This window comes from Pleurodeles waltl, chromosome 10, assembly GCF_031143425.1.
Source record: "Pleurodeles waltl isolate 20211129_DDA chromosome 10, aPleWal1.hap1.20221129, whole genome shotgun sequence".
In the NCBI taxonomy this organism is placed as follows: domain Eukaryota; kingdom Metazoa; phylum Chordata; class Amphibia; order Caudata; family Salamandridae; genus Pleurodeles; species Pleurodeles waltl.
This window is the reverse complement of record NC_090449.1, coordinates 78714756-79569312: the sequence shown is the minus strand read 5'-3', so window position 1 is coordinate 79569312 and position 854557 is coordinate 78714756. Positions and strand designations below refer to the sequence as shown.

The 854557-nt window shown below is 46.6% G+C and overlaps 1 protein-coding gene across 1 annotated transcript; it reads right to left on the bottom strand.

The window, feature by feature from the left end:
- Positions 1–82254: 82254 nt before the first annotated feature.
- On the bottom strand, positions 82255–646546 carry MEIOB (meiosis specific with OB-fold). The gene is made up of 12 exons (XM_069212275.1): positions 646372–646546; positions 645735–645866; positions 628515–628587; positions 466031–466226; positions 440378–440478; positions 396125–396177; positions 395939–396034; positions 308389–308493; positions 228504–228657; positions 141366–141555; positions 103447–103533; positions 82255–82365 (listed from the first exon to the last, which is right to left on the bottom strand). Exons 1-12 carry the CDS (start codon positions 646544–646546, stop codon positions 82255–82257), a joined length of 1473 nt encoding a protein of 490 aa, XP_069068376.1.
- Positions 646547–854557: the final 208011 nt, after the last annotated feature.

Here is an 854557-nt window from a genome sequence, read left to right as displayed (position 1 = left end):
GATGTTGTTTAACCTTTTGCATTGCAGAGTGTAATCTTGAAGACTTATGTTCGGCATGCATATAAATACTGTTCACATGTAATGTACTGCTGCAGGCTTTCAGACTGTCAGGGTGTGGTCCCCTTCCAGGGCCTTCTAGAAGCTTTCCCTGCAGCATGCCTGGGTGTGGTTTGTGGGCTGGGCCAAGACTCTATATAAGGGAGTCAGCCCAGCTCCACGTGCTCACTATTCAGAGGTCCCGATGTAGAGCAGCAGCAACTTTCTGAGCTCCTGTTCCGGTGGCCTACTTTGATCTTCCAGGCCTCTGCCCTTCATACTACATTGGTGATTCTTAAGCAGGGCGGTAAGACGGAGGTTAGGCTGGGCCCCCGACCCCGTTATCGAGTACATTCGAATTCTTGGGCCTTATTCTTACATGACAAACAATTACTCTTGCGCGTGTGAATGTGCGCTTGGATGTTTCGTGGCATTTGCATGCTGTTACTAGAATCCGCAAGACGCGCAATTCTTTTTCAGTGTTTAATTCATGTTATTCATTTTGCGCTACCATTCCTTGGCATTTACATGGTGGCATTCGAATCGGCAAAACGCGCGATTCGCTTTCTTGTGATTTAACACTTGATATTCATTGTGTGCTAGCATTCCTTGGCAGTTACATGGTGACATTCGAATCAGCAAGACGTGCAATTCGCTTTCTAGTGATTTAACCCTTGATATTCATTGTGCGCTACCATTCCATTGGCGGTACACAACGCTGCGCTCAAAATACACACAGATACACAAAACACTGCCACATTGGAGAATTCGAAACACACACACACCTGATACACATACACACCCCACTCCCACACACCCATTACAATATAAAACACACACCCACATCACCCACAAACCCCTACGACCACTATTACCGAAAGAAGGCCAGAGAGAGACACCACAAACAACTACCAAGCATCCACAGGCACACAATACCATCACCCACAGAACTTCCACGCACCTCACACAACACACCACTACATATCACCCCAATTATCACTACATACACCACCCCATGGCACGGCAAAGACACCCCAGGTTCTCTGAGAAGGAGCTCAGGGTCATGGTGGAGGAAATCGTCTAGATAGAGCCACAGCTATTCGGATCACAGGTGCAGCACACCTCCATAGCTAGGAAGATGGAGCTATGGTGAAGAATAGTGGACAGGGTTTACGCAGTGGGAAAGGACCCAAGAAATAGGGATGACATCAGGAAGAGGTGGAACGACCTACGGGGAAAGGTGCGTTCCGTGGTCTCAAGACACCACCTTGCCGTTCAGCGGACTGGCGGCGGACCCCCACCTCCTCCCCCACAACTATCAACATGGGAGGAGCAGGTCTTGGTGATTCTGCATCCTGAGGGCCTCGCAGGAGTAGATGGAGGAATGGACTCGGGTAAGTCAAAGCTTTACTATTACATCCCCCACCCTACTTGCATGCCATCACATACCCCCACCCTCACCCCCATCACTCCTACTCCTCACAAATGTCCCACTATCACAACCCACCCATCCCAACACCAAGCCCTGCATGCAACAACAAAGCATGGACACCCATCACCAAAGCATAGCCACTGCACATACCCATACACACCCCTAAATCACCATCACACAAGGTCACACACAGAAATGCAAGCCCTGGGTCACCCACCTATTGCACACCATGGCACACACAGATGTAATAAACATCCTTTTATACCCCTGCAGGACCCCTACCCAACGTCAGCGGACAGGAGGGTCCACACATGTCCACACCACCAACAGAAGAGGCCCACAGTGATGACAGCAGCTCTGTCCAACTGCATCTAGATGACCAACCCGGCCCATCGGGGACCTCGGGACAGTCAGTTCCCCTGACACAATCACAGGCCACTAAAGAGCTTCCCCCCTCTGGAAACACCAGCACAGCACCCACCCAGCGGGCCCATACCTCTGTCCTGAAGACACATCAAGCAGCAGTGTGTCCACCACTACAGGGAACCCAGGCTAACCCACCACCCCAACAACAACAGGGACCTGGGGACAGTGGTAGTGGGCACACTGTCCAGGGGACGGAGGCCCAGGAACACAGGGGAACTGGGAGGGCTGCTGTGCGACAGGGGGAGGACAGGCCAATGGAACCCACATCATGGGAGCCTACCACCACTCCCAGGAGACAATGGCAACGGTACTGGCCAAGTTTCAGGAGAGCCAGCGCCTGCAGGAGGAACAGTATTTGGGCTTCAAGGAGGAACTCGGAGCCATCAATTCCACCCGGGACACCTTCGTAGGGGTGCTGAAGGAAGTACTCAACACCAGGAGGGACACTGTGGCACAACAAGGGGCCCCTGACACTAGCCTGGAGGATGAACTGCCCACCACCTCCGCCGGCGCTAGTGGACAGGAGGCACCGCCACTCCCTGCAGAGGGAGAACCACCCCGAAAACGGTCCCTGAGATCCAGGACAAAGACAGAGAACGATGCCAAGACCCCGGCCAAGAAATGAGACCACTCTGAATGTCATCTTTCTGTCCCACTTTGTCACCCTGTCCATCCTCAAACTGCCCCAGCTCCACTTCCTATGCCCATTTGGGCAATGCACCTGTGAGACTAATAGACTGGACTCTGCCTTGGACATTCCTCCACCATCCCCCCTCACCATTTTACAACCCCCTCCAATATTGAGCACTTAAATAAACACCCTTGAAGCACAAAACAATCTGGAGTCAGTCTGTGATTTCGAAATAGTGTATTGGCAATTACAGTGGAAAAATGCTCTTTCAATTGTAATGTCAACATACCTATGTCAAACAGCTCTAGTCCATGAGGAAACAAAGCAGATGTCACACTGTGGGACACACATCTGTGAAATCGTAAGGGAAAGTGACAACTCAGTGATTATACACTGGGTAAAAACGACAGACAGTAGAGAGGTAGTAGTGTTATAGTACCTGTAGTAGGCAGGTTTGTATTCTTACCTGTGTCTCACTGGAAATATTGCAGGATCACTGAGTTCCTGTTGTCCATGTCCTCTTCTTCTGCTTCCTGTTCTTCACTGTCCACAGGCTCCACAGCTGCAACAACACAGCCATCTGGACCATCCTCCTGCAGAAAAGGCACCTGTCGTCGCAAAGCTAAGTTGTGAAGCATACAGCAGGCCACGATGATATGGCACACCTTTTTTGGTGAGTAGAATAGGGATCCACCTGTCATATGGAGGCACCTGAACCTGGCCTTCAGGAGGCCGAAGGTCCACTCTATTATCCACCGAGTTCGCCCATGTGCCTCATTGTAGTGTTCCTCTGCCCTTGTGCTGGGATTCCTCACTGGGGTCAGTAGCCATGACAGGTTGGGGTAACCAGAGTCACCTGAAAATGGCGAGGGACAACTGTTAGACACACACTAACCTGTAGGGATATCCCCAGACCCAGAAAACCATTCCCACGTACTTGCTTCCAGGTACTCACCTAATAGCCACACACGGTACCTCTGGAGTTGACCCATCACATAAGGGATGCTGCTATTCCGCAGGATGTAAGCGTCATGCACTGAGCCAGGGAACTTGGCATTAACATGGGAGATGTACTGGTCTGCCAAACACACCATCCGCACATTCATGGAATGATAACTCTTCCGGTTTCTGTACACCTGTTCACTCCTGCGGGGGGACCAAAACCACATGGGTCCCATCAATGGCACCTATGATGTTGGGGATATGTCCCAGGGCATAGAAGTCTCCTTTCACTGTAGGCAAATCCTCCACCTGAGGGAAAACAATGTAGCTCCGCATGTGTTTCAGCAGGGCAGACAACACTCTGGACAACACGTTGGAAAACATAGGCTGGGACATCCCTGATGCTATGGCCACTGTTGTTTGAAATGACCCACTTGCAAGGAAATGGAGTACTGACAGCACCTGCACTTGAGGGGGGATTCCTGTGGGATGGCGGATAGCTGACATCAGGTCTGGCTCCAGCTGGGCACACAGTTCCTGGATTGTGGCACGGTCAAGCCTGTAGGTGATGATCACATGTCTTTCCTCCATTGTCGACAGGTCCACCAGCGGTCTGTTCACCGGAGAATGCCGCCATCTCCTCTCATGGCCCAGCGGACGGTGCCTATGAAGGACAACAGCGAACACAGAGTCAACCAACTCAGAGGTAGGTACCCACAGCTTACACCGAACACTAATCATAATCCGAAAATTGGCCTGTATGAGTGTTGAGGCAAGGCCTATGTATGTGTGACGCAGTTAAAAATTAAGCCATGTGGGCCCCTGAAATGGCGGCTGCCTGACCTGTGAAGTGGGACAATGGGATGTGAGGTAACTGCGCTGGCGTTGTACAGCGTCACGGTAGGCGGTCAAAGACCGCGGCACAATGCTGCATTGGTTAACATTGGACCCTATGGGTCCCAGGAGCCAATGACGATGTACGCTGGCGGTGACGGTACGCACCGCCACGGACGTGACCGCCATTTTCTATCTGTTCCATCACTCGATACCTGATCTTCGACAGGAGAGGACCTACACTGCAAGTGCTGCTGTGACCTCGGTCTGGAAGAGACAATGGCTCGTGCGTCTGGGGAAAGGGCCCCTGCCTTCACATCGGAGGAGTTGGAGAAACTCGTGGATGGGGTCCTCCCCAGTATACGCTACTCTACGGTCCTCCAGACAAACAGGTAAATACACTGGCAGCATGCTGTATGGGCTATGCCTGTGTGGAGTGGGGTGGATGAAGCGTGGGGGTGGGGGGGGAGATTGAGGTGTGCATGAAACGACGGTGAGTGCATGTGCATCATGTCAAGGGTAGGGATGGGGGCCAACAACTGTGATGGTGCATTTGGTAATAACTTTTCTTTTCCCCTGTACAATTCATGTAGGTCAGAGTCCACCAGAAAAAATATATTTGGCGTGCCATCGCCAAGGATGTTCGGACCCTGGGGGTCTACCACAGACGGAGCACCCACTGCCGTAAGAGATGGGAGGACATTCGCCACTGGAGCAAGAAGACGGCGGAGGCCCAGCTGGGGATGGCCTCCCAACGTGGGAGGGGTGCCCGTCGCACCATGACCCCCCTGATGTTCAGGATCCTGGGGGTGGCATACCCGGAGTTGGATGGGCGCTTGGGGGCATCACAGCAGCCACAAGGGGGTGAGTACACTCTCATTCTGCTGATTTTGCGCGCAGTGGAGGTGTCTGGCTTGGGGGAGGTGGGCTGTGGGTTTCCCTAGGCCAGGGCGAGTGTGCTAGTTAGGTCCCCTTGTTGTGGCACCCCACCTCACCTGTGTACAGTGCCAAGTACACCTAGTCATGCTCCTGTATCATCCATGTGTGCAGATGTCGTCCATAGCCTTGTAGGCCATGTCCCAGGGATTGAACAGTGGAGCCCAAGTGCGCGGCATAGTGCAGGGGCTTCTGTGTCTGTCGTGTCCGCCAACGGTAGCGGTAATGCATGCCCTCAACATGTCTTTCTTCTGTCGTCGTCCCCCTTTTTGTGGTCTTCCTGTTCTTGTGTGCATTAGCATCATCAGGCGGAGGAGCAGTGGCACCGGAGCAGGAGGGAGCTGCATCCCACAGGGCCCTGGAGGGCGACACTGTGGACTCGGAGTTCACCAGTGGGACGGAGGGCGAGGGGAGCTCCACGGCGGGGAAAGGAGCTGACACCAGTGAAACAGACTCGTCCTCTGATGGGAGCTCCCTTGTGGTGGCGGCAACATCTATGCCCCCCGCATCTACAGGTACAGCCACCACCTCCCATACCAGCACCGCCCTCCCAGCAGCCCCTCTGCCTTTGCCCCGTGCCCCTCACCCAGGAGGGTGGGCATCACCTTCGCGCCAGTCACCTCAGGCCCTGCCCCAGTCACCCCTGCTGCCCTCAGTGAGGAGGCCATTGACCTCCTCAGGTCCCTCACTGTTGGGCAGTCTACCATTTTGAATGCATCCAGAGTGGAGAAAGGCAGTTGCAACAAACAAATGCATTCCTGGAGGGCATTCATTCTGGTTAGGCGGCCCTTCAGCGAGCTTTTCAGACTCTGGCCTCAGCACTGATGGCAGCCATTGTCCCTGGCTCTAGCCTCCCCCCTCCAACTTCCTCCACCCAGACCCAATCCCCTCTACCTCAGCCTATCCCAAGCACACCTTCAGACCAGCATGCACACACGTCATCACACAAGGGAAGCTCAGGCAAACTTAAGCACCACACATCCCACAGGCACTCACGCAAGCCTTACACACATGCAAACATACCAACATCCACTGCCTCCACTGTGTCCCCCTCCTCCTCGTCTCCCTCCTCCCTCCCAGTCTCGTCTCCACTCACACCTGCATGCACTACATCTACAGCCACTACTGCCATCACCAGCACACACACCACCACACCCGCTCACGTGCAGTCCCCACTGCCATTCACACGTCCCCTGTGTCCTCTTCCAGTGTGTCTGTGACGCCACCTCCCAAGATACACAAAGGCAGGCACACAGCCATCCACCTCACAACAGCCTCCAGCGCATGCACCTTCACCCAAAGTCACCAAACGAACACATCCTACAACCACAACCTCTTCCTCCACTCCCAAACCCCCTCTAGCTACCGTCCCAGTGTTTCCCAAAAACTTTTCCTGTCCAACCTTGACCTCTTTCCCACACCTCCCCCACCCCGTCCGTCTCCTAGGGCCCGACTCTCCAAGTCCCAACCTAGCACCTCAGCCACAACATCTCCGGGACCAGTGGTGCCTGTAGTCACCAGAATCTGGAGTGCACCGGCCACCAGGGCAGCCAGTGTGGCACGGAGCCACAGCACGGACAGTCCCCCACCTGTGAAGCATCAAAAGTTGGCCAGTGCCCGGCGGGAGAGGGGGAAGACTCCAGCCACCAAAGCAGCTCCCAGGGGTACAGGTGGGAGTGTGGAGTCAGCTGCGACACCTTCCAAGGTGCAGAAGGCCCACAAGAACGTCAGCAAGTCTGGGAAGAGCAGCACGGCAGAGAAGACCGCCACCAGCTCTGCTGCCCAGGAGGCCACCGCCATCATCCCTGCTGCCCAGGAGGCCACCGCCAGCACCTGCCCTGCTGCCCAGGAGGCCACCGCCAGCACCAGCCCTGCTGCCCAGGAGGCCACCACCATCATCCCCGCTGCCCAGGAGGCCACCACCAGCACCTGCCCTGCTGCCCAGGAGGCCACCCCCATCATCCCCGCTGCCCAGGAGGCCACCGCCACAAGCCCCGCTGGGCCAGACACGACCGCCAGCACCAGCCCCGCTGGGCCAGACACGACCGCCAGCACCAGCCCCGCTGGACCATGAAGGACCGCCAGCACCAGCCCCGCTGGACCATGAAGGACCGCCAGCACCAGCCCCGCTGGACCATGAAGGACCACCAGCACCAGCCCCGCTGGGCCATGAAGGACCGCCAGCACCAGCCCCGCTGGGCCATGAAGGACCGCCAGCACCAGCCCCGCTGGGCCATGAAGGACCGCCAGCACCAGCCCCGCTGGGCCATGAGGACCACCAGCCCCGCTGGGCCATGAAGGACCGCCAGCAGCTGAGTCACTGCAAAGGACCCTGCCGCAACAAGCACCGCTGAACAGGGCACCGCTGCTACAACCGCCGCCACAAGCACTGCTGAACAGGGCACCGCCACAACAAGCACCGCTGAACAGGGCACCGCTGCCACAATACCGCTGAACAGGGCACTGCCGCCACAAGCACCGCTGGCCCATGAGCGCTAAGGGCACTGACGCTACTGAGTCCGTTAGGAGCAGGATGAAGCACTCTGGGCACCAAGCCCCCTCCAGAACCAGTGGAGTATCACATCCACTACTTCTGTCCTTGACAGGATGAAGCACTCTGGGCACCAAGCCCCCTCCAGAACCAGTGGAGTATCACATCCACTACCTCTGTCCTTGGCAGGATGAAGCACTCTGGGCACCAAGCCCCCTCCAGAACCAGTGGAGAAAGGCATCCACTACCTCTCTCCTTGGCAGGATGAAGCACTCTGGGCACCAAGCCCCCTCCAGAACCAGTGGAGAAAGGCATCCACTACCTCTCTCCTTGGCAGGATGAAGCACTCTGGGCACCAAGCCCCCTCCAGAACCAGTGGAGAAAGGCATCCACTACCTCTGTCCTTGGCAGGATGAAGCACTCTGGGCACCAAGCCCCCTCCAGACCCAGTGGAGAAAGGCATCCACTACCTCTGTCCTTGGCAGGATGAAGCACTCTGGGCACCAAGCCCCCTCCAGAACCAGTATAGAAAGGCATCCACTACCTCTGTCCTTGGCAGGATGAAGCACTCTGGGCACCAAGCCCCCTCCAGAACCAGTGGATAAAGCGATCCACTTGAGAGACTGTGGCTTTGCACTCCCCAGGATGGAACAGTGGGCAGCGCACCCACTGTAGAGACTTGCAAGACTGTGGCTTTGCACTCCCCAGGATAAAGCAGTGGGCAAACCACCCACTGTAGAGACTTGAGAGACTGTGGCTTTGCACTCCACAGGATAAAGCAGTGGGCAAACCACCCACTGTAGATACTTGAGAGACTGTGGCTTTGCACTCCCCAGGATAAAGCAGTGGGCAAACCACCCACTGTAGAGACTTGAGAGACTGTGGCTTTGCACTCCCCAGGATTGAACAGTGGGCATGTGGCCCCCTCGTGGATTTGGCGTTGTGCACTCAACCGGCTGAGGTGCCCCCCCTTTCCCTCCCCCTGAGGTGCCTGTTTTATTTCTATCTAATGCCCCTGCAGTGTTCTCTCCGTCATGGTCGGGGATCTTGTGTGGGCCTCGCCCCTACCGTGTGGGCCCAGTGTTCCACGGACTTCAATGGAGCACTACCTGGACTATTATTCTTGGTGTGCATTTTGTTTATAGTGTATATATGTATATTTTTGCGTACTGGATTTTAATATATTACAATGGTTACACTCATTTCCTTTTGTCTTTGCATTCTTCCGGGGGGGTTGGGAGGTGTAACTGTAATGTATCATGCTGTATTAGTGTGTGTGTTGTCATGGGTGAGGGTGGGGGTCTTGCGTGTGTGTCACTGTATTTTCCCTCCCCCCTCTCCTGTGTCGTAGGTGCAGTACTCACCGTGGTCTTCGCCGCCGGCGTTCGTGCTCCTGGTAGAGGAGCAAGAAGATAAGGGCTGGCAGGATATGCAGCTCTGGTTCCATGGCGTCTTGGTTCCTCGTGGGGTGTGTAGAGGTGAGCGTTTTCCCTTCGAAGTCCTGTTTCCGCTGTGTTTTTGTCCGCGGTGAATCCGCCCCAGAAAAGATGGCGGATTGGTAGGTCGTGATACTGTGGGCGGTACTTTGTCCTCCACCTGTCTGTTGGCGGTGACCGCCAAGCTGTTTGTTTGTACCGCTGTGGCAGTCGGAGTGTTAAAGTGGCTGTCTTTGTTGGCGGTTTCTGCCACAGTCGTGATTCCAATTTTGTGACCGCCGGCCTGTTGGCGGTCTTACCGCCGCTTTAACACCGTCCGCCAGGGTTGTAATGACCACCTTAGAGTCATATTTAGCCAACTTTAATCGGCTGGTCGCTGAGACATCCTGGCCTGAAGAAAAAAAAGCGGCCTTGTTCTACAAGGGACTCAAAGAGGAGCTAAAAGATATCCTAGCGAAAATTGACCTGCAACCTACAGACTGTCAAGAATTGATAAACCTTGTCTTGAGGCTTGATCAGCGTTTAACAGAACGAAAAGGAACACGAAAAAGACTGAAAAATATTCCTGGTGTGTTCACAATAATAGAGACTCAAGAACTCCGAAAGAAAGAACGCCGGAACCAATGGAAATTGGAACCATCAGGAAACCTTTGACCAAAGATGAAAAGGACCTACGTAGAAAGAATGGACAATGTCTCTATTGTGGGCGCAAGGGTAATTTTGCCAAAGATTGTCCAATCAAACCAAAGAGCAAACGAGGTCCAGTTCAGAAGGTTGCAGCCAATGCACAAGTCGAGTCGGAAAACTAAAGCACCCAAGATGCAGAGAAGGGTTGCTCTTGGGTGTCACTGTGGACCCTTCACAATCTAGGCATCTCATACTGGGAATAAGAGATCAGGTTAAGAAAAATACCTATTTCAAGAAGGCTTTAGTCGATTCTGGGGCTACTGGGAACTTTGTTGATGCCCAATTGGTTTGTGCATGGGGGATCCCTTGTATTGAAAAGAAGACCCCAGAAATCATCCAGGCAGTCGATGGAAAACTCTTGACTGGAGGTCCGGTAACTCTTCAGACTGTCCCCTTGTCGGTGATTTGTAAGGATAAAAATCAAAGAAAGAAACATAAAGAGAAACTCATCCTTGACATGATCCATGCTCCCCAGTATGGGATTATCCTTGGTTTACCATGGTTAACTCATCACAATCCAGAGATTAATTGGGCAGAACGAAAGGTTGTGTTCTCATCTGCGCTCTGTAAAGAACAATGCCTCCAAAAGATTCAACTATCAAAAGTTTGCAACTCTTACATAGCTACTGCCACAGAGAAAGAAGTTCAATTGCCCAAACAGTAAACAGAAATGTGCCCACACTATCACAACACACGAATCCATGCGTCGGTCTTTCAATCGCGGTATTCCATTGGCGTTACACACCGCTGCGCTCAAAATACACACAGATATACAAAACACTGCCACATTGGACAATTCGAAACACAAACACCTGATACACATACACACCCCACTCCCACACACCCATTACAATATAAAACACAAACCCACATCACCCACAAACCCCTACGACCACAATTACAGAGAGAAGGCCAGAGAGAGACACCACAAACAACTACCAAGCATCCACAGGCACACAATACCATCACCCACAGAACTTCCACGCACCTCATACAACACACCACTACATATCACCCCAATTATCACTACACACACCACCCCACACATCACCCACACCACCCCATGGCACGGCAAAGACACCCCAGGTTCTCTGAGGAGGAGCTCAGGGTCATGGTGGAGGAAATCGTCTGGGTAGAGCCACAGCTATTCGGATCACAGGTGCAGAACACCTCCATAGCTAGGAAGATGGAGCTATGGCGAAGAATAGTGGACAGGGTTAACGCAGTGGGACAGCACCCAAGAAATAGGGATTACATCAGGAAGAGGTGGAACGACCTACGGGAAAAGGTGCGTTCCGTGGTCTCAAGACACCACCTTGCCGTTCAGCAGACTGGCGGCGGACCCCCACCTCCTCCCCCACAACTATCAACATGGGAGGAGCAGGTCTTGGTGATTCTGCATCCTGAGGGCCTCACAGGAGTAGATGGAGGAATGGACTCGGGTAAGTCAAAGCTTTACTATTACATCCCCCACCCTACCTGCATGCCATCACATACCCCCACCCCCATCACGCCTACTCCTCACAAATGTCCTACTATCACAACCCACCCATCCCAACACCAAGCCCTGCATGCAACAACAAAGCATGGACACCCATCACCAAAGTATTGGCCACTGCACATACCCATACACACACCCCTAAACCACCATCACACAAGGTCACACACAGAAATGCAGGCACTGGGGTACACGGTCACCCACCTATTGCACATCATGGCACCTACAGATGTAATAAACATCCTTTTATACCCCTGCAGGACCCCTACCCAACGTCAGCGGACAGGAGGGTCCACACATGTCCACACCACCAACAGAAGAGGCCCACAGTGATGACAGCAGCTCTGTCCAACTGGATCTAGATGACCAGCCCTGCCCATTGGGGACCTCGGGACAGTCGGTTCTCCTGACAGTCACAGGCCACTACAGAGCTTCCCCCCTCTGGAAACACCAGCACAGCACCCACCCAGCGGGCCTATACCTCTGTCCCCAGGACACGTCAAGCAGCAGTGTGTCCACCACTACAGGGAACCCAGGCTAACCCACCACCCCAACAGCAACAGGGACCTGGGGGCAGTGGTAGTGGGCACACGGTCCAGGGGACGGAGGCCCAGGAACACGGGAACTGGGAGGGCTGCTGTGCGACAGGGGGAGGACAGGCCAAGGGAACCCACTCTCCACGAGGCCCTCTCCTCCATCATGGGAGCCTACCACCACTCCCAGGAGACAATGGCAACGGTACTGGCCAAGTTTCAGGAGACCCAGCGCCTGCAGGAGGAACAGTATTTTGGCTTCAGGGAGGAACTCAGAGCCATCAATTCCACCCTGGACACCATCGTAGGGGTGCTGAAGGAAGTACTCAACACCAGGAGGGACACTGTGGCACAACAAGGGGCCCCTGACACTAGCATGGAGGATGAACTGCCCACCACCTCCGCCGGCGCTAGTAGACAGGAGGTACCGCCACAGGACCACAAGACCAGCACCCCACTCCCTGCAGAGGGAGAACCACCCCGAAAACGGTCCCTGAGATCCAGGACAAAGACAGAGAACGATGCCAAGACCCCCGCCAAGAAATGAGACCACCCTCAATGTCATCTTTCTGTCCCACTTTGTCACCCTGTCCATCCTCAAACTGCCCCAGCTCCACTTCCTATGCCCATTTGGGCAATGCACCTGTGAGACTAATAGACTGGACTCTGCCTTGGACATTCCCCCACCATCACCCCTCACCATTTTACAACCCCCTCCAATATTGAGCACTTAAATAAACACCCTTGAAGCACAAAACAATCTGGAGTCAGTCTGTGATTTCGAAATAGTGTATTAGCAATTACAGTGGCAAAATGCTCTTTCAGTTGTAATGTCAACATACCTATGTCAAACAGCTCTAGTCCATGAGGAACCAAAGTAGATGTCACACTGTGGGACACACATCTGTGAAATCGTAAGGGAAAGTGACAACTCAGTGACCATACACTGGGTGAAAACGACAGACAGTAGAGAGGTAGTAGTGTTAAAGTACATGTAGTAGGCAGGTTTGTATTCTTACCTGTGTCTCACTGGAAATATTGCAGGATCACCGAGTTCCTGTTGTCCATGTCCTCTTCTTCTGCTTCCTCGTCTTCACTGTCCACAGGCTCCACAGCTGCAACAACACCACCATCGGGATCATCCTCCTGCAGAAAAGGCACCTGTCATCGCAAAGCTAAGTTGTGAAGCATACAACAGGCCACGATGATCTGGCATACCTTCTTTGGTGAGTAGAATAGGGATCCACCTGTCATATGGAGGCACCTGAACCTGGCCTTCAGGAGGCCGAACGTCCGCTCTATTATCCGCCGAGTTCGCCCATTTGCCTCATTGTAGCATTCCTCTGCCCTTGTCCTGGGATTCCTCACTGGGGTCAGTAGCCATGACAGGTTGGGGTAACCAGAGTCACCTGAAAATGGCGAAGGACAACTGTTAGACACACACTAACCTGTAGGGATATCCCCAGACCCAGACAACCATTTTCACTGACTTGCTTCCAGGTGCTCACCTAATAGCCACACACGGTGCCTCTGGAGTTGACCCATTACATAAGGGATGCTGCTATTCCGCAGGATGTAAGCGTCATGCACTGAGCCAGGGAACTTGGCATTAACATGGGAGATGTAGTGGTCTGCCAAACACACCCTCTGCACATTCATGGAATGATAACTCTTCCGGTTTCTGTACACCTGTTCACTCCTGCGGGGGGACCAAACCCACATGGGTCCCATCAATGGCACCTATGATGTTGGGGATATGTCCCAAGGCATAGAAGTCTCCTTTCACTGTAGGCAAATCCTCCACCTGAGGGAAAACAATGTAGCTTCGCATGTGTTTCAGCAGGGCAGACAACACTCTGGACAACAAGTTGGAAAACATAGGCTGGGACATCCCTGATGCTATGGCCACTGTTGTTTGAAATGATCCACTTGCAAGGAAATGGAGTACTGACAGCACCTGCACTTGAGGGGGGATTCCTGTGGGATGGCGGATAGCTGACATCAGGTCTGGCTCCAGCTGGGCACACAGTTCCTGGATTGTGGCACGGTCAAGCTTGTAGGTGATGATCACATGTCTTTCCTCCATTGTCGACAGGTCCACCAGCGGTCTGTTCACTGGAGGATGCTGCCATCTCCTCACATGTCCCAGCGGACGGTGCCTATGAAGGACAACAGCGAGCACAGAGTCAACCAACTCAGAGGTACGTACCCACAGCTTACACCGAACACTAATCATAATCCGAAAATTGGCCTGTATGAGTGTTGAAGCAAGGCCTATGTATGTGTGACGCAGTTAAAAATTAAGCCATGTGGGCCCCTGAAATGGCGGCTGCCTGACCTGTAAAGTGTGACAATGGGATGTGAGGTAACTGCGCTGGCGTTGTACACCGTCGCGGTAGGCGGTCGAAGTCCGCGGCGCAATGCTGCATTGGTTAACATTGGATCCTATGGGTCCCAGGAGCCAATTACGATGTACACTGGCGGTGACGGTACGCACCGCCACGGACGTGACCGCCATTTTCTATCTGTTCATTCACTCGATACCTGATCTTCGACTGGAGAGGACTTACACTGCAAGTGCTGCTGTGACCTCGGTCTGGAAGAAACAATGGCTCGTGCGTCTGGGGAAAGGGCCCCTGCCTTCACATCGGAGGAGTTGGAGAAACTCGTGGATGGGGTCCTCCCCCAGTACACCCTACTCTACGGTCCTCCAGACAAACAGGTAAATACACTGGGAGCATGCTGTATGGGCTATGCCTGTGTGGAGTGGGGTGGATGAAGCGTGGGGGGGGGGAGATTGAGGCGTGCATGAAACGACGGTGAGTGCATGTGCATCATGGCAAGGGTAGGGATGGCGGCCAACGACTGTGACGGTGCATTTGGTAATAACTTTTCTTTTCCCCTGTACAATTCATGTAGGTCAGCGCCCACCAGAAAAAAGATATTTGGCGTGCCATCGCCAAGGATGTCCGGACCCTGGGGGTCTACCACAGACGGAGCACCCACTGCCGTAAGAGATGGGAGGACATTCGCCGCTGGAGCAAGAAGACGGCGGAGGCCCAGCTGGGGATGGCCTCCCAACATGGGAGGGGTGCCCGTCGCACCCTGACCCCCCTGATGTTCAGGATCCTGGCCGTGGCATACCCGGAGTTGGATGGGCGCTTGGGGGCATCACAGCAGCCACAAGGGGGTGAGTACACTTTCATTCTGCTGATTTTGCGCGCAGTGGAGGTGTCTGTGTGGGGGAGGTGGGCTGTGGGTTTCCCTAGGCCAGGGCGAGTGTGCCAGTTAGGTCCCCTTGTTCTGGCAGACCCTGTGGCACCCCACCTCACTTGTGTACTGTGCCAAGTACACCTAGTCATGTTCCTGTGTCATCCATGTGTGCATATGTCGTCCATAGCCTTGTAGGCCATGTCCCAGGGATTGAACAGTGGTGACACCAGTGACACGGACTCGTCCTCTGATGGGAGCTTCCTTGCGGTGGCGGCAAAATCTATGCCCCCGCATCTACAGGTACAGACTCCCCTACCAGCACCGCCCTCCCAGCAGCCCCTCAGCCTTTGCCCCCTGCCCACTCACCCAGTAGGGTGGGCATCACCTTCGCCCCAGGCACCTCAGGCCCTGCCCCAGTCACCCCTGCTGCCCTCAGTGAGGAGGCTATTGACCTCCTCAGGTCCCTCACTGTTGGGCAGTCTACCATTTTGAATGCCATCCAGGGTGTAGAAAGGCAGTTGCAACAAACAAATGCATTCCTGGAGGGCATTCATTCTGGTCAGGCAGCCCTTCAGCGAGCTTTTCAGACTCTGGCCTCAGCACTGATGGCAGCCATTGCCCCTGTCTCTAGCCTCCCCCCTCCAACTTCCTCCACCCAGACCCAATCCCCTCTACCTCAGCCTACCCCAAGCACACCTTCAGACCAGCATGCACACACATCAACACACAAGAGAAGCTTAGGCAAACATAAGCACCACACATCCCACAGGCACTCATGCAAGCATTACACACATGCAAACACACCAACATCCACTGCCTCCACTGTGTCCCCCTCCTCCTTGTCTCCCTCCTCCCTCCCAGTCTTGTCTCCACTCACACCTGAATGCACTACATCTACAGCCACTACTGCCATCACCAGCACACACACCACCACACCCCGCTCACGTGCAGTCACCACCCCCACTGCCATTCACACATCCCCTGTGTCCTCTTCCAGTGTGTCTGTGACGCCACCTCCCAAGATACACAAAGGCAGGCACACAGCCATCCCCCTCACGACAGCCTCCAGCGCATTCATCTTCACCCAAAGTCACCAAACGAACACATCCTACAACCACAACCTCTTCCTCCACTCCCAAACCCCCTCCAGCTACCGTCCCAGTGTTTCCCAAAAACTTTTCCTGTCCAACCTTGACCTCTTTCCCACACCTCCCCCACCCCGTCCGTCTCCTAGGGCCCGACTCTCCAGGTCCCAACCTAGCACCTCAGCCACAACATCTCCGGGACCAGTGGTGCCTGTAGTCACCGGAATCTGGAGTGCACCGGCCAATAGGGCAGCCAGTGTGGCACAGAGCCACAGCACGGACAGTCCCCCACCTGTGAAGCATCAAAAGTTGGCCAGTGCCCGGCGGGAGAGGGGGAAGACTCCAGCCACCAAAGCCGCTCCCAGGGGTACAGGTGGGAGTGTGGAGTCAGCTGCGACACCTTCCAAGGTGCGGAAGGCCCACAAGAACGTCAGCAATTCTGGGAAGAGCAGCACAGCGGAGAAGACCGCCACCAGCTCTGCTGCCCAGGAGGCCACCGCCATCATCCCTGCTGCCCAGGAGGCCACCGCCATCATCACTGCTGCCCAGGAGGCCACCGCCAGCACCTACCCTGCTGCCCAGAAGGCCACCGCCAGCACCAGCCCTGCTGCCCAGGAGGCCACCACCATCATCCCCGCTGCCCAGGAGGCCACCACCAGCACCTGCCCTGCTGCCCAGGAGGCCACCGCCATCATCCCCGCTGCCCAGGAGGCCACCGCTATCATCCCCACTGCCCAGGAAGCCACCGCCACCAGCCCCGCTGGACCAGACACGGCCGCCAGCACCAGCCCCGCTGGACCAGACACGGCCGCCAGCCCCGCTGGGCCAGACACGACCGCCAGCCCCAGCCCCGCTGGGCCAGACATGACCGCCAGCCCCAGCACCCCTGGGCCATGAAGGACCGCCAGCCCCAGCCCCGCTGGGCCATGAAGGACCGCCAGCACCAGCCCTGCTGGGTCATGAAGGACCGCCAGCATCAGCCCCGCTTGGCCAGCCAGGACCGCCAGCACCAGCCCCGCTAGGCCATGAAGGACCGCCAGCACCAGCCCCGCTGGGCCATGAAGGACCGCCAGCACCAGCCCCGCTGGGCCATGAAGGACCGCCAGCACCAGCCCCGCTGGGCCATGAAGGACCGCCAGCAGCTGAGTCACTGCAAAGGACCCCGCCGCAACAAGCACCACTGAACAGGGCACCGCCGCAACAAGCACCGCTGAACAGGGCACCGCTGCAACAACCGGCGCCACAAGCACCGCTGAACAGGGCACCGCCGCCACAAGCACCACTGAACAGGGCACCGCCGCCACAAGCACTGCTGAACAGGGCACCGCCGCAACAAGCACCGCTGAACAGGGCTCCGCCGCCACAATACCACTGAACAGGGCACCGCCGCCACAAGCACCCCTGGCCCATGAGCGCCAAGGGCACTGACACTACTGAGTCCGTCACAAGCAGGATGAAGCACTCTGGGCACCAAGCCCCCTCCAGAACCAGTGGAGTATCACATCCACTACCTCTGTCCTTGGCAGGATGAAGCACTCTGGGCACCAAGCCCCGTCCAGAACAAGTGGAGTATCACATCCACTACCTCTGTCCTTGGCAAGATGAAGCACTCTGGGCACCAAGCCCCCTCCGGAACCAGTGGAGTATCACATCCACTATCTCTGTCCTTGACAGGATGAAGCACTCTGGGCACCAAGGCCCCTCCAGAACCAGTGGAGTATCACATCCACTACCTCTGTCCTTGGCAGGATAAAGCACTCTCGGCACCAAGCCCCCTCCAGAACCAGTGGAGAAAGGCATCCACTACCTCTGTCCTTGGCAGGATGAAGCACTCTGGGCACCAAGCCCCCTCCAGAACCAGTGGAGTATCACATCCACTACCTCTGTCCTTGGCAAGATGAAGCACTCTGGGCACCAAGCCCCCTCCAGAACCAGTGGAGTATCACATCCACTATCTCTGTCCTTGACAGGATGAAGCACTCTGGGCACCAAGGCCCCTCCAGAACCAGTGGAGTATCACATCCACTACCTCTGTCCTTGGCAGGATAAAGCACTCTGGGCACCAAGCCCCCTCCAGAACCAGTGGAGAAAGGCATCCACTACCTCGCTCCTTGGCAGGATGAAGCACTCTGGGCACCAAGCCCCCTCCAGAACCAGTGGAGTATCACATCCACTACCTCTGTCTTTGGCAGGATGAAGCACTCTGGGCACCAAGCCTCCTCCAGAACCAGTGGAGAAAGGCATCCACTACCTCTGTCCTTGGCAGGATGAAGCACTCTGGGCACCAATCCCCCTCCAGAACCAGTGGAGTATCACATCCACTACCTCTGTCCTTGGCAGGATGAAGCACTCTGGGTACCAATCCCCCTCCAGAACCAGTGGAGAAAGGCATCCACTACCTCTGTCCTTGGCAGGATGAAGCACTCTGGGCACCAAGCCCCCTCCAGAACCAGTGGAGTATCACATCCTCTACCTCTGTCCTTGGCAGGATGAAGCACTCTGGGCACCAAGCCCCCTCCAGAACCAGTGGAGAAAGGCATCCACTTGAGAGACTGTGGCTTTGCACTCCCCAGGATGGAACAGTGGGCAAACCACCCACTTGAGAGACTGTGGCTTTGCTCTCCCCAGGATGGAACAGTGGGGCAGCCCACCCACTGTATAGACTTGCGAGACTGTGGCTTTGCACTCCCCAGGATAAAGCAGTGGGCAAACCACCCACTGTAGAGACTTGAGAGACTGTGGCTTTGCACTCCGCAGGATTGAACAGTGGGCATGTGGCCCCCTCGTGGATTTGGCGTTGTGCACTCAACCGGCTGAGGTGCCCCCCCTTTCCCTCCCCCTGAGGTGCCTGTTTTATTTCTATCTGATGCCCCTGCAGTGTTCTCTCCGTCATGGTCGGGGATCTTGTGTGGGCCTCGCCCATACCGTGTGGGCCCAGTGTTCCACGGACTTCAATGGAGCACTACCTGGACTATTATTCTTGGTGTGCATTTTTTTTATAGTGTATATATGTATATTTTTACGTACTGGATTTTAATATATTACAATGGTTACACTCATTTCCTTTTGTCTTTGCATTCTTCCGGGGGAGGGGGTTTGGGAGGTGTAACTGTAATGTATCATGCTGTATTAGTGTGTGTGTTGTCGTGGGTGAGGGTGGAGGTGTTGCGTGTGTGTGTCACTGTTTTTCCCTCCCCCCTCCCCTGTGTTGTAGGTGCAGTACTCACTGTGGTCTTCGCCGCCGGCGTTCGTGCTCCTGGTAGGGGAGCAAGAAGATAAGGGCTGGCAGGATCTGCAGCTCTGGTTCCATGGCGTCCTGGTTCCTCATGGGGTGTGTAGAGGTGAGCGTTTTCCCTTCAAAGTCCTGTTTCCGCTGTGTTTTTGTCTGCGGTGAATCCGCCCCAGAAAAGGTGGCGGATTGGTGGGTTGTGATACTGTGGGCGGTACTTTGTCCTCCGCCTGTCTGTTGGCGGTGACCGCCAAGCTGTTTGTTTGTACCGCTGTGGCGGTCGGAGTGTTAAAGTGGCTGTCTTTGTTGACGGTTTCTGCCACAGTCGTGATTCCAATTTTTTGACTGTCGGCCTGTTGGCGGTCTTACCGCCGCTTTAACACTGTCCGCCAGGGTTGAAATGACCACCTTAGAGTCATATTTAGCCAACTTTAATCGGCTGGTCGATGAGACATCCTGGCCTGAAGAAAAACAAGCGGCCTTGTTCTACAAGGGACTCAAAGAGGAGCTAAAAGATATCCTAGCTCAAATCGACCTGCAACGTACAGACTGTCAAGAATTGATAAACCTTGTCTTGAGGCTTGATCATCGTTTAACAGAAAGAAAAGGAACACGCAAAGAGACTGAAAAATATTCCTGGTGTGTTCACGATAATAGAGACTCAAGAACTCCGAAAGAAAGAACGCCGGAACCGATGGAAATTGGAACCATCAGGAGACCTTTGACCAAAGATGAAAAGGACCTACGTAGAAAGAATGGACAATGTCTCTATTTTGGGCGCAAGGGTCATTTTGCCATAGATTGTCCATTCAAACCAAAGAGCAAACGAGGTCCAGTTCAGAAGGTTGCAGCCAATGCACAAGTCGGGTCGGAAAACTAAAGCACCCAAGATGCAGAGAAGGGTTGCTCTTGGGTGTCACTGTGGACCCTTCACAATCTAGACATCTCATACTGGGAATAAGAGATCAGGTTAAGAAAAAGACCTATTTCAAGAAGGCTCTAGTCGATTCTGGGGCTACTGGGATCTTTGTTGATGCCCAATTGGTTTGTGCATGGGGGATCCCTTGTATTGAAAAGAAGACCCCAGAAATCATCCAGGCAGTCGATGGAAAACTCTTGACTGGAGGTCCGGTAACTCTTCAGACTGTCCCCTTGTTGGTGATTTGTAAGGATAAAAATCAAAGAAAGAAACATAAAGAGAAACTCATCCTTGACGTGATCCATGCTCCCCAGTATGGGATTATCCTTGGTTTACCATGGTTAACTCATCACAATCCAGAGATTAATTGGGCAGAACGAAAGTTTGTGTTCTCATCTGCGCTTTGTAAAGAACAATGCCTCCAAAAGATTCAAGTATCAAAGGTTTGCCACGCTTACATAGCTACTGCCGCAGAGAAAGAAGTTCAATTGCCCAAACAGTATTCATCTTACGAAGATGTATTTGATGAGAAAGAAGCAGAGAACTTACCTCCTCATAGATCTTATGACTGTCAAATTTATCTAGTCCCAGGTGCGATACTTCCCAACTGTTGTGTATATGCCCTGTCAGAACATGAAAATCAACATTTAAGAAAATATCTAGATCAATTCTTGGAGAATGGTTTCATTCGCCCTTCTAAGTCTCCTGCAGCTTCTCCTTTGTTTTTTTGTTTCAAAGGCGAATGGAAAACTTCAAACTTGTATCTACTATAGGGGTTTGAACAAAGTCACCATCAAGAATAAATATCCTTTGACCCTAATTCCGGTCTTGCTGGAGCAAGTAAAGAAAGCAAAAATCTACACAAAGCTTGATCTTCGAGGTGCTTATCATTTGGTCAGAAGGAGAGAGGGTGATGAATGGAAAACAGCGTTCAAGACAAGATATGGCCTTTTTGAATACACCGTCATGCCTTTTGGTCTGTGTAATGCTCCGGCAGCATTTACATTTTTGTTGAATGACGTTCTTAGAGAATACCTCAACATATTTGACATAGTCTACATCGATGACATTTTGATCTACTCAGACAATGAAAATAAACATGTCCAACATGTCAAGAAAATTCTTGCAGCCATTTGAAAGCACCATTTATATTGCAAACTAACCAAGTGTGAGTTTCATGTTACCACAGTTGAGTTTTTGGGGGTTATCTTTACCCCTCAAGGTATGGTGATGGCAGAAAAGAAAGTAAAGGGCGTATCGATTGGCCCACCCGAAAGACTGTTCGTGATGTACAATGTTTCCTGGGGTTCGCAAATTTTACCGGAGGTTCATAAATCATTTCTCACAGACAGTGTCTCCAATCACTAAGTTATTAGGAAAGAAGGAGAATTTTGTATGTCCCCAGAAGCTGACCAAGCCTTTTCAACTTTGAAAGAAGCTTTCTCCACTGCCCAAGTCTTGACTCATCCTGACGCGGATCGACCCTTCATAGTTGAAGCTGATGCTTCAGATGTGGCAATAGGAGCAGTCTTGTCGTAACGAGACAAGGACACTGGTCAACTTCATCCTGTAGCTTACATGTCTCGGAAGTTGAATGAAGCCGAACAGAACTATGTCATTGCTGAAAAAGAGCTTCTGGCGATTCGTGACGCCCTTAAAGAATGGAGACATCATTTATTGGGTGCCAAATATATTGTCACGGTATATACTGATCATCGCAATCTTCAGTTCATGAGTTCCGCCAGACTTTTGACTCCTCTGTAATTACGCTGGATGCTGTTTTTTGCCGAATTTGATTTTGTGGTAACCTTCCGGCCTGGTAAAGACAATCGCAAAGCTGACGCCTTGTCTCGCCAAGAGTCTACCACGTTGCCTGCAGTTCAAACCTCCAGAGCTATCATTGCTCCCGACAAAGTCCTATGTATCATAAAAACTGAAGATTTCTTTGAAGACATCCGCAATTCTTTCACTGTGGAGAAATAGCAGACATGGGCCCAAACAGATCCAAAAAGGTCAATCAAGCAAGGATTACCTTTTCATGACTCTCGTTTGTTCGTGCCCACTACCAAACTTCGCAAGATAGTGTTTCATCGGTTACATGTTATACCTAGGGCAGGTCATCCAGGTACTCCTAAAACTCTTGAATTAATCCAACGCTATTTTTGGTGGCCTACCATAACAAAAGATGCAAAAGCGATGGTAAACAACTGCGAAGCCTGTGCTCACACTAAAACAAGTCATTCAAAACCGAAAGGGTTGTTGCATCTACTCCCAACCGCAAGTCGTCCGTGGGAGCACATTTCTTTAGACTTTATCACCGGTCTACCAGTGGTTCAACAACATTCAGTAATTCTGGTGGTAGTAGATAGTCTCACGAAATATGGCCATTTCATTGCCTGTAAGAAATTGCCCACCTCCAGTGAACTGGCAACTATTTAACTGAATAGAGTGGTTCGTTATCATGGATTGCCAAAAAGGATCCTCTCCGATCGGGGGTCGCAATTTGCCTCCAATTTCTGGAAGACATGGTGTAAAACACTCCAGGTGACATCTACACTATCTGCTAGCCACCATCCTCAAACAGATGGTCAAACGGAGAGGCTAAATCAGACCTTGAAGCAATACCTACATGCTTACGCTTAAAAAGCACTTCATTCTTGGACATCAATGTTCTGGTTAGCTGAGTTAGCCTACAATTACTCATTCCACAATTCAACTGGCATTACACCTTTTTTTGGCTTGTTTGGCTATCATCCTGACACCTTGCCCATCACAATCCCTCAAGAAAGTTATCTTATTCCAGTTGTGTCAAAAACCATTCAACATTTGCATCAAACCCAGAAATTGATTCAACAGCATTTAGAAAAGGCCAAACAAAAATACAAAAAGCATTATGACAAACATTGTGAGGGACCGCAGTATCAACCAGGTGACAAAGTGTGGCTTTCCACAAAACATATTGACTTCAAGAAGAAGCACATGTTCAACCCCAAATTCATAGGTCCTTACACTGTCCTTCAGCAAATCAATCCTGTGAACTATAAACTGAAATTGGCAAGATCATTACGGATTCATCCAGTGTTCCACACTTCCCTCTTGAAAAAAAGCAGTCCAGAAGGTCCGCCCTCATCCAGCTGCAGTTCTAGTACAGGGAGAAGAAGAATACGAAGTCAAGAAAGTGTTAGATTCTAAACTGAGAGGGCGTAACCTATGGTACTTAATCTCATGGAAAGGTTATGGCCCTGAAAGTAACTCATGGGTTTCTGCATCTGATATCCATGCTCCAGTACTTGTGAGGCGTTTTTATCGTCTCAATCCAGACAAACCAGGCCCTAGAGCGCGTCTGGGAGAGGGGAGTACTGTCAACATCAGGGCAGTGCGCGCTCTACGGTTGACTAGAATGCAAAAACCTAACAATTTCAAGCTAACATAATTTATGCATTGTGCTGATATGATGTTGTTTAACCTTTTGCATTGCAGAGTTTAATCTTGAAGACTTATGGTCAGCATGCATATAAATACTGTTCACATGTAATGTACTGCTGCAAGCTTTCAGACTGTGTCAGGGTGTGGTCCCCTCCAGGGCCTTCTAAAAGCTTTCCCTGCAGCATGCCTGGGTGTTGTTTGTAGGCTGGCCCAAGACTCTATATAAGGGAGTCAGCCCAGGTCCACGAGCTCACTATTCAGAGGTCCCGGTGCAGAGCAGCAGCAACTTTCTGAGCTCCTGTTCCGGTGGCCTACTTTGATTGTCCAGGCCTTGCCCTTTTCACTTTAATTGGTGATCCTTGATCAGGGCGGTAAGACGGAGGTCGGGCTGGGCCCCCGATCCGTTATCGAAGACTCTCGAGTTCTTGGGCCTAATCTTTGCCTGATAAACAATTTTACTCTTGTGTGTATGAATGTGCGCTTTGTCGTTTCGTAGCATTTGCATGCTGATACTCAAATCGGCAAGACGCGCAATTCTTTGATTGTGTGTTAACTCTTGATATTCATTGTGCGCTACCGTTTTATGGCATTTACATGGTGGCATTTGAATCGGCAAGACGCGCGATTCGTTTTCTTATGCTTTAACCCTTGATATTCATTGTGCACTACCATTCCTTGGCAGTTACACGGTGGCATTCGAATCGGCAAGACGCACGATTTGTTTTCTTGTGCTTTATTCATGTTATTCGTTGTGCGCTACCATTCCTTGGCAGTTACATGGTGGCATTCGAATCGCAAGACGCGCAATTCGTTTTCTTGTGCTTTAACTCTTGATATTCATTGTGCGCTACCATTCCTTGGTAGTTACATGGTGGCATTCGAATCGGCAAGACCCGCAATTCTTTTCTTGTGCTTAATTCATGTTATTCATTGTGCGCTACCATTCCTTGGCAGTTACATGGTGGCCTTCGAATCGGCAAGACGTGCGATTCGTTTTCTTGTGCTTTAACCTTTGAAATTCATTGTGCGCTAACATTCTTTGGCAGTTACATGGTGGTACTCGAATCTGCAAGACGCGCAATTCATTTCCTGTGTAAAATTCATGTTACTCATTGTACGCTACCATTTCCTGACATTTATTTGGTGACATTCGAATCGGCAAGCCGCGCGATTCCTTTTCTGTGTTTAAAATCACAGTGTTCATTATGCGCTACCATTTTAAGGTATTTACTTGGTGGCTTTCGAGTTGGCAAGTCGCGTGATTTATTTCTCGAGTCTAATCTGTGTTATTCATGGTGCACAATCCTTCTATGGTATTTGCTACTCATGTAAAAATCTGCAATGTGCGCAATTCATGTTCCGGAAATTTGAGAGAACAAAAAAGCCAGAGTTCTAGATGTAATGTTGTGTGTTCCTAATATGTTTCTCAAACACGATTCATATGATGGTTTAGAAATCATTCAGATTGTTTCCTGATCCTCATGCAAAGGATAGTACTTGAATTTGAAAGTTGCATTTAACTTTTCTTGATTTCCTCACAGGTATCCAGTAATCTTGAAACCTAGTCATTTTAAGTCTATCCTTAGGTTGTCCATGTTTTCAGAATGACAATGCTTAGAGTCATAGCCTAGTATTGATTCATATGATGTAATATTGATATTGTGTGTTTTAACTCTTTTGCTTCCTACAGGTCTCCTTCCCAGCTGTTCCCTTCCTAATCCCCTTTTCCCCGCTTGGACTCTCTTAGACTCTGTGACAATTCAAATCAGAGTATTGGAGCTGTCTTGTGGTGGAAGTGTTGGGAACGTGCACAGACCCCGAGGATCTGGTGACTCTGACAGATATTTGTTGTGAATAAGTAATGTCATCAATGATGTCACTAACCAGGTCATAAGTGATGTAATATGTGCGGTCATAAGCAGTGCATTATGGGGGACGCAAGATATAGTTAGCTCAGTAACTGTAACTGCTGAATTTGACTGCTTTTATTCGAGTGAAATGTGAGCCTATCTATAACGTCCCTGTAATCTTTGTTTTTTTATATATATATATATTATATATTTTATATATTCTCTGTAGGAAGGTCACAGTGTCTTTCGACACCCTCACCAGGCTCCGGCCCCCGCCCGATGGTGATCCACTTACTTCATTATCGAGAAGGAGATGCCATCCTCCACAAAACTCAGAAACTTACTGTGCTCTAAGTGGACAACGCCGGCATCATGTCTTAAATGGATTAAACAACTGCAGTACAGCACCAACAGAACTCCTAGCTTGCAGTAAAACATTGCCTCTGCAAATTCAATTTGCATTTCTCCCTCCTCTTCCCAGCATGACTGTGAGTAGTTGCGAACAGAACCACACATTTCTTTGATTTCCCCAGAAGCTGCTTGGGGATGGTTGGTGGTATCTGGCACCTGTGGGCCCTGGAGGTCGCCAGAGACACTGGAACGAATCACACCTCATCTAGGGGACACCTTCGCAGGTGTAAAAATAAGTTGTAGTGCTCTGACCCACAAGGCTGCCACTGACCTGGAGCAGATGATCGTGAAATGCTGTCAGGCCGCTGCAATCCCTGAAGGTGCGCAACAGTCAAGTCCTGATGAAGAATCACCCCAGTCTTCAAGTGATGAAAGTTCTAAGGCCACTTGACCTTCTCAGCTCGAGTCACAGACCCTACCAGAAGTAACCCAACAAACAGCAGACATTCTTGTGTGATCCACATTGCATTGCTTCTACTGGTCCGGAGTGTCTGTGCTGCTGTACCCTGCTTGTGATTATTTTACCATATCCCCTTGCTTTACAGGGTATTTTGAGTATGCATCCACACAATGTCCCAGCTGCAAATGTGGGCTCTGAATGTACACTGTGGGGGTCATTATGTCCCTGGCGGTCTTCTGACATAGTACCGCCCATGGCATTATGAGCCGCTGACCACCATGGTTTTCGTGGCATTAGGAATGCCACAAAAACCATGGCATTAGGCTCTACCGGTGACAAGGAATTCCTTCCCTGTCACCGGTAGGCGGCTCCCCCACCCCCCCAACACTCACCTGACACCTCCATGCCCCTCCATCCAAGTTCACCCCCCACCCACCCGATACACATACTAACCCCCGCCCCCTCCAATCCATTCACTCATCCCCTATACATGCACACACCACACAACTGACTCCACCACCCACAGCCACACATGCACACATCACCCCGAGCCCCTCTACAGTCACAGCAACCCCCTCACCCCATCACGCATACACGAACAGACACCCACACTCACAAGCATATACCCATTCACTTACACTGACATACACGCATTCATTCATGCATACTTCCAGACATACTCACACACATTCTTACACACAATCACACTGACATGCAGATGCACTCATTTCACCATTTTTACACACATTCACTCACAAACATACACCCACGCAAACAACAAAACACACACAGGCGCATTTACACACACACTCACACATTTATGCACACACTCAGGCACACACAGACAACACCCCCCACCCTCCCACCCCTCCTGTGTTGGAAGCCCGACTTAACTTGGGTGAGGAGGTCTTCTGGAAGGGAACGGGAAGGGGCACTGCTACCGCCAGCAGAACACCGCCAGGTCGTATTGCTCGTCATAATACGGCTGGCGGCATTCTGCTGGCGTGGCAGTGCTGGTGGTAGCAGCGCCAGCTTACCACCATGAGAACTGCTGGATTTCCACCCCTATTGTGGCGGAAGTCAGGCAGTGCTCATAATATGGGAGACAGATGGTAGCCTCGGTGGCGGTATGTTGGTGGCCATCACTGCGGTGGTAGGCGGTACGTACTGCTGGTGTTTTATTGAGGGCCTGTATATTTAATACTGACTGTTATCATTGTACATGGAGGATCTCTCATCTGACATCTACTGTCTTTTCAACTGGGATTCCTTTAGCTTTAACTGTTATGCCTTCTCCCTCCCTACACAGACACCTCTGCTGTTTACTAGACATACACTGTTCCTTGGTTTCGGGTCGTCACTAATTTGTGTACTGCTTTTGTTGTATTTAATGTTCTTCCTTTTATTTGACATGCCTTCACCCTTACCATTACTGCAAGATATGTGGCCCAAATGTAACCCCTGTACTAATGACACACTATACCTATGTCCATGCAGAGACTTAGCTCTGTTGCACACAGTTAATCACTGTTACTCCAGTTACAGGCAACATGACACATTGTCTTATCCAGGTGACTGGTTGACACCTGTTCGGGAAAAGTCAATAAGGACTCTCAATGAAGGACCATACGCCAATTATGAATACAATTTAGCTTTACTAGAATTTCAGTAGAATAAGAATAGCAATGAAAAGCATCTATTTAAATATGAGTACACTACAAAGAGCATCTATGCCTATATATAAGCAAAGCAAAGAGTTCATTGACAGATATAAGCTTTGATTAACTGTATACCAAAATGAATCACACTATGATGTTCAGAAAGCAAAATATAAACGAGCTGAATACTTCAGATAAGCTTTGATTTACTGAACACCAAAATGCATGTTTCAATTACTGCAGCAAGCTCACACTACGATGTTCAGAAAGCAAAATATAAACGAGCTGAATACTTCAGGTTAGCTTTGATTAACTGCATACCAAAATGCATGTTTCAATTACTGCAGCAAGCTCACACTATGATGTTCAGAAAGCGAAATATAAACGAGCTGAATACTTCAGATTATAAACACAGTTCAAGCATAGTAATCAAGCATAATAATAGAGCAGAGAAACAAAGGCCTTTCATCCCAGTTTCATCAGTGTGGAACTTAACTTAGTCCACGAAATGCTGGGAAGCCCTCTACCACCCGCTTGGACCTCTCCCCCTCTCAAGCATCACGGTCCCTGCACAGCAAAGAGGGAGGCAGCACTGGGTCTGGAGATGGCAGCTTTCACAACCTCATCTGCGAGCTTCAAATCCCTCACCCGCACTTCAGTGCTTAAATAACTCGAAGCTTGGATTCTATCTCTGTCTGGCATTTTCTAGCTATGTTATCAGCACTTGCCTTTGTTTTCATTCCATCTTCTCCCTGCACTCTCGTTCTCAAGGTTGAGACGGAGTTTCCTACACAAACAAGCTTGAAAATAACATAATGAACTTTTCCACGTTGTTCGGAGGTTTCAGCAGGCATCACGCTCATCTACACTGTTCAAGCTAATTAACCCTTCGCGTCACAATGTCTTCCACACCTTTCCCTATACTGATCACACATACTAAAGTGATAACCGGGAATGTGCACCGTATTCATACCCCCGAACGTCACTATGCTATCTATTATTTTAAGTGACATTCTGTGCATTTCGTGTTGCCAAAGGAATCTCATTTGATGTTTCCAGAGGCAACTAGACTGCAGCGCTGCTGGCGTGGACAGAACTTTACTATTGACTACTCCTCCTACACTGTGATCTGTTTATTAGGATTAGACTGGGTGTTCCCTTTGTAACAGATGAGGTGGTGATGGATCCAGAGCTCGATACATCTTTATCAAGGGCTAGCTTGACGGCCGCCGTACACTCCTAGGTAACATATGCCCCTAATACTGATCAACTATCTTTCCTGCGCCCGCTATTGGGAGTATTGTCCTGCTTGGATCAGACTCCTGTGGTTATTGGGAGGTGATTTTAATAGTGTACTAGACATTGACCTGGACCGGTCATGTCACCCCTTCCCGCACAGCTTTATCCTCTAACTCGCAAACACATGGCGACTGGCTGCAGAATTGGCACCTCACGACATATGGCAACTTCGCAATGCCACCGCCAAGGTGTATTACTTTTACTCAGTGCCACATGACCTACATGTTAAGATAGATAGGTTGGTTGGCACACCGTATCTCACCCCATCTATCACCCACGTTGAATACCTGGGCCACACCCATTTACTTATAATCCCCAATACTTCCAGCTTGCCTGGGACATGGGGTCTCCCACATTCCTAGTATCTAAAACCTGCAGCATTGGAGGACCCATTGTTGCGTTCCTCTGTTGCCTCAGCCATTGACAACTATTTTGATCTCAATGGCAGCACTGTAGATACAAGGTCGTCTGAATGGGATGTATTCAAGGTATCATTATGTGGTCACTGTTTAGGACTCACAAAAAAAGGGAGCACACTGCCTCACACTCCAGCATAAAATAGCCCCTATGCATCATGGTAAATGCAGTCATTTGATTTAAAGATAGAGAAATTTTTCAAAAAGTCTTTCACCTTAAGTAGGTGCAGCAAGTGCTGTATCTCTGGACACGTGTTTCTGGCTTTCGGCCGTCATCAGCAGAGAGAAAATATATCTGAAGGGGTTGCTTGAAGTGCCGCCGAATGTCTTCACAGGTTTTTGTACCACTCAGTAGGCGAACAGGTGCATCACCAGAGCTCGTCAGCTCGTAGGCTCACGGGAGCCGTCAATTAGACACACAAAAAAAGGGAGCACACTGCCTCACACTCCAGCATAAAATAGCCCCTATGCATCATGGTAAATGCAGTCATTTGATTTAAAGATAGAGAAATTTTTCAAAAAGTCTTTCACCTTAAGTAGGTGCAGCAAGTGCTGTATCTCTGGACACGTGTTTCTGGCTTTCGGCCGTCATCAGCAGAGAGAAAATATATCTGAAGGGGTTGCTTGAAGTGCCGCCGAATGTCTTCACAGGTTTTTGTACCACTCAGTAGGCGAACAGGTGCATCACCAGAGCTCGTCAGCTCGTAGGCTCACGGGAGCCGTCAATTAGACACACAAAAAAAGGGAGCACACTGCCTCACACTCCAGCATAAAATAGCCCCTATGCATCATGGTAAATGCAGTCATTTGATTTAAAGATAGAGAAATTTTTCAAAAAGTCTTTCACCTTAAGTAGGTGCAGCAAGTGCTGTATCTCTGGACACGTGTTTCTGGCTTTCGGCCGTCATCAGCAGAGAGAAAATATATCTGAAGGGGTTGCTTGAAGTGCCGCCGAATGTCTTCACAGGTTTTTGTACCACTCAGTAGGCGAACAGGTGCAACACCAGAGCTCGTCAGCTCGTAGGCTCACGGGAGCCGTCAATTAGACACACAAAAAAAGGGAGCACACTGCCTCACACTCCAGCATAAAATAGCCCCTATGCATCATGGTAAATGCAGTCATTTGATTTAAAGATAGAGAAATTTTTCAAAAAGTCTTTCACCTTAAGTAGGTGCAGCAAGTGCTGTATCTCTGGACACGTGTTTCTGGCTTTCGGCCGTCATCAGCAGAGAGAAAATATATCTGAAGGGGTTGCTTGAAGTGCCGCCGAATGTCTTCACAGGTTTTTGTACCACTCAGTAGGCGAACAGGTGCATCACCAGAGCTCGTCAGCTCGTAGGCTCACGGGAGCCGTCAATTAGACACACAAAAAAAGGGAGCACACTGCCTCACACTCCAGCATAAAATAGCCCCTATGCATCATGGTAAATGCAGTCATTTGATTTAAAGATAGAGAAATTTTTCAAAAAGTCTTTCACCTTAAGTAGGTGCAGCAAGTGCTGTATCTCTGGACACGTGTTTCTGGCTTTCGGCCGTCATCAGCAGAGAGAAAATATATCTGAAGGGGTTGCTTGAAGTGCCGCCGAATGTCTTCACAGGTTTTTGTACCACTCAGTAGGCGAACAGGTGCATCACCAGAGCTCGTCAGCTCGTAGGCTCACGGGAGCCGTCAATTAGACACACAAAAAAAGGGAGCACACTGCCTCACACTCCAGCATAAAATAGCCCCTATGCATCATGGTAAATGCAGTCATTTGATTTAAAGATAGAGAAATTTTTCAAAAAGTCTTTCACCTTAAGTAGGTGCAGCAAGTGCTGTATCTCTGGACACGTGTTTCTGGCTTTCGGCCGTCATCAGCAGAGAGAAAATATATCTGAAGGGGTTGCTTGAAGTGCCGCCGAATGTCTTCACAGGTTTTTGTACCACTCAGTAGGCGAACAGGTGCATCACCAGAGCTCGTCAGCTCGTAGGCTCACGGGAGCCGTCAATTAGACACACAAAAAAAGGGAGCACACTGCCTCACACTCCAGCATAAAATAGCCCCTATGCATCATGGTAAATGCAGTCATTTGATTTAAAGATAGAGAAATTTTTCAAAAAGTCTTTCACCTTAAGTAGGTGCAGCAAGTGCTGTATCTCTGGACACGTGTTTCTGGCTTTCGGCCGTCATCAGCAGAGAGAAAATATATCTGAAGGGGTTGCTTGAAGTGCCGCCGAATGTCTTCACAGGTTTTTGTACCACTCAGTAGGCGAACAGGTGCATCACCAGAGCTCGTCAGCTCGTAGGCTCACGGGAGCCGTCAATTAGACACACAAAAAAAGGGAGCACACTGCCTCACACTCCAGCATAAAATAGCCCCTATGCATCATGGTAAATGCAGTCATTTGATTTAAAGATAGAGAAATTTTTCAAAAAGTCTTTCACCTTAAGTAGGTGCAGCAAGTGCTGTATCTCTGGACACGTGTTTCTGGCTTTCGGCCGTCATCAGCAGAGAGAAAATATATCTGAAGGGGTTGCTTGAAGTGCCGCCGAATGTCTTCACAGGTTTTTGTACCACTCAGTAGGCGAACAGGTGCATCACCAGAGCTCGTCAGCTCGTAGGCTCACGGGAGCCGTCAATTAGACACACAAAAAAAGGGAGCACACTGCCTCACACTCCAGCATAAAATAGCCCCTATGCATCATGGTAAATGCAGTCATTTGATTTAAAGATAGAGAAATTTTTCAAAAAGTCTTTCACCTTAAGTAGGTGCAGCAAGTGCTGTATCTCTGGACACGTGTTTCTGGCTTTCGGCCGTCATCAGCAGAGAGAAAATATATCTGAAGGGGTTGCTTGAAGTGCCGCCGAATGTCTTCACAGGTTTTTGTACCACTCAGTAGGCGAACAGGTGCATCACCAGAGCTCGTCAGCTCGTAGGCTCACGGGAGCCGTCAATTAGACACACAAAAAAAGGGAGCACACTGCCTCACACTCCAGCATAAAATAGCCCCTATGCATCATGGTAAATGCAGTCATTTGATTTAAAGATAGAGAAATTTTTCAAAAAGTCTTTCACCTTAAGTAGGTGCAGCAAGTGCTGTATCTCTGGACACGTGTTTCTGGCTTTCGGCCGTCATCAGCAGAGAGAAAATATATCTGAAGGGGTTGCTTGAAGTGCCGCCGAATGTCTTCACAGGTTTTTGTACCACTCAGTAGGCGAACAGGTGCATCACCAGAGCTCGTCAGCTCGTAGGCTCACGGGAGCCGTCAATTAGACACACAAAAAAAGGGAGCACACTGCCTCACACTCCAGCATAAAATAGCCCCTATGCATCATGGTAAATGCAGTCATTTGATTTAAAGATAGAGACATTTTTCAAAAAGTCTTTCACCTTAAGTAGGTGCAGCAAGTGCTGTATCTCTGGACACGTGTTTCTGGCTTTCGGCCGTCATCAGCAGAGAGAAAATATATCTGAAGGGGTTGCTTGAAGTGCCGCCGAATGTCTTCACAGGTTTTTGTACCACTCAGTAGGCGAACAGGTGCATCACCAGAGCTCGTCAGCTCGTAGGCTCACGGGAGCCGTCAATTAGACACACAAAAAAAGGGAGCACACTGCCTCACACTCCAGCATAAAATAGCCCCTATGCATCATGGTAAATGCAGTCATTTGATTTAAAGATAGAGAAATTTTTCAAAAAGTCTTTCACCTTAAGTAGGTGCAGCAAGTGCTGTATCTCTGGACACGTGTTTCTGGCTTTCGGCCGTCATCAGCAGAGAGAAAATATATCTGAAGGGGTTGCTTGAAGTGCCGCCGAATGTCTTCACAGGTTTTTGTACCACTCAGTAGGCGAACAGGTGCATCACCAGAGCTCGTCAGCTCGTGGGCTCACGTGTACAGGGATAAACAGCACTTGCTGCGCCTACAGAGGTGAAAGACTTTATTACTTTCGGAATGGACTACGAATTCGACTGCATTTACCATGATGCATTGGGGTTGGACTTTGTTGCTGGAGTGTAGGCAGTGTGCTCCCTTTCTTTGTAATTTTGTCTTTGGACGGCTCCCTTGAGCCACGGCTGACGAGCCTTGGGAGGCACCTGTGCGCCATGAGAGGTACATAAACCTGAGAAAACATTTGGCGGCATTTCAAGCAAGCCCCTATACCATGCTGCTCCCTGCTGATGATGGGCTAGACCCAGAAACACGTGTACAGGGATAAACAGCACTTGCTGCGCCTACAGAGGTGAAAGACTTTATTACTTTCGGAATGGACTACGAATTCGACTGCATTTACCATGATGCATTGGGGTTGGACTTTGTTGCTGGAGTGTAGGCAGTGTGCTCCCTTTCTTTGTAATTTTGTCTTTGGACGGCTCCCTTGAGCCACGGCTGACGAGCCTTGGGAGGCACCTGTGCGCCATGAGAGGTACATAAACCTGAGAAAACATTTGGCGGCATTTCAAGCAAGCCCCTATACCATGCTGCTCCCTGCTGATGATGGGCTAGACCCAGAAACACGTGTACAGGGATAAACAGCACTTGCTGCGCCTACAGAGGTGAAAGACTTTATTACTTTCGGAATGGACTACGAATTCGACTGCATTTACCATGATGCATTGGGGTTGGACTTTGTTGCTGGAGGAGTGTAGGCAGTGTGCTCCCTTTCTTTGTAATTTTGTCTTTGGACGGCTCCCTTGAGCCACGGCTGACGAGCCTTGGGAGGCACCTGTGCGCCATGAGAGGTACATAAACCTGAGAAAACATTTGGCGGCATTTCAAGCAAGCCCCTATACCATGCTGCTCCCTGCTGATGATGGGCTAGACCCAGAAACACGTGTACAGGGATAAACAGCACTTGCTGCGCCTACAGAGGTGAAAGACTTTATTACTTTCGGAATGGACTACGAATTCGACTGCATTTACCATGATGCATTGGGGTTGGACTTTGTTGCTGGAGTGTAGGCAGTGTGCTCCCTTTCTTTGTAATTTTGTCTTTGGACGGCTCCCTTGAGCCACGGCTGACGAGCCTTGGGAGGCACCTGTGCGCCATGAGAGGTACATAAACCTGAGAAAACATTTGGCGGCATTTCAAGCAAGCCCCTATACCATGCTGCTCCCTGCTGATGATGGGCTAGACCCAGAAACACGTGTACAGGGATAAACAGCACTTGCTGCGCCTACAGAGGTGAAAGACTTTATTACTTTCGGAATGGACTACGAATTCGACTGCATTTACCATGATGCATTGGGGTTGGACTTTGTTGCTGGAGTGTAGGCAGTGTGCTCCCTTTCTTTGTAATTTTGTCTTTGGACGGCTCCCTTGAGCCACGGCTGACGAGCCTTGGGAGGCACCTGTGCGCCATGAGAGGTACATAAACCTGAGAAAACATTTGGCGGCATTTCAAGCAAGCCCCTATACCATGCTGCTCCCTGCTGATGATGGGCTAGACCCAGAAACACGTGTACAGGGATAAACAGCACTTGCTGCGCCTACAGAGGTGAAAGACTTTATTACTTTCGGAATGGACTACGAATTCGACTGCATTTACCATGATGCATTGGGGTTGGACTTTGTTGCTGGAGTGTAGGCAGTGTGCTCCCTTTCTTTGTAATTTTCTGTTTAGGACTCAACTGGAACATTTGTCAACATCTAAATAAAGACATAACACGCATCAAGGCAAAGCTTTTACATTTAGAAACCAAGGAGGTGTGTGACCCACATAGGAGACCTCTTTTGGCTCCCTCCTTGCATAGTTAATATGGCAAGACCTGCTCAATCGTCCTATTACGGCACTGCAATCTGCTGCTGGTACCCTTTACACACAGCACAATAACCATGGTGACCTAGTCTGTCATTACACTTCATTGTATCAGTCAACATCTACTGGTACTCTGGAGGAAGTTGCCTCCTTTCTGAGTACTGTGACCCTTCCTAGCATTAGGCAGAATCAGCTGATGGAGCTTGACAGACCTATCACGCCTTTTGAGATACAGGAGGCCGTGCGTGCCCTGGCCCTGATGGCTTGCCTACAGAATTTTATAGCATTTATGTAAACACTTCTGGTGCCCCACCTGTACGCTATATATATATAAGGACTCCCTGCTGACTTCACACCTTTCTGATTCCCTCTGCAAAGCACTCCTTATATCGCTACCCAAGCTAGACAAAGATCCAGAGGCCCTAGGGTTGTACAGGCCGCTAGCATTACTTGATTCTGATTATAAAATCCTGGCAAAAATTCTGGCAGATCGACTGGCGCCTCTATTCCCTACCCTGGTGCATCCAGACCAGAATAGGTTTATTCCAGCATGTACTACCTCCCTTAACTTAAGGCGTTTTTTTATGACCTGGAACACACCTCATCTCCATGGCCCTTCTTGGGCTGCTTGGATCTAGACTTGGAGAAGGCTTTTGATTTTCTGGCGTGGCCCTTCTTATTTATGGAGCTCACAAGGTGTGGTCTTGGTGACCGCTTCCTGAAACTGGTGAGGCTGCTGTACACCCTCTCATTGGCCAGGGTTAAGATGGGTTCCCTCATATCTGACCCAATTAACATAAACAGAGGCACTTCTCAGTGCTCCCCCCCTCCCCATTGTTTTCTCCTTAGCCATCAAGCCACTTGCAACTGCCCTGTGCACACTTGGAGGTTAGTGGGGTGTACCATTGGGGGAGGGTTTCTACTGTTTCCCTCTAAGCAGATTATCTATTCATCTACCTTCAAGACATCTCTTCAGTTCCTGCCATGATTGCCCACTCCCTCAAAAGATATGCTGCTCTTTCTGGACAGGGAGTCAACTGGGCCACATCTTGCCTCTTTCCGCTGAATCCTGCAATGCCTATTCCTGCCCTCACCGTATCTGGGCATCCAACTATTCCATGCACCCACTGACCTGTTTGATGGCAGTTTAACATGTGTCTTCACCTTGTTGCAAGCCCAGATGACATTTAGAAAGACATTGCCCTTGTTAGTGGCGGGATGTGTAGCACTACTTAAAATGGTTGCACTCCCCTGCCTTCTGTATTATTTTGCCAATCTTCCATTATATATCCCCATCCCATTTATCCGATTCCTTGAACGGACAGTGAGAGACTTCATCTGGAACTCCTCCTGCTGCCGTGTTGCGCTAACAAAACGTTACCAACCAACAGATTGAGGTGGCCTCACGGTGCCCAACTTTAAGCTCTTATTACTTGACATCCCAGCTGCAGTGGGTGTCGCAATGGTTGCCCGCCCTTCACTTGTCTGACACCACCACGACACTGCCCGCCTAGAATCTCACTACTATTCTAAAACTGTTTCATCCTCACACCAGCACACCAGTACCCAAGCCTACAGATATGCAGGTAGCATATCGCTGCCTGTGTTGCATACCTCTGTCACAATGGCAACCACTCCTTACGTTCCTGGGTTGACACTATTGGGCACACCATGAGGGCAACAAACTACATCAATGGTGGCGTTATCTACATGGCAAGAGGTGGGACTCCACACTGTGGGAGATCTTTACAGAGATGGGGTACTTCTCTCATATGAGGCCTTGATGGAGGAGGAGGGCCTCTGCCTGGACACTCACTCCTGCACTAGTCTCTCATTGGAGCACTGGGTCAAGTGTGGGGGTGTGATGGCGGTGGAGGCCCAAACACACCTTATCATACAATATCTCCATGAGATGAGTCAGGGCAGACATCTGGTGCACTGGCTAGCTGACTCACTGCACATGGACACTGCACCACCATTCACATCTCTCTATGCTCGCTGGGAAAATTATCTGACTTGTCCTTTCATTGATAAAGAGTGGTCTGCTCTGCTAGAAAGCCCCTTTCAAATTCCCCGAAATGCATTGAACCTACCTTACTCCTGCTAAAATAAATAGATACTGACACTGCACAGATGCTGCTTGCCCCCGATGCTGACTGATAGATGCACATCTTCATATGCCCTGTCTTGTCCCCACTTGCATCAGTATTGGCGGAGAGTGGTGGGTTGCCTGTCCCACTGCACTGGTAGGGATCTGTTAGCCACATGGGAGGCATGTATATTGGGATTAAACCGCAGGAGTAAAAAAATGCAGTGTTCCAGACCGATTTATTGACCTTGGCCTTTTGTTGACCTAGAGACTCATTATATGCATGTGGAAATCACCTGACCCTCCTCCCTTCTCAACCTGGATACAGTCATTGACAGCTTGGGAACAAGTAGAGAGTGTTGCCCTACACAGGGAAGATAACCTAGGGCTACGCAAATATCCCGTAGCTCAGGGGTCTTCAAACTGGGGAGGGGGTGGGTGGGCCCCCACCTAAGGGGGGCCTCAAGTGATCCCAGGGGACGCTAGGTTCTGGCCAGAGGAAGCATTATACTGATAGCCATGTTTTGTTTTAGTGAGAGGCAGAAAGCCGCTCTATATTGGGCAATCAATAACATATTTTGTCATTTTTATTCTAGCTGGGAGGATGTGTCAAAAGGGAAAGGATTTCAAAAATTCTTTAGCCCCCCACTTCTAAAATGACACTGTGGAAACTTTTACACGTTATCAAAGCCTACATGACTAGGATAATATGTTTGGCAATTGTGTATTTGATTGCAATTTTCAGTCAGTATCAGAACCCAACTGCAATGTTTAAATAAGTGTAGACCTACTTGAACATTGGTAGTTTAATAAAATAATTGTGAAAAATGTTGAGAGGGGCCCGATGTTTTTTTTTTTTTTCCAACGGGGGACGCAGTATTAAATAGTTTGAAGACCACTGCCATCATGGCTGACTTGCACACCACCACACAATACCACTGTGTCATTGCATGCACTTCCACCTGAGAGAGGCACATTGGGGAAGGTGGAGCCACCAGTGCCCTTCCCTGCTGGAGGAGCCATACAGAGCAGCTCATACTGACACTGTGCATTAAATTCCAGTATCCACTTACATAATGGAGACCACTACACTAGCCCTATACAGTTGTCCTTCGCATTGTCTGCACTGTGAATGATCGACGGTCTGGGGATGTGGTACAAACAAACTTCCAGCCTGACCAATTATTAATTATGTTATCATTGTTACACTGCTACTACATAGTTTTTTCTGTTTTTTTTCTTGCATACTGTTTATTTCTGACATTTTGAGTTTTGTCCTCCTGTGACTCGAGTTCCCCTGTAACCGGCTTGTGTTCCTCAGACACAGCGTCATAATTACTTCAAAGGTTCGACATACATATTTTAACTGCTGATCTCTCTGAGCCATATTCGGCTATGTGTCCTATCTCTACTACCAATGCATTATATCTCTAGTTATGAAGCCAAAATTTAATTGCCGTCACTGTAATATTGAAACTTATGTCTACAAAATGTAAAAATGAAAAATGCAAAAAAAATGTTTTAAAGAAAACAAAGAAACATGACCTTGTGGACCATTTACTGTCAAATTTGGAACATGTCTTACAGGAAGATCTACTGGACATCAGAGAAAATTTCTGGATGTACTGCTTAAAATCACTGCATCCAGATGGACTGCACACACTGAAAATACCACTTGATTACTGCACATCTCAAGAGGTCTCAGCACTGCATTGATTCCACAATCCAAATGCAATCTTCACCCATGATGCTTTTTAATAATCCAACAGTGTCAGCTGTACAGCCACTGAACAAACTATCTTGTACTACCTGACGAAGGTGGAAGCTGAAACTTTGTAGTGGAAATATAATTTTGTTCTTTCGTGAGTCCATCTATTTGAGTAACTTATTTCTTATATCTTACTGGCGGTTGCCAGTGCGTAGTTATATTTAGGACACAGTTTCCATAAGAAAAAATCTTTTTTGTTTTACCTATAACTTTGGCGCCGCTTGACAAATCTTTTCAAAACTAGTTTGCCACTCACTCCAGCTGTTGTCTTGAAAGTTTTGGGGTGATTCGTCAAGTGGGAGCCAAGAAGAAAGGGGGATGGGGAATGCCCAAAAATCTTTTTCCCCCTTCAACTTTGGTAGGGACTTTTATATACGACTACAGCCCGAACCACTGTATGGAGTTACACCAAATTTGCCACAAAGGTAGCTTTTGGTTGAGAAAGCGTGCTTTTTATTACTTGGTGAAAAACTGTTCAGCAGTTTTTGCGATATTAAAGGAAAAATAAATTTGTATATCTGGGCGGCGCCTCAGCACAGATCTCATGGTGAGAACTGATTGGCTGTCAGCACTTCAACCAGGAAGGGCTGGCAGCCATCTTGGAACCAGTATACATGATAAAACCCTGTTAAAATGCATTGTAGTGAATGGCAGGTGGTGAGGGTCACAAAAAGCAGAACGTTTAAAGGGTGATAACAGATTTTACTTACAATATAAATCATTTTTTGATGTACCATACTGATTTTAGGAATTGTGGTGTGTTATAAGGTGAAAAAGCCTTCTTCTGGGATTTCATGAATCATATTTGGGAGAAAAATGTTTTCTTATGATTTTCCCATAGAGGTTATAGAAGGCGCTCCAGAAGCTAAAATGAGAGCATATTTTCTGTATATTCACGCTATATTTCTCAGCCATATGAGAATGAAGTCTGACATTCTATGTCAGGACCAGAGGCTCAGGTTATGCTTCACTCTTTCTTTACTACTCTTCAACAGCAGCCAATCAACTTATTAATAACAACGTACATTAACATGAAACCATAGAGCATGTATCCCACTATGCCTTGTGTGCATCCACCAATCCCCTGAGGCTATCCCTTTAAAGTCTGCTACGCTTGCATAACTTCCTCTTTCTTTGCTGCTCAGCGAGGCAAGATAAGTGTATTTCACTTCCCTTGTTATCTCTCGTTGTGAGGTTTAATGACTATGACTTTGTTTCTGTTTTCAGCCTAGTTCCTCCCCATTGCGGTGACCGCTTCCCTCGCGGTCGGCAGAGTGTTTGTTTTATAGTCCGGCTGCCTCCTCAGCCAAGCTCTGTTGTGTTCTGGTGGGGTAGTGCAGCGCGTTGCATCCGGTATTCTTTGTGTATCTTTCCCCCCTTTTTTCAGGTTGCTCACTTACTCTTTGGTTGTGCCGATTCCTCATGGCATGGAAGCTCGGTGCCTCCCCTTTTGGCGCAAGGACGAGCCTTCGGCAGTTCCACGTAGCCCTTGGGCTATAACTAGTAGATTGGGCTCTACTAGAGTCCAACTTTGGTTTTGCTTAGCAACACGCGTGCTTCAACTGCCAAAGCGTGAGGGCGATTCAATTGGAATTTATTGATTTTTGAGCGGAGTGCACGCTCGGCTGAATATTTGGCTCGATATTGACGCCCACATTCCCATAGTCGGTGTGGGCTGTAATAATCCGATCACAGGCTTGCCTGAGGAGCACAGTGAGTCTTGCTGCAGCAGAATTTTGTTTAATTTGAATCCCTGCACTTTGGGGTTGCTCCCCCCTGATGCCAGGTTTCATGGGACTGTGGATTCCGGTCAAATTATGGCAGACAAGCATTTACTTGACGGGCGGCCTATTTTCAGGAGGATAACGAGGAGGTTGGGGAATATAACGATGAGGTGGACCCTCTGCAGGCTTTGGACACGTCTGTTCAACATTCCATTCATAAGGCTATGACGGCACCTTTGTGGCCCATCACAGCCCAACTGCAATTATTGGCTAACTCCCAGGCCCAGAAGACCCCGGCCTCCTCGAATTCCACAGGGGAGTCTTTGGACGTTCCTCGGAAATGTAAGAAGAAGGTTAAACATTGGCCCCATGAGGAGGTTATGTCTTCTTTGGAGCACAAACCAGTGCAGGATCATGGTTATTTGAGCTTCCGACTCCAAGCGCACTCATTTGCCTTCCAGTTCTGATCCTGAGTCTCGCTCTGGTGAGTCAACCAGCTCAGGAGATAAGTCGCACCGCTGTAAAATCAGGAAACGATCTCATTTGCCTTCCAGTTCTGATCCTGAGTCTCGCTCTGGTGAGTCAACCAGCTCAGGAGATAAGTCGCACCGCTGTAAAATCAGGAAACGATCTCCTTCTTCAAAACAACCATCGCCTTCTACCCCCTTTAATTTCGATCCAGAGAGTATCATCAATCCTCGGTCTTCGGACTGGGCTCCGGAACGGGCGGCGTCCGATTATTTGCTTAATACTTTGCGCAAACCTTTTAATAAAGATGTGCGCAATCGCCTCAGGACAGAATGCCCCAGACCGGACCTTCCGGATAAGGTGGCTCTTACGCTGGAGGTGGACCTCAGCATTATTGCCTTCCTGAAAAAATACTCCAGGGATCTCAAGAACGAAATTGATAGGGTATGGAAGGCAGGCCAAGATAAGATGCTGGACATTGTGGGGCCCCTTGCGAAAATCCTGGAGATGACGCTACAAGCTAAAAAGAAGGGTGACTCCATCGATCCCGATTTTCTTGCTGGTTGGACTCAGCGCGCCATCTGCCTCCTTGGTGACGCCAATTGTGCGATATCTACGGAGCACCGTAAGTCTATTCTCATGAGAATAGACCCCAAACTTTAATATTTGGCACCAGGGAAAGCGGGCCCCTTGGCTGACAGAGTCCTCTTTGGGGGAAAATGTGTTAAGGATATCGGGAAATACGTCAGTATCTTTACCGCCCTTGACAAGGCGCAGACGTCTTTGAAGAAGGTTTTCCATCCCAACCTTTTCATCAGGGCTGGGCGACTGGATGGTCCGGCCAGACTTGAAAGAAGCGTACCTGACCATTCCCATATTTCCCCCTCACAGGCGTTTCTTACAGTTCCGATGGAAAGATCAGCGGTACGAGTAGCTGGTGCTACCGTTCGGGCGGGCTTCAGCCCCGTGGTGTTTCACCAAAGTCATGAGGCCGGTGATAGCATGTATGAGAGAGAAGGGAAGTTGCCTGATTGTGTATTTGGACGACACATTGATCCTGGCGTAATCGCATGAGAGGTTGATCGAGCATCCTCTGGTGACACGCAATCTTCTCCAAGATTTAGGTTTTGGGATCAAGAGAGATAAATCCAGCTTAGTCCCAACTTAGTCTATAGAATTTCTAGGATTCCTAGTGTATTCTGTCACTGTAACGCTGTTGTTACCCAAAGCAAAGCTCAGCGACATCAAGAAGGAATTGAGAATGGCCCTTTCCAGATCGACTGTGTCTCTACGGCGGATGGCAAGACTGATGGGCCTATTAGCGTAATCCATTCAAGTTATTTTTCCGGGCCTGCTGCATTATCGGGCTTTGCAGAGGTTGAAGATTCAACAGCTTTGGAAAGGCTTAGGTTATTCGGAGCAGGTCCCACTTACTGCGGAGGTCAGAGTAGAACTGCGGTGGTGATGGAATGGCAGGGCAGTATTCGGTGCACAGCCAGACGTCATCATAGAATCTGACGCCAGCCTATAGGGCTGGGGCGCGCGTTGTGGAGAGGTGTCCCCAGGAGGCAGATGGGCCTGACGAATTGGGGATGCACATCAATTGTCTGGAACTGTTGACAGTATCATTTACTATTCAGGCTCTATCCCCAAAGCAGGCATCATGTTGCCTCCTTTTGAGGATGGACAATATATCTGCGGTCAGATATATCAACAAGTTGGAGGGAAACAGGCCCAGACTCCTGGCAGAGATGGGCAAGGACTTTTGGCACTTGTGTCTGGGTTGCAAGATCATTGTGATAGCGGGGTACATTTCAGGGCAGTCCAACACCATAGCGGACTGGACACCATAGCAGGCTAGAATTCAAAATTTCTGAGAGATGCCGGCGATTGGAAGCTGCATCCGTAGTAATTTGCTCTGATTCAGGACACATTGGGGCATTGTTTCATAGATCTGTTTACATCCTGACTGAATCATCAACTGGAGAGGTTCTTCAGTTAGAGACCGGATCCAGAAGCATTGGCAACAGATGCTTTTCTTCAGGACTGATCGGGTAATCTGAATTTCGCCTTTCCCCATTCAGCATAATATCGAGAGTGGCCGCTTAGGTGAAGCGTGAGAAGGCTGAAGTGGTTCTGATCACTCCAGTGTGGGAAGCACTTCCATGGTTTCCACTCCTGTTAGTGTTGGCATGCGTTTATCCATTGCTTCTTCTGTGGAGACCGGACATTCTCCCGGTGCCACTGGGAGAAGTTCATCTGTTAGTGATGTCGGAGCGACTCTCCCTGATGGCCTGGAGGCTGTCAGGCAACTTTGGTATTTGCCAGGCCTTTCAGAATCCGCTTCAGAATTCCTCAAGAAGGCGTGGGCCCCGTCCACTAGGAGACGGTAAGTATCAGCTTGAAAATGCTGATGGGTTGGTGCCTGGAACGACAAGTGGATCCCGTGGAAGCAGACATAGGTTGTAAACTTTCTTTCTATGAAGGCTTCTGAAGGTTTGTGAATACCTTTCGGTCAGCCATTCCAGCAGGACATGTGCAGGTAGGTAACTTGTCTATGGGTATGCATCTGGTGGTTTGCAAATTAATGAAGAGTATCAGGATGTTGAATCCTCCGAAACCTAAATACTCTTTTTTGTGGGATGTAAATAAGGTTTTAATCCTTTTTGAGAACTGGCCTCAGAATAGTTTGTTGACTAGGCTGCAGCTTTCTGCCAAGTTGGCTATGTTACTATGTCTGGTTTCCTGCAGGAGAACAGCGGATGTGAGATTGTTAGATCTTGAAGGTATCCAGCTTTTCCTTTTAATGAGCAGGTGTGTGTTGTGAAATGTTTAAAGGCTTATGAACTCAGTACCCAACTGATTAGAAGTGATCAGCATGGGCGGGTATTGATTGCAGTGCAAAGACCTTTCAAACCGGTGTCATCCACTACTATAGCGAGATGGGTCAGAGATGTCATGAAGGAGGCTGGTATTGACATTAGTATCTTCGGAGCACACTCCGTTAGGGATGCTATGGCTTCGAAATCGGTAAGTCTGGGTACTTCTCTGCAAGATATTATGAAACAGCAGACTGGTCATCAGATTCAGTTTTTAAACGGTTTTATTATAAACCTTGGTAGATGCTGCTTCAGTGGTAGTTACTCGCGGAGGCAAGGATTATCCCACCCTAGTTCTGGGTTTTTAGAGATATGTTGATACTGTTCTTGATTTATCTGTTGTGCGCAACTTGTTGTTAATTAAGAAAATTGCATGAGTTTAGTTCTGTATATACCGCCCATGATTGCAGCTAATGAGACTTTTAGGTTTCTAATGTTATGTATTGTTTTAGTTACAGAGCACAAGACGGATGGGGACTGATTTGCAGATGCTTGGGTGGAGATTCAGTTCGAACATCGGAAGAGAAACGTTCTCCATTGGTCATTGGAGGCAGCAGTTACGATCTCAAGTCTGGTTTCCATCTAGTGGACCTGCTGGAGAATTGCTGTTGATTTCATTATTAGGTGGTTATTTTGGACCGTTTATGTACTTTTTTTCTGCAAAGAAAGATGATGATGTGTGAGCATAGCAGACTTTAAAGGGATAACCCTCAGGGGATTGGTGGATGCACACAAGGCATGGCGGGATACATGCTCTATGGTTTTATGTTAATGTACGTTGTTATTAATAAGTTGATTGGCTGCTGTTGAAGAGTAGTAAATAAACAGTGAAGCATAATCCTTGCCTCCGTGTCCTTAATAGAATTGAAAATTCCTGGGGCGAATGCTAGCAATTTTTTTATTCTCAGTAAAAACGTACTTTCAAAAGGAGCAGCCTGTCATTTGATTCCCTTGTGTTCTAATGCAGCCTCCCACAGTGTTCTAAAGAACAACTAGAGCACTAACAGTCTTACTTATGACAAAAGTATGGCAAGCCTGAAGCCATCTTGATTGAATCAAACTGGTAAAACTTAAAACAGTTAATTTAGAAAGGAACCAAATGAGGGAGTTAGTTGTGTCCTAGAAATGAGGGTTAGTGCTGTAGAAAGAAATGAAGGCGTGTTACGTGAGTTCTCAAATTTCTTCTTCTTCTATTTCATTAAAACATTGTTAACATGCAGACAGAAACATGCATGTTCAGCATCAGCAGCAGACTGCCATTTAATTCCCTGGTGATAGCAATTTTTTTTAAAAATTTTTTTTTTATAACTTTATTTCGGCTATAAGCCATAAAAGTTGACAATACAAGACATAGCATGATTAGGAAACATGACACTTTAAAAATTATAAGAATATAAACAGCATTGTTTTTAAACATTTTTGTTTTCACAAAATCTCACGGCGTATAGAAATATTAGATCGTTAAAATTTGGCTTCAATCAATTAAAATTTATCAAACTAAATAAATATAATCTTAAAACCAAGTTATTAAGAACAGGCGATTATAAGAATTCTAGTTCATGTCTCCTATTTTTTTTTTTTTTTTTAAAGAACCTCACCACTGGGGAACCAATTTTGTCATTTATCTCAGTTATCTGGTATAAAAAAAGAGAAAATTACATAATTTACTTTTTGAGAACCCTAGATAAATAGTGCGGTCACAGGGTTATAAAAACATACAGTTCTTCATTATTCTTTAAATCTACAAATCCAGACCCTTGAGGCTTTAACTTCATCCGGTTAAAAACTGATATATTAAATGAATATAGTCTAAAAACAATGTGTTGGGATTACACGTTTATGATGATTCTTTTCTTCTTATTGTCCATGCACTTTGCAGGTATCCCACAACAGAAAAAACTATTTTATCATTTGTGTCAGTTGTTAAAAGTCGTAATGCCATATTCCATTCCCTTATCCCGATTGCCCTACATAATGGAGCAATCCACTTTTTCCTAGGTACCAGATATCTAGGGCAGAAAAACATAAAGTGCGCGAGTGACTCTTTTGTCTTTTGACAATGATGGCAGTATGTTGAATTACAGTCCTCCGATCTCCATTGTGCTGTAAATGTCTTGAGCGGAAGGGTCCCTAGTCTGAACTTAATAAATAGTGTTTTAATGTAGGGAGGATTTACATTATCCATGTAGGTCTCAAACTTGGGGCTACATTTGTGGTCTAAGAACTGCAAAGTCAGACTACCATGATTTTTTAATCAAATTTGAGTCAGAATGATCTCCCAGTAGCGCCTTTTTACACGTTCCTTTATTTCCTTTCCCAAATTATGGGGAGCACTCCACACCTCCTCCATTTTGAGAAGTTTGCACGTGTCTCTGATGTGTCTGAACCAAGGGATCTTTAGTACGCTATCATTTGCGAGAAATTCATCTAGTGCTGTATGAAGAGTGGACCGGCCCTCTGAGGTCCAAAGACGAATCCAATACATTTTAGGTCTTAATGCAATTTCATTGTGTATTTCGTTTAGGGCTAAGTCAAATCTGAGCGGAGTGAGAGGGGTGCTCATCGGCAACTTCAGGAAGTTCCGAATAAACCGGTTTTCTACCGTAGTCAGACACCTAGAGTTGGTGTGTCCCCAAAGCTCAGCACCATAAATTGAGGCCGTTACTGCCACTGCTTTGTAGACGGTGATTGCAGCTGTTATCTCCCCTTCACAAGTATTAGCTATTTTTCTAGCTATCACTATAGACCTGTACCAGCGTTGGTCGTCACTTAGCCTAATCCCCAAATAATCAAATTGTCTGACTCTCTCCACTGGTTGGCCTGCTATCGTCATTTTTCCCCTGAATAGTTTATGTGGGTTAAAAGCCATGAACTTAGATTTTGTTGGATTAATTTCAAGGCCTCTGTTGGAGCAGAAATTATAAAAAGTGTCCAATTCATTTTGCAAGCCCATAGGTGTTCTTGAGATTAGTAAAGTGTCATCGGCAAACATTAAAATAGGGATCGGGGTTCCAGCTAATCTTGGGGCATCATGATTACAGTGTAACAATTGGTCCGCAGCACCGTTTATGTAGAGATTAAACAATGTTGGTGCCAAGATGCAACCCTGCCTAACCCCTCTATTGACGGGTATGGCTTCCGTTAGGTCGCCACTATCTGACCAACGTACGTGAGCATAAGTCCCTTCATGTAGATATCTAATCAGTCTTAGTAGTTCGCTATTGGGATGATAACTCTCCATAACTTCCCATAATGTGTCCCGAGGTACCATGTCAAAGGCAGCTTTTAAATCGATAAAAGCTACATACAGTTGGTTTTTATTGAGTGACAGGTATTTCCAACAAAGGAGGTTAAATCTAAATGCCTGGTCTATTGTGCTCATTCCTCTTCTAAAGCCTCCCTGAAATTCGGAGAGAATTTGGGAATCCTCTATCCATGTCTGTAGTCTGTTCAGCACTTGCTCAGTAAAGATCTTTTGGCTAACATCAATAAGACTGATAGGCCTATAGTTGTTGGGTTGTTCCCTTCGCCCTTTCTTGTAGATAGGGACTATGACTGCTCCTTGCCATGTAGTAGGGAGTCCTCCCCCCCTCAGTATCTCATTACTAAGTGCATTTAGGTACAATGACTACGTTGTTGGACGGGAGAGATATAGATCTCCTGGGATGCCATCAAGACCAGGGGCCTTTCCCTTGCGTGTAGATTGGAGAGCCTCTGTTGTTTCTTTTAGGGAAAAGAGGTCCAGATCAAATTTGGGTGGTGTTATGGTCTCCCACGTTAAGGTATTGCCAACTGGATCGTTAGGTTTTAGTAGGGGTGTACTAGTACTATTGGTATGTGGTTTTCTATATATATTTGAAAAGTGCGTCATCCACGTTTCTGGTTGGATAACAGGGTAGCTTTCCATTTCTTGGGGGCTACTTTTGTCTGACACTAATTTCCAGAATAGATTAAAATCCTTCTCCTGGAGCGCCACAACCATCCTATTCCAATTCCTTTTCGACCATTCTTTTTTTGCGTTTTTAAGTACATCTTTATATACAGTCCTGGTCTTCCTTATCTCTCTATAATTCCCTTCTTTAAGTGCTCCCAGTAACTGTACCTTAGCTTGACGGCAGGGGTTGGAGAACCACCTTGGGGTTTTAATCACAGTCTCTAACCGCTTCCTTGTCGTCTGGAAATGAGGTTTTAATCGGGTGATCAAGGTATTGTGGAGATAGACCAAGTCTACCGATTTGATATTTATGTGTTTCAGGGGAGAAAGCAATTTTACTACAGTGTTCTAAGGAGCAACTAGATTGCTAACATTCTGAATTTATGCCAAAAGTGTGGCACATCTGAATGCCAATTAGATGGAATCGAAGTGGAAAACTGAAAGCCTTCTCTACTAACGATAGTGCAGTAAATGAGGATACTAGGAAGCTCCATAACAATTAAATCTCCCAAGATGGCCCCTAGAGGAAAAAAAGAGCCCAAGTGTAGCACAAATAGCACCCAAATTTATCCCAAGTATAGCCCAATGACAGAAGTGTGTCAAACACTTATTTGTTTTTGCCGTTGTATATAGCGCAGACTTGACCCAAAGGTATTTGAGCTCTTTACATAAGCATCAATTACATTACACAAGGATCACATTTATTTTGGTTTTAGGAATGGTGAGATTAAGTGATTTGCCCAGAATTACAGGATATCGATCTGATTCTGAAAATCAAACCTGGTTCCTCAGTTGCAAAGTCTGCAGCTCTGGCCGTAAGAAAATAAGTTATTTACCTGTAAGGATAAGTTACTTACCTGTAAATCCCAGTTCTCTTCCAGGGGTATCCTCATCAAAGTCATAAACATTGAATATTCCCGCCCTTGTGCAGGGGACCCAGGAGCATATATAAAATACACACATATTATACATGTGTAGAAAACAGTCATGCAGGCTATAATGTTAAAAACAGGCTAAAATGCTTTATTTCTATGAACTTTTTTTTTTTTTTTTTTATATTATAAAACGACAATAGAGCATAAATATCTACCCAAGCTCCTACAACTAGGCTTAGGGAAGTAAGCAGCAGCAAACTCTAGAGAAAAAATAGAAAAAACTGCATTGAAAACAATGAAGCATTCTTAGCCAATAGGCTGCATGCAGGTTAACACAGGAGAACCATAAAAACGTTGGCACCGTGCCTTTAAGACCCTGAGCACCTCCAGTATCCCACCATGCCTCAGGGGTGAAGGAAAGGTGACAGTTGGTTCACAGTTAGGTCAGTTCTTTTTACGGTGACAATTTGTATAACTGATTCAAAATACAGTCTGCCCTGCACTTCTAGGAGACGTGCGTCCGGGGAGGAGGGTGGGTTGTTTATGACTTTGATGAGGATACCCCTGGAAGAGAACTAGGATTTACAGGTAAGTAACTTATCCTTCTCTTCCAGGGGATCCTCATCAATAGTCATAAACATTGAATAGATTAGCAAGCCCATCCCTAAATCCAGCGGACTGTCCGATAGAAGTGCAGGAATAGATAGATATTACGCAAATAGATTTCTTAGAGAGGCCTGCCCCACTTGGGCATCCGCTCTTGCATCTGAGTCTAAACAGTAATGTCTAGTAAACGTATGGACAGACTTCCATGTAGCAGCCTTACAAATCTCAGATATAGGAACATTGTTAAGGAGGGCAGTAGTAGCCGCTTTTCCCCTTGTGGAATGCGCTCTAGGCCGCGCTAGTAATGGTTTATTAGCTAGCTGGTAAGTATTCACAATACAAGAAACTATCCATCTTGATATTGTTCGCTTAGATGCTGCCTCTCCTGTCCTCTAATGACCATAGTTTACAAACAAACGGTTAGAGTGTCTAATCGATTTTGTCTTATCCAGATAAAATTTCAGCACTCTTCAAGTCTAAGGAGTGTAATGCTTTCTCTGCCGGAGTCTCCGGATTGGGAAAGAAAGTCAGTAAAGATATGGTCTGATTGATATGGAATTCTGACACCACCTTCGGAAGGAAAGATGGGTGAGTTCGTAGAACCACTCTATTGTCATGAAAAACCGTGTACGGTTCTTTGGAAGACAAGGCCTGGATTTCACTGACCCTCCTCGCTGAAGTAATGGCCACTAGAAAAGCCGTCTTCCATGTAAGGTGTTGTAAAGAGGCCTTATGTATAGGCTCAAAAGGAGGGCCCATAAGTTTTGCCAAGACTATGTTCAGTTCCCATGGAGGAGAAGGTCTCCGAATGGGCGGAAAAACTTTCTTCAAACCTTCTAAGAAATCCTTGACTACAGGTTTCGTAAAGAAGGATTCCTGAGAAGGTGACTTGCGATAGGCTGTAATAGCAGACAAATGTACCTCAATAGATGATACCTGCAGACCGGACTTCGCTAGATGAAGCAAATAGGACAGTATGACATCCTCCTGAGCACGTATGGGATTATGACCTTGTTGACAGCACCATATGTAGAATCTCTTCCACTTAAAAGCGTAAGAACGCCGCGTGGAAGGCCGTTTGGACTCTTTCAAGATGTTCATGCACTCCTGTGAGAGCCCTAGGTGCCCATACTGTAGGAATTCAGGAGCCATGCTGTTAAGCTCAGAGAGGGTAGGTTGGGATGTAGAATTCTGAACTCCATTCTGCTCAGAAGATCGGGTCTGCACGGCAGCCTCCTGTGAGGTTTTTCCGACAGGTTGAGGAGATCTGTGTACCAGAATTGACGGGGCCATTGTGGCGCTATAAGAATCATTCTGTAAAGTTTGCTGATCACTACCGGAATGAGGGGAATCGGCGGAAAAGCGTAGAGAAATATCCCTGACCAGTCGATCAACAGGGCATTCCCTCGAGATCCCGGACGGTAAAACCTGGATGCGAAGTCTGGGCATTTCTTGTTTACTTCGTCTGCGAAGAGATCCAGTTGAGGCCGACCCCATTGCGCGAAGATGTATTCTGCGACTTCGCCGTGTACGACCAAATCGTGAGCGTCCTCTAGGTGTCTGCTCAGAAAATCTGCTTACACGTTCTGCTGACCTGGCAGGTGCACCGCTGTAATTGATATTCCTCTGGCCAGGAGCCAATGCCATATCACTTGGGACTCTCGCGATAGGGGTAGGGATCTCGTTCCCCCTTGTTTGTTCAAGTAATACATCGTGGTTGTATTGTGCGTCTGTATTAAGAACGTTTTCCCCTGAATTAGTGGTATGAAAGACTTGAGAGCCAGATGGACCGCTCTGAGTTCCAGCAGATTGATGTGGTACTGCTTTTCCTTGTCTGACCACAGACCCTGCGCTTAAAAGGGACCCAGATGAGCCCCCCATCCCTGAAGAGACGCATCCGTTACTAGGGTGTCGGATGGAAACACCTGGTGAAACGGAGCACCCACTGACCGGTGAGGACTGTGTATCCACCATCTCAATGACTGAAGTGCTACCGCCGGTAACTGCACCGTGTCCTCCCAGCGACCTGTCCTTTGGCTCCAGTTGGTCTCCAATGCCTCTTGGAGGGGTCTCATGTGGAGTCTGGCATTTGGGACAATAAAAATGCATGATGCCATGGAGCCCAGTAGCGATGTCACCTGACGTGCCGTAGGTGCGTTGGCTCTCAACAGGTCCTGACACTTCCTGCCTATTGAGGATAGTCGTTCCTCCGAAGGATACACTTTTTGGAGTTCTGTGTTTATGATAGCTCCCAGGTAGTGAAGATTCTGTGTTGGAATCAAGGTTGACTTTTGGTAATTGACCTGAAGACCTAGAGCTTCGCAAACTCCGGGTACAATGTCCTGATGGCTTCTCGCCTGCTCCGGAGAAGAAGCCTTCAGTAGCCAGTCGTCTAGGTATGGATATATGTATATCCTTTGTTTTCGAAGATGCGCCGCCACCACTGCCATACATTTCGAGAAAACTCTTGGGGCAGATTTCAGACCAAAGGGTAGAACTCTGAACTGGTAATGCTGTAACGCTACTCGGAAGCGCAAGAATTTTCGATGTTTGGGAGCTATTGGGATGTGAAAGTACGCATCCTGCAGGTCGATGGAGCACATCCAGTGTCCCTGATGTAGTTGAGGGAAAATCTGGTGAAGCGCTAGCATCCTGAACTTCTGTTTCCTTATGTATTTGTTCAGCAGCCGTAGGTCCAGAATTGGCCTGAAAACGCCCTCTCGACCCTTCTTCGCCACCAGAAAGTAACAGGAGTAGACTCCCTGTCCTCTGTGTGCAGGTGGAACCTTTTCTATGGCATTCTTTTTTAGGAGGGAGAGAGCCTCCTTGCGTAGCAAGCTGAGATGAGATGGATTGTCTTTGGTTGGTGGCAAGTGTGGTGGAGGCTGTTTGAAAAGAAGAGAATAGCCATGTTCGACAATATTGAGCACCCATTTGTCTCTTGTGATAGAGTGCCACTCGTGAAGATAAGCTGTAATACTTCCCCCCACCGGAGTGGTGTACAGTGTCGAGGGAAGCGAGATTTCATTGCTTGGTGGGTGCTTTCGGAGTGGACTGTTGAGGTCTACTTGACCCTCGCTCCCTTGTGTTTCTCCGTTGAAAAAGAGGGCGTCCCTGTCGTTGCTGTGACCTTTGAGACCAATGAGGGGTTTGAACCCTCTGCTGGAAAGGGCGCCTGTCATACGGCCTGTACCTCCGCCTGAAATCTTTCTTTCTTTCCAGGCCCACTGCCCTCATGGTATCCACCTCGGTCTTCATGCGGGCCATTTCTTCGTCTGCATGGGCACCGAATAGAGAGTTCCCGGCGAATGGGAGATTCAGGATGCGTTGCTGTGCTTCCTGTTTCAAACCAGTGAGTCTCAGCCAGGAAGATCTCCTTGCACAGGTTCCATGTGCGTACCCATGAGCAGCTAAATCCGCCCCATCGGCTGCCGCGCTGATAACCTGGTTGGATACCAGGCATCCTTCTTGCAGTATCTCCTGGAAATCTTGTCTGTCCTCTCTGGGCAATTTTTCTGTGAATCTACTGAGAGAGTCCCACAGAGAACGATCATACCTGCCCAGGAGCGCAGAAGCACTGGAGACTTTCATTGCCGAAGCCGCCGTCCCGCATATCTTTCTCCCCAGAGAGTCTAGATGCCTGCTCTCTTTATCCGGGGGTACCGTGGATGAAGATGCCACCGAGTGGGTCTTTCGGGCGGCAGCTATTATAACCGAGTCCGGCGGCGGATCCTTCCTGAGGAACAAAGGGTCCTGTTCGGGAGCCTTGTATTTTTTGAGAATCCTAGCCGAGGCAGATTTAAGCGAGGCTGGGGCCAGAAAAGTGTCCATGGTTGGCTGCAACAAACCAGGCACTAGAGGCAGCAGCTTTTTTGATGCTGATCTCTGTTGTAGAGTCTCAAAGATGACCGATGAGGAGGTAGATGGCTCTGGAACCTCTATGTTGAGTTTCTGCGCTCCTCTTAGCAGCACCTCGTTAAACGTGGTAATGTCATCCACCGGTGAGACTCTAGCAGGTGGTGAATCTGTTAGGGTGGGTGAGTAACGCCCCACAGATGAACCTGATGAAGACCAAGAGGGTGATCTTCTTCTTGAACGAGACCTGGATCTTCGTTGAGAACGAGACCTGCTGCGAGACGCTGTAGCAGAGCGCCTAGGCCTTGCGGCCGGTTGGCGAGGAGCAGAACGAGCCCGTCCTGCCCTGGCTGTCGGTGATGGCGTTCTTGGCAGGGAGGCAGTAGGTGAATACATTCGCGAATATTGCAAATCTGGGGAGGCCGCTGGTCTGTTAAGGCTCTCCAGCCATCTCGGAGATAGATTGATGGGCGAGACATGCCCAGATGATGCCGCTCTTGACCGAGAAGAGTCGCTCGGTATGGAGACCACTGGAGATGGCGCGGCCTTGTCTGGCGTGGGGCGAAGTTCTACTCCCTGTGGGACAGGTAAAACCTGTGTCGACGTCGATGGCTGTGTCGACGTTGAAGGGCGCCCAGCCGGTTGCTCTTGCCTCGACGTTGAGTGCCTTGACGTCGAACGGCGATCCTTAGACCTCGACCTGCTCGCCGTCGTTTGCCCCGACGTGGGGCGGTGGGAGGTCGACGGCGGATGCCTCTCATGCCGTCGTGGTGTTTTCGACGTCGTATGTCCTGACGTCGGGGGGCGCACAGCCTTTGGCGGCGACCGGGCACGCCGGCGATGGCTCGACGTCGATCGGCGGGCTGCCGTCGACGGAGACCTGCCCCTGCGATGATGTTCCCTCGACGCCGTTTCCTTCGTCGGGTGTGTCGCCGTCGATGGCGATCTATGCCGGTGAGACGGTGGTAACGACGACGTCGACGGTGAACAAACAGGTACTTTCCTACCTGCTGACGTCGACCGAGCCATTCTCTCCTGAGAATGGCCTGCTGGTTGTCTGGGAAGTGAGGAGGACGATGTTCTTTGCCTCTCCTGAAGCCCATGTAGCCGGATCTTCTCTCTGTCTTTCAGAGTCCTCTTAGACATATTCTTGCAGTACTTACAAGTGTCAGGGCAGTGACTCTGAGGCAGGCACACTATACACAGAGAGTGGGGATCTGACTGGGCCTTCTTCTTCCCACAAGCAGGGCATTTGACAAAAAGTGAAGGCATTTTTCTGTCAGGAAAAAACTGCCTAGCTCAGACAAAGATGTTATTTGTCGAGTGAAAAGTGAAAAAACGCTTTTTTAAAGAATTTTTCTGAGAAAAACTCAGAAAAACTGAGAGCTCAATGCTCCAGGATCCTCTCAGAAGAAGCCGGAAAAAAGAACTGACCTAACTGTGAACCAACTGTCACCTTTCCTTCACCCCTGAGGCATGGTGGGATACTGGAGGTGCTCAGGGTCTTAAAGGCACGGTGCCAACGTTTTTATGGTTCTCCTGTGTTAACCTGCATGCAGCCTATTGGCTAAGAATGCTTCATTGTTTTCAATGCAGTTTTTTCTATTTTTTCTCTAGAGTTTGCTGCTGCTTACTTCCCTAAGCCTAGTTTTAGGAGCTTGGGTAGATATTTATGCTCTATTGTAGTTTTATAATATATAAAAAAAAAAAAAAAAACTTCATAGAAATAAAGCATTTTAGCCTGTTTTTAACATTATAGCCTGCATGACTGTTTTCTACACATGTATAATATGTGTGTATTTTATATATGCTCCGGGGTCCCTGCACAAGGGCGGGAATATTCAATGTTTATGACTATTGATGAGGATCCCGTGGAAGAGAACTGTGGTTCTCCAGTTTTGGTATCTTTTATAGATTTACTTGCTTCAATCATTCCCCATCATCGAAGTGGGAGTCCCACGCTACATAGAAAGCAGTAAATTAAAATTTAACATTGAAGATAATGGAAAAATACATTCATTTTAACAGCTTATCAGTGTTATTAGAAATTACACAAAGTCTAGCCAATCAGGCGAGAGCACTCTTTAGAACTCTCACCACAGAGGCTCCAGTCTCAGATTTTCTAGCACAAGTGATGTATAAAGGAACAAGACATGAGGTGAGCCTCTATGGGGAAGAGGGTGGGTTGCATGTGAATCTATGAAAGATACCAATACTAGAGAACCACAGTTACAGGTAACATATTTTCTTCTCCAGTATTGGGATATCTTTCATAGATTCACATGCTTGAATCAGAATAATTATCAGTAAACATAAGATATATATATATATATATAAGTGGACGGTGGGCAAAGGATTATTGTCTCACCTTATGCAAATGAATGTCGTAGAACTGCTTGTCCTACTGCTGCCTCCATCCTGTCTGAGGCATCTAGGCAGTAGTGCTGAGTGAAGGTGTGGCTGCTAGACCACGTTGCTGCTCTGCATATTTGCTGTAAAGGCACCCCTGTGAAGAGAGCTGCGGATGTGGAGACAGCTCTGGTGGAGTGGGCTGTGACATTGGCTGTCAGTGGTTTTCCTTCTAACTGGTGACAAAATTGTTTGGTGGTGGAAATCCACTGAGCTATAGTCTGTTTGGTAACAGGATACCCCTTTCTTAGTTGTCCATAGCCTTTCTTAGTTGACAATTGATCAGCTTTGCAAAAGCTGCTAGTCTTTTGGATGTAGAATTTGAGACATCTCTTGATATCTAAGGAGTGTATTGCTCTTTCTGCTGGAGTTTGGGGATTTGGGGAGAAAGTCTTCAATACCACTGGTTCATTCAGATGAAAGTTTGAGGGAACTATGGGGATATATTTACGATTAGTTTCAAGGATTACAGTGTCAGACTTAAATTGAAGAAAGGTTGAGAGATTGTAAAAGCCTGAATGTCACTGAACCTCTTTGCTGAAGTAAGCGCTAGGAGAAGTGCTGTCTTCCAGGAAATGTATTTCAATTCTGTTCCGTGTATAGGATCAAATGGATGCTTCATCATTTGCGAAAGAACAATATTTAGGTGCCAGGCAGGAGGAGGGATTTTAATTGGAGGAAACAATCGGGATAGTACCTTTAGGAATTGCTTTACTATTCTGGAGTACCATAACGATGGTGAACTAGTAGTACAGTGAAATCTAGAAATTACTGCCAGGTGAACCTTGATGGATGAGTGAGAGAGACCTGATTTTGCCAAGTGAAGAAGATACAGAAGTATCTGTTTTGGAGAAGATGTCAGACGGTGGACATCGGAATCCTTCCACCATATACAGAAACCTTTGAGGTACTGGGTTTTTCAGAACCGGTACTGATCCGGTAACCCAGCGGTGCCAGGGTACACCCAAAGACCTCGGGTACTTTTCTGATTCAGACCACAGAAACTCAGAGTCTTCTAGGTGAAGTCAAAGATCGAATTTATTGGCTGCAGCCAAGTAACACGCGTCCTAGAAGTACAACAGCACAGTTTGTATGTTCTCAGGAGACTGTGTTTCAATGCAAAGTCAGGTTTCCTGATATACAGTTTTTAAGCTTCAGGCAAACATTCTTGACATTTTGGTTGGTCATTCACATGTTTTCACTACAAAGGAAAAAACAGTGTCATGATGAAACCTCATATTTGATGTCATCCAACCCATAATAAATTACCCGGCAAGGCCTAGTATTTTACATCAGATAAGTGTGGACCCCCAATAAAAACGGGCACCTCCCCCTCGTAAAGAAAGAAGAAGAAAAGAGCAGGTGCAGGTGTGAGCAAGATTAGGCAGGGTGTGTGAGCGATAATAAGGGTTTTATGGCATGGTGTGCCTTGATGCTATCTTATTCGGCCACTGGGAGAGGGACTGACCAAACAGGTTTGGCCTGAGGCAATGGTTCCAGCTTGCCCAGGCCAGAGAAAAGTCAATCAAGGTGTACGTGTCCTTGGAATCAAATCTGACTGTATTATAAGCCTATGTGAGGGCAACTTTTAAAATGGCTGCCGTGTGTAAAATGGGAGCCACGAGTGCAGGACGAAAATGGCGATTTCGAAGTGAAAACGCTGCTGGAATTGAGCGAAAATGCTCATGCTTAGTGTACTAGTCATTATCGGTCTTTTGATACTAAAATCGTACTGCTGTGGCAAAGTAAATTACATGGGTCCAGAAATTTTAGAACCACAAACCCTCCTTTTGCCCTTACATAGGCAATAAACCTATTCTCATGCTAATCTGAGTCCAGGTCTATGTTTATAAGGCCATGGAGATGTTGCTGGAGCAAAATTCTAGTACTTGGTAATTCTCTCTGGACAGGTCTCCTCGAACATGAAGTAGCACAAAAGGCCACATATGGCAGGACAAAATAAGGAATACCTCTATCTGCAGTAGGTGGCATAAGATCACACACCCAACAATTAGTGATGTACACTACTAACTAGTGTTGATGCAGAAGCTGTACAAAAGAATCGCTTACGAATTCTGATCTTCTAACCTGCTCATGTTCAGGAAAAGGGTGAAAAGAGTGCAAAGAAACAATAGTAGGAAAAGACATAGGTTGGGAAGTGGGTGCAGAAGTCAATTGAGTAGAGAAAAAGGATAAGTTACTTACCTGTAAATCCTAGTTCTCTTCCAGGGGTATCCTCATCAAAGTCATAAACATTGAATATTCCCGCCCTTGTGCGGGGACCCCGGAGCATATATAAAATATACACATGTTATACATGTGTAACAAACAGTCATGCAGGCTATCATGTTAAAAACAGGCTAAAATGCTTTATTTCTATGAAGTTTTATTTTATTTTTTTTTATATTAAATACTACAATAGAGCATAAATATGTACCCAAGCTCCTAAAACTAGGCTTAGGGAAGTAAGCAGTAGCAAACTCTAGAGAAAAAATAGAAAAAACTGCATTGAAAAACAATGAAGCATTCTTAGCCAATAGGCTGCATGCAGGTTAACACAGGAGAACCATAAAAACTTTGGCACCGTGCCTTTAAGACCCTGAGCACCTCCAGTATCCCACCATGCCTCAGGGGTGAAGGAAAGGTGACAGTTGGTTCACAGTTAGGTCAGTTCTTTTTACGGTGACAATTTGTTTAACTGATTCCAGACACAGTCTGTCCTGCACTTCTAGGAGACGTGCGTCCGGGGAGGAAGGTGGGTTGTTTATGACTTTGATGAGGATACCCCTGGAATAGAACTAGGATTTACAGGTAAGTAACTTATCCTTCTCTTCCAGGGGATCCTCATCAATAGTCATAAACATTGAATAGATTAGCAAGCCCATCCCTAAACCCAGCGGACTGTCCGATAGAAGTGCAGGAATAGATATGTCTTACGCAAATAGATTTCTTAGAGAGGCCTGCCCCACTTGGGCATCCACTCTTGCATCTGAGTCTAAACAATAATGTCTTGTAAACGTATGGACAGACTTCCATGTAGCAGCCTTACAAATCTCAGATATCGGAACATTGTTAAGGAGAGCGGCAGTAGCCGCTTTACCCCTTGTGGAATGCGCTCTAGGCCGCGCTAGTAATTGTTTATTAGCTAGCTGGTAAGTATTAACAATACAAGAAACTATCCATCTTGATATTGTTCGCTTAGATGCTGCCTCTCCTGTCCTTAAATGACCATAGTTTACAAACAAGCGGTTAGAGTGTCTAATCGATTTTGTCTTGTCCAGATAAAATTTCAGCACTCTTCAAGTCTAATGACTGCAATGCTTTCTCTGCCGGAGTCTCCGGATTGGGAAAGAACGTCGGTAAAGATATGGTCTGATTAATATGGAATTCTGACACCACCTTCGGAAGGAAAGATGGGTGAGTTCGAAGAACCACTCTATTGTCATGAAAAACCGTGTACGGTTCTTTTGAAGACAAGGCCTGGATTTCACTGACCCTCCTCGCTGAAGTAATGGCCACTAGAAAAGCCGTCTTCCACGTAAGGTGTTGTAAAGAGGCCTTATGTATAGGCTCGAAAGGAGGGCCCATAAGTTTTGCCAGGACTATGTTCAGTTCCCATGGAGGAGAAGGCCTCCGAATTGGCGGAAAAACTTTCTTCAAACCCTCTAAGAAATCCTTGACTACAGGTTTTGTAAAGAAGGATTCCTGAGAAGGTGACTTGCGATAGGCTGTAATAGCAGACAAATGTACCTCAATAGATGATACCTGCAGACCGGACTTCGCTAGATGAAGCAAATAGGACAGTATGACATCCTCCTGCGCCCGTATGGGATTATGACCTTTCTGACAGCACCATATGTAGAATCTCTTCCACTTAAAAGCGTAAGAACGCCGCGTGGAAGGCCGTTTGGACTCTTTCAAGATGTTCATGCACTCCTGCGAGAGCCCTAGGTGCCCATACTGCAGGAATTCAGGAGCCATGCTGTTAAGCTCAGAGAGGGTAGGTTGGGATGTAGAATCCTGCCCTCCATTCTGCTCAGAAGATCCAGTCTGCACGGCAGCCTCCTGTGAGGTTTTTCCGACAGGTTGAGGAGATCCGTGTACCAGAACTGTCGGGGCCATTGTGGCGCTATAAGAATCATTCTGGTCCTGGATCTGTAAAGTTTGCTGATCACTGCCGGAATGAGGGGAATCGGCGGAAAAGCGTAAAGAAATATCCCTGACCAGTCGATCAACGGGGCATTCCCTCGAGATCCCGGACGGTAGAACCTGGATGCGAAGTCTGGGCATTTCTTGTTTACTTCGTCTGCGAATAGATCCAGTTGAGGCCGACCCCATTGCACGAAGATGTATTCTGCGACTTCGCCGTGTAGGACCCAATCGTGAACGTCCTCCAGGTGTCTGCTTAGAAAGTCTGCTTCCATGTTCTGCTGACCTGGCAGGTGAACTGCTGTAATTGACATTCCTCTGGCCAGGATCCAATGCCATATCGCTTGGGACTCTCGCGATAGGGGTAGGGACCTCGTTCCCCCTTGTTTGTTCAAGTAATACATCGTGGTTGTATTGTCCGTCTGTATCAAGAGAGTTTTCCCCTGAATTAGCGGTATGAAAGACTTGAGAGCCAGATGGACCGCTCTGACTTCTAGCAGATTGATGTGGTACTGCTTTTCCTTGTCTGACCACAGACCCTGCGCTTGAAAAGGACCCAAATGAGCCCCCCATCCCTGAAGAGATGCATCCGTTACTAGGGTGTCGGATGGAAGCACCTGGTGAAACGGAGCACCCACTGACAGGTGAGGTCTGTGCATCCACCATCTCAATGACTGAAGTGCTACCGCCGGTAGCCGCACCGTGTCCTCCCAGCGACCTGTTCTTTGGCTCCAGGTGGTCTCCAATGCCTCTTGGAGGGGTCTCATGTGGAGTCTGGCATTTGGGACAATAAAAATGCACGATGCCATGGAGCCCAGCAGTGATGTCACCTGACGTGCCGTAGGTGCGCTGGCTCTCAACAGGTCCTGGCACTTCCTGTCTATTGAGGATAGTCGTTCCTCCGAAGGATACACTTTTTGGAGTTCTGTGTTTGTGATAGCTCCTAGGTAGTGAAGATTCTGCGTTGGAATCAAGGTTGACTTCTGGTAATTGACCTGAAGACCTAGAGCTTCGCAAACTCCTAGTACAATGTCCTGATGGCTTCTCGCCTGCTCCGTAGAAGAAGCCTTTAGTAGCCAGTCGTCTAGGTATGGATATATGTATATCCTTTGTCTTCGGAGATGTGCCGCCACCACTGCCATACATTTCGAGAAAACTCTTGGGGCAGATTTCAGGCCAAAGGGTAGAACTCTGAACTGGTAATGCTGTAACGCTACTCGGAAGCGCAGGAATTTTCGATGTTTGGGAGCTATCGGGATGTGAAAGTACACATCCTGTAGGTCGATGGAGCACATCCAGTCTCCCTGATGCAGTTGAGGGAAAATCTGGTGAAGCGCTAGCATTCTGAACTTCTGCTTCCTTATGTATTTGTTCAGCAGCCGTAGGTCCAGAATTGGCCTGAAAACGCCCTCTCGACCCTTCTTTGCCACTAGAAAGTAACGGGAGTAGACCCCCTGTCCTCTGTGTGCAGGTGGAACCTTTTCTATGGCATTCTTTTTTAGGAGGGCGAGAGCCTCCTTGCGTAGCAAGCTGAGATGAGATGGATTGTCTTTGGTTGGTGGCAAGCGTGGTGGAGGCTGTTTGAAAAGAAGAGAATAGCCATGTTCAACAATATTGAGCACCCATTTGTCTCTTGTGATAGAGTGCCACTCGTGAAGATAAGCTGTAATACTTCCCCCCACCGGAGTGGTGTACAGTGTCGAGGGAAGCGAGATTTCATTGCTTTGTGGGTGCTTTCGGAGTGGACTGTTGAGGTCTACTTGACCCTCGCTCCCTTGTGTTTCTCCTTTGAAAAAGAGGGCATCCCTGTCGTTGCTGTGACCTTTGCGACCAATGAGGGGTTTGAACCCTCTGCTGGAAAGGGCGCCTGTCATACGGCCTGTACCTCCGCCTGAAATCTTTCTTTCTTCGAGGCCCACCGCCTTCATGGTATCCACCTCGGTCTTCATGCGGGCCATCTCTTCGTCTGCATGGGCACCGAATAGAGAGTTCCCAGCAAATGGGAGATTCAGGATGCGTTGTTGTGCTTCCTGTTTCAAGCCAGTGAGCCTCAGCCAGGAAGATCTCCTCGCACAGATACCATGTGCGTATCCATGAGCAGCCAAATCCGCCCATCTGCTGCCGCGCTGATAACCTGGTTGGATACCAGGCCTCCTTCTTGTAGTATCTCCTGGAAATCTTGTCTGTCTTCTCTGGGCAATTTTTCTGTAAATCTACTGAGGGAGTCCCATAGAGAACAATCATACCTGCCCAGGAGCGCAGACGCACTGGAGACCTTCATTGCTGAAGCCGCTGTCCCGCATATCTTTCTCCCCAGAGAGTCTAGATACCTGCTCTCTTTATCCGGGGGTACCGTGGATGAAGATGCCACCGAGTGGGTCTTTCGGGCGGCAGCTATGATAACCGAGTCCGGTGGCGGATCCTTTCTAAGGAATAAAGGGTCCTGTTCTGGAGCCTTGTATTTTTTGAGAATTCTAGCCGGGGCAGACTTAAGCGAGGCTGGGGCCAGAAAAGTGTCCATGGTTGGCTGCAACAAGCCAGGCACTAGAGGCATCAACTTTTTTGACGCTGATCTCTGTTGTAGAGTCTCAAAGATGACCGATGAGGAGGTAGAGGGTTCTGGAACCTCTATGTTGAGTTTCTGCGCTCCTCTTAGCAACACCTCGTTGAATGTGGTAATGTCATCCACCGGTGAGACTCTAGCAGGTGGTGAATATGTTAGGGTGGGTGAGTAACGCCCGATAGATGAACCTGATGAAGACCAAGAGGGTGATCTTCTTCTTGACCGCGACCTGGATCTTCGTTGAGAGCGAGACCTGCTGCGAGACGCTGTAGCTGAGCGTCTAGGCCTCGCGGTCGGTTGGCGAGGAGCTGAACGAGCCCGTTCTGCCCTGGCTGTCGGTGATGGCGTTCTTGGCAGGGAGGCAGTAGGTGAATACATTCGCGAATATTGCGAATCTGGGGAGGCCGCTGGTCTGTTGAGGCTCTCCAGCCATCTCGGAGATAGGTTGATGGGCGAGACATGCCCAGAAGATGCCGCTCTTGACCGAGAAGAGTCGCTCGGTATGGAGACCACTGGAGATGGCGCCTTGTCCGGCGTGGGGCGATGTTCTGCTCCCTGTGGGACAGGTAAAACCTGTGTCGATGTCGATGGCTGTTTCGACGTCGAAGGACGCCCACCCGGTTGCTCATGCCTCGACGTTGAGTGCCTCGACGTTGAGTGCCTTGACGGCGAACGGCGATCCTTGGACCTCGACCTGCTCACCGTCGTGTGCCTCGACGTGGAGCGATGGGAGGTCGACGGCGGATGTCTCTCGTGCCGTCGTGGCGATTTCGACGTCGTGTGTCCTGACGTCGGGGGGCGCACAGCCTTTGGCGGCGACCGGGCACGCCGGCGATGGCTCGACGTCGATCGGCGGGCTGCCGTCGACGGAGACCTGCCCCTGCTCTGATGTCCCTCCGACGCCGTTCCCTTCGACGTCGGGCGTGTCGCCGGCGATCTATGCCGGTGAGAAGGTGGTAGCGACGACGTCGACGGTGAACAAACAGGTACTTTCCTACCTGTCGACGTCGACCGGGCCATTCTCTCCTGAGAATGGCCTTCTGGCTGTCTGGGAAGTGAGGAGGACGATGTTCTTTTCCTCTCCTGAAGCCCATGTAGCCGGATCTTCTCTCTGTCTTTCAGAGTCCTCCTAGACATGTTCTTGCAGTACTAACAAGTGTCAGGGCAGTGACTCTGAGGCAGGCACACTATGCACAGAGAGTGGGGATCTGACTGGGCCTTCTTCTTCCCACAAGCAGGGCATTTGACAAAAAGTGAAGGCATTTTTCTGTCAGAAAAAACCTGCCTAGCTCAGACAAAGGTGTTATTTGTCGAGTGAAAAGTGAAAAAACGCTTTTTTAAAGAATTTTTCTGAGAAAAACTTAGAAAAACTGAGAGCTCAATGCTCCAGGATCCTCTCAGAAGAAGCCGGAAAAAAGAACTGACCTAACTGTGAACCAACTGTCACCTTTCCTTCACCCCTGAGGCATGGTGGGATACTGGAGGTGCTCAGGGTCTTAAAGGCACGGTGCCAAACTTTTTATGGTTCTCCTGTGTTAACCTGCATGCAGCCTATTGGCTAAGAATGCTTCATTGTTTTTCAATGCAGTTTTTTCAATTTTTTCTCTAGAGTTTGCTACTGCTTACTTCCCTAAGCCTAGTTTTAGGAGCTTGGGTACATATTTATGCTCTATTGTAGTATTTAATATATAAAACTTTTTTTAAAAAAAATTCATAGAAATAAAGCATTTTAGCCTGTTTTTAACATGATAGCCTGCATGACTGTTTGTTACACATGTATAATATGTGTATATTTTATATATGCTCCGGGGTCCCCGCACAAGGGCGGGAATATTCAATGTTTATGACTATTGATGAGGATCCCCTGGAAGAGAACAATCCCACCCATAAATGACAACGTCATGTTTAAAAGACACTAGAAAACACGTTATTAAGAACATATAGACAACGGGAGAAAGTAGTGACCACTATTACAAATGAAATAATAATTTTTCACAACCCTAACCAAAAAGCAAATCCTAAAATTATCTAGTAACATTTTTAGGGCTCCTCTGCATTTCAGTAATTTTTGTATGTTCAGGTGGAACAGTGGTGACTCTCATCAATGCTCTAAGGTGAAAAGGGGGTACTCTTTCCACAGAAAATGGACTTTATTCTGCTTTTACTAAACAGAATAGTACTTTAAAACAATGCCAGCAAAACAATCAGTCTCCTAACACCTAGTCTATACAATCACACGGAAACCTCTTGTGAAACCAACTATGCCCAGAGTCCGTTCAAAAAGCCTCTCTGGCAGGCTTCTATTGTCCATCAAATTTTCTTTTGTTGTTTTCTTTCGCATGGGCCTCTCAATTCAGGCCTCTTCGTGAGAAAAGTACTGCTTAGTTGGAGTGCCCTCCTGGTAAACACCCACAGCTCACTCGAAAGTCTCAATGTCTTAAAGCAATGCACCAGTGTCTCTCCTCTGTGGCAGACACTACAAACAATGTGCTCTTCATTGATCAAGGGCACAAATCATCTCGTGCAGACCCAAGCACCATTAATTGGGAAATAGCTCAAGCTCAGCAGCACTTTCAGACTCCAACACTCATTATTTAGTGTCAGAGGACGCTCAAGCTGCTCTTTCATGGGCACCACAATATAGTGCCTTTTTCCAAACTTGAAATCTCCGGTGCACTGCCCTTCTTCCGTTGGAGCAAAGAAAAGGGGGTGTGTGGCCAAAACTCAGGCCAAGGGGCTCAAGGGATTGCACACTGTCAGAGGTTACCAGCACATGACAGGTAGAGAAATGAAACCTCAAAACAGCTCTGCCATTAACAACAGGAATCCTTCTCTTTAGCTCCTTTACACTGAAACTTTGGCTCTGCGATGTCCAACGCCGTCTGATGGAGCAAGTACGATACCATGCGCTGGCAATCGCTGTCCAGCTTTGCTACTCTCTGGGTGCTGAGACTGTAGGGCCAAGATGTCCGTCTTTCATCTGTAGCTGTCACTGATGGGAATTAGGCTTAAATTAATGTCCTGCAGGTTATTATGACTTGATACCCGCAGAATCTAGTAACGTAGGAAATGTGCCACAGTTGTTAGTTTCCTTCAATTTAGTAAAAAAAAACAGTTCATGGTTTTTAACAAGGGGACTGCAAGCAGGTGGTCTGCAATCTTCAAAGGAGTAGCCATACACCATGGGCATAAAATACAAAGACAAAGGCAGAAGGGCAAAACAGGGTCTCTAGCATCTTTAATTGGGTTCTCTCCATTATTCTCTGCCATCTATAGCTACATGAGAATTCTATCTGAATGGATTTCCTCACACAGTGGCATTGTCTAATGGGGTAAACACATATTTTCCTCAATGATTAAGTCTAGGTGTTCCTCCTTACCTTAGAACATCTCAATAGAGAAATCACATGATACCGATTATCAGGGACATGTAGAAACCTTCCTTTAAAAACTGTGCATCAGGTGCACTATGCAATACACAGGCTAATAGTCAAATGTGCAAACAAAAAGACAAGAACTAGAGGGTCCTGATATTTGCATGATTAGGACACATCTGATCCCACCAAAAATTAAAGTAGCAGGAACAGAAGGGAACCGAAAACCAAATTAAAATAGACATTGAAAATTTGTCATGTTCAAAAAGGTAAACATAAGATATCTCCTATTGAAATGGAAAACTTGTCTTACTATAATATTGAGTCAGTTAACCAGTCTATCGCTACCCTGACAGTCAGGCTGGAAAACATTGAAGCAGGCCTAAGGCAAATTCTTGAAAACCAGTCTGGTCATATCAAAGGGAATTATACATAACATGGGGGTCCCTGGTACATCACTGCAGTCTGGAAATGTGAACCTGAACAATACATCAATAATAATAAAAGGGCTGACTGGTGAAAGGAATTCGAAAAAGAGAAATGGGACTAGGACATAGCTAAAATCTCAATAACTAAGCATGATGCGACATTGGTCAGGGGAAGTAACAAAAGAAAAAATCTATAGGAAGAACAAAAAAAATTATTTGGGTGATAGTCAGGCATGTGATACAACACCGAGAGTACGGGTGATACACAAAGGCCAAAGTTACACAAATTTTAACTCTACCGTTGGCGACTACACCATAAACGGTACTCCTAGCTAATGTTTCAGTTCCTTCTTCAGGAAAAAATGAAAACCTGGTTTTCTTTTAAGGAACGAAAGCCATATGCTACGTAGGAAACAGAACATCATTAACTAATGTAATATAGAAATTAGGCCACCTTGAGTCACAGATCTATAATTTCATCCTTAGGTCCAATCAAGGCTACATAAATGTAGGGCTGCCTGTTCCTTTAAGGGAAGGGGCAGTAACGTGACTAACTGCAGGTGACACACTTTGATCCTGTATATCTCTTTTTATTTTCCTTCAATACCATTATAGCCAAATAGACATGCACTGGTGAAGTGTTGTCTCTTATGTTCACAGCATGAAATATCATTATCTGTGGAATTTAGTAACCAGAACAAGTTCAACCAACTGTTGCGTAGCGATGGGCATCATCATGACCATCCCCTCACAACACAGGGGAGCTTGTAATAGTATCAAAAGCAGCAACAAACATGCAAAAAACAAATAAAAAATAATAAAAACGCACAAAACGTCAAGCCATCAGATATACTTGCTGTGTATCAAGCACAAAAAGCATAGACAAAACAATAGCATGTGTGAATAAGCGGTGACACACAACACCATGTCATGTACTTTATGCACTGTAAACCTGCAGCCCAAAACCCAATATTTGGGCCTGTTTAATTTGTCAGGTTTAAAATCCTTACCCTCCTTTTGACAGTAGATCACCAGGCAATGGAAATCTGCTGTCAAATATAACTTTACTGTTTCTCTTCTAACATACAGGACCAGCAAGAACAATTCATGATAGGACCAAATACATGAAAATAAATTTCCATTACTTAACTGTTACCCTCTTGTCAGTTACTTCGCAACATCAAGCCACCTTAGTTTTACCTTTCTAAAAGTAAAAATTGTTACACTGACACTCCATATTAATTTGGCACCTACAATTTCCACTGTGAAAAATAAGTCTTAATTGGCAAATCGTTCTCATTAAGGCATGTAGCCTTCAAAATTTTAGAAAAGGGCTGCATCTTATTTTCTGTTTAAGACTTAATGCAACACTTCGTTTTCTGTCAAATAAAAGCAACTAGCAGGTATCATTTTATTTTTTTAGAGCGGAGACACAAATGTATCAGTTCTGCAGAGCATTTAACATGATGTTGGGACTTTCGAAGAAACCCCTTTTTTTTATATTTTCCCTTTGGAATTAAGTTCTTTAATTGTATTGATGTTCTTCTGGAGAAACCAGAAATCCCACTTTTAGAGGCCCGTAGGGTCATTCTGCATTTCACAGAGACAAGGCCCTAATTTAAAAGGTCACAAGTGTCAACATGACAGCCTCCTCCATTGTTTATGGGAAAACTAAAGATAGCATCTCAGCAGCGTGACTTGAGCCAGCCTCTGTAGCTCTCCTAGCTTCTGCCACTCTGAATCTGTCAAAGACAGTAGGCCTTCCTATTTTCCTTCTAACCTGCAATAATTCACTCTATTTAAAAAAAATGTTTTTTTCCTTTTTAGGCGCTAAAAAAAATTATCTCTATTTCCAGATTATTAAACTACATTTACTGTGAATAATTCACAAACCTTAATAACACACATACCAGTTGTTAGAATAAATGCTTGTTGCAATCCCATGCAATGGTACATATTTCATCAACCTCGAATGAATGAACGTCTCAGTAGGCCCAGCTGAAGTTAGAACCTTCAACCTTGATATTAAAACAAGCCTTTGTACTGGCACATTGACTCATTGAATCATGAGAAGGCACAACCTGCAAATATATATCAAACCTAAATGTATGCATTTACTGAAGCCTGAGACACTTTAAAAAGTACTCTGAATGAAAGAAAATGCAGTTTAAACAGTGCTTTTGCCCAAAAATCGACTTTGATATTTTAGGCATTAAAAAATCAATATCCTACAATTTTCTTGCATATTATGCATTACCAGAATGTCTATTACACAATCCATGAGTCAGCCATTGAAAATATTAACTTATACTTTATAGAAATGAGCTTGTTTGCTCCTGCGCCAAGGGAAAATTGCACATACAAATGTCATTTTAGCGGTGCAACATAACTTAAATTAAATTTTAATGTTAGGAGGTCATAGTATAGGTATTAAGCTTTATAAATATTAAAAAACGATTTTGAAAGGCACTTATTTTTTAAATAATTTTTCCATAATTAATAATTTTCTTTTTAAAAAAAATAAAAACCCAATTATTCTTTTTTTTGGTGATAATTCCACATATAAAAGCAAGCTGCATCCCTTGCCTATTATTTGGGATACATTAACTCACAAGCCTAAGCGCATAAGCCTAACCTGAAATGCGTCACATTTTTGCGCCACTTTCATTTAAAAGGAAGGTTATGCAAAATTCCACCCATGTTTAACTGGGAAAGTGCTGGCTGAATTGAACATTCCTATCAAATATACTGCAGCTGAAAAGTTTGCCTGTGAACATCTAATACAATGCATCTAAGAACAATGCTGTAAATGTATTTTTTTTTTTTTGTTGCAAAAATAGATAATTTCGTTTTTTTGGGGCCCTATTTATATCTATTGAATGTGTTTTCTAATTTATTAAGCATTTAACTGCAGTTTTGTATATGTGCACAATTGCTCATTCTAAAAATTAAAGAGCAACATATAGCTATGTTAGCACATTGCATGGTTCATTTCTGGATTTTTTCTAAGTTTCTACTTAATATTAAATAACCAACATTTTACTTAACAAACTGTAAACATCAAGAAGACCCACAAACACACATTGAGCTCATTTCAGATATAAACAGAAAACACTCAGTACACACAATACAGCGCGCTTTAGCCATTTTTCATAAATAGCGCCGTCGCAATTTACTTACAGAACCGTTTGCAGATCCTAGTTGTAAGTCATATTTACAAGAAAAAAAGAAAACTTTTCTCAATTATTTCCAAGAATAGCGGACCCATACTTTATTAAACGTGATGGGGCCTACTCCGTGCTTCACATATAGTTCATAGGTTGGAGTTCCAATCGGAGGAACCGGACATGAGTCCTCCAACCGGGAGTCCCTTTTACAACCAAGACAAAACAAATTTCCAAGTCTGCTAAGACCAGGCATCTTCGCTCACTAGTCTAGCTTCAAACTTCAAAGGATTATCGTTTACGATAGTCTCGTGAATACACGAGTCCTTCGGCTTTGGTACTTGCAAGTTCCAAATCAAAGTGATCCCGAAGGGATACCAAACCAAATGTCCAACTAAGGACCAAACCAAGTGTCCAACTAAGGACTGGGAGACGCTCCACTTATACTTAACTGAAAATATCGATGACGTCACCAGAAGACTCGTCTTATCGTTTCACTCTACCAAACATCAAGGGTCCAAATCAGGGCGATAGCCAGGGCAGCAGTCCTTCGTAGCCGCCGGGAAGCGGGGAACCTCGCAGCAAAGACTTTCGGACCACGTCGACATGCAGGGGTCGATGAAGTGGCGGCCTTCCTCCAGAATTTTCACACGAAGCTCCCCACGGACCTCAGGCTTGGACCGGTACCGCTGGTATCGCCCCACGTTGGGAGCCAACTGAGGTACTGGGTTTTTCAGAACCGGTACTGATCCGGTAACCCAGCGGTGCCAGGGTACACCCAAAGACCTCGGGTACTTTCCTGATTCAGACCACAGAAACTCAGAGTCTTCTAGGTGAAGTCAAAGATCGAATTTATTGGCTGCAGCCAAGTAACAAGCGTCCTAGAAGTACAACAGCACGGTTTGTATGTTCTCAGGAGACTGTGTTTCAATGCAAAGTCAGGTTTCCTTATATACAGTTTTTTAAGCTTCAGGCAAACATTCTTGACATTTTGGTTGGTCATTCACATGTTTTCACTACAAAGGAAAAAACAGTGTCATGATGAAACCTCATATTTCATGTCATCCAACCCATAATAAATTACCCGGCAAGGCCTAGTATTTTACATCAGATAAGTGTGGACCCCCAATAAAAACGGGCACCTCCCCCTCGTGAAGTAAGAAGAAGAAAAGAGCAGGTGCAGGTGTGAGCAAGATTAGGCAGGGTGTGTGAGCGATAATAAGGGTTTTATGGCATGGTGTGCCTTGATGCTATCTGATTCGGCCACTGGGAGAGGGACTGACCAAACAGGTTTGGCCTGAGACAATGGTTCCAGCTTGCCCAGGTCAGAGAAAAGTCAATCAAGGTGTACGTGTCCTTGGAATCAAATCTGACTGTATTATAAGCCTATGTGAGGGCAACTTTTAAAATGGCTGCCGTGTATAAAATGGGAGCCATGAGTGCAGGACGAAAATGGCGATTTCGAGGTGAAAACGCTGCTGCAATTGAGCAAAAATGCTCATGCTTAGTGTACTAGTCATTATCGGTCTTTTGATACTAAAATCGTACTGCTGTGGCAAAGTAAATTACATGGGTCCAGAATTTTTAGAACCACACCTTTCCATTTGAGTTTGTATGTTTTATTTGTAGCCTGGGCTCTAACATTAGTGAGCACCTCACGACAATCTGTTGGAATGTTTGGGTCAGCAAATTCATTGAATTCAGGAACCAAGCCGGTACACGAAGAGAAGTCGGTCCTGATTCATCGTTAGCAAGTTTGGTATTGGTTGCAACAGAATTTGAGGTTGTTCCGAGAGGAGCAGGAGCTCCATGAACCAAAACTGGCGTTGCCATCTGAGTAATCAGTAATTGCCAGCAAGGCTGTCTCTTCATCTTCTTTAGAATTCTCGGGATAAGCGAACGCGAGGGACAAGTGTAAGCATAGATTCCTGACCAATTGATCAAAAATGCATTCCCCGTCGACCCTCTCTGCGGTTGCCAGCTTGCTCAGTACTGGCATTTCTTGTTTTCCTTTGTCGCAAAGAGTTCCAAACTGGGCGTGCCCCATTGAACAAAAAGATGATTGAGAGTTGCCTGGTTGAGCTCCCACTTGTGGCAGGTTGTTGAAGTCCTTCCTAATGAGTCCTTCAGAGTGTTTGATACTACAGGAACATGTTCTGCTCTGAGAGTTGTGTGATGTCGAAGTGCCCAACTCCATATCTCTTACGCCTGAAGAGACTGCGCTGGCGATATTGTACTTGTTGCTGCTTGTTGAGATAATGCATGCTTGTGGTGTTGTCAGTTCGGACCAAAACTGATGAGCCCCTGATCTTGGTCAGGATGGACTTGAGCGCTAGGAAGATTCCTTTTAATTCTAACAAGTTGATATGGAGCATAGCTTCCTGGGTGGTTCATTTCCCTCTCACTGTCAGGTGTTCAAGGTGCGTGCCCCATCCCTCTAGAGACGCATCTGTGGTCAGAACATGTTCCGGGCTTTGATTCAGAACTGAGAGACCTTCGGAGATGTGGGGGGTCTTTGACCACTATTCCATTGCCAGTTTCATTGGTGGGGTTATTTGCACGATATCGTCGAAAGATCCGTTTATTTGTTTCCACTGGCTGTCTAACTGTTGCTGAAGTGGTCTCATGTGGAGACGGCGGTTTGGTGTCAACGGAATGCAAGAGGAGAGCATTCCCAGAAAAGATTTATAAATCCGGACAGAAGTGGACTTTCTTTTGCTGAGGCGAAGCGCAAGACTTCGAATCTTCTTCTGCCTTTCTTGAGAGGCGAACGCTTTTGCATGTTCCGTATCCGAAAGGTGATGTTGGTTGACGGCCTAGTCTCTGGAAGAGGAACAGGCATGTTGCTGTGTCTCTGGCTGCCTTGGAAGCTGTTTTGCTTTTATCAGCCAATCGTCAAAGTATGGAAGCACTTGAACTCCTTTTTGTCTGAGGTACACTGCCACTGGAGCTAAAACCTTGGTGAACACTCGAGGAGCCGATCTTGGACCGAATGGTAACACTCGGAATTGGTAGTGGGTGTCTGCTACCTGGAAGCGTAAGAATTCCTTGTGGCTGGGGTGAACAGAGATATGGAAATCGGCGTCTTGGAGATCTAAGGCCGTCATGTGATCCCTCTGGTTGAGCAATTGTAATACATCTTGAAGAGTGACCATCCAAAATAATTGTTTTTTCAGGAATTTGTTTAAACATCGAAGATCTAAGATGGGGCACCAGTCTCCTGTGATTTTCCGGATGACGAAGAAGCGAGAGTAGAAGCCAGTACCCCTCTGAGACTTCAGTACGATGTCTATTGCTCCCTTGTCTATCATTGTGGAAATTTGAAAAAGGAGCTCTTTTAAGTGGGCAGGTGGGGGTCCTTGTGATGGTACTCTGGAGGATGTTGCTGAAATTCCAGGGTATGCTCTCTGGTGCTAATATTGAGAACCCATCATCCTGAGGTGATCTGGGACCACTGGCGGGAGAAGCTGGAAATTCTGCCACCTATCTGAGAGTTGGAATTGGGGTTGGAGGCAGGTACCTGGTGGAGGTCAGTGTTTTCTGGCTGTGTCCTTGCCTCTATAAGTAGACTTTCCTCTTGTGATATGTCTGTAGGCTGCAGATGGTGGTTGCCTATAGGATTGTTGCTGTTGTTGATTGGTGGCTTAACAAAACTCGCCTTGGTACGGTTGGTACTGTCTATACTGGTGCAGGCCACCCCTGTAGGAATAATGTCCTCTGCCTCTTGCCCCTCGAAAGGGCTGCCTTTTGAACTGTAGAGTACCTAACGATCTAGCTGTGTCCGTGTCTGTTTTTATTGATTGTAGCGCGCCATCAACATGCTTGCCAAACAGTAGTTCCCCATCATACAGCATGTCCAGAACTTTCATCTGAACCTCTGGGCGGGAGGAAGTGGCCTTTAGCCAACCCTGTTGTCTTAGTATTGCCGCTCCAGCTAGCTAGCGAAAACCTGTGGATGACACACCTATTGCACAGTCTATGATCTCGGCAGAGATCTCTTCTCCCTCTTGCAATATCTTTTGTGCTTCAGCTCTAGCATCCTCGGGAAGGAGATCGATGTATTGGGAGATGTCCGACCACATCTGGCGGTCATATTTGCCTAGAATCGCCAAGAAGTTTGCTGCCCTGACCGTTGTATCCACCATTGTGGAGAACTTCTTTCCTATTCTATCTAAGCACTGTCCTTCCTTATCAGGTGGCGCGGAAAGCGGAGAGGATGGATTTCTGGAGCTGCACTGGGCCGTTTGAGTAATTACGGAGTCAGGTTTGGGTTGACCAATCAAACAAGCTGTTGAATTTTCTGGCGCTTTGTATTTTTTGTCCAGCCTAGGAAGTACCGCTGATATGGAGGATGGGGTCTGCATTACTTTAAGGCCCTCTTCCCGGATGAAGTCTACAATCGGGATCACACAAACTGACTTTCTGGTGTCTTCCTTAAAGTCATAAAGGAAACAATCTGACTGTTTTGTTAGAATGGGAAGCTGGAATCTCTTGGCTGCTCTTTCCATTACACTATGGAACCCTCCAATAACTTGTGGTGGAGAATCTACTGGTGGTAGAGTACAGGGGGATGGCGTTTGCATCTGGTAGTCATCCCATTCATTGGACAGTGAGGCAGTGTCCTGCATCTCCCCTTCTTTTTGATCTTCTTCTGAGGAAGGTGGATCATTTTCGGGAGGTGAAGATGGAGATGATAACAGTACTGTAGGTACTTGAAACTCTGAGTATCGGTATCTGAAAGGACTTAACAGTAGTTGCGAATGCTGCCGCTGAGTTGTTGATCCCGGTGGTGGGAATCTACTGTGATAATCTCGCATCATATGCTGCAAATTGGCAGTTAGTGACACTGGCATCTGCACTGTTGGTTCTCGCTGTTTTTGCGAATGTGTGTGTTTTTGATCTTGAAAAGATTGCTGTTATATAACCCTTCATACTCTTCCTCATCCTCTTCCTGACATTTAATTTGTAGGCCTGAAGGACTACGTGCCACCGGAAACAGACCATCATCGGAGTACTCATCTCCATATTCCTCTTCATCCTCATCAAGGAGATATTCTGGAGGTACAAGTGACACCTTACTGGGTGAGGTATATGAAGGTAGCAATGTCTCTTGAGTGGATTTACATTTTATTGTTATCACTCTTACGGGCAAAAATGAAGATTTTTCTGAATCCACCGTCGTTGATGCTATAGGTGTCGTCCGTGCGTCTGCAGGCAAGAAATGGGCCGTCAATTATGTTGTTGATGGTTCTGTCATGGACGGTGCCTTCGTTGATGGTGCCCCCGTCGTCGGTGCCGTCATCAACAGTGTTGTCGTTCTTGAAGTTGCCGTCGACGAAGCTGTCGTTGACGGAGCTGGTGTCGACGGGGTTGTCATCGACAGAGCCATTATTTCTGGTTCATATGTCGGTATCTTCGTCGACGATGTAGTAGTTTTAGATTTCTTCCCCGTCAACGATGGAGCTGATGTTGAGGAGTGAAACCTCTTCGACAATGGTTCTCCAGAGATTGATTTCTTCAACATTTTCTTACCCTGGGTCAACGGTAAAGAAGGCCCATACTTAATGCTCACCAATGTTATTCTCATTGATGATAACAGCAACAACGTTATTATCATGGGTGACGGCAGAGCTGTAAACGTTGCTGTCGCTGTTTTAGCAGAAGTTATCAAACCTGTCGTCGACGATGCGTTCGACGAGACTGACATTTTTTATGTAGATGGTGGAGAACTGGGTGATTTTTTTATTTTTATTGAAGTGACGGCTTGAGTGGAAGGTTCGGAATGTCCTTTCTCACTATGTTTCCTTGAAGTGAAGGAACTTCCTGAGTTTTTTCCTTCAGAAACAGCATTTTCTTGGCTGCCTTCTTTTTGGAGAGAAACTCTCCACAGATCTTTTCCTCTTTCTCGATGCCACTGAGATGTTGCTGTCATCATCATCAGAGAGGTTTTCCCTGGATTTAAGCTTTTGAAGCCAAAGCAGGAGCCTGGCCTCTCTGTCTCTCAACGTTTTGTGCGGAAAGGGTCTACAAATTTTATAATCTTTCACCTTGTGTTCTGGGTGAAGACAGTTAATGCAATCCTTGTGAGGGTCCTCACAGTGAAGCCTTAGCTTCCCACAGGTGCTGCAGGGTCAAAATAGACCTTTCTTACCTGTAAACATGTTGTAGAAGTCACAGCTGTAGAAGTACAAAAAGAGTATTCAAAAGAATTCCAGTCAGGAAAAGGTAAACTCAGCAGAGTTCAGGGAGACTCTCTTCACACGACGTGCAGTAGAAAATCTGAGAGACTGGAGCCTCTGTGGTGAGGGTACTAAAGAATGCTCTTGCCTGATTGGCTGGACTTTGGGTAATTTCTAATAACACTAATAAGCTATTAAAGTGAATGTATTTTTCCATTAACTTCAATGTTAAATTTTAATTTACTGCTTTCTAAGTACCGTGGGACACCCACTTCGACGACGGGGAATGATTCAAGCATGTGAATCTATGAAAGATACCCCAATACTGGAGAATGCCACATCCTCTCCCCTAAGTGTAACATATAATCAAGTGATTAACTGGATAAAAAAACATAAATATAGCAAATAATTTAAAAGTGCTTTGCTGCTGTTTGAGAACTCAGAAAATATGTCCTTATTTTAGTTTTTTAGAGCACTAACCATAATTTCTCTGGGAATAAGATCCTCTCATTTTTTTTTTTTTTAAATTAAATGCTTTAGGTATCACAGTTTTGATTATATCAAGATGACGTCTGGCATGCCACACTTTTATAATAAATATAGAAGGTTAGCTATCTAGTTGTTCATTAGAATACTATGGGGAGGCAGAGGTTAGAGGTATGGACTTGGATAATTGAGGGCAGGGAGGAGGGTGCAGAGGCAACAAGTCGACCATGCTGGGCTAGCGGGAGGGACAGTGGCAGCACAACAGACCTCAGAGGGCATGGAAAAGAGGGGCAGGGGCAACAAACGAACCATGCAAGGCATGCAAGAGAGACTGTGGCAATATAACAGACCACTGAGGGCAGAAAGAAGAGGTAGTGGCAGTGAACCGATTCAGGCACTGCCACCAGACCGATTCAGGCAAGAGACACCTGGTGTTTTTAAGCCCTAAAAGACTTTACTTTATCGGCTCCAGTCTAAAATGTCCTCCTTTTCAATGTAAGTCATGGGAAAATCAATTCCCCAGGTTTATTTTCAAAATCTCCTTCTTACCAAGTTCAACATATTGGCAAGTATAGTACATTAGATCACAGAGGGCAGGAAGAATGGGGTAGGGACATGGACTTGGATAATAAAGGGCAGGAGGGAGATGGGCAGGGGCACCAAACGGATCTTACAAGGCAGGCATCAGAGTTGCAGCAGCACAATACACTGCACAGGAAAAGCAGGACAGCAGTGCAACACAATGGACCAAAGAAAGCAATAGGGAGGGGACAGGGCCATGGACATGGACAACAGAGAGCAGAGGGGAAAGAGGCAGGGGCAGCAAGCTAATCACACTGAACAGACTGGAAAGACAGTTTCTGCATAACAGACCATGAAGGGCAGGAGAGAGGGGCACAGCAACAGACCAGACAAGGCAGGAGGGTGGGGATAGGGGCTTCTACATGGAAAACAGAGTGCAGGGGTCAGGGCAGGAGCAGCAAGCTGACCATGGAGGGCAGGTGAGAGGGGCTGTGGCAGCACAAAATACCATGCATGGCAAGCGGGAAGGTTAGTGGCAGCACAACAGCCATGTTGTGCAGGAAGGAGGGGGCATGGGCATGCACAAAGGACCATGGAGGGCAGAATGGCGCGGTAAGGGCTGAACACAGACAAGAGAGGACTGTAAAAGGGGCTTCGTAACAGAACACACAGGGCAGGCGGGAGAAGCAGTTGCGGCACAAAAGAGCATGGAGGGTAGAAGGCAGTGGCAGCAAAATGGACCACGGAGGACAGGAAGGAGGGGATAGGGGCATGGAACTCTGACAGGCAGTCATCTGACCATACTTAGCCAGTGAGGGCGGCAGTGGCATCTCATCAGAACACTCCGAGTAGCTCGAAGGGGCAGTGGCAGGTCCATGGAACATGGTGGGCAAAAAGGAGGGAGCAGGGGTATGCACACAGACATTGGAGCTTAGGGGCAGCAAGCTAAGCACTGAGGCTAAGCAGCAGGGCAATGATGGGATATAGAATTTGGCAACAGAGAGCAGGAGGAGTGGCCAGGGACATCAAGCTAAGTGGATGGCATTGGCACCACATCGGACCATGCAGGGCAGGAGGGAGGTGACTGGTGCATGGACTCAGACAACAGAGGGTAGGGTGGATGGGTCATCAAGCTAATATTCAGGGCAGGTGGGAAGGGCAGTAGCAGAACAATGGCCACATGGGGCTGTGATGAGGGAGCAGGGAATGGACTTGAACAATGGATGGCAAGGAGGTGGGGGGCAGGAGCAGCAAGCTTGGGTGGGGGCACCACATTGCTAGGCCAGGCCCTGCATCCAACCGCCACTCCTCACCGTGCAATGCGATGGGCATATTACTTAACATTAAAAAAGTTCCTGGATATTCACTGAAAAAAACAAAGGTTACAGGGACGTTATAGTTAGGTTTAGATTTTTCACGCAGAAAACCATCGAAATATAGCTGTTTTGAGTTATTTCAACTATAACTTGTGCAGTAAGGTAACTAACTATAACTCGCGCCATCACCATGTTCTGCTATTACCCCAGATATTACATCACTCATGACATCATTGATAATATCACTGTAACATCTGCAGTAAAATTATTGATGAGAAAACGGTGCATGGTGATGGTACAAGTTATAGTTACTTAAGGGCACGAGATATAGTTACTTGAAATAACTCTACCTATAACAGCTACATTTCTATGGGTTTGTGCGTGTAGGATCTGAACCTAGCTCTAATGTCCCTGTAACCTTTGTTTTTTTGGTGAAAAGAACATGTATATAATATAAATTCATAATACATTTGTAGCAGACAGTACCCATTTATAAAAAAACAGCACAATCTCACCTCATTGAAACAAATTCTGAAGAACTGCTTGATCCACCGCTGCATCCTTATTGTTTATTACATCTAGACAGCAATGCCTGGTAATAGTATACGTTTGTCCATTTGGCTGCTCTGTGTATGCCTGGCAAAGATACTCCTGCAAATAGAGCTGCAGAGGTTGCTACGCTCCTCGTGGAGTGGGACCGCACTTGGATTTAAGAAGACTTACCGCTCTGTCATGACAGAGAGCTATGGTTACAGACACCCCATCTTGCTATAACCCCTCTTGACACTGCCTGACCTTTTAGTGGAGGTGCAAATGCAACCAAGAGCTGATCAGATCTTCTGAAAGTTTTGTTTTTTATATATACAACTTTAAGCATCTTTTACTGTCTAAAGTATGAAGTACCCTTTCTGCTTCATTCGAGGGGTTCTAAAAGAATGACTTTAAAACAGTGGGTTCATTGAGGTGAAATTCTGTAGGCCCTTTAGGTATGAAGCAAGAGTTAGTTAGTATGTAGGATAACTCTGTCCCTCTTGAATTGCAAGTGTGGATCCTGCACTACGAAGGCTTGTATTTCACTAATTCGTCTTGCAGATGTAAGGGCTAAGATACAGATGTTTGATGTCAGCTTTATGTATAGGCTCAAAAGGCCTCGTCTTCAGTGAGCTAAAACTGTATTCACGTGCCAAGTAATTGATAGTTTCCTTACTGGTGGATAAACCCTAAATAGTCCTTTTAGGAATTCTTTTATCAGCCACACGGAAATTTGGTTTCTAGACCGTCTCAATACTTAAATTGCCAGCAGGTGTACTCTAATCGAGGTATTAGATAGCCAGGACTGAGCTAAACATAGTAGGGACAGCAACACTTCTGCAGGTGTCAAAGAGAAAGGGTGACACTCATTCAGTAAACACCAATTACAAAATATTAGCTATTTTGCTTTGTATGACTTATTCGTGGTCTCTGCTTTCCCTTTTACCAGAATGTCTCTGCATTGCTGAGAAATATTCTAGACAGCTAAGCTGAGAGATTTTAGGTTCAGATTCATGACCTGCCCACTGTTTCTGTAGAGCAATCCTGGGACTGGTTTGAGTGGAAATTGACACTGTTCTGACATTTGAGGAAGCCTGTGTACCAAAATCGTCTTGGACACACAGTCTTGCACAGTTCTCTTTTCATTTTGTTCAGCAGTCTTGGGATGGCCGTTAAAACATACATGCGTACTTAGGTTTCTCCAGCCCGACTGAGTACACAGCTGAACTGGAGAACCTGCACAGGCTCCAGGGTTGTGTCTGAACGGCAGCCATTGCCGCTCAGACCAAACTGGATGCTGCTTACATGCTATGTTTAGCATGTAAGCAGCACCAAGATTGCCAGAGAGCCTCTTCTGGTGTCCCAGCGAATGCTGGGACAGCAGAACAGGAAAGAAGGATGAGCGAGGCTGCTGGGGAGAACGGCTGCGGTGCTGACCAGTACGTTTTTTTTCACATTGAATTTATTCCCCCGTCCCTGTTGTCCCCCCCTACCCTTCCCTTTGATATCTGCAGCAGCCGCTGCAGTGTTTGGCATAATAACAGCTTACAATGAGTATTGCACTGCCTTTTGTTATGGCTCTTTCCTGCTACTTCACCCATAATTTCTACAATTGCTGGTTGTGTGTGTTTTTGTTGGGGAGGGAATGGCTAGAAACAAGTAAAAGCAACAGTTACTCGCTGGGTGTGGGCAACAGCATGTAATTGTGAGCGTCGCTGGCTACTACAATCTGTGTAGCTGATATCATGGAATACATCTGAAGTTTTTATATTTGTCATGTTTCATTGTTTATAAACGACTGAGGCCCTCATTACAACCTTGGCGGGCGGCTGAAGCCGGCCGCCTATGATGGACCACCGGGCGGCCGCCAATGCACCCGCCGCAGCCATTATGAGATCCCCGCTGGGCTGGTGGGCGGAAACCTGGTTTCCGCCCACTGGCCGAGCGGGGATCTCGGCCGCAACACAGGAGCCGGCTCCAAATGGAGCCGGCGGTGTTGCGGCTGTGCGACGTCGCTCTTTTCACTGTTTGCTGTGCAGACAGTGGAAAGCTGCACGGGCCGTGGCAGGGGGCCCCTGCACTGCCCATGCCAGTGGGTGTGCTTCCTCCACAACAGCCCTGGCGGTCAAAGACCGCCAGGGTTGTAATGACCCCCTGAATGTTTCATTGTGACAAATCAGATTTTCGTCTCACAGATGTAAACAAAACAGGAGAGCTCTGTAAGTTGCAAACATTGTTTGCACATTTTTATTACAACTGGAAATATTGGCAATAAATTATTCTCCAATTAAGTTTCAAGTTTGAAGATATATATTTTCCCACAGTATTTTAAAAGAAAGTAAAACAAGTGAAGTTTTTTTTCTTATAATACTATGGAAAGCAGGCAATGCAGAAAGAAAAACTGTATTTGGAGCCATTACAAATAATTGAAACTAAGAAATATCTACTGCGTTTTCTCCAGAATATCTTTTGAAGGATAGTTCACTTCAAACATAGCAATCAGCCTGAACGAATGAAAACACAGTAAGTAAGCTGAGTCTTGGAGTGAGAAAAATGTGACCCAATCAGAGCCTGCACTGCGATTTCGTTCCTACATAAGTAAACAATAAATGCCTTACTATTAGAGGCCAAATTTCAGGAGGTATGCTACTTGTCATACAACCTAAATGTCTCCATTTTACATTTAAGCCTCTTAAACACCTGTAATATCTCGACCTATTACATCTGTGCTAAATCATTCTCTCCCCTTCCAAAGAGATGACAATATGTCCACAGTACTCTCTATTAATTGCATCGGAACCAACGACCCAGTTTCAACTGTAATGTGTTTTTTACCATGACAAGATGAGAAATTAAACTATAACCTTGAACATGGCTTCATGGGTTTTAACCAATGGCCATCCAACGCTATAAGCAGGAGCCAGAGTAAAAAAGACTAAATCAATTGAGTTGTTCAATGCATTAAATGGTGCATTCATATGTGCATGGCATAATGCATGAAAATGTACAAGTTAATTAAAAGCATGAAATTCCAGAAGCGACTTATATGAATGCTTCACGCAGGAAGCATATCTCTTCCCAAACCCAGATAAGTTAAGGAGTTTCAAATCTGAGCACATATATATCACTCTCTGCTAACTAGATATTTCAGATGCTTGCTTTATGCACAATGGAACAATCTTCAGAGAAGTCAAAGGCCACTAGGTGAAACATACACCAAGCAGCCCAAAGAAAGACGGTTTGCGCCAGATAAATTTCTTGTACACTGAATTCATCACTTGGCGTGTCTACCTACAACTATTACAGATGAGTGAGAGACTTTGTGACCACAAGCTATAAAAACACTACAATATGATTTCGAAGTAGTCCAACCTAACCTCTTCAGGAAGGTGAACGTGAAACCCCTTTACACTTTTACATTTCCAGACAAGTTTCGGCTGGCTTCGAAAGGGTCTGCTATTTTGCATGAAAGCAAATTTATTCTTATCCCAGTTCTGGAGCTGGAGGAGGCAAACATCTGTGAAAATAAATGAAATGCATTACTAAAGTCAATTTATATTTGAGAGAATGTATAGAGATTTAATTTTTCGAAGTTAAATGATGTTGCATGAAACTTGTTGCACCACACAGGTGGTATGTTCATCTCATATTAACTTTGAGCATTCAAAATGACTGCCTTCTCCCTTCCATTAATATACCCACAACGCATTACTAGGGCAATCGATAACAGCACCCATTTTAGGGTAATGAATAGGTCTGAAACATGCCGATCTTCTTAGTAAGGATCAAATTTTTCCCCTTATTATTTTACTCATACCACCTGGGGACCATAAGAAATAAGTTACTTACCTGTAACTGTAGTTCTCCAATATTGGACACTTTCATAGATTCACATGCTTGAATACTTCCCCGTCGTCGCGATGGGAGTCCCCAGTGGAATACAAAACCAGGCCTGAAGATGTATGCACACAATACATGAACTAGGCCTCAATACAATAACCCATCATAGTCGTTTTGTAAAATAGACCCAAACTCAAACATGAACCAATCAGATTGCCTCACCCCTCTAGAACCTCCTGTAAGGAGCTGTCTTCCCCCAGATTTTCCAAGCACAAGTGCTGAAATAACCCAGCACACTGATAAGACAGAAGGTAAGCTCCTCCGGGGAGGTGGGCGGGCCACGTATGAATCTATGAAAGTGTCCAATACTGGAGAACTACAGTTACAGGTAAGTAACTTATTTCTTACTCCAGTATTGGAACTTTCATAGATTCACATGCTTGAATAAGATTAGCAAGCAGTAAGCAACACATTTTCTGAAATACTGTCTATCTCAATCATTATAAAACAGTGTCATTAGACAGTTACATGCAAAGCAATGAAAAAATGCCTTAAAACATATATGAATATGCAAGAAAGGTACGTTAATAATAACCAGAAAATGTGATGAATTTAGAAGCGGATGGAGGGAAACAAACAGCTCACCTTATCTGAACAAATGTCTAAGAACTGCTTGACCCACTGCGGCATCATCGAGCGTCTCAGCATCCCGGCAGTAATGCTTTGTGATGGTGTGTGTTGTCCTCCACATGGCTGCACAACACATGTCTGGAAGGGATACCCCAGAGAAGACTGCACAAGTAGTAGACACTGCTCAGGTAGAATGTGCACAAACTTTAGTGTCTAGCGGTCGACCAGCTTTCTGGTGGCAAAAGGCTATGGCACTGGAAATCCATCTAGAGATGTTTTTTTTAGAAACAGAAAGCCCTCTCCTGGACGCACTAAATGCCACAACCAGATGACTGGACTTTCTGATTGAGGATGTCCGCTGCAAATAAAATGTAAGGCATCGTTTGACGTCCAAGGAATGCAGCGATCCTTCTGCCCCAGACTGGGACCGTGGAAAGAAAGTCTTAAGGACTACTGGCTCGTTAATGTGGAAATCAGTTGGCACTTTTGGGATAAATTTCGGGTTTGTCCGTAGGATGACTGTGTTGTCTGTAAATCTCATAAAAGGCTCTTGGATGGTAAAGGCTTGAATCTTGCTTACTCTGCGAGCAGATGTTAGCGCTAATAGGAGCACTACCTTCTAGGTAAGATACTTAATGTCTGATTTATGAATAGGTTCGACTGACTCCTTCATCAACTGACTCAGGACTGTATTCAGTTGCCAAGATGGAGGAGGTTGTTTGGCTGAAGGAAAGGATCGGAATAACCCCTTCATAAACTGCTTTATAAGTCGATGAGACCAGAGGGACGGTCCTTTGGATAGTCGTCTATATCTGGAGATAGCAGCTAAGTGGACCTTAATGGATACATGGGCGAGACCAGACTTCGCCAGGTGGAGAAGGTGCGGTAAAACCTGTTCTGGAGCAGATGTAAGCAGATGAATGTTGTTCGCAGTACACCATAAACAAAACCGCTTCCATTTTAAGGTATACGTCTTATTGGTGCAATCTGCACGTGCTATAGCTAAAACTGTTTGACAGTCCATGGGAATATTTAGATGGCCGAATTCATTGAACTCAGGAGCGATGCTTGGGATCCGGATGCCTCACTTGGCCCTGGCTGATGGTGAGCAGGTACGGTATGGGAGCTAACCTAATGGGAGGACACGAGGACAGCAACAGAAGCTTTGTGTACCACAGTTGACGTGGCCAAGCTGGAGCAATTAGAATTATCTGGCAGGGCTCTGATTTTATCTTGCTGATGACCCGTGGAAGAAGGGGTATCGGAGGAAAGGCGTAAGCATAAATCCCTGACCGTGCTATTGAAAGGGCATTTCCCCACGACCCTGATTGGGGATGCCAGCTTGCATAAAACCGGCATTTTGCGTTCTGAGACGTCACAAAGAGTTCCAGGTTCGTTGTCCCCCACCTGCGGAAGACTGCATCCAGCATTGTCTGGTTCAGCTCCCTCTTGTGTGAAGATGTGCTTAGCCTGCTTAGTGAGTCTGTTGTGGTGTTGCTGACTCCCGGGAGATGTTCCGCCCATATGTGCACTGAATTCTGAATGCAGCAGGTCCAGATGAGTTGAGCTTCTGTGGAAAGTAAGTGAGACCAAGTTCCGCCTTGCTTGTTTATGTAGTGCATGGTGGTCGTATTGTCCGTCCGGACCAGCACCGATGAACCTCGGATTCACGGTAGAAAAGCTTGTAGTGCAAGGTACACAGCTCTGAGTTCAAGGAGGTTGATGTGTAGCGTCGCATGAGAATTGGGCCATCTGCCACTGACTTGCAGATCTTGGAGACATGCTACCCACCCTCCCATCGAAGCATCCGTTGTGATCGTAAACGGAGGGATTTGATTCAGGAACTCCAGACCTACTGAAATGTTTGCAGGCGTTGACCACCACTGGAGGGAGTGGACCATCCTTGGTGTTATGTGAATGATGTCCCCGAAGGACTCTTGCGCCTGCTTCCACAGTTTGTCGAGATCTTCCTGAAAAGGCCGCATCTGAAGACAACAGTGCGGAACTAGGCTGATACAGGAGGACATCATCCCCAGTAATGATTTGAACCTCTGAACGGAAAGAGAAGTTTTTTCTTCGAACTGAGTCTGCCAGGGTCAAAAGCCTGAGTTGACGTTCTTCTGCAGGAAAGGCTTTTACAAGAGTTGTGTCCAATATAGCACCCAGAAACACTATCCATCTGGTAGGTTGAAGCTGTGACTTGTCTCTGTTGAGAGTGAGACCTAGTTGCTGGAATAGACATAACTTGGTTGTGAGGAAGTGACGTAGGGCAGAGATGTTCGGAGCCTTTAGTAACCAATCGTCCAGATATGGGAATACCTGGTGCTTGAGACGTCTCAGATATGCAGCCACTGGGGCTAAGCACTTTGTGAAAATCCGGGGGACAGACTTGAGTCAGAAGGGTAGCACTCTGAATTGAAAGTGCTAGCCGGCTACCATGAATCTCAGAATTTTTCTGTGTTTGGGGTGAATGGGAACATGGAAGTACGCATCCTGCAGATCTAGGGAAGCCATTAAATCACCTCTGTTGAGAAGCTGTAATACATCCTTCAAAGTTATCATACCAAAGGATTGCTTTTTGAGATATTTGTTGAGCTGGCTCAGATCCAGGATGGGCCTCCACAAACGGGACTTCTTTCTGATGAGGAAGAATCGAGAATAAAAACCTCTTCCTCGCTCGAAGAGGGTAATACCTCTATTGCCCCTTTGGACAACATGCCCTGTATCTCTAGGAGGAGAAGATGTAGATGTTGTTGACGCTCCCGGGAAGGTGGAGTTTCGGGAGGCCTGGAAGTGAATTCTAGCAGATTGCCATGAGTAATGATATCCAGAACCCACTTGTCGCTTGTGATCTGCCTCCAACATCGTAGGTGACGAGTCAAGGATGGAGGGGTCGCCGGCCCCTGGAGGCTGTCATTGCCTATGCGAGGCGTCCTTGGACTGTCATCCCGATCTTCCTCTAGGAGGAGGTCTGCTGAATGCTGCTGCCAGAGGCTGCCTTTGATGGTACTGGGGTCTGGATGACTGATACTGGGAGGAATAGGCTGGATAACAAAAAGACTGGTAGCCACCTCGAAAGGAGGAGTGGCCTCTACCCCTGGCTCCCCGAAAGGGAGTGCGCTTGTACTGTAGGGATCCCAACGACCTGGCAGTATCAGCCTTAATCGCCTGAATAGCATCATCGACATGCTTGCCGAACAGGTCTTACCCATCGTACGGGAGATCCAGGATCTTTGTTTGGACATCCGGCCTGAAATTAGTGGCTTTGAGCCATCCCTGGCGCCTAAGACGGCTGAACCAGCCAGAAGCCTAAATCCCATGGCCGCAATGTCCAGGGCGCAGTCAATCACCTCTGCAGATGTTTGTTGACCCTCCATAATGATCTTTTTATGTTCTGACTTGGAATTTGCTGCACAGACCACAATTGCCGACATAGAAGAGAACCTCTTCCTGATATTGTTCAGATGCGTTCCGTCCTTATCAGGAGGAGCCGATAAAGGCGCTGAAGGGTTCTTGGAGCGTCTCTGAGCAGCCTGGGAAACCACAGAGTCTGGTTTTGGGTGACCCACCAGGCACGTAGGAGCGTCCTCTGTTGCCTTATACTTCTTGTCCAGCTTTGGTAACACCACTGGCACTGCCGCCGGGTTTTTCATTATCTCCAGCACTTGATTCCAGACATAGTCAATGATCGGGATAGCCCTAACTGATTTTCTGTGCGGCTCTTTAAAATCACACAGAAAACAGTCCTGCTGCGTAGATGGCAACTGCAGCTCAAACCACATTGCAGCTTTCTCTAAGAGGTTATGGAAAGAGACAATATCCTCAGGAGGAGATTCAACTGCTAACGGCTCCGGTGAAGGGGGTGCCAGGAGTACATACTTATCCCATTCGTCCTGGGGGGAGAGAACCTCCCCTTCCTCTGCCGCTTCATCAGAAGAGGCCTGGACCTGAGGACTCTGCGGAGCCTGAGGAGGAACTTGTGGCGTTGTAAGAAAGACTGGCAGAGGTGCCGGAGTAGCTGGAGCAGAAACTGCTGGTGTGGAATCTTTCTCCGGCTGAGGGTAGAAGCCTTCTCTGTAGTCTGCCAGCATAGCCTGGAGTTTGGACACTAGACCGGAGGGCAGAGATACTGTTCCCTGCTGTTGTGGTACTGGGTCATAGTACTGTTGGCCATAATCTGAATTGTCGTCCGAGTACTCCTGGCATTTTACGTATAGCTGTGAAGGACTTCTAGCTACTCCAAACATTGTATCTTGATCTGAGTCCTCATCATCATCGTCACCATCTAAAAACCTGGATGGCAAGAGTCTTGAAACTTTGCTTGGTGACGTAACAGAACAAGCTTTAGAGAGCCTTTTAAACGGAGTATGTTGTGCAGGTTGACCCAAAAGTAACGTAGATGGTCTTTGCCTTTTGGTTGGAAGCAATCTTGGCGTTCAAGACAAGAAACCAGTTGTCGTCGATGGGGCGTAGACGATACCGTTGTCGAAAATATTGTAGCCGACGCGTCAACGGAGGCGTCGTCGGAATCATCGTCGACGGGAGTGTCGTCAACGGCAGTGTAGTCAGCGAGAGAAGCGTCGACGAGATGGGACGCCCCGTCGACGAGGATGATAATGTCGTTGACGAAGATCCTGCAGCCGCTGCCGTCGACATGGAGATGGTTACCACCACCTGTGTCACAGATGAAACAGTTGTCAACAAGGGTATCGACGACAGTGGCATCGTCGACGGTGCTGAGCTAGGCTTCTTAAATCTGTGAAGCACTTTAGGAGGAGGAGTGGCTGGCTCTGAAGCAGTTTTCTTTGCTTTTTTGAGGGATTCTGTACTCAGTTTCTTCTTCTGTGGAGAGCCATGACCCTTTGGTGTCTTTTGCGCTATTTTCCTAGGTGGCTGTGTAGTATCTTCTTTAAGAGATGAAAGAAGATGAAGGCTGAATTGTTGTAGAACAGTCTTCTTTATTTTGATGAGATGAAGGTTACAGAAACTCCAGCCACACCTGCACACAGCTCCTCCAGCTCCAACTGCACCAGAATCCAAAACATTCCAGACAGTACAAAAGCTGGAGCAGGGGCAGCCAGAACATACCAACTATTACATTAAAAGAGAAAGAATAGATGACCTGAGAACAAAATAAGATTTACAACAAAATAAGGATTGCAATAAAATATAACCTAAAGAGACACATAAAATACTACACCAACTTTCCCCCTTTAAAAACAAAAAAAAATAAAAATAAAAATAAAAACATTAATAACAATATGAGGGAGAAAGGACCAGAAAACATATTTTTTTAGCTGAACAACTCTATTGAGATTCCTAATACGTCCGTCATCCACCTTAACAGCCCCTTTAAACACCTTGATAACTTTAAAACTTTACTGTAGTGAGACTGTCCACTGCTCGTTTCACCTGGCAACTTGACTTTGACAGAATCACCCACATTAACATGTATTTCTTTCACAGACTTGCTTACATCATATACAAGTTTCCTTTTCTTTTGACAACTCAAATTTCTGCTCACAGCAATATTTTTTTGCTTCTCATAGTCAAATTGTTCCTTAGTATAATTTTTAATCAATGGCGGATCTATCTTTGTGTGAGGAACACATTTTCTGAAGATGACAAAAGGAGTCTGACCAGTGCTTGAGTGAGGTGTAAATATGTAATCCTCAACTTTACGCTTAACCAAGCTCTCCCAATCACCCCCTAACTGATTTGCCAACTGCATGGTTTCTTTCAACGTCCTGTTAAAACGTTCCAGCATCCCATTGGTTTCTGGATGGTATAAAGCACATTTTTTGTGAACGATGCCCCTTTCCTTCAAAAACTCACACATTAACTTAGACGTGAATTGTACACCATTATCTGACAAAATGTATCTTGGATTGCCCTGCCTTCCGAACACTTCCGCCAAAAACCTTACTACCTTCAAAGAAGTGACTTCAGAAGAAATCATTATTTCAGGCCACTGTGACAACTCATCCATGAGGACTACTACATACTTGGAGAGTGTTCCAACACTTATAGGACCCAAAATATCAATCGATACTTCCTCCCACACCTCCTTGGGGACTTCCTTCAACACCATGGGTTGTGTCCTAAGCTTTAACGTCTTATCCGCCATTTTGCATTCTACACAATCAAGAACTTTTCTTTCAGCCGCTAGATCCATATCCAGCCACCAGTACACACCCCTCATTCTTTCTTTATTTTTACATATGCCATGATGGCCACTATGTGACAGATCTAATATACGCACACGTAATTTACATGGTGGAATCAACCTACACCCTCTTACAACCACTCCATTTTGTATAGAAAGCTCATGCCAAATTTTACTAAATTGCTCACTAAATCCCCCAGCATGACCAGGTGGTAATCCAGCAGACAGCAAGTCCTTGATCTTTAACAATTCTTCATCATCATTCAACTCTTGTTTCCACTCTTCCTCAGAAATACATCCACCTGTGATACTACAATCCTTTACTTCCTCGTCCACCCACCACGACTTATCATTTTCACACTCATCCAATTCTTTCTTCTTCAAACTGGATAAACAATCCGCAGTCCTGTTCTCACATCCAGGAACATACTTCACACTAAAATGATAATCTTGAAGGCCAACAATCCATTTACATATATACGACCTGAGACATTGTCCAAGCCTTTCTTCTCAAATATTTCACGAAGAGGTTTATGATCAGTATGTACCTCAAAGCTAGTACCCCAAAGAAATTGCTGAAACCTTTTGACAGCCCAGAATATGGCTAAGGCTTCCTTTTCAATCGTTGAGTACTTACATTCCGCTCCTCGTAAATCTTGTGAAGCAAAAGCAATAACATTCACCTTGCCATAATTGAATTGTTTCAAAACACAACCTAAGCCTTTCTCTGAGCCATCTGTAGTAATTGAGCAGGAAAGACCAGGTTGGAAACTGCTAAGCAATTGCGCTGAAGACAAACCAAACTTTAAGTCCTCAAACTCCTTTTGGCATTCTGAATCCCAAATAAAATCAGTACTAACTTGAGCAGACTCCTGATAGAACAACTCCTTTTAGCCAAATCAGGTATAAACCTAGCGTAAAATTCTACCATCCCAAAGAAAACGTGAACTTCACCCTTATTTTCAGGAGCAGAAAAATCAGGAATAGACCTCACCAGCTCCTCCTTAGGTCTGACTCCTTTGCCTGTTATTATATTACCTAAATACGAAATTTCCGATTTGAAGAACTTGCAATTGACACCTTTCAATGTAATTCCTTTCAAATTAAATGTATCGAGCACCTTCCTGACCAATTCTTTATGTCGTTCTATGGTATTTGTGAAAATAAGAACATCTTGAAAATATTTCACACTAACAATATCACCTAGTATTTCATTCATTAGTCTATGAAAAACTGATGCTGCTGAACAGAGTCCGAAAGGCATTCTATTGAACTTGAACACCCCAAAAGTTGTAATAAAAGATGTGAGCAACTTGGACTCTTCGCACAATTGCACTTGATGGTATGCTGAACTCAGATCTAAGGTGGTGAAGAACTTGGGATCCCCCAGAGAACTAACCATCTCGGTTATATTAGGTAGAGGAAACCTATCCTCAATGACTACCTTGTTTAAATTGCGTAAGTCAACACACAGTCTAATGTCTCCATTACTTTTAGTTGCAACCACAATCGGAGCGATCCATTCAGCCGCCTCTACTTTCTCAATTATGCCATCAGGCATAAGCCACTGAAGTTCCATCTTTACTTTGCCTCGCATACTGAAGGGAATGTTTCTGACCTTACACGCGACTGGAGAAGCATTGTTTTTTAGTACAATGCGATGCTTATACCCTTTGACGCAGCCCACCTTACTATCGAAAACATCCGGAAATTACTTCATCAATTCTTCACCCCAACTACAAACCTTCTGCACTTGTACTTGGGGTACAGAGTTGGGATTTAATATAGTTCTCAACAATTTTTGATGCAGCCAACTCAATATGGTATCACCTACAACAGGAACATACACCTTCTCTTCAATCGTGTTCCCTTTTAATACAATTCTAGCATCGAAGTAACCCTTTAACTCTACAGGTTTCCCATCATAACTGAAAGGTGTAACATCAGGTGATTGAAGAGTCACTTTGTTCAGAAAATATTTAGTATAATCAGTATCTGAAACTAAAGTAAACTTTGCCCCTGAGCCCATCATCATTGGTATTTTAGCACCATCAACCTCCACAATATCTGTAGGATACTCACATCGAACATTGGTGATACAATTCACATCATTAACTATTTGTAAAATAAAACTTTTCCCATCATCATCCTCTTTGTCACACTCAACCTCATTCACTTTCATAATTTTCTTTTCTAAAGACTTGCAACATCTGGCAAAATGACCTTTCTTGCCACACTTTTAACACACCATATTAAAAGCAGGACAATTTCTGCTAATGGCTAAATGTGATGGAGAATTGCATCTGAAACACAATAGTTTTGTTGTTGCACTGAAATTCCCCCTAGGTTTAGACTTGGCATCTACGGATTGAATAGCATTAGATACACATTTTGATTTTCTTAGATCCTCAATACAAGATTCAGAATGCTCTATCTGTTTGACCACAACCAACACCTTCTCCAGGGTAGGATCTCCTTTTGACCACAAGGTTTCTCTTACTTTATCACTTCTGCACTCTAACATGAATTGATCTCGGTTAAGTTCATCTAAAGTATCTCCAAACTTGCATTGAGCTGCTAATATACGTAGATTTGTTACGAAGTCCTCGATAGTTTCAATATCGTTCTGTTTACATTTTCCAAATTAATATATTTGAAGAATAGTTGACACTTTAGGTAAGTAATGTCTGTCCAATTTAAGCAACGTTAGCTCAAATTCATTTAAAATAGTGTCTCCATCTGCACCATCTGGAGTATTGATCGAAGGTAATTTCTCCAAAATGTCCTGACCTTCCGCTCTAAGACAGTGTTGAAGAACAGAGGTCTTCCTGTCTGCCGATAAATTGCTGCCACAAACACGACTATAGGTAAGAAATACTTTTTTCCATTTGCTCCACGGAATAGGTGGATCTCCTTGTAATGACAAAAAGAAGGGCGGCGGAGTAATATTCTGCATAATTCCAAAAACAGATGTGGAAGAAGAGCCAAGGAAAAAGAAAAGAAAAATGAAAACAAACAAAAAGGTATACTCAGACCTTAGATGGTGGTAATAAAAATAAATGTAAATGAACTGGAGTCTCGTAATATAGATTGTAAAGTCCAGAGGAGCTGGAGGAAACCTCATATTTATTTGACAATATTTGAAGCCAGCAGGTAGTTTTAAAGTAAGCATGAAGCCAAAAATAAAAAAATATTCAAATGCTTAAAGCATGCCCATACATAGTGCTGAAAACGTGACTTAGAATTCCCAAACTACGTGCAAGTGAGAAATAAGAGAGCGATTAGTACTCAGTTAATGGCACTGGAAGCAGCGAATCCTCATGAGATTAGTCTTCAATTTGCTAAGAAAGCTCCATCATAAAGTCTCTAGCGGCATGCGCTGAATGAAACAAAGCTGCGTGAAGAGATACAAGTCATGCGCTTGTAAAGATAACAAGGCCGCTAAACAAACTCAGGTAGGGAAGCTTCATCTCGATATCTCTAGCAGCGCTGAAGCAGTTTTCTTTGCTTTTTTGAGGGATTCTGTATCCAGTTTCTTCTTCTGTGGAGAGCCATGACCCTTTGGTGTCTTTTGCGCTATTTTCCTAGGTGGCTGTGTAGTATCTTCTTTAAGAGATGAAAGAAGATGAAGGCTGAATTGTTGTAGAACAGTCTTCTTTATTTTGATTAGATGAAGGTTACAGAAACTCCAGCCACACCTGCATACAGCTCTTCCAGCTCCAACTGCACCACAATACAAAACATTCCGGACAGTACAAAAGCTGGAGCAGGGGCAGCCAGAACATACCAACTATTACATTAAAAGAGAAAGAATAGATGTCCTGAGAATAAAATAAGATTTACAACAAAATAAGGATTACAATAAAATATAACCGAAAGAGACACAGAAAATACTACAGGCTCTTGTCCCTCATAACTTTATTGTTTTCTTTTCAGAGGTGTTTTAGGGGCAGAAATAGAAGAAGAGGCACTGTCCTCATCAGAGGCAGAGTTTCCAGTCTTACCTCTTTGTACCACAACAGAAGGCGACCCTCCCTGTCCTTCAGGATCTTAGTAGAAAACGTCCTGCAGATTTTCCAGTCCTTAGTCTTGTGGCTGGGGTACATGCAGTAAATACACTCCTCATGTGGATCCTCCACATATAATCTCTTCTTTAAACATGAGGCACAGGATCTGAAAAGGCCTTTCTTTGGTGTCTCTGACGTGGCAGCCAGTTTGAATCACCAGAGTAGATAGAAATATCCAAAAGCTGTAGAAACAGGCCTTCTGACAGAAAATTTTGAGCAGAGCAGAGCTCAAAGGAGACTCCTCAGCACAACGTGCGGTGGTAAATCTGAGGGAAGGCAGCTCCTCACAGGAGGTTCTAGGCGGGTGAGGCAATCTGATTGGTTCATGTTTCAGTTTGGGTCTATTTTACAAAATGACTATGATGGGTTATTGTATTTAGGCCTAGTTCATGTATTGTGTGCATACATCTTCAGGCCTGGTTTTGTATCCCACCCGGGACACCCATCTCGACGACGGGGAAGTATTCAAGCATGTCAATCTATGAAAGTTCCAATACTGGAGTAATAAAAGTTTTAGTTTTAACAGTTCCCCTCGCTACTACATTTACATATCACACCCACACCAGTTTATAAAGTCCCTCTCATTCACAGGAAGCGTTCTCCTGCTTTCCATTCTCAAAAGCTCCTCTGTTCTCTCAGGTTAGAGACCACATTGGTGGTTTCACAATAATGCAAGGAGGGGCCCCATGCGGAAGCATGACTTTTATGGAAGCGTGAGGGGTCTTAGGCCTTAAATATTGACTTTCATCATTATGTTCTCAAGCTAAGGCCTTATTTGTCTTTGTGATTTAAGTGATGTAGAAGGATATGCCCTGACAGCAACTCTCTACCCTGCTTTGGTTATCAGATAAGTACAAAAATATCTCATCAGTGAAGTAAATAATGGTGATCAGTTTTCACTAGGGCTATAGCCCATTTTAATAGTGCCTTCACTTTTCCAGAAAAAATAAGTAACCTTCTGTTCTTGTTTCCTGATCTTATATTTGCAGGCATTTGTGCATGCAAATAAGAGCTGATTTCTGACACTGACCTGCAGAAAGAACATCCTATTGCATTTTTATTCGCAACTGGTGCAGAGATCTGCACACTTATGTGGGACCTCTGTCCTTTTTGCAACTAAAATAAATGTTGCGGTTTAGTGATCTATGTACCTTGAGACCTTGTAATCCCAAGGGATCCCAGATTTCTATTTTTCTAAAGTAAAAAAAAAAGTTATAGCTGGGACATTGAATTAAACCCCACCACTGGTAATTACTCAGAACACATTGCAATCCACGTTTTTTTGCCCACTATGCCACCTCAGATTAGACTTGATCCAATAGGAACAATACAACCTGAACTGCCAAGCCAGGTCCTCTTGGAACCAGAACTCAAGCTACTCAAGACCAGTATTGCCCTAGCTGGGGTTCCTCAGTCGGGTGCAGCTTACTTCCAATGACAAAGTGAGCATGAGACACCTGTTGGGGCTTACCGACTGCTCTTGGGGCTTCACACTGAAGTAAACAAAAAAAAGTGATGAGTTTATCTCAGCCGCTTGAAATTACTCGACCCACATTCCAGTCAATACTTTTTTTACCCACAGTGCCTCCTCAGATTTGTCCCAGCCATATGCAAATCATCCTTGAGCCTGACTATGTAGGAATAGTCCACTATGAACTGCCCAGCTAGATCCTATATTTCTAGTCAGCGGGCTATGGCATATGCCCTAAAGATGATGTGGTGTTCCACTAGCTTTCTTGATAATCCTGGTGTCATGCATTGGTTACTGGGCCCAACCGTGGTAGTTGAGGCCTTTTACTCCTAATGTCCCAGGGCCCAACCTACTATGACTCCTGAACAACTGGGATAAGTACCCATCCTGCACTTGACTCTCAGTGGTAGCTGTGGAAGAGCAGTCAAAGGCTCCCTAGAGGTGGGGAAGGTGTCAATCCAGATTAACAAACATGACTCATAACTCAAACAGAGAGCAGCACTATCAATAAATCAAGGTCCAGTCAAATACTTTTTTATGCTAAAAAATAAGTATTTTATTTCTAATTCCACACATTCAAAGGCAGGTTTTGACATTTACAGACAACTACATATTTTCCCCTTGAGGGTGGGGCACTAATGGTTCACTGGCAAATCCCTGTCCCACCCTCTCCTTGCAATGTGGACCGGATTATTCCCCATTTACTGGTGACCGCGTCCATGGAATGCTCCATAGTAGGCCTTAACTCGCCTCCACTCTATCTCTTATGAAATAGTCAAGTGTCTTGCCGCCACAGTGCTCTTAGCAGCAAGCCCCCTGGGGCCGTTAGGCCCATTACCAGCCTTACCCGCTCCTGCAGAATGGAACTGTTCAGCCTTTCAGTGGGTGCCCCTTCTGCAGGCACTCACAACGCCACAGTCCTGCTCAGTGAGTCTGCTGGGGGTAGGGCAGCACTCAACAAATGCATGATCATATCTGAACCTACGCGGTCGGTCCTGGCAGTGATCGGCGGTGTTCCTGCACAGGATGCTCTGTGCTCCCTAAGTGAGGGGCGGTAGGGTCTGATTCCAATGGTCCTGATCTGGGTGCCAGTGATGAGACAATGTGTCCACAGTGTCCTCGCTCAGTCCATGGGATCTGGTCAGATGCAGTCCTTGATGCTCTATGACTGACGGGTCATCGTGGCTTCACAGTCTCGGGTTTTGGCCTGATCCGCACAGCACAATAATTTCTGGCAGCCAGTCCTGGCAAATGGGTTTGCTGTACCACTTCCACCCGGCCCTCTCTGCATGGCAGTCAATACTATTGGGTCCGCTTCCTGATACCAGATACCCTGCTATGATCCAGAGACCCTGCTACGATCCAGCACACTCTCCTTCCTGAGATGTGTCCAGGACCCTACCTAGTGATTTGTCACTGAATCAAAAAGCAACATTTGAAGTGTATAGGGGGAGTCTCCCTCTCTCCCTTCTCCAGTTTCTCCCACCCAGCTCACAGGAATGCAACAATACACAAATGGTGTCTGGGGAGATTCCGCTACCTCGTCTTATCTTCATCAGGCGAGCCTAGGCTTTTCAAAATGGAACTCAGGGTCCTCCATCTAATGTACAATTACAGACACACCTGCACTCAGTGTATGTACAAGGACACACACAGTCCAGGACTGTTACCACCATGTATTGTGTCACCACAGACACACATATACTCGGCACACACATTCACTCTGTGCGCACTGCTCAGTACTGTAGCCTTTCTTTATTGTTAGCTGCAGGTGCACACACACAGCAAGCGACACATTCACTATACATATTCTGCTCAGCACTCCGCCCTTCATGTATTGTACTACTCACAGGTATACATAAACCCAGTACATGCATTCACCATGCGTGCTCTGCACAGTACTCCTCCTACCACGTACTGTACACTACCCAGGCACACATACAGCCAGTGCAGAGACACCACTCCTGCACTGTGCATCACTTCACATCTATCTGATGTAGGCCAAAAGTTAAACATTCAGCAACTAAACTTTAAAAAGGAGAGTGAGCCTGTAGGCCTCACATAAGTGACACAGGTAAAAAAGGACCTTTTCACTCCTACTGATCAGTACAAGGTATGCTGCCACCACCACGCTCGTGCTGCTTAACTCCTGGTGAAAGAAGCAGCATTCCACCACTTTGAGGTAACGGACTGGCCTCCCCACACCCAAGTCCAACAAGACCGCAATCTGTAAGACAGTCCTATGTCATGGCATGCACGCATAATCCACGATTGCCTATGACAACAAAAATCAGCATTAGGGATCCAGACAATAGTACAGTTGAACGCTCAGGGCAGAGTCCCAACACCTGATATTTCATAGTCTCATCTTGGGATCATGCCTATGCCACATTTCATTAACAGAAATTTAGGATCATCAGCTGTGGATGGAAAAGGGGTACTGGTCTGACGTTTAAACAATACCTTACTGTGTTTTATTTGAAAATGGAACATAGATATAGGCCCCTAGCAGTGCTCATCTGGTCTTCAATTACATCATCCTACCGGATGCTACAAGGTATTATTTCTATTTGGTCAGTAATGCGAACCTACATGTGCTTGCCACCAGCTTTCTAAACAGCTCTTGACTCTTAGATAGGTGGCACCCATTAGAGAGGATAGGCTTTTGTTACTATTGGTTTCACTTCCGCCTCAAAGCTAGAGCTTTTCCAATCTTTTACTGACCCAATGTGCTGCAGGGCCTAGACAGTGATGGCTACACTTTGAGTACAGGTTTGGAAGGATGACCACAAAAGTCCATCCTATTGCTGAATGAACAGCAGGCTTAAACATAGTAAAATCACTGTGCCTTTGCTAAACCAAGTACCTTTGTGTGAACGTTCCAACAAGTGGTGCATAAACATCTCCAACATATTTCAGTAGGTTTTCAAAGCAGTTCAGAAGGGACAGAAATGAAAAAGGTATATACTTTAGAATCTTACTAGATACCATGACACTTCCCATAGTCGGCGGGGTAAGAGAATGGCCTATTTGCTTAATGTGGCAACAATTGAGGTAAACTGTCCATTTTCAGTACAATTACCTAGCAATGTTTTTTTTAAAGCGGAGTTTTAGTAATAGGCCACATGGGTAACTCTGGAAAAATACCCAGTGTCAACTAGAGTTCACTTGCATACTTTCTACATAGCCAGAAATCATGTATGTGCCTATCAGAATGTAGCACACTTGACAAAACCTCTCTATGCACAGCAGACATGTGCTGCATTTATTGTGCTACTGCAATACCAAAATGTAATTCAAATATTGATAAAAATAACACAATTGTCTATTTAACTCCACGTCAGAGAAAAACAGACTTTCAGCTATTATGCTGGAGTATTTCTGATATAAACATAGTTTAAGGAAGCCAATAATATTAGAATGGTATTTAAATATTCTACAACACTGCTGTCACATCGTCAAAAAAGGAGACATGACACATAGAGGGTGACTTAACTGCTCTATTTCACCTGGCTTGGCATGAGGTTCTGCACACACTATCCCTCACCCAAGCTTTCTCCTTTTCTGTGTCCCATTCCGGTTCTGGGGGCCTCTTATCTCCTCCTCCTCCTCCTCACCTCCAGCTGAGGCACTGGCAACACAGCCGGCCGGAGGCAGAGTCAGGGTCCTAAACACCAGATTCCACAACTCCCCCTTTGCAAACACAAACCCACCAATGTTATGAGTTAGATGTCTTCAATCAGTCTGCGAGGTCTGGTTAGCACTCTGCCAGACCGAGTGATCGTTGGAGGGAGCATCATTTTCAGGAAGCATCAGTTCGGCCCTCCTGATCAGGCAGTCCAGGAGTTGCTGCATCACGCCTTGCTGCCAAGGTTGAGGATTCATCAGAGTCCAGGCTGTTTTCAGTGGTACGGAAGTGTGGTGCGTTTCTGATTACTGACTTTCCAGTTCGAGATGCTGTGACCATGCTCCCTTTGACTGCAGTGACTTGTAGTGGTTGAATGTTGTCTTGGGTGTACGCTTTATTTTGCTGTTTTGTCTCCTGTGCCCGTCCCTGATATCTGCATGAGCTTTCATCTTCTTTTTTCTCTCAGTTTGTAGTGTTAACCACGTCCAGGCTTACAAGGTATTCAGACGTCCACTGTGGTAACTTGGCACGCCGAGATCGCCCAAACATGAGTGTGGCGGGACATTCCCTGTTATTGAGTGTTCGGTGATCCAGTATGCCCACAAGACTTGACAGAACGCGTCTTCCAGTAGAAGTCCTTCTTCACTAGCTCTTTGTACAGTTTGTTTGAGTGTTGCCATGAAAAGCTCTACGATTCCATTGGCCTGAGGCCAGAGCGGGGTGATGCGTTGGTGTTTGATGTCAAGACCTCTTAAGAAACTTTTGAAATCACCACTGGTGAAAGGTGGCCCATTGTCAGACTTCAGAGTTATGGGAGATCCCCAGGTTGCAAAAGAAATCCTTCAGGACCCTGAGGACCTTGGTTGCACTGGTGGAGGAGATCAACTTGACCAGCGGGAACCTGGAGTATTCATTTATTATTACGGGAAGGTATTTGCCAGACAAGCCCAGATAGGCTCAAAACATGAGAACATCGTTAGGTGGGCTTGGAGCATCAGAACATCATTAGGTGGGTCAGCGGACATAAGGGCAGTGTGTCCAAGTTGGGTGTCATACTCTCTTCTGAGGAGAGGTGTCAAAAGAACTTCAGTTTGGTCTTATGGAACTCACACTAACTTGAGTTGAGGTATGCTTCACAGAGAAGATGATAGACCTTATCTAGCACACCATCATGCACCTCACAGTTGGCCCCAAAGATGCAGATGTCAACACTGTAGTTGTGTGCAGTGGAGACAGGCTGGTTGAGTTTTTGGATTACTTCTTGGAAGATCTTAGCCGCAGACGAAATGTTTAAATTCATTCTTGTATATCGATACAAACTCAAGTGAGTGGTAAATGTTGTGCTATTTCAGCACTGTTCCTCCAGCTCAATCTGATGGTAGCCCTTATCGAGATTGAATTTGGAAAATAGTTTGGAGTCTTTGAGTTGGGTAATCATGTCCGCAATGTGTGAGCCGGGGTGGCATTCTCTTTGTATTGCTTTGTTTGGCTGTTGTATGTAAACAAATATGCAGACAGCCCGTGGATTGTCCTTTTTTGGGACAAACACAATGGGAGACACCCACGGTGTGTGGCCTTCAGATGGCTCAATGATGTGTAGGCTGAGGATGTTGTTAATTTCCTTTTCCTCTGCCTCCTGCAGATGAAATGCAACTCTTCTATGTTGTTGCGCTACTGGGCAGACACCCATCTATCTGAAGGCAGACACAGGAGCCCTACAATATACCAAGGCCAGTAAAGAGGGCTGGAAAATGGTGAGTGAGGTCAGGGATCGTTTGAAGATGGAAATTGCTTGAGATGAGTCCTATTTCTGCTGCAGTGGCAAAGCTGAGGAGGCATGCTCCAGAGGTCTTGCCCTGTAATACATGGATGAGAACTGAGAGGGACTTCATACCATGTTACAAGGATGCAGTGAAGGTACCTTGACTGGAATGGTTTGGTCGTGACCCAAGTGTAAACTTGTACAGATGAGTGTTCAAGAAGCAGAATTGGGTCAAGGGTGTTGAATTGATCCCAGGACATGACACTGATTGGAACCCCACCATCACTGATGAAAGGGATGGACTGGTTGTTCAGGAGCAGGTGAACATCTGGGCACGTACTCGAGGTGTTTGGCAGATGAAAATGGTGAAAGACCTTGCTTCCTGCATGTACTTGTATGAGTCCAAGGCTAGTGACAGTTTCAAGACATAGGGCCCAGGGGATGGGTACCTGACAAACTGGACTCACACTGCGCAGTTTGTCATACCGTCTGCTATGGTCAGTAAAGTTGATGCTTTGACTGTGCATGGCAGACAGATGCAAAATTATTTTCTTTGCCATAGCCTTTGCACTCTTGACCTAGGGCTGGTTGTTTCCTTCATAGGGGCATTAGGCCATACCTGTAGCAGAATTTTTGGACCTCTGACTGCCTGTTCTTGGGTTTGTCTTTGCGTACTTGTTGATGACTGCTGATGGCCAGTAAAGGGTTTTACAGTATTTGCATCCACTCCCATGTCTGCCCCACCTGTTTTTCTGTGCGCTCTTCTGCGTGGGCTGTGGCAAGCATTTTGATTACAGAGTGTGTTTCATGAAGCATGCGACTCCAATAGGCTTCTGAATGGCAGCCATCAATAATCCTCAGGTGCATGGCCTCTTCAGGGTTGAGGGTTTCTAGGTGCTCAACGAAATCATACATCAACTCCTTTTGCTGCTGCTGAGATTTTCCAAACTTGTATGGTTCATAGTCTTCATTTGTGGTAGGTCTGAACTTCTTTGCGAGTTCATCTTTGAGTTTGCAATAAGTTTTGGCTTCTTCCTTTGGAATTTTCCTTACCGCTTCCTTGACGCAATCTCCTGCATGGTTTTTGAGATAGCAATTTTTTTGGGGTGTTATCAAGACTCCTCTAACGCCTCTATGAAATCATCAAATTTCTTGATGCAATTGGCTCACTGCGCCCCTATGTTGTGATTTTTGGATGCTTCATATGGGGTGGGTGGCTTCAGGAATGAAGCAAAGTTATAAACAGGTCGACAGTCGGTAGACATGATGCCATTGAGGAACAGGAGGCAGGCAGTGGATGTACCCCAGCAGGAGCTTTGGAAAATGGGAAATCACAGGAGTCAGACAGCCGGACAGAGAAGGCTGGTGTAAAGTTGAAAAGGGTCCTCCTAGTCATAGGTGTCTGCACTTAGTAGCAGGGAGGACACTCACGATGAATCAGCCCAAACCAAAAAGGTCACTGGATTGATGATGCAGCTGGGCAGAGTCCCGTTGTGTGTAGCAGTCATCGTATAGTGTGAGGGGTCTCTCACTGCCTTGTCGTCAGTTGTTGCATAGTAAAACAAGCATTTGCAATGCAAAGGTCTTGCGTTTGCTTGAGATAGAGCTATTAGCGTTGTAAATTCCTAACTGGACTTTTCTTGCCACACAAACTGAAAATATAAAGTAAAACAGTTGACATAAGTGAGCCGATTTAAGTTGTCACCGCCACTATGAGTATAAGCACAAAGGAGAGACACAAAAGGAAAAAGAAGTTCGATGTCAGTCAAAGTTATCAGCAAATGTGAAATTATCCATGTAACAGGGTAAATTGCCAAGGCAATAACAAAACCGCCCCAAGAAGGGGCAAAAGTAAAGCATTTACCAACGAAAACAAAGGATTTTGGAAAGGCAAGCCCAAGAGCGAATGAGAGTGACGGGCGTGCGGTGGGCGTAGTTAAAAGCCCGGATACATACCAACACGTCGGAAAAGCAGCGTTTGTGCGCTGCGATGCTCGACCTAAAAAGGCGGTGCGACACAAAGTGGGTAACTTAACTCCTTTATTTTACCTTGCTCGACATGAGATAGCACACACCATCCTTCACCCGAGTTTTTACTCTACTGCCCCCCCTCTGGTTCTGGGGGCCTCTTAGCTCGTTCTCCCCACTTCCAGCTAAGACTGTGGCGCCACTGCTGGCCGGAGGCAGAGTCAGGATCCTAAAGACCCGACTCTACAACTGCTAATATGTAACATGTTTTTTGTTCAGACTTGTCAAGGGTGTTGCTCAATTATACTTGCGGGCTTTGGAAATAAGCTGCTGTCTGTTCGGTGTGCAGGTCTGTTAGTGTCTAAATTGCAATGACGATTTCATGTTACACATCAATGATTATTTCCAAATTTTACCAGAAACGTTCCATGCCAGTTTCACAAATTTCCCAAGTGATCACATATTGTGATTGCATATTTCAATTTCTACTCTGCCCCCCCTAAAAGTCCATAACAGATGGCCGACTTTAATTCCGGTTGTACATTCCACACTTAACGCACACCCCGACATGCCAGTGACTATATTGCCTTAGGAAATTCCCTTGACAGTTTCTACATTGCTATGACAGTTTCCTTACTGTCACATCAAATTTACACCTATTCAGTTAAACATCTTTGCAATGGCTGGTACTATATTGCTACAGGAAAACTGTCATGCCAGTTTCACATTGCCCATCAGTCCGTACTGCACCCATGAAATTGCCATAATAATTGTTCATTGCTCCAGTTAAGCACACAGCCCCACGCCAGTTTTCACCCCCCCGCCGTAAAGGAGCCACCTTATTCTTGACGGTGAGCAACCAGATGTACTTCTTGTGGTTTCGTTTTAAAAATTGACTAACCTAGTAGAACTTTTCAAAGTTGCTGTGTCCAGGTTTTATTTTGTACCCAACTGTCATTTTCACCACCACTCATAAATATATACCCTCATCCTTGTAAACACCGACATAAAATATATCTTTCACATAATTAATTTTACAGTAGTGTTAAAATGTTAGCACACTCACTTTAAAATATATTTTGCTGCGTTCTAGAAGAAGGTTCCATTTTAATGATGTTTTCTGGTCTTCAGTGAGAGCGAGAAATTCCTTAACCTAATAAAAAGTGCATCCATTTACACATAGACAAAATAAAAAGATAAGAATCACGATGAGGACTTCTGCAATTTACATCTAAGATAGTTAACGAATACTACTAAATGACAGGTTTTAGTGCTTTGAAATTAAAAGGAAATATAGTTAAATCTGTGAGCTTTACATCCTTTGACCACACAGCCCTTTTTTTGTTAACTAATTAGCACAATTACGGTATTTTCTCTGGTTACCGATCGTGCTTATATTTCAAGAATGGCTAACACGAGATAGGACCTCTGTAATGAACCGATTAATGGCAAACTCCAAAGTACAAACCTTTGCTCTGCCCACTCTACTGGAAGCTAACACACTGGACAAACACTACTGTTTCTCTGCTTTATTGTCTTAATACATTTGTGGTAAGTGTTTCAGTAGTTTTCAATCCCCAGTGTACTGTAATGTCCTGAGAGTCACAGAGGAAACGATAGCTACTAAAACAAGAGTTGATTGATTGTACATCTCAGTTGTGATAGCTTATATTGGTACAACAGAAGTTCAGATTTACTATATGTTTGCATGTGTACTAATGCGACACAAGGCAGTGCATTTCAGGGCAAAAGACAGTACTGATTTTGCTCAGAACAAGTTATTTACCTTCCATAGCTCTCTTTTTGGTTTATATTCTATCTAACTGAAGATTACTCACCTTTTGTATATTGTCCAGGAGTACTGGATCCATAAATCTCAAGCAGCACCCCTGTGCACTCGTTGGTGGGGTCATGTAGCTCAGCACCGACGAAGTGATGTCCATAGCCACATACAGGCACCAACCATGCGCCTGAAGTCAGTTGCTTTTTAGGCTAGCCCTGCCACAGACGCATAGCCCATTAGCCAATTGACTGTGACTAGTGTGCAGATCTCTATACTTGGGACCTTTTTAGATGGTGAAAGGAGCACAGTTCACAGAATGGGGAGATTGGGAGGTCTGGTGAGGAATCTGTGGTTAGAGTATTCACCAGAAACAGTGCTACTGAAAGTAACAACCTTGTTTTTCTGATGGAAATTTCTAACCGCAGATTCTTCACCTTCTCTTTTTGAATAGATACCGAAGCAGTACCTGACTGAAAGGGAGGCTGTGAACGGGTTTACACAAAAAGCCTGGAAAGATGAGCAGACAAAGAGGGTCATTCTGACCCTGGCGGCCGGTGGCCGCCAGGGCCACCGACCACGGGAGCACCGCCGACAGGCTGGCGGTGCTCCAATGAGCATTCTGACCGCGGCGGTTCAGCCGCGGTCAGAAGCGGAAAGTCAGCGGTCTCCCGCTGACTTTCCGCTGCTCATTGGAATCCTCCATGGCTGCGGAGCGCGCTCCGCAGCCATGAGGATTCTGACCCCCCCTACCGCCATCCAGTTCATGGCGGGAAAGCCGCCATGAACAGGATGGCGGTAGGGGGGGTCGCGGGGCCCCTGGGGGCCCCTGCCGTGCCCATGCCAATGGCATGGGCACGGCAGGGGCCCCCGTAAGAGGGCCCCAAAATGTATTTCACTGTCTGCCTTGCAGACAGTGAAATACGCGACGGGTGCAGTAGCACCCGTCGCACCTTCCCACTCCGCCGGCTCGATTACGAGCCGGCATCCTCGTGGGAAGGTCGTTTTCCCCTGGGCTGGCGGGCGGTTTAACTGGAACCGCCCGCCAGCCCAGGGGAAAACTCGTAATACCCGCCGCGGTCTTTTGACCGCGGCGCGGTAATTTGGAGGGCGGGATCCTGGCGGGCGGCCTCCGCCGCCCGCCAGGGTCATAATGAGGCCCAAAGTGTCCTTCTCGAAGTACCTGTTGGTCCAGGCAGTAGTGTTTCATGAATGTATGAAGCTAAGCCCATGTAGCAGCCTGGCAAATATTGCTGCTTTTTGGACCAGTGCATAGCAAATTGTGATACAGAGCACAATCCAAAGAGTCAGTTCTCTTTTGCATTGGCAGGAATGCATGTTGCAGCCCTTTAAAAAAACACATCACAACAGGTCATTTAAATAAAGTTGGATGACCTGGAACTGCAAATAGGCTGAAGAAAAATACAAGCAACCTTTAACTGTGCTCAAGGCAAGTCCTTGATGGGCTAGGGACAACACAAAAAGAAACACTTTGGAAAGTTCTGCCTGAAGTGGGTAAATTAGCCAAATATCGTACTAAGCCACAAATTATTCCCACCTGCAGGTGTATAGGTGTATGCCTGTCTGCCAAGATGACATCAACAACCATGGGAGGGAGTTTGAATACAATCAACTGCTGCTGCTCAAACTCCAAGCATTAAGGAGAAGATTTTGCAGGCCCCGGTGCAAGACCCTGCAATGCTGTTACACAGAAGATCTTCCCGAAGTGGCAGCCTGATCAGAGGAGAGATGCTCATGACTGAGTTCTGGCTACCACAATCTCCTGGCCCATGGCACTAGGATGATGTGGGTCCAGTTGTTCCTGATCTTCAGAACTTGGGGCTGGCGAGGTAGCAACTGAATGACGCATAGACGTCTTAAGCGCTACTGAAGTCTGAATGCGCTCTGACAGAGAGCCGCCTGGGAAACTCCAGTGTGCAAAAGTGCTGAATTTGAGCATTCGCTGTGGTGGCAAAAAGGAAGATCCAAGGTTCTTCCTATTCGTAGAAGATAACTTGTGCCACCTCCCGTGTAACAGCCATTTGTGATCCTCCAAGCATCAGTGTGTGGGTTTGCCAAGAGATTCAGCTAGGTGGTTACTTTGAAAATCCCTTGGTGTTGAGACATGCAAAGCTTATGCAATATCAATATAGTCACACAGCACTATCACACATGAAAGAGCCACACAGTGTTACAAAAATAAAGGTACTTTATTATAGTAATACAAATACTAGAAAACTGTATAGGCAATCCCCCAACTGGAGGTAAAGAAACACCCTACTATATACACATTAGCAATCAGTTAAGAGCATAGAAAGCAATAGGCATTGGTAAAAGCAACAGCAAATAGTGAGAGCCCTAGGGGAGGGACAAAGCAGATAATAAAAAAGTGGAATGTGAAAGGAATGTCGCCCACCCAAGGAAGAGGAACCAGTAGAACGGAGCTAGAGGAGCTAGGAACCCCAATATATGAGTACCAGACTGATCCCCAGTGACCAGAAGAGTAGAGGTAAGTACCTGGTTTCCCCCAAAACCATCAGGAGGACTTTGGACATGGATTATGCAAGACACAACCAACCGAAATGTGGATCCTGACAGAGGAGGACCTTCAAAGAAAGGGGACCAAGTCCATTTCATGATGGAGTGTTCGGTTGTGGCAGGACCCACCCTTCTGTGGATGCAGGATCAAGTCGACCGTGGACGAAGAAGGTCTGCAGTGGAGCACCGGTAATGAAGAGGAGTCCCAGGAGTGATGCAAGTGATGTCCTACGTTGGAAGTTTAGATGCAGACTGTCAGTGGTGCTGGGAACCTACCATCAAGCCTTGTCAAATGCAAGAGACAGAGCAGAAAGTTTGCAAGGCTGAAGAGGACCAGCAAGGTCCAGGAGACTCGACCCAAGGAGGGGAGTCTGGGGTGACCTTCAGCAGTTGGGAGAGTCACAAGAAGAGGAGTCGCGGTGAGGTTCACTCAGCATATCTGGAGAGGAGTCCTGCATCGTTGGAGCTGCAGGCAGGAGACTGTGCTTTGAAGGGAAGAGTGCCGGAGTTTGGGGCTACATGGAGCCTGAAGATCCCCTGGAGGAGGAAGAAAAAAGCATTGGTTGCTGCAGAGTCGCAGTGCACGGGAGTACTGTCCTGCAAGGAGAGACAAGGGCTTACCGTCTCCAAAGTTGGAAAGCTGGTAGAGGACTAAGCAGACCACTCCAGACTACCATCCGTGATACAGGATCCAAGCAGTTCCAGAGGAGAGCAGATCCATGCAGCAGGTCGTTGTTGCAGTTGATGCCTGCAGATGCAGGACAGTGACTCCTCCCCTCCAAGGGAGATTCCTTCTTACTTCCTGTGCAGGCTGAAGCCTCGCTGCCCTCAGAGGATGCACAGCCGAGGAAATGTTGCAGTGCTTGGAAGGAGCCGGAGAAACAATGTTGCAGAGCTGAGACGTTCCTGAAGTTGCAGATTGTTGTTTCCTGGAGAGTCCATTTGCAGTCCCAGTGGCCAGAAGATGAAGTAAACCATGCAGAGGAGTCCTGCTGGCATTGTGCACATCGAGTCTGAGGACTCACCCACAAGTGAGACCCTAAATAGCCCTAAAAGGGGCTTTGGTCACCTGCAAGGTTACCACCTATCAGGAAGGGGCTCTGATGTCAGTTACCTCACCTGGCCTCTCAGATGCTCACAGGGGCCTCAGCACATCTTGGGTTCAAGATGGCAGAACCAAGTGGCCACCTGGAGGAGCTCTGGACACCATCCATGGGTCCAGATTCGTGCCAGAGCAGGGACCCGGGGTCCCTGGACTGATGCAAACTGGTTTATGAAAGGAGTGCACCAAATGTGCCCTTCAAAGCATACAGTGGCTTGGGGAGGCTACTTCTTCCAAGCCATGTCAAACCTGTGTCCAGTATATGGGTAAAATGGCTTCCCCGCACTTACGCAGTCCAGTGCAATGGAGCTGGAGTTCGTAGGGACACCTTTGCTCATGCAAAGGTGCCCTCACACACAGGTGCCTGCACCCTGCCCTCTGGGCTAGGATGGCAAACCATAGGGGTGACTTGCAGTGACCTGTAGTGAAAGGGTGCATGCACCTTTTCACACAGGCTACAATGATAGGCCTGTAGACACATTTTGTATGGGCTCCCAAGGGTGGCACAATACATTCTGCATCCCATGGAGGACTCCTGATGCACCAATATCCTGGGTACCTAGTACCATATACTAGGAACTTATAGGGAGGCACAAGTATGCCAATTGTGAGGTGTGCAAAGTCCTAGGTAACAAGATTTAGAGGGAGAGAGCACAATCACTGGGTCCTGATTAGAGTCCCAGGAGCCTCAGAGTCATTCTCAATTAAATTTGCAATGGAGGCTAAAACATTGGGATTACAGTACAAATTTATTGGGCTCTCTACTCCATGCGAAGACCCAAAACTGAACCTCATCCAGAAAACTCAGATGAAAGGAAGCTTCTGTGGAGTCAGGTGTGATGAACGGCAGGTAGCTCCTGTGGCCTACGAGATGAGGGTGTCTAAATAGGCCCCCTGCATAACCAATGCTATCATTGAGTCTACAGGGTCGAGGGCAGACGACCAAAGCTATAGTGAGCATCTTGAACTCATCCTTCCACAGGAAGGCATTGAGAGGGTGTATATTAATGTAACATGAAGGCCTCTGTCCTTCTTCAGCACAAGCTCGTCTTGCATCCGAGGCTGGAACCCTCTATATGGCCTCTTTGGCTATTGGAGCCTGCACTTCCTGCTCCAAGAAGGAGAAGTAGTCCACCATCAGCAACTGTGAGCATGGTGGAAGGTGCAGCTCGATGAAAAGAAATAGAAGGGTATAACCATGCTGGACAACTTGTAGGCCACACAGTGGCCGAAACCGCTGGTGGAATGGATGCTTTGGGGCAGACAGGCACAAGAAGCGCACTGTGGCACTGCTTTCTTGAAAGTGCTTGAGAGCCAAGTGTACCTTTTCACCTAAGAGAAAAACACCACCAAAGGGCATGTCTATTTGAGAAGACTGGACATCCCCGGTGAAACCCGTGGACCTCATCCAGGCATTCCCCACCATGGCAATCTGTAGTATACTACCCACAACAAATTGTGAATTTTAATGCAATTTATTTGGCAATGATACAGCCACTGAGAGACTATCTCTATTTGTCGACCTGCATTTCCAGCCCATTGTCCACAAACTTCTTTCATTTGTTAAGTACACCAGTCACTTCCTTCAGATTATTGAAAAATTAAACCAAACCTACACATTTGATGATAACATTATTCTGGCTACATTAGATGTTACATCATTATACACCAATTTACCATTTGATGATGGGGTTATGGAATTATCTGAAGCTCTTTATAAAAGAATTGTGAAAAAAAAATCCATCAACAAATGTGCTTACCAACTTTGCAAGAATTGCCCTTAAATCCAACAATTTTACCTTCAATGGTAAACACTATCTGCAGATATGAGAAACTTTCATGACCGCTCAGATGGCTCCTTCCCAATGCAAATATCTTCATGAGCAAACTGGAGGACTATATACTTGAACGTTCTAGCATCAAACCACTGATGTGGCTACATACTGTTAAGGACCCCCTATCTGTCACCCATAACTTCGAAAGGTGACAAAAAAGTAACCAGGATGCAGATAAAGAAGTATCCTTAGTGGAGACAGCGTCGTCCAGGCTGGAGGTAGATCTGTCAAGTCGTGTTGCACCTTTTACAGAATGGAGGTCGAGAACAGGAATCCAAGATGTCCGCCATTCAGGCAGACAGTGAAGTTGCCGCTCAAGTGTTGCCTTAGCCCAGTTGCTAGGATACGTGCGCGAAGCCTGAGCACTTCGCACTTCAACTGCGCTTTGACAGGAGTCAGGTGTTTGGAGAATGAGCGCGTCTGTGAAGAAACATTCTGTGAGGAAAACTTGTCTTTGCCTGTACCGTGATTAAGAAAGAAAACTCAAGTGTCGCAGCAAACGAAAACCTAAGAAGCAAATTCTGAAAACAAACTTATTTGAAGTTTTTTTTAAATATCTGTGGTAAGGAAGAAATACAACAATTAAAAGAGCTTTTAGAGAAAATATCTGAAAAAGAAATATTAACGACTCACATTATATAGCATGCTTGACATAACCAACTAAGGTGGCAGTGCGCGCCTTGATGAAGCATCATCTCTGAGGCAGTCTCTCTAAATCCCATTCCCAATTCCCCTTCCAGGGTGCTCAATACGGAGATTAGTTTTGTTGCAAGTAGAGTGGGTTAGGATAGAGGACCAATCTTCTGCTCCTGAGGAAGTCAACTCCAGGTATCTGACACATACATTGATGACATATTTATAATATGGAATGCAGGATGCAGAACATTGGAGCAATTTACAGCTTTTATCAACAGTATCCGTCCTACCATCAAGTTCACTGGCAGAAATACTAAACAGAAGAGTCATCTCCCTTTTCTGGATGTGCTCCTCACCATTCATGAAAAATGTTTTATAACTGTTCTGTACCACAAGCTTAAAGATGCTCATTTGTATCTAAACCTGACTTAATGTCACCCACGGCACACTAAACTCAGCATCATCTACAACCAAGCACTCAGAATAAGACAAATCTGCAGCAATGAAGACACCTGTAAAGACCGTCTACAGGAGCTTGTTATATTATTTAAAAAGGGAGGCTATCCTTTGCATATCATTCTGCAACAAATAGACAAGTCTTTGCAGTTACCCAGGGAAGCACTTATTTGGAATACCAAGAGAAAAAACAAATGTGACAGAATCCCATTTGTGGTTGACTATCATCCATCAGCTCCAAACTACAGAAATATAATACAAACAACTTTTCCCTTACTATCCACTTTTGAAAAATTGCAAAAGCTTTTTCTAAAACTGCCAGTCATTGCTTACCGCAGAGCTCCCAATTTACGATCGCTTATTGTGGGAGCTGAACGTAAGCAAGCTGTAGCGAATGCAGGATTTCATTGCTGTGATTCTAAAAGATGCATCACATGTGATTACCTTTTGCAAACATCATCAGTAACTAGCTCTGTTCGAAGAAGGACCTATGGAACAAGACAGTATCTTACATGTCGCTCAGCATGTATTATTTATGTTATTCAGTGCCAACACCAAAGCTGTAAAAAACAATATGTAGGCAAGACAGTGAATGACCTCCATACACCATTCAGGATCTACAAATCAACAATAATTAACAAGAAACTTGACCAGCCTGTATCCAATCATTTTGACCTTGTGGACCATTTACTAGCAGATTTGGAGATTTTCCTGGTGGAACATGTCTTAAAGGAAGAACTATTGGACATCAGAGAAAACTTCTGGATGTACTGTTTAAAATTACTGCTTCGAAATGGACTGAACATCACTGACAGTGCCACGTGATTTCTGCATATCTGAGTTCTCAGGACTGCATTGATTCCACACTCTAATTGGAATCTTCACTCATTATGCTTTTTGAAAATCCAGCAGTGTCAGATGTGTAGCCACTAAGCAAACCATCTTGTACGACCTGAGGAAGGCGGAAGCTGAAACATTGTAGTGGAAATATATTTTTGTTCTTTGGTGAGACCATCTGTTTGAGTCACTTCTTTCTTGGATATTACATTTTCTTGTGACTCATTGTATCCTTTGGGTTCCAGATTTTTGCCCTGGCTGTCTTTTGTTTTCTTGTGATCCTTCATCTTCTATTATGTGTGTGTGTGTATACATATATATATATATATATATATATAGCTATATATAATTCACTGAAAGACTCAAAGGTTACAGGAATGCTATAGTTAGGATCAGAATTTACACACACAAAACCATAAAAATTCAACTGTTATACTTAAGAGTTATTTCAAGTAACTATAACTAGTGCCCCCGCCATGCACAGCTTTCAGATCAATAATTATTGGCAAATGTTGCAATGATATTATTAATGATGTCATAGAAGATGCATTTAATGATGTAATACGTGGGGTAATTAGCAGTACATGGCGGGCGGAAGTTAAAGTTGCCTTAGGGCACGAGTTATAGTTACTTGAAATAACTCTTACTATAACAGTTGAATTTTATTGGTTTGTGCATGTAAATTCCGATCCTAACTATACCGTCCCTATAACCATTGCTTTTTTTAGCAAATTTCTATGGTTTATTTAAATGCTGATTCCTAACTATAATGTTCCTGTATCCTTTGACTTTTTCAGTGAATTTCTATGTTTTTTTTAACAATGAGAGGGTCACCCCTCTAGCAGGCCTTACAGCCCTAAGGCATGGTGCACTATACCACAGCACGAGCATGAGCACTATGCCCCTACAGTGTCTAAGCAAAACCTTAGGCATTGTATGTGCAGGGAACCATAAAGAGTATATGGTCTGGGAGTTTGTCAAACATAAACTCCACAGTTCCATAATGGCTACACTGAAATCTTGGAAGTTTGGTATCAAACTTCTCAGCACAATAAATGCACACCAATGCCAGTGTGGAATTTATTGTAAAATGCACCCAGAGGGCATCTTAGAGATGCCCCCTGAGTACCAGTCAGACTCCTAGTGCTAGGCTGACCAGTTTCTGCTAGCCTGCCACAACCAGACGAGTTTCTGACCACATGGGGAGAGTGCCTTTGTCATTCTGTGGCCAGGAACAAAGCCTGTACTGGGTGGAGGTGCTTCTCACCTCCTCCTGCAGGAAGAAAATTAGTTACTAACCTGTAACTGCAGTTCTCCAGTATTGGTATCTTTGATAGATTCACATGCTTGAATCATCCCCGTCGTCGAGGTGGGAGCCTCACGGTAAGTTTAAATACATAAAGCAGTAAGTCAGTAAAAGTAAAACCAGTAGGCCTAGTAGGCCTCATAAGGTATTTTACAGTCTATCCACTTTGTTTTGTAAAAAGACCCAAACTTCAGTCTCAACCAATCAGGATTCAGCCCCTCCCAAACAGTCCCAACAGAGGCTGAATTCCCTCAGATTTTCTAGAAGGAGTGTGAAGATTAATATCTGTATAATAGGGGAGCCTCTGAGGGGAGGAGGGTGGGTCGCATGTGAATCTATGAAAGATACCAATACTGGAGAACTGCAGTTACAGGTTAGTAACTAATTTTCTTCTCCAGTATTGGATCTTTCATAGATTCACATGCTTGAATCAGAATAACGAGCAGTAATGTTTTCTTAATTAGTGAATTACATTGACTGTAATTCTATCGTAATTTTATAAATGATATGAATCACATTAGTTCAGCTTTAAAAAACCACATACATATCAATATATGTACATTAATAGACATTCGAATAGAAGAGCAATAACAGGTGTGTGGTGGAAAAAACCTGTACTCCTTTCATTACTCTGAAGAGCACGACAAGCAAAGACATTATAATGAGGTGAACAAGCTGAAGCAGAAATGTAAAGTAAAACACACTGTAGCTATTAAGTAGACTAAGAACCAATAATGAACATACCTTGAGTGTGGTGGTGGGATGTGTTAGAGGCTCACCTTATCGAAATAAATGCCTCAGCACTGCCTGCCCCACTGCTGTATCGATGTTGTTCGTTTCCTCGAGACAGTAATGCCTCGTAAATGTGTGTTGGCTGGACCATGTTGCTGCTCTACAGATGCTATGTAGTGGTACTCCTGCAAACAATGCAGCAGAAGTGGCTACCGACCTTGTAGAGTGGGCTCTCACCTTGGTGTGGAGCGGTTTTCCTGCTTTTGAATGGCAGAATTGAATTGCCAGGCCAATCCATCTTGCTATAGTCTGTTTGGACACCGCGTGTCCCTTTCTTGTTCCTCCGAAAGCTACAAACAATTGATCCGACTGGCGGATAGTTTGAGTTTTCTGTAGATAAAACTTTAAACATCTTTTAATATCAAGGGAATGTAATGTTTTTTCCGCTACTGTTTGCGGATTTGGAAAAAAGGTTTTTAAGATGACTGGTTCATTTAGGTGAAACGCTGAAGGAACTTTAGGGATGTATTTTGGATTTGTCCGCAAGATGACACCTGAGTTTGTGAATTGGAGAAAAGGCTGTTTGATAGTGAAAGCCTGAATGTCACTGACTCTCTTTGCTGAAGTAAGAGCTAGCAGTAACGCTGTTTTCCATGAAATACATTTTTGATCAGCCTTGTGGATCGGTTCAAAAGGAGCTTTCATAAGCTGCATCAATACCACATTCAATTACCATAATGGTGGAGGTCTTCTAACTGGCGGGAAAACCCGAAAAAGGCCCTTCATAAATTGCTTGATGATTCTTGTGGAACACAAAGAAACTGTGTCTGGAGATCTGCGATATCTGGAGATTGCAGCCAGATGTACCCGAATAGAAGAATATGCAAGCCCTGATTTTGCGAGGAGCAGGAGATATGGAAGTATCTGTTCCGGAGTAGAGGACAAAGGATGTATATCTTGTGTTGCACACCATATACAGAAACGTTTCCATTTAAGTTTATAGGTTTTGTTAGTAGTGTCCGCTCTAGCTTTCGCCAGGATGTCTCTACACTCTGGGGAAATGTTGAGATTCAAGTATTCATTGTGTTCAGGAGCCAAGCTGACAAATGAAGAGATGACGGATCTGGGTGTCTGACTTGTCCCTGGTGCATCGTTAAAAGAGTCGGGCTCTGTCTGAGTCGTAGATGTGGTCGTTCGGAGAGCATGAGGAGCTCCGTATACCAGACTTGTCTTGGCCATTTGGGAGCTATGAGCAGAAGGCGACACCCCTCCGCCTTCAGTTTGTTGATGACTCTCGGAATGAGCGGGATTGGAGGAAAAGCGTAGGCATAAACTCCGGACCATCTCATCGAAAACGCATTCCCCCAGGAATCTTTTTGGGGAAGCCAACTTGCGTAGAACTGGCATTTCTTGTTCTCGAGAGTGGCAAATAGATCTAAGTTCGGTTTGCCCCATAATAGAAAAAGGCTGTCGAGAGTTTTGTGGTCTAGTTCCCACTCGTGATAAGGAATCACTGTCCTGCTCAAGGTGTCTGCTAGAATATTGGTTTGTCCTGGCACATGCTCCGCCTTGAGTAAAATATTGTGCTTTATGGCCCATGTCCAAATTTGTTGGGCTAGCTGCGAAAGTTGTAGGGATCTTGTGCCTCCTTGCTTGTTTAGATAAAACATGCTGGTTGTATTGTCTGTCCTGATTAAGACGCTTGAACTCTGTATCCTTGGTAAGAAAGCTTTCAGAGCTAAGTGTATTGCCTTGAGTTCCAGATAATTGATGTGGAGCTGACGTTCTTTCTGATTCCAGATTCCGCTGATCTGCAGGTCCTGGCAATGTGCCCCCCATCCTGCGAAAGAGGCATCCGTTGTTACTATGTAACTTGGTGTTTGAAGAAGAAAAGACAGTCCGTTTGACAAATTGGTTAGATTCGCCCACCACCTCATGATGTTCTTCATTGGAGGCGTTATGCGAATCTTGTCTTCGAAGGAACCGTTGACCTGGGTCCATTGTATGTCTAATTGTTCTTGCAGGGGTCGCATATGGAGCCTGCAATCTGGGACTAGTGGAATGCATGAAGATATCATTCTGAGCAATGATTTGTAGATGCGGACTGAAACGAACCTTCTTGTGGAGAGTCTTTCTGCCAAGGAGGTTAACTTCTGTTTCCGCTCGTGAGATGGGTAGGCTTTGTTGCGGACTGTGTCCAGGATTGCCCCCAAGAAATTCAATTCCTGTTTGGGATAGAGTTGAGATTTCTGATAATTGACTACGAACCCTAGGTTGTGTAGCAATTGAAGGCAATGGGAAATATGATTTGTCACTTGCGATCTTGAAGGTGCCTTTATAAGCCAGTCGTCCAGGTAAGGAAAGACCTGGATCTGTGACTGGCGGAGATGTGCTGCTACCGGGGCTAACATTTTTGTGAAGATTCTGGGGGCTGATTTGAGGCCGAATGGCAGAACTCGGAATTGAAGGTGCATACTTCCCACTCTGAACCGTAGGAATTTGCGATGGTTGCGATATATGGGGATATGAAAATAAGCATCCTGGAGGTCTAGGGATGCCATCCAATCTCCGGGATTTAACAGACGCAGGACATCCTGTAGAGTTACCATCCTGAACGATTGCTTCTTCAGAAACTTGTTCAGGGCTCTCAAGTCCAGAATGGGGCGCCAGTCTCCTGAGGGTTTCTTTACAAGGAAAAAACGGGAGTAGAATCCTCTGTTCTTTTGAAATAAAGGGACTGGTTCCACTGCTCCTTTTCTCAGCATTATTCTTACTTCCCTGAGGAGTTGGTTCAACCTCGGAGGCGGTGGGCCCGATGGAGGAAGAGTTGGTGGTGTTTGAGTGAATTCCAGAGTGTGACCTCTGGCCACTACATCGAGTACCTATCTGTCCGAAGTTATAGCCTTCCAGTTGGGGAAATAGGAAGTGATGCGACCTCCGACCCTCGATGTTGGTTGGTGGGGAAGCGTTGAGATGATCAGCGGGTCATTGTTTCCTGCCTGTATCTCTTCCTCGGGCAGCTCCTCTTCCTCTAGCTGGGTGTTTGTAAGCTGCGGCCGGAGGCAATCGATAATGCTGCTGTTGCTGATGGTACTACTGTCGTGATCCTGTGGAGGAAGATGGATATTGTGACCTGTATTGCTGGTATCCACCTCGAAAGGAGTAATTACCTCTACCCCTTGCTCCACGAAAAGGTTGTTTCTTATATTGAAGGGTACCTAGGGACTTTGCTGTATCGGTATCCGCTTTGATAGCCTGCAACATGTCGTCCACGTGTTTGCCAAACAGACTCTCTCCATCGAAAGGCATGTCAAGAACACGAGTCTGGACTTCTGGCCTGAAAGAAGTGGCCTTTAGCCATTCTTGTCTGCGCAGGACTGCTGCACCAGCTAATTGTCTAAAGCCAGTGAGAGAAATGTCTATTGCGCTGTCTATTATTTCTGCGGAGACCCTTTCTCCCTCCTGCAAGACCTTTTTTGCTTCCACCTTGACGTCTTCTGGCAGTAAATCTAAAAAAGCAGACATGTCTGCCCACATCTGGCGATCGTACCTTCCCAAGATGGCGAGGGAATTAGCCGCCTTAACGGTGACTGCGGCCACAGAGGAGAATTTCTTGCCAATATTGTCTAATCTCCTTCCTTCTTTATCTGGGGGAGACGCAATAGGTGTGGAGGGGTTTTTGGAACGCCGCTGAGCCGCCTGTGATATCACAGAGTCAGGTTTCGGCTGTGAGACTAGACAGGCCGGAGAATCCTCTGGGGCCTTATATTTTTTCTCTAGTCTTGGCATTTGTGAAGGCACTGTTGCTGGGTTTTTCATTGCCTTCAAACCCTCCTGCCATAGGAAATCGACAATGGGTATGGCTCTTACAGATCTTTTTGATGGCTCTTTAAAGTCGTACAGAAAGCATTCGGTTTCATGAGAAACTATTGCAAGGCCAAAACGTTTCGCCGCTCGCTCTATCAGATTATGGAAACCTCCTATGTCCTCTGGAGGAGAATCTACTGGACCAGCTGGCGGTGGAGATGGTGTGGGGACGAGGTAATCATCCCATTCACTAGTCGCCGAATCTCTTAGCTCACCCTTTTCCCTTTCGTCGTCCGATGAGGGGCAAGTTTCCTGTGTTTGGCTAATTACCGGTATAGTAGGCTGTGGCGTTACGGAAAGGCTAGTAGTATGAGCTTGCCGAGGTGTCTGGTAGCTCTCAGGTCTAGGTGGCGTGGACTGAGTTGACGGTGGCAACCTTTTATAGTAATCTTTCAACATAAATTGAAGATCTGTCACTAATGTGCTAGGCATAGCGAGGGGCGATGGTTGTTGTGTCTGTGGATAAGATGTTGAGGCATAACTAGGCTGATACTGTTGATCCTCTTCTTCGTCAAACTCTTGGCATTTTACATTGAGTTGTGACGGGCTACTAGCTGCCCCAAACATTCCGTCGTTCTGTGAGTATGTGTCGTCGTCCTCATCCTCTAAAAGATGTTGTGGTGGGTATGGCAACACTTTACTTGGTGAGGTATGCATTGGGAGAATATCAGACGCCTTGTCCCCTATATTGATAATTGAAAGGGGTAAGAATCTGGAGGAGTCGTCTTGATGGTACGAAGAATGGTGAGGCGAAGTATCCAGGTAGGTGGATGGTTTGTGTACTGTTAATGCTGTAGATGATATGATCGTCGACGGTTCACTCGTCGACGGCTCCCTCGTCGACGGTTCTCTTGTGGCCCGTTCTCTCGTCGACGGTACTCTCATTGACGGTTCCTTCGTCGACGGTTCTGACGTTGACGGTTCTGACGTCGACGGGTCTCTCGTCGACGGCTCACCCATCGACGGTACTCTCGTCGACGGCTCTGTCGTCGGCGGCGTCTTTACTAACGGGTCCTTTGCCAACGAATGCTCCGTCGATGGTCTCTTCGTCGACGGGTACTTTATCGACGACGGTCGTGCAGATGCCGTCGTCGGTCGTGCCTTCTTGAACCTCATTGAGAGGTGCTTCGTAGATGGGAGTGCCCTGGTTGAATGGTGAACCCAGGAGGCCTCCGCTGTCGACGATGTGGTTGCCGACTAAGCTTTCTTAAAAAGTTTTGCCGTAATTATAGTCGTCGATGACAACGGCGACGACGTCATAATCATGGGTAAGGCTGGCGTTGTAAACGTCGACGATACCGTAGTCGCTGTTACCGTCGACACAGTCGTCGACGGGGTGGTCGTCGACGGATGTTTTTTCACCGAAAATAGTTTTTATGGTTCCTTTTGTGGTGACAGAGACAGAGATGGCTTTTTTGAGGTACTTTTCTGGTGTAAAGGCGTAGTAGGTTCTGAATGAACCTTTTTTGGCCCATGTTTAAATGCCTCTGAATGAAAAACATCCTTTTTCGTCCCAGTAGAGACTTGTCTTGTCTTCTTGAGCACCTTCTTTGGTGGTTCATCCGACCCTCTACTTCTCTCACCTGTTCTTTTCTGAGGGCGAGAAGTCTGTGATGATGCCTCGCTGTCATCTGAGGAAGGATGCTCCAAGGCTTTCTGTTTTTGTAGCCATAAGAGAAGTCTACCCTCCCGGTCTTTGAGGGTTTTTTGACTAAAGGTGCGACAGATTTTGCAGTCTCTCACCTTGTGGTCTGGATGAAGGCAATAAATACACTTCTTGTGGGGGTCATCAACATGCAGTCTCTTCTTCCCACAGGTGTCACAATCTCTGAACAGACCCTTTTTTGCCTTTTCAGACATAGTAGAGCTGTAGCAAGTTTTCCTGAGAGAAAGAAGTAATCTTCAGTCAGAAAATAGGAAAAAACTGAGCAGAGCTCAGGGAGATTCCCTTCACACGACATGCGGTAGAAAATCTGAGGGAATTCAGCCTCTGTTGGGACTGTTTGGGAGGGGCTGAATCCTGATTGGTTGAGACTGAAGTTTGGGTCTTTTTACAAAACAAAGTGGATAGACTGTAAAATACCTTATGAGGCCTACTAGGCCTACTGGTTTTACTTTTACTGACTTACTGCTTTATGTATTTAAACTTACCGTGAGGCTCCCACCTCGACGACGGGGATGATTCAAGCATGTGAATCTATGAAAGATCCAATACTGGAGAACTGTAACATCTGGTGGTGAGCCTCAAAGGCTCATGCCTTTTGTTACAGCACCCCAGGGCATCCCATCTAGTGGAGATGCCTGCCCCTCCGGCCACTTCCCCCACTTTTGGCAGTGAGGCTGAAGGAGATAATGAGAAAAACAAGGAGGAGTCACTCACAAGTCAGGACTGCCCCTAAGGTGTCCTGAGTTGAGGTGACCCCCTGCCTTTAGAAATCCTCCATCTTGAGATTGGAGGATTCCCTCAAAAGGATTAGGGATGTGCCCCCCTCCCTTCAGGGAGGAGGCACAAAGAGGGTGTAGCCACCCTCCAGGACAGTAGCCATTAGCTGCAGCCCTCCTGACCTAAACACACCCCTAAATCTAGTATCTAGGGGCGACCCAGAACCCAGGAAATCAGATTCCTGCAATCTACACAAAGAAGAAGGACTGCTGACCTGAAAGCCCTGCAGAGACGACAGAGACGACAACTGACTTGGCCCCAGCCCTACCGGCCTGTCTCCAGACTTAAAGAACCTGCACAGCGACGCATCCGACAGGGACCAGCGACCTCTGAAGCCTCAGAGGACCGCCCTGAACCCGAAGGACCAAGAAACTCTAGAGAACAGCAGCACTGTTAAAAAATAGCAACAACTTTGCAACTTTTTAGCAACTTCCAAAGAACTCACTCTTCCCGCCGGAAGTGTGAGATTTCACACTCTGCACCCGACGCCCCAGCTCGAGCTCCAGAGAACCAACACTGCAGAGAGGACTCCCAGGCGACTGCGATCTCGTGAGTAACCTGAGACGACCCCCCTGCACCCCATAGTCACGCATGCAGAGAGGATCCAGAGGCTCCCCCTGACCACAACTGCCTGGAGCAAAGAACCCGACGCCTGGACAAAGTACTGCTCCCGCAGCCCCCAGCACCAAAAGGAACCAAACTCCAGTGCAGGTGTGAACATCAGGCGACTCTCTGCCTAGCCCAGTCAGTGGCTGGCCCGAGAAGCCCCCCTGTGCCCTGCCTGCACTGCTAGAATGACCCCGGGGTCCCTCCATTGATTTCTACAGGAAACCTGACGCCTGCTAAGCACACTGGACCCGGCCACCCCTGTGCCACTGAGGGTGTGTTTTGTGTGCCTGTTTGTGTGTCCCCCAGTGCTCTACAAAACCCCCCTGGTCTGCCCTTCGAAGACACAGGTACTTACCTGTTGGCAGAGCGGAACCGGAGCACCTGTGTTCTCCATATGCACCTATGTGTTTTGGGCCCTCCTTCGACCTCTGCACCTGTAGGTGCTCCTTGAACCCCCAATGGTGGGCTGCCTGTGCCCAGGAACTTGAACTTGTAAGTGCCTTACTTACCTGAAAAACTAACCAATAATTACCTCCCCCAGGAACTGTTGATTTTTGCACTGTGTCCACTTTTAAAACAGCTTATTGCCATTTTAGCTAAAACTGTGTATGTTACTGCTCTAATTCAAAGTTCCTTACTTACCTGTGTGGAGTAGCTTGCATTTTATGTATTTACGTCCAATCTTGAATCTTGTGGTTCTAAAATAAATTAAGAAAATACATTTTCCTATTTAAAAACTATTGGCCTGGAGTTAAGTCTTTGAGTGTGTGTTCCTCATTTATTGCCTGTGTGTGTACAACAAATGCTTAACACTACCCTCTGATAAGCCTACTGCTTGACCACACTACCACAAAATAGAGCATTAGAATTATCTAATTTTGCCACTATCTTACCTCTAAGGGGAACCCTTGGACTCTGTGCACAATATCTAATTTGAGATAGTATATACAGAGCCAACTTCCTACAGATGGCACACAAAAAACAGGGAGTTAAGCAAGGAGAAAGCAGTGAAAACTAGGGAAAAGCAAGGAGAAGGCGCACTAAAAATGGGGGAAAAGCAAGGAGAAGCAATGAGAATGAGGAAAAAGCAAGGGGAAGGCACACAAAAAACAAGGGCAAAGGCAAGGAGAAAGCAGTGAAAACAAAGGAAAAGCAAGGAGAAGGCGTACAAAAAATGGGGGAAAAGCATGGGGAAAGCTGTGAAAACAAGGGAAAATCAAGGAGAAGGCACTCAAAAAACAGTGGGAAAGCATGGATCAAGCAGTGAAAAGGAGGGGAAAGCAAGAAGAGGGCACACAAAATACGGGGGAGAAAGCAAGGAGAAAGCAGTGAAAACAAGGGAAAAGCAAGGGGGGCACAAAAAACAGGTGAAAAAGCAAGGTGAAAGCAATGAAAACGAGGGAAAAGCAAGGAGAAGGCACACAAAAAACAGGTGAGAAAGCAAGGAAAAAGCAGTGAAAAGAGGAAAAAGCAACGAGAAAGCACTAAAAAACAGAGGTGAAAGCAGTGTGAACAAGGGAAAAGAATGAGAAGACACAAAATATGGGGGGAAAGCAAGGAGGAGGCAGTGAGAACGAGGCAAAAGCAAGGAGAAGAAACAAAAAATAGGGGGAAAGCAAGGAGAAAGCAGTGAAAATGAGGCAAAAGCAAGGAAAAGGTACACAAAGTATGTGTCAAAAAAGCAAGGAGCAAGCAGTGAATACAAGGAAAAAGCAAAGAGCGGACACACAAAAAATGGGTGAAAAAGAAAGCAGTGGCTTTCCTCCCTCAGCCGATTTTGGCACCAGGGACTCCATCCCCCGGGGCCTGTCCTTTTCATGTTAATTTTTATTTTTTAGGTGAGGGGCCATGCGCCCCCTCCCTCCCCTGGCCTATTTCGGCCCCTGAGCCCCAATCCCCCAGGGCCCGGCCATCAATCCTGTAGAGGTGGGCAGAGGTCGCAGAGTTCAACTCTGCAGAATTCTGCAGTTAGGTAAAAACTCTGTGGAATTCAGCAGAGTTCTGTGTGCTACGGAGTGCCGCCTGCCCTACTGTGGCACCCTGGCCAGAATGCGCACGATCTCGGAAGCTTAGCACTTCTGAGATCGGGCACATTCACGTCAGCCATTCCCAAGGCTTCACAGTAGGCACAACTATTTACTTAGCATGTAGTTAGCTAACAAAGAATACCCAAAAAAGGTATTTCAGATTGAAGTCCTCAGTTTGTGACACAGTTTTCATGAAAAGGCTGGGGATAGACTCTGGGTTTTCTACCAGTTATCACCCAGAAAATGATGGTCAAACTGAGGCCATAACCCAAAAGTTAGAACAATATTTGCACATCTATTTATTAGATCAAACTGGAATGTCCAGAATTATTCTGGACAGCAAACATTGTATATAATAATGCTATCCATGCTCCCACACAGTATACACCCTTCTATTTAAATTATGGAAGGTATCCTAGTTGATTTGTTGGCAAGAATGTATCAGATGTAACATTAGATAAAGAATTATAGGACACATATCAGACTCGAAGAAGTTATTGAAAGCGAAGGCTTAATAAAAGATTCAGGTAGACAAAAATAGAAGTTCAGATCTTAGTTATGAAACGGGGATAGGGTGTGGTTGTCCACTCATCATGTGCACTTAAAAGTAAGCATGAAGTTTCAATCAAGGTATTTAGGTCAAGGTAGAAAAATGGTTCTTCCAGTGGCAGTTAAGGTCAAACTCCCTCCACAACTGAAAATTGATCCCGTTTTCCATGTCTCCCTTCTTTAAAAGAATCCTCCTGATCTTAGAGTTCGATCTCCACAAATGCTGATCAAGGTACATTCAGAAGATGCGTTCAACGTAAGCAGGATCCTGGATTCTTAGATAGTTAGAGGACATTTTTAATCTAGTTGATTGGAAGGGTGTGGGTTCTCAAGAGAGGTCATGTGGCCCAGATCCCGTATGCATGACCCAAAGTTAATCTGAAATTCCATGGGATCGTTCCAGTCAAGCCTAGGCTGGTGAATAGTTTCTTGGAAGGACGTACTGAGAGGAATGCCAAAGTTGTGGTCAAGTCAAAACAGATAAAGCAGATTCTCCTTGTTATTCCTCAAGCTTTTTTTCATTGTGCTTGCAACATCAGTGTATCAGAAGTCTACATTTAAAGTTTCAGTGGTTCCAGTATTGCACCTGCTCAAGAGATATATTTGCTCTCAGGCTTCAACTAACCTCTTTACTTGAGCACTCTAAGAGGGTGTGAAAATTAGTTACTTACCTGTAACTTTAGTTCTACAGTATTGGAATATTTCATAGATTCACATGCTTGACTCATTCCCAGTCATCGTGATGGGAGTCCCAGCTTCTTTTAATTAAGTAGTACTAACATAGATTAAACATAGAGGCCCTTAGGCCTCTCAGTTTAGCACTCTATCAGAGTAATTTTTAAGAAAAAAGGAGCAAAATTAAGAGCCCACCAATCAGGCGACACCACCCTTTAGGACCTTCCTGAGAAAAGCTCCAGTTCCTCAGATTTTCTGAGCACAAGTGCATAGAGGATATAACAGAGATCAGAAAGGTGAAGGTGAGCTTCTCTGGGGAGGCAGGCGGGTAGCATGTGAATCTATGAAAGATTCCAGTACTGGAGAACTAAAGTTGCAGGTAAGTAACTAATGTTCTTACTCCAGTATTGGAACTTTCATAGATTCACATGCCCTGAATCAGAGTAGTAAGCGGTATTAATGAACATTGTAGAACACGTATCTCTGTTCCATACTTAAATGTATGGCAGCTTTTCCAAGTTGCTGCCCTACAAATGTCATGGAGCGGTACACCTACAAACAGTGCTGCAGATTAGGATACTGCACGTGTTGAACAGAGGTTGCAGTGGCTTGCCCGCTGCTTGATGGCAAAACTGGATTGCTGAAGAAATCCATCTTGCGATGCTCTGTTTGAAGAGCTGTTGACCTCATCTGGGTGCGCTCAAAGCCATGAATAGTTGGCTGGTTTTGCAAAATGCTTTGGTCCTGTCCAGATAGAATTTAATGCATCTATTAATGTCTAAAGAGTGTAGAGCCTTCTCCGCTAAAGTTGTAGGATTTGGAAAGAATGTTTTCAAAACTAAGGTTTCATTTAAATGGAAATCCGAGGGGACCTTTGGTATGAAACAAGGGTTGGTTCGTAAGATTATTTTATATTGTTTAATCCATAAAAAGGGATGTTCTATAGACAGTGCTTGTATCTCACTGACTCGCCTGAATGTTAGAGCAACAGGGAGAGTAGGGAATTTCATAGAAGCTCTATGGATTTCATGATGGTTAAGAACCTGAACGTCTGTAAGACGCAATCACCGCCAGGTGAACCTTTATGTAGGAATGGGCAAGACCTGAGTGCGCCAAATGCAGCAAATAAGGCAATATTTGTTCTGGTGGTGAGGAAATAGGATCGATCTGCTGCTGTTGGCACCACAAACAGAATCTCTTCCATTTACATGAATACTTTTTTTGGTGGTAATTTTCTGGTCCCTTGGCAGTATATCTCTGCACTCCTGCGGAATGTTTAGCTATGCAAACTCAAGGTGCCAAAGCCATGCTGATAGCTGTATTGATTGAGGATTAGGATGCAAGAATTGTCTGTTGTTCATTGTCAGCAGATCCAGAGATATTTTCAGTGGGATGCAAGGCATCACTGATAGAAGAAGAAGCTCTGTGAACCAATGCTGGCCAGGCCAGTATGGGGCTATTAGTATCAGTATCAGTCTGCATGGTTCCCTCTTCATTTTGGTTAGGGCCCTCAGGATCAAGGTAAGGGCGGAAAAAGTGTAGGCAAAGATTCCGGACCATGTTATGGAAAACACATTCCCGCATGATCCCCGTGGTGATGCCAGCTTGCTTAGTATTGGCATTTGGCATTTGACTGGCTGGCGAAGAGATCGAGGTTGGGTGTTCCCCACTGAGAAAATATGTGGTTGACCATGGACTTGTTCAGTTCCCATTCGTGACAGACTGATTTTAGTCTGCTGAGCGAGTCTGTTATCTTGTTCTGAATGCCTGGAAGATGAACTGCTGTTAGGAGTATTCCATGCTGTATGGCCCAGTCCCATATCTCCTGAGCTTCCTTGGAGAGAGGAAGGGATCTTGTGCCCCCATGTTTGATTATGTAATGCATCGTAGTGGTATTGTCTGTTCTTATTACCACCTATGAATTGGCTATCTTTGGAAGGAACTCCTGCAAGGCTAGGTGGACTGCTGTTAGCTCTAGACGATTGATGTCCATTGTTTGAAACAATGGTGGTCATTTGGCACTTATTTGCAGGTCCTGCAAAAACGCTCCCCAGTCCTCTAATGAGGCATCTGTGGAGATAACCCATGGGGCTGGGTGATGAAGAAATGATAGGCCGATGGAAAGATTATGTTAATGAGGCCACCATACCAGAGCCTTGGTGATGGCCAGAGAGATCTTGATGTGATCTTCAAAGCTTCCTGAGACCTGGACCCATTGCAGACTGAGCTGTTCTTGGAGGGGGCACATTTTGAGCCTGCAGAATGGAACTGGGGGATACATGAAGACATCATCCCCAATAACGATTTGTAAAAGCTTACTGAAATGGATTCTCTTCTTTGCATTGACTTTGCCAGAGATAGCAGTCTTTGTTGTCTTTCTACAGTGGAGCAGGCAATGCTGGATGGAGTATTGAGGTTCGCCCCTAGAAAGGTTATCGTGTGTGATGGTTGTAGTTTGGACTTCTCCCAATTTATAGTTAGACCTAGGCTTTCTTGTAGCCCGGCCTGCTGCTGAGAAGGTGTTTGCTTATATCAGCCAGTCGTCCAAGTATGGGAATACTTGATGTTTTCTTTTCCTGAGAAAGGCTGAAATTGGAGCTAGGCACTTTGTGAATATCCTGGGAGCTAATTTTAGACCAAATGTAAGAACTCAAAATTGAAAATGGCTTCCGGCTACGATGAATCTTAGGTACTGTCTGTGGGATGGATGAATTGGGATGTGGAAATATGCATCCTTCAGGTCTACGGTAGACATAGAGTCTCCCTGGTTCAAACAGAGAAGGACGTCCTGTAGAGTTATCATGGAGAACTATTGTTTTTTCAAATAGGTGTTTAATTCTGAGGTCGAGGATTGGTCTCCAGGCCTTCATTTCTTGCGAATGAGGAAGAATCTGGATTACAATCCTTTCCCTCCCTGGGAGGGTGGCACCTTTTCCATTGCGCCCCTGAGGAGCATTTTGTTGATCTCAATCCTGAGTTGCTGCAGATACTTTGGCGAGGTTTTGTGAGGAGGATTAGGAGGAGGTATTTGGACAAACTCCAGTGTCTGTCCACACTTTACCAGTTGTAAGACCCACTGGTCCGATGTTATGGTTTGCCATTGCTGGAGAAATAATGAGATTTTTCTGCCTAAATGTAGCGGTAGGTGTAAGAAAATGCCTCCTTGGCATGGTTACCCCCTGACGTTTTGCCTTTTGCTGATGCCAAGTTATGATTGAAAGTGTGCCAGGACCCTGCTAACCATGCCCCAGCACCAGTGTTCTTTCCCTAAACTGTACCTTTCCTTCCACAATTGGCACAGCCCTGGCACTCGTATAAGTCCCTTGTAAATGGTACCCCTGGTACCAAGGGCCCTGATGCCAGGGAAGGGCTCTAAGGGCTGCAGTATGACTTATGCCACCCTGGGGACCCCACACTCAGCACATGCACACTGCCTCACAGCTTGTGTGTGCTGGTGGGGAGAAAATGACTAAGTCGACATGGCACTCCCCTCAGAGTGCCATGCCAACCTCACACTGCCTGTGGCATAGGTAAGTCACCCCTCTAGCAGGCCTCACAGACCTAAAGCAGGGTGCACTATACCACAGGTGAGGGCTTATGTGCATGAGCACTATGCCCCTACAGTCTCTAAACAAAACCTGAGACATTGTAAGAGCAGGGTAGCCATAAGAGTATATGGTCTAGGAGTCTGTCAAACACGAACTCCACAGTTCCATAATGGCTAAGCTGAAATCTGGGAAGTTTGGTATCAAACTTCTCAACACGATAAATGCACACTGATGCCAGTGAGGAATTTATTGTAAAATGCACCCAGAGGGCATCTTAGAGATGTCCTCTGAATACCAATCTGACTTCTAGTGTGGGTCTGACCAGTTTCTGCCAGCCTGCCACAACCAGACGAGTTGCTGGCCACATTGGGAGAGTGCCTTTGTCACTCTGTGGCCAGGAAAAAAGCCTGTACTGGGTGGAGGTGCTTCTCACCTCCCTCTGCAGGAACTGTAACACCTGGCGGTGAGCCTCAAAGGCTCACCCCTTTTGTTTCAGTGCCACAGGGCATCCCAGCTAGTGGAGATGTCCGCCCCTCCGGCCACTGCCCCCACTTTCGGCGGCAAGGCTGGAGGAGATAATGAGAACAACAAGGAGGAGTCACCCATCAGTCAGGACAGCCCCTAAGGTGCCCTGAGCTGAGGTGACCCCTGCCTTTAGAAATCCTCCATCTTAGTTTTGGAGGAATCCCCCAATAGGATTAGGGATGTGCCCGCCTCCCCTCAGGAGGACACACAAAGAGGGTGTAGCCACCCTCCAGGACAGTAGCCATTAGCTACTGCCCCCCAAACATAAAACACACCCCTAAATTTAGTATTTAGACGCACCCCAGAACCCATGAAATCAGATTCCTGTCCCTGAACTAAGAAGAAGGACTGCTGACCTGAAAGCCCTGCAGAGACGACGGAGACGACAACTGCTTTGGCCCCAGCCCTACCTGCCTGTCTCCTGTCTCGAAAACCTGCAACAGCGACGCATCCAACCGGCCCTGAGCTGCTAGTGTGGTAACTTTGGGGTTGCCTTGAACCCCCAACAGTGGGCTGCCTATGCCCAGGAACTGAGACTTGTAAGTGCTTTACCTACCTGACAAACTAACCATTACTTACCTCCCCCAGGAACTGTTGATTTTTGCACTGTGTCCACTTTTAAAATAGCTTATTGCCATTTTAACAAAAACTGTATATGTTATTGCTCTAATTCAAAGTTCCTAACTTACCTGTGTGGAGTAGGATAAGTTACTTACCTGTAAATCCTAGTTCTCTTCCAGGGGTATCCTCATCAAAGTCATAAACATTGAATATTCCCGCCCTTGTGCGGGGACCCCGGAGCATATATATATAAAATACATACATATTATCATGTGTAAAACAGCAATGCAGGCTATAATCATAAATAGGCTAAAATGCTTTATTTCTATGCAAGTTTTTTTTTTTTTTTCATATTATAAAATCACAATAGATCATAAATATCTACCTAAGCCCCAAAAACTGGACTTAGGGAAGTAAACAGCAGTAAATAGCAGAGAAAAATAGAAAAAACCACATTGAAAAACAATGAAGCATTCTTAGCCAATAGGCTGCATGCAGGTTAACACAGGAGAACCATAAAAACTTTGGCACCGTGCCTTTAAGACCCTGAGCACCTCCAGTATCCCACCATGCTTCAGGGGTGAAGGGAAGGTGACAGTTGGTTCACAGTTAGGTCAGTACTTTTTTACGGTGACAATCTGTGTAACTGATCAGAAAGATAATCTGTCCTGCACTTCTAGGAGACTTGAGTCCGGGGAGGAGGGTGGGTTGTTTATGACTTTGATGAGGATACCCCTGGAAGAGAACTAGGATTTACAGGTAAGTAACTTATCCTTCTCTTCCAGGGGATCCTCATCAATAGTCATAAACATTGAATAGATTAGCAAGCCCATCCCTAGACTCTGCGGACTGTCTGAAAGAAGTGCAGGAAAGAATACATATTCATGCAAATAGATTTCTAAGAGAGGCCTGCCCCACCTGGGCATCCGCTCTTGCATCCGAGTCTAAACAGTAATGCTTAGTAAAGGTATGCACAGACTTCCATGTAGCAGCCTTACAAATCTCGGAAATTGGTACATTGTTAAGGAGGGCAGCAGTAGCCGCTTTTCCCCTTGTGGAATGCGCTTTTGGCCTAGCCAGTAATTGTTTATTAGCCAGCTGGTAAGTGTTAACAATACAAGACACAATCCATCTTGATATCGTTCGTTTAGACGCTGCCTCTCCTGTTCTTAAATGACCATAATTCAGAAACAAATGGTTAGAATGTCTAATCGGTTTTGTTTTGTCCAAATAGAATTTCAGCACTCTTTTCAAGTCTAAAGAATGCAATGCTTTCTCCGCCGGAGTCTCCGGATTGGGAAAGAAAGTCGGTAAAGATATAGGCCCTCATTCCGACATTGGCCGGCGGCGGTCGCCGCCGGCCTGTCGGGGGCCGCCAGAATACCGTTCCGCGGTCGAAAGACCGCGGCAGTGATTCTGACTTTCCCGCTGGGCTGGCGGGCGGCCGCCTTCAGGCCGCCCGCCAGCCCAGCGGGAAAGAGGCTTCCACGATGAAGCCGGCTCAGAATCGAGCCGGCGGAGTGGAAGCTGTGCGACGGTTGCAGTTGCACCCGTCGCGTATTTCACTGTCTGCGAAGCAGACAGTGAAATACATTTAGGGGCCCTCTTACGGGGGCCCCTGCAGTGCCCATGCCAGTGGCATGGGCACTGCAGGGGCCCCCAGGGGCCCCGCGACCCCCCCTACCACCATCCGGTTCCCGGCGGGCGGACCGCCGGGAACTGGATGGCGGTAGGGGGGGTCGGAATCCCCTCGGCGGCGCAGCAAGCTGCGCCGCCTTGGAGGATTCCAACGGGCAGCGGAAAACCGGCGGGAGACCGCCGGTTTTCCTGCACTGACCGCGGCCAAAGCGCCGCGGTCAGAATGCCCTGCGGGGCACCGCCGGGCTGTCGGCGGTGCTCCCGCCAACCGCGAGCCTGGCGGTCACAGACCGCCAGGCTCGTAATGAGGGCCATAATCTGATTGATATGGAATTCTGACACCACCTTCGGAAGGAAAGATGGGTGAGTTCGCAGAACCACTCTATTATCGTGAAAAACCGTGTACGGTTCTCTGCAAGACAGAGCCTGAATTTCGCTGACCCTCCTCGCTGAAGTAATGGCCACCAAGAAAGCCGTCTTCCATGTAAGGTGCTGTAAAGAGGCCTTGTGGATAGGTTCAAAGGGAGGGCCCATAAGTTTTGACAGGACTACATTCAGTTCCCATGGAGGAGAAGGTCTCCGAATGGGAGGAAAAACCTTTTTCAAGCCTTCTAAGAAATCCTTGACTACAGGTATTGTAAAGAAGGATTCCTGAGAAGGCGACTTACGATAAGCTGTAATTGCCGACAAATGTACCTTAATAGATGATACCTGCAGACCAGACTTCGCCAGATGAAGCAAATAGGACAGTATGACATCCTCCTGAGCTCGTATGGGGTTTAAACCTTGTTGAGAGCACCAGATGTAAAATCTCTTCCACTTAAAAGCGTAAGAACGCCGCGTGGAAGGTCGTTTTGACTCTTTCAAGATGTTCATGCACTCCTGTGAGAGCCCTAGGTGCCCATACTGCAGGAATTCAGGAGCCATGCTGTCAAGCTCAGAGAGGGAAGGTTGGGATGTAGGATTCTGCCTTCCATTCTGCTCAGGAGATCCGGTCTGCACGGCAACCTCCTGTGAGGTTCTTCCGATAAGTTGAGTAGATCCGTGTACCAGAATTGGCGGGGCCATTGTGGCGCTATCAGAATCATTCTGGTTCTGGAGTTGTAAAGTTTGTTGATTACTGCCGGTATGAGGGGAATCGGTGGAAAGGCATAGAGAAATATCCCTGACCAGTTGATCAACAGGGCATTCCCTTGAGATCCCGGATGGCAGAACCTGGATGCGAAGTCTGGGCATTTTTTGTTTACTTCGTCTGCAAAGAGATCCAACTGGGGACGACCCCATTGACCGAAGATGTCCTCGGCGACTTCGTCGTGTAGGACCCAGTTGTGCGCGTCTTCTAGATGTCTGCTCAGGAAATCTGCCTCTACGTTTTGCTGACCTGGCAGGTGTACCGCTGTGATAGACATTCCCCTGGCCAGGAGCCAATGCCATATCGTTTGGGACTCTCGAGATAGAGGTAGTGATCTTGTTCCCCCCTGTTTGTTCAGATAATACATTGTGGTTGTATTGTCTGTCTGAATTAGGAGAGATTTCCCCTGAACCAATGGAGAGAAAGATTTGAGAGCCAGATGGACCGCTCTGAGCTCCAGTAGATTTATGTGATAGTTCTTTTCCTTGTCGGACCACAGACCCTGAGCTTGGAAGGAACCCAGATGAGCACCCCAACCCTGAAGAGACGCATCCGTTACCAGAGTGTCGGCTGGAATTGTCTGGTGAAACGGAGAACCTATCGACAGGTGAGGTCTGTGCATCCACCATTGTAGTGATTGAAAAGCCGCTGCTGGTAGTCGTACTCTGTCGTCCCAGCGACCAGTCTTTTGGCTCCAGTTGTTCTCTAATGCCTCCTGAAGGGGCCTCATGTGTAGCCTGGCGTTCGGGACAATGAAGATGCATGAAGCCATGGAGCCCAGAAGCGATGTCACCTGACGAGCAGTAGGTGCATCGGCTTTTAATAGTTGTTGACACTTCCTGTGGATCGATAAAAGTCGTTCCTCCGAAGGATACACTCTTTGGAGCTCTGTGTTTAGTATAGCTCCCAGGTAGTGGAGGTTTTGTGTTGGAATCAAGGTTGACTTGTTGTGGTTGATTTGAAGACCTAGAGACTCGAAAGTTCTTAGTACAATGTCTCGATGTTTTCTCGCCTGATCCGGAGAGGAAGCCTTCAATAACCAGTCGTCCAGGTAGGGGTAGACGAATATTTTTTGTCTTCGAAGATGTGCCGCTACCACTGCTACACATTTTGAAAAGACTCGGGGTGCAGACTTCAGGCCGAATGGTAGGACTCTGAATTGGTAGTGCTGTGACGCTATTTGGAAACGTAAGAATTTCCGATGTTTGGATGCTATTGGGATGTGAAAATATGCATCCTGTAGGTCGATGGAGCACATCCAGTCTCCCTGATGCAGTTGCGGAACAATCTGGTGAAGGGCTAGCATCCTGAACTTCTGTTTTCTTATGTACTTGTTCAGGAGCCGTAAGTCCAGAATTGGCCTGAAGATGCCCTGTTGACCCTTTTTCGCCACCAGAAAGTAACGGGAGTACACCCCTTTTCCTCTTTGTGCCGGTGGAACCTTTTCTACAGCTTTCTTTTGTAGGAGTGCAAGAACTTCCTTGCGTAGCAGGCTGAGATGAGAAGGAAAACATCTTGCTGGTGGCAAGTGTGGAGGAGGTTTTTTGAAAAGAAGAGAATAGCCATGTTCGACAATATTGAGCACCCATTTGTCTTTTGTGATGGAGTGCCACTCGTGAAGATGATGCGTAATACTTCCCCCCACCGGAGTGGTGCACAGTGCTGAGGGAAGCAATGCTTCATTGCTTTGTTGGTGTCTTTGCTGTAGACTGTTGAGGTCTACTTGCCCCTCGGTCTCTTGTGGGTCTACGCGCCTGAAACAGGGGACGCCCCTGTCGTTGCTGTGGCCTCTGAGACCAGTGAGGGGTTTGAACCCTCTGCTGGAATGGGCGTCTGTCGTACGGCCTGTACCTCCGCCTGAAGTCTTTCTTACGTTCCAGGCCCACTGCCCTCATAGTGTCCACCTCTGTTTTCATTCGGGCCATCTCTTCATCCGCGTGGGTACCGAACAACGAATTCCCGCTGAATGGGAGGTTTAAAATACGTTGTTGTGCTTCCTGTTTCAGACCAGTGAGCCGTAGCCAGGAAGACCTCCTAGCGCAGATTCCGTGCGCATACCCATGCGCAGCCAAATCCGCCCCGTCCGCCGCCGCGCTGATGACCTGGTTAGATACTAGGCCCCCTTCCTGCAAGATTTCCTGGAAGTCCTGTCTATCTTCCCTGGGCAACTTCTCTGTAAATCTGTGGAGTGAGTCCCACAGAGAGCGGTCATATCTGCCCAGAAGTGCTGAGGCGCTGGAGACCTTCATAGCAGATGCCGCCGTACCGCACATCTTTCTCCCCAGGGAGTCTAGGTGTCTGCTCTCCTTATCCGGGGGGACTGTGGAAGATGATGCCACAGAGTGTGTTTTTCTGGCTGCGGCTAAGATAACAGAGTCCGGTGGCGGATCCTTCCGCAGGAATAAAGGATCTTGCTCCGGAGCTTTGTACTTCTTTTGAATCCTAGCCGGGGCAGACTTGAGAGTGGCTGGAGTCAGAAAGGTGTCCATAGTAGGTTGCAGCAAACCCAGTACTAGTGGCAGCAGTTTTCTCGAGACTGATCTGTGTTGTAGAGTCTCAAAGATAACTGAGGATGAGGTGGCCGGCTCCGGTACCTCAATATTTAGTTTCTGCGCTCCCCTTAAAAGAACCTCATTAAAAGTGGTGATATCATCCACCGGTGAGATCCTAGCAGGTGGAGAATCTGTCAGTGTGGGGGAGTAGCGCCCAACAGACGATCCTGAAGAAGACCAAGAGGGTGATCTTCTGTGTGGTGTTCGCGACCTGGTTCTCCTTCGGGAACGAGACCTGCTACGAGAAGCTGTAGCAGAGTGTGCAGGTCTTGTGGTCGGCTGACGAGGAGCAGAACGAGCCCGTCCTGCTCTAGCTGTAGGCGATGGCGTTCTAGGTAATGAGGCAGTAGGAGAATACATCCTAGAGTATTGGGAATACGGGGATGCTGCCGGTCTATTCAGGCTCTCTAACCATCTAGGTGATAGAGTGATGGGAGAAACATGCCCCGATGAGCCCGCTCTGGAATGGGATGATGCACTCCGTATAGAGACCACCGGTGAGGGAGCTTTATCCGCTGGCTCTACTGCCTGTGACACAGCTGAAGGTTGTGTCGACGTCGATTGCATCCTCGACGTCGAAAGATGCGATGGGTCGGCTGTTCTCGACGTCGAAGGTCTTGACGTTGAATGTCTCGACGCCGAGCGTCGATCGCGGGATCTGGACCTACTCGCCGTCGTGTGTCTCGACGTTGAGTGGCGAGTGGTCGACGGCGGATGTTCATGCCGTCGTGGCGATTTTGACGTCTTGTCCTTCGACGCCAAGGGGTGAGACGTTCTCGACGGCGAACGGGAGCGCCGGAGATGGCTCGACGCCGAACGGCGGCCTGCCGTCGACGGAGATGTACCCCTGTGCTGTCCATGCTTCGACGATTTGTCCCTCGACGTCGGTCTGGACACCGTCGACGGCGATCTATGCCGGTAAGACGGTGGCAACGATGACGTCGATGGAGAACAAACAGGCACAATCCTACCTGTCGACGTCGATCTGGCCATTCCTTCTGTTGGAGGCCTGGGAAGTGAAGAGGATGTTGACTTTTTCCTCTCCTGAAGCCCATGCAGCCTGATTTTCTCTCTGTCTTTGAGAGTCCTCCTTGACATCTTCTTACAATACTTGCAGGTGTCAGGACAGTGACTCTGTGGCAGGCAGACAATACACAGAGAGTGTGGGTCTGACTGGGCTTTCTTCTTCCCACAAGAAGGACATTTTACAAAAAGAGATGGCATTTTCTGTCAGAAAAGACTGCCAAACTCAGACAAAAGATGTTATCTGTCGAGTAAACAGGAAAAACACTATTTTTAGGGATTTTTCTGAAGAAAAACTCAGAAAAACTGAGAGCTCAATGCTCCAGGATCCTCTCAGAAGAAGCCGGAAAAAAGAACTGACCTAACTGTGAACCAACTGTCACCTTCCCTTCACCCCTGAGGCATGGTGGGATACTGGAGGTGCTCAGGGTCTTAAAGGCACGGTGCCAAAGTTTTTATGGTTCTCCTGTGTTAACCTGCATGCAGCCTATTGGCTAAGAATGCTTCATTGTTTTTCAATGTGGTTTTTTCTATTTTTCTCTGCTATTTACTGCTGTTTACTTCCCTAAGTCCAGTTTTTGGGGCTTAGGTAGATATTTATGATCTATTGTGATTTTATAATATGAAAAAAAAAAAAAAAAACTTGCATAGAAATAAAGCATTTTAGCCTATTTATGATTATAGCCTGCATTGCTGTTTTACACATGATAATATGTATGTATTTTATATATATATGCTCCGGGGTCCCCGCACAAGGGCGGGAATATTCAATGTTTATGACTATTGATGAGGATCCCCTGGAAGAGAACCTTGCATTTTATGTATTTACTTCAGATCTTGAACTTGTGGTTCTAAAAATATACTAAGAAAATATATTTTTCCATATAAAAAGTATTGGCCTGGAGTTAAGTCTTTGAGTGTGTTTTCCTCATTCATTGCATGTGTGTATGTACAACAAATGCTTAACACTACCCTCTGATAAGCCTACTGCTCGACCACACTACCACAAAATAGAGCATTAGAATGATCTAATTTTGCCACTATTTTACCTCTTAGGGGAACCCTTGGACTCTGTGTACACTATCTCTTACTTTGAGATAGTATATACAGAGCCAGCTTCCTACAGTAGGTGTTTGGGAGTAGCCGGAGTCCTGGATACATGGTGCTCTGGGAGATAAGTCTTTAGTTGGACGAGCTAAACGTCCTCTGGTCGTAGACCTATTGTAAGCTGCTTGCGAAGGTTGTCTTTGGGAGTATTGCTGGGGAAATTTTTGGTAGGTGGATGCGAATGACAGATATCTAAACTGCTGATAGCCTCCCCTATCTGAAGACATTCCATGCCCTATCGTGACACGAACTGAAGACTTTTGAAACTACAGTGTTCCCAAAGATTTTGTCGCCTCTGTGTCGGATTTTATTGACTGCAATGCCTCGTCAATATGTTTCCCAAAAAGCGCTTGACCATCAAATGGAAGGTCTAGTATTTTATTCTGTACTTCAGCCAACCTTGCCTTCTGAGGACTGCAGCCCCTGTATGCTGATGAAATGAAGTTGTGGCTATGCCCATCACACAATCAATTATTTCTGCTGATGTGCATTCTCCCTCATGTAATATCTTTTCAGCTTCCGCTTTAATGTCCTCCGGCAGTTGATCAACATATGGGGTGATGTCGGCACATAATTGCCTCTGTTTGATCACTAGCATAGTATTGTGGGTCATAAGGTTCGCCATACTCATCGTGGTCCTCCTGGTACTTTACATCCAACTGTGAGGGACTGTGTGCTGTTCCAAATGGACCCTCATCATCCGATTCGTCGTCACCGTCCAAGAGATGGACTGGTATTAAAGGGGTTATTTTACTAGGAGAAGTTTGCGCCGGTGTAATTTTTGTAGTTGTCTGCTTTTTGTGTATTTTTTTCTCTCTTCAACGATGTCGTTGACGAGCTTGTTGACGGTGTCGTAGACGCCTTCGTTGACGGCGTGAAAGGGGCACTCGTCGATGTTGCCTTCGTTGTTGCAGATTTTGAAGATATTTTAACCGTTGACGGTTTCGTGGTGGAAGCTATCGTTGACGGGGTCATCTTCGGTGATGATGGTAATGATGAAACCATGGTTACCATTATGGATGATGAAGAAGTATAGGTCTTCGCCAATGACAATGTTGTTGACATTGTCCTCGTGGACGATGGGTGACTCGTCGTCGACTTTGTCATCGTCATCAGAGCCATCGTCAGGATTATTACGGAAACCGTCATTGACTGTGGAACAGATCTCGTTGTTGCTGTGGTCGACGAGGTTGTCGACAGTGGGGATTTGACAAGTGGCCTGTCCACTGTAGGAGCAGAGGAAGGTCTCTTAAACGACTCAGCTGACTTAGAAGGAGGCACAGAAGATGAATTTTTAGCCCTTTCTGAACTGGTGAAATGTACTCTTTCCCCTTTTGCAGAGAAATTGTGAGGAGATGAAGAAGGGCTGAGGCCTTTGTTCGACCCTGAGGCGACTTTTTTTAGGTCTTTCTTGGCTGTTCTAAGGGGGACCTTGAGTGAGGAGATCTTGCTCTTTCATGTGATCTCCTGGAAGATGTGGAGGAATCATCACTATCAGAATAAGAGACTGGGTTATCTTTAGATTGAAGTTTTTGCAGCCATATCAACAATCTGCCTTCTCTATCCTTCAGGGTTTTAGAGAAGAAGGTGCAACATACCTTGAAGTCCTTGACAGAGTGGTCTGGGTAAAGGTAGTATATGCAATTCTGGTGAGGGGGTCAGAGTGTAACCTTTTTTTTCCACAGGTTTTGCAGGATCTGAAGAAGCCCTTCTTCTCCTTGTCAGGCATGGTGGGGGCCTTACCTGCTATCAGTCAGAATTAGTTGTGAAGAGTATAACCTTTAGGGTATTCCACAATAGAGAAAAGGAGAGCAGAGCTCTGAGGAGACTCCCTAGCACAACATGCACTAGAAAATCTGAGGAACTGGAACTTCCCTCAGGAAGGTTCTAAAGGGTGGTGTCGCCTGATTTATGGGCTCTTAAGTTTGGTCCTTTTTTCTTAAAATGACTCTGATAGAGTGCTAAACTGAGAAGTGTATGGGCCTTTAGGTTTAACCTATATTAGTACTACTTAATTAAAGGTACCCGGGACTCCCATCTTGACGACGGGGAATGATTCAAGCCTGTGAATCTATGAAAGTTCCAATACTGGAGTAAACTTAATTTTTAGTCATCAAGTGGAGAATCCATGTGGTAGTCTAGCACAAAATGAACAAATAAAAATAAGAAGCATAACAGACAAAAACATATCAGTAAGCAGACCGCCGTAGACCCCTTTCTCTCATATATATATAGATGCACCAGTGTTTTAGATTTTGGATTGTATAACAGAAATCAGTCAATGCAATATAGACAGCAGTGCAACAGATGTAGTACAGGACTCTACGATAAATAGGTTTAAAATATTTTAACTTCTTCATATCAGACAGAGATGTAAAAGAGATCTTTAAATAAATATAAGCGAAAAGCTTGAGCTCAGAGAGGATTAGGTATGGCCTTGGAGACTAATATAGGTTAATAGTGAGAGAATAACTTGAAGTAATTAACATATGTATTTAAAATACACATGTAAAATTGTTATCTGTGCTTAGTTGTAAGAGCAAATCAAATGTGCCTCCTTAAATCTTACAGAAGACCTAGCAGAGAGGGAGTCGAGAAACTACAATATCTGAAGGGGCACCAACAACCTTTGAGGTGGTCTCTCTTTTCTCCCCCTTTCTCCCCTGCAGCTGCATAGTTGCATAATTCAGTGAAGGTTCTGGCTGGATTAGTAGCAAAGGGATATTAGGAGATAAGCTTCAGCTCCTGTGGACGTCGCTGGCACCATGTTAGTCCTGACCCATGCTATCTATTTTGACTCAGCCAATAGTAAACAATGGGGAATTGTAACCCATCTCGATCTTGAGGGGTTTTAGCTGAAAAAGCTAATTAACAAATTACAAATGTACTTGACATTATTTTTGTGTTGCTACCTGTAGGCTTTTAAAACATGCATACCAAATAAATGTGCACAATTTTCTTTCTTTGTAAAGCAAAAAAATATTGTTAATTAATTTTCCACAAATGGGTTTTGCTAGTCTCTGTATCTTTCCATTGCTAGCAAGATGTAACTTTTCAAGGGTGACGTCTGTAACTTTTTGGCAAGATTGAATGCTTTTATTTTTGGCAAGATTGAATGCTTTTATTGCTTATTATGTGAAGCTTCTGTGTCCCTGATCGTGCAGAAAGAAAGAAGTGCAAAAGCACACATTTATACGATATATTTTACTTTTTTTTTTTTACTTCTAATGCAAAAATTTCATGAATTATGAATGCTTATAGAATATTTTACTATTTGTATTTTAGGGATATAAGTGTCTGAATGAAAAGCAAAAGAAGTGTTTTTTTTATTTTTGTGTAATATATTGTTTCCTAAATCAGTGCTGAAAGAATGTAATGTATTTAAAAATGTCTCAATTTGTTCTCTATAAGCTATTGTACAAAACAGAATAAATTGACTTTTTATTTTAAGTTAGAGTCTTACAGACTTACATACTCTTACACACTCGCTGCTCTCTACTTTTTAGAGTTTTTTTGATACAACACTTTATTCAGGGCTCTTTACAGATCATTTTGTGCATTTACTCTTTTATTACTAGAGCTTATTTTTAATCATATTATTGCTCTAGAATTCTGTTGTCGCCAGGCTCATGTTAACTCACTTGGCACAGCTGCCATGTTGGCTTATTAGGGTCGAGCCTGTATCGCATGCGCTTGCACATGCGTTTCGCTTGCAAGACGCTTTAGGAGTTAGAAAAGGGCTCGGAGCCCTGGTCACGTCATGTCCCTTGTCTTTTATTGGTTCGTGGGCTTGCCTGTTAAAATCTGCTTGCTTTCATTAGTGAAAGGCACGCATACGTCATGCCTTTTTCAGTGGTTAGCCCTCCTCAAGCGCAGCGACCAAGTATTGAAAACATGCGAGGCTCGCTCTTTCCCGTCATGTTTGTGAACTACTTTTTATCTTTTGTTCACAGCGCGATCTCGCTTGGCAGAAGTCAAGCACTTTGCATAACATCGACCCTGTTACATAGTTAATTGCACTTTTGCCAGTTACCTAGATAATTACAATTTTGCCGATAGGTTTCAATACGAGTGAACTGTAGCAGCGCGATTGCGCTGTTTTTTTCATTCAATGTGGAAAGAAAAATCCGGTTGGGAGTTTACAACTGGTAATAGCATTGCGGTCGCGCTGTTTTTTTCTTTCAATGTGGAAGGAAAAATCCGGTTGGGAGTTTACAACTGCTAATAGCTGTATCTCGGAGAAATGCGAGACCCTAGTGCATTGCAAATGCTTGTTTTTAATTATTCTCGGACTAGGTCGACATGCATATTTTTATGGGTTTTGTTCTGATCGGGATCATTTTGTTATTCATTCTGAGTGACTCAGCTATTTAAATATATGTCTTTTAAATCTGGCATCTCTATTGTTTCTCTAGATAATTTATATGCCGAATTCACACAACTTATTTTCTGTTTTGTATGTTTTGTTGAATACATTGCTGCTGTGTTTTTAATTATATTTAGAAAATCAATCTAATGTTAAAAAGATCAAGTGAGATCCTTCTGGTAAATTATTTTGGCACAGTTTTGAATCCACTTTGCCTCCCACTGAGCCTGACAATTAACCCTTTTTGATAAAAGAAACGTGTAGACATAGCACAATGTGTCAGACGAAGGCTGCCATTCACTTAGATTTAAAAGATTCAGCCTTGCAATTCATGAGACCTGCCAAAGTAAATTAGCTCTGAATATTTATTACGCAAAATAATCCCACTCTCTTATTATGAGATCTCCAATTTCTAGTTTAGAATAAATATCTCTTTACTTTGAATGCTTGCTGCTGAAATATTGCGAATTCATACTGCTGAATTTAACAGATGTCATATACTACCCAACTTGTGTACAATTTCTTCAGTATTCTGGGACCCAAACCGCCAATACACAACTCACAGAAATAATTCAGTATTAGGATTTATTTGGCTATCCTAGACATTCAGAAAATTGAAAATTCATTTAGAGCTGAATTGAGGAGAAAAATTGTATGTCGCATAGTTAGGCCGTTCTGAAAAAAAAAAATTTTTTCGAAAGTAACTTTAGCGGTTTTCCTGTGCGTCCATTTATATTTTTTCAAGTTTCATTAAGTCTGGGCTTTGATTTGAATGTTCCCCTTTTCCTTTCTTTTTTTTCTAGATGGTCCTGCCTTACAGATGTATCTGAAAGATGGACAACTATGTATATTGCCTGTGGAATTGACTATAAAAGTGTGTTTGCGTGTGTGTTTGTATCGATTTCATGTGAGCGCATGTGTGTCTATATTGTTTGGACATTTGCGTATATGCATTTACTATATGTGTGCCTGTACTATGGATTGTTCGTGTATGCCCTGTAACATATAGGCTTTGAGAATGTCCTGAAATTCATACTAGTTCATAACCGAGTTTGATGCAATTTGGCTATTAAGCCATGTTTGAAGGTCAAGCTGTCAATAATGAAAATAAAGTAAATTAGTGAACAGTTTAATTATGTACCGTGCATGCCAATGCTTCCTCCGCCACGGTGCTGGACAGGTTACAACACTGAAGTGTGCCCGTATGGTCGGTAAGGTCCACTAGCAATTCAAAACTAGTAACCACATATTTCGCCTCTGAAGAGATGTCATTGCAGAAACTATATGTGCATGTGTTTGAATCATCATTAATGATATACCGGCATCTTGAACTGAAAACAGAATGACAAATGAAATAATTATGAAGAAGCGATTTTCAGTGTTTTCACAGCACATATGCTATAAAATTACATCATCATGGTTCTCACTATAGATAGTACAGTTCAAGTATGCGATGGGAGAAGTACCTACTAACAAGTTCACCATTTACGTATACAAGGGGTAGAATGTATTACTATCATTTTAACCATCTAGTTGAAGCTATCGTATGGCATTTCAATTCCGGAAAACTTCCAGGAGATCAATTATGAGAGCACCATCAAACTTCGGTGCCAAATGCAACAAATTAGCAATGAAAATTGAAGGCAAGATGGTCAGAAGCTAGAAGTGTAGTCACAACTGTCCGGCTTGACTGATCTTATCCACGCAGTGCACCCAGAATTATTTGTTTTTTTCAGAGAAGCTATTAAAAGTTTGCATTTTTTGCTAAGCTGTCTTGATCCAGATCTTCACCTTCTGCCATGGGCTCCACTTAGGTCAGCTTTAAATTGCACTTCTATGGTGAAAGATTGCCTTTGTACAAATATTACATAAATAAATAAATATATGGAGGACTAAATCAGTCTTGAAGTGCAATGCATCATAGATGTTCTTGATGCAGACACCAAGCCATTGGGACTCAGCTCTATGGCATCCATTTTAGGACATCCTCATTCCTCACTGATCATCCCTACTTCTCGTTCCTGCTTCTCATCCCTGCTTCTCATCCATCATCCCTACTTCTCATCCATCATACATCATCCCTACTTCTCATCCATCATCCCTACTTCTCATCCTACATCCCTACTTCTCATCCATCATCAATCATCCCTACTTCTCGTCCATCATCCCTACTTCTTATCCCTCATCCCTATTTCTCTTCCATCATCCTTACTTCTCATCTCTGCATCTAATCCCTGCTTCTCATACATCATCCCTACTTCTCATCCATCATCCCTACTTTTCATCCGTCATCCCTGCTTCTCATCCATCATACACCATCCCTACTTCTCATCCGTCATCCCTACTTCTCATCCATCATCCCTGCTTCTCATCCATCATCCCTACTTCTCATCCATCATACATCATCCCTACTTCTCTTCTGTCATCCCTGCTTCTCATCCATCATACATCATCCCTACTTCTCATCCGTCATCCCTGCTTCTCATCCATCATCCCTACTTCTCATCCATTATACATCATCCCTACATCTCATCCGTCATCCCTGCTTCTCATCCATCATCCCTGCTTCTCATCCATCATCCCTACTTCTCATCCATCATACATCATCACTGCTTCTCATCCATCATCCCTGCTTTTCATCCATCATCCCTGCTTCTCATCCATCATCCCTACTTCTCATCCATCATACATCATCCCTACTTCTCATCCATCATTTCTACTTCTAATCCCTGCGTCTCATCCATTATCCTTACTTCTCATCCATCATACATCATCCCTTCTTCTCTTCCATCATCCCTGCTTCTCATCCATCATCCCTACTTCTCTTCCATTATCCCTACTTTTGATCCCTGTGTCTCATTCCTACTTCTCATCCATCATCCCTATTTCTCATCCCTGCTTCTCATCCCTGCTTCTCATCCATTATCCTTACTTCTCATCCATCATCCATCATCCCTGCTTCTCTTCCATCATCCCTGTTTCTCATCCATCATCCCTACTTCTCATCCATCATACATCATCTCTACTTCTCCTCCATCATTCCAGCTTCTCATCCATCATACATCATCCCTACTTCTCATCCATCATCCCTAATTCTCTTCCATCATCCCTGCTTCTCATCCATCATACATCATCCCTAATTCTCATCCATCATCTCTGCTTCTCTTCCATCCTCCCTACTTCTCATCCCTCATCCCCGCTTCTCATCCATCATACATCATCCCTTCTTTTTACCCATCATCCCTGCTTTTCTTTCATCATCCCTGCTTCTCATCCCTCATTTCTGCTTCACATCTCTACTTCTCTTCCATCATTTCTACTTCTCATCCCTCATCCCTGCTTCTCATCCCTACGTATCATCCATATTCTCATCATTCCTACTTCTCATGCCTCAACCATCATCCCTACTCCTCATTCCTAATCCCTCAGTCATACCAACACATTTTCAGTTTTATGAAACACACCTTCACACTGATACATATGAAACTGAACCCAGAAAGGTTTTTGGTTGAACTGTAGATGACCTCTAAAACCCTTTCTCCATGAGCTGATTTATGGCCCAAACTGGGGCTCCTTGTATTTCTCAAACCGGCAGAGCTTTCTGCAGAGGCCTGTGAATACAGAAAAACACTTATTTAAATAAAATGAAATATTGTGCAGCCTTGAATTCACTGGAAACAAACACACAGTTGCATTTCCTCTCCTCTGTCTTCTCCCAACACATGCAATGAGAAGGAATAGTTTCTTACCTGTAACTCCAGTTCTCCCGTAGGGGTATTTCTATGATAGTCACAAACTGTGAATTTTTACCCGCCCATCTGCGGGAACCCCTGAGCACTTTTTCCAATATAACTTCTTAAGTGTCAATGTTCGCCTTACTTCAGAAAGGCCTGCCAAGTCACTTAAGAATGTTCATATGCAGCCTAGGGGAAAGGCTACAGTGTCCAAAATACTTTATCCAGTCTATCTTTAAAAGGGACAAATTTGAGATGTCTGCATTTAAATGCCTGAATGAATGGCAAATGTTGCAGAAAAATTCCTTCACAACCCTTTTCTATATTGTAAAACACTGATGAAGAAGTGCAGGGCAATGTAGCCCATAGGCTGCCATAGTAATGAAGAAAAACATGACTGTGCCTTTAAGAGCAGCCAGTCCTCCAGTATCCCATCATGCCTAGAGAGAGGCAGTTACCTCAGTTCATTTTGTAGGAAGTCCTAGCTGAGGATTTATGAGTAAATTGAGTTAGTAATCTGTCTACTCCACCGGGGAGGCGGGAAGGTCGCTTATGACTATCATGGTAATACCCCTACGAGAGAACTGGAGTTACAGGTAAGAAACTATTCCTTCTCTCGTAGGGGATTTCCATGTATAGTCATAAACTGTGAATAGAATAGCAAGCTCATCCCAAAAACCGCAAAGGAGTAGACAGGACACTCATGAACTATATTTTCAAGCAAAGAGGTTCCTGAGAGAAGCCTGTCCTACTTGAGCATCTGCCGTGGCATCGGAGTCAAGACAATAATGCTTTGTAAAGGTGTGAACAGACCTCCAATTCGCAGCTCTACAAATGTCTGCTAAGGGAACATTTCTCAATAAAGCAGTCGTTGCTGACTTGCCTCTGGTAGAATGCGTTTTTGGTCTGCCAGCTAGTGTCGTGTTAGCTAGTTGGTAGCAAAATAGAATACAGGAGACAATCCATCTCGATATTGTCTGCTTGGAGGAGGCCAGACCGGTACTAAGTGGACCATAATTAACAAACAATTGTGAAGATCTTCGAAGAGACTTGGTCTTATCTAGGTAAAATCTTAACACCCTCTTTACATCTAGAGAATGGAGAGCTCTCTCTGCTGGAGTAGATGGGTTCTGAAAGAAAGTTGGTAAGGAAATTGATTGGTTGGTTGACGTGAAAACCAGATATAACCTTGGGTAGGAATTTAGGATGTGTATGAAATACTACCTTGGAGGAGTGACATACTGGGTAAGGTTCGTGGGTACAGTGGGCCTGAATCTCGCTAACCCTTCGTGTTGATATGATTGCCACAAGGAAAGCAGTTTTCCAAGTTTTCCAAGTTAGATGTTGGAGAGATGCCTTGTGTATGGGCTCAAATGGAGTTTGCATGAGTCTCGAAAAGGACCACATTAAGTTTCCATGGTGGAGAAGGACGCCTAACTGGAGGAAAGACCTTCTTTAACCCTTCTAGGAAATCTTTGATGACTGGCATCCTAAAGAAAGAGGTTTGCAAAGGACTTTTTCTGTATGCAGTCAAAGTTGCCAAATGGACCTTTATGGAAGAGAGTTGCAGACCAGACTGAGCCAAATGTAGCAAGTATGGTAGATTGACATCTTCCTGGCAAGATGTAGGGTCTATCCCCTTAGAAGAACACCAGATGCAGAATCTCTTCCATTTGAAGGAATATGCTGTACGGGTAGATGGCCGCTTTGCATACTTTAGGATTTCCATACAATCCTGTGAAAGATTTAGGTGTCCGTACTGGACTAACTCAGGAGCCATGCTGCCAAATTCAAGGAGGAAAGATTGGAGTGTTTCATCTGCCCTCCGTCAGGAGGTCCGGTCTGCATGGTAGCCTGAGATGTGGACGGAGTGACGGGTGAAAAAGGTCTGGGAACCACCACTGTCTCGGCCACTCTGGTGCAATGAGGATCAATGTGGCTGAAGTCATTGAGAGTTTGATCAGCGCAATCGGTGGAAAGGCGTAGAGAAATTTGTTGGACCAGTCTATCCACAGAGCATTCCCCAGCGATTCTGGGTGGTAAAACCTGGCGGCGAAGGCGCAGCATTTATTGTTTTCCTCTGTGGCGAAGAGGTCGATAGAAGGTGTGCCAGACCAATGGAAGATATCTTGGACGACATCTTCGTTGAGCACCCACTCATGGTTCTCTTCACGAAGTCTGCTGAGGGCATCCACCTGTACATTCTGAGCCCCTGGAAGGTGGGTTGCCACTATGTTCAACTTCCTGGCTAGGAGCCAGTGCCATATTGTCTGGGACTCTTGAGACAAGACTCTGGATCTGGTGCCCCCCTGCTTGTTCAGATAGTACATGGTGGTAGTGTTGTCTGTCTGTACAAGCAAGTTGTCGGTGGTGAATGACTGGAGAAGGGCCTTCAGAGCTAGGTGCACCGCATGGAGCTCGAGGAGATTGATGTGGTATGACGACTCCTTGGAAGACCAGAGACCTTGTGCTTGTAGGTGACCCATATGAGCTCCCCATCCGAGGAGAGAGGCATCTGTCACAATAGTCTGTGCTGCAGACTGTGGACGAAAAGGTATCCCCTTTAGGAGATTGTGTGGAGAACACCACCAAGCAAGAGATCTGATTGGATGGGTGGACAGACAAATCTGATTTTCCCAGTTCCCCGACGGTTGACTCCATTGGTCCTCCAGACACTCCTGAAGAGGTCACATGTGGAGGCGAGCGTTGGGTGTCAGAAAGATGCAGGAGGTCATGGAGCTGAGAAAGGAAGAGACTGTGCGCACTGTTGGGTGACGCATAGTTTGATGTGCCCGACACTTCTGGAGAATGGATACGCGTCGTTCCTCCGAAGGACACACTTTTGCCTGTAGTGTGTCTATGGTAGTTCCTAAGTAGTGTAACTTCTGGACAGGAACTGTCATCGACTTTTGAAAATTGACATGAAGGCCTAGCCGATAAAGGAGGTCGCAGGTCCACTGGAAATGGAGTTGGGCTTCTGCACGGGTGGATGCTTTGATTAGACAGTCGTCCAGGTATGGATAGATGTAGATCCAATGTCTTCGTAGATGTGCTGCCACCACAGCCATGCATTTGGAAAAGGCTCTGGGTGCTGACTTGAGACCGAATGGTAGGACGGTGTTTCGGAAGTAATCTTGTCCCACCACAAACCTCAGGAACTTCCAATGCTTTTTCGCGATGGGGATGTGAAAGTAAGCATTGTGAAGGTCTACCGAACAAAGCCAGTCCTCTTGTTGAATCTGAGGGTATATCTGGTGTAAGGATAGCCTCCTGAACTTTTCCTTTCAAACCCATTTGTTGGCAATTTTAAGATCTAGAATGTGTCTGAACTCTCTCTTGTCCTTCTTTGGGATGAGAAAATACTTGGAGTAAATGCCCTTCCCCCGCTAGTTGAGGGGAACGGTTTCCACTGCTTTCTTTTCTAGGAGGATGGAAACCTCTGCCTTTAGAAGGCCGAGATGAGAACTGGTGGATTTTGGCAGAATGTTTGCGGGCGGAGTGGAAAACCTTAGACAATAGCCATTCTGTACAATGTTTAAGACCCAAGCGTCCATTGTAATTTTTTGCCACTTTGCCAAACAATTGGTGATGCTTCCCCCCCACCGGAGTGGGTAACGGAGTTGAGGGAAGGAGATTTTCAGGGTTTTGAAGCTGAAGGTTGTCGAGAACCCTGATTGGACTGCTGGGTTAAACGGCCTCTCAGTGTATTTCGCTGAGGTTGATAAGATCGTTGGTATTGTTGGTGTGATATTGCAGGGACCCATTGAGGGGTTTGAACCCTCTGAGTGGGATAGTGACGCTGGAAAGGTCGGAAGGGCCTTCTTTGCTCTTTGGGTTTCTCAAGACCCACTGCCTTTAAAGTGTCCACCTCAGCCTTCATCCTTGCCATTTCATCATCTGCATGGGAGCCGAATAGAGGGGAGCCTGAGAACGGCAGATTCAGAATACGCTGCTGAACATCCGGTTTCAGTGAAGTAAGCCTCAGCCATAAATGTCTCCGAAGTGTCACTCCGTGGCAATATGTATGTGCGGAGAGCAATGAAGAATCCGCTGCTGCACTGATGATCTGATTCAAGAACATAGCACCCTCTTGGACTATCTCCATAAAATCCTCCCTATGATCTCGGAAGATGCTCTGCAAACTTGGAGAAGGGAATCTCACAATCCCTGTCATATCTGCCTAAAAGGGCAGTTGCAGTTGCCGTCTTCATGGAGGTTGCGGCTGAACTACAGACTTTGCGGCCTGTTGATTCTACCTCCTAACTCTCTTTGTCCAGAGGCGAGGTGGAAGACGGAGATGTTGCGTGGGATTTGCGAGCAGCCAGTATGACCACCAAATCAGGTGGAGGGTCAGAACGTAGAAACAAAGGGTCTTGCTCTGGAGGATGATACCTTTTCTGTATTCTGGTGGGAGCAGGTTTGGTTGTGGCCGGCGTAAGGAAGACTTCCATAGCAGGCTCTAAAAGGCCAGGTACCAGAGGTAGCAAAGGTCTGGCGGCTACACGCTGTTGGAGTCTCAAATATAATTGAAGTAGTAGGTGTAGGGGTAGCCATCGGAATGTTAAGTTTTGTCGCAGAAGTCAGAAGAGGCAATACCCTTAACAATATTTTAAGTCCTAGTTATTTATTAGATAAAACTAAATCAGACTGGCTTAGTAAGCGGAATTTGGGTTTCTATAAATGTGGGTCATGCGCAGTATGTAAATGGGCGTGGCAGCCTAAAAAGGAACTGTATGATATGAGAGGTAACAAAGTGCTCATAAAATCACATATAGATTGTAATACTAAATTTGTGATTTATATGCTTATTTGTAAATGTGATAAAATATATGTAGGCAGTACGATACGCCCGTTGAAAGTAAGGATTTCCGAACATTGGAGGGCGATTAATCAAGAAGATTAACGTTATCCCATAGCATCCCATATGAGAGTATGTAGAGCACAGGGCACTCATAAGGTATTTAAATTTGTTGCTTTTGATTATTGTGAAGTGAATCAACGAGGGGGCAACAGAGAATTAGCTCTACGGAGAAGAGAATCCAGATGGATTTTGAGATTAGGAGCTGTGGAGCGGGGTTTTAACACTGATTATGAAATGGAATACTTCTTGGGGGATAAATAGCCTAGCAATTAAGATTGTATGTTTAGGGATATAGTATTGACGTGAGCAATAGGGTCTTTTTGACATGAATAGTATGTAGAGACTAATAGGTATATAAGATGTGTAAGAATTGACTATAGAGTGCTCAGGTGAGATAATTCTTTACAGGTTACATTGTGTTGTGGTTTAGAGGTCAGGGTAATATCTTATAATAGATGCATTTAGTGTTAGGGAGGAGTCGCCTAGCCAGTACAGATATAATAGGGTATATAATGCATTTTGACAATTTAACTGAGAAGGCACGTATATCATGTCCTTTATTAGTTTAATATTATGGTATGACATACGAGGGACAGATAAGATGGGTTCTTACATACTGTATTTATGAAAGATACATATTTAGTTAAGTGGTATTTGCTCATTTATGAGAATCCTGGCCAGGAATTATAAATGCAGATATAAACTTGCAGCCCCGACGGTGAATAACATAGTCCGCTTTAGATTTTTATTATTTCGGAAGTAGACACGCAAGTCTGTTTAGTCCGTTCTCTCTTTTTATTATAAAGAGGGACGCTTAAATAGATCGAGGACACAGAGCCTCGGCTTTAATATACGAGAGTGCACTCGCTCGGCTTATTCGACTTTTATCAGCTGGTAAATCAGTACTCTGTTGGGGAATCTTTAATTTCGCGTGCATAATATTGTGTTGCAGTTTGAGGGCTATATTGAAGGATTTTTTAATGTGATATTTTTGAATGTTTCTCATAGGAATAGAGAGGTCACTAATACTTACCTGAATGCAAGTTGAGGATACTGATAATTTGGTGAGTTAATAGATGTAGATGTAATAGCAGTGATACTTTGTAAGAGTTCCTGGAGGGGAAATTTAATATTTAATATTTATGAATACTTACCTGTGTTTCAGCTGGATATATTAAAGGCTTTGGAATTACAGGGAGCATTAATAAGCATATTAACAACTTGATTATATATTTTGAAGGTATGATTTATTTGAGACATTTTATTATATATTCGGGTTTATAATGGAGATTGTTTGGGTGTTTGGGACTGCATCACAGTTATGGTGATTTGTTCTTGGAATGTGCATGTCTATACACATAGATTGAATAACTACACAGTATTTATTGTCTTGTCTCTTGCTAATATGGGTTTGTTTCACGAGCAATGGTGACACATAATTATTCTGAGAATGTGGTTCCCACTGTCTAATAGTCTATCATATCACAATATAATTAGTAATGTAATCAGGAATGTTACTTATTAGTTGTATACTGTAACATTATTCATGGAAATAGTATTATAGGAGGTCCTGATGAAATCCAGGGGCACTCCCCGGATGAAACACGTGTCGACAACGATGGATGAACTTGAAGTGGTAACTTTTGGGATGAACCAATTTTGAAAGGACTATACTGGACTGATGGAATACATTTTGGATCATTTAGTGGAACTTATAGTGGACTTTAGTTACGTTGGGAAATGGACTATACAACTTGGAACTTTAACATTAGGAGGATATTAATTTCATATCCCTGTTTGTTGGTTTATTATATTATTGTAATGTTTGGATTTAATAATTGTTAATATTTTGAAGACAAATATGAGATTTGAGTCACTCAATGTCATTACACTTTTTTGAATTAAATTTGTTCACGTGTGCAAATACATATTGTATAAGTTTTGCCGCACCTCTGACCAGAATTTCATGAAATGTGTTGATATCATCCACCAGTGAAGACCGAGGTGGAGGTGTATCCGATAAAGTAGGGGAGTAATCTCTGGTAGAGGAAGAAGAATCTCTCTGATGGTCTTGTGATCTTGATCAATGGCTAGCTCTACGGTGAGAGTGTCGTGACCTTGAACAGCCTGATGACTGATGGCCATGTTGAGGCCGATGGCGCGATGTAGAGCGCTGTCTAGGAGCTGGGTCACTGATAGGCTCTTGAGGCACTGGAAGTGGTGCCGGAAGAATCGGATCAGACAGCTGCAATGGTGTTGCTGGAGGAGAGGCCTGAGGAGAAGGCGATGAAGGAATAGGCTCTATAGAAGGAGAATGATGCGATTCTGATGATGAATAAGTCCTTCACCTTTTCTGGATCCCCGACGTCGATCTTCTCCGACGTCTTGACAGCGACGTTGAGCGGGACCTCGAGGTCGAAACACGCAGTCTGCGTTTTCGTCTCAACATCGATTCCAATTATGCTGATCTGCTTCTCGACGTCGTGGGACGTGGAGTCTTGGACATCGGGCGGTGTCTTGACGTCGAACGCCGACGCTTATGCAACGTCGAGCCAGACTTTGACGGCGAGCATGTAGGCGCCGTACCTCCTCTTGACGTCGATCTCCTCGACGTCGACCTCCTGACGGCGATCTCCTCGACGTCGACCGGGACCGAAAGCGTTTTCTGGTAGAAGAACGCCTCTCAGACCTCCCACGACCACTGGAGGCTGAGGTAAGAGCCCTGGTGGATGACTGACCTTCCCCTCGCTCAGAGGTCCCACTGGTTTCCTGGCGTCGTCTCTCCTCTTTCCCTTGAAGGCGAATCTTCTGCCTGTCACGCAGGGTACACCTGGAAAATGTCTTACAAATGCTACAGGAGGCAGGTATATGAGAAGACGGCAGACAGATGATGCATACCTCGTGGGGGTCTGTTTTGGCCTTTTCCCTGCTACATTTTGGACATTTGTCAAATAGAGAAGGCATTTTTTAGGTAAAAAGCCTTAAGTCCAGTCAGAAAATGGCAAAAATGTAGAGAGAAAGTCGAAAGACGTTGAATGAAGCGGTTATTTTAGAAATTTAAGCTGTATTTTTGAAGAAAAAACCTAAATAGGTCGAGCTCAATGCTCCAGGTTCCTGTCAGCAGGAGCCGGAAAAAAGAACTGAGGTAACAGCCTCTCTCTAGGCATGATGGGATACTGGAGGACTGGCTGCTCTTAAAGGCACAGTCACCTTTTTCTTCATTACTATGGCAGCCTATGGGCGACATTGCCCTGCACTTCTTCATCAGTGTTTTACAATATATAAAAGGTTTGTGAAGGAATTTTTCTGCAAAATTTGCCATTTATTCAGGCATTTAAATGCAGGTATCTAAAATTTGCCCCTTTCAAAGATACACTGGATATAGAATTTTGGACAGTGTAGCCTTTCCCCTAGGCTGCATATGAACATTCTTAAGTGACTTGGCAGGCCTTTCTGAAGTAAGGCGAACATTGGCACTTAAGCAGTTATATTGGAAAAAGTGTTCCGGGGTCCCCGCACACGGGCGGGGAAAAATTCACAGCTTATGACTATCATGGAAATTCCCCTACGAGAGAAGGCTGTTTTTCAGTGAAATAGAATGCAACTCTTTCTGATAACTCTGATTGGCTGTTCCCAACCAATCAGCGTGAAGGTGTTTTTCACAAAACTGAAAATGTGTTGGTATGACTGAAGGTTGAGGAATGGGGAGTGGGGATGATGGATGAGGAGTAGGGATGATGGCTGAGGCAGTAGGAATGATGGATGAAAAGTAGGGATGAGAAGCAGGGATGATGGAAGTGAAGCAGGGATGATGGATGAGAAGTAGGGATGATGTATGATGGATGAGAAGCAGGGATGATGGAAGAGAAGGAGGGATAATGGAAGAGAAGCAGGGATTATGGAGGAGAAGTAGGGATGATGTATGCTGGATGAGAAGTAGGGATGATGGATGAGAAGCAGGGATGATGGAAGAGAAGCAGGGATGATGGATGGGAAGTAGGGATGATGTATGATGGATGAGAAGCAGGGATGATGGATGAGAACTAGGGATGAGGGAAGAGAAGGATAAGTTACTTACCTGTAAATCCTAGTTCTCTTCCAGGGGTATCCTCATCAAAGTCATAAACATTGAATATTCCCGCCCTTGTGCGGGGACCCCGGAGCATATACATAAAATACATACATATTATCATGTGTAAAACAGCAATGCAGGCTATAATCATAAATAGGCTAAAATGCTTTATTTCTATGCAAGTTTTTTTTTTTTTTTTTTTTTTATATTATAAAATCACAATAGATCATAAATATCTACCTAAGCCCCCAAAAACTGGACTTAGGGAAGTAAACAGCAGTAAATAGCAGAGAAAAATAGAAAAAACTACATTGAAAAACAATGAAGCATTCTTAGCCAATAGGCTGAATGCAGGTTAACACAGGAGAACCATAAAAACTTTGGCACCGTGCCTTTAAGACCCTGAGCACCTCCAGTATCCCACCATGCCTCAGGGGTGAAGGGAAGGTGACAGTTGGTTCACAGTTAGGTCAGTACTTTTTTACGGTGACAATCTGTGTAACTGATCAGAAAGATAATCTGTCCTGCACTTCCAGGAGACTTGAGTCCGGGGAGGAGGGTGGGTTGTTTATGACTTTGATGAGGATACCCCTGGAAGAGAACTAGGATTTACAGGTAAGTAACTTATCCTTCTCTTCCAGGGGATCCTCATCAATAGTCATAAACATTGAATAGATTAGCAAGCCCATCCCTAAACTCTGCGGACTGTCTGAAAGAAGTGCAGGAAAAGATATATATTCATGCAAATAGATTTCTAAGAGAGGCCTGCCCCACCTGGGCATCCGCTCTTGCATCCGAGTCTAAACAGTAATGCTTAGTAAAGGTATGCACAGACTTCCATGTAGCAGCCTTACAAATCTCGGAAATTGGTACATTGTTAAGGAGGGCAGCAGTAGCCGCTTTTCCCCTTGTGGAATGCGCTTTTGGCCTAGCCAGTAATCTCTTATTAGCCAGTTGGTAAGAGTTAACAATACAAAACACAATCCATCTTGATATCGTTCGTTTAGACGCTGCCTCTCCTGTTCTTAAATGACCATAATTTAGAAACAAATGGTTAGAATGTCTAATCGGTTTTGTTTTGTCCAAATAGAATTTCAGCACTCTTTTCAAGTCTAAAGAGTGCAATGCTTTCTCAGCCGGAGTCTCCGGCTTGGGAAAGAAAGTCGGTAAAGATATAGTCTGATTGATATGGAATTCTGACACCACCTTCGGAAGGAAAGATGGGTGAGTTCGCAGAACCACTCTATTATCGTGAAAAACCGTGTACGGTTCTCTGCAAGACAGAGCCTGAATTTCGCTGACCCTCCTCGCTGAAGTAATGGCCACCAAAAAAGCCGTCTTCCACGTAAGGTGCTGTAAAGAGGCCTTGTGGATAGGTTCAAAAGGAGGGCCCATAAGTTTTGACAGGACTACATTCAGTTCCCATGGAGGAGAAGGTCTCCGAATGGGAGGAAAAACCTTTTTCAAGCCTTCTAAAAAATCCTTGACTACAGGTATCGTAAAGAAGGATTCCTGAGAAGGCGACTTACGATACGCTGTAATTGCAGACAAATGAACCTTAATAGAAGATACCTGCAGACCAGACTTCGCCAGATGAAGTAAATAGGACAGTATGACGTCCTCCTGAGCTCGTATGGGATTTATACCTTGTTGAGAGCACCAGATGTAAAATCTCTTCCACTTAAAAGCGTAAGAACGCCGCGTGGAAGGTCGTTTTGACTCTTTCAAGATGCTCATGCACTCCTGTGAGAGCCCTAGGTGCCCATACTGTAGGAATTCAGGAGCCATGCTGTCAAGCTCAGAGAGGGAAGGTTGGGATGTAGGATTCTGCCTTCCATTCTGCTCAGGAGATCCGGTCTGCACGGCAACCTCCTGTGAGGTCTTTCCGATAAGTTGAGTAGGTCCGTGTACCAGAATTGGCGGGGCCATTGTGGCGCTATCAGAATCATTCTGGTTCTGGAGTTGTAAAATTTGTTGATTACTGCCGGTATGAGGGGAATCGGTGGAAAGGCGTAGAGAAATGTCCCTGACCAGTTGATCAACAGGGCATTCCCTTGAGATCCCGGACGGCAGAACCTGGATGCGAAGTCTGGGCATTTCTTGTTTGTTTCGTCTGCAAAGAGATCCAACTGGGGTCGACCCCATTGACCGAAGATGTCCTCGACGACTTCGTCGTGTAGGACCCAGTCGTGCGCGTCTTCCAGATGTCTGCTCAGGAAATCTGCCTCTACGTTTTGCTGACCTGGCAGGTGTACCGCTGTGATAGACATTCCCCTGGCCAGGAGCCAATGCCATATCGTTTGGGATTCTCGAGACAGAGGTAGTGATCTTGTTCCCCCCTGTTTGTTCAGGTAATACATTGTGGTTGTATTGTCTGTCTGAATTAGGATAGATTTCCCCTGAACCAATGGAGAGAAAGATTTGAGAGCCAGATGGACTGCTCTGAGTTCCAGTAGATTTATGTGATAGTTCTTTTCCTTGTCGGACCACAGACCCTGAGCTTGGAAGGAACCCAGATGAGCACCCCAACCCTGAAGAGACGCATCCGTTACCAGAGTGTCGACTGGAATTGTCTGGTGAAACGGAGAACCTATCGACAGGTGAGGTCTGTGCATCCACCATTGTAGTGATTGAAAAGCCACTGCTGGTAGTCGAACTCTGTCCTCCCAGTGACCAGTCTTTTGGCTCCAATTGTTCTCTAATGCCTCCTGAAGGGGCCTCATGCGTAGCCTGGCATTCGGGACAATGAAGATGCATGAAGCCATGGAGCCCAGAAGCGATGTCACCTGACGAGCTGTAGGTGCATCGGCTGTTAATAGTTGTTGACACTTCCTGTGGATTGATAAAAGTGGTTCCTCCGAAGGATACACTCTTTGGAGCTCTGTGTTTAGTATCGCTCCCAGGTAGTGGAGGTTTTGTGTTGGAATCAAGGTTGACTTGTCGTGGTTGATTTGAAGACCTAGAGACTCGAAAGTTCTTAGAACGATATCTCGATGTTTTCTCGCCTGATCCGGAGATGAGGCCTTCACTAGCCAGTCGTCCAGGTAGGGGTAGACGAATATTTTTTGTCTTCGAAGGTGTGCCGCTACCACTGCTACACATTTTGAAAAGACTCGGGGTGCAGACTTCAGGCCGAATGGAAGGACTCTGAATTGGTACTGCTGTGACGCTATCTGGAAACGTAAAAATTTCCGATGTTTGGTTGCTATTGGGATGTGAAAATATGCATCCTGTAGGTCGATGGAGCACATCCAGTCTCCCTGATGCAGTTGCGGGACAATCTGGTGAAGGGCTAGCATCCTGAACTTTTGTTTTCTTATGTACTTGTTCAGGAGCCGTAAGTCCAGAATTGGCCTGAAGAGGCCCTGTTGACCTTTTTTCGCCACCAGAAAGTAACGGGAGTACACCCCTTTTCCTTTTTGTGCCGGAGGAACCTTTTCTACAGCTTTCTTTTGTAGGAGTGCGAGAACTTCCTTGCGTAGCAGGCTGAGATGAGAAGGAAAACACCTTGCTGGCGGCAAGTGTGGAGGAGGTTTTTTGAAAAGGAGAGAATAGCCATGTTCGACAATATTGAGCACCCATTTGTCTTTTGTGATGGAGTGCCACTCGCGAAGATGATGCGTAACACTTCCCCCCACCGGAGTGGTGCACAGTGCTGAGGGAAGCAATGCCTCATTGCTTTGATGGTGTCTTTGCTGTAGACTGTTGAGGTCTACTTGACCCTCGGTCTCTTGTGGGTCTACGTGCCTGAAACAGGGGACGTCCCTGTCGTTGTTGTGGCCTCTGAGACCAGTGAGGGGTTTGAACCCTCTGCTGGAATGGTCGTCTGTCATACGGCCTGTACCTCCGCCTGAAGTCTTTTTTACGTTCCAGGCCCACTGCCCTCATCGTGTCGACTTCCGTTTTCATTCGGGCCATCTCTTCATCCGCGTGGGTACCGAACAACGAACTCCCGCTGAATGGGAGGTTCAAAATGCGCTGCTGTGCTTCCTGTTTCAGACCCGTGAGCCGTAGCCAGGAAGACCTCCTAGCGCAGATTCCGTGCGCATACCCATGCGCAGCCAAATCCGCCCCGTCCGCCGCCGCGCTGATGACCTGGTTAGATACTAGGCCCCCTTCCTGCAAGATTTCCTGGAAGTCCTGTCTATCTTCCCTGGGCAACTTTTCTGTAAATCTGTGGAGTGAGTCCCACAGAGAGCGGTCATATCTGCCCAGAAGTGCTGAGGCGCTGGAGACCTTCATAGCAGATGCCGCCGTACCGCACATCTTTCTCCCCAGAGAGTCTAGGTGTCTGCTCTCCTTATCCGTGGGGACTGTGGAAGATGATGCCACAGAGTGTGTTTTTCTGGCTGCGGCTAAGATCACAGAGTCCGGTGGCGGATCCTTCCGCAGGAATAAAGGATCTTGTTCCGGAGCTTTGTATTTCTTTTGAATCCTAGCCGGGGCAGACTTGAGAGTGGCTGGAGACAGAAAAGTGTCCATAGTCGGTTGCAGCAAACCCGGTACTAGTGGCAGCAGTTTTCTCGAGACTGATCTGTGTTGTAGGGTCTCAAAGATAACTGAGGATGAGGTGGCCGGCTCCGGTACCTCAATATTTAGCTTCTGCGCTCCCCTTAGAAGAACCTCATTAAAAGTGGTGATATCATCCACCGGGGAAATCCTAGCAGGTGGAGAATCTGTGAGTGTGGGGGAGTAGCGCCCAACAGACGATCCTGAAGAAGACCAAGAAGGTGATCTTCTGCGTGGTGTTCGTGACCTGGTTCTCCTTCGGGAACGGGACCTGCTCCGAGAGGCTGTAGCAGAGTGTGCAGGTCTTGTGGTCGGCTGACGAGAAGCAGAACGAGCCCGTCCTGCTCTAGCTGTAGGCGATGGCGTTCTCGGTAATGAGGCAGTAGGAGAATACATCCTAGAGTATTGTGAATCCGGGGATGCTGCCGGTCTATTCAGGCTCTCTAACCATCTGGGTGATAGAGTGATGGGAGAAACATGCCCCGATGCTCTGGAATGGGATGATGCACTCCTTATAGAGACCACCGGTGAGGGAGCTTTGTCCGCTGGCTCTACTGCCTGTGACACAGCTGAAGGTTGTGTCGACGTCGATTGCATCCTCGACGTCGAAGGTTGCGATGGCTGATCTGTTCTCGACGTCGAAGGTCTTGACGTCGAAGGTCTTGCCGTCGAGTGTCTTGACGCCGATCGCCTATCGCGGGACCTGGACCTACTCGCCGTCGTGTGTCTCGACGTTGAGTGGCGAGTGGTCGACGGCGGATGTTCATGCCGTCGAGGTGTTTTTGGTGTCGTGTCCTTCGATGCCAAGGGGTGAGACGTTCTCGACGGCGAACGGGAGCGCCGGAGATGGCTCGACGCCGAACGGCGGCCTGCCGTCGAGGGAGATGTACCCCTGTGTCCATGCTTCGACGTTTTGTCCCTCGACGTCGGTCTGGTCGCCGTCGACGGCGATCTATGCCGGTGAGACGGTGGTGCCGATGACGTCGATGGAGAACAAACAGGCACAATCCTACCTGTCGACGTCGATCGGGCCATTCCTTCTGCTGTAGGTCTGGGAAGTGAAGAGGATGTTGACTTTTTCCTCTCCTGAAGCCCATGTAGCCTGATCTTCTCTCTGTCTTTGAGAGTCCTCCTTGACATGTTCTTACAATACTTGCAGGTGTCAGGACAGTGACTCTGTGGCAGGCAGACAATACACAGAGAGTGTGGGTCTGACTGGGCTTTCTTCTTCCCACAAGAAGGACATTTTACAAAAAGAGATGGCATTTTCTGTCAAAAAAGACTTCCAAACTCAGACAAAAGATGTTATCTGTCGAGTAAACAGGAAAAACACAATTTTTAAGGATTTTTCTGAAGAAAAACTCAGAAAAACTGAGAGCTCAATGCTCCAGGATCCTCTCAGAAGAAGCCGGAAAAAAGAACTGACCTAACTGTGAACCAACTGTCACCTTCCCTTCACCCCTGAGGCATGGTGGGATACTGGAGGTGCTCTGGGTCTTAAAGGCACGGTGCCAAAGTTTTTATGGTTCTCCTGTGTTAACCTGCATGCAGCCTATTGGCTAAGAATGCTTCATTGTTTTTCAATGTAGTTTTTTCTATTTTTCTCTGCTATTTACTGCTGTTTACTTCCCTAAGTCCAGTTTTTGGGGGCTTAGGTAGATATTTATGATCTATTGTGATTTTATAATATAAAAAAAAAAAAAAAAAAAACTTGCATAGAAATAAAGCATTTTAGCCTATTTATGATTATAGCCTGCATTGCTGTTTTACACATGATAATATGTATGTATTTTATATATATGCTCCGGGGTCCCCGCACAAGGGCGGGAATATTCAATGTTTATGACTATTGATGAGGATCCCCTGGAAGAGAAGCAGGGTTGATGGATGAGGGGTAGGGATGATGGAAGAGAAGCAGGGATAACGTATGATGGATGAGAAGCAGGGATGATGGATGAGAAGTAGGGATGAGGGAAGAGAAGCAGGGTTGATGGATGAAGAGTAGGGATGATGGATGAGAAGTAGGGATAATGTATGATGGATGAGAAGCAGGGATGATGGATGAGAAGTAGGGACGATGGATGAAAAGTAGGGATGATGGAGGAGAAGCAGGGATGATGGATGAGAAGTAGGGATGATGTATGAAGGATGAGAAGCAGGGATGAGAAATGAGAAGTAGGGATAATGTATGATGGATGAGAAGCAGGGGTTGTAGGAAGTTGGCTCTGTATATACTATTTCAAAGTAAGAAATAGTGTGCACAGAGTCCAAGGGTTCCCCTTAGAGGTAAGATAGTGGCAAAAAAAGATAAATCTAATGCTCTATTTTGTGGTAGTGTGGTCGAGCAGTAGGCTTATCAGAGGGTAGTGTTAAGCATTTGTTGTACACACACAGGCAATAAATGAGGAACACACACTCAAAGACAAATTCTAGGCCAATAGGTTTTTATATAGAAAAATATATTTTCTTAGTTTATTTTAAGAACCACAGGTTCAAGATTTACAAACAATACTTTAAATGAAAGGTATTTCACTCAGGTATTCTAGGAACTTTGAATAATCACAATAGCATGTAGAGTTTTGGCAAACATGGCAATAAGCTATTTTAAAAGTGGACACTGCAAAAATCAACAGTTCCTGGGGGAGGTAAGTAAATGTTAAGTTCACAGGTAAGTAAAACACTTACAGGGTTCAAAGTTGGGTCCAAGGTAGCCCATCGTTGGGGGTTCAAGGCAACCCCAAAGTTACCACCCCATCAGCTCAGGGCCGGTCAGGTGCAGAGGTCAAAGTGGTGCCCAAAACACATAGGCTTCAATGGAAATAGGGGTGCCCCGGTTCCAGTCTGTCAGCAGGTAAGTACCCGCGTCTTCGGAAGGCAGACCAGGGGGGTTTTGAAGGGCACCGGGGGACACACAAGCAGGCACAGAAAGCACACCCGCAGCGGCACAGCGGCGGCCGGGTGCAGAGTGCAAACAGGCGTCGGGTTTTCAATAGGAATCAAAGGGGAGACCCGGGGGTCTCTTCAACGATGCAGGCAGGCACAGGGGGGGCTCCTTGGGGTAGCCACCACCTGGGCTAGGCAGAGGGTCGCATGGGGCTCACTCTTGCACTGGAGTTCGGTTCCTTCAGGTCCTGGGGGCTGAGGGTGCAGTGTGGTTTCCAGGCGTCAGGTTCCTTGAAGCAGGCAGTCGCGGTCAGGGGGAGCCTCTGGATTTCCTCTGCAGGCGTCGTTGTGGGAGTTCAGGGGGGTCAACTCGAGCTACTCACGGGCTCGCAGTCGCCGGGGAGTCCTCCCTGTAGTGTTAGTTTTCCGCAGGTCGAGCCGGGGGTGTCGGGTGCAGAGTGGAAAGTCTCACGCTTCTGGCGGGAAACGTGTGGTCTTTAAAAGTTGCTTCTTTGTTTCCAAAATTTGCAGTTTCTTGAACAGGGATGCTGTTCTCGGGAGCTTCTTGGTCCTTTAGATGCAGGGTAGTCCTCTGAGGCTTCAGAGGTCGCTGGACCCTGTTGGATGCGTCGCAGTTGCAGTTTTCTTCTAAGTAGGGAGACAGGCCGGTGGGGCTGGGGCCAAATCAGTTGTCGTCTCCGTCTTCACTGCAGGGCTTCAGGTCAGCAGTCGTTCTTCTTCTTTAGGTTGCAGGAATCTATCTTCCTCGGTTCTGGGAGCCCCTAAATACTCAATTTAGGGATGTGTTTAGGTCTGGGAGGGCAGTAGCCAATGGCTACTGGCCCTGAGGGTGGCTACACTCTCTTTGTGCCTCCTCCCTGTGGGGAGGGGGTCACATCCCTAATCCTATTGGGGGAATCCTCCATCTGCAAGATGGAGGATTTCTAAAAGTCAGAGTCACCTCAGCTCAGGACACCTTAGGGGCTGTCCTGATTGGGGAGTGACTCCTCCTTGTTTTCCTCATTATCTTCTCCAGCCTTGCCGCCAAAAGTGGGGGCAGTGGCAGGAGGGGTGGGCATCTCCACTAGCTGGGATGCCCCGTGGTGCTGTAACAAAGGGGGTGAGCCTTTGAGGCTCACCGCCAGGTGTTACAGTTCCTGCAGGGGGAGGTGAGAAGCACCTCCACCCAGTACAGGCTTTGTTCCTGGCCACAGAGTGACCAATGCACTCTCCCCATGTGGCCAGCAACATGTCTGGTGTGTGGCAGGCTGGCAAAAACTAGTCAGCCCACACTGGAAGTCGGGTATGTTTTCAGGGGGCATCTCTAAGATGCCCTCTGGGTGTATTTTTACAATAAAGTGCACACTGGCATCAGTGTGCATTTATTGGGCTGAGACGTTTGATACCAAACTTCATAGTTTTTAGTGTAGTCATTATGGTGCTGTGGAGTTCGTGTTTGACAGACTCCCAGACCATATACTCTTATGGCTACCCTGCACTTACAATATCTAAGGTTTTGCTTAGATACTGTAGGGGCATAGTGCTCATGCACATATGCCCTGACCTGTGGTATAGTGCACCCTGCCTTAGGGCTGTAAGGCCTGCTAGAGGGGTGACTTATCTATGCTGCAGGCAGTGTGAGGTTGGCATGGCACTCTGAGGGGAGTGCCATGTCGACTTAGTCATTTTCTCCCCATCAGCAAACACAAGCTGGCAAGCAGTGTGTATGTGCTGAGTGAGGGGTCCCTGGGGTGGCATAAGACATGCTGCAGCCCTTAGAGACCTTTCCTGGCATCAGGGCCCTTGGTACTAGGGGTACCAGTTACAAGGGACTTACCTGGGTGCCAGGGTTGTGCCAATTGTGGAGACACAGGTACAGTTTAGGGAAAGAACACTGGTGCTGGGGCCTGGCTAGCAGGGTCCCAGCACACTTTCAAATCATAACTTGGCATCAGCAAAGGCAAAAATCAGGGGGTAACCATCTCAAGGAGGCATTTCCTTACAGGGGTGATGGATAAGAAGTAGGGATGATGGATGAGAAGTAGGGATGATGGATGATGGATGAGAAGCAGGGATGATGGAGGAAAAGTAGGGATGATGTATGATGGATGATAAGTAGGGATGATGAATGAGATGCAGGGATGAGAAGTAGGGATGATGGATGAGAAGTAGGGATGATGGATGAAAAGTAGGGATGATGGATGAGAAGTAGGGTTGATGGATGAGAAGTAGGGATGATATATGATGAATGAGAAGTAGGGATGATGGAAGAGAAGTAGGGATGATGGATGAGAAGTAGGGATGATAGAAGAGAAGCAGGGATGATGGATGAGAAGCCGGGATGAGAAGTAGGGATGAGAAGTAGGAATGAGGAGTGAGGAATGAGGATGTCCTAAAATGGTTGCTGTACAGGGCAGCTACTACTGCTAGCAACAAACATCTCCAAAATCTACCTTTGGAACACATGGACAAACTTTTCCTGCTTTGAGGTGCAAACATACGCTGTGCCTAAACTGGGAGGGTCAAAACCAATCTATAGTTAGCTCTGAATTTGGCAGGTTTCATTTTGAAGGAAAACGTTGTTACCTGTAAATGTAGTAATCTATTTTGTGTATCTCCATTAACAATGATTCTTAGCATATTTCCTGTGTCTCCAGTGGAATCCCAGCAGGTTTAAAACAAATATTTTGAAACAATTCATTAAAAAAAAATAATAACAAACTAAAATGTTTTTTTCTATAAACAGCTTCAGTCCCCTTTCCTATTTGATTGAATTGAGAGACACAAACCTCTACTAAAGAGGAGAACTTGGGTGGACTGGTCGACACTGAGATACTCATAATGTAGAACAACAAGTGTGTTCGCCATCATGGACTCTCGGTTTTTCAGGGCTGTCAGTGACGATGTAAATAGGTTCGAATTAGATTAATTATGTGTAAATGCTATGTTTTGTGGATATCCCAAAATTTCAAGCATTGAACCAGCTTCCTGGGGCAACATTTGCCAACACAGAGCTAGAAGAAAAAGTAGTACTAGCATCACTAAGCAGAGAAAGATGGGAAAATAAATTACACTAATCCATTGAACATTTCTTTAAAGGCAACTTGCCTACCCAAAATCTTTGACGTGAAGTCAAATACTCTGTAGTCACAATCATCACAACGTAGCAGCATGACAAATTTCAGAAGCTCTTCTTTTACCTTAAACAACTTTTGTTGCTCCCTTTTCTCTGGGGGGACTGTCCTCTAGGACTCCCAGGCAACTGACTATTAGACTGTTAATACCCAGAAATAAATGTGAAAACTAGCCATAAAACTCTTTTCCACGTGTGCAGAAGAGCAAGGGAGTCAAAATGTCCTTTAATTGTTTAAGAGGGTATCTGGTGGGTGACCAACTAGGTCAGCACCACCGAACTAAGCTCTACTCTTTCTTTCCCAACCTTCAAATGGGGATGGGGAATTGCAGAGCTCATGAACAGGGTATCTGCCATGCAGCCACCTATCACAGAAGACCCCTTACATATTTATTGTTTTCAAAAATAAATTAAAATGTGATTACCATGGAATGTATATATAGGCGTTTTCTGCTGGAGTAAGCAAGAACATTTTGTACAGTAAGTGTTGGCGTGAATGAAATCTGAGATTACTTTAAATAAATCTGAGACTACTTTAAATAAATCTAATCTGAAATTAGTTTAAGGATAATAGAAGAGTGAGCATAAAGTACAATCTTCTACATATGAAAGTAGTATAAGGTTCTTCTATAGAAATGATTCTGTATTTAACAAACCGTTCTTGTTGAATGGAAGGTTAATAAAATACCTATTTGGATAATATATATTTCACATGCGAATCTGCAAAGGACATGTCAATTTTGTAAGCACAAAATTAAAATGTAAACCGGGATCAAACTTCTTGAAGATGCACTAAAACTATTTTCGACATTTAAACAGATAATTCAGGTAAATATTCTTAATACAGTCAGTAATTGCAGCAAAAGTACATGGGAAAATAATATTTGCGGTCTGACTTTGCACATTTTAGTAGATATGATAGAACTGGTTCTTGATCTCATCTTAATAGGTCATGTCTCTTCTTCGTCTACGAAATGAGATGACACTGTCATGTATGACTTATTTGCTGGAGTCAAGCAGTTTACATAGAATCTAGAGGCATATCTAGGTGTCCTTACTAGACTACCTCATGTGCCAGATGTAAAGCTCATGGATGGCCTACTATGGTGGGATATCTTTCCCTGCAACCTGGAAAGCTTGTTCTGTCTGTGACACCATAAAGTGTAGATAATTGATGAAGGTCCAGTTACCACCACTGGGAAGGGAGGATGGTTAAAGGGAAATCTCTAGACATCGGCTACATATGAATTCAACTTGTTTGGGAACCGCTTGGGAGATATGTTTTGACAGGAGTGAAAGGAAGTGGGTTAATCAGGTTAACTAACGTGGCCACAACCTCTAGTTCAGCTCACAACAGATGAACCAAAGAAAATTGGCAGACACACAAACGAAACCTGGTGCTGGTAGTGACTTTGTGATTACTGCTTCGGTGGAAGGAGGTGAGGATCAAGTGTTTTGCTGGCTGTCGACCATTAACCTATGGATCACAAAGAGCAGGGAATCGACAAAGAATTCTTCAGAGACAGCATTCCTGAAAACCTGGTCCTCAAGTTTTGTTGTCTTTGTTTCTCCACTATATGGAAATGTAGAGTTCTGGGGAAAAAAAAATACTTCAAAGCTGGTGATATCTGACTTTTGAATTCCCTCATATTCTTCCTACAGCACGCTGATCAAAAAGTCTGCACTGGTGTCCAATTAACTGGACAGACAAACCACGGCCAGGGGCAATATTTTATTCACATCCAAAGAAACTAAAAGTCCAAGAAGGGGGAACACAATAGAGTTTCCCCCCCATTTTCTTTTTTTTTTTATTTCATTTTTAACAATTGAAAAACGGAGGTACATCGCAAACTACTGCATACATCAGCAGTAGCTGGTCCAATACTTAAAACAAAATACATGTACAATTACACACGATGTAGGACAAAGCTCATCACTAGTACAAACAGATTGGGAAGAATGCTAACCCAGCTCCATCTCCCAGTGTCTTCAGGAGTCTACGCCAGAATTTGTCTTTCTTGTTCCCATTATATTTTATCACACTGTGTCCACTTCCTCAACACCTATACCCAAAGCATTAGCCTGGTAATTCAAGTACCCACTGAACAGACCCTATATGTCCTTTGGGCAAGATGTTGAATGCAACCCCTCAGCATCCTTCCTAGTTCCTGATATAAGATACTATAGTTGAATTGTTAATCTAAGTCAAACACATTTCTGCTAGTTCAGATGTAATAAGGTCTTAAGAGGTAGGTGAACTGCTCTAAGATTCATCATGTGTATACAGAGAGCCTTCTCTGCTTGTGACTAGAACCCTAGTACTTTCATCTCAACGAAATAACCCACCATGATGATTACTTTTGTTTAGTGCTCCTGAAACGGCACTTCCTTTATGAAGTTAATCCTGACAAGACATCGGCATAAGGAAAAGCTGTTTTTCGGTATGTTGGTAATGTTGTTATTTCAGCGACACCACAAAACTGGGGTGGTGGCGCAAGCAACATAACAATGGATTAAACACATATTTGTGACTGGGATTGAGGGAGCATCTGACCTTATTTGTAGTTTAATATTTATTTTATAAGGAGATGCGTTTAAGGGTCGATGGACCTTTTTATACTCATTTAAGATGTTCACACCCTAAGTCCATACATGTCATAAATATCATCAAACAATTCATTAAAAATTCTTTAGAGTCAGTAACTTTCACACACCATGACCTATTTGGCCACAAATAACCACACCTTTAGTATCAGTTAGAAAATGTATTTCCCTAGATTAACAAAGCGTAAATTAGTCTCAAAACCACATGATATGTTTATAAAAACAACACTGGTTTACCAAATCTTCTAAAGATTCTCAGCTTAACTAATGAGTTAATAACTAATCCTTCTAAAGCCAAAGTATAAATCAATAATAAGAGTAATTGTGCAATGGAAATAACATACATTTGAATTCAGCAAATGAATAACATCAAGTAGCAAGTTAGTTGGATGGAGGAAACCTCACTGACTCCAGATCAGCATCAGCATGTTTGGGATTTACGCAAAAAGATTTAGTCAACATAAATTTGGAAAACATCTATGGCTCTATCAAAAGCAGCAGTTGGTACCTAGAAACAAAAGACAAATCAGCAATAAAGACATTAGCAATTTTGTATACCTTTGCTTTATGGATCAGCAAGCTGTGACAGTCTTCGTCAGGCGGACATCAGTTCTATCAGCAACGGCAACTGGACATGTAAAGGGGGTTCAGAATCGGGGGCTCTCTGAACCAGTAGAAAGAAATATCTAAAGTAGCCAGCAAAGGCATGAGAAACCTAAGCAAAATTAAAGTTAAAGATCAGAATTCTCCAAGTGAGAGAATCATCTGAGGCGCATACACCTCATTAGGTCTGAATATCAGCAGTAGAGCGCAATAATGGGCTCACGCCTCCCGGTGCAGTCCGGTTAAATTAAAGTTGTTCCACGTTGTCATTGGTCAAAGAATCATGGCATAGCCATCAGTCCAATAAAATGTATATTTGAAATCTATGATATAGCTAGTCGTTCACACGTTGACGATTGGCTCCTCTCCTTTTGCGCACATTGTTCGGCTCGTCAAGAATCAATTTTATTTCCTTCCATCAGTACATCCATTGTTAGTTCCTGGGAACATCACTTCCTCATATGCTTCGAGTTAACATTTGTAACAGTTTGGGAACATTCAGGCTTCCACACATTTCTTCATAAGAAAACATTTTACTTCTACTACGATTTAGTCAACCTTCAGTTAGTACAATACATCTTTACTATTCAGCAAGCATGAGATCATATTTTATTCTGGCATTGCATTTTTCAATATGAGCCAGTGCATTATTAAGGCCTAGACCACGCTAACTTGCAGCCTACAGTTAATTTAAGCAAATACATAGCATTTAACTATATGCATAACATATTACTGCAGATTTCATATTCATATAAGTTCTGAATAAATATTAATACTTTTTTTTGTAGTACATTACATAGTACGTGGCGGCCATTCAAGTGGGCACGTTTTCGAGTTGCATGTTATTTTCTATGTTAATTCTTTTTCTATTCAGATTCAAAATACAAAATACATGAAATATTTATTAGTGATAATTTCAGCACTCACAGGGTGAGTGAGAAGTTTCAACACTTTGTCAATCATTTTATTTTAGTTTTGCTATGTGCGTCCTAAGGGCAATTGTATGCCCAGATGTGGGTCCCTTGCGCCACTGGATTCAAGCTAGCCAGGCTGATGAGGAGCAATACCCCGAAACCCGTCCCAGAATGCTTACTTCTGGTCCAGGGAGGACCTGGCTTGGCAGCTCAGGCTGGACTGTTCCATGGGGAGCAGGGTCAAGGCTGATTTGCATATGGCTGGGTCCAATCTGGGTATGACGTGGTCGGCAAAATAACAATGGATTAAACCCAGATCTGTGACTGGGGGTGAGTGTTTGAAAAGTTTCAATATGCCGTCCATCATTTTATTTTTTCAAAATGTTGATGCCACGGTGTAATGATATGACACTGTCTTAGTCTCCAACACAAAATGTTTATTTCTCATATATGCCTAATGCACAAATGCCTGTCCAATTTCTTTTCTTCCCTGCAGCAACTACTGATCCCAGAACATTCAGCATTCTGGAACCAGAAGCAGTGACTCACAGTTTACAATTGAAGCAACAAGCACATAACACAACACATCTTCCTCTGTTAAAATGCTTGTTAAAATAAAAAACAACTATTACTGGAACATTAAAACAAATAATACCTAAGATTACACTTTTAATAATAAAATAATATTATCCTAATGTAATAACCCTTTTTTAGGATTTTCAAAATTCCAAATATTCCTTCTGCTTAGACATCTACACCATTATCTTCTTCCTAACACACAAAATCTGACATTCATTTTGGTTTTACTCTCCTCATTGCTATTCAATTAAAAAAAATTAGCACCCAATTTATCTTCCACACAATCTTGAACCCAAAACATTGGATCTGCCATCTGAATTATACCCTGTCAAGTGGTGCCACCTCAATCCTGGACCCTTGGACATGGGCCTGAAGGTGCTCTGCCAGCCATCTCTGGATCCAGTAGGACTGCTGCATCCTCTCTGCTGCACGAAACAATCCAGAGCAGAACCGACGCACCACTTCTGCTGTGAGAGTTCTCCAAGCGCAAGGACTCCTCAGCCTGCACCGGAACTGTCCCTTTGAGTGAAGTTTCACCAGCGCAAACCCTTGCAACGCAAATCTCTAATCGACGGCAGCCTCAACGACAACACAGATTCTTGAATCACAGCCTTGTAGCTCTTCAGAAGCGATGCATCGCCTCAGTTGAACAACACATCCTCAACGCCAAACTACGCATCACAAGCCCTCATTGATAGGACCATCAACAATTACATAGAAACTTGCATCATAGTGCTGTAGCCCCTCTGAACTGAGCATCGCCTTGACTGTGCGGCGCATCCCAGAGCGGGACTTTGCAACGCTCCGCAAAAAGGATTTAACAGCCGTCACTTCATCGTGGTTGGCCTGAATTTGTGACTTTGTCAGTGTCCAGCATGACCAAATATCCAGAGTTGGCAGGTTGTGCGTTTTGGCACTATTTTCTCTGAAATGTTTAAAACTGAATACAGTTCTGATTGGATTTTTGTTGTTTTGATCTTTTGTTTATTAGAAATTATGCAATTTTTACCTAGATTGGTGCGGGATGTTTTTTTGTGTTGTCTTTTCATTGTATTACTGTTTGAAGTGCTGCATAAATACTTTACACTTTGCTGCCAAGTTACGCCTGACTGCCCTGTGCCAAGCTACCAAAGTGTTGAGCACCGGTTAATTTGGGGATTGCTTATGCGTCACCCTGACAAGGATTGTGGTTGCTGCTTGAATAGGGTTTCACCCCTTGAAATGTTACCCAGTTTCTTACAGAATCTGTCTCACAGGCTTACTTTTTTTGCAATTATTTTAGAATCTCTTGGAGTTCATTTCCCATCTCAAGTCCTCAATAGGTGGAAGACACGAATTCCCAAAAATATTGCCAGCCTCAGAAAAGGACTACTGTTACCAAGGAAATATTGTAGTTTGGGTGCTTCCCAGATATAATGTAGGTTAATTTACAACATGTTTAAGTAAAGTTATAAAGCCAGAGTTAGATGTCTAGTGATGGTGTGTACACCTCAGTCAATTGTCCACCTTATTAGGAGTCCTGTCAAGGTGTTTTTTTGTAGCACTCTGTTTTTTGTGAAAATGCCTTTTTCCAAGCACCTACTGTTCCTTTAATATTTTCACATAATGGAAAAGAGCCAGAAGTACCTTGTGAGACCTTTAAGTACTTTCTGGGGCAGTCGGCAGTGACAGGACATTATCCAAGGTAGATACTGATATTTACTAATGGAGTTTCAGATCTTAAGACAATGTCATTTCATCTTGATGACGGAGTACTTAATGTTATTCATTTTGTGAACTTGTTTATCTAAAGATAACAAAAACGGGGAATTAAGGCTTACTCCACAAGATGGTAAAGGTTTTGCAACTCAACTACTGTATGACACAGTATCATACTTGATACGCTCAGCTTACAGCTGAGTAATGTATTTTGAATGGCCTGATTTAGAGGAGAAGGGTATGGAATTAAACATAAAAAATTAGCCTTGAGACTCATGGTCCACAAATGCCATCTTCTGATGTGTCTGTGCATGCAAAGTGTATCCACACGTGCAAAGAGTCTATTCTCATGCAGAATTTAAATGTGCAGTGTCCTGCATAATGGTAATAGAAAGTAGGTCACCAGATGCTCATGATCCCTCCTAACGGCTGTGCATTGCGGTCAAAGGTTATCATTTCAAGAAGGCATAGGATCTCTAGAGACAGTGATGAACATTGCGGTGGTGTTCACATCAATACCGTATAAAATAATACAACTATTTGTGAGGTGCTCAAGTCATCCTCTGTGTGCCTTGACTATGGCTCATGCCTGTACATCTCACTAAATACTACAACCATCCATGAGGTGCTCTAGTCACCCGTTGTGTGCCTTGACAATGTCCTGTGGATACTGAGGCCAGTCGGCTGCCTGTGTGGTCTTCATTGAGATCTGGGCTCCAAAGTGCAAATGTGATGCAAATGCAGTACTGTGTGTCAAATTTCAAATTTTATTTTAAAACAAATCACTTGTTTTGTATTTTGAATGTGGTGTACTTGTGTATGAAAACTATGCTTTTTCTTGAAAAAGTAGCACATGAAAAATATCCTTAACGTCTTCTTCAAGAAAGCATTTCTATACCACACTGACTGTTTTCTGTCAGTGGTAAGCCATGCCTGAAATATGGCTTTTTCATTCACTATGTTGTTGAAATAGTCACACCTCCATGGAACCACAAGTACTCCATAACAGATGAAATGATACACAAACAGCCAATGGCTAGAGGTGAGAGGGTTATACTCCTTTGGGCTGGAGATATATCCCTCTCTTGTGCCTGTTAAAGTATTGATACCACTATGATTTGCAGACAGTTGTACTTTGAAACCAGACCTTAGAAGGGCATGGACATTGTAGAAGTGCTTAACTGCCCTTGAGATGTCTCTGTATCTCAAGGAACGGATCTCTGGGTGTTTCAATAGATAGCATCTCTTTGCAAGGACTTGCTTGTTGTTTAAACTATGTTCTATTATAAGAAGCCAATTGTTATTCAGGAGCCTCAGATTTAGGGTCTGTGGACCTCAAATGAGCAGGACAGGCATGTACCTTCCCAGCACTTGCCAGTCAAAATAGGGTATCCTCCCTAAGATTCTAAAGTACTTAAACATGGGAGTCATCATCCTATAGACAGATCGTGCTCCAGGTGAGGGAGCCGAACACACGAGGCCTATTGTGACACAGATCTTTCTGCAGGCTTGGAGACAAAAACAATTGCTGTCATTGACCAAGGGGAGTCCTTTCCCTTCTTCTACTGCACATTGAAGAGCATCTCAAAGAAAACACCCACGTACTCACAGGACATTAAGGTAAATGCTCTCTAGTATCTCTGGACTCTAGCTCTTCAGGTCTATGTCCGAAGGATGACATTGCTACCTTTAATGCAGCCTCCAGTAAAGCTGTGAGAATTCTTTTTTTAACGTTGATTATTTTGAGAATGTAACCTTGTGTCCTGCTTGACTAATGTTTGATTCCATTTGTTCCTGGTATTTTGAAACCTAGCGATGAAAGGTTGCTGACATCTATCTGTGTATAGTGCTGCACAGAAAAGAATATATAGATCTAGGTCAGCCCTTCCTTGGTTTCTGAGAAGTAACCCTCCATTAAATTCTATGAATTTCTTGGATTTCCGCAAGAAGTATCCACCCTTGCCCACCTGTACTGTACTTTCTGGTAAGAAAGGTAAACATATAGATTAAATTGAAACTGCAGAACTGCAATTCCTTACTCACTTTCTTGGCCAAGATAGTAGAACGTATTGGTAATCAACTTTATACCTTTGTTGAAAAATATAACATTTTTTACTTAGTCCAGCTTACTTCTGAGACCAATACTTTATTTTTCTGCACCCTCAACAACCTTTGTCTTCTTTTAGATGATGGCATGGAGGCTGTATTGGTCTTTGTGGATCTCTATGTGTCCTTCGACGAGGTCTGTCACCACATTCTTGTAAAATGTTTGGAAGAGGTGAGGATGAAAGACCAGGCCTTGAGTTGGCTGACATCTGTCAAGTACTGAACACTTGCAAGTGTGTTGCGGCCCCTTCTAGATTGCCATAAGAAAAGGCAACTTCTTCAGTACCCAGTGTGCTTCAGTGTATAGACTAGTATACATGAAATGCTTACAAGTATGTCCTTTAGAAGAAAAAACTCTCAAAGGAAAAAAACCTCTCTGCCAAATTTTTGAATCTTGACTGCAGCTGAAGATTAAAAATGAAGAGAACAGCAAGGCCTCAAACTCCTCCCGAGAAACAGGAAAGAGGAAAAGCCCAGACGTAGAATTCTGCAAAAAGTTCTTGCTGCAAGGAGCAAAAATCAGGGACAAACATAGATGTATACGAATAAAGAACCCAGCAACAAATTAGTTAATAAATGGTTTGCGATGCTTCCTTCACTTAGAATTACCTCCTCCTACATATTTCTAACAGCAACTCACTTTATATTGAAAAAAATAAAACGTCAACTTTGGTAGACACCCAACAAATTGACGCTGGCCATACACCCATTTTACTACATTAAAAAGTGCCATGATGGCAGTTCCTTTCAGTATACAGAGATGACTGCTGGGCAGAGGTCAGCTCTAGATTTGACAGGCACACTATCCTCAGACAGCTGACATAATGTCCTCCCCCATCCTGATGGACTCTACTCTGTTCGACGAATTGTAGATAATGCCTTTAGTGTCACATAACCTATAGTTAATAATGTTAATAATGTCTTTAAAGAATCAATATTGATGCATCACGGTAGAAGTCAAAACACTGCCATTGTTCCCAAAGTCTTAGGCTTTAATGTCTAAATAAAACAGTTCTGGAGTTCACGTCTGTGGACAAGCTTAGGTCAAAGTACGTTTTCCATAACACGTTGTCTTCCAGACAATAGCTCTGTAATATGGTTGCTGTCAGCAAATTCTGAAGAAGATGAGCGCCACAAAAAACAATCACAAATCCATTTAGCAAGCATCTTGGCTACAGTAATACAGCTACTTCATTGCCTAGGAAGGATGCAATGAAACACAGGTAAAGGTGGACCCACTCATCCAAGGTGACTGCTGACAACTACAAACAATGTGATCAGGAATTCTGGAACTTCTAGTTCTCTCATAGGGGATCTCCATTAAAGTCAATAGTATTTAAATAGTGCAGCCCATGTGCGGTGTCCCGGAGCACTTCTTTATATAATAACTTCTTAAGTGTAGATGTTTGCCTTACTTTAGGAAGGCATGTAGAAACACTTAAGAAAGAACATAATATGCAGCCTAGTCAAAAAGGCTACAGTGGCGCAGTTCTTAGAAAAGGGTCAAAACACCCATGTAAATGGCTAGTGTGAGGTAAATCCTTTACAAAACATTAAAATCTCCTTCCCAAACCCTTTTCTGGAAAAGTAAAAGATGAAGAAAAAAAGGACAGTGTAGTCCCATAGGCTTCTATTAAGTGAGCATAAAACAGTTACTGTATCTTTAAGGCTGCAGAGACCACCAGTATCCCATCATGCTCAGCAGGTGGCAGTTGCTTCTGTTCTCTTTTTTCCCCAGATACTGGTGACAGGATCCTGGAACACTGAACTTGACCTTTAAGACTTTTTTTCTTCAAAATTGACCTGTGAATTTTGGTTTAAACTGTTTCACTCGACGCCTGTCATCATTCTCTCACTTTTTAATTTTTTTTCTGACAGAAAATTTAGTTTTTTTTGTGTCCATTTATCATGCCTTCCCTGTTAAACAAGTGCCCTGCCGGTGGGAGAAAGAAGATTAAAATAGACTCTCACAATGTCTGTATTCTCTGCCCACCCTCAAGTCATCATCCACAGCAGTGTCCTCACTGCAGGAAGTTTTCACTTCGCACTCGGAGGGAGAGAGAAAAGATTTGCCTTCATGGCACGGAAGAGCAGCGCAGGCAGCAAGTCCAGTCTTTAGGTGAGACCTCAGAGCGGGGAGAGGGTCAGTACTCTACCAGGGCTCTTACATTTGCCACTGATGGACGTGGAAGGTCCACAAAGAGAGTGCCATCTACAAAACAACATCTTTCCTGGTCAGCGTTGAGGAGGTTGACATCGAGACCAGGTACAGCACTGACTTGTTTGCCATTAAGGACTCTTTGGCCATCAAAGAAAAGGTACAGATCGATGACAAGACAAAGTAGAACTCAAACACCATCATCACAAACTTTGAGATTCACGTTGAGAAGTCTGTTGACGTCAAGGCAGCCTGAGCTCTCACCATCAAGGAGCAGCTCAACGTTGAGACAGAGCAGGAGAAGGTCAACGTCGAGTAGTCGCCAGAGGTCACCGTAGAGACGTCGTTTGAGGATGACGTCAAAGTCCATCTTGACATCGAGGACCGAAAGGACGAAAAAAAGGAGGCACATCTATTCTTCTTCAGATTCGGAGTACGTCAGGCTTTGTTCCCCTTCTTTACCGATAGTACTACCGGACACATCTCCACCTCCTCTTCCTTCTTCGCCTCCTCCTCCACCACCTCCTCCAACTCCACCACTAGTACCACCTTTTCCGACTCCTCCTGCACCAACACCAACACCACCACCAGCAAGACCTAGATCGCGTTCCAGAATGCGTCATCGGTCACGCCATCACAGGCATTGTTCTAGGTGCTCACTGTCTTCCAGATACTCTTGTCATCATAGCCGCTAATCTCAAACTAGTACCACATAAAGACATGGGAACAGACACACAACGTCCCCATCTTCATCATCAACAGGACGATACTCACCAACACTAATGGATTCTCTTCACATCTCTCCGGTGGATGACATCACCCCCTTTCAGAAGGTTCTAGCGAAGGGTGCTGCAAAATATAACATACAGTCGGCGATCCCTACACCTAACACATGTCATTTTTGAGACGCTTCACCAGCGATCAGCATCAAGGCCTCTGCTGCCATTGGTGCCAGGACTATTAGAGCCACAATGGAACTGTTTCTGACCCCAGGCTCAACCAAAACAGCCCTTTTGCAGCTGCAGAAAAAAATATAGGCCACCAGAACAAGATCCTCTACTCCTTATAACAGATCCACCTCCTGATTCAGTAGTGATTTTGGTAGCAAAGAAACATCATACCACAACTCCGGCATCTTCTGTTCCTCCTGATAAGGAAAGTAAAAAACTAGACTCGGAGGTTTGCAAGGTTTGCAACACAGCTGTAATCTCCATGAAGGCAGCGAGTACCACTGCCTTCCAGGGTATATATGATTGAGTTCTCTGGGACTCTATCCAACAATTTGCTGACATTCTTCCTAATGACAGGAAAGAGGACTTCCTAGAGGTCGGTAATGAAGGATTTAAGGTGTCCAACCAAGTCATCAGTGCTGCAGCGGACTCCTTGTTAGCGGCACATGAGTATTTTCACGGGATTGCCTTAAGACTGCATTCTTGGCTACGCCTTTCATCGCTAAAATCAGAGTCGCAGCGATCTACTCTCTTCGGAACCCAAACAGATGAGGAGATGGCTTGGATGAAGTCCAAAATGGAGACACTAAAGGCTGTCGGCCAACAAAGACCAAAAGACCAGAGGAGTCCCTTCAGGCCGTACCAAGGCTAATTTTACAGTCAAAGAAATCAAACCCCTCATTGGTACCAAAGTCACCCACAACCACAACAGCAACCTTACTAACAGCAGCAGCGGAGGCAATCTAGAGGGCGATCTTCCCAACAAAAATCCCAAAGGGTAAACCCACAGCAGGTGCAAAACAGTGCTCTTCCCTTCCCTTTCTTCTGTTACCCACTCTGCTAGGGGAAACATCTCTCACTTTCTGACAGAGTGGCGAAAAATGGGTGCTGAACATTGTTCAAAATGGATATTATTTCATGTTTACCAGTCTTCCCCCAACTATACCACCAAATCCATCCAACCATTGTCAAGAAGAACGGTAAGAGCAATTCCAATAATTGACCATATATGGGAAGACGGTGTGAAGGTCATGAATGCTCCAGCTACGGTCATCGCAATCCTTCCTTAAATCGACAAAAATTACAAGGCCACAGAAGATGCCCCAGCATGTCTGGTTGGACATCCGAAGCCAGACTCTGTGATCACCCAAGCTGCACAGAAGAGAACAAAGTATCCTTCCATGCCTATCACTTCACCTCCTGACAAGGAAAGGTAGAAGACTTGATAACACAGGCTAAAGATTCATGACAATCTCCGGAACTACGGCGGGCAGCCAACACCTTACCAATATTGGGGAGATACGATGCCAGATGTGGTCAGATATCACACTATAGGGGTCATTACAACATTGGCGGTAAAAGCTGCTTACCGCCGTGCAGAAGACCGCCAACACACCACAGCGGCCGCGGAATTCCGCCGTGGTAATTATGACCCACAGCCCGGAATCCTCCAAAATCCAGACACCCACACAAGTCCGCCACACCAAAGGTCAGTGATAAACTGGCAATAACAAAACCTCCACCGTCACGCCAACAGGAATACGCCCACACTATCACGACCCACGAATCCATGCGGCGGTCTTTCAACTGCGGTATTCCATTGGCGGTACACACCGCCGCGCTCAAAATACACACACATTTACAAAACACATCCACATTGGACAATTCCAAATACACACACCTGATACACACACACACACACACACCACTCCCACACATCCAATACAATATAAAACACACACCTACATCACCCAAAAACCCTTACGACCACAATTGCGACTGAAGGCCAGAGAGAGACACCACCAGAAACAACACTAGCATTCACAGGCACTCAACACCATCATGCACACAACATCCAAGCACCTCACACAACACACCTCTAAATATCACCCCACACATCACAACACACACCACCTCACACATCACCCACACCACCCCATGGCCCCTCAAAGACACCCCAGGTTCTCTGAGGAGGAGCTCAGGGTCATGGTGGAGGAAATCATCCGGGTAGAGCCACAGCTATACGGATCACAGGTGCAGCACACCAGCATAGCTAGGAAGATGGAGCTATGGCGAAGAATCGTGGACAGGGTCAACGCAGTGGGACAGCACCCAAGAACTAGGGATGACATCAGGAAGAGGTGGAACGACCTACTGGGGAAGGTGCGTTCCGTGGTCTCAAGACACCACATCGCGGTTCAGAGGACTGGAGGCGGACCCCCACCTCCTCCCCCACAACTAACAACATGGGAGGATCAGGTCTTGGCTATACTGCATCCTAAGGGCCTTGCAGGAGTAGCTGGAGGAATGTACTCTGGTAAGTAACTCTTCACTACTTTCACCCCCCTACCTGCATGCCATCACATACCCCCACCGTCACCCTCACCCCCATAACTCCAACTCCTCACAGATGTCCCAATATCACAAACCACACATCCCAAACCCAAGCCCTGCATGCAACAACAAAGCATGGACACCCATCACCAAAGCATGGCCACTGCACATAGCCATACACCCCCTAAACCATCATCACACAAGGTCCTACACAGGAATGCAAGCACTGGGGTACACAGTCACCCACCCATTGCACACCATGGCAGACAGATGCAATAATCATGCCTTTACACCCCTGCAGGACCCCTACCCAACGTCACCGGACAGGAGGGTCCAGATATGTCCACTCCACCCACAGAAGAGACCCACAGTGATGACAGCAGCTCTGCACAACTGGATCAAGATGACCAGCCCGGCCCATCTGGGACCTCAGGACAGTCGGTTTCCCTGACACTGGCACAAGCCACCACAGAGCCTCCCCCCTCAGGAAACACCAGCACAGCACCCACCCAGCAGGCCCATACCTCTGTCCCCAGGACACGTCAATAAGCAGTGTGTCCACCACTACAGGGAACCCAGGCTAACCCACCACCCCAACAACACCAGGGACCTGGGGGCAGTGGTAGTGGGCACACGGTTCAGGGGACAGAGGCACAGGAACACAGGGGAACTGGGAGGGCTGCTGTGCGACAGGGGGAGGACAGGCCCAGGGAACCCACTTTCCACGAGGCCCTCTCCAACATCATGGGAGCGGTACTGGCCAAGTTTCAGGAGACCAAGTGGCTGCAGGAGGAACAGTATTTGGGGTTCAGGGAGGAACTCAAAGCCATCAATTCCACCCTGGGCACCATTGTAGGGGTGCTGAAGGAACTTGTGAACACCAGGAGGGACACTGTGGCACAACAAGTGGCCCCTGACACTAGCCTGGACGATGAACTGCCCACCACCTCTGCCGTCGCTAGTGGACAGGAGGCACCGCCACAGGACCACCACACCAACACCCCACCCCCTGCAGATGGAGAACCACCCCACAAGCGGTCCCTGAGATCCAGGACAAAGACAGAGGACAATGCCAAAACCCCCGCCAAGAAATGAGACCAAAACTGAATGTCATCCTCCTGTCCCACTTTGTCACCCTGTCCATCCTTAAACTGCCCCAGCTCCACTTCCTATGTCCCTTTGGACAATGCACCTGTGAGACTGATAGACTAGACTCTGCCATGGACATTCCTCCACCATCACCCCTGACCATTTTACAACCCCCTCCACTATTGAGCACTTAAATAAACACCCTTAAATCCAAAAACAAATCTGGAGTCAGTCTGTGCTTTCGAAAATGTGTATTTGCAATAACAGCTCTAGTCCATGGGGAAACAAAGCAGATGTCAAACAGTGGGACCCACATCGGTGAAATCGTAAGGGAAAGTGACAACTCATTGACCAAACACTGGGTGAAAATGACAGGCAGATGAGAGGTAGTAGAATTAAATCAGATGTAGCAGGCTGTGTTGTCTTCTTACCTGTGTCTCACTGGAAGTATTGCAGGATCACTGTGTTCCTGTTGTCTATGTCCTCTTCTTCTGCTTCCTCGTCTTCACTGTCCACAGGCTCCACAGCTGCCACAACACCTCCATCTGGACCATCCTTCTGCAGAAAATGCACCTGTCATCGCAAAGCCAAGTTGTGAAGCATACAGCAGGTCACGATGATCTGGCACACCTTCTTTGGTGAGTAGAATAGGGAACCACCTGTCATATGGAGGCACCGGAACCTGGCCTTCAGGAGACCGAAGGTCCTCTCTATAGCCCTCCTAGTTCGCCCATGGGCCTCATTGTAGCTTTCCTCTGCCCTTGTCCTGGGATTCCTCACTGGGGTCAGTAGCCATGACAGGTTGGGGTAACCAGAGTCACCTGCAAATGTCGAGGGACAACTGTTAGACACACACTAACTCATAGGGACATCCCCAGACCCCGACAACTATTCACACTGTATTGGGTCCATGTCCTCACCTATTAGCCACACACGGTGCCTATAGAGTTGCCCCATCACATAAGGGATGCTGCTATTTCTCAAAATGTAAGCGTCATGCACTGAGCCAGGGAATTTGGCATTCACATGGGAGATGTACTGGTCTGCCAAACACACCATCTGCACATTCATCGAATGGTAACTCTTACGGTTTCTGTACACCTGTTCACTCCTGCGGGGGGGTACCAAGGCCACATGTGTCCCATCAATAGCACCTATGATGTTGGGGATATGTCCCAGGGCATAGAAATCACCTTTCACTGTAGGCAAATCCTCCACCTGAGGGAACACGATGTAGCTCCGCATGTGTTTCAGCAGGGCAGACAACACTCTGGACAACACGTTGGAAAACATAGGCTGGGACATCCCTGATGCTATGGCCACTGTAGTTTGCAATGACTCACTTGCTAGGAAATGGAGTACTGACAGCACCTGCACATGAGGGGGGATTCCTGTGGGATGGCGGATAGCTGACATCAGGTCTGGCTCCAACTGGGCACACAGTTCATGGATTATGGCACGATCAAGTCTGTAGATGATGATCACATGTCGCTCCTCCATTGTCGACAGGTCCACCAGCGGTCTGTACACTGGAGGATGCCGCCATCTCCTCACATGGCCCAGCGGACGGTGCCTAAGGAGGAGAACTGCGAGCAGAGAGTCAACCAACTCTGAGGCACGTAAACACAGCTTACTCTAAAATATTAGCTAATCGGCATATGCCTGTATAAGTATTTAGGCAAGGCCTAGATATGTGTGATGCAGTCCAAAAAAATGCCATGTGGGCCCATGAAATGGCGGCTGCCTGACCTGTAAAGTGGGACAATGGGATATGAGGTAACTGCGCTGGCATTGTACACCGTCGCTGTATGGGGTCGAAGACCGTGGCGCAATCCTGCATTGGTTATCATTGGACCCTATGGGTCCCAGGAGCCAATGACGATGCACGGCGGCGGTGACGGTGCGTACCGCCGCGGACGTGACCGACATTTTCTCTCTGTTCAATCACTTGATATCTGATCTTCGACAGGAGAGGACCTACACTGCAAGTGCTGCTGTAACCTCAGTCTGGAAGAGACAATGGCTCGTGTGTCTGGGGAAAGGGCCCCTGCCTTCAGCACGGAGGACTTGGAGAAACTCGTGGATGGGGTCCTCCCCCAGTACACGCTACTCTACGGTCCTCCAGACAAACAGGTAAGTACACTGTGAGCATGCTGTATGGGAAATTCCTGTGTGGAGTGTTGTGGATGAAAGATAGGGGGGGGTGAGAATGAGGTGTGCATGAAACGACGGTGAGTGCATGTGCGTCATGGCAAGGGTAGGGATGCGGGCCAATTACTGTGACAGTGCGGACGGGAATAACTTCTCTTTTTCCCCTGTACTATTCCTGCAGGTCAGCGCCCACCCGAAGAAGGACAATTGGCGTGCCATCGCCAAGGAAGTCCGGACCCTGGGGGTCTACCACAGACGGAGCAACCACTGCTGGAAAAGATGGGAGGACATTCGCCGCTGGAGCAAGAAGACGGCAGAGGCCCAGCTGGGGATGGCCTCCCAACGTGGGAGGGGTGCCCGTCGCACCATGACCCCCCTGATGTTCAGGATCCTGGCGGTGGCGTACCCGGAGTTGGATGGGCGCTTGAGGGCATCACAGCAGCCACAAGGGGGTGAGTACACTCTCATTCTGCTGATTCAGCGCGCATTGGAGGTGTCTGGGTGGGGGAGGTGGGCTGTGGGTTCCCCTAGGCCAGGGCGAGTTTATTAGGAAAGGACCCTTCTCAAGGCAGGCCCTGTGGCACCCCACCGCACCTGTGTACAGTGCCAACTACACCTAGTCAGGCTCCTGTGACATCCATGTGTGCAGCAATCGGGCATAGCCTTGTAACCCATGTCCCTGGGATTGAATAGGGAACTCCAAGTGCGCTGCGTAGTGCAGGGGGCTTCTGTGTCTGTAGTGTCCACCAACGGTAGCGGTATTGCATGCACTCAACATATCTTTCTTCTGTCTTCGCCTCCCTTTTTCTGGTCTCCTTGTTCTTGTGTGCATTAGCTTCATCAGGCGGAGGAACAGTGGCACCGGAGCAGGAGGGAGCTGCATCCCACATGGCCCTGGAGGGCGACACTACGGAGTCTGAATTTACCAGTGGGACGGAGGGCGAGGGGAGCTCCACGGGGGGACAGGAGCTGAGACCAGCGACATGGACTCCTCCTCTGATGGGAGCTCCCTTGCGGTGGCGGGCCCATCTATGCCCCCTGCATCTATAGGTACAGCCGCCACCCCCACTATCAGCACCGCTCTCCCAGAAGCCCCCGCCCCAGTCACCCCTGCTGCCCTCAGTGAGTAGGCCTTTGACCTCCTCAGGTCCCTCACTGTTGGGCAGTCTACCATTTTGAATGCCATCCGGGGTGTATAGAGGCAGTTGCAACAAACCAATGCATACCTGGAGGGCATTCACTCTGGTCAGGCAGCCCATCAGCGAGCTTTTCAGACTCTGGCCTCAGCACTGATGGCAGCCATTGTCCCTGTCTCTAGCTGCCCCCCTCCAACTTTCTCCACCCAGACCCAAACCCCTGTACCTCAGCCTATCCCAGGCACACCATCAGACCAGCATGCACACACCTCAACACACAAGGGAAGCTCTGGCAAACATAAGCACCACACATCCCACAGGCACTCACGCAAGCATCACACACATGCAGACACACCAACATCCAATGCCTCCACTGTGTCCTCCCTCCCTGTCTCGTCTCCACTCACACCTGCATGCACTACATCCTCATCCACTACCTCCATCACCAGCACACCCACCACCACACCCCGCTCACGTGCAGTCACCACCCCCACTACCATTCACATGTCCCCTGTGTCCTGTCCCAGTGTATCTGTGAGGCCACCTCCCAAGTACACAAACGCAGCCACACACCCCCCCAACAGCCATCCACCTCACAACAGCCTCCAGCCCATACACCTTCACCCAAAGTCACCAAACGTACACCTCCTACAACCACTACCTCTTCCTCCACTCCCAAACCCCCTCCATCTACCCGTCCCAGTGTTCCTAAGAAACTTTTCCTGTCCAACCTTGACCTCTTTCCCTCACCTCCCCCACCCCTTCAGTCTCCTAGGGCCCGACTCTCCAGGTCCCAACCCAGCACCTCAGCCACAACATCTGCGGGAACAGTGGTGCCAATAGTAACCGGCTTCTGGAGTGCACCAGGCAGCAGGGCAGACAGTGTGGCAAGGAGCCAGAGCACGGACAGTCCCCCACCTGTGAAGCATAAAAAGTTGGCCAGTGCCCGGAGGGAGAGGGGAAAGAAATCAGCCACCAAAGCTGCTCCCAGGGGTACAGTTGGGGGTGTGGAGACAGCTGCGCCACCATCCAAGGTGGGGAAGGGGGACAGTAAAACCGGCAAGTCTGGGAAGATGTGCACGGTGGACAAGACCACCACCAGCCCCGCTGCCCAGCACACTGCCGCCAGCAGAACCGCTGCCCAGGACACCGCCGCCACCAGCCCCGCTGCCCAGGACACCGCCGCCAGCAGAACCGCTGCCCAGGACACCGCCTCCACCAGCACCGCTGCCCAGAACACTGCCGCCAGCAGCACCCGTGCCCAGGACACCGCCGCCAGCAGAACTGCTGCCCAGGACACCGGCGCCACCAGCCCCGCTGGCCAGGACACCGCCGCCAGCAGAACCGCTGCCCAGGACACCGCTGCCAGGACACCGCCGCCACCAGCCCCGCTGCCCAGAACACCGCCGCCACCAGCCCCGCTGCCCAGGACACCGCCGCCAGCAGAACCGCTGCCCAGGACACTGCCGCCACCAGCCACGCTGCCAGGACACCGCTGCCACCAGCCCCGCTGCCCAGGACACCGCCGCCACCAGCCCCGCTGCCCAGGACACCGCCGCCAGCAGAACCGCTGCCCAGGACACCGCCGGCAGCAGCACCACTGCCCAGGACACCGCCGCCACCAGCCCCGCTGGCCAGGTAACCGCCGCCAGCAGCACCACTGCCCAGGACACCGCCGCCAGCAGCACCCCAGGCCAGTGAGCGCCAATGATTCCGATGCTACTGAGGCCGCCATGGGCAGGATGAAGGACTCTGGGCACAAAGCTCCCTCCAGAACCAGTGGAGAAAGGCATCCACTACCTCTGTCCTTGGCAGGATGAAGCACTTTGGGCACAAAGCCCCCTCCCGAACCAGTGGAGAATGTTATCCACTTGAGAGACTGTGGCTTTGCACTCCCCAGGATTGAACAGTGGGCAAACCACCCACTGTAGAGACTTATGAAACTGTGGCTTTGTACTCCCCAGGATTGAACAGTGGGCAAACCACCCACTGTAGAGACTTGTGAGACTGTGGCTTTGCACTCCCCAGGATTGAACCGTGGGCAAATCACCCACTGTAGAGACTTGTGATACTGTGGCATTGCACTCCCCAGGATTGAACAGTGGGCAAACCACCCACTGTAGAGACTTGAGAGACTGTGGCTTTGCACTCCCCAGGATTGAACAGTGGGCATGGAGCCCCCTCGTGGATCTGGCGTCTTGCACTCATCCGGCTGAGGTGCCCCCGCATTCCCTTCCCCCTGAGGTGCCTGTTTTATTTCTATCTGATGCCCCAGCAGTGTTCTCTCCGTTTTGTTCGGGTATTGAGTGTGGCCCTCGCCCATGCCTTTTGGGCCCAGTGGTCCACGGACTATGATAGTGGAATACCTTGGACTTGCATTCTTCGTGTATATATTTGTTTATAGTGTGAATATCTTAATATATGTAAATATTTTTGATTACTGTCTTCGTATATATTATAATCATTCGACTCATTTCCTTTTGTCCTTGCATTCTTCCAGGGGGAGGTTGGGGGGTGTAACTGTGATGTATCATGATGTATTAGTGTGTGTGTGTTGTCGTGGGTGAGGGTGGGGGTGGGAGTGTTGCGTGTGTGTCTGTCACAGTTTTTTCCCTCCCCCCTCGCCTGTGTTGTAGGTGCAGTACTCACCGTGGTCTTCACCGCCGGCGTTCGTGCTCCTGGTAGAGGAGCAGGAAGATAAAGGCTGGTAGAATCTGAAGTTCCGGTTCCATGGCATCCTGGTTCCTCGTGGGATGTGTAGAAGTGAGCGTTTTCCCTTCCAAGTCCTGTTTCCGCCGTGTTTTTGTTCGCTGTGTATCTGCCCCGGAAAAGGTGGCGGATTGGTGGCTTGTAATACAGTGGGCGGTACATTGTCTTCCGCCTGTCTGTTGGCGGTTACCGCCACAGTGTTTGTTTGTACCGCCTTGGCGGTCGGAGTGTTAAAGTGGCTGTCTATGTTGGCGGTTTCTGCCACGGTCGTAATTCCATTTTTTTTTCCGCCGGCCTGTTGGAGGTTTTACCGCCTCTTTAACACCCACCGCCAGGGTTGTAATGACCACCATGGTCTCTTTGAATACACCGTCATGCCCATTGGACTGTGCAATGCTCCAGCAGCATTTCAATTTTTCCTGAATGACGTCCTTAGAGAGTATCTAGACATATTTGCAATAGTCTATATCGATGATATTTTGAGCTACTCTGACAATGAAACAGAACATGTACAACATGTCAAGAAGATTCTCATAGCTCTTCAAAAGCATCATTTATATTGCAAACTAACTAAGTGTGAATTTCATGTTACCACAGTTGAGTTTTTAGGGGTTATCCTTACCCCTCAAGGTATGGTCATGGCAGAAAAGAAAGTACAAGCTGTATCCGATTGGCCCACTCCAAAGACTATTCTAGATGTACAGTGCTTCCTGGGTTTTGCAAACTTTTATTGCAGGTTTATAAACCGTTTCTCTCAGACAGTGGTGCCAATTACCAAGTTATTGAGAAAGAAAGAACAATTTGTGTGGTCTCCAGAAGCTGACAGAGCCTTTTCAACTTTGAAAGAAGCTTTTTTCACTGCCCCAGTCTTGACTCACCCTGATGTGGATCGTCCATTCATAGTTGAAGCAGATGCCTCAGATGTGGCAATTGGTGCAGTCTTGTCACAACGAAGTAAAGACACTGGCCAACTTCATCCTGTAGCTTACATGTCTTGAAAACTGAACGAAGCCGAACAGAACTATGTCATTGCTGAGAAAGAGCTTCTGGCGACCCGTGATGCCTTTAAAGAGTGGAGACATCATTTGTTAGGTGCCAAGTACACTATCACAGTATATACTGGTCATCACAATCTCCAGTTCATGAGTTCAGCTAGACTTTTGACTCCTCTGCAATTACGCTGGATGCTGTTTTTTGCTGAGTTCAATTTTGTGGTAACTTTTCATCCTGGTAAAGATAATCGCAAAGCAACCGCCTTGTCCCACCAAGAGTCTACCACGTTACCTACAATCCAGCCTTCCAGAGCTATCATTGCGCCAGACAAGGTCCTCTGCATCATAAAGACCAAAGACTTCTTTGAAGACATCCGTAATTCCTTCACCATTGAGAAATGGCAGGCATGGGCTCAAGCAGATCCCAAAAGATCAATCAAGCAAGGACTACCTTTCCACAACGCACATTTGTTCGTGCCCACTACCAAGCTTCGCAAGTTAGTATTTCATTGGTTGCATGTTATTCCTACGGCAGGTCACCCAGGCACTCTTAAAACTCTTGAAATAATCCAACGCTACTTTTGGTGGCCTACTCTGACAAAAGACGTTAAAACAATGGTGACTAACTGCGAAGTCTGTGCTCGCACCAAGACAAGTAATTCAAAACTGAAAGGTTTGTTGCATCCGCTCCCAAATCCACCTCGACCTTGGGAACACATCTCGTTAGACTTCATTACAGTTGTTCAACAGCACTCAGTAATCCTTGTGGTGGTAGATAGTCTCACGAAATATGGAAATTTCATTGCCTGTAAGAAACTGCCCACCTCCAGTGAACTGGCGACCATTCTACTGAATAGAGTGGTCCGTTATCACAGGCTGCCGAGAATGATTCTCTCCGAACGAGGATCGCAATTTGCCTCCAACTAATGTAAAACGTGGTGCAAAACGCTTCAAGTTACATCCACACTATCTACTAGCCATCATCCTCAAACAGATGGCCAAACTGAGAGACTGAATCAGACACTGAAAGAATACCTGCATGCTTACGCTGAGAAAGCACTTCATTCCTGGACATCAATGCTCTGGTTAGCTGAACTAGCCTACAATAACTCGTTTCACACCTTCACTGGTGTCACTCCCTTTTTTGGCTTGGTTGGCTACCATCCTGATACCTTGCCCATCACGATTCCTCAAGAAAATTCTCTTGTACCAGCTGTATCGGAAACCATTCAACAACTCCACCAAACCCAGAAACTGATTCAACAGCATCTAGAAAAAGCTAAACAAAAATACAAAAAGCACTACGACAAGAAACATTGTGAAGGACCTCAGTATCAACCAGGTGATAAAGTGTGGCTTTCTACAAGACAAATTGACTTCAAGAAAAAGCACATGTTTAATCCCAAATTCATAGGTCCTTACACTGTCCTCCAGCAAATTAATCCAGTGACCTGTAAACTGCAGTTGCCCCAGTCACTATGTATTCATCCGGTGTTCCATACTTCCCTCCTGAAAAAAGCAGTCCAGAAGGTACGCTCCCAACCAGCTCCAGTTCTAGTACAGGGGGAATTGGAATACGAAGTTAAACAGGTGTTGGATTCCAAACTTAGAGGTCGTAACCTGTGGTATCTGATCTCTTGGAAAGGTTATGGTCCTGAAAGTAACTCATGGGTCTCCGCATCTGACATTCATGCTCCACGACTAGTGAGACGTTTTCATCGTCTTAACCCAGGCAAACCAGGCCCTAAAGCACGTTTGGGAGAGGGGAGTACTGTCAACATCAGGACACTGCGTGCTCTACGGGCGACGAAAATGCAAAAACCCAGCCTTTATGCAAGAGCATAATTCCTGCATTGTGTTTATATACAGTATGTTAACCTTTTGCATTGCAGACTTTAACCTTGAAAAGCACTATTAATGATGTTTGCAATAACTGTTCATTTGCAAGGTATTGCTGCAGGGTTACTGAGTGTGTTAGGGTGTGGTCCCTTTCTAGGACCTTCTAGAAGCTTTCCCTGGAGCATGACTGGGTGTGGTTTGTGGGCTGGGCCAGACTCTATATAAGGGAGCCAGCCCAGCTCCACGTGCTCACTATTCAGAGGTCCCGGTGCAGAGCAGCAGCAACTTCCTGAGCTCCTGTTCCAGAGGCCTACTTTGATGTTCCAGGCCTGCCCGCATTATATTGGTGATCCTTGAGCAGGGCGGTAAGGCTGAGGTCGGGCTGGGCCCCCGACTCCGTTCTCAAAGACTCTCGAGTTTTGGGCCTAGTTGTGAAACTTTCAGAGTGCGTGATTCATTGCTCATGTAAACCTTGGCATTCAGATCGGCAACAGCTTGCGTGATCATTTCATGGCATTTGCATATTCTTGTTCGAATTGGCAGTGTGCGCGATTCATTTCCAGCATGTAAAACTTGACGTTCAGATCGGCAACAGCTTGCGCGATCATTTCATGGCATTTGCATATTCTTGTTTGAATCAGCAGTGTGCGCGATTCCTTTCCAGCAGGTAAAACTTGATGTTCAGATCGGCAACAGCTTGCGCAATCGTTTCATGGCATTTGCATACTCTTGTTCGAATCGGCAGTGTGCGCGATTCATTTCCAGTATGTAAAACTTGATGTTCAGATCGGCAACAGCTTGTGCGATCATTTCATGGCATTTGCATACTCTTGTTCGAATCGGCAGTGTGCGCGATTCATTTCCAGCATGTAAAACTTGATGTTCAGATCGGCAACACTGTGCGCGATCATTTCATGGCATTTGCATATTCTTGTTCGAATCAACAGTGTGCGCGATTCATTTCCAGCATGTAAAAATGGTGTTCAGATCGGCAGCAGTGTGCGTGATCATTTCATGGCAATTAAAACTTTGGTGTGTTGTGTTTGTTGAGGTGCACACATTTATCCAGAGCTTTTGGATTTTCTGTGAAGATGCTAAATTAAAAATGTGACATTCTTTGTGCATATTATGTCCCTAGTACAATTCCTATTGTTTTCCAGGGAATGTTTCAGATAGCCTTTTGTCCTCATGTAAAAATGCAATGTTTGTTCTGAAACATTATTCTAGAAGGTTCTTGTATTTCTAGACAGTATGTGATATTTCATGAAAAGCTCATATGAAACATTGTATTAACCCATTCTTGATTTTTTTCCAGGTACCTAGATTTCTTGATGTCTAGTTATAGGCACTTCTTAGGATATCCATGGTTACAGTATAAGAACTCTTAGAACCATGGTCTATTGAAAGTCAATGTGATGATATCTTGATATTGGGGGTCATTCTGACCCCGGCGGTCTCAGACCGCCGGGGCCAGGGTCGGCGGGAGCACCGCCGACAGACCGGCGGTGCCCCGCAGGGCATTCTGACCGCGGCGGTTCGGCCGCGGTCAGACAAGGAAAACCGGCGGTCTCCCGCCGGTTTTCCGCTGCCCTACAGAATCCTCCATGGCTGCGGAGCACGCTCCGCAGCCATGGGGATTCTGACACCCCCTACCGCCATCCTGTTCCTGGCGGGAGGATGGCGGTAGGGGGTGCCGCGGGGCCCCTGGGGGCCCCTGCAGTGCCCATGCCCATGGCATGGGCACTGCAGGGGCCCCCGTAAGAGGGCCGCACAAAGTATTTCAGTGTCTGCTATGCAGACACTGAAATACGCGACGGGTGCCACTGCACCCGTCGCACCTTCCCACTACGCCGGCTCAATTCTGAGCCGGCGTCCTCGTGGGAAGGTTGATTTGCCCTGGGCTGGCGGGCGGCCTTTTGGCGGCCGCCCGCCAGCCCAGGGCAAATCCCAAAATACCCTCAGCGGTCTTTAGACCGCGGAGCGGTATTTTGGTGGGGGAACTTCGGCGGGCGGCCTCCGCCGCCCGCCGAAATTAGAATCAGGGCCATTGTGTTGTTTAACCTTTTGCTTCCTACAGGTCTCCTTCCCAGTTGTTCCCTACCTAATCCCCTTTTCCCCCACTTGGACTCTCTCAGGCTCTGTGATATTTCTATCGGAGCTTTGGATCTGTCTAGTGGTGGACATGTTGGGAACGTGCGCAGGCCCGGGGATCTGGTCTCCCTGACACTTTTTCAGTGGTATTAGAATTAGTTTTCTCTCCATTTCCTCTTTTTGTTCTGCACAGTAGTTTGGCTTAGTGACCCCATTGTGGGTCCTATCAGACATTGCAGAACCAGTCTGGCGTTGAGCAAGCCCAATGATGAGACGTGAGAGCTTTTGCTTCTGCGGGAACCATACTTAAATAACACCTAAGAGGTTGCAGTTGGTGTCATTTTTATGGAACAAACACCTCCAACAACCACTCCCTCATCCTCCACTCCCATTAATCCTCCATCTTCCCGCCCCAATGTCCCTAAAAAGCTTTTCCTTTCACCAGATTGACCTCTTCCCAACCCCCACTCCCGTCCTGCATGTATGGGCAGAGTAGCAAAGACCCAGCCAAGCACCTCAGCCGAACAGTCCACGGGCCAAGTGGTAGCAGCACCTACTCGTGGTGGAAAGGATTCCAAGCCAACAGTACTAAAGGGGAAGGAGCCTGCACCAGCCCAAAGAAGGGAAAGGAGCCTGCACCAGCCACAAGAAACAATTTACTTACCTGTACATGTAGTTCTCCAGTATTGGAAACTTTCATAGATTCACATGCTTGAATTTTTCCCCGTCATCGAGATGGGAGCCTCCGGTGTAATACAAAATCACATTCACTTGTATATGAAGCTCAGAGGCACTAGGCCTCTTAATTTAGTAACATCTCACAGTCATTTTGTTAAAAAAGTACCAAACTTAAGAGACAACCAATCAGCTCTCACCACCCCTTAGAGCCCTCCTGTGAGGAGCTGATTTCCCTCAGATTTTTCCAGCACAAGTGCAACAATAATCTAAGGCTGAGAAAATGAAAGTGAGCTCCCCAGGGGAGGAAAGGTGGGTTTGCATGTGAATCTATAAAAGTTTCCAATACTGGAGAACTAAAGTTACAAGTAAGTAACTTGTTTCTTACTCCAGTATTGGACCTTTCATAGATTCACATGCTCGAATCAGAATAGTAAGCAGTGAATAACACATTTTTGTTCTACAAACAATAGCATAGCATTCTGAAATGCAAACTGGTCTGACAATCTGTACATACACTTCTTACTGTGATCTACAACATTATATCAACGAAAATGTGATATATTAAAAAGTAAGCGGACGGAGGGAAATAAATATTTTAGGTCACCGTCATTGGAACGGGTTTCAAAGGACAGCTTGACCAATGGCTGCATCCCGAAGTGACTCCGTGTCCAGGAAGTAATGCTGCGTGAATGCGTGAGTTGTTCTCCATGTCGCAGCATGACAGATGTCTTTAATTGAGACACCAGCAAACAGCGCACAGGATGCAGAGATAGCTCTAGTAGAATGCGCTCTTACGGTTGTGTTCAATGGCCTTCCTGCTTTCAGGTGACAAAATATAATCGCGTCCTTAATCCATCGGGATATAGTCTGTTTGGTCACCGAGTGACCATTCCTAGTAGCACTGAGCGCTACAAACAACTGAGTGGATTGTCTGAACGACTTTGTCCTGTCGAGATAGAATTTTATGCATTGTTTTAAGTCGAGTGAATGCAGAGTTCTTTCTGCAGCAGTTTGCGGGTTCTGAAAGAAAGTCTTGAGCACCACCAGCTCATTGATATGGAACTCGGAAGGTACTTTGGGCACGAACTTAGGATTGGTGCAGGATGACTCTGTCCTGTCTGAACTGCAGAAAATCTTCTTGTATAGTGAAAGCTTGAATTTCACTAACTGCGCGCTGAAGTAAGGGCAAGAAGGAGAGCCACCTTCCAAGTGTGGTACTTAATGTCTGCTCTGTGGATCGGCTCAAAAGGCTCCTTCATAAGCTGGCCAAGAACAGTGTTAAGTTGCCATGCCGATGGCGGAGGTTTCACTGGAGGAAATGATCTGAAGAGACCTTTGAGAAATTGTTTTACCAATCTGAGAGAGTATAAGGATGGTTTGCCTGGCACTCTTCTATATCCGGAGATGGCAGCTAGATGGACTCTAATTGAGGAATGGGCTAGCCCTGAACGTGCCAGCTGTAATAAATACGGCAACACTGCCTCCGGTGCGGAGGAGAGAGGATGTACATTTTGGGTTTCACACCAAATACAAAATCTCTTCCATTTTAGTCGGTAAGACTTGCTTGTACTAGCTGCACGTGCATTAGCTAGCACTTCTGTGCACTCAGACTGTACGTCTAAATGTCCAAACTCATTGTAGTCAGGAGCCATGCGTGCAAACTGAGTAATTTGGGGTCCGGATGCCTCACCTGCCCCTGATTGATGGTAAGCAGGTCTGGGATTGGTCTGAGCCTGATGGATGGAGAGGCTGACAGGAGGAGCAACTCCGTGTACCACGGTTGACGCGGCCACGCTGGAGCTATGAGAATCAGTTGGCCAGGATCTGACTTTATCTTCCTGATCACCCTTGCGAGGAGAGGAATCGGAGGAAAAGCGTACGCATAGATCCCTGACCATGCGATCGAAAAAGCATCCCCCCATGACCCTGTTGGGTGATGCCAACTTGCATAATGTCGGCATTTGGCGTTCTGGGAGGATGCAAATAGGTACAGATTTGTTTTTCCCCACTGGTCAAATATCCGATCTAGCGTCTTCTGGTGTAACTCCCACTCATGGTATGGTGTTCTGAAGGCCTGGGACATGCTCCGCAGTGATGTGGATGGAGTGGTGAATGCACCATTTCCAGATGGTCTGTGCCTCTTGGGAGAGTATGCAAGACAGTGTTCCTCCCTGCTTGTTCAGGTAGTGCATTGTGGTGGTATTATCTGTCCTGACAAGCACAGCTGACCCTCTTATCCTTGGAAGGAAGGCTTGCAAGGCCTAATGGGCCGCTCTCAGCTCGAGAAGATTTATGTGGAACGAGCGATGAGAGGGTGGCCACTTGCCGCTCACCCGAAGGTCCTGCAAGCATGTGCCCCATCTTATGAGTGATGCATCCGTTGTGACAGTCATTGGAGGAACTTGTGCCAAGAAAATGAGACCTTTGGAAATGTTCTCGGGAACTGTCCACCAATTCAGAGAAGGAACCAAACGCGGCGTGACAAGGATGGTATCCTCGAAGAAATCTCCCACTTGAATCCACTGCTTGTCCAGTTCTTCTTGAATCGGATGCATTTGAAGGCGGCAGAATGGACTGAGGCTGATACATGATGACATCATGCCCAGCAAGGACTTGTACTGCCGCGCTGAAAGACACCTTTTTCTTTGGACGCGCCTTGCCAGCTGTGTTAGCTTTGTTTGTCTGTCCGGCGCTGGATAGGCTTTGGCTCGTTGAATGACTAAGATAGCCCCTCGGAAGGCTAGATGAGTGGATGGCTGCAGAGACGATTTTTCCTTGTTGAGTGTAAGGCCTAATTCCTCGAAAAGGCGCAGATTCGCCCTGACTGAACTTCTTGCTGTCTGGATATCTGGAGCTTTTACCAGCTAGTTGTCGAGGTAGGGAAGGGCTTGATGTTTGCTTCTCCTCAAGTAGGCCGCCACTGGTGCTAGACATTTGGTAAAGATTCGTGGTGGGAAGGACCTTGAACTGGAAGTGTTTGCCATTGACCGCAAACCTCAGGTACTTTCTGTTGAGCGGATGAACGGAAATGTGAAAGTACACTTTGTGAAGGTCCAGAGAGGCCATGTAGTCTGCTTTGTTTAGAAGCTGGAGGACGTCTTGGAGGGTGACCATCCAAAATGTCTGCTTCTCGAGGTAATTGTTTAACTCCCGTAAGTCCAGAATTGGCCGCCAGAGGTGAGACTTTTTTCAGATGAGAAAGAATCGGGAGTAAAACCCCTTTCCATTCTGGGAATGCGGAACAGACTCTATAGCCCCTTTCCTCAACATGGTGGCTACCTCCAGGCAAAGTAAACAAAGGTGTTTTTCATGAACTTGCGATTGAGGCATTGAAGGTGGTATTTGGGTAAATTCTATTAAGTGTCCAAAACGTATCACATCCAGCACTCACTTGTCTTTGGTTATTTGTTGCCAGCTATGTAGATGATGTTTGAGTGTTCCATGATCAGTTGCAGGAGGATGAATAGGTGTGTCGGTAGACAGTCATTTTCTACGTGTTGACTCTTCAGATTGATGCCCCTGTTTGGACTTGTGGTAGGGCCTGGTGTATGCTGCTGGAGGTGGCTGCCTCGGCTGATACTGTCCTCTAGCAGGCTGAGATGTGGATGAGTAGGCTGAGTACCTATATTGTTGATATCCACCATGAAAGGATGCCCATCCTCTGCCTCTAGCACCCCGAAAGGGCACTTTTCTGTATTGTAGAGTGTCTAGGGATTTGGCCGTTTCTGTATCTGCCTTGATGGCTTGAAGGGCGTTGTCGACATGTTTGCCAAACAGAGCCTCTCCGTCATATGGAAGGTCTAGGATTTTCGTCTGTATTTCTGGCCGAACGTTGGTGGCTTTAAGCCATCCTTGCCACCTCAACACCTCTGAACCAGCGAGTAGTCTAAAACCCATTGCACCTATGTCTAGCGCACAATCAATTATTTCCGCTGAAGATCGCTGGCCTTCCATAAGTGTTTTTCTAGCTTCTGCTTTGTAGGCATCTGGGAGCTCTTCTAGCGATTGGGGTACATCTGACCAGAGCTGTGCCAGTCGTATCTGCCTAGCAGAGCAAGGGAGTTGGCCGCCCTTACCACAATAGCGGACATGGAAGAAAAGCGCTTGCCAATATTATTTATCTGGTGGTGATGTCAGTGGTGCAGAGGGATTCCTAGAGTGATGTTGGGCGGCCTGTGATATGACGGAGTCCGGTTTCGGATGTCCTGAAAGGCAGGCCGGGGCATCCTCTGTTGGCTTATCTGTTTTATCTAGTCTCGGCAGAACCGCAGGGACCGTAGCTGGATTCTGCATAATCTTCAGGCCCTGACTCCACACATAGTCTATGATGGAAATTGCTCTGACCATTTTTCTGTGAGGTTCTCTGAAGTCATATAGGAAGCAATCCTGCTGGGTGGCGGGCATTGGGAGATGGAACCGTGTGGCGACACGCTCAAGCAGGTTTTGGAAGCCACCTATATCCTCAGGCGGAGACTCAACTATGGGCGCTGTAGGCGAGGCAAGAGCCAGAATTATATATTCATCCCACTCATCAGTGGTAGGCTGTATCTCACCTTCCTCCGCATTATCATCGGAGGATACCTGATGTCTTGGTGTGGAAAGAAGAGACTGCTGTGACCTTCGTTGAGGAGCATGATGCGGCTGTGGCAAGAGAGGAGTTGCTGACGGGGGCGGAAGCAACAGCTGCTGTGCAGATGAAGGTTTAGGTGGGAAACATTCCTGATAATCTGCCAACATTGCCTGTAAGTCAGACACTAACCCAGGAGGAAGACCGACAAATGGCGGTTGCTCATAATAGCCCTGGGTGTAGTATGAAGCCTCATCATCGTCGGAGTACTCTTGGCACTTGACCCTTAGTTGTGAAGGGCTGCTGGCGACTCCAAAAATACCCTCCTCATCTGAGTCATCTTCATCCAAAAGATGCGAGGGTAGAAGGCTGGAAACCTTGCTAGGCGATGTAAAAGAGGGCGTTAGATGATATTTTTTCACCCTCCTGTTAGTACCCGGGTCCCCTGACGACATAAGAGGCAACGAATCTGATCTGTGTGCCTTTACGGCAGTCCTCGTCATCGGGAGCATCCCTGTCTCGAACGCCGTCGACGGTGGGAACATCGACAGTAGAATCGTCGTCGACGGTAGGAGCGTCGCCGACGGTAAGAGCATCATCGATGGTAGGAGTGTCGTCGACAGTAGAAGTGTCCTCGACGGTTGTTGTGTCATCGGCGATGCCGCCGACGGCTGGTGTTCTATCATTGAAGCCGTCGTCGGTAAAAACAGTGTAGACGAGGACATTGGCAAGTGGAATAGCGCCAAAGAGGCCGTCATCGGAGGGGTCGTCGATGAGAGTGTCAACAGTGTGATGCTGATGGTAAAGCTATAGGGCGTGCCGTTGACGAGGAGGAACATATCGTCGACGAGGAGCCAGATCTCGCCAAAGAGGCAGACAGTGTAGCGACGGTAGAAGTCATCGTCAATACCTGAGCCGTTGTCGGCGCCGTCGTCGACGATGAACCTGTCGACGGCGCAGAAGTTGGTTTTTTGAAGGTATGTTTTACCTTAAGTGGTGGGTTCGACGGCTGAGAAACAGGCTTTCTTTTAGACTTAAAGTCAGAAGCTTTCATCTTCATCTTTGAAAGGCTACCAGACTTTAAGGGTGCCTCAGTAGATTTTTTAGCCACTTTCCTTGGTGTTTCTTCTGAAGAGACTTCAGATTTTCGCTTGACAGGTGTCTTTGCCATAGAAACAGATGAAGAGGCACTATCCTCATCAGAGACAGGGTTGTCCCTGGATTTTAATTTCTGGAGGCAGATGAGAAGACGACCCTCTCTATCCTTAAGGGTCTTGGTAGAAACGGTTCTACATACCTTGCAGTCTCTAGGTTTGTGGCTCGGATAGAGACAGTAAATACAGTCTTTATGCTGGTCATCAACATGCAGCCTTTTCTTCATGCATGTGGCACAAGCTCTGAAGAGCCCTTTCTTAGGTGTCTCTGACATAGTAGTCAGTTTGAATCACCTTGAAGTAATCCTGAAGAGAGAAAAATCCAAATTCACCTCAAAAAGTGTTTGTGAGAGAAAAACTGAGCAGAGCTCAGAGGAGACTCCTTAGCACAACGTGCGATGGAAAATCTGAGGGAAATCAGCTCCTCACAGGAGGGATTTAAGGGGTGGTGAGAGCTGATTGGTTGTCTCTTAAGTTTGGTCCTTTTTTATTAAATGACTGTGAGATGTTACTAAATTAAGAGGCCTAGTGCCTCTGAGCTTTATATACAAGTGAATGTGATTTTGTATTACACCGGAGGCTCCCATCTCGACGATGGGGAATGATTCAAGCATGTGAATCTATGGAAGTTCCAATACTGGAGTAAAGGAGGGGAAGGAGCCTGCACCAGCCACAACGAAGGGGAAGGAGCCCTCACCAGCCACAAGGAAGGGGAAGGAACATGCACCAGCTGCAGAGAAGGGGAAGGAGCCTCCACCAGCAGCTGTCACAGAGCCCCCACAGCCAGCCGTGGTTTTGCAGCCATCAGAGAGTGCAGGGGCTGAGCAGGAGCCTCCCACATCCACCACCACAGTCAAGCCATCAGAGGGTGCAGGGGCTGAGCAGGAGCCTCCTACAACCACCTCCCTCCTTTTACATCAGATCCCATGAACATCAAATGCGGAGTCCCACAGGGCTCCTACCTCAGCCCCACCCTGTTCAACACCTATGTGACACCACTGGCAGAGATAATGTGCTCCTACAGACTCAAGATCATCTCATATGCCAACGACACGCAGCTCGTCCTCTCCCTCGCCAAAAGACACGTCTCTCCCGGATACCATCCTCCCCAGTGAAAACTTCAGCAAAGTCATGAGCCACATAGCCGAGTGGATTAAAAACAACTGCCTCAAACTCAATACAGAAAAAACAGAAGTGATCATCTTTGATAACAAGCCCCCCCCTGGGATGACTTATGGTGGCTCTCCGCTCTCAGACAACCCCCGAACCCAACAGAACTCACCCAAAATCTTGGCTTCACCATGGACAACAAGCTCACTTTCAGAAGACAAGTAAACACTGAGGTATCATCACCCTTTCACCTACTCTTCATGCTACGCAAGATCTTCAAATGGATACCTGTCGAAACCAGAAAAGTAGTAACCCAAGCCACCGTCACCAGTAGACTGGACTACTGAAACACCCTATACTTGAGACCCCAACACAACTCTTCTGCAAACTCCAGACCTCCCAGAATGCAGCAGCAAGACTCGTCCTGGATCTACACCGAAGAACCCAAATCACACCCCACCTCAATGACCTACACTGGCTGAATTCGGGAGAAAACTCAAGACATGGATCTTTGAGGAATAACCATACCATCTTGCAGCCATGACTGCCAGTGCCTGGTTAGCCCCCCCCCAGAGTGATAAGCCGCGCTCTATAGATCGATTTTGAAATTTTGTAAACTCTGTGACAATTATAAACAGATGTTTTATACTGTGAACGTTTAACATTTAGAGACCTCCTTACATTGATCTCTAGTTCAGGATGAACATAAGAGGTCTGCTTTCCTTTTTATTATGTGCATTTGCAATTTTGTATTTAGTATATAGCTGTCTCTGAATTAAAGTACTTCTCCTTTCTAAATATAAATCCACTGGCTTGAGTTTTGAAAAGTTGACAATTGTAAAATTTTCTGAAGCTGCAATGTTAACCTATGGATGAAAAACATATATGACAAACGCTGAAGTTAATGGGGATCGGTCCAGTTAGAAAGGCGCTCCAATTAGGAACGTGGGGGCCAGTCCGGATGAAGCAACAAGAGGGTTCAGAACTTGCAATGCTCAGGGACGTGAGGACACCTTTGGTCCTTTTCTCCTGGGGCCAGGGTGGCCGGGTGCATGGGTGTCCTTAGCCATAGGGTTTCTGTCACCGGAGCCAGTTGTGGTAGAGGAGGCCTGCATAAAGAAGCTGCAAGCATGGACTGGGACCCAGTCCGACCAAACCTTCAAGTGGGCTCAGGTCTCATGTGGCTGGGGAAGTAGAGACACCCTTGGTCCTCTTCTTCTCGGTCCGAGGCAGCCTTGTGCAGAGGTATCCTGAGGCATCGGGTCTTTTCTCCAGGTCACTAACGGTAAAGTCGAGCTTGTACAAAGAGGCTGTAGGCATCTCGATAAGGTCACAGTGGGGAAACCCAAGATGGACTTTGTCTCTGGAGGGCCTGAGAACCATGCTGGCACCGGTAGCACACTTAGACTCAGGCTAGGGGGCACAGGTGCAGTGGTGCTTTCTTGTGTCTGGTTTTGGTGGTCAGAAGTCCTCACAGTTCTTCTTAGGTGCCTACAAGATGCAAGCAGAGCAACTCTGGTACTCCACAGGAGTTCCTGGTTCTTGGGTGAAGGCTGACAGTCCTCCTGGGCTTTTAGGGGCACAAGCAGCTGCAGGATGAGGCGTCTTTGTTGCAATTGTCTAGGTCAGCAGGCAGCCTGGCAGAGTTGGTGCTGAGTCAGTCACTGGTCTTCAGTTCTTGCTTTTGCATCTTTGGAGTCTACTTCTTCTTCTTTTAGGTCAGTAGGATCAGATTTGAATTTCTAGTGCCAGGGGTTCCCCTAAATACTGAATTTAGGGGCATAAGGGGAGTGTAGTGCAGTAGTGTTAGACCTGACAGCCTTAGGGTAGTCACCCCTAACTTTTTTCCTGCCTCCCTCCGCTTTTTGGACACTGTTTTTGCTGGTTTATAGACTCTGCGCACTTTACCTCTGCTAACCAGGGCTAAAGTGCATATGCTCTCTCCCCTAAAACATGGTAACCTGGAATCATACCTGATTGGACTATTAATTTACTTATAAGTCCCTAGTAAGGTGCACTCTATGTGCATAGGGCTGGTAAATTAAATGCTACCAGTGGGCCAGCAACACTGGTTGTGCCACCCACTTAAGTAGCCCCTTCTCCTTGTCTCAGGCTTGCCATTGCAAGGCCTGTGTGTGCAGTTTCACTGCCACATCGACTTGGCATTTTGGCATTTTGCCAAGCCTAGAACTCCCCTTTTTCTACATATAAGTCACCCTTAATGTGTGCCCTAGGTAACCCCTAGGGCAGGGTGCTGTGTAGGTAAAAGGCAGGACATGTACCTGTGTAGTTATATGTCCTGGTAGTGTAAAACTCCTAAATTCGTTTTCACACTACTTTGAGGCCTGCTCCCTTTATAGGCTAACATTGGGGCTGCCCTCATACACTGTTGAAGTGGCAGCTGCTGATCTGAAAGGAGCAGGAAGGTCATATTTAGTATGGCCAGAATGGTAATACAAAGCCCTACTGACTGGTGAAGTCGGATTTAATATTACTATTCTAGAAATGCCACTTTTAGAAAGTGAGCATTTCTTTGCACTTAAATCCTTCTGTGCCTTACAATCCACGTCTGGCTGGGCTTGGTTGACAGCTCCTTGTGCATTCACTCAGACACACCCCAAACACAGGGTACTCAGCCTCACTTGCATACATCTGCATTTTGAATGGGTCTTCCTGGGCTGGGAGGGTGGAGGGCCTGCTCTCACACAAAGGACTGCCACACCCCCTACTGGGACCCTGGCAGACAGGATTGAACTGAAAGGGGACCTGGTGCACTTCTTAGCCACTCTTTGAAGTCTCCCCCACTTCAAAGGCACATTTGGGTATAAAACAGGGCCTCTGCCCTACCTCATCAGACACTTGCTGGAGAAGAAACCTGAACCAGAAACTACATCCTGCCAAGAAGAACTGCCTGGCTGCTCAAAGGACTCACCTGTCTGCTTTCTACAAAGGACTGCTGCCTTGCTGTTGCCCTGCTGCCTTGCTGAACTCTTGTCTGGCTGTGAAAGTGCTCTCCAAGGGCTTGGATAGAGCTTTCCTCCTGTTCCTTGAAGTCTCAGGACCAAAAAGACTTCTCTCTTTTACTTGGATGCTCCGTGCGCCGAAAATTTTGACGCACAGCTTATTTCGGGGCGAGAAAAACCCCGCACTCCGATGCTGACCGACGCGACGCTCTGGGGACGATCGAAAATCCGACGCACGGCTTCGCAAGGATAACGCCGCCCGACCTCTAGAGGAGAAATCGACGCGACGCCTGCCGTGAGATCGTAATTTCAACACGCAGCCCCGCAGACCGACGTCTAGAGGAGAAATCGACGAGACGCCTGCCGTGAGATCGTAATTTCGACGCGCAGACCGACGCGCAGGCGGAGAACAAGCAGGAAAGTCCACGCACAGACCCGGGACATCTGGTAATCCCCGCGATCCACAGAAAGAGACTGTCCGCGCGCCGGAAAACGACGCACGACTTCCCCGCGTGTAAAATAACGACGCGAGTCCGTGTGTGCTGGGGAGAAATCGACGCACACACCCTTTTTCCACGCACCTCTTCCTTTGTGGCCCTCTGAGGAGATTTTTCCACGCTAAACCAGGTACTTGTGCTTGAAAGAGACTTTGTTTATATCCTAAAGACTTTAAGACACTTCATATCACTTTTCTGTGATATTTCTACAATTTTTCCATTGCAACTTTATACTTTTTGACCTACAATTATCCTGATAAATATTATATATTTTTCTAAACACTGTGTGGTGTATTTTTGTGGTGCTATATGGTGGTATTGTATGATTTATTGCACAAATACTTTACACATTGCCTTCTAAGTTAAGCCTGACTGCTCGTGCCAAGCTACCAGAGGGTGGGCACAGGATAATCTTGGAGTGTGTGTGACTTACCCTGACTAGAGTGAGGGCTTTTGCTTGGACAGGGGGTAACCTGACTGCCAACCAAAAACCCCATTTCTAACATTGGTGATCAGCGGTGAGGATAGGACTTGTATTTGTGCAGTGACATACAGTAGCTAAGTATTTCACTACCTACCCACAGTTGAAGGTCAACTTGGTTTTTATCTCTTTTTGAAAACCCGATTTTTTTCCTGACAATTTTCAAAAACTAAATCCTCACTCAACATGTCTCTGACTGGGTCTCAGACAGGGGAATTTGACCTAGTCCAGTTGGATGAATATACGGTCAAACAACTAAGAGGATTCTGCAGGGCATTGAGGGTACCCACCCAAGGGGCCTCCAGAAGGAGGACTTTCAAGTGGCGCTGAGGGCCTGGGCAGAAGCCCATTTAGAGGATGATGAGGAAGAGGAGCCAGAACATGGCCCCTCAGAGGAATTTTCACTATCTGTGGATGGTGTTACCACTGCAATTGTGCCCCCTTCCAGACCAGGGAGCAGTGTCTCTATGCAAAGCCTGACCGCAGAGGAAAGGAGAGAGGAAAGGGAGTTCCAATTGCAAATGGCAAAACTGAAAATTGAGGCTCAACAGGAGGAGAGGAGGGCAGAGAGAGAAGCCAAACAAAGTGAAGCTGAAAGAACAGCCAAACAGATTCAAGCAGAAGCTGAAAGGGCAGCCAAACAAGCGGAAGCTGAAAGAGCAGCCAAACAAGTGGAAGCTGAAAGAGCTTTGGCTGAAAAGAAACTATTGTTGGCTCATGAACTGAGTCTCAAGGAGCTGGAGATCAAGGCGAGGCAGTCTGAATCCAGCAATAATGGTGGCAGCATACAGACAGGACCTGCTGGAGAAAAGAAGGTTCGTATACCCAAAAATGTGGTGCCCAGTTTTGTGGTGGGAGATGACATAGATAAATGGTTAGCTGCTTATGAAGTTGCACTAAGGGCTCATGAGGTTCCTGAAGGGCAATGGGAGGTAGCTATGTGGGGTTATGTGCCGCCATTGGGGAGGGACACACTTCTCACATTGGATCAACCTGATCAAAACACATACCCACTTCAGAAAGCCACTTTACTTGCCAAGTTTGGGCTGACCCCTGAGGGATACCGTCAGAGGTTCAGGGACAGCACCAAACAAACCACACAAACATGGGTAGATTTCTTTGATTTCTCCAGTAAGGCACTGAATGGATGGGTGCGGGGCAACAAAGTAGCAGATTATAAAGGTTTATATGACTTGATTCTGAGAGAGCATATGCTTAATACTACTTATACAGAGTTGCGCCAGCACCTAGTGGATAGTAAGCTGACTGATCCCAGGAAGCTTGCTGAGGAGGCGGACCTCTGGGTTAGCACCAGAGTGTCCAAGAAGGTACCTGGGGGGGACTCCCACAAAGGTGGTCAGGGTTCCCAACAGAAGAAAGAGGGGGGAGATAAACTTGCGGATAAGGAACTTTCCAAAGGCCCCCAAAAGAATTCCCAGGGAGGGGGTGGCAACCCTTCCTTTTCCAAATTTGGGAAAAAGCCAGGGACATATGACAAGTCAGGGAAATCTAGCCCCAAATGCATGGAGTGTTACCAGTATGGTCACTACAAAGGCGATCCACAGTGCCCTAAGAGGGCACCGTCCACTACCGGACAGGCACCTGGGTTGACTAGTGTAGCGCTCGGGGGGAGATGGACCCAAGTAGCTTTGGGGAGCAGGTAGAGATTTCCCTAGTGTCCCTGGGAGAAGGAGAAATGGTGCCCAAGACCCACATGCCCAAAAATACTTCCAAGTACCGGCAGTGGGTCACCATTGATGGGCAGAAGGTGGAGGCTCTGCGTGACACAGGAGCCAGTATGACTACTATCAAGAGTCAGCTGGTGTCAACAGAGCAGATAGTACCTAATACATTCCACCAGGTCAGAGTCGCTGACAATCGCGAGAGTCACCTACCGGTGGCTCTGGTTCCCTTTGAGTGGGGGGGGGGGTCTCTGGTACTCTGAAAGTAGCTGTGAGTCCTGCCATGCCTGTAGATTGTCTGTTAGGCAATGATCTTGAGCACACTGCTTGGAAAGAAGTGGAGCTCAGGTCTCACCTGGAGATGTTAGGGTTACCTGAGTGGGTCTGCATGACCACACGGTCCATGGCTGACCGAGAGGGAAGTCAAGGGCATCTGGAGCCTGGAACGATGGCCCAGAGAGCTGCCAGGAGGAGGGACCAGGGGCACGGGAAACCGGCCCCAGAAGTTCCCACAGTGGCTGACGGGGCTCCTGAGGAGGAGGCTCCCGAGCCAACTGGGGAAGACATTGCCGCCCTAGGTGACTTACCTGAGCTTGCTGGCTGGCAAGTGGAGGGTGGACCCACCAGGGAGGAATTCTGCAAGGCGCAGAAAGAATGTCCCACTCTGGAAGGTTTGAGGAAACAAGCCTCAAACCAGGCAGCAGGCGACGCCTCTGGCGCTCACCACCTATATTGGGAGAATGATCTCCTCTACAGTGAGCCTAAGGTTCCGGCCTTTGGGGCAGCACGTATGCTGGTGGTCCCCCAATGTTACAGAACCTTCCTACTGGGTCTGGCTCACGACATTCCCCTGGCAGGACATTTGGGGCAGGACAAGACCTTTAACAGGCTTGTCACCCACTTTTATTGGCCCAAAATGAGGACACACTCAGATAAGTTCTGCAGATCTTGTCCTACCTGCCAGGCCAGTGGTAAAGCAGGCAAAAGGGTTAAAACCCCCCTGATTCCACTTCCTGTCGTTGGCACCCCCTTTGAAAGGGTGGGCATCGACATTGTTGGACCCTTGGACCCCAAAACTGCCTTAGGCAACAGGTTCATCCTGGTTTTGGTGGACCATGCCACCCGTTACCCAGAGGCAATCCCTCTGAGGATCGTTACTGCACCGGTGGTGGCCAGAACCCTGATGGGGATATTTACCCGTGTGGGATTCCCCAAGGAAATAGTGTCTGACAGAGGCACTAACTTCATGTCTGCATACATGAAGTCTCTGTGGGATGCGTGTGGTGTAACTTACAAGTTCACCACCCCCTATCACCCCCAGTCTAATGGTCTTGTGGAGAGATTCAACAAGACCCTGAAGGGCATGATTGGTGGCCTCCCTGAGACCATGAGGCGTAAGTGGGACGTCCTCTTACCATGCCTTCTCTTTGCTTACAGAGAGGTCCCCCAGAAGGGGGTAGGGTTCAGTCCCTTTGAGCTTCTCTACGGGTACCCTGTCAGGGGACCCTTAAGCATTGTCCAGGAGGGATTGGAGAAAGCTCCAAAGACTCCCCCTCAGGATGTGGTCAGCTATATGTTGGCCCTCCGCAACCAGATGACCCGCTTCTGGAAAGAGGCCCAAAGTAACCTTGAGGCCAGTCAAGAGGTAATGAAACACTGGTATGACCAGAAGGCCACCCTGGTAGAGTTTCAACCTGGAGACAAAGTGTGGGTAATGGAGCCAGTAGAGCCCAGAGCTCTCCAGGACCGCTGGTCTGGCCCATTTGAAATAAAGGAGCGGAAAGGGGAGGCCACTTACCTAGTGGACCTCCAAACCCCTAGGAATCCCCTAAGGGTGCTCCATGTGAACCGACTAAAAGCTCATTTTGAGAGGTCGGAGATCAACATGCTTCAGGTCACAGATGAAGGAACGGAAGAGGAGAGTGAACCTCTCCCCGACCTCCTCTCTGCCCAAGAAGGTGATGGGTCAGTAAGCAGGGTCATTCTGTCTGACTCCCTGACTCTAAACCAGAAAGGAGACTGCTATGAGCTGTTGGAGCAGTTCTCCCCCCTGTTCTCCCTTACTCCTGGACTGACCTACCTCTGTGTTCATGATATTGACACTGGTGACAGTCTCCCTGTGAAGAACAAAATTTACAGGTTGTCGGATAAGGTGAAGGCCAGCATCAAGGAGGAGGTCTCCAAGATGTTGACTCTAGGGGTTATCGAGAAATCCAGTAGTCCCTGGGCCAGCCCAGTGGTGTTGGTCCCTAAGGCTACTGCCCCAGGTGCGAAGCCAGAACTCCGGTTCTGTGTGGACTACCGGGGTCTCAACTCAGTCACACGGACTGATGCTCACCCCATCCCCCGAGCTGATGAGCTCGTGGACAGGCTAGGCGCTGGCAAGTTCCCGAGTACGTTTGATCTTACTTCAGGGTACTGGCAGATCGCCCTGACTGAGGGGGCCAAGGAAAGATCCGCATTCTCAACCCCTGATGGCCATTACCAGTTCCGGGTTATGCCATTTGGGTTGAAAAATGCCCCCGCTACCTTCCAACGGTTGGTTAACGGGGTCCTAGCTGGCAAGGATGCCTTCTGTGTAGCCTACCTGGATGACATAGCTGTCTACAGTTCCAGCTGGGAGGAACACCTGCTTCACCTCAAGGAGGTGCTTCAGGCCCTGCAACAGGCAGGCCTGACCATCAAGGCCAGTAAGTGCCAGATTGGGCAGGGTTCCGTCGTGTACTTGGGACACCTAGTGGGTGGTGGCAAGGTGCAGCCACTCCAGGCCAAGATTGAAACTATCAAGGCCTGGCAACCACCGCGAACGCAGACTGAGGTGAGAGCCTTTCTAGGCCTCACAGGATACTACCGCAGATTTGTCAAGGGCTATGGTACCATTGTAACACCCTTGACAGAACTCACTTCCAAGAAACAACCTAGGTTGGTGAATTGGACAGAGGCTTGTCAGAAAGCCTTTGACACCCTGAAGGAAGCCATGTGCACGGCCCCCGTACTCATGGCCCCTGACTACTCCCAGGAATTTATCGTGCAGACAGACGCTTCAGAGCATGGCATAGGGGCAGTCCTAGTACGGCTGAATGAGGAGGGCAGAGATAAACCGGTAGTCTTTATTAGCAGAAGGCTATTACCACGGGAACAGAGGTGGAGTGCTATTGAGAGAGAAGCTTTTGCTGTGGTCTGGGCACTGAAGAAGCTAAGACCCTACCTGTTTGGGACTCACTTCCGGGTTCAGACAGACCACAGGACCCTCAGATGGCTCATGCAGATGAGGGGTGAGAATCCAAAACTCTTGAGGTGGTCCATTTCCCTACAGGGGATGGACTTTACGGTGGAACATCGCCCAGGGGTTGACCACGCCAATGCTGATGGCCTCTCCAGGTACTTCCGCCTTAGCGATGAGAGCTCCCAGGAGGTCGGGTAGCTCTCCCCACTTTCAGCTGGGGGGGACACATGTTAGACCTGACAGCCTTAGGGTAGTCACCCCTAACTTTTTGCCTGCCTCCCTCCGCTTTTTGGACACTGTTTTTGCTGGTTTATAGACTCTGCACACTTTACCTCTGCTAACCAGGGCTAAAGTGCATATGCTCTCTCCCCTAAAACATGGTAACCTGGAATCATACCTGATTGGACTATTAATTTACTTATAAGTCCCTAGTAAGGTGCACTCTATGTGCATAGGGCTGGTAAATTAAATGCTACTAGTGGGCCAGCAGCACTGGTTGTGCCACCCACTTAAGTAGCCCCTTCTCCTTGTCTCAGGCTTGCCATTGCAAGGCCTGTGTGTGCAGTTTCACTGCCACATCGACTTGGCATTTAAAAGTTCTTGCCAAGCCTAGAACTCCCCTTTTTCTACATATAAGTCACCCTTAATGTGTGCCCTAGGTAACCCCTAGGGCAGGGTGCTGTGTAGGTAAAAGGCAGGACATGTACCTGTGTAGTTATATGTCCTGGTAGTGTAAAACTCCTAAATTTGTTTTCACACTACTGTGAGGCCTGCTCCCTTCATAGGCTAACATTGGGGCTGCCCTCATACACTGTTGAAGTGGCAGCTGCTGATCTGAAAGGAGCAGGAAGGTCATATTTAGTATGGCCAGAATGGTAATACAAAGTCCTACTGACTGGTGAAGTCGGATTTAATATTACTATTCTAGAAATGCCACTCAAGGATAATGCCGCCCGACCTCTAGAGGAGAAATCGACGCGACGCCTGCCGTGAGATCGTAATTTCAACACGCAGCCCCGCAGACCGACGTCTAGAGGAGAAATCGACGCGACGCCTGCCATGAGATCGTAATTTCGACGCGCAGACCGACGCGCAGGCGGAGAACAAGCAGGAAAGTCCACGCACAGACCCGGGACATCTGGTAATCCCCGCGATCCACAGAAAGAGACTGTCCGCGCGCCGGAAAACGACGCACGACTTCCCCGCGTGTAAAATAACGACGCAAGTCCGTGTGTGCTGGGGAGAAATCAACGCACACACCCTTTTTCCACGCACCTCTTCCTTTGTGGCCCTCTGAGGAGATTTTTCCACGCTAAACCAGGTACTTGTGCTTGAAAGAGACTTTGTTTATATTCTAAAGACTTTAAGACACTTCATATCACTTTTCTGTGATATTTCTAGAATTTTTCCATTGCAACTTTATACTTTTTGACCTACAATTATCCTGATAAATATTATATATTTTTCTAAACACTGTGTGGTGTATTTCTGTGGTGCTATATGGTGGTATTGTATGATTTATTGCACAAATACTTTACACATTGCCTTCTAAGTTAAGCCTGACTGCTCGTGCCAAGCTACCAGAGGGTGGGCACAGGATAATCTTGGAGTGTGTGTGACTTACCCTGACTAAAGTGAGGGCTTTTGCTTGGACAGGGGGTAACCTGACTGCCAACCAAAAACCCCATTTCTAACAAGTAGCCAATGGGCTACTTAATCCTGGGGTCAGTACGCCCCCATATGACCATTTCCTGTAGGAAGTGGGCATAACCCTGTCCCAGAGTTCCTAGTTCTGCCATCACCAAAATGGAAATTTCGTGTCCACATCAGGCAGTTCACCGCAGGGTAGAACTAACCTGAGAGTCGACATGCCTTCCTTACCACTCATTTTCCTGCCTGTCCTGGTGCCAAATGGGCTCTGGGGCAGTGGAGTTGTTGGCAACTCCCTTCTGAGGGAAGCCAGATCTGCATACCAAGGACAGTGGGCTCTTTCAAGCCCCTGCCTTGAAAGCAGATTTGCAGGCCATTCTGTTGGGAGGGGTGTGTTAACACCCCTACCAGAGCAGGCTTTGTTCCAGACCGCTCAAGAGCAGAGGCTCTCCCCCTTGGGGGTCAGAAACCTGTCTGTTTGTGGCAGGCTAATTTAAAACTAGTCAGACAGCAGACAGGTAGATGGTAGGATTTTCAGGGGGCACCTCAAAGGTGCCCTCTGTCTGCATGTATTATTAAATTCTTCACTGGAATCAGTGAGGATTTATCAATACAAGATGTTTGATACCAAACATCCCTATTTTCAGTGAAGCCGTCATGTAGAGGGAGAACTCGTATTGGCCAGTGTCCAGCACATGCACTTCAAATGGCTTCCCTGACCAGTTACCATGTCTAAGAATCAACGAAGACATGGCAGGGGCATATCTGCTCATGCAGATATCTCCACACATGTAAGAAAATTAGTTACTTACCTGTAACTGTAGTTCTCCAGTATTGGTATCTTTCATAGTTTCACATGCTTGAATATCCCCTGTTGTCGAAGTGGGAGTGACACGGTAACCTATAAAGTAGTACATGTTAGTATCATAGGCTATAATGGCAATGCACATTCTGTTTAATAGCCTATCCACTTCCTTTTTTAAAAAGGACTAAACTTGTACCTATGACTAATCAGACGCCAGCGGCCTCTAGAATACTCCCAATAGAGGCTGTTTCCCTCAGTTTTTCTAGTACGAGTGTGAGGTATATTGTCTTATAACTGAGGGGAGCCTCTCAGGGAAGGAGGGAGGGTTGCATGTGATTTTATGAAAGATACCAATACTGGAGAACTACAGTTACAGGTAAGTAACTAATTTTCTTCTCTAGTATTGGATCTTTCATAGATTCACATGCTTGAATGAGAATAACAAGCAATATAGTAAAATTAAAGATACAATAGCTCTTGAGAAACACAATTAGCGGATGATGGGACGAGATGAAAGAGGCTCACCTTAATGAAAAAGATGTCGTAGCACTGCCTGTCCCACAGCCGTATCTGTGTTATGGCTCTCGTCCAGACAGTAATGTCTTGTAAATGTGTGCGTGATGGACCAAATCACTGCCCTGCAGATGTGTTGAATTGGCGCTCCTGCAAAGAGAGCCGTGGACGTGGCCATGGCTCTAGTAGAATGGGCTGTTACTCTGCCTTGTACCTGTTTTACCAGCTTGTGCATGACAATATTGAATAGTGGCAGCTATCCATCTCGCTTTAGTTTGCTTTGTCACTGAGAGACCGTTCCTGATATCTCCGTATGCTAGGAACAGCTGGTCTGATCTCCTTATGCGATGAGTCCTGTGTAAACAGAACTTGAGACATCTTTTGACATCTAGTGAGTGGAGAGACTTTTCTGCTGGTGTCTGTGGATTTGGTAAAAAAGTTCTGAGAAGAAATGATTCATTTAAATAGAAATCCGATGGAACTTTCCGAATGAACTTAGGGTTTGTCCTGAGGATAACACTGTCTGCGTGAACTGTAGGAAAGGTTGCTTGATGGTGAAAGTCTATATATTGCTCACCCTTTTCGCTGAAGTAAGAGCCAAAAGTATTGCTGTTCTCCAGGTAAGATACTTTAGTCCTGACTGTGTATCGGTTCAAATCGTGGCTTCATTAGATGCTCTAAGACTACGTACAGATACCACACTAGTGGGTGGAAAGGCCCTGAAGAGTCCCTTGATGAATTGTTTAATTATTCGAGAAGAGCTCAAGGATGGCATGTTATTGGTGCGTCTAAAGCATGCAATTGCAGCCAGGTGTACTTTTATCAAAGAATGAGATAGTTTGAATTTTTCTAGGTGGAGTAAGTACGGAAGAATATGCTCTGGCAGTGCTTGGAGTGGGTGGATGTTTGAGGACTTGCACCAAAGACAGAAGCGCTTCCACTTGAGATTATAGGTTTCATTTGTTGCCTCGGATCTTGCTTTTGCCAGTATTTCTCTGCAGTCTGCTGGAATGACTACAGATGCAAACTCATTGTATTCAGGATCCAGGCTGATTAGTGAAGCGATGCTGGGTTCTGAGGCTGTATCTGGCCCTTGTTCATTGTCAACAGATGTGCTGTTACCTTGAGTTACCAGAGAAGCTGCTCTGAGAGGAGGAGTTTGGTGAACCAGTACTGCCTGGGCCACCTGGGGGCTATCAGAAGGAGTCTTTAGGGTTCTATTTGAATTTTGTTTATACCCTGACCATTGCATCAAAAAAGCATTCCCCCATGATCTATATTGAGGATTCCAGCTTGCAAAGTACAGTCATTTCTTGTTCTCCCTCGTTGCAAACAGGTCGAGCTTTGGCCTCCCCCAGCATTGGTACAGCCCTTTTGTCCTGTGCTGTTTTAGTTTCCATTTGTGGTATGGAATGGTGGTCCTTGCTTAACGAATCAGCAAGGAGATTGTGCACTCCTGGTACATGTTCTGATTTTATGAATATGCGATGTTGAAGAGCCCTGTTCTAGATGTCTTGAGCTTGAGCAGGGAGCGTCTGAGAATGTGTTTCTCATTGTTTGTTCAGATAGAACATACTGGTTGTATTGTCTGTTCGAATGAGGGCCGACGAGCGTGTGATGTTAGGAAGAAAGGCTTTCAATGCTAGAGCAATAGCCCTGAGTTCCAACTTGTTGATATGGAGTTTTCTCTTCTCTTCTCTGCAGACCACTTTTCACTTATCCTCAAGTCCTGAAGTGTGCTCCCCAACCTTTTAGGATGCATTTGTTGTTATGATGAAATCTGGTAGCACTTGCAAGTATCCAAGCCCTGTCGTTAGGTTGAGGGGTTGTGCCCACCATGATATCTCCAATTTCATTGTTGGGGTAGTGTGAATAGGATCGATGAATGTGCCTTGTGTCTGGATCCACTGCTCATCGAGTTGTTGCTGAAGGGGCCTCATGCGTAAGCGACAGTTTGGGACTAAGGGAATGCACAAGGAACTCATTCCCATGAATGACTTGTATATCCGGACAGAAACTGACTTTCTTTTGGAAAGTCTGATTGCAAGTTGGTGAATCTTTGCCTGTCTTTTCTTGGAGGGAAAGGCCTTGCTCTTCCCTGTGTCCAAAATGACTCACAAGAAAGTCAACCTTGTTGCTTGTTTCAGCTGTGACTTTTGATCATTTGTTGTGAGACCTAGTCTGCTTAGTAATGAAAGCAGGTGGCTATTGCCTCTGCTGTTTGTTTTGAAGTAGGGGCTTTTATTAGCCAATCGTCCAAGTATGGGAATACATGGATCCCCTGCTGCCTGAGATGAGCGGCCCCAGGGGCCAACATCTTCATGAAAATTCTGGGGGCAGATTTTAGCCCGAATAGCAACACTCTGAACTGAAAGTGGATCCGCACTATCTTGAAATGTAGGAATCTGCGATGAGTCAGGTGTATTGGTATATGGAAATACACGCCCTGAAGATCTAATGACACCATATAATCTTTGTTGTTCAGGAGCTGTAATATGTCCTGTAGCGTAACCATACAAAACGTTTGCTTCTTTAGAAAACTGTTTAACTTGAAGGTCGAGTACTGGGCACCATTCTCCCGAGGCCTTTTTGACAAGAAAGAAGCGTGAGTAGAATCCTATTGCTCTCTGATGTTTTGGAACGGTCTCTGTTGCTCCTTTCTTTATCATGCTGGATAATTCTTTTAAAAGTTACTTCAATCAAGGCATGGTGGGCCTGAAAGTGGGGATCTGGGGGGCTTTGGAGAAATTCTAGTGAGTGTCCTCTCAAAATGACATCCATAACCCACTTGTCAAAAGTTATACTGGACCATTGTTGGAAATGATGTACTATGCGTCCTCCGATCCAAAATTGTGAGGAGGCAGTATACATCGGAGGTCATAATTTTCTACTGTCTCTGCCCCTTGCAGGCAACTTTCCTCTGGGAGGCTGTTTATATGCCACAGCTGGAGGTTGTCTATACTGCTGCTGTTGTCCGTATTGTTGACGGTACTGTGGAGACTGGAACTGCCTATATTGTTGGTAGGCTGCTCGAAATGAGTAATTTCCCCTTCCTGTGGCTCCTCGAAAAGACTGTTTATGGAACTGAAGGGTGCCTAATGGTCTGGCCATGTCAGTGTCTGTTTTTATTGATTGTAGAGCATCATCTATATGTTTGCCAAACAATGATTTTCCATCAAATGGCATACCCAGGATTTTTCTGGGGACTTCCGGGTAGAAGGAGGTGGTTTTTTAACCATCCCTGCTTACGCAACGCTGCAGATCCAGCTAATTATCTGAAACCTGAAGTGGAGATGTCTATGGCGCAGTTGATCATCTCTGCTGACACTCACTCACCTGCCTGTAAGATCTTACGTGCTTTCGCGTTAGCACCTTCAGGCAGTAAGTCGATGTACAGTGCTGTATCCGACCACATTTGGGGGTCATAGTGGGCTAGAATAGCCAGCAAATTTGCTGCTTTAGCTGTCATTGTGGAAAATCTCTTTCCAGTTCTATCCAGCCTACGCCCATCTTTGTCCGGAGGAGATGAAACTGGCAAGGAGGGTTTTTTTAAGTGTTGCTTGCAGCTTGCGTGACTGCTGAGTCTGGTTTTGGCTGACCTATGAGGCAAGAGGGTGAGTTGTCTGAGGCCTTATATTTTTTCTCCAGTTGTGAAATGAGCAGAGACAGAGCTGCTGGGTTCTTTATGGCTTTTAGACACTCCTGCCAAATAAAGTCCTCTACAGGTATGGCCCTAACAGATTTCCTTGTGTGTTCTTCAAAGTCAAAACAATCTTTCTTTAGTTAACAATGGCAGTTCAAATCTTTTAGCTGCACGGTTCATTAAATTGTGGAAGCCCCCAATAACTCTGGGTGGAGAATCCACTGCTGCTGCCTGTGGTGGAGAGGGAGTGGGAACAAGGTAGTCACCCCACTCATCTTGATCAGATATTTTGTCTCTGATTTCGCCGTCTTCTCTGTCGTCATCTGACAAGGGTACATCTTCTACTATGGGTTGCGTCAAGTTAGAAGGAATGGTTTCTTACCTGTAACTCCAGTTCTCTCGTAGGGGTATTTCCATGATAGTCATAAGCACTGAATAGTTCCGCGCGCCTGCGGGGACCCCGGAGCACTGTTCTGTAATGTATTCTTAAGTGTAGATGTTAGCCTTTCTTGAAAAAAGGCCTGTTAAACCACTTAAGAATATCAATGTGCAGCCTAGGTGAAAAGCTACACAGGCCAAATTGTTTATTCTTGAGGTTGGAAAGAAAGACAGCTGTAGTATAGATACACCTTTAAACATATATTTATTCTAGAAATATAATAAAAAATATATTCTCAAACTTTATTTACACCTCCAAATGAGAATAAAACAATGCAGGGCAGTGTAGCCCATAAGCTGCCATTATACAGGATGTAAATAGAGCTGTGCCTTTAAGAAAGGAAAGTCTTCCTGTATCCCATCATGCACAGCAAAAGGCAGTTGCCTCAGTTCTTTTTGTAGGCTTGCAACATGACATGAAGAAAACATGAACATTCTTTGTAATATCAACATTGTTACCATTATAGCAACATGTTCTATGTCAAGTACACCGGGAAGGAGGGAGGGTTGCTTATGACTATCATGGAAATACCCCTACGAGAGAACTGGAGTTACAGATAAGAAACCATTCCTTCTCTCGTAGGGGATTTCCATGTATAGTCATAAGCACTGAATAGATTAGCAAGCCCATCCCCATAACCGCGGTGGAGTAGACAGAAAATACTGAAACCACAAATTATGCAAATACATTCTTGAGAGAGGCCTGTCCGACCTGCGCATCTGCCCTAGCATCTGAATCAAGGCAGTAATGCTTAGTAAAGGTATGGGCCGATTTCCAAGTGGCCGCTTTGCATATTTCTGACAAAGGAATATTTCTCATCAAGGCAGCAGTCGCTGCCTTCCCTCTAGTAGAATGGGCTTTTGGTTTACCATCAAGCGATTTATTTGCTAACTGATAACAAAAAACAATACATGAGACAATCCACCTGGATAAGGATTGTTTGGAAGTGGCCAACCCTGTTCTAACCGGGCCATAGTTAATAAACAGTTGCTGTGATTTACGCAAGCATTTTGTCCTGTCCAAGTAAAATTTTAAAACCCTCTTTACGTCAAGAGAATGTAGCGTTCTCTCGGCAGGGGTAGAAGGATTTTGGAAGAAAGTTGGTAATTAAATGGTTTGGTTCACATGGAAGTCTGAAACGACTTTAGGTAAAACATTTGGATGTGTTCTCATAACTACTTTCGAAGAATGAAAAAACGTATAAGGTTCTTAAGCGCAAAGGGCCTGGATCTCACTGACCCTTCGAGCTGATGTGATTGCAACCAAAAAAGCAGTTTTCCACGTAAGATGTTGAAGTGATGCTTTATGTATTGGTTCAAACGGAGGTAGCATCAGGCGCGAGAGGACAATATTCAGTTCCCATGGAGGAGATGGTCTTCTTATGGGAGTAAAGACCTTTTTCAAACCCTCCAGGAAGTCTTTTACGATTGGAATCCTAAAGAACGAGGTTTGGGAAGGGCTCTTTCTATATGCCGTTAGAGCCGCCAGGTGCACTTTTATTGATGACAATTACAATCCAGACTTTGCCAAACCTAACAAGTATGGCAGAATAGTCTCCTCTCCACAGGATATTGGGTCAACATTATTGTCCAAGCACCACACGCAGAACCTTTTCCATTTGCATGCATAAGCTGTTCTCGTGGAGGGGCGCTTCGCTTCCTTCAGAATCTCCATGCAGTCCTGAGGTAGGTTCAGGTGACCATATTGTACTAACTCAGGAGCCATGCTGCCAAATTCAACGATGAGAGGTTGGGATGAGATATCTGGCCTCGGAACTTCGTGAGAAGGTCTGGGCGACAATGCAGCCTGATGTGTGGTTTGAGAGACCGGTGAAGTAGGTCTGGAAACCACCACTGGCGTGGCCATTCCGGGGCAATGAGAATCATCCTGGAGTGAGCATTGGATAGCCTCAGGAGGACTGCCGGTATCAGGGGAAGCGGTGGAAAGGCGTAAAGAAATGCTTCTGACCAGCTTATCCACAGGGCATTCCCCAGCGTTCCTGGATGGTAGTATCTGGAGGCGAAGCTTTGGTATTTTTTGTTTTCTGGGGTTGCGAATAGGTCTATAGAGGGGGTACCCCACATTTCAAAAATGGAACGGATGACGTCGTCGTGCAAAACCCATTCGTGGTTTTTGTCCATTGCGCGGCTGATGGCATCCGCTTGAACATTCTGTATGCCCTGAAGGTGAGTTGCCACTAGTGAGAGGTTCCTGGCTAGGAGCCAATGCCAGATTGTTTGAACCTCTGCCTCCTTGTTTGTTTAAATAATACATGGTGGCCACGTTGTCCGTCTAGAGAAGCAGAGTTTTCGTCTTCAGAGATGGGAGGAAGGCTTTGAGCGCAAAATGGACTGCGCGAAGCTCCAACAGGTTGATGTGATACAGTCGCTCTCTCTGTGACCACTTGCCTTGGACTCGAAGGCGATCCATATGCGCTCCCCATCCAAGCAGCGATGCGTCTGTGACAATGGTTTGGGTTGGCGGCTGTTGTTGGAATGGAATCCCCTCCAGAAGATTGTTGGGTGAACACCACCACTTGAGGGATTGTAAGGCGTGGGGAGAAAGAAGGACACTGTTCTCCCAATCGTCCACTAGTTGACACCATTGATCCTCCAGACATTCCTGTAAGGGTCTCATATGGAGGCGAGCATTGGGAATGAGATGGATGCAAGATGCCATCGAGCCCAGGAGAGACGATATCACTCTTGCAGTGGTCTGAGGTGTTTTCTGGAGCTGCTGGCACTTTTGGAGGATTGACAATCGTCGTTCCTCCGAAGTAAACACCTTTCCTTGTATGATATCTCTGATGGCACCTAAGTAATGCAGCCTCTGAACAGGTGTTGCTGTAGATTTGGGAAGATTGACTTGAAGGCCCAGGCTCTGGAGGAGCTGATGAGACCAGTTGAAATGCTGTTGAGCCTCTAGATACATGGAAGCTTTTATGAGCCAATTGTCTAGATAGGGGTAGACGAATATTCGATGTTTCCTCAAATGGGCTGCCACCACGCCATGCATTTGGAAAAAGTTCTCGGTGCTGATTTGAGGCTGAAGGGTAGTACAGTAAATTGGTAATTACTTTTTCAGACGATGAACCTTAGAAACTTTCGATGTTTCTCGATCACCGGAATGTGAAAGTAAGTGTCGCGGAGGTCTATCGCGCAGAGCCAGTCGCCCTGACGAAGTTGAGGGTAAATTTGGTGCAAGGATAGCATCCTGAATTTTTCTCTGCGAATCCACTAGTTTGCTACCCTTAGGTCTAGAATGGGACGAAACTCTTGTTTGTCTTTCTTTGGTACCAAAAAATACCTCGAGTAGATTCCCTTTCCATGCTGATTGATCGGGACGGGTTCTACTGCTCTCTTTTGTAATAGGGTTGCTACTTCTAATTGAAGAGCGTCGAGGTGGTGACTCACTGGTTTGGGTGGAATAGACGGCGGAGGGCTGATGAACCTGAGAGAGTAGCCATTCCGCACAATATTCAACACCCAGGCGTCTGATGTGATGCGTTGCCACTCGTCCAGATGATTTGAGATACTCCCCCCTTCCGGAGTGGGTAACGGAGGAGGGGAAGCGAGGAATCAGGGCTTAGACGCTGGTGCCTGACGAGTTGTCTGGGTTTGCGGTGTAGTGCGACCCCTTGCCGACTTTCGTTGTGTCCAGAAGGTTCTTTGATGTTGTTGTTGTTGCTGGGGTCTTGAAGACATCCACTGTGACGTTTGATACCTGCGCGTAAAGAGCCTTCGTTGGTTAGGACGGAATGTTTTCCGTTGCTCTCTCGGTTTCTCGATGCCCACCGCTTTCAGAGTGTCTAGTTCAGTTTTCATTCTCAAACCACACGCAGTGTCTAGTTCAGTTTTCATTCTCGACATCTCGTCGTCAGCATGAGAGCCAAACAAAGTGGAGCCTGAGAAGGGCAAATTTTGAATTCTCTGTTGTGCCTCTGGTTTAAGAGACGTCAGGCGTAGCCAAGCGTGTCTTCTTAAGGCCACTCCATGAGTGTAATTATGTGCGGATAGCACCGAAGAGTCGGCAGCGGCGCTTATCACTTGATTGGAGACCATGGCACCTTCACTTACGATCTCCAAAAAATCTTCTCTTTTCTCTTTAGGGAGATGTTCCGCAAACTGCAGCACAGAGTCCCAAAGGGCACGATCATACCTGCCTAACAGCGCAGTAGCGCTGGCTGCTTTCATCGTGATGGCTGAGGTAGAGCATACCTTGCGACCTGCGGCATCAATCTTTCTACTCTCCTTGTCCGGTGGTGAGGAGGAAGACGGAGATGTAGAATGCAACTTTTTTGCAGCCACTATGACCACCGAGTCAGGCACCGCATCCGACCTTAGGAATAGAGGGCCTGCTCCGGGGGGCGATATTTCTTTATAAGCCTGGAAGGAGCAGTTTTAGTTGTGGCCGGTGTTTAAAATATATCCATTACCGGTTCAAGAAGCCCTGGGACCAGTGGTAGTAATGGTCTTGAAGATGCCCGCTGGTGTAATGTCTCGAAAATCACAGATGTTGTTGGAGCGGGCACCGCCAGCGGGATGTTTAATTTGGTAGCACCGTGCACCAAGACCTCTTGGAAGGTGTTCACGTCGTCTATGGGAGAAACTCTCGGGACGGAGAGTCAGATAGGGTTGGAGAGTAATCCCTTGTGGACGAAGAGGAATGTCTATGGTGGGAACGAGGAGATCTTTGAACCGATTCACGTTGACGATGGTGTCGAGAGGAAGAAGAGCGTCTCGAAGAATGTCGGGAATATCTTGTGGATTCTGCTGGAGTCACTGGGACGGACTCTGAAGGAGGAGCCGGCGGAGGAGCTGTAGGTGCCAGAGGTGTCTGTGGCAGAGGTGACGGCTGAGGAGGCGGCTGAGGTGAAGTCGGTAGAAGAATGAGAGAAGCCGAGGATTCTGAAGTGGTATAAACCCTCCTAGGCCTCTTGGAATGTCTCCTCGACGTCGACACACTTCTCAACGTCGAAGTACGATGGCGGCGAGTACCTCTTGGCGTTGACTCCTCTCGGCGCTGAGATCCTCTCGACGGTGATCTTCCTTGACGACGATATTATGGCGGCGAGTGTCTTCGACGACGAGTACTGTCCACTGACGTCGATTGTCCCCGTCTGGACCAAGACCTTCTTGACGGCGAGTGTCTACGCCGTCTCGACGGTGATACGGCTGTCGACGTCGAGCGATGTCTCTTCCTCGACGGCGAGCCGGTCTTCGACGGCGAACATGTTGGTGCCGTTCCCGGTCTCGACGTCGATGCTCTCGACGTCGTCGGAGACCTATGGCGTTTGTGAGCAGGTGTGGCAACTGCTCCAGAGGACACAGGGAGAGCCCTGGTAGAAGACTGACCTTCTCCTCGCTCCGTGGCAGATTGCCCTCTTCTTCTCCTGTCCTCTCTTGCCTGAAGCCGAATTTTCTCCCTGTCGCGAAGAGTTCTTCTGGAGAAAGTCTTGCAAATGTCACAGGCATCAGGTTTGTGACTTGATGGTAGGCAAATAATGCAGACCTGGTGTGGGTCTGTTTTGGCCTTTTTCCTGCCACAACTAGGGCACTTGTCAAAAAGTGAAGGCATTCTAAAGACAGAAAAAGTTTAGATTTCTGTCAGAATTTGACAGTAAAGGTTAGCAAAAGCTCACTCTAGATGAAAAATGTCGAGTGAACTTGAAAACCAAAGAATTTTAATTGAATTTTCTGTCAAAAAAGCTTTGTAAGGTAGAGCTCAATGCTTCAGGGTCCTGTCAGAAGGAGCCGGAAAAAAGAACTGAGGCAACTGCCTTTTTTCTGTGCATGATGGGATACAGGAAGACTTTCCTTTCTTAAAGGCACAGCTCTATTTATATCCTGTATAATGGCAGCCTATGGGCTACACTGCTCTGCATAGTTTTTTTCTCATTTGGAGGTGTAAATAAAGTTTGAGAATATATTTTTTATTATATTTCTAGAATAAATATATGTTTAAAGGTGTATCTATACTACAGCTGTCTTTCTTTCCAACCTCAAGAATAAACAATTTGGCCAGTGTAACTTTTCACCTAGGCTGCACATTGATATTCTTAAGTGGTTTAACAGGCCTTTTTTCAAGAAAGGCTAACATCTACACTTAAGAATACATTACAGAACAGTGCTCCGGGGTCCCCGCAGGCGCGCTGAACTATTCAGTGCTTATGACTATGCATGGAAATCCCCTACGAGAGAAACAACCTTTTGTGCCAAGCTAATCTGTGTGGAAACCAATGGAGTGGACCTTAGCAACGGAACAAGTGTTTGAAAAATTTGCGTCAGTAGTGGAACTTGCTTTATTGGTGTCGCAGGAAGTGAAAACGGAAACCTACGGTAATAGTCTTGAAGCATACTATGAAGATTTGTTATTATAAATGCTGGCATAAGAAGAGATTGTTCCTGGTGAAATTCTTTACGCTCCCGCTGCTTCTGTTGTGTTTGGTCAGCTGAACTTTAATACTCATGGTACTGTTCATTGTCGTCATCATCAAAGTCTTGGCATTTCACTCTTAGTTGTGATGGGCTACTAACTGCCCCAAAAGGTCTTTCATTATCAGAGTCCCCATCATCATAGAGGAGGTGAATAGGCGGGTAAGCCAGGACTTTACTTGGTGACCAAGGCATAGGTAGATTTATGGACTCTGATGATCTGTTTTTTGTGGTAAAAGGGATAGTGGTGCAAATGATCTTTCATATTGCGAAATGGTAGAATGATGTAGTCTCATTGACGATTTCGCTAGTGAATGCTCTTCTGGTGACGGTAAAGCTATTGTCAACAATGGCATCGTCGTAAGTCCTGGATCTGGAATAGTCATCGACAAGCCTGTTGACGGAGTCTGTGAGAAGGTAGCCTCTTTCTAGCATTGTTACCCACACTTTTAGCCTGTTTGTGAGTATATGTCAGTGTGTTTTGCCTGTCTCACTGGGATCCTGCTAACCAGGACCCCAATGCTCATAGTTTGTGGCCTAAGTGTGTATGCCTGTGTAGTGACTAACTGTGCCACTGAGGCTCTGCTAACCAGAACCTCAGTGCTTATGTTCTCTCTGCCTTTACAATTGTCACCTGGGGCAGATAGGCTAGTGACCGTTTTTACCAATTCTAATTGGCACACTGGAACACCCTTATAATTCCCTAGTATATGGTACCAAGGTACCCAGGGTATTGGGGTTCCAGGAGATCCCTATGGGCTGCAGCATTTCTTTTGCCACCCATAGGGAGCTCAGGCAAACCTTACACAGGACTGCCACTGCAGCCTGAGTGAAATAACGCACACATTATTTCACAGCCATTTTACACTGTACTTAAGTAACTTATAAGTCACCTATATGTCTAGCCTTCACTTGCTGAAGGTTAGGTGCAAAGTTACTAAGTGTGAGGGCACCCTTGCACTAGCAAAGGTGCCCCCACATAGTTCAGGGCCATTTCCCCGGACTTTGTGAGTGCGGAGACGCCATTACACGCATGCACTACATATAGGTCAATACCTATGTAGCTTCACAATGGTAACTCCAAATATGGCCATGTAACATGTCTAACATCATAGAATTGTCCGCCCATACCAAATCTCGTATTGGGGTGCCAATCCCATGCATCCCCGGGGCTTCACTATGGACCCCGGGTACTGCCAAACCAGCTCTCTGGGGTTTTCTCTGCAGCTACCGCTGCTGCCACTGCTGCTGCCACCCCACAGAGAGGGTTCTCCCCTCCTGGGGTCTGGGCAGCCCAGTCCCAGGAAGGCAGAACAAAGAATTTCCTCTGAGAGAGGGTGTTACACCCTCTCCCTTTGTGTTAGAAATGGGGTCTTTGGTTGGCAGTCTGGTTACCCCCTGTCCAAGCAAGGACCCTCACTCTAGTCAGGGTAAGTCACACACAATCCAAATTATCCTGTGCCCACCCTCTGGTAGCTTGGCACTGAGCAGTCAGGCTTAACTTAGAAGGCAATGTGTAAAGTATTTCTGCAATAAATCATACAATAACACCATATAGCACCACAAACATACACCACACAGTGTTTAGAAAAATATATAATATTTATCTGGATATTTGCAGGTCAAAACGATCAAAGATGCAATAAGTAAATGTAGAGATATCACTGAAAAGTGATATAAAGTGTCTTAAGTCTTTTAAAAGCAAACAAAGTCTCTTTCAAGCAGAAAGTACCTGGTTTGTGTGAAAAATCTCCGCAAAGGGCCGCAGAGGAGGAGAAGCGTGGAAACAAAGGGGTGTGTGTCGATTTCTCGGGCCGCACACGGTCGATGCGTTTTTAGTTTCCACGCAGGAACGGCTGTGCGTCGATTTCCGGTGCTCGGTCGTGGGTCCTCTTCAAGTTGCGGGGTTTTCAGGCGCCTGGGGTCTGTGCGTGGAATCCTGGGCTTGTGACAAGCTCTGCGTCGTTCCGGTGGGCGTTGCAGGGAAATTTCTCCCGCACTGCAGGTGCTGTGTCGATTTCCCCTCTGGAAGTCGGGCTGCGTCGTCCAGGTTGGCTGTGCGTCGATCCAGTGGGCCGTGCGTCAAAGTTCCAGTCGCAACGCAGGCACCACGGCGATCTTTTCCTTGCGAAGTCGAGCTGCGTCATTCCGGTTCGGCATGCTGTGAATTTCTCAACACAGGACAGGCTGTGCGTCGGTTTTAGCAAGCTGTGCGTTGAATTTTCACCGCACAAGGTGTCCAGTTGTAAGAGAGAAGTCTTTTTGGTCCTGAGACTTCAGGGAACAGGAGGCAAGCTCTATCCAAGTCCTTGGAGAGCACTTCTTCACCACAGCCAGGGAGCAGCAAGGCAGAAGGGCAACAGCAAGGCAACAATCCTTCATAGAAAGCAGTCAGGTGAGTCCTTTGGGCAGCCAGCCAGTTCTTCTTGGCAAGATGCAGGTTCTGGTTACAAGTTTCTTCTCCAGGAAGTGGATGAGGTGGTAGGGCAGAGGCCCTGTTTTTATACCCAAATGTGCCTTTGAAGTTGGGGAGACTTCAAAGAGTGGCTTAGAAGTGCACCAGGTCCCCTTTCAGTTCAATCCTGTCTGCCAGGGTCCCAGTAGGGGGTGTGGCAGTCTTTTAAGTGAGAGCATGCCCTCCACGCTCCCAGCCCAGGAAGACCCATTCAAAATGCAGATGTATGTAAGTGAGGCTGAGTATCCTGTGTTTGGGGTGTGTCTGAGTTAATGTACAAGGAGCTGTCAACTAAACCCAGCCAGACATGGATTGTAAGGCACAGAAAGATTTAAGTGCAGAGAAATGCTCACTTTCTAAAAGTGGCATTTCTAAAATAGTAATATTAAATCCAACTTCACCAGTCAGCAGGATTTTGTATTACCATTCTGGCCATACTAAATATGACCTTCCTACTCCCTTCAGATCAGCAGCTACCACTCCAACAATGTATGAGGGCAGCCCCAAGGCTAGCCTATGAAGGGAGCAGGCCTCACAGTAGTGTAAAAACGAATTTAGGAGTTTTACACTACCAGGACATGTAGACTACACAGGTACATGTCCTACCTTTTACCCACACAGCACCCTGCTCTAGGGTTTACCTAGGGCACACCTTAGGGGGGGACTTATATGTAGATAAAGGGGAGTTTTCAGCTTGGCAAGTACTTTTAAATGCCAAGTCGAATCTTCAGTGAAACTGCACACACAGGCCTTGCAATGGCATGCCTGAGACAAGGTTAAAGGGCTGCTTAAGTGGGTGGCATAATCAGTGCTGCAGGCCCACTAGTAGCATTTAATCTAAAAGCCCTGGGCACATATAGTGCCTTCTACTAGGGACTTATAAGTAAATTAAATAGTCCAATTGGGTATGGTCCAATGTTACCATGTTTAAAGGGAGAGAGCATATGCACTTTAGCACTGGTTAGCAGTGGTAAAGTGCGCAGAGTCTAAAAACCAGCAAAAACAGTGTCCAAAAAGTGGAGGGAGGCAGGCAAAAAGTTAGTGGTGACCACCCTAAGGCTGTCCGGTCTAACACTTTGGAAATAGGTGTTAAAGGCTGGGGAGGGGTAGCCTCTCCCAGCCTCTGGAAATGCTTTGAAGGGCACAGATGGTGGACCCAAGTGACCCAGACTGTCCAGTGGTCCAACTGTTCTTGCCTCCCCTCTCCAGACAGTAATCCTGTGCACCACATGAACTGCAGCTTCTAGGGCTTCTGTGCTAATTTCCATGGAATCCTTCATGTACAGCCAAGCCCAGGTCCCTAGCACTCCGTCCTGCATTGCCCAACTCCCTGAGTTGACCTCTGCCTTCATGGGACCCTCTTTTACAGTGTTGAGATGACCGCTGTGTTCAGTCCTCTTGAACCCGTGTTCAAGGACTTCTGCAGGTGCTACCTTCTTGTACATGGGCTCTCTACGTTGCTGAGGGCCCCCTCTGTCTCCTCTCTCAAGTGGCGACATCCTGGTTCTTCCTGAGCCTGGGCAGCACCCTTTTTCTTCAACTGCAACTCTTGCAGCTAGCAAGGCTTGTTTGCAGTCTTTTGCCAAAGAAACAAATGCTGCATCCTCCAGCACTCCGTGTGACATCTTCTGCACGATGGAGAAGTTCCTAGCACCTTTCCTTGTTGCAGAATCTTAAGCGTCTTCCATCCAGAGGCAGCCGTTTTGCACCTTCATCCGGGGTTTAGTAGCCTCCTGCCCCCCTAGACACTTTCACGACTCTTGGACTTGGTCCCCTTCCTTTGCAGGTCCTCAGGTGCAGGAATCCGTCTTCAGTGCTTTGCAGCCTGTTGTGGTCTTTGCAAAATCCTCTATCACAAGTTTAGTGTGTTTCTGGGGAAATAGTAGTACTTTACTCCTACCTTCCAGGGTCTTGGGGTAGGGTATCTTGGACACCCTTAGGGCCAGATATAGCAAAAGACAATTTTGCGAGTTGCAAATTGCGATTCATACCGACTCGCAATTTGCAACTCGCAAAATTGTATGCAGAAAGGTGTCTCAGACACCTTCTGCGACTCGCTATGGGGTCGCAAAGACCCACCTCATGAATATTAATGAGGTGGGTCGCAAATTGCGACCCCCATAGCGAGTCCCTGCACTCACAGGGATGGTGGCCTGCTGGAGACAGCAGACCTCCATGTCTGTGACTGCTTTTTTAATAAAGCAGTTTATTTTTTTTGACTTGCAGCCCGTTTTCTCTAAAGGAAAACGAGTTGCAATTCAAAAAAATAATGAAACCATTTGGTTTCATTTTTTCAGCCTGCTCTGAAAAAATATTTTCAGCGACATTCACAAAGGGGAAGGGGTCCCATGGGAACCCCTTCCTGTTTGCGAATGAGTTACCACCCACTTCAAGTGGGTGTTAACTGCGAGTTGGTTTGCGACCGCTTACGCGGTCACAAACCAACTCAGCATCGCGGTGCGAGTCGCAAATAGGAAGGGAACACCCCTTCCTATTTGCGAGTCGGATTCACATTTTGCGAGTCGGTACCGACTCGCAAAATGTGAATCAGCATCGCGATGTCCGTTTTGCATGTCGCGAACTGCGTTTTTCGCAGTTTGCGACATGCAAACCAGTTGCTACATCTGGCCCTTAGTGTTTTCGTACACTCCTAGCGACCCTCTACACACTACACTAGCCTAGGGGTCCATTCGTGGTTCGCATTCCACTTTCTTAGTATATGGTTTTTGTTACCCCTACGCCTATAACATCCTATTGTATTCTACAGTGTTTGCACTACTTTCTGACTGTTCTAACCCTGAATATTGTGTTTTTTATGATATAGTACCAATATGATATAAGTGGTAGAGTAGGAGCTTTGCATGTCTCATAGTTCAGCCTAAGCTGCTCTGCTATAGCTACCTCTATCAGCCTAAGCTGCTAGAACACTACTAATCTACTAATAAGGGATAACTGAACATGGCACAAGGTGTAAGTACCATCAGGTACCCACTATAAGCCAGGCCAGCCTACTACAGAGTCATCGTCGGCGAGACAGCCACCGTCGACGGTATGGCCGTTGACAGAAGCTTAGATGACGAGGTCTTCTTCGGCGACGTTGCCCTTGTCGACGAGCTCTTCGTCGATGAAGTTGTTGACGAGGTTAAAGCATATTGTTCTTGGGCCATCGACGGTGTATGTGGCGATGAGGAACTGGAGTAGGTTGTCGATGGGGCATCCAACGAATGGTGTTTAATAGCCTTCACCGTTACGATTGTCATTGACAGCGGAGACAATGCCATAATCATGGGAGAACTTGGTGAAGTAAAGGTAGGAGTTATGGTCATTGTTGTTACCGTCAACGAACGTGTCCACGGTGGTTTATTAATCGACGTTTTTGTCGACACTGAATCTGATTTTTTTTACTCTCAACCTTGACAGAGCAGATTGTGAGGCATCTTTAAGGACAGTTTCCTTCAGTGAAGGAGTAGTGGGCAGAGACTTAGGTAAGAGTTGTTTGGAGGTTGAAGGTTGATCTTTGTACATCCTCTCCTGGCCACTGTCGGTATAATTGGATTTTTTACTGACTTTTGCCTTTGGCTCTGAATAACGTTTTTCTTCAATTCTCTGCCTCTTACTTGAAGTTGTAGCCTGTGATTAATTATCACTGTCCTCCTCAGATAGAGGAGGACTGGTCTTAAGTTTCTTAAGCCACAATAAAAGTCTACCTTCTCTGTCCTTAAAAGTTTTTTGAGAGAAATTTAGTCAGCTTTTACAGTCATTTACCTTATGACCTGGATATAAACAATAAATATATTGCTTGTGAGGATCCTCTGAGTGAGGTCTGAAAAGGCTTTTCTTTAAAATCTGGGACTTATCCAGTCCAGTTGTACTAATAATTGCTAAAGAATGAAGTTCTTTTTATAATTTTGTGAGGAAAAAACAGGTAGTTGAGCAGAGCTCGAGGAGACTCCCTTCACGTGACATGCGGTAGAAAATCTGAGGGAAACAGCCTCTGTTGGGAGTGTTCTAGAGGGTGCTGGTGTCTGATTGGTTATAGGTCAAGTTTAGTCCTTTTTAAAAAAGGAAGTAGATAGCCTATTAAACAGAATGTGCATTGCCATTATAGCCTATGAAACTAACATGTACTGCTTTATAAGGTTACTGCGGGACTCCCACTTCGACAACAGGGAATATTCAAGCATGTGAATCTATGAAAGATCCAATATTCGAGAATATATTGTACCCTGCCTTAGGGCTGTAAGGCCTTCTGTAGGGAAGACTTACATATACTGCATGCAGTGTTAGGGGACATGGCACACAGGCTGTGTGCCATGTCATGTTTTCATTTTTAGCTGCACAAAGAGACGCAGTCTGCAATGGCAGCCTGAAGGTGAGGGGTCCCTGAGGGTAGCACAATACATGCTGCAGCCCTTGGGGACCCTTTTTGACACCCATACCCTAAGTACCAGGGGTACCAATTGCTGGGGACTTACAATGGTGCCAAAGGTATTGCCAATTGAGGAACAATTGTACAGTTTTAGGGAAAGAGATCTGGCACTGGAGACCTGGATAGCAGGAATCTAGTACACTTTCATTCAAAACTGCATCATGTAGCAGGCAAAAAGTAGGGGGTGACCATGTCGAAAAGGGGCACTTTCCTACACTTTGGGGCTACGGCAGCCAGGGGGCAGGGAACTGGACAAGCAGTTCGTCTTTTTTGGGATCTGTTACCCCATCCACAAAATGGCTAGGTAGCCTGCTGGGCTGGGGGTTTGGCTGAAACTGCAGATGCCCCACGACCATGGAAGGAGAAAAAGGACTGCAGCTATGTTCGGGAACCAAGAGAAAGGCTCAGGGACCTGGCAGTGGCTTAACTTTCCTAAAAATGCTCAAGCATTAAATCAGCTTTGTCGCGAAACAAGAGGGAGCGATCAAATGGCTTGTTAACAAGGGATGAATGCATTTCCCTGGAAAGCCCAGAGGATCCAACTAGGCCGGGTGATGGAGGGCCACTGTGAAGGACCTGGCCCTGCTTAGAGAGTCTCTGGTGTCTAGCCCACTCTTGATAGGGAACTTTGCTGCATGCTCGTCGTCCTTCAAGGATTGGTCGCACGAGGGCGTGGCTGTCTTCAGGAAACATGGGGAGCAGCTGCCCAACCAAGTTCCGTAATGCATGGGAGTATCGGTCGAAGAGACATGCAGTTTTCACTAACTGCAAAGTCAAAATGGCCGAAGAGAAAATGTGCTTCTCAAAAGTATCCAGCCTCTTGGATTCCCTATCTAGTGGGGTGGAAAGGAAAGTGTTAGGTTTAACTTTGGCTGCAAAGGCCTATATCACAAGGCTCTCAGGGGAGGGATGCTGGGAGAGGAAAGCCGAGTCTCCTGGGGCAGGACGATGACAACGGACAGTCATGTGGTGCACAGGAGCCCCCATGCAAGGTTTAGCTTAGGCTCCCAGGCGAACATTGGTGAGGGCCTCACTAAAGGGGAGCATAGGTTAAATAGAGTTCTACTCTGGGGGAAGCACCTCTGTTAAGACGTTGGTCTTGACCTCGACAGCAGGAAGTAGTCGGTCAAGGACCTCTGCTGCACTGTGCATCACAATAATGAAGGATGCACCTTCCTCCGAAACCGGGCCCAGAGAAGAAGGCATGCCAGAATCTGGGGAGGTGTCTAGACTGCTGGCATAACCAGTTCTCTTCCTGGTCAGGATCATCTCCCAAAGAGGCATACTCTTCATCCTCATCATCCACCTCAGTCAGGAAGGGCCTGTCAACAAGCGGCAAATCCAGGGGTGGATATGGTCTGGATGACGTTTGTGTAAGAATTGAGTCGAGGCAGAGGGGCCAATTCCGACTCAGATATGTGGATGGGTTCCTTGTTCAGTTGTGCCAGCAGTATCGAGGTTGACGCCAGAGGGACTGAAGTCGGGGTGGGTGTTGTCGGCATCAGAATAGACCGCAGGCGTGGATCCATTTGGACCAGGTGGCATTGGAGGCAAACTCACTGGTGGTAACTCAGCCGGGTCCCCTCACGGCCCCTGGGTATCAAAGGCTCGCCACAGAGAGCCAACGGCCAAAAAATGATGTGCTTGGAGTCTTAAAGTTCCTTTAGCAGGGCAGGAGGTCACTACACTTTCAGGAAAGACTTGGGTAGGGCGGAGTGGACCCTGACGCTGGCTCCACAGGTGGAGAGCAGAAATAGGGCCTAAATGCACCATTTTGGACCAGTGAGTCGAAGAAAGTTTCAGCTTCTTCTTCTTGTGCTTCATGCTGGTACCCGACTTGGAGGAACCAGTCTTGGAGTGGGAGAACCTCGGGAACAACTCCAAGACAGACTCAAGACCTTCTTTGGAAGTGGGACTGGGAGTGACGTGGGGGGCTTCTTCTGCAGTGCCACAGGAGCTTTATTGTCTGTTGGTAAAGCACCTAGGGGTACATTGACATGCACTCACCACAGGCCTTGGGGTAGTGGCCAGGCCCAAGTACCAAAGACAAACCAAATGGGGATCATACACAGACATCAGTCTGTGTCAATTCCCGCAAAGCTTAAACTCTGTAGGATTATATATATATATATACATATATATATATATATGTGTGTGTGTGTTTGTATGTGTGTATTTTTTCCTGCTCTCAGTTTGGCTCCATACTTTCCAACTGTGCGTTTTTTGTCAGAAGAATATTTACACCACCGTGTTTTCACAAGAGGCTCTTGACAAGTCCAGTAACTGTGTCGTGTCGCAAGGCAGTTGTTTAACTGTCAGTTACTTATTTCATTTGATTTCTACAGCCTCAAATGCCATCTCAAGATTAAACACAAAGCTGTATTAATAAAAAATTGCCGATAACTTACCATCGATTACGTATGATCTTGCCAACATCAGTATCGATATTCAGCATGGAAATATAGGCGTACACAATTCCATAGACGGTGTCCGTTTTGTCTATGCACTGCAAGGCTTTTGCCTTCAACTGCTTCACTGTGTACACGTCAAAAATTGACTGCACTAGGAATAAAGTCGAAATTTCGATAAATTAATTATTTTTTTCCATTGAGAGGTCTGCATATAGATGTGAATGGACAGCGTTCAGCTTTTATTCAGTGACAGTCCAATTTCTCATTGACAGGACATTTTCAAATATTTTGTGCAAGGATCTGAGGTGGTCGTATGTTAGTGTATGCATGTGATGTGTCAAAGCTGCGAAAGCATGATGCTGGGTTCTGTGAGCTAGGTGAGTCTAGCGGTTAATTACAGGTAGGCACATGATGGAAGGGGTGCGCCCTGTCTAGAACTATGATGCTATGTTTGCTAGGGCAGTGGTTCCCAACCTGTGGGCCGGGGACCCCTGGGGGTCCGCAAAGCCTCCTCAGGGGGTCCGCGACTGCTTAAAAAATTTAATAATATTAGGTCCCAGCTATCAGTAATGACTTAGTGGGGGTCCCCGGGTTCCAATAATGATTCAGTGGGGGTCCCTGGGCTCCAGGATTGATAAAATGGGGGTCCACAGAATTCAAAAGGTTGGGAACCACTGTGCTAGGGCCTAATAGGAATAAAGAACGAACCTCCTAAGTGACTTCACACTAGTCTACCTTCCAATTAAAACAAAATCAGGAAATCACAAAACATTCTACTACATACACTGCACAAATTGAAATGACTAGCTGTGGGGCAAAGTCTACGATTGCATTTCTATGCCTAATTCACAAAGCACTTGTGGACAAGATCTCCATGTTGGGCAGTCTACTGCAGCATATTTCATCTCTCTTTGTCAGTCACTTGGGTCTGCAGGAAAAACAGAGCTGATTTTCTATTCTTGTCCCCAGTAGACGTAAACATCTAGCTTATTCTAATTATTGCCAACAGGGCAACTGTAGCACTTAGACAAGGGCCACTCGCTTCTGTGAGCTTGGCGTGTCGATCCAAAATGACCGGAGTTGTCATGTGCCGCAGTCCTCGAAAGTTCAGCTCATCATGGCTGTGCAGTGGCAGTTCTATATACAGGCATATGTTCAGCCAAAAACTGCAGCCTGGTCTTTTTTGAGCCACAGAAGCAGTGGGCTTAGCAGGGACCCACCCACAATCCCCAGAATCATTTTATAATAGCCAGCAAATAGTTGTTCTAACCAGTAGTACCTGTTGCGTCACCAAGTAGCTCCAACATCAAAATATACTCAATATCAGGCATTGATAGAGTCCTATATGGGGCCTATTACTTGGAGATTAAGGGCCGTATTTATACTCTGGTTGCGCCGAATTTGCGTCGTTTTTTTCGACGCAAATTCGACGCTAAACTAACGCCAACAAATGCCATATTTATACTATGGCGTTAGACGCTTCGGGCGCCAAAGTGCCCGGAGTGAGCGTCATTTTTTAGCGTGAACCCCTTCCTTGCGTTAATGAGATGCAAGGGAGGCGTTCCCGTCTTAAAAAATGACTCCCAGGCCTTTACGTGGTATTTATACTCCCGGGCAAAAATGACGCCCGGGAGTGGGCGTGGCCAAAAACGGCGCATTTGCGCCGCTTTTTAACGCCTGGGTCAGGGATGGCGTTAAGGGACAAGTGGGCTCAAAATGAGCCCACAGTGCCCTCCCCTGCCCCCAGGGACCCCCCCTGCCACCCCTGCCCACCCCAGGAGGACACCCAAGGATGGAGGGACCCATCCCAGTGAAGTACAGGTAAGTTCAGGTAAGTATAATTTTTGTTATTTTTCAATTTTTTTTGGGTGGCATAGGGGGGCCTTATTTGTCCCCCCCTACATGCCACTATGCCCAATGACCATGCCCAGGGGACATAAGTCCCCTGGGCATGGCCATTGGGCAAGGGGGCATGACTCCTATCTTTACAATGATAGGAGTCATGTTGATGGGGGATGGGCGTCGAAAAAAAATGGCGCAAGTCGAGTTACGACGATTTTTTCGACGTAACCTGACTTGCCCCATTTTAAGACGCCCATACGCCATTTTCCCCCTACGCCGGCGCTGTCTGGTGTACGTGGTTTTTTTCCACGCAAACCAGGCAGCGCCGGTCTGCTTGCGCCGGCTAACGCCATTCCATAATTACGGCGCCCGCATGGCGCTTCAGAATGGCGTTAGACGGCGCAAAAATTTTTGACGCTAAACTGCGTTAGCGCAGTTTAGCGTCAAAAAGTATAAATATGGGCCTAAGAGTTTATTCCCACAGCAGTTCCTGGCTTTATGAAGTTGAGTGCATTCTAATTTTAAGAACTGCTGGTCGTAGGGCATGGGCTTACTTTGCCCTCCTATATATGATTTATATGCAATATAGCGATTTCTGGTTGTCCTCTCCCAGTTCTGTTTACATTTCTCAGGTAACTGGGTATTGTGGTGGTTCAGCGTGAAAACGTTTTCAGTTAGAATGCCTGAAACGAATTAATTCAAATGTCCTCGAATTATATCACTTCTATCCTTTCACCACACCAGAATTAGCCTGAATTGATGAGAAAGTAAGTCTGCCTCTGGCTGAATGAGACTTAATTAAGCAGTCTGTGCTTCATTAGCCTTCAGTCAAGTTATTTCTTGTGTCAGCGATTGTAGGAAAGTACCATCTTGCCTGGCATGTTACCCCCATTTTTCACTGTATATATGTTGTTTTAGTTGTATGTGTCACTGGGACCCTGGTAACCCAGGGCCCCAGTGCTCATAAGTGTGCCTGTATGTGTTACCTGTGTAGTGACTAACTGTCTCACTGAGGCTCTGCTAATCAGAACCTCAGTGGTTATGCTCTCTCATTTCTTTCCAAATTGTCACTGACAGGCTAGTGACCATTTTTACGAATTTACATTGGCTTACTGGAACACCCTTATAATCCCCTAGTATATGGTACTGAGGTACCCAGGGTATTGGGGTTCCAGGAGATCCCTATGGGCTGCAGCATTTCTTTTGCCACCCATAGGGAGCTCTGACAATTCTTACACAGGCCTGCCACTGCAGCCTGAGTGAAATAACGTCCACGTTATTTCACAGCCATTTTACACTGCACTTAAGTAACTTATAAGTCACCTATATGTCTAACCTTTACCTGGTAAAGGTTAGGTGCAAAGTTACTTAGTGTGAGGGCACCCTGGCACTAGCCAAGGTGCCCCCACATTGTTCAGAGCCAATTCCCTGAACTTTGTGAGTGCGGGGACACCATTACACGCGTGCACTACATATAGGTCACTACCTATATGTAGCTTCACCATGGTAACTCCGAATATGGCCATGTAACATGTCTATGATCATGGAATTGCCCCCTCTATGCCATCCTGGCATTGTTGGTACAATTCCATGATCCCAGTGGTCTGTAGCACAGACCCTGGTACTGCCAGACTGCCCTTCCTGGGGTTTCTCTGCAGCTGCTGCTGCTGCCAACCCCTCAGACAGGCATCTGCCCTCCTGGGGTCCAGCCAGGCCTGGCCCAGGATGGCAGAACAAAGAACTTCCTCTGAGAGAGGGTGTGACACCCTCTCCCTTTGGAAAATGGTGTGAAGGCAGGGGAGGAGTAGCCTCCCCCAGCCTCTGGAAATGCTTTGTTGGGCACAGAGGTGCCCAATTCTACATAAGCCAGTCTACACCGGTTCAGGGACCCCTTAGCCCCTGCTCTGGCGCGAAACTGGACAAAGGAAAGGGGAGTGACCACTCCCCTGACCTGCACCTCCCCTGGGAGGTGTCCAGAGCTCCTCCAGTGTGCTCCAGACCTCTGCCATCTTGGAAACAGAGGTGCTGCTGGCACACTGGACTGCTCTGAGTGGCCAGTGCCACCAGGTGACGTCAGAGACTCCTTGTGATAGGCTCCTTCAGGTGTTAGTAGCCTTTCCTCTCTCCTAGGTAGCCAAACCCTCTTTTTTGGCTATTTAGGGTCTCTGTCTCTGGGGAAACTTTAGATAACGAATGCATGAGCTCAGCCGAGTTCCTCTGCATCTCCCTCTTCACCTTCTGATAAGGAATCGACCGCTGACCGCGCTGGAAGCCTGCAAACCTGCAACATAGTAGCAAAGACGACTACTGCAACTCTGTAATGCTGATCCTGCCGCCTTCTCGACTGTTTTCCTGCTTGTGCATGCTGTGGGGGTAGTCTGCCTCCTCTCTGCACCAGAAGCTCCGAAGAAATCTCCCGTGGGTCGACGGAATCTTCCCCCTGCAACCGCAGGCACCAAAAAGCTGCATCTCCGGTCCCTTGGGTCTCCTCTCAGCACAACGAGCGAGGTCCCTCGAATCCAGCGACACCGTCCAAGTGACCCCCACAGTCCAGTGACTCTTCAGCCCAAGTTTGGTGGAGGTAAGTCCTTGCCTCACCTCGCTGGGCTGCATTGCTGGGAACCGCGACTTTGCAAGCTTCTCCGGCCCCTGTGCACTTCCGGCGGAAATCCTGTGTGCACAGCCAAGCCTGGGTCCACGGCACTCTAACCTGCATTGCACGACTTTCTAAGTTGGTCTCCGGCGACGTGGGACTCCTTTGTGCAACTTTGGCGAGCACCGTTTCACGCATCCTCGTAGTGCCTGTTTCTGGCACTTCTCCGGGTGCTACCTGCTTCAGTGAGGGCTCTTTGTCTTGCTCGACGTCCCCTCTCTCTGCAGGTCCAATTTGCGACCTCCTGGTCCCTCCTGGGCCCCAGCAGCGTCCAAAAACGCCAAACGCACGATTTGCGTGTAGCAAGGCTTGTTGGCGTCCATCCGGCGGGAAAACACTTCTGCACGACTCTCCAAGGCGTGGGGGATCCATCCTCCAAAGGGGAAGGCTCTAGCCCTTGTCGTTCCTGCAGTATTCACAGTTCTTCAGCCTAGTAAGATCTTCTTTGCACCAACCGCTGGCATTTCTTGGGCATCTGCCCATCTCCGAGCTGCTTGTGACTTTTGGACTTGGTCCCCTCGTTCCACAGGTACCTTCAGACAGGAATCCATCGTTGTTGCATTGCTGATTTGTGTTTTCCTTGCATTCTCCCTCTAACACGACTATTTTGTCCTTAGGGGAACTTTGGTGCACTTTGCACTCACTTTTCAGGGTCTTGGGGTGGGTTATTTTGCTAACTCTCACTATTTTCTAATAGTCCCAGCGACCCTCTACAAGGTCACATAGGTTTGGGGTCCATTCGTGGTTCGCATTCCACTTCTGGAGTATATGGTTTGTGTTGCCCCTATCCCTATGTTTCCCCATTGCATCCTATTGTAACTATACATTGTTTGCACTGTTTTCTAAGACTATACTGCATATTTTTGCTATTGTGTATATATATCTTGTGTATATTTCCTATCCTCTCACTGAGGGTACACTCTAAGATACTTTGGCATATTGTCATAAAAATAAAGTACCTTTATTTTTAGTATAACTGTGTATTGTGTTTTCTTATGATATTGTGCATATGACACTAAGTGGTACTGTAGTAGCTTCACACGTCTCCTAGTTCAGCCTAAGCTGCTCTGCTAAGCTACCATTATCTATCAGCCTAAGCTGCTAGACACCCTATACACTAATAAGGGATAACTGGGCCTGGTGCAAGGTGCAAGTACCCCTTGGTACTCACTACAAGCCAGTCCAGCCTCCTACATTGGTTGTGCAGTGGTGGGATAAGTGCTTTGAGACTACTTACCACTCTTGTCATTGTACTTTTCATAAGAGAAAAATATACAAAACAAGGTCAGTGTATATACACATAGCCAAAAAGTTTTGCATTTCCTCTTTTCACTCTTTTCTAAGTGCTGAAAAGTACTTCTAAACTTTCAAAAAGTTCTTAAAAGTTTAAAAAGTTTTTTTCTGTCTTTCCAAAAAGTTCTGAAAACTTTTTTCTCTTTTGCTATCACTTTAACTCTCTCTAAAAAATGTCTGGCACAGGCCAAAAAGTTGAACTGTCCAAACTTGCATATGATCACCTTAGCTGGAAAGGAGCAAGGAGTCTCTGCATAGAGAGAGGTTTGAGTGTAGGGAAGAATCCTTCCTTAGAACTGTTAATTAATATGCTTAGAGTACAGGATAAGGCCATAAGTGCCCAATCTGTAGAAAAAGTAGCTAATGGTTCTCAATCTGATCCAGGGACTCCCCCAGGAAAAGGTTCAGGAAAGAAACTTCTCAGCCTGCCCATTACTAGACAGTCTAGCATAGTTGGTACAGAGGTTGAATCACATCATACTGATGATGTGCTCTCACATTATACTGGTAGCCAAGCTGTTAGGGTGCCCTCTGTAAGGGACAGGTCTCCTTCTGTTCATTCCCATCATACCTCTGTATCTAGAAATGTCCCTCCCACCCACCCTGATGACAGATTGTTGGAAAGGGAGCTCAATAGATTGAGAGTGGAGCAAACCAGACTGAAGCTCAAGAAGCAACAGCTGGATTTGGATAGACAGTCTTTAGAAATAGAGAGGGAAAGACAGAAAATGGGTTTAGATACCCATGGTGGCAGCAGCAGTATTCCCCATAGTCATCCTGCAAAAGAGCATGATTCCAGGAATCTGCATAAGATAGTTCCCCCTTACAAGGAGGGGGATGACATTAACAAGTGGTTTGCTGCACTTGAGAGGGCCTGTGCTGTACAGGATGTCCCTCAAAAGCAGTGGGCTGCTATCCTATGGCTATCATTTACTGGAAAAGGTAGGGATAGGCTCCTTACTGTAAAAGAAAATGATGCTAACAATTTCCAAGTTCTTAAGAATGCACTCCTGGATGGTTATGGCTTAACCACTGAACAGTACAGGATAAAGTTCAGAGATACCAAAAAGGAGTCTTCACAAGACTGGGTTGATTTCATTGACCAGGCAGTGAAGGCCTTGGAGGGGTGGTTACATGGCAGTAAAGTTACTGATTATGACAGCCTGTATAACTTGATCCTGAGAGAGCATATTCTTAATAATTGTGTGTCTGATTTGTTGCACCAGTACTTGGTGGACTCTGATCTGACCTCTCCCCAAGAATTGGGAAAGAAGGCAGACAAATGGGTCAGAACAAGAGTGAACAGAAAAGTTCATACAGGGGGTGACAAAGATGGCAACAAAAAGAAGGATGGTAAGTCTTCTGACAAGGGTGGGGACAAATCTAAAAATGAGTCTTCATCAGGCCCACAAAAACACTCTGGTGGGGGTGGTGGGCCCAAATCCTCCTTTAATCAGAACAAGGAAAAGAAACCATGGTGCTATTTATGTAAGATAAAAGGCCATTGGACAACAGATCCCAGTTGTCCAAAGAAAGGCACCACAGCTCCTACCACTACAACCCCTACTGCTACACCTAGTGTCCCTACTAATAGCAGTGGTGGTGGGAGCAAACCTACTAATAGCCAATCCAAGGGAGTAGCTGGGCTCACTTTTGGTAATTTAGTTGGGGTTGGTCTGATTAGGGAGACCACAGAGGCTACTTTAGTCTCTGAAGGGGCTATTGACTTAGCCACTTTGGTTGCTTGCCCCCATAACTTGGAGAAGTACAAGCAACTAACCCTAATAAATGGTGTTGAGGTCCAGGCCTACAGGGACACAGGTGCCAGTGTCACAATGGTGATTGAGAAACTGGTGCACCCTGAACAACACATACTTGGACACCAGTACCAAGTAACCGATGCTCACAACATAACACAAAGCCACCCCATGGCTGTTGTAAATCTCAACTGGGGGGGGGTATCTGGTCCAAAGAAAGTTGTGGTAGCTTCAGATTTACCTGTAGACTGTCTATTAGGGAACGATTTGGAGACATCAGCTTGGTCAGATGTGGAGTTGGAGGCCCATGCAGCAATGCTGGGCATCCCAGGGCATATTTTTGCTTTGACAAGGGCTCAGGCCAAAAAGCAAAAAGGACAGGGAAGCTTGGATCCTGGAACAATGGACCAAGTGCTCCCTAAAGCTAGGGCTAGTAGAAGCAAACCACTTCCTACTATCCCTCCCTCTACAGTGGATTCTACTTCTGAGGAAGAAGAATTCCCTCCCTGTGCAGAACCTACACCAGAGGAGCTGGAAGCAGACACTGCTGAGCTTTTGGGTGAAGGGGGGCCTGCCAGAGAGGAGCTGAGTGTGGCACAGCAAACCTGTCCCACATTAGAGGGTCTCAGACAGCAAGCTGTCAAACAGGCTAATGGGGATGTCAGTGACTCACACAGAGTTTACTGGGAGGACAACCTCTTGTACACTGAGCAAAGGGATCCTAAACCTGGAGCTGCCAGGAGATTAGTGATTCCTCAGGAGTACAGAAAGTTCCTCCTAACACTGGCACATGACATTCCCTTAGCTGGGCACCTGGGTCAAATGAAAACTTGGGACAGATTGGTACCACTGTTTCATTGGCCTAGGATGTCTGAGGACACAAAACAATTTTGTAAGTCCTGTGAAACCTGTCAAGCCAGTGGCAAGACAGGTGGCACTCCAAAGGCACCCCTTATCCCACTGCCTGTGGTTGGGGTTCCCTTTGAAAGGGTAGGGGTTGACATAGTTGGCCCCCTTGACCCTCCTACTGCTTCAGGCAATAGGTTTATCTTGGTGGTAGTGGACCATGCCACAAGATATCCTGAAGCTATTCCTTTAAGGACCACTACAGCTCCTGCAGTGGCAAAGGCCCTCCTGGGAATATTTTCCAGGGTGGGCTTCCCAAAGGAAGTAGTATCAGACAGAGGAAGCAATTTCATGTCTGCATACTTAAAGGCCATGTGGAAGGAGTGTGGTGTAACTTACAAGTTCACAACACCCTATCATCCACAAACAAATGGACTGGTGGAGAGATTTAATAAAACTCTCAAAGGCATGATTATGGGACTCCCTGAAAAACTCCGCAGGAGATGGGATATCCTTCTACCATGCCTCCTTTTTGCCTACAGGGAGGTACCCCAGAAAGGAGTGGGCTTCAGCCCCTTTGAACTTCTTTTTGGACACCCTGTTAGGGGTCCAATCACACTTGTAAAGGAGGGTTGGGAACAACCTTTAAAAGCTCCTAAGCAGGATATTGTGGATTATGTACTTGGCCTCAGATCAAGGATGGCTGAGTACATGAAAAAGGCCAGTAAAAACCTTCAGGCCAGCCAAGAGCTCCAGAAGCAGCAATGGCATGATCAGAAGGCTGTTTTGGTTCAGTACCAACCAGGGCAGAAAGTGTGGGTCTTGGAGCCTGTGGCCCCAAGAGCACTCCAAGATAAATGGAGTGGACCCCACACAATTGTTGAAAAGAAGGGTGAAGTCACCTACTTGGTTGACTTAGGCACTGCCAGGAGTCCCCTTAGGGTGCTCCATGTCAACCGCCTGAAACCCTACTATGACAGGGCTGATCTCACCCTGCTCATGGCAACAGATGAGGGACAGGAAGAAGACAGTGATCCTCTACCTGATCTCTTCTCTTCCACAGAACAAGATGCTCTTGTGGAAGGTGTAGTTTTGGCTGATTGTCTTACTGCTGAGCAGAAAGATAATTGCATAAATCTCCTAGGACAATTTTCAGAACTCTTCTCCATTGTGCCAGGCACCACTTCTTGGTGTGAGCACACTATAGATACTGGAGACAGTTTACCTGTCAAAAGTAAGATCTATAGGCAGCCTGACCATGTCAGGGACTGCATAAAGCAAGAAGTTCAGAAAATGTTGGAACTAGGAGTGGTTGAGCACTCTGACAGTCCATGGGCTTCTCCTGTGGTACTGGTACCAAAACCCAATTCTAAAGATGGAAAGAAAGAAATGCGGTTTTGTGTAGACTATAGAGGTCTCAACTTGGTAACCAAAACTGATGCTCACCCTATACCCAGGGCAGATGAGCTCATAGATACACTGGCATCTGCCAAGTATCTAAGCACTTTTGATTTGACTGCAGGGTATTGGCAGATCAAATTGTCAGAAGATGCTAAATCTAAGACTGCATTTTCTACCATTGGAGGACATTACCAGTTTACTGTAATGCCTTTTGGTTTGAAAAATGCACCTGCCACTTTTCAGAGGTTGGTGAACACAGTCCTGCAAGGGCTGGAAGCTTTCAGTGCAGCATATTTGGATGATATAGCTGTATTTAGCTCCAGCTGGGATGATCACCTGGTCCACCTATGGAAAGTTTTGGAGGCCCTGCAAAAGGCAGGCCTCACTATCAAGGCTTCAAAGTGCCAGATAGGGCAGGGTAAGGTGGTTTATCTGGGACACCTTGTTGGTGGGGAACAGATTGCACCACTTCAGGGGAAAATCCAAACTATTATTGATTGGGTTCCCCCTACCACTCAGACTCAGGTGAGAGCCTTCCTAGGCCTCACTGGGTATTACAGGAGGTTCATTAAGAACTATGGCTCCATTGCAGCCCCTCTTAATGACCTCACATCCAAGAAAATGCCTAAAAAGGTATTATGGACAGCAAACTGTCAGAAAGCTTTTGAGGAGCTGAAGCAGGCCATGTGCTCTGCACCTGTCCTGAAAAGCCCTTGTTACTCTAAAAAATTCTATGTCCAAACTGATGCATCTGAATTAGGAGTAGGGGCAGTCCTATCACAACTTAATTCTGAGGGCCAGGATCAACCTGTTGCTTTTATTAGTAGAAGGTTGACCCCTAGAGAAAAGCGTTGGTCTGCCATTGAGAGGGAGGCCTTTGCTGTGGTCTGGGCTCTGAAGAAGTTGAGGCCATACCTGTTTGGCACTCACTTCATTGTTCAGACAGACCACAAACCTCTACTTTGGCTAAAACAAATGAAAGGTGAAAATCCTAAATTGTTGAGGTGGTCCATATCCCTACAGGGAATGGACTATACAGTGGAACATAGACCTGGGAGTAGCCACTCCAATGCAGATGGACTCTCCAGATATTTCCACTTAGACAATGAAGACTCATCAGGTAATGGCTAGTCTTATTGTCCTTCGTTTGGGGGGGGTTGTGTAGGAAAGTACCATCTTGCCTGGCATGTTACCCCCATTTTTCACTGTATATATGTTGTTTTAGTTGTATGTGTCACTGGGACCCTGGTAACCCAGGGCCCCAGTGCTCATAAGTGTGCCTGTATGTGTTACCTGTGTAGTGACTAACTGTCTCACTGAGGCTCTGCTAATCAGAACCTCAGTGGTTATGCTCTCTCATTTCTTTCCAAATTGTCACTGACAGGCTAGTGACCATTTTTACCAATTTACATTGGCTTACTGGAACACCCTTATAATCCCCTAGTATATGGTACTGAGGTACCCAGGGTATTGGGGTTCCAGGAGATCCCTATGGGCTGCAGCATTTCTTTTGCCACCCATAGGGAGCTCTGACAATTCTTACACAGGCCTGCCACTGCAGCCTGAGTGAAATAACGTCCACGTTATTTCACAGCCATTTTACACTGCACTTAAGTAACTTATAAGTCACCTATATGTCTAACCTTTACCTGGTAAAGGTTAGGTGCAAAGTTACTTAGTGTGAGGGCACCCTGGCACTAGCCAAGGTGCCCCCACATTGTTCAGAGCCAATTCCCTGAACTTTGTGAGTGCGGGGACACCATTACACGCGTGCACTACATATAGGTCACTACCTATATGTAGCTTCACCATGGTAACTCCGAATATGGCCATGTAACATGTCTATGATCATGGAATTGCCCCCTCTATGCCATCCTGGCATTGTTGGTACAATTCCATGATCCCAGTGGTCTGTAGCACAGACCCTGGTACTGCCAGACTGCCCTTCCTGGGGTTTCTCTGCAGCTGCTGCTGCTGCCAACCCCTCAGACAGGCAACTGCCCTCCTGGGGTCCAGCCAGGCCTGGCCCAGGATGGCAGAACAAAGAACTTCCTCTGAGAGAGGGTGTGACACCCTCTCCCTTTGGAAAATGGTGTGAAGGCAGGGGAGGAGTAGCCTCCCCCAGCCTCTGGAAATGCTTTGTTGGGCACAGAGGTGCCCAATTCTGCATAAGCCAGTCTACACCGGTTCAGGGACCCCTTAGCCCCTGCTCTGGCGCGAAACTGGACAAAGGAAAGGGGAGTGACCACTCCCCTGACCTGCACCTCCCCTGGGAGGTGTCCAGAGCTCCTCCAGTGTGCTCCAGACCTCTGCCATCTTGGAAACAGAGGTGCTGCTGGCACACTGGACTGCTCTGAGTGGCCAGTGCCACCAGGTGACGTCAGAGACTCCTTGTGATAGGCTCCTTCAGGTGTTAGTAGCCTTTCCTCTCTCCTAGGTAGCCAAACCCTCTTTTTTGGCTATTTAGGGTCTCTGTCTCTGGGGAAACTTTAGATAACGAATGCATGAGCTCAGCCGAGTTCCTCTGCATCTCCCTCTTCACCTTCTGATAAGGAATCGACCGCTGACCGCGCTGGAAGCCTGCAAACCTGCAACATAGTAGCAAAGACGACTACTGCAACTCTGTAACGCTGATCCTGCCGCCTTCTCGACTGTTTTCCTGCTTGTGCATGCTGTGGGGGTAGTCTGCCTCCTCTCTGCACCAGAAGCTCCGAAGAAATCTCCCGTGGGTCGACGGAATCTTCCCCCTGCAACCGCAGGCACCAAAAAGCTGCATCTCCGGTCCCTTGGGTCTCCTCTCAGCACGACGAGCGAGGTCCCTCGAATCCAGCGACACCGTCCAAGTGACCCCCACAGTCCAGTGACTCTTCAGCCCAAGTTTGGTGGAGGTAAGTCCTTGCCTCACCTCGCTGGGCTGCATTGCTGGGAACCGCGACTTTGCAAGCTTCTCCGGCCCCTGTGCACTTCCGGCGGAAATCCTGTGTGCACAGCCAAGCCTGGGTCCACGGCACTCTAACCTGCATTGCACGACTTTCTAAGTTGGTCTCCGGCGACGTGGGACTCGTTTGTGCAACTTCGGCGAGCACCGTTTCACGCATCCTTGTAGTGCCTGTTTCTGGCACTTCTCCGGGTGCTACCTGCTTCAGTGAGGGCTCTTTGTCTTGCTCGACGTCCCCTCTCTCTGCAGGTCCAATTTGCGACCTCCTGGTCCCTCCTGGGCCCCAGCAGCGTCCAAAAACGCCAAACGCACGATTTGCGTGTAGCAAGGCTTGTTGGCGTCCATCCGGCGGGAAAACACTTCTGCACGACTCTCCAAGGCGTGGGGGATCCATCCTCCAAAGGGGAAGGCTCTAGCCCTTGTCGTTCCTGCAGTATTCACAGTTCTTCAGCCTAGTAAGATCTTCTTTGCACCAACCGCTGGCATTTCTTGGGCATCTGCCCATCTCCGAGCTGCTTGTGACTTTTGGACTTGGTCCCCTCGTTCCACAGGTACCTTCAGACAGGAATCCATCGTTGTTGCATTGCTGATTTGTGTTTTCCTTGCATTCTCCCTCTAACACGACTATTTTGTCCTTAGGGGAACTTTGGTGCACTTTGCACTCACTTTTCAGGGTCTTGGGGTGGGTTATTTTGCTAACTCTCACTATTTTCTAATAGTCCCAGCGACCCTCTACAAGGTCACATAGGTTTGGGGTCCATTTGTGGTTCGCATTCCACTTCTGGAGTATATGGTTTGTGTTGCCCCTATCCCTATGTTTCCCCATTGCATCCTATTGTAACTATACATTGTTTGCACTGTTTTCTAAGACTATACTGCATATTTTTGCTATTGTGTATATATATCTTGTGTATATTTCCTATCCTCTCACTGAGGGTACACTCTAAGATACTTTGGCATATTGTCATAAAAATAAAGTACCTTTATTTTTAGTATAACTGTGTATTGTGTTTTCTTATGATATTGTGCATATGACACTAAGTGGTACTGTAGTAGCTTCACACGTCTCCTAGTTCAGCCTAAGCTGCTCTGCTAAGCTACCATTATCTATCAGCCTAAGCTGCTAGACACCCTATACACTAATAAGGGATAACTGGGCCTGGTGCAAGGTGCAAGTACCCCTTGGTACTCACTACAAGCCAGTCCAGCCTCCTACAGCGATGGGATGTTTGAGCGTGCTGTTACAGGTTCTGCTGTGGTGGAATGGGGTGGTCCAACCACACGCCATGTCGTTATACAATCACAACAATACAAAAACTCTCCAATTTGATTTTATTTAATTTTACTTAGAAGTACATGGAAAATCATTAGTCAGTGAAGTACAGTTTGAGGAGGCGTGTTTTTACTCATTTTAGGAATGCCAGTAGCTTTGGGTTTAGTTTGTGGTGGTCAGGGATCGAGTTCACAGTCTTGAGGCAAGAGACTCTAAAGGTTGAAGTTTTTTTTCTTTTCAGTAGTTCAAGGGGCAGTCTGTCCATCTTCCTATTATTTAGTTTTCCTCTTGGCGAGTTGCAGTTATACCATCAACTTGGAGGGCGAACTATTGGGGATGGTTTTGTGAGATACACATGCGATTATTATTTACATTTTTGCTTTGAGGGGAAGCCAATGGGAGTAGGATATGTTTTTGGCATGGTGACAAGCATTGCAGCATCATGGGGTATGCTTTTTAGAGAAGCAGCAGAGGTTTTAGGTAAATGGTTGATTTCTGAAATCTTACTGAGAGACTGAAAGCTTAAAAGATTCTTTAAAATATGTAGTTTATGGGCGACAGATTTAGTTAGTCTGACAATATGGTAAGTCAGTTTTACAGTTTCATGTATGGGCCTAAGGGATGGAAAATGCCTGGTGAATGCGTCCATCTAGCCATTTTTGTACAGGAGGTAGAAAGTCTTTCGAGAAGAGCCATTTTTTGTACAGGAGGCAGAGAGTCTTTTGAGAAGAGTTAATTCACTTTTGGTCAGATTCATTCTATAGAGAGAATATACACTCAGTGAGTTTCTCTAAAAAGATGTTCATGTTACTGAAGCACGAGGGTTCCAAGATACAAAAAAACAGACGGTGATCACTGGAGCACTGATGTAGGTGGATGGAGCTGTCTTGAAGTACTTAAGTAAGTGCTTCTATGTAAAAGCTGAAGAAAAATGACAAAATATGGAACATTGTGGAATTCAAATGGTTCGAGTTTTACGAATTGAGATTTTGGGGAAAGGAATGAGTTAAACAACTTTAGAACATTTTCTTTTACTCCCTTTTTGACATTATGATCTAGGACAGCGGTTCTTAACCTTTTGAAGTCTGTCGACCCCCACTTAATTATTACTAACATCAGCTGGGGATCCACTGCCTAAGCAATTTTTATGATCGAACCTCAAAAAAATGCACAAAAATACAAAAACAAGTATACAACATAAACATGCTCAACAATTGATTTTTTTTTAATTTCATAATCAAAAGTAGAGAAAGTACTCTGTTTTTAATTTTCATTTTTTGTTTGTATATACTTATTTATAATTAATTTTAATATTATTTAATTTTATAAAATAGTCACGGACCACCTTAATAGGCCTCACGGGTTTCGTCCGGTCTATTGACCACAGGTTAAGAACCACCTATCTAGGGTATCAAACGCTGCTGAGTGATCGAAAAGCACCAAAAGGCAGGCATCAGCATTGACTAGTATGCTTAAGGCATCATCTATTGCTTGGATTATGACAGTTTCGAAACTGTATTTGGAAGTGAATCCAGATTTATAAAATGTATTAGGATATGGGTGATTTAGTAGATGAATGGAAACAGCTTTCGCTATGATTTTGCCGAATGGAGCGGAATTTTGAGACTGGGATCTAAGTTTGGATTCTCAAAAAAAGAGGCTTCTTGAGAAATGGGGCCAATTGGCCCTTTTATTCTGAACAATACTGACTGTCATTAGCACAAGAAGAGAAGTTTTTTGGGGTAGTTTTTTAAGGGAGTAGCAGAAATTGGATTCCTAGCATAAAAAGAGGGGGTTATAGAGGAGCTGATAATCAGGAAATCTTGCCTGTCAGTTTTGTTCAAGGAGGTCCATGAGGTAGTGTGTGTTTTGTGGCTAACTGACGACACTGGTGTTCTACCTTTTTTTGAGAGTTCTTCACCATATGACTCCATTTTAGGTACCAAAAAATGTTGTTAACATTGGTCTGCAAGCTTGGTATTTTTAGGGCTGGAAAGAAAATAAGGGCCAGATGCAGGAAACGATTAGCGTATCGCAAACGGCAAAAATTGCCGTTTGCGACTCGCTAATCGCATGTTCCTATGCAGAAATGCATATTGCGAGTCGGGACCGACTCGCAATATGCATTTCAGAATCGCAAATAGGAAGGGGTGTTCCCTTCCTATTTGCGATTCGGAGAGGCATGCAATACCATTTGCGACTGCATATGCGGACGCAAATGGTATCGCAGTTACCATCCACTTCAAGTGGATGGTAACCCACTCGCAAATTGGAAGGGGTCCCCAGTGCTGGATGCATTAAATATACGTCCCACAAGTTCACCGAAGTGAGTCGGAAAGTTAGTATTCAAAAGGGACTGTATCTCCGCCGATGACCTTGCCACCTGAAGTGCGTAGGTCTCGCTAGCAGATGTAAGGGCCACATGCTTTTGGAACAATAAAGCTTTTAGCCGACTCAACTTGTCGAAATCAACCTTGGAAGTAGCAATATGAGGCCAGATGTCCGCTACCTCCCTAATTTGAGTGGGGGGAAACAACACATTCCCGCAGCACGTAACGGTCTTGTTGACAACGACGATGTAAACTCTTCCGGCACGCATGCCACAGCAGCGTTCGCTGTTAAGAACAATGTAACTGCCGTTAGAAAGCACCTGGAAAGTGTTTTTAATAACCGGGACTGGAACTCCCTTCAGATAACAAGCTAAGTTAGCAATCGAAGCATTACACGCCCCGTGCAATGACAGCTGTTTACAAACCATTGAATGGCTGACAGAAGCTTCGCATTCGCTGCCGCTAAGAAAAACCTCCTTCAAACCATTAACACATCTGTACTGAAAGGGAAGGTCCCACACCTCGTGTATGTAACTGTCTCCCAATAGTTCATATCTACCCACCGGAATATGCTTCAAACACGAAGTAAATTGCTGCAGCCTCTTGTTGTGAAAGCTTCCAAATCTCATTATAAACCTCGTATAAGAACCTTTTCTTCCGTGGTACTCTGGGACCTGACAAAAAATCTTGTAAATCAGTATTATTAGACAGTAACATGAGATGTGACTTAACTGCATCCAGCGTGGAGGACTTCAACCATTGCTGACAAAGCTTCCCCACACTGTCTGTAGTTATAATATCAGCATGTTCTGGTGAAACGTAACGAGGGTCTGCCCTACTAGTCCTGAACCCCCCTGAAGAGGTGACAAAACGTTGATGACACATATTAGTGTCTACAGGCCATAATAACCACCCGCCTGGATGTAACGATGAAGTGTTAAGTGTACCATTATGGACCCAATGTGTAAAGTCACCGAAAGTAGCATTCATATAGTGCTTCCAATTTTGTAATTTAGAAGGGACAGGTATACTAGGCAAAGTTAACTCCTTAATTGTCGCTAAGCCCAAACAGCTAGTCTGTTGTACTGTGTCATTGAGGAAAATCATCTGCACAGGGATAATACATGCTCTAAATAACGTGTCCCTGCCTCGCATTTGCCAATTTTTCGTACCCCAAACACTTTTCAAGTCAACAGTTTTCAACCAGTATTCATATCCTTCGACCGACAGTTTAGATACAAACTAATTAGAATACAGTAATTTAGTATCGGTCAATAACATTTGCTTATTAGAATACGGTGTAACTTTAAAATAGTAGGACCTAGCATTACGCGGATCATGCCCAGTAAAATATGCAAATTTGTCATAATACGTTTTTGAACTCCCTTGTGGAGGAGTCGAGCAATGTTCCCATTGCACATAATTAAACATGGACTTAGGGCTACTAGCTTTATGAATAAAGTGGTGTCCATAATAGTTGTAACAAAACATGTCACCATGATTATCTCTAAACTGGTAAGCATCTTCATTGTCATAGACAGTATAATATTGCAAATCCGTTAGCATAGAATCTACTGTCTTCACATCCCAATCATCAGAAACAATGCCAGGTATAACAATATCATTCATTGATAATTTGAGGACATACGGTATTTGAATCAATTCAGTGGGACCATATATATCAAACATTACTTTATCCCACACAATTCCATCCGGAACTGGTATAGCAGAAATGTTCACTGTGGACAAGTCTCTTCGAACCATATGAGACGATAAATGTGGTTTCAACACAGTCTCCACATGCTCAATGTCTGATCGATCTGGAAGAAAATGACCATGTATTATCAGAAAAAAAGTAACCACAAATCCCAACCATAATAATATAGTCATCACGACCAAAAATAGCCAAAAATAGTTCCAAGGAAAAACAAAATATGTTCGTTTAAGCCATCCCAGCAGCCGTCGTGGACCGTGGACAGAAGACATCGAAGACGAGGAGCCGGACCCATCATTATCAGCGTCGTTGAAGCAGCCAGAAGCAGTTCTAGCAAAAGGTGCAACTCTGAACGAAGAAGCAGACGGAGGCTCCCGCCGTGGCACGCTATAAACCACATGTTCAGAAACATCAGTAGAACGTACAGCAATTTGATCACAAGATTCCATATTAATCGCCGTCGGTGGAACGGTTGCAAGATCATCATCCACCCTCCCCAAGCTCGGAGAGGAAACAGTGTCGGTGAAAATCACCTGCAGCGGGACCTCATCCCCAGTAGTGAGAGGGATTCCGGAACTACTGGGGGTCCCCCTTGGTTTGCTGTGCAGAATCGGCCACATGTTGTAACTTGACATTATCAATGGAAACAAAGCGATTTCCTTTGGCCCCTCGCAGCGGCGGTAAAATCACAGTTCTCGTGCCGCTCACCCCTAACACAGGGACAGGTTCTCGATAAGAAGGACCAAATTCTTTTTTAACTGCGACCTTTTCACGCACCAGATCCCCAATCCTGGGTATCCAACCAGTAGGTGTTACTGGCTCATCCTTAATTCCTCAGGAGGCAGCATTGGCAGAAGAGTTATCTTCACGGAATTGTTGTAACTCCTGCAAAACAGTGACACGATCATTTATGTCAAAGGGCGTATCTGCCGCCTCCACACCAGGACCATCTAGATCAGGAACATACATTCGTGTTCCGAACAGGCACTCATATGAAGTACGACCCCCCAGCGACCTTCTAGGCAAGTTATTAAGTGCTCTCTGTACTCCATATAGGTGGGCTAGCCAACCACGACCCATACCTATAACTTTGGCCGTTAAGGACTGCTTTAAATCACGATTTAAACGCTCCACGACAGAATTTCCCTCGGGATGAAATGGAGACGAGAATTGTAGTTGGACCCCCAACGAAGCCATGGTGTCCCTGAATGCCTTAGAGGCAAAAGCAGGGCCCTGGTCCGAATGAAAAGCCGCAACTGCAAATATATCGACAAAGATGCGCAAATCTTTAATAACAGTGCGAGCGTCAGCCGAGCGTTGTGGCCATACCCATACAAATCTGGAGCACGAATCTACAGCAACCAATATATATTTGTATGCACTATCTGGTGTCAGCTGACCACAATGATCCAAGTACACACACTGTAATGGTTTGTTTGAAATCAGAAGGGGCGTCTGCTGCGGGCGTTTAGCCGACGATGTCTTAATTTGTTGACAAATGTCACAACAAAGGACATACTGTTTCGTCTCCTTATAGAGACCAGGCCACCAGTAACGAGCCTGTAAAAGTGAAATTGTGGCAGCCACCCCAGCATGTGCAGAAGCCACCCCCTCATGTGCTGCAGAAATTAATCGAGGTCTCTCAATTTTATTGGGAATTTCACGTACACCAATGCCTGGAATTGTAACAGTAGCATTTAGTGCACCATTCAAGCAGTAACTATATTTTGAAGGAAATCCTTTAGGAAAGGACGTGCCATCAGCAGTAGCTTGTATGGCAGCTGAAATTTCTGTGTCTGGTTTTGAACTCGAACGAGTCACTGCGGCCACAGTGGCGACAGCCACTGCCGACTTCGCGGCTTCATCAGCCAAAGTATTCCCAGCAACGTGTATTCCAACGCGCTGGTGTCCAAGTGTATGCACAACATGGACTTTAGGAAGCGTTTCCTTTAGATCCGCAACCTTACCCCACAACATTTTATGCTTAATGGTGTTGCCTTTAGAATCTCTGAACCCATTCATCTTCCAATAGTGTAAATATTCGTTGAAAGACTGCACACAGTAGTAGGAGTCACAGACCAGCAAGGTTAAAAGTGCCGGATCCGCGTGCTCCAATGCTAACAATAGAGCTTTGAGCTCAGCCAGCTGTGCCGTGCAATCTCCCAAGGTTTTAGTATAAGTATGTCGGGGGCAGAACACTTCCCCCTCCATAGTGCCGCTCACCACCGCACATGCAGCAGAATATTGTTGTTTAGTCCCAACCGCCGGTTGCGCAGAGCCATCAGTATACATGACCACTTCATATTGGTCAATAGGCAATGTACCAGCAGGAACAGGGTATTCTATTTCGTATTGAAGAAATTCTTGAGTCTGCAGTTTAGGGTCAAATACATAATCTACATCAGTGGCTGTCAAAGACGTAGCCCATTGTATCCATCGCGGGTGTAGAGCCTTCGAATTAGGAACACTCGCTTTAGTAACAGCCTCTAAGGCCGGAACCGGGGAAACGACAACAATGCGTTGACCCTGGGCCAGCGGTCTTTCTTTAATAACAGCCATCTGTACTGCAGTGAGAATTTTCTCAGTTTGTGCAAAACGTTGCTCTGCAGCAGAATACAAGTGAGATTTGTATGCAATCGGGACAGTCTCCCCTTCATTAAAGGTGACATAAGTAAACCCAACAGCCCCAGGTATTACCCTGATCACTAAATGTGTCTTATTGTCCCGAGTGTGTAAGTGTTTAACTGCTAAAAGATCACTCTGTAATTCTCGCAGTATGTGTGTATGTTCAATCGTCCAAAGTTTACTCGAAAAATTAGGGCGAATCAACTCGTATAATGGTTTTATACGCGTTGCATAGTCAGGAATGTAAGTTCTGCCAAAATTCAGAAACCCCAACAATGACTGGAGCTTCCGAACCGTATTAGGAGGCTGCAATAAAGCACATTTCTCCCAAAAATGTGGCGCTAAGCTCTTGCCCTCACTCGACAACTCATATCCCAGGAAAATGACGCTGAGGAAAGCAATCTTTGATTTCTTAAAATTGAACTTATAGCCAATATCAGCAAATCCCACAACAATGCGCGATACACGCCTTAGATGTTGCAGAATCTCATCATCTGTCAGATATATGTCATCAACATATGATAATGCTTCAGGGTCGAACTCATGCAGCATTTCAGTTACACGAGCCGAAAACAGTCCTGGGCTATTCTTATACCCCTGAGGCAAACAACAAAAAATTTTCTGAGAGCCAAACGCACTGAAACAGGTATAGTCCCGACTCTCGGGCGCTATATTCTGGCAGAAAAATCCATTCGAGATATCCAACGTTGTTTTGTATTTTTTACGCACTATATTATTCATAAGCGCTGCGCTATGTGAATTCTGTATTGCATATGTGCGTGTAGGATAAGTTACTTACCTGTAAATCCTAGTTCTCTTCCAGGGGTATCCTCATCAAAGTCATAAACATTGAATATTCCCGCCCTTGTGCGGGGACCCCGGAGCATATATATAAAATACATACATATTATCATGTGTAAAACAGCAATGCAGGCTATAATCATAAATAGGCTAAAATGCTTTATTTCTATGCAAGTTTTTTTTTTTTTTTTTTTTTATATTATAAAATCACAATAGATCATAAATATCTACCTAAGCCCCCAAAAACTGGACTTAGGGAAGTAAACAGCAGTAAATAGCAGAGAAAAATAGAAAAAACTACATTGAAAAACAATGAAGCATTCTTAGCCAATAGGCTGCATGCAGGTTAACACAGGAGAACCATAAAAACTTTGGCACCGTGCCTTTAAGACCCTGAGCACCTCCAGTATCCCACCATGCCTCAGGGGTGAAGGGAAGGTGACAGTTGGTTCACAGTTAGGTCAGTACTTTTTTACGGTGACAATCTGTGTAACTGATCAGAAAGATAATCTGTCCTGCACTTCCAGGAGACTTGAGTCCGGGGAGGAGGGTGGGTTGTTTATGACTTTGATGAGGATACCCCTGGAAGAGAACTAGGATTTACAGGTAAGTAACTTATCCTTCTCTTCCAGGGGATCCTCATCAATAGTCATAAACATTGAATAGATTAGCAAGCCCATCCCTAAACTCTGTGGACTGTCTGAAAGAAGTGCAGGAAAAGATATATATTCATGCAAATAGATTTCTAAGAGAGGCCTGCCCCACCTGGGCATCCGCTCTTGCATCCGAGTCTAAACAGTAATGCTTAGTAAAGGTATGCACAGACTTCCATGTAGCAGCCTTACAAATCTCGGAAATTGGTACATTGTTAAGGAGGGCAGCAGTAGCCACTTTTCCCCTTGTGGAATGCGCTTTTGGCCTAGCCAGTAATCTCTTATTAGCCAGTTGGTAAGAGTTAACAATACAAGACACAATCCATCTTGATATCGTTCGTTTAGACGCTGCCTCTCCTGTTCTTAAATGACCATAATTTAGAAACAAATGGTTAGAATGTCTAATCGGTTTTGTTTTGTCCAAATAGAATTTCAGCACTCTTTTCAAGTCTAAAGAGTGCAATGCTTTCTCAGCCGGAGTCTCCGGCTTGGGAAAGAAAGTCGGTAAAGATATAGTCTGATTGATATGGAATTCTGACACCACCTTCGGAAGGAAAGATGGGTGAGTTCGCAGAACCACTCTATTATCGTGAAAAACCGTGTACGGTTCTCTGCAAGACAGAGCCTGAATTTCGCTGACCCTCCTCGCTGAAGTAATGGCCACCAAAAAAGCCGTCTTCCACGTAAGGTGCTGTAAAGAGGCCTTGTGGATAGGTTCAAAAGGAGGGCCCATAAGTTTTGACAGGACTACATTCAGTTCCCATGGAGGAGAAGGTCTCCGAATGGGAGGAAAAACCTTTTTCAAGCCTTCTAAAAAATCCTTGACTACAGGTATCGTAAAGAAGGATTCCTGAGAAGGCGACTTACGATACGCTGTAATTGCAGACAAATGAACCTTAATAGAAGATACCTGCAGACCAGACTTCGCCAGATGAAGTAAATAGGACAGTATGACGTCCTCCTGAGCTCGTATGGGATTTATACCTTGTTGAGAGCACCAGATGTAAAATCTCTTCCACTTAAAAGCGTAAGAACGCCGCGTGGAAGGTCGTTTTGACTCTTTCAAGATGCTCATGCACTCCTGTGAGAGCCCTAGGTGCCCATACTGTAGGAATTCAGGAGCCATGCTGTCAAGCTCAGAGAGGGAAGGTTGGGATGTAGGATTCTGCCTTCCATTCTGCTCAGGAGATCCGGTCTGCACGGCAACCTCCTGTGAGGTCTTTCCGATAAGTTGAGTAGGTCCGTGTACCAGAATTGGCGGGGCCATTGTGGCGCTATCAGAATCATTCTGGTTCTGGAGTTGTAAAATTTGTTGATTACTGCCGGTATGAGGGGAATCGGTGGAAAGGCGTAGAGAAATGTCCCTGACCAGTTGATCAACAGGGCATTCCCTTGAGATCCCGGACGGCAGAACCTGGATGCGAAGTCTGGGCATTTCTTGTTTGTTTCGTCTGCAAAGAGATCCAACTGGGGTCGACCCCATTGACCGAAGATGTCCTCGACGACTTCGTTGTGTAGGACCCAGTCGTGCGCGTCTTCCAGATGTCTGCTCAGGAAATCTGCCTCTACGTTTTGCTGACCTGGCAGGTGTACCGCTGTGATAGACATTCCCCTGGCCAGGAGCCAATGCCATATCGTTTGGGATTCTCGAGACAGAGGTAGTGATCTTGTTCCCCCCTGTTTGTTCAGGTAATACATTGTGGTTGTATTGTCTGTCTGAATTAGGATAGATTTCCCCTGAACCAATGGAGAGAAAGATTTGAGAGCCAGATGGACTGCTCTGAGTTCCAGTAGATTTATGTGATAGTTCTTTTCCTTGTCGGACCACAGACCCTGAGCTTGGAAGGAACCCAGATGAGCACCCCAACCCTGAAGAGACGCATCCGTTACCAGAGTGTCGACTGGAATTGTCTGGTGAAACGGAGAACCTATCGACAGGTGAGGTCTGTGCATCCACCATTGTAGTGATTGAAAAGCCACTGCTGGTAGTCGAACTCTGTCCTCCCAGTGACCAGTCTTTTGGCTCCAATTGTTCTCTAATGCCTCCTGAAGGGGCCTCATGCGTAGCCTGGCATTCGGGACAATGAAGATGCATGAAGCCATGGAGCCCAGAAGCGATGTCACCTGACGAGCTGTAGGTGCATCGGCTGTTAATAGTTGTTGACACTTCCTGTGGATTGATAAAAGTGGTTCCTCCGAAGGATACACTCTTTGGAGCTCTGTGTTTAGTATCGCTCCCAGGTAGTGGAGGTTTTGTGTTGGAATCAAGGTTGACTTGTCGTGGTTGATTTGAAGACCTAGAGACTCGAAAGTTCTTAGAACGATATCTCGATGTTTTCTCGCCTGATCCGGAGATGAGGCCTTCACTAGCCAGTCGTCCAGGTAGGGGTAGACGAATATTTTTTGTCTTCGAAGGTGTGCCGCTACCACTGCTACACATTTTGAAAAGACTCGGGGTGCAGACTTCAGGCCGAATGGAAGGACTCTGAATTGGTAGTGCTGTGACGCTATCTGGAAACGTAAAAATTTCCGATGTTTGGTTGCTATTGGGATGTGAAAATATGCATCCTGTAGGTCGATGGAGCACATCCAGTCTCCCTGATGCAGTTGCGGGACAATCTGGTGAAGGGCTAGCATCCTGAACTTTTGTTTTCTTATGTACTTGTTCAGGAGCCGTAAGTCCAGAATTGGCCTGAAGAGGCCCTGTTGACCTTTTTTCGCCACCAGAAAGTAACGGGAGTACACCCCTTTTCCTTTTTGTGCCGGAGGAACCTTTTCTACAGCTTTCTTTTGTAGGAGTGCGAGAACTTCCTTGCGTAGCAGGCTGAGATGAGAAGGAAAACACCTTGCTGGCGGCAAGTGTGGAGGAGGTTTTTTGAAAAGGAGAGAATAGCCATGTTCGACAATATTGAGCACCCATTTGTCTTTTGTGATGGAGTGCCACTCGCGAAGATGATGCGTAACACTTCCCCCCACCGGAGTGGTGCACAGTGCTGAGGGAAGCAATGCCTCATTGCTTTGATGGTGTCTTTGCTGTAGACTGTTGAGGTCTACTTGACCCTCGGTCTCTTGTGGGTCTACGTGCCTGAAACAGGGGACGTCCCTGTCGTTGTTGTGGCCTCTGAGACCAGTGAGGGGTTTGAACCCTCTGCTGGAATGGTCGTCTGTCATACGGCCTGTACCTCCGCCTGAAGTCTTTTTTACGTTCCAGGCCCACTGCCCTCATCGTGTCGACTTCCGTTTTCATTCGGGCCATCTCTTCATCCGCGTGGGTACCGAACAACGAACTCCCGCTGAATGGGAGGTTCAAAATGCGCTGCTGTGCTTCCTGTTTCAGACCCGTGAGCCGTAGCCAGGAAGACCTCCTAGCGCAGATTCCGTGCGCATACCCATGCGCAGCCAAATCCGCCCCGTCCGCCGCCGCGCTGATGACCTGGTTAGATACTAGGCCCCCTTCCTGCAAGATTTCCTGGAAGTCCTGTCTATCTTCCCTGGGCAACTTTTCTGTAAATCTGTGGAGTGAGTCCCACAGAGAGCGGTCATATCTGCCCAGAAGTGCTGAGGCGCTGGAGACCTTCATAGCAGATGCCGCCGTACCGCACATCTTTCTCCCCAGAGAGTCTAGGTGTCTGCTCTCCTTATCCGTGGGGACTGTGGAAGATGATGCCACAGAGTGTGTTTTTCTGGCTGCGGCTAAGATCACAGAGTCCGGTGGCGGATCCTTCCGCAGGAATAAAGGATCTTGTTCCGGAGCTTTGTATTTCTTTTGAATCCTAGCCGGGGCAGACTTGAGAGTGGCTGGAGACAGAAAAGTGTCCATAGTCGGTTGCAGCAAACCCGGTACTAGTGGCAGCAGTTTTCTCGAGACTGATCTGTGTTGTAGGGTCTCAAAGATAACTGAGGATGAGGTGGCCGGCTCCGGTACCTCAATATTTAGCTTCTGCGCTCCCCTTAGAAGAACCTCATTAAAAGTGGTGATATCATCCACCGGGGAAATCCTAGCAGGTGGAGAATCTGTGAGTGTGGGGGAGTAGCGCCCAACAGACGATCCTGAAGAAGACCAAGAAGGTGATCTTCTGCGTGGTGTTCGTGACCTGGTTCTCCTTCGGGAACGGGACCTGCTCCGAGAGGCTGTAGCAGAGTGTGCAGGTCTTGTGGTCGGCTGACGAGAAGCAGAACGAGCCCGTCCTGCTCTAGTTGTAGGCGATGGCGTTCTCGGTAATGAGGCAGTAGGAGAATACATCCTAGAGTATTGTGAATCCGGGGATGCTGCCGGTCTATTCAGGCTCTCTAACCATCTGGGTGATAGAGTGATGGGAGAAACATGCCCCGATGCTCTGGAATGGGATGATGCACTCCTTATAGAGACCACCGGTGAGGGAGCTTTGTCCGCTGGCTCTACTGCCTGTGACACAGCTGAAGGTTGTGTCGACGTCGATTGCATCCTCGACGTCGAAGGTTGCGATGGCTGATCTGTTCTCGACGTCGAAGGTCTTGACGTCGGAGGTCTTGCCATCGAGTGTCTTGACGCCGATCGCCTATCGCGGGACCTGGACCTACTCGCCGTCGTGTGTCTCGACGTTGAGTGGCGAGTGGTCGACGGCGGATGTTCATGCCGTCGAGGTGATTTTGGTGTCGTGTCCTTCGACGCCAAGGGGTGAGACGTTCTCGACGGCGAACGGGAGCGCCGGAGATGGCTCGACGCCGAACGGCGGCCTGCCGTCGACGGAGATGTACCCCTGTGTCCATGCTTCGACGTTTTGTCCCTCGACGTCGGTCTGGTCGCCGTCGACGGCGATCTATGCCGGTGAGACGGTGGTGCCGATGACGTCGATGGAGAACAAACAGGCACAATCCTACCTGTCGACGTCGATCGGGCCATTCCTTCTGCTGTAGGTCTGGGAAGTGAAGAGGATGTTGACTTTTTCCTCTCCTGAAGCCCATGTAGCCTGATCTTCTCTCTGTCTTTGAGAGTCCTCCTTGACATGTTCTTACAATACTTGCAGGTGTCAGGACAGTGACTCTGTGGCAGGCAGACAATACACAGAGAGTGTGGGTCTGACTGGGCTTTCTTCTTCCCACAAGAAGGACATTTTACAAAAAGAGATGGCATTTTCTGTCAAAAAAGACTTCCAAACTCAGACAAAAGATGTTATCTGTCAAGTAAACAGGAAAAACACTATTTTTAAGGATTTTTCTGAAGAAAAACTCAGAAAAACTGAGAGCTCAATGCTCCAGGATCCTCTCAGAAGAAGCCGGAAAAAAGAACTGACCTAACTGTGAACCAACTGTCACCTTCCCTTCACCCCTGAGGCATGGTGGGATACTGGAGGTGCTCAGGGTCTTAAAGGCACGGTGCCAAAGTTTTTATGGTTCTCCTGTGTTAACCTGCATGCAGCCTATTGGCTAAGAATGCTTCATTGTTTTTCAATGTAGTTTTTTCTATTTTTCTCTGCTATTTACTGCTGTTTACTTCCCTAAGTCCAGTTTTTGGGGGATTAGGTAGATATTTATGATCTATTGTGATTTTATAATATAAAAAATAAAAAAAAAAAAAAAAAAAAACTTGCATAGAAATAAAGCATTTTAGCCTATTTATGATTATAGCCTGCATTGCTGTTTTACACATGATAATATGTATGTATTTTATATATATGCTCCGGGGTCCCCACACAAGGGCGGGAATATTCAATGTTTATGACTATTGATGAGGATCCCCTGGAAGAGAATGACTATTCAAATGTCGGTAATCCACCACTATCCTATATGAATGGTCCGGTTTAGCAACCGGAAACAAGGGATTATTCATCGGCGAGACACAGGGCTCAATAACACCCTGATACTCCAATTCAGTAAGAATTTTCCTAACCGATGCCCTAGCCTCAAATTTAATAGGATATTGCGGTTGTGGCTGAGGTTCGCCCTTTATCGGTATTACATGATAAGGTGATTGTCTGTCCCACCCCACGTTATTTCTATACAAGGCGGGAGCCTGTGCCAGAGCCCATGATTTACTATAGGACTCCGCGAGTTCTCTCGGAACAAGTGGTGAGAAGGAAGGTGCAATAACCTCCTCCCCAACTGGACAGTCGCGAACAAAGTCAGGTGGCCAATCTTGTTCGGCCAACAGAACATCATATGATTTTACCACATGGTCCCAAAAAATGGCGTTTATAACACGGTCAATGTCCCCTTCCAATCGCAGAGTTACTTCATATACTCTATCAGGATCAGAGACTCGCATATCCGCCGTCTCGACTTGTATGAACTCATCAGTTGCTTTCACCTCCAGATGCTCTAGAAGACTCCGGCGAACTATTGTGACCTCTGCCGCGCTGTCTAACAGTGCTAACGCCCATGTCTTGTTCGTCAAGAGAACTCTCTTCTTGAGCGGCATGTCTAACTGAGACAGCTGCCACTTTCTTCTTTTTGAATTGCTGTTTCTGTTGCAGCGGTTTCTCTTCTTGTTTAATAGAAACCTCCGCTGAGCGTTGTGAATCCTGTCTCGGTTTCACGTACTCCGTCCTCCGCTCTGACCGCCCACCTCTCTCACTTCTCTTTTCCGAGGAGTCCTGAAAGGAACGAGATTGGCGTGTATCAGTATATTGATATCTATCAGGTGTCTTCAAAGTATCCCTATTCCTGAGATTATACTTATTCTGTGGGGTCTCCGGTTGCGGAGACTGCCCATCATCCTTCTTAGGTGTTTGCTGTTTCTTTTCCCAGCGCTTTTTCGAACCCTCAGGTTGTTGCTGTTTAGCATGATCTTTATTATTTTTACCCTGTAACTGGGGTTTTTGTGGTCTAGCCCCTAGGCTATCACGACCAATACTAGAATATGTTTCCGCTATTATTCTCGGAAGCTCCCGCTCCTGTTGAAGCAGCGGAACATCCCGAAGACGCATACGCACAGCTAGTGCTACTGCCTCTCCTTTGAGATTACTCAAAATAATAGAAGAAACTGTGGCAAAATTACCCAGCAGCTGCATGCCCAAATCCAAGGCAGGGGCAGCCCCATATTCTTCCTGTATCTGCTTAAGTACGTCCGGTAAATTAGCTAATGTCGGTGTACCGTGTGCCGTAGTGTAGAGCGCGGCAAACACCGTGCCCCAGGTATTACAAAGGTCCACCGGAGGAACCATCCCGTACGGCAAACACATCGTCAAAATTCTATGTTTATCCTGAGGTCCCGTATGGGGAAATACTGCTTCCAGCGTATTAATTTTTTGCGCCAGCCAAAACGGAGTCTCCTCTCGTTTAGCCGGTGCTTTACCCATAACTGAGTGTACAGTGGCCGGATTAAGACCCGGAACCACCGCCTGTGGGTGCGCTGGAGCAGCACGCGCTGCATTCGTATTTAATGTCTGCATCACAAACTGAACTAATCGTCTATATGTAGCCGTTAATTCTGTATATAAACGACGAACTTCAACCACTGCCAATTGAGCAACCGCAGGATGTGGTGTATATGTGGCCAATAAAGGCCAGGTAGGACCATCATTACTCAGTGGACCTAACCGTACTTGTGCTATTGTGTGTGGGAGGGCGCCATCAAGCCAATTATGGTGTTCTTGATAAGATAGAGGTATTTCTAAATAAGCGTAAGCCCTGTATTGTCCAGGGGCATTCGCAACTGTGTATTCGTGAAAAGTATTTGTTCCCCCATCCACTGCTGGAAAAGTGACCCAAGAATAAAAAAGTTCCGTTCTAAAGGCTGCATGGGCGTCCACCACAAAAGTGACTGGACCCCCCTGGACTGTCAGTCCATGTGTCAATAGATGTCCCGTGAGCGGATGTCGCATATTAATTGCTATGTTCACTACATTAGGATTCGCCATTTCATAAAAAAACGGCTGCAGGTCAGAGAAGGCACACCAATATCGGGGTTTTTTCCTTTCAAAGTTCAAGCTTGAACAACCAACCACTAAGTAATAGGATGTACCCAACCTGTGGTGGCGGAAACCCTCAGCCCCACGGACGTCTCCGCATACGGAACCGAGGAGTCAAAATATATACGAGACCGAGAGAGTCAGTCGGACCCAAACATTAGAGCCAGACCAAACGTTGGCGGCGCCATGTCGCGTGGGCTCTCATTATTCTAAATGAGACTACTGGATTTCTAGGTAGCAGGATCGATAACGGTGTGGGGGACTGAGTCTGACCCACGTCTAAGGAACTCTGTCACCCTAAATCCGGTTGTTGCTCCGGCTAACTAGCAGTGCCTCATTTCTCCTGCGGGGAAGAAATGATTGGGCAGCCGAGCGCATGACATCTTTGGAACTTCTCAGGGAAGTCGTGGTCACTCAGATCCAAACCAACTCTCTCATTCACAATATGGTCTCATATACAAATGACAAAGACAGTATAAGTTTTATATAATGTTTTAATAAAACGACTGTATTTTAGATATTAAGGCGTGAGCCGCAATAACCAGAACAATACAAAATAGTAGAATGGATATAGTAACCAGGAGAGTAAAACATAGAAATAAAGCCATCATAATTCCTAACCGTTTCTACTCTCCCTCTGCTTGTTCTATTTAGAGCACAGCATGTTAAGCTTTCAGCTTGCCTATTAGAATCACTGTGGGGATATCAGCCCTCATACCTGAGCAAAGACCTGTGATCTTGGTTCAGCATCTGCAACGAGGCAGTCAGCGTCAAGTTGTGGTTCCCTGGTCGGAATCTCCCTCTTGCGTGTACTGGGACAAGGAAGTAATTTTATAACTAACATGTCAGCGTGATCACAAAATGTCCCTACGCAGGAATGCCCAGTCTAAACTCATACCACGTCTATCGGCAATGTACCAGACTGTATCCTTGACTGAAGCACAGAGTAAACATGTTATGGAGAACTCCAGTGCTGAAGTAAGCAAAACAGTGTGATATGAATAAAAAACAACACCGTAGAACTGGCTATTTGAAAAATAACAGTACGAAGCCTAATAAAAAACATGTAGAGCAAAGTGCACAGAGGCTCTAAGCTATTAGCAAATGAATAAAATATATTCAGGGCAAAATGCACAAAGGCCTAAAGCCTGAAGCTAAAGCGCAATGAATACGTAAAACTAACCACACTACACCTGGAAATTCTGCCCCCTATTAGAGTGTTGATATAGGGGCTGGGTGCAAGCATCCGATAAAGGTCAGTGCTTTCTTGCCGTCTCCTTGGTCTTGTAAGTCGACTTTCCTCTCGCTTGTTGCCTGAAATGCGTGGATGACTGTTGTCGAAAGGAATGTGGTTGTTGCTGGCCAAAGGTGGAACGAAACTGTCCCTTGTAAGAGGAGTATTGGCGATACTGTTGTGCGCCTCCTCTATAAGAAAAGGTTCCTCTCCCTCTCGCTCCCCGAAAGGGCTGCAATGTTGCCAGAGATCTGGCTGTCTCAGTGTCTGCTTTAATGGATTGTAACGCATCATCCACATGCTTGCCAAACAAGAGCTCGCCATCATACGGCATGTCTAGGACCTTTAATTGTACTTCTGGCCTAAAAGAAGTAGCTTTCAGCCACCCTTGACGCCTGAGTACGGCTGGTCCGGCTAACTGGCGAAAACCTGTAGACGAGACGTCTATGGCGCAGTCTATGATCTCAGCCGAGATCTTTTCACCCTCCTGCAGAATCTTGCGCGCTTCTGCTCTACTATCTTCAGGTAACATGTCTATAAACTGCGACATATCAGACCACATCTGGCGGTCGTACCTTCCTAGGATTGCTAGGGAATTTGCTGCTCTAACTGTAGTGGCCGCCATCGTTGAGAACTTTTTCCCAATCAAATCCAATCGATGTCCTTCCTTGTCTGGGGGGGCAGTCAGAGATGCCGATGGATTTCTGGACCTTCTCTGAGCTGCCTGCGATATGACCGAGTCTGGTTTAGGGTGACTAACCAGACATGCTGGAGAATTGTCCGGTGCTTTATATTTCTTCTCAAGTCTCGGTAAGACTGCGGGAATGGAGGATGGAGTCTGCATGACCTTAAGGCCCTCCTCCCAAATGAAGTCAACAATGGGGATAGCCCTTACAGACTTCCTAGTATCCTCTTTGAAGTCATAAAGAAAACAGTCTGACTGCTTTGATGTTATTGGCAGTTGGAATCTTTTAGCAGCTCTTTCCATCACACTATGAAAACCACCAATATCCTGCGGTGGAGAGTCTACTGGCGGTGGCGTAGAAGGAGATGGTGTTTGAATTTGATATTCATCCCATTCTGGAATGAGTGAGTCAGTGTCCTGAATTTCACCTTCTTCCTGCTCGTCCTCAGATGAAGGTGGAGCCATATCCTGTCCAGATGAAGGAGCTGTGGTAGGATGAGGAAATTCAGATGGTCTGGCAGGGGTGGACACTGGTGTATGCGGAGGTTGCACCGAGGTAGAAGAGCCTGGTGGAGGAAATCTAGAATAATAATCCTGCATCATCTGTTGTAGGTTAGCTATCAACGAGACAGGCATCTGAACTGTCTGCTCCTGTTGCTCTTGAAGTTGCAGGTGACTCTGATTCTGCTGATCCGAATAAGGCTGATCATCTTCTTCTTCATCTTCCTCCTGACACTTAGGGGGTCATTCTGACCCTGGCGGTAATTACCGCCATGGCGGAGGTTGGCGGTAGCACCGCCAACAGGCTGGCAGTGCTCCGCCGGGCATTCTGACCGCGGCGGTACAGCCGCGGCCAGTAGCGGAAAGCCGGCGGTGTACCGCCGACTTTCCGCTGCCCATGGGAATCCGCAATGCCCATGGGATTCTGACAGCCCATACCGCCATCCTGTTCCTGGCGGTTCACCTGCCAGGAACAGGATGGCGGTATGGGGTGTCGTGGGGCCCCTGGGGGCCCCTGCAGTGCCCATGCCAATGGCATGGGCACTGCAGGGGCCCCCGTAAGAGGGCCCCACAAGTATTTCAGTGTCTGCTTTGCAGACACTGAAATTCGCGACGGGTGCAACTGCACCCGTCGCACCTTCCCACTCCGCCGGCTCCATTCTGAGCCGGCTTCCTCGTGGGAAGGGTGTTTCCCGCTGGGCTGGTGGGCGGACTTTCGGCGGTCGCCCGCCAGCCCAGTGGGAAAGCCAGAATGACCGCCGCGGTCTTTTAACCGCGGAGCGGTCTTTCGGCGGGAACCGCTTGGCGGGCGGCGACCGCCGTCCGCCGCGGTCAGGATCACCCCCTTAATCCGTAGTTCAGATGGGCTACGTGCCACTGGGAAGAAACGATCATCAGAATATACATCATCTTCATCCTCCTCGTCAGCAAAGAGATGTTGCGGAGGTACTGGTGTTACTTTACTGGGTGATGTATGTGATGGAAGTAGGAGAGAATACTTGCTCTTTATTGGAAGAATTCTCTGTGGTAGGTAAGGAGATGCTCCAAAAGGTTTTGGTATCTGATCAGGGTATTGAGCCGTCGGCGGAGCCTTCGTCGACGGAGCGTCCGTCGATGGTGTTCTCGCCGACGGTGTAGGCGTCGACGGAGCCGTCGTCATTGGAGCCGTTATGGGTGCTGTGAGCGTTGACGGAGTTGCCGTAGACGATGCCACCGTCGACAAGGTTTCCGTCGACGGGGCTGCCGCCGACGGGGTTGCCGTCGCCAGGTGTGTCGCCGTCGCTGCTTTCGTCGGTGAGATCGTCGACGAAGAACTTCTGAATTTACTCGTCGATGAGAGTGTCGACGGAAGAGATTTAATCTTCTTACCCGTCAACGGTTTCTTTGTAATCTTCAAGGTGTGAGCAGACGATGGACCGTATTTCAAGCTCACCGACGTTATAGTCGTAGAAGACAGTGGAGAAGAGGTGACGATCATTGGCGACGATGGAGCCGTAAACGTGGCCGTCGCTGTTGTCGTCGATGAAGGAAGGCCTGCTGTCGACGATGCGCTCGTCGACGGTGTCGTCAATGGTGTGGATCTCCTGGACGCCGACGGTGGCAGGGAACTTGAAGGTTTTTTGAGCTTCTTTGAGGAGGAAGCAGGTGTAGATGGCTCTGAGCCAACCTTACCACCCATTTCTCTGGATGTTGAAGCTTGTTCCTCCGGCTTGTCCTTAAATGCATGCAGCTTCTTGGCTGACTTACTGCTCTTGGGGGAGAAGCTCTCCACAGACCTATTCCTCTTCTTTGAGGCCACTGATGTGTCGCTGTCCTCCTCCTCAGAAAGAGCTTCTCTGGCCTTTCTTTTCTGAAGCCAAAGTAAGAGCCTGGCTTCTCTGTCTCTCAGAGTCTTGTTGGGAAAGGTCCTGCAGATCTTACAGTCTTTGACCTTATGCTCTGGATGGAGACAGTATATGCATTCCTTGTGAGGGTCCTCACAGTGAAGTCTTAATTTTCCACAGGTCCCACAAGGTCTGAGCAAACCTTTTCTTGCTGTAGACATGATGGAATAATACTACAGTAAGAACAAAAGTGAAAATTGAAGATTATCTCTTGAAGAGAAAGAAAACTGAGCAGAGCTCAGGGAGACTCCCTTACACACGACGTGCGGTAGAAAATCTGAGAGACTGAGCCTCTGTGCAGAGGATTCTAAAGGGGTGGTCTCGCCTGATTGGGTGAAGTTTGGGCCTTTTCTAATGAGGCTGATAGTTGTACAATAGAATATGTTTTTTCCTATTGACTTCAATGAAAAAAAAAAAAAAAAGAGAATTTCTATTTATTGCTTTCTATGTACCGTGGGACTCCCACTTCGACGACGGGGAATGATTCAAGCATGTGAATCTATGAAAGATACCCCAATACTGGAGAATGGAATTCACACAGACCATAGCTTTGCTAGAGTTGGTGGCTTCCTTTATTTTTTCCACAAAGTATTTGGTTTTTGTTGCTTGTACTGGGCTTTTAAGGGTGATCCATTTTTCTTAGAGGGCTGATAAAGCTTCTGCTGTTTTTTTTTCTTCCAGATTTTTTTCAGTTTCCTCATGTTTCGTCTGCTATTCTTGAGATCTTTGGAGTACCATGGTGCACAGGGCTCTTCTGTAATGAGGTTTAATTTTAACGGAGCAAGGCTGTTCAGAATGTGATTCAGAGCTTCATTGTAGTTGTTATTGAGGGAGTTAACAGTGGTTGGAAGGTTAAGAGAGGTAGTGATCATTTTAAGATGATCTGGTAGTCCTGGATGGTTATTTATGTTAAGCCTTCTTTCTAGATTCTGAGGGATTTGATTATTGCCCTTTTGAATGGAAAGAGATGGGAAGGTGGCCAGACCAATCTAGCTCCAAAAGACTTTAAGTTGTTATCATAAGCAATGAACAGGCCTGCTTTTCTTGTGTGTTGGTGATGGATAAAATGCTCAACTGCATTCCTAGTTCTCTCTCAGGGGAATCCTCATCATAGTCATAAGCAATGAACAGTCCTGCTCACAGACGGGGATAAGCAGAGCACATATTAAAAAAAAAAGTGTTTAAAAAAAAAAATATATATATATATATATATATATATATATATATATATATATATATATATATATATATGATTGTCCCTGTTTTGGCATGTACTAGCGCACTTAATTCAGCGGTGGTGCTGGTGACAACTGGCAGGTGATTGTTGAGCTGTAAACGAAGTTAACGGAGCCTGAATAAATGAATTTTGTGAAATAAGAGATCCCGGAGTGCGGTCGTTCGTGAAGTATTTCATGAATGTTGTTGATATATATACATACATATATATATATATAACAATTAGTAGCTTTATCTCTCTCTCTCTCTCTCTCTCTCTCACTCTCTCTCTCTCTCTATCTCCATATATATATATATATATATATATATATATATCCCAAAGGAACTTCCAGCACTCAACGGGTTTCCAAATTACAATTTATTCATTCCCAGGCAGATGCGTTTCGTCAGGAACTGCCTTTCTCAATGCTGGTTTTCAAATAAAAAGAATCTTCCTTCATGATCTCATTTAAAATGGCTTTCATTTCCAAACCAAAGTTTACGGGGATGTGATAGTTGGGCTCACATTTTAAATGTACCAGACTATAGAAATTCACCTGGTAGAGTTAGAGTTATCTCAAGTAACTATAACTCACGCCCTAAGTTAACTATAACTCATGACCTCGCCATGCCCAGTTTTCTCATCAATAATTTTATTGTAAATGCTGCAGTTATAATATGAAAGATGGGATAGAATATGTAATCAATGATATAATATGTGGAGTATTTAGCTGTGCATGGCAAAGGCCAACTTATAGTTACCTTAGGGCGCGAGTTATAGTTACTTGAAAGAACTTTAACTATGACGGCAGTGTTTCTATGGTTTTGTACAAGTAAATTCAGAACTTAACTATAACTCCCTGTAACCTTTGTTTTTTCTGTGATTTTTTTAACGTATAGTAATTTTCATTACTATTGCACCCGCATGGCCTCCACCCGTGCTCAGTAGGAGTTGCCCACAAGGACTGACCTGCAGCCAGTCCCTGCAGCCAACCCTCATAGCCACCCAACCCCATGTTGCGCATGGCCCTTTGGCCGTGCACAGCAGAAGTTGGGAGCGGCCTCTCTGGGTGTGAGAATAGGTGTGTGGGGGAGTATCTGGGGGTGAGAGTGGCTGTCAATCTGAAGGAGTCAGCCTCTCTTGGGAGTGTTCTAGAGGGTGCTGTTGCCTGATTGATCATAGTCCAAGTTTGGTCCTTTTTAAAAAAGGACATTGATATGTTACTAAAGAAACTGTTTATTGCCATTGAGGCCTATGGTAATGATGCATACTGCTTTGTTATGGTACTGTGGGACTCCCACTTCGATGATGGCGAACGATTCAAGAATGTGAATCTATGAAAGATCCAATATTGGATAAAATCTCAAATTCAGAATAGGTCTGAATTCATGTTTAGTACCCTTTTTCCTCACCAGGAAACAGCAAGAGTATATTGCTAATCCCCTTTGTGAACAAGGGACTTTCTCTATGGCCTCTTTTTGTAGCAGTCTGGTGACTTCTTTTTGTAAGAGGCCTCACTGATGATAAGCTATTTTTATAGGTGGAACAGCAGGAGGAGGGGATTTGGAACAAAGTGAGTAACCACACCATCTCGTGTGATTGTGTGCCACTCCTCCAGGTGTTTGGTGATATAACCCCCCACCAGAACGGGTAACGTAGAAGTGAGGATTCAATGCTTGATAGGTGATGTGGTAGAGGATGCAGGTTGGCATTGAGATCCTCTTCCTCTGGCTGGTCTGCAAGATAGTTTCTGATGTTTACATAAACCAAACTGTTTCTCTTCCACTTTCTTTCCTAACACTTCCACCCCAGCAGCGAGGGCTTTGCATTCTTTAAATATTAAAAGAATAGTAAAGTTTTACTTAGATAAAGCAAAAGACATCAGACAATCGGACCACCTCATGGTCAATTGTGGTCCAATGAGAACAGGTATGGCTTCCTCCAAGCAAACAATCTCTAGGTGGATAGTTTCCTGTATAGTGTTTTCCAGGTAGCCAAAAAACACTTACCTGTCAGACCTAAGCCTCACTCTTCCAGGGGTAAATCGCAACCTGCTCCTCTATTGAGAAAGGTAGCCATTACTGAAATATGTAAAGCTGCAGCATAGAGATCAGTACACACGTTTGCCAGGCATTACTGTCTAGACTCAGACAGATACTCAAGTAGGAGAAGCTTCTTTAAGAAATCTTTTTGAATGATTGTGACAGCTGCTACTGATTTTTTTCATCTACAGGTGTGTGGGAGGATGAGCTAGCTATTCTATCCAATTCTTATGACTACTGATGAGGATCCCCTAGTACAGAAGGATAAGTTGTTTATCTGTGATCCTAGTTCTCTTCCAGGGGAATCCTCATCGTAGTCATAAGCAACCCTCCCAACTCCCAGGATGAATTTTAATGCAGCATCTTACATATTCGTTGTGCTCTGGATTCCATATCACCTTAAAAACATTTGACCTAACTGTCACCTGTGAAGCATGATGAGATACAGGGGGTCCTGTGAGGTCTTAAAGGCACGGTGCCAGTTTTTCTCTGTTATGTTTTGAATGCAGCCTAATGGCTAAGAATGTCTTACATTCCCTTGCTTTTTCCTTTTCAAATAAAGGTTGTGAAATCACTTTACTGTTTGTTTTCTACCTTCACAGAAATATCATGGTAATTATTAGGTGTTTAGAAATGAAATCTCAGTGTAAACTGGATATTTGTAGACTTTTTCATAGGCTGCAGAATGTGTGTTTGTGTGTGTGTGTGTGTGTGTGTGTGTGTATATATATATATATATATATATATATAAATATATACATATATTGACTTAAAAAACAAAAGGTTATAGGGACATCCGAAGGCTGTGCATGGCATGGTAGTGGTTGGATTAATGTATAGTAATGAAAATTACTTTACGTTAAATAAAACTGTGGAAATTCACTGTAAAAAACAAAGATTACAGGGACTTTAAAGTTAGGGAATATAATTTAAAAACCTTAGAAATTCACCTAAAAAGCTAAAGTTTACAGGGACATAATAGTTAGACTCACATTTTAAACATACCAAACCATAGAAATTCAACTCTTTCAGTTAGAGTTATCTCAAGTAACTGTAACTCGTGCCCTAAGGTAACTATAACTCCCGCCCCCATCATGCACGTACTATATGGGGTAATTAGCAGTGCATTGCAAGGGTGCGAGTTATAGTTACCTTAGGTCACAAGTTAAGTTACTTGTAATAACTCTAACTATAACAGGTACATTTCTATGGTTTGGTACGTTTAAAATGTGAGCCTAACTATGACATACCTGTTACCTTTTGTTTTTGAGGTGAATTTCTTAAGGTTTTTTTAATTCTATTTCCTAACTATAACGTCCCTGTAACTTTTGTTTTTTTCAGTGAATTTCTACAGTTTTTGTAATGTAAAGTAATTTTCATAACTATATGTTAATACAACCACTATCGCGCACAGCCTTCGTCCATGCATGGTTGGTGGTTGGCCACAGGGCTTGGCCTTCGGCTGTGTCCTGCAGCCAACCCCTATAACCTCTCAACTCTGTGCTATGCATAGCCTTTGGCCATGCAGAGCGGTAATTAGCAGTAGGTCCGCATGCTACCCTCTCCGGGCCAATTTTGGCCCCGGGAACCACAACCCCTGGGACCCAGGCTTCTAAATTTGTTTTTTTTGGGCCCCTTCCCCCCGAGCCCAGCCTAGATATATATTGTTTTCTGACTTGCCTATATCTTTGGCACCATTGACAGTTCTTTACAAAATTTTCCATAAAGAGTGTTGCAGTGATTCATGTTGCACACAGAAAGTTTCGGTGTGATCCATCAAGTAGTGGTAGAGAAACAAGGGGGTCAAAAAGCATTGCATTTCTCATGTTAACTTCCATAGGACTTTTAGACATGTCTATAGCCCCAACCATTGGATGGAATTACAGCAAATTTGGCAGAAAGCTAGCTTTTGGTACGCATATTAGGCTTTCCCTCCCTTGGTGTAAATCCGTTCAGTAGTTTTTGAGAAATCTAGGGAAATTTAACTTTGTATATCTCTGACTGCGAAGTATTCGCGAACAAAGACAAGCTTGTGCAGGGAAATTCAAGAGCTTCAAACCAGGAAGAGTTGGCAGCCATCTTGGGACTCGGCTTCAGAGGTAGGGGGTAGAGACACCCTAACCCCTTAGCTCCGGAGCAAAAAAGCATTATTTTTATTATTTTTTGCTGTGATATTTGCTAAATCGCAGCAAACTATTTTTGAAAAAAACAAGCGTGTGCTCCAGCGTTTGTATTTTTATAGCCCCTGGGTTGGGCCAGGTCCTGCGGGCATTAACAATTTTGAGTCGGGGCGGGGTCTCTGCCCCCACCCTCCCACAGCCCTTGGGCCCACCACCTCCCCGGGGCGACTTTCACAATATATGTGGGAGACCTGTGGCCCCCCGTGCCCTGGGGACCACCCCCTCCCCGGGGCCTGAATCTAATATATGCAGGGGTGTGCGGCCCACCGCTCCCCAGGGACCACCACCTCCCCAGGTCTTTGATTATTATATACACTGGGGGCCCACGGCCCCCATGCCCTGGAGCCCACCACCTCCCTAGGGCTTTGATTAAAATATATGCGGGGGAACGCAGCCCCCCTGTGCCCCAGGGACCATAACCTCCACAGGGCAAAGAGTAAAAGCAGACCCTAACTAGCCCCGGGGACCACCACCTCCCCGGGGCTATCTTAACGTTGGAGTGGGGCCGCACGTTCCCCCTCATGGAGCCACAGAGGGCCCTGGGGACCGCCACCCCCCAGGGCCAGCTCCTTCTATGTCACAGGGTGCCCGTCCCTGGGACATAGGTGTTTGCTGTGGTTTGGCTGCAGCTCTGCTGTCAGCCAAACCACAGCAAACAACTATGTCCGGGGTGTGGGGACCCAGTGACAATAAATAAAATAAATAAATGTGTGGGGACCGCGGGGAAACCTTGAGGGCTTCCTCGCGGTCCCAGAAAGCCCCTAAAGGACTAAAAACAAAAAGAAAAGAAAAAAAAAGTCAATAGCTCATTGTGAAGGCCGCAGACATTCACACTGAGCATTGAGCGTTTGAGACCAGCTGGACTACAAATCTTTAAGGCTCATACTGAAAGGTAATCTTATTCTTTTTAAATAACAAATAGATTTTCTTTTAAATTTGTCCAGAAATATCTCATTCTAAATATGTCATATATCAAAGCCTAAACAACTATCTCTCTCCCTCTCCCTCTCCCTCTCCCTCTCCCTCTCCCTCTCCCTCTCTTTCTCTCTTTCTCTCTCTCTCTCTCTCTCTCTCTCACATCCACTCAGATGCTTACGCACCACTCACAGACCCACTCAGACTCTCATGCACTCACTCACAGCCCGGTCAGACCCTCATGCACCCACTCACAGACTCCCAAACCCACTGACACCCTCATGCAATCACTCACTGACCCATGCACATGGTGACACACCCACTAAAACAATGATGTACGCATTCTCACACTCAGACACCCTCTGGTCTGCAAGTATGGTATTGGGACAAGGCCTATTGTTGTTATTGAGCCCAGTGAGGATTTTGAATCCTCGGTTAATAGTAATGCCTACCTTAGGGTTTGTACCTCTTCCAGAACTCTTTTCTTTTCTCGAGACCTACAGTTTTAAGAATGTCCAGCTTTTATTTTGGACATTTCATGATCTGCATGAGAACCAAACAATGAATTTCCTGTAAGTGGTAAATTTATGATTCTGTATTGGGCTTCTGGCTTAAGGCCTGTGAGATGAAGTCAGGAAGATCTTATGGCACAGATTCCATGAGAATATTCATGTGTGACAAAATTTGAAGAATCTGCGGCTGCATTTATTATTTGATTGGATACTAATCCACCTTCATGTAGGACTTCTTGGAAGTCTTCTCTGATTTTGTTTGACATCTTCTCTGTGAATCTACTGAGCGATTCTCATATCGCTCTATCATACTTCCCAGTAAGGCAGAAGCACTAGCCACTTCCATGAATGAAGAGAATGTTCTGTACATCTTCTTTCCTATGGCATCTATTTGTTTGCTGTCCTTTTCTAGAGGGACTGATGATGACAAGGCCACAGAATGTGTTTGGCGAGCAGTGGCTATTATGACTGAGTCTGGTAGGGTGTCAGCCCTGAGGAACAAGAGGTCCTTGTTTGGAGCATTATAATTCTTAAGGATCCGTCATGAAGAGTAGCACTGCTGGCTCGAAAAGATCTGGGATTAGAGGTATTAGTGGCCTAGAAACTGCTCTTAGATTTATAGCTTCAAAAATGACGGCCAATAATGTTGTAGGCATAGGAATATTTCTATTCAGTTTTGATGCGCCTGTGATCAACACGTTGATGAATGTTGTAATGTCATCTATAGGAAAAACTCTTGCAGGCGGTATATATCGGGGAATATTCTCTCACTGAAGAGTGAGAGGTGGTGGACCAGCTGGGTGATCTGTGTCTTTGCCTTGATCCAAAATGATGAGATCTCCGAGATCTTAAAGTAGACCTAGTTCTGACATTTGGCCTTGATCTATGCCTTAGAGGAGACCTAGGTTTTCGCAGGGACCTAGGCGCAGCTACATGTCTCTCCTGAAGTATTGATGGAGAGTCCGGTGAGAAAGCAGGCAGAGGAGTACATTTAGGTGATGGTGTACGCGGAGTAACCCTGGATAGGGAGTACATCTGTGAATAATCTAAGTCTAGACTATGAGGCACAGATTTATTGTGCAGACTTTCAAACCAATGCGGAGAAATGTTAATTGTGTCAGGAGGTGGTGTAGCTGGTGAACCAGATCTTTGTTCCACTGATTCAGATGCTAAAAGTTGTGCCCCTTGTGACATTGAATGACCTCTTGATGTTGATGGCACTTGAGATGTAGAATGTGCTTTCAGGGTCTTCGGTGACTGTGAGCTTTCTGGTTGTTTTGACATCGACCAATGCATTCTTGACGCCAATGAATGCCCAGTATCCTTTGACGACATAACATTCCTCGACATGGGCAGGTGTCTCGATGGCGATGGCTGATGTCTCTTGGGTGTCGATGGCGATGCTGATGTGCGCCTCAACAGTGATCTTGCAGCCGACAAGCATTTCGATGACGATGTAGTCTCATCCTCGAGTGATGATGTGGTTTGGATGTCGATGGAATCCTTGAGGGCGAGGTGTGTTTCGATGTTGAGGGGCGAGTGTGTTCCAACACTACTTTTGACGTCAGCCTCAATGCCAACGGGGAACAAACAGGTATTTTTTTAAATTTCAACATCCTCATCTAAATGTTGATCGGGGTCGCCACTTCTGATATCCCTCATGAGATCATCCTCTGTTGGCAGTTTTATGATGAGTTGAGGGCTCTTTGGGGTTTAGACTGAGACTCCCCAAGACCTCTTGAAGATTGTGTCTTTCCTCTCTGCTTAAACCCCAGCAGCTTTATATTCTGTCTCTCCTTACATTATGTGGTATGAAAATAGGAATATTAATATTTATTACACTATGTGGTATGAAAACAGGAATATTTATTATGTGTTGTATCAAGATTGACAGTAGTTTAAAGGAGGAGAGTGGAGGAGGTTCTAATGTGAAGCATTTCCACCAGTTCTTGTGGCTTTGTTTTTGAAAATAAAAATAAGTTTTGAACCTTTACTGTTCATCTTGGTCATGTTTGGCGGAGCCGTGTGGCCTAGTTTCAATACAGCCACAAGAAAGGCCTGGAAGGCAGTTAATTCGAATAGTAGAAATGTCCATCGGACTGACAGACATTTCTAAATTTGTTTGGCGGATACTCCATCAGGGTGATGGAGTACAATATGTTAGCAAAATTATAAATCAGCCTAGAAGTCTTTCCCACTGCTGCAATCATAGAGGTGCCCACCACCTCCCATTTGTAGCACCATGGGACCTATGATAGTCTGCTAGGGATTGGTGACGTGACATAAACATTTTGTGTGTGAAAAGAAAATTCCCAAGGTACGCTTCTAAGTCTTTGAAAAGTGGGCTCCATCAGAGTTGTCTTCCTATCTTGACAATGAGTTACAGAGCTTCATCATGAAGTTTTAGTTGGAATGGATAAGTTACTTACCTGTAAATCCTGTTCTCTTCCAGGGGTATCCTCATTAAAGTCATAAAAACTGAATATTCCCGCCCACATGCGGGGACGCCGGAGCATATACAAACACACATGTATATGTATGAAATATCTATGAAAAACAACACCTTAGTGGAGAATTTCAATACCAATATAATATATACATGTGCAAACAGCCAATGCAGCCTATGTTGAGAAACAGGCTAAAAATGCTTTATTTTTTTGAGTTTTTTTTTTAACCATAAATTGAAATCTTCAATTAAAGGTAAAACATTTCTGTAGTTAAAGTAGCAGGCATAAAAAGTGTAAGCAATCCACTTTAAAAGAGAAAAAACGACATTGAAAATAAAGGAGCATTATTAGCCAATAGGATGCATGCAGGTTAACACAGCAGAACCAAAACAATTGGCACCGTGCCTTGAAGACCCTGAGCACCTCCTGTATCCCACCATGCCACAGGGGTGAGAGTGAGGTGACAGTTGGTTCACAGTTAGGTCAGTACTTTTTTTTTTTTCGGTGGTAAGGAGAAATAGAATAGACAAATGAGTAGTGCGGCACTTCTAAAAATCACATCCGGGGAGGAGGGTGGGTTGTTTATGACTTTGATGAGGATACCCCTGGAAGAGAACTAGGATTTACAGGTAAGTAACTTATCCTTCTCTTCCAGGGGATCCTCATCAATAGTCATAAACATTGAATAGATTAGCCAGCCCATCCCTAAACTCTGCGGACCGTCTAATAGAAGTGCAGGAAATATATACATATGTATCATGCAAATAAATTTCTCAAAGAGGCCTGCCCTACTTGGGCATCTGCTCTTGCATCTGAGTCCAAACAGTAATGTCTAGTAAATGTATGTACAGACTTCCATGTAGCAGCCTTACAAATCTCAGATATTGGAACATTGTTAAGGAGGGCAGCAGTAGCTGCTTTTCCTCTTGTGGAATGCGCTTTAGGCCTAGCTAGTAGTTGTTTGTTAGCCAACTGGTAAGCATTAACAGTACAAGAAACTATCCATCTTGATATCGTTCGTTTAGATGCTGCCTCTCCTGTCCTCAAATGACCATAATTTACAAACAAGTGGTTGGAATGTCTAATCGATTTTGTTTTATCCAAATAAAATTTCAGCACTCTTTTCAAATCTAAGGAGTGCAATGCTTTCTCCGCCGGAGTCTCCGGATTGGGAAAGAAAGTCAGTAAAGAGATAGTCTGATTGATGTGGAATTCTGACACCACCTTCGGTAGAAATGATGGGTGAGTCCGCAGAACCACTCTATTGTCGTGAAAAAACGTGTATGGTTCTTTGGAAGACAAAGCCTGAATTTCACTGACCCTCCTCGCGGAAGTAATGGCCACCAAAAAAGCCGTCTTCCACGTAAGGTGTTGTAAAGAGGCTTTGTGTATAGGCTCGAAAGGAGGGCCCATAAGTTTTGACAATACTATGTTCAGTTCCCATGGAGGAGAGGGTCTCCGAATGGGCGGAAAAACTTTTTTCAAACCTTCTAAGAAATCCTTGACTACTGGTTTCGTAAAGAAGGATTCCTGAGAAGGTGACTTACGATAGGCTGTAATGGCAGACAAATGTACCTTAATAGATGATACCTGCAGACCGGACTTTGCCAGATGAAGTAAGTAAGCCAGTATGACATCCTCCTGAGCCGTATGGGATTCTGGCCTTGTTGACAGCACCATATGTAGAATCTCTTCCACTTAAAAGCGTAAGAACGCTGCGTGGAAGGTCGTTTGGACTCTTTCAAGATGTTTATACACTCCTGCGAGAGCCCTAGGTGCCTATACTGCATGAATTCAGGAGCCATGCTGTTAAGCTCAGAGAGGGTAGGTTGGGATGCAGAATCCTGCCCTCCATCCTGTTCAGAAGATCCGGTCTGCACGGCAGCCTCCTGTGAGGTTTTTCCGATAGGTTGAGGAGATCCGTGTACCAGAATTGACGGGGCCATTGTGGCGCTATGAGAATCATTCTGGTGCTGGATCTGTAAAGTTTGCTGATCACTGCCGGTATGAGGGGAATCGGTGGAAAGGCGTAGAGAAATATCCCTGACCAGTCGATCAACAGGGCATTCCCTCGAGATCCCGGACGGTAGAACCTGGATGCGAAGTCTGGGCATTTCTTGTTTACTTCGTCCGCGAAGAGATCCAATTGAGGCCGACCCCATAGAGCAAAGATGTCTTCGACGACTTCGTCGTGTAGGACCCAATCGTGGGCGTCCTCTAGGTGTCTGCTCAGAAAATCTGCTTCTGCATTTTGTTGACCTGGCAGGTGAATCGCTGTAAGTGACATTCCTCTGGCTAGGAGCCAATGCCATATCGTTTGGGACTCTCGAGATAGGGGTAGGGATCTTGTTCCCCCCTGTCTGTTTAAATAATACATTGTGGTTGTATTGTCCATTTGTATTAGGAGAGATTTCCCCTGAATCGATGGAGCAAACGACTTGAGAGCCAGATGGACCACTCTGAGTTCCAGCAGATTGATGTGGTACTTCTTTTCCTTGTCGGACCACAGGCCCTGAGCTTGAAGGGGACCCAGATGAGCTCCCCATCCCTGAAGAGACGCATCCGTTACCAGAATGTCGGATGGAATTACCTGGTGAAACGGAGCACCTACTGACAGGTGAGGTCTGTGCATCCACCATCGCAATGACTGAAGTGCCGCTATCGGCAGCCGCACTCTGTCCTCCCAGCGACCTGTCCGTTGGCTCCAGTTGTTCTCCAAAGCCTCTTGGAGGGGCCTCATGTGCAGCCTGGCATTTGGGACAATGAAAATATATGATGCCATGGAGCCCAGCAGCGATGTCACCTGACGGGCCGTAGGTGCGTCGGATTTTAACAGGTCGTGACACTTCCTGTGTATTGATAATAGTTGTTCCTCCGAAGGATACACTCTTTGGAGCTCTGTGTCTAGTATAGCTCCCAGGTAGTGAAGGTTCTGTGTTGGAACCAGGGTGGACTGTTGGTAATTGACTTGAAGACCTAGAGACTCGAAAACCTTGAGCACAACGTCCCGATGGCTTCTCGCCTGATCCGGAGAGGCAGCTTTCAGTAACCAGTCGTCTAGGTATGGGTAGATGAAGATCTTTAGTTTTCGAAGATGTGCCGCTACCACTGCCACACATTTCGAGAAGACGCGGGGGCAGATTTCAGGCCGAATGTTAGTACTCTGAACTGATAGTGCTGTGAGGCTATTTGGAAGCGCAAGAATTTCCGATGCTTGGGAGCTATTGGGATGTGAAAATATGCATCCTGCAGGTCGATGGAGCACATCCAGTCTCCCTGATGTAGCTGAGGGAAAATCTGGTGAAGAGCTAGCATCCTGAACTTCTGTTTTCTTATGTACTTGTTCAGCAGCCGTAAGTCCAGAATTGGTCTGAAAACACCCTCTCGGCCCTTTTTCGCCACCAGAAAATAACGGGAGTAAACCCCCTTTCCTCTGTGCGCAGGTGGAACCCTTTCTATTGCTTTCTTTTGTAAGAGGGCGAGAGCCTCTTTGCGCAGCAGGCTGAGATGAGATGGATTGCATTTGGCTGGGGGCAAGCGTGGTGGAGGCTGTCTGAAAAGAAGAGAGTAGCCATTTTCGACAATGTTGAGCACCCATTTGTCTTTTGTGATAGAGTGCCACTCGTGAAGATAACCTGTGATACTTCCCCCCACCGGAGTGGTGTACAGTGTCGAGGGAAGCGAGATCTCATTGTTTGGCCGGCGCTTTCGGTGTGGACTGCTACCTGACCCTCGCTCCCTTGTGGTCTTACGAGCCTGAAAAAGAGGGCGTCCCTGCCGTTGTTGTGGCCTTTGGGACCAGTGAGGGGTTTGAACCCTCTGTTGGAAAGGGCGCCTGTCATAAGGCCTATACCTCCGCCTGAAATCTTTCTTCCTTTCCAGGCCTACTGCCCTCATGGTGTCAACCTCGGTCTTCATGCGGGCCATTTCTTCATCTGCATGGGTACCGAACAGTGAGTTCCCGCTGAATGGGAGATTAAGGATGCGCTATTGAGCTTCCTGCTTTAAACCAGTCAGTCTCAGCCAGGAAGACCTTCTTGCACAGATTCCATGTGCATACCCATGTGCAGCTAAATCCGCCCCATCTGCCGCCGCGCTGATGACCTGGTTGAATACCAGGCATCCCTCTTGCAGGATCTCTTGAAAATCCTGTCTGTCTTCTCTGGGCAATTTTTCTGTGAATCTGTTGAGGGAGTCCCACAGAGAACGGTCATACCTGCCCAGGAGTGCAGAAGCGCTGGAGACTTTCATTACAGATGCCGCCGTACCGCACATCTTTCTCCCCAGAGAGTCTAGATGCCTGCTCTCTTTATCCGGGGGGACCGTGGAGGATGATGCCACCGAGTGGGTTTTTTGGGCTGCGGCCAATATTACAGAGTCCGGTGGCGGATCCTTTCTTAGGAATAAAGGGTCCTGTTCGGGAGCCTTATATTTTTTCAGAATCCTTGCCGGGGCAGATTTGAGTGTGGCTGGGGCTAGAAAAGTGTCCATGGTTGGCTGCAACAAACCAGGCACTAGAGGCAGTAGCTTTTTCAACACTGATCTATGCTGCAGAGTCTCAAAGATGACTGACGAGGAGGTAGATGGCTCTGGAACCTCTATATTTAATTTCTGCGCTCCCCTTAACAGCACCTCGTTAAAAGTGGTAATGTCATCCACCGGTGAGACCCTAGCAGGTGGAGAATCTGTTAGGGTGGGGGAGTAACGCCCGACAGATGATCCTGACGACGACCAAGAGGGTGATCTTCTGTGTCGTGATCGTGACCTGGATTGCCGTTGGGAACGAGACCTGCTGCGAGACGCTGTAACAGAGCGACAAGGCCTCGCGGTCAGTTGGCGAGGAGCAGAACGAGCCCGTTCTGCCCGCGCTGTCGGTGATGGTGTTCTCGGGAGAGAGGCAGTAGGAGAGTACATTCAAGAGTACTGTGAATCTGGGGAGGCCGCTGGTCTATAAAGGCTCTCCAACCATCTTGGTGATAAGTTGATGGGTGAAACATGCCCCGATGATGCCGCTCTCGAACGAGATGAGTCGCTCCGAATGGAGACCACTGGAGATGGTGCGGCCTTATCTGCTGGAGGACGATGCTCTACCCCCTGCGAGACAGGTAAAACCTGTGTCGACGTCGACTGCTGTGCTGACGTCGAAGGGCACACCGGTTGTTCCGGTCTCAACGTTGAATGTCTCAATGTTGAGTGCCTCGACGTAGAGTGTCTGGACGTCGAGCGGCGATCTCTGGACCTTGATCTACTCGCCGTCGTGTGCCTCGACGTGGAGCGGTGGGTGGCCGACGGCGGATGTCGCTCATGCCGTCGTGGCGATTTCGACGTCGTGTCTCTTGACGTCGGGGGCGTACGGTCTTTGGCGGCGAACGGGCACGCCGGTGATGGCTCGACGTCGATCGGTGAGCTGCCGTCGACGGAGATATGCCCCTGCGATGGCCATGTTCCCTCGACGCAGTATCCTTCGACGTCGGGCGGGTCGCCGTCGACGGCGATCTATGGCGGTGCGACGGTGGCAGCGTCGACGTCGACGGAGAACAAACAGGTACTTTCCTACCTGCTGACGTCGACCTAGCCATTCTCTCCTGAGAATGGCCTGTTGGTTGCCTGGGAAGTGAAGAGGACGATGTTTTCTGCCTCTCATGAAGCCCATGGAGTCTGATCTTTTCTCTGTCCTTCAGAGTCCTCTTCGACATATTCTTGCAGTGTTTGCAAGTGTCAGGGCAGTGCCTTTGAGGAAGGCACACAATACAAAGAGAGTGTGGGTCTGACTGGGCCTTCTTCTTCCCATAAGAAGGGCATTTGACAAAAAGTGATGGCATTTTTCTGTCTGGAAAAAACTGCCAAACTCAGACAAAGATGTTATCTGTCGAGTGAAACAGGAAAAAACGCTGTTTTAAAGGATTTTTCTGAGAAAAAACTCAGAAAAACTGAGAGCTCAATGCTCCAGGATCCTCTCAGAAGAAGCCGGAAAAAAGAACTGACCTAACTGTGAACCAACTGTCACCTTTCCTTCACCCCTGAGGCATGGTGGAATACTGGAGGTGCTCAGGGTCTTAAAGGCACGGTGCCAAAGTTTTTATGGTTCTCCTGTGTTAACCTGCATGCAGCCTATTGGCTAAGAATGCTCCATTGTTTTTCAATGTAGTTTTTTCTCTTTTTTGTCTCTAGATATTGCTGCTGCTTATTTCCCTAAGCCCAGTTTTGGGGGCTTGGGTAGATATTTATTCTCTATAGTAATTTTTATTTAAAAAAAAAAAAAAAAAAAAACTTCATAGAAATAAAGCATTTTAGCTTGTTTATGATTATAGCCTGCATTGACGTTTTTACACATTTATATATGAGTTTAGTATGAAAGATATGTCTACTAAAAATGCTATATATATTTTTTTCTTGCATATTTCATACTTTATATGTATATATTTTATATATGCTCCGGGGTCCCCGCACAAGGGCGGGAATATTCAATGTTTATGACTATTGATGAGGATCCCCTGGAAGAGAACTAGGATTTACAGGTAAGTAACTTATCCTTCTCTTCCAGGGGATAAACATTGAATAGATTAGCAAGCCCATCCCACACCCCTGCGGACGGAATGATAGAAGTGCAGGAAAGGTACTCATCTTATGCATATACATTTCTTAGAGAAGCCTGACCCACTTGAGTGTCTCTTTTGGCATCTGAATCTAGACAGTAATGCCTGGTAAAAGTATGTACAGATCTCCATGTGGCAGCTTTGCAAATCTCGGAGAGTGGTACGTTCTTAAGAAGGGCTGCAGTCACCGCTTTCCCTCTCGTGGAGTGAGCTTTAGGTTTAGTTGATAATTGCTTGTTAGCCAATTAGTATGCAGTCAGAATACACAAAACTATCCATCTAGAAATAGTGTGATTTGAAGAAGCCTCCCCTGTCCTCATATGTCCATAATTAACAAACAAGCGATCAGATTGTCTGATTGACTTAGTCTTATCAAGGTAAAATTTGAACACCCTCTTAAGATCCAGGGAGTGCAAGGCTTTCTCCGCAGGAGTAAAAGGTTTAGGGAAGAACGTTGGAAGTGATATTGTTTGGTTAATGTGGAAGTCCGACACCACCTTAGGCAAAAACAATGGGTGGGTTCTTAGAACTACTCTGTGATCATGGAAAACCATGAAGGGTTCCCTCAAACATAGAGCCTGAATCTCACTGACCCTTCTAGTTGAGGTAATGGCTACCAGAAAAGCTTTCTTCCACGTAAGGTGTTGTAAAGAAGCTTTGTGGATGGGCTCTAAAGGAGCGGTCATAAGCCTAGGCAAGACCACATTCAATTCCCATGGAGGTGAGGGTTTCCGAATCAGTGGAAATACTTTTTTCAAGCCCTCTAAGAAATCCTTAACCACTGGCATAATGAAGAAAGACTTCTAAGAGGGTGACTTAGAATAAGGTGTAATGGCAGATAAATGTACCTTAATGGAGGAAAACTGCAGCCCTGACTTCGCAAGATGTAACAGGTAAGGTAAGATAACCTCCTCCTGAGCCAAAATAGTATGTATGCTGCCGGCACCACATGTAAAACCTTTTCCATTTGAACGCATAGGAGCTTCTTGTAGATGGTCTTTTAGACTCCTTTAAAATATCCATGCATTCCTGCGAGAGTCCTAGATGTCCTTATTGCAGGAATTCAGGAGCCATGCTGTCAAGGTCAGGGAGGGAAAGTTGGAATGGAGAATTTTCCCCACTAATCTGGTGAGAAGATCCGGTCTGCACGGCAGCCTCTTGTGAGGTTGTTCTGACAACTGGATGAGGTCTGTGTACCAGTATTGCCGAGGCCATAGTAGGGCTATGAGTATCATCCTCGTTTTGGACCTGTAGAACTTGTTGATCACCGCAGGTATCAGGGGGATTGGTGGAAAAGCGTAGAGAAATATCCCTGACCAGTATATCAACAGGGCATTCCCCTTCATCCGTGGACGGTAGAACCTGGATGCGAAGTCTGGGCATTTTTTGTTGACGTTCTCTGCAAACAGGTCTATTTGAGGCTGACCCCACCGTTGGAAGATGTCTGCTAAGACATCGTCGTGAAATACCCAGTCGTGGGAGTCTCTTAGACTTCGACTTAGGAAATCTGCTTTTGAGTTTTGTTCTCCCGGAAGGTGGACCGCTGTGAGAGACATCCACCTCGCAATTAGCCAGTGCCAGATGGTCTCAGACTCTCGGGACAGAGAACGAGATCTCGTCCCCCCTTATCTGTTCAGATAATACATTGAGGTTGTATTGTCCGTTTGGACCAGAATGGACTTTCCCTTGAGCGTTGGAGCAAACGACTTGAGAGCTAGATGGACCGCTCTCAGTGCCAGCAGATTGATGTGGTAACTCTGTTCCTTGTTGGATCATAGGCCCTGTGCTTGGAGGGGCCCCAGGTGAGCTCCCCAGCCTTGTAATGATGCATCCGTTACAAGGGTCTCGGAAGGAGTGGTCTGGTGAAAAAGGAACCCCCACCAACAGGTGTTGTCGGCGCATCCACCACTGTAATGATGCCTAAGCCCTGATTGAAAGAGTTATGCTGTCTTCCCATTTGTCTGTGTGTTTACTCCACTGATCCTCTAGATTTTCTTGAAGAGGTCTCATGTGCAATCTGGCGTTCGGGACAATGAAAATGCAGAAGGCCATGGAGCCCAACAGAGATGCTATTTGATGGACTGTAGGCCTCAGAGTGTGGAGAAGTGTGTGGCACTTCTGCGCTATTGATGATAGTCGTTCCTCCGAAGGATACACTCTTTCTAGATTGGTGTCTAGCATTGTCCCCAGATAATGGAGCATCTCAGTTGCTGTGAGAGTGTGTAAGGAAATGCCTTCCTTGGCATGGTTACCTCCTAACGTTTTGCCTTTTATTGATGCCAGTTATGAGTGAAAGTGTGCTGGGATCCTGCTAACCAGGCCCCAGCACCAGTATTCTTTCCCTAAACTGTACCTTTGTTCCCACAATTGCCACAGCCCTGGCACACAGATAAGTCCCTTGTAAATGGTACCCCTGGTTCTAAGGGCCCTGTTGGCAGTGAAGGTCTCTAAGGGCTGCAGCATGTCTTATGCCACCCTGGGGACCTCTCACTCAGCACATGCACACTGCCTCACAGCTTGTGTGTGCTGGTGGGGTGAAAATGACTAAGTCGACATGGCATTCCCCCAGGGTGCCATGCCAACCTCACACTGCCTGTGGCATAGGTAGGTCACCCCTCTAGAAGGCCTTATAGCCCTAAGGTAGGGTGCACTATACCACAGGTGAGGGCATATGTGCATGAGCACTATGCCCCTACAGTGTCTAAGCAAAACCTTAGACATTGTAAGTGGAGGGTAACCATAAAACGTATATATCTTAGAGATGCCCCCTGAATACCAGTCCGACTCCTAGTGCTAGGCTGACCAGTTTCTGCCAGCCTGCCACAACCAGACGAGTTGCTGGCCACATGGGGAGAGTGCCTTTGTCACTCTGTGGCCAGGAACAAAGCCTGTACTGAGTGGAGGTGTTTCTCACCACCCCCTGCAGGAACTGTAACACCTGGTGGTGAGCCTCAAAGGCTCATGACTTTTGTTACAGCACCCCAGGGCATCCCAGCTAGTGGAGGTGCCCGCCTCTCCGGCCACTACCCCCACTTTTGGCGGCAAGGCTGGAGGAGATAATGAGAAAAACAAGGAGGAGTCATCCACCAGTCAGGACAGCCCCTAAGGTGTCCTTAGCTGAGGTGACCCCTGCCTTTAGAAATCCTCCATCTTGAGATTGGAGGATTCCCCTAATAGGATTAGGGATGTGCCCTTCCCCTCATGGAGGAGGCACAAAGAGGGTGTAGCCACCCTCCAGGACAGTAGCCATTGGCTTCTGCCCTCCTGACCTAAACACACCCCTAAATTCAGTATTTAGGGGCACTCCAGAACCCAGGAAATCAGATTCCTGCAACCTATACAAAGAAAAAGGACTGCTGACCTGAAAGCCCCGCAGAGACGACGGAGACGACAACTGAATTGGTCCCAGCCCTACCGGCCTGTCTCCAGACTCAAAGAACCTGCACAGCGACACATCCGACAGGGACCAGCAACCTCTGAAGCCTCAGAGGACTGCCCTGAACCGGAAGGACCAAGAAACTCCTGAGAACAGCGGCACTGTTCAAAACCTGCAACAACTTTCAAACAAAGAAACAACTTTCAAAGAACTCTCTCTTCCCGCCGGAAGCGTGAGACTTCACACTTTGCACCTGATGCCCCCGGCTCGAGCTCCAGAGAAGCAACACTACAGGGAGGACTCCCCCAGGTGACTGCGACCTCGTGAGTAACCTGAGACAACCCCCCTGGATCCCCACAGCGACGCATGCAGAGAGAATCCAGATGCTCCCCCTGACCGCGACTGCCTGTAACAAGGAATTCGATGCCTGGCCAAAGCACTGCACCCACAGCCCCCAGGACCAGAAGGAACCAAACTCCAATGCAGGAGTGTCCCTCAGGCAACCCTCTGTCTAGCCCAGTCGGTGGCTGGCCCGAGAAGCCCCCCTGTGCCCTGCCTGCATCGCTAGAGTGACCCCCCGGGTCCCTCCATTGATTTCTATTACAAACCTGATGCCTGCTTTGCACACTGCACCCGTCTGCCACTGTGCCGCTGAGGGTGTGTTTTGTGTGCCTACTTGTGTCTCCCCCAGTGCTCTACAAAACCCCCTGGTCTGCCCTCCGAAGACGCAGGTACTTACCTGCTGGCAGACTGGAACCGGAGCACCCCTGTTCTTCATAGGCACCTATGTGTTTTGGGCCCTTCTTTGACCTCTGCACCTGACCGGCCCTGTGTTGCTGGTGCGGTACTTTGGGGTTGCCTTGAACCCCCAACGGTGGGCTGCCTATGCCCAGGGACTTGAACTTGTAAGTGCTTTACTTACCTGAAAAACTAACCATTACTTACCCCCCCTCCCCCGGAACTGTTGATTTGTGCACTGTGTCCACTTTTAAAATAGTTTATTGCCATTTTAACTAAAACTGTGTATGTTACTGCTCTCATTCAAAGTTCCTAACTTACCTGTATGGAGTACCTTGCATTTTATGTATTTACTTCAAATCTTGAATCTTGTGGTTCTAAAATAAATTAAGAAAATATATTTTTCTATATAAAAACTATTGGCCTGGAGTTAAGTCTTTGAGTGTGTGTTCCTCATTTATTGCCTGTATGTGTACAGCAAATGCTTAACACTACCCTCTGATAAGCCTACTGCTCGACCACACTACCACAAAATAGAGCATTAGAATTATCTAATTTGGCCACTATCTTATCTCTAAGGGGAGCCCTTGGACTCTGTGCACACTATCTCTTACTTTGAGATAGTATATACAGAGCCAACCTCCTACATTGGTAGATCAGCGGTGGGGTCTAAGACTTTGCATTTGCTGGACTACTCAGCCAATACCTGATCACACGACTAAATTCAAAAAATTATCATTAGAAACTGATTTTTTAAATTTGAGCTATTTTTCTAAATTGTTAAAAGTCCTGCTAGTGTTGCGCCGCGTGGTGCGGCGCGAGCCGAGCATTCGGCTCACGCCGCGCAGCGCGTTCTCAGGACGCGGCGCGCCCCGAGTTCTCTTTGTACAGCGCGAGGCCCCAGATATTATTTTGGGCCTCGCTCTGCATTCTGTGGTGTCCCTGTTCTCCCCTGACCCCTCCTTACCTGTTTCTTTTTCTTTCTTATTCTTCTTTTTCTTCTTTACTTTTTCGAGGCATTTTTTGTCCTTTCTTTATGTCTTTCCCCCTTCCCATGTTACCTTTTTCTTCCCAGCATTCCTTGGTCCCTATTTTCTATGGTTCCTGTTCTATTCTATCCTATGTACTTTGTCCCTATCTAAAATGGTGTCTTTTTACTTCCTGTTGGTCACTTCCTGTTTCTTGGTATATAAGGGCTCTGTTTTCTCCCTTTCCTTGCGCTGCATCACTTTCTGCTCAGATTGTGTCTTCGCTCCTGATTCTTAGCCTTCGGTTCTGAATCTTTTCAATTTTGCATTTACCTGCATTTTGGTTCCTGTTTGATTCCTGGTTTTGTTTTCGTTTCAGGAATCCATTTTTTGGAGGTTTTTTCCCCTTTATTTGGGTTTTTTTCCCTCTGGCACTAATTCTAAAGGGCACGGTCTGTTCTTGGCGTTTCCACTGCCTGCAGCACCGTGGCTACTAGAAAGAGTCGCCCCTTTCTGGGCCAAAGCTGAACCCTCAAGACCTACGCCACTAGATCTGCGGTTTCCAGGCGCCAGCAGCACGTGAGTCGTGACAGAATGCAGCGCCAAACCATTCCGACATCTTCTGATACTATGGATGACACAGTGGCGGCGGCTGCAGATCCTGATTCATCTTTTTTGACTACTATTCAACAACAAGCTCAGGAATTGCAACAATTGCGCAACGAGAATGCGGTCTTACGACAGGCTTTGGCCCTCCGCAGTGGCGATGTTCCGACTATCTCCGCCTCAACGCCTCGCTTCTCTGGTGAACCAACTAAACTGCGTGAATTCCTGGATGCATTAACGGTTTACTTCGCCTTCCGACCTAGCCAATTCTCTCATGACAGGACAAAGGTGGGATATCTTATTAGTGCATTATCCGGTCCTGCCTTGGCCTGGGCAACCCCGATGGTGTCATCCAACGATCCAGTATTGTCGGACTATTCTGCCTTCGTGACCCGCTTCAAACAAATGTTTAGTCGCCCAGGATTGGAAGCCTCGGCAGAGGAAGCATTATGTGATATCCAGCAAGGTTCCCAGGATGTCCTCCGATATATTACACGTTTCCGTCAATTAGCGGCAGAGACCACTTGGGTGGAGCGTACCCTGGTAACTTTGTTTCGCAGAGGACTTAAGGAAGAAATTAAGGATGAATTAGTACATTCCACCAGAGTTGAAGATCTTCGTGGCCTCATGGATCAAGCACTTTCCATCGAGTATCGTCTTCAAGAACGACGAATGGAGAAGAGAAGGAGTAGAGGAGCGTCTCAGCCAAGCTCTTCACGGATGTATCCACCTCATCCTGAGGAATCTCGTCCTCCTGCTAAAGATATAGAAGGGGAACCCATGCAAGTGGATACTGCTCGAGGGCCACTCTCTGCTAGTGAGAAGGAAGACAGACGGAAGAAGGGATTGTGCCTCTACTGTGGTTCTGCTGGTCACCTGCTTCGTACATGTCCTGTACGTCCACCTAGACCCTTGGGAAACGCCACCTCCCGTCCTCTGTAAGAAGGGAGGGGACGGGATCATCGGCTATACCTTCTATCAGCTCATTCAACGACAATACGACTTACTTGTTTGTGTTACCAGTCATATTACAACTACCTGATGGCCGCCAAGAAAGAACTATGGCATTATTGGATTGTGGTGCTAGTGGTATATACATGGATAAGACATGGGCCACTAATCTGCAAATTCCCACTCAACCCAAAGACATTCCTGAACAAGTACACACCGTGGATGGATCTTTAATATCCTCAGGTCCAGTCGATACTACGACCTTGATGTTAAATTTACAGTTTGGTAATCATCAAGAACACCTCTCTTTTGATCTCATTTCATCTCCCAACCATACCATTATTCTCGGAATTCCATGGTTTACTAGACATAACCCATATGTGAACTGGGTAACCCGGACAATTTCTTTATCCTCACAGTTTTGTCAAGAAAATTGCTTTGCTTCCGATAAATATTGGTCACCAAACAGATTAACACCTATGAAGAGTACTACGGAGTATTCCATCAACACTGTCCAAGGGGTTCCTGAACATTATTTAGAGTTCCAAGACGTGTTTAAAAAACCATCCAGACCTGTATTACCTCCACATCGAGAGTACGATTGTGCTATTCCTTTGGAACCTGGAACAGTCGTTCCCTTTGGGAGGATGTATTCTCTCACGGAACCTGAAAAGGAAGTTCTTAAGGAGTATCTGGAGGAAAATGTACAGGGTGGTCTCATTGTTCCATCATCTTCTCCAGCAGGGGCTCCTCTCTTTTTTGTACCTAAGAAGACCAAAGATCTTCGTCCTTGCATAGACTTTCGAGGCCTAAACAAGATAACTATAAAGGATCGTTATCCTTTGCCCCTCATTAAGGATATTTTAGAGGCAGTCAGAGGGGCTCAACGTTTTACCAAGTTGGATCTTCGGGGAGCTTACCACCTTTTACGTATAAAAGAAGGAGACGAGTGGAAAACAGCATTCAGGACACCGTTCGGTCATTTTGAATATAAAGTCATGCCCTTTGGTCTTACGAACGCTCCTGCTATATTTCAAAGGTTTATGGACTCAATATTTTCCGATCTCTTGAACCAGACACTCGTAATCTACTTGGACGACATCCTTATTTTTTCCAGACACCCCGAACTCCATTCTTCTCATGTGAAACAAGTCCTTCACAGACTCCGAGCACATCAACTATTCTGTAAACCCGAAAAGTGTGAGTTCGATAAGACGGAAGTCAAATATCTGGGTTATCATTTAAGTTCCACCGGCATAGCTATGGACCTAGAAAAGGTACAAGCAATTCTAGAGTGGCCTTCTCCCTCTTCTATCAAAGAAACACAATGTTTCCTAGGATTAGCAAATTTTTACCGACAGTTCATTCAAGACTTTGCTAAACAGACCAGCCATATAACCCATACCTTAAAGAAGGAAAATCTAAAACAGGGGTTTGTCTGGACCAAGGCGGCTGAAACAGCTTTTCAAGAATTAAAGAAGGCATTCACTCAAGCTCCCATCTTGAGACATCCAGATACCAATAAACAGTTTATCGTAGTTACCGATGCTTCCGAAAAAGCTATTGGAGCAGTCTTGCTTCAACTTCAAGAAGATGATGGTCTTGAACATCCTGTTTTCTATTTGTCCCATATTCTCTCTTCAGCTGAACAACATTACTCTGTACTAGAAAGAGAGTTGTTAGCTCTGAAGACAGCCTGCATCGAATGGAGACAGTTTCTGATGGGATCCAAGGAGCCTTTCGAGGCGAGAACAGATCACCGTAATCTGCAATGTCTACGTAATTTTGTATGCCAAAATAGTCGCCAGGCGCGTTGGGCCTTTTTCTTTAGTCAGTATGACTTTTACATCACCTATATTCCTGGATCTCAAAACATTCTGGCTGATGCTCTGTCTCGACGCTATCCAGATTGTACTCCTTCCCCATCTCAGTTTCTACTGGAGCCTAGTAAGATCATTGGAGTTGCTCAATCTTTTCTGGATGAGGTACAACTGGAGTATTCCAGCCTGTCTAATAGCGAAATAGAGAAATTAAGAACCTTTTTATGCAAGAAAGAAGGATTATTTTTTCATCAGAAGCTGTTATTCCTCCCTACTAACAGAGTGCGAGTCAAAGCATTACAGATGTGCCATGATTCACCGGTTGCTGGACATAGAGGTATTAAGGCCACACAAGAACTTCTTTCGCGATCTTTCTGGTGGCCTACCTGGAAATCAGATGTCGAAAGATATGTTCAGGCTTGTCCCATATGTGCCCAAGTCAAGATTCCCCGTAGCAGACCTGCAGGATTACTACGGCCTTTGCCAGTTCCACCAACGCCATGGCATACTATTTCCACTGACTTTATGTGTTCACTTCCGCCATCAGCTGGAAACCAGGTTATCATGGTCACTGTTGATTCTTTCACTAAGATGGCCCACTTTACTGCTCTAAAGAAATTACCAACATCCAAAGAATTGAGCCAGATATTTATCGACCATATTTTCCGTCTCCATGGACTTCCACATACCATTGTGTCTGACAGGGGTCCCCAGTATATTTCCCGGTTTTGGAAACATTTTTGCAAGACACTGAATATCAATATAGCACTATCATCCGGTTTCCATCCTCAGACCAATGGACAAACTGAGCGTTTGAATCAAGGACTAGAACAATACCTTCGTTGTTTTTGTAATTCCACCCAAAGCAACTGGAACACTTATCTTCCTATTGCTGAATATTCCTACAACAATTCTGTCCATAGTGCCTCCAAGGTCACTCCCTTTTTCTGTTCCTATGGCTATCATCCGACCTCTTTTCCTACTGCTCCTCAATCTACCTCTCCTCTGCCTGCCATTACATCTTTTTCCAAACGTCTCCTGCAACTCCATAAGCTCATTAGATCTAATTTATTGCACACTAAGAGGTATATGAAGAAGATCGCTGATAAGAAACGTGGACCCACTCCTGATTATCACCCTCAGGATAAAGTCTGGCTTTCTTCCAAATTCTTGCCCTCTCGTCTTTCTCTGAATAAGTTCACGCCTCGCTATTATGGGCCTTTTCGTATTCTTCAGTTGCTCAATCCTGTCACTGTTCGTCTTCGCCTGCCTCATACTTGGAAAATTCATCCGGTCTTTCATGTATCCCAACTCAAACCTTATGTCCCTGATCCTTTCTCTCGTCAGTTTCCTTGTCCTCCTCCTGTGTTGGTGAATGATGTCCCTGAATATGAGGTTCAAGAAATTTGTGACTCTCGCCTTTTTCACCGGCGTCTTCAGTATTTGATTCACTGGAAGGGTTATCCTCTTAGTGAATGCTCTTGGGAAGATGCTTCTTCTGTTCACGCCCCTCTTTTGATTTCTCGTTTTCATCGTTTGTTTCCCTTCAAACCTGGACCTTCGGGGGGGGGACCTACTGTTGCGCCGCGTGGTGCGGCGCGAGCCGAGCATTCGGCTCACGCCGCGCAGCGCGTTCTCAGGACGCGGCGCGCCCCGAGTCTTCTTTGTACAGCGCGAGGCCCCAGATATTATTTTGGGCCTCGCTCTGCATTCTGTGGTGTCCCTGTTCTCCCCTGACCCCTCCTTACCTGTTTCTTTTTCTTTCTTCTTCTTCTTTTTCTTCTTTACTTTTTCGAGGCATTTTTTGTCCTTTCTTTATGTCTTTCCCCCTTCCCATGTTACCTTTTTCTTCCCAGCATTCCTTGGTCCCTATTTTCTATGGTTCCTGTTCTATTCTATCCTATGTACTTTTTCCCTATCTAAAATGGTGTCTTTTTACTTCCTGTTGGTCACTTCCTGTTTCTTGGTATATAAGGGCTCTGTTTTCTCCCTTTCCTTGCGCTGCATCACTTTCTGCTCAGATTGTGTCTTCGCTCCTGATTCTTAGCCTTCGGTTCTGAATCTTTTCAATTGTGCATTTACCTGCATTTTGGTTCCTGTTTGATTCCTGGTTTTGTTTTCGTTTCAGGAATCCATTTTTTGGAGGTTTTTTCCCCTTTATTTGGGTTTTTTTCCCTCTGGCACTAATTCTAAAGGGCACGGTCTGTTCTTGGCGTTTCCACTGCCTGCAGCACCGTGGCTACTAGAAAGAGTCGCCCCTTTCTGGGCCAAAGCTGAACCCTCAAGACCTACGCCACTAGATCTGCGGTTTCCAGGCGCCAGCAGCACGTGAGTCGTGACAGCTAGGGTCTTGTGTAAGTCCCTGTTAGCATTTCTTTTAGAGTTTAAAAGTTTGGATTTAAGTTCTAGAAGTAGTTTTTAGATTTTTAAAAAGTTATCCCAACTTTTAGAGAAATAATGTCTAGCACAGATGAGATGGTGGTGGAACTCAACCTCACCCCTCACCTGCATCTAGGGATGTCAGAGCTAAGGACTCTCTGTAAGCTAAAACATATAAAGACTGGGTCCAACCCTACCAAAGTAAGGCACCAGGAGCTAATCTTGACCCAATGGCTGCCTGCTTGCCCAATTCTTGGGGGAAAATTTGACCTAGGTCTACGAGATGTTGATGCAGTTTGTCATTGAAACAATTACTTAACAGATGTTCCTTCATAAATAAGTTATACAGCCCATCATAATCATTTACACCACTGCCAGTTATCCAACCATCTAGTGTTTTGACTGAGAAGTCAACAAAATCAACCCAGGTCTGGCTCGAGGATTTTTGAGCCCCCCTGAACCTAATCCTGTACTCCTCAGAGGAGAATCCAAAGCCCTCAATCAGGGTAGCCTTCATGAGGTCATAGGATTCTGCATCTTTACTAGAGAGTGTGAGGAGTCTATCCCCACTCTTTCCAGTGAACATTTCCCAAAGGAGAGCACCCCAGTGAGATCTGTTTACTTTTCTGGTTGCACAAGCCCTCTCAAAAGCTGTGAACCATTTGGTAATATCATCACCATCTTCATATTTTGTTACAATCCCTTTGGTGATTTCTAGGATGTCAGTATTTTCTATGCCCCTATTTATATTGCTGCCACCATAGATGGGAGCTAAACCCATCTCTTGTCTTTCCCTCTCTATGTCTAGGAGCTGTCTCTCCAAAGCCAATCTTTTGGCCATCCTGGCTATCATGAGGTCATCTTCATTGAGGCTGCCCTCAATGCTTCCAGAGTCTTGGGTCTCCTCTGTTGAGGAACCAGTCTCTCTGACTATTACTTGTGGAGTCAGGGTTTGAGAGACCCCGTTCTCCCTAATTAGGACAGGAGGGTGGGAATCAACCTCCTGGTCACCAATTTCCCCATCTAAAGGATTATCCTAAGAGGGGTGGTCCTTTGCAAACTCTGCCAAAAGCTCCTGGTGCCTTACTTTGGTAGGGTTGGACCCAGGCTTCCACAGGGGGTGACCAAAAGAAAGGGGTCACAAAGCCTCCTCAGGGGAAGAGTGTTGAGACATCCAAGGGAAAAAGTAAAAAGTATTCTACAGGGCCCGAAAAACCCACTAATTAGGGTGGGCCCAGAGCCTCTTCACAGTCCTCAAATGGGTATAAGGGTAAAAACTTTGATCCCAAGAAGGCCTGGTGTCGCATCTGTACTCAGTATGGACACCAAACTGGAGACAAGGCCTGTCCAAAGAAAAGTCCCACAACAAGTACTACTCCAGTTAGCACTGGAATAGCCAGTCTCCAGGTGGGATCAACAGTGTGCCCAGAGCAAATCAGGGTTCACACTGAAGCTACATTAGTCTCTGAGGGTGGGGTGGACCTAGCCACACTTGCTGCCTGGCCGCCTAACATGCAAAAATACAGGCAGCAGCTCTTAATCAATGGGACTAGAGTAGAAGCCCTGAGGGATACAGGTGCCAGTGTCACTATGGTGAAAGACAAACTGGTTTCCCCAGGATAGTACCTGGCTGGCCAGACATATCCAGTCACTAATTGTAGGAAAATGGCTCCCTGTTGCAGTTACCCCCCACTTTTTGCCTGATATTGATGCTGACTTGACTAAGAAGTGTGCTGGGACCCTGCTAACCAGGCCCCAGCACCAGTGTTCTTTCACTTATAATGTACCATTGTTTCCACAATTGGCACACCCCTGGCACACAGATAAGTCCCTTGTAAAAGGTACCAGTGGTACCAAGGGCCCTGTGACCAGGGAAGGTCCCTAAGGGCTGCAGAATATGTTGTGCCACCCTAAGGGACCCCTCACCTATCACATGCACACTGCCATTGTAGATTGTGTGTGTTGGTGAGGAGAAAAAGGCAAAGTCGACATGGCATCCCCCTCAGGATGCCATGCCCACAAAATACTGCCTGTGGCATAGGTAAGTCACCCCTCTAGCAGGCCTTAGAGCCCTAAGGTAGGGTGCACTATACCACAGGTGAGGGCATAGCTGCATGAGCAATATGCCCCTACAGTGTCAGAGTCTATTCTTAGACATTGTAAGTACAGTGTGGCCATATTAAGTATATGGTCTGGGAGTTTGCCAAAAACAAACTCCACAGCTCCATAATGGTTACACTGAATACTGGGAAGTTTGGTATCAAAGTTCTCAGAACAATAAACCCACACTGCTGCCAGTGTTGGATTTAATAACAAATGCACACAGAGGGCATCTTAGAGATGCCCCCTGTATTTTACCCAATCCTTCAGTGCAGGACTGACTGGTCTGTGCCAGACTGCTGCTGAGAAACGAGTTTCTGACCCCCTGGGGTGAACGCCTTTTTGAAACAAAGCCTGCACTGGGTGGAGATGCTTAACACCTCCCCCCTGCAGGAACTGTAACACCTAGCAAAGAGCCTCAAAGGCTCAAGCTTCGTGTTACAATGCCCCAGGGCTCTCCAGCTAGTGGAGATGCCCGCCCCCTGGACACAGCCCCCACTTTTGGTGGCAAGTCCAGGGGAGATAATGAGAAAAACAAGGCGGAGTCACCCACCAGTCAGGACAGCCCCTAATGTGTCCTGAGCTGAGGTGACCCCTGCCTTTAGAAACCCTCCATCCTGATTTTGGAGGATTCCCCCAATAGGAATAGGGATGTGCCCCCCTCCTCTCTGGGAGGAGGCACAAGGAGGGTGTAGCCCCCGTCAAGGACAGTAGCCATTGGCTACTGCCCTCCCAGACCTAAACACACACCTAAATTCAGTATTTAGGGGCACCCCAGAACCTAGGAAACTAGATTCCTGCAACCTGAAGAAACAAGAAGGACTGTTGACCTACAAGCCTGCAGAGAAGGAGGAAGACAACAACTGCTTTGGGCCCAGCCCTACCGGCCTGTCTCCAACTTCGCAAATCTGCAACCAGTGATGCCTCCAACAGGGACCAGCGACCTCTGAAGTCTCTGAGGACTGCCCTGGACTAAAGGACCAAGAAACTCCAGTGAGCAGCGGCCCTGCTCAAAACCAGCTACTTCTTTGCAACAAAGAATCAACCTCCAAAGACTGCACGTTTCCCGCCCGAATCGTGAGACTTCTCACTGTGCACCCAACGCCCCCGGCTCGAGATTCATGGAACCAACACCTCAGGGAGGACTCCCCGGCGACTGCGAGCCCGTGAGTAACCACAGACGACCCCCCTGAGCCCACACAGCGACGCCTGTAGAGAGAATCCATAGGCTCCCCCTGACCGCGACTGCCTGTAGCAAGGGACCCGACGCCTGGAACCAACACTGCACCCGTAGCCCCCAGGACCTGAAGGAACCGAACTTCGACGCAGGAGTGAGCCCCAGGCAACCCTCTGCCTAGCCCAGGTGGTGGCTGTCCCGAGAAGCCCCCGTGCCTGCTTGCACCACTAGAGTGACCCTCGGGTCCCTCCATTGTTTCCTACCTAAAACCCGACACCTGCTTTGCACACTGCACCCAGCCACCCCTGTACCGCTGAGGGTGTGTTTTTTGTGCCTACTTGTGTCCCCCCCCAGTGATCTACAAAACCCCCCTGACTCGCCCTGAGGACGCAGGTACTTACCTACTGGCAGACTGGAACCGGAGCACCCTTGTTCTTCATAGGCACCTATGTGTTTTGGACCCTCTTTTGACCTCTGCTCCTGTGGCCCTGTGTTGCTCACGCAGTAACTTTGGGGTTGCCTTGAACCCCCAACGGTGGGCTGCCTATGCCCAGGAACTTGAACTTGTAAGTGCCTGACTTACCTGAAAAACTAACCATTACTTACCTCCCCCATGAATTGTTGATTTTTGCACTGTGTCCACTTTGAGCTTATTGCCATTTTAACTAAAACTGTGCATGTTACAGCTCTAAATCAAAGTTCCTAACTTAACTGTGTAGAGTACCTTGCATTTTATATATTTACTTCAAATCTTGAAACGTGTGGTTCTAAAATAAATGAAGAAAAGATACATTTCTATATAAAAACTATTGGTCTGGAGTTAAGTCTTTGAGTGTGTGTTCCTCATTTATTGCCTGTGTGTGTACAACAGATGCTTAACACTACCCTCTGATAAGCCTACTGCTCGACCACACTACCACAAAATAGAGCATTAGAATTATCTAATTTTGCCACTGTCTTAGCTCTAAGGGGAACCCTTGGACTCTGTGCACACTATCTCTTACTTTGAGATAGTATATACAGAGGCAAATTCCTAAAGGGGTGAGTGCATTGGGCTGGGGTGAAGATGGAGGAAAGGCCAAGTTAGAGTCCAGTCTATTTGTCTCACAGGTGCAGTGTCCAAGGGGGCATAGGAAGAAAATAAGTTACTTACCTGTAACTGTAGTTCTCCAGTATTGGAATCTTTCATAGATTCACATGCTTGAATCATTCCCCGTCGTCGAGATGGGAGTCCCAGTACAATTTTCACAAGTAATGTTAAGACATATTAACAGAGCAAAAAAGGCCTTAGGCCTCTTCAATTTCACAGTCAATCAGAGTCATTTTGTGAAAAGGACCAAACCTGAGCCTCCACCAATCAGGCGATAGCACCGTTCCGAACCTCCTGAGAGAAGCTCCAGCACCTCAGATTTTCCAAGCACAAGTGCGTACAATATGTTAAACAGAGAAAGCAAGAAAGAGGTGAAGTGAGCTTCTCCGGGGAGGCGGGTGGGTCGCATGTGAATCTATGAAAGATTCCAATACTGGAGAACTACAGTTACAGGTAAGTAACTTATTTTCATAGATTCACATGCTTGAATCAGAGTAGAGAGCAATAACTATGCACATTGTAATATGACAACACCTCTAATACAAAAAACTCTTTGACCCTCAAAACCTTATTATCATCTTGCATATAATATGCATCTATATAAGTATACACACATATATATATATATATATATATCCATACGCATACACATATATATATATATCACATACATACATATATATAGATATACATGTACAAATACATGACGAAATACCAAGAGACACAGTAAAAAGAGATTATAATAAGACACTACTGTAACATGACCTTTGTCTTCAAACCCATTTACTTATGTGTTTGTCATAACATTCTTTTATCTTTGTATACATTTCTGTTTTTCTTTTTTTTTTTTGAAATATAAACAATGTGCATACCTGTTCTAGGATGGAGGGATGTAGGAGAAATGGCTCAACATCAGCTGAAGAGATTCCTGAGAACCGCTTGGCCTACTGCTACCTCTCCCTGAGATAGAGAGTCCAAACAATAGTGCTTCGTGAAAGTATGACAGCTCTTCCATGTTGCTGCCCTACAAATGTCTTGTATTGGCACTCCGGCAAACAGTGCCGCTGACTATGAAACTTTTCTCATAGAATGAGCATGCACAGATGATTGCAAAGGTTTGCCCGCTGCTTGATGGCAAAAGCGAATGGCTGAGGCGATCCATCTGGAAATACTCTCCTTGGATAGTGGGTACCCCTTCCTAGGAGCACTGTACGCTACAAATAACTGATTAGAGCGTCGAAAAGATTTAAGTCCTGTCCAAATAAAATGTAACACATCTTTTAACGTCTAAGGAGTGTAATGCCCTCCCCGCCGGAGTTGATGGATGAGGAAAAAAAGATTTGAAGACTAGAGGTTCGTTTATGTGAAAGTGTGACGGAACCTTTGGAATAAAATGTGGGTTAGAGCGCATTAGCAGTCTGCCGTGTTTAAGCTGCAGGAATGGCTCTTGGATGGAAATCGTTTGCACCCGCCTAGCTGATGTAAGAGCTACCAATAAGGCAACCTTCCACGACAAGAACTTGAGGGAAGCACGATGGATCGGCTCAGACGGATGCTTCATCAGTTGTGCCAAGACAATATTCAGATTCCACGAAGGAGGCGGTGGTCTGAAAGGAGGATAAACATTGAAAAGCCCCTTCAGAAATCTCTTAATCAGCCGAGAAGAGAAGAGTGAGGGTGTGTCATCTGAACGTCTGTATGCAGCTATAGCTGCTAAGTGAACTTTAATGGACGAGTGTGCTAGGCCAGATTGAGCTAGCTGTAAGAGATACAGCAATATTTCCTCTGGTGGTGAGACTAGAGCGTCAATCTGACGCTGATGACACAAGGCACAGAATCTTTTCCATTTACACTGATACGTCTTGTTAGTGCTATCCGCTCTGGCTTTTGACAAAATATCCCTGCAGTCCTCTGGGATATTCAATTGCGCGAACTCTCTTTGGTGAGGAGCCAGGCTGATAACCGCATTGACTGCGGATCGGGGTGCCGAACATGGCCGTTGTTCATTGTCAGTAATTGAGGTGATGGCTCCAGTGGAATATGAGGTTGATTGACAGAAGAAGTTCTGCGAACCAATGTTGACGCGGCCAGTACGGAGCTGTCAGTATCAGAGTGCACAGTTCTGATTTCATCTTCGTGAGGACCCTTGGGATCAACGGAATGGGAGGGAAGGCATAAGCAAAGATGTCTGACCAGACTATCGAAAACGCATTCCCCCAAGATCCCTTCTGGTGATGCCAACTTGCGAAGAACTGGCATTTGGCGTTGTCTTTGTTCGCAAACAGGTTCCACAGGGAAAAAATACGGTTCAGTACTGTCTGGTCTAGCTCCCACTCGTGGCAGTCCGATTTCTGCCTGCTGAGTGCATCTGCTGTCTTGTTGTTTATTCCAGGCAAGTGTACCGCTGATAGTGTGATGCCTTGCTGCGAGGCCCAGTTCCAGATCGCTTGGGCTTCCCTGGAGAGAGTGAGAGATCTTGTGCCTTCTTGTTTGTTGAGATAGTGCATCGTAGTGCTGTTGTCCGTTCTTATTACCACTTGCGATCCCGAGGTCCTGGGGAGAAACGCTTGTAAGGCCAGGTGCACTGCCCTGAGTTCTAGCCAATTGATATGCATTGATGCCAGATGCAGTGGCCATTTTCCACTTATCTGCAGATCCCGTAACACCGCTCCCCAGCCTTCCAGTGAGGCATCCATTGTTATGGTCCACGGGGCTGGTTGTTGTAGAAATTAAAGGCTGATTGATAGATGATGCCTTTGAGACCACCATCTCAGAGTTCTGATCATTATCGGAGTTATTTGTATCCGGTCTTCGAAGGTGCCTGATACTTGGAGCCATTGACGATTAAGTTGCTCTTGTAAGGGGCGCATCTTCAACCGACACAGATGGACCAGAGGTATGCATGAAGATATCATGCCCAACAGCGATTTGAACAGACGGACAGTAACCATTCCTCTTCTCTGTATGGAACTTACTAGAGTCAGTAATCTTTGTTGCCTCTCTAACGTGGGACATGCCATGGCGGATTCTGTGTCCAGTCTTGCTCCTAGAAAGGTGATATTGCGTACTGGTAGAGGGTTGGACTTCTCCCAGTTGATTGTGAATCCGAGATTGGTTAGTAATGAAACACACTTTTTTGTGAACTTGTGCGCTCCTGCGTAAGTCTTTGCCTTTATCAACCAATCGTCTAAGTATGGAAAAACCTGGTGCTTTCTCCTTCTGAGAAAGGCTGCGACTGGCGCTAGACATTTGGTAAATATTCTTGGGGCTGATTTCAGTCCGAAAGGGAGGACACGGTATTGATAAGGGCTCCCGGCTATGGTGAATCTTAAGTATTTTCTGTGGGCAGGGTGGATGGGTATGTGGAAGTATGCGTCTGTCAGGTCTAGTGAAGACATAAAATCTCCCTGATTGAGACGCAGAAGGACGTCTTGCAGGCTGATCATTCGGAAAGATTGCTTTTTCAGGTATACATTTAGTTCCCTTAAATCGAGGATCGGCCTCCAATCCTTCCACTTTTTCCGAATGAGGAAGAACCTGGAATAAAATCCTGTTCCTCGTTGGGCCCGAGGCACCTTCTCTAAAGCTCCCTTGAGAAGCATCTTGTCGATCTCCTTTTTGAGTTGTTGAGGGTATCTTGAAGGAGTCCTGCGGGGAGGGTTGGAGGGAGGTATCTGGATAAATTCTAAAGTATGGCCCCGTTTCACTAATTGTAGGACCCACTTGTCTGATGTAATGGTTTGCCATTGACTGAGGAATAAAGATATCCTCCCGCCCAGAGTGACAGGAGGCGGACTGGACGTAGCCAGAGCCTTTAAAGCATCAGGTTCTACGAGCCGAATCGTTGGCTGGACGGGTTGAACGTGCACGGCCGGCAGGTCTACTATAGGCTGGTTGTGGCGGCTGCCTTTGCGAGTAGTATGGACGATATTGCAATGAAGATGATGGATAGGTGGAATATCTGTGTTGTTGATATCCCCCTCTGTATGAGGGTTGGCCACGCCCTCTAGGACGAAAGGACGATCTTCGATATTGCAGGGTCCCTAATGACCTTGCAGTGTCCGTGTCCATTTTGATTGATTGTAGGGCTTCATCGACATGTTTTCCAAATAGCAACTGGCCATCACAGGGTAAGTCCAGGATTTTATTTTGAACTTCTGGGTGAAACGAGGTGGCTTTAAGCCAGCCCTGTCTTCTTAGTACAGCTGCACCTGAGAGTTGTCTAAAAGCAGTGGTCGCTATATTCATTGCACAGTCTATAAGCTATGCAGGCGTGCGTTGACCTTCTTGTACCGTTTTATTTGCCTCCGATCTCGCATCCTCCGGCAGCTGGTTAATAAAAGGTGCAATGTCTGCCCAAAGCTGTCTGTCGAACCTAGCCAGAATAGCCAAAGAGTTGGCAGCTCTAACTACTAGGCTAGCCATAGAAGAAAACCTTTTCCCTATGTTATCTAGCCGCCTACCCTCCTTGTCTGGTGGTGCGGAAATCGGGGCAGAAGGATTCTTCGATCTTCTTTGAGCTGCCTGAGCTACTACTGAATCCGGAGGAGGATGTCCCGTTAAGCATGTTGGTGCATCATCAGGAGCTTTGTATTTTTTATCCAGACGTGGCAGTACTGCCGTGACTGTAGCCGGATTATTCATGACTTTAAGGCCCTCTTCCCACAGGTAGTTCACCATCGGGATAGATCGCACAGACTTCTGAAAGGGCTCTTTAAAATCGTACAGGAAACAGTCTGTTTGTTTAGTAGGTAACGGTAAGGCAAAACGCTTGGCTGCTCTCTCTAAAAGATTGTGAAATCCTCCAATGTCTTCTGGTGGGGATTCCACCTTCGATTGAGAAGGCGAAGAAGGAGCAGGGATAAGATATTCGTCCCACTCTGAGTGAGTGTCCATGAGCTCTCCTTCTTCCTGATCCCCTTCTGAGATGTCGGTGTCCTGAGGAATTGTCATGTCCGGAGTGGCCACATTTGTGAGATGTAAGGACGTTGGCCTCTGATGTGGAGTAGAAACACCATAAATAGGCAATGGAGGAGGTTGTTCTCCTTGAGGAGGAAACTTTCTGTTGTAATCCACTAACATCGCTCTAAGATCAGTAAGCAGGGAGGAAGGAATAAACGCTCCCTGTTGATATTGCTGTTGATCTGAGTAAAGCTGGGGATCATAAGCTTCTTCATATTCCTCTTCTTCCTGGTACTTTACATTCAATTCAGATGGACTGTGGGCTGTTCCAAAAGGCCCCTCGTCATCTGAGTCTTCGTCTCCCTCCAAAAGATGTACTGGCACAAGGGAGGACACCTTACAAGGTGATGTGTGGGTTGGCGTCAGCTTTTCTACACTTTTTAGATGTTTTTCCCTCGTCGACGGTGTCATTGACGACGTGTAAACAGAGTTCGTCATGGACGGTGCCGTCGACGCACGATTATTTTTATAGCAGAAAGTCTTGCCGACGAGTCTACCGTCGACGAAGTCGTTGACGACGGTAGGGCTGACACTGACATCAACGCCGTCGACGATGACTGGGTGTAGACGGTCGTCGACGCTGAAGTCGTCGCTGCAGTTCTCGTCAACGGTGGGGTACTTGTTCTCGTCGACGATGTCGCCGGCGGAGCCGTTGACGGTGTAAATCCAGAAGTAGAGGTTGTCGTCGGAAAGACACTCACCAACGGTACCGTCCACGGTGAATCCGTCGACTAAGCCTTTTTTCCAGTCACAGAGGATGGTTTCTTGAAAGGCACAGATGGTGAAACAGATGAAGACTTTCTGTGCCTCTCAGCACTGGAAGAATGTCTTTTCCCCTCTTTACTGGAAAGCTTCTTTGGGGAAGAAGATGGGCTGCGACCCTTATAAGACCCTGGAGTAGTCTTTTTGAGGGCCTTTCTTGAGAGTTGTGAGGGAGATCTAGAGCGTGATCTCGCCCTTTTAGATGATCTCTTAGATGTTGATGATTCCTCACTCTCGAAATCAGAAACTGGATCCTTCCTATGTTTTAGTTTCTGCAGCCATATTAATACTCTGCCTTCCCTGTCTTTTAGGTTTTAGAAGAAAAAGTACGGCAAAACTTACAGTCTTTGGCTGAATGATCTGGGTACAGGCAGTAAATGAAGTCTTGGTGAGGGTCTTCAGAATGAAGCCTTTCCTTCCCACAAGTCTTGCAGTCTCTGAAGAGACCCTTCTTCTCCTTGTCAGACATAGTTGAAGGTAGCTGACAAATCCAATTAAATAAGTTTCTCTGAGAGAAAATAGTTGAAAAAAAGGTGTGAAGAAAGAGCAGAGCTCTGAGGAGACTCCCTAGCACGATGTGCGGTAGAAAATCTGAGGGTAAGGGGAGCAATGGCAGTTCAAGGTGGACAGGGTGACAGAGTAGGACACAAGGGTGACATTCAGGAGTGTTGTATTTCCTGGAGGGGTCTTGACAATAGTCTCTGGCTTCTGCCTGGATCGTAGAGAACGTTTGTGGGGTGGTTCTCCTTCTGCAGGGAGAGGGGTGCTGCTGGCCTGTTGGTCCTGTGGTGAGGCCTCCTGTCCACTAGCAACAGCGGAGGTGGAAGGCTGTTCAGTGGTTTGGCTATTGTCAGGGGCCCGGTGGTGTGCCACTGCCTCCTCCATAGTGTTGGCCATGTCTGCCAGCACCCCTGCAATGGAGTCCAGGGTGCTGTTGATGTCCTTCAATTCCTCCATGATCCCCAGGTACTGTCCCTCCTGCAGCCGCATGTTCTCCTGTAACTTGTCCAGTATCTGGCCCAGCGTATCCTGGGAATGTTGGTATGCTCCCAGGATTGCGGTGAGTGGCTGCTGGAGGATTGGTTCCCTGGGCCTGTCCTCCCCCTGTCGCACAGCAGTCCTCCCAGCTTTCCTGTTGTCCTGTGCCTCTGTCCCCTGAACCGTGGGCCCACTGCCACTGACCATAGGTCCCTGATCGTCCTGTGTTTGTGGGGTACCCTGGTGTCCCTGTAGTGGTGGGCACACTGATGACTGATGTGTCCTGGGGACTGAGGTATGGGCCCGCTGGGTGGGTGGTGTGCTGGTGTTTTCTGAGGGGGGCGGCTCTGTGGTGGTGTGTGACTGTGCCTGGGTAACCGACTGTCCGGAGGTCCCGATGGGCCAGGTTGGTCATCCAGATCCAGGTGAGCTGAGCTGCTGTCATCACTGTGGGGCTCTTCTGGGGGGGACTGGATGTTGCTGGCACCTCTTCGCCTGTGACATAGGCTACGTTACCTGTGGGGATGTAAACACAGTGTTATTCTTTCTGTGTGTGACATCATGTGCATGGGTGTGTTGCCCTCCATGGTTGTTATTGCCCTGGCAGCTTAGCCTTGTGTGAGCTGTTATTTGGTGTGCTAGGTGATTCTCCATAGTGTGCATGCTGTGGTGATAGGTGTTCCTGCAGGTCTGTGATGAGTGTCCATGCATTGGTGTTACATGCAGGGCTTGGTATTGGGATGAGTGGGTCGTGATGGTGGGGTATGTGGGAGGTGGTGGAGTGATGGGAGTGATGGTAAAGGTGGGGGTATGTGATGGCATGCAGGCAGGGGGGTGATAGTAATAGAGAGTTGACTTACCAGAGTCCAGTCCTCCTCCTACTTCTGCCATGCCCTCAGGAGGCATGATTGCCAAGACTTACTCCTCCCATGTTGTTAGTTGTGGGGGAGGAGGTGAGGGTCCACCGCCAGTCCTCTGTACAGGCAGTTGGTGTCTTGCCGCTATGGAACGCACCTTCTTCTGTAGGCCGTTCCACCTCTTTCTGATGTCATCCCTTGTTCTGGGGTGCTGTCCCACACCGTTGACCCTGTCCACGATTCTCTGCCATAGCTCCATCTTCTTAGCAATTGATATCTGCTGCACCTGTGATCCAAATAGCTGTGGCTCTACCCGCAGGATTTCCTCCACTATGACCCTTAGCTCCTCCTCAGAGAACCTGGGGTTTCGTTGTGGTACCATGGGTGTGGTGTGAGTGGTGAGGGTGTGTAGGGGTATGTGTTTGGGTGTGTGATGTGGGGTGCGTGGATGGTGTATAGGTGATGGTAGTATGTGGCTCTGGTCTTGTCTGTGGTCATTGTGTCTGTCTCGTGCCAATGGTTTGTAATGGTAAAGGGTTGTGGGTAGTGTGGATGTGTGTTTTATAGTGGTGTGTGTATGTGTGTCAGGTGTGTGTAGTTTGAATTGTCCAATGTGGTGTTGTATTGTTTGGGTGTGTGTATTTTGAGCGCAGAGGTATGTACCACCAATGGTTTAGCGCCATTGAATGTCTGCCATGGTGATTCGTGGGTCATAATGTTGTGGGTGTAGTTCTGTTGGCGTAACGGTGCAAGTTTTGCTACTGCCAGTTTATCACTGACCTTTGCGCTGGCGGACTCCTGTGTGTGACTGTATAGTGACAGATTGGTATGTGTGTGTCATAATGTGGTTGGCGGTTATCCGCCGTGGCGGCGTTATGTTGGTGTCAGTTGGCATGGCGGTAAGAAGGATTTACCGCCAATGTCATAATGAGGGCCTAAGATTTTATGCTGTGTGTGTGTCACAAAACTGACACAAATCAACACAAGATCTTTATTTTACCTATTTACTTTCCAGCCTAAAACCTGTTTTGCGCTGTACATTATCCTAAAAGTAATGCAAAGCAGTGCAAAGCATTGCTTTGCGTAACTTAGCCCCAAAGGGGTGTTACATGGATGGATGGTACATGAGCATTCCCACTCAACCACCCATGTCCTTTGTCGCAAAACCCTATCTAAAAACAATAGCAGACAGAGTTTTGCACCAAAAGTTAACACCATGTGAAAGCAGGTGTTGAAAGGAGAAATGTTCTCATTTATCCTTTCTTTTCCAACTTAGCATGTGTGCTGCACTGTGCAGCACACATACAACGTAGGTAAAGTTTTAAAGTGTGTCTACTCGTAGTATTTTGTACTGGAAGGGTGCCCTCCCTGTATATAACCTATGCTAGACTCATGCACACACATTTGCACTACGGTGCAAAGGTGTGTTCGTGGTGTACGGCAGCAGAGTTCTGTGCTGGCGCTAGGGAGAGGGGAAGAAAGTGCCATATTTCTGTAATATGACAGTCTCTTGCTCTCTCCTCATGCTGCACAGCGCAGATTTTTTGCCTGCAGTGCTGCCTGAGAATCTAGTAAATATGGCCTGAGAGTCAAACCGCCGACCTCCATGAAGCCAAGCAAAGCTGCAGAAGACTTGAATGAAAGTGGCGCCAAGATCAGACTCTGGACAACCTCACAGCCTTCAAAAACGCCATCTGCAGACACCAATAACTCATCCGAGCCGCCAAGAGAACTGCCTTCAAAGACCGAATCAACAACAACGCACACAGCCACAAGGAGCTCTTCAACGCCGAGAAGGAACTCTCCAACCCCAGCTCCAACGCCAACGACATCCCGCCATCCCAAGACCTCTGCGACTCCCTAGCCTCCTACTTCCACCGCAAGATTGCAGACATCCAGGACAGCTTCAGCAACCAGACCCTCCCCGGCAATTACCAACACCACAGATTCACCGCCGCCCAACCTCCTGCTCTCCTGGACCCCAGACAATGACAACAACACCATCAGAATCATGACCACCTTCCACTCCGGCTCCCCATCTGACCCCTGCCCTCAGCATATCCTCAACAAAGCAAGCTCTGTCATCGCACCCCAACTACGAAAGATCATCAACAGCTCCTTCGAATCCGCCACCTTCCCGGAGTGCTGGAAACACACCAAGATCAACGCCCTCCTCAAAAAAAAACAAGGCAGACCCAAAGGACCTCAAGAATGTCTGGCTATTCTCCCTGCTCCCCTTCCCGGCAAAAGTAATCGAGAAAAGCTGTCAACAGACAACTAATCCCGCTTCCTCGAGGAGAACCGCACCCTGGACCCTTCCTAATCCGGATTCTGCAGCAACCACAGCACCGAAACCGTCCTCATCGCCGCCACCAATGACATCAGAACCATACTGGACAGCGGCAAACCGTGGCCCTCATACTCCTGGACCTCTCGGCCACGTTCAACACCGTCTGCCACTACACCCTACGCTCACACCTCAGCAATGTTGGAATCCGCAAAAGAGCCCTGGACTGGGTCATCTCCTTTCTCACCGGCAGAACCCAGAGAGTCCGCCTCCCCCCATTCCACTCAGACGGCACTGAAATCATCTGCGGCATACCCCAGGGTTCATCCCTCAGCCCGACCCTCTTCAACGTCTACATGACCTCGCCTGCAAACATCGCCCGATCCCACAACCTCAACATCATCTCATACGCTGACGACACCCAGCTGATCCTTTCCCTCACCAAGGACTCCACCAAGACCTACCTCCACGAAGGAATGAAGGCCATCGCCGAATGGATGAAGAGCAGCTGCCTCAAACTCAATTCCGACAAGATGGAAGTCCTCATCTTCGGCTCCACCCCTTCCGCATGGGATGACTCCTGGTGGCCTGCCACTCTCTGAGCCGCTCCAACTCCCACCGACCATGCACGAAACATAGAATTCATCTTGGACCCCTCACTATCCATGATCCAGCAAGTCAACCCCATCTCCTGCTACTGCTTCAACACCCTCCGCATGCGCCGAAAGATCTACAAATGGATACCCACTGAAACTAGAACAGTCACTCAAGCCCTCGTAAGCAGCAAGGTGGACTATGGGAATGCACTCTACGCAGGAACCACGGGCAAACTCCAGAAGAGGCTGCAACGCATCCAGAACGCCTCCTCACGCCTCATCCTGGACATTCCCCGCCACTGCCACATAACAGACCACCTGAAAAACCTTCACTGGCTCCCAGTCAACAAGAGAATCATCTTCAAACTTCTCACCCACACTCACAAAGCACTGCACAACACCGGACCAGAATACCTCAACAGATGACTCTCCTTCTACACCCAACACAGCATCTCCGTTCTGCCGAATTCGCCCTCGCAACCATCCCACGCGTACGCAGATTACCAACCGGTGGATGATCATTCTCGCACCTCGCCGCCAAAATGTGGAACACTCTTCCCACCTACCTGTGCCAGACCAGAGACCTCCTTACCTTCAGGAAACTTCTCAAGACCTGGCTGTTCGAGCAGTAGCAACACATCTCCCCCCGTTCTACCCCCCTCCCATCCTCAGCACCTTGAGACCTTCACAGGTGAGTAGTGTGCTTTACAATTTCCGGATTGATTGATTGATTGAAAACATTGACAATATCATGTTACTGGGTTGGCAAAATAAACGTTTTAATAGCATTACAGTTGTAAAGTTCTGACAGTAAAGTGTTATGATGATAATATGTAAACCAACTTATCTGCTGCACCAATATATATATATATATATATTTATTTAAGTGCGATGTTCACTGAGGACTGAGCTACTCAACCAATTATTACACTACACATGGCTATTAAAAGATGTTTTGGAATAAGGGAAATCAAGAGGAAAACAGAAGTGACCTGCTGCATTGGCAGAGACCCTGATATAAAACACAATCACTGCTTGCCATTACTAGCGTCACTAGTAAGCGCATTAAAGTATAAGCATGTACTTACTCTTTTGTGTTTCCACTTACACAGTGCTAAAATGTACATATATTTTTAAATGTTTCTGCAGTTCTTTCCTGCTAATATAACTATTTAAGCACCAGAGACTGTAGTCCACTAGACAAATGTAAATTTTAAAGCAACTGTTTAGTCCAGGCTTTCAGGCAGGAATGTAAGGCCAGTGATTTAAAATCCTGCTTAATGGGAAGAATGCTATCTCACAACCTCCCATCTCCTCGGATAAAGTTTAGAGAATAAAAGAGATGTAGAGTTAATGGTTGGACAATTAGTCAAGTAGTCTACTGTTAGTTCCAGTTTTAATGGACAGTTATATGAAACTGACATAACTAATTTGATGTTCTACCTGCATGTTGAGAATTATCCATAGTGATGAATTGTGTTTTCTAATTCTTTAGCATTTCCTAATCAACAAATTAATTCTTCTTATGATTATTAGTATTATTGTTAATAAGAAGTTTTATACAGTACGCAGCTACCCACTTGGGGTTTCTGGCGCTTAAATGACAGGTCTGGTCTATCCAGGTCTCTCTAACTCAAAACAACCAGCCGTAATCCAATCTTGACATAATGAGTGCCTGAATAACTGTCCTTTAAGCTGAGAATCGGAGTAGCCAGATGCCTTTCCGCAGCCATTTCAGGACAGCAAAACAGGTGTCGGACACCTTCGCCACCAGGGGCTTCAAGGTCAGCTAGTCGTTCAACAGGAAACCAAGGTTCTTGACCTTAGGGTCTGCCTCCAGAAGAGGACCTAGGATTTCCGGCAAATGTGGGGGGCCCAAAAGTGATGGGTTCTTACCCAGCACCAGTACCTCAGTCTTGTCTGTGTTAAGTTTAACTGAATGGTTGTTCATCCACGTCGTGACCAAGCCCAAGCAGGAGTTTAAGGCCTCCGAGTTGCAGTTCTGAGCAGATGACAGGAAAAATGTTAGCTGTGTGCCATCTGCTTATGAAATAAAGTAAGGCCACAAATTTCTACCAAGTCAGCCAATTGGTGCACATAGATGTTAAATAGTGCCGGACTTAGAGCTAATCCTTCGGGAACTCCTGAAGTAAGGGTATGCCATTCGGAGGAGGCACTGACTGAGATCTCCTGATAACAATAATCCTTTAAGAAGGATGTCATCCAGGAAAGGGCTGCACCCTGCAGAACTAGATTGGCCTTCCTCTCTAAGAGAGTGACATGAAACACAGCGTCAAAGGCTGCTCTGCGAGCAAGTAGGATCAGCACGGACGTCTTGCCCACATCCAAGAGCCATCTAAGATGTTCTGTGGCTGCTAGAAGGGCAGATTCGGTGCTGTGTCCCATCCTAAACCCAGACTGGAAAGAGTGTAGGACAGTGGTTCCCAACCTTTTCACCTCTGTGGACCCCCACTTTATCATTAGTGGAGCCCGGGGACCCCCACTGCTTCATTTGTGGAATCTGGGGACCCCCCACTGAGTCATTACTGAAAGCTGGGCACCTAAAATGTCAATGTTATTTAATTTTCTAGGCAATCGCGGACCCCCTGAGGAGGCTTTGCGGACCCCCAGGGGTCCCCGGACCACAGGTTGGGAACCACTGGTGTAGGACATTCTGGTACACAATGAATGGAAAGACTTGTGTAGTATGTTCCTGTGAATTGAATCAATTTAAGGCATTTCCCCATGAAATACTTGGTATTGAACCAAGGACTGAATGTCATTTACAGAATGGATTGTAAAGATGCACGTCAGTTGTACCAGGTATCACAAGAGATGTGCTCGACATTGCCACCTGGTTGACATGACACTGATTCCTGACAATCTATTGCCTATTGCAGTTGTTTGGTGCGAGGCAACCTCTGCTGGGGGGCAAAGAGGGTCTTAATAACTCTGTTGTTATTTGTATTTGTAAAGCGCACTATCACTGGCACAGATAAGTGTGTGTGCCTAGCCTTACCTATGGTAGGTTGGTTAACTGAAAAGCCAAGACTTCAGCTTCTTGCAGGATTCAGGAAGAAATTGGGAGGCTCTGATGTGGAGTGAGAGGTTGTTCCAAGCTTTAGGATTGATGCAAGAAAATGCTGGTCCTCCTGATCTGGTTCTGTGTATGGGTGGGCTGTTGGCAAGTAGGAGTCTTGCTGAGCGAAGGTGTCTGGATGGATGGTGGAAAAAGATGTGACTGTTCATGTAGATGGGGCCTGGGCTGTGGAGTGCCTTGAATGTGTGTGAGGAGTTTGAATTCAGCACATTTGTGTATTGGTAGCCAGAGTAGCTCCCTGAGGTGTGGTGTGAGTTCTGTATGGGCGGTTGAGCCTGTTGGGTTCTGTATTGTCTGTAGTCTTCTAGTGAATTGCTTGGTGATCCCTTGGTGCAGAGGATGTACCCAGTCAAAATTGTTGGTGACGCTCCTTACGACTGGAGCTGTTCATGCAGTTCTTTAACCTCACTGAATTCTCAAATGCCTTGCCACACTCTGAAGAGACTTGACTTCCAACGCACATTCATGGGTCTTGGTAGATGCACATTTCAGTTGGCAAATTTGTAGGATTTACATTGCCACCTATACTCTGAGATGTAAGACTCACAGCTCTGCTGAACACCTGATACTGCATTTCAAGAGGGATCTGTTGCTTTCTTCATAGGACAACCATGCTGATAATTTATAGGAATTTGTTAGGAATCATCTGTCCTGGTGCTAATGCTTGTCCTTGTGAAATTACACTTACCTTGTAATTAGGGACGCTGGAAAGCATTTCCTTCTACAGGTAATACATGTGTTTGAAAATCTATATCTAGTAAAGCTATTTCATACTCTGAGATAAAAAATATGGATCTATCCATTCTTGCACATTTTTGCAGAACATGTAACAACTATTCTTCATTGATTTGTAAACACACACACCATTTTAACCAGATGTTTTAATAATAAAAAATGATTAAAACTTACAATTTACAGCTGATTCTTTTAATTGTTCATCATTGTCTTCATTGAAGGCTCCTGTGAATGCACATTCCCTTGAAAAGTTTAACAGCATTTTTGCTTCTTGTGTTTCTAGTGCAAACAAAAGGGAACATAAAAATTAAAAGGGAACTGAGATGGTAGAAATGCGCATCTTGTTTGAGATTTTATACAAATAAAAATAGCGATGCGTACAGGAATATATTAGCTCGCCTTTGTTATAGATGCAGTGTATGATAAGTCAAATGCTTCCATACATTCATCCTTCAACATTTTTTGTTCCCTGTTAACAACACAAACATACTAAAAAGCACTCTTAAAATGAAGTTATGTTTAGGAAAAAAAATGAAAATCATTCAGATTTGTCAGTTATGAAAAACATAACTTACAACCCTGCCATTCACTGTCATGACACCCCCCCAGGACACTTCAAATGAAATCAGCAGTGCTCAGCGGGGGCTGGCCACAGGCAGCATGCACAAGCTTCTACTTGCACAATCATCGCTGTACTGCATAACAGACGTACATGAATTTAGCCAAGCTCTTTGGGATCTGGGTGTAAGCCCTACATTAACCCTTTTGCCACTGAACCAGTTACATACGACTTTCACCAGGGTACGTATATTGTGAGTGTAGGTCCTGCTCGTGTCCAGGCCCTGCGATTGCATTTGTGCCACTGAACCAGCTGTGCATGGCGTTCGGATGTGTATAGTGTGCTTCGAGGCCAGGTCCTGATCCTGTCTGCATGCCACCAAACCTTTTGGCAGAGTACAACATGTCAGGCACTGAGCTAGCTTGGCACCTGAGTGCTCATTGAGCATGGTCCCTGTCATGCATAGTTGCATTTTATTGTGCACACTTACTGGTGAATAGGGAGGTGACCTAGCTGAAGGTTAAGTTTCAGGATCGTTGAGGATACTCTTTTGACATTTGCAGAAATATATACTGTACCTCTACACAAAAGATAAAGACACTTTACCTTCGTTAACAATCTTTTTGGTGGATATTCTACCTACCTGCAGATCCTTTAACTGTAGAATAATCCCAATTGTTGGACTTGCCTGTCTCTGCAGAGCCACCCTAAAACATTTTGCCTTCATTCCTTATGTTTTAGCAGAATTCTTTTTTGTTGGCTTTAGCACTCTACACACTTTACCACTGCAAATCAGTGCTAAAGTGCTTGTGCTCGCACCTTTAAACATGATAAAATTATCTTACACCCAACTGCCACATATAATTGACTTGTCAGTGGCATAACAAAATTTGAGGCCCACCCCCTGCAGAGTACATGGAGGGCCCCCCTCTGTACTCACTCAGGAGCTCCTCGGTCCGAGTATTGTGCTGAGGGGATCCCCTGGAGCTCGGGCCCCCCGCTCCGCAGTGGCTGCTAGGGCCTTGGTTAAGCCATTGTTACTTGGACTATCCTGGGTCAGACAACACCAATGCTGATGGTCTATCCAGGTTCTTCTGCCTTAGTGAAGAGAGCTCCAAAGGGGTTGGGTAGTTCACCCCACTTTCAGCCTGGGAGGAGGGACAGGTATTAGACCTGTCAGCCTTAGGGTGGTCTTCCCCCCAACCTTTTGCCTTCCTCGTCCTCCATTTTTTCATGATTTCATTTTTGCTGGCCTAAGGACTCTGAGCCCTTTACCACTGCTAACTGGTGCTAAAGTGCATGTGCCCTGTCCCCTAAACATGTTAATATTGTCTTATACACAATTGCCATATCTAATGTACTTATAAGACCCAAGTAAAGTGCTAGTACATGTACCTAGGGCTTATAAATTAAAAGCTACAAGTGTGGCTGCAACACATATTGTGCCACCCACTTAAGTAGCCTTTTTAAACGTATCTCAGGACTGCCACAAAAAAAGGCAAACCTTTTTCCAGGCCTAAACCTTCCTATTTAATACATATAAGTCACCCCAGGGTAGGCCCTAACCAGCCCTTAGGGTAAGGTGTACTGTATTTAAAAACCTGAAGACGTACTTTTAAGTTTTATATGTCTGGGTAGTATAAAATGCTATTTTTCACCATTGCAAGATCTCCCTCTTCCTTAGGATAACATTGGGTTACCTTATTATAGAACTGCCCCTTTGAACTAAAGACACTGAGTGAGCTCCAGTGGAGATTTGGGCCTGCGACTAAAAATCCCAAGTCAAACTGTAGTCATAACATCCATGCTTCGATTCTCTTAGAATCCCGGTCCGAGAGAACTGAGGGAAAGGTACCTGCCACTTAGGAACACAAACGTCTATAACCAAGCTCTAGGCGATGGGTGCGTAGCATCACAGTCCAAGCTATAATGTTTACTGAATGTGTGAACAGATCTCCATGTGGCTGCTTTGCAAATTTCAGCTATAGGGACATTTATCATTACCAAAGCTGTAGTTTCTTTCCCCTGGTAGAATGTGCTTTAGGTCTAGCTGGTAAGGTCTTGTTGGCTTTCTGGTAGCATAAAAGGATGTAGGATGCTATCCATCGGGAGATGGATTGTTTGGACGTAGCTAGGCCTGTGCGGACTGGACCGTCATTTACAAACAATTGGCCTGATCTGCATAAGTCTTGTATTTTGTCTAGATAAAACTTTAAGACTAGCTTTATGTCAAGGAAATGGAGCACTCTTTCTGCCAGTGTGGAAGGATGCGGAAAGAAGGTTGGTAAGGTAATTGTCTGATTGACATTAAAATTGGAAATCACTTTTGCAAGGAACTTGGCATGACTCCTCATTACTACCTTATTGGAATGGAAGATGGTGTAAGGTTCATGAACACACAACGCCTGGATTTTGCTAACCCTACTTGCTGATTTGATCACTACGAGGTGTGATGATACTTATGTTGTGACCACTGACTCCGTGTTGCACTTAGCCTAGCAGCACACAGTCACATTAGTGACAACCAGATTCATTTTGCCTATTGACTTTATTTTAGCATTACCCACCACCACATTAAAAGCTGCAAGTAGTTTTCCACGTTGTACAATGTGCTCATGTTTTTATTTTTTGGGTTCTTTCCCACCAAGGGCTTAGGCTGATAAGAATGTACTAAGACAGCAGGGAACGGTCTAGTTTTGAAGTAGCACCTTGGGATTGTGGCCAAGTCCCGACGTGTTATTTTCAAAGCTGGCCTAAAGCAATCAGCATTTCTTTATTAAATAAATTCTGCAGTGAGAGGGCGGTTCTAGAATTTTCCTCTTTTGTTTGTTCAAAATACAAGAGGCCGAAACCAGATGGACCATGGACAGAGAGTGATTCAGATCTCAGACATGCCCAGGACACTGAGGTGTGTCATCCTTCCCGTGAGGATAGTTAATCTCTCTCTCTCCTCGAATGATTCTGGGATCTGGTGATCTGATACTAAATAGGATGGAGGTGAAGCAGACATGCCCTTGCCCTTGCCCTTGCCTCATGGTGATGCATATTTTTTCATTCATTATTTGCTTTCCATTATAATATAGATACTTATATTCGCTATATATATTGCAGCGGAGAATCATTTATACATGTTTTCATTTCATTGCTGTGACCATTTTTAAACGGGTGCTTTCAGCATGCTGACCTTCCTTTACAAACCTTGCGAAGTGAAATAATAAATGTCTTCTTTAGACTAAGAAGGGCATTCCAGAATTTTTTGTCAGTGCATGAGTGTTTCAGCTCTGTCATTAGTGAAGCAAAACATTTTGCCGTAGTCGGACAGTCTAAAGGGAGGTTAGAAGTTGAAAGTGTACGATTTAAAAGTGAAAATATGTTTTTATTTAGAGAGTTAAAGGAAGCACTGCAAACCTTTTCTGAAAATGCATGTGAAATTAAAATGCCTTTTGATGTTTTGGCAAATGTGTTTTCTTGTTTGTCAGGACTTTCTAGATTTTGGGGTGGGTCCTTGGATAAAACAGAATTAATAACTATACTTATATGTTTAAAAAGGTGCTTTTTGAACTGAATGATGACCCTTTTGGAGACAGCATGACCCTCATCTGAGTAAAATATTAACCCTTTGGTACAAAGTGGCAAGAAAAAAACATGAGTTTGAATGGGGTGAAGAGCAGCAGTGTGCTTTTGATTTAGCAAAATAAATAATTCAACAGGCTTTAGACTCGTGGACATGCAGGAAGGAGACACTGTGTTGCATGTAACTATCCAGGGACAATATGTAGATTGGAGCAGGTGGCAAAAGCAGAGAACAGGAGTATCCCTGGGTTCTGGACTAAAAAACTATCTGATGGGACTTTGAAAACCTGGAGAGAGCATTTAACTGAAGCCCTCCAGATTCTGAATAACAGACCATTACAAAATGCTGAAACTGCCCTGATGAAAATGTTAACTCAGATACAACCACATGTGGCCACCAACACCATTGTGTACTGTGAAATAAAACCTAGAGCTTCAGCTCCTTAAAGAGCCACACCAGAATCTGCAGGTCTTGACCTACATGCTTACAAAATTGCCCAACGTGTCATAAGTCCAGTGTATGGAGGACTGGTGAGGAAGGAGGCTACCCCAGCCCTTCTGACAGTACAAGGAAAGGGAGGTTTTGGTTCAACTGACAAAAAGCGTGGTGCTAAGGTGTGGTTGGAATCCCCAAATGGCCCTCCAGAACCTGCAGAAATTATAGCCAAGGGCCCTAATAATTTTCTGCTGATCATAAAACAAGGAAAGGAAAAGGGGAGCAAATTTCAGCTGACAAATGTTATGTGCAAGAAAGATCATATTTGTTTCTTTTACAGATCATGCTACGACTTGCCTCTGACCATGGGTGTGCTGTGTGTTCTCCCTTTGGGGGGGAGTGCATGTGCGGTCGGGAGGGACAGCACCCCCAACCTGAACCTGATTGATCAACCACGTTGCGCAACACCCCTGCTGCTTTTGAAGGGCAATACCGATGGATTCATTTGGCGCCAATTGTCCTTCACAGATCAAAGTCCTGCATGGGAATAATGCAGAGTACCATGGATGTCCTATTAACCTGTCTGATTACAATTCTAAAGGAACAAACAACATGGCTTGTTATCACCAGATGACTGCTGCCAGTCACATTAAGCATGTTTAAGTTGCCAGCTGGCTGACTATTCTCGTATCGGAACCTCGCTTTTACTTACATTCCAGCAAACATTACAGGTGGACCTTGTACCTTTACATGATTAGGACTCATGATGTTTCCATCTAACTCCATACCAACTCGTTATCCTACAGGCACTATTCAATTATGTGTAGACTGTGATTCAGTTACTATCCCAATCAGAATATATAAACTTCAGTCTTTTTATTGTAGGTGCGCCTTGTTTAACTGTTTATAATATCGATAAGTTAATCCCACTTCCATTGCTTTATAGTGGTTGCTCTTGTCATTTCATTATGTTGCTGTGTACAATGCATACCTAATTTGCTTGTAATGTTTAAAAAAAAAAAAGAAGTTGATTTTAGGTCTATAGGGTATATGAGTCATTGGTCAAAAGGGTGGAGTGTAATGATATTTATGTTTTGACCACCGACTCCATGTTGCAATTAGCCTAGCAGCACACCGTCACATTACTGACCACCAGATTCATTTTGCCTAATGACTTTATTTGAGCATTAGCCACCGCCACGTTAGAAGCTGCAAGTAGTTTTCCACGTTGTACAATGTGCTAATGTTTTTATTTTTCGTGTTCTTTCCCACCAAGGGCTTAGGCTGATAAGAATGTACTAAGACGGCAGGGAACGGATTTGATTTGAAGTGGCACCTTGGGATTGTGGCCAAGTCCCGATGTGTTATTTTCAAAGCTGGCTTAAAGCAATCAGCATTTTTTGAATAAATAAACTTTTGCAGTGAGAGAGGGGTTCTAGAATTTTCCTCTCTTGTTTGTTCAAAGTATAAGAGGCCGAGACCAGATGGACCAGGGACGGAAAGTGATTCAGATCTCAGACAAGCTCCGGACGTGGCAGCTTGAGATGTGGATGCTTTGACCAGTAAGGAACGTCAGTGAACCACCATTGATGTGGCCACTCAAGCAATCAAGATCATCCTGGCTCTCGAGAAGGACAGCTTGATGAGTACTGACAGGATCAGGGGATCGGAGGAAAGGTGCAAAGAAATTTGCCGGACAGGTCAATCCACAGGGCATTTCCCAGTGTCCCTGATTGGCAGAACCTTGAGGCGAAGCCTAGGGATTTTTTGTTTTGTATGGTGGTAAACAAATCAATGTGCCGAGTGCCCCAGAACTTGAAGATGTATTGCACGACGTCATTGTGAAGGACCCATTCATGATTTTTCTGCAGGACTCTGCTCAGGGAATCTGCTTGAACATTTTGGACACCTGGGAGATTAGTTGCTGTGATCCTCATGTTTCTGGCTATGAGCCACTTTCAGATTGTTTGGGCCTCATGGGATACAGGCCTGGATATCGGTCCCCCTTGCTTGTTGAGGTAGTACATCATTGTTGCTTTGTCCATTTGAACAAGCAGGGATCTGGTTGTGAATGACAGAAGAAAAGCTTTCAACGCCAGGTGACCAGCGCGGAGGTCAAGGAGACTGATATGATACTTCATTTGTTACTGAGACCATTTTCCTTGGATCTGAAGATGATACATGTGCGCTCCCCATCCTAGGCACAAGGTGTCTGTTACTATTGTCTGGGAGAGAACATCCTGATGAAAGTGCATCCCTTGAAGCAGAGTCTGTGAGAGCACCACCATTTCAGAGACTGTGTTGCATGGGGGGGAAGTGTGATCCTGTCTTCCCAAATGCCTGTGAGCTGGTTCCATTGATCCTCAAGACATTCCTGAAGAGGATGCATATGGAAATGGACGGGCATTTGGAGTTAGGAAGATGCATGACGCCATTGAGCCGAGAAGATATGACACTGCTTTCACCGTGGGATGAGAAGCTTTCATGACAGAGTGACACTTCTGATGTATTGATAACAGTCTTTCCTCCAAAGGACACAGTCTTGCTCGACTGATGTCGATGGAGGCCCCCAAATAACGCTGGTTCTGAGCAGGAGTATGTTGACTTGGCGTGGGAGATATAGAACACTAATAATGGAAGGGAAGCGCTTGTCCACTAGTAATGAAGAAGGGCTTCTTGAGTAGTTGACACATTGATGAACCAATTGTCTAAACAGGGGTAGACAAATATTTGATGTTTCCTTAGATGGGCAGCTACCACTGTCATGCACTTTGAGAAAGTTTTGGGTGCTGACTTGATGCCAGATGGAAACACTTTGGCCCTCATTATAACATTGGCGGTAAAAATGGCCTACCGCTGTGGGGACTACTGCCAAAAGACTGTTGCGTGGCTACCAGCTGTCCACCATAATATGACCACAGCCGCCTGGCTGTGGCCATACTGGCAGATGGCGGTAAGGTGGCGCTGCTACCACCAGCAGCGCCACACCAGTAGACCGCCGCCAGCTGTATTATGGCAAATAATACAGCCTGGCAGTGTTCTAATGGCGGCCGCTGTTGGCGGTAGCAGCTCCCCGTCCCGTCTCCTACCAGAGGACACCCTAGATCCAGGTAAGTCGGTTCTCTGACAGGGGATGTGGATGGGGGGGTGTTGTGTGTATGTGAATGTTTGTGTGTGCGTGAATGCGGGTGTATGTTGAGTGCTGAATGCGTGTGTGCATGTACGGATGTGTGCGTGCGTGTATGTTGTGAAATGTGAATGCGTGCCTGCATGCTTGGAAGTGTGTGCGAATGTGTCTGTGATTGGATGTATGCATGCGTGTATGTATGTGTGAATGAGTGTGTGTATGCATTTGTGGGTGTGTGAAGGGGGGGTGTGGATGTGGGGGTGGGGGAGTATGGAGAGGTAGGGGGTGGGGAGGTTACTGAAGAGGTGGGGAAGAACCCTATCAGTGACAGGAAAGAATTCCCTGTCACTGATATGACCTATCCCGCAGGTGGCACAATGGCGGCTGCCGGGCTGGAGATGGGATATCTCCAGCCCTTCAGCTGTTACTGCCATGGCGGTCGGAATGGTACAGCCAATGTCATAATGTGGTGGTAAGTACCACCGCCACATTATTGCCAATCGCCATGGTCGTAATGACCCCCTTTGTTTTGATAATGGTCTTGACCCACCATAAACCTCAAGAACTTGCAATACTTCTTGGCTATTGGTATAAGAAAGTAAGCATCTTTAAGGTCTATCAAGCAGATTGAGGATTGATCTGGTGCAGTGCCAGCATTCAAAACTTCTTTCACGAAAGCTACTTGTTGGCCAATTGCAATTCGAGAATGGGTCTGAACTTGTTCTTGGGGCCTTTTCTTATTTACCACAAAGTATGGAGAGTACATGCCTGTTCCTTGTTGTTTGAGAGAAACAGTCGCCACTGCCTGCTTTTGGAGAAGAATGTTGACTTCCATTTGTAGCATCTGCATATGTTGATTGGATGGCTTTGGTGGCATATTCAGTGGAGGGCTTGTAAATCAATACCAATTCTGAACAATATTCAGTGCCCAGGTGTCTTTTGTGATGTTTTGCCACTCTGCCAGAAAATGTTAAAATTGCTTTCCCCTACCGAAGAGGGTAACGGAGGAGGGGAAAGGAAAGATTCATGGTTTTGAGGCTGCTGTGGGCAGGCTGTTGGGTGTTTCTCCCCCTAGGTTGTTTTCATTGCTGCTGCTGGAAAGGCCTCTGCTGACGAGATTGCTGGCGACCTTGATACCAGTGAGGAGTTTGAACCCTCTGGGAATAAAAGCACCGCTGATAAGGTGTGTAAGGCTTTTGTGTTCATTTTGCCTTTCCTTGTCAACGGTTTTGAGGATTTCCATTTCAGATTTAATCCGAGCCATCTCATCATTTGTGTGGCTGCCAAAAAGTGTGGATCCTGAGAATGGCAGATTCAGGATTCTTTATTGCGACTTATGTTTGAGGGCCGTGAGTCGAAGACAGAAGTGCCTGTGAAATGCCACTCCATGACAGTATTTGTGTGACGCTATCAAGGAGGAATCAGATGCAGCACTGATGGTCTGATTGGAGACCATCATCCCTCATTGACGACCTCTAGGAAATCCTCCTGTTTTTTCTCCGGGACAATCATCAGCAACCTTCTGTATCGAATCCTATTGTATCTTCCCAACAAAGCCAATGCACTTGCTGCCTTCATAGTGGTTGCAACTGTACTGCATACTTTGTGGCCCACTGAGTCCAGCTTCTTGCTCTCCTTGGCAGTTGGTACAGATGAAGGAGTGGTAGCATGATGTTTCTTGGCTGCTAAAATGACCCCAGAGTCTGGAGGTGTTTTGGAACGGAGAAAGAGAGGATCCTGCTTGGGAGGTCTACATTTTTTCTGTAGTCTGGATGGAGCAGACTTAGCTGAAGCTGGACTCAAAAATAGTTAAATTGCTGGTTCTAAAAGACCCAGCACCAATGGAAGAAGAGGCCTTGATGCAGACTTATGGCAAAGCGTCTCAAATATAACTGACATGGAAGGTGTTGGAATGAACATTGGTATGTTGGGCTTTGCACCCCCTCTCACCAGGACCTCTTGGAAAGTTGTGATGTCATCCACCGGAGAGATTCACGGTGGCAGCAAGTCTGATAGAGTTGGTGAATATCTTCCTGTAGAGGTGAAAGTGGAATAATGAGAATGATGTATAGATCTTGTGCATGATCTTGATCTAGAATAGTGATGATGATGATGAAAGAGCCTTGAAGTAAGCCAGTATCTGTGGCTTCTGGAATGGCACGAATGATGGCGCTTTCCTGAACGCAATCTGCATGGAGAAATTCTAGACCTTGGAAGAGGGGCCCCCACAGGTGGAAGTGGAATTTGTGCTAGTGAAAGACGTGCCGGAAGTGGAGGCTATGGTGGAGGAGTAGGTGGTGGCTGAGGAATAGGAGGGTCTGGCAACAGTATTGGTGAAGAAGGGGAGTCTGGAGTATTCGGAGTCAAGATATGTATAAATGTGTCTCTGCTTTCTTCTTTCCTCATGTTGTAATGTCCTTAACTTCGATATTCTCCTCGATGTTGACCTCCTCTAATGCCTAAGCATCAACAGACTTCTCCTCAGATCTTTCTGCCTTGCCATCAACACACTCCTTGATGTCGACCTTCTTCTCGAAGGTGTGTCTTTGAATTCGACCTAAACTTTCTCGACATTGACACTTGCCTCTTCTCTGACTTCAACCCAGCCCTCGACAGTAAGGTAGAAGGTGCTGTACCTTTTCTTGACACCAATCCTCTGGAGGTTGACCTGGAACAATGTTGTTTTTGGGCTGAACTCCTCTTTTTGGACCTTTTCACGTCTGGGGTCCTTAGAGGCAAATAGAAGAGCCCTGGTAGAGGACTGACCCTCTCCTCTGATGTCCCACCTTCAGACTGCCCCTGCTGCCTACATCACTCTTCTGTGGCATGGAGGCAAATCTTTCTCTCCCTCAGGGTTCCCCTTGAAAACTTCCTGCAGTGCTGGTATTTGTCAGGAACATGGCTTTATGAACAGCAACTGATACAGGCTTTGTGAGGGTTTACTTTCTCCCAGAGGCAGGGCACTTGTCAAATAAAGAAGGCATTTTATATGACAAAATACTATAATTTTCTTTAAAAAAAAGACAGAAAATGAAAGGAAGAGATTAAAAACGTTGAAGGAAGTTGCTGCCACAAAAAAACATTGGTGATTTTTTAAGAGAAAAAGCCAAAAGAGGCCGAGCACAGTGCTCCAAGATTCTGTCACCAGGAGCTGGAAAAAAGAACTGCAGCAACTGCCACATGCTAGGCTTGATGGGATACAGGGGATCCCTGGGTCCCTAAGGCACTGGTGCAGTTTTAAACTCACATAATGACCACCTATAGGGCGACACTGTCCTGCTATCCTTCATCCCTCTACTCTTACAAAAAATGGTTTGTGAAAAGAATCAAGCGTTTTCATATACATATCTACCTCAAAATGGGCTTATTGCTCCTTTTTAAGTAACTTTGGTTATTGTAGCCTATTCCTATAGGCCGCGTAATGTTTTTCTTAAGTGATTGTGCAGGCCTTCCCGAAGAAAGGCAAACATAAACACTTAAGAAGATATACCATGCAAAAGTGCTTCGGGATGCCCGCACGTGGCTGAAGGATTCAGTGCTTATGGCTATCAAGGGAGATCCCCTAAGAGAGAAAGACTTCTGTATTACTCAGCTCCTGGCATCCATTGACATTTGGGCTTTGTCCGATCAAAGCTGGAAATGGTGCTCGAAGAGTAGCACTTTACATTTTTTTATGTAGTTATATAAGGGGTTGTTTGAAATGGGGTCTTTGGTTGGCAGTGAGATTGCCCCCTGTCCAAGCAAAGACCCTCACTCTAGTCAGGGTGAAGGAGAATCAAACCCAGTTAACCCCCACTCACCACCTCGGCAGCTTGGCACAAGCAGAAAGGCTTAACATAGAGGCAATGTTTAAAGTATTTGTACCAACACACAGTAATACAGTGAAAACACTACAAAATGGACACCAGTTTAGAAAAATAGCCAATATTTATCTAAATCAAACAAGACCAAAATGACAAAAATCCAACAGACACAAGCAAAGTTATGAATTTTTAAAGATTACATTTCAGTGTAGTTCTTAGAAACACAAGTGCTTCGATTTGGCGATATCACGGCTTCGTGGCGGAGTCCTTCCCAACAACCTGATGCTAATGGCGCCAGTCACGGAGTCACACAGACCCCCAAGTACAGTACCTTATGTAAATGAGGAAGCAAGCCGGTACACGGTGTCAGAGATCAAGGCGTCGCTGGATCTGGGGATATGGAGCAAAGGAGCGGAGGTGTTGGTGCGAGGCGTTGGGTCCTTGCTGCGGAGTCGTGCGAATCGCTGGATCCGCGCACCCCCGGCGGGGTTAATATCTGGTGGTCACAGTGTGGTGCGGCGAAGTCGGGTGTCATGGACATTGGTGAGGCAGCACTTTGGGACTCACGGAGTGGCGGTCTTCAGCAAGGCTGCAAACGCGTCGGTCTGCGTGGTTGTCACACTCCAGCGAGGAATACAGCTTTAGTTGCAGGCGGCATCACAAAATCCGGCAGCGGTGTCAGTCGGGTGTCAGTGCGGAGTCGTCCGAAGTTGGTACACTTGGTTCTTCTTGGTTTTTCACCAGCTTCTCCTTTCAAGGGCCCAGGGACTGGATAGGGCACCACTTGGCAGGGCAGGAGTCTCAGCAGAGACTCCAGGACCTGGCAGAGGAAGTCTTTGTTGGCCCTGAGACTTCAGAACAGGCAGCATGCTCTGTCCAAGCTCTTGGAGATACCTCTCAAGCAGGAATAGACCACAAAGTCAAGTCTTTGTCTCCTTTCTCAGGCAGAAGCAGCAACTGCAAGGCCCAGTCCTGGCTCTAGACACAAACACCAGGGAGTTAGAGACCGCTTTGCGTGAGGGCAGGCACAGCCCTTTCAGGTGTAAGTGACCACTCCTCCTTCCCGCCTAGCCCAGGTGTTCTATCAGGAAATGCAGGTTACACCCCAGCACCCTTTGTGTCACTGTCTAGTGGAGATGCACAAACAGCCCAACTGTCAGTCTGACCCAGACAAGGAATTCACAAACAGGTAAAGTCACAGAATGGTTTAAGCAAGAAAATGCCTACTTTCTAAAAGTGGCATTTTCAAACTAACAATCCAAAAACCAACCTGACTAAAAGATGTATTTGTAAATTTTTAGTTCAGCGACCCCAAACGTCTCATTTCTATCTGCTATCAAATGGAAACTGCACTTTAAGGATATTTAAAGGCAGCCCCCATGTTAACCTACGAGAGATAGGCCTTGCAACAGTGAAAAGCTAATTTGGCAGTATTTCACTGTTAGGACATGTAAAAATACACTAGTTTATGTCCTACCTCTAGCATACCATGCCCATGGGGATACCTAAGGCCTACCTTGGGGTGCCTTATCTGTATAAAAAGGGAAGGTTTGGTCCTGGCAAGTGGGTATGCTTGCCAGTACGAATTGGCAGTTTAAGCCTTCCCACACAGACACTGCAGTGGCAGGTCTGAGCCATGTTCACAGGGCTACTCATGCGGGTGACACATTCAGTGCTGCAGGCCCACTAGTAGCATTTGATTTACAGGCCCTGGGCACCTCTAGTGCACTTTACTAGGGAAGTACTAGTAAATCAAAGTTGCCAATTATGGAAAAAACAATTACACATACAATTTCACATAGGGAGCACTTGCACTTTAGCACTGGTCAGCAGTGGTAAAGTACCCAGAGTAACAAAAACAGCAAAAACAGAGTCCAGCACACAGCGACAACCTGAGAAATAGAGGCAAAAAGTTAGGGGAGACCATGCCAAGGATGCCAGGTCTAACAGGGGTTCAAATTTATAGATGGTGGTGGGTATAGAGATCCAGACTCCGGAAGTACTCCCTTAGAAGGCTTATTTCAGAGAGCTCACTTTTCAGGTTGAAGCCTACTGATTTGCTAACAACTCACAACGTCTTGGAAAACTTCCCTGGAAATGCGTTCCGCCCATTGTTTACCATTGGCTTTGTGGTCTGTAATTCACATTCGCTTGCTTTCTATTTGCTGGCTCTCTTTGTTTTAGGATGTCCAGTTTAGGCTCATCCCAACCCTGCCCCAACACTATTAACAGTATTCGTCCACCAGTGCTCAAATTCGACAACCTGTCCTTTAAATCTCGTTCTTATCTTGTCACATTTTCTGTGCATTAAAAGACAGAAGTCAAATGTCAGGCTCTGTCTTCCAGCAAACTTGGTGTTTACTTTTCTTTCTCTAACTTCACAGTGAGGGAATTTATGAGACAATCATGCTTGCTCCAGAGGAGTGATAAAGGAAGGCACATAACACAAATGTGTCTGATATTCCAGAATTAGAAAAGCCTAAATGAAGTACATCTTTGGTAATTCTGAAGTGCAGGGTGAACAAATATTTAAAATGATCAAAACAAATCAATACACTACGTGATGACACATATAATTGTTTCTGCGTGGCATACTTTTATCAGTTAAACTGTATGTCTGTGTAAATGTAATTGTGATTTCAGTTGAAGACATATTGGCCCTCATTATGATATTGGCGGTCAGCTGACCGCCACACCGACGATGGTGGTAGTACCGTCTCCAGTCTGGCAGTGAAGACCGCCAAATTATGACCATGGCGGTGATCCCTCCAATAGGCAGGCAAAGTAACATCTGAACCGCCAGTGCAGTCCTCCCACCCACCACGGCGGTTGACATCTTCAGGCTGGCGGAACACCATTCCCCACCCACCATATAATGACATAGCAGACTGCCAGGATTTCTGTGGCGGGACCACCGCCACAATAAGTCTGGCGGAAATGAATCATGTAAAAGGAGACACTCACCTCCAGGGACACAGAGGAGTCTGCGTCCGCCATGGAACCCGAACTAGAAGCCCTGCCGATGCTGTACTATGCAATGGCAGTCCAGGAGCAGCAACGCTGGCAATGATGGTGAGTACAGCCACCTAGCACACAAGGGATGGAGGGGAGAGTGACACACCCTCACGCACAACACACACCATATACACATACCACACACTGAGAACAATCTGCTGAGAAATCCAACAACAACATAAGCCAGAAGTAAAGAAAGCCAGGACACGTACCTTTGATCCAACCACTGTATTCCAGTGGACTTGCGCTTACAACAATTGAGGCAACCATATACAAAGGGCCATTGGCCAGTCCAATGTTCAGAAAAACTCACAGGGCAATGTACAAGGCCCAACTTGATTCCTGACAGCCCAAGTCACTGCACTGGGCAGGTACATCATGATGGAAAGCAGGCACCTCAGTGGGCAGAGGTTTCTTGGGTTGGGTCCTTGGATTTGGGAGGGGGCGGGCCTTTGCTCTTTTGTTTAGGGGCGGAGGAGTGGGCTTGGAGCAAGGAGACAGAATGCCAGTCTTGTGCCTTTTAGTGGGAGATTTTGCTGCAGGGGGAGGGACATGAGAGGACTAGGAGTTGGAGGTACTGGACTGGGGAGCGGGACCTTCCTTTTCCAGACAGGACGGGGTGTGCAGGAGGAGGGAAGAGGTCAAGGCAGGCAAGGATCCGTTTTTTTGGGTACAATGGGATGGGCTGTGGGAGTGGAGGTAGAGGGAGTGGTTGTAGGAGGAGTAGGTGTGCTGGACTGGGTTGCAGGTGCATGTACAATGTGCATGTGTGAGGTGGATGGCTGTTAAGTGTCTTAGTTGGAGCATTCATGTGTTTTGAGAGGGGGCTGGGCAGACAGGGTGGGAGAGGACAAACAGGTTGTGCGAATGTATGTTGTGGTGGTGTCTGAAAGTGAGGTTGGTTTGCTGCATGTGCTTGTGATGGTGGTGACTACACATGTGGTGAATGGGGTGCTATTCTACATGTCTGCTGTTGTGACTGTGGGTAAGGCGGTACAGGTGGCAGGATCTGGGACTGATGATGCAGTGCTTGCAGGTGTGAGTGCTGATGTGACTGTGAGGGTGGAGGCTGTTGTTGTGTGTGCTTCTGTGTGTTGACTGTGTGTATGCTTGTGGTGTGACCTGTGGTGCCTGTGCTTGTCTGTGCAAGTCCTGTCTGTTGACTTGTATACATGCTGGTCTGATTGTGTGCTTGGGATGGGTGTGGGGGAGAGGGCTTTGGGACTGAGAACAGGTAGTTAGAGGTGGGTGGAAGAACCAGGGACACTGGCTGCCGTCAAAGAGGAGGCCAGAGCCTCCTTGATCTCTGTAGGGCAGCCAATCCACTGTGAATGCCCTCCAGGTAGGCACTGCAATGCTGCATCTTGGATGCCAGTCCCTGGATGGCATCCAATATGGTTGACTGCCCTACAGAGATAGATCTCAGGAGGTCAATAGCCTCCTCAGTGAGGGCAGCAGGGCTGACTGGGGCAGGGCCTGGGGGGAAGGAGACTCCCACCCTCCTGGGTGAGTGAGCACGGGCAACGGGGTGGGGGTACTGGGAGGCTATGGGGGTGGCGGAAGGTGATATAGCTGGTGTGGTCCCAGAGGGGTCCGCAACCGGCAGGGAGCTTCCATCGGAGGAGGTATCAGCGTCAGTAGTATCAGTTCCTGTCTCCTCCATGGTGCTCCCCTTGCCCTCCAACCGACTGGTCCCCTCGGCGTCTGTACTCTCTGCCTCCTGGGTCCCGTGGGCTGAAGCTCCCCCACTCGCCTGTGCCCCTGCTCCTTCGCAAGATGATGCTGATGCACCCAAGGACAGGATGACAAAAGGAGAGTGGGTGGGAGAGAGAGAAAGGGAGCATGGGGTCAATTTCAGCAACAACACCACATATGGCATACACATCACAAGGACTCACTGGGACTAACAGTGTGCGGTATTAACCACAATACCAAACCATTGGCTGGAACTACAGCAGAAATGAACACAGACACTGCCATCTGCACATCTATTGGGCGTCACTTAGACATGTCTGCCATGGTATGTCAGCTACTTACCAATACCAAATGTACATACCACTCTTAATTGGTAAGCAGGACTCTACAACATTAGCTAATCGGGCATATTGGACCATCCACTGACTAGAACCTTGCACCCATACAACATGGCGGGCATCAAGACAGAATTCTACAAAGTGTGTATTCACCCCCTTGTGGCTGCTGTGCTGCCCTCAAGCGCCCATCCAACTCCAGATTGGCCACAGCCAGTATGCAGGCCATTAGGGGGGTCAGGGTCCGACGGGCACTCCTCCCTCGTTGGGTGGCTGTCCCCAGCTGGGCCACCGCGGTCCTCTGAGCCCAGCATCACAGGTCCTCCCACCTCTTTCTGCAGTGGGTGCTCTGCCGGATATGTATCGCCAGGGTCTGCACGTCCTTGGCAATGGCCCGCCATAACCCTTTTTTCTGATGGGCGCTGACCTGCATAGGGAACACAGGCGACAGGACACTATGAACTCAACACTACATTCTGTTACAGCAATGGTTACATACTACATAGATCCCGCATTGACCTCACATATTACTCTTACCTCTCCGTACACATTGCATGCAGCAAAACTACACTACACAAATGACACACTGCCAGCACACACATACTTCTACATACAGCCATGTCGCATCCAAAGTACCCAAAAGGGGATCACCTGTTGATCCGGAGGCTCATACAACTGTCTGTACAAAGGTAGGACCCCATCCACCAGCTTCTCCAGTTCCTCCAATGTGAAAGCTGGGGCCTTATCCGGTGTAGCAAGGGCCATCGTGTCTTCCAGACACAGGACACAGCAGCACATGCAGTGAAGGTGTTGATGTGTTAAGAGTCAGGAATCAAGTTGTAGGAAGTTGGCTCTGTATATACTATCTCAAAGTGAGAGATAGTGTGCACAGAGTCCAAGGGTTCCCCTTAGAGGTTGATAGTGGCAAAGTTAGATAATACTAATGCTCTATTTTGTGGTAGTATGGTCGAGCAGTAGGCTTATCAGAGGGTAGTGTTAAACATTTGTAGTACACACACACACACAGGCAATAAATGAGGAACACACACTCAAAGACTTAACTCCAGGCCAATAGGTTTTATATAGAAAAATATTTTTTCTTAATTCATTTTAGAACCACAAGATTCAAGATTTGAAGTAAATACATAAAATGCAAGATACTCCACATAGGTAAGTAAAGAACGTTGAATTAGAGCAGTAACATACACAGTATAGGTTAAAATGGCAATAAGCTATTTTAAAAGTGGACACAGTGCAAAAACCAACAGTTCCTGGGGGAGGTATGTAAGGTTAAGTTTCTGAGGTAAGCAAAGCACTTACAAGTTCAGTTTCCTGGGCATAGGCAGCCCACCGTTGGGGGTTCAAGGCAATCCCAGAGTCACCGCACCAGCAACACAGGGCCGGTCAGGTGCAGAGGTCGAAGGAGGGCCTAAAACACATAGGTGCTCCGGTTCTAGTCTGCCAACAGGTAAGTACCTGCGTCTTCGGAAGGCAAACTAGGGGGGTTTTGTAGAGCACTGGGGGGGACACAAAAAGGCACACAAAACACACCCTCAGTGGCACAGGGGTCGCCGGGTGCAGTGTGCTTAGCAGGTATGGGGTTTTCTGTAGAAATCAATGGAGGGACCCGAGGGTCACTATAGTGATATGTAGGCAGGGCACAGGAGGGCTTCTCGGGCCAGCCACTGCCTGGGCTAGGCAGAGTACCGTCTGATGATCACTCTTACACTGGAGGTCGGTTCCTTTCGGGCCTGGGGGCTGCGGGTGCAGTGCTTGGTCCAGACGTCGAGTTCTTTGTGCCAGGCAGTCACGGTCAGGGAGAGCCTCTGGATCCTCTCTGCAGGCGTAGCTGTAGTGGTGCAGGGGGGTCATCTCAGGTTACTCACGAGGATGCAGTCGCCTTGTAGTCCTCTCTGCAGTGTTGGTTCTCTGGAGCTCGAGCCCGGGCGTTAGGTGCAGAGTGTGAGGTCTCACGTTTCCGGCAGGAAGAGTGAGTTCTTTAAAAGTTGCTTCTTTGTTGCAAAAATGTTGCTGTTGGTGAACAGTGCAGCTGTTCTCTGGAGTTGTTTGGTCCTTCAGTTCAGAGCAGTCCTCTGAGGCTTCAGAGGTCACTGGTCCCTGTCGGATGCGTCGCTGTGCAAGTTCTTTGACTCTGGAGGCAGGCCGGTAGGGCTGGGGCCAAGTCAGTTGTTGTCTCAGTTGTCTCTGCAGTTCTTTCAGGTCAGCAGTCCTTCTTCTTTGTGTAGGTTGCAGCAATCTGATTTCCTGGGTTCTGGGGTGCCCCTAAATACTAAATTTAGGGGTGTGTTTAGGTCTGGGGGGCAGGAGCCAATGGCTACTGTCCTTGAGGGTGGCTACATCCTCCTTGTGTCTCCTCCCTGAGGGGAGGGATGCACATTCCAATTCATTTTGAGGGAATCCTCTAAAACCAAGATGGAGGATTTCTAAAGGCAGGAGTCACCTCAGCTCGGGGCACCTTAGGGGCTGTTCTGACTGGTGGCACCTCCTTGTTTTCCTCATTATCTCCTCCAGCCTTTCCCCCAAAAGTGGGGGCAGTGGCCGGAGGGGCAGGCATCTCCACTAGCTGGGATGCCCTGGGGTGCTGTAACAAAAGGCCTGAGCCTTTGAGGCTCACCGCCAGGTGTTACAGTACCTGCAGGGGGAGGTGAGAAACACCTCCACCCAGTGCAGGCTTTGTTTCTGTCCTCAGAAAGCACAAAGGCTCTCACCCCAAGGGGGCAGAAACTCGTCTCAATGGCAGGCTGGCACAGACCAGTCAGTCCTGCACTGATGGATTGGGTAAAATACAGGGAGCATCTTCTAAGATGCCCTATGTGTGCATTTTATAATGAATCCAACATTGGCATCAATGTGGGTTTATTATTCTGAGAAGTTTGATACCAAACTTCCCAGTATTCAGTGTAGCCATTATGGAGCTGTAGAGTTCGTTTTTGACAAACTCCCAGACCATATTCTTAATATTGCCACACTGTACTTACAATGTCTAAGAATGGACTTAGACACTATAGGGGCATATTGATCATGCAGCTATGCCCTCACCTGTGGTATAGTGCACCCTGCCTTAGGGCTCTAAGGCCTGCTAGAGGGGTGACTTACCTATGCCACAGGCAGTATTTTGTGTGCATGGCATCCTGAGGGGGATGCCATGTCACCTTTGCCTTTTTCTCCCCACCAACACACACAATTTGTAATGGCAGTGTGCATGTGTTAGGTGAGGGGTCCCTTAGGGTGGCACAACACATGCTGCAGTCCTTAGGGACCTTCCCTGGTCACAGGGCCCTTGATACCACTGGTACCTTTTACAAGGGACTTATCTGTATGCCAGAGGTATGCCAATTGTGGAAACAATGGTACATTTTTAGTGAAAGAACACTGGTGCTGGGGCCTGGCTAGCAGGGTCCCAGCACACTTCTCAGTCAAGTCAGCATCAATATCACGCAAAAAGTGGGGGGTAACTGCAACAGGGAGCCATTTTCCTACACAAGTGAAGTGGGATAGAGAAAATGACTGTGACGTCTGCGCCGGTGAACACCGTCACGGCTCGGCAGTGATCATCATTGGTTCCTGTGCTCCATAGACTTCCATGTTAACCAATGAGGAGTTGCACAAATTGCAGACCGCCTTCCACCATGATGCCAAATACTGGCAGAGTGGGGTCACTTCCACCTGTCCCTGCATACAGGATAGGAGGTTGCCAATTCCTAATGCTGGTATCATGACGGTCAATTTAATGTGTGTCATAGGTAGACACCAACGCAATTCCAGTCAGCTACATACTTTGGTTTGCTTGTAGACTCTGGCACTCAAATTAGATCACTGCATGAAGATAAGTAGTTGACAGTACATTTCAAATGGGATGCTACTAATCACGACACACGACTCCGACTACATCTGTGTGACACAATGGCTAATGAACAGTATGGATTAGTTACTTACCTGTAAATCCTAGTTCTCTTCCAGGGGTATCCTCATCAAAGTCATAAACATTGAATATTCCCGCCCTTGTGCGGGGACCCCGGAGCATGTATAAAATACACACATATAAAGTATGAAATATGCACAAAACAATATATATATAGCATTTTTAGTAGACATATCTTTCATACTAAATTCATGTATACATGTGTAAAACAGCAATGCAGACTATAATCATAAACAAGCTAAAATGCTTTAGATCTATGGAGTTTTTTTTTTTTTTTTTTTTTTTAACATTATAAAATTCCAAAACTGGGCTTAGGGAAATAAGCAGCAGCAATATCTAGAGAAAAAAGAGAAAAACTACATTGAAAAACAATGGAGCATTCTTAGCCAATAGGCTGCATGCAGGTTAACACATGAGAACCATAAAAACTTTGGCACCGTGCCTTTAGGACCCTGAGCACCTCCAGTATCCCACCATGCCTCAGGGGTGAAGGAAAGGTGACAGTTGGTTCACAGTTAGGTCAGTACTTTTTTACGGTGACAATCTGTGAAACTGATTCGAAAGACAGTCTGTCCTGCACTTCTAGGAGATGTGCGTCCGGGGAGAAGGGTGGGTTTTTTATGACTTTGATGAGGATACCCCTGGAAGAGAACTAGGATTTACAGGTAAGTAACTAATCCTTCTCTTCCAGGGGATCCTCATCAATAGTCATAAACATTGAATAGATTAGCAAGCCCATCCCTAAACTCTGCGGACTGTCTAATAGAAGTGCAGGAATAGATACGTATTATGCGAATAAATTTCTCAGAGAGGCCTGCCCAACCTGGGCGTCTGCTTTTGCATCTGACTCTAAACAGTAATGCCTAGTAAAAGTATGTACAGAGTTCCATGTAGCAGCCTTACAAATCTCAGAGATTGGGACATTGTTAAGGAGGGCAGTAGTAGCCGATTTCCCCTTGTGGAATGCGCTTTAGGCCTAGCTAGTAATTGTTTATTAGCCAGCTGGTAAGTATTAACAATACAAGAAACTATCCATCTTGATATCGTTCGTTTAGATGCTGCCTCTGCTGTCCTCAAATGACCATAATTTACAAACAAGTGGTTGGAATGTCTAATCGATTTTGTCTTATCCAAATAAAATTTCAGCACTCTTTTCAAGTCTAAGGAGTGCAATGCTTTCTCCGCCGGAGTCTCCGGATTGGGAAAGAAAGTCGGTAAAGATATAGTTTGATTGATGTGGAATTCTGACACCACCTTCGGAAGGAAAGATGGGTGAGTTCGCAGAACCACTCTATTGTCGTGAAAAACTGTGTACGGTTCTTTGGAAGACAAAGCCTGGATCTCACTGACCCTCCTCGCGGAAGTAATGGCTACCAAAAAAGCCGTCTTCCACGTAAGGTGTTGTAAAGAGGCCTTGTGTATAGGTTCGAAAGGAGGGCCCATAAGTTTTGACAGTACTATGTTCAGTTCCCATGGAGGAGAGGGTCTCCGAATGGGAGGAAAAACTTTCTTCAAACCTTCTAAGAAATCCTTGACTACTGGTTTCGTAAAGAAGGATTCCTGAGAAGGTGACTTACGATAGGCTGTAATGGCAGACAAATGTACCTTAATAGATGATACCTGCAGACCGGACTTTGCCAGATGAAGTAAATAAGACAGTATGACATTCTCCTGAGCCCGTATGGGATTGTGCCCTTGTTGACAGCACCATATGTAGAATCTCTTCCACTTAAAAGTGTAAGAACGCCGCGTGGAAGGCCGTTTGGACTCTTTCAAGATGTTCATACACTCCTGCGAGAGCCCTAGGTGTCCATACTGCAGGAATTCAGGAGCCATGCTGTTAAGCTCAGAGAGGGTAGGTTGGGATGTAGAATCCTGCCCTCCATCCTGCTCAGAAGATCCGGTCTGCACAGCAGCCTCCTGTGAGGTTTTTCCGAAAGGTTGAGGAGATCTGTGTACCAGAATTGACGGGGCCATTGTGGCGCTATGAGAATCATTCTGGTTCTGGATTTGTAAAGTTTGTTGATCACAGCCGGTATGAGGGGAATCGGTGGAAAGGCGTAGAGAAATATCCCTGACCAGTCGATCAACAGGGCATTCCCTCGAGATCCCGGATGGTAGAACCTGGATGCGAAGTCTGGGCATTTCTTGTTTACTTCGTCTGCGAAGAGATCCAATTGAGGTCGACCCCATTGAGCGAAGATGTCCTCGACGACTTCGCCGTGTAGGACCCAATCGTGTGCGTCCTCTAGGTGTCTGCTCAGGAAATCTGCTTCCACGTTTTGTTGACCTGGCAGGTGAACCGCTGTAATTGACATTCCCTTGGCCAGGAGCCAATGCCATATCGTTTGGGACTCTCGAGATAGGGGTAGGGATCTCGTTCCCCCCTGTCTGTTCAAATAATACATTGTGGTTGTATTGTCCGTTTGTATTAGGAGAGATTTCCCCTGAACCAATGGAGAGAAAGACTTGAGAGCCAGATGGACCGCTCTGAGTTCCAGCAGATTGATGTGGTAGTTCCTTTCTTTGTCGGACCACAGGCCCTGAGCTTGGAGGGGACCCAGATGAGCCCCCCATCCCTGAAGAGACGTATCCGTTACCAGAGTGTCGGATGGAACTACCTAGTGAAACGGAGAACCTACTGACAGGTGAGGTCTGTGCATCCTCCATTGCAATGACTGAAGTGCCGCTGTCGGTAGCCGCACTCTGCCCTCCCAGCGACCTGTCCTTTGGCTCCAGTTGCTCTCCAATGCTTCTTGAAGGGGCCTCATGTGCAGCCTGGCATTTGGGACAATGAAAATGCATGAAGCCATGGAGCCCAGTAGCGATGTCACCTGACGGGCAGTAGGTGCGTCGGCTTTCAACAGGTCTTGACACTTCCTGTGTATCGATAAAAGTCGTTCCTCCGAAGGATACACTCTTTGGAGCTCTGTGTTTAGTATAGCTCCCAGGTAGTGAAGGTTCTGTGTTGGAATCAAGGTTGACTTTTGGTAGTTGATTTGAAGACCTAGAGACTCGAAAACCCTGAGCACAATGTCCCGATGGCTTCTCGCCTGATCCGGAGAGGAAGCCTTCAGTAACCAGTCGTCTAGGTATGGGTAGACGAAGATCTTTTGTTTTCGAAGATGTGCCGCTACCACTGCCACACATTTCGAGAAGACGCGGGGGGCAGATTTCAGGCCGAATGGTAGAACTCTGAACTGATAGTGCTGTGAAGCTATTTGGAAACGCAAGAATTTCCGATGCTTGGGAGCTATTGGGATGTGAAAATATGCATCCTGCAGGTCGATGGAGCACATCCAGTCTCCCTGATGTAGTTGCGGGAAAATCTGGTGAAGGGCTAGCATCCTGAACTTCTGTTTTCTTATGTACTTGTTCAGCAGCCGTAAGACCAGAATTGGTCTGAAAATGCCCTCTCGGCTCTTTTTCGCCACCAGAAAATAATGGGAGTAAACCCCCTTTCCTCTGTGCGCAGGTGGAACCTTTTCTATTGCTTTCTTTTGTAAGAGGGCGAGAGCCTCTTTGCGCAGCAGGCTGAGATGAGATGGAATGCATCTGGCTGGTGGCAAGTGTGGTGGAGGCTGTCTGAAAAGAAGAGAGTAGCCATTTTCGACAATGTTGAGCACCCATTTGTCTTTTGTGATCGAGTGCCACTCGTGAAGATAACCCGTGATACTTCCCCCCACCGGAGTGGTGTACAGTGTTGAGGGAAGCGAGATCTCATTGTTTGGCCGGCGCTTTCGGTGTGGACTGTTGAGGTCTACTTGACCCTCGCTACCTTGTGGGCTTACGAGCCTGAAAAAGGGGGCGTCCTTGCCGTTGTGGCCTTTGGGACCAGTGAGGGGTTTGAACCCTCTGCTGGAACGGGCGCCTGTCATAAGGCCTGTACCTCCGCCTGAAATCTTTCTTTCTTTCCAGGCCTACTGCCCTCATGGTGTCCACCTCTGTCTTCAAGCGGGCCATCTCTTCATCTGCATGGGTACCGAACAGCGAGTTCCCGCTGAATGGGAGGTTTAGGATGCGCTGCTGTGCTTCCTGTTTTAAACCAGTCAGTCTCAGCCAGGAAGACCTTCTAGCACAGATTCCATGCGCGTACCCATGCGCAGCTAAGTCCGCCCCATCCGCCGCCGCGCTGATGACCTGGTTGGATACCAGGCATCCTTCTTGCAGGATTTCTTGAAAGTCCTGTCTGTCTTCTCTGGGCAATTTTTCTGTGAATCTGTGGAGGGAGTCCCACAGAGAACGGTCATAACAGCCCAGGAGTGCAGAAGCGCTGGAGACTTTCATTGCAGATGCCGCCGTACCGCACATCTTTCTCCCCAGAGAGTCTAGATGCCTGCTCTCTTTATCCGGGGGGACCGTGGAGGATGATGCCACCGAGTGGGTTTTTCGGGCTGCGGCCAATATAACAGAATCCGGTGGCGGATCCTTTCTTAGGAATAAAGGATCCTGTTCGGGAGCCTTGTATTTTTTTTTTAATCCTAGCCGGGCAGACTTGAGTGTGGCTGGGGTCAGAAAAGTGTCCATGGTTGGCTGCAATAAGCCAGGCACTAGTGGTAGTAGCTTTTTCGACACTGATCTGTGCTGCAGAGTCTCAAAGATGACTGACAAGGAGGTAGTTGACTCCGGAACCTCTATACTCAATTTCTGCGCTCCCCTTAACAGCACCTCGTTAAAAGTGGTAATGTCATCCACCGGTGAGATCCTAGCAGGTGGAGAATCTGTTAGGGTGGGGGAGTAACGCCCAACAGATGATCCTGACGACGACCAAGAGGGTGATCTTCTGTGTCGTGATCGTGACCTGGATCTCCGTTGGGAACGAGACCTGCTGCGAGAGGCTGTAACAGAACGCCCAGGCCTCGCGGTCGGTTGACGAGGAGCAGAACGAGCCCGTCCTGCCCGCGCTGTCGGCGATGGTGTTCTCGGGAGAGAGGCAGTAGGAGAGTACATTCGAGAGTATTGTGAATCCGGGAAGGACGCTGGTCTATTCAGGCTCTCCAACCATCTAGGTGATAAGTTGATGGGAGAAACATGCCCCGATGATGCCGCTCTCGAATGAGATGAGTCGCTCCGTATGGAGACCACTGGAGATGGTGCCTTATCTGCTGGAGGACGATGCTGTACTCCCTGCGAGACAGGTAAAACCTGTGTCGACGTCGACTGCTGTGCCGACGTCGAAGGGCACACTGGTTGGTCCGGTCTCGACGTGAAATGCCTCGACGTTTAGTGCCTCGACGTAGAGTGTCTCAACGTCGAGCGGCAATCTCTGGACCTTGACCTGCTCGCCGTCGTGTGCCTCGACGTGGAGCGGCGAGTGGCCGACGGCGGATGTCGCTCATGCCGTCGTGGCGATTTCGACGTCGTGTCTCTTGACGTCAAGGGGCGTGAAGTCTTCGGCGGCGAACGGGCGTGCCGGTGATGGCTCGACGTCGATCGGCGGGCTGCCGTCGACGGAGATATGCCCCTGCGATGACCATGTTCCCTCGACGCCACATCTTTCGACGTCGGGCGGGTCGCCGTCGACGGCGATCTGTGCCGGTGAGACAGTGGCAGCGACGACGTCGACGGGGAACAAACAGGTACTTTCCTACCTGTTGACGTCGACCTGGCCATTCTCTCCTGAGAATGGCCTGCTGGTTGCCTGGGAAGTGAAGAGGACGATGTCTTTTGCCTCTCATGAAGCCCATGTAGCCTGATCTTCTCTCTGTCCTTCAGAGTCCTCTTTGACATATTCTTGCAGTGCTTGCAAGTGTCAGGGCAGTGACTCTGAGGCAGGCACACAATACAAAGAGAGTGTGGGTCTGACTGGGCTTTCTTCTTCCCACAAGAAGGGCATTTGACAAAAAGTGAAGGCATTTTTCTGTCAGGAAAAAACTGCCAAACTCAGACAAAGATGTTATCTGTCGAGTGAAACAGGAAAAAACGCTGTTTTAAAGGATTTTTCGGAGAAAAACTCAGAAAAACAGAGACCTCAATGCTCCAGCATCCTCTCAGAAGAAGCCGGAAAAAAGAACTGACCTAACTGTGAACCAACTGTCACCTTTCCTTCACCCCTGAGGCATGGTGGGATACTGGAGGTGCTCAGGGTCTTAAAGACACGGTGCCAAAGTTTTTATGGTTCTCCTGTGTTAACCTGCATGGAGCCTATTGGCTAAGAATGCTCCATTGTTTTTCAATGTAGTTTTTCTCTTTTTTCTCTAGATATTGCTGCTGCTTATTTCCCTAAGCCCAGTTTTGGGGGCTTGGGTAGATATATATTCTCTTTTGTAATTTTATAATGTTTAAAAAAAAAAAAAAAAAACTCCATAGAAATAAAGCATTTTAGCTTGTTTATGATTATAGTCTGCATTGCTGTTTTACACATGTATATATGAATTTAGTATGAAAGATATGTCTACTAAAAATGCTATATATATATTTTTTCGTGCATATTTCATACTTTATATGTGTGTATTTTATACATGCTCCGGGGTCCCAGCACAAGGGCGGGAATATTCAACGTTTATGACTATTGATGAGGATCCCCTGGAAGAGAATGGTATTTTTGACAAAGTCCGTTTGCATGTAGAGGACACCAGTGCAAATTACAATCATTGTTGGAGGATTTTGGTTGTGACTGCTCTGTGTACTGTGATATTGTGTGTCCAACCTTCCAGTAGTCACACACTTCTGATGTTTGGTTTACTTAGATACCAACCATTGCAGAGAAGGAGGAGGAGGAGGCAAGCACCCGTCTACAGACCCCTAGTCAACTTGGCTACACTGAAGGCACAGCACATTATAATGACCTATCGTCTGGACAGGCCACAATCACTGGACTACTGAAAGCCATGTTCCGGGGCCTCCATGTAACTGGTGGATCTCAATGCCCCTGGTAAGGTATGCTCGATAGTGGTGGCTTGCTGCATGCTTCACCATTTTGCCCTCAGACACCAAGTGCCATTCCTGCAGTAGGAGGGGGAAGACAATGCAACCGTGGCAGCAAAGGACACTGAAGACAGTGATGAGGATGAGGAGGAGGAGGATGTGCACAACAGGACACATCTGATAAGGCAGTACTTCTAATGACACTCAAGTAAGACTGATCTTCTGTTCATACCTCCATTACAGTTAAGTGTTGTGTGGTTGCTGTGTTGTGCCAAGCAAAAATGTGTGCATTCTGTGAGCTGCTACTGTTCCATCTGTGGTCAGTCATGCCAGTGTGATGGTGATGTTGTACAAGCTTGTTCTGCCCATGCAATGTGTCAGTAGTTTGGCTTTCTCAAATACATGGTCACTGCAAACTGTGTCCTCATCCCATACAGTAGTTAGCACATGTTGCTAGTAATGTCATGTGACTTACAGTGTGCTTACACAACCGATCTGTGACTTCTATTTCCCTGACAGTGTTGTCCAGACTAGGTGATCCTGAGGAGGGATTGGGATGCTGATAACATGGCATAGCTAATACTGTGGCATCTTGTATGAGGGCCTGAAATAGGTTGTTTATTCTCACTGAAGGTGTTTGGAGTCAATTGCTGTGCAAATTACTGTGTAGAAGTGACCAGCTGAATGTAGGCTGTTATGTTACAGGGGCCCATGTTGCTCTAATACCTTTACTTCCCACTTGACTGGCAATAATGCTTTCTCTTTTTGCAGATGTTGGTGTGGTCACAACTGAGAAGAAAATTGGTTACTTACCTGTAATTATGGTTCTCCAGTATTGGTATCTTTCATAGAGTCACATGTTTGAATCATCCCCGTCATCGAGGTGGGAGTCCCACGGCAACCCAAATATACATAGCGGTAAGTGTACTACACTAGGCCTCAATGGTATAGACAGGCACTTTTATAGCCTAACCATGTTCTTTTATAAAAAAAAGAACTAAATCTGAACTACAACCAATCAGGCAACAGCACCCTCAAGAACACTCCCAACAGAGGCTGTTTCCCTGGGATGGATGTTGTCCTTTCACCTTTGGTTAGTGTATGGTAATGAATTGTGGGATTGGCAGTGCTACATGCTTCCCCTGTGTTGCTGTTTTGTGTGCATGCTGAGCTGGGAGAGGTATGCTTGCAGTGGGTAGGGCATGCAGGGGTACACATTTGGGGGTGTAATGGGGGTGGTTCTCTGTATGGGATGGAGTGGGTTGAAGGGAGCCAGGGTGAGGGGGTGACATGCCATGCAGCTTTCGGTGGTGGTGGGTAGTAGTGGTGACTTTACAGTGTCCAGCCCTCCAGGGATTCCAGTGAGGCCCTCTGGATGCAGGATAGCCAAGACCTTCTCCTCCCATGCTGTCAACTTTGGGGGAGGAGGTGGGGATCCATCGCCAGTCTTCATGATGGCAACATGGTGCCTGGAGGCCACTGCACGCACCTTCCCCTGAAGGTCGTTCCACCTTTTGCGAATGTCCTCCCTTGTGCGTGAATGGGTTCTCACGGAGTTCACCTTTCCCACGATCCTCCTCCATACCTCCATTTTCCTGGCAATGGATATCTGCTGGACCTGTGTACTGAACATCTGTGGCTCTTCTCTGACGATTTCTTCCACCATCACTCACAACTCCTCATCAGTGAAACAGGGGTTCTTTTGTGGGGACATGCCTATTGTGTAGTGTGTGTGTTTTGCAAAGGGTGTTAGGTGTTGAGGTATGGTGTGTGGTGTGTGATGCGTGACGGGTGTATAGGTGGCTGTGGTTTGTGTGTGCAGTTCTAGGGATTTGTGGGATGGCAACGGGTAGCACTCTTTTCAAGTTTGCAAATAATTGTGGTTTGTGTGGGGGTGTTTTAAAGTGCTGTTGGTGGGTGTGTATGGTGTGTGTTTACATGTGTCAGGTGTGGGTTTTTCAATCTGGCCAATGTTGCCTTCTGTTGGTGTGGAGTGGCCAATTTGACCGCAGCGGTCCGCACCACCAATGGCTGACCGCCGTTGTGTGTCTGCTGTGGTGATTCATGGTTCATAATTTGGAGGGAGGTTTGTTGCAGGCATAGAGGGAAGGGTGGTGGGTCCGACAGTTTTTCACCTCCGTTGGGCCTGGCGGAATTGGTGTTGTGGCTGCTTTTTTGCTCGTGTGTCATAATGTGGCGGGCGGATTGCAGTCTCCACGGTGGTCTGTTGGTGGCCGTCACCACGGCGGTCTTCGGAAAAGACAGCCAATGTCATAATGAGGGCTCTTGTCTGCAATGGAAGAGTGATAGAACATCATCCATATTGCACTTTACACCACTCCACTCTACTCTGCACCATTTCACACTGTGCCACTCCACTCCGCTGTCAAGCGCTAGCCCGTTTATCCCACGGGGACACAATGTTGACCAGGCTGCTTGTTCTCAATGCCACCTAAACATTGCATGCCTTTCACTTAAATAAACATGATCAGCACTGCGATGCCCCGGGGGTAAGGGGATGGATGAGAGAAGAAGAGAGACACTGGAGTCACTGGTCTGGATCCAGACGCCTAGTGATGGTTCTTGAAGTCTTTCCTATGATAAATGACACATCAGTTAAATACCTAATATCTCATAAGGTTGCTGGAGACGTTTACCCCGTGGCCCATCACGTACCCTTAGTGTACAATATAAACGGGGCGTATAAAACATGCTAGGTTACGCTTACTGACATACTCGTAGAAAATACTCCGGTTGGGTAGGCCACGATGCTCATTTTACAGAAACTAAACCTCAAAGGAAGCACTTACAAATATAATCGTAGCAGGTGCCGCAGTTGAAGCTCAGCTTCTGGAAACTCTTGGGCTTGGCAAAGATAAAGCAAGGCTGTGCGCTCAGAGATCCCATAGCAGAAAAAGATCTAGAATCCATCCTGGAGGTGAACTGATGATGTACTGGAGCGTAATCTGTATCTGACTGTGACGCACGGGTTCTATCATCCTCTGCTGGAGACACAGAGTAGAAGGTTCTCCCTTTATAAAGCACCTGTAAGCTCCGCCCGCTGAGCCACGCCCCGTCCACCCTCGAAGTAGGTAAAGGAATTCCCGCCTTTTACCACGATGATGGACAGCTTTCCAAAACGACCCCACTGCGTTTACCGCCAATTCAGGTGGTGCGTTGTTGATGCGCAGAAGCACGAGGACATCTCCACAAAGACGCACTAGTAACAATCACATTGCCAAGGCCACACAAGGTTGCTGGAGACGTTTTACCCCGTGGCCCATCACGTACCCTTAGTGTACAATATAAACGGGGCGTATAAAACATGCTAGGTAACGCCTACTGACATACTCGTAGAAAATACTCCGGTTGGGTAGACCACGATGCTCACTTTACAGAAACTAAACCTCAAAGGAAGCACTTAGAAATATAAACGTAGCAGGTGCCGCAGTTGAAGCTCAGCTTCTGGAAAGGACAAGCCACCCTAACTCTTGGGCTTGGCAAAGATAAAGCAAGCCTGTGCGCTCAGAGATCCCATAGCAGAAAAAGATCTAGAATCCTTCCTGGAGGTGAACTGATTATGTACTGGAGCGTAATCTGTATCTGACTGTGACGCGCGGGTTCTATCTTCCTCTGCTGGAGACACAGAGTAGAAGGTTCTCCCTTTATAAAGCACCTGTAAGCTCCGCCCGCTGAGCCACGCCCCGTCCACCCTCGAAGTAGGTAAAGGAATTCCCGCCTTTTACCAGGATGATGGACAGCTTTCCAAAACGACCCCAATGCGTTTACCGCCAATTCAGGTGGTGCGTTGTTGATGCGCAGAAGCACGAGGACATCACCACAAAGACGCACTAGTAACAATCACATTGCCAAAGGCACACAAGGTTGCTGGAGACGTTTTACCCAGTGGCCCATCACGTACCCTTAGTGTACAATATAAACGGGGCGTATAAAACATGCTAGGTAACGCCTACTGACATACTCGTAGAAAATACTCCGGTTGGGTAGACCACGATGCTCACTTTACAGAAACTAAACCTCAAAGGAAGCACTTAGAAATATAAACGTAGCAGGTGCCGCAGTTGAAGCTCAGCTTCTGGAAAGGACAAGCCACCCTAACTCTTGGGCTTGGCAAAGATAAAGCAAGCCTGTGCGCTCAGAGATCCCATAGCAGAAAAAGATCTAGAATCCTTCCTGGAGGTGAACTGATTATGTACTGGAGCGTAATCTGTATCTGACTGTGACGCGTGGGTTCTATCTTCCTCTGCTGGAGACACAGAGTAGAAGGTTCTCCCTTTATAAAGCACCTGTAAGCTCCGCCCGCTGAGCCACGCCCCGTCCACCCTCGAAGTAGGTAAAGGAATTCCCGCCTTTTACCAGGATGATGGACAGCTTTCCAAAACGACCCCAATGCGTTTACCGCCGATTCTGGTGGTGCGTTGTTGATGCTCAGAAGCACAAGGACATCTCCACAAAGACGCACTAGTAACAATCACATTGCCAAAGGCACACAAGGTTGCTGGAGACGTTTTACCCCGTGGCCCATCACGTACCCTTAGTGTACAATATAAACGGGGCGTATAAAACATGCTAGGTTACGCTTACTGACATACTCGTAGAAAATACTCCGGTTGGGTAGACCACGATGCTCATTTTACAGAAACTAAACCTCAAAGGAAGCACTTACAAATATAATCGTAGCAGGTGCCGCAGTTGAAGCTCAGCTTCTGGAAAGGACAAGCCACCCTAACTCTTGGGCTTGGCAAAGATAAAGCAAGGCTGTGCGCTCAGAGATCCCATAGCAGAAAAAGATCTAGAATCCATCCTGGAGGTGAACTGATGATGTACTGGAGCGTAATCTGTATCTGACTGAGACGCGCGGTTTCTATATTCCCCTGCTGGAGACACAGAGTAGAAGGTTCTCCCTTTATAAAGCACCTGTAAGCTCCACCCGCTGAGCCACGCCCCGTCCACCCTCGAAGTAGGTAAAGGAATTCCCGCCTTTTACCAGAATGATGGACAGCTTTCCAAAACGACCCCAATGCGTTTACCGCCGATTCCGGTGGTGCGTTGTTGATGCTCAGAAGCACAAGGACATCTCCACAAAGACGCACTAGTAACAATCACATTGCCAAAGGCACACAAGGTTGCTGGAGACGTTTACCCCGTGGCCCATCACGTACCCTTAGTGTACAATATAAACGGGGCGTATAAAACCTGCTAGGTAACGCTTACTGACATACTCGTAGAAAATACTCCGGTTGGGTAGGCCACGATGCTCATTTTACAGAAACTAAACCAATAACAATAAAATACACACACACTCTTTTAAACCTGTCTGACTAAGTATTTTTTACCCATGATTCTAATTATGTATTGTATGTGCATATGTGTGTGTATTCATGTGTGTGTGTGTATAAATATATATATATATGTGTATGTATGTGTATATGTTGTTTCTGTGCCCGGCATGTTTGTGGATCATTGCATGGCTCCTGGTTTTTTTTGGGTTGTTATACTAGATATCTATGAATTTCTGCTCTCTTTTTATCACACTTATCTACTCATCACTCTTATGTCATGTCTCTATCAAACTATCCTCCATTCTCACTCGGACTCATCCCAAATCCCTTCGACCACTTTCATCTCCTAAATATCTCTGCCTAAGCTCTTCCCTCCACCTCCACATCTAACTCACCAAACCTCACTCTACCTCTGTGACCTCCCACACAACCCTACTAAATTTTCCTGCATTCATCTCACCCTGCTACTATGCTCTCCCTAACCCTTCCACATCCTCTTTCCCCTCCGCTCCCCTTTTATTCATCTCAAGCCTTTGGATTAAGTAAATGTAGGATAAACTCCCAATTAACACTTCTGGATTTCTTTCCTCCTCCACCCCTCCATTACTCCAGTCAATCTAACTAACAAACTCTCATATCCGCAACTCAAATTAACTCATAATAATACTAAAACTGTACTCCTTATTAAATTATACTAATCCATCACTAATTCTTGTTGGGTACCGGAGTAGCGTGCTACTCATCGAAAAGCGCTTCGACGCCTCGTCAGGGGTAGTAAGCGCTATATAAATACGATTACAATTACAATAACCCATGCATTCTTTACTGTTAAACTATGATGTGCAAGCTCAATGTACCTGTTGGGGTCCCCTTTCCCACTTATGATAGCTCACCCTCTCTCTAGGAATTTTCGGAAATGATGTGGATAAGAAAATGAGTTACTTACCTGTAACTGTGGTTCTCCAGTATTGGTATCTTTCATAGATTCACATGCTTGAATCATTCCCCGTCGTTGAAGTGGGAGTCCCATGGTACATAGAAAGCAATAAATAGAGATTATTTTTTTTTTTCCATTGAAATCAATAGGAAAAAACACATTCAATTGTAGAACTATCAGCCTCTTTAGAAAGAGCCCAAACTTCAACCAATCAGGCGTGACCACCCCTTTAGAAGCCTCAGCACAGAGGCTCAGTCTGTCAGATTTCTCCGCACTAGAGATTACAGGAAAAAAACAAAAAAGGTGAGCCTCTCTGGGGAGGAGGGTGGGTCGCACGTGAATCTATGAAAGAGACCAATACTGGAGAACCACAGTTACAGGTAAGTAACTCATTTTCTTCTCCAGTATTGGGGTATCTTTCATAGATTCACATGCTTGAATCAGAATAGCCAGCAGTAAGAACAAAAGTTTGCTTCCTGTAGCACCAATAGTATGCATATTTATAATGGATGCTATCTGAATCTATATAAGCAATTAACATTTGCAAATTAAGTGCTAACCATATTAACTATATAAACTATCTATATGTGTATATATATATATACATATATATATATATAAAAACACATGTACCTATAGTCACACACATGAAACTATATACTTTAAATTATTCTTCAAACAATACACAGAGGACGGAGCGTAAGAGATTATTGGCTCACCTTATGCAAACAAATTACGCAATACCGCTTGTCCTACCGCAGCATCCACCTTGTCAGAAGCTTCTAGGCAGTAATGCTGGGTGAAAGTATGAGCACGTGTCCATGTTGCCGCCCTGCAGATCTGGTTCAGAGGGACTCCAGCGAACAGAGCTGTTGAAGTGGATACCGCTCTAGTGGAATGCGCTCGGACACTGGATGATAATGGCTTCCCTGCCAACTGGTGGCACAACTCTATGGCGGAAGAGATCCAGCGCGCTATAGTCTGTTTAGTAACTGCTTTACCCTTATTGATCTTTCCATAGCTGATAAATAATTGTTCAGATTTACGTAAGCCACTTGTTATTTCAATATAAAACTTTAAACAGCGTTTAACATCTAAAGAATGTAGAGCTCGTTCCACTGCCGTTTGTGGATTTGGAAAAAAATTTCTGAGAACCACTGGTTCATTTAAGTGAAAAGATGATGGAACTTTAGGTATAAACTTTGGATTTGTTCTCAAAATAACCTCCTCTGTCTTGAATTGAAGGAAAGGTGGAGAAATTGTGAAGGCCTGGATATCGCTGACTCTCTTTGCCGATGTCAAGGCTAGAAGAAGGGCCGTTTTAAAAGAAATGAACTTGAGATCCACTCTATGAATAGGTTGGAACGGATGTTTCATTAATTGGGAGAGCACAATGTTCAAATGCCATTGCGGTGCAGGACGATGAATTGGTGGAAACATCCTAAATAAACCTTTAAGAAATTGTTTTATTATTCTGGAGGACCACAGTGAAGGTGACTGAGACGTCCGTCGGAAACGGGATATGGCAGCCAGATGCACCCTAATAGATGAATGTGAAAGACCGGATTTAGCCAAATGCAATAAATATGGCAAAATTTGTTCAGGAGATGACCTTAGAGGATGAATGTTGGAAGCTGAGCACCATAAGCAAAACCTCTTCCACTTGAACTTGTATGTTCGATTTGTAGACTGAGCTCTGGCACAGGCAAGCACCTCCCTGCAATCCGGAGGAATATTTAATCCATCAAATTCATAGAATTCAGGAGCCAGGCTGATAAACGAAGAGATGTTGGGTTGGGATGACGAACCTGACCCTAGCTCATTGTCAACAAACCCGGTATTGCCTTCAGCCGAATGTGAGGTTGTTCCGGAAGTAATAGAAGTTCTGTGAACCAGAACTGGCGTGGCCATCTGGGAGCGATTAGTAGAATCCTGCATTGTTCCCTCTTCATCTTTTGCAGAAGTCTCGAGATGAGTGGAAGCGGGGGAAAAGCGTATGCATAAATCCCTGACCATTTGATCAAAAACGCATTCCCCTTTGATCCCCTCTGAGGTCGCCAACTTGCGAAGTGTTGGCATTTCTTGTTGTCTCTGGTCGCGAACAGATCTAGACTGGGTTTGCCCCAACGACGAAAGAGACTGTCGAGAACTGACTGATTGAGTTCCCACTCGTGGCAGCTGGATCGACTCCTGCTCAGGGCATCTGCCCAGGTGTTGGTGATCCCTGGGAGATGTTCTGCTCTGATGGAGATTCGATGCTGAATTACCCAATGCCACAGCTTCTGCGCCTCCAGTGATAATGCCCGAGATCTTGTCCCTCCCTGCTTGTTGATGTAATGCATGACTGTGGTGTTGTCTGTCCTTATCAAAACTGAAGAATCTCTGATGTTCGTGAGGAAGGATTTGAGTGCCAAGGCAACCGCTCTTAACTCTAATACATTTATGTGGAGAGTTAGTTCTTGAGTGGACCATTTTCCCCTCACGGAAAGATCCTGCAAATGAGCACCCCATCCCTCTAGGGATGCATCTGTTGTTACTACGTGCATGGTCCTGTCCTTCAGAAATGACAGTCCGTCTGAGATGAGGGGAGTTTCCTTCCACCACCTGAAAGCCTGCTTCGCTGAAGGGGTTATTCGAATTACCTCGTCGAAAGAGCCTTCTATCTGTTTCCATTGATTGTCCAATTGTTGTTGAAGAGTCCTCATATGCAGACGACAGTTCCTTATCAACGGAATGCAAGACGATAGCATCCCTAGAAAAGACTTGTAAGTCCGCACTGAAGCGGACTTTCTTTTGCTGAGACGTGTTGCTAAGTCTCAAAGTTTCTTTCGTCTGTCCTGCGAAGCAAAGGCTTTCACTTGTAGAGTGTCCAAGATGGCTCCTAGAAATGTGATGTTCTGAGTGGGCTCTAGGTGAGACTTGGGATAATTGACTGTCAAGCCCAAAGTTCCGAAAAGGGAGAGATATGTCTCCGTGTCTCTGGCAGCCTTCGATGCTGTACGTGCCTTTATCAGCCAGTCGTCTAAGTACGGGAACACCTGTACCCCTAATTGTCTGAGGTTGGCCTCCACTGGCGCCAAAACCTTGGTGAACACTCTTGGAGCCGACCTGAGGCCAAAAGGCAGCACTCTGAACTGGTAATGAATGCCTGCAACCCTGAACCGCAAGAATTGCCGATGATTGGGGTGAATGGGAATGTGGAAATATGCGTCCTGAAGATCTAACGATGTCATAAAATCCCCTCGGTTGAGCAGGTGCAGGACGTCTTTAAGAGAGATCATGCGAAAAGATTGTTTCTTGAGGTATTTGTTGAGCGAACGAAGATCTAGAATAGGCCTCCAGTCTCCGGTCTTCTTCCGGATAAGGAAAAAACGGGAGTAAAAACCTTTTCCCCTCTGGCTTCTTGGTACGACCTCTATTGCTCCCTTCCTCATTAAGATAGCAATCTGTTCCATAAGCTCGTTGAGATGGGCTGGCGGGGAACCTCTTGGTGGTACTTGAGGGGGAGGTTGGTTGAATTCTAGTGTATGCCCCCGATTGATAATATCCAATACCCATTTGTCTGTAGTTATTCTGGACCACTGGTGTAGAAATTTGGAAATTCTGCCCCCTATAAGAGTGTTGATATAGGGGCTGGGTGCAGACACTTGATGAGGGTCACTGCTTTCTTGCTGTTTCTTTGGCCCTGAAAGCAGACTTTCCTCTTGTTTGTTGCCTGAAGCGAGCTGATGATTACTGACGAAAGGAATGCGGTTGTTGCTGGCCGAAGGTTGAACAAAATTGACCTTGGTAAGAGGAGTAATGACGATACTGTTGAGAGCCTCCTCTATATGAAAAGGTTCCTCTCCCTCTCGCTCCCCGAAAGGGTTGTCTTTTGTACTGTAGCGTTGCCAGTGATCTTGCTGTCTCAGTGTCTGCCCTAATAGACTGCAATGCATCATCAACATGTTTGCCAAACAAAAGCTCGCCATCATACGGCATGTCCAGAACCTTCAATTGAACTTCAGGCCTAAAAGAGGTAACCTTAAGCCACCCCTGGCGTCTGAGCACAGCCGCTCCGGCCAACTGTCGAAATCCTGTAGAGGAAACATCAATGGCAGAATCTATGATTTCAGCCGAAATCTTTTCTCCTTCTTGCAGAATTCTACGTGCTTCCACTCTACTGCTCTCAGGTAACATATCTATGAATTGCGACATGTCAGACCACATCTGGCGATCGTATCTCCCCGGTATTGCTAGAGAGTTAGCTGCTCTAACAGTGGTGGCAGCCATAGTTGAAATTATTTTGCCTATGGAGTCCAAACGACGTCCTTCCTTGTCTGGGGGGGCAGTCAGAGATGCCGATGGATTCCTGGACCTCCTCTGAGCTGCCTGCGAAATAACCGAATCCGGTTTAGGATGGCTGATCAAACATGCTGGGGAGTTGTCTGGTGCCTTATACTTTTTCTCTAGGCTCGGTAAGACTGCAGGAATGGAGGACGGAGTCTGCCTGACTTTCAGGCCTTCTTCCCAAATGAAATCGACAATGGGTATGGCCCTTACCAATTTCCTAGTGTCTTCTTTAAAGTCATAAAGAAAGCAGTCTGATTGTTTCGAAGTAATAGGCAGCTGGAATCTTTTCGCAGCTCTTTCCATGACACTATGGAAACCCCCAATGTCCTGCGGTGGAGAGTCCACTGGCGGTGGTGTAGACGGAGATGGAGTTTGGATTTGATACTCATCCCACTCCGGAATGAGAGAATCCGAGTCCTGTATCTCCCCTTCTTCCTGCTCCTCCTCGGATGAAGGTGAAGCAATACCGTGAACCGATGAAGGTGCTGTGGTAGGGTCCGGAAATTCTGAAGGTCTAGCAGGAGTGGACACCGGTGTCTGTGAAGGTTGTACCGGTGTAGAAGAACCAGCTGGAGGAAATCTCGAATAATAGTCTTGCATCATCTATTGAAGGTTGTTTATTAATGAGACCGGCATCTGTACTGTCTGCTCTTGTTGTTGTAAATGACCTTGATCCTGCTGGTCCGAATAAGGCTGCAGATCCTCCTCTTCATCCTCCTCTTGGCACTTAATACGTAGTTCGGATGGATTACGTCCCACCGGAAAAAAGCCGTCATCAGAATAACCATCACCGTCATCATCATCATCAGCAAATAGATGCTGCGGAGGAATTGGTGCAACCTTGCTGGGCGATGTATGTGATGGCAGCAATAAAGAAGACTTGCTCTTCACAGGTAAAATTCTTTGCGGTAGGTAAGGAGATGTTCCAGAGTGAGGATAATGAGTCGTCGACGGAGCTGCCGTCGACGGAGCACTCGTCGGTGTAGTTGCTATCGGTGCTGCCAGTGTCGACGAAGGTCTCGTCGACGAAGTCAATATTGCTACACCATCCGTCGACGGGGTTGCCGTCGACGGGGTTGTCGTCGACAGGTGCATCGTCGGTATTTTCGTCGGTGAAACCGACGGTGATCTTCTGAATTTTCTCATCGATGAATGCGTCTACGGCAAAGATTTCAGCTTCTTACCCATCGACGGCTTCTTTGTGATCTTCAAAGTGTGCGACGACGACGGACCATACTTCAGACTCATCGACGTTATTGTCGTAGATGACAGCGGAGATGAAGTTACTATCATCGGTGATGGAGGAGCCGTAAACGTGGCCGTCACTGTAGTCGTCGTCAAAGTAAGGCTGTCGTCGACGGAGCGCTCGTCGACGGTGTCGATTTTTTGGACGTCGACGGAGGCAGTGAACTTGAAGGCTTTTTAAGCTTCTTTGATGAAGAAGCAGGTGTGGATGGCTCTGAGTGAACCTTGCCACATGCTACCTTGGATGTTGAAGGTAGATCCCCCGGCTTGTCCTTAAATGCATGCAGCTTCTTAGCTGACTTACTGCTTGTAGGGGATAGGCTCTCCACAGACCTCCTCCTTTTCTTTGAGGTCACTGAAGTGTCACTCTCCTCTTCAGAAAGAGCTTCCCTTGCCTTCCTTTTCTGGAGCCAAAGTAGGAGCCTGGCTTCTCTGTCCCTCAGAGTCTTGTTGGGAAAGGTCCTGCAGATCTTACAGTCCTTGACCTTATGCTCTGGATGTAAGCAATAGATACATTCCTTGTGAGGATCCTCACAGTGAAGTCTCAATTTGCCACAGGTCCCACAAGGCCTAAACAGACCTTTTCTTGTAGACATGATGGAAAAAACTTCTGTAGAAAAAGTCAAGTGAAAAATTTCCAAAGATTTCTCTTGAAGAGATAGAAAACTGAGCAGAGCTCAGGGAGACTCCCTTACACACGACGTGCGGTAGAAAATCTGACAGACTGAGCCTATGTGCTGAGGGTTCTAAAGGGGTGGTCACGCCTGATTGGTTGAAGTTTGGGCTCTTTCTAAAGAGGCTGATAGTTCTACAATTGAATGTGTTTTTTCCTATTGATTTCAATGAAAAAATAAATAAATCTCTATTTATTGCTTTCTATGTACCGTGGGACTCCCACTTCGACGACGGGGAATGATTCAAGCATGTGAATCTATGAAAGATACCCCAATACTGGAGAACCTGTACTTAAATAAGAGCTTTGAACCTCCTATACTGTCTATAACTACTCCCACTGTGATCCTAGATTAGTCCTTCGTCACCTCAATTAAGCCTACCTAGGTGTTCCTTGACATCAAGTGGATATCTTGCTTGTTTCGCCTTGCTGAGATTTCCTAAGATGCCGACTCACTTGACTCATGGACATTTACATAGGCAACAAAAATAAGAACATACTCTCAGGGAATTAGATTCTCTAGATATTCCTGGGTTAATCATTGTACTGTGCTAGTATTGCGAGGAACGCAAGTCAGTGTTTAAATCATACTGAAAACATGGGGTTATTATCAAGGATTACGGTTTACATTGTATTACAATGAAAACATAGGGTTAATCAATATTGTTCAACTTCATGAACAACCGGCTTATCACTGTTACATCACTGCGTAATTTTGAGCATGGCAAAGATAAGCTTCAACTTCATCGAAGCACCAAACATAAAATGTTCTGCATCACCAACAACGATTTAAAATAATGCAAATGCCACTTTGAACTCAGCGATAATAAACGTATTCACAGTATATCGTTTTCTTAATAATTATTGAATAGAAGGAATAGTGTCTTACCTGTAACTCCAGTTCTCTCATAGGGGTATTTCCATGATAGTCATAAGCACGGAATAGTTATGCCCGCCTGCAGGGACCCTGGGAGCACTTTTCTGGAAATATCTTCTTAAGTGTTGATGTTCACCTTTCTTCTGGAAGGCCTGGAAAGTCACTTAAGAATGGCAATATGTAGCCTAAAGGAGAGGCTACAAAGGCCAAAATTCTTCATCCTGTTTGGTTGAAAAAGGTCCTGTAAGGCAGATATGCATTCAAGTGCATGAATATTTGAAAAATTCACAGAAACAAATCTTTCACAAACCTTTTTGCAATATAACATAAAGATGAAGGATTGCAGGGCAGTATAGCCCATAGGCTGCCATTATACAAACTAAAAAGTAAAGCTGTGCCTTTAAGAGAGGGAGGTCCTCCCATATCCCATCATGCTCAGCAAGCGGCAGTTACCTCAGTTCTTTTTGTAGGATTTACTAGCTGAGATGAAAATGTCTTTGAATTTTTATTTTGTCTATTCCACCGGGGAGGAGGGAGGGTCGTTTATGACTATCATGGAAATACCCCTACGAGAGAACTGGAGTTGCAGGTGAGGAACTATTCCTTCTCTTGTAGGGGATTTCCATGCATAGTCATAAGCGCTGAATAGAGTAGCAAGTCCATCCCCCCTGAGAGCCGTGGAGTAGACAGAACAATAGAGTGATATTTATTTATGCAAAGAGATTTTTAAGAGAAGCCTGTCCTACTTAAGCATCTGTCCTAGCATCAGAATCAAAACAGTAGTGCTTAGTACAGGTGTGGACAGACCTCTATGTAGCAGTTTTGCAAATATCTGCTAAGGGAATGTTTGTCATCAAAGTAGTCCTGGCTGCTTTGTCCCTGGTAGAATGTGCTTTAGGTCTGCCATCAAGGAACTTATTTATTGGCTAGTTGGTAACAGAGTAAAATGCACGAAACAATCCACCTGGAAAAAGATTGTTTGGAGGTGGCAAGGCCTATTCGAACTGGTCCACAGTTAATGAACAGTTGCTGTGACTTGCGAAAGGATTTAGGGCCTCATTACGACCCTGGCGGACGGGGGAGAAGTGGGGGTAATACCACCAACAGGCCGTCGGAAACAAAAATGCAATTATGACCATGGCGGTTTCCGTCATGGTCATCTGCCACTTCTTCACTCCGACTGCCAGGGCAGTGAGGACCGCTGGGCTGGTGACTTCGGTCTCCAGCCCGGCGGCTATCACCAGACCACCTGCGGTATCAGGACCTTGCATACCGCCATGGATTTTGGGTGGTTTTGAACCGCCACAAAATCCATGGCGGTAGGCACTATCAGTGCCAGGGAAGGAATTCCCTGGCACTGATAGGGGTCTCCAACCCCGAGTCCTCCCCCAACACCCCCCACCCCCCTGCCACCCCTCAAAAGTGGCAGGACCCCCCTCACCACACCCACCCCCAACATGCACATACACACACCCCCTCCCCACCCCCACCCCCAATATGCACATACACACACCCCTACACGCACACATACACTACAACAACACATACCCGCACACACACAGACATGCACACAGACCGACCTGCACACATTTCCCATACACACAACACAACACCCGCATGCATACACGCAATCACACACCTCCTCTACTTACTCACACGCACACCCCCCCTGCACGCACACAACACACAACATCCCCCACCCCCTCCCCTAACGGACGATCAACTTACCTTGTCCGTTGATCCTCCGGGAGGGGACGGGATCCATGGGGGCTGCTCCGCCACCAGAACCCCGTCATCAGAACACCACCACACTGAATCATGGGACATGTTTCGATGGACGGTGTTCTGATGACGGGGCGGTTGAAGGTCAAGCAGCCGCCACTTCCCCGCCGATCGCCAGTATGGCTGCTGGCGGCTCTCCATCCGAAAAAGGACAGAGGGCTTGCAGCAGCCATAATACGCTGCGCGAAAAACCGCCTGCACTGGCAGTCTTCAGCACGGCGGTACCTCGGCGGTCTTTAAAAAAGACCGCCGAGGTCGAAATGAGGGCCTTAGTTTTGTCTAAGTAAAATTTTAAAACCCTCTTCACATCTAGAGAGTGAAGTGTTCTTTCTGCAGGAGTGGATGGTTTTAAAAGAAAGTTGGCAAATAAATAGTCTGGTTTACATGAAAGTCAGAAATAGCGTTTGGTAGGAATTTTGGATGTGTTCTCATTACAACCTTGGAAGAATGAAAAACAGTGTATGGTTTCTGAGTGCAAAGGGCCTGAATCTCACTAACCCTGGGTGCTGATGTAATTGCTACAAGGAAGGCAGTTTTCCAAGTGGGATGTTGGAGAGATGACTTGTGTATGGGCTCACAAGAATGCTGCATTAGACGTGAAAGAACTACATTAAGCTCCCATGGCAGAGATGGACACCTAGAAGGAAGACAATCCTTCTTTAACCCTTCTAGGAAGTCTTTAATGACTGGAATTTTACAGAAAGAAGTTTGTGAAGGACTTTTCCTGTATGCAGTGAGAGCTGCCAGGTGTAATTTGATGGATGAAAATTGCAAGCCAGATTTTGCTAGCTGCAATAGGTATGGAAGGATAACATCTTCTCCGCATGCCGTGGGATCTATTTTCTTGTCCAAACACCAAATGCAAATCCTTTTCCATTTTAAGGAATATGCGGATCTGGTAGATGGTCGTTTTGCCTCTCTTAGAACGTCCATGCAGTCTTGTGGCAGGTTAAGGTGACCACACTGCACTAGCTCAGGAGCCATGCTGCCAAATTTCAATGATGAGAGGTTGGGATGTTTCATCTCACCTCTGAAGTTTGTCAGATGGGCTGGCCTGCATGGCAGCCTGAGATGTGGACGGAGTGACTGGTGAAGAAGGTCTGGAAACCACCACTGCTGTGGCCATTCCGGACCGATGAGGATCATCCTCGTTTGGGAGCTGGACAGTTTGATCAGGACTGCCGGGATCTGGGGAAGTGGCGGAAAGCAATTTGTATGACCAGTCTATCCATAGGGCATTCCACAATGTCCCTGATTGGTAGTATCTGGAGGTGAAGTTTAGGCATTTTTTGTTGTCTGCTGTTGAAAACTATTCTATAGAAGGGGTGCCCCACATGGAGAAGATGTATTGTACGATGTCGTCATGTGGCACCCACTCATGGTTTTTGTCCAGCACTCTGCTGAGAGCGTCTGCCTGAACATTCTCTACGCCAGGAAGGTGAGTCACTGTTATTGTTAGGTTCCTGGCCAGAAGCCAGTTCCATATTGTCTGTGCCTCCAGCAATAGAGTTCTGGATCTGGTGCCCCCTGCTTGTTTAGATAATACATGGTGGCTGTATTGTCTGTCTGAACAAGTAGAGTGTTCGTGGCGAGTACCGGGAAAAAGGCTTTGAGTGCCAGATGAACTGCACATAGCTCCAGGAGACTGATGTGAAACGACCCCTCCTTCTGAGACCAAGAGCCTTGAATCTGGAGATCCATATGGGCACCCGATCCTAGCAACAATGCGTCCGTAAATATTGTCTGCTTCGCGACTTGCTGGTGGAAGGGCATCCCTTTCAAAAGAATTTTCGGAAAACACCACCACTTGAGGGACCATGTTGCATGTGGGGAGAGAGTAATCCTGTCCTCCCAATTGTTTATCAGCTGATTCCATTGAATTTCTAGACCCTCATGTAAGGGTCTCATGTGGAGGTGAGCACTGGGATTGAGGTGAATGCAAGAAGCCATTGATTTTAGGAGAGATTAGATTATTCTTGCTGTTGAATGAGGCGCTTTTTCGAGAGCTTGACATTTCAGAAGGGTTGATAAACATCGCTCCTCTGAAGGAAACACCTTTGCTTGAATGGTTATGGTGTTTGTAGGAAGCTGGCCTGGTGTGTGGTGGGTACTTACACTTTATACCAGGTTCCAGGTATCCCTTCTCAGTGAGGTGTAGGCAGTTTCTAGAAGCCAGGCTCTCAAGAGGTAGCTGTGGATGAGCTGCCAAAGGCTTGTCTAGGAGATATGCAAATGTCATGCAATACCACTGTAGCCACACAGCACTTACACACATGAAAGAAAAGAAATGGTTTCTTACCTGTAACTCCAGTTCTCTCGTAGGGGTATTTCCATGATAGTCATAAGCACTGAATAGTTCCGCGCGCCTGCGGGGACCCCGGAGCACTGTTGTGTAGTATATTCTTAAGTGCAATCATCAGCTCCTTGACAAAAAGGTCTGTGAAAAACACTTAAGAATAACAATGTGCAGCCTATGTGAACAGCTACACAGGCCAAATTGTTAGAAGAAAAAAAACAGTTGTAGTGTAAATTTCACGTTTAAACCTCTATTTATTCTATAAATACATAAATAAATACATTCTCATATTTTATTTACACCTCTCATGAGAATAAAACAATGTAGGGCAGTGTAGCCCATAGGCTGCCATTATACAGAATGAAAATAGAGCTGTGCCTTTAAGAAAGTAAAGTCTTCCTGTTTCCCATCATGCACAGCAAAAGGCAGTTGCCTCAGTTCTTTTTTGGAGGCTATTAACCTGACATGAAGAAAAAACAAAACATTTGTTGGAGTACCAACCTCCATAATATTCATGTTCTATGTCAACTCCACCGGGGAGGAGGGAGGGTTGCTTATGACTATCATGGAAATACCCCTACGAGAGAACTGGAGTTACAGGTAAGAAACCATTTCTTCTCTCGTAGGGGATTTCCATGTATAGTCATAAGCACTGAATAGAGTAGCAAGCCCATCCCCATAACCGCGGTGGAGTAGATATAAGAATACTGAGAAAAACATGAATCATGCAAACAAATTCTTGAGCAAAGCCTGCCCAACCTGAGCATCTGCCCTAGCGTCTGTATCAAGGCAGTAATGCTTAGTAAAGGTATGGACCGACCTCCAAGTGGCAGCCTTGCATATTTCTGCCAAAGGGACATTTCTCATCAAGGCTACAGTAGCTGCTTTCCCTCTGGTAGAGTGGGCTTTTGGCCTACCACCAAGGGATTTGTTTGCTAACTGATAACATAACATTATACATGAAACAATCCACCTGGATAAAGATTGTTTAGATGTACCCAAACCTGTTCTGATTGGGCCATAGTTAATAAAAAGCTGTTGTGATTTTCGTAAGCTTTTTGTCCTGTCCAAGTAAAATTTCAATACTCTCTTTACATCCAGAGAGTGCAGAGTTCTCTCAGCAGGAGTAGCTGGATTCTGAAAGAAAGTCGGTAATGAAATTGTTTGGTTCACATGGAAGTCGGAGACTACCTTAGGTAAAAATTTTGGATGAGTTCTCATTACCACTTTTGCAGAATGAAAAACCGTGTAGGGTTCCTGAGCGCAAAGGGCCTGGATTTCGCTGACCCTACGCGCTGAAGTGATTGCCACCAGAAAAGCAGCTTTCCATGTGAGATGTTGCAGCGATGCCTTATGTATTGGCTCGAATGGCGGCAGCATCAGACGTGATAAGACAACGTTCAGTTCCCATGGAGGAGAAGGCTTTCTAATGGGGGGAAAAACCTTCTTTAAACCTTCTAGGAAATCCTTAATAATCGGAATCCGAAAAAAGGAAGTTTGTGAAGGACTCTTTCTGTATGCTGTGACAGCCGCCAAGTGAACTTTTATTGACGACAGTTGTAAGCCCGATTTTGCCAAACTTAACAAGTATGGCAGGATAGATTGTTCTCCACAGGAAACCGGGTCAATGTTGTTGTGTAAACACCAAATGCAGAATCTCTTCCACTTGCTTGCATAGGCTGATCGTGTGGAAGGGCGCTTTGCTTCCTTCAGAATTTCCATACAATCCTGAGGTAGGTTCAAGTGTCCATATTGCACTAGCTCAGGAGCCATGCTGCCAAACTCAACGATGAGGGGTTGGGATGAGATATCTGCCCTCTGAACTTCGTGAGAAGGTCCGGACGATATGGTAGCCTGATGTGTGGTTTGAGTGACCGGTGAAGAAGGTCTGGGAACCACCACTGGCGTGGCCACTCCGGAGCAATTAGGATCATTTTGGTCTGAACATTGGACAGCTTCTGGAGGACCGCCGGAATCAGGGGAAGCGGTGGAAAGGCGTAAAGAAATGCTCCTGACCAGCTTATCCACAGGGCATTCCCCAGTGTCCCTGGATGGTAATATCTGGAGGCGAAGTTTTGGCATTTTTTGTTTTCTGGGGTTGCGAATAGGTCTGTAGAGGGGGTACCCCAGAGTGCGAAAATGGAATGAACGACGTCGTCGTGTAGTACCCATTCGTGGTTCTCGTCCATTACCCGACTGAGGGCATCCGCTTGAACATTCTGGATGCCGGGCAGGTGAGTTGCCACTAGTGACAGGTTCCTGGCTAGAAGCCAATGCCAGATTGTCTGAGCCTCTCTGGATAAAATTCTGGACCTGGTGCCTCCTTGTTTGTTCACGTAGTACATAGTGGCCACGTTGTCTGTCTGGAGAAGGAGAGTTTCCGTTCTCAGAGAGGGAAGGAAGGCTTTGAGCGCAAGGTGGACTGCGCGAAGTTCCAGCAGGTTGATGTGATAGAGACTCTCTCTCTGTGACCACTCGCCTTGGACTCGAAGATGTTCCATGTGCGCCCCCCATCCGATCAGTGACGCATCTGTTACGATGGTTTGAGATGGGGGCCGTTGTTGGAACGGAATCCCCACCAAGAGATTGCTGGGTAAACACCACCACTTGAGGGATTGTAGGGTGTGAGGAGAAAGAAGGACTTTGTTCTCCCAATCGTCCCTCAGTTGACACCACTGATCCTCCAGGTTTTCCTGCAATGGTCTCATATGGAGGCGAGCATTGGGAACCAGATGGATACAAGACGCCATCGAGCCCAGTAGAGAAGCTATTATTCTTGCAGTGGCTTGAGGTCTTTCCTGCAGTTGTTTGCACTTCTGGAGAATCGATAACCGTCGTTCCTCCGAAGGAAACACCTTTCCTAGCCTGGTATCTACAATGGCCCCTAAGTAATGCAACCTCTGAACAGGTGTTGCTGTAGATTTCAGGAGATTGACTTGAAGACCAAGTTTTTGCAGCAGTTGTAGAGTCCATTCGAAATGTTGCTGTGTCTCGAGACAACTGGAGGCCTTTATGAGCCAATCGTCTAGATAGGGGTAGACGAATATTCGCTGTTTCCTCAAGTGGGCGGCTACTACCGCCATGCATTTGGAAAAAGTTCTTGGCGCTGATTTTAGGCCGAAAGGTAGAACTGCAAATTGGTAATGGCGTTTTCCGACAGTGAACCTTAGGAATTTTCGATGTTTCTTGGTTACTGGGATGTGAAAGTAAGCGTCGCAAAGATCTATCGCACATAGCCAGTCGCCCTGACGTAGATGTGGATAAATTTGGTGTAAGGCTAACATCCTGAATTTTTCTTTGCGAATCCATTTGTTTGCTGTCCTCAGATCTAAGATGGGACGAAACTCTTGTTTGTCTTTTTTCGGTACAAGGAAATATCTCGAATAAATCCCCTTCCCTTGCTGGCTGATGGGAACGGGTTCTATGGCTCTTTTTTGCAATAGGATATTGACCTCTAACTGTAGAGCTTCGAGATGGCGGTTGGCTGTTTTGGGTGGAACAGATGGTGGAGGACTGGTGAATCTGAGAGCGTAACCATGTCTCACAATATTCAATACCCAGGCGTCTGTTGTGATGCGTAGCCACTCGTCCAGATGATTTGAGATACTTCCCCCTACCGGAGTGGATAACGGAGGAGGGGGAAGCAAAGATTCAGGGCTTAGACGTGGGAGCCTGTCGAGTTGCCTGAGTTTGAGGTGTTGAACGACCCCTTGTCGACCTTCGCTGAGTAGAGAAACCCCTTTGATACTGCTGTTGTTGCTGTTGCTGGGGGCGCGAAGACATCCAGTGTGGCGACTGATACCGGTGGGTGAAAAGTCGTCGTTGATATGGCCGGAAAACCTTTCTTTGTTCTTTCGGTCTTTCCATCCCTACCGCTTTCAAGGTATCTAGTTCAGCTTTCATTCTAGCCATCTCGTCATCGGCATGAGAACCGAACAAGGTGGAGCCCGAGAAAGGCAGGTTTTGTATTCTCTGCTGCGCTTCAGGTTTGAGTGATGTAAGTCTCAACCATGCATGCCTTCTGAGCGCTATCCCGTGTGCATAATTGTGTGCGGATAGCACCGAAGAGTCAGCTGCAGCACTTATAATTTGGTTAGACACCATGGATCCCTCACCCACGACCTCCAGGAAATCTTCCCTTTTATCCTTAGGAAGATGTTCCGCAAACTGTATTAAAGAGTCCCAGAGGGCACGATCGTACCGCCCTAATAACGCAGTAGCGCTGGCTGCCTTCATCGTGACGGCTGCAGTAGAGCATACTTTTCGTCCTGCAGCATCTATCTTTCTGCTCTCTTTATCTGGAGGTGAAGAAGAAGATGGTGAGGTTGAATGCAGTTTCTTTGCCGCTACTATGACCACCGAATCAGGAACTGGGTCCGACCTCAAGAATAGAGGATCTTGTTCTGGTGGACGATATTTTTTAATAAGTCTGGAAGGAGCAGACTTTGTTGCGGCCGGTGCAAGGAAAATATCCATTGCTGGTTCAAGGAGACCTGGAACCAGTGGAAGCAAAGGTCTGGAAGATGTCCTGTGATGCAAGGTCTCGAAGATCACTGACGTCGATGGGGCAGGTACCGCCAGCGGGATGTTCAGCTTGGTTGCCCCTCGTACTAAGACCTCCTGGAACGTATTCACATCATCTATGGGGGACACTCTCGGGGACGGTGAGTCCGATAGGGTTGGAGAGTAGTCCCGTGTAGACGAAGAAGAACGCCTGTGATGTGAATGCTGAGATCTCTGTGGGTCATGACGGTGTCGAGAGGAAGAAGAGCGTCTAGAGGAATGTCCCGAACGTCTTACAGACCGCGTTGGAGTCCTCAAAACAGACTCTACAGGCGGAGCCGGAAGAGGCGCCGTAGGTGTTACCGGCGTCTGTGGCAATGGTGATTGTCGAGGAGAGAGTTGTGGAGACGCTGGAAGGAGGATGATTGAAGCCGAGGATTCTGAGGTTGTATAAACCCTCCTAGGTCTTTTTGATTGTCTCGACGTCGACACACTCCTCGACGTCGAAGTACGGTGACGGCGAGTGTCCTTCGCCGTCGATTCTTCTCGCCGTTGAGAATCTCTCGACGACGACCCTCGACGTCGCCGTGATGACGGTGAACGTCTACGACGTCGAGCACCCCTCGACGTTGATCGATCTCGCCGTTTCGACGGCGAACCGGATTCAGATCTCCTCGACGTGGAACGTCCTCGCCGTGTCGACGGTGACCCAGATCTCGACGGCGAAAGTCCACGCCGTCTCGACGGCGAAATCGTCGTCGACGGCGAGCGATGTCTCTTTCTCGCCGGCGAACCACTCCTCGACGGCGAGCATGTTGGCGCCGTTCCTTGCCTCGACGTCGACGCCCTCGACGTCGTCGGAGACCTGTGCCGTTTTTGAGCCGGTCTGGTCGGAGTTATAGAGGAACCAGTGTGAGCCCTGGTAGAAGACTGACCTTCTCCTCGCTCTGTGGTAGAATGACCACTTTTCCTCCTGTCCTCTTTCGCCTGGAGTCGGATCTTCTCCCTGTCACGAAGGGTCCTTCTGGAGAAGGTTTTGCAGATGTCACACGACTCCGGTTTGTGGCTGGATGGAAGGCAAATTATGCAGACCCGATGTGGATCTGTTTTGGCCTTTTTTCTGCCACAAGAAGGACATTTGTCAAACAGTGAAGGCATTTCTGAAGTAGAAAAACCTCAAAATTCTGTCAGAATCTAACAGAAAAAAGCAGAAAATTATCACTCAATGTTAAAAACGTCGAGTGAAAATGAAATTCAAAAGATTTTAAATGAATTTCTGTCACAAAAGGATTTTGTGAGGTAGAGCTCAATGCTTCAGGGTCCTGTCAGAAAGGAGCCGGAAAAAAGAACTGAGGCAACTGCCTTTTGCTGTGCATGATGGGAAACAGGAAGACTTTACTTTCTTAAAGGCACAGCTCTATTTTCATTCTGTATAATGGCAGCCTATGGGCTACACTGCCCTACATTGTTTTATTCTCATGAGAGGTGTAAATAAAATATGAGAATGTATTTATTTATGTATTTATAGAATAAATAGAGGTTTAAACGTGAAATTTACACTACAACTGTTTTTTTTCTTCTAACAATTTGGCCTGTGTAGCTGTTCACATAGGCTGCACATTGTTATTCTTAAGTGTTTTTCACAGACCTTTTTGTCAAGGAGCTGATGATTGCACTTAAGAATATACTACACAACAGTGCTCCGGGGTCCCCGCAGGCGCGCGGAACTATTCAGTGCTTATGACTATCATGGAAATCCCCTACGAGAGAACACTGAGTTGCACAAAAAATAAAGGTACTTTCTTTTTGGCACATATTATCATAAATCACTAGATAGGTGACCCAGCCTTAGAAGGTAAGTAATACACTAAATATATACACCAGCAAATAGGCATAGAAAAGGTTAGAAAACAGTGCAAACAATAATAGCCAATAGTGACCCTAGGGAGAGGACCAACCATACACTAAAAAAATTTAATGCGAACAAGGTAACCCCACCTAGGTAAGTAAAATGTGTAGAGGGGAGCTGGGGGTATTAGAAAACCACAAAGGTAAGTATCACAGTACCCCACAGCGACCAGGAATGCAGGAGTAAATCACTGGATTTTCCCCAACCACCCAAAAGAAGGAAAAGGAAAAGAAGACACGAAGAGAAGACTGCAAGAAAACCAGCAGTGAATTCCTGAAGAAAGAAGACCTGTGGAGAGAGGGGACCAAGTCCAAGAGTCACAGTGGAGTCCAGGAGGAGTACGAGATAATACCCACCCCACTGTGGATGCAGGAGTTGGTCGACGTTTCTGAAGAACAGGTCAGCACTGCAGCCCAGGAGCCGGTGAAGAGTTCCAGATGGACGCAGAATATGTCACACGGCGGAGGGAAGATTGCAGATGGGTGTTGGTGCAGGATTTCCACCAACAAGCCTTGGCAAAGGCAAACTTGCGGTTAGTGGAAAAGAGGTGCTGCCGGGAACCAGCAAGGCACAGGAGGACTCAACCCAGGAGGGGAAGTGACAGGGGACCCTCAGCATCACAGAGAGTCCACAGGTGCAGAGGCAGCACCCAGAAGAGTCACACAGGAGGGGGATACAGAAGTCACAGGAGGAGCTCACACAGTACTACAAAAGTGGTTCCCACGCCGCAGGGGAACCATGCATGAGGCTGGGATTTGCAGAAAGGGGTGCTGGGGACTGGAGCTGCACGTCACCTGAAGATCCCTTGGAGGAGATGAAAACAAGCCTTGGCAGTTGCAAGAGAGGTGGTGCATGGGGTGCCGTCCTGTGTGGGAAGGCAAAGGCTTACCGCCACCAAAGTTGGACAGCTGGCAGAGAGGACCAAGAGGACTACTCCGGACCGCCACCTGTGATGCAGGATCCATGCAGCTCAGCAGGAGAGTGTAACCACGCAGCCAGACGTCGCTTTTTGTATGTGTCTGCGGTTGCAGGGAAGTGACTCCAAAGGAGATTCCTTCTTCTTCTTGTGCAGGATGAAGAGTTGCAGTCTTCTGAGGATGTGCGGTAAGCAAACTACTGCAAAGCTGGCATGAACTCTAGATACATTGTTGCAGAAGAGCCTTCCTCATGGATCTGCAGCTTGTAGGTTCCTGGAGGGTCCAGTCGCGGTTCCGGAGGCCAAAAGTCTAAGTAAAGGTTGCAGAGGAGTCCTGCTGGAATCTTGCAAGCGGAACCTGAGGACCTACCCTAGATATAGACCCTAAATAGCCCTGAAAGGAAGATTGGCCACCTAACCAGGTAAGCACCTATCAGGCGGGAGCTCTGACGTCACCTGCCTGGCCAATCAGATGCTCCCAGAGTTCCCTGCCAACCTTGGAAACAAGATGACAGAACCCAGGGACCCTCTGGAGGAGCTCTGGGCACCACCCCCGGCGTGCTGATGGACAGGGCAGTGGTCACTCCCCTTTCCATTTCCAGTTTCGCGCAAGAGCAGGGATTGGGGGTCCCTCAACCTGTGTGGACTGGTTTATGCACAGAGAGCACCAAATGTGCCCTTCAAGGCAAACCAGTGGCTTGGGGAGGCTACCCCTCCCAAGCCAGTCACACCTATTTCCAAAGAGAGAGGGTGTTACCTCCCTCTCCCAAAGGAAATCCTTTTTTCTGCCTTCCTGGGCTTGATCGGATCAAGCACCAGGAGGGCAGAAACCTGGCTGAGGGGTGGCAGCAACTGAGCTGCCTCAGAAACCCTGTAAGACTAGTGGTAGCAATGCTGGAGGTCCACTAAGGATCCCCCAGGGTGCATGGAAGGATAAGTTACTTACCTGTAAATCCTAGTTCTCTTCCAGGGGTATCCTCATCAAAGTCATAAACATTGAATATTCCCGCCCTTGTGCGGGGACCACGGAGCATATATAAAATACACACATATTATACATGTGTAAAACAGCAATGCAGGCTATAATCATAAACAGGCTAAAATGCTTTATTTCTATGAAGTTTTTTTTTTCTTATATTATTAAATTACAATAGAGAATAAATATCTACCCAAGCCCCCAAAACTGGGCTTAGGGAAGTAAGCAGCAGTAAACACTAGAGAAAAAGAGAAAAGACTACATTGAAAAACAATGGAGCATTCTTAGCCAATAGGCTGCATGCAGGTTGACACAGGAGAAGAAAACAAGTTACTTACCTGTAACTACAGTTATCCAGTGTTGGTATCTTTCATAAATTCACATGCTTGAATCATCCCCGTCGTCGAAGTGGGAGTCCCACGGTACATAAAATAGCAATAAATAATAAATAATTTTTTTTTGCCATAGGCTATAATGGAGTCAGAGCTTGCTCATATAGCCTATCCATGTCCTTTTGTGAAAGGACCCAAACCTGCCTGCTGTCCAATCAGGCACCAGCATCCTCTAGAACCTTCTCCAGAGAAGCTCTCTTCCTCAGATTTTCCAGCACGAGAGTGAAAAATTAAAAAACCTGAGAGGAATGCGAGCATCAAAGGGGAGGAGGGTGGGTCGCATGTGAATTTATGAAAGATACCAATACTGGATAACTGTAGTTACAGGTAAGTAACTTGTTTTCTTATCCAGTATTGGATCTTTCATAAATTCACATGCTTGAATCTGAATAGACAGCAGTATGGTTGATAAACATTGTATCCAGCGTGGGTGGAGGGTGCGAGCATGAAGACCCTCTATCTAAATTATAGTTAATAATAATCATAATAGTAATAATAATAACATTTATAGAAAACTCATACATTTCTGAGCGTGAGTTACGAAGGAATACCGATACTCTAAGTACGTGCATATATACATATATATAATATAAATAAAATGAATCTATCTGCATACACATTAACAAGTACATACATACGTACACTTTAGATATTTCACCAGGAAACACAATAGAAACATGGTTATCTGCATCTTAAACCATATGACTATAACTAAGGAAAGATCTCACCTTAATGAAAGAGATGGCGTAGCACAGCTTGTCCTACTAGAGAGTCTGTTCTTTGTGATGACTCCAAACAATAGTGCTGCGTAAAGGAGTGTGTGGTTTTCCATTTCGGAGCCTGGCAAATTTTTTCAAGGGCAATACCTTGAAACAAACAGCCGATGGGGAGACTGCTCTTGTAGAGTGGACCCTCGGGCGCCTAGTCAAGGGTTTTCCTGCCTTGGTGTGACAAAATTGGATTGTGGAAGAAATCCATTGGGCTATAGTGGCCTTGGTTACTCCTGTTCCCTGACGTCCCAGAGAATAAGATACTAGGAGTTGGTCTGATTTCCTGATGTTCTTGGTACTTTGCAGGTAAAATTTTAGGCATTGTTTAATGTCCAAAGAATGGAGAGTTCTCTCTGCTATCGTAGTAGGGTTTGGAAAGAAGGTTCGTAGAATAACTGGTTCATTGAGGTGGAATGAAGATGGAACTTTGGGAATATATCTGGGATTGGTTCGGAGCAAAACGAAATCCTCAGAAAAAACTAAAAAGGGTTCTTTAGTAGTGAACGCTTGTATATCACTGACTCTTCTGGTAGAGGTGAGAGCGAGCAAGGTTGACACTTTCCAGGTGATGTACTTGAGTTCAGCTCTATGGATGGGTTCAAAAGGGGCTTTCATGAGCTGGGAGAGAACAATATTAAGGTGCCACTCTGGCGGAGGTAAGCGAACTGGAGGAAAGGTGCGGAACAGTCCTTTCATAAACTGTTTGATGACTCTGGTTGAACCAATAGACGGCATGTTAGCCGATCGTCTGTAAGAGGCTATAGCTGCTAGGTGAATCTTGACTGATGCATAGGAAAGACCAGCCTTGGAAAGGGAGAGCAGGTAAGGAAGAATTTACTCAGGATTGATTTGAAATTGGTGAAAATTGTTCTGAGAACACCAAACACAGAATCTCTTCCATTTTAATTTGTATGTTTTATTCGTGCTCTCCGCTCGCGCTTTAGATAATATGAGCCTACATTCTTGGTCGATGTTCATATCTTGGAACTCTCTGAACTCAGGAGCCAAGCATGCAAGTGCAGTGAAGTTGGGTCGGGATGTAAGATGAGACCCTGATTCTTCGATAGAAGATTGTGGTTGCAAGGGAGACGGACTGGATTGGCTATTGACCGGAGGAGGAGCTCCGTGTACCAGTACTGCCTCGGCCACTTGGGGGCTATGAGAATGATCTTGCAGCCTTCGGTCTTCATTTTCCTGAGGAGTCTGGGAATCAGTGGAATGGGGGGAAAAGCGTATGCAAAGATCCCGGACCATCTTATCAAAAGAGCATTTCCCCACGACCCCGGGAGTGGGTATCGACTGGCGTAAAACTGGCATTTGGCGTTCAGGTTGGTGGCGAACAGGTCTAGGATCGGCCGACCCCATCGTTGAAAAATGCTCTCGAGTATGTTCTGGTTGAATTCCCACTCGTGACAGTTGTCGTCTGTCCTGCTGAGAGAGTCCGCTAGAGCATTGTTGACCCCAGCCAGGTGCTCTGCCCTGAGGCGGACGTTGTTCCGAGTGAGCCAGTTCCAGAGAGACTGAGCTTCCCTTGAGAGGGAGAGGGATCTTGTTCCTCCCTGCTTGTTGATGTAGAACATGCTTGTTGTGTTGTCTGTTCTGACTAACACAGATGATCCTGCAATGCGTGGCAGAAAAGCTTTGAGCGTAAGATGAATCGCCTTCAGTTCTAACAGATTTATGAGCATCTCCTTTTGGAGCTTGGACCATCTGCCTTGAATGCGCACGTCCTGTAAGTGGCCTCCCCATCCTTCCAGGGAGGCGTCCGTGGTGATAACAAAATCTGCTATTGGTGCCAGAAAGGTTAGACCGTGGGAGAGGTGGTTGATGTGGGACCACCATTCTAACGTCTGCCGAATCCTTGGTGTGATGATTATTAAATCGTCGAAGGATCCTTGTGACTGGGTCCATTGGAGTTGTAGTTCTTCTTGTAGAGGTCTCATCTTGAGTCTTGCCAGCGGTACTAGGACTATGGCTGAGGAAATCATGCCCAGAAGCGATTTGAATAGTCGTACTGAAACAAACTTTCTTGCGGAGATTGTGACAGACAATTGGATCAGCTTCTGCTGCCTTGCTAGGGTAAGATATGCCTTGTTTTGGATCGTGTCCAATTCTGCTCCCAGGAAAACTCTCCTGCGTGCGGGGAACACGACTGTCTTTTGTAGGTTCACTGTTAGACCCAAACTGTTGAATAGTCTTAGGCAGGCATCTGTGGCTTTTGAGGCTAGTAGAGATGACAGAGCTTTTATGAGCCAGTCGTCCAGGTAAGGGAACACTTGGAAACCCTTGCTTCTGAGGGAGGCTGCGACTGGGGCAAGGCATTTCGTGAAGATTCTCGGAGCTGATCTGAGGCCAAATGGCAGGACTCTGAATTGATAATGGGCACCGGCTACTGTAAAACGAAGATATTTGCGATGTTTTTGGTGTATTGGAATGTGGAAGTAGGCGTCCTGGAGATCTAAGGTTGTCATAAAATCTCCAGGATTCAAGAGGTGCAAGATATCTGATAATGTGATCATCCTGAAGGATTGTTTCCGAAGGAACTTGTTGAGCTTCCTGAGGTCTAATATAGGACGCCACTCTCCCGACTTCTTCCTTACGAGGAAAAAACGGGAGTAGAATCCGAGACCTCGTTGCTGCAGAGGAACTGCCTCTATAGCCCCTTTGGCCAGAAGGCTGAGGACTTCCGCTTGAAGCAGACTAAGGTGGAGAGAGCTGCCTGATGTTGGTGGGTGAAGCGGAGGCTTTTCTGTGAACTCCAGGGTATGACCTCTTGTCACTATATCTAGCACCCACTTGTCCGATGTTATCTTCTTCCACTCTTGGATGAAGTTGGAAATGTTTGCTCCTATTTGTTGATGTTGCGGGCATTGAGGGAGCATAGCCGGTGCCTGTGGAAGATCATTGCTTTCTGGGTTGATCTCTGGATTGTGACCCCTGTCTTCGTTTCCCTCCCTGTCTGGTATAGGAGGCAGTCGATGATTGCCTGTACTGCTGATGGTATGAGGGCCTGTACTGCGATTGCTGGTACTGTCTATGAAAGGAACCCCGAAATGAGGTGAAACCTCTCCCTCTAGCCCCTCGAAAGGGCTGCTTCCTGTACTGCAGGGTACTCAGGGACTTGGCCGTGTCTGTGTCCGTCTTAATGGTTTGAAGTGCGTCATCCACATGTTTGCCAAACAAAGATTCCCCATCGTAAGGCATGTCGAGAATTCGGGACTGCACTTCTGGTCTGAAGGATGTGGCCTTGAGCCAACCTTGTCGTCGTAAGACAGCGGCGCCCGCTAGTTGGCGGAAACCAGTAGAGGCTATGTCCAGAGCGCAGTCAATAATTTCTTCCGACACACGCTCACCTTCCTGTAGGATCTTTCGTGCCTCTTCTTGCTTATTTTCTGGGATGAGGTCCAGGAAAGGTTGCATGTCGGACCACATCTGACGATCATATCGGCCTAAAATTGCTAATGAATTCGCTGCCCTGACAGTGATTGCAGACATTGAGGAGAATCTTTTGCCTATATTATCCAGTCTGGACCTTCCTTGTCTGGAGGAGTGGAGATAGGCGTTGATGGATTTTTGGAACGCCTTTGAGCAGCCTGTGAGATGACCGAATCAGGCTTTGGATGGCCAGTAAGGCATTCCGGAGAATCTTGGGTCGCCTTATATTTTTTATCCAGTTTTTGTGGAACTGGAGGAACAGTAGCCGGATTCCGCATAATCTTTGTGCCCTCGCTCCAAATGTAATCAATAATCGGAATGGACCGTACCGACTTCCGTGATTGTTTTTTGAAATCATGCAGGAAACATTCCGATTGGGAGACAGATGTTGGTAGGTGGAAACATACTGCGGCTCTGTCCATAAGATTATGGAAACCACCTATGTCCTCGGGCGGAGAATCAGAGGGGCGAGGAGGTGGTGGAGAAGGAGTGGGGGCCAAGTAATCATCCCATTCCTCTGTAGGATGTTGTGGAGTAGAAATTTCTCCTTCTTCTTGTTCTTCTTCCCCTGAAGTGGAACCTTCATCTCTAGGGGGTGCAGCTAACACCGAGTGTGATGTTGATCTTGGAGTAGCTGGAGGAGGAGGAGCATTACCTGGCGTCACCGTAGAGACCGGCGCCGGTGGTTGACCTTCCGCTGGAAACCTTCTCCTATAATCCTGAAGCATGGATTGTAAATCCTGGATTAAGGAGGAAGGCATTTCTACGGTGTCTCTGTGTTGAGGCTCCTGTGTTTCATAGTATTGGTCCTGATGAGAGTAGTATGGTTGATACTGTTCATACTCATTCTCTTCATCGTCATCTTGATATTTGACATGGAGTTGCGAAGGGCTATGTGCATCTCCAAAAGGACCTTCGTCCGATTCCTCCCAGTCAAGAAGATGACTGGGTAGTAAAGCCGACACCTTGTTTGGAGATGTGTCGGTAGGATAAACGTCCTGTGCAGGTAGACTTCTGATGCTGACCATGGCTCGGAGAGCTGGAGACCTCGAAGAGGTAGGAATGGCCTCAACGTGTCCGCTAGGCATCACTGCTGTCGATGGCGTGAAAGTTGATGCAGCCGTGGATGGTGCAGATTTTTCCGTTGACGGTGGTCTCGTCGACAGTGGTCTCGTCGACGGTGGAGTCGCCGACGAAGGTTTCGCCGACGATGGTTTCGCCGATGATGGTCTCGCCGACGATGGTTTAGTCGACGGTAGTGTCATCGACGGTAGTGTCGTCGACGGTAGTTTCCTTGACCCCGTCGATGGCGATAGCGCCGATGAGAATGACGTTGGTGAGGTTATAGTCGACGGGGCAGTAGTCGACGGTGCCGATGGAGTCTGGAGAGAAGGGATCAGACCCCTTACCGTCGATGTTAAGGTCGTCGACGTGGACGACGGTCTCGTCGACGATGAAGTGGAGACGGTAGATGTAGGTGTCGTCGTCGTTGTTCTAATTTTCAGAGTCATCTTTCCAGAAGTAGAAGGCTCTGAAGAAGGAGACAGATGGTAAGACTCCTTCTTTTGAAGAGGAGAGGAAGGCTCAGAGGAGACTGAAGTCTGTCAGCCCTTCCCATGATGAGATTTCTGCCTCTTTCTGGATTTCTCTATGTGGCCTAGGTCCTCAGATCTGGACCTTTTATGTGGCCTCTCTGACCTCACCTGAAGTACAGGATTTGGCCTGTAACCATGTCAGGAGACTGCCCTCCCGGTCTCTGAGGGTCTTTGTGGAGAAGGTGCGACATATTTTGCAGTCCTTAACCTGATGTTGTGGGTAGAGACAGTACAAACATTCTTTATGTGGGTCATCCACATGGAGCCTTTTCTTCCCACAGGTCTTGCAAGGGCGGAAAAGGCCTTTTCTAGAAGAATCTGACATATTTGAAGCTTTCTTGAGAGAAAATCTCTGAAGTAGAAGAAAAAACTGAGCAGAGCTCAGGGAGACTCCCTTCACACGACGTGCGGTAGAATATCTGAGGAAGAGAGCTTCTCTGGAGAAGGTTCTAGAGGGTGCTGGTGCCTGATTGGACAGCAGGCAGGTTTGGGTCCTTTCACAAAAGGACATGGATAGGCTATATGAGCAAGCTCTGACTCCATTATAGCCTATGGCAAAACATTTTTATTTATTATTTATTGCTATTTTATGTACCGTGGGACTCCCACTTCGACGACGGGGATGATTCAAGCATGTGAATTTATGAAAGATCCAATACTGGATAACCATAAAAACTTTGGCACCGTGCCTTTAAGACCCTGAGCACCTCCAGTATCCCACCATGCCTCAGGGGTGAAGGAAAGGTGACAGTTGGTTCACAGTTAGGTCAGTACTTTTTTACGGTGACAATCTGTGTAACTGATTCGAAAGACAGTCTGTCCTGCACTTCTAGGAGACGTGAGTCCGGGGAGGAGGGTGGGTTGTTTATGACTTTGATGAGGATACCCCTGGAAGAGAACTAGGATTTACAGGTAAGTAACTTATCCTTCTCTTCCAGGGGATCCTCATCAATAGTCATAAACATTGAATATATTAGCAAGCCCATCCCTAAACTCTGCGGACTGTCTAATAGAAGTGCAGGAATAGATACGTATTATGCAAATAAATTTCTCAGAGAGGCCTGCCCCACTTGGGCATCCGCTCTTGCATCTGAGTCCAAAACAGTAATGTCTAGTAAACGTATGTACAGACTTACATGTAGCAGCCTTACAAATCTCAGATATTGGAACATTGTTAAGGAGGGCAGCAGTAGCCTCTTTTCCCCTTGTGGAATGCGCTTTAGGCCTAGCTAGTAATTGTTTGTTAGCCAGCTGGTAAGTATTAACAATACAAGAAACTATCCATCTTGATATAGTTCGTTTAGATGCTGCCTCTCCTGTCCTCAAATGACCATAATTTACAAACAAGCGGTTGGAATGTCTAATCGATTTTGTTTTATCCAAATAAAATTTCAGCACTCTTTTCAAGTCTAAGGAGTGCAATGCTTTCTCTGCCGGAGTCTCCGGATTGGGAAAGAAAGTCGGTAAAGATATAGTCTGATTGATATGGAATTCTGACACCACTTTCGGAAGGAAAGATGGGTGAGTTCGCAGAACCACTCTATTGTCGTGAAAAACCAGTTACGGTTCTTTGGAAGCTAAAGCCTGAATTTCGCTGACCCTCCTCGCCGAAGTAATGGCCACCAAAAAAGCCGTCTTCCACGTAAGGTGTTGTAAAGTGGCCTTCAAAGGGAGGGCCCATAAGTTTTGACAATACTATGTTCAGTTCCCATGGAGGAGATGGTCTCCGAATGGGCGGAAAAACTTTTTTCAAACCTTCTAAGAAATCCTTGACTACAGGTTTCGTAAAGAAGGATTCCTGAGAAGGTGACTTACGATAGGCTGTAATGGCAGACAAATGTACCTTAATAGATGATACCTGCAGACCGGACTTTGCCAGATGAAGTAAATAGGACAGTATGACATCCTCCTGAGCCCGTATGGGATTCTGGCCTTGTTGACAGCACCATATGTAGAATCTCTTCCACTTAAAAGCGTAAGAACGCCGCGTGGAAGGTCGTTTGGACTCTTTCAAGATGTTCATGCACTCCTGTGAGAGCCCCAGGTGCCCATACTGCAGGAATTCAGGAGCCATGCTGTTAAGCTCAGAGAGGGTAGGTTGGGATGTAGAATCCTGCCCTCCATTCTGCTCAGAAGATCCGGTCTGCATGGCAGCCTCCTATGAGGTTTTTCCGATAGGTTGAGGAGATCTGTGTACCAGAATTGATGGGGCCATTGTGGCGCTATGAGAATCATTCTGGTTCTGGATCTGTAAAGTTTGTTGATCACTGCCGGTATGAGGGGAATCGGTGGAAAGGCGTAGAGAAATATCCCTGACCAGTCGATCAACAGGGCATTCCCTCGAGATCCCGGACGGTAGAACCTGGATGTGAAGTCTGGGCATTTCTTGTTTACTTTGTCTGCGAAGAGATCCAATTGAGGTCGACCCCATTGAGCGAAGATGTATTCGATGACTTTGCCGTGTAGGACCCAATCGTATGCGTCCTCTAGGTGTCTGCTCAGGAAATCTGCTTCCACGTTTTGTTGCCCTGGCAGGTGAACCGCTGTAAGTGACATTCCTCTGGCCAGGAGCCAATGCCATATCGTTTGGGACTCTCGAGATAGGGGTAGGGATCTCGTTCCCCCCTGTTTGTTCAAATAATACATCATGGTTGTATTGTCCGTTTGTATTAGGAGAGTTTTCCCCTGAATTAATGGTGTGAAAGACTTGAGAGCCAGATGGACCGCTCTGAGTTCCAGCAGATTGATGTGGTACTGCTTTTTTCTTGTCTGACCACAGGCCCTGAGCTTGAAGGGGACCCAGATGAGCCCCCCCATCCCTGAAGAGACACATCCGTTACCATAGTGTCGGATGGAACTACCTGGTGAAATGGAGCACCTACTGACAGGTGAGGTCTGTGCATCCACCATTTCAATGACTGAAGTGCCGCTGCCGGTAGTTGCACTCTGTCCTCCCAGCGACCTGTCCTTTGGCTCCAGTTGCTCTCCAATGCCTCTTGGAGGGGCCTAATGTGCAGTCTGGCATTTGGGACAATGAAAATGCATGATGCCATGGAGCCCAGCAGCGATGTCACCTGACATGCCGTAGGTGCGGTGGCTTTCAACAGGTCCTGACACTTCCTGTCTATTGAGGATAGTCGTTCCTCCGAAGGATACACTCTTTGGAGTTCTGTGTTTATTATAGCTCCCAGGTAGTGAAGGTTCTGTGTTGGAATCAAGGTTGACTTTTGGCAATTGACCTGAAGCCCTAGAGACTCGCAAACCCTGAGCACAATGTCCCGATGGCTTCTCGCCTGCTCCGGAGAAGAAGCCTTCAGTAACCAGTCGTCTAGGTATGGGTAGATGAATATCTTTTGTTTTCGAAGATGTGCCGCTACCACTGCCATACATTTCGAGAAGACGCGTGGGGCAGATTTCAGGCCAAATGGTAGAACTCTGAACTGATAGTGCTGTGACGCTACTTGGAAGCGCAAGAATTTCCGATGCTTGGGAGCTATTGGGATGTGAAAATATGCATCCTGCAGGTCGATGGAGCACATCCAGTCTCCCTGATGTAGCTGAGGGAAAATCTGGTGAAGCGCTAGCATCCTGAACTTCTGTTTTCTTATGTATTTGTTCAGCAGCCGTAAGTCCAAAATTGTTCTGAAAACGCCCTCTCGGCCCTTTTTCGCCACCAGAAAATAACGGGAGTAAACCCCCTTTCCTCTGTGCGCAGATGGAACCCTTTCTATGGCATTCTTTTGTAAGAGGGTGAGAGCCTCTTTGCGCAGCAGGCTGAGATGAGATGGATTGCATTTGGCTGGTGGCAAGTGTGGTGGAGGCTGTTTGAAAAGAAGAGAGTAGCCATTTTTGACAATATTGAGCACCTATTTGTCTCTTGTGATAGAGTGCCACTTGTGAAGATAACCTGCAATACTTCCCCCCACCGGAGTGGTGTACAGTGTTGAGGGAAGCGAGATCTCATTGTTTGGCCGGCGCTTTCGGTGTGGACTGCTGAGGTCTACTTGACCCTCGCTCCCTTGTGTTCCTTCGCTGAAAGAGAGGACGTCCCTGCCGTTGTTGTGGCCTTTGGGACCAGTGAGGGGTTTGAACCCTCTGCTGGAAAGGGCGCCTGTCATAAGGCCTGTACCTTCTCCTGAAATCTTTCTTCCTTTCCAGGCCTACTGCCCTCATGGTGTCCACCTCGGTCTTCATGGGGGCCATTTCCTCGTCTGCATGGGTACCGAACAGCGAGTTCCCGGCGAATGGGAGATTCAGGATGCGCTGTTGTGCTTCTTGCTTTAAACCAGTCAGTCTCAGCCAGGAAGACCTTCTTGCACAGATTCCATGTGCGTACCCATGTGCAGCTAAATCCGCCCCATCTGCCGCCGCGCTGATAACCTGGTTGGATACCAGGCATCCCTCCTGCAGGATCTCTTGAAAATCTTGTCTGTCTTCTCTGGGCAATTTCTCTGTGAATCTATTGAGGGAGTCCCACAGAGAACGGTCATACCTGCCCAGGAGTGCAGAAGCACTGGAGACTTTCATTGCCGAAGCCGCCGTACCGCACATCTTTTCCCCAGAGAGTCTAGATGCCTGCTCTCTTTATCCGGAGGGACTGTGGAGGATGATGCCACCGAGTGGGTTTTTCGGGCTGCGGCCAATATTACAGAGTCCGGTGGCAGATCCTTTTTTAGGAACAAAGGGTCCTGTTCGGGAGCCTTATATTTTTTCAGAATCCTAGCCGGGGCAGATTTGAGCGTAGCTGGGGCCAGAAAAGTGTCCATGGTTGGCTGCAACAAACCAGGCACTAGAGGCAGTAGCTTTTTTAACGCTGATCTATGCTGCAGAGTCTCAAAGATGACTGACGAGGAGGTAAATGGCTCTGGAACCTCTATGTTTAATTTCTGGGCTCCCCTTAACAGCACCTCGTTAAACGTGGTAATGTCATCCACCGGTGAGACCCTAGCAGGTGGAGAATCTGTTAGGGTGGGGGAGTAACGCCCGACAGATGATCCTGACGACGACCAAGAGGGTGATCTTCTTCCTGAATGAGACCTGGATCGCCGTTGAGAACGAGACCTGCTGCGAGACGCTGTAGTAGAGCGCCCAGGCCTCGCGGTCGGTTGACGAGGAACAGAACGAGCCCGTCCTGCCCTTGCTGTCGGTGATGGCGTTCTTGGAAGGGAGGCAGTAGGCGAGTACATTCGCGAATACTGCGAATCCGGGGAGGCCGCTGGTCTGTTAAGGCTCTCTAGCCATCTTGGAGATAGGTTGATGGGCGAAACATGCCCAGATGATGCCGCTCTTGAATGAGATGAGTCGCTCGGTATGGAGACCACGGGAGATGGTGCGGCCTTGTCTGCTGGCGGGGAGGGATGTTCTACTCCCTGCGGGACAGGTAAAACCTGTGTCGACATTGACGGCTGTGTCGACGTCGAAGGGCGCCCCATCGTTTGCTATTGCCACGATGTTGAGTGTCTCGACGTTGAGTGTCTCGACGTAGAGTGTCTCGACGTCGAACGGCGATCTTTGGACCTCGACCTACTCGCCGTCGTGTGCCTTGACGTGGAGCGGTGGGAGGTCGACGGCGGATGTGTCTCATGCCGTCGTGGCGATTTCGACGTCACGTCTCTTGACGTCGGGTGGCGTACGGCCTTTGGCGGCGACCGGGCACGCTGGCGATGGCTCGACGTCGATCGGCGGGCTGCCGTCGACGGAGATCTGCCCCTGCGATGGTGTTCCCTCGACGCCATCTCCTTCGACGCCGGGTGGGTCGCCGTCGACAGCGATCTATGCCGGTGAGACGGTGGCAGCGACGATGTCGACGGGGAACAAACAGGTAATTTCCTACCTGCTGACGTCGACCTAGCCATTCTCTCCTGAGAATGGCCTGCTGGTTGCCTGGGAAGTGAAGAGGATGATGTTTTCTGCCTCTCATGAAGCCCATGTAGCCTGATCTTCTCTCTGTCCTTCAGAGTCCTCTTTGACATATTCTTGCAGTGCTTGCAAGTGTCAGGGCAGTGACTCTGAGGCAGGCACACAATACAAAGAGAGTGTGGGTCTGACTGGGCCTTCTTCTTCCCACAAGAAGGGCATTTGACAAAAAGTGAAGGCATTTTTCTGTCAGGAAAAAACTGCCAAACACAGACAAAGATGTTATCTGTCGAATGAAACAGGAAAAAATGCTTTTTAAAGGATTTTTCTGAGAAAAACTCAGAAAAAACTGAGAGCTCAATGCTCCAGGATCCTCTCAGAAGAAGGCGGAAAAAGGAACTGACCTAACTGTGAACCAACTGTCACCTTTCCTTCACCCCTGAGGCATGGTGGGATACTGGAGGTGCTCAGGGTCTTAAAGCACGGTGCCAAAGTTTTTATGGTTCTCCTGTGTTAACCTGCATGCAGCCTATTGGCTAAGAATGCTCCATTGTTTTTCAATGTAGTTTTTTCTCTTTTTCTCTAGTGTTTACTGCTGCTTACTTCCCTAAGCCCAGTTTTGGGGGCTTGGGTAGATATTTATTCTCTATTGTAATTTTATAATATAAAAAATAAAAAATAAAAAAACTTCATAGAAATAAAGCATTTTAGCCTGTTTATGATTATAGCCTGCATTGCTGTTTTACACATGTATAATATGTGTGTATTTTATATATGCTCCGGGGTCCCCGCACAAGGGCGGGAATATTCAATGTTTATGACTATTGATGAGGATCCCCTGGAAGAGAAGGATAAGTTACTTACCTGTAAATCCTAGTTCTCTTCCAGGGGTATCCTCATCAAAATCATAAACATTGAATATTCCCGCCCTTGTGCGGGGACCCCGGAGCATATATATAATACACACATATTATACATGTGTAAAACAGCAATGCAGGCTATAATGTTAAAACAGGCTAAAATGCTTTATTTCTATGAAGTTTTTTTTTTTTTTTTTTTTTATATTATAAAATTACAATAGAGAATAAATATCTACCCAAGCCCCCAAAACTGGGCTTAGGGAAGTAAGCAGCAGTAAACTCTAGAGAAAAAGAGAAAAAACTGCATTGAAAAACAATGGAGCATTCTTAGCCAATAGGCTGCATGCAGGTTAACACAGGAGAACCATAAAAACTTTGGCACCGTGCCTTTAAGACCCTGAGCACCTCCAGTATCCCACCATGCCTCAGGGGTGAAGGAAAGGTGACAGTTGGTTCACAGTTAGGTCAGTTCTTTTTTACGGTGACAATCTGTGTAACTGATTCAAAATACAGTCTGTCCTGCACTTCTAGGAGACGTGCGTCCGGGGAGGAGGGTGGGTTGTTTATTACTTTGATGAGGATACCCCTGGAAGAGAACTAGGATTTACAGGTAAGTAACTTATCCTTCTCTTCCAGGGGATCCTCATCAATAGTCATAAACATTGAATAGATTAGCAAGCCCATCCCTAAACTCTGCGGACTGTCCGATAGAAGTGCAGGAATAGATACGTATTATGCAAATAAATTTATCAGAGAGGCCTGCCCCACTTGTGCATCCGCTCTTGCATCTGAGTCTAAACAGTAATGTCTAGTAAACGTATACACAGACTTCCATGTAGCAGCCTTACAAATCTCAGATATTGGAACATTGTTAAGGAGGGCAGCAGTAGCCGCTTTTCCCCTTGTGGAATGCGCTTTAGGCCTCACTAGTAATTGCTTATTAGCCAGCTGGTAAGTATTAACAATACAAGAAACTATCCATCTTGATATCGTTCGTTTAGATGCTGCCTCTCCTGTCCTCAAATGACCATAATTTACAAACAAGCGGTTTGAGTGTCTAATCGATTTTGTCTTATCCAGATAGAATTTCAGCACTCTTTTCAAGTCTAAGGAGTGCAATGCTTTCTCTGCCGGAGTCTCCGGATTGGGAAAGAAAGTCGGTAAAGATATAGTCTGATTGATATGGAATTCTGACACCACCTTCGGAAGGAAAGATGGGTGAGTTCGCAGAACCACTCTATTGTCATGAAAAAACGTGTACGGTTCTTTGGAAGACAAAGCCTGGATTTCGCTGACCCTCCTCGCTGAAGTAATGGCCACTAAAAAAGCCGTCTTCCACGTAAGGTGTTGTAAAGAGGCCTTATGTATAGGTTCAAAAGGAGGGCCCATAAGTTTTGCCAATACTATGTTCAGTTCCCATGGAGGAGAAGGTCTCCGAATGGGCGGAAAAACTTTTTTCAAACCTTCTAAGAAATCCTTGACTACAGGTTTCGTAAAGAAGGATTCCTGAGAAGGTGACTTGCGATAGGCTGTAATAGCAGACAAATGTAACTTAATAGATGATACCTGCAGACCGGAATTTGCCAGATGAAGCAAATAGCACAGTATGACATCCTCCTGAGCCCGTATGGGATTCTGACCTTGTTGACAGCACCATATGTAGAATCTCTTCCACTTAAAAGCGTAAGAACGCCGTGTGGAAGGCCGTTTGGACTCTTTCAAGATGTTCATGCACTCCTGTGAGAGCCCTAGGTGCCCATACTGCAGGAATTCAGGAGCCATGCTGTTAAGCTCAGAGAGGGTAGGTTGGGATGTAGAATCCTGCCCTCCATTCTGCTCAGAAGATCCGGTCTGCACGGCAGCCTCCTGTGAGGTTTTTCCGACAGGTTGAGGAGATCTGTGTACCAGAATTGACGGGGCCATTGTGGCGCTATGAGAATCATTCTGGTTCTGGATCTGTAAAGTTTGTTGATCACTGCCGGTATGAGGGGAATCGGTGGAAAAGCGTAGAGAAATATCCCTGACCAGTCGATCAACAGGGCATTCCCTCAAGACCCCGGACGGTAGAACCTGGATGCGAAGTCTGGGCATTTCTTGATTACTTCGTCTGCGAAGAGATCCAGTTGAGGCCGACCCCATTGAGCGAAGATGTATTCTGCGACTTCGCCGTGTAGGACCCAATCGTGAGCGTCCTCTACGTGTCTGCTCAGAAAATCTGCTTCCACGTTTTGTTGACCTGGCAGGTGAACCGCTGTAAGTGACATTCCTCTGGCCAGGAGCCAATGCCATATCGCTTGGGACTCTCGAGATAGGGGTAGGGATCTCGTTCCCCCCTGTTTGTTCAAATAATACATCGTGGTTGTATTGTCCGTTTGTATTAGGAGAGTTTTCCCCTGAATTAGTGGTATGAAAGACTTGAGAGCCAGATGGACCGCTCTGAGTTCCAGCAGATTGATGTGGTACTGCTTTTCCTTGTCTGACCAAAGGCCCTGAGCTTGAAGGGGACCCAGATGAGCCCCCCATCCCTGAAGAGACGCATCCGTTACCAGAGTGTCGGATGGAACTACCTGGTGAAACGGAGCACCCACTGACAGGTGAGGTCTGTGCATCCACCATCTCAATGACTGAAGTGCTACTGCCGGTAGTCGCACTCTGTCCTCCCAGCGACCTGTCCTTTGGCTCCAGTTGCTCTCCAATGCCTCTTGGAGGGGCCTCATGTGGAGTCTGGCATTTGGGACAATAAAAATGCATGATGCCATGGAGCCCAGCAGCGATGTCACCTGACGTGCCGTAGGTGCTTTGGCTCTCAACAGGTCCTGACACTTCCTGTCTATTGAGGATAGTCGTTCCTCCGAAGGATACACTCTTTGGAGTTCTGTGTCTATGATAGCTCACAGGTAGTGAAGGTTCTGTGTTGGAATCAAGGTTGACTTTTGGTAATTGACCTGAAGACCTAGAGACTCGCAAACTCCGAGCACAATGTCCCGATGGCTTCTCGCCTGCTCCGGAGAAGAAGCCTTCAGTAACCAGTCGTCTAGGTATGGATATATGAATATCTTTTGTTTTCGAAGATGCGCTGCTACCACTGCCATACATTTCGAGAAGACGCGTGGGGCAGATTTCAGGCCAAATGGTAGAACTCTGAACTGGTAATGCTGTAACGTTACTTGGAAGCGCAGGAATTTTCGATGTTTGGGAGCTATTGGGATGTGAAAATATGCATCCTGCAGGTCGATGGAGCACATCCAGTCTTTCCTGATGTAGCTGAGGGAAAATCTGGTGAAGCGTTAGCATCCTGAACTTCTGTTTCCTTATGTATTTGTTCAGCAGCCGTAGGTCCAGAATTGGCCTGAAAACGCCCTCTCGACCCTTCTTCGCCACCAGAAAGTAACAGGAGTAAACCCCCTTTCCTCTGTGCGCAGGTGGAACCTTTTCTATGGCATTCTTTTGTAGGAGGGCGAGAGCCTCTTTGCGCAGCAGGCTGAGATGAGATGGATTGCCTTTGGTTGGTGGCAAGTGTGGTGGAGGCTGTTTGAAAAGAAGAGAGTAGCCATGTTCGACAATATTGAGCACCCATTTGTCTCTTGTGATAGAGTGCCACTCGTGAAGATAAGCTGTAATACTTCCCCCCACCGGAGTGGTGTACAGTGTCGAGGGAAGCGAGATCTCATTGTTTGGTCGGCGCTTTCGGAGTGGACTGTTGAGGTCTACTTGACCCTCGCTCCCTTGTGTTCCTTCGCTGAAAAAGAGGGCGTCCCTGCCGTTGCTGTGACCTTTGGGAACAGTGAGGGGTTTGAACCCTCTGCTGGCAAGGGCGCCTGTCATAAGGCCTATACCTCCGCCTGAAATCTTTCTTTCTTTCCAGGCCCACTGCCCTCATGGTATCCACCTCGGTCTTCATGCGGGCCATTTCCTCGTCTGCATGGGCACCAAATAGAGAGTTCCCGGCGAATGGGAGATTCAGAATGCGTTGCTGTGCTTCCTGCTTTAAACCAGTGAGCCTCAGCCAGGAAGACCTCCTTGCACAGATTCCATGCGCGTACCCATGTGCAGCTAAATTCGCCCCATCTGCTGCCGCGCTGATAACCTGGTTGGATACCAGGCATCCTTCTTGCAGGATCTCTTGAAAATCTTGTCTGTCCTCTCTGGGCAATTTCTCTGTGAATCTATTGAGAGAGTCCCACAGAGAACGATCGTACCTGCCCAGGAGTGCAGAAGCACTGGAGACTTTCATTGCCGAAGCCGCCGTCCCGCACATCTTTCTCCCCAGAGAGTCTAGATGCCTGCTCTCTTTATCCGGGGGGACCGTGGATGATGATGCCACCGAGTGGGTCTTTCGGCCTGCGGCTAATATTACCGAGTCCGGTGGCGGATCCTTCCTGAGGAATAAAGGGTCCTGTTCGGGAGCCTTGTATTTCTTGAGAATTCTAGCCGGGGCAGATTTGAGCGAGGCTGGGGCCAGAAAAGTGTCCATGGTTGGTTGCAACAAACCAGGCACTAGAGGCAGCAGCTTTTTTGATGCTGATCTCTGATGTAGAGTCTCAAAGATGATTGACGAGGAGGTAGATGGCTCTGGGACCTCTATGTTTAGTTTCTGTGCTCCTCTTAACAGCACCTCGTTAAACGTGGTAATGTCATCCACCGGTGAGACCCTAACAGGTGGAGAATCTGTTAGGGTGGGGGAGTAACGCCCGACAGATGATCCTGACGACGACCAAGAGGGTGATCTTCTTCGTGAACGAGACCTGGATCGTCGTTGAGAACGAGACCTGCTGCGAGACGCTGTAGCAGAGCGCCCAGGCCTCGCGCCGGTTGACGAGGAGCAGAACAAGCCCGTCCTGCCCTTGCTGTCGGTGATGGCGTTCTTGGCAGGGAGGCAGTAGGCGAGTACATTCGCGAATATCCGGGGAGGCCGCTGGTCTGTTAAGGCTCTCTATCCATCTTGGAGAGAGATTGATGGGCGAGACATGCCCAGATGATGCCGCTCTTGAATGAGATGAGTCGCTCGGTATGGAGATCACTGGAGATGGTGCGGCCTTGTCTGGCGTGGGGCGACGTTCTACTCTCTGCGGGACAGGTAAAACCTGTGTCGACGTCGACGGCTGTGTCGACGTCGAAGGGCGCCCCACCGGTTGCTCTTGCCTCGACGTTGAGTGTCTCGACGTTGAGTGTCTCGACGTAGAGTGTCTCGACGTCGAACGGCGATCTTTGGACCTCGACCTACTCGCCGTCGTGTGCCTCGACGTGGAGCGGTGGGAAGCCGACGGCGGATGTCTCTCATGCCATTGTGGCGATTTCGACGTCGTGTCTCTTGACGTCGGGGGGCGCACAGCCTTTGGCGGCGACCGGGCACGCCGGCGATGGCTTGACGTCGATCGGCGGGCTGCCGTCGACGGAGACCTGCCCCTGCGATGGTGTTCCCTCGACGCCGTCTCCTTCGACTTCGGGTGTGTCGCCGTCGACGGCGATCTATGCCGGTGAGACGGTGGTAGCGATGACGTCGATGGGGAACAAACAGGTACTTTCCTACCTGCTGACGTCGGCCTAGCCATCCTCTCCTGAGAATGGCCTGCTGGTTGTCTGGGAAGTGAAGAGGACGATGTTTTCTGCCTCTCCTGAAGCCCATGTAGCCTTATCTTTTCTCTGTCCTTCAGAGTCCTCTTTGACATATTCTTGCAGTGCTTACAAGTGTCAGGGCAGTGACTCTGAGGCAGGCACACTATACACAGAGAGTGTGGGTCTGACTGGGCCTTCTTCTTCCCACAAGCAGGGCATTTGACAAAAAGAGAAGGCATTTTTCTGTCAGGAAAAAACTGCCAAGCTCAGACAAAGATGTTATCTGTCGAATGAAAAAGGAAAAAAACGCTTTTTTAAAGGATTTTTCTGAGAAAAACTCAGAAAAAACTGAGAGCTCAATGCTCCAGGATCCTCTCAGAAGAAGGCGGAAAAAAGAACTGACCTAACTGTGAACCAACTGTCACCTTTCCTTCACCCCTGAGGCATGGTGGGATACTGAAGGTGCTCAGGGTCTTAAAGGCACGGTGCCAAAGTTTTTATGGTTCTCCTGTGTTAACCTGCATGCAGCCTATTGGCTAAGAATGCTCCATTGTTTTTCAATGCAGTTTTTTCTCTAGAGTTTACTGCTGCTTACTTCCCTAAGCCCAGTTTTGGGGGCTTGAGTAGATATGTATTCTCTATTGTAATTTTATAATATCAAAAAAAAAAACAAAAAAAAAAACTTCATAGAAATAAAGCATTTTAGCCTGTTTTAACATTATAGCCTGCATTACTGTTTTACACATGTATAATATGTGTGTATTATATATATGCTCCGGGGTCCCCGCACAAGGGCGGGAATATTCAATGTTTATGACTATTGATGAGGATCCCCTGGAAGAGAATCATACTTCCAATACTTGCAATAGTATTGGGGTATGATTCCGACATGTCCAGTAAAATGGTGCTGGAGTTCGTACGGGCACCTCTGCTAGTGCAGGGGGGCCCTCACACACAGGTACCTGTACCCTGCCTTCTCGGCTGACAGGGCCTACCATAGGGGTGACATAAAGTGACCTGGTGCAGTGACCTGTGGTGAAACCGGGTGTGTGCATCTGGTTCACACAGACTGCAATGGCAGGCCTGCTGAACCCTTTGCATGGGCTCCCTATGGGTGGCAGACTAACTGCTGCAGCCCATAGGGATCCCCTGGAGCCCCAATGCCCTGGGTACCTAGGTACCATGTACTAGGGACTTACTTGGGGGAACCAGTATGCCAACTGTGGGAAGAAAAGGTTAGTAGCAACCAAATTTAGAGGCGACAGCAAAATTACTGGGGTCTTGGTTAGCAGGATCCCAATGAACACAGTCAAACATACTGACAAACAGGCAAAAGTGGGGGTAACCAAACTAGAAAAAGGCTACTTTCCTAAAGTATCGATTGTGGCGTCTAAGTAGTGCAACCTCTGGACAGGTGATGACGTTGACTTGACGAAGTTGACTTGGAGGCCTAACTGTTGAAGAAGTTGGTAAGTCCAATTGAAATATAGTTGGGCCCCTTGAGATGTGGATGTCTTTATGAGCCAATTGTCTAGATAGAGAGAGACAAAAATTCTATGCTGTCTTGGATGGACGGCCACCACAGCCATGCATTTGGAGAGCGTTCTGGGCGTTGACATGAGGCCGAATAGGAGAATGGTCTTGTCCCACAAGAAACCTTAGGAACCTCTGATGCTTCCTGGCAATGGTAATGTGGAAGGATGTATTGTGAAGATCAATGGAACAGAGCCAATTTCCCTGATGAAGCTGGGGATATATCTGATGTAAAGCCAACGTTCTGAACTTCCACTTTCGATTCCATTTGTTGGCTATTCTTAGATCGAGAATAGGTCTGAATTTGTGCTTGTCCTTCTTTGGTACCAAGAAACACTCTGAGTAAATCCCTTTTCCACATTGATTGGTGTGAACTGGTTCTATCGCCTTCTTTTGTAATAGGATGTTGACCTCTGGCCTGAGAGAATCGAGTGGGACTTGGAGGGCTTCGGTGGAATAGAATGTTAAGGGTTGGTAAACCTGAGACAATAACCATTTTGCACAATATTCAAACCCAGGCCTCTGATGTGATGCGTTGCCACTCTGTCAGGTAATGAATGCAAGATACTTCCCCCTACCAGAGTCAGTAGTGGAAGAGGGGGGATGGAAAGGTTCAGGGCTTAGATGCAGATGGCTGACGTCCTCCTTGGGAGGTTTGTTGAGTGAAACTGCCTCACATTTGCTTGCACTGAGTTTGGTATGATCTCTGGTGGAGATCTAAGTGGCACCCATTGCGGGGTTTGGAATCTCTGAGAAAAACCTGAGGTGGTAAGGACGGAATGACTTATGCTGCTCTCTAAGTTTTTCAATGCCTACAGCTTTAAGAGTGCCTACTTCTGATTTCATTCTAGACATCTCATCATCAGTGTGAGAACTAAACAGAGTAGAACCTGCAAATGGAAGGTTCTGTATTCTTTGCTGTGCTTCTGGCTTCAGAGAAGTAAGAAGGAGCCATGAGTGTCTTCTCAGGGGTATTCCATCACAATATCCATGCACCGCTAATATAGAAGAATCCGCAGCTGCGCTTATGATCTGGTTAGAAACCATAGCACCTTTGTTGATGATTTCAAGGAAATCTTCTTTTCTATCTTTTGGTCGATGATCAGCAAATTGTAGAATGGAATCCCAAAGAGCACCTTCATATCTGCCCAACCGGGCTATGGCACTGGCTGTCTTCATGGGAGTGGCAGATGTTGAGCAAACTGCGCGACCTGCTGTATCTAGCTTTTTGCTCTCCTTGTCTGGTGGAGAGGAGGATGAAGGAGAAGTAGAATGCAACTTCTTAGCGGCTACAATAACCACAGAATCTGGTGCTGGGTCTGCCCTTAGAAATAAAGGATCGTGCTCTGCAGGATGATAATTCTTTTGGAGCCTAGAAGGCACAGGCTTGGCTGTGGCTGGTGTCAGGAATAAGTCCATCGCTGGTTGTAGGAGACCTTGGACCAGCAGAAGCAAGGGTTTTGCAGAAGAACATTGGTGTAAAGTCTTGAAGATTACAGATGTTGTCGGCGCAGGTGCCGCCATGGGGATATTATGTTTTGCAGCACTATGGAAAAGGACTTCCTGAAAGGTGTTTACGTCATCAATCGGAGAGACTCGAGGTGTTGGGAGATTCAAACAGATTTGGAGAATAGTCTCTGGTAAAAGATGAGGAATGACGCTGGTGGGATCGAGATCTTGATCTATTGTTAGAGTGATGACGGTGATGATGTCTGGATTTAGAAGAGCATCTAGATGATTGATAGCGTGAATGTCCTGAGCAGCCTACAGGAGTCGTAGTAGCCGGTTCAGAAGGTGGTACCGGAGGAGGAGCAAAAGGAGCAAAAGGAGCTGGTGGAGGCAGTGAAACCGGTGAAGGCATTGTCAGATGTGGAGGAGGAGATGGTTGAGGAGAGGTTTATGGTAATATCTTGAGAGAAGGAGAAGATTCAGATGTGGAATAAATCCTCCTCCTCTTCCTTGGCGACCTCCTCAACGTCAACAAGCTCCTGGACGTCGATGTACAACGTCAATGTGTTCCTCCCAACGGTAACCCTTCATGACGTCGGGTGTCCCTCGACATCTGTCTTGCATGCTGTGCCGAAGGCAACCTCGACAGAGAGGTACTTCTTGACGTCGGATGTCCATGACGCCTCGACGGCGTGTAAACTCTTGACGTTAATGAGTGTTGAGACACCCAGCAGTGTTGCTTCCTCGCCGTCTAACTTGTTCTTCTCGCCGAACATGTTGACGCTGTTGCTTGCCTCGATGTCGATGTCCCCGAGGTCGACCGGGACCTGCATCGTTTCTGGCCAGAACTGCGCTTTTGGGATGTTCCGCATCCACTGGCTGATGAAGGGAGAACCCCGGTAGAAGACTGACATTGCACTCGCTGTAAGGTCCTACCAGGCTGCTTTCTTTTTCTGCTGTCCTCTCTGGCCTGCAGACAAATTTTCTCTCTATCACGCAGAGTGCACCTGGACAAAATTGTTTCATATGTCACAGGCATCAGATACATGTGAAGACAGAAGGCAGATAATACAGTCCTTGTGTCGGTCTGTTTTGGCCTTCTTCCTGCCCCAGCGAGGACACTTGTCAAAAACTGAAAGAATTTCGATGGAAAAATACCTCAAATTTCTGTCAGATTTTTACAAAAAATGACAGAAAGTAGTCAGGCAGGATGAAAAACATCGAGTGAAAGTATAATCAAAAGTATTTGACCAGAAATGTTTGTGAAAAAAAACGCTAAATAGGTAGAGCTCAAGGCTTCAGGGTCCTGTCAGCAGGAGCCGGAAAAAAGAACTGAGGTAATTGCCTCTTGCTGAGCATGCTGGGATATGGGAGGACCACCTGCTCTTAAAGGCACAGCTTTACTTTTTAGTCTGTATAATGGCAGCCTATGGGCTACACTGCCGTGCACTCCTTCGTCCTTATGTAATATTGCAAAAAGGTTTGTGAAAGATTTTTTCTGTGGAATCTTCAAAATATTCATGCATTTGAATGCATATCTGCCTTACAGGACCTTTTTCAACCAAACAGGATGAAGAATTTTGGCCGTTGTAGCCTCTCTTTCAGGCTGAATAATGACATTCTTAAGTGACTTTGCAGGCCTTCCTGAAGAAAGGTTAACATCAATACTTTAAAAGAAATTTTCAGAAAAGTGCTCCGGGGTCCCTGCAGGCGGGCGGAGCTATTCTGTGCTTATGACTATACATATAAATCCCCCTACGAGAAAAACTCATTTCTGTGGTGTAATGCAAGCAACTACAATAAGCGTTCTAGTATGACAAGCGGTGAACATCCCAATGACCTTAAAATCTAAAGATGTGCCCTTTTCGGCGCTTCGCATCCTGGTACATTTGCTTATCAAGTTTCAAGTCAGCAAGTATCAACTTTTAGAAATACATGTTCCTAAATCGTGTGCAGGGCGTTACCAGCTTTTTAAGGGTTAATTCCCTCGGTCTCTTCTTCTTCCAGAAGTGGCCTCCAAGGTGCTAGACATAACAGAAGGTGAAGATGAAAAGAGGAGGAGCAGAGATTCCTTCTCTACAGCCGGTGAGCTTTACAACAAGCAATTCACTCAGGCCGGGTGTGGTTTAAATACCTGCTGCATACAGCCACACCCAGTCTGAGCCATAGGGATGCTGGAGGCTTGTGCAACATGTGTTCCCAAACAAGCATTGGTCTCGAACAAGCATTGGTTTTTTTTTTGCAACAAGTATTGGTCTTGGTAAACAAGCATTGGTTCCTGAAAAGGCAAATGATTAACTAAAACATTTTTTTATTAGGGCATATCTGGGTTTGCAGGCCCAACATCCACACTGCGACACTGCACTCTACCCTGCACTACTCCATTCTACACCACTTCACTTTACGTCTCTTTTCTCTACACCACTTTACTTTACCCATAACTCTACTATGCACCACTGCACCCTACACTCTGCACTACTCCACTCTATGCCACTCTACTCTGCATCACTGCACCCTATGCCACAGCACTGTACGACAATTCACTCTACTCTGTATCACTCTATGCAAGTGCACTCTATGCCAATCCACTCAACGCCAATGTACTCTGCACTGTACGCCACTGTACTCTACTGTGCACCACTCTACTCTGAAACAATCTACTCTGCACAACCGGACTCAACTCCACTCCATTCTATGCCACTTCACTCTGCTTAGAGCCACTCTACTTTGCACTGAGCCACTCTGCTCTGAGCTACTCTGCACCACTGCACTCTACTCTTCATCACTGCACTCTACACCAATGCACATTACAGCCCTTCACTCACTCTACATCCCTCTATACCATCCACTCCACACCAATGCACCCTATGCTACTACACTCTTTGCTACTGCACTGTACCCTGCACACCTCCACTCTACTCTGCACCACTCCACTCTACGTCACTTCACACTACGCAACTCTAATTTGCACTCTCTACCACTGAACTCTGTGCCACTCTTATCTACATCACTGCACTCACCTCTGCACAACTCTGCACCACTCTACTCTGCACCACTGCACTCTACACCTGTGCACTCTTCTCTGAAACAATCTACTATATGCCACTGTACTCTATGACACTCTATTCAACTCTGTGCCATTCCACTCTACGCCACTGCAATTTACCCTTTGCCACTCCATATCACTCTATTCTATGCAGCTGCACTTTATGCCACAGCACTCCACGCTAATGCATTCAACACCACTTTACTCAAAACCAATACACTCTACGCCACTGCATTCTACAGTAATCTACTTTGCACCACCGCACTGTACACCACTATACCCTACTCTGCAACACTCAACTTTACACTGCTGCACTCTAAGCCACTCTACTCTATACCATTGCACTTTACAACACTTTACTGTGTCCTACTCTACTCCACTGCACTCTACACCAATGCACTCTACGGGAATCTACTCTACACAACTGCACTCTACAAAATTCTACTCTGCAACACTGCACTCACAACCACTGCATTTTATGCCACTCTACTCTGCAAAACTGCACCACTCTACTCCAGTGCACTCTCTGCCAATGCACTCCAGGCCACTACATGCCACTACACTACACACAACTCCAATTTACTGTGCACCAGTGCACTCTATGACACTGCATTCTACACCACTCCACTCTACACCTCTATACTCTGCAACACTCTACTCTATGCTGGTGCACTCTACTCCACTCTATTATGCACCCCTGCACTCTTTGGCACTGCACTGCAAACCACTCCAGTTTAGGGCCCTCCACTCTACTTTGCACCACTCCACTCTACTCCACTCTACAACACTGCTCTGTATAACACTGCCCTCCATGCCAATTGGCCCCATGCCATTGCTCTATGCTACTGCACTACACCTTGCACCACTCCACTCTATGCCACTTTACCCTAGTCTGAAACAATATACTCTATGTTAATCTACTCTATACCACTGCACTCTATGCCCTTCTACTCCACTCTACGTCACTGCACACTACTTGGCACCACTTTATACCTCTGCGCTCTGCAGCCACTAGCCTATGCCACTGCACTGTACCCTAAAACCATTCCACTCTATGCCACTTCAATCTACTCTATGCCGCTGCACTCCATGCCAATGTAGTCTATGCCACTGCACTCTACGAAAACTACTTTGCACCACTGCACTGTATGCCACTATACAACGCTATGCCACTGCATGCAATGCTATGCTGCACCACTCTATGCCACTCTACTCTGTACTACTCTACTCTACACCACTATGCTCGAAGCCACACAACTCTAATCCACTGCACTCTACTCCAATGTACTCAACACCACTTTACTCAAAACTAAGGCTTCCAGTTTTTAGTTTTTACTGATTTTACAGTTAAATACAGACAGAAAACTATTTTACTGTCAGTATTTATTTTTAAATATAGATAAAAACTGAAATTTATTTGTTATTTGAGTGATTGTAAATGCTAACAGTCATGTTTTCCAGGCCAATGTTTGTGCAGATTGAAAGGTTAGGGAGTCAAAAAAGACAGAAAGGATAAGTTACTTACCTGTAAATCCTAGTTCTCTTCCAGGGGTATCCTCATCAAAGTCATAAACATTGAATATTCCCGCCCTTGTGCGGGGACCCCGGAGCATATATAAAATATATACACATTATACATGTGTAACAAACAGTCATGCAGGCTATCATGTTAAAAACAGGCTAAAATGCTTTATTTCTATGAAGTTTTTTTTTTTTTTTTTTTTTAAATACTACAATAGAGCATAAATAAGTACCCAAGCTCCTAAAACTAGGCTTGGGGAAGTAAGCAGTAGCAAACTCTAGTGAAAAAATAGAGAAAACTGCATTGAAAAACAATGAAGCATTCTTAGCCAATAGGCTGCATGTAGGTTAACACAGGAGAACCATAAAAACTTTGGCACTGTGCCTTTAAGACCCTGAGCACCTCCAGTATCCCACCATGCCTCAGGGGTGAAGGAAAGGTGACAGTTGGTTCACAGTTAGGTCAGTTCTTTTTACGGTGACAATTTGTATAATTGAATCAAAATACTGTCTGTCCTGCACTTCCAGTAGACGTGTGTCCGGGGAGGAGGGTGGGTTGTTTATGACTTTGATGAGGATACCCCTGGAAGAGAACTAGGATTTACAGGTAAGTAACTTATCCTTCTCTTCCAGGGGATCCTCATCAATAGTCATAAACATTGAATAGATTAGCAAGCCCATCCCTAAACCCAGCGGACTGTCCGATAGAAGTGCAGGAATAGACATGTCTTACGCAAATAAATCCCTTAGAGAGGCCTGCCCCACTTGGGCATCCGCTCTTGCATCTGAGTCTAAACAATAATGCCTTGTAAAAGTATGTACAGACTTCCATGTAGCAGCCTTACAAATCTCAGATATAGGAACATTGTTAAGGAGAGCAGCTGTAGCCGCTTTTCCCCTTGTGGAATGCGCTCTAGGCCGCGCTAGCAATTGTCTATTAGCTAGCTGGTAAGTATTAACAATACAAGAGACTATCCATCTTGATATTGTTCGCTTAGATGCTGCTTCTCCTGTCCTTAAATGACCATAGTTCACAAACAAGCGGTTAGAGTTTCTAATCGATTTTGTCTTGTCCAGATAAAATTTCAGCACTCTTTTCAAGTCTAATGAGTGCAATGCTTTCTCAGCCGGAGTTTCCGGATTGGGAAAGAACGTCGGTAAAGTTATGGTCTGATTAATATGGAATTCTGACACCACCTTCGGAAGGAAAGATGGGTGAGTTCGCAGAACTACTCTATTGTCATGAAAAACCGTGTACGGTTCTTTTGCAGACAAGGCCTGGATCTCACTGACCCTCCTCGCTGAAGTAATGGCCACCAGAAAAGCCGTTTTCCACGTAAGGTGTTGTAAGGAAGCCTTATGGATAGGCTCGAAAGGAGGGCCCATAAGTTTTGCTAGGACTATGTTCAGTTCCCACGGAGGAGAAGGCCTCCGAATTGGCGGAAAAACTTTCTTCAAACCTTCTAAGAAATCCTTGACTACAGGTTTCGTAAAGAAGGATTCCTGAGAAGGTGACTTGCGATAGGCAGTAATAGCAGACAAATGTACCTTAATAGATGATACCTGCAGACCGGATTTCGCTAGGTGAAGCAAATAGGACAGTATGACGTCCTCCTGCGCCCGTATGGGATTATGGCCTTGCTGACAGCACCATATGTAGAATCTCTTCCACTTAAAAGCGTAGGAACGCCGCGTGGAAGGCCGTTTGGACTCTTTCAAGATGTTCATGCACTCCTGCGAGAGTCCTAGGTGCCCATACTGCAGGAATTCAGGAGCCATGCTGTTAAGCTCAGAGAGGGTAGGTTGGGATGCAGAATCCTGCCCTCCATTCTGCTCAGAAGATCCGGTCTGCACGGCAGCCTCCTGTGAGGTTTTTCCGACAGGTTGAGGAGATCCGTGTACCAGAATTGTCGAGGCCATTGTGGCGCTATAAGAATCATTCTGGTCCTGGATCCGTAAAGTTTGCTGATCACTGCCGGAATGAGGGGAATCGGAGGAAAAGCGTAAAGAAATGTCCCTGACCAGTCGATCAACAGGGCATTCCCTCGAGATCCTGGACGGTAGAACCTGGATGCGAAGTCTGGGCATTTCCTGTTTACATCGTCTGCGAAGAGGTCCAGTTGAGGCCGACCCCATTGCGCGAAGATGTATTCTGCGACTTCGTCGGGCAGGACCCAATCGTGAACGTCCTCCAGGTGTCTGCTTAGAAAGTCTGCTTCTACGTTCTGCTGACCTGGCAGGTGAACTGCTGTGATTGACATTCCTCTGGCCAGGAGCCAATGCCATATCGCTTGGGACTCTCGTGAAAGGGGTAGGGATCTCGTTCCCCCTTGTTTGTTCAAGTAATACATCGTGGTTGTATTGTCCGTCTGTATCAATAGAGTTTTCCCCTGAATTAGCGGTGTGAAAGACTTGAGAGCCAGATGGACCGCTCTGAGTTCTAGCAGATTGATGTGGTACTGCTTCTCCTTGTCTGACCACAGACCCTGCGCTTGAAAAGGACCCAGATGAGCCCCCCATCCCTGAAGAGACGCATCCGTTACCAGAGTGTCGGATGGAAGTACCTGGTGAAACGGAGCGCCCACTGACAGGTGAGGTCTGTGCATCCACCATCTCAATGACTGCAGCGCTACCTCCGGTAGCCGCATTGTGTCTTCCCAGCGACCTGTTCTTTGGCTCCAATTGGTCTCCAATGCCTCTTGGAGGGGTCTCATGTGGAGTCTGGCATTTGGGACAATAAAGATGCACGATGCCATGGAGCCCAGTAGTGATGTCACCTGACGTGCCGTAGGTGCGCTGGCTCTCAACAGGTCCTGGCACTTCATGTTTATTGAGGACAGTCGTTCCTCCGAAGGATACACTTTTTGTAGTTCTGTGTTTATGATAGCTCCTAGGTAGTGAAGACTCTGCGTTGGAGTCAAGGTTGACTTCTGGTAATTGACCTGAAGACCTAGAGCTTCGCAAACTCCTAGTACAATGTCCCGATGGCTTCTCGCCTGCTCCGGAGAAGAAGCCTTTAGTAGCCAGTCGTCTAGGTATGGATATATGTATATCCTTTGTCTTCGTAGATGCGCCGCCACCACTGCCATACATTTCGAGAAAACTCTTGGAGCAGATTTCAGGCCAAAGGGTAGAACCCTGAACTGGTAATGCTGTAACGCTACTCGAAAGCGCAGGAATTTTCGATGCTTTGGAGCTATTGGGATGTGGAAATACGCATCCTGCAGGTCGATGGAGCACATCCAGTCTCCCTGATGCAGTTGAGGGAAAATTTGGTGAAGCGCTAGCATTCTGAACTTCTGCTTTCTTATGTATTTGTTCAGCAGTCTTAGATCCAGGATTGGCCTGAAAACGCCCTCTTGACCCTTCTTTGCTACTAGAAAGTAACGGGAGTAGACCCCCTTTCCTCTGTGGGCAGGTGGAACCCTTTCGATGGCATTCTTTCTTAGGAGGGCGAGAGACTCCTTGCGTAGCAAGGTGAGATGAGCCGGATTGTGTTTGGTTGGTGGCAAGTGTGGTGGAGGCTGCTTGAAAAGGAGAGAATAGCCATGTTCGACAATATTGAGCACCCATTTGTCTCTTGTGATAGAGTGCCACTCGTGAAGATGAGCAATAATACTTCCCCCCACCGGAGTGGTGTACAGTGTCGAGGGAAGCGAGACTTCATTGCTTAGTGGGTGCTTTTGGAGTGGACTGTTGAGGTCTACTTGACCCTCGCTCCCTTGTGTTTCTTCGCTGAAACAGAGGGCGTCCCTGTCGTTGCTGAGACCTTTGCGACCAATGAGGGGTTTGAACCCTCTGTTGGAAAGGGCGTCTATCATACGGTCTGTACCTCCGCCTGAAATCTTTCCTTCTTTCGAGGCCTACCGCCTTCATGGTATCCACCTCGGTCTTCATGCGGGCCATCTCTTCGTCTGCATGGGCACCGAATAGAGAATTCCCGGCAAATGGGAGATTCAGGATACGTTGTTGTGCCTCCTGTTTCAAGCCAGTGAGCCTCAGCCAGGAAGATCTCCTCGCACAGATACCATGTGCGTACCCATGAGCCGCCAAATCCGCCCCATCCGCTGCCGCGCTGATAACTTGGTTAGATACCAGGCATCCTTCCTGTAGAATCTCTTGGAAATCTTGCCTGTCTTCTCTGGGCAGTTTTTCCGTAAATCTACTGAGGGAATCCCACAGAGAACGATCGTACCTGCCCAGGAGCGCAGACGCACTAGAGACCTTCATTGCTGAAGCCGCTGTCCCGCACATCTTTCTTCCCAGAGAGTCTAAATGCCTGCTCTCTTTATCCGGGGGTACTGTGGATGAAGATGCCACCGAGTGGGTCTTTCGGGCGGCAGCTATGATCACTGAGTCTGGTGGCGGATCCTTCCTAAGGAATAAAGGGTCTTGCTCTGGAGCCTTGTACTTTTTAAGAATTCGAGCCGGGGCAGACTTAAGCGAGGCTGGGGCCAGAAAAGTGTCCATGGTCGGCTGCAACAAACCAGGCACTAGAGGCAGCAACTTTTTCGACGCTGATCTCTGTTGTAGTGTCTCAAATATGATTGATGAGGAGGTAGATGGTTCTGGAACCTCTATATTGAGTTTCTGTGCTCCTCTTAGTAACACCTCGTTGAAAGTGGTTATGTCATCCACTGGTGAGACTCTAGCAGGTGGTGAATCTGTAAGAGTAGGTGAGTAACGCCTGACAGAAGAACCTGATGAAGACCAAGAGGGTGATCTTCTTGAGCGCGACCTGGATCTCCGTTGAGAGCGAGATCTGCTGCGGGACGCTGTAGCCGAGCGCCTAGTCCTCGCGGTCGGCTGTCGAGGAGCTGAACGAGCCCGTTCTGCCCCGGCTGTCGGCGATGGCGTTCTTGGCGGGGAGGCAGTGGGTGAATACGTTCGCGAATATTGCGAATCTGGGGAGGCCGCTGGTCTGTTGAGGCTCTCCAGCCATCTCGGAGATAGGTTGATGGGCGAGACATGCCCAGGAGATGCTCTTGACCGAGAAGAGTCGCTCGGTATGGAGACCACTGGAGACTGAGCCTTGTCTGGCGAGGGGCGATGTTCTGCTCCCTGTTGGACAGGTAAGACCTGCGTCGACGTCGATGGCTGTTTCGACGTCGAAGGACGCCCAGTCGGTTGGTCCTGCCTCGACGTTGATTGCCTCGACGTTGAGTGCCTTGACGTCGAACGGCGTTCCTTGGACCTCGACCTGCTCGCCGTCGTGTGCCTCGACGTGGAGCGATGGGAGGTTGACGGCGGATGTTTTCCGTGCCGTCGTGGAGATCTCGACGTCGTGTGTCCTGGCGTCGGGGGGCGCACAGCCTTTGGCGGCGACCGGGCATGCCGGCGGTGGCTCGACGTCGATCGGCGGGCTGCCGTCGACGGAGACCTGCCCCTGCTCTGATGTTCCCTCGACGCCGTTCCCTTCGACGTCGGGTGTGTCGCCGTCGACGGCGATCTATGCCGGTGAGGCGGTGGTAGCGACGACGTCGACGGTGAACAAACAGGTATTTTCCTACCTGTTGACGTCGACCGGGCCATTCTCTCCTGAGAATGGCCTTCTGGATGCCTGGGGAGCGAGGAGGACGATGTTCTTTTCCTCTCCTGAAGCCCATGAAGTCGGATCTTCTCTCTGTCTTTCAGAGTCCTCCTAGACATGTTCTTACAGTACTGACAAGTGTCAGGGCAGTGACTCTGAGGCAGGCACACTATGCACAGAGAGTGGGGATCTGACTGGGCCTTCTTCTTCCCACAAGCAGGGCATTTGACAAAAAGAGAAGGCATTTTTCTGTCAGAAAAAACCTTCCCAGCTCAGACAAAGATGTTATTTGTCGAGTGAAAAGTGAAAAAACGCTTTTTTAAAGAATTTTTCTGAGGAAAACTCAGAAAAACTGAGAGCTCAATGCTCCAGGATCCTCTCAGAAGGAGCCGGAAAAAAGAACTGACCTAACTGTGAACCAACTGTCACCTTTCCTTCACCCCTGAGGCATGGTGGGATACTGGAGGTGCTCAGGGTCTTAAAGGCACAGTGCCAAAGTTTTTATGGTTCTCCTGTGTTAACCTACATGCAGCCTATTGGCTAAGAATGCTTCATTGTTTTTCAATGCAGTTTTCTCTATTTTTTCACTAGAGTTTGCTACTGCTTACTTCCCCAAGCCTAGTTTTAGGAGCTTGGGTACTTATTTATGCTCTATTGTAGTATTTAAAAAAAAAAAAAAAAAAAAACTTCATAGAAATAAAGCATTTTAGCCTGTTTTTAACATGATAGCCTGCATGACTGTTTGTTACACATGTATAATGTGTATATATTTTATATATGCTCCGGGGTCCCCGCACAAGGGCGGGAATATTCAATGTTTATGACTATTGATGAGGATCCCCTGGAAGAGAAGTTACTTATTGAGGATTAAGCAGCTGTAGTTGTGTACAAGGTTGATACGGAAATGTACGTTTTCTTACCAGTGTATTGATTTATCATTAACAGGTATTTATGTCAAGGAAACCTGTCCGGCTTTCAAGAATCAGTGGACATTTATTGATTAAATAAATGTGGACATGTACTAGGCTAAGCTTAATTTTTTCACAAAAACGCAACATAAAGATATATACAGATAAAATAATCAAAAAATAAATATGGATAGCTACAGATGGAATTTTTTTTAAAAATGCCATCAAACCGGGAGCCCTACTCAGAACCAATGCACTCTAAACCACTGCACTCTATGCAACTTCACTGCACTCAACGCCACTACACTCTGTCCTACAGCACTCAATGCCACTGCATGTTACGCCACTCTACACCATTGCACTCTATATCATTACACTCTACGCCAATCTGTGCTACTCTGCACCCCTCTACTCTGCTTGCGGCACCATACTCTGCACCACTCAACTCTATGCCACTGCACTCTACCACGCTCTGCCAGACTGCTCTCTCCGCCATTGCTCGCTACGCTTCACGCTACTGTGCACCACTCAGATCTACACCACTCTGCACCAATGCACTCTACGTCACTAAACTCTATGTCACTCCCCGCCATTGTAATCTATTCTGCACCACTGGACTCCACAACACTTCACTCTGTACTACTCTACTCTATGCCACTGCACTCTACCCTGCACCACTCCACTCTATGCCACTTCACTCTACTCTGAAACAATCCATTGGACACCACTGCACTCTGTGCCATTGCAATCTACTCTGCACCACTGTTCTCTATGCCAAAGTACTCCAGGCCACTCTATGCCACTGCACTCTACACCAGTTTCCTCCTCAAACCAATTAGTTTTATGCCACAGCACTCTACGGCAATCTACTTTGCACCACTGTACTTTACGCCACTTCACTCCAGGCCACTCTTCTCCACTCTATGACACTCCAATCCATTAAACTCTACTCCACTCGATGACACTTTACTCCATTCTGTGACGCTCCACTGTGCCATGCTCTATGCCACTCTACAACACTACTTACCTCTACAACGCTCTACGTAACCCCCTCTATGCCATTTTAACACAGTCTATTTTACAACACTCTACTCCACTCTATTCCATTCCACTACACCACACTATTCCACTCCACTCTGACACTCTATGCCACTCCACTCTGCTCTACGCCTCTCAACTCTACAACACTCTATTCTACTCCACTCTATGCCATTTCACTTTCTTACACTACTCCAGTCTACGACAATCTACTCCACTCTACTATACTCCACTCAAAGCAACACCCTCTACACCACTCCACTCTGCTCTACACAATTCCACAACACTCTGCTCTGACACTCTCCTCCACTCTAAGCCCTTCCACTCTCTGACACTATACTTCCTCCCCAACACTCCACCACACTTTATACCACTCCATGCCACTCAAGTTCACTCCACTCCAGGACAAGCAACTGTACTCCATGTCAAACTACAACACTCTAATTTAATCCAGTTATGACATTTCACTCCATGTAACTCTCATTTAGCCCACTAACATTTAGCCATGCTGAACAGCAGCGATGCTGGTGTACAACATAGCTAAAAAAAATTGGCAAAGCCATAGCCTTTGCATAGGTGAGACCTATTGCCTTTGCCAATGCTTGTTTGAAGGATGGAGTTTCCACATGGTGACAGTCTGTTCTTCCTAGTGAGTTGGACCATCATGAGATGATTATTCTGTGTGCCATGCAGTTTCCTGTTTTCCCACGTAACGGCTGTAATTAAAGGGGCCACATGTATCTACGGAATGCCAGGCAGTAGGGTGTTGCTTTAGGTCAGCCTCAAAAGGATCAGAGATCTCACTCTTGATCTGAGGTCTTCAAATGGGATAACGTCTTTGAGTCCTTCGGAATCTTAATTGGTGTTGATCTCCTCTCACTCTCTTCTAGTTACTTAGGATACATTCTAAAGATTCATCCAGACAACAAATCTTATTTCTGCCTGTTGTGTCTGCCTAGGCACTATCTCTCAATCAATGATAGCTGGAGTCACAAAAAATTCCACATCAGTTGCCTAGCTGATACACGAAAACTTCCAGAATCCTGTGCAGGACAGGAAAGTAGCAAAGAGATGTTTATGTGAACAACCGGATCTGTAATTCTGCAGTTTAAAAAGCATACATAAATGTTTACCTGGATTGGTTGTGATTAGGGTTTTCGACATTATAGTGGCAACCATGCAGTTCCGAAAGTTGTCCCAATTTATTCTTACATCGGCCGCAAATATTACTGCACAAAAAGAAAACATGGCTCTTTATTACTGATACAGTAAAGGAAAACTCTATTGCCGTTTACAGATAAAAAACTTAACTGATGTACCTGTCTGGCGAGGCATCCAACTCTGCGCCAAATGAATGGATTCATTATCCCAACTAAATGGAAAAGAAAAAGATTTAATATAATTGTAAAGAGTTGTAATTGTGCATTCTTGGGGAACCAGGAAATAATAATAAAACGATGAAACTTGCATTAAAGGTCAAAACTATGTAATGCTGCTGTGATATATGCCAGAAGCCTTCAAAATATGTTATTGTATTTCATTTTTACCCTGTTTTACCCACAGATGCGTCATCTTAAACCCCAAACTCTAGCTTAAACATCAGACTCAGAACGTAATGCCCTGACCCAACAGAGGTCAATCTTTACCAAGTGACTATAAAAAGTCATGGCCTGTTCCTAAATCAGTGAAGAGTCATCTGACCTGACTGGATAAGTAAATAAAAAACGTCATGAGGGAGCCAGTGAGTGGGCTAAGAAAATGAGTAACATTTGAAAGTGGGCTTAGCCTAGAGTCACTAGAGGCATTTTGTGTTTCAATAGCTCTGTACTGTGCCTTGTAACTAAAGGATCTTCTCCAAGGGAATGACGAGTATTACAATATGCCATAACTGCCTTTTCTTTGCAAAGAGCAGATTATAAATAGCTGCAAATGATCACCTAAGATCCCTCTATAAGTTCCATGGCCCCAGAGACCTGGACATTAAAGCCCTCATTATGAATTCGGCTGTCTTTTCCTAAGACCGCCAAAGCCACGGGCACCAGAAGACTGCCATATTACGAGCACTGAATGATTTCTGCCACAATTTGGGCGGAAATCCTCCAGTAGTCGTGCTGGCGGTCGAGGCGCAGTGACGCTTCCATCGCTGCCACACCAAAAGGACTCCGCCTCCCGTATTACGAGCAGTAATACGCCATGGAGGTGTCCTAATGGCGGGGTGCTGCCGTGGTGGAAGCGCGTGTTCCCGTTCCCTGGCGGATGACCTCCTCGCCGGACAAGGTAAGTCCGACAGGGGAGGGGGGTGTTGTGTGAGCGTGTGAGTGAGTGTTGTCTGCGTGTGTGAATGTGTGTATGCGTTTGTGTATGGTGTTTGAATGCATGTTTGAATGCGCGTATGATTGTAGATGTGAGTGCGTGTTGGAATGCTTGTGAATGCGTGCTGGTTGGTGCGGGTTAATGAGTGTATGTATGCGTGTTGGTGAATGCTTGTATGTAAGTGTTGGTGAATGAGTGTGTGTGGGGTGCATGTGTGTGCGTGTATGCGGGGAGGGTGGTGCTGTCATGGAAGGGGGCGGTGGGGTTAGGGGGTGCTGTCATGCAAGGGGGCGTAGTGGGAGGGGGTGCTGTCATGGAAGGGGGTTGGGGGAACTGTAATTTCAGGGAGGACCTGGGGGAGTTGTCTGCCAGCGACAGGAAAGAAATTTCCTCCTGTCACCGGTAGCCTTTCTGCCAGGTTTTAGATGGTGGTGTTACCGCCATGGAAACCGTGGTGGAAAAGAGACTAGTGACACCGCCAGCGGTCTTCAGTGGGCCACAGGGTCGGAGATGCTGATCTCCCCCCCGGCTGTCCTACCACCCTGGCGGTACCAGCGGGGATGTGGTAGTTTGATAAATGCCAAACCGCCACACTCATAATGTGGCGGTCTTCACTGCCGGCCCGTCAGCGCAGAGACCCCCACTGCGGCTCTAGTGGTCTTTGGACCGCCAAGGTCGTAGTGAGGGCCTAAGTCAGTGATTTACCGAAATGTCATCTACTATTCCTTTCTAATGATTAAATCATCTTGCGAGTTAACTTCTGAGAGGCAGATCTAATAGAAAAACACCGAAAATGATAATACAATAGGGATAATAAACAAACTATTTAGAATCCAGTTGGAAAGACTGGGCATCACTTCTGCTATTATTCAATCGCAGATACTGGGAGAAGTTTTAGGTAATTGTTTTCTTACAATGTTCAGCATTGAATGAGACGTTTTCTGATCCTGATGTTTGGAACTCCAACAATTTAACCTTTTTCCAATCAGCATCTTTTAATTAAAAAACTTACCAAACTGATGCATCTAAATCTTGTAGTAAAAATATATAAAGAGCTCTGTCAACCAATTTTTATTACATTGCGATGCTTTTTCATTTATGGAAAGGAATATGTTGTTTACAACGGAGTAAGTGAAGCAAAAGAAGGACATTAAACAGTACAGTGAGTCGGTGAAAGACGTTACTCACTGTAGTAGCAGACATACACATAGCACTTAATATTCCTTCACATTTTAAGATTTTGAATGTCCTCTAAATAGCAGGATTGTCTAGAATATTTCTTAAACTTTACAATTAAAACACAGGCTTCATTTCTGCACCTTCAAAACAAAGCCTAATTGCACCTTTCACAGCACTAACTTGATGCTATTGAAAAACACTCTTTCGAATACATAATTCTGAAGCAAGAATCTTGAAATAGGTCATGGACAGAGATGACATGTAAGTAAGGTGGTGGGGTAGTTAGGAACGTACCTCAGCCATGCCAGAATCGCATGCCGAGTTATGCATTATCTCTTCCTCAGCCATACCAAGAGTATGATCATTGTTCTTATGTCCTCCACATCTCTGCCAAGTATTGATCACTGGGAAGTGCCACGGAGCCTGGCAGCGCCACTGTGGAAAGATTGTTGGGTTTGCAAGTGATTTGCTTATGATTAGCATCAGTGTATGTATGGGTGCCTACCCTGCAGCTCTGTTAGGATACACCACAGGTGTGTTGCCCCAAGTCTCAGCTTCTCCCACCTTTACAGGATTTTATTTTACAAGCTTTGTCTGCGCCACTGGAGGGGGCATACATTCCATTGCCTATTTGCATGGGGCTTGTTAGAAATGGGGTCGTTGGTTGACAGTCAGGTTACCCCCTATTCAAGCAAGGACCCTCACTCTAGTCAGGGTAAAAGAGAATCACCCTCAGCTAACCCCTGCTTACCCCCTTGGTAGCTTGGCAGAGCAGTAGGCTTAACTTTCAGAGTGCTAGGTGTAAAGTATTTGTACCAACACACACAGTAACTTAATGAAAACACTACAAAATGACACAATACAGGTTTAGAAAAATAGGAAATATTTATCTAAACAAAACAAGACCAAAACGACAAAAATCCACCATACACAAGTCAAGTTATCAATTAAAAATCAAAAACAGTCTTTAAGTAGTTTTAAAAACACACTAGTGCTGCTAGAGTGAAAATGTACCAGGTGTGCGTCAAAATAACCCCGCACGGCGGTACTTGAGTCAAAAATCCAGCTGCACGATAATCCGAAAATCCTGCAGCGCAGGTTGTGATCTCCCAGCCTCCGTCAGCGATGCTGCGCGTCGTTTCTCCTGCTCCGTGCGTCGATTTTTCGATCGCGTTTCCTGCCAGCGTCGTTTCTTAGCTGCAGAGCCGGCAGCGTGTCATTTTTTCAGCCGCAGATCGGATTTGCGTCTATCTTTTCCCCGCACGGCACTCTGTGCGTGGATTTTCTTGTCTTTAGGCTGCCAGCTTCTCCTTTCAGGGTCCCAAGAACTGGATGGGCACCACAGGGCAGAGTAGGTGTCTCTCCAGAGACTCCAGGTGCTGGCAGAGAGAAGTCTTTGCTGTCCCTGAGACTTCAAATAACAGGAGGCAAGCTCTAGATCAAGCCCTTGGAGATTTCTTCTCAAGATGGAAGGCACACAAAGTCCAGTCTTTGCCCTCTTACTCTGGCAGAAGCAGCAACTGCAGGATAGCTTCACAAAGCACAGTCACAGGCAGGGCAGCTCTTCTTCCTCAGCTATTCAGCTCTTCTCCAGGCAGAGGTTCCTCTTGGTTCCAGAAGTGTTTCTAAAGTCTGTGGTTTTGGGTGCCCTTCCTGTACCCAATTTCTCCTTTGAAGTAGGCCTACTTCAAAGTAAAGTCTCTTTGGAATGTGAAATCCTGCCTTGCCCAGGCCAGGCCCCAGACACTCACCAGGGGGTTGGAGACTGCGTTGTGTGAGGGCAGGCACAGCCCTTTCAGGTGTGAATGACCACTCCTCCCCTCCCTCCTAGCACAGATGGCTCATCAGGATATGCAGGCTACACCCCAGCATCCTTTGTGTCACTGTCTAGTGTGAGGTGCAACCAGCCCAACTGTCAAACTGACCCAGACAGGGAATCCACAAACAGGCAGAGTCACAGAAATGGTATAAGCAAGAAAATGCTTACTTTCTAAGAGTGGCATTTTCAAACACACAATCTTAAAATCCACTTTACTAAAAGATGTATTTTTAAATTGTGAGCTCAGAGACCCCAAACTCCACATGTCCATCCGCTCCGAAAGGGAATCTACACTTTAATCAGATTTAAAGGGAGCCCCCATGTTAACCTATGAGAGGGACAGGCCTTGCAACAGTGAAAAACGAATTTAGCAATATTTCACTGTCAGGACATATAAAACACATTACTATATGTCCTACCTTAACCATACACTGCACCCTGCCCTTGGGGCTACCTAGGGCCTACCTTAGGGGTGTCTTACATGTAAGAAAAGGGAAGGTTTAGGCATGGCAAGTGGGTACACTTGCCAAGTCGAATTTACAGTCAAAACTGCACCCACAGACACTGCAGTGGCAGGTCTGAGACATGATTACAGAGCTACTTATATGGGTGGCACAACCAGTGCTGCAGGCCCACTAGTAGCATTTGATTTACAGGCCCTGGCACCTCTAGTGCACTTTACTAGGGACTTACTAGTAAATCAAATATGCCAATCATGGATAAACCAATCACATACAATTTTACACAGAGAGCCTATGCACTTTAGCAGTGGTTAGCAGTGGTAAAGTACTCAGAGTTCAAAAGACAACGGCAACAGGTCAGAAAAATAGGAGGCAGGAGGCAAAAAGACTGGGGATGACCCTGCATAAGCGAAAAAGTCCAACAGGGCTATGCTTAGCTGTGTGTGGATTCTGTCTGTTGTCGACGTTTGGTACTGATCTTGTAGAAGTACAAAATGTCTGGTGTCATTTGGTTCTCTCTTTTGTTTTGAGTGGTGGAGAGAGGGTGCTGACAGTGGTTGTCTGCTATCTCCTATTGCCTGTCCTTTTTGTTTGCTTTTCATTTCTTATTTATATAAAATAATGGCATTCATTGATATTTATGTGAATACTTAGCAATTCCAAACAGTGACCTGTGACTTTACTTCACAGAAAAACAGGTGTAACATGAGTCTGTTTCACCAATAATACTACTTGAGCAGGCGTGGCTGCTTAATTTTAAGAGGCTTCCTCATGGCTGACTTGCACTTTTGTAGGTATGCCAGTGGACTGTAATCTAGCAGAAAATCTTCATTTTACCCACTGACATATCATTTTGGAGTAGATAAACTTCATTTTATAGTCCAATCCCCTGGACGTGTACTCAGATTTGTGCACTGGAAGTAACATCTAAAATGTGCAATGTTATCTTTACCAAGCAAACTGAAACACAGGTGGAAGAAGGGCTATTACTGTGCATACACTTCCGAATGGAGTTTTGTGAATTTGAAAATATTATGCTTGATGTACATTTAGAAATGAGGCCCCTAATATTTATCCTCTGCTGAATGAATAACACTTGAGGTACAGGAAAAAGTGGAATGTCAACATTTGGCCTTTCCTTGGATGATGCATTAATTCTGTTTCCATGCCCATCCAGTAGCTGAAGTGTAAAATTAAAAGTAACAGAACTGTGAGCAAAAAATGTAAGTTGGGGCATGATATTGTGAACGCTGAATTTTTACTAATAAATATTCATGTATTTTGAAATATGAATCCGCATAGAATTTGACTTAATATAGAAAATAATGTCCCACTTGGAAAATGTGCCCACTTGAGTGGCCGTAAGTTTCACGAAGTATCCTTATTAAATGCTTATCAATTAATACAAATTGATGTGCTCATATTTAGATTGATGTAATAGTGTGTCATATTAATGATTACTTATTGTGTATGTGCTTTATTAATTGTAGGCCTTAAGTTAGCGAAGTTTGGGCCTAGCTGCACAGCCTCATGTTAAGTTGCACTGTTCAAATAATTCACATATAATGGCTGTTTACAGAAATGAATACGTGTATTGATTCACTGAGTTGACCAAATGCTAGCAGATGTTTTTCTTGTCTCAAGAGAACTGCTTGCTAGACTGTCTTGTATTAGTTACTGATACATTGTACAGTTTAGTGGGTGAGAAAGCAATGTTCCAGGAGCTAACAATGGATGCACTGACTGGTGGACAGAGGAATACAAAATTATTATCTGATGAGCCGGGCAATGGGAACAGGAAGAGGAACCAATCATCAACATGTGAAAGGCAGTTTAGTTATATCATAGATTTGAAGGTCTGTCTTCATTGCACTAAATGTAAACCTACGATTCTTTGGCCAATGGCAACAAGGGAAGTGTTTTAGACGATTTTAACTTAGCCCAACTGCACAGAGAGAGAAGCGCTCATTACGATTTTCAGTTTTCCACTGAAGAGGCATGCTCATTCCTATTTTGATTCTCATACTGAGAGAATTTTATCTTTAACTGTATTGCTTAAACTTTTGATTCTGAATTCTGATCCCTCAGACATCGCTTTTCAAATCTTTCAGATAGCTCAGAGTCCCTGGTTCTGAACCATTCTCTTCCATGGTCCATTGTTGATGCTGTCCGAACAGAAGTCCAACTGACGAAGATAATCGCAGATTGCTGAGCAATACTGAGAGGTATACCAAAATGCTATAGTTTTTTTTGTAATTTGTCTTTTGTTTCTGGGTACCAACTGCTATTTTGAAAGAGCCCTAGCTAGATGTTTTTCGAATTTGCATTGACTAAATTGTTTTGCATGAAGTCCAAACATGCTATTCTAAGCGGAAAGGTTAGTGAGGGAAGACCCTAAAATGCGATTTGGTTGCTATTAATAAAATAAGTGATGTTACTCAGTTGTTGAATCTAGATGTATGCTATTTCTATTGCACAGTTATTCTTGCTATTGATTTATACTGTAACTCTTGAATACTTAGTAATCCATGCTTTAGTTATAGTGAGATTCTTTGGAAGGTTTGGTCAACCGGTGTTGTTTTTGTATATATACCATTTGATTTTTAGACTGAGTTATGTGATATTAGCATTGTTAATATAGGGAAATAAACATTCTAACCTTTACATAAAGGTGTGGGTGTTCATGGCCAAAGGGGTCATGGAGCGTGAGATTACATAGTCCAAAGATTATTACTATTGTTGATCGATATTTTGGTTGATTTGTATTGAAATTGAGTCATATGGTGAGATTTCCACTAAGCACAGACAAAAGGTCCATTGACCCATTAACGCGTCCCCTTATAAATTAAAGATAACAAACCAAATAAGGTCAGACGCACTCAGAGAAATGGTAGCAGAGTAGGATGGTTAGCCTCCTTAAGAGCCCATCATAAGGCCTTTTGCATAGTTTGTTTCCTTAAGAGGCCATCATAAGGCCTGGTACATATTTTGCCTCTTTAAGAGCCCATCACAAAGCTCAGAGATAGGTAAAAGATTAAGATGGTTATGTATCCTTACAAGGCTACTTAGAAATAGAACAGATCAGAAAGGTCAGTCTTCCTAAGAGCCTATCATAAGATCCTTTTTGTTTTCCAGAAACAGCAGCAGAGCAGGAGAGTTTTCCATATGGTAAAGTTTCAGTAGGCTGTCGTCAGAAAGGAAAGGTATGTCTTTGGCTCTCTAGAAATGTTAGTAGGGTAGAGGAGTTGGAGGAATAGTTCCTTAAGAGATCAAGTATAATTTGCACATTTGGTAAAATAAATTGGTAAAGGTTAAGATTTTCAGATTTGATGATACAAAGTGGAGAGAAAATGTGTCTGTCCCTAAAAACTTATAATAACTTTCCCAAAACCTTGGAGCTTGCCAATGCTTGTTTGAGGATGTTCTTGGCGTCCTAGTGACAGTGTGAATGGAACAGGTTTTGCGTTAGCACAGCTTAAGCAAATTGCCAGTGAATTGTGATGTTTTTGAGGGTTTAAGCAGTTTGCGTACTCCAAATGAAGTTGTTGAACGTGTTTGCGTACTCCGAAGTGTGAGTAGGGATGTTGTTGAACTTCACATGTGTGTGGCACATTGTGCTAAAAAATTGTCCACATAGTTGTTGGTATACGGACCCTCTGAGGTATAAGACTTCAGAGTATATTGAAAAGTGTATGAGACACTTGGTTTATTGTTGTCATTTGTCTGGTTTAATAGGTCAATTGGGCGTGGTTGACAAACTCAAGAGTGCGTGTTAAAGTGAGTGAAAGGTTTTCGACTGAGATTTGACAAACCCTATGTGCACCAGGACAGACCCACTGATCAGTTGAGAGTAAAAGTTGTGAGTCAAATTTTGCTTGCGAGTCAGGGAAACAGAGAAAGAAAGAGCAGCTGCTAGAGCAAAAAGCTGTCAATGAAAAATGTGTAAGATTGCTGAAGCGATTGTGTTACCCTACCTGTAGCAAACAGACAAATTGGGGGTTTGATTTTGTTTAGTGCTCGCAATAATTCTGCATTAGTTTTGCGTGACATCGAGTTGAGGAGGACAAGCCAAACGACTTTGTCAGCCGCTGTACTTGTGAATGTGACGTCATTAGAGCCGCGTTGGGGAAGGGTCACGCACAGATTGGCGGACAACCGGGAAGCATCACTGGTTGAGGTCGGCGAAAAGGATTTTGGGATTAAAAGCCACTTCCTGATTTGATTGAAAGTAGCGAAAAAATTACAGAGCTGAAATTTTTCAAAGCGTTAAAGAGTGCTCTAAGGGGAGATACGTATATTACAAGGAGAATAGGAGAAATTACACTGCCAAAGGTACACCCACCTATATTGTATTCGAAGAGCAGGGTGCTGCGCCATGTCTTCGGCTGAAACAATGGTGCAAAGTGACAGAACAAAATGGGAGCTCAGCGTTTCCTGGCCTTGGAACATTTATTCTGAGGAGCTTAGTGAATTTTAGGAGAGTACTGTATGATTTGCAACCTCCTCCGAGACTAGCAGAGTTCGAAGCATTAGCAATTTGGGAACTCGTGACTAGACAGCAACTGTAGTTGAAATTTGAGAGAAAAATGAGAAAAGCCGAGAAGACACTAGCAGAGGCTAGATGGGACAGCGTTCAGAAATTTTGGAGAACTGAGACTTTACAGGGAATTAAGCTGTTTCCTGCAATTACACAAGAGAATAAGAACAAAGCTAGAAAGAGCACCAGAAAAAGGGATTTGTATCTTTCTAATGATAAGGAGCAGAAATCCGCAGAATCTAGGAAGTCTTTGACACGCACTGAAGAGTCAGATGCTGATTAATTAATTTTACAGTTACTGAGAAATCGTCCCCCGCCATACACAGCCCATGAGAGAAGCTCAAACACCACTGTAGACCCTACAGCTCCGATATCAGTTGAATGGACTCGGAGCCAGATACAGGTTAGTCATAGTGCTCCCGTTACTTTGGCAATCCAAAGGCCTATACCACAGACAGATATTCTCAGAATTTACCCAGATGTACCTATTGTAGATACTGCAACAAACTTGATAGTGCTGGCGGGACAAGTTTACCAGAAGCCAACATTGGTCCAGACAGAGTCAACCCCAAACTTGATGTCCCCAATACAGACACAGACGATCCCGAGATTCACCTACCCAACAGGATCCCAGACAGAAATAACCACTTTGACAAATCAAAATACCAGAGTAATGCACTCTTAAGACCCAAATGTCAGACCAAGTCCAGATGCAGTGTCAGTACCAGTCACCATAGGTCCAGTCATACAGTTGTTTACCCAGGGAAGCTAGCCTGGCAGAAGAGGGGTCATACCCCGAAACTGGTCCCAGGATGCATGTTTCTGGTCCAGGGAGGACCTGGTCTGGCAGTTCGGGCTGACTGTTCCCATGGGGAACAGGGTCAAGACTGATTTGCATATGGCTGGGTCCAAACTGGAATGGCATGGTGAGCAAAAAAACTGATGGATTAAACCCAGATCTGTGACTGGGGATGAATGTTTGATTTGTTCTGCATTCCGTCCATCAACTGTTATTTTTGCATTTGTCACCCCAAGTGGGAAGGGTATGCCCAGACGTGGGTCCCGTGCTCACTATGCCACAAGATTCAAGCTAGCCTGGCTGAAGAGGGGTGATACCCCGAAACCGGTCCCAGGATGCTTGTTTCTAGTCAAGGAAGGACCTGGTCTGACAGTTCGGGCCGGACTGTTCCTATGGGGAACAGGGTCAAGACTGATTTGCATATGGCTGGGTCCAAACTGGAATGTCATGGTGAGCAAAAAAACGGATGGATTAAACCCAGATCTGTGACTGGGGGCGAATGTTTGATTTGTTCTGCATTCCGTCCATCAACTGTTATTTTTGGAATATCGAGAACAGTGAGCAGAGAACTTTCAACCCGAGTGTAGGAAGGGAGCTAAATAACGCAAATGCAACATGATAAGTCCCATGAGACCAACATTTGATGGAACAGGTCCGTTAATTGATTTAAGTCCTTTCAGGAATCCTCCAAATAATTAGGTGAGATCGTACATAGGTCCAAATCCAAGAATGGTGACACCAGAAACCCCAAACCTAACATTACAGTAAGTGCCAGGTGTAAGTCACAACAATGCTACATTACAAGGTTTGACAGCTCAGCAGTTAACTGAATGGTTAGAGAGGTTGAGTAGCACAACAAGGAGATCCTAGTGGAGGAAGCACCCTGAATTTGGCCAGACTAGAGGCAGAAGACCTAATTGAGGGAACAATAGGATTGGACAGGATTGACACATTCAGAGAAGATGAGTTGTGTTACTTGGGCAAGCTGATTACTAACAAAGTAGGAATAGTACATCAGAAATTAGCCAACCTAGTAGAGAAATATGAAAAAGAGGTTGAGAAAACAAAGCACTTGAAGAGGAGTTACAGGTTAGATTTTGATTTGAAGGATTTTGAAAACATGAGAATCCCAGGAATAAAATGGCACTTTAGGGAACTGATTCAGAGCTTTCAAACATGGGGAGCATTAGACAAGTGGGAAGGCAGGTGGGTGAAGAAAAGAGACAAGGAGAAAAAGGATTCTGCAAATCTTACTGCAAATGTGCAGTGAAAATTCTACCAATGAGAGAGATTCCAGGAGGGAATTGTGTCCATGTCCCTTGAAACAGAAGTGACATTCTGTCATTTACAAATGATTATTCCAGATTGAGAAAGAAGTCAGTAGAATGGTACCAGCAGACAGACATGTTTGGGAAGCTCGCGAAATGCTTGTGGGAGAATTTGAACACCCTGTTAGAGATAGTAGTCCCAGCAAACTTATGGGTTGAATGCAAGAGATGCGTAGAGAGATCCAGTACAGGTGCACCATCTCCTGACGTAATGAAATATTACTAAAAGGTGATTGCATTTTTTAATACAAGAATTTCGACCAAGAATACTGATTAGCAGAGACAGACAGGACAGCCCAGGAAGTGAAAGAGTCGATACATGCCTACGACGAGAGGCTATTGCAGGCATTCAAACATTACAGTGGTACAGACACAATTGACCCGAAACACATGATACATTTTGTGTCCAGATTTGTTGAAGGATTGAGACCCGAAATTAGCCAGATGATTAAGAGTTATTTGATCTGCTGGCAAGCAAAGCCGATTGATGAAGTATTGCAGCATGCAAAGTACTGTAGTGACGAGATCCAGTTGAAGCAGCCGAAGTTGAAAGAAAAGGCAATGGTGATGCAGATCAAAGCAGGAATGCAGGGAAGGTTTCCACAACAGCAGCAGCAGGGGTACATGGTATTTCAGAATCAAGCAAGAGGTAAAGGTCATGGTGGAGCTGGAAATGTGAACAGTAATCCTGATTTGAATACTGTATTGGTTCAGAATGATGTGCAAGCAATTAAGAGACTGTTGCCATGTCACTCTTGCGGAGGGCTCGGATATTGGAAATGGTAGTGTCCGATGTTAGGTCAAGAAGGTGTTGTTCAGCAAATGAGCAACATCAATTCTTTTCAAAACATGAGAGGACCGGGAATGGGAGGTCACAATCCAACTTTTCAAAGCAATGTGAATCAGATGCAAAGTTTTCAGCCCATGCAACAGAGTCAGTGCTATGTGTGCAGATGCCCCAGTCGCAGCAAATGCAACTGCAAGTTCAAATGGTACCTAGACAGCAAATTCAAATACTTCAACCCCAATGGAGCAGCAGCATGTGATACTTTCTCATGAGATCACAGGTCAAAGTTTTAATCAGAGTAATAACACAGTGCACCAATTCCCATTGCACAGTGACGATGGAATAAACGATGGTTGGGTGAGTGAGAATTTGGATGCAGAAGAATGCATGTTAGGTCCATACGTAAAGGTAAAAGTAATGGGTCACAAGGTGTCATTCTTAGTTAACACAGGAGCTACACACTCTACAGTAAGAACTGCAGAAGATCCAAACCTGCCTCTTTCAGGAAAAACAGTCCAGATGTAGGAGTCGTGAATCAGTATTTGACAAATACGATTACAGAACCAGTTTAGGTTAAAACTGGCAACTTTAAAGGATTACACAAATTCGTAGTTTGTGACTCGAGTCCGGTATCCTTACTAGGAAGGGACTTAGGGCCACATGTAGCAAAGTCCGATATTGCAACTCAGAAATTGCGAGACTGTCCGACTCGCAATTTCCAAGTCGCAATATCGGATGCAGAACGGTGTCTCAGACACCGTCTGCGACTCGCTATGGGGTCGCAAAGACCCACCTCATCAATATTAATTTGCGACCCCATAGCGAGTCCCTGCACTCACAGGGATGGTGGCCTGCTGAAGTCAGCAGACCTCTATGTCTGTGACTGCTTTTTAAATAAAGCAGTTTTTTTTCCTTCATTTTGCAGCCTGTTTTCCTTAAAGGAAAACGAGTTGCAAAATGAAAAAAACTTCCGAAACCATTTGGTTTCATTTTTTCAGAGTAGGCAGTGGTCCATAGGACCACTGCCTGCTCTGAAGAAATATTTTTGGCGACATTCCGAATGAGTAACCACCAGTGTGACACTGGTGGTAACTCCGAGTTGCTTTGCGACCGCATTCGCGGTCACAAAGCAATTCTGAATTGCGATGCAAGTCGCAAATAGGAAGGGAACACCCCTTCCTATTTGCGAGTCGCATTCACAAATTGCGAGTCCGTACCGACTCGCAATTTGTGAATGAGCATCGCGTTAGGCTGTTTGCATGGCGCAAACTGCGATTTTCGCAGTTTGCACCATGCAAACGGCTTCCTACATCTGGCCTTTATTGTGCAAAACGAGATGTTCAATTACTTGCTCAAATGAAGGAATTGAAATTCAGAAAACAGTGATGATGAAGATGTTCCAATCCATGAAACAGATTGTGACGCAGTAAATGAGGAGTACCCTTTGATTGGCTTCTTTCCAATTTTCACAGTGAGAGATCTTCCTTCTGACTTACAGAGGACAGTCAAAATTAAAGTGTGGGATTTTACAGGAAAATACATTAGTCTTATAAAAGGAGTTGAGATAATTAAGGTCCCAGTAAAGCCAAATGCGATTTCCCCTCAGATTCCCCAATACCACATGACACAGGACACAATTGAAGGGATTGCACCCATAATTTCAGAATTTGTAAACTGAGGAGTTTTGAAAGAAGTGTTGAGCATTCCATGTAATTCACCAATAATGGAATTGCGAAAGCCCTGTGGGAAATTTCGAATTGTTCAGGTTTTGAAGAAAGTAAATGACATTCTAATTAAATGTTGCCCCATAGTGCCAAATCCAGCAGTGATTTTGTTTCAGATTCCACGCAATGCTGAATGGTTCACCGTAATGCACCTGTCACAAGCATTCTTTTTTGTACCTCTTCATGAGGATAGACAATTGCTTTACCGTTTCAAAATTGTGGATCAAGTCTACTGTTGGTGTAGAATTCCATCAAGGGTCAAGAGTCACCTTCTATTTTCAACCAGGTCTTGAAAAATAACTTGGAGTCATTGGAGATGCCTTTCTAATCGACATTGGTACAGTACATTGATGATTTGTTGGTTGAGAAAAGCATTCAGGTATGATACTATTGCCTTGCTGAATCATTTAGGAAGGAATGAACATAAAAGCCCTCATTGCGACTCTGAAGGTCGGTGATAAAGTGGCGGTAATACTGCCAACAGGCCATCGGTAATTACCACCAAATTATGAACATGGCGGAAAGATCTCAGAAAGACAACCAATGTACCACACTGACCGCCAGGGTGGAAACAACAGCCAGGCCGAAGTCAAAGTTCCGCCCACCATATTAAGACCCTGCAAACCGCTACCTTTTTCGCAGCGGTACCAACGACATCAAAAGTCTGGCGGAAGCAGAGCTCAGAAGTTAAAGTACTCACTATTGGAGACACAGGGAAGAACCACGCTGCCATGGAACCCGAACTGCATGTATTTCTGATGATATTCTACGTTCTGCTCTACCACGAACACCAACACCGGTGAAGTGAATCAATTCTCCAGCTCTCCTTCTTGGAAAGTACCGTAGAAGAAGGAGTAGTGGCATGTTGCTTTTTAGTTGCTACTACTATGACTGAGTCCGACGTTGGATCTGTTCACAGGAAAGCGGATCCTGTTCTGGAGGGCCGTACTTCTTTTGAGGCCCGGAAGGAACCAGCTTGACTGCTGATGGTGTCAAAAACAATTCCATGGCTGATCCTAATAAGCCAGGTACCAAAAGCAACAGAGGTCTAGATGTTGACGTGTGTTACAAGGTCTCAAAGATGACTGAAGCTGTCGGTGTTGGAGTCGACAAGGGGATATTCAGTTTTGCAACTCCTCCCACCAGGACCTTTTTGAAACGTTGTAATGTTGTCGACAGATGATATGCGTGGCGGTGGAGAGTCTGACAATGTCAGAGAGTGATGTCTGGTAGTGGAGGAAGAGGTGTCAAGGGTGCTCCTTCACCGAGATCTCCTGGAACGGTGTCAATGACGTGAATGCCTTGACTGAGATGAGGGTCTAGAACTGTGGTGATGTCTGGACAAATGCCTTGATGTAGAACAAATTGTGGACCTAGGAACTACTGGCACTGGCGGAGGAGGAGGAGGCACTGTCTGCGGTGATGGAGTAGGAGGTGGAGTAGCTTGAGGAGAAGTGACTGGCAGCAGAGAGACAGGTGCATCTTGTGAAGGGGAGTATGGTCTCAAATACTCCAAGTCTGGGGACGTATCGATGTGCCTTCTCTTGCTTCATGCCTCCTGGAGTCGTGAGTAGGTTGTATAACTTTTCAACGTCAATCTATCTCTGTGCCTCAACGTCCACCTGTTTGTTGATGGTGATAAACGTCGACGCCTCAATGTTGGTTATCGAGTTCGACGTTGACCTCCTATGGAGTCTTGATGGTGACCTGGTTGATGTTGAGTGCTGCGGAGACTTCGTACTCCTCGATGTCGTTAGAGGTCTTATTGATCTCGACGTCGATGCCTCATGTCTCAACGGTGAACGACGTTACTTCCTCGACAGTGAATGGTGGATGGACAGCAAACACGTAGGGGTCCGTACCTCTCCTCGACATCGATGTCCTGGACGTCGATCGAGACTTATGCCATTTTTCAGCCATTTCTTGTCTGGGATGCTCACCAGATACAGAAGATAGAACCCTGGTAGAGGCATGAGCCTCTCCTCACTCTGAAGCCCCCTCTTACAGACTGCGTCAGTTGTCTTTGCCTTTCCTCTGTTCCCAGGAGTTGAATCTTCTCTCTGTCTCTGAGAGTGCGTCTAGGGAAGGCCTTGCAATGTTGACATGATGTAGGAATATGTGTGTCTGGTAGACAGAGGATACACACCTCATTAGGGTCTGTCTTGGCTTTCTTCCTTCCACAGGATGGACACTTATCAAAAAGAGAAGGCATTTTTAGAGAAAAAACCTGTAGGTTCTGTCAGAAAAAAGACAGACAATGTTGGTAAAGATGAGAAACGTCGTATAAACCAGTTGTCAGAAAAATTCTGAAGTGATTTTTGAAGAAAACAGCCAAATTTTGGCCGAGCTCAATGCTTCAGGGTCCTGTCAGCAGGAGCCACAAAAAAGAACTGAAACAACTGTCATCTTATCAGCATCATAGGATACTGGTGCTCTCTGGCTTCTTAATGGCATAGCCTCTATTTTCACTCATATGATGGTAGCCTATGGAGCTACACTGTCCTGGCTTGCTTCATCTCTCTGTTACCCCCAAAAAGGGTTTGTGAAAGATATTTATGCTGTTTCTGCACTAAAACACCATCAAAGTTTATACAAATGTAATCTCCTGGCCCTTCTTTGAATTAAAGATGAAGAATTGGGCCATTGTAGCCTTCTCCTATAGGCTGCATTATGACTTTCTCTCTTAAGTGACCCTGCAGGCCTTACCGAAGAAAGGCAAACATCTCCCTTTAAGAGGATATATTGTAAAGATTTGCTCTGGGGTCCCCGCATGTGGGCAGGACTATTCAGTGCTTATAACTATAAATGGTAATCCCCTACAAGAGAATGCTGCCTTTAAAGGTTGAGTGTGACAGGAGACTCACCAGACCACAAACTTCTTCCAGCGTTCTGCGTGTACAGTCTTGGTGGCAGGATGGCACCTACTACTTGGGAGGAAGGTTGAAGGCCTTCAACTGTTGCCTCTCAGTGTCTCACTGCCAAGGTTGATTAAAAATGGTTTTGCAGAAGTTGCAGTAGAGGGGTCTATACGCTGTAGCTGGATCTCCTGCCTTTACCTCAAAAGAATATAGAGGCATACTATTGCAGAGAAACACTTTGGCATTGCTTCTGTTGGAATCCCATGCCAAAGCATCAAAAAGGGCAAAGTTGCTGGGGGAACTGCTGAAGGAGCTAAGCCTAAAGAGTGGGTAATGGCATTATTCTCCAAGGTCAAGTACCCCTTTGCACCAAAGAGCATACAGTCATCAAACAGAGCTCCATTAAGGATTGTTATACATGATTTGAGAAGAAATTGGAGCGAGTCCAGAGGTTGCATTTGGGCACCACACTGTTTCCAACTGCCCTACTTAGACCCCTATAGTGTCCAGACCTGAAAACAGAGTACTTTTCTGCATCATAGACACATGTAATGAGGAGCTGGAAGGTATTAGGGGCAGCTGGCCAGATATCTGCCACTCTTTCCCACAATGCATTTGAGTACCTGTCTAGGAATCAGCAAGTGTTGACTTATCTGAGTGCAAGGCTGGCAGATAAGAACATTAGTTTAACAAATGTTTCCATCCGCTTTGGCAAGACAAGACCCTGGCTTTGCCCATCAACAAGTCCAAGATGATCTTGTTGAAAGAGAGAAGAGGATCATGATCTGGAAGACGGAGGCCTGAACCAAACTGTTTTCTTTTTTCCCAAAGCAGGAGTTTCATTTAAAAAATAAAAAAGTAAATCCTCTCTTCACCATGGAAGTCCTCTCCAATGGGAATGGAAGCATTTAGCACTTTTCCATACCCCTTACCACCAGGGTTTTCAGTTTGTGTCGGGCAGTTAAAACTGACCTCTAATTCCGCCCACCTACACTAGGTGGATGGAATTGGAGGTCTGCCTCTGGAGTGCCATCAGAGGGGTTCAATCAGGTGGAGACAGAGTTGTTTCAAAGAACCCGACGCATGGGAAACACTGCACCCGCAGCCCCCAGGACCTGAAGGATCCGACCTCCAGGGTAGGAGCGACCCCCAGGTGGCCCCTCTCCCTTGCCCAGGTGGTGGCTACCCCGAGGAGCCCCCCCCTTGCCTGCCTGCATTGCTGAAGAGACTCCTGGGTCTCCCATTGAAACCTATTGCAAACCCGACGCCTGTTTGCACTCTGCATCCGGCCGCCCCTGTGCCGCTGAGGGTGTACTTTTTGTGCTGACTTGTGTCCCCCCCCGGTGCCCTACAAAACCCCCCTGGTCTGCCCTCCGAAGTCACGGGTACTTACCTGCTGCCAGACTTGAATCGGGGCACCCCCTCCTCCTTTGAAGCCTATGCGTTTTGGGCACCACTTTGACCTCTGCACCTGACCGGCCCTGAGCTGCTGGTGTGGTAACTTTGGGGTTGCCCTGAACCCTCAACGGTGGGCTACCTTGGACCCAACTTTGAACCCTGTAAGTGCTTTACTTACCTGAAAAATTAACAAATACTTACCTCCCCCAGTAACTGTTGAATTTTGCACTGTCTAATTTTAAAATAGCTTATTGCTATTTTTGCCAAAACTGTACATGCTATTGTGTTGATTCAAAGTTCCTAAGATACCTGAGTGAAATACCTTTCATTTAAAGTATTGTTTGTAAATCTTGAACCTGTGGTTCTTAAAATAAACTAAGAAAATATATTTTTCTATATAAAAACCTATTGGCCTTGAATTGTCTTTGAGTGTGTGTTCCTCATTTATTGCCTGTGTGTGTACAACAAATGCTTAACACTACCCTCTGATAAGCCTACTGCTCGACCACAATACCACAAAATAGAGCATTAGAATTATCTCTTTTTGCCACTATCTTACCTCTAAGGGGAACCCTTGGACTCTGTGCATGCTATTTCTTACTTTGAAATAGTACATACAGAGCCAACTTCCTACATTGGTGGATCAGCAGTGGGGTACAAGACTTTGCATTTGCTGGACTACTCAGCCAATACCTGATCACATGACTAAATTCCAAAAATTGTCCTTAGAAACAGATTTTTGAAATTTGAGCTATTTTTCTACATTTTTTAAAGTCCTGCTAGGGCCTTGTGTTAGTCCCTGTTAGCATTTAATTTAGAGTTTAAAAGGTGTGTAAAAGTTTGATTAAGTTCTAGAGATAGTTTTAGATTCTTAATAAGTATTCCAACTTTTAGAAACATAGTTCCTCATTAAGACCTTTGTGGGCGGCCATTTGGAGATCCCCGCTGGGCCGGCGGGGATCTCAGCCGCAACACAGGAGCCGGCTCCAAATGGAGCTGGCGGTGTTGCGGCCGTGCGACGGGTGCAGTTGCACCCGTCGCGCTTTTCACTGTCTGCTATGCAGACAGTGAAAAGCTGCACAGGGCCCCCAGGGACCCCACGACTCCCCGTACCGCCAACCTTCTCCTGGTGGTTCAAACCGCCAGGAAAAGGCTGGCGGTAGGGGGACTCGTAATCCCCTGGGCAGCGCTGCTAGCAGCGCTGCCCTGGCAGATTACTACCGCCGGGGCCATTGTGGCGGGAAACCACCGGCCCCGGCGGTACGACCGCGGCGTCGTAATGACCTGGGAAGCACCGCCAGCCTGTTGGCGGTGCTTCCGTCATTACAGCCCTGGCGGTCTTGTACCGCCAGGGTTGTAATGACCCCCATAATGTCTACTACAGAAGAGATAGTGATGGAACTCAACCTCACCCCTTACCTGCATCTTAGGATGTCAGAGTTAAGGTCCCTTGGTAAAATCAAAAAGATAAAAACTGGTTCAAACCCTACCAAAGTACAGCTACAGGAGCTCTTGGCAGAGTTTGCTAAAAACAACCCCTCTGATGATGGCCTCACAGAGGGGGACACTGGTGAGTTGGAGGAACTCCCACCTCCATTCCTAGTTAGGGAGACCAGGGTTTCTCCAACCCTGACTCCAGAAGTGATAGTCAGAGATGGTGCTTCTCACAGGAGAGTCCAACAGCTCTGCAAGCATTGAGGGCAGCCTCAATGAAGATGACCTCCTGCTAGCCAGGTTGGCCAAAATATTGGCTTTGGAAAGACAGATCCTAGCCATAGAAAGGGAAAGACAAGAGATGGGCTTAGGTCCCATCAATGGTGGCAGCAATATAAATAGGGTCAGAGATTCTCCTGACATGCTAAAAATCCCCAAAGGGATTGTAACTAAATATGAAGATGGTGATGACATCACCAAATGGTTCACAGCTTTTGAGAGGGCTTGTGCAACCAGAAAAGTAAACAGATCTCACTGGGGTGCTCTCCTTTGGGAAATGTTCACTGGAAAGTGTAGGGATAGACTCCTCACACTCTCTGGAAAAGATGCAGAATCCTATGACCTCATGAAGGCTACCCTGACTGAGGGCTTTGGATTCTCAACTGAGGAGTACAGGATTAGGTTCAGGGGGGCTCAAAACTCCTTGAGCCAGACCTGGGTTGATTTTGTTGACTTCTCAGCCAAAACACTGGATGGTTGGATTAATGGCAGTGGTGTAATTGATTATGATGGGCTGTACAATCTGTTTATGAAAGAACACCTTTTAAGTAATTGTTTCAATGATAAACTGCATCAGCATCTGGTAGACCTAGGACCAATTTCTCCCCAAGAATTGGGAAAGAAGGCGGACCATTGGGTCAAGACTAGGGTGACCAAGACTTCCACAGGGGGTGACCAAAAGAAAGGGGTCACAAAGACTCCACAGGGGAAGAGTGTTGAGACATCCAAGGGTAAAAATAAAGAGTCTTCTACAGGGCCCCAAAAACCTGCTCAGGAGGGAGGGTCCAAAGCCTCTTCACAATCCAATTTTGGGTACAAGGGTAAAAACTTTGATCCCAAAAAGGCCTGGTGTCATAGCTGTAATCAGCAGGGACACCAAACTGGAGACAAGGCCTGTCCCCAGAAAGGTTCCACTTCAAACTCTACTCCAGTTAGCACTGGAATAGCCAGTCTCCAGGTGGGATCAACAGTGTGCCCAGAGCAAATCAGGGTTCACACTGAAGCTACATTATTTTCTGAGGGTGGGGTGGACTTAGCCACACTGGCTGCCTGGCCCCCTAATATGCAAATATACAGGCAGCAACTCTTAATTAATGGGACTAGTGTAGAAGGCCTGAGGGATACAGGTGCCAGTGTCACCATGGTGACAGAGAAACTGGTTTCCCCAGGACAATACCTGACTGGACAAACTTATCCAGTCACCAACGCTGACAATCAGACTGAAGTACGTCCCATGGCTATGATAACTTTAGAATGGGGAGTGGTCAATGGCCTGAAACAGGTAGTTGTCTCCTCAAATATCCCTGTAGACTGTTTGCTTGGAAATGACCTGGAGTCCTCAGCATGGGCTGAGGTAGAACTCAAAACCCATGCAGCCATGCTGGGTATCCCTGAACTGGCGTGTGTCAAGACAAGGACACAGTGTAAAGCTCAGGGTGAAAAAGTGGTGTTGGAACCTGGAATAATGGCCCAAACCTCCAAGAGAAAAGGAAAGAAGACTGGGGAAGGATAAGTTACTTACCTGTAAATCCTAGTTCTCTTCCAGGGGTATCCTCATCAAAGTCATAAACATTGAATATTCCCGCCCTTGTGCGGGGACCCCGGAGCATATATAAAATATATACACATTATACATGTGTAACAAACAGCCATGCAGGCTATCATGTTAAAAACAGGCTAAAATGCTTTATTTCTATGAAGTTTTTTTTTTTTATTTTTTTTTTACATACTACAATAGAGCCTAAATAAGTACCCAAGCTCCTAAAACTAGGCTTGGGGAAGTAAGCAGTAGCAAACTCTAGTGAAAAAATAGAGAAAACTGCATTGAAAAACAATGAAGCATTCTTAGCCAATAGGCTGCATGTAGGTTAACACAGGAGAACCATAAAAACTTTGGCACTGTGCCTTTAAGACCCTGAGCACCTCCAGTATCCCACCATGCCTCAGGGGTGAAGGAAAGGTGACAGTTGGTTCACAGTTAGGTCAGTTCTTTTTACGGTGACAATTTGTATAATTGAATCAAAATACTGTCTGTCCTGCACTTCCAGTAGACGTGTGTCCGGGGAGGAGGGTGGGTTGTTTATGACTTTGATGAGGATACCCCTGGAAGAGAACTAGGATTTACAGGTAAGTAACTTATCCTTCTCTTCCAGGGGATCCTCATCAATAGTCATAAACATTGAATAGATTAGCAAGCCCATCCCTAAACCCAGCGGACTGTCCGATAGAAGTGCAGGAATAGACATGTCTTACGCAAATAAATTCCTTAGAGAGGCCTGCCCCACTTGGGCATCCGCTCTTGCATCTGAGTCTAAACAATAATGTCTTGTAAAAGTATGGACAGACTTCCATGTAGCAGCCTTACAAATCTCAGATATAGGAACATTGTTAAGGAGAGCAGCTGTAGCCGCTTTTCCCCTTGTGGAATGCGCTCTAGGCCGCGCTAGCAATTGTCTATTAGCTAGCTGGTAAGTATTAACAATACAAGAGACTATCCATCTTGATATTGTTCGCTTAGATGCTGCTTCTCCTGTCCTTAAATGACCATAGTTCACAAACAAGCGGTTAGAGTTTCTAATCGATTTTGTCTTGTCCAGATAAAATTTCAGCACTCTTTTCAAGTCTAATGAGTGCAATGCTTTCTCAGCCGGAGTTTCCGGATTGGGAAAGAACGTCGGTAAAGTTATGGTCTGATTAATATGGAATTCTGACACCACCTTCGGAAGGAAAGATGGGTGAGTTCGCAGAACTACTCTATTGTCATGAAAAACCGTGTACGGTTCTTTTGCAGACAAGGCCTGGATCTCACTGACCCTCCTCGCTGAAGTAATGGCCACCAGAAAAGCCGTTTTCCACGTAAGGTGTTGTAAGGAGGCCTTATGGATAGGCTCGAAAGGAGGGCCCATAAGTTTTGCTAGGACTATGTTCAGTTCCCACGGAGGAGAAGGCCTCCGAATTGGCGGAAAAACTTTCTTCAAACCTTCTAAGAAATCCTTGACTACAGGTTTCGTAAAGAAGGATTCCTGAGAAGGTGACTTGCGATAGGCAGTAATAGCAGACAAATGTACCTTAATAGATGATACCTGCAGACCGGATTTCGCTAGGTGAAGCAAATAGGACAGTATGACGTCCTCCTGCGCCCGTATGGGATTATGGCCTTGCTGACAGCACCATATGTAGAATCTCTTCCACTTAAAAGCGTAGGAACGCCGCGTGGAAGGCCGTTTGGACTCTTTCAAGATGTTCATGCACTCCTGCGAGAGTCCTAGGTGCCCATACTGCAGGAATTCAGGAGCCACGCTGTTAAGCTCAGAGAGGGTAGGTTGGGATGCAGAATCCTGCCCTCCATTCTGCTCAGAAGATCCGGTCTGCACGGCAGCCTCCTGTGAGGTTTTTCCGACAGGTTGAGGAGATCCGTGTACCAGAATTGTCGAGGCCATTGTGGCGCTATAAGAATCATTCTGGTCCTGGATCCGTAAAGTTTGCTGATCACTGCCGGAATGAGGGGAGTCGGAGGAAAAGCGTAAAGAAATGTCCCTGACCAGTCGATCAACAGGGCATTCCCTCGAGATCCTGGACGGTAGAACCTGGATGCGAAGTCTGGGCATTTCCTGTTTACATCGTCTGCGAAGAGGTCCAGTTGAGGCCGACCCCATTGCGCGAAGATGCATTCTGCGACTTCGTCGTGCAGGACCCAATCGTGAACGTCCTCCAGGTGTCTGCTTAGAAAGTCTGCTTCTACGTTCTGCTGACCTGGCAGGTGAACTGCTGTGATTGACATTCCTCTGGCCAGGAGCCAATGCCATATCGCTTGGGACTCTCGTGAAAGGGGTAGGGATCTCGTTCCCCCTTGTTTGTTCAAGTAATACATCGTGGTTGTATTGTCCGTCTGTATCAATAGAGTTTTCCCCTGAATTAGCGGTGTGAAAGACTTGAGAGCCAGATGGACCGCTCTGAGTTCTAGCAGATTGATGTGGTACTGCTTCTCCTTGTCGGACCACAGACCCTGCGCTTGAAAAGGACTCAGATGAGCCCCCCATCCCTGAAGAGACGCATCCGTTACCAGAGTGTCGGATGGAAGTACCTGGTGAAACGGAGCGCCCACTGACAGGTGAGGTCTGTGCATCCACCATCTCAATGACTGCAGTGCTACCTCCGGTAGCCGCATTGTGTCTTCCCAGCGACCTGTTCTTTGGCTCCAATTGGCCTCCAATGCCTCTTGGAGGGGTCTCATGTGGAGTCTGGCATTTGGGACAATAAAGATGCACGATGCCATGGAGCCCAGTAGTGATGTCACCTGACGTGCCGTAGGTGCGCTGGCTCTCAACAGGTCCTGGCACTTCATATTTATTGAGGACAGTCGTTCCTCCGAAGGATACACTTTTTGTAGTTCTGTGTTTATGATAGCTCCTAGGTAGTGAAGACTCTGCGTTGGAGTCAAGGTTGACTTCTGGTAATTGACCTGAAGACCTAGAGCTTCGCAAACTCCTAGTACAATGTCCCGATGGCTTCTCGCCTGCTCCGGAGAAGAAGCCTTTAGTAGCCAGTCGTCTAGGTATGGATATATGTATATCCTTTGTCTTCGTAGATGCGCCGCCACCACTGCCATACATTTCGAGAAAACTCTTGGAGCAGATTTCAGGCCAAAGGGTAGAACCCTGAACTGGTAATGCTGTAACGCTACTCGAAAGCGCAGGAATTTTCGATGCTTTGGAGCTATTGGGATGTGGAAATACGCATCCTGCAGGTCGATGGAGCACATCCAGTCTCCCTGATGCAGTTGAGGGAAAATTTGGTGAAGCGCTAGCATTCTGAACTTCTGCTTTCTTATGTATTTGTTCAGCAGTCTTAGATCCAGGATTGGCCTGAAAACGCCCTCTTGACCCTTCTTTGCTACTAGAAAGTAACGGGAGTAGACCCCCTTTCCTCTGTGGGCAGGTGGAACCCTTTCTATGGCATTCTTTCTTAGGAGGGCGAGAGCCTCCTTGCGTAGCAAGGTGAGATGAGCCGGATTGTGTTTGGTTGGTGGCAAGTGTGGTGGAGGCTGCTTGAAAAGGAGAGAATAGCCATGTTCGACAATATTGAGCACCCATTTGTCTCTTGTGATAGAGTGCCACTCGTGAAGATGAGCAATAATACTTCCCCCCACCGGAGTGGTGTACAGTGTCGAGGGAAGCGAGACTTCATTGCTTAGTGGGTGCTTTTGGAGTGGACTGTTGAGGTCTACTTGACCCTCGCTCCCTTGTGTTTCTTCGCTGAAACAGAGGGCGTCCCTGTCGTTGCTGAGACCTTTGCGACCAATGAGGGGTTTGAACCCTCTGTTGGAAAGGGCGTCTATCGTACGGTCTGTACCTCCGCCTGAAATCTTTCCTTCTTTCGAGGCCTACCGCCTTCATGGTATCCACCTCGGTCTTCATGCGGGCCATCTCTTCGTCTGCATGGGCACCGAATAGAGAATTCCCGGCAAATGGGAGATTCAGGATACGTTGTTGTGCCTCCTGTTTCAAGCCAGTGAGCCTCAGCCAGGAAGATCTCCTCGCACAGATACCATGTGCGTACCCATGAGCCGCCAAATCCGCCCCATCCGCTGCCGCGCTGATAACTTGGTTAGATACCAGGCATCCTTCCTGTAGAATCTCTTGGAAATATTGCCTGTCTTCTCTGGGCAGTTTTTCTGTAAATCTACTGAGGGAATCCCACAGAGAACGATCGTACCTGCCCAGGAGCGCAGACGCACTAGAGACCTTCATTGCTGAAGCTGCTGTCCCGCACATCTTTCTTCCCAGAGAGTCTAAATGCCTGCTCTCTTTATCCGGGGGTACCGTGGATGAAGATGCCACCGAGTGGGTCTTTCGGGCGGCAGCTATGATCACTGAGTCTGGCGGCGGATCCTTCCTAAGGAATAAAGGGTCTTGCTCTGGAGCCTTGTACTTTTTAAGAATCCGAGCCGGGGCAGACTTAAGCGAGGCTGGGGCCAGAAAAGTGTCCATGGTCGGCTGCAACAAACCAGGCACTAGAGGCGGCAACTTTTTCGACGCTGATCTCTGTTGTAGCGTCTCAAAGATGATTGATGAGGAGGTAGACGGTTCTGGAACCTCTATATTGAGTTTCTGCGCTCCTCTTAGCAACACCTCGTTGAAAGTGGTTATGTCATCCACTGGTGAGACTCTAGCAGGTGGTGAATCTGTAAGAGTAGGTGAGTAACGCCCGACAGAAGAACCTGATGAAGACCAAGAGGGTGATCTTCTTGAGCGCGACCTGGATCTCCGTTGAGAGCGAGATCTGCTGCGGGACGCTGTAGCCGAGCGCCTAGGCCTCGCGGTCGGCTGTTGAGGAGCTGAACGAGCCCGTTCTGCCCCGGCTGTCGGCGATGGCGTTCTTGGCGGGGAGGCAGTGGGTGAATACATTCGCGAATATTGCGAATCTGGGGAGGCCGCTGGTCTGTTGAGGCTCTCCAGCCATCTCGGAGATAGGTTGATGGGCGAGACATGCCCAGGAGATGCTCTTGACCGAGAAGAGTCGCTCGGTATGGAGACCACTGGAGACTGAGCCTTGTCTGGCGAGGGGCGATGTTCTGCTCCCTGTTGGACAGGTAAAACCTGCGTCGACGTTGATGGCTGTTTTGACGTCGAAGGACGCCCAGTCGGTTGGTCCTGCCTCGACGTTGATTGCCTCGACGTTGAGTGCCTTGACGTCGAACGGCGTTCCTTGGACCTCGACCTGCTCGCCGTCGTGTGCCTCGACGTGGAGCGATGGGAGGTTGACGGCGGATGTTTCTCGTGCCGTCGTGGAGATCTCGACGTCGTGTGTCCTGACGTCGGGGGGCGCACGGCCTTTGGCGGCGACTGGGCATGCCGGCGGTGGCTCGACGTCGATCGGCGGGCTGCCGTCGACGGAGACCTGCCCCTGCTCTGATGTTCCCTCGACGCCGTTCCCTTCGACGTCGGTTGCGTCGCCGTCGACGGCGATCTATGCCGGTGGGACGGTGGTAGCGACGACGTCGACGGTGAACAAACAGGTATTTTCCTACCTGTCGACGTCGACCGGGCCATTCTCTCCTGAGAATGGCCTTCTGGATGCCTGGGGAGTGAGGAGGACGATGTTCTTTTCCTCTCCTGAAGCCCATGAAGTCGGATCTTCTCTCTGTCTTTCAGAGTCCTCCTAGACATGTTCTTACAGTACTTACAAGTGTCAGGGCAGTGACTCTGAGGCAGGCACACTATGCACAGAGAGTGGGGATCTGACTGGGCCTTCTTCTTCCCACAAGCAGGGCATTTGACAAAAAGAGAAGGCATTTTTCTGTCAGAAAAAACCTTCCTAGCTCAGACAAAGATGTTACTTGTCGAGTGAAAAGTGAAAAAACGCTTTTTTAAAGAATTTTTCTGAGGAAAACTCAGAAAAACTGAGAGCTCAATGCTCCAGGATCCTCTCAGAAGGAGCCGGAAAAAAGAACTGACCTAACTGTGAACCAACTGTCACCTTTCCTTCACCCCTGAGGCATGGTGGGATACTGGAGGTGCTCAGGGTCTTAAAGGCACAGTGCCAAAGTTTTTATGGTTCTCCTGTGTTAACCTACATGCAGCCTATTGGCTAAGAATGCTTCATTGTTTTTCAATGCAGTTTTCTCTATTTTTTCACTAGAGTTTGCTACTGCTTACTTCCCCAAGCCTAGTTTTAGGAGCTTGGGTACTTATTTAGGCTCTATTGTAGTATGTAAAAAAAAAAAAAAAAAAAAAAAAACTTCATAGAAATAAAGCATTTTAGCCTGTTTTTAACATGATAGCCTGCATGGCTGTTTGTTACACATGTATAATGTGTATATATTTTATATATGCTCCGGGGTCCCCGCACAAGGGCGGGAATATTCAATGTTTATGACTATTGATGAGGATCCCCTGGAAGAGAACCAGCTTTAACACAACAACAGAAAGGGAACCTCTCTTCCCAGGAAGAAGTTCTACCCTCAGAGCGAACTGTGCCCATGGAGTTAGAACCTTACCAGGTTGAGCTCCTAGGCCCAGGGGGACCCACAAGGGAACAGCTGTGTAAGGGACAAGAAACATGTCCCTCTCTTGAAGGCCTTAGGCAGCAAGCTGCTGAAGAGACAAAAGGAAAAATCACTGGAACACATAGAGTCTATTGGGAAGATGGACTCCTCTACACTGAGGCAAGAGACCCCAAACCTGGTGCCACTAGGAGAGTGGTAGTGCCTCAGGAGTTTAGGAAGTTAATTCTGACCTTAGCTCATGATATTCCACTTGCTGGGCATTTGGAACAAACCAAGACGTGGGAGAGACTAGTCAACCACTTCTATTGGCCCAACATGTCCCAGAAGGTCAAGGAGTTTTGTGTCTCCTGTACCACCTGTCAAGCCAGTGGTAAGACAGGTGGACACCCAAAGGCCCCCCTCATTCCACTTCCAGTGGTGGGGGTCCCCTTTGAAAGAGTGGGTGTAGATATAGTGGGTGTAGGAGGCTGGACTGGCTTGTAGTGAGTACCAAGGGGTACTTACACCTTGCACCAGGCCCAGTTATCCCTTATTAGTGTATAGGGTGTCTAGCAGCTTAGGCTGATAGATAATGGTAGCTTAGCAGAGCAGCTTAGGCTGAACTAGGAGACGTGTGAAGCTACTACAGTACCACTTAGTGTCATATGCACAATATCATAAGAAAACACAATACACAGTTATACTAAAAATAAAGGTACTTTATTTTTATGACAATATGCCAAAGTATCTTAGAGTGTACCCTCAGTGAGAGGATAGGAAATATACACAAGATATATATACACAATAGCAAAAATATGCAGTATAGTCTTAGAAAACAGTGCAAACAATGTATAGTTACAATAGGATGCAATGGGGAAACATAGGGATAGGGGCAACACAAACCATATACTCCAGAAGTGGAATGCGAACCACGAATGGACCCCAAACCTATGTGACCTTGTAGAGGGTCGCTGGGACTATTAGAAAATAGTGAGAGTTAGCAAAATAACCCTCCCCAAGACCCTGAAAAGTGAGTGCAAAGTGCACTAAAGTTCCCCTAAGAACAAAAGAGTAGTGTTAGAGGAATAATGCAGGAAAGACACAAACCAGCAATGCAACAACTGTGGATTTCCAATCTAGGGTACCTGTGGAACAAGGGGACCAAGTCCAAAAGTCACAAGCAAGTCGGAGATGGGCAGATGCCCAGGAAATGCCAGCTGCAGGTGCAAAGAAGCTTCGACTGGACAGAAGAAGCTGAGGTTTCTGCAGGAACGAAAAGGGCTAGAGACTTCCCCTTTGGTGGACGGATCCCTCTCGCCTTGGAGAGTCGTGCAGAAGTGTTTTCCGCCGGAAGGACGCCAACAAGCCTTGCTACACGCAAATCGTGCGTTTGGCGTTTTTGGACGCTGCTGGGGCCCAGGAGGGACCAGGAGGTCGCAAATTGGACCTGCAGAGAGAGGGGACGTCGAGCAAGACAAAGAGCCCTCACTGAAGCAGGTAGCACCCAGAAAAGTGCCAGAAACAGGCACTACAAGGATGCGTGAAACGGTGCTCGCCGAAGTTGCACAAAGGAGTCCCACGTCGCCGGAGACCAACTTAGAAAGTCGTGCAATGCAGGTTAGAGTGCCGTGGACCCAGGCTTGGCTGTGCACGAAGGATTTCCGCCGGAAGTGCACAGGGGCCAGAGTAGCTGCAAAGTCGCGGTTCCCAGCAATGCAGCCCAGCGAGGTGAGGCAAGGACTTACCTCCACCAAACTTGGGCTGAAGAGTCACTGGACTGTGGGGGTCACTTGGACAGAGTTGCTGGATTCGAGGGACCTCGCTCGTCGTGCTGAGAGGAGACCCAAGGGACCGGTGATGCAGCTTTTTGGTGCCTGCGGTTGCAGGGGGAAGATTCCGTCGACCCACGGGAGATTTCTTCGGAGCTTCTGGTGCAGAGAGGAGGCAGGCTACCCCCACAGCATGCACAAGCAGGAAAACAGTCGAGAAGGCGGCAGGATCAGCGTTACAGAGTTGCAGTAGTCGTCTTTGCTACTATGTTGCAGGTTTGCAGGCTTCCAGCACGGTCAGCGGTCGTTTCCTTATCAGAAGGTGAAGAGGGAGATGCAGAGGAACTCGGCTGAGCTCATGCATTCGTTATCTAAAGTTTCCCCAGAGACAGAGACCCTAAATAGCCAGAAAAGAGGGTTTGGCTACCTAGGAGAGAGGAAAGGCTACTAACACCTGAAGGAGCCTATCAGCAGGAGTCTCTGACGTCACCTAGTGGCACTGGCCACTCAGAGCAGTCCAGTGTGCCAGCAGCACCTCTGTTTCCAAGATGGCAGAGGTCTGGAGCACACTGGAGGAGCTCTGGACACCTCCCAGGGGAGGTGCAGGTCAGGGGAGTGGTCACTCCCCTTTCCTTTGTCCAGTTTCGCGCCAGAGCAGGGGCTAAGGGGTCCCTGAACCGGTGTAGACTGGCTTATGCAGAATTGGGCACATCTGTGCCCAACAAAGCATTTCCAGAGGCTGGGGGAGGCTACTCCTCCCCTGCCTTCACACCATTTTCCAAAGGGAGAGGGTGTCACACCCTCTCTCAGAGGAAGTTCTTTGTTCTGCCATCCTGGGCCAGGCCTGGCTGGACCCCAGGAGGGCAGCTGCCTGTCTGAGGGGTTGGCAGCAGCAGCAGCTGCAGTGAAACCCCAGGAAGGGCAGTCTGGCAGTACCAGGGTCTGTGCTACAGACCACTGGGATCATGGAATTGTACCAACAATGCCAGGATGGCATAGAGGGGGCAATTCCATGATCATAGACATGTTACATGGCCATATTCGGAGTTACCATGGTGAAGCTACATATAGGTAGTGACCTATATGTAGTGCACGCATGTAATGGTGTCCCCGCACTCACAAAGTTCAGGGAATTGGCTCTGAACAATGTGGGGGCACCTTGGCTAGTGCCAGGGGCCCTCACACTAAGTAACTTTGCACCTAACCTTTACCAGGTAAAGGTTAGACATATAGGTGACTTATAAGTTACTTAAGTGCAGTGTAAAATGGCTGTGAAATAACGTGGACGTTATTTCACTCAGGCTGCAGTGGCAGGCCTGTGTAAGAATTGTCAGAGCTCCCTATGGGTGGCAAAAGAAATGCTGCAGCCCATAGGGATCTCCTGGAACCCCAATACCCTGGGTACCTCAGTACCATATACTAGGGAATTATAAGGGTGTTCCAGTAAGCCAATGTAAATTGGTAAAATTGGTCACTAGCCTGTTAGTGACAATTTGAAAGTAATGAGAGAGCATAACCACTGAGGTTCTGGTTAGCAGAGCCTCAGTGAGACAGTTAGGCACCACACAGGGAACATATACATGCACACCTATGAGCACTGGGGCCCTGTGTGACAGGGTCCCAGTGACACATACATATAGGCCACAAACCTATGAGCACTGGGGTCCTGACCAGCAGGATCCCAGTGACCCATAACAAACATACTGAAAACATAGGCCCTCATTCTGACCTTGGCGGGCGGCGGAGGCCGCCCGCCAAAGTCCCGCCGTCAGATTACCGTTCCGCGGTCGAAAGACCGCGGCGGTCATTCTGACTTTCCCGCTGGGCTGGCGGGCGGTCGCCTCCAGACCGCCCGCCAGCCCAGCGGGAAAGAGGCTTCCACGATGAAGCCGGCTCGGAATCGAGCCGGCGGAGTGGAAGCTGTGCGACGGGTGCAGTTGCACCCGTCGCGTATTTCACTGTCTGCGCAGCAGACAGTGAAATACATGTAGGGGCCCTCTTACGGGGGCCCCTGCAATGCCCATGCCAGTGGCATGGGCACTGCAGGGGCCCCCAGGGGCCCCGCGACCCCCCCTACCGCCATCCAGGTCCCGGCGGTCCGACCGCCGGGATCTGGATGGCGGTAGGGGGGGTCGGAATCCCCGCGGCGGTGCAGCAAGCTGCGCCGCCGTGGAGGATTCAATGGGGCGGCGGTACACTGGCGGGAGCCCGCCAGTGGTGCCGGTCCGACCGCGGCTTTACCGCCGCGGTCGGAATCCCCATTGGAGCACCGCCGGCCTGTTGGCGGTGCTCCCGCGGTCCTCCGCCCTGGCGGTCAAAGACCGCCAGGGTCAGAATGACCACCATAGTGTTTTCACTATGAGCACTGAGGCCTGGCTATCAGGATCCCAGTGAGACAGTGAAAACAGTGACAAACACCCTGACATACACTCACAAACAGGCCAAAAGTGGGGGTAACAAGGCTAGAAAGAGGCTACCTTCTCACACAACCCCCCCCCAAACGAAGGACAATAAGGCTAACCTTGGCCAGTTGAGACTTTATTGTCTAAGTGGTGATAAGTAGAGAGTAGCTCTGCAATAGACTGGTTACTCCCTTTATCATCCACTATATGGTTACTTCCCTGTGGGGATGTAAACCACCCTGTTTGAAGTTTTTTAGCTAAGCAACAATGTGAAGATGTATTTTCAGAGTTTCTATCAGTAAGTTTTAGTTTAGAGCAGTGGGAATTGTCCACTGAACCTATTTGTAGTGATGGAAATGCCAGACAGGGATGCTGTCTCAGAAAAGCCATAGCTGGGCAAAAACTTTGTCCATCTGGCTGGAAGAGAGAACAGGGATGCTGTTTCTCTTGAGTTGGAGCAGGGCAGGGATGCTGTCCTATGAGCTCCACACTAGGGCAGGGATGCTGTCCTAAGTGTTGTGAGGTAGTGCAGGGTTTCTGCACTAAAGTTTCTCTGGGAGGGTTGGAGGGATGCTCCATGTTAACTAAAATGGTGCTGTTTTTCTCACCAATGTTAGTTATCCCACAGAGAGGTACTTCCACCTCAGGGAGTCCAGCTTTGCCAGCTGATGATTCCCTTGGAACAGGTGCCACCCCAGGAGAGGTTTCTCCCACCACAGGAATAGTATCCTGAATGGTAGGGTGGTTAGGGGATACTGTGATACCCTTTTTACCTGTTGATGGAGAGGGATCCTGAGTTTTCAGGCCTTCTCTCCTTTGCTTTTTCATTTCAATTGAAATGAGAGGGAACAATTCCTCAGGGATGCCCAGCATGGCTGCATGGGCATAAAACTCTACATCAGCCCAACCTGAGGCCTCTAGGTCATTACCTAAGAGACAGTCTACAGGTAAGCTAGGTGATACCACCACCTGCTTAGGGCCAGTAACTCCACCCCAACTAAACTGAATTATAGCTAAGGGAAGAAACTTAGTGGAGTTATGGACATCAATAATCTTATACTGTTGTCCAATGATGTGTTGTTCAGGAGGCACTAGGTTTTCAGTCACCAAAGTGAAACTGGCACCTGTGTCCCTGTAGGCCAAGGCCTCAACACCATTTATTGAAACTGTCTGCCTGTACTTATCCATTGTAAGGGGACAAGCAGCCAGTGTGGCAAGGCCAGTGCCACTAGGTGTGACAGAAACTGTCTTGGGACTGATGACATCAGTTTCCACTATGGACCCATAAGTGAACCCAACTACACCCTTTGCTTGACTGTTGCCAGCAGTCCCACCACTAGTACCACTACTGCTAGGGGCACTAGAGCTTGATGTATTAGTGGTGGTAGGCTCAGGGGGTTTACCTGGACAGGACTTATCCCCTGGCCTATGGCCTCTATTTTTACACACAAAGCACCAAGGCTTTTTAATGTGTGCAGGTTGGGAAGAAGAGGAAGAATTTGTTTTATCCCCACCCTCTGAAGAGTGTTTAAGATTTGAAGTGGGATCTTTGGTTTTACCCTTATCCCCATGCTTATCTTGAGATTTTTCACCATCTTTCTTCTTATTGCCATCTTTGTCACCCCCTGTATGAACTTTTCTGTTCACCCTTGTTCTGACCCATTTGTCTGCCTTCTTTCCCAATTCTCGGGGAGAGGTCAGATCAGAGTCTACCAGGTACTGGTGCAACAAATCAGACACACAATTATTAAGTATATGCTCTCTCAGGATTGTGTTATACAGGCTTTCATAATCAGTAACTTTACTGCCATGTAACCACCCCTCCAAGGCCTTCACTGAATGGTCAATGAAATCAACCCAGTCTTGTGAAGACTCCTTTTTGGTCTCTCTGAACTTTATCCTGTACTGTTCAGTGGTTAAGCCATAACCATCCAGGAGTGCATTCTTAAGAACTGTAAAATTATTAGCATCATTTTCTTTTACAGTAAGGAGCCTATCCCTACCTTTTCCACTAAATGATAGCCATAGGATAGCAGCCCACTGCTTTTGAGGGACATCCTGTACAGCACAGGCCCTCTCAAGTGCAGCAAACCACTTGTTAATGTCATCCCCCTCCTTATAAGGGGGAACTATCTTGTGCAGATTCCTGGAATCATGCTCTTTTGCAGGATGACTATGGGGAATACTGCTGCTGCCACCATGGGTATCTAAACCCAACTTCTGTCTTTCCTTCTCTAATTCTAAAGACTGTCTATCCAAATCCAGCTGTTGCTTCTTGAGCTTCAGTCTGGTTTGTTCCACTCTCAATCTATTGAGCTCCCTTTCTAACAATCTGTCATCAGGGTGGGTGGGAGGGACATTTCTAGATACAGAGGTATGATGGGAATGAACAGAAGGAGACCTGTCCCTTACAGAGGGCACCCTAACAGCTTGGCTACCAGTATAATGTGAGAGCACACCATCAGTATGGTGTGATTCAACCTCTGTACCAACTATGCTAGACTGTCTAGTAATGGGCAGGCTGAGAAGTTTCTTTCCTGAACCTTTTCCTGGGGGAGTCCCTGGATCAGATTGAGAACCATTAGCTACTTTTTCACCAGATTTGGCACTTATGGCCTTATCCTGTACTCTAAGCATATTAATTAACAGTTCTAAGGAAGGATTCTTCCCTACACTCAAACCTCTCTCTATGCAGAGACTCCTTGCTCCTTTCCAGCTAAGGTGATCATATGCAAGTTTGGACAGTTCAACATTTTTGCCTGTGCCAGACATTTTTTAGAGAGAGTTAAAGTGATAGAAAAAGAGAAAAAAGTTTTCAGAACTTTTTGGAAAGACAGAAAAAAACTTTTTAAACTTTTAAGAACTTTTTGAAAGTTTAGGAGTACTTTTCAGCACTTAGAAAAGAGTGAAAAGAGGAAATGCAAAACTTTTTGGCTATGTGTATATACACTGACCTTGTTTTGTATATTTTTCTCTTATGAAAAGTACAATGACAAGAGTGGTAAGTAGTCTCAAGCACTTATCCCACCACTGCACAACCAATGTAGGAGGCTGGACTGGCTTGTAGTGAGTACCAAGGGGTACTTACACCTTGCACCAGGCCCAGTTATCCCTTATTAGTGTATAGGGTGTCTAGCAGCTTAGGCTGATAGATAATGGTAGCTTAGCAGAGCAGCTTAGGCTGAACTAGGAGACGTGTGAAGCTACTACAGTACCACTTAGTGTCATATGCACAATATCATAAGAAAACACAATACACAGTTATACTAAAAATAAAGGTACTTTATTTTTATGACAATATGCCAAAGTATCTTAGAGTGTACCCTCAGTGAGAGGATAGGAAATATACACAAGATATATATACACAATAGCAAAAATATGCAGTATAGTCTTAGAAAACAGTGCAAACAATGTATAGTTACAATAGGATGCAATGGGGAAACATAGGGATAGGGGCAACACAAACCATATACTCCAGAAGTGGAATGCGAACCACGAATGGACCCCAAACCTATGTGACCTTGTAGAGGGTCGCTGGGACTATTAGAAAATAGTGAGAGTTAGCAAAATAACCCTCCCCAAGACCCTGAAAAGTGAGTGCAAAGTGCACTAAAGTTCCCCTAAGAACAAAAGAGTAGTGTTAGAGGAATAATGCAGGAAAGACACAAACCAGCAATGCAACAACTGTGGATTTCGAATCTAGGGTACCTGTGGAACAAGGGGACCAAGTCCAAAAGTCACAAGCAAGTCGGAGATGGGCAGATGCCCAGGAAATGCCAGCTGCGGGTGCAAAGAAGCTTCAACTGGACAGAAGAAGCTGAGGTTTCTGCAGGAACAAAAAGGGCTAGAGACTTTCCCTTTGGTGGACGGATCCCTCTCGCCTTGGAGAGTCGTGCAGAAGGGTTTTCCCGCCGGAAGGACGCCAACAAGCCTTGCTACACGCAAATCGTGCGTTTGGCGTTTTTGGACGCTGCTGGGGCCCAGGAGGGACCAGGAGGTCCCAAATTGGACCTGCAGATAGAGGGGACGTCGAGCAAGACAAAGAGCCCTCACTGAAGCAGGTAGCACCTGGAGAAGTGCCAGAAACAGGCACTACGAGGATGCGTGAAACAGTGCTCGCCGAAGTTGCACAAAGGAGTCCCACGTCGCCGGAGACCAACTTAGAAAGTCGTGCAATGCAGGTGAGAGTGCCGTGGACCCAGGCTTGGCTGTGCACGAAGGATTTCCGCCGGAAGTGCACAGGGGCCGGAGTAGCTGCAAAGTCGCGGTTCCCAGCAATGCAGCCCAGCGAGGTGAGGCAAGGACTTACCTCCACCAAACTTGGGCTGAAGAGTCACTGGACTGTGGGGGTCACTTGGACAGAGTCGCTGGATTCGAGGGACCTCGCTCGTCGTGCTGAGAGGAGACCCAAGGGACCGGTGATGCAGCTTTTTGGTGCCTGCGGTTGCAGGGGGAAGATTCCGTCGACCCACGGGAGATTTCTTCGGAGCTTCTGGTGCAGAGAGGAGGCAGGCTACCCCCACAGCATGCACAGGCAGGAAAACAGTCGAGAAGGCGGCAGGATCAGCGTTACAGAGTTGCAGTAGTCGTCTTTGCTACTATGTTGCAGGTTTGCAGGCTTCCAGCGCGGTCAGCGGTCGTTTCCTTATCAGAAGGTGAAGAGGGAGATGCAGAGGAACTCGGCTGAGCTCATGCATTCGTTATCTAAAGTTTCCCCAGAGACAGAGACCCTAAATAGCCAGAAAAGAGGGTTTGGCTACCTAGGAGAGAGGAAAGGCTACTAACACCTGAAGGAGCCTATCAGCAGGAGTCTCTGACGTCACCTGGTGGCACTGGCCACTCAGAGCAGTCCAGTGTGCCAGCAGCACCTCTGTTTCCAAGATGGCAGAGGTCTGGAGCACACTGGAGGAGCTCTGGACACCTCCCAGGGGAGGTGCAGGTCAGGGGAGTGGTCACTCCCCTTTCCTTTGTCCAGTTTCGCGCCAGAGCAGGGGCTAAGGGGTCCCTGAACCGGTGTAGACTGGCTTATGCAGAATTGGGCACATCTGTGCCCAACAAAGCATTTCCAGAGGCTGGGGGAGGCTACTCCTCCCCTGCCTTCACACCATTTTCCAAAGGGAGAGGGTGTCACACCCTCTCTCAGAGGAAGTTCTTTGTTCTGCCATCCTGGGCCAGGCCTGGCTGGACCCCAGGAGGGCAGCTGCCTGTCTGAGGGGTTGGCAGCAGCAGCAGCTGCAGTGAAACCCCAGGAAGGGCAGTCTGGCAGTACCAGGGTCTGTGCTACAGACCACTGGGATCATGGAATTGTACCAACAATGCCAGGATGGCATAGAGGGGGCAATTCCATGATCATAGACATGTTACATGGCCATATTCGGAGTTACCATGGTGAAGCTACATATAGGTAGTGACCTATATGTAGTGCACGCGTGTAATGGTGTCCCCGCACTCACAAAGTTCAGGGAATTGGCTCTGAACAATGTGGGGGCACCTTGGCTAGTGCCAGGGTGCCCTCACACTAAGTAACTTTGCACCTAACCTTTACCAGGTAAAGGTTAGACATATAGGTGACTTATAAGTTACTTAAGTGCAGTGTAAAATGGCTGTGAAATAACGTGGATGTTATTTCACTCAGGCTGCAGTGGCAGGCCTGTGTAAGAATTGTCAGAGCTCCCTATGGGTGGCAAAAGAAATGCTGCAGCCCATAGGGATCTCCTGGAACCCCAATACCCTGGGTACCTCAGTACCATATACTAGGGAATTATAAGGGTGTTCCAGTAAGCCAATGTAAATTGGTAAAATTGGTCACTAGCCTGTTAGTGACAATTTGAAAGTAATGAGAGAGCATAACCACTGAGGTTCTGGTTAGCAGAGCCTCAGTGAGACAGTTAGGCACCACACAGGGAACATATACATGCACACCTATGAGCACTGGGGCCCTGTGTGACAGGGTCCCAGTGACACATACATATAGGCCACAAACCTATGAGCACTGGGGTCCTGACCAGCAGGATCCCAGTGACCCATAACAAACATACTGAAAACATAGTGTTTTCATTATGAGCACTGAGGCCTGGCTATCAGGATCCCAGTGAGACAGTGAAAACAGTGACAAATACCCTGACATACACTCACAAACAGGCCAAAAGTGGGGGTAACAAGGCTAGAAAGAGGCTACCTTCTCACAGTGGGTCCACGTGAACCTCCTACAGCCTCAGGGAACCAGTATATCCTAGTGGTAGTGGATCATGCCACTAAGTACCCAGAAGCAACTCCCCTTAGGTCCACTACTGCCCCTGCAGTAGCTAAAGCACTCATAGGTATCTTTACCAGAGTGGGATTTCCTAAGGAGTTGGTGTCTGACAGGGGTACCAACTTCATGTCATCATACCTGAAACACATGTGGAATGAGTGTGGGGTGACTTACAAATTCACCACACCATACCATCCATAAACCAATGGTCTTGTAGAAAGATTTAACAAGACATTGAAAGGCATAATCATGGGGCTCCCTGAAAAGCTCAAAAGGAGATGGGATGTCCTCTTGCCATGTCTGCTTTTCGGCTACAGAGAGGTGCCTCAGAAGGGAGTAGGGTTTTCCCCTTTGAACTTCTGTTTGGCCATCCTGTAAGGGGACCACTAGCTCTTGTAAAAGAAGGCTGGGAGAGACCTCTTCATGAGCCTAAACAAGATATAGTGGACTATGTACTAGGCCTACGTTCCAGGATGGCAGAGTACATGGAAAAGGCAAGCAAAAACCTTGAGGCCAGCCAACAACTCCAGAAGATGTGGTATGACCAAAAGGCTGCTATGGTTGAGTTTCAGCCAGGGCAGAAAGTCTGGGTTCTGGAGCCTGTGGCTCCCAGGGCACTTCAGGACAGATGGAGTGGCCCTTACCCAGTGCTAGAGGGAAAGAGTCAGGTCACCTACCTGGTAGACCTAGGCACTAGCAGGACCCCCAAAAGGGTGATCCATGTGAACCGCCTCAAACTCTTTCATGACAGGGCAGATGTGAATCTGTTGATGGTGACAGATGAGGACCAGGAAGCTGAGATTGAACCTCTCCCTGATCTCCTCTCCAGTGACCCTAAAGATGGCTCAGTAGATGGAGTGATCTATTCAGACACCCTCTCTGGCCAACAGCAATCTGACTGTAGGAAAGTCTTACAACAGTTTGCTGAGCTCCTCCCATGATGTGGACACAGGAGACAGCATGCCTGTCAAAAACACATTTTTCAGACAGTCTGACCAAGTTAAGGAAAGCATCAAAGTGGAAGTCCACAAGATGCTGGAATTGGGAATCATTGAGCACTCTGACAGCCCCTGGGCTAGCCCAGTGGTCTTAGTCCCCAAACCTCACACTAAGGATGGTAAGAGAGAGATGAGGTTTTATGTGGACTACAGAGGACTTAGGGGGTCATTCCGACCCCGGCGGGCGGCGGGCACCGCCCGCCGGGCAGAGACCGCCAGAAGACCGCACCGCGGTCAAATGACCGCGGCGGTCATTCTGACTTTCCCGCTGGGCGGGCGGGCGACCGCCAAAAGGCCGCCCGCCCGCCCAGCGGGAAAGCCCCAGCAACGATGAAGCTGGCTCCGAATGGAGCCGGCGGAGTTGCTGGTGTGCGACGGGTGCAGTGGCACCCGTCGCGATTTTCAGTGTCTGCTAGGCAGACACTGAAAATCATTATGGGGCCCTGTTAGGGGGCCCCTGCACTGCCCATGCCTGTGGCATGGGCAGTGCAGGGGCCCCCAGGGGCCCCACGACACCCGTTCCCGCCATCCCAGGATGGCGGGAAGGGGGTCGGAATCCTCATGGCGGTGCTGCGAGCAGCGCCGCCATGGAGGATTCTTTAGGGCAGGGGTAAACCGGCGGGAAACCGCCGGTTGCCCTTTTCTGACCGCGGCGGTAAGAATTGCCCATGAAGCACCGCCAGCCTGTTGGCGGTGCTTCCGCGGCACTCTGCCCTGGCGGTTTTCAACCGCCAGGGTCAGAATGACCGCCTTAATTCTGTCACCAAGACAGATGCCCATCCCATTCCAAGGGCAGATGAGTTAATTGACAAACTAGGTGCAGCCAGATACTTAAGTACCTTTGACTTGACAGCAGGGTACTGGCAAATCAAAATGGCACCAGGAGCAAAAGAAAAGACAGCATTGTCCACACCTGATGGGCATTATCAGTTTACTGTTATACCCTTTGGTTTAAAGAATGCCCCTGCCACCTTCCACAGGTTGGTGAATCAAGTCCTTGCTGGTTTGGAGTCCTTTAGTGCAGCTTATCTTGACGATATTGCTGACTTTAGCTCCAGCTGGTAGGATCACCTGGTCCACCTGAAGAAGGTTTTGAAGGCCCTGCAAGAAGCAGGCCTCTCTATCAAGGCATCCAAATGTCAGATAGGGCAGGGAACTGTGGTTTACTTGTGACACCTTGTAGGTGGAGGCCAGGTTTAGCCACTCCCGCCCAAGATCCAGACTATTCTGGACTGGGTAGCTCCAAAAACCCAGACCCAAGTCAGGGCATTCCTTGGCTTGACTGGCTACTACAGGAGGTTTGTGAAGGGATATGGATCAATAGTGACACCCCTCACAGAACGTACCTTCAAGAAAATGCCTAAGAAGGTAAACTGGACTATAGAATGCCAACAGGCCTTTGCCACCCTGAAACAAGCTATGTGCACAGCACCAGTTCTAAAAGCTCCAGATTACTCCAAGCAGTTCATTGTGCAGACTGATGCCTCTGAACATGGGATAGGGGCAGTTTTGTCCCAAACAAATGATGATGGCCTTGACCAGCCTGTTTCTTTCATTAGCAGGAGGTTACTCCCCAGGGAGCAGCGTTGGAGTGCCATTGAGAGGGAGACCTTTGCTGTGGTTTGGTCCCTGAAGAAGCTGAGACCATACCTCTTTGGTACTCACTTTGTAGTTCAAACTGACCACAGACCTCTCAGATGGCTAATGCAAATGAAAGGTGAAAATCCAAAACTGTTGAGGTGGGCCAACTCCCTACAGGGAATGGACTTTATAGTGGAACACAGACCTGGGACTGCCCATGCCAATGCAGATGGCCTTTCCAGGGTTCTTTCACTTAGAAAATGAAGACTCTCTTGGGAAAGGTTAGTCTCATCCTCTTTCGTTTGGGGAGGGGGGTTGTGTAAGGAAATGCCTCCTTGGCATGGTTACCCCCTGATTTTTTGCCTTTGCTGATGCCAAGTTATGATTTGAAAGTGTGCTGAGGCCTGCTAACCAGGCCCCAGCACCAGTGTTCTTTCCCTAACCCGTACCGTTGTTTCCACAATTGGCACACCCTGGCATCCAGGCAAGTCCCTTGTAACTTGTACCCCTGTTACCAAGGGCCCTGATGCCAGGGAAGGTCTCTAAGGGATGCAGCATGTCTTATGCCACCCTGGGGACCCCTCACTCAGCACAGACACACTGCTTGCCAGCTTGTGTGTGCTGGTGGGGAGAAAATGACTAAGTCGACATGGCACTCCCCTCAGGGTGCCATGCCAACCTCACACTGCCTATGGCATAGATAAGTCACCCCTCTAGAAGGCCTTAGAGCCCTAAGGTAGGGTGCACTATACCGTAGGTTAGGGCATAGGTGCATGAGCACTATGCCCCTACAGTGTCTAAGCAAAACCTTAGACATTGTAAGTGCAGGGTAGCCATAAGAGTATACGCTCTGGGAGTCTGTCAAACACGAACTCCACAGCACCATAATGTCTACACTGAAAACTGGGAAGTTTGGTATCAAACTTCTCAGCACAATAAATGCACACTAATGCCAGTGTACATTTTACTGTTAAATACACCCAGAGGGCATCTTAGAGATGCCCCCTGAAAATATACCCGACTTCCAGTGTGGGCTGACTAGTTTTACCAGCCTGCCACACACCAGACATGTTGCTGGCCACATGGGGAGAGTGCCTTTGTCACTCTGTGGCCAGGAACTAAGCCTGTACTGGGTGGAGGTGCTTCTCATCTCCCCCTGCAGGAACTGTAACACCTGGCGGTGAGCCTCAAAGGCTCACCCCCTTTGTTACAGCGCCACAGGGCATCCCAGCTAGTGGAGATGCCCGCCCCTCCGGCCACTGCCCCACTTTTGGCGGCAAGGCCGGAGGAGATAATGAGAAAAACAAGGAGGAGTCACTGGCCAGTCAGGACAACCCCTAAGGTGTCCTGAGCTGAGGTGACTCTGACTTTTAGAAATCCTCCATCTTGCAGATGGAGGATTCCCCCAATAGGATTAGGGATGTGCCCCCCTCCCCTCAAGGAGGAGGCACAAAGAGGGTGTACTGCCCTCCTGCCCTAAACACACCCCTAAATGTAGTATTTAGGGGCACCCCAGAACCCAGGAAATCAGATTCCTGCAACCTACACCAAGAAGAAGGACTGCTGACCTGAAAGCCCTGCAGAGAAGACGGAGATGACAATTGACTTGACCCCAGCCCTACCGGCCTGTCTCCAGTCTCAAAGATCCTGCACAGCGCTGCATTCGACAGGGACCAGCGACCTCTGATGCCTCAGAAGACTGCCCTGCACCCGAAGGACCAAGAAACTCCAGAGAACAGCTGCACTGTTCAAAAACAGCAACAACTTTGCAACTTTCTTGCAACTTTTAAAGACCTCACTCTTCCCGCCGGAAACGTGAGGCTTCACCCTCTACACCCGACTCTCCCAGCTCAAGCTCCAGAGAACCAACACTACAGGGAGGACTCCCAGGCGACTGTGACCTCGTGAGTAACCCAAGACGACCCCCCTGGACCTCCAGAGCAATGCATGCAGAGAGAATCCAGAGTCTCCCCCTGACTGTGACTGCCTGTAACAAGGAAACCGACACCTGCAGCCCCCAGGACCAGAAGGAATCGAACTCCAATGCAAGAGTGACCATCAGGCGACCCTCTGCCTAGCTCAGTCGGTGGCTGGCCCGAGAAGCCCCCCTGTGCCCTGCCTGCACCGCTAGAGTGACCCCCGGGTCCCTCCATTGATTCCTATTCAAAACCCAGCGCCTGCTTTGCACACTGCTCCCGGCCACCCCTGTGCCTACTTGTGTCCCCCCAGTGCTCTACAAAACTCCCCTGGTCTTCCCTCCGAAGGTGCAGGTACTTAACTGCTGGCAGACTGGAACCGGAGCACCCCTGTTCTCAATAGGTGCCTATGTGTTTTGGGCCCTCCTTTGACCTCTGCACCAGACCGGCCCTGTGTTAATGTTGCAGTGACTTTGGGGTTGCCTTGAACCCCCAATGGTGGGCTGCATATGCTCAAGAACTTGAACTTGTAAGTGCCTTACTTACCTGAAAAACTAACCAATACTTACCTCCTCCTTTAACTGTTGATTTTTGCCCTGTGTCCACTTTGAAAATAGCTTATTGCCATTTTAACTAAAACTGTGTATGTTACTGCTCTAATTCAAAGTTCCTTACTTACCTGTGTGGAGTACCTTGTATTTTATGTATTTACTTCAAATCTTGAATCTTGTGGTTCTAAAATAAATTAAGAAAAGGCATTTTTCTATATAAAAACTATTGGCCTGAAGTTAAGTCTTTGAGTGTGTGTTCCTCATTTATTGCCTGTGTGTGTACAACAAATGCTTAACACTACCCTCTAATAAGCCTACTGCTCGACCCTGCTACCACAAAATAGAGCATTAGAATTATCTAATGTTGCCACTGTCTTACCTCTAAGGGGAACCCTTGGACTCTGTGCACACTATCTCTCACTTTGAAAGAGTATATACAGAGCCAACTTCCTACAAGTGCAGTGTTTTTATTTGTGTGTTTTTGTACTTCTTTGCCTTACCTGAGCTTCATGACTTCCACAATGATTGATTTCACGATCTCCCAAGGGGTGCGTTTGCTTCATGACTCGACCAAGGCAATGCCTTCTGCCACTTCCATCCGAGTTCCACAACAGCAAGTTTGGCTTCATATTTGTGGATGACCTTATTATTCATTTTAGTGCAGCAGTCACACAACGCCAAGTTGTGTTTGGAGCCGAGACACCAGAGACAAACATCGCAGGTGTCTATGACAGTCATTTGATGGTTAAAGTCCCAGCACAGTTTGAAACCAGAGACATGTCCCTAGCACACTAGAAACATTTTAAGGACAGAAATTCTGTCAAGGCGCAGGATTTGACTAAGCTCCAGATCCACGTCAGAAGGCATGTAAAGAAAGGAAATGATGTCAGCATGCAGAGTTGGCTCAGATATAGTAGCCCCGATATCACATCCAGAGCGGGATGGATCGATGCCACCTACTGACGTGCAAGGAAATTGCTACTGAACATTCTCCAGATTCAGTCTAACGTCTCGGTGTATTTAAAAGGTGCGGAGTCTGCATTTCTGTCAGGCAAATCCAAATATATACATATAAATATAATAGCCCATGTTCAAAATAAAGCCTAGTGTGACAAGCTAATTAATGTTTTTGCACAGAAATTCTAGACTCTTACCAGATTTGCCGAACAGCTACGTGAAAAAACAAAAACTATACTCACGATATCATTGGAAATGATGACACTGTTTCATCAAACAGTTTGATTTCACATCTTTGGCCTTTTCTTTTGTCAGCTGTAGTAAAATTCTTTGCCTCCCCTACCTTAAAAGAATGTACATTTACAAATGTAGTTTCTGATGTGGAATTTGTCAGATCATTTAAAATGCCTTTGATAGAAACAACAATAACACCACTGAAACACCGAAAAACCTAAAGAAAAATTTACTTTACCTTCAGTAACACTATTTCTCATGGATAATTTAACAGCAGATTCCTCACCTTGTGGACACAGCCAGGCACCAGATTGTATCCAAAGATTCTTCTCAGCATTGCTTCTACTCATCAGCAGGTGGTGACATGCTGCTCTGCGCCGCCTATGTCCTGATCAGAACTGACATCAGAGCCACATATAAGAGCCACCCTAAACGTTTGTCAGTTTATTTCTTGACTCTGTCCAACACCGTCAGACACAGAGCTCAATAACTGAACAGATGTGACAGTGTACAGAACTCTAGTATGGGAACTTTTTAATAGATAGAAAAAGAGACAATTCCACAGAGCATGGAATCTGCAGTTAGACTAAGTATCCAAAAGCATGAGCACTACAGAAGGTGAGTGTAGGAAAATGCCTTTTTTGGCATAATGGCCCTCCATTGTTTTGGCCCATTACATGTGCTCTGACCTCTAAAACACGTTGAAATTGGTTAGACTCCTAATTGGCACACCTAACTTACCTTGAAATGCCTAGTTTATGGTACAAAGTCTACTCAGGGTCTGTAGGTTAAACATCACTAGTGGGTTTCAGCACCTAGTGTGCCATGACCACAGTAACAATATGAAACATGGCTCCAGGATTACCACTGTAGACCAGCTGTGGAAGTTTTAAAACTGCAATTTTACCAGTCAAAATGAACAGTTTTGACAGGTCAAAACCTTCTTTTTAAATATTAAGTAATTCCTATGTAGACCTTAGAAGCCCTAAGATAGGGTACACAGCATTTAAAAGTAAGGCGTGGAAATGTAATGTTACACATGTCCATACAGTGAAAAAAAGCCCCAAAAGCTATTTTCATTGTAGTAAGGCTGGATGTTCCATAGCAATGGATTACATTATTATTATATATAGCAATTCTAATTTTGGTTAGGAAAGAGCTAGAAATTTAATTCAAACTCTTTTTAATAACTCATTCAAATACACCTTAATGGTAAAATCACATTTTTTGATAGCCATTTAGTAAAATGTACTTTTAGAAAGTTATCTTGTCCCTGCCCAAGGCCTCTGTAGGCCCAATTCCATGCTTGATTTCCAACTATCATTCAGGAACTGAAGAGTTTCCTTGTTGAGTTGTGAGCTTTCTGAGGAAAATTCCTTGGCTGTGGAGAAGTGTTGTTGTTCCCATCACATGATGGCCTGTGGGCTGGGCGAAGGAAGTTGATTAACTTCAACAAGGCCTCCCCTGTCACAGTCACTAACACCTGGGTCAGCCCCTTCCTTTGTTCACATTATCTAGCGGGCACCAATCCCAGAGGGAGAGGAACAGCCTCAGAACTGGTTTAGAGTGGCCATGGAGGCGGGGCTGCTCAATATCATGACCACATCTCTAGGTGGGTACCCAGGCTCTGAGCAGGGAAAGAAAGGTTCTGTCATGTTGGACTTCTGTAGAGAAGGGCTGTGTGGGATTGTTTACTGTACAGCAAACAGGAACTGCTGCAAAAGGGGTAGAGGTACTCCTGAAAACTTTATCCCTACTGGTCCAGGAGAAACGGGAGGCCTCCACTACCACAAGCTAGTGCCTGTCATAGATGTGACACCCCTGAAGAGTTCTTCAGAACCCTACTGGACCTCTAGAAGACCGGAAAACGAATGCACCTGCTGTTGAGACCTGTGAGGAGACATGAAGGACTGGAACTGTTCTCACTTGTACTCAAAACAAAAAAAGTAAACTCCAAGGGTCACTTAGCTGGCCTCCTGTTAAACTATGGGGCTGCAAAATCAGCAAGAAGCCCTTTTTTATTGTAAAGCCCAACTGATCTGTTCCAACGGGACCAGCCCTGGACCCTGATGGTAGCTTCTGCTGTAGTGGGTTTTGACCACCTGGTGCTGTTCCAGGGGCCCTGGGACCCTTGACTATGTCAGAGTGTACTCCTCCTGATGTACTGGAAAGCCTGGTATTTAAAACTTTCTGGCTTCAAAAATCTCCAGCAGACCAGGACAAACCTGGCACGCCGATCCAACAAATGTGCGCTGCTGCTGGGCCAAAGATTCAGGTTGCTCTCGCTCTGAGCTTTTCCAGATCAACAAATCTGTTTCAGTGGGAAATTGTAGACATGGCATTAGACCTGGCATAGGAATCTGCAACTAGAATATGTCTCTACCAGATATATAATTACCGAAGGTAAGTAACTTGTACATCTGATAGAGACTTCTAGTTGCAGATTCCTTACCTTTGAATAGATACCCGAACAATATCATCACCGGTGGTGGACTGCGAACCAAGATCACACCAAGAAGTCCTGCAGGACCGAACGGCCAAAGTAGCCGTCCCTGCGGACCTGACTGTCCAGGCAGTGGTGTTTGGTAAAAGTGTGAAGAGATGCCCACGTTGTTGCCTGACAGATGTAAGAACGCCCTGTGCTAGCGCTGTGGTAGCAGCAGTAACTCTAGTAGAGTGGGCACGCAAACCTTCAGGAGGTTGCTTCTTAGCCAGAGCGTAGCACATTTTGATGCATAAGACACCCATCTTGAAATAGTCCTTTTCTGCACCACCTTCCCCTTCTTTGCACCCACAAATCCCACAAAGAGTTGGTCGTCCACCCGGATGTCTTTGGTACGATCAAGGTAGAACGCCAACGCTCTTTTTGGGTCCAGACAGTGGAGTCTCTGTTCTTCATGTGGGGGATGGGGGGATGCATAAAAGGTAGGCAAAGTGATGGACTGTCCGACATGGAAGGGTATCACTACCTTAGTTTGAAAAGAAGCCCTTGTGCGAAGTACCACTTTGTCAGGGTGTATTGCCAGGAAAGATGGTTTAGATGAGAGAGCCTGTAGCTCACTTACTCTGCGGGCAAAGGTGATGGCAACTAAGAAAACAGTTTTGATGGTTAAGAGCCATAAAGGGCAGTTGTGAAGCGGCTTGAATCGGGGCACACATAAGGAATGTCAATACTAGGTTCAGTTCCCATTGGGGCATGATGAATGAGATAGGAGGAATAAGATGTGTGAAGCCCTTAAGAAACCTCCCAACAATGGGAGATTTGAATAAAGAAGGTTGATCTGGTAACATCAGGAAGGCAGAGATAGCAGAAAGATATCCATTAAGGGTGCCCAGGGTGGAGCCCTGTTGGGCAAGGGAAAGAATAAAGAGAAGAACCTGAGAGAGAGGAGCAGATAGAGGATCAACAGATTTGTCGATGCACTATTCTACAAATTTCTTCCAATGAAAGGGGTATACAGTTTTGGTTGAGTGACGCCTGGCTGCAAAGATAATGTTACAGACATCGGGTGGCAGGTCAAAAGATGCCAACTGTCGCCACTCAATCTCCATGCAAGGAGGCGGAGGGTGGACAGGTTTGGGTGGCTGGCCCTCCCCTGTTGCTGTGACAGAAGATCCTCCCGAAGAGGCAGTCTAATAGGAGGAGCTATGGCCATGCTCAAGAGCTCAGGATACTAGACTCTTCATGCCCAGTCCGGAGCAACCAGGATTACTTGTGCCCGGTCTTGCCTGACCTTCTTCAGAACTCTGGGCAGAAGTGGTATGGGCGGGAAGGCGTACAGGAGGCCTGAATTCCACTTGTGATGAAAAGCGTTGATGAGCGAGTGCCGCCTTGGAAACGTGCAAAACAGCCGACATTGAGCGTTCTCCTCAGAGGCAAACAAGTCTAACCAAGGTTCTCCCCACTGAAGGAAAAGACCTTGCGCCACCTCTGGATGGAGACGCCATTCATGATCGACCACACATTGTCGGCTGAGTTTGTCTGCCCTGGCATTCAAGGAGCCCGCCAGGTGTTGAACCACCAGGGAAATGCCCTGATGTTCCAGCCAAGTCCAGAGGCAAACAGCCTCTTGACAAAGGGTCCATGAACCCACTGCGCCTTGTTTGTTGCAGTACCACATGGCGGCTTTGTTGTCTGTGAACATCTACACTGCTTTCCCTTTGAGAGAGGGAAGAAATGCTTCTAATGCTAGTCAAATCGCTCTGAGCTCCAGGAGATTGATGTGGAGCCCGGTTTCCGCCCAGAGATCAGAGGCCTCTGATCTCCGCCTCTCCCATGTGGCCAGCCCCAGCCCAGGAGTGACGCATCTGTCACTACTGTAGATCTGGTTGAGGAAAGGAGAGGGATCTGCCTTTGACCCAATCCTGATTCGTTAACCACCACTGCAGGTCTCTCACAGTTCCTTTTGAGATCTGAACCTTGTCGGAGAGACTCTCCTGATGCTGCGCCCACTGGAACTTCAGGTCCCCCTGCAGAGCCTGCATATACCATCTAGCCTTTTGAACTAGCAGGATGCAGGAGGCCATGAGGCCCAGCAGCATCAGAGTCATTCTCACCGAAATCCAGGATAAAGGCTGAAACATCAGTATCATAGTCTGAATATCCTGGACTTGATTTTCAGGAGGATTCTGCAGTATCCAGAACAGCTCCAATGAAAGGGAGCATCTGAGAAGGAGTCAGGTGTGACTTTGGCACGTTGATAGTGAACCCCAGCAAATGCAAAAGGTTCGCCGTAGTCTAAAGGTGGGAGACGACTGTCTGGGGCGAGTTCGCCTTCAGCAGCCAATCATCGAGGTAGGGGTAGGCTGGAACCCCTAACCTGCGCAGATGAGCTGCCACCACTACCATCATTTTCGTGAACACCCGAGGGGCATTGGTAAGGCCAAAGGGGAGCATGGTGAACTGAAAGTGCTTGTGATCTACCACAAATCGTAGGTAACGTCTGTGGGCCGGCAAGACGGGGATGTTGATGTATGTGTCTTGCAAGTCCAATGCTACCATCCAGTCTCCTGGGTCCAGGGCAGATAGGACCTGAGCCAATGTCAGCATTTTGAACTTCTCCTTGAGGAAGAGATTAAGGGACCGAAGAACTAAGATAAGACTGAGACCCTTGTCCTTTTTCGGCACCAGAAAGTAGCGGGAATAACAACCACTACCTACTTCTGGCAGAGGAATCCACTCTATAGCTCCTTTGGCCAAAAGGGCTAGACTTCCTCGCAGAGAAGTGCGAAACGATCCTCCAATATGCGATTGTATGCAGGTGGCATGGCTGGAGAAGATGTCTCGAAGGGGAGGAAGTAGCCCCTTCGGACGATCTGGAGAACCCACCTGTCCGAGGTAATGGATTGCCATTGGGGCAGGTGATGGCGAATCCTGCCACCAACTGGTTCCTTGTGTACCTGTGGACTAGGAAGGTTTGGAGGCTGGGGGTGTGGGCGTGGACTGGACGACCTGCTGGCTCTCTGATCCCCAGGGGCAATGGATCCCTCATCTGCGGCTGCTCCGGCGCTATAGAGCATGCGCGGGTCGATGACCAGGGGGTAAAGAACGCAGCTGGGTGCCCCTTTCATAGCCACGAAAGGGGCAGAAGGCAGACTGCTGGGGTCTAGGAGCAGGCACGAGGCCTAGGGACCGTGCCGTGGCTTGGGAATCCTTGAAGCATTCGAGCAATGAGTCCACCTTGTCTCCAAAGAGACATGTGCCTTCAAAGGGCATGTCCATCAGAGATTGCTGGACATCTCCTGACAAGCCAGATGTTCTCAGCAGGCGTGGCATCTCAATGCCACCATCAATGCAACCGACCTGCCCAGAGTCGGTCGTATACAGTCCACAATGAATCATGAACTTTGCTGCATCCCTCCCATCTGTCACGGCTTGGGAAAGGACAGTCCAGGCATCCTCCGGAACTCTAGGCAGCAATTGCATGACCATATCTCAGACAGTATGGGAATAGCAGCCCAAAAGGCATGCAGTGTTCATGGACCGCAGCGCTAGGCTGTTGGAGAAAAACATCTTATTCCCCTAGTTGTCCAGTCTTTTTGATTCCCTATCTAGGGGTGCAGCAGGAAATGCGCCCGATGAAGATGAAGCCTGGATGACAAGGCTCTCAGGCGTGGGGTGTTGGGTGAGTAATTGTGGGTCTGTCTGCACAGCCCGATGGCAGTGGGCAATCATCCTATTCACAGGAGCCCCTGTTCTGGGTCTGGACCAAGTACCCAAAAGGACGTACGTCAGTGTCTCATTAAAGGGAAGAAGGGGTTCTGATGTGGAAGACCCCGACTGAAGCACGTCGGTTAGGACATTAGGCCTAACCTCCACAAGGTCCAAGACCTCAGCCGCCCTTCTCACCACCATGGAGTATGTGGTACCCTCCTCCGCAGCCACGGTAGGGGGAGAGGGCAAAACAGTGTCAGGGGAGGTGTCTAGAACACCGGCATCACCCAAATCTTGCACCCAGTCCATTTGGGTGTCAAGCTGGTATTCTAAAGGGTCCAGCGTCCCCTCCAAACTCTCCCTGTATACATACCCGTAAGTATAAGGGCCTGGCTCAACCCTGGGCCCAGGAGAGCCCATAGAGAACAGAATCGGTGTTGAGCGACATTATTCCCGCTCCGGGTCGTCAGGTATGAGAATGGGATCGACGTCGATTGTGGGCTCAACCGAAGTCGGGAGCAGAGATGTCTGACCCGACGCCGGGGAAGGACACTGTAGCACGACCGTAGTCGGGACGGGCCCAAGATTGGATCCGGAGGAGCTCTGCAGAGCCGTGGCCGAAGCCAATGACTTCGAAACCTGAGGGGACCCCACCAACTCACCTGTGCCCGAGGGCACGGAAGGTGGGTCGGTCTGGCCAAAAATGAGGCGCATTGCTTCATAAAACTCTTGGAGCTGGGCAGGGTTGGCTCCGGCTCCCGGGAAGTCAGAGAAGCACGGAGCAGACCCAGATGAAGGCTGCAAGGATGGAGGCCTAGCCCGTTGATGCTCTTCCGTGCTGCATCATCCGAGCGATGGGGTGAAGTCGAAGAATGCTTGTTCTTCTTCAACTTCTTTTTCCTATGACCCGAATGTCCGATGACTTCGAGGGTGAAGAGTGGTGGTGACTCCGTGGCAGGTCTTGAGATCCTTCCTCTTGAACGAGACCGTGAGCGCCGCAGGGCCGAGTGTTGGGCTGCCATTAGCTTTACGGACCGCTCCCGCAAAGCTTTCGGGTTCATGGCCCGATACTCGGAGCACAACTTCGGGTTGTGATCGTGCTCCAGGCACCAAAGACAATATTCAGTGACAGGAGTCGCAGGGCTTAAAACCAGTCTTGTAGGACATCCCTCAACGCATCCACGACCTCTTCAAAAATAGTTTGACAAAAATATTATGGTAGTCAAAAAGTGACTGAGGATCTGCGTGTGCGCTGGCGCGCAAAGAAAAGAACTGACGTCAGCGCACCTGGCGGCACCTATATACGACTGCGACGTGATCACAGTGAACACGATGCCACCGACACCTGTGGATACTCTGACAGGAAGAAGGACTGCCGTGCTGCTGAAGGTACTGCCACTCTGCTGGACTGCACTTTGCTGTACTCCTGCTTTGCTGAGGTGACCTTCTCCTATCTTGCCTGGGTGAGAAGGAGTGGACCTGCATCTCTTGAACCCAGCGTGACCACGAGGGCTAGTTGACTGGCTTCCTGAGGCCTTAGGGATATAACAGGCTTCCAACAACTTTGCATCTGCCGCTGGACTTTGCCACCTATGAGTCTACAATGCCAGTATTGCAACCCCAGTCTTGGACACTTGGAAGTGGACTTAATGTGCTTCACCAGCCACTGTGGATTCAGCGGAACTGACGTATCCCCTCAGCTGTGTGGCACAACCCCGAGCAGAACTGATGCATCGGTACTGCTGGGTGAATTGGACCCAGCGCAAAGACTTGCATTGCCACCACAGCCCGCATTGCCTTTGGGAACACCACTGAGCGACGCTTCCTCTGCACAGCCTCTCACATTTCTCATCGACGTCAGCCTTGACGATGATACCAGACTCTGCATAGCAGCCATGCAGTTATTTGGAACCAATGCATTACCCCGATGGCGCGTTGCATTACTGATGCCAGACTCCACATCACAACCCCTGTCGATGGGAGCCTCAACATCGATGCAACACGATCTCGCAGCACAGCTTCGCCACATCTCGGAACCAACGCTTCACCTGACCTGCGCAACGCATCTTCAAAGTAGATCCAAACAACACTTTGCATCCCAGAATTTAAGGTACTCTATTCAGCAGGCCTAATTGGGACCCTGGAGCTGACCCGCGGTCCATCTCGGTTTGCCTGATCTTGTGACTTTGTCTCGGTCAAGCATGATCAGATATCCACAGTTGCTGCTTTATGCATTTTGGTGCTATTTTCCCTAACAAATTTAAAATTCAATATCTCTGCTTCTACTAAATAGTTTTTTGTCTTTTTGCTCTTTGTAGGAAGTTGGCTCTGTATATACTATTTCAAAGTAAGAAATAGTGTGCTCAGAGTCCAAAGGTTCCCCTTAGAGGTAAAATAGTGGCAAACGTAGATAATTCTAATGCTCTCTTTTGTGGTAGTGTAGTCGAGCAGTAGGCTTATCAGAGTGTACTGTTAAGCATCTGTTGTACACACACAGGCAATAAATCAGGAACACACACTCAGAGACTTACTCCAGGCCAATAGGTTTTTATTTTGAACAATATATTTTCTTCCACAGGTTCAAGATTTACAGTCAATACTTTAAATGTAAGGTGCTTCACTTAGATACTTTAGGAACTTTGAATGAAAACAATATCATGTACAGTCTTTGTAAAAATGGCAAGAAGCTATTTTCAAAGTGGACACTGCAAAAATCAACAGTTCCTGGGGGAGGTAAGTAAAGGTTAGGTTTGCAGGTAAGTAAAACACTTACAAGTCTCAAAGTTGGGGCCAAGGTAGCCCACCGTTGGGGGTTCAAGGCAACCCCAAAGTTACCACGCCAGCAGCTCAGGGCCGGTCAGGTGCAGAGGTCAAAGAGGTGCCCAAAACACATAGGCTTCAATGGAGAACAGGGGTGCCCCGGTTCCAGTCTGCCAGCAGGTAAGTACCCGCGTCCTCAGGGGGCAGACCAGGGGGGTTTTGTAGGGCACGGGGGGGACACAAGCAGGCCCAGAAAGTACACCCTCAGCGGCACAGGGGCGGCCGGGTGCAGTGTGCAAACAGGCGTTGGGTTTTAGATAGAAAGTAATGGAGGGACCCGAGGGTCACTTCAACGATGCAGGCAGGCACGGGGGGCTCCTTCGGGCAGCCACCACCTGGGCTAGGCAGAGGGTCGCCTGAGGGTCGCTCTTGCACTGGAGTTCGGTTCCTTCAGGTCCTGGGGGCTGCAGGTGCAGTGTTGGTTCCAGGCGTCGGGTCCCTTGTTACAGGCAGTTGCGGTCAGGGGGAGCCTCTGGATTCTCTCTGCAGGCGTCGCTGTGGGGGCTCAGGGGTGTCGTCTCTGGTTAGTCCCGGGCTCGCAGTCGCCGGGAAGTCCTCCCTGAGGTGTTTGTTTTCTGCAGGTCGAGCCGGGGCGTCGGGTGCAGAGTGGAAAGTCTCAAGCTTCCGGCGGGAAACATGAAGTCTTTAATGTTGCTTCTTTGTTGCAAAGAAGTTGCAGGTTGTTGAACGGAGCCGGTGTTCACAGGAGTTTCTTAGTCCTTGGATGCAGGGCAGTCCTCTGAGGCTTCAGAGGTCGCTGTTCCCTGTTGGATGCGTCGCTGTTGTAGTTTTCTTCGAAGTTGGGAGACAGGCTGGTAGGGCTGGGCCAAAGCAGTTGTCGTCTCCGTCTTCTCTGCAGGGCTTCAGGTCAGCAGTTCTTCTTCTTGTTAAGGTTGCAGGAATCTAGTTTCCTAGGTTCTGGGGAGCCCCTAAATACTGAATTTAGGGGTGTGTTTAGGTCTGGGAGGGCAGTAGCCAGTGGCTACTGTCCTTGAGGGTGGCTACACCCTCTTTGTGCCTCCTCCCTGTGGGAAGGGGGGCACATCCCTAATCCTATTGGGGGAATTCTCCAAACTCAAGATGGAGGATTTCTCAAGGCAGGGGTCACCTCAGCTCAGGACACCTTAGGGCTGTCCTGACTGGTGGGTGACTCCTCCTTGTTTTTCTCATTATCTCCTCCAGCCTTGCCGCCAAAAGTGGGGGCAGTGGCCAGAGGGGCGGGCATCTCCACTAGCTGGGATGCCCTGGGGCGCTGTAACAAAAGGGGTGAGCCTTTGAGGCTCACTGCCAGGTATTACAGTTCCTGCAGGGGGTGGGTGAGAAGCACCTCCACCCAGTACAGGCTTTGTTCCTGGCCACAGAGTGACAAAGGCACTCTCCCCATGTGGCCAGCAACATGTCTGGTGTGTGGCAGGCTGGCAAAAACTAGTCAGCCCACACTGGAAGTCGGGTATGTTTTAGGGGCATCTCTAAGATGCCCTCTGGGTGTATTTTACAATAAATTGTACACTGGCATCAGTGTGCATTTATTGTGCTGAGAAGTTTGATACCAAACTTCCCAGTTTTCAGTGTAGCCATTATGGTACTGTGGAGTTTGTGTTTGACAAACTACCAGACCATATACTCGTATGGCTACCCTGCACTTACAATGTCTAAGGTTTTGCTTAGACCCTGTATGGGCATAGTGCTCATGCACATATGCCCTCACCTGTGTTATAGTGCACCCTGCCTTAGGGCTGTAAGGCCTGCTAGAGGGGTGACTTACCTATGCCACAGGCAGTGTGAGGAAGGCATGGCACTCTGAGGGGAGTGCCATGTCGACTTAGTCATTTTCTCCCCACCAGCACACACAAGCTGAGAGACAGTGTGTATGTGCTGCGTGAGGGGTCCCTAGGGTGGCATAAGACATGCTGCAGCCCTTAGAGACCTTCCCTGGCATCAGGGCCCTTGGTATCAGGGGTACCAGTTACAAGGGATTTACCTGGGTGTCAGGGTTGTGCTAATTGTGGAGACAAAAGTACAATTTAGGGAAAGAACACTGGTGCTGGGGCCTGATTAGCAGGGTCCCTGCACACTTTTAAATAATAACTTAGCATCAGCAAGGGCAAAAAGTCAGGGGGTGACCATGCCAAGGAGGCATTTCCTTACACTCTTGTTTTATTTATTAAAAACAACTCTATTTTTCTAACTCTGTGGTGGGCTCCTTTTGTAGTGTGTTTTCACTGTTTTACTCTTTGCACAAATACTTTACACGTTGCCTTTGAGTTACGTCTGTCTGTTCTGTGCCAGGCTACCAAGATTTGAGCACAAGTTAATTTAGGGTTTGCTTGTGACTTCACCCTGAGAACAATCGTGGTTGCTGCTTTAGAACGGTTTCACCCCCTTCAACCAGTAGCCCAGTTTCTTACAATCACGGTCTCCATTAAGCCACACTTAGATCTCGGGCAAACGCAACCAGATGAGTGCGGTTGACAGCGATTTTTGGCACTATTTTTATTTAACACTTTAAAAATTAATATCTCTGGTTCCCCTTAATGTATTGTTGTGGTTTTGTTGTAATTTTATTCATTGAATTATATAAATTGGACTGGGATTTTTATTGTGTTGTGGTTTTGACTGTTTAACTGTTTTGGTACTTCTAAATACTATACACGTTTTCAAATTAAAGCTCACTACTGTGTGCCACATCAACCATTGGATGAGGTTAAAATTACTGACACCTTTACTGGACCTAACAAGAATAGTGAACTTATTACTTGAGGTGGACTGCCAACAACTTCAACTAATAAGCCATTACAGTAGGTAACTTGTTTTTTTTCCGACAGATACTTCTAACTGCAGATTCCTCACCTTGTGAATAGATAGCAAAACAATGCCCCCCACCAAGGTGGGTTGAAATGGTTCATTAACAAAAGCTCAAGTAGGACGGAACGGGCCAAAGTACCCTGACCACTGGACCTGGCTACCAAGGCAGTAGTGCTCTGTAAACATGTGGATTGATGACCATGACACAGCCTGAAAAATTTTCAGAACAGGCGCTCAGCATGTCAACGAAGTGATAGCCCCATAAGCTCTGGTCAAATTAACACTTATTCTCCCGGGGGCTGCTTCTTGGCCAGTGCATAGCAGATTTTAATGGAGAACTATCCACCTCGATAGGGTCCCTTTCAGCAGTGCCTTACCCTTCTTTGCACCAGAGAAGAGCACCAAGAAGAGCTGGTCATCCACCAGACTTTCATTGGAATGATCATCATGAACAGCACCCAATCCGGAGCCCTCACGGACCACTACCTGCACCACTTATACATCAGAGCCAGCACATCCCCCCACCCCCGAGCTCCAAAACATGATAAACTGCTCCATCAACACTGGCACCTTCCCAGAGGACTGGAACATGCCAAAATACGCCCTCTCCTTAACAAACCCTCAGCCGACCCATCAGAACTAAAGAACCTCTAGCCCATCTCGCTGCTACCATACCCCGCCAAGTACTGGAGAACATAATCAGCGCACAACTAAAAGTATTTCATAGAGGCCAACAACTCCATGGACAGCTCCCAGTCCAGTTTCTGCAGCAACCATAGCTTGGAGACAGCCCTCCTGCAGCTACCGACGACATCAGGTCACTCCTTGACCGTGGCTACGCCACAGGACTCATACTCCTCGACCTCTCAGCAGCCTTCGAAACGGTCTCCCACAGCACTCTTACACCAGACTCCACAACACAGGAATCCGCAGAAGAGCCCTGGAATGGATCCACTCCTTCCTCTCTGTGAGGACGCAGAGGGTCAGTGTAGGAAAATGGCTCCCTGTTGCAGTTACCACCCCACTTTTTGCCTGATATTGATGCTGACTTGATTAAGAAGTGTGCTGGGACCCTGCTATCCAGGCCCCAGCACCAGTGTTCTTTCACTAAAAATGTACCATTGTTTCCACAATTGGCACACCCCTGACACACATATAAGTCCCTTGTAACAGGTACCAGTGGTACCAAGGGCACTGTGACCAGGGAAGGTCCCTAAGTGCTGCTGCATGTGTTGTGCCACACTAAGGAACCCCTCTCCTAACACATGCTGCAATTGCAGATTGTGTGTGTTGGTGGGGAGAAAACGGCAAAGTCAACATGGCATTCCTCTCAGGATGCCATGCACACAAAATACTGCCTGTGGCATAGGTAAGTCACCTCTCTAGCAGGCCTTACAGCCCTAAGGCAGGGTGCACTATACCACAGGTGAGGGCATAGCTGCATGAGCAATATGCCCCTACAGTGTTTAAGTCTATTCTTAGACATTGTAAGTACAGTGTGGCCATATTAAGTAAATGGTCTGGGAGTTTGTCAAAACAAACTCCACAGCTCCATAATGGCTACACTGAATACTGGGAAGATTTGTATCAAACTTCTCAGAATAAACCTACACTGATGCCAGTGTTGGATGTATTACAAAATACACACAGAGGGCATCTTAGAAGATGCCCCCTGTATTTTACCCCATCCTTCAGTGCAGGACTGACTGGTCTGTGCCAGCCTGCAACTGAGATGAGTTTCTGCCCCCTGGGGGTGAGACCCTTTGCGCTCTCTGAGGCCAGAAACAAAGCCTGCCCTGGCTCCCCACCTCCCCCCCTGCAGGAACTGTAACACCTAGCAGTGAGCCTCAAAGGCTCAGGATTCGTGTTACAATACCCCAGGGCACTCCAGCTAGTGGAGATGCCTGCCCCCCTGGAGACAGTCCCCACTTTTGGCAGCAAGTCCAGAGAAGATAATGAGAAAAACAAGGAGGAGTCACATACCAGTCAGGACAATCCCTAAGGTACCCCGAGCTGAGATGACCCCTGCCTTTAGAAATCCTCCATCTTGGTTTTGGAGGATTCCCCCAATAGGAATAGGGATGTGCCCCCCTCCCCTCAGGAAGGAGGCACAAGGAGGGTGTAGCCACCCTCAAGGACAGTAGCCATTGGCTGTCACCCCCCAGACCTAAACACACCCCTAAATTCAGTATTTAGGGGCGACCCTGAACCCAGGAAATTAGATTCCTGCAACCTACAAGAAGAAGAAGGACTGCTGACCTGAAAGCCCTGCAGAGACGACGGAGACAACAACTGACTTGGTCCCAGACCTACCAGCCTGTCTCCAGACTCAAAGAACCTGCACAGCGACGCATCCGACAGGGACCAGTGACCTCTGAGGACTCAGAGGAGTGTCCTGACCCCGAAGGACCATGAAACTCCAGAGAACAACGGCATTGTTCAAAAACTGCAACAACTTTGCAACTTTAAAGCAACTTTTAAAGAACTCTCTCTTCCTGCTGGAAGCGTGAGACTTCTCACTCTGCACCCGACACCCCCCGCTCGAGATTGGAGAAGCAAACACTGCAGAGAGGACTCCCAGGTGACTGCGACGACATGGGTAACCTGAGTCGACCCACCTGCACCCCCACAACGACGCCTGCAGAGAGGATCCAGAGGATCCCGCTGACCGCGACTGCCTGATAACAAGGAACCCGACGCCTGGATCAGGCACTGCACCCGCAGCCCCAGGACTGAGAGGAACCACCCACCAGGGCAGGAGTGACCAGCAGGCGGCCCTCATCTTAGCCCAGTCAGTGGCTGGCCCGAGAAGCCCCCCTGTGCCCTGCCTGCATCGCCTAAGTGACCCCCGGGTCCCTCCATTGCTTTCAATAGCAAACCCGACACCTGCTGTACACACTGCATCTGGCCACCCCTGTGCCGCTGAGGATGTGTTTTGTGTGCCTACTTGTGTCCTCCCCCAGTGCTCTACAAAACCCTCATGGTCTGCTCTCGAGGACGCATGTACTTACCTGCTAGCAGACTGGAACCGGAGCACCCCTGTTCTCCATAGGCACCTATGTGTTTTGGGCCCTCCTTTGACCTCTGCACCTGACCAGCCCTGTGTTGCTGGTGCGGTGACTTTGGGGTTGCCTTGAACCCCCAACGGTGGGCTGCCTATGCCCAGGAGATTGACTGTGTAAGTGCTTTGTTTACCTGAGAAACCTACCAAACTTACCTCCCCCAGGAACTGTTGATTTTTGCAGTGTCCACTTTTAAAATAGCTTATTGACATTTTAACCTATACTGTGTGTACTACTGATTTAAATCAAAGTTCTCTACTTACCTGTGTGAGGTACATTGCATTTTACGTACTTACCTCAAATCTTGAATCTTGTGGTTCTAAAATAAATTAAGAAAATATATTTTTTCTATATAAAAACTCTTGGCCTGGAGTTAAGTCTTTGAGTGTGTGTTCCTCATTTATTGCCTGTGTGTGTACAACAAATGCTTAACACTATCCTCTGACAAGCCTACTGCTCGACCACACTACCACAAAATAGAGCATTAGTATTATCTAATTTTGCCACTATCAAACTCTAAGGGGAACCCTTGGACTCTGTGCACACTATCTCTCACTTTGAGATAGTATATACAGAGCCAACTTCCTACAGTCAGACTCCCCCCCTACACATCCAGATCCACAGAAGTCAACCACGGAGTACCACAAGGATCCTCACTGAGTCCCACACTGTTCAACTTATGCATGGCCCCTCTCGCAGCCATTGTCAAAAACCATTGAACATCGTGTCATATGTTGATGACACACAACTCATCATTTTCCTCACCGAAGACCCGGACACGGCCAAAAGGAACCTCCACTCAGGAATGTAAGCCGTCGCCACCTGGATGAGAGAAAGTTGCCTCAAGCTCAATTCCGACAAGTCTGAGCTCATCATCTTTGAAAACGCCATCTCAGCTTGAGACGACTCCTGCTGGCCCACTTCCCTCAGTGTCCCCCCTGTACTGACTGAGCATGCCCGCAACCTAGGCATCATCCTCGACTCCTCCCTATCCATGACCCGCCAGGTAAACTCAGCCGCCTCCTCCTGCTGGCACACACTCCGCAAACTTCAGAAAATCTTCAGTTGGATGGCGGCAGACTGCCACAGGACAGTCACACATGCCTTAGTCACAAGCAAGCTTGACTATGGCAACACCCTCTATGCCAGCACCTCGACTAGAAACATAAAAAAACTATAGCTCATCCAGAATGCCACCGCCAGACTCATCCTGGATACTCATGCCGAGAACATATCTCCCAACATCTGAGGACCCTCCGCTGGCTCCCGGTCGAGAAACGAATCATCTTCAAGCTACTCACCCACACGTACAAGGTCATATTTAGCACAGGACAAGCCTACCTGAACCACCGCATCTCCTTCCACACCCCCGCCAGATCCCTCCGCTCTGTCCAGTTTGCCCTGGCCACCATCCCTCACATTTGTAAAACCACCGCCGGAGGAGGATCCTTCAGCTAAATCACAGCAAAGAGCTGGAACAACCTCCCTCCGCACCTCAGACAAAGCCCATCGATCACCATCTTCAGGAAGAACCTCAAAACGTGGCTCTATGGATGAGGCCCCCTTCCCTACCCCCCAGCGCCTTGAGACCCTCTCCGGTGAGTAGCCGTGCTTTACAAAAACTGATTTAAAACTGTAAAGCTCTTTTGGGGTCACAATGATGGAGTCTCTCATATTCCTTCGAGGGGTCAGGCAAGGCAAAGAATGACCGGAGCGTCATGGATTGTCCAAAATGAAAAGACGTCACAACTTTTGGCTCTGGTCCACAACACAACTTTATCCTCTAAAAAATGGTGTATGGAGGCTAAACAGACAGAGCTGTAAGTTCACTAATGTAATAAGCTGAGCTTATAGCAATGAGAAACCAATGACTTTTGAGTGTCATGAGGCACAAAGGACAGTTGTGCATAGGCTAAAATGAGGAAAACACATAAGGAATGTGAGAACCAAATTAATGTCCCACTGAGACATCACAAGTAGTTTGGGTGGAAACATATGAATTAGACCTTTAAGAAAATGCATCATAACACATGATGTAAACAAGGATGGTTGATCCAGAAAACATGAAAATGTTGAAAGAGTCAACAAATAACCTTTTAGAGGTGCCAATGGCAATTCCTTCTTGGGCTAAAGAGACACAAAAAGCAGAAAATCCAACAACGTTGCTTGTAATGGGTTTGTATGGCTGGAACTACACCATGCTGAAAACTTTTCCCAGTGCCTGGCATAAACAGATTGTATAGCTGGCCACCTGGCCGCTAGGATGATATCCATGGCTTTTAGAGGCAGGTCAAAAATAGTCTCCACGCATGAGGGTGTAAGTTGTGCATGCCTTGATAGGTAGAGGCGGGAAGGCATACAGAAGTCCTGAGTTCCACTCTAGGCAGAAAGCTTCTCAGAGGGACAGCCGTCTTGGGAACTCCAGCATGCAAAAGTGTTGACATTTCCTATTCTCATTAGTGGCAAATAGATCAAGCCAGGGCTCTACCTGGTGCTGGAAGATACCCTGTGCCACTTTGGGATGTAAGTTCCAATTTTTAATTTGCTAGCCACCACCAGCTAAGTTCTTCCACCCTGGCGTTCAAAGATCCTGCCAGATGGTTAATGACCAAGGAAATACTCTGATGGTTCTGCCAGTGCCAGAGTGCAGAGCCTCCTTGTTCACTATCAAACAACCGACCTTGTTCCTTGTTGCAGTTGCACATTGCGGTGGTGTTGTCTGCGAGACCCTGAACCAGCCTCCCTTAGATATTGGCAGGAAGGCCTTCAAGGACAAGCAAATGGCCCACAAATTCAGCAGGCTGCTGTCTAGTCCTATAATCTCCACCGCTCCCAGGTGGCCTCCTAATACAGCAGTAATGTATTCATCACCACCATGAGCGCTGGTGGGGTAGGGAGAGGGATCTGCCACCGGTCCAATTGCACTTGAGCAGCCACCATTGCAGGTTTTTCAACCTCCTCCAAAACCTGGATGGAATTTGACAGGCTTCATAAGTGCTAAGCCTCTAGAGACATCAGATCCCACTGAAGAGCTTGCATGTTGCATTTAGCCTAGTCCGCCAGTAGGAGGCAGGAGGCCAAGAAGCTTCGAGACACTAATACTGAGACCCCGGACCGAGACTGAAAGATCAGGATCCTAGACCAAATGTCCTGGACTTGCTGAACTGGTGGGAAGACTTGAAACTGCACCATGTCCAGGACGGCTTTGATGAACTGCAGTCTCTGCGAAAGAGTCAGGCATAGCTTTGGCAAGTTGATCAGAAACCCCAAAGATGTTAAGAAGTTCACCGTCATCTGGAGGTGGTTCAAGGCTGACGGTGGTAAGTTTGCCATCAAGAGCTAGTTGCTGCAATAGTGGAAGACTGGTATACCCAACCACCGAAAGTGCGTAGCAATCCCCATCACTTTCGTGAACTCCTTAGGTCCACTTGTGAGGCCAGGGTGAGCACAGAGAACCGAAAATAGTCTTGGCCCACCTTGATCGACAGAAAATACCAGAGGGACTGCATGACAGGAATATGAAAATATGAGACCTGTAGGTCCAGTGCTACCATCCTGTCTCCTGAATCCAGGGAAGAATAGACCTGGGGATACATGAGCATCTCAATTCCTTCTTTTTCAGGAAGAAGATCTAACATAATACAAAGGCCTCTGGCCTTCTTTGCTCTTAAAGGGAGCAACATTCTGTCCCTACTTCTGCTGACGGAACCCTCTCTATGGCTCCTTTTGTGCAAAAAAGCACAGACTGGACAAATGGTCTTCCAAAAGCCATACTGATGTGGGTGAGTTAAGTAGTGGGTCATACTGGAATGTCAGCGCATGTCCTTGCTGAACTATGTACCATTTTGTCGATGTAATATTCTGCCACTAGCCGTGGTAATACTTTTTCCTGCCTTCATTAGGGTTGCCATGTTCTATCAAGAGCAAGCTAAAGCAGCTTGGAAGCTACGTGATAGAGAGTACGCTGCCCGAAGGGCCTGGACATTGTTAGCTGGATCCCTGACCCCAGCCTTGTAAAGAATGGGGGTCTGTTGCTGGTGTGGAGGGCCTTGACTTTGTTGTTGTGCCAGGCCCCTTCTGAAGCTTCGAAAGGGTTAAGAAAATGCTGAGGATACTGCTGCATGAGCACTGAAAGACTGAAGGAGTGCACTGTAGCATTGCTTTTTGTGAGGCACTCCTGTGCAGTCTGCTTCGTCTCCAAAGAGCGGTGTGCCGTCAAATGGCATATCCATTAATGACACTTGGATATTGTACGAACAATCTGTGGATCCCATCCACGCGTGGCTCTGAAGCACCACTCTAGTACTCTCTGCCCTGCCCAAGCAGTCACTAGTATGAAGGCAAGAGCAGAAGCGGATGACATATATTGCTGCGTCTTGCTTGGACATCCAGAATGATCTGAGCCTGGCTAGAGTGTAATTCATCAGCAACTGCCGGCAAGATCTCACTGATCACATTCCACAGTGCAGAGCATGAGTATTGCTCAAATAGACAGATGGTGTTGACTAAATAAAGCTCCAGACTGGCCTAAGAGACAATTTGTTTCAAATGCCCCCATATGTTTGGACCCCTCTATCAGGAGTCGTGATAGGGTTCAACTGACTGGTAGAGGCCTGCTACGCCAGCAGGTGTGGGATGCTGTGAAGGGAAGGTAGGGCCACCGTGGCAGGTCTATGTTGTCTAGCTACTTGCCTATTTACCAGCAGGCAAGAACGGGATTTGGCCCAAGTGTCCATCAGTATGTCAGTCAGAGTCTTAATGAAAGGGAAGAGCGGTTGTGTAGTCTGCCGAGACTGCAGAATCACAGGGAGCATGTTAGTTTTTACCTCAATAGATGGTATCTGCAAGTGAAAAACTTCAGCCACACAGTAGATGACTACAGCGAAAGAGGTTGATTCTACTGTTAAGAGGCCAGGGGATAACACAGGCCTCTTGTAAGTTTATAGGAAGATTGTTGTCATCATAGTATTGGGATGTGTCATTCCTGTCATTTTCTACTGTAATCATTCAGATCATGTTGACTATGATCCGAATAGGAGTCAAAAACATTTTAGAGTACTTGAGGGTGGTTCCTTGGCAGTGGTAAAGTTTTGACTGAATCAAAATAAGATTGGCTGCCAGTGTCAGAATATGTATAGGATATGACTTCGGTTGAGGGTGTGGCACACTGGGCCTCATTATGAACATGGCGGTCCAGACTGCCATTCCGGTGGTGGTGGAAATTACCGCCACCAGCATGGCGGTCTGGACTGCCATATTATAAACACAGGGGGGACTGCCACAGGCGGCAATCCGCCACTGCCAGGCTACCGCCGCCAGGCAGCCTGACGATGGCAGAGTTCTCTATCCGACAGGGCCAGATAAAGAACCCATGTTCCGCCAGCCATTCCTTGAGGGTTTCACCCGCCAGGGAAAGGCTGGCGGAAGGGGTGCTCCGGGTCCCCCTACACTGCCCATGCACTTGGCATGGGCAGTGCAGGGACCTCCGTGCACAGCCAGTCGCGCAGGTCACTGCCCGATATGCGCGACAGGTGCTGCTGCACCCGCCTCACTGCGGCATTGACGACGGCTCCATGTGGAGCCGTTGGCAATGTCCAGGCCCAGCATTTTGCTGGGTTGGCAGGCGGAAACACTGTTTCCGCCCGCCGGCCCTGTGGAATGTTCTTTATTTGGCCGCCAGAGTCCTCAACAGGCTGGCGGTCAGTGTTCAGACTGCCAGCATGGAAACGGCAGGGATTCCCGCCGTATTCATAATGAGGGCCACTGTCTAAGAGTTAGACAAACAATTAGGTCTTTCTCTGGCATCTATAGCATTGTAGCTTGCATTGAGGAGGCAGAACTGGCTTTGGGTTGTGGCGCAGTCTTCGTCCCAGCATTGGGACGGATCCCGCAAAGGGTTCAAGAGGCACAGAAGGCATTGAGGAGGAATCCCTTATCTATAACACAAATTGAGGCCTTCTTGGATCCATGGGGCCAGGAGGCTTGCCAGAGTGAGTTGGAAATGTGGCAAAGGTCTACAACATGGCTTCTTTGAAAGTCTCTATCCGCTGCAGCATTGCACACAGACCCGGAAACACAGGTTGCATTGGGTAATTGGTTTGAGGGAAGAAGACTGGGACCGAGACTGAGGAACCCTGACGTCAACATGACTTCTCGGAGTGACAGTGGTGAGACAGAGAAGAATCCTGCTTTGTCTTCTTGTGTTTTTTCTTGTATTTCGCCGTACCTGCGGATTTCAAATGTGAGAAGGATCTTTCTCTGGAAGAGCCTCAAGATTGAGACTATGACTGGGAGTGGGTTTTTATCACCTTTATTCAGTATTCAGCAGCAGTTGCCCAACAACTTAGACCCACATCATGACACCTGCTCACACGTGGGAGCAAGGCATAGAAAAAGTTCTGGAAGCAGTCTGGTGCCTGGGGGTTTTCACAAAGTAAGGAATCTGTGGTTAGAAGTATCTATCAGAAACCAAAAAACAAAACATGATATCAACTAGTGAGCACCTTTGAAACGGCAGCATTTTGTTTTGGCTGTACTCAACTGATGTCACAGTCTATATCAATTAAGCAACCTGAATGATATACATCTGGGGTCCAAAGACTTCTGCATGCAATTTTAGGCTCTATGTTGAAGAAATGGACAACAGTATACAGCAGACTTGTGTGCAGCTACTGGATTCTCAATGGAAACAAAGGGCTTGATTAAGGGCTTGGTGAATGTACTTCATCTGTCCAGGCAGAAAGGACATTATCTCTGCGATAGTGAAGGACTACTGTCTCCCAAATTTAGATATGGCCCTTGACCCAACAGTCATCTCTGTAAATTGAAAGGAGCCAAAGTCACAGTGGTTCCTTGCAATGTTCAAAAAGTTTCGCTGGCATCTGTCCTTGGTTTTGACAACTGTTCACCAAACTTTTGAGACTGTTTGTTCATCAGAAAATGCCAAAATGTGAAGTTTGTTCCAGAAAAACAAAAAACAAATGATACCCCAACACCTTGCGAATTACTCACTGCCCTTCACACCAGGGTTTTCCTGACTAGAAAAAAAAGGCATTCCACTGTCTGTCCTAAATAGAGTGGGTAGTGACCCCTTGAGGCTCTTCCAAAGAAAGATCATTCTCACATTTGAAATCCTCAGGTATGGCAAAATAAAAGAAGAAACACAAGAAGACAAAGCAGGATTCTTCTCTGTCTCACCACTGTCACCTCAAGTCTTTCAGAGAGGATTTTTCCATCTATGGAACCAAAGGGGGCTTCATCATTGGAAAACTTAAGGTCTGCATGTCTCTAAATGTGCCAGAAGAGACAAGGATTTGGTGATGGAGTACATCTCTGCCAAACTCTAGATTGAGCCCCAAATGTAGAGAAATTTGGATTGTAAATTTGTAAATCATAGAATTTACATCTAGTATCAGAAACGATTTGCACACAGTAAATTCAAATTACAAATATAAAGCTATAGTACTAGTACTACTTCTCCACCACTACTATAACGTATACAGTACTTAAAGATGTTCTTTAGGTGAAAAACACAACTGATATCTTATGAAACATAATGGTTTCAACGTTCATGGTTAATGTGGCTTACATCTTTCAGTCGAAGACATACTGCCTATGTGGATCACTTGGATTTTTTTCAGGACTATGAACTCCCTGCCTATTAACCCCCATACTTCCTTTATTATTCCAAGATGGTCAAAGTTCATGCATATGCACAATGGCCATCTTGGAATGATTTTTACCAAAGATGAAGGCACCACAACAATCACCTCGATAGACAACTATGCCACACATGGAGCAAGGGGACCATAAGGATTTGGAACTACCAATATATCCGATCCTGTAGGGGATTACAATGCTAGTCAACGGGAGAAAGGCTGTGGCCAAACTACACTTGTCCCTTAGTTGTGTGAATGGTGTTGCACAGAATGATGTTAAGTTAAAGTCAGAGGCTGATTTGAGAAAGGAGGTCGCTGAAGATGAATAAGAGTGCCAGGGACCAGACGGTCCGAAAGTCTAAGGACCCTCGCTTAAAATTTCTGTAATTTAATTATTTGCACTAGACCTTCTTGATACCAAACTTCTCAGTAAGATGTATTCTGGTATTAAAGCGAGTTGCCACAAGTGTGGCACAGACAGTGCTAATTCTTTTCAGAAAGTTTTGCCCTTCCCAAGGATATACCCGGGTCTAGAGGAATAGTATCTAGATTGCTAGATGCATGTTGTATTAGCCCGTTGAAGACAGGTTTCAGGTACATCAGTTACAACTCCTCAAGATGAATAGCAGAGATCAGTTATGTCTTCATGCTGCCCTCTTAGCATTAATCCATATTCATCCACAAACCACAAGACTGTCAAGTGACTGTCTGGGGATTCTGGGAGAAACAACAAATGGCTCGTGATGCTTTAGTACAACCTGCTCAGCTCTCACCAATACAAGCAGTCGCACAGCCCCGAAGACGCCTGTCGCAAATGCGGCTCCTTGGCACGCAGATCCATTGAGATACCAGGCCCTAGCAGCTCACAGCCAACAATCTGTCCATGATAGGGCTGTTAAAACGTCCAGCATTCTTGCAAAGTTAAACGGGGTCGCTTTCTCCCTAACTGGCTGCCTCTGCCAGGGCTTCGCTGCCGATAATAAGCGAGCAATCGAAACACACACAGTGAGTTTGTCGGTTCAGGGTAGCCTGCCTGTGGCACCTCAATGTATCTTCCCTCAGAGAATCCGATATGGGCTGAACCTCCTGCCCTTGTTCTTCTGGCAAGTAGGGCTATCGTGCTGCAGCTTTGGACTCCAAATTTGTCAGGCATTCAGACTGATGCAGTGAGTCCAGGAGGGGGCACCTCGGCTTTATGTCAGGTGGGATGCCGGAGTTCAGCCCCGCTGATGGGCAACGGCAGACAAGTGGAAGAGCAGGCACTAAACAGCCATCATGTGAATGCGAGCTGTCAGCTCATGCCACCCAGATCTTTACTAAACAATGCAGCTGGTGCCAGCACCGCTGCTCCCGGATTTTATTACGTGCAGCACTTCCAAAATCAAGATGCAAGGGGCATTGTTTGTATTGCGATCTACCGTTTAAATACTGCTTAGGACGGGAACAGTAACAGTTACGAGTCCAGCAGTACAATAAGCGTGTTTACAGAATGTTAGTGCTATGTTTAATCTACATATTTTATGAATAATTGCTTCACCTCAATGTTTACGGTTTTCTTATCTTCCTTTGCTTGCAGCCTGTGGGGAGTAAATGGGGCATGAGCACAGACTGCGGAGGAGCGCGTTTCCGTCCAGAAGCAAGAGGCCAAACGCTCACCAAGCATGGCGTCAAGGTGTTTGGGAAATGCTCGCATGCCAAGCTTATGTGCAACAGGATGCAGTTTATATGTTGATTAATGCCCACAGGTGACTTTGATATAGTCATTAAAAAGCATGGGTCACAACTGACATAACAATTGAAAAGAAGGAATTCAGGCAGGTATTCAGGGCCGGACAAATCGTAGCTGAAACTTTACTGGATCGCATAGGCCTAGCCTTACTAAAACGGTTGCTAAATTACTTACCTTTATTATTCTAGCAGTGTAAAACAACAATACTTACATGAACCATAAATCTGGGGATGCTGTATTTCAAAGGACTGAGTTCACTTCAAGAAATGTTTTTCAATGAAGGGAAATCAACTTTACTGGAAAAATCACAATGTCTAACTTGTAAGCACACGCTTATTGCTTAAACGTTCATTGCAACAGATAATGTATTTACAGCAGTCCTCCGTCTGACTCACAATGATTGGTCAATGAGTAACAGTGATATGTTTCGAAAATGTTAGAAGACCACTGCAGTATAATCTTTTGTTAAATGGATGGCCCTTAAAAATACCCTTTTGCTGTCACAGAACAACTGTGTAGAAAGGTCAAACGAAATATTTGGGAGAGCTTTCATGATCACAATACCTTTAGCCACTTCATCCCAATTATTTGCAGGGATTAAAATAGAAGTACTCCCAAGGCCAGGTTTACATCCCTTCACTCGTCAAAAATAAAGTAACTCAATGGGAAGCAACGACCAATGGCCGATAGTTCAAGGGAGCTGCAGGTCAAAGAAGTGTGGGAATCACTGCTCTCAATGCTACTACTTTACTCTCCTACTGCCAGGTCCAGGCGATGGTTAATGGGCACTGCCCTAGATGTACAAAAAACTATAAATGTATTGTTTTATTATATATGGACAAGAGCTATTATTTTACCAAAATGAACGTGCCAATCGCTCAACTTGGAATAAAGTAATGCATAGCACTATAATTTGGAAGGGCTGTATGAATCGCCATGCAACCGAATGTAAATTAAAAGCTATAAAAATAAATTATAACGCTTTGCATGAGTTGTCAACCGAAGAGGAACACTGTCTGCCACACTGAATTAACTGATATACACAAATAACGTATTATTTAATTCAACATTATTCACGTGTTATTAAATCATTAGATATGTGTAAATTCAGTAACAAGCAGCAGATGTAAAACATGTATCCGTGTTGGTTCACCGTAAAAAGGCCATTATCTGTCCCATGATCACAACTGTAATTGTTATGCCTTCAGTCAGAAATTCATTCAATTCTATTGTGTGGTGAGCCAGCACCACAGAGCCACGCAAATGAGAGACTACACTAGAGCTCTAAAAATTAGAATCCAATTAAAAGCCCAGCACAAGGTAACTGATTTGTATATAGCTAAAACGCGTGTTTGTTTTCTGATAAATAATTTAAGATTACGTTTTTCTAAGACGATGTTCATTGGCTTGCAACGGAAGACTGTGTAACTCACCGCTCTAATGGCAGCAAGGACATTAATGATTTTTCCATCGAGGCTTTGCCCATTTGCGACAATATCACCGAGTGAGTAGTAATCCTGCGCGTCCTTAGTCGGTAGATGAAGCAAAGATAGCAGAGAGGAATCCACCTCGTAACTTGAACAAACTCTGACTGATGAATGAACCTCGCTGATGAGCAACTTGTAATAGCTAAGCAAACCAAAAAGAAACAAAAATCGAGAAATTAAGCATACTGCAATACTTGTACATATTCTAGTCAGCTATGCTACATTTAAAAAAAAGCATTGGTAAAAGCAAATACGCATGGTCTTTTTGTGCAGCCATTGGCTTTGTCAAAGCTTGCGTTATTATTAACCATTCTAGGCAACCAGTCACTTATTTCAAAAGAATTTCGAAAACATTAAAATATTGAAAGTCTTAGACTGCACACCCATGGGCGGCAATAATGAGGGGCATATTTATCATTGTGTTGAGTCACCCATGCAACACACAAGGGGGTGCAAGGGCGACGCAACAAAAAAATCAGATTTATCAAGCCACGCAAGACCATCTTGCGCGACCCTGAGTGACTTTTTAAATCTGGAGCAATGCAAATCATCACAAATCGCCTAGTATTACTCTGCCCCAGGGAGGCATTCCATGGGTGGAGCATGGGTGTTGCCACGCATCACCTATGGATTTTGGGGCATTCCTAAATTTACCAACACTAGTAAACCTGAAAATGCATCAAATATCTATGCCTTCCCAGGGAAGGTGGAAAAATATCTTTATTTCTCCTAGTTTCCTCTTTCTAAATGTGCTGCATTTTGCAGCACACCTAAAAAGACGAAAATGCCTATGAGGATTGTTTTTGTGCAAGACGGTGCCCACGCAGGCACCCGTGTATCATGGTGCAAGGGTGCTTGCATTGGCACAATGCATCACATTGTGCACCAGTGCAAGGAATGGACAGGAATGCACTGTACCATGTTAAATACAACACAAATATGCCCTTTCCCTACCACGCAGCGCAGCAAGACGTTTTGTTGTACTGCATGAAATAATGATAAATCTGCCCCTTATTATGTCATGTCACTGTTCCAAGTCTGCCTGTGCTCCTATGGCAAGGTTAAAACATTAATGAACCACGTGAGGGATGCAAGGCAAATGAGGAGAACAAAGCAGCCCGGCATGTGTGGAAAGCTGCTGAATATCATAAATTAAAAAAGAAAAGTTAAAATAATAAAAAAGAGTCATTGTGCAAAGGAAAATGTTGTCACAGTTAGAAGGCCAATTGCTAAAGTGACCGGTCTCCATCTAGAGAGGCATAGAGTATGAAAATGATGGACTGGAACATGGCACCAGTGAAAAGAACACACAAGATTTCCAAAAATTAGTAATGTACCACCAACAATGTATTTATATTGTGACTAAAGTCTGTTATCACCCTTTTTATGTGCTCCCGTTTGTGAACCTCAAAAACAGTTTTTCCCTACAACCATTTCAGTGGGGACCATGTACCATAGTCCTATAATGGTTGGCACAGCATTTTGACCATGTTGTGGTCAGCCAATGGGGGGGAGGGTCCCATTTGGGATCCCCACACATGCTCATTGGGGTCACGGTGTGCTCATACTGCCCCCTTATTTTTTTAAAATTCATTTTCAGGACCCATGGACCATGTCCTTGAATCCCGCAATGGATGTAACAACCTATTATTCAGGTTGTGGGTACCCAATCAGACTGTCTAGTCCCCTTTAAAGTGGCTAATCTGTGTATATCTGGGCACCAACAGTCTAGATATGCGCAACTTTATAACCCCTTCGAGACAACCCAAGCACCTCTTTCAATCCAGCGGAATGGATTTACACCAAATAACAAAGAGCATACTTTCTGTTTAAAGTTCTAACTTTACGCCAAATTTGGTGTAATTCCATTCTGCCATTTGTTCTGTATCACTTCCCAACATGTCCTATAGGAATTAAAATGGGAAATCAAATGTTTTGGGACCTCCCCTTTTTCCGCAACCCCACTTGATGGATCAGCGTGAAACTTTCCAGAAGGAGCTGAGGTGGATGAACTTTCTGGGAACGTTTTGTGGAGATTAATCAAAATTCATCAAGATTTGCAGAAGTTATTAGCAAAAGAAAAAACACTATTCCTTTGGACACTCTAACTACACAGTTGCAACCACAACTGTTCGTGGTGGTCACCAGTGTGGTTATGGTTTAGACACACTTTCCATTGGAAAGGCAGTTTTTGAATTGCCTATAACATTTGACCGTGTGGACAAATTGGCACTAAATTTGGCATATCACTTTGAGAGCCAGCTAAGATGTGGCACAGTGAATTTCATGCAGACCTGTGCTGGGGGTAAACATTAAAAGGGGAGGATGGGTGAAAAAAGAAGTGTTTTCCCATTTTAGCTCCTATTGGAAATATCGTTCACCATTACAGTCCAAACTGCTGAACAGATTGATGATAAACTTGCAGGTGCGGCTCCTCTGCTATGGGGGAGGAGCGTCACCCCATCCCTCCTCCCAGCAGCAGGAGCATCATCAAGATTTGCAGAAGTTATTAGCAAAAGAAAAAGGAATGGTTTCTTACCTGTAACTCCAGTTCTCTCGTAGGGGTATTTCCATGAGGGGTATTTCCATGATAGTCATAAGCACTGAATAGGTCCGCGTGCCTGCGGGGACCCCGGAGCACTGATCTGAAATATATTCTTAAGTGCAGATACCAGCCCTTTTAAAAATGCCTGTCAAACCACTTAAGAATAACACTACGCAGCCTAGATGAAGAGCTACACAGACCAAATTGTTGGAAAGAACGACAGCTGTAGTGTAAATACATCTTCAAAAATACATTTATTCTAGAAATGTAATAAACAATACCTTCTCAAACTTTATTTACACTTCCAAAAGAGAGTAAAACAATGCAGGGCAGTGTAGCCCATAGGCTGCCATTATACAGGATGTAAATAGAGCTGTGCCTTTAAGAAAGTAAAGTCTTCCTGTATCCCATCATGCACAGCAAAAGGCAGTTGCCTCAGTTCTTTTTGAAGGCTTGCAACCTGACATGAAGGAACAAAAACATTAGTTGGAGTACCAACATCGATATTATTATGGCAACTTTTCCTATGTCAACTCCACCGCGGAGGAGGGAGGGTTGCTTATGACTATCATGGAAATACCCCTACGAGAGAACTGGAGTTACAGGTAAGAAACCATTCCTTCTCTCGTAGGAGATTTACATGTATAGTCATAAGCACTGAATAGACTAGCAAGCCCATCCCCATAACCGCAGTGGAGTAGACAGAATAATACTGAAAAACATGAATCATGCAAATAGATTCTTAAGCGAAGACTGTCCAACCTGTGCATCTGCCCTAGCATCTGTATCAAGGCAGTAATGCTGTGTAAAGGTATGGACCGATTTCCAAGTGGCCGCCTTGCATATCTCTGCCAAAGGGATATTTCTCATTAAGGCCGCAGTAGCTGCCTTCCCTCTAGTAGAATGGGCTTTTGGTCTGCCACCAAGAGATTTATTCGCTAACTGATAACACAACACTATACATGAAACAATCCATCTGAATAAAGATTGCTTAGACGTGCCCAACCCTGTTCTAACTGGGCCACAGTTAACAAAGAGCTGCTGTGATTTAAGCAAGCATTTTGTCCTGTCCAAGTAAAACTTCAAAACCCTCTTTACGTCCAGAGAATGCAGGGTTCTCTCGGCATGGGTAGTTGGATTTTGAAAGAAAGTTGGTAATGAAATGGTCTGATTCACATGAAAGTCTGAAACGACTTTTGGTAAAAATTTTGGATGCGTCCTCATCACTACTTTCGCAGAATGAAAAACCGTGTAAGGTTCTTGAGCGCAAAGGGCCTGGATTTCACTGACCCTACGCGCTGACGTGATTGCAACCAAGAAAGCAGTTTTCCACGTAAGATGTTGAAGTGATGCTTTATGTATTGGTTCAAATGGAGGCAGCATCAGACGCAAGAGGACAATATTCAGTTTCCATGGAGGAGATGGTCTCCTAATGGGAGGGAAGACCTTTTTTAAGCCCTCCAGGAAGTCCTTGATAATTGGAATCCTAAAGAAAGAGGGTTGAGAGGGGCTCTTTCTATATGCCGTTAGAGCCGCCAGGTGCACTTTTATTGATGACAATTGTAATCCAGATTTTGCCAAACTTAACAAGTATGGCAGAATAGTTTCCTCTCCGCCGGATATTGGGTCAACATTGTTGTCCAAGCACCACACACAGAACCTTTTCCACTTGCATGCATAAGCCGACCGTGTGGAAAGGCGCTTTGCTTCCCTTAGGATTTCCATGCAGTCCTGAGGTAGGTTCAAGTGTCCATATTGCACTAACTCAGGAGCCATGCTGCCAAACTCAACGATGAGAGGTTGGGATGAGATATCTGCCCTCGGAACTTCGTGAGAAGGTCCGGGCGATGCAACAGTCTGATGTGTGGCTTGAGTGACCGGTGAAGGAGGTCTGGAAACCACCATTGGCGTGGCCATTCTGGGGCAATTAGAATCATCTTGGAGTGAGCATTGGATAGTTTCTGGAGGACTGCCGGTATCAGGGGAAGCGGTGGAAAGGCGTAAAGAAATGCTCCTGACCAGCTTATCCACAGGGCATTCCCCAGCGTCCCTGGATGGTAATATCTGGATGCAAAGTTTTGGCATTTTTTGTTTTCTGGGGTTGCGAATAGGTCTATAGAGGGGGTACCCCACAGTGCGAAAATGGAACGGACGACGTCGTCGTGTAATACCCATTCGTGGTTCTCCTCCATTACGCGGCTGAGAGCATCCGCCTGAACATTCTGCATGCCCGGAAGGTGAGTTGCCACTAACAACAGGTTCCTGGCTAGAAGCCAATGCCAGATTGTCTGAGCCTCTCTCGATAATATCCTGGACCTGGTGCCTCCATGTTTGTTTACGTAATACATGGTGGCCACGTTGTCCGTCTGGAGGAGGAGAGTTTCTGTCTTCAGAGATGGTTGGAAGGCCTTGAGCACAAGATGGACTGTGCGAAGCTCCAACAGGTTGATAAGATACAGACTCTCTCTCTGTGACCACTTGCCTTGGACTAGAAGATGACCCATATGCGCTCCCCAGCCGAGCAGAGATGCGTCTGTTACGATGGTTTGAGCTGGAGGCTGTTGTTGGAAAGGAATCCTCACCAAGAGATTGTTGGGTGAACACCACCACTTGAGGGATTGCAAGGCGTGGGGAGAAAGAAGGACCCAATCGTCCATCAGTTGGCACCATTGATCCTCCAGGCACTCCTGTAAGGGTCTCATATGGAGGTGAGCATTGGGAACGACATGGATATAAGACGCCATCGAGCCCAGTAGAGAGGATATTGCACTTGCAGTGGTCTGTGGTGTTCTCTCGAGCTGCTGGCATTTTTGGAGAATCGATAACCGTTGTTCCTCCGAAGGAAACACCTTTCCTTGATTGGTATCTATAATGGCCCCTAAGTAATGCAGCCTCTGAACAGGCGTTGCTGTGGACTTGAGAAGATTGACTTGCAGACCCAGGCTCTGGAGCAGCTGCTGAGCCCAGTTGATATGTTGTTGAGCCTCTAGATAGGTGGAGGCCTTTATGAGTCAATCGTCTAGATAGGGGTAGACGAATATTCGATGCTTCCTCAAATGGGCGGCCACCACCGCCATGCATTTGGAAAAAGTTCTCGGTGCTGATTTGAGGCCGAAGGGTAGAACCGCAAATTGGTAATGACTTTTGCTGACAGTGAACCTTAGAAATTTTCGATGTTTCTCGCTCACCGGAATGTGAAAATAAGCATCGCGAAGGTCTATCGCGCAGAGCCAGTCGCCCTGACGAAGTTGCGGGTAAATTTGGTGCAAGGATAGCATCCTGAATTTTTCTCTGCGAATCCACTTGTTTGCTATCCTTAGGTCTAGAATGGGACGAAACTCTTGTTTGTCCTTCTTTGGTACCAGAAAATACCTCGAATAAATCCCCTTTCCGCATTGGTTGGTCGGGACGGGCTCTATTGCTCTTTTTTGTAATAGGGTTGCTACTTCTAACTGAAGAGCTTCGAGGTGGTGTCTGACTAGTTTGGGTGGAACAGATGGAGGAGGACTGATGAATCTGAGAGCGTAACCATTTCGCACAATATTCAATACCCAGGCATCTCATGTGATGCGTAGCCACTCGTCCAGATGATTTGAGATACTTCCCCCTACCGGAGTGGATAACGGAGAAGGGGGACGCGAAGATTCAGGGCTTAGACGCGGGAGCCTGTCGAGTTGTCTGGGTTTGTGGCGTGGAACGACCCCCTGTCGACTTTCGCTGTGTCGCGAAGGACCTTTGATGCTGCTGTTGCTGCTGGGGTCGTGAAGCCATCCACTGCGGTGTCTGATACTGTCGCGTGGGCTCTCATTATCCTAAATGAGACTACTGGATTTTTAGGTAGCAGGATCGATAACGGTGTGGGGGACTGAGTCTGACCCACTTGTAAAGAACTCTGTCACCCTAAATCCGGTTTTTGCTCCGGCTAACTAGCAGTGCCTCATTTCTCCCATGGGGAAGAGATGATTGGGCAGCCGAGCGCATGACATCTTTGGAACTTCTCAGGGAAGTCGTGGTCACTCAGATCCAAACCAACTCACTCATTTACAATATGGTCTCATATACAAATGACAAAGACAGTATAAGTTGTATATAATGTTTTAATAAAACAACTGTATTTTAGATAATAAGGCATGAGCCGCAATAACCAGAACAATACAACATAGTAGGATTGAAATAGTCACCAGGAGAGTAAAACATAAGAACAAAGCTATCATATTGCTTAACCGTTTCTACTCTCCCTCTGCTTGTTCTATTTAGAGCACAGCATGTTAAGCTTCTAGCTTGCCTTTCCGAATCAAAGGGGAGACATAAGCCCTCATACCTGAGCAAAGGCCTGTGATCTGGTTCAGCATCTGCAATGAGGCAGTCAGCGTCTAGTTGTGGTTCCCTGGTCGGAATCTCCCTCTTGCATGTATTGGGACAAGGAAGTGATTTTATAACTAACATGTCATCGTGATCACAAAATGTCCCTACGCAGGAATGCCAAATCTAAACTCCTACCACGTCTATCGGCAATGTACCAGACTGTATCCTTGACTAAAGCACAGAGTGAATATGTTATGAAGAACTCCAGTGCTGAAGTAGGCAAAACAGTGTGATATGAATAAAAAACAACACCGTAGAACTGGCTATTTTGTAAAATAACAGTACGAAGCCTAATAAAAAGCATTTAGAGCAAAGTGCACAGAGGCTCTAAGCTGTCAGCAAATGAATAAAATACATTCAGGGCAAAGTGCACAAAGGCCTAAAGCCTGAAGCTAATGCGCAAAATATATGTAAAACTAACCACACTACAATACCTGTGAGTGAACAGCCTTCGTTGGTAGGGACGGAATACTTTTCGTTGTTCCCTTGGGAGTTCGATGCCTACCGCTTTTAAAGTGTCTAGCTCAGATTTCATTCTCGACATCTCGTCATCGGCATGAGAGCCAAACAAGGTGGAGCCTGAGAATGGTAAATTTTGAATTCTCTGCTGTGCTTTTGGTTTGAGAGATGTTAAGCGCAACCAAGCGTGTCATCTTAAAGCTACTCCATGAGCGTAGTTATGTGCCGACAGCACCGAAGAGTCAGCAGCAGCACTTATCACCTGGTTGGAGACCATGGCACCTTCACCCACGACCTCCAAGAAATCTTCTCTTTTTTCTTTTGGTAGATGCTCCGCAAACTGTAGCATAGAGTCCCAAAGAGCACGATCATATCTACCTAATAAAGCAGTAGCACTGGCTGCTTTCATTGTGAGGGCTGCGGTAGAGCATACTTTACGGCCTGCGGCATCGATCTTTCTGCTCTCCTTGTCCGGAGGCGAGGAGGAAGACGGAGATGTAGAGTGTAATTTCTTTGCCGCTACTATAACCACCGAGTCCGGCACTGGGTCCAACCTTAGGAATAGAGGGTCTTGCTCCGGTGGGCGATACTTTTTTATAAGCCTGGAAGGTGCAGACTTTGTTGTAGCCGGTGTCAGAAAAATATCCATTGCCGGTTCAAGAAGACCCGGGACCAGTGGAAGTAAAGGTCTTGAGGATGTTCTCTGGTGTAAAGTCTCGAAAATCACCAAGGTCAATGGGGCGGGTACCGCCAGCGGGATATTTAGTTTGGTAGCCCCGCGTACTAGGACCTCTTGGAAGGTGTTCACGTCATCTATGGGGGACACTCTCAGGGACGGTGAGTCCGACAGGGTTGGAGAGTAATCCCTTGTGGAAGAAGAATGTCTATGACGCGAATGTGAAGATCTTTGAAGTGACTCATGTTGATGGTGCAAAGAGGAAGAAGAGCATCTAGAGGAATGCCTGGAATGTCTTGTGGATGCCACTGGAGTCACCGGAACAGACTCTGAAGGAGGAGCCGGAAGAGGAGCTGTAGGTACCACAGGTGTCTGCGGCAACGGCGACTGCTGAGGAGACGGTTGAGGAGAAGTTGGAAGAAGAATGAGCGAGGCTGAGGATTCCGAAGTGGTATGCACCCTTCTACGTCTCTTTAACTGTCTCCTCGACGTCGACACACTCCTCGACGTCGAAGTACGGTGACGGCAGGTGCCTCTTGGCGTTGATTCCCCTCGTCCCTGAGATCCTCTCAACGGTGGCCTTCCTCGACGTCGGTGGGATGACGGCAACCGTCTTCGACGGCGAGCACTCTCTCTCGACGCCGATCGCCCGCGTCGCGTCAACGGCGACCCGGACCAAGACCTTCTTGACAGAGAGCGTCCACGTCATCTCGCCAGCGAAACGGCTGTCGATGTCGAGCGATGCCTCTTTCTCGACGGTGAGCCGGTCCTCGACGGCGAACATGTTGGCGCCGTTCCCGGCCTCGACGTCGATGCCCTCGATGTCGTCGGAGACCTATGTCGTTTATGAGCAGGTCTGGCAGATGTTCCAGAGGAAACAGGGAGAGCCCTGGTAGAAGACTGACCTTCTCCTCGCTCTGTGGAAGATTGACCACGTCTTCTCCTGTCCTCTCTTGCCTGAAGTCGAATTTTCTCCCTATCGCGAAGAGTTCTTCTGGAGAAAGTTCTACAGATGTCACAGGAGTCAGGTTTGTGGCTGGATGGAAGGCAAATCATACAGACCTGGTGTGGGTCTGTTTTAGCCTTTTTTCTGCCACAAGAAGGACATTTATCAAAAAGTGAAGGCATTCTAAAGATAGAAAAACCTTAAATTTCTGTCAGAACTTGACAGAAAAGGCTAGCAAATGTTCACTCAATATTAAAGACGTCAAGTGAAATTGAAATTCAAAAGGTTTTAACTGAATTTTCTGTCAAAAAAGCTTTGTGAGGTGGAGCTCAATGCTTCAGGGTCCTGTCAGAAGGAGCCGGAAAAAAGAACTGAGGCAACTGCCTTTTGCTGTGCATGATGGGATACAGGAAGACTTTACTTTCTTAAAGGCACAGCTCTATTTACATCCTGTATAATGGCAGCCTATGGGCTACACTGCCCTGCATTGTTTTACTCTCTTTTGGAAGTGTAAATAAAGTTTGAGAAGGTATTGTTTATTACATTTCTAGAATAAATGTATTTTTGAAGATGTATTTACACTACAGCTGTCGTTCTTTCTAACAATTTGGTCTGTGTAGCTCTTCACCTAGGCTGCATAGTGTTATTCTTAAGTGGTTTGACAGGCCTTTTTAAAAGGGCTGGTATCTGCACTTAAGAATATATTTCAGATCAGTGCTCCGGGGTCCCCGCCGGTGCGCTGAACTATTCAGTGCTTATGACTATACATGGAAATCCCCTACGAGAGAAACACTATTCCTTTGGACACTCTAACTACACAGTTGCAACCACAACTGTTCGTGGTGGTCACCAGTGTGGTTATGGTTTAGACACACTTTCCATTGGAAAGGCAGTTTTTGAATTGCCTATAACATTTGACCATGTGGACAAATCGGCACTAAATTTGGCATATCACTTTGAGAGCCAGCTAAGATGTGGCACAGTGAATTTCATTCAGACCTGTGCTGGGGGTAAACATTAAAGGGGGAGGAGGGGTGAAAAAAGAAGTGTTTTCCCATTTTAGCTCCTATTGGAAATATAGTTCACCATTACAGTCCAAACTGTTGAACAGATTGATGATAAACTTTCAGGTGCGGCTCCTCTGCTATGGGGAGGAGCGTCACCCCATCCCCCCTCCCAGCAGCAGGAGCTGCAAAATGAAAAATAAAAATGATAATAAACAGTGTTTATTATTGTTTTTATTTTTCAGGGGGGTGGGGCCGCGGGTGATGACAGGGGCCCAGGGGAGTGCACAGCACACCCCTCAAGGTGCATGTATGTTTGGCCGGCTGTCTCGGGCTGGCCAAACACACATGCACACTGGGCTCTGTCCAACTCTGCACTATGTTGCCGGGTTGGAGAGAGCAGGCAGAGGCTCCCACTCTGCCTCAGAGTACCAAGCCAGGGCGTTCTGGCCATTCCTAATGCTACTCTCATGCAAGAGCAGCGTTAGGATTGGTCGCAGGGCAGGCTGGGAGCCAATGCCTGCAGCGAGTGGAGCGTGAGCCAGAAAAGTGGTAAGGCAGAGGCAAGTTTCTTTTTTTTAAATTTCTTTTTGTTGTTGTGCCCCCACCCCACCGCTTTACCCCTACAGGAGCCGCCCCTGCATGAAAGTAGAACTTTACTCAGAAAGCATGCTTTTGTTGCTTTAGGGTAGATTTGTTCAATAGTTTTCGAGATAAAAGCAAGGGTTGTATATCTTTGTTGTTGGAACTCACAAATATTTTGAAAGTCAGGGGAATAAAAAGAAAGTAGGAACCGTAGTACAGAGAGAAGGCTGGCCACTGTAAAAAATTTTTTTTTTGTTGTGGCTGACATTAAAGGACTTGGGATATAGCCCCCATGTCTTGAAGAAACATTAAAGCCATATAAGAAGTCAAAGTAGACACACCCTAACTACTAGGCCAAAGTGGGTACCCCTAAAGACATGAAGGGTGTTCACAGTGGGTGTTGGTCACCATTGGCGGCTTAGACCCAGGGACCTGCCCTAGGCCTAACCCCACTAAACTCAGCCAAAGGCCTAAGAGAGTGGGGCCTTTCTGGGAGGGGTTTGGGGGATTTGATAATGATGACTGGCAAATTTAATCACTTTGCAGTTTGAGCCCGGGCCATAACTGAGGTTTTAAATGTGTTTTTTCGGTGAATATATAAGATATATACTTAGACACAGAAAGAAAATAAGAGTGAGATTGTATATATAATGATATATATGTAAGAATATCTGTATATATACTACATACAAGAATAGGGACAGGGAAATTACTGGTCCAGTGCACAGTCTCCCAAATTAACCTGTTATATAGATAGAAGTGCACTGTTCCAAAAGGACAAAGAACCTATTAGTTATATAGGAAACTAAGGGCGAGGTTGTGATAGATTTCAGGAGAGCCCTCAAGCACCTAGTAGGGTGACAGGTTTTATCATTGGGCTATCTCCTCGTCAGACCGGTGCTGCAAGGTCTGGCGGACCACCCAGAAATCAGGGTGGTACTCAACCGTAGGCCAATCGACGAATAGAGGTCTGAAACGAGAACTGACTGAAAAAGAAGAGAAGGGTGAGTGAGTGAAGGAGAGTAAGAGTGAACTAAAATTAGCTCTGAACCTAAACCATCATTTTAATGAATCAGAAACAAGGTACAGGCCAAGATTAAAAATGAATATGGGGGGTGTTGGTGGGAATAATGTCCCGCTACACTCTATAGCAAAGGAAGGGTAGTATGCCTAATCCTGTCTAATGGTCAACATGTTTCGCGTCTTGACTTGGTCACTAAATGATCCCGTGGCACTTCTTCAGGACCCAGAAAACTACTTCTCCTATTCAACAAAAATTGTTAAGTGCTGGGATGTCACTTACAAATGGAAGACAGATTTTGTCAAAGTCAGTTGGTCAAACGGTCGCCCATCCCGTATTAGAGCTTGGGCTTCCTAGGTCTGCGCTAGCATCAACCAAGGAGGTTGATGCTACAACGTCTACAGGTGCGCGACGCGGGGTAGGTTTTCCCGCTATTCCGAGCATTTAGCAATACTACCTCCTTGGACCAGACGCTGATCAAAAGCCCCTGTAAACACGTGTATTGTTTATAAAAGTGTGCTTTTTAACACTAGTCTGGTAAAACAGCTGAAACTGCCACAAAAGCCAGTCTTAAATGTCCTTTAAATGTGCTGTTTGGGAATGATTGCACAACGTATTTATTCAACGTCCGCAACCATTCTTTATCTAGCTGACTTTCTAAAACCGTTTGATAGCAATGCCTGGTTTCAGAACTTATTATGTTATTCATTACATTCAGAAGTTAGCTGAAATTTGTTACCGTCCACAGTTTTCAGTAAGAGCTTCTATATTAGTGCTGTTCCACTCAACTGGTTAAAATACAGGGCCTGATTTAGATTTTGGTGGTGGGGTTACTTTGTCACAACGTTGACCGGTATCCTATTCGCCTAAATATACAACCCATAGGCAACAATGGGATTTATATTCCAGCTGAAGGGATATCCATCACCGTTGTGACGGAGTAAGCCTTCTGCCAAACTCTAAATCAGGCCCACAATCTCTAAAGTAGACCTGTTTACTTCTCACCACCAACATCTTGAATGTTTTTGCTTTAGGAATAACAATAGGAGGGTGTAAGTGAGATTGTCTTTTATAGAAAGACCAACATTGGTGTAGGGTTAGAAGGTATATAGATATTGGTGGCATAAACTAACAAAAAGAGAAAATACCTGCTCTACAAACGTAATCCTGTGAGTGACGAGAGGGCAAGAGTATACAGAGCAGACTATTGAGTACGAAAACATAATCTTTCTAGATCTTGCAGAATTCACCTCCCATGCCCCACACTGGTACCCTAAAAGGCATCCTAACTGGCGCAGCATGTCTTAGCCAGGGGCCTAAAGAACCATGATCACATGTCCCCCATCCTCAAAGAACTCCATTGGCTCCCTTTGTCAGAGTGCCCCATCTGCAACATTTATAAAGCCATCACTACCAGCACCTGGTCTTATCTTGCAGACAAGCACATTGTTTCTCCTAGTTCTTAGCACACCCCCAACGTAGGCACTATGAGAAAGCAGACTTAGAAGTGTAAAAAAAAGAAAAAAACAAGGCAGCAGGCGTTTTCTATCTATGCACCCTGAATCTGGAAGAACTGGTCTCCTATCCATCAGGGCCATCACACTGCTGTTCTAATTTAGGAAACAGCTGAAAACGCATTTCTTTAAATAACAGTCCACTCACCGACTATCCCTCCTAGGCTCCTTGATTAATTTGATGCTTGCCTTTAACCCTGTACAGTGCTTCCCTGCCTTTTGGCTAGATTCACCCGCTAGTAATACCATACATACAAACTTGTGTAGAGTGAAATGCACTTGGGCAAGTTTACACTTTTTACTGGAAAAAGCTTAAACAATGTTGCAGAAGCTTAAAACTTAAAGCTCTCTCATTAATAAACTCGATTCAATTTCAATTGAACCCTTAAACAGTTGAACAGTAGCTAAACACTAGATGGCAGCAGGAAGTCAGACGTGCCTCAAATTTAAGCTTGAAAAGCAAAGATCGTCAAAGGAACAAGGAAAAACGCGAAAATTTAGCGAAATGTCTGCCAGAATGCAGGCAGCATAGTGTTGAAGAAAAACAAATTGGTAATGCAAAAGGAAAGCGTGGCGGTGTTTAAAAGAAGTGGAGCGAAGGCAGTTACCCAATGGCATTTTTAACTGTGTTTCTTAATCTATTTGATTTTAATTCGTATTCTTAACCCTAAATAGGGCATCAGAGAGCTTCATAGATGCGGGAAAAAATTCCATAGTCACAGTAAATTTTGCAACATTGTAGATAAAACATTTAATTGCACGATACATTCATGCAGACACAATATGATATAATTGAGAAGGTAGGTAAAACAATGTAGGAAACAAGCATATGGAATAAATGAACTGGAAATCGGAAAGGGATTAAATGAGAAAGTCATGATTGCAAATAGCGCAGAATATTACCTACACGAGGTAAGTGATTTCTTTATTAATGTTTTAACTTTAATGGATGTTTTATTGTGTTTAAAAGAGACTTGTATCAGCGCTTTCTCTATCTTACATACCATTCGTGGGGCATGCCAACAACTAGGAGCGACAGTCTCAGTATGGACTTTAGTGCTCCCCACCTAGAACCATCACTCACTTAAATTCAGTAGCAGGTGATCAACATTTTAATAAGAATGACAGATAAGGGTTGTAAGTTCAAAGCTTTATACAAGAAATTTTAGGTTGTCTACAAAATATATAATTAGAGAAATGTAGCCGCAAAGCATATAAGCCATAAATACAAAGAACACAGGGGCTGATTTAGAAAAGGCCTGCACCATCGGAGCATCAATTTTTTAGGCGCTCCGTTGGCACAGACCTCTCAATCATACCTATGAGGTGAAGCCAAGCTGCCCTGCATGGCTTTGCATTGCTTCATAGATTTGGAGTAAGGCAAGGCAGCACAAAGCGCTGCGTTGCCTCAGTGTCAAGGAGGTGTTCCATGGGTGTTGGGGTGGGTGTTCCCACGCAACACCCAAGGATCCTGAGCTGCCCCAGATATACAAGAGCTTGTAAACTTGAGGCAGGATCAAAACCTTACACCTCACAGAGCAAGCGTAACGAGGAGATATGTTTCTATTTCTCCTTGTTTTTTCCTCTTTCCATGCGTGCTGCATGCTGCAGCAAACACAGAACAAGGAAAATGCCATTCGGGATTGTTTTCGTGCAGGAAGGTGCCCTTTCCTGGACAAAAACAATCCTACCAAAAACACGGACACCCTTGCACTATGATGCAAGGATGCCTCTGTTGGCTGCATCAAATTGTGTGCTGGCGCTGGATGAAAGGACAGGAATGCACTGTATCTTGTAGATATGGTGTATTCCTGCCCTTTCAATTTGGTGTAGGACAGCACCGCAAAAATAGCTGCAGCGCTGCCCTATGCCAAATCTTTGTAAAGGAGGCCCTGAGTACAGGTCTAGGTGAAATACAGCATAGATTCGCCTTCTAAGAGTGGAGAAAGATGAGATGTGTTCCCATAGAAATCTGCAACCTTTCAAAGGTGCATGTTTCTCAGGATATGCACCAATAGCGAACAAGAAATAAGAAACAATTGACCTCAGACTACATTTGTGGATTCTCTGATGATAGCATCACACTGGATACACAGGCATTCTCATAATTAGTTCAGAAGTCCCATTGGTACATTGTATGACTTCAGCCTGGGACTGTTGAGGAGTCTTTGCAATATAGCAAGAGGTCTCTGAGAAAAGTTTCCAGTTTATTAGTGTGAGTTTTGCAATTCTTGATTTAAAATAACAAGAACAGGTGATTTTGATGATGTTAGTACAAGAGGGGGGCATTGTAAACACAACTCGAGTAGGCATAAGCCCAGATTGCGATCCATTTGAACCGAAATGAGATTGGCTTACACACTTGCTTGATCTCACTGTATTTCCAGCTTCGGTACCCCTGTTGAGCAAAGACCGGGACAAACGCTTTACATTCAGATTTGCTTAGCGCTCCTTTTAACATGTTTATTGCGTTGTGTACTCAAGCTGCTCTTAAATTGCTGAGCTATTTTTTTGCTGTTTATTCCTCCTTCAGTCAATGCAATAAATCTGGCCTATTCGGGAGACACAGCCTGACTTCAAGACGGCAGCTTCCCTGAGAGTTCAAGAGCTGCGTGGCTTTGTTCCCTTAGTAACAGGGAGAAGAGAGAAGTGCTGACGTCCAAGAGTTTATTAGAGTTTTGACGTGTTGGTAGCAATGAGCCATGGAAGAGCAGCTTGGACCTTTCACTCAGGTCCCTTCAGTCGCACCCTGCAGCAGATGATTGAAGATGCAGTGGAAGCTGCCTTTAAAGTTTGAAAGGGTGCAGGGCCTTCGCCAGCAAAGATCCCAAGGCTCCACCATGAGGAAGTTCCATATGAAGACACTTGATGAGGAAGATAAAATGGTTCATTTTGTGCAACTGGCCAAACTTGGAGACAATATGGGGTTTTCAATCCTTGTTTCAGAAAGTGAGGAAGACGAGTTCTTCACCCAGTACCTACGCCCGCCCGGAATCATTTCCATTGCACAGTGTAGTACACAGAGAACTCACTTGTGTGGAAGGACATTGACAAGGCAACTCCTCCCAGGTTCTTATATAAGCAATTCCCTTTGGAAGAATGTTCAGAGGAATTCCCACCCTCAGTGAAAGTGGACAATCTCATGGTGGGGTTATCCTCTCAGGATACGGTAGTCTCTGAGGATGCCTTGCCATCTGATCAAGTAGATAAAAAATTGGAGGGGGCAGCAAAAACAGCCTATTCTGCTGCAAACCTTTCTGTGCACCAATGTCTATACAACATACACAATTAAATCTCTTCTGAAGGATTTTCAGGTGCAGGTGGATCGAATGCTTCAGAGATTAGATAAATCTGTTCTGTTGGCTATAATGAAATCCGTTTTTAACCAAATGTTTCCTTTTACAACTTATGTGGCTCAGCAGCAGCTTTAGAAGTGGCGATTCGCCACATTTGGGCGCATTCATGGTAAGTGAATGCTGCACAAAAATCAATTCTCATTCGACTACCATTTGAAGGATTTGAGATCTTCAGACAGCAGCTTAAAAAAAAAGTTAAAAAGTCAGTTGATAATAAAAAAACGGATGAAACCTGCTCTCCCAGTCTCGAAGGAATTGGTGATCTGAGGGCTTTTGGGCCTGTCCTACATAAGGCAATAATCAGCCCTTTTGGGTAAGGGTCGAGGCTGATGTGCTACTATTGATGACAAGTCCCAATTTCAGCCTCCAACATCTTCAACTCCCACCCCTCCAAAAGCATGACTATGCCTCCAGTAGAAGGTGATCTCTTTTCTTTCCACCAACAGTGGCGGCTTTTAGTGTCAGATGCCTGGGAACACCAAGTAGTAGCAGAGGACTTTAAACAGAATGTTCATTTCTTGGATTACTTTTTTGTCAGTCACCTCTGACAAGAGATCTAATATGTCACTAAAACCTCCTCAAGGGAATAGATCTCCAGGATAAATCAATAATCTCTCCTGTTCCAGCCAATGAGACACATATGGGATTTTATTCTATCCTTTATCTGGTGTAGGAAACATCTGGAGAAATTCAACCTGTGTTAGACCTCAAGGGGTGAACCGTTACATACCTCACAAGCCATTCAAAATAGTGACAGTGCAAAATATTCTGCAAATGGTCAATCAAGAAGACTTTCTAGCATCCCTAGATAAGCTGGATGCTTACCTTCACATTCCCATCCACAAATCTCATCAGAAATATCTCTGCTTTGTTGTGGAAAGCAATCATAATCATTTCCGGGAGTTTCAATTCGGCCTTCCCTCAGCACCAAGGGCTTTAATCAAACTTTGGGCTCCACTGATGGGTATTTTACATCCCACAGGGATTCAAGACTACTCCTACTTTGATGATAGGATAATTCTTCTTCTCTTGTGTAGGTAGAGAATCGCTTTCAACAAATGTACAACATCCTGTCAGGTTTCCTACTAAATCCCCCACCCCCACACAATGCAACACAGAAAACATGAAGCCCCACTCAACCAAGTCGAAAGCTTTTTCTGCATCCAAAAGACTGCAGCAGCGCACACGTCAGGTTCAATGTGGGAAATTGTTCCAAAGAGGGTCTTAAGAGTGTTATCAAGAGACTGACCTGGGATGAAGTCATCCTGATTGGAACATACAATATCCGGAAGCAGAGGTGCCAGGTGGTTTGCAAGTATTTCCACAAAGATTTTAGTATCAGTATTAAAAAATGACAGGGGTCGATAGGACAAGCAGTAATCAGCTTTCTTGCCAAGTTTCAGCAAGGTGACCAACAGCGCATCCTGCATTGTAGGGGGCATAAGTTCATCCTTCACCATTTCCACAAACAGTGGAACCAAGTGCAAGACAAGCCTATCCTGATAGGCTTTGTAAAAGGCCATCTTCAGCCTGTCCGTTCCCTGCGCCTTCCCATCTGGCATGCCCTCTAGTGCTGCAACAACGTCCAAGTAGCGAAGCAGAGCCATAAGGTGCTCCCTGAGCGCCACTGTCAACCATTTTAAAGTAATGTGAGTTAGGTAGTCAGCCACGGCCTGTCGTGAGGAATAGAGATCAGTATAGTAAATGGCAGAACAAATCTGCCACCTGTTCCGTCGCATGAAGGGGCTTCCCTTGCTCGTCTCCAATGGTTAGTCCCAATTTCCCAGCAGACTCTGCTCCGCGGTCCCCCTCTGAGAATGCTCTAAGTCTTCTAGTTCTGCTTCCAACTGCGATGGGCGATCCTAAATTGTAATACAGCAGCATGTTAGGAGAAATTGATCCTCGAATATAGACCTTAAAAGCTTTCCAGATCGTGGCAAACATGTAAACGGAGCCTACATTAAGACAGAAATGCTCCTCAATCGCATGCCCAAATTCCTCATGAAACGCTGCATGTAGTAAGGAGTACTGCGGAAACCACCAGGCAAATGATGGGGGCCGTGGACTGTCCAATTCCAGAGTCCAAAACACCAGAGAGTGGTCTGAGTATGTTTGCGGTAGGTACTCACAGTGCCGGATCCGAGGCACAAGGCTCAGAGATATGAGCCAATAGTAAATGCACGTATGAATGTCATGCAAGGTTGAATAATGAGTATACCCCCTGCCCATGAGAGACCTATGGTGCCAAACATCTGGCAATCTGCACTGTTCAGCAATATCCATAAGACTACTGGCTGCTGCCGAGGGCCTCTGGGGTGGGTCTCAGGACCCATTTAGTACAGGAGTTGGACACCCTTTTCTTAGCTTAGTTCACGGTTTGCCCTTTTTATATTCATACATATTTTATTCACGTTTTTAGTGAGCATGCTTTTTAGCATTTGTTTTTATATATTTAATCAGCTGCTTTCTCTAGGAAGGCAAGCTTCATGCTGCACATTTAATCAGCCATTGTACAACATGCAATTTGTACTTTGGCCAAGGCTGTCATGTACGGTACATGATATGCTAATTTGTATTACCAGCTCAGGAGCCAGTTTCTATCTTCGAGACATGGCATTACATCACAACTATTCTCTGAATGCTGTAGGGGTTATTATATAAACAACACATAGACCCAAGGAGGGTAGAGGGCATGGACGTCATTTAGGGGATGCCAGGGGTCGCAGCTGCGCTTTTCTACCCCTGGCACTGCCTTTGCAACCCCTGGCTTCAGAGGTGGCAAATTCAGTGTCAGGAACACAGTGGCAGATCATCCTTACCAACGTCAGCTGGGGCTCAGCTCTCTATTTTCTGACAATTTTCAATTACACTAAGGGTGAATAATAATATATTATTCATTATTAATGTTAAAATAAATGGAGAATATGCCCTTCCATGGCAGCTGAAGTAAGTAAAAAATGCTTTTAAATGCATATTGCCTGCATGCTTGCGGGTGAGAGTGTATTTATGTGAGAGAGAGTGTATGTAAGTGTGAATTTGTGTGTATGTGTGCACGAGTGAAAAAGTTGAGGTCAAAGGGCATGTGATGTCACTTCAGCTACATCTGGCATTTGGGTGAATTGATGTCCATGGTAGAGGGCATTCCGTTCATGATAGTCCTGGGACACATACTACATAACAGACAGCTATGATGATCCTGGCGCTGGCTTCTCAGCCTCCAGAGAGGATTGCCATCCAGACACTAGGCAGACCTCTGCTATTCTATTCAGGTATGGGGTTAGGGCTAATCTTTTAGGTCAGGACAGGCAGAAGGGTTACAACCACAATACTCTCAGTTTAGACACAGAGGGGGTCATTATGACCCTGGCGGAAGGCGGAGAAGCGGCGGTAAGACCGCCAACAGGCTGGAGGTCTTTTTTTTGGAATTGTGACCATGGCTGTTACCGCCATGGTCATCCGCCGGTTCTCCGTTCCGCCCGCTGGGCTGGAGACCTGGGTCTCCAGCCCGGCGGCCGTCACTATACCGCCGGTGGTATGTGGACCCCGCTGACCGCCATGGATTTCATGCGGTTTGGAACTGCCATGAAATCCATGGCAGTAAGCACTATCAGGGCCAGGGAATTCCTTCCCTGGCACTGATAGGTGTCTACCCTACCCCCCACCCCCACCCCGACTCCCTCCCCTACACACCCCACCACCCTTGCCACCCCCCAAAGGTGGCAGGACCCCCTCCCCACCCGACCCCCAACATAAGACATCACTCACTCACACACGACACGCACACAGGCACCACCAACACACATAAAATCACACACACCGACACACATGCCAACATCCACACACACAGTTAGACACGCACACCCACATTCAAACATACACGCACACATCCATACAGACATACCCACAGACATACACACACTCATTCCCAAACACACAACAGCCCCGCAAGCATACACGCACTCACACCCCCCTCTACACACACACACGCACACCCCCATGCACGCACACAACACCCCCCCACCCCCCTCCCCTAACGGACGATCGACTTACCTGGTCCGTCGATCCTCCGGTAGGGGACGGGATCCATGGGGGCTGCTCCGCCGACACCACACCGTCAACAGAACACCGCCACGCCGAATCACAGGACGTGATTCCGTGGGCGGTGTTCTGTTGGCGTGGTGGTGGAGGTGGAGCAACCCCCACTTCCCCGCCGCCCGCCAGTATGGCTGTTGGCGGCTCTCCGTCCGAAAAAGGACAGAGAGCTGCCAACAGTCATAATACGCCGAGCGGAAAACCACCACCACTGGCGGTCTTCAGCGCGGCGGTCCCTCAGCGGTCTTTCAAAAAGACCGCTGAGGTCAAAATGACCCCCAGAGTTTGGTAGGAAAATCTAGGCCTTCTAGAATCACACAACATGAGGGGTTGTTCATCTTCTTCACTTTTGCTGTAATGTTGGTTTCTGTGCTCTGTTTCATCTGCCTTATTATCGTGGAACATGCTTTTCACACTAGAATACAACTTCAATAAACGCATTGAAATCCAGTTTGCATTTTGTGTCCTGCCTTGGCATGCGTGATTAACCAAGTAAAAGGGGTATGATCTGTTTACACAACTGTCATGAGGAGTTAGAGTGTCAGGTTGTCACAAATCACCTTTCACAGCAACAGGTTTGGAGGTTTAGGTGAGGCACTGCGAGCTAGCCAGGAGTTAGCTGAAAGCTACCAAGTGACTTGGGTTGTATGCTGGCTCCCGCGTTCCGTGGTGCTGCCATTCTGAACATGCAGTCTTATTACCAAAATAGGAACCACATAACAACATAAGATACAATTAAAATTGCCGCCCCATAGCTGTGGCAGTTCACTGCATTGGATGGGCCTGTGTTGCAAAATTGTAATAAAATTGCGGATCTTCGTAATTGAGGCCATATACCACCACGAGGAGCAAGATGAAATGATCTTAACAACATCACACCACTACAAAGCAGCCCTCCTGAAACTTAATACTAGAATTGTGCCGACTCAAAATAGCACCTGCGTGCTTGCACAGTGAAACCCGGAACATAGCAATCACTCCTCATGCGGCTCTGTGTAAGTATCCCGCTCCCCTGGACAAAATGTGTTTCCTGTAAAATGGCAACATCAATATTATGTTGTCGTAAATACATTATCATCTTGCAATCTTTCCTGCAATCATTCAGTCCTCTAACGTACCAAGTAAGGAAGTTCAGTTGACTGGAGCAGCCAGTGTCAATGTTAGACGCGGTTGTGGCCATGGCTACTCCAAGCAAGCTGTACATGCCAATCGTACTGCAAAATGTGCAACGTTATCAGCTCTCACCACTGTAGAATTACCGGTTGTGTGTAACCCCAGCTTCACTCCACCCAGGCTGTGCTTCCCGACAAGCATCATAGCAAAGGAATACCTCCAAACCCACCCAATACCCAAAAATCAGAACCCCAAGAGGAACAATGTAGTGCATACAAGGGGACAGACAGTGCCACCCGAGCACCCTTGCTACTCTGATTCGCAGGGGGCCGAGACACAAGTATAGTGTGCCAATATAATCATAAGCAAAATCAAGTACACTCCACCATCGCTCAGCTACCTCTGCGACGTGCATCGGATCTACAATGCTGTAAGGGCAATAAAAGTGACGTGGGTTGCATGAACAAGTAACGGGGAGATCAAACATGCCTACCCATGGATGGCATACAAAGACTTAAATTAGCTACAATCTCCCAGTGCCACCAACTGCAGACTGTCAGGCAGCAGGCAAACTCATCTCCACACAGGCAAGATATAGGTGAGAAACAGTGGGGCATTTCGTAGAACACTGCAGAGGGAAAAGAAAATAACAACTAGGTTACAATTTGGAGACAATCCAAGTATAAAAATCTTAGGGCCCGATTTAGATCTTGGTGGGACTCCTGTCGTCCCTCGGTGGCAAAGTTTACAAGTACTCCATCAAGCTGACGGAGTTGTAACCGCCATATTTAGATTCATGGCGGATCAACCTCCGTCCACGTCAATGGAGTGTACACTGTTACACGAGTGGTATTCCACTGCCGATGCAGCAGACTCCAATGCTGTCTTATAGCACTCAGTTGCCGTCGGGACGGGGGATTGCGCCAATCATATTTGGATAACACAGTCATGCTGGCAGTGTACAAGCGGCAGTCCCCTGACGGCGGGAGTCTGTCGCTGGACTCAGTCAGCATTGTACTATGGCTATGGCTATTGGATGGATGCTAGCAGCACACACCTGATGTATATTGGCCAACTGTGAACACCTGCAAACCACACTATAAAACACACTCCTTTTCAGACCATGATCCTTGGGCCTTCCACTGCAGAGCACCATTTTGTTTTCCTGTCTGCCACTCAGGAGTTAAGTTTTCCTTCTTTTTTTTCTCCCTCTGTTTAGTTTCCTTTCCTTTCACTTTTTTAGATTTTTCATCAATGTTGGGGGCACTAGATAATTTTTTAGTTACTCACTATGACAGGACGGAAGAATCCATGTTTTACAGAGGGAGAATTGTCAGTCATGGTTGATGAAATTATTAGAGTAGAGCCACAAATGTAATGTTTGGAGCCCAAGTACAAAATACAACCATATCTCAAAAAAGGCAAAAGTGGACTAGAATAGTTGACAGAGTGAATGCTGTAGCAAACAATCTGTGCACACAGGAGGAAGTTAGGAAGAGGTGGAACGACTTGCAGGGGAGAGTGCGTCACCTTGAGGCTCAGAGCACTGGTGGTGGCTCTCCCAGCCCTCCTTACAACTCTTTTCCAGGGAGGAGAAGGTCTTGACGATCCTACATCCTGAAGGCTTGACAGGAATCCCTGTTGCAGTGGAGACTGATAATTTGAACTTAGCAATGTTTCTCTAATGACAAATGGAGTTTTTGGCCTTAAGGTAGCTGTTCATAATGTTTTAAGACCCTTGTCAAAACCTATATATCAAAACTTAAATTACTAGCATCTTGGTTGTATTGCCTTTTTTAACAATGCTCAATATGTTTTGTCAGAATGTGTGTTGTTCTCCATGGATCAATCCTTGCATTTGCCAAGTTCTGACAGGTTTCAAACTCCATCTATATGCACATGAGGGGATAGTGCTTGTATGTTTTTTTTTGTCTATTTACGTCATTCACATATGTGTGTACACATTGTAAATGTAGGCTCATTTTCACTGTGGATATTTAAACAGGTATTTTTAACTCATATTTTAACAAGTTTTGTCAGTGGTGTTTGCAAATGACTAAAACTATCATGATACCCTGTTTTTGTCTCTGGAAATAATAGTGGAATGTGATGTTGCTCAACCTCCCTCTTCTTCCATATGCACACATATGCCTAAGGGTTATGCATTTGTCATTCTCCATTTCATGATATGTTTGAACATGTTACTTGTTATGTTGATCTAGTATGTTGTCACCACCTTTTTACTCCACTGAATTGATGTAATTGCTTACACAATTCTTAGTCTGTTGGATTAAAGATTTCCAATCATGTCCTGTGGCATTCTGAATATAAATAGGGGACGCGCTTGAAGACGGCAGACGGCAGCAGGGGCGGGACAAGGTCCCTTTAAAAAATTTTGTGCGCCCGCTCTCCTGCGGGACGCGCTTGAAGACGGCAGACGGCAGCAGGGGCGGGACAAGGCCCCTTTAAAAACTTTTGCGCGCCCGCTCTCCTGCGGGACGCACTTGAAGACGGCAGACGGCAGCAGGGGCGGGACAAGGCCCCTTTAAAAACTTTCGCGCGCCCACTCTCCTGCGGGATGCGCTTGAAGACGGCAGCAGGGGCGGGATAAGGCCCCTTTAAAAACTTTTGCGCGCCCGCTCTCCTGCGGGACGCGCTTGAAGATGGCAGATGGCAGCAGGGGCGGGACAAGGCCCCTTTAAAAACGTTTGCGCGCCCGCTCTCCTGCGGGACGCGCTTGAAGACGGCAGACGGCAGCAGGGGCTGGACAAGGCCCCTTTAAAAAACTTTTGCGCACCCGCTTCTGGGGCCGCACGCGGGACGTGCCCGGGGCAAAGCCTGGGCCAAGGGCGGGCCCGTCCTGCGCCCGTCGGCGACCAGAGGAGGCTGGGCTGGGCCATACTATTTTCTGCTTGGTATTGGGCTTGGTGACCAGCGGTCGAACCCGCCGCAGACGTGAGAACAATACACCGCTATAGGTGAGCTGTATTTGTACTTCTTTGACGTTTAAGTCTTTCCAACAAGGCCCCAGTGGGGTGGAAACAGGGTGGGAACAGGGGAGGCAGGTGCCTATAGTAAAAGGCTGATCAAGGAGCCAAAAAAAAAAAAAAAAAACACCCGTTGGCTAAAAGGAATCCAAAGAGACAAGATGGGCACACGGAAGGGGGGGGCATCCTTGGAAAAGGCCGGTAACAATAAGACCTTAGATGGATTTCTCCAAAAAGCGGTCGGAGCATTAGAAAAGGAAATTGAAATGGTGGAGCGCCGTCTAACTGCCCCCCCACTGATGGCAGTTAATCGCCTACCCTTATCCCCACAGCAAATCCCAAAACAACCCCTTCACCCACCCAATTTACCCCGGCTATCTCACCTCCAATTACTCAAGAGTCTATTGTGGAGATCCAGGACAATGCCACCCAGCTACCAGAATTGACACAGCCGCTCTTAGACAGGTCCGTACCCAATTCAGAGCACAATACAAAGGGTAAAAGAAAACGAGGTGAGGTAAATCTAAGGAACAAACGGGCCCGCATTTTGAGCTCTCCCAATCATGGCGCACCAACTCGGAACAAGGACCATATATTAGCTCAAGCATCTATTGATGATCGCCCAGCAATTGATGATATAGTAGAACACATCAAAAATGAGTTTTCCAAGTGGCTACACCCTATACTAACTCGCCTACAAGCTATTGAGGAGAAACTGGAAGGCCTTTTTAAGTCCAAACAGATGGTCACTCCCCTCTCACCGGACTTGCAGCTTCCCTGCCAAATTTCCCCCTCGAGCCTACCGGGCAACAGCGTCAGTAACCTCCCCTTACCATCAGGTATGGATCATAACCCTCCAATGAACTGCCCTGATCCTCTGTACCAATCAGAGAGGGTTTTAACTGGCAGGCTGGCTACCGCTTCAAAGGACAAGTGTCCTAAGACTGCCACCCCCTTCTCGAGGGGGAATGGAGGAGCTGCTTCTTCCAATGTTATAGGAGTGAAATCCTACAAAGATATCCTTGATCAGAACTACTCACCAATAGATCGGATGTATAGGGATGAAGGAATCAACCTGAGAACTTTACATCTACCGCCGGAATCCTGACCATAAGTTCTTGTTATTACGAGTGTCCCTAAACTTAAAACCAATATTCCAGAATCATTTATAGAACTGAAAAACAAGGTCATACATTGGTTACATAGCAACGCCAGATTTGCATTCCATATGGTACCCTCAATAATAATGGTGAGGAGGGTGGGTTGGGTTGCTCCACTTAAGAACCCCGGTATGGGGGATTGTATTGTTATCAGTTTTGATTCACCCACCCTTGTCCAGCAGCTCTCTTCGAATGTGTGCAAATCCAATCCTCTAGGGGGAGAAGTATCCTTGTGTAGACTTCAGGCTTTCTACCCTCACACAGTTTCATCAGCTATTAAGGGGGCGCCAATGCCACTCAGAGGTTCCCCTAGTTCTCAGGCGCAGCCTGCCCCCCAGATAGGATGTAGCTCCCTCTCACCCTCTCTTTCTGAAGTTGATTGACTAAAAGTCAGTCCCGCGTATGGCCTACCTAAGCCCCAAGGAACTAGAAATTGGGATAAGAATGATCTTGTAACCAGAACTATTGGAACACAAGAAATAGGAATAGGTAGTCCTGAGGCTGATCAGACTCTTACTGTAGACACCAGAGGCCCCACACTAATCCTCTCACCAGCCCAGACAGAATTCTCCAGGATGGAAAATAGCCTCCTTCCTTCCCTTTGTGGCCAGAATAGGGAGATCTGTACTTGGGGAGCTAGCAAGGAGAGCGAGGCTTATGAGGGCAACCCAGCCCCGGAATCAATAGGTTCCAACAATGGTGGGTCTACCCCATCTGTCCAGGTATGTGAACCGACCATGCCAGGCCCCGATCTAAATGGGGCGAGTAACACTTCGGGTGATAATGTAGCGGAAAATCTAACCAAGGTTAGCCCAGCTATGATTGAAAGGGGTACTAAATCTCCCCATGGCACTTCATTTGCTAGAGCGTACTCTACGGCTAAAACTTTCCAAGGTAGAACTGATGGTTTAGACACAGTTCTTAGCTGGAACATTGCAGGGCTGGAGAACAAAATGGATATCCCTGAATGGGGCAAATTTATAGATGAACACAAAATATGCCTTTTTCAAGAAACGTGGGCATTGGAGCCCAAATATAGAATCGGTTTCAAAAGTTACTGGGTCCCAGCATGCAAGGCGACCTCCGGGAGACCTTCAGGCGGGCTGCTCATATGGCTTAGCTGCTCCCTTAAATGCTGGGTTGAAGCAGTAGATATGGGCTGTCCCGATCTGATGGGTTTAACAATACCATCCCTTAAGGAGAAACCGCTCCTAATAATTAACATCTAGAATATGAGTCTGGGCAGTAAATATGAGTCAGACGCTTTGACTATTTTGGACAGTTTTCCTTCCTGTAAAACCTCCTCCCACCTTATTCTTATCGCAGGGGATTTTAATGTTACCTTTGAGCCCTACTCGTTGGCCCAGGAACTATATAAAGAAGAGGACGCATATTGGGGTATCCCTCAATTGGTGTCGAGCAAAAGACCGAGAATGAACAGATTAACACACCAAGTCGTGGACATTACACTGGCACATGGTCTTCGGGCCTGCAATGGTCGTTCCCGCTCGGATGTTGATCTTCATCCTACATTCAGGCGTGGAGCCCAGAAGAGCCAGATAGATTATATTTTACTTGACATTCGGTTGTGGGGTCACATGGCTGATATGAAGATCTTAGAACATGAGGAAAGTGATCATGAGCCACTGATCCTATCGGTTAGGGGTCTATTACCTCTACTTGAAGCTACTTGCCCTAAGATTTACGAACAACAGCTCGCACTGACAAATAATAGACGAAATGTCAAATGGGAATTTGTGAACACTGACTTAGGTTCTATGACATCTTTGTATAGCCTGTTGGCTGACCAAATGGAGCGCATGTCCCTGCTTTTAGAAGATGGTGAAGGGCTTATAGCAGCCCATACACAATTATTTAATTCTTTAAAATACCTTTTCACCAAAGAGATTGCTAGTAAAGCAAAAAAGAAGTGTAATGCAAGGTGGTTTAGTGCCGCATGCAGGGAAACACAACACAAACTACTGAGAGCTCTAAGAGGGGGCCAGACAGAACATATAAGGCAAGCAAGAAAAGATTATAAACAGCAACTTAGCAGGGCCCGCAGGAGATGGGATGAGTTTAGATGGGCTTCCCTTCTGGAATCTGCAAAAGTTAATGATACTTCGAGATTCTGGAAACTGGTGGCCGACGCTAGTGGGGAACCTAACCGTCTGCCTGGTGCCTCAATACTCTCAGTAGAGTGGACAGATCACTTTGGCCAATTATATTCAGGGCCTACAGATGTTACTACCATGGAACTGAACCATATTATGACCTTTGAGGCCTCCCCAATCAAATTCACCCTGGCAGAAACCAAGGCTGCGATTGTTTCACTGAAATGGGGAAAGGCCCCAGGCCTTGATAAAATCCCAGGTGACCTGTACAAGACAAGTCCGAATATATGGGCCCCATACCTGAACTTGGTTTCTAATGCAGTTGCTGCAGGAGCGCCTGTCTCGAGCTCCTTGAAGGGAGCGGAGATAGTTCCTATTTTAAAAAAAGGCAGCCCCTCTGACCCTGCCAATTACCGTCCAATTTCCTTACTTGATAATTTTCAAAATTGTTTTGCAAAGCAAGTCCTGTTTCATCTCGAAGAAAGGATTCTAGAAACCAATGCCATCTCTAATTTGCAAGCAGGGTTTAGGCCAGCAGTTAGTACAATAGATCAAGCCTTAAGATTCCTAACAATCAAATGGAAGACTGTGGAAGTAGGAGGGGGTAACCTGTTTGTGGTCTTCATTGACCTTAGAGCCGCATTTGATCTGGTCCCCAGGAACCAGCTATGGCTGACATTAGCCGACATGGGCATCCCCAATGGTCTTCTGGAACTTATGGTCCGACTACACGAGTATACCTATGCACAAATCAGGAGTGGTAAGGATGGCGATTTAACAGATCCAGTTGCCATTGAAAGAGGAGTCAGACAGGGTTTTGTCCTAGCCCCTATCCTTTTCCTCCTATATATAAACAATTGCATTAATTATCTAGCAAACTGTACCAATGACTCCCCTAAGTTGGCCGGGAATAAAGTGCCATGCCTGCTTTATGCGGATGACACTATTCTGCTGGCCAAAACATCCATGGGAATTCAAAATCTGGTTGATCAGTTCTGTGTATTTTGCAGAGATTACGGGCTGGATATCAATACCAAGAAAACAAAACTTATGATATATAGCACCCCGAATAAGAAGATAAAAGCAAATATAGTGATGGATTCAGTCCTTTTGGAGAGGGTAACGGAGTACGATTATCTGGGCATTAGATTATCAGATAAGGGCAGTTGGGATGCAGCCATAACAAAAAGGGCACTTATTATCAGCCAAAGAGGTGGAGTGCTAGAACGAAAGGCTAATACCGTAGTAAGCCCCCCTCTGATCCCTATTTCCGAAATCTATAAAGTCCAAATCCGTGCTGCTGCCCTGTACGGAGCGGAACTCTGGGGTTCATGCAGACAATTGGATACCCTCCAAACCAAAGAAAACAACTTCTTTAGACACATATCCAGGCTAGGGAAGGGCACGCCGATGATTCCCCTAAGATTAGACCTGGGTATAAATAGCATTAAAGACACAGCAAGCTTAAGGCCACTTCTATATTGGGTTCGATTATGGAAAACGGAAGAACTTGAGCCCTTCAGGACAGCAATCAAAGACCTTATACCACCTTTCCAGGGATAGGAAAAAGTTTGTTGGTTGAGGGAGATGAAATCAGCCTGGGTTAAGCTGGGCTTCTCCCATCACTGGGAGAATCCTGAGACGATTCCTGCTAACGCTAGATTGTTGATCAAAGAGCGATACTGGGGAAAAATTTACGATGAGTCTTTTCATTGTAATGGGCCAGGTCGGCTGACAGCAGAGTTCCTGCTGGTGAAACACGAACCCCGGCCCGAGAATTTCCTGGATCTCCCCATACCAGCACGTGCCCGAGTCTTATTCCTTCAGCTCAGATACGGAACATTAGCAGGTAATAGCTTTACGGCCCGTTGGTCGACTAACAGTCCCATGTCTGATAAATGCCTAAACTGCCACTCATGTAAGGAAACTCCAGAGCACGTTTTATTTTTCTGCCCCTTGTATAAATGTCCTAGAGGAAAGTGGATTATCCCCTTGTGCAAGGTATTGCTATTGCATGATCGAACCAGTGCCTACAGATTATGCAAATATGATACTTCCACGTTGATAGTAAGCTCTGTTTACAAATATCTGTCAGCAGCATGGACAATTCATAGCAGGACTATTTTGGACCCTAGTCTACTGGCTAAGAGAGGTCCAGCAGCTAGTGGACGAGGATTTTAGACGATTAGGGAACTCAAATACGATTATCTGTGTTGTTTTACTTATGATATTAGATTTTATTCTTGTCTGTGTTTTTTATTGGGTTTTCTCATTTAACTGATTCATAGTATTGTAGCATATGGCACTTTGCAAATGGCAAGATTTCATTCCCTTGAATAATTTATTCAAGAAATGAGGTTAATTTTATGGTACCTTTTTAAATATTTGGTTTTTAATTTTCGCAAGAATGAAGTATTTTACGAAGTATTATGAACCACTTTTTATGTATAATTTGCTTTAGAACAGTGTTTATAGGTAACATCAGAAAAGATTTTAGTATACTATCTGTTTCTCTTTTAAACTGTCTTGGTAAATGGTATCCAATAAGCTAGGAGGTATCAACTAAGGAGTATCTATTAACATTTGGTCCGTTGGACAAGGAGTGTATTAATTGTATTTCATTTTCTTTGTTTCTCTTTGTATGTATGGTTCATTTTTATGCTTTTTAATGGTCTAATCTTAGACCGAATAAACTAATATATATATGTCTTCCTTACACCATCATTTAAAAAAAAACTATTAAACTATAAGATTAAAACCAAAGTAATATATAACAATTAGGTTATGTGTTTTCCATTTCAAAAAAGTTTTTAAAAAATACAGAAATCCCATTGTACTGGTGTCATACAAAGTAACAATTCTTTGTCCAAAATTTAGATAATTTTTAAAACCCATGCATAACCCAATAAATCCATGGCAATTGGAATTTGATGTTCCAAGAAATTAACACCATTGAAGTAAAGGAAACTAAACATATTAAATAGGCAAACAATCATTAATTCATTTAATCAGCTGGAGCCAGACATCCTGCCTCATATGAATTGCACATCATTTACACCAATAGTCAAAATCATGGCAGTAATAATTTTGTGGCCACATGAAAATTTCTATACACTGTGGCAGTACGTGGATGCATGCCACAAACAACTTTCAGCAGTGTGCTACGAAAAGTTATTTCTACAATGATGAGACATATCAACAGCCTCATACGCTTAACACAAAATGAAGATTTAGCCAATGTGATGGGAGATCAGTATGTTGTCTTGGCATATACATGTGGTTAGAGCAATTTAAGAAGCACATATTGCCTTGATGGCAACAGTCACCAGCAAACAAGTCTTATACAATCTCAAGAACTCCCATACAATTACTGTGCAAGTTGTCTCTATACAAGAGCTGCACATCCAAAGTGTGTGAGTGTCCCATAATCAATCCATGTTCCCTTTGTACTTTCCAACAGCAACCTATCACTGTAAATGTCACAACTTTGAAATGTCCATATGAAGATGACATAGTGAAGGATCCTAAAACATAATAACAAGGGAAAAGAAAATAAGTTACTTACCGGTAACTGTAGTTCTCCAGTATTGGAATCTTTCATAGATTCACATGCTTGAATCGTTACCCGTCGTCGAGATAGGAGCCCCCGGTACATCAAAACAGCTATACATACAGGCTACTGCAATGAAAAAAGGCCTAAGGCTTTCGCTTTAGTAGCCCATCCTTATCATTATGAGCAAAAAGGACCAAAGCAAGGTCTAGCCTCCCTCTAAATCCCTCCTGAGAAGAGCTCCCTTCCCTCAGATTTTTTCAAGCACGAGTGTAAGAGTATCTGAAGAAGACAGGAAAAGGTGAGCTTTCCAGGGGAGGAGGGAGGGTCGCATGTGAAACTATGAAAGATTCCAATACTGGAGAACTACAGTTATTTTCTTACTCCAGTATTGGAACTTTCATAGATTCACATGCTTGAATCAGAATAGCAAGCAGTAATTAAGCACATTGTATAGCATTAATCCATATGTATACTTATATACTTATTGATACATGCATACACACACACATATATATATATATATATATATATATATATATATATATATATATATATATATATATATATATATATTTATATATATATATATATATATATAAAACTATACACCTTGGAACATACATATATCAGCAAAATCTTTAAAGAAAAGGTTACGTAGGAAAGAATAGCATATTAGGTAAACAATAACTAAGATAATAGAACGTTACCCTAAACAGGTAAAACAATGAATATGAGAGCCATAAAGGAAGAAACAAACCTATACAATGTGTGCAAATTAAACTGCGCTGGCGGGAAAGAAGGAATAAAGAACTTACAACAGCTCACAGTTACTGGAAAAGGTGTTGCAACACTGCTTGTCCTACCGCCATATCACCTTGCTGAGTTTCCTCCAAACAGTAATGCCTTGCGAAAGTATGCAAAGACTTCCACGTTGCTGCCCTGCAGATGTCCTGAAGGGGCACTCTTGCAAAAAGTGCCATGAATGCAGCCATTTATCTTATAGAATGTGCACGCGCTGGATTCTGCAAAGGTTTACCTACTGCTGTATGACAATAGTTAATAGCAGTGGCTATCCACCTCGCAATTCCTTGTTTAGATAAAGCTCGTCCCTTATGTGGAGCACTGAAAGCCACGAAAAGTTGGTTACATTGCCTAAACTGTTTAGTTCTGACCAGGTAAAACTTCAGGCACCTCTGAACATCCAAAGCATGTAGAGCCTGCTCTGCTGGTGTCGATGGATTAGGAAAGTATGTTTTCAGTATCACCGGTTGGTTTATATGAAAATCGGACGGGACCTTAGGTATGAATTTTGGATTTGATCACAAAATTACTCTATCCCTTTTGAATTGTAAGAAAGGATCCTGGATAGTGAATGCCAGTATTTCTCCTACTCTTCTAGCTGGGGTGAGAGCGAGAAGAAGAGAGACTTTCCAGGATAGGAACTTCATGTCCGCCTTGTGGATTGGCTCAAAGGGTGGTTTAATTAATTGAGACAAGACCAAAATAAGGTGCCATGAAGGAGGTGGAGGCCGTACCAGAGGAAAGGACCTGAATAGACCCTTAAGAAACGGTTTTATGACTCTTGCTGACCTCAGAGGAGGCACCTTCTCCGTACGCCTATAACGGGAAATCGCTGCCAGGTGGACCTTAATCAAAGAAATCGCCACACCCGATCTGGCCAGGAGTATAAGATAAGGTAGTATCTGCTGTGGTGATGAAGAAAAGGGATGCACTTGAACCTGAGCACACCAAGAGCTAAATCTCTTCCACTTTAGACGATAACATTTGTTGGTACTCTCAGCTACAGCTCTGGCAAGAATGGCTCTGCAATAGGAAGGTATATCTAGATGTGCAAACTCATGGTGTTCAGGAGCCAGGCTGTCAAGTGAAGTGAAGCCGGATCCGAGTGGAGAACTTGGCCCTCGTTCATCGTAAGCAGGGAGAGCATAACTGGTAGAGGGATGCTGCGGCTCTTCGAGAGGTGAAGGAGTTCTGTATATCAAAACTGAGGAGGCCATGCCGGAGCAATCAGAAGGAGCTTGCAGCGTTCGATCTTGATCTTAGCCAGAACTCTTGGAATCAGGGCAATGGGAGGAAAAGCGTAGGCATAAATTCCTGACCATGCCATGGAAAGCACATTCCCCAAAGAGCCCTGATGTGTATCCCGACTTGCGAAAAAATAGCATTTCGCATTCTGTCGGGTGGCGAAGAGATCCAGACTCGGTTTCCCTCATCGGGCAAAGACTTGATTTAAGACTCCTTGGTCCAATTCCCATTCGTGGCTGGACGACCGTGATCTGCTCAGGAAATCCGCAATGATGTTCTGTACGCCTGGGACATGTTCCGCTCGAAGGTTTACTTTGTGGCTGATAGACTATTCCCAAATGCGCTGAGATTCTCTCAATAAGAGTCCCTCCCTGTTTGTTGATATAATGCATTGTCGTTGTGTTGTCTGTCCGGATGAGAACTGAGGAACCTCTTATTTTTGGAGAAAAGCGCAAAGCGCTAGTCAAACAGCCTTCAATTCGAGGTAATTGATGTGAAAGACTTTCTGACGTGGCTTCCATTTGCCTCTGACTTGTAGGTGCTGGAGAGAAGCACCCCATCCCTCGAGAGAAGAGTCTGTAGTTATCACCCAAGGTTCTTGTTGGGGAAGAAAAGAAAGCCCCTTCGCTAAGTGAGACTTCTGAGTCCACCAAGCTAGAGAGGGTATCATGGGCTTTGTTAGCCTGATGATATCGTCGAAAGACCCCCTGGATTGTGCCCACTGAAGATCTAACTGCTCCTGTCGGGGTCTCATTCTTAGACGACAGAAAGGCACCAGAGGAATGCAGGAGGACATCATCCCTAACAGGGACTTGAAGAGGCGAACTGAAACGTACTTTCTTTTTTGTAAACGCTTCACGAGGGAGATGAGCTTTCTCCATCTGTCCTCTGTAGGGGCTGCATTGTTGGTGGAAGTGTCCAGTACTGCCCCTAGAAAAGTTCTTCTCTTTAAGGGCTGGAATGCTGGCTTTTCACGATTGACCGTTAGGCCCAGGCTCGTGAACAGCTCGATACAAGCTCTCATGGACTTCTGCGCCTGAGATCTGGATCTGGCTTTGACCAGCCAATCGTCCAGATATGGGAAGACTTGATGGTTCTGTCTTCTGAGGAAAGCTGCCACTGGAGCCAAGCACTTGGTGAAGTTCCTGGGGGCCGATTTCAGGCCGAAGGGCAAGACTTTGAACTGGAAATGGTCTCCGTCTACTGCAAATCTGAGATACCTTCTGTGGGAGGGATGAATAGGGATATGGAAATATGCGTCCTGCAAATCAAGGGTGGCCATGAAATCCCCCGAATTTAGAAGGGACAGAATGTCTGATAGGGTGATCATACCGAATGATTGTTTTTTTAGATAAGTGTTGAGATCCCTGAGGTCTTGAATTTGACGCCAACTTTTCTGTTTCTTTCGGACTAAGAATAATCAGGAGTAGTAACCCTTTCCTCGTTCCTGATGTGGAACCGTTTCTATAGCTCCCTTGAGAAGCATGGACTCGACCTCCTGCTTGAGCAGATACAAGTGCTTCACCTTTCGAAGAAGGTGAGACTTCGTAGGAGGGTAGTGCAAGAACTCCAGGGTATGGCCAAACTGGATAAGATTTAGGACCCATTGGTCTGATGTTATCTTCTGCCAATTGTGGAAGTAGAGGGAAATCCTTCCCCCTAGTCTTGAGGGAAGGTCCGTAGTCAGAGACAATAGCAAGTCATTGTCTACGGTCTGTGGCTTTTGGTTGTCTTCCGGCCTTTCCTCTCTGGGAAGCTCTCGAATAAGCTGCCTGTTGAGGCATTCTCTGTTGGAACTAAGGATGAAAGGAATGGGATGCCGCAGAGACAGAAGGGTATCTATATTGCTGAAAACCTGGTCTATACGATGACTAGCCTCAGCCTCTAACTCCTCGGAAAAGCTGTCTTTCCACCATGGTCATCCGCCACTTCTCCGATCCGACCGCCAGGGCGGAGACGACCGCTGGGCTGGAGACTTGGGTCTCCAGCCCGGCGGCCGTCACAAGACCGACGGCGGTATCAGGACCCGGCTGACCGCCATGGATTTCATGGGGTTGGGAACCACCATGAAATCCATGGCGATAAGCACTATCAGTACCAGGGAATTCCTTCCCTGGCACTGATAGGGGTCTCCCCCACCCCCACCCTACCCCTGAGTCCTCCCCCCACACCCCCCACACCCCTGGCCACCCCCCAAAGGTGGCAGGACTCCCCTCCCCACCCCTACCCCCAACATCGATACACAGACACACACCCTACACGCATGCAGACACCACCAACACACATACCCGCACACATATCAACAAACATGTCAACAGACACACACACAGTCATACATGCACGCCCACATACAGACATACACGCACACATCCATACAGACAGACATGCACACATTTTCAAACACACTACACCCCCGCATGCATACACGCACTCACACACCCCCTCTACATACTTACACGCACACCCCCATGCACGCACACAACACACAACACCCCCCCACCCTCCTCCCCTCACAGACGATCAACTTACCGGGTCCGTTGATCCTCCGGGAGGGGACGGGATCCATGGGGGCTGCTCCCCTGCTAGCACCCTGTCAACAGAACACCGCCACGCTGAAACACGGAACGTGATTCGGAGGGTGGTGTTCTGTTGACAGGGCGGTGGAGGTGGAGCAACCTCCACTTCTCCGCCGACCGGCAGTATGGCTGCTGGCGGCTCTCCGTCCGGAAAAGGACAGAGTGCTGCCAGCAGTCATAATTCGCCGAGCAGAAAACCGCCTGCACTGGCCGCCGAGGTTGTAATGACCACCATAATCTCCTAAATTTTGATAAAAACTCATATCCTATGGTATAAGGAGAACATGTAAATATAGCAAAGCAAATTCATAACATGCAATGAAAAAATGCATGGAGGGAGGCAATGTGAGCTCACTGTTACTGGAACAGATGTCGCAGGACCACCCGACCAACCTTTAGGAATGGCATCCAGACAATAGTGTCTCATAAAGGTGTGAGTTGACTTCCAGGTGGCTGCTCTGCAAATGTCCTGCAGAGGTACACCCTCAAACAGTGCCATGGACGCCGAGACAGTCCTTGTTGAATGCGCCCTCACTGAGGATTGTAAAGGTTTTCCAGCTGCTTGGTTGCAAAAGTTTATAGCTGCTACTATCCATCTGGCTATACTTCGTTTAGAAAGGGAGTGCCCTTTCCTAGGAGCACTGTATGCGAAAAATAATTGAGTAGACTTCCTAAAAGTCTTGGTTCTCTCCAAGTAAAATTAAGGTTCCGTTTGACGTCCAACGAATGGAGAGCTATCTCCACCGGAGACATTGGATTCGGAAAGAAAGATTTTAGAACCACCGGTTGGTTAATATGAAAGTCTGATGGCAACTTTGATACAAACTTGGGATTTGTGCGAAGTATGACTTTATCTTGCTTAAATTGGAGGAAAGGCTCTTGAACAGTGAACGCCTGGATCTCACTGACTCACCTGGAAGAAGTAAGGGCTAGAAGCAGAGCCACCTTCCACGATAAATACTTCAGATCTGTTCTGTGTATCGGTTCAAATGGGTGTTTCGTAAGTTGAGAAAGAACCGTATTGAGTTGCCAGGATGGTGGAGAAGGCCTTACTGGCGAAAAAACTCAAAATAGCCCTTTGAGAAACTGCTTAATGAATCTGGATGACACACAGAGATGGAGCCGTAGGCGAACGCCTGTAGCGAGATATTGCCGCCAAGTGCACCCTAATGGATGCATGTGCAAATCCTGTCGATGCCAGATGGAGGAGATAGGAAAGTATTTGCTCCGGCGGTGCCAATAGTGGATCAATGCGCTCTTTTTGACACCACAAGGAAAACCTTTTCCATTTGAACGAGTACGATTTGTTGGTACTCTCCGCTCTGGCCTCTGGCAAAATATCCCGACACTCAGGCCGAATGTCTAAATGGGCAAACTCATTGTGTTCAGGAGCCAGGCCGATAACTTGAGTGATCAGGGGTCTGGGTGTAGAATCTGGCCCTTGTTCCTCGTCAAGAGCTGCGGTGACACCTTCAGCGGAGTGTGATCCGCATCCGAGAACAGGAGCCAAAACTGAGCTATTAGGATGAGTCTGCAATGTTCCTGTTTGATCTTTGCAAGCACTCTTGATATTAGAGGAATGGGTGGAAAAGCGTAGGCAAATATTCCGCACCATGCCATCGAAAACGCATTTCCGCAAGAGCCCGGATGGTGAACCCAACTTCCGTAATAGCGGCATTTGGTGTACTGCGGGGTTGCAAATAGATCTAGTTTGGGTTTCCCCCACCTTCTGAAGACCTGGTCGAGCACGTCCTGATTCAACTCCCACTCGTGACAGGAGGACGTTAGTCTGCTGAAAGTGTCTGCTGTCTCGTTCTGCCTTCCTGGTAGATGTTCTGCATGTAGAGTTATGCCATTGCAAATGGCCCAATCCCAAATCGTCTGAAATTCCCGAGACAGAAGGAGAGATTTTGTCCCCCCTGTTTGTTTAAATAATGCATGGCTGCAGTGTTTTGTGTCCTTATGAGAAATGCTGTGTGCTCTATCCTTGGAAGGAAGGCCTGCAGGGCCAAGAAAATCGCTCTCAACTCCAGAAAGTTGATATGATACTTTTGGAAGGAGCTGCCCCACTTCCCACTGATTTGAAGATCCTGAAGATGTGCTCCCCAGCCCTCTCGAGAAGCGCTCGTGGTGATGACCAATGGGGGCCGAGGTGGCAGGAAAGAAAGACTTACTCTGAGGTTCCGGTGACTTTTCCACCAGTGGAGAGCCTGGATCATCCGAGGAGTTACACTGATCAGATCGCAGAACGAGTTGTCTATCTGTATCCACTGTAGATCTAATTCTTCCTGCAGTGGACGCATTCTTAGGCGACAAAAGGGGACTAACTGGATGCAAGAAGGCATCATCCCCAGAAGAGACTTGTAAGTGCGTACAGAAAGAGAAATATTTCTTTGCACTTTGTCTGCCAAGGAAACAAGTTTCGTTTGTCTCTCTATTGACGAGAAGGCTCTGTCTCTTATTGTATTGTATTGTAATCGTATTTATATAGCGCGTACTACCCCTGACGAGGCGTCAAAGCGCTTTTCGGTGAGTAGCACGCTACTCTGGAACCCAACAAGAATTAGTGATGGATTAGTATCGGGAAATAAGGAGTACAGTTTTAGTATTATTATCAGTTTATTTGAGCCACGGATATGAGAGTTTGTTAGTTAGATTGACTGGAGTAATGAAGGGGTGGAGGAGGAAAGAAATCCAGAACTGTTAATTGGGAGTATAGCCTTAATTTACTCAACCCAAAGGCTTGGGATGAGTAAAGGGGGATGAAGGAGGGATGAGTATGTGGAAGGGTTAGGGAGAGCATAGAAGCAGGGTGAGATAAATGCGGTAGAATTTTGTAGAGTTGTGTGGGAGGTCACGGTAGTAGAGTGAGGTTTGGTGAGTTAGATGTGGAAGCGGAGGGAAGAGCTTAGGCAGAGTTATTTAGGAGATGAAAGTAGTAGAAAGGATTTGGGATGAGTCAGAGTGAGAGTGAGAATGGAGGATAGTTTGATAGAGACATGACATATGATGATGGGTAGATAAGTGTCATAAGATGAGAGCAGGAATTCATAGATATCTAGTATAACAACCCACCCAGGAGCCATGCAATGACCCATGAACATGCCAAGCACAGAAACAACATATATATATATATATATATATATATATATATATATATATATATACACACACACACACATACACACACACTTAAAAACACACATGAATACACACACATATGCATATACAATACATAATTAGAACCATGGGTAAAATATACTTAGTCAAACAGGTTTAAAGTGTGTGTGTGTATTTTATTGTTATGACATAGTAGCGATACATATTCTCTAAAGAACTATACATAACTAGAAATATACACATAATCTGAAAAAAATATTTATCAACATAGGCATATGCAGTCCATAGTTGTTTGAATATGGTGGTTATGAAGGAAAGAGCCAACTCTTGAGTAGTTTTCTGAAGACAAGAAAGTTATCTGTGGCTCTTATAGTTGGGGGTAATGAATTCCATAGTTTGGCTGCTTGAACGGAGAAGGATGTACCACCTATAGTCTTTTTCTTGTATGGTGGTGTTCTAAAGCGGGGTGCCAATCTTGAGCGGAGGTTTTGTTGTTGGATGTATTTGGTTATTTCGTTTCTGATAAAAAGCGGTCCTGTTCCATGTATAGCTTTGTGGGTGATACAAAGCAGCTTGAAAGGGCATCTTCTGGCAACGGGTAACCAGTGTAGTGCTCTCAAGGCAGGGGAGATGTGGGCTTGCGGCTTTACATGTAATAGTAGCCTGGCTGTGGAATTCGGGATACGTTGTAGTTTTTTCATAATAGATCGAGATGATCCATGGTAGAGTTCATTGGCATAATCCAGTTTGGATAGTACAAGCGAGATAGTAGCTTGCACCTTGTATGGAAATCCGAGGTGGGGGAAGATGCGTCGTAAAGTCTTCAAGGTGATCAAGCTTGTTCGTGCTAATTTGTCCACATGGGCATTCATAGTTAACTTGGAATCCATGGTGATTCCTAGGTTTTTAACTTCCTTGGATAATTGAGGAGTGGTACGAGATCGTCAGGCCAGACGCACAGAGGGTCATAATTTTTCCAGTCACCACAGATGAGTATTTCTGTTTTGGAGGTATTTAGTTTGAGATGGGTCCAGGTCATCCACTGATCAACGGCTCTGAGGCAACTGACGATTTGTGAGTTTTCAATGTGTTTGGGGCATTCTACTTTAAGTAGTATTTGTGTGTCATCTGCATAGTTGTAGCATGTGAGATGGAAATCATTGATCAGTTCTGGTAAAGATATCATGTAGATGTTGAAAAGCAAAGGTGAGATGATTGATCCTTGGGTTACCCCTGCTTTTGTGAGGTAGGGTTCGGACGAGAAGGGGGGCGAGTGGATGATATTAGATCTTTTTTGAAGATAGGAAGCAATCCAGTTGAGAGCAATCCCTTGTATGCCGGCTTCGTGGAGTCTTTGAATTAGGGTGTCATGGTCAACCGTATCAAAGGCAGCCAAGAGGTCCAAGAGAAGTAGTGCAACAACTCCATTTCGGTCATCTGTGTTTTTAAGATCATCCCACATTGCTATGAGTGCCGATTCAGTGCTTCTTCCTGGGCGAAATCCAGTTTGGAATTCTGAAATATAGAATTGTCTTCAATGAATTGTGACATCTGGGCGAATGCTGCTCTTTCTATCAATTTGCCCAGGAAAGGTCCATTTGTGATTGGTCTGTAGTTGTTGGGGTCTTGCGGGTCTAGGTTTGTTTTCTTAATAAAGGTCGTATGTATGCCTTTTTCAGGTCTACAGGAAACATTCCTGAAGTTAAAGAGTTGTTGATGATTCTTCTTACAGGTGTGGCAGCAGAAGTAGATAGAAGAATGTTCTTGAAGATTTGTGGTGGGCAAGGGTCAGAAGGGCACCCGGAAGGTCTGCTTGCTTTGATCAAATCCATAAATTCAACCTGGGATATTTGTTTGAAGGACTGTAGAGGTTGTATTGGTTTATTCTTAGAGGGTATTTTAGGAAAGGGGTTGGTGCTGATGTTTTTCTTCTGTTTTAAATAGGAGTCCAATGTGTCTGCCTTGGTTGTGTAGTGAGTTGCCAATTTGTTTGTGAAATCTTGAGTAGTGGGATGACTTCCTTCTATGCATGTAGGTTTTCGAAATCCATTGAGAATTTTATAAAATTCCTTGGTTGTAGATTGAGCATTTTGAATTCTGTCTGAGTAATACCTTTTTTAGCTTTTTTGATTGATGATTTGTATATCCTATTAAGTTTGTGTAGCTGCAGTTTGTCTTGACTGTTGTTTGTTTTGAGCCAGGTCTGCTGCAACTTTCTGATTTGTTGCTTTATCTTTTTAAGTTATATGTTTCTCCAAGGTGTTGGTTTTCTTTTGTTTTGTTTAGTTTTTCTGAGTGGTATGAGGATATCAAAAGCTTCCTGTAGCCACTCATAAAGTTTTGGCACAGAATGAATTGTATCTAGATCTGTGTTGGCTGTTATATGTGCTTCTAAGTCATCCAAATTGAGTTTGCTCCATGGTCGATAGGTGCATGTATGTAAGTAGTTGTGGGGTGTGTTGATTTGTGGAGTTGTATGTCGGAAAGTTATCAAATGGTGGTCTGACCAAGTGATTGGCGTGATGCTATGAATAGTAACTAGTTCAGGCTTAGGAAAACTTATCTCTAGGATGTGTCCAGTGATGTGTCGATCTTTGCACCTAGGAAGGTTTTTACCCTCGTAGGTAAGATGTTTCACTTGTTGTGATTCAGAGTGAGACCCAGCTCGTCGAATAATGCTATGCAAGCTGTTGAAACGACCGCGTCTTGATGAGCCAATCGTCTAAGTAGGGAAAAATTTGAATTTTCTTCTTTCTTAGGAAAGCCGCCACCGGAGCTAGGCACTTTGTAAAGATCCTGGGGGCGGACTTCAAGCCGAATGGAAGGACTTTGAATTGGAATTGGCTTCTGGCTACCACAAAACGTATATACTTCCTGTGGGCAAGTGGAATTGGATTATGGAAGTATGCCTCCTGGAGATCCAGAGACGTCATATAATCTCTGTGGTTCGTGCAGAGAAGAATATCTTGCAATGTGACCATGCGCCTGAGGTACTTGTCTAAGCCCCTGAGATCTAAAATGGGACGCCAAGATTCCCAGTTGTTGCGTACCAGGAAGAACTGGGAGTAAAAACCTTTGCCCTTCTCTGAAGAAGGAACTCTCTCTATTGCCCACTTTCTGAGCATGGTCACAACCTCCAGCCAGAATTGTTTTAGATGCTTCTGCACGAAGGTATGAGGAGGACAAGAAGTAGGGCATTGAATACGTTCTAAAGTATGCCCAAATCGAACAATGTTTAACATCCACTGGTCTGATGTAATCTGTTGCCACTTCTTGTAGAAGTGAAATATCCTTCCTCCTATCTTCCTGCTCTGTGGCAAGGCTGTAGCCGGAGCCTGGAAGTTGTCATTGACGTCTGGCTGTCTCCTTACCCTGGCGCGATCTTCCCCTAGGAGGGGGTCTTGAATATGACGCCTGAGGTGGTTGCCTTTGGGTATATTGAGGCCAAAACTGTTGTGTAGCGTAGGAGGGGTAGCGAAAGGACTGGTAACCCCCTCGATAAGTCAAGGCTCCCCGACCTCTGGCAGCACGGAATGGAACCTTTTTAAATTGAAGGGTTCCTAAGGACCTTGCGGTATCAGTATCTGTTTTTATAGCCTGCAAGGCTTCATCCACATGCTTACCAAATAATACTTCTCCGTCAAAAGGGAGGTCCAACACCTTGTTCTGAACATCCGGACAGAAGGATGTTGCTCCTAACCAACCCTAACATCTCAGAACTGCTCCACCAGCTAGTTGTCAAAAAGCTGTTGTTGCTCTGTCCATAGCGCAGTCAATCACCTCAGCCGAGGTGCACTCACCCTCCAAGAGAATCTTTTTTATCTCTGCCTTAGATTCCTCCGAGACGTGATCCAGGTACGGGGCAATATCCGCCCACAGTTGTCTGTCGTACCTCCCCAGGATTGCTAGCGAATTTGCTGCCCTCACTATGAGGACAGACATAGAAGAAAAACGTTTGCTAATGTTGTTTAACCTACCCTCTCTGTCTGGAGAAGCTGAGAGTGGCATTGATGGATTTTTATACTGCCTCTGCGCTGCCTGGGTTATAACAAAGTCTGGTTTCGGGTGACCCACAAGACACGCTGGAACGTCTTCCGAGGCCTTAGACTTTTTGTCCAACCTGGGCAAGACTGCTGTTACCGTAGCTGGGTTTTTCATCACCTTGAGACCTTCCTCCCAGATGTAACCAACCATAGGTATGGAACACACACTCTTCTGATACGGCTCTTTGAAGTCGTATAAAAAACAATCCATCTGTTTGGATGGCATGGGTATCCCAAATCTCTTTGCTGCCCTCTCAAGAAAATTGTGGAAACCTCCAATATGTCCAGGGGGAGAATCCACAGGGGTAGGCGACGGAGAAGACGGTGTTGACAATGTATAATTGTCCCAATCAGAGTTGTCCTGCAATTCCCCTTCTTCTCTCTCTTCATCCGAAGAGTCCGTAACTTGTATGAAGGACCTTTGTGAAGAAACGGTTTCTGAAAATGTTTCCTATATACATGAGGTAATGATAATAAAGAACCAAAGTTTGAGAGACTTGAAGCAGGTTGTAAGGAAATGCCTCCTTGGCATGGTTACCCCCTGACTTTTTGCCTTTGCTGATGCCAAGTTATGATTTGAAAGTGTGCTGAGGCCTGCTAACCAGGCCCCAGCACCAGTGTTCTTTCCCTAACCTGTACCTTTGTCTCCAATATTGGCACACCCTGGCATCCAGGTAAGTCCCTTGTAACTGGTACCCCTGGTACCAAGGGCCCTGATGCCAGGGAAGGTCTCTAAGGGCTGCAGCGTGTCTTATGCCACCCTGGGGACCCCTCACTCAGCACATGCACACTGCTTGCCAGCTTGTGTGCGCTGATGGGGAGAAAATGACTAAGTCGACATGGCACTCCCCTCAGAGTGCCATGCCAACTTCACACTGCCTATGGCATAGATAAGTCACCCCTCTAGCAGGCCTTACAGCCCTAAGGCAGGGTGCACTATACCACAGGTGAGGGCATAGGTGCATGAGCACTATGCCCCTACAGTGTCTAAGCAAAACCTTAGACATTGTAAGTGCAGGGTAGCCATAAGAGTATATGGTCTGGGAGTCTGTCATACACGAACTCCACAGCACCATAATGGCTACACTGAAAACTGAGAAGTTTGATATCAAACTTCTCAGCACAATAAACGCACACTGATGCCAGTGTACATTTTATTGTGAAATACACCCAGAGGGCATCTTAGAGATGCCCCCTGAAAACATACCCGACTTCCAGTGTGGGCTGACTAGTTTTGCCAGCCTGCCACTCACCCGACATGTTGCTGGCCACATGGGGAGAGTGCCTTTGTCACTCTGTGGCCAGTAACAAAGCCTGTACTGGGCGGAGGTGCTTCTCACCTCCCCCTGCAGGAACTGTAACACCTGGCGGTGATGCTCAAAGGCTCACCCCCTTTGTTACAGCGCCACAGGGCTGCTGACCTGAAGCCCTACAGAGAAGACGGAGACACCAACTGCTTTGGCCCCAGCCCTACCGGCCTGTCTCCCCACATCAAGATAAACTGCAGCAGCGATGCGTCCCCCAGAGTCCAGCGACCTCTGAAGCCTCATAGGACTACCCTGCATCTAAAAGGACCAAGAACTCCCAAGGACAGCGGCCCCAGGTGGCCCTCTCCCAAGCCTAGGTGGTGGCTACCCCGAGGAGCCCCCCCCCTTGCCGGCCTGCACCGCTGAAGAGACCCCTGGGTCTCCCATTGAAACCTATTACAAACCCGACGCCTGTTTGCACTCTGCACCCGGCCGCCCCTGTGCCGCTGAGGGTGTACTTTTTGTGCTGACTTGTGCCCCCCCCGGTGCCCTACAAAACCCCCCCGGTCTGCCCTCCGAAGTCGCAGGTACTTACCTGCTGGCAGACTAGAACTGGGGCACCCCTTCTCCATTGAAGCCTATGCGTTATGGGCACCACTTTGACCTCTGCACCTGACCGGCCCTGAGCTGCTGGTGTGGTAACTTTGGGGTTGCCCTGAACCCCCAACAGTGGGCTACCTTGGACCCAACTTTGAACCCTGTAAGTGCTTTACTTACCTGTGAACCTAACAAATACTTACCTCCCCCAGGAACTGTTGATTTTTGCAGTGTCCATTTTTAAAATAGCTTATTGCCATTTTTGCCAAAACTGTACATGCTATTGTGATGATTCAAAGTTCCTAAGATACCTGAGTGAAATACCTTTCATTTAAAGTATTGTTTGTAAATCTTGAACCTGTGGTTTTTAAAATAAACTAAGAAAATATATTTTTCTATATAAAAACCTATTGGTCTGGAATTGTCTTTGAGTGTGTGTTCCTCATTTATTGCCTGTGTGTGTACAACAAATGCTTAACACTACCCTCTGATAAGCCTACTGCTCGACCACACTACCACAAAATAGAGCATTAGAATTATCTCTTTTTGCCACTATCTTACCTCTAAGGGCAACCCTTGGACTCTGTGCATGCTATTTCTTACTTTGAAATAGTACATACAAAGCCAACTTCCTACACAGGTGAAATATGCAAACCTGGAAAATGTTTTTGATCAAAGTTCAAAATCAGTTCTATTTACACAGAGACAATAAAAACAGATATGCCTGTTATATCAGCATCATACGGACAGGTGGAGGAGATAATGACCATGTAGGTAGGGAAACATCTGGCCACTGTGCTTCGGGTCCTGAGACCACTGACACAGAGGGCCCCAGTGGCCCAGAGTGTGAGGAGACAGTGTGAGGAGACTGGCACAGTGGCCATGAGCTCCACACCATCTTCGGAGGCCTCCACAAAAGATCAGTCCATAGTGGGGCAGACCCTACACCAGCTGTTGAACCTGCATCCTTGTCCGTCACCTAGAGTCTGATCTCCCCCGTCCCTTTCTCCCTCCCAGTTGGCCAACCCCGCCCCCCCCAAAAGGGGTGGCATCTCCACTGCAGGCACTTCACACCCTGTCTCTGTCCCCCCAGCTGTGCTGCGTGAGGAGGCTATTGACCTCCTACAGAACATCTCTGTAGGCCAGACTGCACTCCTGAATGCCATCCAGGGGCTTAGTTGCCATATGCAACAAATGGTAGCATACCTGGAGGCATTCACAGTGCTATTTCTGGGCGACAGAGGTAATTTCAAGGTCAAACTTCCTCCACGACTGCAACCTCCCAACCAACCCAACCTTGTTCCCAAACTCCCACCCCTTCCCCTATTCCTAGTCCTGTCCCAAGCACACTCACTCACACAGACAAATGCAGCACACACACACACACACACATAAACACACAAAGAAACACAAGCATGCACCAAGCCAATATACGCACACTGCTAAAACAGAACCCACAACCACAACACCCACCACCACAGACACAGCCATCACACCTACACCCACAACATCCACCACCAGATATATCCACCACACCCACAATACCCACCACCAGACACATGCACCACCACACCAACCCTTTCACCAACACATCCACAACCACCAGCACACCCCCAAGCACCACAACTACCTCTGCATCACACTCATCCAAACACACAGTCACACACACACACCTACATGCAAACTATACTCACCAGAAGCACACGTTCACAATCACCAGAATATACTACACCAACAAAACCACACACATCCAAATAGGCACACTCACAAAAAGCACTGACACCCGAACACCCACCAAACACAAATGCACACCCTCTCCAGAACACCACACACCGTTCCAAAACACACACACCCCTATACATGAACAACATACACCAGCCCCACATGCACAACAGACAGAACCAAATACAACACCCGCTCCAGCTCCGTCTACCCCCCAAACCCAATGCTTTCCAACCCCATTCTACACTTTTTTCTCCGGATGCTTTTGCTCTTGCCCTGTCCCTGATCCCTGTCAGACCCAAACCCGTCCCAAAGAGAAAACATCATTGAGATGCCTGCTAAGCCCAATGGATGCCCCTTACTGAGGAGGTTGTACTTGGCAGTGTATTTAGGAATCATGTTCCTGGCCTGAAGCCCACAGTTCTCTTGCTGGACTTTTTGGACTATAATAATCTATTTCCATTTCTCCTTGAAATGAGAGACAAATCTCATTGTTGTATTACAATTTCATTTATTTTCAATACCCTGGTCCTGGCATTACTTTTCGATTATTAGTAATTGATTGCTGATAATATTATTTATACAAATGTGTGTAACATGCACTTATGCTCATTTCTGACAGTGAAAAGCACAGATTTTATTTTTGACATACTTATATAGTGCATACATTAGTGTTGGACATTTGTGATGGGCATGTACATTTTGGTGCAAGCATTCATCATGATACTGGGCACTTACACCAAAATTATACATCTTTCTATTTTTGTAAATTGAGAATTCAAGTGTGTTTCTGTTAACATGATATGTGTTAATATACACATAGTAATACACAGGGAAAATTACACTTCAGAGTTAAATGACATTTAGGGCCTGATTTATACAGGGAGTGCAGAATTATTAGGCAAGTTGTATTTTTGAGGATTAATTTTATTATTGAACAACAACCATGTTCTCAATTAACCCAAAAAACTCATTAATATCAAAGCTGAATATTTTTTAAAGTAGTTTTTAGTTTGTTTTTAGTTTTAGCTATGTTAGGGGGATATCTGTGTGTGCAGGTGACTATTACTGTGCATAATTATTAGGCAACTTAACAAAAAAATATATATACCCATTTCAATTATTTATTATTACCAGTGAAACCAATATAACATCTCAACATTCACAAATATACATTTCTGACATTCAAAAACAAAACAAAAACAAATCAGTGACCAATATAGCCACCTTTCTTTGCAAGGACACTCAAAAGCCTGCCATCCATGGATTCTGTCAGTGTTTTGATCTGTTCACCATCAACATTGCGTGCAGCAGCAACCACAGCCTCCCAGACACTGTTCAGAGAGGTGTACTGTTTTCCCTCCTTGTAAATCTCACATTTGATGATGGACCACAGGTTCTCAATGGGGTTCAGATCAGGTGAACAAGGAGGCCATGTCATTAGATTTCCTTCTTTTATACCCTTTCTTGCCAGCCACGCTGTAGAGTACTTGGACGCGTGTGATGGAGCATTGTCCTGCATGAAAATCATGTTTTTCTTGAAGGATGCAGACTTCTTCCTGTACCACTGCTTGAAGAAGGTGTCTTCCAGGAACTGGCAGTAGGACTGGGAGTTGAGCTTGACTCCATCCTCAACCCGAAAAGGCCCCACAAGCTCATCTTTGATGATACCAGCCCAAACCAGTACTCCACCTCCACCTTGCTGGCGTCTGAGTCGGACTGGAGCTCTCTGCCCTTTACCAATCCAGCCACGGGTCCATCCATCTGGCCCATCAAGACTCACTCTCATTTCATCAGTCCATAAAACCTTAGAAAAATCAGTCTTGAGATATTTCTTGGCCCAGTCTTGACGTTTCAGCTTGTGTGTCTTGTTCAGTGGTGGTCATCTTTCAGCCTTTCTTACCTTGGCCATGTCTCTGAGTATTGCACACCTTGTGCTTTTGGGCACTCCAGTGATGTTGCAGCTCTGAAATATGGCCAAACTGGTGGCAAGTGGCATCGTGGCAGCTGCATGCTTAACTTTTCTCAGTTCATGGGCAGTTATTTTGCGCCTTGGTTTTTCCACACGCTTCTTGCGACCCTGTTGACTATTTTGAATGAAACGCTTGATTGTTCGATGATCACGCTTCAGAAGCTTTGCAATTTTAAGAGTGATGCATCCCTCTGCAAGATATCTCACTATTTTTGACTTTTCGGAGCCTGTCAAGTCCTTCTTTTGACCCATTTTGCCAAAGGAAAGGAAGTTGCCTAATAATTATGCACACCTGATATAGGGTGTTGATGTCATTAGACCACACCCCTTCTCATTACAGAGATGCACATCACCTAATATGCTTAATTGGTAGTAGGCTTTCAAGCCTATACAGCTTGGAGTAAGACAACATGCATAAAGAGGATGATGTGGTCAAAATACTCATTTGCCTAATAATTCTGCACTCCCTGTACTTTTTAGCGCCTCATTTGTGTAATTTTTTGATGCAAATGCAGCACAAACGTACAAAATTCAGTTATATTTTGTAAGTCTGAGCCGCTTTTGCATAAAAAAATGACGCAAATGCAGCGCTACAAAAGTATTAATCAGGCCCTTAATGTTTAACAGAAATTGCACTAGACAAGGGGACATGTGACCTTAATTCATCTATGACATGTTTGAAGTTTAGAGATAACATTGCTTGTAAACTCTGTGTAAACACACTTGTTTCATTGTGTAGTTCAATTACTACATTATATTGAATGTATGTACTTACAATGATGTGTACTGTTTATGTATATGATATGGTAGTTTAGGGAAAATGATTACACACCTTTATGAACACATTTCGATTTGGGGATTGATGTGACTTTTTGTGTAGGTGTCCATTGCCATAAAGGCAGATTGGTGAGTGCTAATGATATGTCATGGTTTGTTTCTTTACGTTTTTTTAAGCACCACATTACACACATATGCATTGCACATCATTGTCATCATTGTCATTGTACTATTGCTTGGAAGTATTTTTTAAACATGCATGAGTCAAGAGTTAATGTAATAAGACAGTTCCAAGGATAACAGGTAAAACAGTCACTTACCTTTGGTTCTTGCGACGACTGGGTGGATTTTCCTCATGGTCCAGTAGCAGCGGCAATGGTATGACTTGTAAGACTGGGTTAATGGCAGCAGGAAATAAGAAAAGTAGAAAAGTCGAAAAGAGGTAAGCTTTGTACTTAGATACCTCCCAATCCCCCAACTCAGGCGAGACGGTTTAGCTGCCACAATTACGTTGGAGGGGAGGCACATTGTGATTACTCTGGTGGTAAAACTGGCTGGAGTCCTGCCACCAGCCGGTTTTGCGTATGGTGCCGTTGATGCAAGTATACAGTTATGGCGTTGATGGTGGTTCATTGATGGACTTTCGTCTTTGGAACCGCCAACATCTAAATAGAGCAGCCGGACCGCCAAGTTGGCGGTCAGGGAGTCCGATGGAAAATTGACTGCTCACATTCCTCGAACCTCGGTGAGTGCCGCATCATGCGTCTTGAAGAATTGTTGCAAGAGCTTTGGGTCACTGAAAATCTTGTTCTTCCCATCCTCCATCATTTGGAGCAGTGTAGGATAAAGCACAGTGTACTACCGGTTCATTTCCTGCAATTTACATTTGGCTGGTGGGAATTGCCTCTGTGCCTCCTGGACCTGTGGTGTGAATTCTGGGAAGATGGAAAGTTCGTCACCTTCATGGCGAATCACTTGCAGCTCCCAGGCCCAGCGGAGCGCCGCATTTTGATCTCTATAGTCAAGCAGTCTTGCAACGATTGGGAGGGGTTTCACCCCGGGAACTGGGCGGGGTGCGAGTGAGTGGTGGGAGCACTCTACCACAAAGGGATCAGAGAATATCTCCCACCCAGTAGTTTCACACATTTGTGGACTTTTGGAGCCCTAGTATACGAAGGTTACTCCTATGGAAGCAGGCCTCCAAGTCCTCAGTCTTTACCTGCAGTGTGGCGAGCACCTTCTCCAGCTGCTTCTAGAGCACAGATACATGTTGTTCTACCATTTCCAGGTGCCCAGCGTGTTTATACATACGTTTTGACATCCTGTCCATCCGAAAGCTGAGGGCATCTATCTTACTGTCAATCTTAGTGAGGCTGAGCAGCACAGCGGACATAATCTGGCACAACTCACCCCCCACTTCTGATCCAGCTGCTTCTGGACCAGTCTTGGGTGATGCTATGCCCTACTCATGAGGCTTAAGGGTTTTACACAGCATGGAGTCAAGTTTCGGCTGTGTCTTATCAGTTTTGCCCATTGTAGACAATTGCGCAGGTGCTGCTGCAGAGAGTAGAGATGGCAGAGGTGGCCCCGAATGGGGCCAAGCGGAGCTGCAGTGAGTAGAGTTGTTCCACGTCTTGCGTCAGGTGCCAAGTGCAAGGCACCAAGGTGAGCCATCAGCAACTAGGATAGGGCCCCCAGCAGGGCGTGGTAGATGCCAGGAGTAGTGTAGCAGGTGCAAATAAAGGCCTAGCCGGGCCAGGCAGTGTCCAGGGCACTAACCACAACAATGAGGGGAGCAGTCCAGGGGGTGCAATGACAGCAAGCATGCCGGCAGCCACTCCGAGCGATGAGTGTCTATGGCGGGCACCTGTAATTACAGCCACTCACTTCCAAAACAGGCAGCAAAGGACATCATGCCATACAGGGGGCCAGTAGCTTCCATCTGTGCTCCTCCACATATTTCTTCACCCTGCCGACTGCCCCCACAGGCCATTAGCAATGGTGGTTCAAGGTTTTCTTATTGCACAGGATGCTGCAGGATAATTAGCGTGGCTGAAGGAGGACGCCTAAGTGGCTGCCATCTTCGAGCCATGCAAGAGCCGCCTCCCTGTTTGATTCCGCCACCTGTCACAATTCTTATAATTGATAACAGCAGCACTGAAATGATAGGGTATGGGAAGGTCTGAGAGCCCAGAACAAATGGAACAGTTTAGTGAGTTCCGAGTCTTCCAACTGGAGGGCACTGGGTGCTGTTTGGAATGCTCCTCTATGTTTTTAATCCTTCCTTCAGAATCGCCTTGCATGTATTCAGACAGACAATCCAGTGTCAGAGCATACATCAACTGATGGGGGAATGCAGATTCCGCTCTCCCCTTTCTCTGAAGACATCCCCGTAGACTAAGAGGAATCTCCTTTCTCTCTCAGTAGTGTATCTTCCAGGAAGGAAGAATGGGCCTGCGGACAACCTGAGTCACAGATTCCCCACCTCGGCCTCGCTTTGTTTTTCATCACTTCTATTTCAACAGATAGGGCCTGATTACAACTTTGGAGGAGGTGTTAATCCGTCCCAAAAGTGATGGTAAAGTGACGAATATACCACCAGCCGTATTACAAGTCCATTATATCCTATGGAACTCTTAATACGGCTGGTAGTATATCCGTCACTTTACCGTCACTTTTGGGACGGATTAACACCGCCTCAAAAGTTGTAATCAGTCCCATAGTCTGTGATTCAGTGAGCTGTGGTTGAATCTATCTGCCACAGAAGAGAACACCTTGCTCCCACACTTTTGCAGTCTCCTCCCATTCAACAAGGCTAAGGTAAAAGATGCCCTCACCATTTCTTAGTTTTGGGCCTCCTTTCTGGATTTCCACCACCTTTACCCTAAACTCCGAAGTTCTGAAAAAGATCCAGGAGGATAAGGCTGGGGTCCTCCTTGTGATACCAGAGTGGCCCAGGGGACAATGGGTTCCTCTTTTGAAGAAAGTGGAGAACTGTCCTTGTTGTAAATTTTCCATTCATCCCTCCTCATTGAGGGTTACTCTTCTAAAGCCAGACTCCCTCAAATGACTGAGGCTGGGGGCTGGCCCTTGAGAGGTTATCTCAAGTGGCTCAAAGATTCCAAATTTCAAGAAAATCTTCCACTCCTGAAAGCCTATTCTTGTCACTGGCAGGATTTTGAAGGCTCACTTACAGAGGTTTACCTCCTAATTCTTGTGATCCCTTTGGGACCCTATACTTTTTTAAGGGATGGATTCATGTTAGGGCTAGAGATATCTTCTAGCTGAGATCAGTGGGCATTGATTCAAGCACTCAAGAGCATTACTGATGCCCCAGTGGGTCAGCTGGCCTTAATGCTTCTGAAAAGTTTTTTTTTCTCAAGGACCTGTTACCTATTGTCCTGTCCCTTCTTGGATTTTGCACTTGGCCCTTCAGTGGTTACCCTTTTGAACCACTACAATCAGCTGAACATACAATCTGACCTCAAAATTCCATTTTTTGGTTGCCATCTGTTCAGTGAGAAGGTTTGAGGAAACAGGAGATTTGCTCTCATCTTCACCATTTCTGAGACTTTGTAATGATGAAGTAATTTTTATGCTAAGTCTTCTTTTTCTTCTTAGCGTGCCATTGAGATTCCATTGTGAGGAAGTCATTGTTTAACCGTTTTTTATCCCAATTCCTCTTCCTCAGAGGAGGAGAAGCTCCATACATTAATTTTTATTTATAAAGACAGAACAAGTTCCTTCCGTAAAGCTGATTCCCTGTTTGTTACCTTATCTGTCAGGTAGAGGTCTTCGTCCCACAACATCCACACTTTCTAGATGAGTAAAACTGGCAATCATTAAGGGGGTAATTATGACCCCGGCGGTCAGCAGGAATATGGAGAAAAGTACTGCCAACAGGCTGGTGGTACTTTCCTCCATATTATGACATTTGGCTGAAGCCAAACCGCCATTGTACCACACCGACTGCCACAGCGGCAACGTCTGCCAGGCTGGAGACATCAATCTCCAGCCCGGCGGCTGTCACTTGCCCGCCTGCGGGATTATGACCCCGCCTACCGCCATGCTTTTCGTGGCATCGTCACTGTCACGAAAACCATGGCGGTAGGCACTATTAGTGACAGGGAATCTCTTCCCTGTCACTGATAGGGGTCTTCCCCGCACCCTCCTCCTCCCCAGGTACCCCCTTCCTCTCCAGACCCCCCTCATACACGCCCCTCCCTTCACACATGCATACACAGACCCATTCCCACATTCATTCACACATTCATACATCCATTCACACACACATCCACTCACACTTGCATACATACATGCAGACACACATTCCCACAACTCAACATACTCGCACTCAAACCCCCAAACATGCACACACATACAACACGCAACACACCTGCATACAAGCATGCACAGACATACAAACACACACCGCCTCACACACAAACACACAACACCCCCCACCCCCCTCCCTTGTCGGAGCACCCACTTACCTGGATCCAGGGGGTCCACCGGCAGGAGACAGGACATGGCGCTGCTGGCAGAAGCAGCATCCGCCAGCAGAACACCACCAGGCCGTATTAATTCTCATAATATGGCTGGCGGCAGTCTACTGGCGTGTCACTGCTGCTGGCAGCAGCGCCACCTATCCGCCATCCGCTGGCATGGCCACAGTCGGATTTCCGCCATCCTTCTGGCAGAAATCCATCTGTGGTCATGATACGGCTGACGACTGTAGCAGTGGTGACGGTCTTTTGTCGGCCATCGCCGTGGCGGTAGGCGGTATATACCTCCAAGGTCCTAATGAGGGCCTAAGTCTTATGAACCATCTTTTTGTCATAAGAGAACAGAATGATCAATTATCTTGTGCTTGGGTATGGCTAACTTCTTAAGGGCTACGGCAGGAAAACAGACACGGAGGTAATGACCCAGTTCCTAACCAGTAATCTTCATTACACCAAGTCCAAATCTTCCTGTTGCAGTCCTGACACCCTCCTTTCCAATGTTTAGTGTGATTAATCTTTTTCATTGTTTGTTCTTCCTAAGCTTAAGTGGTCATACCCAGTACCTCCATTTTTGCATGATGGGACATGGGGTCCTTCTTGGATTAACTTTTTGAATTAAGCTAGGTAGTAGCATTCTGTGGAGCAGAGGGACTGCTTGCTTTGTAAGGACTGTGACAGGAAATTCTAGACTCAGAATAAAGATTCCTGGTAAGTAACCGGGTCATTCATGTCATATGTAGGAGGAAAGGAATTAGAGCACAGTAGTTACTGGTATGCTGGCCAATGTTTCTAGAGGCCAGGTTTAACCAGTGTGAATAAGGGAGCCAAGCATCACTTGGTTGGAGCACTTTCCCATTTCACGGGGACACCCCTGTGAAAGCTCTGTTGATGGGATGATTTACTCAAGCTGAGGCAGCTTGAGGCACAAGGGAGCTATCTTCCTGTTATGGTCAGTTTGCTTACCAGGCATCAAGGGGTGGCTGAGTTTAGCGCCTAGGAGGTGATAATGGCAGTTGTGTGTGTTTTACCGGGGTCGAAGGGCAGCCAATTTAGAAGTGTCAGTTTGAATAATATGGTCAAGCAATGTTCTCAAACTACATGCTATTTTTTATTAATGTAAACTTTTTGGACCCACTATCTTTTTTAACTTTGTCTTATGATAGGCAAGATGCCAAAATGCTTCTGCAAGAAGCCATTGGCCATGCGCAGTTGTGTTGAGTGGTACCAGAGATGCGTGCAGGGAATTGCTCAAGGCCAATCTTGGCGCTCAGAACCCGATGTTCATGTTAAAAAATGTTTGGGCAATGAAGATCAAGCCTCAAAGACAAATCTGTTTCAGCCAAAATGGAGTGATAACAATCATCTCCAGATCAGTGGAAATGCTTTGAAGATTCCTGTGGATTTCGGAAGGATCCCACAGAACAACTTGACTAACCAACCCAGCAGTAGTCTATTATATAGGAACCAATGATCTGTATAATTTCCCAGTCATGGTGAGCATGGTATAACCTGCCTGGTTGTCTGCTTGAGCGCTGCTTTTCACTTTCAGGTGAACTGGCATTGCTTATTACAACAAAAGGGTCTTATTTTGAAGTGTAATGTTTAGTATTTGATATTTGAAAACCATAGCTGTAAATGAGGTCATGTGCAGGTAGGAATGGATTGCTCCAATATAAAGGCCCACCATTACAATCCTGGCAGTAAAGTCCACTGACCGCCGTGCTGACGGCCGCCAACATACTGTGTCTGCGGTGGAAATCCGCTACCGGTATTATGACCCACACTTAGAAATCCTCCACAATACAGACACCCACACAAGTACGCCAAACCCAAGGTCAGTGATAAATTGGCGGTACCAAAACTCACACTGTCACACCAACAGGAATACGCCCACACTATCACAACCCACAAATCAACGCAGCGGTCATTCAACGGCGGTACACACCACTGTGCTCAAAATACACACACATTTACAAAACACAACCACATTGGACAATTCAAAATACACACACCTGATACAGATACACACACCACACCCACACCACTATAAAACACACACCCACATTACCCACAACCCCTTACAATGAAATTTGTGGAAGAAGCAGAGAGAGAGAAAAGCAAAGACAACACCAGCATCCAGAGGCACACAACACCATCACTCATACACCATCCACGCACAAAACACCACACACCCCAAAACATCACCCCACACATCACATCACACATCAATCACACCACATCATGGCACCTCAAAGACACCCCAGGTTTTCTGAGGAGGAGCTCAGGGTCATGGTGGAGGAAATCATCCGGGTAGAGCCACAGCTATTCGGATCACAGGTGCAGCAGATATCCATTGCTAGGAAGATGGAGCTATGGCGGAGAATTGTCGACAGGCTCAACGCAGTGGGACAGCATCCAAGAACACAGGATGAAATCAGAAAGAGGTGGAACGACCTACGGGGGAAGGTACATTCTGTGGTATCCAGACACCAGGTAGCCGTACAGAGGACTGGCGGTGGACCCCCACCTCCTCCCCCACAACTTACAACATGGGAGGAGCAAGTCATGGCGATCATGCATCCTGAGGGCCTCACAGGAGTAGCAGGAGGACTGGACTCTGGTAAGTCATATCTTTACTATTATATCCCCCCCACCCTACCTGCATGCCATCACAAACCCCAGTCCCTACCCTCACACCCATCACTCCACCACCTCACATATACCCCACTATCACAACCCACACATCCCAATACCAAGCCCTGCATGTTACACCAATGCATGGACACCCATCACAGACCTGCATAGACACCCATCACCAAAGCATGTACAAGGGAGAGACTCACCTAGGGCACACAATCACCACTCACACAAGGGCCAAGACGATATTGCAAGCACAGTAGTTGAGGGAAACACACCCATTGCACAAGATGGCACACACAGATACAATAACAATACATTTACACCCCAACAGGACCCCTACACAACGTCACCGGAAAGGAGGTGCCAGACATATCCAGTCCCCCCACAGAAGAGGCCCACAGTGATGACAGCATCTCTGTACACCTGGATCAAGATGACCAGCCCAGCCCATCAGGGACCTCTGGACAAGTCGGTTCCCCTGCCACGGTACCAAACCACCACAGAACCTACCCCCTCAGGAAACACCACCACAGCACCCACCCAGCGGGCCCATGCCACTGTCCCCAGGACATGTCAATCAGCAGTGTGCCACCACTACAGGGACCCCAGGCAACCACACAAACATAGGACGATCAGGGACCTGGGGTCAGTGGCAGTGGGCACATGGTTCAGGGGTCAGAGGCACAGGATGACAGGGAAGCTGGGAGGACTGCTGTGTGACAGGGGGAGGACAGGCCAAGGGAGCCCACTCTCCACGAGGCACTCTCAAACATCATGGGAGCATACCACCATTCCCAGGAGACCATGGGGACGGTACTGGCCAAGTTTCCGGAGACCCAGCGGCTGCAGGAGGGACAGTACCTGGGGATCAGGGAGGACTTGAAGTCCATTAACACCACCCTGGTCACCATTGCAGGGGTGCTGGCAGACATGGCCAACACCATGAGGGAGACAGTGGTATACCACTGGGTCCCTGACACCAGCCCAAACAATGAACAGCCTTCCACGTCCGCCGGCGCTAGGGCAAACAGGCCACCAGCACCCCACCCCCTGCAGAAGGAGAACCACCCCGCAAACGGTCCTTGCGATCCAGGCAGAAGACAGAGAACACTGCCAAGACCCCCGCCAGGAAATAAGGCTCTCCTGATTGTCACCCTTCTGTCCCACTATGTCACCCTGTCCACCTTGAACTGCCATTGCTCCACTTCCTATGCCCCCTTGGACAATGCGCCTGTGATACCAAGAGACGGGACTCTACCCTGGACATTCCTCCACCATCACCCCAGCCCCTTCCACATACCCCTATACACATTAGCCCATAAATAAACATCCTTGAATCACAAAACAATATGGAGTCAGTCTGTACTTTCACAAATGTATAATTACAACTTCTTCAACAAATATCAATGTTAATGTTCATTTGCACATGCCAATGTATGACAGTTGTTGGGCAGCAGTAAACATAGCAGAAGGCAGAATGAGGTACCCAGATCTGTCAAATGGAAAGCCAAAGTGAACTATCAGGGTCCATACACAGAGGTTAAGAGGCTGACTTATACAATGCCCTACAGTAGTCAGATATGAGATGAGCAGTGCCAGTCTCTTACCTGTGTCTCACTGGACGTACTGCATGATGATGTTGTTTCGGTTGTCAATATCTTCTTCCTCTGCATCCTTTTCCTCACTGTCCACAGGCTCCACAGCTGCCCCAATACCATCATCAGGCCCATCTTCCTGCAGAAAAGGCACCTGGTGTATCAAATCCAGGTTGTGCAACATGCAGCATGCCACGATTATCTGGCACACCTTCTTCAGTGAGTAGTTAGGGAGCCACCTGTTAGATGGAGGCAACGGAATCTGGCCTTCAGGAGGCCGAAAGTCTGCTCAATAATACGCCTAGTTCGCCCATGTGCCTCATTGTAGCGTTCCTCTGCCCTTGTCCTGGCAAGTAGCCATGAGAGGCTGGGGTAACCAGAGTCACCTGCAAATGTTGAGGGAAATCTGTTAGACACACACTAACCCTTAGGGACTACCCCATACCCAGACACCTATTCATACTGTGTGGGGACTCTGGGCTCACCTATTAGCCACACACAGTGCCTCTGGAGTTGGCCCATCACATAAGAGATGCTGCTATTCCTCAAAATGTAAGCGTCCTGCACGGAGCCAGGATACTTGGCATTCACATGAGAGATGTACTGGTCTGCCAAACACACCATCTGCACATTCATAGAATGGTAGCTTTTTCGATTTCTGTACACCTGTTCATTTCTGCGAGGGGGACATATGCCACATGTGTGCCATCAATGGCACCAATTATGTTGGGGATATGTCCCAGGGCATAAAAGTCAGCTTTCACTGTGGGCAAATCCTCCACCTGGGGGAAAACGATGTAGCTGCGCATGTGTTTCAGCAGGGCTGACAACACTCCGACTACACGTTAGAAAACATTGGCTGAGACATCCCTGATGCCATAGCCACTGTTGTTTGGAAGGAACCACTTGCCAGGAAATGGAGCACTGACAGGACCTGCACTAGAGGGGGGATACCTGTGGGATGGCGGATAGCTGACATCAGGTCAGGCTCCAAATGGGCACACAGTTCTTGGATTGTAGCACGATCAAGTCTGTAGGTGATAAGGATGTGTCTGGCTTCCATTGTCGACAGGTCCACCAGGGGTCTGTACACCGGAGGATGACGCCATCTCATCATCTGCCCCAGCGGATGTGCCCTATGGAGGATAATGGTGAGCAGAGGGTCATGTACCACATAGGTTGCACAAGTGTTTTTGCAGTAATGTGAGTAAATCCGTGTGTGGCATTGTCTGTCCGTATTTCTGCCCAAATGTGCTTTGACGCAGTTAGGTTCCATGCCATGTGCCACCCTGAAATGGCGGCTGCCTGACCTGTAAGGAGGGACAAGGGGAAATAAGGTAACTGCGCTGGCATTGTGCAGTGTTGCGGTAGGCGGTCAAAGACCACCGAGCAATTAAGCATTGGTTATCATTGGGCCCTATGGGTTCCAGGAGCCAATGACGATGTACGCCGGTGGTGACGGTACGCACCGCCGCAGACGTGACCGCCATTTTCTATCTGTTCACTAACTTGATACCTGACCTTCAAAAGGAGAGGACCTACACTGCAAGTGCTGCTGTGACCTGTGTCTGGAAGCGACAATGGCTCGAGTGTCTGGGGAAAGGGCCCCTGCCTTCACTTCGGAGGAGTTGGAGAGACTAGTGGATGGGGTCCTCCCCCAGTACACGCTACTCTACGGTCCCCCAGACAAACAGGTGAGTACACTGTGAGCATGATGCGTGGACCATGAATGTATGGAGTGGTGTTGATGAAAGATACATGTGGGTTTGTGGGCTGAGGCCTGCATGTGAGGATGGTGGGTGTATGTGTGTCAGGGCATGGGTGGGACCTGGTGGGCAATGAGTATGATGAACCGGATGGGGGAGTAATTTCCTTTCATCCTATACCTTTCCTCTAGGTCAGCGCCCAGCAGAAGAATGGTATTTGGCGTGCCATCGCCAAGGAAGTGTGGACCCTGGGGGTCTATCATAGACGGAGCACCTACTGCCGCAAGAGATGGGAGGACCTGCACCGCTGGAGCAAGAAGACAGCGGAGGCCCGGCTGGGGCTGGCCTCCCAACGTGGAAGGGGTCGCACCTTGACCCCCCTGATGTTCAGGATCCTGGCGGTGGCATATCCGGAGTTGGATGGGCGCTTGAGAGAATCACAGCAGCCACAATGGGGTGAGTACAGTCTCATTCAGCTGACTGCGCGCTTTACAAGGTGTCTGGGTGGGGGATGTGGGCTGTGGGTTCCCCTAGGCCAGGGCGAACTTGGTAGGGTAAGTCCCTTGTTAGGCAGGCTCTGTGGCACTCCAACCCCAATAGTGTTAGTGAGCATCTACAACTAGTCAGCCTTCTGTGGGTTCCAGGTGTGCAGCAAATGGGGTTAGTGTAGGAAGTTGGCTCTGTATATACTATTTCAAAGTAAGAAAGAGTGTGCACAGAGTCCAAGGGTTCCCCTTAGAGGTAAGATAGTGGCAAAAAGAGATAATTCTAATGCTCTATTTTGTGGTAGTGTGTTCGAGCAGTAGGCTTATCAGAGTGTAGTGTTAAGCATTTGTTGTACACACACAGGCAATAAATGAGGAACACATACTCAAAGACTTACTCCTGCCAATAGGTTTTTATATAGAACAATATATTTTCTTAGTTTATTTTAAGAACCACAGGTTCAAGATTTACAAGTAATACTTCAAATGAAAGGTATTTCACTCAGGTATTATAGGGACTTTGAATAATCACAATAGCATGCACAGTTTTGACAAAAATGGCAATAAGCTATTTTAAAAGTGGACACTGCAAAAATCAACAGTTCCTGGGGCAGGTAAGTAATTGTTAAGTTCACAGGTAAGTAAAACACTTACAGGGTTCAAAGATGGGTCCAAGGTAGCCCACCGTTGGGGGTTCAAGGCAACCCCAAAGTTACCACACCAGCAGCTCAGGGCCGGTCAGGTTCAGAGGTCAAAGTGGTGCCCAAAACACATAGGCTTCAATGGAAATAAGGGTGCCCCGGTTCCAGTCTGCCAGCAGGTAAGTACCCGCGTCCTCGGATCAGGTTTTTTTTGTAGGGGACCACGGGGGACACAAGCAGGCACAGAAAGTACACCCTCAGCGGCACAGGGGCAGCCGGGTGCAGAGTGCAAACAGGCGTTGGTTTCTTATAGGAATCAATGGGGAGACCCTGGGGTCTCTTCAACAATGCAGGCAGCCACAGGGGGGGCTCCTCGGGGTAGCCACCACCTGGGCTAGGCAGAGGGTCGCCTGGGGGTCGCTCCTGCACTGGAGTTCGGTTCCTTCAGGTGCTGAGGGCTGCGGGTGCAGTGCTGGTTCCAGGCGTCGGGTTCCTTGTTACAGGCAGTCGCAGTCAGGGGGAGCCTCTGGATATCCTCTGCAGGCGTCGCTGTGGGGGCTCAGGGGGGTCAACTCTGACTACTCACTGGCTCGCAGTCGCCGGGGAGTCCTCCCTGTAGTGTTAGTTTTCCGCAGGTCGAGCCAGGGGCGTCGGATGCAGAGTGGAAAGTCTCATGCTTCCGGCGGGAAACGTGTGGTCTTTAAAGTTGCTTCTTTGTTTCAGAAAGTTTGCAGTTTGTTAAACAGGGCCACTGTTCTCGGGAGCTTCTTGGTCCTTTAGATGCAGGGTAGTCCTCTGAGGCTTCAGAGGTCGCTGGACTCTGTTGGATGCGTCGCTGTTGCAGCTTTCTTCGAAGTAGGGAAACAGGCCGGTGGGGCTGGGGCCAAATCCGTTGTCGTCTCCGTCTTCACTGCAGGGCTTCAGGTCAGCAGTCCTTCTTCTTCTTTAGGTTGCAGGAATCTGTCTTCCTTGGTTCTGGGAGCCCCTAAATACTGAATTTATAGGTGTGTTTAGGTCTGGGAGGGCAGTAGCCAATGCCTACTGTCCTGGAGGGTGGCTACACTCTCTTTGTGCCTCCTCCCTGTGGTGAGGGGGGCACATCCCTAATCCTATTGGGGGAATCCTCCTTCTACAAGATGGAGGATTTCTAAAAGTAAGAGTCACCTCAGCTTAGGACAGCCCCTAAGGTGACTCCTTGTTTTCCTCATAATCTCCTCCAGCCTTGCCGCCAAAAGTGGGGGCAGTGGCCGGAGGGGCAGGCATCTCCAATAGCTGTGATGCCCTGTGGCGCTGTAACAAAGGGGGTGAGGCTCACCGCCAGGTGTTACATTTCCTGCAGGGGAGGTGAGAAGCACCTCCACCCAGTACAGGCTTTGTTCCTGGCCATAGAGTGACAAAGGCACTCTCCCCATGTGGCCAGCAACATGTCTGGTGTGTGGCAGGCTGGCAGAAACTAGTCAGCCCACACTGGAAGCTGCATGCTTTTTTAGGGGGCATCTCTAAGATGCCCTCTGGGTGTATTTTACAATAAAGTGCACACTGGCATCAATGTGCATTTATTGTGCTGAGAAGTTTGATACCAAACTTCCCAGTTTTCAGTGTAGCCATTATGGTGCTGTGGAGTTCGTGTTTGACAGACTCCCAGACCATATACTCTTATGGCTACCCTGCACTTACAATGTCTGAGGTTTTGCTTAGACACTGTAGGGGCATAGTGCTCATGCACGTATGCCCTCACCTGTGGTATAGTGCACCCTGCCTTAGGGCTGTAAGGCCTGCTAGAGGGGTGACTTATCTATGCCATAGGCAGTGTGAAGTTGGCATGGCACTCTGAGGGGAGTGCCATGTCGACTTAGTCATTTTCTCCCCATCAGCACACACAAGCTGGCAAGCAGTGTGCATGTGCTGAGTGAGGGGTCCCCAGGGTGGCATAAGACACGCTGCAGCCCTTAGAGACCTTCCCTGGCATCAGCGCCCTTGGTACCAGGGGTACCAGTTACAAGGGACTTACCTGGATGCCAGGGTGTGCCAACATTGGAGACAAAGGTACAGTTTAGGGAAATAACACTGGTGCTGGGGCCTGGTTAGTAGGGTCCCAGCATACTTTCAAATCATAACTTTACATCAGCAAAGGCAAAAAGTCAGGGGGTAACCATGCCAAGGAGGCATTTCCTTACAGTTAGGCATAGTCCCCCACACGCAGGTGATTTTCCTACTAACTGCTAGTGCATAGGGCTGCTCCCTGTGTGTTGTGTCCGCAAACAGTAGTGGTGTTGCTGGCATTGACCATGTGTCTCCTCTGTCTTTCCCCCCCTTCTTGTTTTGTCACCCTGTCCTTGTGTGCATTAGCATCATCTGGCGGAGGAGCAGAGGCACCAGAGAAGGAGGGAGCTGCATATCACATAGCCATGAGGGTGAATCTACGGAGTCTGAAGGCACCCGTGGGACGGAGGGAGAGGGGAGCTCCACGACAGAGACAGGAGGGGACACCAGCGACAGGGACTACTCCTCTGATGGGAGCTCCCTTGCGGTGGCGGGCACCTGTGTGCCCACCGCAACAACAGGTACAGCTGCCACCCCACCTACCAGCACAGCCCTCCTAGCAGCCCCTCAGCGTGTTTCCCGTGCCCGCTCACCAGGAGAGTGGGCATCTCCTTCACCTCAGGCACCTCAGGCCCTGCCCCAGTCAGCCCTTCTGCCCTCAGTGAGGAGGCTATTGACCTCCTGAGATCCCTCACTGTTGGGCAGTCAACCATTCTGAATGCCATCCAGGGTGTCGAGAGACATTTGCAGCAAACAAATGCATACCTGGAGGGCATTCATTCTGGTGTGGTGGCCCAGCAGAGAGCATTTCAGGCTCTGGCCTCAGCACTGATGGCAGCCATTGTCCGTGTGTCCAGCCCCCCCCCCCAACTTCCTCTACCCAGACCAAATCCCCTCTACCTCAGCCTATCCCAAGCACACCATCAGACCAGCATGCACACACATCAACACACCAAAGTGGCTCCCCCCAGTGTGCAGCCCTCAGAGTCTGCAGGTGATGTTCTGGACCCTGGACACGCCACTTGAGACACCACTTCCAGCACTGGCACGAACCAGCAATTGGAATCCTAAGTCACCACAGGATGGAGTGTGGGTCTGCCTCCATGGAGTATCATGCTACCTGTTCCGGGTACATCGCGTGGCTGTGACATACAGGTGAGACCAAGTCAACATGCCACACCCCAGGAGCAGCATCACTGGGCACAAAGCCCCCTCCTGAACTAGTGGAGAAAAGCATCCACTGACACAGTCCTTGGCAAGATGAAGCGCTCTGGGCACAAAGCCCCCTCCAGAACCAGTGGAGAAAAGCATCCACTAACACAGTCCTTTGCAGGATGAAGCACTCTGGGCACAAAGCCCCTCCAGAACCAGTGGAACATGTCACTGACTTGAGAGGCTGTGGCTTTGACCTCCCCAGGAGCAAGGATTGGGAAAACCACCACTTGGGAGACTTGAGAGACTGTGGCTTTGCACTCCCCAGGACCAGGCCAGGAGCAAGTAGTGGGCAAACCACCCACTTGAGAAACTTGAGAGACTGTGGCTTTGCACTCCCCAGGACCACGCAGTGGGCAGTGGACCCACTTGACAGACTTGACAGACTGTGTTTTTGCACTCGCCAGGACCAAGCAGTGGGCAGTGGACCCACTTGAGAGACTTGCGAGACTGTGGCTTTGCACTCCCCAGGACCAGGCAGTGGGCATGGAGCCCCCTTGAGAAGCAGTGGCGTCGTCCCATCATCTGGCTGAGGTGCTCCCCCTCATGGGAAAGTGTACGGACTTGTGTACTTTCTGTAAATATTTGTGCTGCCTCCTGTTTTGCTCGCTCTGTGACTGTCCCCTTGTGTGTCTGCCTCAGTCTAACCCTTTTTTGCATTTCTGTATCCCCAAGTGAGGGCCTGCTGACCCCGTGTGATCGCGCTCCCCTCTTGCCTTTCTGTACCCCTGAGTGCCTGTTAACCCCCGTGTGATCGCGCTCCCCTTTACTTTTTGTACCCCCGAGTGCCTGGTGCCCCTCGTGCCCCCCCCGTCCCTCCGCCGTTTTCCCGCTGTTTTCCTCGCTTTTTTCCCGCCTTCTGTACCCCTCCTGGGTACTTTTTCCGCTTTTTGGCCAGCTCGCCTCCCGAGGCCAATCGCCGTTTTTCCCGCTCTTTTTCTCGCCCCCATACCCGTCCTCCGCCCGCCTCCCAGCTGTCTCCGCCCCCCCGGCTACCCCTTAAATGGCGGCCGCTGCGAGGCAGTGGTAGCGACCCTTAACCTCAGGGTAGGTCGCTCCCCTGCCCTCGCGGCGCCACCTTGCTCCTCTGTGCCTGCTGCCTCCTGTTTTGCTCGCTCTGTGACTGTCCCCTTGTGTGTCTGCCTCAGTCTAACCCTTTTTTGCATTTCTGTATCCCCAAGTGAGGGCCTGCTGACCCCGTGTGATCGCGCTCCCCTCTTGCCTTTCTGTATCCCTGAGTGCCTGTTAACCCCCGTGTGATCGCGCTCCCCTTTACTTTTTGTACCCCCGAGTGCCTGGTGCCCCTCGTGCCCCCCCCGTCCCTCCGCCGTTTTCCTGCTGTTTTCCTCGCTTTTTTCCCGCCTTCTGTACCCCTCCTGGGTACTTTTTCCGCTTTTTGGCCCGCTCGCCTCCCGAGGCCAATCGCCGTTTTTCCTGCTCTTTTTCTGGCCCCCCTACCCGCCCTCTGCCCGCCTCCCAGCTGTCTCCGCCCCCCCGGCTACCCCTTAAATGGCGGCCGCTGTGAGGCCGCGCAGCGGACGCGCGCAGCGGGCGCGCCTAAGGCAAGCCCGTCTGCACCCGTCTGCGCCTGGACCGCACCCAGCGCCCGAACCCCTGGCCCCCGCACCCCCCGTCTGACCTACAACTCCGCCACCCTCGCCAACCTCAACCCCGGCCGCACGCCGGGCTGCTACCGCGCCACCCCGAAACGGACCCACGGATCCTTCACCTGCAACAACTGCCGCTTCTCCTGCCATCGGACCCAATCCGCTCCCGCCAATAACAACGCCCCCGGAAACAACCTCCACTGCATCCTGGTCAACACCCGATCCGTCCACAGACACGCCATCGAACTGTGGAACCTTATCAACTCAACGAACCCGGACATCGCCTTCCTCACCGAGACCTGGATGAACCCCTCCTCGGCACCCGACATTGCCATAGCCATCCTCGACGGCTACAAAATCATCCGGAAAGACCGCACCAACCGCACCGGAGGAGGCATCGCCATCGCTCACAAAAACTCCATCCGAGTCGCAACCGACACCGACAACTCGCTCCCCGACACCGAACATCTCCACTTCACAATCCACAGCGACCCCAAGACCACCCTCAGAGGCACTCTCATGTACAGACCACCAGGCCCCCGCTCCAAGTTCACCGAAGACATCGCAGACTTCGTCAACCCTCACGCACTCTCCTCCACCGACTACATCCTCCTAGGAGACCTCAATTTTCACCTAGAGAACCTCACCGACAACCACACCACCGCCCTCCTGGACAACCTCGCCAACCTGGGACTGAATCAGCTTGTCAACACCCAAACCCACTACGCCGGACACACGCTCGACCCCATCTTCTCCTCCAGCAGACACGTCACCTTCAGCCACACCACCGAACTCACCTGGTCGGACCACAGATGTGTCCACTTCAGCTTCAAGAAGACCACCTTACACCACCCCACCCAGCAACCCCCAAGAAGACACTGGAACCGTATCACCACGGAACAGCTCGCAGCAACCCTCTCCCAGAACCAACCCACCTACACCACCGACCCCGACGAAGCCGCCAACAACCTCACCAACTGGCTCTCTGACTGCGCAAACCTCCTGGCCCCCCTGAAGACCCAAGCCAGCTCCAACAACCACAAGAAAAGTTCTTGGTTCACCCCCGACCTCAAAGACTCCAAGAAGGAATGCCGCGTCCGCGAGAAAACGTGGCGCCTCAACCAGACCGAAGAGAACCTGTCAGCTCTCAAGGACGCCACCCGCCAACACCACTAACACCTCCGCGCCGCACGAAAAACCGCCTACCGGAACAGACTTGACAACAACGCACACAACAGCAAGGAACTTTTTGGCATCGTCAAAGAGCTCTCCAACCCAGACGCAGAAAAAAACTCCATCCCTCCATCACAGGACCTCTGCGACTCCCTCGCGACCTTTTTCCACCAGAAGATCACCGACATATACAACAGCTTCCCGACCACCGACCCCACGTCTACATGACCCCCCTGGCGAACATCGCACGCAACCACGGACTCGACCTGATATCATACGCCGATGACACCCAGCTCATCCTATCCCTCACTAACAACCCCACCGCAGGCAGAACCAGATTACACGAAGGAATGAAGGAAGTGGCGAACTGGATGACAGACAGCCGTCTAAAACTGAACGCAGACAAGACGGAGGTCCTCATCCTCGGCCCCACTCCCACCGCATGGGACGACTCCTGGTGGCCCCCCGCCCTAGGCAGCACTCCCCAACCCACCGACCACGCCCGCAACCTCGGCTTCATCCTGGACTCATCCCTCACCATGTCCAGGCAGGTGAACGAAGTGACCTCGGCATGCTTCAATACCCTCCGCATGCTTCGCAAAATCTTCCGCTGGATCCCCACCGAGACCAGGAAGACGGTCACCCACGCCCTCGTAACCAGTCGCCTGGACTACGGGAACACCCTGTACGCCGGCATCACCACCAAGCTGATGAGGAAACTCCAACGTATCCAGAACGCCGCCGCGAGACTCATCCTGGACATCCCTCGCCACCATCACATCTCCGGACACCTGAAAAAACTCCACTGGCTCCCCGTCAACAAGAGGATCACCTTCCGACTTCTGACCCACGCACACAAAGCCCTTCACAACCTCGGACCCAAACTGATCAACAGCCTCATCTCCTTCTACACCCCTTCGCGCACTCTATGTTCCGCCGGTCAGGCCCTGGCAGCTGTACCCCGCATCCGCAAAGCCACCGCCGGAGGAAGATCTTTCTCTTTCTTGGCAGCGAAGACCTGGAACTCGCTACCCAGCCACCTTCGCGCCATACCTGACCACCTCCCCTTCAGAAGGCAGCTCAAGACCTGGCTCTTCGAGCACTGACCTCCCCCCCCTCCCCCCCAGCGCCTTGAGACCCTTTATGGGTGAGTAGCGCGCTTTATAAATTTGATTGATTGATTGATTGATATACTGATTACTTACTGTTCTCTTGGGCTATTTGATTGTTTGATGATTACACTAGTTAAACTCATTTTGTTTGGTATTACATTGAAGTTCATGCAAAAGACATTCACTTGAATAGCTTATCAGTGTTATTAGAAATGACCCAAAGTCCAGACAATCAGGCAACAGCACCTTTTAGAACCCTCACCACAAAAGCTCTAGTCTCTCAGATTTTCTAGCACAAGTGAGATAAAGAACGAGAAGACATAAGGTGAACCTCTATGGGGAGGAGGGTGGGTCGCATGTGAATCTTGAACGATACCAATAGTGGAGAACCACGGATACAAGTAAGTAACTTATTTTCTCCTCCAGTATTGGGTTTTTCATAGTCACATTCTTAAATCAGAACAGTCAGCAGTAACTATTATTGTATAAAAATGCCATGCAAACTACGTAGTGGAAATTGGGGAAATAAGTGGCTCACCTTATCCAAATAGAGTCTGTAGAACTGCTTGTCCTACTGCTACATCCATTCTTTCTGTGGCACCAAGGCAACTGTGCTGAGTGAAAGTGTGCCTGCTAGACCAAGTTTCCCATCTACATATCTATTGTATAGGCACACCTGTGAAAAGAGCGGCACAGGTGGGGACAGCTCTGGTGGAGTGGGCAGTCAATGGTTTTCCTGCTTGTTGATGACAAAATTGTATGGCGGAAGCAATCCACCTTGCTATTGTCTGTTTAGTAACAGGAAATTCCTTTCTGAGGTCCCCATATGCCACAAACAACTGATCTGCTTTGTGGAAGTTGCTAGTCCTCTGTAAATAGAACTTGAGACATTGTATGAAAACTAGTGTGTGCAATGATCTCTTTGCTAGAGTATGAGGATTTGGCAAACTTTTCTCAATATGACTGGTTCATTTAAGTGAAAGTCTGATGAGACCTTAGAGATAAATTTAGGATTAGTTCTGAGGCTGACGGTGTCAGTCTGGAACTGGATGTCACAGACCCGCTTTGGTGAAGTAAGTGCTAGGAAAAGCGATGTCTTCCCGGAAATGTACTTCAAGTCCACCTTGCGAATTGGCTCAAATGGGTGTCTCATCATTTGCGATAGCACAATATTGAGATGCCAAGGAGGAGGAGGGATTTTTACTTGAGGAAAAAACCTGAATAGTCCTTTAAGGAATTGTTTTATTATTCTGTGGCACCATAAGGATGGAGAATTACTAGTATGACAAAATCTAGAAATGGCTGCCAGATGCTTTTTGATGAATGAGTGTGATAGACCAGATCTTGCTAAATGAAAATGATACTGAAGTATCTGTCCTGGTGCAGATGAGAAAGTGTGGACCTTTAGAATCCCTACACCAGATACAAAATATCTTCCATTTAAGCTTGTATGTTTTATTTGTAGTCGGGGCACTCGCATTTGTGAGTCCCTCTCAACAATCAGCAGGAATATTCAGGTCAGTGAATTCATGGAACTCAGGAGCCAGGCTGACAACTGAAAAGAACTCTGGTTTGGATGATGGACCTAGCTTTGGTTCATCATTAACAGGCTCGGTATTGGTTGCAATGCAACAAGAGGCTGTTCTGAGAGGAGCAGGAGCTCCGTAAAGCAAAACTGGCACAGACACTTGGGAGCTATGAGTAACAGTCGACAAGGTTCCCTCTTCTTCTTTTTTAGACCTCTTGGGATCAGTGGAATTGGGGGGAAAGCGTAAGCATAAATTCCTGACCATCTGATCAAAAATGCATTTCCCCAAGACCTTCTCTGTGGTTGATAACTTGCGAAGTACTGGAATTTGTTTTTCTCTTTCGTCGTAAAGAGGTTTAAGCTGGGCTTGCCCCTGCGATGGAAAAGATGATTTAGCGTCATCTGGTCAAGCTCCCACTCGTGGCAGGTTCTTGTGGTCCTGCTCAGTGCATCTGCAAGGGTGTTGGAAACTCCTGGTATGTGCTCCACCCTGAGAGTTATGTGGTGTCTAAGGACCCAGTTCCATATCTCTTGCTCTTGGATAGATAGCACTGGTGAGCGTGCCCCGCCCTGCTAGTTGAGGTAGTGTATGCCTGTGGTATTGTCATTACAGATGGGAACCGATGAGCCCGTGATTTTGCTTAGAAAAGATTTGAGCGCCAGGAAGATGCCCTTTGATTCCAGTAAGTAGATACGGAGCGCTGCTTCCTGGGTGGTCCATTTTCCTCTCACTGTCATATCTTTGAGATGAGCAGCCCATCCCTCTAGGAACGCATCTGTGGTCATGACATATTCCGGAATTTGACTCAGGAAGGAGAGACCCTCGGAGATGTTGGATGTGTGTGACCACCATTTTATGGCTTGTCTCATTGCAGGTGTTCTCTGGACGATGTCGTCGAAAGATCTGTTGACTTGGATCCATTGATCGCCCAACTCCTCTTGAACTGATCTCATGTGGAGACGGCAGTTTTTGTATGAGGGGAATGCAAGAGGAAAGCATCCAGAGGAAAGGCTTGTAGATTCAGACAGGGGTGGACCTTCTTTTGACGATGCATAATGCTAGTTTGTGAATCTTTTCCTGTCTCTCTTGGGAGGCGAAGGCTTTTGCTTGCTGTGTATCCAACACAGCTCCCAGAAAGATGATGTTGGTTGTAGGAGTTAAGTGTGACTTTTGGTAGTTGATAGACATGTTGCTGTGTCCTTGGCTGCGTGGCGCACTGTGTTTGGTTTAATGAGCCAATTGTCCAAGTACGGGAATACCTGAACTCCTTTTTGTCTGAGATATGATGCTACTGGAGCTAAGACCTTGGTTAATCTCAGACTGAACGGTAACACTTTGAATTGGTAGTGAGGCCCGGCTACCTTGAAGAAATTCCTGTGGCTGGGGTGTATTGCTATATGAATATAGGCGTCTTAGAGATCAAAGGCTGTCATATGATTCCCTTGATACAGCAGGTGTAGAACACCCTGAATAGTGACCATAGAAACGTGTTGACCTGATGAAGATCCATGATGGGGTGCCAGTCTCCTGTCCTTTTCCGTATCAGGAAGAAGCAGGAGTAGAAGCTGATTCCCCTCTAAGACTTTGGTACAATTTCTATGGCTCCCTTGTGAATCATTGTGGTAATCTGTAAGAGGAGCTCCTAAGTGAGTGGGGGGTGGCCCTTGAGGTGGTACATTTGGGGGGCTTGCTGAAAGTCTAGGGTATGTCCCCTGGAGATAATATTGAGGACCCACTGGTCTGATGTGATTTGAGACTACTGGTGGAGATAATTGGAAATTCTGCCCCGTAGTTGAATAGTGGAGGAAGGGTTGGCAGCCAGCACTTGATGGGGGTCATTGCTTTTTGGGAGCTTCTGTACCTCTATAGGAAGACTTTCCTCTGGTGGGGTGTCTGTAGGGTGTTGTTGGAGGTTGCCTAGAGGCCTGCTGCTGTATTTGGGTAGTGGTTTGACGGTATTGGCTCTGAAAAGGGTAGTACTGTCTGTGCTGGTGGAGATCACCTCTATAGGAGAAAACTCGAGTTCTGGTGCTTTGAAAGGACTATCTTCTATATTATAGAGTGCCCAAAGATTTGGCTTTCTCGGTGTCTGTTTTTATAGACTGTAGCACTTCATAGATGTGCTTACCAAAGAGCAATTCACCATAGGATGGCATGTCTAGAATCTTCATTTACACTTCTGGGTGAAAGGAGGTGGCTTTTAGCCATCTTTGACATCTTAGTACTGCGGCTCTGGCTAGTTGTCAAAAGCCTGTGGATGAGACATCTATGGCACAGCCTATGATCTCAGTGGAAATCTTTTCTCTTTCCTGTGGAATCTTCCACTCAGATTTCGCATCTTCCGGGAGGTCAATGTATTGTGAGATGTCCGACCACATTTGGCGGTTGTATTGCCCTAGAATCGCCAATGTTTTTGCCTCTTGGACAGTTGTTGCCGCCATTGTAGATAATTTCTTTCCTATAGAGTCAAGGTATCTCCCTTCCTTCTCCGGGGGTGTGGAAAGTGGAAAAGATGGGTTTCTAAACCTATGTTGGGCTGCCTGTGTATCACGGAGTCAGGTTTTCATTGACCAACCAGACAAGCTGGCGATATCTCAGGCGCCTTGTACTTCTTTTCCAATCTGGGAAGTAACACTGGTATTGAGGATGGAGTTTGCATTACCTTAAGGCCCTCTTCCCAAATAAAGTCCACTATCTGGATCGCACGGACTAACTTTCTAGACTACTCTTTAAAGTAATAAAGAAAACATTCTGATTGCTTAGTGACAATGAGAAGCTGAAATCTTTTGGCAGCTTGCTCAATAAAACTTTGGATCCCGTTGATGTCCTGCGGTGGAGAATCTACTGCCGGTGAAGTAGAAGGGGATGGTGTCTTAATTTGGTAGTCATCCTACTCATTGGGAAGTGAGGTGGTGTCCTGAATTCCACCCTCTTCTTGATCCTCATCTGAGGATGGTGGATCATCTACTTGAGGTGTAGACATTGGAGCAGCCAATGGTGGCAACGGTGTTGAGGGTATTTAGAGGGTTGGAGATTGACCTCTGGGAGAAGACCCTAGAGGCAGTGGTCTCTGGAGCGGTGTTTGAGGCAGTGGAATTCCAGACCCTGATGGTGGGAATTTGTTATAGTAGTCCTGCAGCATATGTTGTAAATTGGTGACCAGTGATGCTGCACTGTGGGTTCCTGCTGCTGTTGTGAATAACTGTCATCCTGTTGGTGTATGAACCGTTCATGAAAGTTTGTCCGTGATGCTGTTGGTCCTCTTCATCCTTCTCTTGGCATTTAATGCGTAAATCTGAAGGACTACGAGACACTCCGAAAAGTCAATCATCTGAATATTCCTCCTCATATTCTTCCTCCTCATCGTCATCATTGAGGAGGTTATCTGGATGGGAAGGTGACACCTTACTGGGTGAATTATGGGATGGCAACAGTGTCTTTTGTGTTGACTTGTGCCTTAATGGTATAAGTGTTAAGGGTAGAAAAGAAGGTTGGTATGACTACAAATCAGGTCCTGCTGGAGCCAATGATGTTGCTGTCATCGATGGGACCATCATCGACAATGCATCTGTAGACTGTGCCTGAGCCGTTGACGGTGCTGCAGTTAACAGTGGTGTTGTCGACAGTGCTGATGTCGATGATGCTGCTGTCGACGGTGTGGCTGTCAATGGTGCTATCGTTGATGATGCTGTTGTTGACGGTATGACCGTTGATGGTTTAACTTTCTCTGACGTCGTTGACTTCCTTGTTGACATTGACTGGTCTGTTGATGATGATCAGAACTTCTTTTTCGACGGGTCCATTTTAGATGTTTTTGTCGATGCTTTCTTTATGTGGAGCATCGTCGACAGTAGACTTTACCTTGATAGATGTTATTGTCATCGATGATAATGGTGACGTTAGTAACAAGGGTGAAGGTAGTGCAGTAAACGTCGCTGTGGTGGAAGTGATGACAAAGGCTGTTGTCGACGAGAATTAACTGTTTGCTGTCATCAGCGGTGGAAGAGATCTAGACTTTTTTTAACCTGTATACTACTTGCAGCTGTGTGGAAGGTTCAGAATGAAGTTTTTCAGAGGAAATCTGTTTTTTTGAGGCAAATGAACGTTCCTTTGTTCTTCCCTCCAATAAATGGATTTTCTTGGCTGCCTTACTATGCTTTTATCTCAGGTATTTTGGGGAGAAAGTTCTACAAATCTTGCAAGCTTTAACCTGATGGTATACGCAGTCCTTTTGGGGATCTTCACAGTGGAGTCTTAGTTTTCCGCAGGTGTTGCAGGGGTGAAATGAGCCTTTCTCGGCTGTACACATGATGTTAGAAGTTGCAGTCTGCTGGTCCAAGAGGCAAAACAAGTTTTCAGAAGACTTTCTGTCAGAAAAAAAGTCTAAACTGAGCAGAGCTAAGGGAGACTCCCATCACACGACGTGTGGTAGAAATTCTGAGGGACTGGAGCTTCTCTGATGAGGGTTCTAAAGGGTGCTGTCGCCTGACTGGCTGGACTTTGGGTCATTTCTAATAATACTAAGCTATTCAAGTGAATGTCTTTTACATTAACCTCAATGTAAAACTTTGAATTACTGCTTTTTTTTTTAACCGGGGGACTCCCACTTCGACGATGGGGAATGATTCAAGCATGTGAATCTATGAAAGATCCAATACTTGAGAAACAGCAAAAACAGAAATCACCTATCCCCATAAAGTAGTTAATAAGGGGATTAAGCATAAAGCATGGCATCTGGCCTTTGTGCTGTGTGTTGGACTGCTTGTCTTTCAAAGCTCAACATGTTTGTGAGGGAGTGTTCTGAGAGGTAATGAAATGAAAGGTTGGAATAATATAGTTTGTAGTCTACTGCTGAGGACTATATTGGTTGTAAAAGGCCCTGAACCTGAGTTATAGGCCGAGTGCAGGCATTTAAAATTTAAAATTAAAAGGAAGAAATAGAAAGACAAGCATTGGAATGTTTAAGTCGATGGCTTATACCAGCCATTACAAGCCCTGAGCTATTTCATTGTCTTAAATCGAGCTCCCAACATTCCAGTGTTCTAATTGGAATTAGTGGGAGACTGAATCTTGATGCAGACTAGCTGTGCTCCTGGTGGGATATGACTTTAATGTCTTCTATTAACCATTATGAAAGCTGTCCTTTTTTACATCTTGTTTTGGGAGACTGCTTTATGAGAGAGGATCACCACTACAAAATGACATTTCACTTTTGCTATATTCAATTTAAAATACATAATTTATTCAAATTTTCATATTTTGAAATGCAATGTAGGACATAAACATCCCCCCACTATCCAATGTGTGTGCAAATTAATATGTATATATCTATATATAAATATATATATAGTGCATTTTTTAAACCGCCGTAGTTAATTTTGATCATTTATAAAATATTACTATTGCTACCATCCCCTTTGCATTAGCTGAAATATAATCTGTCTGCCTAAAAAATAAATACCAAAATATTTATCTTCCATCTTGTTAACCCCTTGGGCGCTGTGGTCGAGCTGGTCTCGCCCTCAGCTCCAGTGCTTCTGTGCCGAGGAAGAGACCAGCTCCTGCACCTGGCCCATGGGGGAGCACTAGCCACCAACACACCCCTTGGTCAGGGATGGCAGGGGAAGCGCTTACCCTGGCACCCCGACTCCCCCTCGGCGATCTAATGACGTTGGTGCGCTGTTACATCAGATGCTGCTGGGGACACACTGGAAGCATTTGCTTCCAGTGCTGCAAGGAGAGAGGACCCTTTCTACGTGAGTCCTTCTCCTGGGTGGGGCTGGAGGGGGACAACAGACACAAGGGGAAAGCAAATAGCTTTCCCTTTCCCCCTGTGCCTGTTTTGAATGGATTTCTACTCCACAATGGCGGGCTAGGCCCGTGATCATGGAGCAGGAATCCACCCACTAGACACTAGGGATATTTTTTTGTTTATTTAGGGGAGCGACCCCTTAGGCAAGGGTTGCAACCATGGGGGAAATATTCAATCTGTGTTTCGCCGCCCCTGGGTCTAGGTCTGCCCTTTTTTTGGCCGATCTGCCTACCCCATAGGCACCAGTGAATTGTGATATTTTTATTTTAGGGCAGCGACCCCTTGGCAAGGTTCTCTGCCCTGGGGGCAAAATATTTTTCTATGTTTCGCCCCCCACCCGGACTTGATCGGCCATTTTTTCGGCTGATCTTGCCCCTGGGGGGTGAGGGATTGAAACACACTAGGCACCAGGGATCTGTGTGTGTGTGTGTGTTTTATGTTTGTTGGGGGCGGCCCCTTGGGCAAGGGTCGCTCTCCTCTCCAAAAGAGGCACAGATCTGTTGGCCATTTCTGTCCCTCTTGGGGGCAGATCAGCCTATTTTATTTCGCTCATCTGCCCCCAAGTGAGGCAGAATCCACTAAAGAACCAGGGATTGTTTTTGTTTCAGTGGTTTTGTGTGGAGGGCAGCCCCTTGGGCAAGGGTCGCCCTTCCAGAGGAGGCAAATACTGTTGGCCATTTCTGTCCGCCTTTGAGGCAGATCAGCCTGTTATTTTTAGGCCCATCTGCCCCTATTGGGGAAGAAGCCACAAAGGCAACAGGGATTTGTTTAGTTTTTTTTTTTTTTTTTTTTGTGGTGGGGGCGACCCCTTGGGCAAGAGTCGCTCCCCAATGGGGACAGAAGCCACAAAGACACCAGGGATTTTTTCAGCTTGTTTTTTTGTGATTTTATTGCTTGGGGAGGTGAACCCTTGGGCAAGGGCCATTCCCCAAAGGGGGCACACACTGTTAGCCATTTCTGTCCCCATTGGGGGCAGACTGACCTATATTATTTAGGCCCATCTGTCCCCAAGGGAGGGGGGGGCGGAATCCACTAAGGCACCAGGGATTTTTTTTTGTTTCTGTTTTTTTGTGTGGGGGGCAGCCCCTTGGGCAACGGTCGACCCCCGCAAAGGGGCCACATGACTGTTGGCCATTTCTGCCTCCTAGGGGGCAGATTGGCCTATTTTTTTTAGACCCATCTGCCCCAGGGGGAGCAGAAGCCAGATAAACACCAGGGATTTTTTCAGGTTGTTTTTGCAATTTTGTTGCTTGGGGGGCCGAACCCTTGGCAAGGGTCACTCCCAAAGGAGGCACACAACTGTTGCCCATTTCTGTCCCCCTTGGGGGGCAGATCTGCCTATTTTCTTTAGGCCCATCTGCCCCCAACTGGGGCAGAATCCACTAAGGCGCCAGGGATTGATTTTGTTTCAGTTTTTTTTGTGTGGGGGCAGCTCCTGGAGCAAGGGTCGCCCCACAGAGGGGGCACATGACTGTTGGCCATTTCTGCCCCCCTTGGGGGCATATCAGCCTATTATTTTTAAGCTCATGTGCCCCCAATGCGGGCAGAAGCCACAAAGACAACAGGGCTTTTTTTAGTTTGTTTTTGTGGTGGGGGTGACCCCTTGGGCAAGAGTTGCTCCCCAAAGGAGGCACACAACTGTTGGCCATTTCTGCCCCCCTTGGGGGCATATCGGCCTACTTTTTTTAGGCCCATTAACCCCCAAAGGGGGCAGAAGCCACAAAGACGCCAGGTTTTTTTCCCTTTTGTTTTATTTTGTGGGGGGCGGCCCTTTGGGCAAGGGTCCTCCCCAAAGGGGGCACATAACTGTTGGCCATTTCTGCCCCCCCTCCCATTTGGGGGCAGGTCAGCCTAGTTTTTTTTAGGGGGGCAGAAACCACTAGACACCAGGGAAAATGTCAAAATATATGGTGGCGGGTGTTTGGCAACTTGCGAAGTATTTGCATTTGTGATTATAACAGTTTATTTCCCCTTTTTATTCTAATTCAAAGCTTTTGCTTACTTTGCTGTTACTCCTTGTGGTTTTGGCAGTGGCCGACCTGCGTAGTTGCATGTTTTGGGTAAGAAAAAACAATTTACTCCAAACGAGTACTGTTGCCATGCATGAATTACATTTTTGTAAATGGTGTACTAAATGCAGGATTGTTTGTGAAATTGTCCTTAGATTTGTGCATGATGATATTTGTGTTGTCTTATGTGTACTTTTCTTTTCTTTTTCCTTTTTAGTGGGATATCATTGGTGATTGCTGTGTCTGTGTGGACAGTTGCTGCTAAGTCTAGCTGAGTGGTATGGTTTTTGAGTAATAACTCTTTGTGATAAAGGCACACTTTGTTTATTACTTCTTTTGCACAGTGCTGGTTGTTGTTGGAGCATTTGTCAAGTTACTTTTCTTAGAAAGGATCATGGCTAGCTGCAGGGTGACCACTCGGCAAGTTGTTGGTATGCTTTTTGAGTCGTCTTCTAACCATGATTATGAGACTGACTGCATCTGAGGCAGAGGAGGAAGTGCAAGATTGTGGCAGTAAATTTTCTGTACGAGAGGAATCATCTGATGAGGAAGCCACTCTCAGTGCGGATGAAGTGCCTGTTTTAGAGGAAGACACTGATGTGCCAATAATGCAGCAGCCTGGGGCTGAAAGGCTTCCCATTGGAAGACCTGAATTCTGGATTGCCCTAAACACGGAGCAGCCAGAGTTGCCTGCCTTTACTGGTCTCCAGGGGTGTAGAGTGAATACGGAAAACTTTTTTCCTATCAATTTCTTTCAGTTGTTTATGAACAATATATTTTTGGAAGAGATTGTTGAGCAGACTAATTTGTATGCAGAACCATTAAGTATACAGAGGGTAACCCATTAGTAACTTGAAGGACCTGGGTAAGTTATATTACACAACTGCCATGGTCCAACTGGTAATTGCACCAAAAGAAATGTTACCAACATATGACATACACATGCAGCACAGACAAATATTTTTTATCTCAAATAATATTAACAAACCAATTTATATGAAAATGTACAGTTTAATGTTTGTCTTTGTGGGGAAATGCCTCCTTGGCATGGTTACCCCCTGACTTTTTGCCTTTGGTTGATGCCAGTTATGATTGAAAGTGTGCTGGGATCCTGCTAACCAGGCCTCAGCACCAGTGTTCTTTCCCTAAAGTGTATCTTTGTTCCCACAATTGGCACAGCCCTGGCACACAGATAAGTCCCTTGGAAATGGTACCCCTGGCACCAAGGGCCCGGATGCCAGGGAAGGTCTGTAAGGGCTGCAGCAATGCTTATGCCACCCTGGGGACCCCTCACTCAGCACATGCACACTGCCTCATAGCTTGTGTGTGCTGGTGGGGAGAAAATGACTAAGTTGACATGGCACTCCCCTCACAGTGTTGTTTAGCCATTTTAGTTATAGCTCCATGCACGTTAGCTTAACATACTAGGCCACTGTGCACTGTGACCTAGATATATTTTATTCGGCTTCACATTGGTATTTTTACACTAACCAGTTTTACGGTCTTAATTTATTTTCATTTATCTAACTGTTTTTGCTTATCCCAGCACTGTGTTCCCAAACAAGACATTCTTGATCACTTTGTGTTTCAGTCAAGGCTACAGTTTGGTACATTGCCGGTGAACGTGGTAAAAGTTTAGTCTCCAACATTCGTAGAAAATACACATCCTTACGTAGCGTAATTTTCTTAGAACATCAGCTGTGTTATTATAAAAACACTTCCTGGTCCCATTACACGTTAAGAAGGAGATTCCAGCCAGGGAACCACAACTGTATGCTGAATGCTTCGCTGCAGATGCTAACACAGACTACAGGCCTTTGCTCAGGTATTAGGGTATTAGGGTTGATGTCCTCCCGGGGGAACCTGAGAGGCAGAATTAGAGCTTAACATGCTGTGCTTAGATTATGACTTAGATAAGAAATAGTCCATCAATCCAACTACCAATATGATAGCGTCCTACCTTGCCTTTATTGGCCACCTATACACCCCATCCTGCGGTTGGAAATTTAGCAGTATCTGCGGTTTGTCGCTTATATATTGAATTAATAGCAATATATTGACGATTAGTACAATTCGAGATGCAAACACTAAAGACAAACCCAGCACGTGCTTCTCCAGCACATCCACATGCAGTAACGCCAGGTATAAATCCTGCAACTGTACATTCCATTATGGGTAAAGTACCCTCCAAACGAGAGGAAAGTCCATTTTGGTTAGCACACAAAATTAATACACTGGAGGCAGTATTTCCCCATACGGGACCTCAGGATAAACATAGAATATTAACGATGTGCTTGCCCTTTGGGATAGTCCCTACAGTAGAAAACTGTAATACCTGGGACACGGTATTTGCCGCGCTCTATACAACCGCACACAGTACACTGACACTTGCCAATATTCGAAGTCCGACATGCCATACAGGAAGAGGGTCCTCTTGAAGAACAAGAATTGGGCTCTAGCCTTGCTTGACAGCGCGGCAGAGGTCACAATAGTTCGCCGGAATCTGGAGGTGAAAGCAACTGATGACTTTATACAAGTAGAAACTGCGGACATGCGTGTCTCCAAGCCTGATAGTGTCTACAAAGTAACGCTACAGTTAGAAGGAGACATTGAACGAACAATAGACGCAATCTTTTGGAATTGCATAGTAAAAGTATATGATGTCTTGTTGGCCGAACAAGATTGTCCGCCTGACTTTGTCCGTACCTGCCCATATGGAGAAGATGTAATTAAGCCTTCCTTCTCGCCCATGTTCCTCAGGAACTCGCTGAATCATATTCCATCGAATGGGCTATAGCACAAGCACCTGCATGATACAGAAATCACATAGGGTGGGATAAAGAATCCCCCTACCATGTAATTCCAATTAAAAGTGAACCTCAGCCACAACCGCAGTATCCTATAAAACATGAAGCAAAGGCACCAGTGAGAGAAATACCCACGCAATTAAAGTACCAGGGTGTGATTGAACCCTGTGTCTCACCAATGAATAACCCATTATTCCCAGTAGCTAAACCAGACCATTCATACAGAATAGTCTTAGGCCCTCATTACAACCCTAGTGGTCAGTGTTAAAGCAGCGGTAATACCGCCAACAGGCCGGCGGAAAAAAATGGAATCAAGACCATGGCGGAAACCGCCAACATAGACAGCCACTTTAACACTCCAACCGCCACGGCGGTAGAAACAAACACCGCAGCGGTAACTGCCAACAGACAGGCGGAGGACAAAGTACGGCCCACTGCATTTCAACATGCCTATCCGCCACCTTTTCCGGGGCGGAACCAACGCTATCAAAAGCACAGCGGAAACAGTACACAGAAAGGAAATCTCTCACCTCTCGACACCCAACGAGGAACCAGGACGCCATGGAGCCCGAACTACAGGTGTTACCAATGCTGCTCTTCCTCCTGCTCTATCAGGAGCAGGACAGACGCCGTCGATGACCATGGTGAGTACTGCACCTTCAACAACGGCAGGGGGTGGGAAAAGAGAGTGACACACACACGCAACACGCAATACCCCCGTCCCCACCTTCACCCACAACACCATACACACAAATACATGCAGCAACATTACATATACACCCCCTCACCCCCTGGAAGAATGTAAGGACAAAAGGAAATGATTGTAACCATTGTAATCATGAAAAATCTGATAGTCAAAAATCTAAATTCAGTATCTACAAATATGTACACCAACTACACAAATCCGGATAGTTTACCAATCATTGTCCGTGGACCAATGGTCCCAAAATGCATGGGCGAAGCCCACACAAGATACCTGACTGGAAACGGAGTGAACACTGCTCGGGCATCAGATCGAAAATATACAGGCACCTCGGGGTGGGGAGCACTCAGCCAGATGAACTCACGACGCCACTGCTGCACGAGGGGGCTCCATGCCCATTGCTGTATCCTGGGGAGTGAAAAGCCACAGTCTCTCAAGTCTCTCAAGTGGGTGGTTTGCCCACTGCTTTATCCTGGGGAGTGCAAAGCCACAGTCTCTCAAGTCTCTCCAGTGGGTGGTTTACCCACTGCTTTATCCTGGGGAGTGCAAAGCCACAGTCTCTCAAGTCTCACAAGTGGGTGGTTTGCCCACTGCTTTATCCTGGGGAGTGCAAAGCCACAGTCTCTCAAGTCTCTCCAGTGGGTGGTTTGCCCACAGCTTTATCCTGGGGAGTGCAAAGCCACAGTCTCTCCAGTGGGTGGTTTGCCCACTGCTTTATCCTGGGGAGTGCAAAGCCACAGTCTCTCTAGTGGGTGTCAATCTCCACTGGTTCAGGAGGGGGCCTGGTGCCCAGAGTGCTTCATCCTGCCAAGGACTGAGGTAGTGGATGTCAATCTCCACTGGTTCTTGAGGGGGCCTGGCTCCCAGAGTGCTTCATCCTGCCAAGGACTGAGTTAATGGATGTATCTCTCCACTGGTTCCGGAGGGGACATGGTGCCCAGGGTGCTTCATCCTGCCAAGGACTGAGGTAGTGGATGTATCTCTCCACTGGTTCTGGAGGGGGCATGGTGCCCAGAGTGCTCCACGTGCAGTGTGGTCGGTACAATTCCCTCACCAGGGTGTGTGTGCCACGAGATTGCCGAGGTACAGGTAGCATGATACGCCATGGAGGCAGAGACATACCCCACACTGCTGCTGCTTCGCATTCCACCTGCAGGTGCAAACAGTGATGGAAGTCATGCCTCATGGAAGCTGGCCAGGGTCCAATAAGTCTCCTCCAGCCTCGGACGACTGACCACTGGGGATGGTAGCCATGTCAGCTGTGGTGCCACTGTCCGAGCAGGTCGCGGGGCTGGTGGCGGTGCTTGCGGCGGTGCTGGCGGTGGTGCATGAGTCAGCACCTGCTGAGGGACACAGCAGGACGTCTCCTGCCGCCTCGGACGGCTGCCCACTGGTCAAGAGGCTGGGGACTGTCGATGAGGCTGTGGACGTGCCGCTGGCTGTGCAGGCGGCGGTGCAGGTGACGGTGCAGATGGCGGGGCAGCTTGCGGTGTTCGCCGCCGTACAGGTTGGTGTGGTCGTGGACAGAAGGTGTGACACTGGTCTCTCAGTCGGTGCCACCGTGCCCTCTCCTGACCTGCTTTTGTGCTTTTGTCCCTTCCCCACCTTTGATGGTGGCGCAGTTCTCTTGCCACTATCCCCTTTTGTTTTTGCTGAGCCCTTGGTGGCTGGTAGGTGCGGCTTCTCCCTCTGGAATGTGGGGACCTTTTTCACCTTGGCAGGTGGCGGAATGTCCTTGGCCTCGCTACGTGGCACACTGGCAGCCCTGATGGATGGTGCACTCGATGACCCCGCAGTTGCTGGCACCACTGTGCCTGGGGATTTGGTGTCTGAGGTGCTGGGCTGGGACCTGGAAACCCTGGCGCTAGGGGAAGGACGGGGGTAGGAGGTGTAGGTAAGAGGTCAATTTTAGCCAGGAAGAGTTCTTTAGACACACTGGGACAGGAAAATGGAGGAGGTTTGGGAGTGGAGGAAGAGGTAGTGGTTGTAGGAGGTGTACGTCTGCTGAGTTTGGGTGAAGGTGTATGGGCCGGAGGCTTTTGTGAGCTGGATGGCTGTTGGGTGGGTGTGTGCCTGCGTTTGTGTACTTTGAGACGAGGGCTCACAGACACACTGGGAGAGGACACTGGGGATGTGTAAATGGTAGTGGGGTGGTGATTGCACGTGAGCGGTTTGTGCTGATGGGCGTGCTGGAGATGGAGGTAGTGGCTGAGGATGTAGTGCATGCAGGTGTGAGTGGAGATGAGACAGGGAGGGAGGAGGAGGACGTGGAGGAGGGGGACACAGTGGAGGCAGTGGATGTTGCAGTGTCTGCAAGGGGATGGTGTTTGTATGAGTGCCTGTGGGATGTGTGGTGCTTATGTTTGCCATGCCCACTCTTGTGTGTTGATGAGTGTTCATGCTGATCTGATGGTGTGCTTGGGATAGGCTGAGGTACAGGGGATTGGGTCTGGGTGGAGGAAGTTGGAGGGGGGAGGCTGGACACAGGGACAATGGCTGCCATCAGTGCTGAGGCCAGAGCCTGAAATGCTCTTTGTTGGGCCGCCTGCCCAGAATGAATTCCCTCCAGGTATTCATTTGTTTGTTGCAAATGCCTCTCAACACCCTGGATGGCATTCAAAATGGTAGAGTGCCCAACAGTGAGGGATCTCAGGAGGTCAATAGCCTCCTCAGTGAGGGCAGCAGGGCTGACTGGGGCAGGGCCTGAGGTGCCTGGGCGAAGGAGATGCCCACCCTCCTGGGTGAGCGGTCACGGGACACACGCTGAGGGGCTGCTGGGAGGGCGGTGCTGGTAGGGGGGTTGCCGTCCGTCCCACTGGTGGCTTTAGACTCTGTTGCTTCACCCTCCAGGGCCAAGTGGTTTGCAGCTCCTTCCTGCTCTGGTGCCACTGCTCCTCCGCCTGATGATGCTATTGCACAAAAGAACGGGGAGACCACAAAAAGGGGGGGGGGGTAGACAGAAGGAAAACATGTTCAGTGCATGCAACACCACTACCGTTGGCGGACACAACATACAGGGAGCAGCCCTCAGCACTTCGCCATGCACTAACAGTTCCTAGAAAATTCACCTGACCGTGGGGTACGAGGCCTAAGCCCAATTGCTGCACACCTGGAAGTTACAGGAGCCTGACTAGGTGTAGATGGCTCTTACCACTAGTGGGGTTGGGGTGCCACATAGCCTGCCTCACAAGGGACCTTGCCTACCAAGTTCGCCCTGGCCTAGGGGAACCCACTGCCCACCTCCCCCACCCAGACTGCTGTGATGCCCTCAAGCGCCCATCCAACTCCGGATAGGCCACCGCCAGGATCCGGGACATCAGAGGGGTCATGGTGCGACGGGCACCCCTTCCACATTGGGAGGCCATCCCCTGCTGGGCCTCCGCCGTCTTTTTGCTCCAGCGGCGCAGGTCCTCCCATCTTTCTTTTACAGCAGTGGGTGCTCCGTCTGTGGTAGACCCTGAGGGTCCGGACGTCCTTGGCTATGGCACGCCAAATACCCTTCTTCTGGTGGACGCTGACCTAGAGGAAGGATAAGTTACTTACCTGTAAATCCTAGTTCTCTTCCAGGGGTATCGTCATCAAAGTCATAAACATTGAATATTCCCGCCCTTGTGCGGGGACCCCGGAGCATATATAAAATATACACATATTATACATGTGTAACAAACAGTCATGCAGGCTATCATGTTAAAAACAGGCTAAAATGCTTTATTTCTATGTAGTTTTTTTTTTTTTTATATATATTAAATACTACAATAGAGCATAAATATGTACCCAAGCTCCTAAAACTAGGCTTAGGGAAGTAAGCAGTAGCAAACTCTAGAGAAAAAATAGAAAAAACTGCATTGAAAAACAATGAAGCATTCTTAGCCAATAGGCTGCATGCAGGTTAACACAGGAGAACCATAAAAACTTTGGCACCGTGCCTTTAAGACCCTGAGCACCTCCAGTATCCCACCATGCCTCAGGGGTGAAGGAAAGGTGACAGTTGGTTCACAGTTAGGTCAGTTCTTTTTACGGTGACAATTTGTATAACTGATTCCAGACACAGTCTGTCCTGCACTTCTAGGAGACGTGCGTCCGGGGAGGAGGGTGGGTTGTTTATGACTTTGATGAGGATACCCCTGGAAGAGAACTAGGATTTACAGGTAAGTAACTTATCCTTCTCTTCCAGGGGATCCTCATCAATAGTCATAAACATTGAATAGATTAGCAAGCCCATCCCTAAACCCAGCGGACTGTCTGATAGAAGTGCAGGAATAGATATGTCTTACGCAAATAGATTTCTTAGAGAGGCCTGTCCCACTTGGGCATCCGCTCTTGCATCTGAGTCTAAACAATAATGTCTTGTAAACGTATGGACAGACTTCCATGTAGCAGCCTTACAAATCTCAGATATCGGAACATTGTTAAGGAGAGCAGCAGTAGCCGCTTTACCCGTTGTGGAATGCGCTCTAGGCCGCGCTAGTAATTGTTTATTAGCTAGCTGGTAAGTATTAACAATACAAGAAACTATCCATCTTAATATTGTTCGCTTAGATGCTGCCACTCCTGTCCTTAAATGAACATAGTTTACAAACAAGCGGTTAGAGTGTCTAATCGATTTTGTCTTGTCCAGATAAAATTTCAGCACTCTTTTCAAGTCTAATGAGTGCAATGCTTTCTCTGCCGGAGTCTCCGGATTGGGAAAGAACGTCGGTAAAGATATGGTCTGATTAATATGGAATTCTGACACCGCCTTCGGAAGCAAAGATGGGTGAGTTCGAAGAACCACTCTATTGTCATGAAAAACCGTGTACGGTTCTTTTGAAGACAAGGCCTGTATTTCACTGACCCTCCTTGCTGAAGTAATGGGCACTAGAAAAGCCGTCTTCCACGTAAGGTGTTGTAAAGAGGCCTTATGTATAGGCTCGAAAGGAGGGCCCATAAGTTTTGCCAGGACTATGTTCAGTTCCCATGGAGGAGAAGGCCTCCGAATTGGCGGAAAAACTTTCTTCAAACCCTCTAAGAAATCCTTGACTACAGGTTTTGTAAAGAAGGATTCCTGAGAAGGTGACTTGCGATAGGCTGTAATAGCAGACAAATGTACCTTAATAGATGATACCTGCAGACCGGACTTCGCTAGATGAAGCAAATAGGACAGTATGACATCCTCCTGCGCCCGTATGGGATTATGACCTTTCTGACAGCATCATATGTAGAATCTCTTCCACTTAAAAGCGTAAGAACGCCGCGTGGAAGGCCGTTTGGACTCTTTCAAGATGTTCATGCACTCCTGCGAGAGCCCTAGGTGCCCATACTGCAGGAATTCAGGAGCCATGCTGTTAAGCTCAGAGAGGGTAGGTTGGGATGTAGAATCCTGCCCTACATTCTGCTCAGAAGATCCGGTCTGCACGGCAGCCTCCTGTGAGGTTTTTCCGACAGGTTGAGGAGATCCGTGTACCAGAACTGTCGGGGCCATTGTGGCGCTTAAGAATCATTCTGGTCCTGGATCTGTAAAGTTTGTTGATCACTGCCGGAATGAGGGGAATCGGCGGAAAAGCGTAAAGAAATATCCCTGACCAGTCGATCAACAGGGCATTCCCTCGAGATCCCGGACGGTAGAACCTGGATGCGAAGTCTGGGCATTTCTTGTTTACTTCGTCTGCGAAGAGATCCAGTTGAGGCCGACCCCATTGCGCGAAGATGTATTCTGCGACTTTGCCGTGTAGGACCCAATTGTGAACGTCCTCCAGGTGTCTGCTTAGAAAGTCTGCTTCCACGTTCTGCTGACCTGGCAGGTGAACTGCTGTAATTGACATTCCTCTGGCCAGGAGCCAATGCCATATCGCTTGGGACTCTCGCGATAGGGGTAGGGACCTCGTTCCCCCTTGTTTGTTCAAGTAATACATCGTGGTTGTATTGTCCGTCTGTATCAAGAGAGTTTTCCCCTGAATTAGCGGTATGAAAGACTTGAGAGCCAGATGGACCGCTCTGAGTTCTAGCAGATTGATGTGGTACTGCTTTTCCTTGTCTGACCACAGACCCTGCGCTTGAAAAGGACCCAAATGAGCCCCCCATCCCTGAAGAGATGCATCCGTTACTAGGGTGTCGGATGGAAGCACCTGGTGAAACGGAACACCCACTGACAGGTGAGGTCTGTGCATCCACTATCTCAATGACTGAAGTGCTACCGCCGGTAGCCGCACCGTGTCCTCCCAGCGACCTGTTCTTTGGCTCCAGTTGGTCTCCAATGCCTCTTGGAGGGGTCTCATGTGGAGTCTGGCATTTGGGACAATAAAAATGCACGATGCCATGGAGCCCAGCAGTGATGTAACCTGACGTGCCGTAGGTGCGCTGGCTCTCAACAGGTCCTGGCACTTCCTGTCTATTGAGGATAGTCGTTCCTCCGAAGGATACACTTTTTGGAGTTCTGTGTTTATGATAGCTCCTAGGTAGTGAAGATTCTGCGTTGGAATCAAGGTTGACTTCTGGTAATTGACCTGAAGACCTAGAGCTTCGCAAACTCCTAGTACAATGTCCCGATGGCTTCTCGCCTGCTCCGGAGAAGAAGCCTTTAGTAGCCAGTCGTCTAGGTATGGATATATGTATATCCTTTGTCTTCGGAGATGTGCCGCCACCACTGCCATACATTTCGAGAAAACTCTTGGGGCAGATTTCAGGCCAAAGGGTAGAACTCTGAACTGGTAATGCTGTAACGCTACTCGGAAACGCAGGAATTTTCGATGTTTTGGAGCTATCGGGATGTGAAAGTACGCATCCTGTAGGTCGATGGAGCAAATCCAGTCTCCCTGATGCAGTTGAGGGAAAATCTGGTGAAGCGCTAGCATTCTGAACTTCTGCTTCCTTATGTATTTGTTCAGCAGCCGTAGGTCCAGAATTGGCCTGAAAACGCCCTCTCGACCCTTCTTTGCCACTAGAAAGTAACAGGAGTAGACCCCCTGTCCTCTGTGTGCAGGTGGAACCTTTTCTATGGCATTCTTTTTTAGGAGGGCGAGAGCCTCCTTGCGTAGCAAGCTGAGATGAGATGGATTGTCTTTGGTTGGTGGCAAGCGTGGTGGAGGCTGTTTGAAAAGAAGAGAATAGCCATGTTCGACAATATTGAGCACCCATTTGTCTCTTGTGATCGAGTGCCACTCGTGAAGATAAGCCGTAATACTTCCCCCCACCGGAGTGGTGTACAGTGTCGAGGGAAGCGAGATTTCATTGCTTGGTGGGTGCTTTCGGAGTGGACTGTTGAGGTCTACTTGACCCTCGCTCCCTTGTGTTTCTCTGCTGAAAAAGAGGGCGTCCTGTCGTTGCTGTGACCTTTGCGACCAATGAGGGTTTTGAACCCTCTGCTGGAAAGGGCGCCTGTCATACGGCCTGTACCTCCGCCTGAAATCTTTCTTTCTTTTGAGGCCCACCGCCTTCATGGTATCCACCTCGGTCTTCATGCGGGCCATCTCTTCGTCTGCATGGGCACCGAATAGAGAGTTCCCGGCAAATGGGAGATTCAGGACGCGTAGTTGTGCTTCCTGTTTCAAGCCAGTGAGCCTCAGCCAGGAAGATCTCCTCGCACAGATACCATGTGCGTATCCATGAGCAGCCAAATCCGCCCCATCTGCTGCCGCGCTGATAACCTGGTTGGATACCAGGCATCCTTCTTGTAGTATCTCCTGGAAATCTTGTCTGTCTTCTCTGGGCAATTTTTCTGTAAATCTACTGAGGGAGTCCCACAGAGAACGATCATACCTGCCCAGGAGCGCAGACGCAATGGAGACCTTCATTGCTGAAGCCGCTGTCCCGTATATCTTTCTCCCTAGAGAGTCTAGATGCCTGCTCTCTTTATCCGGGGGCACTGTGGATGAAGATGCCACCGAGTGGGTCTTTCGGGCGGCAGCTATGATAACCGAGTCCGGTGGCGGATCCTTTCTAAGGAATAAAGGGTCTTGTTCTGGAGCCTTGTATTTTTTGAGAATTCTAGCCGGGGCAGACTTAAGCGAGGCTGGGGCCAGAAAAGTGTCCATGGTTGGCTGCAACAAGCCAGGCACTAGAGGCAGCAACTTTTTTGACGCTGATCTCTGTTGTAGAGTCTCAAGATGATCGATGAGGAGGTAGATGGTTCTGGAACCTCTATGTTGAGTTTCTGCGCTCCTCTTAGCAACACCTCGTTGAATGTGGTAATGTCATCCACCGGTGAGACTCTATCAGGTGGTGAATCTGTTAGGGTGGGTGAGTAACGCCCGACAGATGAACCTGATGAAGACCAAGAGGGTGATCTTCTTCTTGACCGCGACCTGGATCTTCGTTGAGAGCGAGACCTGCTGCGAGACCCTGTAGCCGAGCGTCTAGGCCTCGCGGTCGGTTGGCGAGGAGCTGAACGAGCCCGTTCTGCCCTGGCTGTCGGTGATGGCGTTCTTGGCAGGGAGGCAGTAGGTGAATACATTCGCGAATATTGCGAATCTGGGGAGGCCGCTGGTCTGTTGAGGCTCTCCAGCCATCTCGGAGATAGGTTGATGGGCGAGACATGCCCAGATGATGCCGCTCATGACCGAGAAGAGTCGCTCGGTATGGAGACCACTGGAGATGGCGCCTTGTCTGGCGTGGGGCGATGTTCTGCTCCCTGTGGGACAGGTAAAACCTGTGTCGACGTCGATGGCTGTTTCGACGTCGAAGGACGCCCAGCCGGTTGCTCATGCCTCGACGTTGAGTGCCTCGACGTTGAGTGCCTTGACGTCGAACGGCGATCCTTGGACCTCGACCTGCTCGCCGTCGTGTGCCTCGACGTGGAGCGATGGGAGGTCGACGGCGGATGTCTCTCGTGCCGTTGTGGCGATTTCGACATCGTGTGTCCTGACGTCGGGGGCACAGCCTTTGGCGGCGACCGGGCACGCCGGCGATGGCTCGACGTCAATCGGCGGGCTGCCGTCGACGGAGACCTGCCCCTGCGATGATGTTCCCTCGACGCCGTTTCCTTCGACGTCGGGTGTGTCGCCGTCGCCGGCGATCTATGCCGGTGAGACGGTGGTAGCGACGAAGTCGACGGTGAACAAACAGGTACTTTCCTACCTGTCGACGTCGACCGGGCCATTCTCTCCTGAGAATGGCCTTCTGGCTGTCTGGGAAGTAAGGAGGACGATGTTCTTTGCCTCTCCTGAAGCCCATGTAGCCGGATCTTCTCTCTGTCTTTCAGAGTCCTCCTAGACATGCTCTTGCAGTACTTACAAGTGTCAGGGCAGTGACTCTGAGGCAGGCACACTATGCACAGAGAGTGGGGATCTGACTGGGCCTTCTTCTTCCCACAAGCAGGGCATTTGACAAAAAGTGAAGGCATTTTTCTGTCAGAAAAAACCTGCCTAGCTCAGACAAAGGTGTTATTTGTCGAGTGAAAAGTGAAAAAACGCTTTTTTAAAGAATTTTTCTGAGAAAAACTCAGAAAAACTGAGAGCTCAATGCTCCAGGATCCTCTCAGAAGAAGCCGGAAAAAAGAACTGACCTAACTGTGAACCAACTGTCACCTTTCCTTCACCCCTGAGGCATGGTGGGATACTGGAGGTGCTCAGGGTCTTAAAGGCACGGTGCCAAAGTTTCTATGGTTCTCCTGTGTTAACCTGCATGCAGCCTATTGGCTAAGAATGCTTCATTGTTTTTCAATGCAGTTTTTTCTATTTTTTCTCTAGAGTTTGCTACTGCTTACTTCCCTAAGCCTAGTTTTAGGAGCTTGGGTACATATTTATGCTCTATTGTAGTATTTAATATAAAAATTTTTTTTTAAAACTTCATAGAAATAAAGCATTTTAGCCTGTTTTTAACATGATAGCCTGCATGACTGTTTGTTACACATGTATAATATGTGTATATTTTATATATGCTCCGGGGTCCCCGCACAAGGGCGGGAATATTCAATGTTTATGACTTTGATGAGGATCCCCTGGAAGAGAATGGCACGGGGGAAAGGAAATTACTCACCCATCCGGACCATCATACTCATTGGCCACCAGTTCCCACCCATGCCCTGACACACATACACTCACCATCCGCACATGCAGGCCTCAGCCCCCCCATGTATCTTCCATCCACACCACTCAAAGCAGGCATTGCCCATGCAGCATGCTCACAGTGTACTCACCTGTTTGTCTGGAGGACCGTACAGTTGAGTGTACTGGGGGAGGACCCCATCCACTAGTTTCTCCAACTCCTCTGAAGTGAAGGCAGGGGCCCTTTCCCCAGACATTGTAGTCATTGTCGCTTCCAGACACAGGTCACAGCAGCACTTTCAGTGTAGGTCCTCTCCTGTTGAAGGTCAGGTATCAAGTGAGTGAACAGACAGAAAATGGCGGTCACGTCCGCGGCGGTGCGTACCGTCACCGTCGGCGTACATCGTCATTGGCTCCTGGGACCCATAGGGCCCAATGTTAACAAATGCAGAATTGCGCCGTGGTCTTCGACCGCCCACAGCAACGGTGTACAACGCCAGCGCAGTTACCTCATATCCCCTTGTCCCACCTTACAGGTCAGGCAGCCGCTATTTCAGTGGGCCACATGGGATGGATGAAAACTGCATCACACCTATCTAGGCCGGAAATACAGACAGAAACCAGCACATTGCGGATTACTAAAGTTTCTGCAATAAAACACATTGTGATACCTCAGTGTTGGATGACTCTCGCTGTTCTCCTCCATAGGGCACGGCTGCTGGGGCTGGTGATGAGATGGCGGCATCCTCCGGTGTACAGACCCCTGGTGGACCTGACGACAATGGAAGAGAGACACATCATAATCACATACAGACTTGATTGTGCAACAATCCAGGAACTGTGTGCCCAGTTGGAGCCAGACCTGATGTCAGCTATCCGCCATCCCACATGGATACCCCCTCTAGCACAGGTCCTGTCAGTACTCCATTTCCTGGGCAGTGGGTCTTTTCAAACAACAGTGGCCATGGCATCAGGGATGTCCCAGCCAATGTTCTCTAACGTGTTGTCCAGAGTGTTGTCTGCCCTGCTAAAACACATGCGCAGCTACATCGTTTTCCCTCAGGGGGAGGATTTGCCCACAGTGAAAGGTGACTTCTATGCCCTGGGACAGATCCCCAACATCATTGGTACCATTGATGGAACACATGGGGCATTTGTCCCCCCGCAGGAATGAACAGGTGTACAGAAACTGGAAAAGCTACCATTCGATGAATGTGCAAATGGTGTGTTTGGCAGACCAGTACATCTCCCATGTGAATGCCAAGTACCCTGGCTCTGTGCATGATGGTTACATTTGGAGGAATAGCAGCATCCCTTATGTGATGGGCCAACTCCAGAGGCACTGTGTGTGGCTAATAGGTGAGGCCAAGGTCCCAATACAGTTGACATAGGTGTCTGGGTATGGGGTTGTCCCTAAGGGTTAGTGTGTGTCTAACAGTTGTCCCTCGACATTTGCAGGTGACTCTGGTTACCCCCATCTCTCATGGCTACTGACCCCAGTGAGGAATGTCAGGACAAGGGCAGAGGAACGTTACTATGAGGCACATGGGCGAACAAGGAGGATAATAGAACGCACCTTCGCCCTCCTGAAGGCCAGATTCCGGTGCCTCCATCTGACAGGTGGTTCCCTATACTACTCACCGAAGAAGGTGTGCCAGATAATCGTGTCCTGCTGTATGCTGCACAACCTGGCTTTCCGACGCCAGGTGCCTTTTTTATGCAGGAGGATGGGCCAGATGGTGGTCTTGTGGCAGCTGTGGAGTCTGTGGACAGTGAAGAAGAGGAGGCAGAAGAAGAGGATATCGACAACCGAAACTACATCATCTTGCAATACTTCCAGTGAGACACAGGTAAGAAGATGTCACTGCTTCTCACATCTCATACTATTGTTGGAGCTAGCATAAGTCAGTCATTTTCACTCAGTGTATGGACACTGACTTGTCACTTTGACTTTCCATTTCACAGATCTGGGTCCCTCTTTGTGCCCTCTGCTATGTTTACTCCTGGCTTACAGCTGTGTTACATTGGTATGTGAACAAGTAAATTGGCGTTGCTATATTCCATAGATATTGCAATTGCACATTTGTGAAAGCACAGACTGACTCCTGATTGTTTTGTGATTCAAGTGTGTTTATTTTTGTGCAAATAAGTGGAGGGGGTTGTAAAATGGGCTGGGGTGATGGTGGAGGAATGTCCATCGCAGAGTCAGTCTATTTGTTCCACAGGTGCATTGTCCAGTGGGGCATAGGAAGTGGGGCAATGGCAGTTTAAGGTGGACAGGGTGTCAAAGTGGAACAGAAGGGTGACATTCAGGGGGTCTTATTTCCTGGCTGGGGTCTTGGCAATGTTCTGTGTCTTGTTCCTGGATCTCAGGGACCATTTCTGGGGTGGTTCTCCATCTGCAGGGGCTGGGGTGCTGGTGGCCTGTTGTTCCTGTGGCGGTGCCTCCTGTCCACTGGTGCCGGCGGAGGTGGAGGGCTGTTCATCGTCCAGGCTAGTGTCAGGGGCCTGTTGGTGTGCCACTGTGTCCCTCCTGGTGTTGAGAAGGTCTGCCAGCACCCCTGCAATGGTGACCAGGGTGGTCTTGATGGACTTCAAGTCCTCCCTGATCCCCAGGTAGTGTTCCTCCTGCAGCCGCTGGGTCTCTTGAAACTTGCCCAGTACCGTGTCCATGGTCTCCTGGGAATAGTGGTAAGCTCCCATGATGTTGGAGAATGCCTTGTGGAGAGTGGGTTCCCTGGGCCTGTCCTCTCCCTGTCACACAGCAGTCTTCCCAGCTTCCCTGTTATCCTGTGCCTCTGTCCCCTGAACCGTGTGCACACTGCCACTGCCCCCAGGTTCCTGATCGTCCTGTGTTAGTGGGGTTGCCTGGGTTCCCTGTCGTGGTGGACACACTGCTGATTGACGTGTCTTGGGGACAGAGGGGTGGGCCCGCTGGGTGGGTGCTGTGCTGGTGTTTCCTGAGGGGGGAGGTTCAGTGGTGGTTTGTGACTGTGTCAGGGGAACCGACTGTCCCGAGGTCCCTGATGGGCCGGGCTGGTCATCTTGATCCAGGGGTGAAGAGCTGCTGTCATCACTGTGGGTCTCTTCTGTGGGGGGACTGGATATGTCTGGCACCTCCTGTCCAGTGACGTTGGGTAGGGGTCCTGTTGGGGTGTAGATGCATAGTTATTGTATCTGTATGTGTCATCTTGTGCAATGGGTGTGTGACCCTCTACTCCGGTGCTTACATTATTGGCTTGGTCCTTGTGTGATTGGTGATTTTGGGGCATGAGTGAGTCTTTGTACTGGACATGCTTTGGTGAGGGTGTCCATGCATTGCTGTTACATGCAGGGCTTGGTTTTGGGATGTGTGGGTTGTGTTAGTGGGGTATCTATGGGTTGTTGGGGTGATGGGTGTGAGGGTAAGGGTGGCGGTATGTGATGGCATGCAGGTGAGGTGTGGGGGATAAAGTAGTAAAGATATGTCTTACCAGAGTCCAGTCCCCCTGTTACTCCTGGGAGGCCCTCATGATGCAGTATTGCCAAGACTTGCTCCTCCCATGTTGTTAGTTGTGGGGGAGGAGGTGGGGGTCCATCGCCAGTCCTCTGTACAGCAATCTGGTGTCTGGATACCGCAGAACGTACCTTCCCCTTAGGTTGTTCCACCTCTTCCTGATGTCATCCCGTGTTCTTGGATGCTGTCCCACTGCGTTAACCCCGTCGTCAATTCTGCGCCATAGCTCCATCTTCCTTGCAATGGACGTCTGCTGCACCTGTGATTTGAATAGCTGTGGCTCTACCCAGACGATTTCCTCCTCCTCAGAGAACCTGGGGTGTCTTTGAGGTGCCATGATGTGGTGTGGGTGATGTGTGAGGTGGTGTCTGTTGTGATGTGTGAGGGGATGTGTTGGTGTGTGTTGTTTGAGGTGCGTGGATGTAGTGTAAGTGATGGTGTTGTGTGTCTGTGGATGCTGGTGTTGTGTTAGGTAGTCTCTCTCTCTGGCTTTCTTTGAAATTTATGGTTGTAAGTGTTTGTGGGTGATGTGGGTGTGTGCTTTATATTGGATTGGGTGTGTGGGTGTGGTGTGTGTATGTGTATCATGTGTGTGTATTTTGAATTGTCCAATGTGGTTGTGTTTTGTAAGTGTGTGTGTATTTTGAGCGCGGCGGTGTGTACCGCCAATGGATTATCTCGGTTGAAAGACCGCCATGTTGATTCATGAGTCGTGATAGTGTGGGTGTATTCCTGTTGGCGTGACGGTGTCGGTTTTGGTATCGCCAGTTTATCACTGACCTTTGGTGTGGCGGACTTGTGTGGGTGTCTGTATTGTGGCGGATTCCGAGCTGTGGGTCGTAATACCTGTAGCAGAATTCCGCAGCCGCAGCGGTGTGTTGGCGGTCTTCTGCACGGCGGAATGCGGGATTTACCGCCAGGGTTGTAATGAGGGCCTTAGACTACAGACATTTAAACAGTCATACGCGTACCTATGCTATCGAAAATTCGCATAGCACAGCACTAATGAGCAACATAGTGCGTAAAAAATACAAAATAACACTAGACATTTTGAATGGGTTTTTCTTCCAGAATATAGCGCCTGAGAGTAGAGAATTAACAAATTTCAGTGCACTAGGCTCTCAGAAAAAAATCTGTTGTTTACCTCATGGGTATAAGAACAGCCCAGGACTGTTCCTGGCTCGTGTCACTGCTATTTTGCACGAGATCGACCCTGAAGCATTGTCCTATGTAGATGATATATATCTCACGGATGATAAACTACTACAACATTTAAGATGGGTAGCCCGCATTGTTGTAGGGTTTGCCGAATTTGGCTACAAATTTAACTTAAAAAAAACAAAAATAGCCTTCCTCAGTGTCCTGTTTCTAGGGTCTGAGCTGTCAAGTGAAGGGAAGAGCCTAGCGCCACAATTCTTGGAAACGTGCACACAGTTACAAGCACCGAATACGATTAAAAAACTCCAATCATTATTGGGTTTCTTAAATTTTGGCAGAATGTACATTCCAGATTATGCTACACGCATAAAACCTTTATATGACTTAATAAGTCCAGATTTTTCAAGTAAATTCTGGACAATTGAACATACACGTATTCTTCGAGAATTGCAGACAGATATGCTTGCAGCACAACATCTACACACAAGGGACAACAAAACACATTTGGTCATCAAGGTAATAGCTGGGGCCATCAGTTTCACCTACGTGACATTTAATGAAGGTGAGACAGTCCTGATAGCATACAAATCGCACTTGTACTCAGCAGCTGAACAGCGCTTTGCTCCCACAGAGAAAATTCTCACTGCTGTACAGATGGCTGTCGTTAAAGAAAGACCTCTTGCCCAAGGAAAACGCATTATTGTCATTTCTTCAATACCAGCCCTAGAGGCTGTTACAAAAGCCCGTGTTCCAAACGCAAAAGCATTACATCCATGTTGGATACAACGGGCTACGTCTCTGTCAGCCACTGATGTAGACTACATTTTTAACCCAAAGCTACAAACTCAGGAATTCCTACAATATGAAGTAGAATATCCAGTTCCAGAAAAGACTTTGCCTATTGATCAGTATCATAGAGTCATGTACACCCATGGCTCTGCACAACCTGCAATTGGAACTAAGCATCAATATTCTGCAGCTTGCGCATTCGTAAGTGGCTATATGGAAGGGGAAAAATGTTGTTGTCTACATACCTTTACACAGACCCTAGGGGATTGTACAGTAGAATTGGCTGAGCTAAAAGCTCTGCTGATGGCACTGGAACACACGGATCCGGCGCAGCCTACGCTGATTGTTTGTGATTCATATTACTGTGTCCAGTCCTTTAATGAATACCTACATTATTGGCGCCAGAATGGGTTCAGAGATTCCAAAGGCAACACCATTAAACACAGACTGTTGTGGGGGAAAGTAGCTGACCTGAAAGAGACGCTACCGAATGTCCATGTTGTACATACACTTGGACACCAGGGTGTTGGAATACATGCTGCTGGAAACACATTGGCTTATGAAGCTGCAAAGTCAGCAGTGGCAGTAGCACCTGCAGCTGCAGTGACTCACTCGAGTTCAAAACCAGACGCAGACATTTGGGCTGCCGTAAAAGCTACGGCTGATGGTATGTCCCATCATAAAGGATTTCTTAACAAATATAATTATCGTATGGGAAGTATGCTGAACGCTGAAGTTAAGATACCAGGCGTAGGCGTACGAGACATCCCTAACAAAGACATAAGATCACAATTGATTAAAGCAGCGCATGAAGGGATGGCATCTGCCCATGCTGGTGTGTAGGCTACAATTTTGATCTTGCAGGCCCCATTAGTGGTGGCCAGGTCTCTACAAAGAGAATAAGCAGTATGTCCTTTGTTGTGCAATCTGTCAACAAATCAAAGTTTCAACTGCCAAGCGCCCGCCGCAGACACCCCTCTTAATTTCAAACAAACCATTACAATGTGTGTACTTGGACCACTGTGGTTCCTTAACACCTGATAGTGCATACAAATATATCTTACTTGCGGTTGATTCATGCTCCAGATTTGTATGGGTGTGGCCACAATGCTCGACTAACGCTCTGACTGTTTTTAAAGATTTGCAAATCTTTATCGGTACATATGCAGTTGCGGCTTTCTATTCGGACCAGGGCCCTGCTTTCACCTCAAGGGCATTCAGGGCCGCCATGGCTTCGTTGGGGGTCCAACTCCAGTATTCGTCTCCATTTCATCCCAAGGAAAATAGTGTTGTGGAGCGATTAAACCGCGGTTTAAAGCAATCCTTAACAGCCAGAGTCTTAGGTACGGGTCGTAGTTGGATTAATCACCTGTATAGAGTCCAGAGAGCACTAAATAACCGGACTAGAAGGTCCCTGGGGGGTCGTACTTCATATGAGGGCCTGTTCGGAACTCAAATGTATGTTCCGGATGTTGATGGTTCTGGCGTGGAGGCAGCAGAAACACCTTTTGACATAAATGAACGTGTCACTGTCTTACAGGAATTGCAACAGTTCCATGATGATAATTCTTCCATAAGTGCCGCCTCCACAGGAATTAAGAATGTGCCTGTAACATCTACCGGCTGGATTCCCAGAGTTGGGGATCTTGTACGTGAAAAAGTTGCAGTGAAAAAGGAATTTGGCCCTTCTTATCGAGCACCAGTCCCTGTACTAGGGATACATGGTACCAGAACTGGTATTCTACCACCGTTGGCCGGTGCCAAAGAAAATCGTTTTGTCTCCATTGACAATGTCAAACTACACCATGTGGCCGATCCTGCACCGCCGACCAAGAGGAACATCCAGTAGTTCCCGAATCCCTCTCACTACTGGCGAAGAAGTTCCACTACAAGTTGTTTACACCAACATTGATACCTCTCCGAGCATGGGAGGGTGGAAGGTGATCTTGCATTAGTTTCACTAATGTCAACTAATTTAGAAACATTTGACCAAGTCAACTCGACTTCAAGCCAAACGGATGGTGCCTTCTATAGTGTGCCACCGCAGGAAACACCAACTCCACCACTGACAACGGCTCTGCCATTTGCACGAACTGCGTCTGGTTATTTCGCCGACTTCAACGATGATTTTTCAGATTAATTTGCCTCGTCAACAGCTGGTTTGGCAAGTACACGTAAGCTAACAAACTGGCTTAAAGAAACTTATTTTATTTTTCCATGGAATTATCTATGGCTCTCTTTGACTGTCCTAGCCTTTCTTCTTTGGATTGGTTTTGTCATTACCTTTTTCTTATTAATACATGGCCATTTTCTTCCTAAAAGATCAACAGTTGAACTGGTGGAGGAGGTTTTGAAACCACATTTTTCATCACACAAAGTTCGCAGAGAGTTATCCTTTGTGAACATTTCCGCAGTGCCAATTCCTGATGGGATTGTTTGGGACAAAGTAATGTTTGATATATATGGTCTCACGGAAATTATTCAAATACCGTATGTGTTCAAATTATCAATGAATGATATAGTGATACCAGGCATTGTTTCTGATGATTGGGATGTGAAAACAGTTGATTCTATGATGACTGAATTACAATATTACACAGTCTTTGAAAACAAAGATGTTTACCAATTTAAAGAAAATTATGGTGATATGTTTTGCTATAATTATTATGGGCACCATTTCATACATAGAGCAAGCAGTCCAAAAACTGTTTTTAATTACACGCAATGGTAACATTGCCCAACTCCACCGCAAGGGAGTTCCAAAACATATTCTGAAAAGTTTTCATATTTTTCTGGGCACAATCAAAAGAATGCCGAGTCATATTATTTTAAGGTACCGCCTACTAAGGACATACATATGTTATTAACCAATACGAAATTTATATATTCGGAATCCTTTGTTTCCCGGTTATCAATAGAAGGCTATGAATATTGGTCCAAATCAATTGATCTGAAAAGTGTCTGGGGAACAAAAAATTGACAAATTAAGGGAAAAGAAACATTGTTTAGAGCATGTCTTATTCCTGTTCAAATGGTCTTTTTAAATGAAACAGTGCAACAAAGGAGTTGTTTAGGCTTAGCAACAATCAGGGAATAAAACATACCTGAACCGGCAATATTTTACAAATGGCAAAAACATACGAATGCAACTGAAGATGAGCTCGATGAGTGGGTCCAGAATGGTACTTTTAATGCTTCACTGACACGTCCAGGCCGGTGGTTATTGTGGCCAATAGATACCAATGGGTGTCATCAACGTTTTATTAACTCCTCGGGGTTTTAGGACGAGTAGGCCAGACCCTAGCTATATATCACCAGAGCATGCAGATATCATTACAACATATAGGCGGTCATTCTGACCCTGGCGGTTGAAAACCGCCAGGGCAGAGTGCCGCGGAAGCACCGCCAACAGGCTGGCGGTGCTTCATGGGCAATTCTGACCGCAGCGGTAAAGCCGCGGTCAGAAAAGGGCAACCAGTGGTTTCCCGCCAGTTTACCCCTGCCCCAAAGAATCCTCCATGGCGGCGCTGCTCGCAGCACTGCCATGGGGATTCTGACCCCCTTCCCGCCATCCTGGTCCTGGCGGTAAAAAACGCCAGGAACAGGATGGCGGGAACGAGTGTTGTGGGGCCCCTGGGGGCCCCTGCATGGGCAGTGCAGGGGCCCCCTAACAGGGCCCCATAATGATTTTCAGTGTCTGCCTAGCAGACACTGAAAATCGCGACGGGTGCCACTGCACCCGTCGCACACCAGCAACTCCGCCGGCTCCATTTGGAGCCGGCTTCATCGTTGCTGGGGCTTTCCCGCTGGGCGGGCGGGTGGCCTTTTGGCGGTCGCCCGCCCGCCCAGCGGGAAAGTCAGAATGACCGGCGCGGTCATTTGACCGCGGTGCGGTCTTCTGGCGGGCGGGGCCCGCCGCCCGCCGCCTGCCGGCGTCGGAATGACCCCCATAGTGTGGGAAAATGATGCCAACAGTGGTTAAAATCATCCTCACTGAACCCGGTTAGAGAACACCTCAATCTCCTGTCTAACTCCACTGACTTACAAGATTTCGTGTCAGGCCCCAGAACACCACGTAAGAAGTGTTTTTTGTATGCAGTATACAATGAGATTTGGAAACTTTCCCAACAAGATGCTGCTGCCCGATTAAGGCAACTAGACCAGGGAAATGTAAAAAAGGCATTAGCTGTTGTGGATAATGGGATTAACACTTTGTCCGACCGGATATATGCCATTAATAATACTGTCTCTTCTGCTATAGACATTATACAATCCGATATGTCTTCATTACAACATGGACAGAGTCAGATCAGGTCCATTATGCAGTTGGGTTGGATGCTTCAAGCATTGAAGGCGGGTCGCGTTCCATGGCAGAACGTCAGTGTAAAGGAGATATTTTCTTCTTTTAATTTAATGCGACTACAACAACTAATGGCTAAGAAGGAAGCAACTTATGTCATGCTTAACATTGAGAAATTAGAAAAGTTGCCTTTTATCGTAGCCGAAATACCATTGGCAGAGTGGTTAATACATGGGGTTATTAATCTGCCTATTTCCACACTACAATTCACCTCCTGTTTAAAACACATTCCGGTAGGCAGATATGAAAAATTGGGAGATAGTTACATTCATGAGGTATGGAAGCTTCCCTTCTCATACAAATGCTTCAATGGCATGAAAGAGGTCTTTCTTAGCGGTAGTGAATGCAAGACTTCAGTCAGCCATTCGATGATTTGTAAACAGCTGTCCTTGCATGGGCCGTGTAATGCCTCAGCTGCAAACTTGGCTTGTTATCTTAAGGGAGTTCCAGTGCCCTTGATTAGACCTACATTCCAGGTGCTTTCAAACGGCAGCTACGTCCTTCTCAATAGTAAAGGCTGTTGTGGCATGCGGGCCGGAATAGTTTACGTTGTTTCGGTCTCTAAGGTCGTTACATGCTGCGGAAACGTACTGTTTCCCCTCACTAAATTTAAGGAGGTTGCTGATATTTAGCCTTCCATTGGTACTTTAAACGTGAATTTTGACAAGTTAAGTAGACTCAAGGCTTTATTGTTTCAAAAGCATGTGGCCCTTACATCTGCACGCGAGACCTGCGCACTTCAAGTGGCAAGGTCATCAGCAGAAATACAGTCCCTGTTAAATACAAACTTTCCGAGACACTTTGGTGAACTCGTGGGACGAATATTTAATGCATCCAGCACGACTGGAATCGCACATTTTTTCAAAGCTGTTGGTTCTGGTTTTGTTCACACCTTCTCCTCCATATTCGGTTTGATACCTTCAGCTATCCACTCAATTTTCGGTAGTATTTTTAGGGATTTCCGATAACTTTGGCTTTATTAGCTGGCATCCTGCTGTTGCTGTTGTTTATGCGCAATGGCTGTCCCGCCGCACCGAGGAGAAATGACGGCGCTCCCATCAGCCCAGCTGTGTCGTGAACGTATGATGCAGCATTTTGGTGCAACACTCTTGGAGCAATTGGAGTGTGACTGGTCTTTGTCATTCAGACCGGTTATGTATTGTGTTCAACCCGTGTTCCGGTGCCCCTGGTGCTCTTTCGAACATGCACACAAAGTTTGTCTTTCACAGCAGCGCCCCCCAGCAATAGATGCTGATCTGTTGATGTTCTCGCTGAGGGTTCATTACCAGACATGCGCACTGAGGCTGCTTTTGCTTCATGAAGCTAATTATGAGTTACCCTTTCTGGCGGAAGGTGCCAACAACTCATCAATGGGCACTCCATGGAATGCCGCCTTGGTTGACACTGAGGCTATAACACACTTGCTCCTTTATCATTTTTGGTACGGACTTTCCGGTTCTGTCACCTGACGAAGTGGAAGATCTCCTGTTCTCCATGGCTCATACTTAGTTTGAAACTTTTCTAAATTGCCATGTTCATTGAATTGGGTTATAAGTCAAATGCTCATGTTCTAAATTGCCAAGTAGTATGCTTGTGTGTCCTTTTAACTTGTCAAAATTGTTCTGGTTTTTATATATATCTTAGGTTGAGCTTTTTAGCAATAAAAGTTTAGTTTTGGCTTTCAACCACTTTAACCGACAAGGGGAGGGTGTTGTGTAGCCATTTTAGTTATAGCTCCATGCATGTTAGTTTACCATACTAGGCCACTGTGCACTCTGACCTAGATATATTATATTTGGCTTCGCATTGGTATTTTTATAATAACCAGTATTACGGTCTTGTTTTATTTTCATTTATCTAACTGTTTTTGCTTAGCCCAGTACTGTGTTCCCAAACAAGACATTCTTGATCACTTTGTGCTTCAGTCAAGGCTACAGTTTGGTACAGTGCCGGTGAACAGGGTAAAAGTTTAGTCTCCAACATTCGTAGAAAATACACATCCTTACGTAGGGACACTTCCTAGTCCCATTACACGTTAAGAGGGAGATTCCAGCTAGGGAACCACGACTGTATGCTGAATGCTTCGCTGCAGATGCTAACACAGACTACAGGCCTTTGCTCAGGTATGAGGATTGATGTCCTCCCGGGGGAACCTGAAAGGGAGAATTAGATTTTAACATGCTGTGCTCAGATTATGACTTAGATAGGAAATAGTCCATCAATCCTACTGACAATATGATAGCGTTATTCTTATGCTTCACGCTTCTCATCACCATTTTAATATTGTCATGTTGTGTAGTTCTGGTTATTGCAGCTCACGCTTTGCTATCTAAGATGCAGTTGTTTTATTAAACCTATCATTGAAACATATACTGCTTCTGTATATCATTTGAATATGAGACTGTATTGTGAATGAGATAACCAGATCCGACCTGAGTGACCACGACTTCCCTGAGACGTAAGATATGTCATGCGCTCGGCTGCCCAATCATCTCTACCCCTTGTTAGAGACGAGGCACTGCTAGTTAGCCGGAGCAAAACCCAGATTTAGAGCGACAGGTGTCACCCACAGTGGGTCAGACTCAGTCTCCCACACCCTGGACGATCTTGCTACTCAAAATCCAGTAGTCTCATTAGAATAATGAGAGCCTACGCAACAAGAGTGCCATGGCCACCTCTCACTGCCTGTGGCATAGGTAAGTCACCCCTCTAGAAGGCCTTACAGCCCTAAGGCAGGGTGCAATATACCACAGGTGAGGGCATATGTGCATGAGCACTATGCCCCTACAGTGTCTAAGAAAAACCTTAAACATTGTAAGTGCAGGGTAGCCATAAAGAGTATATGGTTTGGGAGGTTGTCAAACACAAACTCCACAGTTCCATAATGGCTACACTGAAATCTGGGAAGTTTGGTATCAAACTTCTCAGCACAATAAATGCACACTGATGCCAGTGTGGAATTTATTGAAAAATGCACCCAGAGGGCATTTTAGAGGTGCCCCCTGAATACCAGTCCGACTCCTAGTGCTAGGCTGACCAGTTCCTGCCAGCCTGCCACAACCAGAGGAGTTTCTGGCCAAATGGGGAGAGTGCCGTTGTCACTCTGCGGCCAGAAACAAAGCCTGTACTGGGTGGAGGTGCTTCTCACCTCCCTCTGCAGGAACTGTAACACCTGGCGGTGAGCCTCAAAGGCTCATGCCTTTTGTTACAGCACCACAGGGCATCCCAGCTAGTGGAGATGCCCGCTCCTCCGGCCACTGCCCCCACCTTTGGTGGCAAGGCAGGAGAGGATAATGAGAAAAACAAGGAGGAGTCCCCCACCAGTCAGGACTGACCCTGAGGTGCCCTGAGCTAAGGTGACCTCTGCCTTTAGAAATCCTCCATCATAAGTTTGGAGGATTCCCCCAATAGGATTAGGGATGTGCCCCCCTCCCTTCAGGGAGGAGGCACAAAGAGGGTATAGCCACCCTCCAGGACAGTAGTCATTGGCTACTGCCCTCCTGACCTAAACACACCCCTAAATTTACTATTTAGGGGCGACCCAGAACCCATGAAATCAGATTCCTGCAGCCTACACAAAGAAGAAGGACTGCTGACCTGAAAGCCCTGCAGAGACGACAGAAAGGACAACTGACTTGGCCCCAGCCCTACCGGCCTGTCTCCAGACTCAACGAACCTGCACAGCGACGCATCCGACAGGGACCAGCAACCTCTGAAGCCTCAGAGGACTGCCCTGAACCGAAGGACCAAGAAACTCCTGAGAACAGCGGCACTGTTCACCTACAGCAACATTTTTGCAACTTTGAAGCAACTTTTAAAGAAATCACTCTTCCTGCCAGAAACGTGAGACTTCACTCTCTGCACCCGACGTCCCCGGCTCGAGCTCCAGAGAACCAACACTGCAGAGAGGACTCCCATGCGACTGCGACTTCGTGAGTAACCTGAGATGACCTGCCTGCCCCCCCACAGCGATGCTTGCAGAGAGGATCCAGAGGCTCCCCTGACCGCGACTGCCTGGTAACAAAGAACCGATGCTTTGACCAAGCACTGCCCCCGCAGCCCCCAGGACCTAAAGGAACCAACCTCCAGTGCAGGAGTGACCAGTAGGCGGCCCTCTTCCTAGCCCAGTCCGTGGCTGGCCCGAGAAGCCCCCCTGTGCCTTGTCTGCATCGCCTAAGTGATCCCCGGGTCCCTCCATTGCTTTCAATAGCAAACCCAACGCCAACTTCGCACACTGCACCCGGCCGCCCCTGTGCCGCGTAGGGTGTGTTTTGTATGCCTATTTGTGTCCACCCCAGTGCTCTACATAACCCACCTGGTCTGCTCCCCGAGGACGCAGGTACTTACCTGCCAGCAGATTGGAACCGGAGCACCCCTGTTCTCCATAGGCGCCTATGTGTTTTGGGCCCTCCTTTGACCTCTGCACCTGACTGGCCCTGAGTTGCTGGTGCGGGGACTTTGGGGTTGTCTTGAACCCCCAACGGTGGGCTGCCTATGCCCAGGAGACTGACTGTGTAAGTGCTTTACTTACCCGAGAAACCTAACAATTCTTACCTCCCCCAGGAACTGTTGATTTTTGCACAGTGTCCACTTTTAAATTAGCTTATTGCCATTTTAACCTATACTGTGTGTACTGCTGCTTTAATTCAAAGTTCCTTAATTACCTGTGTGGAGTACATTGCATTTTATGTATTTACTTCAAATCTTGTGGTTCTAAAATAAATTAAGAAAATATATTTTTCTTTATAAAAACTATTGGCCTGGAGTTAAGTCTTTGAGTGTGTGTTCCTTATTTATTGCTTGTGTGTGTACAACAAATACTTAACAATACCCTCTGATAAGCCTACTGCTCGACCACACTACCACAAAATAGAGCACTAGAATTATCTAATTTTGCCACCACGAACCACTAAGGAGAACGCTTGGACACTGTGCACACCATCTCTCACTTTGAGATAGTATATACAGAGCCAACTTCCTACAGTCTTTCAATACAAAATTTCTTTAAAAATATATATAGTTGCTCCAGAACAGCCAAAGAAATAATGTGTAAAGGAAAAAGTGCTTCTGTAAAGAAAGGAAAAAATAGAAAAAAAATAAGGAAATCTATCTATCCATTTTACACAAATTATATACATAAGAGCCTGTACATTGACCATTTTACAGCAAAAAATGCGTCACCCTTAGTTGGGGTAAAGTGTCCCAATCGCTTTTGCCCTCTGGTGATCCCAAAAACACTCTAGGCTCAATCTAGATTCATCAAATCGAAATTGTCACTGAGTGTGGCTGGCTAGCTGTTTCAGAAGTTACCAAATCCAAAAGAATTACTGGGAACTACCGTGAGCGTAAACTGCCTGTCCTATATTGTTTTATATTTTTTGTTCAGTTTCACGGTTGGAATTATTGTCATGTATTTAGTTAGAGATTTTTTTTGTAGTTTTGTACTTAATTAGTTAGTGTTTTCTTTTTTGTTTAAAAAAAGTAATGGAGGTGTGTGTGGAGTGGTGCTTGCCTGGCGGTGTGCGTGGAGTGGTGCTTGCCTGGCAGTGTAAATAGTGACTTGCTGATGGCCACTACAACACACTGCTAGCCAAATGCCAATCCACAGTCTCCATTAGCAGGTGTGACTGCTGTGTCAGGCATGTGGGCTTATGAAAGTGATGGGCCTTTGAATGGTGCTGTCTGTTGATGTGAGTGTTGTAATGTGCTGGGCCCACGGCTGGCAACATGAATGGTCTTGTGCATGTCACGTATGAAAGGTGTGTGAATGGACTGCAAAGAGGTTAGTGCCTTGACACGGCTTTACAGCTCATGAGCTGTGAGTCACCGGTTCAGTTTTTGGCCTTTCATTTATTAACAGTGCATTTCATTTTTGTGAAATCTCTTGTTAATAAAATTTTATATTTTGAACCATCACTCACCCTCATGCCAAATCAAACCAGTATGTGTAGTCAAATAAAAAATGAAAAAACCCTATCCACTGTAATCAGGTGTTGAAGCACACCTGTGACATGCTAGGTGTCTCGGGTGGGGCCCCAATGACGAAGCATGCCACCAACTAGGTTGGTGGGTGAAGGGTCTTTTTAGCATAACCTAAGGGCGCTTGTTTTCACAGTTTGAATGTTTGGAATATCACAGTAGTAAGAGTCTTGGTTGTGTGCTTGCTTCTTCTATAGGGAAAAAATAACAACTCTAGATTAGTTTGAAAAGTACATTTTACTTACCTTCGGTAACAAAATATCTGGTAGAGACATATTCTAGTTGCAGATTCCTTACCTTAGAATTTCCCCTTTTCTTTGAGCAATACCTTTGCGTGTCGGTAGGTGGCATCAGTCGACTCCGCGGGCGTCATGGACATCGTAGTCGCCGTGATGACGTCGGGAGTAGTACACAGACATCGCCTCAGCGCAGTGACATCAGTTTCTTTTAATGACATTTCACGCCAAAGCGCAGAGCCGCTAAGAACACTGAGATTGATGCGCCCGAGCTAAGGACTGAAGGGGAATCCCTGTCCCTAGAAATCAGTTTGAAAGCGGGGAGGATGGGTGGGTCGGTAAGGAATCTGCAACTAGAATTTGTCTCTACCAGATATTTCGTTACCAAAGGTAAGTAACTTATACATCTGACAGAGACTTCTAGTTGAAGATTCCTTACCTTAGAGTAGATACCCATGCAATGCCATCCTCAGTGGTGGGCTGCAAACTAAGATCATACTAGGAAGTCCTGTAGGACCGAACAACCAAAGTAGCCATCCCGAGGAACCTGACTGTCCAGGCAGTAGTGTTTAGCAAACTTGTGCAGGGATGCCCACGTAGCTGCCTGGCCTATATCCAGGACAGGAACTCTGCGTGTCAAAGCAGTGGAAGCAGCAGTTGCTCTGGTGGAATGAGCACACAAGCCCTCAGGGGGTTGCTTCTTGGCCAAAGCGTAGCACATCTTGATGCAAAGAAGTACTCATCAAGAGACAGTACATTTTTGCACCGCCTTCGCTTTTTTCGCACCCACATATCCCGACAAAGAGTTGATCGTCCACCCAGAAATCTTTAGTGCGATTAAGATAGAACTGCAACACTCTTTTTGGGTCCAGATAGTGGAGTCTCTCCTCCTCATGGGAAGGGTGTGGAGGTGCGTAGAAAGTAGGCAGGGTGATGGACTGGCCTACATGAAAATGCGTAACCACCTTTGGAAGGAAGGAGGCCTTAGTGCACAACACCACTTTGTGAGGGTGCACAGACAAGTATGGAGGCTTCGACAAAAGGGCCTGAAGCTGACTCACCCTGCGAGCAGAGGTGCTGGCAACAAGAAAGACAGTTTTGAAGGTGAGGAGCCGTAAGTGACAACTGTGCATTGGCTCAAAGGGAGTACACATTAAATAAGTAAGGACAAGGTTGAGGTCCGACTGAGGCATGATAAATGGAGTGGGAGGAAATAAATGGGTAAGACCTTTCAGGAATCGACTCACAGTAGAAGATTTAAAGAGTGAGGGCTGGTCAGGTATCCTAAGAAAGGCCAAAATGGCTGATAAATACCCTTTAAGGGTGCCCAAAGCAAGCCCTGCTGGGCTAAAGAAAGAATGAAGGAATAGTTTCTTACGTGTAACTCCAGTTCTCTCGTAGGGGTATTTCCATGATAGTCATAAGCACTGAATAGTACTGCACGCCTGCAGGGACCCCGGAGCACTGTTCTGAAATGTCTTCTTAAGTGTAGATGTTCGCCTTTCTTGAGGAAGGCCTGCAAAGTCACTTAAGAATGTCAATGTGCAGCCTAGAGGAATGGCTACAAAGGCCAAATTGTTCATTCTTTTTGGTTGAAAAAAGGGTACTGTAGTATAGATATACAGTAAAAAACATGTATATTCTAGAGATGATGGCGAAAAAATATTTCACAAACTTTTTTACAACTTTATATAAGGATGAAGCAATGCAGGGAAGTGTAGCCCATAGGCTGCCATTATTCAGAGTGAAAAATAGAGCTGTGCCTTTAAGAAGAGATAGACTTCCTGTATCCCATCGTGCATAGCAAGAGGCAGTTGCCTCAGTTCTTTTTGTAGGCTTGTTAGCTGACATGAAGGAGTCTGAAAATATCATCCATTATTAATATTATTATTGTTATTATAATTATTATCATGTCAACTCCACTGGGGAGGAGGGAGGGTTGCTTATGATTATCATGAAAATACCCCTACGAGAGAACTGGAGTTACAGGTAAGAAACTATTCCTTCTCTCGTAGGGGATTTCCATGTATAGTCATAAGCACTGAATTGATTAGCAAGCCCATCCCCAGGACAGAGGTGGAGTAGACAGAACAATAAAGAAATAATAAATCACGCAAAGAGATTCTTAAGAGAAGCCTGTCCTACTTGAGCATCTGTCCTAGCATCCGAATCAAGACAGTAATGCTTAGTAAAGGTGTGGACAGATCTCCATGTAGCCGATTTGCAGATGACTGCTAACGGAATGTTTCTCATTAAAGCAGCAGTGGCTGCTTTGCCCCTAGTGGAATGGGCTTTAGGTCTGCCATCGAGGGATTTATTGGCTAACTGGTAACAGAGCAAGATACATGAGACAATCCACCTGGCTAAGGATTGTTTGGAGGTGGCCAGGCCTGTTCGAACTGGGCCATAGTTAATAAACAGCTGTGGTGACTTGCACAATGATTTAGGTCTATCTAAATAACATTTTAAAACCCTCTTTACATTGAGAGAATGTATTGTTCTCTCAGCAGGAATAGATGGATTTTGGAAGAAAGTCGGTAAGGAAATGGTCTGGTTTACATGAAAGTCTGAAATGACTTTGGGTAGGAACTTAGGATGTGTTCTCATTACCACTTTAGAGGAATGGAAAACTGTATATGGTTCTTGAGCGCAAAGGGCCTGGATCTCACTAACCCTGCGAGCTGAAGTGATTGCTACAAGAAAGGCAGTTTTCCAAGTAAGATGTTGGAGGGATGCCTTGTGTATGGGTTCAAAGGGGTGTAGAATCAGACGTGAAAGGACTATATTAAGCTCCCATGGAGGATATGGACGTCTAGTAGGAGGAAAAACCTTTTTTAAACCTTCTAGGAAATCTTTAATGACTGGAATTTTAAAGAAAGAGGTTTGTGAAGGACTTTTCCTATATGCTGTCAGAGCTGCAAGGTGTACTCTGATGGATGAAAACTGTAAGCCAGACTTCGCTAGGTGCAATTGATATGGAAGAATAGCTTCTTCTCCGCATGTCATTGGGTCAAAGTTCTTGTCCGAGCACCATATGCAGAACCTTTTCCACTTGAAGGCATATGCTGTTCTTGTGGAAGGCCGTTTTGCCTCCCTTAGAATCTCCATGCAGTCCTGAGGAAGATTAAGGTGACCATACTGTACTAGCCCAGGAGCCATGCTGCCAAATTCAAAGACGAGAGGTTGGGATGTCTCATCTGGCCTTGAAACTTCGTGAGAAGGTCTGGGCGGCATGGCAGTCTGATATGTGGATGGAGTGATCGGTGAAGAAGGTCCGGGAACCACCACTGGCGTGGCCACTCCGGAGCGATGAGAATCATCTTGGTGTTGGAGTGGGACAGCTTGAGGAGTACTGTCGGGATCAGGGGAAGCGGTGGAAAGGCGTAAAGACATTTTTCTGACCAGTCTATCCATAGGGCATTCCCCAATGTTCCTGGATGGTAGTACCTGGAGGCGAAGCCTTGGCATTTTTTGTTTTCTGGGGTTGCAAATAGATCTATAGAAGGGGTACCCCACATGGAAAAGATGGAGTGGACAAAGTCATTGCGTAGAACCCACTCTTAGTTTTCGTCTATTGCTCGGCTGAGGGCATCCGCTTGGACATTCTGTATGCTCGGAAGGTGAGTTGCTATTATTGTTAAGTTCCTGGCTAGAAGCCAGTGCCAAATTGTTTGGGCCTCTGTAGACAGAGTTCTGGATCTGGTGCCCCCTTGCTTGTTCAAGTAATACATAGTGGCCATGTTGTCTGTTTGGAGAAGCAGAGTATTTGCAGTCAATGCGGGGAGGAAGGCCTTGAGCGCAAGATGTACTGCACATAGCTCTAGGAGATTGATGTGATATAATCTCTCCTTCTGCGACCAGGAGCCTTGAATCTGTAGGTGATCCATATGTGCACCCCATCCGAGCAACGATGCATCCGTGACTATCGTGTGAGTGTAAGGGTGTTGGTGAAATGGCATCCCTTTCATGATATTGCTCGGAGAACACCACCACTTGAGGGATTGAATGGCATGAGGAGAAAGAAGGATGCTGTCCTCCCAATTGCCTACTAGTTGATTCCATTGATTTTCCAGGCACTCCTGTAAAGGTCTCATATGGAGGCGAGTGTTGGGAGTGAGATAGATGCAAGATGCCATCGATCCCAGGAGAGAGGATACCGTCCTTGCCATGGTCTGAGGAACTTTCTCGAGTAGCTGGCACTTCTGGAGGATTGATAAACATCGCTCCTCCGAAGGAAACACCTTTGCTTGAGTGGTGTTGATGATGGCGCCTAAGTAGTGCAACCTCTGTACAGGTGATGTCGTGGACTTGGAGAGATTGACCTGAAGGCCCAGTTTCTGGATTAGTTGGTAGGGCCAACTGAAATGCCGTTGGGCCTCTCGGGATGTGGATGCTTTTATGAGCCAATCGTCTAGGTAGGGATAGACGAAGATCCGATGTTTCCTTAAATGGGCTGGCACCACCGCCATGCATTTGGAAAACGTCCTGGGTGCTGACTTGAGGCCGAAGGGTAGCACTCTATATTGGTAATGGCTTTGTCCGACGAGAAATCTTAAGAACTTCTGATGTTTTTTGACCACGGGAATGTGGAAGTAAGCATCGCGGAGATCTATTGAACAGAGCCAATCGCCTTGATGAAGTTGAGGATAGATTTGGTGTAAGGATAGCATTCTGAATTTTTCCTTGCAAATCCATTTGTTGGCTATTCTTAGATCGAGGATGGGTCGGAACTTGTGCTTGTCTTTTTTCGGTACCAGGAAGTACCTTGAGTAAATTCCCTTTCCTTGCTGGTTCATTGGAACAGGTTCTATCACCTTCTTTTGTAATAGGGTTCTGACCTCTACTTTGAGAGCGTCGAGGTGGTATTTTACCGGGTTGGGTGGAATAGAAGGCGGAGGGTTTATGAACCTGAGACAATAGCCATTCTGCACAATATTCAAAACCCAGGCGTCTGATGTTATGCGTTGCCACTCTTCCAGGTAATGCGAAATACTTCCCCCTACCGGAGTGGGTAATGGAAGAGGGGGAAGTAAGGATTCAGGGTTTTGACGCTGATATTTGACGTCCTCCTTGGGCGGTCTGTGGTGTGGAGCGACCCCTTGTTTGTTTTCATTGGGTCGAAAACAGTCTCTGGTGTTGTTGGTGCTGGGGTCTAGGAGGCACCCACTGCGGAGTTTGAAGCGTTTGAGAGAAAAATCTACGGTGGTAGGGATGGAAAGTTTTCCGCTGTTCTCTTGGCTTCTCGATGCCCACTGCCTTTAAGAGTGTCTAGTTCCGTCTTCATCCTAGACATCTCATCGTCCGCATGAGACCCAAACAAAGTAGAACCTGAAAAAGGAAAGTTCTGTATCCTCTGTTGCGCTTCTGGCTTGAGTGAAGTAAGGCGTAGCCAAGAAAGTCTTCTTAAGGATACGCCATGACAATAACCATGAGGAGATAAAATGGAGGAATCCTCAGCCGTGCTAATAACCTGGTTGGAGACCATGGCGCCTTCATTTACAATTTCAAATAAATCCTCCTTTTTGTCTTTGGGAAGGTGATCGGCAAGTTGTAGCATAGAATCCCAAAGGGCACGATCATATCTGCCCAAAAGGGCAGTGGCACTAGCCGCTTTCATGGTGATGGCTGATGTTGAGCAAACTTTGCGGCCTGCGGCATCAATCTTTCTACTCTCCTTGTCTGGTGGAGAGGAGAACGAAGGAGACGTTGAATGCAGCTTCTTGGCAGCCACGATTACCACCGAATCGAGCACTGGATCCGCCCTCAGAAATAAAGGGTCCTGCTCAGGAGGACGGTATTTCTTTATGAGTCTGGAAGGTGCAGTCTTGGTTGTGGATGGTGTAAGAAAATTGTCCATTGCCGGTTCAAGTAACTCTGGGACCAACGGTAGTAATGGCCTAGCCGAAGACCGTTGGTGTAATGTCTCAAATATGATAGAGGTTGTTGGAGTGGGTACTGCCAGTGGGTTGTTAAGCTTGGTAGCACTGCAAATTAATACCTCCTGAAAAGTATTCACATCATCTATAGGCGAAACTCTCGGAGACGGGGAGTCAGATAACGTCACAGAGTAATCTCTTGTGGATGAAGACGAGTGCCTACGGTGGGAGCGAGGAGACCTGTGCTCCGAGTCATGCCGATGGCGGTGTCTAGATGCAGGGGAACGTCTTGAGGAATGACACGAATGTCTTGTGGATCCTGCAGGAGTAACAGGGGCTGCCTCAGAAGGTGGTATCGGAGGAGGAGCTGCAGGTGCCAGAGGTGTCGGTGGTAAAGGAGATGGCTGAGGAGAAGGTGGCAATAGAATCAGAGAAGACGAGGACTCAGAAGTGGTGTAAACTTGCCTTGGTCTCTTTGAATGCCTTCTTGACGTCGACAAGCTTCTAGACGTCGAAGTACGACGTCGACGGGTACCTCTTGACGTTGATTCCTCACGCCGTTGGGAGCCCCTCGACGGCGATCTGCCTCGAAGTCGGTGGGATGACGTCGATCATCTCCGACGGCGAGCACTGTCCCTCGACATCGACCTTCCCTGTTGTGTCGACGGTGACCTCGACAGCGAATGTCTGCGCCGTCTCATCGACGATAGCGCTCTTGACGGCGAGCGATGTCTCTTCCTCGACGGCGAGCTGGTTCTCAACGGCGAGCATGTCAGCGCTGTTCCTTGTCTCGACGTAGATGCTCTCGACGTTGTCGGGGACCTGTATAGTTTTTGAGCAGATTTGGAAGCTGCTTCAGAGGACGAAGTCAGAGCCCTGGTGGAAGACTGACCTTCCCCTCGCTCTGTGGTCTTGCCTGTGGATTGTGTCCTCAGTATAATGTCCTCCATGGCCTGAAGGCGAATGTTCTCCCTGCCACGTAGTGTGCGCCTGGAGAAGGTTTTACAGATGTCGCAGGCATCAGGTTTATGAGAAGACGGCATGCAAATAATACAGACTTGATGTGGGTCTGTTTTAGCCTTTTTCTTGCGAAAATATTTTTGCGGCATCATCTCTAGAATATACATGCTTTTTAAAGTATATCTGTACTACAGTACCCTTTTTTCAACCAAAAAGAATGAACAATTTGGGCTTTGTAGCCTTTCCTCTAGGCTGCACATTGACATTCTTAAGTGACTTTGCAGGCCTTCCTCAAGAAAGGCGAACATCTACACTTAAGAAGACATTTCAGAACAGTGCTCCGGGGTCCTCGCATCCGTGCGGAACTATTCAGTGCTTATGGCTATACATGGAAATCCCCTACGAGAGAACAAAAGAACCTCAGATAGAGGGGAAGAGAGGGGATCAACAGATTTGTTGGTGCATCATGCTACATATTTATGCCAACGACAGGCGTATACAGTTTTGGGGGAGGGACGCCTGGCTGCCAAGATGACATCACAGACTTCGGGTGGAAGATTACAAGTCGTAAACTGTTGTCGCTCAATCTCCAAGCATGAAGGCAGAGATTGGACAGGTTCGGGTGGAGAACCGTCCCCTGTTGCTGCGAAAGAAGATCTGCCCGAAGTAGCAGTCTGTGTGGAGGATCGATGGCCATACTGAATAGCTCTGGATACCAGACTCTCCGTGCCCAGTCCGGAGCCACCAAGATGACTTGGGCCCAGTCATTCCTGATCTTCTTGAGAACTCTGGCAGAAGTGGTATAGGTGGAAAGGTGTAAAAGAGGCCGTAGTTCCACTCGAGACGAAAAGCGACTCTGAGCGAGTGCCGCCTTGCAAACTCCAACATGCAAAACAGCTGGCATTGCACGTTCTCTGCGGAGGCGAACAGATCTAACCACGGCTCTCCCCAATGCTGAAAGAAACCTTGCGACACCTCGGGATGGAGACGCCATTCGTGATCAGCTGTGCATCGACGGCTGAGTTTGTCCGCTTTGGCGTTGAGAGAACCCTCCAGATGTTGAACTACCAGGGTAATGCCCTGATGTTCCAGCCACGTCCAGAGACGTGCAGGGCCTCTTGACAAAGGGTCCAGACCCTACTCCGCCCTGTTTTTTGCAGTACCACATGGCGGTAGTATTGTAAGTGAACACCTGTACTACCTTCCCTTTGAGAGAGGGAAGAAATGCTTTCAACGCAAGCCTGATCGCCTGGAGTTCCAGAAGATTGATATGGAGCCCGGACTCCACCGGAGACCAGAGGCCTCTGATCTCCACCTTTCCTATGTTGCCGCCCCAACCCAGAAGTGATGCATCTGTCACTATAGGTAGATCTTGTTGAGGAAGGGAGAGGGATCTGCCATGGATCAAACGCAGATTCGAAAGCCACCACTGCAAGTCTTTTCGTAGTCCCCTCCGAGATCTGGTCCATGTCGGAGAGATTCCCCTGATGCTGCACCCACTGGAACTTCAAGCCCCAATGCAGAGCCTCCATATGCCATCTGCCATGTGTGACTAGCAGGATGCAGGAGGCCATGGGGCCCAGCAGCCTCAGAGTCAGTCTGACCGGAATCCAAGACTGAGGCTGAAAGATCGGAATCATAGCCTGAATATCTTGGACTTGCTTTTCGGGAGGATAAGCCCGAAACTGCACTGTGTCCAGAACAGCTCTGAGGAAAGGGAGCGTCTGAGAGGGAGTCAGGTGTGACTTTGGCACATTTATAGTGAACCCCAGCGTGTGCAGGAGGTTTGCCGTAGTCTGAAGGTGGGAGACAACTTTCTGACGCGAGTCGTCGAGGTAGGGGAAGACTGATACCCCTAACCTGCGCAGATGAGCCGCACCCACCGCCATCACTTTTGTGAACACCCGAGGGGCGCTGGTAAGGCCGAAGGGGAGCACGGTAAGCTGAAAGGGCTCGTGACCTACCATGAATCGTAGGTAACGTCAGTGGGCAGGCAGGATGGGGATGTGGAAATAAGCGTCCTGCAAGTCCAACACTACCATCCAGTCTCCTGGGTCTAAGGCAGACAGAACCTGAGCCCGGGTGAGCATTTTGAATTTCTCCTTCTTGAGGAAGTAGTTCAGGTCCCAAAAGTCTAGGATAGGACGTAAGCCCTTGTCCTTTTCCGGCACTAGAAAGTAGCGGGAATAATAACCACAACCTACTTCTGGCACAGGGACCTTCTCTATAGCTCCCTTGGCCTAGAAAGCTGCGACTTCCTGGCGGAGAAGTGCCAAATAGTCCTCCGGGAATTGGCTGAGTGATGGAGGCATGGCTGGTGGAGCAGATTCGAAAGGGAGGGAGTAGCCCTTTTGAACGATCTGCAAAACCCACCTGTCCGTACTGATGGATTTCCAGTGGGACAGGTGATGGCGAATCCTGCCGCCAACTGGAAGGGTGTGAGGGGACGGACTAGGAGGGTTTGGAGGCTGCAGCTGGGGCAGAGGTGGACTGGGCAGTTCCCTGTCCCACGTCCACATGGGATTCCGCGTCTCCGACCACACAGCGGCTGTGCAGCATGGGTGGCAGGGTAGCTGGGTGTGGGACGCAACAGGGAGCCCCTTCTGTGGCCATGAAAGGGGCGAAAAGCAGACTGCACGGTGAGGGGCAGAGGAAAGACCAAGGGACCAAGCCTTAGCCTGGGAATCCTTGAATCTCTCCAAGGCCGAGTCCACTTTTTCTCCAAAGAGATGGGAGCCATCAAGGGGCATGTCCATGAGGGACTGTTGAACATCCCCAGAAAAAACAGAACTACACAACCAGGCGTGGCATCGCAAAGCGACTGTCGTAGCAACCGATCTGCCCAGAGAGTTGGTCATGTCCAACCCACATCAGATTGTGAAATTCGCCGCATCTCTCCCATCGTTGACAGCTTGGGAGATGATAGCACGGGCCTCCTGCGGTATCTGTGGTAGGACTTTCGCAACAGTATCCCACAGAGAGTTGGTATTGCAGCCCAAAAGGCATGTGGAGTTCACAGACCGCAGGGCAACACTGGAGGAAGAAAACAACTTCTTCTCAAATTGTTTCAGCCTTTTAGATTCTATATTCCTATTCACAGTGGCCCCTGTGTTGGGTTTGGACCAAGTAACCAAAAGCACATCGGTAAGGGATTCATTGAACGGTATAAGGGGCTCAGATGGGGAAGCCCCTGGTTTAAGCTGCTCCGTCAGGACGTTGGATCTGAGCTCTACAGTAGGAAGCTCAAGGCCAAGGACCTCGGCGACCCTAATGACCACCATACCATAAGCCGCTCCCTCCGCCATAGCCACGGTGGGAGGAGACAGCATGCCAGCGTCTGGTGACGTGTCCAGTCCACTGGCATCGCCCAATTCCTGTGCCCAGTCCAAAGATGGGTCATTCTGGTATTAATAAGGGTCCAGGGACCCCTCCAATCCTTCCCTGAATTCGTACCCATAGCAAACAAAGAGTCAGAATATGACCTGGGGTGAATAGGCCCCATTGAAGACAAAGGTGGCGTTGTCCGACGCTGCTCAGACTCTGAGTGGTCAGGGATAAGCATCGGTTCGACATCGTTAGTGGACACTACAGGCGTCGGGAGCATCGACAATCGACCCAGCACCAGGGAAGGTCTCAATGGTGCGACCGGCGCTGGAGCGTATCTAGAGGGGACCTTGGCCGGAGCCAAAGCCGCCGGCGTGGCAAAGCCCCCTCAACTGAAGCCCGTGGGCCCAAAGGCACTGCATTGGGGTCGGTCCGCCCACAGATGAGGCGCATGGCCTCATAGAATTCTTTACGTTGGCCGAGGGTCGCTCCGGCTCCTGGAAACTCGGGTAAATGCGAAGCAGACTCAGATGCAGGCTCCAGGGAAGGAGGACTTGAGAGTCTAAGCTCCTCCCGCGTCGCGTCAGCCAAGCGACGGGGCGAAGTCGGAGAGTGATGAGACCTCTTCAACTTCTTCTTTTTCCTACCTGCACCCGAAGATTTTGAGGATGACGGGTGGTGATGGCTCCGCGAACGGTCTCGAGACCTTCCTCTTGATTGAGACCGGGACCTACGAGGAGTCGAGCGCTGAGCTGCCATGAGTTTGAGGGACCGCTCCCTCAAGGCCTTCGGGTGCATGGTCTGGCATTCGACGCACAACTTCAGGTCGTGGTCGCACTCGAGACACCACAAACAAACCCGATGCCGATCCGTCACTGACATCATGCAGTGACAGTCCTTGGATGGCTTGAAACCGGTCTTCGGGGAAATCTTCGACACCCCCAAAAGCTCACTAGAAAAGTCGACAAAACGATCGAATTTGGTAAAAAAGAGACCAGGGTAGCCCTCTCCGGATCGGTGCGTGGCGCGGAAAGAAAAGAAGCAGACATGGATGGTCTGAGAGGTGTTTTTTGGTCAGAAAACGCTTTTGGTCCCCGACGATGTCGAGGAGATCGACATCGAGAGCAGGTACACCGCACACATGTTCACCATTGAAGTCTAGATCGACGTCGCACAAACGTCATTGCACGACTTCGAGAGACTGCACAACATCATGACAACGCAGCATGACGTCGAGGACTCTGGGGGCTCGGGCTCAATGTCGAGGAGTGTGCCGACGTCAGTGGATTCGACATCAAGAGGAAGGAAACGTCACTGTCACAGTTCGACTTTGAGGTCTAGGTCGACGACGAAGGGAAAGGTCAACGTCGAAGAGTCCCTCTACGTCAAGGAGACAGAAGACTTCTAAAAGGAGAAGGATTTATTCCTCAACGGAGTCACAATGTTCCAGGGAAGTTTTGCCTTCGCTGGTTATCCTTCCTTCATCTCCGTCGATACCTCCCACTACCTCTCCAGCTGCAACTATGCATCCTCAAGAGCTGCCTGCCCCGCTGCCGGCTTCTCCGCTGCTCCAGACACCTACGCCACTTCCGGTGCCTCAAGCACAGAGCGTCATTCCAACTCCCAGGCCGCGCTCAAAATCGTGCCACCAGTCACACCATAGCTATCATACATCTGGCCGTTCTACAACGAGATCAAGGCACTCTTGTCACAGATTGCGACAAAGGTCAAGGTCACACTCTTTTCGACGCTACCACACAGACTCCTCATCGTATACCAGACACTATTCACCTACTATATCTGACTCGCCTCAACTTTGTACGTCACCAGTGGACGACGATAATACCTTAAAGGAAGTCTTAGTTTGAGGCGCAGCAAAACGTAACATTCCAATGGCTGTCCTGACACCAACTACTTCAGTAATTTTTTTAATGCTTCAGCAACATTCGGCATCAAGACCATTACTTTCTCTGGTGCTGAGTTTCCTAGAATCGGCCATGGAAGTCTTCCTGACACCGGCCACGACAAAGTCTACTCCTTCCAGACTACTAAAAAAGTACCGTCCTCTGGAACATGACCCTTTGTTTCTACGGTCTGACCCTCCACCTGATCCAGTGGTGATCCTTGTGGCCCGTAAATCTCAAGCTACTTCTCCGTCGGCTACCTCTCCTCCGGACAAAGAGAGTAGAACGGTGGATTCCGCAGGCTGCAAAATATGTGGTTCGGCGGCAACATCCATAAAGGCAGCAAACACCACAGCCCTCTCGGGAAGATGTTATAGAGCCTTGTGGGACTCCCTGCTCCAATTTGCTGACCATCTATTGAGGGATCAGAAAGAGGATTTTTTAGAGATTGTGAAGGAAGGTGCTATGGTCTCCAACCAGGTCATTAGTGCAGCAGCAGACTCGTCCTTGCTCTCGGCACATGCGTACTGCCATGGGATATCCTTAAGGAGGCATGCCTGGCTGCGTCTAACATCCCGCAAGCCAGACGCTCAACTACATATTCAAAACTTGCCATTTTCAGGATCCACACTGCTCTGATGCCGATGATGAAATGGCAAGAATGAAGACAGAATTTGACACTTTGAAAGCAGTAGGTCTTGAAAAATCTAAAGACCGAAGATCCTTCCGTCCCTTCCATCGCCGCTACCCTTCTCAGGGGGCTCAAACCCCTCAGTGGCCATCTAATAGATCATAGCAGCAGTTCCAAAGAGTCTATCAGCCTCGAAGGAAACAACATAGAGAATCAGCGGCACACCAGTCTACTCAGGATACTCGTCAACAACCTGCCGCAAAACCCTGAAAGTTTTTTTCCCCTGAGGCCGATATCCACTCTGGTGGAGGGAAGCATCACCAATCACTTAACAAAGTGGCAACAAATTACAACAGATACTTGGGTCTTAAACATTGTGCAGAAAGGTTATTGTCTCAGATTTTCCTCTCCACCACCAAGTATTCTGCCAAAGGCAACCACTTCTCATCTCACCCTCTTAAAAGCAGAGGTTTCCATCTTTCTAGAAGAGAAAGCAATAGAACCAGTTCCTTTCACCCAGAGAGGAAAAGGCATTTATTCCATTTACTTTCTGGTCCCAAACAAGGACAAAAAGAGTTCAGACCCATTCTAGATCTGAAGGTTGCCAACCATTGGTTCAAAAGGGAAAAGTTCAGGATGCTGGCCTTTCACCAAATATATCCCCAAATTCACCAAGGGGACTGGCTTTGCTCAGTCGACCTACACAACGCCTACTTTCATATCCCAAGTGCAAAAATAACATTGAAAGTTCCTGCGATTTGTGGTGGGGAAACAACACTACCAATACACTGTCCTCCCATTTGGTCTCAAATCAGCACCCAGAACTTTTTCTAAATGCATGGCTGTCATAGCAGCGCATCTTCGAAAGCACCGAATATTTATTTACCCATATCTGGACGACTGGCTTACCAAGGCAGCCACCTTTCCAGAAGCCCAGCAGCACTTCAATTGGACATGCGATCTTCTGTATCGTCTAGGTCTTCATTTCAATTTTCCCAAGTCCACGACAAAACCTGTCCAGAGACTGCGCAGTGAAAAGTGTATCCTTCGGAGGAACGATGTTTATCGATCCTACGGAAGAGCTGCGTGCTCAAGACTATTCTTCGCCCCACATTTCTTAGTTTCCTCACTTCTAGGCTCCATGGCCTCTTGCATTTGCCTAACTCACAACGCTCGCTGCCACATGCAACCTATCCAGGAGTGCCTGGAGGACCAATGGAATCAACGGACGGGAAACTGGGAAGACAGAGCCAGTCTATCCACCCATGCACTTCAATCCATCAGTTGGTGGTGCTCTCTAGTCAATCTACAACAAGGAATGCCCCCCCTCCCAGCCCCTAGCTCTGCCCCGCGCTACTCACCCTCTCTCCTGCTCCTGCTTCTTTTCTTCTTTTCTTCTTCTCTGTTCTTCTGTTCTTCCTCCTCGCTCCTCGTCTGTAATCTTCTTCTGTACTCTTCTTTCCCCCGTCTTCACTCTTCTTCTCTTCTTCCTCATCTTCTTCTGTGGTCTTCTGCCCTCTGTTCTTCGTTTTTCTGTATCTTCTTCTGTGTTCTTCTGTTTTCTTCTATGTTCTTCTGTGTTCTTGCGGTCTTCCTTTCTTCTCTCCTTCCGGTCTTCTGATCTTCCTTTCTTCTCTCCTTCCGGTCTTCTGTTCTTCTTGTCTTCGGCTCTTCTGCCTCCTCCGTCCTCTTCTCCCCGCGCCTGCCCTCCTGCTCCTGCCTCATCCCCCTCCCCCACTCGCATCCCCCTCTCTATCTCTCCTATCTAACCCGTTCACTATCTACCTCCCTCACTCCTCCTATCTACCTATCTCTCTATCTCTCTACCCCACTATCTAACTCCCTCACTCTCCACCTCCTCCTATCTTCCTATCTCTCTATCTATTTCCCTATCTATCGATTTCCCTATCTATTTTCTCTATCTATTTCTCTATCTCTCCCCCCCTCCCCCACCCCCTCTATTACCTACCTTCCTACCCTCTCACTCTACCTCTCACCCTCACCCACCTCTACAACCCCCCCTCCCCATCTTCTTAACCCTACTCCTATCTTTCTCCCTTATCTCCTAAACCTCCTAACACTCACCCCCCTCCACCCTTAAACCCCCCTCCCCCAGCTCTTCTCACGCCCCCCAGATCCCATTCGCCCCCACCTGACCCCTCCCCCCCCCTCCTACCTCATATGGCGGCCGCTGCGCGACCGCGCCACTGGCGCGCCGGAGGCGCGCCAGAGGCAAGCCCGTCTGCGCCTGGCCCGCGCCCAGCACCACGACCCCTGGTCCCCAGCTCTCCCAAGCCCCGCTGACCCTCCACGCCCTCAACCCAGGACGCTCCAACACCTGCTTCCAAGCTCACCCCAAACGCACCCATGGACCCTTCACCTGCAACTCCTGCAAACGCACCTTCCACCACGCAACAACCACGACCACAAGCCCACGCGCCATCAACCACCTCAAGTGCATCCTAGTCAACGCTCACTCCGTCCACAAACACGCCATTGAACTCTGGGACCTCCTGGACTCCATAGCACCGGACGTCGCCTTCATCACGGAGACCTGGATGAACGCCTCCTCGGCCCCTGACATCGCCACTGCCATCCCCGAAGGCTACAAGATCTTCAGAAAAGACAGCACCAACCAGGTAGGAGGAGGTATCGCCATCGTCTTCAAAGACTCCATCAGCGTCACCACCTCCACCGAAGACACCCCTCTCGCCGCTGAACACCTGCATTTTCAGATTCGCACCGATCCGAGGACCACCCTCAGAGGATCCCTCGTCTACCGTCCTCCCGGGTCACACGCCCCTTTCAGCGACGCCATCGCCGACTTCATCTCCCCGCACGCCCTCGCCTCGCCGGACTACATCCTCCTAGGTGACCTCAACTTCCATCTGGAACAAAACAATGACCCCAACACCACCACCCTGCTCGACAACCTCGCCAACCTCGGCCTCAAACAACTGGTGAACACCGCCACCCACATCGCCGGACACACGCTTGACCCCATCTTCTCCGCCAGCAAACACGTCTTCTTCAGCCACGCCTCCGCCCTACACTGGACCGACCACAGCTGCATCCACTTCACATTCTGACGCGAGACCCGCCACCTCCGCACCCAACCCATCCCTCGTCGACAGTGGAACAAGATCCCCTAAGAGCAACTCTTCTCCGCACTCGCCGCCAACCAACCCACCCTCACCACCGACCCCAACAACGCAGCCCTCAACCTCACAAACTGGATCTCCAACTGCGCAGACATCCTTGCTCCCCTCAAACGCACGCATCGACAGACCAACACCAAAAAACCTCTCTGGTTCTCTGACACCCTCAAAGAATCAAAGAAAACTTGTTGCGCCCTTGAGAAAGCCTGGCGCAAGGACCGCACCGCTGACAACATGACCGCCCCCAAGAACGCTACCCGCGAACACCACCACCTGATCCGCGCTGCCAAAAGGAACTTTTTCACCGACAGACTGGACAAAAACAGACACAACAGCAGAGAACTCTTCAGCATCGTCAAGGAGTTCTCCAACCCCAGCGCCAACGCCAACGCCGTCACGCCCTCACAGGATCTGTGCGAATCCCTCGCCACTTTCTTCTTCCGCTCCACGACAGCTTCGGACACCAGACCCAACCATACACTACCGAACCGGCATCCACGGCCATCACCCTCAACAACTGGTCCCACATCAACACGGAAGAAACCAAATCCATCATGAACTCTATCCACTCCGGCGCCCCTTCGGACCCCTGCCCGCACTTCATCTTTAACAAAGCCGACGACATCATCGCCCCGCACCTCCAGACCGTCATCAACTCTTCTTTTTCTTCTGCTACCTTCCCAGAATGCTGGAAACACGCCAAAGTCAACGCCCTACTAAAGAAACCTACGGCTGACCCGAGCGACCTAAAAAACTTCCGCCCCATCTCTCTTCTGCCTTTCCCAGCCAAAGTAATAGAGAAGACCGTCAACAAACAGCTGACCACCTTCCTGGAAGACAACAACCTGCTCGACCCCTCACAACCCGGATTCCGAACCAACCACAGCACTGAAACCGCCCTCATCTCAGTCACTGACGACATCAGAACCCTGATGGACAACGGTGAAACAGTCGCCCTCATTCTGCTCGACCTCTCGGCTGCCTTCGACACCGTCTGTCACCGCACCCTAATCACCCGCCTCCGCTCCACCGGGATCCAAGGCCAGGCCCTGGACTGGATCGCCTCCTTCCTCTCAAACCGTTCCCAAAGAGTTTACCTCCCTCCGTTTCGCTCAGAACCCACCGCGATCATCTGCGGCGTACCCCAAGGCTCATCACTCAGCCCGACACTCTTCAATGTCTACATGAGCCCCCTCGCCAACATCGTACGCAAGCACAACATCATCATCACCTCCTACGCCGACACACCCAACTTATACTCTCCCTCACCAAGGACCCCGCCAGCGCCAAGACCAACCTACAAGAGGGTATGAAGGACGTCGCAGATTGGATGAGGCTCAGCCGCCTAAAGCTGAACTCTGAAAAAATGGAAGTCCTCATCCTCGGCAACACCCCGTCCGCCTGGGACGACTCCTGGTGGCCCACGACCCTCGGCACCGCACCGACCCCCACAGACCACGCCCGCAACCTCGGCTTCATCTTGGACCCTCTTCTCACCATGACCAAGCAAGTCAACGCCGTGTCCTCCGCCTGCTTCCTCACCCTCCGCATGCTCCGCAAGATCTTCCGCTGGATCCCCGCCGACACCAGAAAAACCGTGACCCACGCCCTCGTCACGAGCCGCCTGGACTACGGCAACACCCTCTACGCCGGGACCACAGCCAAACTCCAAAATCGCCTGCAACGCATTCAAAACGCCTCGGCCCGCCTCATCCTCGACATACCCCGCAGCAGCCACATCTCCGCACACCTGAGACACCTGCATTGGCTCCCTGTCAGCAAAAGGATCACCTTCCGACTTCTCACCCACGCACACAAAACCCTCTACGACAAGGGACCGGAATACCTCAACAGACGCCTCAGCTTCTACGTCCCCACCCGCCTCCTCCGCTCCTCTGGCCTCACACTCGCTGCTGTCCCTCGCATCCGCCGCTCCACGGCGGGTGGGAGATCTTTCTCCTTCCTGGCGGCCAAGACCTGGAACTCCCTCCCCACCAGCCTCAGGACCACCCAGGACCACTCCGCTTTCCGGAGACTCCTAAAGACCTGGCTGTTCGAACAGCGATAACCCCCCCCCTTTTTCCCCTAGCGCCTTGAGACCCGCACGGGTGAGTAGCACGCTTTATAAATGTTAATGATTTGATTTGATTTGATTTTCACCCACATGCTCCGTCTCAGACCATCGTGACGGATGCTTCTCTCCTCGGGTGGGGAGCTCATATGCATCACCTTCAAATACAAGGTCTCTGGTCTCTGAGGGAAAAGTCTTACCACATCAATCTTCTCGAGCCACGTGCGGTTCACCATGCTCTCAAAGCCTTTCTCCCTTCATTCAACACCGACACCCTGCTTTCCCAGACGGACAATACCACCACCATGTATTACCTGAACAAGCAGGGGGGAACCAAATCCAGAGTCTTGTCTCAAGAGGCCCAGACAATGTGGTACTGGCTCTGGGCCAGGAATATAAAGATAACAGCAATTCACCTTCCAGGGATTCAGATCGTACAAGCGGATGCCCTGAGCAGGGTTTGAGACGAGAACCACAAGTGGGTTCGGAACGAAGACGTCATTCAAGATATATTCCGCTTGAGGGGCACACCTTCTATCGACCTTTTCGCCACAGCGGACAACAAGAAATGCTGAGGCTTCACCGCCATATATTACCATCCAGAATCGTTGGGGAATGCTCTGTGGATAGATTAGTTCAACAAATTTCTGCATGCCTTTCCACCAATCCCCCTGATTCCAGCAGTCCTAAACAAACTCTCAATGACCTCAGCCAGAATGATCCTCATGCAATGGTGGTTCTCGGACCTCCCCGGAATGGCCAAAGCAATGGTGGTTCTCGGACCTCCTTCAACGGTCGCTCCAACCACATCTCAGGCTTCCATGCAGAGAATTTGTCTTAAACCTCGCTCATCTGGCATTGACCAGAAACTTTTTTGAATTTGACAAAAACTTTTATCTACAGATACAGGGCACCTCAATGGGAAGCACCCTTGCACCCAGTCTGGCCTGCCTTTATATGGACCACTTCGAAAAAGAAATGGTGCTCACACAAGACAATCCATTCTTTGATAACATCAAGATATGGAAAAGATATATTGATGACATCTTCCTCATCTGGAAAGGCACGAAGGAGTAAAGCCACTACTTTTGTATTGTATTGTAATCGTATTTATATAGCGCTTACTACCCCCGACGAGGCGTCAAAGCGCTTTTCGATGAGTACTCTGGAACCCAACAAGAATTAGTGATGGATTAGTATCATTAAATAATGAGTACAGTTTTAGTATTATTATGAGTTAATTTGAGCCGCGGATATGAGAGTTTGTTAGTTAGATTGACTGGAGTAATGGAGGGGTGGAGGAGGAAAGAAATCCAGAAGTGTTAATTGGGAGTATATATTTAATTTACTCAACCCAAAGGCTTGGGATGAGCAAAGGGGGGTGGAGGGGAAAGAGTATGTGGAAGGGTTAGGGAGAGCATAGTAGCAGGGTGAGATAAATGCAAGAGAATTTAGTAGGGTTTGTGGGAGGCCACAGTAGGAGAGTGATGTTTGGTGAGTTAGATGTGGAAGCGTAGGGAAGAGCTTAGGCAGAGATATTTAGGAGATTAAAGTGGTAGAAGGGATTTGGGATGAGTCAGAGTGAGAATGGAGGATAGTTTGATAGAGACATGACATAAGAGTGATGAGTAGATAAGTGTGATAAGATGAGAGCAGGAATTCATAGATATCTAGTATAACAACCCACCCAGGAGCCATGCAATGATCCACAAACATGCCAAGCACAGAAGGAATGGTTTCTTACCTGTAACTCCAGTTCTCTCGTAGGGGTATTTCCATGATAGTCATAAGCATTGAATAGTTCTGCACGCCTGCGGGGACCCCGGAGCACTGTTGTGAAGTATATTCTTAAGTGCAAATACCAACCCTTTGAAAAAAGGTTTGTCAAAAAACACTTAAGAATAACACTGTGCAGCCTATGTGAACAGCTACACAGGCCAAATTGTTAAAAGAAAAACAGTTATAGTGTAAATTCACGTTTAAACATCTATTTATTTTATAAATATATTAACAAATACATTCTCATATTTTATTTACACCTCTCATGAGAATAAAACAATGCAGGGCAGTGTAGCCCATAGGCTGCCATTATACAGAATGAAAATAGAGCTGTGCCTTTAAGAAAGTAAAGTCTTCCTGTTTCCCATCATGCACAGCGAAAGGCAGTTGCCTCAGTTCTTTTTTGGAGGCTTTTAACCTGACCTGAAGAAACAAAACATTTGTTGGAGTACCAACCTCGATAATATTCATGGTCTATGTCAACTCCACCGGGGAGGAGGGAGGGTTGCTTATGACTATCATGGAAATACCCCTACGAGAGAACTGGAGTTACAGGTAAGAAACCATTCCTTCTCTCGTAGGGGATTTCCATGTATAGTCATAAGCATTGAATAGAGTAGCAAGCCCATCCCCATAACCGCGGTGGAGTAGACAGAAGAATACTGAGAAAACATGAATCATGCAAATAAATTCTTGAGCAAGGCCTGTCCAACCTGCGCATCTGCCCTAGCGTCTGTGTCAAGGCAGTAATGCTTAGTAAAGGTATGGACCGACTTCCAAGTGGCAGCCTTGCATATTTCTGCCAAAGGGACATTTCTCATCAATGCTGTAGTAGCTGCCTTCCCTCTAGTAGAGTGGGCTTTTGGCCTACCACAAAGGGATTTATTTGCTAACTGATAACATAACATTATACATGAAACAATCCACCTGGATAAAGATTGTTTAGACGTGCCCAACCCTGTGCTAACTGGGCCATAGTTAATAAAAAGCTGTTGTGATTTCCGTAAGCTTTTTGTCCTGTCCAAGTAAAATTTCAAGACTCTCTTTACATCCAGAGAGTGCAGAGTTCTCTCAGCAGGAGTAGTTGGATTTTGAAAGAAAGTCGGTAATGAAATTGTTTGGTTCACATGGAAGTCGGAGACTACCTTAGGTAAAAATTTTGGATGAGTTCTCATTACCACTTTCGCAGAATGAAAAACCGTGTAGGGTTCTTGAGCGCAAAGGGCCTGGATTTCGCTGACCCTACGCGCTGAAGTGATTGCCACTAGAAAAGCAGTTTTCCATGTGAGATGCTGAAGTGATGCCTTATGTATTGGCTCGAATGGAGGTAGCATCAGACGCGATAGGACAACATTCAGTTCCCATGGAGGAGATGGTCTTCTAATGGGAGGAAAAACCTTTTTTAAACCCTCCAGGAAGTCCTTAATAACTGGGATTCGAAAAAAGGAAGTTTGTGAGGGGCTCTTTCTGTATGCTGTTAGAGCCGCCAAATGTACCTTTATTGATGACAATTGTAAGCCCGATTTTGCCAAACTTAACAAGTATGGCAGAATAGACTCCTCTCCGCAGGATATCGGGTCAATGTTGTTGCCTAAGCACCACATGCAGAATCTCTTCCACTTGCTTGCATAAGTGGATCGTGTGGAAGGGCGCTTTGATTCTTTCAGGATTTCCATACAATCATGAGGTAAGTTCAAGTGTCCATATTGCACTAGCTCAGGAGCCATGCTGCCAAACTCAACGATGAGAGGTTGGGATGGGACATCTGCCCTCTGAACTTCGTGAGCAGGTCCGGACGATAAGGGAGCCTGATGTGTGGTTTGAGTGACCGGTGAAGAAGGTCTGGGAACCACCATTGGCATGGCCATTCCGGAGCAATCAGGATCATTTTGGACTGAGCATTGGATAACTTCTGGAGGACCGCCGGAATCAGGGGAAGCGGCGGAAAGGCGGAAAGAAATGCTCCTGACCAGCTTATCCACAGGGCATTCCCCAGTGTCTCTGGATGGTAATATCTGGAGGCGAAGTTTTGGCATTTTTTGTTTTCTGGGGTTGCGAATAGATCTATAGAGGGGGTACCCCATAGTGCGAAAATGGAATGAACGACGTCGTCGTGTAGAACCCACTCGTGGTTCTCGTCCATTACGCGGCTGAGAGCATCCGCTTGAACATTCTGGATGCCCGGCAGGTGAGTTGCTACTAGCGACATGTTCCTGACTAGAAGCCAATGCCAGATTGTCTGAGCCTCTCTGGATAGAATCCTGGACCTGGTGCCTCCTTGTTTGTTTACGTAGTACATAGTGGCCACGTTGTCCGTCTGGAGAAGGAGAGTTTCCGCTCTCAGAGAGGGAAGGAAAGCTTTGAGCGCAAGGTGGACTGCGCGAAGCTCCAGCAGGTTGATATGATAGAGACTCTCTTTCTGTGACCACTTGCCTTGGACTCGAAGATGTTCCATGTGCGCTCCCCATCCGAGCAGTGACGCATCTGTTACGATGGTTTGAGCTGGAGGCCGATGTTGGAACGGAATCCCCACCAAGAGATTGTCGGGTAGACACCACCATTTGAGGGACTGTAGGGCCTGGGGAGAAAGGAGGACTTTGCTCTCCCATTCGTTCATTAGTTGACTCCATTGATCCTCCAGGTTTTCCTGTAATGGTCTCATATGGAGGCGAGCATTGGGAACGAGATGGATACAAGACGCCTTCGAGCCCAGTAGAGAAGCTATTACTCTTGCAGTGATCTGCGGAGTCTCTTGCAGTTGTTTGCACTTTTGGAGAATCGATAATCGTCGTTCCTCCGAAGGAAACACCTTTCCTAGATTGGTATCTATAATGGCCCCTAAGTAATGCAACCTCTGAACAGGTGTTGCTGTGGATTTCAGGAGATTTACTTGAAGACCTAACCTCTGCAACAGCTGTAGAGTCCATTTGAAATGTTGTTGTGCCTCTAGATAACTGGAGGCCTTTATGAGCCAATCGTCTAGATAGGGGTAGACAAATATTCGATGTTTCCTCAAGTGGGCGGCTACCACCGCCATGCATTTGGAAAAAGTCCTCGGCGCTGATTTGAGGCCGAAGGGCAGAACCGCAAATTGGTAATGACGTTTTCCGACGGTGAACCTTAGGAATTTTCGATGTTTCTTGGTCACCGGAATAAGAAAGTAAGCGTCGCAAAGGTCTATTGCACAGAGCCAGTCGCCCTGACGAAGATGTGGGTAAATTTGGTGCAAGGATAGCATCCTGAATTTCTCTTTGCGAATCCACTTGTTTGCTGTCCTTAGATCTAAAATGGGACGAAACTCTTGCTTGTCTTTTTTGGGCACAAGGAAATACCTCGAATAAATCCCCTTCCCTTGTTGGCTGATCGGGACGGGTTCTATGGCTCTTTTTTGTAATAGAATGGTGACTTCTAACTGAAGAGCTTCGAGGTGTCGGCTGGTTGTTTTGGGTGGAACAGATGGCGGAGGGCTGGTGAATCTGAGAACGTAACCATGTCTCACAATATTCAATACCCAGGTGTCTGTTGTGATGCGTAGCCACTCGTCCAGATGATTTGAGATACTTCCCCCTACCGGAGTGGATAACGGAGGAGGGGGAAGCGAAGATTCAGGGCTTCGACGCGGGAGCCTGTCGAGTTGCCTGAGTTTGAGGTGTTGAACGACCCCTTGTCGACCTTCGTTGTGTGGAGAAACCCCTATGATGCTGCTGCTGTTGCTGTTGCTGGGGACGTGAAGACATCCAATGTGGAGTCTGATACCTGTGGGTGAACAGTCTTCGTTGATATGGGCAGAATACCTTTCGTTGTTCTTTCGGTCGTTCCATGCCTACTGCTTTCAGGGTATCCAGCTCAGACTTCATCCTGGCCATCTCGTCATCGGCATGAGAGCCGAACAAAGTGGAGCCTGAGAAAGGTAGATTTTGTATTCTCTGCTGTGCTTCAGGTTTAAGCGATGTAAGTCGCAGCCATGCATGTCTCCTGAGCGCTATTCCGTGAGCATAGTTATGTGCGGATAGTATCAAAGAATCCGCCGCAGCACTTATAACTTGGTTAGAAACCATAGCTCCCTCGCCCACGACCTCCAGGAAATCTTCCCTTTTGTCCTTAGGAAGATGCTCCGCAAACTGCAGTACAGAGTCCCAGAGGGCTCGATCATATCTCCCTAATAGAGCAGTGGCACTGGCTGCTTTCATGGTGATGGATGCAGTAGAGCAAACTTTTCGTCCTGCAGCATCGATCTTTCTGCTCTCTTTATCTGGAGGTGAAGAGGAAGACGGTGACGTAGAATGCAATTTCTTTGCTGCCACTATAACCACGGAGTCCGGTACTGGGTCCGACCTCAAGAATAGAGGATCTTGTTCTGGTGGACGGTATTTTTTAATAAGTCTGGAAGGAGCAGACTTTGTTGCGGCCGGTGTAAGAAAAATGTCCATTGCCGGTTCAATAAGACCCGGAACCAGTGGAAGCAAAGGTCTTGAAGATGTCCTGTGATGCAAGGTCTCGAAGATTACTGACGTCGATGGAGCTGGCACCGCCAGCGGGATATTCAGTTTGGTTGCCCCTCGCACCAAGACCTCCTGGAATGTATTCACATCATCTATGGGGGACACTCTCGGGGACGGTGAGTCCGATAGAGTTGGAGAGTAGTCCCGTGTAGACGAAGAAGAATGTCTATGATGTGAATGCTGAGATCTCTGTGATTCATGACGATGGTGCCGAGAGGAAGAAGAACGTCTAGAAGAATGTCCAGAACGCCTGACAGATCGCGTTGGAGTCCTCGGAACAGGCTCTGAAGGAGGAGCCGGAAGAGGAGCCGTAGGTGTTACCGGTGTCTGCGGCAACGGCGACTGCCGAGGCGAGAGCTGTGGAGACGCTGGGAGCAGGATAAGTGAGGCCGAGGATTCCGATGTTGTATAAACCCTTCTAGGCCTCTTTGATTGTCGTCTCGACATCGACACACTCCTCGACGTCGAAGAGCGGTGACGGCGACTTCTGGACGTCGATTCCTCTCGCCGTGGAGAACCCCTCGACGACGACCCTCGACGTCGTTTTGGTGACGGCGAACGTCTCCGACGGCGAGTACACTCTCTCGACGTCGATCGTCCTCGCCGTGTCGACGGCGAGCCTGACTCGGATCTCCTCGACGTGGATCGTCCTCGCCGTGTCGACGGCGATCCAGATCCTTTCGACGCCGTGTGTCCACGTCGTCTCGACGGCGAAATGGTTGTCGATGGCGAGCGATGTCTTTTCCTCGCCGGCGACCCACTCCTCGACGGCGAACATGTTGGCGCCGTTCCCTGTTTCGACGTCGACGCCCTCGACGTCTTCGGAGACCTGTGCCGTTTTTCAGCAGGTCTGGTAGGAGTTATAGAGGAAACAGATTGAGCCCTGGTAGAAGCCTGACCTTCTCCTCGCTCTGTGGTGGAATGGCCACTTTTTCTTCTGTCCTCTCTCGCCTGAAGTCGGATTTTCTCTCTATCACGAAGAGTTCTTCTGGAGAAGGTTTTACAGATGTCACACGACTCTGGTTTGTGGCTGGATGGAAGACAAATTATGCAGACCCTATGTGGATCTGTTTTAGCCTTTTTTCTGCCACAAGAAGGACATTTGTCAAAAAGTGAAGGCATTTCTAAACTAGAAAAACCTCAAAATTCTGTCAGAATTTAACAGAAACTAGTAGGAAATGATCACTCAATGTTAAAAACGTCGAGTGAAATTGAAATTCAAAAGATTTTAAATGAATTTCTGTCACAAAAAACTTTGTGAGGTAGAGCTCAATGCTTCAGGGTCCTGTCAGAAGGAGCCGGAAAAAAGAACTGAGGCAACTGCCTTTCGCTGTGCATGATGGGAAACAGGAAGACTTTACTTTCTTAAAGGCACAGCTCTATTTTCATTCTGTATAATGGCAGCCTATGGGCTACACTGCCCTGCATTGTTTTATTCTCATGAGAGGTGTAAATAAAATATGAGAATGTATATGTTAATATATTTATAAAATAAATAGATGTTTAAACGTGAATTTACACTATAACTGTTTTTTCTTTTAACAATTTGGCCTGTGTAGCTGTTCACATAGGCTGCACAGTGTTATTCTTAAGTGTTTTTTGACAAACCTTTTTTCAAAGGGTTGGTATTTGCACTTAAGAATATACTTCACAACAGTGCTCCGGGGTCCCCGCAGGCGCGCGGAACTATTCAATGCTTATGACTATACATGGAAATCCCCTACGAGAGAAACAACATATACACATACATAAATAATATATACACACACACACATACACATGAATACACACACATATGCACATACAATACTTAATTAGAACCATGGGTACGAAATACTTAGTCAAACAGGTTTAAAGAGTGTGTGTGTATTTTATTGTTATGACATAGTAGCAATACATATTTTCTAAAGAAACTATATATAAATAGAAATATACATATAATCTGAAAAAAATATTTATCAACATAGGCATATGCAGTTCATAGTTGTTTGAATAAGGTGGTTATGAAGGAAAGAGCCAACTCTTGAGTAGTTTTCTGAAGACAAGAAAGTTATCTGTGGCTCTTATAGTTGGGGGTAATGAATTCCATAGTTTGGCTGCTTGGACGGAGAAGGATGTACCACCTATAGTCTTTTTCTTGTATGGTGGTGTTCCAAGGCGGGGTGCCAATCTTGAGCGGAGGGTTCTTTGTTGGATGTATTTGGTAATTTTCTTTCTGATAAAAAGTGGTCCTGTTCCACTACTTTTGTCACATGGCTAAATGCCCTGAATCCCTTCTTAAGATTCACGTCCCCCATGGGGGACCCGGCCATCTAATTTCTTGACCTTCTCATAACTGAGAAGAATGGTCTCCTCAAAACCAAGGTATACTATAAACCAACTGACAGGAATAATCTGCTGCAATTTCGCACTTTTCACCTCCGTTCCCTCAGAGAGAACCTACCTGTAGGACAGTTCCTACGTCTGCGTCGTAATTGCATTGAGCTCACAGATTTTAAGAAACATGCCAAGGGGCTCACTGATAAACTACAAGCGAAAGGATACCCTGCATACCTCTTAAGGAGAGCTGAAAAACGTGCTCGCTTAAGCAATAGAGAGGCATTACTACAACCCACCACCAAAACCAATAAGGAAGATACCTTGATTTGTGTTACTACCTTCAACCCTGCGTCCAACAGTATCAAAAAGATAATAAATGAGGACTGGAAAATTCTCACCTCAGGAGGACTACCCTTCCAACTGCCCCTGAATGCCTTTAAAAAGGCAAAGAGTATCCATGACATGATTGTCCACACTCGACCACGGGACAATCCTGCTATAAACAGACACCCCCAAGAGGACATTTCCCCTGTGGTAACTGCAGTGTTTGCATGTTTACTAAGAAGACCCGTGCAGTGGAATTAGGCCTACAAACGCCCTGGGAACTGAGGCAGATAACCAACTGCAACAGCAAGAACGTTATCTACATGATAACATGCCCATGCGGTCTGAGGTACATTGGGATGACAACCGAAGAGTAGGCACACGTATCTGCGAGCACAGGAGCACCTTTCGCTGCAAAAGAGATGCCACAAAATTGACAGAGCACTATGTCACCAGAAACCACCATCCCAACGACATGGAATGGGTGTTCATAGATCAACTCAAACTTACTGTAACAAATTTAAAACAAAAGTTACTATTTCACGAACAGAGATGGATATGGAGGCTACATACTGATATGAATGGACTTAATGACAACATTCAATGGGCCACCCTGGGCTAACTTCCTTACTCTGTGTCAGCCTGAGTGTATAGAATATACTTTTATCTAGAATCTTCCCTGGTATCTTCTCCCATAAATATCTAAAGACATTTTGTGCAGGATTTCAACTTCCCCAGCGTGTCCCTCCTGCCCCTCTTTTCTTGCGTTCTTTCTCCTTTTTTTTTCTTTCTCTCTTCTTCTCAATTCTTCTTCTGCTTCTTTCTCTTTCTTTCTCCCTTTTCCTGTCCCCCGCTGGTTATCCCTTTTTCTTTCCTTTGTTTGTTTTTTCGTTTTTCCGTTTTGTCTTTTTTCTTTCTTCCCCTTTTTTTTTTTTTCCCCCTTTTCTCCCCCGCCTCTTATTTTTTCCCCGCTCATGGTTTCTTTCCCCTTTCCCCCCATTCCCTCCTTCTTCCTTCCCCCTCCACCTCACCCCACCCCTCTTCTTACCCCTTTCCCACCTTCTTTAATTTTATTTCCCCCCTTCCCCCCTCTACTCTTTTTCCTTCTGCCTCTGTCAGCTTTTTTTCTCTTTTTATAGTTGCCCTTAGGACACTCAGAGCACCATGCACTCTTGAGCTCGGGCAGCCGCACCTCACTGAGGTGCCGTCCTTCCAGGGAGACTACATTTCCCGTCTTCCCTGGGAGCGTTATAATGCGACGCGGCTCCCAGGATGCGTCATACTCGCGCGCCTAACCGTGTCTCCACACTTGAGAGACATGTCGCAGCAGGGCTGGTGTAACTACACTCTGGGAGCATTATGGCGCGCCGCGGTACCCGTGACGTGCCACCTACGTGTGCCCGACCGTGTCCTCACTCCCGAGACACGTGTCGAGGCAGCGCTGATTCACATACTTCCGGAAATGCCATATACGTTCCCCTGACGCCAGATCCTTCCGGCGCTGCACTGACGACATTCCTTACAATTAACTACCTCCTTTAAATACCGGGCGTTCCCGCATCCCGGCACCAGAGCGGCTGGGCACCGGCATGTAGGTACACCCAGCGGTATTTCGCTTTGGAGTGGTAAGTCATTTCTCAGGCTTTGCCTGCATCTTGCATCTTCTGAACTGTTTATCCTTGGTCGGAGGTCTAGTTCCCCCTACCTTTTAGCCCATATGGTAACTCCTTCTGAGCTTACCATCCTAACTATTAACTCTGCTGGGCAATACCCAGTGACTTACAGTTTACTTTTTCGATTTCTGTCTGGTCTTTGTCATTGTTTAATCCCCCTTTAGAGTGTCACACAAGGGATACCTCCCCCGGCATTTCCCAGACCAGAGGCTAGTCGCCTTTTCCCCTGGGGTAAGTCACCACTGCATGTGAGTGTTTGTGTGTGTCTTTTTAGCACTGTCTCTACCACTGTGTGTGCTGTGTTTTGTGCTGTGGTTTGCTACACTGTTTCACCATATTTTAATTCTAGTTCATTCATTTATCCTGTAGACCTACCCTAGTATGAACAATCTGTTCAGGTAGGCCTTTTATCTTTTTCCTTGCACTTAGCGAGCATGCCTAATAGCAGCCCTATTTAGGGGATCCTAGACCCTGACGAATGCCCCTGACCTTCCAGCGCATAGAGAGGGCAGAAACATGTTGGTCCCGGCTTTTTAGACTCTATGAGACATTAGCACTCAACTGAGTCCCAATTCCTTTTTAGCCTTACCTGTGTGCACCTTTATTAAAAGTACCCAACCGGGCTAGGTGACATGTATGGTAATTTTATTTTCACCTCATCTGGATCCCTGATAATTATCCAGTAAGATTTATTTCAGCACTCCCTCTGTTGTTCTTTTAACAACGAGGTTGAGTCCGCCCAGGTAGTACTATCTCACCTGGGTGGGTCTAGGTGGTCAAATGATGAAGCATGACACTATTATGTGTGTGAGACCACCTAGTCCGTAAAAGGAACTCCCTCTTGTAAGACACAGCCATCTCCATAGTTACTTTCTACACACACCTCCACTTAGAACTAATCTACGCCTAATCGGCACTATTAGCTGAGGATGCACTAATCCAGTTGCACCCTCATCTCTGACCACCCCACACTTCCAGTTGTATATGGATGTGTATTTTTGAAATGGGAGTATGTGTGGGGCGGGAGGACTCCCACCACTCTCCTTAGTGTTCTGAGGGCACACCTTCTATCGACCTTTTCGCCACAGCGGACAACAAAAAATGCTGAGGCTTCACCGCCAGATATTACCATCCAGAATCGTTGGGGAATGCTCTGTGGATAGATTAGTCCAACAAATTTGTGTATGCCTTTCCACCAATCCCCCTGAATCCAGCAGTCCGAAACAACCTCTCAATGACCTCAGCCAGAATGATCCTCATTGCCCCGGAATGGCCGACGCAATGGTGGTTCTCGGACCTCCTTCAATGGTAGCTCCAACCACATCTCAGGCTTACATGCAGATCAGACCTCCTCATGAAGTTCAAAGGTCAGCTGACACACCCCAATCTCTCCTCCTTGAATTTGGCAGCATGGCTCGTGAGCTAGTGCAGTATGGGCACTTACATCTTCCACAGGACTGTATGGAGAGTCTGGAAGAGGCAAAACGCTCTTCGACCCGAGCTGCTAATGCCTCAAAATGGAAGAGTTTTGTATCTGGTGTTGCTACAAGAAGATAGACCCAGCATCTTGCCAGAAGGATGTCATTGTGCCATATTTGTTACACTTAGCAAAGTCTGGTTTACAATTCTCTTCACTTTAAAAAAATTCTGGGATTGGTAGGTTTCCCTAGATGGCTGCCAAGCCCAGGACCAAAAACACAGGTGCCCTCCTTGCAAAAACAGGTAGTTTTGTAATAGATAATTTTGTTGTGTCCACTTTGTGTTTTGGGGCATTCCCTGTTGCGGGCACTAGGCCTATGCACACAAGTGAGGTACCATTTTTATCAGGAGCTGGATGGAAATGCTGGGTAGAACAAAGTTTGTTGCTTCCCTCAGATTACAGAACTTTCCATCACCGAAATGTGGGGAAAATTTTGAGGTTTCCAAAGGATTCTGGGTAATAGAACCTGGTGAGAGCCCCACAAGTCACCCCATTCTAGATTTCCATAGGTGTCTAGTTTTAAAAAATGCACAGGTTTGCTAGATCTCCCTAGGTGCCGGCTGAGCTAGAGCCCAAAATCCACAGCTAGGCACTTTCCAAAAAACGTGACAGATGTCAATGTGAAAATCTGATGTGTCCATGTTGGGTTTTGGGGCGTTTCCTGTCACAGACACTAGGCCTACCCACACAAGTGTGGTACCATTTTTATAGGGAGACTTGTGAGAATGCTGGAAGGAAGGAAATTTGTGGCTCTTCTCAGATTCCAGAACTTTGCAGCACCGAAATGTGAGGGAAAAGTGTTTTGTTTTGCCAATTTTTGAGGTTTGCAAAGGATTCTGGGTGAGAGACACACAAGTTATCCCATTCTGGATTTCTCTAGGTGTCTAGTTTTTTAAAATGTATAGGTTTATTAGTTTCCCTAGGAGTCAGCTGAACCAGAGGCCAGAATCCACATCTAGGCAGTCTGCAAAAAACAGGTCAGTTTTCATTAGAAAAATGTGATGTGTCCAGGTGGGGCATTTCCTGCTGCTGGCAGTAGGCCTACCCACACAAGTGAGGTACCAATTTTATCGGGAGACTTGGAGTAACGCTGGGTGGAAGGAAGTTTGTGGCTCCCCTCAGATTCCAGAACTTTGCAGCACTGAAATTTGATGGAAACATTTTTTTTAGCCACATCTTGAGGTTTGCAAAGGTTTCTGGTTAACAGAACCTGGTCAGAGCCCCCACAAGTCACCTCATCCTGGATTACCTTTGATGTCTAGATTTCAAAAATACACAGTTTTGCTATGTTTCCCTAGGTGCCGGCTGAGCTAGAGGCCAAAATACACAGCTAGGCACTTCCCAAAAAACACATCAGATTTCAATGTAAAAATGTGATGTGTCCATGTTGCATTTTTGGGCGTTTCCTGTTACAGGCACTACGCCTATACCATTTTTATCTGGAGACTTGGGGGGACAGAGAATAGAAGAACAGGTGTTATTGCCCCTTGTCTTTCTCACATTATCTCCTTCCAAATGTAAGACACTGTGTACGAAAGAAGTCTATTTGAGAAACGCCCTGTAATTCAGATGCTAGAATGAGGACCCCTGAATTCAGTGATGTGCAAATAACCACTGCTTCTCAACACCTTATCTTGTGCCCATTTTGGAAATACAGAGGTTTCCTTGATACGTATCTTTCAGTCTTTATATTTTACCAAATGAATTGCTGTATACCTGGTATATAATGAAAACCCTTTGCAAGGTGCAGCTCATTTATTGGCTCTGGATACCTAGGGTTCTTGAGAAACCTACAATACCTGTATATCCCCACAATCAAAAGAGTCTAACATACGTAACAGTATATTGCTTTTTAAAAATCTGCCATAGCTGAAAAAATTCACAGAAGAAAACGAGGACAGACATGGCTGTTTTTATCAACTCAATTTCAATATTTTTTTATTTCAGCTGTTACTTTCTGTAGGAAAACCTTGAAAGATCTACACAGATGACCCTTTGCTGGATTCAGAATGTTGTCTACTTTTCAGAAATGTTTAGCTGTCCTGGATCTAACCTTGGTTTCACACCCATTTTTGTCACTAACTGGAAGAAGGCTAAGAGCACAAAAAATAGAAACAATGGGGTATGTCCCAGTAAAATACCAAAATTGTGTTTAAAAATGTGGTTTTCTGATTCAAGTCTGTCTGTTCCTGAACACTGGGAAGGTGGAGGTTTTAGCACCACAAACCCTTTGTTGAAGCCATTTGCAGGAAAAAAAAACACAAGTGCTTTCTTTTACAGCACTTTTTTCCCATTATTCCCCCCAAAAACAAATTTTAGCTGTATTTTGGCTAATTTCTTGGTCTCCTCTGGGGGAACCCACAAACTGTGGGTACCTTTAGAATCCCTAGTATGTTGGAAAAAAGGATGCAAATTTGGAATGGATAGCTTATGTGGACAAAAAGTTATGAGGGCCTAAGCGTGAACTACCCCAAATAGCTAAAAAAAAGGCTTGTCACAGGAGAGGGGAAAGGCCTGGCAGCGAAGGGGTTAAATTGTCATAATGAAGTCTCCACGATGAGTACAAATGAGCAATGGCTTAGCACACATTAAGGTGTAGAAGGTGTACAGCAGTATCAGGGACTGTCCTGGGCAAGGACTGAAACTTGATGAAAGAGCATAATGGATTAGTGTGACTAGGAATTGCCCGATAGCAGCTCTGAAGGAGATGCTGACATTTATTGACAAGCATTGTGAGAGTGCATGTGATACAATATCCCAAGCACTCAACAAATCTTGCTGCAGTGGTGCGGAGAAGGTTGTGTAGATTTTGTTTAACGAAAATTATTTTAATGCATATAGTTGTAGTCACTGGCACTAGAGGCAGATGCTAACACCTTCTTATGCTTTCTCTTCTGGCCAAAAGGTAAGGAAGACAAATTAGAAACTGTTCATGGTATTCTTCTGTCTTGACAAAGTCACGATCTGTTATAGCCATTTGTGTGTGCAACCATACAAAACAACCTTGTCCAACGAAGAGGATGAGAAATATAACTACATAACAATATCCCCACTGAGGAGCTGGAACCACTAAGTTCCTTCTAAATAATAATGTGTTCATTTTAGCATAAAAACCTTACGTTATCAGTCATACATGTTCAGCATCTAACACTTGGGATGTGTCGCTCTATATTACAGAAGTTACATTCTTCTGTTCTCGCAAAAGCAGTGCAATTTCAGCAAAAACAAGGCTGGAGGGTGTTCTTGATCATTTAAAAAAAAAAAAATACACATTGATAACTAGATCTTCCCTCACCAACATGGGCACATTCCTGCCTTCAGCTTTCTTCAAGCTGACCCTTAGCCCTAGAGGCAAAATCCTTGGAATTGCTGCCCTCCTCACGTTATTCCACACCTTCCTGGCATCACTGCCCCTCAATGTTCTAGACGTTTGCGTCCTCTGTGGCCTCAGAACTAATACTTTCCTCAAAAGCTTGCGAGCAACAAGGACAGCCAGTCAGTATCTGGACATTACAGAGGTGATACTGCTGCCTTAGAATACGTCATTCAATTACTTGGATCTCTCCAAATTTAAAACAATTTAACAGCTCCTATTTTTGGAAGAATTTTTGACTGAGCAATGTCTGATCGGTGCCAGCCTAAACGGAACTCTAAGAAGTATTTAACCCACTATAAATGAGTTTCCCTGAATGAGTACAAAAGCTGTAGGTGTGCCAGCCATTGCGATTTGAATATGAAGGATGACTATGGAGGTGTCAGGTGGTGATGCTGTTGGGTATGTCTGCCATCTTAAACACCTTTAACTACCTATCCGCTCCCAGTGCAGTGTTATTAATATACATCATAAACTTGGTCCAATGTACATGAGGGATGGTAGTCAGGACGGGAGATAGTTGAAAATGAGGGACAAATTAGTTCGCTGTTGGTCTTCCCATTCTATGACTCCTAAATGAACAGCTCCGTGCATTGATGGCCTTGCCACTATTAACTAAGGCACTTTCCTTGCCATTCTCGCCACCGTAATAGGTTCATTATCCTACAGCTGTTTACCTTCTACATTAACAGCAACAGTATGCTCACAGGATCCTGAATGCAGTAAAAAACGTACACACTATGAAAAAAATTAATAACTCTTTAATAGTGCATGTCACAAAAAAGCTCCACACCACCTAAGGTTACTTTCTCTATAAAAATCAAACCCTGCAATAGAACTACTAAAGTACTACAAAATGCTATTCACAAAACAATTTTAAATTTAGGCCTCAACCTCCCCTATCTTTCTATCGGGAGATCCTCACAAATCAATTTTACTACTTAGTAAATAAATACATATTTTATTATTAAAGATTAACAATTCATATAAAGTGACGGAAATGATTAAAGCTAATTTAATTCTATTTTAATCAAAATTAAAATTACATTCATTTTAAATTAAAAAAATGATTAAAATGTAAACAAAATAAAAATATATTTTACTTTTAGATATGTCTTAACTGTACACTATGTTGATTAATATTTTTAACCATATTAAATATTTTCATTTGACATTGTTCCCTATAGGGTTTTATTCCAAGGTCCTTCCTCCATTATTTCCATTGTTGCAGTATCAGTGGCTGGCCATGTGTGGTGCTGGAATTACCACTGCTCCTTTTTGGCGGTAAAAACCTTTTAGTCCTAGATGTGGCTCCACCCCCTGTTTGAGGGGGCAGAGACATGTAAGTCTACACTTTGTGTATCTTTACACTCAGAAACGGTGAAAAGTCAAAGTAGTAAAGTTACATAAAAGTGTAAGAGTAAACCTACATGTTTAGATTTACACATGTGCAAGTTTACCTTTGTGAAGAGCCCACTAGATTCTGTTTTGTAAAGTTTTCTCAAAATGTATTGCTTTTTTTGAAAACCTAAAAGGACCCTCGTACTTTATTATATTTCTAGGCAGGATGCAGAGATTCTGAGTGGGTTGCATGACGGCTCTGCAGTCTTTGGGGTTTCTTGGCTACTGTCACCTTATTCATATTGACTTATGGGTATCCTCCAAGAGGGTTTCCAATACTACCACATCTCTTTTAAGATGTCTGTAGTGGCACGTGTAACCCTTACCTGTTTAGCTGTCAGCAAAACCTGCTTAGCAAGTAACACCCTTCTCTGCAATGAAGCAGCTTACCAGAGGCACAGCAGGTGTAGTGGCACAGGGGTGTGAGGGGTCCACTCCATCCTATACAAAGCTATTTAATTTACAGCTAAACCACAAGATGGGGGCCCATCTTCCATGTTTTCATTTGGGCCACTGCCCTCTTTGTTAAACCACTCTTCCTCTTTTCACATTAGTGCTGCTGCCTAACAGAACCCTGCCTGAGCACTGTGGCCTCCACCCTGGTTGGATTTATCTTGATGCTACATCATTAAGGACTGATAGTTGTCAAATGGTGGCTCCCACGTTGTAGTGCGTGAAGGAGACCTGCAGCAGCAATCCTCTGTCTTCAGTGGCTGGTTTAGGCTCTTACATATTCCCTGAAGTAGGCAAATTAATCCTATTTTTGCACAATCCAGTGGATTGCTCAATGTTGCGTCATGTCCTGACAAAGGACACTGGTGTATGTTCTACTTTTTTCTGTTACTTAGGTTGTGATAGGTAAGCAGGATCTATGTCTTCAGAGGAATTTGCTGTCACACATGGGAGCAAGTGGGGTTTCGATAACAGTAGAACTACCACACAGAGGTGCAGTTTCATGTGTGCGTGTGTGTACACAGAAGTCACAAAGGAGAGCACAATTCATGTATCTGCATCTCTACATGTATGCTTAGACCCTTCTGGCACTCAGTATGATTGCCATGTGGCAGAAACTTGAAAAGCAACTGGAAGTGCAGTTTATGCTAGCACTCAGAGCTGTAGAATTTTATAAAATATCTCCTTGTCAATGGGTTGGGATGCTTCATAAATCTACTTGTCTTGTAAAAAATCCACTTGTCCGGTTAGTGCCATGAAGTGAGGTGAAATATTATGACAGAGTTCTCACTGAATCAGAGCTCATAAAGTAGCCTTTCTGGTAATGCCACGACCTCATACTACATCAGGCTTTGTATTCTAGCAATGTCCTGATTTTTCCGGAACCCCATCTTAATTGGCCACAGAAAGTAACAAGAATAGCAACCTACTTCTGATGCAGACACCCTCGCAATAGCCCCTTTGGCCGAAAGGGCTTGCACGTCGTGACAAAAAATGGAGTGATGGTCCTCCGTCAGTTGTTGAGGAGCAGTGGAAGGTGCAGCAGGGAAGAAAAAAGGGTAGGGCATAGCCCCTGCAAACAACCTGTTGAACCCACCAATCTGAAGTTACTGACTGCCAGCTCAGGCACAATTAGTAGATTCTGCCTCCAACAGAGTGGCTATGCTGCTGTAAGGGCATGCTAAAGAGGTTTGGCAGGTGAGGGTGTAGGGGTGGGTGGAATCTAAAGACTGAGCAGCTTGAAAACTGCAGGCTGGGCAGGATGGTGATGGGGGCAACGCAGCCAAAGTCATAAAGGAGCGGTGGGACTAATGCAGGTTTCTTGGTGAGGCAGAAAGGCCTAAAGAGCATGCAGAAGCCCTGCTCTCCTTAAAACACTCTAAAGGGAAATCAGCTGTGTCCTCGAACAGGCGAGTTCCAACAGAGGGTATGTCCATCAGGGAAGACTTGGCATTGCCTGAGAACCCAGTCGATTGCAGTCACGTATAGCAGCGATTGGCAACAGTGGTGCCTACAGCCCGCCCAATGGAATCGATGATGGCTAAACCACACTGAATCAATAACTTGTCTAGAACCCGACTGTCGGTCATCGGGTACACATGGAAGATTTATGCAACCGAATAAGGAATGCAAAAAGGTGTAGGAGTAATGACCCAACAAGCAGCTGGCATTAATGGATATAAGGGCCAAACTAGTGGAGGAAAATACATTTGCCAAACGTTTCTAACCGTTTAGATTCCCTGTCAAGGGGAGTAGTTGGAAAGGTATGGAGATTTCAGCGACTGGTGCAAACATACACCCACAAACTCTCCGGCAAAGGGTTCCTTTAATGAAAACAGGATTTCCAGGAGCAGGGCACCTGGCAATTTGTCAATTGACTTGGAACGGAGCAAGGTCTGGCCCACACCACTAATAAGTTATCAGTGAGTGCCTTGTTCAAGGGAAGAAGGGGCTCAGAAGATGTTTGCCCTGGTTGAGGACTTACTTATCTACATTCCAATTTCTAAAGCGCACAGTTACTCCAAGAAGTGTCCCCGCATTTAGAGAGCTGATATCACGCTACATTCCCAAAATAAATTACAGAAACCCTACTCAGCAAGCTATCCCCAAAAACGGGGGTTTGAGAACTTTCAAAATCAAGAAATGTTTTCAGTCTTAGGAAGCTGCAGAAGGAGATAGTTCCAGGCTTGGGCTGCCAGGAAATAGGAGGAGGGACGCCCCCTTTCTCTTGTGCTTCATTTTCGGAATATGTAGCAGCCCAACATCAGCGGACTGAAGGGTCCTGGAGGGACAGTAGTGTACAAGTCTGTTAATATTTTCGTAAGACCAAAGCCACAAAATGCTCTCTGCACCACAACCAAAGTTTTGAACAGGATTTTTTCTTTGATCAGTATCCAGTGAAGAACCCTCAGAGAAGGAGATCAAAGTGCGATGAGGGATCCTTAGTAGTAGCCAAGATGCTGCATTCTGGACCGCCTGAAGCCACCTGCACAGATGGTTGGGTATGCCCAGATACAGGACACTGTCACAGTCAAGAAAAGATGTGATTAACGCATGAATGACTGTTTGTCGTGACTAAAAAGGCAGCAAGAACAGAAATTTCATTAGGGAGCTCAGCAAGGTAAAACACGATCCCAACAACACTGCTAACTGGAGCTCAAAGGTCAGTTGCTGATCTAGCTTAACTCTCAAAATTTTAACTACAGTAGCTGGTGGAGGCATAATGTTTGGCCAGCAGTCCATCACCCATAGAGGGGAGGGTGGTCAAAACAGCAAAATCTTGGTCTTATCTGTGTTGCATTGGAGATTGCTGGCCCACATATACTGAATACAGCCACCAAACAACCCTTGAAAGCTTCCTGTGCACTGGAGACACCATGCTCAGTAGATTAAAACACCAGCATATTATCAGCAGAATAGACTGTACTCTTGCCAAAAGACCACACCAGAAAAAACAATGGGGACACATAGATATTAAATAAGGTATGACTTGAGGCCGAGCCCCATGGTCAGAAGAGTAGGGAGCCATCCAAACTGCCTGCCACTTACTGCCCAGGAAGGACTAAATAAAGGCCAGCTTCTGCCCTCCAACTCCGATGAACTCTACGCAACTCCAATGCCTTCTAAGCATTGAAGGAGAATGGTGGGTGATGCAGTATTGAAAGCTGCCGGTAGATCCATCAGGATCAAGGCAGCCTATTTTCCTAGCTGTAACAACATCTTAATGGAGTCAATCGCCTCCACAAGTGCAGTCTCAGTGCTATGTGAGGCCGGAAACCTGACTGTGACTGGTGCAACTGACTGAATTGCTCCAAATAAACTCACGAATTGGGAGTTAGTAAACATTTCCAGCATTTTAGAAGCAGCCGGAAGAAGTGAGATTGGTCTGAAGCCCTATCCGCCAAAGATTTTTTTCCAGCAGCAGATTTACCTTGACCTTTTTCCAGCGATCCAGCAACATACCTTTGTAAAGACCTAGATTAAATAACTGATTGAAAATTGGATTAATAGAATTCCAATATTATTGCCAGAATCGAAGGAGGACAAGGGTCATCCAGTGATCCTGATTTGCTGCTGTGAATAGCAGACTCAGACTCTTCCAGTGAGATGGAATTGAACTGAAGCAGTTCCATCAGGACATTAGTCTTAACCTCCATGGTGGGGAGCTGAAGGTAAGAGATTTCAACTGCTCTATGCATCACCATGGCGAAGGAAACAGATTCCTCTGTGACAGGGCCTGGGGCTCAGAGGAGACTTGTTTCAGGGGAGGTATTGAGAACTCATACCAATTATCATCCTGGTAGGGTTAAGCAAACTCATCACTCGAGTCATACTCACTGCCTGAGTTTGTCCCAAAAAGGGAATGTAAAGTGTGTTGTTTACCTTGTGGGGGCGGCAGAGCAAGTGGGGAAAGAGGTGCGTCAAGTGGATTCAGGCACGACTTTGATTGTGGTCAGACGGGTATCGATTTGCCATTGGAAAAAAAATGGGGCTGCCTCCGCCTGCAACGATGGAGTTTGCATAGGTGTGAAAGTGCTGGAAACGGAGTCAGAAATGGAGCCAAAGGCAAGATGGGCGTTGAGATTCTAACTGCACCGGGTGCGAACACGCTAGCGGTGCCCCAGATCCAAGACTGTAATAAAGATCGACCTCTCGAGTGGCTTCCATGATTCCAGGAGCAAGAACAAGACAGGGAATGGACTTTGGACACCGACCGGAACGTTGAACGGTTGTCAAGGAATCTTTTTCTGCTTGAACACGTCAAGCTTCACCTCATGGCCCTTAATGATCTTTGGGTTTATCGACACATGCGCAGTCACTGCAGGCCTTGGAGTCGTGGGCCGACCCCAGGTACCACAGGCATACCTAGTAGACATCTGTTACAGATATTTGCTTGGGGCAGTCCCTGCCTGGTCTGGTGGTATTTAGGGAAGACATCCCTCGTACACTCTGAAAAAGTTTGAGGAAATGTCTAAGAGACAAGAAAGAAGCTCCAGATTCGCGTTTAATGGGGTGGAAAGACAGGAACTGACATCAGCGTACAGTAGGGTGACCACCCGTCCGTAAATTTCACGGACTGTCTGTAATTTCGCCTTGATGTCCGTTGTCCGTGATGAAAGCTTTAACGGACGGCATTTGTCCATAATTTTAGCCTTTCATCTAAAGGGCAATGGAGGCAGGGCGAAATTAGGGACAGATCAGTTTCCCCAGCCAGACTGGAAGCCAGGGAGTCTCGTGTGCCAGGAGTCTCCTGTGCTCCGAGGGAGGGGCAGACAGATCAGAATCAGACCTTCTTGCCAGGGGGTCTCCTTCCCTAAAGACATGCAAATGTGCCCAACTGGTAAATCTGCAAATACAAAGGGGCTTGAAAACCTGCATTGACTTTACTAAAAGGAGTCACTTGAAGTTTTCTGGTGGCAAATATATTTATTTTAGAGAGGTATTGTAATGGTGTTCCAAGGTGAGCTGTGGAGTGTGTGGTTTTAATGGAGTGTTATACATTTTTTTAGTACTAGATATAAACTGTATATTATTCAAATCTGTATTTGAGAAGCACTTTTTTTTTAATTTAACCGAAATGTATTTGCGCATTTTTTAGCAGCCTTTATTATGATGTAAGGATAAGTTACTTACCTGTAAATCCTAGTTCTCTTCCAGGGGTATCCTCATCAAAGTCATAAACATTGAATATTCCCGCCCTTGTGCGGGGACCCCGGAGCATATATAAAATACACACATATTATACATGTGTAAAAACAGCAATGCAGGCTATAATGTTAAAGCAGGCTAAAATGCTTTATTTCTATGAAGTTTTTTTTTAATTTTTTTTTTTATATATTATAAAATTACAATAGAGAATAAATATCTACCTAAGCCCCCAAAACTGGGCTTAGGGAAGTAAGCAACAGTAAACTCTAGAGAAAAAGAGAAAAAACTACATTGAAAAACAATAGAGGATTCTTAGCCAATAGGCTGCATGCAGGTTAACACAGGAGAACCATAAAAACTTTGGCACCGTGCCTTTAAGACCCTGAGCACCTCCAGTATCCCACCATGCCTCAGGGGTGAAGGAAAGGTGACAGTTGGTTCACAGTTAGGTCAGTACTTTTTTACGGTGACAATCTGTGTAACTGATTCGAAAAACAGTCTGTCCTGCACTTCTAGGAGACGTGAGTCCGGGGAGGAGGGTGGGTTGTTTATGACTTTGATGAGGATACCCCTGGAGGAGAACTAGGATTTACAGGTAAGTAACTTATCCTTCTCTTCCAGGGGATCCTCATCAATAGTCATAAACATTGAATAGATTAGCAAGCCCATCCCTAAACTCTGCGGACTGTCTAATAGAAGTGCAGGAATAGATACATGTTATGCAAATAAATTTCTCAGAGAGGCCTGCCCCACTTGGGCATCCGCTCTTGCATCTGAGTCCAAACAGTAATGTCTAGTAAACGTATGTACAGACTTCCATGTAGCAGCCTTACAAATCTCAGCTATTGGAACATTGTTAAGGAGGGCAGCAGTAGTCGCTTTTCCCCTTGTGGAATGCGCTTTAGGCCTAGCTAGTAATTGTTTATTAGCCAGCTGGTAAGTATTAACAATACAAGAAACTATCCATCTTGATATAGTTCGTTTAGATGCTGCCTCTCCTGTCCTCAAATGACCATAATTTACAAACAATCGGTTGGAATGTCTAATCGATTTTGTTTTATCCAAATAAAATTTCAGCACTTTTTTCAAGTCTAAGGAGTGCAATGCTTTCTCTGCCGGAGTCTCCGTATTGGGAAAGAAAGTTGGTAAAGATATAGTCTGATTGATATGGAATTCTGACACCACTTTTGAAAGGAAAGATGGGTGAGTTCGCAGAACCACTCTATTGTCGTGAAAAACCGTGTACGGTTCTTTGGAAGACAAAGCCTGAATTTTGCTGACCCTCCTCGCCGAAGTAATGGCCACCAAAAAAGCTGTCTTCCACGTAAGGTGTTGTAAAGAGGCCTTGTGTATAGGCTCAAAAGGAGGGCCCATAAGTTTTGACAATACTATGTTCAGTTCCCATGGAGGAGATGGTCTCCAAATGGGCGGAAAAACTTTTTTCAAACCTTCTAAGAAATCCTTGACTACAGGTTTCATAAAGAAGGATTCCTGAGAAGGTGACTTACGATAGGCTGTAATGGCAAACAAATGTACCTTAATGGATGATACCTGCAGACCGGACTTTGCCAGATGAAGTAAATAGGACAGTATGACATCCTCCTGAGCCCGTATGGGGTTCTGGCCTTGTTGACAGCACCATATGTAGAATCTTTTCCACTTAAAAGCGTAAGAACGCCGCGTGAAAGGTCGTTTGGAGTCTTTCAAGATGTTCATACACTCCTGTGAGAGCCATAGGGGCCCATACTGCAGGAATTCAGGAGCCATGCTGTTAAGCTCAGAGAGGGTAGGTTGGGATGCAGAATCCTGCCCTCCATTCTGCTCAGAAGATCCGGTCTGCACGGCAGCCTCCTGTGAGGTTTTTCGGATAGGTTGAGGAGATCTGTGTACCAGAATTGACGGGGCCATTGTGGTGCTATGAGAATCATTCTGGTTCTGGATCTGTAAAGTTTGTTGATCACTGCCGGTATGAGGGGAATCGGTGGAAAGGCGTAGAGAAATATCCCTGACCAGTCGATCAACAGGGCATTCCCTCGAGATCCTGGACGGTAGAACCTGGATGCGAAGTCTGGGCATTTCTTGTTTACTTTGTCTGCGAAGAGATCCAATTGAAGTCGACCCCATTGAGCGAAGATGTATTCGATGACTTCGCCGTGTAGGACCCAATCGTGTGCGTCCTCTAGGTGTCTGCTCAGGAAATCTGCTTCCACGTTTTGTTGTCCTGGCAGGTGAACCGCTGTAAGTGACATTCCTCTGGCCAGGAGCCAATGCCATATCGTTTGGGACTCTCGAGATAGGGGTAGGGATCTCGTTCCCCCCTGTTTGTTCAAATAATACATCGTGGTTGTATTGTCCGTTTGTATCAGGAGAGTTTTCCCCTGAATCAATGGTGTGAAAGACTTGAGAGCCAGATGGACCGCTCTGAGTTCCAGCAGATTGATGTGGTACTGCTTTTCCTTGTCTGACCACAGGCCTTGAGCTTGAAGGGGACCCAGATGAGCCCCCCATCCCTGAAGAGACGCATCCGTTACGAGAGTGTCGGATGGAACTACCTGGTGAAACGGAGCACCTATTGACAGGTGAGGTCTGTGCATCCACCATTTCAATGACTGAAGTGCCGCTGCCGGTAGTCGCACTCTCTCCTCCCAGCGACCTGTCCTTTGGCTCCAGTTGCTCTCCAATGCCTCTTGGAGAGGCCTCATGTGCAGTCTGGCATTTGGGACAATGAAGATGCATGATGCCATGGAGCCCAGCAGCGATGTCACCTGACGTGCCGTAGGTGCGTTGGCTTTCAACAGGTCCTGACACTTCCTGTCTATTGAGGATAGTCGTTCCTCCAAAGGATACACTCTTTGGAGTTCTGTGTTTATTATAGCTCCCAGGTAGTGAAGGTTCTGTGTTGGAATCAATGTTGACTTTTGGGAATTGACCTGAAGACCTAGAGACTTGCAAACCCTGAGCACAATGTCCCGATGGCTTCTCGCCTGCTCCGGAGAAGAAGCCTTCAGTAACCAGTCGTCTAGGTATGGGTAGATGAATATCTTTTGTTTTCGAAGATGTGCTGCTACCACCGCCATACATTTCGAGAAGACGCGTGGGGCAGATTTCAGGCCAAATGGTAGAACTCTGAACTGATAATGCTATGACGCTACTTGGAAGCGCAAGAATTTCCGATGCTTGGGAGCTATTGGGATGTGAAAATATGCATCCTGCAGGTCGATGGAGCACATCCAGTCTCCCTGATGTAGTTGAGGGAAAATCTGGTGAAGCGCTAGCATCCTGAACTTCTGTTTTCTTATGTATTTGTTCAGCAGCCGTTAGTCCAGAATTGGTCTGAAGACGCCCTCTCGGCCCTTTTTCGCCACCAGAAAATAACGGGAGTAAACCCCCTTTCCTCTGTGCGCAGGTGGAACCCTTTCTATGGCATTCTTTTGTAAGAGGGCGAGAGCCTCTTTGCGCAGCAGGCTGAGATGAGATGGATTGTATTTGGCTGGTGGCAAGTGTGGTGGAGGCTGTTTGAAAAGAAGAGAGTAGCCATTTTCGACAATATTGAGCACCCATTTGTCTCTTGTGATAGAGTGCCACTCGTGAAGATAACCTGCAATACTTCCCCCCACCGGAGTGGTGTACAGTGTCGAGGGAAGAGAGATCTCATTGTTTGGCCGGCGCTTTCGGTGTGGACTGCTGAGGTCTACTTGACCCTCGCTCCCTTGTGTTCCTTCGTTGAAAAAGAGGGCGTCCCTGTCGTTGTTGTGGCCTCTGGGACCAGTGAGGGGATTGAACCCTCTGCTGGAAAGGGCGCCTGTCATAAGGCCTGTACCTTCTCCTGAAATCTTTCTTCCTTTCCAGGCCTACGGCCCTCATGGTGTCCACCTCGGTCTTCATGCGGGCCATTTCCTCGTCTGCATGGGTACCGAACAGCGAGTTCCCGGCGAATGGGAGATTCAGGATGCGCTGTTGTGCTTCTTGTTTTAACCCAGTCAGCCTCAGCCAGGAAGACCTTCTTGCACAGATTCCATGTGCATACCCATGTGCAGCTAGATCCGCCCCATCTGCCGCCGCGCTGATAACCTGGTTGGATACCAGGCATCCCTCCTGCAAGATCTCTTGAAAATCTTGTCTGTCTTCTCTGGGCAATTTCTCTGTGAATCTATTGAGGGAGTCCCACAGAGAACGGTCATACCTGCCCAGGAGTGCAGAAGCACTGGAGACTTTCATTGCCGAAGCTGCCGTACCGCACATCTTTCTCCCCAGAGAGTCTAGATGCCTGCTCTCTTTATCCGGGGGGACCGTGGAGGATGATGCCACAGAGTGGGTTTTTCGGGCTGTGGCCAATATCACAGAGTCCGGTGGCAGATCCTTTCTTAGGAACAAAGGGTCCTGTTCGGGAGCCTTATATTTTTTCAGAATCCTAGCCGGGGCAGATTTGAGCGTAGCTGTGGCCAGAAAAGTGTCCATGGTTGGCTGCAACAAACCAGGCACTAGAGGCAGTTGCTTTTTTGACGCTGATCTATGCTGCAGAGTCTCGAAGATGACTGACGAGGAGGTAGATGGCTCTGGAACCTCTATGTTTAATTTCTGCGCTCCCCTTAACAGTACCTCGTTAAACGTCGTAATGTCATCCACCGGTGAGACCCTAGCAGGTGGAGAATCTGTTAGGGTGGGGGAGTAACGCCCGACAGATGATCCTGAAGACGACCAAGAGGGTGATCTTCTTCGTGAACGAGACCTGGATCGCCGATGAGAACGAGACCTGCTGCGAGACGCTGTAGCAGAGCGCCCAGGTCTCACGGTCGGTTGACGAGGAACAGAACGAGCCCGTCCTGCCCTTGCTGTCGGTGATGGCGTTCTTGGAAGGGAGGCAGTAGGCGAGTACATTCGCGAATACTGCAAATCCGGGGAGGCTGCTGGTCTGTTAAGGCTCTCTAGCCATCTTGGAGATAGGTTGATGGGCGAAACATGCCCCGATGATGCCGCTCTTGACCGAGATGAGTCGCTCGGTATGGAGACCACAGGAGATGGTGCGGCCTTGTCTGGTGGCGAAGGGCGATGTTCTACTCCCTGCGGGACAGGTAAAACCTGTGTTGACGTCGATGGCTGTGTCGACGTCGAAGGGCGCCCCATCGGTTGCTCTTGCCTCGACGTTGAGTGTCTCCACGTAGAGTGTCTCGACGTCGAACGGCGATCTTTGGACCTCGACCTACTCGCCGCTGTGTGCCTCGACGTGGAGCGGTGGGAGGTCGACGGCGGATGTCTCTCATGCCGTCGTGGCGATTTCGACGTCGCGCCTCTTGACGTCGGGGGGCGTACGGCCTTTGGCGGCGACCGGGCACGCCGGCGATGGCTCGACGTCGATCGGCGGGCTGCCGTCGACGGAGATCTGCCCCTGCGATGGTGTTCCCTCGACGTCGTATCCTTCGACGTCGGGTCTTTCGCCGTCGACGGCGATCTATGCCGGTGAGACGGTGGCAGCGTCGACGGGGAACAAACAGGTACTTTCCTACCTGCTGACGTCGACCTAGCCATTCTCTCCTGAGAATGGCCTGCTGGTTGCCTGGGAAGAGAGGAGGACGATGTTTTCTGCCTCTCATGAAGCCCATGTAGCCTGATCTTCTCTCTGTCCTTCAGAGTCCTCTTTGACATATTCTTGCAGTGCTTGCAAGTGTCAGGGCAGTGACTCTGAGGCAGGCACACAATACAAAGAGAGTGTGGGTCTGACTGGGCCTTCTTCTTCCCACAAGAAGGGCATTTGACAAAAAATGAAGGCATTTTTCTGTCAGGAAAAAAGTGCCAAACACAGACAAAGATGTTATCTGTCGAATGAAACAGGAAAAAACGCTTTTTAAAGGATTTTTCTGAGAAAAAACTCAGAAAAACAGAGCTCAATGCTCCAGGATCCTCTCAGAAGAAGCCGGAAAAAAGAACTGACCTAACTGTGAACCAACTGTCACCTTTCCTTCACCCCTGAGGCATGGTGGGATACTGGAGGTGCTCAGGGTCTTAAAGGCACGGTGCCAAAGTTTTTATGGTTCTCCTGTGTTAACCTACATGCAGCCTATTGGCTAAGAATGCTCTATTGTTTTTCAATGTAGTTTTTTCTCTTTTTCTCTAGAGTTTACTGCTGCTTACTTCCCTAAGCCCAGTTTTGGGGGCTTAGGTAGATATTAATTCTCTATTGTAATTTTATAATATATAAAAAAATAAAATAAAATAAAAACTTCATAGAAATAAAGCATTTTAGCCTGCTTTAACATTATAGCCTGCATTGCTGTTTTTACACATGTATAATATGTGTGTATTTTATATATGCTCCGGGGTCCCCGCACAAGGGCGGGAATATTCAATGTTTATGACTATTGATGAGGATCCCCTGGAAGAGAATTGTATTTTTCACAGTTCTTTCAGGTACTTCGGTACCTCATAGTACTAACAAACATTGGCAATGCAATAGGTCTCATCTACGAAAGAGTTATTGGCTTTGCTAATGTGTTTTAGCCATTAGCCATGTTATACACCAGAGTAGCTGCTGTTCAGCATGGCTTAAAGTTAGTGGCATAGTGGTGTGGAGTGGAGTAGAGTAGCATAGGAGCAGTGGCGTAGAGCCCAGTGGTGCAAAGTACAGTGCAGTGGGGTACAGTGCAGTTGTTTAGAGTGCGTTAACGTAGAGTGCAGTGGTTTAGAGTGCAGTGGCGTGGGACAGAGTAGAGTGGCATAGAGTGCAGTGGAGTAGAGTGGCATAGAATAGAGTGGCAGAGAGAGCTGTAATGTAAAGTGGTGCAGTGGCATAGATTGCAGAGTAGACTCACGTTGCAGGGAGTGCAGTGGCGTAGTGTAGAGTGGTGCAGAGTAGAGCAAAGTGCTGTAGAGTGGAGTGATGCAGATTAGAGTGGTATAGAGTGCAGTAGCATAGAATGCAGTAGTACATAGTACATTGGTGTATAGTACAGTGGTGGAGAGTGCAACGCTGTAGAGTAGAGTGTCAGTGCAGTGATGTAGAGTGGAGTAGAGTGGCACAGAGAGCAGTGGCGTAGAGTACACTGGTACAGGGTAGAGGGCAGTGGCGTACAGTGCAGTTGTTTAGAGTGCATTGGCGCAGAGTGCAGTGGCATAGAGTGGCATGGGGTAGAGTTACATAGAGTGCAGTGGAGTAGAGTGGCATACAATAGAGTAGCAGAGAGTGCAGTAATGCAGAGTGGTGCAGTGTCATAGAGTGCAGAGTAGACTCATGTGGCATAGAGTGCAGTGGTGTAGAGTGGTACAGAGAACAGTGGCATAGAGTACAGTAGTGCAGAGTAAAGGGCAGTGGCATACAGTGCAGTTGTTTAGAGTGCACTGGTGTAGAGTGCAGTTGCATAGAGTGGCATTTGGGCAGAGTAGAGAGGCATAGAATGCAGTGGAATAGAGTATATTGGTGCAGAATGCAGTAGTACAGAGCAGAGTGGTGTAGAGTATAGTGGCGGCCAGTGCAGTGTTGCAGATTGTCAGCTTGTAGTGGTGTAGAGAGCATTGAACTAGAGTGCAGTGGTCAGAGTTGTATAGAGTACAGTGGCGTAGAATAGATTGTTTCAGAGTTGAGTGCATTTGCATAGACTGGAGAAGTGCAGGGTAGAGTGCAGTGGCATAGAATACAGTGGCACAGAGTGCAGTGGCATAAAGTAGATTATTTCACAGTAGAGTGAGGTGGCTTAGAGTGGAGATGTGCAGGTTAGAGGGGAGTTGCATAAAGTGGCATAGAGTGTGATGGCATAGAGTAAAGTATTGTAGAGTGCTGTGGCATAGAGTGCAGAGGTGCAGAGTAGATTAGAGTGATGTACAGTGTATTGATGTAGAGTGCAGGGGCATAGAGTTGAGTGTTACAGAGTAAAGTGCATTAGCATAGAGTGCATTAGCTTAGAGTGCAGTGCCGTACAGTGCAGTGTTGCAGAGTGGCAGAGAGTGGAGTTGTGCGGATTAGATTGGTGTTGCCTAGACTGGAGTGTGGTATGGCGTGCAGACGAGCAGAGCGCAGTGGTGTAGAGAGGCGTAAAGTGCAGTGGCATAGAGTAGAGTGGTACAGAGTAGAGTAGAGAGGCATAGTGTGAAGTAGCATAGAGTGTAGTGGCATAATGTGGAGTGGTTCCGAATGGAGAAGAGTGCAGTGGCATGGAGTGGAGTAAAGTAGAGTGATACAGAGTAGGGTGCAGTGGCGTGTAGTGGTGCAGAGCAGAGTGGAGTGCAGTATGGATGATATGCTAACACACTGCCATTACAGACAACACATTTTTGATTGAAATGGCCATTACATTTGCACAGATATACAGTTTTTCAAATCAAACTATACTGTGCACAGATGATGATGTGTGGAAATTGCATCACCCAATACAATGATTTGTTTTAATCATGTAAAGGTATTTGTTTCCAGCACAGTTCAGAATTAACAAAAATGTGCTTGACTTGTACTTCTAATTCTGATATATTCTGAAGTTTATTTAAATGTTGTCATGTGATAGAAAAAACTCTTTCCTAACCCCAGTATCCTGCAAGATTGTCGCATAAATCCTCTCACTTTGAAGTCAGAGAAAGGAAAGTAAACACTAAGTTCCCACCGAAGACAGAGCCTGACATTTGACTTTGTTCTTTGAATGCACAGCAAATATGATAAGACAAGAACAAGATTTACAGGCCAGTTTACAGAAAGGGAACTCTCTGCAGGATACTGTAAATAAGGTTTTGGCAAGGCAAGGGACGAATTCAAGCTGCATAGCCTAAAACAAATAAAGCCAGCAAATTGAAAGCAGCAAATTGTGAGTTACAAACCACAAGGCCAATGGCAAGCATCGGGCAGAATGCATTCACAAGGAAGCACTATGAATTTACTTAAAGTGACAGCTGTGGGATACTTTGTGGGGAAAGTCCAGTATTTTAGTCCATTTCTTGCAGAGGTTTGGCTACATCAATCACCCAGGTAGTATGACGAGAAGACCTGGAGTGGTTTCCATGTTGCAGGATAGGTCTGTACACCCATTCTATCAGTTTGCCATCATTTCCCATGGTACAGAGCTTCTGGCACACCTCTTGTAGGGTTAGTGCTAGGTGGCAGACATGAAATAGGGCATTTAATGATTATTGAAGGTGGTTGTAAGTAAGGAGTTGACCGGGGTGAAGATGGTAGTCTGCCACAAGGGTTTGGGAATTTAGTAGCTCACTGTTCAGAAACAAATTCCCCAATTTTAAGATACCTGCAACATGCCACTGATGGAGTTGCTCTGAGCACAGCCATCCTGTGCGAGTGGGAAGGCTTAGCAAAGGTAGTGCAGGAGCATAAGGTTTCTTCGTGTCAGTGAGTTTACAGGTTCTGGCAAGGCAAGAGAAAGCCATGCATGATAACCTCGGATGGTGATCTGTAGAATGGTCAGTAGGAAACAATGAGCAGTGCATTAAGCCTTCCTTAAAAGTCTTTACTGGTAAACCCCATCTCATGCAGGGAGTTGGGCAGAAAGCCAGTGAGCCAGCCATTGGACCTGTGCAGCTGAATAATAGCATTCGAAGTCCAGAAGACCTAATCCACCCGCAGTCACAGTTAGCTTTAGAATGGAAAGAGCTCCGAATGGCACCGCAGTGACCAAATCAGATGAATGGCCTGTCTGAAGAAGGAATGAAGGACGAGCAGGGGAAGGTTTGCAAAATAATACTATTGTTGGGGTAGCACACCATCCTCACTAGTGCCACGTGGCCTTTACAGAAAGCAGAAGAGAAGACCAAAACACAAACTGGGCTTGGAGGGACTGTTCGCTCTGCCGAAATTCTCATCCTGGAAATCAGTGTAAGAATGGTAGATATTAATCACTAGGGGCCAGATGTAGGTAGGTGGCAAATTGCGAGTTGCAATTTGCGAGTCCTTCTGACTCGCAAATTGCAACTCGCAATTTGCTATGCAGTACAGTGTCTCAGACACCGTCTGCGAGTCGCGATGGGGTTGCAAAGACCCACCTCATTAATATTAATGAGGTGGGTCGCAATTTGCGACCCCATAGCGATTCAGGGCACTCATGGGGATGGAGGCCTGCTGTAGTCAGCAGACCTCCATGTCTGTGACTGCTTTTAAATAAAGCAGTTTTTTTTTTTTCAAACTGCAACCCGTTTTCCTTAAAGGAAAACGAGCTGCACTTTGAAAAATAAACTGAAACCTTTAGTTTTGGTATTTTTCAGGGCAGGTAGTGGAAAACTGGATCACTGCCTGCTCTGAAAAATTATTTCTAATGCCAGACACAAAGGGGAAGGGGTCCCATTGGGACCCCTTCCCGTTTGTGACTGGGTTACCATCCTCTTCAAGTGGATGGTAACTGCGAGTCCATTTGCGACCGCATTCGCGGTCGCAAATGGAATTACATCGCATTGCGAGTCGCAAATAGGAAGGGAACACCCCTTCCTATTTGCGAGTCGGAAATGCATTTTGCGAGTCGGTTCCGACTCGCAAAATGTATTTCGACATAGCAAAGTGGCTTTAGCGAGTCGCAAACAGCGTTTTTCGCCGTTTGCGAGTCGCTAAACCTTTGCTACATCTGGCCATAGGTATCAAAAGGTAACTGGTTCCCAGTTCAATCTGAGATCTAATTGTATATGAAGGCGAAAACAGTGCCATATGTTAAAGAAACACTAATTACATTTTAAAATCTGTAAATTGTGTTTGTGCAATATACATCCCAAATATTTTGAAGATTCTATGTGTACTTGACACTTAGGGATAACCCAGATCTCTAGTTTGGCTTTTGCTCAATTTCAAAACCATATAAAGACATGGACAAAGTGGGCAATTGCCTTGCACAACCTTGCAAGGGGTCTGGCCCCTGCTCACCCTTCAAAAGCACTAACAGCGGACCATTGCACCAGAAGAGTTTGCCAAGGTGGATGGGTGTTGCTTGTTCAACCACTTGACAGTGCCCCTTCTGTTTCGCTCCTGTGTGCAGAGACAACTCCCCAGGTACCCAATACCTTCAAATAGTCTTGGTGGACCCATCTTGTCTGATTTTAGGAATCGTCCCACCTTGTTCTTCTCTTCTTTATTTATACAGTTTTTAGCAACAACCCTTAGAATTACTTGCCGTGGATCTCCCATTTGATCTCGATTTCATCCTCCTCTTTTATTATCTTTGATTGGTAGTCCGGGCTCCCATTTCTGAGATAAATGTAGAGTCCCAGGCATACACTCTAGTGCAGTGAGACTACAGACCAGTTATGGGTACATCACATCCTGACATTAGGTGTGAGACTGTCACCCACACCATCTGCCCTGCCTCTTTAAAAAAAAAAATAGGTTGAAAGTCCATGTGCGGTTGGGGTAAGCCAGATGTTTTTGTTCAATTTTTTAAACTAGCATAAGGTTAATTACCTTAAGTTTCCCAGACTGTTTGCCAGGGGTTTTAAAATGTTCAGAAACATAATCAAAATGTTGCTGTTACTTTCTCTTCAGGAAAGATCGGGTAGATTTGGGTAGAGGTGATGGCCTTGCCGCAGTACTGAAGGGCATTAATTTACTACTGAACAAGGACGTAATGTGACACCTGAATGTAGCATACCAGGAGGCAATCACAAAAGGTCCACAGTGAATAAATAGTGCTATGTTAAAAAAGAGTAAATAAATGCACTGACAACATAGTGAGGCATGGCCTCTCTTGCGTGTGTCTGTAAAACTGACGTTTGTTCTTGAATTTTTGTCCTGAATTTTGACCCTTTGTCCTGAATTTTTGTCCTGAATTTTGACCCATTGTCCTGAATTTTTTACAGTCCTGTCCAGAATTTGCCTCAATGCCAGGTGGTCACCCTAGCGTACAGTGGTGGCACCTCTATGGGCACCGAGCATAATTTCCAAAGTGGAACACTGTCAGTAGGGAGCCGCACAGCACCACCTGATGGTGTGTTGAGGTACTACTGAGAAGTTTCTGCATCCAGGCTGAGGCCTGGGGAATATTCAAAAGGTGAGGAATCTGCGGCTAGAAGCCTCTTTCATAATAAATGCTTTTCTGTGCACATTTCCGTTTCTCTTCGCCATTTTTATTGTCAAACACAATGTGAATGTTTCTTTTTGCTTAGATGCATTTGTAAAATGCACTTTTAGTGAAATTTAGATGTTTCGGGTGTCAAAATAAAAAAAGTACAGTAGTCCAATTAAAATACGAGCACTTTGCCATTATTCATTGCTTGCTCAAATGCAATCACTAATTTCCTTGGTGTGCATGGTCACACAAAACCTTCTAATCTCTGTTTTATTAAGACGTTGATTGGAAATGGCAAAGACGGTACAATCTGCACCTTCTGCCTTTTCACTGCACATGATGTTCGCTTTTCACTGTTTTCACTGATTAGCATTGAATTTAGTAATAATGTAATGACCTTGCACTCTTTGGATACTCACAGATTCCTGTGACTTTTCAATGTGATCACCCAAACTGACCACTCATGTAGTTGCAATCTTCATTTCTAGGGTAGCTACTTTATGCATGCAAAACATGTTCACCAAGATCAAATCAGTCATTATCAAGGCCTTGGCCCGTTGCTGTTGTGTGTTTAAAACTTTGTGCAGAATCTCTACACAGCACATGGTGATAGTATTTGTTTGCAGCACATACAGCCACTTTCCAAACAAGTTTGAAACTCAAGACTACATAATGTCAGGGCGGCCTGTCCTACGAATACCTCAGTATTAAAAGCCACTGTTAAGAGTCTAACAAATTATGGGGTCACGATGTGTTCCTCAGATCCTGGGTTAGTTACAATACATGGCTAAAAGTGTGATTCTATTTTCGATATTTAAGAATTTATGAGGAGTCCGTAATGTATAATCCTCCCACAAGCCCTAAGTGTTTTGGAAAGGATTAGCATATACACAGAGACAGTAGAAAAGCTTTTTCATTTACAAGAGGTATACTGTATTTAAATAGTTGATTCCACTAAAGAAGCAACATAGCACAGGGAGGTGCTCCGTGCATAGTGTAAAAGGTGCTCATGCAGTAAAGAAGTGCATGTTAATACATATATACAATATTGATCAATCAGTTTTCATCATTCAGTCTACCCATTCAAAGGGATACATCAGTTTCAAATGCTTCATTACATGAGTCAATTCATTATTTTCCAGTCACTAGTATGGTGCCGACCTTTTTGTTTCGACGTTTCGACCCCAAAAACTCAACGTGACAATCGATAATGGAAGAAGGTCTTTCTTAGGGCACCATATGGAGACACACAGGTGGTCATTATGACATTGGTGGTCCTGCCCCGCCACGCATGCGGTTGAGGTCAGGCTGCCAACAGTGTGGCAGTGCAGAACCACCAAATTATGACCACAGCAGTAAAGTGGTTGCATCACAGCCAGTTCACCCCCTGTACTGCCAGGGCGGTGAGACCACCTGGCTGAAGGTTTAGCACCTTCAACTCGGCGGTCCACCTAACACCACCTGCGGTATTATGAGTATTCTTACAGCCAGAGATTTGGTGGGGGCAGCCCTGCCAGGAAATCCCCAGCGGTAAGGATACTGGCGACAGGAATACTAATTCCTGTCGCCACAACAGGACTCCCCAACCCCCCCCTTCATGTACGAGGCCCCCCCCACTCCTGACCCCATCAGAAGCCCCCACCCCCCAAGCAGTGATGCTGCCCCAGTCCATGTACAGACCCCCCCTTCCCTCCCGATCCCCGTACTGCCCTCTTCCGCCCCGATCCCCATACTGACCCCCCTGATACACACATACATCACACTTACATACACGCATACATCCACGCTCCCTCATTCACACACACATGCACACACGGCCCCAACACCCTGCCCCCCCCACCCCCCACAGACAGGCATTCACACAAGCACACAGGCACTTGCACACATGCACAAAAATACACACAACACCCCCCACCCCCTCCACTCACACATACACCTCCATTCACGCACACAACACTGTCCCCTCGTCAGACGATCACCTTACCTGGTGGTCGTCTGGGAGGGAACAGGGTCCACAGCGCTTGCTCTGCCGCCAGCGCCCCGCCAACACAACACAGTCACGCCATTTACAATGTTGTAATACAGCGGGCAGTGTTGTGGTGACGTGGCGGCGGAGCAAGCTCCACTAGACCGCCGACCACCAATATGGCTGCTGGCAGCTTTCCCGCCAAATAGTGGCAGAGAGCAGCCAGCAGCCATAACACTGGCGGTCAAATGGTAGCGATGACTTCGGTAGTCTACGGAATAGACCGCCAAAGTCATAATGAGGGCCCCAGACTCCTTTGTAAACAGTTCTTTTCAATGGCTCTGGTCAGTCTCCATAAGGCTCCAAAGGATCGCCTTTAGGATGCTGATTGGTATCTCCAACAGACACAAACACAGAGAATACACGACGTGAATGTGATATTTGTAACTAAAGAAAGCATGCACCACATTTGGTTGTAATATAGTTATAGCATATAGGGTACCAAGTGGTGACCTTTGAGTGGAGTTTGTGGCGACTGACAAGAGCCACTGGTCAGATTTATTTAGTTATGCGTCTATTTACATGCCAAAGGCGATCTTTGGAGCCTTATGGAGACTGATCAAATCCTTTGATCAGAACAGTTTACTGATGTATACCTCAAGTGAACAGACTGAATATTCGAAACTGATAGATCAATATTATATTTATTTATTCACTCACAAACACGCACACGCAGACTTCGTTACTCTTATAAAGGAATCAGCGTTTCTGTTGTCTGTGAGTACTTGTGAAACCTATTGAGAGATCGGCACAGGCAAAAGCGTATTCAGCTCTTCTTCAACCTAGTGTAAACATCCGTTTAAATTGGTTGATAACAACTTAGCCAAAGCTATTCATGGGTAGCGATTTGAATAACACAGCAATGTATCTGTTTCTTAACACATCACTATTAACGTTTTAGTAGAATTACCTTGGTGTTGTTGGATTAAACCTTTCTTCTTTTTCTGCATCTTTCGTCTGTACTAAAGGATTTTCAATTACAACTGAAAAACATCACATCATTATAAGTGTGAGACTTACCTTATCGCCTGACTAGCTGCATTATAAATCTTGGCAAAGGTAAACGAAACAATTACAAGAAATAAAAAGTAATTCCATGTCAACTCATTACATGTTTTATAAGGCCTTTTTTGTTTTGACAGAAAAAGACGACAGCATTATGACCACTAACTATCTGCAGTTGCATGTCTTTTGAAGATGCTATGACATTACGTTTATGGATTGTGATGAGAGAGGTGATGATTGGGCTCTGTATAAAACCAGTTTTACAGTAATGAAGAAAGAGGCTGCAGTACTGATCGATGCTGGAGCAAAGCTCAGAACAAGTAACAAAATATATACTTTTAGTTACTAATAGGTAATGTGGTTTCTGTAACGAAGCAGCAAGACTTTCCTCAGAGAAAATCGTGCCTGGTACATGAATAGCAATTCAAAAAGCACATTAAAATATGTAATATTTAGGAGGTTAATTTCCAAATCGATTTGTTGGAAGGAGCACAATTTAATCCTCAACATGACATAAAAATGTTAACTACTGGATATATTAAAATATCAAAAAACATTCTCTAAGCTACAGCATAAACTAAAATCCAATTCAAGTCAATGTGGTGCCAAGATCCCAGCCACATCCAAGGCCTACAACGAGCATGGAAGGATGCAGGCTGCAGGTTCGCCTGACTCTAGACTTGAGGAGCACTGGGCCATTAGCCACCCCTTGGGGCCAGCCGGTAGTAGGCTGAGGTTGGGTAATAGTTCTTGCTTCATCCATTCCATAATTTACCCTGCTGACATCCATTTTATGGAAGTTGAAAATTATGAGTAGTACCAGGTGAAAAGCATGAGTCATGCAGTGGCGTAACAAAGGTCCCCGCAGCCCCCATGTTGCAGGGAGAGACCCGAGCTCCACGGGGACTCCTCAGCACAGTACAATGTTAATGGGAAGCAGGACCCTGACTGTGTCCAGGGTGAGGGGAGCCCTTCCAGGTACTTTGCAGGGGGGGTCCCTCATTTTTCGTTACACCACTTGAGTCAAGGAGCGTTTCCCGAGGTTAAAAAACAAATTTATGTGGTCCTGCTGGCAAAAGCCTCAAAGCAAGATACCTCACAAAGGTATGATCTTCATCCAGGTACCTTCTCACCTTCAAGCATTTTAGCTAAGGACTTCGCTAGCAGGCCAAAACTTTAAGCTGCAACCTTTTTTCATGGTCAGCTTGGAGCCTTGAACTTCATGGGAAAAGTAAACGAATACAGAAAACTAAGAAGATGTAGCTGAGAAAGCTGTGTTTTTATCAGGTACATTTGGCACCTTTAACCTGTCCTCCAAAGATGGAAAATTTCAAACTCTCAACATTCAGGACAAGTACAATAATATTTTCCTTGGTGCTCCAAAAGCCCCCATATTTTAAGGGAACTTTTCTGGAACAACTCACTATGGGTACAAAAGGTACTAAGGCTTCTCACCCTTGTCCAATCAGGCCTACAGTCAAATGCCCAGTTACCACTGGTATGCAGTGTTCTTCCAGACGAGGGAATCGCTCTCTGCTCTGGGGATTTTCCACACTCTTTCACAATAGAAAAGATGCACCAACCAGCAGGAGAGCATCCCTTGTCACAGTGTGGGCCCCTTTGTCTTGTGAGGCAGACAAAATGGCAGCCTTAAGCATTGCTTGGGTTTATCCCTCTCCTAAACCTCCTGCAAATAGCCAGCCACTCGATCCCTCAGAGTAAAAGAAAAATCTCAACCTTTCTGAACATTTGCTCCCATCTCTTGTACTAAAAGCCTCCTTCAGATGCCATTCTCTTACTATGAATTGATAGGAGTATCATTCCTCATATGATCTGGGTGTGGGCTACCATGAAAGGTATGCCTTTGTTCACGGAAGGCATTACAGTGGGTGTAAGAAAGGTGGGTCTGTCACGCAGAGTGCACCTGGAAAAGGTTTTACAGATGTCACAGGCATCAGGTACATGTGATGATGGAAGGCAGATAATACAGACCTTGGTTGGATCTGTTTTGGCCTTCTTCCTGCCACAGCGAGGACACTTGTCAAAAAGTGAAGGTATTTGGATGGAAAAATACCTTAAATTTCTGTCAGGATTTCACAGAAAATGACAGAAAATAGTCGGGTAAGATGAAAACCATTGAGTCAAAGTGTTGTCAATAATGTTTTACTAGAAAATTTTATGAAAAAACCTATAAGTAAGTGGATGGAGCTCAATGCTTCAGGGTCTTGTCAGCATGAGCCGGAAAAAAGAACTGCGGTAACTGCCTCTTGCATGATGGGATATGGGAGGACCAACTGTTCTTAAAGGCACAGTCTCCTTTTCTTTCTGTATAATGGCAGCCTATGGGCTACACTGCCCTGCATTCCTTCATCCTTATTTAATATTACAAAAAGGTTTGTGAAAGATTTTTTCTGTGAAATCTTCAAAGTATTCATGCATTTGAATGTAGATCTACTTTTTATGCCCTTTTTGAAGCAAGCAAGATGAAGAATTGTGGCCTCTGTAGCCTCTCCTTTAGGTTGCATAATGACATTCTTAAGTGACTTTGCAGGCCTTCCTGAAGAAAGGGGAAAATCAACACTTAAGAAGACAATTTGAGAAAAGTGCTTGTGAGTCCCAGCAGGTGGGTGAAACTATTCAGCACTTATGACTATACATGGAAATCCCCTACTAGTGAACTGGGGATTTTCCATAGATTGCAACTATTCTCAAGCATGATCCCTATTTGTATAGCTAGAAAGGCCAGAGCCGTATAAGCCACAGTAGAGGATTGTCAGCACTTGTCAGAGCAGATCTTGGGGTTGTGGATCCAAGGGAGAATCAGAAACCAAAGAGTGACATGACATCTGTAGTTTGCCAGGGAGATGGATATTGCAGAAGCATGTTTGCTAGTATTACGATTCAAATAATTCCATGGTGGTGAATGTTCACAGTGTAGGGAGTATGATCAGATCAAAGCAAGGTGGTAACCAGGCCCCGCCTTCAATGTCACAATAGGCAGAACACTATATACGCTTGTAGTCTAAATCAGACTTTACGGGGCAACTGTGTGTGCTGGTGGGCTTACTTGCTCCCCATTCCAGTTTGTACCGACTCCCTTTCCGTTTGCTCCTTTATTTTCTTGCATTCCTGCAGGTTGCTTCACTGGGTAGGAATCATTGCGCTGTTGCTCTGTACCTCCCTCTGCTTCTCTCTTCCTTGAACCTCTGACTTCAACCTGTTGGCAAAGCTGTCCTGCTACCTCCAGGTAGTGAGTAAAACATCAAGGGGCATATTTATACTCCGTTTGCGCCGAATTTGCGTCGTTTTTTTCGACGCAAATTCGACGCAAAACTAACTCCATATTTATACTTTGGCGTTAGACGCGTCTAGCGCCAAAGTTCATGGAGTTAACGTAATTTTTTGGCGTGAACACCTTCCTTGCGTTAATGATATGCAAGGTAGGCGTTCCCGTCTTAAAAAATGACTCCCAGGCATGTGCGTGGTATTTATACTCCCGGGCAAAAATGACGCCCGGGAGTGGGCGGGGCAAAAAACCCCGCATTTGCGCCTCTTTTTAACGCCTGGGTCAGGGCAGGCGTTAAGGGACCTGTGGGCTCAGAATGAGCCCAGAGGTGCCCTCCCCTGCCCCCAAGGACACCCCCTGCCACCCTTGCCCACCCCAGGAGGACACCCAAGGATGGAGGGACCCATCCCAGGGAAGAAAAGGTAAGTTGTGGTAAGTATTTTTTTTTTAAAAAAAATTTGTGGCATAGGGGGGCCTGATTTGTGCCCCCCTACATGCCACTATGCCCAATGACCATGCCCAGGGGACATAAGTCCCCTGGGCATGGCCATTGGGCAAGGGGGCATGACTCCTGTCTTTGCTAAGACAGGAGTCATGTTAATGGCGTCTGGGCGCCAAAAAAAATGGCGCAAATCGGGTTAAGACGATTTTTTTTGCCTCAGCCTGACTTGCCCCATTTTTGGACGCCCAAACGCCATTTTTCCCTACGCCGGCGCTGCCTGGTGTACGTCGTTTTTTTTCACGCACACCAGGCAGCGCCGGTCGGCTAACGCCGGCTAACGCCATTCAATAAATACGGCGCCCGCATGGCGCTTCAGAATGGCGTTAGCCGGCGCTAATTTTTTGGGCGCAAAACTGCGTTAGCGCAGTTTTGCGTCAAAAAGTATAAATATGGCCCCAAATGGTTGTATTTGACTTCCCAGTTACTTATTTTCAAAGAATGTTCAGACATAAAATGCGTGTACATTTTGCTTTCAGGTGGTGACAAGGGATCCATACAACAAGTGTTCTCCCTTTCCGTTCCTCCTCACTCTTGTTTCCCAGGGACTGATTTTAAGTACTTGTGGGTATTAGATAAGTATGAAGTGTCCTAGACTTCAGGGAGGCTTGGGCCAATATGCTTAGATTCCGATTATAGCCCCAGTCATGACAAAGACACATAGAAGAATGGGAAGGAAGGGTTCCTGTTGGTGAACCTGAGGCCAGAGAAGAACCTGCAAGGGCCTTAACAATGATCACAGAGTTGAAGAAGTGCTTCAACAAGTATACCTTTTAAAGAAGGCAGTGTAGGAACAGAGATAGGTTTGAGAGGGTTGTTGTCAATGTTCAAGCGAGAGAGGACCAGGGCTTACATAGTTGTTATGACTTTTGTTAGAGGGAGAAAGTTGAAGCAAAGAAAGTTAATAGCATACAAGCAATGTGTGTTTTGAACTAAGACGAGTGTCAAAGGTGAATTAGCGCTATTTATTAATTGTAGCAAACTGAGGTGTAAATCAATCCAGATTCATGTTAGATAGCTAGTGTGGGATCACCTAAATATGTCATTCAAGAATCCAAAGCATATTTCCATAATGTTTTTAGGACTTAAGTGTCAAAGGCTGCCGAGATATCAATCATGGTCAAGCAGGATTAGCTTACCTGGTAATGGTCAGTGATTAAAAGGATATAGGATATGACTATTTTAAAGTATAAGTATGTGATTAGTCAGAAACTGGCAACATTGTGCAGATCCATGATGGTTATTTCAGGCAGGGTACGATCTTTCTAGTCTTCAGTGATTCTTGACGATGTCTTGAATGAACAAAGCAGTTACTATGCTGTGGAAGAATAGCTACTTTTCTAAACAGCGTTGCAAGGATGTTGAAAAGTCCAAGGCACAAGTTATTACACTCTTTGCCCCCTCTATGTATGAGCTCCACATCCCTTTGTGAACAAACCTCAATTCTGACTGTGAATATGGATGACCCTTAGAAACAGTGCTTCAAAAACTCAGATATCATCCCCAGAAAAGAAACTCAGCTTCAAACAGTGTTCTGATTTTTAGATCGAGAATTATTTTATTTATTCAGAAGGCCCTACCTCAGGGAATTACCAGAGCTCCATTCATATGGAGTACTGGAAATCATGAAGAAGGGCAGTCAGTCTGCTTGAAACAGGGCATACTGGTTGAGAGGACTGTACTAGTCTTCTAGACTCTTTAATGAGGATGATAGCCTTGATACCTGCTCAGTATGCACCAAACGATTCTTAAAATGCTGTGTTCCCTACAGCGCATATGCCACATACTGTTTTGTAGGCAGTTTACTGTGAGTGCCTTGGTGGATTTAAGGAGGGATTGTTTATCCCTTTTCAGCTCTTCATTGTCCAAGGATTCTTCCTATCCACTTTTGTAACACTTTACACTTGCAGAAGCTTTGATGTCTTTCTCTCTCATTGTGTTTTGGCATGTCACTCGAAAACACAGTAAGGCACAGATCAGCAATCTAATACTAAGTCTACTATGAGCATTTCACATGTGTTGGAGTGTATATAGTGAGTTTTGTAAATTTATTTTGACTATGAGATAATTGTGTACTATGTAATGAGCAGAAGGATAAACAAGATATGACATACATATGTGAATGAAAATAAATATTTACTAAGGAATGATGTGGTGTAATATGTGTCACAGATCGTGTGACACTGGGCAATTATTGTAGGAACAGAGGTTGAGCGTGAATCGTTTCTTTTTGTTGTTGGCATCTAAGATGAGCATTTTTATCCAAGTCTAAATAATGGGATTTGGAAGGGATCAATCATTTAAACACACACCGCTCAAGTAGAATATCCTTCACTCCAGTGTCCACGCAGGGAGCAATAAGCATCTATTCCCCCTAAGAGTGGGAGGAAAATCTTAATGTTCCAATGAGTGTGGTCTTGTTAATTCCTAACCATTGCCCCTATAGCATGCTTGTCCACTATCCAGTGCCCAAAGCCCCAGTTTGATGCAGATACCACAGTCCTGCTCTCCTCCTTAGGATTTTTATGTCCCCATGGACCCTACCACCAAGCCAATAAGAAAATCTGCTGAAACCACCAGCACAGATCATCGTGATCCTACAGTCTATGAAAATGGCTTCCAGAAGATGAGGGTCAGAGGCCAGTCTGGCACCACCACTGCTAAGTGATTCACAACTGAGAGCCCCAGCGGGAACCAAACAATCTTCCTTCTTTGGTGGGTCCTGCAAACCTCAGGTTGCCCTTGAGGTGCACAACCAAGTCCAGGCACAAGTCCCAAAGAAATGTGGCCAGCATGCCCCACAGGAACTACTCAGTACCGTTTCATTGTTTAGAGTGTTGTATACCGTATATTGTGGGAGTTTGGGTCAGAAATGAAGCTTCGGAGGCCTTATATGGTGTGAAATGGTGGCTTATTTTTTTGGTTTCTGGTTATGCATCACAAAATGTGTAATTTATTGTTTTTAGTTTATTTCTTCCTGCAGTCTCTTTGGAAAACAATGACCTTCGGAGAATTTATGATATACGCTACTCTAGTGTTTGTCTTCTTCTCACTTTAGGTGCATCTGGGCAGGAGTTGGGGACAACCACCAAAGCCTTGTGGCGTAGTAACCGGGAAAAGAAAAAAAAAACCTGTAGTAAGTATTGGGTTCTACAATGGCTGTTCCCGATCAAGTAGAAGTCTAATAAGGTAGTGCGCAACGGGAGTTAAATTGAAAGGAAACCCGGACAACCAAAAGATCCAGTGTTTGTGTGTACAACAGAAAGGGAGATTGTGTAGGTGCCCCGAAAATATTTACAATGGAAGAAATATCCACTTACTTATCCACCTTCTTATATTCAGCTCAGGTGGGTAAGCTCTGTTAAAGCTTTCCTAGTTGGACCTTTAGGCTGGGTGAGAAATTGGGCTGTGTAAAGTTCATGCAATGGAGCCCCACTTCCCTTAGTGTATTTCTCTTTAGTTTTTCCTGTGTCACTCACCACGAATCCCACGGTTTTTCAGAACCGTGGCGAGGCTTTGAGCTTCTCTGGCAGAGTCCCAGGATTCTGCCTCAAACCACTCGTCTTGATCCTCTCTCTACTCGTCTCATTCTCGCTCCTTTCTCTAATCGTCTTCTTCTCGTCCTCGCTCCCACCTTCAATCGTCTTCTTCTCCTCCTTGTTCCTCTCTCAACTCGTCTTCTTGTCCTCATTCCTCTCTCCAATCATCTTTTTCTCGTCCCTCTCTCCAATCGTCTTCTTGTCTTCGTTCTTTTCTCCAATTCTCTTATTCTCTTCCTTGTTTTTATTCCCTTCTGTAGACCGTTCCTCCTTGCTCCTCACCTCTCGCGCCCCCCCTCTCTCTATGACTCTTTTCTTTTGGCACCCCCAGCTCCTTTTATCTCCTCTCTTGCCTATATCTTTGGCACCGTTTGACAAATCTTCACAAACTTTTCCAAAAAAAGTGCCCCAGTAATTCTTGTTGTGCATGGAAAGTTTCTGGGTGATCCATTAATTGAGTGCTAAGTTGGGGTCAATAAAGTTGTGTTTCCCATGTTAATTCCCATAGGACCTTTAGACACGACTACAGCCCGAACTGCTGGACGGAATGACACAAAATGTGGCAGAAAGCTAGCTTTCGGTAAACAGATTATGCTTTCACTTATTTGGTGTAAATCCGTTCAGTAGTTTAGGAGATAATAAAGATAAAACAAATTTGTATATCTAGGGGCGCAGATCCATTGTGATGTCTTCATGAATAATGAAGACCTCTTTCAAGGAAATGCAGAGCGCTGATTGGCTGTCAACACTTCAACCAGGAAGTGTTGGCAGCCATCTTGGGACTAAGCTTTAGCTCAGTCCCAGCAAAAAAATACAAAAACAAGGAAAAGGGGCCGGGGTAGAGTCACCCTGACCCCTTAGCTCTGGTGCTGGGGTCCATGGGGACAGCACCAGAGCAAAAACAAACATATTTAAAAACAAATTTACTGTGAATTTGTGACATTTTCGCAAATTCACAGTAACATTTTTTTTTTAAAACAAACGCTGTCTAGAGTGCTTTGTTTTTTAATAAGCCCCTGGGTGGACCAGGTACTGCGGCCATATAAGATATAAGGAAGGGGGTGAACGGGGCCCCCTCCTCAGCTTAATGTTGCCCCGGGGACCGCCACCTCCCCAGGGCTCAAATAAAAAGTACTGCGGGGGGCTGCGTAAACACCCCCCCCCCGCAGCCCTGGTATCACTACCTCACTAGGGATACAAAAAAAGAGTGAAAGGGGGGGGCTGGGGACCACCACCTCCCTGAGGCAATGCTCGCTGGAGGAGGGTGCACTGCCCTCATCGAAGAGCCAGCAATGGCCCTGGGGACCACCACCCACCAGTGCCAGCTCCTGCTATGTCCCACGGTGCCCACCCCACAACGTAGCTGTTTGCTTTTCCTTGGTGGTACCGACAGCTCCCACCAAGCAAAAGCAATTGTCATTGCAGTGGCCTCCCCATGAAATGACTTGAATTTGTCAGACTGGGCAGCTGTTAGGTTTGAATGTCTTAGACATGTTTTGTTACACAGCACAAGAGAGTCACTGGTGGCCTGCTGGTAAAGAGTGTGAACTGTCATCCTGTAAATTGAACATTCTAATCCCGGTAGCGTCCTTTTATTTACTAGTTTTTTAAATATTAAACGTGCCTATTGGTGCAACATTTATGTGTTTTTCCCATCACACCTTTCAGTTTGAATGTAATAACTATGTGTGAATACCATGTAGTAAAGAGACATCTGTACCTTAGTGGTTAAGGTCTCAGGCCAGTACCTCAAAGGTTGAGGGTTCCAGTCTAGGTGTGTTAGAGGTCATTTCTCTGATATATTTTCTTTTCAAATTAAAATATTTAAGATATATACGGAAAGGTGATCTCACTCTTGTTAATTGACAAATATATTTTTGTTATCAATTTGTCCGGAAACATCTCATTCTAAGTATATCATTCATCAAAGCCAAAAAAACGATCTTGCTTTCAATCTTTTTCCATCCAAAACACCCACTCAGACCCTTACGCACCCACTCACATACCCACTCAGACACGCACGTACCCACACACAGACCCATTCAGACCCTCGTGCACACACAGCTGCAAACAGACTCTCACAGACCCACTGAAATCCTCACGCACCCACTCACAGACTCATATGTTTAAAATGTGAGCCTAACTATAACGTCCCTATAACCTTTTGTTTTTTAAGTGAATTTCTATGTTTTTTTTAATTCTATTTCCTAACTATAACTTCCCTGTAACCTTTGTTGTTTTTTTCAGTGAATACATATATATATATATATATATATATATATATATATATACATATATATAAATATACATATCTATATATATTTATATATATATAAAACCAAAACAAAGTCTGGAATGTGAGCGGTCCTGGCCGGGTTCCGGAAATCCCAAAAATGCACAAAGTTTTCCTTTTTATTCAAGGAAAGCCAGGGCACCCCTAATATGCTGTAATTTCATAGGAATTTATTGGAAGAAATGGATCTCCCCTCCAACACGTTTCAGCCATTGCCTTGATCACGGATGGAGTGGGTATACACTATACATCTTTAAATAACATCAAACACAAATGACGGACATTCATACATATACCAAAACGATTTCCTTGACAATGGCGGCCATCTTTCAACATTGTGATCTTACTTGATATACTGTAGTGGTATCAGATGGCTATGTATTTCATCCTACAAAATCAATGTTACAATCATCCTATAATCATGCAATCTTCATATATATCAAAGACATAGCAGGCTCACATAATAATTCAATCACACCGGGTAGTTGTGATACGTGCAATGTAGATAACAAAGTATGTTGAATTTTTAGTAGGCTCTTTATAAGTACATATATAATAATTTAAACATATTCTGTTTGTGATTTAGAATGCACTTAGTATGGATGTTTCCCCTTAGAACTGAGGTATGTAGAGTATATTTAGAATCAAGAATTTGCCCACTAGGGCTTGAATAGGTCTGCTAAATACAATGAATTGGATCAACAGGGAATGTTTAAGGTGTGATTTAATTATTATGTGAGCCTGCTATGTCTTTGATATATATGAAAATTGCATAAATATAGGATGATTGCAGCATTGATTTTGGAGGATGAAATACATAGGCATCTGATAGGCTACTGCAGTATATCAAGTAAGATCACAATGTTCAAAGATGGCAGCCATTGGCAAGGAAGGAATGGTTTCTTACCTGTAACTCCAGTTCTCTCGTAGGGGTATTTCCATGATAGTCATAAGCACTGAATAGTTCCGCGCGCCTGCGGGGACCCCGGAGCACTGATGTGAAGTATATTCTTAAGTGCAAATACCAGCCCTTTGAAAAAAGGTCTGTCAAAAAACACTTAAGAATAACAATGTGCAGCCTATGTGAACAGCTACTTGTTAAAAAGAAAAACAGTTGTAGTGTAAATTCACGTTTAAACATCTATTTATTCTAGAAATGTAATAACAAATACATTCTCATATTCTATTTACAACTCTCATGAGAATAAAACAATGCAGGGCAGTGTAGCCCATAGGCTGCCATTATACAGAATGTAAATAGAGCTGTGCCTTTAAGAAAGTAAAGTCTTTCTGTTTCCCATCATGCACAACAAAAGGCAGTTGCCTCAGTTCTTTTTGACGGCTTGTAACCTGACATGAAGGAACAAAAACATTTGTTGGAGTACCAACATCGATAATATTCATGGCAACCTGTTCTATGTCAACTCCACCGGGGAGGAGGGATGGTTGCTTATGACTATCATGGAAATACCCCTACATGAATCATGCAAATAAATTCTTAAGCAAGGCCTGTCCAACCTGCGCATCTGCCCTAGCGTCTGAATCACGGCAGTAATGCTGAGTAAAGGTATGGACCGACTTCCAAGTGGCAGCCTTGCATATTTCTGCCAAAGGGACATTTCTCATCAAGGCTGCAGTAGCTGCCTTACCTCTAGTAGAGTGGGCTTTTGGCCTACCACCAAGGGATTTGTTCGCTAACTGATAACATAACATTATACATGAAACAATCCACCTGGATAAAGATTGCTTAGACGTGCCCAGCCCTGTTCTAACTGGGCCATAGTTAACAAAAAGCTGTCGTGATTTACGTAAGCATTTTGTCCTGTCCAAGTAAAATTTCAAAACCCTCTTTACATCCAGAGAGTGCAGAGTTCTCTCAGCAGGAGTAGTTGGATTTTGAAAGAAAGTTGGTAATGAAATGGTTTGGTTCACATGAAAGTCGGAGACGACTTTTGGTAAAAGTTTTGGATGAGTCCTCATTACCACTTTCGCAGAATGAAAAACCGTGTAGGGTTCTTGAGCGCAAAGGGCCTGTATTTCGCTAACCCTACGCGCTGAAGTGATTGCCACCAGAAAAGCAGCTTTCAATGTGAGATGTTGAAGTGATGCCTTATGTATTGGCTCGAATGGAGGCAGCATCAGACGCGATAGGACAACATTCAGTTCCCATGGAGGAGAAGGCTTTCTAACGGGAGGAAAAACCTTTTTTAAACCTTCCAGGAAGTCCTTAATAATTGGAATCCGAAAAAAGGAAGTTTGTGAAGGGCTCTTTCTGTATGCCGTTACAGCCGCCAAGTGTACCTTTATTGATGACAGTTGTAAGCCCGATTTTGCCAAACTTAGCAAGTATGGCAGGATAGATTCCTCTCCACAAGATACTGGGTCTATGTTGTTGTCTAAACACCACACACAGAATCTCTTCCACTTGCTTGCATAAGCCGATCGTGTGGAAGGGTGCTTTGCTTCTTTCAGGATTTCCATACAGTCCTGAGGTAGGTTCAAGTGTCCATATTGCACTAGCTCAGGAGCCATGCTGCCAAACTCAACGATGAGAGGTTGGGATGTGATATATGCCCTCTGAACTTCGTGAGCAGATCCGGACGATAAGGCAGTCTGATGTGTGGTTTGAGCGATCGGTGAAGAAGGTCTGGAAACCACCATTGGCGTGGCCATTCCGGAGCAATTAGTATCATTTTGGATTGAGCATTGGATAACTTCTGGAGGACCGCCGGAATCAGGGGAAGCGGTGGAAAGGCGTAAAGAAATGCTCCTGACCAGCTTATCCACAGGGCATTCCCCAGTGTCCCTGGATGGTAATATCTGGAGGCGAAGTTTTGGCATTTTTTGTTTTCTGGGGTTGCGAATAGGTCTGTAGAGGGGGTACCCCATAGTGCGAAAATGGAACGAACGACGTCGTCGTGTAGAACCCATTCGTGGTTCTCGTCCATTACGCGACTGAGGGCATCCGCTTGAACATTCTGGATGCCAGGCAGGTGAGTTGCCACTAGCGACAGGTTCCTGGCTAGAAGCCAATGCCAGATTGTATGAGCCTCTCTGGATAAAATCCTGGACCTGGTGCCTCCTTGTTTGTTCACGTAGTACATAGTGGCCACGTTGTCTGTCTAGAGAAGGAGAGTTTCCGCTCTCAGAGAGGGAAGGAAGGCTTTGAGCGCAAGGTGGACTGCGCGAAGTTCCAGCAGGTTGATATGATAGAGACTCTCTCTCTGTGACCACTTGCCTTGGATTCGAAGATGTTCCATGTGCGCTCCCCATCTGAGCAGTGACGCATCTGTTACGATGGTTTGAGCTGGAGGCTGTTGTTGGAACGGAATCCCCACCAAGAGATTGCTGGGTAAACACCACCACTTGAGGGACTGTAGGGCGTGGGGAGAAAGTAGGACTTTGCTCTCCCAATCGTCCATCAGTTGACACCACTGATCCTCCAGGTTTTCCTGTAATGGTCTTATATGGAGGCGAGCATTGGGAACGAGATGGATACAAGACGCCATCGAGCCCAGTAGAGAAGCTATTACTCTTGCAGTGGTCTGTGGAGTTTCCTGCAGTTGTTTGCACTTTTGGAGAATCGATAATCGTCGTTCCTCCGAAGGAAACACCTTTCCTAGATTGGTATCTATAATGGCCCCTAAGTAATGCAACTTCTGAACAGGTGTTGCTGTGGATTTCAGGAGATTGACTTGAAGACTGAGCTTCTGCAACAGCTGTAGAGTCCATTTGAAATGTTGTTGCGCCTCTAGATAACTGGAGGCCTTTATGAGCCAATCGTCTAGATAGGGGTAGACAAATATTCAATGTTTCCTCAAGTGGGCGGCTACCACCGCCATGCATTTGGAAAAAGTTCTCGGCGCTGATTAGAGTCCGAAGGGCAGAACCGCAAATTGGTAATGACGTTTTCCGACAGTGAACCTTAGGAATGTTCGATGTTTCTTGGTCACCGGAATATGAAAGTAAGCGTCGCAAAGGTCTATTGCACAGAGCCAGTCGCCCTGACGAAGATCTGGGTAAATTTGGTGCAAGGATAGCATCCTGAATTTCTCTTTGCGAATCCACTTGTTTGCTGTCCTTAGATCTAAAATGGGACGAAACTCTTGCTTGTCTTTTTTGGGCACAAGGAAATACCTCGAATAAATCCCCTTCCCTTGCTGGTTGATCGGGACGGGTTCTATGGCTCTTTTTTGTAATAGAATGGTGACTTCTAACTGAAGAGCTTCGAGGTGGTGGCTGGCTGTTTTGGGTGGAACAGATGGTGGAGGACTGGTGAATCTGAGAGTGTAAGCATGTCTCACAATATTCAATACCCAGGCGTCTGATGTGATGTGTAGCCACTCGTCCAGATGATTTGAGATACTTCCCCATACCGGAGTGGATAACGGAGGAGGGGGAAGCGAAGATTCAGGGCTTAGACGCGGGAGCCTGTCGAGTTGTCTGAGTTTGAGGTGTTGAACGACCCCTTGTCGACCTTCGTTGTGTGGAGAAGCCCCTTTGATGCTGCTGCTGTTGCTGGGGGCGTGAAGACATCCAGTGTGGAGTCTGATACGTGTGGGTGAACAGTCTTCATTGATATGGACGGAATACCTTTCGTTGTTCTTTCGGTCGTTCCATGCCTACCGCTTTCAGGGTATCCAGCTCAGACTTCATTCTGGCCATCTCGTCATCGGCATGAGAACCGAACAAAGTGGAGCCTGAGAAAGGTAAATTTTGTATTCTCTGCTGTGCTTCTGGTTTAAGAGATGTAAATCGCAACCATGCATGTCTTCTGAGCGCTATTCCGTGAGCATAGTTATGTGCGGATAGTACCGAAGAATCCGCCGCAGCACTTATTACTTAGTTAGAAACCATGGCTCCCTCGCCCACGACCTCCAGGAAACTTCCCTTTTGTCCTTAGGAAGATGTTCTGCAAACTGCAGTATAGAGTCCCAGAGGGCCCGATCGTATCTCCCTAATAAAGCAGTGGCGCTGGCTGCTTTCATCGTGATGGCTGCAGTAGAGCATACTTTTCGTCCTGCAGCATCAATCTTTCTGCTCTCTTATCTGGAGGTGAAGAGGAAGACGGTGATGTAGAATGCAATTTCTTTGCCGCTACTATAACCACCGAGTCCGGTACTGGGTCCGACCTCAAGAATAGAGGATCTTGTTCTGGTGGACAATATTTCTTAATAAGTCTGGAAGGAGCAGACTTCGTTGCGGCCGGTGTAAGAAAAATATCCATTGCCGGTTCAATAAGACCAGGAACCAGTGGAAGCAAAGGTCTCGACGATGTCCTGTGATGTAAGGTCTCGAAGATTACTGACGTCGATGGGGCCGGTACCGCCAGCGGGATATTCAGTTTGGTTGCCCCTCGCACTAAGACCTCCTGGAATGTATTCACATCATCTATGGGGGACACTCTCGGGGACGGTGACTCCGATAGGGTTGGAGAGTAGTCCCGTGTAGACGAAGAAGAATGTCTATGATGTGAATGCTGAGATCTCTGTCGTGATTCATGACGATGGTGCCGAGAGGAAGATGAACGTCTAGAGGAATGTCCAGAACGTCTTACAGATCGCGTTGGAGTCCTCGGAACAGACTCTGAAGGAGGAGCCGGAAGAGGAGCCGTAGGTGTTACCGGTGTCTGCGGCAACGGCGACTGTCGAGGAGAGAGTTGTGGAGACGCTGGAAGCAGGATGAGTGAGGCCGAGGATTCCGACGTTGTATAAACCCTTCTAGGTCTCTTTGATTGTCGCCTCGACGTCGACACACTCCTCGACGTCGAAGTGCGGTGACGGCGAGTGCCTCTTGATGTCGATTCCTCTCGCCGTTGAGAACCTCTCGACGACGACCCTCGACGTCGCTGTGGTGACGGCGAACGTCTCCGACGGCGAGCACTCTCCCTCGACGTGGAACGTCCTCGCCATGTCGACGGTGACCCAGATCCTCTCGACGGCGAGTGTCCACGCCGTCTCGACGGCGAAATGGTTGTCGACGGCGAACGATGTCTCTTCCTCGCCGGTGAACCACTCCTCGACGGCGAGCATGTTGGCGCCGTTCCCTGTCTCGACGTCGACGCCCTCGACGTCGTCGGAGACCTGTGCCGTTTTTGAGCAGGTCTGGTAGGAGTTATGGAGGAAACAGGGTGAGCCCTGGTAGACGACTGACCTTCTCCTCGCTCTGTGGTAGAATGACCACTTTTTCTCCTGTCCTCTCTCGCCTGAAGTCGGATTTTCTCGCTATCACGAAGAGTTCTTCTGGAGAAAGTTTTACAGATGTCACACGACTCCGGTTTGTGGCTGGATGGAAGACAAATTATACAGACCCGATGTGGATCTGTTTTAGCCTTTTTTCTGCCACAAGAAGGACATTTGTCAAAAAGTGAAGGCATTTCTAAACTAGAAAAACCTCAAAATTCTGTCAGAATTTAACAGAAAATAGTAGGAAATGATCACTCAATGTTAAAAACGTCGAGTGAAATTGAAATTCAAAAGTTTTTTAATGAATTTCTGTCACAAAAAGGCTTTGTGAGGTAGAGCTCAATACTTCAGGGTCCTGTCAGAAAGGAGCCGGAAAAAAGAACTGAGGGAACTGCCTTTTGCTGTGCATGATGGGAAACAGGAAGACTTTACTTTCTTAAAGGCACAGCTCTATTTACATTCTGTATAATGGCAGCCTATGGGCTACACTGCCCTGCATTGTTTTATTCTCATGAGAGGTGTAAATAGAATATGAGAATGTATTTGTTATTACATTTCTAGAATAAATAGATGTTTAAACGTGAATTTACACTACAACTGTTTTTCTTTTTAACAATTTGGCCGGTGTAGCTGTTCACATAGGCTGCACATTGTTATTCTTAAGTGTTTTTTGACAGACCTTTTTTCAAAGGGCTGGTATTTGCACTTAAGAATATACTTCACATCAGTGCTCCGGGGTCCCCGCAGGCGCGCGGAACTATTCAGTGCTTATGACTATACATGGAAACCCCCTACGAGAGAAATAGTTTTGGTATTTGTATGAATGTCCGTCATTTGTGTTTGATGTTACTTAAAGATGTATAGTGTATACTCACTCCATCTGTGATCAAGGCTACAGCCGAAACGCATTGGTGGGGAGATCCATTTCTTCCAATAAATTCGTATGAAATTACAGCATATTGGAGGTGTCTTGGCTTTCCTGGAATAAAATGGGAAAGCATTGTATATATATATATATATATATATATATATACATATATATATATATATATATATACACACACACACACACACACACACCCACATAAATATTGGATGTACAATGCATTGAGTAAGGCTACACAAACTGAGTAAAAAATATGTTAGGCAAGAAACTAGGTCATGTCAAGGGAAAGACCTGAAATACAATTGTAAAATACTGGGTTACAAACACATGGTTGTAATAGACTGGAAAAGAACATGCAGTATAGCTGCAATATGCCATTTAAAAAATATTAGAATTCTAAGCACAAATTATTATATTAGACACATACCACAACTTACCCCAGTCACCTACTCTGAAGCTTTCTGAAAGTGACTTTATGTAGTCCTCCCTGCCCCATGAGGAGGCATTTACAAAGTAAGATGGTGAATCTCGGATTGTAAAACTAAAAGTGAATCTTTCCGAACCAATATCTGCACAGAAAAACATTACACTTCATATATTTAAAATGACAAGACCATTGCCAATAACGCAAACTTTATGCTGCCAGCCAGACATGTTTACTTACACTATTATAATTTTAACTTGGCTCTGCAGATGTCAAAGCGCTGTACAATAGAAATAAACATGATATACGAAGTTTACCAGGTTAAATTATTATATACATTGAGGTTAAGAATCCCAAATAATGCGTAAATACAGAATATAAAGTTTTAAAACGATACTGTGCTTTAGCAGTAATCACAGTAATACATAAAGGGCAAAGTGGGAGAATATTACACACATATAAATATATATATATATATATATATATACAACATTGTTGTATCTGACCTCGTCTTAATGGTTAGGTTCTAACCAAGGGATTGGTGCAGCCGTCGGATGGTTATCGTTCCATCTGTTAAAGATTATTTATTACGTGGTCTCCGGTACACAATACGGCTGGCATGCCGCCAGAGTGCGCGTGATATTATCTACTGGAGAAATTTGAAAAGTGTCTCACATGCAGCACCGTGCCGTTTTCATCCGGATGTGAATTCAGCTGATTTGACACGGTAGGATTGTTGCTTTCCTCTGGGGGGGTTGGAGAACGCCCTCGGGTTGGAGGTTTCTTTCCGCTGTTAAGCTTGGCTATTAAATATTTGGTTTTCATCACCAAATTCCAAATTGGCACACGGCCCGGAAAACAAACAACAGACAGATTGAACGTCAGTGTTTGCAATACGGCTTTCTCTAGATACACTGTCACAAATATAGAATTCATCTGCAAGAACGGATCAACAATTATACAAAGTATCCATTTTAGTATTGGCGGTTATTTACACAGTGTCCTGTTTTTTAGATTTTTTTAGATTTGTTTACTCTTCTTGGCTCTTCCATTATTTAGTGTCTATAAATAGAACATTATCTTTGATCGCATAACCTGAGCTGCTTTTGTGTACCGTAATTATGGCTGAACGGAGAAGGCTGTGGGGACAAGCAGCAGCCGAATTGTTCGATAACACCAAGATTAGCAATGGACCTCCAGGGGTTCAGATTCACACCACCTCCAGCATCATTAATCAGTTAGAGAAAGCACGTATTTTGGAACTTAAACAATGGTGGGAGATTACTTCACTGACCAAGTATATCGAAAGCGGTAGAGTGCCAAGGGGCCTTCGCATCTTAATATTGCCCACCTTAGGCGATATGGATCCGGATTTGCTGGAGGTGTGGAGAACCCAAACAGCAGATTGTTCCACCAAACTTATGGGAACTTTAATCACCCAGGCTAAAAGGCGAATGGATGAATAAATCATTAAGATTGAACAACTAACTAAAGATTTAGAGAAAGTAGCTAACCAACAAGAAGTCTCTAATCAGCTAGCCAAAATGGAAGAACGAATTAAAAACAAGGAAGAAGAAATCAAATTACGTAAAGGACACAAGTTCAATAGAGACAAATTGGATTATGAACACGGAAGAATCTACACGTTTGCTCGGAAATATGACAATGTAAGAACAAAAGATATGTTAAAGAATGGAGCAGATGTTGCCGTACATCACGTGTCCGCTGATAACAGCTCTGAGATAGGCTCCTCTGCAGATGAGGCACCACGTAACAAATTGGATTTTCAGGGGGAAATGCGTCTCATACAAATGGTCACGCCACCCCCTGGCCAAAATCGCAGACGTGGCCGAGGAAGCGGAAAACGAGGCGGGGTAAGAGGAAGAAGCAATCAACACAAGGAATAGGATTGAACCCTCAATCCCCCAGCAGCTCGAACCACTTGAGTACGGTTGTTAACAACTCTAATAGCATCCTTACAGATAATCAAATACGAATACTTGATTTAGGATTAAGCTTCTGTCCTAATGTCCAATGGGACTATGTCAGTACACGGATTGAGCTCTATAAATTTGTTCATAAATTACGTTTAATTAAACATTTTTCGAACAAGGATAAAAATCTCTTTGTAGATAATGCGACAAGTAGGGCTCCAGTCTCAGGATTCAATATTGCTGATAGTACAGAATTGATGGCCATTAATGGTCTAGCTAAGGAAAGCAATGAATTTGAATGCTTGACATATGATCAAACTGATATCAATACCTCTACGCTGAATGTGATAGGGTTTGTTACTAATTTTCATGATACCTGTCATTTAAAATCGTCGAGCAGATTCAATCCGCCTTTACCAAATGGAAATTTGATTGATACCTTTCACGAGTTGGTAATTGGCGACATTGATAAATTCCGCATGAAAGTTCCATCCAAAATTACAAATCGATCCAATTTTACACAACAAGACTGGAAAGACCTCAGTACACTGAGAACCAACACGTCCATCATCATTAAGCCCTCTGATAAGGGCGGTAACATCGTTATTATGGACACATGTGATTACATCAAAGAAGCTTACCGACAATTGATGAATATAGACCATTATGACAAGCTGCGAATTAATCCTATAATTCAATATCAAGTGATTTATCATGAGATGCTTAAAGATTGGTACACCAAACAACTTATTGATTATGAGTTTATATATTTGAAGATTGACTATCCCAAAATTCCATGTATCTATTTTCTGCCGAAAATTCATAAGAGTAAATCAAACCCCCCAGGCAGACCTATAGTCAGTATGAACCAGTCGCTGCTAGAAAATACTTCGAGATATCTGGACTTATTTCTGTGCACCTTTGTCACTGAATTACCATCTTACTTATGTGACACTAATGATTTCCTGGCAAAGATACATAACATTCCATGACATAAAGATTATCTAATGGTCACTATGGATGTGGCCTCTTTGTATACCTCTATTAAACACCAATATGGGTTACAAGCATGTAGATATTTTCTACAAACACGACCTATTGAATTTCTTGAACATACAGACATGCTTCTATCTATGTTGCAATTTTGTTTAACCCATAACCTGTTCTTATTTGACAATGACTGTTTTTTACAAAAACAAGGGACGGCTATGGGGGCACCCTTTGCTCCCACATATGCCAATCTATATATGGGCTGGTGGGAGAAAGAGGTGGCATGGTCTGAAAACAATAATATCTACATGAATAGGGTCGTACTATGGGTGCAATATATTGATGATCTTTTTATTATTTGGGATGGCACTGATCAGTCATTGTTGGAATACATAAACATATTAAATTACAACCAATTTAACATCTATTTGGAAGCCACCTTTAGTAGAAAGACTATTGAATTTCTAGATGTCTTACTAGAAGTGAGAAATGATCGGTTAGAGACCACCATATATCGCAAACCCACGGCATGCAACTCTATTCTGCATGCCAATAGTGGGCATCCTACGACATTAAAATGGAGTATACCATACAGCCAGTTTCTGCGGGCTCGCAGAATATGTTCAGATGAGAGTAGATATGATTTGGAAATTAGGACTATGACGGAAAGATTTCTGAATAGAGGATATCCTCTCAAAATTTTGGTGGATGCACAGAATAGAGTCAAATATAAAAGCAGAGATGAGTTACTTTTCAACAACACACCCATAAACAGTGAGATGAAACAATCATCCCCTAGAATATTTTTGCAATATAATCAACAACATGGCTCTTTGAAAACCATACTTCAAAAGAATTGGCACATCCTACAGAATGATCCCAATATCAGGGATAACATTGGTCCACATCCATCCATAACTTTTCGTAAGGCTCCCTCACTATGGGATCATTTAACTAGAAGCTTTTTATCCACAAAAGAAAAGACATCCTGGCTGAGCAAAAAAAGCTTGGGATTTTGGAAGTGTGGCCACTGTAAGGCGTGCAAGTATGCACACAACATGCAAAAATATCAAACGTTTGATGGTCGTTATTGTGACATCAAGGATCGCATTACATGTGACACTGAATTTGTGGTTTATGTTGTTGAATGTGGATGTCATAAAAAATACATTGGTAGCACCATCCACAAGCTAAAAGTTAGATTTTTACAACATTTTAGAGCCATTAAGAACCAAGATAGAACATATCACCTGGCTAAAAAGATTTGGGACATACATAAAGGGGATTTCAGCACTTTATCATTTTATGGCATTAAATCTATTAAAAACAATCCTAGGGCTGGTGATAGAACATCTGAGCTTAGACAAATGGAATCCAAGATGATTTTATTGCTTGGTTCTGAATCCCCCTGGGGGCATAATCTTGATGCTGAATTACATGTTCATTTAGGATCAAGTATAGAATGTTTATTGCATTTATGAAATATTAGTAGGGTGATTGAAAGTGGTGTGAAACTTTGCTCATATTGAACTGTGGATGTAATGTAAGCTTCTTAAATTGCCGTTTATAAGGGGTACCTTTAATGATATAAATGACATGTGATTTTGCAGAATTTATAGGAATATATATTTGTCCCTTATTGAAATCCAGCTAGATTTTTTCAGATTTTTATCTTTTTAGATCTTTTCTTCCTTTTGAAATTGATATCTATAGAAGAGTGGATATATAGATATAATTTTTCATCACTGTTTTTCACTAGTCATGGACACATATTTAATATAGAAGTAGTTTTTTCTAATTAGCACCTTGCACTTTAGTCTGTGGCCTTTTTCCATTTCCATCTTGTATACCTGCATCAATTACAACTTTATAGTATAGATTAAAATAGAACACATTAACCTTACATAATAAATGTATCCCTTTCATTATGTCAATGGGGCTAAATGATACGTTGGTATTAAACATATAGATAATGTAGATGACGAAATTCCAACATGTTTTAGCTAGATACTGCAATCAGTTGTATATATTTATTGCACTTGACACTTTATAATTGGTTTTAGATTTTGAATTGAACAATGATTAAGATCTTATTTATTGTGAGAATTGTAAATATGATGGCTGTCATTTGCATACTGAATTGTAGAATAATAGCTATTTTGCTGATTGGTTTATTTGTATTAATAGTTTATAATATTTTATAATACTTCATACTATTTACAATATTTAAATAATTGAGATTTTTACATTTGAATTGTTTGAAATATTTAAAATATTTATATACAAAAAACAATTTTGGACAATATAGTTTACAAAGATTTGATGAACTAGATTGAAAATTGCTGATCAGAAGACACTGATGACATTGGCCAAAAAAGTGTAACAATGTAAGTTCCTTAAAACGCCAACTTTGGCATGATACAAACATAATGATGACAGAGCTATATGTAAGGACATAGTTATATGGCAGGCTAATATATTAATGAGATATATTATTGATTGTTAATCATTATTCACAATTCTTAAATTTTTAAATTTTCAATTCTTAATCAATTTTTTGTCAAGTTTCCATTTTTATTCAATTATGGATAGGCTCTATGTATTTATAAAATATATGTAGAATATACAATGTTTTAATGTCCAGACTATTGAAAGTATTTTATGTTAACATTGCAGTGCTAAAACTGGGTATAGATATGTTGATTACATTTAGGTTGTTGCATGTTCCAATGTGGCTGCTGCATTAGAGCACACTACAATATAATGAAAACAAATGATGGTTTTTATTTTGTGTGTATATGGTGCCGGTTTCTTGGCTGGATTTGTCCAGTAGAAGGCGTTTTTGCCGAAACGCGTTGACATTCCATTGCAGGACTCTGTGTAACCATTATAAGGAATAAATTTGAACTAATTCAATTCAACATTGTTGTATCTGACCTCGTCTTAATGGTTAGGATCTAACCAAGGGATTGGTGCAGCCGTCGGATGGTTATCGTTCCATCTGTTAAGGATTATACGTCTTAATGGTTAGGATCTAACCAAGGGATTGGTGCAGCCGTCGGATGGTTATTGTTCCATCTGTTAAGGATTATATATATATATATATATATATATATATATATATATATAAACTTTTTTTAGATTTTGTAAACTTCTGCCACTTTATGGAGTTTCAGAGTGAACAGGGTCGGAACTCAAGAAACGAGAAAAAAAGTAACACTCAAGAGGGACTAGTGAACCAATGGATTAGTTGAAACTATTGATGGTAAATGGAGGAACAGTGCCAAAGCCTTAGTATGTCGGCATTAGGCGATATTTGGTGCCAAGCCATCAAGTGAACAATAGTACACATTATAGAATAATCCCTAAACCACCACATACTTGTAGCAAGGAGGAAAACATATGTTTTGAAAAAGAGGTGAGTGTCCAGGGCCTTCCTGAATTTGATTAAATATTTTATTAATTCTCAGGTATTGTAGTGGAGGGTTCCACAGGGTTCAGACTTGAATATGGAAGATCTTCTTCCAAATTTCACAAATATTGTAGGGCCGGATAAGGCGAGAATTATTGAATCCTTTGATAGTTGGATAAATGGAACTTTGCTCTGTAATACACACCTCATAGAAAGGAATATAGTGAGATATATGGGTTGTTACATAGTCATACACATTGAAAGAGGAGGTCAACGCATAGTGTATGACTGAAGAGTACATTTGACATCCAGTGTTTTTAATGGAATTACTGCTATTAGTGGAGAGAAAGAGAAATTATGAGGCCTATTCCCAAATTGCATATTTTACTATGTTTAGTAGTACTACAATAGCACTGCTAACATACTACAAAGTGTTATTTACAAACCTACAAGCAGAGGTCTATGCCTCCTCCTCTATCTTTTGTGTGCAGAGATCTCCATCTTGGCTGCAGGGACCTCTACAGGTATATATTATGGTAGTAAATGCAGGAGTGGGGTAGGTGTCTAGGAAATGGGAATAGGTAGAACTGAAGGAGAGGGGTTTGAGAAGGAGTAAAGGGAAAATAAGTGAGGGCCTCAGAGGGCTTTAATGGATGGACAGACACCCATTGTCAAAAGAAAAAAACATTGCTGTTCACAAACTGCACTTCTATAGTTACTAGAACCAAAAAAGACTGACAATTGTCAAAAATGTACTCCAGCTCAGAGCCTCACATGGCCAACCACCGGTACTGCATCACATTCCCACAAAACAACGGAGGAAGGGACTTAAAATAAAACCCCACAGGAAACAATGATAAAATACATTAACTATTTTTTTAAATATATATAAAATTATTTTAATGTTAAAGGAAAAAATATCAATTATAACTTAATATTATTTAATTTTAAAATAATGTAATGACGTTTATTCAATATAAAAATAAATAAAACTTTAATTATGTAAAACATTTATTTAAATTCAGTACATTTTATAAATAACTTTTAGTCACTTTTAATGTATAATGATCTTATATCGAAACAGACAGTTTTAAGTTTTTAAACATTTTTCTTTAAATCATAAACTTTTTAATTCAATATACTTACATTTATTAGAAATGAATTTAAAATATGTAAAAAATTCAAATGTAAAAAATAATATATTATATTATAAAACATAAATGCATATCATATGTTAAATTCAAATTTGCGTGACATTTCAAAACGTTCTCCTTTTCGTTTTACGAACACCATAAACAGGAAAATAGTATACCAGCTTGTTATTTAGTTTGTCCAAGAACTTCTCAGTTGCATTCTTGTTGCTGCATATGTTTTATTTCTTTATCTTCACAGTAGCACTCATGTTTTGCATAGTTTGCCCAGGTGTTTAGGTCAACAATTTCAAAGGAGTTCTGTATCAATAGCTCGGTGTTGTGGTGAAATGTTTCATTTGGTATTATACGTTCTGTAGCTACCGCTTGCGTTTACTGCCTGCATGCGTTAGCTACATTGCCACATCCTATACAGTCAGTCTGGTGCGATCAAGGTCATGTGTGCAGTCTACTAAAGCACTTTCCTCAGAACCCAAGGTATCAGAAGGATGGGATTAAAAGCATAGTGGAGGTAGAAACCCCACCACAGGCACAACAAGTCTCCTGTGCTCCTGGCAGTAGTAAGTGCAGAATGCAGAACTGCGGATAATGAGTGTTCTCCTCAGTGGCAAAGCGATCCATCTGAGGACTGCCCAAGAAGGAGAAGATGGACTGCACCAACTTTGGGTGAAGGTCCCATTTCTGATTGAGAAGATGGTGCTAAGATCATCAGCCCACTTGTTCTGGGAGACATCCTGATAATTCACAGCCAGTCAGGCATTGTGAGCTGGAGTCCAAGCCCACAGCTTCACAGGGGACACAAGCCCATGTAGTGAAGAAAGCTCAATACTAAACTCCTTAGGGCGATCAAATTTCTTATTTCAGCAGAAGGCCTCAAAATAGTCAATAAATCAATATTCCTCTCAAGACTGGAGTATGAAAACTCCCTGTTGAACGACATTCACAGAGCTCGCCTAGCTCCTTGGAAGGAAGCCATCAACACTGCAGCCAGACTTGTGTCTATCTCCAGGAGATAAGATCATATCATCCCATGGCACAAAATGGTCCCCACTGAAGCAAAAAGCACCTTCAACAGGGGCAGTTTCTCTCTTAGAGTGTTGGGGCGTTGTCCCTCTGCTCCCCCCAACACATGTACATTAATTTTAAACTGTTCACTCTATATCCGTTTAATGAAATGCTTTATTTTTCTCAACTGCATTGCTCTTTTAACTGAGTCGCGGGCCGGGTGTTGTCATGCTTGAGAGTGAGGGGTTGGGGGACTTGATTGATAGAAATCGTGACTCCAGGGAAGGAGTCTCGACATGAAGTGCGCATGTCGAGTTAGACTGGTTCCTTGCATTGCCTAGCCCATGCGCACTTGAGGTTTCTCCTACCTGTACAGTGGGAGGGAGCCGGGGGTAGCTCCCGCTCTCCTAATGAGTGCCGTTGTTGCCTGCCCGAACCAATCATGGTGGTGCTCTCATGCGGTTTACTAACAAACAGCAAGGGAACGTATTCTGGATTAGCTCACAGGTGTACAGGCGAGACAGTGATGCAGTTGGAGGTTAATAGAAAAATGGAAATCACTGTATGGTTTTATTTTGAAGCCAGGCAGTGATTGGCCATGTCCCTTGTAGTAAGTAACACTCTCGTCCCTTCACACACAGATCAGTAATGACATTGCGTTCAAGGGAGATAGCAGTAGAGTCTTGGAAAGAGTTGGGATTGCCCACTTCTTTCACTCAAAGTGGTTCTTGATGGTTGCTTCTGCCCCACTAGAGGTATGGGGGATCACCCTACGAGGATCTGCTTTACACCCCAGTCTAACACAGTTACTTTCCCTACCCTGTTTCTCAGTTCAAGGGTAGGCTACCACATTCTCTCTTTTTCTCCCAGTACATTAAAATCCCTGTCTGGGTATATGTCAGCTGCTGGCCCTCACAACTACCTCTGACAGCCCGCTCAAATTCAGTCCCACTCGAACTAGTCTTTCTCTTCGAACTCCCTTCCTCCTAGCCCTGAACTCCCAGGTGCCGTCTTTCAACCACCTTGATCTCCTCTGCTCTCCGCAGGATCTCTGACTCCTCACTCACACACCGCTCAAGGTGTGGGACAGGCTGGGTCTTGCTGTTGCTACCATTGTCTCAGCCGGTCCGGCCCCCCATCTGGACTGCAAGGAGTGGGACCGTGAGTGTTTTTATCAACAGAAGTGGGCATTTTACACACATCTGGACCAAGTCAGTAGGACTGAGCTGTTGGGGGGCTGCTCCAAACCCCTCTCCTGAGTGATGCTTGTGAGGATAGTCCTGGTTCCCGCCATGCTGCCCCCCCGACCCCTGCCCTTAACCACGGTTCTGCTGATGCCAGTGATAGGTAAGAAGGGCACTTTGGATTCATGAGAGGAAGGGGCCAAAGTACTTTATATTCCCTCAACCAATGTTTGGCAATGAATATCATGCAGTCCGGCTACTACCAGAGGGAGGGCACCCCTTTCTGAGGCACCGTCACACACCCACTCCTCAGGAGGGCAGGGCCAGTCAGGGTCCCATTCTAAGAGAGGCAGACACGAGCTACCTCATCAGGGGTGACAGAGTGAGTTTGTTGGACATATGAGGGGTACACTTAGTTTGGGGGGTGAAGGGTCTCGTTTTCCTTTAATCTTCTCCACCTCATGGTTAAACAACACCTTTTCACTTTATTGCTGCTAGAATGTCATTTCCACCATATTTATTAACTCCTCCAATTCCTTTTGTTTTAACACCCTGACACAAGTGATTAGTAAACCAAAACACACTGGTTCTTGTGAAGGGTCCTAGCGCATTGAAACAGGCAGGACCTCCTTGAGAGGATTCTAATTTCACAGGAAGGCACTAACTTTCTGGCCTGGACCCTCACTCACTGGCACACTGGCACTCTGACTCGCTGGAGCAGACCCGATTATTGCAATACTTTACGTGCATGTTCTGCACAGTGGGGCATATATTGTTATTTGTGGTTGATCCTGCACAGGTTTTACTATGAATCCCGCCTCAAAAGAGATCAGAGAGGGCTATCTGGCTTTGTATTGCTGCATTCTCCTACTCCATTGTGCTGCTATCGCTCTCACAACCCGTCTCCTCCTCTAAACCCCTCCTTCCCCGGGAAGCCTTCATATTGGCACTTGTCGGTGTGGAAGACGGTTCAAGACGCTGTGCGCATTTGTAGAGCTGTCGCGCACAGGTTCGACTGGTCCACTTCCTCTCGCTCCCCTTCCTATCAACTCTACCTTCTCTCATGCTCCGGCTCATCTCCTCTGTCACACTCCTTCCCTTGTCATTGGCTTGCACCGATCTCACTTGACTTTTCCCCAGGTCTCTCTCCCTTTTGGTCCTGCTCCTCTAGACTGTATTCTCTCTCTCATTCATTCAGTTCACCTCATCCCTCCTCTCTCTCTCTTTACTCTGCTCTTTCCTCCACCCTCGCTTTTCCCCTCTCACTCTGCCACGTCAACCCTGGCTGCTCCGACTGGCCCTGCATAATCTCACTGAAAATATATGCTGTACCTGCAGCCCAAACAATCTGGGTGGAAGGTATTTGTTATAATGTGGGCTTGTGTAATGGTATGAGCTCTGCGATGCTCAGACCTAGCTGATGGAATGCTGGCGAGCTGCAGCTCCTGTGACATCATGGGATTCTGGAGGGGTTTGAATCTCACCACCACAGTTGTCGTAGGTGCCTGCCTTGAGAGGCTTTAATGGGGTTTTCTTCCTGACGGAATAAAGGAATCTACTCTGTGTGTCCAAGATTGCTAGATTTTATTAGGTGATAACTTTGCCAGGCATTTTCAACTGTCAGAACCGCAGACAGGTGAACCGAGCAAGTATTAACCAGTTGGTGGTACTACTGCTCCGTGAAGCGGATTCTAAGCTGCACATCAATATTACAGTAGGCTGCGCTGTGCCTCTGTTGTGTGTTGCTTGTCATTGTTATGACATATATGGGTTCAAAGTTCTGAGATGATAGCGAGTCTCGGCTGGTGACAGTTGGGGACTCGGTGTCTGAGGAGCGTTGTGCCCCGTTTCCTGTATTGCTGTATTTACATTAAAAAGAAGAATCCTCATGCAATTAGCGTCTTGTATCCATTTGTGAGGATAATAACTACCACAATTTGGCGATGAGCTGGTTGATGAGCATGGTCTTCTATGTGGAGAATCCTCATCGGTGTCGCTAGGATCAGCATATGTGGCTCAGTCTGAGCAATTCCAGCGGCTCATCGGACCGCAACATGCAGAGCTTGCGGTTGCTGGTAAAAAGGGAGGATTGACTTTGTTTTGGAGACGAGTATTTCACTGTTATACTGTACGTGGATACGCATGTGACAGACACTGCCTACGTACCGTTATACTGTGCCTGGATACACGTGTGACAGACGCTGCCTACGTGTTGCGATGTCACTGTTGAGGTCGCAGTGCATACGCTGCCTACGTTACGTGCCAACCATTTTTATTTGCGGTTACCAGGACAACATAGACTCTTTTTTAAGACGCGTTGAGAGCTCTTGGGAATACACATTGCTTGAACGATGCACGTTGATTAACGCTTTAAAGACGCTTTGCTGAACGCGTCTAGGTATCACAGGAAGTCCAGGAAACAGGGGTAACTGGGAGCAAAAAAATAAAAATAAAGGAAGAAGAAGGGTTGCAAAAAGTTATCTTTAAGTTACAGGAAAACAGTAATATACAGATTCCATCTCTCCTTGCACAGTGCAATATGGCTCAGCAAAATGTCACTATTAATCCACCACAAGCATTTTTGTCCAAAGAAAATGAACCAATCCTAAAATGGGTGGAATGGAAAGACTATTTTTTTAATTATATGTATGCAATTGATGAAGAGAATAAAATGACATCAGAACAGAAAAAAATAATTCTTCTGTACTCGTTAGGTCCTCTGGCCTACAAACGTACAACAAAATGGTTACTATTTTCTTTTAAGAATAGGAATGCTAACTTTATGTAGCTAAAGGTGGACCATCGGTTCTCGGATGGAAGGACCAAGGAAATTTACATATGGTCTCGGACTCAAATAGTGAAGGGAAAGTACTGGTGATGAACAACTGTAATTTTTTGAACGTGGAAATGGAGAAGTTCCCAAAGGTGTTCGGTAAACAACTGAGGAACTTGAATGAATTTGATCATGACATTGGCCCTCATTATGAACATGGCAGTCTGGGCCGCCATGCCGGCGGTGGCTGAAATTACCGCCACCGACATGGCGGCCCAGACCGCCATATAATATATGTGGCAAAACCGCCACTGGCGGAACCCGCCACCGCCAGGCTACCGCCGCCATGGTTTTCCCGCCAAGTTCATAATGAGGCCCGTTGTGCTAAAGGGTGATGCTGTTCCGAAAATACACAAATTGAGGACTGTACCGATAATGATAAGGGATGATGTATCTAGGGAACTAGACAAACTGGTACAAATGGATGTTATCAAACCCACAGAGAGCTCAGAATGGATTTCAGCAATGGTAGTGGCTTGATGCAGCAATGGGAAAATTCGCCTATGTATAGACTTGCGTCATTTTGACAATAACATTGTTGTTGACGGTTTTCCCTTACCAAGGATCACAGAAATGGTCTCAAGTCAAGGGGGCAAAATGGTTCTCAACTATAGACTTATCTGCAGGCTATCACCAAATTCCGCTTTCCCCTAAGTCAAGGAAACTCACAGCATTCATCACACCTTTTGGGTGCTTCCAATTTAAAAGGATGCCGCTTGGCCTAGCATTGGCTGCTGCTGTGTTTCAGCGTTTAATGCATACCTTATTTGGGAAAGTGAAGGGTGTGATGTTCTTTAAGGACGATATATTGGTGTTTGGGGAGAACAAGGAAGCACATGATGAGAGATTACAGAAGGTGCTAGGAGTGTTAGAGGACAAGGGTCTTACAGTGGAATTGAGTAAATGTAAATTTGACGAAAGGAGTGTAAATTATCTAGGACATGCAATCAGTGATGAAGGAGTGAAACCTAAATCATCTTTGATTGATGCCATTGTTAGTGTACCAGCGCCTATCAGCAAAGATGATGTTTGGTCATTCCTGGGGATGGCGGAATATTGTGCAAAATTCATAAAAAAAATTGGGGAAAAGGTTTACAACATACGACTTTTGCTAAAAAAGAATAGGAAATTTGCATAGAATTCACAATGCGAGGAGGAATTTGTTAGAATTAAGAAAGAACTCAGTAAGGTAGCTCATTTAGGGCGTTTTGATCCTCAGTTGGACTGCTTTTTGACAACAGATGCCAGTACCAGGGGTCTAGGTACAGTTCTGACACAAAAATATAACAAAGGAAAATAAACTATTATTTTGTTTGCCTCCAGGTCCTTATCACCATCGGAGGGGAAATATCCCATCATATAGAAGGAAGCATTGGCCTGTGCACAGGCATCAGAGCATTTTCGTACATTTGTGTGGGGGAAGACTGTCACCACCCAATGTAATCATAAACCTCTTATCAAATTACTTACGAGTGAAGGAAGTGTGTCCGCCTCAGCAAGAATTGCAAGGTTATCGATGAGAATGAAGGATTACATGTACCGCATGGTGTATGTACCAGGTAAAAATAATTGTGTCGCTGATTGTTTGTCTTGGATGCCTTGTTTGTTAGAAAAATGTGCGGAGGCCACATGGAATGATTTAAAAGTGGCTTTCATACATGACTTTGGTAAACCGGCCATCAAGGAAGAGTATTGGGAGAGGCAGGTGGAAAAAGATACAGTGTTACAGGTGGTTTTGAGATATGTTTTGGAAGGTTGGCCTACAAAGGATCAGTTATCTGAACTGTGTAGATATTTTTTGGAAGTTAGGTCTGAACTTTCAGTGGATAGGGATATCATTGTTAGAAGTAAGAAGATTATTCCTCCTTGTGGACTGTGGGAAGCAACTTTGGAACTCTGCCATGAGGGGCATTTTGTATTGTTATGACCAAATCTATCTTCAAGGATTTATTTTGGTGGCCTGGGATAGGCAAGGATACAGAGGTTTGTTAGGTTTTGTGAAGTGTGTTCTACGGCTGATAAGAGTCTGCGTACTCTGAGACCGCCGATGGATCAGAAGCTCTTGCCTAAGCAACCTTGGGAATGTGCGGAACTGGATTTGTTAGGTCCTGTAGGGGAGTTGTAACAAATTTGTAATTGTTTTGATGGATTTGTTCTCTAAGTGGCTGATGGTTGACATAGTGGAAAAGGCAGACACCAATACAGTTCTGGAATTTTTGGACAGGACGTTCTGGTCGGAAGGAATTCCTGCATCCTTGTTGAGTGACAGTGGTGTTCAATTTGTTTCTTACACAGCTAAAACACATTTTGAGAGAGTGGGTATAAAGCATAAGACTATTTCCTTGTATAATTCCAGTGGGAATGGAACCGTAGAAAGATTCAACAGAGTTATGAAGGGGGTTATTCAGAGTGCCATAAAGCAACGTAGTGACTGGCACACTGCTGTACGAAAGGCGGTCTGGGTATATAGGATTACAGAGAAAGATACTACAGGGTTGTGATAATGAGGGGACAGAAACCAAGATGCAAATTTAGTCCTGCATGGTTGATCAATGCTGAAGTTGAATAATGGTTGCCTGACTTGGAAAGGTGTAGTTTAGAGAAAACACAAGAAAGAACTAAAACATATTATAATACAACACATGGTGTTAAACCTGTCAGTATTTTGGTGGTAGACTGGGTTCTGGTAAAAAAAAAAAACTATAAAGTAAAAAAAAAAAGGGGGAGAGCCAATATTTTGACCCAGAACAAGTGATACAAGTCTTGCATAATGCTGTTAAATTAGGAAATGGAAAAGTATTGAATTTTAAACGTGTTGCATTGCATTCAAATGGACAGGAGAGGGAAGGCTCTGAAGTAAATGCGAAAGAGAAAATGGAAGGGAGGAAGACCTCAGATTAGTTGGAATATGATGTAGAAGTGGTGAGAAGAAACAAGTGAATGAGACAACAAGTATTAGTCGTGAGGTTAGCATTAGTGAAGAAAAGTTAAGAGGAAATGAACAGGAACCTGTTGTTGAGGAATTGAATGGTAGGAAAAGGAAAGTAGTACCTCCTAGTTGGTTGAAGTATTTTGTTGTGAGGTACACCTCAGTAATTCAGGGTCCAGTATAGTAACTTATAGCTATATACATAGTTGTATGTTTTTTTTTTTTTGAAGTGTCATTAATTTCTACAAAGGTGATTGGAAGTTTGTGAAAGTTTAAGAGGGAAGATGTGCTGGGTATTATTTGTCTGTTTTTTTATTGTTTTAATTCTATTCTATATATATATATGTTTGTTAAGTTTTATCTTTAGGTTCTGTAAGGGAATATCGAATTTTAATTGTTAATGAAAAGGGGAGGATGTGTTGTGTGTTGCTTATGTCAATGTTATGACATATATGGGTTCCAAGTTCCGAGATGATAGCGAGGCTCAACCGGTGACAGTTGGGGACTTGGTGTCTGAGGAGCATGGTGCCCTGTTTCCTGTGTTGCTGTACTTACATTAAAAAGAAGAATCCTCATGCATTTACTCTCTTATAGCCATTTGTGAGGATAATGACTACCACAGCCTCCCTTGCGCAGAGCAAAGCTCCGATATAGATATATCCAGCCCCGTGCGAATGAGGGGGACACTCAAAAACTTTCAAGTCAAGTTTCGAGTGTAAGCAGTTATTCAAGCAATTCTGCCAGCCAGAGGGAGTAATCGTTCCCCAGTGTAGCGATAATTAGCGCAATTAGGTACAGCGCAACTATAATTAGCGCATCAGTGGCTCGAGGCAAGGTGGCTCGAGGCAAGGCACAAGACAAACAAAAGCAGGAAGTTTGGCGTACTCCTTCTCCGCACTGTTCTTTTCTGAATTGTTCTTCCCTACAGTGTTGACATGGCAATCTGCTTCTGGGAGTCACATTTCTATATTGCTAGTCTGTCACCTAGTAGTGTTTGTGGCACAGTGCAGCAAAGTCATCACAATTACAAATAAACCACCTTCAGCAATAAAAATTGGTCGAGTTGCTAATAGCCACAGACCTGCACAGGGAGCTAAGTGCTCTTGTTAATCATACTGCATTATATTATAACCAACTACAACATGAATCTCAACCAACCTATAGTCACATCTCAAGCATTTTCAAGGATTCCTGGTGATCCACCAATCGAATGGGAGTATTGGATGGACACATTTGAAAATTATTTATTAGCTTTGAAGTGAACAGAGTTGCCTTCCGCACGAAAAAAACACTGTTATTGGGCTCTTTAGGTAAAAAGGGCCAACACGTATTTAAATATCGCCCACCGGCACAGGATGAGCAGATGAATGAAATTTAAGATGTTTATAAGGAAGCAAAAATACATCTTCAAACGAGATTTGCCAAGACTGTAAATAATATGATGAGACGACACAAGTTTTATACTCAACATCCTCTCCCAACGTATTGGTTGATGACTTTGTGGACAGGCTATGTGAATTCGCTGCTAGGTGTCAATTCGGTCAAAAGATTGAAAAGTTAATACAAGATCAGCTTATTGTTCAATGCAGCAGCAAAAAATGCAGGAATGACTGTGGGCGGCCAGCAGTTCGTCTTTAAAACTTGCTATCACTATAGCTAAAGTGGTAGGAGATTCAGAAAGGTGTATGAAGGAAATGCCATGGAATGAGGGTGGTAACAAATCTTCTGTTGAGATAGAGGAGGTGGAAGATGATCAGACAATGGTCAATGCAGTTTAAAAAGTTGTCTGACACTAATATTAGTAGCAGTAAGACCAGTGGTGCTAAAACAATAGGTACAACTACCTATACTGTAAAACGTTTGTCTCATATGTGTTACAGATGTGGGAGCATGTATCACATGGGTGATTCGAAGAATTGCTTTGCGGTCGGCAAAGACTTTCGCGAGTGCGTGAAAAAGTGGCACTACGCAGGAATGTGTCAAGCTGCTAGCAAAAAAGTTGCTGTCGTACAGGATGATCAATAACACAAAGTACTGGTCGTAAACAATGGATTTGAGGAAGGCAGTTGAGATTGAAAGAGGACAACCCGCCACAAGGCTGACTTTAACATAAATGGTGAAGTGGTACCCTGGAACCCTTAATGGTGGATCCTGGATCATTGTACACCATTATACCCAAACATCTGTTTGACATGGATTGGCTGAATGGATCCTTGCAAGCCACAAGTGCGGTTTTGAAAGGCCATCAAGGAACAAACATAGGGGTGGTTGGATACATGACAGTTTCATCAAGTTTTGGGGCAGGATGACAAAGGGGAAGGTGTACGTGGCAGATGATGGACCACCTATTCTGGGGTGAATACACCAGTATGACTTACATATAGTAGTCAACCCAAGAGTGGTAAACCAGGTGATGGTGGTGGAAGAGGATGATGGTTTGCACAAATTTGTGAAAAAGCACAATGGAGTATTTGAGGACAGGTAGCGGATGGCTAAGCATTACATGCATGAGATTAAGGTAAAGAAGAATGCAGTAGCAACAAAACACATAGGCCCTTATTACAACTCTGGCGGTTGGTGATAAAGTGGCATAATACCGCCAACAGGCTGGCGGTAAATACTGCCAAATTATGACCATGGCGGAAACAGCTCAGACAGACAGCCACTTTAACACATTGACCGCCTGGCGGAATCAACAGGCACCACGGCGGTAACTGCCTACAGCCAGGCGGAAGACAATGTTCCGCCCACCGTACAATGACAGTCCAATCCGCCACCTTTTCCGGGACGGTACCAACGACATCAAAAGCCTGGCAGAAACAGATCTCAGAAGTCAAAGGACACACCTGTGGAGACTCAGGGAAGAACCACAAGGCCATGGAGCCCGAGCTGCACATATTCCCAATGTTGATTAACCTCCTGCTCCACCACGAACACCAACGTGGCGAAGACGACCATGGTGAGTACAGCCGTCTAGCATACAGGGGAGGGAGGGAGGAAAAAGGAGAGTGACACACACACACGCACAACACGCACCCCCGACAACATACACACAAACAGATGCAGCAGCATAACATATTGACCCAGTACCCCTCAGGGAATAATGCAATGACAACACCAATAGATAAAAATGAGTGTAATAAGAGTGCATTCAAATCAAAAAGTATATACATATATACAAATGAAGGGACACTGCCCAGTCCTCAATGTTTGTGGGCCACAGGGCCACGTTACACAGTCCAAGGCCCCACTTGACTCCTGCAACAACATGGAGAGAACACTCCAGGGGCATCAGTTCGAAAATAGGCAGGCACCTCAGGGGGATGGGGAACGGGGGGCACCCCAGCCGGCAGATGGTACAACATCACTGGTCCTAGAGGGGGCAACATGCCCTGTGCGCTGTCCTGGGGAGTGCAAGGCCACAGTCTCTCAAGTGGGTGACTTGCCCACTGGCTCTGGAGGGGCCAACATGCCCATTACTCTCTCCTGGGGAGTGCAAGGCCACAGTCTCTCAAGTGGAAGGCCTCTCCACTAGTTAAGGGGGGGTATTGTGACCATTGAGCTTCATCCTGGGGAGGATGGGGCGAGTGGAAGGCTTCTCCACTCGTTCTGGAGGGGGCATCGTGCTCAGTGAGATTCATCCTGGGGAGGATGGGGTGAGTGGAAAGCTTCTCCATTGGTTCTGGAGGGGACATCGTGCCCAGTGAGCTTCATCCTGGGGAGGATGGGGTGAGTGGATGGCTTCTCCACTGGTTCTGGAGGGAGCATCGTGCCCAGCGATGCAGATCTTGGGGAGTGCAGGGTCACAGTCTCTCAGCTGGGTGTCTATCCCACAGGATTTGCAGGGGGCAGGCCAGACAACTGCCCATGGAGGCAGGACTACACAATGTCCGCCGGTGGTGATGGGTATTCAGTGGTGGTGCTGCTGCTGCTGGTGGTAGTTGTGGGGGGAGGCTCCAGCCCATCCCCTGCAGCCTCGGACGGCTGCCCACTGGTGCTGCTGCTGGTGGAGGTGCTGCTGGTGGTAGGGGGGAAGCTCCTGCCCATCCCCTACAGCCTTGGACGGCTGCCAACTGGTGCTGCTGCGGGTGGTGGTGGTGCTGGTGCTGCTGGTGGTGGTGGGGGGAAGCTCCTGCCCATCCCCTGCAGTCTCAGACGGGTGCTTACTGGAGGTGGCAGGGCTGCTGGTGGGGGAGGCTCCTGCCCATCCCCTGCAGCCTCGACGGCTGCACCACCATGGTTGGTGGTGTGGGCTCCGACAGAGTCCCAGCACCAGGCCTCTTGCACTTACTGCCTGCTGGTGCAGGCCCTTTCCCTTCCTGCCAGCAGCTGGGGATGGCTCCTTGCTCCTTTTGGCAGCAGCTGGGGATGGCTCCTTGCTCCTTTTGGAAGCAGCTGGGGGTGGCTCCTTGCTCTTTTTAGCAGCAGCTGGGGGTGGCTCCTTGCCCCTCCTTGCTGCAGTTGGGGGTGGCTCCTTGCCCTTCCTTGCAGCACTTGGGGCTGGCCCCTTGCCCTTCCTTGAAGCACTTGGGGCAGGCACCTTTTCCGTCTGGCTGCCTGGTGCCCGGGATCCTTTCCCACCTGGAGTTGCTGGGAACACTACTGGGCCTGTGGACTGGGTGGCTAAGATGCTTGCCTGGGTTTTGACCACCCTGGCCTGACGTGAAGGACGGGGGGAGGAGGGGAAGGGAAGAGGTCAACAGTGGAGAGGAAAAGCTTCTTAGGGACATTGGGGCAGGAAGAGGGAGAAGGTTTGGGAGTGGAGGAAAAGGGAGTGGCTGCAGGAGGTGTCTGTCTGCTGAATTTGGCTGCAGGTGCATGGGCTGGATGCTGTTGTGAGGTAGATGGCTGTTGGGTGTCTGAGTTCTTGCGTTTGTGTACTTTGGGAGGAGGGGGCACAGACACAGAGGGAGAGGACACAGGGGACGTGTGCACGGCTGTTGGGGTGATGACTGCCAGTGAGGTGTGTGTTCTGATAGGTGTGCTGGTGATGGGGGTAGTGGATGAGGTGTGGTGCATGCAGGTGTGAGTGTAGACGGAACTGGGAGGGAAGTGGACGAGGAGGAGGAGGGGGACACAGTGGAGACAGTGGATGTTGGTATGTCTGCATGTGGACGGTGTTTGTGTGAGTGCCTGTGGGATGATGTGTGTTGTTTGCCTGTGCCACTCTTGTGTGTTGTCCTGTGTGCCTGCACGTCTGCCTGTGTGTTTGGGATAGGTTGAGGGGAAGGGGATTGGGTAGAAGAAGTTGGAGGGGGAGAGTGGAAACAGGGACAATGGCTGCTATCAGAGAGGAAGCCAGAGGTTGCATTGATTTCTGTTGCCAGCCAGTGTGAATGCCCTCCAGAAATGCATTGCACTATTGCATTTGGGCTGCCAGCTCCTGGATGGCATTCACAATGGTTGACTGCCCAAGAGAGATGGATTGCAGGAGGTCACTCAAGGCAGCAGGGCTCACTGGGGCAGGGCCTGAGGTGCCTGGGGCGAAGGAGATGCCCACCCTCCGTGATGAGCGGGAACAGGAAACTCGCTGAGGGGCTGCTGGGAAGGCAGTGCTGGTACGGGGGTGGCAGCTGTACCCTACCTGTAGCTGGGGTGGGCACAGGGGTGTCCCCCACCACCATGGAGCTTCCATCGGAGGAGGTATCCATGTCAGAACTGTCCCGTCACCCCTGTCCCACTGGTGCCCTCACCGTCGGTGGACCCGGTTTCCTGGGTCCTATGGGATGCAGCTCCCTCCGTCGCCGGTGCCACTGCTCCTCCACCAGATGATGCTAATGCACATAAGGACAGGGTGACAAAACAAAAAGGGGGGGGAGACAAAGGATACACTTGGTCAATAGCGGCACCAACACCACCGTTGGCGTGCACAACACACTCACACACAGAGAACAGCCCTACGCATTAGGCAATGCACTGTCAGTTACAATGCTAGTCACCAGGGAATGGGGAGGGACACATACTGCCAACTACAGCATACCTCGGACCCACATACCCCTGCCCAGTAGTGGATGCCTACTAGCTAGGTTGGAGCAATTTCACATCAGGGGACCTACTCTGCAATATCAGGCCTGGCCTAAGGGCACCCACAGGCACACAACCCCCACCCGGATACCACCCCACCAGGGGTATGTAGTAATGAAGGGCACTGTACTCACCCCCTTGTTGCTGCTGTGATGCCCCCCAGTGCCCATCCAGCTCCAGATAGGACACCGCCAGTATGCAGGCCATCAGGGGGTCAGGGTTTGACGGGCACCCCTTCCTCGTTGGGAGACCATCCCCAGCTGGGCCTCTGCCATCTTCTGTGCCTAGCGTCTCAGGTCCTCCCACCGTTTGCGACAGTGGGTGGTCTGCCTGCTGTAGAGCCCCAGGATCCGCACGTCCTTGGTGATGGCACGCCATATACCTTCTTTTGATGGGCGCTGACCTGCAGAGGCAATAGACACAGGGAAGGGTATTAGTCAGACCGTCCTGCCTGTTACACTCATGGCCCACCATGCCCCTTCCCTTCCCCATTTGCACAGACATGGCCCAGCATACATGCTTCATGCTGCCCAGGGCCCATCCACCAACCACCCCTACATGAGGCCTTCACACACACCACCACATGCATTTATGCCCCATGCATCGTACTCACAGTGTACTCACCTGTTGGTCTGGAGGCCCATACAGCAGTCCATACTGGGGAAGGACCACACCCACCAGTCTCTCCAACTCTGCAGAGGTGAAGGCAGGGGCCCTTTCCCCAGTCACACAAGCTATGGTAGGTTCCAGACACAGGTCACAGCAGCACATGCAGTGTAGGTCCTCTCCTGTTGAAGGTCATGTAGCAAGTGAGTGAACAGATACAAATTGGCGATGACGTCCACGGCGGTGCATACCGTCACCGCCGGCGTGCATCACAATTGGCCACTGTACCACATAGGGGCCAATGATAACCAATGAGGAGTTGCACGGCGGTTCCAGACTGCCTCCCGCAATGACGCACAACGTCGGCGGAATTACCTCATTTCCACCTATCCCTCCATACAGGACAGGCGGATGCCATTTCAGGGGTGGGTGCGGTCCATGGATCCTAACTGTGTCACAGTTCACAATTTCACATTCTGGACATATGCCACCAATAAATTGTAACAATCACAATATGCATTGAACTGTGGTGGTTACAATGTACAGAATATGTCCCCACAGATTGCAACCCCTGCGGATGAATAGGAGATGGAGACATCCCCCCATGTACAGACCCCTGGTGGACTTGGCAACAATGGAGGGCAGGCACATCATCCTCACCTACAGACTTGACAGGGCCACAATCACAGAGCTATATGCCCAATTGGAGCCTGACCTGATATCTGCTATCCGTCACCCCACTGGGATCCCCCTTCTTGTGCAAGTGCTATCAGTGCTCCATTTTTTGGCAACAGGTTCTTTCCAAGTGACAGTGGGCTTGACAGCAGGAATGTCACAGCCAATGTTCTCAATAGTGCTGACAAGAGTGTTGTCTGCCCTGATTAAACACATGTGCAGCTACATCGTTTTCCCCCAGGTGGAGGATTTGGCCACAGTGAAGACTGACTTCTATGCAATGGGACATATCCCCAACATCATTGGTGCGATTGATGGGACACATATTGCATTTGTCCCCCCCGTGCCCCCTGTAGAAAAATGAACAGGTCTTCAGAAATCAAAAAAGTTTTCAGTCGATGAATGTGCAGATGGCGTGGTTGGCGGACCAGTACATCTCCCATGTCAATGCAAAGTATCCTAGGTCAGTGCATTATGCTTTAATCCTGAGGAATAGCAGCATCCCAAATGGGATGGCCCAACTCCAGAAGCACAGGGTGTGGCTAGTAGGTGAGTCCTGGTTCCCACCCAGTGGACGTTGGTGTATGAGTATGGTGTGGGCCATTAGGGTTAGTGTGTGGCTAACAGTTGTTCCTCAGTATTTGCAGGTGACTAAGGGTACCCCAACCTATCATGGCTACTGACCCCTGTGAGGAATCCCAGGACCAGGGCTGAGGAACATTACAATGAGGGATATGGACGAACAAGAAGGGTTATTGAACATACCTTCGGCCTCCTGAAGGCCAGGTTTCGGTGCCTCCATTTGGCAGGTGGATCCCTGTGCTACTCACCCAAGAAGGTCTACCAGATCATCGTGGCATGCTGTATGTTGCACAACCTTGCCTTGAGACACCATGTGCCTTTTCTGCAGGAGGAGGAGGCTGGAGATGGCCATATGGCAGCAGTGGACCCTGTGGACAGTGAAGATGAGGAGGCAGAGGATGAGGATGAGGACAACGGAAGTGCAGTAATTCGTCAATACTTCCAATGACACACAGGTAAGACAGTGTAATTTCACATTTCATTGACAGTTTGATGTCTGACATTGTCACTGACAGGCTGTGAATTCTTACTTCTATGCCCACTCACTGTACCCAACGGCATCCCTTTTTGCAGATGTTAGTGCCCCACTATTGCTCCTGGTGTGTTCATTTCAGCCCTACAGGTCTTTCGTATGTAAACATTGCTGTACAGTTTCAACTGCAATGTTTAAACCTTGTTAAACTAATACATACTTAAATCATTTGACATACTCCATACTTGTATTTTTGCAAAGTGTGTTTATTGCAGTGCTCTGAAGAAAAGGGGGAAGTGCAATGGGCTGGGGTGATGATGGAGGAAAGTCCAGGGTAGAGTCCAGTCTATTTGTAGCACAAGTGCATTGTCCAAGGGGGCATAGGAAGGGGAGCAATGGCAGTTCAAGGTGGACAGGGTGACAGAGTGGGACACAAGGGTGACAATCAGGAGAGTCTTATTTCCTGGCGGGGGTCTTGGCAATAGTCTCTGGCTTCTGCCTGGATTGCAGGGAACATTTGCGGGGTTGTTCTCCTTCTGCAGGAGGAGGGGTGCTGGTGGCCTGTTGGTCCTGTGGCGGGGCCTCCTGTCCACTAGCAGTAGTCTGGCTAGTGGCAGGGGCCCGATGTTGTACCACTGCCTCCCTCATACTGTTGGCCATGTCAGCCAGCACCCCTGCAATGGAGACCAGGGTGGTATTAATGGACTTCAAGTTCTCCCTGATCCCTCAGGTACTGTCACTCCTGCAGCAACTTGTTCTCCTGCATCTTGTCCATGAGCTGGCCCAGCGTATCCTAGGAATGTTGGTATGATCCCAGGATCGCGGTGAGCGCTTCCTGGAAAGTCGGTTCCCTGGGCCTGTCCTCCCCCTGGTGCACAGCAGTCCTCCCAGCTTCCCTGTTGTCCTGTGCCTCTGTCCCCTGAACTGTGTGCCCACTGACACCAGGTCCCTGATTGTCCTGGGTTTGTGGGGTGCCCTGGGGTCCCTGTAGTGGTGGGAACACTGCTGATTGACGTGTCCTGGGGACAGAGGTATGGGCTTGCTGGGTGGGTGCTGTGGTGGTGGTTCCTGAGGGGGGAGGCTCTGTGATGGTGTGAAACTGTGCCTGGGTAACCGACTGTCCAGAGGTCCCTGATGGGCCATGTTGGTCATCCAGATCCAGGCGACCAGAGCTGCTGTCATCACTGTGGGCCTCTTCTGTGGGGGGACTGGATGTTGCTGGCACCTCTTCTCCGATGACATTGGCTGGGATAATTGTGGGGATGTAAATGCAGCATTATTGTTTCTGTGTGTGACATACTGTGCATGGGAGGGTTGCCCTCTATGGTTGTTATTGCCCTGTCAGCTTTGCCTTGTGTGAGTTGTTATTTGGTGGGGTAGCTGATTGTCTCTAGTGTGCATGCTGTAGTGATAGGTCTCCATGCAGGGATGTGAATGGTGTCCATGCATTGGTGGTGCATGCTGGGCTTGGCATTGGGATGAGTGGGTTGTGATGGTGGGGTGTGTGGGAGGTGGTGGAGTGATGGGAGTGAAGGTGAGGGTGATGGCATGCAGATTGGAAATGTGGTAATAGTATAGAGTTGACTTACCAGAGTCCAGTCCTCCTCCTATTCCTGCCAGGTCCTCAGGATGCATGATTGCCAAGACTTGCTCCTCCCATGTTAGTTGTGAGGGAGGAGGCGTAGGTCCACTCCCAGTCCTCTGTACAGCTAGTTGGTGTCTTGCTGCTATGGAACGTACCTTTCCCTGTAGGTCAGTCATCCTCTTCCTGATGTCATCCCTTGTTCTGGGGTGCTGTCCCATGGAGTTGACCCTGTCCACGATCCTCCGCCATAGCTCCATCTTCCTAGCAATGGATATCTACTGCACCAGTGCTCTACCCTGATGATTTCCTCCACCATGAGCCTTCGCTCCTCCTCAGAGAATCTGGGGTTTCGTTGTGGTGCCATGGGTGTAGTGTGAGTGGTGTGGGTGTGTAGGGTGATGTGTTGGAGTGTGTGATGTAAGGTGAGTGGGTGGTGTATAGGTGATAGTGGTGTGTGTCTCTGGTCTTGTTTGTGGTCTTGGTGTCTCTCTGGTGGCAATTGTTTGTAGTCGTAAAGGGTTGTGAGTAATGTGGGTGGGTGTTTTATAGTGGTGTGGGTGTGGTGTGTGTATGGGTGTCTGGTGTGTGTTGTTTGAATTGGCCAATGTGGTGCTGTTTTGTTTGTGTGTGTGTATTTTGAGCGCAGCGGTATATACCACCAACGGTTTACCACCATTGAACGTCCGCCATGGTGATTCGTGGGTCACAATGTTGTGGGCAAATGTTCTGTTGGTGTAGCGGTGTGGGTTTTGATGCCACAAGTTTATCACTGACCATTGGGCTGGCGAATTTGTGTGTGTGGCTGTATAGTGACAGACTGGTGTGTTTGTGTCATAATATGGTTAGTGGATATCCGCCGCAGGGCGGTATGTTGGCGGCAGACAGCATGGCAGTAAGTGGGATTTACTGCCAATGTCATAATGAGGGCCATAGTGAGGAAAGTACCTATTGCTGTAAGGTATAAGGTGAAAGAAATCCTGAAACAAATGATTGAAGAGGACATGCTAGAGCCTGTGGAGGCCACCGAATGGCTTTCACCATTTGTCATTATGAAGAAGTCTGATGATTGATTGAGATTCTGTGTAGCCTTGTGTAGTCTAAATGAGAATGCAGTGATGGACTCGTTCCCACTGCCAGATATCAACAACCGTATCTTGACACTGTCTGGTGGGAAGTATTTTTCTTAATTAGATCTAAAGAGTGCATATCATCAGGTGCAACTTCACCCAGACTCCAGACACTTTACAGTCCTTATACCATTGGAGGGCACTTTTCAATTTAAGAGACTTGTGTTTGGCTTCTGCTCTGCAGCAAGTGTTTTCCAGTGTCTGATCACAAGCCTGATGTGTGGTGTCTCCAATGTTGAGTTTTTCCAAGTCAACAGTTTGTTGTTTGGGGAAAGCATTGAAAAACATAACAAGGTCTTGGGTGAAGTGTAGTTCCCGGATTGGTGAGGCAGGATTAATATTACGAAGACAAAATGCAAATTTTTGCTGCAGGATGTGGAGTATTTGGGGTACTTGATAAGTAAGTATGGAGTGAGACCTGAGAATGATTGAGTGAGTGCAATAGTGAATGCAGAGGTGCCCAATGACAAATAAAAATTACTGTTGTTCATGGGCTTGGTTGAGTACTACTCTAAATTTGTATGTAACTTTGTCCACAAGACTGAAATGTTGAGACTTTTGCTGAGGAAAGGCAGAACATGTTCATGGGAAAAGGAACAGCAAGCTGCTTTCATCCAAATTAAGAATGATATTGCCAACGTAGGAGTCCTCACACCGTTCCAAACTGGCTTGAAAACTTTGATCACGGTTGATGCCAGTGTGGTTGATATTGGGTCAGTAATGTTACAAATGCATGGGCGTGTAGAGACCACAGCATTTGCCTCACGTTCTCTGTCAGAGACTGGGAGAAACTACTCCATCATAGAGCAGGAGGCATTAGCGGTGGCTTGGGCGACATCATATTTCCACACCTACGTTTGGGGAAGTCAAAAACTTTTGAGAACAGATCATAACCCCTTGCTCAAGGTCATAGGACCAGGGGGTAAAAAATTGCTCAGTCAGGCTAGCTAGAGTGGCTGTGACATTACAGGACTTTGATTGTAAGGTGCAGTATGTTCCTGGATGGAAAAGCAAAATAGCAGATTGTTTGTCAAGGCTATCTTATAAAGCAGTGGAAGTTGGAGATTTTTACACAGAAAAGTTGTAGCTAATGTGGTGGATGAAACTGAAGGGCTAGAGGGTTGAATCTCCAAGGCGGTTTGGTTAAGGGTGATTGAAAATGACAGCACAATGAAGGCAGTAGTGGAAATCATCAGAGGAGGTGTGCAGAGAGAAAGCTCTTTGCCGGACGCAGTCAGGCCTTTTCATAAGGTTGCGGAGGAGCAATCCTTAAAAGGTGAAGGGTCTGTAATAAGGGTTTGCAGATTTGTGCCTCCCATTTTGGTGCAACTCAAGCTTTTTCATTTGGCTCGTCAGGGTCATCTAGGTCAGACACTCATGCCTACAGAAAAGGTTGAGGGAAAGGTTTTGGTGGCCTCTTATGGATGGCCAAGTAAAAACTTCGATGCAGGAATGTACTTTGTGTAAAGGGTCTGAGAAACGTTTGAGAGTGGGTTTAGGAGTCTATTCTCAGGATCAGCAGGTGGAGGAAGTAAAGGAAATTTGGGAAGAGATCTGTTTGGAATTCATGGGTTCTTTTGTTTTCTCGCCTGATCAGGAAACGTTTGCTTCAGTCATAGTAGATACTAAATCTAGGTGGATTGAAATGGTTTTCATGAGGTCCATCAACACCTGATTTACTATTGCTGTTCTAGGTGAGGTGTTTCAAAGGGAAGGAATTCCTTCAATCTTGCCTATGGACAGTGGTACCCAGCTTACTTCCTTGGACATGAGATCATTCTTGGGCGATTTGGGAGTTAAGCATTTGTGTACGTCCCTGTACAACCTCCAAAGTAACTGTCTGGTGGAAAGGGTCAACAGGTTGATCAAGGGAACTATGGAAATGGAGTACAATGCATGCTTGTCAATTCAGAATGCCATCAAAGATATGCTCTTGGCTCATCGCACTATGGTAAATAGCAGCACTGGTAAAGCGCCATTTGAAGTGATGAGGGGAAGGCAGTCTGGTTCTAAGATGGTTCCCTTGTGAATGCAATTTGTTGGAGGTAACAAGAAGGGTGTTGCGGTGTCGCAAGGTGAATCCCATCAGCTCAATAAGGGTGATTGGGTGCAAGTTAAGAGTGGTGGTGTTGGTAGTGGTTTGTCTCATTTTCATGGTCCATTTAAGGTAGTAAATGTGGGAGGTAATTGGGTCAGGTTGGAGAATGGGTAGAGATGGAACTTAAGAAGGGTTGCATTGTATCAGAAGGGTGGTACCTTGAATGTACCTCTTGGAAAGGAACACAAATGTTCTGGGTGGATGCTCATGAATGATTGTGATTTTCAGAGTAAGGAGGTCAACAATGATCATGTCCCACTGGGGGCAGGACTTAGTGACGTGGGAGTGCCGGAAACAAGGGCAGCTAGCTCAAGGAGACCACCTAGCTATTTGGGGGATTACTTCTGTGGATTATCCCACTGTCAGTATGGGTGAGATGACCGCTGTGGATCACCATCATGATCAGTAAGCTTTGATGTGTTCATGTTTTTTTTCTTTTCCTAATGTTTTGTTTTTTCTCTTCTCCTTCCATCTTTCTCCTTTTGTTTGGTGTTTGGGTTGGGGTTGTGTTGTTTTGTGGTATTGTGATGTGTTAGGTATGGGTTCAACTGTTAGTTCTAGGGATAAGGGGACAGGGATATGTGTGTTAGGGTATGTGTGTTAGGGTTGAGTTTCAAGGCTTGTTTTGTGAAGGTTGGGGGATGTGTTATCAAGTGGGCTTCTGTAATACTTTGAACTCTGCTAAGCTCAGACCTAGCTGATGGAATGCTGGATAGGTTCTGTGACATCATAGGATTCTGGGGGAGGGGGCTGAATCTCACTACAGCAGTTGTTGTAGGTGCCTGCCTTGAGAGGCTGTATTGGGGTTTTCATCCTGACGGAATAAAGAAACCTACTAGTAACAAACCGTGTCCGAGATTACTACAGTATTGTGCCCTCACTGTCTCCTAAATAAGTGCAGAGGTAGGCTTTTAATCGGTGTTTATCATCTTTACCAGGACATATTCAGTCTCCACCGGCACGCAAAGGGTTTCATAATGCCAGGATGCAGACATATCTGAATAGCGTTGTGATCTGGAACAATATTGGTGTCCGCATTTCTGCAAACAGAGCAATTGAGAATGTGGTTGAAATACAGGCAAGCAAATGTACTTTCATCAAGATGGATGGATGGATGGACAAATACAGTGATTGATCGATGGGAGATCGTCTGGGGATGGCTGGATGCTCTTCTGATTCACCAGTGGTGAAAGGGTACAAAGATGGATGGGCGGGCAGAAAAGTTACAGGAGAATGTGTCCAGAAGGATGACTGGATGTATACATGAATATGCTCTATATGATGGATAAATGAATGATCTTCTAGTAAATGGATACATGGATGGATGGGTGTGTGGATGAGTGAATGGGAGAGTCTCTAGATGGATGGTTGCATGAACAGATGAATGCAGTGGATGATGGAAACATGGATGAATTAATGGGGAATGACTGGGTGAAGATGCATGGGCTGAACCCCTTTATGTCAGCCGGACTCGCTTGACACATAAAATTCATCCTCAACTTTCATGCCCCACCACTTTGAAATGTAACCAGCTGCCACTGACCTTCAAGTTGGCCAGCATAGTAAACAAGACTATGCATGGGGAACTTTCTGCCTGGACTGAAAACTGGTCATTTCAGTGGGTCCCCACACTCTCTAAAGAGTAGACTCTCTAAGACTAGAAACTCCTTCATTCAAAAAGTACAAGTACCCCGAAGGAAGCTTTCCCATGGAATTCTGGGATGCCATTCCTCCTGCCATTTAGACAGATCCCTCCAATGAGATGATTAAGAGGGAAAGGTAAAAGTCCCACTCTTCCTGTCCTCGTCCCACTGTAACGGGGGCAATTCAACCTCAAAATGGCTCCTGAACCAGGTGGACAAAAAGAAACATTTCATTTTGAGTCGGACAAACATTATCTCTTAAATGCTGCTGTGTAAGTTGTAAACTGTATGCATATATATTTTTCTCAATGGCTCATCCTGTATTGCACAAGACAATACTCCACCCTAAGGCTTTTGTTTCATTCCAGTAGATGTAGTTCCTTCGCATTTTGAAGCGCTGTTCTTTCCTTGTTGGGTTTGTAAATAAAATAATAAATAATAAGATATTGCCATCAAGATTTGCAAGGATTGACTTCAGAAGGAAGACTGAAATGCTTTGAGGGTCAGACGGATCTCCGGAGCTCAAGCAGGTTGGTCTGAGCTCTGCTCCAATGGAGATTGAGACATCTCTGCCTGCCAATGCCTCGAGATGGCGGCTCGAGGCAATCCTCCAAAATGAGACTGAGGCAACTATCTTTCTTGGGAACAATTCCCTGGCCCTTTTGCTCAACAGAGCAAGAACCCACTGTTGCAGAATGTGCGCATCGTCATCTGACAGCATATGATTTCTCAAGGGCAGATTAAAGCAGTTTGGCTGGAGAAGTGTAGGAAGAGGACTATTTTTGTTGTCCTCAACGGCCATGCCCTCTGCAGCTCCAAAAGTACGTGTTTGCTTCTGCTTTGGATGTGAGAGGTGGGGCAGTCAAAATTGAAGGCTTCAAGGGTATTCCCAAATCTACAGTAATGATAATGACTGACTAGTGAACAGGGGATCTGGCCCCAAAGACTGATGCGTAGCCAGTGCTCCAGCACGGAATAAGCTTTCTCCATGAAATGGCATGTTCCATCACAAGGCATATCCATAGGATTTGCTTGAACATCCTCTGAAAAGCCGTTGGAACGTACCCAGGCATAATGGTGGATGACCATGGAAGAACCCATGGTCCCTGCCACCGAATCCACTGTGCCCAGGCCTGAGCAAACTATCGGCTTTTCAGCGTGTTGCCAATCGTGTACAACTTCAGCGAAATGCTCGTAAAGGCAATCGGGATGGTTTGGTAAGTATGTGCGCCATCTCCCCTAGAATATGGAAGTAACGTCGGCAAGATGCAATCTGCATTTGTGGAATGAAGGATGAGGCTCCACGACAAAAGGACCATCTTCCCCATTGTTCCTATTTTCTTCATCTCTGAATTTGTAAGAGTGGAAGGGAATAAGACAAGGTTCTGGATGGAAGAGGAAGACATCTGGAACACAAGATACGCAAGCAAGAGATGGGCAGTCAGAAATTGTGGATCCCAATGAGCTGTGTGATTGCAGTGGGCGGTTCACTGCAGGGTTAGACAACTGCAGGGCCAGACCATGCAATCAAAATATGGTCCATCTGCTCGGTGGGAAGCAAGATTTCAGCAGAGTTGGTAATAGGAATTCTATAAGAAGGAAATCTTTATTTCCAACATAGGCAAGGGCAATGCAAGGACATCTGCAGCCTTGAGAAGCACAGCCATAAATTAGGCATCTTCTTCTATGGGAGCCCCGAAGAACACTCCAGGTCCATCTCCGTGCAGGTGTCTGGGCCGCTGGTATTCTTTGGTCTCACTGTCATGCAAAGGCTGGCAGAAAGGGGGCATCGGGGCCCCCCATGGACTGCTACATTGCGCTTTTTAATACCTGAATAACGGGTAGCGAAATGCGCGACAGGTGCTGTTACACCCGATGAACCACAACATTACCACCGGCTCGATTACGAGCCGGCATCAATGTTGTGGTGAGTTTTCCACTGGGCCAGCAGGCAGAAACGCTGTTTTCACACGTTGGCCCAGCTGAAAACTCCTAATAGTGCAGCTGCATACCGCCAGCACTGGCGGAATGCTGGCTGCAGCGGCTTCGGTGGTCTTTAAAAACGACTACTGAAGCCGTAATGAGGGCCTCAGTCTTTTTGGAAAGGCATCTGGAAGATAATGAATTGGGCACACATGCACCAAGGAGGAAGCTTTTGGCAGAAGTCCACATTGGCGCTCCAATGACAACTTTAGGCCCACATGTGTGTCAGAGGGAACTGGGTTAAAGTGGAATGGGGGCCAGTATCACATGCAACAAAGCTGTAGACTGTGTGTGGTCAATGCCATGGCTGGACATTCCAGTAAGAGATCAGGAGGCTCATGATCCAGAACCAACTTTGCATGCAGAATTGGGTCCATCTCCACCAGAGTGGGTTCTGAAGGCAAAATATAAGATGTATCCATGTTGATGGGTGCAGAAAAAAATGAACCAAAATTAGTGCACTGAGGTGGCACCCAACACAACTCCATTTTCATATCGGTTGTGGATCTAGGAGTGAAGACATAGCTCTGGTGCCACTTGTCTGTGCAGGAGACCAATTTCATGTTTTTGGGTCCAGCTTGTTGCCTGAGGGAGATTCAACATGTGAGGAATCTGCAGGTAGAAGTATCCATCAAAACTAGATGATGACTGGGTTTTGTCCAATCTTGTATGCAGTATAAGCCTGATTTCAGAAGAGCAGTGAATTTTGACAGCTAATCTTTAGATACTCCTGAGCATTTATGTCTTCATGAAATGCTTTTCACCTCAGCTGAGAATATTGTGTTATTATTTGCATTTTACCGCACAAAACAACATATTACTGTGTAATTGAAACAATATTCAATAGTCAATGAAGGCCCCAATGTACTACGGTGAGGGGGTCACAAAGCAGTGTTTTTTACACCAATTGCTTTTAGACCAAATTATCTTTATATGCTGCAACTAATAAACCAACCATACGCAATACAAAGTTCTCATTCACAGACAGTGGTAAAAACGCCTGCCTTGTAAATATTTTTTTGAACTCCCTGTGAAGGGCTGGAGGCTGAAAAGCACAGCAAACCTCCATCGCTGCACTGGCAATCAATTAATGCAGAACTTTTTAAGTCTGGGTTGATGGAATAGTTGTCAGCAAGACCTACCCTTATGATATACATAGAATGGGATCTGCTCCCTTTGATAAGTGGCCTATATGGATCACCCTCTTTCAGCCACTGATTTGAAACATTATTAATCATTTCATGGATCAGCACAAAAAATGATTGCTCTGTTGTTAATAGTTGTTCAGTATATCATTTCCCTTCCTTGTGGTGTTCACATTGAAATTTCTAAGGGACTATTTTACATCTAAAAGGTACACTCAATTGTCGTAGTAGCCGTAAGGAGGTGAAAGCAAGTCCTGACTTTTGTAGGGCCAAGAGGTAACAAATTATGTCCTGAACAGCAGGCTTTAAGAGGTCTATGTTCTGGGTGATGCAATAGTGGACAAACTAGTTCTGCTTTGTAGCATAACATGGGCGGAGTGTGGTTTGCGAGCTTTTCACAGGATACTCATGCACTTCTGCAGGAGACCCACTCTAGCAACTCAGTTGCCTGGTAGCTAAGTTGAGCTGTCTGGGTTCTGGGTGCCTAATTCAACTCTCAATCAATCAATCAATCAATCAAAGCATTTATAGAGCGCGCTACTGACCCAAGAGGGTCTCAAGGCGCTAGGGAGGGGGGGTGGGTTACTGCTGCTCAAAAAGCCAAGTTTTGAGGCGCTTCCTGAAGGCGAGATGGTCCTGGGTAGTACTTATGTGTGCGGGGAGGGAGTTCCATGATTTGGCTGCCAGGTAGGAGAAGGATTTACCTCCTGCGGTGGTTCTGCGGATACGAGGGACGGTGGCGAGGGCGAGGCTGGCTGAGCGAAGCTGACGGGTGGGCGTGTAGAATGAGAGGCGGCTGTTGAGGTATTCGGGGCCCATGTTGTGGAGAGCTTTGTGTGCATGGGTGAGGAGCCTGAAGGTGATCCTCTTGTTGACGGGGAGCCAGCGCAGGTGTTTCAGGTGGGCGGATATGTGGATGTGGCGTGGTATGTCGAGGATGAGGCGTGCAGAGGCGTTCGGTATGCGTTTCTGTAGCTTTGCGGTGGTCCCTGCGTAAAGGGTGTTTCCGTAGTCCAGACGGCTTGTGATGAGGGCATGGGTAACTGTCTTTCTGGTTTCGGCGGGGATCCATCGGAAGATTTTTCGGAGCATGCAAAGGTTGTGGAAGCATGATGACGAGACGGCGTTGACTTGCTTGGTCATGGTGAGGAGGGGGACCAGGATGAATCCCAGGTTGCGTGCGTGGTCTGAGGGGGTTGGTGCGGTGCCCATAGACGTGGGCCACCAGGAGTCGTCCCAGGCGGACGAGGAATGTCCGAGGATGAGGACCTCCGTCTTGTCTGAGTTCAGCTTCAGGCGGCTGAGCTTCATCCATTCCGCGACGTCTTTCATTCCTTCCTGTAGGCTGATTTTGGCGGTGGTAGGGTCGTTGGTGAGGGAGAGTATCAGCTGGGTGTCGTCGGCGTAGGAGATGATGTTGATGTTGTGTTTGCGAACGATGTCGGCGAGGGGGCTCATGTAGATATTGAAGAGGGTTGGGCTGAGCGATGAGCCTTGGGGTACGCCGCAGATGATCTCGGTGGGTTCTGAGCGGAAGGGCGGGAGGTAGACCCTTTGGGTTCTGTCAGAGAGGAACGAGAGGATCCAGTCAAGGGCCTGTCCTAGGATTCCAGTGGAGCGGAGGCGGGTTATTAGGGTGCGGTGGCACACGGTGTCGAAGGCAGCCGAGAGGTCCAGGAGGATGAGGGCGGTTGTTTCTCCGTTGTCCATCAGAGTTCTGATGTCGTCGGTGACTGCGATGAAGGCGGTTTCCGTGCTGTGGTTGGCTCGAAAACCAGATTGGGAAGGGTCGAGCGAATTGTTGGCTTCAAGAAAGTTGGTCAGCTGCTTGTTGACGGTCTTCTCGATGACTTTGGCCAGGAAGGGGAGATGGGGCGGAAGTTCTTCAGGTCGTTGGGGTTAGCCGTGGGTTTTTTCAGGAGGGCGCTGACTTCTGCGTGTTTCCAGCTCTCGGGGAAGGTGGCAGAAGAGAGCGAGCTGTTGATGATGCTCCGGAGATAGTGGGCGATGATGGAGTCGGCTTTGTTGAAGATGTGGTGGGGGCACGGATCCGAGGGGTTCTGGTCTCTTCGGAGCTGATGGGGGACCAGGCGTTGAGGGTAGTGCTCATGGGTAGTTCTATGTGAGAAGGTATGACCTGTTGGGAAGTTTCACATGAGGGCTGATGGACATCTCAAGTACCATGGCTGCCTGACCCAAGTGAGAGCCACCATAAAGAGCGGTAGGGATGTTTGCTGCATCTTCCTTACCACAGATGGAACGAGTGGGAGAGGAGGAAAAGTGTAGGCAAATATACCTGACCAGTTTATTCATAGAATATTGCCCATGGACTGTAGTTGTTCGTATCTGGAGGCAAAGTTTGGCCATTTTGCAATGTTGTGAGTGGCGAGCAGGAGAGGAACTTGTGGTGTAGTTCTCACTCATGGAGTTGTTGATGAGTCCTGCTCAGAAGAAGGGCAAAGTTGTTTTCTAATCTGGAAGGTACTCCATCAGGGGATTATGGCCAGTGCCTTACCTCTGGAGCTAAAATATGGCAGCTATTTTGTCTGTCTTTATGAGGTCTACTTCTCCCTGGATGACCTGAAAGAAGGCTTTGAATGTGGGGAGGAGCTTGAAGTAGTTGATGTGGTGCCCTTGGCTTCAGTGGGACTACATCCTGTGTATTGTCATATTGTCCAGATGCATCCTCACATCTGAGAGAGATGTGCCTGCGGTAACAGTCACCTGTAGAACGGGGTTTGACAAGTGTCTACCCTGTAACAGGTTGTTGCTGTTCCACCACCACAGGGAGCCACATGCACTGGTATTTAACAACACTATATCCTCTCAACGATTCTCCACTTCTGGCCCATCCACTTAGGGACACTTATGCAACGGACACACACGGATGTCTTAGTGTACTATGGGGATGCATGAGTTCATCATTCCCAAGGGAAGCATTAATGTTCTGACCATGAGATGACGATTGGGATGAAAAAGAGGAGGCAGATGTTGAAATGCCAACACTCACTGTAGGATGGGTTAGGTTTTTCCTGTAATGGCACTGAGGACAGATTCCTAAAAGGGCTGGGTCTGAATTGGTAGAAGGGCTGGATTTGCTGTGGAGCTTGAAGATTGCAATTTCAGTGTGGACTAGGTATTGCTGCCTGTTGGCACTCCTGATCAGCCAATCGTTGTGACAAAGGTACATATCAATGCTGCACCTCCTTAGATGAGCTGCTACTACCGCCAGGAAGGATAAGTTACTTACATGTAAATCCTAGTTCTCTTCCAGGGGTATCCTCATCAAAGTCATAAACATTGAATATTCCCGCCCTCGTGGGGGGATCCCGGAGCATATATAAAAACACACATGTATCAGTATGAAATATATATGAAAAAATAACATTTTTAGTAGATAATTTCCATTCAAGAATCATGTATACATGTGTATAATAGCAATGCAGACTATGTTGATAAACAGGCTAAAATGCTTTATTTCTATGGAGTTTTAAAAAAAAAATGTATACATTAACACTCTCCCTTATAATTACAAAAAACGTTCTGAAGCCCAATAGGAGGGCACAGAAAAAATACCAGCAACACATGTGAAAAGAGAAAAAAAAAAAATGACATTGAAAATAACAGAGCATTATTAGCCAATAGGCTGCATGCAAGTCAATACAGCAGAACCACAAAATTTGGCACCGTGCCTTTAAGACCCTGAGCACCTCCAGTATCCCACCATGCCTCAGGGGTGAAGGAGAGGTGACAGTTGGTTCACAGTTAGGTCAGTACTTTTTTACGGTGACAAATAATCCTATAGATTAGATAGATGGTCTGTACAGAACTTCTAGGAGACTCGCGTCCGGGGAGAAGAGTGGGTTGTTTATGACTTTGATGAGGATACCCCTGGAAAAGAACTAGGATTTACAGGTAAGTAACTTATCCTTCTCTTCCAGGAGATCCTCATCAATAGTCATAAACATTGAATAGATTAGCAATCCCATCCCTTATCTCTGCGGACTGTCTAATAGAAGTGCAGGAAAAGACATACACTATGCAAATAAATTTCTCTGAGACGCTTGAACAACTTGTGCATCTGCTTTGGCATCTGAATCTAAACAGTAATGCCTAGTAAACATATGTACAGATCTCCATGTAGCGGCCTTACAGATCTCTGAGATTGGAACATTGTTAAGGAGGGCAGCAGTAGCCGCTTTTCCTCTTGTTGAATGAGCCTTAGGCCTAGCCAATAACTGTTTGTTAGCCAATTGATATGCAGTTACAATACATGAGACTATCCACCTAGAAATAGTTCGTTTTGCGGCAGCATCACCTGTTCTCATAGGTCCATAGTTTATAAACAGGTGGTGAGATTGTCTAATCAATTTGGTCTTATCCAGGTAAAATTTCAGCACTCTCTTAAGATCCAGGGAGTGCAAGGCTTTCTCCGCCCGAGTATCCGGATTGGGGAAAGAAATTGGGAGTGATATAGTCTGATTGATGTGAAAATCTGACACCACCTTCGTTAGAATGATGGATGAGTTCTCAGAACAACTCTATTATTATGGAAAACCGTGTACGGTTCCCTGGAGGACAAAGCCTGAATCTCACTGATCCTCCTAGCCGAAGTAATGGCTACGAGAAAAGCTGTCTTCCACGTATAGGTGTTGCAAAGAAGCTCTGTGAATAGGCTCGAAAGGAGGGCCCATGAGTTTAGATAACACTATGTTCAGCTCCCATAAAGGAGAGGGTTTTCGAATGGTTGGCAAATCCTTCTTTAAACCTTCTAAGAAATCCTTGACTACTGGCATGGTAAAGAAGGATTTCTGAGAAGGTGACTTACGATAAGCTGTAATGGCAGATAAATGTACCTTAATTGATGACAACTGCAGACCTGATTTCCCCAGATGGAGCAGGTAAGACAATATGACCTCCTCCTGAGCCAGAATAGGATTCTGACCCTGTTGTCGACACCACATGTAGAATCTCTTCCTCTTGAACGCGTAGGAGTGTTGCGTGGACGGGCTTCTGGACTCCTTTAAAATGTTCATGCATTCCTGCGAGAGCCCTAGATGCCCATACTGCAGGAATTCAGGAGCCATGCCGTCAAGCTCAGAGAGGGAAGGTTGGGGTGAAGAATCTTGCCTCCTAGCCTGCAAAGGAGATTCGGTCTGCACGGCAGCCTCTTGTGCGGTTGCTCTGACAACTTGAGAAGATCCGTGTACCAGAATTGTCGAGGCTATTGCGGGGCTATAAGAATCATTCTGGTGTTGGATCTGTAGAGTTTGCTTATCACCGCTGGTATCAGGGGGATCGGTGGAAAAGCGTAGAGAAATATCCCTGACCAGTCTATCAACAGGGCATTCCCTCGAGTCCCCGGACGGTAGATCCTGGACGCTAAGTCTGGGCATTTTTTGTTTACTTCGTCTGCAAACAGATCTAACTGAGGCTGACCCCACTGAAAGAAGATGTCTGCGATGACCTCATTGTGAAGAACCCAGTCCTGGGCGTCCGCGAGGGTTCTGCTTAGGAAATCTGCCTCCACGTTTTGTTGCCCTGGGAGGTGGATCGCTGTAAGAGACATTCCCCTCGCTATGAGCCAGTGCCAAATGGTTTGAGACTCCCGAGACAGGGGGCGGGATCTCGTACCCCTTTGTTTGTTCAGATAATACATTTTGTTGTATTGTCCATCTGCACCAGCAGGGACTTTCCCTGAATCGATGGTGCAAATGATTTGAGAGCCAGATGAACCGCTCTGAGCTCCAGCAGGTTGATATGGTAAGTCTTCTGTTTGCTGGACCACAAGCCCTGAGCTTGAAGGTGAGACAGATGAGCTCCCCAGCCCTGTAGCGATGCATTAGTTACCAGAGTGTCGGAAGGAATTGGTTGGTGAAACGGAACCCCTACTGACAGGTGATGTCTGCGCGTCCACCATTGCAATGATTGCCGCGATCCGATAGGAAGAAGTATCCTGTCCTCCCATTGGCATGTGTGTTGATTCCACTGTTCTTCTAGAGTCTCTGGAAGAGGTCTCATATGCAGTCTGGCGTTCAGGACAATGAAAATGCAAGAGGCCATGGAGCCCAACAGAGATGTCACCTGACGGGCCGTAGGCGCTGGGGAACCAAGAAGATCATGACACTTCCTCCTTATTGATAATGGTCGTTCCTACAAAGGATACACTTTTTCTAGCTCTGTATTCAGTATCGCCCCCAGGTAGTGGAGGGTTTGAGTTGGGATGAGAGTGGACTTTTGGAAGTTGACTTGCAGACCTAGAGAGCGGAAAACACTGAGAACCATGTTTAGATGTTTTTTCGCCTGTTCCGGAGAGGAGGCTTTCAGAAGCCAATCGTCTAGGTATGGATAAATTAAGATTTTCTGCTTCCTTAAATGTGCCGCTACCATTGCTATACACTTGGAGAATGCGCTAGGGGCAGATTTGAGGCCGAAAGGCAGCACCCTGAACTGATAGTGTTGAGAGGCTATCACAAACCGAAGGAATTTTCGATGTTTGGGCACAATCGGAATATGAAAATATGCATCCTGCAGATCTATGGAGCACATCCAGTCTCCTCGATGCAGCTGAGGGAAAATCTGATGAAGAGCCAGCATTCTGAATTTTTGTTTCTGTATGAACTTGTTGAGCAGCCTCAAGTCTAGAATAGGTCTGAAGACTCCTTCCCGACCCTTTTTTGCTACTAGAAAATATCGGGAGTATACTCCTTTTACCCTTTGGGCGGCTGGCACCTTATCTATCACTCTTTTCTCTAACAGGATGCAAACTTCTTTGCATAGTAAGTTCATGTGAGCAGGCCTTGACCTGGTTGGTGGCAAATGAGGTGGAGGCTGTCGGAAAAGAAGGGAGTATCCATTCTCTACAATGTTCAGCACCCATTTGTCTCTTGTTATGCCATGCCACTCGTGAGCGAACTCTGTGATACTTCCCCCAACCGGAGTGGTGGACGGTATTAAGGGAAGTGAACCCTCATTGCTTGGCGGGGTTTTTGGGGGTAGACTGCTGAGGTCTGCTTGATCCTCTGTCTCTTGTGGCCTTGCGAGACTGGAAGATGGGACGCCCTTGCTTCTGTTGCGGTCTCTGGGACCAATGAGGGCTTTGAACCCTCTGTTGGAACGGGCACCTGTCGTAAGGTCTATACCTCCTTCTGAAGTCTTTCCTTCTTTCCAGACCAACTGCCCTCATTGTGTCGACCTCCGCCTTCATACGTGCCATCTCATCATCCGTGTGGGCACCAAATAACGAGTTTCCGTTAAACGGAAGGTTCATGATACGCTGTTGCGCCTCTTGCTTTAACACTGTGAGCCTCAGCCAGGAAGATCTTCTTGCGCAAACCCCATGCGCATATCCATGTGCCGCCAAGTCCACAAGTCTGCGGCTGCGCTGATGATTTGATTGGCCACCAAACTCCCCTCTTGAAGGATCTCCTGGAAGTCCTGCCTGTCCTCCCTAGACAGCTTTTCCGCAAATGTGTTTAGCGAGTCCCAGAGGGATCGATCATATCTGCCTAGGAGTGCTGAGGCACTGGAGACCTTCATCATCGACGCCGCCGTGCCACACATCTTCCTACCCAGAGAGTCCAGATGTCTGGTCTCCTGGTCTGGTGGTACAGTTGACAATGACACCACCGAATGCGTCTTGCGGGCTGCGGCTAATATGACTGGTGGTGGATCAGCCATGAGAAATAAAGGATCCTGATCGGGGCCTTGTACTTTTTCAAGATCCTAGCAGGAGCTGAACGGAGGCCTGCTGGTGTCAAAAAAGTGTCCATGGTCGGCTGGAGAAGACCAAGCACGAGTAGTAACAACTTCCTTAAAGCTGTTCTGTGCTGCAAGGTTTTGAAGATCACTGATGAGGAAGTTGAAGGTTCCGGGACATCAATGTTAAGCTTTTGTGCTCCCCTAAGCAGCACCTCATTGAAAGTTGTTATATCATCCACCGGGGAATCTCTAGCTGGCGGATAGTCTGTCAGAGTTGGGGAGTAACCTCTTATGGAAGACCTTGACGATGTGGACCAAGAAGGGGTCCTTCTGTGATGGCGTGACCTTGACCTAGACCTTCTCTGGGAGCGTGACCTGCTCTGAGATCTTGTGGGAGTGCGTCGAGGCCTAGTGATAGATTGGCGAGACGTAGAGCGAGCCCGTATCATTCGACACCGGTCGGGTCGCCGTCGGCGGAGATAAGGTCCGATGATGCGACGGTGGCAGCGATGATGTCGACGGGGAACAATCACGTATTTTCTTACCAGCTGACGTCGATCTAGCCTGTCGCTCATGTGAATGTCTGGGAAGAGAAGAGGATGATGTTTTCTGCCTCTCATGAAGCCCATGAAGTCGTATTTTCTCTCTGTCCTTCAGAGTCATTTTAGACATGTTTTTACAGTGTCTGCAGGTGTCAGGGCAGTGGCTCTGAGGCAAACACACAATGCAGAGAGAGTGTGGATCAGACTGGGCCTTCTTCTTCCCACACGAAGGGCACTTCACAAAAAGAGAAGGCATTTTCCAGACAGGAAAACATCCCCTCACTCAGAAAAAGGTGAAAAACGTCGAGTGAAGGTAGAAAAAACAAGGTTTTTGAATATTTTTCTGTGAAAAACTCAGAAGAAGCCGGAAAAAAGAACTGACCTAACTGTGAACCAACTGTCACCTCTCCTTCACCCCCGAGGCATGGTGGGATACTGGAGGTGCTCAGGTTCTTAAAGGCACAGTGCCACATTTTGTGGTTCTGCTGTATTGACTTGCATGCAGCCTATTGGCTAATAATGCTCTGTTATTTTCAATGTAGTTTTTTTTTCTTCTCTTTTCACATATGTTGCTGGTATTTTTTCTGTGCCCTCCAATTGGGCTTCAGAAAGTTTTTTTTAATTATAAGGGAGAGTGTTAATGTATTAAAAAAAAAACACTCCATAGAAATAAAGCATTTTAGCCTGTTTATCAACATAGTCTGCATTGCTGTTATACACATGTATACATGATTCTTGTATGAAAATTATCTACAAAAAATGTTATTTTTTCATATATATTTCATACTTATACCTGTGTGTTTTTATATATGCTCCGGGATCCCCGCTCGAGGGTGGGAATATTCAATGTTTATGACTATTGATGAGGATCCCCTGGAAGAGAACATTGTGAACACCTTTGGGGCAGTAGTGAACCTCAAGAGGAGTACTTCAAATTGGTAGTGTTCCCCACTTACCACAAAGTGGAAGTAGCACTGGGGGGTGAGGTAGATGTGTTTGTGAAAGTTTCCTGTCTGCTTGCCTGATTTGGGGGTAGCAGTCAGTCATTCACTTTCTGTTTCATATTTAAAATGGGTCCCGTGCCGACGCACAGAGATTACTGACTGATGCACAGTCATGCCACACAACTGCATGTTACACTTTGCTGTTTAAAAAATATATATTTAATTATACAATATAAAATAATGTATACAAAATTGCACTGTACTCTAACTGCATTAATTTAGTGCTACATTTCAGTCCAGCCGTTCAGGCCTAGTGTCTAAGCCGTTTTAAAATCTGAGTTTCCATTTTTTCATGTAATGCTACAATACAGTGTGTATGGATAAACAACACAATGATGGCAATACAATAGGCTATGTCAAGTCTTGAGGTACTCAGAAATTATAGAGACGAATGGTATTATCTACAACCATTGCAGTGCATAATACATTAAAATGTTATCTTTTGAACATTAATACTGTCAGATGTATTGATCAGAGATAAATCTGAAGAGAGAGTAACGGTTATTGTCCAATCATTGAAAATATCGGGCTCAGACTGGGAAGGCGCTGGGGGGGGCGGGGGGGAGGGGGGGGGGGGGGACAGTAGGCCACCAGCCTGCAGATGAGCAGGCACATCAACCTAGGTGAGAGAGGGGAGGGACATCTTACGGGGACACAGAAAACCAAGAGGGAGGGGCGGGAGGACACCATCCCTTGGAAACTCACGACCACTCACCCATTGCTCATATACATATTGCCCAATCGGCCCAACCAGGGTCAGAACTCAACTAGTGGAAGCATCTGTTAAGGAGTCCTCTCCATCACTCTCATGCTCTCCGGGCAGCCCATCAATCATACTCCACCAGACCTCCAACTCATGCTCAGCGTGTTCATCCATACGAACCTCTTGTAACCATCACTCTTCCGCAGTCGCCCATTCAACGAAATCACCCAGCCACGTAATATGTAGTGGAGGAATCGGGCTGGCCTACCGGATCGCAATACGCCTCTTAGCCAAAATAAGCCCCAACTGCACAAATCTATACCCCATTTTGCGCTCTTTTTTGGGAATGGGGAGTAGACCCAGTAGGCAGTGTCTCATTGTAACCTTCACTCTAACAGCCGCCACCGCTCTCAGTGTCTTCACCACCCGGCGCCAAAAGCGTTGGATAGAGTTACAGATCCACGTTATGTGCTCAAAAGTAGCTGAAGGCTCGCTGCAGCGAGCACAGCTGTCAGGCCTTGATGGGAATATTCTATGTAAGCGTTGAGGTGTCAGGTACGCTTTATGTAAATAATAAAAGTGTGTCCACTTAAATCTAGCGTTGCTAGTCCCATCCTATACTAGGGAACAGGTCCTATTCCATTCTCCATCTGTAAGTGGCATTCCCAAGTTTACATCCCAGCGATCTTTAGTACCCTTTATGTTTATCAGCCTATTTCTTTTTAGAGCCTTATATGTTCACAAGAGGAGACCACGGTCACCGCCAGGGTCATAAGTGCCACTACGAGGTGGTATTCGGTAGGTTTCCCGGGAAAGGATGTCCAGATCTCCTGGGTTGTCTGCAATATACTTGCACATTGCAGGAATGGTCTTTTGTCGATTCCAAAAAGGGATTCAGCCTCTTCCTGCTTAATAAACGTGCCATTTTGATAAAAATCCCCTGCATTGTTACAGCCCTTCGCACGCCACAGCACAAAGTCCAACATGTCAGTAGCTCTGGCAAAAGGCCGGATCCACCATAGTGGAAGTAAGCGCGCATATGGCGCTCTGCGCAGAACACACTTAACAGCCCGCTCCCATACTCTCGACACCTGCTCTACCAGGTAGGTGGCATCCCACGGAAGCCTAGAGCCGCCCATTAGAAGGTCCGGTAGACGCGACACATATATAGAGCCATCTAACAATTATTTTTCCCAGTTGGGGGCATCATCACACCACCTGGCTGCATACTGTAGCAAACCTGCCAGGTAATATAAATGTAGGTCTGGTAGCCCCAGGCCCCCATCAATAGGTCCAGTTTCAATACCTTCATGCGAACTCTGCATCTCTGACTTGTCCAGACTAAGGACAGTAGTAGTTTATCTAACTGTCGAAACAGCAAAGGAGGTAGTTCACAGAACGAATTTTGCATAAGATACAGGCACCGCGGAAGATCATTTTACTAGATGCGATTCTGCCCATAACCGATAGCGGGAGGGAAGTCCAAAATTGGATAGAGGCACGGAGGCCTTCCATCACTCTCCCCATGTTCAAATTATATTGTAGTTGAGAGGAATGCACTACCTGAATGCCCAAATACTGAAAGGACTCAGTCTCCCAAGCCAGATCCAATTGTTGTAATTCTGATGCCACCCCCATCGACAGACCCGCCATAGGGAATAACACCATCATCCGACGGTGAACCGTCAGGTATCGGGCCTCCGGCGGTTAACCCAGAGGCCAGATACTTGACTAAAAGCATCCTTCATTCTTAACAAGAGTAGGACCGATTGTTGCGGGTCTGTCCCGTACACTAGAGCATCATCTGCATACAGTGATATAATGTGTGTTCTTGTTCCTTCTCGGATGCCCCACCTATCCAGGCCTGTCCGCAGCTGTATGGCCAGGGGCTCCATGGCCAATGCGAACAGCAGCGGCGACAAGGGACATCCCTGTCGCATGCCCCGTTCAATAGTAAAGGAGTCTGACCATATATTGCCCCTGTACGCACCCACGCCCGTGGTGCTGTATATAACAGACGCACCCATGATAGCAAGTCTGGACCTATGCCCATCCTGCGCAGTACCTCCCATAGGTATTCCCAGGATAAAGTATCAAATGCCTTTTCTATATCTAAGGCCACCAGTGCTGCGCGGAGTGCAAAGTCACGAGTTTCGTGCATTATATATGATAGGCGCCGTAAGTTCATGTGGGTCCCTCTCCCAGGTATGAATCTGCATTGCTGTCCCTGCACTAAATGAGTCACCACTCGACTTAATCGAGTTGGCAGTTCCTTAGCTAGTAATTTTACATCAACATTAAGCATGGACAGTGGTCTATAGGAGCCCGGGTCCTCAACATCTTTCCTTGGATTGAGTAACGTAACTGTCAATGATTCTCTCATGTGTGTTGGCAAAAGGCCTTCTCTACGTGACTCATGAAGCGTTTCCAACAATCGGGGAAGAACCAATGCAGAATATGTTCTGGAGAATTCAACTGGTATGCCATCGAGCCAGGCGCTTTTCCCGACGCGATCCCCCCCAGTGCCTCCTGTATCTCCTACAGCAACACCTCCCCCTCCAACACATCAACTTGAGCTTCGGTAAGGCGGGGTAGCTGGAGTCCATCCAGGTACTCATGCATTTGAGAACTATCTATGCTCTGCGGTGAGGTGTATATATTCTTTGGGTGCTCTTGCAGATGTAGGTTCACCTGCACCTGCCCCAAAATCTTTTCCCTGGAGGATCCGCGAAAAGATAGGATGATGGGGAGTTCACGCCTGAGGAGCCAAGCTAACATGCGCCCCGAACGGTCACCCTCGTGATACAGCCGATGTCTAAAGTCCTGATGGACATAATTATCCAGCCTACCCCAAAGGGCCTCTATTCTAACACGCACCGCGAGGCAATCAGTCTCCGATGCGTCTCTGTTGTCTACTTGATGCTGCAGGGCCGTCAGGATGTCTTCCTGCTGTGTAAGCTCCCGGCTCAGCTTATTCCTGATAATGTATGACTTACTAAGGCTTTCGCCTCTGATGACTACCTTAAGGGCCTCCCATTCTATGCCACGGGTCCGGGCAGTGCTCCAATTCACACTACAGTATACATTCAGCGCCACCTGCATGTCCCTCTTATATTCAGGGTCCCCAAGTTGTTCAGGTTGCAATTACCATTGGGGGATTGCCGGTTTACACTATGCTGCTTTTTAGTTTAGATATTTTATTTGTGCAGCTTTTCACTTATTGACTCTATAGTCCACTGCGGTCGATATTGTTTGCTGTGGAGAGAGTTGGTTGCTACCTCATTTCCTGTTTGCTTGCCTGCTTTGGCGGTTACGCCACTAGTCATTCACTTCCTGTTTTTTATTTAAAATGGGGCCCGTGCCGACGTGAAGCAGGTGCGCCGACAGCGCACCTAACACAAGCCCGTCTATCGCCAGGAGCCCTGCTACTTACACTCCGGATGACAGGTACTTGGCCAGTATTTCTTATGCCACAGCAGAATTATGCAATTTAATGAGCAAACACACTGATTGTAGCCATCCCTACTTTTTTGGATCAATGCCTTTTCTATCTCAGTTAGAAGGCCCTGTCGCCAGCAGAAAATGTCAATTTCAATCTCTCCCTAACGGACTTGACAGATTATCAAGCTGCTCCAAGGGAGGCAGTCAATTATCTGCCCCATTCGACTAGCTGTAACCCAGCCTCAGACCTGCACTGCTTCCCCTGGTCTATGACACTTCCCTAGACGTCATCTTATCTTACTGGCTTCTTATGTAATGTTACATCTCTCCCTAAACATGCAGTGGAAATCTGGGATCTCATATCCTCATATCAATTAGACATAGGGTTTTTCACTGAAACCTAGTTGAATACCACTGCCGCTCCGGCGATAGCGCTAGATACCTCTGACACCTACTGAATGCTACGACTAGACAGTGAAGGTAGGACGGGGCAGTATAGCTATTATATATAAAATTACTGTTAAAGTTCCACTTATTTATACTTTGTTAGCAGATTGGGCAGAGATTTGCATCTTTAGGGTGGAAGTCGCCCCCAAGGATTGTTGGAGAGGCACCCTGTTATATCGTCCCACAGGACTTAAAAAGGATTTCAGTTGCCGTCTTATTGAACACATTGCCTCTCACGTTCTTGGTTCTAATCATTTCCTGCTACTAGGTGATTTTAACATTTATGGAGAGGACTGTTCCAACACGGATGCAGCTCTACTCACTGCTGATTTAAAACATTGGGTCTTTAGCAGAGGGTTATAGGACCTACTTACCTTGCAGGTCGCACGTTAGACTTAATATTTGCAAATTTCCCCCACTTGAGCAGCAATAGCCCTGATCCTCTCTTTTGGACTGACCACTCCTTAATTAGGCTCTGAATTGTTCTACCTAATTAGCCGGCACATACAGTGGGCTATTAAGAATACAACTAGACAGTGGTAGAAAATCGTACCGGATTTCTTTTCTAAAGAATTTCCATTCACTCTTTCGGCGGTTGAAACTGATATTGATAAAGCCCTCTCTCATTACCACTCAGCTTTAAACATGACTTTCAATAATATCATCCCTCTGAAGCCTCGCGCCAATTGTAATCATAACACCACTGCTCTCTGGTATACTCCTGAGCTGCGTATTGAAAAAGCTCAGTGTAAAAAACTCGAGAGGCGCTGGTGCCAATTGAAAAGCGGTATCGACAAAGAGGCATATAGATTAGTTTTAACACAATATCACCCCAGCATAAGAACTCACAAGGCACATATATCTTTATAAATTGATCAAGCAAGCAACTCCTCTAAGGAGTTATTTAAGGTTCTGAAATCCCCAGGTCTGCTTGTCTGAGACTGTGCTGCCTCAAGCACTTTGTGACTCCATAGCAAATCACTTTGAGAGCAAAATAGATATAGATATTATTTATCATTACTTTTCCAAATCCTTGGAGCCTGACAGTCATCAGGTTAATCTTGGTCTGCTGTCTCTGAATTCTGACCCGGTTTTCCACAATTTTAATTTACTCTCGCCTATGACTATTCAGGAAGCACTGGCTTTTCCAAAATTGAGTTCCCCTTCAAACCCTTGCCCTCCCTGTACTTTGGAAGATCTGTCCTTTCAACTTGTCCCCGCCATATGCTCTCTATTCACCTTTCCCATTACATCAGGAACCTTTCCCATCGCCTGGATAGCTGCACAGCTGATCCCTACCCAGGAGAAGCCTTATTTATCCCCTACGGTTCTCTCTAACTATCGGTCCATTACGCTCCTTCCTCTATGAGGTAAGATTCTGAAAGAGCAAATAAACTTTCAATTTATAAATTACCTGGATATGCATAATTTGTTGGATCCATCCCAGTCAGGCTGTAGGCCGATGCACAATACGGAGACCACCTTAGTTGCAGGGACTGACTATATTCGTTGCTCCCTAGACTAAAACATTCCTTCACTGCTGGTATTGCTGGATCTATCTGTAGCATTTGATACTGCATCACATTCCAGGATGCCTCAAAGATTGCAAGAGATAGGGATACATGGCACTTCTTTGGCTTGGTTCAGGATTTTTTATCTAATCGTACCCAGACTATTAACTTGGGTGCATTTAAATTGCGAACCTTGAAACTGGACAAGGGGTGCCTTAGGGCTCATGCCTTAGCCCCACGTTTTTTAAAATCTATGTGGCCCACCTTGCCAAGGTTGTAAAAATGTTTGACTTCATACCACTTCCATATGCAGACGAAATCCAGTTGAGTTTTACTCTGAATGAGGATCTGAAAGAGGCTAAAGCTCGCTTTTCAGCAGGCCTGACAGCTATTGCAGCAAGGATGACTGATAACTTTCTACAGTTAAATGCTAGTAAAACAGAAACGATGCTGTTCAGCAAGGCCCAACAGCTTTGGACTCCTGACTGGTGGCCTTTAGACCTTGGCCGAGCCCCCAAGTTGCAAGCTAGTCACAAAAAACTCTGGTGTCTGTCTCGATCAGTCTCTCTTGATGACTCAACAGGTGGGGACCACGGTAGGCACCAGTTTCCACATGCTCTGTCTTTTATGGAAAGTTTCACTCCTACTTCCTCACTCGACTAGGAAGATTTAGGTCCAAGCTCTGGTGGTTAACCGCTTAGACTACTGCAGTGCTTTACTAGTCTCCTCTAATGAGTCAGCATTGAACCAACCTCAAGTGGTTCAGAATACAGCGACACGTCTCATCTATAATCTACCTTCTAGATCTGCATCTTCTCCACTTTTGCATGCTCTCCATTGCCTGCCTATACGCAAGAAAATTGCTTTTGAAATGTGCAATTTGACTCATAGAGCTCTGAATGGAAAGGGCCCGCTCTACATATCTAACAAGCTTCTTCAGTACCGCCCTAACAGATCTTTATGTTTCTCGAGTCAAGCTCTGCTTTTAGTTCTACAGATTAGGAAAGCAAGATAAGGAGGAAGGGCCTTCTCATATCTGGCTCCTCAGTACTGGATGAACTTCCATACCAAATACGGCAATGCAAGTATCAACTTCAATTTAGGAAGCTCTTCAACACAGAGCTGTTTGTGGAGTAGCCATTTGATGCTCGGTTGGTGATCATTGAGCTCCGAGACACCCGTCCCTGGGTGAGCTGAGCGTAATGCAAGTGATGTTAAAATAACAAGTTATAATAATCTAACAAGTACAAGTCCTTGCAGTCTAACACCATCACATAGTCACCCTGCTGGAGCAGAGGAATGCCAACCTGCAGGATTATCAGGAGAAAATGTCTTGACAGGATGAATTTTTCTGAGGAGCTATCCTTCTTTGGATTAATGAAGTAAATACAGTAGTCGTCCTAGCCCTAGTAGTTAAGACATCTGTACTGTGCCATCAAAGAGGAGTGCATTTCTTCCTGACGAAAGTGAGGATGCTCTCTGCAGAGGGTATGTATGCAGTGTAGGATGTTGGAGTGGTTGTGAAGAGTTCTAGGCTGTAGCCATAATGGACCACCAATGAAACCCACTGATCTGGGGTGATTTCCTCTGAGTGGCAGAGAAAATATTGCAGTCTTCTCCGACAGATGACATGTAAGCATGTGGGAGGCTGGGCACTTTAGCAGCCATAGATGGAGGCCCCTTTACAGGAACCTCCTCTACCTCTATCTTTTGTTAAGCCCCGTAGGCACCTCTGTATAGCTCCTTCCTGCCTGCTAGTGAAATGACTGCTGTCTCCTCTGATATGAGTGTGGCTGGTAAGGGGAAATGGCATTGGCCACTCCTATAAGCTACTGCCTCCGAAAGGAGCCCCAAGAGGCTGAACTTTGAAGGGAATCTATAAATTTTGCCATGCTGGTGTCCTTCTTGATTTTCTCCAGCATCTTGTCAATCTGTGACCAAACCAGTGCTCCCCATTGAAGAGGAGGTTGAGAAGTTGCTGCTGGACCTCCAGCTTAAACTGAGAGATAGAGAACCAGACATGGTCCCTCATTACAACCCTGGCAGTCGGTGTTAAAGCGGCAGTAATACCGCAAACAGGCTGGCGGCAAAAAATGGGATTACGACCGTGGCAGAAACTGCCAACGTAGACAGACACTTTAACAATCCGACCGCCACGGCGGTACAAACAGCGCGGCGGTAACCGCCAACAGACAGGCGGAAGACAATGTACCGCCCACCCTATCACAAGATGCCTATCCGCCACCTTTTCTGGGGCGGAACCAACGCGAACAAAAACACAGCAGAAACAGTACACAGAAGGGAAAACACTCACCTCTTCACACCCCACGAGGAACCAGGAAGCCATGGAGCGCGAATTGCAGATCCTGCCGAAGCTGTACTTCATTCTCGTCTATCAGGAGCTCCAACAACGGCGGCGACGACCACGGTGAGTACTACACCTACAACATAGGGGAGGGGGGAGGGAAAAGAGAGTGACACACACACGCAACACCCCAACCCCCACCCACAACACCATACACACAAATACATGCAGCAACAGTACACATACACCCCCCCTACACCCCCCAAATGCAAGGACAAAAGGAAATGATTTGAACAAATGTAATCATGTGAAATCTCATTATCAAAGTTCAAAATCCAGTAAACGCAATTATATACACCAACTACACAAGTCCGGATAGTGCACCAATCATTGTCCATGGACGACTGGGCCCAAAATGCATAGGCGAAGCACACACTAGATACTTGACTGGAAATGGAGAGAACACTGGAGGGACATCAGATCGAAATGAAACAGGCACCTCAGGGGGAGGGGGGGCACCTCAGCCAGATGAACGCACGACTCCACTGCTGCACGAGGGGGCTCCAAGCCCACTGATGTATCCTGGGGAGTGCAAAGCCACAGTCTCTCAAGTCTCTCCAGTGGGTGGTTTGCTCACTGCGTTATCCTGGGGAGTGCAAAGCCACAGTCTCTCAAGTCTCTCCAGTGGGTGGGCTGCCCACTGCTGTATCCTGGGGAGTGCAAAGCCACAGTCTCTCAAGTCTCTCCAGTGGGTGGTTTGCCCACTGCTTTATCCTGGGGAGTGCAAAGCCACAGTCTCTCAAGTCTCTCCAGCGGGTGGTTTGCCCACTGCTTTATCCTGGGGAGTGCAAAGCCACAGTCTCTCAAGTGGATGCGTGCCTCCACTGGTTCTGGAGGGGGCTTTGTGCCCAGAGTGCTTCATCCTGCCAAGGACTGAGGTAGTGGATGTGATTCTCCACTGGTTCTGGAGGGGACCTGGTGCCCGGAGTGCTCCACGTGCAGTGTGGCCGGTACAATTCCCTCACTTGGGTGTGTATGCCACGAGATTGCCGAGGCACAGGTAGCATGATACGCCATGGAGGCAGCGACATACCCCACACTGCTGCGGCTTTGCATTCCACCTGCAGGTGACAACAGTGATGACATTAATGCTTCATGGAAGCTGCCCAAGGTCCCGGAACTCACCACCAGCCTCGGACGGCTGACCACTGGGGATGGTAGGCATGTCTGCGGTGGTGCCACTGTCCGAGGACGTCGTGGGACCACTGTCGGTGCTTGCGGCGGTGTCTGTCGTGGCGGTGCTGGCTGCGGGGTCTGTCGTGGCGGTGCTGGCTGCAGGGTCTGTGGCGGCGGTGCTTGCGGTCTGTCGTGGCGGTGCTGGCTGCGGGGTCTGTGGCGGCGGTGCTGGCTGCGGGGTCTGTGGCGGCAATGCTGGCTGCGGGGTTTGTGGCGGCGGTGCTGGCGGTGGGGTCTGTGGCGGCGGTGCTGGCGGCGGGGTCTGTGGTGGCGGTGCTGGCAGCGGGGTCTGTGGCGGTGGTGCTGGCGGCGCGGTCTGTGGCGGCGGGGCATGTGTCAGCACCTGCGGAGGGAGAAAGCAGGATGTCTCCTGCAGCCTCGGACGTCTGCCCACCGGGGAAGAGGCTGGGGACTGTCGCAGCGGCTGTAGACGTGCCGGAGACGGTACAGGTTAGCGTGGACGTGGACAGAAGGTGTGACACTGGTCCCTCAGTCTGTGCCACCATGCCCTCTCCTGACCTCCTCTTCAGTTTTTGGCCCTTCCCCACCTTTGATGGTGGCGCAGTTGTCTTGCCACTATCCCCTTTCATTTTCGCTGACCCCTTGGTGGCTGGTGTTTTTGGCTTCTCCCTCGGGATGTGCGCACCTTTTTCACCTTTTTCACCTTGGCAGGTGGTGGAATGTCCTTGCCCTCGCTACGTGGCACACTGGCAGCCCTGATGGTTGGCGCACTCCATGACCCCGCAGTTGCTGGCACCACTGTGCCTGGGGATGTGGTGGCTGAGGTGCTGGGCTAGGACCTGGAATGCCTGGCCCTAGGGGAAGGATGGGGGGAGGTGAAGGGAAGAGGTCAAGGTTTGACAGGAAAAGTTTTTTAGGGTTTGGGAGTGGAGGAAGAGGTAGTGGTTGTAGGAAGTGTGCGTCTGCTGAATTTGGGTGAAGGTGCATGGGCTGGAGGCTGTTGTGAGGTGGATGGTTGTTGGGTGGGTGTGTGCCTGCGTTTGTGTACTTTGGGAGGAGAGCTCACAGACACACTGGTAGAGGACACTGGGGATGTGTGAATGGTAGTGGGGGTGGTGAGTGCACGTGAGCGGTGTGTGGTGATGGGCGTGCTGGTGATGGGGGTAGTGGCTGAGGATGTAGTGCATGCAGGTGTGAGTGGAGACGAGACTGGGAGGGAGGATGGAGACGTGGAGGAGGGGACAAAGTGGAGGAAGTGGATGTTGGTATGTGTGCATGGGTATGGTGCTTGTGCGAGTGCCTGTGGGATGTGTGGTGCTTATGTTTGCCGGAGCCACTCTTGTGTGTTGATGAGTGTGCATGCTGGTCTGATGGTGTGCTTGGGATAGGCTGAGGCACATGGGATTGGGTCTGGTGGAGGAGGTTGGAGGGGGAGGCTGGACACAGGGACAATGGCTGCAATCAGTGCTGAGGCCAGAGCCTGAAATGCTCTCTGTTGGGCTGCCTGGCCAGAATGAATGCCCTCCAGGTATGCATTTGTTTGTTGCAAATGCCTCTCAACACCCTGGATGGCATTCAAAATGGTAGACTGCCCAACAGTGAGGGATCTCAGGAGGTCAATAGCCTCCTCACTGAGGGCAGCAGGGCTGACTGGGGCAGGGCCTGAGGTGCCTGGAGCGAAGGAGATGCCCACCCTCCTGGTGAGCGGGCACGGGACACATGCTGAGGGGCTGCTGGGAGGGCAGTGCTGGTAGGGGGGTAGCGGCTGTATCTGTTGATGCGGTGGGCACAGAGGGGCCCGCCACCACAAGGGAGCTCCCATCAGAGGAGGAGTCGCTGTCACTGGTGTATGCTTCTGTCCCCGCCGTTGAGCTCCCCTCTCCCTCCATCCCACTGGTGGCTTCAGACTCCGTAGCTTCACCCCCCAGGGCCAAGTGGGATGCAGCTCCCTCCTGCTCCGGTGCCAATGCTCCTCTGCCTGATGATGCTATTGCACACAAGAACAGGGAGACCACAAAAAGGGGGGGGAGACACAGAAGAAAGACATGCTCAGTGCATGCAACACCACTACTGTTGGTGGACACAACAGACAGTGAGCAGCCCTCTGCACTACGCCATGCACTTATAGTTCCTAGATTAATCACATGCCCATGGGGTACGAGGCCTATGCCCAATTGCTGCACACCTAGAAGTCACAGGACCCTGACTAGGTGTAGATGGCTCTAACCACTAGTGGGGTTGGGGTGCCACATAGCCTGCCTCACAAAGGACCTTGCCTACCAAGATCGCCCTGGCCTAGGGGAACCCACTGGCCACCTCACTTGCCCAGACACCTCGAAATGCGTGCAAAGTCAGCTGAATGAGAGTGTACTCACTTCCTTGTGGCTGTTGTGATGCCCTCAAGTGCCCATCCAAGTCCGGATATGCCACCGCCAGGATCCGGAACATCAGGGGGGTCATGGTGCGACGGGCACCCCTCCCACGTTGGGATGCCATCCCCAGCTGGGCCTCCGCGTCTTCTTGCTCCAGCGGCGCAGGTCCTCCCATCTTTTCCGGCAGTGGGTGCTCCGTCTGTGGTGGACCCCCATGGTCCGGACGTCCTTGTCGATGGCACGCCAAATACCCTTCTTCTGGTGGGTGCTCACCTAGAGGAATGGTAGAGGGGGAAAGGAAATTACTTACCCATCTGGGCCGTCATACTCATTGCCCCCTGTTCCCACGCTTGCCCTGACGCACATACATTCCCCATCCGCACAGGCAGGCCTCAGCCCCCCCATGTATCTTCCATCCACAACACTCAAGACAGGCATTGCCCATGCAGCATGCTCACAGTGTACTCACCTGTTTGTCTGGAGGACTGTACAGTTGCGTGTACTGGGGGAGGACCCCATCCACTAGTTTCTCCAACTCCTCTGAAGTGAAGGCAGGGGCCCTTTCCTCAGACACATGAGCCATCGTCGCTTCCAGACTGAGTTCACAGGAGCACTTGCAGCGTAGGTCCTCTCCTGTTGAAGGTCAGGTATCAAGTGAGTGAACAGACAGAAAATGGCGGTCACGTCCACGGCGGTGCGTACCGTCACTGCCGGCGTACATCGTCATTAGCTCTTCGGACCCATAGGGCTCAATGTTAACGAATGCAGAATTGCGCCGCGGTCTTCGACCGCCCACTGTGACGGTGTACAACGCCAGCGCAGTTACCTCATATCCCCTTGTCCCACCTTACAGGTAAGGCAGCCACCATTTCAGGGGGCCACATGGCATTAATAATAACTGCGTCACACCTATGTAGGCCTGGAATACACACAGTTACAGGCACATTGCGGATTAATAAATTTGTGCAAATGACATTTTGGGATACCTCAGTGTTGGCTGACTCTCTGCTCGCTGTTCTCCTCCATAGGGCACGTCTGCTGGGGCAGGTGATGAGATGGCGGCATACTCCAGTGTACAGACCACTGGTGGACCTGTCGACAATGGAAGAGAGACACATAATAGTCACATACAGATTTGATCGTGCAACAATCCAGGAACTGTGTGCCCAGTTGGAGCCAGACCTGATGTCAGCTATTCGCCATCCCACAGGGATACCCCCTCTAGTGCAGGTCCTGTCAGTACTCCATTTCCTGGCAAGTGGTTCCTTTCAAACAACCGTGGCCATTGCATCAGGGATGTCACAGCCAATGTTCTCTAACGTGTTGTCCAGAGTGTTGTCTGCCCTGCTGAAACACATGTGCAGCTACATCGTGTTCCCTCGGGTGGAGGATTTGCCCACAGTGAAAGGTGACTTCTATGCCCTGGGACATATCCCCAACATCATTGGTGCCATTGATGGGACACATGTGGCATTAGTACCCCCCCCCCCCCGGAGGAGTGAACAGGTGTACAGAAACAGGAAGAGCTACCATTCGATGAATGTGCAGATGGTGTGTTTGGCAGACCAGTACATCTCTCATGTGAATGCCAAGTTTCCTGGCTCAGTGCATGACGCTTACATTTTGAGGAATAGCAGCATCCCTTATGTGATGGGGCAACTCCAGAGGCACTGTGTGTGGCTAATAGGTGAGGCCAAGGACCCAATACAGTGTAAATAGGTGTCTGGGTATGGTGTTGTCCCTAAGGGGTAGTGTGTGTCTAACATTTGTCCCTCGATATTTGCAGGTGACTCTGGTTACCCCAACCTGTCATGGCTACTGACCCCAGTGAGAAATCCCAGGACAAGGGCAGAGGAACGCTACAATGAGGCACATGGGCGAACTAGGAGGGTGATCAAACGAACCTTCGGCCTCCTGAAAGACAGATTCCGGTGCCTCCATATGACAGGTGGTTCCCTCTACTACTCACCAAAGAAGGTGTACCAGATAATCGTGGCATGCTGTATGCTGCACAACCTAGCTGTGCGACGGCAGGTGCCTTTTCTGCAGGAGGATGGGCCAGCTGGTGGTCTTGTGGCAGCTGTGGAGCCTGTGGACAGTGAAGAAGAGGAGGCAGAAGAAGAGGATATCGACAACCGAAACAACATAATCATGCAATACTTCCAGTGAGACACAGGTAAGAAAATGTCCCTGCCTCCCACGTCATACAATTTCTGGAGCTAGCATAAGTCTGTCTTTTTCACTCAGTGTATGGACCCTGACTTGTCACTTTGACTTTCCATTTCACAGATGTGGGTCCCACTTTGTACCCTCTGCTATATTTCCTCCAGGCCTACAGCTGTGTTACATCGGTATGTGCACAAGTAAATTGACATTGCTATATTCCATGGTTATTGCAATTACACGTTTGTGAAAGCACAGACTGACTCCAGATTGTTTTGTGATTGAAGTGTGTTTATTTCTGTGCAAATACGTGGAGGGGGTTGTAAAATGGGCTGGGGGGATGGTGAAGGAATGTCCATGGCAGAGTCCAGTCTATTTGTTTCACAGGTGCATTATCCAAAGGGGCATAGGAAGTGGAGCAATGGCAGTTTAAGGATGGACAGGGTGACAAAGTGGGACAGAAGGGTGACATTCAGGGGGGGTCTCATTTCCTGGCGGGGGTCTTGGCAATGTTCTCTGTCTTGTTCCTGGATCTCAGGGACCGTTTGCGGGGTGGTTCTCCATCTGCAGGGGGTGGGGTGCTGGTGTCGTGTTCCTGTGGCAGTGCCTCCTGTCCACTAGCGCCGGCGGAGGTGGAGGGCTGTTCATCGTCCAGGCTAGTGTCGGGGCCCCTTGTTGTGCTACTGTGTCCCTCCTGGTGTTGACAAGGTCTTGCAGCACCCCTGCAATGGTGACCAGGGTGTTGTTATTGGACTTCAAGTCCTCCCTGATCCCAAGGTAGTGTTCCTCCTGCAGCCGCTGGGTCTCCTGAAACTTGGCCAGTACTGTTGCCATCGTCTCCTGGGAATGATGGTAAGCTCCCATGATGTTGGAGAGTGCCTCGTGGAGAGTGGGTTCCCTGGGCCTGTCCTCCCCCGTCGCACAGCAGTCCTCCCAGCTTCCCTGTTTTCCTGTGCCTCTGTCCCCTGAACCGTGTGCCCACTGCCACTGCCCCCAGGTCCCTGATCGTCCTGTGTTAGTGGGGTTGCCTGGGTACCCTGTAGTGGTGGACACGCTGCTGATTGACTTGTCCTGGGGACAGAGGGATGGGCCCGCTGGGTGGGTGCTGTGCTGGTGTTTCCTGAGGAGGGAGATTCTGTGGTGGCTTGTGCCAGTGTCAGGGGAACCGACTGTCCCGAGGTCCCTGATGGGCCGGGCTGGTCATTTTGATCCAGTTGTGCAGAGCTGCTGCCATCACTGTGGGTCTCTTCTGTGGGGGGACTGGGTATGTCTGGCACCTCCTGTCCGGTGACATTGAGTAGGGGCCCTGTAGGGGTGTAAAGGCCTGATTATTGCATCTGTGTGTGCCATCGTGTGCAATGGGTGAGTGACCATGTACTCCAGTGCTTGCATTCTTGGCTTGGTCCTTGTGTGATAGTTGATTTGGGGTCTGTGTGGGTATCTGTAGTGGACATGCTTTGATGATGGGTGTCCATGCTTTGGTGTTGCATGCAGGGCTTGGTATTGGGATGTCTGGGTTGTGATTGTGGGGCGTATGTGAGGCGTTGGAGTGATGGGGTTGAGGGAGAGGGTGTGGGTATGTGATGGCATACAGGTGGGGTGGGGGGATATGGTAATAAAGATTTGGCTTACCAGAGTCCAGTCTCCCAGCTACTCCTGCGAGGCCCTCAGGGTGCAGTATTGCCAAGACTTGCTCCTCCCATGTTGTTAGTTATTGGGGAGGAGGTGGGGGTCCACCGCCAGTCCTCTGTACAGCAATCTGGTGTCTGGAGACCACGGAACGCACCTTCCCCCGTAGGTCGTTCCACCTCTTCCTGGTCATCCCGTGTTCTTGGATGCTGTCCCACTGCGTTGACCCTGTCGACAATTCTGCGCCATAGCTCCATCTTCCTTGCAATGGAAGTCTGCTGCACCTGTGATCTGAATAGCTGTGGCTCTACCCGGACGATTTCCTCCACCATGACCCTGAGCTCCTCCTCAGAGAACCTGGGGTGTCTTTGAGGTGCAATGATGTGGTGTGGGTGATGTGTAAGGTGGTGTTTGTTGTGATGTGTGAGGGGATGTGTTGTATGTTGTTTGAGGTGCGTGGATGTTGTGTAAGTGATAGTGTTGTGTGTCTGTGGATGCTGGTGTTGTTTTAGGTAGTGTCTCTCTGTGGCCTGCTTTCAAATTTCTGGTAGTAAGGGTTTGTGGATGATGTGGGTGTGTGCTTTATATTGGATTGGGTGTGTGGTGTGTGTAGGTGTATCAGGTGTGTGTATTTCGAATTGTCCAATGTGGTTGTGTTTTGTAAATGTGTGTGTATTTTGAGCGCGCCAGTGTGTACAGAAAATGGATTACTGGGGTTGAGAGACCGCCGTGTTGGTTTGTGGGTCGTGATAGTGTGGGCGTATTCCTGTTGGCGTGATGGTGGAGGTTTTTGTTATCGCCAGTTTATCACTGACCTTTGGTGTGGCAGACTTGTGTGGGTGTCTGTATTATGGCAGATTCCGAGCTGTGGGTCATAATACCTGTAGCAGAATTCCGCGGCCGCAGCAGTATGTTGGCGGTCTTCTACACGGCGGTAAGCGGCATTTACTGCCAGGGTTGTAATGAGGGCCATGGTGTCTGTGAACGATGTGGGTGTTACACCCCCAGGAGGCTGTGTCTGGTATCAAATGCACAATGGAAATTAGAATTGGTGATTGTATTGCCCTCATACACTATGGAGGTCAGGTGCCCATGCCTCAGTGTCTCTTTGGCATCGGACCCCGGCAAGCCTCGGGTGCAGCTTCCTCCTCACAGGCAAATCTCCTCTTTTGAGGCAGAGTCTTTGCTGCTGTCAACAGGGTCGTTCTGACAAATTTTCCTTGTGATGGGATGAACGAATAAGTGCTGCTGCCTTCCTCCAAGCTCTACTTGGTGCACTTCAGTGTTGAAGGTCGGGTGGGGGCACATTGCCCTGGCGTTCAGAGACGCTGCAGGTCAATGAAGCCCCCACGCAAGAGCTCACATTGACCTTGTTCCTGTTGCGGGCACTAGGCCCAACCACACAAGTGGGAAAGCGTTTTTATCGGCATAAGTGGGATAATGCTGGGTAGTAGTAATTGTGTGAATTTCTGCGGGTTCTGGAAGATTCCATAACAGATATGCAAGGAAAATGCGTGATTTCAGGCAACGTTTGAGGTTTACATGGCATTGTGGGTAAAAAACCTGATGGGATCCACACAAGTCACCTCATCTTGAATTCCCCTAGGTGTACAGTTTTTAATAAAGTACAGGTTTGCTAAGTTTTCCTAGGTGCCAGCTGAGGTGAGGCCCAAAATCCACAGCTAGACACACTGCACAAAAAGGTCACTTTTCAGTGGAAAAAATGTGATCTAGCCATGTTTCGTTTTGGGCCGTTTCCTGTCGCAAGCAGTAGGCCTACCCACACATGTGAAGCACCATTTTTATTGGAAGACTTAGGCGAATGCTGGATGGAAGTACATTTTTGGCTACCCAGAGATTCCAGAAAATGTTTGTTTTTTTAGTCAAAGTTTGAGGTTTGCAAAGGATTCTGTGAAATACAACAAAAATGTACGGGTTTGCTAGGTTTCCCTAGGTGCCTGCTCAGATAGGGCCCAAAAATCCACAGCTACCCACTGTGCAAAAAAAAAGGTCAATTGTGAGTGGAAAAATTTGATGTATCCATGTTGCATTTCGGGCTGTTTCCTGTTGCAGGCACTAGACTTACCAACACAAGTGATTGACCATTTTTATCGAAAGACTTAATGGAACAGTGGGTGGAAAGACGTTTGTGCCTGTCGACAGATTCCAGAACTTCCCGTCACAGAAATGTGAGAATTTTTTTTATTTTAGTCAAAGTTTGAAGTTTGCAAGGACTTCTGGGTAAAACGACCTGGTGACAGCCACACAAGTCACACTATCCTGGATTCCCCTAGGTGTTCAGTTGTACAAAAAGGTACAGATTTGCTAGGTTTCTCTAGGTGCCAGCTGGGCTAGGGCGTAAAATCCACAGCTACCCACTTTACACAAAAAGGGTCAGTTTCAAGTGGGAAAAATGTGATGTATCCATGTTGCATTTTGGGCCATTTCCTGTCGCAGGCACAAGGCCTACCCACACAAGGGAGGTACCATTTTTATCAGAAGATGTGTGGAAGCATAAAATAGTAGGATATTTGTTATTACCAACTGGATTTTGTTGCTTTTGTGCCTTCCAAATGTAAGCCAGTGTGTAAGAAAGAAGACATTTTGAAAACTACCTTCTAAATCTTATGTTCCTACCACTACCCACAAATTCAGAGATGTACAAATAACCACTGTTCCTAAATTCCATATCTTTTGCCCATATAGGAAACAAATTGGCTACCTTCATACCTATTTTTCACTCTACATATTTCACCATAAGAATTAGTCTATACTCAGTACACAATAAAAATCCACTCCACAGTCCAGTTCAGTTGTTGGCTCTGGGTACCTGGGGCTCTTCGAGAACCTATAAACCCTATGTATCCCCACAACCAAAAGGGTCTAGCAAACATAATGGTACATTGCCTTTGTAAATCAACCATTGTGACAAAAATTTACAGATAAAAATACTGTCACAAATTACTGTTTTTTTCCTACTAGTTTTCAATATTTCTTTATTTCAACACTTAGGGCCTGATTTAGACTTTGGTGGATGGGGTTACTCCGTCACAAATGTGACGGATATCCTGGCTGCCATTTAGGATCGCATTATATTCTATGGGATTCGTAATACAACAGGTGGGATATCCTTCTCGTTTGTGACTGAGTAATCCGTCCGCAAACTTTAAATCAGGCCTTTAGTTTCTTAGGGAAAATCTTGAGGGGTCTACACATATGACCCCTTGCTCAATTTGGAATTTTGTCCACTTTTCCTAAATATATAACTTTGCTGGTTTAGCCATGGATTTAACACTGGTTTCCACCACAAACTGGAAGTAGGTTGAAAGCATAAAAAAATAGGAAAAATGGGCTACCTCTTTGAAAAATGCCAAACCTGTGGTAAAGAATTAGGTTGTTTCATTCAGCTCTGCATATTTCCAAAAGCTGGGATGAAGATGACTTTAGCACAGCAAACCGTTCATTGATGCCATTCTTAGAAAAACAAACAGACTTTTATCTAGAGCACTTTTTTCTATTTTTCCAGAAAAAAACAAAATGTAGCCATATTTTCCCTTTGTTCTCCATCTCCTTCAGGGGAATCCATGAAACCTGGGTACTTTTAGAATCGCCAGGATGTTGGGAAAAAAGGTCACAAATTTGACGTTGATACCTTCTGTGGAAAAAAGTTATGGAGCCCTAAGCGCAAACTACCCCAAATAGCTCAGGAGTTAAAAAATACGGATAAGTTACTTACCTGTAAATCCTAATTCTCCTACAGGGGTATCCTCATCAAAGTCATAAACACTGAATATTCCCGCCCACGTGCAGGGACGCCGGAGCACATACAAACACACACACACATATATATATATATATATATATATATATATGAAATATATATGAAAAGTAAAATGTTAGTAGAGAATTTCAATACAAATATATAATATACATGTGTAAGCAATAATGCAGTCTATGTTGAGAAAACAGGCTAAAAATGCTTTATTTTTTAAAAGTTTTTTTTTTTTTAAACATTAATTAAACTCTTCAATTAAAGGTAAAAACTTTCTGCATGTAAAGTAGAAGACATAGAAAGTATTAACAATCCACTATAAAAGAAAACAACTACATTGAATATAAAGGAGCATTATTAGCCAATAGGCTGCATGCAATTTAACACCTCAGAACCAAAAAACTGGCTCTGTGCCTTTAAGACCCTGAGCACCTCCAATATCCCACCATGCCTCAGAGGTGAGGGTGAGGTGACAGTTGGTTCACAGTTAGGTCAGTACTTTTTTCTGGTGGTAAGAAGAAATAGATTAGACCAATGAGTACTGCTGAACTTCTCAAATCACATCCGGGGAGGAGGGTGGGTTGTTTATGAATTTGATGAGGATACCCCTGGAAGAGAACTAGGATTTACAGGTAAGTAACTTATCCTTCTCTTCCAGGGGATCCTCATCAATAGTCATTATCACTCAATAGATTAGCAAGCACGTACCATACCCCTGCGGACGGAGTGAGAAAAGCCCAGGCAGTCCATTTATCTTAGTTAAAGAAATTTTAAGAACCCACTTGAGTGTCTATTTTAGCATCTGAATCAGGACAGTAATGCCTCGTAAATGTACGCACCGATCTCCATGTTTCAGCCTTGCATATTTCAGAGATGAGTACATTCTTCAGAAGGGCTATAGTTGCCGCTTTGCCTCTTGTAGAATGAGCTTTAGGTTTGGCAGTCAATTGCTTGTTAGCTAACTGATATGTAGTCACAATACATGAAACTATCAACAATAATCTGTTTTGAGGCCACTCTACCTGTTCTCGTATGTCAATAGTTTATAAATAAGCGATCAGATTGTCTGATGCCCATAGTCTTATCAAGATAACATTTTAGCACCCTGTTCAAGACCAGGGAGTACAATGCTCTCTCTGCTGGAGTAGCAGGTTTGGGAAAAATGTTGGAAGCAATATGGTTTGATTAATATGGAAGTCCGAAACCACCTTAGGTAAAAACCCCGGGTGGGTCCGTAGAACTACTCTGTTATCGTGAAAAACTGTATAGGGTTCCTTTGAACGGAGAGCCTGAATTTCGTTGACCCTTCTAGCTGAAGTAATGTCAACAAGAAAAGGTGTCTTCCACGTAAGGTGTTGCAAAGAAGTTTGGTGGATGGGCTCAAAGGGAGCGGCCATAAGTCTAGACAAAACCACATTCAATTCCCATGGACGTGAAGGTATACGAATTGGTGGAAAAACTTTTTTCAAGCCCTCTAAAAAATCCTTAACCACTGGTATAGTAAAGAATGACTTTTGTGAGGGGGATTTACGATAAGCTGTAATGGCAGACAAATGTACCTTAATGGATGAGAACTGCAGTCCTGACTTCGCAAGATGGAGGAGATGAGGCACGATAACCTCCTCTTGAGCCAGGATAGGACTGAAATAATTCTGTCTGCACCATATGTAGAACCTCTTCCATTTGAACGCATAGGAGTGTTGCGTTGATGGTCTTTTGAACTCCTTTAAAATATCCATGCATTCCTGCGAGAGGCCTAGATGTCCATACTGCAGGCATTCAGGAGCCATGGCGTCAAGCTCAGCGAGGGAAGGTTGGGATGCAGAACTTTCCCTTCTAATCTGTGGAGAAGATCTGGTCTGCACGGCAGCCTCTTGTGAGGTTTTTCTGACATCTGGAGGAGATCTGTGTACTAATATTGTCGAGGCCATTTTGGGGCTATTAGTAGCATCCTGGTTTTGGACCTGTAGAGCTTGTTGATCACCGTGGGTATCAGGGGAATGGGTGGCAAAGCATAGAGAAATGTCCCTGACCAATCTATCAACAGGGCATTCTCCTTCATCCCTGGTCAGTAAAACCTGGATGCAGCATTTTTGGTTGGTTTCGTCGGCAAACAGGTCTAATTGAGGATGCCCCCACCGATGGAAAATGTCTGCTACAACCTCGTCGTGAAGCACCCAGTCGTGAGAGTCTGATAGATTTCGACTTAGGAAATCCATTTTTAATTTTGTTCCCCCGGAAGGTGAACCGCTGGGATTGACAGCCTCCTCGCTATTAACCAGTGCCAGGTGGTTTGTGACTCTTGAGACAGAGGACGAGATCTTGTTCCCCCTTGTCTGTTCAAATAGTACATCGAGGTCATGTTGTCTGTTTGGACAAAAATGGATTTGCCCTTGATGGATGGGTAAAACGACTTGAGAGCCCGATGAACCACCCTCAGTTCCAGCAGATTGATGTGGTATTTCTGCTCCTTTTTCAACCAGAGGCCTTGCGCTTGGAGAGGACCCATGTGAGCTCCCCAACCCTGTAGTGATGCATCTGTTACGAGGGTCTCGGTAGGAATACTCTGATGAAAAGGAACCCCTACCAACAGATGCTGTTGGCGAGTCCACCACTACAGCGATGTTTTTGCCACAGTTGAAAGGATTATTCTGTCTTCCCATCTGGCTGTGAGTTGACTCCACTGATCTTCCAGGTTCTCCTGAAGAGGTCTCATGTGTAATCTGGCGTTCAGGACAATGAAAATGCAGGAGGCCATGGAGCCCAGTAGCAATGCTATTTGTCTGACTGTAGGTCGTAGAGTGTGAAGAAGTGTGTGACACTTCTGTGCTATTGATAATAGTCTCTCCTCCGAAGCATACACTCTTTCTAGATTGCTGTCCAGCATTGCCCCTAGGTAATGGAGTCTCTGGGTTGGAGTGAGCATGGACTTTCGAAAGTTGACCTGCAGACCTAGAGTACTGAAGGTGTCCAAAACAATTTAGAGGTGGTTCAAGGTTTGCTCTGCAGTGCTGCCTGTCAGTAACCAATCGTTGAGATACGGGTAAATGAAGATATTCTTTTTTCTCAAGTGTGCTGCTATTGTTGTTATGCATTTGGAGAATGTTCGAGGAGCTGATTTAAGCCCAAAGGGCAGCACCCAGAATTGGTAATGTTGGGATACAACTACGAAGCGAAGGAATTTTCGGTGTTTCACTATAACCTGGATGTGAAAATATGCATCCTGCAGATCTATGAAACACATCCAGTCCCCTTGATGGAGCTGAGGAAATATCTGATGAAGGGCCAGCATTCTGAACTTTTCTTTTCAAATGTACTTGTTCAGATGTCTCAGATCTAAAATGGGTCTGAAAACCCCGTCTTGGCCCTTCTTTTGTACTAAGAAATAGCGGGAGTACACTCCTTTTCCTCTTTGAGAAGATGGAACCTTTTCTATAGCTCGTTTTTGTAGCAGAATGATAACCTCTTTTTTTTTAGCAACGACTGTTGGAGACACTTTGCTTTTGTTGGAGGCACCGGACGAGGAGGAAATTTGAAACAAAGAAAATATCCATTCTCGACAATATTTAGCACCCATTTGTCGTTTGTTATGGTGTGCCACTTGTTTACATAATTTGTAATACTTCCCCCCACTGGAGTGGTGGACAGAATTAGGGGAAGCGAATCCTCATTGTTTGCCAGATGTTTTGGGGGTAGACTGATTTTGTCTACTTGAACCGCGCTCTCTTGTAGTCTTGAGGGACAGTTAGAACGGTCACCCTTGTCTCTGCTGTGGTCTTTGTGACCAATGAGGGGTTTGAACCCTCTGCTGATATAGGCACCTATCATATGGCCTACACCTTCTTCGATACTCTTTGCTTCTGTCTAGCCCTACGGCTTTCAGCATGTCCACCTCTAACTTCATTTTGGCCATCTCATCATCGATATGTGTCCCAAACAAAGAGTTCCCATTGAATGGCAGGTTCAGGATGCAATGTTGAGCCTCCTGTTTTAAATCTGTAAGGCACAGCCAAGATGACCTCCATGCACATATGCCATGTGCATACCGATGCGCCGCTAAGCCCGAGCCATCTACAGCCACACTGATTACCTGGTTGGGTACCAGACTTCCTTCCTGAAGGAACTCTTGGAAGTATTGTCTGTCTTCTCTCAGCAATTTCTCTACAAACCTGTTCAGAGAGTCCCACAAAGAACGGTCGTATCTTCCCAAAAGTGCAGAGGCACTAGAAGCTTTCATAAAAGCTGCTGAGGTACTACACATTTTCCTGCCCAATGAGTCCAGATGCTTGCTCTCCTTATCTGGAGGGACAGTTGATGATCAGGCCATGGAATGGGTCTTACGGGCGGCAGCTAGAATGACAGAGTCCGAAGGGGGATCAACTCTAAGAAATAAAGGGTCCTGGTCTGGCACCTTATATTTCTTTACGATCCGCGCTGGAGCTGCTCGCAGGCTTGCTGGTGTCAAAAAAGTGTCCATAGAAGACCAGGAACTAGTGGTAACAGCTACCTAGAAGAGGCACGATGGTGCAGCGTTTCAAAAATTACCGACGATGATGTTGTTGGTTCCAGAATGTCTATATTGAGCTTCTGGGCCCCTCTAACCAACACTTCGTCGAAAGTGGTTATATCGTCGAATGGAGAAACTCTTGCCGGAGAAGTATTTGTCAAAGTAGGTGAATAGTCTCTAATCGAAGACTCAAATGCTGTGGACCATGAAGGGGATCTGAGTTTTTCTTGACAGGATCTAGAGACTCAGGATCTTGACCATCGTCTGTATTGTGACCTACTTCTGGTGCGTGACCATGAAGGACTGTGCCGTCGTTGTGAATCGGGCTGTTCAGATGGTGACATTGTCCGTTTGGCAAGAGTTGTTGGAGATGGTCTTCATGGAGAGGAAGCCGAGGGAGAATATAGCCGTGAATATTGCGACTCTGGAGAAGCCGGAGTTTTGTTAAGGCTTTCCAGCCACCCCGGAGACAGATTTATGGGGGAAAGTTGTCCTTGAGAAGAGGCCCTTGAGGACACCCCAAATGATCTGCTCGGTATAGTGACAACCGGGTCTTGAGGAGGTAAAGCCGTCTCAGCAGGTGACTGTTGCCCTGTTGCTGTCTTTTAATGAGGGCTGTGATGTTGAGGCGCTCTTTGTGATGCAGTCGTCAACGGTGATGATTGTCTCGAAGTCGAGCAATGCTGTAATGTCATCGACGGAGATCGACGAACCCTTGACGCCGAATGTGACCTCTCTGACTTTTCGAGTCTCGACATTGAATGCCTCAACGGTGACTGATGGCCCAACGGAGGTGTATGCCTCGACATTGACCACCTCGATGTCGAGCGATGCCCCAATGGTGGCGAGTGTCTTGACGTTGAATGGTGTCTTGTCAGTGGCGAACTTGCCCTTGTGGTCAACTTTGACGTTGGATGTTTCGATGTCAGAGGATCTTGACTTGCCTTTGACAGCGTATGAGCACTCCTGTGCATACTCAACGTCGATCGGTGGGTGGCCGTCGACGGAGATCTATCCCAATGAGGGAGTTGTTTCCTCAAAGCCATGTCCCCTGACGTCGTCTGAATCACCGTTGACGGAGGTGTACTCTTCGACGTCAGTTGGCGATGTTGATGCGACGACGGAAGCAATGACGTCGACTGCGAACAAACAGAAATTTCCCTACCGGCTGACGTCGATCTGGCTCGTCGCTTGTCAGAAGAGTATCTGTCTCTGGAGATCTTCTTAAGAAGAGAGGAGGATGATGTTTCTCTCTCTCATGAAGCCAATGCAGACAAATCCTTTCTCTGTCCTTCAGAGTTCTCTTAGACAGATTCTTACAGTGCTTGCAGGTCTCAGGGCAGTGACTCTGTGGCAAACACACTATGCACACTGAGTGTGGATCTGACTGGGCCTTCTTTTTGCCACAAGAAGGGCATTTTACAAAAAGTGAAGGCATTTTTCAGAGAAAAGTTGTTACTTTACTCAGGTAATAAGGTAAAACGTTGAGTAAAGCAGAGAAAAAAGGGTTTTCAGAATATTTTTCTGGCAAAAAACTGAGAAAAATGAGAGCTCAGTGCTCCAGGATCCTCACAGAAGGAGCCAGAAAAAAGAACTGAACTAACTGTGAAACAACTGTCAACTCACTCTCACCTCTGAGGCATGGTGGGATACTGGAGGTGCTGAGGTTCTTAAAGGCACGGTGCCAGTTTTTCGGTTCTGCTGTGTTAAACTGCATGCAGCCTATTGGCTAATAATGCTCCTTTATTTTCAATGTCATTTTTTTCTTTTACAGTGGATTGTTGATACTTTCGATGCCTTCTACTCTGCCTGCAGAAGGTTTTTACCTTTAATTGAAGAGTTTCATTTATGTTTAAAAAAAAAGAAAATCTAAAAAATAAAGCATTTTTAGCCTGTCTTCTCAACATAGACTGCATTATTGCTTACACATGTATATAATATATTTGTATTGAAATTCTCTACTAAAATGTTACTTTTCATATATATATTTCATATATATACATGTGTGTGTGTATATGCTCCGGGGTCCCTGCACGTGGGCGGGAATATTCAGTGTTTATCGCTATTGATGAGGATCCCCTGGAAGAGAAAATAATAATATTAGTAGCAATAATACTAATAAATCACATATGTATTTTTTCTGCTATTTGCTGCTGGACTGCTCCACTTTAAAAAATATGTTATATTGCGTTTCAAAGTGGTGTGTTCCATTTTGTATCAGCAAACAAAAAAAATAAGAAAACTGTTCCCACGCCAGTCAGTATTCAATATTTAGGTGCATTTGTGGTGATGCATGTGCGGTACTGACTGACCCAATACCAGCGGTGTCATGATGTACATGCACCATAAATGTTTTGATTCTTCACTCATTTTTCTTTCATTTTTTTTTCAATCCTACACAGCATCGTCAGAAGCAATAGCAAAGACAATACTTTACAAAGGCGAGACCTATTGGTTTTGCTAATATTTGTTTATTAAGAAGTAGTGTCTTTTATCCTACACCCCCAAAGTCCCTTCCACATTTACACCTAAATTGCATACTTCTGAAGAGGTCTCTTTCATGCTGGCACGGATCTCCGTTTAGAAAAGATAGGTAAGGCGGAGGTCTCTGCATGTAGGTTTGTGAAAAGCATTTTGTACTATTATGTAATACACGTGCAGTTTGTAAATAGGCTCCTCAGCATAGAACAAACCTGCACTTAACTCCACAATTGCATTGCAGATACCAAAATTCAGAGTTAGCTGTATGTGTACATCAACCGAAAGGCCTATACAATTTTTTTTTTAAACTAGCTTCAACTATTTCTTTTTAGGCACTAACCATCACAAGCAATTTATGACACTATGGAAGATCACACAGATGATTCACTAACGTTCTGCCCTCATGAAAGTACATCAGTAATACACAAAAACATATTTACTCAACTCTTTCTGTCTGGAAATCCTCTGACATCTGTTTTTCCGAGAACTACACCCAAAATGCTCTCAAAAGCAAAAAAAAGAAAAAAGAAAGTTAAGGAAGCAAAAATGAATCAGATGTGCAAAGCAAATTAGATTTCATGGGTTTGTTACAATTTGCTGTTTTTAATAAACATCCTTTTTAAGCAGCATTCAGCAACATTTATTACAAACAGTCACGTATATCTGAATCATTCACGTATATGGGGAAACTATCGGTCGCTGCCAACATAGAGAACGTTAAGCTGCAGAAAGCAATATGATATAGAGCACTTAATTGTCAATTTACTTACACCTCACATGAAGCAAGGTTCGGAAAAACGTGTAGAGCTATATTTCAATTCTAAATGCATACAAGATTCCAGTAGCATTCACGAAATCAGAATCAGAATACAAAATGTTTCTGGACTGCACAAAATAACTGAAAAAGTAACTATGTATGCAGAGCCAGATAATTAACAAACAATTGGATTCTGGCAACTTATAAAATATGGGTTTGATATGAGGGTATATCTTGCATGTCAGACAACCACAATTCCAATAAGGATGACAGCAAATTTGCAATGCAACAATAATTAGTAACCACGGTGTTGGGGCTGGCAGGTATAACGGACTTCATCTCAGATACAGTCACCACTGTGATCATACAATTTTAAAAAATAGTCATTGTGTGGAAATGGACACCTTGCACTGCTATTGGCAACCAAGGTGGGTAATATCAGTAACAGGTAACAGTGTATAGTACAGCGGTGATGCAACCAGTGGAATGCACAGGTGGAGTGATGGAGGCTTATCCTGGTTTCCTCAATGGAAAGCAATATCAATATGTTTCGTATTTTTCATGTTTTAAAACATGAATGCTTACCTTCAAATTTCAAAGTACACCTTTCAAATATTGCTATTATCAGGACTAGCGTTATTAATTTTGAAAATAGTGTTTCATCCAATCACTTCCCTGCATAAATATCTTCATTTGAATTGCAGAGACCATTTTTAACCTACAACTTCATTTAGGAAATGTGTTTCAATTTTCCCTCATGTAGAGCTCTTCTGCAAAGGTTAATGGAAGAGTAGTGCACTAATAAGAAAAGATGTCATGATCCATGCTAATATTCTCCGTGAATGAAACTCATATCTTAGATTAAACTATCAGGGTACTGTGAAAGGAAAACAAAACTTTGATCAAATAGCATTGATCGAAGTATGTATTTTTGCTATACTATGAAACACAATGGGCCATATTTCAACTTTTTGACGCAAACCAGTGCCAGCGCTGGTTTGCGTCATAAAATTTACAGCCAGCTGGTTAGAGTAAAAATCAATGACTCTAACCGGGCAGCGCAGGCGTAGGGAAGAATGGGGGTTTTGCGTAAAAATGTTTTGCAAGTCAGGTTAGATTAAAAAATCATGGCTCTAACCAGACTCGTGCCATGTTTTGACGCACAACCCCTATTGAAATGACTCCTGTCTTAGCAAAGGAGTCATGCCTCCCTGCCCAATGTCCATGGGCATGGCCATTGGGCACAGTGGCACACAGGGGGGCCCAAGTTAGGCCCCACTAAGCCACATAATTTTTTGTTTTTTATTACCTCTACTTACCTGTACTTACCTGGCATGGGTCCCCCCATCCATGGGTGTACTTCAGGGGTGGGCAAGGGTGGCAGGGGGTGTCCCTGGGGACAGGGAAGGGCACCTGTGGACTGCTTCTATGGTCGGACACCATGGAAATGAGCCCACAGGTCCCTTAACGCCTGCTGTCACCCAGGTGTTAAAAAACGGCGCAAATCAGGCTGGGTGCCATTTTTTAAGGCCCGCCCCCTCCTGTGCGTCAAAATGACGCAGGAGTATAAATAAGGCGCACAGGCCTCAAAGTCATTTTTTGGACTGGAATGCCTACCTTGCATGTCATTAACGCAAGGCGGTTTCACGCATCCAGAAAATGACGCACACTGCTGAATTTTGACGTTCGCGGGGTTGGGCGTCAAAGTATAAATATGGTGTTAGGTTTGTGCCGAATTCGCGCCAAAATATTGACGCAAATTTGGCGCAAACAGAGTATAAATATGCCCCAATGTGCTTAAAAAAACACAAAAATGTAGTGGCGCTGGTAGAAGTGGTAATAGAAATACAAGGAGTGATGCTGGTACTAATGCTAATGATGTGGTAGTAGAAGTGATGGTGGTAAAAGTACTGATGTTAGCAGCAGTGCTTAATTTGTAAATAAAAACATTTTGGTGCTTAAAGCCCTTCTCTTAAACATGCGGCAGCTACAATTAAACGTGCAAGCACAGAATACTAAGGCAGCGTAATCTTGATGCCATCTCGGGCCTCATTAAAATCCATTTACAGCCACTCCCTGCCCCTTCGGCTCACTCTTGCAGCTTCCTGCTTTTCCCATTTCTGACGCTTTTTTGTTTTTCTTTTTCTCCGTCTTTCCCATATGTGTCTTTTGCTCAGAGGAAATGTTGGAGGCAGAAAAATAAGTGCCGGACCTCAAAGGTAAGTGTTGGTGGCAGTAGTAGTGTTGGTAATGGAGTGGTATTACTGACCAGTCACTTGTGTTTGCAGAAGGACTGGATACCGGTCCAAAAAGCAAGTACCTTTGCCGCTCCACATAGGCACCCAGAGTAAATTGAATTTAAAATCACATGTACCCGTGAATAAGTAGAATGTTAAGATATAGTTGATGCAAATGGATAATATCGCTACATAAAACATCAATAAAAATTTAGTCTTGACCTTGACGTCTTTGCAGACGAAGGGACTTGACAATTTCCTACCTATCATAAATGTGTTCAGACATTGTTCAACTGTCTTTGCCTGGAGACTGTAATATGGCGTGTAGATTTGGATATTAAAATATTCAGATAACTCCACACAGACAGATGGCAGTACCATTTTTCCCAATGTCGGAGGCTACACCTGAAACTACAGGTGTTATTGCAGTTTCTGATTCACTAAGCAGGCGCGGAAACCTTTATCCCAAAAGCACCAACGGCCCAACAAATAAAATGACAACTATACTTAAAATCAGCAATTAATGAAGCTTGGTCCAAAACACTGGTTGCACCACAGAAATTAAACGACTTGCATGCCTGCTCGCCATGTTGTTATAGTGTCTCAAAACACAAAAACAAGTCTGTCTCTACGGATCCAGGAAAAAAGGAGCTGCGTCTCAACAGAAGGGGAATAGATTGTTCTCATCAACAGGGACAGGAGGATCAGAGTGACTGAAAAGTCCTCCAAGCTTGGAATCGCTTCTGTTTCATCATAGCTTGCTCACAATACTGGACATTGGTTTTGCAAGTCAGAAATAAAAAAACAAGCACAGCTCACCTTTAAATTAAACAAACAAGCCTACCCTACAATCACAATAGAAAATTGAAAATATAAATGATTTTAACATTGCCACACCAAAGGAAAAATACCCATTTGGGTATTGCGCCTGCTGTCCATCTGGTTTTTAGTTTCTCTCAACATGCACAACCAGGTTGACTGTGAGTCACAATATCGCACACAAAAGCATCACAGACGGAAAACAGGCTACAAAAATATTGAGGAAGTAGTCTACATAGATATTTGGAGCATTAGAATGTTGGGAGCTTCACTGAAGACGATGAAGTGGCTCAGGGCTTCTAATTGATGGTAATAGGCTTCTGCTTCAACATTCCAATGTTTATCTTTCTGTGAGGACATAGTACCCTCAGAGGGTGAAATGTTCTAATAGACGTATAGCCCTTATGTCTTGGTCATCCAGGGATGTGAAATTCCTATAGCCTGATGCCCAGGACATATTGTTTGGGGTCAAGAGCAAAAAGTTATCATGTTTATTTTGTCCTTGGGACGATTAGGCCGAGCCCCCTGCAGCACAAACCCTTTGACTGCCAGTTTACATGAAAGAGCACTGTCTGCAAGTTGAAGTAATATGTGTGCCCATATATTAACGCCATCCAAACTTATATTTATGGCTTATTAATTAAAAGCCTGTAAAATTAGGGTGAGTGCCCTAAATAAATGTTTTAAGGTCACACTGCACTACTGACTGATTCTAGTTAAAAAAAAAAGTGTACACACATTTGAAACGTTTAACAATATGAAGCTATGTATCATGCTCCCAGAATGCTCTCTGATTAGATGTAAATGTTTGCAGAAGCTTGTAAGCAAGAGTGATGAGTCTTTGCTTTCAAAATAAAATGTTCAGGAAATAAAAAGCAAGTAGGAAAACAAACGTTTTTCTACTGTGAAATTTTAGATACTATTTCTTTGGAGCATCATTGAGTAAAATGTGTTGATATATGCTTGTATTTCCAAACAATATTCATAATGGAAAATCAGTTTAATTATTTTCAACAAGATTATGGGAAACATAAAAATAAACAAGCGCTGGCAAAGCCAACCAATCCGACATTTGGCGTGAGGCTTTAGGTTTCGTCAATGCATGTCTTGTTTTGACATGGCTTTTGTAACACTTTATTGTTGTGGGAGCTACCAGGCCCTCACCATTGTAGCGAACACTGGCAAAAAGCAAAAAAAGTTTTTTGATCTCAAAAAGCCCACACTGCCACCAGTGTCGTAATAAAGGCCCCCAGCAGCCCCTGCTGTGCACTGCACCTGGCCTGAGTGAGTGAGTCCAAAGGGGGGGGGGGGGGGCTCCATGTTCATTGCAGGGAGGGCCCCCTCCAGTGTCCCATGACAAGTAGATATTTTATTGAATTTTACAACCCTGGCCATACCAGTTGTTAAAGGCCCTCTTCCTCATTATAGGTCCTCGCCTGACCTACAAATCAGGATCAAGGCCTTTAACAGGGCCTTTAACAACTGGTATAGCCCTTAGTACTGGGTAGTACACACTTACTACTCCTACATAACTTAAAGATATAATAAACATATATATTCACTGAAAAAAACAAAGGTTACAGGGACATTATAATTACAAAACAGAATTTAAAAAAAACATAGAAATTCACTTAAAAACCAAAAGAGAAGTTATAATTAGGCTCACATTTATTTTAAACATACAAAACCATAGAAATTCACCACTTATAGTTAGAGTTACCTCAAGTAACTAAAACTCATGCCCTAAGGTAACTATAACTCGCGCCCTTGCCATGCAAAGTTTTTTCTTCAAAAATGTTACTGCAAATATTACATTGATATTATCAATGGTGCTATGAAAGATGGCATGATTGCTGTAACTTGTTGGATTATTTGCTATTATTTGGCTATTATTCGGCTATTTGTTATTTTTCGGCCAGGGCGCGAGTTATAGTTACCCTTAAGGGCTCCCCTGCGGTCCCTATATATTTTTTTATTTATTTAAATATATATTTTTTTTAAACAAGATAATTAAAAGCCCTCTGTGGGATATGTGGGACCATGAGGGAGCCCTCAAGAGCTCCCCGGCGGTCCCTACTTTTTTTATTTTATTTTCATTTTTTTTAGTAAAAAGACCTTACACTCTACCTTGTACTGCGGGGGAAGCCTTACGGCTTCCCCCGCAGTACCATTGCTTCAGCAAGCAGGGAGCTGCTTTGACAGCAGCTCCAGACTTGCTGAAGCATTTCAGATGAAACTTTGGATTTTGACAGCTGGACCTGCTTTAAAGCAAACAGCTATGTCCCCAGGGAGGGTACCCTGGGACATAACAGGAGCCGGCCCTGGGGTGTGGCTGTCCCCAGGGCCATCAGTGGCTCCAACAAGAACTTAGCCCTGGGGGGTGTGGTCCCCAGGGAGCAGGGGTCCCATAGGCACCGCCTTTATTTTTTTAAACATTTGTCCCCGGGGTTGGTTGTCACCAGGGTGCGGGGGGCCAAGCAGCCCCCCCTCTCCAACCACAGTCCCGGAGTGTAGTGGTCCCAGGGGCAGACGCCCCTCCCCAGCATATTACATTAAAGCCCTGGGGAGGTTGCGTTCCCCAGGGCATCAGGGGGGCCACAAGCTCCCCCCTGCATCCAAACAAATGAGTCCCAGATAGGTGGCGGTCCCAGGGTTTCGGGAGGGGGCCAGGAGGCCCCCCACACTTTTCTTTTTTTTTAAAGCCCCCGCCCACTGCTTGGCCCACCCAGGGATATCAAACTAACGGAGCATGGGAGACCGCGCTTCATTTTTTTTTTTTTTTTTACATTTTACGAGGGGATTTGCGAATCCACCATGTCTCCGCTCGTAAAATAAAAAAAAATCCTTTTTAGCTGGGGGATGGGTCCGTTTGGGACTAAAGGGTCAGGGTGTTCGTACCCTGGTCCCTTTTCTTTTTTTTTTTACTTTTGTTTTGGGAGTCGGCTGAAGCCAAGTCTGAAGATGGCTGACAACATTTCCACAGCTTCTGTTAAAGTGTTGTCAGCCAATCAGATCTCAGCACGAGATCGTTAGGGGTGGCAAATCCTTTGCGTCCCTAGATATACAAATTTGTTTTCTCCTTCATTTCTCAAAAACTACTGAATGTAATTACACCAAAACAAAAAAAGGCACTCTTTCTGGACCAGGAACTACCTTCCTGCCAAATTTGGTGTAATCCAGCTCAGTAGTTTTTGCACTATCACTGTTCAAAATCCCTACGGAAAAATGAATGGGGAAAATGTGTTTTAGGACCACCCCCTTTTTCTCAACCCTGCCCCTCCCCCCACCGGACGGATCAACCCAAAACTTTCCAGGCAGCAGCTGACGGAACTGGCAAACTCTTTTGGAACGTTTTGTGAAGATTTGTCAAGTTGCGCCAAAGATACAGGCCCTCATTACAACATTGGTGGTAACTACCGCCTACCGCCACGGCAACGGCCGCCAACATACCACCGCCATGGCTACCAGCCGTCTACACGTATCATGACTGCTGACGGTATACTGCCAGAATGCTAGCGGAACACCGCAGACGGTCATGGTGGCGGACAGTGGTAAGGCGGCGCTGCTGACAGCAGCACCGCCACGCCAGCAAAACACCGTCAACTGACATGACCAATGATACGGCCTGGCGGTGTGTTGCTGGTGGACGCTGCTGCTGACAGCACCGACGCAGACTGTCTCCAGCCGGAGGACCCCCTGCAAGCAGGTAAGTCGGGTTCTCCGACAGGAGAGTGGGGTGGGGGATGTTGTGTGTATGTGGGGGGGGGGTGTGTATGTTTTGGAATGCGTGCATGCGAGTGTGAGTCAAGTTGAATGCATGCGTGAATGAGTGACTGTGAGTGTTGTATGTTGTGAATGCATGTGTGTGACAAGGTATGTTGGTGTGTGCTGCGGTGTGTGGGTATGTACATGTGCATGCGTGGGTGGTGGTGGGTATGCGTGTGGTCATGTGTGTATATGGGTGCGCATGCGGGTGTGTATATGTGCGGGGGGCAGGAGAGGGAGGGGGAGGGTGGGGGAGAACTCTGGGGAGGGGGGCGTTGAAGACCCCTATCAGTGCCAGGGAAGGGATTCCCTGGCACTGATAATGCCTACTGCCATGGTTTTCGTGGCGGTAAGTTTGGCACGAAAATCATGGCGGTAGGCCGGGTCGTAATCCCGAGGGTGGGATTTTGAAGGCCGCCAGGCTGGAGACCGAAGTCTCCAGCCCAGCAGCCGTTACCACCCTGGCGGTTGGTGTGTTAAAGTGGCGGTCTTTGATGGCAGTTACCACCATGGACAAAATCCCTTGTATATGTGCGGGGGGCAGGAGAGGGAGGGGGAGGGGGGGGGAGAACTCTGGAGAGGGGGGCGTTGAAGACCCCTATCAGTGCCAGGGAAGGGATTCCCTGGCACTGATAATGCCTACTGCCATGGTTTTCGTGGCGGTAAGTTTGGCACGAAAATCATGGCGGTAGGCCGGGTCGTAATCCCGAGGGTGGGATTTTGAAGGCCGCCAGGCTGGAGACCGAAGTCTCCAGCCCAGCAGCCGTTACCACCCTGGCGGTTGGTGTGTTAAAGTGGCGGTCTTTGATGGCAGTTACCACCATGGACAAAATCCCTTTTTTTTTTTACCGCCGGTATGTTGGTGGTATTAATGCCGCTTTAATACCGACCTCCAGGGTTGTAATGAGGCCACAGTCAAGTCAAAAAAATGCTTTTTATACAGAAACTAAGTAGTAAAATTCTCTCTATATATATATATATCTACCATATACATAAATACATACGTCATCGATGTTACATTACATTATATATGTAGAATTGAGTATATCTAACCTACATTTGCTCTCTCTCTCACAACCACACACACAGACACACACACATGTATGTCAAAGCAATACTCTTTCAGGCTTAGAGTGCAGTATAATTTATCCAAAATAGAAAGCAGGGAACCCTGAGTATCTCCCACGTTTTTGGAAAAGGGCAGCTCCATCACATGGAGCACTCTACAACACCACCAACAGTCTAAAACTGCTCACCTCAAAAATATGTTTCTCCAGCAGAGTTTTTTAAGCATAGGATTAGCAGTTCCATCCATGCTGAGTCAGAAAAGTAGCAAAGCCTTTTGTCATTTATGCAGCAAAGTCTTAAATCACAGGATTAGCTCCTGCCATCTATGTCATGCTTTAAAAAATGAAACAGGACCTTTACCACTCTAAGGCCCTCATTATGAACACAGCGGTTTACACTGCCGTGTTCATGCTGGCGGCCTGCCCAGTGACCGCCAGCTCCCCCGGAACCCCGCTGGCCGTATAATGGACATTACCCTGGGCCAGCGGGCGGAAATATTGTTTTGGCCCGCCGGCCCAGAGGAATGCCGGGACATTGACAGCCGCCGTCAATGCCTCTGTGCAGCGGGTGCAGCTGCACCCATCGTGCAGATCACTGCCCATAAATCGGGTAGTGACCTGCATGATGGGGCACTGCACAGGGAACCCTGCACTGCCCATGCCAAGTGCATGGGCAGTGCATGGGCCCCCAGGGGTGCCCCAGACCCCTTCCGTCAGACTTTCGCTGGCGGGCAAAGCCACCAGGGAAAGGTTTGGGGATTTGGGATCATTATCTGAGGGGCAGCTGCGCTGCCCTGTCGGAAAATGGCGCCGTCCAACACCAGGCACCACCACCAGGCTGCCTGACGGAGACAGCCTGGCGGTGAGAGAGGGCCGCCATGGCTTCATTATGTGGCGGTGTGGGTCACCATGCCGGCTGGCGGGATTTACCGCCACCACAAGCATGGCGGCCCACACCGCCATGTTCATAATGAGGGCCTAAGTACAGAAATCCAGCATTGGACTGGTACAATATCATCTAAGCAAACCTGGAATTAATGAAAACAAACCCCTGGCATGCATTTTGCTATTATTAGAACTCGTCAGAGAGGCACAGCTTTGTCCAGACACAAGGGAGCACCCAGTATAAGTCAAAGCAATGCCCTTTTAGAATTAGAGCGCTGCATAAAATATTCAACAAAAGGAAGCAAGGAACAATGGGTAGCTCCCACGTTTTAGGTGGAGAGCAGCTCCATTGTATAAAGTGCTTCACAACTTCACCATCACCCTAAAACTGCACACCCCAAATGATTGTTCCATTAGCAGAGTTTTTCATCATAGTATTAGAACAGTGCCATCCAGGTTGAGCTAGAAACGTGACATAACCTTTTGCCATTTATACAGCTTAGTCTTTGAGCATTGTTTTAGCTAGTGTCATCCACACCAAGCTGAAAAATGACAAAAGCCTAAAATGACAAAATCCTTTTACCACTCCAGGCATAGTATTACAGCTTTGGATTGGTAAAATATCACCCAAGCCAACCTGGAATGAATAAAAGCGACCCTTGACACATGTTTCACTCTTATTAGAGCGTATCAGAGAGGATTTCCTTTCTCCAGACACAAGGAAGCATCCAGTACAAGTCAAAGCAATACCCTTTCAGGCTTAGAGAGCAGCATCAATGATGTGAAAAAGGAAGCAGGTAACCCGGGCTAGGTCTCAATTTTAGGCGGAGAGCAGCCCCACTATATGGAGCTCTTGACAACATCACCAGCACTCTAAAACCGCTCACCTCAAATTTCTGTTTCTCTAGCAGAGTTTTTAAGCACAGGATTAGGACGGTGTCATCCACGCCGAGCTAGAAAAGTGACAAAGCATTTTGCCATTTATGCAGCAAATGTTTTAGGCTTAAGATTTGCTAGTGCCATCCAGCTCAAACTGAAAAATGACAAAATCCCTCTAGCACTCCAGGCAAAGTATTGAAGCTCTGGTCTGCAACAGCTGGATGGATTTGAAAGTAGTTCCTCTTAGCCTCCCCTGTTCAATCTCACTGACTACTTACAGGTCTGGAAGGAGAACTGAGCTCATTCAAGGTCTTGTTGATAGCTACGAGTGGCATAAATGGGGGGGGTAAGGCTAAAGGGGTTGATTAGATAGGGTTCCTTAAGAAATTATAATTTCCCATTCCTCACTATGCTTTCTCCTTCCTGTACAGGTTTCCGGATAGCATCCTATTCCAGGGCACACTTCCAGCACCCATTTGCCAAGTTAGTTGGCCTCTCACCTCAAAGCAGATGCAGCAACTCTAGCAGTGTTATGATCAAAGTCCCAGTGCACAGCTCTACCATCCAGAAATTATCTCTGATACAACGCTAGGTTTATTCGTCCTTGGTGAAAAGAATCCTAAAAATGTAAACAGTGCAGCTGTTCAGTATTTAATCTCCCAGAGACCAAGATGTTTGTAACTATGCTCAAATTTTGGGTGGATCCCCAAAGCACAACCCAGACTTGGGGGGTGATTTCCAGGAGCTCTCCCTAAGCTGATTCCTGCCAGTTCCTGATTTTTTTGTGTTTCTTAGTCCCAGACTTGCCCAACCACTTCTTTTGTCACCCAAATGCAGAAGGAAATTGGAGTGGGAAGTGGGGGATTACCTCACAGGGAACAGGAGGCTACAGAGAAGGAAAAGGCACCCACGTCCATTTGCTACTGCAACCTGACTGCAGTAATACACCTGGGGGAAGTGGCAGTAAGATGACAGTACTCACTCACAAGTGAAGCAAAAGAAAAGATAATCCAACACCGCAGACCAGTCACCGGAGTCCAGTACACTACCCTAGGAAAAGAGGATCTTTCCTGTCTGTTGATCAGGTCAAAAGTGACTTGGGCAGACCCGTCTAATACCCCAGCTACCCAGAGAAAAAAAACTGGATTCCAAAGCCCATACTGTAAAGCATAAACACTCTATATTCCCCATCTTCCTGCATGTACAGTCCACACCATGCACCCTTCATCTATGTACCACACGGACGGAGTGACCTTTGAAAAAGAGAGTCCAGTAGGCATCCTTTCCCAGAAGATGACAGAAAAACGTCTGTCTTTTCAACAAGAAGTAATGCTGCCACCACTGCTAAGCTCTCTCTCACACCAGAGAGGACAAAATTCTCTCCAAAGGAGGGTTGCACTTGTGTGACACCCCTGACCTGTGTAAGTGTGCAACATCAACAGTTCTGTTTTCTTTTTTTTTTTACACTTTTTTTGAGTTTCGAGATATAAAGACACACTTTTCCACTAAAGTGTACATGAATTATCTGCTTGCAGAGGTGGGTAATTCAAGATTAAATTGTTTCATACATACAGAGTTTTATCCTCGAGCGACTTGAACTTGCTGGCCAAGGCCACCCCCACCTTTCATTGGGAATAAAAAAGAAAACAAATCCAGAGTGAGACATATTGGCCTCAATCGTGGGGGGTGACTGGTTCCCTGCCGCATAGGAAGGTATCTCACACATCCTGGGTGCTCACAGAGTTTTATACATTATCAGATATTAGTTTTAGACATTATCAGAAGTAGCCCTCTTGCTGTCTCTTCTTGTATGTGGTGAATGGGCATAGTGTTAAACAGTGCAGCTCTATCGCGGACAACTGCTGTGAGTTTTTCCGTTGCATATATTGACCAAAGTTTCCCCCAACACACATTAAGCAAAGGTACCTGCGGCTGTTTACACAGCTGGGCCACACTATAGCGTGCGGCCAGAAGGAGGTGAGAGAATAGTTTACCCATAAAGGTCGTCATGGGGTATAGCCTAAGTTCTCCTGGATCTCTCCTCAGAACCAGTAGTGGGTCTAGAGGCAAAGAGATGTTAGCGATGAAGCGTACTGTAAGGAGGACTTCATTCTTGCAAATCATGTATGAACTCCTAAATATCTTGTGAAGGTGCACGGGTGTCAGGTACCAGCGTGTCAGTATACTGTAGGAAAATAAAGGATTTGGAAGTACTCTGCCAAACAGTCCCCAAGTTTCCTTTGTGATGTCTATAGGCAATTCCTTCTCCCACTGCGCCACATAGGCGTATTTCTTGGATGGGGTGAGATCTAAAATGTAGTGGTACAGCTAGGGTATCCTCTTACTCAAATAATACTGGTGTATAGGGGTTCTAGTGGGGTTTTCTCCCTCTGTGATGTTGTACGAGCCGGCTCCTTCCCCGCCCCAGGTAGCACCTGTGAAACCCCGTAGGTGTTCCATCGGGTCAATGCATATTTTTCTGTGAGTTTTTCCCTCGTCCCCGGTTACCCGTCGTTGTAGAAGTCTTTCAAAGCAGGTGACTGGCCCTGGTCCCAGCAAAAAGGACCCAGATCCGATTTGCCTTGAGGGAAGTCTGGGTTAAAGGCCAGGGGTGCCAAGAGGAATGGCTAGGTTGGGAATGCGTGTTTTCGTCTTACGATTCAACGAGTCAGCAATTTGGCCGTGAGTGGTAAGGGGGGAGGAGGGAAGTCTACCCAGGCTGAGGTTGGGAGCCACAGAAGTACTCTAAGGGGGATGGGTGAAAAACTCGTTCTACCTGTACACAAGGCTTGCCCTCAGGATCGTGGTTCCAGTCAAGAAAGGGACGCTGCTGGGCCACCAGTAAGTACATTGTGACGTCTTGGTAACCCAGACCCTCATCGGCTGAGGGGGGGCTAAGAAAGACTTTGCCGCCCCCAGGGATTTGCCCTCCCACACAAAATGAAGCAGTTTGCTACGGATCAGAGGTTGGGTTGGTTTGGGTATTAGAAGAGGGAGGGTTTACAAGATGTACACAAGTTGGGGCAGAAATTCATTTGAGGCTTTTTAGTCGGCCCAGCCAGGACTGAACCTTGAACAAGGTCGTGAATAATGAAGGGATATTGCTGTCGTTATGGGTGCTTGTTCGGGCAGGGTGGTGAATCTTCACGTATGGGATAGGAGACTCTGCCCCTGTAAAAACTCCTTGTTGGATGGGATCGTGAAAGATATTCTGAGGTTCAGCCACCCCTAGGCCCTGGAACATGGAGCAATTGATTTTAAAGCCTGATACCCGAACAAAGCTATCTTACTCCAGCACTGCTGGAATAATTGTGGCAGGCTCAGGTATGAAACATAGTATGTCACCTGCAAAGAGGGCTAGTTTGTGGTCCCTCCTCTCCACCATCATATCGTGGACTGCAGGACTGTTCTGAAACTCAGCTACCAATGGTTATCTGGCGAAGACGAGAGGGGACAGGGGTCAGCACTGTCTCGTACGACTCGTCAAAGAGATGTGGGGCATGAATGTTCCATTCATTTTACCTTGGAGGACAGCTTTTTGGAGCTGGCGCAGAGAGAGGTCTTCATTTTTGGGCCCAGGTTGTCTTTGTCTAAGATTCTCGATAGGTATGCCCAATCCACTCTGTTGAATGTTTTCTCTGCCTCTAAATAAAGAAGGGCCACCGGTTGGCAGCGATGCTCTGACACTTCCATGAGTGCTACCATCAGCACTATCATTTTCTTGCCTACTGCGGATGAAGCCAGATTGCTGAGGAGCGATCAGGGAGGTCCAAATTGGTGGGAGTTGAGACACAAGGATCAATGTAAAGATTTTGACATCGCAATTTAACAGCGCACTGGGCCTTGAGGGTTTGCTAGGTTTCAAACAAAGGGTCAGGTGGGATCGCAGCATTGTGTCTGTCACCACCCTGGACTTCAGCAAGGACATGAAAACCTTTGTGAAGGGGTCTACCAGTAGAGAAGCATATGCCTTGTAAAAGGTGGCCAGGAACCCATCAGGACCCAGCGCCTTTCAAGAAGGAAGACTGTTAATAGTTGACTGGACCTCATTCGGAGTGATGTCTTCCTCAACTCAGTGAAGTTGCTCAGATATTTGTACTGAAGCTCAAAACAAGGCTAAAGTGGTATCGCTGAAAAACGGCGAGAATCTGCGCTGTCTCTAGGTGCAGCTGGCCCTCCTCATCCCTAATCTCGCTGATGTGACTGCGTGCCTCTAGCACACACAATTTATGGACCAGAAGCCTGTCAGCTTTATCGGCCCACGCATATTAAGTTGAATAACATACAGTAACTTCTTGACTGCCTCTTTCATTGGTGTCTATTCAAACTCCCCTCAAAGCCAGAACTCCTGCAAATACCCGTGGGAATCTCCCTTCCTGTGCTGCATCTCAGTCTGTGATATCTGAGCTTCAAGTTCTTACTTGCGGACTTTAGCCATTTTGAGAGATGAGCTCCCCTCGGAAAACTGCCTTGGCCTTGTCCCAACGGGTTGCGGCAAACACTCTGCCAGTATCATTCTAGGTAAAGTAGTTTTCTGTGTTTTTTTATGTGATCGCACAGGAACAGGTCCCAAAGTACCACCTCGTTCACTACCCAGGGCCTCGGAAATGGTGTCTGGGGGTCAGTGGGCCCTACCATCAGCCACACCGGGGCATGATCAGATAGGGCTCTGACACTGAAGTTGGAGTCTGGTGGTCTGAACAGAAATTGTGAAGCCAGGAGGTAGTCTAAGCGTGAGTAAGGTTTGTGAACCTTGTGTAGGAAGTTGGCTCTGTATATACTATTTCAAAGTAAGAAATAGCGTGCACAGAGTCCAAGGGTTCCCCTTAGAGGTAAGATAGTGTCAAAAAGAGATAATTCTAATGCTCTATTTTGTGGTAGTGTGGTCGAGCAGTAGGCTTATCAGAGGGTAGTGTTAAGCATTTGTTGTAGACACACAGGCAATAAATGAGGAACACACACTCAAAGACAATTCCAGGCCAATAGGTTTTTATATAGAAAAATATCTTTTCTTAGTTTATTTTAAGAACCTCAGGTACAGGATTTACAAACAATACTTTAAATGAAAGGTATTTCACTTAGGTACTTTAGGAACTTTGAACTATCACAATAGCATGTACAGTTTTGGCAAAAAGGTAATAAGCTATTTTATACGCGGACACAGTGCAAAAATCAACAGTTCCTTGGGGAGGTAAGTAAATGTTAAGTTCACAGGTAAGTAAAATACGTACAGGGTTCAAAGTTAGGTCCAAGGTAGCCCACAGTTGGGGGTTCAAGGCAACCCCAAAGTTACCACACCAGCAGCTCAGGGCCAGTCTGGTGCAGAGGTCAAAGTGGTGCCCAAAACACATAGGCTTCAATGGAAATATGGGTGCCCCGGTTCCAGTCTGCCAGCAGGTAAGTACCCGCGACTTCGGAGGGCAGACCAGGGGGGTTTTGTAGGGCACCAGGGGGGGGGGGACAGAAGCAGAAACAGAAAGTACACCCTCAGCGGCACAGGGGCGGCCGGGTGCAGAGTGCAAACAGGCATCAGGTTTCAAATAGAAATCAATGGGGAGACCCCGGGGTCTATTCAACGATGCAGGCAGGCACAGGGGGGGCTCCTCGAGGTAGCCACCACCTGGGCTAGGCAGAGGGTCGCCTGGGGGTCAATCCTGCACTGGAGTTCGGCTCCTTCAGGTCCTGGGGGCTGCGGGTGCAGTGTGGTTTCCAGGTGTCAGGTTCCTTGAAGCAGGCAGTCGCGGTCCGGGGGAGCCTCTGGATGTCCTCTGCAGGCGTTGCTGTCGGGACTCAGGGGGGTCAACTCTGGCTACTCACGGGCTTGCAGTCGCTGGGGAGTCCTCCCTGTAGTGTTAGTTTTCCGCAGGTCGAGCAGGGGGCGTCAGGTGCAGAGTGGAAAGTCTCACGCTTCCGGCAGGAAACATGTGGTCTTTAAAAGTTGCTTCTTTGTTGCAAAGAGTTGCAGTTTCTTGAACATGGCCGCTGTTCTCGGGAGCTTCTTGGTCCTTTAGATGCAGGGTAGTCCTCTGAGGCTTCAGAGGTCGCTGGACCCTGTTGGATGCATCGCTGTTGCAGTTTTCTTCGAAGTAGGGAGACAGGCCGGTGGGGCTGGGGCCTAGTCAGTTGTCGTCTCCGTCTTCACTGCAGGGCTTCAGGTCAGCAGTCCTTCTTCTTCTTTAGGTTGCAGGAATCTGGTTTCCTAGGTTCTGGGGAGCCCCTAAATTCTGATTTTAGGGGTGTGTTTAGGTCTGGGAGGGCAGTAGCCAATGGCTACTGTCCTTGAAGGTGGCTACACCCTCTTTGTGCCTCCACCCTGAGGGGAGGGGGGCACATCCCTAATCCTATTGGGGGAATCCTCCAAAATCAAGATGGGGGATTTCTAAAGGCAGGGGTCACCTCAGCTCAGGAACCCTTAGGGGCTGTCCTGACTGGTGGGTGACTCCTCCTTGTTTTTCTCATTATCTCCCCTGGACTTGCCACCAAAAGTTGGGGCCGTGTCCGGGGGGGACATCTCCACTAGCTGGAGTGCCCTGGGGCATTGTAACACGAAGCCTGAGACTTTGAGGCTCACTGCTAGGTTTTACAGTTCCTGCAGGGGGGAGGTGTGAAGCACCTCCACCCAGAGCAGGCTTTGTTTCTGGCATCAGAGGGCACAAAGGCCCTTACCACATGGGGTCAGAAACTCGTCTCTCAGCAGCAGGCTGGCCCAGACCAGTCAGTCCTGCACTGAACAATTGGTAGAGATGCCCTCTGTGTGCATTTTTTAATAAATCCAACAATGGCATCAGTGTGAGTTTATTATTCTGAGAAGTTTGATACCAAACTTCCCAGTATTCAGTGTAGCCATTATGGAGCTGTGGAGTTCGTTTTTGACAAACTCCCAGACCATATACTTAATATGGCCACACTGTACTTACAATGTCTAAGAATAGACTTAGACACTGTAGGGCCATATTGCTCATGCAGCTATGCCCTCACCTGTGGTATAGTGCACCCTGCCTTAGGGCTGTAAGGCCTGCTACAGGGGTGACTTACCTATGCCACAGGCAGCATTTTGTGTGCATGGCATCCTGAGGGGGATGCCATGTCGACTTCACCTTTTTCTCCCCACCAACACACACAATCTGAAATGGCAGTGTGCATGTGTTAGGTGAGGGGTCCCTTAGGGTGGCACAACATATGCTGCAGCCCTTAGGGACCTTCCCTGGTCACAGGGCCCTTGGTACCACAGGTACCTTTTACAAGGGACTTATCTGTGTGCCAGGGGTGTGCCAATTGTGGAAACAATGGTACATTTTAGGTGAAAGAACACTGGTGCTGGGGCCTGGTTAGCAGGGTCCCAGCACACTTCTCAGTCAAGTCAGCATCAGTATCAAGCAAAAAGTGGGGGGTAACTGCAACAGGGAGCCATTTCCTTACACAAGCCCCCCCCCCTCCCCAGCCCACAGGCCAGGAGACTCAGCCAAAGCTGGGAGAGTCTTCCTAGTCTGTCAGGCGAGGAAGAGTAGAGGAAATAGGCTGGTTTGTTGCGGGCCTACTGTGTCTTACGTCCTCCTGTTCAGGTCATTCCCTCTGGGGAACTGACCCACTTCCACAGTGATAGGACCTAGTCTGAATTGCCTCTTGTCTGTGCTTTTAATGTCTTCACCCATTCTCTCTATTTTGGGGTTAGAGGTATCCACCTCTGCTAATCGTATCTTAGCCAGGGTCACCCCTAGCTTACCCAAAGATGTTACCCAGAGCTGGAGTAACCCCACCATGACAAACAGGGTCAGGGGGCCTAACTTGCTTTTTGGCATGGGGTCAGACCACCATGCCAAGGATAGTGCAGCCACAAAGGCTAACACCCAGAAGAGGCCACTGACAACTGTCAGTGCCCAGAACCACACCTTTAGCTCTTCACCTGCAAGGGCAGGAGCTAAGTTACAGGCTTCTTTGGGTTCAGGGTGCCTGTCTGCTGTGTAAGGGTGGGGGTTACTACATCTTGAAGGAAACACCCTTCTTCCACTCTTTCTTCTGTTAACTGAGGAGCCACCCACTCAGGTTTAACAGTTGCCTGACTAGCCAGGACTTCTTGTGGGTCAGGATGGACTTTACCAGTGCCATTTTTGGAGTTCTCCCCTACTGGAGCAGAATCTCCTTGGCTTGCTGGAACCTTAGCTAAAGGTTGTCCACCTTTCCTACTCTGTTTTCCTTTCTTTTTCTTTTGGGGCCTACTTGCAGTTACTGCAGGGGTAGTACCTCCAGAATCCTTGGGAGATGACTGGGCCTGGACCAGTTCCTCTCTTGGGCTCTGACTAACCTCTGGGTAGTCATTTCCAAGGAGACAATCAAGGGGGAGATCTGTACTGACTACCACCCTTCTCCAGCTAAAGGTCCCACCCACTTCTGTGGGCACAAAAGCCACAGGCCTATCAGTGACCCTGTCTGGGCTAACTCTTACTCTGGCAGTTTCACCTGGGATGTACTGGTTTGAGAACACCAGCCTGTCATGCAAAATAGTGTGACTGGCACAACTGTCTCTCAGGGCAGTGGCTGGGGTTCCATTCACCAGTAGGTGGTGGAAGTGTCTACTTCCCTCTGGAATCTCCAACTCACCTGTTGGGCCCTTTTTCCAGTTGAAGGCTATGAAGACCTCCTCATCTGAGGAGTCACCCCCAATGTCTATACTGGTCACCCCTGGGTTTATGCAAGGGGGTTTGTTTTTGGGACAAGAAGTGTCCTTGGTGTGGTGCCCTGTCTGTCTACAGTTTGGCACCATGTCTTAGTGGCATCCCAGTTCTAACCCTGGTACCCATCTTTATTTTGGGTTGTGTCTTGGGGCCCACCCACCTGGTGTGGTTTTTGAGGGCCTACAGAGGAATCTTTTTCTTTATTTCTAGTGTCACCCACTTTCTCCTGGGGAGGCTTTGTAACCCCTTTCTTTTGGTCACCACCAGTGGAAGTTTTGGTTACCCTAGTCTTGACCCAGTGGTCTGCCTTCTTTCCCAATTCTTGGGGAGAAATTGGACCTAGATCTACCAGATACTGATTCAACTTTTCATTGAAGCAGTCACTTAAAATGTGTTCTTTCATAAACAAATTATAAAGCCCAACATAGTCATGCACTTCATTTCCAGTTACCCAACCATCCAGTGTTTCCACTGAGTAGTCTACAAAATCAACCAAGGCCTGGCTCGAGGATTTATGAGCCCCCCTGAACCTAATCCTGTACTCCTCAGTGGAGAATCCAAAGCCCTCAATCAGGGTAGCTTTCATGAGGTCATAAGATTCTGCATCTTTTCCAGAGAGTGTGAGGAGTCTACCCTACATTTTCCAGTGAACATTTCCCAAAGGAGAGCACCCCAGTGAGATTTGTTTACTTTTCTGGTTGCCCAGACCCTCTCAAAAGCTGTGAACATTTGGTGATGTCATCACCATCTTCATATTTTGTTACAATCCCTTTGGGGATTTTTAGAATGTCAGGAATATATCTGTCTCTCCAAAGCCAATCTTTTGGCCATCCTGGCTAACAGGAGGTCATCTTCATTGAGGCTGCCCTCAATGCTTCCAGAGCTGTTGGACTCCCCTGTGGGAGAAGCAGCATCTCTGACTATCACTTGTGGAGTCAGGGTTGGACGAACCTTGGTCTCCCTAACTAGGACTGGAGGTGGGAAATTCTCCTCCACATCACTAGCTTCCCCCTCTGTAAGGGTATCTTCAGAGGGGTTGTCTCTAGCAAACTCTGCCAAGAGCTCCTGGAGCTGTACTTTGGTAGGGTTTGATCCAGTTTTTATCTTTTTGATTTTGCAGAGAGTCCTTAGCTCTGATACCCTAAGATGCAGGTAAGGGGTGAGGTTGAGCTCCACCACCATCTCTTCTGCAGTAGACATTATTTCTCTAAAAGTTGGGATACTTTTTAAGAATCTAAAACTATCTCTAGAACTTAATCCAAACTTTAACAACATTTTTAAACTCTAAAAGAAATGCTAACAGGCACTAACACAAGACCCTAGCAGGACTTTTAAAAATTTAGAAAAATAGCTCAAATTTCAAAAATCAGTTTCTAATGAAATTTGTTGGAATTTAGTCATGTGATCAGGTATTGGCTGAGTAGTCCAGCAAATGCAAAGTCTTAGACCCCACCGCTGATCCACCAATGTAGGAAGTTGGCTCTGTATATACTATTTCAAAGTAAGAAATAGTGTGCACAGAGTCCAAGGGTTCCCCTTAGAGGTAAGATAGTGGCAAAAAGAGATAATTCTAATGCTTTATTTTGTGGTAGTGTAGTCGAGCAGTAGGCTTATCAGAGGGTAGTGTTAAGCATTTGTTGTACACACACAGGCAATAAATGAGGAACACACCCTCAAAGACACACCCTCAAAGACAATTCCAGGCCAATAGGGTTTTATATAGAAAAATATATTTTCTTAGTTTATTTTAAGAACCACAGGTTCAAGATTTACAAACAATACTTTAAATGAAAGGTATTTCACTTAGGTAGTTTAGGAACTTTGAACTATCACAATAGCATGTACAGTTTTGGCAAAAAGGCAATAAGCTATTTTAAAAGTGGACACAGTGCAAAAATCAACAGTTCCTGGGGGAGGTAAGTAAATGTTAAGTTCACAGGTAAGTAAAACACTTAGAGGGTTCAAAGGTGGGTCCAAGGTAGCCCTCCGTTGGGGGTTCAAGGCAACCCCAAAGTTACCACACCAGCAGCTCAGGGCCGGTCAGGTGCAGAGGTGAAAGTGGTGCCTAAGACCATAGGCTTCAATGGAAATATGGGTGCCCCGGTTCCAGTCTGCCAGCAGGTAAGTACCCCGCGACTTCGGAGGGCAGACCAGGGGGGTTTTGTAGGGCACCGGGGGGACACAAGCAGGCACAGAAAGTACACCCTCAGCGGCACAGGGGCGGCCGGGTGCAGAGTGCAAACAGGCGTCGGGTTTCAAATAGAAATCAATGGGGAGACCCGGGGGTCTCATCAACGATGCAGGCAGGCACGGGGGCTCCTCGGGGTAGCCACCACCTGGGCTAGGCAGAGGGTCGCCTGGGGGTCGCTCCTGCACTGGAGTTCGGTTCCTTCAGGTGCTGGGGGCTGCGGGTGCAGTGTGGTTTCCAGGTGTCAGGTTCCTTGAAGCAGGCAGTCGCGGTCCGGGGGAGCCTCGGGATTTCCTCTGCAGGCGTTGCTGTGGGGGCTCAGGGGGGGTCAACTCTGGCTACTCACGGGCTAGCAGACGCTGGGGAGTTCGATGACAATTTTCTCTATGACTCAGGTCCAGGTAATCATAGTCCGGAACAAGTAAAAGAATACCAGTGGAAATACAAGATACTACAAAGGAAAATAGGGGCAGGATTCTGTCATGGACATGAGAGTCCCCCCACCCCATAATCAATCTCTTAGAAAGTGAAGTAACATCCAGGGAAGAGCAAAGGGTATGTAATTGAATGCTTTTGTGAATAACCCAGTCTGAGTTGCAATCTACTGAGTGTTGGCTCATGGAAAAGCATCCTCTTCAGGTTTTGAATGGGCTGTGGTCTTGCCTACCTTGGCATTGCTGCTTGCTTGCTTTCTTTCAGGTTGAGCGTGTGGAATGGAAACATCAGCCACCACAACCCGGTCCACTGGTGCGAGGCCTCCCGACCCTCTGGGTTGTTCCTTATCTGGCAGGGGAGGAAGGGGGGTGGGGGTAGGATCCCTACTGCCTCTTGGGCCTCCTGTACCGATTGGATTAGTTTTTGTTCCATGTCATCTTGTAGTTGCCTCGTCATCTCACTTTCCTTAATTTAACTTGTGTAAGTAGGGTTACAGGTTGATAGGGTTTGACAGTCCTGCATTTGATTTTTGGAGGGATGTAATGTTAGCATGTTTATGAAGGATCTGAAGCCTATCCTTTAAAAGGTCAGCATTGATCTCACGTCTAGTTTCAGCTGGAAGGAACTGCTACAAACAAAAAGTAGCACAACTATGGTCTACTGGTATCCAACGGGGCTTTTAGTCAGTATTTACCAAATTCAGGACTTCTAATACCAAAAGTTGGAATAAGGAGACATTTGCTGCTAACAGGGGAGTAGTCAGACAGGGAAACAGAAAGAGGATGGCACTGAGATAGTTCTTATGGTTATCTGGATTTTATTGATTGCTGATTTAAAAAATCATAGGAGGTTATCAAAATGCTGATGATGGATTTGTTTTCAATGATGTTTGGTTTAGTAAGTTCTCTGCAGGCTCTGAAGAAGATTTTGGTTTGGGACCTTTGCCAACCTTTTCGCGTTTGAGGATTTTTTTCCCCTCTTTTACGGTGCTGTCGAAGCCCCTTCTGTGAATGTCGTTTTGATGTTATCACTTTCAAGCTGAGATCTGATACACGGTCTTTGTAACAGGTTTTTGTCAGCTTGGTAATTTTTGTACCACTTGTTAGAGGTCTTAGTACCTGATTTACGTTTCTCAGCATGATAGTGGCCAATGTACCAGTAATGTTGCAAAGGAAGGTCTTGAACCGGGTCTCTTTGTACTTCAAGATCAGGTTGTTTGATGTAGATAATTTGTATAAGCAGAAGTGCCAAAAACACAATGAAGCTGCTACCTAAGAAGGAATTATTTCTATACAGTTTATAGCAATATACAATATTAGTCACCATAAAGATCCAATCAGAACTATATCAGAAATGCTATATCATACAAACAAGCATTCTGCAATGTATAAATGAAAACATTATGTAACTATTTTATTATGCGCATAGAACAAATACAGTTCTTTTTTCATAATCTTTTTTCTTTTCGCAAAGCGTGGTAAGCATCAACAATCACAATCCAGCACTAGCACTTCCTCATAGTATATGTACTGTTCAGAAAGAAGTGCCTGGTTCTCCTAACCAAGTCATTACAACCCTGGCGGTCGGTGATAAAGCGGCGGTAATACCGCCAAGAAGCCAGTGGTAAAAAAAATTGAATTATGACCACGGCGGAACCCGCCAACACAGACAGCCACTTTAACACACCGACCACCACGGCGGTAGCAACAAGTACTGCCAACAGCCAGGCGGGAGACAATGTACCACCCACTGTATTACAATAGGCCTATCTGCCACCTTTTCTGGGGCAGTACCAATGACAAAAGCACGGCGGAAGCAGATCTCAGAAGTCAAAGGACTCACCTCTGGCGACTCAGGGAAGAACCACGCCGCCATGGAGCCCGAACTGCAGGTGTTCCTCATGCTGGTCTACCTCCTACTACACCCAGAATACCAACACTGGCGACGACGACCACGGTGAGTACTGCCGCCTAGGACACAGGGGAGGTGGGAGGAAAAAGAGAGAGACACACACGCAACACCCCCACCCCCAACAACATACTGTACACACAAACAGATGCAACAACATTACACATCCACCCCGTACTCATTAGGAATAATGCAAGGACAAAAGGAAGTGATTGAAGTGAGTGTAATAAAATAAAATTATAGAAATACGTCCTCAAAGTTCAAAACAGTATTTACATATATACAAATGGAGGGACACTGCCTCGTCCATAATATCCGTGGGCCACAAGGCCACATCACATAGGCCAAGGCCCCACCTTACTCCTGCACCAACACGGAGAGAACACTGCTGGGGCATCAGGTCGAAAATACACAGGCACCTCAGGGGGATGGGGAATGGGGGGGCACCTCAGCCGGAAGATGGTACAACACCACTGGTCCTGGAGGGGGCAACATGCCCTGTGCGATGTCCTGGGGAGTGCAAAGCCACAGTCTCTCAAGTGGGTGGTTTGCCCACTGCTTGGTCCTGGGAAGTGCAAAGCCACAGTCTCTCTAGTGGGTGGTCTGCCCACTGCTTGGTCCTGGGGAGTGCAAGGCCACAGTCTTTATAGTGGGTGGGTTGCTCACTGCTTGGTCCTGGGGAGTGCAAGGCCACCGTCTCTCTAGTGGATGCCTTCTTCCACTGGTTCTGGAGGGGGCTTTGTGCCCAGTTTGCTTCATCCTGGCAAGGAGGGGGTGAGTGGAGGCCTTCTTCCACTGGTTCTGGAGGTGGCTTTGTGCCCTGTGATGCAGATCTTGGGGAATACAAGGTCACAGTCACTCACCTGGGTGTCAGACCCACACGATTTGCAGTGGGGAGGATGCATTACACTCCATGGAGGCAGGACTACACACTGCCCGCCGGCAGTGATGGCTGCTCAGTGGTGGCAGTGCCGGTGCTGGTGGCGGTGCTAGCAGTGGTGGGGGGAGGCTCCAGCCCATCCCCTGCAGCCTCGGACAGCTGCCCACTGGGGCTGCTGCTGCTGGAAGTGGTGCTGGTGCTGGCAGTGGTGGAGGGAGGCTCCAGCCCATCCCCTGCAGCCTTGGACGGCCGCCCACTGGGGCTGCTGCTGCTGGCAGTGGCGCTGGTGGCGGTGCAGGTGGCGGTGTGGATGGCGGTGCAGGCAGTGGTGAGGGGAGGCTCGAACCCATCCCCTGCAGCCTCGGATGGCTGAAGCACCATGGTTGGTGTTGGGGGCTCAGATTCAGTCACAGCACCAGGCCTCCTGTCCCTCCTGCCTGCAGCGGCAGGCCCTTTGCCTTGCCGTCTGGTGGTGCATCCTTGCGCTTGCCCTTGTCATCTGGTGGTGCCTCCTTTCCCTTCCCCTTGTAAGCTGGTGGTGCCTCCTTGCCCTTCCCCTTGTAAGCTGGTGGTGCCTCCTTGCCCTGTGGTACATCCTTGCCCTTCCCCTTGGCAGCTGGTGCAGGCACACTGCCAGTGCTGATGGGTGTTTCCTTGTAGCCTCTCACACCTACAGTAGCTACTGAAACTATAGTGGCCGTGGACTGGGTGGCTGAGGTGGGTTCTGCCCACCCTGGCCAGACGTGAAGGACAGGAGGGGTAGGGAAGAGGTCAACAGCGGAGAGGAAAAGCTCCTTAGGGACACTGGGGTGGGAAGAGGGTGAAGATTTGGGAGTGGAGGAAGAGGGAGGGGTTGTAGGAGTTGTCTGTCTGCTGTGTTTGGGTGCAGGTGCATGGGCTGGATGCTGTTGTGAGGTGGATGGCTGTTGGGTGTTTGAGTGCTTGCGCTTGTGTACTTTTGGAGGAGGGGGCACAGACACAGTGGGAGAGGAAACAGGGGACGTGTGCATGGATGTGGAGGTGGTGACTGCCAGTGAGGGGAGTGTAGGGATCGGCGTGATGGTAATGGAGGCAGTGGGTGTGGATGTCGTGCATGCAGGTGTGAGTGGAGACGCTATTGGGAGGGAGGTGGACGATGAGGTGGAGGGAGACACAGTGGAGGCAGTGGATGTTGTTATGTCAGCATCTGGATGGTATTTGTGTGAGTGCCTGTGGGATGATGTGTGGTGCTTGTGTTTGCCTGAGCCGCTCCTGTGTGTTGTCTTGGGTGCATGCTGGTCTGAATGTGTGCTTGGGATAGGTTGGGGTTGAGGGGAATGGGATTGGGTAAAGGAAGTTGGAGTGGGGAAGCTAGAGACAGGAAGAAAATTAGTTAATTACCTGTAACTGTGGTTCTCCAGTATTGGTATCTTTCATAGATTCACATGCTTGAAGCATCCCCGTCGCCAAGGTGGGAGCCTCACGGTAACCTTAAATACACATAGCAGTAAACTTTACACACTAGGCCCCAATAGCCCACCTAGGTTCTTTTATAGCCTATCCATGTCCTTTTGTAAAAAAGACCCAAAATTGAGCCACAGCCAATCAGGCGTCCACACCCTCTAGAACACTCCCAACAGAGGCTCTTTCCCTCAGATTTTCTAGTACAAGTGTGAAGTTAAGAGTTCATCTAGAAGGGGAGCCTCTGAGGGTAGGAGGGCGGGTCGCATGTGAATCTATGAAAGATACCAATACTGGAGAACCACAGTTACAGGTAAGTAACTAATTTTCTTCTCCGGTATTGGATCTTTCATAGATTCACATGCTTGAATTAGAGTAGCGAGCAGTAACATTGATTAAATAGACATGTAGCTGTACCCTTATAAGCAGAACAAGCATAAGAATAACAATAGTAATAAGAGTAACAGTACCTCCAGTTAGTGTTCAATGGCAACGTAGCAATGTAAGGTTCCTCTAAAAATAACAATCAGGCATAATAAGCATAGATACCCGCCTTACAACAAATATCTAGCTTGCTACGATAACCAACAACTACAATAATCATTAAAAATAGAAAAAAGTTTAACCTTGACTAGAATAAGGAACCATTGCTCACCTACCTTGTTTGCCGAGGTGGGATGACCCAAGAGGCTCACCTTAACAAAATAAATGCCTCAACACTGCTTGCCTCACCGCTGTGTCCATGTTATTCGTCTCCTCGAGATAGTAGTGTTTCATGAACGTATGTTGGCTGGACCATGTGGCCGCTCTACAAATATGCTGCAGGGGCACCCATGCGAAGAGTGCAGCCGATGTGGCTACCGTCCTTGTCGAATGGGCTCTTACCCTGCTGTGGAGCGGTTTACCAGCCTAAATGACAGAATTGGATAGCCAGGCCAATCCACCTGGCTACGGTCTGTTTGGATACTGGAAGGCCCTTTCTTGCATCTCCAAAAGCCACAAACAACAGGTCTGATTCCCATATGCTCCGAGTCTTCTGCAGGTAAAACTTCAGACACCTTTTAATTTCCAACAAATGTAATACCCTTTCTGCCACTGTCTGCGGAGCAGCAAAAAAGGTTTTTAAGATAACCGGTTCATTCAAATGGAAAGTTGAGGGCACCTTCGGGATATACTTAGGATTCGTTCTCAGAATTACACTAGTAGTGGTGAACTGAAGAAAAGGCTCCTTGATGGTTAATGCCTGTATGTCACTTACTCTCTTAGCCGAAGTAAGAGCCAGCAATAACGCCGTTTTCCATGAAATTAACTTTACATCCGCTCTGTGGATCAGCTCAAAAGGGGGTTTCATGAGCTGCCCCAGGACCACATTTAGGGACCACAACGGTGGAGGCTTCCGCACCGGTGTAAAAGTACGAAATAGGCCTCTCAGGAATTGCTTCACAATCCTGGTGGAATATAAGGAGACCGTATTCTGAGACCTGTGGTATCTCGAAATTGCCGCCACGTGCACCTGAATGGAGGAATATGAGAGTCCAGACTTTGCCAGGTGCAACAAATACGGTAGTATCTGTTCTGGAAGAGAGGAGATAGGTTGGATCCCTTCTGCTGCACACCACACACAAAAACGCTTCCATTTCAACCTGTAGGTCCCATTGGTAGTGTCCGCCCTAGCCCTGGCTAGAATCTCCGTACATTCCGAAGAGATGTTTACGGTGGCGTACTCATGGAACTCAGGAGCCAGGCCGATAAGTGGAGAGATGACGGGTCCGGATGTCTGACCTGGCCCCGGTGCATTGTCAACAGGGATGGCTTCCGTCTGAGTAGCATATGTGGCTGTTCGAGAGCATCAGGAGTTCCGTGAACCACACCTGTCTGGGCCACCTGGGTGCTATCAATAGAAGGCGACAACCCTTTGCCTTAATCTTGCTGATGACTCTCGGTATCAGTGGGATCGGAGGAAAAGCGTAGGCATAGACCCCGGACCATCTCATCGAAAACGGATTCCCTCACGACCCTCTCTGGGGAAGCCAGCTTGACTAGTAAGGGAATTTGTTGTTCTCGAGTGTGGCAAACAGATCGATGTTTGGTCTGCCCCATAACTGGAAGAATTGGTCGAGGACCTCCTGGTCCAGTTCCCACTCGTGGTAGGGGATAATTGTCCTGCTGAGAGCATATGCCAGCACGTTGGTCTGTCCTGTCATGTGCTCCACTTTTAGAGAAATGTTGTGCGCTATGGCCCATTTCCAGATGTTCTGAGCCTGCTGCGAGAGCTGTGGAGACCTTGTGCCACCCTGCTTGTTTAGATAAAACATGCTCGTAGTATTGTCCATCCTGATTAAGACATTCGAGCCCTGAAGCCTTAGTAAAAAAGCCTTTAGAGTGAAATCTATTGCCTTGAGCTCCAGCTGATTTATGTGGAGTTGACTGTCCTTTGGAGTCCAGGATTCGCTGATCTAAAGATCATTGAGGTGGGCACGTCAAACTTCGAGGGAAGCATCCGTCTTCACTATATAGCAGGGCACCTGATGAAACGTGAGACCGCTGGACAAATTTGCCGGTGTCGCCCACCACGCAATGACGGTTCGCATTCCCGATGTGATGACAATTTTGTCCTCGAAAGAGCCGGGTACCTGGCACCACTGAGCGTCCAATTGCTCTTGTAGGGGTCGCATATACAGTCTGCAGTCTGGAACCAGCAGAATGCATGATGAGATCATTCCCAGCAATGACTTGTAGGTGCGAACTGAAACGCACTTTTTTGCCGAGAGCTTGCGGGCTAAGTTGTTCAGCTTTAGTTTCCTTTCTTGAGACGGGTACGCCTTGCTGCGGACAGTGTCTAGTACCGCTCCTATGAAATTCATTGTCTGTGTGGGGCAATTGATGGTAAGCCATAGGTCGTCAAACAACTGGAGGCAGACAGAGATGTGATGCACCGCCTGAGCCTTTGAGGGTGCTTTGATGAGCCAGTCGTCAAGATAGAAAAACACCTGCATGCCCGACTGGCGGAGGTGAGCTGCCACTGGAGCCAGCATCTTTGTAAAAATTCTGGGGGCTGATTTCAAACCGAAAGGAAGGAACCGAAACTGTAGATGCATACCAGCCACCTTGAACCTGAGGAATTTTCGATGGTTGGGGTGTATTGGGACATGAAAATACGCATTCTGGAGGTCTAGGGATGCCATATGGTCTCCGGTACTCAGGAGGTGCACGATGTCTTGCAGTGTTACCATCCTGAACGATTGTTTCTTCAGAAACTGGTTTAGTGACCTTAAGTCCAGAATGGGGCGCCAGTCTCCTGAAGGTTTCTTTACCAAAAAGAATTGTGAATAGAACCCCTTGTTCTTGTGAGGAGCAGGGACCAGCTCTATTGCGCCTTTGCGTAGCATCACCTGTACTTCTTTGAGGAGTTTGGTTAATCGTGGAGGTGGAGGGCCCGACAGAGGGACGTCCGGTGGTTTCTGTATGAACTCCAGAGAATGCCCTCTGGCTACTACATCCAACACCCACCTGTCTGATGTTATGGCTTTCCAACAAAGGAAGTGAGAAGTGATGCGACCCCCGATCTTCGAGCCCCTGGTAGCGTAGGAAGCTGGTATGGCTAGCTGGTCATTGTTTTCTGCCGGTATCTCTTTCCCGTGGCGCCAGCCTTCCCTTCGCTGGCTGCCTATATGCAGCGGTAGGTGGCAATCGATAATGCTGCTGATGCTGGCTGTATTGCTGCCTGAGTCCTGTTGAAGAGGACTGATACTGGGGTCTGTACTGTTGGAAGCCACCTCAAAAGGAATAACTTCCTCTACCCCTTGCCCCACGATAGGGCTGCTTCTGGTACTGCAAGGTACCAAGCGATCTTGCCGTATCAGTATCCGTTTTGATGGACTGTAGCATATCGTCCACATGCTTCCCAAACAGACTTTCTCCATCATATGCCATATCCAGAATATGGCTCTGGACCTCCGGACGGAAAGATGTAGACTTGAGCCACCCCTGCCTACGTAAGACCGCTGCTCCTGCGAGTTGTCGGAATCCTGTTAAGGAAATATCTATTGCGCAGTCAATGATCTCCGCCGTGATCCCCTCACCCTCCTGCAGCACCTTCTTTGCTTCCACCTTGACATCCTCAGGCAAGAGACCTATATAAGCGGACATGTCCACCCACATCTGGCGATCATACCTTCCTAGTATGGCCAAGGAGTTAGCCGCCTTTACCGTGATCGCCGCCCCCGAGGAAAATCTCTCACCAATATTGTCCAATCTCTTCCCATCCTTGTCTGGAGGAGCTGTAATAGGTGCCGAAGGGTTTTTAGATCGATGCTGCGCCGCCTGAGATATTACCGAATCCGGCTTCGGTTGTGATACTAAGCAGGCTGGAGTGTTATCAGGGGCCTTGTACTTCTTTTCCAGCCTTGGCATTTGAGAAGTCACTGTCGCTGGATTTTTCATTGCCTTCAACCATCGGGATTGCTCTTACTGATCTCCTTGACGGCTCTTTGAAGTCATATAAGAAACAATATGTTTCCTGAGAAATAATAGGCAAGTCGAATCTCTTGGCCGCCCTTTCCATTAAATTGAGAAAACCCCCGATGTCCTCAGGGGGTGAATCAACCGGTCCTGCCGGTGGCTGTGACGGTGTGGGAATGAGGTAGTCATCCCACTCACTAGGAGCTGCTTCCATTATCTCCCTTTCTTCCCTCTCGTCATCTGTCGAGATATGGTCATCCTGTGGTTGGGGAACCAATGGGACACTTCTGTGCGGTATTCCCGGGAGACTAGTCATAGGGGTTTGCATAGGTGTCCGCTGACTGTAAGGCCTGGATGGAGTTACCGGCGTCAACGGTGGAAAATGCGATAGTAGTCCTTTAGCATACCCTGGAGATCCGTCACCAATGACCTAGGCATGGGGAAAGAAGATTCTTGTTCCCCCGTTGGGTATGAAGAATCACGTTGGTATGTAGTTGAGGAATAATGGGGCTGCTCCTGCCATTCCTCCTCCTCATCCAAGTCCTGGCATTTTACATGTAGCTGAGATGGACTACTGGCTGCACCAAACATTCCGTCATCCTGGGAATAAATGTCCTCATCATCATCCAAGAGATGCTGCGGGGGGTATGGCAAGACCTTGCTTGGAGAAGTATTCCTTGGAAGAATTGGCAATGGTTTTTCTCCCGTGGTGATAAACGAAAGAGGGAGGAACCTTGCCAAATTGTGCTGCACTCCTAAATCCTCAGAGGAGGGCACCATGGCCGACGATTGAGGCGACAAAATTTCCATCATTGTCGTCAACAGTTAATTTTCGTCGTCGACAGTCCCCTCGTCGACGGATCCCTCGTCAACGGTGGTGTTGTTGACGGTTCTCTCATCGACGACTCTTCTGTCGTCGGCAGGTCTCTCACCAACGGGCCTCTCGTCGATGGTTGTCTTGCCAACGGAGCAGATGTGCTCATCGACAGCGCATTCTTTATCCTCAGGGAGAGGTGCTTCGGCGACGGATGGACTATCGATGCTTCCGCCGTCGACGATGTCTTCGTCGAGGTCGGTTCCAGACACAGGTCAAAGCAGCACTTGCAGTGTAGGTCCTCTCCTGTTGAAGATCATGTAGCAAGAGAGTGAATAGATAGAAAATGGCGGTCACGTCCGCGGCTGTGCGGACCATCACTGCCGGCGTACATCACCATTGGCTACTATAACCAATAGGGCCCAATGTTAACCAATGAGGAGTTGCAGGGAGGTACTCGACCACCTCCCGCAACAGCACACGTCAGTGGCATTACCTCATTTCCACCAGTCCATCCCCACAGGACAGGAGGCGGCCATTTCAGGGGTGCAGGCCATGGCACCTAATTGCGTCACAGCACACATAGGCACCATTTGGTCCTATACATCAACATACTCATTCTATCACAACATGCAATGCACTGTACCTTTAGGAAATGTTGAAATCTGACCAGATGCTCATTGTTTTGCTCCCTAGATTACAACCGCTGAGGATGAATAGGAGATGGAGACATCCCCCGTGTATAGGCCCCTGGTGGACTTGGCAACAATGGAGGACAGGCATATTATCCTCACCTACAGACTTGACAGGGCCACAATCCAAGAGCTGTGTGCCCAATTGGAGCCAGATATGATCTCTGCTATCCGTCACCCCACTGGGATCCCCCACTTGTGCAAGTCGTATCTGTGCTCCATTTCTTGGCAACTGGCTCCTTCCAATTGACAGTGGGCTTGGCAGCAGGAATGTCTCAGCCAATGTTCTCAATAGTGCTGACCAGAGTGTTGTCTGCCCTGATGAAACACATGAGCAGCTACATCGTTTTCCCCCAGGTGGAGGATTTGGCCACAGTGAAGGCTGACTTATATGCACTGGGACATATCCCCAACATCATTGGTGCCACTGATGGTACACATTTTGCCTTTGTCCCTCCTCCCACCAGAGAAATGAACAGGTGTTCAGAAATAGAAAAAGCTTTCACTCTCTGAATGTGCAGAGGGTGTATTTGGCGGACCAGTACATCTCCCATGTCAATGCAAAGTATCCTGGCTCTGTGCATGATGCCTTTATCTTGAGGAATAGCAGCATCCCATATGTGATGTCTCAACTCCAGAGGCACCAGGTGTGGCTAATAGGTGAGCCCATGGTCCGCACCCAGTTGATGTAGGTATATGGGTGTGGGGTTGTCCCTAAGGGTGAGTGTGTGGCTAACAGGTATCCCTCGATATTTACAGGTGACTCTGGTTACCCCAACCTTTCATGGCTACTGACCCCAGTGAGGAATGCCAGGGCAAGGGCAGAGGAACGTTACAATGAGGCACATGGGCGAACAAGGAGGATCACTGAGCGCACCTTTGGCCTCCTGAAGGCCAGATTCCGGTGCCTCTATCTGACCCTGTGCTACTCACCCAAGAAGGTGTGCCAGATCATTGTGGCATGTTGCACAACCTTGCCTTACGTCGCCAAGTGCCTTTTCTGCAGGAGGATGAGGCTGGAAATGGGCATGTGGCAGCGGTGTTCCCTGTGGACAGTGACGAAGATGAGGCAGAGGATGAGGACAAGGGAACAGCATTCATTCGACAGTACTTCCAGTGACACACAGGTAAGACACTGTAACTTCACCTTCCAGTGCAGTTTTGTATTGTAAATTTTGTACCCTTTGACATGTCTTTTTACAGATATCTGTGACCCACTCTGGCTCCTGGTGTATTGACTGCAGCAAACTACAGGCCATACTTAAGTATACATTACTGTACAGTTGAACTGCAATGTCTACAGATTGTGAAACGAATACATAGTTCAATCACTTGACAGACTCAATATTTGTATTATTTCCAAGGATGTGTATTCATATGCTAAGTGGATGGGGTATTGCTATAGGCTGGGGGGGTGGTGGAGGAGAGTCCAGGATAGAGTCCAGTTTATTTGTATCACAGGTGCATTGTCCAAGGGGGCATAGGAAGTGGAGCTGGCAGTTCAACGTGGACAGGGTGACAGAGTGGGACACAAGGGTGACATTCAGGAGAGTTTTATTTCCTGGCGGGGCAATGTTCTCTGGCTTCTGCCTGGATCGCAGGGACCGTTTGCGGGGTGGTTCTCCTTCTGCAGGGGGCGGGGTGCTGGTGGCCTGTTGTTTCTGTGGCGGGGCCTCCTGTCCACTAGCATCAGCGAAGGTGGTGGGCTGTTCATCAGTTTGGCTAGCGTCAGGGGGTCTGTTGGTGTGCCACTGCCTCCCTCATGGTGTTGGCCATGTCTGCCAGCACCCCTGCAATGGTGATCAGGGTGGTGTGGATGTCCCTCAGGTCTTCCCTGATCCCCAGGTACTGTCCTTCCTGCAGCCGCTGGGTCTCCTGCAACTTGGCCAGTATCTGGCCCATTGTCTCCTGGGAAGGTTGGTATGCTCCCAGGATGTTGCTGAGTGCCTTGTGGAGAGTCAGTTCCCTGGGCCTGTCATCCCCCTGTCGCACAGCAGTCCTCCCAGCTTCCCTGTTGTCCTGTGCCTCTGTCTCTGAACCGTGTGCCCACTGCCACTGACCCAGGTCCTGATCGTCCTGTGTTTGTGGGTACCAGGGTCCTTGAGGGGGAGGCTCTGTGGTGGTATGGGACTGTGCCTGTGTAATCGACTGTCCGGAGGTCCCCCGATGGGCCAGGTTGGTCATCCTGATCCAGGTGAGCAAAGCTGCTGTCATCACTGTGGGCCTCTTCTGGGGGGGGAAACTGAATGTTGCTGGCACCACCTCTACGGTAATGTTGTGTGGGGGACCTGTGGAGATATAAATGCAGTGTTATTGTTTCTGTGTGTGACATCTTGTGCATGGATGTGTTGGCCTCTATGGTTGTGAGTGCCCTGTCAGCTTTGCCTTGTGTGAGTATTTATTTTGTGGGCTAGGTGATTCTCTCTAGTGTGCATGCTGTGGTGGTGGGTGTCTATGCAGGGCTGTGAGTGGTGTCAATGCATTGGTGGTGCATGCAGTGCTGGGTACTGGGATGGGTGGGGTGTATGTGAGGTGGTGGGGTGATGGGGGTGAGGGTAGGGCTGGGGGTATGTGATGGCATGCAGGTAGAGGGTGATAGTAGGGGGGTGATAGTACAAGAGTCCAGTCCTCCTGCCACTCCTGCCAGGCCCTCAGGATGTATGATTGCCAAGACTTGCTCCTCCCATGTTGTTAGTTGTGGGGGCCCACCTCCAGTCATCTGTACTGTTATCTGGTGTCTTGCTACCATAGAACGCACCTTTCTCTGTAGGTCGTTCCACCTATTCCTGATGTCATCCCATGTTCTTGAGTGCTGTCCCACGGCGTTGACCCTGTCCACGATCCTCCGCCATAGCTCCATCTTCCTAGTGATGGATGCCTGCTGCACCTGTGATCCAAATAGCTTTGGCTCTACCCGGATGATTTCCTCCACCATGACCCTTAGCTCCTCCTTGGAGAACCTGGGGTGTCTTTGTGGTGCCATGGGTGTAGTGTGAGGGTGTGTAGGGTGATGTGTTGGGGTGTGTGCTGCGAGGTGGGTGGATGGTTTATGGGTGATGGTGTTCTGTGGCTCTGGTTGCTCTTGCTTTATCTCTCTCTAGTGGCAATTTCTGTTAGTTGTAAAGGGTTGTGGGTAATGTGGGATGGTGTTTTATAATGGTGTGGGTGTGTCGGTGTAGTGTGTGTATGTGCGTCAGGTATGTGTAGTTTAAATTGTTCAATGTGGTGTTGTTCTGTATGTGTGTGTGAATTTTGAGCGCAGAGGTATGTACCACCAATGGTTTACTGCGGTTGAATGTCCGCCGCAGTGATTCATGGGTCATAATATTGTGGGCGTAGTTCTGTTGGCGTAACGGTGTGGGTTTTGGTACCGTTTATCACTGACCTTTGGGCTGGCGGACTTGTGTGTGTGCCTGTATAGTGACGGATTGCTATGTATGGGTCATAATATGGGTAGCAGTATACCGCCGCGGTTGCGGTATGTTGGCGGCAGTCAGCATGGCGGCAAGCGGGACTTACCGCCAATGTCATAATGAGGGCCAATGTCTTGTATCTTCAAGATTTGCAGCACTGGATTACTCCACCATATGTAGCCGAAATCGTAGTTAGAGAGGACCCACTGTGGACGTTTCGTTATCTAAAGGCCAATGGGTCCACGAGACCATCATCAGGACTTAGCGTCAAGTAGGAAATAAAACCTAAAAAACTAAGCTAAACCAAAACAATAAACGCCACACACAAGTGCATCGCCTGCCCACAATCCAAACGTGAAATGCCATGCGCTAACGCAATATCAAATTAGCTTTATTTGATTTTTCTGAAATCATAAAAGCACACAAATAAAGACAAAAATAAAATATTTCAAAAGAAAACAACAGGTCTCATACAGCTAAAGTATAAAATCTACCTTTCAGTCATTGATAAAATTATTAACTTCCTAAGTCCAAAAAGACCCATAAAAATGTAGACAAGATATCAAAGATAGATATATATGTTTGGCAGAGACTGTAAAAACACATAAGCGGGTCGACATTGTACCAAGTCCAAAGATCTCAGTAATGGCAGCAAAAATGTCTTTCTTGGAAAGTTCTAGTGTTCAAAATAAAACTGTATGAAACGTACTTTGCTCAGTAACCTTGTCTCACAGGCATATAGCCATAGGACCCGACCAATCATTTGTGGTTGGAAAGCTCACCAAATGGTGAAAGAGGTCTAGCCTAAACCTGGTTAAAACAAATCTATGCTGTTCATTGCTCACTTCCTTTCGATATAGTTGCATGCCGAATGGGGTTAGGGTCAACTGATTTTTAACAACACTTGGCTTAAGCAGTTCAGAGAGATAGACTTAGTTCTTCAAAGTGTGACAAACACTCTTTTTTCAGGGTTTTTCTTCTAGCAGCTCGTAGAGTTTCTGGTTTATAAGAAGAATCTTGATTCCCCAGATCACTCCTAAAAATGTTTTTTTACATTTCCTAACCATTGTACCCTTCCTGATTGGGAGGACCTAAGACAGTCCCATATAATCTCTTGGTTCAGCTTGGTGTACTCGGAAGTCTTGTGCCAAAGTAGGATTGGTTGTATTTTAACTAGGTTTGAAATGAGCGGGACCCCTAGTTTGGAATGACATACATGTGATGGACTACTCTGTGGGAGAAAAAGAAGATACTTCAATAAGTCATTCTTTATAAGCTGTAGGGAGTCATGGTTTACGTGTTCCCAAAGGCCTGTTACATACAGGGCCGTTGACATACATTTGGCCTTGTATACTGTTAGTATCTCGCTAGAGGGTTTCTTTACAACCTTGCAAGCAAAATTGTGCAGGGTCGTAACAGTTTTCTGAAAGTGTAGCCCTCTAGTTCTAGTTGCCATCCGCCATGTCCCTTATGGATCAAACATGATCCCCAGGTAGGAGACGGACGTGATGTAGTCAATTCTAGTGTCTTTAATCATGAAGCTGGGAGTTTTCAGTATCACCTTCCCCCACCTCCTGGCAAATGTCTTACTTTTGTTAACTAATAAGCCTAGTTCTTCCATATAGAACACAAAGGTGGTCATTACAACCCTGGCGGACGGTGTTAAAGCGGCGGTAAGACCGCCAACAGGCCGGCGGTAAAAAATTAGCAATTATGACTGTGGCGGAAACCGCCAACAAAGACAGCCACTTTAACAAACAAACAGCGAGGCGGTCACCGCCAACAGACAGGCGGGAGACAATGTACCGCCCACACTATTATGACAGGCCAATCCACCACCTTTTCCGGGGCGGATTCACCGCGAATAAAAACACGGCGGAAACAGGAATTTCGATGGGAAAACGCTCACCTCTACACACTCCACGAGGAACGACACCATGGAACCGGAACTCCAAATTCTCCCTGCGATAGTCTTCCTGCTCCACTACCAGGAGCACGAACGCCGGCAGCGAAGACCACGGTGAGTACAGCACCTACAACACAGGGGAGGGGGAGGCAAAAAACAGGGACACACACACGCAACACCCCCACCCTCACCCACCACAACACACACACTAATGCATATCAATACATCACAGTTACACCCCACAAACCCCCCCGGAAGAATGCAAAGACCAAAGAAAATGAGTGTAACCATCGGAATATATTAAAAGAAAGTAGGCAGAAATATATATATATACACAATGTACAAAATAAATACCAGGCATAGTAGTCCAGGTACTGCACAAAGAAAGTCCGTGGGACACTGGGACCACACAGTATGGGCGAGGCCCACACAAGATCCCCGACCATGATGGAGAGAACACTGCAGAGGCATCAGACAGCAAGAAAACAGGCACCTCAGGGGGAGGGAAAGGGGGGACACCTCAGCCGCTTGAGTGCATGATGCCAAATCCACGAGGGGGCCACATGCCCACTGTTACATCCTGGGAAGTGCAAAGCCACAGTCTCTCAAGTCTCTACAGTGGGTGGCTTGCCCACTGTTCAATCCTGGGGATTGCAAAGCCACAGTCTCTCAAGTGGATAACAGTCTCCACTGGTTCTGGAGGGGGACTGGTGCCCAGAGTGCTTCATCCTGCCAAGGACAGAGGTAGTGGATGGATCTCTCCACTGGTTCTGGAGGGGGACTGGCGCCCAGAGTGCTTCATCCTGCCAAGAACAAAGGTAGTGGATGGATCTCTCCACTGGTTCTGGAGGAGGACTGGTGCCCAGAGTGCTTCATCCTGTTAAGGACAGAGGTAGTGGATGTCAGTCTCCAATGGTTCTGGAGGGGGACTGGTGGCCAGAGTGCATCACTCACCCCGTGACGGACCCAGTTGCGTCAGTGCCCCTGCCGCTCATGGGCTAGCGGTGCTTGATATGGCGGTGTCCTGTTCAGCGGTGCTTGAGATGGCGGTGCCCTGTTCAGCGGTGCCTGAGATGGCGGTGCCCTGTTCAGAGGTGCTTGAGATGGCGGTGCCCTGTTCAGCGGTGCTTGAGATGGCGGTGCCCTGTTCAGCGGTGCTTCAGATGGCGATACCCTGTTCAGCGGTGCTTGAGATGGCGGTGCCCTGTTCAGCGGTGCTTGAGATGGCGGTGCCCTGTTCAGCGGTGCTTGTGCTGGCGGTCCTTCATGGCCCAGCAGGGCTGGTGCTGGCGGTCCTTCATGGCCCAGCGGGGCTGGTGCTGGCGGTCCTTCATGGCCAAGCGGGGTTGGTGCTGGCGGTCCTTCATGGCCCAGCGGTGCTTGTGCTGGCGGTCCTTCATGGCCCAGCAGGGCTGGTGCTGGCGGTCCTTCATGGCCCAGCGGTGGCCTCCTGGGCAGCTGGGCTGGGGCTGGCGGTGGCCTCCTGGGCAGCGGGGATGATGGCGGTCTTCTCCGCCGTGCTGCTCTTCCCAGACTTGCCGGGTTTCTTGTGGCCCTTCCCTATCTTGGAAGGTGTCACAGCTGACTCCACACTCCCAATAGGACCCCTGGGAGAGGCTTTGGTGGCTGGAGTCTTCCCCCTCTCCCACCGGGCACTGGCCAACTTCTGATGCTTCACAGGTGGGGGACTGTCTGTGCTGTGGCTCTGTGCCACGCTGGCTGTCCTGGTGGCCGGTGCACTCCACATACCAGTGACTACAGGCACCACTGGTCCGGGAGATGTTGTGGCTGAGGTGCAACTTCGGGACCTATGAGATGGACGGGGTGGGGGAGGTGTGGGAAAAAGGTCAAGGGCGGACAGGAAAAGTTTTTTGGACACACTGGGACGGGTAGCTGGAGGGGGTTTGGGAGTGGAGGAAGAGGTGGTGGTAGTAGGAGGTGTATGTTTGGTGACTTTGGGTGAAGGTGCATGCGCTGGAGGCTGTCGTGAGGTGGATGGCTGTTGGGTGGGTGTGTGCCTGCGTTTGTGTATCTTGGGAGGGGGCGTCACAGACACACAGGGAGAGGACACAGGGGACGTGTGAATGGTAGTGGGGGTGGTGACTGCACGTGAGCGGGGTGTGCTGGTGGGTGTGCTGGTGAGGTACGTAGTGGCTGTAGAGGTACTGCATGCAGGTGTGAGTGTAGATGAGACCTGGAGGGAGGAGGGAGACGACGAGGAGGGGGACACAGTGGAGGCAGTGGATGTTGGTGTGTCTGCATGTGTGTGTTGCTTGCGTGAGTGCCTGTGGGATGTGTGGTGCTTATGTTTGCCTGAGCTTCCCTTGTGTTTTGAGGAGTGTGCAGGCTGGTCTGATGGTGTGCTTGGGATAGGCAGAGGTACAGGGGATTGGGTCTGGGTGGAGGAAGTTGGAGTGGGAGGCTAGAGACGGGGACAATGGCTGCCATCAGTGCTGAGGCCAGAGTCTGAAAAGCTCGGTGAAGGGCCACCTGACCAGAATGAATGCCCTCCAGGAATGCATTGGTTTGTTGCAACTGCCTTTCTACACCCTGGATGGCATTCAACATGGTAGACTGCCCAACAGTGAGGGACCTGAGGAGGTCAATGGCCTCCTCACTGAGGGCAGCAGGGGTGACTGGGGCTGGGCCTGAGGTGCCTGGGGCGAAGGTGATGCCCACCCTCCTGGGTGAGCAGACACGGGGCGAAGGCTGAGGGGCTGCTGGGAGGGCGGTGCTGGTAGCAATTCCTCTAAGGACCACTACAGCTCCTGCAGTGGCAAAAGCCCTCCTGGGAATCTTTTCCATGGTGGGTTTCCCAAAAGAGGTTGTATCAGACAGGGGTAGCAACTTTATGTCTGAATACTTGAAGGCCATGTAGAAGGAATGTGGTGTAACATACAAATTTACCACACCTTATCATCCACAAACAAACGGACTGGTAGAGAGGTTTAATAAAACTCTCAAAGGAATGATAATGGGACTCCCTGAAAAACTCAGGAGGAGATGGGATGTCCTGTTACCTTGCCTCCTTTCTGCTTACAGGGAGGTACCCTAGAAAGGAGTGGGCTTCAGCCCCTTTGAACTCCTATTTGGGCACCCTGTAAGAAGTCCTCTAACACTTGTAAAGGAGAGTTGGGAACAACCTTTAAAAGCTCCTAAGCAAGACATAGTGGACTATGTACTCGGCCTAAGATCCAGAATGGCTGAGTACATGAAAAAGGCCAGTAAAAACCTTCAGGCCAGTCAAGAGCTCCAAAAGCAATGGCATGACCAGAAGGCTGTTCTGATTCAGTACCAACCAGGACAGAAGGTGTGGGTCTTGGAGCCTGTGGCCCCAAGAGCACTCCAAGACAAATGGAGTGGACCCCACATTATTGTTGAAAAGAAGGGAGAAGTCACCTACTTGGTTGACTTGGGCACTGCCAGGAGTCCCCTTAGGGTGCTCCATGTCAATCGCCTAAAACCCTACTATGACAGGGCTGATCTCACCCTGCTCACGGCAACAGATGAAGGACAGGAAGAAGAGAGTGACCCTCTCCCTGATCTCTTCTCTTCCACAGAACAAGATGCTCTAGTGGAAGGTGTAGTTTTAACAGACTGTCTTACTGATGAGCAGAAAGACCACTGCATAAATCTCCTGGGTCAGTTTTCTGAACTCTTTTCTACTGTGCCAGGCACCACTTCTTGGTGTGATCACACTATAGATATTGGAGACAGCATGCCTGTCAAAAGTAAGCTCTATAGGCAGCCTGACCATGTCAGGGACTGCATAAAACAAGAGGTTCAGAAAATGCTTGAACTGGGAGTGGTTGAACACTCTGAAAGCCCATGTGCCTCTCCTGTGGTGCTTGTACCAAAGCCTCACTCCAAAGATGGGAAAAGAGAAATGAGGTTTTGTGTAGATTACAGAGGTCTCAACCAGGTAACTAAAACTGATGCTCACCCTATACCCAGGGCAGATGAGCTAATAGATACACTGGCATCTGCAAAGTATCTAAGCACCTTTGATTTGACTGCAGGGTATTGGCAGATCAAGTTATCAGAGGATGCTAAAGCAAAAACTGCATTTTTGACTATTGGAGGGCACTACCAGTTCACAGTAATGCCATTTGGTTTGAAAAATGCACCTGCCACTTTTCAGAGGTTGGTAAACACAGTCCTGCAAGGGTTGGAGGCTTTTAGTGCAGCATATCTGGCTGATATAGCTGTCTTTAGCTCCACCTGGGATGATCACCTGGTCCACCTGTGGAAAGTTTTGGAGGCCCTGCAAAAGGCAGGCCTCACTATCAAGGCTTCAAAGTGCCAGATAGGGCAGGGGAAAGTGGTTTATCTGGGACACCTTGTAGGTGGAGAACAGATTGCACCACTTCAGGGGAAAATCCAAACTATCATAGATTGGGTTCCCCCTACAACTCAGACCTAGGTGAGAGCCTTCTTAGGCCTCACTGGGTATTACAGGAGGTTCATAAAGAACTATGGCTCCATAGCAGCCCCTCTTAATGACCTCCCTTCTAATAAAATGCCTAAAAAGGTATTGTGGACAGCTAGCTGTCAGAAAGCTTTTGAGGAGCTGAAACAGGCCATGTGCACTGCACCTGTCCTAAAAAGCCCATGTTACTCCAAGAAATTCATTGTTCAAACTGATGCATCTGAATTAGGGGTAGGGGCAGTCTTATCACAACTCAATTCTGAGGGCCAGGATCAACCTGTTGCTTTTATCAGCAGGGGGTTGACCCCTAGAGAAAAGCGTTGGTCTGCCATAGAGAGGGAGGCCTTTGCTGTGGTCTGGGCACTGAAGAAGTTGAGGCCATACCTGTTTGGCACTCACTTCATTGTTCAGACAGACCACAAACCTCTACTTTGGCTAAAACAAATGAAAGGTGAAAACCCTAAATTGTTGAGGTGGTCCATATCTCTACAGGGAATGGACTATACAGTGGAACATAGACCTGGGAGTACCCACTCCAATGCAGATGGACTCTCCAGATATTTCCACTTAGACAATGAAGACTCATCAGGTCATGGCTAGGCTTATTGTCCTTCGTTTGGGGGGGGATTGTGTAGGAAAGTACCATCTTGCCTGGCATGTTACCCCCATATTTCACTGTATATATGTTGTTTTAGTGTATGTGTCACTGGGACCCTGCCAGCCAGGGCCCCAGTGCTCATAAGTGTGCCCTGTATGTGTTCCCTGTGTGATGACTAACTGTCTCACTGAGGCTCTGCTAACCAGAACCTCAGTGGTTATGCTCTCTCTGCTTTCCAAATTGTCACTAACAGGCTAGTGACCAATTTCACCAATTCACATTGGCATACTGGAACACCCTTATAATTCCCTAGTATATGGTACTGAGGTACCCAGGGTATTGGGGTTCCAGGAGATTCCTATGGGCTGCAGCATTTCTTTTGCCACCCATAGGGAGCTCTGACAATTCTTACACAGGCCTGCCACTGCTGCCTGAGTGAAATAACGTCCACGTTATTTCACAGCCATTTACCACTGCACTTAAGTAACTTATAAGTCACCTATATGTCTAACCTATACCTGGTAAAGGTTGGGTGCTAAGTTACTTAGTGTGTGGGCACCCTGGCACTAGCCAAGGTGCCCCCACATCGTTCAGGGCAAATTCCCCGGACTTTGTGAGTGCGGGACACCATTACACGCGTGCACTGGACATAGGTCACTACCTATGTACAGCGTCACAATGGTAACTCCGAACATGGCCATGTAACATGTCTAAGATCATGGCATTGTCACCCCAATGCCATTCTGGCATTGGGGAGACAATTCCATGATCCCCTGAGTCTCTAGCACAGACCCGGGTACTGCCAAACTACCTTTCCCGGGGTTTCACTGCAGCTGCTGCTGCTGCCAACCCCTCAGACAGGTTTCTGCCCTCCTGGGGTCCAGCCAGGCTTGGCCCAGGTAGGCAGAACAAAGGACTTCCTCAGAGAGAGGGTGTTACACCCTCTCCCTTTGGAAAAAGGTGTCAGGGCTGGGGAGGAGTAGCCTCCCCCAGCCTCTGGAAATGCTTTGATGGGCACAGATGGTGCCCATCTCTGCATAAGCCAGTCTACACCGGTTCAGGGATCCCCTGCTCTGGCGCGAAACTGGACAAAGGAAAGGGGAGTGACCACTCCCCTGACCTGCACCTCCCAGGGGAGGTGCCCAGAGCTCCTCCAGTGTGCTCCAGACCTCTGCCACCTTGGAAACATACGTGCTGCTGGCACACTGGACTGCTCTGAGTGGCCAGTGCCAGCTGGTGACGTCAGAGACTCCTCCTGATAGGCTCTTACCTGTGTTGCTAGCCTATCCTCCTTCCTAGGTAGCCAAACCTCCTTTTCTGGCTATTTAGGGTCTCTGTTTTGGGGAATTCTTTAGATAACGAATGCAAGTGCTCATCAGAGTTCCTCTGCATCTCTCTCTTCACCTTCTGCCAAAGGATCGACCGCTGACTGCTCAGGACGCCTGCAAAACCGCAACAAAGTAGCAAAGACGACTACTGCAACCTTGTATCGCTGATCCTGCTGCCTTCTCGACTGTTTTCCTAGTGGTGCATGCTCTGGGGGTAGCCTGCCTCCTCTCTGCACTAGGAGCTCTGAAGAAATCTCCTGTGGGACGACGGAATCCTCCCCCTGCAACCGCAGGCAACAAAAGAGTGCATCACCGGTCCTCTGGGTCCCCTCTCAGCACGACGAGCGTGGTCCCTGGAACTCAGCAACTCTGTCCAAGTGACTCCCACAGTCCAGTGACTCTTCAGTCCAAGTTTGGTGGAGGTAAATCCTTGCCTCCCCACGCTAGACTGCATTGCTGGGTACCGCATGATTTGCAGCTGCTCCGGCTCCTGTGCACTCTTCCAGGATTTCCTTCGTGCACAGCCAAGCCTGGGTCCTCGACACTCCAACCTGCAGTGCACAACCTCCTGAGTTGTCCTCTGGCGTTGTGGGACTCCCTTTTGTGTCTTCGGGTGAGCTCCGGTTCACTCCTCTTCGTAGTGCCTGTTCCGGCACTTCTGCGGGTGCTGCCTGCTCCTGTGAGGGCTCCCTGACTTGCTGGGCGCCCCCTCTGTCTCCTCACCCAAGTGGCGCCATCCTGGTCCCTCCTGGGCCACAGCAGCATCCAAAAACCCTAACCGCGACCCTTGCAGCTAGCAAGGCTTGTTTGCGGTCTTTCTGCGTGGGAACACCTCTGCAAGCTTCTTCACGACGTGGGACATCCATCCTCCAAAGGGGAAGTTCCTAGCCCTCTTCGTTCTTGCAGAATCCACAGCTTCTACCCTCCGGTGTCAGCTTCTTTGCACCCTCAGCTGGCTTTTCCTGGGCATCTGCCCACTCTCGACTTTGTCGCGACTCTTGGACTTGGTCCCCTTGTTCCACAGGTACTCTCGTCCGGAAATCCACTTTGGTTGCATTGCTGGTGTTGGTCTTCCTTGCAGAATTCCCCTATCACGACTTCTGTGCTCTCTGGGGAATATAGGTGCACTTTACACCTACTTTTCAGGGTCTTGGGGTTGGCTATTTTTCTAACCCTCACTGTTTTCTTACAGTCCCAGCGACCCTCTGCAAGTTCACATAGGTTTGGGGTCCATTCGTGGTTCGCATTCCACTTTTGGAGTATATGGTTTGTACTCAACTTTACATTGCTTGCATTACTTCCTGTTGCTATTACTGCATATTTTTGGTATTGTGTACATATATCTTGTGTATATTTGGCATCCTCATACTGAGGGTACTCACTGAGATACTTTTGGCATATTGTCATAAAAATAAAGTACCTTTATTTTTAGTATATCTGTGTATTGTGTTTTCTTATGATATTGTGCATATGACACCAGTGGTATAGTAGGAGCTTTGCATGTCTCCTAGTTCAGCCTAAGCTGCTCTGCTATAGCTACCTTCTACCAGCCTAAGCTGCTAGAAACACCTCTTCTACACTAATAAGGGATAACTGGACCTGGTACAGAGTGTAAGTACCCCTTGGTACCCACTACAAGCCAGGCCAGCCTCCTACAATGGGTCAACTCCAGAGCCACCGTGTGTGGCTATTAGGTGAACACCTGGAAGCAAGTGATTGGGAATGGTTGTCTGGGTCTGGGCTTATCCCTACAAGTTAGTGTGTGTCTAAGAGTTGTCCCTCGCCATTTGCAGGTGACTCTGGTTACCCCAACCTGTCATGGCTACTGACCCCAGTGAGGAATCCCAGGACCAGGGCAGAGGAATGCTACAATGAGGCCCAGGGGCGAACTAGGAGGGTGATCGAGCGGACCTTCGGCCTCCTGAAGGCCAGGTTCAGGTGCCTCCATATGACAGGTGGATCCCTTTTCTACTCACCAAAGAAGGTGTGCCAGATCATCGTGGCCTGCTGTATGCTTCACAACTTGGCTTTGCGACGAAAGGTGCCTTTTTTGCAGGAGGATGGTCTAGATGGGTGTGTTGTGGCAGCTGTGGAGCCTGTGGACAGTGATGAGGAGGAAGCAGAGGAAGAAGACATGCGCAACAGGGACTCAGTGATCCTGCAATATTTCCAGTGAGACACAGGTAGGAATCCAAAACTGCCTACTACATGTACGTAAACACTACTACCTCTCTCCTGTCTGTCGTTTTCACCCAGTGTATGGTCACTGAGTTGTCATTTTCCCTTACGATTTCACAGATGTGGGTCCCACTGTGTGACATCTGCTTAGATTCCTCATGGACTAGAGCTGTGTGACACAGGTATGTTGACATTACTATTTAAAAAACATTTTAGCACTGCAATTGCTAATACACTATTTCAAAATCACAGACAGACCCCAGATTGTTTTGTGCTTTAGGTGTGTTTATTTAAATGCTCAATATTGAAGGGGGTGGTGAAATGGTGAGGGGTGATGGTGGAGGAGTGCCCATGGCAGAGTCCAGTCTATTAGTCTCACAAGTGCATTTCCCATATGGGCATAGGAAGTGGAGCGGGGGCAGTTTCATTATGGACAGGGTGACAAAGTGGGACAGTAGGATGACAATCAGGGTGGTCTCATTTCTTGGAGGGGGTCTTGGCATCGTGCTCTGTCTTTGTCCTGGATCTCAGGGACCGTTTGCAGGGTGGTTCTCCCTCTGCAGGGGGTGGGGTGCTGGTATGGTGGTCCTGTGGCGGGGCGTCCTGTCCACTAGCGCCGGCAGAGGTGGTGGGCAGTTCATCGTCCATGTTGTGTCAGGGGCCCCTTGTAGTGCCACAGTATCCCTCCTGGTGTTGAGTACTTCCTTCAGCACCCCTACGATGGTGCCCAGGGTGGAGCTGATGGTTCTGAGTTCCTCCCTGAAGCCCATATACTGTTCCTCCTGCATGCGCTGGGTCTACTGAAACTTGGCCAGTACCGTTGCCATCGTCTCCTGGGAGTGGTGGTATGCTCCCATGAGGGAGGAGAGGGCCTCGTGGAGAGTGGGTTCCCTTGGCCTGTCCGCCCCCTGTCGCACAGCAGCCCTCCCAGTTCCCCTGTGTTCCTAGGCCTCCGTCCCCTGGACCGTGTGCCCACTACCACTGCCCCCAGGTCCCTGTTGTTGTTGGGGTGGTGGGTTATCCTGGGTTCCCTGTAGTGGTGGACACACAGCTGATTGACGTGTCCTGGGGACGGAGGTATGGGCCCGCTGTGTGGGTGCTGTGCTGGTGTTTCCAGAGGGGGAAGGTCTGTGGTGGTCATCTAGATCCAGTTGGACAGAGCTGCTGTCATCACTGTGGGCCTCTTCTGTTGGTGGTGTGGACATGTGTGGACTCTCCTGTCAGTGACGTTGGGTAGGGGTCCTGCAGGGGTATAAAGGGATGTTTATTAAATCTGTGTGTGTAATGGTGTGCAATGGGTGGGTGACCATGTACCCCAGTGCTAGCATTCCTGTGTGGGACCTTGTGTGAGGATGGTTTAGGGGGTGTATGGGTATGTGCAGTGGGCATGCTTTGGTGATGGGTGTCCATGCTTTGTTGTTGCATGCAGGGCTTGGTGTTGGGATGTGTGGTTTGTGATGTTGGGACATTTGTGAGGAGTAGGAGTGATGGGGTGAGGGTGGGGGTATGTGATAACATGCAGGTAGGGTGGGGGATGTAATAGTAAAGCTTTGACTTACCAGAGTCCATTCCTCCACCTACTCCTGCGAGGCCCTCAGGATGCAGAATCGCCAAGACCTGCTCCTCCCATGTTGTTGGTTGTGGGGGAGGAGGTGGGGGTCCGCTGCCAGTCCGCTGAACCGCCAGGTGGTGTCTTGAGACCACGGAACACACCTTCCCCCGTAGGTCGTTCCACCTCTTCCTGATGTCTTCCTGATTTCTTGGGTGCTGTCCCACTGCGTTGACCCTGTCCACTATTCTTCGCCATAGCTCCATCTTCCTAGCTATGGAGGTGTGCTGCACCTGTGATCCGAATAGCTGTGGCTTTACCCGGACGATTTCCTCCACCATGACCCTGAGATCCTCCTCCGAGAACCTGGGGTGTCTTTGCCGTGCCATGGGGTGGTGTAGGTGATGTGTGGGGTTGAGTGTGTGGTGATAAGTGTGCTGATATGTAGTGGTGTGTTGTGTGAGGTGCGTGGAAGTTGTGTGGGTGATGGTGTTGTGTGCCTGTGGATACTGTTGTTGTTGCTGGTGGTGTCTCTCTCTGGCCTTCTTTTGGATTTTTTTTTCGTGGGGGTTTGTGGGTGATGTGGGTGTGTGTTTTATATTGTAATGGGTGTGTGGGAGTGGTGTGTGTATGTGTATCAGGTGTGTGTATTTCGAATTGTCCAATGTGGCTGTGTTTTGTAAGAGTGTGTGTATTTTGAGCGCGGCGGTGTGTACCGCCAATGGAATACCGCGGATGAAAGACCGCCACGTGGATTCGTGTGTCATGATAGTGTGGGCGTATTTCTGTTGGCGTGACAGTGGAGGTTTTGTTATCGCCAGTTTATCACTGACCTTTGGTGTGGCGGACTTGTGTGGGTGTCTGACTTTTGGCAGATTCCGAGATGTGGGTCATAATAGCTGTAGCGGTTTTCCGCCGGCGCGGCAGTGTGTTGGCGGTCTTCTGCACGGCGGTAAGCGGCTTTTACCGCCAATGTTGTAATGACCGCCAAAGTGCGTTAGTAACTGTTGCAGTGCGAGGAGAGTTTGTGCCATAAGAACAGCGTCATCAGCATACAGTACGGCAGGAATGGGCTGGGACCCTATTTGGGGGAGGTTGTTAGAGTCAGCAGATAGTACATTACCCAAACTATTCATGTATAAGGAGAAAAAGAACGGTGCCAGAAAACAACCCTGCCTTACTCCCCTCTCTATGCTAAATGGCTGGGTACATTTTCTCATTAGACCATGTCGCACTCTGGCCCTCCACTAAAAATATGTTTGCCTGAGAAATTATACATTCCCCCCATGTTTCCCATAATATTCCACAGTTTACTATGGATTACGCAGTCAAATGCAGCAGTCAAATCAACAAAGGCCAAGTACAATCTTCCTTGTTTGACGGTGGAGTATTTCTCAATCAACATGTTTAAGTTCAGGCCCTACTCCACGGTCCCTACTCCCTCCCGGAACCCATACTGTAAGTCTGATAGCACATTCTTCTCCTGGGCCCATTCTTGCAATCTGTTCAAGACAACACGACCGGCCACTTTCAGCATCGAATCTTGGAGAGAGATAGGACGGTAAAAGGTAGGGCAATGTCTGTCTCTCTTTTTTAAAAATCCAAAATAACTGATTCCCTCCAAGACTTCAATAGGCCAACATGACAACATGCATTCAGGACTTGAGTAAGCAGTGGCCCCCCAAGGGCCGTGTTGGCTTTAAACAGATCTACGGGGATGAAATCTGGACCCGACGCTTTGCCGGCTTTACTTGCATTTAGGGCAGTAATTACCTGATCCAGGGTAAATGCAAGCTTGATTGAGAAGTTTACGGGGGTGAAGAAAGACACTGTCAGGCGTCTCATCTTCTGTCTGGCTTAACCTATCAGTTAGATTAGAATAAATGGTTGAGAAGTAGGAGATCCAGTCTTTCTCGCTAATCGCCATTTCAAGGTGTGGGCCGGTGTCTGACAGGAGATAGGGCGAATTAATTACTTGCCAGAAAGCTGCTAGCTTCTTGCAGTTTGTCCGATTATTCCTTTTTCAACACTGATTTCCTCTGCATTTAAACATAATTATAGTTTTTCCTGGCAGCCCTGACTTCATTTACACAGTGTGGACATTTCTTTGGACTACTTTCAGCAAGCTATGGGCCTTGGTACAAGATTAATCAAACCATCCCATCATCCTGTTATTGCCTCTGCCCCTACCTGTAATCACCAGACCCTACTTAATGTCTCCAGCAATCTTTTGAAAACTCTCAATGATATCCTTGGGATTAGTACCCCAGTCTAAACAATTTTCAAAAGCCTGCATACGTCCACAGATCAGCCTTTTCAGGAACTTTTGGGGATCAGTCTTTGACCAACGCAGGGCATACCCGTTAAGCCTATTAATATCCATGTCACCCACCGTGCAATATTTGGGAAGTGGCGCTTGGGGTAAAAAATCCCTTGACGCCACGTCTAAATCTATCCTCAGTGGGTAGTGGTCACTGCATGCAATAGTATGGGTGATAAAGTTTCCAACCGTTGCGGTGTGTCTGTTTGTGATCAATATGTAGTCTATCACTGAGTTTTTTCCTTGACCATTGAATGTGGTTGCAAATGGGATTGGTGGACAGCAGATCTCGCTGCAGAATGCAAGGTCAGTACTAAATATAAACTCATTTAATTGCTCCCCAAGGATGGAGTGTTCAAAGTGTGAGTGCCCAGCATTCCCCCTTGCACTTCGACCACAGATCTTCTCTGAGCCCCAAGTACATACTTCAGTATTGAAGTGCCTCCCCACCCCCCCACCACTCCATTAGGAATACCAAATCCTGGTATTTGCTATTCCTGAGAGCTTCAACATCCCTTTTTAATAAGGTCATGACTATTTTTATCTCAGCTTTCGGAATGTTATTGTAAAAGTTGATTAATGGCAGCACGCATGTGGCTGAGATTTCAACAACGACAATCTGATGGTAGGGTTGGGGTGCCAGCATAGTTGTTTTAGATGCCCTCGGGGTATTTGATACATAGGTACAGATTCCCCTATTTACTCTCCCTGAGTTAGATGGTACTGCTGGAGTATGATAGGTTCTAAAACCATTTAGGTGGATTGGGTTTACTGCCCATGTTTCTTGAACATAGACTAAAGTAGAGCTATAAATAAAATTACACCAGTCTGCTATTACCACCTTAGACAGTTGGCCTGCCAGGTTCCAGAATGCTATCCTTATCTTCACCTCAGGAACAGTATTTTCACAATTGGACAGTTGGTCCTGAGTAGGTCGGTGGAGTCTGACCAAAAGTGGAGGAGAGGGTATTTTTAGGGTGTTTTAGGGTATTTTTAGGGTATTTTAGCAGTAACAAAAACCCAAACCTGGGAGTTATATCGTTTGGGTGGAGTGGTAGATCAACAGGGAAAACCTGGGATACTTAAATTGAATAAGGGAGTACCCTGGGGTGCTTGTTCTTGCATCTAGGGCCACAGGATTAGCGACTAAGCTCCTGTCTCTAAGTGTCAGCTCGATAGTACCATAGCATGTGCCCGAGTCTGGACTTCTAACTGCATCGATTATGTCCTTGTGTATTATGGAATAACTGCCCCTCACATAGCAGATCCAATGGATCGCCTTGTTTCTAACAGAGTCTTCCCCTTCCCTTTGGTCCGACAAATGTAATTTAGGGACGTTAACCATTAAGATAGTGTTATTAGAGTTGGACCGGTTGGCAACAGACTGTCCAGCACAATTTGGGACATTATCTTTCGTTGGTCTAGAAAGTTGGTGGTGAAGTCTTGGTTTTTTGCCCAGGTTTGGACTATTATATGTGGGAGCCTGACAAGTGTTCTTAGTCCAACCGCCTACTAGAAGGTAGCCAGCATGGGGCACCAGACTGGCAGCAATAGGGGGAGGGGCACAATTAGAGTTCTTATTACCAGAGTTCAAAGGCAATGGGGGACCTGGGGAATTAGGGGTGGAACTACAGTTGCGGTCTGTAATGGACGTCACCTCTATAAATGTTAATTGTTTAACCATTGCAATTAAAGAATTTATCATGGATTTAAACTCAGACAACTCATTCTTTAGATCGTGTATACAAGAGATGTACTGAGCATTAGGTGGGTCTGGATTTACGTTTGTGTCTACTGCGTCTACTATCCTACCCATCAGGGCACTTAGGTCAGGATCATTGTGTAGGTCTGATAAATCGTTTAGAGGGCTGAAGCGATTGGTGCATTGAAGAGCATCACTATCAGCAGGTGGTGGCTCATTTGCTGATGCTGAGGGAATGTGAATTATAGCGTTGCTCGCTTCTCCCGACCCTTGCGGAACTAGAACCTGTGTCCCGCATTTTTTTAACATGTCTGGGATTTTCTTATGGTCTTCCCTTTGCCTAGCTGGGGAGCGCTCGCTCTTGATACCTTTGGAGGCTCTATCCGGGGAGGAAGTTAAGATGTCCTCGCAATCAACCAGGAGATTGTCAATCTTATCCATTACACAGCTGCTTCCTGCATGCTTCTACCTTTTGTGTTTTTCCTGTATGCCATCCCAGCCCCACCCTTGGTCGCTTTCCTTTTGCCCATCAGAAATGATTTGACAAAAAGATGGTCCCTTAAAGGTGAGATAAATCAATGGAGCTGCCCACAGAGGCTGCAATAATACAAACACACCAACAATGCCTACTTGATAATAAATGTTAGGGAGGTGGCCCAGCCTAGCCTCCTTCGGGCACAGACGAGTGTGGATGGGCCTGCCCTTGGCCCGGGCACGCCCTGCGCTGCGGTGTGCCCTCTTGCGCATTATAGCAGTCGCTGGAATGGCAACTGGGAGCAGGTGATGCATAAAATGGCTGCCTCCTAGGGCCACAAAGCACTCTGGGATATGTAGTCCCTCTTGGCAAAAGTTAGCGCTTCACCGGCTGCAGGGCACCCCTTGCGCTTTATAGCGCTCGTTGGAATGGCAAGTAGGAGCAGGTGATGCAGAAAATGGGCACCTCCTAGGGCCACAAAGCAGTCAGGGATATGTAGTCCCGCTTGGCAAAAGTTAGCGCTTCCCCCCATGCGCTAACTCACTATAGGTGATTGGTCAACAAATCAACACATAGGTGACACAACACTACCAATACACAAATACCCATAATGTAAAATATACACTGAAACATATAGCCAAATGTCTGAAAAAAACATGTAACTCACCCATCCTTCAACTAGTAAAGAGTCCCCTGTATCCGATAGAATAAAATAACTCTATAAGGAGAAGTAAAATTGGTTTGTAAACAAACATAAAAAACACAAATCTGAACAAGGCCACATCACAACAAACCCTGGATTGTTAGTGCAGGAAGGGGTCACCTCCCTGCACAAAGATAATCATTATAGGAAAGGCCAGGCCAACACAAACAACAAACTCTTGATAAATCTGGGCCACAGCCTAGGAGTAGTGGTGCATGGTGTCAGTCTCAGCCTGACAGGGAGGGTGTTTCACATTAGGAGTGGATGGCAAATAAATGATACAGTCTGGATTTCTGATCCAGGTAAGCTAGCACGGTGCTTGACGCTCACTCTGGCTGATTTAACAAGTGATGCCATCTCCTCCTGTCCTGCCACTATTAAGATAGTAGTATATCAGGATGTTAGTGTTCTTCTCTGAGCCTTTATAAAGCTCATACAGCCCGAATCTCCCTGATATGTAGTATGCACTGCAAAGGGAGACTGACTTGGCTCATCAAAGGGGGCAGAGAAGCAAGGATCATTTGTTGCAGTGCATTAGTAGTTCAACAGGTGATTTTACTTTTAGGAAAATAGGAATAGGGCAATATACTTCTGATTTACTGAGTATAATGCTGTGTGTGCCTGTCAAAATATATTTTTAGAGAGTACCATTAATCATTTTTTAATCTTCCTTATTTCTTACATAAGAACCCAAGGGCCAGAGGGCATCAGAGGGTGAGGGAGCTGCCACCAACCGCAGCCACTGTGGGTGGAACTACTACCACCACCACCAGACAGCTGTGCTGCAGCAGATATTTCTGCTGGCCCCAGTAAGTCCTGTTTATGGTTATTTCTTACTTTTACCTTTCTCTGCTTGTAAAATATTTTGGCCTTGTATATTTTTTATAGTACTTTTTTTTCAAACACCCTATCTAAAGTTTGTTATCCCTGCATTACCTTGTTTTTCTATACACTTTTACCTTTCCCCACCAATGAAATATTTTGACCTTGTGTATTTTCATAGTACTTTTTTTTCAACCTGTATTTTTTTATAGTACTTTTATTCCAACCCCTCTATCTAATGTTTGTTATTCCTGCATTATCCTATTTTTCTATATTTCCTGTTTCTGCAGGTCACTTTCTCCTATCTGTGGCTTTCTTCTGCTCTCTTTTTAGTAAGCTTTCACTCACCCCTCTGTTATATGTCTTCTAGGAGTGTAAGACTAAGAGAACAGATTCTTGGTACTGTGATGAAAACTGCAGGCCAAAGTAAAATTCACCAAACATGCTTGTTGAGAAGCTGCTAAAATACAGAAACCATGCCTCAATGTTGTCTTATTTATACAACATACTAGTAGTTTCCATGTTACCGCAGCGTGGCAGGAAAGGAGTGAGATCCCATTACCAACGAACACCATGTGCCCTTCATTGACCATTCCCTTCTATCCTTTCAATACGCTTCACTCTCACCCTTGCATAGCCTTGTTCCTTCATTAGGAGGAAAACATTTTTGGCTGACTTGACTACCTGGCATTTTTAACATGTTGTCAACCAACAAACCTTCCAAAGTGATACTTTCAATAGAAGATACTGCTAACCAAACTGCAGTGAGGTATTGCTGTTGTACTTTGTGCAAAATAATTACTTAGGTGGCGAATCTGGTATGTAAAATGGGTAAAGGTTTTTTCCTAGTCGCGCAGACCACCAGTGCCGCAGCTGGCACCACCAACCATCAGGAAGTAGATCAGAGGCTCAGGCAGTTGGAGAGGGAATAATCCCAGCAGTGGCAGGGATAAGTGGTAAGTCGCCTTACTTGCTTAATGACAAACTGTATTTGTTAAGTGAGACAGATATAGACCACTCATCATCACCTACCTGCCCACAGCATTATGCATTTTGCCACCCATAGCCTAATTGCAACATGGCTCAAATTCAAACTGGCGCTGCAGTGTAGGCTGTGCAATGTGCATCTGCTTCAGTTCACATAGCGGCATTACGAAGTTTGCAAAGCATTACAAACCAAAAACAAGGTGTGTATCCAAATACCCATTCAGTCACCTACCTTGTTATATACATTTTACTTATTACTCATCACTAGGAAACATGAGTTCTTATATCTGATGAATTTATGACAATTTAATTTATGTTTTGAATCTAATTGATATGCTGAAAGGTATATATTTTGTCCTTGTCTTTTGCATATGCTCCTGTTTTCATTACCTTCTTGTGATTTGTTCATTAATGAATATTTTCACTTCGGGAATACACCTAGAGCTCATTGTATATGCGTAAATTGTCATTTATGTCTGGCTTATAAGACACCCCTGTTCCTTTTTATACCCCACTATTCTATAGCCAAACCTTCGCCTAGCTTAATCCCTCAAGCTTACCTTTTAGTAGAGTAACTTTCCCTACTGCCAAGTGAAGGTATTTGTTGGAAATAACTTGTGATGGAGGGCGAGACCAGGCTGTAATGTGGGACTAAGTACCTGATTTTGAGTTTGGTGGTTGTGATACTCTGTGACAAAAGTGACAAAATATATCCCATTCCCTTCCCTTTTCTGCAGTGCAGCCTTTACAATTTGTGCACTGTCTACAAATTGCAAGCGTGACAGATAGGATAGGATATCCTTATACATTGCAAGCATGACAGAAAATTCAATCTGCCTCTTCTCGGTTTAGAGTCAGGGTAGAATTGAAGAGGCAGTTGGAGAAGAGTAGGGCCAATTGATTTAATTATAATAAGTTAATAAATTATCCATTACAGCTGCCCCAAAAACATGCTGCGACTGCAGAGTAGCAGGCCCACTAGCATGCCTCCATTAATGTTGCACATATACTATCAATTATACTATTAATTGTGCAGCATACACGCCTTCCTCAACATTGAGGGGTAATTTACGCATAAAGGGCCTCATTACGAGTCTGGTGGTCTACTGACCACCTGTCTTGAGGTGGAGGTCTGGTGCAAGGGGCCCCAGCACTGCCCATGAGCTTTTTTAATGGAATTGTTTTTGGTGAGAAGGACTGTGTTGTGGGTGAAGTTGGAGGAAATTGGGAAGCAAATTTGGGGAAAGGGTCAGACATGATAGGACATTTGGTGGTATTTCCCTGGGGAGAGGGGTGGGCCTGTTGTGGGTGGTGAGGGTGGTTTTTCCTTTGTAAAAACAAAAAAATGACTTGAAACCTGTCTTTTGTCTTTGTACTGCTTTTTAGAGCATTGTGCTTTTTATTGACAAAAAGCTGTCCTCTGAAAGCCATATACTGTATATCAGCTTTACCACCTACACTTACCCTACCTGAAGTCCCTTGCCAAATATTTATTTGCCAGATTACTTTACTTTACTTACATCCTCTTCCTTCAGTCCAGTATGCCCAATACGCCACTACCAGAGTGGTAACAACAGATTAGAGGCCTGATCTAGAGTTTGGCGGAGGAGTTACTCTGTCACACATGTGACGGATATCCTGTCCGCCGTACTATAATCCCATTATAGCCAATGGAGATCTTAATACGGCGGACAGGATAACTGTCACTTTTGTGACAGAGTATCCAGTCTGCCAAACTCTAAAAAAAGGCCTTTAGTCTGTCTGACTTATTGCTTGATGAGGTTTTGCCATTTTTGCATCCCCAAACCACTTATCAAAATGTATACTGGTTAATTAATAATGCCATTATCCTACTATTGTTTTTAACTACTGATCACTAGGGTGGTATGCCTAAGTCAACAACATACACACAAATCTTAACCTTACTTATCTATCGCTGCTTGACAAAAAACAAGTTCAGTATGTTAGTAACTTGTTCACTTCTTAGTTCTCTAACCTGAACAGATGAATCAATGGGTGCTACCTCTCTCAATCTTCGAAACCGTTACTTCAGGGTTTTCTAAAGGGCCTTCTTAATGGTGGTGGTAGTAGTGGGCTAGCGCTAACAGGGAAGACATCACAAGCGAGGCCTGACTCCCACTCCTACCCATTCCGAATGAGGTGAACTCCAACTCTAGGATTATTCAGAAGAATGATTCATCACGGGCAACTAGACTGAAAGAAAAAACAGAGTCAGTCGGTTATTATCATGACTTATCAAAGACTGTGCCCAGACCACCACCATGACAAAAACTCATATTACAAAAAATTTGCAGTAGTAACTTCTAAGCTATGGGGAGCTAGTATTTAATTTATTAAAAAAATTAAAACTAAACTTACAAAATCCTCCAGACAAGACAAGGTTAAACATTTTAAGAAACACAATGCCTGATCCAGAAAGGTAAAGTATGTTACATTTTCGGTGTTGGTTTACTCTTGTAGTGTACGTTAACGACTAGTAAATTTTCAATCAGTAACTTTATGAGTAGTAACTTTGCGAGTTGTAACTAGTCCCAATCACATTAAAAGGAGATACTATTACTTACTACCAGTTAGTTACTACTAAGGTTACTTACTACTCATGAAGCTGCTAGTAGTTCTGTTAAATTGCAAGAGTGAACTTAAACCAAAAGTGTAACTTTACTTTTGTGAATCAGGCCACATAGAGCACACTAGTATTGCCTATCGTGAGGTAAGACACTGTTCAACTAAGCATCTTAGAGGAGGTTGAAATTTGAGCCAGCACACTACTCAGCATTTCCCAAATCAACATACCTCTCTCCAGTCAACAAGGCAGAGTCGGCCTCTTTGAGCCATTTTGGTTTCTCTTTGAAGTAGAAAGGCATTGTTCATAACTTCCTTCTTCTGACTGTTGAGGTAGTCCTGCCCTAGGTCCTGGCTCTGAGTCCCGACTCCCGACCCAAATGCGCTTGAAAGATATAGACCTGTAGTGCACTGCTTTTCATCATCATCATCAAATACTTTGTTCGGTTCAGATGTAATGTAGTGTAGTGCACTGCTTTTGATGAGCAAGAAGAGCAAATGCATGTGAGCATTTTGTGTAGCTTTTTTAACTAAACTGACTGGTCTGGTCTCTGAAGAACCTGAAAAATAGTAGAGCAAGGAGTGGAACATGTAAGTAAATCTAGATAAGTGTAAAAGAGTTGCAATCACATTCAGGCAGAATAACCCAACAGGCCCCTAACATTGTAAATCGTCAAAATCAAGTTTACAAATTAGCTGAACAACACCCTCACTGTCTACCACCAGACGAATCATCACTCACAATCACTCAATATGTATTCACTCATTGGTGCAATAGGTACCTCTTCCAACCATGGTCATTCATGTTTGTCTGTGGTATCTCCTCTTTTTCCATGGAAGCAACAAACAAAGACAGTATTATAAATGAATATTCTTACTGGGGGAGCCCAGCTAGGAAATGAAAAACAGAAGGATGTCTAAGTGAATGGGGAGGGACTTCTTCTGTGCTCTAACTCAATCCAGTCCACGTGTGAATAAATGGTGGGGCTGCATAAGTCAGACACCAAATAGGTGTATCCATTTTTTAGGTATATCCATTTTGTTTTTGCAAAGCAGTTCAACGATAATGTGAAGGCTCTATTGTGGCCTACTCAGTCAGGGAAGTAGAGTGTGTCCTCAAACTGGGTTCTCCCAGAGGCTGGTCCACTAAAGCATTTGAGTCTGACCAATCACCCTCATCCTCCTCCTGTGCTGCTTTAGGAACAGAGTAGTCTTGGGGTAACTGTGGCAACTGTGCCAGGTGCACCAAACACATGCTCAGCAAACACATTGGCTACCAGGCAAGCCAGACACTTTATTGCCAGCCTGCTGATCTCTGATCTTTGGCATATCTTCCCATACCAATAGACCAATGGGGTTTGATCCAGGTAGACCTATTTTGGGTCATCCAGATAGTCTTGGACCATCCTCTGAATGGTCACTGGTGCTGCCACTTGATTGACCACTGTTGCTTTCACCTCTGCACTTGACTTAAGCCCTGCTGCTTATAACCAAGCCATTGCTGAGGTTGGGTCTGATTCCGTGGTGCTGTTGCTGGTGTTGGCTGCTGTGAGACAACATCACTGCCCTATCTAGAGGCTGAAGGCAGCATGCCAGAATTTCTGATCTGGACTCGAACATTCAGCCGTTCTTCTTCCAGGTCCCTTGCTTGCTCAACAATCCAAGTTTTGTATCGTGAAACATTCCCTTCTGACAAAGCAATTAAAGTTGCCTGTATTGTTTTGTACCATGGATCAGGTATTGTGGCACAGATGTACTCTTTGGTGGACAAGATCTCTCTTTGCAGCCTTGTATTAACAGCCAAGATAAGGATTAAGCTCTGAACCAACTCATATGCTTCTTTGTTCATTCAGGCGAACCTTTGAGATACCTTTTTTTACTTGTCATATAGCAGATGCAGCATTAGGATTGCTTAAATCATACGGTCTTCCTTCTGACTTCCCGTGTGAAAACCTCAAAAGAAAGTAACATTTGTGTCAAGCATTTGACTAGTCCCCATTTGTCCATCCCCATGGTCAAGCTTTTCCCAGCTGAATCCTCTCCTCTTTGAAGGACATAGTCGGTGATCACTCTGTACTGCTCAAATAGACATTGCAACATCTAGTAGGTCGAGTTCCAATGTGATGGCATCTACTGTATGAGGGTTTTTACTGGTACTCTACAGGCATGCTGAATGATCCTCGGCTGCTTCTGGGCTTTAAAAAAAATGACTGAAATGAGTGCAGATTCTTCTGAAAGTGGCCAGCATGATTCTGACTATGGGCCTGTTTTGGATTTCGGCACACGGGTTACTCCATCAAAATGGTATTCCGAAATATAAATCCCAATATATTATATAGGATTTATATTTCAGCACTCTGTGATGGAGTAACCCATCCGCTGAAATCTAAATTAGGCCCTATGTCTTCTTTCATGAGGAAGTCCTGCACAATCAGATTGATGCAATGCGCCAAACACAGGACCCTGAAATAACCACCATCTGCCATGGCCTTGACTTTATTATTGCCATTGTCTGTGACAACAAATCCAATTCTGCAATCTCTGGGCCAAAGCCATTCACAAACCTTGCTATTAAAGTCTTCCAACATGTTTGCAGATGTATGAGATTTCTCCATGGTAAACATCGCTACTGTGACATGCTGCTGAACGCCCCTCAAATTTTCTTCAGCGCTGAGACCTGCATATAGCTATGGCCTAATACCCATAAGAGAGATCAAGTGTGCAGTGATACACATAAAATCTGTTGCTTGACAACTGGTCCATATATCTGTCATCAGCTGGATAGTGTGAATAGCACTCTGCCGCGTAGCTTGGCCAATAAATTGCAGCACTTCATGAGGGAGTGCTGGAACAACAACTCTGGCAAAATAGGAACCGTCCATTGTGGGCAGATGGCTGCCACAATTTCTAAAAATCCCACTTGTTCTACAAATTAAAATGGAGAACATTCAGCACTAATATTTAAGCCAGCTTCCTGTTGTACAAATGTGCAGTTGAGTGGTTGCGTTCATAGGGCCCCTCCTGCCTTAACATGCCCTTAATAGTAGCTTAGAATATTTTTCTTTTGTGGTGCCACTGACACAGGCTCCTTCTGGAGAGAACCAGGAGGTGGTAGGCTCAATGTGCGAGTTAGGGGAATCACTATATGTGGTATTGTCTGCATCGGAATCTTGAGCCATTTGGAGGTTGCTGTTGTGGGTGATGTCTGCACACTGCAGGGGACAGGGCTGCTTTGTGTAAAGCTGTCATCTTTTTTCTAACTTGTCAGCTCCTTCTATCACAACTGCTTCCCATCTGTCATCACCACCACCAGCTACCTAATTTTTTAAGGTGCTGCTACCCCCGGAATTGTGTGATGTTTTTACACATGGGTGGTTTGGCCTCCAGTATCATAGTGTGAATCAGGCTTACCTTGAGGAACACTCATGTGGCAAATGGAGCATTCTGCAATGTAATCCTCTTGCTTGTTAATCATAAAGAAGTCACAAACTTGGGAAGAGAACATTTTTTAGTGTGCCACTACCAATGCCTGAAGAACTGGAGGTAGGTGGGTGTGTTGTTAGCCTCTCTGAAGTGTGTTCTTTAACTGAGGTATTAGTGGATGCAGGTTTCAGTGGGATCTTACAAATATGGAAGCTGGCGGTGGTGGTGGCGGAACCAGTGTCACATCGCTCTGAGCAGGTAAAATACGAGGGTTCATTTCAGTGTCCTCTAAGCTGCCTTCCATACTGACATCACTGACTCATCCTTTTCACTGTCACTTTCCATAATTCTAAGGCTTTCAGGAACTTTCCTTTTCCCTTGTCTCAGGTGGTGGGTCTCGGACAAGGCCGGGGTCCAATCCATGTCCATATCAAGAGAAGGTGGTCTTGGAGAAAATGGTGGAGTACCCATTAATTTTCATGCTGCAGATCATAAAGCCATTGGTTTAAAAGGAACATTTTGCTCAGCATGAAGCTCAATCTCCTGTTCTGCTCCTACTACAGGAAGAACTGTTGTTGGCTTTGGCTCCTGCTGTCCACTTTGCCCTGGTTTCTGCGATGATAAGGTACTTTGCAGCTGAGACAAATCTAATTCAGACCCACTGCTCGTCGCCATGATTGCAGTGGCTGCATTGCTAAGGGACATGGGTTTGGGGTTAGCTTGGCGTGGTGCCATTGATGCGGAAAATGCTGCTCCCAGCTTGCTGCCCGCAGGACAGTGTGGCACGCACACCAAGTTTCCTGAAAAAGGAGGAGGGCTGTAGGCCAGTGGTGGCAATTTGCTTCTTCTTCCCAACTTACTGCCCACTTTCTTGACAGGAACACATTTCTTTGGGGCCATCTTCAAGTCAGTTGGTATTTAGCTGCACAAGGGGAAGCAGAGGAGGACTCATGTGGTGTGGTGTCAATTTGTGGCGGCCTTCTGTCTGGCAGTACCGTGGGCTTTGTCTCCTGTGCAACTAAAAGCAAACAAACAAGAAACACATTTAGTGAAATATAGCATTTCTGCAGTTTGAATTATTCATACAGACAATATAATTTAGTGAGGTTATCCAAAATAATTAACAATGGGTAACCATTCCGAATAAAACCATATCATATTATTACAATTAGGATAACAACATACAGATTTTAAAGTTTGCTTTATGTGTCTCCAAGGTGAGACACCTCTGGCAAGCCGGGGATGTGGTGAAAAATAAAATAATCCATAAAAAATTAATGCTGGGGTGCACCTATGGCGTAAGAGACCTATGACAGAAAGGGAGTGCAGTGAAAAATTGACTAATTCTTAAAAAATTAATGCTGGTGTGCTACTATGGCCGAAGAGACCTATGAAAGACACGGGGTTGCCAAAAATATGGAATGATAATCATTTAAAAATTACTGCTGGTGTCGCCTATGGCCTAAGAGACCGATGGCAGTCAAGGGGAGCAGAGGAAAATGGAATAATCCTTAGAAATCGAATCCTGGCTTGCACCTATGGCAGGCAGGGGAAAGTAACATGATCTGTGAAAAATAAATTTTGGTTTGCACCTATGGCTTAAGAAACTTATGACAGGCAGGGAGTGCAGGAAAGAATGGAATCATCCTTAAAAAAAATGAATGCTGATCTGTGCCTGTGGACTAAGAGACCTAAGGCAGGCACTCCTTTCTTTGGTGCCATCTTCAAGTTATGTTGGCTGGCACTCAGCTGCAGAAGCGGGAGCAGAGGAGGACTTAGGTGGTGTGGTGTCACTTTGTGCCAGCCTTATGTCTGTCAGTACTGTGGGTGATGTCTCTTGTGCACCTAAAAGCAAACAAACAAGAAAAACATTCAGTGGCATTTTTCCAGTCTGGATTATTCATACAGACAATATAATTTAGTGACATTATCAAAAATAATTAACAACAATAGTGTATCCATTCCAATCCAAAGCATTACACATTATTTCAATTAGGATAACAACATACAGATTAAAAAAATATATTTATGTGCCTCTAAGGTGAGACACCCGTGGCAGTCAGGGAAAATGGACTATTCCTAACAAAGTAATGCTGGTGTGGGTCTACAGCCTAAGAGACCTATGGCAGGCAAGGGATGCATGGGGAAACAGAATAATCCTTAAATAATTAATGCTGGTGTGCACCTATGGCCTAAGAGACCTATGGCAGGCAGGGAATGCAGGGAAAATGGAATAATCCCTATAAAGATGAATGCTGTGGACCTATGGCCTAAGAGACCTATGGTGGCAGATGGTGCAGGAAAAAATCAAATAAAGTAAAAACAGTAATTGCTGGTGTTCCACTAGGGACTACGAGAAATCCTTTGGGAGGCAGGAAGGTGCAGGGGGAACTAAAAAATGCATACAATATTATATAAACACTGTAAACATTGATCCTCAAGCACATTAAATTGATATTAGGGAAAACAAGTTTAAAAAATGAACAAAACACAAAAAAGGCATAGCCCTCTTCTATGTCCTTAGGAAATGCCCATAGGTGACACATCATTCAATTGTAAAGGATTATTATTCCATTTTTCCATGCACCCCCTGTCTGCCAGAGGTATCTGAGGCTATAGGAGCACACAAGCATAGTCTTTTATTTAAGGATTATTCCACTTTCCCCTTTATCCCTTACCATATGTCTCTTAGGCCATAGGCAACACCAGCATTAATTTTGTAAGGATTATTATTCCATTTTTCCCTGTTTCGTATCCTCAGGTGGAGCCACTTCTAAGAATGTTTATTAAAATAGTGTGACATGCATGTGTGTGGCATGGTATGAATGATTAAATAAATAACTAGCCACTCTTCTTCCAAAGGGTATTAATCGCTATCTCAGCCAAAGCCACTGGACGGGGGTACGTGGAAGAAACAAGTTGATCACACTTAAGGGCCAAGGAGTGATAGTAACTCCACCTAACCCTTTTCCCCCAGTTTTTAATCTTGCCAGACAGACCAGTGAATAAATACAGATTTGGGCAGATTCTAGGTCATTTTAAAGATTACCTCATAAAGATCCCACACACTTTTTTCCTTACAAAGTGCTCCCTTGTAAGTAAAGAGGTTGCAGCATTGCCTGACCCGCAGAAGGTCGGGAAGAACTCGATGATGAAGCATGTAACTGATAACATTCAGTGGGTGAGAGTTTCTTTTATAAAAAGGTCTTTCCTCTATATCCAATGGGCCCACCATAGATGACTTGAGGTTGTCTCTTTCTTGATTGATACACTGTATAAACGTTGGGTGAGTCACAACCTCCATTTCCCTCTTTCCTCTCCTGAATTTTTACTCCTGATCATCTGCAAGAAAACCAAAGAGTGTATTGCCTGTGTAATGTCTTCCTTTTTATTAGGATTAAGCCTCTTCTTTGTAGACATTTACGGTTTATTACTTCCAGTGACTTTAAAGGAGGTTATGTAACCGGAAGTAAAAGGATGAAATGATCCTCCTCGGAGAAAGCCCAACAGCAAGACATGTGACATCTTTGACAGCAGCAATGGTGTGTGCCTTGATATCACTCATTTTTGTTGACATTGAGCAATTTGCTTTTGTGTCTAGATGGCAATCCTGACTAGACAGGTGGAGGGGAGTTTTTGATGATGATGATGGATCTCTTCTTTAAATAGAACCTCTTAATATAAATCGCTAAAAGCAACAAAATGATTTTGTGGCGATTTAAACTTCACTCACGAGTGTAACTGGAGTCTAAGACAGAACAGAGTTGGAGGCAGGAGCATCCTTAGGCTTTTTGGGTATCTGTGACGCTGCAGAATGCTCTATGGATGAACAGCATATCAATATATCTTTCCCTCTGAGGCAGATACTTTCTAAGATCCCTAATGTCCTGCATGACCTTTTATGAAAGGGAATTCTTTGAGTGCTGTCTTGTAAGCAAAATGCAAAACCTTTTATGTTTTTCCTGATGTTCTTTCCCACATGGTGTCTGAAATAGAATCTCATTGGCCGTCGTTTTCAGTCAGATACCAGAATGCTTCAGCTGAACAAAACACCAAACTGGGTGTGTGGAGCACAAGGTTCCTCTCTTTGATGTATGATGAAAGAATCAACGATGGCCTTGAAGCTGGGGGTCAATTTTACCACAAAATGAATGCAACGATATGTGTGTGAAAATGATTAGTTTTATTGATTTTCTATATATACAAAGACGTAATTGGGTGACTGCTGGTGCTGTCAACCATGAATGCAGACCAGTATCTGTTCAGATTGACCCTACTGGGGAAATATATAAGGATCAAGTTTCAGGTATGGCCCCAAACATGCAAGTATTTGTCCTAAAATACTAAGGAGCCTATTTAAGGGCCCCCTGCCTTACCATCATTTTTTTTACGCTAAGGTGGCTTTTCTCTGCGCCATATTTACAAAGCGGTGCAATGCATGCATTGCACCACTTTGTAACCCCTTATGCCGCATTATGCCTGTGCGAGTTCACTGCACCATTTTTTGCCTCATTTTTAACGCCTGCTCAGAGCAGGCGTTAAAATGCAACACCCACAGAAACCGATGGGCCTCCTTGCACTTTCCTACACTAGCAGTAACTTGTTTGATGCTAGTGTAGCAAAGCACCAAGGTGGATTGTATTATAAATAAGCTCTGATGTGCGACTTTTTGATAAATATGGGCCTAAGTTTATATTATGATATTACGTATAGCTACAAAGAGAGCTAAAGCTCGACAACTATTTAAAAGTGAGACTAATAATATCTATTTGACGAATATTTATAACTTCCTTTTGTCACAGGGTACAAATAAAATGTGTATAACTACTGATGAATAAAAATAAATATGATAAATACAGACTGAATTGTGAAAGAAAATTTTAAAAAACGAGGCCTAATTATAAACCTGTACCAATACACTGATTTCATTCAATATTATTACCACATGTGGAATTCTGTAATGAAATGAGCACTGAAGATGGAGAGAAGCCACAGCAGTTCATATCAGGAAATTGGTTAGTACAAATAGGCCCGAATTACGTTCACAGCCCTCAGCATCAATTAATATAATTTAAATTTATATGTGCAGGCGAAGCGCAAAGAATCACATCTTTCCCATGTGTCTGCATTTTAAACCATGCTACTTAAAAGGCTCCTAAAACCTATGGTATGCAATCTTCATGCTCAAGGTGCAACTATGTGTAATATAAAGAGGTAGAGATGGACGATTGTGAATAAGATAATGATTTTCACTGAGGGATATAAGTAAAACTTTATACACTACTAGAGTCAACCTTGAGTTGCCCATGATGACATTCAGAACCCAAACCTGAAAACATCACCCTCATTCACAGGTTCACATTTATTAATTTTGTGTTATAAATGGATCCCCCCACTTGTGGACTATCTATAACAGGTGGGGGTCGGCTACAGGAACCCACTTGTGCCCGCTGAACACAGTGCCTTAAGTCTTTGTGTGTGGTCTGCGTGTGTTGCTTTGTGGGGCTTTGCATTGCTTTGCGATGGTTCCGATGAAAAGTACAGAACACAGATAACCTTAGGCCCACTTTCAAGATTCCAGGACTGGGGTGGTACCACTTGGCAGGGTAGACCCACATATGGCAGAATACAGGTGCTGTAGCAGGTGAATTGCAGGCATCTTTGATGTCGCTGAGACAGCAGGAGAACAGGAGACAAGCCATCAAGCCATTGGAGACTCGGGTTCAAGGATGTAGCGAGAAAGTCAAGTCCTTTTCACTGAAGGACAGAAGCAGCAAGCCAACACAGCAGAGCAAGTTACAAAGTGGCAGTTCTTCCTATAACACAGCACGCAGCAGGCAGTAGGCCACCACAGAAATGCAGTTGCAAAGTGGCAGTCCCTCCTGGCAGCACAGCAGTCCTTCTTTCTGGGAGAGTGTCCTTAGTCTAGTAGAGGTCTGATTTGGTGGGGCATGGGGTCCAGTACTTATACCTAAATGTGCCTTTGAAGAGAATGAGACTTCAAAAGAGGCCTTTGAAGATCACAAGGTCCCTGTCCTTCCTTCCCCGGTTCCAGGCACTCTACAGGGGGTTAGGCAGCGCTATGTGTGGGGAGAGGCACAGCCCTATTAAGCTGTAAGTGAAGCAGTGCTAAGCTCCACCCCCCAATCAAGTCAGTTAACGACCAATTAAGGGCCTATTAAGTCACACCTAAGCTCCCATTGTGTGTGACTGTCTACAGAGAATGCACAAAGCCCAGCTGTCACCAACCCCAGAAGTGTATTCAGAGACAGGGAGAGGCACAGAATGGCTAAAGTAAGAAAATGCTAACTTACTCAAAGTTGCATTTTCCCGACTTACAAATTAAACTCTGACTTCCCCATAAGTTGTGATTTTAAATTGGGAGTCCGGAGACACCAAACTCCAAATGTCTATCTTTTCCCAATTGGAAGTTACATTTTAAGGCTGCTTCAAGGTAACCCCAATGTTAACCAATGGGAGAGATAGGCCTTGCAGTAGTAAAAACAGAATTGCATAGATTTTCACTACTGGGGCCTACCTTAGGGGTGACTTACATGTAATAAAAATGAAGGTTTGGACATGCCAAGTGGGTGCACTTACCAGGTTGAAATGGCAGTTTAAAACTGCACACACAGGCTCTGCAGTGGCAGACCTGAAGCATGTTTGAAAGGCTACTGTTGTGGGTGGCAGAATCAGTGCTGCATGCCCCCCACTAGTAGCAATTAATTAACAGGCCCTGGGCACACACTGTGTACTTGACTAGGGACTTGCAAGCAAACTAACCATACCAATTGTGGATAAGCCAATATTTCCACATATATTAAGGAAAGAGCACAAGCACTTGAGCACTGGTTAGCAGTGGTAGAGTGGACAGAGTCCTAAAACCAACAAAACAAGTTCAGAAAACTAGGAGGAGGAAGGAAAAAGTTTGGGGATGACCCTGCAGAAATTTCAATTTCCAATTTCTTTTTGTTTCCTGTTGCTCAATGGGACATCGCAAGTTAATACTGCTAAGTCACAGCACTGGACTATAAGGTTTGTTTTTCATATCTATGATGTGACCCATTTAAACAATCTGATTATCCCAGAAGAACATGGAAATCTAGCCCAAAGAGCAGGCATGCAGGGTTTTATGTGATACACGTATGATGTTGGAATGTGAGCTTTCTTTGATTGACAGCCAGTGGCGAGTCTTCAGTCTGGGTCTAATGCACTCATGGGGGCAGAGGCCAAATACAAGCAACACACAAGGTTGACCCTGGTATTTAGTCTCCTAGTTGGAAGCTTCCTGTAGATAGAATTGCAATTATCCAATTGGAAGGATACAAATGCAAGGACTTGGGACGCACGTTATGCACACCTCCGTTCTTGCTGATCGCAATAACATGGCAGTCTGTACTGACAGATTTGGAAAGAAACAACACTGGTTCAAGATGGTGGTGAAGGGCCTGCCTGAGCAAACTGCCTGCATACACCCAAAACTGCCGGAGTTAGGGAGACCACGACAGGCAACATCAGGTGCATTGTTAATATATATTTTGATTTGTCCTCAAGCAAATCCGTGAAGATGAGGGATGTGGGCAGGAGATGGCAAATCTAGACTCACAAAGGGGCATTGGCTGGGGATGCTGTGTTACATGCTCAGACAATGTCCCCTATGTTACAGAATCAAGGCTGAGACTTAGACCACATAGGAGGATCAAGTCAGAAAGAAGTATGCATCTTGGGTCATGAACTTCTCTTTAACAGGCGTTTTCTGTCAAAATAGTGGACCACTTCCTAGCCACCTCAGTGGAAAACAGTTGAGCCTCTTGATTCATTGTGCATTCCAGTCTCCGAGCAGCTCATCCCTTAGACATTATGTGCTCCAGCTTCCAAGCAGCTCACTGCTTTGCCTTACTCCACATTGTGGACTCTACCCTCGAAGAAATCCTTCATTTAGCCTTCATGCACCCAGTGGTGTAAAGAAAAGGCTAGGCTGCACTCCATGATCCCTTGTATAACATCCAGCAAGGAGCTACGTTTATTGCAAGAAATTTTTCAACCATCAACAGCTTTCATCAAAATCAACAACTCTTTAGTTTGCTTTCCATGGCAACCAAAGGTTCCTTATTAGGCAAATCTTTCAACTAGGGGAAAAAAGTTACGTTTCCACATTCAATTCAATGAAACGAACTAACATCTGCAAAATGAATAGCCTGAGGGAACAGTAAGTGGGCATAGAAGTGGGAAATACCAGCATGCCAATGCCACACAGAATACAACCAAAGTCATAGAAATGTAAAGTTACACTGTCTCACCTGTGTGTCACTGGAAGTACTGACGGATTACAGCTGTTCTGTTGTCCTCATCCTTATCCTCTGCCTCCTCATCCTCCCTGTCCACAGGGTCCACTGCTGCAACAGGCGCATCTCCAGTCTCCTCGTCCTGTAGAAACGGGACATGGCGTCTGAGGGCCAGGTTGTGCAACATTCAGCATACCATTTTATTCTGGCAGGCCTTCTTGGGTGAATAGCACAGGGATCCACCTGTTAGATGGAGGCACCGGAACCTGGCCTTCAGGAGGCCTAAGGTTCTCTCAATTATCCTTCTGGTTCACCCATGTGCCTCATTATACTGTTCTTCTGTCCTTGCCCTGGCATTCCTCACAGGGGTCAGCAGCCATGATAGGTTTGGGTACCCAGAGTAACCTGCAAATATTGAGGGACAACATTTAGCCACACACTATCCTATATGGCCAACACCATAGCCCTACACCAACATATACTGGGTGGGAACCAGGGCTCACCTATTAGCCACAACCTGTGCCTTTGTAGTTGGGCAATCACATTTGGGATGCTGCTATTCCTCAGGACAAAGGCATCATGCACCGACCCAGGATACTTAGCATTGATGTGGGAGATAAACTGGTCCTCCAAGCACACCATCTGCACATTCATAGAGTGGAAACTCTTTCGATTCCTGAACACCTGTTCATTCTGCCCGGGGGGGACAAATGCAATATGTGTTTCGTCAATCGCACCAATTATGTTGGGGATATGTCCCATTGCATAAAACTCTGTCTTCAGTGGCCAAATCCTCAACCTGGGGGAATGCAGTGTAGCTGCACATGAGTTTTATCAGGGCAGACAACACTCTTGTCAGCACATTTGAGAACATTGGCTGTGACATTCCTGCTGCCAAGCCCACTGTCTCTTGGAAAGAAACGGTTGCCAGGAAATAGAGAACTGATAGCACTTCCACAAGAGGGGGGATCCCAGTGGGATGACGGATGGCAGATATCAGGTCAGGCTCCAACTGGGCACACAGCTCTGTGATTGTGGTCCTGTCCAGTCTATAAGTGAGTATTATGTGCCTGTCCTCCAGTGTAGCCAAGTCCACCAGGGGTCTGTACACAGGGGTATGTCTCCATCTCCTAGTCATCCGCAGCGGTAGGAATCTAAGGGACACAAGAGTGAGGAGGCTGTCACAAACTGAACAATGGAGCCACAACAGCAGTCTGCAATCTGTAAACATGTTATGGGTCAGTGTGATCTGTCCTGTATGTGCCTATTTCTCTGGTGACGCAGTCATATTCTAAAGGCCTGCCGTCCCCCTGAAATGGCGTCCGCCTGTCCTGTGTGGAGGGACAGGTGGAAGTGAGGTAATAACGCTGACGTTGTGCGCCGTGGCGGGAGGCGGTCAGAAACCACAGTGCGATTCCTCATTGGCTAATATTGGTCCCTATAGGGTACAGTGGAAAATGGTGATCTACACCGGCGGTGACGGTATGCACCGCCACGGACGTGACCCCATTTTCTATCTGATACCTCACTTGTTTGCTGACCTTCCATAGGAGAGGACCTACACTGTATGTGCTGCTGTGACCTGTGTCTGGAACCAACCATGGTCCGTGTGACCGGGGAAAGGATCCCAGCCTTCACTTCAGAGGAGTTGGAGAGACTGGTGGATGGGGTCCTACCCCAGTATGGACTGCTGTATGGGCCTCCAGACTAACAGGTGAGTACACTGTGGGCACGATGCATGTGGCATGAATGTATGGAGGTATGTGTGAAGGCATTGTGTAAGGGGGGAGGGATGTACTCCAGGCTGTGTACACATTGACTGCTGGGTTATGAGTGTGCAAATAGTGATGGGAATGGGTATGGTGGGCCATTTGTGTTACTGGCTGAACTGTTTGTCTAATGGTGTTCTCCTGTCTGTATTGTCTCTGCAGGTGTGCGCCCATCAAAAGAATGGTATATGGCGTGCCATCGCCAAGGAGGTGGAGGGCGGAAGGCGAAGTACATACTGTTGCAAATGGTGGGAGGACCTAAGACGCTTGGCACCTCACAGGCAGACACCTCCACAACATCCATGCACATGTCCCCTGTGTCCTCTCCCACCATGTCTGTCCCCCCTCCTAAAGTACACAAATGCAAGCACTCAGACAACCAACAGCCATCCACCTCACAACACCATACAACCCATGCACCTGCACAAAAATCCAGCAGACAAACACCTCCAACAACCACTCCCTCATCCTCCACTCCCATTTCTTCTTCCTCTTCCCGTCCCAACGTCCCTAAAAAGCTTTACATTTCTAACATTGACCTCTTCTCTACCCATACCCCCACCCTGCACGTATGGCCAGGGTAACAAGAACCTAGCCAAGCACCTCAGCCTAACAGTCCACGGGCCCAGTTCCATCAGCACCTACTCGTGGTGGAAAGGATTCCAGGCGACAAATACGGAAGGGGAAGGAGCCTGCACCAGCCAGCAGAAAGGGGAAGGAGCCTGCACCAGCCATCAAAAAGGGGAAGCAGCCTGCACCAGCCAGCAGAAAGGGGAAGGAGCCTGCACAAGCCAGGAAAAAGGGGAAGGAGCCTGCATCAGCAGCTGTCACAGAGCCCCCACCGCCAGCCGTGGTGTACAGCCAACAGTGAGTGCAGGGGCTGAACAGGAGCTTCCAACAACCACCACCACCACAGTGCATCCATCGGAGGGTGCAGGGGCTGAGCAGGAGCCTCCAACAACCACCACCACCACAGTGCAGCCATTGGAGGATGCAGGGGCTGAGCAGGAGCTTCCAACAACCACCACCACAGTGCAGCCGTCAGCGCCGGAGGACGCCATATGATCCAGCATCCATGGGCTACTGTGTGGCCTGCCCCCTCCAGAACCAGTGGGCAAGTCACTCGCTTGAAAGACTGTGGCCTTGCACTCCCAGGACCAAGCACAGGGTATGTTGCCCCCTCCAGAACCAGTGGGCAAGTCACTCACCAGAGAGACTGTGGCCTTGCACTCCCCAGAACATAGGGCAATAGGCCTGTTGCCCCGCTCCAGAACCATTGGTCTTGTTTCCGCATCCAGCTAAGGTGCCCCCCTGAGGTGCCCGCCTACTTGCCAACTGATGCCCCTGCAGTGTTCTCTCCGTATTGGTGGAAGGAATCAGTGGGGCTTTGGACTTTGCCCTGTGGGCATGTGGCCCCTGTGAACTGAGGACTGGGCAGTGTCCCTTTTTTGTACATTTGTACATACCTGTTGCATTGCCAAATCGAATTTTTACCATTGATGCTGATCTTATTACAATCACTTTAGTCAATTCTTGTTTTTCTTGTGTTATTCCGGCGAATTACAGGGATAAATTGTTTTTGTAGTGCAGCTTGTTGTGTGTACGGTGTGTGTGTATGGTTGTGTGTGTCACTGTCGTTTTACTCCCCCCCTTCATTGTGTGCTAGGCGGCTGCACTCACCGTCGACGTCTTCGCCGGCGTAGGTGTTTATGGTGGAGTATAACGCAGAAGATCATCCAGAAGACTTGCAGTTCTGGTTCCATTGCGGTGTGGTTTTTCCCTGTCTCCAAAGGTGAGTCCTTTCACTTCTGTACTCTGTTTCTGCCAGCCTTTTGATGGCGCTGGTACTGCCCCGGAAAAGTTGGCGGATTGGCATGTCATAATATGGTGGGCGGTACTTTGTCTTCCGCCTGGCTGTAGGCGGCTACCGCTGTGGTGTCTGTTGTTTCCGCCCTGGCGGTCGGTGTGGTACATTGGCTGTCTTTCGGAGATTTCACCGCCATGGTCATAATTTGGCAGTACTTATTGTCAGCCAGTTGGCGGTATTACCGCCACTTTATCACTGACCGCCAGGGTCATAATGAGGGCCCATATTTGATTTCCATAAATCATCACCATTAATTGAAATCTGTTATGAGAATGTTATCACCTATATAACAGATGGATAAGATCCCTTATTTCATGCAGCAGTTATGATCATCTTCACAAAAAGGCAATATTACTAACTTCTAACAGGACTCATCTTAATATACTATTCCTCTCTGGACTAACCTTTATCTCAGTTCAAACATGGACACTATTTTTGGTCTTTTGATTTGGCTTTCTGTACAACAGTAATCTAATGATCATGAATTTTGCTAGGAACATGTAGAAATTTACATTACATCACAAACAAAGCCTGTCCTTGTTTTTCTTTACACTATCTTTGTTTGCAAACCACATTTGATGTAACATACTGAGCACGACTTATATAAGCTTGCAACTGTATGTTCCACACAAATGTGTTGCTTTAGCCCCTATCACTATTTACTTCCCTTTTTATTAGACAGAATATATATATAATTGTACAAATTGTCCATCCTTTCCTGACAGTACACATAAGTATTAAAACTGACTCTTTCTTATGGGATGGAGTAGTTTGCCACTGCTCCTTCTCTCAAGCAAACTGCTATAAATAGCTACAGTAGTGCACATTCTAGCTAACAGGAGCCTCTATTGATGTGTTTAGATTTCAAAGTGCTGAGTCTGCACGTTAGCTATTCAGGAGCCAATTAAACAAGATACAACGGGGTCTCTTACATCTTACACAATGGACTAGCAAGTCAATATCCATAGCGTACCTTCATTGGTTTATTTCACTCTGAGCAAACAAAGGACTGTCGTTTCAGTCTTCACCATTATACCATTACTTATTCGCTCTAGTAAATAATGATGCCACTGAATTCAAGTAGACTCATTTCCTCAGAAAATAGCGTTACCGTAATTGAGACTTACGGGGCGAGACAGATTTGGATGCAGATCTGAGAGAGCGGTAAAGTTCTTTCTGGAAAGGAATGCCATCCTTAATCTCTAATGGGAATGGAGAAAAGAAGAAAATTACATAACATATCGTTCGTAACTCTGGATTTTAAGAAATAACAGGCTGATGGGAAGCTTAACCAAGCAATCATGAACAATACATACGTGTAGCTCTCTAAGTACTCAGTGTATACTGTGAATTTCAACACGTTATTGTACATTAAGGATGCTACTCCCACAGGTCTTATAGAGGAAGTATTACTGTGTACTATAAGCAAGCTTAAACTGAAAATACTTGTCTCCACTATAAGAATCCAATGAAAAGATAACAGTCAAATTAAGACGAGAACTTTCACAAACGTATATCACGATGAATAGTTCCCCTTAATTTTAAATGAAGGAGATTATGTTTTCAGATTTAACTCAGTGCACATCTAGGGTCTTATTTACAAGCCCCTTGCGCCGCCGGCGCGCTACTTTTTATATAGGGAAAAAGGGACGCACCAGTGGCAGAAGGGGCTTGTAAATAAGCACCCTATTGAGCTGTTCTTGTGGAGGACTTCGGTATAGGATGTTGAGGCGAGCGAGAGCAACAGATATAAAGACAAAGAAATATGTTATCTGTTTGGTGTCGGGCTACAGGGAGGTGCTGTGGACGACACTATAGGAAGATTTTCAAGGCCTTAGCGCTTCTTAGCGCCACTCTAGCATTTTTTTTTTTTTACGCTAATCTGGTATTAAGGAGGCCATTCTCATTCACCATATTTCCAAAGTGACGCGATGCTTGCATTGCGCCACTTTGCTCCCCCTTGTGTCACCTTATGCCTGGGCCAGGCATAATGTTGGCAACGGGGGCGTTCCCCTGTAGAGAGGCCCATAAAAATGGCGCAGTGAAATTTACAACATTTCACTGTGCCATTTTTAGCGTTATTTTCAATTCCTGCTCATAGCATGCTTTATAATGACGTGTCCATTACTTTTAAAGTGCCTCCCTTTACTTTGCAGAAAAAGCACCACAATTTATGGCCCTAATCCTGCAGAGATCCACAACAGTGTCATAAATACACTATAGTCCTAACGTGCAACATGGAGCACTGTATGGTACATACAGCGCACACATGGTGTCGTTGGGGGGCCGCAAGAAAAGTGGCACTTCACCGCTGATGCGCCACTTTCTTGTAAATCTGGCCCTATAAGTGTGTTATTTATTCCTGACCTCACCTAGTTTGCAAGTGCGACCTGCTAAAAGATAGCAATGTTATGTATAACTAGTAAAATATATGAAAAATGTAAGAAATAACAGCGTCTCTAGAAGACTTGCCTGGTACATTCTCTAATTCAGCATCAACTTTCTGATACTGATGAGAATTTAAAGAAATAGCAAAGTGGTTGCTGAATATATTGTTTCATTTCTTTTAAAAATAATCTTGTTATTATCACTTATTTAATAATGAAAACAGCAAGAGTCAACAGGCCCTGTTCAAAGAGAAACCATATAATGTCCCAAACAAAAGGGGCAACCTGTACACGCACAATGCTCCACTACTATCTAAACATCATACAAGGAGCAATATTTGAGATATGCCTACAAAAACCTCCAATGAGGGGGGCAGCAAGTATTAGAGCCATAAAGTATGGTGTTTATTCATCAAAACAGCCCCCTTTAAACGCCAAAGGGTGGGTAGAAAATCAGTACGGGAAATGGATACAAGAACGGAGACTACAGGCTGCCCCATTTATTCCACTTGATCGGAGAGACGACTATCTCCCAGTGTACATGGTCAATCTAATTGATCTTAGAGAGTCTTTGTCAATTTTTCATATCTTTCTGTTCATGCTCCTTTCTCCATTTTTCCTCCTCTCTCTTTCTTGCTCTTGGTAAAAAGTTGTATAATGAAAAATAAATTGTGATAACAGCTTTCAACGGAGCACTCACTGTAAGTGAAAATTTAATGATGTAATGCCAAGTCCCTGTCACAGTTTTTGGCTTACATGTCCTAATCAGTGGGAAAGCTGGTGCAGTGGTATTTTACTACATTAGACACTGGTAATTGGTTGTTTGCCACAGGAATTTGGAACTGAAATGTTGGCCTGAATGGTAGCAGTACTTGTTGGCATCACAAAAGTAATTACATAGCACAGGAGAGTAACATGACAACAAAATAACAGCACAACAGCAGCATACAGGCATGACAAAACAGTCAAAACAAAAACCCACACAAGAACCACACCATAACAGAAATGTGATTCAGTACAACTCATCATCACAAAAAAGCAACACCAAAAGTATGCAGAAATAGTCTTGTCATATATTTCTACCTACAAAATCTGCTTTCACAATATGGTGGTAAAAGGTGTTTGCACTAAAAACTACCTTGTTTACAACGAAAGACATGTATTACCCTCAGCTAAAAATGTTTTGTGATTCAGACCTAAGGTTGTCAGCTGGCCTGTTGTTTATCAACATATCCAGTATGTTCATGTCCAGGCTGGTACAAAAGTTAGGAAATCACTTAAAGCCAGTATTTTCCCCATATCAGTATATTTTCTTTAAACAGTATAAGTATAAGAAGAAAGCATTTTAAAATGTGTTTTAGAACTGCCTTAATGATCCCTGACTGATAATTAAAGTACATAAAGACAGAAAGGCAGTGTTGAAACTTATTACAGACGATTGTCTGTAAAGCATCATGTCCAGGCCCTGGCAGAATCTAAAAACTTGAACAACTGACCAAGTATTTTTCTTGGAAAAGGTGGCAACCCCAGCGGACTTTAAAAATAAGCCCTGGTGCCTAGATGAGTCTTGACAGTTTGGGCTAGATTGTTCCTACTGAAGCAGAACCAAGACTGATTTGAATTCCATTGTCTTGTTGTTTTTGCAGTAGGAGCCCTATGTGGGATTGGGTATGCCCAGACCAGGGTCCTCTGCTCACTGTCCCACAGGACTCAAGGTATGACTCACTGATGAGACCTAAGTAGGTTAAAACCAGTCTGGGTTGCTTGTGATGTAGGAAGAATAGGAATACATCACATACAAACAAACATAAATTCCCAAATCCCAATACAATCATTTTAGGCTAGATAGTTGTAAACCAATGTAAGTAGTGAAAGGCTTAATACATGACATGTTAAAAAAAAAGACAGACTGTGGGTTCAATAGAAAAGGCAGGTCATATTTAGGACAAACAAACACTTATTAGTTAGGAAACATATATACATGCTGCATTGTTAAGTTAGCTGTGCTGAAACACACAAGAGGCCCCAGCCACATTAGAATGAGAGTTTTTCTTTAAAGCTGCACCAACTGTTGCTTTCATAATGTTCACTCAGCATGAACAGGGTGGAACAGAAGGGTGTATCCTTCCTTAGCACAGGGGTCCTAAAAACCACAAGTCATTCATATCGTGTTAAGGGGAATTGTGTAAAGGGTCAGATAAGTATTTGCAAGGCAGGGCTACCATGAGCAGCACGCAACATATAATCTCTTGTTGTGCAGAAAGATAGATATGGTGAATGACGTCAGTGTAACTTACCCACCCATGAGGCCAACAAGTGCATGTGCTTCTTTCCAGAGGCACCTCATTATCTTATCTGTACTGCTTGTAGTTGCTTACGTCAATGGTGAACTCTTCACCACAGTTTTTTGTGGTTTTTACAGTATAAATGCTACTGGTGTTTGAACCAGAACTTTGAACTTCAGTCATGGCCTCTATGTTGAGACTGCCTGTTGTTCCCAGCTGAAAATCGATTAAACCTATATTATTGTGTTAAATTGATCTGTCTCATTTTGTTAACAGATTTCCCTCTAACATATTGGCCAGCTAAGCTAGGAGCTCTACTTTGATCCCACCAACTGCTGGACTGGGGGCCCTGCCTGTCTCCACGAGGTGATTTGCGCACTTTTTAAAGAGGTAAGGGAGATGCCAACATTTATGTAAAAATCTCTGATTTCGTGGGGACAGATGGGTCTCAGTGGAAGGTAGTGAAGTGGACAAAGTACGAGGTCTGTTCCTTTTATTTTGTAAAGACAGTTACAATTTTGACACTGTAATGTATGTAATTTTTGTGTTTGCATGCAAGATTGTGTATGAATTGAGATAATATTAAGGGATCCCGGTAGTAAATCCGGAAGATACAGGGAGCTTGACTAAGTAAGTCAAAAGTGGTCAGGAGTAGTGTTGGACTTGGGGGCTGAGCAATCAGTGTATGTTTTAAAGAACACTCATGTCAACCTAACCCAGATATTAAATCTGGAAGTCACTTTTTTGTTGAAAATAGTGAAAAGTTGTCCCCTCTATGAATCCAGAGGGAATTGACCAGTAGTATTTTGTTTGCCCTAGTATGAAATTACAGGGAGTGCAGAATTATTAGGCAAATTAGTATTTTGACCACATCATCCTCTTTATGCATGTTGTCTTACTCCAAGCTGTATAGGCTCGAAAGCCTACTACCAATTAAGCATATTAGGTGATGTGCATCTCTGTAATAAGAAGGGGTGTGGTCTAATGACATCAACACCCTATATCAGGTGTGCATAATTATTAGGCAACTTCCTTTCCTTTGGCAAAATGGGTCAAAAGAAGGACTTGACAGGCTCAGAAAAGTCAAAAATAGTGAGATATCTTGCAGAGGGATGCAGCACTCTTAAAATTGCAAAGCTTCTGAAGCGTGACCATCGAACAATCAAGCGTTTCATTCAAAATAGTCAACAGGGTCGCAAGAAGCGTGTGGAAAAACCAAGGCGCAAAATAACTGCCCATGAACTGAGAAAAGTCAAGCGTGCAGCTGCCACGATGCCACTTGCCACCAGTTTGGCCATATTTCAGAGCTGCAACATCACTGGAGTGCCCAAAAGCACAAGGTGTGCAATACTCAGAGACATGGCCAAGGTAAGAAAGGCTGAAAGACGACCACCACTGAACAAGACACACAAGCTGAAACGTCAAGACTGGGCCAAGAAATATCTCAAGACTGATTTTTCTAAGGTTTTATGGACTGATGAAATGAGAGTGAGTCTTGATGGGCCAGATGGATGGGCCCGTGGCTGGATTGGTAAAGGGCAGAGAGCTCCAGTCCGACTCAGATGCCAGCAAGGTGGAGGTGGAGTACTGGTTTGGGCTGGTATCATCAAAGATGAGCTTGTGGGGCCTTTTCGGGTTGAGGATGGAGTCAAGCTCAACTCCCAGTCCTACTGCCAGTTCCTGGAAGACACCTTCTTCAAGCAGTGGTACAGGAAGAAGTCTGCATCCTTCAAGAAAAACATGATTTTCATGCAGGACAATGCTCCATCACACGCGTCCAAGTACTCCACAGCGTGGCTGGCAAGAAAGGGTATAAAAGAAGGAAATCTAATGACATGGCCTCCTTGTTCACCTGATCTGAACCCCATTGAGAACCTGTGGTCCATCATCAAATGTGAGATTTACAAGGAGGGAAAACAGTACACCTCTCTGAACAGTGTCTGGGAGGCTGTGGTTGCTGCTGCACGCAATGTTGATGGTGAACAGATCAAAACACTGACAGAATCCATGGATGGCAGGCTTTTGAGTGTCCTTGCAAAGTAAGGTGGCTATATTGGTCACTGATTTGTTTTTGTTTTGTTTTTGAATGTCAGAAATGTATATTTGTGAATGTTGAGATGTTATATTGGTTTCACTGGTAATAATAAATAATTGAAATGGGTATATATTTGTTTTTTGTTAAGTTGCCTAATAATTATGCACAGTAATAGTCACCTGCACACACAGATATCCCCCTAACATAGCTAAAACTAAAAACAAACTAAAAACTACTTCCGAAAATATTCAGCTTTGATATTAATGAGTTTTTTGGGTTCATTGAGAACATGGTTGTTGTTCAATAATAAAATTAATCCTCAAAAATACAACTTGCCTAATAATTCTGCACTCCCTGTAAGAATTACTGTGTATGTATATTAAAATTTACTGTGTATGTATATGCATGTATAGACAGAAATGTGGCCACATAATAATGTCAATATATAAGTTTGTTATTTAGTGTATTATTTAGGAATAAGTATCAGACCTCCTATTTTTATGAAGGTTAAGTTATAATAGTATACTCAAAAGTAAAGTAATTGACTGGATTGGGCAGGTCCCAAAAAGTCAACTAATTAATTCCACATCCCTGGATTAATTATTCATTTTTATAACAGTCAGGCTGTCGCCCTCTGCAACAGAACTGACCTTAAGTAGATCAGCAATATCAATACCATAGAATCATTTTTTTTAAGTCAGAAGTTTATGTATTTATAGTATATCACCTCTAGGCCTTAAAAACAACCTACATTGACATAAGAGAAATGCCTATTAGACAATTATAAAAAAAAATATTCAAAGAACTAATACAAGGACATTATCCTCCAAGTTAAAAGTAGTGTAGTAGCCTTATGAACCCCATAACAAATATTGACACTACTAACTATTATTCTCATTATGAAACTATAGAGCCTCAATATTGGAGGCTAGATGAAATATCATATAGTATAGACTGGGACATACACACATCTATTGAAGATATACAAATAGAAGGAGAATTATCAGCTACTATACATACAAATATATTTAACTACCTTTCAGATAAATGTGAACAGGATCTTCGCATAATTAGAATAAAAGAGTTTATTTTGAAATTTACAAAACCTGTTGCAGTTGTCTTTCCAAGAGTAAAGTTTTAAATTTGTTTTCATGTGTGACACTGGTGCCACCTTGTGGCAGGAAAGTGAATATATTGAAGTTACTGCAATTTTTCAGTGGAACCATGGGCAACAGTCACGTGAATTCCCTGCAATAATAACAGACTCATATTTAGTATTAGACCTCCTACTGTATGCATTTATTAGGGACCTCCCAGTATGGAATTTAGGACATGAATAATTTATAAACATACATATATCACCATAACATTATTGTTTGTTGTGTCAGGCAAACAAACCACTTAGGCCACACATTAATGCACCTACCCAATATATATGTAAATGAACAAAGTTTTTAAAGAGATTAGGGATATATATATATATATATATATGAATATCTGATGTTCACCTTCATAGCCTAATAATAGTTTATGTGAAGTCTGGGAATACCCTAGGAAGTAAATAGAAGTCCATTTAGAGTGAGAAACATATGGTACAAAAGATTAAGTTCACTAAACAGACATGGGGTCTCCTTTAGAACACATGGTTAAAGTGTTCTCAGGAGACAGGGACAGTATAGGAAAATACTGTAAGGAATGGCACAAAGCAACATTAAAACTTGCACATGCATGGCCCAAAGAGGGCACACTTGATAATACAATAATAGAACACATGGGCACCTTCCTACAGAGTAAACACAAGGGAAATAAACTAGAGAAAAGGAAGATCACACTAGACCAATGGAGGGTCTTTTGTGAAACAAATATGAATGAGTCAAATACAAAGCCTCAAACCCTCCCTTCAGCTCCTCCACCCCCCTATCAAGATGTGCCATTAAGGTTAGGCAGTGCAAAGGTACAGGGCATGTATACTTTGCAACCTGGTGCCCCACTCTCATTACCTATCTCTTCACATCCCCCTGCTGTGGGATATACAGACCCAGAGTATAGCCCACCATTAGAATATTTTTCTAAACATAGAGGATATGTTGACCCATCTCCATGTCCTCAAATGGCCAGTACACCACAGGAAATGTCAGGTGGGGACAGTACTAAGTACATAGGGACAGTAGATGCTACATTTACACTTCATTTAGAGGACGAGATGTCCCCCACTAGAAAGAATGAAGGTATACCTAATGAGGGATCAAGAGGTGTACAGAGAATGGAGGGGGCTAGAAAAAAGGAAGGTGTTTTGAAAAAACCGAGTGCCAATATTAAAAATGAGACAAGAAGGTTAGCTTTCACACCAGAAAGTCCTACCACAGGGTGCTGGAGGTTCACGCACTCAGGAGCAGAACAGAATAGTGTAGGCAAGTGGGTCACAGAGCAGGAAGATGGATGGGTAGACAAAAGAGCGACTTGGGAAAAGGAGGAAGGGCCCCTGAGGCAGTCAAGAGCCCACACTATCCCACAAATAATTGAACAAGAAGGACTAGATGACACAGTCTCCACACATAGCAGCTTAGATGAAGAAGATATGGGTTTAGAAAAATCCTACAAAGAATCAGAGAGGGCATTAGATGACGTCACTGAACATGTTAAAAGAATGTCCCTTCTTGAGGATCATAACAAGGAACAGTCACAATATGCCTGTGAGGGAGACGAAAACAGTAAGACAGGACAGACTTTACAAAAGAAGCCAAGAGAATTACAGAGATTAGTATTTGATGGGGCGCATGCACGCCCATATGAGAGAAAGGGAACATTTGATATGGCAGGAAAAATGACACTGAGAAAAGACATGGCACGTGCATTCCCTGTATGTCCTGGCAATAATTTGACACCCAATGAAATAGTAGCTCAGTATGAAAATAGTTGGTACAATGTTGTCCCTTTTACTGACAACCTAGCAGGGTGGACAGATGGATTGGCATCACAGATGACATCATGGCCGCGAGAGGGTTCCTTGGAACCCCGAGACATGGCTAATGCAGAAATGTGCATTTTTCAGGGTGCAGGGGATCCTTATTGGGATTATCCCTATATGCAGAAAAGTTTAAGAGTGTGGCAGAGATATGCTTGTAAGTATGACTCACGTCACCCTACTGGCAATAGGACTACAGTCCTGTCACAACTGCCCTTGATATTCAAGGGCCCAGGGGCGCCTCAATATATACCATGGCCCCAGATGGACAAAGAAAATCTTAAAAAACAGTTGCCACAACTTGCTGAGGGTGCTGGGAAATGGATAGCAGCTCTGGAAAAACATACTGCAGGGATTACTCTTGCAATAGGGGACATTAAGAGTTTACTAAGTTCCCTTATAGGAGATGAGACAGACACATTGTTCACAAAGGCAGGAGTAAAAGATGTGACATTAACTAACCCAAAATGTGATGGGGCACCCTTTAATAGAGTAAGGGGAATTGTTTGGAAGCAACTGAGGAAAATGTATCCAGACAGGCCAGACATTGGGTCCCTTATGGCACAAACAATGCAGCCAAATGAGGACCCAGCCCAATTCCTTAGCAGAATGAAGGAAAAATGGACACAGGAAGTGGGTGAGAGTTGGGATGTCACTGGACAGAATGCAATACTATTTTTCAATATAGTGAAAAAGGGTCTGCCACTTGAAGTGCAGGATAAATTAGATAATATAGTGGCCTTGGAGGCCAAACCATGGACAGAGATACAAGCACACATAATAAATTTTTGTAAGAAGAGACAAGAAAAGGAAAAGAGTGAGAAAGATAAAATAGAGAAAGCAGCAGCTAAATTGGTCCAGCAGAAACTAGCCAAGAAAACAGAGGAAGGAATTGCCACTGCCACCACCCAGTTAGCTGCAGTGTCCCTGGGAATGCCTCCTTCAGGCACCCCAATGCAACCCTACCAGTATGCCCAGAGAAGCAATAACAGGAATAATGGAAGAGGAGGGCAAGGAAGGTTTGGGGGAAATAGAGTAAACACATTCCAGAGGGGACAGACATGCCACTATTGCAAAATGACAGGACATTTCATTAGAGACTGTAGGGTTAAAAAGGAAGATGAACTTAGCAACCAGACCAGGGCAAATTATGGCCAACAAATGGTACCGCCTGGTGGCATTGTAACACAACCTGCCATGAGTCCCCAAGTGATATATCTCCCACAGCCCCAAATACAAATGCAGCCTCAACCACAGATACAGCCTCAACAGTTACAGCAATCAGTGCCCCAAATACAGTATGGGCCACAGCAGACAATGCAGCCCACCTTGCAGCACCAGAACTTACAAGGAGGGATAACTGTCAGGGGAGGGAACCCATTCCAGCAAAACTACATGGGAGGATATGCCCAATGAAGGTGCCCAAGGAGAAGTCTCGTGTGTCCAGTCTTATCGGTAACCCACAGGCCAGATGAGGAACCCACTGTGATGGTAGCCATAAATGACAAGGAATACACCTTTCTCATCGACACTGGGGCCACTAGGTCCTGTATCCGTGAGAAGGGACTGCCATTGTCAAATTTATCAATGGACACACAGGGGTTCTCCGGGGCTGTGATGAGGGTTCCATTCACTAAACCTGTGGAGATGGAAATAGGGGGGAGATATGTTGATGGATGTTTCTTATTCTCCCCAAATGCACCAGCTAATCTGCTAGGACGTGATCTCATGGCAAAATTAAACATGACTATTCACTTTGAAGAGGATGGGACTATGATCTGTTCAACACCTGGAGTATCTAGTACACACATCATGACAATGGTTACACACCCCCCAGATGGTAACCAAGTTAGAGCCAGACCTGTAGACATTTTAGCCTTTACTAGAGCAGTGTACACCATCATAGCAGAAACACCAGAACTGACAGGGAAACTAGTTGAATTACCCAAAAACTTCCTCTTTAGACGACAAGGCCCCTGTTTTGAAACATTAGACAAAAACCTCATTCTGGAAATAGAGGCTCTAGAAGTGTCCCCCACCTATGGGACCCTGATGGCAAGTGACCACACTGGTGTGATGTGGGCATGTGTCATCTTTTGTGATCCCAACATGCAGGTGGGCGACATATCAGATGACCAGTTGTTTGCTGATGACTTTAGAAGGACAGAGATTGTTTTTCAAAACAGTGTACCTTTACGCACCACACTGGAGACAAGGCCTGTGATACCAATGAATGTCTCCAGTCCTATCAAAGATAATGACCTTGCGCAGGTACCCTCTAACTTATGGACAAAAGGCCCTTATGATGTAGGCCTCGTCCGCACAGCAGTACCATTCAGAATAACTTTGAAGGAAGGAGCAATACTGCCAAGAGTGAGACAATATCCTCTATCCAAAGAAGCAGAGGAGGGCATTGCACCTGTTATACAGGCATTGGTGGAGCAGGGAGTCATATACCCAGGTGTATCCCCCTGCAACACCCCAATTTACCCTATAAAGAAGGCCAAGGGAAATTTGTGGCGCATGATTCAAGACCTGCGCCCCCTTAATGACATAGTGATACCAGAATTCCCTATAGTACCTGATCCTTCCATCATTCTAACCAACATACCCCAAGATGCTAGGTACTTTACAGTCATAGACTTGAAGAATGCATTTTTCAGCATTCCCCTGCACCAAGACAGTCATTATTTGACTGCATTTTCCTATCGTGGTTCACAGTACCTGTATTCCAGATTACCTCAAGGGTACTGTGAGTCCCCTAGTGTCTTTAACAGGACGGTCAAGAATGACCTCGCCAATTTTCAATGTGACAGCACAGTCTTGCAGTATGTTGATGATCTACTAATCTGTAGTCCAGCAGAAGAGCAGTGTAGAAAGGACACTGTGTCCTTGTTGTGCACCCTTGCTCAAAGAGGTTACAAGGTAGACAGGGACAAATTACAGTACTGCCAGGAAGAAGTTCAATGCTTGGGGCAACTACTATCAGCATCAGGCCGTAGAGTTATGCCAGGGAGAGCAGAATCCATTCAGCAGATGACAGAACCTGAGACTGTGAAAGGAATGCAGAAGTTCCTAGGCTTATGTAATTATGTCAGACAATGGGTTTTTGACTACAGTACTTTAATATCCCCACTGCTTGCATCTATCAAACAGGCAAAAACACAGAAAGACAGGATAACATGGACTACGGAGATGAAACAAACCTTCAGTAAGCTAAAAACAGAGATAACAAATGCACCAGTGTTAGGAACACCAGACTATACCAAAGAAATTTTTCTTTTTTGCCACTGTAATGGCCAGGTGATGACGGCTGTCCTCACCCAAAAGTATCCTTTAGGCCACAAACCAATTGCATATTTTAGTGGCCTACTTGATTCTGTCATGAAAGGTCATTACCCTTGTGAACAATCACTAGCCACAGCAGCCTTTGCAGTAGAGAAAAGTGCTCCCATTGTCATGGGTGCACCCTTGACACTGTATGCTGAACATGCTGTGTTTGCAATAATCCAGAAAGCTAAAACAACACTAACAACACAGAGAGTATCAGGCTATGAGATAATACTATCATTACCATCCTTGAAGGTGGTTAAATGCCACACAGTCAATCCTGCTACCTTCTTTGCACACCCCATTTCAGACACTGACGATGATGCCCATGATTGTGCCACATATACTCCAGATGAGTGTAGCCAAGCAACAGAAGACCCCATTCCAGGTAGTGTTGTGTATTTTGTGGATGGATCTTCCACAATAGATCAGGACACAGGGGTAAGACATACAGGTGCTGCAGTGGTCAGAGCTATGCAGCACAACTCTTCAGACACACTGCAGATAACTGAACAGATAACTTTGCCATCTCAATATTCAGCCCAGGCTGCTGAATTAGTAGCTTTAGTGGCAGCCCTCAAACAAGGGGAAGGAGAAACAATAACAGTATACTCTGATTCAGCCTATGTTACTACAACAGTGCATTCCAGCATTATGCGGTGGAATAGACGGGGATTTCTCAAGTCTGATGGAAGCCCTGTCATGCACCGCCCCCTTTTAGAGGACTTGATACAAGCTTTAACACTGCCACATGCAGTTGCAGTAGTGAAATGCGCAGCCCACACTAATGCTCAGGATTTTGTGTCCCGTGGAAATGCCCTGGCAGATTGGGCAGCCAAAGATGCAGCAACACGCCCTCTTAGTGATACACATACCACAGTTTTGTTAGCTAGTGAAACATTGACCTCTTCAGACTCTTTGAATGCATCCAGACATTACACAGAGACAGCTCACCTGCATATAAGAGAGATACAAGAAAATGCACCAGAACATGAGAAACAGTTGTGGGAAGCCAGAGGATGCACACAGACAGGAACAGATTTAATATACAGACAAATATCAACAGGGAAGCCTGTCATGCCCCAAGAATTGCTACTGATAGCTCTAAACCAGCTACATCTTCCGTCACATACTGCTAGAGACAATGGGGGTTATTCTAACTTTGGAGGAGTGTTAATCCGTCCCAAAAGTGACGGTAAAGTGACGGATATACCACCAACCGTATTACGAGTTCCATAGGATATAATGGACTCGTAATACGGCTGGTGGTAAATCCGTCACTTTTCCGTCACTTTTGGGACGGATTAACACCTCCTCCAAAGTTAGAATAACCCCCAATATGTCCCTCCAAATACGTCAGGATTGTTTGTCCCTAACTTACATGAGATGATTACAATGTACATACACACCTGCAGTGTGCCAGCAGTATTCACCAAATCCCACATCTAAGGTAATAGCTTCCACAATACCTCGCCCACAAGGTCCCTTTAAGGAACTGCACATTGACTACATTGATATGATTGACAGATGCAATCATTATCGCTATCTGATAGTTGTAGTCTGCCCATTCTCAAGGTGGATTGAAGCAGGACCTTGTGTTCACTGTGATGCCAAATCTGCTGCTAATTTTTTGATTCGTGAGGTAATACCGCGATGGGGTGTCCCTGAGGGGATCAGATCAGACAATGGCACCCATTTTGTCAATAATATCTTTTCTCACCTCACCACCTTGTTAGGAATAACACATAAATTGTCCTCAGCTTATCATCCGCAAAGCAATGGAATTGTGGAGCGCCTTAATGTCCTCCTCAAGAACAGAATAAGTAAACTATGTGTGACATTGAAGAAGAAATGGCTATACTGCCTCCCTTTGGCACTCTTTGCTTTGAGAAATACCCCAGGATCAGATCATCATTTAACTCCACATCAAATAGTGACAGGTAGAACAATGAGCACATTTGTGCCATCAACTAGACATAAATTGGAGACTGAGAGTGCACCTGAGGTTGTACAAATTGAAATGAATGAATACATGTCTGAGCTAACCAAAGTTGCAAAGTTCTTCTCTAAACAGGTTACACGTGCAGCCAAGAAGCGCGCCAACGCATCTCCTGCAAAGGATCAACAAACACCATTACCTTTGGGAACTTTAGTATATATTCGCAATTTTGTCAGAAAGTGGAAGGACTGCAAATTCAATGGACCCTTCCCAGTGACAGACAGCACAACTACAGCAGTGAAAGTCCAAGGCCACAAACCATGGTACCACCTCCAGGATATCCGCCTGGCCCCAACCATGCCATCCATCCCTTTGGACACCGAGCAGGAAAAAGAGGGGGGAGAACAGGAGAAGCAACCGGAGTAAAGCCTCCCTCTAAAGCTTCAATCTTAGACAATTCTTCTTTTCAGTTATGTATTTTATGTTTGTTTTTCCTCCTCGTTGCACTGATATTGCTGCTTTTGGCCCTTGGATATTTAATATTTTTTGATCCTACATCAATTACTACACGCATGCGTAGAACTGTTGATAATGATACTGACCATCACCCTCTCCATATTGCTTTGTTTGACAATGTGTGGTATCAGCACATGCACAGTATAGGCACAACCACATCCAACACCAGTTGTTATGTATGCTCTCTCATCCCCCATGCTGCTGGAGTAGATAACTTGCATCTCCCTAAAGAGGTATCCCCAAACATTACACATTGTCTCCTGCACCTGTTTTTATGCAGAATGAGAGCACAGCTACAGCCAACTCAGGTTAGTCCTGCTACTGCACGAGTTAACACAACTAGATTTGACACCACCCCAGAAGTCCTACAAGTCCTGACAGAAAAACAAGAGATAATGGAAGAGATATCAAGAATGAAGGAAGCAGGGAAAACAATGTTTCACCCAGATTGGGAAAAATGGGTATTACGTCGAGGTATTTTTGGAAGGTCTTACCCATCATCTGAATGTAGCAACTATTTAGCTGAACCCCTGCCCCCTGATTGCGCAGGCAGGCCAGTTCTTAGTATCACAGGATCAGTATTTGCCCATGATAAATGGCATACCGAGGCCAAGTTCTCATGTAGAGCAATATCATTATGGAATGGTACCAAGACACAAGGTCCACTAAGCTTTAATAAGATAATAGGTCAATGTCAGGAAATATGGGATGCGAACATACAGAGATATACATGGACAGGGACTACCATACACCCTAGAATAGCAATGAAATTAACACACTTTTCTCTTTGTTTCAGAGGGAAAGGGACAGTGAAGGTGGGGAGTAACCTCAACTGCAACATCACCACCTACAACGCTGATATGCAGGGCGGCACCTCCAGCCTGATGGATCACTACTGGATGTGTGGGGCCCGGCTCCACATGCAACTACCCCCGAACTGGAATGGCCTCTGTTCCCTAGTGACTTTGCACATCCCCTCCCTGGTGATACCAGGTGTGGACATCTCTCAGTTACATAACCATCCCATGAGCCGTCCAACAACCTTGCTTCACCATTACCGGACAAAACGAGCTGCTGAGTTTCTTGGTACAGAAGTGTGGAAAGATGTTCCACAGGAACACAGACTATTTAATGATGCCCAAATCTTTTTTGGTAGCATCCTACCATTCATTCAGGCGAAGGCAACTGCACGCTGGCTGCAGATCACGCGCTTTGAATTGATGAAGACCATAAATGCAACTGAAGATGGGTTCAATGCTATCAAGGAAGAACTTCGAGCCCTTAGGCTGATGGTAATGCAACACAGATATGTACTTGATTTAATGACGGCCATGGAAGGAGGGGTGTGTAAGAAGATTGGATCGGCCTGTTGTACTTATGTGCCGGCCAATGATGCGGACAATGGGACATTAACTCAGGCCATTCAGACATTGCATGATCTACAAAAGAAAATGATTGATGAGGGGGGTGCCGCTGATAGGTGGTTTGAGGGCTGGTTCGAATGGGTGCCGTCCTGGATGTCGGGGTTGTTCAAGGCCTTGTTGCCTTTGATTGTGTTGTTGCTTTTGATGTGTCTTATTTTTCAGGTAATAATAGCATGTTGCAAAAGGATGACAGCTAAATTGGTAGGGACAGAGTAGTGGGTATGTGATGATTCCCCTAATTTCATTAGTAGATGGGAAGGTAGGAAAAGTAGTTGAATAAATCAACTAGAGGGAGGAATGATGTAGGAAGAATAGGAATACATCACATACAAACAAACATAAATTCCCAAATCCCAATACAAGCATTTTAGGCTAGATAGTTGTAAACCAATGTAAGTAGTGAAAGGCTTAATACATGACATGTTAAAAAAAAAGACAGACTGTGGGTTCAATAGAAAAGGCAGGTCATATTTAGGACAAACAAACACTTATTAGTTAGGAAACATATATACATGCTGCATTGTTAAGTTAGCTGTGCTGAAACACACAAGAGGCCCCAGCCACATTAGAATGAGAGTTTTTCTTTAAAGCTGCACCAACTGTTGCTTTCATAATGTTCACTCAGCATGAACAGGGTGGAACAGAAGGGTCTATCCTTCCTTAGCACAGGGGTCCTAAAAACCACAAGTCATTCATATCGTGTTAAGGGGAATTGTGTAATGGGTCAGATAAGTATTTGCAAGGCAGGGCTACCATGAGCAGCACGCAACATATAATCTCTTGTGCAGAAAGACAGATATGGTGAATGACGTCAGTGTAACTTACCCACCCATGAGGCCAACAAGTGCATGTGCTTCTTTCCAGAGGCACCTCATTATCTTATCTGTACTGCTTGTAGTTGCTTACGTCAATGGTGAACTCTTCACCACAGTTTCTTGTGGTTTTTACAGTATAAATGCTACTGGTGTTTGAACCAGAACTTTGAACTTCAGTCATGGCCTCTATGTTGAGACTGCCTGTTGTTCCCAGCTGAAAATCGATTAAACCTATATTATTGTGTTAAATTGATCTGTCTCATTTTGTTAACAGATTTCCCTCTAACACTTGTGTTCCCATCTGGAGGAGGCCAGGCCTGACAGTTCAGGCTGGACTTTTCCTAGTTGAGCAGGACAAGGATTGATTTGCATAAAGAGAGTCACTATCTAGAATGGCACCCCCGGGCAAAAAAATTATGGTCTGGAATATGGCCCAGAGCAATCCCCTGTGGCTGATATTAATTCAAGCATTCTTTCCATTACCTTGTTGTTCTTGCAAGTGCCTAGAGGAGGGCTAACCACTTAACGCTCAAGCCAGATGTCAGGCTGTGGCTCAGCTTGTGGTCCTCTTGAACGCTTGAGCTCAAAATGAGTGAATTGTACTTTCACAGTACGAGTTATGGCCTTGTGGCTACAGCTGCCAACCATGTATCATTAGGAACCGGGTTTGAATCCTGGCTTTGGCTCAACATACTGTGACTCACAGTAAATCTCAAAGTGTCGAGAAAGAACAATGTGCTTCTTCTTTTGAAGAGCTCTTTTGTCATTGGTCAAAGTTCATGCTCTGGAAAATTTTCTAAATAAAATGTGGACTCTGCCTGTCCCCTAAATTCTAATCTTGTCCTCCAGGAATTACAGGCAAAGCATTTACCCTCTGCTGCTGGAAAGAGACATATCTGGTAGCAGAATTGAGCAGTGTGAAACTAGAAAATCTGGGACCAATCCTAGCTTTCATTCTTGACCAAAAGTATTGATCTAAGGCAAATCATTTATTTCACCAAAATCCTTTTTGCTCATTAGCGCATGGGAGAACACCTTCAAATATGTGCATTCAGGATGCGCACTGTACAACAACCTATTGTAATTGATTTAAAAACGTATAATGTTGCTTTAGCTATAGTAAGAATCCAGTCTACATATAGGGGACACGGGTGAGAGACTTGCCTTTTAGTTCACAATTGCATTGTCATGAGGCAGGGGCAGGACTTTCTCAGTTCACGTTTAAAAACGCTCACTTTTAATAAATACACTTTCTTGAATTCTGAATACAGCTTATAATATTCTAACTTGATGTTGGTGGCATGAGTTCCATGCAGATATTGTCGGAGCTCGTGTACGGGTTCTTACCTACATATAGTTGCCACCTGGCCTGTTTTTCACCAGCATAGCCAGTACGTTAATGTCTAGGCAAATAAAAAAATAAGGAAAACTGGTATTATTCCCTATTATATGTACATTCGTAAACAGTAAATATAAGAAGAATGCACTTTAAACTGTGTTTTACAGTTGCCTTAAGGATGCCTGACTGATAAAGTAAACAAAGAAGGAAAAGTCGTGTCAAAACTGAATAAAGATGATGATTTTCATGTCCGGGCCTTTGCAGAAACCAAATGACGGTATTCTTCTCTGGGAAAGGTGGCCACCCTAAAGATCCCACCTTTGGCTAGGCCCTTCCAGCTCATTTTCCGGCCACCTCTACCGGTCCCAACCACCACCTGCACACACTGCGCACTGGATATTAAAAATGTGTCCCGCATGAAGCGGGAGGCAGGTGCAGAGCTGGAGTCTCCACAGCCTCTCTCTCCCACGACTGCTACTCAGAGGTTTCTACCGACCCTTTTTAGGCCTCTGCCTACCAGCGACCTCGAGGTCCGGCTCCCTGCGCTTTTCGAACGCGCGCGGCTGTCTCTTCCCTTGAGGTGCGCAGGCCCGGCGTCTCCCAGGCTCGCACGCCTTTCCTCTCAGAAGTTCCGCGCCAGCGCCGCGAGCTCTCTCCTCGTGCAGTGCCTTAACTTGCCGGCAGGGTGTGCTGCTTTGTCGCCTGCCACGCGCCAATGTTGCAGCTAGGGGGCGTCCCGTGCCTACCTGGGAAGTTTTGTTCTTTACAAACAAAAAAAAAAGTCTCTCTGAATTTCGTCCGTAGATGGGGCTGGTTACTTTGTGCCAGAAGGGTCTCGGATACACACAATTATTTCCGCATTAACTCCCGTGAAATATAACACGCATCCACCTGGTGGTATAACATTTCATTAATTAATGAATGCAATGCGTTTAAGCATACATCCGATGCCGTTTAATTGGAAACGTCTATTCTACGGTGCCATAAATATATGTACTCGTGACCCGTGTATCCTGGTGTGTTTGTATTGCGTGTGTTTAGACATCATTGGTATTCCTTTGTAAAGATCTTAATAGAACCAATAAATCAGTCCAGCAGGACAACCGTGGTGACGCGCTTAGGAAGGTCTAATCTAATTTTGCTGCTGCGTTTTTTTTCTTCGTAGAGGAAGAAACACTTTTCAAATATAATTAAAGAAATAAAAACACCTGTCAACTCACCTTTATTTGGTGTCATTTTCTTTTAAGTAATATGCACAGTACTAAAAAGCAGCACGCCTCTATAGACTTCCACCACTTCACCCTATTTTGCACATTTTCATCTCCCCATAAAAATATTTTCTCTCCATTCGCTTTAATAGAATTATAGGAACAACATGTAATCTTCACATTTGGGCACTGGGAATTGGCATTTAGATACAGTCTTACCCATACGTTTTGGTGTCAAATATGTCTGGTTCAGTTAGTTGAACAGCATGAACTTGAGCCATGGGTCTCTAGACACACGTGCAACATATTCCCTGTCACTATCCAACTCCCCGTCTCGGAGGTCATTGCCCAGGCCAGTCTCCCATTTTATCTTGACCTCATTCATTATGGCAATGTCCAAGCTCCGCAAGCCTATGTACAATCGAGTCACAGATCTTCTCCCACCTCCTAGCGACAGACTCATTTGCAGGACTGCACTAAAGGCTCTGAGTTCTCGCACTGCTAGATGTGGCAACTGGCCTCAGTCTAATTGAGTGACCATACAATAGGAAATATTATGAGCGGAGGCCATATATGTGCCTAATTTCCTTTAATGTAAGCAGAAAGTCAGCCTCAGACAGATTCATAAGAGTCCCAATTCCCACAGTAGACCAAAGTGACGTTCTCATTTCCTGACTCATTCAAGCAAATCCTAGAAAACTCTCCACAGGAGCAGTGGTAGGGCACATTCCTTTTCACTTCCGGTGAGTACTATTTTCCTCCTCAAACAGTAGTAGTCTGTATACATTAATTCAGGAAATGTCTGCCCTTTTGCGACTTTCATACCAGTGGAAGCCATTAAAGACTCAAGTGTTGGTACCCTATTTAGGTATCTTGTGTCTTCACTTCCAGTTTGGTCTAGCCCTAATGCTATGCACCGTAGATGTGCCACCAGGAAATAAAGCTTGCTGTTTGGAACTCCTAGCCCACCCTCGAGAAATCATCCAAATACATTCATGCCTTGTAGTATTACAAGGTTTGCAAAATAATAGAAAAAAGCAATGGAGTAACATCATCTTTGATAGTGGTACATGGCCTACGATTGACAATGATTGGCATTTCCAGTACTATGTATGCTTGCAAAATCTGCACGACTGTTAACACCTTATCCTTCCAGATATCTTAATTTACTTTGTAAATATTGATATCCAAATATGTGAATGTCTTGTTTCCAAATCAAACGTTAATTGATTTTAGATAGCGCTTACTAGCACTGATGAGGCATTGAAGCACTTTACATCAGTCAACAAGCTTCTCCAGAACCCAAGATTATTGGCTAGTCCAGATTTATTGTTTTTTTTTATTACTGGGATTGGTCTTGTACTCTCAAACAAACCATTCCATGCATTTACTCCTGTTTCTTTGTGGTAGGTTAAAGTGATGGAAGTTAAGTGTCATGATTAATGGAAAAAAGTGGATGTGTCGGTTCACGCAGATGTTTCATGTGGTTAATAGATAAACTAGAGGAGATTAGATAGTGTTTAGTTGCAAGGTTATCACTTTTTTTTTTTTTAAAGGAGAGGCTGTGATGTTTGAAGTGAGCTTTGCAGAAATATATAACTGAGATTAAGGTAAACATGCACATGACAGAGAATATTGTTCTCAAAGAAAAGTGGCATGGAGTGAATGGAAAGAAAGGTGAGAGCCATTTAAAATGAGATCATCAGAAGTTTGAAGTAAAGATCAGATTTTCATTCCGGCTTTTATGAATATAAAGGATGTTTTTAGAAATAGGATGCATTTTGAGGACACAAGATCAGAAAGTAAGAGCATTATTTGCATGTGAAAATAGTTCTATCTTAGGTACATTTTGATAGGCTCTAGAGTAAGTTGAACAGTCCGTCCACTGCTTAGTCACCTCTAGACCACTGCTTCAGGAAGGAGAGCTGATTCACTAGGGGTGGAAGCTTAAAGTAATGGTTGAAAACTAACATTGAACGGAGATTCTGCAGATGCTGGAGAGGATGTCTATTGATGTTCAACCTTAGGTTTGGCTCACAGTATTATTTATATAGCACAGTTGGGCCCATTAATGTACCTCTGGTACAAGATGGAGAGTGAGGGCAGCTCCCCAGACAGTGGAAGTGTATTGCCTGCATTTCTGTGGGTGGACATCCAGACACTGAAAAGAGGGGGCTCGCTTTAAAATTTAAATGAAGACATTGTTAGCAAGAGTCTGCTGCTTAGACTTCATGAAGCACTGCCCTTTGATAGTTGGTAGAGGCAAGGGGTAGTAATGCAGATTCTATCCTAAAAGTTGGAGGAGGCCCTTTAGGTGAGGCCAGCGTTTTGTCTTTCTTGATCATGCTTTCAGATTGGCTGATGACAAGGAACTGCTGAAACCTCACACCTCTTTGTGCCTCTATTGTTAGTGATTCAGTTCGGAGAGTACCCTACTCTGATTAGTCTCATTACGCAAAGGCTGTGCCTGGAAGGCAGCCTGATAAGGGCATTTTGAATGAGAACCAACCCCAACTGGTTCTGAGGTTTCTTTCCAGCTGCCACCATAAACACTGCATGGCAACCCTGCCGCCTGTGAAATGATGCCTTTAAATGGACATCAGGTGTAAGAAATGGAATTTCTCAGTGGTCTTCCCAGAATCAGAAACCAGACAGGTTGACAACATCTTTAGACCGCTGATGGAAGGGTTCCCCAAGGACAGGAGTGTGTTGTCCTCATATAAGGAGATAATGTGCAACAATTCATATACAGTCACAACTTTCGTTTTTTTCTTCAAGTTTACACTCCAGCGTTGGGGCTCCATAGCCAACGCGAACAGTAGCAGAGAAAGAACCATTGCATAGTTCATTAAATCTTGACGTATTGTCTCAGCAAGAAGGATACATCTTTTCTTTGATCTCAGTGTCTCAGAGGCACAGCAAATTTTCGTGCCGACGTAATACACACCCGGCGTCTCTGATATAAAAAAAAAGGCGCTGCAAACATCAATAATGCCTCTTCTGCAGGCAGCACGATCTCATTAGGACGTACCCTCATTTGCATGTGGCATAGTGTCAGCCCTGTAAACATGAAGGAGCACCTTCGCCCTGCACCACATTTCAGATGTGGGAGTAAAGGCAAGAAGGAAGCTATTGTGGGGTACTTTGACTTTATGCCACTTAAGAAGTTGTGCACAACGAGTGAGACCCACAATGGTCCCCTTGGGTGGAGGCCACAGAAATCACAAGAACCCCAGATATCCTCCAGCAGGAACGCGCAGCAGGTGGATGGTAAACCCACCCCTGGGGGATTCCTACCCCCTCTTCTAGGTGATGCAGGGTCTGATGACAGTGAAAGACAGCCGCAGTTTCAAGCCCTGGCTCCTTCTTTCATTGATGGACCTGGTCCTGTGAGGTTTTTTTAGACAATTTGTTTCCCCATTAGAAATGTAACCTTTCATTGAAATGTTTGCAGTTCTGTAAGGTTTACTATTGAAACCAATGAGTCTGGTTTATCAGTAGAGAGAAATGAAGTGCGCCCATATCTGTGAAACTGTACTGAACTGTTTACGGAGAGTGAAATATCTATGTTCTTATTCAATTTATTGTGACCACCTTGTGTCAAAGCAAGTAGCATGACTTTTTTTTTATCACCTTGTCCCTTATGAATAGCTACAGACATATATGGGTGACCTAGTAGTTTAGGGGTTACTTTCTGATGACGTAAACCATTACAGGTGCCTCAGACCTACAGGGTCTTGTGTGCATTTAAGGGGTTAGTTGACCTATGTGGTTTCACTTTAGCGTGCACGGCCTATGTTCGTAAGATCTTTAGAGGGTGTTCCCACTGGGTTTTCCACCTGCTATTTTGTATATATTTGTAATTTCGTATGTAGTTTTGCATGTATTACAGTACTTTTGCTTTTTAAAAGAAAAAGAGTCTGACTGGACATTCCTCTAGTATGTGTAATTTGATGCGTAACTAGGTTCTGAGTTTGTAGCTTAGAGCACCATCCTAAGTTAGCCTTGGACCTATCTCGCAATGCTGAGACCCAAATTCTAAAACAGAGTACTTTCTGCCCTGTCTGAGGATATGCAGCAAGGGGCCCCAGGATACCAGAAGTAAACATCACCAATGTCAAATCTGGCACATATTTGATTGTCCTTATACAATCTTACCCAGATTTCTCGCAGTAATCCTGTAGGTACAGATTTCCAGCTTTTTGTGAACCAGCTCTAAGATTCTGTGTGCTATTTAGATAACTTGAAAGAGAAATAAGATTATTTTTGACTTTGCATTGAACACATGCATTTTCAACTCAGTAGAAAACTCATTTGTAGGTCTGACATTATTATAACTTTTTGATCTTACTAAAAAGATTCATATAATATACTTACTTATGGTGGCTTTCAGCCAGCCTCCTTCTTCCATTGGTCGGTTGTTGTGTCATTCACGCTTTTCTTCCACCCACTGCAGCATGGGGCAGTTCGACAGCCCACTCCAGCCATCAGCTAGCTTCAGTGTGAGTGGCATCATTCTACTCCTTCACAAGGAGCACATCCACACGAAGAGAGGCTTCCCTAATGCTTTATGCTACTATGGAAAGTTAGCACTTTTAAAAGCCAAAAGATATGTTTACTTTTAGGACCTTTTAACATATTGGTGAGGTCACAGCAGCCCCCCCTACAACTGATTTTTGCAAGAGCACAGACGAAACAAAACAAGCATTAGCAAAGCTAAAAACCTTGGCGCCAGTATTGACATTGCCAATGCTTGTTTTAATAGTAGTCGGATTTCCAACTTTCCAACCCTATTTATATTTTGTTTTCCCTTTGAGAGATTCTCTTCAGGATGTGGTGCTTTAGAAAACAGGATCAGTCATAGGACTCTTCCGTCTCCTTGGTTTCAGATCTGTCATCACCTGGCCAATTAAACTCTCTTGAAACTTTTGAAGAGGCTTATGGTCGAGTACATTCAACCACAGGATTCCAAACAATCTTCTGACAGTGTTACTGGAGTACATTCCAGGACAGCAGCGAAAACCTGCAATTTAAATGTGAGGCAGACAAGAAAGAAGGCAGAAGTCAGCTGAACATAGAGAACTAGCAGGAAGAGAAGGAAAGGTCCGATTAGTTCACTGTCTACAGTCAGCAAGTAGTACTTTTCGAAAGGTCATTTAACCTTATCTCTGGGGACTAAGTCCTCCTTTCGGCCATCGTCCAATGTGCCCAAATGAGGTTACTATACATTTTTACTCCTCAAAATGAGAATCAGAAAAAAGCCGAACAAGAAATTAAAAATAGATGGAGCGAGGGGTCTAGGTGGAGCGACCGGGAGGTGTGGTGGACACAGTGGTGGAAGGAATATTACAGGAGGAGGGAGACAGACGGAGTGAGAGTGTGAGGAGGGAGAACGCTGATGGGGAGATAGTGGGCATTTGGGGAGAAGAACGGGAAAGGTGGTTGTTCGGGATGGGATTCCACTAAATGGCCCAAGAACTTACAAACCTCAGAGCCTCTAACTTTGCCAGATATCATCCTTATAACATATACCATCATATTCGTCACTTCCTTTACTTCTAAACTAAAGAAATGTACTCCACTGATCTAGATGCTTCACAAGTAATCACCTTCACAGTTTATTGATTAATTACTAAGACCCACTCCTTAAAAAGACATCCAAAAAACGTCAGAAATGGGATCGCCCCCTGCAACCTGGTCCCCTGACCACCACCACCTACTAAAACCGCGCCCCCTCGACTTGCCACTGCTGCCTATCCATCAGGAAAAGTGGGCGATGCCTATAGTGTACAAAATGCCAACATTTTACCTATATGTGCGGGAGAACAAGCTGCTTCATGCATGTCATTTAGTGTATTTATGCATTTCTCTAAAGCTTCACCCTCTTTGTGGGGCACCGAAGCACATTTCCAGATTAATTACACACTACACCACGGGGATGTGTGGTTGGCAGAGTGCTGTGTTTGTTGTGATCCCACATGGGAAGTTTTTTGGTGTTGTGCTCGAGTGACCAAACAAGTGCTCCTACAATGCTGTGTGGAAGTCCATGGAGATGGAAAATATGATGGATAAATATCTGACTTCGTTTTTGGGAATTAGGCAGTTTTTCAAAGCAGTGAAGTGAGCCATCTTAGTAAAGGAATCTATGGTGACCATGATAACCCGGTTTCCTGCTGATGGAGGTAATGAACACATAAAATCAGTAGAAATGGTGTGCCAGGGAGCCGGTGGAACAGGTAATGGTTGTAGTAATCCTGTAGGTCTGGTACAGGGAATCTTTACTTGAGCACATATGGGACAAGCCTGAACGTATCTTTCGACATCCGGTTTCCAGGTAGGCCACCAGAAAGATCGCGAGCGTAGTTCTTGTGTGGCCTTAATGCCTCTATGACCAGCGACCGGCGAATCATGGCCCATTTGTAGTGCCTTTTCTCTGACTCCATTAGTAGGGAGAAACAACAAGTTGTTATAATAATAATACCCTTGCAGTTTACATATGTTCAGTTTCTTTACTACTTGATCAGTCAGGTTGGAATATTCCAGTTGTATGTCATCCAGGAAAGACTGAGCTACTCCGATGATTTTACTGGGCTCAAGTAGATACTGTGATGGGGTAGAAGTACAGTCTGGATAACGGCGAGACAGAGCATCAGCCAGAATGTTTTGGGATCCAGGAATATAGGTGACATAAAAGTCATACTGACTGAAGAAAAAGGCCCAACGAGCCTGACGACTGATCTGGCATAAAAAGTTACGTAAACATTGTAGATTACGATGGTCTGTTCTCACCTCGAAGGGCTCTTTGGAACCCATAAGAAACTGTCTTCACTCAAGGCAGGCTGTTTTCAGGGCTAACAACTCCCTTTCAAGTACTGAGTAATGTTGTGCTGATGCAGAAAGTACATGGGACAAATAGAACACAGGACGTTCAAGACCGTCATCTTCTTCTTGTTGGAGTAAGGCAACTCCGATGGCTCTTTCGGAAGTATCTGTAACAACAATAAATTGTTTGTTGGTATCTGGGTGCCTCAATATCGGCGCCTGAGTGAAGGCCTTTTTTAGACTCTGAAAAGCTTGTTCAACCGCCCTGGTCCAGACGAAGCCTTTCTTTAGATTTTCCTTTTTTAATGTTTGAGTGATGTGGCTGGTTTGTTCTGCAAAGTCTAAGATAAACTGCCGATAAAAATTAGCCAATCCTAGAAAACATTGTGTTTCCTTAATAGAGGAAGGAGAAGGCCAATCTAGGATGGCTTGTACCTTTTCTTGGTCCATAACTATGCCAGTGGGATTAAGGTGATATCCCAAATATTTGACTTCGGTCTGGTCTAACTCACACTTTTCCGGTTTACAGGACAGTTGATGTTCCCGGAGTCTTTGGAGGACCTGTTTAACGTGAGAGGAATGAAGTTCAGGACGTTTAGAATAAATAAGGATATCGTCTAAATAGATGACGACCATATGGTTCAAGAGATCAGAGAATACTGAATCCATAGATCTCTGGAAAATGGAGGGGGCATTAGTAAGACCAAAAGGTATAACTCTGTACTCATAATGACCAAATGGGGTCCGGAAAGCAGTTTTCCACTCGTCTCCTTCTTTAATACGCAAAAGGTGGTAGGCTCCACGAAGATCCAGTTTGGTAAATCGTTGAGCCCCTCTGACGCCCTCTAGTATATCCTTAATGAGAGGCAAAGGATGACGGTCTTTTATAGTTATTTTATTTAGCCCGCGAAAATCCAGGCAGGGACGAAGATCCTTCGTCTTCTTGGGTACAAAAAAGAGAAGAGCCCCAGCCGGAGAGGACGCTGGTACAATAAGACCGCTATGTAAGTTTTCTTGCAGATATTCCTTTAGTACTTCTCTTTCAGGTTCTGTGAGTGAATACATCCTCCCAAAGGGAACGATAGCTCCGGGTTCCAAGGGAATGGCACAATCGTAATCTCAATGTGGGGGTAACACAGGTCTGGTTGATTTTTGGAACACATCTTGAAATTCTCGATAGTGATCGGGAACTCCTTGAACTGTATTGATGGAACATCCGGTAATACTTTCAGTAGGCATCAACCTCTTGGGTGACCAATAATTGTCTGAAGCAAAGCAGTTCTCATGACAAAACTGTGAGGACAAGGAAATAGTCCTGGTTTCCCAATTTACATAAGGGTTATGTCTTATGAACCACGGAATTCCCAAAATGATAGTATGATTGGGGGATGATATTAGATCAAAGGAGATGTGTTCTTGATGGTTTCCAAATTGTAAACCCAGTGTCATGGTGGTGGTATCAACTGGACCAGAGGATATTAAGGACCCATCCACTGTGTGAACTTGTTATGGGATTTCTTTGGGTCGTGTTGGTATTTGTTGAGTCGTGGCCCAAGTCTTATCCATATATATGCCACTGGCACCACAATCAAGTAAAGCCAGTGTTTTCTCTTGACGGCCGCCCGGTAAATGTAACATCACAGGTAACATAAACAAAGTAGTGGCATTGTCCTTGAATGAACTGATGGAAGGTATAGCTGATGATCCCGTCCCCTCCCTTCTTACAGAGGACGGGAAGTGGCGTTTCCCGATGACCTTTGAGGACGAATGGGGCAGGTCCGGAGCATGTGGCCGGCAGCACCACAATACAGGCATAATCCCCTCCTACGTCTGTCTTCCCGCTCGCTAACGGAAAGTGGGCCTTGAGTGGTATCAACCTGCATAGGTTCGCCTTTGGTGTCTCTGGTGGGAGGACGAGGTTCCTAGGAACAATGCATAAAGACATGTGAAGTGCTTGGCTGAGAAGATCCTCTACTCTTTCTCTTCTCCATACGTCGCTCTTGGAGAAGGCATTCGATGGTAAGAGCCTGATCCATCAGACCACGAAGATCTTCAACTCGGGTGGAGTGTACTAACTAGTATTTAATTTCTTCTTTAAGTCCTCTAAGGAATAAAGTCACCAGAGTTCGTTCCACCCAAGTGGTCTCAGCCGCTAGCTGTCGAAAGCGGGTAATATATTGGAGGACATCTTGTGAGCCTTGTTGGATGTCACACAAGGCTTCTTCCGCAGAGGCCTCCAATCCTGGACGACTGAACATCTGTTTAAACCGATTCACGAAGGCGGGGTAGTCTGATAATACTGGGTCATTGGAGGATACCCTTGGGGTTGCCCAGGCCAAGGCAGGACCGGATAATGCACTGATAAGATATCCCACCTTAGTCTTGTCATGGGTGAATTGGGTAGGTCGGAAGGCGAAATACACAGTTAATGCATCGAGGAAGTCTCTCAGCTTAGTTGGTTCACCGGAGAAACAAGGAGTAGAGGTGGAGACGACCGGAACATCCGCGTTGCGAAAGGCCAAAGCTTGTCGTAAAGCAGCATTCTCATTGCGTAATTGTTGCAGTTCCTGAGCCTGTTGCTGAATGGTTGCCAGAAGAGATTAATCAGGATCTGCAGCCGCCACCACTGTATCATCTATGATGTTAGACGACGTCGGGAGTATTGGGCGCTGCAATCTGTCACGACTTATGTGCTGCTTTACCCTGGAGACCGCAGATCGAGTGGCGTGGATCCTGTTCTTGAATGTTCGGCCTTGGCCCAAGTAGGGGCGACTCTTTCTGGTAGCCACGGTGCTGCAGGCAATGGGTACGCCAAGAGCAGGTCGTGTCCCTCAGAAGTAGCGCCAGAGGGAAAAAAACTCTGAAAGGGGAAAAAACCGCCACAAAGATAGATTCCTGCAACAGGAACAAAAAAGAAGAGGTAACAGCAGGAGTAAATACAGGAAAATATACTGGAACTGGCGAGAACCAGCACAGGAATACAAGGAAGCAGGAGCGAAGACACCATCCAAACAGAAAGTGTTGCAGCGCAAGGAGAGAAAGGATCACAGCCCTTAAATACCAACAAACAGGAAACGACCAACAGGAAGTAAAAGGACACCATCTTCGATAGGGAAAAGCACATAGAACAGAATGGACTAGGAACCATAGAGAATAGGGAACAAAGAATGCTGGGAAGAGAAGGGTAACATGGGAAGGTGAAAAAACATAAAGGAAGGCACAACCAGATGTCCAGAGAAAAGAAGAAAAGAAAAGAACAGGTGAGTGGGGGGGTCAGACCTGCCTCGACACGCGGTGCGCTGAAAAAGAACGAGGCCCCATGCCCAATTTGGGGCCTCTTAAAGTACAAAGCAGACTGGGGGTGCGACGCGTCTGAAGACTGTGTGCTGCGGCCCGAGCAGAATGTTCGGCTCGTGCCGCGTGCAGCGGCGTGACACCCATAGGCTCTCCAATGTGGACGTGCACCAGCTGGATGAGCCTTGGTCATGTGAGGGAAGAAAAGAAGCACTTTAGTGGTTGCTTCCCATGTCAGCATAATAGAAAATCAGCCTGCTCCATGTTACCCTTCTATTCTCCCCTGCATGCAAGAGTAGTACTTCACTAAGATCTAGAGTTAGGGGTCTCCAACAAGTAGCTCGTGAGCTACTAGTAGCTCTCCAGCTACCCATAAGTAGCTCTCCTGTGTGTAGCCCAGCCTACAAAAAATGTTTATGTCTAGTTGACATAGTGGTTGTAAATATTTTGGAGGTATTTTTTTTAGGATGTGTTAAAAAATTCTATAATTTGGTAAAACATCACATTATTAGTTATCTAACTATCCCATGCAAACAATTAAGGAAGAATCAATGGAAAAGTTGGCCTCTCTAAGCCACATGAACATTCATTGCTTCTCACAACCAACAAGTGTATTCATAGAGGCACAATTAATACTTCCATGTGGCGCAGTTAATACATTTTGCCTTGTCTGAGGTATGAGGATCAGGATATAACTAATAAGATCAATGATATTTGCCCTGAATAGTAGGATTTATTTCACATGCACATTTATATTGCTAATTGAATATTGAACTCCTTGTCTATGGAAGCGCACGTAAAACAACTGACCTGTACTTGCTTCGCCATGTTGAGAACACTGCGGAAAATTCTGGCCCTACACCTGAACTAACCAGAAGAATTATAGTCCATGCTCTGATTTTGTCATGCTTGGACTACAGGAACTCCCTGTATTTGGGCTCCCCTAAAACAGTCCTAAAGAAACTCCTAGTGGCCCAAACAGCTGCAGCGAGGACAATCGTCAAGCTACTCAAACTCTCATCAGCAAAAGAGTCCTTGGAGAAAAGAATAAAATTCAAGAAACTGTGCATAACTCACAGAGCTATCAATCACAAGGGACCCAAGATGATCATGGATCGTCTCATTCCTTATACCCCCAATAGGACATTAAGGTCTTCCAACACAGGTCTGCTTAAGGTTCTGCATATTCAAAAGACCTGATGGGGAGGAATATAATTCTCATATTTATCCCTCAAATTGTGGAATACAATGCCTATCGGTCTGAGACTACAGCTCAGTGAACTCAAATTTAGGAAACTTCTCAAAACCTGGCTATATGCTAACTAATTGCTGCGCATTGTAATAGGCCTGATCGTTGCTTACTCTCACAGCGTGGCAACGCCTCATGGTAGCCAAGTGCTCTGTAAATCCACATAAGATAAGATAGGGTCAAATGCACCATAGATGAAGGTGACCCAGTACACACTTTGTAATTTGTCATATTAAAAAGCGTGCCTCAGGTCCATTTTCACATTTGACAAATGCTACTTTATTGTATATTTTATTTTATGACAATAAAGTCAATGGATGTTGCACATTGCACAATTTATTTGTTTTCCTTTGTATATGTTGGGTCACAGCTGAGTGGAAGAAGGCTGGCTAGTGTGCAAACTGTGTAGTTTATGGTCCCAGTCAAGGTGCTATTTCTTTTGCTATTGTGCATTGGATTTCACTAAGCTGAATGATTCCTAATCTTTGAAGTGAGGTAAGGCAAGAGCTCTGTTAATTCTTCGATCTTTAAACTTTGCCCATTCCACATTTTATTTTTCTCAGTTAGTGAATCTGTTTTAGTGCCTTAATTAAGCCTAGTGCACAGTAAATGTACATACACAGGTAACAATAATTTGGGCTACAACAGAAGAAATTTCTGTGGCTCCATTAATTTAGTATTGGAAGTAGCAGATACATTTTCTGTGGTGCACGTTTGAGACTTTGGCACACTTAAATCACCCAATAATAGAGAATGTCACCCAGGTAATTAATTTTCACATCTTTTAAAAAACAGTTTTAAAACACCTACTGTTAAAACCATTACCTCATGACAGTCTCTTGCACTCTCTTTCAGCATGATTCACTACTACCCTCCATGACTTAAGGATATGTATAGCATTACCTAATTAATCTACAGGCTACCTACCAAAACCATTGTACTATTAATGTGCACTTTGTAATACTCTGCCATCCACTCTTAACTTGCTAATACCTTGTCAAATGCTCTCTCTCTCTCTACAAAACAGCGTGCACATAAATATAACATTATTCAGTTTCATAGAAACAGGACAAAGAGAAAAAAGAGACAAAATACTTGCCGCAATGCACTTTGAGTAACGTTTAACATTATTAACAATACAAATGTGGATGTCAATGTCTAAATAATTAATTAGGTGAATTCTTCACCTTAACTTTAAATTTTATGATTTATAATATATGTGGAGAAAAGAAGAACTATCAATGCACAAAAAAATATATACATATAAAAACGTATGAGGCTCAAATAATAAAATGCAACTATACTATAATTCTAAAGCCCACATGATATTATATATTATTTTGTGAAGTGTCCTCAATCAATCAATCCATAAAGAGAGCCTACATCTCTATTCTATACAATGAAATAACATTAGAAAATACAAAATTGCTTTGCTAATGCCCAGCTGTCACTTCCAAATCTCAGTCTGTTAAAAGCAAATTAAACTTAATCAATAACCCAGTGGGTAATTCCATAAACTGAACTAATACAAATAGTAAACATGCAATGAAAAATAAGTGCAGAAAAAATTATTATCTGTATATCATTACATCCTGTGCAAAATGTGTCATTATGTGCAGGAAAAAGGGAGAGGTGGCAAAGAAAATCCAGATATTTATCTATCCGGCCCCCTTCCTCCTGTAACAACACAAAATAGAATTTAAATAATCTTTCCTAAAATACTCATTAATAAAAACAGAAAAAGAAACAAGAAACAATATATATACATGAAATTTATAACATAAACAAATATCAAGCTCTGAATTACATTTTCTAAAATCACATTGGCAGGTTATTTGCGAAAAATAACAAACCATTAACCCTCATAGATGTGAATATTGAATTCCTCACCAGTATTTAACCCCTTTGGTATTTTAGTTTCTGAATCCAAAATATATTTGGATTCCTTTTTCCTCAAAATTAACTCTCTGTCCCCAACTCCATAATTGGATGGCACATGTTCTATGCTGAAGTATGAGAGCAAGGAATTGTCAGAATTGTGTTTCTCCTGAAAGTGTCTAGCTACTGGATAGTGGTACTCATTTGATGTAATAGCTCGCATACGTTCGAGCATGTGTTTTTTAACAATATGTTTAGTACTCCCCACATACCACCAGTGGCAAGGACACTCTAACACATAGATCGTAAATGGGATACTGCATGTAAGGAATTGCTTGGTCTGTCTCAATTCACCTGGTTTGCAGATAGGAAATCCCTTCCATATAACACTGGCAAGCTTTACAGTGTCCACATGGGAAAAATCCCTGTAAATTGTGGTCTATAATTTGAGGAACCGTGGTGATGTCATTAGATCTTATAATATCACATAGGCTACATCCCCTTTTATAAGTGATTTGGGGTCTCTTTTAGATAGTGGCACCAATAATGGGATCACTTCTCAGAATGTCCCAATTCTTTGAGATAATCTTCCTAATGTGTGCTGCATCCTCGTGAAAAGTCATGATGATTCTGCTCCCATTAGTGTCCTCACCTGTCTTCATTGGTTTATTATCAAACAGGGTCTATGTTCTTTCTACTCCTTTAACTTTATTGATGGCCTTTTTAATTACCCAGTTAGGGTAACCCCTTTGTTTGAATCCAATAATCATATTCTCTTGTTCTTTATCAAATGCTTCTTCAGTATTACAATTACATTTGGCCCTCAACAATTCGGCATATGGAATGCTCCACTTCAGATTCTCTGGATGCCCACTTGATGGCTGAAGTAAACTATTACCCGCAGTGAACTTCTGAAACAATTCTGTATGTATCTTATTTTTCCTGATCTGTATCCTTATATCTAGAAAATCAATACAAGATTTACTCATACTATATGTCAAAACAATATTATGATTGTTGTTATTCAGATTATTAATAAATCTTTTAGCTTCCTCTTCAGCGCCCTTTCAAATAAGGAACAGATCATCAATATACCGAAGCCACAACATGGCTTGTTTAATTTCAGGGTACTTCTCCTCATCCTTAAAAATCTCCTCTTCCCACCATCCTAGGAACAGATTAGCAAAACTTGGAGTAAAACAAGTTCACATGGCAGTCCCAAGTATTTGTTAATATAATATTTCATTGAATAAAAAAATGTTGTTTATCAAACAATATCTGATCATTTCAATAATCATGTCAGTATGTGCCAGATATTTAATAGGTCATGCTTTCAAAAAGTGTCTACATGCTTCAATGCCCTCCTCATGCTCAATAATGGTGCATAGGGAATTGACATCTGAAGTTGCCAATACGAAGTCATCTTCCCATGGGATACCATCAAGTTTACCCAAAAAATCATTGGTATCGCTCACATAAGATGGTAAATTAATAACAAATTCCCTCAGAAAAAAATCAACATATGTGGACACATTTTCCAGAGCATTGTCACATGAGGACACTATTGGTCTACCTGGGGGATTATCTTTGTCTTCATGAATTTTGGGAAGAATATACAATACTGGTAACTTAGGAAAATCTTTCTTAAGAAAACAATATTCCTCCCAAGATAACAAATCATTATCTTTCCATTCTGTAAGATATTGCCACATTCCTGTAATACTACTTGCATAGATATCTTTTGTGACAATGGTCTAAAAATGCCTATCGTCCAATTGGCACATAACTTCATCAATATACATTTCTCTTCCCATAAGTACAATATTTCCACCCTCATCAACCAGACAAATGATAGTGTTAGTATCTTCTGCTAACGATTTTATAGTTATTCTTTGATCATAGGTTAAGTTTCGATTTTTTCTCATTCTAGTAAGCTTTTGTCATTTTACAGCTCAGCGAGAATGACACTGTGTCAATCCTATGCTTAAAGATTTTGCTGTACAAATGACAAAAAACGTTGTCACTATCTAGCTCGGCGTGGATAGCACTGCGCTGATCCTATGCTTAAAAACGTTGCTAGATAAGCAGATATTTGAGGTGAGCAAATCTAGAGTGTCGCTGGTGTTGCAGGTTGCTCCTTACTAGAGCTGCTCTCCACCTAAATTTGGGAACTTCCCAGAGTTCTCCCTTGTTTTTTGCATAATTTATGCATCACTCTAACCCTGAAAGGGCCTTGACTTATACTGGGTGCTTTCTTGTGTCTGGACAAAGCTAAACCCCTCTGAAGAGCTCTAATGAGAGTGAAACACTTGTCAGGGGTTGCTTTACTCATTCCAGGTTGGCTTTGACGGTATTTGACCAAAAGCTGTTGTTTTTTGCAAATATATATATATATATCCATCAAACTTTCTCCACACAGGGCCCCATCTCAAACAGGGTGGCCTCGGTGCGCAGGGACGGAGAACCCTCCCTAAAATTCAATCCAAACTTCCCCACAAGAGAAGTGCCCTGTACGCCTAGTTAAGTAGCCCATGAAAGACACTCTATTCTTCAATCTCAGATTCCAAAAGCATATTTTCCTGCTGGGGGTCGCGTAACTAGTTAGCATGGAGGAGTCTCGTTTGTTATCGGAATTAACCAGACAAATCGCTCCACCAACTAAGAACGGCCATGCATCGGTAGTTACGCGACCCCCAGCAGGAAAATATGCTTTTGGAATCTGAGATTGAAGAATAAAGGGCCTGATTCTAACTTTGGAGGACGGTGTTAAACCGTCCCAAAAGTGGCGGATATACCACTGACCGTATTACGAGTCCATTATATCCTATGGAACTCGTAATACGGTAGGTGGTATATCCGCCACTTTTGGGACGGTTTAACACCGTCCTCCAAAGTTAGAATCAGGTCCTATGTGTCTTTCATGGGCTACTAAACCAGGCGTACGGCGCACTTCTCTTGTGGGGAAGTTTGGATTGAATATATATATATCTGCATATGGGCCTCAATTTAGTGGACAGGGCACTCTGCCAAACTCAGTCTGCCTGCTCTATTGTAAGCCGAAAGACCTGTTTTCTCTTGGTGGTGCCCCATTTGGCTTTCTTGACAAAAGACAAATGGGGCACCTCTTATTCCGACGGCCCAACAAAGTGCTAGAAACAACACCCACCCTATTTTGAGATGACAGTCTGATGCGCATTTATTTCTGTCTATCACCACAAGGAGACCCTGGCAGATGAAAAGAAAAATAGAAGTAGTGATCCCCAAGCCCAGAGAAACTTCACGGTGTATGTGGTTCATGAGTTATTTGCTTCTCAAAAACAAACTCCTTCTTTAGGAGTTTGTTTGGTGGAGGGCCATTAAAACTGATAGCAGCTGTCCTATTTCATTTTGGTTCTTTCAGAGGAACTGCAGGGAAGGTACAGAGCTCACTGCTGGCCTGCAATAATCTCTAAATATGGCGGTCGTCTGGTCATCCGTGTGACAGATGAAATGTCCTTTGCCACCAAGACAGCCGGCCAAACAGACATGCACAATTTATAGTGCACATACCCCTCCTCCGGCCCCCTCCCTGCATCCCAGCCCCGCCCCTTCTTCCAGGAAAAATAAAATGATAATAATGTAGCGTTATTATCATTTTATTTTTCCTTTCCCCGCAATCCAGTGGGCGACGCTCTACTGTTTTAGCAGAGGAGCCGCCCCAAGAAGATGATCTGATCGGGTGACGGGCTTTCTTTTACATCACCCCATAAATCTAAAACAAACTTCACTCAAATCTTTTTGATCAGTCAAATCCCTCTGTCTTTGTAAACATTTGTTATATGGCAAATCACTAACAGTTTAAATGTATAAGATACTACTCTGCATCAGATGTTTCCCAGAACCAGAACACCCCTAGTCACACTTTACAAATACACAATCATTAATTCAAAGCGTGGCACATCTGCAGAAGAGTGAATTAATACCTATGCATAGAAACAATGTAGCTGTTAAACAACTGTGATAGAACTTAGGGCCTGATTTATACTTTTAAAGCGTCACATTTGCATCATTTTTTGACGCAAAAGCGGTGCAAACGTACAAAATATAATTGAATTTTCTAAGTTTGCGCTGCTTTTGCGTAAAAAAATGCCACAAATGCGGTGCTAAAAAAGTATAAATCAGGCCCTTAGTTCTCCCACTTACAACATGGCACTAAAGGAAGTGTGTGTGTGTGTATATTTTGTGTGTGTTTGCGCGAGCTACACGATTGTAATGGAACAGATGTTTGGCGCTAAAATAAGTGTGTCTACAAATGGCAACAAACATCCTTGAGATTTGGAAAATAATTTCATAGTAGAAGCTGTCAGTGAGGGACATCTTCCACTGTATGAGTGACAGCCAGGGGCACTGGGGCGGGCATTGAGCGTCCAAGTAGCTGTTCCATGGACCACTACAGGGCCGGCTTTAGAGAGGTGTGAGCCGTGTGGCGGTTGCTGACCTGGATTGGGGGCGCTGACCTCAGGGGGACGCTGTGTTTTGCAGTAACTTGCGATTTAAAAGCACCTGCAGAAAAGTTCTTTGTGCGTGCAGCCTTCAGGAAACAATTAAAATGTCATGATACCATTTGTGATTAATGTTCCTGCTGCGAGAGGGATTGACGTTTTGTCTGGTGGCAGGTTTGACTCGCCATAAAGTAGCCCAGAGGGCTAATATGCTGCTGCAAAGAACAGAACTGTATTTTATGTGGATAGCAGAGTTGATCAGTAAAGCCACCCTTTACAAGCGCTTTAAAACGAATGAAAGTATATAAAAAGTGGGCTATGGAGAGATGAGGGGCATTTTTTCCGGGTGGCAGTGAGGAAATCCGAGGAGGTGGTCATGGGGTGGGGGTGCCAAAAAAGACTGTCGCACAGAGCGCCACCAGCGCTAAAGCCGGCCCTGGACCACTGCACGTGTCCCCCAGTGCCTCTAGTGCAATGGGCCTCTTCTTTGATATTGGTATCCCTGTCTAATACTGAAAATTAAGAGATGGAGGTCTGAATCCACTGCAGGCCTTCCTTCATCTCTACACTTTCACTTGTTTGCAAGCTCTTGCAGAATGTATTCTGCCTCAAGAATAGAAATAACTCGGATTTCTGCGGGTAATTTGAAAAGAATCTGTCACTCTGTCGCATGTGTACATCAGGCACAGTAGAAAGTATTGGCCAAGTTGTATCCTTCATGCTGTGCAGATGCAGTGATGAGATGCGACCTTGGCCGACTATACATTTGGCCCTACATTGTTAAATAACTTTCTCATTTATTGTTACAGTGCTGAACTGCTGGATTTGTGGTAGATGCGTAAATCAGATGGATGACATTAATATTCCTGATGACAGTTGATGAATTGCAACCATCCCCTTTGAGTTACTAAAATGATATTTCAACACCTACTTTGCTGCAATATCACATTTATAGCCTTTAAGTGAGAAATAACAGGAACCTGTTTCCTCAGGTTTAAAATATGTTAAAACGTTTACAGGTGGGCACTGCCTGCGGCTAAATAAAAGCTACAGCATACAAATTACAAATTTAACTAAACTAGAAAAACTGCAATGGGGGGGTTGAGGCCTGCTAATATGAGGCCCCATTATCTCCAGTTTGTTTGATTTTTGCAGTGGTGGTATTTCTTTGATGTTTACTTGGCAAAGTCATATGAATAAGATTTCAATTCTGTCTCCTGTACATCTTAATATCAAAGGCAGGATATCGGAGGCACTAAGGTGTATATTTATGAAAAGTGGTGCATCATTTCAAAGATGCTACACTTTTTTGCGCCCCACTAACACCACCATGTGTGCCCCATATTTATGATACGGCGCACAATGGCACACTTTAGGGAACTAGCATCAAAAATGTTGACGCAAGTTTGGCGCTTTGCAGGATTAGAGCCAAAAATGTTGACGCTAATCCTGCAAAGTGAAAGGAGGCCAATTGAAAACAATGAGAGCGTCATTTTAATGCCTGCCTTAGGCAGGCATTAAAAATGACGCTAAAAGTGGCGCAGTAGAATCCTATGGATTCTACTGCGTCATTTTTCTGGGCCTCCTAACGCCCCCCCCACTTGCATACATTATGCCTGGTGCAGGCATAATGTGGCTCAGGGTTTACATAGTGGGGCAATACGTGCACTGCACCATTTGTAAATATGATGCTGCGTTTTTGCCAACCTAACGCCACATTAGAGTAAAAAAAAGACGGTACTGTGGCGCAAGTTGGTGCTAAGGCCTTCTTAAATCTGGCCCTAAATTGCAACAGTAACATATCGAAAAATCATACTGACAGGTAAGGATAGATTTTCCATATCTTACTCCACATAACGAGGAACAGAATAACTGGGGGCTGTGTAGCTAGCATGCAATGTGGTGAACGTTTCTCTTACATACCAAGATAAATGTGGCAGAGTGGAAAAAGTTTGAGGTGCAAGAAGAAAATTATGGTCCATATTTATATTAGGAGATATTCGCAGTTTGTGCTACACAAAAGTGAGAGGGCCTGACGCAAGAGACTGAAGTGGAAGTTCTTGACTGTTCCTTAAATGCCGCAAGGATGCAGAGTGGTCCAATGATCTAGAGAGCAGGCAGCTTCTTCGCAAGTGGTCTTAGTGAGAAGTGTCAAAGACTTTGCGTCAACTCTTACCTCATCCTGGAGCGTTCAGTCACCTTATCGGCAACAGCACTTAAGAATGTTAAATAGCGCAATGGGAGGAAAAGGAAAATAAAAGGAGGATGGGAAAGTGGACTTCAAGGACTCTGATAAGAAAAGAAGACATTTAAACGACTGAAGCAATTTATTACTGACCGCAATAAAATAATTGACTTTTCTGTTGATGGTGGCTAAATATATAACTTTTCGCTTATTTTGTAAAAAAAATCCTACCATAATACCTTTAAAATAACAAAAACACAGTGCTAACTTGTGGGAACCTAATCGAGTCCTTAAAAGCTTTGGTCCTACTTTTGCAAAGTCTAGGGATCCAGTAATGTTGTGGAATGACGAGAAGCAGGCTTTTGATACCTACTTAGAAGCTATTGGGGTTATGTTTTAGAAAGCAACAGAAATTACGAATGCTCAGGCATAATTTCAGAGATGGTAGAACAGTACTGGAAAATTTACCAGTGCCAAGGAGATTTGAAGAAGAAGATTTAGAATTAGAAGGAGACGTGTACAAAATGGCAATCAGAGTCCTGCTGAAGAATTATGGGAAAAAAATGATTGACATTGTGGAGAGATGCAGAAATTCTCTAGTGCTCAGTTGCAAGGAGAAAGAGTAGCATTATGTAGGATCAAAGATTTACTGGGTGAGATTGTGAGAGGTAAGTGGGTGAGCTGCATGACTAATTTTAAAATACAAGAAAAATTGTTGAGCTTGAAGGAACCAACTCTGGAAAACCCAATGTGTATTGCAAAAAGGATTGTAAAATGTTGTAGGAGTTCAACCTGAAGAATGAAAAATGAAACAAGATGCTGAAATAGATTATAAGGATGTGAATCCTGTGAATCTTTGAAGAAAAGGAAACATGACAGAAAATTTGGTTCAGATTTTGCAGGTGGCATTGGGAACAAGGTAACATGTTTAAGGTATTGTAGTGTAAGAAAATGTTGGTGTGACTAGCAGGGACAAGAGCAAGAAGTAGAAGGAAGAAGTAGAGAGGAAGATGACTGTTAGACTTGGCCTTTTCTGCAAGGTCATCCCCAAACTTTTCTGCCTTCACTCCTATTTTTTTCAGAATTCGTTTTTGTTGGGCTTAAGAATATGTGCACTTTACCACTGCTAACCAGTGCTAACAAGCTTGTGCTTTCTGCTTACAACATGGTAGAACTGGCTTATACCCAACTGGAATAGGTAATTTACTTAACCGTCCATAGTAAAGTGGCAATACACATGCCCAGGTCCTGTAAATTAAATGCTACCATAGGCATACAGCACTGATTGTGCCACCCACTTCAGTAACCCTTAAAACATGTCCCAGGCCTGTGTGTGGGCAGTTTTAAACTGTGGTTTCGACCTGGCAAAAATAAACCTTTTGCTAGCCCAAACCTTCCCATAAGTAACCCATAGTATAGGCACTGATAATCCAGATGGCAATGTGCAATGTATTTAAAAAGGAGGACATGTACTTTTAAGTTTTCTATGTCCTGGTAGTGAAAAACTCTCATTTGTTTTTCACTGCCTCAAGGCCTACCTCTCCAATGGGATCACCTTGGAATTACCTTATTACATTTTATATGTGTAATTTCCAAAGGTGAACAGGTAACCCCTTCATATTTGGAGTCTCTGGAATCACAATTTAAAATCCTAACTTATGGTGAAGTCAAATTCTAAACGGCAATTCTGAAAATGCCACTTTTAGAAGCTTGGCATTTTTTTCCTTAGACATTTGGGGGGTTATTCTAACTTTGGAGGAGTGTTAATCCGTCCCCAAAGTGACGGTAAAGTGACTGATATACCACCAGCCGTATTACGAGTTCCATAGGATATAATGGACTCGTAATACGGCTGGTGGTAAATCCGTCACTTTTCCGTCACTTTTGGGACGGATTAACACCTCCTCCAAAGTTAGAATAACCCCCTTGGTGCCTACAGCATGTCTCCTTGTCACACAACTGGGTGTGGGTGACATTTGGGCTTTTCCTCATAAACAGTCAAACACAATGGGAGTGTAGATGTGACTGGATAGCCGTCGCTGGCAGGATGGGAGGGAGGAATTGGGTACTGCCCCACTTACATGTGAACATGCTGTGTCCTGCCTCCACACAAAGTGCTGCATGCCCTCTGTAGTTGGCCTGGAACCATGACCAGGAACGCAGGTCATTGGTACACTACAAAGGCCAGCCTCTAGAAGCTTCTCCCCTTTTACAGGACGTAACTGTGTATAAAAGGAGGACCTAAGATACCACCACTTCAGTACACTTCTGGATATTTGGATACTCTGCGAGGAAGAAGGCCTGCTGTGCTGCTGAAAGGACTGCCAATCTACTGGATTGCTGTTCTAAAGGAACTGCTGCCCTGCTGTGCTGACCTGCTGTCCTCTTGCCTGGGGAAGAAGTACTGGATGTGCATCTTTATTTTGAACCCAGTACCCCAGAGTAACTCCAACAGCTAGTCTGCTGGCCGCCCGATCCAAACCCAGGGGAAACAAAAGACACACAATCCAGTTCCTGGACCTAGCAGCAGCAAGTTACTGACCCCCAAATGGTGCCCCCCAGGCCCTGGACCCTTGGTTTGGCCAAGAGCTCTTAAAATCAAGCATTTGGATTCTTCGGGACAACGATCAGTCCTGCTTGCACTGAGACCGTGACTCTCACACTGAAAATCAGACCGGGCTGCCACCAGCCCTTCTCTTCACACAACAGCATCAAGTAAGCAAGGTGGACAACCAACAGGCAGCACCAACCCATCCTTGTGCAATGCCCAGCCTGCTCTTCGGGCCACATTGACAGCAGTCTGTGATGTTCTCCTTGCTCCTCGCAACCTTCTCCAATGCAAGTAGGAGTCTTGCCAGAAAACCTGAGAAGGTAAACCTTCATGGAGACTAATCTGACACTCTATCCCAGGCATACACCATCGCTGTCGGCCTGAACCTTTGACTTTCACCCCATCCTGCGCGACCAGATATCCATGGTTGGTGCTTTGTGCTTTTAGGCACTATTTTAACCTTTATTATTTAAAAATTCATAACTCTGGTTCTACTGATTGGATTTTTGTCGTTTTGGTCTTATTTACTACATTTTGCTTAATTTCTCCAACCTTGTATGGAATCTTTTTTGTGTGGTGTTTTCACTGATTTACTGCTTGAATTATTGTACTTTACACCCGTGGTTCCCAACATTTTGACTTCTGTGGACCCCCACTTTATCAATACAGAAACCCGTGGACCTCCACTGAATCATTATTGGAATCCGGTGTCCCCGCCAGTGAGTCATTACTGAAAGCTGCGGACCTAATCTGTTAAAATTATCGCGGACCCCCAGAGGATGCTTTGTGGACCCCAGGGGTCCCCAGACTACAGTTTGGGAACCAGTGCTTTACACATTTCCTCTCACATTTCCTCTAAGTTAAGCCTTGTGCCAAGCTATCTGGGGGTTGAGCACAAGTTAATTTGGGGTTTGCTTGTGTCTTAACTTGACAAGGATTGTGGTTGCTGCTGGACCAGGGTTCACAACCCCAGCAACAATTAACCCCATTTCTCACAATGATGAACTGTTGGCTGTAAGTGTGGGAAGAAATGGATGATGGAGATGGTGTGTAAGTGTGGTGGAACCATATCACCCCCTTGGTTGTTTGGTCAACATTCAAGGTTCTGAACTAAATATTTGAGTGGATCCGTGTTCTCCCTATACATTGACCAATTATAAAGATTTAATGTCAATAAAAACTAACATAAATCCAGAAGGATATTTTGGAGTGAGGCTACTGGTAGAGGTATATTTCAAAGCTGAGCTGAGTTGTAAGGGCAGAAAACCTATGTGAAGGAGCTATATGTTAAAACAAAGGGCCTCATTATGACCTTGGCGGAGGTCACAGTCGCGGTCAGACCGCCGCCAAAGTGGCAGTCCGACCATGACATTACGACCGTGGCGAAAGCGCCATGGTTGGACCGCCGACACGACCAGGTTGCCACCAGTCGACAGCCTGGCGGTGTCGTCAGTTGTAATCCAGCAAGGCATCGCTGCTTGAGGCGCTGCCCTGGGGATTATGAGTCCCCTTTCCGCCAGCCTTTGCATGGCAGTAGCCCTGTCATGCAAAGGCTGGAGGAAAGTGGGTGCCGGGGGGCCCCTGGGGCCCCTGCACTGCCCATGCACTTAGCATAGGCAGTGCAGGGCCCCCCCATGGACAGCCCTGTCGTGCTTTCCACTGCTTGAATTACAGGCAGTGGAAAGTGTGACAGGTGCTGCTGCACCCCCCGCACCGCCACATTGGCGCCAGCTAGATTACGAGACAGCGTCAATGTTACGCCCCTGTTTACCACAGGGCCAGCAGTGTTCTGGACGCATAGGTGGCCTGATGGCGGTACTATGCTGCCAGCCAAACTCGTAATGAGGGACTATATGTCTCCATTATGAATGTAAAACAACTTGATGATGCACATTAGATAGATTTAAAGTAGAAAATAACTTAACTTTGACTAATGTTGCCAACATTTCATTGATATACAGTAATGGATCTCCATTTACACAAATACGTGCACCCAAGACATTTAGATGTACGCACATACACACCTTGCCATTTGGTTTGTAGACTAGCATAACAGGGCCTATCCAGTAGGAAGTTTTCTATTGGTTCAATTATTTACTCATCACAGAACCTCTTTACTTCATCATTCAAAGAGCATCTTATCATAAAGGAACACTTTGTACCTTGTGCACCTTTGGTACCAACACCTCTTTTATAGTAATACAATGGAAAAAATCCCTACAATGGATCAAACTTATCCTGAAGCAGTTCTGGAAACATGCTTCCACTTGTCCATATCTGATTTTTCCACCACCAAAACTTCTTCTGGATGGTTAGGATTTACAATCTGGCCTAAACTAATTAGCTCTCTCATCCCAGCAACATCTTACTATGGCCCTCATTACGATTTTGGCAGGCGGCGGAGGCTGCCCGTCAAACTCGAACCACCATCAAGCCGCCTGTGTGCCCAGAACATCGCCGGCTCTATTAGAAGTTCACCACAGAGCCGGCGGGTGGAAACAGCGTTGGTGAACAGGGCCTAAACATTGGTGCAGGCTCGGAATCTAGGCGGTGCCAGTGTGGTGGTATGGCAGGTGCAGCAGTACATGTCACGCATTCCACTGCCTGTAATTCGGGCAGTGGAAAGCACATCATGGCTGTCCATCGGGCCCCTGCATTGCCCATGGCAAGTGTATGGGCAGTGCAGGGACCCCCATGGGTACCTTGGCACCCCCCTTCCGCCACCCTTTTCATGGTGGGGATACCGCCATGTAAAGGCTGGTGGAAAGTGACTCATAATCCCCAGGGCAGCGCTGCAAGCAGTGCTTCCCTGGCGGATTACAACCACTGAGCCCACCAGGCTGTCGACTGGCGGCAACCTGGTGGTGCCAGCGCTTTCGCCACAGTCCTTAATGTTCACGGTCGGACTGCCACTTTGGCGGTTGGCCGACCGCAACTGTGACCCTGGTGGTTTCGAATCCCCACATTCTAGGAACAAGACAATATTCGTCCCTGATGCATTAGCACATGGCTTGAGAGACATCATTTGTTGTAGCTTTGAAACTAGGAGTCCTAGGGTTCCTCAAGGCATCTCTTTCATCATTGAGAAAGAGGTTCTATGTTGGTGGGGACTCTTGGGTATATGTGGATGTAAGACTCTCTGTAGCTCTATGTTGATCTGCTGTTGCCTGCCATCCCGCAGCAACCACGTGCGAGTTCATGAATGTTATATATTTAAGTAAACAATTCTAATTAGAGTCAATTGGTGGACCCCACCATTGTGTTTGTAGATTTGGTATTTTGTGATTTGGAGATGATGAATTGCCTTTGATCCTCTAAGGGGCACTAGAGGCAAGAAACTTGTCGCCCACATACTGAACAAATTTGTTCATGTATCTCCTCCTCAAGGATGTTTTACACTTCTTCAAGGAGAGGATCCTACCACCTGCTAGTTAGATGCTGAAACTAACTTGCCAGAATTTATTTGCTGAAATTACCACGTTTCTGAGAGAAAAGCTAAATAAACTGCCCTAATATTTTGCATTTTAGCATTATGCTCCAATTGACCCTTTTCTAGTGAGAGCTGTGGTCAGTTGAAATAACAGTTGCCTTTTAATTATTTTGCTGTGCTGTTTACTATATTGCATTAATGTGCAAGTTGGAATTTGGACTGCCCCATATGTTCTTTTTTACTTTCAACATGTACGATGTGGAAGCAAAACTGGAATAAGTCACAAGATGGATGGATGGATGGAAGGAGTGAGGCACCTGCCCAAAGATTATGCAAGATGAGCTAAAAGCCATATGTAGGATGAGATAAGGGAGTCGGTTTAAGTTGAATAAGAGATAGAGCGGGGCACAGGACGATGAGCAAGAAAATCAATGTACAAGTTTGATAAGAAAAAAGAGGTTGATGTTGTTGAGGGAGAAGGAGTGAACCCCATGATGGAAGGAAGGAAAGTAAGTAACACAGCAGATGAGAGAGGAGGGCAAGCCCCAAGCTAGATTATAGGAGACCCGACGCAAAAGATGGATATCAAAGTGCAACAACGCATAAGACAACCTGAGACAACCTGTGAGACGCTAGAGAGATGACGGTAGAACTGAGGCACAAGCTGAGTGAGGGCATGGGTGAGGCCTGAGCCAAACAAGAGAGAGGAGCGAGGCATACAATGGTTGTATTGGATACTGGGACAGAGAGGAGAGAAGAAACCAAAGCACAAGGTGGAGAAGAGACGGGATTAGGAAACATGACTAGCGAGAAGGGACAAGCCTGCAAAATGTAAGAATAAATACAAAGGTTTAGAGAAACACAGGGTGAGATAAAGGATGGAGGAGATAGGTGGCCGAGGCACACAACGGATGTCTGCTGTTTACAGCAGAATTTTGCTCACAAGGGGATAGTAACATGAGGAAAACCCACAGGCTATAGCAGACATTTTTGGCCTCATGCTTTTTAGAGTTAGAAATAAATTTAGTTTGTCGATGTAAATCATGTTTATTGAGCACGCCAATAACTTTTCCTAAAACCCAGCCCACTCTGCGACATATGTTGAAAATGCATTTTCAGAACTCTTTCAAAGCTTCCATTTACCTTTGGGTTTGCAATTGTGTCATTTGGGTCAGTGATATACAGTAGACAATGCCCTGCATGGGATTCGTGCCCAGCGCCAGCTTGTTGGACACTTTAGACACCGTTGCTAAATTCCGAGGACCGCTGTCCTGCTTTTGTGTATCACCCTCATGCATTCAGGTGGATCTCATCTTCAGGGCAGAATGTGGGTGTAATGCGGTGGCCACCTCAAATGTATGTGCCCGTTTTTCTGATCAGTCTTAAGAAGTTAGCGTCCATCCCTTTTTCTATGGCTGACAGTCTAGCCAGGACCCAAAAGCAGAGTTAAGAACAGCATTGTGAGTTCTATTTATGTGTTTTCTATACATACTTACTAAGATGTTTTCAATGTGAGGATGTACCATGGAAAAACAATAATGGCCTACGTATGTTTTTCACTGTTTAAGTATATGCAGCTAAAAAGGTAAAATGCACAATTACAACTAGAAGTTTTCTGAAAAGGCACAACTCAAAATTAATTAAAAAAACTAATTAAAAACCATCTGGCCTAAGTCCAAAAGCAGATGTAAGCTACAAGTCCAACTTTAAAGTAACAAGTGTTGAGTTGCTCCCTAGCATTGCTGTCCCCGAAGAAGCACCTCATTGTCCCTATAAACCTTAGTATTTCATTTTTCCTCTTCCATCAAAATTATTGCATTCCTTTGATTGAATATCCATCAAAGCTGCCGCATCCTTTCAAACATGCCTTACTGCCAAGCATCTTAGTGGTTCCCTTTTTTATTCAGAAGCCTTAAAAGTGAAAATGTATGTCATTTTTATAGCCTGATTATAATTTATATTTTTTGGCATTATTTGTATTGATTGGAACAGGGTGCTGAGGGAGGGTTTTTGCAAGATAAAGCATTAAACAGCTGTTCTAGCATTTTATGTTACAAGTGAAAATAAAAAGAAATCAATATTATTCGTTTCTGGATCATAAAATATTTTTCACTGCCGTCAGCCCTTTCCTGACCTCGAGGTTGCAGATGACTAGAAGTTTAGTGCGCGTGGAAACATTCTGCATGTCATCTCGGCATTACATGTTCCTTCATTACCGCGATTAAAGAACTGAGAATGGACGCCACCTGTGGGCCCGAATTTATTATGACAATAAAAGCCCTTGTAATTATGCCTCGTCGATAGATGCTGCCATACTGGGGGACTTAACAGGTTGCTTTCAAAACCTGCAGTATTCTGTGCGCCATGAGCCGCCGAGAACACTTGGGGCTGTTCACTAATGAATGTATGAGTACAGAAAGTGGTAATACAGCAGTACTATTTTATGTTCATGTGCACATGAATGTCTTATAAAAATCCAAATGTTTATTCCTATTTTAAACACTTTGGGGCTAATTCAGAAAGACACGCAAATGTATATAAAATAGTACTAAAGGAGTACAAATTCCAAAATGCCTTTGTGACTACATCCACAATGTTTTGATGAATTAGACATCGGTGGCCACAGGGGCATGCAAAAGTCCCTTCCAGGCACTATTTCAGCAAGACAGCACAAGAGGCTAGAAATATTTATTGTGTCTATAGCTTTCTTTTTTAAGCTGCTATAAATAATAGATTTGGCACTTCGATATCAATGTGCTCCCAGGAGAACAATACATTTGAAGAGAGATCCCTGTTAAGGAGGATTTAGTAATTTAATTTATTTACTGCAGTCACCCATATCATTGCACAAAATTGCAATTCGGGATGTTCAAATTTACAGATCCAAGATGCTGAATCACATTTACTCCTGAGGTAGTTATAATTCACACTAAAATATCATTTACCATCATGTCACTTATTCTATTTTGGCAACATAAAGAAAAATGTAGAAAAAAATGGAAAATTGATTTTTTTTTGCTTCCACAAGATATCAATGACTTCAACAAAAGGAAATGGAACAAAATAGCACAAATCGTGGACTGTATAAAATTGGGCTAAATTCCATTGTAGTGTAAATTAGCCCCACCAGACGGTTTATGTAGTCCATGCTAGGAGAACAAAATCAAAAGAGGACAAGTTAGAGAAAGTTAGAACTAGCTGTATTTATTTTGCGTTGAGCTTTAAATGGGCCACCAAGTGTAGAGATAAAAACGTTCTGTTTGCCCAGACCTACACCTATAATAATCACAAACAATAGGTGTTCTAGAATTTTCTTTTGTTTGATGATGTCTCCTAGGGTTTAGAGATGTATTGTGACATCATTAACTGGATGGTCCCAATAACCATGGAAAATTAAACAATTCATAATTCAGGTATGAGAAGCCACACATGACATTGTGGTTTTTGACTGGTTAGCGGCAAAATATCAACACAATACAAGCATCGTGATACAGAGTACAGAGAATCAAGGCACAGCAAACAGGAAACCTGAATATGACAGCTGATGGCAGATGATTGGGTATTGTCATCAATTTGGTATTTCTACTTTTGTATATGCACTACAGAAGAGTAGATTTCAGATCTTAATTGAATCAAGATGTGAAAATTATTTTCAGGAAGTATGGTTTATGCCTACCAAGATCAATTTGGGTAGATTATGTCCTACATTTCTTCTTGTTATCATTTACTAACTATTGAACTGCAGGGTGCTAAAACTCTAAGGGCCTGATTACGACCCAGGTGGTCTTCAGACCACCAGGGTCACGGTGGCGGTCTGACCGCCGTCAAAGCAATGGTCCTACCGCTTTGGTGGTGGTCTGACCGCCACATTATGACTGTGGTGGTCGTGCTGCAGTAGGGACTGGTGGTCCTAATCTGCCAAGGCAGCGCTGCAAGCGCGCCGCCCTGGGGATTACGACCCCCCCGCCAGCTTTTACATGGAGGTAGCACCGAGATGTAAAGCCTGGAGCGGAGAGGGTGCAGGGTGCCCCAGGGGGGGCCCTGCACTGTCCATGCACTTGGCATGGGCAGTGCAGGAGCCCCCCTGGCCAGCCCTGTTGCAATGTTCACTGTTTGCTTAGCAGACAGTTATCATCGCGACGGGTGCTGGTGCACCCTACGCACCACAGCATTGTCAGCGGGGAACTCTTAATGGGGCCCCGCAGGAAGGTAGCTGCACTGGCGGCAACCTGACCGCGGGACTTCGGCAGACAGTGAAAACCGCCCGCCGAAGCCATAATTAGGCCCTAAGTCTATGAATTCAGCACAGTTTAGGTAAATGTAAGTAAACCTTGTTTCTGATTCCCTGGCTGATGTACCAGTCTGCATCCTGTCATTAGAGGCATTGAATATTTGTGGACTGGTGCAAACGGGGGTGGTGGAATCTGCAAAGGTTTCCTCTCAGGAATTCCCTGTAAGTTTTGCGAATGCTATGCGAATAGCCTGAAATGTTTCCTGCATGTGGGTTTTTTCATTAAAATATGCTCTTTTGTGTCGATTATAAATAGTTTTGAGAATACCAGATTGCCAGTAGCCATCTGGTTTCAAAGTCACAAGGAAAATAGTTTTGAAATTGACAAGTAAGATAATGGCACATATATTTTCAGGGCCAGTAGCACTTGTGAGTACTATTGACAATCTTTGCTGAAAAACACTGCCTGCTCGTAGTGATCAGGAACTCCCGGGATCTGTGGGTAGGCCAACAACCAGGGTCAGCCCAAGACGTTGCTTGTGTTATAAAATCTCTGAATACCCCTGGAAATAACCTGTGTTGTGCAGTGGGCGGTCTAAAGACGAGTTCTCTTGTGTAGCTTGGTTCAAACTCCAATTCCCCAAATATGAATGGATCTGCTGGGTTCATCTGCCAGCATTTAATTTTTGCACACGTGTGGAACTCATGAAAATAAATTAAGTTGGCACATGGCCAAAAACATGAGATTCCTGGTATAGCACATTAGCTTTTTGTGTCACATATTTGTAAATATGTTAAACCAGGTGCACACTGGCATGTAGATCTGTTCCAGTTACATACACGAACTTCAACCATTTTTTCTCAAAGAAAAATAGTTTTACATGATCAAAATGTGTCAATACCACTTCACTGCATTAGAAATTCATGCCTGTGGGCAACAGCAAAAACCTGGAGTGTACTCTGCAAATTCGAATGCAGGAAAACTTACAGACGCACTGTGTACAATATTATTCCTCATTAGAATCTACATTCACTCCAATGGCATGGTTATTGGTTATGGTAATGCAATTACTGGTCTTGTGGAGTTACCACAAAGAGCTCCACATTCTCTACATGATGGCCGTAGCCCATGAAGTAGGATCGTGAACAACTGTGTCATTGCTTTTAATGAGTGATGAGCTAGTGGCCTCTTACAATAGTGTGTAAGGATGTCAAACGTGTTCTTTGAAATTAATGCCACAACTTCTCTGGTGGATGCAATACCTTTTTGATTGATTGAGCTCAATGGTCAATTTACGAGTCCATGATTCACTTAAAATGTGTAAGTGTTTGAGTGTGGCATTCATCTCACTTTGCATAAATGATGAACATGTCCTGTAGGACATCCATGCATGTTCGCATGTTGAACAGAAGACTAGGCTTTTACTAGCTTTCTGAAATATATATTAGGTGTTACACTCAACAGCACACTTGACAAAGTCAAACTAGTCCTGAAGTTGTTATTCAGGAAAGGGAAGAAGCTTTTTTGGAGCTTTTAAGCCGGCAACCATCTTATACATGAACAAATAGTGTTTGCTTGTGGATGTGAAATACAATCCTGATTCAACCACATATTGTACGTAGGACCACAAATGAGTAGCAATCAAAACAAAACTCAAAGCTGTAAACTGTTTGGTTAATGTAATGGCATAGTTATTTCCATGTGACTTATGCAGCTCTGCCTCCCAGAGAGTTTATATTGAACACTGTGCTACAAAAGATACTCTTGGGTAAGTCAAGCAATCAACTGAATGACCTTTATCCAGACACGAGTCTCTAGGATTCCTTCAGCCATGTCCCTCCTCCAGGCATGTCCCTCAAGACGCTGATAACATTCTGTAGTCATTCTTTCACACTACATCAGTGATATGCCTATGGATGCTCACTAAAGATTCACTACAGATAAATCATACACTGCATGCTTTGCCATGCCTTAAGAATGGTGGATAGAGCTATGCAAACGTGAATCGCATAATATAACATACAAAGGTCATACTGAGTCACACATTCACTTGACATTCCTGGTGAGAGTTTCTGTTCCTGCAGATTCTGCAGGTTTTCTGGGCCTGTAGCTCCAAATTATTGCACATGTAAGGGTGCCGAATGACTCTGGGGCTTCCGACTAAGCGCATTATCTATACTATCTCTGGTAAACAGTCTAGTGGAGCCAGTGCCTTATATCAGCCCATCTTCCTTTGCACCCTTCTAGGTTCTAGTAAACACCTCGAGCTCAAATACTTTCATTTAATAGCTGTCTACTTGGCTGACCTGCCTGCTGTACCAACAGAAATGAAGGGGATATAATTGGCCAGAGCCTCCTCAACAATGTCATCAACCTCTGCTTCAGTAATGTGTGAAACTGCATCACCTTTAATGCGATCTTCTGCAATCGAGAAACACATTCAGAAACAGCATCCATTGTTATTGTTAGATGTGCACCCCCATCTACCTTTGTGTTGCTTTGATACCTACTTGCACTTTGTATGTTTCTGCAGCTCCTGAGGACTCCGGTCCGTCCTCTGTTACTGCTGCTCATGATGATGACTATTTTTCTTTCTCTCTCTTGCTGTGCTTATGTGCAAGCCTCTTAACCTTGCAATAGCTCAGTAGCTCCAGCAAGCATTCCAGTTAAGGGCCTAACAGTTTTGGTGAGAAATTTAGTTGTCTCCTATTTTTTGTGTATCAGAAGTCTTGTTTTTTTTTCAAAGACACATAGGTGAGTATTATGCTTTCTTTTCTTGCTTTATAAACATAGCAGACAATATATAACGAACTACAATTCCCATAATTTAATGAAAAACAAACTATAAGTTAAGTCAATAAAATTTACCAATGAGTATAGAGAAAGGTTCTGAAATAATCTTGACTCAAAGCAACAAATCCGCCTTTTATTCCTCTGCTTGTTAAATGTCATTACAATTTATAATATCATTTTAGGTTTAACTTAAATGCTGAAATTTACAGACACACTTATCAGTTCTAGGCCCTGTGGACTGAACCAGTCATGTAATAAAATTCTGTCTCCTCATGCATACTGGAAATAATAGTTAATATCAATATTAGAAACTGGGTCTCGAGTTGGCAGAGTTATGCATCCTGTCCAAGTAGGGACCACAATCCTAGTCAGAGTAAGTAAGATACACACCCTAAATTAACCTGTGCTCACCCTCTGGTAGCTAGGCTCAGAGCAGTCAAGCTCAACTTAAGAGGCAATGTGTAAAGTATTTGTGCAACACTTAAATAAAGAAAAAACAGAGTGAAAAACACCACAAAAAAACTCCACACCAGTTTAGAATAAAAGATAATATAGATCTGATTAGAAGACCAAAATGACAAAAATCCAATAAGTAGATCCTGAGATATCCAATTTTAAAGATGTAGGTGAGAATAGCGCATATAAGCGCAAAGTGTCAACCATGGTTATCTGGCCACACTGGACCGGGACAAAATCACAAGTTCAGACTGACTGCAATGAAGCACGGGCCGGCTACTGGGACCCACTTGGGCCCGCTGAACACAGTACCTTAGACCCTGGTGCGTGATCTGAGGCGTTGCTTTGCGAGGCTTCGCATTGTCCGGGGCCAGTTCCAAGAAGCTGGGTGGCAAGGCTTTGTGGGGCATGGAGATGCTTGTGTTGATCCTGGGGAGCTATGCGGCAAGGTTTCACAAGGCTTGGAGTTGCTGTGCGTCGGTTCTGATGGGCTGGCAGCGCACGTTGAAGCTTTGCAGGGCTTCACATCACCCCAGCGTTGATTCTGATGAAGCTGCATGGTGAGGCTTTGTGGGGCTTCGTGTAGCTTTGCGGCGGTTTTTATGAAAACCACAGAAGATAGAACACCTTAGGCCCACGTCCAAGGGTCCAGGAGGACTGGGGTGGCACCGCTTGGCAGGGTAGCCTCACAGATGGACACAAGGTGCTGCAGCACCTGCGTTGCAGCAGTCTTAGATGTCCCTGAGACTGCAGAAGAACAGGGGGAACACCAACAAACCCTTGGAGATTCTTGGTTGTAAGGATGTAGAGAACAAGCCTAGTCCTTCTCACTGCAGGTCAGAAACAGCAGGAAGCAGGCCAACATAGCTGAGCAAACAGCAATGTGGCAGTCCCTCCTACAGCAACAGCAGTCAGCAACACAGCAGAGCAAATTTCAAAGTGGCAGTCACTTTTACAATAGCAGCAGGAGACCAACACAGCAATGCAGTTGCAGAGTGGCAGTCCCTCCTGGCAGCACAGTAGTCCTTCTTCCTGGCAGAATGTCCTTGGTTACAGTGGAATCTGCTTTAATGGGGTTTGGTGTCCATATTTTTACTTTAGTGTCCTGGTTCTGGAAGGTGTGAGAAGCTTCCAGAAGCAGCCCTTTGAAATGTACAGATGCCCTGTCTCCCCTGTCCTGCCTCCATGCTGCCTGGAGTGAAAATATAGGGTAATTAAGTCCTATTGTAGGTGGACAGGACAAGTCTATTCAGGTGTATGTGAGGCAGTGCTAAGCACTGCTGCACGATCAAGGCAGTTAATGGCCCATTATGGCCCAGCAGGTCACTCCTAGTCTCTCATTGTGTGCAGTTGTCTAGCCCAGCTGTCTCCCAACCCAGATGTGTATTCAGAGACAGACAGAAGCACAGAATGGTTAAAGTAAGAAAATGCCAACTTTCTAAAAGTGTCATTTTCAGAATTACAATTTAAACTCCGACCTCCCCCTAAGTTGTGCTTTTAAGTTGTGAGTCCAGAGACACCAAACTCCACCTTTCTATATTTTTCCAATTGCGAGTTACACTTAAAAGATGTTTTAAGGTAATTCCAATGTTATCCTATGGGAGAGATAGGCCTTGCAATAGTGAAAAATGAATTTAGCAGTTTTTCACAGCCTGGACATGTTAAACTTAAAAGTACACGTCCAACATTTTAAATACACCGCACCCTGCCCAGAGGGCTAACTAGGGCCTCCCTTAGGGGTGACTTACATGTAATAAAAAGGAAGGTTTTAGCATGGCAAGTGGGTGCACTTGCCAGGTCGAAATGACAGTTTAAAACTGCATCCACAGGCCCTGCAGTGGGAGGCCTGAGTCATGTTTAAAGTGCTATGATAGTTTGTGACACAATCAGTACTGCAGGCCTATTAGTAGCATTTAATTTACAGGCCCTGTGCACATGTAGCACACTTTACTAGGGACTTACAAGTAAATTAAATATGCCAATCGTTGTTCAGCCAATGTTACCATGTTTTTAGAGAGATAGCACGTTCAGTTTAGCTCTGTTTAGCAGTAGTAAAGTGCCCAGAGTCATAAAACCAACAAACACAGGGTCAGAAAATAGGAGGAGGAAGGCAAAAAGTTCAGGGATGACCCTTCAGAAAGGGCCATTTCCAACACAAACCTAGCTACACTGCACGCCTGAGGTACAACTTATTTTTTTGCAGGTTAAAAAATGCCCTGTCTTTTGAGCTATGGGTTCCCTCGCCTCATGATATGTGAAATTATGCCCTATAAACCGCATATTCAAGAACGTTATATTGGTTGATTACTTAGGTGGTCATTACAACATTGGCGGTAAAAGCCGCTTACCGCCGTGCAGAAGACCGCCAATACACCGCCGTGGCCGCGGAATTCCACCACAGCTATTATGACACACGTCTCCGAATCCGCCGAAATTCAGACACCCACACAAGTCCGCCTCACCAAAGGTCAGTGTTAAACTGGCGAAAACAAATCCTCCACGCCAACAGAAACACGCCCATGCCATTATGACCCACGAATCCACGCGGCGGTCTTTCAACCGCGGTATTCCATTGGCGGTACACACCGCCGCGCTCAAAATACACACACATCTCCAAAACACCGCCACATTGGACAATTCCAAATACACACACCTGATACACATACAAACAACACTCCCACACACCCAACACAATATAAAACACACACCCACATCACCCACAAACCCCTACGACCAAAAATTAGTCACAAAGGCAAGAGAGACAGCACAGATTAGACAATTCCACCAAACAGAGGCACATAACGCCATCACCCACACAACATCCATGCACAAAACACCACACACCACTACACATCACCACACTCATCACCACATACACCACCCCACACATCACCCACACCACCCCATGTCACGCCAAAGACACCCCAGGTTTTCCGAGTAGGAGCTCAGGGTCATGGTGGAGGAAATCCTACGGGTAGAGCCACAGCTATTTGGCTCACAGGTGCAGCACACCTCCATAGCCAGGAAGATGGAGCTATGGCGCAGAATAGTCGACAGGGTCAACGCTGTGGGACAGCACCCAAGAAATCGGGAGGACATCAGGAAGAGGTGGAACGACCTACGGGGGAAGGTGTGTTCAACGGTCTCCAGGCACAACATCGCAGTTCAGCGGACTGGCGGCGGACCCCCACCTCCTCCCCCACAACTAACAACATGTGAGGAGCAAGTCTTGACCATCATTCATCCTGAGGGCCTCGGAGGAGTCGGTGGAGGAATGGACACTGGTAAGTCAAATCTTAAATATTATATCCCCCACCCTACCTGCATGCTATCACACACCCCCACACTCACCCCCTCCCCTATCACTCCAACTCCTCACTAATGTACTAAGAACACAAACCACCCATCCCAACACCAAGCCCTGCATGACACAACTAAGCATGGACACCCATCACGAAAGCATGCCCACTGCACATACCCATAACAACCCCCTAACCATCATCACACAAGCCCACACACAGGAATGCTTGCACTGGGGTACACGCACACCCACCCATTGCACACCATCACACACACACATGCAATAATCATGCTCTTATGCCCCTGCAGGATCACGAAGGACCGTCACCACACCGGAGGGTCCAGACATCTCCACTCCACCCACAGAAGAGGCCCACAGTGACATAGCAGCTCTGCTCTACTGGAGCCTGATGACCAGCCCGGACCATCGTGGGCCTCGGGACAGTCGGTTCCCCTTGCACAGCCACATCCCAACACTGACCTTCCACCCTCTGGTAACACCAGTACAGCACCCACCCAGCGGGCCCAAACTTCCGTACCCAGGACAGGTCAAGCAGCTGTGTGTCCACCACTACAGGGAACCCAGGATAACCCACTACCCCAACAACAACAGGGACCTGGGGGCAGTGGTTGTGGGCACACGGTCCAGGGGACGGAGGCACAGGAACACAGGGGAACTGGGAGGGCTGCTGTGCGACAGGGGGCGGACAGGCCAATGGAACCCACTCTCTACGAGGCCCTCTCCTCCATCATGGGAGCATACCACCACTCCCAGGAGACGATGGCGATGGTCCTGGTCAAGTTTCAGGAGACCCAGCGCCTGCAGGAGGAAGAGTATTTGGGGTACAGGGAGGAGCTCAGGACCATCAGCTCCGCCTTGGGCACCATCGTAGGGGTGCTGAAGGACATACAGCAGACCATGAGGGACACCGTGGCACTCCAAGGGGCCCCTGACACTAGCATGGACGATGAACTGCCCACCACCTCCGCCGGCGCTACTGGACAGGACGCCTTGCCACAGGACCACCACACAAGCACCCCACCCCCTGCAGACATACAACCACCCCGCAAGCGGTCCCTGAGATCCAGGAACAGGACAGAGCAAGATGGCAAGACCCCCGCCAGGAAATGAGACCACCCTGATTGTCCCCCCACTGTCCCACTTTGTTACCCTGTCCAACTGCCCCAGCTCCACTTCCTATGCCCATATGGGCAGTGCACCTGTGAGACTAATAGACTGGACTCTGCCATGGACATTCCTCCACCATCACCCATCCTCATTTTACAACCCCCCTCCATTTTTGAGCACTTAAATAAACACCCTTGGACCACAAAACAATCTGGAGTCAGTCTATGATTTGGTAAAATGTATTATCAATGACAGTGCCAAAATGCGTTTCTAGTTGTAAAGGCAACATACCTGTGTCACACATCACAAGTCCTTGAAGGATGCATGCATATGACACACGTTGGTAACAACACCTGTGAAACCGTAATGGAAAGGAACAACTCAGTTACCGAATAATCCCATTAAATTACACACAGGATAGAGGAAGACGTGTGACAGTGAATGTAATGGTAAAAATGAAAATGTTCTCACCTGTGTGTCACTGGAAATATTGCTGTATGACTGACTCCCTGTTGTTGTCTTCTTCCTCAGCTTCCTCCTCATCACTGTCCACAGGCTCCACAGCTGCTACAACACCGTCATCTGGCCCATCCTCCTGCAGAAAAGGCACCTAGCGTCGCAATGCAAGATTGTGAAGCATCGAGCAGGCGATGATGATCTGGCACACCTTCTGTGAGTAGAATAGGGAACCGCCTGTCATGTGGAGGCACCTGAACCTGGCCTTAAGGAGGCCGAAGGTGCGTTCGATCACCCTCCTAGTCCCCCCATGGGCCTCATTGTAGCGTTCCTCTGCCCTGGTCCTGGGATTCCTCACTGGGGTCAGTAGCCAGGACAGGTTGGGGTAACCAGAGTCTCCTAATAGCCAACCCGGTGCTTCTGGAGTTGACCCATCATATCAGGGATGCTGCTATTCCGCAGGATGTAGGCATCATGCACTGAGCCAGGGAACATAGCATTAGCCTGGGAGATGCACTGGTCTGCCAAACATACCATCTGTACATTCATCGAATGATAACTCTTCCTGTTCCTGTACACCTGTTCACTCCTGTGGGGGGGGACCAGAGCTACATGGGTCCCATCAATAGAAACTATGATGTTGGGGATATGTCCAAGGGCATAGAAGTCACCTTTCACTGTAGCCAAATCTTCCACCTCAGGGAAAATGATGTATCTCCTTACGTGTTTCAGCAGGGCAGACAACACTCTGGACAGCACGTTGGAAAACATAGGCTGGGACATCCCTGATGCCATGGCCACTGTTGTCTGAAAAGAGCCACTTGCAAGGAAATGGAGCACTGACAGCACCTGCACGTCAGGGGGGATTCCAGTGGGATGGCAGATTGGTGACATCAGGTCTGGCTCCAACTGGGTACATAGTTCCTGGATTGTGGCACGGTCAAACCTGTAGGTGACGATTGAATGTCGCTCCTCCATTGTCAACAGGTCCACCAGCGGTCGGTACACCTGAGGATTCCGCCATCTTCTCAAATGTCCCAGCTGACGGCGCCTAGGAAGGACAACAGCGACGACCAAGTAAATTTTCTTCAAGGTATGTACCCACAGTTACACAGAAGACGACACCAAACACAAAACCCTTCCTGTATGTGTGTTGAGTGTAGGCCTAGCTATGTGTGTCGCAGGGGTCAATGAAGCCATGTGGGCCCCTGAAATGGCGGCTACCTGACCTCTAAACTGGGACAATGGGATTGTGGGGTAACTGCGTTGCCGTTGCACACCGTCGCAGTAGGCGGTCTTAGACCGCGGCGCAATGCTGCATTGGTTAACATTGGACCCTATGGGTCACCGGAGCCAATGAACAAGTGCGCCGGCGGTGGTGATAAGCACCGCCGCGGACGTCACCGCCGCGGACTTCACCGCCATTTTCTATCTGTTGAATCACTAGATACCTGATCTTCGACAGGAGAGGACCTAGACTGCAAGTGCTGCTGTGACCTCGGTCTGGAATTGACGATGGCTGCTGCGTCTGGGGAAAGGGCCCCTGCCTTCACTGCTCAGGAGTTGGAGAAACTGGTAGACGGGGTCCTCCCCCAGTACACGCTACTCTACGGTCCTCCAGACCAACAGGTTAGTACACAGTTAGCACGTTGTATGGGCTAGGCCTGGGTGGAGAGGGCTGGTTGTAAGAGGGAAGGGGGCAGAGTTCATGGAACATGAATGCATGTGAATGAATGTGCCACATGGCTAGGGTAGGGAGGGGGGCCACTCACATCGACGGGGCAGTTGGTAATGACTTCGCTTCTTCCCTTGTGCATGTCAATGTAGGTCAGCGCCCACCAGAAGAAGGACATTTGGCGTGCCATCGCAAAGGACGTCCGGACCCTGGGGGTCCACCAGAGACGGGGCACCCACTGCCGGAAAATATGGGAGGACATTCGCCGCTGGAGCAAGAAGACGGCGGAGGCTCAGCTGGGGATTGCCTCCCAACGTGGGAGGGGTGCCCGTCGCCCCATGACCCCCCTGATGTTCCGGATCCTGGCGGTGGCCTACCCTGAGTTGGATGGGCGCTTGAGGGCATCACAGCAGACACAAGGGGGTGAGTACTCTCTCATTCTGCGGACTTTGCGCGCAGTGGAGGGTTCTGGGTGGGGGAGGAGGCCTGTTGGTGTACCTAGGCCAGGCAGAAATATGTAGACTAGGCCCCTCCGTAATGCAGGCCATGTGGCACTCTACCCCACCGCAGTAGAGTGCCAAGTACAGGTATAGATGCCCCTGTGGCATCCATATGTGCAGATGTCCATCATAGCCATGTAGGCCAGATCCCAGAAATTGCATCCCGAGAGGCCAGTAGCACAGCGTAGTGCAGGGGGCTGCTGTGTCTGTATTGTCCGCCAACGGTAGCGGTATGCCATGCACTCAACCTGTCTTTCTTCTGTCTTTCCCCCCCCCTTTTTGTGCTTTCCCTGTTCTTTTGTGCATCAGCATCATCAGCTGCATCCCACATGGCCATGGAGGGCCACACCACAGACTCAGAATGCACCAGTGGGACGGAGGGCGAGGATCACCAACCAGCGACACAGACTCGTCCGCCGATGGAAGCTCCCTTGTGGTGGCGGCACCATCTGTGCTCCCCACTTCTACAGGTACAGCCGCCACCTCCCCTACCAGCACCGCCCTCCCAGCAGCCCCTCAGCGTTCGCCCCATGCCCGCTCACCCAGGAGGGTGGGCATCACCTTCGCCCCAGGCACCTCAGGCCCTGCCCCAGTCACCCCTGCTGCCCTCAGTGAGGAGGCCATTGACCTCCTCAGGTCACTCACTGTTGGGCAGTCTACTATTGTGAATGCCATCCAGGGTGTAGAAAGGGAGTTGCAACACGGTAATGCATTCCTGAGGGCATTCATTCTGGTCAGGCTGTCCTTTAGCGAACCCTGCAATCTCTGGCCTCAGCACTGATGGCAGCCATTGTCCCTGTGTCCAGCCTCCTCCCTTCAACCTCCTCCACCCAGACCCAATCCCCTGTACGCCAGCCCATCCCAAGCACACCTACAGACCAGCATGCACACACGTCAACACACAAGGGAAGCTCTGGCAAACATAGGCACCACACAACCCACAGGCACACACACAAGCATCACCCACATGCAGACACAGCAACATCCACTGCCTCCACTGTGTCCCCCTCCTTGTCGTCTCCCTCCTCCCTCCCAGTCTCGTCTACACTCTCACCTGCATGCACTACATCTACAGGGGTCCTTTTAGTAGTCTCTGTGTTCGCAGTGTATCCCTTCTTTAACATACAGTTGCCAACTTACAAGTAAATTCACTAGACAGTCAATAGCAGATTGATTTGTAGTTTTTTCCCACAGGCAGCTTTAGATGTCCATTGTTTAAAGCCCTATTGTGTACAATATTTAAAGTGGATATTGAGTGAGCTCATTGCTTATCATTGGCTAGCTGGTTTACTTGCTTTTTACTAACTAGCTTTCTTTATTCTTCTTGTATTGATATCCCTACTGATAGATAGCTTCTTTACCATATTTCCGACTGGATGACCTGTAAACTTCTACTGCAATCATTCAAATGTTTTTTTTTTTTAAAGATTTTATTCCAATTTTTGAATATAACAATAACAACAACATTATCGTAACGGTGCTTAGATTAACTGTCCCCCCCTCCCTCCCCTCATGCTACAAATTATATAAAAATTATTCACATTTGGCAGGTCACAATTGTTAGTTGTTTCTGTCCTCGCTCGCAGAGCCATCAGGTTTCCTGTGTTGCGTTGGAGTCTGTATCTGAGTCCGTAGTGGTTCTGTTTGCTTCTTCGGAGAATGCATTTGGTGATTTTAGTTTTCCAGGATTAATTCCCATTGGGATGCATCATCCCTTGGTCGGAGTTCGCGTATTGCCTCACGAAGCAGTGACGTTCCTTCTGCTTCTGCCCACTTCACTAAAGAGTTTTGCCATCTGGATATTTGTGGGCCCGTTGGTGATTTCTAGTTTGTGGTTAGTTCCCTTCTTGCTAAGATTAGAGCAAGGTCTGTAAATTTGTTGGAGATTTTAAGAGGTATGGGCGTGGAAAGTCCCCAAGAAGCGCCACTGCCGGGGATTTAATTAATAATCTATCAGTGCAGGCTGATGTTTTAGCAAAGGCCTCTTCCCAGAATGTGTTAAGTTGGGGGCAGCTCCAGAGCATATGTATAAGGTTGGCTGCTGGCTCCGTGCATCTAGGACAGCTTGAGGAGTTTGTTCTGTAGATTTTGGAGATCATGTGTGGGGTCATGTAAGCTCTGTGAAAAATGTATAGGTTTATTAATTTGAACCTGGAATTTCTGGAAACTGGATAGATACGAGAGACGATCTGATCCCATTGCTTTTCATCCCAAGCAATATTTAAGTCCGATTGCCATTTGTCTTTAAGTTTTTCTAGGGGTAGGCATGTGCTGGTTTGTAGCGCTTTGTAGATTCTGGATACTACCCCTTTTAGATCCCCAATGGAGCAAATGGTATTGCTGCTATTATGAGTGGGGGGTTCAAGGATTCCAGTTCTCCAGGTTTTTTTAGCGATTTTAATGATGGTGTTGTGGGTAATGAATAAACCGGGGGGGAGGTTATATTGTGTTTGTAGCTCAGTGTATGTGAGGAGTTTCCCTCCGCCGTAAAGGTCTCCTAGTTTAGTAATATTATGCGAAATTAGTTTATTGAGGCCTGAAATATGTTGCTTCCCTGAGATATGGATCATGCAGGACAGTGGGGCCTCCGGGGTGTAAGGGGTATTAATGCGGGAGCGTTTCAGATGTTGAGACCAACAGTGTCTAGCAGACTCCCATTCTATCGGGAGCAGCTGTTTGGTTTTCCGGGGGTTCAGTAGTATGCCCAGTATCCTGTCTATGGGGCAGTTTAAGGGAAGGCGTAGTTCAGCCTCAATTGGAGGGCTGCATAATAATTTTGCGACCCATTGAAGTTGTCCTGCCCAGTAGTATAACTCCATATCTGGGGCGGCAAGGCCACCCTCAGCTGTAGGTGTCTGGAGTGTTCTTAGTGCCATTCTATGTCTACCTGGACCCCAGATGAAGTTTGTGGACATGGACTCTATCTCTTTGAGTACTGCTTTCGGGATTATGAGTGGGATAGTTGAGAAATAGTACAGCAATCTGGGCAGCACTATCATTTTGAGAAGAGCTACTCTGCCTGTGAATGTTAGTGGTAATGTTTCCCAAAAGCGCATACTGGCTCTGATCCCTCTGAGTGCTCCTTGTATGTTTCCTTCTAGTAGGTCATTTACTGAGTGGTAAATTTGTACTCCTAAGTATTTGAATGTGTTAGGAGACCAGGGGAGGCCTCTTGTGTCATTTGGCTCCGGGGTCTCTTTGTGTAGTGGGAAAATGGCGGACTTTCTCCAGTTAATCCGAAGTCCGGAGGCAGTTCCGTAACTGTCCATCATTCTCATGGCCCCGGGTAAATCTGATTCTAAGTTTTGTAGGAAGAGCAACATGTCATCTGCGTATAATGCGATGTGGTGGGTCCAATTATTTATTGGGATGCCCCTATAATGGAGGCCTGTTCTTGCCATATGCGCTAGGGGCTCTATTGCGATTGCGAAAAGAAGGGGGGATAATGGACATCCTTGTCTTGTGCCCCTGCCAATCTGAAACGAAGGGGAAATGTAGTTGCCTGTTTTTACTCTTGCAGTAGGGTTAGTATATAATAGTTTGGTCCACCTTACAAATCCTCTGCCCAGCCCCAACTTTAGCATAGCTTGTTCCAGATAGTCCCATCTTAAGCTGTCAAATGCCTTCTCAATATCTACCGAGATGATCGCCGCTTGTGGTAAGTTCGGGGGCAAAGAGAGGAGTATTGATATGAGGCATCTAATGTTTTGGGATGTGCTACGATTGGGTATGAAACCCGATTGGTCTTGGTGAATCAATGATGGCATATGGGAGAGTAATCTATCAGCTAAAATCCGGCTTAAAATTTTGTAATCTATGTTGAGCATTGATAGGGGGCGATAAGAGCGGACGTCTGTGGCGGGTTTATCTGGTTTTAGCAGGGGATCATAATAGCAGTGTTGGTGGATTGTGGGAGGGAGTTACTTTTCCATGCTTCTGCATACAATGCGCAGAGGTGGGGGGCTAGTAGGTCTTGATACTGTTGGTAGAATTCTAGTGGAAGCCCATCCGCTCCTGGTACTTTACCCCTGGCCATGCTTTGGATTGCTGTTTTTATTTCCGCGATCGATATAGGCTTCGCTAGAGCCGAATTGTCTGCTGTTGATAGGTTGGGGGTGGTGAGGGACTCTAATTCACGTAACTGGGTAGGGGTCAGTATTATAGTGGGGGGGGCATATAGGAGTGCATAGTACTCTTGGAAGACAGAGTTAATGTCTTTTTGGGTGTAAATGTGTGTGCCCTGTGAGTTTTCGATTTCGACTATTACAGTTTGTTTTTTTGGGGGTTGCGCGAGCCAGGCAAGTAAAGCGCTAGCTTTGTCCCCCTCTGAGTGTAGTCTGGTTACGTGTTGTTTATAATCGAAGCGTGCAAGTGTATTAGCAGCTACGTTAATTTTCGTCCTAGTAGCCACTATTGCAGGGTGTAAGTCAGGTTGTGTGGGGCACTTTCTTTCCAGGTCTCTAAGAGAGTCTTCCAGTTGATGAAGTTCTGCTTCGATTGACTTTTGGGCCCCTATATTTTCAGCAATGCATTTTCCCCGGATAACTATTTTAAAATTTTCCCATTCAATGGATCTAGTAGATGCCGTACCCTCGTTGTGTTTGAAAAACTCTCTGATAGCTGTATGTAAAGTATGTTTAAACGCTTCGTCTTCGAGCATTTCTGCTCCGAGGCGCCAAGTTGGGATTGTGGGTCTCTCTCTGCCCCAGGCCATTGAAGCTATCAGGGGGTTATGATCAGAAATCGTTCGGCTAAGATATTCCGCGGATACCACGTCGCTCTGTATTTCAGGGGATACCAGGATGGTATTGAGTCTAACATGTAGATCATGTACAGGTGAGTAGTATGAGTAGTCCCTAGAGTGTGGGTTAAGTGTTCTCCAACAGTCTATTAATTGCCAGTGTTGCTGCCATTCTATGAGTTGCTTCGCCGTTTTCAGTGATTGGGATTGTGATACTGGGGGGTGCGATCTGTCCAGGGAGTTACTGGTGATGCAGTTAAAGTCCCCTCCGATTATATTTGTGCCAGCCAGAAGAGGACCTAATTCTAGCGATAACCTGTCGAGGAATTTACCTTGGTCATGTTTGGGGGCGTATACTCCTCCTATTGTCACTTCTCTGCCACCTAATCTTCCTAACTTGCTAATACGTATCGTATAACTTTATCGATAACCTTGTGGAGTATTTGGAAAGGGACCCCGGGACGGATCCACATAAGAACTCCCCTAGTATAGGCTGAGTAGTTTGTAGCAATTATTTGACCTCTCCATCTTTTGCTAAGGGCTTTAACTTCCTGCTCTGTCAGGTGAGTTTCTTGTAGTAGGGCTATGTGTATCCCCCTTCGCTTGAGGTAGTTCTGGATTTTGTATTGTTTGGACATATTATTTAGGCCTCTTACATTCCAGGTTATAATCTTATAGTGAGTAGTCATTATCTTGGTTAATCTTGGTTGTGTTGGCAGAGTTATTCACGGGCTCTGCGGCGAGTGAGGCTAAGTTAGTCAACCTATATTTAGTTTGAGATCTGCCTTCTAAAGTGATTGTGTTTGCATGAATTGTCCCATTCCCAACTCTAATTCGAACTTTACCCAACTCCCTCTCCCCAGGACCGGATGACAAAACTTTCCCCGTCCAAACCATATAAACTATCCTATTTCCTATTGGAGGTAGGAGGCGCGTCAGGGCCGAGAGCTTACAACCCGGGACGTTCCGGAGACCCGGCTGAGGTATATTTGCTTCCCGTGAGTGAGTATTTGAGGTTTACTGTACACTGGAGGTTGCCTAAAAGGTTCGCCTCTACAGGGGTTGTATATAGGGGGTGATCGCTTGGTAAATTGGGTGATCACTGACCGGTTCTTGCGGGGTTAGATGAGTTCTTCCGCCGTTCTGGGGGTCACTTTTGGTAGATTGGTGCAAGTATCTTGGGATGATATTGAAAGACTCCCGCAGCTCGAGTCATGGTCCGAGGCATCCCCTGAGGTTTGCGAGCGGTGTGGGGCTCCTCTGTTCAAGGCCGCTACTGCATCTACTGCTTCGCGCATTCCTTGTAGTGATTGGTGTCTGGAGGGTGCAGTTTCTAGTGCTCTTTTAGAGGATCTACCGCGTTTCCTGCCCGGGGCGCGGGATGATCCACTCGGCTCGCTCAAAGACGTAATATTTAGGGTTTCTAGCCAATCTCCTATCAGCTGTGGGGTTGGGAAAAAGTGCGTCCTGCCCTCGTGTTAAACTCTCAGTTTAGCCAGGAAGAGCATTGCATATTTGATGCCTTTCTCGCGTAGGGCTCATTTATGGTTATTGTATGAAGCTCTCTGGGTTTGAGTTTATTTTTGAAGTCAGGGAATACCATAATACGCTGGTTGTCTAGAATGATTTCCCCTTTAATACGAGTTTGCGAGAGGATATATTCCCTGTCCTTAAAGTGCAGTAATTTTGCTACTATCGGGCGGGGTCTGGATCCCGGTGGAGGTGGTCTGCCGGGGACTCGGTGTGCCCTTTCGATCGCAAAGAATGCCGAAAAGCCCTCCGGCTGGACTGTGTCTTTGAGCCAATTTCTAGGAATGTCTCTGTGTTCGATGCCGAGAGTTCTATACCTTCCGGCATTCCGATTATTCTCAGGTTGCTCCTCCGGGATCGATTCTCGGCATCCTCGGCTCTGGATTCTAGGGTTTTGATCCTGGATATTAAATCGGACGTCTCCAGAGTCAATGTCTTTTGAGTAGACGTCACCGCGATGATCAACTCTCAGCAGTGACAAGTCCACCGTTAGTTATCTATT

Excerpts from the sequence above, each read along its gene's own strand:
- MEIOB (XM_069212275.1), bottom strand. The coding sequence starts at position 646,546 with ATGAAAACCAAATATTTAATAGCCAAGCTTAACAGCGGAAAGAAACCT. Across the intron at positions 440,479-466,030 it reads TCCTTGCTGCCATTAGAGCG|GTAGGGGAGGCAAAGAATTT; the intron begins GTGAGTTACACA and ends CATTCTTTTAAG. Across the intron at positions 82,366-103,446 it reads GCAGCAAAATATATTTTAAA|ATGTTTGCCTCCTCCAGCTC; the intron begins GTGAGTGTGCTA and ends TTATTTTCACAG.